Source organism: Drosophila mauritiana, chromosome 2R (assembly GCF_004382145.1).
Source record: "Drosophila mauritiana strain mau12 chromosome 2R, ASM438214v1, whole genome shotgun sequence".
NCBI lineage: Eukaryota > Metazoa > Arthropoda > Insecta > Diptera > Drosophilidae > Drosophila > Drosophila mauritiana.
Window position 1 is genome coordinate 8,662,701 of NC_046668.1, and position 1,106,328 is coordinate 9,769,028.

Sequence of the window (1,106,328 nt, forward strand, 5' to 3'; positions counted from 1 at the left end):
ACGGGGGGCCCAATTTGGGGCGCTGCGTTCGTCCGCCCCACATGTAAATGATTTGACAGCGACCTTGCCGCCAAAAATAAATACGCTGTTTCAATTACGAAATTTTGTTTAAACTAAGACAGCAGAACAAATTATTTGTTTGGCTTGCTCTCGCTTATTTATTGGGGTTTTTGGCGCAGGCCAGACCAAAGATAGACTGCTGTGGGGGTTGGGGAAATATTAAAAATAAATAAATACATTTACAATGACCTTGCTGTGTGCACTTGACAGGGGCCCTAGAAAATAGAGTGAAAAAAGTAAATAAACCAAAATTCCTTAGACTGTCAATTTGAGCGCCCTAATTTTCCCCGTGGAAATTGAGTGCGCCTCTGGCGGGCCATGATGAAAACCAGTTATAAAGTCAATGGTCATGCCACAGTGGGTACTCATTACGAGTGACAGGTGGCCAATTGCGATAACGCGTGACAGTTGCAATTGCAAATATCATGGGACTGTGCAAATAAATAGATTAAATAGATTGATTTAAATTTCGTGTGACCTTGCAGCTCATAAAGTGCCGTTACGTTGGGGATGGAATGTTGCATGCCAGGGGGTTCCACTTTAGAGCTAAAAAGGTGCGCAATAGATTCGTTTGTGAACGAAGGGAGGGGGTGCAGTTGTAAGTGAGCGGGGCTTAGAGAGCGGGAGCGCAGAGCGCCCATTTACCAACAAAGCTCTCTCGCACTCAGCTGGGTTTTGTTGTGTCCCACGAAAACAAAGCAAAAACAAACCAAACAGCAGGGGGGCGAGGAAGTCAGCACTCACATGTTTGTTTGCATTACGGTGCTTCTGCGGACAACAAAAATTACGCAGCATTGCGCTGGAGCTTTGCCAGCCACCAGCTGATTGTGTTTGGGCAGGAAAGCTCCCCACGCTCCCCACGATGCCCCTCCACCAAACCACCACCTTCAGTTCGGATCCCAAAAAAGCTTTTGCGCCATGTGCAACACCAATCCACAAACAAAGAGCAAACAGATGGCAGCACTGTGTCCGCTCTTTTGTGCTTTCCTTTGTCATTGCGTTGTTGTAACGCCGTCACCAAATCGAAGGTTTCGCCACACAGTGGGGCCTCAGTAGAGATAACCAGTCAGTTTATATAGGGATTTGAAAATTAAAAAAAAATGGTTTTAAAAGATAAGAGATTTCTCAATAAAAAAAGTAAAAATTAAATATATTTATAAATAACGTTTTTGGTCATTATATATGTAATAAATGTCCCATTACTATTTTGATAAATTATTATCAAAATAAATGTTGTTTTATAACTATATAGATTTGCAGAAGGCAGAACTTGCACAAAGTAAACTAAAGTGGAGGGTAAGCATGTTCAAATTAGCCTGCGAACTGCTATTCGTATGTAAATAATATTCACTGAGTTTCGCTTTACAGAATTCGGATTCAGGTGTTTTTTTTCTGTTGTCCACACTACAGTTCCGCATGACTGGAGACAATTTGCGAATATTTCACTGTTCAGACTGCCATAAATATGAGTGCTAGATAAAAGTGTTTGTACACACATGCAAGCTAATATTCCGAATTGACAGCCAGTTGCAAATTGGTCAATGTCTGAGGAGGGTTCAATCAGGTTACAGTAATATTTCACTTTCCATTCTTTGCCTACTGTCCTTGTATGTTCAGAATTTCGGTAATATGAGAAATGGAAAAGTCAAAATTGTTGACAGCTTGAAAAAATGAGTGTGAATTCTAAACTATCTTGCAAATTTAAATAAATTCGGTTGCGTGGGTATTTATGATTTAAGGCTGCTAAAATCATTACAATCTGTTGAAATTGATGCAGCTACTTTAAAGAAACCTTATTTAAGTACTTATTAAGTACCTTAAGTACTAGTACTATTAGGTACTAGCTCGATGGTTTCGATGGTGTTCCTAAAAACCCAAGCCAATAGATTTCCATTAAGATTTAAGCAAGTTTTCCTTAAAGTTTCTTCTAATAGGAATCATTTGAAAATCTTAGAGCATTGAAATCACTTATTAATTTATTTTTTTAATATTATTATAAATATTTAATTGAATTTTAACACAGATTAATATAAATAAATGCATTTAAATTTATTAAACAAACTTAGCCACCTAAAACCATAAACAGCTTCGGTATAAAGTGGCATTCACTGACCATTCCTATACTATTCGCTTTATGGGGCTCTTAACCCCAGAAGTCAATCACTTAAGTAGGCCTGAACCTGTGCTATATAGCCAAGATGCGGACTTGTGTGTGTTTGCATATATCAAGTCATCAATTATGTCGACGACCCACATCGCAGCGATTTCTTATTTTTGTATATGTACGTGGCCAATTCCTTGCCACTAAGCATTGCGTCTATATTTAACAAAATCGTTGGGACTTTTGCGCTTAGACTTGTTGGCGTTTTCGCAATGTGCGATATTGCATAGTTTGAAAATATTTTCGCTAGGGTTCGCCGGCGAAAGCAGAGCAACAAATAAGTCATTTGTCAATAGAATTTTCATTTCACTTGACTCTTTCGCCCCAGCGGTCATAATTCAGTCGAGTCCTCTGGGCCACAGGTCATTTTGCCCATCAACGTCGTGTATATCTTCTATCATATATCACATATCATGCATCATGTATATCAGCTAAATTTATTATTTGCTGATCTATATGCGCATTGATTTGCCTTTATTGGGGGCTTGCTCGTGAAGATGGATGCGTTTGAGGTAATTAGGAATTTTCTCTTGCTTCGCAGCGATATAAATATTGCTTTTATGGCCACAAAAGCGCTGGCTCTTGTTTACACATGGGATCGGCACAAAGGCCTGGTATAATCCAGCCCATTGAATTTTCAAATCGATTGCGTCAATTAATGCAGAAACTAGACGAGTTGTTGTGGGCCGGTCGTAAAGTTTCTAAAATTTGTGCTGGTGTCTGCAGTGTTTAACGACTTTAAAGCGAATGGCACACAACCTCAGCCATGGCAGCGTAAACAATGACACGAAATGGCACAATTTCCCCCGGCAACATCTTTATTTTTCATCTCCTTTGTCTCTTTCAGAGTCTAGACGGAATTTTGAATTATTGCACGATACCCAGTGTCAACAGCATCCACTCTCTCTGGGCTTCGCAGTAAATGGGTCTGGTCGGCGGCTAACCTTGCGTATGAGTAATTTCATTATGATTAGCCGTCATGTGCTGCATTTCAAATGAGGAACCACTGTTCAGATTGGAGGATACTTAGTAATACGACAAACAAGTGGTTTAGTATAACCATTAAAATGCTGTTTTTGAATATAGTGTTGTAACGCCGTTAGGTGGCGCTCGAGTGCAAGCAATGGGTATCTGATATTCGAGGCACTCGACATAACTTATGACGCGACTTTGCTCGGAAATTCTATCAGAAAATAGCAAGAGGAGTGGTAAAAATAGTATGCATTCGTGATAAGAGCAAACAAATATAATGATTGATGGGGTACAGTGTATTCAACGACTGCTGACAAGTCAATATACGTACACTGCGATACCTTCGATTAGCAATTTTTGATTCCATTTTATGGTTGTGGCTGTTATGATCTGCTTTTTCACGCTCGGCCAATTTGAGTGTTGGACCCCGAGAGGTGGGTCACGGGGTGCTTTATGGCAGGGGGTGTCTGTCAAGTGGCAGCGTTAATTTAATATGCGACATTTGCACTTTTCGGTCAGACCCCGCACTCCCCAACGAGCTGCCCTGGACTTGGGTTCATCGGTTACGCTATCGCCGGCGGTGTCATGTTCTGGAAACTCGGAGAACAGGGAAAACTCGGTGCCACGGAGGTTTTTCCTGGGAAGGTGTCTCTGTGGTCTGGCCCTCCAGCTGCAGCAGCAGATTGTGTTGGCAGCGCCAAAGTTCAATTTAAGCAATGCACTTTCTGCACTTTCGCCGGTTTCGCCAACTGGGGAAATTGTGGGGCTGCGGCGGGGAGGGGCAGTGGGTGGGTGGGTCTGGTATATTGCTCATCGTTTGTCATCGTGACAATGATGGTTGCCATAGTTGAGCATCACGCATTTTTATGAAATTCAAGCACTTCGAGATATTCGCATTTAAGGAGTGCGGTGTAATGAAAATCGCCCACTTTTATGAAAAATGAATTTTGCGACAGTCAGGGACAGGGATAATGAAAATATTATGCAAATGTGGAGTATGTAAAGTCAGTCTGTCTGTGCGCGAGGGCAAATTGTCTGCCTATCTTTTCGGGAAAGGCTATCCCTCAAAATATTAAAGAAATGCTTTATAATAAATCTATATAACATTATATTTGCTTAACTTGGCTGTTTTTAAACAATCTGCTTCAATATTTATTTGCATTTAATATACATTTGGCAATAAGTTTAATTTTTACTTGCTTGTGAAAGCTAATGCTTAAATAAACCTCTCTTTTAAGCCAGCTTAGAGTATTAAAGTGGCCCGAGAGTTATTCTTGAGTATTTCTGCTTACAATAATACCGTGTTTGCTTATTGAGATTCTTCTTTCGCTTTGCACAAGGATTTTGCATGCTCGACTGCTCTCCTTCCGTTGAATTCCATTCGCTCTCCCTGTTAGCCCTGTTATCAGCTTAAAGTAACATTTTTATGGCCATAATATTCGGCTTAGTCACTGGCAGCCAGTAGCGCTCTCTTAGCCATGATAAGGCTTATGTTGGCTGGTTTCGCCAGAGCTCACGGGAAAGTTTGCAGATAATGTCGGGGAATGCCTCGTATAAAAGTCAACTTGATTAGGCTGAAAATAGCTCAACTGAATCATTTGTTGAACGCCTGGATGGAAAGTCAACGCCAGACCAAGAAAGTGGTCTTCAAGAAGGTCACTGCCCACTCCCTGCGAAACCCTTTCTCGGACAGCCATAGTTCCTCATTACGGGCAATTAGCAGTCGTCCTTTGGCAGGCATGGGCGTGCCTGGTCGGACAGGCCAACAGCAAACAGAATTATTCATAGTCCATGGTGGTATGGATGCACTCGGAAAAAATGCATCATTTCCTAGTTCCCACAAGGGGAATCGTACACCTAGGGCAATGGATGTAATCGTAATTTGGGAAATATACGCTTTCGGAAAACTGGAAAAGACTCATGCCCAAAAATAACCCAATGAGTGAGTCTCTGTAATGAAGATTGAATTACATCAGAAATCTCTTCAGCTTTTCCCCACGTGTATGGGTAGTAAGCAGGTTGTGTTGGGCTCGGTGTGCAATTAATTTGCTGGCAATAATGAAATCTAGGACAAAATGCTGGCAAAAAGGAAAATCGTTGACAGTTGACTGCATGCGGCACTCAGTTTTCCCCCGGGTTTCCACCATTCACCATTCGACTCTCCATTTTTCTTGTGCATATGGAAAAAGTTACTCGTGTTGTATTTTCCTTGGCATTCAATGGAATAATTTCATTCGCCAGGTGTGCGATTCTGTGTGTGTGTTCTGCGAAGACACACATTGCCGTGGCCTACTTAGCAACCCTGGCAGATGCAGAGTTGCCAAGGTGTTGCCGCCGAATCCAACTCGACCCACTCCTGTCCTCTTATATCTGCATATCAATCGCCAGCAGGCACAGACTGATACTTACTAGCAGGCATTATAGATTACTCCCCCCCCAAACAGGCGCATCTTCTCCTTGTGGGCCGCGTTTTTAATCAAACTAAAATGCCAGGCAACGTCGAGTGTTTCCCCAACTCCCACTCAACCGAAAGGGAATGCGGTGTGGTGGAAGATTTGAACGGGGAGTTCCGACCTGGTCTGGTATTTTTGATTTGCTTAGGGATGAGCGATTCCAGGCAGGAGTTGTTTACCCGGCACTCAATGGTGGTTCCCGCCCATCATGTGCTCATTTAAAGTTGTGCAGTTGAATGGAAAGAAAGGTATGAGTTTGCATATCAAGGATGCAGTGCTCCACCAAGTCACTTTCAGTATAAAAGAACGTAGTGTTATAGAAATGCATGTACTCTTAACAAGGAATGGGTTGTTCTAACTTTCTTCTGGATTTTCTTATTCCTGACTGACAACGATTTGATTTAAACGAAGAACTAGAAATCTTATTTTGGAAAGAAAAGTTAAAGAAAAACTCGACAAAAAAGAGGCGAATTGGTTTTAGTCCAGAGGGATCCTCAATCATATTGCACTTCAAGTCAATTGAGAGGCAGTCAATCAATGCGACTAGACATCGATTGCATCTGCCAAAAGGCGGAAAATCCGGTTTAACCGTGTCAGCCCTATTTTCCCACAAAGCAGACCCTGATTACCCTGCACTTAATGCCATTAACCCATTATCCATGCACCTGCCGGCTGCCCCCTTCCATTGCCACTGCCTCTTGGGCTTTATTTTGGAATACCGCATCGGTGGCTTTTGGCCCACTTCGATGGCGTGTGACACTGATTAGACCTGCTCTGATGATGATGATGATGGTGATGGGTGATGGGTCCGGGGATTATAACCATACCATGCCGGCTTTGTCCGATGGCGTGCCAAAAAGTTATCAATGAATCACTTTAAGTGCGCTAATTTCGCCGCGCCATTCGCTTTTCCGCGTTTCCCCTTTCGTTTCGAATTTATTTTTTGGTGTTTGTTGGCTTAAATTGTTAAGATCTTAATGCCATTGTAGCTGGCGCACTTGTTGATGCCTTTTCATCAATCAAATGTCCGCGGCTCCGTAAGAACAATTGCGAATTTATTGTAATTTGTTTGAACAGCTGCCAAGGGTAAACAACAAAAGAAAAGGACAGAAGAAGGGGCTGGGGGGCTTTTGTTTGCCCAGAGATTAGGCTGGCCCCTTTGCCGTGGTCCGAGGACTCCCAAGTCCCCGGATCCTAAGTCCTAAACACCGTGTACGTGCGGACACGCAAAAATTGTTCACCAATGTCTCTTACTAATGATAATTACATTCGACGTGGCCTTGCTCCCTTCGAGGGGCGCAGTGTGGGGAGGGAGGGGGAGGGGCAGTGGGCGGCCTATAAGCCGCTTAAAGCGTTATTCGTGACACATCCCTACACAACACACCACCCCCCTCGGATGCCCAACAGCAGGCATAATTTTAATTATCGTCAAATTGCGTTACATTCTCAGCAGGCTTCAGCGAGCAATTATTTTACTTCCCCGTATTTGATTAGCCTCACATACAGTGCGTTTCGTGACAGGAGTCCACCGTTTGAGATGGAATCATCAATCGGATGTTGTCCATGTTAAATGGCTTAAGCTCAGTAAATTAGAACTTTAAGGTGAGAACTGAAAAACTCTTTAAGTTACTTTAATTCGCTAAGTAATTTACATGCAAGTTCGCTTTAGATTTCAATTATTGTGCTCACTGTGCAAACAACACACATTTCAATTCCACTCAAATAGCAAATATTGATACAGAAGCATTTAATAATTCGATTTCCCTGGCTTCAATCAATCGGAAAACTTCTTCGCCCCGATGATTTGTGTAAAATGCCAAACCCTTTTACTCATGCGCCTTAAATTGAAACTTTTTAAAGGTCACCCGCTGCCAAATTGATTAAAAATATTTCAACTATTTTATGGTTTTCGGTGTTGTGTTGCTGTAACTTTTTCGCTGCCAAGTTATTGGGCCAAGTGACAATGGCCAAAATGCAATTTATATTGTCAGCAAAATATTCTGCCACACCCCCGACTCCCCGCCCCGTTCTCATCACTTTATTACGTTCCACATCAAGTGACAGGAGCAGAGATATATATATGGAGGCTATAGGGAAAATCGAGAGAACGTGGCAGAGTTCCAGAGTTCCAAAGGACCCACCGCAGCACGCTTGCCACCCATTGAAGTGAGTTAATTATTCAAAGTTGCTCATACGCAACGTTGTCGCTGCCAGCCATGCACCATATAGCCCGATATGCATGCACCGTCGCCATAAAGCGTCACATAGTTCGACTCGGGTTACGTAAGAGCTAGCCAGGAATTGGCGGCAACTCTTGAGCTGGAATTCTCGATTCTATTTCCATTCCCGTTTTGGCCGCTTGATACGCGGATCATGAATGTTAAACAAGCTGAAATTGATTGACAATTAAGATTTCGCCGTCGTTTGATGCGGATATCAATGGCAGGTGGCAAGTGGGCGGTGGGCGGTGGGCGGTACAACAGGTTGCAGTATGCCACCCTCAATTAGTTCGTATAGATAGCTCAGCTTAATTAACCAATTGGAAAGGTTATGAACGTGGGCGGTACGCTGATTAGTACTGATCTCTATTCGCTTACGACATCCTATAAAGATTTCAGATATTAAGTCGGTAGCTTAGATATATGAAAACAAGCCAAATAGAGGGGATTACTAGGTATTAGGAGAAGAATGTCACCATATGCGTGGCTCATACGCATTTTGCTAAACAATAAGTATTGATTTGCAGCCAGATTTTATGGTTGCAACAATAATACACACATTGAATGTGGGGAAAATGCATTGTAGAGAAGTTCTCAATTGAAGCACTCCAACTGATTCCATGCCATTGACAAATCCTACTCGCTTTTCTGCCAGCCAATAATTATACAATTGTAACATGATGTGAATAATTTATGGGCATTTATATATACATATATATACCTGTATGTGCACACACGTCTTGAGTGCAGGGATCGATAATATTGATTTGATTTTCGCGAGACTTATTGCGATTTTCTCTTCCCTGGCGCATTATGGCTGGCCATTGCGGGGCGACCAAGTGATTTGAGAAAATATTTGCACTGTTTGTCATTACAATTGATTGCCGGCAATCAAAAAAGCTCAAAGCACATGTCAGTTTTTCCGGAACACCTCGAATGGAAATTAAAAGGGGCTGCGGCGGCATATCCGCAAAAGCCAATTTGAACGCCTTAAAATTTGAGGCGGCATCAAAGAAATTGCGTCTGCTGCAAATCAAAACAATGCCAAGACATATGAACCGATTTCCCCTCTTTTTGTAGCCTGACAAAAGTTAGTTTGGCGTGAATAATTCCACTAAATACAATAAAAACATTTTGCGCCTGCGGCACTTTGAATTTGCATAGAAATGAGAGACCCGCTGCCGGAACTGTGCCACAGAAAAGTATAAAAAATCCGAGGGCAAAATACGATGCAGCAAAAAAAAAAAAAAAAATAAATAAAAAATAAGGAAACGTTGATGAGTTTGCGGTTGGTGGAAGGGGCGCTTTTCCCGCTTGTTAGGGTCCGTTTTCCCAGCTCCTCGCAACGCGAATGTAAATAATAAAGAGCACATTAAACAGCATTTTCTTTCATTTCGAAAAGAAAACGAAACAATTTCCCACTCGGACTAGGCCACACACACACACATTTGCACAAACACACCACATGCCACAATGCAGTGTGTGTGTGTGTGTGTGTATGCACAGACTGACCGCTCGAAAAGTATGCTACACTTGCGGCTGGCGACGCTTTGACACTTGGGCAGACGAACTACTTAGAGTGGGGCACGGTCCATTTTCCGCATTTCCCATGCACTCTAATGTCCGACGGGGTAGTCGGAAAAACTGGGCAGCTTAAGCGCCGCTGGGTTTCTGTGCGAACCCCTCGTAAAAACTTCGCCCATAAATATTCTTTGTTTCCACTCTTAAATTCTCGTCCAGTCGTTGGCCATTTAAATGTACCGGGTAATTCGCTTGATGACTCGGTTAAAACGAAAGTCCATCGGCGAATGGAAAAATTCGCTTTCAGAGTTGACATTCATTGATTCGATCGGCATTATTGTGGTCAAGGTAAACTTTTTCTGTTCAAATGAGCTCTTTTAGGATGAACTAAGTTTATTGGGCAGAAGGTGATTGATGGATTCCTGCTTTGTTGAGACAAAAATAGCAGATAAATCAAAGTACATCCGGAAAAGCCCAAGAAAACCACTCCTTGCTCTTTCCAATCATCAGGAAATCAGGAAAATTCAAAATTAATTAGGTGGAACTCAGAGCATACCTAAGTGTAATTTGTTGTATACATAAACTTATCTTGTTTATAATAATCAACTTTTTATCTTGAATATTACTTCATGTATGACCTATATATGTATATATCTGTGCACCTTACATCTGCCCTGATTTTGGCTTGACCTCCGAGTTGTGGTCATCTAATTTGGGCATGCAATTTTCCCGAGGGCATTGCAAGTTCGTTGGGGAATCTGGTCTGGTTTTGTTCTGCTGCAAAACGTGGCAGCTGCTACTTGTGCCACTTGCTGCTGCATTACTGCCACGTTCCGTGCGCCATTTAAGCTGCTCCCCCTTCCGCTCTCCTGAAAAGAAAACCCCCATCCCTTGGCGCCTTTCATTTTCATGTCCAATTTCCACGAGCTGCGCCTAAAAGAGCTGCCTTGCTGCACTTGAAAATTTAGCAGTTTCTGCGCCACCTGACTGCTGCCAGTTGCGAGTTGCCATTTAGCCGGCTTGGCTTTTCCAAGGGCCATCGTCTGCCACCCCTTTCGTGGTGGGTGGGTGGTTGTAGGTGGGTGTGCGGGGGACATGTGAAATGAAATGTAATCCAGTGTCATGTGCCATGTTTATTTGCCTGCTGGCTGGTGGCTGCTGCCATTGCGGAACTCCTTCTCAACGTTGTGGCTGTGCCAATTGGGTTTAATTCGCTGAATGCTTTTTGACAGATTCCAAAATTAACTGATACCACACTCGAGTGCTCCGCCAAAGGCAGTCGAAAGTTTTCCATTCGATGGCCAATCATATCAGATGGATGGCACAGAAATCAAAGCGGTTGAAAAACCACTCAATAAATGCATTTACATAATAACAGATTTTATATATTTGGTACTATAGTAGTTAAACTAGCTTAGCTTTTGTATTAAACTTGTAATAAACAGCCATTGTTGAAATACAACTCTTTTCTGAGTGCATTGAAACCTGAAAGCTGCCAAAGTTTCATATGTGGTGTACAGGAATTTCCTAACTATTTTTTCGGTCTGTTTCTAGGTAATCATTTGGTTTACCTTAAGTTTGCCAAACTCTAATCCGATTAGGGGTTTCCTTTCGTTGCACAGTCTCGGGATCGGGTTGAAAAATAGGCTTAAGCTGATTTAACGGTGGCGAATTGCATTTCCATGTTCAAAGTTTTTGGCCTAACAACTTTTTCTTTCGTAATCTCGGTACGAGAAAATTTGAAATGCAAGTTAAGTAATTAGAAATTCGGCCAGCAGCGTCTGGGTAAATTTGCATTTCCGTTTCGCTTTTCTTTAAGCGGCTTTGCCTCGCTTCGTTATACTCAATTTATAATTAATATGATTTAAACGAACAGGGAATAATTGATTTCGAGGTTAAGAATAAGATGAAAAGCGGCAATATCCCAAAGAGGGGTCAGTGCAGAGGAGCACGGGGTTAAAATCGTGAATCCCTGATAATAACTGTTTTCGTTGTGCATTTAATAGCGATGAGGGTGGTATTCCCAAATCCTTTCATCATCGCCTGCAATTCAACCAAGCGTAAGTTCCAAAGTTTTTCTTACTGAACTTTGCCTGGAAATGACTTGAAACCTTTGAGTAGTTTGCCGTTTAACTTAAATCTATTTCAATGCTTTTACAACTCAAACATAAAATTCTTCCTATAATTGTAGGCAATGATTGATGAAAGTGTAACTTATTTAATTTATTGCTTTTACAATCAAGTTAATAGCCAAACTCATTGCAAACAATTCACATGCATAGTAACAACCCATGAATTGTCGGAAGTATGCGCAACTTATAAATTTATATTTCAAAAGTAGAAAATAGGTTCAGAGAGTAACTTTAGCTTAAGTTATGTCAAATATGTATTCCTTTTAAAATAAATTTTAAAAGTTCTTTTAAGCCCCAATATCCTGTTTGTTTATTCTGGCATTGCCTAATTGACTGCTGAATGCCAATGCAATGACTTCTGGAATCGAAACTATGCGAATATAGATAGATTCCTGAGCCGATGAAGGTTCACTGAATATTGAAATAGATACGTTTGCCTTTTCCGCTCTCGAAGGCAACGAGATATTGGGCATTAGCATAATCTGCTGACCTATGATAGATAGCCCGCCTGGGTCATTTGCATAAGCTGATGCCGCAGTGCAGGAGCAATCTGCCGCCGACCACGCTGCACATATAGCATCTGCTATATGTTTATCTGTTTGTGTATATATAGTATTTATGCAGATTCGAATGGCCAAGTACGTACAGCAAACGGAGTCAAGTGCAGATTTCCTTTGGCAGCAGCAACCACTTCCGACAGTGAATTTTGATGAGCGCCAAGTGCAGTTAGCTGGCTGGCTAAAAATAAAGTGCGGAAAAGCGAGGAAATTGAAAGTGCGCCGCGTGAAACGCGAGTGACTTGCTAAATATGCAAATGAATGAAACCAAGCCAAAATGCCGCCTGCAGGTGGGCTCTTCCCTTTGAACTATTTTCGAGTCTAACAAATGTTGAGAAACGCTTGAAGGCTCGAACAACTGCGGCTAACAATGTCGCATCGGCGGGCGAAAGAAAGAAACTGTGGGCTTTGATGGTTGGTTGGCCGGGGAAAGGGGAGCAAGGGGGGAATTTGTCGCCAACCCTTGACACGACAAGCCGCAATAACGACTAACTGCAGAAACAAGCCTCAACAAGCAACAAACCAACAAACCAACAGCCAACAGCCAACAGCCAACAGCCACCATCAACCAAAAACCAGAAGCCAAAGGACGAACAACGAATTGCACTAATAACTAACACCCGGCCATAACAATACAAACTGAAACCACAGGAAAATAGTTCTAATAAACACTCGAAAACGGGGCTGTGTTCTGCTTCTTCTTTTTGGCCCACTCACCCATACAGGGACACGTGCTTTTAGCCAACCCAATAATAACTGTGACCGCATTGCGTATACGTCATGTGTTGCAGTCAGCAGAATGCCATTTGATTTGGCAGCAGCAGCAGCAGCAGCAAGTGTAAACTGTGAACTTTTCCATTTCCGGTATAAATTCATTTTAATTGCTGCAACTAACACAGACAGCGGGCTGTGGCTTTTTAATTAATGAATAGTTAATGCGAGCATTGCCAATGCTGCTGGTACTCATTAACGCGATATACTGGCTAAATTTGTTCGAAAATTTTCACTAGCTAATTGAGTAATTTGTTTGCCTGGCATTTTATTTCACCATGATTGAATTGCACTTTTTTCGTTCTATTTGCTTTGCTAATTGTTTGAGCGGTCAATTGGTTGGTCTTTAAATAATTCCAAAGTTAATGGCCAGAAGCAGTTGATTTTGGTTAAAGACACACATAATTGTGTTGTGCTAATGAGACTCCTGAGAACGAGCGCCTGAATCCTCCAGAGTTTGCGGCAAATTGAATGTTTCCCATTGTAGGAATAACCAATTAAATAACTTGTACGAACAAAATGCAAAGAAAACTATTTCAGTATACCCTTTATTTTTAGAAATGTAAAATGAATAATACTTATTAAATCTATAAATTATATTTTTTTGATTTCCCCAAACATTTAATATTTTATCACTTAACATATCTCAGAATGATTTTATTTTCACTATTAGCCAGATTATAAGTACTGGAATCCAAATACTGCTACTTAATAATTTCCTTTTATTGTTTTCTTGTCATCGCCTTGAGCGAACGGAAATGTCTTTTATCTTGGCAGAAATAACTATTGAACTAGCGTTTTATAGGCTGTTAATATCTTTGAATGGTAATAATTTATTTTTTGCCCGTTCCATCAACATCCGAGTCGTATCTTCGCGTCATTTGTCATTCCGTAATGGAGGCGATATAAACGTTATCGAACAGCCCGGCTAGAAATGCTTTGTATGTTTGTTTTTATGCCGTGTTCGATTCTAATCGTCAGTATAAATCACTTAGCACTTTTGGCCGCTATCGAATTCAGCCCACGCTACTTTGCAATCGGTCGAAAATTAAATGTTATGAACTAAACACACACGGCGCTATTTACCTTTGCTAATTAACCGCACCGAATGGGTTTTTAATATTTTATCGTATGTGTGAGCAGGGAAATTTTAGCTTAGTATTTACTCCAATAATTAACCGGTTTTTAATTACATTTGCTCCACCAAACGATTAATATGTGTCCATGAGCTGGTGCTAATTGCCGTCGAGAATCGCCCACGCGACGCGTGGGAGTTGCCTCAGAATTTATGGTGCCCAGAGTCCGTGTGCCGGTACTGAAATTGTAAATTCATACTAAACTTAGCCGCCAGAGCCATCGATTTGAACCAACCACCATTGCCCCAATCACACCCACACAGACACCTGCGGCAGGAATACTCGTATGTGGCAGAGCTCGACACTGATTTGGCTTAAACGATAAAGCCAGGAGCAGGTCCTTTGTGCCCAGTCCAGGGGCAGAGCGTCGGACCAGGCCGAGCATAACAGTTTAAATGCGAGCAGGGTCTATTAAAAAACCAAATGGAGTACACACACATTCACCTGGTTGGTGGATAAGAAGGGGTCTTCGGGTTGTCGGGGATCCTTGGGGTCCTCGGGAGCGACATGCCAACACAAAAGCCAACATGCAATTTATGAACAGCTTTTTGCTGGCGGGCCCGAAATGCTCGTTTGAAGCTAACGAAACGCTCTAGTCCTGGTACCTCACCAACATGGTAGTAGAGAATAATGGCTGCAAAGGGGGGAGGGTGATGGTGAGGGGGAAACATTGGCAAGAAAGCGTAAAAAAACATCAAGTACAAGAATGCCATTTGATCGGCGGGCGTCCAACGAAGCGGAAATGCCCTTTCCATATGCAATTGGCCACTTTCGCGAATTTTGGCCATTTTTTTGTTTTGTTTGCCAGCCAACTGGGAGAATTGGTAGCTAAATTATTCAGTGCGAATTTAGTGCACGGTGCTGTGTATGCATATTTTACTAGAAACTCAATAACGAGTTTCAGTCGAGCAAGGCTTTCAATTTTAACAATCAAAAACTCGTTGTTATACCAATGATAAGCTGAACAAATTGAAACATTTTTAGTTAGTTACCCCATAATTTAATACAATTAAAGTTTAAAGTATTTACATTCATTAAAAATATAAACAGAAGGCGGCAAGTTTGCCGATTTCAATCCAAACCGCAAACTATATTGCATTAAATAGAGTCCTTAAATGGTTATGAACTCAAAACCTCATTGTAATGTTAGCCATCGAGTGGATAAGTTACAGCATAATCCCAAAAAGTTTAATGGAAGTGGAAGCAGTTAAATGAATTTATAATTATAAGAGCTATTTGCGGGAAAGTAAATTGAAAGCGATCGAAATGAATTCAGCAAACCAATTGAGTGCTCACTAATTCCATTCTTAATTTGAGCAGCTCGCACTTTGAATTCTATTTGAATTGACAAGCTAGCCAGGTTGAGTGAAACTTTTTCCAAGGGGTAAGGGTATGTGGCGACGGACGAGGTAAGTGGGGCAGGTCCTTAAGCCAGGATGTCGGAAAGTGGAGTGGAGTGCTGCGGTTCTCAAGGGATCCTGGTGAAGTCGTGGCACGTCCTGAGCTGCAGGTTCTTTTTGCTGAGCCCATTGTTTGTTGGCCCGAAAGTGCGGCAATGGAGAGCCAGAAATCTCTAATTTGGAAGACACTCATGAATTTATCAGGCTCGTAGGCCTAATCAATATCAACAGGGACACGGTAATTGGAGCATCCAGCTCTTTGTTCGCTTATCCGCCAGCTGACAAGGTATTTCAGCAAATTGGAAGGTAACTATACATCAGTGCGCCGCCATCTACATGTAAGCTGCGTAAAATCCTTTAAAACAGCATAGGATGGTATTAAGTTTCCTTTTTTTTAAGCACACATATCGATTTATTGAGGAATTTATGAAATCAGCTTATTAAAATATGACGCCCCAAAATGCCTTCGCTGAAATGTTGGCCAGGATAAAGCGACCAACGTGTGTTTGGCTAAAGTTATTCAAGCTTGGGTTACGGACCCAATCCCAAACTTTTCACGTGGCATCCGTGATCCGTATCTCACGGAAGCCCGGAAAAGTTGCATGGGCGAAATTATATGTGTGCCAGGTCAGGGAAAGTGGTGGTCGGTGGAAAGTGGCTGGGTCTCGACTCCACCGAAGTGTTGGCATTATTTTTCGATATATCGATGCAAAGGGCCTCAAGTGCACTTTTCAATTCTGCATTTATTACGGCCGCAATGTTGCGAAAGTATTTCCCATCGCCCACCGCCCGTTGGAGTGGTTCTCCTGTTTAGTTACCATGTTTCATATTTTATGGATGGCCGCAACAAAAGGTGGCTTTGAAATTGCTTTCGTGTCGAAGGCTGCAACTCTCTGGGTTACTATTTCATGTTCGTTTGCCTTTTGCTTTTTTTTGGCAATTTAATTACAGCCCTCATGTGTCCAGAAAATGAGGGCTTTGTATACAGATTTGGAAACTTTTCCATTTATTAAAGGCAGGAGAAAGTGTAAGTTTACCTCAAGCTATTTGCTGTTGACTCACAGTTTTGGCTTATACAGAATTAATAGCTTTCATTCAAAAATAAAACAAACGTTTATGTTATTTAACACGACCATTTTTGCTGTCAATTCCAGCGATTCATTTAAATCGAGGTTATTTAATTTTGTTATTTTGTAATAAGAAGAATTGGTAAACGTCAAGCTTCCATTTCAGAAGGACTTATCAATAAAGCGACGAATGAACATCAACACAAATCCCCTAAAGTGCTAAGCTTTATTTTAGCCGTTTGCCTTTTTGGTTCACTTTGCGCCAGAAAGTATGCTACAACATTTTGGGTGCCTTTCGAAGGGTTGGTCTGCCACGTTTCCTGTTCCATTTCCCCTTTGCTCGGCCAAAAAACAATTGTCCGCGACCTAGAGCGAAAAGCAAATAATTTTGGCAGGGAATGTCACATTTTATTGTTAGCTCCATCATATTTGGCCAAGGGAAAGTGGAAAAGTGGAAAAGTGGAGCAGCAACTTGGGCCAAAGTCAGAGGCATTCCATGCCACTGGCTAATAAAAGTGCGAACCTGTCCGGGGAAAAGGAAAGTTTCGCCACGAACGTTTGGCAGAACACGACCCAATTCCAGACGTGCCTTATCGCGGGACTTCCCAAACAAAAGCCCCACAAACAGCGGCATAATAATACGAAAATGAAAACAAAAATGTGTCACGAATCAAGTCTGGGGCAAGGAGAACTAAGAACTAAAGACGCCTACATTTACAAATTATTATGTAGATTTCGCTAAGGAACTACCAGCAGACTTTCACTAACCTATTTCCTTAACTTTCACATTTACGCGGGGGAAAGCCCAGGAGTTTTCTTCAATTAAGAGCTATATCCGCGACTCGTGGCCACACGCAATGTTAAATCAATTATACAAATTGCACACCCCAATCCTCTGGCCCAAAAAGGGGATCAATCTGATTACAATTGAACATAAATTTTAGCCCCCTTGACACTCACGCCCCACCAAGTGTTGTATGCAAATTTTAATAATCAGGCATACACACATGTTAAAACACTCGAAGAAAAAAGGTTTCTTATGCTCAGGGTTGTATTATACACTAAAAAAAATATTATCATGAACTGAAGTTAGCACACTTTTGAGATTACCTTACTTAAGTATAAAAATTTTTTGGATTTTTTTACTTAGCTTAGTTAAGTTAGTTAGTTAGTAAGTTACTCCTAAGATGTATATGTATTCTCCAAGCTAATTTATAAGCAATAAATTTTCTTCACGTGTACGTAGCACCCTGTTTAAGACAGGGTGTGTCTCAGTTGACGGCGCTGCAAGAAAGTCAAGGCGCCGCACAAATTAAAAGCGAAAATAAAGTTGGGTGTAAATTTTCAATATCGTGCAAAATTATGGGAAAATTATATTGAAAATTCAGCCTGCGAGGGGGAGCAAATCACGAGCCCCACCCACCGTCGTTTCTCCAATCCCAAAAACAAACTACCCTCAACAGTTTGTGAAGGGTTTTCCTCGCCGCAAAAGCCGACAACGTAAAAAGTTTTCATTTAGCAAGCGAAATAGCTTTGAAGTTGCCACGAAGAACTTCTGGCGGCCGAAACTAAGAAAGAAATTAACTTGGAACTTTGATGGTCTGCTCATCTAGCGGCTTGTGACGTCACCGACATAATTACGCATACGCCGCGTTGCCGTTGAATGTCATAAAAGTGTGTGTTGAGGTAAGGTTAACAATAGCAAATAAATATATGTGTGTGTGTGCGAGTGTGTGAGTGTTCTGGCCCATATAAACACACATGCGAATGTGCAAAGAAGAGGCGAAAAAGTGAGAAACGAATTTGTAAACAAACATAAAGTGTTGGGCCCCATGCAAGTGTGTGTGTGTGTTTGTGTGTGTGTGCCTTTATTCATTTACAAAACGCTGGCAATGAGACCAAGATGACGGCTGCGGCGCAAAAAAGGTGCAGGAAATCCAGGCAGAAGCGCTGGAGGAGCCCATCCTTGTCAGCGACTCCTGAAGTCTAACGCTCTTATTTACACATCCCGGCGCAGCTGTGTGCGTGCCATTTACATGTGTATGGGTTGGTCCTTCGCAAGCATCAGGTTGAGAATGAGAATGGGCATGCTAAGACCAAACCATATGCCAGGCGAATATTTTATATTATTGAACTCGGCTGGCGAAAGGCGAAATGTATTTATGCCATTCGATATCAATACTGAAATGGGGCGTTTTTTGCACTCGGAAAGGGGCTTGCCCACATTTATTTCTGGCTTACAAAATGGCCAAAACACAAAGTTTATGCAAATATGCACCACTTTTGAGTTAGTAAAAACCATATTTTGATTACTGCAAAAATTAAAAAAAATATCAAAACATATTTGAGAGTTTTAAGTGTTATCAACTATATTTACTGAATATATTAATATTTTTTTGTTCACTTTCTACTCAAAATAAATTATTATCACTAACACTAAAGAGTGACGTTGAAAAACAGTAACTAATTGACCAATTTTTGAACTCATCAAGCTTAATTTTCACACATTCAGTTAGTCTCTAATTTAAGATAATCCTCGAAGAGTTAATCTCAACTTAATTACACATGCAATGCTCGCAAAACTATTTAAATGATTTTCCATTTCATATAAACTAGTTTAAGCTTGTTTACCCAACTGCTGAATTCATAATGTTAAAAACAGCGCGAAAATATTTGCGTTGAGAATCAGCAAATAAGCAAACCGCAATCAATTTGAATTGGTTCAAAAATATTCCGGTCTTGTATTTGGCCAAAATGGCGACACCCCCGGGAGTATTTTTGGCCCGGCTAAAACCCATGGATGGTTAGGTGGTAATGCGAGATGCTGAACCACTTGAATGCCAGCAGCGAATGCTTTTAATCCCGGCGAGTGAGGAGCTCGCGAAAATAATTTCAAGTCGCAACATCTTAAGATGAATACCGCTGTCATCTTTTGTGCGGCACATGTGAATGGGATATGCGAGACAACAATTAAGTGAGTACGAAACTCTTTTGCCCCCGGAAAAGGTTTTGGGGGAAATGGGGAAATCGGGAAAGCGCCCTGCTGAAGCGTTTTTCCTAGCGTACATTATGTATACATGTGCGAACATATCAGCATAATTCCAAAATGTCTGCGCACTTGCAAACGCACGCAGGACGAAGGAACATGTCTATTTGGCTTCACTTCTACTTCTGGCCTGGTTCCATTTCCTCCATTTGGCCTCCTCACAGACGTCGTGGGCGTGTTCATAATTTATTTCTGGGTAATTGACAGCCGGGCTAAATGCTTTGCGCCCCGAATGCTGTAATTTCTGGCCGTATTTCACCTTAAAAGAATCGCCTAGCCCAGGCCTACTTCTCCTACATCGTCGGCCTTCCAGTTAAATGGTGCGTAAAATTTCACACTCAATTTGTGATCCTTCCGGGCATTATGCTTGCGGTTTATTAATGTCGAATTTATGTAAATACTTCAAGGATTGACAGTCGAGGACTATCAAATTAATTAATGCCCCATTGGGCAGGAACTCGCCGCCGTTCGTTGTGGTCAAGAAGGGGAAATCGGTAGGTTCCTGTCCCAACTTTTTGTTCTCCGACTTTGCCAACTCGTGCCGGAACAAAAGTTTTCGCTTCTTCAACATAAGTTTACCGTTTCTTGCTCGCTTTTCTTTCCAAAGAATTTTCACGGAAATGCAGCGCGAAATGCACAAAAGTGAATTAATTCTGGACGTAGGTAACTGCCCATGATAAATAGTTGCCAAGTCAACGAAAGGCAGGCCATAAGCAGTGGAGTTCTGCCGAATATTTCTGGTAATTTGTGTTCCACTTGTTCGCCATTCACTTTCAATTCGGTCCTACAACATTACTTTAAGGTAAATTTAAGGATGATTAATCATGGGAAATGAAATGTGATTCCATTATTATTCAATTTGACTTTAAATTATCAAAAGTCAGCTTTCCTTTGCACAAAAAGGGTCTGCACATCATTCGTATAAATACATTTATATCAGAACAAATTTATTCAATCAAAACCGAAAATGCTTTTTGATTTATACGAAATATTTGAATTATTCACATTTTACCCTGCCATCGAAGCATTTCATTTCTAAAATATTCTCGCATAGAAAACCTTAAATAATGTTAATAACAATACAAATAATTCAATATAAAGAGCCAAAATATTTTGCTTGAACTCGCTTACAAAAAGTCTAGACTTCTATTATTATAAACCGTCTTTGATGAAATTTAAATCTCATTATTTCGCTAGTGACACAAAAAAGTTGAAAAAAAATATTCTTTATAAATTTATTGTGTATTACTCTTAAAATAACTTGTCATCTGAAATTCTTTAGTATAATAAAGCAATTTATTCTTAAATTTTTCATTAAAGGTAGTAGGTAATATTTTCTTAGAATTTTTCATTAATTTAATTCTGATTAAAATGTCATTAATCTATATCAACAAACGAATACATAAATCTCGATGTTGTAACAATCGATATTGGTTTTTTGCGATTAAGCAAAAGTTCTTGACATTCACTCCACCTCCATCAATTAAAAATTGCTTAAGGGCTTCATTTCGACGGACTTTGATTAACCCAAATGGGTTTTTGCTGGCGCTGCAGAACTTAGTGAATACGAATACTTTTAGCTTGCTAAAAATCGAATTGAATTCGACTTCTGGTTAACGACACATTGATGCCATTTAAAGTCATTCGCATTTATCAAGCAAATGCAGTTTGACAAGTTCGTTTTCGATTTGCGCTGAGCTAGAACTTGTTCTCAAAATGTTGAGAAGGGGTATTTCATACACTGCGATTACAGTGGCTTCGAAATAGAAGATCTTTGTTCATTCAGCTTTATCAAGGATCGAATTGCTGGGGGATTATTGTACCTATCTATTGTGGGTTCAGTAAATGAACGCGGCTATTAATCCCATGGCAAATATTTTTATGATTCATTCACGGCGTGAGTGCACCCACTTTTGACCTTCATTTCGAGCGCTTGCATCTGGAGCAGCTTTGTGTACTTTACTCTACTACACAAAGCCTGGCTGGCAAATTGGAAGTTGGGGTCATCTGTTTGCAACATCCCTGACATTTGTCAACTGCGAAATGGCCAAGAAAAGCTCACCCGGGCCAACATGGCTAACCAGGGCCGCCGATGGAATTGTCTTTGGGATTAGCCCCAAACCAATCGAACAGATTGAGCTGCCCGGCCTGCAATTGTTGCGCCGATATGGATGAACAGATGTCTGATTGATCGGTGCAAACGTGTGAAGTGCAGAGCACCCGGGAGAACGACCTTGGGGCGAAGTGAAATGTGGGTGGGTAATTGATTTACCAAATGCAAATGTCATTCCTAGCCCTTCAATCTGCCGAGGAGGAGCCGAAGAAGTTGTGTCCCCAATTTGGATGTCAGCCAGGCGATATAATTTCAGGCACGTACACAAACCTTGCCTCCCCTCGCCACACATATATCTGTGCCCCCCTTTACCCCCGCCGCCCTGGTTGTCATTGCTTTAAATTGGAGTCTCCGTTTCAGTTTCTGTTTCTGTTGCTGCTACTGGTTGTAATTGCCATATCGCCGTAGTTTGAAAGGGGGCTCAGCAAATTGGTTTGACAACCGCAAAGGGCGCGTGGGACGCACGGCAGGCAGTCCTTCCTCCCTCCAATAGGCCGGGTTTCAGTATCACTCCTCTCCCCCTGGTGACAATACCCAGCACGTTCCGCCCATGAAAATACTTTTCGGACAAGGAATCCAACACGTTTCAATGCCCTGTAGATGGTCTACTATAGTTCAGACTCACGTTTGCCAACTAGACTGCACATTTAGTAAGAAGTTAAAGAGGGCACAATTCAGTCATGCCGTTCTTATTGCATGCTTATTGCTAAAACAACACAAATTATTCAGTATATGTTAAATAAATAAATGTATACTATTCATAATAGTCCATCATTATATACCATAGCCAAACAGTTTGGAAAATATTTCAGCACTATAATTTTGATTGCAAATATTAATGTTTGGTGCAATAACTGAGATTTAAATTTTTTAGCTTGTTGAAATATTATCTTTTGAATATTGCGCTTCTAGCTTAAGAACAAAATTCAGCAAGATTCTCGAGAACTTTATCTTAAAGAAACTAAAGACATTTGTACTCTGCACACAAGGAAGGCTATATGTTGTTTATGACTCCCGATAAGGGTTGTCTTTGAGGTTTTGTAGGCCAAATGAGATAAATGACATTCGCAGTTCGAGGAGATATCAAATTTATGAGAACTTCACTTCCTGACAGCACTTTTCGTGGGTATCAATCGATTCGTTACGCGAATCTATGAGTTTGATTAAAATAAACACTCTATATATTCGTATTTTATGAGCACATTTCTGTTGTCGTTGGCGCTAACTCGTCGCATTCCTTGGAAATTATAATGATTTTTTTAGTTTTGAATTTCTCGATGGAAAGAATTTGGGTCTTTTTTCTTTTGTTTTCTTTTACTTACAAATCAAAATCGAGCATGGGAAAGCGATGGATTTCTAACGATACTGTGCTATGTTCTGCTGCTGGCCAAGAATGCTGCACAATTTGCTTTAACGAGCCGTTAACAACTGAATATTTGAATATTTAAATAAAATCTTATAAATACGAATTGGTTTGGTGGTGTATACAAAACATCCGTGCCTCGCACGCATATATTTATATAGATCCAATGCAGGGGCAGACATATAGAGCTGTTATATCGAATAAAATCGGACGTTGTTTCCGCCGCCAAAAGACCGAAAACGTTTTCCAACAAAAATAAATTCTCATTCGCGTAAATAAATTTCCAGCGAAATTTGGTAATGCATTATTTGCAATGTACTTAGCTGAACTTGGCTTGTTTTATTTATTTAAATAAGTCTTGCACGCACCTTTCCGACTGGATTTTCGCTGTTTCGTTGGCTGCTAAACTTGTTTGTTTGCTCAATTCGCTCGCCGAGTATTTCCACTCTTATTTTGTATTTGATTACACAGCTATTTAAGCGTCACAGATGCACTGGCACACAAAAATACACTCAATTGCAACGATCTTTGCTATTTGTTTTGGGAGATCGCTTTCCTTAGCCTTATCCCTCGCCGCGCCGCATTGGTTTTCGACTTTTTGATAACTTTCACGCTCGAACGGAGGCTATTATCGCCGTCCGCCGGCTTCTTATCCAACTGGCTGAGATCGCGCAAAACGGCCAGAATGATTCTGGGGAACGGGACGAAACGGAGCGGTACGGAGCGGAGCGGAGCGGACACGTAGCGGCCAGCAGCAGCGTTGGCGAGCGAGTGAGCGGAATCCGCTCGAATGCCAAGAGTTGCGACGCCGAACGACGGCGGCGAACATCATCGTCGGCGTTCGTTGCTCGAGCGAAAATGTGTTGTTTTCTCGATACGGGCCAAATGGATGCCGCCAAACAATATCAACCACCCGCCCTGTTGGCCGACGCCTACGTCACCGGTGCGGCCAACATGTCGTATACTCGATGTTGCGGTTCGAAACTGTTGCCTGTGCCGTTTGTAGGTTGGTAGGTCAGCGTATCGTACTCGAATCTGTATCTGTATCAGTATCTGTATCTGAACGTAGCGCCTCTGTATCTGTATCTGCGCCCACTCATAAGTTCATTAACGCAACAGTTTCGTTCGCTTGTATCCGTTACCGTTACAAGCCACCACCACCAGCCAGCCGACCATGTTAACCCCCGAAAATTCGGGGTAATTGCTTGAGGCCAAAACAGCAAATGCGTATTAATGAATCCCCTCGATTTGCACGTGACGCCGCAAATTCGTCGCTTTGCTTTCTTTTGTGCGGTTTGCCATCCACGAAAGGGTTCGTTTCGTTCGTTTATTTACTGTAGTTCGAATAATGGCATTCACAGAACTACACTTTTTGGAAAGGAAAGGATTCGTAGCCCCAATACATCGGTGAATACAAATAAGTCCTGATTGAACGAATGGGTTACACTGAATATCCTTGGCTTTTCTATCCTGCAGTTCAATGGAGCTGTGTATTTAGGTCTAACGCAATTACAGTGATGAAATGAGAATAGGCTGTGGACAATCAATGGAGTTTCCATGTCGAGGAGGTTTATCTTCTTCTAATTCTATATTTATTCAGCTGGTATATATATATGAAAGGAATCCTTCCACTTTATTATATTATCATATATAGAAAAAATAATTAAATTCTCAAATGGAGTCCTGATAAAATATTATACAATAATTTTAAGGAATCGTTGTCTTTGGTGTTTTAAAAAGGCATATCGCATTTCTCCCAGATGATGCCAATTTTTAAGCTAAACACAAATAAATATTTTTCGTATGTTTATAATAAGTATGTATACCAAAGTGGTACCAATATGCCGTGCAACAGGGGTAATAGTTCTGTTTATTTATGAAGCATAAAGTTTCATTTCTCTCGCACCTGCGAGACCCACTACCACCACCCACGATATTTCACATTCCCAAAAGCTGAAAAATAACATTCGGCCTTTAATGAGTCGCCAATTTGCTGGGTTTTGTAATGCTGCATTTTTGTGTTTGAAACTTTCATTTCCAGTCCGTAAAATATGCAACAAACTACCGTTTTGCCAGCTGGGCCAGGCGGAAAAACAACTATTTGTAATTAATTTGTGCATGTGACGAACGCATTTATTGCCAAAAGCTGCGGCAGATGCTCTACGTCCTGGCCGTCGGCATTTAGCGGCCGTTTTATGGCCATCTAATTAACTGGTCGGAGAGCACTGGCCAAATCCCAAATTAATTGGGAATTAAATGGGCGGCGGAAGGTTCTCATCGCTAAATGGGGGCCATAAAAGCAGTATGCAAATAATAAAACCGAAGCCCGACATTGATTCCATCCCCATACCCATCTCCAACCCCATCCCCATCCCCATCCCCATTGCCGAGAGCAATAAAATCGCATCCCGTTCCCAGGACTAAGCTTCTGCTCATTCAGCTCGACGTCCTCGCAGAATCGTAAAAGAAATATGAAAAGTCGGAGCCCATTTCCTTTTTTCTGAGCCTGCGGCATAAACTATATTTAACAATCTGTTTATATGGACTATGTTTGCCTTGGTTTATGCTCTGAAGTCAGCAAATCTGTACTTTTATGTTTGTATTTCAAATATGAAGTTGGAGCAGGGGTCCAAGGGTTCCACTGACCGCCGTCCACTCAAGACAAATGTCCTTTTTGGCCCGTGCTGGTGCTTTACTTTTTGACCAACTAGAATATTATGGCTGATGGAAGAGGTAGAATGATGTATACCCTGGGGTGCGTTGGCCTAATCCGGGCATAATAAAATTGATTTTTTTATTGCGTTGGGCGAGTCAAAGGGTACGGTTGAGTGACCCAGAGATTGATGGTGTCCAAAGTTATTGCGAACGAACATATAGTATATTTCTGGCAGATTTCCATTTAAATAGATTCCATATAGGATTAATCAGATAATACTCGAAGAACTTGAAACCATGCCATTTAATGAGACTAAACATCTTAGGTTTTGCGCTTTGTTCCCGATGCCAGGACTTAATATTAATTCCAGAAGTTCGTGTCAATGGCGATGAAGTGAAATTAGCTGGGGAATTTGTAACTTGGCCAACGAACTTCGTGTCGCAGCTAATCCGCAAATCTAGTTCCCATTTGATTAGCCAGCATATTTATCACTAAGTAGCTGAGAAGTAGTTTGTCTAGGCCCATTTCCATTCCATGCCACCCCCTCGCAAAACTCCAAATGTTCTCTCATTGTTATGCGTGCTATGCACAATTTTTGTATTTGTGTTATTGTTTGTGTACGGCACTTGGAAAAATTACTATGCTAGTCATAAAAGCTAAATAAGAAGTGATATAATTTTTGCATTTGATGGAAGATGGACACTAGCAGCCCACATTTAACGTATCTAAATTAATTTATTTTATGGTTTAAGTATCTTGAAGACTAGACCACACTTATCTTTTTAGTACGATTTGGTGGCTATCATCTTTATTACTATAAAAGACTACGAGTTTTTTCGAGTGCAGTGTATCTGCGAGTGGCTGACTGCTGGTCGAGCACATGCGTGCGATTTATTTGCTGTCACCACAAACACAAACATCGGCGGAGATAGACGCACATACATTTGTATGTACACCCAGTAACAATGACTTTTGCACCCTGGGCCAACACTTGGGGCCACAAATTAACCCAAGCACGTAGCCCGCTTAGGCGGCCTAATCAAATAGAAGCGCCCAAATCAAACAACAACAACTGGCGGAGGAGCAGCCACACGAAGAGCTAAGTAAATATATGGCCTTCACACCCACAAATTGGCAGGAGTGCGACTTTCAGCGGCTAAACACGATGGTCTGAAGTCTGAACTCACTAACTGAATTGATTCGCCACGCATCTGTAGCCGGGTTGATTAATCCCTTTGCCAGACAACGTGTTCCGATCAAAATTATAAATATAAATGAAAAATAATATTTAGGCATTATATTATCCTATGATACTATGAGTCAATAATGAGGATCTTTATAAACTGATTTCCTTACTAATCATTTTTTGTTTATTGAATATAAGCGCTTAGTTTCTTACTGATTGTTGATAAAATAATAATAATCAGTCTGACTTGACACAAGTTATTGATTTTGCAAATTGTTAATTTATTTTGAAAATGGTTGGAAACAAACTTAAACCTCGTCGGAGTTATCTAAATCTACATGCCTCATGTCAGCTTTCTAGCTTTTATAGTTTACGAGATCTCGACATTTATACGGACAAACTGGTGATCCTGATCAAGTATAGATATTTAATAATATGTATATACTTAATGTGGCTTTATACACTTGTTTTTACCTGTTTAGTTCTTTTCAACGAACCTGAAAGGAGTGCCGTGTATAAATTTAAAGCTTAGCGATCAATTAAACTGAAATGTTATTTCGCTTAACAGTGGTTGGTTAACAGCGGCTCAAAGTCTGTCCATTAACATCGTGCATGAGTGCACTGCTTTATCGACCCGCTTTCTTCGCTTGCGGGGTGATTAGGTTGCTGTTTCTTTTCTGTTCGCACTCCGCCCACACTTAAGTGTGCCACACCAGCAGGTGGTTGTGGGTGGTTCTGGGCGCTGGGTGGCTGGAGGTGGGAGGTCGTATTAATTAGACCCCCCGCCAGTCCGATTTCCCCGCTGATCTCTTACAGAGCCGCTGAGTGCTCCGTAAATTGAGTGGCTCCGTATGACGAGTGGCATTTGCGTTGGCTGCTTTTGTTGCCTGCTTTTTGTTGCTGTTGCTTTGTTGCTTTGTTGCTGCTTATGCTTTCGCCTTGGCTTTGAGTGGCTGCCACTTGAGTGGCGCTAAAGTCGTGGAAAATGAGCCATCAACAGCTGCCGCCCCGGGTCTGTTTGCTTGGCCGAAAGGAAAACACGCAGCACAGGCGGAAAAATTTCTAAATAAAGAAATAGTTAAATGTAGATTGAATAAAGGTTTTTAAGGTTTTCTTATTTACTAAATAAATAAATATAAATTTCTTAAATGCTTGTTCTAATGAGTTAGGCCAGCTTATTCCACATAAATAGTGTATGTATATTTATAATGATTTTTCTCAGTGCATACAGGCAACAGGCGAGCAGTTGTTGACATTCTTCTTAGCCTGGCTGTTGACTAGACGCCCCAGCACGTGCTGTCGCTCCGCATCGGTTCGTCGCCTTGCCGTGCTGGTTAGAGCGGGACAGAGTAACGCGAGCGGGACGCAGCTGAGCATGCATATTTTATGGGCCCAGCTCCGGTTGGCAGGAGGATGATGCCACGGAGCCACAACATCATTACAAACAGCCCGGCACAGGGTTTACTTTGCTGTTTCGCATGTCGTTCGCTTCATTTATTTATGCACAAATATCCCACACAAGGTGCAGCTGGTGAGGCAGCCACAGGGTTACGGCGACAGGAGGCAACATCAACGGTAGCAGCAGCAGCAGCAGCAACAGCAACAGCTGGAAATCTTCAATTCAATCAGTTTAAATCTCTCCGCTGAGTGCCCAGAAAATTTTCCCCATTTGGCTGTCACAACGCTTCTCATTTCAGCACTATAATATGACAGCGGGAATGCAGCTTATACATATTAATATATGTGCGAGTGTAAGGGATACCTTAAATTAAGTTAATATGTTATGTTAATATCAAACTGATGGGCATGGCGGATTTTATTACTTCGTTTTCATACATTTATGCCAGGAATATAATAGCAGTTTAAATCAAAAATTGATTCCAAGTAATTTTCGTACTGAAAAACAAAAAGTTCTTTAAATAAAATACATTAAATAAGCTTTAAAAAATCTTCTTTCCGCAAGGATGGGAATATATTGTGCAAGATGTAGATACTTTTTCAATTATGAATTAAGCTAGTTGCTTACAATTTTACAACGTACCATTTATTTCTAGAAAATCAAATGAATCCTTGTTAAATTTTGGCTAGCATTTTCCTATTTTTCCAACTACCCACGCAGTTTAGATTCCAAATGGGAAGCCCCGAAAAACACATGTTTATCTGCTCAAACTTTGTCGTGACTGAAATACCAATGAAAAGCGGCCAACGGCAGGCATAAAAAAGTTTTTGATGCCGACTTTAAATTGTGCTTAAGTGTAATTTTTGTATATTTTATTGCACTGAAATGATTACTTAGATCTAAGGGTTCTCTTTTTATTTTACGTTGTACTCTTACGCACTAAAAACAGTGACAAATCAGACCCAGGATTGCGTATTTCTTGCTCTGTGTTGTTTTTCTCGGACTTTTCTTGCTTTCCAGCCTACCCAAGCTGGCTCGTATTTTGGTTTATTTTCATCTTAATCTGCGTAAATTGTATTTCATTTGATTTCATTTTCCCCGCTGAGTGGGTGGTTGGGTGGCCTGTGCCCGGGCTCAGACAAAGGGATGCCGCGTGCGCCGCTTGGCCTTGATGGGGTACTCGTAGCCCTCGAAATCGTCGTCCTGGTCGTCCTCGTGGTGATGGTGATGGTGGTGGCTGCGGCTGCTGTGGTGCTTCTTCGGCTCGTGGTGGTGCTCCTTGACCGGCACCGGAATGGGCAGCGGAACCTTCTTAATGACCGTCTTCGTGTGCACATGTGTGTGGTGCTTCACCGGCACGTGTATTCGGATCCTGTAAATGGTCGAATGGCCCATGAACATGGTTACACAGCAAACAAATAAAGGAGCACTCTATCAACTGCACGCAAAACAATTGGTGTTACAAATTTTGGTTAATATTTACATAAACTATACTCTATATATAGGTGTTAAGCAAAAACAAACTTGAAAAGAAAGTAATACTTTTTACATCAATAAGTGTGTTATTTGTGGTTAATAGCAATTTTGTGAGCTGTAATTATTTTCAGTGTGCTCGTTATGGGGGCGTGGCAGTGGGCAGGGACTTACTTCAGCTTGTCGCTTGATGGATGACCGCCTGCCAGTGCGAACATCATGCAAGTGATGAACAGAAAGCTTAATGCCTGCAAGGGAAACAAGTATAAAGATTACGATTCGTATGCCAACGTAAAGAGGTTATCGCCCCCTCCCCCCTCTCTCTCTCTCTGTCCCCAAAAAGGGCTCATAAACAGCCAACAATACAATTAGCATAATAACACGCATCCGAGGAGCTCATCGTCCTGGGGTTATTATTATTGGCAGGCCATCCAACGATGATGGGACCGCCTTCATCTGCAGATAGATTCTGATGTGGGCGTGACAGAAGCTGTCAGTCGCACAGGAAGCACACTTTTGGCCCGGTCAACTACAATTTGGGCCAGACGGAAGTAGAAGAGCATTTGGCGACTACTCACTGGATGGCAAATTGTCCCCAACTCGGGCAGCATTTTCTTATAAACTCAAAACCCTTAAGTCAAATTTCTTTTCATCCTGCTGATGGCTCAATTTGGAGAATGGACAAAAAACATTTAAAAACAATTTGTCGAAATAAATTTGTTTAAAATAAGCAAGCAGTAATTTAAATGTTTAATAAATTAAAGCTTTTTACCAAACGAAGTAATGGATATTGTTCTAGTAACTTAGGACACTCTTTAAAAAGCAAATAAAAACCAGATCTAAAAGCACTTTTTATGCCTATGATGATATCTTTATCTTTGCACAACGTTCAGCTACAAGTCTTTTTTGTTTAATCTGCTTATCACTTGATGGAAACTAATATTTTTGTAATTTTCCGGCTTTCCACAATCACAAAATAAATGCCTTTCACTTTGTTGCTCCCTTTACTATTGTGCAAATGTGACTTTCCCTTTGTTGCACATTTTCGTTCAATTAACCGTTTATGGCCAACTTGAGAGTTCTTTTCATGTTTCGACATTTGTGGCTCATAAAAAAACAAATTAAGTTTTTGTGGTTATTTGCATTTTATTTTGCGCTTTGTTTTATTCATTTCCCGCGCGATTGGAGTCAATGAATTTGTTGCGAAATGAAAGCGTTTTATTTGCATATTGTACTTTCTAAGCTGGATTTACTTTAAATATTTATTTTGTTCCATTTTTTTTTTTTTTTGCAAGCCAACACAAATATTATGAGTTTTTTTTTAATGTTTACTCGCGTTTGTAGCCCGCCTCTCCATTGTTTATTCGTTTTCAAATTATAATTAACACTTACTCCTTGGGGCAAATGCATTGTTTTTCTTGTGTGTGTGTTTCTTTTTTTAATATATTTTTTCGACGCTGTTTAATTGGATTAAGAGTGCGGATTTCGGTAAACCATCGACGACGGGCGTAGAAATGGAATTGCTCTGGGACCCACCGCCTGCAACCGCTTAAATATGAGCCAAAAAGCGAAGAAAAAAGTTATGAGCTACAGTGAAACGTGCCACAGACGGCAGCGCCACTTGCAGCAACAGTGCGGCGACGGTGACGGTGGCGGTGACACGAAGTCGCTGAGTTGGAAACGAAGTAAAAAAACCAAAAAAACAAAAACATAATCAAGTTGGCCCAAGGAGCCGGCGGAGGGGCAGCGGAAGTGGCAGTCGACTTGCTTCAGCTCGGACTCGGACTCGGACTTGTGGCCATGTTAACAGACGCTTGGCATCACTCGGATCTGGTCGACTTTCCAAATGCGCTGCTATAGGTCATTTATTAATATCAAATATATATAATAGTATTTAAAAGTTTGCAACAATACGTCTTAAATTCGCTAGTACAAAGGATACATTTGGAAGGTACTATTTAAAAGTTTATTTTAATGAATTCTTCGAAATACGATTCAGTTATATTCTGGTTAAATGAAAGTTTTGTTATGCAATTTAAATATCTAACTTTGAAAACTTCTAAGAATATTGTACAGCTTCCCCCTGGCCACTTAATTGCTTTGCTACCAATTTGCATTACCTTATACCCCGAAAATTGGCTTGGTGTAGGGTGTCCAGTCATCCTGGGGCATGATAGTGAAAACACAGGCCGCAAACAAACCGTGGCAAAGCCAAAGCCGAAGCCTAAGCGAACCCAAAAGTAACCAACAAAGTCAGGCGCCAGCAGCAATCCAGAAACTGAGGCTCAAAGCCACAAGCTTTGTTAAGCTATCGTACCGTATGTTCCCCTCTCGCTCGCACCCACGGTGGCAAACGCTGGAAAAGCCGCCGAACATGAAGACACTTTTCCGAGCCCGAGTGCAAGTGAGATGGGGCAGCGTGTAATTGAAGCCAGTGCCTGAGTTAAACGCAGCGATTATGTCGGTCTGTCCGCCTCCAGCGCTCGGAAACGGGAGGCGTGGCTGGGGGAGGAGGTGCTGGCGCCGGCAGCAGGTTGCAGTTGCAGTTGCAGTTTCGGTTTTCAGTTGCTGTTTCAGCCGCTGTGGCAGTGGCAAGGATTTGGCCAGCTTCCTGGTTAGGCATCTCGACTGGCATTCGCTTGTCGCAAATTGAGTTGTGCGCTGAAATATGTCGTCGTGTCAACTGCACTCCCACTAAGAGAAAAGTATCTCAACTAGTTTTGAGCTAGCTACTTTGAAATTCAAAATATTATTAGCGTGATTAGGGCAATTTATTAGGTTAGCGTAGGCTAAGCCATATATAGATGGTTGTGGAGAGGAAACATGCGATGTTCATCTAGCTAATAAAGTTGCAGATCACATACCATGTTGCATACTTTTTTGTTCATTTATTGATTGTTTAAATAATCTAATCAATGGAAAAGAAATCAAATTATATGTAGTACTACAATGAATTGTATAGTAAACCTAGTGGTTCTACGTCTGTATTGATTGTTAATAATCTGGCTTAATTTGCAAATATTTCGAAAGTAAATTGAGGGCAATTTGTAGCAGTGTTCCTGCACCCGCACCGCCCTGCATTTGATTGCAATTTGCATGTGCAACGCGATGGCAATTCATTTGATTGCCCATTCTGGCCGCTGGGTCTGCGTGGAAGGTACTGGTGGTATCATGGCTACTTGAATGTAATGCAGGAAGCGCTCCATTTCGGCCATTTCTACCATTGCAACCGTTTCGACCATTTCTACCAGCTAATCAACTGGTTTCACTGGCACGCCGCGGCGGCGATTGCATAACAATGACAAATCCAGACCGGCACGACACTTGGTCATTGTCTTCGCCCCGTTGGAGACGGTCTCATCCAACTAGTTTGGCTTTTCTGGCCGCTTTTTCAGCGCTGTTCCGCCTGAAATGATATAACTATGATACATCCACGGCCACTTATTGGTCTGCAATTGCTGGCGCGGAGGAAAGTTTTCTCCTCGCGGGGTTCCATCGCCAGAAGTTGGGGCAATTAACAGGCTCATTTTGATGATATAATCATAAAAGCAAAGCGATTTGATCGGGCCATTTGACCGGTTCGGACCACTTTTCCAGCATGATCGCGCAATTGCGAAAAAGTGTCAAAATTAATTGCACACAAAGTGGCTCGATTCGATGCGGTGGCTGACTGGCACCGGGCTATTAGCACCACATTTGCGTTGAAAGTGGCAACATCAGCTAAAAATACATTCCTGTTAATAGAGGCTAGAAAATGTGTCGAACAAATCTGGTACTTGTGCTTGAAATGTTGACAGTTTTAAGCCATTTTAACGATAGCTAATTTTTGAGTTCATACAATACAAATTTGTTAACATAAATGTTCTATATATCATTATATCTATTCTATATACCTATATCTAACGTTTCAAAGTCTGTGGGATCAGCTGTGTTTTTCTGATAGAAAAAACCCTATAGAATCCTTTCTTTACATATATATTCTTACTTTACGAATCTTATTAAAATCACTTATTTTTTTATAGCCGCAGAAATGCAGCACAAGGCCATGGGATGAAACACTGTGCACTTCGCCAAAAGATGAATATTGGAGATGGCCAACGGCGTTGATGCCAATGCAAACGAAAGTGCCGATGCCAAATTTGCTTAACCTGTTGTGCTTACGGCCTTTCACTGCCGAATGGCCTGGCAAGGATTATCCAACCGAAAGCCAACCAAAAGCCCCGGAAACCGATACATCAGGCCGTTGTCTCCCCGTCCGCCAGCCACTTCCTTTAGCAATAAATTTTCACTTAACTATGTCGATCATCGCCGCATATGCGAATGTAAGCAACATGCAACATTCATGTGCAACAACGCAACCCCTCCTCGTGCCACCACCATCACCCCAATCCGGTGGGTGGGTTTCGGGTGGCATGTGTGTGACACAATTTTCCAGTTTGCCAGTTACGCCTCCGTAAGTTTAATTGACGGAAGCGCGTTAAAATTGCAGAGCCAAACCAAAGCTGAATAAAAAACATGGTTGCGAAAAATCGAAATGAAAACAAAGTGAAAATGTGTGTATGTATTATGCATTTGCATACTCCAGCCGCCGGTGTTTCGCGCTTCATTTACCCATATGTAATTGATGACCATATTAAAGAGCCCGATTGGGATCAAGCTTTAGTTCGAACAGACCAGAAACTGAATAAAAATCTTTAAAATCGGGCTGACGCATTTCCTTAATCACATCAATAACCAGTTTGTATCATGTGGCTTTAACTAGCGTTAATTACTAAATATCCTTAGTAGGTCCGAGGAATTTTCAGACCCGTAATTGAGTGATGTAATTGGATGTACAATTGTTACTGTAACTTCATAATGTATGTAAAGACTTTTTTAAGGACTTAAAAGCACGAATTTCACACAGCGGTGGTTATGACGCTTAAACGGACGGACAAAACAAACGGACAAGGACTCGGCTGTGAATCCTGTTAAATATTATAGGGACGGAAATGTTTTTCTCTTACTTCGACACACTAATCAATGAATCAACTATTTTCTTACTGTATATGAATTTCATACCGTCAGTAAATCAAACCCACTTCCACATCAGCAACTGTTTCAACGTCCTTGAAACTCGAAAGCTGATGTATCAATTGTTAAGACTTAAGGACGGACTCGCAGAGCTACTCGCATGGAAAACAATTTGCTTGCTGGCATCTTTAAAAGTGACCTTGCCACTGTAATCGGAATCGAGAACTTGCGTATACGAGCATGTGAAAGTGGCCATAAATCTAGTTCTGACCACAAGTGTACGTGTGCGTTGCTTCGAGTGGGGGGCTGGTGGGGCAAAAGTTTTGCTTTGGCTAAAACATGGATTTGCCTTTAACGGGGCGCCCAGGTGTCGTTGTGGTTGTTGCCACTCTGTTATTTCGCATTGAAAAGCAGCATACAAGATTCACTCCGACTTTTGTATGCAGCACGTTTTTATGGCCACCGAGACTGAAACTGTCGATTCGATGGCAGAGGGGCGCTCGAATTTATGGCCATCAAAAGCGAGTTAGACGATTGAGTATTCGGATTGCCACAGAAGTTTGCTGAACTCAGCAGAAATCGAGCTAACATGCGTACTCAGCCGCAATGTTTGGCCTTCTGGAGACATTTTGGCCTGCCCAGCGGGTTGGCCATCAAATGACTCATGATCGCATACACTCAACAACATACACACACTAAATAACATGGGAATTGGTGTTCCCGTTCATGTGGAGAACTCAGTTTGTTTTACGATTATATTCACTTTGATTTACTCAACTTCGGATTACTCAACATAAGGATTTGTGCAGACTTCTTGGCTTTCTGAAGTTAACCTAAATTACTTTAAAGTCCTTCGAATACGTCGCATTTGTTTAGCTTGTTCTTTAATCAGGAGTAATATTAGGTCCCGTGCTGATTGATATCATTTGAGAATGATAGCGTAGATACTTACCTTAGCTGTATCTTACGTACTTAAAAATACCCACTTTACAATGGATATCAGCCAGTCAACTTCCGTGCGAAAATCTCGCACATTTCCTGTCTCCGGTGGCCGATGTCTGCACTTCCCATCCGAATGATTGACGTTTTATTATTGTGGATTATAAATGCAAAATGCTGCTTCGAACAATGCCGTTGGCCAATTAATACGATTTTTAATTGGAAAATCGACTTAATAAAGGCCATTTAATGACGGCTCGCAACCCATCTCAATTTCCCAGTAAGTAAAAGCTTTTGAAAATGTTTTCTTTATGATTTTCTTTTGTTTTCTTTTTCGGTTTGCTGTTGTTGTTTTTTGTTTTGTTTTGTATAATTCAGATTACATTTTATTGTTAAGAATGAATTGAATTATTTCTGCTCTTTTCCGATCTCTGCATCTTCAACTGCGGCTTGAACGGCTTTTCCAGCATTTTATTCTCGGATAATTTGGTTGGTTGGTTTCACCATTAGATGCTTGCCTTTTTCTGGGTTCTGTGTTGAATCATAATAATCGTAATAATCATAATGAAGTATGACATAATATATATAATCTGTTCCATATATATGCGTGTATATGTATCGAGATTCATATATATATATATATATGTGTATGCACATACATATGTCTGTAAATGTCTGTGTATATATAATTCAATTTACCTAAAAACAATTTACAAATATATAAAAACGAATTCACCTAGTAAACTAAAGCTACATGCGTGTGTGTGAGTGTTGTGTGTTTTTGTGAATGTGTGATAGTTTATTAAAAATGATTTCCTCTCCATTTTATGCACGTGGTAAAATATCGCTTATTCCTGTTCGATAGCTGATGCCTATAGTCTGTTTTTGTGTTTTTATTTTCGGTTTATGCAACATTCGTGTGCCTCCGCCTTTATTTGTTTACAACCGATCCACATACACAAATAATATATCGGTTTATCTGTTCATTTCGGTTTTATTTATGTTCGTGCCCTGGCATAAAAAACTGAATAGTTTTGTTTGAAATTAAACATGCTCGGAGTCTAGCTCGCTGAAATATAAATAACAAAGTTTGCGGACCAGTTATATTACTCATACGCCACGTTTGTCGGTCAGGAAATTCAAAGGGGAGATGAAAGGAGTACGAAACTTACAGACAGTACAGTGGGTATTAAGTGAAGAATACATTTTTGTATAAAGTCAGAAATATTTCAAATAAATCTAAGTCGTTTATAGAAATGGTTGAACATGATGTTTGAAAGTTATTATCTAAAAACCCTTGTTATTCGCAATAAGTTCAGTCAAACTTTTTAATTTACAAATTAAAATAAAATTTGAAAATTATGATCCATTCAAGCGAGTATCCACTGTACTCATGTCAGTTGCTATTTCTTATTGCTTTTTTCCCACCGAATAAATGAATGACTTAATGTAAACGTGTTTATGAAAGCTCCTTTTTGCACTTTATCCTTGATCCTTTGTAGCTTTCAATCGCAGCTTTTCGTATTAGCAAGTGTGAGTTTGTCTGAGTGTAGGTGTGGGTGTGAGGTGTGTGTTTATGTGCAACAGTCGGCCTAATGCTACTTAATCATATATATAATATATAATTTGCCTTTCATTCTTTATAAGTTTTTGGTTTTGTATAATTAATTGTTTACCTTTTTCGGTTTCTGTTTTTTTTTTAAGATTCAGAATTCCCTTATCAGTTTATAGCTTCTGCTCATTTTATTTCATTTTTAATATGGGACTTCTGTTTTTTCGGTTTTCTTTAGTGTTTTTGTTTTGTTTTATATAAATGTAAATATCGTAACATAATATTTATGCATTATATATGCTAAATTTTAATTTAAATGTACTCATTTTACACCTTGTCGAGTTCGCGATCTTTTGTTATTCTTTAAAAATGTAACCTTTCTAAAAACTTAGCATACAAATTTAACAATACATATATCATTTAAAGATACATTTATGTTCTTGTTGTCGACCGCTCAAACCAACTTAACTTCAATTTATATTATAGATTAACTTTGTTTATTATTTTCTTTATTATGCGTAGTTTTTAACAAAGTTGTTGTTTTTCGGGGATATTTTTGTTTTGAGTTTGAAAGCTGCTCCCTTGCTTTGTATAAATTAAAACTAGTTTTGTATTCTCTATATTGTATATATGGTTTGTATATATATAAAGTACTTTAGGTTTCTTCTTTTTGTTTTTTGTTTTGTAAGGCCAAAAATGTCGAACTTAAATATGTCCAAATCGATCGTTTACATTAACATAGATTTTTTTTCAATTGAAATATTGATGTCCTCGTCCCAGTTCTATGTAAGCTAGTGTAAATATTTTTGCTTGGATTCAGGGAAAGGATTTGAAGTGAATTTGCAAAATCATGTTCTTTTTTGTGGAATTTGCAAAATGTAATTTATTTGATTTTTTTTAGTTTTGTTGTATACATTTTATTTATAAGTTTCCTTGCTATAATTAATGTTAATTAATATTTATGCCTGCCTGCTGAAATTTTCACTTGAATAATTTCAAAAAAGTTTTGATTAAGCTTTAAATTTAGTAAAAATGTGGGGCTTTTGGGGCGTTGGGTATGAAGCAAGTGGGCAGGGCGGGAAGGGGGTAAGGTTTATTTAAGACACACCAATTATCACCTACTATCCAATGTGTTTGTTGTCGTTTGTTTACTCTAAGTTTAACTAATTTATGTAATGTAAGCTGTGTGTGTATGCGTGTATGTGTGTGTATGCGTGTGTGTAACGTCTTTGTATAGTCAGTCAGATATTTAATTGTATATTCTTTTCAAATGTATCAACCAAGTATCAACCAAAAAAGTCGCCGTTTGCTTGTCTTTATATTTTTTCTGAAGATTTCTTTTCTTGATTTGTGTATCAAACTCCTTTGAAATTTCTGCCAGGATCTGAGGAGGGAGGGGCGGGGGAGGGCGTGGCATGCTGTCGGGGTCGGTCCGTCAGTCTGTTTTGGTTTCCATTTTAATTAAGTTTAAGTCTTAGAAACAATAAAAGTTGTTAATTATGCGTAGGACTTCATATCAAAAGTTTTTGTTTTTCGTTTTATTTCTCTTTATTTTTACTAAACCTTGGAACCGGATTGGGATTTGTCTATCATGTATATATATAGATATATATAGCCCTATATATACGTGTGTGTATGTACGTAATTATGTTATATTTAAGAAACTAATAAAAAGTTGTTTTTAAACAAAATATTGCATACTTTTATGTGCTTGCTTGAAATTTTCTGGTATTCTTTCGATTTCTCGCTCACTTTAACTGCTACTCAGCTCGTCCTTAAGCCTTTTCTTATACAGCTTCCTAATCCTTAAACTTCCGTTTCCTTCTCTTCGACTTATGTATAATGTAAAAACGTAACGGTAAATTGTAAATATATTGTAATTGCATTAATCAATATAATTATAAGAACACATTTTCCGAGATATTCGATTTTGTTGTTTACAAAAAATAATGTTGTTAGGCATATAACCGATACGACATAGTTATACATACATCTGCTGTATATACAGAGGTGGTCAAAAGTATTTACACAACGAGCTTTTTTTTCAATTGTCAACTAATTGAAAAAAAAGCTCGTTGTGTAAATACTTTTGACCACCTCTGTATAATACACATACTTTAGTTACAACGTAAGGCAAAGACAACCTAGGCGGGATCGGAATCGGGCTTTCTGGGGTTAACACTAACCGAACTGAATTATTGGGGTCAACGGGTCCTGGGCTGTGCGGTGTAGAGAATTTCGCTTGGTTTTAAGTACTTAGTCGATCTGATCTGCTCGGGCCAGGATATGAAAGTTTGGAAGTTACATATATATATGTGTGTGTGTGTTTGTGTATATGTATAGTATAACCTCGAAAATCAGTTTGATGCCCCTTGCTCGAAATGCAATCGGTTTCGGTTTCGGTTCTCTACGAAGCAAAAGTCTTAACTGAGTTAACAATATTTTTGAAATATTTTCCCTTCCCTTTGCGTCATCCGCTCTGTCATATATAATATATATATGTATATAGATAGAGTTCTTTTTAAGTGAGTCCTTGGCGAGGATCACATCCTTGGTTGTATGCTAGCTTAAATCATGATAAAGTTCTTGTATCTGCTGCATGCGCAGTGCAGTGTTTACTCAAATAATTATTGTTGCCACATCCTGCGGCCCTCAGTCCTCGAGCAGCGCTGGCTGCTGCCCGGCAGGGGGCGCCACCGGCGGCAGGACACATCCGGTGGCAGCCGCATCCTCGGCAACGTCGTCCGCGGTCGTCTCCAGGAACGGCTGCTGCTCTTGTTATGTCAGGTCCTGCTGCGAATCTATCGAGAACAGCTCCTTGTACAGCGCCGGAAAAACGACATTCGGGTGCTGCAGCTTGAACTTGCTCAGCGATTCCATGTGCAAGATGGAAATATCGCTAGAAAAATTTAAAAAATTAGGAGTATGCTCCGGAAATGATAGAATCTGCAATCAACCTACCGGAAATTGGGTATATTGTTCAGCAGTGTGTCCAGCACGGTGACATCGCCCTTGAGCGGCGCATGATTCGTTTCCAGCTCCTGCCGGATCGCATTCATGCTCAGATTGAAAAGCCTCTGTATTTCCGTATTACCACGCACTCCATTGCGTTCTAAGGGAAAGATATATCATGTTATTTAGGCCTATGTAAGATGTAAGTGAATCGCACCTGGCCAGAGCAGCACTAAGCTCTGATACAGCGCCAGTTCGGTTTCAGTCAGTTTGAGTTCGGCTATCGACTTGGCCGTTTGGAAGATGCGCGACACCAGACGCATCTCCTCCGAGTCGGATGTGTAGAACGCCTCCTGGGGCAGCATCACGTCGCCGTAGAGAACCGCGTTCTGTGAGAGATCAAGCAGTCTGGACATGCGAACAATCGCCAGCTCAAAGGAGCCCGTCTTCAGCAATAATATCTAGGTGAAATCAGGTAATTTATTAACTCTCTTTTAGTACTTAAATTATGTTTGCATGGGAAACTCACCTGATCGTCCTGACTCAGGCGCATGAATCCCGGTATGAGCTTAGCAAATTCGATTATGTTCTGTATCATTTGTGTAAGCTTCTCGGCGCAGTCCAGCCAGAGTTCCTCTTGGCCCAGATTCTTGTAGTAGAGAATGCGCGACACATCCTGCACAGCCAGAGGAATATGCTCCATTATCAAGGGTATACTTTTGGGCTTTTGCGATAAACACTCACCGGCTGCTTTCGGAACATGTCGTGCACAGCTTCCAGTTTGGTATTTGTGTTGGCATGCGCCTCCGCCAGCGTCTTGATCAGCACATCGTTGATATCGCCATCCGCTGAAGAGATATGATATGTGGATTAAGAGATTTCTTTAATGGAGATTGCCCCAACTTACCGTGACTAATAAATTCGGGATCGATTATTGTACTGCGCGGCTCGTAGGTGGTGCTGTCCACGTAGTCCGCCGAGATGTCGTACTGCATGGTCTGCTGGGGCGTCACGGAGGCCGAGTATCCGTAGGGACTGCCGTAGCCCACCTCGTTGTTGGAGTAGCCGCCGCTGTAGCTGAGTGACAAGAAGGGCATTACGGGTCGGGAGCGGTGATGGCAGACGGGAAAGAGAAGAGCAGACGAGAGGAGGGAGATAAAGAGCGAGGTCGCACAGCGGGTCGGGGATCAGGTGGATCGCAGGCGGATCAATATGGGGGGTCATTCTCGGTTCGGTCATACTGCACCTGTTGTAATTGTTGTGATGCAGCTGGTCGCTGCTCGAGGGCGTCTGTGTGTCGTATACGGAGCTATCCGGTGCCGCGTCGCTTTGTGCCCGCATCTGGGCGCGATGGAAGCGCACCTCGTCCTCGACCTTCTCGCGCTGCTTCTTGGACATCCTGCCGAACTTTACAGCTGCAAGGGGGGTGTGGTCAAGGGGGCGGGATTAACACATTAATGCAGTGCGCATATTGATCGCTGGCACCCAGAGAAAAGTGCGGAAACTAAACTGAGGCAGTACACAATCTGGACTACTTTTTCTCAAAGTAATACTCGAATAAATTATTATTTATGTTATTAAAAAATCATGAATTTTTGAAATTTTTCTTAGATTTCAATTGAATTTCCTAGCTCTTTACTCTGGGTGCCACATGCAACACTTTCTACAGACCATCACGGCTCATTCCCAGTTTTAGGCACTTTTGCAGTCTACAGTATTGACATCGGTTGCGGTTAACACGGTCCACCACACATTGCTTGTTGCGCGGACACTGGTAGTTGACCACGGAGCTCTGCGATCTTCGAAAGAATCCCTTGCAGCCCTCGCAGGTGATCACTCCGTAATGCACGCCGGATGACTTGTCGCCGCAGACTTTGCATGGAATTATCTCAATTTGAGCTGTAAGCATAAGGCGGGAAAAGGTGATTTAGAATAAAATCTCAAATAATAAAATATAATAGTCTTTAATAGAGTCTTATATCGTACTGCAGTTATCGTCTTTATATAAATTCTGAATAGTGCGTATTACTGTAATCTTTTTCCCCTTGAGGGAAACTTGCAAACTTAGTAAAGAAGTAATGCCAGAGTTTTCCCTTTAAGTTGGAGGCCCGAGCAATTTCCGATAGTGAACGCCCCGCAATTACAATCAATGGATTTCCCGCTGCCAGCCCATCCCCATTGTCGGAGTTCAGACAAAGCCACTTCGACCCCAGAGAACTATTGCGCAATACGGTTGTGTGTTATCCGTGTACCTTAAGCCACTTGTCTGCCCAGACAATGCAGAATGCTCCGCGTGCGGAAGGGGGGGATGCATTCGCAGAGGGAGAGGGAGACAGTGCGACAGCTGTTCGGATTTCCCTTGCAGTCCGCAATCCTTTCAGCGGTGATGCAATTTCCTGATCAACAGCAGTGCACCATCGCGTCGCTGAGAACTGGTTCACGGGGAGAATAAAGATATGCAGCAGTTTACACTGGCCTGCATACAACACATCTTTGGGTCCCATCATAAGTTTATGGATTGAACATTGATCAATTGATCATTTTTATTTTCCCTTAATTTCTGCATGCATTATTTTATCATCTGCTATATAACATTATAAAAGAAACCAATCACTGGAGAAGTAGAACTTCTGCGCTCCACCCAAGACTGATTTAAAGTAACCGAACCTTGCAGCGCAGTGTTGGAGCGAAAAGCCAGCGCGAGAGAGCGAGAGGGTAGATGTGCGAGGTAGAGCGCGCGAGGGGGCAGATTGGTCTCGTCTGGCGGCGGTATTGTGTAATCTAGGCGCTTTGCCTTGCGTACTTGTATTTGTATTTACCCACGAGGATGAAAGATGCGCGCTGAACCGAACGCACACAAACACAAAAGCCGCCGCCGCAGCCGCAGCAGCAGCAGCAGCATCCGCAGAGGCAGCGACGTCGACGTTGTCAGAGAGCAGAGAGCCCAACCAAAACACAACACAAGCGCAGCTTGAAAAATGTGCCAAGCGCTGCTGCTTTTCTTGCCTTTTTGTTTTTCTTTTTGTTGTTTCGGATCGGAGAAATGTGTGACAGATGATGAGTGAGTGAGTAACCCGACTGGCGTTGTGTGAGTGAGTGACTGAATGTTTTTCAAGTGTCAATGAACCTTTCCCGCACGGCAGTATCTCACACCAACACACACTCACACACACCCAGAATTCTTAACGAGCGAAGAAAAAGAAAACAAAAACAAAATCGAAAAGAAAGTTCTCTGCCGCGCGCTCTCTTAGCTTGTACTACTCTTCAATGAAATGCTCTTAAGCGCGACGCGAGAGCCACTCTCTTTCGTTGCAACTGAGCGCGCAGACAGATATTTAATTATGCTAGAATGTGTGTCGTCATCGTTGGCAAAGGTTTTAAAGAGGGTTTTAGGGGGGTTTTAGGGGGACTTTAACGGCTGCTCGTCTCACTAAGCCGCCTTAAACTTTTTATCGTTCTCGAGCATTACGAAATACCCGAAATACTTGCACGGAAAATGCAGTATTTGTAATGCCTTTCCCCCGAAAACGTACACATAAATCTTTATCTGAAGTACCGGAATGTGCGTGTTTATGGGTCTTCAGACAGATAAGTCGGTGGTAACTGCACTGAAAAGCAAAGCGAAGAGAGGGGCACTTTTACCGTTATGACAAGTAAAAGCTTCGAAAATTACAGGCAATTCCCACTCATTTGTATGCAGTTCAGGAAATCGATAAGTCAAGCGATAGCACATGCATTTGTATTCCTTAAAGTCGGAGCTACATGTGTATTTACATACACTTTATAAACACTTTAGTTTGAATAAAATACAACAGAATTGTATACAAATAATTTTAAGAATGAATTCCTACCAAAGTTATTTAATTATTACAAAGCAAAACAAAAAACAAAAAAATGTGTAGTATTTAATTGGTAATTCTCAGTTTTGGCAGTTAAGCAGGTCTATGCTTATTTTAATAGGTTGTTTGATCGAAATAAATAATTTACTACCCAAGTATCTGTAATATGAAAAGTATTTATTATGTATCTGAATGTAGCCAAATAACTAACTGAAGATAATACTAGAATATGGTGTTTTCATGATTTCTACACATTTGAACTGTTTTTTTCCCACCTGATTTCAAAACTTACCGATATCAGAACCCTAAATGACAGAAATAAGCTTACATGGTAACAAGTCACCTTTGGGTAATTAATTTTGAACCTACGCATATTTCCTCCCGCATTTGGGTTACCAAATAACAGGCGCAAATATTTACTTAATACGCGGCGCGGAAAAGTGTGTCATGAAATACATTTTATTGTCTTATTTGGCATTTTTTGCCTTGTGTACTTTGACGGCGAGAAAACAATATTTATGACATACTTTTCTCGAAAGGAAGGCAAATATTGGGTGAAATTGTTTACTTATCAGAGGTAAAAGTCGGGAATAAAAAGCTGAATTTAGTCTAAGTAAACATCAATATTAAGTGGCCAAGAGTTTTGATAAATTTTTAATTAACCGCGACTGTTTTGGCAATTGCTCACGAGGGGCACGAACGCCTCTGCTCAATGAAAACGCATCCATTCAATTATTAGGTAATTCCACAACATCACGTACACGCACCGTTGTCCGCTGGAAAACCTGTAATAGCAGATCAACTAAAGAAAGCGGCATATCGTTGTTGATCAACCAACAAGTTTGCACCGCCTATGTGCAGCCCAAAGGAAAATTAATTGCCATCGAAAAGCGGTTTAAGAAAATAAATTCTGAATGGCCAGAGAGCGATGCGGAAAACCGCCCAAATATTTTGCATATGCAATTTATTTGCACTGCCCCGCGGACTCGCTTTCTTTTTGCACTGCTTCTGCTGGGTGCAGCAATAACCAGAAGTCAAAATTAATATGTTCTTCTTTATTGCGAATGCATGCCAGCAAAAAAAAAATGCAGTTCGCCAAGAAGCAGCAGCAAAAAAGCGAGTAAAAAGTGTGAAAAGCATTCGCACATGCATGTGTGCACACTGGCACACGAAAATTAATATGCAACGACATGTGCTAACGAAAAAAAACCCACACACATACGTACATACTATATGTATGTATGTAAAACTGGGTGGTAGGGGCGCAGGGGAGCAGGCCGCAGGGGGCACAGGGGCCGCTGCATATGAATTGCAGTTTTTGGCACTGCGGCGAACGGCAAAGTCAAATAAAATAACAATAACAGCGCCAGAAACTATGGCAATGATATAAAAAATAACTCACACATAATACCTCACGAACAGTGTGACCAAATGCCGCGAAAACTTTGGAAATTCATAACGGAAATGCACAAACCAACTTATATTATTGAATATTGAATAAATAAAGGACCTTAGAGATTTTTGAGTATAGGGTCTCGAGCCGATAAGTAGGCAATACTATTGGCAAATGTTCATTCACTCAAATTAGTATTGTATAAGTAAGATTAAGACACAAAATTAAAGGCAGGTAGTTAGGTATACACATAGAAATAGTTTTGAACTAAGTATAAAATAAATAAGTGCTTTTAAATTCAGAGATGAGATTTTTATGTAATATGTATTTATCAAATTAACTTGCAGTTCTGAAGATAATACTTGATTTCATTCAATAATGCATCTGTAATTGGTGATCGTATTTTAAATGCCTTGCTTTCAACCACTGTGCTGAGGCAAAGAGTGAAGCACAGTCAATTTTGAGTTGCCCATGTGGCAGCGCAGTCGCCGCTGCTGCGACTGCGATTGCTGTTGCTGTTGCTGCTGCAGCCGTTGTTGTTGCTGCTCTTGTTGCTGCTGCTGCTGCGACTATTGCACAAGTTGCTCGTTCGTCGAAACAGAAACACCGACAACGATGACGGCAGCGGCGTCGACGGAGGCACGAGCTCGCAGCGTCGGCAGTTCGCAATTCGCAACTCGCATTCGCAGTGGCAAAAAGCAGCTTCGTAAGTGGGTCAGCGAGCTGTGGGGTCAATGCACCAGCCGAGTGCCTTGTGGCCGAAAGAGAGCGCCTAAGAGCGCGCGCGCTCTCTTCGCTGCCTTGTTCTCTCTGCGGCCGTCGTGCTTCATTCTTTTGCCGCCAAGCAAATGCTAATAGAAAACGGGTTTTCAGCTTTCACAAAAAGTAAAAAAGTTCAAAATGAATGCTGGGGGGCGCAGGGTAGTGGAGGCTTAGAGGGGAACCTTTTAGCCGGCTGTGCGAAATGCCGTTAGAGAAGAAAGAGCATTAGCATCAGCATTAGCATGCTGGCTACGTAATTTGTCGCTTTCTTTTCGGCCAGCTCATTGTTTCCATTTACCCCTCGCATATTGGCGAGGCTTCTTAGAATGCCGTTAGAGTTTCGTAAGGGCCAAAATTCATTCATCCCGAATTATACATAATACGAGGCGGCTATAAGCTTCTCGGCTAACGGTGCCGTATGATTCGGTTCTTTTTTTGGCCACACGCCGATGATGAAGACGTTGGCTTGGCATTTTTGTAATGTTTACATTTCGCACTCGCTCGCTCCCTCTCGCACCCTCTCGCTTCCCTGTTGCCCTCCCGCTCGCACTGCCGACGTACGTGACGCGCTCGTTCTTTTGTTGCCAACAAAAGAATTTCTCATATACAAATTTTTGACTGGGCCCACAAGTTTATTGACCCACGGAGCAGAAAAAAGGCAGCGCAAGAATTTGCCATTTTTAGACGATTTAATGAAACGCTTAGCATTTTCACCAAATGATGTAATTTCTCCTCGTAATCCGATCGCTTTCTATGCGAGATTTACACAAAGTATCGACGAGAATGCCCGAAAATATATGCAAACACCTCAGTTCAGTTCAGTCAGGTCGTCGCACACATGACGTATGCGCAATTAATTATATTGTTTCCCAAACATCACGTATACGTTGCTTCACGTGATGATGATGCCAGGCGAGAACCTTTTCAGAAATATTTCGAGTGAGAGCGGGTGAAATTTACAAGTTTTCTTGGAAATGATTCACAGCTCTGTGGAAAATTAGCTGTAAGTCGTCGAATTAGATTTACAGCCAATTATTTGCCCAGTTCGACGGAGCAAAATGTGTTCGCCATTAGCTAAATATTATTTTAGCTTAAAGCATATTTTAAGAATATACACTATTTATATGTATATTTATTAAGATGCAGCTTGTCAGAGCTTAATTAAAGTATCTTTTTCATGCTTAAAATGTCTTAGAAGTAAAGTGTTCTACTCTTAAGCTTAGAATCCTTATATAGATATTACTTTTATGCCTTACAGAATGTAAACAAGTTTTGAAAACTTACTGATTGCGGCGGAAAACAACATTATGCGCTAAAATCACTCGGAAAATTTCCTAAACAATGCCTTCAGCCAGTAGTTAGTATGGGTAAATGCATATTTATGCGTTTGACATCGGCGTACGAAAAAAAAAAGCAAACAAACCGCGCCGCAGCATAAAAAGTAGGCCTGCGGCAATATTTATGCATGCTTCAAATGCACCAGCTATGGGGCAGCATAAATGAAACTGAACGGGAAAAATGGAAAAATGGACAAGCTCGTGGAAAATACCTTGAAAACCTCAAAAGCCACACACCAAGCTGGTAAGCTGACTTCTTTGCTCTCCGATTGTTTTTCCTACAGTTTTGCGCAACAAATGCACTTAAGTAGCCAATTATTTATGGTATTTAAGTGTTTTGACTAAAGCATCAAGCAAAAAGAACTCGACGTCAACTTTTGCCGCTGGCAGCTTGCAATTTGGCCAAAACAAGAATTTTCAAGTTGAGCCAGACCAAGACAGACTCAAAAATCCCATACAAATGTGCACGAAAAATGCAATCGGTGTTGGGGAAAAAAGCGTTCTTGAAGAAAATCCATTCATAGTCGTGGTCGTTGTTGAGTTGATGGAAACCAGGCAAACTCGTTTTTCCACCATTAATTAAAATTTGTTTTTCCCTCCTTTTTTTATTTCGGCTGAAATGTCTGCAAAATTAACAACAACTATGAAAACCAACAACGATTGCATTCGCTACTGAAAAAGCAGATGGAAATGCCGCGCGAGCGAGCGAGACGGTCGGGTGAGGGAGGGAGAGGGCAAGTGTGCTCTATCCGCCCTGTTGGCTGTACTGCCCGCTGGCGTCATGCAAATTGTAATCAACAAACAACAAAATTTTCTGTAGAGTTGAAAACTATACTGCAGGCACAGTGAGCACTCGCCTTGAGATCGGAAATATATAATTAAAAGTGTTCAGTTTATGTTTTAAGCGCTGTAGCCATTCTAAAAAACTCACTAAACTAACTTAGTAACTAACTAAGTGTAAGTGTATATTTTTGTAGCACTTTTTGAAGAAGGCGTAACACTTTGATAATAGAAGTGCATAATAAATACACGAATAATAGCTGTATAATACTGTAGTTCCAGATAAAGTTGCTACTTAAAGGACATACAAGATATAACTTATATATATATATACATATATTAGTGAGATAGTTGGTAACGTTTCGCAGATGTTGTGAGTTTCCTAATCTATCAACAATTTACATGTTTCATTAATGTTCACCCACTGTTCACTTTGCTGGGACCAGCAACCACATTCATTTTGTTTTTCCACTTTTCGCTGCCAACTTCACCGCCCGCTGCACCCGCACCCCCGCCTTTTTGGGCCCCTCTGGCTCCCCAGAACCCCCACCCCCCAATTCGCCCCCTTACCCCCGTCCCCACTTCATGCAACTGCTCGCGCCGCGTCGCACTAATATCCGTCCTTGGCTCGTCTGTTCAACTTTGTCCCAGTTTTTCGCATTTTGTTGGCGCGCTTTGCCTCCACAAACGTTGGCGTTGCATTCTGTCTAAGTGTGAGTGTGCATTCGGCTGTGTGTATGAGTGTATGTGTGTGTGTGCTTGGAGCTGCCCTGCGATTGTGTGCGTTTCGTGTGTATATATTTGTCTATTCATTTGGCGACGCGACTCAAATGCAATGTCTGTGAATCTGTTTGTGTCTGCATTGTGGGGCACATGCAATCTTTTATTTGCTGCCTATATATACACGTATGCACACACACACACACACACACACACGCACACACAGGCGGGCGCAAGTAATCACGAATGTATACTCCTAGATATATACCTCGCATATATTCGTGACAAACTCACGCACAAAACGTTAAACTATGCGAAGAGTTGCATAGATAAGATACGCAGCTGTTAGGGGAATTGAGGGGAGGAAGGGGGGCTGTTGCATTGGGTTAGATGGGAAAGGGGCGCGCAGGGGCGGGAGGGGTCCACTCATGCATCGCATTTGATGTCTGCTTTATAATTACTAGAATAATATCATTTAATTTATTTTTTCGCCGCTGCCTAACATAATGGAAGCGTTTGTCATTTCGGTTATTACATTTTTTTCGAAAACGTACTTTATTGAACGGATGTCCATTATACAGAGGTGGTCAAAAGTATTTACACAACGAGCTTTTTTTTCAATTGTCAACTAATTGAAAAAAAAGCTCGTTGTGTAAATACTTTTGACCACCTCTGTAGATACTTGTATCGTGATGTATGGTGCATATTTACGCACTCGAGAGACTGCAATTAACCCAATAATGCTGGACGTTAAAATAGAAGCGAAGCTGTTTAGAAACAGAGATATATATACTCTGATGCCAAATTTGTTGAAATAAAATCAAAACTAGATATATTGTGTAAATTTGATAATGAAACGTGTGCTTAAATTAGAACTATGGTGCATATTTTTGTATGCATTGCTATATTGCTATATATTGAACTACATAGACTTTAAGTACAGAACTTTCTAGTTTTCTAGTTTTGTAGTACTCTATTTGGATTTCTTGTCTATAGCTTCGGTATATAGCATTGAAGTTGCGGTGGCCTTATGACACACATTCTGTGGTTAAGCTTATCTCGCGTATATGTAAAAAGTTATTTTTGCTTACTTGTACGTTAGGCGAACTACTACAATAAACTACAATAGTTTGAGCAGAAAGACAAAGAGATAGCGGCTGTTCTTCCATCTTTGTCGTGGATCATAGTCCGAAAATAAACTCAAAACAATCAATCGTAAAAGATAAAATGAATCGAAGCCGAACTTTAAGCGTGTCGCTGAATCAATATACCATATCTGCTACAAAATCAATTGATAATTCCCAGACATTTCGAGGGGTTGGGCTATGGTGGGCTATGGGCTATATGTCCCTTGTCGCAATCTGGACGATTATGTTTGCCAGAGGTCGTTGAACCTGTCGTCGAATTGCTCATCTATTTGCTGGCCTTTTGGCCACAGTCTTGTAAGTTTCCATAAATTATCAGAATAAACAAATACGTGTGTGGTTTCTGCATTTCATACTTTTCTAGGACACAGGCGAATGAACTTTCGGGAACCATAATAGCACCAGGAAAAAGAACACATTACTATATTTGCTTCCAGCAGACAGACCAAAATATTTCAAAATATTTGCATGCTCCACATACGGAATCTATATGGGATATATATGGGGGTGGGAATTGATGGGGAATTCCATGCCAAATTTAGGTTTTTTTCGAGATGGTGCTGAATTCTGTGTGCTCAAGTACGGCCATATTCATTACAAACATCTGTCAAATAATGGGAATTTTCGCAGGAATTTGTTTGCCCAAGAGTTCCTGTCCTCCATGTACAATATGAAAGTGTAAGGAGATCACACTCAGTTTTATATTGTACAACATTAATATCATTTCATAAATACAATATTTGTTTTAACATAACCTTTTGGATGGACAAACTATATTTCTTATTTAGCATGTGTGAGACTAGTTTTAATGCTCTTCTATATAACTGTTATTCTTCTTATAACATCATGTAATAGAGTAAGATCAGAGGGCTTTGTCCATCCCTCTTTATTTACAAAAATAAGTGTTTAATTATTATTATTTTTTATTTAATACAATACAAAGGATGGAGTAATGCTAGGATTCTTATTTTCAACAAATTTTCAAAAACTATTTCAATTGCATAGATTATTTTACGTACGTACATACTAATTAGCGCCGTTTATATACTATTATTATCGGTATCATTAACATGCCTATCCATGAATTCCTCTATTATTCTAAGAATGGATAGCTTGAAGTTTTAAGTTCATACAACCCAAATATTTACTGAATATATAATAACCTCGCATTAAATGATCACGGGGCTAGTAAATCCTATTTATAGGCTTTATTCCCTCTTCCCAATCGAATAACGGTCGGCCAGAAAAGGAAGTCAAAAGTTCGGCGACTTTTCTACGATGAGCAATTAATACGGCATTTACATGAGCGATAGAAGCCGTAATCGTGGAAATTCACGCAATAATTGTCAAACAAAGAATTTCCCTTCTTCTTTCGCCTTCGCCTTCTCCCTCTCCCACTCATTCGCTTTTATGGCTCCAAAACTTTGACTGCATAAATAATAATTTCAGTTGGCTTGAAAAGAGAAATAGAAATGGGGGAGAAGTGGAAAAAGCCGTAGAAAGTATTGCCCATTGATTGTAGTTGTTGTTGTTTTTTTTTCATATAGTTTCTTTTCTTTTTATGTTGTAATGTGCGTGGTGCGAGCAGCGCAGCCGGCTGCTCTGTCGACGTCGACCGCGACGCACGCTCCCGCATAACAGTCAACGAACGCTCCACTCTCACGCACTCTCTCCCGCTCTCCCACTCCCGCCAGCGCTCGCTCTCTCCCCCATTTGCTCTATCGGAAAGTGCGTGCGTGTGCGTGCGTGCGAGTTGAATGACCGCCGAAAATAATTTTTTCCTCGATTTTAGACTTTTACTATGTTGACGCTGGCGATGATGATTGTGGATGTAGCTATGCACGCATGTGTGTGCTTTGGCGCTTCTCGCACAGACACACTGAAACGAACTACTCATGCACAGTGGTGTGTGCAGCGGGGTTTTGGGGGGTCAGGGATATCAAAAATGGTGTTTTAATTATCGTATTTTTCGGTAAGCCAGCATTACAAGTATATCCCATTCGAACATAAACTTTTTAGATTTAATTTAAATTTTCAAAATTGAAAGAAAAATGTGATAAGCTGCACGTTGATCCTAGCAGAAATCTAGAACCCCTTTCTACGCCCCTGGCCGCACGCACACTTTCTCAGGCAGTCAGAAATTTTGTAGCTCCATAGTTTTGGGTCTTTCGTTTGTTTCGAGTGTTAAACGGGCGTTCGCACTATCTCGCAGGGGCGGTGGGGGGCATGGGGCGGGGCGGGCCAGGCCGGTTCGGGCTTGGGCCTGCATGGGTCGCTTTTTTCCACACATTTCTTTCTTTTTGTTTCATTTCGAAGGCATGTGTGTGTGTGTGTGAGCGGACTACACAATCAGCTAAAGCAACAGCAGCATTTCACTTTAACAAAACTTTTCGGTCTGGCTTTTTTGAATATTTTTTATTGTTGCCACTGCGCCGTCTCGCTCCCACTGCAGCCAAGGGCCCATCTTGTCAACTCTTTCGCTTTTTAAATTTCGTTTTTGGCCGCTTTCTGTTTACGCCGCTAAATTTCTTTCTTTCACTTTGCCTACGTTTCTATCTGTTTCACCAACGGAAAGGCGAAGAAACACCAGCGAAACGCAGTAGCGGCGGCGAAAAAGTGAAAATTTCAATAATAAAATAAGAGTTGATTTTGCGGAAGTCGTAAAGGCAAATTGCATGCCAAAAGTAACAGTGGCCAGCGTCAGAAAAAAAGCGACCCCCTTTCCACGCCCCTGCAGCTCCCTTAATTACTTACACGCAACTTGGAAATCCCGGGGATAGATTGCTGCCCGCGATTAAGATTTATGTTAGAAATAATATCCTCCATGTTCCCAACTCGGGCACTAATTGCATTCGCAGCTGACCTGCTAAGGGGTCAAAGCACCCCAATTAAAGTCGAATTAATTCAGCTCCGCCTGCCAAGCCTTAAGTCCTGCGAAGGATTTAATAATGGGATAGCCCCTTCAAAGCACCATTTTCACCTTCTTTAAATTAAACTAAAGTCATTCAGATTATATTAGGCATTTAACTTTGAAATGCAAACATACCAAAGTTACACGCAAGACTAATTTCTTTTATAATATTTGTGCGAATAATTACTTAAATCAATCGAAAGATTGCACAGATAAAGATACATACTGAATAAGTAACTGAACTTGGAAAAAAGGAATGGTTAGTTGATTAAATATATTGATTCATTGGAACAAGATTTGGCCCTAAACATGTTATATTTCACTTACTATTTAAACTACCAAGATTTCCCTTTTCGCCGAATAAAAATAGCCACAAGCGATTCAATTGTACAGAGCAAAAATACAAATCTGTTCAATAAGTGTAAAGTGCAATCAAGTAAGCTAATTAACCTATACATATATAATAAACGCACACTTGCAAGCGTGTATTTCATACATATTCGCTCACATAGTATTATATTTATATGGCTTGTCGCAACTTTGTTGGTATTACAATATGTTTTTACGACTGACGCGCGAATTTTAATTCGCAAGTTTCTTTTCCATTTTATTTTATTATGATCGCCTGCTGTACGCTTTTTATGACACATGTGTTACATACACAATTTGTATCTTTGTATCTTTGTATCTTTTTATCTGTGGCAGCAGCGAAGAAAGGGTTGTAGCCGTCTCTTTCCCGTTCTCCGATTGCCTGCCTTTTCGATTGGAATTAGTTGAATTGTCAATGCAAAAAAGTCAGCAAACCACTCGCACAAACAAACACAAACACACGCAAGTGGGTTTCGTAATATTCGTTTGGCTGTCTGTCTTCATTTACGAATTTCATGGATTTCCCTTAAATAATTTTTGCTGCTGTTGGCCAAGAAACCCAAGTGACTTTCACTGCCAGGCCAGCGAAAACGCAAAAATAACGAAAAAGAGCAGCCACTCATTTCGGGACCAACTGACTGACTGACTGACTGACTGACTGACTCCGCTCTGCCACATAAAACCAGCAACTTAACTGGATTTCATTAAGTTTATACTTTATTTCACTGCTTTGTGCAATTCCCCTGTTGATTTTTGCGGGACGAAAGTTCACACTTGTCGCTTACTTAACATGATGTCTTGAAACATATGCAAAAAAGTCTACAACTTCCTGAAGAACGAAAAGGGGAACTCCCCCCGGTTTGATGTATTTCTTGCGATTTGTGTTACATCATAGGAATTGGATACGGTTAAATTTACTATTCATTTCTTATAAGGACTTCTTCTTTGCCAGCTATTTAGATACTAACCAGCTTTTGCTTCTTAAAACCATTTTATTTTCATTTTCGCAGCTTTTTTGCTTCGAAGCATATTTATTTTAACTAAGGATTCAAAATATTAATGATGCTTTACCTTTAATGGAACCGCTGGAGTTGTTTTGTCCCGCCGGCGATTGGACGTTGCTTTGACCGAGGTTGTTTGCGTGTGCTTCCAGTTTCGAAGTGACGCTGCTCCACATGTCAAACATACGTTGCGTATACATAATTATTAGTGGGAAATGCGAAGCTTTGGTGACGTTTCAAACGTTTGCCGGTGCTGCTGCTGATGTTGTTGCTTTTGCTGTTGATTGGTGAAATAGTTGCAGCTGTAGTTGTAACTGTAGTTATGTACACTTGGTATCCGTTGATGCAACCGCTGATGAACACGGGCACTCACACCGACGGCCATACGCGGCGTATGCGCAATTTGGCTGCTCTTTGCAGTTGAATGAATTCGGTTTTCGCTTAGATCTTAGTTTTCTTTCTTGCTTGTAAATGTGTAAAACGTTGTATACAGTACTTAATATATAGATATATATATATATACTTTATGTAGCTGCCCTTCGGTTCCAATTGTATTAGCCAATCGTCTTATTGCACTTGGTCTTTACTTTTGTTTTGTGGCTTGTGTTTTAGCTAGTCCGCAGATGCTTTCGTGAATGAATTTTCAGCGCTTTTCGCATTCAGTGTGAATCAAGAACTATCACAGTGTGTGTGGGTGTTTGTGAGACGGGGCGAGGGGCGGTGTGAGGGGGCTTGCCAATCGATATATATGTATATATATTTGTTTTGTATATTGCTATATATCTATATGTATGTATATAATGATCTAACGTTGTCAGGCCTGTAGGTACTAAATTGTTGATGTTGTTTGGATCTGATGTTATATGTGGTTGCTGCCGCTTAATTATTGGGTTTCCTTATTAATTCGTTTATCAAACTATTTGTTAATAAGACACTTGTTCGCGTATGTATTAAACTTGTTTAGTTATCTATCGTTATCGTTTATTTAAAGCAATTTTCTATGATTTGATAATATCTATTTAAATCGAACGTTCAACGTTTAGCCCTTTTGCAGTAAGTGCAGATTGTTGCTGTTGCTGCTGCTATTGTTATTGCTATTGTAGTTTTTGTTTTTGGTTGCTTTGGGCAGTTGTTGTTGCTGTAGCTTTTGTTGTTGCTGCTGCTTTATCACTTTCACTGCGTTGTTGTTGTTGCTGCTGCTGCTGCTGCTGCTGCTGCTACGGTTGCTGTGATTTTTATTGTGTTGCTTGTTGGTGTTGTTGTTGCCGCTGCTGCTGTTGGTTTCCTTGTTGTTGCTGCTGCTATGCTCATTGTTTTGTCGATTTCTCTGTTTTGCTTGATTCCAAATCAAAATTTCCAAAAATACGAAAATTTCACGACAATTAATTCCGGAAGACATTTAGGCGCAATCTGTTTCTCATCGATTCGAACTGTCGCTGCCGTGGAAACGTTCATCTGTTTGTTTTCAGTGTATGTGTTATTCAAACCCTCAGCTTGAACACTTTGATGTACAAAATGGTTTGGCCAGTTATGTAAATACTTTTGCTACGCACTGTCAGCCATGGCCAAATCATGGCATTCAGCATATTGCACGGGAATGATGTCTGCAAGATGAGAAATCGATATACAAATTGCCAAGATCGTCGATATTCCGATAACGAAGATCGTTCAATAAGTACCGAGTGTGTGTGTGTACGGCGAAATTGATTTTAAATTCAAATTTTGTATATTTTAAATTAAAGTTATGTTATGTTCAGAGAGAAGAAAATCACAAAATCCATCTTCGTTTCCCCTGTCGCAACATAAAATTGAATTTCGTAATTCGAGCTCGTCTATACAACAAATAGTTAACTGTTTTTAATTTGTAGGTGTGGAATCCCAAATTAGTAAATCTGACAGCTATAACCGTTTTTATTATGAATTAAAATGAAATTCCTTTTCTTCTTGATGGAACGTGAAGTATTCCATGCCTATCTGTACTAATAGGTTATATAAAGTTAAAATCCTTCAGTAACGCCTGTTTCCATATCAGAATCAAAGCTAAATACTCTCTTATATGAGTCAACAAAGCAAATGATATAGCTTATCATATATAAAATGCAATGTCCATTGGCAATCGATGTTTTTCCCTGTGCAGGCATCGCAATTCAGGAACTGTGCCGAACCCCGAGCTCTCCCTTTTTTCGGTTGGCAACTCCCTTCGGCTGCTGATGTCTGTATGGACATGAGCATGGAAAATCGATAGAGAAATGGGATTTAAGGGTGCCCAGACAGACGATGGGTGCTGCGGGGCAGGAGGGGGCTCTAATGGGGAAAAACTGTGAAATGCAGCGCATAAATCTCGTCGCCAAGCATAGTGGGTGTGTTGGTGTATTAGTGTGGGTAAACATAGAAAAAAGTTCTATGACCCAAAGCTCAAACACACGCACACCCACACAAACACACAGTGGAACAGAGGAAAAGCGAGCGACAAACGAGCCGGCAAACCCAATGAATATAAAAACATTTTTACTTTTCTCTCACTCTTTTTTGGAGGGGGTCTTTGGGGGAGTGTAATCACTTTGTTGGTGGTTTGGGGGTGGCTTTGGGTGGCCATGCGGAAGCCTCTGGCAGACATATAAAATACGTCACCAAAGCGACAGCAACAACACTGAAATTGTGCCAGCTCAGAAGCAGAGAGAGATGGAACGCGAAGGGAGAGTGCTACAGAGGGAGAGAGAGAGCGGGAAATTTACATATAGACAAAACGCAAAGAAAACGCTGAAAAGAAAATGAAAATGAATAGCCGCACAGTGGAAATGAAAAATTCTCTCGCAGCGACAACGAACTTACTAACGGTACTAAAGCTAACGAGCCGGTCAAACCGATGATGAAGCAGCGCGAAAGAGAAAGAAAGAGAGAGCGGAGAGATGTTCCGGAGGGGGGATGGGGGCAGAAGCCGAAGGCGGTTACAGTTACAACAGCAACAGAGCGACAGCAAAGCAGACGACAAAGTTTACAAGGCAGCGCTGCCGGCGTCGCAGTCGCAGCACTGCTTGTACTGTTGCTGTTGCTCTGTTGTTGTTGCTGCTGCCGTCGCAGTACGTTGACGCCGACGAAAAAGACCAATGACCTATGGGTGGGCCATGCCGCTGCCCCCACTTTTCCGCCTGGGACTTCTGCTTAGGCTGTTTTCCGCCTCTACACGGCAAGAATATCTGTCTTAATCAGCAATTTGGTAATCCCGTTACGTGCCATCACCCTGCAGAGAATGTATCTTTGAGATACGTTAGCCTTTAAGTCATTGTTTATTATTCAAGCCAATAATGAAAAGCTGGGGTAATCAGTTAGTTCTAACATTTGCCTAACATTTTGAATCTTAGCTGCTGTTACTACTCATATTTGCTATTTGGTTTACATTGATAGTATCATTGGTATAAAGTTATTAAATTGCATCTGATATGGGATTCTTATGAATGGGTTAATATATTGTATAAACAAAAAAAAGGAAAATATATTTCACAAATCAAAAATTTTCATAAGGTACTCTAGCTCAGGACGAAGACAGCGGAACTACTTTTCTCTGCGTGTAACACAAGTTGTTGTTGTTGCTGGGGTGGCACACTTATGGGGCGACACATGCAGTGAGCGCGTGTGTGTGTGTGCTTAGCAATGTTGTTCCACTAACGGTAATGCAAACAGTCGACTAAACAGGCAGGAGGAGCAGCAGAACCGGGGGAACAGGAGGCGCAGAGTGGGTGGCGCTGGCGACGACCGACTTTGCTCTGCTGTGAACTCGCCTGAACTGGAAAGTCGGTGCAAGTACTCGTACTGCCGCCTCTAAACTGCTTCTAACGACAACAATAACAATTGTTGATAATCATAAGTTGCCACAATGGACACAGACAGAAAACTGCAGCGCCAACAAAGGGCCACAAGCTGTGGACAAGAAAAGGGCATATCATCTCGGCTTTGTGCCCGGAGATTCGGGCTCCACAGATCTCCGCGGAGGCTGGAGCACAACGGCAAAGACAATGGACCCCAAAAGAATTGCCCGTGCAGCTGATACTCGGAACGGAGCCCTATGAAAAATTGCAAAAGCCTTTCAGCTGACAGTTCGCCTAAGTTGGTCGAAAATGGGGTTGTTAATTGGGGGATACTGCCGCGTATATGGGATGCCAAGCAAGCTGGATAATCGTTGTTGTGACTAGGAAACCATATTTCAAGAATTTGAACTTTTGAAAGCACTTAGCACACATTTTATTGTCTTGAAGTTTAGTTTCAAACGAATTTGAAACTTTCATGTCATCAGTTTAAGTCAGTTTTAATCTTTGATTATTTTAAAGGGACGGAAGGAAATCGTAACTCGTCTACTTTTTCATTTTACATTAATCTCTTTTTGATAGCATCTAATCCTAAAAAAACAATAATTTGTTACATTTTGAAACAATGTTTTCATTATGAGAGATGAAATCTAAGTCCAGCTTGTAGCTCAGCGATTGCAAACAAAAATATCGAACCATTCAATTAAATTTCATCGCCTTGCATTTACTTATTGCAGTTTTAGGCACGTGTACTTAATAAACCCCCAAGTTCTAACAAATACGTATAGAAGCGAAATAGCCTAAACGATGCCATAAATTTCTTTTCCCAATCATCAAATCCCCGATCGTGTGATATATCCGAAAAGTGGTGGTTAGCCATCCAATTAGAGGCAAATAGATTATTCCAATAAATTATCCAATTTGCGGGCGATGAAGGCGGCTTTCGCCGTGTTGCGATGAGGGATTTCCTCGATGGATTTTTGAATTTTTCGTTTTGGTTAAAAATACTTTTGTATATCCTTGTGGCACACACACACACTCTTTTGTCACATTGCTCTTACACATACACGGAGATTGGCTTTGTTTTTGTTGCACAATGTTGTAGGGAGGCTGTGGGGGGATACTCCTGGGTTTTTTCGGGAGTATTACGTCACTGGCACTTCCGTTTCCGTTTTTTACTCGCGGAGAGAGGGCGCGCAATTGCAGTTGCAGTTGTAGGCACGATGTGGAATTTGAATGCACACGATATTGATTGATTGACTGGTACTGTATATAGCGATATATATAGGCGTATCCTATGATTTTGTTTTGATCTGAAACCGAACAAACTTCATCTGCCGCCGCATGTTGCAAGGCCTTAATTTAGCATATTTTACTATTATTTTTTCAACACACTGGCACACACTCGCGCTTCGTAGTTTTGCCTTTTGAGTAAATTTGCTTTTTGGGGGCTTTTTTCCCGGCTGAGTGGGAGTGGTGAGGCGTTTTGGGGGAATTGGGGGGCAAAACGCATAGGCACACGCACACACACACGCACACGCACGGCGCACACACACGAGCGATGGGAAATGAAAACGGTACAGAGTATAAACAACAACAACAAATAATTAATAATAAAGATACAACGCGCCACGCATCGTAACCCGCCGCCGCGAAACGCTCAATACGAGGTGTAGCTGAAGAGTGCCGCAAAATGTTATCGACTGTTCGTTGTCGTCGTGCCGCGGCAGCGACGCCGGCGGCGCAGCAGCAGCGCCGCAATGCGGCAGCAGAGCTCGGGCTCCCCAAAAGCAAAAGAGAGGGAGACAGCGAGAGAGCGCAAGAGAGAGAAGTGGGTATATGTGTCTCTGTGCCGATGACTTCTTCAGTTCGCTGCCCCAAGCCCCCGCCCCGCTGCCGCCATCACACCCACTTTTGCCTCGTCCGCTTTGTGCCGTTCATTCGCTATGGCAACCGCTCGGCGAAGAAAAGAGTCATAATCAGCTGTTATCTGTGCTCTCTCTCTTTTTACACCCCGGGGCTTTCTTTGGCTAAGAGAAAGGGTGGCAGAGAAAGAGAGGGAGCTTTTGGCGCTTCCTTCGATTAGCAGGTCAATTGCTTTTTAGGCCAAAATGTGTGCACTGCAGTTGCGAGCAATTTAATTGCACTTCTTACTTTTGCACCGCCGACTGGCCAAATTGTTTCCAATCCTTTTTCGGGGCGGAAGTGGCAATTGGCCCTAAATTATACCGCTTGAGTCCTGCCGACAAGCTTTTAATGATTGAAAAGGCTTGGGACTCTTAAGCTGCGCTGATACAATTATTTTATTAACTATGATTAAGTAGGCTTATACGCTTTGAGGTTTTAAATTCATGTTAAGTGAAACCTGCGTAAAATTATGTGATGATATAAATAAATGGTGGTATAAATAGGATAATTTCCATCAGGGCAGTGACTAAAGAGTATCTTATAGTCGAATTCATTTACTTTGTACTCATATTAATATTTTACAGCTAAATTGCTAGCAGACTGAAGAGAATATTTCTATATTAATTAAGTTTTGTAATGTTGTATGGTGCATTCACCATAGGTTTCCTTCACTCAAGTATATAAATCTCTTTACTTTGATAATAACGGACTAACTTGTATTAAAAATTCACAGTTTTATAATAAAACTTGCGGTTCATAACATAGCCCTTGACGGTTACCTGCAAGCGCGCTTTCAATACTATAAACCATTGCACGCGGGATCTCAGTTCTTAGACAATGAAGGCAAAAAACTGGGTTAAGTCCCAGAGTGATGAATTTTTTATGGATTTATTTTTATTAATTTTATAAATATTCAAGCCATTACGTTTGGCACAAACAAATTTAGAAATCCAAAAAATCACCGAACAGTCAAGGTGAACTGCACACGGAGTTTGTGCTGGCCAATTAAAAATGTTAAAATTAGTTTAAGTCATTTGGCAACTTGCTTTCGAAGTTTGCCAAAATGAAAAGCGAACCACAATATCAAAATAAAAAAGTAAATTTCCATGTAAATGTTGAAAACAAAAAAGAAACAAACTTCGCTCAAGTTATAAATTAATATTTCGTTTACGATAATTTATGTATTTTCGTTGACGTCCAATACTAAAGCCATTAGCTTTGTATCTCGCAGATACAAAGATACATGTGTGGTGCGCGCATAATTGGAATTTCGCATAGACGAGTAAGAGATGAGTTGGTTACGAAATCGCCGGGCAATATCGATGAAGTTTGGCAAAATCGAAAATATGATAATGAAACTTCGCCACGCTCGATTGGAGACGAAATCTCATGCGGCGCTGACCTGGCTAATAGCCACAGATCCAGGTCCAGACGACCAGGTCGGTCAATAAGCCGAAGATTCATGCATGAAATGCAAAGCGTTGTCCAACCAAATTATAATGAACCTGGCTCCGATTCATATGGGAAATTACAGCAACAAACACCGCCAATATATGCCCCATCGCAAAAGTGATAGTGCGAAGCTATATATCTCGTAATCCGCCAGTTGCAACATCTCCGACGACGGCGACAACGCGCCGAACTGCCAAAGTCCATCGACCACGTTCAGGGTCGGTTCATCTGCAGAAAGGTTCGGATGAAGAAAACCTTTATGTTTTAGCTTTGCATTTTTTTGCCAACTACCATTATGTGGGCTAATCATTGTCAAATCCGCTTGTGTTAGGGGGCTCTGAACGGGCTTTTAAAACCATTTGAATCATTTGGAAAATTTCACGTGATGGGTACTTTACAAATCGATAATTATAAACTTCCCTTGAAATGTACAATAATGTTTAATGATATTTCAAATATATGTGGTAAACCATATAGTAAGAAATGTTGGTAATAAATAGTTTCTAGGAAGTCCAAATAGTATAGGCAAACAAGTAGAAGTTTTAGACATATAGGAATATTATATCCAAACCGATAAAAATCCCGTTTCACCTCTAGTCAAAATAAAACTATAAAAGACTGTTCGTCACATTCGCAGATCGATCATTCAGCTTCTGGAATTGTGAGAGCAGTTAATCTCAGAAACAAATCGATTGATCTGTTCCTTGAACGCCATCTCTGTTCTACTGGGTACAGCAATTAGGTAACGATTCATCGCCTCGATCATCAATCATGGGACCAGAATATCCGACATTTTGGCCACCGCCCCAGCCCGCTAATGAGCCATGCAAGTGGATACGGCGGCCCCCAGCGCCAAGATATCAACAGAAACTATAAAATATAGATCAATCTTGGCCGAAACTGTAGGGCTTCTGCATGAGAAGTCGTGTCAGTGGCTGACACTCATTTGTAGTCATCAAGTGAACCGAGTCGAGGGAGCAGACTCAACTCGCTGGCCCGGGGCGCTGCCAAATCAATTTTTCAGCTTAGCCGCCCCGCGCCCTAAGCCCGTTCGCTGCTCGGCTGCTTACACTAAAAAAAATAATGTATTCCTCAATAATAAAATGTCCTGAAAACAAAGCACAATGCTACTTGTGTTGAAGATAGGGCAAATTTAAAATATTTACACAAAGTGCTCTTATAGAGATTATTTTAGTTTGATTTTGAAGTTTCTTTAGCTCTTTTTCCCAGTGTAAAAACGTTCATTCTGTTCTAGCCAGCTTGAGTTTCGCTCTCAGTCCGTTTGAGCCTTCATTCAGGTAACTGTATAGTTTGTAGTTGACGTTTTTACCGCTAAGGTTCGTGCTACGGTAAAAATATGAGGGGCCGAGCAGAAGAACGGTGGTGGCGTTGCTGCTGCTGTGCCGCAACAGCAGTAAAGCGAATATGCCGAGGCAGGGAGAATCGCAGAAACAGCTAACAGAACCTAATGATAAAGAACGCCATCTAGACTTGGCCAAAAGCTAGTCAGCCTAGCAGCGGCTTATTTAGTATGTCAAAACATGTTTTTGTTGCTGCTTGTATCTGTATGTGTGTTGGTTGCTGCTGTTGCCGCTGTTTGTTGACTATGGAAAGTGGGCCACATGGCCGTAGCTGTTGGTGTTGCTGCTTTGCTGCGGCGGCTGCTGCTGCTGCTGCTGCAGCCACACAAAGGTGAATAGCCAATAAATCGAGGCTTGTAAATTGAAATTCTTTTTAGCATGGGGTGTGTACACCGTGCAGTGTACACAGTACACCTGTTGTTGCAGTTGCTGCTGCTGCTAGTGTTGCTGCTGCTGCTGCTGATGTGTTGCTGATGTGTCAGCCTGTTAATTGCCGCTGCCTGGGATGCTTGCGCAATGGGCGAGCGTTCATTTGCATAGCTCGGATTCTGGCGGGGTAGGGGGATATGGGTGCGATTATCTGAACCATCGCTGATCGCTGGTGGTCGCTCTGGGCGAGTGCTCACTGTGGTTAGGCGGCGGTTGTTCGCCTGCACTTGCAACAAGTGGAATTCTCGCCGAGTTTTCTGGGGTGCGAACTCATCAGTCGCGGGAATCCTTGACTTAAGGTCTTTCAAATATTTGCTACAATCACTCACGATGGCGTTTGTGCTATAAAAAATCGCAAGTAACCGGTAAGAGTGACAAAGAACATTGCTTTTGCATATGAAGTTAGATATATTATCTTATCAAACAGTATATATATATCCTGAAATTGACTAAAATATACTTGAGAGTTGCACTGGAACATACCTGTCATGGCTCCATTGCTGCTGCTGCTGTTGCTGTGCTCCCTGCTGTTTTCCCTGGCCGATGTTGCTGTTGCACTTGCTGTTGCTGCTGATGTTGCAGATGCTGCTGATGTTGCTGATGTTGCTGTTGATGTGGCAGCCGGCTTGTGAGTCGTGAGCGGTGGCATTGGCGGAGGAGTTCGCTCCTTTGTGCGTTTTAGGGAGCCCTCCTGGCTGGTATTGCTGGCCATGTTCTTGCACACGGAACTGATATTGCTGATGCTGCTAAAGCTGCTGAGGCTGCTGAAGCTGCTGGAGCGCGCCAATGCCGGTGGATCCGATAGGAATTTCACCTGCTGCTGCTGCTGCTGCTGCTGCTGTTGTGGCCGCGACTGTGCTGGCCTGGTGGTGGCCAATCTCTTGGGCGCCGGAGGCTCTGGTTCAGTCTCATCCTCGGGCTCGCCCTCCGCCTTCAGCTCAGCCTCGAGATCGTTTTCCAGGTCCGGCTGCACGGTGGCTATGATGGTGCCGTCCTCGTTGGCCTGCTCGAAGCAGACGCCCAGCAAGGTGGCTCCGCCACCCGCCTGTAGGCCGGCAATATCCTTGAGATCAATCCAACTGGCGCCCAGCTTATCCGCATCGCTGAGGGGCAAGCTCAGCACCCTCGTGTCGCCCTCGTCCACGATGTGGAAGGATTGCGTGGGCTCGATCTTGACGATGATGGGCTGATTGGCCAGGATTTGGGCGGGTGGCGCACTGCCCAGCAAACTGGCCATGTTCTCCTCCTCCTCGTCGGCGGCCTCCAGTTCGCTCAGCTGCTGCTCGATCTGCAGGTAGGTGCTACTGCTGGAGTTGGCTGCCACACCCGACTGCTGCTTCAGTACGTCCAGTTTGAGGACCGTGCACTTGTCGGTCTGCTGGTACTGGTGCTGCTGCTGGGGTCGTGGCAGCAGGGTCAGGGCGGGAGCACCCGATGTTCCAGAACCTTCCGTAATAAAGGCCAATGGTGGAGACGTGCCCGTGGACTTGGTGGACACACTCCGCGACGACTGGATCAGCTGGGGCAGTGCTGGCGGTGCTCCTCCACTGCCGCCAGCGCCAGAGGCACCGCTACCACTGCGTGCCACAATGGTCGTCGAGACGGGCAGCGGGATTATTGAGATGGAGGGCACCTTGCTGCGCAGATTGGCCACCGCCGCTGCCGTGGCGGCATCGGTGCCGATGTACGTTGGACCGCCGCTCGAGGATTTGCTGCCGCCGGCGGGCTTGGCCTGCTGTATCAGCAGGAGATCTCTGGGCCTATCCGTTGTGGCGGCCGTTTACTCACAAAGGCTCTCAAATGTCCGGGTTTCGCCTCCGCTTAAAACACTAAACACTCACACTTTCACTTGGTTCATTGCTTGGATTTCTTGGTTTCGTTTATGCTTGTATTTGTTACTTGTTATATTTTGGTTTTTTGGGTGTAGAAGCACAACATCGAAATAAATTGAAAATCAGCCTTACGAAAGTGCACTTAAAAAATTGTCGACTAAACAAGTTCATTCATACTGCATTGCCTCGATTGCTTGTCAATTGGTGTAGATACCCCAGAGGGGGTGGCCTAATGAGGGGCTGGGGGTTCGAAAGGGGCGGGGGGTTTTTAGTGGCGAAGTGGGGTCTGCAGATGCACCTGTGCGTTTCGTTTCGTTCGGTTCGTTTTTGGTTCGTTTTACAGCTGGAAATACGCGTCGTATACTTAACGTAACTTTGTGCGATGCATAGAGTTCGACATTCCGATTAATGCTTTCCACTTGTGTTGTTTTTTGAGTACATTTGGGCTAGTCTTTTCGGTTTTCGGTTTTGAGTTGTGTTTAACTTTACTTTACTGCCTAATATGCAGCAATTGTTGCTGTGCCTCGGTGATTGAGCCTGCTTCTGTATCTGTGTCCTCCGCGTTTGCCTGTGGTTGTGTCATCCTCGTTTTCGTATCCTGCTGCTGCTGTTGTTGCTGCTGTTGTTGCTGCTGCTGATGTTGCTGCTGTTGCTGCTGCTGCTGCTGCTGCTGCTGCACATGCAACGCGTCGCCGCTGGATGGCTGCAAGGCTGCGCTGCAGCATTCGGTAGTGCCAGCGCCATTGGAACCCGACCACGTCAAAACAGTTGGAAGTGTGCCTCTGGATCTGGATGTGCCAATGTTGCTGTGGATTTCCCACATCGCGGCACGCAACCCTATGCAACCACCACCCCGAGCACCACCTCCATCCTCGCAGCAACAACAACCACCAGCTGTGTGGAAAGTGGCTTTAATAATCGATTTTTCAGCGGCACACTTGCGAATCAATATTTGGCAAACAGGAGCAGCGCTGCAGCTTTCCCTTTTCCTAAACGGACTTCTATCCCTTAGCTTCTGTATTAATTTAGCACTGTTTTCAGTTTATTTCACTTTTGGTTGTGGTGTGGATTTCACTGTTTCAATATTTGTATTTTCACTTTCAGAGATTTGTGGCCAAATGCACCGCGCGCGTTTTTTGTGACTCCTTTTTGTCGATTTTGAGAAGCAGCTGACCGGAGCTGCGTCCTTTACAGGAATGTGTCCCAAATTCGAGTGCCACAAACACAGTTCGTTCTGCCGCTGCACAAACTTTCCGTTTCGTGGGGGTTGCGCCTCAGTTTCTGGGAAAAGGAAAATCCGAGTGTGTGTGTGCGTGTGTATCCGCATGCAAGTTGAAAAATGGGACTCGCTGCGAACTGCTGCGAAAATAGGGTTAGTAGGCATAATGCCAAGTGCATAGCCAGGAAAACTGGAAGCCACAACACGAAGGAAAACGAGCACAGTCGAACGTTAGTTGCGCAGCTTTTCCACCCTTAAAATCTCAGCGGGGGCGGGCTGAGGGCCGGGAAAATTCCCGCCGTGGTGAGAAAGCGTCATGGGAAATTTCTGCACGCTCGAGGTGGAAATTCCAAGGGCGGAAAATTTTGAATGAGTCGCTTGTGTGCTCGACTTTCGACATTTACTCAAATAACAACTGAAACTGTCTTTTATAACATTTGTATAAATTCAAAGTTTTTAGTTAATTGAAATTCAACTAAGATATTTATTTGTATAGCATTTTCTAAATAGTGCATAAAATATGCAATCCAAGGTTAACCCCTTGCTTATAACCCAAATTTTTAGAATTTGTAGATAAACTATAGATGTGGTAGCCAGTAATGATAAATGATATATCATTTGAAGTAGGCAATATAAGCTGTGTAAAGATAATTACATTTGTGTAATTATATAGTATGTATATAATAAGATTTAAAGTGTCATAAATAGTATGAACATTGGCACATATACATATATTTAAAGCTATTTGAGCTATAAAATGCGCATTTTTAGTGCTCTCAAAATTACAAGAATGCACTAAAATGTAAGGTTCAGTAATTAAAGCTGCCAATGCCAATTTGGGCAAAAACCAATCAAAGAACAGCTATGACCACAATGACCCTCGAGTGAATGCCCAAAAAAAAGGGCGAACAGAGAACATCTCGGCCATTGGCCAACAGCCGGGGCAAATTTGGACTAATCACCTAACTGGGCCCCAGCCCAACCGATCGGATCGAGCCACCAATAAGGGGGGAGTTGGGGAATTGGGGGGTATAGGGCCAAACTTCTTATAGAGGAGGGCCGATGATGGCGAACCGAGCGACCACCGTTAGGACGGATTCGGATTCTGATTCGGAGCCAAGACTCAAGCATCGGCATTAATATTTCATGTTTTTCCGTTGCTTAAATCATGTTAGATTTATTCTGCGCCGCTTTCAGCTGCCGCTTGCGCAACAACAATCAAGAGCTAACTGGTAAACTGGTAACTGGTTAGTGGTTCTGGCAGGCAGCTTACTAGCAACTTGCAGCTAAACTTGGCTAAAACACCGTTGGTTCTAACGTGAACGCGAAATGTGTGCCTCACCGTTGTAAACTTCTTGCGGCGGCTGTTGCCTCATCTATTGCAAGTCTGTGCCGATTCTAACCTGTTTTCTCTGCAGAAACTCTCCGAAAAAGTCCCGTAAGAAAGTCCCAGTTATTCAAGAGGAAAAACCTGTTACACGCAACTGGCTCAGAGAGCTGATTGCCAAGAAAATGGAGATGGAGAAAAGAAAAGAACAGAACAGAACAGAACAGAACCAAAAGGAACCCAGCATATAGCCACAATAGCAGCAGAAACAGCAAACACGTTAGTACCGTTGCCTCGGATTCTTTGTTGCGCAACTGTGTTGCAAGATTAGCTGCGACTTCCAACTGGTTTATTGCAGCCCCACTGTCGATGAGGCAACAGTTGGCCGGGCCATTACTGTTGTTCTGCCTTGAAGATGTGGTAAAATCTTTTGGCTAGAATCGGAAATCCAACGGCGAGACTGGCGGAGGTGCTGCATTGCATGTCTTGCAGCTTGACTGCATATCCCATCCATTTGTTTGCGGCTATTGAAAGCCGTTGCCTTTTATAATCAATTAGGTTTTTTTTTTAACTTTTCGCCAGCCTAATGATTCCAATAGTCGCTTATAGCCAGGCAAGGCTGATTTCTGAGGCGAAATATCACCAGAACTATTTTGATTACCAGAGAAACTCTGTTTCAAAACTGCCAAACTCAAAAGACCTTTAAAAAATTTATTTCAAAATCTGTTAAGCCACCTATACTTTAAATTAATTTAAGGAATTATTTGCCATCGTGTTTGGTTATAAAGAGTGTTAAGACCTTATTCAATTAATTTCATCTATATAAGATTCTGTATTTAATTCCTTCTTTGTTAAAATTTGATCATTTTGAGAAGTTTATGTATTTCCTTTCTTTGGACTCGCATTGCGGTTTTTTGTATTCTTAAGCTTTCGCAATTGTTGCTGAAGGATTATTTTATTTTATTATAAAATTATTTAAATATAAATTGATTTATGGTAAGAACTTTAAAACATCCAATAGTTCATAAATATTTTAGGTATATAATATGTTTATGTTTAGTACTGAGAATGGGGCTCACTAACCTCTGATGGTGCTGGGCATGTTATCCGGGTTTTGCAATCTCATCAATGGACATGGACTTTCGTTCAGACACTCAATCGAATCAGATCAGTGTCAAGGCTTTGAACTCATCTCCCGGCCATGAGATCATAATAGCGATCGTAGAATTAGTTCGAGCCCCAGTATTGGTATTGGATCAAATAGTTTTCAAACATCGAAGTTAGCCGGCGAAGGCGATGATGAAGCCGGCGGAGTGGAACGGATCAGAAAGGAGAGCAAGCGTAATCGGGACTGAAAGCGATCCGATGAGAGAGCCCGGAATCCGAATGGACTGGACTGGACGTGGGGACAAACGATTGCACACTAAATGGCCAGAGACCGAGTCAAAGACCCGTTGCATCCGATGATCATGATCGCGCTCATCATCGTGGTCATCATCCTCTGCATCGGCGGTGGAATCATCATCCTCTGGCGGGAACCTGTGTGCGGAGGCGAGTGGAAAGCCAGGCAAGCTCCAAAAAGAAACAGAAACAGAAGCTCAGCCGAGAAAGGAGAAAGGAGCTGCAAGATGTTCCCACCTCACACACGAACGCGCTCACCAACACACCTGCAGAAGGGGCGCTCACCACAATTCCTGCTAATTAAATGCGTGATCACTGCCCAAAAATATTCGCGCAGCAACCAAAAAGCTACAGTCCCGCCTTCCTATGAAGGATTTTATAGAAGTCATTCAAAACAAATGACACAAAAGCAAAAATAACTTCTGACATCTAATCATTTTAAAATCCATTTCAAAACTCCTGACATCTAATCATTTTTTAAATTCGTCAAAATAATAATAATATATATTTTAATGTACAGTTTAGATAGGCTTATAGAAAAATCGATTATCTTTTCTTTGAATAAAGTTTTCCATGGTATCTTTTAAAAGTAACAAAGCTAAATACCCTTCAGCATAAAACAAGAAGATATTAAAAACTATACTAAAATATCGGATCGATTTATGGAAGTTGGCCTGTATGGGCTGGTAACAAATACACATGCCAACGGAGTCATGCGTGCATTTCATCAGAGATGAGATGTCCGAAAGTCCGAGAGTCTGACTGTTATTCCCAATGATACACGTAGTGCTCGGTACGAAGAGTTGGCAACCGAAACCCGTGACGTTGCTCGGCAAGTATCTGTGTATCTTTGGGGCCCGTCATCGGATCGCAGCCCGCTCAGTTGCACCTTTAATCGCTGAGCAAACAGGAAGACTTCTACGGCAAACACACACACATGCACACTCGCACACACACTCGCGCAGTGTGGTAAGAGGGGGAAAGGCGTAAAAGGGGGAAAACAGGTTGAGAAGTACCGCTAAGCGGAGGCCCCAACTTTCCGAGGTCAACGAACGTTCTTAGCGCTCAAGAATGAAGGAATCAAAACACACCAAAAAACACAGAGCGAAGAAAAGAGAGTGAGAGAGTGTGAGAGAGGAGCGGAGAGAGAGTAAAGAAAGCAGAAAGAGAGAGAAAGCCATGCGATCGACTTAAGAGCGCGACAGGTAAGCGCTGCAACCAAAACCAAGAGAGCCAGTCCGAATACGAAGAGAAAGGAGACAGTATCTTTTATTGTGTTTTTGTATGCACATGCACTTTTGAAACGAATTTATCTGTTGCCCACAGCTAAATGAAAAAGCTTACAAATTGTGTATTTTTAGCCGCAGATTTAAAAGAACAAAAAGGGAGAGAGCGGAACAAAAGCCGCTTTGTAACTGTCTGTCTCATGACCAAAAGAAACCGAAATTCTTATTCTTATTGCTCAATATTTGGTAATACACACTCATGGATACAGATACAGATACAGATATAGATACAACTACAGATACATGTGCATTCGACGTGCAAAAGCCATTCAATGTAGCGGTATTTTGTCGAAATTTCCTGAGTCTCGAGACGAGTACAAAGCTCATTGACCTCATGCTCTCCCTCTTTCTTTCTTCTCTCTTGTGCCTTCTGCCCCATTCCCTTGTAACAAGTGTGTAATGAGCGGGGAACGGGGGCCTGATTTGCTGTTTCTGATATTTTTTGGCGTTTTAAGACGGGCTTCCAGCTAACATAAGATTCGAACATTTTCGGCTTTTATGCCTTCCTGTGCGACTCTTCATATTCTTCGTTTTTCCCTGGGGAATTTCGTTTAAATCTGGTCAGATGGGGTGTTTATCAGTAAGCCCACAAAACTAAGCAAATGAGGGACGTATTTAGCTGGCAGCCTGTTGATGCCATTTGCGTCTACTGCAATCCGATTGGTCAGTGGATTTGTTTCCCTACCAAAGGACACCTCTTTCCATTGGCTGTTGCTTCTCCCTCTCTTTCGCCCACTCTCTCTTTTTCATCCTGCTTCGCGTTCAATGTCCTTTTGTTTCACAACCGCCTGTTGCTGATTTATATGCTCTTTCTCTTTGAAGGGAAGTATTCGTAACGTAAAAGATAAAATATCCATAAAAATGTTGATTACTACACGTAATACCTTTCAGCTCTTGAGGTTTTGTTACTCATCGCCGCTTTATTTCATAATGAATAAGAAAAATTAAATCAAATTACAATACCAATTTATTTGTAAATGATTTTCCAAAACTAAGTGATTTATTTTAATAAACCCGCATTAAATAAATTTATACTTATATACTTATAATTTAAAAATTATAAAACTTATAAAATAATTTATAACTAGTAAAAACTCTTAGGAAGATATCCTAGAAGGGTATTCAAAGGTGTGCAACAATGCAAACGCCTTTCTCTAAGCTTATTGTTGTCATCACCCATTTTAGGAAAATAGCCATCCTGCTGTTTAATAGCAATTTCATTTGGCTTGTCCTTCGTTTTTGCATCGGAAAACAAACAGTTTCCGGGTATAAATAGGTCCTGTTTGACTCAGATTCCATTCAGTTGGACTTTGATTCGAGTCCTGTGCGTGGCAAATTGAAATCTATTGTAATTGTGCGTATATAACTTGGTAGTAAAATAGTTGTATTCCCGAAATATATAAAATTGTTATAATACTATAATTTCTGTCCAGAATGTTTTTAAAAAAAGTGTTCGAAGAAAGAGTTAAGCTTAATCTCAATATAATTATTATAATACAATTGTTTTAAGTATATAAAAAGCGAGTATCTGCTGTAAATTATTAATAACCAGATGAATTGTAACCAGATTATCTTGTGGTTGTTCGAATTTTGTGTGATAATTTCAAGTGAATGCTAACATATTTTTTAAATTCCCTAGATATTTACAAATTCTTAAAAAGCCACAATGTTGCTGTTCTATGACTATCAACATTATTTGTGAAACGGCAAACATTTAATTTGATTTCGATTGATGAATTTCAGTTCATGTTTCCATCGTTCTAAATGCATGACAAAATGCAGTTGGCGTATGGGTGCACGCGCTGCAGATCGCTACAGATATAGTTAATTTGCGGTATTTAAAATATAATCAAGCTATGCAAGTCAGCAAGCATAAACAATTAGAGGGTGCTTTCCAATTTAAACGGAATTTTGTTGGGAATCAGCTGGCGATCCGAGCGCATCCCCTTGGTTACACCCCTAATATCGTGCTACCTATGGGATGGCCAATTAGGGAGCTCCGTGTGCTCCGACAACTTGCCAACACATCCCACAGCCAGATCGGATTTGTATTGCAGCCAACAACCTAATTGGTTTCGGCCAGGTCTATAAAAGCCCGGCGCTATCCCAAAAGCACTAGTTATAGGACAAATATTATCACGGCCGCAATTAGGTAACCACCCATCGGATTCGAACCCTTCCAGTGCTCGAGGTGCACCCCTGTGTTTTCACAGCTGTTAGCGTTTTCATAGCTTTTCCAAGCGCTTTTCTTGTCATTTCCACTTCCAGCGAGCGCCAGAAGCCCCACAACATCGGAAGTGCACAAGTTTCTATTCCATTATATTGTTCTCCGTTGTTTTTACTATTTTCCACCAGCGGTCAGACAGACGGTTGACGTTCCCAATTCGGCATTTCAATTTGGCACAAGTCCCCGAAAAATGGAGCTAGCCTAGCCAGAGTCCAACAGGATTAGGCCAAACTCATTGCGAAACTAAACGCCTGAAGATACATTTACAAGCCCTGATTGCGTGCGACAATTGCACAGTATTTACGTCAGCATCGGTTAAGTGAGGCGATTGCACCATGGACTTCAAGGAATACCGCCAAAGGGGTGAGTACTGTCCAAATCTGGGCCATAAAATGCACAGCGGCAGACGCGCGTAAGTAAATACCGGATGGAAGTCCGGTATCCAAAGGGCCCCATATATTTGATTGGCCCAAGGCGGATTTGTCCCGGCCGTTTGTCTTCGTTCCATGGCCCGTAATTGAAATCCCACACACGGAGAAAATCCCAGCTATGCAGTATCATATTTTCAAATCAATTTTTATTGACATTTCCGAGCTTACACGGCTGCTTTTGTTTAAAGCGTGTGGCAATTATTTATTCGCAACTTTAGCTGAACAACTAAATAATTGCAATTGCGAGTTAATTACACAATCGTGGTTAACATAATCTACGAAATGTTAGTATATTACATATATTTTCTGGTTGGTTTTATTAACACTTTAACACCTTTCCTAGACATAAACAATTGTTTTTTATTATAAATAAAAAACATTTATAAGATTTAAATGTTTTTAATAATATTATATATTAATTAGGAAAAAGACAAAGCAAATTCAGTTGAACTTTATTAAAGTAAACTTATTTACAGGCAAGGAGATGGTCGACTATATTGCAGACTATCTGGAGAACATCCGGGAACGCCGAGTTTTTCCGGATGTGAGTCCCGGCTACATGCGCCAGTTACTGCCGGAGTCCGCTCCGATCGAAGGAGAACCGTGGCCGAAAATATTCTCGGATGTGGAGCGCATCGTGATGCCGGGCATAACCCACTGGCAGTCGCCCCACATGCACGCCTACTTTCCGGCCCTCAACTCCATGCCCTCCCTACTGGGCGACATGCTGGCGGATGCGATTAACTGCCTGGGATTCACCTGGGCGAGCTCGCCGGCCTGTACCGAACTGGAGATCATAGTGATGAACTGGCTGGGCAAGATGATCGGTCTGCCGGATGACTTTCTCCACCTGAGCTCCCAAAGTCGGGGCGGCGGAGTGCTGCAGACCACTGCCAGTGAAGCTACTCTAGTTTGTCTGCTGGCGGGACGGACTCGGGCGATCCAGAGATTCCATGAGCAACATCCTGGCTACCAGGATGCGGAGATCAACGCCCGGCTGGTGGCCTACTGCTCCGATCAGGCGCACTCCAGTGTGGAGAAGACGGCTCTCATTGGTGGGTTTAATCTAACTAACTTTGTAGTAATTAATTGCTAGGTGATCCTTTGGTCTGATTACATACCCTTATTGCGAGAACCATGATCCACATTTGCAACTATTCTATCTCTCGGTCGGCACGCTCGACCATAGCCAACTTCATTGTTTAAGCCGCTTACGGTTTAAGCCACACTCCCACTCTTTTGTTCGCAGGACTCGTGAGGATGCGTTACATCGAGGCGGATGAGGACCTGGCGATGCGCGGCAATCTGTTGCGCGAGGCCATCGAGGATGACATTAAGCAGGGCCTGGTCCCCTTCTGGGTGAGTGGCAGTCTGTCAAAATTAATTGGCTCGCCTTCCGCAGCCAGCTGATTCCCCACTCTTGATTCCTAACTCCCAACTGGAATCGCCAGATTCACGACTCCCACTGGAGCCAATTAATACAAGTCAGCATTTAAGAGTCCTGCGGTGGTTTATTTTTAGGTCTGCGCCACGCTCGGGACCACCGGCAGCTGCAGCTTCGATAACCTGGAGGAGGTGGGTGCTTGGGGAATAATTACAAGAAAATAGGAATAATCCAATGGCCTAAATTAACTGGCCACGAAACATTTACCAGTGATATAAGAAGCTCTAATTAATGTAAAGGATTTTAATTGTTTTTCTACAAAGCTGGAAGTAAATTGTTTACTTCATTTGTTTATATCTGTTATACAAAAGTATTTTAAAGTGAATGAATTGAACTTAATAGTCAACAAATTGAAGTAATTAATTACTATAACGCATAGTTTTTGCCCAAAAAATATAATTTAACATTTGTTCCCTTAGATTGGAATCGTGTGCGCGGAGCACAACCTGTGGCTCCACGTGGACGCCGCGTACGCCGGCAGCGCCTTCATCTGCCCGGAGTTTCGCACCTGGCTGCGTGGCATTGAGCGGGCGGATTCGATTGCCTTCAATCCGTCCAAGTGGCTGATGGTGCACTTCGATGCGACCGCATTGTGGGTTCGGGATAGCACCGCTGTCCACAGGACATTCAATGTGGAGCCGCTGTATCTGCAGCACGAGAATTCCGGAGTGGCAGTGGACTTCATGCACTGGCAGATACCGCTGAGTCGCCGATTCCGTGCCCTGAAGGTGTGGTTCGTTCTGCGATCCTACGGGATCAAAGGACTACAGCGCCACATCCGCGAAGGCGTTCGATTGGCTCAGAAATTCGAAGCCCTCGTCCTGGCCGATCATCGTTTCGAGCTGCCCGCCAAAAGGCATCTTGGCCTGGTGGTATTCCGGATACGCGGCGATAATGAGATCACCGAGAAGTTGCTGAAGAGGCTGAATCACCGCGGCAACCTGCATTGCATCCCATCGTCGCTGAAGGGACAGTATGTCATCCGGTTCACCATCACCTCGACGCACACGACCTTGGACGATATCGTCAAGGATTGGATGGAGATCCGTCAGGTGGCCTCCTCTGTGCTGGAGGAGATGAACATCACAATTTCGAATCGCGTCTATCTCAAGGGTAAACGCAAGGCCTACCGCCTCAAGTAGCCACCGCTTCCGCTTCCGTTCCCGTTCCTGTTTCCGTTTCCGTTCCTGTTTCCGTTTCCGTTCCTGTTTTTGTTTTCAGCTTGTTTATGCACTCCGATCCACCCGATTATGTGGTTTTGCTAATATACAATTGAGCTTTGTTGTATTTTCAGATTTTTGATTTACAGTTTTTTGTAATTATTTATAAATATATTTATTTCAAACGGCGTTAATCAGAGAGAAAATCTCTTGTAGGCTGTTGTCGTCTAGTTTTCAACGAAGGCGGTTAGTTTCTTCTAATGCCATCTTGTTACCCCTCAGAAACCAAGGAGAAAAACGAAGCTTTCGGCTCGAGTCTTCTGCTGTCGAATTCTCCGCTCTCGCCCAAGGTGGTAAACGGCTCCTTTGCGGCCATATTCGATGCGGATGAGTTTCTGGCCAAAACCTATGCCGGCGTTCGGATAGCGGTAAGTCGATATGGGTTAGTTAAGCAGCCGGTTCTTGGACTTACGGTATTCCAGCACCAGGAATCGCCATCGATGAGACGACGTGTGCGTGGCATCCTCATGTCGGGCAAGCAGTTCTCGCTGGACTCCCACATGGACGTGGTGGTTCAGACGACCCTGGACGCCGGCAATGGAGCCACTCGAACCAGCACCACCAACTCCTATGGCCGCACCACTTCGGCGGCCCAGGCAACCTCGGAGAGGCAGGCCAGCATCCAGGAGGACAACGAGGAGTCGCCGGAAGGTATGAAGCCCAGGTAGTGTAGTCGGCTTTTTAGATATGTCGCCAGAGCTAGTCAGAAATTGAGGAACTCTTGCAGTAATCAAGCCAGTGATGTCGATTGACAATTTTATCAGACACCAAATAATTGTGTAGACTTTCTTGAGTATAGAAGAAAAAATGTATATTTAATAATGTAGGTGTCGCTTAAAATCAGTCAATGCGGCATTATTGGCCAATGTTACATAAACTTCTGCTAACCATTTCAGTTATTAAATTTCATTTTAGAAACTGAATTGCTGTCACTGTGCAGGACCGGCAATGCACCCAGTCCCGAGCACGCCCACTCCCTATCCACTCCCAGTCGCAGCTGTAGCTCCAGCCCCCACTCACTGACCCACTCTCTCACTCAATCCTCGCCGCGATCCTCACCAGTCAACCAATTTCGACCCATTACTTTGTGCGCAGTGCCCAGTCAAAGCCCACTTTCAATGCCTGTTGCCATGCCCCTGCCCAATCGCAATGTCACCGTGTCCGTGGATAGCCTTCTGACCCCGGTCACCACCTGCAACGTTTACCATGGCAAGCGGTTTCTGGAGCCCCTCGAGAATCTCGCCCAGACCAGTGCCTCCTTCAGCAGCAGCATCTTCCGCCTGCCGACACCCATGGCCACGCCCACCCGGGAATCGCCGGAGGATCCGGACTGGCCGGCGAAGACCTTCAGCCAGCTGCTGCTGGAGCGCTACTCCTCGCAGTCCCAGTCCCTGGGCAATAACTCCTCGACGGAGAGCAGCAGTCTCAGCGGCGGGGCCACTCCCACGCCCACTCCCCTGAGTAGCCTGGATGAACTGGTGACGCCACTGCTGCTCTCATTCGCATCCCCCTCGCAGCCGATGCTCTCCGCCCATGGCACTGGGGAGGGTCAGCGGGAGCAGGGCAGCGACTCGGATGCCACCGTTTGCTCGACAACCTCATCGATGGAGTCGCTTTAGTGATAGCCCTAAAGATCCCATATTAAGTTTTTACTAAACTACGAATCTAAGGACAGAAGTACCTAATTATATGATCTTTTTCGCTACCTAAACATGTTTAAGCCAACTACGAGCTTACTCATCTGAAGTTACTTATTTTATTTGGATACTAGACTTACGTTCAAAAACAATCTATTCCGCTTAATATTCAATATTATTTGGCACCTCAGTTCATTGTATGGTATATAAGTGTGATTGGGGAGAAGGGTAAATCATCGAACGCTGCTGTGCAATCAATCAATAACGCAATCAATCGTAATTCCAATCAATGTTGTGCCGTACGTTAATCTACAAAATATGCATGCCCATACCATAATACTATGAATTCCCTACTTTAAGCTAACAATCGGTCAAGACTAAAACTCAAAAACTTACCGGTTTACCTATGTATCTCCATGTCTAATCAATGTCAGTGTGATTAAAGTTTCAAAGTTCTAGTTAAACACAAGAAAAATATCTGTTTTATTGTGGGCAATATATGCTGTTCTAAGCACATTTTTGGATTCTTTGTTGTATAGTCACAGCTTTTTCGCGTTTTAAGGATACCAAATATGTCTCCTTAATACCTTTAGGTATTAATTGACACTAATTACAAGTCGACTAAGTGCCCAACCATGTCGATAATCCTGCATCCTGCAATTTGATGCGCTCGATCCGAACTCCAAGTGGGGGAAAATAGTCGCTTCGCCTCTAGAAGAATACATTGCCCCCTTTGGAGGGTTATGATGCATTTACACCTGGGGAGCCCTCACTGCCCAATGCCGTCGGTCCTTCATCGGTGTCCTCGTCATTGTCTTCCACGACTTCATCCCCATTAGTCGGTGTCGTCTGCAACCAGCTGCCCTCTAGCGGAGATCTCGTGGTTACAGCGGCCTTCGAAGCGAACTTGTAGATAATCTGTGCATAGAAGGTGAGCAGGAAGATGATGATAAAGTCGTGGAAGAGGATGAGCGAGGCCAGCAGGTGATCGTTCAGCCGCATCTCGGCAAAGCGTCCACCATTGATCGTCTGGGCATGGTACATCACGAACTAAGGATAATATATAATCATACTAATGGCTCACACGTAAAACGTTTTATTTTTACCAAGAGCACAATAGTGCTTATGAAGATCTGGAATACCACAAAGGAGTACGGCATATCGATCAGAATGTGCATCATGACAAAGAATACGGTGACGATCAGGAAAATAAAGGCCATTACAAACAGTATTACAACGTCCAATGTGAGATCGTGCTGGGAATACAAATTCAAGCAAATATATTGGAAATATATAAACGTCCTTACTGGTATAATGGATCCCAGCAGCACAAACAGGAAGACCAGCAGCACACAGATGAAAAACCACATTATCAAGTCCTGCCAAAGAGTTCTTGCCACCAGAGCGAAAATACCAATTATCACAAACTCCACCTAGCCAAGGGATTCAAGGTGGAAGATCAGGCGGAATGTGTTCGCAGGATACTCACTATAAGCACGGTGATCAGCCAGTTGAGGCCAATGATGAAGCGGATCTTCTCGAAGAATATGAACAGCGTGACCATTACCATGGCCACCGCGAAGAAGATCACGCTAATCCAGTAAAAGTCCGTAAAGGTCACACTTATGTCCGATCTAAAAGAACAGCGGTTATACATAGCACCTCAAACCCAGCTGCCCAACTCACATCAGGCTGACCAGGAGCCACTGCAAGAGGGCCAGGACCATCCAGGCTATGGTCACCATGTAGACGACGCATGCAAACTTCCGGCGGGCCCGCCGATATGCCCGCATTCTCTGGCGGCGGTCCTCCATGGCGGTGTGGGCGTGGCCCGGGTATCGTGTCGGAGTATGGAATTCAGTAACAAACGATAACTAATTTCAAACCTAATGGAGAAGTCCAGGCCACTCTGATATGTGAAGCTGGGTGGCACACAACCACCACCATGAAAGAAACCCACCACTACACCAAGATCTTTAACTCTATTAGTGAACTTATAGAACAGTGATAGATCTGATAGATCAGTTCACTAGATAAACTGTGCGCACTCAGAACAAAGAAGCATGAAAATATGCATGATTCAAAAATATTCAGTTTTACATTTTAAAAGAAAGCCCAAGCGATCTTACGCAATTCTATGGCGTATATGGTCAACTTTTTAAATGATTATAGTGTATGGATTTCAAAAACTAGTTCAAAAAATTTATGTTCTATCATAGATATCTAGGGTTTTGTAGGAATGCTTTCAAGGAACACAAAATCATTCATTGCAAAATGTAAAATGGGAGTTTGGCAGTTACACAACATACAGAATTCGCAAAATTTTTGTATGGCCGTACTTTGCTGGTCATTTACGTGCCGCAAATGAGTTTTCACACCTCAAGACCAACCGGAAGGTAACGATTACCGGGCCAATCCAACCTACCGCGATCCCGCTGGCGGACAGAACAGTTGGCATTTATTTTTCTGATAGTTTGATGTTTTTCTCATAAATTTAGATGTGAATCGAAACAAGCCACTCCAAATACAGTTTCACAACTAGAGCGTCTGTACATATGTTGAGCGAAAACCCCCCACCGCGCCAAAAGAGTTGGGTGGGACCCACGTACAGAGTAACCATAATTATGCTCGTCATCGGACAGATTCAGGTCTCGGTGGCCATGGAGATGTGAGTAGTGGTCCTGGAATCTTGGCCTCCGGCTTTTGACAGACCTTTCAATTGCTCCTCATTTTCAGAACGCCCCTGAAGGAATTTCTCGCGGATCGCTACTACCTCAGTCTCGTGCAATTTGTCGTCAGCTTCCTTTCCATCCAGCTCTACGGATTTTTCTACCACATCATCGTTAAAAAGCCGATGTGGGTGCGGCTATTGGCGGGCCTCTGGACGGTGAGTCTATGATCTCAACTGATGGTGTCCTTTTCGAATGACCTCTTTTGATCTCCAGTACGAGGTTAACACCATGTCGATCATGAAGCCCGCCAAACGTGCCCCTTATATAAGCCTCATCCTGTCCCTCTTCCTAACATTCCTCATGATGATCATCAGTGTAATATACGGAAATAGTGCCATCAAACACAAGAAAGGCCTTTTCGTAAGTGAGGAACTTGTTGACCCGCCGACACTTACCTCCTTTACCACAGACTACCCGGCACAAGGTTATCCTGTGGAGCGAGCGGATATTTGTGCTCACCTGCTTTGGCATCATCGTGTGTGCCGAGATGAAGCGTGTTATCATAGAGTTTCCTACCCTGCTAGTATACACCATTCTCTCGAGCGTGGTAAGCCTCAGGGAAACGAATCGATACACCTACTTTCCCAGGGAGCATATTTTCAATCAGGGTAAACATTTTTAAAATAACGACACAGTATTCCTCCAATTTTGCCCACAGTTTGTCATGGTCTTTGCCGCTTCCATGCGAAAGCCGAACTTCTACCGTCAGGAGTCGACCGGGGACTACATACTGATCGGCCAGCTGTACTACCTCAACTTCTTTGCCCTGTACATGGGCTATGTGTGGACGACAGCCTCGTTTATAGAATTGATGGGATGGCGCGCGGACATTCATGATATATTCGTGTACCTGTTTTATCGGAAGAACATCGAATGAGTGGGACGCATGCGTGGACTATCGGAACAGCTGGGACAGAATGTTTATGCGAGACGAGGCAGCTCCTGCGACAATTGGTCAGTGCCTCGATGTCGATGGGGCAAGTTTGTCTGGGTGCCCGCGACTGCTGTCGTCTTGTTTCGATTCGGTTTGCCGGAAAATCGATAACTGTTTCCATGGCACGCGCATCTTAAGCAAAAACGCTGAATGTAAATAAATGGCTCTGTCCGCGAAACGTTTCCATAAAACTTCGGTGGACTTCATGGGTCCGGTTAAAGTGTAGGTGGCATGATGTATTTTCAATTGGATGATATACACGTATATATAATTGTATATATGCAATACACATTAGTGGGACCTCTGGTCTCGGCTACGACACGTAAAAATGTTAAGTTTAACATTAAGATTTAATAATTACATTCTGGTTAAATATATGCTAGACGCAATTTTAGTAAGTTATCCTTTTGATTTGCTTCATCTCCCCTTCTCTCATTGCGCGAAAAGACCAGAAAGGTTTCCGTCCCAGTTGTGTTTGTTTGGTCCTTTTCCATTTCGTATCCATGTGTTTACCTCACTCCCTAAGAGGCCTTTAGTGCGGCGGTGCTTGGGTAATGGCCTTGTTTCCTCCACCACTGCCGCTGTCACTACTAGACGGCCAAACGGACACTAAAAAGGGAAATACACAGATGTTAGAGCTGTGCTTATATCAGATTCTTATCCTGTCTATCAAACAACTTCTCGAAATTAAATGAAATCGCGATCTTTTTAAGTAAGAGTTCTTAGCCCCTAGCACATTATACTGAACATGATGTTGACGAACGATTCCTTTAGTTAAATATTAATTAACAACTTTTGAAGTTAGCTTTTATCTTCCCGCTTACTATCTTACATACCTCTCGATGTCAGAACGGATTTCTGACTGTCATACTTATTTAATACTTTTTACGCGAGTTTAATTTGAATAAAATCGAAATGGTTTTTTAAAATGAAATTTCTCCATAGAACAGTGCAGATATAACCATTTTTAACTTCTTAATAGCTTTGCTGACACTATATACATATGCATGAACTTTATAGTCTACACACGTACGACATGGAGGTTCTAATCTTCGCACACTACAGACTAAACAAATATAACGATTATTAACACTTAGGACAGGCACAAGAACAACAATTACCTTTAGAGCTTTAGAGTTGCTTAGCTTAAGACTTTTATAAAATATAATATACAATTTAAGGTGTATATAGTAGTAGGAGCCAGTACACGTACACAAACGTGTTAAACGATTAATCTGAACCTTAACTTTGCTGATTGGGAAACGGAATTACATGATTTTTGTTGGCTTTGCTTTTGTTTTTCTGTGAGTGTGTGTTTAATTGTATCAATTGAAAAGCGACACTGCAAGTAAACAGAAATTCACAAGGGGTTGTCATCAGTACGAGTAGGAGTATCTGTTATTGGATTAGTTAGCTGCGAGCCACATGGACAAGTTGTTAGGACCGAAACCACAGGTTGAGCAAGATTAGGGCGTTTGCAGGGCGTCGACTTGCGTTATAGATATAACAATACCAAACCAAACCAGCCACCTAGCTACACTACTGATCTTTAGCCTGATCGAGAAAAACCGCAACCAGAAGCACCAGCAAAAGGCAAAAGCCGAAGCGGTATAAAATCGGTTAGCTTACCCAGAACGATGATGAGCAGCACAACGGCTATCACGCCCAGAATGATCATCATCTTCATGTTGGCCCACCACTGCTTGCGCTTCAGCTTGCCGGCCTGCTGCTCGAACTGGGATGCTCCCTGCTCCAGCTGGTCCGCACGCTCGCCAAGTTCCGATAGCTTCTGGTCCCGCTCCAGGACCTTCTCCACGTTCACACGCATAATCCCGACCACCTCGTCCACCTTGGCTTGGGTCTGCTGCAGCTTCTTCTGGGCCGCATTGTTGTTCCTGATTTGATGGTCCCCGAATTGATTGTAGTTGTCATTCGCGTTCGGCGGTGGCGGAAGTATGGGAAAACTGTACAATATTATGTGTGTTTGTGGGGGTTGCTTACACTTATTAAGAGCAGCAGATGGATCATCAAGCTGCAACGCACAAAAGCACGAGTCTTGGTGGCCTATATCAGCTTCGTTGTCATTTTTCTTTCTTTGTGAGGCTATGCCAATTTACCTTTCACGTTTTAATAATGGGACTTGTGTCCGATAAATACTTTCTTTCTTCTTAAATTCGGATAGACTAATAAAACTTTATAATCTCAAGTGCTGTTGAAATTGCATTGACAAAACAAAATAAAATGAGTAATATTCATTTGTTAGTCATAGATGTTAAATGAAACATACTTAAGTATGCAAAGTAACCACTTGCGATAAAGTGAAATTCTCTCTTTGATAATAAGCTACTGGCAAATGTTTTACAATTTTGTATCGAATATTATGAATACTTTCTTGTTATTCGAGTTAATGGAATTTGCCATTTCACATTAATATTCCATCTAAGATAGCAGCTGACTCTTAACTACCTCAACTTAACTGAGCGCTTTTAATGACCCTAATTGACTTCAAACTACAACTGAAGCTGCCGCTTAGGCAGCATGACGTTTAAGGAATTCCAATGTCCGAAAGTGAAGGCCGAAGACTTTACTTCCGGTTCGCTGTGGCCCAAATGAGTCAGGTGACGTCAGTGCATGGGATTTTCCTCGCTTTTGTGCGCTGAGCCTGTTGATTCGATGGATTTCCACCACTTACTCGTTGTTGTTGGATCCGGATGGGGAGGGGGCTTCGTTGTTCTCCATTGCGAAGTTGCTGCGGGAAGAAAGCGAAGCAGAGAAAGGCCTTTATTGGATGTCTGGCTCTTAAAGGGGAGAATGCAGGTTCCGTCACACACACACCCGAAAATGTTTAGATTACAGGTCCGAAAGGAAAAGAAAACAAAACGCAGCACACGCCTTATCTATTCGGTCTATGAATCACTCGATTTAGAGGAATGCCATCACCATTGCTCGAAAAAAGAACTTGTTGCATGCCGCAATGCCAACAAACGCTGTTTACATGGGTGGAACGCCACCCCCAGCCACCCACCACCCACGAGCACTCACCTTGACAATGTGCCTGTAGAATACTGCTGTGTATTTCGGGTTTTCCACGGAAAACTTTGGCTGCTTTTTAGATAGCACTATTTTTTTTTATAGAAATATCAACTTGTGATCAGTGTGACCGTTGAACTAATAGAGCTGGAACCAAACCCGATACCTTATCGATACTATCGATGTTTCCTGAGAACCCCTTGTAGATATAACAATATAAAATTTATTTAGGATATAAAAAACATGTATTGGTATATTTAGTGTGTATCAGCACACAAATTATTGTTTACAAGCACTTACACTTAATTTTTTTTTAGTTCCTTGCAGATGATATTTGATTTTAAATCAATAACATTTATGTGTTCCTTTTTATTGCTTAAGTTAGCATTGCTGCAAGCTGAAATGAAATTTTGTTTTGCTCCAAACTGATTTATCTTTAATACTTTTACAAAAGATCAGGGAAAATTATTAATAACGCACTGTTGCCTAAATAGCAAAGACTAGCACCATGAACTGTTCTACCGAGCCATGTACATGTAATATGTAATATAAGTGTAGAATTCCAAAGTAATGTAGAATATCTGTGAAAGCTAATTCGTCACTAGTTTTTTCTATACAGACAATTTAAACAGTATTATAGTTTTTGAAAAACAGGCTTAAAGGTGTGTTTGCATTCTACTATTGTGCTGAGATAACTAATTATTTTTAACAGGTTGAAAATCTTGCAAGAAACTATGGAAAATGCATAACTCCCTGGTGTCCAAGTTGCTGCTGCGGCTTTTGCTGCTCTTCGCCTTGTTGACAGGCGCCTCCATTGTGGTGCTCACAAAGTGCGGATTCGATGAACTGACGACGAGGGAAACTCAGGCCAATAATCCGAGTGAATCCAGCGGATTCAGTTATACCTTAAGCGAAAGAGAGGCGGAAATAGAGCGGCTGAAACAGGAAGTCCTGGCTCTCCGCACTCAAATCCTCTTCCTACAGAATAATCGCAGCACTGCCAAGCCATCCAATGGCAGTCTTCAGTTGCAGGAAACCACCGTGGGTCCACCAACTGCTCCACTGGGTCACCACTACGACTGCAGCAGCTATATTCGCAAGCAGGTGGGCGCCGCAGAAATTCTGCATGGACTGCCGCTGAACAACGAGTACGAGCTGATACCCTACAATCACTTCACCTTTACACGGGTATATCCCATCGACTTGGGCCTGGGAAAGCGCGTGGTGGAGAAGCCCATCGGTTACCGACGACGTGACCTCATCGAGGCGGTAAACAAGGCGCTGGAGAGCCTGAACAGGAATCACTCAGCGAGGATACGAGCCAAGGGAGCTGGTTCTGCAGCGGCTTACCCCTCGGATGTGATCAAGTACACCCTGGATGACTTTATCGAGGGCATATACCGCAACGAACCCACCACAGGCACCCAGTACGAGCTGTACTTCCAGAGTGTCAAGCACCAGGCGAGTCCAGTGCGGAGAGCCCTGGTCATGCGACCATTTGCTCCTCTGCAAACGGTGCAGCTATCGGAGCTATCTTCCAGTGTGGATAATAGTGGTGCCCCGCCAAGTCACAGTCCGCCCACAATCCACGTGATACTCCCGCTGGCCGGACGATTGCACAGCTTTCGCAGCTTCTTGCAGATGTTCGCCAAGCTCGAGGATCGTCGTCTGGAGCTTATTGTGGTTTATTTTGGAACTCACGGATTGGAGCAAGCTAGGAGCCTGGCTGGACGATCTCAAAGGACTCAGTTTCTGGCACTCAATGAGACTTTCAGTAGGGGTAAGTACTGGTTTTGTTGTTTAATATTAAATTTTATTCGTTCTTAATACGTTTGTAAGTTGATAATGCATGTATTTACAAATAATATTGGTAGTTAACAATAGCCATTTTGCTTATAGCCAAAGCTTTAAGACTGGGAGCGGAGCACATTGAACCCGCTGGGGAGGATGTGCTGCTCTTCATGTGCGACGTGGACATTATGTTCACGACCAAGTTCCTGGAGCGCTGTCGCTGGAATGCCGCGCCCGGAAAGAAGGTATATATATCTGCTATTATCTATTTTACTAATACATTAAAACGTCTTTTTAATGCTTAGGTCTACTACCCCGTGGTATTCAGCCTGTACAATCCGCATGTGGTGTACTCACTGCAGGGAAAGCCCTTGCCCAGCGAAGAGGAGCAACTGGTGATATCGAGGGACACCGGATTTTGGCGAGACTTTGGCTACGGAATGACGTGCCAGTACCGCTCGAACTTCCTAAAGGTGCGCGGCTTCGACGAGGAGGAGATTGTAGGTTGGGGCGGCGAGGATGTGATGCTATACCGAAAGTATGTTCGATCCAAAATCAAGATAATCAGGGCCACCGACCCGGGAATCTTCCACCGCTGGCACACCAAGGTACTGTTGTATCCATCGAATTCCAGCACATTGGAGCTACCAAGTTCCCTCTCTTACAGATCTGTTCCAGTTCCCTGACAGCCGATCAGTACCGGGCCTGCATTCGATCGAGGGCCTTGAACGAGGCCTCGCACGCCCAACTGGGATTCCTGGCTTTCCGGGATGATATAGCCGCGGCTAATGCGGCAAAGATGACATCGTGATACTCGACTATCACCCATGTATCCCAAATCGCTTGGCTTCTCTACTTAAGTGTGTGTGATTGGAAAGCAGTGATGTAGTTTAAATGTCTAGGGTTTTCTACAAGTTATAGCTTTTATTCCATTTATTTTCATTCTTAAATTGAATTGTGATTTAATTTCTATCGCCAGCAAGGTACTATTAGTTATATGTATTGTTTTAGATAGAATATACAATTTTGTGATATCTATTTTATGCTTCAGTTATGTCATCTTTAAAATCAGTTTTTATGGAAAGGAGCACTGCCACTGAATCACACATGCAAACACACGTACTTACTGTAGGCCATAAAGTATGTACAACTTGAGACAATAACTCGTATTTAGCAGAATCGTTGAATTAGCTTAATTGTTGATCTTATTGCGCCCTCAAGGGAGCCACAACCACACAAAGTTGAAGATGAAGTCAAATCGCACTGTACACACACACATCACAAATTGTTCTTCCATGAAGCGAACTAGATGCAATCTCCAAAGCCCAAGAAAATATATATTTACGAGTACCATATCGAATCTGTATCTCAAACTGAGCCTAGCAATTCTGCCAGACTGTTGCGCGCTTTGTAAAAACTAAATTAAATCGTTTAATTAAACTTGTCGCCTGGTTGTTGTTGGGCTATGTTTTTTTATGGACAATGCCAACGACCTTTGCCTGGGGTTCACTGAGCATGCAGACGAAGAAGGTGATCCGTGGCGCCACCTGCTACACCTCGGATGTGCCCCTTACACAAAAAGTTTTGGTAAGGTAAGTCGTCATGCTCGATGGCGGAGATTCTTCTTCAGCAAATTGATTATATAACGGTCCTCCAATTGAAATCAAAGATTCTGGAAATTATAATTAAATACTTTTACAATTTACCTTTAGTACTTGACGTGATTTAAATAGCTTAAGTACACGGAAAATAAATAAAGTTAAAGAAGCATATTTAAGGAAATTAAATAATAATTAAATGAATAATAAAGTTTTGCAACTTAGTTTGCTTGTAGATGGATACATTTGAAAATTTTTAGGTTTTTAAAATATTTAGTGAATAGATAGATTATTTTAGCTTTATTTTTTAATAATGTATACGATAAATTGATTTTAGTATATTCATATACATTTTGTTGTTGTGACCTTTGCTGCTCATCTTATTTTTCTTCAAGGGTATTATAAGTATCTTTCTAAGATTTCTTAATTTGGCACGTCTTCAGGTGGAAAGTCTTTTCATAGTCACGGTCGCGGATTATGTAAGCGCTGAAAAGTGTTTTGTTCCAGTTGCCGGTGGAAATGCTAATCTCGTGCCGACACCCAAAGTCAGATCTCAGTGACTCAAACTCCGAGAAGCCGGATTAATCCGCGATAATTTCACAGGAGTGTTCTCGGGGTCATTACGCAACAGACGCATAATTAGCTCGCTTCTCGATGAGGCAATCGAGGCGTTTCTTGGGCACATCCTCCATGTCATTCTCCGAAAGCCAAACTGACCATGAAACGAGAGCACAGCACGCCCCAAGGTGTTGGAGCAGGCGAAGTGACAAATCGACGTCCCGTCCCAGGCCAAAAAAAAAAACCCAAAAAATGAAAACACTGGCTGCCAACACCCTAGCCACGAATGCCAGCGAACCACAGCCGTCAGCAGCACAACCACCGAAAGCCAAGCCACCTCTAATAGCCACGATGATCCGGGGCTGGGATCGCGGTTCAGTGCTCTCGGCTTGGGCAGAACCACAGCTCGGGTTGGAGTTCAGATAAATACGGATCCATCGCTTCCGACCACATCATTCGCGGTCCGTCGCCAGTTCGAGAAGCTTTGGCTCGTTGTGATACAGTGTGAAAGGATACCTTCGGCTTCACCCCCCCAAATTGGAGAGGCACAACGTGTGCCAGGTGCTAAAATTGTGATCGATTCGGTGGAGCCATCTGAAGAGGGAACACCATGCGTGCTATGATGTTGGTGAGTTCGAACTGAATGGAATTCTTCAGAGGATTGGATTAAAGCATAAGACAATTATCAGACACTACCTAAAGTTGGGGATACCATTTTTACACTTTTCGGATATTTTTAGTTTAAGAAGCAATCTAGACACGTGAAAAATATCGTTACATATACAGGACGTTTACCTAGCTTACCTAACTTACTTCAAAAGTTTCCTTTATTAATAAATAGTTAATAGTTAGAAATCTCATCAGGATAACATTAATTTTCACATTAGTATTTTTATCGCTACTTGGAATTTTTCATTTGAAATGGATTTTAAGATTATACGGACTGCTTTAATTGTCTTCATCCTTTAAACTTTTAAAGTTAATATATTTGATCTAATTTCAAAAACATAAATTACTATAAAACAAGATAAGAAAAAAAAAAAAAAATAAAAAAAGTTTAAGAGAAGTTCCTTATTTCCTTGAAATACACAAAATGACTTTGTGTATTTAATTTGATAAAAATAATATTTAATTACGAATTACTGTAGACCTAACATAACGTACGTATATTTTGTATCACAAAATTTCATGTACACTTATTCTTTTAATAATTTCTGGGAGCGAGCTACTTTAAATTTAAATGTACCCTCATTTCTCTTTTAAAGCCACTTACAAATGGAACATAAATCAGATTCTGACAATTATTGTTTTCCTCTCAAAGGAGATTTCTTATAACAAAAGTTCTATAAAGGCAATATGTGTTCGAAGCACATTCATCCCCCTGCCAACTAAACTCCGCTGAGTCGGGGGCTCAAAACATATTCTGACCCCGAAAAACTCTTATGCAAGTTTCGTAGAACCCATTATGCAACCCCCAAAATATTACGATTACGTTATGTTAATTTGGCTAGACCAAAAAAAAAACATCAAATCTAGTGGAGTCTCGAAAAAGTCCATTCATAGGTTTTCGATGGCAACGACCGGCGGACAGCGAAACAATTTGCCACATTCATATACTCACCTTTCGGTACTCGCTCGAAATATAATTATTCTAATGAAGTTGGCCAGAGTCAGTGACAAGTCACGTCGATCCATTCCCCACATGCCAAAGCCAACACCATCCGCCTGGCCGGAAGTTGTTCCTGATGCTTGGCTAACAAAGCGTGGCGGCCAGCTAGCAAAATATTTTCCATGATTAACTCGGCCCGCGCTGGCCATTCTCGATTTTTACGGCTTCAGCCACTGGAGTTATGATTCCGATTCCAATTCCAATTCAGAGCCCAAATCTGATTCATGCAGCCATGAGCCGGGCTCAGAAATGATGTCAATGCTATGTGGCCAACCCCATGTACTTGGTGCCGAGACGAGCCACATACTCGTACTTCTGGCCTGGCCCAAAATCTATTGCATAATCGGTGGGGGAGCTGATCATATTTCACGCCGACTGGCCACACGGTGTTGTCGTCCGTTTTAGCGGTGTTCATCTGTGGGCGGAGGGCGCCTGGCTCTGAGCCCTCCTCAATTACGCTCGGAGGCTGCCGTGGAGCACTCGGATTTGGCCCAGTTGGCAGCTGAACCGTGAGATATGCATTGGCTGGCTGATTCCCCGGCTTAGCCGATTGCGATAGGCCGGGCACTCAGCGGCAATTAAAGCCAATCAGCTAATGGCGATCGCGCTCTCTTTTGGTTTTCCATACGGCAAATTAACTACTAGCCACAGAACATATCTGCTTTGAAAGGATCTTTATCTGTGGCTTTAGAACCACATCAGTGAAATCATTCGAATTGCAGCTGCACAAATCAACTGATTTTATTTTGCTAAGAGTATATTTTTACTTATGATTATTGATGCATTGGATTATGCTGTTGATTTGTTAAGTGGTTAACTAACCAACAAGAATATTAAGTCCTTAAAATTTATCGCTGAATGCAATTAAATATAAGGAGCTGTTCATGAAAAGTATTCTTTTAATTGATACGAATAATTTTTATAAAAATGTATATATTTATTTATCCTTTGAGTACAGAACAAGACACCCAACCCATTAGTTACCACGACTTATATTATAACTTACAAAAAGATGAACAATAAAACAATATATGTTTTTTATAAAATTTTAAAACCTAATGTAAATTTTGTTACAATTTTGTCCGACTTAGATATGCTGTCTGACGCTGCTTGTCTGTGTCCAGGCAGCGGTGACAGGACCGGAAGCTCGATCCAGTGTGGACGGCAAGGATCAGCAGCTGGCTACAGCGAGCGTTGGAATCCTCGACTCCGTGCTCCGAGGAAAGAGCCGCCAGTCGCGGTGTGTGAGGTGCTACGAGGATAGGGATCGAGATCGGTACTATAGCGGATACTCCAGTCGAACGGGCGACGATATGCGAGGTAGTGCCTGGTACTACTCCGGCTACGATGATCGCAGCAGGGATCGGGACTACGATCGCTACTACGATCGCTCCCGTTATTACGAAGATCGCTATACTCCGAGAACATACGACCGCTATGAGGGTCGTGGCTATGATGATTATAGAAGGGGATCTTCTTATGGAGGATCCTACGATCGGGAACGCGGATATGGATACGACAACCGGGATCGCTACTACAGTGGTGATCGCTACAGCGAAGGGTCATCCAGAGGTATGCTCAAGATTTCTTTTCTAAAAGTTACCAATTGTATGATCTCCAAAACTATCCTTTTTAGATCGCTACTACGATCGCTCGAGGACAAGCGGCTATGATCGTTATGATCCGTACGATCGCTACTACTCCAGGTATGATTTTCGCAACTATCGCCCTTGGGATGAGACCTACAGGTATCGTCGCACTCTTTTGTGTTTATACATCCATGTTGTCAGCTATCTGTGTACCTATACACTTCCTATCTCTGAGCTCTTTTTGTTTTTACTCTCTACTTTCATACAACAACTCAACAACACGCAAACAACAATAACTACACCAACATCATGTACAACTACAACATGAACAATACACCACACAACTACAACAACAACACTGTGGACACTGCGGATATTCCACGGCTGGCAATTCCAATCGTAAAAACAAATCCCAAATGCACTACAACAACTGCAAATGCACTCACTAACTCGCGCCCGAAAATCCCGTATCCGCCCCGTTGACTCCCAACCGACTACCGCTTCCGTTTCCGCTTGCCCAATAACTTCGAACGGATCCAGGGGTCAGTCCGGTTTCGATAACTCCGGACGGGGCTATTACTTTGCCACCGACGAGGATGAAAGCGACAGGAATCGAGGATATGGCTACTCCTACTCTCGACCCTCCTCCTCAATGAGTTCGCCCTGCGGACGCATCTCTGGAAATTGTCCCTATGCCGGTGGCTCTAAGGTCACCTCACCCGCCATTGGAAGCGACAGTTCGCGAGTGGGAGGCCATACCAATGTCCTGGGATCGGAGGGAGGTCCCGGCAGTTGGACTTATCTGGGGGATCAGGAGAAGGTCGGCGGAAGCAGCAGTGGCAGCGGCGGCGGGAGCAGCAGCAGCAGCGGCAGTAGCAGCAGCAGCGGCTCAAGCGGCAGCGGCGGCAGTCGGGAGAGGGAGCGGGAACGGGACAGGGAGCGGGATGCACAGAGGTAAGTTGCAGTGGGTGCTGCCCCTGCAACAGCATCATCAATGCACTCAGACAAATAAATTGGCCTTGCGGATAGGAAATTCAATTGAACTGAACAATCAATTATCCTGAGAATCAGTATGGTTTTATCTAAATATTTATCGTTGCTATGAATTCAGCTTTTCTTTTGAATAGCTTTCATTTTATTTAAACCCTTTCATTAAGTTGAGTTAATAATTTTTAACTTCACTACTCGTACAAATCAATCAAACCGCAGACTGAACATTTTGTAAGCACTTAAAAAGCTACGAAAGCATAAATTCTTGAATATTTAAACAACTTATTTTCTCAGAATAATTGCTAATAAGTAGAAGAATTTTTGCACCCATGAGGTTAATTATTCGTTACTGAGTGCACCCACAGTTGTTTCCCGCACGGAATCGGATTCGGAATCGGTCACGGCATTAAGATAGGCTTGCCCTCTTGTCGCCCCTTGTAGCTCTTCCTATGGTGGCCGACCGCGTCCTCTAGGCGTTAGCTATCTGCTCGAACGGGACGCGGATACTCCGTCGGATGGCCCAGGAAACACGGCGAGTGCCGCCGGAAATGGTGGAAGTAATGGTGGTGGTGCTGCGGGTCAGAGCATGCCCATCCCAGCTGCCCAGACAGCCGCCGAGGGAACTTCCGGCGCAGCTGAGCAGTAACTGGACACGGACGCAGAACCATATCCAGGTCCAAATCCAGGGACAGACGCAGTGCAGCGGCTGGGAGAGACGCCCGCCCGCCCGGTGGGCGTGGTTGGGCTTTGTGTAACCTACCGTCCGTATTTATGTTTAATCGTAAGCTAAGTCTCCAAAGAAACTATTTATGTGTGGCACAGCTTTGCTCAAATAAACAATTTTCAAAGATCCTCAAACATATATTTTTTTGCAAGGGAATTGACATAAAGCGACTCTTTAAATTGGAAACAGTTTATTTTATTGTTCTTTTAATTGGAAACAGTTTATTTTATTGTTCAAGTTTTAAGAACTACATTTAAAGGTAATACATTCGGTTGTCTCTTTTTTAGAGTAACTTTTATTGAGAGATCCAGAGCTTGATTAAAAAAAAATATTGAAACGAATAAAATGTACAAAAAATTAACAAACAAAATAAAAAGATGACCTTGATAAAAAAATCTGAATTAATACTTTAATAAATAAGGAAAGCAAAGAAAAAAAATTATCTTGATAGATATATAAAAAAAAACAGAAATCAATAAATTGATGTCTCAAAATAAATAAAAATAAAATCAAGTGAAATATAAAACCAAACCAATAGTAAATAATCAACTGAAAATACATTTAAACAACAAAAATTAAACCAAAAGAAAAAAATAAAGATTAAAAAAATAAGAATATTAATTTACAATACAAAATAGAAAAATGTTAATAAAAATAATTTACAAGAATAAAATACAAAAAGTATTAAAAAATCAATATACTTTTTTAATTATTAAACAAAATCAGAACAAAAAATTTGTATTACCAAATAAATACTACCTAAAATAAAGTTAAGTAACAAAAAATAATGACAAAACAAATAATGACACTACATATATTAAAACTAAAATATATATAAAACTTAAAGACAAAAATACTTAATTATCACAACAAATAAACATTTCAGAAGAAATAAATAAACATAAAAAAACTTACAGGAACCTATTGATAAATACTGAAAATATTTTCTATTAATAAAATATAGAAAAAAGCAAAAATTTAAAATAAAAAGAATTGAAAAAACTCAAAATAATAATTAACCATTTAAAGTATATCAACAAAAGAGTTTAAAAACATAAATACAAAAATATAATACAAAAGGTCAAATCATAAATTGAGTCAACAAAACAAAATAATAAACATTAATGAAATAATAAACCAAGAAAAATATGAAACATATAAAAAACAAAAGAACAAATAAAATTTGAATGATTAAAATTTAAGGAATTTAAAATAGAATAAACAAATTTAATTGGAAAAACATATTAACAAAAAAAAGTATAACCATAAAAAACGATCGGATATTGTCAAAATAAACAAATATATTAAAATTAAAAATAATTTATAAAAATGTGATTACTTGATAAAAAAGAACTTAAAAGAATGAATAAAACAAATTATAAGAGATAGAACAAAAATATTAAAAAAGTACACAAAACAAATAATAATTAATTCATTTTAAAAACATGAACATAAAATATAATAACAACTTATATAAATAATAAAAGAAAACACTTACCAAATCCGAAATCATGAATCTCAAACAATTAAAGGACGGTATGTTTTAATACCAACTGAACAGAAATCAAATAAAACCGAAACAAAAAGTGTTTTAAATCAAATAAAAATTTAAATCTCAAGGGCCCTCGCGTATATATAATCATTTAGCAACAAAAACACGCCTTGCTATTGGCAATATACATTGAGTAAGCTTTCCTAAATATCCTTATCTTGATTAATTAAATGAAATGGAAACCTTATTCAAGGATATTGTTAGACCAACAAATTTATAGCTTTTAAATTTGTTTAACAAAAAACATGAACACAACAGAAAAGAAACAAATTAGGAAACTAAAAAGGCACAAATAAATTTACAACTAAGCTTCGTTCTTAAGACTGGAAAACTTATTGGTATTCAATGTTGGAAGATTATTTTTTTGTTGATAGTTGTGTTGATCATCGTGAAAATGTTCAACCCTGGCAACTCTACCATCGTGAATGTTTGGATGCATTTGGATTTCTTATTGCGGTCAAGAAAATTTCCAGAATTTATGAGTCGATAAATGTATTAATTTAACAAAAATTCCAGAAGTCGACTGTGTATTATTCAAATGACAATTTGTTTTTTTTTTTTTTAATTATTGTTGTTTGATTGAATGTATTAATTCTTTTATAGATCCATGAGCGCGTAACTTTTTTTTTCTTGTTGGTATTCAGTCATTTAAGTCATCTTGTTATGTCTATTTATTTATTCGTCAATCATATAGTATTTTGGAACTGCCTTTCTTGATTAACTTGAACACCAGTTGCATTTTTGTTCCTGTTTTACTTTTGTTAAATGGATGAAGCATATTTTTTTTTATTGGAAATGAGTTTCTCGATTATTGATATAACTCAAATACCAGTTGCATTTTTGTTTCTGGTTTCTTTAAATTTTCAGATAAAGAATATTTAAGTCTTTAAATAATTGTGACGTTTGTTTTGTACTATTGCTCAGTGCATTAAGAGTTGTACTTGTATAGTTGTATTTCTGCGAAAGGGAAACAAGCTGTTGAATTTCCTCAATCGAATATTGAAATAGTTGAGTACTTACAGATCTCCATGGGTGTGACTTGCACTTGTAGAAGATTTAATTACTTTTAATTGAACTTTAAGCAACGGCCAAGGCCGCCACAGCAACGGTGGCGGCTCAGCGATCTTGGGACCGAGGTCGTAACTCAATGGCACTTTTCACTGGACTGTGCCGCAATGTCGATCGGATCGGTCTTTTATACTGTGCCAAGTGGAAAACCCACCACCGTAGCACCACCATGGAATACTTTCGCATGACGCAGGCGTGCCGGCAGAGGGGGAATTTAACACATTGGGTGGGGGTTCGATTCTGGATACTGGGAAGCAAGAACCGGGTGCGTGCCGCTGGGCCATAACAATAATAAAACGAGGGTTAGGCCCAAGGAACTGAATGAATCGAATTGAAAATGCTTATTTAATTTTTATGCTGGTATGTCCCCGCGATCGCATTGCTTCTTGGCTCCGGGATTCCGATTCTCGGTGGAGGGTTACCGGGTTAAGTCACCCCCGGCTTGTGGGAACCGAGCTGATCTAGAGCTACCAGTTGAGTGCATAGTAATTAGTCAAGATTTCGCTGGTTCGCTTTCTCACGCTCCTGGGGGTTTCTTTTGGTCTATTGGTACTTGGGCGAAAATCTCCCCGAGAAAGGTGTTCGTTCACCCAATTGTTTTCTCAAGGAACAGATAACAAAGCACTTGGATTTGGATTTGGACGGGGGTATACGCATTGGGGTAGTTTTTCGGCTGCTCCTGTGCCAGTTTGGCGGCTACTGGTAGCTTAGTTATGCTGGTTGCGATTAATTTCATTTAGGACTCTTGTGGGATCATCAATTGGTGGCATGACATGATTCGACTACTGACAGCATGCGGGCTGGGAATGAGCCAAAGGTGCAGCTGCGCGGAAAGAGGATCCTTCAAAATACAAAAAGCGATTTTTTAGTACTTAATTGAACTCAATAATTTGTTATGAAAATATATAAATCCTTACCTCACTACACTAAAAACACATCCACGGATTAAAAATACTACTAAAATGCAAGAACAATCCTTACTCAGAATATTTCCACACAAGTCAATATAATCTTAGTAAATTATACATTAGTAAAAACCGAAAAGAAAGAATCAAACATCGTAGCTTCTGTTTTATTTGCCACCTTAACCAACTAAAAGTTCTTAAGTTCCATCTCTTTTATCCAGAAATATGCTCGGTAAAAGAGAAGCCACCGGTGATTTCTCAGTAAAACTCTCCAAAAATTATAGGAGAGTGTAGGGGCTCTCTAACTGTAAAACACACACTGTATGCACATACATAGGTGCGTATCAATTCCGATGATAGCACATCTTATCAATGGAACCGAGCTGATAAAAGCGGGAACCCATCGGGCAGGCAAACACGTACTCATCCTCAGTTCAGTTCCACAACGTTTGGATTATAGTTCGGTGCTTTTAGTTGACCGATTTTCCGGCAATTCGGGAAAATGCGCATACCTGCCTTCTGGCATCGTCCCAGGGTGACGCATTTCGCCATTCTGATCTTCCTCGTATATGTTTTCCTTCTCTTCAGCTACAAATTCCTTCAAGTGAGTGTGACAAATTAGCTGCATTCTATTAGCTACAAATTGGCTATGTCAAATACACATCCGGACCCCTTAGAGTACTTAATGATTTGAATAATTAATATTTCTCCTGTAGTAGAACGACTTTGAAGAATACCCAAAAAAATTCGTTGTTTTCATTCGAATATGTGGTGAAAATAAGTGAACAGTGCGGCAAGTGCTTTGGTTTATGGCTAAAGATAGGCATGAAACGTCTACAAACCTTTTGTGTTCACAAATAACAAAAAGTCTAACACAACCACCTAAATATTCGCGTTAAGAGGTACTTTAAATTCCATTACACTCCAGAATTTAAAGAATGTTTGGTTATAAAATAGTTTTTGAATCATGAGATTTCACTAGTTGGACCCACTGTGCCGGATTTATTTTTAAAGAAGCATCAAGTGGTCAACGCCTCCGTTCACTTTCGATTCCCCATGCCCAAGACGAATGTATGAAAAGCGGCAATTATACATAAACATGTGTCCGAATAAAAGGAAGGCGCTTTGTGTGTGCTGGCATGCTGCTATGTATAATTGATATATTTTCATTCTCAATAATAAAAGTGGAGGATGTTGTTGGCCGTATTAACTTAAAAATAGCACGGAATAGCGACGCTGACTCACTCGGAGCGGCAGACATGGACATGGACACTCCAATCGTGAGACAAGCGTACAATTTATTAAGTCCCCCACCAACCACCAACCACCACCCACCAGCACCACCCACTTTTGGGGGTCTGGAGTACTTTTACAAGGCCCTCGAAGCTCTGCCGCCGCGCTGCTGCTGCTCAGCTGCTGCGCTGCCGGCGGGTGCCGCCATTTGATGACAGCGTTTGTGGACTGAGGCGCCAGTTTGATGCGAGGCGTGCGTTGATTAACTTGTTGCATTCGCGTCCTGGAGAAAAGCGGAAAAGTGGAAAGCGCTTTCCCCACCCACATCGTTAGTGCACGGCAAAAAAAAGCCACAGAAACTAGCTTACTCGGCAGAAAAAGGTTTAAAACTGTGATAAGAACATAAGTTCATGTCACCATTGGAAATCTACAATATTGATAACTAACTCCCTATAACTTGCCAAAGATAACATGTAAAATGAAGACAGTAAATATTTCACTTCTGAAGGCCTTTGACCATTTGGCACATCATTTGTGATAAACACTAAGAGATCTGTTTTATATGAAAACTATTTCAAAGTGGACTTGTGGGATTAAGATATATAATTTATCGCCGAGTGCTCTTCTTTCTGCCAGTGTGTGCGAGCCATAATTATCTGCGTATTGCGGGGCGCCAAGTGAACTTGTGGCTGGGTCGGTCAGTGGTGGGTGCCAAGGTGGTGTGCGGCTGTGGTGGTGGCCAAAGAACGCCGAGGACGGGCGGCAGTCGATGGTGATGACACTGGAGGGACGGCCGCACAGAGTGGCAGCAACAACCACACACGGGCTATCGCTAATCGATGGCCGGCCATCAAGAGCGCTAAGCAAATAAGCAACAGGAGCCGCTTGGGGTTGACTGCAGACGGAAAGCCGGGGCCCCAAGTCCGAGAATCAGAAGACCCGAGACCCAAGACGTCGGCTGCTCAGTCGACGGTAGCGCCACGCCACGCGCCGCGCAGCTAGCAAATAAATAAACAGTTTTAGTTGCCGTCGGCGATTCCTGAGGAGCGGAGTCCCTGCCGCACAGTTTGTTCCCGCTCGAGACATGCTGGCCGCCCCGGAGAACCGCTTCCAGCATGTGTACTTCGCGCTATCCGCCCTGGTGGCCAGCGCCATGCTCGTCCTGGTCTACATCTCCATGCGCTCGAGCCTTGTGAGTGCAGCGGAAAGCCCTTTGTCCTTGCTGCGATCCAGTGACTCATGCTCTGAACTCTTTTTCTTGCAGAACGAGCGCCTGCGCGAGGATCTGGCCAAGGCGCAGCGACAGCTGATCTTCGAGAGACCCAATCCACACTGGGACTACAGCAACAGTTGGCGCCGGATAGGGAACAGCACGCTCAGGCATGAGATTTACTCGGCGTACTTCGATGCCCGGACGGATATCGTAGGTGAGATTATCCGAAGGATAGTACATTGTAATTTACATACAGAGAAGCACCTAGGATTATTAGGGTTTTATAATTCTGGGCAGTGGATTCTTATTCTTTAAAGAACTATTCAAATTTATATATGCTCATCCATTCGTTTCTATACGAAGTAGTAATACATAATAACAAAGAAATGTTGGCCTTTTATTTTTGATTATATATTTACGTTCGCTATACTTTTATACTGCCACAGAAACAATCTGCCAATTTAAATAAGATGAATATGAAAATCTTTAAATATAGATTCGCTGTTGTATCAACAACATTTCTCAAAAGCTAGAAGTAAACATTTTATTGGCTTCAAAGGAATAAACTTGTTTTAAACGGTTTCATTAGGACTGAAGAACAACTTTAAATAAATTTAAATTATTATTCCTTCCTATTCCAACAGGTAATGTCCGCATGGACGACGAGCAGATGACCATTGGTTCGCTGCGCATCTTCGCCATTCTGCCGGAGCGTCTGCGCGACTCCTCGATAAACTGCATCGTGCGCTTCTCGGACTTCTCCAGCCAGGAGATCAAGGCCGAGGAGGCGGGCGCCATGCACGATGTGCACAACAATACCTTTGCGGCGTGGAGCATCATGTGTCCGCTGCACGCCTCCCGCCGCTCCCCCCTGCGCCTTCCTCAGGCGGTGGCCTTGGCCTACGCGTCCAATCGACTCAGTCACCTTAGTCCCACCTTTATTCAGATCAGGTGAGTCAACTATCCACCACAGCAAGAGGATCTTAAAGTAGCAGTCATTTTGTAAAAATATATTGTCTAATATAAGGCTGCAAGTCGCTCTCTAACCTCGTTTTTGATGTATTCCCACAGCTATCCCCGCAACATGACCAACATGTTTGGACGATCTCGTCCTACGATCTCCGTGTGCGTGGGTCCCCTGCACGAGAACTACTCGAACGTTCTGCGGCTGGTGGAGTTCGTGGAGATGTACCGCCTGCAGGGTGCCACCCACTTCTACTTCTACTACGTGGAGGCCAGCGAGGAGGTGCGTCGCGTGCTGGAGCACTACCAACGGATTGGCCTGGCCGATGTCTTCGAGTGGAATGTGCAGGCGCATATGCAGGATGTCCACTACGCCGGAATCGTGGCGCAGTTCAACGACTGTGTGTACCGTGCCAATGTGGTGGACAACTTTCGGTACGCGGCAGTGGTGGACCTGGACGAGGTGGTGATGCCGCTGAAGCACAACACCTTGGCGGACTACCTGCGTCAGTGCGACGAGGGCCGCACTGCGGGCTTCGTCTTCCGCAACGTATTCTTCCACCGGCGAGACAGTAACGACACCTTCAACGCCCCCAGCCACGTTCTCAACAGGCTGCTCTACACCCAGTCGAAGGTGCGGCGAACGCTGGAGGTGCTGCCCGCCTACATACGGAGCAAGGTGGTGGTGAATGCCAGGGCCATTGTGGAGATGGGCAACCACCAGGTGTACCGCGCCGCACCCGGATACGCCGATCATGTGGTGCATCCCACGGTGGGACTTCTGTTCCACTACCGCGACAAGTGCATCAACTGCAAGATGGTGCTGATCGTCGACTATACGGCCCGGAGATTTGGCTCACTGCTCTTCGATCGAGTGGACAACACGTGCCTGGAGGTTTTTCTAAATCGCGGCGTCTGCGATCTGGTGTAGCTCGATCTTCGAGAGACGCCCCCTAAAAAATACCACAGATCTCTCGGGTCAGTTGTGTTCGTGGCCTCAGACCGTCGACATGCTGAAGTTCTGCTCGCTGCGGAGGAGCAAGGAGCCAGCGATTGTGGCTCCCAAAGTGGCCAAGAGTGTACGACAAATTAGAATAAGTCCTAGCCGTTCCCATATAAGTGTTATACCGTAATAAAATGTGCTTTAAGTGATTTGTGATGTAATCCGAAGTGTTTGGTTTCCATTTCTCCACATCCACGACCCACCCACCTACCCTACCCATTAGTCATCGCTGCGCCTGAAGGATGTCCCGCTGAACGACGCCCAACTGCTCCAAGTGCTCCACGCCCAGCGGGAGCGAGGACCTCTGATTTTGGCCCTGAGCAGGTGAGCAGCTCGATAGGTCTTCATCGTGTCGGTGGGAACTCCCCCTTTTTCATTTTTAGTGCGGAAAATGCAGCGCAAACTTGCCGGAAGTGCGGAACCCCCTACGAAAACCGTCAGGTGGTCGAAAACGGAACAACAGGTGAGCTACAGGTGGTGGTGGGTGCTTGCTACTACAACGAGTCCAGTAGTTAACCGCATCCTGCTTGCCCTTACTAAAACCGTGTAATATACTTTAGTGGAATTAAGTAAATATTATGGGCTTGAGCCATAAGCGACTTAATTGGTTTCGAAAAAGCATAGCTCGCGTACTCTTCCACGTCACAGAACTTCCTCCCCTAATTGCTGATACCATACAAATCGGGACAAACATTCAAATTCCATTTCATGACAAGTATTCTCTGGGGGATTCTTATCGCAGCCCTAAAATTTCTGACCAAAATAGAGGTTCTACACTTTTTTGGGGCGCCCCAGGGAGTGACGAATCACCCTTTTTGGGAGTGAATTACAATGGAGGTCATTTGGGATAATCTTAATCGGTATGATTTGATCAGAAACAAGCCTTCTAATGCATTTTGTTTCTAGACATAAGTTGTAAGGATTGCACAATGTAAAAGTAATTAAATAAATCACATTTTCTGATTTGCATGTGAAAATTGTGTACAAATCATATTTACCGCTTCTACTAGTTAATAATTGAAACATTTTGTACATTCTGTAAGTTGCAAATGGCTAAACGGCTACATTAGTTGCTAATTACTTTGCCTAAAAGAAGAGTCAATTGCTGCTAATTCATAAAACATGCCACTGCATAAACGAAAACAAAACCATAAACTGTTTAGTGGGAAAACAGCAGAACAGAATAGCTCAGTCCCTCGCAAATCTTATTGGAAATATAACAACTAACAGTCCGCGGGCCGGGCCATTTCAGAGCGAACCGCTTTCAAGGAAATCCCCCACAACGCTCCCCACTCCACGCCCCTCGCCAACACAATTTACCCCTCCTGACAGCGCCTCTGGCCATCTGGAGCTCGACGACGCAAGCGTCGCGTCGATGACAATGACGCTGGCATTATGTGTTTACGCCGGGGTATGACAGGCGGGGGAAGGGGGGCTAAAACGGGGATAGTTCCCGGGAATATGGGAATATTGGGGATGGGACAAACTCGGCATTACAGGAGGGTGCGCAACGAGTGGTCACTGCCTAAGCCGGCAAAAACTTTTAAACCGAATATAAAAGTTCACAAAGTACGAGGGGCGAAGCAGTAGTTAAGTAAAGTAGAAAATTAAAAAAAAAAAGATCCGTTCTGTAATACATAAGATGGATCTAATTTTTAAGCGTATATTATAGGATCAAACTAACGTTCTCTTTCTAAACCATATGAGTTTTGAAATAATGTTAATAGAGGATTATAGAAACCTATTTGTAGTCTCTGACATCTCTTTTTTTTTTTATTACTTTTTATTAAGTGAAGAATCCGAACATCATAATATTGTATCTTAACATCACAGGGTGCAGAAATTTAAATTGCATATCATATTTTCCCAAAATAAAAGTATTTTTCATTAAGTCTAATAATCTTTGTTTCCGCCTCTAAGAACTTCCTTGGGCCCCCATGACCATTTGCACTGCCACCCGCTATGTCGTCATCGTCATTCAGCGACTGCCTCCACTCCGGACATTTAGACATATGTCCGTGCCTGTCGACCAGTGACTACACGCCGAGTGTAGTGTGGGTGATATAGCCCCATCCACAGCGAGTCCCAGTTCCGATTCCAGTGGTAGGCCCAGCCTCTACTGCTGCCCTAAGCCAGATGCGCACATGCTGCGGCACAATGCACTGACAATGATTGGATTCTTTTGTTCTGTTTGCTGGCCAGGCCTCCCGGTCCCCCGTCCCCACGCAAGCTGACCCCCCGACCCTCTGTGCTGTGCATTTGTGTGTGAATTTATGCATACAAATTTGAAAAATATCGGATCTGTGGCCCGCCGCCGAACGCAGAACGCAAATCGGGGGAGAACGACGACAAAGTCACCGAGAATATGGGAGTAGTGGGTGTGCCGCATCTATGATTCCCTGGAGTGCAGTATTTGAGAGATAGGACAAGAAGTGTCAAGCTTATAAGTATCCTTTTCACTGGAATGTATTTCATGTGTGGAAAGTCGTTATTTGCCATCCCTATCCTTTAATGGATTAATAGACCAATATCTAGAAAACCTTTCACCCACTGATTCGCCCACTTCCCCTGCTGACGTGCTCGTCGAATACACCCTATGGACCTTCGATTGCTGGGTATCGCCATGGCAAAACATCAACAAGTCACGGCTCTAAGCCGGCTACAACTACAACAACAACTACCAGTGCACACAGCGACCAGTCCTCTCACCCACCACTCGACGCCGACGTCGACGCCGGCAGAGGCACAGGCAGAGACGGCGACTGCGGCAGAGGCAGGGACAGCAACAAGTCGTCACTAATCAACAGGCGACTTTTGCTCTCTGCTCTGCTGCTGCGTCGCTGCTTTTCGTCTGCTTTTGCTGTGCTGCGCGCTGCTGTCGTGCTTTTTGCGTTCGATGTGTTGGTGTTATGCGATACGATACCGTGCTCCCCCAGCGATTTAGTTACTACAGAAGTTTTGCCAAGTCAAGTTGTCGCGAGCGAAATCTATATGTTTTGCTAGCTTTTTACGGGCGATCAGTCAAGTTCAGTGGCAAAAACGATAGACCGTAAACCTTTCGAACGGGCGCGTTAAGTGTACTCGCAACTGACTACCGTTGGTGCTAAAAGAACGCCATAAAATCAGGCCAAGCAAAGTGAGTTACCCGAATTACTAACCGTATTCCTAAGCCTCACAGCATTCAAGCCAGCCGTTCAGAGCTTGAGTTTGGCGCCCTTTTTTCGGGCCAGTGGGCCAAGTCGCTATTGACCAAGATTCGGCAGTGGAAAAGTGTCATACCTCTCGGCTTCGTTACGTATTTAAATTAATCGTATAGTATTCGTTTATCGGTTTCCATTTTAAATTCACCTGATAGGCAAATGCAGAACGAATTCGGGTTAATCATGGCCTGTGCGTCTGGTGATAATGATAGCCCGAAAACGGCATTGCTGGTCTAAATACGAGTATTTGGCCGTTTATGGATCTACCTGTGCATACGTTTGTGGTTTAATTTGATTTAAATTATACAGTGCAACCCTTCTCCTCCGTTGGTCATAGTTCAATTAAGTCTCTAATGACCGGATGTTAGTGCTGTGCTTTTTGTGGCCGTGCTGTGCTTGCTGCATGCAAATGAAGCCGGGAGTGTGTGTGTCCCGGAATTCGGGTTTGATTTAATAGTGAAATTATATTTTTCAAAATTAAACTCATAATTTCGCCCCACTGGGTCAGCCCGAGCTGAATAACTAATTCAATTGGCAACCGGCACTCCCCGAGCTCGTTCCCGATTAATTATAATTCCACATTCGGTATTCTTCTATCGCTGAACCGAAAGAAAGCCAAGGCAAATAGCGAACACTGTCTATGTACTATTATTTATTTTGCTTTTGTTTACCCCTCGACGACACACAGTTTTTTTTTTTGATAAGCCCCAGCTGGCGAAAAGTCAAAATTTTTGTTATTACCCTATATGTGCTTTTTTTCTGCGTTTTGGCAAATAAAACACACAAACAAAAAGTTATTGTCAATTGCTGGCAGCGATAAAAAGACACTAAAAGAGCGAGAGGTAATGAGTCTGGCTGTGCCTGCAGCGAACTAGAAATTGTTTAAAAAATATTATTTGCCCTAGCAAAGAATACCCTTACCAGGCTATTAAAAAGTTTGAATAGCTTTACCAACACTTTACACCGAAATTATGTGCCCCATAAACTCGGAAATGCCTTCTTGAGCAGTTTTCCCTGTGAGTGTACGAACTGAAATCAATATGTATTACCTAGGAACCTTTTCAAGTGACAAGCTCTTTGTTTACTACAATCGATTATAGGCGAAAGGCGACCTAGTTTAGAGTCTCGCCTAAATTTTTAACCAGCAGCTGTTCTTTGTCCCAAGACTGACACTCGTGATTTGTACACAATTTAACGAAACGAAATTATCAACAAATTATCATCGGCGGGGTGACTCAATCAAGTGTGGTCATTGGCCCGGGGAACACTCCTCAGTCAATTGTCGGCTCAAACCACCGATTTTGGGCGGCAGTATTGCGGTTTCTGGTTACCTGGGGGAAGTTATTTGCTAGGGTCTCACCTCGGTGGCTACTCAATTTGCTTGTCGGGCATCAATTTTAATGGCTTTTGTCACATTAATTAGGCATGAAGCAAAAATGAGTGATTGCGATCGATAAGAAGGCTTCTTGTTTTTTGGGATCCGGCATTGAATTGCGCTTGGAATAGCTATAAATTAATTTAAATATTCTTTTCCGGCTTCTCTATAAACAAAAGAATCTTGTATCCGCATACGCAGTTTACGTTCAGTTCTGCTTAGTTAAAATTGCTGTTCCTGTGCCCTTTTATTAAATCTTTGTTGCATACTTTTAGGTGAACATACAAATTGATTTATTTAGAAAATTACTTAGAACTATCGGTCTGTTTTTCATATTTTAAGTGAATAATTATGAATATTTTTAAGTATTTAGAAAGTTACTCAGCAAACAAAATTACAATCATCAACAAATGACTTATGCCCTGTGACAAATTCTCTAAAAAATTATTATGAAGGCAAAAAACAAAAAGTAATGTAATTGTGCCTGTAATCCAATAAGCTTATGAATATGATTCTTTATTTAGAAATTTCTTACTTTAACTTAGTAATGTATAATCTGCAAACGATTTTTCTAAGTAGCTTGCATATGTGCTAGAAACATAAAGCTACTAAAAGCCGCCTCTGCTTCCATTTCTGGCCAACTTAGTCTAATGTTTTGCCCAAAAAGCTCGACTTAGTGCGGCGTGCTAATGGCGTCAGGTTTACCTTTCTGGTAGCGCCCACGCAGTTCGACCCCCACCGAACCTTTCCAAAATCGTTGACCACTGTGTCGCTGGCCATTATTCCATTATGATAATTTTAGCAGCCTGTTTGTGGCTATCTATAAAGTCGTTTTGCCGCCGCTCAGCTGACGCAGCTGACCGACTGGCTTTTTGGCCATAAGTTGCTGTGCAAATGACAAACAAAACTGAGTTTCAGTATTAAAATGTGATTCAGCATCTGAAAAAGAGCAGCGCACAAACGGAATTTTTAACAATGCAATTAACGTGATTTTGTTATTTCGCTAAGAAATGACTTCAGAATTTCGCTTTGCATGCGTTTCGGTTATATAATTCGTTTCGTTGCTCCGCGGTTCAAATAAATCATAAAACAAATGCTCGAATAAATATTGATACAAATTGTCGAGTTTGCTGTGCAAAATTTCATTCTTATCTGACTTTGATTTGTGTCGACTTATGTTGTACGATAAGTTAACATCGTACCAAAACAAAGGCAAATCGTTGATTACAGCGAAGATTAACTCATAAATTTCCGAAAATAAGTAATTACACACTAGTGAAAAGCAGTGATTATATACTACGAAATGGTAAAATAGATGGTGGATTTTGTAAAATCAATCATATCATATCATATAAGACTACGCTACGCCACGTAAAAAAGTATGCAAACGATTCAAAAATTAGTTGCGAAATACATATGTTCTTTATTCGAATATAAATTGAGTAATGGAGTGCTTTAAAAAATCATACCACACTTTGCTCGTATATTTCTGTTTACACAACTTTGAAATTCCAAATATTTATTTAAAATAGTTGTGCTAAAAAAAATCAAGCACCGCAAGCCAATAACGCTGCGTAAACAAATGTAAAATTAAAAGAACTTGCCGGAAACCCAAAATAAACATAGAACCCCCGTGTACCATACGATTAACATTTAACATTTGAGCATTGGTTCAAAATTTGCATACCCTCTAGTGAGGTTGGCAAGCAGAAAACCCGCTTAACCCCAACTTTGCCATCTAATCAGGTTTATATTTTGCCTGTGATTTCATGGCAATCGCACGAAATAGCACTCGCAATTGTACCACAAGTCAAGAGCACCGACTTCTCGCTGCTGTTTATTCCAGAAATCGAAAGCTGCTTCCAGCTGTCAGCAGATTGGCGCAGTGCCAAAACATTTCTAATGTCCGATACCAAGCTCGCAGCAAATTAGTAGCTGTCGGAAGCCGATTTGCAATCGATTCCAGTGCGAGGGAGAGGGCTTGGGCTCGAGAGCGAGACGGCCGCCAATCAGCGAAAAGTTGAAGGCTTCGTCAGATACTTATCTGCTACCTAGATGTGTCGTGTTTCCAGGTGTTACCGGGAGCTTTTGGAGCTTCGGCTTCAGTTGGGCACTAGAACTTCGACTTTGACGTTGTGTCGATCGAGCGAGAGCCATTTAATTGTAGCTATCGGAAATTACACTGCACTACAAACTCGGTTCCGGAAGTGTAGTGATTCCTACCTCAGTTGTGGTTTTCGACTAGCCCATTGACTTGGCCCTTTAAAAATAGACTCGTGTGTTGGTGTGTGCTTTTTGTTTGGCTTGCCCCTACTTCACGGCCTCTGTGTGTGTAACTTCGGCCAGGGAAAGTCGGCGGGGGGAAATGCGGCAGGGAAAAACAAGGGAAAACTGACGCAATAGGTCGAAGCGAAGCTGGTGTAGTAGCAGTGCTACCAGTGTTATTGGCGTAAACGTTGGCAATTACGCGCCAACTTTGGCACTTGGATGCGACGCGGCACTGAGATCATTATTCGGTTTTAGAATGTGCCGGCGAGATAACAGAATGGGGCCCACTGTGCGGCGGAGACAGTGGGTCGGCGGACTTCTGGCGGCGGTCTCTTTTTATGCACTTGCAGTTCAGTTGGCTCACGTACGCGGCCTTTGATGCAACGCCTTTTCGCCGATGCCGACGATTTGCAATTAATTGGGAATTAAATTGTAAGGACGTGACGTCAGAGCGGGTTCGATGTTCTTGTGGGGCGATTCATAAACTCATTTACTAAGCACATTGTTTGTGTTAATACGCTACGTGTGCGTGTGTGCGTGTGTATCTGTGTGTTTGTTGTGTAAAAGGCAAACAAACAATAAGTAGGAGGAGAGCGGAAAACAGACATGTGCTCAGCTCGTTATGGGGAACAAAACGCTCGGCGCTGCCCAAATAAATAAGCAAACCGTAAACATGACAGCACCGAGACTCTCAAAAATCTATGCTAATTAGCAGCAATAACAACAAAGGCGAAGAGTGTATCTATGTATCCGAGAGAATGTATCTCGAACCCATACCCATACGCAAATACCCCCAACAACATAAGTGCAAAGCCAACAAATCGGCAGGCAGCCAAACACTCGGAATACCCTCAAAAATCGAATAATCACAAAATGTGAATGTTCAGTGAATGGGAAGTGTGGCTAAAAGCAAACATTCAAACGATCACAGTAAACGGAAAAGTTAGAGGGGAAGATCTTTGAAAGTCAATGATAATTTCACTTCATAATGAAATTATACCAATTCAAAATAAATAATTAGATTAGTTGAAAACACTAGAAATCACTTGTTTTGAATCTTTACGACACAGATAAAGAATGATTCAACTCTTTGTTTTAGATATCCCTTAAATTTATATCTCAATCCTCTTTAGTGTTTTAACACTCTAATTTGATTAGAAAAGGAAAACTGTCTACTAATGCAAAAGACACTTCCAAGCGAGAAATGAATCAAAGATCTTCTGCCAAGCGCACTTGTTGAATCACATCTTCATGAAAGGCTTCTTTTGATGACACCCTATCCATCTGTAGATATCCGAGTTCAATCTTTAGTAATTTCCCAAGAAGTTATCTTGCTAGCTGCATTTAGCTCCACAAAAACCAATTCCATTGAAAGCAAACAATTTTCGCAGGCAAGCCACGTTCTTTATAAAAAATGCAAAATTTATCAGCGATAGCCCAGAAAAGATAACTAAAATGTGTGCTGTTCTACAGCAAATAAGGCGAGGCGTAGAAATCAATTTCGAATTTGTTGATATTACGGGGCAAGAAAACAGAAAATAGAAGCCGCTACACTGGATCCACAGATATAGATAGCGGCTACTTGGATGTTCGTACGTCAGTGATTCAGGCAACTTGGCGGGGCCCGAACGAAATCCAAACGGAAACCGAAACCAATTGAGAATACACATTAAGTGAGTGGGTTTCTAAGGAGGGGAAGTAAGCGATCGTTTTAGTATTCCCTAATTGGTATCCCCGTGTCTGTCACACTGTGCAGAAATTGCATAATGCCGGGGCCAAAACCCCCACATCACGTGTCTGGGTCGTCTGGCACCTGACAGACCCGCGAAGATACTTCAGTTCGGATTGGTTCTGGTCGGAGGAAGTTAATGGAGATGATGGGGCTGTGGGCCAGACAGAACAAGAGAAATTGAAAGCCATTAAGTACCTTTAAAAATAAAAGCGGAATACTACTAACCGCATGGCCCACTGGGATGATACATGGGAGAGCTATATATATGCGCGTGGATATATGCTGCTTCAATTATTCAAGAGTACACCGAAAGCAGAGACTTGTGACCACAAAAATCAAAGAAATTACGCACGAAAAATATCTTTAAAATGCCATAAGTTGTATATAGATACGCAGCCAGCGCAGACTCATCAGATACACAAGCACACACATCGGCCAGAAGATACATATAAGCAAACGCGAACTGTGGCAAACTATTTCCGTATTGAGTTCTCTTCTCAATGCCCTGCATTGGGCCATTTTGGGCATATTGCACGAAAGTTTTTTTAGATCAACCACTTAAAAAATTAAACAATTTAAGTGGTTGGTAAACAGTTTATCTGATTTTATTTGACCTCCAAATGTTTTATTTTCCCTTAATGTCTTACATCTTTCATTCCTGAGCATTTATCAACCGAAATTCAAGACAAAAATGTGTTTGTGACATTTTAAAAAATTTATTTTCGAAAGCATATATTCGTTAGCTTAAATTCCACAAACAAATTATGTGCGTGTTCCAAAAACATTTTCTAATATTTATGAATGCGCCAAATATATTTTCGAGCCGTGCGTTTCTTTTCTGCTCATCGGATTTTATGAGTTTGTTTGGCTTGTGGAAATTGCATTGACCTAGAAGTCATATTGTTGTTTTTTCGGTCTCTTGGGTATTTTGATGTCTTTGGAATACCCTGCATTCTGATTCTGATTCTGTTTTGGCTTTGCACATTTCTCTCCCGCTCTCCCGTACGACTTTCTGTTTTCTCCGTATGTATTGTGAACATGAGCAACGTTATGAATTCCCCGATTTTCCTTTTTGTGTGTATATTTTCAAATACTTGCCACTGTGCATCCGAATCGGGCTGTCTGTAGACATGTGTGTGAGTGGGAGACTGGGGAGCTGGCTCCCGGCTGAGATCGTGAAAGGCCCACGGCCCATTCCTTGTCCGTCGGTCGCCAGCGCCACGAGGAACGGGAAGCGCGATCTTAAAAAATATTTAAAAAACTGTTCACCCCGTGTTCCCGTTGCTCAAATCGAACATACCCCCAAAACGAGAGCGAAAGTTCAGTATTCAAAACGCAATTTAATTTGGCCAAAACAATTCGAGGCAATCGGAGACAAAGGCGCGATCTCGGCAGCGAAAAATAAACCTGAAAACATAACGATTTCGGACGCGTGCCAGGCGGTGGGCGGTGGGCGGGGCGGCGTAGACGCCGGCAGCGGCAGCGTCGCTGTTTTATATGATTTTCCGCTCGTAGTGCTCGTTTTTTTTATTTTTTATTTTCTTTTTTTTCGATTTTGCCGGCTGTCGTCGTGAGCAGAATGCCGCCGGCTCTCGGTTCTGGTTCTCAGTTCAGTTCTGTTTGAGTTTCTGGCGACGAGTGACACACACAGAGGGAACTAGAAATAAGCGACACCGAAAAACGAAACAACACTTAGTTGTACTGTAGATTCTGGCTGATTAAGAAACACGAAACACGAAGCACTCACTCACACACACATATATATCTCACACACAAGGAAAACTGCATTAGTTCAGATCGAGCGAAAGTGCCGTAGACGATGCCCAATAACCGCAATCGTAATCGCAATCGCAATCGCAACAAACGCAATCGAAACCAAAATCAAAATCAGAATCCGAGCCAAAACCAAAACGAAAACCATCAGCAGCAGGCAGAAGGGGCGGAGGATCGGGAGGAGCAGCAGGATTTCGAGACTCAAGTCGCAGTAGCGCAATCTTCTTCCTTCGTAGATGATAATGGAAATTCTGGCAGCGTTTCAAATGGGCCAACGGAAAACAGCGAAGAGGTGACGAACACTCTTGAGAAAACCGAAAAAAAAGAAGAAATATCCGAGCAACCAGCAACAGTCATCCAAAAAGAAGCAGATTCTGACGCAGAAATGGGTGCCAAAAATTCAAAACATCGCAAGGAGAAGTCCGATAAGCAGGCGTCTAATGGAAAAGCTGAAGAGCAGGTGCGTCCACCTCCCACCATTATTAGAAGGCCACCCGGCAGCCCCCGGCAAGCCAAGGTCATAGTTCATCGAATTGTGAGGGAAGAGGACACTGCCAATGGTAAAGCTCACTCACCAGAGCCACCCAAAGCCGTAGAATCTAAGGAGCAGCAATTGGAGGTCGAGGATTCAAAGGAGCAGCAACCTGAAGCTCATCATCAGGAGATTGAAACTAAGGAAGAGCGGGAAAATGAACCGAGTCCAAAGGAACTTCCTGAATCTAGTCATCTTTCGGAGGACGCACAGCAGAAACATGTCGAAGTTGACGAGAATGAACCAATTTATGATGAAGTGGACTACTCAAAGGATGAGACCACTAACACCACTAAGATCCCACAGCAAGAGCAACATGATCCAAAGGAACCGGAGCAATATGTGTTGCAACTCGAAAAGGCAATGGAGTTTGTCGAAAATGCTCATCAGCAACACGTTGCTGCCGTACAAAGTTATCAAAAACAAAGAGACACAGAGCAAGACGCACAGCAGCAGGAGCAAAGTGAAGCACAGCACCTTCAGAAATCAACTGAAGCGCATCAGCAACATGTGGCAGTTCCCCAAATCCTTGTAGATCCCAAAGAGAAACTAGAGGATGATGTGAAACAGGAACCCATTTTGAATAACGCCCAACAGCAAAATGATGAGATTTCACCAAAAGCCCCAAAGGAAATCCAAATAAAAGTTCAATTTCAAACAGAAGATCCTCTTTCGCAGCAGCCGGCTGCACAGAAGCCCACCTCCAAGGTGATTATCCACCAGATACACCTGGAAACCACCGACGAAGAGCCAAATGTCAAGCCCACTTTCGAGGAGGTTAGCAGCACTACCGGTTCTCTGGCCGGAACCCTATCTCCACCACCCCGTTATTTGGTGGAGTCGCCGAAGAACGTGTCAAGTGGCCAGTTTTCGCGCTTCTCGCGCGATGTGCAAATCCAGGAGATGGAACTGAACAGCGACTGCAGCTCCGGGGAATTCAATTCCCTGCAGTCGCCGCTGGTATGCGAAGTAGACTCGGAATCAGAGGGATCGGTAGCCTTGGGACCGGAGCGATCGCCGTCGGATCAGCAGGTGCCGTCCAGCAGCCGAGTGGAGCAGCATGAGCAGGTGCGCCAGAAACGTGCCCAGTATCGGAACGCTTTGGAATCGCACTTCCTGCCGCAGTTGCTCAATCCCCGCTATCTGGACAGCATCCTGGAGGAGAATGAATGGAGAAACTCCACCGCCTCCTCTGGCGGAAGCGATCAGACGGGGATCCGCACGCCCAAGCTGAACGAGACCTTTCCCAAGAGTCAGTTGGACTTCAGCCGCAGACACAGGCGGAGGGAGGAGGCCCCAACGCCTCTTAAGCTCGAAACCAGGCTGCTGGAGGATTCAACCGATCTGGAGAGCTGCACCCGACTGCAGAGCACCCTGTCTCCACAGTCCGAAGATGCAGAGCTAGTTTACCTGAGCTCCTCGGCCTCCAGCAGTGTCTCTGACCTCATGGAACTAGAACTAGAGCAGGCTGCCGCCTTGGCGGAGAGAGCCCTCGTGGACTTGGATACGGATGCCAGTCGGTTGATTGCTCGGCCGGACGATGAGATGAGCAGCACAAGTACCACCACTGCAGACAGGAGCGAGACGGAAGCGGAAACGGAAACGGAGACGGAGAGAGAGGGCGAGCAGAGTCGCGAGAGCACACCTGTTAACGCCAACACGACGCTCACCAGTTCGCAGTCTTCGCTGCTGAGCGCCGCAACGCCGACGCCGACGCCCACTCCCGCCGATCGAGAACAATTAGCAAAAGATACAAATGTATCTGGTGGATCGACTGTTAGTTTCGGGGCAGCATCGCCGCTAGCGGCCACGCGCGAGGAGTTCGTTCGCAATATGGACAAAGTGCGCGAGTTGATTGAAATGACGCGGCGCGAACAGGAGCAAGGTGAACTACCGCGATCGCCGTCGCCGCCGCCCGTTCCCCCGCCTCCCGCTTCCGTGCCACCCTACAGTCCCGAGTCTTCCTCGTTCCACCTAGCTTCCTTGCAACTGAAGCGGCAGGAGTCTAACGACTCCCACTGCTCCGACAGCACCACCCACAGCCAATGCACGGCCATCAACCTGGCCAGTCCCCCACCGCCACCCACTGCTCAGCCACCCACACCGCCACTCAGACAAAAGCCTGCACCACCACCCGTACCGCCACCCGTATCACCACCCGCACCACCCACTCCCCAATCAGAGCCAGAGCTTTCAGTTGCAGATTCGTTTGCTAATGCAAATGCGGATGTAGATGCAGATGCCGACACTGATACGGAAGCGATAAAGAAGCTGCGCCTGCTGTGCACCGAGCAGTTAGCTTCCATGCCCTATGGCGAACAGGTGCTCGAGGAGTTAGCCAGTGTGGCCCAGAACATTGCCGACCAATCCCAGAACAAGATGCCCTATCCCATGCCCCAGTTGCCGCACATCAAGGAGCTGCAGTTAAACGCCAATGAGAGCAAGTCCTCCTCCGCCTGGCTGGGTCTGCCGACCCAGTCCGATCCCAAGCTATTGGTCTGCCTCTCGCCCGGCCAGAGGGATTTGGTAAATAACCAAACGCAACCGGATGACCTGCTTGATGCCCACCAGAAGTTCGTGGAGCGTCGGGGATACCATGAGTTGTCCAAGGCCCAGGTTCTCGAGCAAGACCACCAGCAACAGCAGAGTGAGATGCTCAAGACGGCGGCCATGATGCGCGAGTTGCGCAAGAGCCTCTCGCCGCCGGCGCCTCCTGTCCCTCCGCCGCCGGTACCGCTGAAGAGCGCCGAAACGGCGGCCAAGGCGACCGCTCATGAAAACGCCAAGAGAGATGACGCAAGCGAACAAAAGCAGAAGATCGCAGCATGCGAATCGTCATCGCTTGAAAATAAACCAAGGCAAGCAGCTGATCTTGGTGCTCAGCAGTCGGCAGAGCAACGCCAGAGCAGCAGCACCACCACCTCCAGCCACAAAGCGACCACAGAGACCATGTCCAGTGACACCGCCAAGTTTCCCACGCTGGACAGCATGGAGAGTGAGCTGGCCAGGATGTTCCCCCAGCACAAGGGCGACATTTTCGAGGAGCAGCGCAAGCGGTTCTCCAACATTGAGTTCCCCAGCCACCAGCCCGTCAGTCAGACCAAGCGGTACTCCAACATCGAGACGAGCAGTTACGAGTCCAAGAAGCGAATGGAAAATGGTCAGGTAGTCTACGATGTGAGCACTTCAAGTCACGAGAAGAAGGAGCAGGGTGATCCACCCAAGGACCAGCCCGCACCACCCGTTCCCCCGCCGCCAATTATGTCAGCAACGAAATTAAACGGTAACACTTTCATTGATGGAGACGTGGCGCCCAAAAATAGCCAGCCGTCGCGAGAGAGCGGTAGCGGCAGCGGCAACGGTACGTATGAGGAATTTCGGCAGCGTGCCAAGGCCGCCGCGGATGCTTTTGGAGAGCAGCGGGAGCAGCAAAACGGGCTGGATCAAGACCGCGTGTTCAAGGACTTCGATAGGCTATCGCAGCAGATGCACGCCGAACTGCAAAGCACCCGGGAAAAGCGGGAGAAGTCCGCTTCCATGTACGATCTCAGTGGCTTCACGCGACCCGCGACGGGTCATCCGAGATTAGATGAGTTGCAGCAGAGAAGACATGCCCACATGCAGGAGTTGGAGAGAGAAATAGAGCGGTCGGCAAAGTCGCGACAGGAGCGAATGTCCTCGGTACCGCGACAAATGGAGGCCACACCACCGCGAACTCATGATATTCCCATTGAGCTGGAGCCACGTTCCCGACGGGCCGAGTCCCTGTGCAATCTGAATGAGCCACCACCACGTCCGCACACCACCGTGGGTCACTATAACCACCCGGTGGCGCAGGATGACTGGTCTAGGTATGCCAACGATTTGGGATACTCGGAGAACATAGCACGACCCTTTGCCAGGGAGGTGGAGATTTGCTATCAGCGGCAGAATCAGAGAACACCACATTGCATTAGGGCTCCCCGCCTCTCCGCCAGCACTAATGATCTGAGCAGCTCTAGTCAATATAGCTACGATACCTTTAATGCTTATGGTGGCAGAAGGACCCACGCCCCCATGCTGAACCAGGCGCAACAGCAACAGCGTCCTCATTACGGCAGCTGTTACTCCATGATCGAGAGGGATCCCAATCCCAGGTACATAAGTACCACCTCGCGAAGGGGTGTGAGCCCAGCACCACCGCCAGTTGCAACTCCGCAACAGCAGCAGGTGCCACCACCTGCCTATGATCGCCAGCAGAGGAGATCCTCGCTGCCGAGGGAATTGCATGAACAGCAGCTAAAGTACATACTATCCAAAGAGGAGGAGCTGAAGTTTGAAGTGGAGCGATTGCAGCAGGAGCGGCGTCGTCTAATGGAGGAAATGCAGAGGGCTCCGGTCTTGCCTGCTCCTCAGAGGAGGGAGAGCTACAGGCCCGCCGCCAAGCTGCCCACTCTGAGCGAGGATGAGGTATTCCGGCAGCAAATGGCCGAGGAGTGGATGAACAAGGTGGCTGAGCGGGAAGAGCGTCGTCAGCACAAGATCATACGTATATCGAAGATCGAGGATGAGCACGATCACTCCGCCGTAGACAAGGCGACCATAAGCGATGAATTCTTGGATCGGGTGAAGGAGCGGCGTCACAAGTTGTCCATGCCGGCGGACAGCGATTGGGAAAGTGGGGCAGAATCACAACCCCAGCCAGCCGCCCAATCCCAGCCAGAATCGGATGTAGAGGCGCCACCAGTACGCATACTGGAGGGCCAGGCGGAGGCCAATCTCCGCCAGCTGCCACGGCACCTGCGGGAGTTCGCCAAGTTCTCTACCAGCGAACAGTTGCCGGATGGCGCCCAAATGGAGCGTCACGAGGAACAGGAGCGCAGGGAGGAGGCTACCGACAATGCGCACAGCAGTGCCACCAAGAAGACGAGCATCGTGAAGACGTACAAGGTTTCCAGGCTACCGCCTTCCGTCCAGGGTGAGTTTCCCGGCCAGTTTTCCGGGGGAAATCGCGGCCGACTCTATCGCGAACGCTCGCAAACGACGCGGCTCGTGAGTCATAACATCCCCCTGGAACTAACCAGTAACCACAGCTCATCGCCTGACTCCGACTCCAATCCCGGTTGTGGTTCGTCCCCAGCTCCAGGTTCCTCCACCCCATCCTCTATCCCATCCCTAGTACAATCTTCTACACCAGCACCACCGCCACCCATTGAACCATTGAATCCCTCATCCAGCACCGCTGGCGGCATCTTGGGCACGGCTTTGTTGTTGGGCTTATCCCTGCTGACCGCCTGGAACAAGTTCAGTTAGTTCATCTTCCCCACACACTCCCAAGTCGATCCACACATTTCAATCAAACTTGATCTTAAAAGGTATCGATATGAAGTTGCTCACAATGCCATACCAAAATTCCATCTGTTAATATCAAGTTGAAAGTAATCCTTGTCTGGTTTTTGGCCATCTCGCTCATACACTCATATACCGTAGCTACTTGGTGTTGTGCTATCTCTCTCTTTTGTATATCTCTATCTCTCTCTTCTGATTGTTCATTGTGCGCGAATTGCTCCTACTTCCTCCACACAGACGAGGCCACAGATTCCGAAACCAGGAGCACCACAATCCACCAGATAAATCGCTCCAGCGATCCCCAGCCGGAAAAAATCGGTGCCAGTTTGAACGAGTTTTTCGCAGGCTCGCCCTTCCGAGCGAAAATCTACGAAGAGTTCGACAAGTACTGGCGAAACTTCGAGCACTCCGCCTCGAACACCTTCTAGGGCCATCCTGAACCACAAACCGAATGCTTTGACCCCTAACCCTTGACCCGGCCCCTTCCCAGCCCCCTGCCCCAGCAGCTGCATGCAGCATCCCCCTCTCAGCTCATGTTATATAATCAAATATAAACAAGTTACAGATTTGTCCAAATTGCGTTTGTGAAACTTTGTTAAATGTTGAAAACATTGAAAATAATCTTAATACCATAGCAATAAAACGAAACCGAAAATTATATTTAGTGTTGTTTAATGTTTAATAAACGAAATTATTTGATTAACCACAAATTGTTTACTTGATTTGAGTATTTTCGTTGCATTCATTCGATATTCGTTGTATATATTCCGCATGCGATTCCTTTTAGTTGTGTGATGTGTCCCGAAAGAGAGAGATGTGCTTGAAAAAACAACTAATCCATATTTGTTTGTAGTGTACAGATATTTGCGGTTGGTTGTGGTTGAGAAATATCAGACATGCGTAAACAAAATGTTTGGGAATTATATGCCAGATCTGTAAACGATCGACTCATCGTTTTGGGAAACATTTCGAATTTGAAAAGTCCAAACAAGCTGTTAATCATGAACTAAAATGATATTGCAATACCCTAACTGCTTTAAGTATAATAGTTTATCTCAATATTTATTCAGCTTTTTTTTTTCATTTACATAAATATGTTCATAACCTTTTCAATTCAGTTCAGAACTAATGAGTTCTTTTGAATTACAACTGTCTGATATTTCTGCAAATTACCACATAATATAATATAATATAATTGTCTAATATTAAGTTTAAGCTTATATAATAAATCATTTGGCTTTGTAATCCGCAAACATTCGCTTAAGACCAAAAGCTCAAATGCTCGAGGGCTAAAACCAGCTTATCCCTTTCGATGCGTTGCAAGACCACCCATTCCACCCCTCGTGATGACTTATCTGCCCCTCAAGAAATGCAATCAAGCTCAAGAAACGAGAACAAAGTAAGGGAAGACAAGCGAAATTGAGATTAAGCGGAAATTTTAAATTAATTCCATTCAATTGCATGGACACAAAGTGCAGTCCGACAGACGATCCGTTTGTTTAAAAGAGAATTACGGAATCGGGGCAATTGGGCTAGAGCGTCTACACAGAGAAAAATACGTATGGTATTATAAATACCTCCAATTTTAAAGCTCTTTATTGGGATAAATACATGTAAAAGTGGTTTTATACTAAACTAATTCTATTCAATGGTTATACCGCTTTTATTCAACATATGATCATCGATATAGAAATATTTTACTCTTGTGACTTACCATTTTATTGAATATTTGCTACAATTTTTCCACTTATATTGCATTTAAAAATGAATAGTTCTTTTATAAATTATTGACATTATAACAAAGCACAATGTTAGGTTGCCTTGATTTTTCTCTGTGTACAAGCGAATGTGCATGCTGAAATTGGAACGGGGACGGGGGCGACGATCGGACTCCGCTAGATGGCGAAGATCTAACCGAATGCTATCGTTCAGACAGAGCCACCGCATCCGAGGAGGCGAACTCAGCGGCAACGGGAATGGGTGTCCGGCTGCGACCACGCCCACCCAAGCAGACGCGCTTCCTCCTTAACGCGCAGCAGCTGCAGCAGCAGAGGCAGCGGCGCAGCTGGTCGGAAAGCGATCTTCTCAAGGAGATCGACAGCGAGCTGCAGCTGGCCAAGGGCTTCCTCTACGCGAATGGTGTGTCAGAAAACCCCAGAACGCCTCCTCCACTCACCCCTGCCTACGATCCACGCACCCCGTTACCCAGCCCCTGTGTCTAATTGTCTAACCCCTTCACGATCTCTGTGCAATTATGTTAAGTTTATTCTTAGCCAAAATCACTAGAATTTCGCTGCGCTGCCTGAAAGTAGGCAACGAATATTGGCCGTTTTTGTTTCAGCACATTGCGTATACGACGTGAAGGCTTCTCCTTGGTCACTTGCCACACTCGCCTACACACTTACACACACCGCTATATATTTATCTTTATCTGCGCTGCGTCCATAATTTATGACCCACTTGAGTCGAAGATCTCTCGCATTCACTGCCCAGAAGATCGCTCTTCTTGGCTTCCTCTCCTGCCACAGTCTCTGTTTACGAAAGCATAAAAAAATAGTTGTTTATACTGGGCGAAACGGAAAGAAATACGAATTTTTCATCTGAGAACGAGAACGTTCAACAAATTTGTTGTCTTGCGCTCGCACACAAATTGAGATTTTTCGGCTGGGGATCTGGCTAACGAAAGTCCAAGCAACCTGCCCGAAAATTCAACCGTTTCGTAGTCGTCGTCGTGTTAAAGTCGTGTGAGCAACGCGAAGGCGCGTCAGAAAACAGAAAATAGAAAATATAGAAAAGTCCGAAGTCGGAAATTGAAATTCAAAAAAGAAGTCGCTTCTATATTTCCACAGCACAAATGGGGCAGGGTTAGTTGAGTGTTTTGTGTTCGAATTTGTTTGTGTGCCGCGCAAACGCGTTGCCACTTTCTCAGTATCGAAAATTATCAAAAAGATACCAAGATGCACGAGCTGCACACGAAGTGAAGTGTTTGAAGTGAAGAGTATCCCGATCTAAATCGCCGTTCTGGCCATTTGCAATTTGATTTTTGCAGAGCACACACAAAGCACGGCGGGCACCGCGATGTTTGCACCCAAATTCAAGGCGCGCGCGCCACCAGGCTCAGGTAAATTGTATCTGGCGGATGCGTTCGCATCTCGCAGATGCATCCACGACAAGTGTGACAAATGGCCAACATGACGTTTTCAGTGGGTCGTCTTTGATGATTCGCTGGCGAAGCTGACGAAGAGTTGAGTTGAGTTGAGTGGCTCTTTCGTCGCGATTTCCCAGTTTCCCCGTCAACTTTCCACCTTTCGACTTATTCATTTCCAAATTTATTGCTCGTATTTATAGATCATTTTTTGTGTTCGCTCGTTCGTTTCTGTTCTTTTTCTCAGCTGGGCTGAACCTGATTTTGCCTTTGGCAGTTGCGATTGTTTATTTTAAATATTTCACATTAGTTCATGTTAATTGTGCACACACCAAAAATTTCCACATGATTTAGGGAAACATTTTGGAAAATCCAAACTGGAACGAGGTGCGCCATTGCTAAATATACGGCATGACGTACAATCCGAGGGAGAAAATGCTGTATATTTATTACAATATTTGCAATGTTCCCAATTGTTGTTCGCTATTCGTGTTAGCCGCCCACGCGGACGCCGCCTTTTACAGTCTCCAATAAAAATGCCTGCTAAATAAGATCAACACGGAGAGCTGAGTACTCTGCCATGTCGCCATCAAGATCCATTTGATGTTTTCTGGCCAGGTCCGTTGGATCTTCCATTCAGCAGAGTCTTCCATCCGCCGTGGGCCATAAAACCCCTTTGAGGATTTTAGGGGGGCGTAGGCAAATCCATCAAACTTTCATTCCTTGATTGGCGTCATCTGATGGCATTATCTATGCTTTGGAAATTTCGATCTCCTACACATTTATTTAAAGCATTAATTTGTATGCTGATATTTTTAACATTTCCCCCATTCTCGATTTTTTTTCGGTTCAGACTTTTTATTTTGCCATGCCGAAGAATGGAAAATATAAATTTGAAGACTTTTAGTGAGTGAAAATAATTTATAGTTTGGTATAAATTCAGTTGAACTTGAACACAACGATTCCTATGCCTTCGCTGCTGGCCGGGAATTGGCGATTTAATTCTGTTTGATGACGTTGCCATCGTTGGGATTATCAATCTGCTGAAAAGAGATCTTAATAATAGCGATTGGAATGGAATTCATGAGTCAATAGGTGGGCAGATGAATAAATATACAGATCGTGCACAAGGTGCTGGAATACGGCTATAATTATGTCTACATTTTTATCTCTATATTACTTCACATAGCTTAAAAAATAATAAATCAAAGGAAAATCTTATTGTCCATATATTTTGTATTTTCCTAAAGCGGATTGCTAAATGCCATTAAATCTAAAGAAATTTCATAAATTAAAGTATGTCCTAAAAAATCACTTCCTTCTAATCACTTCCCTTCATCACAGTGCCCATTATGCGTCTTCCAACTAGGGCTTTTCCAATCAGTTCCGAATGAACCGCAGATATGCACTCCATAAATAATCCCCAGTGGAGAAGTTCCCGCCTCATCCACGAGCCACACGCATACGTACTCCCCTGAATTCCACATAAATCAACTCAGGAAATGCTCTTAATTTGCCACAGCCAGCCGCACCCAAGTCCATTCTCATACCCATGTCCAACTGACAGGTCGCACTCTGACTCGGAACTCCCGATCCGAACTCCCGTTTCCAAACCGTGACAGGTTGCCCAGATCCCCCCGGCCACTCCTCCTGAACTATTTTCTCCATCACCTTTTGTGTGAAATTTACAAGGCCGCAGCGAACATATGGGTTCTGCTATTGAAAAGCATTTTACAAACTATCCAGAGTTAAAATTAAATGGTTCCCTCATTCCTGCAATTATGCAAACACTGAGAAAATTATTCGACTAGGTTCGGGAACTATTTTTTGTAGAAAAAGTTTCTTTCCCTATACTAAGTTTATAAAGAGCTTGGGGTTATCTCAATCATTTCATTTGTCAATTCAGAGTTATGCATTTATTACTATGAAATGTTGTTGTTGTTGAATTAAAGTCTGTCCTTTAGGGTATTTTTATTTTTGTTTCAGTGGAGTCCCATTTGTGTTGTTTTCCAATCGGTTCTTATGCGCTAATCGATAAATTTGAAATGAATTGCCCCGAACAACGAAAGCCAGCGAAATGCGGCTTCTGCTCGACTGCGGGCGCTCCTTAGCGGGTGTGTCGCGCTCTCAAGTGCCACTATTAACATTTTTCCAAGCGAATTTTCGAATTTTCCGTCTGATTTGTTCTAAAGCAGCAGCAGTAGCGTCAGCGTCAGTGGCCACCGGAAGTGCCAAGCCAAGTCAAGCCAAACCAATCGAGTTGGCTTTGTGTTTGGCTTTGCTTTTTGTTTTGGGTTTGCTTTTTGTCTGGCTTTGCCGAAGAGTTGTTTTGATGTTTTGATGCTTCGATGTTTTGTTTGTGACTTTTGTAGCTGCTTCACTGTACTCCGGCGCACACACTTCCGTTCCATTTCGCATTGCACGCATAATTGGCGTTTTCCCCTCGAGGTTCCCCTGTCTCCGGTTGATCGAGCACCGAGCAGCCAGAATGGTAATTGATCTGCTATTCGGGGACTGTGACTATGGGGCGGAGGCTCCTCCCGTTGCCAAAACTGGGTGTGTTGTTTGGCTCTTGCCTTTTGTTTCTCCCTGCCCATAGCCATTCCCATTCCGAATCTGAATCCGAATCCGAATCCATCCCCATTCCCGGGCTTTTAGCTCTGCTCGACGCTGGCGAGTCACGCAAAATTCAGTTCGCCTCGAGCCGTGCGCGGAGTCAGCAACTCAATCAGCAAATCGCTCTTGAAATCCAAATCGGTGGACCATCCGTTTTCGTATCCGTATCCGTAGTCGCATCGTGGAATCTTCTCAGGTAAATCCCTCAGATTTAGGCGACTAATCTGAGTGACTCAGAGGATCTCGGTGTGTGCGAGTTTGATTGACATATGCAAGCAGAAATTTCCTTTTGATTCGATTGTATAATTCAATTAAGTGCTGATTGAATAAAGACGTCAGCGCGCCCACATACGAAACACCAGCATCAGCACCACCTCACCACCTACCCTAACAGTTTCTACCAACACCCACCTCCACTGTGAAACCCAAGAAATCCGCTAACGAATTTAGAGGCAGCACCACTGCTCCTCGGCCAAATACGTGTCAATGTCTCGAAGGCAATGCGCCTAGGGCACCGCTATATGTATTTATCTGTATCTGAATCGGAAAATGTACGAGTATCCGTGATCTCGCAGTGTTTGTTTGTGGTTTTTGTTTTTTACAGGTGGCATATAAATCTGTAGAATGAAAGTTTTTGGCTAGACCCGATGCAAAGCTGCACAGACATCGCGAGGGTTAGTTGATAAGAATCAAAATAATGATGGCTAGGAAAAATCACAATTGAAGGCAATTGGTTTCAATTATACAAGACATTCTTCTGCGGATTAGATTGGTTAATCGCTGGTCAAAATGGATGATAGGCTTCAATTTGTATGACCATTAGAAATTAAGGTAAATTTGTGAACATAAATCACATTTATCATATTTGGGGTTCTCAAATCCAAATGATTCTATGGGGAAAATAAAATTTTTACAGGCTTAAAATTGAATTTATATGCAAAAGTAGGTTTGTGCCGTAATCTATAATAATATAAACTAATAATGGTTTATGAGCATTTCTTCGTTTTGTTGGTAATAAGAAATTCGAGCCATCTGACATATTAGAAACCTTTTTGATAAGGCTCTATACGAAAGGTTTTCAGTGTAATGGGAACCTTAGTATCACACCTCGCCCAGTTCTTTAACGGTTGGGAATATAAATTTATTTTATTTTCCTGCATGTGTGTGTGTTTTGTGAATGCTAAACATGCGCCAAATGCGATGACTCATTCCATTCGTGTGAGAGAAGCGTCAGTGTGCGTCTCTATGTTTGTGTGTTTGTGTGAGTGTGCCTATGTGTGTTGGCCAAATTTTGAATGGCTGCCAAATGGCGGCTTCCTCGGTCGCCGTCGTATTAATTATGGCTGTTCCACGTCGCTGTGTTTGTTTGTCAATTTGTCTCCGCTCGGCTTGTTGACTGCCCAAAAAGCTATTTTCGAGCAGATCTGCGGTTTAAGCATAGCCAGGCAGCATAAACTTGTTGACAAGTGTAAATGTCGGGGCGGAAAACTCAATCTCTGAACTCGCCGGCGCCCCTGAAAATGTCACCAGCCACATGAAAGACGCAAAGACCGCCGCCCACACTCGCTCACCCACCCTTTCAAAAACTTTCGACAGGCGTGTGGACACCTTACGGTTCCAGCGGCGATCTAAATCAATCGGGCGCCACCTCGGCCACGCCACCGCCCCCGCCGCCGCCCTCGCTGCCCGTTTGGACACCACAGCCGTCGCCGGTGTTGAGCGGACGCAAGGAGTTCCGTCCGGTCCGCTTCGAGTCCCCCACACTGCCACGTCGCTACACGGCGCAGCAGCAACAGAAGACGACGACTACGATCCCGCCGTGGTCCAGTGCGGAGATCGTTGAAGGTGCCCCACCTTCCACCGCACCAGCCTCCCTCAACTCCGTGAACTACAACTCGGACTACGCCGAAACCGACTGCTCCGGAAACTTTGGTCCAGTGGCGCCCAGTGCCAGTGTCTCCGACAAAATCAGAAGTACTATATGCAGTTCGCTCCTATTCCTCTCAGTACTTAGTCAGGTCCTAGTCCAATACTCAAAGAAACCGAATAACTTGAAAATAATTATTTTATTTATAATTATATTATAAATACCATGGAAAGGAACTGAGATACTTTTGCAGATAAATCGTGAAATATAATTCTTAACGTCACTATCTCTGTTTTCCAAAACGATCACACTTGCTTCACGTAAAATTATTTGTTTTCTATTTTGGTAGAAGTGAATATCAATTACCTGTTGATATTTTGGTGACCATTATTTGTACATATACAAATAATATCTATAGCTGGGATCATATTTGCTTTTGTTGGTAAAATCAATCAATAGCTAGAGTAAAAAGATTTGTCAATGGCAAAATTGCAATTCTTTTATAGTGTGATTATAAATTATAGAAGAATTTATTAGTCCGTTGTTGTACCTTTGAGTGTTGGAAAAAGTCGACTTCTACGACTATGACTTTATGTCAAATTCACAATTTTCTGCCCCAAAATTCGCTCGATTTCGCTAACGTTTTTCCGTCGTTTACCGCCCCGAAAAGCATTCGAACGCTCTTCGTCCAACTCGGAGCTGCAGAGGCCGTTTGTGCGGCGCCAGCTGTCCGACGCCAGTCGCCCAGCCTACAGGCCCAATGAAGTCAGTAAGTATAGCCGATGTGGGTAGGGCAAGTGACCAGGTGAAGCGAGCTCATGTCGACGCACAACACTGAATGTAGCTGTGATGTTTGTGTCCCCGTTTAACCCTAAAACCTAAAACCTAAACCAATGACCCGAGCCACCAAAGACCTCCAAACACTAACCAAACTCCATCTGCGGTTTCCAGTCTACAAAGTCAAGCACGAGTATATGAGCGAACCGGAGACGGGCAGCGATCGTCCCCGGAAAATGGCACAGTTAGGGCGAAGGCAGTACGACGGCATCGGTCCGGTGACCAACGATGGAATGCCCATCATCCTGAGATCGGTAAAGGCAGCCCCACTTACTGGGGCATATCGGGGGTTTTGAACTCGAAGTGAGACGAATTGATACGAGTATTGTTCCTTATCCTTATCCACATGCAGGAGGTCAAGGAGCCGCATCAGCATGAGTGGTACAAGCGTCTGTATCAGACGATACACAAGCAGAAGAACGGCGGTAAATGTCACTACTTTCCCCCTGGTCTGAAGCATTCAAATATCCTAGATCCTAGTACACCACACCCCATTCCCATCCCAGCTCATTCCCACTCCCCAACAATGTCCATTCCCCAATCCCTCTAATGCTTCAGTCCGATTTGATTTCCGTCTTATCGTTTCGGTGTCTTCAAAAACTCTCGTTTCTCATTTCCCCATTCGCTTTCGCCCCAAGATGAATTCGTGATTCGCTACAAGTGTCCTAGAGGTGATTCTTTGTTCTTTGATCTATAAACTATGCTATCCCCTAGTAGCTCCTCCCCTTTAGTAGCTCGCTTTCGCCTGTACATACAGACAGGTCTTGACCTATAACCTCTAACAAATAGAGCGCTTCATTCTATTTTGGTTTTATTTTGTTTACATGCATGCTGTATTATTTGGCTTACCTATGATTTCTCCCATGTTTCCGTGTGTAGATCATTGAAAATTTGGAAGCTTCTACTAAATTTCACGACTAACCTAATCTAAGGCCTAACTCACCGAACGCAAAACCACAAAACAACGCTAACATCATGTCCGCCAGTACACCACCAAGACGAAGTAATGATTATGTGAAAGTAGAGCTTGAGAAACCGCTTTGTGCTTGTACAACTGAATACTTACCCCGACTAATCAGTTCTTCCGTCTCCGATCAGCCCGTCCGTCGTACAAGAGCAACGGATACGTCTCAGAGCCCGAGCCCAACTACGATTCGGATTACTCGACGTTGAGGTACCGCACCCAGAATCCGCACCGCGTTCAGTCCGTCTCCTCGGCTGTCAATGTGCGCAACCTTAATCAAGACGAGAAGTGAGTCATTATAATCCATACTAATCGTCATAATGAACCTTACTAATCGAACAACCGCCTTTTACGCTGCAGGTTGTATGGTACTATGCCAAATCCCATAAAATCAGCGCAAAACTCGTATAAGAATCAGCCAGGTCGCATCGAAAACTATACGACAGGTCATTCGTCTGTTTCCGAAAAGGAAAAGAAGGAGGTAAGTATCAGTTCCGAGAACATTCACTGTACCGTTTCATCAGTGTGACCGAAATGCTCATCATTTTGGGCCAATCCACTTCACCACCATAATTTTTAACCCACGCAAAGCAATCAGTCGTATTTGCTCAACGGAACCACTTCACTGGCACCGATCAATATTAGCTTATTGCACCAGCTCATCTGCAATGCCACGATAATACCCAACAAGCCCCAATCGGGTCCATAATCATTCAGCATTCACATTCACCACCCATAATCCGTCATTCAGATCGCCTCAAATATTCTAACTCACAGCAATTATTCTATTCACAATTCTAGTGGTGGGACGAAGTGATGGACATCTTTAACGGGGTATGATCTCTACTATATTATCTAGATTTAGTCTTAGTTAATTTACCTTCCGATTGAGCTACTCGAGACCGTTTTCCGTTGTCTAACGTGAACTAAACCGTTCCCAACTGTTTGCTTACTATTATATCTTTCCTTGCCTACCATTTACCGCCTACCAAAATGCCTGATCCATATCCTTCGCAAAGTGGCTTAGGGAGCATACACGCATCCCGCGTATTATCATAGAGTTCGTCGACGAGTTCGACGGCATCGGAGTAAGTTTCCTTGGACAGAATATCCATCGGTCTGTCAGATACATGAAAGCGAGGCAGGAATCATTGCAAAAGGCACCAGAACTACTAATAGAAGCCTCTCGATCAGTTTTATCCTTGTGTCTGAAATAATGCTTATCCATTTACTTTCTCTTTTCCTTCAATAGAATCTAGAACAATCGAAACTATCGCCATTGTACACCGAAGGTAACTTGTCCAGGTAAGGAAAGGTGGTAGAACTTAAATAGATTTCATTATATAACCTCCATTCCTTTCTTACATTTTCAGAGCTTTGGCCAAGGAATCCGGCTATACTAGCGATTCCAATCTGGTCTTCCGTAAGAAGGAGGTACCCGTAAGCAGTCCCCTTAGCCCCGTTGAACAAAAGCAGGCTTACAAGAGTCTCCAGGCAGGCGGAGAACCTCCTCTGCTCGGCTTCCGTAAACCAGCGCCCGAGAAACCCCGTGGTAAGTGTCAATCTTTCTTAGGTTTTGGTTTATTTTTTTTGCCGTAGCTCTAATCATATATAATACTTAACATAGTCATAAGTCGCTGGGCTATCTACTCACTAATCCTGCAAACGGTGTTGGTTCCAAGGTCTATCTTTTGTACACCAAACTATGTAAGACTTTAACCTCTTTGCCACCTCTTGCCCTGGTTGTATCTCCATCACCCACTATCACTGCTCACCTGAAGTTGTATTTGTCTGCCCACAAAGAGGCGGGCTCCACCAAAAGAAAAAAAAAAACAAATAAAAGTAAAAAAGCACCACCGTTGATGGCACTGTCACAGGCACCACCGAAACAACAGAAGCCGCTAGCTAATTTAAAATCCGTTTTAATGCCTTCCCTAAGAAATTTTGGAGGAGTTCGAGTTCATACAAATCACTCCCACGCTCACAAAGATTCGTGTCAGTACCAAGGAGCTGGAAGAAGAAGTGGAACCCGTGAGAAAAGCAGCAACACCGCCGCCTCCGCCGCCACCACCACCACCTCCTCCTCCTCATCAATCTTTGGCAACGAGCAGGGACCATAAGTCCGTAAAGATGTTCTCCCAGCTATCGAAGAATCTGCCCTCGTTCATTCCGTTGAGCAAGAAGCAGCAAGTGTCGCAACAGGATGACCCAGCTCCAAGGCCGCCCCATCGAAAGTCCAGCTGCACGAAGAGCACTGTGCGAGTCCTGAGCTCCGCCTCAAAGTCCAGGCATGAGCAGTGCTTCCAACCGCCAAATGGAACTGCCCCTGGGGTATCTACCATCACCCTGCGGAAGGTGGCCACTTCGAGTTGTTCCCGTCGTGAACCCATCTGCCGATCGAAATCGGCGGGAGCGGTGTCCACCCTTTTGCAAACGCTAACAGCCACCAAGGAGACCCGACTCACCCGTCGGGTTCAGCAGCAGCAGCAGCAATCGCGTTTGAGGTCCTCGAGTCCTAGTAGACGCCCCGCTCGTCTTCTGGCCCTTCGCCATTCCAGCCGAAGTCCTGTTGCCTTTGGCAGGAGCATATCGAAGGAAAGAAGCTTCGCGGAGGAGAAAAAGCGACTGGAGAACACGCTGCCAGCTAATCGCACCAACTTTGAGGCCAGTACCAATATACTAAGGGATCCCTCCTTGAAATCCCCCCAAGAGGTAAGGGAGGCAGTGCGTTCGTATGCGACGTCACGCAGCAAGTCCTTGCCACGACTTCGTCAGACTACAGTGAGCACTACCACAAGGCAGACCATGTGCTTCCCGCAAGTGCGACCCCAGACGCTTTTGGATTGCGGAACTCGGTCGCTGAGGAAGTGCTCCTCGAAAGCAGGAAAAGGCCAAGAAAATAACGGATCCAATGACAGCTTGCCGAGAAGTAACTCCACCTTCTCCATTGACTCTATGGTGCGTCAGGAAATTGTGCCCATAGCACCGCCCAAGACATATGTCGGGAAGTCCAGAGGATCACTCTCTAAAGCGTTGGTTCCACTCCAGAACAGTCGAAGCGAAGGTCACGTGCCAAGAAAGCGTCAGTCTGTCAAAAGCACCACCAAGCCACCACCACCAGTAACTGTTCACTCCTACAGCGAATCAGTGAGGGAGAAGACCAACTTTTGGAACGAGTACAACGCCAAGCAGGCCATGTCCTTGCCGCAAGAGTACAAGTTCTGTCCGGAGGATGTGTGCGATTTCGAGAGTCATACGATCCAGCAACCGTGTATCGAGGACCTTGTGTGGAAATATGAGGGCAAGGAGCAGCGTCCACCGAAACAAGTCACCGTGACGGACATCGCTCGTCCCCAATCGCCACAATTGAGCCAGGAGCGTCGCTTTTCGCCCACTCGAGAGGTTAGGGTGCCCCAAATCAGCCGGGAGGTCAGATCTCCGTCTCGTCGCCGCATCGATAGCCTGCGTTCCAAGGACAAAGAACAGTCCTTGGCCAGGGCCAGTAGCCTTAGCAGCGCAGATGACCGCAAGAGGGCTACTCCAGCTCCTTCGAATGGGCTCTACCAATGTGGAGAGCTAGCCCACAGTGCCACGTCATTGACTCACCTGGAACGCCATAGTCCCAGCTGTCGGTATCGTAACAATTGCGAGCGTTTCACTGAATTGAATCGCTTCTACAGCACTTTGGAGCGAGTGGGTCAGCTGGAGAGGGCCACGTCCTCCAGCAGTTTCCATCCCTTGAGAAAGGATGCTGAGCTCCTGGACTTTGATGAATGGCGCCGGGTGCGACTTCATGAACGTGCTGAAAAAGAGCTGCAATATTTAGTTGGAAAGCTACGAGATGACCAAAAGCAAAGGGATCTTCACTTTCGTTCAAAAGATGTAGACTCCATTAAGTGGCGTCAAGAGGCCGACCAATCACTGGTTGCCAAGAAGAAGTCTGTGGAGGATCTACGCGAAAACTTTGAGCAGCTGAATCTCCTCAGGCAGCAGCAGCAGCTCCAATCGGAGCCAGTTCATCGCCATTGGAGACGCAACACGGTGGCTGATTTGGCCTGCAGTCTGGAGCACCAGGCCTCGGCTGAACCCGAAATGGAGCGCCACTTGGACAACGATTTAGTGAGCACTTTGTCCAAGGATCAAATTAAAAAGATAACCCTGCAGCTAAACGAGATCTACTCGGGGAATCGTCATGCTCCAGCCGTCGAAGAGAAGTATGTCGTAACCGTAGAGAAGGGCTCCCGTCCAAATGGTCTGAAGGTACGTTGCAACTCCACCATCTCCAAGGATCAGCTACTAGGACCAGTTCAGCGTAAGCGAGATGAACAGCACTCAAATCAGACTTTGCCTCGCCCCACTCGCAGTCAATCTCCGGTTGTGGTGGCACGAGAAACCCGTGGTGCCATTGCAGCCAAGAACGCAGAGTTGACCCTGACGAAACCGCCGGATGTGCCACCAAGACCCAAGCCCACACCAAGTCAGGAGGTTAAGAGCAAGCCACCTACAAAGGCGGAACCAAAAGTTGAAACTCGCGAACCGGCCGAAGACATAAGCCAGAAGATACAGTACTTCGAGGATCGCCAGTTCGATGAGCCGCCCAAGACCATCTACCACGCTCGCGAAGATTCCTCTCCGGACGAAGCTGAGGTTATGCGACTCATCAATCAAAACATGCAAGAACGTCAGAGAGCCAGGCAACTTCACCACCACCAGGAGCTGAGTAACTCATTGACCGATTTAAGCGGGGTTTTTGGGGAGCGCCCTGCGGCCCGGGTAAATTTTCACTTGCACAGCCCGCCCGACCGTCCGCCCGACGATACCGAGCTTATCAGCTTTGGGAACGGATCACCGGATCACGGAGACGGCAGTCTTGAGCTCTACTCGGACTCCTACTATCGGTCGCGCAGTCTGTCGCCCCAATCGCAGGCCTCCGCCTGCTCCAGCTCCTACTTGCAGAGGGTGTACACCGGCGAGGTGCGGAAGATGCGTCAGCACTTCGAGAGCATTCAGCAGTCCGGCGAACAGTCCCGGGAGCCATCCAATGAGCGGCGTGATTTTTTTGGGCTTAGCTCGCTGCGGAGGGCGCGCAGCGATCCCGAAATGAGTGCGGGATCCAAAGACGCCCCGGACACCGTTACGGAGGCGGTGTCGAAGGAGGATGTGCCTCGGCTAACCCACAAATTCGAGTTGCGGGCAGCCACGCCATCGCCGGAACGAGGAAGAAGGCGTATGCGTAGCGCCCAGGACCGCCTAATGCCCCACATCGATATCATCAGCAAGACAGCGGCTTTGAAGAGAGAACTACCCATTCCCGTTCGATCGAGTCCCACGAGGAGCGTTAGCAGCAACAGCCATTGCTTCGAGCGTCTGAGAATGCGCTACGAGTCACCGGAGCCGCAGACCCAGAGCTATTTGTCCACCTCGCATCCGGATATGCGGGATGTCCACGACATATCGCCCCATCTGAGTGCCGATTGGGTGGCTCACAAGCACCCAGAACCGACGAAGCCCAAGGACCTGCCCAAGAAGCCACAACGAGTGGTGAGGGCGAGCTCCACTTCTCCACCTCGACCAGCAAGATCGCAAAACCACCAGCTGAGCTCCCGGCTAACTAGCTGCATGAAGGATATATTCGCCAACCAGAAGTTCGATCCCAACAAGCATCGTCCCAAGGCCCGATATGTTCCCGATGGTGCGGACAATGACAATCAGAAATCCAAGGATGATGGCACTTTAGAGCGCCTCAAGAAGACAGCCATGGTGACCTTTAAAGGTGATTATTACGTATGACTTTCGGGGAGCAGTGGTCGGGGTCTCCATGGAAATGATCAGGGAATGAGCCAGGGCAACCCTTCACCTTTCCTTACGCTTCGTTGGTCGCCTGATCTCGTAGATCTCGTAGAGCTAGCTGCTGCTTGTTGGTTACTCCCCCATTGGTCTTAACTATTCGAAATTATCCCTTTACTCGTCTATTATCTGTAATCGTTGGCGCAGATCTCGACCCGAACGCGCCCCCCATTCCCCCACAGCCGCCAGTCAAGGGTCTCTCCTCCTACGATTTCCCGTACAGCACCGACACCGTCGACGGATCAGGTGAGTGACGATGATGCAGGTGATCCCGGGCATTTCCCAAATGGTGCACAAAGTATCCGCTGCTTAAAAGTCGAGCGAGAAAGTAAGGGAGTGAAAATGGGACTTATGTGTGCTGGGAAGTCTTAACCCCTCCCTATATATGAACAAAATTTAAGCTTGAACTTCATAACAGAATCATTTACACCCAAATCGTACATCTTTTTATCAAACGTACTTTCAAAGCTCACATTTCAATCTTAAAAAAATATTTTAAAACATTTGAAGTTTACTTTTAATATCCACTAACTACATGAAAAGTAATTAAGGAAAAATGACCCAGCTCAATGCCCATATAAACTAGTTAGCGGATTAATTTTAGTTAGCTTATCCTGGCCAGGACACTTAATGTATCCATTCTATTCCGCACTAAGCCAGTGTCATTCGTTGACCTTTGCTAAAAGCATTTTTACTACCGCAACGACGGGCAATTTCCGCAATTGGTGCAATTTCGCTTTGAAGGCGCGCCGTGCCTCAGTTGACCAAATTAATCGATATCTCCAATGAGAATGCCGGCCACGCGGACGGGCCTGACCTGCTTAGCTCACCCGGCCGAACCACCAAGCCACCACCCACCTGTCCACCTGTCAGGGTGGTGGCTCTGCCCTTGTTGTTGCTGCTTCGCTGGGGGTGGCTCACCTTGCCGGTGCGAACCTGCAGTTCGTTGGCGTTGCCATGGCCAAGACGATGCCGTCAACAAAACAAACTCGGGAACACATACCGGTCGCGGCCGTTAGTCAGTTTCACTTTTCCGTGCCAAAAAAACGTGTCTTTCGGGCTGCGCTCGCAATAATTGCCAGTTAAATGTCTTATGCAACCGCGGCAATATGATCCATCAAACGCTGGCGCCGCACCGCAGCAAATCCTCCAGTTATTCCCAGAGCAAGGCGGTCCACTGGCGTCAGAAGTTGCACAGCAGCTGCAACGACTTGGAGCTGGGGGATGAGCCATTCCCGGAGCCGCAAGGCATGTGGCACAGTCAGGAGATTAATGAAAATCCCTGGCAAAGGCCACAGAGCAGTGGGGCTGACGGCAACATCCGTAACTCTGGCAGCAATGGCAACAACAACGTCTGCGACATACCCAACTGTGGCAAAATCCTGTGGATACATCGCCGGGAATACGATTACAAAAGATCCGCCCCTCTAAGGCCACCTTCCCCTTCGAACTACCATGGTGTTCCGAGCGCCGTGGGCTACCACGTGGTGGGACTGCCCCTTACACCGCAGCCTAACCAACGACAGGCCTATCTGGCCAACCAACATGCCATTGGTTCATCCATGCCACTGCTCCTGTGGCAGCAGCAGCAGCAGTTGCTGCAGCAACAGCGGCAACATCAGCAGAATCTGCAACAGCTGCAGCATCGGAAATATACGAACATGCAACATCGGTGGCCAAGCAGTTAGTATATAGCTTAAAGTCTGCACTAAATTAGATAATCGTATTAGGATGTGCTACGCTGATTCCTTCAGATAGGTTATTAAGGACTTTTGAGCCATTGTGATTAACTAACTCCCTTGATTATTTCATACAAAGGCTCACGTACATTTCGCAGATATCGTATTATTAAATTCCAATTATAAATACTTTTCTCAAGTGACTCAAATATTTTCCAATTATTTCTCTATGATAGACCCCAGTGAGATAAAAGAAAGTCAAGCGATCGATTGAACCCCTTTGCAGCTCCCACCGTTACATTCGCTTTGCACTTTCTCATTTGACTAAGCGACCTTCCTGTTTTGCACTTTCTCACGGTTTTTCTTTTGCAAAAAGGTAAAAACTCGTTATCACCTGGGCCGCCTAAGATTGGCGAAGAGAGGTGGCCAAAAGAGAAGCCAGCTTTTGGCCGCGCTCCCTGCGGTTCAATGCCAAAGTCTTTGATAAAAGCTTGAAAAGTAGATGGCAGGAAAAGCTTTTTACTATGATCAAGATGAAGAAGCAGTAATGGGAAGTACATTGGGCAAATTTTGATATCAAACAGAGCCGTAGAGACCATTGATATGACTTGATATACTTTTGCCTAAACTGCCCCAAAAACTGGATGACATATTTATGTTTCATAAAAATTGTTTAAAAGAAAGACAGATACTCCTGAAATCGATTTAAATCTTTGCTTTTTTGTTGCGCGATAAAGTCACCAATATTCGACCGCTCTGACCCACTGTGCCACCAAGCAATTCACACACCCCACTGCACCACCACCAACAACAACAATTAAACGTGAGGCGGCGCCGCCAGAAAACGGAACTTGTAGTAATACGAACGCCGCTATCTCTGGGAATTACTCACCCTGCTGAGAGTCGAAATCGAAATCTCTTTGACGTCAACGCGAAGCTTCGTCTTCTGGTCTTCCTTCTCTGTCTCGTCTTCTCCAGCTATTACTCTCTCGCTCTGTTTCCCTATATTGCTTAGCTGCCTTGGGGTCCCCATTCAATTTCGATTTCGGTTTCAGTTGAGCGCTGCGCGTGCTACGGTAAAGTCGAACACTATTCTCCCTCTCTTTCCGCCCCCTCGCTCGCCGTCTCTTTCTCCGGCTCCAGTGAAGCGCGAAGCTTGTTTGTTGTTGCGCGCCGATTCTCCCCAGCTTTATCAGAGAATTGGATCGGGCTTCGATTCCGATTCTAGATTCTGATTGATAGTTGTGACTAATGAGCGCTCAACGAAGAAAACAGTAAAGAAAAGCGTTTAAAACTTAATTGAGCGTGAAATGCGAGGAAAAGCCTTGAGAAGACCGTGTGTTTCTGTGTGTGCTTGTTTGTGTCTCGAGAATGGATGGAAATATGCAAAGCTTTCCATACAGGGCATGAGTGTTCTTAAGTGCAAAGTGTTCTTTATTGTTAATTTTTATCCAATTTAAAGTTCAATCTTTTGATTGCTGTCTTCTTGATATGCAAACATCCCTTTATTAACTAAAATATCCAGTGATAACGTATTAATATAACACATGCTGCCAAGAATGTGCTACAAATAGAGCTACCTTGATAGTTAAACCTCTTTATAAAAGAAGATAACACTATCACATTGATAGCACTGTGATTTTTCTCCGTGCAAGCACTTTCAAACGCTGGCAAAATATGCCGCAGCGAATCAGTGAAAGTGAAAAACCCAATCCCCCGAGTGTCAATTAAGCCTCTCTTTCCATTTCTTCACTTGGCGTAAACAGCACGTACAAAGCTGTTGTTAATTGTTGTTGTTCGAAGACAAAGCTTTGTGGCTCATGGTTTATTTGCCGTGAAAATATTTGTGCAGCTGCCCCAGCAATTCCGCCTCCCCCATTACCCTCTCCTCACCATTCTCTCGAGGCTTTCCCCTTGAGATTTTCCAATTCAGTTCAATAGATGCTGAAGCTACATTCTTTTTGTGCGCCTGCTGCGCAATTCACTTGTAGTATCAATTGAGAAGGAATGGATCTGGGCTACTTTAGGCGATGAGTAACTTGGCTGGACTCGAATGCATCTTATCACGAGGTCAGTTGGCTTAGGAAAGCTCCAAGACTCTGAGAGTTCAGTTCCCCCTTCAGAGCCCAAACATCAGATTGTTAAGCTAACGAGCATTAACTTCAATTGCAGCTAATTCTCCATTTAAGAGAGCTGCTTTATTCAATTTGATATTGTGGAATGCCACTTTTACTGGTCGGGGGAACCAAGTGGGGGCTATGAGCTGGCTGTTTATTTGCCTACCAATTGGCAGACTGATATGTACGCCGCACCCGACTCCCAGATAAGCCATTGTTTCGTAACAGAAGCGGCGGCAGTTACGATTTGCGGTTAGATCGTCTTACGACTCAGACAACTACGATGGCGACAAGAGATTGCTGTTTGTAGGGTAAACAGCGCGTACACTCGGCGAAAATGGGTTCGTAGTTCAACCAACTTGTTTAGGAGGGGCAGGTGACTAGATCTCATAGAGAACTCCTTCGGTAATCGAGCTCTGTGTTTTAGCATAAGCATATAGATTGTATGGTTGCCTGGAAAACCAACGAAGGCGAAGTCGCTTCGCTTGAGCTTGAGCCTGAAACCCCATCTTGCCACTTTGTGCCTCTCATCTAAACAGAGTCTCCCAATCATTACTATGCCACAGACGTCAACATCCACTTCAAGACCCCCATCAGGCATGAGCAGCGCCAGAACTTGTCGGAAGAGGAACTAGCCATTCGCCAAGCGGAGCATATGCAGAAGCTCTACCACGAGGAGCGCCGTCGCAAGTATCTACAGGAGCTGCAGGACATGAATTCGCGCCGCCACACGGACAACTTCACCCCGTCGCAGAAGTCGCCCATCGCCCTCAATCGCTACGATGACTTCCCCACGGACGTGACCCTCAAGTCGCTGGTGGGCCCCAAGACGGTGGCCCGGGCTCTCTTCAACTTCCAGGGACAGACCTCCAAGTATGTAGCCCCTAAGGAGGATTCCTCCAAGCAGCACTATATCTATAATTCTTTCAGGGAGCTATCCTTCCGCAAGGGCGACACAATCTACATCAGGCGGCAGATCGATGCCAACTGGTATGAGGGCGAGCACAATGCCATGATTGGACTGCTTCCAGCTAGCTATGTTGAGGTGAGTGGATTTCTCGACAGCAGCGATCCTATCTTTATCTGTAAGATTGCAATCCAGCGAAATGCTCCGAACCCTCAAGTTCAAAACATAAGCCTTTTTTATAATATATATATTTATATATAAATATTTATATAAATCATTGGAGATCGATCCAATGAAGCAGCCCCGGAGTGGAGATCGTGCCTAATCTTAATCTTACTTTTTTGTATAGAACAAAGACAATGGAATCAAACTAAACTGAATTGCTTTTGACAAAAGATCATTAATGCAGTTCTTAAAAAACTGAAGTTAAGGATATTTATTAATAACGAATCCAACCCATTTTACAATTATAGATTGTCAGTCGAGATGGAGCCCGTACCCCATCCAAGCGGCCATCGGAGGGTCAGGCCCGTGCCAAATACAACTTCCAGGCCCAGTCGGGCATCGAGCTGTCCTTGAACAAGGGCGAATTGGTCACTTTGACACGCCGAGTGGATGGCAACTGGTTCGAGGGCAAGATTGCCAACAGGAAGGGCATCTTCCCGTGCTCTTACGTGGAGGTTTGTTATATAACTAGCAACCAATCTCTGTAGTTAGCTAATCCCATTTTAACCTTAAGGTACTTACTGACATTGGTGCTGAGGACATTGCGGCCAGGACAACCACCGTGATCACCAGCCAGAGCACCACGAATCTGCGGCCCAATCTCGACGTGCTGCGCACAAACATCAACAATGAGTTCAATACGCTGACCCAAAATGGAGCACAGCCACCGAACGGAATCCTCAAGGAAACGCGGACACTTCATAAGACGGACGCCCTCCATGTGGACACCAGTTCCGAACCATTGGCGTGAGTAATCATCCTATTAAATATCAAAGAAACTGTCCAAAAGAATGCACCCTGGTAAGACGGATGCATACTTCTAGACATATTTCTTAGTGTTTTACTTTGGTTAGACCAATACAATCCAATTATTAACATGAGATCTTCTTTAGATACCGCGCACTGTATAAGTACCGGCCCCAGAACTCCGATGAACTGGAACTGCTCGAGGGAGATGTGGTCCATGTGCTGGAGAAGTGCGACGACGGATGGTTCGTGGGCACCTCGCAGAGGACCGGCTGCTTCGGCACATTCCCCGGCAACTACGTGGAACGGGCCTAGAGGAGATCGATCCAATGATCCAGCCCCCGGAGCGGCGATCGTGCCTAATCTTAATGAATTTGTAGTCTAATACGAGGAGGAATCAGCGTGGCCGGGGCGAAGGCAGTTCTATGATTAACTCTGATTTGGTTTTACTGGATTATTTTATGTTGTTGTTGAATAATTCTTATCCCGCTAATTCTGCTGCTTTCGTTTTGCCGTATTTTAAAGCTATTTATTTATTTTTAAACAGAGCATTAATTTTATCAATGTTGGAATTACGTTTATTTATGACATCCAAATATTAACCAAAAGTTGTCCCCCCCACCTCCCCCACTCCAACACTACGACACCCCGATGACCCAAAACACACACACCAAATATCGAAGGACCTTAATTAAGATCATACATACATATGTACTTTGTCGTTTACCTACTAATTTTAACTAGTCACAGCTAATTTCCAAAAAGAAAATCAATTGCGAAAAAGAAGAGACCGTTGAACTAAAGTGCCTTAAAGTTGAAATTTAAATGACTAAAACGATATAAAATTTTTCAAAGTGCTAAGATTCAAGTGCCCTTGTTGAGTCGGCAGAGTGGATAATTACTATTGATAATTATGAATATAATTTATGATATTGTCGTGTCCGAACCAACAGAAACCATTTTAAAATCATTACAAAAAGCGTTTATTACACAGACACTGTTGCAAGCGTAATTAGTAAATAAAGAAGAAACTAAAAAACAAAAAGGATTTGCTTTCATTTTTATTGGGTTTTGGGTTGGATCATAAAAATAATTTGTAAATGATGCAAATGCAAATATCACCAGCATATACAGATACAAGCAAATGTGCTCTATTAATTTCATATATAAAATATATATATCTCCAATTAGTATTTGGGCAAACTTTATGGTTTCAAGAAATAACATTAAACTTAACAAATACCACTCATCTCTGATATAAGATTAACAGTAGCTCCTTGAATAACTTATCCTGGTCATCCGATTAACTTGCCGGCAATCACGTTTCTGCCAGTTTTCGCTTTCGCTCCTGTTTCAGCTCCCGCTTGACAGCCCGCTGCTCTAGTTCTTCTGTGTACTCGGCGTACATCGCGAAAAGGGCGGGGTAGAGCTTGTGATAGTGCTGCAGATCCTCAATGGTCACTTCCATATTATCAAAGGCTATTGCCACTCGTTGCATATCCTCATCACTCGGCAATCGCGGGCACTTAGCGTAACGCTGAGAAAAGTGGGTGAGAATCGTGTGGCGAGCGTTCATATTCCGCCCCTGTTGAATGGCCTGCGACACGGTGCTGTGCGTCTTCAACCGCGCCTCCTCCTCCAGGTCGTCCTCCATTGTCGCCTCGTGAATAAGAACGGTGGAATCGCGACCCAGATCTATTAGATCCTGGCATGGCATAGTGTCGCCGCTGTAAGTGATCTTGACGGGTTCGCTATTGTGCTCTGCCGCCAGAGTTAAGCTTATTCCAAAAGAGTTGGGGCAGTGCCTAACTAGGCAGGTGGATATGGAGGTAATTCCTAGAGGTTCAACTTGTTCACCGCTTAGGGGACTAGCCAGGAGTTCACCGTTGCCCACTAGAGTATACGCATCTTCTACGGTTTCTATTTGCCGATTGTAGAACTCCAGCCAAGGTTCAATTTGGCGAGGAGCCAGCAGAATAAGTGGGTCTGCCCTAGGTTCCAATTGCCTCCTTTCCCGGAGCAGACCAATCAATCCAATGTGGTGGTCGGCATGCAAATGGGATACATAAATCGCCTGTAGCTGGCGAAGAATCAGCTGCCCTTTCTCGTGTCCATAAAGCCGTACAATTTGGCCATAAGTTCCTTCTCCACAATCCAACAACACGTAGGCATCAATTGCAGTCCTGATCAGAATCGAACTCACGTTGCGCGTCTTATTGGGAATGCAGGAGCCTGTGCCCAAGAAAATGATCTTTGGGTAGCTATCGGCAGAATTGTCAGGAAAACTATACTCTTCTTTGAATTTTGTCAATAGTTCCAGAAACCCAGGTACGGCATGGGTCTCCTTAACATACTCCTCTGGTGTGAGTTTGGACTCAATGGTGCGATCCAGACCTTTAGGTAATACGAAAATGATATAGTGTTGAATGGTAAGTAAAAAATACCAACCTTTCCTTGGCCTCAGATGAAAGTTCGTCATGGCGACCACACCCTGTTCCTCTGCCTCGTTTGCCTTTGCATTTGCTTGGTCCTCCGAATCGGCCTCGTCCAACTTTGTTTTTTTAAGGTTAATACTGAGAGTCTGACTCTGGCAGGACAACTGCTCGCACAGGAGTGGAAATACTTGCGGTGCCAGTTGGTGCAATTGGTATTGGATGCGATGGGCGGCTGCATAGCCTGAGAATTGGTTGAGGGGAGAACTTAGGTAGATGTGCTGTGACTCAGGTGAAAAATTCTCGACCACGAAATCCTTGTATTCCTGGCGAGAAGACATATGATAAGGCGTGAAGTGGACCACAAGCGCAACTTCAGTTAACTTCTCCTCGCCCAACTTTTTGAGCTTTTTGCCGTGTGTAAGCAGCGCTGGTAGATAGTTCTCACTGGGCACATCAAGGAAAACAAAGGACAGTGCAGTTTCACTGGCCTCGGTGACGTCGACTGAACGCACCACCTTTCCATCAGGCAGTGTGATATCGTTGCCATTCTTTAGCTGTCCCAGAAGAGGTCCTGGCGGCACACCCTGCTCCACGCACTTCACCAAGTTTAGGGCGCCAGCTCGCGGTTTTAGCTGACAAATGTAGTTAATCACACTTTTCGTCGGATCTTCCGAATTGATCAGGGGCAAAGAGTCCACCTTCAAGATGGAATCCTCGAAGCAGGCGCCCTCAGAGCAATCGTTTGGCCGCACCTGGAGATTCTTTAGCACCACGAAACGTCGCATTGACTGCAGCATAGAGCCGAGATGAGGCGGTCCATGGAGTCCAATGTCGCGCACACCGGCATCTTGGATGGTCAGCGTAAGACCTGGTAACCCTCCACAGGAAGCCCACGTATTTTGTGTGAGGAAAATTTGTTCCAGGCGTGATAGCCGTGTTTTGTGCTCGTGAGCTAGTCTCTGGGTTCCCTCGCCGCAGTTGAAGAGATAGCGTGCCTGGTCCGTAAACAAATAAACAGCGGCAGGGGCTCCATTGGCGCCAGCGCCCAGAACTTGCAGATTTACTGTTCCCGGCACCACAGAGGCCAGCTTTTTTCTAAGCACATTGGGTTCCCGCTCATAGCGAGGTCCTGTTAAAGGATCCTTGGCCGAGGCAATCGTGGCCGCCATCAAATTACTCGTTGTGAGCGTTCGCAAGGTTCTGTAGATCGGCGACCCGGCTGATTTCACTAAATACATTCGTATTTCGTCGGAGTCTGCAGTCGCGGGCTTTTAATAAACTGAGAAAGCGGGGAAGTCGCTGAAATCATTCGCACAAATTTCGTCAGCACCGGCAACGTGTGTCTACGAACAGCTGTTGCTATTAGTGATGGCCCGTTAATGGTTGCGATACATCGAAATGGGACGATATTAGAAAAGTGCTAAAGGGAATTCAATTAAAGTTGAAAATGATTATTGTTTAGAAATTCGATCCTAGATCTAAATGAGATCAATAAATTATGAATGTTTATTTTAAAATTAACATGTTAGATTAAGTAAATGCCTATTTGCATCCCTGAAATCGGCTTTAGGCAACACTGCATTTCGGGTATTTATGCCGCGAACGGATATGGTCACTCTAATGCCCACGTGCGTTTTGTTTGGCCTCCGCCGGCGCTAAATTCAACCAAAATTACCTGCAATTCCAAGGATTCTCGGTAAACAAGATATTAGCGACTGCTACACCATGGTCTTTTTCACGTGCAACATATGCGGCGAGTCGGTAAAGAAACCGGCGGTGGAGAAGCACTACCAGACGCGCTGTCGTGGCAAAGACAAGAACGTGTCCTGCATGGACTGCCTTAAGGACTTTTACGGCGAGGAGTATGTGGCACACATTAAGTGCATCTCGGAGGCCCAGAAGTACGCCAGCCAAAGCCAGGGCTTTGCCGCCAAGGAGCCACGCAACAAGAACGCCCAGAAGCAGGAGAGTTGGATGGACATCATCCGGTCGATCCTCGACAGCAACGAGTACAATTTAACTCCGCCCGTTCGATCCGCCTTCCAGAAGCTCCAGAGCGTGGACAACGTGCCCCGCAAGAAGGCCAAGTTCGAGAACTTCGTAGGAAACTGCATGCGCATGCCCCGCAACCAGGCCTCCCAGGTGTGGGATATTCTCGAGAAGGAGCTGAACAAGATGAAGGAGGCAAAGCAAGCGGACCTGGCCAGAGCCAAGGCAGAGAAGCAGAAGGCAGAGGCCGAGGAAGAGGCGCCACCCAAGAAGAAGGCCAAAGTGGAGGCCACGGAAGATGCTGCTGCCGAGGAGATCTCCAATGGAGTGTCCAGCGACTTTGATTGGGCCGCCCAGCTAACTAAAATCGTTACCAAGCAAGAAGATGGCATTTTCATGGAAAAACTTCGAAAGAAGCTGCTCAAGAAGTATGCCAAGCATCTCTCCGTCGAGGAGTTGAACGAAAAACAGACGAAGAAGTTCCAGAAACGTTTTGATAAGCAACTCAAGCTCGCCGATTCCTTGCAAGTGGAGGGCGATTTAGTTAAGATCGCTAGCTAGCCGAATATCCTACCTTTAGTCATAGTTAAATTATAACAAAAGGACAATAAACGTGTAAGCTGCAAATGGTGCCCATGTATTAATCCCACATCTAGGATTTGTACTTTAGATACTGCATACATTGCTTCAAATGATTGCGTGTCTCTTCGCACTGGGCTGTTTGTCGGAAGCGCTTGGTCGGACAGTGCAGGATCATCTCGTTGGCCACGCACTCGAGGACCAGCCCGGGATACGGATGACAGCCATGGCGCGAGAGGCGTTTGGCCAATTGCTTCACTCCCTTATGTGGCATCAGTGAGAGCGCTGCAAAGGGTAGTTCGTTTAGCGATGATTTTAACAACTAGCGCAACTTGCACACCGTGCCTGTCGCACTTGACATAGGTGTCATAGAGAAGCTCTATGTCCGCATCGTTGACCAGGTCGCTTTCCAAGTGCTCCTTTACCTCATTGAGGTTCAGTGAACGACGGTCCCTGCCCAGGAAGTTCGTACTGTTGAAACTGCACTCGGCGGTGCACTGATTAAGAGATTAGTTTGGTACTTGTTTACGCTCCTCAACCGAACTCACAAACATGTATGTCTGCTCCTCTTCATCCGTCTCGTATGGAATCTTTTCGTGCCATTCCATCTGGCAGTCGCTAAACTGGGGACTCTCGTCGTGCAGGTCGCAGCAGAAATCATGCTGCAATAAAAAGTTGTACCCGATCATCATTTTATATGACGATTTCATTGTCTGGCTCTTGAGTTCTATTTTTTTATAAATCGCTCTAAATCCATCCATAGACTTGGCTACAACTCACCATTGTATCTACAGAATTCAGTTCACAGTCTTCATCCAACTCCGGCGGAGTACTCCTGCCCGTCACCCAAGCGGTCAGAAGGAGGAGCAGAAATGCGAACAGTTTGGAGCACATTTTCCGCAATGCCAGGGGTAAATCCATTTAGAAGTCAGCGGCTTTTATAACTGAACCCGCTTCAGGGGAGTAATTTTGCGTAACATTTGATGGCTTTTAATTTGGGGCTTAATTTACGTTTTTAATTATTCCACCCGAAAATGGCCTAACAGTCTGGCCGGGTGCAGCGTCATCGTGACCGTCGACGTCGTCATCGTAACGCTCCAGTTCCTGGAACGCACTGCAGTTCCATTAGCCCGCTGCACTCGAAGATAAATGATGAAAAGGCGCAGGCATCCATCACCGATCAAGCGGCGCAATATCCAAATATAGCAAAAATTACCCGGGCCCTGGGCCACGCACTTTCCTTTGGTCTTCTGGTCGGGCGAAGATGACTGGTATGATGTCTAGCAAATGCATGCGGAAGCATTCCCGATCCCAATTCCATTCCCACACCCATTCCGCTGCATTCAGCTGCAACTAATTAACCGAGAAATACATCATAAATAGTCCAACTGACGGACCCCCATCCCCCGTCATTGGTTCCAGTTGCATCTTGGGTTCCAGCTCCTCCTGCTCCTACTCCTCCACCTCCTCCTCGCCCGCACCCGATCCTCATCAGTCAGGGCGCAGACGTTGCGTCGCTGCCTCAGAAGTTTACCATTTGTTTATTTTCGACTCGCACACACACCCCGCCGAGGAATGGGAGTGCTCCGGATTAGTGATGTTAGATCTTAAGAACTAGCTTTTTATTTAAATGTTAAATTGAATGTTCGCTTAAGACTGGTCATACCATTGGGAAAACCCCTCAATATTATTTAGAACGGTGCTAGCATCAACCGATTCCAAACTTTTTCATTTCCGCCTCATTTTGAAAACAGATACATTCGTATTAACTTTTAAAATAAAATGAAGGGTTCATACTAAAACTAAACTGACAAATTACTATGCACGATTTTAGTTCATATGCCAGGTTTTACTGAGTTTAAAACCATTTTAAACAAAAAACTCTAACTTAGCTGTTTTAGCACCACCACTGATCAAAAGTCTTGGAGTGGGCACCAGCCTCTGAGGATTGGGTGTGGATATGCGTGTGGACTCGGTGTGACTGTGGAGAAGGTATCCATACGCTTCGCCCTTTCCTCGCGGCGCTTCACGGTGGCATGCGCTGCGGGAATTTTGGGGGGCAAGAGCAATCGAGCGGCACGTGCCCGCCTCAAGTTCAGTTCCCTGGAATTGGGACTCCCGAAACTATCTAGTAGCACCAATGTGTTACGGAAGCCCGGCCCAGAAGTCTTAGGAGAACTAGTTTATATATCCAAGGTGACCATATGTTTATAGCGCTCTATAGCGATCTTCAGGAGAATCTATGAATCTCACTTATTTAATATTAATTTGAAAACTCTACCTTTTTAAAACACGAAATACATGGTAAGTTAGTCTTAGTGAAGCACAGGATGATGTATATTATTATTATTATATTATACATTGATGTATAATAGTGAAGCACAGGAAACAACATTTATGAAGTCGTAAGCAAGGTAACATATGGGCGATATATTTTAAACGTTTATAGACTAAATCATATGATTGGGTTTATAAAAAGGAATACATATATATTATCAATGAGTTGGTCGAATATGAATTAAAATTAACGTACCCCTATTTATAATGAAATCGATGTGCAATGACATAATGCTGATTTTGAATATCACCAAATGAATGAGCAATCCTATACTGAAAATATTCCGTTGTTAACTGATTATTTTATTTGGCCATAATTACGTACTCCCTCCAAAGCGACAGCCCATGCCAACGACGACTGTTGATGGTAAACATCAATAAAGAATTGTCATAATCGAACAGCATCTGGTTCGGAGTGCAGTCAGTGTGTGGATCCTATTCGGGGCACAGACGTATGGTATCTGGGGCCTCCAGAGAAACTCTCGCTTTCCGCCACTCACCCACACACGCATACACACATGCACAAACTAAACGGCACTCCGGGCAGCAGCTCACACAGATACTCGATGGTAACGGACGGATGAGCACCGAGTCGAGGAGAATCCACCGCGGAGACGACGGCCAATCAGTCGAGAATCTGTTGGCAAGCCGTGCAGTTCGTTCGGGTTTCCTTGCTCGCGTGTTCAGGAAGCAGAAAGCAAAAGCAGAGGAGCTGGGCCGCCACTTGGAGCGACAGTTCCAAAATTCTGTCAAACTATACACACGGCATAAACCTCTACATATATTCGTCGAATAGATAGTGCCACATTTTATTTATAAATCGCCTATATTTTTGGATCAAACTTGAGGCGAAAGCAAGAGTGCTTCAGGAATTCGGTTTTGTGTCTAGTGTGAAAATGCCAGTGGCGAAATTGTGAAATCCCCGCGTGTCAAAGTCAAAGAAGTAAAGAGATACACAAGTCAGGAAGGACACATCCATATCCCGCCACAATGCCGACCTTCGGCAGCAAGTTGCTCGCCTGCCTGCTGCTCAGCTCGGTGATCCTGGTCAGCGGACAGTTCGAGCACTATCTGGACAGCCTGCGCGCCTCGGAATTGTACGAGTTCGAGGAGGGCTCCCTGGGCAGCATACAGCTCTTGCCCAAGGGCGACAGCGAGACGATCGTGCTGCAACTGGAGCAGCCCATTCACTTCTACGGGGAGCAGTACGAGCAGCTCTATGTGAGTACCCCTAGCATACCCCCCTCAGTGGATGCAGAATTTTGTGAGACTACAAAGTATCTCAAAGATTGTGCACTGAATGAATTTTTGCAGCGTGCAGGCTGACGAGGTGATAAGCACGCGTTGATAAGGGGCAATCTATATGCAAACACAACGCGGTTCAATAGTTTCTAGACTACCATGCATCTATTTCTGGGGGAGCCTGCTTTGTTGTGGTGCCCGCGTATTTATAGGCGACATTAATTTTCGGCAAAACATGACAGGTCGCACATCGATTTCCACACACGCACCCCACTCGCACGGTGTCCCAATAAGCCCCAAGTGCCACACATCCGCAGCTACAATCCGCGGGCACTTGAGGGTGGTCCAAGACCAAAAACCGAAAACCAAACCCATTGATGTCGCTTTGCCGCCTTGGCCAAGTGCCAGATGCCAGAGCTCCGGGCATCCGAGTGTCTGAGTGGTTTCGGCACTTGGCAGCCAAAGTTATGAGTTCTCCGAAGTGAGAGCCTACTGCGAGTGTCGCCTATTTTTGAACGCGCTTTTTTATCTGCTCTGCATTTTGTTAGTTAATTAACTAAATTTATGTGTCTGACGTAGAGAAATAGCACGCGGCACAGAATCAGAACGGCCAAAACGAGCACTATGGCCATAGAAATCCATAAATTTCGTTGAGAATTCCTTGGCGGAATGCTTGAAATAATCGGAGGAGCTAGTAGCCAGCTCCAAAGCGCTTGGGTCGGATTGGTGTCGAAGCCATTACGAAAGGGTATAAATAAACTCGTCAATAGTCCGTCAGTCAGTCGGTGAAAGCGTGAGAACAATGTCAGCCTAGATTTCTTCAATAGGAAAAAATTAAAAATAATGTTGCTATAAAAAAAATCTTGAAAAGATCATTCGAGGATATGAATTTGCATTTCATTATGTATTTATGATTCGTGGTGTCTATGTTTCATAGGGTCATTTGTTTCCGATAGCTAATCTTTAAGATCTCACTAGATTTGTCGTTTTGTATGCAAATGCAACATCCACTCTTTAGCAAAACAGAAACAATTTTAACAACAATTTAAACATATTGAATATTTTGAGGCCAGTCCAAGTCTTGAACAACTCAGGTGTGAAATAGAGGCTGAGCAGAAGTGAAGCATTTGATGTTTGCTTACCCAACCTCAATCTGGCACCCATTGTGGCATGTTGGATATCCATGCGGAGCTGGGTATCCATACAAATCACCAGGGAAGCTGCCGGAATTTCCAGACATGCCGTGTTTCCCCGTCGCGATGAACGGAACCCGTGGAGCCACCAGAGTGACATGATTTATGCAACGGCCTGTCGGCAACCACAAGAAAGGCATTTCGGAAACACCTGTGCTCCCATTCCGGGTTGTTTATTCAGATTGCCTGTTGCATCGATGGAGTTGCAGCTAATTATAGGCGGATCGTTAGGCGGATGTCGGCCGAGGACTCAATTAGGAGGCACTGCAGCAGATCACTTGATATGCATCTCCCTTCGTCAGATCATTTGCCGCCTTGTTAATGGTTTGTTGTTGTTTTGTTTCCGCCAGGCGAATGGCCATTAGGAGTTAAGTGGCCCGTTAGCACTTCACGGGGCGCACTGATTGCCACGCCATATGGAGGCCAAGTATTTCCACTTCAAACGATCCCAAGTGGAACTTCCTTATTCCCATACACTTAACAAAATTATCCTGGAATCTTTAAAATTTACTAAGCAAAACATTTTCTATATCACCTTGATGAACTGAGTATCGCCTTCAAAACATTTATAAAAAACATATGTGACTAAGAAATTTGATATTTTAAATGTAACTCCTTAGTATTCCTTATCTATGTTACTTATAGTTCTTTCTTGAATTCCCCAGATCAACACCAATGGCATCCTCACCTTCAACTCCGAGTTCCCCGAGTACCTGAACCAGCCCTTTCCGCTGGAATATGCTTCGATAGCGGCCTTCTACTCGAACGTGGATACCTCGTACAGCGATGAGGGCACCTCGATCTCCCTGTTCGAGTCCAAGGAACAAAGTATCCTCGACAGGGCCTCCAGTTTGGTGCGTTACGCCTTTAGCAGCCAGTCTGAATTCGAGGCTCGCCAGGTGATCGTGGCCACGTGGCGCAATGTGGGCTACTTCGATTCCAAGACGGACCGTCTGAACACCTTCCAGGTGGCGCTGATTGCCAACGAACAGAGCACGTTTGTGCAATTCATCTATCCGGATGGCGGTCTTAACTGGTTGCAGGGCGAGACAGCTGGATTGGGTCTCCCCGACATTCGCGCCCAGGCAGGATTCGTGGCTGAAGATGGACGCTTCTACACCTTGAACGGTTCCGGATCGGAGAATGTAAGTGTGGTTGGTAGAACTTGACTATGGGTCTTATAATTCCCCATTTCTCCTATGTAGGCCCGTTTCCTGAGCGAAAGCACCAACCTTGGTGTTCCCGGAGTCTGGCTATTTGAAGTGGCCCCCATTGAGAGCGAGCAGAACGTGAGGACTCCCGACAATGCCGAGTCCCTCACAGAGTCCCCCGCTTTGGCTCTGAGTTGCCAGGCCCACGCCCATCAGTGCCACGAGAAGGCCGAGTGCCACGACAAAGCCGAAGGATATTGCTGTGTCTGCGGGTCCGGATTCTATGGCAATGGAAAGTCCTGCCTGACCAATGATCAACCGATCCGAGTGACAGGAACTCTGGCCGGAGAGCTGAACAAGCAGCCCGTCAGCGAGGATGCCAAGCTGCAGTCGTATGTGGTGACCAGCGAAGGCCGCACTTATACCACCATCAATCCCCTAACCCCCGAACTGGGCGCCCAACTGCGCCTCGTCCTCCCATTGCTGACCACTGTGCCCTGGCTGTTTGCCAAGTCGGTGGGTGGTGTGGCCAATGGATACCAATTAACCGGCGGTGTCTACACCCATGTATCTCGATTGCAATTCGATTCTGGGGAGAATCTTCATGTGAATCAGACCTTCGAGGGCCTCAACTACTGGGACCAGCTATCTGTGAAGATTGAGATCTATGGTGAGGTTCCGGCAGTGGCAGCGGATGCAGTCCTAGTCCTACCCGACTACGTGGAGGAGTACACTTTCGAAAGACCTGGAGAACTGAAATCTGTCCAGGTGCTCAATATAAATATTACCGAGGAGCAGCGTGTGTTGGGACTTCAGGTAAGTCCTTACTTTCCACGTTCATTTGGTGTACCGATTTCTAAATGTTAATTTCATGTTTTCTGCAGGTGGAGCAAAGAATTTTGTACCGCAGCTGCCTGCGCGATGACGAGGCAGATCCCAGTGCCACCAAGGTGCTGCAGAAGATCTCCAAGGTGGCACTCGATTATGTGGAGCGTGATCAGGCTCTGCGCATTGGCGCCATGAGCAAGGTGGGCGTAACCCCCGAATCGAATGCCTGCAACGATGGTACCGCCGATTGCGTGGAGAACTCCGTCTGCGTTCCTTACGAGGACACCTACCGGTGCGACTGCTACCACGGTTTCGCTGCCCAGCTGGACGAGCGTGGAGTGGAGGTCTGCCTGGACATCGACGAGTGCGCGACGGGCTCCCACGTCTGCGATGAGAATGCTGTCTGCGACAACACGGAGGGCGGATTCAACTGCTACTGTACCGAGGGATTCGAGGGCAACGGCTACCGTTGTCTGTCCAACAGCACCGCTGACAACATTGAGTACCCGCCAGCAGTCGAGGGACAAGCTGAACCCACCTCCGAACCAAATCCCAATCCCAGCCCTTATCCCGACCAGGGACAGGACCAGGAGCGGGAAAGGGAAGATGAGCGTGAACGGGAGCGTGATCAGTATCCCCAACCGAATCCATATCCTTATCCTGATGAGCAGATACCCCAACACTCCGACGAGTGCTACGTGAGTAAACTAAAAGCCTGATTGAATTTTATATTTTTCTTAATATTGAATGAAATTGGAGAAGAGAGACCGAAAAAAAGACACCATAATTTTTATCATACAAGACTATACCAAAAATAAACATTCTATGGTTTTTAAGATCGAAATGAGCGCTTAGAAGTATGCAACACTTATGGTAAATGTGAAGCGGGCATCTTTTCATTATATGTATTATCCTATCGTACTCAGCGCTGCTCGAAGGACGCCGACTGTTACCAGGGACGTTGCACGTGTCACGAAGGATTCGACGGCGATGGCTACACCTGCACCAATATTTGCGGACATGGCGAAGTTTGGGAGAACGGACGTTGCGAGCCTCTGTTGCTCGAGAGGCACGATGTGGATCCGCTGTGCGATGCTCTAGGAGAATGCCGATGCCCCTATGGATACGAACTGAGCGAGGATAGTCTGCGCTGCACCTACGTGCAAGAATTCGATGGAGAAAGGAATGCCGATCTGAGTGAGATTCTGTCAAGATAGGCGTCGGTATAACTTAACCGTCTTGTACCTTGTAGTTCCCTGCGATGTGGATGAAAACTGTCACATCAACGCCACCTGCAATTGGTATGGCCAGGAGCTTCGCCACATTTGCACCTGTCAGCCGGGATTCAGAGGCGATGGATACAACTGCGACCCCATCAGCGACGACTCCTGTGCAATTGTAAGTGATTATACCTTCATATATGATATCCCTATGACAGCATCATTGAAACCCCTTCAGAGACCCGATATCTGTGACGTTCATGCCGACTGCGTCTATGAGGAGCAGCTGGGCAAGTCGGAGTGCCACTGCCAGGCGGGCTACACAGGCAACGGCTTCAATTGTCAGTTGGCCGCCGAGTGCCAGTCCGCAGAGCATTGTGGCGAGAATGCCTTCTGCGACGACGGCGTCTGCCGCTGCCAAGCGGACTTCGAGCGGGACGTCAGTGACCGCTGTGTTCCGGCGGGACGTTGCGGCAGCGTCTTCTGCGGCTCAAATGCCATTTGCAAGTGGGATTCGGTGGAGGGCGTCCAGTACTGCGACTGCCTCGAAGGATATCAGGGCGACGCTCTTACAGGATGCACCAGCAAGCCTCTGTCCTGCCACGTCCTTAACAACTGCGGCATCCACGCCACCTGCGAACCTACCGAGTAAGTGCCTCAATGATGGATTAATTTTATAATTAACTGATCCTTACAACTATATGAAATATGCAAGATGCATTTTTGTAGTGTTTTATGTTCTCATAGGATTATGTTATAATCTGCTGACCCATTAAAACGAAGGGATAATAATACATTTCTGCTCCTATATTTATAGGGATCCGGCCAATTACGAGTGCCAGTGCATCGCTGGTTTCAAGGGAGATGGATACGTGTGCATCGAGGAGCAGAACTGCCTGAACAACCCGACCTTGTGCGACATGAATGCCCAGTGCCGTTCGACCAATTCCGGTCTAGTCTGCGTCTGCAATCAGGGTGAGTTTGAAAAGATTCGAGGACAGCGCTCCGATTTCACTGTGGGCGGGTGGTCCGCTCCTCAAGGCCACCCCTCTTCTGTTCGCGTTCGCACGGGGCGCAGGAGTTGAAGAAGCAGAATCCGAAGATGGACAAAGCCAGAACCACATTGAAATAGCCGTTATTGCGGTCCCAGGTTAGCGGATGCATAAAGAATTCTCGCATGGACTGGAAGTGCGTGGGGCGCTTGTTAGCCTCGTCGGTTATGCTGGGCTTAAAGTTTTGTTGGTTGAAGGATCGGCATTTCTGTCTAAGTCCTCCGGCGGATGAACGGCACAGCCTTGTTAGCACTTTCTGTGTATGACGCATCCCTTGACAGAGTAACAAAATTAATTGGTTTATATAAGCCATAGAAGGAAACTTACCGTTTAATTGATCAGCAAGCTGAAAATTTTGAAGAGAGAGAACGAAAGTAGGAAAGACTTATGCAGCTAGGAGTACTATGATCAACCTTATACTTTTGTAACTAACACTGTTTTTTTTTTTTTAATTTCAGGCTTCTTTGGTAATGGATCCTTGTGCCAGGAGCGTCAGCATCAGGACTCTGACTTCCTAATTGTCAGCCAGGGTGTGATGATCGCTCGCGTTCCGCTCAACGGACGTAATGTCCGGCCCATTTCGGTGGCTCAGATGGCCATTGGCCTGGACAAGGATTGCGTGGAGGGCCGCGTCTACTGGGGCGATATTTCGACCAAGAAGATCGTGAGCGCCAAATACGACGGCACTGATCTGCGACCGTTTATCACCACTGGTAGGATACAATTATTGTTGGCCGAAAGCAAATGCCTAACCCAATATTCTCCTCAGATATTGAATCTCCCGAGGGTATTGCCATTGATGTGATCTCGCGCCGCCTTTATTGGGCGGACTCAGAAAAGGATACCATTGAGGTGGCCAGCCTGGACGACTCTTCCCTGCGGGCAGTGATCATCAACAAGCAGCTCGTCAACCCCCGTGGTATTGCGGTAGATCCGTACAGGGAGTAAGTCCTGGTTTCAACACCATTTGCAAACTGCCTTCTAATTTACGTATGATTTACCAGGAAACTGTTCTGGTCGGATTGGGACCGCGAATCACCCAAGATCGAGATGTCTAACCTGGACGGCACTGGTCGAGAACTCCTGCTGGGCAAGGATGCTGTCACTCTGCCCAACTCCTTGGTGGTGCTTGAGAACTCCGGCGAGGTGTGCTACGCGGATGCGGGAACCAAAAAGGTGGAGTGCATCGAGCCACAAAACCGCCAAATCCGCACCATCTCCAACCAACTGACTTATCCCTTCGGCATTACCTTCACGCACGATCAGTTCTACTGGACGGACTGGACCACGTGAGTTCTTTGCATTTCTTTGGTTCAGGAATAGATACTAATAGGAATATTCTATTTAGGAAAAAAGTGGAGATCGTTGACAGCTTGGGAGCACGGCAGACGCCCATTCAGCCGCCCTTCTTTGGCAGCCACAAGATGTACGGCATGACAGTCGTGGAGCAGCACTGCCCGCAGTACCAGAGTCCCTGCCAGATCAGCAACGGCGGATGCACGGACTCCCGGCTCTGCCTGGTCAACCGACAGGCTCCGTCCGGAAAGAGCTGCAAGTGCACCAGCGCCTCCACAGGATGCACCGTGCCGGCGCCCGGCTACTAAGTCTATTTTAAATGCATGCTGAAATTATTTTTCGATACGTATACAATCATATAAAAAGAAAGTTAACCAAAGCGCGGAAGGGTATCGAAGTAAACTAAACTAAATTAACTTAACTAACTAGGAGTGCCTGTGTGCCATTTCAAAGAAGAATAATTAATAAAGAGAAACCAGCTAGAAATTTAGCCAGAATTTAAGTGCTTGGGAGAAGCGTTTCTTAGATCCAATGTTCAAAAAATAATTCAATAGTTAATTCAAGAAAATCGTTATATAACCGTCCTTACTCCCCTGAGCTAAAGGCACACTCTTACATAAATTACGAATTTTTTATAAGACCGAATGCAAGTTCAGCTTTGTCGACAAATAAATTGAACTAAAAAACCCAATTCTTTGTTCGGGATCCCAAATCAATATTCAAAATCTTACGATGATTGAAACTCTATAACAAATTGGATGTGATGTAATCAAAAAGTCGAATATTTATTTCCAACTATAGTTTGAGTTTATTGTGAGTTCTGCTCGGCATTGCTTAAAGAGCAAGGCGCCGATAAATATTACAGCAAGTTTATACCCTAGTCCGCACTAATCGTATCTCTAATGCCGCAGCCAATGCCAATTGCGGCTCAGTTAACTACTTTTGTACATTGAGACATCGATTTGATCTATGTGGCCTATGTGGTTGCAGATGTACAGATTCATTCAGTAGTATACGGAACTATATATGTCTATATAAATAGGTTTCTGGGGTGCTAGGCGTAAGCTAAACTAGGTATTCCCTCGAGACACTGGAATGCATTTCATCGTCATCGTTGACTAAAATTTCCTTATAAAACTGACGTAAGTGCTTTAACTAACATTTTTGTGAGTGTGAATGTTTGTGTGGTATGTGGCATGTGGCATGTGGTTGAGTAGGTACATAGTTTGCTTTAATTAATTTCTAAAGAGCCTATAGCTGGGATCGAATTGAGTTACACTTTGCTACAGGGTTGTGTTAGATGCGAACGCTGGTTCACATAGCTCATTGAATTTGGTACAGTTTCCGATACTTGATCCTTGGTTCGAACTAGCCTTAAATAGTTAACTCTAAACTCTATATCTAAATTCTGTTGTCTTTCGAATTAAGTTTTGTTCGTAAGGTTCTAGTAGTTTGTTTTTCCTTTTTTTAAGTTTTAATGCATGGTTGGTTCTTACTCACATAGTTTATATACAAATTCTTTGATTTATTTTACTATATGTATACATATTTCTGTTGGTTTTGTAAAGCATTAGAGTATACCAAAGCCCGTTCCAATTTAAGTTATGAAAACCGTTTCACTTTCTGGTTTGTTTTTCTCCTTACTTCTCTCCTATAATTACGTAAAACACTCCTAGTAGTTTTACAAAATGTGAATCTGAATGTGTGTATAGTACAAGACATCGATAGCACCTTCATATATGTATCTATATGGGGTTATAAGTGGGTCAGAGGAAGATCCTCCCGAAGGAAGGGGAAGCTAAACCGAGCTGAAGCCCAACTAAGTGGTCATACCTAAGGTATATACATGGTTTTTGCGTTAAAGCCCGATCTATTTGATAGTTTGCTACATCTGGCTTAGAACTAGGCATCCGATATATACAGTTATACAGTTTTCTCAATCCTCTTCACACCTATCCAATAGTTTAACTACATTTGTTGTTCCCAAAACACAATTTGCCGCGGCTTCCTTTGTGCAAAGCTGACATGTTCATAGCTTACAACTAATTTGCAAAACATGCAATATACAATATATGCCTACTCCCTAGCGATAAACTGATAAGCACGCGCCACTCCCTAGTGATCTAATAAACGTACGAGACTAACCTAATGGGACTCGAAGTGGACTAACCGGGAACGCACACCACAGACAGCCTTTGGGGTGGGTGGGTTTATTTGGTTGGGTTCCTAATACTTTCGCTCTGCCTAGAACTTATCTCTACGGGTGTGTCTGTGTGTGCTGGCCGTATTCTATATCCACTTGTTTTTCGACATGGAGGAGCGGAGTCGGCGCCCCCACATCAGGTTGTATCATACGATCGTTCCCTGCAAATGCTGTGGCGATGACACCTGAGATGACTGCTGTCCCAGCGAGTCCTGTGCTTGCAGTGATCCACTGGCGCCCGATGAGGTACTTGGTCCGGGTCCCAGGTCAGCGGTGTTGATGGCCAGTGAGGAGCCACCACCCAGCATGCCGCCGGTGGAGGAACCTGCTCCAGATGGATTAATGCCACCTCCACCGCCACCGCCTAATACACAGGGCACACCTAACATGGGTGTGGGCTCCTCGGGCGGTGTCACCTGCAAGGATATCTGGTTCTGAGGGAGAGAAGGAGAGGTTAGTCTTATGGTTAAATACTTTGTGATCACTATGGCACCCACCTCCATGCCGATGCTACCGTTTAGGGATATCTTAATGGGGTTACTATGGTTCGTTGCCTGCATGAGGGTAGTGAAGTGGCTTATGCCGATCTCTTCCAGCGACGACTTTCTCCGGCCGTGGCTGACGCCCACGCTGGGAAGGCCCTGTCGCAGGGACGAGGATCGACGCAGCAGGATATCGTTGTCGATCTGCAATGGGAGCAAGCACGGGGAATATCCACCAAGATTGGTGATAATTAGTGGGGTTAGTAAGCCCAAGACAGATGTACTTCGATACCAACGAAACTCAATTACGTTTACACATACAAATTGGCAATTGTTGCAGTAACAGCTACAGTCACTCAAAGAACTAAACGAACACATAAAGAAGAAACACATGAACGTCAACTCGGAATGCGGCTCGATGGTGGGGCTAATTTGTTTTTAACTTGGACACTTAAATGAAACGTGTCTAATATTTCATGAGTTTCCTTGTTTTAGTGATTATTCTCTGGGTGCGGACTATGACTACGGTTTGCTGTTGTAGTTGATTGTTGCAGTTGTTTTGCGCTTGCTGCTGTAGATTGTTGCAGTTGCAGTTGCTGCCGTGCTTGTTTGGAGGGGTGATCTGCGGCTTAATTTCGTGTTCCCATAATTTTGATGCTAAGTGTGAGAGTGCAAATGCTGTCCCACAAATGGGACAAGCAACAAAGTGAACACATTCGTTTGTCATAGCCAATCGGTTAAGAAATCAACAATAAAATCAAGCTTTTACTAAAGTGTACTGAAGGTTTTTAGTATTTTGGATGCTCCACAAAGAGCTCACTTTAGAGATTTTAGGATTGAGTTTATGCTGCGATCAGGAAATTTAAAATTTGAGATAAACTCAATCATTAATAATCGCAGCATAAAGTTAATTTAATTTTGTGGTCCTGGTGTTTCTAAACTCAAATGTTAAAATGTAACAAACAAACGTGGAAACGTGAATCGAATCAAACGAACAAACATAGAGAAGGAAATCGGTGGCGTGTGTTTGCTGTGTGTGGGTGTAATAGGAATAATAGCCAACCCGCAATGAGTTACTCCGTCCTCGCTGATTGCCAACCACCGTCGGACTGTCGGGTAGAGAAAGAGAATTCGATTTAATTTGCTGCATCGGGGGACTACAGCGCTGCGAGGATGATCCATACCCGGCCAAGGTCTGAACGCTCTGCATTTGCATGGGGTTCAATCCGGCAATGCCGGATCCTCGACGCGATCCAGCCCCGACGGCGGTGTTGGCCATGTTCATGTTCATCTGCGGCATCTGAGGGCCGCATGTGGCACCCAGGTTGATGTTCGAGCAGAACGAGATGTTCGACTTGCGGCGCGAGTTGTGTCGCTCGAAGGTCTTTTGGGCAGAGAACGGCGACGGCCTCACCAAGTATCTAATGGAAAAGTTGCAAAATAAAACCAATTTAGAAGAGCATTTTCTACGAGGTATACGAGTAGAGATATGGATGTTTTCTACCCATGGCATCATACTCATTATACCTTATCAACAGTTAACTGTATAAACGAATTTCTTAGAAAAGTATGATATTACTCACATGAGATCGCCTTCCTCCAGTTTGAGATCACAGCTCGGGTTGATTATCACATAGGACAGGTGGTTGCGTTTCTCGCTCACATCGTCGTAGTCGATCGTGGGTAGATTCAGAGACTCCATCCGACTTCGCACGAGATTCGCGATCTCCGCCCGCTCGATCTGCTGCGCATGGTTATCCCTCGCCTCGTCAGCCAGATTGATGGAGTACTAAAATATTGAAGTACTTGCTAAGCCCACTATCTTAAGGTAAACCATTTACAGGATGTTACAGGCCAGTTGGGGTTCCCACTTGTAATAATTGAATTGAATTTTAACGAAAGTGTAATGCACTTTACGAACCAAACCATGCCCAATAAGAGACTTTAAGAGAAAACCCAAAGAGGCCCGTATAAGAATGTGCTAGCTGATCCTGAGTGTGTGTTTTATTGTTGTGCGCAAATGCAGACGAGACCGATGGGCAGCATCGTCCCTTGCTGGTTTAGTTGTTTTAGTTGTAGTGAATCATGCTACCATACAAAGAACATCATGCTGCAGAAGCCGGAATGAAATCAAGACGGACCTACCTGAAACCAAACTTAAATGGCACCCCTTAACCCCCACCCCTTACCCTTTACGGGATACAGTTGATTGATTGAAATCGAAAATGGAGAATGCTGTTGAGTGGGGCGCTACTTACGGATGATCCCTTGCGCTCCGAGCAACCGCCCAGGCAGTTGACCGACCGCTGGCGTTGCGGCTGAGGCCGGAAGCTGCTGGCGCCACCTGTTGCCGACCCAGGCGGACGGTAGGTGACCCCGCGCAGCATTTCCGTCGAGTCCTTCGTCGAGTCGGGCGTGCCGGTCTCCTCGTCGTACTGAGGCATGCCCATGATTAGTTTGGTGTATGCAAATTCGAGTTCAATGAGTTCGGTTAAACACAAAATGATTTACATATTTAATTGGTTTTTAATTGAAATGGCAAATTGCTTTCACTGCTCTCAGTGTTCGAGTATGCATGTGTGTGTGAGAGAGAGTATCAGTGTGTGGTATGGTGACTGAGTTGTGGCCTTAGCAAAATGGTTAACATTTAGGTTGTTTAGGCATGCCGTGGGGAGGAAACACGCAAAAGTTTGTTTCCCCCTTCCGCTAACGGTTGAATTCAAAAATTTTAAGAACTGAAAACACGCGATTTATTGATTTAAAAAGCCAGAAAGCAAAAAGTTTCTCAACCAAAATCGATAAAAACTCTATGGAAAAGGTGCTGGGCAAGCTATTGGCGGTTGTTTCTCAACTGGGAAATAGAGAAAACAAAGTTTCTACCATTGGGACGACATTTCACCAACGTTCGGAGGTTTTTCAAGTCTAATTAAATTAAGTTTTTTTTTCGTGTTTGCCAATTAACCCAAAATTGTTTGCCCATCCCCCATGCGTTTGACTCTTATTGATTTTCAAATCGAGCGAGCATTTTTAATGAGCAATCAGCGTGCGCATCTGGGCAGGGACAAAAACTTTGAGTAATTGGGGAGTTGTTCGTTCAATACCAGATAATGGGTTAGAAAGAGTCACAACTGCAAGGCCTGGCACAATAAGCAAATGCAATCAGCTAATTAAAAGGCGGCATGCACACAGCAACGGAAACAAAATCGGAAGGAAAACAAAACTGAAACTGAAGTCAAATTAAAGCCGGAAAAGCCAAGCATGCAGCAGCCAACAGGTCACGCAAAAAGGACCAACAGGATGGGATTGGAGGTACCACTACCCACTCCCAGGAACAACAACACTACGACTAGACTACACACAGTTACACACAACGAATTGGTGGCCAGACTAAAGGGGCAGGCATATGAGAATGTATGAAGTGTGGCTGGTGTTTCGGTATTTCATTGGTATTTTGTTTGTTTTCGTTTTCATTTTCATTTTCGCTTTTTCTTATTTGCTTTTCGCTTTGGGGAACTCACTGCGTGCGTGTGCGTCAGGTCCAATACAAACGCAAATCAATTGTTCAATTGGTACAGCGGGGCGTATGTGTAATTTGTATGAGTAATTTCATTGGCCTGATCTAATATGCTCACAGAATGCTGGCTAATGGTTCGTCTGTCCGATCTGTTTTCCTATCGAATGATGAATGCTGTGACGGCAAAACTTAATCCAAAAACGAAACGGGCGATTGGGGTATGAGCGGATAACTTGCGGCCTGATTTGCAGCAAGGTCAGAGCTACTGGAAAAGTAAACAAAATAAGGAGGGCAATCTAACGGAAACGGAAACTGCAATGGGAGTGGGAGTCGTAATCGGAATCGGAATCGGAATCAGAATCAGCACGCTATGCTTTGTATAAATGAGTATATTCTGGTATGTAGGAGTTTACTTTAAAGGGAGCGAGTCGTTGCTAATAGCGTCAATCAAGCTTAAAGTATATATGTTTTAAGGATAAATCTAAATCTTTACCATCTTGGCTGTTTACGATTACAAATTGAAAGGATTATATATATTTGGATATATATATATTTATATATTTATAGAGAGAGAGAGCGAGAGAGGGAAACAGGTATATGTATGCACTTAACATTATTCGAGGTAAATATGCAAACTTCGTATGATGAACAGACTTGAGACTCAATGCAGTTAGTAGTAAAGCGTAAGCGTGTGATTTATAACACAAAACCCAAAAGTAAATCAACTGAGGAATAGTGAAACTTAAAACCGAATCGAACCGAACACAATCAAAAGAACTTCGATTAGGCCTCGTCGTCACCTGGGGAACTCAATTAGTTAATTTGCAACTGAAGTTAAAAAGTTATCGTTTTCTGTTTAATTTGCTTTTCGCTGTGTTTCGGTGTGTGTACCTAATCGCAGCTCGAGATGCGAACAAGTGAGCAAAGACAAGTAAAAGGCTATAGTTAGAGTAGAGCTAGGAAGATAGAGTTAGACATAGAGAAACAGAGAGATATAGTCAGGCTAAGTGTGGATTGGTGAGTGAGTGGAGTGAGCGTGTTAGTTGGGTTAGAAACAAATGTCTCTCGAGTGTCCTGCAGAGCCGTCCCCCTTTTTCTTTAGTTGGGATCGGATGCGCGGTCTAGAAGTTTGATCTTGGGATCTGATCTTGAGATTTGCTATTGTTTGTTTTGCCTTGGACTCACCGATGGACGCAAGCGCACACAATGCCTGCTGAAGGCCGAGAAGGGTCCCCATCTCTCGACCGGCGAGTTACTCACATGAGACGTGTCCGCATTCGAGGTGTCCTGCGTGCGGTAAATGCCAATGGGTATTTCGCAGGTGGTGGAGCACAGCTTCTGGTACAGCCGACCATAGGTGCGTATCCACATGTCGTCCTTGGTGATGCGCATCTGCGGATGAAAAAGTTGAGACAAATCGCCTTTCATCACCTGATTGGCACTAACCGAGGTCAAGAACCCACTGCCCGGCGCCTGGTCAATGCCCAGCAGCAACCGCACAAAGGTAATCACATAGTCCTTCACGAAGGCCTGGTACAGCAGGGTGTCCAACATGGAGGCACTGAACACGGCTCCTGCGGCAAAGGGCAGACGGAACATATAGGAGATGTGCGACCCGCGCTCCTTCTCGCGCTGCAATTAAGTGAGCGGCAAATTAACCAAATGTCAACTGAAAGGGGGGCGTGGGGCCAACGCGCTACCGACCTTCTCCATTTTGCTCAGATGGAGGGCATACTTGTCGTGGGCCCGGAACTGCATGAACCTCATGTTGGAGCTCTGCGACAGCTCGGTAATGCTCTTGATGCTGGGAAAGAATCTACAAAGAGGCAGGACGGTGTCCAAGCTGTTTCAGTTAAGCTCACTATCACTCACTTGAACATATTCTGCACGGCCACTATGGTGTTGCAGTCTGAGAGGGAGTCCTCCTCGGCCGAATTGGAGAGCTCCTTGTTGACCACCACCACACTTTCTGCCAAAGTGATGCCAGCCCTCAGCAGATCGTCCAGGCAGTCGATCGAACCCAGCATCCAGTAGACCTGCGACCAAGTAGAATCAGAATGCACCAACAAATTTAGAATTTGACAGCCTACCAAAGGAAAGTACGACAACGCATCTAGGAAGGCCACATCTGGCCTTCTCTCCAGGAGCAGGATGATGGGATTCAACGAGGTCTTCGATCGGAAGTGGGCTCTTAGCGGGATGATGAAGTTGTATATGCCATTGGAGGCGTAATCCGCAGCCAGGATAATCGTCTTGTTCTGCCACTGGTACTCCTTTGCGTTTCGATAGCTGCAGTGCTCGCAGACCTGCGAAAGAGATTGGTTTTCCTCCAAATGAAATGGTCCGGCCCAAGGACTGTCATAGCGACCCACCTGAGCCAACTGCAGACAGCAGAGCGGCTTCTTCTCCTTGAGCAAGTAGCAGAGCGTGGGACTAACGCCAATGAAGGGTGACACAGGTGGAAACCCCTTGACGATGCTGGAATGGCAGACGATTCTGGGTTAGACGTGAGCTCCCCGTGGACAAGGCGATGGGCGACAGGTTTTAAGGTGGGTGGTGAGATGTGCGGGTGGGAAAACAAGCAGATTGTGCTGGGACTCAAACGATTTAGCTACAAGTTGGGAAATTGTGTCGGGTAAAAAGGGAAATGAAAACTACGAGCAGATCCAAAGCATTCACTACAAATTAACAGAATGGTGAAACTTAAACTTTAACTGTGATTCCCGAGACCCAGCAGTTGTGCTCCTCCTACGACCACTGCGTATGGAGGCGAAACTTTGGCGCTTTCAGGAAGCCCTATGGTATGAATACACAATTGCAGCCGAAAAACAAAACAAAGCCAAGGAGCAAGCAGAAGCAAATGCTGATTATATGCAGATGCACCACGGCACCGAGAGCCACGACAAACAGCACAGAATCTCGAGTTGTTCCTCCTTAGTTGGTCCAAGGTAAACGGCGGCGTCATTAAAAGATGTCCTGCGGCAGGCAAACAAAAGCAACAACAACGAACGAACAGCAACAACGAGACAAGAACTCTTCAACAAATGGCGTGTGTCCGCAGAATGTCCTTCCTCCCCATCCCCCCGCCATCAGTCAGACTTACCAGGAGTAGTCGTAGACCCAAACCGGACGCACCGGTCGACGTGTCTCTACGGAACTGCTCGACGTGAATGCCGTTGCCCCACTTCCTGCTGCCATTGCTGTTGTCGCTGCCACCGCCGGCGTGGTTGTTGTGGTGGCAGTGGAGCAACTGCAGGAGCAACATCGCTGCAACTGACGCCTTCTAGCCGCCAGTCTGGCCAGAGTTCCTCCATTCAGGCCCACACCCATGGCCATGCCCATTCCCATTCCCATTCCGGGCACCGAGCGGCACTCACTATCGCAGCTGTAGCTCTTTTTCATGACGCGCCTGCGCAACTGCGGTAGATACTCCTCGGATGGCATGGCAGCGGAATCGGCATTAGTTCCGGACTCGCCTGCAGAATCACTTGGATATGCAGGAGCAGGAGCAGCAGCAACAGCAGCAGCGGAAGCGGAAGCAGTGGCACTGCAGAAGCTGCAACCGCGCTGATAAGAATCCTCCGAGGAGCTCATGATGAGCGAATAAGTGCGCGATTGTGGAAAGTGCCCGCCCAAGCAGCTGAGGCGATGTTTTCGATTGTCGTTTAGTTTGATGTGTTCAAAGAACGGTGGTTACAATTAAGGAATGGGGCGGGTGTCTAGTGCTTAAGTACAACATATACAATTTACATTCAGTCGGATCTCGCAGTCCTCAACGATCCACTTCTTTTGTACAATAATATACATCGATCGTTTCGGATTGCTGAGAGCAGACTAGCATGGTCTATGTACACAGATTCATGTTCATGTCAGAGGTTAGTTTCTCGTGGATAACAGAGTAGCTAAGAAATATAGTTAGTGATACACATACGTAGTACAATCTGATTGGGGGTCTAGATCTATATTGATAGAGACACTACACTGGGAAAGGTGGATACGGTGCCTCGGAATAGTGACAAAAAGGGGAGTGTGGAGGGTTTGATTAGAGGGGAGATACTTACGCAATCTTCTCGGATGGCGAACGCCAGGGCATCTCGTCGTCGATCTCATCATCACTCTCGTCCCCCTCTTCGCCATCGTCGTTGCCGGCGATGCTGAATGAGGAGGAGGTGAACATGTCGGGCACGGGCAGGATCGAGGGACGTCTACTACCTGTAAATGGCAGTGATGTAGTAACTAAATAGATACGTCATATTTCTGGGGCAACTAAGAAATTATACTTTTCAATCAATGCTGTTAAAACTGGGGTTGGCCACTCAAGGAATAATTCAAATAGATCTTATGCCAAGTAGTTGTAAGACTGGACTTCCTCTTTAAACTTACCCCTCCGCTGGTTGAGCACATCTGGGCTGAGCAGGTTGGGATTGTTGGCAAAGGGCACATCCAGGTGATTGCCCGTGGTGGTCAGTGTGGCTGGGGTGATACTGAGCGAGGTGCCCATGCTGTGGGCACTGCCCAAGCCGAGGCCGCCTCCACCACATCCACCCGATCCGCCCGCCATGCTGGGAGATCCCATCGTCTGGGGCGGTGGCGGCAGGGTCGTTGTGGTTATCGTTGCCGCCGTCTGGGTCACCGTCGTGTCCTTGAGGTTCTGCCTAGAGTCCGAGATTATCACAGCCGTCGGATTTTCGCTAGCTAAATTGGGGCAAAGCGGAAAGTGCAATTAGTCCCGGTCAACTTGACGATCAATATCCATTCTAATTACAACTACTTAGGCGCTTGCTATACAGGATAAAATGTCCACTAATTTCAGCTGAGCGACAAAAATGTGACAGAGAAAAGGGCAAAAAGGCAAGTGGAGCGGGTTTATTGGGGGGAGATTCTACAAGACAAACCTGGGAAAACAACTCGTTAAAAGTCCTCGACAAGCTTGCACTGGCCGGGAAACTTTCGGCAAAGTGATTAAGCTGCAACTTGGCCAAAATGTTGTCTTTCCCCTTCTGCCAACAGTTTTTGGTTACTTAATTACAGGGGCGGCTGTGGGAAAGGGGTGAGCTACGATGACGGGTCTAATTTGAACGCACAATAAGCTAGGCTATTTCTATGCAGCTAATTTACACGAATTGTTGCGTGAGGTGTACATATTATTTACAGCCAGTTCTACACATCCAAAGCTCATGCACACACACACAAATAACATGGCAAACAGAACGAAGTGCAAAGACAGGCGGAAGAAGAAAATGACGGGCGGAAGTTGAAAAAGTGATGTTTGAGCAAAGACAACTACGAAACGTGAAGAAGAAGCCATGTAAAAAATGAAGCAAACAACAGAAATAGTTTTGCATAGTGGCAAAAGGAGAAAACAGGAAAAAGTGCGAGGCCAGCGTGGGTGTGGTCATTAGGGTGGACCTTTATTTAAAATTCTATATTTCGACTCCCGGTTTTTCAACAAATAATATTTACAATTACCGCGTGTAAATTACAGATAAGCTTGAATTGAATTATATATATATTCAATGTTAAGTATACGTTAAACACGATTTCTTTTGCGGTGCATCTGATGGTCCACCCTAGTATTCATGTATGGGTTTTTTATTTGACTGGTGTATGTGGGAGGAAGGAATGCAGAAATGGGCTTGGATGGCGCCGGATGTGTGCTTTGACATGGGTAGCGGAGAATGTTTCATGGGGTGGGGTTTAAAGGCAGCTCAAGCTCCAAAATCGAGACAGCAAGAGAGAAACTGCGAAATATATATGTATGTAGCTTGGATGTGGGGATGCTGAATCGGTTTTCGGTGAGTGATAGAGTTAGGCAAAGAACGTGAACGAAATATTTGTGATTTGCTTCATTTTTTTGGTAGTATCTTTTCTTTTTGGATTCCAAAGATGCGGGTTTGCTTGACTTGCGGGCTTTTTACTTTCGTTTGGGGTTTTGGTAGTTCTGGTGTCACACTCACGCACAAATAGTGATGCAAACTCGCCACTGTCAGGTGTTTGCATTGGCGGATGCGGTTGCGGATACGATTGCGGATACGGATACGGTTGCAAGTGGGTGGTGCCGGTGGTGCCACCACCACTATCGTAACTGGGACTGTGGGGCACACGCACACAAACAGACGGCACTGGTGGTGGTGCGGCTGCGGCGGTTGAGGTTGCATTTATTGTTGCTGTTGTTGTTGATGCTGATAGTAATGTTGATGATGTGAAGGTGGTGCTAATTGTTGTTGTTGTTGCTTGTACTGTTGTTGTTATTGTTGTTGTTGGGTTGGCTGTTGTCATAGTCGATGATGTAGTTTATTGTTATTGTTGTACTTAGACGACATTCATACATAACATAAAAGGATAAAACGAGGGTTTATGTGGTCTACATAGTGGAAACTCTGCACTAGTTTCCCCCAGCCTCTTTTCCGGTTTTCCAATTCGATCAAATTTACATTGATGATATATTCTTGAATTCCAAGCCAGTCTCATTAAATTTGATCGATAACGGAAACGGAAATTTGGCCTTAGCTCTTTTCTAACGGTATATCAGTTTGAGTGGCGAGTGTTTGTTAATCTAGTGTTGTGATTGAGTGTGTGTGTGTGTGTTGGGCTTAAGATATAATCTATCCTAAAACAATAAAATCCTATGGGTCATTGTATATGAAACTAAGTTTAATGTAAAGGACATTGCCTCTAGGACCTAAAAGCGTGTTCTGTTTCAGTTCTGAAAAGTTGCATTGGTTTTCATACATATTTTGTTAAAGAAAATTAAGCACTTAAGTAACTTCCTCGTGGGAATAAGTTAATTAACAAAGTGGAACCCATACAAAATGATTAAGGTGGAAAGTTTCACAAACTTAAAAAAGAGAAAACGAATTCGGGCAAGGCGAATATTATGATTAACGTTAATTTGAGGCAGCCTCGCTCACAAACACACACTTAAAGCGTTTTCTTTTCATTCAGACAAACCAAACAAACTGAAAAGTCGAGGAAAACGACAAAGAAAACTTTTAACTCAGCCTCAGAAATAAGGATTATTGGATAAATGTAAGAAGGGTAGAGAAAGAGAGAGAGGTAGAGCAAGAACTGGTTGCTAAATAAGGAAGCTCACAATTCATATATATCATATTTATGTTTCTATGTAAATGGATATACATAGTAGTTTGTTCATTCACTCGCTTGAATTTTAAATGATTGAACCTCAAACACACACACACACACACTCGCACAATTGGGTCTAAAGAAAGGGTCTACCCACCAGTTGCAGCAGTGGGATGGTGGGAGGCGGATGAGGAGGCACCACCTCCGCCCCCTGTCCCGCCCCCCTCCTTGGCAGCTGCCGTGGGGTCCGATGTTTGATTTTGATTAACGACAAATGCGGAATTCTCTTCCTTGGTGATGCTCATGTAATAGCACGTGTCATCCTTTTTCATAATGTGCCTGGGTCCGGGATTCAATAGAATGGTTTCCTCGTAGAATTCCGGCAGCTCCGCCGGTCGCACGCCCACCAGGGCCACTCCATATCTGCGGAAGTGGGATTGTATGGAATGGTCACGGTTTAACAAGAATTCCGTCTGTGAATGGGATTTCGGGGATTCCCAAACCGATGGCGTCGGAGTACTCACTTGCGATGCGAATGGAAGCTGGCGTAGGTGAAGCTCTTGCCCTCGTACTCGCCAAAGAATCGACTGTCGCCCAGGACGATGTGGTAGATCTCGTTTCCAGAACACTTGCCGTACAGGCGGTGCCATTCCTCCGGACTCTGCTGGCCCTCCCTGCGGATTGTTGGAAACACATATGTACTTGTAGGGATGTATCTTGGCGTAGGCTCATGCGAAACGCATGAGTCATGGCTCAGTTGGTGCCCCAATTAGCATTCGCTGACATCTGATTAACCCGCCGTTTCAGGCAACGCGACCACAGCTCACGGAAACTAAAACTGAAAGCCGCATTTAATTGGAGGTCCCGCAAACCGCCTTCACCTCAACTCGCCACCTGCGCTCTGCTAATTTTCACACTTGCCGATGGCGAGTAAGGTTTTTGGTTTTTCTTTGGCGTGTCACAAAGCGCTTTTAATTAAAACTGGAATTTTAAATTGAATTTCTGTCATGTAAGTGCGGAAGATAAAAGCTAGCAAACCCGTCCGTTTGTTTGCGGTGAACTCATTAATTTTAAATGTATTTTCCAGCTATTCAACGTTGATCTGTAAAGCTTAATTAACATGTCTGCTGGCTAAGTAAGAATATAAAACTTTTGATACTCTCTACATAACTTATGAACATTTTTTTAATATGCAAAACTCTCAATCTATTTAAATAATTAGTATTAAAAATCCATCTTTATGCGAAACTTGATCGATGAATTCAATTGCCCCCTTTTATGATACATTTCCTTATTTAGTTTTTCTGTTGAACGCCCGACTACTTCTGGGATTTACAAGGAAAACTTTCAATAAGCAAAAAGTAAGCTCGGAATCATGGCCTAACCAACCAGCTTATGCACTTAACCCCCCAAACCGCGGGTAGACTAAATTAGCTAGCACACAAAAAAATATATATACTAAATATGTACATAAGGGCCTGAGGAAAAACGTCTGAATGAGCAATCAAGCGACTGTGACCTGGCCACCGACTCCGCCGGTGACGTGACGCATCCAAGCGAGCCGATGACGCACGGCGGATAGAGAATTTTTTGCATGTCCTGCCAGCTGGACAACCATGCGTATACGTACTGTCCGCGGGATGTGTGGAGCAGCAGGGTGACCAGTGTGCTGGCGCCGGGACAGGTGCAGTTGTTGGCCAGTAGGGCGTACTTGAACTCGTCCTCGCAGACCACGTGCTCCGCGAACTTCACATGCAGCTTGTGCTCAGGTCTGCGTGAAGCGGAAATGCGAAATGGAAATTCCGCAGGATGTGCGATTGGTTGCGTCGCATTTGGCATTTGCAAATGTCAAAAGAAAATTCGAATTAATCAGGAACGGAACGGGCCATCTCTTATATTGCTAACTCACCTGAATATCTGCACATACTGCGGTACATTCGGTGCGAAGTCCTTGACGGCCCAGGAGCGTAGAATCGTATGCTCGTCGGCGGCCGTTTTGTCTGCATAATTTCTGGCCGCCAGAATAAAGCACGCCTCCGCCTCGTTCATCCTGGCGCGCGCCAAGTCGCCATCCTTCAGACAGGATCCCTGCAAAGGCGTGGGTGTTCCTCGGCCAGTTAGTAGTGTAAGCCTAATCCGGATTATGGAGGACATGTACCTGAATGTAGATGACGCGCTGCGCCCAAATGGGCACCTGCAGGATCATCCGCATCGTCGTGTCCAGCTCCATGGGACTCAGCAGCACCACATAGAAGTCCTGCAGGAGCGGATGGGCATAGAACTCGTTGAGGAAGTCCATTATGGTGTCCGCATGCAGGGTGGTGGAGCACACCACCACGTGCTTTTCGCTTTGGGCTCGATGTGAACTGTAACTGCCGCCCAGCTTTTGGCGCTCCATCCACGTGAAGGCCAGCTGCTCGAACTGTGCGGATAGGAGTAATTTATTAGCCAACTACATCATCAATCCCATCGAAAAAATATAATCTTTTAAACGCTTGACGTTGACATTAAGCTCTTAAAGTTTAAGCTTTCTCTCTTTCAGGCTTGCACTAAATTAATGGCCCTGTAATACGTCTTTATGTCCACTTTAACACCAACATGTACTAGAAACGTCTTATCACTTACTCCATAAAAGGGCTAAGTTTATAGTTGATACCGCTTAATCCTTTTACCTCATATAAAACTGGTCGGTTAACAGTGCCATTAAAAAAACTTTAGTTTCAGAGGGAAGCACTTATAAAAATATTTTGATGTGCAGTTTCGCAAATGTTATTGCGACCTCGCTACTTGGTGGCAATGATAAGAGGTTGGACCTTAAAAGATAGGTTTTGATGTCTAAAATTTGTATATTTAACTATTTGTATGAGTTTCCACTTGAAAAATTTGAATTAATATTTTTCTTCAGAATATTTATACAAATAAAACTAGTATTCTATCGTGCAGTGTTTATTGAAAGCCTCTTTCGGGATAATTGTGTTACTGGGATTGAATAAGTTCAATTAAATTTGAGTGCCAGCACCTTTCCTGGACTTTTGCAACATTTTGACCAAAAACGCTTGAAACTTGTTGTTCTTATTATGGGGCGGGTCCCAGAAAGTCATAAATTCTGCAACATATTGACATGCACTTCGAACTTTTAGTGCTGGCTGAATAAAACCCCATTCCACAACCAAAACTGTTTCAGAAAAAAGGTAGAAAAACTGTTTTGATGGATGCTCTTGTTGTTTGCCGTTTGGCCAAAAGACCAATGGCCAGTCGTATTTCTATACACTTTCAATTGACTTATGTCGATGCTATATTAGACTATCTATTAACTTGGGATCTGCAATTCAGATATTATATAAATATTTTAAAACTCTCTCTCTCTTAAATTGTTGATCCCTTGATACTATACTTTTCGGTTTGTTTTTAAGATCATTTATTCAAAAAAAGATCCACATTCCATGTTTTTCTTCCCTTTCTTGTGGAAATTAGTAAATTATATTTTATTTACTTTGCCATCTATCTGAAAATGTCCTAAAGGGTGTTCGGTTACAGTACTCGCACTTTTAGAGTCCATCCCATCTCACATTTCTCGGTGGAATCTGTACTCCTACTGCTTCTTGCTTGTTTGGCGTTTGTTTTTGTTGATAAAACAATTGTTTGCAAATTGTTGAACATGGCAGTCAGTCAGTGTGGCCTTCGGAAAGACAGTACGCCATTGGGATGGGATCACTGATTGGAAGGCAGCCGGGCGCATGGTGAGCAATTTCCATCGACAGCATCCCCCTATTTATTAATATCGATTGATGACCGAAGTCGCCCACCCCCACAAAGATGCAGATGATGAATGGGGATAAGGTTCGTCCAGGCTTATGGAGCATAAATATTTGATGTGGCTTTTTTGCCCGGCAGTAAGATGGCTTTTAAACGGAACTACTCCTATTTGGCTTGGGTAATGCCCAAGATTGGACTCACCTGCGTGGGCAACACAATGAGGGCGACACAAATCATGATGACCATATAGAGCTGCGAGGGCCAAATGTCCGGCACAAAGTCGCCGTATCCCACTGTGGAGAAGGTCACAACCACATAGTATGTGCTCTGAAAGAGATTCAAATGTCGATGGCCAGCGCGCTGAAAGTGCTGGATACCACAAACGCTGGGGATAAATAAAAGATGATTATATTGAGGGATGATTTCAGGGGAAGTTGGTATCCTATTACCTCGTGAAGACCAAACACAGCAGTGTGGCTGATAGAATGGTCAACTGCTGGGAGAGGGCTGACTGGGACTTTTGCATGGCGCGATGGAGGTCATTCTATTGGTTATAGGACATTAGATAAACTTCACATTAGGATAAAGACGACGTGTCTACTTACAAACATGTTCTCCAGCGATCGCTTGGCCAGCCAGCAATTGAGGAAAATGGGAATGAATAAATTTCTTAGCGGCGGATGGACAATCTGAAAGGATCAACACCGCTAAACAGCCTGTACCAAGGATTCACAATCGAACCTACCGTAAGTGCAAAGGGTATTGTCGTTACTAATTCTAGTATAAAGTGAAAGGAGAGTATCTGCTGCCAGATGTTGCCCTGGAATGGTTCGATTAGTTTGAACGACTTGGTGATATCAAGTTTATGGCGTGGTGGTATACCTTATAGCCTAGATATGTGAGAACCAAGGATTGCGTTAGCGACACCATGGCTAGAAGCAGCTGCAGGACCCAGAGCACTGTTGGCCGATTCACCCAGAGTATTGCGTCCCAGTTGATGATGGGGTTCTCCTGGAACTCCTCCTCCGTCAGTTTGGCCGAGATGATGAACTCCGTCTTATTGCCCACTTCGCAGCCATAGCTATGGGTTGGCATTGTGGATACATTTTAATCACCGGTCAGTTGCATCTCCGGCACGGGACTTACCATGTTATAAATGTTGGATTTTTATCCAATATCACACGTATTATGTAGAGAACACACGACAGTAACTTAAGGAATAAATCGGCGATTCGTATGCGCAGGCCTAATGTTTTGGGAAAGGGGAATAGCAAATGCGTTAGAATTTGGGTCAGTTGAGTGAATTACACCGTCTACGAAAGTTCGTTGAGTGGGTTGCTCCCTGCGGCCCCGAGCAAACAAATCCCCCCCTCAATCGAGACCTGTTTACCTGTTCAATTATTTTCTCTCCAAATCAATATTTACTTAAGATTATCGAATCCGCCTTTGTAATGTCATTCGTTAGTCCGTCCGTCTGTCTGTCTGTCTGTCTGTGTGGCTGTGTGTATGTGTGTCTGTTGGTAGGTTTGTGCGGTTGTCAGTGTGCTGGCGTTTGTATCCCGGCAGGATACACCGTACATCCGTTTCCCGTCCAGCCCGCCACTAATCAAATTCAATTAAATACTACCTTGTTGATTGTTGTAATTAAGTCGAATGTTTTGGTTAATTCATAGGCAATACTTGGCCGGTGATTACTTACTTGAACGCTGATTCTTAATGAAATAGAGTTGCAGTCTTTCTTTGAATGTGTTTTCGTTCACATAGTACTCCACACGAACTCTGCAAAGAAACGAGCAGAACGCAGCGCACTGATGATTGAGCTTCTAAATTGAATTGTCGAACAAAGCCTTTGCAAGGACCCTTGTTCGCCATCACGCCCTTATCCCCGCCAATCGAATTCCCCCATCTCTGTGGCGCCACTCGCTGCACTTGACAATTGATGCGCTTACTTATCACATTAGGCGACGCAGCTGGCTGCACACTTCCCGATACCTTATTACTTTACACTTGGAAAAATGTGTAGATATAAAAGAGAATTCATGAAAATAAGTTCAGATATGATTCTTGAACTCACATTAGGCAATCAAATTCGATCCAGCTTAATAATAGAATAGTTATAAGTACTGGCCTTTAAAAATAGCGATTAACAACACCAAATGGCTAAGTTAATGAAGTTTTTAGTGACTTAGTGACTTAAATAAATAAACTTTTCCACTGTGCATGGATAGTTAGTGCGTGCAGTTAAGTATCTTGAAAGCACCGAAGGGATGGGGTGGAACAAGAACAAGGAAAAGCTGGTACTGAGCACATGGCTGCCGTGCACACACGTGACTGCCATGTCCGCCCTTTGTCTCACCATCGCTCAAGGACGAATGGCGTCTGCACGGCGTTTTCGAACGGGAAAATGCGCCGTGAATGGGTTTCCATCAGTGACTAGTTGTGCCTGGGGCGTAGGAATGGATGTTTTACTGAATTAGATCAAAGGAGATTCCCTTTTCTTTGCACACTTATTCGAGTATATAACATCCGTCCTTTGGCTACAGGGCACGCCTCTTGCGACTCCTTCAGTTTGCGTTTGAACTTCTTTATAGCTTTATGTTTGATAACCCTTGACTGCAGCTGCAGCACTGCTGGCTTAAGTGAACAAACGAGTCTAACCACTCCGGCGCACATGGCGTATGAGCAACAAAATGTGGAACTTAAGCTCTTCCCACAATTTCGGGTGGCGCCATGTATTTTTTTATGCGCTGCCCCAGTTTTGCATTTGGCGTCCCATAGTCTGAATACTCAAGCTAGCCGCATCCTAAGAGTTGAGCAAACACTTTTGCCGGATCTTTGTGCACTTGGCTGCACGGAGACATTGGCCGTACATTTGAAATCCACTTTCGGTTCAAGTAATTAAAAGAGTAGCTTGAACCGGGGCACAAAGGAAACCTAGGAGAGATTCAATTAACTGGTTGCCACCTTCTTGGCCTTTGTTTTGGCAGCTCTCTGTCGCAGCTCATTTGGGAAGATTTCGGTGAATATTCATGGTTCATGGGGGTTAATGCACCGGAGCCGGTTAGGAAACTGTAAGAATAGTTCAAGTCAAGTGGCTCCCGGCAGCAGAGTTGGCGCCGAAACGGCACCTTGGGGGCCATTTCGAGGACCTAGGACGATGACTGCGAGTGCGTGGCGAAATTAACGAGCTTGGCCCAAACCACCATCCGAGGCCATCCAAGCACATGCAAACATACACACACTAGCAATTGACCAATCAGTTATGACCCGGCCAGAAGCGCCAACGTGCCACTGCATACAATCAACTCTGACCTGCCCCCGAAGGATATTTCGCACTTTTGTGCGGTTTGTGGCGGCGGGTTCATTCCTCCCTAGCTGCTTTTCCGGCCATTGAACGCGGCACCATCGTTGGGCAGCTGGCCATACGTTTTGGCCAAGAAGGGGTCACCAATCACTTGTCACTTGCTAGCCATTTTCACACGCTTTAAGTCTTCAGTGGCGCCCATGGAGCTGTGCATAATTCCAATGAACTTCGCATTTCATTTATCCAAGCTGAATCGTAATCAAAACTAAAATCTATTTGCATAAAGTTTGATTGCCAATATTTCCATGAACAAAAATAATTGCGAAAATTCAGAGTGCTGGTGGAAATTTAGCTTTAAAGGTAAAACCTGCGGCTTGGCCACGGAAATTGAAACACGACAAACGTGTCGTGTGGGAAAATCGCGGATTATTTAAATCGATGTCGTAAACTAAATTAACGCAGTTGTTTAGAGCTTTACTGAACTCATTGCTTATTTATGGGCCACTCAAATTAAGTGCACGGTTGGAAATACTTTACCAACTATTCGAAATCCTCTTACATTTTATTTTCATATATCTTAATGTTTTTGAAACAAACTATCCAGTAAATCCAGCCAAATGACCTTATGACTTAATTACTTTACTTTTGCATATATTTAATGTTTGAAAAGTAATAAGTATCAGTACGGATTAATGCAATTTTTATTTGCTTTACATATATTCTGCAAAACTAAAAACGCAACTTCCATTTTTTTGCGAATTTCGCTGTCTAGGATTTCAACAGATATGCTTTTTGACTAACAATTTGGCAAGTTTTAATAATACCATTTATTTGTTTGCATATCTTTTGGGTGACATTTTTAGCATAGAATAATTGGTTTTATACCCGCAGGATCCCACATTTTTCCTATGTGAAGTTTGTGGCAGAGCCCGCAAAGTTTAGAACTTTTAAAGTATACCCCAACTGTGGCTTAAAATGATTCCTTTACGTAGCTCATCCAGGTTTTCATGGACCGGAGTGGGGAGCACTACCTGGGCTAAGTTGAGCTGGGGACAAATTGCACGTTAATGTGTTTTTGTTGTGCCATCATTTGATTATCCGGAGATATTGAGTTTAAAGCTGGCTAAAATGGGCGAATGGGCAGCCCGCGGCTTGATGTGCTTAGATTGTTTTACCTTTATTGATTTTTGATTTGGTGCTTTTTAAAGAAAATGTGATTTAATTTCGTGTGCGTGGTGGGCTCGGGTTTCTGTGTTCGTGCCGAGATTTGATTACAACTCCTTGAAGAAATTGCGTCAGAACGAAGGAAGGAAGGCGATGGCGAAAAGGGCAAAGCCAAGCAAATCAAAGACCACAAAGGAGACCTGCGAGAAAGCCTAGCACAACAGCATTTTTGGGCCTGGCCAACACAAAGGATTGGCGGACAAAGGACACCATTCAAGCCCATGCGTGGTTTCAGGTAGATACAAATTGCATCCTTTGAGGGATCAAACGCGGCTCTGCTGTTTTTGTTTGTCCTCGGCTCCGGCATGTTTATTGCTGGCCTGATGAGCCACTTCTATATCTCTGCTGAAGTCCATTAGAGAACGCTGCATTGATTGCTTCTCGTAAAAGCTAAGAGCTCTTAGCCAGGGATATACACTTGTTTATGTGTTTGCTGATGACAGCTTACTGGGGGCGGAATTCCGGAAATTCCTCAAGATGAGAATGCATTTTGCAAGCTTCCGGCACTAATTTGTCATTTAAAATGCAATGTTGTCTTTTGTTTGCTTAAATATTTATAGGGAAATTCTTTTGCAGAAATTTTGCTTCTCAAATTGCAAAATAATTCCATGCTTAACTATAGTAATGCTTGCTCACTGGAGGTAAAGTGGTAATTAAAATTTTAAGATATTTAATCTGGAAGATATTAATGCCGTATTTTTTCAAATGCACTATTGTGTTTATTATTTGGATTGGTAACGCTACACGCTGGCTACATTTATGCACTAATTAAAGATAATTTAATATATTTAATATGTAATATGTAATTTAAAATATTTCTGCCAGTGTTAACTTTTAGTTGAGAGCTTATTTGATTATGAATCGACGCCTTGTCACTGCTTTGGCCTGTTAATGGCCCAAATCGAATTTCGAATTGAGTTAGGAGAAACGCGGCGTATACTAGATTTCGAGGACCACGCGGCGTATACGCGATGTCGGCTTACCTGGGTATTCGATCATAGGAGTCCCACGAGGAGAGACAATTGTAGGACGAATTGCGACTGTTGCCCGCCATGTTGCATAATAGATGATCCATTGGCTCGAATGTCCGCGGCTCGAAGCACTTTAGGTAATTTCACGATTCGATCACTTTGTGAAATTGCATTGCATTTTCGAGCTCTGGATGGTTGTACTGATATGTATGGGTGGTCTATTCTAGTTTGGACCCTTTAGGAATATCACACTTATTTAATTCCAGCACTTCTGGCCAACTTCAACTTTAATCAAAATTGATTGCCCTGGTCGGGCAATTAATTTTACTGTTTGAACACGCAATTGAGGACAGAACGCATGTACACACACGCTGGCACACACTTATTTATAGCTTGTTTAACATGATTTTTTGTTGCCCGCCATCTGGGTGTTGTTGCGTCCGCCCATTGTGTGTTCTTTGGCCATTTAATAAATTTATTGCCCTAACGGCCGTAGCCTTGAAAAGCAATGGCACTGGCGGAAACGGATGAGCATGATATGGCAAGCATTGTGCCCTCATTTTGTCATTAAGCCCGGCTTTTACACTTTTTATTATTTGACATGGTCTTACTACTTTCTGCCTACATTATTTTCCACTTCCCCTTTTTCAGTTTACGCAATTAATTAAAATGCATGAATTGACTGGAACTCCCCCTTTGTTAAGTCCGGAATTCAATTGAAAATTCATACATTATTTAAGGTGTTCTGCGGTATTCAATGCTTTTATTCATTTTGATTGCTTTTTAATTGCGAATTCATGTTCACTGCGGGAGGGGAAATTCGCTTAAGTCTCGTTACGGATGTTGAACAACACGTTCGGTGTGAGTGATTTGAGGACTCCATCGATGTGGCCCAAAGGAGTCAATAAAATTTGTCGCCTTTAACTTTCGCTGACAGACACAAAGCCAAATCATCAGACGTGACTTGAAAAGTCTGCTAAGTGACACATTGACAAATGACAGGACCAAGTGCCGTCTGTCCTGAATCCAAAGGACAATTTGCGGTTTCCATTCTGCTTGATAAATTTCTCTTCCTTAAAGCGTTTGCATCACGGCCCATTGCTATTTGTAATTTAAATAACCCCAGGTCTGATCCTAACCCATCTGCCACCTCGCTTTATAGCTTTTGCTGTGCGCGGACTTCAATTAAAAAATCTCAGCGAAATCTCAGCTAAAAATCTAAAGGATATACTCGTTCCTTTCTTGGATGTTTTTGCTGCGAACTTTGAACTTTTACTGTCTGCACTTTCCGTCTTACCACTGATGGCGCTTATCGATTCACTTCTTCTGCTCTCGAATGCATTTATTCTTTTATTATTCCTGTCTCCAAATGCAATTTGCATGGCAATGGCTCAGCGTGAATTATTTAGGCATTCGAAGTGATTAATCGAAGTGCTTTCTCGGGAAATCTTGTGCGTGCCGTCTGTCTGTCGCAGATCAAGCATACGCCCTGTTCGCGTTAAGTATCCGCTGGTAATGCTTGTGTGATGTGATGTGGCGCTTTTTCGTGGTCCCCGCAATTACGGTAATTGGCCTGTCCCGCGGCAAACACCTTTTTATGGGCTTCAGTTCAAGGCCCGAGCGATGTGGGTCCCAGGGGGACAAGTAACCCAATTTCTGGGCTTAAAGGGTGCGAAACAATGCACAGAAATATCACCTCAACTATATAATTTAGGGCAGCCCGAAAATATTATTCAGTTACCAAATTTCGGGCTTGTAAGCGTACCAAGACGCCTGCGGTGGGTATACAACCTCTGGCAAACCCTATCCAAATTAAATGGCTCCTAAATTAAAATTAGGTAAAATCGAATCGAACAGGAGGGAATAATTTATTCATTTATGATCCACTTTCCGGGCTGTGCCTGTTGTTTTCCCCATCAAGGAAGTACTGCGAGTGTTCCAGCTCGAGTTTATTTTTGGTTGCCGCATGAGGGTTAATTTTAAAACAAGCCCCGCGACGACGGCACTCCGTCTGCCCGCCTGTCTCACAGCTCATTAGGTTTATCGATTGCCCGGATTGGAGCAGTCTGCTGTATCCCAATATCCTTGACGGCAGACAGAGGGAAACCATAAAGTTCCGTTGGAGCAGTCAAAGGCGTGTGTGTTGCCTAAATGTATGCAAACATTTGCATTAACACTCGGCACACGAATTGGATGCCAGTCCTTCGAGGACCAGGAGCGTTGAACTGGCAGCTCACAAACAAATCAATTTGGCTGCACAAAATTTAAATAATTTCGCTGAGCAGCGCTTTTGTTTCATTGTCCAGACAGTTTGGCTTTGTTTCGCTGGCGCTGCTGGCATTTGCATACCGAAAATATCTTTATTCATTTTGGTGAGCCAAGCGAATAGAAATTGGTAAACCGGTGACCTTTGCCCGCTGCTCCTACGGAAGTCCAAAGACGTCACAGTTCATGAACTCTTTCGGTGGACTTTTGGGGCATCCCAGCCCCTTCTACTTTCCCCGCTCATTGCTTTTTATGCCCATTCTGCTGGCAGTTTATGTCCTGGCTTTATGTGCAGCATAATAAACTTGATGTCTGAATCGCTTAAATTGAGTGAAGGTCGCCTTTTAATGGTCCTGTATCTTGATTGCGCACAAAACCCCAGAAATATGATGGGATCAAATGTATCCCGCTCGCTCCTAATGCTGCACATTCCATCGGCCTGGAAGTGGAAATGGCTTTGATGTGTTCCCAGCAGCTGCTCACTGGAGCAGACCCAACTTGCACTCGCATTTCGCCAAATTAGCCTTTCAAATCATTGGAGCCATCTTAAACATATTGCCGTTTCCCACGCGATCGAGCCATTCTCGACTTACTTATAAACAGGCTCTTGTTAGAAAGGGATATATTCGCATATGAATGTTGCCTGTTTTGGAAATTACAAGAAAGGGTTTGAAGTTTTAAGATAGAAGAAACATTTAATTTTTACTCGAGTTCGCTGAAAAGTAGCATTGCTCTAATCTCTATCTTTTTTGTTATTTGTTCAATAAACTGCCATGGTTTTGCTCTATTTCCCACAACTTGTTGAACACAACTTTAGTTGCTCCTTTTGCCGTTTTTTCCCATTGCGTGTGCTTTCCCGATTCGAGTGAAAGTTGGCACGCGCCAACAAAGCGCGGGGCAAGTGAAAGCGGGGGAAAGTGATGGAGACAGGGCGAAGGATACGAAAAGGAGGCGGGGGAGGCAGGACTTGGAGCAGTAGACAGCGGCACGCCTTGGCTGTCGGCCAACAAAAATGCGCAACAGTTTAAAAAGTAGGCGTCAACCAGCGGGGCACGACATGTCGGAACAGAAAGGACAACAAAGTGGAAGGAATAGGAAAGGACGAGGAAGGAAGTGGAGCTATGAAGACGGGCAGACAAACTGTTGCTTCTTTCCCCTTTCGGCTTAGCATATTTAATCGTGCGGAAGCAATCGATTGCCGCAAAATGGGTGGCAATTTGCTCCTAATGACGTCATTACGTGCAACAAGCGAACAACAAAGCAGTCCAACGGCCGCAGGACATTGCTTGCCACAAAGAAAGGCTAATGTCTGCACCGGCATGCCGTTCATAAATCAATGCTCTAAACTTGGCAAAAACCGCACGCGACCCTTTCTCGGCCAGCGAAGGCCAGCAGCACTACACAGAGAGAAAATATCGGAAAAAACTATCATTGCAAAATGTGAACTTATTTAAATAATACATTTGAATCATATTCGAAATAAACATACAACAAGTTTACATCCCAAAGTCAAACTCTTCAGCTGAAGGTAATCCTTAATATGTTTTTATAAGGAAACAATAACATTTAGCTGATAAAAATAAAAAGAAATATTTTGTTTTTCAATTCTTCTAAGTTCATAACCTTGTAAAGTTAAGAAATTGATTCCCAGAGTAAAGGGTTATTTTCTCCCAGTGCAGCAGCAGCGGCGCAAAAAACTTGAGTAGGCAGAACGAATTTATCACTTGGCCAGCTTAATGGCTCTTGCGCCGAACAAAAGCGTATTACAAAGCGTTTAGCATGTTGTTTTTCCACTCCCCGTTTAAACATTTCACTTGATCCCTCTTTTGTGGTCGGTCGGTGCGTGTGTGTGGTTGTTAGTGTGAGTGTGTTGGTGGCCCGGCCAAAGGAATAAAAGAAAAGCGCATTAAATGAAACGGGGGCCAAAGGTGAAGTCCTGCGGCCTAAGTGAGTCCTGATGAGCTACTACAAAGTGAAGTCATAGGTAAAGGAACACGGCAGTGAAGCAATATAGGGAACTATATTAGCAATTTATCAAACTAGAAATTACTTTTTCGAAAGTATTTGAATAAGTCAAGCCATCAAAGATATCAATATCTAAAGACCTGATCGTTATAATAAAGTGAAGATTATTCCTGTTAACAGAGATGTCTTATGTACTTGAGAAAACCGTATACTTCTGTTGAATGCAAGTGGGCTGTACGTAGTTAATTAAATCGTTTCTTAAAGATCTTGAAATACATTTTCAATTAGTGTCCCTTTATAATGGAAAACGACTTTCACCTTTCGCCCAAATTGACTTCTGTTTACCAGCAGCTCACCATTCCCCTTTCCCTTTGTGTTTTCTTTTGCCATTCCTCCCAACCTTCAGCCAATTTCTTGGCCAAATGTATGCAAATAGAAATGTCGCACATATTTCATAATTTTCATATTCTTCGTGCCGAAAAGCAATTTGCATTTGCGTTTTTTGTTGTTCTTGCTGTTTGTGAACAAATTGGTTGCCATTTCTGTTTATCATACATGGAAATTCACAGGGCGAGCGTACGAAATGGGAATTATGGGCCAAATTAGCTTATTTGACATTTGAATGTGCAAATATTTGGAAAAGTGCGAAACATAAGTCGCTACGCATTTTTCATGCCCGACTGCAATCGTTTCTGGATTCGATGGGGCTTTAAGATTGTGCGGTTCCCGTTGAGTGGGTATTTCGTTTATCTGCAGCTGTCAGTTAATTTCCGTTCAAGTAGCCATTAAAACAATCATGACGTCGCTTAGGCTCACCAATTCACCCACTCATAGATACACACACATACACACACACACACAGAGAGCGACAGAAACGGCATTTTATGGACTGCCATTAACAGCCTGTTGTCGCAGCAGCCATTTAATAATAATAAAATGGTAAAATACTTAGAACGGCAGAAATCCCTGCGAATAACTTAATTACACGGCAAACCAGCCAGACGGAGACTTGTCAACACTACGGAGGCAGCTAATTAAAGTCATCTTAGGCTTCTCGGCCCATTGACTGATGTGGCCGCCACGCCCCCCGTTTCGATTACTAATATCGAATCCAATTAATCTTCCCCATTTGACTTAGTTTAGCGCACAACATGTGGCGCGTGTCAAGTCATCATAAATGTTTTCGACTTGCGGAAAGTTTGGTGAAAACTTTCTCCTGCCAAGTCAACTTGTTGGGAAGACTTCTGGCTGAATTGCCGCAAATTTTCAGTGACATCCAAATAGCATTCTGCCAGGAGCAGGACTAGTCCATAATCCCCATCAGCCAGGACCTGATTAGCTGGAGCATTAACTTGGCTAATTGCAGAAGTGGCTGGCTTAAAACTGAGTAATTTGCTTAAGGGATTTTTAAACAAGCATTTCTGCTTTGTTAAATTAGATTATATTCTTCACTTTAAGGTTGTAAATTTTTACTTTTTTGTTTAATAATTAAATTGTTCAAAATATTTATTTTGTGGATTACAAAAGAATTTAATCTTTTGCTTCTTTTAAACCATCATCATGGATACAGATTTTTATAGCAAAGTTGTATTGCCTTTTCTTTTTGGTATCTTTTAGTAATTAATAATAAAATTTTCTCTCCACTAATTTATATATTTAAAGATTTTGTATTAAATCACACTACTTTTATAGTTCGACGAGTATTTTGAATATTTAATTAATGCCGACAAGCTGTATACTTTAATAATTCGAAAATTTCCTCTGTTTCACTGCCTATTTATCACTTATATCGAAAACAAAAACCAAATAAAATTAAATTCTATTTTGCACAATATTTGGTTTGAAATTCGAAGGGAAAAGCGTTTTCGAGCGTTTAGTTTTGAAAATATCTCGCGGTTGAAGCGTTAGAACGGCTGTTTTAGTTACGCTCGCCTCGGCGCTGTGATAAGGACTGAAGTCCTGCCGAGGACCTTGCTCGGCGAAAGGAAGTGGCGCAGGCTCGGAAAGCGAAACGGAAATGCGGGAACTCACCACAGTGGTGGGTTGCGCGGGCGCCAAACAGCTGGGATGCCGGCAACCGTTATTGTTTACGTTTTCCCAAATGAGAGAGACATTTTCGTACAAGATGAGAGCAGGGAAAAGCTTGAAGAGACCGGGGAAAGCGTTTAAGGCCAAAGCTTTCCATTAACAGTAGCTTAGCTTTGGACTGCTCAATCGAAATTCTAAATCGCTCTGTTAGCCAGGAAAACTGCATAAATTAGTGCCGACATGTGAAGCAAAAATTCAATTAAAACTTTTTATTGACAAATTAGCATTAGGAATGCTAAGAAAATGTATTGGGAAGGGGTAACAAATATAGGAGCGAACCAATCAGTGAAAGTGACGAAGGGTGCCTTTCCCTCAATTCGAAGGCCAGGTGAGATTCCCATGACCAGGTTACCTGTTGGGCTGGCTTATAAATCCAAGTCCCGAGCCGCACGGTTAAGCAATTTAACCTGTGAGTGGTAGGGGCAGGGCACCCACATCCTGGCAGGGGCATCAATCATTCTGGAAGGCAAGCGTTTCATTTGGTAGGCGAGTCAATCTTGTGAGCGCCACCTTAACCAATTACCTAACCGCAGATGAAAAACCGGGGGGAAATCGTGGGAAAAGGGGACCGGGCTGAGTTCAACCTTTGTTTGCTACCCAGATAAGTCTTGCCACAAACATCCCGGCCTAAGTTATGCAGAGCGACGCACTCGAGCCTAACCGTACTGGAAATGGATCTGGAGTGCTGGTGCCGAGTTCATAAAATATTTATTTATGCGGATGCTGCGGCTCGATCTGGGGGCCCAAAGACTGATTGAAATGGCGAACGAGTTCATTTGTGTGTCAGGAGGTCGTCTGTCTTCTCATTTGTTAAACGTTTTGTGCGGCTGACGACGGAGAACACATATACATATGTATAACCCTGGATTTGCGCAATAATCAATCATAATGAATGGCCAGGTGGAGGTGGTCAAAGGGATAGCGAGACCCCACCCCCACACAAAATGGCAAATTGGTTGCCCTTAAAGTTTGCTCTAACTCCCACCTTCGTGGCCCCAAAAGATTGAGGAAGTGGAAAGTTTTCTCCTTTCCTTTAAGTTGGCAAACTTTTACCCAACTCAGATCCTGACGTATGTATTTATTGCCGCTGCCTTTGTTTTTTCAGCCATTAAAAGGAAAGGTGGGAAAAATTTTCACAAAGTCATAAATGCGTTCAACTTGGCTTAAATCCCCAGCGACTATGTACTGAAAACTGTGAAAAGGATTTTATCCGCAAATTTGTTATATTGGGAACACATTTAAATAATTTTCCGTGTTACTAAAAATACAGACAAGTTAACCCGTATAGTTGATTTCTGAATGTTTACTTACGAATCAATATAAAATGTTCTTTGTGTAAGGGTTAATTACCTGGAACAGAGAAAAGAAGCAGCAATTAGGTTTAGTAAACAACAATACAGTAAGATTGTGGCAGATTTCTTTATTCCAAATTCATTTTAAATATAGTTCTCGGGGCATCTGGTTTCCGATAAAGGTCTTAATTTATTCGTGGATTCCTCTTATTCAGGGTTCACAACGGCGGCATACGAACATGCCAAAAACCATGCCCATCCCAAAGCAAATTACATAGGCCATGATTGTGTTTACTAAAGAAGGGAATTTAAATATCACAAGAGAACGAATGGAATTTACAGGGACTTACGCGGGTATTCTTGGCGATGAGGAAACCAACGATTCCACCAACGACGAATGTTATAAACCGCTGCATATTTTAATGAAACTTGAATTCCCGAGATATTAACGGAAAATTTGTCTTATTTAAGAGCATACAAAACGTACACTTCGTTCTGACTGTCGATGGGAAACTGATTACTTTAATTTGAAACACATTTTTATAATAGAAAAACCCAAGCGTACTTGATTCTATTGTATACAGCTTAATAATTTAGCTGGAAGAATTTTGTAAGGCGGTTGGTTCCTATGTATTCTGCGATATAAGATATCCCACAATGCAGCCTATAATAAAGATTAAAATCCACTCCATTTCCGTCGATTACTTTAATTTTAGAAGTTTGAGCGGCCTAAATAGTTCAAAACGAATACGTTAAAAGCTGACTTTACTTGAAAAGCCAACTTATTTGATTCTAATCAATCTATCAATACTTATTTACGTACGAAAATATTGATTACATTAGACCATTATTAACTTAAGGTTCATTGAGAAAATCAATTCCAAATCCAGTCTATTTTCTGCCTGCTACGGCACTCACCTTGCTGCATGCTACAGCACTAGCTGTACTGCTTGCAAATCTTCAATTCTCAAACACAAATATGAAATGAAATGAAAATAGTAAATACGAAAGTTCCAATTTTATTTATTGTCCATTTTAATGTATGCAATGTTTCTCATAAATGATGTAATTTATAATTTGGTTATTGGGGGCTTTAGGCCTAGCACTTTCGGCAGCTCATCATTCCGATAATCACGCCCAAGGCAAAGGAGATAACATGGGTCATGTTGCTTTTTTCTTAGGTTTCGGAAGTAAGAAAATGATTTCAAGCGCTTGATACCAAATTTTATCTTTCTAATCAAAATCCAGTCCAGTCGGGATTTTGAATTTCAGGATGGCATGAGATTTCAGGCAAACTACCCAAAGATGTCTTGACTTTTCTCAGGTATTCTTGGCCACGACGTATCCCACCAAACAGCCAGCTATAAATGTGAGTACCCAATCTACATCCATTTTATGGAACGAAAGTAGTGGGTTTGGAACTTGTTAGGCCTATAATCTAAAATTGAGTGTTTTAAAAAAGCCTACCACAAATGCATAGCTCTTACCTTTTTCTAATTGTGCTTGCCTATCAAATAACCCACAATACAGCCTACAATAAAAGTGATGAACCACGAGTTATCCATAATTTTCAGCCCTAAAGTATCAGTTATTTTTGTTAGGTCTTTCTGAAAAAAATTGATAATTTGGAATTTTGTACTTTAAATCGACAATACTATCAATGAAGTAGAGACTGAGGAGTTTGATTTTAATATTAAAAAAATGCCTTTTACATAAGGTTTTGTTTTTGGCTTTGTTTTTCAGATGTATTCACAAAAAGGATTGTTACTGTAGCCTAGGCATTATAAACACAACAGTTAATGAATTATAAACACAACAGTTAATGAATTATGTCATTTCAGCTTATTTACATATGAAGAAGATAGAAATAGTTTAAATAAAGATCAATTTTAAAAGGATCGTGGTTGAGGCAATATACTGGTCGACATATTTAAGTATACTGGTGTAATCTTAAACTGTAGTGTTAGGTTTTATCAAGTAGTGTTTGAAATAAACGTCAAATACTTAACTCACATCCAAAGGCAACACAGGCCCCACTATTCTAAATTTTCCATTCGGCTAACATCATTTTTCTGATTTTTTTTTTTGGCGTAAAATTAACACGTTATTAGAGGGACCCTGTGATTGCGCGGACATCTAATCCAAAATCCTTTGAAGATGTGCGACAAGCCTACCTGCCCCCCGCCCCCGCGATGCTGTCCTCCGCCACCGCCTCCCTGTCGTCCGCCGCCCACCTTGTGGCAGAAGTTGAACTGCGTTCCGTGCAACCGATTTGCGTTCTTCGTGATCGGGGCGGGCATCGGATTATTCTGGGACCAAATGAAAAAGGAGGCCAAGAAGGCGGCCGAGGAGGCCGCGAAGTCACCCAAGGAGAAGGAAAAGGAGGCCAAGGAGCGCGAGAAGAAGCAAAAGGAGAAGGAGAAGGCCGAAAAGGAGAAGGCGGAGAAAGAGAAGAAAGAGAAGGAGAAGAAGGAGAAGGAGAAGAAGGACAAGGAGAAGAAGGAGAAGGACGCCAAGAGCAAGGAGAAGGGCAAGGAGGGCAAGTAACGACAATAGACCCCCAAACGGAGATGTCAAGGAGCAGGATGTTTTCCCCCAAAATTCTCATCGAAACCATATCGTTTCTACACTTCAAAAATTTCAAGTGCATTATATGGCATACTTAACGATTACGATTGGTCAGTCCTTTGCCGCGTTGATGGAAGGCTTCTTTATTTACAATCTAGTGTCCACCCTTATAATTCCAGATCAAGTAACAAGATCGGATGGGATATTTAACTGGAGAGAAGAAATGTCTTTGCGAAATTTGGATAACCAACCATATCAGGCATAAAAATTATACATCACCCGAAAATTGAAATTTACATTTCGGGTTCCTGATAATGATTTTGCGATATGATGATCTATGTTCTTACCGCTAAGGCTTTCTAATACGTTGATATTCTATTAAAAATTGTACAATGAATACACACCAAATGTATTTCCCCCCGCAAGGACCCAAAAATAATAAATTTATCCGAAATTATTCAACAAATAATTATGGAAATATTTATGGTTGGCCATAATTGTAATTTTTAATTGTAATAAGCACTTAGTTCTCGGTAAATTCAATGTTCATTTTTATAACTCCTTACGCAGTAAAAGGGTATAGATTCGTTAAAATGTATGTAGCAGGTAGAAGAAAGCGTTTCCGATCAAGTATAGATATTCTTGATCAGGATCAATAGACGAGTCGATCTGGAAACTCGTATTAGACGGTGTTCTACACATTATTACAGGACGATCAATGAAATAATCAAATCATGTCATTAAAGTAATATTTACTATCATTTACCAAACATTTTTGCCTAATGATTACATGTTAATCCATTTGCTCCCACAGCTTCTAATGATGAGCCCATATTAAAAACACAAGTCTTGTACAGCACCAATTTTATAGCATTTTTAACAGAGGAATATATAATAGAGAATAGATCAATCGAATAAACCTGTATTGAATGTAGCAGTTAATTGTTCGATTGACAAATTGCTCTTTAGATAAATTTATCGACTGAGAAATTTCCTCTCCATTCCATTCATCGGCGGACAAACTTATCGAATGGCATTTTGTCTTCCCTGGCTAACGCTGCAAGCGGATGGGTTACTTCATGGGTGATGAGTCCAGGTTCACTTGGCTAGTGCCAGGCTTGGGCGATTGCTAATACCGCCGGGCATGGCAGATCGGTCAGTCCTACTTCTTGGCCTTGCCTTCGTCCTTCTTTTTGCCGCCCGACTTGTCGTCCTTGTTGCGCACGAAGAGCACGCCCAGTCCCACCCCGATGACGAAGAACAGGACGCGGTTGCACGGCGTACAGTTGAGCCTGGCAAGGAGCGACGGCATCGGCCGGCACACCCTGCGGACCTCGGTACGCTTACAACAGGGCATGGCTGCAAAAGCTCGACAGGATTTGCCTCAATTTAGACCGAAACTGGAGTCGCTGTCTGATGGATGTTAAATTTAAAACAAACACGGTATAAATTTTGTGTACGTCGAAAGTCTGATATACTGATTGCAAAGCCAAATAAATACTGAGCAATGTCTGAGCTGCCGCGTTGACAGAACGTTGAACTGGCTCGAAGTTTTCCAACTCGACTACTAGATCAAAGACATTATCTTACGGCTTATGGCTCATTTTCGCACAAAGGATACGCACCTAAGATCGAATTGATTTCTGCCAGTCTTGCGAGTGTAGAAAGAAGCTGCGAGGGTCGGTCTACTTCTTCTTCTCCTTGCCCTTCTCCTTGGGCTTTTCGTCCTCGGAAAAGGTCTTACCGTACCACAAACCCACTAGGACGCCCGCAAAAACCGCAGACAATCGCTCGCACATCAAATGCATGTTGGTGTTGCTAGATGATAACCAAAGGAAGACGTGGGTGTCCTCAGAACAACAGATAATTTTTTAAATTTCAACAATTTTGAGTTTTTCCAGATTCATGGAAGTCTACTGGTGTGGCCAAAACGGATAACTGAAAAGTGTCGGCACGAAGTTTCAAAGCCCATTAACCCAAATCTCACAGCCTGCTTTGAAGCACTTTCTACACAATATAAATTATTGGGTTTGGCGCACACTTAATTAACCGAACGATTTCAAAGGACAATTTAATTAGCTGGGATTACGTGTGTCCCTGGGCTGTGAAAATGCGAAATTAGAGTACCATTACACCACCTCGGTGGGCAACTTTTATTGAAATCGCTGCGTACTTTTGTCGCATGCAGCTCTGTGCGAAATTCAAATCAGTTGGGGGCACAACTAAAAAATAAAAGAAATCCCAATTTACTCAGCGAGCCGTTTAAACCAAAATTAAAGATATCTTTTTAAGTTGATACAATACGCATTTTCGTATATTTATTTAAATGCAAAATCGTTAACATCTGCTTCAGAGCATGTGATAATAAAACTATATAAACATAGCTCTTTCGGAAGCGTTATCAGCGGCCATTTACTTCGCACCCTTCCTTTTCGAGCCAATTGCATCGTCGACGTTTGAGTTTTGATCGTGTCTACTAGTACGTTTTGGACTAACTAGAGAAGAAATTCGTTTAAGAGGACTTGCACATACGTATCGCATTGTATCGTCTAAATGGTGTGATTTTTTCCACCCTTTTTAGCTATTTTCTTATCCCTATTCCTTGCCTTTCTCCTTGCCCTTGTTCTGGCCACCATCCTTCCCCTTTTCCTTCTCTTTTCCCTTATCCGCGCTTTTGGCCTTGTCCTTGGCCTTATCTTTGTCGCCTCCATCCGGGGGATTTTCACAGGGGAAGTTCTGGGCGTACCAAACGCCGACCATGGTACCAGCCGTCAGGGCGGAGAGTCTGTCGCAAAGCATCCGCATCTTTGGGAATAAAAATCTAGCTAATCGGGGTATAAAATTTACAAATTTTGGAAACCTAAAATTTTAAAATTTTGATATGTAACAAGTTCCGATAGGCTGAAATAGAATGGATGGAATAGCAAAGCCTGCCTGAAATGGTCAAAAGCCTTTATAAATTGGCAAACTTAAAAACCAGGAAATAATCTGCAGAATAAATGAAAGTTGTTAGATAGCCTGAGTTAAATGCATTTTCAGCTATTTCATATGTTACACGTCCGTTGTAAGGCATTCTTGACATAACCACATTTTTTCAAAGTGACTTGAAAAATCCCATTTGGCTTATTTACACCAGAGCCGAACCAAACCACACAAGCCGTAGAGTCCCCAAGTTTCTGGAGCCATGAAATCCTTTATTGCCCCTCTTGTGAAAAAAGTATTTTACCACCACTTGGTGCAGTCAACTTAAACACTTTAAATGCTTTGAATAAATGTTGCTACCATCTAAAGATAAAAACGTTTGGAAAATATAAAATTTTTTTCTTTACTCAATCTTTCTTTCTTTTACTAATAGCCTTTTAAAATAAATAAATAGTTGCGCAGGGCTCAGAGAAGCCCGTATTTTTAAAGCATGGTAACGTACCAAAAATATTGAATATCAAAACTCGCTGAGTTGACATTCTATATTGTATCTACAGAATACAGGATACAGGACAATAAAAAGCATTTGTACATTTATAAATAAAAGAGTAAGTCATTATTAATGACAACCAATTATTTAGAGTATATGGTTATTTTAAAGGCCTGAACCAAAATTTTTATCATACTCGCTCTTAGTTCTTTAAGATAAATTGATTATAAATTATCATTAATATTATCATGTTATTTAGCTGTTTTTATTAAGTTGAACATATCTCGTTAGCACCCGCAGATCGAAGAACACAACTATCGAAGCCACTCCTTCGACTCCACTCACCTGGGGATCTGGAGAGCGATCTCGTCCAGACTGTCCGACGGGCTCATGGGCGTGCGCTCGAAGAGGCGCGAGGGGGCCAAGGTCAGGTGGCCGGTGGAGTCACTGACACACTTGAACACCTTGGCCCCCCTCCGCTGGCGCTGCTGCTGGCGCTGCTGCTCCACGCGCTTCTTGCGCTTGTTCTCCTCGGCGCGCTGCAGGTTATGCAATCGAAAGAAGAACATTGACATTCTGCGGGTGGTGGTGGGTTGGTTTTGTTTTGTGGGTGGGTGGCGGATGTTATGACGAGTTGATTGCAGAAATAATTTCAATTGCAGTTCCAATGGTTCGTTATTTGTTTTTGGGTTGATTTTCCGTTGAATTTCGCCGCGTCATTGTGCACAATGTTTCGATTATTTTTGTTGAGGGAGTTTTAATTGTTTTCATGTTTTTCACAAATAGTTTTATTAAATTTGTAAGGCATTTCGCATTGTTTGCAGGTCGATTTCAGTTTTTATTGGCATCGAAAGCATGAGTTATTATGAAGCGTATGGTAAAAGCACAGCGAATTTACAGATACAATATATGAATTGATTTTATAAAAGTGTTCTGTGGTGTGTGTTTATGTTAGGGAGCTTTCTGCACTTCATACAACATAGTATTTACAGAAATTATAAATTATTAACAAGGCATTATAAATAATAGCTAGAATAAAAAACCAATAAATAGTAAGCTCTTGTCGATTTCAAAAGCAGCAAAGAGTGCCACAGTACATAAACCACATATATATGAAAATCATATTTCGCTTAGGATGGTTCAAAAGCCAAGAGAAACAAATTAATAATAAAGATTCACTCGGCACTCAAACAGCTTAAGAAATAGCAGCACATTTAATCACAGCAAACCCGAGATTACAAAGGCAAACTAATGGCAAAACTAAATCAAATAGAGAGCCATACGCTCGAGGGCGCAAACCAACTTCCGCAGTATCAATCAAATTTAAAGTGAAATGGAATTTTGAACAAAAAATGTGAAATGTGAAAAACTTCCCAACAGACTGAAGGCAGCAACAAAGTGGCAACTGTGTCCGCAAACGGAGGACCATGGCTTGAAAGCTGAAATGCTCCTTCCATTCCGGAAATTGAAATATGAACCGCATTCTGGGCGGCTTGTCCATGTCCCTTCCAAAATGCCGTCCAATGTCCTTGGGAAAAAGGCAGGAAATGGCGGAAGTTCTGTGGGTAAGTCCCGATTTCCATGGATCTTAGGTCTGCAGCTCTCATTACTTTGATATTCCTTATGCACGAATCCAAAGTCAAGTTTTGCTGGCAAATTGATTGATTGATCGACTGCAATCAGCTCGTATCGCGAATACATATTTGCCGGCAATGAACCAATTCTCTTGTCATCAGCTCGAGATTTCCGTTCAATTAGCAGGCGAGTTGCCTCCTTAACGAGCCTGGAGGAGTGGGAACCTCTCGCTTGTGTCAAAAATAAATGAATCGAAATTTGCATAAATTTGTTTTGGTCTGAATACAGTGTCGCGTCGTCTGCCCCAATACTCCAAACACTCTAAGTGATTGCGTACCCGAAACTTAATTATAAAAGCCAGCGAAAAATGAGAGAGCGCTGGAGGTGGCGATGGAGTGGAATAAGGACGAACCCTCCGCATCATCATTAGCTGGTCCTCGTGGACCACTCAATTTGGTTAATTGCATCGGCAAATATTAAAAAGTATCTCCTTCAAAATGACAATGGGATTAACAAACGAAAAGCGAAAGTAAGTTCCTCGGAATGAGGACTGTCAGAAAGTTGTCATCATCAGAAGGTTGTGTACAGAATGACCCAACTATTAGAAATAACATTAAACATATAATCCTGTATGCCTTTCACATAGCAGATTAAAAAAAATCCATTTGCTCGGCTATATTTAAGAAAATGTTGTATCAATGAAAAATTTATTGAAAATTGCATTAAGGATATGCCTATCTAAACAAAAACCCAAACAAAAACGTTTTAATCCTGACAGAACAGCTAAAACCAAAAACCATCTGTGCAATAGAAGGGGCGGATATTAAAACCACAACTGCAGAGGTCTCATCTTTCTAATCTTCAAATAAAGATATACAATTTACTAAAGCATACAGAAGATCCAAAAAACCATTTATAGTTTATAGTTAAAGATATTAGCTGAGCAAGTCATAAAAACCAACTTTAAGATAGCCGTTACTTGAATAGATGCTTTTAAAAACTCAGATAAATTTTTTAAATGCATATGTATACATCTAACCTATTGGGCTTTTTCTTTAAAAAGTAATTTAAAGCAGCAAATATTTGAATGTCCGACCAGCTGCACATGTAATCCCAAAAATTTATTTCACTTGAAAATGACGGCCATCCAAGGCAATTTGTGAATGGGGAAGGCATGGGGATGAACAAAGCAAAAGCAAAAGTAAGTTCCTCCTCATAAATGAGTGTTCATTCATCATTAAAGCGTTTTGTACGAGTATGTCCTTATTAGACCTAATGGAGTTTAACACTGCCCATTTAGCTATGCACATGGCAATGCAATTAAACTGAAATACAACCATAACTCCACTGCTTTAAGTTTTAAATACTTCAAAGAAAATCAAACTCTGTTTTTTATGCTGAATTGTGTTCTTTATGGAAGCTAACTAACTATTTGCCACACTTGAGAAACCGTGTTATTAAAAAGCTAGACCAATTGCAATTTTACAGGCATTATAAGAGCATCACAGTGCTCTTGAGTTAGCTATGAGAAATACAGCATGTGTGTTTTTGTTTCTAACTTTATTAATTATTGTGCGATCTCTCAAAAAAGATCCTGGTGAGTTCCACTTATTCGCTGGTTTAAGGTTGTACATTACTTCCAATTTCAGGTGTAAACTACTGCACTTTGGGCGTGGTGCTAATAAAGCATCGAATGATGTGCTCACCGTTGCGCTCACTTTGGGTCCTTAGAAAAGATAAATGTGTAGAGGCTCTTCATTGTATGGATGGATATTCGAAAAAAGAGTGCCGAGATAATTGCCTTAAACAGCCAAAGAAAAAAAAGAAAGTCATATTGAGTACGCCAACAAAACCCCAAATAAAAACGAAAGAAATTCAAAAAACCATAGCCAGTTGTGCAACAACAGAGGTGGGAATTAAAACAACTACTGAGCATTATGAGACACCTGGAGAAGAATTTGCACCAACTACCAGAGAAACTAGGAGACCTAAACGCACTCGAAGAACGAGACAGTTTGCCATTAAACAGATTTGTTAACAAAGATAATTAACAAATGAACCAAATTATTGTAACCACAAGGGAAAAACTATAGGAAGGGTAAAGCAAATTGATATCCTCCTGATCCATATTTGTTTAATGCATATTTAATACCTACTAATAACTAAAAGCCATTTTTGCGTTAAGCCTATAATTGCTTATTTCCCTTTAATTGAAGAAGACCCTCCTAATTGGGATTATTTATGAAGCGTTTTAGTGCGGAGCCCATAAGCTTTCCGAAATTAGCAAATCATTTAAATAACATAAAATCCCTATCAGCTCGAGGACAGCCCTCAGTTTTACTCCCCCAAAAGGAATTTTCACGTCCGTGGGAATATCGCCCTAAAAAAAAGTGAAGGGCAAAGGCGAACAATATACGATATTTTCGCAAAGGAGAACAATACCGATGCAGGAACCGAAAAAACCGAAGGGAAAGCAATAATCATTAGGCCAACAAAGGCCTCTCCCTCTCCGAGGGATTGAGGTTGGCCAGGCTGGCTGTCCCATCGGGTTGAGTGCGTTGTCAAGCGCTGACCAGGCTAAAAAAGATGGAAAAAGGAAGAGCAGGGGCTTTCGCAGGGGCAAAATGCCAAAATAAACACTTGTCGCTGGTGAAATTTGGAACGGTGGTGGCTTAGGTGGCTTACGTTCTCCCAACCACAAAAGCGAATATTTTCCAGCTCAGCACGCGTTTAGGCGCTGGTGCGTGCCTTTAGTCCTGGACACCATTAGCCTGGTGAGTGGGAGGTGCACTTGTGTATGAGAAACGGGCAAGGAAGGACCCACAGACTGATGGCAGACAGGATACAATCTTTTCACGGTCTTTGGCACGGCCTGACTTGCCCCAACGCAGGGATACGTAATAAAAATGTAGACAATTTTTACGACACTGTCCGAACAACACAAGTGGACATTCCGCTTTTATTTCTTCATTAAAAAGCAGTATTGATTGCCCAGCAGGAGGTCGTGGAGGCGGAGCATCCGAGGAGTGCCCCCAAGGACCTTTTTACATCCATACTTTTATTATAGTTTGCCACACAAAAGGTCTTTGTCAGTGGCGTTATTGGGCTTTCACGGGCTCCGCCACTCTGTATTTGATTTATCCATATTGAAAACCATATCTGTCGTTGCCCTTTCATCTTTTGTATGCCATTGCAAAAGGTATTTCCAATGCGTCTGTCGTTTTGTCACTCGACACAAGTGCATATTTAAAGCAACACAATTTTGATTGATTGGTCAACGTTTTCAGCATAAACTTTGCATGACTTTGATGTCACGTAATTGATTACCCATGTCCTGCCAAATGACCGATAATGCGGGAGTAATTTTTCAACGCCGACAAACAACTCCCCGATGACCCGTTTATCGCTCCCCTAGTGATGAATGACCAAACTATAAATACTGGCCTAATTGGCCTGACCCAAAGGCCTATAAAATAGGCCGTGAAACAAATGCAGCTTGCAGTCTTCAGGATGGGCGTAACCAGCTCGCAATTGTGCAGTTTGCTTACAAAGTTTACGGCGCTCAATGGACTAAACACCTACTATTTCGATCCCAAGACGAATGCGTTCAGGGGCTCCTGGAAGCTCAAGATATACTGCGCTATCCATCATGCCCTCTGTGTGCTGGCTCTGGCACACATGTCCTATAGCACCCTTAGTAATATGCGAGTGAGTGTGACTGTTCTGACAATTGGTGGCACCATGGCCTGCTGTGTGAAGTCCTGCTGGGAAAAGGCGCAGGGCATTCGAAAATTGGCCCGCGGACTTGTCAACATGGAGCAGAAGTATTTCGCTGGGAGACCCAACGGGCTGCTCTTGAAGTTCCGATACTACATGAAAATTACTTTTTGTTCGATAACCCTGCTGCGTATCCATTTGATCCAACCGATCTACATGAGGCGACTGCTACCCTCGCAGTTTTATCTAAATATGGGAGCGTATTGGCTACTCTACAACATGCTTTTGGCCGCTGCGCTGGGCTTCTACTTTCTGCTGTGGGAAATGTGTCGCATTCAAAAGCTCATAAATGATCAAATGACGCTCATTTTGGCCAGGTCGGGCCAGAGAAATCGTCTGGCAAAGATGCAGCACTGCCTGAGACTCTACTCCAAGCTTCTACTGCTTTGTGACCAGTTCAATAGCCAGCTTGGACATGTTGCGATTTGGGTTTTGGCCTGCAAGAGCTGGTTCCAGATCACCTATGGCTACGAGATATACCAGATGGTGGCTGCCCCAAAGTCAATTGATTTGAGTACGTCGATGAGAGTGTTTGTAATTTTCAGCTACATTCTGGATGCCATGAACCTATTCGTTGGAACAGATATTTCTGAGCTGTTCAGTACTTTCAGAGCGGACTCTCGACGCATTTTGAGGGAGACAAGTCGCTTGGATCGTTTGGTGAGTAACTAGTCTTCTAAACTAATGCCACCAAAGGATATGGTACCGAAGTCTCGACTGAAATTAAAATCTTCTACTGATAGGGCTTGCTTCCAACTAAGCTCATTCTTGATTAGAGCTCCCTAAACTTCCCCTTTGAACTCCGATTGCAGCTCTCCATGTTCGCCTTGAAGTTGGCCCTCCATCCCCAGCGGGTCGTCTTACTCAACGTGTTTACCTTTGACCGAAAGCTGACTCTAACGCTGCTGGCCAAGTCGACGTTGTACACAATATGCTGGCTGCAAAGCGACTACAACAAACTCAAGGCGTAGACACCATTCAAGGCATATCCTGGGCACCCAAGAGTTTATTATCCCACGCACTCGAGTTTGTCTGGACTGCGGGCACAAAGCAAAAGCCAAGGCACATGCACAACTTAAAGCAATACAAACATTTACATACACATATGTTCTCAGCAAATATATAATGGAAAAATCAACGACAATGCATCCAAATCCAAAGCCACGAGCCTGAGGTAATGTGCACGATGACTATTGGTTTGATGATGATGACGATGATGATGAGGTGAATTGGCTAAGTTGCACAATGGTTTATAAAAGAAGTAAGAATGGAAAAAGCTATTCGAATTGCAAATACCCATCGCTAAGCTGAAATTTAATTGTTTTTTCCTACATTTTTAGTAAATATTAGAATGCATGATCATGTGTCTTTTCAATTTCCAAAAGAAGGCGTATGTTGCGTAAATGGGTTACAGGACTTGGTAAGCACACACACGACTGTTAAATGTTGTTTTGCAAATATTTAATTAAAATATAAATGTTGTATAAAGCTGCTTCCTGCTTCGGGCAAAGTCTGCGCTTCAGTAGGAAGCTAGTTACCCATTGCAGGGTATTTTTCTCGACATTCTGCGACAACAAAGGACTTCTTCCTTACTTTGTGACCGTGTACTGCTTTCATGTCATTGTGCATGTGTTGCCAAAGAGTGAGCATTTTAATTTGATTTGCCATGAATGAAAGCCAACGGAAGGTGCGGTGTGAAAATGGTCGAGCAAATAAAAGTGAGAATCGAAAACGGGAATGGATGCTGAGGAGCGGGAAAATCAAAGGATAAACAAAACTTACATGTGGAAACCAATTAGGTAACTTGTAGTTACGAATGCTAGTTAAACGGCTGCAGTTGTGGTTATTATTGTTATCACTGTTGTCGTTGCTGCTGCCACTGGGCATTTGCTCTAAGTTGCTGCTGCTCATCTTGCGGAAGGAGAAGCACTCTCGCAGGATGGCCAGTATGGCTATATCGTGCTAGGAACTCTTTACACACAGGCAAGGACACAGACAGATCACATAAATGCATTGGGAACACCGATAGACAGATCTACATAAAGCACAGCAAGGAAAGCTCCCAGAAAGGATTGTTGGTGTGTTGCGGTTGGGTTACATCTGGTTATCTGGTTATCAGTTACCTGAAAGCGGTCTCTGTAACTTGCCCGATCTAAATGCTTTTTCTCGACACTAGTGTATATGGGGTTGGATAATATAAATAGGTTGAATATGTTTATAGCACAGTCTACAGTTTACACGTTCAGTTACACAGTACACACGAGAATTGACAGCAAATTCGAGTTGGTTTTGCCTCCTTCCGCTCTTATTTGACTAGTTTAAAGCTTTTACCAAGTTTGTATTCCGTTCTGGTCATATGTACACTTAAAAGTTAGGCTAAATATAAATATTCCTATGTAGAACCGTATAATCGATACTGTTTGGTCTCCGGTTTGTTTACAAGCACAAGTCTCACATTGATTTTTTTACAGCTTAGGGAATATGCGCGTTTTGGTCCGCTCAGTTGGATTAGGTATTTGTTTATTTGCTAGTTAGTTATATGTAAGTTTATTTGGTCAGTTGCTGGTCGAAAATGTAAATATTTAAAGCTTCTCTCCTTGGACTCCAGTTGATATTTATTGTGTTATCCATTCGTGCTGCAAGAGAGAAATAAACATGGATGCTGCGGGCAGGAAAAACTATTGCTGGTCCGCATCGACTCAAGTGTGCTGGGAACGACTGAACATTTTTGAGCCAAACGAAATTATGGCCAAGATATCTTGCAAATAATAAAGGGAAAGGAGTCTGAAGAGCAGAAAAGCAGGACAGCAGAGCAGCAGAACAGCAGCCAAGAAAGGACACCCGTTGAGAGGAGAGTCAGTCGGCCATTTGCTAAGTTCAAATGCGTGCCAGGCAGCAATTTTGCCATCTTTTGTGCCACTTAGCCCGGACCACTCGCCATTTGCCATTTACCATTTACCATTCACCATTCACCATTTGCTATTTTCCATTCTCCATTGGCCACTTGTCCCCGCTTTGGCAGCAGCCACAATAATTTAATTCTGCAAACTCTGTGCTGATTTAATTTAACCATTCTATCAGCAAAGTTTAATGCCCAAATATGGGATAAGCATGTATAACACGTTTAATTAATTCATTTTGACCAGAGTCAAGCGCTTAATCTGCTGCAAACGACCGGTTGTTCAGCTGCCCGCTGCCTAAATATAGAAGCATACTACCCCAAACCGAAAATCAATATGTGCTACACTGAAAATTGCTCATACGCCAGGTGTGCGCTGGCGACATTTAAGGTAACGAAATTTCTTCGATTATTAGTTTTGTTGCAGTTGCAAGTGACAAAAACGCGACATCAAGTCACCTCGCACACACATGCAACACGAGACTCTGCTTTGTCCCCATTTTGGAAATTGAATTTATGGCCAACACACACACACACACACAACAACAGCTGCTGCCTCGACAGTTTACACATTTCCCATATACGGCATGTAAGGCAAAGTTTTATACTTGGACCACTATCCCCCGACCAACCCGAAGAGCCAAGGAACTTTCCCCATCAGCTCTGAGCGAACAAGTTTATCTCGGGGCTTCTGCTCCTGGCTGATGTGGCTACGATTTTTTATGCCAAAAGTTCAAAGCAATTTTTAAAGATCAGAATGCCAAACGGAGACGCAGAGGACCAAAGGACCAAAGGACCTAAGGACCAGTTGAAGCCGGCTAGGGACCAAGGACCAATGTCGAAGCAGAAGCCACAGAGAAATCATTTCATTTCAATTTATTTTCCCATTTCCATTGTTTTCACTGGTAGTTACCACTGTTTTTGTTGTTGTTGCCCCTCAAATCGGAATTTGTTTTGCCGTGTTGGCATTTTCACACCGCAAAGCCACATGGGTGGGCAATTTTCCAACAGAACTCAGAAATTACACGACATTATTCTGGTGAATTACACGTATTTGTCTCTATGGATGTTTGTGCTGCTGTGAGTAATTACAGACTTGGATTTTACTTTGAATATTTTCTTTTTAAGCCCGACAAGATATAAACACAGAGAAAACACCAATGAAGTGTCTCTAATTGGATTAAGTGAGTTCAAAAAAGTTGTGGCATCAAAGTGAACTACGACAAAACAATTTTAAATATGTATACGCAAGAATTAACTGGGATATGAAACAAGTTATATTATTTTAAAAAGTTAATTTGATTTATGTTAAGTCTTCTGGTTTTAGGTATCAGTCCCCAGGAGTTTATTGTTCACATTTTGTTTACCTAACGACTAGAATGAGTTTTCCGCAAACAAATCCCTGGCTTTACTTAGCTTTTGACCCATAAATTGTGACACTATTTTCCGCGCTGCAAAAAGGTTGAGCTCATTAATCACAAGGGCTTCCGGCCCTTGACACAAAAATATGCCAGATAAACCACACAGCGAACTTAGCAATGCTCTTTTTAAAGATGCTAATACTACTAATACATTTTATAATTTATAGTAGTAGGCAGCAACATAAAAAAATATTGTGGGCTCTCTTGCATATCATTCATTTGGAAAAGGAGATATTAAAAAAGTGTAGGTCGCACAAAATAATTATGGTAAGCTAGTCCTTATGATCACACAAAATTATGCTAAAGAAGCTGAAAAATAAATAATAAAAACTTGGCCTTTGGGCACGTGGGCAATTATGAAAACCTCACCAACGTAAAAACTATTCTGTGGGTGTTTGTCAGCGGAAATTAATGCCTTCTGAGCGGGACGCACCACTTCTCGGCCAAAAGAAATGACCAAGGCAGCGTGAAAGGCGAATGGCGCCACTTACTTTAATTGCTGCCACGTTGCCGTGGTCCTCCGCCCTGCGTCCTGGCGGCCAAATACACAAAGGAGCCAGAGCCAGGGCCAGGACCTGAGCTGGAGCTCCTCGAGTAATTAAAGCACCAGAGCGCACCGCATCCATTGCAACAATGCGACCGGCACGGTGTTGAGTTGGCCAAAACCAAAATGCCCCTGCATTGTGTTGCCTGACTGGCACTTAACGCTTTCGGTTGCGAAATTTTCGACACTCAATTGGGCACATTAACTGACACTGAAGGGCGCCCAAAGAAGGCCCTATTGATTGCCAGGCAATCTCCACCCCTTTGTCGCCCTTTGACTTGGCTCATAATTGGCTTGGCACTGGCCAAGTGCCTGCTGACCGTTTTGCAACAGGGCCATTTAGCTCCAGTTGCGTTAGTTGAGTTACTTTTATACGAGTTGCCACCGCACTGGGGCCCGGACCATGCTCCCCGTGGGAAGGGGGCAAATGGAAAGCTTATGAATGTTTAAACAACTCTCAATTGCGAGAAAAGTTTTCAATTTTTGTTGTAACTTTTACTCGCTCGCCATGGCAATGCATTAACAAACTTTAATTAATATGTGCGAGTGAAGAGTGCAGGAATATCGATTCGATTTGAATGTTGCCAGCTTGTCTGAAAGTTTTCACTTAAAATGGTCCCCCAAGCAACAAGTTTTCCCTTTCCCCAAAACAGGGCCAATGTGACTTCGTTAAATACTGAACGAAATGATAATAGGTTTTCAGTGTTGTTTATTAAATAAATAAACCCATTTAAAGATAATGGAAAGCGCCTTCGAAAGCGGTAATTGAAAGAAGTTCAGTACTATTACTGTTGGCGGCAGTCCAAATAGTGACGAAACTCTCGGGTAGAGTTTCTATATGTGCAAAACTCTTTAATGTGAAACTTATTTTTACATAGTCCTGCTATTAGATATCAAAACCGGCTGCTGTACGAATAAATCCTTTGTCAACCACAAACTTCTAGAGAACTACACTGGAAAGATATCCAGTTCAGCATCTCATCACATTCTTGCCCGTTTTTGTTACATTGTGAATGTATTTTTTTTTCGATGTTTGATGTTTGATTTTCCCATTGATAAGCTACAGTGGTACAGCATCACAGGACGGTATACGATTACAGCTGAGTGTCTATCCCTTATACTTTGGCAGCACTTTGCTGCTACATCTTGCTCACTTTGCATACGTTTGTCAAATCCAATCGAAACCCATTTTGCCCGACACAGCGGAGCTGCTGGAATTCGAGACTCCCCGGGAATATCTAACGAAACCAACTAACGCAGGGCAGGAAACCCTGCTGCAGTTGGCCGATTAGCAAACAAGATGGTGTGGAGCAGAGTGCGACTTACTCCTGTAAAAAATGCAACGCGTTGCCTGGCATCGGTAAAAAATGTGTCACCAAGGGATAGAGCAAGGGTCCTTTGCCTGAACGAGGATGCAGTCTAGCTGTATGGCAGTACAGGACAGGGAGCACTTACCCCGTTACTCGTATTCGACCAACGTTCGCTGGGAAAACGCAAAATGACTTTAAATTGAGAAATCGCTTTGTGTACGCTCTGTTCGGTTCGATTCCGCTGTGTTGTCGGTACGTGCCACTTGAATGCCACTCCAAAGGGCAGGGGCACAAATGAAGTTATGCAGTGTTTTCATTGATTTCCTCTGCACAGGCCAATGAAGACTGTCCTTGGTGGCGCCCAACGTGGGGCATACACGTAAGTTCTTACGGGCGCCCAATGCGAGTCATGCTGCTGGTGTACTTACTGGCGCCCAACGTGGGGCATTCCAGAGTGTACTCACTGAAATTAAACGCGCCAAAATGGGAGGCAGCAACACCTTTAACTGCAGCACACTTAAGGGGCAAAAATCAAGCTAAAGCCCTGCCTGTCTACTAGAAATGCCTTCTGCACTCCGGCTGAGTGACTTGCTGCTCTCGACATGCAGCGCAAATGAGTTGGCTAATGTGACAGGGAGCGAGGAAGGCCAAAATTCGGACAAAAGCCGGGCGAAAAATGTGGCCGTGACAGGTATGAGCTGGTTTTATGGCTGATTTGGCCGCTGGCAAGTGCATTCGCCACACGTCAGTTGGCAAATGCGTTGTGCACATTACTCATATGGGCCATAAACAATTTAAAGGCATGCATTAAAGACCGCGCTCTGTGCCACTGCCACCACTTCCTGTGAGCGCAAAAACATTCAGCTCATTAAATATTGAACACGAATTTATGACCAACTGGAAAATACGCAGAAACAGAGATAGAGAGATACCGAAAAGGCATATAGAGTGAAAAGAAGGCAAATTGCAATTTAAATTTCGTCCTGTGAGTTCGCAGAGCTCCCTACTCCCCCCGGAGAAGCTGGGCTCATTATTATTACGCAATTTGAATTTTCTGGAATGCATAAAAAATCACCCAGAAGAACATCGGAGCTTGGTTATTAATAAAGTATGCCCGATTCGTCCCTAGGTGAATTCCAAGAAAGTGCTAAATTCAATCAGCGGCAAATTAAATTTCCCTCTAGGTTAGAGCCCGAAAATCCCTGTCCATGTAATAAATTCAATTTATTTTCGCCTGCCTTTTGTTTTGACTGGCCGTGCGAACTGGAACACTTACAATTAATATTAATTTTCGCTTCGTCCGCAATATTTAATGCAAAAGTTTTGTGCACGTCAATTCGCATCAGGTCAGAAGCGGCCACATAATTGTCACTTAAAAGCTTTCACATGCTCTTTCTTTTTTACTTATTTATCTTGCTTTTCTGTCTCAATTATCTACCTGTCAGTTAGCATTACCAGGTGAGAGCCACAATCAATTTGAGAGCAGTAATCGGGCAAATTGTCTGAAAGTTTCCTCGCCTTTCGGCATAGAAAGGATTCGGTTCGAAAACATGTCAGTCAAATGCAATAACTAAGGTGTTTTAACTATATAATTATGACGTCGTCGTGTAGTTTAAAATGAAGCAATCAAGTGCTAAATGAAATATAAACAGAGTTTTTGCAGATCAATCAGCTGGAACAAAAATCAAGTGAGTCGCAAATAATTAAAACTTTGTTCACTGTTGGCAGTTTCTAAAATTTTACTCATTACAAAATAAGCTTTACCCGACATTAATTTTGTCATCTGTCAAAATTCCTAATTAAGTTATAGTGGAAAGTAGTATAATATAGATAATATCACTACTTTTCCGACGGATTTTATATGGCTTTTCTTATTGTTCTACAGCCTACCTACACTAAGCTGCTACATATTCTTCGAAAGCCTAAACTTTGTATCATTAATTTTCATTAAATATGGAGCACTCAGCGCTGTAACTGAATCAGCTCAAATGGATTGAAATTCCATTTAATCAGGATTTTCAGCGAAGCTTTCTATTTAAGATTCCCCGAATTGCGAAAGCCTTCGAACTAAATAACCGGCTAACTAGATGGACCATCAGCTGGTCCCTCGTCGTACCTGAGGCCAATTAGCAAACCTTTCCAATTACAATTCTCAACTTTTGCCTACTCTATTACCAACGCAGCGTATGATTTACCAGACGGCTGCAGTTCGTAGTGAAAACTCACTGTTCCGAGCTAAAATTAATAATTAACTAGAAGGGGTTGGGTGCAAATTTACGCACTTTGCACGTCACAGGAGCAGCTGTGACCGCAGGAGCTGCCCGCAAAATGCCTTTTGCTTGTAATTTATAATTGTTATTAATTTTTGCCAATTTGCATGATGATGATGATGATCAATGAATTACAGCGCCGGCTCTCCGGCTCTCCAGCTTGTGTTGATTAAAAACTTTCCGAGCGACAAAATCGATGAGGAAATTAAGTAAACAATCAATTTGCGTCGGCCAGAAATGAATGAATGAATTCCGCCTTAGTCGCTAAGCAAACACTAGCCCCCCTGCCCCCTTTTCCAGGATCCCCTCGGTGGGCCACCCCTGGTTTTGGTATTTACGGCTATAATGAAAGTTGTTTCTGTCCCTTCATACAAGCAAAATACATTTGCCTTTGTTGGGGCGACTCGAATAAGGTAATTCATTTGGTCGCTGGTGCTGTCCTGCTGTTTCTGCTAATAAAACACGTCTTGCACTGCGAGAATTATGATTATGAACTTGGCCCAAAGGCCATAACTTTCTTGGTTAGCCGCGCGGTTTCTTCGAGTGTACACATCCCATAGCAGTGTTTGAACAGCCTGTTGCTGTTAATACAATAAAATGGCAAACTCATCGCACTCAGCGAGGCCTAAAATATTGTTGTGGAGCCACCCCCCGGCCCACCCATCTGCATTTATTGGCAATTGTCAACAGTCATTATGTGGGCCAAAAGTTTGCCATCCCGTCTAAATATAAAATTTCATCGCTGCACGTGTCAAACAAATAAAGTGGCAAGTTTACAGGAAAAATAGTTGCGCCAAAGTTGGAATAAATTTCTGAAAACTTTGCTTAAATAAATAATGAGCAAAAGGCTGTTGGCGCGTAAGTCAGGTGCTTACTTCCGCAATTTAACGCAGTGTTCGTATTATTGTTTTCTTTTCCAGAAATTATTTGGCAGGAATTTTTAATGATTTGAATATTTGCCAAGGAATGTGACAAGATTATGTAGTTTAAGCCACTCAGATGCTTAAAAGTATGCTACAAAATATATTGAATATTAGAATACGTTAAATTCGTTATTAATTAATGTGTAAATAAATTTGTAATAATTATATTTTCTTTTTTAGCTACAGACACCATGAGTTGGTTTTAAAGATTCTTAACGGAGTTAGCTCCCGCGTTTTGATGCATAATGTGAGCAAATTGGATTTGTACAATTAAATCCCCTTTTCCGGCTAAAGTCCGTGTGAATCGCAACAGCCTGGGATGGTGGCGACTAATAATTATTCATGCATAAATTACAAAAATAAATTGTTGACACGAGCCACATGCCTGGGGCGGCAACTCTCGGCCTACATCTTGGCTGTCAACATGTGGCTCGGAGCGTTTAAGCCAACTTTAGGTGGCACAGCCGCTAAGGCGACTGAAGCTTGTTTTAGAGCTCGTGTAAATAAATTAAGCGGCTTAGAATTGCATGTGTAGGCTGTCGTGGCTTCTTGTTTGCCGTTTGTCGCGCTTTTTGTAATTAAAACACTTGAGGAGCCTCTGAAAGGCGTTGCTCCACGTACGAGTGCGATTCCCTCTAATGGAGCCATTTGTTGTGCTAAAGGGCAATTTTGTAACAAGTGGACTTAAATTAGTAGGACAAACTATGCTGGTAATTACTTTAACAGAGTGTCCCACTTTCCCTCGCTTAAAGTTGCTGATAAAGCCGTATTAAAATCCATTTTACGGATACGTCCATCTCGTCCACGTCCTTTGCCCAAACTCAGCAATATACGTATGTACATGTTGTAAGAGCTTTGCCCTGAAAGATGAAGAGTGCCTGGCGACTCTTTTGCATAAATTATGCAGTTGCGCATATCGATGGCATTTTTAATTGAACCAGCCAGCACCACCTCAAACCATTGAAAGGGGCGTAAAAAATAGACTACTGAGTAGCGCCAGTTCGTAAAACGGCGGAAATTTAATTAAATCAATGTGTTGATTTAATTGAAATGCGGTGTCGGTGACAGTGGCCATCTTAATGCACGCTTCGCCGGGCAATGCAATTAATTTGCATGAAAATGCACCTTGCAAACTGTCACAGCTCGATGGGCGATCAATAATGCTCGGTATCCTAAGAAGCCTGAGCACATTTGTGAGTGAGTTCGCGAAAGGACTCGCCCGCACATCCTGTCAAATATACACAGAACTTGCAAGTTGGCTGCGCCTTTTAGGCACTTCGACATAAATTTTTAATGTCTGACACACCATTATTTTTGGCAGATTCTCTCTTTAAATAATTCAACTTTTTTATCTTCGAACTCATAAATTCTATAGATATTTAAACAAGACAAAGAACAAGTTTGAAAATATAACTCTTTGACCATGGTCAGTAGCCATCAATCAATGAAGGAAAAATGGAAAAAACAATTTTAGTTTTCCGCTCTGCATTGTCTAGCAGTTTTTCCGTGAATTCCATTTGTTGTAAACCATTAATCCGAAAGTCAGACTGCTATATGCAATAGTAAAATATGAACCGACTGCGCGTTGACAGGCTGTCCATCAAACTGTCCTGATTCGGTGAAAAGGTTCGTGTCTAACAATACGCACCTGACAAAGTGGATAAAGTGAAATTAGTTTTCGCGGTAATAAACTTATGGACAAGTCCAGAATACTGGCACATATAGCAAATAGTGACCCCCCAAGTCACTAACAGTGAAATAATAGTGAAACGATAACATTTTCATTCAAAAATACAAAGTTAAGTTACTCGAACTGGGGCTCCGCTGCCCAGCTGCCACGCGATCGCACAAACAGCTGTTTGCGAGCTTAAAGCTTTCCCAGGGTTCAAGTTTTGGCTAGAACCCTGGTGATTTGGTGCACACTACAATATGAACCCTTTAAATGAAACCGCTGCGGCTGATGAATCGTTGGATACTGCGTTTCTCCCGAGCCCCCAATGTGCTGCCCCGCAGCGCTTTCAAAAAATAAAGCGAAAGTCTCGTGCTTCTCCGGAGACTGAAAGGAAAAAACCAAAACAAAGCATCGGCAAACAAGGGGAAAACCCTTCGACTACAGAACCTAGATATGGCGGCAATTCAAACCGATTTGGTTTACTTGCGCATCTCACAGCCGACAAACAAGTAGGCAATGAAATTGACGATCTGTATGACCAGCCCAGTACCAGTCATCAAGCTGCTATTGCTGCCGCTAAGCGGGATGCAGCCTCCGCTGGTACCACTAGTTCAGTCAAAAAGGCGCAGTCCAAACCACCTCCTATAGTAATGGAGGGAGTGGACGACGTATGCCTGATGATGCAGAGCATTGAAAGCATAGTGGACCTAGAAAAGGTTGAGGCTAGGGCGTCAATGAGCGGTGTCCTAAGGCTTTACGCGGCTGACGCTAATACATTTCGCGCCATAGTGAACTGGCTCGAGAACGAAGAATATGAGTTCCACTGCTACCAGCTTAAAGAGGACAGGCCTTACAGGGTATGCGTGAAAGGCCTGCACCACAGTACGCTACATCACCAAATCAAGGATGAGCTGGAAAAGATCGGGCACAAGGTTCTCGATATTCATACACCGCTTAGGCGAAACGAACCGGGTACCTCAAAAGCGTCGCCAGTCAATATGTTCTTCCTAAATATTGCTGCTGCGGCAAACAATAAGGAGATCCTGGCGGTTAAGGCACTATGCCATATGAGAGTAGTTATTGAGCCTCTCCGCAAGCGTAACGCTATTGTCCAGTGCCATCGTTGTCAGCAGTTTGGCCACACAGCCAAATACTGCCGTAAGGCCCACATTTGTGTGAAATGTGCCGGCGAACACCCAGCCAAGGACTGTACCAGGCCACGCATCGAGCTGTGCACTTGCTACAACTGTGGCGGTCAGCATCCTGCAAACTATAAAGGTTGCAGCAAGCTACAAGCGTTCCTGCAGCGATCCAGACCCAGAAGTGGAGTGGCTGGAAGAACAGAAGTAAACGAGCGACCAACTTCACGGGGCTTAGCTGGAGGTAAGGAGATCCCCTCTTCTCGAGGCGGAATATCTTATGCAGATGTGGCTAGAGGGTCCATTCACCACAAGCAACCACTGAGCCTGATGCACCAACAACAGAAGCAACAGCAACAGCCCAATGATGGAAGTCCCAGTCGTCAAAGGAGCCGCAGCCGGACAAGGACGTCTAGGGGTACACTTCAGCGCTCGACGGATGCTAGCAGCAGCATTGAAGCCATCCTGCAGACGCTTAATGAAAACATTAATTCTTTGCGCTCGATTCAAGAGAAGCAGATGGAATTAATGATGATGATGGTGAAGCAACAGCAACAACAGTCACAGCAGCAGGGGCAGATTATCAATCTGCTCACTGCTCTCCAAGCGCGTCAAGCGCCATAATGATGCCGCTGCGCATCCTAGTGTGGAACGCCGACGGCGTATCCACGAAGTTGCCTGAAGTAGAGTGCTTCGTGCGACGTCACGAAATCGATGTATTGCTGCTCAGCGAGACACACTGCAAGGGGGCAGAGACGCCTAAGCTATTCGGATTTGTAGCCTACACTGCCAATGATCCGAGTGGTGGCAACGCCAAAGGCGGAGCAGCTATCTTAATCAAATCTAGCCTTGCCCACTTTCCGCTAACACCAATAGCCACTGCCAAGGTGCAACTTGCGCCGGCGGTTATTGAAACGGCACTTGGTCCTATAAGCTTTGGAGCGGTCTACTGCCCACCGAGATTTGCATGGACTACGGACGAGTTTAAGGACATTCTGGAAGAGTTCCAGACGAAGTTCATTGTTGCAGGCGATTGGAACGCGTCCCACTGGCTCTGGGGTGCGGGAAGGAGCAACCAAAGAGGCATTGCATTAGCGAATCTCGTCCTAAATTCGGAGGTGGACTCGCTAGCAACAGGAGGACCAACAAGATACCCGTACGGCAGTAGAGGCTCACCAGGATACATCGATTTTGCACTGACAAAGGGTGTGCTGGGCATCCACGCTAGCATAAGTGCGGTTGTTGAGCTTAGCTCCGACCACCTGCCTCTGGTAATTACGCTGGATGCGGGGGCAATATCCTACCCTAAGATGGAGCGGCTTATCACTAGGCGTAGTAACCTGGAGGTATTCCAATCGCAACTGGAGTCCACACTGCCCCTCAACACTGCCTTAAACTCTGGACAGGACGTTGATGATGCTATCGAACTGCTCACCAACAATATCAAGTCAGCAGCTAGATTGGCAACTCGCAGAATATCTCGGCAGCCCGCGGCAGATCGAATCCCAATACCCAGGGAGATCCTGCTGCTTATAGCTGAGAAGAGGCGCTTACGCACTAGGTGGATGAGGTCTCGGCACCCGTTGGACAAAACGGAATGGAATCGAGCGCTGAGTAGGCTCCGATGCGCGTTGGTGCTGCACAAAGCCGCATGGTTCGACGAAAGGCTTGCCAATACTGGAGTCGAAAGCGAAGCTACGCATTCGCTGTGGAAGGCCACGCGCGCAATCAAAAGGCGTTGCACGAGGAAGGCGCCTCTAGTCGATAGCAACGGGACATGGTGTCGGACCGACTTGGGACAAGCGGAGGTATTCGCTGCGCACCTCGCCGAGCGATTTCAACCATTCAAGCTTGCCAGCCTGCAACAGGTTGAAGAAACTCAGGACCAGCTGAACCAAGCGCTTCAAATGGATATGCCAATCACGCCGTTTGAACCCTGCGAGGTAGCCGAAGTCATTGTGCGCCAGAGTAACAACAAAGCACCTGGACATGACGTCATCTGCAACGCCACATTGAAGGCCCTGCCCAGACAAGCGATCCTCTACATAACGTTGGTTTTCAACGCTATTGTGAGGTTGCAATACTTCCCTTATCAGTGGAAGCTCGGGATAATCACCATGATCCACAAACCTGGCAAGCCGGAAAGGGAGCCCGCCTCCTACCGGCCGATCAGTCTCCTCCCTTCAATTTCGAAGGTGTTTGAGAGACTGATTGCTGTCCGGATTGTAAGGATTATGGAAGCCCAGGGGATTACCCCTGAGCACCAGTTCGGTTTCCGTGCTGGCCACTGTACTGTCGAGCAGCTCCATCGAGTCGTCGAGCAAATCCTGACGGCCTACGACAGTAAGGAATATTGTAACAGCCTCTTCTTGGACATTCGAGAAGCGTTTGATCGAGTGTGGCACATTGGACTCCAACTGAAAATCAAGCAGACGCTGCCTGCTCCATATTTTGGGCTGCTAAAATCGTACCTGGAAGGAAGGAGGTTCGCTGTGCGCTTTCATTCAGCAATTTCCACCGAGCACAACGTGGCAGCTGGTGTTCCACAAGGTAGTGTCCTCGGCCCCCTGCTCTACTGCCTGTATAGCCACGACATGCCGCAGCCGGATGTAAGCCTTTACGGGAAATCTATGTTGGCCACATTTGCCGATGACGTGTGCGTCACCTACAGGTCCCGATGCGAGCACGACGCAGCCGATGGTATCCAGGACTTTGCATACCGGTTCTCGGAATGGGCAAGACGTTGGAACATTGGCATCAATAGCAGTAAGTCCAACAACGTCTGCTTTACTTTAAAGCGGAGAACGCCACCGCCCGTCTACATCGAGGAAGCCCCCGTACCACAGCCGAACGCAGCAAAGTACCTTGGAGTGCTTCTGGATCGCAGACTCACATTTTCCAAGCATGTGACCGACATCAGAACGCGCCTACGTGCTAAGGTGGCGAAGCACTACTGGCTACTTTGTTCGCGCAGTAAATTGTCGCTATCCAACAAGCTGACAATTTACAAACAGATCTTAGCACCAAACTGGAAGTATGGGTGCCAAATCTGGGGCCTGGCATGTGACAGCCAAATCAAAAAGGCTATTCAAAATAAGGTAGCAAGACTTATCACCGGCTGCGAGTGGTTTGTTCGAAACACCACTCTGCACAGAGACCTAAAACTAGCAACGGTTTTCGACGAAATAAACCAGCACTCGAGCAGATACCATGACAGGCTGGAGCGCCACAGAAATCGGCTGGCCAGCGCTCTAAATAGATCTCGCCCACCAAGGAGGCTCAATAGAAGGCAACCGAGGGATCTCATTACCCGATCTCCTTTGACAAGGGTCCGCAGAAGCTGACGCTTATCTTAAATCCTATTTGTTATATGTGATTGTTATGTAATTCTAGTTAAATTACTGTAAATTTGAAAAAGCTAACTATAGTTAGCCGGCGAGCCCAAAATGGGCTGAATTAATAGATAAGAAGGACACAAAGGGGCTTCATGACTTCCCCGTATGCCTTAATAAATAAACTAATTAAAAAAAAAAAAAAAAAAAAAAACTGTCCTGTTCTTTCTTGGGCTGCAATGTGTCGAAGGGTTTGTTTGCTGTTTGTCTGAATGTTTGTTTGTTTGTTTGTTTGGTCCTTTGTTGCAGCAACAAGAACAAATAGAACAGCCCGGAAAGCGGGTCGAAACAGAACACTTCCCAGCCCCTCCAGCCGCCAACTATCTGTGATTGTCATGCACTTAGCCAGGCCTGACATAAGCCGACTCGTTCCCGTTCCGTCCCTGCTGGCTGGAAAAGCTGTCAGCTGTGAATTTACGATTTTAAAGCAGTGGGCGGGAAAATGGTCTTCGAGTGTAAAGCGTAATAAAAATCTTGATCCGTCGCCGTAGGAAATTTCAATGCATTTTACGCTTGGATAATTGATGAATACCATACCTCCTCGCCTGACTCTTTAAGCTTGCCCTTAAATGACTGCAAGTCATTCAGCTTCATTCTCCCGCTTCCCTCTCCACCGACCATATTTTTTTATTGCATCTGCATTGTCCTGTTGCCGTTGCTCGCTTAATATCCCTGGGCCAGGACGAAACGGAGAAAGCGGAGCAGGCGGCTAAGCCAGGCCAATATTTGACTTAAACAGAACTTTTTCCTGGCGAGAAGAGCAGTTGGCAGAAACTGCGGCAGCCCAGGGGTTCTTTACTTTTCGCACTCCGCCCAGAAGGACCTTCCCCATATCCTTGCCAGCCTGTTCTGTGCTGTTTTTCACACTAATAGAAAACAGCATGGAAAATCTGTATTAACCAGAAAAACTCTCTGGTAAATTTAAAATGAAACAAGTGCAATATATAATATCTTTTTGTTGATTAAATACATTTGTTTCTGGACTCTACGCCTATTTGTAATCAATGAAAAGCAGATATATTGTAATTTACAACATTTATTTTACTCCCTTTTCGATAAATATGCAATTGGAAAATATATCTATATAACTATATAGTTTTGTAGGCCCCAAACTGATTTGCTTTGTATGTAGTTTCAACTATATAGACATTATTTGTAGAAGAGCTTGCCAAGCGCATTCCTACATCAAATGAACTTTTGACCCAATGTGTTCTGCTGACGGCTTTAATGCGGTTAAGTGACCTGACCCAGCCACTTGTGCTGTTTTGGCATATTTTGACAGCAAATTGACCGACAAATACTAATGGCATGCGTATGCAATTTAGCGTTGGTTTAATTATTATCGCATTGCCAGGGAGGTTAGCCATGGATGAAATTGAACGCAATGCCCAGCGGAGTTCGCTTGCAAAAAAGTTAATGTAAACATATGGATTTTTATTCTAATGAATTCATAACCTTTAACTAGGACCTTTCAGCACTTTCCCGAATGAAGATTGACATGCGAGGCGTCCATTTCGCTGGCTTCCCTTGGGAGAACGAAGTCCAATCAGGAACACACACCTTCAGCGGCACACATTGTCAATCAGCAAATAACAATCTGACAAATGCAAATACCAGAAATTCAAATTGTATGTGACATAAATAATTCACACTGAACGGAGAGGACGCCACAGCCAGAAGGGTACTCGTGTATGTGAAAAATTCGGTTTCCGCCTTCAGCTTTCCCCGATTTTCCGCTAGATGATACAATTTAAATTTTAATTAAATGATAAAATGGAACGGAACGCAATCGTAACTTTAGCTGCGGGATTTCGTTTATTTTTCACGTTAAGTCGGGCATAAAGGAGCGCGTAAGTTGAGAACTTAAACCCCTTTCCGGGCTTTCGGCAGTTCACGTGACGCATACGCCCTGTGGTCCCCGGTGTGTATCCTTTGTGGGATTGTGTCACCTTACACTGTTTTCTTCGGCCCAATTTTCGTTCACTGACGTCAATCGATTGATTTTCGAGTGTGTTTTCCGTTTCGCTCCATTCTATCCCTAATTGCAGTTGACCAGCAGTCAGATACGACCGGCTCATCAATCGTATCATAGGCATTTATTATGCAGTAATTAATTGTCGGACTCCAGGAATCGGGACAGTCCTCATTTGAGGTCAAGGTTGGCCATTGGGACCCCAGTTCCCATGTGTCGACTCTATGCTTTATTCTCACACTCAATCTGAGCACCGGACATGTCGGCACTGGGTGTCATAGCCTCTTGTCTGCTGGCCCTTTGCCATCATAAATGCCCGGCATATCGTCACATATGTCATTTGTGGCCCCTTTATGACTGAGTTTTTACTGTCATTGATGAGGGCCCAGATAGTCAAAGAAGGCGGCATGATGTAAGCTACCTTGAACTCATGTTTAAATAATTTATTTAAGTAATTATGAAGTGTAGAGACAGGAATATAGTCAAGGTTGCAGCTTATGTTAATACAATTTTCCAAACAATGCTTTAAATGTATGCATGTTATAAATAAAGCCTATTTGTTTTATTTTTTCTGATTTCTATATCGGAAAAATCCCATTAGTACTTCCACAATGAAAACACAATTAGCTATCGAAAAACCCACAAAAAGTGTTTGCCAACCGCCTCGGCAATCTTCGAGCTTTAGTACCCAAAATGTCGAAAATGGCAATTTCACAAATCGGGAATTCCTCACTGACGATATTATTTTCCGAACTGCTTCGTCGATCCAGTAATTCATAATACCGGAACTCCATACCTGAAGTGCGTGATCCTGCAGAGCCAATGCGTAAATCGAATTCGGTTTCAAGACTAGGGAATATGTGAGTCCGCTGATCAAACGCAGTTCTGGGGAGCTGCAAAATGCCTTGTGAACGGAATGGCTTTGGAGAGCCCCGATAAGGCCCTCATTATAGATGAAAGTCTGATAAGCGTAGCTTGTATTAAACGAAACAATCATATTCATTAGTTCCTGGCTTTTAACAACCCAGATGTTCGTCAGAAACTTCAATAGAATGTCGGGATTCATCTGCTGTTTGATAGTCATGAAGTTCATGTGATTAAAAACCACGGTTATGTTACTGTCGCGCAGTTCCTGAAAGTTACTGATGTGCCGATATTGCGGATTCATGGACAGCAATGTGCTGGTCTGAGCGGCCATAATGCCAAATATGATCAGGCCTGTAAAACTCATCAGCATGGTGAACTGTCCCTTAACGAATCTAAGTCGATTGGAATTGGGAACAGACATTCTTAAAATGCAACATAGCACACGAAGGCTGAGCACCGTTTGCAGGAGGGGAATACGCCTTGGATTTCGCCGGATGCGATCGCTCATGGTTCTAAGAAGAAAATCTACTAGGTTTAGAAAAATGTAAAATCCGAAAAATATAATCGGCGCACGAAATGAATGAGCGGCGTGGAACCGTTCATAGGCCGACATCTCCTGTCCACAGGGCACTACGATGGACATTGATGCCATTCCAAGGAAGCAGTGAATCCTGCTGCCGCTCGAATGTCTCGAGTTTATCGTCTGCCCAGTTATGGCCAGATCTATATCTCCCCGAAGAGTCCTTTCGATGATTTCCATTTGGGACATATCTTCGCTTGGAGGACTGTCCAGTTGCAAAGTGATATTGTGCTGCTCGGCAAAATTTGTAATCAACTTCTATATATATCCAGTGTGTCGTTTTACATTCGTACTGGGATCCGTCCAGTAGAAACTTCGTGGTTCCACCAAGTGATCTAATGTCAAAGCAATTTTTCCATATAATTATGCCATAGAACTGGGAAAATATTAGATTTTCCAAGGGGCTTATCGAGTCTTTCGAACTGCGGCTGAGGAAATGGAAAAAAGCGCAAAAGTTGTAAGGTTCTTTCTATTAGCAAAATATTAAGAAACTTGTGCACATCTGCTTGTTTTGCCATATCTCCGAGAAACTTCTCCGTAGGCTCGAGCTCTAGCCAAATCACAACCCTGGCCTCTCGCATGTGATTTAAATTGGCAGCCAAGGATGAGAAAAGGAATATATCCTTCTCAGAATCCAAATAGAGCAGAGCCATGATTTCCTTATTGTAGTGGTTAACCAACTTAATTCCTTGAGTTTCATCCAAATGGATTATGGGCCAGGTTAACGGATATAGTCCTTGAAAAAGATTCTTTTTCTGATCGTGGCTTTGCATCATCAGAAGAGTGGTAATAGTTTGTTCCTGCTCCACTGCTTCCAGGAAACTTTGAAGGAACTCATATTGTTTCACAGTCACTGCTGAAGCACTTGCCAACAAGAAAAAAATCATTTGAGCTTCCCTCATGACTTCTGGATTAATTCTAGTGAACTAAAATCACTTGGAATTGTGCATTCCCATTTTAAAGTCATATCCGTGCATCTTTGCAATAATGCATTTTAAATCGGACGCCCATCTAAAAAGCTCTGCCAGCCTGTAATCAATTTAAACGCTACATATTCCATCTCAACTACGCAACCTGTAGGCTTTTCATTGAAATTATTATTAATACAATTGTGCAATTATCACAGTGAAGATAGATAAGACAGGTATACGCTCTTGGCAACCCCCCTTTAAAATGACTGCTTTATATTTGAGAATTGAACACACGGTGCTTTTTTGATTAGCACATACAACAACAACATACAACTTTTTATTACGTTAAGAAAGCTTTGTAAGCGAACTAAGCATTTAAAATTGCAATTTGATTATGATATATAATATTTTAGTTTTATAACATATTTCCCTGTCTATTGTCTTTTATATTCCTCGCTTTTTGGAGCCCACTACAACTTCCACTATGAATACACAAAAGGCTAGAGCGCCACCGATTAGGAGAATCATCCAACAGCCTTTATAATCCTGCAGCTTCAGAGATTGATATCCGATTACAATGGGTAGCTTTTCCAATTGTGAGTGCCTCACGGTGGAGATAAGATCCCGAATAGCCTCTTCCGCCCAGTAGTAGACCAGACCGGCACTAAAGACCCGAAGGGTGTAGTCCTGCAAGGGCAGTGCGTAGATCGAATTCTTTTCGAGAACCGCAGTATAAGCAAGTCCACTGACCACATCTAGATCCGCGGTCCTACAAAACGCCTTACGGGTAGTGTGCATTTGAAGCAGCGTAAAGGGATCTTTTTTGTAGGAGAATGTCTGGTAGGCATAGCTCGTATTCAAATCAAAGATCATCTTCATCTGCTCAATGCTGCTCACAATCCAGATGTTCTGCATGAACTTGGCTAAAAACTTGGGATCCATTTGCTGCTTGATGGTCATGTAGTTATGGTGGTTACAAACCACGGTTATGTTACTGTCGCGCAGTTCCTGAAAGTTCTTGATATGCCGATATTGGGGCTTCATGGTGAGAATAGTACTCGTTTGTGCTGCCACAATGCAGGACAGAATGAGCCCTGTGATACTCATCACCATGGTCAGCTGACCCTTGACGGACCTAAGTCGATTCCCTTGTGGAGTGGGCAGGGACAGAATGCAACTGAACACCCGTAGGTTAAGCACCAGGTTCAGGATCTTCTCATGTCTTGGATGGCGTTTGACTCGATCGCTTAGGGTTCCAAGTATGATCTCTATGCTGTTTAGCAGGACGTAGTATCCAGCTATGGTGATGGGTGTAGCCAGTCCGTAGACCAAAAAGAACCGATCAAACATTGGCAACTCCGGGCCGCAAGGAACGGCAATGGATACGGCTGTCATTCCTAAAAGAGGCTGAGCCCTACTTCCGTTTGGGTGTCTAAAGCTAATCAACTGCCCGGTTAGTGGTAAGTCAATCTCTCCCCGAACAGTCCTTTCGATAATTTCCTGTTGGGTAGTATTTGTGTTGAGGGGCCATTTCAGGAGCATGGTAATATTGTATCTCTGCGTAAAGGCTTTAAAGACTTTGTAGACAGATCCACTTTGCCTTCTATGACCGGTTTTTGGATGAAAAGAATAGAAGCTCCGTGGTGGCACCAAGTCGGGCACAGCTATTGCATTTTTGCCCATAAAGTTGCGCCAAAGAGCGGGATATATTTCCTTTTCTTCGAAAGGTTTTTCGATGACTTGCACCGTTGGCTGGGGAAATGGATAAAGTCGTCGAGTTTTTAATGTATTTTCTATTACCACGAGATTAAGAAACTTCTGCTCAGATGCCTGAAAAACAATATTTTCAAGAAAAGTTTCCGAAGGGCTCATCTGTAACCAGATCATAATCCTCGCGTCTCTAATATGATTGAAATCGGCAGCCAATGCCGAAAGTAGCAATGTATCCTCCTCAGCTTCCATATAAACCAGAGCCAGGATGTCCTTGTTAAAATTGTTTACTAGTTCAACTCTTTTAATTTCGTCCAAGCGAATTATAGGCCAGGATATGGGGTAAAGTCCGTGCAGAAAATCATGTTTATAAACTTTCCTTTGCATAAGAAGAATAGTTGAAATAGATTTCTCTTTGTGTACCGCTTCTAGGAAATTCTTTAGGAATCGGAGTTGTTCCGTTAAGGAAACCACTCCGACGACCAGTAACCAGACTAAGAGTTTTATTTGCCTCATTTTTTATGGCGTTTTGAAACTGAACTGATGTCACAGACGAAACTGCCATTCTTTTTAAAACGTTTATCCGTATATCCGCATACCACTAATGTAATTTAAATCAAACCCCCATCTAAAGTGCTCTGAAAACCAGCAATCAAGCTAAGCATTACGTATACGCACTGTAATCCGCGAACTGCGTTTTCATATTTAAATTAGCATGAATATTAAACACAAATTACTTTCACACCGCGGCAACTTTCAGGTTTGTACATATTTAATTAAAGGCAGAGCAGCCATTGTGCCCCAAGCTCGGAAACTTTCGAACACACATGTTTATGTCCTGCCATACGGTAGTGCTTTTATTCCGGTTTTGGTTACTTTCCCCATAAAACCCACTCGAGCTGAAGCCCCTCAACGACATAATTTACAAAGCGCTTTGGCAGCTGTCTACCTCTGTCTGCAGTCTCCCGACTCCCAGCTCCCGGCTCCCGGCTCCCGGCTCCTGTCTTCTGGCTCCTGGTTCTTAGCTCCCGGCTCTCCTGCCTCCTTACCGACACTTCCGGCTCTCCTCCTCGTCCGCTTATCATTGTCAGTGGCAGTTTGTGTTTGTGGAAGGAAGCAGGAGTCCTAGCAGCCGGAGGAAGCAGAGCATTCGAAGCGCATTTAATGCGCATAATGTCAAATGCAACAAAGCAACGGAAACAACAAACCTCAGTACAAAACCGCAAATGGAGGAGAAAGAGCAGAAATTCAAAGGGTAAGGGACTTTCTTCTGCCAAAAGGGCACACACACCATATTTTTAAAGAAGCTTTTAACTTTTAAGCCAACAAGTTAACAAGCTAATTGGGTACGTTTTGTTCCTATTAGAAAATTATTGGACAAAAGGATTTTAAAGTTAACAATGTGGACGGTATCGATCAGTTGCAGAAGCCATAGATGCTATTAATATCGACGTCTTTTGTTTTACTGCTACTATTTAATTGGCTGTATCAAAGGGAATGGAAATATTGTAGTACTCGCTTATATCAAACGAAGTTTTTCCAACGAGTTTTCTTCCTTCTGACCCTTTCCAAAAACTACTTTACATTTATATAACCATTTGAAACATTCCCCATCGTTTTGAGGGCTTGTGAGTGCGGAACCAAGCCCAGATAAATACTGGCGCCCAACTACTTTGTGTGTGGGGGCATGTACCTTCAGATAAACTTTTATTGATACAAAAAATTACCCACGTAGAGCAAACAGCCGGGAAGGCAAAGCGAGAATTGGTAAGGACAACAGTTCCGTTATAACGGAAGCGGCACACGGATGCGGATGCGGGTGCGGATTCACTTTCGATTGCACACTTGAGTCGAGAGCGGAAATACTTGAATGTTACGGCGTTCCAACGTACCTTTGGCTTTATCTTGGCCCATCGAAGTGCTAGGTGTGTGTGGTGTTTAAGATTTCGTGCGTTGTCTGAGGACTTTTATTGAGGCTAAGCTGCTTTTCGCTGGCCGACAATGAGGCCCAAAGGACACCGCATTGCGCGAGCGCGGCATTGGCAATAAATTCACGGCGAAACTTTCGGCAACTTGGGGTTCTCCTCCGGTGGATGCCCCGATAAATAAAGGCTCACGGGTCAACTGGCTGGTCACAGCTTCATTTATTTATGCACGTGGAGTTGTAGACAGCGCACAAATTCGCACGGAACTTTTATTGCCACTTGTATCATGCGGTGTGAAATTAAATATTTAACGTGATCTTGGTGATTTATTATTTTCGTCTTATTGATTTATGTGGGCCATGTGGAAAATAACACGGCCGCCTAGTTTGCCTACGATTTATGGCAGCGTTTTTATTTATGCGACTTAATTAAAACTAGTTACTATTCTCTACGACTAAACATTTAACTGCCAACTGCGGGCAGATGAAATTTTAATTAGCAATCCGATTTCCGTTACTAAAAATCTCGCTTCAGGAAAATGTCATCGACACACGACACGACACGAACAATTGAACGAAACTCACGAACGCACTCACGAACACTCGCTCTCTCGCTCACTCCTTCGGCTGGGCAGCGAGGGAAAACTCTAAAGAAAACTCTGGCTTCGGCGGCGAGCGTTCGAGGGAAATCACATGTTTCATGTGCAGAGTATAAAAACAAACTGAATGCCGATTCCACAATGCCGACAAAGCCGACCGACTAACATATATTTTTGAAATCCCGATGTTACGCAGTAACATCTCTGTTAGCCGGAGGATTTTCCGAGCGGGGAAAGCTCAAAGCTCCTCTGTTAACCGGCTAACAGTGCGACCCACAATTGGGCCATGTTATTTAAGCCCGTTGTACTTTTTTGGGCCAAGTTCCCACATAACTCGTACTTGTCGGGGGAAATGGAAATAGAAATAAAGATAGACAGTCGTGCAACCTCAAAGTGCAATTAACGCTTGTTTATGGCGGCCCAGCCTCAATTCACAGCGATTCGTCACCCAACTCAGCTGTGCATTCGAGTATCAGCTTTGCGGCTCGCCACAAATCACTTATGGGGCTGTAATTAAATTCACGCCGAGCAGCAACAGGTGTGCGGAAACCACAAGAAGCTTGCGGCGCTTCAAACTAAGCAATAAGCCGCAGAAGTGCAAACTACAAATCATAAATGTTTAATAAAAACAGTAAAAAAAATATTGATTAGCTAAAATAAACTTTAAAATAAAACAACAGAAAGGAGCGCGAGAAATAAATTTTTGTAGGCTAATTCACAAAACTTAAAAATATTTTTCGAATTGTCTTGCCACGCCCATAAGCCACACATACTTTTAAAAAATGTATTTTATTTCAATTTAAACTGTAACATATTAACATATTTATTGTGGTAAAATTAATATTTGCCCGCAATATTATAAAATATTTGAGCGTAATTGCTAATATGTAAATACAATTTTGGTATAAACATTTTTTAAATATTTTAAATATTTTGTACAACCTATTCTTAAAAATTGATTTGCACATTTAAAACTGTTTCTGGGATTTTATTAAATTTCACATTTTATAGAAGGAGTAAGAATTAATCATTTTAATGATTTATCATGTTAAATGGTATTATATTTAGTAGCACTCAAGATAGTTCATGGTGTTTAGATAACTAAGCCTCACCTCATTCGCCACTAAATCATTTTTAGATAAGTGATATATGGGAATCCGTAAGGAAAAGCAAATAGATATTTGGCCTAAGCTCAAGCTGAGCCAATAAATCAATTCCAACCAAAGTCGGCCGGCACCCAAGACGCTTAAGGTTGGCACAGGCATTCCTCCGCTGAATTTCATTACGAATGCCAGACACAGGGACACGCAGCTGGATGGCCACTCAAGCCAAACAGTTTGCCAGGACGAAAGCATCCGAGGACCAAAGGACGGCGGACAGGCATTCAAGTAGCCAGGATGGAACAACAAAACAAGGCAGCTGCCTCCAGTCAAGTCAAGTGGAAAGCGGTCCTGGTGACAAGGGGGCAAAAGTGTGTTAACATACTAATATTCACTTTGCATCTTAATCGCAGTTGTCCCGGCCAAAGGATGTTATTGCATGGGAATGGGATAGCCGAGAGTCCGCACGGCTATTTCAATTGCTGCCTGTAGTTGATATAATCAACATTATGCGGACGTATTTATCATGCAGCTCATGAGGAGGTAATTTGTCGAACAATTTGACAGCAATGAATAATAATATCAAATTGATAAGTCTACGTTTCAATAATAAACGACCCTATATAAACTCGACGTTTAAGCTGCATTAGTTTATAAACTAATTGGAGTACTATTTAAGAAACAACATCCTTTTCAAACATTTAGTGTTTTAATATTTTCAAATAATGTTAATGCGCCATCTGTTGCTCTGTTGAAGAAATTAAAAAGTCTCCAAAAAAGCTTTACACAATCAAATACCATAAAAGCTGACAATGTCCTTTGAAGCTCACTTTCCCCACAGCTTTCCCCCTCTTAATTCTCTCTCTCGCTCTGTCGAACTATACATTTTTTTTTGTTTTTTGAGCTTGAACTGCGAATAACAAGGTGAAGGCATAAGCAGCACGAACACGTGGTTGAGGCACACGTAAGAGAAGAGAAAAGAGAAAGGTAGGTCATGAAAACGGAAAAGAGAACGGGAAAAACATGTGCGAATCATCGGCAACTTCTAGGAGCGGTCATTGCTTAGGCACAATTCACATTCAATGTAACTGACATTTTCGCTGGCCTTTTCCGTGGCATTTTCTCAGCTTTTCCGGAGCATCGTGTCCCTACTTGACCTCCGTTGGCCTTCAGTGCTCCTGCTGCATTTGCAACTGCCCTCTTGCCTAATTGGCAATTTCAGTGAAAGCAAATTGTTGTGGCTGTTAATGGTGGCCTTTTCTCTTGGCTTCCTGTTGATTTCAGACTAATGAATTTAACACACGCACATTCTAAATGTGGAAAATTAATTTAAAAATCCAGGCAATGCTTAGGTCGGCCATGTCATGAACTTGTTGCATTAATGTTTTAATGAGACCTTATGACGCAACGAGGCGTATACGTAATGTGCGCAATGACGCGCGCCAGAAAGTATGCTGCACAAAACACATTAACCATCCAAGGAGCAATGCCTTTAAATGGATTTACCCTTGCGGTTATGAATAGCAAATCGCTTAAATCGCTTAACGGTTGCTGAGTAAGGACTTGCGATGGAGTGTGCTTGGGAAATGTTATTAAGTTGTTGAGCAAGGCAACGCGCACTCGATTTATCGAGTTTGCTTGTGGAGCAGCCGCATTGCGAACTAGCTGTGCAAATTGCCAAGTCCATGAATTCAGGGTGAAGAAATTTGTCGACTTTACAATCATATGAACTGCGAAATTGAATGTATTATTCATATCCGACGCAGCATTCATCAGCAATAAAGTTGCCCAGCTTGGTGTGTTAAAGTGTTCTATCCACTTTGCTCTTCGGGCAAATAAAACAAGCCAATAGCATAATTCAAATTTGGACAAACTTTGTGGGCATAAGCAGAAATTATGGTTAGCCAATGGCTTACGACTTACAAAGTACCTGTTGTTACTCAGAATGTTAAATAATTATGTAAATTTTTAGGAATTGATGAATATGTAGAGTACATTAAATATCACGGAATAATTCTCTGCTACCCCGTTGTCAGAAAATTGTAACATATCCAGTAACAATATTTATATCAATTTATCAGACAATGCAGAAAATTCCCCCCATAAGCTGACGAAACTGAAATGCCCAAGAGACGGAGAACACACAGGCTAAAGAGATTAAACGCGCTTTTAATTGTAAACGAACAGTTTCACGTCGGACTTATAGATGTATATTATATCTCATACTTTGACATTGACACGATATATCCCAGAGTTTCGACAGTGCGAGGTATCAAACTCGCACGTAAAACACAATTAGGAGGCACGCACACGACGCAGGACATAAACATAACATAAACAATGCGAAAACATTAACCATAACACAGGACGCATCGCAGGCACTGCGAAATTGGCGCCAGGATGAGGGAAAACCAGGAGCTATACACCTGCAGGACCCACAAGAAGGTTCGTCCTTCGGCCGTGATGATTTGCGGCATTTTTTATGATTGTTTTATGGGTATGCGAGGGGAAAAATGAAATGCGGCCCACGAAAGCAAAGACCACTACGGAATGCCAGAAGTCATTTGCGAATTTCACGAATTCCTTTGAGGAATTCGCCGTGGAACAACAAAGGCAGACAAAAGGTGTTTTCTTCCAGATAAAACATTATTAATAGCACGCCAGTCAAGAGGCAACTCCTTGAGCTCCTCACAGACAAATAACCAAGTTTACACATGATAAAGTCTATTCTGCACACATATATTTTCTTACTTATACTTACCACAGTCGAAGGAGAAAATCTCACGTTAATTTAGACACTTTTACTCACCTGCAAAAAAGAAAAGAAGAACAATTTATGAAACAATAAAATAAGTACTCGGAGGAAAATTCGGAAGTTTTGTTTCCTAAGAAGGTTATGCTGAGATAAGAGATAGAAAAATGGTTTATGGATATTTTATTTTAAATGTATATTATAAATTATTCAGATTACACTCTCAATAAATCGCAGATTTGACAGAGATTTGTCTCGATATTATACACAATGATTTCCATTATTATGGCTTTGTTGCCACGGAGTGAATATGTACTCAGACTATCTAAATTTTATTGTATCTTGTACTTCTTCAGCACCTGACGTGTCCAACGTGAGGTGGGTGTGGCTAGAAACTAAACCTCTTAATGTTCTTCAATAGCTCTTGATATATGAGCTGGTGCTGGGTGGCGTTTCTGTACCGACTTTTATGGTCTATTGTTGAGGGATTTTTTGTTGTGAAGAGGTAAAGCTTTGTGAGCTTATGGCAATAAAATGGCTTAAACGGTACATAAGAGACTTGGCCAGACGCTGCGGATAGTTGAGATCTCAGCCACGGAGAGCCATTAAAGCGACGTTAAGTCCTGTCTAGTATACCACTATCCCATTTTACTTTAGCCCGGTGATAATCATTCATTTCAATTACGCGCTCGCACATTAACAGAGGGTTGAATCCATTGCGAGACCGGGCTTAATTAATGGTTTTTCCACGGAGTGGGGTATGCACCCAGTCAGGAGCTGACAAGCTACTACCCATTGGTGTAATCAGCAATCAATGAGGTGTCGATATCTCTACACACCGAAATGAAGGCAGCACCGAGCATAATTGAGTTATTTGCACTAATTGGCATGCACAGGCTGTCGACGTAAATTGGCTGAGCTGCAGGCGAAAGCCACAAAAGTTTGCACAGCAAACTCACGAGCCTGCTGGCTTGTAGGTCCCTGAATGACTCGAGCGGCCACCCACCGCACTGTGCCACTCATATTTCATTCAAAATTTTTGTGAGCCAAGTTTCCGGCTGGCAGCTACGTGCCACATCCTGTTGAGCGAACTCAAGCCACTTGCATTACAAACACGCTGGCCACAAAACTCAAACAATTGTTGAATCGGCCTGGATGATAGTTTATGTCTATAAAGATAGAAAAGTCCTATGTGTGACCATATTGTTCACATAGTTATCTCCACTCATCTATTTCAAATTAGCACTTGGTAGTAGTCTGGATCCCTCCGCTGCCATATCCAAATCCCATTAAAGCCGCTTTGGGCGGGCATACAATAATCACAGACAGCACTGGATAACAGGATAATAAAAGTCAAAGTGCTGAAACAAAATTAAATTGACCTCGAGGCGGTTCTTCCAAGCAAAAGCGATTCTGCGCGGGTGTCAAAGTTGATTCAAGCTTTTCCCAGACATTCAAGAGCAAATTTAATGGCTGCAGCACATGGTGGTGTTCAGATTTAATTTGCGCATATTTACCAGATTTATGGAAAACAATTATGCATAAATTGTGTGTTTAGATGAAATGTGCAGGCTTCGAATAGAAAGATTTAATATGCGTAAATCGGTGATAATAAAAAACTCATCTGTCGCTTAAATGGCAAGCAGTGAAAGTAGAATTCGATTATGTGCAAATATAATGACAATTTACACAAGAAATTCCAATAGAGGAACATGCTTGATTTATAAAAAAATTAGATATAGTTTTATATGACTATAATTATGCATTCTCTGGTAGTTTTTGAGCGCAAGGATTCGCTTTAAATAACAGAAATATGCATCCAATTTGTAATTTCTCTTATTTGCTTATTTGCTAACTTTTCATAGCATAAAGTTAAGGTGAACAAATGTGTATAATGTCTCATAAAATCAATGCCAACTTTGAATGGATTTTTCGTCCTTGATAGATTAGCTGTAATCAGATGGGGCTTATAACACTTTCTTGTGTGTCACGTACCCACAAAAAAAAATTAAATCGCTTAGGGGATATTCTCCTTTGTCAGGCCTTTATACGGATAAAAGCAAATATTTATGTATATTTCAACGCACGCAATCAGCCTAAGAATACAAAAAAACACATAAATTCGCTTGGAGGAAGGCCAACCAACTGAATAACAAACCACATGGTACAAATCGCCTTGGAACTGCCTGTTCACACAGAAAAAACATTTGCATATTAAATCGAGAAAACCAAGATGCAAAAATAACAATAGTCATAATCCTTAACTTTAAAAAAAAAAAAACCATCACTCAGATTTCTAGAAACTATTGCTATGAAATCTGTACATTCATACATAAAATCTTGTGAGTTAGTATAAGTGTCTTAACAATTTGATTAATCCTGCCCCTAATTAGACTAGGTGCTATACTGGTAAAAAGACCTTTTCAAAATGCAATAATATTTTAGTTAAGAAATATATCTTATTATTAAATCGGGAATGATATATATTATTAGTGACGGGAATTCTTGGTAAAAATGTAATAAGTTGTATATGTTTTGCTGATGGGAACACGGATATGTATACCTTTTGGGAGAGATAATTTTTCCCAGCGTACGAAATGCGACAACCACGGAACCCCGATCCGAGACCCAGAAACCCTAAAACCAAACCCAATTCGAGCCGTCACTCACCTTTCATCCAGACGCATACTGCTGCGACTGATGTCACTCCAAACGGACATGGAACGCGGTCGCTGGAAAATGGACTTGGAGAAGCGCCGGACCGCCGGGGCGGTGGGCAGCTGCTGCGGGGGGTAGCCGGCCAGGTCGTTGAGGTCCTCGTTGAAGTTGACATTGCGCTGCAGGCGGTGATTGAGGCTGGGCGACGCCACCGAGGGCATCGAGTAGCTGCAGGTTTGATTATCGTCCGACATGGCCACAGCGGTGTAGCTCACTTGGAGGTTCTGGCTCATGTCCTTCGGCACGGGGGGCGATTCGGGATATGTGTACGATTCTGACCAGGTCACCGGTTCTGACCAGGTCTACATAATTTAGCTGGGTTCTCACACTCGCGGCTAGCTGTGACTGCTTTTCACTTTTCACATTTCCCGGTCATGTTTCGTATCTCACAGATGCATCTGCACCGAGCACGGTCTGCGGACTGCGAAGGCTTGTTTATTGTCTGGGCTCATGACATATCCGACACTTCATTAAGCACAATCAGCCCAAACAATTGGCTGTCTCTCTCCGTCGTTCGATCCCGCTCTCGTCTTTAGCCACATCGCTATATTCTGCAACTAAGTGACATTGATAAATGAAGAATGACCCCGTGACCTCTCCACTGTCTCACACTCGTCGGCTGGTTAATTGACTGCAGCCGACTTGCAGCACGCAAAAATTTGCAAAGTTTAGGGTTCAAATACCACGACGATCAATCAGCCAGCTATTCAATCAATCAAAACCCAGGAAAATCTCTAAGTCGCTTTCGGAAATCCCTACAACAAGCCTATACATAATTATGGTTACCAAAAATGTTAAAAATTATATTTTTATGCGAAAATTATCTTAATGAATACGAAAAAGCTCTCCCAATTTTATGCATATGCATATTTTACTCTAATAATAATTGATGTATTGCTATAATTATATAATATATAACCTTTTATGAACAAATAAACAAAAAACCTTTTATAAACAAATAACTTAATAACAAATAAGAAATAACTCCTTTATACATATATAAATTAACCAAAACTCTGTCTAAATGCTTTAATTTATTTAATTAATCTTGTGGCACTGAAGAAAGGGAATGCGCCTTGCTTTTTACCAAACTTTCCATGTTTCATTTTATTAATTAATCAAGTTATGTTCTCCTAAAATAAGTTAGTTAACAGACCCTTTTCAAACTGAAATGAGCCCGGGGCGTGGCGAACAGCGCTGCTCATCAGCATAATGAAAAATAAATTTCAAAAGGAGACACACCCACGCACACCCCAAAACAAAAAGCTGCAGTTTGGCCAGATGACGTAGACGAGAAGTGAACAAAATTGAAAATTCTAGCGCCTTTTTTAAGGACACTCCCATTTGTCGGTCCCTTTTCTTTTACTGCAAAATTAACTCTGCTCCCTCGTTATGCTTTATAAAGAAACATTTTATTGTGCTCTTTTCGGCTACTTGAGTTTTATGTTTTGTGCCCAACAATTATTTAGAGAATTTCTTGGCCAAAGTGTGTTGAAAAGCTCGCCAAGGTCATTTGCATGCTCAACCATAACTTGGCCAACTAAGTGCCGCAATTAACAAATGTAAAGAGTGCTAAACTGGAGCCACGCCCACTTCCTCTTAACAAAAACTCAAGTGTTGCACGCGATTTGCCAGCCAAAGTTTAGCAGAACCAAGACATTAAATGTCCCAAAGTCAAACGATATTGAGTGGACCGGATTTTTGGGACCAAATTATTTTGGCGACATTTGCAAGGTCATGACTACAAACGTATTTTACATAGCATATTTTTTGGGTGCCAGCCAAGCCCGAAACAAATAAAAATGTGAAAAATACACCCAATCTAGGAAAAGAAAATATTTGAATTCAGAAGTACCGAAAGCGAAAAAATCAATTTTGGATATTTTTTTTAGATTATAATTATCATGATATATATGTTCGTTTGGTGGTCCTTTAAAGCCGCCTTTTTACAATTTGACTCAAGACTTGTAAAACTTTAACCTTTTTTTAAACATTATGGTCCGTACTTCTTATATCTGAGGACCTTTATATCCTTACATGCCTATCAATATGTACATACATAATATAATTCTGGAAATAGACTTTGGCCTTTATTAGCTGACTGTGGCCCCAGAACAATTCCCCTGTCTAAAATTCGACGCACATGAGCAAAGTTGCCTCCTTATCAATTAATGAACTTTCTCACCCCGAGTCCGGATAGCAGGAAAAAAGGCCGGATTTTTCCTGGAAAAGTGAAACATATGACAATAGTTCCTTCCTCTTTATATCACCACAGAGAACACTTATTGTCGTTGCCGAATAGGAAATGTCTTTCAAAATGGCTGACAAACAGAAGTTCTGTAAACATGCGGGAATTGTTAGTGGGAGCCTGATTGGCAAGGGGACACAATAAAAAATGTGTTGGCCTACCATGTGTTGGCCATAAATTAAATGGGGGGGAAAACAAAGCAAGCCCCCGAAATGAGCACATAATATATGTCGACATGTGCGCAACCAGTCAAGAAACTCCTTGTAGGGAAACTCGCTTAAAGCCAAGGTGAATCCGCTTTTCAAGAGCGTTTTATTCTAGCTTGACATCCAACGTAAGCCCATCAAAACGCTTCTGTGTGATCTGCTCGTTTTCTGAGTCCCATACCCACCATTTGCATGTGAAATGAGTATCCCCTCCTAAGGAGCTGGTCAAAAGTTGTCAGCAGTATCTTACCCTCATCAGCAGCGCTTTGAACCCAATTCTGGCACAAAGCGTGACCTTTTCCCCCATTCAAATGGTTCAGGAAGAAAGGTCACTAGATGTACAAAAGGCTTGCATGGCTAGTTTATTAAGTATTTATGCGAACATTTTTTTGAGTCTAATAACTTTATTATTTTTTAAAGACTTTGTGTGGACTTTGTATCGTTATCGCCTTAAATATTAAAATCAGATACAAACATAGTCAGCCTTTAAAACTAAAGAAAGATTACTGCTTGCTGGAAACTTTTTGCTATCACAAAGCTGCTTTAATCTCTTTCATCAGCCAGCTTTTCACCCATTTTCTTTGCATTGCAATTCATTTTGCTCTCAATCTCTAGAATGGTATAACACTTTTCCCTAATTCTTGGCCAACATCCATGAAAGAGTTTTGTTTTTCCCTTTTCCTTTCCCATTTTCCCTTTTAATGCGCTTTTCCCAGCCAAGTTGAAATTGATTTGTGGCTGCTGAGAAAAGTTAAACTTTTTGCGGTCGGGAAATTGAATTTTTATTTCCACTTTGCCATGCCATCTTCTCTGTTTGCATCTCGATATGAGGAGAAAAGTTATCCAAGAACCACATATTCGCGTCGTTTTCACACCTGCCTAAAAAAAAAGGTTTGAATTAGCAAGTCAAACAAGTTTGTTCGCCGATTCAAGTAGATATTCTCTATCAAAAACTTAACGTTTGGTTTAGCATCCATGTGCACATTGTTATTGCACATTCAAGGCAAAACTTTTGACCAGCAGAAGGGAAAGTTAAGAAATAACTTTCACAACTAGATGCACATTTGTATACTAAAGTTGCTAACCGAAACTGACTTTCACGTTCATAGATAATTTAAATTCCTTAATATTAAAGCGGAATCCAATTTTCCTAAATCACTTTTACAAGTATATGCACATTTTTTATATTAAAGTTTATAACCAAAATTATCTTTTACTTTCATAGATTATTTAAATTCTTTAACATTAAAGCTGAATTCAATTTTTCTCCTAAAACTAAAAGAATTATTGACAAATAATGGGAGTAGAAAATGGCAGCAGAAATCACTATCCTGCCAAAAAAAAAATCTGAGAAATGTTGGATGGAGTCGACGATGAAATATCTGCCAAACATTCCAGGCAAATAATGTATAAACAAACTGTGCGCCTGCTGAGTGGGCGTGGCTCCAGATTCCAAGGGAAAATCGGAGGACATACAGTATGGGTTAATACAGCGTGATAAGTTGTCTGTGTTATACATTTAGCCAAACAAACAACCAGGAATTGAGTCAGTCTGGACACTCAAGCAATTTTTTTCTGCCACAACCGTCATCACTTATCAGATAAAAATAAGCATTAGATGTTTTGGGGGACCCACAACAAATGTCAACCGCAAATGCTTGGGGCAGAAGTTGAGGCAAAAGTTGAAATGTTTTACCAGAGAGAGATTGGATTATACGATTTTATTTGTTTGAGACAAATTTTGCCCCGGAACCCAAAAGAAAACGAAAAAAAATCATTTAAAAGTGTGTGCAGAATAAGGTAAAATAAATATAAACAAAGAACAACAAATGACCAATGCAATGCAAAACCAAAAAATTTAATCAAATTAGTTATGAATAACTAATAAAGTGCTTTAAATTTAATATGTGCCAGAAAATTATGCATTCAAATCAGCATTAATATTCGTTTTAAAAATCTGTTAGGCAAATGGAATTAGCAATCGGTTGCTTTGATCTATCACAAACAAGCCCAGTTTTCATTTAATATCCGTAATTCCGACAATGCCAAAATGTCACCAAATAGCACAAAAACATTTGCTGAACCCTGAACTTTGGCTCATTAGTCAATTATACGAGTGGAGCCTGGCAATGTCATCCACTGAGGGATTCACAGAGTTCCAAGTGAATGAAAAAGTAATCAATCTAAATGAGAGCATGACAAAATCATCCTTAGGACAACAAGTGGCAATTGGCCAACTATAATTAATCTCAGAAGGCGCAAACGCTATAAATTTGCCTAACTGCAGTTCCTGATGGGAATACAGATACTTTGTCTATAAATTGGGGAGCCTATGTTTGAGTTTCAAAGTTGTTCATTTGGAATGCATGGGAATGGCTGCATAGAGACGGTCGAATGATTTGCGCATATATATTTCATAGAAGAAGTGTGTAAAAGTTCTATGCCAGATATTTCAACCTACCCGACCTTCTGCTTTTTTTTTTTTGCTGTTTGGCCTACCCGTAGATTAACTCGGCCTTTTGCCAGCCTCTGGCCAAAATCGCCCTTTCCACTGGCGATGCGGCGTTAGCCAGGGATTAGCCTAGCCTGTTACATCCTGTGTCATCCCCGCCCACTGGGAGCTATCCAAAGGTCCAAAGGTCTCAGCCACGTAGCCACAAAAGTTTTCGCCGCACTCCCCTCGTTGCTGGCTTTTTTGGTGGTTTTTCTCAATTTGGTTAAGCTTTCACTTTTAGCTTTTTAAGGTATTTTCCCAGCTTACCCAGTCACTGAACTGGCCGCCCTTCTGTTTTCCTCATCTTTCTAATTTTCCGTTTACTCCTGCAGCCTCTGGAAAATGAGTAGGGAATTAAATGCAAAATATTACTCATACGCCATGTGTGCCGCTCGCCTTAAAGGACTTTTACGACCCTCCCATTTATGTCCTTCTTGCCTTCGGTTAAGCCAATATAGGTTTGTTTTTTATGTTACTTTTATGTTTATTATTATTTTAGGTTTTGTGGGTTTTCGATATCGTTACACTTTCCCCTTATTCCGTTTGCCATTTATTTTATTCGCCAAGAGAAAATGCTTCATTATTTATGACTGGAGCTGACTTTGTTGTCGGAAACATAAATAAGTTTGAAAGTGCATTAAAATATAATTTGATTTTACTTTTTAGGCAAAATGAAATCAAAGAACAAATAAATGGAAATCTTTGTTTGATGTTTCCATATATCATGATAATTCCCCTTATTATTTAAAAATTGTTTTGATTTCCGTACACTAAGCTAAACAATCAGTAATTTATTTGAAGCTGGACATAATACGAAAATACATTTAACTTTTACCAAATAAATTTGCAAATATTTGCGATATTATTCAAACCATGTTTTGAAACTTTACACAATCTATTTCTTTTTAAACTTGCTGGTTTTTAATAGCTTGCAAAAGAATAGTATTACGAGATTTCGCCTTGTTGAGCATAGATAAATCTTAATTATGCAAACAATAAAACTTTAAGAATAAATTTATCCATTTTGTTGAAAAAACTATCTAGTTCTGACACTGCCGAGACCTTTGGCAACCTAATTAACTTTGCCTCCGCTTACTCCCATTTACCAAAACAAGCCACAAAATAGGGGCTGCACATCGCCGAGTGGCTTGATGAAAGTTAAAGTAAATATATAATAAACTTAATTGGTATGCAAATTAGCACTGCTTGGCCAATTTCCCCTAAATGGGCGGAGCGCAATATACAAAGCAGCCTGCTGAGGGTCGACTGCATCGATGGCAGCGGACGGAATGTGTCATAAAACCTAATTGAAAATTTCAGCCACGAACTGACAACAATCTGTGTGCGGGTGGGTGTGGCAAGAAATATTGTCGGGTGAGCGCCAGATAAGCAAAATAAACTGCAGCATCCCATGAGCCGTGGTGGCATGAAGCTAGTTGCAATGGCCAAAACGAAATGTGTCAAGGCGATTCGGAGGCAACATACAACAGCGAAATACCTGCAGGGGCCTTTCACATAAGCAAACACGACAGCATATGTAAAAATAAAAATGTTCACTTGAAAATAATTCGCTGCGCTCGGTAAACAATGCCAAGGGACAACGGGGCGGATCGATTTTGGGCGAAAAAAAAGTAGTAACTTCAAACGCTGCGCACGAAAGTGTGCTAAAAAGTCCTCGTTTGCAGCCACGCACTTGAAGGAATTCTTGACTTTCCGCACAGTTTTAAACTCTCACATTTTTTACTGTTTTTCGACGTATTTTCGCTATATATTATCATTACTTTCCAAACGAGCCCAAGGACACACAATAACTTTCACTCTCTGCAGCCCAGCCTTCGTTTTATATTATATATTTCCTTTTTTGGCCTGACATTTTCCACTAATTAACACAACAAATCCGGCAGCAAGTGGGCGATGGCCTCGTTTGGCCCACCACAAACGCGAGCAAGATAATGCCGTTCAAATACACTCTGATTAATTCGCGAAGGTGACAGTCGCGCACACCATACCGCATATATTCAGCTCGATTCCGGGGATATATGGCTCAATTGGTCGTCGAGGCGTTCTGCATCCAACTGGCAGCACAAACGAACTGAGGCACTGCTACCAATCTTTTCGTAACTGGCTCCAGCAAGCGTCCAAAGTCACGCACCACCAGGAGCAGGACGACCCACCAGGCGTGCCTGTGTGCGTGCATCTGTGTCTTGGTCCTTCGAGCCCGCTCTTCATCGGTGCTCTTCTGCATGTCAGCTCTCTTAAGCGGCTGTGAATGCTGCACGCAGTTAACTAGAGTTGTCAGCTGGTAAAATCTAAATATAGTATTGTCAAATTCCTTAGATAAAAAAATCACTATTTAAATCAAACTGTGATCTCACTTAAAAAAAGTCTGTAATAAAATATCGTCAATGGAATGTAAGAGATTAGTAAGTAACATAATATGTCTGAAGAAGTAAGTAATATCCACCAAAGATAAATATAATAATATTTAATATATCTTTGTAAAAATAAGATCATATCATATTCAAATCTTATATATGTGCTTCACTTTGACCTTGCCTTCTGAATATAGCACTATTATTCTAACCCGTTTATTTTAGACGAATACTATTAAAATCCCTCCCTGTTTTCGCCGGTGTATGAAAATTACTTAGTGGGCCTCAATTGCTGGCTAAACACGTGTTATATAAGAAACAAAGAAGCGTAAGAGCAAGGGTGCTCCTCTCCGGCACTGAGAATCAGAATTTTAGCTCCCGCAACAATTTGGCGCCAAAGACACGTGCGGAATTGGAACACGAGGATATCCGTTCCGTTGCGTGTAAACATTGAAGCTTTTCTGTGACGTCAGCTGCGGCCTCATGACGTCAGATGGAAGAGCAAGAGAAAAGTCTACAAAACAAAAAGGGGAACGGAAGAGCGACAAAGCGCCATCTGTGGGAAAAGCTGTGAAACTACCTGACCATGTTCTGTTGAAGTAAAAACTGTTAAGGATCCTAAATTAAAAGGAAAGACAGGTCCCCGAGGCGTTTTACACTATTTTTTATATTTCAGGCACGTTTCAACTAACCACTTATAGTGGCTAAATAAACGTAGATATGCCTGCATTTAAAAACTTCCAATCATACTAAAAGAACCAGAAGGCGAAATGAGGTGCAGGAGCAACCGAACCGCCATCAATTCATTTGGGAATTCAAAAACATCAAAATACAATAGGTTCTCCCCCACTTACTTTTGCGTATAATGGAAAGCGTATTGATTTCCATAAGTGATTGATGAACCCGAATTCTATGCGACCCGCCACAAATATACATATGTATATGTACACATAAACCAAGGTCTATGGACTAAAACAAAAGTGCAACTGACAGCGGTTGAGTGGTTGGATGTGGGTGTCCAGGGTGCTCTGGAATCCTTCATTCTATATGCAAATCCCCAAACTTCTACTGCAGCCAGCTTACTATCGAAAATGCATTAGAATCCGCATTAATATTCAGTATAATCCTGCTTTAAAAATTGGTGAAAGGATACGCGTTGGGATGAACATTTGAAAACCTATTAGGGCTTAAAGAAGAATCATTGAAATCTATTGCAAGATTAATTTCGATTATAAGAGACTCACAGACTCGCTTAATTAAATTTTTAAAAGTGTGTCTTAAATTTAATTTCGTTGAAAGGCTGCATCTACTCAAGGATATGTTGCCTAAATATTATAGCTTTAAATTGGTTAACTAAATTTCCCTTCAAGCAAGAAGTGTAAACTACATTAAGCTCTATTGCTTCGGTGAAAGCGCAAAATGACACGTTAAGACCTTTTCACCAAATTTCATTAGGGCCAATTCATATTTGAAATAGTTTGCATTACAGGCTGTTTGGGTCTAACGAAAAACTTTCAAAGGGTTTGCCAGAGCTCAAAGATGTCCCCGACTGGATTACACATTCCGGTCAATATGTGGAGCCCAAATGTTCCCATTGCTATGCCAAGGAGCAGGCCAAGGGAAACCTCAGCAAACACTGCACCCGAGTGTTAGCAAGTGGGCATCTTATGTGCTCATATACACAAGTGCGTGTGTGGGCTGGAAATTTGTTGTCAATTTCCGGCAATTTGTCGTTGGCAGCCAAATCATTGTGATAAGGGCCAAACGAAGGCAGCACCAGCAATGGCAGGAGACCAACACATCCTGTAATGGATCCGCACGGCCTGGCAACGCAATCAACACAACATAATATAAAAGTAAATTAGAATGCTGAGATGGGGCGAAGAAAGCAGGAACTTTGGCGGGTAACTTGTTTCGCCGCTAAATGAGAGTCAAGTGCGAAAATGTGAAAGTGGTGGGAGAAAGTGAACCAGGCCATCGAGGCACTAGCTGATGGGCCAAATTGAGTGTTTTAGCCACCTCCTGCGATGGCAGCTCGCTTGTCAGGTTGTTCCAATTATGCCAGAGTTCAAGAGCCCTCTGATTGCTTAATCTTGCCGGAATGCATTAGTGTGTCAGCCCAGTTAGCACGTACGCACTTACACGGCCCGCTCTTCTTGCCAGCGTAATTAAAATGTCAAAACGAATTTACATGCCACATTCCTGGGCAATACAGGACGCTCTTAGCCAAAAGAAGAAAGAATGGCAATGCCTGGGCCTATCTTTTCGTTTGCGGTTTGCCGTCTGTCAGCTCCAAACAATTGAGAAGAAAAGGAAAAATGCCCAACAAAAAGAGCCGGTCGAACAGACAGAAAGATAGTGAAAGTATTTCAACTGCTTTCTGAATAAATAGAAAGCGACCAGAGATGACCAGCAGAGACAAGACATCGCTCACAAACAGGCCAAGAGATGCAAAAAGAATAGCCCACAATACTGTTGTCAGGCAGATTATAAACAACTAAACGATACCCTTCGCAAAAGTAGAACACAACTTTGAATAACTTAGCAAGCATTTTGAAGAAGTAATCAAACTTTACTTAGAGGATATGTTTAGTCAAAACTTAACCGATTAACCGATTAACGGGTATCTGATAGTCGAATCATCTTTATTAATAGCCTTTAAAGTTTGCAAACTAACATTTTTCATAGTTATTATAGTAACGCTAGATGCTACACTTTAAGTTTCAGTATATTGCTATGTTTTCCCCCATAAAAGATATTTGGTACCTACGTAAGCAGATTTGAAGTTTCCATTACCACCCACACCCAATTTGGCTACTATGATAACCGCATTATTGAAATTGAAAAGGAAAGGCCGAATAACACAAACAGATCAAATCTAAGACCAAAGTCCTTCCCCACTGTGCGTACATGAGCTGTGACCCTGTTGATATGGGCAACCGCAATCACTTGGGACATTAATATAAATAAATTGGCACAGCGTGGCATTAAAAAATATAAAAAATATATAAATGTCAACAAAAAAGTAACTGTGATATTTATAGCCCCAAAAGAGTCAAGTGAGATGAGGAACTTTAGACAGCAACGTTGAAATATTCGCACAGGAATTGCATTAGAAGGACTTTCCACCTCTGGGGATTTCGAACAGAGATTGCATTTCAGGCAGAAGACAGGTAGGTTATGCTCCCCTTCTACTGTCTATTTAAATTATGGAAAAATGCAGATGTGTTTACATTAGCAGACACATATTTGAGTTCATGTCTGACTTAATATTAAAGGCGGCACACGATGTAATAAAAGTTGGGAGTAAATAAAAAAATTAAAAAATACCAAGCACATGGTTTATTCACAAATGGAGTCACAATACAGCTGAACTACTTATGTAAAATATTTTTACACTCCACATACATAATCTCTTTAAACTTGAATGGATTTAAATTAGAGAGAATCCACTTAAATTCCTATTCTATTGGCCTTTTCGCAGATAAATGTTTTGAAATACACTTTTTTCCATCGACTAATGGATAGGTAATTTGTTGCATTTAACAAGCTGTGTAATTTGATGTTCCTTAAAAAAGGTACCTTTTTCATTCGATATTAATTAAACGAAAATATGTATAAAAAGCCAAACAACTGAAAGTTCAGCAGCATGCTAAAATAATTCTATCCTATTTGAATTGTATCTCTTGCTGATAATCAATGTATTCACTTCTATGTATTATATTCTAACCTTACTTTCTCTTCTCTAGTTTTTAGAGCACAAATAAATATTTTATTTTTGGCAATACCTTATTTTTAGCAAGGAAGACGAACTGCCGATGGTGCGAAAGCTTAAATTATTTTCCCAATCGCTTCGAGCTCACAGCACTCGACACGATTTGGCTTTTTTCATTAGTGTCAGGCTGCCAGTGAATCGCAGGACGTGAAAATCGTGGAAATGCGGAAAACGCAGCTGCTGCCGACTCGTCTGGCTCATCAAAAGATTGAAAGGCACGGTTTCGGCGAAGGGAATATTCGAATGCCTAAACTAAATTGCATATTTATGCGAGTCCTGCGAGAGGAACTGCCTGCCACTGAAATACTGATGCTGAGATACTACAGCGAAATAAAGGAAAGGAGGTGCTCTCGCACTGCTGGGCATAAATTATGTAACATTTCACGTTTTTCCCGTTTTTATTATTTTCATTTTCGCTTCGATTTTTTGACGGGTCGTGGCAGTTTTTCCGCAAATCGCGACAATTGCCAAAAACGTCAACCCAAATTTCTGTTGTTTGCCCCAGTGACTGTCAATATTTGTTTTTGTTCATGTGTGTCCTCCGACTTTTGGAACTTTCGGCGAAGGCGTATTTTTGGTTACAAATTTTGATTGACACATAGAATTTAGTTTGAATTCTGTCCAGGCCCCAAACGTGGCGCATTTCCTGTCGGATCAATTAACTGAAGCTTCCCGCAAATCCTGCGACCCCCACACACACCATACCCATTTATCCAAGCTTCGTGCTCGGCGAATCCAAGCCAGTTGCAGAAACCGAAGCCAAAATAAAAAGGAATCGCCAAAGTAAAGAAATGGAAAGGAGACCCGGCCAGCTTGCTCAATTATGCAAGGACGAAACGTGCCTGGAACTTGGTTAAAAGATACACCGAGCTACAGCAAAAGCCCCATTTGGTGGACAACATTGAATATGTTGGTGCTGAATTCATTCATGGCTCACATCATGGACAGCGATTCAATAGGAATCAAAGTTGAATTTTAAAGCTTTCGAGCACTTTTTATTATGCTGAAAGTGGGTAAAAGAGCATAGCGTGTACTCACTGTACTAACGCTGAGACCTGCCTTGTTGAATTTTGAATAAGACTCCAAGCAGGACGCCCAAGAATCTTGGCGTTGGCTGGGGAAAGTAGCAGGCCCGCTTGAGGGCTAATTGAACGCCATTTGGTTGGACAGTAATTGATGTATGAGTCAGCCATGGATATGCCCGGTCAGGCATTGGGGGATTCTCTCCCGGGGACGTGGTGTTTCCAAATGTCAACCTGGAGGGCGGACTGCTCCGCCTTGGACTGTTTCCGTTTCGAAATGTTTTGCGTTTCGCACAATACGACTGACAATGCATTTCGGTGTCTTGTTGTTGAAACCCAAAGCTGGTAAAGGTGGTCCATTAGGAAATTGCGCCATAGATGGAGAGCGGAAAGAAATCAGATGACGGGGCAGTCAAGAGGTCAGCGTAGGAGCAATGGACCAAAGGATGTCCTACCTGCCAGCAGTGAGCCAAAAGTGGAGGACCTACATCAGAGGGTTCTCCAGTTTAAATACCATGTTTTTTTCTCCCTGTGTACACCGACCACGCCCACAGTCAACGCCTACCTCAAGAGGGACCAAAGTGTAAACAAACCCGTTGTTCCACAGTGCACTTTGTCACAAGTGGACAGCGACAACAACAGCGAGCACATCAAGGAAAATGAAGGAAAACTCTACTCTATTTACTTTTCTGCTTTTTTCTCAGCTCTTACCTCCTGTTCGATACTGTAGAACACTTTTCCTGGCTGACCAACTGTTTGCTTTCACTTTCCACGGCTATTTTGGTAGCACTTTTATAGCCTCACCATTGGAGGTACACATATTCATGTGTGTGAATGCAAAAACGCTTAGACAAATTAACTAATATTGAGTAGCAGAAAAACAAAAATAGATCCTGAAAAAAAATATATATAAAAACTACATATATATCACAAAATATGTATATTTAAACTGACAAGTCTTGGCTAATATTTATGTAGTTTTTAGGTATTCGTACCCCCACTCATTACCAAGCAATTGGGCCAAATGCATTCTCTTTACTTTTCGCCTTATTTTCGAAATCGAAAACCTTCATTTAATTTTAATTGCTCAAGTGAAAGGAACTCGAAGACAATTGAAACTCTTTGAGGTTTCAACCACCCAGCGATGCCTTCAATTGCCGCAAATGAGCTGCGAACATTCGTTTTATTTTCCCAAGAAATTAGAGTCCGATTTCTATAATGGTGATTCGCCACACAATCACAGCGAACGATACTCAAGTGCGAAAAGACGTGATTTTAAATCAGTAAATTAAATTACATAGATGGAAATTTAATAGACAAATTGTAAATACTAACAAGGTGATTATAAGTATTATATTTCCATCCGTTAATTATAAACACTTTTTTAAAAGGGAATCAAATTACCAGCCGGTTTTTCTAATGAGCCTGTCTAAGACGAAAGCAGTTTTCTGGCCTTAAGCTCCCCCATAAAAATGGCTTTCGACATTTCAAGTTGGTCAGCATTTTGTCATCAGATACTAACAAAAAAATGCTGGGGTTTCTAACTAATTATGGTTTCTAAGATCCCAAAAATCAGATATTAGAGAAGTGACCTGTTTGTGGTATTAAAAATTTATTTAAATATATCCAAATATAATAACGCGCATATAAATAAAAGAACAATACAAATATAAAAGTCCATGTACATTTTATTTAAAGCCAACCAAATGCAACAATAGTGCTGAAGTAAAGACCCAATTTCTTTAAAGCATATTTCCCCCACTTTAGAAACAAAACATACAACTCTTTGGGTATTTTATGGTTCGTCAATAGCGCAGTCGACGAATCCATCAAATCGAAGAAATTAATAACGCATCAGGTGCGTTGAATATATATACACTTTTCCATTTTGCTGGCGCCCCATTGTTTTGCTCAGCCTGTCAGGCCAATTGCCGCAAAATGGCAGAGCTAGCCAGAAATCCCTTTAAAATTTGCATAAATTGAAAGCCACCGTAAGCGGTTTTAATGCCGTCAGGATTGTTTTGCCTGCTGGCCCGAATCCTGATTCAATCCGACAATCAGTCGTAGCATTCCGTCAGTCAGTCGGTCGGTCCGCAGTATCCTTCACTTCCACTTGGCTTGGCCCGATTCGGTTCTGTTTCGTTTCGATTCCATCCAGAAAGGATATCCGCTTGTGTGGGCTGCGCCTGCTGGTCTCCTGGTCTATCTGTTCTGCCCACCTTTGCATACCTGGTTCCCTTTGCTTTCGGCCCACGTAATTGCTAAATTTAAAAACGTCTCAGTCGCAGTCATGCATGGCCCAATCGCTAATTAAATTTGAGCATTAACAGAGTTCCTGTGTTCCTGTATTCCTCTCTCGCACCCACACACACATACGTTTACAGTATACAGGACAATGAATTATTATGGCAGGAAATTGAAAAAATTCCTTATTGTTCATTGTATATAGAAATTCGAGAAAGCGGGAGTTCGCCCAAGCGAACGCTATTAAATGCACCATTGACCAACAGGCGAGCTAAAAAGTGTACTTCGTCAGGTAGAAGAAAGAAAAACTGGACGAAAACGTGGACAAATCCCAAAAAGTCAAGTGTTGCTCATGTTTTGCGCCACATTTGTTGGTACAAACAAAAAAAAGCTGTCAACACAAAAAACACACATACCGCCCACACACACATACACACCGACACAAAGTCAAGGACCAGACAAAACACCTTTTACCCACACCCATACATCGCACAGGAAGCAGCGAGGAAACTTTATTTATAATAGAATTTTCAGGCATGACCATACTCTCAATGACGTCAGGGCCATGTAGATTTTGGCAGTACTTTTAAAATAACAAGTGTCCATTTAGGAGCAGTCTTATTTAGATATTGTTATATTTATGGCCATAAAGTTAATTTTAAAACTATGAATTTCTTTGCCATATGCTTAAATCTACGTTAGATTTGATTTTAAGTGATTTTAAAATAAGCATTATTTTTAGCTGTTTTAACATTATTTTTGTTCTGCTTGCACTGCAAAACACAGCTTAACAACTTTTTAGAAATATTTCTTAGGGTATATATGTATTCGTTCTGTTTAAATGAACTCTTTAAGCCCGAGAACCGTTCACTGGCTTCTGATGCTTTGCTTCTCACTGGTAGCCGCAAATTGCCTTTTTCGCACGTTGATTGATTTTGGAACTTTTTCTTTGAGCAGAACTCTCTGAACCGCCCCCTTAAAGCCCCCAAAATTGGAGGCTTCTTTGCTTTCAGCACAAAAGTGGTAATAAAATGGCTGCAATTCGGATCCATCGCAATTGTTCGACTCGGTTTCGCCTTGGCTGACCTCCATCGATCCTATAGTTGCTGAACACATAATTATTTATTTACGAGTGTTCATTCATTGATGAACACAAACGCTGTTTATATTGCTCTTTTGCCCTTCGGACCGATACCAAATGTGAGGGTTCAGGCCCATTCACCTCGCCAGAAGTGCGGCCTTCTGTCGCTTTTTGTTGCCAGGTGTGTAAAAATAGTCAGTGACGTTGCCAAAGCTGGGAAACGGAAACGGAAACATTCAGGATAACCACTCTGCATGCCGCAAATTTGTATTTATAAAACTAATTCTATGACCGTGAATGGTAGTGAAAATAGAACATTAAATGGGAAGTATGAGAAGTCTCTTATGTGTTTTATATATATGTTATTAAAGTAATATGAACTACTTAGTTATTACTTTATTACTTTAAAATTCTTCGCTGGATAATTGGAATCATTTTCAAACTGTGGCTCTCAGCAGAAATCAACTAGTGTAACTTTATATTTACCCACTAGATTAAATCACTGAAGCCGTCAGGTCGGCAGAAGCCGCCAGTCTTAATAGCGGAACACTAGGGGTACTAAATTTAGAACTGTATGCATAATGCACATCATTTTACAAGCATTAATGCGACAGGAGAACCTCCAAGGACCCTGCGGCATGTACTCCATGTAGTGCCAGACATATCCATTATTGAGAGCGCAATGGCAACCGCCTGTGGGTGCGTTGTACACAATGCTATTATAATTATAGTCGTGTGGATTAAGCCAGTCAGCTCCGCCTCCCTCGTCACTCAGCTCAGCTCCTCGAGGATTAACCTGGGACGGAACTGGGGTATGTGAGGAACCAGCACCTGTCCAACTTGTCATAAAGGGGGAGCCGACCAAATGTGGGCAAACAACGTTCATTGGTATTGAGTTCACTTATTACCCTACATTGGAATCAAATTTAAGTAAAGCATAAAACAGTTGTGAGCAATTAATATCACCAGCGCTAGGTGGCGCTTTGCTGCTTTAATATCTGTCGGTTCTGCTTTAATTTTTGAAGACTTTCGAAGATTTGCAAGAATTCGAATTTTTCTGTTATTTTCCTGTTAACTTTCGAATAAAACGCTAACATTCAGCTTGCATTTACTAAGTGTGAAATAATGGGTATCTGATATTCGTGGCACTCGAGTAGAAGAAGAAACTTACACAACTATTTGAAGTTTTCGTATTTTCTGCCGTTCGGATAATGACTTATTTAGAAAATCAAATTAAAATGTATAATATGCGGATTATTGATTCAATATTATTATAGAATATATATACAAACCAGCTAGGCAAATGATTTTTTTTAATAAGCGCAAGTCTGTATGAATTTATGAACTTTAATAAGTACGGGGTAGAAAACTAATAACTTGCAGGCAGCACTGCAGTTGAATGTTAGTGGAAAATGGAAAAACGACCAGAAAGGGAAGCGATTTACATAAGTTATTATGGTAAACCACACAAGTGTGTCGGCTCACGTGAGGGATGTGTCCGAAAGATGTACGAATGTAAATGGAAAATGTCAGAAGTTGTATTTCACAAGCAGGCCCTTCAAAATTTCCATATTCCCAGCTAAGCAGCATAATCAGCACTAATGGATACGAGGTATTTCCACGAAGGCCAAAGCTGCACTTTCGCTGCGGACAAACCAAGTGAAGTCAGGGCCACCTATCAGGTTCTCGCGGGAAAATTGTGTTAAACGTGCGAAAGCGAGTAATGCGCCATTACTTAGCCTGGAAAAGCATTTCCCCGATTTTCTCGCATTTTCCTGTTCAAACTTGTTGAGGGCATTACCCGCTGTTGCTTTCGTGGTTTTCGCTGGGCATTTTGCCACTTATGTATAATGAGCAAGTCTTTGGGCCAAAAACCCTTTTCCAGAAAAGGTAAACAAAGGCCCAGTCGGCTTAATTGAACATTTTACTCATGTTACGCAGGGAAAAATTGTGTCCACATTTTCCAAATCATTTCAAGTGCGCACAACCCAGAATGTTGGTCGGGAATTTGTTTGCTAATGAAGCCAAAGTGGATTGTATACGGTAACTTTAAGTGACGCGAACTCTGACCTTTATTAGCAGGTCGGAAATGTTATATTTGTCCCGGAATGCGGACCATTTCATCTGTTAACGAGGACCAACAAATTGCCAACTTGCTCGGCTCGAACGTGCGGCCATTAAAATCACGAATTCCACAGCCATTTGGAGGGGCAATTAAATATTTGGGGCCTGGACACCGCCTTAAAGGACGGATTAGGCCATAAAAGTGTTGTATTTAAGGAGCCATAAATCATGATCTTGCCATGCCGTCGTCAACGCTCACAAAACAAAAGCGTAATTTCCGCGTACATATTAAATATTTCGCATAAAAGTAAAAGGGTTTTGCCGAAAAGGTTTACACTGTGTCACAAAGCCTTTAAGTCAAAACGGAAAGTCCTTAAAGAATAAAGGATATGAAATGCTCTAACCACAGACTTAGGCATATTAAAGAAACAATATTACAATTACTTTTGAATTAATCTCCGTTTTTCTTGAATAATCCAAACTTTCTAGAAATTACAAATAATTTTCTATTGTAATAAGCATTTGAGTTATATATCCATTTCACAAGTCGCGGTTAAGTTATCAAAAGTTAATAAAATGCGAAATTGAATCCGTCATCGAGTCGTGGGTAGATCGAGTAAATAAATTTGCACATATGCCAGCCCTTCTGCGGGTTTTGTGGCACAGAGCCCAAGGCTCGTGGGGCACAGGAGCGCGTCGTTGGGTGGCATAGGTAATAACCTTGAAGCATTGGGGAACCATTCAACAAGCGCCGGAGCTTACTAAGCCGTTTATAGCCGATTTCAGGTAGGGAATCCTGGCCAGGCGGGACGTGCAGGCATCCGTGACACAGTGAACAGCCACGTCACGAGTTCTGGGCCCTGGGCCATGGGCCATGTGCTATGGGCCGGGCCAAGTGGTTGGGACTACGTGGCATTATAAAGGCAACAGCCACGGCCACTTGCGCACGTCGCAGTCAGCTGAGCAGGGAAGAGCCGTGCGAAATTGGCAATGGCTGGGGCGGCCGGGCTTATAAAAAATTAAAATGTTTACGCTACATTAAATGCAAAGAAGGCATTGCCGGCGAATTATGATTTTGCGAGTGCCAAAACGCACACGGCCGTTCCACACATAACGGCACCTCTGGGAGTGAGTGGCAACAACGCTGCGTATGAGCAACGAGTGCGCACTACGCTGCGTATGAGCAACTTGCGTCCTAGTGTGCGGAACTTATGAAGTAATGACGGCTAACTACACGGCATATGAGCAACTCAAGCAATTTGCACAGCACACCACCACCCGAATTGCAAATGTTTTTATTTGATACGCACAATTTTATACTTCCACAACATTTCCATAACGAATGGCGCTCGACTTTCCGCCATTCGCACACGCATCGACAGCTGGAAGCGTCCAGGTGGATGGATGCTGGGAATCATTGACACTGAACCCTCATTTTTCAGGTAGTAAACCTTCGGCTTGATGGGGCACTTAAAGTAACTGCTATTGACCACGAGGTGGTTGTAGACCTCGCCAAACAATTTGAAGAGCAGCGGATTGTTCAGAAACTCACAGCCCTTTATGTTCTCCATCTTATAGAAAATCCTCTGGGTCTTAACTACTTTCACTGTTATATCGATGGTGAAAGCAGGTGCCAGTTTGACCACTCGAAAGGTATAAAGCAGTTTCGTGTTCGGAACTTTGCGGAAATACTCAACGTAATCGTGGTCACAATTCGTCTCCAGAGACTCCAGGATGAACTTGATGTTGCCTTTTTGGAAGACCATTGGCTAATGTAATTTAAAACATTTAATTTGAGTTTAAAATATGATTTTAAAGTGTTCATACCTCATTTATTGCTAATACTGAGGGTATGATAAGCAACCGGAAGAAAAGAATAAAACATCCAATGAAAGCCATCATATACCAACTGACCAACTGCTTTTATTTTCTGACCACAGTTCGACTGATGAACACTTAATTGCCCACAAAACCAATTAATGATTAAAGATAAACTTGATAAACCAATTAATATAAAATTGACAGCAACATTTGTTTATTACCAAGGCAAAGATTCTTGCTCGGCATACTTTATAAATTTCTAAAAGCTAACATATATGTGTAATTATGGAATATAAATATGATAACTATTGGACACTTTGACACCTATGGGATTTATAAAGCACTGCGTATTTTTTCATTATAATATCCCAAACAACAGAAGACCATACAAAAGTACTGAACATAATCTTGATCACAATACGTTCTACCGACTTCAAAGGGAAGTCCGTGTTGCCGTTTTCAAGGAAATTTAAGTATATCAATATAAATTATTTGGTAGTCGGGAAATACCTCGTTTTTTTTGCAGCCAGAACGGCAAGAGAGAACAGCCACTGAACGCCATGGAACTGCAACTGAATAAATGTTTATATTTTTTCCACCTCTATTCGATTGATGCCATAATAATTGGCCGCAATGCAATCGTTCAGCTGGAAAATTACTTAATAAATTTTACTTAATACCAATTACGCATGGGGCGATTTAAGAGAGATTTAACGAGAGCGTTTCATTCGTTAAAGTTAAATAAAAAGGAATTTTTGCGCAATTCTACCAATGCATATTTTAGGGCGTCGAAATGGCAAAACTTCACACCAAAATTTCAATACCCCTTAAATGATTGTCAATCAGAAGTTGCTTGAAGTACAGGCAACTTAGCCGACACATTAGTAACTTTCTCCATAATCACCACAAACTACACAAACTTATAAAGTGCTCCACACAGCTAAAAAAGGCAAATTTCTTTACTTGATGCTTTCCACTTTATACTTTCACAACAGCTCCATAACGAATGAGCATTTTTGTAATTTTTAACCGCATCGTTAGTTGGAAGCGTCCAGGTGGATGGATGTTGAAAATCGTGGACACCAAACCCTCATTTTTTAGAAAGTAAACCCTTGGCTAAATGAGGCACTCGAAGTACCTGCCATTGACCACCAGCTGCTTGTAAATTTGGCCGAATACTTTGAAAGGTAGAGGGTTGTTCAGGAAGTGCCAACCCCTAATGTTCTCCATCATGAAAATATTCTTTGTGTTTTTATCACCTTAACTGGAATATCACTGCTGAAAACAGGTGCCAAATTCATCAGTCTATTTGGTCAGGAAGACGAAAAAATGTTTCAAATAATCGAGGTTGCAATTTGTTTCTAGAAACTTTAGGACGCTACACATGTTTCCTTTTTTGGAAGAATATTTACAAGATACTAGCTCTATTTCAACTGTATATACTATTACTTATGAAGTGCAAAATACAGAGAGACATAAAAGTGTGCTTAATTCCAAACCAAAAAAATTAAGATATGAGCTTACTTCCCAATTGCTTCTAAATAAATGAACAACTTTTATTGTTTTGAAGAGACAAAGTTGACAATATATTTATTTGATGCGCACAATAGTATAGTTCAGTAGCATTTCCATAACAAATGGCTTGCGACTTTCCTTCATTTTTACACGCATTGATAGTTGAAAGCGGCCAAATGGATGGACGCCTGGATTGTTAAGAAATTCGCAACCCTTGAAGTTTTCTATCTTGTACATAATGCGATGTGTCTTGAGCACTTTAATTGTTATAGTGATGGTAAAAGCTGGGGCCAATTTAACGACACGAAAAGTATATAGAATCTTAGAGTCAGGCACCCTATGGAAGTATTCCACGAAATCATGATCACATCTGGTATCCAGCGATTCTAGACTGTATTCTGCATTGCCCCTTTGAACGGAAATTGGCTGCGGATGTTTTATATATATTTTACAAAATTTAAACAAATAAATGAGATTACCTCATGTTCTTCTACGAAAAACAGTAAGCCAAACAGGCAAAGATAAAAAATATGACCACTGCTGACAGCCATGGAACCTCAACTGGCTAAACGATTTGATGTGTGCAATTCAACTGATGAGCTATTAATCGACTTCAAAACCAATCATTTAGGAGAAAGATAACTTAATAACAAAAGCGGAAAAAAACAGTTTAATCTCTTACAATCTTTTAATGCACTTTAAGCACTTATTGGTAATACTATGCTAAAACAAACTAGCATGCAATTAAAATGTGATTCGAAAAATGCAGTCTTTATTTGAATGAAATCCCGGTTTATTTAATTCGAGCTACACTGTATACCCACAGCATTTCCATCACAAAGGGGTGCCTACTTTCTTGCATCCTGACGCGCGTGGTGATTTGGTATCTTCCAGGCGGCTGGAACACCGGCAACATGGCCACGGAACCCCCGTTCCTGATGTAATACACCCCCGGCTTGATGGGGCAACTGAAGAAACTGCCATTCACGACCAGCCGTTTGTATACAGTTCCGAAAACTCGATTCATCAGGGGATTCATCAGAAACTGGCAGCCATCAAAGTTATCTATCTTGTACATAACTCTCTTTGTCTTCACGACCCTCACAGCGAAATCGATGGTGAAGGCTTTGGCCAGTTTTACTACACGAAAGGTGTAAATATCCACCGTGTCGGGAGCCTTACGAAAATACTCCACAAAATTGTGATCACAACTGGTCACCAGGGATTCCATGATAAACTTGGAGCCTCCTCTTTTGAAAACAGGCTTTTCAACAGGTTGCTGTGGTACATGTGAAGAAAATCAGTGTGCTTTTGGCTACTTCACAACGATACTACCTCGTGATCCGCACCTAAAACGAATGTACCGTAACACAGAATGGTCCACAGACATCCAACGAAACTGAACTTCATTTTAGAACTAAACAAACAAACCATTATCAACAATTTGCCAGGTCTTCGGAATATAAATGAGCTAATAATTGTGACATCTGCTCGTTTAATTAGGGGGAAACATGAACATTCGAAACTCATCTGGTGTTTGTTTTTCAAAATATTTGTGACATATATTGGGCAAAATAAGATTCATATACGCCTAACACGATATCGCCAGTTGAGCTCTGTGAGCATATTGCCCTCCTTTTCAGCCTTTAGTTTGACATATAATCGAAACATTCCAGGTGGATGAAACATGGGCACCTCGACTTCTCTGACACTATTGCTCAGGTAGTAGACACCTGGCTGGACGGGGCATCTAAATACCGTGGAATTGCCTACGAATCCTTCATAGATCACCGAGTATACCTTGGACATCAAGCGATTATTTAAGAAGTTACAGATGGCCAAGTTTTTGATGTTGTAAATGGTTCTGTTCGAGCCCGCGTTCTCAATTCGATTGTCCAAAAAGATGTTTTTAAACCACTTGGTTGAGTTAATCATCATCATGGAAGATTCTCCTGGAACCAAACCAAAGTATTCCACATTCGATCTATTGTATTTCAATTCCAAGCCTAAGCACACGGCTTTCGTTTTCTGCTCCTGAATAAAAAATTATTATACAATACTTTAATTAGCCAATAATAAACGACTTACTTTCGCCTTCGATCCCATTGTAATCACGCAAAGACTCACAAAAAATGTGATAGATATGCTTGACCACAGCATTGGATTATAACTAAATTAACTGAGCATTCACTGAAAGCTCTGAAATGTCGACCCAAATAAAATATATTAAAAACCCATAACGATTATCGCAGTCATTTCGTTATAGCGCTGAATGTGTAGAATAGCGATATGGTTTTCAGTTTTTATGATTGGAGCGCACAATAGCTAAATCAAATTATTCGCGACCCCTTCTCTGCTGTGAATCCACTTTGGTTTTTGTAATTTCGTGGCACTGAATTGGCACTCAAACAGAATGGCAAGAGCTGCAGATATTGATTGGTTTCGGGGTTCTCCTTTTTAGACAGGTTCGAAATGTTCGATTTTTAAAAACAATTGTATTGGGGGCGAATGGGAACAGGTTACCAAATCGCTATGCTGCGTGTGTTTGCTTTATATATTCAATCAAACGAATTTTTCCTGCAGTTTTTAGAAGCGGATTAAGGTATCTCATACGGAATACCACTTCGCATTTAAGAAGTTGATTAAATTACAATTGTTTTAGTTTCACAGTTAAGAACACACCACACATGGTGCACCCAACTAATTTCCCAACCCTTTCGATATCTAGGTCACTTTATCTTGGACTTCGACTGACGTAACGAGCTTTAAACATTCGCTTGAATAATTGAGAAGACAGGACATTGGCGTTATAATCCGCCTTAAGTAAAAATCGATTAATCGATCGCTGGTAGCAGTAGTGGTAGAAAATCATTTTGCCAATTGCAGATGGCGAGTGTAATTAAGAATCTATTTTCGGAAGTAGCAAGCAAATGGTGATACGCTAACTGCTGCACCGCCAATGGGGCGTATGCGCAATGCCAATATAATGTACATTTCCACTCACCTTTCGCCGTCGTCGTTGAATGAGAAATCGCCCAGTAAAAGATCTCGAAAACGATATCGTGGTTGTATAAGGCGCGACATGTTGCTATTGTTGATGTTGCTGCTGTTGCTGTTGCTGTTGCTGTTGCTGTGTATGGTGGTGCTGTTGTTTGTGGTCGTTATGGTGGGCACTCTCAGCTCGGTGATGGTCTTGGCCGCTGCCTCGCCAGTTCCCTCACTTATTTGAATATCACTAAAGTCCGTCACATTAATTAAGCACTCATCGGCAGGTGCGTATGCCCGCCGCCCCAGCTGCTGCTGCTGCTGCTGCTCCTTGTCCTTATCCTTGCCCTGATCCAGGAGATGCCTCCGTCCTGCGACGAACTCATCGTCACGCGGCGCACTTGTGCCCGTCAGCAGATAGCCGCCAGTGGCCCGATTGGGCCGCGGCGAGCGTAGGCGCGTCCACAGATTGGCGAGTGTCCTTCTGGTCGAACAATGCCCCTGCCTTCAGCCCGTCCGCCTCCTCTGCAGGCTGGTCGAGTGCCCTCCGCGGAGTCCGGCTCTGACGGTTCTTTAATTAAACCAATGGCGCCCGAGAATTTATTAGCATTACAACGGCCTCGCGACAGGTGCGTGCAGGTCTATCGATCCCGATTCGGACATGGCTCTGGAAGTATGCACAAAAAAACGGAAGTAAAGGAAATCAATAAGGAAAGTACCCAGCATTTATTTTACTCTACTTGAATATTGCATGTGTATTGGCCAGATTCGAGTCATGCTACAACATTTTGCTGTTTAATACACATTTTTTTGGGGCTCTATACATTACACTTAAGAATTGCAAGACTAGCTGGAAAAACGTATAAATTATTACTTAAAAAATCAAGCATTTCCACTAGACATTTTAGATTTGACCGCATCGATCTGGCATTTTCGAAATCTTTTCGGCTTGGCCCATTAATCCAGTCTGTCAGCAATCCAATTCACGTCAAAGGGCAACAAATTCAATTCAAACAACACGCGCAAACAAGCGACAAGGACCAACAAACAAACAAGCAAGCAAACAAACAGATAACCAAACAGACAGTTAGACATATGAGTGAGAAAGGTACGAAGCTGGCCCATAGGCACAGAATATATATATCTATATATATAGATGCTGATGCTTCAGAAATCCGGGCAGGCGAATCAAATCGTCAGGCTCAGACAGTCAAAACACACACAGGACACAGATTGCCGGCACTTGAAGGCACTCGGAGGCACTTGCTCCACTTGTTGTTGTCTGTTTCTGAAAAATGTACGCAATTATTGCCGCCAGGACGAAAATGAAGTAGTAGTAGTGGGGGCAGAGGGAGGGCAGATGGGCAGGTGGGCAGGTGTCCTTTGCCTTCTCCGAATGCGCTAAATAAATTTCCCGCCCGTTTGTTTCGCACATTAATTAGATTTGCTCCGGCACGGATCTATGTCGGTGTGTCGCTCCTCACAAATTTGGCATATTTATGCGACTGGCAAATATTTCACTTAAAGTGTTTTTTAATTAGTTACAGCAAATTAGCGCTGGCGAAATTAACAAATTTGTATACAGCATCTGTCGCTGGCAGTGGGAAATTCCCCAACAATTCAGCTGCTTGCTGGCAAATTAGTTTTTCAATTAGATTTATAGTGCTCTGTTGGAATTAAAGTTTCAGTGAAAATTAATGCGCATTCAAGCACCTTCAAGGATTATTTGCTAAGCATGTTTTATTTAGGGAGCTTAACAAAATAATTTAGCTGTGCAAATAAAGCTGCAAAGTTACTGATATTAAATTTCCATTCTCGTTTTCAATTTAGATACGAAATATATACAAATGCTTGGTTTTTTTTAACGTTGAACACCTTGATATATTTATTTATTGAATTTCTGCTAAAGATAAAGATGCTTTAATGCAAACAAACAAATGTTTCATGTTTCGTTCTGCGGAAACAAATCTGTCGTATTTGTATTTCAATATTGATTTCCTTCTATCTGGTTGGTTAGTTTGCCAATTTGTTTAGCGATAAATGGACCTGCTTCCTGCGCCGTGCGGAACCCATTAAATTTCTAATCATAATTTATGAAATGCCACCACATCGAGCGGTCCTTTCATTGTTATATGTATGTGCCAGCCAGCCAAGAAGATATGCCATAATGTCTTAATTATCTTTTTGGTCGCACACAAAACGATTTGCTAGCCCACGCATAGATGGATACTTTTCGGTTTTTTGTGATTTATAGACTGCTCTTAGGCCCGAAAGTGAGAGGATCCTCCGAGCGGACAGATAACAAATTATTGTTTTCCATGCACAGGATGGAGGGACGATTTCCATTATTTCCCCTAAAAAGAAAAGCTACACTTTGCGTGCTGAAAAGGGTTTGGGTGAAAAGGGGGGAGGGGGCTAGCCCTATTTCCTATTGGTCTCTGTGGGTGTATTCATCAACAATAATTGCCCAGACCTGTGCTCCTAAGCCTTTCGCTCTTGCGTGTCCCGTTGGGTTGGCCCTAACATTTTCTTCCTACACTCGAAGAAAAATTGCGATAAAAAGGGATCCTTGAAATATAATTCCTAAAAAAAAACTTTTAAACTTCACTGTATAGAAGAGCACTCGCTTAGGACAGTAGCATTATTTTAGGTATCTTTAAACTTGTAAAAATATGAAATCACTAAACTACAAAGTTAAACAACATTGAGAATAAAAACTTGTACAAAATATGGTATCACTAAACTACACTGTTAACCAACATTGAGAATAAAAACTTGTTCAAAATATGGTATCACTAAACTACAATGTTAAGCAACAGAGAATAAAAACATGTACAAAATGTGGTATCACTAAACTACACTGTTAACCAAAATTGAGCTTAAAAACTTTGTCTAACACACAAACACACATATCACATATGTATATAAATACAAATATCATATATCCAAAAACAAATTATGTATTCCATTGCGACAATAAACTTATTTTGCAGGTGCATTTTCCGCGCTTTCATTATCAACACTGTGGACGGGGGGATTTTCTTGGCGTCTTTGTTTTTCCAGGTCTTTATTATTCTTTGGCCTATACAATGTCCCGCAAGAAGTCGTCGCCAGTTGTCTTTGTTGTTGTCTTGCTTGTTGTTGTAGCGCTTTCCTTTGCTGTTGTTGCTGTTGCACAAGTATTAACCAAAGGACCCCGGAGCTGCTAAACAAGACGCATCCGCGGAAACCCCTCCCTGCACATCCACTCTTTATTATTATTTTCGTTGGTTTATTTTTTTGTGACACTTGGAATATTTTATAACAAAAACTTGACCCGCTTTTCCAGGAGCGAAGGAAATCCGCATTTCCTGTCCCTTACAACGCCACACACCTGCTCATCATCAACTGCTGACTTATTGTTTTATTTTCTGGTTGTGTTTTATTATTGTACCTCCCCCAACCCCCTTGCTACAACTACATACATATATACACACTCCAAATTTTCCTGTCGCTTTTCCACGTTCCTTTAATCCCCATTTTTATTTTTTAACTTCTTTTCTCAGCTGCGCAGCGGCGCTTAATTAAAATTAACATTTCATGAAGTGCAAAATACAAAGAAAAACATTCGCGGGGGGCTACAAATGACGCTTACCAAACAAAAAAAGGTGAAAATGAAATAAAAAGTTTGCTTAATCGTTTCATTAATATTTAAGGCTTATGGCGGTCTGATCTGTCTAACGGTTTTGGGTCCCGCTGACTTTCAATTTAAATGCGATTTTGCTCTTGTTTGTGCCACCTTTTGAACCCTTAAATAATCTCGAATAAGCTGTTAATTGTATTTAAATGGTTTATTCAATGGGCATTTTAATAAAAAATATTTTAAATATTATTATTTATTTTTTTTTATTTTATTGCGGAACTGTAGTTAAAGTTATTTTAGTATTTTCCTGTTTTAAGAACTTAGTGGTTTTCTATTTTTTCTGCATTATATCTTCTAGCCATCTTTATTTTTTATTTTTATATTTTTAGCAGTATTTAAACAATTATTTTTAACAGTGCTATTGCCCAAAGCAAACAAGTTTTTAAAGTCATATATAGTACGTGTTAAGCTAATTTAATTCAAATGGGCCACTGCTATGTTTAATTGCCTGCCCAACAAAAAGCATTACCTACTAAACAATCCTTTAATTACTGTCAACATGAATTACAAGAGCACCTTTAAATATTAATTGTCGCTACGAAAGAGAACATTAGGCTAAGTAAACAAGAGCTTGTACATATGAATAAAAACATTTGTACGCACACCTCACGTGCGCATAAATTGTTGCTGGTTTTTTGCTTTTTTGTTATTTTGGTGACATTCGTAATTGAATGCATTATTCAATGGCCGCCGAGGGAGTATGTTTTCGTACCTTTTTTATAGCACTTTAACACTTTGATGGCCAACGGGTGCCAGCGGGCTTAAAGCAGTTGGGCCGGGCGATGTAAATGTCTTGGCATATTTTATGAGGACAGTTGGCTGGCAACTTTTCGCCGAATTTCGGAAAACAACTTTATCGTTGCATTTACCATTAGAGCGCTGGTCATGGGAAAACTTTTACGGCGATCAGATCACTTGGGAAAACGCTTCGTTCGAGTGGGTGGATAGTGTTGAAGATGATTTGTTTGTAGGCTCACATGTTTGGATTAGTTGACAAACACACACGAGCGCACCGCATGGGCAAACACAAGTGGAAAAGTTTACGCGGACACAAAGTTTTCGCCGCCTGCCAAAAGGTGTGTGCACTTTGTCAGAATATGCGAGTTTACTACGAAACGGGTCGGTCCCTAGGCCCAAAGTCGGCGATACGATAAGACAAATATGGCAAAACACAGTTTCGAGGACCGTTTACCGTTATGTTTGGAGCGCAAAGCAACCGCACGCGCGCATCGCTAAATTTGAACTGAGCCGGAGCGCCAAAAAGCAAAGCAAAGCGAAAGCAAAGGAGCAAAGAAGGAAAGCAGAAAGGAAAACATGCGGCGTGGGCGAAGGCAGTGCTTATCAAAATCAGCTGTTCGGAAGCTGACTTCAAGCGTTAGCTTTCAGGCGCAAAAGCTCTTCCAACAGTCTGCGATGCGGAAATAGGATAGCTTTTGGAGCCCTAATATGAGTCTCAACCAAAATAACCATTTTGTAAATGCATCACAGTTGTAAAAAAAAATAGTCTGGTGGGTCATACTTTCAGGCTAAAAACAAATATTTATATACATTCTTTTGGCGGTGGGTTTCTTTCTGATTGCTCTTTTAAAAATTAACATATTTATAAGGATAGTTTTTATCAACGATATGCGTGGCCAAATTTAACTTCTGTATTCAAAAATGTTTAAAGGTAAAGTATTTCCTACGACAAGATAATAAAACAATAAAACAAAAGTAAATAACAAAATAAGCTCTAAAAATTTCGCCAGATTCGATTAATTTCTATATCAAACTTTTTGTGCCAATAAATAATTAAAGTAACATCGCCACTAAAAGTTTAATTTATTATACCTTTATTTCCCTAAAACATCTCTGAGGAATCGGCGGCGGGAATCCATAAGGATTCGAAGCGACGAAGCAAGTTTGATTTCTTTTTTCTATAAAGCAGACGTTATAAGCTAGGAATAAGGAATTCAGAAGAATTCCGGGAAATTTTTCTTAGACTTACTCTAAGAATGCATGCACATTCCCAAAATTAGACTAACACAGTCATGCTCCCTCCCTTTCCGATTAAAAATACCAACACGAAACTGATAAATAGTGGAAAATTGCTACAAAACGTTTATTATAGAGACGAAGGTTTTTGGATTGATTCTTAGATTAGACTATACATAAATAGCACCCCTTACGACCGTACTAGTAACATATGAAATAAGATCGAGCTTTTGGAAGTGAATCAGATTGCGTTAACGGTAACCCTCTAAATAAATTGAACACTTGCTGCATTTTGAATATCTATTATGAATAGATCTTTTATTTTAACCATCAGATTCCCATTTGATATATACGTGTGACTTACTGAGAGAAAACCTATGCTGGTGTGCTTATTTTCGATTGACCCACGCACACAGTCTCATGATTTCACTCGCTCTTCACTTTCAATTGGAGGCTCGTTTTGTATACGTGAACGGGAGAGCCGTGCGATCTATGGAAGTGTGCGATTTTTGCAGGCACTCACACATACCTTCACATTGCTTGTCGCTCTCTCGCTCTCACTAAGCAATCCGGCTATCGGTGTGCCTGTATGTTTGTTAATGTTGGTGCTTCGCCTCTATTTACCAATACCATATAACTATTAAATGCTCTCTGGCTCTCTGTTTATGTTTGAAGCCGGCTAAACAGTCAGCTGGACCAGATCAGCTGTTGCTGATGTTAGATGCTAAAGGAGTTTGCGCCTATTTGCATTTAAAATTAGATTAATGGAGAACTAAATAAGGAAAACTGTACTTTATTCTAAGATACTTCCAGAAGCATTTCGTCTCAAAGTCCAAGCTATGTGAGACCTCAATCAAGTTTTGTAGAGGCCCCTGTCGAGTTTCACACACATGGCACCTTGCACAAGGTCTTCTCACTCCCCTACAAAGCAAACTACTCCACAATCTGTTCAGTACTGTTAAATAATCTATTCTCAGAACAATATACTACAAACAAACACGCGCGTTGAGGCAGCGCCCATTTGCTATCTCTATCGCACCCGATGTTCACTTCGATCACGCTGGGTATAAAAGGCAGCGCGCTCTCCCAGTCAGAATTCAGTAAGCAACAAGTGTGCGAGCTAATAACAGCTACCAGCTGAGCAACTAACGAGTTTTTTCCAAGTGAAACCTATAATCAAACAGCAAGATGCGTTTGGGACAGACCGTACCTAACTTCGAGGCCGACACAACCAAGGGGCCCATTAAATTCCACGAGTGGCAGGGCAACTCGTAAGTGCCATCAAACCCTTTTTCTCTGATCGAATCTCACCAATTCTCCCTCGGATCGCCAGCTGGGTGGTGCTCTTCTCTCACCCCGCCGACTTCACGCCCGTCTGCACCACTGAGCTGGGCAGGATTGCGGTGCACCAGCCGGAGTTCGCCAAGCGGAACACCAAGTGCCTGGCGCATTCCGTTGACGCATTGCACTCGCACGTGGACTGGGTGAACGACATCAAGAGCTATTGCCTGGACATTCTCGGGGACTTCCCCTACCCGATCATCGCCGACCCCACTCGCGACCTGGCCGTCAGCCTGGGCATGCTCGACGAGGAGCAGAAGAAGGATCCCGAGGTGGGCAAGACCATCCGCGCCCTGTTCATCATCAGTCCGGACCATAAGGTGCGCCTCTCCATGTTCTACCCCATGTCCACTGGTCGCAACGTTGAGTAAGTACCTCTTTCGGGCTACAACTGTTGTTAATCTCAACTGACGATCCTGTAATCTTACAGTGAGATCCTGAGGACCATTGACTCCCTGCAGCTGACTGATCGCCTCAAGGTGGTGGCCACTCCCGCCAACTGGACCGTAAGTTTCTCTACCCACTTAATGCAAACTGTTCCGAACTAACTAATTCTGTTTCATAAACAGCCCGGCACTAAGGTCATGATCCTGCCCACTGTCACCGATGAGGAGGCTCACAAACTCTTCCCCAAGGGATTTGACAAGGTATCCATGCCGTCTGGAGTAAACTACGTTCGCACCACTGAGAACTACTGATAGAAAACCACTCTCCATTTGTGATCAATTCAAACATATGTACCATAATTCCATATACTATATGTGCAGTTCATTTATTTAAATAAAATTATTTTAACGACATATCCAAACGATTTTAAATTTATTTTATATAACAAATTTTTAGAGAACAATGTAATCCAATTTAATGTGCCTTAGAATTAGGGGAACGCAGCAATAGTTTTGTTCTTTTAGATTGCAAATTTTTAAAAAGAAAAAAACTTACATGTGGATGGTGTATTGATTTCAATCGGAAGATTCCTAGGAAGTAAATGAGACAGTCTATCTATATAATATAGCTGCTTTTGGACTGATTGAATAATAAAGAAAAATGAGAAAGTGTACCTTTTCTTTGACAAATAATTCGGTTTTTTTATTTTATCAAAATCATAGTGTTCTTATTCGGTATGAATCTGTTCGGTATGAAAAAAATCTGAATCAAAAACAATCGTAGTAGTAAAGGGTATTATTATCACTTAATAAATATAAATTAAGAAAATAAAAAAGTAAAGGGTATACTGGGATTCGTTAAAAAGTATGGAACAGGTAAAAGGATGCCTTTTCGACCAATAAAGGCATATAAATTCTTTATCATGATCAATATCCGAGTTGATGCGGACCTGTCCATCTGCAGGAACGCCTTTGAAATTTATGCATTTTATTATACATATGTTAAACTTTCTCGTTCGCACTCCCACTAGCTAGTAAGGAGTATCTGATAGTCGAGGAAATTGACTATTGAATTGATCTATAAAATTATAGATGTCATACCTGTGAGTGAAGGTTGTTAGGTTGTTTGGTTCAAACATTCTTTATTGTGTACATTTAATAGTTAACTAATTTTAAATATGATTAAACCTGATGGCTAATACTTTGCAGAACTTTCTTAAATTCTAGAATAATTTGTTCTACTTTTTTGATTCGATGACGGTGGGGAGGTAGGCAATTTGATGCTGTTGGGAAAATGAAATTAATTGTGGTTCACTCAGAATTTTGCACAGATATACTTACAGTTTAATTAACGGTCACCATTTTAGGTATGTATGTTTGGTCTTTGGCTAATAATCCTACTATACTTTATTTATTCGCCTGCCCTGGTATTGCTTTTCGGTTCCTCGTGGAACAGGTACTCCTTGGCCATTGTGTACGCCAATCCGGCTGTCAAACATCCGACGACGGTTCCCTGGGCAGCCACACGCAACTGCATCAGAAAGACGCTGGTGCTCATGGTGCCTCGGTTCCGATATTTGTAGGCTCCAACCAAACCTGCGGCCACGAATCCGGCAATACCAACCAGCATGAAGGGGGATTCCCTCACTTTCCGGGATAACTTGTTGGCCTGAGCGACATCTTCGTCGGTTTCGAACAGAGAATTGGAACTCATTTTGAATAGGTTAGAAAACTGTCTATGGATCTTGTTGTTTGCTTGTTTTTGTTAGTTTGCCTGATAATTGCCAACTGAATTCCGAGTGAGAGAGATCGCTGGCTTTTATACCCACTTGCTTTGAGACGATCAGGGAGCGAGATAGCGACAGTGTTGTTTTCGCTGATATGTATGTACATACTTATATACACCGATATAATGTACAGCTATGCATGTGGGCAAGGCCTCCCTGTTGCGAACGCCTCTATTTTTGAATGTTGCCATGTACCAACCTCGTGAAACTCTGGACTTTGTGATGAAATTCTAAAAGTTGCCTGAAAAGTACAGTACACCTAGTGTATATTTCATAATTATTTTCAAATAAGCCAGAATTGGTGGCTAATTTCAAAAGTTGTCCATGCAATCCAAACAGCTGATCCAACAGCTGATCACTTTCCAAAGAGTATAAGTGAGTAGTGAGAGAGGAAGAGAGCGACTCGCCGCGTAGTGGTATTTGTGAGTGCCTGCAAAAATCGGACACTTCCATAGATCGCACGGCTCTCCCGTTCACGTATACAAAACGAGCCTCCAATTGAAAGTGAAGAGCGAGTGAAATCATGAGACTGTGTGCGTGGGTCTATCGAAAATAAGCACACCAGCATAGGTTTTCTCTCAGTAAGTCACACATATAGATCGAATGGGTTTTGGGAGGTCGAATGGGCTGAAAGCTAATTTAGACGCAAAAAGACTGTTCGCATGAAGAGACATTGCTTTGGAATAAACATGGAGTAGAATTAAATAATTATAATACTACATATTAAACTGTGCTGTGCTAAGAAATACGTGCGGTAAATCATGCAAACAATAAAATGACTCAAAGTACAGCCTGTGCATTGCCTTATACACATTTTGTGGTAATTTTCCATCGGTTTCTGGCTTGCTTGTCAATAACAAAGTGGATTTTGTAGATGAGGGGAAAAGGCGAGTGCGGAAGGAGAGAGATGCGGAGGCCACGCGCATGTTGGTTGGTTGAAAGATTAGCGATGGTTAGGGAAAGATCGAGGAGGGGTAAGCAGTGAAAGAGAGTAAACGGGCGAGAACGAACCGGGTCAGATCAGCGATAGCCACACCCAGAACCGAATAAATCGAATTTAAATTCTTGTTATCGACATCGGACGAGAGTTGGGCTATATGTTCCGCTTTCGTTCAGCCAATTCAGTGTAGATTTTCTTTTCACATAAGCCGGTAGCATACAATTATGGCAAAGTTTATAAATGAGATCGGTGAACTCCTCGATTCCTGTAGAGCTCGAGAGGTTTTGTTGGAGGTATTATGCCAAAGTGCCCAATTGGTAATAGGATACCAAATCAAGCGGAGTCCAGACCTAAACAATGTGGGCTCAGAAGACTCTGGGGAGCCACCTGTGCTTCGGTACACTGTGGACAGCGGACTGCACGACTATGAACCGGATCGCATTACGGCTGTATTGACGGTGATGTCGAATGCGGTGGATCTGCTTTTCTATCCGGTCGACACCATTTGCTGGCTGACCAGGCACAAAGTTTTCGATGTCAAAAAACAGGAGACCTGGCGCTATGTGAACTCCATACTCAGCATGGTCTCTGCCTACCTAAACGTCGTGAGAATATCAAGGATTTTCTTACAAGATGGCTATAAACTGAGCCACTTTGATGTTTTGTCCCTTGCACACTTTTCGATCGATCTGCTTCACACTATCTGCAGTTTGCCAAGGGGTTACCTGTGGGGCATGAAGCATTCATCCCTTTACATGGGAGTTATTGGCACCGTTTCTGCTGGACTGGGAATTTGCCAGATCTTGACCAAAAGAAGGCTGCCCAAGTAGAAGGTTTTGCCATTGATGCCGATTTTGGTGAATGAAATTTGAAGATAGTCGTTATCGTATTTTTGGCACGGTGATATTGATAAGACATTTATATAAGCCTTTAGTTGGCATTCTTTTTATAAGCAGTACAATAAAAATAATTTGAAATACCTACACTTGAATTTGTTTATGTATTTTTGGCTTTTCAAATAAAGACGCAATAGTTGTCAAAAAGGCCTAATTAGAGGACATTTTCAATTCTATAAACATCTATTTTTAAGAATATTTTAACTCGAAATCTTTTTAGCGCTTAAATTATCGATGACGATTTTAACTTAGACTATCGTTGATCACCCGGTTCGCTCTTTTATTTCATTCCGTCCTTGTCTCCTCCTGATCTCTTCCACACACTTCCACTAAACCGATTCACTTGCGCCAGACCTTCGCTCTCACTTACACTAACGCAATCTTTTGCCCGTTTGACTACAAATTTGAGGTTGTTTACAAACAACCTGAAATATTGTAAGCGACGAGGAATGGAAAATTACCACAAAATACATATACGAAGTATAGCAAATGGTTTTGCGTCTTTACAAACGATTTTCAGCTGAATGTTCGGACTGTACTTTTAGCAATTGAATTGTAACACACTGCATATACGATATTTGTATTTATTACTGTAATCTGATTCCCATTTGGGTTGCTTTCATGCGTACTGTCTTTTGCCTTCTGAGTAAGCGATCTGCGCATCCAACTTCCCGAAATCCATTTGATATATACGTGTAACTTACTGAGAGAAAATCTATACTGGTGTGTTAATTTTCGATTGACCCACGTACACAGTCTCATGATTTCACTCGCTCTTCACTTTCAATTGGAGGCTCGTTTTGTATACGTGAACGGGAGAGCCGTGCGATCTATGGAAGTGTGCGATTTTTGCAGGCACTCACAAATACCACCACATTGCTCGGCGCTCTCTCGCTCTCACTATCCGGCTATCGGTGTGCCTGTATGTTTGTTAATGTTGGTGCTTCGCCTCTATTTACCAATACCATTTAACATTTAAATGCGCTCTGGCTCTCTGTTTATGTTTGAACCCGGCAAAACTGCCAGCTGAATCGGATCAGCTGTTGATACCAGATCCTAAAGGAATCGGATCTGGGCTGATTGGGTTATTTGATCAAGTTTAAAGCAAAATTATTATGCAAGACTGTACTTTAGTTTACGATGCTTCTAGAATGTTTTCCTCACAAAGTATACATTTGGGTGAGGCCCCATTCTGGTTTTTAGAGGCCCCTGTCGAGTGGCGCACAAATATGGCGAGGCCTCTTCATTCCCCTCACAATGTTCCTCGATCTTCTCTGAGTTGATTGTTAGTCTACATGCAGCACCATATACATACGTATAAACATATATGATACGATAAGCCAGCGCACGTTCTCTGTCTCTATCGCTCCCACGAATCGCATTGATTCAGTCGGGTATAAAAGGCAGCGAGCTCTCCCAGTCAGTATTCAGTAAGCAACAAGTGTGCAAGCCAATAACAGCTACCAGCTGAGCAACTAACGAGTTTTTTCCAAGTGAAACCTATAATCAAACAGCAAGATGCGTTTGGGACAGACCGTACCTAACTTCGAGGCCGACACAACCAAGGGGCCCATTAAATTCCACGAGTGGCAGGGCAACTCGTAAGTGCCATCAAACCCTTTTTCTCTGATCGAATCTCACCAATTCTCCCTCGGATCGCCAGCTGGGTGGTGCTCTTCTCTCACCCCGCCGACTTCACGCCCGTCTGCACCACTGAGCTGGGCAGGATTGCGGTGCACCAGCCGGAGTTCGCCAAGCGGAACACCAAGTGCCTGGCGCATTCCGTTGACGCATTGCACTCGCACGTGGACTGGGTGAACGACATCAAGAGCTATTGCCTGGACATTCTCGGGGACTTCCCCTACCCGATCATCGCCGACCCCACTCGCGACCTGGCCGTCAGCCTGGGCATGCTCGACGAGGAGCAGAAGAAGGATCCCGAGGTGGGCAAGACCATCCGTGCCCTGTTCATCATCAGTCCGGACCATAAGGTGCGCCTCTCCATGTTCTACCCCATGTCCACTGGTCGCAACGTTGAGTAAGTACCGCTTTCGGCTACAACTATTGTAAATCTCAACTGAAGATCCTGTAATCTTACAGTGAGATCCTGAGGACCATTGACTCCCTGCAGCTGACTGATCGCCTCAAGGTGGTGGCCACTCCCGCCAACTGGACCGTAAGTTTCTCTACCCACTTAATGCAAACTGTTCCGAACTAACTAGTTCTGTTTCATAAACAGCCTGGCACTAAGGTCATGATCCTGCCCACTGTCACCGATGAGGAGGCTCACAAACTCTTCCCCAAGGGATTTGACAAGGTATCCATGCCGTCTGGAGTAAACTACGTTCGCACCACTGAGAACTACTGATAGAAAACCACTCTCCATTTGTGATCAATTCAAACATATGTACCATAATTCCATATACTATATGTGCAGTTCATTTATTTAAATAAAATTATTTTAACGACATATCCAAACGATTTTAAATTTATTTTATATAACAAATTTTTAGAGAACAATGTAATCCAATTTAATGTGCCTTAGAATTAGGGGAACGCAGCAATAGTTTTGTTCTTTTAGATTGCAAATTTTTAAAAAGAAAAAAACTTACATGTGGATGGTGTATTGATTTCAATCGGAAGATTCCTAGGAAGTAAATGAGACAGTCTATCTATATAATATAGCTGCTTTTGGACTGATTGAATAATAAAGAAAAATGAGAAAGTGTACCTTTTCTTTGACAAATAATTCGGTTTTTTTATTATTGACTATAGTAATTATTTACTAAAATAAATAATTATTCCATATTGTTCTGGTAATTGTTATATGTGGACTTAGAACAATGAATCAAAACGACATACGTTCTCAGCGACAATGTGAACAAGACGAGCGCCGGCTCTCTTTACAACGCAACAATGCATACTTTTCTTTCGTCTCACCGCAAATCGGTGATCGAGCACCCTCACCTTCAACTAACTCGAAACTTTTGCCCTCAGCGAACGACAGACCGCGTTCTTGCTCTCCCTCTCTGCCTGCTTCGGCTCACAAGTCGTGGAGCGAAGAGACCGCCTCTCCTACCCCGCTCCTCTCGCAGCGCCAAACGACCGTCCCGGGTAACTGTAACACTGCAATAACGAGTGCAGTGACCTCACTGGCAACTGCCACAACATCAACTTCGTCAGCGGCCCAACTAATTATCGCTGTGCCAGCTGTAAATAATTCAGCAGCACTGACCGTTTGCAACAACAATAATGCACGTAAAGAAGAATCAAAACAAAAGCAGAAGTCGATTTCGACTGTGCAGACTGGCATGGATCGCTACATCCAAATCAAGAGAAAGCTCAGCCCTCAAAACAATAAGGCAGGTAATCAACCCAAAATCAATCGAACCAACAACGGCAATGAAAACTCTGCAGTAAATAATTCAAACCGATATGCTATCTTGGCTGACTCTGCGACCGAACAACCCAACGAAAAAACGGTAGGGGAGCCAAAAAAGACCAGGCCTCCACCAATTTTCATACGAGAACAAAGTACAAATGCACTTGTAAATAAACTCGTTGCTTTGATTGGTGACAGCAAGTTCCACATTATCCCACTTAAAAAAGGAAATATTCATGAAATAAAACTACAGATCCAAACAGAAGCAGACCACCGTATAGTTACTAAATACCTAAATGATGCTGGTAAAAACTACTACACATACCAATTAAAAAGTTGCAAAGGGCTACAGGTAGTACTTAAGGGCATTGAAGCAACAGTGACACCAGCTGAGATAATTGAGGCTCTGAAGGCCAAAAACTTTTCTGCAAAGACAGCTATTAATATTTTAAACAAAGACAAAGTTCCGCAGCCACTATTCAAAATAGAACTCGAACCAGAGCTCCAGGCACTAAAGAAAAACGAAGTGCACCCAATATACAATTTACAGTACTTGCTACATCGGAGGATCACCGTGGAGGAGCCGCACAAACGTATCAATCCAGTTCAATGTACTAATTGCCAAGAATACGGCCACACCAAGGCATACTGCACCCTTAAGTCCGTATGTGTTGTCTGTAGCGAACCTCATACTACCGCAAACTGCCCCAAAAACAAGGACGATAAGTCTGTGAAGAAATGCAGTAACTGCGGGGAAAAACATACTGCAAACTACAGAGGCTGTGTGGTGTACAAAGAATTGAAGAGCCGCCTAAACAAACGTATCGCCACAGCACATACATACAACAAAGTCAATTTCTACTCTCCGCAACCGATTTTTCAACCACCCCTAACTGTCCCAAGCACTACTCCAACAATTTCTTTCGCTAGCGCCCTAAAATCCGGACTAGAAGTGCCCGCCCCACCGACAAGAACTGCTCATTCCGAACATACACCGACAAACATCCAACAAACACAACAAAGTGGCATCGAAGCTATGATGCTATCCCTACAGCAAAGCATGAAAGACTTCATGACGTTCATGCAAAATACTTTGCAAGAGCTCATGAAAAACCAAAATATCCTGATTCAACTTCTTGTATCTTCAAAATCCCCATAATGGCTTCCCTACGGATATCTCTGTGGAACGCAAATGGCGTTTCACGGCATACACAAGAGCTCACACAGTTCATTTACGAAAAAAACATCGACGTAATGCTACTATCAGAAACGCACCTCACAAATAAAAACAATTTTCATATACCAGGATACTTGTTCTATGGTACAAATCATCCAGATGGTAAAGCTCATGGAGGCACTGGAATACTCATCAGAAATCGCATAAAACACCACCACTTAAACAATTTTGACAAAAACTACTTACAATCTACGTCCATAGCCTTACAACTCAACAATGGTTCAACGACTCTAGCCGCAGTCTACTGCCCACCGCGCTTTCCAATCTCTGAGGATCAATTCATGGAATTCTTTAACACACTAGGTGACAGGTTCATCGCAGCGGGTGACTATAACGCCAAGCACACCCATTGGGGATCTCGACTTGTGTCGCCAAAGGGTAAGCAATTGTACAATGCGCTTACGAAGCCAGAAAACAAGCTAGACTATGTATCCCCGGGTAAGCCTACATACTGGCCAGCAGACCCAAGAAAAATCCCAGACCTGATCGATTTTGCAATTACTAAACATGTCCCCCGCAACATGGTCACCGCCGAAGCACTAGCAGATTTATCATCAGATCACTCACCTGTTTTTCTAAATATGCTAACTCGCCCCCACATCGTCGACCCACCGTATAGACTCACAAATTTTAGAACAAACTGGCCAAGGTATCAAAAGTATGTCTGTTCACACATAGAACTAACGACGGCATTATCTACAAAGGAGGATATAGACAAGTCAACGGAAACTCTTGAAAACATTTTAGTTTCGGCTGCAAAGGCTTCAACCCCGCCAGTGACGTATGCAAAACCAAACTACATCAAAACTAATCGCGAAATCGAGCGGCTGGTATTAGATAAACGACGCCTACGAAGGGATTGGCAGTCTAATAGATCACCAATTACTAAGCACATGCTTAAGATAGCCACACGCAGGCTTACCAATGCTCTCAAACAAGAGGAAAAAAACAGCCAACGTTCATATATCGAGCAACTCTCTCCCACCAGCACTAAGTACCCTCTTTGGAGAGCTCACAGAAACCTAAAGACTCCAATAGCGCCAATTATGCCACTCCGAAGTCCCTCTGGCACCTGGTTTCGAAGTGATGAAGAAAGAGCCAGTGCTTTCGCTGACCATTTACAAAATGTATTCCGACCAAATCCCTCTACCAACACATTTATTCTCCCTCCTTTAATAGCAGCCAATCTAGATCCTCAAGAACCCTTTGAATTCCGACCATGTGAACTAGCAAAGGTTATCAAAGAGCAACTGAACCCAAGAAAATCGCCTGGCTACGACCTAATAACTCCAAGAATGCTCATTGAACTCCCAAAGTGTGCTATTCTTCACATCTGCCTGTTGTTCAACGCAATCGCCAAGCTTGGATACTTCCCTCAAAAATGGAAAAAGTCGACCATAGTAATGATTCCAAAGCCAGGAAAAGATAAAACGCAGCCATCATCATATAGACCGATAAGCTTACTAACATGTCTTTCAAAGCTGTTTGAAAAAATGCTACTCCTTCGGATTAGCCCTCATCTTAGAATAAACAACACACTTCCAACACATCAATTTGGCTTTAGAGAAAAACATGGAACCATCGAACAGGTCAACCGAATCACGTCAGAAATTCGTACTGCTTTTGAACATCGAGAATACTGCACAGCCATTTTTCTAGACGTCGCGCAGGCATTTGACAGAGTGTGGCTCGATGGACTTTTGTTTAAAATAATCAAGCTGTTGCCCCAAAACACACATAAGCTACTGAAGTCATACCTATATAACAGAGTGTTTGCAATAAGATGCGATACAAGCACTTCACGCGATTGCGCAATCGAAGCTGGAGTGCCGCAAGGCAGTGTACTGGGTCCAATCTTATACACCCTGTATACGGCGGATTTCCCCATAGACTACAATCTAACAACCTCCACGTTCGCTGATGATACCGCGATACTCAGTCGCTCGAAATGCCCAATAAAAGCCACGGCACTCCTATCCCGACACTTAACATCTGTAGAACGATGGCTTGCCGACTGGAGAATTTCAATAAATGTTCAAAAATGCAAGCAGGTTACCTTTACCTTAAACAAACAAACATGCCCACCACTGGTCTTGAATAACATATGCATTCCACAAGCCGACGAGGTAACATATCTGGGAGTTCATCTGGACAGGCGGCTCACTTGGCGCAAACATATAGAAGCCAAATCGAAACATCTTAAACTTAAAGCAAGGAACCTCCACTGGCTCATAAATGCTCGCTCTCCACTTAGTCTGGAGTTCAAAGCTCTTCTATACAACTCCGTCTTAAAACCTATCTGGACTTATGGCTCCGAGCTGTGGGGCAACGCATCCAGAAGTAACATAGACATTATTCAGCGAGCACAGTCAAGAATTCTGAGAATTATCACTGGAGCGCCGTGGTACCTTCGAAACGAAAACATACACAGAGACCTAAAAATCAAATTAGTAATCGAAGTAATAGCTGAGAAAAAAACGAAGTATAACGAAAAGCTGATCACCCATACAAATCCCCTCGCAAGAAAACTAATCCGAGTATGCAGTCAAAGCCGGCTGCACCGCAACGACCTCCCAGCCCAGCAATAAACTTATTAGGGCATTAATGAAAAAAAAAAAAAAAACTATCACTAAGTGAAAGTTAATTAAGTTAGATTAAGATTTGAACACTTATTGTTAGTCTCTTAACACAAAGGGAAGATTCAATAAATAACAAAAAATTAAAAAAAAAAAAAAAAAAAAAAATAGTGTTCTTATTCGGTATGAATCTGTTCGGTATGAAAAAAATCTGAATCAAAAACAATCGTAGTAGTAAAGGGTATTATTATCACTTAATAAATATAAATTAAGAAAATAAAAAAGTAAAGGGTATACTGGGATTCGTTAAAAAGTATGGAACAGGTAAAAGGATGCCTTTTCGACCAATAAAGGCATATAAATTCTTTATCATGATCAATATCCGAGTTGATGCGGACCTGTCCATCTGCAGGAACGCCTTTGAAATTTATGCATTTTATTATACATATGTTAAACTTTCTCGTTCGCACTCCCACTAGCTAGTAAGGAGTATCTGATAGTCGAGGAAATTGACTATTGAATTGATCTATAAAATTATAGATGTCATACCTGTGAGTGAAGGTTGTTAGGTTGTTTGGTTCAAACATTCTTTATTGTGTACATTTAATAGTTAACTAATTTTAAATATGATTAAACCTGATGGCTAATACTTTGCAGAACTTTCTTAAATTCTAGAATAATTTGTTCTACTTTTTTGATTCGATGACGGTGGGGAGGTAGGCAATTTGATGCTGTTGGGAAAATGAAATTAATTGTGGTTCACTCAGAATTTTGCACAGATATACTTACAGTTTAATTAACGGTCACCATTTTAGGTATGTATGTTTGGTCTTTGGCTAATAATCCTACTATACTTTATTTATTCGCCTGCCCTGGTATTGCTTTTCGGTTCCTCGTGGAACAGGTACTCCTTGGCCATTGTGTACGCCAATCCGGCTGTCAAACATCCGACGACGGTTCCCTGGGCAGCCACACGCAACTGCATCAGAAAGACGCTGGTGCTCATGGTGCCTCGGTTCCGATATTTGTAGGCTCCAACCAAACCTGCGGCCACGAATCCGGCAATACCAACCAGCATGAAGGGGGATTCCCTCACTTTCCGGGATAACTTGTTGGCCTGAGCGACATCTTCGTCGGTTTCGAACAGAGAATTGGAACTCATTTTGAATAGGTTAGAAAACTGTCTATGGATCTTGTTGTTTGCTTGTTTTTGTTAGTTTGCCTGATAATTGCCAACTGAATTCCGAGTGAGAGAGATCGCTGGCTTTTATACCCACTTGCTTTGAGACGATCAGGGAGCGAGATAGCGACAGTGTTGTTTTCGCTGATATGTATGTACATACTTATATACACCGATATAATGTACAGCTATGCATGTGGGCAAGGCCTCCCTGTTGCGAACGCCTCTATTTTTGAATGTTGCCATGTACCAACCTCGTGAAACTCTGGACTTTGTGATGAAATTCTAAAAGTTGCCTGAAAAGTACAGTACACCTAGTGTATATTTCATAATTATTTTCAAATAAGCCAGAATTGGTGGCTAATTTCAAAAGTTGTCCATGCAATCCAAACAGCTGATCCAACAGCTGATCACTTTCCAAAGAGTATAAGTGAGTAGTGAGAGAGGAAGAGAGCGACTCGCCGCGTAGTGGTATTTGTGAGTGCCTGCAAAAATCGGACACTTCCATAGATCGCACGGCTCTCCCGTTCACGTATACAAAACGAGCCTCCAATTGAAAGTGAAGAGCGAGTGAAATCATGAGACTGTGTGCGTGGGTCTATCGAAAATAAGCACACCAGCATAGGTTTTCTCTCAGTAAGTCACACATATAGATCGAATGGGTTTTGGGAGGTCGAATGGGCTGAAAGCTAATTTAGACGCAAAAAGACTGTTCGCATGAAGAGACATTGCTTTGGAATAAACATGGAGTAGAATTAAATAATTATAATACTACATATTAAACTGTGCTGTGCTAAGAAATACGTGCGGTAAATCATGCAAACAATAAAATGACTCAAAGTACAGCCTGTGCATTGCCTTATACACATTTTGTGGTAATTTTCCATCGGTTTCTGGCTTGCTTGTCAATAACAAAGTGGATTTTGTAGATGAGGGGAAAAGGCGAGTGCGGAAGGAGAGAGATGCGGAGGCCACGCGCATGTTGGTTGGTTGAAAGATTAGCGATGGTTAGGGAAAGATCGAGGAGGGGTAAGCAGTGAAAGAGAGTAAACGGGCGAGAACGAACCGGGTCAGATCAGCGATAGCCACACCCAGAACCGAATAAATCGAATTTAAATTCTTGTTATCGACATCGGACGAGAGTTGGGCTATATGTTCCGCTTTCGTTCAGCCAATTCAGTGTAGATTTTCTTTTCACATAAGCCGGTAGCATACAATTATGGCAAAGTTTATAAATGAGATCGGTGAACTCCTCGATTCCTGTAGAGCTCGAGAGGTTTTGTTGGAGGTATTATGCCAAAGTGCCCAATTGGTAATAGGATACCAAATCAAGCGGAGTCCAGACCTAAACAATGTGGGCTCAGAAGACTCTGGGGAGCCACCTGTGCTTCGGTACACTGTGGACAGCGGACTGCACGACTATGAACCGGATCGCATTACGGCTGTATTGACGGTGATGTCGAATGCGGTGGATCTGCTTTTCTATCCGGTCGACACCATTTGCTGGCTGACCAGGCACAAAGTTTTCGATGTCAAAAAACAGGAGACCTGGCGCTATGTGAACTCCATACTCAGCATGGTCTCTGCCTACCTAAACGTCGTGAGAATATCAAGGATTTTCTTACAAGATGGCTATAAACTGAGCCACTTTGATGTTTTGTCCCTTGCACACTTTTCGATCGATCTGCTTCACACTATCTGCAGTTTGCCAAGGGGTTACCTGTGGGGCATGAAGCATTCATCCCTTTACATGGGAGTTATTGGCACCGTTTCTGCTGGACTGGGAATTTGCCAGATCTTGACCAAAAGAAGGCTGCCCAAGTAGAAGGTTTTGCCATTGATGCCGATTTTGGTGAATGAAATTTGAAGATAGTCGTTATCGTATTTTTGGCACGGTGATATTGATAAGACATTTATATAAGCCTTTAGTTGGCATTCTTTTTATAAGCAGTACAATAAAAATAATTTGAAATACCTACACTTGAATTTGTTTATGTATTTTTGGCTTTTCAAATAAAGACGCAATAGTTGTCAAAAAGGCCTAATTAGAGGACATTTTCAATTCTATAAACATCTATTTTTAAGAATATTTTAACTCGAAATCTTTTTAGCGCTTAAATTATCGATGACGATTTTAACTTAGACTATCGTTGATCACCCGGTTCGCTCTTTTATTTCATTCCGTCCTTGTCTCCTCCTGATCTCTTCCACACACTTCCACTAAACCGATTCACTTGCGCCAGACCTTCGCTCTCACTTACACTAACGCAATCTTTTGCCCGTTTGACTACAAATTTGAGGTTGTTTACAAACAACCTGAAATATTGTAAGCGACGAGGAATGGAAAATTACCACAAAATACATATACGAAGTATAGCAAATGGTTTTGCGTCTTTACAAACGATTTTCAGCTGAATGTTCGGACTGTACTTTTAGCAATTGAATTGTAACACACTGCATATACGATATTTGTATTTATTACTGTAATCTGATTCCCATTTGGGTTGCTTTCATGCGTACTGTCTTTTGCCTTCTGAGTAAGCGATCTGCGCATCCAACTTCCCGAAATCCATTTGATATATACGTGTAACTTACTGAGAGAAAATCTATACTGGTGTGTTAATTTTCGATTGACCCACGTACACAGTCTCATGATTTCACTCGCTCTTCACTTTCAATTGGAGGCTCGTTTTGTATACGTGAACGGGAGAGCCGTGCGATCTATGGAAGTGTGCGATTTTTGCAGGCACTCACAAATACCACCACATTGCTCGGCGCTCTCTCGCTCTCACTATCCGGCTATCGGTGTGCCTGTATGTTTGTTAATGTTGGTGCTTCGCCTCTATTTACCAATACCATTTAACATTTAAATGCGCTCTGGCTCTCTGTTTATGTTTGAACCCGGCAAAACTGCCAGCTGAATCGGATCAGCTGTTGATACCAGATCCTAAAGGAATCGGATCTGGGCTGATTGGGTTATTTGATCAAGTTTAAAGCAAAATTATTATGCAAGACTGTACTTTAGTTTACGATGCTTCTAGAATGTTTTCCTCACAAAGTATACATTTGGGTGAGGCCCCATTCTGGTTTTTAGAGGCCCCTGTCGAGTGGCGCACAAATATGGCGAGGCCTCTTCATTCCCCTCACAATGTTCCTCGATCTTCTCTGAGTTGATTGTTAGTCTACATGCAGCACCATATACATACGTATAAACATATATGATACGATAAGCCAGCGCACGTTCTCTGTCTCTATCGCTCCCACGAATCGCATTGATTCAGTCGGGTATAAAAGGCAGCGAGCTCTCCCAGTCAGTATTCAGTAAGCAACAAGTGTGCAAGCCAATAACAGCTACCAGCTGAGCAACTAACGAGTTTTTTCCAAGTGAAACCTATAATCAAACAGCAAGATGCGTTTGGGACAGACCGTACCTAACTTCGAGGCCGACACAACCAAGGGGCCCATTAAATTCCACGAGTGGCAGGGCAACTCGTAAGTGCCATCAAACCCTTTTTCTCTGATCGAATCTCACCAATTCTCCCTCGGATCGCCAGCTGGGTGGTGCTCTTCTCTCACCCCGCCGACTTCACGCCCGTCTGCACCACTGAGCTGGGCAGGATTGCGGTGCACCAGCCGGAGTTCGCCAAGCGGAACACCAAGTGCCTGGCGCATTCCGTTGACGCATTGCACTCGCACGTGGACTGGGTGAACGACATCAAGAGCTATTGCCTGGACATTCTCGGGGACTTCCCCTACCCGATCATCGCCGACCCCACTCGCGACCTGGCCGTCAGCCTGGGCATGCTCGACGAGGAGCAGAAGAAGGATCCCGAGGTGGGCAAGACCATCCGTGCCCTGTTCATCATCAGTCCGGACCATAAGGTGCGCCTCTCCATGTTCTACCCCATGTCCACTGGTCGCAACGTTGAGTAAGTACCGCTTTCGGCTACAACTATTGTAAATCTCAACTGAAGATCCTGTAATCTTACAGTGAGATCCTGAGGACCATTGACTCCCTGCAGCTGACTGATCGCCTCAAGGTGGTGGCCACTCCCGCCAACTGGACCGTAAGTTTCTCTACCCACTTAATGCAAACTGTTCCGAACTAACTAGTTCTGTTTCATAAACAGCCTGGCACTAAGGTCATGATCCTGCCCACTGTCACCGATGAGGAGGCTCACAAACTCTTCCCCAAGGGATTTGACAAGGTATCCATGCCGTCTGGAGTAAACTACGTTCGCACCACTGAGAACTATTAAACCCCTACCAGCATGTATTTTTCTTCCTGTTGTGCCATAAAAAGTTAATTACTGCTAAATAAAAATTATATATTCTGAAACTATTACTTAAAAACATTCTTAGTTTAATAAGTATTATTTTGTTACAAAATATTAGAAAACTACGAATGAATATTTTTACAAAATATAATAAAATGAAAAAATTTGTCTAGTAATATCGATAGAAAGTCCCATGGCAAAAAACTAAGTTAAAAATCGTCGACAACTTTTTCAAAAGTGTGGGCATGGCAATTTGCCAATATTGCAGCACAGGCGTTGACTTAAATTTGCATGTCTAATCTTAACTTTTTAGCCTATTAGATCCGAACTCACAGATAGATCGACTCGTCTAGCAATCATGACCGAGAATATATATACTTTATAGGGTCGAAAACGCTTTCTTCTACCTGTTACATATGTGTATACATATATATGTACATTGCTCTTCTTTTAATATAATGCAATGCATTTTAAGTCTCTTAAGAAGAGAAAATGCTATAGTCGAGTTCTCCGACTATCAGATACCCTTTACTCAGCTAGTGTGAATGCGAACGCAAAATTTTTCTGGGATATCAATACCGGTTTGGTGGCTTTTGGGCGTTAGAGTGGGCTGGACAATAAGTTCATTTGCAAATCCATAGAAATTTACAAGTCTAATACAAATATGAGACTGCGGGACCGACTGCGGAACCGACAGCGGGACTGATCTCTGTCCCGATCTCTGCCCCGTTGTCGGTCCCGGACGGACAAACAAGGCCAAATCTACACTGCAATTGCTTCTAATAAAGACTTCATATACTTTATAAGGTCAGAAATGCTTCCTTATATATATTATATACTTTTCAATGAGTAACCGGGTATAAGACTAAACAAAGCAAGTGCACAGTAAAAATTGAAATTGTGTAAAAATATAAAATACATAGCACCTCCTGTAATTCCAATCTTTATTGTACACTAAAATCTTGTACTTTAAGGCTTATAATTTATATAAGACGTAGTATAACAAGCTGATAAGATAAATAAAATGTAAGAATTCTATGTGGTACTGACATGGTTTACTCCTCATCGGTGACATTTGTAGAATCATGACCTTAGTGCAAGGCTATTTGGGAAACGGGTATCTGAATTTAGCGTTCTCTGTTGCTTTTATAATTTGTTTGCAGTTTTTAAATATATTCCTAGCACACCCAACTTGTTGACTAATGGATAGTCAAGTAAAGCGACTATAACATTCTCTCTAGTTTTGTAATATTTCGTGAGGGCAAAGCTGACAAAATAATATTTATTAAAATAAGAATGTTTTTAAGTAATAGTTTCAGAATATATAATTTTTATTTAGCAGTAATTAACTTTTTATGGCACAACAGGAAGAAAAATACATGCTGGTAGGGGTTTAATAGTTCTCAGTGGTGCGAACGTAGTTTACTCCAGACGGCATGGATACCTTGTCAAATCCCTTGGGGAAGAGTTTGTGAGCCTCCTCATCGGTGACAGTGGGCAGGATCATGACCTTAGTGCCAGGCTGTTTATGAAACAGAACTAGTTAGTTCGGAACAGTTTGCATTAAGTGGGTAGAGAAACTTACGGTCCAGTTGGCGGGAGTGGCCACCACCTTGAGGCGATCAGTCAGCTGCAGGGAGTCAATGGTCCTCAGGATCTCACTGTAAGATTACAGGATCTTCAGTTGAGATTTACAATAGTTGTAGCCGAAAGCGGTACTTACTCAACGTTGCGACCAGTGGACATGGGGTAGAACATGGAGAGGCGCACCTTATGGTCCGGACTGATGATGAACAGGGCGCGGATGGTCTTGCCCACCTCGGGATCCTTCTTCTGCTCCTCGTCGAGCATGCCCAGGCTGACGGCCAGGTCGCGAGTGGGGTCGGCGATGATCGGGTAGGGGAAGTCCCCGGGAATGTCCAGGCAATAGCTCTTGATGTCGTTCACCCAGTCCACGTGCGAGTGCAATGCGTCAACGGAATGCGCCAGGCACTTGGTGTTCCGCTTGGCGAACTCCGGCTGGTGCACCGCAATCCTGCCCAGCTCAGTGGTGCAGACGGGCGTGAAGTCGGCGGGGTGAGAGAAGAGCACCACCCAGCTGGCGATCCGAGGGAGAATTGGTGAGATTCGATCAGAGAAAAAGGGTTTGATGGCACTTACGAGTTGCCCTGCCACTCGTGGAATTTAATGGGCCCCTTGGTTGTGTCGGCCTCGAAGTTAGGTACGGTCTGTCCCAAACGCATCTTGCTGTTTGATAATAGGTTTCACTTGGAAAAAACTCGTTAGTTGCTCAGCTGGTAGCTGTTATTGGCTTGCACACTTGTTGCTTACTGAATACTGACTGGGAGAGCTCGCTGCCTTTTATACCCGACTGAATCAATGCGATTCGTGGGAGCGATAGAGACAGAGAACGTGCGCTGGATTATCGTATCATATATGTACATACGTATGTATAGTACCGGGTGCTGCGTGTAGACTAACAATCAACTCAGTGATGATTAAGGGACATGGTGAGGGGAATTATGAGGCCTCGTGCTGGGTCTCCATATTTGTGTGAATCTGAACAGGGGCCTTAAAAAACCTGCTTGGGGCTACACACAAATATGGACTCTGTGACGAACATTTTAGATGTAACGCAAAATAAGGTACAGTTTTGCATATTTCTTTTAGCTTAAACTTGATCAAATAACCCAATCAGCCCAGATCCAATTCCTTTAGGATCTGGTATCAACAGCTGATCCGATTCAGCTGGCAGTTTTGCCGGCTTCAAACATAAACAGAGAGCCAGAGCGCATTTAAATGTTAAATGGTATTGTTAAATAGAGGCGAAGCACCAACATCAGCAAACATACAGGCACACCGATAGCCGGATTGCTTAGTGAGAGCGAGAGAGCGCCGAGCAATGTGATGGTATTTGTGAGTGCCTGCAAGAATCGCACACTTCCATAGATCGCACGGCTCTCCCGTTCACGTATACAAAACGAGCCTCCAATTGAAAGTGAAGAGCGAGTGAAATCATGAGACTGTGTGCGTGGGTCTATCGAAAATAAGCACACCAGCGTAGGTTTTCTCTCAGTAAGTCACACATATAGATCGAATGGGTTTTAATAAGTCGGATAAGTCATTTACAGGAGTGTTACCATTTACAACATTGGATTTACTCCCAGTAGCTCGATCGTATTTCATAAGTTACAAGTACAGTTTTCGTGCTAGTTATAGAGTCTAATCAAGAATCCAGCAACATTCGTCTCTACACCAAGCGTGTGGTAATTTTCCACTATTTATCAGTTTCGTGATAGGATTTCTATTCGGAAAGGAAGCAAATGAAATAAAGAATGAAGGTTGAGGCGAAACGAACAAGAACAATAGAAGAGTGAGATAGAGAGTGTCAAAGCATTAAAGAGAAGCCGTAGAGCGAACCGGTAAATTCTGCAGCAGCGATAGTCTGTCAATCGAATCGAATCTTTTGAATTTATGGCGGTTTCTTATTTACCAGTGCAGCGATCTGTTAATTACATTCTAGGCAGAGTATTAAGAATTACTAAAGGATTTTGCGCTAATGCCCTTTTGAGGCTGATTGCAATATAAAACGCGTATGTTTGACAATCGTAATACGTTTATACTATAAGCGGAAGTTTCCAAGGAACAATTGTCCGTAATATCCTTACCGGCATGTCGTAAAGTATGCTCTAAAAAAGGGTAATATGATCTTTTAAAAAAAAATTAGCATTAAAAAACATAATGGTTTAATTTTAACAGAACAACTAGAATGTCAGCAGTAGTGCAATAATACCCTCCTAAAGTATTAGGACGGTTATTACCTTAAAATATTTAAAACTGCATCGTTTAAGAATAATTATTAATTTTAGCTTATAATGGCACTTTTTAAATGTGTTATTCCTTATCAAATTTTACATTTAGGCGCCTAAATAGACTTATTCGATAAGAATAATCGATAGCTAGTGAGCGCACTCGGATGTTGTCAGGTGTCGGAATAAATATCGATAGCATCGAATGAACATCGGTTTTTGTTCCAGCTCTATAGCATAAAGTCAAAACTTCGTAGATTTAACGACTCATAGCAATCGTTTGAAGGTAAATATAAGAAAATATCAACTGTAGATCCGATCAACAGCATAGAATGACAGCCAAATCGAATTCATCAGCTAATTAAAACACCAACAAAGATCATTTGCCCCAGCCAAAAAAAAAATGATAATTTTCTTCTCTGTGCGTGTGGGAGCTGCGAGTGTGTGTTCTTGCTGCATGCATATATGCGTGTGTGCGAGAGGGAGAGAGTGCTGCCAGTGTGTGAGCTGGTGCTTGTTTGTGTGTGTGTGGACAGTGACTCGTTGGTTAGAAGGGAAAACAAAGAAAACTTCAGAAAAGTACGACGTAAAAAGGCATTTACAAATGTAGAATTATCAAAATTGACTTGCTAGCAATGTTTAAAAGTGCAGAAAGCATTGGCTAATTTCGTTTGGCTATTGATTTTTTGCATTTTCGTGCATGCAATTTTGTAGCTGTAGTTGTTGCTGTTGTATTTTTTTGTGCTGCAGCTGCGCGTCGCAACTGTAAACTGCTGTTGCTGTTGTTGTTGTTTTGTATTTTGGGTCAGTTAACGAAAGAGAGTGCACGAGTGAGTGAGAGAGTGCGAATGAGGTGAACGGTGTAACGGACAAAGGACATTGCATTTTGGATGTTGTTTGTGTTTGCTAGTGTCCCTGCCTCCTTACCCCTCCCTTCGCCACTCCTCACGTATACACACACAGCATCTGCATATGCACTTCATCCGCTCTCTCTTTGGCTCGCTCGTTGCTGGCTCACTCTCTCTAATTCCTCGCTGAACGTCTCTCTCTCAGCCTCCTTTTGCAACCACAACAAGATAAACAACAACGACAACCCAACCATAACATGGAGAACGTCGAAGAGGCCCCACCACTCTCTTCGGAGAGCAACAGCAATAGCAACAACAGCAGCGCCAGCAGCAGCTCTCACCAGCTCTCTCAATCGGGAGCCATGGGTGCCGAAATAGCCCCCTCTACGTCTCGGTCACACTCTCATTCGCCCACACCCTCGCCCCCCGTCCCCGCGTCCTCTCACGACCAACCCCATCCCGATCACCCGAGTCCCCCATTGAATGCATCTGAAACGGAGGCTCGCGAGAATTCACCACATGATCACTCACCCACTCCTACTTTCCACCAGACTGCACCGCCACCCACGACTTCATCGACGGCACCGCAGCGGGACGAGCGGGAGCAGCAACAGCAGCAGCAGCAAGAGGCGCCACCATTGCAGCAGGATCAGCAGGAGAATCCGCCCGCGCAGGACCAGGAGCTGCACCCATTGCTGGATCAACAGAATCAAGAATATCCGGCAGTGCAACAGGATCAACAAGCGGAGCTAAACCAGGAGTTGCATCACATAGAGGGGCTTATCAGGCACCGAGAATCGCAGAATCAGGAAGAGCATCCACCACAAGCATCACTGGAAAACCGGGAGCCATCAGGACAAGAAGATACCAACCAAGAACCGGATGAGCCGCAAGATCGAGATCCCGAAATCGAACCAGAAGCCGAGCCACCGCCACCGCTGCTTCTTGAAGATCTGGACGAGCAGGACTCCGGATCGCAGGATCTTAACGAGCAGCAGCCGCCACTGATTATAGACGCCAACGCCATAGCCGAGACCATAGACGCCAACGCCGTGGAGCGCATCGACGACTACGAAGACGACGACGAGGAGGTGGATGAAGAGGAGGAGGTGGTAGAGGACCGGGTCGACAGAGCCGGCGAAGTCGCATCCGTTTCCGGTGCCCAGCGCCTGCACTCGGTGGCCGTTTTGCCGCGCTACTCCTCAGCCTCACGAGCCCCAAGGAGCAGCAACAATAACAACAACAATATCAGCAACCACAACAACAATAATAACAACACCAACAGTAGCAGCCTCTCGCGACGCACTCGCCACTTCTACAGCAACAACGGCAGTCACTTCAGCAACGACATGTTCCCCAGCCACGCCCCCCGCAGCAGCACCCAGACATCATCGCCCCGGGTCGGAGGTCGCCGCCATCACTCGACCCCCGCCGCCAGCTCCAATTCGCCACAGCACCAGGGCGTGGATCCCCTAAGGCTGCTCTATCCCAATGTCAACGAGAGCGAGACTCCGCTGCCCAGGTGCTGGAGTCCCCATGACAAGTGCTTGTCCATCGGATTGTCGCAGAACAACCTGAGGGTCACCTACAAGGGTGAGTACAATTCAAAGTCTTATCTTCTCTGTAGTTCTATAGATCTACTCTCCAATTAATACCAACTAAAATAGATAATAGGCAAAGGTTAGGCAATTATGATACATATATAGATTTCCTAGGAGCTGTCATACTTCAATCATAAATCGTTTTCTTACTACCATTAATACCTACAATCCAATTTGGTAATAAAATGTACCATCTGTAACCATTGAGAACAGCAGATTTATTCGAAATCCCGTCCACAGAATCTAATATTTGTCTTGAAGGATGTAACTCAAGTCAGTAGAAAGAAGAAGAGTAGTAGTGCAGCTGCAGTTTTCACTCTCTTTCGCTCTATCCCGCTCTGACACACACACACACATAGGGCACAGACAGGTGCTCTCAGCTGTGCACTGGTGGTTTTTGTTTTTCATTACCCACTTCTCCCACGCTCATTCGCGTGGCTGTTAAACCGCTAACAGCAACAGCTGGCCTACCAGTGCGACATAACATGTAAAATGCGCGTAAAATTTAAAACTGTATGAAGGTTATTACGTAGATGGTGCGTCGCATAGATGTAAAATGTATATTTAAGTTACTTTGATTTCAATAGGTAAAACATATAACTCAATAATTGGAAATATTTTATTTAAATTGGAAGTTGAAAGAATTTAAAGGAAGTTCATACCAAATGCATAAAAGAATATTATCTTATTGCAATGCTGTAGCATATAAAAATTGAGATCTGGCAAATACTGAAACCTCATGACTTTTTAGGTGTGGGCAAGCAGCACAGTGATGCCGCCTCAGTGCGCACTGCCTATCCGATCCCGTCCTCCTGCGGACTGTACTACTTCGAGGTGCGGATAATCTCCAAGGGACGCAACGGCTACATGGGCATTGGCCTAACTGCCCAGCAGTTCCGTATGAACCGCCTGCCAGGTTTGTGTTGCATTGTGCTGCTTGGCGAGATGTCCCCATGATTCCTAATAACCGCACCCCCCCTCAAGTAGGTTGGGACAAACAGTCGTACGGGTACCACGGCGACGATGGCAACTCGTTTAGCTCCTCGGGAAATGGCCAGACCTACGGCCCCACATTTACCACCGGCGATGTGATTGGATGTTGCGTCAACTTTGTGAACAACACGTGCTTCTACACCAAGAACGGAGTGGATCTGGGCATCGCATTTAGGGATTTGCCGGTGCGTATTCAATGGAATTTAAATACTGCTTCATCTTCTAACTTTTTTAATCTTTTTTATCCTTTTAGACTAAGCTTTATCCCACTGTGGGCCTACAGACTCCTGGCGAGGAAGTGGATGCCAACTTTGGTCAGGAACCATTCAAGTTCGACAAGATCGTCGATATGATGAAGGAGATGCGCTCCAATGTGCTGCGCAAGATCGACCGATATCCACATCTACTGGAGACCCCAGAAAACCTAATGAATCGGTGTGTTTCTCTGAAATATGTGTATAGACCATGGCTCAGTGTCAACTAACCCAATGTTTTCTAAATTGCTTAGCCTGGTTTCCACCTATTTGGTGCATAATGCGTTCAGCAAGACGGCCGAGGCCTTCAATGGCTACACAAATCAGACTTTTAACGAGGACTTGGCATCGATCAAGACACGTCAAAGTTCGTATATTTGCCATTGGAAATGGCAACGCAAGTTACCAACATTTAATTCACTCTTTCAGAGATCATTAAGCTCATACTGACAGGCAAAATGAGCCAGGCCATCGAGCACACACTACGCTCTTTCCCCGGACTTCTGGAAAATAATAAAAATCTCTGGTTCGCATTGAAGTGCCGCCAGTTCATTGAGATGATCAATGGAGCAGACATTGAGGTGGGTTTTTAAACATTACATGAGGTAGATAAGTAGAACCGGATGGTTTGTCTTACAGAACGTGAACAACAAAGTCACCGCCACCACACAGACCATGCCCACAAACCAGACGTCAGTGATACAGTCCACCAAGACGTTCAAGCACAGCAAGAGCGGCAATGGAAATGGCAACGTCAACATAAATCAGACTCAACAACAGAACAACACTGCGATTCCAGCTGTGATAAAGCCACAAGGCGGCGATAGGCCAGATATAAAAAAGTAAGTCAAACTATGGAACCTTTTCGGTTCTTTAACCACAACGTATTATTCAAGCATGTTGGTTGACGACAACTCCAACAAGTGCGTGGAGCACGACAGCAACAGCATGGACGTAGAAATGGAGCCCTGCCAGAGTCACTCCAACGGCGGGGACTCGAGCTCCAATGGCAATGCCAGCGCAGTGCGCAACTCTCTAGATGCCATCGACGAGGAAATGGGTATGTATCTATTGGCGGCGTTTCCGGGAAGATCCGTAATCCACAGCACTTGCAGATGTAGATGTTTCCCCCTCATCGCGTAACTGTGGTCGTGTGATCGAGAAGATCCTTGAGTTCGGCAAGGAACTGTCCAGCATGGGCCAGCAGCTGGAGAAGGAGAACCTAATGACTGAAGAGGAGCGTCAAATGTTGGAGGTAAACTATAAATATTTATAAACAATAAAATTAGGTATCTTACAGACCTAGAATTCTTTATACTTGAAAAATTACTTCAATAAGAATATTATTATCCCTAATTCCAGTCCCTAATATTCAATTTATGATTTTACAGGATGCATTTAGTCTGATTGCCTACTCTAATCCTTGGTCCAGTCCGCTGGGCTGGCTGTTGTGTCCCTCGCGACGTGAGAGTGTTTCCACCACGCTCAACTCGGCCATATTGGGTAAGTCTTTAAACAACTGTCTCGAAACGAGATTTCTCATTCTCGATTATGCAGAGTCCCTGAACTTCGAGCGTCGTCCGCCGCTGGAATACCTTGTGGCTCACGCCTCGGAGCTGATCAAGGTGATCGGACAGCACTCGCTGGGCGAGGACGCTTTCATTACCATCGACGATGTGTTCCCGCAAAATTGACCCAGTTCCCCGACGCTGCTGAAGATGTTCGAGACCACGCTGACCCTGCCGCGAACCAGTGTGCTTACGGAACCGTTGGGCAGCGCCGGAACCGGATCTGGGCCCTCCACATCAAAGGCTGCCGTGGCAGTTCAGACCAGCAAACGACGCCGAAGGCGACGGAACAAACGTCGCCGCAAATCCTCCCTGTCCAGCAACACCGATGCCCCGTCGTCCCGGACCTACGATCCCGTGATGACAGGCAGTACGCTCCGGTCGGCAGCTGTGGCATCGGTGGGCGGGAGCACGGGCACGGGACCAGTGCGTCGGGGTCGTCGCAGGAGCGGGGTCAGCTCATCTTCATCGGCGGCAGCGGCTGCAGCAGCGGCAGCGGAGGAGGAGGCGGAAGAAGCGGAAGCGGAGGCGGCTCGCCAGGAGGAGGCAGCGGAGATCTTGAGCGGAAACAGCAGCCCATCGATGTTCGTCGATCCGCAGGACTTCTTCGAGACACTGGACTAAATTTAGATTATTTACAATTTGCAGTAGGTTAAATTTTGTTGTTACTTCCGTTCTCTCTTTTTTACCTGCGCAACCGGCTTCAGTGCGCCTATTTAAAACTAATCGCCTTTCTTTTAATTGTTCGATTATGCTAAAGATGCGATGCGTTTGGCGGCCTTTGATTTGGCGTGATTTTTAATAACTTTTAACATATATTTTATATAGCCTCTGTAAGCATAACGTGTGTAATATTATGATGTATGATTAAATTTGCGAAATGTGCTGCGACACGACCCTTGAAACTGATTTAGCCCTTTGTTTTTCGCTTCCACCGCCCGAACACAACACTCACACACCAAAATATAATCTAGAATTGATAGTGAAGGGACTAGCCTGGAGCAAAAACTGTTCAATCATCTCCTTAGCAAGTTAATATAGAACCGAATCCATAGTTAACTGGTAGACATTCGCGTTCTAATTCTCCGTGTTTTCAGCGATTTTCGATGGACTCTGCGCCATCCCGTGTATTGTGGCAAGACTAAGCAAAAGCAAGTGAACATTTTAAGTGTAACGTTTCGCTATAGTGTTTAAGCGTATTAAAATTTAATCTATATATACAAGATTGGTCATACACACATTCGGCAAACATGAATAGAATTTAACTGGATAATCGTTTAAATATATTGTATGGATGTGTATTTCAGGAAATCAAGAACTGTGTTTTAAGGGGGTTCAAATGGGTTTACAAATCTTGGCCTAGTTCATTTTGAAAACTATAGAATATATGCCATTCTGACAATGTGTTCAATTGTATACATTAAAATTGCATTTTTTCAAAGGTCATGCTTTGTTAATTAAGCTGAAGTTTTCAACAAATATAAATAAAAATAAGAGCACATTCAAATTACCAAATCACTTGCAACCGTATTATTTATTATTCCGTATAAATGATCGTTTTTAAATACCAGGTAAAATGCAAGTTCAAGCCATTGGAACTTTAAGGATCAGGAGTAGAAAATAACACATTTTTTAATACATTTTTCTCTATGCTTATATATATAATATAGTTTATAGTGTTCACAAATCCGGCTGCCTTATCCTTTGCACTTTTTCATGGTTTTTGACGTGCTCCTTTAGCAGACGCATTATTTCGGTATCGAATTTGGGAGGTGTGGGCTTGGTATCGGTAGCCCAGTAGAATATATCCCAGTCGTTGCTGACTCCATTGATCAGCTGATCGTACTCGGCGGTCTGCTCGGCATTGAAGTCCTTCAAATGCTTGGCCACAAAAGTGCTCAGCAAGAGATCGTTTTCCAGCATTCCGCGTTTTCGGCTCTGATACAAAAGGCTGAACAAGATAATGTAAGATTGTAACTAAGAGTTAGGGATATTATCACTATAAGCTCATACCGCTGCTTGCGAGTCTCCAGCGGCTCATCCGGACGGACAGGATATTCCGGAACTGGCAAATGCGGCGGATCATCGTAGTCCACAATTTCCCCGGGTGTTGTGTACTCCGTTTTGTCCAAATTGCTGGCGAGGCGACTTTGGGCCATCATAGGTAGTTGCAGGCGACGGCCTACCGTAGATACCTGTGTCTAATTAAACAATTAGTAATATTTAAATAGGTCTGGGGCCATAAACTTACTATAAATTGCCGCAACATTTTAGGAAACGACAAAAACAATGATATAACGACAGTGTTGGTTAAGAAGGTGCACAAAACAAGTAGAATCGATATATTCCTGCTATAATAATCGATGACTGTATCTATAAATAGTGCTGAAAAGTGCACACTTTGTTAAATTCAACATTTTTCGGGTTTTGTATTTAACCGTTTAAACCACAAGCAAATTTAAATTGAAACAGTGGTTTTATTTTGAATATGAATATGTTTTGGAGAATTTTTAATAATTCTTTGCAATAACCTACATCAATAAATATATCTTTATTTGTATCCAAGTACTTGTATCTCAAATACTGTATTCATGAGATTCTTTCGAGTGGCCTACAGATATGTTTCAAAACAGATAAAAAATATAAATGTCTGTAAATACAAAGTGATGCAAAATATTTATCAGGAGTAAAGTGATCTCTCATCTTTATATAAAATATTTAATTATTACATTTTTATTTTATAACATTAATCTCTAAAAATATAGATAGCCGAAGATTTTAACAAATTTAAATATTTAAATATAAGCTTGTTTTGCAGCAGCTGTTGCGGCCAGTGCTGGTCAACAGCCACCCCCGCCGCGTCCAGTGCTGCGCACCGACGCCGCCAACAGCTGTTCGAACGCCTCGCTCTGCAGTTGGAAAGAGCGAACGAAGCGAGAGAGAGCAGCTAAATTTTCGCACACCAGAAAAGTGCAATTTACCAATATCACTGCGGCCAAAAATACAAGTGCAAGTGCTCGGCAAGTGCAACGGTAAACTATCACGATCGGTGCAATAAAAACAGCGAGTCGCGAAAAAGAAGCGCAAAGCGAACGGAACCAATAAGAACAGCCAAACGCAAAAGAGAGCCTCCTGCACACACACGCACACAGCAGGCTGAAGCAGACCCACACACACGCATACACTAGTGCGGTGTGTATACGACTGGAAAACTAGGCGGTGGTAAATGTGAAGCTGAAAAAGCTGAAAAAAAAGGAAAAGGAAAACTCGTGGGGTGGTGGGTGGCGGCCCAGTGGGCGGGGGGTGTGGCGTGTGCAGCGCGTGAGAGTGCGTAGTGCGTGCGTGTGAGTGAGTGCGCGTGTGAGTGAAACAGCGACAAACTAAATGAAAATTTATACATCCGAAATGGTTAACAGTTTGCATAAAAACGGCATTACTTTTTGCATATTTTAATGTGCTTAAGCAAACGCTCGAAAAAGAAAACTCCACAACCCACCGCCTTTTTTTCCAACAACCCGGCGCTTTTTTAGCGCCTACGCCCACGCTTAATACATACACACTGCATAAAAAAACATACAAATTAAAACCAAAAAAAAAATAAACAAAATTTATAAAAGTATTTTAAAAAATGACAACAAAAAATAAACAATGAGTAATAGTCCAAAAAATAAGCTTGCGTTTGTGGCTCTTTGACCTCGGGACTAATTCACTTACATGATAAATTACCATCGTTCTTATCGCGATCCAACATTATCTGATGGATTTATCTTATCAGAGCGATTGATGAATTTTGTATCGATATCGCAAACATGCTCCATATGCAAATTAGCTGGCTATCATTGCTTTTATTTTTACTTTGCGTCTGCTGATAAAAAACAAAAGCAACATAATTGATACAGTGCGCGGCCCATTGCACAGACAGTGGCGGTCATAAAATTAGTGCTTGTCTCAGTACAGTGCAACTTCCATAGAGCGAACGTTGTGTTCCGTAAACTTTGTGTGTGCAGTTAATAAAGATGTACCACAAGTACATGGCTCATCAGTTTAAAATAATCTTTTTAAATATTACATACAGATTAATATACAGCTGTGTTTAAAGTAAAGTAAACAAAATATTACAAAATTGTGCCTGTAAACAGCAGACAGAATTTATTTAAGACAAGTCATCATTATTACTTTGAACTCGGCTGTATATTTAACACATCCTTGATATTCATTGGTTCGCCTTATCGATAGCGCACTGTTTATAGTGAATCATCCGCTGACCCGTGCATTTGTTATTGTTGATGGGTTCAATATTCCATTTCAGTTGAAATCGTTAAACTGTACATAAGCAAATAAGACATAAAGAAAAAAGTCCAGGAAAATTGGAAAACAAAAGTCCGAAAACCGAAAAGCCCCGTGTAAATCCGAATCCGAATCCAAATCAGAATCTAAACCCAACCACAATGGGCTGCACCACATCCGCCGAAGAACGCGCCGCCATCCAGCGATCCAAACAGATCGAAAAGAATCTGAAGGAGGATGGAATCCAGGCGGCCAAGGACATCAAGCTCCTGCTGCTGGGTAAGTGCACTTTTCGTCGCTTTTTCCCGCTTTTCCACTTGGGTTTTCCTCACCGGAAATGGAAATCCTGCCCAGCGTTTACCTTTCCACTCGACCCGACTCTATTGTTCTATTTCGGTGGAAATTGCTGGTTTATCGGCCGCCAGATTCCGGGGCACTTGGAAAATTTTATTTTCGGTTTTATGTGCCGATAGATAGGGGAATATTTATTGCGCACACTTTTACTCTGCGGCGGAAATGCTGGATGTGCGGAGCGCAATTTTGGATTACCTGCTCTTCAATTTCCATCAAGGCTTTTATCAGAGCTACATTTTTAAGAAAATACTAAGACTAAAATAAAATTAATTTCAAAAACTCTTAATTTTGTTTGTAAGGTTAACCTTTCAACATAATTTTCCTTACAAAGGTATTGAAAACTGACTAGTTATTTAGATTAAATGTAACGACTTGTTGCCCCAAAAAAAGGAATCGAACTCAAGGTTATTCCACTCTATTTGAGTGCTGATGAATTCCATGACAAAACTATTCTTAGCGTGTTTTTTGGCCAAGGCGAAACCGAAGTAATTTGGGTCAACTTTTGGGTGTTGCATGTGGCATGGATATCCGAAAATAAAATGGACTCATGCACCACTGTGCATGCAACATCTTAGACAATGGCAGCAGCAACAGTTGCATCTGCCCTCGTGGCAGACGAGTGTGAAAACCCAAACAGTTTCGAGGAGCCATGTGGCCTGTGGATGCCCCGCCTCGAATAAAGTGGGTTCAGTACGATAGTGATGAAATAATTACCAACTTTATAAAGAAATATAAAATAATGACTAGAATTAGTCAAGTCTAAGAAAACAGTGCAAATTATCTGAACATAACTTAACTTAATTTAGAGATGCTAAATGTAAATCTACATGATACATATTCTTTGCTGTCATCTCTATTCCACATCAGCCTGAATCCCATCGTCGAGTGCATCTGTGAGCTGCAGCTGCAGCCTTAGCCTTAGCCTTAGATTTTGGCCAAGTGCGTCTGCATCCGCTAAAAGATGAGGGCAATCGACGCCACTTGACATTGAAACAATTGCACGTGTGTGCCAGTGGGCGGGTTAGCACCATGTTTGCACCATGGTTTCGAGGTGCAGTGTTTGTTAACCTGCGCCACTGACACCGAAATGTCAGTTAATCCCATTGACTTTGACTTGCCCCCGAAAACGAGATAGGGATGCAGGCAGGCAGAAAAATGACAAAGCTGCAATGTGCACGGGAATTTCTCTTTCACTTTAACATTGTACACAAACATGTTGCGAAAAACAAGCAAAATCTCCATATCGTGGATGCACTTAAAGTAGCATTCAAACTAACCAAAAGTTAAAGTTGTTTAGAAAAAATGCTTAAACCAAAGAGAGAAATCAGATCAAAGTACTGCTTATATAACTTAGTTAAGATGGATCACTTTTTTTGGAACAAGTTTTTCAATTTAATGCATTTTCCCCAGCTCTCTAACCCGTTTTTGTTCGCTGTGTAGGCCCATTACTTCCCCCACAGTTACTCGCTGTTGTTCTGTGCAATCAGGCAAAACTTTTAAACGCCCTAACAAGCAACAAGGAGCAGAGTCGAGTGGCGAGGAGTGCCGAGGAGTGGATTGCAGCCATGTTGCAACAAGGCCCATTGAAAGTGCGCCGGTATGGGGGTTTCTCTGCAGGCGGTGGTGCCCAGAAGCGGGTGGCGGGGGGAGGTCGAGGGGCGAGAGACGAATGGCAGGCGGAAGCATCGAATGGCGGCCAGGAAACACTAACGAAACAATGGACACAGTGGCACCGGACGGAAGGGAGCGAGAAGAAACGTGTACATGTCCTGGGTGTGGCTGCATACTTCGCCACAGCACTGTGCCTCTCGAGTGGCGCCTCCTGGCGGAAGTTTGAAGAAACCGCCACTTGAGGCATAATTTTCAAGCCGAAAGGAAAGGCTATTGAGGAAACGTTCGATGCTCGTTTGTTTGCCACTTTGCCGGCCCTTGTGCCGAGTGATATGGCTACGTGAAACCATAAAGAAACAATTGCCAACTCAGACGGACTAGACGGCAAGAAAACTTCCTAGAAGTTTCATTTTTGTAAAACCCCAACATTCCTAGATAGATAAGAACAAAAACCATTAATTCTATGGTAGAACTGGAAATAAATATTATGAGTAAAGATAAGGTTCCATATATATGAACTTGAAGAGGATTTTGTTTATCTTTTATCTTTATCAGAAGATCGTCAGAACGTTGAAAGTTTAAATATTTTTTAAAGATTAGTTTATGTTTATATATATAGTTTATATATATCAATATGGAGCTGTCGACAACCCATCCAATCTGGAACACCAAACACATGTAGCAAAGCAATTAGGCTGGGACCCGCTTCTCCGAACGTTCGGAGCCAAGTAGTCCGCTAAATGACAATAAACAGGCTCGTTAAATAAACTATAAAAGATGCCAAATACAGCACAAATCGAACGTAATTGAGCAAAGTCAAATGTCGCCCGAGTGCCAAAAGGCCTCGCGACCTGCAACCCATGGAACGCCACAGAGAATGGAAAATGGCATTCGATGGATGGGTGGTTTTGGGGTAGGTGCAGATTGTTTCGGACAAGTGCACAAGTGCTCCACTTTGCCGCTGTCTGTCATTTGCTCGAAAGAGCGCAGAGTTCGCGTGATAAAACAAAAACAGAAAAAACGTTGTCAATTTGCTTGCCGTTTGTCGTTGGCTGCGGTTTGTGGTTCCGGCCCCCTCACCCAATCGCATATATCTGTATAGTTCACCCTCTGCTTCTGGATTCCAATTCATTCAATAATTTCATTGGCCCATTCATTGTTTTCAATTTTTTTCTTTTTTGCTTGACTTCCATCGTTTTGGTCCATATTCGCAGAGTGATAATTTAATTAAACTCGTCAGGGGCATCGAGGTGACAGCAGGGGATCCCTTTTGAATTTCAAATAGTGCGCAAAGAGCCATACTAATATTGGTGGACTTAGTTTTAAAAGTCGCTCAAAAAATGTAGCGAATTCCGAGTTTTTTAAAAAGTTATTTCGATTAAAGATTCATTTTGATTTTGGGTAACTAAACCATCTCAAATTCTATCTAACACCCAATAAATGAGTCAGAACAACATGTTAAAGTTCTTTTTCACTATTTGTCACTTTATTTGTCCGTGCATGTTCTGCATTTTCAATAGTCCCATTGTTTTCTACATTTTCTTTTTGTCACGCCATTTGCTCGTAGTGAATTAAATTGCCTGCTTTCCTTTAACTCTTAACTCTTTGACACAACAACAGGTAATTACCACCGCCCTTAACTATTTTGGGGCGGTGGTGCCAGAATTCTTGGGAAAATAAAGCTTTACCGGAAAACTTTCTTCGTCATTGCCTCTTGTTGTAGGTTCAGAATCAAGATGCCAACTTCTAATTGACTGGCCGATGAGTTCAAGGCAAAATGAAAGCAGTATGGGGAAAAGTGACTATTCTATAACTTTTGGAAATTTGAGATGTACTTGTACTTATTTACTGAATACTAAGTAATTAAATAAGTTTTTATTGGATTAAAGAGCTCATTACAAGAGGGATGCAATCGGTTCAATTTTTTTTTAATTACAGCAAAAGCATTTGGTCAATTTGTACATATTCCTTAAATTTTAAGTTCCTTTATTTTTCAAAATTATACGAACATTTCTGTTAAAACATTTAGTTACTTTAAATTTTGTAATAGTCATTGATCCTTACCATTTGAATTATTAGCGCGAGCCATAACTTTATGAGGCACAGTGAGGCTGTACTGTACAATTAAGCATAAATAATTGTCTGCTTTTCGACCGCGGATGGCCATGTCAATTCCTTAATTGAGGCTCAATGGCATTTTTTATGATAGCCTTAATTGGTTTACCTATTATCTCGATTTCCCTTGCAGGTATTTGAGGCATTGCGCCATTCAATCACAGTTCCCGTCGACAGAATCCCATCAATCGAACGAATGCGATTGTTTTATCTAATGGTGATTTTTCTCGATTTTCCGCTCTATCGTTATGCAGGCGTGGGAAGAGCGAGAGAGAACACAAAAGATCCTGCTGCTGGCCAACTGTTTTGTGCTAATGCGCTTTGGCTTGGCCCATAAACGTGGCAAAGTTCTAAAGCCATCGACTTAATTGTGTGTGAGGAGGGGGTACCGATGGCATTCTCCATTTAAACTGCAAAGCCACTTTAAGTTGCTCAAAAAAAAAAAAGAAAACCAGCGGGGAAAACGGTATATCGCGTGGGCGCACTCGTTGATTTTGGGGTTGTCCTTGTCTTGCGACCACTCGCTGATTTCGTCCTGCGCAGACTCGTTATTTTGGCTCCCACACTTTCCAGTGGCGCAGGCGCAAGTTCTCTCTCATCCTCTCTCTGCGTCTCTCGAAGCTTTCGTGTATACTATACGTGGGCGGCACCAGAATACGAGAGAGAGAGAGAGCACTTCCAGCGCATCCGGGCACATAGTTCCGTTAGTTCAGTTGAATTCTGCCAGCTCTCTAGAAAACTCGCACAAAAGAGAGCTAAACCGTTAAATTAAAGTTCTAAAGTTTAGAAAACGCTGAAAAAGTGTTAAATATATATAACAAAAATACGTAATATAAAGTGTAAATTAAAAGCCACCGCAACAATTCAGTTTGGCGCTTAATATGTGACTTCGCCGAAGTTCGTCCCCCGTTATCTCCCCTCCTTTTTTTTTTTTTTGGATAAACGCATGAATCATTTTCCTGCTGGAATACAAAAACAAATAGCTGCCAAGTGTACAAAAGAAAAGTTTTGTTTGTGCTTTTCATATTTGGCTGAAAAACAAAAAAAGTAAAACGCCTCCATTTTCCAGTCCTCTCACTCCCTCTCTTTTGTTTATGGCCACTTGTAAGACAGCGCGTGAATAAAAAGTTTAAACAAAAGTTGTCAAATTTGAACTATTAATTGTACGTTCTCGATGCAATAAAAGGCAAATATTACAAAAAAGAACATTTTCAAATAAAAGTATAAAATAAAAGAATGTGCAGCAATCGTATATTATTGATTTTTGCCATATTTGTACGCATTTTGAGTTTTGGTTAATGAAAACCACGCTCCTTAATTACACATTTTTCCTTGGCTCGAAAAGCCCTCGCCTAGAGCTTTTATACTCGCTGCTTTCACTCTCTCTCTCTTCGTTTCTAGTTTTTCCTAGCCAAAGACAACAAAATTTCCCGAGTTTCGTAGCGAGTAACGGGTTTCCTCGCTCTTGGACATGCGGGTTTTTCAGTTTACAATTAGACTCTACCGTTAGCGGTCAAATCGGGTATCCTTGAGAATCCTCTTCGTGCGGATCACAACAAAATGCGCAGATAAAAACAAAACTGAATTGTTTGGTGACATAATTGTATGTTGCAGTGTTGAATTGAAGCAAACCAAAGTTCAAAAACCAGAAAAAAACCAAAAGAAGTAATTGAAAAATCGAATATCGAGTTGAAGTGCCGTACTGAAAATTGAAGTCCAGTGACACGATCGAATCCCTCGGATAGCGGAGTTAGTTTAGCCCCCCGAATTCGAGTCCCCGCACGTTGTACACCTGGTTTTTCTCGCTGGCAACGTAGTCGGCCATTGAGTTGGCCGATACCAAACGACCTTCAAAACGTTTTGCGTCGAGGCAATACGCACCATGGGCTGCGCACAGTCTGCCGAGGAGCGAGCCGCAGCCGCCAGGAGTCGCCTCATCGAGCGCAATCTCAAGGAGGACGGCATACAGGCGGCAAAGGACATCAAACTCCTGCTGCTGGGTGAGTTTTCCCCGGGAACGCAATCGAAACAAACTGAATCGAACGGAACCCAACCGAACTCAACTCGCTGAGTGTGCCACACACATGAATATTTGATTCGCGGCACGGCTAAAATTAGTGTAGCATACTTAGCGGCTGCCCTGGCGTCTCATTAAATCCGCTAAAATGTCCTCAGGGCATGAGCTTCGGCTCTATGGCAGCCTTGGCCTTTGACCGATGCTATTTGTGGTGCAGAACAGGACACTCTAAGGTCCTTCGCTTTGACGCGTTCTTAGCTAAACGTGCTTCTGTTTTTTTTAGTTCAAGCTTAAAACTAACCTTAGATTCAGACTCGTTGCTCTTTCTTTTTGAAAATAATCGAACTGCTTGGAGGAATAAAGCCTCATATAAGCAGTCCATCTTGAAAATGAAAGTCATCCTGACTGGAACTTGTGCCACCCGATAAATAAATCCCACTCAACTTCGCTATTTAATTATTTAATTACTTTATATCGATTGTGCCGACAGAGGAACTGCAAGTGGTGATTCCATTTTCTTGGCACAGTTCCCTTGGAGCGAATGTGAAATGCCATCAATTTAATAATCACAATAATATTTTTATGTATCAGACGGAAAGTTCAAGGTCACTCGCTTGCGGGTGAATCGAATGGGAGGGCTTGTGTGCAAAAGTCGGGCAATATAGTGAGCGCATATGTATGTATATAATAATATATGGCAGTTGATTGTAATTGCAATTGGATTCCGATTTGTGATAAGCGAGCGTAATAAACATGCCCGCTGGGAGGCATTAACAAATGAAAAATAGACATTGCATCGGCATAAATAAGGTTTGCGAATTGTTTCCGCTTGCGAAAGAGTACGAGAATTGGCCAAATTTGGGCTGTTAATCAAAGGCGGAAAATGTGGGAAAATTGCATTTCGCTTTTCGTTTTCTCGTTCAGCTGGGCGCGTGAGTAATTTCCATATTTTCATATACTCTGCAGTAGCTCTCTCATCTCATCTCCGGCTGCATATATTTTGGAAGCAACCAACAGCCCCATTTCGCTGTTTACATTTCGGGCATTTCATTTAATTTCCTCTTTTGCTCGGACTGAGCATTTTCGGCCGAAAATGTTTGGCGGGGGGAGAAGATTTCAGTTTCTGACAGTTTTGCGTGTGTTTCAGAATAAAAATGTTCATTTTCAGGCAACACCCACTGCGTGTGTGTGATGGCGAGTGTACTGGAAATGTTTATTTAAAAAAAATTGTATTTTTTTGTACTGCCATGCCGTGCGCATCCAAGAATTCATAATAATAATCAGAGCAACACGTATGAAAATAGCTCCATCCTGCTCCGTTGCCGAATCTTTTGTTTTCCTGCAATCCACGGAGGCATTAAAATTAAGCACTTTGCCTTCGATTTCCACACAAACAAAACATTAATCTCAGGTGCCTACTCAGTCCACCGATGGCCTCTATAAACAACCCAGGAAAATTTCCCTGTTCGCTGCTCTTGAGTTTTCCAAATCTAAACATTTTCTGAGAGGAGCTCTTCTTTTGGACTGTTCTAAGATCTTTTAAAGATGTGTGGACTTTTTCAAGTGGTGGACAATGAACTCTTTATTTTGTTACATGAATTTCGAGGAAACTGGAAAAACAATTTTGAATTGCAAAGCTTTATTGTAGTTACATGACGAATTGAGCAACTTTTCATTGATAGAAATCAGAACTTAAACGAAATTCAGCTACTATTATTTGGAATCATTATAATATTGAAATCGTAAAGAGATATGATGATAGTTTATAAGCACTTAAGTAGTAGTATTACCAAGCATTTTCATACTAAGACCAACCAATTGTGTTTTAATTAAAGCTTCTTAGTGAGGATTAAGCTTAGTGGCAAGCGAAAATGGGCAAATGAAATTACCATTTATCAAATTATGCCATTTTCCCAAGGACAGCTAGGCTAAGCAATTTTCCAGCCGAACTGCCAGCTATCTTGATTATCTCGTTTATCACAAAACCCCCTTCAGCAGACACTCAATTAACAAATTGCATTCAACTGCATGGAAATTCTGCTGGTATTGCAGCTCGCAAATCCTTCAAAGCCTCGCAAAAAAAAAACACCCAATGAAATAGAGATGTAGACGAAAGTAAAGGAGTCTATATACAGTCGCCGGATGACCAGGGCCAAACAATTAATCCTTTGTTTGCCATTTATTCTCGGTTCCCCCTCCACTCCTTGCGTTTTTCTCATTTCTTTGGCCCAACGGCATCTCAAGATGATACATTGACAACGGCGATGATGATAATCATAATCACGATGCTGATGTGGGTGGCTGGGGCTGGATGGCACTGTGTGCTCAAAGGCCATTAGGCCCAACTTGAGGAATACAAAGCACAGACATTTAGTGCTCGAGAACTAAACGCAGCATAAATATTTGCAACCCCCCTCGGGTTCTTTTGTCGGCGCCGATAACCGCATATAACCAGACGCACAAATAGACCCTATATACACATTGCATCTGTAATCTTAAGTTCCACCACGCATTGCTAACTTATTTTTTATTTATTTTGTGCATTTCTTCTAGGTGCCGGTGAGTCGGGCAAGAGCACAATAGTCAAACAGATGAAAATCATTCACGAGAGCGGCTTCACTGCGGAGGACTTTAAACAATATCGACCGGTTGTCTACAGCAACACAATACAATCATTAGTTGCAATATTGCGCGCGATGCCAACCCTAAGTATTCAGTACAGCAATAACGAGCGGGAGGTAAGTCCCCAATGAGTGCCCATTCAGGCTCGCAGTCACTAACCCGGCCATTTCCCACCTCCAATCCTCACAGAGCGATGCCAAGATGGTGTTCGACGTGTGCCAACGCATGCACGACACCGAGCCCTTCTCGGAGGAGCTGCTGGCCGCCATGAAACGCCTCTGGCAGGACGCCGGTGTCCAGGAGTGCTTCTCGCGCAGCAACGAATACCAACTAAACGATTCCGCAAAATAGTGAGTACCAAATCAAATATCCACCTTGGATGGGGTGCCAAGTGATGCGGGCAGATTGAATAGTTGAATATTATTTTAAATGTTCTATTTGGGAGTGATTTAATAGCCTGTACAATAGAGCCTAGCAAAAGTAAATTTAAGCTAATTGGTAGAAATTTAAAGCTAATTGTTTAGCAGATTAAAAGAGCAAGAGTGCAGCCTAAAATTAATTGAAGACTACGCTCTTTTATATATATTTCTGCCAACTGAAATTCAATACGCTTAAGCTTTGCAAGCCCAAATATATATTTATTAGCCCTGTCTTCCAGTCTATTTTAAGCCACATCCCAATGACTCTTGAATACGTGATTCTCGCCCATTTAATTACTCTTGTAACCGAATATTTTTGCGTTTTCTGTATAATTTTCTAAAAATAAATTCAATTGTGCAGCTTTGTGGCTTTGGCAAAAAGTCTGAAAGGCCCCTTAAAGTCAGCCAAGTGTATTCAAGCAACAGAGCTAATGATACACTTACTAAAAAGTAATTAATCATGAGCCTAGATTGGCGTTGGCTTGACCTTAGCCATCACACTTTGTCCCAAGTTAAGCTCACTAGGCTTTTGATTAATGATAATGCGTGGCAAGAAAAACAAACAGAAACAGACAGCTTATTGCATACTTTTCGACGCTTTATTGGGTACAATTATTCTTCGAGAAGGAAACTACTACTAAGCATGGGGGAATATAATGGGTCCTATATACACATGTATCAGCATAAATACACAACGATTATTTAGTTTAGTTACTCGTACACGCACCCACAAAACTGCGCTCGTGGCGATGGGATGTACTGAATTTGTCGCAACTGTGCTCCATGTACATTTGCTTAATTAAAATGAAGCATAGCAACAGCAGCTGGGCTTTGACTATAAATATCACACATCCGCCGTGTGTCACTGCAGCTTTGAGCTCCATGATGGGCCTCCGGTTCCCTTTGGTTGCAGACAGCTCACTCGTCCCTCAGCGTTAGCTTGAAATTCAGCGGCGACTGCGGAATGTACGTGGAGTTCACACGGTACACAAACTCTCCGGAATCGTACGAGACCTTGTATTTGCGGAAGATCTATGCCGGGAATCAAATATGGCAAATTAAAAGGGGGTAACTCTTGCAAAGCCAGGTGCAAAACATGATTAAAACCCACCTTGGCCAGCAGCGTGTGCAACTCGATTTCGGCAAACCGACGACCCACGCACATGCGACGCCCAAAGCCAAAGGGCAAACTCACGAATGGGTGAATTTTCTGGTTGGCATGGGGGCAGCCAGCTGAAAATAAACGCCATTCTGGTTAGAACACTGCGAAAAAAAGTGTGCCATTCACCTTGGACCAGAAAATACCATGTAACCTGTCGTGAATGAAAATAAATCATATCTGCGCACGAAAGCATCTCAACTTTTGTGTATCGAAACAGCAATAAACAATTAAGCAGTGTACGTTTAAACACAAACAAATCTACAGATACACATTAAATATGTATAGCTACTAGATACTTAATAATTTTATTTCTGCTGCGGTCAAAAGTTTGATTGTATGCCCATTTTTATTTAAACTGTACTTTTTAAGCCTTTTTTCTGCTCTTTTCCATATATTTTAGTCTGTCACCAAAACATTCACTGTTTTTTAAGAGCCAAGTGCTCGGCATTTTATGGTGCTCGACGAAAGCGTTCTTACGTGCCTGCAAGACACTCTTTTTGTGGCATCCAACTCACCTGCATCTGTGGACTGTTTCAGCCAGCGCTCGGGCAGAAAACGCTTGGGTTCTGGGAAATATGCGGGATCGTTTGAAACAACCAAATGGGGGAAGATAACGTGTGTCTGAAAGGAAACAGGGATGGCAGTGAGCTGGCACTCCAAATGGTCACCATTTCCCGGAAACTTACGCCTTTGGGCACGTGGTAGCCATTGATGACAGCATCCGACTGCAGACTGCGTCCATTGGCAATCACCACGGGTCGCATGCTAAAAGGTTCAAAGTGGTTTTCACTTTTTAAAGAAGGCACTTTAACTCAATTGAATGGAGAACTTTCATACCGTAGAGTTTCCTTTACGCAGGCTCGCAGGTAGGGCATTTGCTCCAGGACATTCTGGTTGATGTCCGCCTCGCGATGGGGAAACACCTTCTGCAGTTCATCGAAGAGTTTTTTCTGTTTGTCTGGGTTCTTGGCCAGCTGATAGATTGTGGAGGAGGCGGCCACAGAGGTCTACGTGATAGATTTATCCATTAAATATTACTATATTTATCGATTAGATAGTAGATTAGCTTACCGTATCGACTCCGACCAAAAACAAGTCCAGTGCCAAAATGGCAGCCAGTTTGCGATTGCCCGTCTTTCGCACTATCCGCTCCACAATGGATATGTCCGCCTCGGATTTGGGCAATCCTCTAGCCTCATCGGCATCGGCCTTGTCCATGGTCTTGCCAATGTTCTTCATGCAAATTCTGGGGTGCAACGTGATTTCTTAAGGTGATTACTTGCCCAATTATTCGCGTATTTTATGCGACTCACGCTGTAAACTGATCCAAAGCCTTGACGAAGCTCCTATATGCCTTGGTGGGATATATCCGCCACAGCGGCATTCGCAGCTCCAATTCTGGAACGGCCCAGAAGAATGTGTTGATAGCCTCGATGATCTGTTGGGCCTCTTCGCTGCCCTCGGGGGACAAACAGCCCAATCTCGTGTCCAGGGAAACGCGACCGACAGCTAGAGTTCGTTTTAATAAATTTATTAACAAAGTTACGTGAAGCTCATAAATTTTATAAACACCATCGTTTCTCTTCTCCGAAGACCAATGTGTACAGTTTACCTTACAGATTCCAAGAAAAAACTAATACCATGTTGAAGCTAAAACAGCCAATTAAAAGTTTTCTAATATGCTAATAGGAGAGTTGATGAAGTTTACTTGTTGTTCGAGCTAACAAATTGTACTTAAAACTTTAAATAAATAGTTTAACTAGAAGGATGCACAGCGTTAGTTAAATTTGTATATGCTCTAAAAGGGTTTTCTTTACAGTCTTAACAAAATACAAGGAAAAACTCTTGAAAAATCTTCCTGAAATTAGTTTATAACTGTCAATAGTCCTTGGATTCGAAAAGTGTCCCCAGATCATTATAGCCTAATTGCGTTTTCAATATTTCAATGCGATTGGCCAGCAAAGTGTCATAATCGCATAAGTGAAACGAAATTGGCAACAACTTACATTCCAAGGCCCAATTGTAGAGCTCGTGCAGGAAATTGGCTGGCAGCTCGTCCTTTTCGTCGCGCATCAGCTCGATACTGCGGATGGATATGGAGTATATATAGAGTATATGTAGGTATATCCAAGTATATGTTGATTGCATCACAGCTTGGCTGGATGCTTAGGCTCCGACTTACCGGCCCATAAACTCGCTGGCAATGTCATTTAGCGGCGGAATGTACTTCTTGGCGGTCTGCGGCTGCAGCAGGATGTGCTGCACCTCCTGTCTGAAGGCCTCCCACTTGGGACCATGCCTGAATAAGGTACAACAAAAAAAAAAATGTGCAAAAATAGTAAGTACGGTGGTTGAGCCCGCCACAATATCCGTTATATAAGCACATTACTTACACGCCAATTAGGCCGGCCACATCGCCAAAGAAATCGCGTCGCAGGTCGCCCTTGTAGTGGCGCAGTGAGGGCATCGACGGTCTGAGTTCCATGGCGAATAAAAAGTGGGTGCACATAAAGGGACAAGCCGGAAAGTACACAGAGCGAAAACTATTAGCACATTGTCAATCAAATTGTTTTATGGGAATAAAACTAAATGTGCTATAACTTAATGTGATATAACCAACCATTCTAGCTGATTATCCATACATACTTATTCAATTATAGCCCAATAAGATAAGATAATCTTTAAATGATCAAATAAAATAAATACGAGTCTTTTTAAACAATATTTGTGCATTTAATAAGACAAAAGTATATTTATTTAAATATTCGAAGAGAGAAACTTATATAATCCGAAATTTCATTACCAAATTTCAATCGGAGGGCCTGAAGAAGTTCGATGTCATGACCATTTTGACCACTTTTTCTGCCTGTAAAAGTGTGAGCATGTCTGGGTATGGTGTGGCTAAAACCCCACCCCCTTTATGGCCACCCAACCGCCCCCTTTGAGGTCGCTTGCCCTTGCGTGCAGACAGACCGGCGACGACAACATCAAACACAATTTCGTACTAAAGCCCACACAAAATGAAGCGGTTCAACTCCATCTACTAGCTTTCAGGTTCTCAGATATATATGTACATATATGTACACATACCCACCTCGAACTTGCATTATATTTGCATACTCGCATGTCACTGGGCAAATAGAAGAAGCGTATTTATTGGCTTTTGTTTTATGCACCACCCTGGCCCACAATTTAGCCAACAATTTGCCGCCTTTGCTTTGACTTGACTGTTGTTACTTCATTCGAACTGACAATGGGGTTGCCACAGGCAACGAAATGCTCAATTTATTGCGAGATTTAAGTGTAAATATGTATGTTTTCGAGCGTCGAGAGAACGCAAACCTGAAATGTCTATAGAACTAGTAAAATTCCCCTCCGAATTATGCAAATTTCGATTTTAGCAGTCAATTGAGAAGAACGCAATAGTTTAAAAATAGTCAGAGCTAAATAAGTCATAGCACATAACAGGATTTGACTTGAATTTGCTATATAAGTTATTAAAATGTTAAAGTTTAATATGTAATGTAAAATGTAATTATGAATGTAATAAATAATGTAAAATTGTCTATGGTAGAAGTCAAGTATCATAACAAAAATGATATTCAAATACTGAAAACATCACATAAACTAGTTTGTTTGAGTGAAGATTTCAAGCTCAATTCGCAGTGACTTCATAGGCATGGCAAACACCAAACTGGGAAACCCCAAAACAGAAACCCCCAGTTTACAAGCTTGTAACCACAAGTTGACCCCAAGTTTGTCACGATCGGAACTTTGGCCCAAAAGCCGGCGATTACTCTTTTCAACTTAGATATTCCCACACACACGAATTGGCGTTTCTTCTCGGATTTTATGGGCCTCGTAAAAAAGTCAACAAAGCCGACGCCTCTGGTACACACTTGTGTACATTTCTCTTGGCCAAATATCTTCATCAATCAGTTGGGCAGTCGCTCCGTCTGTCAGTCAGTCAATCCGTCAGTTAGCCAGTTGGCCAGTGAGCAGTAGTAGTTAGATTCACACATCTGCGCCGGCAAATGGTTCATTCATCAATCTGTCTGGCGGTCAAAAAAAGAGCCAACATTACGTTAATGTTGTCTCATGTCCAATCTATTAGTGATTCTTTTCAGTCGTTTTAATGATGACTTGCTAAACGCGTTCGCCAAATGCTAACAATGCTAACAATGGTTTGTCTGCGATTCACTATCGATCCGCAAACCACATTTTGATATGATATGATATGATATTGTACGATGCTCGGAGGTATGCGAAACACAAGCGTAACTTGTTAAATTTGGTTCATGGCCATGGCGGATAAATCCGAGTGATAGGAGGAATGAAAGGCGGAGAAAAGAAAGCTTATAAAAGTTATGGACACGTTAGCGATCTGTGTGACTTTCGTTTTGTTTGTTTTTCAGTTTTGTCTTGCTTCTTTGCCCGCTTCAACATTTCGGTCAGTTTTATTTATTTCTATGATGCAAAAACGCTTGTCGGACTTTGTGAATAGTTCGGTTTGTTTGGTTTTATTTCGGATTGGAATCTCGGTTGCTAGGCCTACGGATCGCGAAGCCAGACGAGAAGTGAAAGTCTCAACTAATTTCGATTTGACGGTTTTGTTTTATCGAGCGCTAACACTTCAATTGGGATGACATCTCCTCGGTTGGATTATTTACAATCCCAAAAATATTGTAATATCAAAATACATGATAAGCTTGTTAATTATAAGCATAAGCCAAGCTTATGGCTTTCAATGGTAGTTATTTATTTACAAGTCTATCTCATTTAAATTGCTGATTTCATTTTCACTTCCCACGCAAATGTGTCAGATAGATTAAAGGCAATTTTGCACTGATGTTCGAATTTTACCTCTGATTTCAATCTGTCGCCATGTTTTCACACATCCCGCTTAATTCGCATTCCCAGGCGCAATCGCCATTTTGTGCCGTCGTTAGTTAATAATTTAATTACAGGCTGCATTCATTCGGTATGCGCATAAGTAAACAGGAATTGCATTTCCATGGGGGCGGGAAAACGGAGGGGGGTTCGGAACCACCCATGCATGACTGACTTTGCTGTGGATAAATATGCTATACCATGTGCGTGGGCTCTGGCATTTATGTGGGGGATTTCTCGCTACACGGACCAGGTGCAGCCATGCAGGACATGGTTAGGCATAATCGTGGGTAAACAGCGTATTTAACGAATTGCGAATCATGTTAGGGTTATTCAATAACAATAATCTTAAAGCCTAATGGGGTGTCGAATTATATAACCCAAAGTGAGCTCAGATCACGACTTACGAGCAAGCTGGAGATAATCAATCATACCAAACTGACATGCCACACACGTCGTATACGCAATTTCGCACTGCACCACCGAAGGATGATGGCAAAAGTTGATTAATCACTCACCGATGCGGCATCGCCTCCTCCTTCTTGAATATGTTACGAATCTCATCGCCATCGAAGACGAACAGCAGATCGGGATGACCAATGAGACCGCCCACTTTGGCCATCTTCCCATAGTTGACATGCAGCTCATTCATGACCTTGTCCAAGTCGCTGATTTTGTATGTTCCTGTCGGTCGGTGGCAGTGGTTCATTAGTTATCCTGGTCGGAGTTACAACGGATGCCAATAATGGCCACTCACCTATTAGCGGGGCGAAGCGCCAGGAGTTGCCAATGAGGGGCAAGGGGTAAGGACCCGGCACATCCGAATAAGGACGCACTGCAGCCGCCGGTGAAGAAGTGGTTTCTGCTGGTAGTGCGCTCGCTGTAGTCCTAGTTGTTGCCACTGATGTAACGGGCTGCTGGCTGTCAATTAGTGCAAATTGTATACAGTGAAAAAAACATATAGCAAAATATTAATACCTTAGGTTAGTATTAATTCGATTCAAACTGAATTTATTAGCAAACAAGAAGTAGATTTAGAAATGCAAAGTAAGAGTTTTCTATTTGTAAAGTTAATTCAAAAATATTTAGTTAAACTTAAACATTTTGTTTCCATGTAAGCCAAGTCTTTGGTGTGGGAGAATCACGAACCTGACATTTAATTTCTTCGGCATCGCCGACTCTCCCGTCCGCAGCCGTTGCATTGCAATTGATTTTTCAATTTCCGTGGCCACGCCCACTCCGCTGCTGGGCGGCGACACGGCACCAGCACCGCCCCCGGAATGCGGCTGTATGGTGGTGCTGGATGTGGAGCGCCTCATCAGCGCAATGGATGTTTTGCGTAAGCCCGACATCTTCGGTTTGGTCCTCGGATCCACTCGGTCCTGTTGGGAATGGTATTATGTAAAAAGTTGAGCAAGTTGAGCAATCTGCTGCCGGCGGCCAACTAAATTGTGTATTTATGCTGATTCTCGTGGCGTTTCTTTCGCTCCTTCTGGCGGCGAAACTTTTGATGCATTTCCAAGTGGTTTGTCGGGAAAATCAATCAATAATAAATAAAGGCCACTCGCGTTTATTATTCAAAACGACTAACCCCCCCACTTTTGAATTCTATAGCCTGAAACGCTGAACTGAACTGCGTTTGGTTAGAGTGCAAATATTGTGGCACACTCGCAAAATCCATATTCATTTTAACTTTCAGCACTGACAGCACTTAATTCGAGTTAGTTGCAAAACAAACCCGGGCAAACAATCGACGATTGTCCCTTGTCCTCGGATTTTGGATCTCGGGGGAGCACTTAAGTGATATACATGGTAGGGGGGGGGGGGGCTCGGTCGGTTGGCAGGGGATTCCCATTTGTCGGTAGACTCGGTGCGTTCCATTTTATGGTCGCTGCCAATAATCAAGTCGGAGTTAGCTAGCGTTAAATTGAGCACAGCTACAAGCCCTCGTGCAATGCGAGTTCAAACAAAGAAAACACAAATTGAAGAGTTATTGAAGTAGCGCCAATGAGGGCCAAATCAACCCTGGCCAAGTTTTGTTTATTGTGCATTAAACGAAGTCTACTACAAGCAAAGGCTTTGAAGGAGAGCCATAGAAGTTCAACTTTACAATGCTTTTAAGCAACTGAACATGGCTGAAAAGTAGTACACAGTTCTTGGAAATGAAAGCAACAAAAGATATGGCAGGAAACAAAAAGATTTAACTTGATTGAGTTAAATTAACATAAAGTAAAAGCCATTCAATAATGTTTAAATACATTAAAAAAAAAAAAAACCAAGCTATGCACCACTGTGCAGAACTTACTTCTAATAAAAACGTACTTTCGAAGTTAGAAACAGCCTAAGTTTTAAGATGACTTGTGCTTGGACTTAATACCATTACTTTTCTGACTGTGTATAAACTTTGATTTTCTACCCCAACAGTCCACAGAACTTGCCGGCACACACGCATTTAGTTTGAAAAGCAGTTGTGCTCCCCCGCAGGCGGAAAAAGCGGCAACGAGGCAAGATTGCTCATACGCCGCGTATGCCATCGAACAATGGTGGCAGTGGCACTTTTGTGGGTCTGCTGCTCCTGCTGCTGCTGCTGCTGCTGCTTTCTGGCATTTTGTGCGCCTGCTCCCCAAAGGCAATATAATTTAAATGCCGAAAATTTGATGGAACAGAAATCTGCGCACCCGAATTCAGAAAGTTAGCCGAGCTGCCAGCCATTATTCTTTTCACTTTTTTCCATTTTTTCCCTCTGTTTGCGTTTATTTCTTGTGTACACTTGTGCGGCACAATGGCGGCGGAGCAGAGCGGCTTATCCTTGCCCTTGTCGCACAAGCGACGACCTTGAGGCTCTCGAGCGGTAGCAACAACAACTATCTGAGATATATATTTATATATATATAACGTATATATAGCGCGGCTTTATCGCCCAGGCGGTTATAATGAACTTGAGTGATAATCCTAGCGCCTGCGAGTAATGTAGAAGAAATGTCAAGCAGCCACTTGTCGTTGACTTTTATGGCCATTGTTCCAAAACAGCAGTGGGTCGGGGGCGGGGAGGACAGCTGTTCTCTGGGCCGCGTTTCATTCACGCTCGAATGAAGTCGAAATCGAAAGGAATCCTATTAGCATTCAGCTGCTAAATGAGCAAAGGTGGTCGAAAGACCCCAAACGATTATGTCACTCTCGCTGGCATTCGACATCTTGGCAAATCACTTGGATATTGCTTTTCGACTCGCCCTTCGAGGTGTGGCCAAAAAGCATATTCAAATTGGCTTTCACGCCGCCCAAGTTGGCCAAGTTTCGAGGTGCAACTAGTTTAGCCAGCTTGCCTAATTTGCTGGAAAAATGCAGCTGGGAAAACTCACTTTCGTCACTTTAATTTGTCGTTCATGCGAATAATTGACGTTTCCTTTGTTTATCAGCCATTTCTGATTGCATTTACTATTTTAACTGCTCATTTTACGGATTTGTAGTAAAACAAAACAAATTTGAGGACTTTAACTGCTTTTTTACGATTTATTTGACACCGCCTGCATGGAAAGGCCTCCTATTGAAGACTCGATTTTTTTCTGCCCCCATCAGTTTTCCTAGTTAATCGAATTGGCCTTTCACGCTAAACGTTGATTTCTTCGATAGTCAAGTTGACTGAATGCCTTTCGGAGTGCAACTAGTTTACTTGACACGCCCAAATTGCATTGGGAAAACACCTCTCGAGGAAAACTCACTTGAGCGTTTGATTTGTGTTTTTTTCTATCAGTTTTCTCGGCCTGCACTGCCAGTTGGTTGGGTTTTCAATCAACTTGTTGCCGATTCAGTTTTAGTTTTAATTTATTTGACTTGGTCTTGGTTTCCCGAACGCTTTCAATCCGTTTGTGCACAATTAAAAACAGCTTGTGATGCCTATTGTTGTGTGGATTTCTATTGTGGCTTTGGCCAATTTCTCACTCACTCAAAAGCCGGGGAGATTCGCCAGGTCTTTTGTCACGCAACGCGAAGTTTAACTCTGCGGTAACTCTGACTTTTGAAAACCGAAACCACAACCGAAACGGAATCCGAATCCGAGTCCGAGTCCGAGAGCTGCGAATGGAGCTCTGGAGTCTTGAGCTGTTGCCTCGTAGACCAACCGCGACGCACTAAACGCGATCGCCGGGCTTCTTAGTCTACTTATACGCCAAACGCTATTGGCTCCACCAGCTGCCGATCTCGGCAAGCTCAGAGTTTTGTCTCTTTGTTTTTTTTTTGGCGCGCTTCTGTTTGCTTTGTCACTTAAGGTATTTGTGCTAATTGATGCCACTGCTGCAGCTAACTTTATTGGTCTTTCTAGCCCAGAAACTAGTGGGCTATGGTTTGCTTTTATTTTATTAATATGAAATTGAAAGTGCCTAATAATCGCAATCAAAAAGCAAAAGTGATAATATATAACATATAACGTCTTGTACTCCCTTGATTGACATTAATGAGGGGCCTGATGAGTTTAGGATGGGGTTCGTGGCTTGAGTGTTATGTAATACATAAATAATTTATTATAAAACGCTGCTGGGACTAACGACCCATTAGCTGGGCTAAATTGCGCGCAAATCGCTTAATTGAAAAGGCCATAAAAGCTGTTAAGACAATAGTCAGCGGAAACCGGCTAATAAATTTCGCATGACGGCTTTACTAATCTGGGATACGACAGCTGAATTAGTTAACAAGGTTTAACTCAGTTGAGCTAGAAAAGGTTTTAAATATTTTTAAACGTAGCTTAAGTTACTTTAAGTTGCAAACAGCATGTACTTAAAGTTAGATGTTAGGAGCTTTAAGTTGATTATCCAAGAGTATTTAAACTGTCAAGCTTTCTCCGATTCTGTTCTTTCTTCAAAGCAAACATAGTTTTTCGATCTGTAGCTTACTTTCGCTGCAATTTGTTTGTCAGGTCTATGATCCACTTTCAAGAAACCACAACTCAGGCACATGCCACACATTGCAACACATTTTCCGGGCTTACGAATTACATCTGCATGTGTGTCTGCGGTTTCGGATCAGTAAACTAAACAGAAAAGAAAACTTTTATGATGGACATGTTAAATAAGATCTCGGGTAGCCAAGTGCTAACCAAGCGATTGCCCAATCGGCGAGCCCATCGGATCCGTTTGCAGTCGTTCAATTAACATTTGTCTAGGAAATTGTAAGGAATATCGGGCATTAGCTTTGATTATGCAGTTGACCACACGGCCAACTTTTCCGCAAGAAAGGTGGCACTTTGTGGTTATGCCGGGCGAGCATGACTGGGCCAATTTCCCTGTGGCCAAACTGCAGGAGGGGAGCCATGGCCATCTTTTGAAGTACTGCTGCCGCTGCTGCTAACTTTGGCCAACTTGTTGGGCAATTGTGCGTGTAATTTGGGCGAAAACCAGTTGACCAATGCATCCGATTTCAGCACGAGAGCAAGTCAAGCGGAGATTGATGCGATAACAAGCGCAGATTCCTCGGCCAGCCTCAAAAAACTATTTGCGAGCCAACAAAAAAAAAAAAAAGAGCTGGCCAACAAATAAAATTAGCTGCCGCAGAGCCCTTTACCATATTTTTGAAGGCATTGCGTGCGGCACGTTAATTATGGCCCCAAAACACACATACTCACATAACTGGCCACTGGACTCACTGGTGGCCCCTCTTTGATGACCTACTTGTTGGCGCTCTTGCTCCCGAGCACGCAGACTCTATATGTGTATCTGAACACCTCCGTCTGTATCTGACAGATGCCTTTGCTTGGGTGACGGTTACATAACCGGCGAATAAAACTATTATGGGAAATATACAAATATGGCTTGTATGCACGGAAATTAGAACCAGAACAAGTCGCGGAAATAGGAATCATTTTGAATGGCTACTTTCTGCAGGGAAAGCTGTTTGCATAGCCAAGTGAGCTGAGTGTGTGCGTGTGAGTGCGGGGGCTTTTCACCATTTCCCATTTCCCTTTGGTCTCGACACGCGCTCAGGTTTTTTGTTTTTAATTGTTTGCTCAGCGCTTTGGTCTGCGCCTTAATTGTTTGCTCAAGTCTTGGCAGATACGGGCGGAAAATTGAGAATGGACGGGTGGAAGGGTTGGGTAAACATTTGTCTGGTCAAACGATGTGTGATGGGAAATGGAATGCCTTAGCTCCCGGCCTGTAACACTCTCTCCTTGCTCCATTTCCTTGCAGTTTCCTGGACGATTTGGATCGGTTAGGCGCCAAGGATTACCAGCCAACTGAACAGGATATCTTGCGCACTCGCGTCAAGACCACTGGCATCGTTGAGGTTCACTTCTCCTTCAAAAACCTCAACTTTAAGTGAGTAAAACGATGTGATTTAACAGGATATATCTTCATGATAATGCACTATTTAATCGTATAGATTGTTTGACGTGGGCGGACAGCGCTCGGAGCGTAAGAAATGGATACACTGCTTCGAAGATGTCACGGCGATCATTTTCTGCGTGGCCATGTCCGAGTACGATCAAGTCTTGCATGAGGATGAAACCACGGTAGGATTGAGTCAGCTGCCTAACTATATATATCATATATCATATATCTTTATATCTTTATCATTCTATAGAACCGCATGCAAGAGTCGTTGAAACTGTTTGACTCGATCTGTAACAACAAATGGTTCACGGACACCTCGATTATTCTGTTCCTGAACAAGAAGGATTTGTTCGAGGAGAAGATTCGCAAGAGTCCCCTGACGATTTGCTTCCCCGAATACACAGGTGAGTGGTCCATCCGAGCTCGAATGTAGTAGTCTGGTTATCAATCCAATATTTGGACATTTCAGGTGGACAGGAGTACGGCGAGGCGGCTGCTTACATTCAGGCTCAATTTGAAGCGAAAAACAAATCAACCTCAAAAGAAATCTACTGCCACATGACGTGTGCCACAGATACCAATAACATTCAGTTTGTATTCGATGCTGTCACCGATGTCATCATAGCAAACAACCTGCGCGGCTGTGGACTGTACTAAGATGGATTCCAGGCCGGATCCCGACGATGTCGACGTCCGAGTCGATGTTGATGATGATGACGATTATGTGAAGCAGAATGGGGGCGTTAGCAGGGAACACCGTAACGGTATTAAAGAGCAGCGCGGGAGCACAACAACCCACCAGCATTGATCAAAAACCAAACAATTTAGGAGCAGATGATAGAACCAACCAACCAACCAACCGCAACCACACAGAAAACATAGGACACTGAACAAGCAAAGCCCAAAGAACTTTTATTTGTTTAACAAAAAAACGGCGGACGGACGGAAATCCCGAATGGATGTTATAGGGGAAATGAGCGACAAGTACATTACATAATATCGATAATATTGAAGCAGATGCAGATGCAGATACACACAATGCTAATGAAGATCAGGGCGACAATGACAAAATGAGGCAGCAGGCAACTGACACATGGACACGCGATTAAAGTCACATCTGAATAAAACGGCAGTTGATTGAAAGGCATTTCCTATATACAAACATATACAAACACATACATATGCATTATGCAAAGCCACATGTACGACATGACACTAACACACTCACACGACAAACACAAGCGCCAGCATTGCATACAGTTGTTGTTTGGTCTGAATAATTTTTATAGAATTTCATAATTTATGTGTAGTTTAGTTTCCTCATGTATTTATTAAACAAAAACCAAACGAGCGTATATCTACATATACCGCATATATATATACATACACTTCTATACATATATATATATACATATATATAAATATTATATATTAAATGTTTCCTGTTGCAATCTCTCTTTAAAATTATTCATGCCATCAACGCTCTGCATTTGTCATGCTTGTTTAGACTTAAGTTCGAAAGTTTCAACAAAATCCAGCGGCAAAGGAAATATCAATATTCATTTGATTGAGTGTCAGCGTGTGGTCTAAAGTAAATATAAAATAACAAACCAAAAGAGGAAAAAAAAAACAAATAAAATGAAATGAAAAGAAACGAGGAAAGGAAAAAACACAAAATATGGAAAGCAAAATCTTAAACGTTAAGTAAAATTTAAAGATAAATGAAACGGATATAAAATCTATCTATTGTATTTACAAGAACAAAAACGAAGCAAAACTAAACTAAAATCCAGATAAGAGTCAAGTAAAGCAACGCGTATGTGGCCACTTAACTAACTTATGTAAAGAGCAGCAGTAGCAGCAGCCATCGATAATTGATTGATATACTTCAATGTAAATTGTACTTTGTTGAGTTTACGTGTATAGGAGAAGTTTAGCTGGCAAACACACAAACACGAACACAAGCGCATACTGAACACAAACTAAATATAATTTCCTTCACTTATTGAGCTGATTTGTTGTAACTTACAATGATTTGTGGCATTTATACGAGGAGCAGGGCAAATCAGCGATCATCAAACACGCAATTCAACTTTGGCGGCGCACAAAAGCATGCTATATATTTTTGCCATATCTACGCACACCCACACACACAGAATATGAATCAAAATGAATGGAACGCAGAACTCAAATCTCCCACAATGAAACTAAGGATTGTATGTAATAATATAATAATTTATAAATTCTACATTTAATGATTAAAACATCTTCATACATGTACCTATGTATGTGACTGTATCTAGCGAATGGCATTTAACCCCAAGTATGTTGAATTGTTTGATTAGACTTATTATTATAATTATTATGTATATGCTTTGTATGTATGTATTTTGTGCATTTTGGTTTTACATAACGATTTAGCTGCAATGAATTTATATTGTTATTTTAATAGTATTTCTTTTGTATCTGCCCAGTTCACTACTTCTCTCCTCCACCTCCTTCTCCTCATCCCTTGCGCAAATATCCTCACTTGTGCTCTTGCTCTAGTTGGACGGAAATCCATTTATGTTTTATAGTTTTTAAGCCTAATTTATGTAAACGCACACAAAAACACACACAACTTAAACATCAACTAAGTAAGTTTATTAGCGAAATAAATATTATTTAACATTCAAAAAGAACAAAGAACAGAAGAGTAAGGACAATTTGCGAAAAAAAAGCGAAACCACATAGTTTCGACTTTTAATTGGCAACCCCAGCAGATCCAGTGAAACTTTTCAAAAGTTGTGTTGGCCACAAAGTCCGTACAATTCCAAGATTTTATATACCGATCAGCGAACATTCACTTCTACGCATTTACTTAGGTCAGCCAACACTTTCCCATTTCCATGACCCCACCCGACCTCTACTATATCCTGGCCCAATCAAATACTGTAATATTTAATACGTATGTATTTCCATTCAACTTGTAAAATTCTACCAAAAAGAAAAAACAAAAACGCAAAAACCATTTTCAAATAAAACTATTTATTCAAAAACAAAAACCAACAGCCATTTTGTTATTTTCGTTATTTGTTTCATGATTTCCTTACAGCCAGCAAGAGGTTTTGCATGAATTAGATTACCTATGTAGTTACTGCTGGCTTCGAATTTGGGGTAAACAAAAGAAAAACCAGTAATAAACAGCAGACGATTAGTGTAAAGTCACACAAAAGATCAAGAACACGAGAGTTTAATAATTGTATGTAACTATAAATAAATACCAAATCGATATATTTATTGACAATTTAATTAAGCCACAAACAAGAAAGTTATTCATTTACCTTCGAGACAAAAGTAAACAAGGTCGGTCTATATATACAGATATATAAATTTAAACAAATATATTTAGTAAAGGGAGAACAACAAATTGCTACAAACAAACATACATACATATGTACTATATTTTTCTCGTAAATAATTATTAATCGAATACTCATACGGTAGCGACTATAATTTACCTCCTCGATGTCGCTCAACTTTCGAATCAGCAGAGATCGCCGAACTAATTAACTAATGAAAGCAGCATTCAAGTAATAGCAACATTCGATCATATAGTACAGCATAGTGTTAACCGCATTATATCGAATAAACTTTTTCATATTTTCAATACTAAATGGAATAGAATGGAACGGAAATGGAATCAAACATAATTCATATTTTTCTAAAGCTCATACACCTCTTTGCTCCACACACACCCACATAACTCACAAAATCGCAAGTCGCACCACTACTAAAATTACTTTAATAGCAGTTAAAACATTTATAAGTGAAATCCATAAAGAGCTATAACAACGGTAATGTTAATTACTTCGAATCAAATGTCCGAGGACATTCAGACACGATTTTTGTGAGTGGCGAATACCAAACTTTGGGATTTTAAGAGGAGCTGGAGGAAGGACGAGATGGCCAGTGGAACCAAGAGTATAGGTTAGACAAAGTTTAGACATTGTATCTAATCTAATTTGTAGCCTAATTATAATTGCTTTGGTTGTCCCATGCAACAGATCAGATTTGTTTAACTATTTATATACTTCCCTATATTAACGTATGACGAAATATAATTCTCCTCAATTCTTGAGCTCCTTTTCTCTCTCTAATGACCACATGGATGAAGTGTAGCTAATGGCCCATGGAAAAATTTTAAAATGAGTTTGAGGCGAGCCACGGAAGCTAACTAAGCTCGAACATGATGAATGAATTTGAATCGTTGAATTAAAAATTTAAAATAATATATAAAACATAAAAATAATGATATAAAAACTGAAGTAAACCGAAATGTTTGTATGTAAAAGAAACTCAAAACGTTAGAGATCATCTACAATTTAAATAAATATAAATAAAACCAAGCAAGTTTGTTGTTTCTTAATAAAAAGTTAGACCCATCTACTGGGTCCGAAAATACATCACTGGCGACGGCATTCCACGTAGTGACGAAGCGCGCTAGGAGAGATTGCATAGCAAGACTTTGAAATAATTTTAAGGATCAGGAGGAAAAGTGCTGAAAGGCCACGAATTTACTCATTCGTCACGTAAAAGTAAAAATCATTTTTCCTCACAATTTTGCTTGATAAAAACTCTCCCAAATTCTTGGAAATTTTGCTATAAAAATATTTACCTGGTCTATAAATTAATGTCTTTTCACAAAGCCTTCCCAAAACGACGTCCCTGTGCAAATTCATGGAAACTTAACGTGGGACCAGGTAGAACAACCCTCTTGAAGCATTTTCAATTTGATGATTTCGTGGTACAGTTGACCAGTACAGTTACATAACTTATCAGATGACTTTTGTCACAGGTAGGAGAACCGTGTATGCAGAAACTACTGAAACTGTACAAATTCCACGGCACTTTGTCTGAAATTTTCGTTTTTAAGACCCTGTAAAACAGCCAGTTTCATTTTAGAAAGTCTACGAAGCCAAAGCAATACGAATACCTCTAAACCTTGTGTTGCGTTTTATTGTGGAATATTTTAGGAAGAATTCTGGCTATTTTTTACAATTTTGTATGGGGTATCCCCAAAGATCCCTAAAATCATTTTTAGGAGTTCCTCTAACATAAATTTGTTACGTCTAATCTATTGCATTGTCTACTCTAAAAGTTTCTTTTTTGATTTGGGCGTGGATATGGTTCGCAAGGACACCCGACGTGGCGTCTTGTTGTTCGGCGTGGATGGCCCCGATTCAGTCGGATTTTTCGGTGTTTCCTCTTGCGTATCCTCGTAGACCAGACGAATGTCCTCAGTTCGCTCGCAGGTGGCCTCACTGGCTTCTATTACCGCAGGTTTGGTTTCGGTTCTTATAGTCTCCGACAAGGGTTTTTCAGAATCCTTCTTTGTCGATGGCAGGGGTGTGATGCCCTCCTCGAGGGGCCAGGCATCCATGGCCTCCTCCATTGGGACCACAGGCGAGTTCACCGGCATTTCGATGAGTACGCGTGGAGTTCTCCTCACTGCAATGGGAGTAGCTTGCTTGGCGGGTTGGCTTTTCGGCGTTAGATTAAAGTGGCTGGAGCTGCCAGGAGTTCGTGGCTGGCGACGCACTTGAATTGGTGTTGCGGGTCGAGACTTCTTCTCAGGCGACTCGAACTTTTCATCAGAACTGATGATCACCTTGTCCATAACCGGGATAACTCCAAGTGCCGGCTGTGATGTTTTTGCTGGAGGCACTGCCTCTGGGCTCATCTTGCGCTTGACAGGTGATGCCTCTGTTTTCTGCACTTCAGCTTCTTCTTTGGGCATGCTCGATTCGTTATTCCCCTTATCCTCCGGCTTACGCGGAGCTCTTCGTATAGCAATCGGCATGGGTGCAGTCGAATTTTTCCGGGGCGAACGCCTGATGGCGATGGGAGTGGGTTTCATCTCTCCGCTGGCGTTTGTTTTGGGACTGTTCGTTTTATTCGAACTGACACTGTGCGTTGATGACTCGTTTTCAGCATCCAGCTCGGGTTCCCCTACCTCTTTGATACCCGCTTCGGAAGCCCTTCTAATTGTATTCGGCTTCGATTTTTCCTGCAGTGGTTTCCGTGAGGCTGTCACTTCATCTGACGATACCTTGCGGAGCTTTTGCCTCTTCTTTTTCAACACCGTTGCATTCTCTGAAGATTTTAGAACAACGCTCAGCACTGCTTCCATATCTTCATAGCAGTCGCCCAGCTCGTTCGGCTCGAAGGTTATCAGTGAGCAGTAGCCATCGGTGCTGGACACGATCAGGACGGTGCCGTCGCTCGACCAGGTCAAATCCGTAAGCCTGCTGTAGTGGATGTTGGAGACAATGGCAAACGGCACCGGCTGCTGGGTGTCGTAGAAGAACACAGCGTTCTTTGTGGCCACAGCATAGATCATGCGGTACGGGAGCGAAATAATCGGAGGATTCTTCTCCGCATTATACGGTCTCAGACGGTACAGTACCGGAGAGCAGCGAACAGCCACCGCGTATTCGTTGGGAAAGGGCAGCACAAAGGCGGGTTTGGACAAATCATGGCGACTAAACCCATAGCTCGTGTTTATGGGTTTCACAACACCATCGTAGTCGGTAATTCCTGACGGCGTTAACAGCAGCTTACCATCGGGTGTGAAGCATAAGCGGCGAAAGAAGGTCTGCAGGGTTCCATCTTGGTACAATCGCATGCTCTTGCCGTGCATCTCGTGGTCCTCTTTTACTGGGAGTGCACATTTGCTGACTCGGTGCAGCACTCGCTTGGTATTGACATCAAATATCCGCATTTGTCTAAAAGAATTTTAACTCCGTTCGATTAAAGTTCAAATATTTTGGACTCTGTACTGCTTACCTGTCGGTGCTCATGGTGGCGATGTATTGATTGCATGGATCCCAGGCCACGCCCTGTACATAGCCCTTGTGGTCATCTAGAATAGCCAGTGATTTGCCACTGTGCACATCCCAGAGCATCGCTGTGTTATCCACGGATCCGCTGACCAGAAACTGGGAGTTCGGCGCCCAGCTGAGATCGTAGATATCCTCGCGATGGCCGCGCAGTACCTTGAGGGTCAGCCAGACCTCCTTGTCCTGTTCACTGCAGCCGTCGGCGTCCACAATGTTGACAACTTCGTGGTCGGCCTTCTGTTTCCATATAAAGACAACACTCTCGTCATCGCCGGATGCCAACAGTTCTCCGTTCGGCGACCAGCGGACCGCGTTGACCGCACGCTGATGCCTGGACAGGTCGGCGGCCAGCTCCACATCCACGCCCTCAGCGTCATCACTTCTGTTCACATACCAAATGAGGACATGGGCATCCGAACCACCAGAGGCTAGGCGGCATATCGTCGGAGAACGCAGACCAAGGCCATTTTGCTGTATATCCACACTCAGGACAGGATCGCGGTTGTGCCACGAAATCTCGGGTATCTTGCACTTCATCCTGTTTACTTAATTGGCCGCCGCTGATTACTTGAAGTGCGAAGAGAAAAATCACTTTATGCGGCAGAATTCGCGCCTAAAAGTGTGACCTTCGGTCACGGGAATACCAAATAGTGCTATTATCGATTTCTGTTATCGTTGACGGAGCGATTGCATGGCGAAACGAGGGCTGCACAAGCACTTTTAAAATGGTAAACAAAAGTTGGGAATTCTGATTTCTTACAGTTTTTAAGCAATTTTTTATGTTTTTGCAGTCTGTAACGCTGCACACCGACGTGGGTGATCTCAAAATAGAGCTCTTCTGCGATGCCTGCCCCAAGGCCTGCGAAAATTTCCTGGCCCTGTGCGCCAGCGACTATTACAGCGGCTGCGTCTTCATCCGGAACATCAAGGGATTTATTGTCCAAACTGGAGATCCTACGAACACCGGAAAGAATGGACAGTCCATCTGGGGCCAGAAGTTCGACGACGAGTTCAAGGAGACCATCAAGGTGAGCGGGCTACCAATATTTTAGCAGAAATGACACTATTCAGTTGCGCCACGCCAGCTGGCTTTAATACCCTGTATTTCGGCTTCAAGGGGTATATGAATATGAATTTGATCTCAAAATGTAACGAGCATGTATAGTTTTTTTAGTCTAAAAGATTTCCAGGACTGTACAAGAATAAATCCTTTAATTGTTGACCATTTAATTCTTCAGCACACTGATCGAGGAATGGTTTCCATGGCCAACAACGGACCCAACGCCAATGCCAGCCAGTTCTTCATTACCTACGCCGCCCAGCCAAATCTTGACTTGAAGTACACGCTCTTCGGCCGTGTGATCGATGGATTCGATGCCCTGGACGAACTGGAGAAGCTGCCCGTCAATCCCAAGAACTATCGTCCCCATGTGGACAAGAAGATCAATGGAGTAACCATACATGCCAATCCTTTGGCGACGTGATAGAGAACACACAAAGGCCAATCGTACGCTTAAAATGAAATATATTTATAGCACTTAAGGTTACGCGATTTCTTCGATTACAGACTAATTGATTGAGAAACATCAAATATTGTGCAAAAGTATCTAAAGACTAAATCTTAAAACCAGCCAAGTCACAATTGTTTATAAAAAATTGCATTGTTTATGTATAACTCTCACGACGACTTTTGCACTTCATTTGGAACTTAAACTAGACGGATGTATCAGATGTGTTTAAAACGACCAACTATAGGGGTAAAAACAAATGCTAACAAGAATCTCGACTACATGGACTAAGCGGGATTATGTGGATTTGCCGTTTGTGAGTGATTTGGCGGGCTTCGGATGGTCCTTCATGTGCTGCTCGAACATGCTGCGAATGTCGGTCAGAGCCTGCGATATGTTCTGAGCGAAGCGATGCACATCCTGTAAAGAAAACAATTCGATTAGCTGTGCTCCATGCCATGAATCAGGGCTCCTCCTTACTGTTTGCTGGCACGTAGTCTTCGCTGAGATATGGAAGAATATCAGGTTCTCTCCGGCGATAATGTACGACACGCCGTAACCATCATCGGCCACGGGCCCAAAGCCGCCTCCAGCGCTGATGCAGTTCGGATGCTTCTTCAGGTCCATCTTCGGCGTCTGGCCGTGCGGAGTCTGACTAGTGGACAGGCGCCAGGGTTCGCTGAGCACTTCATTGAGGAAGGGTGAATCCACCTCCAGGTACTTGGAGACCACATACAGACAGAACAGATGCCTGTCGATGCCACGACCGCACATGGCATCCTGGTAGCCCAACTGGTGACGATCGCAGGCAGCCTGTAGCATCTTCACACGCTCATCGTTCTGCACAGCAAGGATACATGGATTAGCCTTTGATCTAGTTACATAAAATTCAATAATCTTACGGTTGTATTTGGGTTCTGCATGGCCTTGACCCAGGCGGATGACTCAATGGTGCAAGGACGCACTGTCTCAGTTCTTCCTTCGCGGAACAGACGGGTCATGGAGGCCTCATATGTCAGCGAGAAGCGACCGGCATCCCGGTAGTAGGCCAACTGCAGGGCCATTTGTATATAGGCATCCGGTGAGATGCGGCACTTCTTCATAAAGCCCTTGCCGTAATCCTGGTGCACCAGGATGCGCAGATTCACCTCGTTGATAAGCTTCGTCACATCGATGGTGGCCTCTTCGATCTGCGGCAGGCATGGCTTAAGATCCCAAGTGAGCCTGGTGGGCGTGGGTGGCTGGAACTCCGGGATGCCCTTTGTATTACCCGTTTCATCATATCTACAGGTTTACCAAGGAATAGGTTAGCATTGTGGGGAAATCGTTTTTGGGCAAATTTATGGCAAGCAACGTAAATCAAAGTATTGTTAATTTTGTGTAATTGTTGTTAGTCACGAAAACAAAATAAACGAAATGTTTGCTTTTGGGTTGATTACAATTTGTAAATACAGTAAATAAAGGCAGTAAGGAAAGTAAAGAAAAAAACTGAAATGGCCAACTTAAGCTTATATAAAATATGCTGAGTACTGATCAAACTATTCTTGATGTCATAGATTAATAATCCCTTAATAAGTGTTTTGCACTCGCATACTAGACTTTGTATGTTTTAAGTTCGTTAGTTAGCTAGTTAGCTAGTATTTACTGTTTGGCGAGATCATTAAAGCTTTTAGCGCCTACTGATCTCTCGTAGTCAACCCAAAAATGACTTAAATAGCTTTGCTTTGTGCTTGTGTGCTTTGTAGTTAAGTGTTTACCCATAAATATCATCACCAAATATATACTCCCACAGGTGTCCCAAAACCGGTGCATCGGCCCTATAAAAAAAGTGTAAATGGTGTAAATAATTTGTTAGGCCACAACCGGAGTTAATAAAAATAATAATTATTACTGATTGGGACAATGGGTGATAGGTGATGATAACTAAACGCAGCCAACCGAAACCGACAAATTGCAGGCGGGTATAGGAATCGAAAATCATTACCCGTCCGATACAAGATCATCGACGATCAGGTTCTCCCACATGTGTGACGCGATGGCAGCGTCGGACCTTTTGGATTGTAATTTTACAAATCGGTTCAGATAGTTAAGTATGGCAAATCGGAGAAATATAATGGATGCTGAGAGGGAGATATTGGCAGCAGCGATTGGACTCCACTTACCAGGTGTGTTCGGCATTGAAGCCAACGCGACCATTGGTGCCCACACAGACAGTGAAACACTTGTCGAACCAGCGGTTGTAGCCATTGCCGTGCAGCAGCTTCTTGCCAAAGTTGTCCAGCAGTTCCGGACGCGCCAAATCGAACTCGAAGGGCTCATCATCCAGGGAGAGCACAAAAGCGGCCGACTCGATGGTTCGCAGAGAGGTTTGATTGACTCCCCACGAGAAGAATGTGTTGCGAGCCTCCGCCCACTTGGAGCGATTCCAGGCGGTCAGGGCAGCCAAGTGCTCCTCACCTTCCACGGGACTGGCTTTGCCCTTCAGGATTTCCTCAATTTGCCTGCAAAATAATAGGAATTAATCACTCTCCCTTAAAGTTTTTGGCCACAAGTCACTTACACTTGCAATTCGCAAGGGCGCAGGATGCGACCCTTGTGGTAGATTAGCATCTTGTAGTAGCAGCCCTTGTGTAGAACCACAATGTGGTTGGAGTCCCTGTAGTGGATGATACGATCGGTTTCCAGGCCTGGCACGCGTGCCGTGTTGAAGGTGCGTTCGTACTGCCAGGAGCACAGAGGAATCATGCCCTGAACCATGATCTAAAAATAATTAAACAGATTTAAAGTAAGACATACGTTCAAAAAGTATTAAGTATATGTCCTAATTACATGTACAAATATTCATTCCAACAAAGCAAACAGATATGACTAATGAGGGCTCTATGAAGTAGTTAAAAAACTCATGAAATTGTGCCGTAAAATATTTTAAATATTTAGTAGAAGTTTACGCCAACGCGAGATCAAGTGTCGGCATTAACACACATTAAACGCTATCTATACAAATATTTTAAAAAATGCTATTCCATATACATTATACTTACAGGCTGCAGTTCCTGGTGCTCGATAAGTCGACGGAAGTTGAGAAGCAGGGAAATCACATTGGCCGCACGCGCCGCCTGTTTGTCGGTGAGGTTCATGAAGATCGCATCCGTGCCGTAGAAGTTGCTGTTCACGCAGAGGGGACTGCGACCACGAAGGTAGACGTACTCCTCCCACCAATCCGACACGTAGTTGGTGGACCACCAGCTCTTGAGGATGAGGTACCACTGCAGCTTCTTGCCGATGGTCTGTTCGAATTCTTTGGCCAGGCGCTCCATGCGCGTGTAGTTCTCATCATCAAGCAGCGGTCGAACACTTCGCAGGTACCTGGTCATGGTGTCTTTAACGGAGGGCAGTGGCAACCTGGGCAGAGAACCCTGGAAGCTGTACAGACCCGGCTTGTTCCAACTAGATAGAACGCGCACCACGGCCACCCACAACATGGTGGGCAGTGAGACGCGACTGCCGGGAGCTCTGGACTCGTACATCCAGCCCTTGTACATGAGCAGCAGCTTGAGCGTGTATCTCATGGTGAAACAGATCGATAGCCAGACCACCAGAGCGGCCAAAAAGCAGGCGGTCACCTGCCAGTTAATCGTATTGGAAGGCAGGTGCACCAGTATCTTATTGGTCAGATTGAATGGAGCCTGGTAGCCCGCAAAGTGTAGACCCAGCGCTATTGCTGAGATCAGCCAGAGGCTCTGGATGTGAGCCGGATAGACGCCATTGCGTACGCCGTTCTGAAAAGAATTGCCATATAAGTTGCAATCCATTTGAGTCTGCGATTTGAACTTACCCTTGCGCGACCCAAGCGCTTTTTCCAGGAACGCACTCCTGAGTTCCACACCAAATTGAGCACCTCGTGGTCATAGTTGATGTCGAAGCCCTCGTGGGTGATGGCAAACGAGAATGCCACGGCGGCATGGGCTTCAGCCATACCTGTTGGCTGCTAATGATATCCCACGTACAAGAAAAGTGCTGCGAGAGACAGATAATGGGTATAAGCAACGGATAGAAAGTTTAAGCTAAAGTCAAGGGAAATCTAGCGCATTTCAAATAGAAGTCAGATGCAGCAGACGCGCTAATCGAAAAACTCATCTTTCGCCAAGGTGAACGCCCATTAAACCAAAATTTTGACTGCCGATAACTTGTTTCTTTGTGGTCTAGATGGGTCGTAGTAGACATTATCTGATAAGGTGGAATGGAAATTGCCAGACATACAAACACGCCGTGTGATTCATAAACAAAAAACATCTTGGTCATTTTGCCACTCGCTTTTGAGTTGAAATGCGTTTTAGATTGTAGATACTTCACATTCGTGTATCTCTGTTTCCATAAGTGTTTTGTTTGGAGCCGTGCGAGTCCAAAGTTCAATTATTGCACGCTACAGATTCGTTAAACATACATATATGTATACATATAAATTAATTAGTATACAGCTCTCGATGTCATAACACTTTACATGCAATTGATGATTGACGTCACTGAGCGCAGCTTTATTCAGCTGGGGATAGGGTTATCATAGCCGAGACTAACGACAGAGTCTGTCTGTGATTGCCGCTCTTAGTTCGTCGAATGGATGGCATTCAATTCTAGAACGGCCTCGAGTGGTTAGGAAGCAACGAAGACAAAGTACACCTTTCCTCACTCGAAAGATAATTGCTCCGATAAATAATTTGTTAGCTTCGCCAGTCAGCTGCAGTTCTACACCTTCGCCGGGTTTGGATTCGCAAATAAATTGCACAACTATTTGATTGCTATTGTGTTTCGTTTGAGTGGCTAATTCAGCGTTTTTACTCAACTTTGGAACTCGACGTGCAGTGCATATATGCACATATATGTTTATTTATATAAATCTATTTATAAAACGAATAAAAGTTCCTCATGAACTCCCAGCATGCCCGAAAATACACTTCGTTTTGCTAGACTCTAGCCTAAGGAAAACCTTGAATCGATGTAGAAACCTTGGTGAAGGTCAGTGCATCCAATCGGATATCTATTGCCCAAACATATCAATAAAGCAGAATGACCACCAGCTCCAACTCGAAATAGCCACAACAAGATACGATACGAATTCATTTTCGTTTGACCCACTTTGTGGCGACGACTATGCGGCGTATGCTTAATAATTTTGAGCACCGACCACTACCGGCATTTATTTGTTTGCGTATCGGCGAGAGGAGCAACAATAACCACTACAAAAGCCACCTCAACATGGCAAAATAAAAAGGCACACAGAAATAATGTATGCGCGATTTGTTGTCTTTTTATAAGATCTTGTTTTTTTTCGCTGGGCACGAGGGGCCAAAGTCCACGAATTATTTTTTTCACAGTCTGCGCGATCTCTTCCTATACGCGGTCTACATCTACAGCGTTAATTATATTGCACAAAATTTAAATTGTTGCTATTTTCTAGATCGAGTGGGCTCGACCTTGTGCGCCTATGTATTTACTTGCCAGGGGAGGCGGGTCCAATGCCGGGTTTTATGTAACCACACTGAAAGTTCCCCCCCGCTGATAAGGTTTTTTAATAGATTCTCTCAACTATCAAAAACATGTGCCCGAATTTGGGTCACATAAGTGGGACCGAGATAAAGTCGAGGGGAAAGATCGCTAAAAGCGGTCCACGTAAGCCGCAAAAATGCAACCTGTGCGGATTATAAACCCGTTGCTTTCCATTGCGCATTGTTTACGCTTTTCCGACCTTCAGCTTGTTGTGGTAGGGAGATGAATAAAAGACACAAAAACAAACCTTCTAGTCGAATTAAAGCAATTCGGTGTAAACTGTTTCCGGGTTGTGTTAATTGCACCGCGATGTGTGAGCGTGGTATTTATAAACGTTGTGGGGGGCGGGGGAATTGGTAGATGACAATTGCAAAATCCTAGGCCAGATGCACACACGAGAAATTCCCACTGGGGATGCTTCGGATCGATCCCCTTCTTATAAAGCGACTTGATCGGTTGGACGCCGAGCGTTGACTGAACCGACTGTGAGCACAACGGGTTCGCTAGGGTCTTAAAAGCACTCGGAGCGGAGCGCCGAGACGGAGATACTACGAGTATGGCCCACAGTCGATTGTGCTTTTGGTATGGTATATTGTATGGTATAGTATGGTATAGTATGGTATTGTATGGTATTGTTTGGTATTGGATGGTATAGTATGATATGGTATGGGTATGGATGCGTCACGAGTGGAGAGGCTCGTCGAAAAGTGGAGTGGGGGAGGGCTGTTGCCCGTGTGGAGTGTGTTGACCGGCGATATTCCGGGAATACGCTCTCTTCAAATCGATAGGGCCTTATCTTGTGGCGAAATGGATATGTGATTGGGTCCAATAAACACCTACAAGTGTGTATATAAGATGGGTGTACTCATCGTTTGAGGGGTATGCGCAGTTAGCCTCGATAATGCGTCTCTTCAAAATTCAACGTTTTCAACGTGGCTAGACAAATTTCTAGGAATCTAGGTCGCCTATCAGTCCGCTTATCAAGATTCGAAAGATATATACTACATGTATTATTATTATTATGTAAAATCGCTTATATTTATGTCAAAACTATAGTGAGAGCCTATAAACAGATTAAATACTTCAAAAGGATTAGCATTCTAGTTTGCCTCGCTCAATAAATAATGATAATTATTTTAAATCTACATACACAGCTGGCTGTACTTGATAAGATTCCTTTCAAGTCTAAAGGGCATGATAAAATAAGATTGTATTTGGTGTTTATCCCATATATCTTTCGCTGAGCTATAAAAAAACATAAATAACTCATATTCGAGATTGCAGTCTGCGCGATTTCGTAATATCAGAGTTCATATCATAAAGATTAGACTTTAAAATTCGGCAAGGGGACTTTGACCTCTGCACAGATGGCACTGTATCTGCATGCCGGCTTAGGTAAGCAACTTGAGATCTGAAGATGGGCTCTCCACACCTGTTCTTATCGCGGTTACATGGCTATCGTTAGCCTGTTTACTTGATAAGCCAGCTGAAAAACAAGTCTTACATATGTGTACGATCTGATTCTATAACCGAAAACTGGCCAATGAGCTGGCGGGGATAAGCAACAAGTGAGCGAGGCGATAAAACCTATCGCTCACTATTTATAGTTGAAAGTCCAATAATCGCAGTGGCGGGGGGCCTGTGAGAACTCCAGTGGTACGCAATTTCGGCGCTCTGATAAGGATTGCTCGAGCACGCGGTTCCGATAAGAGGTGATTGCTGTCAGAATAACCTAGTGCAATCGGTGACGCGTTGGAAGTGTCTACCTGGCATAAATGTCGTCTGCTTATCGCACGTTCGGGATCTTCGTACCCCCCCAGCGAAAGTCTGCCCAGATTGGAGAATTTGAATTTAAAATAACCACTGCGATGAAAACGAGAAGGTGCAGTAAAATCTCTCGGTGCTGCTGGTGCTGGTATCTGTATCTTGAGTTTGGACTTTGAACCGCAGCAAACTTGAAATGTGCGGCGACTGCGAACGACAGAGGCAGCCAGCCACGCATGTCTAACGAGAGCGGTACGATCGAGGTATTGGTGGCTCTGGAGGGTCGGGTTTCGGGGGGAGGCACAAAGGCGCTGGGAACCAGTTGCGACTGGGACCCCTTGCAAATCATTCACAGCTGCCGCGGCCAGCGCAACGAAAATTGATAAAGCGAGCGGGGTATCTTTGAGATACTCGACTACAAGATACCCGCTATTACATGGATTCACGTGGGTTATTGAACTAAAAGTGCTTTGAACATTTCTGAAGTACTGCCGCACTTAAAAAAGTAACACACTATTGGTTGAGTGTGGTCGTTAAAAGCGGTCATAACGAACTATACCTAATATTTTTATTTGACAACCATATTAAATGCAGGTTAATAGTTCTATAAACATGTAATTACCATGCGAAATAAACAAGTAAACTTACTAAAATGATTTTGTCTGAAGATATACCCACTACTAATTAGATAGTTATAGTAACCGATAGTCAAAACATGCGACTTTGAGTAATATATTTTATATTAGAGTGTATTTTTAGATTTTTCAATATGTTTTTTTGAAATTAGTTTAGGATTGAAGATACTAAAATATATTCTTCAGTTTGTTTGTGTTTCTTGAAGTATTTAAAATGCATATACCCTGCAAGTCCACAATTACCGGGTATGCAAGCAAAACACTCAATGAAGGAGGTCCGTAGCTAATGGTTTCGCTGCTTTCCATAACAGTTAGCACTCGGATTCTGGGTTTATTATATTGACTTTTTGTTGTTGGTTGTCGGCTAGCTTTTCCTTGGCATTTTCCCTTCGAAATGAGAATGCAAGAAGGTGGGAATGGGGGGAGAGGGAGAGAAGCACAGAGAGCAACACCTGCCCGTCAGTGTGTGGGTGTCTGTTGTGGTTTTGCTTTACAGATGTTTACGTCGAAAGCTCTCTCAGTATGTCTCGCTCTCCTCCCACTCAGTGAGTTTTACGAAGAGGGGGAGGCCATCCAAGAGAGAGCGTGCCCCGTTAAGCCTCTCCGGAAACTTGTTTCGGACTTTGAACCGCTTCGATTAAAGCGTGTTTTGAAAAACACCAAACAACAACTATGTCTGCGTAACGAAATAAAAAAATTAAAACAAACAAACAACAACAAGGCAACTGCAGACTCGACTAGAGTTTTGTAATAAATACAGTGCTATTTGTTTAGTGACCATTTCGGGCAACAAGTTTTTACCAGATTTGTGACCCAATTATTGCCAAACAGGTTGGAGTCTCTTAGTTTTTAGCTTTTTTCGGGCCGGGGCGGAAAAGGGGGCGTGGTCAAGAGAGCGGGTGAGTTTCTGGGGCAACCGACTTTTCACACGGCCAATTGCCCGCCAGACTTACTTTCTTCAAATTGTAACCAATTGCAGTCTCCTCTTTTAATGAAAATGCTAGAAAGGGCGAAACAATAAAGAGCGCACAAAACGGGAAAAAACAATAAGAACAACACGGGAAGGACGACGGACGACAAAGCAGCAAACAAGCAAATGCAAAGACGCGCGCGCAATGTTAATGTTGTAAGCGTTGCGGTGGCGAAAGAGAGACTGAAACTGCGCCTGAGAAGCAGAAGCAAAACCGAAACGGAAGCAGCGGCCAAAGAAGAGCAGCAACAAATCCACCATATGATCGGGCCAACAACAACAACTGCGGCCCAGTGGTGGTGGCTAAACAAGTTTCAAAAGGGTTAAGCCATCAAACATCTGCACATGCCTATATACTTGGTTATGATTAAATCAAAATGTGCACAGCCATTTTAATTACTTTTAAGTTACACAAGCTTATGTTTTTTTTATGGTTCAGAGTTAATCTTCTGTGTAAAGTGATCATTAAAATAAAGTGGTGCTAATTAAAATGTAAAGAAATGTGTATATCCAGCTACATTTGATAATATATATTTTTCTTACGAGCATTTCCCATCTAATTAATAAATTTAAATGCTATTCTGTTTATTGTATGTGATATATTTGCGTCTTTAAATGAAATTTTTCCATTTTAATAAAGGTCTTAGCCTAAGTACGAAGTCCACTATTCGATTGCAGGAGCAGCCGGCTCCTCCTGCTGGTCCTTCTCCTTGCTGGACAGACCGCGTATGCTGACATCGTAGACGACCTCCTCGATCTTCTTGACATCATACTTTAAGGCATCGAAGCGCTTTCGCAAACCATCGTTCTTCAGGTTCAGCAGACGGAAGCCCGTGTTCAGGTCACCAATAAAATGGGAGATATTCAGGGGACGCTCGTAGTCGCCCTGGGTGACGGAATTGGTAGCGAATCGGGAAAGCTCCGACGCCAACTGCAGGATGCCCAGTAGATAGTCCTCCACATCCAGGTGGAAGCCCTCAGACTGGCTGATCTTCACTGTGGAGTAATGAACTATTATTTCGTATCCCAAAAGCCTTTCAAATCTAGCTTACATGCCAGCATTTCGGCCACTGTTTCGCGGGTGACCAAGAAGCCCGCCTCCAGGTAAATAACCAATGCAATGATGAAGATCAAACGCTGCGTAATGTAGGTCCAGTGATCGGAGTATCTGCAGAAGGCGGAGCATTAGACACCCACAATGAGCACCACGGATTTCACCATCTGACTCACCTGTAGTACTGCCCAGCTGGCACCAATTCGGCCAATTTCTGGTACTTTTGGGCACACAGCTCGACCTGTTTGCGGGCCAAGCCGCAGGCGGCACTAACTATTGTTCGGGGAAAGGTTTAAGCCATATTATAACTAAACATACAAGCTACAAAATTGTACAGTACTAACTCTGGCCTAAATCGCTATGAATAATCTGCAGTTTAATCTGCGCTTCCTTTGACAAATGCTCGATCTCGCGCACCACAATGCGGATGTTCTAAAAGCAATGGTTTAAGATGGTGTTTTTTAGGTTATTAACCGTTAACTCACCTCCCTGACCTCCTGTTCATTGTCTATGTACTTTTGGTAGTTCGAGAAGATGTCCAAGTTCACGAAGTTCGACATTTTTGCTTAATGTTTTGCTGCTTTTGTTGCTTGTTTATACCGGCGATAGAGATGGGAGTATAGCCAAGCAATAAGTCTAGCAATGCTATCGATATGTCTCATTGTTATCGCTTGCCCGAGCCAGTGCTGGCTAACGCCCTTCTTGTCATCTGTAGTTTCACTAAAATTGTTTTGTCCCTCAAGTTCCAATTAGAATCGAACTAGGCTCGTGACAAAATGTCGTATGTGAGTGTTTTTAGGCTGAAGCAAGTGGATTAAATGTAATCACTATCGTTTATCCACAGGGACAAGGCTATAACCCGTATGCCCAGCCCGGTGGTGGCTATGCCCCGCCGCCCGGAGCATTTCCGCCGCAGAATGCCCAGGTTTCTCCGCAGGCACAGCAATGGTTCTCCATGGTGGACCGCGACCGATCTGGAAAGATCAACGCCTCCGAGTTGCAGGCGGCTCTGGTGAATGGGCGTGGCGATCACTTCTCGGATAATGCCTGCAAGCTGATGATAAGTAAGCTAAAGCCCTGCCCAAAAACCGTCCCAAAGTTTCCTCTGCAGGAACTGTGACGTCAGTAGGTGCACACTAACAAACGTGTATACAGTAGACCCTCTATAAGAAGAACACAAGCTAAACTAGTTTGGTTGGCAACATAGTAACACAAGAACACAAGAACAGGTTGTCGATTCGAAACTTTCATGCGAAGCCTAAAAACCCGCTGCCAAGAACCAATGAAGGGCACATGGGTATATATTTAGATCATCCTGTGAGCTGATGAGCTGTGTAGCTAAGTAAGCTTCAGTTGTGAAATACTTTAAAATTCCCAGGGTTCCCCTTCCTGAAACTGTGACGTCAGTAGGTGCACTTATATGTGTGTACAGAAGAGTCTCTAAAAGTCAAACTCTCCTAACAGATAGTCAGTATGAATTGAGTTATAGTTTAAGCTATAAAGGTTTCACTGTATATATAGCCCCAATTTAGGGTACATGCTTATTTGTTTGGATCACCTGGAGCGGCAGACAAATTTCCGTTTGTTTACCCTGCGATTTATGTTGTATTTTAATCGCCTTTTTTAATTTACTCAACAGGCATGTTCGACAACGACGCCAGTGGTACCATCGATATCTATGAGTTCGAGAAGCTCTACAACTACATCAACCAATGGCTGGTAAGGTATTTCTTTTATCGAAACTAAGTATTCTGACTCATTGTGGTATCACTGTTGCAGCAAGTATTCAAGACCTACGATCAGGACTCCTCTGGACACATTGAAGAGCAGGAGCTGACCCAAGGTAAGCTAACACGAGAACTGAATCTCCCATTCCTTTATGGCCATTAATTACCAAACTTGTTGGCAGCCTTCACCCAGATGGGCTTTCGATTCTCGCCCGAGTTCATCAACTTCCTGGTGAAGAAGAGCGATCCGCAGGCCCACAAAGAGGTGTCCGTGGATCAGTTCATAGTGCTCTGCGTGCAGGTGCAGCGCTTTACGGAGGCCTTCAGGCAGCGCGACACCCAGCAGAATGGAACCATCACCATTGGGTTCGAGGACTTCCTCACCGTGGCCATTGGCTGCTCGTACTGAAAGAATGAATCAATGCAACCGCTCCATGGGAATGCATATCCACAGTCTTGCACACACACACACACACTACAGCCAACGGTGGATGAACATTAATTCCGCGACTGGTGCATTTTTCTTAAATTTTCGACGGTGTTAGCTTTTTAATATGTAAATGAATCACTCCACAGTCATATTGCAATCTCCTGGTATCAGAATCAAATTTCAAAAGTATTTGTTATCGCAGTTCGACTCAATAATCATAGTACAAAGTCTCTTGCGCCTAAACTAAATAAACTATACACACGTATTTTTAAAAATTAAAAGATATCTGCGTTTTATTTAAAATGTAAACATTGTATATGAAAAGTTCATTATAAAATCATGTCTTATGTTAGCAGTCACACTGCCCACAGTTCGTAATCGTGTCTTCGTCGATCGGTGAAGACCACGTGATATGCAGTTAGGAATTATAATCTTATTAAGTATACAATCATAAAATATCGGGCGATTCAATGTGACGGCACACAAGCTTAATGGTAAAATACAAACATTAATATCAGTTAAAACATTTAGGCATAGTAAGTGTTTGGTTTTTGGTTTGGGAATCGTACGATGATCCAATTTTTTTTTTTTTTTTGGTCATGGGTTAATAATTTTTAAGATACAATAAACTCAGTCTTAAGGTCCATAAATATATGAAACGAATGTCTTCAGGGCGAGGAATAGTTGGTTTTCAATTGGTTAATTAATGTTTTGTTCAGTTGTCAGTGCAATTCTCTTCTTAACTAGTTCAGTCATAATGTATATCATTGTAAATGGCATCGATTGAGCTTATCGAGTAGTTACCAAAAGTTTTGGTCTTAGTAGCTTAATCAAGCCAAGTCAAGAGATCGTTGGATGGCAGAGGGTTTCTGGGCAAGATGCTGGGAACTTTTTGGAAATACGCACACGGCGAGGAGAACCCTTTCTAAATACTTTTTTTTCCGGACAACATCGTGATATCTTAAATAGTAGAGGCCTTAGAAAATATTTGAGTGTCGTTTGATAATATTTTGCACACGTAATCGTAAGTATAAAATTGATAATTCATGGATGATAATTTTATACAATTTAAAAGACGCATAAACGCATCGTTAGAAAAAGGCTTTAAGACTAATTTGATTATATGCTTGATTAGATTGGCTTGCATTTGCTTACATTACATAAATTACTACAAGTAAACATTAAATATTTGGGATGACACATGAATGACAAGAGACAAATTTCCACAAATCCAATGGACAAAACAAGGAATCAGACATCAAAAAATGTTGTATATCAAATGGAAGCATCACTCGGTCCCCGTACAAATTTATTTGGTTTCAAGCTCTCCCTTCCCATTGAAGTCGATGATCAGCTTGCCCTGCGAGTCATCGGACATGGAGCCGCTCATCCCGTTTTCGCGATTCATCGAGTACTTCGATCTCCTCTTGCTGGGCAGCTGGGGCAGATCGGTGTGGTGCTTCCTCACATGGACGCCGAGATTGCCGCGCTGCTTCGACTTGTAGGGGCAGTAGGGACACTGGTGCGATGGCTCCTTGCCGCCGCACTCGACATTCTCGTGGCGCCGGAGTGTGGACTTCCAGCGATACTTCTTGCCGCAGTGACGGCACTCGTACACGGGTTCGCCATCCAAGCCGATGCCATTGGGACTGGTGGTGCTGCCATTGCTGCTGCTGCCGCCATAATCGCTGAGTGTAAACTCCAGGTTGCGGAAGGCGTGATGGGCATCTAGAATCGAGCTGGCCGATCCTCCATGGGCATTGGCATTGAACATGCCCATGCCGGAGGTGTTGACGAACTTGCCACCGCTTTGCTCCATCAGGTGTATGTCATCGAAGGCATGATAGCGACCTTCATCGTCGTCCTCGGTCGAGTAGCCCGGTTCGTTCTCGCACTCCGAGTGGCGGAGGTCGCGCTCTTGCTGCTTTCGCAAGAGGTTCTCCAGAATTTTAGTGGGTGTTATGTCGGCCCCAGCGACTTCAACATCGTTTTCCTCCTTGATGCGACGATGGGGTGTCTGTTGGCGCAGGATCTCCTGGGCACGCAACTGCTGCTGGAAGCTGTGCAGTCCATTTCGCATCAGGGCCTCGGCAATCACGGCTGCCTGGGGTTTCGGAGTCAGAGCCGCCGAACTATTGGCCACCAGCACCGAAGTGGGTATGGCCTTAACAACGCCCAATTGCTCCGTGGTCGATGCCGCTGTCTTCAGGGTGTATTTGGGCCGTGGATGAAATGAGGCGGCGGCGCCAGCGGCAGCACCCACCACACGCGTAGCTGTGGCGTTCTGAACTCGCATCACTTCATCAGCATTCAAGTTTTTTGAGGCCGTCTCGGAGGCCGAACCATAAACGGCAATGGCCGAAATGGTCGAGGGATCTAGGATCTCACCGGATGTCGGCGAGACCTGGCGGTGCGGCTGCTCCGCCTTGGGCACCTTGGCCGACTTGGTCTTGTAGAACTCGAACAGCATGTCGGAGACCTCGGTGACGGACAAGCGCTTGCGACGAGATCCGGGCAACTGGATCTTCTGCTCATCCCGCTGCTTGCCATTGAGAATGCTGCGCTGGAAACTGCGCTGAATCTCGGCGGTGTACGCCACCTCGGGTGCGGTATTCTCCTTCCTGCTCAAATCTGCAATTGGAAACATGGTTGCGATTAGTTATTTTAGTTATTTAGTTATTTTCACTCCGTTCGAAGTTCCTTCGCTTTGATCTATGTAAATCGTTTGGATTGAGCTGCGTCAAATGAAAAAGCAAGTTGTAACTCTTGGACTGCTGGGATTAGGTCAAAAAATGTTGTTAGATGAATGGCATGCAATAAATAGGCAAAATACACTACAAGTAAATAAATAACTAAATCAAAACACATAATTTCATATTTTTTTTAAATTAAACAAATAAAAGTACACATTGTAAAATTTTTATTAATTTGGTAAACACATGTTTGGCATAAACAAATAAAATTGAAAAGCTCGGCAAATGAACACATTGATTTTTGTTTGATGATGGATGTTGATGGTGTGTGGCTGATGTGTGTTGGTGGTTTTTTTGTGATGGGTGAAGTTTTTCTTAACCAAAACCGTTTTACAATAACTCATAACCTGAGCCATCTAAAAAATAGAAAAAAAATAGGTTAGCTATATGATGAAATGATTTAAATTAAGCACTGGGTTAATCCGCAAATTGGTAGTACCTATAAATAAATAATAAATAGCATATTAATTTTATTGTTTGATAATTAGTGTAATGTGCCTTTTCACTCTTTTTATATTTGTGTATTTATGTGAAAATAAAGCCTGGTAATTAAGAAATATCTGAAAGTGCTAGAAAATGAGGCACATATCTAGACACTTATTATTGTCACCAGGTGTATTAAAAAATATATATTTATAATCACAACACACTTTGAAAAGCACATTTCTAGTGCAGGCTGCTGTTTTAGCCTTTGGAAGTTGGCTTGGGCCAATGCAACATAATTATTTTAAATTTTAAAATAATTTATTTTCAATATCACAATGGCTTTTGCAAGCTTTTCCAGCTTTTTCCAGCTGCTAATTTGCATTTCAGCCCACGACCAACGCACCAAAAAGCGTCCACACGGCAACACAATCGACACTGCACTGGTTGGCTGGATCTAGCTTACGGATTTTCAATCCTCAAGTCCTCGATTCCGAAACGCAGCTGCATCTGAAAAACGCTCCTCTGTCTGCATCTGTGTGTGAGTGTGTGTGAGAGAGTATCTGTGTGTATCTGTTGCACAGCAAGTGTAGCCTGCCTGCTTTTTGGGATCGGCTTCATTTCGAATCCTTGATTTATTTTCGGGTTTTCTACCTAAACAGCTCAACAGTTGTTGTTGTGGGTTGATTGTTGTCCCTACTTCTCTTTCTATTTGTGGAAAACTGCAATCCGGAAAACTTTCTCTGAGAGAAACACCGCTCTCTGCTTATCTAAGCGAGTAGAGAGTGCGTTTCAAAGCATTTCCAGCAGGCGCAGTTGAATACATATAAACACAGCTTCCGGTGGTGTTTTCCATGTTTATTTTTCTATTCCAAATGCATCTGTTCAAATTACATGTTGGATTTTCAAGGTCAACGGAGGCAAAGTTAGATTGGATGGGTTCCAGTATCTAGATTAGTGCTGCTTTTAGATACTTTTGTGTATTTCAAAATTGTGCAGTTTTATTTTAGTTTAAATAAAAAGCATGCCCTAAAGAATATGATAATTTGATATTACTTATATCCTTACTTCCATTTCTTAAATGTCTAAATAAGTTACTTTTGGATTCAGGAATATAAATCAGATACCTTTTGAGCCATTATTAAATATCTAGTTCGACACAAATTATATGTTCTGGATTCCAAATTTACCCAAAATATTAAACAAAATTTTAAACTATAAGAAAACTTTTTTATATGTGAATAAATAAATATTATTTTTGTGTAGTATATAAGTTCTCATTTTCAATTTGAATTACAATAAAAAAATTTCTATACTGTTTTTATAGTTGATTATTAAATATTAATTAGCAAGTAAAATGGTACTCGAAATAAAAGCTGGGATTATATGATATATATATGCTGATCGTCGTTATACTCTTTTCCAAAAACTGTGTCATTTTAAATGCATTAGCAATCGACTGAAGAAAACTTAAGAACAGCTAGCTCATAAATTAACGCACATATGCTGGGTTTTTCCAGAACTCCAGCTTGAGGACGCTTCCTTCTGGAAATATCTTTAGATGCACGCACACACAATTATCTTGTCGATCAAGGTTTACCGACTATTTTCCAGGAATGTCCCACACAAATAGCTTGAAAACCAGCCCCTAAAACTTGTGTGTCCTATGCATTTGTGTAGATACTTCGAATAGATCAGGCCAGGCTTTGCGAAGGCAAAGCCCAAAAGGAGGGACCGATAGGGCAAGCAGGCAAAATTGGAAAAATCGGGAAAAATCACGTGGGAAGCCCGACTGCAAAAGCCGAACTAGCGCGGAGATACAGATACATATATACATAAGTGCATAGATGTAGATACAAAGCGGGCAGGCAGGCAAACTGGGCTCAGGCAGTGGAAAATGTGAAACTTATTTTTAGAAAAACACACAAACACATAAAACAGATCCTGATTTATGTGTGCGCAAATGTTTTTCAAATGCATTTAGGGATTTGTGTGGGCGAGAGCGTGAGATGCATGGATGGCATAGAGCGTGTATCTGGGAGATACATATCTCTTTCGAGGACAAAAGACCCGAGAGTACAGTTAGTGTGTGGTTGGCCGACTCTCGAGGGAAGGGATTTTCCTTTTGGCACGGCAGTGCAGATTCAAGGGCACCAACCACCCAACTATTGTTACCAAAACCTGTTTGGTTAAAGGATTATTATTATTCCTTTCGGGTATTTGCCGATTCATATCAACTTGTCTGGATGCCCGAATCCCAGTGCAGTTTTTACAAGGAAATTACAAAGAATGCCAAAGAATGGCTCTGAAATATAATCAGGTACTTGCCTGGTTTTGCTTCCCTTTGTCTAAAACGCATTTGCCAATTATGAGATAAAGGAGAAACGAAACTGAAAAACATAAAAATATATTAAAAAATAAAGCATTATTAAGTACAGCACATACTAACCTTTTCTAGCAAAACGCACAAGCCAATAATAGACCACAGAAAACTCAAACGAAATTATATAATAAATACACAAATAAAACGTTAAGCTATCTAAAAAATTACACAATAAAAACCATGTGTATTATATACCTTGTTATAATATCAAGTTTTTTTTTTATTAGCAATAAGTATAAAAACTATTTAATTGGACCTCGTTTACTGTATGGATTATAACCACTACCTAATGTCTACCTTATGATACTGCATAATATTTTACGAGCAACTCCTGTTTAAAAAATGCTTATGCACTTGACTTTACCTCTTAAAAATTGGGCAAGTTTATGACTTATTTTATAGGTATGTAAGAATTATATTTTACGCTTTTTGGTCATTTAAATTTGGCTGAATTTCTCTTTCAATAAAGTTATTATCCATATGGGTTTAAATAAGTTCGAGGAATAAAAGTATGTATCATTTCTAAATACAAAACTGTCAGTTCTGATAAAAATCAATTATTTGGAATTAAATTGAATTTGAATAAAGTGAAGTAACTGTATTATGCCATAAGTGGACTTATTTGACTTAGTGTTTTCAAAGTTAAATTGTAGTTACGTCTTATATACATTAACCAAATAGTTATAGAATGCTATAGAATAGACTGACATAATTTGGATTTTCCAATCCAAACGAAGTTAAAAGTGTGTCTAAATGAGCACGGAGTGCTCCTTGCGCATATGTTCGTTAAGAAAGGCCTGGGATCGACAGACGCGGGAGCAGAGTGGACATCGGTTGGACTCATATTTGGGTGATCTCTTCGTTGCGTACCGCGGAAGCTTCCGTCCAGAAACCAGGGCACTGTTGTCTATATTGCTCATGTTCTGGACGAGATGCTGCAGCGATCTAGCTGTGGAAATGGAGGCCAGTTGCTGCAGGGCTATCATGGCATCGGAGGTGGCCATGGCTTTCTTGAGACTCGCCGCATTGTCCACATCCGTGGGCTCCTCATTCTCGCTCTTCTGGTCCAAACTGAACACTTCGGCCAGTTTGGGCTGGACTGCAGCTACTTTCTGCTTGGAAGTACTTGGCAGATCTGGCGAAGAACCGGAACTTTCCTGGGTGCGCAGATTGTACTTCCTATCCACGGTGATCACTGAAACGAGAGAACAAGTCCCAGGAAATCAAAATAAAATAACAAATCATAAGACTTAACAAACGAAATTATCTAATAAGCTGAATGGAATGAAACATAAAATTAATTACAGCGCGATGTACACTCAAACAAATCAGTCCCATTCAGACATACATGTATTTACAATAAAACTAAAAGCTAAAAGCCAACTTAAAACTTCAAGAACTAATATAAAAAGATTCGCTTTCGACAGGACAAGACATTCGCTTGTTTTCCACTATTTATTTACAAAATCCGTATATTTTATGTTTTGGCATCAACGAGAACTGGTCTAGTAATATTTATAATAATTTTTGTAACAAAACTTAAATGAATTCATCAAATTCGTTCTCGATTTTGATTTCAGACGTAAATGGATAGTTGGATTCGTCATCGGTGGCCGCTGGATTCGTCGTGGCCACCTCATCATCCGTATTTGCATCAAGCGACAAATTTTGTGCGCTCGTCGTCTTTGGCTTTTGCTTGGACAGCGGCTCCAGAAAGAGTTCGGCATCGTGGAGTTTCTTGTGGCGATTCAGATGGGATCGTCGCTTGAACCACTTGAGGCAGAAGTCGCACTGGAACCTCTTGAAATCCTGACACTCCTCGCGCTGGTGCAGCATCAGTCGGCTCAGGGTGTTGTAGTAGCGGCCACATTGGCACAGGAGCTGATTCTTCGGGCCATGACGCACAAAATCTGGAGGCAGATAGGAAAAACAGAGATGGGAATGCGATTGCTTAGGCCTTTCCGTACAGCTAGCTATACTAGTCACACAGTTTACAGGGGTTTTGAATACAGGCTAGTTTTGGTGGTGATCGTGGTGATGAATACAACAAATTGGTTTTAGTTTGACATTTTTATTTGCTGATAAATGATTGGACTACTTAATGCTATACGAGTCAATTTAAAAGTATAGACCTTTTTCGGTTGAGCGCCAGCCATCCAATTGCCTCCAGCCTCATGGTCTCAATCCACCGGTTTGTCCTAGAGAAAAAAGAGAATCCTATTAGTGTTGGGTTTGAATGTGTACATTACATCGCTATTGATTCAATGACAGCGTCTTCGATTTGATTGTAAACATTTATTTATTCGTACTTTCACATACACGGTAAATACGCATTGGTTGGGTAATGTTTTTAAAACGTCATCTAGGGTATAGTGTTCGAGTTTAAAATACTTAAACTTACGCTTGGCTTGAGCTGATGCGAAATTTGATTCTACAATTTGAGCAATTCAACTTTGCCTCGACTTGACGGCGCGTTTCGATACTCAGTCAAACTAACTTACTTAAAGTGTATATAGATTACATTTCGAGATCATAACTTTGGCTATAGTACAAACAGTTTACTGACTACTTGGGCCAAGACACATCTTTGGAGATTTAAAAACGTGAATAGAAGTGTGTTTAAGCCGGTTCTAAAGCGCTATATACAAAGGAATAGTAGGGTAGTATATTTGCTAGTACATAAACTGATTTGTTAAGTACTATAGAGGAACTGAAATTTCCGAAAAAAGAAATGCATTTACATCCAAACAACTTTGTAAATCCCCAAAACTATCTGGCGCCCGTGTAAATTCATAGGTTTAGAGTAAGAATTCATCACACAATATGGTAACTCACAACAACAAGTGCTAAACTGAGACTACGAATGCTAAAACATCTTAGTACTAATCGATCTAGGTTGCAAGGATTGCCTCCCCGGAATCGGCATGTTTCTGATTCATATGCTTGCGCAAGTCCGACCTGTACTTGCACTTGTGCGGACAGTGGGGACACTTGAGATTCGGCTCCACGCCACATTCGTAGTTCTTGTGGCGCTTGAGGGATCCCTTGATCTTGTAGGTCTTGCCGCACACATTGCACGCGTATTTGCAGTCGTCCGCTTGCAACGTCATCGTGGTGGCTGTGTGGATGATATTGGACATTCCGTTTATGTACAGCTTTTCCTGCGGCTGATTAACCTGCTCCCCATCACCGTGAATTTTTTCAATCACATAACCCTCGTCGTCGAGCAGATGCTCCTCATCGTGCTGGTCAACCTTCATGGCCTCCAGTTCGAGCTCACGCTCAGCCTCATCGGCATCGGCCAGCAGCAAGCCGGACTCCACCGGATGGGTGGAGACCACCGTGGTGGTGGCACTCTGCGGTGCCATGGCAATGCTGGTGGCACCGTACTGCATTACGTCGCGCAGGAGCATCTTGTCCTCCAGCCTGGAGGTGTCTATTTTGATGTACTCCTGCCGTGCATGCGTCTGCGGCTGCTGGATGGTCAAGTGCTGTCGATGTTGCTGCTGATGCGACTGATGTTGCTGCTGCTGATGCTGCTGCTGATGTTGCTGCTGATGCTGCTGCTGCTTAACGATCTGAATGGTGGTAGCCTGTGGCTTGTGCAGCAAACTGGTCGTGTTGGTGTTTGTTGTGGCATTTTTGGTCAGTGCCGGTATGGTGTACTGTATATTGCCCACCGGATTACCCAGATCGTCGGGAGGCAGCTCCACCACGACAGTGGCTCCCGTCAACAGACTTGACCCACCATTGCTCAATGTGGTGGCCGTGGTGAGAGTCTGATTGGGTGCATCACTCGCAATCGAATAGGGCACCGTCTCCAGAATGGTCCAGTAGCCATCTGCAAGAAGCCAGTGAAAGAGAAAAAGACACGGGTTAGTCATCCGCCGGATGAGTAACTCTAGATTCGGTTCTATAATTACTTGTAAGCATTAACAAGTGTGTAAGCTGCAAGGCCGTCCAATTGGTTACTTGGATATGTTTTGATTTTGGTGGAGAGTGTGGATTTGATTGAGGGATTATAAACTTGGGCTTGTTTGGGTTTTGCTTTCACGCATATATGATTCGTATGCTTTATTCTTAATTGCTTGCATTTACAATGTATTATTTAGAACATTTACAAATTCTTGCTTTACGTTTGCTATGCTTCATAGGACACCAAGAACTAATATTACAGTCGTTTATGTGGTAGGTATATCGAATTTTTAAATGTATAACTGAGGAATATATATGTGTGTGTATGTGTTTGTTTGATTAAACGTGGCAAACTAATGGCGCTTTAAGTCTTTGACTGCTTTGCATGCGAAAGCCCTAATTGCTGGCAAGAATATTTGAGTTTTGAGAACACCAACCACAGTAGAACTAAACATTTAAGTTTTCCATAAAGTATCTGTATATAGTACGTATCGTATGTGTGTATAAATAAAATGGTCTTTGACCGTTTTGCGGCTAACTTAAAGACAGTTCAAATGAAACGAAAAGTTTAAAAAAACGGAATGCGCTCAGAGAAAACGGTATAAAAAGTTAAAAGTTCATTAAGTAATTTGTGCAGGAATGTGGACCAGCTTTTCCACAACAATTGGGTTCGTTTGGGTTGGTTATGGTTTTGGAGGTTTTGGAGGTAGCTACTACTTGGACAAGCAACTATTGTCATTATTCATTTGGTAAACATTTCACATTACGCCTCTCGAGCGGCTGCTCTCGGGTTGTCGAAACTCCGCTTCCTAGCCATCGTCGTCGTAGTCCTCGTCATCCTCCTCGCTCTCCTGCAACGCCGGCACCGCAGTGATGGTCAGATCCCTGCCGGCGAAATCGAAATTGATCTCGCAAAGAGCGGCAGCGACGTCGCTGTCCATGCCGCCGCCATCTCCATCCTCCGCATCACCATCGTCACCATCGACGGCCTCCTCGTCGTTGCTCATATCGTCCTCGTTGCGTATCACATAGAGGCTCTCCTCGTCATCCCTGGACTGCTCGTAGAGCATGCAGTGCTTGCGCTTTGCGTGCCGCAGGACATGATCCTTGCGTCGGGATCGATACTCGCACGACACGCACTTGTACTTCTTCTGCTTGAGGCAGTACTTGCGCACATGCTCCTGCAGTTTCTGATGGGACTTGTAGTAGCGGTTGCAGTGTTTGCACTGCATGAAGGAGTCCCGAGATAATCCTCCTCCGCCACTAGAAATCGCACCACTGTTCGAGGTGTTCTTTGCATGGGAGATGGTGGTGCTGCTACTGGTGGTGGTGTTATTGTTGTTGAGATGATAGCCGTAGAACTCATCGCCGGCATTGGCCGCTGAGCCCGGATTGGCACTCGTTGAGGTGTCCACGCCCAGAAGACTGCCAAGGATCGGATAGATGTCTGCTGGTCAACACACACGGGTATACACACAGCATGGAGGTGTCGAATCAAAATAAAAGGAGAACAAACCAAAAAATTAATAGTGGGACGATAGATGAGCACACATCAACTTAAATTAGTTAAATTAATCAAATAATATTGAGAACTTAGTGTTTTGTTGGCTTCTACCCAAGAGACGCTGAACGATGAATGTTGTTGAATTATGAGTCTAGTTGTTGTTGAGTTTCGTTTGGTTCTTGTTGATGAAGTTTTAGCAGCTTTTGGGAGGCGGTTGATGATGTTTATTTGATGAAGATGCGGTAATGGATGGATGACACAATCCCCAGCAGAGTTACACGAATGCACCACATATACAAAAGCCACTCTCAAGCATTTCTCTAAACAAAAGCTTCGAAACATATGTACAAAAACAATAAGATTATAGAGATCACAAATCAAATGTCGGTGTTGGTGTGTTGTTGTTGTTGGTGTGATTTTCAAAACTACAACAATACAGCAAATTAAATAACATATGTTCATATCATATATTTGGTTTTGTCAGTATAACTAAGCTCAGTTCACTTTCAGTATAATAACATTGATTAGCAGGTCGGGGCCATTCAAGTTTTCCTCGGTCGCCTTCTGAATTTTCCGCCCGTTCAGTTGTTCCAACAAACCTAGAAAAAGAGAAAAGGTACTATTAGTTCGAGTTACTAAGTATACAAGTGATTTACTGGATTCTTTCGTTGTTGCGCTGAAAAGATGAGAATTTTCAAACAACATTTAAAGGTAGTTTTAAATATTTTCTATTTTTTAATATATTTTTAAATTTAGTTTTTATTTCTTGTTTTGTTTTTGCCTGTTTACTTATACAAATAAATCGTTTTACTCGTTAAACATTTAAAATAGTTTTACAAATTTTGTTAAGGCGTTTTCTCGGCTTTATACACAATTACATAATTAAATTTACTCTGAATTCGTTCTAACATTTCTTCGTTCCATTTAAATTGGTTTAAGCACACTTTTCATAGTCTAACTGGCATTTTGAATGTCGTTTTCATTTCCATAAATATATATTGATTACTATTTTCAATTTGTTAATCTAAATTGCAGTGCAAAAAGCAATGTGATTCATTGTCGTATTGTATAAATTTTTGTAAATTTTTTTGTTGGCGCATTCTTAGCTATATAACAAATGATGTTCCAACTTCAATCGGTTTGCAATTTGTTTTTAGATGCATTTTTACACATTTTTTCGGCGTTTTGCTTTCATTTTCAACATTTACTATTCGTTAAGCGTGCGTAAACAGCAATCAACAATCATTTCTAACTTCGTTTTTTGTTAACTTAAAGCTACGGTTTACTTGATTTATTGTGTATGCGTGTGCTTTATTGAATTCCCCATTTTGTATTATTAGTTTTTTTTTTGGAAATAATATTAGAAAAAAACAAAAAAACGAACAGAAGCTTAGTTAAGAGAAACAAAATATCAGATTTTCTTTGACATATCTTGTATCTATTATTTATGTGTGTTGTTTGTGTATTGTGTGTGTTTATGTGTTTGAAAAGAAAGCCTTTCTCATGTCCATAACCCAACCTATTGCCCTCCCACGTCTCTCGACTCATCAGATCCGATCAGATCAGATCTGATCTATGCTTCGTTTCATTTCAATCACAATTAAATCACATCGATTCCTTTATATGTTTGTATGTTTCTTTGTATCTATATGTAGATATATTTTGCTTTACATATAATTTTACATTCACAGCTCCTTGTTTACAACTTTTTTTAAACGTGTATTTGTGTGTTTGGGGTGTGTTTTGGGTGTTTATAAATCTTTGATATTGTTTATATAACAGAATAAGATACATATTAGTAGAAATAGAGTTATCTGGGTTAGTACAATTTCTCGAAAAATATTTCACGACCATCTCAATCTGTTCTCAAACTCGAACTAATCGCCTGCGAACGTTTTTGGGGTGTGGTTTGGGGATTTTGTGTTAGTAAATTGTTAATCAAATTATATTGAAATTTATCACATGCTTTTTTTTAACATTTTAACTATACGACTCGAAAGTGTTGCCATTGCGGACCAAATTCAACTGCATGGTCTCGTGTGTCTTGGATTTAATTACAATCGTTTATATTTGGTTCATTTCGAGTCCATCACATGCGCTGTTGATAAATTATAAAATATGCATAGTAGGTGAATCCATGTTCTTCGCCTTGCTCTTGTTGTAACAAAAATTAGATGTAATTAAACTTATTATGTTTATAGATAAATAAGAACCACAACCTTAGAAAATAGTTAATTAGATCGCATCTAGGATATTATTTATACAAAACGGATACAAATATTGAATTTCGTGTAGTGCTCTTGTTATTCGTAAATCTAACAAAATAATAAGCAAAACTCTCAAGAAACTGACTAGCGCAAGAAAGCGATTAAAAAATATACATAGTTATTAATGTAAGAAATCAAAGATGATAACCAAATTTTTCTTTTAATTTATAACGAATTTAATTTAGAATTTCCTCACCTAATTCGAATACTGACTGATAAAATTTTGTTTTTTTTTCTTCTTGTTTCGTTTCGTTTCGTTTTTGTTATAACAATTTAAACAATTTCGCTTAATATTCGTACATATTTTTGTGTCGATTTGTGCCAATTTGTTGTCTGTTGTTTAATTTACTTCTTTATCACATTTTTTGTGTGGCACAAACTTTAAAACTGACAACAAATTATGGTATGCGCCCCGCTATGTGTGTGTTTTTTTTTCATTTTTTGTTATTTCAATATTTTGTTTATGAAGTACCTAAGCAAGTTTGTTATACATTTAAGCTCTTTGTTTGTATATCAACAATTATCAAAACTTCAATTCGTGTTTTTGTGTCTGCATGTGTGAAACAAACGCTCGTTAATATATCTATATTTTATCCTTTTATAACAAGACCGCACTGCAAGTTTTCAGGATTCTCTTCCAATTTTGACAAAAGTAAATTATTATTAACAAGGAAAAATATACAATTATGATTACTATTAATTACAATGAGGACTATATTCATTATATCACATACCAATTTATCTTTCTGACTGTGACTCGATGCGAGTTCCCCCAACCCGTTTACATTGCCAATTTCCACCTCCTTTTTCACACTCCTATATGCTGCTCGTTTATATTTATATTAGCGATATTTAAAAATAATTAATAACTGCTTAGTTTGCTTTAAAAACGGTTTGCTTTGCGTAGAGGCGCCTGAACCCAAAGCCACGCTAATTTTGATTTGTTTATCTCTTTTTGGTCAAATTAAAATTCCGCTATCACATATCGTGGTTCATAATTAAATCATAATTTAAAAAACGTTTATGGAATGAGCACAAGATAAATTAATAAATTGTTTGCTTTGTTTTTGTTTTTTTTCGAAAAAGAGTAAATAGAGATCGTTGAGTTTCTACTACTAGCTATAATTTGTTATATATAGTATATGCGTAATATATGGTGGCCTTTGGGGTGCATACGCGTACCTAAGCAAACTTTTAACATTTTTTATCGATGTGAGTTTGTGAAAATAAGCAAACAAAAAATGTGAAAAGGTAAAGAACGACGACTGCCTTTCATATCTATGTTTTCCTCTGTTTTTTTTTTCATTTCTTATTATTTGTTGTTTTTTGTTTTTGGTGCCCGTTTCGTATTGCACATGATCTAGTCGATTCAGTTTGGGAAACGCCTTCTCTGGGGTCTAAACTTAAGCTCTACATGTTGACTCTGTCTCTGACTGTGTTTTTCGTGTCTCCCCAAGGATATTTTCGATATCCTTATCATCGTGAAAGACGCGCGAGAGTGTCCTGCACTAGAAATTATACTATAATTAATGTGAATGTTTTCTTTTTGTTAGCGGTTGGTTGCGTTTGCTGTTGCCCTTGTTGCTGCTACAATAAAATGCATAATTTCCCCCATTTTCCGTATTTTCACCAAAATCAAGAAAAAGTTCATTGAGATCATTGAGTTTTCCTAAGGATTTACACACATCATGCAACATGCAGCGGCGCCTGGACTCTCGCGCGCCCCTCGAAATACATCGCCTGCTTCAATTCTTCAATGCTTCAATTCTTGCCGATTCGAACCCAAAGTAATTAGAACTTCAAAAAACTGTTACGGACAAAACTATCAAGATGGATTAAATGTGAACAAAAAAAAAACTTTAAAATGATCTAAGAATTAGAATTTGTTAATGTTCCTCTTTATATACATAGTTACGAGTTAGTGTAGTTGTATATATATATATTATTTATATATATATAGATGTGTATATATATATGTGTAAAGACGACTATATGTTTCAAGATCATTTGGAAAATTACACAAAACCGCGCTCTGGACTGGACTGAACTCTGTGTGATTAGGACTTTGGACTCAGACTGAAGCAAACCCGGCACTAAGGACCCGAAACCTGTGGTACAATCCTATTCTCTAGATCCCCGATATACCGATACCGATCCCGGATCCGGCCCGGCAGTCACTAGCTTGAGAGCCTGGCGTCATCGGAGGCCGTTGCAGCATTTGTCGTATCATCGATGTTGGTGGGTGCGCATATGTAGCACGAGATTGTGTTTGTGCTTCGACTTCTTGTGACAAATGGGGCACTCGAATTTCGGCTCCACGCCGCACTCGAAGCGCACATGTCGATTGAGACTGTGCGGCCGGGCGTAGGTGTTTCCACATTTATCGCAGGCGTAGGCTCCACCTCCACCTCCTCCGCCACCGCCACCGCTTCCACCTCCACCGATCCCTCCACTGCTCCAATTCCCTGCCACTGATCCACTAGCAGCTGCTGCTGCTGCTGCTGCCGCCGCCGCTGCAGCTGCCGCCGAGGTGGAAGCTCCTCCACCTCCGGCTGTTGAGGCACTTGTGTTGTTGGCCGCCAAGCCAGCGGCAGCTGCAGCGGCCACAAGTTGCACAGCCACACTGCTGGCCGAGTCCTGGCCAGGACCGCTGCTGCTACTGTAGCGACGCGTCGGTGTATCGGGACGGGGCACCTTCACCGGCACAGCCGGATAAATTAGGTTCGGCAGGGCTCGCCCATGAGGATGATGGCCGTGGTGATGATGGTGGCCAAGGGGCAGAGTGGTGGGAGCACCGCTTTGGGCGGCAGCCAGAAAGGCTTTGGCCAGGTCAATGCGCAGATCGCAGGGCTCCATGCTATCCTCGTCGTTGCTGTCGTCGTTATCGCCATTACCATGGCGCGGCTGGGTCTTGGGCACCAGCAGGTTACCGGGGCAGTGGGCGGTGGGCGTGACTCGGCCACTTTCGTGTTCATTGTGATCCTCCTGACCGCTGCCCGGTTCGAACTTGATGACCGGCGTTTCAATGGGACTGTTGTACGGACTGGACTTGATGCCCCCCAGCAAGCTGTAGCTGCGGCGGTTGGGCGACAAACGGCCGAAGTCTGGGAATAATGGTTAAAATATAAAAATAAAAGAAATATAATTTTAGTTGGTTGAATTTTAAAGCAATTTCAAAAGATTTTTATAAATTTTCTGTTGAATAGAAATCATAATCAGACCTATAACTAACTGAAAATAAATAATATATATGGAGTTTTACCGTAGTTTCTTAGAGTCATTTGTTTACTGGGTTTTGAGTTAAATGTGTTGCTTTAGTGAGACATGGTGCTATATGGAGTGGAGTGAACTGGATTGGAGTGTGCGTGTGGTGTGTAGATGTCAGTGTATCTGTGTGTGTGTGAGCTTGTATAAGTACGCTGCAAAATTAAATATTTATTAAATATAAAATTAAAACACAATGAGTACATCGAAAATGTTGAGTAAAACATTTTAACGGAGCTAAGCAAAAATAAACATCAACTTCTTATTCAAGTTACAAGTGATAGATAAATGGCTTCAAAATCAAAGAATTTCTCCGATAATTGATAATTATTTAAGAAATGTATGTTGGGTGGTTAGTGACAAAAACACTTAATAATACTAGTGGAGGGCAGGACGTATAACTCGCAGGACTTGGAAATCTTATCCCGGTTTCCAGAGCCCGAAGTTTTTTCGTCTCGCTTTATCACTTTATAAATACGCATGCAATATTAAAATGTAAGGGAAATCATAATACAAAAGTCAGGTAAAATTAAAAGATTTCGATAGAAGTATTTGGAAAAAAATATCTATACAAACTAAGTTTTTCTTTTTTCATTTTCATATTTTAATTTGTAAATAAATTTAATGCTATGTATGCATTGTAATTCGTTTTACACACTTCACAATCGCTAGGAAGAAGGCAGATAGATAGATAGATATATAGATAGCTAGATAGGTAAAAGAAACTTAACTTTAAACCTTCGACAATACAAACGAATGGAGTAATACTAAAAAAAGATCAAACTACAAATCTAATAGGTCTCATACATTGTTATGTAAATTATAATTACTTTGTCTAACAAATACATATATGTATATAAAGTCTAAGTAGAGGAATACATAATTATGCATATCTATATTGTATAAATAGTATTTATATTGGTTGTAGTAGTTAAGCATGCAAACAACAATAAGAGAGGGAAGAGGCAACACCATGAATCGCGTTCTTTGGCTGGTTGTCATCAGTCAAGACCGACATCATCATCTCCATCTTCATCATCATCAACATCACATCAATCCATCCACCTGAAATATAGATCTGATTAGTATAGATTCTAAGTGAAAGCATTGCCTAAAAACTGGTTTTTCGAAAGGGAAGGGAAAGGGGTGGAGAATATGGGGATGTGGCGATCGAGTTTAACCTGCATGATGGGAAATGAAGAAGGGTTCTATATTAAAATAAGTACAACAGGGGGTTTCGGTATTTTGTTTTTGACATTTGCTTTTAATTGTATTTCGAATTTTCTTTCGGGTGTGTTTTGGTTTTAAATACATTTAGCCGGCAATAATTACGATTCGTCAGTTTATTGGAAATACATAGTGGTAATCGTACTCAATCAATATAATGGTATTCTCTCTTGCAACTTCATAGAGGTATTTGTCATTTTTTTTTCGTTTACATTACAATTTGGTAAGGTAATTTGATGGTACAACTCCTGGGTTTCAGTGCCGTTCGTCGTGTTTCGTGATTCTTTTCATTAAATCTAACAATTTTCCAAGCATACATGCGCTGATGATATTTCGAATTAATGTTTATAAACATTGCCTTTATCAATTAGGTTTAATTTTTGTCTAAAATTGAAAATATTATATCTCATTATCGTTTCGTTTTGACTAGATAATCATTTTTAGTTAATAATTATTATTATATAAGCATAACTTAGTGACCAGAAATAATGTTATAAAAATGTTTCTAACAAATTATAAAAATTATTGCGAATGCAAACATAATACGGAATCAAAAAGATTATCATTATTTTTTTATATTCAAGTATCTGTGGAGGGGCATTTGCTTTTTCTTCATGCCATGCATATAGTTTAAGGTTCTTTATTTAAATTATAATATTACAAAATTTTCCCTTCTTTTTTTTATTATTTTTGTTGCTTGTAGTGTTTGTAGCACACCTAAAACAAATTTAGCTGATGACTAGTTTCATATATTTTCTTTCTGTTTGGTTTGGTTTCGTATTTTTTTTCTTTCTTTTTTTCTGGGAAAAAAATTTACACATATTTATAAAGATTAGGTTTAAATTTGTTGTGAGAATTTGCTAAAGCAATACAATATAATTTGTTTTGCACGTATTTTTGTTCAATGTATTGCAAACTACGTCTAGTTTCCACGGCATCACCGGCTTCGCTCAACGAAAATAACGAAATTGTGAAGGGTCCACAGTTCCGATGGGCCCACAAAACTCAACTCGAAGGATTTACCAAGATTTGCACTAGCAGAATGTTCGTTTCCAAAGCCGTTCCTTCTTAGCCGCTGCCTGCGTTTTGTACAAGTCCAAGTCTCTCCTAAGCGCTATCGTTCTGGAACACCAAGGTGTAGGTGCTACTGGTGCTGCTGCCGCCGCCGTTGTTGTTGTTATTACTGCTGCTGACCGGAACCGTTCCATTGCCAACGCCCATAACCACCGGCATGTTGCCACTGGCCGACCCGGGTTTCTTCTCCTCGTCGGCATCCTTCTCGCGATCACGACACTTGGTGTTCAGGTGACGCTTCAGATTGCTGTGGACATTGGTGGCATAGCCGCACATCTTGCTGCAGAAGTAGCGTGGTGGCAAGCCGCACTCGTTCTTCAAATGACACTTAAGACTGTTCTTCCACTTGTAGGTGCGATTGCAGTTGCGGCACACCCACGGCTTCTCGATATCCGCATTGTAGATCATATCGGCGGAGTGCTCCAGCGACTCCTTGCGTGTGCGCTTGTTCTGGACCAGGACGCGATAACGATTGTCGTCCGAGTGCGACCAGTGCAGATCGAGATTCTGGCCCTTCACGGGCAGACCCAGCTTGTTGCTCATCAGCGTGCAATTTGTCGAGGTTAGGGAGCCACTGGTTCCCGCACCTGACATCATCTGCTTGGGTGCCGAAATCGTCGTTATGGTGGCTGGTATGGCGGGCAACTTTATCTGCAGCGACTGACTGGTGGGCTGTAGCTGCAAGTGCTGCAGATGCTGCTGCTGTTCGAGCAATTGCTGTTGCTGCTGGGCACTAAGCACGATCTTCTTGACGGCACCTCCACTACCACCTCCAGGCACCATAGATCCCGCCATTTGCTTCTCATTCGATTGCTTGGCATGCTTTTGAGTCGCCGCAGCTGTGGTCAACAGATCGTCGTCATCATCGTCGTTGTCCATCAGATAGCTATCCTCGAACTCCTCATTCTCAATCTTCACCGCATCGTAGGTCCACGACAACGGACTGCCCAGCTTCAGGTCATAGTCAAATGTATTCTCATCCTCAATAGCCTCATTGCAAACGGCATCGTCTTCATCGTCGTTGAGCGGCATGCTCTCTGGATTCTCGATCTTTACAATCACCTCGGTCATGGTGTCATCGATGCTGTCCAGCTCCACGCCGGCAGCCGCCAGTGCAGCGGCCGATGCGGCATCCACATTGCAGTTGCTCGACGAGCTCTTGTTACCATTGTTCGCCGGCGTGATGCAGGCAATGGTTGTGCGTCCAATGCTCCCAATACGGGTCACCGTTTGGGTGACCGTCTGCGTCAAGCTGCTGTTATTGTTGTTGATGTTGCTGCTGGCAATAGCCGCTGCCGCCTGCTTGGCTGCAATTGTGGCTGCTGCAGCTGCCGCCGTGGACGTGGATGTGGTCGTCGTCGAAACTTTGGGTCGGATCGGCGTCGACGTTTTGTTAGTGGTTTTAGCATCGCTTATGAGTGATTTTTTGGACTGAGTTAGTTTGTCTGAAGGTTAGTTGTTTGTCGGTATTTTTTTTGTTTGTTTGGTTAGTCATGAAATAGAAATTGGGAATGGTTTTAGTTAGTAAATCTTGTCAATAAATGAGTGTAATCATTGGATAATGAGTAAGAAACTTATGATGTGTCTGTGTGTGCTCAGCAACAAAACAATATGTAAGACTGTAAAAAGAAAACAAAGTTATTGGAAAATTCAAAAATAGGATCAAACCATAATATGTAAATGACAAAATCAATCAAATTATGCATAAATCAAGAAAACTGTAGTCAGTGTAGTTGTTTAAAATACCTGAGTCTGAGGATTTCCCAATAATGGATTTGTCAGCCAGCATTAGCCAATTACGGACTCGAATCCTGGACTCTCCACCTTCGTTCTGGCCAGCTTCATCTGGAAATTTCAGGTAATTGTGTTGATTTCATTAGTAATCATATATTTAATGCAAGTTTCAAACTATAATTCAGATTTTTATGTGTACCTATACTAGATGATTTCCTAACCGTTTTTGATATTTCAATAATTTGTGTGTTTCGAAATAAAATGTTTCCAAAAATGAAATAAAAATAGTGTAATATTATACAAAAAATTATAATCAATACTTACAAGCAGTAAATAAAATGATAATAAATCTGTGTGTAGAAAATAAAACTTATAGACGTAGACATTAATAAAATATTTATCAACTCACTATTGCAAACAACTTTCGTTTCTTTTGCGTTTTATTACATGGAATTTGTATATTTTTCACATTGAATTTGGGGTTTTCATCAATTTACAAAAAAGTTTTACAAACAATTCATAGAAAAATTAAATATATATATTATATATATAAGGGTATGCTAAATCTGTTTGTTTAATGAGTATTTGTTGTCTTATTAAGTGTTTTATTTATTAAAAATTATACTCTATTCATAAAGGTTTATGTTCTCCTATTGTTCAACAATATTGTTTTTAGAAAATTTGGAATTTTCCACTTTTGCCATAATGTTTCGATATTAAAATTTTAGAAATTGTTTTGTTTATTCTTCATTGTATAAAGAGTCGCTAAATTAGCCCAACACCGCAATTATATAACCAATGTTTTTTTTGTTTAAGAATTTTAGTTTCTTAAAGAAATTATTTTATACGTAAGCATTCGAGATTTTTCGTCTTCCCCTTCAGGTTCTATGTTTGTAATAAAGTTTTAAATAATCAGAGCTCTAAAAATAATTTTTTTTTTTTTGTTGCACAGTTTTACTGGCCGCACATTTCTGCATGGATTTAGTTTATCTGTTCTTGTGAATGTTTGTAGTTTGTCGTCATTAGTTTGTTTCATTAAAGCTTAATAAAATCATCTATGGAATGTATTTCGTTGTAGTGGAAAGCAAGTAAATAAAAATAAATTACACTTGACTACTTATAAATGTGCAGAGTAAAAGTAAAAAAAATAAAAACACATATTCATATCATATTTATAAGTTATCAAAAAATAATAAATAAAGTGCATGTGACGTATTTTGTGGCGGTGTTCTGTTGGTTGTTGGTTTTCTAGTTTTCCGTTAACTGTTTCTTGATTTGTGGATTCTATTGTGGTAGCTCAGCTACCAATTTGTGTCGTTTTTCGTGTTTTTTTATAGTTTTGGAATTTGGGTCTAGCCCTCACTAAGTACCTGAGTTTAAATGTCTAACAAAAACCATTTAAATCCCGACCTCCCTCGGTTGGATGACTTTTGACTTAAATTCCTGCCTTAACCTACTTCATATGGCTTTAAACAATTACGAATATTGGTATATCATATCATATATTTTATAATAAAATGTTTGCAAATTGCTTCTGTTTCTGTTTCCATCAATTTCTTCAAGGCACTTTATCCGTTGACTATCGAACGTCTCGCCTCGCCTACATTAAATTCTATTAAAAGTTGCTGAGCTTATCGAATGTATTGTATTCTCCTCTAGCTTAAGACATCGTCATAATAGCAAAATATTTCCACTTGAGGTAAAATGTTGTTTGAAGAGGCTGGTTAATTGACTGACTGACTGACTGGCTGTATGGGAACCTAAAATTGAATCTGTTTGGCACTCTGTACTGAATATCTATCTATGTACTTCCATTGGGCTCAACCGCTGTTCAAGTACATCCTTTGAATGTTCGGCTTCAGCTGATGTTTTTAAATCTCTCTACAATTCCCACTGGGATATTGCCGTTTAAGCCTAGCTTTCTTCTAATCGCTGATGTGTTTGAAAAATAACCTTTCTGGTTTAATTGATTGATTGATTCTCTTTAGCGAGTAATATCTTAATATGGTCTGAGTTATTTATCCACTGAGTTTGCTACTGCTACTGTTACTACTTTATATATTAGTATATATATATATTTATATATATTTTTATATATATTTATATTCCTCATGCTAAGCCTATGCTATTAATGAATAATTCTTAACCGTTTCATTGTACAAGTTTTGTCTTTCATATTTACGATTTGTGGAATGTTGCAATATCTAAAATTGTTTTTGTGTAAAATCATTTTACTGATCACTTTGCTGTTTGCATGAAAAATAGAAATTATAGATTTTCAAATCGGTCTCGTGTAAACAATTAATAACAATAACAAAAAATATTTTATGTGAAATGGCGTAAATTTTTGTGCTTTGCAACAAATTGTTTTCGGTCCATTCGAACAAGTATTATCTTTTTCGAAACATCCAGGCATCTTACAAAACTATTTCATTTTGTTTTTACTCATTCGCTTTTTTTTAAAGATTTCTTTTGTTTTGTTTTAAGCTTAATTTGGCACACTGATTCCGTTTTCCCGAGAGCTTGGTGTGTGATTAATTATATATTTTCTTGTAATTTTCTTTCGTCCTTATTATCCCTGATTATGTTCGTGTAGTTGGTCGCCTTTCTCAACACTAATAACTGATCAACTTTAACTTTTTATACAAGTCTTCTTCAATAGAGTGTTCGTTTCTCTACGAGAAGTGGGGATGCAACTCCACGCCGCTGACCAGCGCAGCTGCAGCTGCTGCCACGGAAACCGCCGTCGCTGTGGCTCCACTGCTGTCGCCATCCAAGCCGCCGGATCCGGCAAAGTTCTTCACATCCTCCAGCTTGAATTTCTCCTTGTGCATGCGCTCCATGTGCCGGCCAATGTGCATCTTCTGCTTGGCCCGGTAGACGCAGAATGGGCACTGGAACTGCGGCTCCTTGCCGCACTCCCACTTCTGGTGGTTGCGGAGCGAGGACTTCAGCTTGTAGACTCTCCCGCAGACGGGACACGGGTGTCCAGCACCGTTGTCCGCACCGCCCAGCACGCTGCTACCGCCGCCACCGCTGTTGTTGTGGCCACTATTTGAGGGCGATTGACCTGATCCGGTGGATATGCCAACGCCAGACGCCGTACTGCCGCTAATCAGATTGTTCATTGCGCTGATGCTATTCAGGATGTTGATGTGGCATAGTCCAGCTGGGCCGCCAACATCCGCAAAGGTAACGGCTCCACTCAGTGTGGCCGGATAGTCGCTGCTATTCCCGTTCCCCGAGCTGGCCTGATCCTCACCGAAACTCAACTCGGTGCCGGCCGCTGCGGCTGCCTGTTTCTCGGCTACGGCTTTCAGCATCAGGGCGGTGGCCTCCTCTTCGGTAAGATGATTCAATTTGCCACCGCTACTGGTCTTCGTGGGCTTTCCACTGCCATTTCCATTGCTGCTGTGATTGCTACTGCTGTGTGTCCTGGCGGGCGTCGAGGCAGCCCGGGGCTCACTCTTGCATCCCCCATCCGTGGGCGTCTTTCGGCCACTGACGGTCACATCCTTGGCGGTCAGACCTGCGGCTCCTTGCTGCTTGTCCACCGACAGGTCGGTGGGAAAGACCAGCGGCTGGACACCTTCGCGTAGGGTCACCAGTGGCATGGCCAGGCGGGCATTCCATTCGTTCCAGGTGAGTCCCGCTATACGCGTAATACTCAGATCTACGTTATCATTTCATTTCGTTGCATTTATCACAAGTTCAAGCGTGGATTTGTGTTGTATTTGTGGAGTTTGTTTAGTTTATGTTTTATTTGGGGGCAGCGCACAACATATGAAAATAAAAACGAGAAAAGAAAAACAAAAGAAAAGAAGAACGAAAAATAAATAGAATTACTTTTGACTGGACACAAGGACAACTGCAAGAAAAACTCATTTAAATTGAAAAAAAATCAAGACAAAAAAAAACCAACTTAACACTTAGGAATTTAGCTGTTAAGTCAAGCTGGGCAGGTAACCAACATAGAGTGACACACACAAATGAGAGTGGAGTAGTTGGCTGGGGATGATCTGGATGAGATGGACGCGCAAAGCAAATAATATAAATTAGTCAAAGCGTTTAATGGGTGAATATACACGTGTATAAAAACATAGTAAGGAAGTAAGCGTTAGGATGGCGTGGCATGATTCAAAATTAGAGTACAAATTAATAAACATATATACAGGTAAAAGATAAGATAAAAGAAAACTCTCTCTCTCTCTCAATAAAACGTTGAGCAAATTAAGGCCAATTAGTGCAGGGTGTAAACATATTTATTTTAAAAATAAATTTAAAAAACTAAAAAGAGGATAACTAAATTAATTGAACTGTAGCTGGAGAGTGCTGCTTGGGTGGGTTTTGTAGTTGCTGTTTTGATTTTGCTTGAACACATCGATAAACACGGCTGGGAATATGGATTCAGGTTCAGGTTCAGGTTCAGGTTCGGGTTCAATTCGGGTCTGGTTACTTTTTAGTGGCATACAGAAACGAACGTTTAGATTTTGGGCTCTTAATAATAATAAAGTATTGGAATGGCAATTGTTTCCCTTTACAATTTGGCATGTGGCATGTTTTTACTTAAGGTTAGCTCAATGCGGATGTCTGGCAGGATTTGCGAGTTCCAATCCACGTCCCGGTCCCAGGGTCAATCTAAAAGAAAAGAGAAATATATTAGGTATGCTCGGAAAAGAGATGATCTTAAGTGTTAGCTAGCTAACTCTAACTCGGGGCAATCGCTGGCTGAATGAAGTCTCATCGGTCACCTGGAAAGAGAAATATGTTAGTATGAACTTTTTGCAATACAGTATTCTACCTAACACAAAGATTTAGGCTTCAAATTTCGATTTGTGGTTTTTATAGTATTTTATTTTGACCATTTGTTTTTACAACTAGTTTTCAAAATATAATTTCTATAGAATAAGTATTCATAATAAATGTTTAATTTCAATCAAATAATTGATTTACACACAAAAAACTGCAAAAAGACATAATATGTATGTATATTTGTTGTTCTAATACATTTGCTTAGATTTTTGTTATATTTAATTTTTTCTGCGGTAATATGTTTCAAAGTGTTTACAATTTACTCAGCTATTCCGATGTACAATCAATTTTACTAAGTTCGAGTAGATTGTTAAGTTTTTGCAATTTACAGAAAAATAACTTCCTTACATTCATATTTATTGAATGCTATTCATATATCATATATATATAAAGATTTGAAAACGCATTCTTACAAAATTAATTTTGCAAGCCTCCAATATAGGTAAGTTTACAATGTTCTCCAATTTTTGTATGTCGATAAGTTTTGCTTAAATAGGTTACATGAAATTTATGTGCACCAACGTTAAATTGCAGTAAAAAATTAAAAATGTTCAGGACTTCAGTTAAGATTTTTCTACATAACTTAGATTTGAATCAAGATTTTTTATATATATTTTCTTATTTTTTTGAGAGCACGCACACATACATACAGAAATAAGTTTTTAATTATTCTTAATGTTAATCTACGTTCCATTAATATAGTTGCTCCTATATTCTTTGTGTTATTTCCATGAAAATACTTGCACATTAATTAAAGTTCTTGTTTTCAATTTGTCGACATTTTTGGGGCTTCGTTTTTTGTAATTTTGAAAATTACGATGAATTAAAGGACATACATAACCAATTTTACTAAATATGAAGACATTAAAGTTAAAGCCTGATAAAAATTTAATTGAGTGCGCACAATGCTTGTTTGTTTGAAAAATGTAACTTTTGAGAACCGAGTGGAAATCAACTTATAAACTTAATAAAAATAATCAACAAATAAGAACTTTAAGATTAATAGGGTGTACACGTTTATAAAATGATACAAAATAGTTTTAATAATAATGAAACTGGTCTAAACCTCAAAAATGGTTACTTCTTTACACCCAACAGTTGTGTACTCACAATCCTCCTAACTTTTGTCTAGACCTTGCGTCCTCGCTTGCTCTCTAGCTGCGGCTTCTCCGGATGATGTTTGCGCACATGCACTCCGAGATTACCCCGCTGCTTGGCCTTGTAGCTGCAGTATGGGCACGGATGACACGGCTCCTTGCCACCACACTCGACGTTCTCGTGGCGCCGCAGCGTGGACTTCCAGCGATACTTCTTTCCGCAATGGCGACACACATACCGGGACTCTGGATCATCGCAGGGACCCAGAGACGAGTCGCTCAGCGACAGTTCGTAGGTCATGCCCGAAGGATCGTGCTCCGACTCCTCCTTCATGGGACGAGTGGTGAGAATGGTGTAGCTCTTGCTCGAATCGTGCATACCAAGCTCTTCGGGTGTGATTGTCTCCACACCATCGTCGTCCTGCAGCTCAATGCTATGGTGCTGATGATGCTGCTGCTGATCGTGCTGCTGCTGGCTACTGCTGGACTGCACCACGGTCTGGATGTGATGCGTCTGCAGTTGGCTGGCATGGATGTGATGCGTCTGCTGCGTTTGTTCGTGCTGATGGACCGTCTGCAGCTCCTGCGGCTCGTGCTCAATTGTAGTAATGTGCGTCTCTCCGCCGGAGGTCTGCATATGCTCTGTAATCTCCGAGGGAGCAAAGCCAATGCCAATCTTAGTGCCGTCGGGCAGCTCGATATCATCGATCTCGGCATACTTCACTAAGTCACTTATGATTGCCGCCGATGCATTGGGATTGTTCAGATCGATCTCGCTAATCTCATACTTGGTGCCATCCGACAGCTCGTGATGTTGATGCTGGATGGGCTCATGGGTTTCCACGATCTGCAGGTTTTGTACCGTCGGCCCGATGATCTTTCCACGAGAGTATCGTATCCTCGAGGCTATGGGCTTCGAATCGGCCAACTGCACATTGCGCAGACCCACCAGGTTGATAGTCTGGCCCGGATGAGCTGTGATTATGCTTTGTACTTGGGTGTGAGTCGGTTGGACCGTCTGAAGCTGGTGGTGATGCTGCTGTTGATGGTGCTGCTGCGAAGTCTGCGGCACCTCCTCAATGTGAATCGTCTGATGCTGCTGATGGTGCTCCTGGTGGTGCGGTTCCTGGGACACATGCTGAATGATGTGATGGGGATGTATGATTGTCGAACTCGTGTGCGGATGGTGTGTGGCAATTGTTGTGGTTGCCGGTATAATCTTTTTAATGTTGATAAGTTCTGGAATTGGCAAAGAATACAAAAGGTCTTATTAGTTAAAAGCATAATACAATTTCAGCCACTCGTTTATTAGCGTATTTTACATTTATTCCGATTTTCACTTTAACTTTAAGAAAACTCTAGTTTTTCAATTATCTCAAATAGTAGTAAAAACTAAGATTCATTTGTATAAATATTGTGGCAATTTTCTAGCTTTGCTTGGTTATTACAACAAATAGGGACTTACCGCATTCCGACGACGGCAATTTAATGGGCGTACTGGTCAGAGTGGTCAGTGTGGGTTTGGCTTCCGAGTGCGAAGCGGCGGCGGCGTTCAAGAGTTCCGTGATAGTGGGCGTGGGTTGTCCAGCCGGCCCGGTGACAGTCACAGCCGCTTGGGCCTGTTGTTGTGCCACCGCCTGGTTCTCCTCCAACTTGGCAGCCGTAATGTTACCCAGCTTCTTCACGTGCAGCACGAATCCATCCTTGTTCTGGGTGATGACTATGTCGTTGCTTTCGAGCAAACAGTCGTCCAGTTCGAATTCATCCTGTGCTCCTTCGGTCTGCTCGCCCTTGTCCTGCTTGGATGCTGCAGAGTCGAACGAATAGTGGTTAGTAATATGTTGGGTTTCAAGAGTTTACCGCTTAGTGGAAGTAGTTAAGCTCAGCTCCTGTCACTAATAGTATCCTTTTGAACTTTTTTTTTTGGTTATTACAACTAAACTTGGTGAAAACAAGCAAACAAATTTCAGGTTCCGTTTTCGTTTTAGTTCTTAAGCTATTTTCTTAAATTTAAAGCTTTATGTATAGGTGTGTGTTGGTGGGTTGTGTTTGCTGTACAGCACAATTAAATGATAACCAAGGACAAACAAAATACCACAGCCAAAAAAAGGAATAAAAACCGCGCCCCTAAAAAGGCTTAACTAACTTAAGGACTACAGAAGAATTCAATAATGACACGTTTCAATTTTGGTTACAAAAGGCATTTTTATTATCATTAGAAGTGGTCTCTGGTACCTTCCTCTCATCCCCCTTCCCCCTCCCTGCACAACTTACCTGCGCTCGAGATCGGATCTAAAACTAGTTATTAAGGTAATCAAGGAACTTTTCCCCCTTGGCCGAATCGAAGAGACCACGAACTAGTGATCGGCCCCGTCTATCCCTGACCCCATCGCTCGATCCCGAAGAACCCACGGATGCATCACTGATCTGCTCCGGATGCTGCGTCTTTACGTGCATATTAAGACTATGCTTGTAGCGCGCCACGTAGGAACAATGGCGACACTTCTCCGTGGGCAGCTGACCACACTCGTATCGAAGATGCCTGGAGAGATTCTTCTTGTACGTGTAGGCCTTCTCGCAGCGCGGACAAATGTGCGAGTTGTTCGATGGCGAGACATTGTTCAGCGAGGTGACCGATTTCACGGATATCGTCCAGCAGTTTTCTAAAAGAGTTGCGAGAAAGAAACGAAATAGGTTAGCGAATTTCTTATATACAAAATGCACATTTAATGGGCGCGAATTCATAGTTAAACAAAAATCACATGGGGACTGATGAAGAATGCTGTGTGTATGATATATGTATGCATGTTCTTGTATAACCAACTTCCAGTTCAATTGCGAAGCGATAGATAGTTACTGTAGCAGAAAGTTACATCGGTAGCTAGAGGAAAATTACAATCTAAGCTAAAACAAAATGAGAAAACCAATCTTACCATTCTTTCTCTATTTCTCTTTTTTTAATATTTTTTTTTTTTTGTTTTAATTGAAAATAAAATCTAGAAGTTGCTTTAATTCGAGGCAATGACTTGGCCCACAGTTGCAGGTAGTACCGTCTACTATGGCGTAACGGTAGCAATGGTTTCAGTTTTCATTAGGAACCAACCATTGACCTGACTCTTGACCCTTGGAGATAGTTCATCTGTAAGTAGGGAAATGTATTAGTTGAGGCAAACAAAGTTGAGGCGGCCCCCACACTGCCCAGTAACAATTATTAAGGTCCGTGATTCTGTTTTTTTGGGGTTTCAACATTTCAATATCAATCTTTATTATTCTTGTTGTTGGTTTTTCTGTTACCACTTTCTTCAAACAATGTGTATATAAACGATTTCATATATAATGCCATTTGTTCAGTTTTCGCAAAAATAACAATTTTTGGGGTTAAATGGTTTCTCGAAAAATTAAAACATAATCTCAAATGGCCTTAGCTTGGTTTTGGTTACATCAAATCTTATTTTTTGTGTTTTTCTCATTGTTTAATCCTACCGCTTGTTATAATTATTAATAATTATTAATTGGTTTTTGTTTTTTATTCCATGGTTTTAAGGTACTAACAATATCAGCTTCGTCAATGAAAGTTTTTCTTGCTTTTTCTCTGTTTACGTTTTCTTATTATTCATGTTGTATAAATTTGTTTCATAATTTCGCCTTATCCGTGGTTTCGTTAACAATAAATATATGTATATATCATTTATCAATTTACTCGGTTTCATTGTTGTTAAATATTACGCTACAAAAAATAAACAACTTTCGTTACAATTAAACTTTTCTTACGGTTGTTCTTGTTCTGGTAATTATTGTTTTTGGTTTGATTATATATATAATATATATATATATATATATATATCCGTTAATCCTTTTAGACTGTTATGGCAATTTCTTTGTTCCAAATACACTTTTACTAAAACGTTTTCTTGTCTGGTTGCTGTTTTTGCTTTGTTCAGTTTTTGTCTAAAATATATATATATTGGTATATGTATATGTCCTTGTATATATGTGTGTATATATATATATTTTTGGTTGGTTTCTTTGGAGTATATTTTGTTCATTATTTTGTAACTTACATAGTTAACTCTAATTTTTTTATGGTTTTTTGCAAACGGTTTTCTGCTCTTAGTCAATAAATATTAATTAACAATATAACAAAAGTTAAAACATAAAGAGTTCTCTGGTTAAATTAATGTGAAACGATATATGTTTGTAAACGTAATAATAATATTAAAACAGTGTTATAACTAATTTAAAGAAAAACGATTTAACAAAAAAGTTATTGCGAAACATTCCATGTTTCATTCCCTTTATCTAAACTTTAACAGCAAAAATAATAATAATAATTTAGCTACTCGCAACAAGGTCTTAGTAAATTAGTTTAACAAAAAACATTATTCATACAAGTAAAGCGAATAATTCTCAATTAAATTTTTACTAATTTAAAAGCAATATTTCTTCTATTCCTTCAAAGAGTTCCACAATTTGTCTTGTTCGCTTGGAGGTTGTTTTTTGTGTGTGTTTTTGTTTTTGGGGTTACAAAATGGTTCTTTAGACTATTCATTTCAAAAATTGACTTTGGCAAATAGCCGCACAAGACAAATTGCTAAACAAACTTTTGAAGTATTGCACTTGTGGCAAAATTTTGTAAACAAATTGAAGTAAATCAATCAAAAATTTGCCTTTGGTATTAGTTATTTACGGGGGGGAGGAGGTGAACATGTGCTAATACCGATAATTGACACTAAATTCACAAACCGGACCGACCGAATGCTGCAAGGATAGTTGCCAAAATGAAGGTTTCTACTTTCCAATATAACTAACAATTAATCAATTTCTTTAGGCAGATCGGTAAGTTGCGTGCTTGGATTAGTGTCAAATCGGTCTTAAACTGCAGTTAGTACTTCACTATAATTGATTTTCATTCGTTTTTAGCTTCCTTTATACTGTGTATAATTTGTCTAGTTCATTCGAGTTCATATAGGTTTCTATTGCTGCTTTGTTTGTTCTCTATATTCTGTATTTTTATTTTATTTGTTTATTGTACTGTCATATACATGTATCTTGCATATATGCTTAGGTTTATTTTCTGCAACCCAAAAATTAACAATCAACAAGCAACAAACAATATATTTTCTGCGCTCCTTACACTTCCTTACTGCGTTCCTAACTAGAAATTATGTTTAGTTGCCTCCTGCTTAGGTTATATATATATATATGTATTCCGTATAATTTCAATAATTTATCATTTATATATATATATATTAAAAATTTGTTTGATAATGGCACTCTCGTAGCATTTAGTTGTCACTTCTGCCGTCAAAAATTTCACTAGACTCAATCTTTGAACTCACAACAAAAATGTACTATAAATTACACTTGTCAACAGAATCGTGTTTCGTCTTCGAATGCAACAACAAATCATATTGGTTCACATATACATATATCATGTATGAGTATATTGTTCGATCTCTTCTATGGCTTCATCGTCGTCACTAAAGCAGCATTGAATTTTACTTTCAGTTTTGGTGGAGAATTTCTAATGGCACAAAATGTTCTATTTCTTTATTTTTTTTTCTTTTTCTCTGGTAAAAAATCCTTTGACCGATTGGCACACACACTCGCACAAGGCTACGCACACACCCACACCCACACACACAGACACGCACCTAATCATACAAATACAATTACTTTTGGCGATGTGAGTACAATGTTACCAACATCTAATCCTCGCCACTGACTAACAATTTCCGTTTCCTTAATATCCTCTCTTTGTTCAACAGACAACATTTTTGCTAATATAGCATTATATATAGTTCTATATGTGTATATTTTTATGTAGATGTGGTTGTTTCCTCTCATATGTATATGTTTTGTATATATGTATATAAACTCTCTTTACTATTTTTGTTCTTGGAACCATGTAACAAATCTTCCTGCAATCCCTTTCGACCAACTGCCTCTGCTAAACACTCGTGATGCCTAAACAAAGTTGACTCTATGAGACTTAAAGTGTATTATTTACTGGCTACGTACAGTGGGGCCTCTATCTGGACACGGGTTTCTTCAATCCAGAAGTTTCACTGTACGTAAGCAGCGTGTGTGTTGGTGTGTCTGTGTACCTGCTGGCATAATAACAACTTAAACAATAACATTTAGTTATCTTTTGATGATCTTCTTGCTCTGCTCTTATTGTTTTTGATGTCATCCACTCGCATTTCAGGTTTAGTTAATTTCGTGGTTGTGTGGCATAACAAGAATCGTATTAATTATATTATATATTAGAAATATATATAATAGATATATATTTGGCAACAAATAAACACAGTACGTTTTGTTATATGCATTTCTGTTAATTTTGTTCTGTTTCTGTTCTGCTCTGCTTTGTTCTCTTTCCTTTTGTCGGTTGTTATATGTATATGCATTTCTCTCATTTGTTAATTTCACTAAGTTTTGCTTGGTTTAGTTTCTATATTATTTATATATTTTAACTAAAATTACGTAGTTTTGGTTAGTTTGACTAAAATTGTTTGCTCTTAGCTTCCTTGCGTGTATGTTTTGTTTTATGTTTTCGGTTTTCTTTAATTTTTTATGTTTTGTTCTTTAACTTTTGTTTGTTTGCCTCTCTGTTCTATTACTTAGTTTAGTTTCTTTTTTTTTTTTGGTTTTCTTAGGTTTTTTATGTGGTTTTACATTTTACTAAAATCCTATAAAATGTTCACTGACTGCATTTAATATATGTGTATATATTGTTGTTCTAGCTTGTTAAATATTTCGTTTTCACTTGTTCATTAACTAAGTATTCCGTTTGTTTCATTAATGCTCAGTTTCAACAATAATTCTCATCATATATACTATATATATAGATTGGTTGGTTTTTTTTTTATCCATTTCCTTTATAAATGATGTGGCATCCAATAAATTCGTTTTGTTGTTTGTTATTTGTAATTGTTCTTGGTTTTATCTAATTGTTCTATATATCCTTTTGTTCTCATTGTTTGTTGTCGTCTTGCTGTATTGCGTGTGTTTGTGTGTGTGTGTGTGTGTAATATACGTGTCGTGTATATAATCTTGTTCATGTTCTACATCTTCATTTCGATCATCAGTTGATCTTCTGCCTATTGGGATAACGCTTATTCTATTTGATTTTAAAGAAAACATTATCTCATAAGTAATATTTGACACAGACACCGCTCTCAAGGTGTCGCTTTAGGTGGGAGCTTTGTGAAAATGCTTTGCCGCACATCAGACAGCGAAATTTTTTCTGTCCACCACATTCATATCTGGGGGATACGGAGTCATCGCATAAATATAGAGAGAGAGGCAGAGATAGACAGGTATCAGTATCATATCATCACAATATCATCAGACAGACGACCGACCACAAATCGCGATTATATCCACATCGTGGATACTCACTCACCTGATATGTCGTTGCAGCGAGCTGGCGTCCTTGTAGCTCTTCAGGCAATTGAATCTGGGGCACTGGTAACGTCCATCCGGATTAATGAACTTGAACAGGTCGGAGAACTTGAGTTCGTACCAGTAGTCGCGGATCAGGGCTTGCGCCGAACTGGCCGACGATGAGCCCCCAATTGGCGGTGGAGTTTGGCTCGAGTTGGATACATAGCTGCTTGGCGCTACAAATTAGATGTTTAGCATTTGTATAGAAGGAGAAGAAAGAGAGATACATTTCATGAGTGTCGGTATGTTCCATTTGATTTGGGCAAAAAACAAATCTTACACAACTAGAGCACATATTTCGTTTTGAAAAAGTAACAAGATTTCAGTAGGAAAAACGATTTTAGAGTTCGTAAACAATTAATTTCGTAAATAGAATGAATTTGGTAACGTTAACTTTTGCACTGAGTATTATAAATTAAAAAATAGTAATAGTAATACATTGGTGATATTTACAGTTAGTGTGTGTTGCGGGGTGGTTTGCTTGATTTAAATTTTTTGTATTTTGTGTGGGCGTGGCATGGTGAAGCGTGAGCAGAGCTAGCAGCAGTAGTTGCAGATTGGCTTGGTTTTATTTGTTGCTGGGTTTGCTTTTTTTTATTCTTGATTTCTTTTTTGCTTTTTTGATTGATTTTGTTTGAATGAACGCTGTGGGATGATGACTGATCTTGACTGATGTTGATGCATATGATGGTGATGCTTGACATGGGTCTGCAATGAAACATGTTTAGTAAACTGGACGGCAGAGAGACGAGGAGAGAGCGACCCACTAGTTATACAAACGGTTTCTTGATCAATACAAATTTATTCGAGTTACAAAAATATTCATATTTATATATATGCATATAAAAAATACTTAGTAATGGCTCTGACATATAAAAATAGTGGCATTTTGCTTATAAATATAAATATAGGTATAAGTTCAAATTACTGATAGAACGCTAGCTAAATATCATTTTCGCTTGTTTAACTCCTGTGTGTGTTCACAAAATTCGATTCACATTCATCAACGGTTCACAAAATATATAGTAACTGCTTAAGACTCGGGCTCTAAGTTATTCCTTTCTTCAATGGCTGCTCTGTAAATATATGCGTGTTATACATTTGAACTATGTGTTTGCGGCTGTTTAGTCAATAGTTTTAGTTAATTGTTTGTTTGTTGTACTTGTACTGTTGGTTGCGTTTCGTTTGTATTCATTTGAGATCCTTGTCTATCAGTTAGTCATAATCCTAGCTAGCAAAGGAACTTAGATTTTATGAACTTAATCCACAAAAGTTTAGTGTTAGTTGATTCTTTTTTTTTCTCATTTCATTTGGAATTTCGCTGATTTGGCATGGCCTCTCTTAACTACAAACTAGACTATATCGAAAAATGTTTCACTTTTTGTCTTTTGGTTTTGGTTTTTTTGGTTTCTTTTCTTAGGAATGCAAAGTGTGCGGGTCGCTAACCCCGAACTACTCTCAGTAGTTCATCCCATCCCCTCCCTGACTTAGTTTCGTTCACGTTTCTCTTTGGACTTTTTTGGCTTACTGGACTATAAACTAAAGACTACCAATTTTAAACTTAAATTAACTTAGGAAAAAGCCAGACTAGCTGAAGCATAAGTTATGATTGCGAAAATTTCTGCGCTTAACTTAGGTCTAAACTACGAATGTTAAATAAGAACCGACACAAGTCGACTGCAATGATTTGAATTTTAAGCAGGGCAGGTTGTTGGTTGCCTGCTGCCCGCCTTTGTATGCCATCTACATAAATTAACCAAATTTATGCAAATCGTGTTTACCATACATAACACAAAGTGAAAGCTGAATTTTGTTTTTCTCATTGCCGTTCGTTCGATAAGCATAAGTGTGCTCCTGCGCGAGCTCAGTAGATCATTGCAGTCTGTCCTGGTTGGTTGGCCTTTGTTTTAAGAACTCAATTTGTATAGAACTAAACTTCAAGGACTGTATTAAAGTTGGAGATAAAATGGTTGCTTTTTTTTTCTTGGTGCCACCTCCCTATGCGGTGGCCTCCCATTTGGTGGCTATTCCCGTGGAGGCCTGCATCTGAAAGGCCAGCGGCAGGAAGTCCTTTTTCATTTTGGCAAAATGGGTCTTGATGTGCTTGGTTAGGTTGTCGCTCCTCTTGGCCGCATAATTGCAGCTGGGGCACTGGAAGATGGGTCTTTCGGTGGTGAAGCGGCACTCGAACCGTCGATGGCGACTGAGACTCTTGCGGGTCTTGTACGACTTGCCGCACTGATCGCAGGCGTGCTGATACCAGGTTAGTACGAAATCTGCAATGTAGATGTGGGTGCGGGGCGGAGAGTGGGGGGCACACGAAGACGGATGGGTAAGTGAGTGGGTGAAAGTGATCGAGTTGAATTGGTTGATTGTTGATATAGTATGATACGTTTCCTGATCGTGTATGACTGACTGTATATTTGATATCTGTATTGGACACTCTGCTTTACACATTTCGATTTCTGTACTTTTTGAGCAAGTCAAATTTGCTAAGCTACAAAAAAAATCAGGAGAAAATCATATGTATATATAAATATTAAATAAAAATTCATAATAATTAACGACTTAAAAAACATGTCAGGCATTCCAAAAACAAAAAATTTAACTATTTTGACGGGAAAATAAAAAAAAATTTAAACATCGAGATTTCTTAGAATTAGAAAAGTTTAGCCCATAATTAATATATATATATTCGTAATAAACCCAAGTTGAACCGCCTTAGATACTAGAAAAAAGTCTGTGTAAGAAAAAACATCAAGTGTTAAGTAATTTATTTTGGTTTTGCAAGTATTTCATTGAGGGAGACACAAATATATTATCAAATAGAGAAAGATTAAGACTAGGAATTGGAAAAACCACACAAAAAGCTCCAAGGACGCACACGCCCATACACTCGCCACAAAACGCACACGCATTTGAGACACAAAAAGCAGACACATGAGAGAACCCAAGCAAGAAAGTGGAAAATAGACACGAACTATGCTGAGAACATGCTTATATGGGGCGATATAGTGCGCATCGGTACTTTACTTCAAGCCAAAAGTTACTGAAATCGACATAATTTAGTTATATACTTTACTGTAATACCATCCCGAAACGCACTGTATCGCACCGGATGTACGTGTAGATCAAGTTGAAACCCAGACAAAAACAATTCGAGGCAAGATTTTACACAGAACAAAGATATATATCATAAGTATATATAAGAAAAAATGTATGGTATATAATACTGTGACAGACTTTGTTTCTTGCAGATTGTTGCGCTGCGGCAGGCAGTTGAGTTTTCCAGGACAAGATACGGATACGGTTCGGTCGGCTTCATAGATAGTAGTATGTGATAGTAGGTAGTAGATATTGGAGTAGTAGTGGTAGATGGAGTAGTGGGGTAGTACAACAGTTTGGTTTGTAGAGACATCTAAAAGAAATTTAGTAATAAAAATAGGTTAGTGAAAAATTCGCACAATTTTCGAATGAAACAAAAAAAAAGACAACACTGAACGAGGGCGGGATGGAAACCAAAAAACATACACGAAAACGAAAACATGGATGGATCATGTGGGGTATGAACAAAGGATGAGGTGGTGACACGATGGCAAATTGGGAATGAGAAAGGCTATAAAAATAAAACTTTCGATTGCTGCAATTGAATACATAAATATGGTATATTTTGTGTATTTGGTGTTTTCGTAATTTATTCAATTAAAATATAATTCTCATTTCTGTTTCGTTTTGCTTTGGATAAATTAGGCTTTAAAATTAGGTATACATGCTAGAAATGTATAGTATAGTAATAACTTAACTAGGTCGTACATTTTGGTGGCATATCATTTGGAATAAGTGCGTTACATTTATAAATCAACCTCCATGGCTTCCTCCATTTTGCAAGAGAAAAGTTTGGTGGCTAGTTGAGTATTTTGCGTTTTTTGGATTAAATCAAATTGAAATTACTCAACTTGTAGTAAAAGATTTGATATTCTCTCTTGACTTTTTTGGTTTCATCTTAAATGACTAACAAATAGTTTAGATGCTGGACTCTTTTTGGGTAAAGTAATCCCATCCCTGTCATGCTGAAAAGCGTCTTATATGTTTAGAAATTCGTGACGTTTCGAGTTAGTTATCGTTCGTCTTAGGAAAGATCCGTCATTGGATGATTCAACACTGTAATATTGACAAATTTTAAGACACATTTTGTCTACGGGCGACTCACAAAAATACATAATTAAAATTATCTTCAAAATGGAATGTCTACGTTTGAGATTCTCGTACGGGGCAAATACATAGTGTAAAAAAGGGGTGCTTGGGGGCGAAAACGTATGAATATAGTATGCAAATACGCAGAGCCTTTGCTCTTGACAAATTAAAAAAATTGAGAGATTCTTTAGGTTTCAATAAATAATATAAATAGCTAGAAAGAGCTTTAGTTGTTGTTATAAGCAAATGGCATAGTGTTCATCAATCGCTCCTTGAGCAATGAATTCGATATGATCTGTAGGCCCAGCTTCATGTTCCACTCCTCGTTCATCAGGTGCTGCACCTTGCTGGGCGTCACCGGTTCCGGCTTGATGCCGAGAGCTGCGACAGCCTCGGCTTGTGCGGCCAACGTCTCGTCATCGTCATCGGCGTCGGACCTTCCTCCTCCGGATTCATTGTTGTTCTTGGCTTGAGCCTCAGCGATGGCTGCAGCTGCTGCTGCGGCCGCTGCTTGCTCCTCGACCACGGCTGCTGCGGCAGAGATCGCAGTGATGGCACCCGTCAACCCATAGGTGGGTATCGGCATAATGTGCGGTGGCAGTGGCGAAGTGCACCGCGAGCCCGACAAATTCTCGTTTTCGTAGTTCTCCTTGCGCAGCGACAGGTTCTCTGGTATGGGACTCTCGCAGCCATTATGGGATCCAGCACTGCCCACACTTGCGCCACAATCACCGGTGGAGCCACCGCCTCCGCCGCCGCCACCACCCATCTGCTGAAGACCAGCTAGGCCGCCGCCGGACTTTAGGTCTAGCGAGCCGCCGATAGAGGAACGCGAACCACTGCCCGTTGTCATCTGTGCAATTGCCGGCGGAATACCGTGCTTGGAGACCAAGTGGCGCACCATGTGGTACTTGCGACGGAAACGAGAGCTGCAAAACTCGCAATTGAATCGGGGCGGAATGCCAATGCATTCATCGCGCATATGGCGCTGCAGATGGCGCTTGCGGAGATAACTCTTGTTGCAGACGGCGCAGTGGAAACGCTCCTTGTATTGATCCTGATCCGCATCATCGCTGCCAAAAACGCTGTGCTTGTAGTCGTACTTCAGGTCTGGTGGGTTCGAACCAAATCGAATCCCGGCGATCGGTGGTTAGTGGTGTGGTGTGTTGTGATGTGATGTGAATGGTGTGTATTTGTGTGGTTTTGGTGATGATGTCGGTGGTTTCGGGTTTGATTATTTGTGATTTGGGAAGATTAAAGTCGTTTCGATTCGATTTGATTGGTTTTTGGTTTTGATGTTTTGTGGGGGTTGTATGAAATGAAAATGAAAAGAAAATAAAAAGAAACATGTGTGAAAAATCATAAACAAGGTCCAGAATTAGGCTTAATGTAATTGATTGGCATAAACAAGACTCAAATGTTCGCTTTCAATTTTGTTTATGAACTTAACTTAAAACTAAACTTAAATGTTAAATTTTGTTGCATTTGTTTTTGAGAAGTTGAAGGAAAACTAATACAAATTATACAATTCAATAACTAAATCAAGTTTACATAATGATACTAATTCATTATCAACATAAACTACAGCAGAGGCTACACTAAACAATTTTCAAGGAAAACAATAATTAAAATAAATACATATAAAATACTTTCTATAACAAAAATACATAAAATAAGATTAAAAATATCTATTAAATAACGAATATCAAATACTTATCGGATTAGAATGTTAGAAATTGTAAACAAAACTTGTAATTCAAGGTTAAACCTTTTAAATTAAAAAAAAAACCTAAAAGTTTTAAACTTTGTTTTAAAAATTATACAATGGAATTTTGATTAAACATTTTGATCTTTTTTTTAATATGTTTTCCTAAAGGGGTTGTTTTGAGGTCTGGTGTTGTTGGTCTCCAAAGGTAATGGTAATTCTGGCATCATTCGCTCTAAAAAATACATTATTAAAAATTTATATCGGTGATAAAAAATCAACTTTCATTTCAATAAATATTCGTACACATATATTTAACTTCAGATATTGACTTAGCACAGACACAGAACAATAGAGCGAGATTAAACAACGTTTCTTAACTAGAATAAGGATGTTTTACGTAGATGTATAACAGCCAATTTGATCTCGATCTTGGAATCACATTCCGCCTAAATCCTAGACTTTCTTCAGCTGATGAATGCCGTGCTTCTGCCTAAGGTGCAGCTTCAAATCGTATCGCCACGAACAGCTAAAGTTGCAGAACTCGCAATGAAACTGAACACTGGTCTTTTTGGCCGCCAAGGATGAGCTGCTATTGCCGCTACTGTTGTTGGTGTTGGCGTTGCTGCTGCTGCTTGTGTTGCCGCTGGCAGAAATGTGATTACGCTGCGGTTTGCTGGTAGACGACGTACGTATGCCGCTATTCAGCAGATTGGCCAACTGAAAGGAGGCTGCTGCCGCAGACATGTGACAACCACTGCAGTTGCTGACGTTGCAATGGAGCTGCTGGTGCTGCTGACCGGTCACTTGCAAGTGGTTTACAATGGCCTCCGCCTGGCCAGAGTTTCCACATTTGAACATTCTGCGTATCGTTACTTCTGGCTCGCATATCTCAGCAGCAGCACCGCAGTTGCTATTGCTGCTGCTGTTGCTGTGATGCTGCTGCAGCAAGTTCTGATGGTTGAGGTTCTGGTGGTTTGCTGTGCTGGCTGCGGTCTGATGCTCCGCCGGCTTCTTGCTGGCCGCACTGGCCGCTGCTATAACTGCCGTGGCATAATTACAGTAAAGCGTCCTTAAATCTGTAAGAATTGTGATTGGGTTTTTGTCTAAGATTTGCTGAGACTGTTTAACGATTCTTACAGAGAGTACAGAGAGAGTCAGAGAAAGGAGTAGAGTTGAGAAATAGAGATATGGCGGGTGGTGTTGTGTGGATATGTTCGTGTTGTGTCCTCGATGTTCTATTGTTTTTCTTTCTTTCTTTTTTGACTTGATTGGGGTTTGGTTGGGTTTCATTTTTTACAGTGTGTTGTTGTTTGGCTTATAGCTACGCTTTGTATTATGCAATATATAATGTGGATTAGGTTAACCGACGCCGCCATTACATGGATATACATTTTGCCGCAGTTAAAACTTAAGTTAAACTTAAAGGTAAACACAAAAATAATCAACTTTGGCACCAACGAAATGTTCGAGAAAATGTTATTTACCAAAAAATTATCAAGAAATTAAATTACAATTGAAACTGTGTCTCAACTTTTTCGTATTTGTTTCATGCATCAATTGAAAAACGCATTTGTTGTGGTTTGGTTTATAAAAAACGTTGCATTTATTTTTAGTTAATAGCTTTCTCCTTTTTTTATTTTATACAAAATATATATATACTTTTTTTGTAATATTATTTGATTAGTTCTCAACTTTTTGATTTTGCGCTGGAAAAAGAAATACTCATATATTTTGGTTGTGCGACAGCCAAATAAATGTATTAAACATCATATAATAAATGCAGGAAAAATAAAGAATTTTGCAAGCCAAAAGGTCAAAGTTCAACCGCTGCTCTTTGGTTAATTTAATTAGTAGTAGTAGAGATTTTCAGTGGACAGGATAGCGTTCTTTACGCGTCTTTTACTCGAAATGGAGGTAGAGAGGAGAACCCGCCCCTCAGTTCAAATTGCTATCCCTCCTACAATCCCTCCCCGTTAAGCAGTTCAGTGGAGGTAGTGGAGTTGCCGCTGGCCACCACTGCAGCTGCAGCTGCCACTTGATGGAGAGCCTGCTGTAGAAGGGCCTGCTGCCGCAGTTGCTGCCGGTAATAGTTACTGGTGGACTCCTCTGTTGTTATATGTGATTGCTGATGCTGCGGGAGTTCATCCTCATCGTCATCTTCGACTAGGTAGGCGTGCTGATGATCCTCATCCGCAGCGGCCACAGATCCATCGTCCAGCATGTCCACCAGATCTACAATTTCCGTCTCGGGCTTCTGATCCTCTCCGTCGCCGGCTGAGGCAGCCGCAGCTGCAGCTCTTTGCTGACGCTTGAACAACGATCGCATGGCTATCTCCGGATGCTTTTTGCGTACATGCTGGCGCAGATGATCTGCCCGCTTCGTGCGATGACCGCAGACGGAGCACACCATGCTCTTTCCCTTGCCGCACTCCTGGCGCAGGTGGCGCCGCAAGGTTCCGTGCCTTCGATAAGTTCTATAGCACTGCGGGCACGTAAAGCTCTCCTCCTGACCCCCACTTCCTGCTCCGGCACCTACACTATTTCCGCCGGCTAATAATCCTTGAAAGTGATCAAATTGCGGCGCATGAAAGTGATGCAAGGATCCCGATCCCTGGTGATAGTCATCGCTGCTGCCATCCATCAGCTCCAGCTTGCTGCCATTTAGATGATTCTGCTGGCTTGAGGAGGAGTCGTCTATCAGCTGCAGGCCTGAAATTTGTTTTTGTTTTTCGTTTGGTATTTTCATATTTTCTCAGTTTCGAATTCTGTTTTCTATAATTTTCCTTGCGATTTTCTGTTTTTAAAACGTTAATTAAACGTTAATTTTATTTTTGGTAAATCATGCGTTTACTTCATTATCGAAGGTTAAGATTTGGTTTCGTTTAGTTGTTTATTTTTCAAGGCAAAACAAGCAATTTGTTATTTTTTAGTTTTTCAAAATGCCAGATTAGTTTCGAAAGCATTATTATTTTTGTTTCGTGGTAAATTAATAAATTAATTTCTGCTCGGCATTAAACAAAAACAAATTTCAAACAGGCATATATGTATAAAAAAACAATTGCACAGCAGCATGGCAAAATAAAAGGGAAGGAGAGCGGGCGTTAGGTTAAAGATTAATCTTAGGTGGAGCAAGATGTAGAAAGGTGGGTCGGGATTTAGAGAAAAGACAGATACCTCATCACGAGAAAAGGGAGTTTTCCTTTGTTGGTGTGTTGTTTGTTCGGGTGTGTGATTTATGAAAAAAGGAGCTTATATGGAGAGAAAATGTAAGTGTGGATCTGTTTTTGAGCAAGCAAAAATATAACATATACAGATATCATATGGCTTTATAGGTGGTTGATCATGGGACACGCGAGAAAGAAGTCGAGTCAAAATTGAAGAAAAGAGTTCCCAGGGCAATTTATAAATTGGCATCGTTATCTTAACGTTTTTAATGGCTTTTTTGATCAGTCTAAAACAAATATTTGGTATTGTGCTTCTTGACCTTGCAATGCCGATTCAGCGAGTCCTTACGCTTGAATCCAGCATCGCAAACCTGACACCGGAAGTTCTCCAGCATCCCGCACTCGAACTCCAGGTGCCGTTTCAATGCGGATAACCTGGTGTAAGCGTTCGGACACTGTGGACACTGGAGCTTCCCATCGTCCCGCATATCCGCGTTTCTCGCCAGATTCGCCGCCGAGCTGCTCCGCACCGTTGGCGGTGGAATGCTCTTCTTGGTGGTGCTGCTACTACTGTTTGCCGCCTTCCTTCTCCGCGATCGCAGCTTTCCACGTCGCAGTTGCACCACAGGTGTAACCACTGCAAGTGGTGGCGAAGCTGGCGGCGATTCAACAACCACGGGTGGCGGTATCGGTGGCGGCGGCATTTCGCTGTCATAGTAAAACATTTGATTCAAACTCAATTCGAGCAGACCTGCAATTAAATGTTTGAGCAAAGGGGAGATAGAGAAACAAAACACATAAAAGCCAGAAAAACAGAGAACAGAATGGAAAAAAGCGAGCAATCGACAGACAAAGCTTTATATTTCAAACACACAAACTTCGAAAATCACAGTGTTGCCAACTTCACTATCTTAACGTTATATGCAAGGTCAAACCAGACTGTCTGTGTGACATATCAAAGAAATCAAAACAATGGTGTAATTTTTTCCTAATGTTTTTGTTTAGCAATAGTATGAAAATGTTTTACAAATTTCATCAATTCTAGATCAATCGCTAAAGAATACTCTCAAATTCCCAGTTTTAAGCAATGTAATTTCCAATGATCAGAAAATGTAAAGTATTTATTGAAGTCTATTAGCTAAACTACATCTAACAGTCAGTCTACATCTACGAGTCATGGACACATCATGCCTAATTAAGAAATGCACTAAACAAAATTGTCTCTAGGTTATGGATAATTGTAATTCTTAAATAATTAAATCTCTCGTCTACTTGAATTGATTGTCTTGTCTATGAAGTACATAAAATTGTTTGCTGGCAACACTGGAATCCCTTCAATCACTCAATCAAATCCACTTCTAACCACTTCACCTGGTCCACTCAACTTCCACTTAGCCACGATCTAAGATACAGAAGAACCACAAGTTGAAAATCTACCCAAGTTTATTGTAGTTTTATGTTGAGTGTGTTGTGTTCTAATAAGATGAGTGTACGGGTGTTTTACATCGGTTACACTTTTATCCTTATAAACTGAACTATTCCCTCTTTTGGACGCCTTTGTGCACATAGTAGTAGTGATCTTGCAGCTTGAAATTATAGTGGAAACGACGTTCGCACATGCGGCACACATACTTCTTCGGCTGATTGCACTCTTTGCGCATGTGACGCCTCAATGTGCCTAGGACTTGGTAGCGACGTCCACACGTCTGGCACACGAATGGAGCCGCATCCGCCGAATCCGCCAACTTGCATTTCGATTTCGATTTTGATATGGAAGCGGTGGTAGCCGATGCGCTTGTGGATGTGGAGGGATCATTTTCACCGCTGCTGGTATTTCTAGAGGAAACGGAAATATCATCATCGGCTTTTGGGATACAGATTCATCATGAAAGGATCCAAAATCCAAGCGCCAATCGCCTATCAAAATTTACCTGCACGATGAAGAGGTAGCCGCCATCAACGTGCGCTTACGCCTGGACATCATGTGCGTGGCACTGACGGAAGTGGATATCGCCGTAGCGATGGCCAGGGTGGCCTTTCTTCTGGCCAGACGCATCGAGCTACCGCGCACCGCGGTGATTTTGGGCACAACCATTGAGTCTGCAACCAATGGACCAATATTTCAAATGCGGATAGGGGACAGAAAGACCCAAAAATATCGACTCCGAAACCAAAAACAAATGAAAAAACAAACTGTGTATGCTTAACCTCTCACTGACAAACATTAGCTTCTAGAAGGAAAAACATTTAAATCCGAATTTTTTTTATACTTTTGCATTGTAGTTTAAGAAAATGTTCTTTTCTTTCATCGATTTATAAAAATCATTGTTGAATAAAATTTACAAAGTAGCACATTCTTTGAGCGACAAGCAACACAGAGACTGAACACAAATTCATAAATAAGCATTTACGATCCAACAAACTTAAAAACCATTTTCCTATTAGGTATTTGTCTAGGTGGTTAAATGTTTTCTAGATTTGTTTACGTTTAAAGGTCAGTTTAATTTCTACTGTAAGCCGTTTTTGTCGAAGAAAAAAGCTCTATTCTGTCCTATCCTTCTATATAGCCAAGAAAAACAACAAATATGTAATGGGAATTAGCGCAAGAGAGGTAAGAAGTCTTAATATAAGATACATAATCCAACTACAACTAACTTAAGATGAGAGTAAATTCTTTCACATAAACTACATTAAAATGCGGATCCAAGGATACATGTATAACAAACGTTTAAATTTCTCCAAAAACATTCACACACATGAACTAACAAAAAGCAAGGACTGCAAGTAAATAATTTGTTTTTCCACTTGTGGTTTGCGTGATGTGATAAAAGCTTTGGGCACATTGCAAGTTACACAAAAAAAATAACAAAAATATTATCTGTCGAATTTGCCTGTTGTTTTGCGTATGTATGCAACGTGCCTGTGTAAATTGGGTCAAGGCCATGCAAACAGCTTTCAACTGGGCCAAAACCAGAAATAGGGAGAGAAATGGTGGGCGTTAAAGGCGAAAAACAAAATTTTCAAAACCTATTTTGGTAAAATCAGGCTATACGATTGCAAAACTATCTAATTTGCGCAATATCTTTATTTCACATAATTGCCATTACTACACTAGTGTTCATATCATATTACTAATGTACAAATAGTGCGAAACATTTAAGCAAAATACGTTTCCAACAACCGAACAGTTATGATTCAGCATTGACTCAAGTAAAATCAAGTCTCTAATAACGACTCTCTACCAACGCATACTTGGTTATACAACCTTAAGTCAAGCAAGATTATAAATTCTCGTCATAATGAAGCACTCTATCGAAAGTATCGCGAATAAAGCTGTTTTTCGAACCACTATCTCACACACCAATCAAAAACTTTCTGCGTGTGAAGAAATTCTCATCGAAAAATCCCAAACTTGATTATTTATGCAACCATTGCCTTTAATTGTTAAAGCAGAATCGCATCGTATCATTATTGACTTTACACGGATGCAGAACAAAATTTTAAAAATAGCAAGCGCGAAGGAAACGGCGAAAACAAACAAAAAATCAAGCAAACGAGATACATTCACACAGATATGAACATTAATATTACCGCTTCAGTCGTCTGTCCTCTTCACCACCCCCATCCCGCGATCATGTGAACAATGCTGATTAAAGAAAAAATTCACAACCTCACACATAGAAACACATTATAATTTAGCCGACCTTGAACTTGAACGAATGCTTCGGGCATTGTTGTATCATTTGTTGTTCTTTCTGATTAACAATTAACAGAACGAGCGTAGAAAGAGAGGGCCGGTAAAAGAGGATGGTTAGAATAGGATAAGGAGCTAAACCACAGCAGTTTCATGTACATTAAAATTAGATATTCTTTTTAAATATCTCACAGCGAACCAAAGAGTTTATAAATTAAGTGGGCAAACAAGATTGTCACAGAAGAACCGACTAACCAAAAGAGAGAAACATGGAGGGGAGAAAAGCTTTTAAAGCTTTTTAAGAATTACTTGCTTTATTGACCATTAAGAAGCGATTAGGGAAACCCCATGATTTTTTGCTTCAAAGGTTGATCGATTATTGCTTCGGATCAGTTATAGAAAGTGTTTTAAAACTAATAATATATAAATATAATTAGTTTGTCATACCACATATATCTTGCACAAATGGACCTTTCAACAAAAAATATCAAACGATCCATGAATTTAGGGTTTCCTACTAAGTTATTTAGTGACTCATCATTTCCACTTCCTCTGATTTTTCTTTTCATTGATTTGGCAAACAGGATAAATGTAAAAATGCAACGTTGCAGTGTTGTCTATATGGATATGTATGTAAGGATCGGTGGAATTTCTTGCGAGAATGTATTTTTCGGTGTTTGGTGTTTGTTTGGCAACGCTTCAAGCAATTTTGTAAAACAAACAAACGCCAAACGCAAAATGAAATTTTAAGAAAAATATATATACAATGTAAATTTAAGGTGTACACTTAGAAATAAATCGGAAGAGTAGAGACTGGAGGTTACACTATAGCTTACCCTGAAAGTCCATCGACTCATTTTTTTTTTTTTTTTTTTTTTTTGAAGAGAGCGCTTGTAGATATTTTCTTTATATAGCACATTACCTGGAATCGCTGTAAAATGATTTTGGTTTCTATGAGGTATGAATGTTGATCTGGGAAGGCGGATAATTGGTAATACTTGGAGGATTAAAGGAAGGGTTGATAGGATAGGATATTTTCGGAGTCAAACAAAAATGAACTTAAAATAAAAAATTTACTTCATTCTTGTCTTTTACTTCGCCCAACCGATACCGTTGGGCGGAGCATACTCACCTGGACACGCACCTGATATTTCCGTGACGCAGTTGGATGGTTGAGTACAGTTGGATCTCGTCAAGTTACCCAAAGCTGCAAGTGTACCTCACCATCTTGGATGGTTACGTGCTTTGTTTTGGCAACGACTTGAGACCTCCGGCAGCTGATCCTCCTCCAAAGCGGCGATCCTTCAGTACCAGGTTCCATCCGAGCGGTCTTCTAGCTTATTTTTTCACTTTTCACTTAACTCAATAAAGGGTTTTTTAAAGTTTTTAACAACGACGTACATTTGAAGTTATGGGAAAAAGAATGCCCAAACTTACAAAATGTAAAAACGCGTAAGAAAGTTTCGCGCGCGTTACTTGCATCGGAAAAGCTTACAATCTAGCTTTAAAACTAAAAACAAATCCGTAAGGAAAATAAACAATCAAAAAAAGTCCCGTCAACCAAAATAAAGCAAAATATATATGTATATATAGAGATAGTACTAAAATACAATTTAAAACTGCATGCGTATTTTCATAATAATATGTAAAGTAAAAACATGTGTAAAAAACATTAGCACGCGCTGAGAGTTCTAAAGTAGAGGACAATCAAAATGGAATGGCACAAAGTATAGTATGACAAATGAAAGATTGAATGTGTTTGTTTGCGAAAGTTCTCGGGTGTGGTGTGATATGCTTTGAAAATGCAAACAAAGTTAAGGCGAACAAACATAATCGAGTTTTGCTAGAAATGCTGGAAGTGTGGCCAAACTTTGCAATCTTTTGACACGACTGTACTGTGAGAGAGCTTTCTTTGTGAAGGGAAAATACATGTGGACGGAGCCCTGCACACTCACACACACGCACTATACACACAATGGCACACGCACACAAACAGCTTACAGAGGGAAATAGCGAGCGAGAGAGATCACAACGCACACAAATAGAACACTGTTGATACGTAAATTTAAACACTAACTTAAAAGATAAGGGCATTTCTTCGAGATTTCTGCCTAGGACAAAGCTGCAGTGTGGGTGGTTGTGTGTTTGTGGGTGAGTCATTGTGACCATGGTTTATGAATTATTATGAAAGGTACTTTCAATTTATATTTCCTGTTTAATTACTCTGCAGCTAACGGCATAATGTCGGAAAGAGGGGAGTTCAGGTGGGGGAGGAAGAAAGATAGGGCGAGCAACTAAAAATGTTGGGAATGTATAATTATGCGATTTATATATACGGTAAGATAAAATTAAGCAAAAGTAAGAGTTAATCAAACACCAATTGTAATGAAACGTATTACGAAAATTCAACAACAAATGATCATACATGGAATCATACATATATATAGATAATGATAAAATGAGAATGTTAGGGGATGGTTGGTGGTTGGGTTTTGTGGTATATAGCAATTATATATGTTTGTGGTGTGAGTGGTAAATGTTTCTCATTTTCTTTTCAAAAGTGTGTGTGTGTTAAAAATTAATTATAATAGATATGTACAAAAAAAGATTACTAGTTATACGAATTATGTGTGTCATAATTAAAAAAATATTAGTTTTGTAAAAAATCATATTAAGTAAAGAAAGAGTTTTTAAGTAATACTTTCAACTTGCACAAATTATTCTTGTTTCGGGTTAATTTATCTGTGACGAATTGAGCGACGCAGGCAAAAACAAAACATTATCAAAACCAGCATTGCAAATTCCTCATAAAAAAAAACTCAAATAAGAGTCGTAAATTGTTGCTCTTCATTATTAATTTTGCTGTTTTTCATATTGTTTTTTTTTTCTCTGCGCCAAACTCTCGCTCACAAATCTTGTTATTTTGGGTTTGTATTTGTACTTTTTCTTGTTGCTTGCTTTTTTCGTCTGCTATCTTGTTGAAAATCATATTTGAACAAATTCTACGACTTTTTCATCTTTTTTCTTCTTCAACGTTTTAGAGCTTTTTTCGGAGCACGACTTTTGTTTGTGTAGTGTACATTAAAATGGGCAAAAGTAAATTTGTATATTTAAATGTTGGTGTGAAAAAAATGGAGTTGTGACCTTGAAAAGTTGGATTTCAATCTTTAATCTGCATTTGAATTTAAGCTTGTTGTTTGTCGTGCTCGCTGATTCGAAAAAACATCTCGTCTAATACTTCTAGGCTAAGCTATACTTTTTGCTTTTTCATTTGTTCATAGCTCATATTATCGATTTCAGAGGCAACAAACACTCACCTTGGGGATCCCGTTGCTGTGCATCCTGTGCCATTAGTCCAAGTTCATCCTGAGATCTGTCGTGCTGCCATGTTGCATATGCTATTGGAGAAAAAACACATATTAGTTATAAGGAAACAAGAAAAAGAATAGGATGCAAACTCACTTTGACTAGATCCTTCGCCACCCTGGCTGGTGCCGGCCGTCTGGTCCAGCTCCTCCATTGTCATGTCCTCCTCGTCCAGTGTCAAATCCTCAACGTTCTCATCGTGCGCATCGTCATCGTATTCGGCTTTGGGTTCAATAACCATTTCGGAGCCCACTGATGACACGCTGTTGTCTTTGATCTTATGTTTGTGATTCGACGACGATTTGTCCACAACGCTGGCCAGCTGCTTTACCACAACTCCGGCATGGACGGCGGATGCAGAGGCGGAGGCGGAATTGGGTCCGCTGGCGGAGTTTGGTCCGCCAACGGCACTACCCTCATCAATGTCCTCGTCATCGCCTTGGACGCCTTGGGCGCCACCTTGGCTCTGGGCTTGTACATTCTCGGTGTTAATGGCATCGCTTGTGGTCTGCGCCTGCTGCTGGTGCTGATGCAGATGGGCCTGTTGTACGGCGGCCGCTGACGCAGATGCTCCGCTCGCTGGGGCGGCTGTCGAGGATGTTAGTTTAGCGCTTTCAGTCTTTTTGGTAACGTTGGTGCTGGTCAATGGCTGCTGTTGTTGGGTCGACGACGCTTGGCTGCTGGTTCCGGCTGCCGGTCCGCTGGACAACTGGGTGGTGACCAAAGCGGAGACGGCCAAACCGGCGCCTGTCTGCTGGAGGATTGACTGATTCGAGGCGGCAGCTTGTAACACGGACGAGTTTGAGTTGTCGTGGGCATCTACAAAAATAAAAACAATTTTAATAAATAACTTTATACTTAGAAAGAAATGTTGTTGTCTTGAAATAAATATATTATTAGCAAAGCAATTTCAATTTATTGTGCCAAATTGAAGATTTTTGATTAACGCGAATTTCGTTTGAAGAACGTTGGAACTTTTTATATATTTAGCAATATGTAAGATAATCCTAATCGCTTGACAACTCACCATTCTCCATGCTGCGACGTCGGACTTTTCGGCGACGACGCGACGGACTCGAGGAGCCCTCGCGCGAACCGGACACATCGCCAGACGTATCCATCGCACCGCCGGTGGCCAGTCGAGCCCGCTTCGTTTGCTCCAGTGTGTAGGCACCGCTCAGCTTACCGCCGCGATGATGGCCGGAGGACTCTGGCTTGGGAGCTGCTCCGCCGCCAGTGCGATTGTCCGACAGGCCCTTGATCTGCAGCGATTCGGCGGCCTTGAGCAGAGCGGCCAGCTGATCCTGCGAGATATTGACCTCGCCGCGGTACATGTAGTCCATCATGGCGCGCAGCTCTTGGTACTTGACATCCTTGAGTATAAAGATGGGATGTTTGTCGTACTGTTCTTGTAGTAAGGTCTGCGAAAAGTGTATTTTGAGTGTTAAAAGAGTTTTCCGAAACTATTAATTTGGCAACACTTACAGCAAAGTAGGGACTGCATGCTGACAGCACCACCTTGTGGGCCTTGAGAAATTTGCCCTCGGCGGCTAGCGTGCAATCGACTAGAGTCTCGTTCTCCAGCAACGTGTCGAACACGCTGATCAGTGTGCTCTGGTGGTTGTTCCACCGCAAACAAAACTGCTGATCGTCATCCATTTTGGTTTCTTGGGTGGTTGGATGGGGTTGTTGGAAATGGATCCTGGGGGTTTGGGCCCACGACCTTGGGGCCGAACGTCGAGCGCTCTCTCTGACTTGCTGTTTTTTTCGCCACTCGTTCTTTGATTAATATTTGGCCAAACTTAGGTTTCTAAACAAAATAAACAGCTTTCGCCTTTGGTTCTTTTTTCAGTTTTGTTTAGTGTGTCAGCAGTTATGCTACAAAGAGAAAGAAGACAGAAAACAAAATTAGTAACGCAAAAAAACTCGCAATGCGGCCCAAGGTCAAGTTCATGTTTAATTTCAGCGCAGCAATAACAATATCTTTCATCTCTTTTGCGCGCTTGAAATTTCAGCTAGATTATTATTGTTGCTTAGCCTTTGCACATAGGCACACATACATCCGCAAATAAACACCCACAGCGACATACTTGTATGCAAATTTTACACAGCGAAATGCAGTTATTTTTTTTAAATTTCCGAGCGAGTTTCTGTTTCTTGTTAATTTTTCAACTTTGCTCTTTCCCTACACTAAACACGCTCTCGCCTAAAGAGAGAGCTAACGGATTTGTGTTACAGTTGCTGCTGCTTCTGCTTCCCGACTGCGTGTGTTTTAGTGTTGGAGATCGATGGACACGATAAAAGCCGAAGAGACTTCGTGACGACCGAAAAAATGAAATGGAATAAAAAAAAAAACGAAGCATGAAACATAAAGAGGGGAAGTTTCGCAGTCGGCGTCGCTGCAGCGCAAACACATATATTGTGTCTGGGTTTTTTTTTTTCTCGTTTCCTTTTTCTCCGTTGTGGAAAATTTCACAAGTAGACACAGACGAATATTTATGATGATTTTCATTTTCCCCCCGTCATCATAAACACCAACACACTCGCACTCGCTGACTGATAATTTTTAAAGTTGAAGTGTGGAGCAATCGTTTCAGTTTTTTATGGTGTGCGCATTTAAAAATAGAACGTTTTTCATTAGAAGCTCACAAACACACACGCACACCAGCCAACAAAGGCACCCATCATATAGATATGGGCGCTATTTCACAACCTCTCCCGCTCGCGATTATGCTGCTTCATTTCCACACACCACACACTTACTGTTGTGTTGTAAATAATTAGCACTGCAAAGGTTGGTTTTCCTATTCTAGCTCCGCTTCGGCCGTCGAATGTTGAATGTGTATATGTAGAATTTAGCCAGCAAACCGCACGCGTTGCCTCGCGATCTGCCGCACAAAGCAGAGAACCAAACAAAATCCCCGAGCGCACGAAACCGAATGAAACGACGCAAATGTGACGGCGACTGAGCGACCCTCGAAAACGACGCCTCGCTGCTGACGCTCATTTTGCGCTCTCTTTATCTCTCGCTGACAGCACGGCCGACCAGCAAACGAAGTTGCTGCCAGAGCGAGAGGGAGGGAGCGAGCGACGAGAGAGCGTCGAGCTCTCTCGCTCTCTCTCGTTTGGGGGCACGTTATGAAATTGCCAAGTAGGCAAAAGGAGCGAGCGAGAGAGGGCCAGGCAGGCAAGCTGCGGCAGCGACGCCGACAGCGGCAGAGGGAAAAGGAGCTCAAAGGAAAAAGGAGAACTGCAGCGGTAATAATCGTGCCAAAGAGAAATAACGGGAAATACACACACAAACACTTTCAAGAACACAGACAGGTAGCAAAAATTGGCTGGAAAATGTTCATACTTTGATTTTTTTGCGTTCATTTTGTTGTGCTTCTACTTCAAAAGATGTTATTTGACATCTTTAGAAACTCCAAAGAGATAATATAATACACAAAGGTCCACTTTTGGAGAAGTACATACATAATACGGAAACTAACTGTTCTCCGCGGCAGAGAGCGAGGGAGATAGCCACACAAAAATGTCTACGTGACTAGAGGCTCCCTTTTTCATTTCCCTTTGTGTTTTCCAGTTTCATTTTTTTACTTTTCGCCAGATCCAGGCAAAAAAAAAACTAGACATTTGTGGGGAAACGAGACAGTGAGAATCACCCCCCAGGGTAAGCGAATCCAGCCATTTACCGTTAGGCGGAGGGATCAGTTTTTCGAGATTCAGTTATACACACACACAACACATGGCCCATATGGAAGGAAGGTGCAAGGCATGCGCACAAAATACACATAAAGAAAAACTATTAAGGATAATGATGATCATTTCAATTTGATTAGCCAACGATTTCGTGTCATAAGTTTACATCTGCTATTAAAACAAATTTCAGAATACATTAACTCGAGCTTTCATTTTGTAGGAACTTATATGGTAAGTGAAAATATCATTTGACCTGCATTTTTCTCTGAATGAATCACTGAAGAGAAGCGGTGAAAAACAACATCCAGTCGTACCCCAACGATGATGCATTCGAGGGGTTTTCCACAGACACACACACACTACTACGCAAAGAAATACATAAGTCGGACACAAAGAGAAGTAGGTAAAAACTGCAGGGAGGCGAAAAAGGATCTCTCTCGCTCTCCCGCTTCCTCTCCCTTTTTGGAAACGAATGACGTGCGCTCTTTGCACATTGCAAGGTTTTATTTTTGCGCAGATGGTGGAGGATTATGAATTGGGATCCTGTGACCGAACAGAGCGAGAGCGAGCTATGTAGCCAGTGAGTTTGTGTGCGTGTGCGGAAAAGTACAGTTGGGCCCAAAGGCACTCGCACTTCTTTGGGGTTCGGTTTTCCCACGAGAGAACCCACAAATGATGTGATGTACTATAAATGGGGGTGGAGTAATGAGCACTTGGTGATTGGAGACCAAGACAAGAAACTGAGAGACTGTGCTGAGGTCTACTATCAAACGATGTCCAAAACTGTGTTTTACGGAGCATTGTTAGCGAAAATCTCAACTGGGTTTTCATCTGGCAACTGCATTCGAAAATGTCTGGCAAAAATAAGTCCAAGACACTGTGTAAACTGCTGTTGCATATCGTTAATATGTTGAACAAGAACTTAAGATCATGGGTTCTTGTTTTAAATAGCTTATAATAACTTGTCAATGGTATAAAGCCTGTCTATATTTTCTTAAATAACTATTCTTTGAAATATGAGTAATTCTGTGATGAGATCTACTATCAAACTACGTTCAAAATTTTCACTTTACGAAACGTTGTTAGCGAAAAACTCATCTATATTTTGTTTTAGCAACTGCTGGATAGCAATAAATAAATGAATACTTCATTTTACACTTTTTATAAGCTAGTTGCTTCATATTTTCTTGTGTTGAGATCTACTATCAAACTACGTTCAAAATTCTCATTTTACGAAACGTTGTTAGCGAAAAACTCAACTTTGATTAATATTGCAACCGCTGTAGTACGAAAAACTAATGTTATATTTTTCGCAATTTGATTGGGTTGCTGCTTTTACTATCGGCGATCAATGTCAGATGTTAGATTAATGAGTTTTTTCCAGTATGGAATGTAAGCGCAGATCGGTTTACTATGAATTAAGATTGGAATTGGTACCAGATTACCATTTCCATCCTTTGGTCGCAAACTTGTTTTAGAATTCAGCCATTTGGCTTGGCCCAGCTAGGCTTCATTAATTCTGGCCTCCATGCCAACAGACTTTTCGAGTGCCAGATGGAAATGAAAATGGGATGCGGCGATGTCGGTGGGATGGGGAGCGGGATAATAATAATATAAAGGATGTCGGGCGATAGCGGTCCCCTTTTTCTAAGCACGCGCCAGACGGCATAAAGGTGAGCCCCGGGGAGAACCGAAGCGGACCGGTTTACGCTAAGGTAGGAGGAGGAGGATGAGGGAGAGGGTCCTGTAGGCCGGGTCCCGGGTTTTTTGGGGTTGCAATCAACCCCTAAAACTAAGCCGATCCCCCCTCTCCGAACCATGTTCGCTTGTGTATATGCAGTCGGTCTCCTTCTCCTTCCTCCCTCCATTTTGTCGTCCTGCCGGCCGGCCGGCAGATGTTGGATCACAACTGTCGTCCCTTTCGTTTGGGCACACAGGAAGTGCCGCCAAAGTCTGGAGCCCGGAGCCCCCTCCACTGTTTTAGAGTAATGAAAATTCTTGGCCAGCGACAGTGAGATGGAGAGAGCTCTGAACTTGGGAACCATAATGGGGCTGGTTTCAAGACTTCTGTTCTGGGTAGTATATGTGTGTCTGTGCATGGGTGTTTGTGTGTGTGTGTGTTTCTGCTGTGCAAAAGTCAAAAGAAAAACCGGTTCGACAGAATGTACAAGAACTGTGCCATTTCGAAAAACGAAACGGAGGAGCGGGTGGTCGCCCCGTTCTCGGCTGGCAAGTCGAGTTTTGTTTGTTGGTTTAGAGATCCGAGATCCGATTCGATCGCTTGGCAGAAAAACCAGTTTAAGAAACTCATTTCATTTCATTTCACATCGCTGCCAGAAAAATCGCCAACACACACACACACATACAGACACTGGGCCGCCAGAAAAACAAATTTAAAATGGAAATAACTTAAGAATAAGAAAGAGGGGGCAGGGTGGAAGAGAGAGAGAGGCGAGGAAAAAAAGAGTGAGTGGAGGCCAAGAACAAATATAAAACTTCCCCCACAAGATTTGCATAAAGTGGAATCTTTTTCTGCTCGAACGCATACACACACACATATGACATATGTGTGCTGCGTTTGTGAGACATAAAATTTGTATATTTACGACGTAAAAATAAACTCGACGACGACTCGACTCTCGCACTGACTTTCAATAATTTAATTTCTGGCAGCTGAAAATGTTGCTGAATAGCAACGCAGAAACACCAACACACACACACAATTGAAACTCTGGCGGTTCGAAGCCCAAAAAACGCAAAACTGGGGGGAAAGAACACCTCTGAAAACCCACGTATGTAGGCGTCCGTCGTCTGTCGCTCATTTTATTTATTTTTACACCCTTTCATCAGCCCGTCTCCTTTCTTATTCTTCACCCTCTGCACATTTAGCAACAAACTGGCTGCAAGCGAAGATTGAGAAAAGCCAAGTCAAGTGTGCCAGCAGCCAGCCATTCTGAGTCAACATCGGATCCAGCGGGTAAACCACCCAAAATAGGATTAGTTATTATAATTTCCTGGAAAGAAGCTACGTTTTTTCCCAGCTGGATCGCATTTGTTTTCCATGCAAGTAACATGTTGGTTCATATGTCATATGTTCGCATTGTTCATCATATAGCATATCTATATCAGAAATAGTGTAATACTTAAAGATCTTGTGATCAAAGTTCTTGCCACCTTTGTACATAATATTTAAAAACGATGAATTGCAGCCGACAGTTGAAACATAGCATTTTCCATTTCCACGCTTCTTTTCCTTTACTTTTCCGCTTCGCTCGCTTCTGTTCGGCCGCAGAAAATGTCGTTTTGCCATTAAAGCAGCGAAAAATGTAAAAAAAAAAAAAACGTCAACCACAAAACTTGTTTTCTCAAAAAGCTATTTAAAGTGAATGTTAAGGGCTTGTTATGCGCGAATGTATATGTATCTGTAAATGTATCTGCGAGTATTGTACATTTGTGTGGGAGCGGAGGAAGTCGGTGCTTTAGGTTTTGGTGGGGCTATCCATATCTATCATGGACACCGATGGAGATCTGCCCCGCCGATGATGTCGATTATTCTTTTTTTTCTAGATTTCTTAAGCACGATGCTTTTGTTGCTGGTTTTTCTTGAGGTTTCTTTGAAGGGCATTTTCAACAAATGCCAGTTATGGAAGTTAACGATAAAAAGTAAATCGATTGTTCAATGGTTATCGAATAGTTATGTTACAAGCGAATACTTCAATTTATTTATGACCTATGACACTTGACTGTCAAAATTAAATCAAATTCAATTGATGACATATTCATAATGAAACCAATCACTAGAAAAAACCCCTTTTAATGTGCCATATTAGTTTTAAACTTGGCCAATTCAAGTGAAAGTGAAATAAGTGAGCCACCGAAAATAATCAACAATAAACCGTGAAATAAAACGCACAAAAGTTCAATGAACTTTTTTGCTAATGGCCACAAAGCGAATAAGTAAATCAAAACTAACAAAAATAAAAGTCGGCCAAAGAGCAGGTTGCGATAACGGCCGCTCATTATTTTTCCCCGCCTTCGTTTTATTTTTTCTATATTTTTGCTGTTTACTGTAAGACAAGAACATTAAGAATAGTGGATAATAGAAAAGTGCGACACATATTTAACTTTTTTGCACGTGCGTGTGTAGGTCAGAAATTCGCTGCAAGGTCATGGTGTTTTAGAACGAAAAAAAAAAAAAGTTGATGACTTGAAAGAAGTGTACAAGTTTAAATTGTAAACAAAGAATTAAGGCATGAAACCAAAGAGAAAAATACAGTTTCTGCTTTTCTACACTTGTTGCGCAAAAGCTTTTTTATATCTCATTTATTATTGTTATTATTCTGCACATGTGCGTAGAATGTAAACAAATGAAACTTTTGCAAAAGTCACAAGTGAAATTTGGCAACGTCGCCGCAGTCCCATAAAAAAGATTAGGCGACACGAAAATATGAAAAATGGAAATGTGTAAACGTGTCGAAAAGAAAACAACAAAAGCGGCGTAGCAGAAGTGTAGCACAAAGTGGAAACAAAAATATGTGGCGACTGCTCTCTTTCTCTCCCTTCCTCACCATCCTCCTCCTTGCCTCTTGCTGTGCCGTCTGGTTCTCCCACTTTTCTAAGTGTGTGTGAAAAGTGCAGAGAGAAAATTTCACGCTTGTTGTTTTTGTTTTTCGTGAACAAACATAAAAACGGACGAGGGAGTATGACAAAATGAGCGGGAGAGAAAGAAAAGGGGAGCCAAAAGAGCGAGAGAGCCTAGCATTGAACAAAATATTTTATGTGTGGGGGAAAAACCAAGATGGCGGCCACCAAGACTTTGGGAATCTATCGAAATGAAAAACGTGCTTTTTTCTAGGAGTTTAGAATAGAAAGCAATTAATTGAACTCGCTCTTGGCAATCTTCGTGTTTACTAATCACAGTTTTTATCAAGCTTTCCCTCGTCGCAATCGGTAATGAAAAGCTTATATAACTTTCCTACTCACGCACACATACACGTGTACTTGTAGAAAACATTTCCCACTGCAACACTTGACCTCATTTGCATGGAAAGTGAGCCACTGGCAGTGTGTGCGTGTGTGAAAATTAATGAAAACCGCCCGTCATTTACTTCAGCGTTGCATTTTGTGGGAAAGCTCTCCCTCTCCTGCTCTGTCTGTGCCTGTCTCTTTTTCGTACACTGGTGAAAAGCTTTCTCCCGTGAAGCGAGCATAGGGAAAAATCGATAGAAACACCACTGGAAGTATCGATTCGATAAGCAAAAACACACACAATCTCAGGCAGATAATTGCCAGGTACAGTTCAAATGCAAGTTCTTATTGTATATTATTAAGCGGTAGTTTTAACATTATTGATCAATTGTATATACACACCGAAATAGAATCACAGGCAGCACGTAGTCGTCAATAAACTTTGCACATATCAAATTTTTGGTGTTGCTTTTCCAAGCCGTATATATATAGTAAAATATATATAATACTAATACACACACACACGATAACGCGACGGGGGGAAAAGCAATAAAGTTGAATTTATTTTTACTGTATGTGATGGGGCCCTGTATGCATGTGTATGTATTTTCCTTTCCCGCTGCCGTGGAGAGCAGAAAGAAAAGAGTAGGCAGCAGCAACAACGCACCACACACTGAAAATTGCGGACGCGCGAAGCCACTGAAGAAAAACTGACGACTGACGCGACTTTCCGCTGGCGCTCGAAAAAACGAAAGGTGCTCAAAAGCAGAGACCCCGAAGAGCGCCGAGAGAGTTGGAAACGAAGCCGAAGCGAAACCCGAAGTGTGCGAGTGCGAGTGCGAATGAGAGTGTGAGTTCGAAAAATAAGTTGACGTCGCCTGCTTGCCACCCCTCTTTAACTGTGTGCTTTTTGTATGCTTGGCGCGCAGAGTTGCCAATTCACGGCAAAAGATCGACAAATTAGGATGATGCAAAAAGAGGACACACCACAGGAAAAAATTATCTATTATCCCTTACATCAACAACTTTTCATTATCTGGTTGCCACCTAATTTAAATTCCACATCAAGAAACAAGGAAATACCCACAATAATTTAGGATCACACGGACGTCAAATTTACTAATTACACTACTTCAATAGCCTGTCTAAAAAACACCAACAATTTTGCTAATCTAAAAATAATTAATGATGAAACACGACAATGTTAAATATAATTGGAGAAAGTATCACAAAAACTTGAATTGTTTAGGGTCTCTAGGTGGTAATTAGTATTTGGCATGGACAGTGAAGATGTGAGTCCTAAAGTTCTTCAATAGGACCTCATGTGCTGTAAGTGACAACGAACGAGGCTGGCAACTCTGTTTGCACATATTTGGCGGAGTTCGAAAATATCATTCGCATTGGTATTGTTTTTGTTTTCCACCAAGGGGCGAGATTTTGTTGTTGCTTTAGCTTTTGTTTGCTCGATTTTGGTTTTTTTCGCAGCAAAGCGAAATGGTAAAATTACCGTTGCCGAGCAAGCTCTCTCTCTCTCCCACTCCGATGCCTCTCTCCCTCTCGCGTTGCAGTTGTTTAAGGGTGTGCGAGGGGGATGAAAGATGGTCTCGGCTTGTGTGTGTGCAATGCATTTCCCACTAAAAAGCGCAAATTATATTTTGTGCACTCTCCAAACGTTTTTATGATCGGCGTTGATTTATTTTTGGCTTCCAGCATGACTTCATCGCCGCGCGTTTTCTCTCTAATTTCGGTGTACAAATTATGTGTACCTAAATATGTACCTTAATTTTTAACGGTTTCATCGGGTTTTCAGCTGGAAAATTAACATTCCTGTGCGAAATTCTACACGCACGCCAAATGCTCTAACCAATACTAATTGATGCGAGGAGTGTCGTGTCTGTGGCAAAAACATAAATTCTACAGATCTTTTCGACGGCTACAGTGTGTACATGTGAGGTGAACGTATAGAGATGATAGTCGCCGCATAACATCACGTCGTTTGACAATCGCTCACCTGAATTTCCATTGGAGTTTTCATGGCAACTCGGTCACGTTCCCCCTTTCTCACGCCCTCTCTCTTTCCCACACGTCGCACAGGAGGGGGCGCAAACACTCACAAACACCTATGAATTATTATCTATTTCGTCTTTTTGGATTTGCAGTTGAAATTTAATTACAAATTATAGTAATGCACTCGACACAAAAACGTATTTTACATCACATAGTTTTCTCCGTGGGTGTTTTTCCAATCGGTACTCCACTTGAATTTATGCAATCCGCGCTGCTTTTTAGGCTACTAACAATTTATCCTGATTTTTTATGTGGGTGGGAAAGCAACGAGAATTTAACGAGCGGAGCGACGACGATTTTATTCCTGAGAGTGGCCGTTTGTTACTGAAAAATCGCTGCAAAAAAGTTCGAATAAAAGTCGAAAAAAGAAATAGGCTTTGCGTGTGTGTGTGTGAGCACGAAGTTTCTGCTTTTGTTGTTCTTTCTGCTGCATTCGAAAATCCGAAGATCGTTCGTGCGCTAGAACAAGTGAGTGCGAGCGAGATGGGGACACTCCACGATACAGTTGATTGCTTTTTGCAACTGTCTGCTTGGAAAAAAGCGTTTTGCGCGGGAAACAGGGGGAAGAAAAGAAAGAAGAAGAAGGGGTTGTGGCAAAAGGAAGTCGCGCTAAATGAAAAGGCAAAGAAAATGTGGTTTTTTCGCTTGGCACATAAGGAAATATGGCATGTGGAGTTCTATGTAAAAACCTTTTTAGATCGCCAAATAAAGCGTACATACGTATGTATGGAGTATGGAATGTGTGGGAAATACTTTTATAATACATTTTGCATGCATAAGAGTTATAATTAGCATAATGAGAGCATAGCATAATACGAGAGTTAAGCCACTGATGTACATACGTGTGTATGTGCATAACATAGTTTTTAATGAATTCTTATAAACTATGTGCAAATGTGCAAATTCTAAAAAATTATGAAATGTCAAGGTCATACAATGTAGGTTCTACAATTTTTAGAGATTACAAAGCAGTGAGGAGGATATGTATGTACATATGTATTTAAATACATACATATGTACATACATTCGTATGTTTAGGATTAAACTTAGGTTTAGTGTTTTGCGTAAAGAGTTTCTTGACAGTGCCAAAAATGTGTAAACTTGGAATTTGTTGTTTATTTTCTTGTATATTTAATATTCTTAATTTGTTATTTGATTTATAAGTAAAATAAATATTAATTAATTATATTTCATAAAAAATTTGCGTTTAATTACGCAAGGAACTCTTTATTTTTACCTTAAAATCAAAAATTCAACTTATTTCAAAGTTGGTAAACAGTTTCTTGAAATACTGTATGTAAATATGTATATACATATGTAAGCATAAATTGAAAACATACATACATATATACATACACATTTAAATACATATATAGTTATTATTTATGAAGCTTACACAGCAACTTAAATGATCTCACCATGCAGATGCAGAACTTAAAATTTGTAAATACATAAAAAGCTAATTTAGGTAATCTTACTACAAATAAAATAAAGGCTATTAGCGCTGAAGAAGATAATTCACCAGACACCTGTCATTATTTTTAGCGAGGCAATTAAAATTCCCGGCTGGGGAAGTAGAAAGGTGTCAAGAAAAGATTAAACTTTCAATTTATGGATCCACTCTTTTTTTTGCATTTTGCCATTTTGCATATCTGTTTGTTTTGCCAATTGCTACTTTCTAATAAAATCGTCAATGTACGTACACGGCATACATTCGTATAAATCTTTGCCCATTTTTTACCACCGCCTTGCATTAGCAATTGCCAAAACTTGATTTTGATGCTTAAATATAAATGATTACTTGATTTGAGCAAATATATGTACACATGCATGTATGCATATAAAAAAGTCAGCACAAGACCATAATTACACGAAAAACAAGAAGAACAATAATGCTGTTACACGGTGAGAAATATGTGTTATGGTTAAATTAAGTAAGTAAGAAAAAGTTTACTGTAATGTAGAATTTAAATTCATTCATTAAACTACCTTTTTGCTAATATGCATGAAAATCTAATTGATTTCTAACTCATTTGGTATATTAAAAAGACTTGAGAGCAAACAAAGAATTCGAAAGGTTTTTTAATCGATCGTTTACTAATATTTTCTTGCAGTGTAGCGCTGTCGACGTCGACGCCCGCGCAGCAGCTTAAAAAAGCTGCGCTCAAAGAAATTAACAATAAAAGTTGGAAATTTTGTTCAACGCTTTTTGTTTATTTTTTAATGTTATTTTTTTGTTGTTGGCTCTTGAATGACGAAGAAAATATTCGCCGAGGGAAAGAAGAAGCAGAGGAACCAGAGTTCCAAAACTCGTTTGGCATTCGAAATTCCAGTGTTTGTGTGTGTGTGTGTGTGTGCGTGTGCCTTGTATTTTTGGCAACACTTCTACTCCGCTGTTTTTGTTTTTGTTGTTATGCCGCCTGGCAAAGTGAAAATTTATGCCGCACCCCGCTCAAAAAAAGTAAAACACGAAAAAAAGCACAAGAAACTGGAGTCCGTGATTTCACACAACACAACACACCAAAATTCCAATCCATTTCAAAGCCGCCAGCAGCAAATAAACAAAAGTCAATATGTAATTGAAATTTTTTCCGCCGTTGCTTTTGCTCAACAAATTTTCGTCGAACACATTTTTGTGGCTTTTCTTTCCACACACTTCGTTGTTTGATCATGCGTATTTGTGTGTGCGTGCGTGTGTGTGAGTTTGGTTGCTATTTTTGATTTCCATTATGATTTCGCGCCGCTCTTTTCACAGCTCCCAATTCCAATTCGAATTTTTGAGCTTCGCTTCGTTTTCATTTCGAACTCGAAACAGAAAACAGAATTAGCATGTGTCCCTTTCTCTATCGCTCGCTATCTCTCTCTCTTTCTACAAAGTGATTTTCGCGCAGAGGAAAAAAATTGAGATAAGGTTTTCTATGCTTTGAATGAATTTGATCGTGTTAGAACTAGTAACTAGTACATTCTTATAGAATTTTCAAAACAAAAGAAAGTGTTTCCTACAAAAAAGAACTACCTAGTAGTTTTATAAAGCATTCTACATTCGTTACTTCTAAAGAGAATTACAATAAAAATAAAAAAAATATTATATTAAAACCATCTATTAAACTTCATTAGGAAGGCATGCCTCTCCAATTTGTTCCCAGTGTATGGGTGATGGATGATGGCCTGTGCTTTTCTAAAAACGCTCGCTCGCAATCGGGAAAAAACCCCCTAAGCCCCCGTTGCTCAGCTTCCCGTTCCCGAAAAAGCGGAGGAGAGCACAAAAATCGAGGCTGCCAAAAATATTTGTTGTTAATGGAACTTTCTGGTTTTCTTTCGCTCGCAAATTTAAATTCTTTTCTTCTTATGCTCATTACTTTTTGGGTCACAGAGAACGAAGGAGATGCGGAGATGGAATTGGTAACAATAGCGACTTAATCCGAGTGAAAGGAAGCCAAACTCCCCCTGAAAATACCCAACATCATCATCATCATCACTATCGGATGCCAACTGCGCACATTTCCACTCCCGATCCGCCCAAAAACATCGATTTTCCAACCCTACACAAAAACCCATTAAGAACCGGAGTGGAACGAAGCTTTGCGTACCCCTCACATCCGATGTTTTCACGATACCATTGTGCAGATATAATCCGAATTTGATGTTGCTGATAAGCAAAGGGGATTAGCTTGGGAAATGTGAGACTGCAGCTTTTGAAACCATTAGTGGGTTATTCTTACAAATATATATTGTTATAACATATATCGTGATCATATAGTAGCAGTTTCAATCTTTAAGTTCTCTTTAGAGTTTGCACTCTTGTAATATGATATCTGTGCTAGTAAATTTAATCTAAAAACCCTGCCTATAACTATGTACATAACTATGGAACCAGGAAATAATTTCTTTCAAATCGGCAGTGTGGTTTCAGAACAACATGACCTAGAGATAAGATTATGCTGTTGCAGGTTATCTTACATTTCCTGAACTGTGCTACGTTGGTGTTAGTTAGCTACAACTAAAACTGACAAGTTTACAAGAAACCAAAAACACTTTGTTTAGCCTTTGACTCCTAAATGTGAACTAATTTATTTGTGTATCTATGTATTTAGTAGGTGTATTTATATGCCTATTAATACCCCAACTTTGTCAAACTCCTGCTGCTTAGAAGATTAACTAGTACACTCATACATATGTGCTATGTATGTGGACCAACTGCTTGGGCAAAACAAAGCAACAAAATTCGCCATACTTTAGCTAGGCCCGAAAATAGCCGAATCCTGGGAAAACTCCCACACCTCCCCCTTTTCTGGCCAGAACAAGGACGCGTTGTGTGGTGGGTTGGAGGAGGATGCCCGAGGGGGTGCAGGAGTTGCGCAGGGAGGGTGCTCGGATGGTCGGGTGGCTGTCTGGCAACGACAGGCGTTGCATAGCCCAGAAATCGAGCGGCAGCCAAGCATGATCCCCTCCGAACTAAGTTGCAACCCTATAGACCTCCATCCCTTCGAGCGGATGTTGCTGCCGCTCCCTCTCCACCCCGTTCCGCTCCCCTTGTCCTTATCCCGTTTCCTTTTGGGGGGTTGCTCGGAGCAAAGAGCTTTTTTCTCGTTGCCGCCGCCGCTGTCAAGGACCAAAAACCAACCCCTAAAACCCCGAAAACGGGGGGAACGACAGTCAGATCACAAGCGGATGGTCGGCGGGTGGTCGGTCTTGAATTCGGGAGGGTGCGAGGGTGGCACTGTCCTTTTTCCCTTTTGGGGTGGAAATGCGAACGCACACACTAAACAGATCCTGCCGTCAGGGGTTGGTGGTCCCAGTTGGTCCCCCCATTTTATTGCGTTATTGCAAAAACGAACCGAACTGAACCGAACTGAACTGAACGTCAGCTGCGATCTCACAGGGGACTTGGCACTTGGCGAAAAAAGAGAACTGAAGAGTTGCATTCATCCCCTACACAGCGAATTAATCATGTCCTTGAAAGCGAGAAAATGTTGCAACATCGTCTAATGCTCGGGATTAAATTGTTTATCCGGTAGCGTAGATAAATATCAACAATAAACAAAGGGTTTCCCTTAAAAGTAATTTTTCCTGGTTGTTAGGGCTCAAGTTCTTGGGTTTTTTATGTATAGCTGTTAAATTATTAAATTAATTTTTTAAAGGAAATAAGAAGCTAAAGGAATAGAAGTTGCCACGTGATAGAATCTATTTATTTATTTATTTTCTATATTCTTAGAACTTTCTATGGAAGTTTTAATAATATTCTTTAATTTTGTAAAATGTACTAGTTGTGAAGCTCTCATTGCAAATATTTTTTCACATTTAACGATGATTGTTGATGCATAATGAAAAGCTGCACACTTAGATATAAACCACATGTTCACTTACAGGTTTCCAAGTTTTATGATCCATGCAGGCGAACTGAAAACATATGTGAATGGGTACTAAAATAGGTACTAATTGTCCCTCAGTGTGGAAACCGGGTGCGTTGGATCCAGCTGTAGGATCCAGTTCCCCAAGGGTTGCATTCGACGATTTTTCCGCCCTCCCCAAGCAAAATAAAAAAAAAAAAAACAGTGAAACCCAACAGCTGCAGATCAGGATCTCTGGGCGAAAAACCACCCCTAAGCATGCATTATGCACACGATCGTTGCACGCTCCCCTGATCAACTTGATCGATCAATTCCATGCCCTTCCAATCCACCCTTGGCCACACGAACGTGCGCTCACAGATACAGATACTCACCCATACGGAGGCAATGGGGTCGCCACTCAACTCCATTAAATTCAATTGACAAAAGGAAATGAACATGAGCATGCAAAAAACAAAAAACACGAAAAACAAATGCATGTGCCACATACAACAACTCGCATGTACATACAAACATACATACATATTGTATATACACGAAAAACAGATTAATGGAGAGGAACAGAACAACAATGGGCAGTAGGGGCGCATAGAATGGGAAAATTCAAGGTACTTTCGGGGGGTTTCAGCTCGCTTCTGGATGGGATCGGTGACGCGGGAGCCCAAACGCCGCACATCTGCTCTCGGCTCCTCGGCCTCCGATGGTTGGGATGGATGTGCGGATGCGGATGGGGATGAGTCTGCTGTAGGGTACTGTATGGTGCATGGTCTTTGTGGGCTCTACTACACAATTTGTGGCCATGTTGCCCCGCTGGCTTCGCCTTTTGCATTCGCAATTTGCATTCGCATGTGAATTTCATCTGTGAGGGGGAGAAAACAAGGCGATTACGACCCAAAACTGATCGATCTGCAGATACCTTTAACGAATGATCGGAAAACATGGAACTAAGGCAACTATAGATCAATTTATCTGTGAAATATGGCTATTTACATATATAAGATATATAAGATGTTTTATATTTCTATATAACATTTTAAAGTTCAGTAGTTATACTACTAAATTACTAGTACAGTCTCCATCCAATTAACTTTCTATACCAATTATCAAACCATATTTTATATTTTATATCATATCAAGCCATATATTATATTATAAATCATCATATGGGCAAAAAAAGAAGGTAAAAACACTTTATAGAACGTCTAAAACTAGGGCTTTAAAGATATGATCAATCGATTCTTGAGTAAGTGTTAGAAAATGTTGTATATTTTTAAAAAGCAAGTGCATAGTTTTTCTCTATGATATGTTATTGAAGTATTCAGTATCTCAATTCAGTTTAAAATTTCATTGATGGTAAAAGACCAATAAAAATGGAAACAGATGATCAAGGTTGAAGGCTATGATATTTTTAACTCCTGAATAAATAAATCTATATTGTTCCAATGGAAACTGTTGATTATAGTTTTTGATAGCTAGGAAAATTGTGTATAGTTTCACCTTTTTCACAAAGATACACCCTGTGATGACGTTATTTGCTGGGCACACACTTACAACGCGACTCCTTCAAGGTTAACCTTCTTTTTGTGGCCCGGGGTGTAGAGTTGGCGTCCCACGCATTTTGCTCGCTTCCTTTTGCATTTTCTTCGTCGGCTGTCTTGTTTGCCGCTGTGTTTGTGTGGGTGTGTGTGTGTGTGTTTGCATGTAAATGAGTTCGAGCACAATACGAAAATAAACATTTTTTGTTCTTGCACTTTTTGTTTTCCCCGTGCAATTTCTGTGGCTAAAATTAAACGCGAAAAAGGAATTTTTATGGAACAGCTGTATTCGCCATTCCGCGGAATGGAAGTGGAAGTGGAAGGCGAAGAAAACGAGAAGATGGAGCTGGGAAAACAAGGTAAAAACCCAACATACTCATGCACTCAATCAGTGACTCACACATATCTGCGTTTTAACTTGGCTTATTCGAGAAAACTGCCACGGAAATCAAGTTAAATGCTTGCTTAACCCTTTGCTTTTTTTTTGCATAGGAAAATTTTCCAACTTTTTACATTTTCTAATGCATTGGAAAAATCGGAATCAAAATAAAATGTTTAGATGTTTAAATATAATAATTAAAAATATTTATTTTATATTTATAAAGCAAACTCCGTAAAGGGTTAAAAAAAAATTGGCCAAAGTCTAGAGATCTTCAGAGCGTTTGGCATTTAAAAAGATTGACAGACTTAAGGTGCGGCTTAAGTTTTCACTTTGACTCAGCTTCAGAAATGGGAAAAAAATGTTGCCAAAAAAAAAAAAAAAACATCAGAAAACTGAAGCTAAACAAGTTTTTAGGTTTTTCGATCTTTGGCCAAGCAACAGCTTTTAATTTTCATGATGTCAGCCAATTCTTTGCCAATTTTAGAGTAAATTTTAGAAATTAGGAAAATATTCTTTATAAAGTAAAATACAAGAATTAATAGTATGGTCTAATTAAATAAACAAGATCCAAAAGTACCTTAAGTAGAATAATTTAACTTTAATTTTTTAATTCAGCTAATTGCTAATAACTTGAATTTCTTCGTTCCGCTAATTATGCGAAGAATTTTAGGATGCGCAATTATAGTTTCCAAATTATGACTGTTGCGGCTGCGGTTTTTTGATGAAACACGGTTATCGTAAGCACTTATTTTCGTACATGCTGAAAATCAAGTTTTTGCAATTGTTTTGGTAACAAAGAAACGCCAAATGGAAAAAAAACAAAAGCCGCGAATAAAAGTTAATTACATATAAAAAAGATTTATACACACATAGAAAGTTGCATGCAAGACAAAAAAAAAACGATGTTTAAAAATTATTTTGATGTTGAGCTTTTGACGATCCCGAGATATGGGATACACAAATACATACAGTGGAGCTACCATAAGTAGAACTTAAAATATTTTTGATAACCCGTTAGATAAAGATCAAGTTGGACTAATATCAGCTGTAATACTTGTGTATATTTACATAGGTATTGCGATATAGTCTAGATCGTATTCAAAACTTTAAATTGCAAAATTTCTTTCAATTTCTTATAAATTGTTATAATGTGAAAGACTTAAAAATATATTGAGGCTTAAGTTGAAACGTTCGGATTAGCAAGGAACAATGTTGAATTAGCAGGAAACTTAAACATAATTCCAAGTAGCAGAATAACAAATTTTTATTCAACAGTTTTTGAAGAAATGTTTTCAAATGACACGAAGTAGTTAGATCATACGTTATCGTTACGGATCATATACTTAAAAAGTTCGATTTTCAGGTTATTACGTTTAGGGGAGTTCGACTGTGGTCTGGACCCGTGAGTGTGTGTGAATGTGTGTTGGGTGTTTTTGTACATTTTTGGAGATGGGTGTGGGCGCTTCACCGATTTGCCCCGAGGGCGCATCAGCGAAAAGTAATGCTTTGAAATGGAATACACGGACAGACAATAAAGTAAATTTCACGTTGTCATGTCGGCCCACAAAACCAAAACCTACAAAGCAACAACAAGAGGGGCAGATTTAGGAACAGCAAAATGGTGAAACCCTAACAGAAAAAGTTCATTTCGGTTCGTTACAATGCGACGATGATGATGATGATGATCCCCGAAGCCGAGACAATTTCCACCCCAAAAAGAGGTCATTTTCAGGGGGGTTTTCGGTGTCGGGGGGTTGGGAGGTAACATCGATTGCGGCAAATAGAGCTTCAGGGCCAGCGAGCAGAAAACTACCCTGAAAATAATGTTAAATGAGAGGCGTACGCAATCCCACTATTTCACATTCCACGCAAAAACAAAAAACGAGCCCCAGATCGAAGGGATAAATGCGTGCGCTCTCCCTCCTACGGCGCCTCTCCTGTTTCGGGGGAGTGACAGAGAGCACGAGATCCACACGAGCCAAAATCGTGCCAGAGGGGGAGAGAAAGTACGGGGGGTGACAAAGAGAGTAAACGAGTGCGAGAGAGAGACAGAAAGAGAGAGAGAGCGTAATCCGCGAGAAAGCGCCACGAAGTATGCTCTTCTTTTGTGCTCTCATTTCCACCTTTTGCTTTGTCTCATCTTTACTTTTCACTTGTGCTTGTGTTGCCAGGCGAGCTTTTTCCTTAAGAAGGAGAAAGGAGAAACAAGGATGAGCGAAGGTAATGAGATGGAAAAGGAGAAGGGGTTTGTACAAAGGAGCAGTACGCTTACAAATGGCTAATTTGTGGAGGAAATTAACTTAATTTTACAAGTATAAGGGTGTTGATCTAATTATATTATTATTTTATTTTATCTAAATGTTTCAATATAAGGCTCTACTGATATTGTGATATTTGTATACTATATACTATTTTTATATAGTTTTACATAACTCATATAAATTATGATATCTGACCTATTATTTTAACCGTTGCTGTTTACATCACACAAAAAATTGCAATGCAGGCTTTCATCTTCATAAACCAACATTTAATCACAGCTAATTTGTTGCCGCAATTAAATTGAACCGACTATTAAATTTAAATTGCAAACTGTTGGTAACTCTTTAACTAAGTTTAGCGTTATATCATAGCCAAGATAAAAAAGTAATATGAAATGCTGTCACTTGTATGACAAATCCACATAACATGACCTTGGAATACTACATTGAAGTTTATAGATAAATGTCAAAAATAAAATTCATTTCACACTAGCTATGTAACGGGTATCTGATAGTCGGGGAACTTGACTTTAGCATTCTCTCTTGCTTTTCATAGAATATTTGGTATCATATTATTCAAACGATCTGCATTAAGTTTCAAGTGGTTTGATTGCCTTTTAATGCATCGATTGGGAATAACAGCTACTTTAGTTGAGCTGAATATCAAAAAAGGGAGGAATATACTAAAATGCAATACCTATCGCTATAACTACATATGTACATATATGTACTTATGCAAACATACATACATACATATGTACATACATGTAGTATGCACATATGCACGTGGATAATTCTAGAGGCTAGCTCTCTACCTTTGCGTTAAACACACCTTGTGTGTATATGTGTGTGTGCATCCATTGAAGGGCTTCGCTGCGAAAATGAAACACGTCAACACAAACTGCAACTAGAATCGAGATAGCTAATGCCTAACAAGCGTGGTTGCAATTATAAGTTCAGCGACAGCCCTCAAATGACAAAATAAATGAAATATTGCTTAATTACTATTTTTCGGAATAATTTTTAATTTGCTAGGGCTCACCTTTGTTAACTTAAAAATTTTTTAAAGTACCCTAACACGTGGGAAGTTGTAGAAATGTTTATGTACATAAATATAAATTATAAATTTTAGAATATCATTATAATTGAACTAAGTTTGAATCATATGTTGTGATCTTACAGTCCTAATCACTCAACTAGAACCACAATACTTAATAAGTTCGTTTTTAAAATGCTTTAATATAAGCTATTATGTTGAACCATCTGCACGGATAAGGATTAAAATCATTTAAACATTAATGTATCTTAACTTATATAAAAACCTTTTTAGTACTAATCAGCTCAAGCTTAATCAATAGTTAATTTGATCGTTCCTTTTAATTATTTTCAAAATAATAAAATATTCTTTTGAAACGTTTCAAAAAGTCTTAGCAACATATAAGATTATTTATTTTAAGAAACTGCAAGACTTTACAAAAAAATGAAACTAACTTTCAAAGCCAAACTTAAAGTTCGTAACAGCTGTAATCTCAGTTAGTAGTTGCAACTGCACGGTGCTATTCCATTGGCCACAACTGTACTTGCCTACGAACTTTTTATCTACGCGTGTGTGCATAAGTTAGTATGTAAAAAAAGTTCTAGGGCAGGTTATAGTTTTAACTCTTGCAGTTTTTTTTGCAAAAACCTCTAAAGTGAACATTAGATAATGAGCGCTGGAGCGACCACGAAAGAGATAGCGATAACAGCGAGAGAGAGAGAGAGAGTGATAGAGAGAGAGCTCGACTGATAAATCTAATGTTTGTCATGTGAAGCGAACCGCTTTTCAGGGCCTTGCAATTTTTATGCACTTATGACATGAAATTGCTTTGCACACACTCATAAAAGCTCTTCGACTCCCTCTCTCTCGCGTGCTCTCTCCTTCGCTCTCTCGGTTTTCGGCGGCGGGCGGTAGAAGGGTTGGCAAAGGGGGTGGCGAAGGGGTGAGTGCATGCGCACCATTCAAGAAATGCATTGCACTTGTCGCCCAACACGCGCACTAATACAGCCACACACACATGCACACACATTTTCTGCCCACAGACTTACATAAACTTTTCCATAGAAAAAAAAAATGTATAAACCTTCCAAATGACGTCAATCGCTCTGTAAATTGTGGCTTTTGTTAACTGGTTGTTGCTGCTACTGCCTTTGTTGTGGTTGCTTCCTTTCCATGCCAAAAACAGAAGTTTTTCGGCTTTTCGAGTGGGTTGTATGCTCATTGGCATCACTTTTAACTGTTTTGGCAGCCCAGTTTGTGGATCATCGACCGTGAAATCAGCGCTATTTATGTTTGTTCGCTCCATCGATCTTTCACAACTCGAATTTCCACAATGCTCAAAAATTTAGACACAAAACTGTTCCCATAGAATGTAATTTTTGTATGCTTGTAACTTGAACATTTAATAAATTAAAGAAATTAAAATGTATTTTTTTAATTTCCTCAAAGCCGCAGAAACTTACAATTAAATTTAACAGTAAAAGAAAAGTGTTTAATATTATTGATCATCAATTACATAAAACATTCCACACCCAGAATTCATACACAAAAATATGCAAATATTTTGTATTTTCTTTCAAAACTAATTTAACAAAAATGCTGTAACTTAAGCTCGTTATCTATAGAAAATTGTTTAACAATGCCTCAATTGTCTTTGCGATTTATTTGTTTATTTATTATGAGTACAACTTACAAGTATTCATTTCCTTAACTAAAGCCTCTTACTCAATAAACGCCAATTATTAAATAATTCTTTGACAACTGAAAAGATAACAAAGCTTATGATTTTTATTCACAAATTTCTTGTTTTTCTGGTGTAACCTTAGGTAATTACACCTTTTCCCAGTTGTAATTTGGAACCACTGGCGCCACCTGTGGGCCGCACTTGTCTCTTTTTCTAAGCAGAGCAGAAGGGCAAAAAGCTGACCTTAATATGCATTAATTGTTGCAGCAGAGCGATTCTAATGCGCTCACTCTCATTTTCCGGCTCCCAATCTCTCTCTCTCTCGCCCCCTTTCTCCCGTTCTCTTTCTCCAGCGCGTTTCTCTTTCCGCTCCCCCACACTGTGCATTTTCCATTTACGTGCTTTATGCTTTTTTTTGGAGCAGCGCGCTGTTTCCATTTCGATCCCATTGCTGCTGTGTTGTTGTGGCCTCTTTGTTGGTGTGGGGGATCTTTTGTTTTGTTTGTTTGTCCTTCTCTAATTGTGGAACCTGTGCGTGTGTGTGTTTTAGAGATGACACTGGAAGTCGTCGGGAATTTTGGTGGGTGGTGGGGGGATGTTAAATCAATACTGATTAACTGGGATTACGTTGGGGAACACAACTCCCACTTTAATGTGAATATTTATAGGAGCATTGAGTTTACAGCTTAAGCTATCTAAATTTCTCCAAAAAGAACCCTTTGAAAACAATGCATTCCAACATAAAACCAACTTAATATTCATATAAACTTATTGTATTTTTAGCTATTCAACGTTAATTACTTTATCTTATATAATAAAACATAATCTAAAATTTAAAGTTTAACTAATTTATGTATTTTTTTTCGATGTATTTTCATACTTAAGCCATTTATAGAAGATTTTTCCTTAAAAATATATATATTAAACAATTCTATTTCACCAATAAAATAATCATAGAAACTCTTAAAAGTTCTTCTTAAAAACTTATGAAATTGTTTGTTCCTATGCACTGAAGATATTTGGCTGTAAGGATTGGGAAAATACATTGGTATGCATCTAAATATTAGAAATTTTAATTTTCAATATTTTGGAATAAGTATCTTTAGATCTGACCGATTAACTCAAATGATTCGGCCTCGTGACACGACAAAGTTCCACCCGCCACTCAATCCGCCGTGCAAGCAACTAAGCAAATACGATATGTGTGTGCTTGGATGCATATAGCATGTTTATGGGGCTGGCGAGTGGGGTTTCTCGAATGGAGTAGGGTGCGTTTGTGGGTTTGGTGGGGGCGGGAATTCGGTGGCCTATGTGCGCCTATAATTATAAGGCATATACACCATGTATGTTTGTACATGGGCATAGCATAGCTGCGTGTTTTTCGGCGGGTAAATAGGTGCACACGTCAATTGCTGGAACGACCTCAATGGGTTCCCACTTCCAGCCCCCCTCCAGCTCGCTTCCAAGTCCCACATTCGATCGATTTTTCCGCACTGGAAAGTGGAAAAACCGGAGCAATTATTTCCCGATCCGATCATGCTACAATTATGTTTGTTTTTTTTTTGTTGCTGCTGATGTTATGTTTCACTATTCACTATTCCATTGCCGTGTGGAGCTAGAACATGCAATTATTTTAATGTATTCGGCCTTGGGACTCATGAATGTCAATTGGCACGTAAGTTCTCCATTAGCTATTAGCTTTTACCCGCGGCTCCACGCATCCAAATGCAAATCTCTACGTATACAGATATATAGATATGTACCTAAATGTGTACAGACAAACATAAATAGTCTACGCTGCAAATCAGTCGTTTTGTATGCTAGCTTCGTTTTTTATGGTTTTTTATGGGGGCTAGGCGACTCCCACCCACTCGCACATATTTATACAAATTGAGACAGCGGAAAAAGTGCAACTCATTTGAATGGTTTCGCCTTCATTATGCAAATACGAGCACTGTTGGTGGCGAATATTTATTTGCTCATTATAAATACATAGAGTTTTTGGCATTTTAGCAATCATGACTTGCACGCACACGAGCATTAAACGAGTTTCTAAAATACAGTGTAATGATCGAGTTTTATGGGGCCATTGTATTTGAATTTGAACGAAGTGGGCGCCAACTTATCGATAATAGAAAATGACAATCCATATTTTCATAGCAGTCAGCTTCCGTTAGGCTCACTGCGCAACTGGGTGGCAGCTCTGAAATGTATGTTACATGTAAAAAATTAATTTACAAAGTGAATAAATAATTATAAATGGTTAAAATAAATTTATATTTCAATACTTCTAATGCATCTCATATATTATGTTTATATTGGTGTAGAGCAAATCCTCCAACTTTCCATTTTAAAGCATTATACCTATAAATAATATAATTCTACAAATTCTACAAACAAAAAATCTCATTTAAGTCTGTAGGCACTTGGATCTCACATCATAGGAGAACTGCATAAAAGTGTGAAGATACATAATTTTATAAACGTACATTTTGTAATATTTAATTTTTAAAATTTTCACTTTTTGCGCGCCCATATCAAAGTCCATAGCAAAAAAATCAATATAGGCAATGCAATAGGTGCAAGCGGGACGACTAGCTGATTCAAGCGGCGAAGCAAAGAAGACCCGATAAGGCGATGCCACCTAGTTAGAAACTTATAAGTAGTTGCTTAATTAATACAGTTTTTTACACAATGGAAAATCCAAATGAACTCGCACTCAATTTTAAAGCAAGTTGTCTACGATTTGGAAACCGTACACAAGTAGTTTTCAGCCTTTGAGCACCTTTTGCTACCTTTGAGCACCTTGCGGCGATCTGGTAGCGCCACACGAAAATGGCGAACACGAGCACTCCGATGAACGACGAGCTGAAAAAATAATTATTATTTTAAATTCCGTTTTGCCAGCGAAATTCGGTGCGTGCGCGAAAAAGAGTGCGGAAAAGCGCGGTTGGGAAATTATATCGGCCCATTATGAAGCGGTCAAAGTGCGGCGCCAATGCAAATGGTTAGCCAAATGGCAAAAATATGTAGCGACAGCGTGCCAGCCCAGTAAAATAAAATAGAATCAAATTTAAGTTTCTTGCTTTGCGAATTATGAAAAACCAATCGCAATGCGTGTGTGTGTGTGTACGTGTGGTGCGTGCGCGCGTGTGTTAGTGAGCGAGCGTAGAAGCAGAAGGCGTATCGAGAAATAAAAATAAAAAACCATACAATAATTGATTTAAAAAAAAAAAGAAAAGCAAAAAGGCCAACAAACGAAAAACAGCAGAAACAACAAAAACACACGACAAGCGGCAGCAAAAACAACAACACAAAACTGGCGGTAAATACGCATGCAGTACGATAAAAAAAATAAAATAGAAGCAACAACAAATACGCAACGTAACGGGAACTCTTTGACGTATTTCCTCTATTATTATGCAAAAAGGCAGGCGGCAAATTGCAGCAGCAGCGAAAATCAAATATAAATAGCGAAAAGGTAAGGACAGAGGCCCCACAAACTAAACTAAAAATAAGAGCCGAACATATTTGTTGTTTGCAGAGTGCAGTAAAATGGGCGCAAATAAATGGGCAAAAGAAAGAAGCAACAAAATACTGCAAACCTTTCAATTGGCTTCAATTGGCAAATGCAATTGTTCAGCATTACATTTGCATTACACCGCTCTCCAACTCTTGCTCACTCTCTATCCCTCTCTCTCACTCTGTGCTCCGCTCTTGCGCTCCCTTTGCCCCTTTTACTTTGCAAAGTTTTGCGACGAACAAGAACAATAATAATCAAAACAAAAATGTTTAAAATCCATTTTCTTTCGCCTCTCCTTCACCCACTCACTCATTTCGCAGCGCGCTGTCATTTGTCTTGCGCCTTTGCCTCCCCCTCTTCTTCTTCTTCTTCACGTTGTCCCCCTTCTTCTCTCTCTCCCCGCAACATTGCTGTCTCGTTCGCTCGCATGCACACCATGCACGGTCGAAGAGGAGACAACGAAAACGAAGTTGGTTTGCCTGGAATGCTACAGTGGGCACAACAGGGATTGGTAGTGGTCATAGTCGACACAGTGGGATATGTACAAAATTATTCTGTTTTTTTTTTTCGCAACAGAAATTTTTTTTATCAAGTCAAGTAAAACTAAAAAAATAAAGCGCAAAATCCAAATATAACGTATTGTTTATAATTATATATATGAATTCGATTCAAAGTTTCTTAACCATATTCTTAGAACTTTGACACGACACTAGTTACTGTTAGTTACTGTACTGTACTGTTACTGTTACTGTAGTACAAAGTACAAGATTGCGAATAAAATAAACAAAAAGTATGGCAAAAGTATGATTTGTTTAAAGAATTTAAATATAATAAATACGAATAAATTTATTTCATTTTATTTAGGTTCTAAATCATATAAATATGTTAAGTACATATTTTATAAAGATTTACATTGTCTTATGCACTAATCTTACAATCAATGTAGATCTTATAAGAATTAATAGGCCGTTCGTAGGTCAGGTAGGGTGTAGAAACATAAAGTGCAGTGAGGAAATATTAAAGGGCAAAGAAAAGTGAAAAAGCAATAGAACAAACATACAAAAAATACGAACACACATTATCCATTTGCCAAATAAACATGCACAAAGTAAGAGGAAGACGGGCAAATGCAGAAGAAGAGGCTCCAAAAGGCGGCAAATCGCTGCAAGTGTATGTGTGAGTGAGATGGCAACAATGGGACGAACAATAGCAGGAAAAAAACGTGGAATTGGTCTAGTAATGTAAGAAGAAGAGCAGTAACAACGGGGACGAACGGACCGCATAATGCACGATTAATGATAAGTCTCTCTGACCGAAACGAAGAGAGAGAGAGCGCGGGAGAGAGGCCCGCCGATTTTCGAGTGGGTGGCAACACCTAGTCTTCCTCTTTCTTTCACACCTTTTCTTGCCGCCGTTTTGTTTTGATTGCGAGTCTTCTGCGAAATGAAATGCAAATACAGTGGAGCAGCCTTAAGCTCGTAAACTTACAAAATGCAAATAACTTAAAATAAAACAAGTTTGGAAAATGCAACAATTAATGTTCTTATTATTTTTCTTCGAAATTTCTAAATAAAAATACATTTTGAATAAATCAAATCAAAACCATTTCTTTGAGTCTCCACTGTGGCTGTAACTTTGTAATAAAAAAATCCCTTGAAAATCGGACTTATTGTTCGGCATAAAATTGTGGTTGCATTTAAGCCTCCGCATTGGAAGTTGCAAGCAAAAGTTGGCTTCTCCTCCTCTCCTCTCTTTTCGTCGCTCCATTGCCTCCCATTTTATTTGCACGGCAAGTTGCCTCCTCGAGCATCCTTTCAACATTCCTATTATTCTTTTTTATGTTCCTTCCTTTTTTTTTTGACAATGCCCCAACTAGCAAAAACAACTTGCAGGCACCAATACGTGCCATTGAAAACGAGAAAGGGAATTTAATCCGAAAAACACGGGTTCCAGATACTCTATCTGCTATTTAGGGGTTTTGTTTGAATGTTAATTAATTTAAACATAAGTATTAAATGGAAAATCTAGTGTATAAAGAGTATTTTATTTAAAAATATCATTTATTTAGTGGTAAACATCTGACCATTTTATCATACCCTTTAAAAGGGCATACAAAAATGAAGTTTTACTGAAAACTGGTTTCAGTTTCGGTTTTCTTCCTTCGGGCCTGGCCCAACATTTTACATGAAAATGTGCAAAACAAAACCATTCGTCGGTGCTAAAAACCACGCGACATGACCAGCACTAAATAAAGTTAAAATAGTAACTATAGTAAGCTTTAAACAAAGGTAACTTACGTTCGAAAATAAAACAAAAGAAATTACCTTGAAAGAATGTTTATTCACATACAAGTAATTTGGATTATTTTCACTCTAAACAGATGGAGAAAGCATACCAAATATTATTTATTATTATTATTATATTATATTATTATTTATTATATTATTTCTAAATAGGCTTGGAGACTGTGATCTACATCAATTTAAATTGATGAATTCTCGGTTTAAAATGCTTTGAAAATGTTTCTAGGACATGACTTAATAAATTCGAAATTAAATGATAACGTTTTTAGTCTTATCAATCTTATAGAGTTATCAAAATAGTTAGTTGATGGGAACCTTTAACTTCGTGAAACTTCGTTTCAAAACAAGTTTTAGTTTAACTATTCAGGCTGCTAGATAATTACCATATGTCCCATAGGGCATTTACAATTCGGCCAGGATAGCCATTGACTATTCCTCCTACCTGTCTTCGGCATAGTTTATCCACCCCCCACCTGCCCGCCACCTCCCACTTTGCGTCTTATTTCCTGTAACTCGTTGTAAGGCTGTAAGGCTCTCGAACACAATGGACCGACTGGCTGCGACTCCTTTTGTGGCGTCTTCAACATGTGGTTGGTGGTGGTTCAGTTGCATCGGAGACGGCAATTCGCCAAGAACTCAGATAGGAGGATGCAGTCAGTCGTCCTTAAAGTCTGTATTGATTGATGATTTTCCATTCCAACTCGAGTAAACCGCATTGAACTGATGATTTTCTCGCTTTTCCCGCAGGATACTGGATACACACATTTCCACAGCGTGTTGAGCACGCCAGAAGCATAAACAAAAGTCAGCAACAGGAGTTCAGCAAGGATTCAGCTTGAAACGAATACGAATAACCATCAAAATGGCAGCGGTTCGAGGACATCAGTATTTCAGTCTGCGCTGGAATAACTACCAAAACACGATGACGTCAGTGTTCCAGCAGCTGCGCGAGGATCTCTCCTTCGTGGACGTCACCCTGTCCTGCGAGCACGGATCCCTCAAGGCGCACAAGGTGAAGTATCTCAATATATACCATAGTTATGAAGCTAATCAAACTCTGTTACCAAACTTCAGGTCGTCCTGTCCGCCTGTTCGACGTATTTCCAAAAACTACTGCTCGAGAATCCGTGCAAACATCCCACAATCATCCTTCCCGCCGACATTATCTTCACCGACCTGAAAACCATCATCGATTTTGTTTATCGTGGGGAAATCGACGTCACCGAATCGGAATTACAGGTGAGTCGATACTAGATGTTAGTTTTGCAGGTGATTCTAAAATAGATTTATCATATAAGAACGATATAATAGAGATGTGGAAATACAAAGGAATTTCATCTGAAATCGGAAGTATCTGATACATGATGCGAGTAATTATCTAGATTTTTAGATTAAGAGGAAACATGAACTTTTATCTTTCCAAATACGTTACCATAAAATAAGTTTTTTAAGAAATTGCCTTTAATTTAAAGGCTGAGTTATGAGGGCGATATTTATTTATATATTTCTCGCAATTGAAAGGTACCATATGTGGAATGGTTCTGTTTTGTGGATAAGATAACTGTGTGGGAGACTATATTTGGAATCTTTCCGCTTATCTGATACCCGTAAATCTTTGTATTTCGTAAAAACCCGAATGAAATGAAATACTAGATTATGAATAAGCGTAAAATCAAGCAAATCTAGATTTATATATCATGTGAAGATAATTCTATTTGCTAAACAATTGTGCTACAATAAATGGTCCATTCCCCTGAAACGAGAAAGTAATATCGTTCAAATTTCATTGGCTATGAAATACACTGCACCCACAATTACCACCTGCTAATCGGTTTGTCAACAAACAAAACAACATCGAACTAGACCGACCACAAAAGTGGTTCTTTTTTAAATTGAACGCACAAATATGAAGGGGAGCAGTATAGTATGTGCACAATTGCTTTCAGGGTCGTTCTTATCTGGGCAGAGCTCCCCACCGAAAACCCCCTTCTGTACAAGCTTCCACTTTTCTCCTGCATTTATCTGAGTGCCACCCACCGCAACCGATCTACTACACTGTACAAAATACTTTCAACTATGCCAGAGTATTCTTACTTTAGTTTATCAAAATAATTTAATAAATATTCAAACCAAAGGGAATTTAAGTTCAATAAAATATAATACAAATTTTTTGTATTTGAATACTAATACTAAAATCAAATACTAAAGAAATACTAAACAAATACTAAAATTTGTTTCCGGTGCAGCAACGTGCCTCGATTTGTTGCTTTTGCATTTGACGACAACGCCCCATTGTAATTGTCATTTGTGCGCTTCATTAATTCTCGTTGTTCCGATTCGTCCGGACATATAGACTATATATACTATATAGGAAACTACACCATTGAAAGTTAATGGGTAGAATGTAGTGCTTCCACTGGCGATATAGGATGCCCTGAGGGTTTGTTGTTGCCACAACTGGTAATTAATATTGATTTGCATGCTCTGTGCACCGCAGCTCTACAAGTTTATCGATTTTAGGCCATAATAGGCTGGCAGGTCAAAGGGTTTAACCTTTGGGAACTGTGGGAAAATCAAATTAGGCTAATCAATTCCGAAACTAATTGGATCGGTGGGCGAGTCCATTCGGTGTCCTTACATGTTACTTATTCATTTAAAAGTCAATTAGTATTGATTGACCGATTATAAATACGAATCAAAAACTTAAGCTTGATTGCTTTTTGATTTCTTAAGTTTATCGCAGATAATCTTCCTTAAATATATACACACAAATTACAAATTTTTTAATATTTTTTAGACATGTTCTTAAATTAATTTAAACACTTTTGCGGACTAGTTGCTTGTAAATAGTTAAAAAAAAAATCTGAATTCCATATCCATAATATATATATAATATAATATAATATATAATAACACCCTATTAACTTTTATTACATTACTCACTTTAAATATTATTTACAAAAAATTAAACACAATTAATTATATGAAACATTTGATCTATTTAAAAGTAAACAAAAATGTTAATGCTGTACAGCGGAAATCCGCTTCGCTGTTAAGTGTTAACATTAACTTATTTAAACAGCAACCGCTTAAGCGGGGACAGCAACCGCATTACAGTGGCGGCCAACGTGTGACGTTTGTTCGCTTGAGCAAATAGAGGCGAGCGCTCAACTTGCTTCGCACTCAAGTCGCCCTCGCTGAGAAATAAAAAATTACTCAAGCTAAAAGGGGGCAAGCGAAAACGAAAAAAATAACTCAAACGGCGGTCCATTTCCACCCGCTCTCTCTCTCTCCCACTTGCAACCGCACACACACACACATGCAAAGTCCTCCTGCCGCCGCTGCTTCTTCTTCTTCTTGCGGCGACTGGCAGACGTCGACTTCCCATTCATGCTCTCTTTTTCCCTTCCCCCTCGGCCATTCCGCCATCCACCTTCATTTTTTTCCACTCTTGTTTTTGTCACAGACGTGCGCTCCATTTTTATATTTTCGCTGCAAAAGTTTTGCCGGCCATCTGTCCACCCACCACCCCCCTGCTCTTCCTGCGCCTCACCCCGCCATTCACCTCCACAAGTTGCTGAATTTTTTTGCGCCTCTATTTTCTTTTACTTTTTGTTGTTTCTTCTGTTGCGGGGACTTTTACAACGACAACTACAACTACAGCTTGTATCTCTTTCGTTTGTCGCCGTTGTTTCTGCACATGTTCTTGGAGTTTCCTCCTTCTCCTTCACTTTATGTATTACGTTTTTCTTTTTTGGTTGTTTTTTTTTTTTTTGGTTCCCCATTTTTATTTTCGCCGCCTTTTTGTTCTTGTTGTATTTGCCCTTGTACTTTTGTACGTTTCAACCGCAACTTCTGTTTGTGTGTGTGTATGTGCGTGTGTATGGGTAAGCTGGAGCTTTCGTCTTGGTGCGTATTTAGTGTCATTGTATGTGTTTGGGGATATTTTTTTCTGTTCCTCTGTTTATAAATGTGTGTGAGAGTGTATTTGTGTGTGGTGCGCCCTTTTTTTTTGGCGCGTCCATTTCGCCTTGAAAAATTGTTGTTGCGTGGACTTCAGATTGGCAATGCTAAGGAAATATCGCTGTGGAAAACGGGGGGAATCCGAAAACTTTTCGTTGTGCAGCGGAGTGTTCCCAAAACGAAGAGGAAAAACAAATTTTGTTTTGCCAAACTTGCTCATTGTTGTTGCGACTGCCCAAGAATATGAGTTCTTGTGCAAAGTTTTTTAACTACCTAAATGAATTACAAAGTCAGCTTAATTAGTTAACGCTTAAATGGGACTATGTACTGCTTAAATTAATTCTTTAAATTGAAACGAAATATAATTTCTAAGGAGAAAAACGAAGCTTCATGGCTCAAATATTTTGTCATAATTGTGTAGTTTTTGTTTAGTAACACGAATAAGTATCCTTATTTTTTTTGAAATGATTTATTTTATTTGGGCTGAAGTTTGGTTTCGATCTTAAAACAATAGTAGATTTGTTTGCGGTTTTTTTTGTTCATAACTCCTTCACAGTCGCATTTAGAAACAATTAGTAAAACTTCTTTTGCCGCGAACAGGGTTCACCCAAAAAAAAAGGAAGAAAAGGAAAGCTGCACCAAGAAGCGGTTTCTTACGCCCCTGGGCAGGTTATCTCGCTCGCACACGTGCCGGTTGACCCCGGCGTTGCCACACTTCTTTCTTGGTTTTATTTTCTTCTGTTCTTTTTGGGGTTAAGCTCAGATTCGATTTTCGCTAAGCGTTAATTAATGCTGGCGCTGCTTTAATGCTTTTAGCAAACGTGGTCAGCCAACACACACGCACACATGCGCAGATGATTTAGTGTTGCCAGTTGCCTTAGCCCCCCAAAACCCCCCCCACCCGCACCCACTTTTAAATGCATGTGTCTGCCACGCCATGTGCTTTGGTTATATTTATTGCTATGTATTTTTTGTTTGGTTTTTTTTTTTGTTTTTTTGCATGCCAACACTTGAGGGTCTTCCCAATGCGTCGTGCCTCACCCACCCAACCACCCACTCGGTGCCACCTCCTCTTTTGGCCTCATTGCATGTGTGGTACACGGAGAGCATTTGTATTTGCATGTACATTACATATAAACTTTTTATATCCTAACTACTAAATCATTTAACAAGTAATAACAATAACATAATATAATTACAAATATTATAAAATTTCAAATTTATTCTAAAAAGAAAAACTTACAAATTGTGCTCTTGACTTACAATTAAAATTCATGTTAATTTTTGACCGAGTAAGACAAAGTTGATTTTATTTCGCGTACACGCTTTTCTCTCTGTGCACTTCTCTCCTTCCCCCCGCTCCTTCACCTTTATCTTTGGCCAACTATGTGAGCAGCTGAAACGGACAGACACACGGACAACTACAAGACAGAGACGGGGAATAAGGTGGACATCAGTTAGTGGGGTGGCTCAACACCACCCGCACTCGCTCACTGTCCCTATCTCTCTCTCGCTCTCATTTCCCCTCCCTCTGTCTGAAGCACTTGGCTTGCATTTTTTCCGATTTTTTCTTTCATTCTTTCTTGCAAACAGAATTACGTTTTTTTTTGTATTTTTATGCTGAGTGAAAGAGCGAGAGCGCGCTTGCAACTTTGAACTTTTCGAAGGAAACGGACCAAAAGAAAAAAAATCGAAATTGAGTGAAGCGCAAAGAAAAAATTTTTTGCCCGCCTTTATATGTGTGTGTGAGTGCCCCCAACAATGGCCGCTGCTCACACACACACAGAGACAGCTCCATACACTTTCATTCTCAGTCCAAGTCGTAGCCTTAACCCCCCACAGCTCCACCTCACCGCCCACCCCCTCCGGGGCCCACCCCCTCTGCGGACGACGCTGCGTCTGTCCAGTTCCATCAGGATTTTTTTCCCCGTGTTCAACTTTTCGTCCTGTTTCTTGTCTTCGCCGCTCTTCTTCGTTCTCGCACTCCTTGCTGTAGTTGTTGTTGCTGCTGCTACTTCGGCCAGAGAGCGAATTTTTTTGCGGCACATGGACCGTGCATTGTTTTTGCTGCACAGTGGGACGAAGTATGCGAAATTGTATCTCAGTTTCAAAGTGACTATGGTTAGAATCTTGAAAAGAAAGAATTTTCGAAAAAAAGATAACTAAAGATTTGCTTAAAATAATAATCTCTTTAATTGTAAGAAAACATTGTTATATTTATAAATACTCAAAATTTAAAGAAAAACTAAGAAAATTAAAAAAATTTATTTCAATACATGTGCTTTAATGTATAATCCATTTTCTAATGGAACCATACAATGGAATTCATGAATATTCATCAAATTGGGCTCTTATGACATGAGGCGTAGTGTTACTTTATTTATTAAGCCGATTCATAGATATGGAAATAACTAGAATGACTCAAGGAGTAAAACCAAAAATCAATTTCCTGGCTTTGCTTTGGCTTTTGGTTAACACTGGTCCAGAAACAGCTTCCAATTAGGACGGCATGGGACCAGTTCGAATTTCCAATTCATCCGCGCAATGTCCACACCCATTTTTACATCCATGTTGCTTGTTCTCGCTTATGGTCATTCTGGAATACAGCAACAACAGTCATGTACGTCCTTCCATCAATTGCCGCACTATTCTATTTTTTTATTCTTGCCCATTGTTTTTGCAACTGGCTTGGTGTTCTTGGGGAAAATGGGGGAAATGTCTACGCGACACCCAAACACAAATCATGGGGTCCTGAGAATGGGAATTCATCTCCAGTTAATGGGCGTCGCGAGTCGGAAGTCTGAGTTTGAGTCGGTTTCTGTGTTGGCGATTTTTTTTCGGGGTGGGGTTTTCTGTAGATGGTCAGTGTGCTGGTCATTTTCTAAGGGTGCTATGTACTGTGGGTTGCGCTATGTATAATTTGCACTCATTCGTTTTTTCTTATATTTCTTGTTTTACTTCCTCGTTCTTTTGCTTTCCTCAAAACGAGTTTGTTAAGAAATGTGCTCCACTCATCAATAATGCAAATTGTTTTCAGTGCACTTTAGTTCAGTGCAGTGTCACTCGTTTCGCATGTGATACCATAATTTGTACATTTTTGAATAGTGCCGTGGAATTATATGGACCAAAATTATTTATTTTGATCGTTTACATTTCAATTAGAACAGTCAAGAAACATGCTTTTTTTCTTGTTATCTGTTTTATAAATGTATTATAAGCTGGGCTTGTTTTAATCTCTAACATATAAGACTGTGTACTTAGTCATGAAGGGTCCATCACAAAAGAAGAATATATAAACTTTTTGTTAAGCACAACACATGGTTTTGCCCACTGTGCGCGTGATGTGCCGCAATTTTTTTCCTCGGCTTTCTTGCCCGCAGTTTTTTTTATGCTGTCGTTGTTGTTGTCAGTTGGCGCTCAGGCTCAAAGTTTCTTCTCATTTTTTCCAGCCTGCTTGAGCACTTTTCTGAGCTTGTGTGTGTGTGTGAGCTTGCTTATGTTTAATTTTTTCGTCTTCTCTTTATTTTTTTTTATGTGCAGAGAGAGTTCTGCCGCCGCTGCTGCCGCCGCCGTCGCTGCCTTTGCATTTTTTCCGATTGCGCCCGATTTTTTTTCGCCACCGCTATGTATGCTATGTGTGTGTGAGTGGGTGGGTCGGGTGTTTGTGTGTGTGTGAGTGCTTTTGCTCCTTTGCTTTTGCTTTTGCTAATCGCTGGCGTTGTCGTCGTCTTTTGGCATCATTCTTTTTATTTGTAATTCGGTTCATCATCATCGTTCATCGTTCTGTCGCACATGTATGTAATGCAAACAGAGCGGGAGCGAGCGAGAGGCAGATAGATCTGAGTGAGATTTCTTGTGTTGTTGTTGGTGCTGTTGCCGCTGCTGATACATTTTTTTCTGTTTTTACATTTTTTTGTTCGTACATTCCGCCTCCTTCTACTTTTCTTCTGCTTCTTTCTTCTCTGCAGCGGCGGCAGCGGCGACGACGGTCAATTCTGCCAAGCGCTGCGTCGCCAGCCATCAGACAACATTTGTATTTGTAGTCGGTGGGTCTCGCGCTTTCGATCTCTCGGACAATCGGAATTAAAACGGTCTTGAAAACGCGAAACCCGTAGTGGACGCAAGCCTACAGTTATTTCTAAAAATCGCGGAAAAATCAAGAAAGAAACCCTGTAAAGCGCATTAAAACCCTATAAAAACCTTTTATAGCAGTGCCAAATTAAATCATAAAATTAAAAACTCACATGTGCCCGGTTCGGTTTCGGCCTCTCTCCCACCTGATCCCGTTAGTTGTGTAGACTGCACTCGCGGGCGCTCTTTACCGTTCTCTCGCACACTCTCTATTTCCTCTCTTTGCGAACTGCCGGTTGCATACGTTTCAAAATTTGCAAAAAAAAAAAAGCTTTACGTTTCACATTACGTAGTAAAAAGGCATTCCCACACACAAACAAATCGAACAATACATGTGCGATTATTCGTATTATGATTATATATTCACGTACATATTTTTGTAGAATAAATATTTATTGTGCATTCGCCTTTGGTCGCGTTATTCGCGTGTGTTTGCTCTCGCGCTCATTTGTTTACTCCGCTCTCAATGATTTCAGTTCTCCTTTTTTAGCAAATAACACAACAAATAAAACAAAACTCCACGTGCTGATAAACATTAATGAAAAGGAGAAATAACCAAATATAATCTGCCTACTTATCGCAACGATTGCGTCCCACAATAAAAATATAATACACTTTGTTGTCATTCATTAATTACTCGTTATTTCTAATTTTCTCTAATTTGATTTTGGGTAAAATGTTACCGTTTTTTGTATGAATTTAATTCCGTCACGTCGTCTACTACAATTTGTCAACTTTAAAGCGAAAAAACAAATCGAAATCAACTAGGCTTGGTTCCCTGGAATAATTACCCAGCAGTCCTTCGATCAAGGTAAAAATCAACCTTTTCAATTTCGTTGCTTACTTTTGGGCGTTCCTTGTGCCGCCTGTACTCAAAATATTCGTATTTTTTCGGGGGCTAGGCCACATAAAATAATGCCATTAATTAGATATACCTAACCCAGCGCACCAATACAGGCGCACTAAACACACCCTCGCACGCACACTCGCACACACACACACACACTCGCAATTAGCGACCATCAGAATAACGGCAAAACTGAGACATAACAAAAGCTTACCACAGAAAAAAATGAAAGAAATAACTGTAGTGGAACTTTCGCCGGATTCCCCGACCTGGGCGCACCCAAAATGGTCTTTCGCGTGGCCCTACTTTGGTTTCAAGGATCGTCCTTATCGATAGCCAATTAGAACTCGAACTCAACGAACCGACTAACAACTACCCAGTACTAAACTGGGTAAACGTTATGTTATTTTTAGAATATTAGGATTAAGATGGCAAAACCAAATCAGCAGGGAAAAGGTGTAAGAAACAACACTCAAATCTCTTTTCCCGGAATATTTGATTTAGGAAATAATTGTATTAAGATCTCCTCTGAAAGTTTTCCCTTTCTTCGTAACTACTGCACGCTGCTGCAATTAAACCTGCTCATAGGAAAAGAAATCAAGGTTTCTTGCAGCATTTCCTTGCTTTGATGTTGTTTGCTGAACTTGAAGTACAGATTTCCACTCGAGTAAACTACTCGAAGTTGCCTCGATGAACTCCAATCGATTGCAGTCCGGCAAAAAGAAAAGTTCACACATCAAGCAGCGCCAAAGTTCGCCAAGTGGCCCAACAAAACTATGCGCCTTTTGTGTAGTGCACATACAGAAAAGGCCAATCACCAAAGGGGGAACGTATCGGGGGAATGTATCTCCCCGTGAATCGGAGAACGATCGCGAGGAGTTCAGCAAAAACTGGATGACCATGATGCCGTGATGGGAATGATATAAGAACAAAAGCCTTTCAAATGATAGTATAAAGTCCAAGCAAGTGCAAGTTGTGACGAGGTATCTGGGTGGAGTTCACTGAGCAGATGAGCCGAGCATGCCTGGCAAACTATGACCCCGGCGTACCAACCCCCAACCCCCATCTCCATACCCCACTATGGACGGCTCCCTTCCAACCATCCCATCACTCTCCATGCAGAGGAGCAAGAAATCGGTTGAGGGCCGACCGTCGACGACGGCGACGATTATGCGCCGGCTTGGCCTCACTTGTATACAATGGCGGGTTATCAAGTCCAAACAGCGGCCCAACCGCTGAGCCCTTTCCCCCTTTTCGTGCACTGGAAATAATGGATATGCAGCTTCTCGAAAGTAGATCAAGAAATAGATCTGAAGAAATTCGTCCAATTGCAATGGAACTTTACGAAGGAAGGTTTGGTGATTAAAGGTCTATGATATCTCCTTTGGTTCTTTAGTTTAGTTTTAGACATACCAGAAACCATAAGAATCAAATGAGAGCCTATTCCGTATGAAGTCATGTTGTTAGTTGATAGATATATATAGATGGAGTCTAGAAATGTTAAATATAACTTCCCTGAGTATTGTTTCTGAGTGCAGAACACTAACCCCTATGTTAATATTAAAGAAAAACAATGAAAGATAAATTTATGGTTCTATACCAGTGAATGTTGGTGATAGCTGTAGTTTTTATAGTTCAGAGAATTAGAAAATGTAGCTAGAAATAATTTCACATCATTACATAATGAATCAGGAATGTGTTAGTTACATTTAAAATAGGATCTAACTAAGTGATTACACTGTATATGTGATTTGGACAGTACTTTAACATATACATTTTGTAAGCGGATATTTTTCAATACTGGAAACTATAGGTTTATGATCTATAAACACATCAATCCGGACAATGGGCCTATTTTTGCGAGTGTGAGTCCGGGTCCGAGTGGTTGCTATGTGGGCTATTGGATTGTGGGGTTTTGGGATGTGGGTGTTTTCTGGTGGGGCAGAGGGGCGGGGAGGGGTAGGGAGCAGGGACGAGACTCGCTCAAGCATCGCTTTTGCTTATCACAAGCCTATTGAGCGGCTCTGGTTGTTGTTTTTGTAGTTGGTGGAGAGTGGGGAAGGGGCGGCAGGGATGAAGGGTTGGTTGGGGGTGGTGTAAGGCGGCTTATTGCCGCGCCCTCCCCGTATCGCCCCCGCTCGCTGCGCCTCACTCACACAGTTACAGATAGCGTAATCAGGGTATTTCCGTGCTGTGATTTTTATATTTTTCAATTTGTTTCTTTCTTTTTTTTTTTGCTGTTTTTTGCCCCATTCCCCTTCCCCCGTTCATTTTACTCAGGGAGTTTTTACATTTTTTCCCTGCATTCACTTGCCACTTCTTAATTTCTCTTTAGTGCTTAAATGAGTCGTCGGCGGAGGGGGTGGGTGTTGCAAGGCGAAGAAAACCAACCCCCTTGGGTTGGAAAAAGGCGAAAATTTACTCAAGAAAATCAGAAGAAATGTAAAACAACTGGACAGGCATTTTCATTTCATTGCTTCTCCTTTATTTGTTGCTTTATTGTTGTTGCTGGCATTGCCTCACCATTTTTTAAGGGTGCTACTTTTTGTCTCCCTCGCCGCCTTCTTTTCTCTATAGCTTTTCTCTCACCCAATAGCCCCCCGCACTCCCCCTCTTGTTTTTTAATCGATCGGATTGGCGAGCGTTGCGGCGCACGGGCAGAACATCAATCACAGTCAGCGGCAGGTCAGCGAAATAACGAATATCCGAAAAAGTCTCGCAACGGGGCAATCCTGCAGTCAAATCAGATAATAGAAATAAATAAACTTCTAAGCTGAAATTATGGCAAAGTCAAGCAGCTTAAAGTTTATTCGATGCCTCCAGGTATGCTTCATGGTTTTTCCTGCTGCGGCTGTCCGTGGAAAATGTATATTTTTGCCACGGAAAATTGTGCGTGGAAATTTGAGAAAACTGTGGACTTACTTGTCGACCAAAAAGGAATCTCGTTTGCAGTGGACGCATTTGAATGGCATCTAATCACTGCTGGAAAATGTAATTTTAAACTAAAGCTTTCTATTTTAAATGCTTTGATTCAATGTTATTTTTGTATGAGGACTTTTAGTAAAAGTTTATGCAATAAAGTTAAAAGACTAGCTATTTAAGGTTAGTAGGCTATAACTTTACTGCAATAAAGTGTAAATATTTTAGATTGAATTACTATTTCGTTTGGTAATCAGTCCATAAAATATCAATCCTAACCATTTCCATATAAAAAATAGCTCAACTCGATTTGGATCCTTTGCACAATCGGATGTTGCAAATATCTTCATCTGAGTCTCGTTTTAAGGACTTTGTCCATGCTTTCTTTGTCTATCCTAGAAACTCCGCAATACTATATCCAATGCATTGCACAATTCCCGTTTGGAATTCAAATTTCAAACGATTGCATTTACTTTTTCCATACAAATACACTGGGACTCACCACCAATCACCACCCCCAAGCCCACTACTCACCGTTTTCCCCCTGCCCCCCCCCCCCCCCCCCCCCCCCCACCTATGGCATTCATTGAACAATGCTATATAATTACATAAAAGTCAGCAGCTTGCTTGGCTTGCAAGTGGAAAAAAAGTGCCCAGGAGAAGGAAACGGAAGAACTCTCCTTCTCATTGGTGCCAAATGGAAAAGTCGCTTGTTTTAATTTCTCTTTTTTCAAATTTTTTTTTCCCGAAGCACACCCAAAAAACAAAAAAAAAAAGCAAAAAGGGATAGAAACAAAACAACAGAGACATCCGCAAGGAGGAAAATATTCACCCAGTGCCGCCCACACAACTACTAAATAACCGATTTTTTTCGGCTACGTTTCCAACTCATCAGCAGTTTTTTGCTGCTGGATTTTTTCTTTTGGCTTGGCTTTGGGTTTTTATTTCTCAACTAATCCCACACCTCCGAAGCACCGAACCACCGGGCACACCCAGTGATTTCGTGATGCCTTTCCCTCCCCAAAAGTGTATATATATATATTTTTTTTTTGGAACGAACCTCTTCGTCTTCGTCCCCTTCTCGATTTTTTTTCGGCCACGTTTAAACTGGATTTGTTGTACTACAAAGATATAGATTACAATTGTTGTTGTCCCAAAATGGTATATAGTTGTTTGTTTGTATGGACGATGGTCTAGGGGCATATTATATAAAGAAAAGGTTTAAGTTTTGTTGTGTTCTGTTTCTTGTTGTTGTATTTATTTCGCAGACCGTCCCATTTTCGCCGTGCTTCATTGGACAAGCCTCCTTCCCATTTTCCTCATTTCAGTTATACAGTCGGGCCACCCCTTAAAAATTCGGTCCCTTTATTGTTCCGAGGTCCTTGAATCGAACAAGCAAATCCTTAGCTTTGGGCGTTCAATAAACTTGAACCCAATCACAGATAGTTCGCGATAACAATCTAAATTAATTCGCAGAGTGATACTATGTGTTCCTCATTCGAAAGTTATGTTTGGTAGTTCGTATTACCTTACCATTATCCCTAAAATGCGTAATATAACTGTAAATGTAGTACCATATAATAGTTAGTCAGGATAATGTAAACGATTTAGAAAAAAGGAAGAAATCGCTCTATGTGCGCCTAAAACTAGGCAATGTAAATGTCGTGGGAATAAGAGTAGGGAAATATGAAAAACGAGAGCGTTTTTTGAACCTGCGGCAATGTTTCTGAAGTAGTCGAATCAAAATAAAAGCCACGAAAAGGGGCGAAAATCAAAAAGAGCTCACACGTATTCCGCCAGAAAGAAAGCGCAAAGCGGAGGCGCGGAGAAGAAATGCAAAGGAAAGAAGACGCAGACGACGAACTCCTCATGTGACCGAGTAATAAAATAGCGACGTTGCGCACAATGTAAATAAAAGTAAAGTGTAAAGGCAGCCGGCCAAAGGAGGGGAAAAAGAATAACAAAAAGCGAGAAAGCAAACCAAGGCCACATAACATAACATAAAATAATAATAAAAATGCCGGCCGCTTTAAGCGGCTGATTTCTGTGCCCTTCTATCCGCCATCTCTGTATCTTCTCTTCGTTTCCCCCTTTTATTATCCTCCTCCTCCCCCACAAGCACACACACACACACGCGCGCGCGAAATTTCTATCGTCGCGTACTATTTTCGTCAGTCAGCTGCTGCTGAGTCCCGTTACTTCAGTTTTGCCCTCTCGCTTCTTTTGCCTCCTCCGGTGCTTCGTTTTCTTTGAGCACCTCGTGCAAGCTCTCATATGTTTTTACGCCGTCTGCTTTCCGCCGCTTTTCCCCCCGCTTTTATTATGTATTTTGATAATACTACCCCAAACACCAACTCCTTGACAGCAGCGATTTTGTTTTTTTTTTTTTTTTACTTTTGCGTCTTCCTTCTTCACGTATGCTAACTTTTCTTCTCTTGGCGCATTTTTCCCGCAAGTTAAACGGTTGCTGCTCTTAAAGCTTCAATTTTTCGCACTGGGAAATGTGCTGCATTTATTGAAAGACTTTAAACTGCAGATCTGTTATGTCTGCTTATGAACTTGCAAAATATTACTGTATTATTATTAAATTTTCAAATGAAAATTTAACTTATTATTTAAGTGTTTTTCTTTTCTTTAAGAGTTTAACACTTTTGTTCTTTTCTTTTTTACTGCCCCTTTAAGTGGCAAGAATACTTTCAAAGTATAATTATGTTTACAAGAGGCCAATTTCTAAAAGAGTGGATAATATTTTGGCATTTTTCTTGCTTACAATTTTAATGTGTGTTTCAAATAAAGATCTAAATTTTCTTTTGACTTAAAAAGACAGATTAGATCAGGTTATATTTGTAAGTTTTATATAAGTTTATATATATTAAGGTTTTATATATTTTTTGATTGATTCTGCTTGCATATTCCACTTTATTTTTCAACAGAATCTTGTTAGGAAGCAATGCCATTATATTTGTATTAGTTTTAATCACATGTGATAAAAACTCCTTTGCTTGAAATGTAAACCAAAGACTACAATTAAGATTTGTGTATCTGGAAAAGCAAACAGTTCTCTAACATTTGATGTGTCCAAATATTCCTGTTTTCCCACCGCAACATTTTTCCGTTTATCCTTGCTCTGCAGTCAAATTAAAAATATGTGGTCTACTTTTGGGTGGCATGCAGCAGCAAAATGGCCACAACAAGCGTATTATTATTGGTAGCAGCCAAAAAAAAAAAAAAATGGAAAAAATTTTAGACCCACAGAGAAATGAAGCAGGAAGAAAGTGGGCGGAGAAAGGGGATGGAAAATTCACGAAGCAAGCACAAAGCGAATTTTGAAGAATTTTTAATTAAAATGCAAGGCAGCTTTTATATTGTTGTTGCTGCTGTTGTAATTCTGTAAACTAAACAAAGAAAATCGGGGAAGGTGAGAGAAAATGCTGTGGTTTTTGGCCAAGAGCAGAGCGCGTAAAAGTAGTTAGTAAATTGCAAAAAATAGAGACAGAAACAGAAAAAAAAAAACAGCGCATATGTGCACATATGCACACCTGAAATATAGAGATGCATGTATGTACATACATATGTGCACGTAGAAACCCCAAGCACGTAACCGGAAGTTCACGCAGGCAAAAGTCCACCACGGAAAAGAAGCTCAACTAGAGAGGAGGGAATCCAAAAAAAAAGGAGGAAAAATCACCGAATCTGGGAAAGAAAGAGGGGAAAAGTCTAGGCTGGACCCTGGACCCTGGCATTTAAGCCAACATCATTCACAAACATCGGGCCCCATAAGGGACAATTCTCCAGGCTCTGCGCTCTACGATGGTCTTCTCCTTTTTTTTTACCCCTTTTCCCTGCTCTGACATTTCATTTCCGTAACTCAAATGCTGCCCTGTGTCCCTGTATATGTATGTTTCTTTGTATCTGTGTGTGGAGACAGTTTATAGCCCAAGCGAATCTTCATTTACTTCCGCGCCGCAGCATTCTCCGGCTGCTCCTTCGCCGCTTTTTGTTTTAGTTTTTCCCCATTTTTTTCGTCTTCTTTTTTTTTTTTTGCTTTATCCCGCAGCAGTGGCAGCAGCATGCAAAGTGCAATTTTCCCGCTCCCTAAGCTAACTATGCTGGGCCTTAGTTGGGGAAATGCCATCATCATCATCAGCACAAGCGGCAGCTGGGCCAGCTTGCATTCTATTCCCCAGCACAGCGGGAAAATCTAAATGAAATTGCTCGTCAATACCATGGATTTCTATTCTCTCTGTACACAATGCTTAATAAGAGCAAATAAGAGTATCCTGATTTTAATGGATTAGTATCACCAACACTTAGTTCTTAAAACTTAATACATCAATCATTTGTGCATTGTGTTCATTTTAAAAGTCTTAATGTATGCTTTAAATGAAAAAACAAGTTGGTTCTAATACTTCTGATCATTTCTGGCATACTTTAAGACATTTCAAGGCTTAAATGCCTTTTGTTATATTTCCTAGATATATTTAATTTGTCCTGTTCAAAAGCACAATCTTTTAAAGCTATTTAAAACAAATTTGTTCAGTGCAGTCGTTGTTCATCTTTAGACACACACCCAACCGAGCACACACCAGCTGACAATCAATGTTTGGTTTAGCAGAAATTTTTCCTTTGCAATTTTTGTTGCAGCAAACTTGAGGGTAAAACAAAACATGGCCAAAGCAACAAAGACAAACACAGCTAGGAAAAAAATGAAGAGCATTGGAAATGGTTAGAATGAAAGAAAGTCGAAAGAGTGAGAGAGCGCGGGCGAAAAAAATGAAATTAATTTCTTTTGTGCTCCGTCGACGACGTCGTAGTCGTAGTAGTAGAAGTAGTAGTGGTGTCGTCCCAGTGAAACCACCCAGGATCCCTGCGCCCAAGTCCCCCAGATCCGCTCCAGAAACCGAAACAGAGCCAGGGCCCAACTCAATGTTCATTTCCGGCAGTCAAACTGCGCGTCCTGCCTGGAACTCCCCAATCCAATCCTTCCCGTTCACTGCTGTCCTGTCCCCATCAGAACTCCTCTTACTTTTAGTTCCCGCTCCACCCAACTAACAACCACCGCAGCTCACGTCATTCCACCTGCACTAAAAAAAGATTCCCTTTTGGTTTAACCGTTTGCCAATAACGATATTGAAATTTCTATTAATCTAAGCTTATTTTTAAAATATGTATTTTTATCCGAATTTTGTTGTTAGTGTGATCAAACGAGGATTCTTTACCAAAATCATTTAAATTTTGATAGTTCAAATAAAGACAAAATAATGTTAGCAAGGTCACACAGCGCTTTAAGAGTGACCAGAGCTATAAGTATCTGCTATGATTATTTTAAATGTTTTCACTATTTAATATGCAGTGCTAGTTTTGTTCTATGTGTATCTGCAAGTTGCTGCAGGTTGCTCAGGTGGCTTTTTTCGGGCTGTTTTGGTGCCTCGAGTTTTGAGTTTGAGTTAGTGGCATCTTGCGTCCCCCGGAGCATACTCCATTCTCCCACTTTTTTTTGCCAGCTCCACAATGTCCTTTTTTTCCTGCACCATGCCAGCATCAGGACTAGAAGGCTGCAGGAGCGTGGGGAGCATTCTTCTTGGCGTTTGTTCATTTGCCGCAACTGTAGCCAGGCGGCAATGGCATGGAAGGAGTTTTCGGGGTTTGCTGGGTGGCAAGGAGGCGTGGCCGGTTGAAGAAGGGGATTGGGGTACATAAGCCGCACATGCAACGCTCTACTTCGACATTTCTTTGTTTTGCTTTTTCTTCTAACCCATACCCTAACAATGCTGCAGCTTGGGGTATGTATGACAAGTGAGAAGAAAAAAAAAACGTTCTGGGAGTGGGCAAGCGACGATTTATCGATAAAACAATCTATATCTGTGTGCTGCAAAAGTTTTCTGGAACTGCCCAATATATTATCTCAAAAACTTAACACTTTTTTTTCTAAAGCAACAAATTTCCAAGTGCCTGTCAGCGTTTTACTTAAAGGTTAAGTTTTTCACGATCTAATATCTTTTATCTGCAAAACTGGAGATTTTTGAAGATATAGTCGTCTGTGACTTTCATTCTAGAACTCTTGAATGTGGCGCATTTCCGCCAGGATATTTCCCCCTCGCTTTCGTTCTTTTCGCACTCGAGCACTCTGTCCTCTATGCTAATGAAGCCTCTTCTTTGCGTTGCCACTCCGTTTTCTTTTTTTTGTATTTTTCTGTATTTTAAAGGTTGTGAGTGTGTGTGTGTGTGGATGGCAGGCAGGCAGGCAGTGCCATCATCATGGTTTCAATGCTCGTCCAAGAGCCTAGCTCATGCCATTTGGCTCCTCTGTTAATCCCTGCCACTAAAGACCACTGCCCCAGACTAAGACCCAAAACCCCGAGCCCCAGCCAGGACATTCGTAGTCCAAGGACCAGGCAATTCCTGCGCAGGCTCAGCTGTGTTCTTCCGCTACCCATTACCCATCGCTCGTTTTTCGGACCACCCACTCCTGGCATTTCTTGTTCTTGCAGTGCAATCTGCACGCCTTGTTGCGGTATTAGTTTGCTTTACGTGATTTCGTTGCATTTTTTCTGCTACTCCACCTCAGCGGCCCCATGGCACCACTGCCCGCCCACTCTCACATTTCCTTTGGCGTCCTGTGTGGAAAACCCCATAGATTTAATTACAGTTTTCCTCCCGCAGATAATCGAATTTTTTCTGCCTTTGCTTGGCTCTCTACGCAATCTACCAACACCACGCCCTTTGGCCTGTCCATTCGGTTTGTGCAACTTCCTTTTAATCTGCATGTCGATTTCCTTTGCACAGATTTTTCCTTTTTCCCACACAGCGCAGCTTCTACACACCCTGGGCATTCCTTTTCCTTCAATTTCCCAGCTTTCTTTTGCAGTTCTTGCTGCAGCTTCGTTCGTTCCTTTCCAGCGCCAAGTTCGCATATAAATTTTCAGTTCAGTTCAGTTGTAATTAAAAATTGCTTTTAAGGCTTCAGGATTCTTACTCAAAATTAGTTTCTCTGCCTCTATAAATATCGTTTCTTTACTAGGGCTACAAGTGTAGCCAGCTGTGAAGCCTGGTATTGATTTGGCAAGCACTTTGAGAACTGAAAATTAAACAATTTTCCAAATCGCTCGGTTGGTGAAAACTCATTTCAAATCTATAAACATTTGCACTAATTAGCCGTAAGCAGTTCGTAAGCCAGAGACCTGAAAAACCTCTTACTAATGACCTCAATTTGACTCTCTATCTTTCTCTTTGCAGGTAAGCCAAGTCGTGACAATGTAATGCTGCCCAGCAAATATTCAGAAAATAAAAACAAAACACGAAATAAAAGTAAAGCCAACACATGAACTGTAAGTTTCACTCATCGATGGCCAGCAGCGGATACGACTAAAATTGAATCCAATATGAGCCAAGCTGCTGAGCCAGAGCAAATATTTTCGATAAATGCGCAAAAATGCAAGCTGAATCACAATGCAGCCAACGAGCTGAGATAGCAAGTCGATTTTGGAATACATTTCAATTTGGGGATTGCGATTCAGATACATTAGCTTGAAAGGTTGCACTGCAAATCTTAAGTAATTTAATTCAGAAAAAAATCAGTCGCAAGCATTTTTTATTAATCATAAACTACTTAAGATACTTTTGTAGGCATCTTATAGATAGTTTCAAAACAACCCCTGGAGTTTAATTTTACCAATAGGATAGTGTATTTGCAAAACTCCTTTGAGGAAACAACGAAATTCGTGTCAAAAATAAAAATCGCAGACGTACAAAATAAAAACGAAAGCAGCTGGACACTCGAAAGCCGCGCTGAGGTCTGCTACGATCCATCCACTCCCAAAAAACCACAGATGTACAAACCTATATGGGCGATATTGTATATATGTTTTCATATATACATATATATACGGTTTACCTGTTGAACGAACGCTGGACTAAATCCGAGGCATTCACTTCATGGGCGTGTCGTATCCCCAACCCTTGCCCCAAAAGTGGTTTGCTGCAGTGTGTGTGTGTGTGTGTGTGTGTGTGTCCGTGGTGGCTTGATATTTGTTGTTTGCATGATCAGTTTGGCGTTTTCCAGGAACCGGCGATTGCATTTTAGCTCCCGAACATGTGTACTTGGTTCTGTTTGTTTGCCAGCCGACTGACTGACTGACTGACGGACTGACCAAAGACCAAAGCAAAAAGAGCGAAATCCCCAAACTGTGGCAAGGTCCCAAAGGCAGGCGCCTCTGGGAGACTTCTGCTTGTTCCCACATCACGTTTACACGATGTGCTAATTGAGTTAGTATGCATGATGCCAAAAAAAAAAAAATAAAAAAAAAATAAGAGAAACGGACAGACAATCACACGTAGATACATTTTCAGGTGCTCCGGGGTTTCGAAACGATCCGTGGCTGGTTAAAATTGTGTCTAGTTAGCAAGATTGGGTGGAATATAACACCAGCAGCACAGAAAATGCAAAAATTAAGGGCCATTACACACGGCTCGATTTCGGTTTCGATACGTATTCTGCGTTGTCTTTTTTTTTTTTTTTTTTTTTTTTGCTTACCATATGGCATGGAAAACCGATAATTACCGCCACCATACAAAAGTATCTGTATGGCTTGGATTTGTATCTGTGTGCCGGGTTTTTGCTCCAATATGTGAGTGTGCACGCGTGTGTGTGTATGTGTGTGTGCCTACCTGCAGCAGAAGCCTCACAAGAGACAAAACTGGACAAATGCCACCATACCACAGCGCACATCTTTTCAAAACACCATCCCATACAACACAACACTCATAGTCAACAAATTACTCACGCGCAAAAATCGCCATTCGTTATTGTTTGTTGTTTTGTTAGTGGTTGTTGCTGCTGTTGTTGTCGTCGCGTATTTTTCCACATACAATTTCACTGTATGACGTATGCTTTCTTGCCGCTTATGTGTCTGCGTTCCATATGCATAAACGCCTGGCCGTTTTTATTTCCCCACGTTACCTGTATGCGGGCACTGGGATTAGGGTGACCCACGACGAATACTCAAAATTCCTCGATATTTCATAGCCCTAATTATGTGTAGGATAAGAAAGTAAGGTTGTTGCAACATCAGAGTTTAGTTGGTTTAATGAAACTTACAGATTAAGTTATGTTACAATTCGAATATAAAAGATTTGGGTTTCTAAAACAGATATTTTCACAAAGAACTCTAAAGATACTGGGTAGTGTTGAAAAATACTAATATTATTTTGCTGAAGATCAAATTTCCCATATCATTAAGAAAACGTTGTCGTACTGCGGACCTCTTCAGTTCTGAAAACAATTATCTGATTTCCTAGGCATTTCCATTTGACTTCATTAACGCACATTGTAAACCCGGCTTATGCGCTGCCTTTTCGCCACACTTTTCATTGTTTTCTGCGCGGCATTATCCCGAAGTCAATTTATTTGCCATAAGGTGAGGCACCCTAATGCGCTGACGTTTCGCTTGTGTGTGTGTGAGTCGTATTAGTATTCCGTTCGATGAGTGTGTGCATGTGTGCGCATTTAAGCCGCAAAAAACCAAGTCGACGCCGCGCCGTCGCTTCTGCCGCCGGCGAAATTAGCAGAGGCGACAGCAACAACAACTAAATGGGAAAACTGAAGCAACTACTTACTATGGACAACAATAACAGCACAAACACTGAAACAACAACAGTAACAGAAGAAACATTAACATTAATGCAGCAACATTATCTTAAATAACAGAAGTGTCTACAGCAACATAATGACCAGCATTACCAACAATTTCTTCATTAGCCAAGACAACTGCAACATAGGCAGCACTTTTGTAGATGCATCACCTATAACATAACATACAAATGCAACATAAACAAGAGTAACATCATTAGCAGAAGCTACAATGTAGCAAACGAAACAGCAGCAGTAGGAGCAACAGTGGTGATTCAACCAATGCGAGTAACAGTTATATCAGTAGCAACATGAGCAACAATAGCAACAGCAACAGCTTATTGACAGCATCAACAGTATGAAGCAACAGAAGCAACATCACTAACAGAAGCTCAATCAGAAGAGACAACTATAACAGCAGCAGCAACATCGCAGGCTACAACAGCAACATGAGCGGCCTTAACAGCAGCAGCAACAACAACAAGAGCAACAAGAACAACAACCGGCATGTGAGCAGCGGTCTACCTGTTCGCCGAAGTTGGACACATTTTCTTTGCTTACCTAAGGGACTCGCACGCACACAGATGCGGTTCACCTCTACCTGTGCACAAATCACACACATACACATACTTGTGCCAAAAAGAGAAGAGGATCGCTGTCGGCGGCAGTTGTGCTCTCTCTCGCTCGCACCCGTGCGCCGGTGTCAAGCCAAGCTGAACGGGCCACGCTAAGCTGAGCCGGCGTTGTTGTTGTTGTTGCCGCTCCGCCGGCGGCGTTAACCACACGACGTCGACGACGCTGGCAGCGCAGAAAAGAAACCGAACCGAACGAGCAGGGGCGACGTTGAAAGTCTTCGGTTCGGTCGGTCGGTTCTCTGGATATTCAGCAGAGCGGTCTACAGGTAAAGCGGGCCAAAAGCAACAACAGCAGCAACAACAACAGGAACGACAACAACAACAGCAGCCAGCGGCAGAAGCAGCGGCGGCGACGACGTCAGGCAGCAGCGGCAGCGGCGTCAAAACTTGGGTTTTGGAATTTTTTTCTTGCTCTTCTTTGGTTTCAGTTCAGTTCGATTTTTATGCACAGTCGCAACGTTACCTTACCTGTGCGCTTCGCTTTTGTTTTCTCTTCGTTTTCTCGTCTCGTCTTCGCCGCCGAAACATGTGGGTTCCGTTTTCGATTTGCTTTAATTGAAAAAGAAACGAATATTTCCAAAACGTCGCGAAATTACGCGCAAGAAGTGCAGCCAAAGCAAATGTACTGAAAGCAAGAAGGAGGAATACGTTCTTCTGAAAAAAATACCATCAAAAGAAAGTAAGAAAAGGTTTTTTTCTGCAAGAAAGCTTAAGTAAAAAAGAGCAAAGGATATAGCCGAATAACAGGAGTTAATCCAAAATAAATACTAAAATACCAAAAGCCAAAAAATACCAAACTAGCAGTGACAGAGAAAAGCAAAAGTTACAGCACCAACAAACTGAGCGAAGAAAGTAAGTTGATCGGTTTTACATGAATTCGGCACTTTTACGGCGGACAATCAGACGTATCAGCGGATTAGTTTTCGGTTCTTTCTAGATTCTGGGCGGGCTATGTAGTAAGAGTTGAAGTAAGGTTAAATCTAGCCCCTAGACCGACCCCTCCCTTTGAACACTTGCTCGATGGATGGTCACCGGATGTCTGTTTGTTCGGACTTAATGGGCTTATGTGTCGGCCATTTTGTATGCCCTGTCATTAGTTGAACGTTTCTCTCGCTCGACGTCTGGATTTGTCTTTCTGTCGCTGTATGAGTGTGTGCCTGCGACAGTGTGTGTGCTCAAGTGCGAGTGTGTGAGTGTGTTTGTGCCTGGGCTGCCTCAATTATTGATTGATTAATTATTGCTGACGCGTATGTGACTTCGCCGCGACGACGACCCTTTGAAAACCGGTTCGTTGACGCCTCTGTTTTGTGCCTGCGTGTGGCACTCTCTCTTTTTGTGCCCCCACGGCCACCTCTCCCTCCAACCTCCCCCCCCCCCCCCCCCCCCCCCACCAAGCACCCAATTTGGGTCCAAACTGACCATCAATCCTCTACTATAATCCAATTGCCGATCATCGATTTATGGACAAAAGCCGTTTCTATGTAACCAGATGAAAACTCAAGCTGCGCATGCGCTTGTGACCTGCGACATCCAATACGTGGTGGATGGTGTTCTGGCTGACTGATCACTTAAGCGGACAGTTCTCTTGAGCGGACAGATAAGGCGTGCAGTAAAATTATGATACATTAAAAATTCAAAAGAGGTTTTATTGGAACTACTGGAGAAAGAAATCATTTAATCCATGGATAAGCGTTTCGCGCACAAATCTTTTCCGGACAAATCTTATACGGACAATTCATGTGCGGACAAATCCTATAATCAAAGTCTATCGGCTGTCCGTCCAAGCAATCGTTCACTGTATTTAGTAGCCTCAGCGTAATATGTGCCACATATCCAATGTATTGGCACCTCTGCAACTTCACTGCAACTCGGGGGCTCCAACCCCAATGTTACTTCTTGGTACATTTGCAATTAACACTTCGGTGTACGTGCTTGGTTTGATTTCGGTTTCGCTTTGCTGCCACTGCTGCTGATGCCTAATCAGCATCCATTCACGGGTGCAGCAAGAGCCATGGATATACAGATATATATAGATACAGCAGCATCCAGCCAAAGTCGGGGCTCAAGTCGGCGGTAGCCACAAAGCTAATCAGCGTGCAGCAGCGACTTTCTCGTTATTTTTACTTACTTCCTCCCTCCGCCTCAGTTCGGTTTGCAATTATTGTTTTATAATAAACTTATTAGTGCAAAGTCGCCAGCATCATCTCCCCTAATGCGTTTCTGTCTTGTTTGTTCGTGCCTCGGTTTCGGCCTGGCTTAGTGCTTTAGACCAAATTCAATTAAGAAATCGAGTGCAGATATATGTGTATATATACATATATCCCCGGGTGTGCGCTATATGTTTAGCCCCGCACGCACTTATGTTATGTGTTCACATTCTATTTCTCAATGGGGTCTGCAACAGCAATTGCTGCTGCTGCCACTTCTGCCACAGATGCTGCGCTTGTAATGCCACTGTATCTTTCAGTTTAATATGTTGGCCACTTTGTTGTTGTCCAGTTAAAGTGATTGATTTAGCCGTTTCGAATCTTAGAAAGCTAATTACACGAGGGGATTTAAAAAAGTGTTTCTATCATTCCGTGAGTATTAATTGCTTTGCACATAACGAAAGAATATCTTCTATGATCACATTTTGAGTGGTGTTAGAATGTTTGGGTTTCCTTTGTGTCTCGTATTCATTTTCCACAACCAGAATTTCAAAACCTTTTTCACTTGTCCACCAACCATTAAGCAATTCAGTTCAAAGAACTTTGTAGACCAAGAAAACTTAATGATGACACCCAAAGCGAACTGCCCCTATATTATATTTCAATATTCATATTTTTTTCGTCTTGCCTCGAAGCAAAAGTGAGCTCATCTCGCAGCCATAAACCAATGAAAGTATTAAATAAAACTCAAATAAAAACGAAAAACGAAGCTCAGACTGAGTCCCAAATTCATTCATATTAAAGGCTTATGTAATCGTTTTACAATTTGCGATTTTCGTTGATTTCGTTCGCTTCGGATGGGAGAGATTGTATAAGGTTTTAAGCAAGCCTTACGAAATGCTCGCCTGGACGACATTGTAATTAACACTAATTAATCACAAAGAGCTTGCAAAAATTATAAACGAAAAGCGTATACATATGTATAAGACCAACAGCAAATCAACCTCCGCAGAAACTTGCCAAATATTAAAAGCCGAGTTTCTTCGAAATTTTATCAAACTGAAACCTTGAACTCAAGTTTTGGCCGGATGGAAAACCTCCTTTCCCCTCCCCTTCGCATTTGGTTTAGATCGCCAAGAAGTTGGTTGTTCCAAGCTTTAGGCCTGAAAGCACCGACTACAATTATAATAATGAACCACGAAAGATTATGTTTACAGTGCGTCACATTAACGAAGAGACCATTAAGATTAAGGGTTACCGAATAATTGAAAACTGTTTGGCAATTAGATTTATAGAGCTTGTAAATCTGATCAAATACAGATACTTAAGCGAACTAAAGCTTACGATCTGAAATTCACAAAAAACCTGAATTTCGTCTAATTATAATTGTATAAAATAAAATTAGTTCTCACATAATCGTTGGTTTGCTCAATTTACGCACTTCAAGAATCACATATTTCACCTAATATTCATGAAACGCACTGTTGGCAGGGCAATTTAATCATTTATTTCTATGATGATTATAATTTTTCTTCGGCCAGGCTCATTATAGCCAATGGTTTCTCGCTCGGTGGCAACAAACTCATTAGACCTTGAAAATCCAGTGCGTGGACTCGGTTGGAAATTATAGCGAACACGGCGACATTGTTGCGCAAGTGCGTAGAATTAATTACCAAAAAGAAAAAAAAAATACAAAAAATTTCAAACACGAACCGAAAACCTCAAAAAGCGGGAAGTGAATTAGAAAGAGAACGTTTTGTGCTACGCTCCCATGACAATTAAGAATTATTTTTCATTTTTGTGGCTTCTCGGAGAAGGGAGTTGGATATTTTCTAATTAAGAAATTATCCAACCATGTGTGTTGGAGTTACCAACGAATTATGGAGAACGTGTTTCAATTTAATAGATTCTCCATATGTCATTATATATATCATTCTTTAAGATGACAAAACAGCAATAAACAATCGAGATTTGATCAACTTTAAAACAATTATTTTGTATTCAAATGCTGTAAGTACTTTTTCTTTTGCTGCAACTCTCTTGAACTGTGAGATTCAGTTTTTATGGTTTCAAACTCTTTCCCATTTTATAATAGTTTTCGGTAGATGTACTTTCCTAGTTACATCACCTTCTTATAGCTATAAATAGCTTGGGGTGACTCAAAATAATTGAGCTCATTGACTTTACAATCTTCTTATGTGCAGGTGTATTCGAGGGTTCAGTTTTGTATAGTTATAAGAGGGTTGTTGGTCAGTCTTTTGTGTTCCTCTGAAGTGACTCTTAGTTATTTTATTTTTTTTTTTACCGAATGCAACAGGTAGCAAAGCAGGTAGAACATCAAATTTTCCCTTTCGCGGCGGCAACCTGAGACCATTAGATTTGGCCAACGAAGAAGAACCTGTTTAATGGAACACGTTTTCTTATTTGGCCCTCTGCTCCTTGTTATTATTATTATCTCTTTTGGCTTTAACAGAAAAAGAAATAAAGAGAGAGATAGATAGAGAGAGGGAGTGAGAAAGAGGGATGGGGAGTGAGCGAAATAGAGACCTTGACCTTGTCTTTGACTTTGTCAGTCTGCTGCTTTGGTTCTTCCTTTTTCCACTGGCTGCGCTCTTCCTTTTTCTTCTCCTTTTCGCTGTCTGCTCCATTTCTTGCATAATTTATGTCCGTAAATCTAGGCTAGACATTGCACACACACACACATACAAACACTCACATGAGCGGGTTAGACAGGGACGACAAGTTAAGAGGGGAAGGGGGCTAAGTAGACCGTTATCAAACTGGCTTTTACTGCACATTACGCGCACGTCGTCTCCTTCTTCTCCTCCTTTGGCTTGCCTCCTTCTTTGGCACATTTTCAAATGTTTGCCTTTTGATTAAATTTTATGTTCCCCCCTTCCTCCCTCACCATTCCACACACACACTTACTCCTTTCGGTAAGAAGAAGAAAACGAAGCGGACGACGCTATAAAACTTACCTACATTTTGTTACTCGAGTTATTCCTGATTGTTGGGGATTTTCCCCCACCCTTTTCGTTTTGGAAACGAGTTTTTCCTACACTTGCTTTTCACATCTCCTTTTCAGCGCGTTTGTGTGTGTGTTGCCATCAAACAGGTCGCGTTTTCTTTTGCCGTCTTGCTTCTTCTACTTTTACTTATTTTTTGTGCCCCGCCACTCTCCCCGCCATCGTCTTCCTCCTCCTCCTCTGCTTCCTCTCCTTCTTTGGCTTACATATGTGTGTCTGTTTACCTTGGCATACGTCCTTGAAGATTTGTCTTATATTTTGTTGCTGCTTTTGCGCCGGTTCTTGGTCTTTATAGGTTTTCGTGTCGTCACTTTTGCCGCTTTTCATCTCGTTTTTGACACTTGCCGCTGCTGCTTTGCCGGGTTTCCTTCCCCGTTTGTTTCGCTTTCTTCGCATTCCACTCCCCCTCCCCCCTTTGGCGCCATCTTCTGCTTCTTCTTCTTCTTGGGGAAATCCTTTGTAGCCAATTTGCTTCTCGCTTTTGCGCTCTTATGTGTTCATTCACTCCGACTTTACGCTTGATTACTCAATTGTGGCCCAAAGAATTAAACAACAAACGCTATAAAATGAGTGTGCTTTGCCGCTTCGCCGGATACGGGAAAATAAACTAGTGGTTAAAACAGCAATGCCAACTGAAACTCGATTAAAATTGCCTAACTTAAATTTGTTTATTTACTAGCTTAAGCAAACCGGATCTATGTTTAGTTAATTTAAGTTCTTAAAAATGGCATAATAACAATTCATAGTGTAAAGATATATTTCTAAACAAGGTTAAAACTTATTTAAGTCAAACTTGTTTATTCCAATTGGATTGTAATATTTATTTATAAAGCTTACTACGTTTAGTTAAGTATATGTTTTATAGAATAAATATTGAAAGCGTAGTTTGGCTTCTATCTTTTAGAAAATCCCATGTAAGCCAACACTTGGCTGCGCTCTCTTTTACTCCCTGTTCACCCGTCTCTTTCTGCCCGCATTAGAGCCCCTTTGAAGAACCAGTATCGTTCTGCTCCTCTTGCTGCTGGCGTCTTCTGCTGATTCTTCGGCCCGCTTCGCCTTCAAGTTGGACTTACTTTGCTGGCTGGCTGGCTGCTTATTATTAACTCGACTGTGCTTGGCCTGCTCTTCTTTTATGGCCCGGTCCGACTTGGCCTGGCCATAACCATGACTTGGCCCGACTTTGGCTTTAGCTAGAGCTTCAGGCTTTGGCTTTGGCTTTGACTTGGGCTCTTTGAGGTCAACAAACAGCTGGGAAAACGGCGCGTCAAAGTATTTCTTTCTCGTATTTTTCTCGTATTTTTGTGGTTTGCTGCTGAAGTCATGCGTGCCGCCCTGCACCTCCCCCCTCTCCCCATTTGGCCCACGGTTGGTTTCTTGCCGGCAATTGGAAACCAGTTTCTTGTCTCACCAATCGTCAGTCAGCCAAAAATTAAGTTTCTCAGCTCATGTCCGACTTGAGCCGGCATTTTCTTGTTTGTAAGTTTGGTTCGCACGTTTTTATTTTTTTTTTATTTTTTTTAGTCTTTTGTTTCTCACACAAAATGCTTCCGCTCAGCTTGTTAGAGCTTTATTGAAAAATCTTGCACAAGTGGGTATAATATCAATTCTTTCGTTTTGGTTAGGAACTTGAAAAATGGTTTTTGAAAACGGATGTCTGCGTGCTGTACGCTTTTTTCTTCGGTTTTTGATCTTTTTAAAAATATATCTCTTGTGGGCACCGAAAATGATTTGGTGTGCCAAATGGCCCAAGTGGATGACTTTTGCTCCTGCTCCCGCGTTTCCCCCCTACTGTACACCCCCTCCCGCTCTGCACCGTTTCGCACACGAAATGAATTTCAATTTGTTTTATTTCGATCCGCATGTGCATGTATGTATATTGTATGTACGATACAGATAAAGATATATTTGTACTGTACATAACCTTATATTTGGGGTACCCACAAATACACACGGATATATTCTGTATGTAAGAGAAGAGCGTACGCTTGTTTCCCAATTTAATTGTATACCCTCGCTGATTTCGGGTTAAAAAGGTTTTGGATCGTTGGTAGGGTAATATTGGATTTGGTATATATTTAAAAAGAAAATATGGTATATACTCTTGTGAAAATAGAAATCGAAATAGCAGAAGACACTTAATCAAAAGAACCATTAAGTGTAGAGAAATGTTTAAAATTTGTATTTATTTTAACTTATTAACAAATGCAATTGAGAAGGGCAAACCGAGCTTTGCAATTGAGTTTTCCCACATTTCCTGTCTCTTAATTTGTAACCTCAACTCCCTTGGCATTAAAAGATGAATGGATTAACTGGTTGAACACCCCCAAGTGTATTCCAATTTCGGCTTGCCAATATTTTGGCTGATTTTATTGTTTTTTTTTCTGTTTTTTTTTTTTGTTGTTGTCTGGGATTGGGATCCAGAGTGGAGCTCGTACTGGTTACTGGCACTGGTGGGACTGATGGGCCCGAGTTGGCTGGCCTGCCTGGCAGTTTGATACGGTGACAGTCGAAGAAGAATACAATTAACATAATTTACTAACAAAGACATGCAAACACACACACACACACACATAGAAGCTCGAACGGAAAATACAGAGAATACCCATCACGACATTGCCATCAGTTTGTAAGTTTAGCAAATTTGGCAAATCGTCTTCGCTGCTGAGGTGCCATTTCAACGGTCATGGGATCGGGGGGTGGGGTGATAGCCCCTTTGTAGGTGTCGCTTCCCCTACATATAAACATGTGTATATATATATTTATACATAGATATATATTGTATACCTCATTGCGAAATCGATTTCGATTATAGGGTTCGCTCGCCACTTTAGATTCTTTTTTTTTCGTTTCGGTTTGGTTTGATTTAGTGTAGTACTTGGTTTGTTCTCATGCTGGCCACAAAGTTTCCTATTATTCGTTTTTTTTCTAGGGGCTCAAATTGCAGTTGTCTTGTGAGAAACTTTGCTAAAGCGATAGGCGAATAAGTTGCCAACGAAATTTATGGGAAGACCGAAAGAGCAGACTTGCTCTCTATATATATGATGATGTACCACATGTATGAAATGCATAAATATTTCATTGGCTGCGCTATTATCGCTTTGTAAAATCAGCCCCAAAAAGTTCCAATCACTTTTATTTTTATTTTACTTTCAAAAAACACCCGAGAAAGAAAGTTTTGCCGAAAGAGGGCTTTAAATTGATATGTATGTCTGTGCTTGTTTATGTATTTATGCATGTGTTTCGTTATAAAAAAAATACAAATTTGCATTGCAAAATGCTAAAAAAAGGGCGGTATGTTGAGGGGTTGGGGGTGTAGCAGAGTTTAGAGTGGAAGTTTTTTTCCGACTCTGATAACGTCCAGTTATTTATGCTTTATTTTTCATATTTTATGCATATCTCACTTTGGATACAGTGCGTTTGAAAATCGAATAACTAAAAAACATATTTTATTTTCATATCCATTATGAAGCCAAACAATTTGTAATCTTTGAGATTAATTGATACAATTTTTTGACAATAATGCATTTCCGTTTTTGATATTTTTTGACCTATTACAATCTTACGCCGCTGAAACGCACTGTATGGTCAGCGCACACACTTTCCACCATACGTATTATGAACTTTGGAGCTGGGTGTTCTTCTCCGTACATAAACATACCCACATAGATATGAAACGTATCGCAAATCCAACAAAAAAAAGGCCGCACACACTCTAAAAACTGTCGCTATCACTGCCTTGAAATCTGCATAAATGATGATTTTTGTGTGCTGGCTGAGGCTTCTTCTTTTGGCTTTCGTCATCCCGAGTTTTGCATACAGACATATGTACATCATACATACACATGTACATACAGACATCCCTGGCTGCCCAGGGGAGAACTTCAGATTGAGCTTGGGCTTTGGGCTTTGGGTTTTGAAATTGAAATTTTTGGTAATTTTTTTCCATTCCATTCCTGCGTCTGAAGAGGGCGAAGTTTTTGATTTGTGCATAAACAGCCGACCGTCGGGATATATATGTATATGTACATATGTACATATCTTTCTATCTGTATATATAGCTTGTATGTCTCCGTATGCATAATCTGTATCAAGTTTGCTTTATGAAATTTCTTTGAGCTGAGTTGCGGGATTAAATACATACCTACATATGTATCCTATGTAGTTCTGTTTCTGTTTCTGTTTAGACTGTCCAGGCCAAAGGCATGAAACCATAAAAATGGCAAATTAACCGTGTATTTTCACAGCGAGTGTGTGTGCTGGTGTGTGTAGTGAGTGTGTGAAGTTTATGGTTGTGTTTGTAAGGGCTGGCGAAACCTTTGCCCGAGAGAAGCCACAAACAAAACGATGGCCCCATGTAGCATACATACAAATATATGTTTTCCGCACTAGGGTGGACCTGTCAATAATATTTAAAAATTATTATAATATAAAAAAAAGATTGATGTGATTTCATTGCATTTAAAATTAAACATCTTAATAGTAAAATGTACTTCATTTATGTAACGTATGAGTAATATATTTGAATGTTACTTAACCTCTTTTAATAACATATTTTTTATAATGTAATCCATACAACCCAATACATTTTCGTACAAAACGGAAAAGAGACATTCGGGTATTTTAATGAGAACCTTCAAAGGTCTGTGTAGTAGTTCCTCAAAGGCGATCGGCTTTGGCTTCGTAACTGCAAAGGCATCCCAAGTATTAGCCTGCATCGCGGACCACCCTAGGGTGCATATATCCAAGCTGGGAATCGGCACGTTTCGAGGTCCGTCCAAGTCCAATCAAGCAGACTCGCTGAGTGACTGACTGCCAGCGTCGTCGTCACCGTCGCCGTCATCGTCATCGTCGTGGTCGTGGTCTCCTCCGTCGTCGTCGTCGTCTGAAGCCGCCCCAATGGCATGTTGTGTTCAATAACGGACCCCCCTTTGAATCCCTACCGCCCAGCGACCCACTGTTCTTCCTTTCCCGCCTCAGCTTTTTTCTGCTTTTTTTTTTGTTTTTTTTTTTAGCAGAGTTCAGTTGAGCTGAGCTCTCGCCGACTGCCTTCAATCAGCAGAAGCAACGTTGGCGACGACTCGGGGCAGCCAGCAATTTATCCAGCCATGCATATTAAGCCTCACGATTTGTATTTGTATTTGGCCTCACCAGTATATCGGTATATGGGGTCTACACACACTCACACACACACACACACATGCATACGTACAGTGTGTGTGTGAGTCAGCCAGAAGGTGGAACCTATCTGACATCGCAATCCGCAATCCGCAGTCCCCAATTCCATGCCATCCCATCCCAGATGGCTGCTCATTGCCCTTTTGTCCCCCCTGAGATACGAGTACGAGTTCAATTTCAGTTTAGGTTCGCTTGGATTCGATTTTATAAGTTTTCAATTTCAGCTGCAAGCCTTATTTCCCCGCTATCCAACCAATAAATATGCCTTTTTCTGACCAAATGACCGACACTTCCTGTTCGGTTCGCTTGTCTGCTCCTCTCATTATGCTTGGGCTATTGTTCGTCGTTTGGCGATTTGTTTCTGGATAATTCTGCACTTTGCCCGGTTAGTTTACTTGTGATTGGGTTTATTTTGGGTGGTGTCACCAGACCTTGGAAAGAGATTTCAATGGAATCCCGAAAATTTAACATTTTAAACTCTTAAGAACAAGATAAGATATGAAGATATGAAATCAAGAGTGTAAATGCAATTTCCACTGCAATATTTGTGATATCCGTACATATTCTTATTTCAATGCCAGCTGTTGGGGTTGCTCCATCTGTCCTGGATTTGGGGCTTCCTGTCTGCCGATTTCGCGAGACAGATATCCCCCAAATGTGTATACCCATCGTTGACTTTGTGGTGTAAAGCCGATAAACGTTTATTTTTTGGGGGCTGCCAGTCGAGAGTGGTTCCGTTATTCCACCTGATTTTTGAGCCGTTTTGTCTCCCACACCGAGAGATGCTAAAGCACACAGTGCATATGCTAGCAGCTGCCGGTGTCCGCTTAACAGCTGCTTAGCGTGCTTACTGCTGTCTCTGTCGCTAAGCATACTGCCCTCTCTTTCGCCGAACATACAACCCTCTCTTTCGCTTGCCCCATCCACTTGATTCTTTAGTGTTGGATTGTGTGTGCACAGTAGATCCTTGACACTTGTGCAACTTCTTGTAGGAGGAGGACCCTTGCTGGAGGTATTTTACTTCTTGTCCTGATTTATATCATATGAATATATTGAGTTGATATATCTAATTAATTTTGGCACTTGTGTACCTTACATTTCAAATATTAAACCATATCATTTGTGTTGGAATGTGCTAATCCTCTGGAGTAGCTATTATATCATACAATGTTACTCTTTTTGCTACATTGTTGTAGATACACTTCGGTTTTCTTGAGAAGGATACCCATTTAGACAGCTCACATGTTATTCAAGCTTGGGGAAACCCCTCGATTCTTCGTCCTATTCGGAATGCTGTGTGTGGGTGGGGGCTTCTCCTCCCCACATGGCTGCTTTTTCCCGTCTGAGACGACGGCGTCTTATTGTGCCACGTTTTTCTATATTTTCCACTTCCTCGCCCGGTTTTTTTTTCCTTTTCTCATTTTTCGCGTAGACAGGGCTATAAAAATGCTGCTGCTGCGTCTGTTTGTCTGACGCGTACTTGCGTCACACCTTGCCGCCCCAACCCACAGAGGCAGCCCCCCCTCCACCCCCTCCAGTAAACCATCCCCACACACACATACAGAGGTGGTCAAAAGTATTTACACAACGAGCTTTTTTTTCAATTGTCAACTAATTGAAAAAAAAGCTCGTTGTGTAAATACTTTTGACCACCTCTGTACTTACTGACTCTACTCTCCCACACGTTATTTGCTTTTGTGTCTGCCTTGGCGTCTCTCCTTTTCGCTTTGGTATTTTTATTATTATTATTTTTCGCGTAATTCTCTGTTTTGCTCTGCAGTTTCTTTGGAAAAATTCAACTTTTACTTTTGTTTTTTTTTTTTTCGTTTTTTGTTCTCTTTTATTTGCCTCCTTCATCTTTTTCTTCTATGCCCTCGACTGGTTGTGTGTGTGTGTGTTAAGTATTTTTATGATTATTTTTTGTTACTCTGCTCCTCTGTTTTGCTCGTGAAATTTAGCATTCACTTTGCCTTTCCCCCTTTTCGTTCTGAGTCTATCAATTTATGTTATTTTTTGTTTATTTTGTTTTTCCCCTCCTTTTCTGCCTTATATTCCTCCATTTCAATATCAAAAGTTAAGCACACACATTGGGCGGGAGTGAGATGGAGTGATGTTGGGGAAATGGGAGCAAAAGAGAGGGCTAGACGTTCATTCATACATTTTCACGTTTTTTATTACGCGAAGCGTATGTGTGCGCATGTTTGCGTGTGTGTGTGTCTGCAAGAGGGGTTAAACCCAAAATTGCATTTTCCCCCTTTTTCATTCAGTTTGTTCTCACTCGCATTTGTTTTATTCGATTTTTATGGCACTTTTCAAGGTTTGTCTGCTTTTCTTTTTATGATTGAAGGTCATTTAGTGACTGAATTTCCCTCAGCTAGCTGTGCTTTTAAGGGTTTTTAAACACTTTTCCGGCTTAATTGCTAATCTTGCCGCAGTTTTCCTCGCTCTTTTAGATTTTTGTGCACCGCAATCTCAAAAATTGAAAATTCTTTTTATAATTGAAGATCGTTTAGTTACTTAATTTTCTATTTTAGCTTTGATTTTAAAAGTTTTTAAGTCATTGTGGATCCACTCTTTTAGATTTTTCTGTTAAAATATACAAAATAAATTACAAATTAAACAAAGATAAACAAAAAATACTTAAATTTGTATACCTATTGGTATTTTTTTTGGTAATTTTTTGGGTGTTTCTGTATAGCTAATTAAGAACTAAGTCGAATTGGAATGCAACGGCTTCTCTAGTGTTGTAAAATGGCAATTAAATGCAGTGCGCTTAATTTGAAGTTTTCTTTGTGTCTAATTTTCAATGGGCAATTTCTTTCTGTTACCTTTGTTAATTGGCTACGAAAATGCCTTCCGCACGCGCACACACACCATTAAGAGAAAAGCCAAAGTCGCGTCGCATGCAAAACTCATTAATATGCGTTGCTTATGTTTGCTGTTGTTGTTTGCCGATTTTATAACTTTGGCGTACACCTTACCCAAGTCGGGCAACAACAAAAACAACAACAGTATAATGGAGCCATAATAAGAGTCGAGCGAAACGTCGAAAAAGTTCAATAAACTTTTGCAGCTAGCGAATATTTGATTTTGTTGCTCTTTTTCTTTATACATGAACATATATATGTACATATACTTTTTGCCTTCCTTTTCTTTCGAACACCTTTGGATTTGTTTGTGTGTGTGTGTGTATCTCAATCAGCAATTTTGCAATTTACTTGCTTACCAATTTGCTTTTATTTGCGCCCATCTATGGGATTTTCTCTGAATGAAGTTCGTTCTTCACAATTAAAAGAAATGTAAACTGAATTCTAGACGATATTTCATTTTAATGAGAACGAGCTAATTTTCAGCATGCTTTTGCTTTATATTTTAAATTATAACCACTAAATAACACACAACAATTTGGAGAATCTTTCCGGTTTAGATTTTTACAATTTCTCAACTACAATTTTCTGCAATGTGCACCCAATTGCCAGCTTATATATACTTATATATATTATACTTTGTATCTATATCTATATGTGTATATATATATCTATCGCTAACTGGGCAATTAGTCGGCGCTGTTAACGTTGCGATGGTTTCGTTCGACTCCATTTTGCCTTTTCTTATTGATGATCAAGCAAAACTCAGCCATCGGAGCAACTGGTTTGGTTCCGCTTTCGAAAAGTTTCCCCTTCCTTGTCTTCTTCATCAGCAGCTGGAATTCAATACCCCCCACCCCCCCACGCGGTTATTCTTGAAAAATATTATTAATTTCTTATTTTTCGCTACCTCTTCTGCCATCTGCCTTGGCTAAATACAAAGTTTTACATTTTAAGCAACCTAATTATGCATTTCAACTAATTTGCAAATTTTCTCTTTTCTTTCGTCTCGTTGCAGGTAAATATCGAACGTTGTCGAAACTGGCAACACGAGGCCACGACTCTCAATCAGAAATTCCTCGTTAGTGAGTGCCCACTGTTGACTTGTTTCTATGCTACTAGTAGCTGCTGGGTTCAAAGTAAAATGCCAAAAGGGTAATCAGCGGGGTCGCAAGATCGAAATTGATTTGTTGTTCACTGAATTTATTATGTCTCTCCTTTTTTTGGGTATATAAAATAAGGGTTAATCAGTGGGTTGAGTTATATATTGGGGAAAAGCGCAAGATTTATTGCTAATTATGTAAATTACAAAAATTTGCTATTCTGGACTATAATTATTAAGTTATTTTGCGACTAATTTCCATTTAAAACTATTTACAAATTGAATTTCTTCTCTATTTTCCATTCCATTTTTAAATAACTAATCCTCATTGCTGTGGCCAACATAGAGTTTTCATTGGAAATGTGTTAAAATGCAAATCAATGGATGTTTCCCTGTGTAGTACCATGGCTTTTCCCCCCAGAAGTTTTTCCTGCGCACCCTTACTTATGGGATAATAACGTAGATTTTCATGCGGCACGTCAGTGGCTCATTTGCATGCAATTATTTTGCTGCTCTCTGGTGGAAAAACTTCAGCCCTTGGGTGGGCGGAAATCAGGATATAGACAAATTGTGACATGTACTTCAGTTTCAGCTACAATATCGATGCTTTTTTCCTTGTAATTTCCCATTCATCTTCAATGGGCATTTAATCAAGCTGTGAATTCGACTCCCCAAACTTCAATGACAAATGCATGCAACCATAAGGAAATGTTTGAAAAAAATAATCAAGTCGAAGATAAGGATGATAGGAGCGGCTAGAAAAAAATGGTAAATGAAATGAAATTACTGAACAGCAAAATCGGATGGAAGGATGAGGAGGCATTTGGGAGTCGAGGGAAAAAATGCAAATGGTGAAATTCTAAACCCTTGAATGGGCCCGCCATTGTCTTTGATAGTCCGCGGAAAACCAGGAAAAGCGGTCCTCGGGGTGTGGAAATGATGCGGGGTTGGGTGTGGTGGGCAGCATCCTGGGTTGCCCATTTGCCAACTGGGCTGTAAGTAAGCGCATTTTCCGACTTTTTTTTCTAGCCTCGGCTGCTGTTGTTTTTGCTCCTTCTTCCGCTCATTTGTCTCTGCATGAAAATGCCCGCGATTTTCCCCTTCTATGTGTATGTGTTATTTTTTTTTCGGTCGTGCTTTTAATTGTATTTAGTTACATTAGTAATTATCGATTTTTTCCTGGGACTCGGGATTGTTAACTAGAACCGCTGGATGGGACTGTACCCAATGTAGAACGGTAGGAAGGGCTTAAGACGTCCAGATTGCTGATGAATTTGGGGGTGAATGGGAAACCCTTCAAGAAGGTAGCTCTTTTTGCAGGGGGAAAAGTAGTGAAAATGTAAGGAAAATGGCGATAATTATGTAGAAAATAAAAAACTGCTAGAAGTTGAAGTATTCAAAGTAGAAGTACCCAAAAAATTATATATATCTTGCAAATATTAATCCATATTTTAAATGCCTGCTCAACTTCTTTGTTCTAAAATAAAATAAATGAGAAAAAACGAAATTTTCAAGGTTACATTTTGCATATATTTTATTATTCTTAATTATTTCAAAATGAGGAGTAAAAAGATGGATTTGTATATCATCCTAGTAATTAACGTTCAGAACGTCTTCTCCTTTGCATTTATGCCATTGATGTGGATCGAACCTTGTTCGTTTATGGTTTAGACAGATTTGGCCTCTTTGATCAATTTTTTTTTGCGTTTCATCCATCCCCTGCATTTTGTGCGATGCTTGTTCACTAGCCATTTGATGCCACTTTTTTTGCTGCTCCACGTGCTGCTTGTTACTCTGCTTGTCAGCCGGTCTCGCTTTTCAATTATGCCTGACTGGTCGTGGTCCTGGTCTTGGTGCTGCTCCTCATCCTCATCCTCGTCCTCGTTCTCGTTTTGTTGCCCAGAGAGCTGAGCTGAGCTGAGATGAAGCGAACCGAGCTGAACTACTAGCCATTGTAGCATTTAAGCTATATATCACTCATACGCAGCATTGGCGCTTTATTTTCATGCAATAATTGCGTTAGAATTTCAATAGAAATGGGAGGGATGTGGCCATCGCCCGACCTGTTCTGAGCTCCATCTCTTTGATTTGACTTTAGCACATGAAGAGTTTTTAATTGGAATTTGCAGTGGGAGATTATCAAAACCAGGCGAGGGGCAGTGATTTTTCTTTGCTCCTCTTCCTTTGATTTTTCCGCCTCTTTTTTGTTTTTTTTTGGGGTAGCAGTTCAGTATATATGTATACCTGCCCAATGCCAATTTTTTTTCTTCAACTTCCTTGCCAAGACTTTGCCACGCAGCCTTTTTTTTCAGGGTCTCTCTCTGTGTGTGTGTTTGTGTATTGCTTTACATAAGACCCGGACAGTCCGGAGAAGTCCGTAGTCCGTAGTCCGTAGTCCGCTGTCCGTTGTCCGCAGTCCGAAGTCCCAAGTCCGGGTGTGCCCTCACGGCCATTAGAGCGCTCTGTGCTCTGTCGTTGTCGTAATTAAAAACAAGGAAAATTCTGCACGGAGCGAAAAAAATTGTGCCAAGGAGGCGGATTGTGATTGGGTCGCCTTCGGTTTCTCATCGTCGCGCACCTTCCTTTTCCACCCAACCCTTGCCGCAATTTATTTAAATTTTCTGAGCCGAACTCTTTGGCTCCTTCTTAATTTCTTCAGCCCTTTTTCCTTTGTACTTGTTGTTTTTAATAAAGTGCGCTGGACACGGAAAAAAAGGTCCAAGAAAGCGCTGTGAAGAAGTTGCGTAAATTTGTTATGTACTTTTTTCTTTTTAAATAAATAAATATGGGTTGGTGAGGGGGGAGGGGGAGGGGTGGTTTTGGGAGGATTGGGGGCAGAGTCTTCATGGCGTTGATGAGCAGCGCAACCACAGCCGCCCCCACCCACTCATATATAGCCGAGCAATCATGCATCCTTTCCTCTGACGGTGCACCCCCCATCCTCTTGGCCTGTAGTTCCGTTTCCGGCGCCTGCCATTTGCATCTACAGCAGAAAAAATTCTTTCATTTATTCGAAGGATTCCTCAACCCCTCCGCCCGCCCTGCTCCACAATCCACCATTCTTGGCGATTCTTATTTTTTTTTCTGCTGTCGAAGAAGAAAAGATTTTTTTCGCTTTTTTAAAACACACAAACTGGACGACGACGATGGTGATGGCGATGGCGGGGAGGAAGCAACCCCACGGGGTGGTGGGCAGCATTTCTTTGCGGCTTGAGCGAACCGAAAGAACGGGTACACAAATTTCAACCTACTCAATTTTTGCCTTAATTTCTTTTCTGTTTCGCCAGGAGACCTCGGGCCACCGGAGCCATACCCATTCCCATTCCCAATCCCATGCCCATGTCCATGCTCATACCCATGGCCATCCCATTCCATCCCAAATCCTTCTAGCAGCTTCATCCTCCTGCCGCCGCTCCATCTTCGCAGAAGGCGGTAATAAGAATTTTTTCTTCGCTGCCGGAGTGTGCGTGAGCCGTAGTGTTTTTTCCGTATTTTTAATTTAAAATGCGAAGCATGGAAAGAAATATATGTATAAAAATGGGAAGAAAGCGGGTGTGGGAGGGCTTTTGCGCACTGCTTAAAAGAAAAACTTCTGAAGTAAATATTTGTCTGTCCAATTGCTGCGGCGACTGCCAACTGCAGCGGATTGGGTTTGGAACAGAAGGGGGTTGGTAGATGAGGGTGGCCAGAGGGTTTCGGGCCATGTGGGCGTTGTCGTTGCCGTTGTCGCTGGAATTGGCGATGGGCAATGGGCGATGGGCGATGGGCGAAAGTGTTGTTGGACGGGTTGGGCAACGGACACTGCTGTGGACACTGGTGACCGACCATGCCAAGACAAGCGACGCCATAATGACTGTCACAGCGCTCCATGGACAAACACGAGGCACCTCCACCTCCGCCTTCAACGCCTCCAAGGCAACAACATCCCAAAATGGAAAAAGGGGGAAAAAAAACGAATGGAAACAAATTTCCATCACCTAAGCTCTGTTATACGTATTCCCCCGGGCGTCTCGCTGTCGGAATGGGTGCGGCTCTTTGAAACTCTTTCAACTATCCGATGATATAGGCTATTTTTCAATCAAATCACCGCATTCCATATTCAGTGTGTGTAAATTACCAAGGGAAACGCATTCTCGCACTCTTCAAACAGCCTTGGGTGAAAATGCTGAGTTGATGCATACAATTATATCCTTGAAACGGGGCAACCAGCCTTTGTATCCGATATTATATGAGTGCGTGAATCCAAATTTGAATTGGTTACGAAACAACTTTTTCTTGTGCGAAATCGTTTGTAACGTGACTATTTCTATTTCACATATATTTGGCAATAATCCATTAATCAAACGATAGAAAAAAGAGTGCATACAGAAGATTGAATATAGTACGCATTATATCGCAGTTTGTTTAGAATTAAACCCCTTCTTAAATATTTCCCAAATATAAACCTGAGTAAGTTACTAATTTGTTGTTCTTTTTTTTCTTACAGGGCCTCTTGCGCACCGCCGAGCAGCTAAAGATCAAGGGACTCTGCGAAACCGCCGAGAACGCGGATGACCTGAACGACGCGGCCACTGCAACGATCACAGTTTCAGAGAACATACAGCAGGCGGTCGTTGGCAATATAGTGAACGCGACCATAGTTCCCGGAGCTCCGTCGCCCTCCTTGGAACAGCAGCAGCAACACCACCAGCAGCAACAGCAGCAGGCGCAGGAGCAGCACCAGCAACAGCAGGTGCATGCCCAGCAGCAACAGCAGCAGCAGCAAATAAACGCTGCCCTGCTTACGCAACACGGAGTGTCCAGCGGAAGTGTTTCTCTTTCCGGGCAATTGCTGAGCTCCTCGGCCAGCGGCAGCAGCGGAAGTTTAGCCGGCGGACAGCAGGCTACACAGACGCCATCCGGTTTGCAGCCGACGCCGCGCAAGTCCCGACTAAAGCGCTCCAAATCGCCGGATTTGTCATCGGGCGGAGGAGCAGGAAGCTCTGGAGGCTCGAGTAGCGGCTCAACGCAGCAACAACCGCAGCCGGCGCACCACCACCACCCGCAGACCATTCTCATCCAGGGCCAAAATCCGAATTCCATTGTGAGCCTTCAGCAGACGGCCGACGGCAATTACATACCAGTTTCGGGTTCTGGCGACGATTCAGACGCCGAGGACCACGAGCACGAACACAGCCACGGACACGGGCACGGGCACGGAGGACATCCGCACGGACACGGTCACAGCCACGATCACAGTCACGATCACGAGCACGAACATAAGCCGAACAAGATCTGCAAGACCGAGCACTCGGTGGCCTCGCCGGCGTCCAATTCATCCAGCGCCTCGAACAATGCAGCGGGCGTGAGCGGCGTGACATCCACCGGCCAAGCCATCGTCACACAAATTGTAGTAGCGCGCGACGGAAAAGATACAAAAAATATGACTAGTTTAGGCATGGGCATGGTAAGTTGGTTAGCTAGTTTTGGTTTAGTTAGCATTCTCAGCAAATCTCTCAGTTAGCCAGAGATCGATCCCAGATCGGATCTCCCCAGGCCCGAATGAATATTACTTTGCTAACCTGACATTCCTATCTCTCTCTCCACCCGAATCTGGATTGCCTGCAGAACGGCGGCCTGTTGGGCGTGCCCATGGGATTCCTGGACTTCACACCCGAGCCACCAGCACCATCTGCCACCCCAGTCACCGTCACGGAGCACGTCGATCTGTCCTGCAACCCTAGTACGGACACGCGCGATCTATCAAGTGAGTTATCGGTAGTGTTGCCAGCGGATCTACCGTCGAAATCCTTTAAGAGTTCCAAGCTAACATTACTTTCATTCGTTTCCCCCGCAGATACCACCGAACCGCTCGATATAGACAATCATCTGGCTCAGCAGATCCATCGGCTCGATCAGTCCCCCATGCACTCGATATCGCACCACCATACAGGCGATGAAAGCAACTCGAATCTGGTGCAGCATATCAAGAGCGAAGTGATCGAGGCCAAGCACCTGGCTGCCCAGCACCATGCACTTAGCCAGGCCCAACAGCAACATGCCCATCACCAGGCCCACCAGCAGCACCAACAGCATCAGCAACAGCAGCATCAACAACAGCAGCAACATCTTCATGCTCAGCAGCTCTTGGCCCAGAGTCAGTTGCAGCAGCAACAGCAACAGCAGCAGCAGCAACACCACCAGCAGCAACAACAGGCAGCCGCCGCAGCAGCTGGTGTGCATGGCCAGCATGGGGGACACGTGACGCACGCCGACATCGGCGGTGCCACTGTCATGGAGATTGATCCGAGCCAGATTAAACACGAGCCGGGCATGATAATAACGCCAGAGATTGTCAACATGATGTCCTCCGGGCATATGGGTGAGTTGTGCTTCAGAAGATTGGGGTTATCAGCCAGACATTTAAATGAAACACAAAAAGTGGCTATATATGTAAAATAAGAGAGGATTGTAGTTTTGAAAGAAAGATAATATGAGTAATCAAAACCAATAAATAGCTGCAGGATTCTCCTGGATTCTCTCCTTCTAAATAAATCCGAATAATCGAAACAAACAAATTGGCGATACAAATTTCTTTATAAAAACTGGCTTAAATACCAAATCAATTTAAGAAATTAATATTAATTGCCTTCTCTCTTCCTTATACGTAGACATGTATAACTCGGATACGAGTGAGGATTCGATGATGATCGCCAACGGTTCGCCGCACGATCAGAAGGAACCGCACTATACGAATTTGGATCAGCAGCACGGTCTGGGTGGCAGCGTTTGCGGCCCGGGGCCCGGCGGTGCTGGTGGCGGTGGGGGCATGAGTGGTGGGGCTGGCTCTGGCTCTGGCGAGAAAGGTCAGTTTAATGGTCCCAAAGCTTGGACACAAGATGATATGAATTCAGCTTTAGATGCATTAAAGAACCAAAACATGAGCCTGACGAAAGCATCCGCCATTTATGGCATCCCATCGACCACCCTGTGGCAACGTGCTCATCGCATGGGCATCGAAACGCCCAAGAAGGAGGGCGGCACCAAGTCGTGGAACGAGGATGCCCTGCAGAATGCCTTGGAGGCGCTGCGTTCGGGTCAGATATCCGCGAACAAAGCGTCAAAGGCCTTCGGCATCCCCTCCTCGACGCTCTACAAGATTGCTCGGCGCGAAGGCATCCGCCTTGCGGCGCCCTTCAATGCCGCCCCGACCACGTGGACGCCCGAGGATCTGGAGCGTGCCTTGGAGGCGATACGGGCGGGTAACACTTCGGTGCAGAAAGCCAGCGCTGAGTTTGGCATACCCACAGGTGAGTTGTCTGCAAATCCAATAGCAGCTCGAATAATGGTGTCCTTGTGTCATTCGTCGATGCAGTCGATTTTTTTTCGCCAAATTTGTTTTATTTAAAATTTCATAACAAGTGAGGAGGCTGTATTCTCCTTGTTTTCGATTGAAAAGCATAAAGTATATTGCTTGAGTATTTATTCAAATGTAACATTAAACATTAAATAAACAAGAAACTGTAATAGGATTAATTATAAGTATACATATGTGTTATGTTAAATCGATCATTTTAAAAGTTTGGAACGTCTTGTGCTTTAAAAGCAGTCTGCAAAAATGATTTTTGAGCTTTCCCTTACCTTTTTGCCTTCGAAAAAATGGACATGACTTTGTTCCATTCCGTTTTTTCTGCTTTGATCTGATTTTGCCGTGACTAATCCCACTCTTCCACTCCATCAACCGCCTCAAAGGAACACTTTACGGACGCTGCAAACGGGAGGGCATTGAGCTGTCGCGTTCGAATCCAACACCCTGGTCCGAGGATGCCATGAACGAGGCCCTGAACTCAGTGCGGTGAGTGTGTGAGCCGAACTGGTGGCGTCAATTAAGTCGCTAATCACCATTTCCGACGTGTATCCCCCACAGCGTTGGCCAAATGTCCATCAACCAGGCGGCCATTCACTATAACCTGCCCTACAGCTCGCTCTACGGCCGCTTCAAGCGCGGCAAATACGATGTGGTGGCCAACACGAGTGGCGTGGCGCTGTTGAACACCTCGGGCAACACCACCGGCAGCATTGAGATTATCGAGCACAGTCAGGAGAATTCGGTACGTAGCCAGTTAGTACGCAGCTGAAAAGCTAAAAGCAAACGCAAATGCAGCCAACCAACTCTGAACTCCACCTGCAATAGCCAAGAGATAAAAACAACGCCTATATTGAGAATTTTTTGTTAAAATGATATGATATCACTATGTTTTTAATTACCTTAAAAAGGTCTTTCCTACAAACTCCTATTAAATTTGTTAATTAACCGGTTCAAGATCCAATTTGTGGATCTTTGAATATGTTATATGGTATCTCATGTTCACATCTAAGAGATGCTAATCCTATTAACCACTACGCAATCAATTTTTATTATTTGCATCCAAACTCTTATCTACGAGTCCCCCACACAAACATCATACACAAATGCCAGCTTTGACTAACCGAGATAATCAATTTATTTATGCAAAGTTGCATATGTTACAGCAACAGTTCCCGTACAGTCCGTCGCCGCATCCGCCAACGCCGCAGCATCACAGCACGCCGCAGCACCACAGCTCGGCGCAGCAGGGTCCGCCGACGCCGCAGCACATGCAGCAGCACGTGGTGCACATGCAACAGCAGCAGCAGCAGCAACAGCAGTCGCCCCATCCGGGCCACCATCCGCAGCATATGCAGCAGGACGTGGTTACATCGAGCAGCCAGGTGGTGCACAGCCAACAGCAGCAGCAGCTTCAGCAGATCTATCAGCACCACGGGACGCCGGAGCGTAGTTGAGAATCACTGCATGCTGCAACATTAATGGGCAGCACCGGCGGTGGAGGAGGTGGTGGGGTTGGTGGAGTAGCAGCCAGTACTAGCGGCGGCACGGCGGCCAGTAGCACGCCCTTTGCCAGCATTTCGGCGCTGGTCAGCGGACCGTCCAGTGCCCCACCACCGCCGGTAACTGCCAGTGGCTCGTCGGCAGTCAGTGGCGGCACCAGCAAGCGCAAGAAAGCCAACAAGCAAAAGCGTTGAGAGCAGGAGGATGATCAGCCACAAAGGGAGTTGGAAACAATTGCGGGAGTGGCCAGGCCCGAGGACATCAAGTTTAGATTTAATTGCAAGCACTGGAAGCGCAAGCTGCGGCAGTTTCATTTGCTATTGTCCAAACAGTAGTCAGTCAGTCAGTTAGGAAGGTACACACATATTTGAATGACCCACAGACAAAAATTCCCAAGGGTAGGATAAAGCAATCACAAAGCCACTTTTCAACTAGATGGACATTAATTACACAACCGAGATGTGTATAAAATGTAAATATATAACGAAATATGCTTTATTTACATTATACGGAACATAGTTATATAGGTTTTAGGTTCGCGAAAGTCCTTTGTTCTAGTTAGATAAGGTGGAGAAAGGAGAAAGATAAGAACATACCTTGAACGTAAGTAAATGATGAATTTTAGATTTGCCTAGACTCGAAAGTTAATGGATTCGTTTTGGGTTTTAAGAGCACTTTGTTATCAATGGATATGAACACGCGTATTTATTTTGGACTCGCGACCATTCTGAAGACCTTGAATCGGTAGTTGATTGTGGAATTTCGAACTAGATTGTTTCCCCTTCAAAGCTTTGTTATAATTTTCGCTTAGTGTGAGACTGAAAGTGCGCCTAAAACTGTTGAAAAACCCATGCCCAATATTATAGTGAAGACGCATACAACACAACCCATACATGAATCAAATGCTTTATAACCATATTGTTTGAACAGATAGAACGAAGTGGGAGAATACCTTAACGTAGAATTAAACCAAATTATCAAGGTTCTAGAACTTAAATCATTAGCTTGTAACGACAACAGATCAGATAAAAGAAAGGAACACAAGTTATTTGAATTTAACTGGAGGAGCCCGGAATCAATGGATATTGATTTGATTTCAACTGAATTAAGAATATAGCCAATAGATAAATGTAGAAATGAAGTAATTGCAAGGAATCAACAAATGGAATGTATTTTTGATAGAACCGGAAACAGAAGCAGCTGAAATATGCGAATCAAACTGCAAATGTTGTTAATACTAAGCTCTAATGTCTAATGTCCTTTGAAGTCGCACTCAAACAAAGATTTAAAACAAGCTTGTAAGAAAAATAAACCAATAAATACACACGTATATATATGGATACAAAACACCTCTAATTGAACTGTAAAATGTCTTAGTGTAGCAGAGAATGAAAGTAGTTATAATATACATTTCTTTAAAAAACATTATTCGAGCGAGTTTTGGATACCCTTCCAATCGGGGGTAGACCTAATTGTTCTACATAAAAATCCGACAACAAATTTACCACAAGGGGAAATATATTCAAAATTCTTGAATTAGAAATTTAAAAACGAAAAAAATGTAAAATAGCTTCCACTAGCGTATCTACATATTTAGGAATCGAGGAGGAATGGATACTGTAAACACCCATCTGAAGAAACTTCAAAACTTTTTGGTTTCATCTCAACTATGCGTGCGCGTAGAGCACTTGGATATCTTTGTATATACATTTGAATAGATTTTTTAGTTGTTAGCTGACCTAGGGGAACAGGTATCTGAATATTATAAAAATCAAATGTTGCAAATTAATTTATTTTAGCGTTATAGACCCGTAGAACTGAATGCAATATGCTTACCTTAAACTCAACATAATTTAATTCTATTCCTATTATCTTTAGTTGGATTCATTTTAATGTTTTATAGCAAAACTGTATATCATTGTAAATTAATTAAAGCATACGGAGTAGCATCTACAAGAGTTAGAACAACAATAAAAGAAAATATCATTATAACTTTGTTAAAATTGTCGCAAGAGCAATTAAAAAATGAACCCAGCAACTTGAAGAATCGAAAATGAAGGCGAATCACAGAAACGTAAAAATAATAAAATATTACATTTACAATTTTAAGCTAACTAAATGTGTAAGAGTAACCTTTAACCACACAATATTATAGCACATTTCGGATTATCAAATATGCATATACAGCAAATATCTATTATAAACGGTAAATGTAAACCCAAAAAGAAACACTGAAACAATCTATGTAACAGCCGAAATAGCGAAAACAACCCATGTAATAAACAAACAACATTTAATGTAATATTGGTATAACGTAATTTTTAAAGTGAGGTACTATAAATAAAAATTATTGAATAATTACATAATACTGCATATATTTTCATTTATCTGAATTGTAGAGTGGGATTAATTGTACTTTATTTTCATGATAAACAAGTTCTCTAAATGTTGACACATTTTTTTTATTGATAACAATGGTTATTCAAGATGATTATCACACATTGTTGCTATTATTTTGTTGTAAAACTGGCACTAATGCTTTTTTGGCGCTCCGGTTTAAATTTAACCGTCTGTAAAGCTTTGCCTCTGTTAACCTGATCTTGGCTTAGGGAGCCAATGTCTTGGCCAACAATGTTAGGGGAGCTTTTCTGTTAGGCGGCTCTCCGCTCAACTAGCGCATGCTCTCCCACATGTTGAACTTACTTTTGACCGTGCTCACCTAGAAGCGGAAGATGCCAGTCAAAGTTCTGCTTCCCATGTGAACGGTGGTGTTTTGTATTCCGCGTTCCGATCGTCTGCACCGATTCCTTTCGCTACGCAGAAGATTTTTTACCAAGAAAAGAAAAAACTTCGCAGACTCAGCACTTTTCGCTGGCTTCAGAAACAAACTTGGTTTTGGAAAAGTCATTTGTAAGTCTTGGTTATAAACAAACAAACGAATCGCAATCGTGTCGAATGGGAATTCCAGCTTATCAGTGGCGATTGAGCATGAGCTAATTGATTAATCAGTATTAATCTGTTTATATTCGATTTAAATCAGCTCAATTGAAAGTGATGACTTTGTTAAGTGAAAGTGATATGATGTGTCTTCTAATTGAGTGTGAAATTGCAAATTTACTTTCCCACTCGCGAAATACGCGAGTACATTCGAGTATGGCGGAAGTGTCAATTCAAGAATTCGCATGATTGCGAATAATTTTCGAAAAAACAGGACTGTGCGTTGAATTAGTAATGATAGGCGGAAAAAGTGGGGCTAAATCGGGGCAACGAAAGCACGGCCCAAAAGTTAACTGCATAAACAGTTTATTTTTGTATGCCAGAGGACAGCTGCAAGTTCAAGTGTACAAAACTCGTAACCCCCATGAAATTACATTACGCATGATACACACCAACACACAGCTATAGATGTGAATACACATACATATATGCATGGTACATGGGAGTATGACGTGGTGTGCGAAAGCCCGTCGCTCAACACGTTCTAAAATATTAACTTAAAAGACAACAGCAAAAAATACGCAACAATAATAACAGCTACCAAACAACGTGCTTATTAAGAGAACCCACTGAGGGGTTATAAATATTGGGAGAGAGCGTTCGCGGAAGCAGCCCCCACGAAAAAGCTTCCTCTCAAGAGAGAAATGCTCTCTCCCTCTCTCGCGCTCTCTCTCTATAGAAGACAGCTGATTGTCAGAATGTTGGCCTCAAATACCCCTAGATAACACCCCACCTCCAATTGCCCACCCAGCAGAAACCACCTCAAACAGCCCACTTTTGTTTTACAACAAGTGCCGCTGCTGGCGAAAAAGTGTTTGCTGATGTTTGCCATGTTTTTGGCCATTTGAACTTGACAGTAGGAAAGTGGGTCTTGGCTATTCGCAAGTAGTGTGACCACATTTCGGGGTCTGCTCTAGATTACTTGACCTTGAAGTCCACGAAATTTATTTCGTTTTAAAAATAAACACCTGAAATGACATATCTCAAAACTTTCTCGTGTTTTCAAGTGGCAAATTGTATGCTTAAAACACATTGATGGTCATGACTGATTTAGTTTTAATTTCTTGTTAAAGCTAACGTAAGAATACGTCAAGATTATTTAGAAATTTATAAATTGAACGCATAATTTTAATTTTTTTTAAATTTTTCGAATATCAACTCAGTTGTCAGTATTCATGATTGACTGCTCTTCAATTAAAGACGTGCCATCAAAAGGCAAAAGCCTTAAAAGTTACATGTTTGAAGGTGTTTTGATTGATTGCCTAGCAATTAGAAAGTTAAAAACGATCACATTAAAAAGTTTTTAACAAGCATGACAAATAATTAAAGACCTTAAGCTAAATAAAAACACAACCCACAACAGGTGCGATCGAATCTTTGACTTTGAAACTTGGATTGACGGATTGAAGTGAGGGAAGCCAAAAAATAAAGAGTATGTGTGTAATAAAATTAAAAGCCAGCCAAGTCAAGTGGCGGTGCCAGTGTGGCTGTCATAATATACTTTGTGGCAGATGAGGAGTCCTGTTTGCTGTTTTCGAGAGGAACCCAACCAGAGGGTGGGTAGTAAAAATAGACCAGCAATGTTACTAGTTACAATGTTTTAGCGTAAAGCTGATACAAGCATGTCAGTGAGAGGTCCAGATGGCTTAAATAAAGCTCAACAAAACTGAGATGTACTTATTAGTTAGAGAAAAGGATTGGAAGGAAAAGGATTAGCTTGTAAACCCCTATTTTTCTTATAAAAGGCGAACTAATGCAAATGAAATCCAAGAGAAATGACTTTAAATAACATATATAAAAAGCATTGGAATGCATGCTTAGCCATTCACATGTATGGTGCTCCCTGTAAATTATACCACAATTTATCAAAGTTAGTACTGACTTAAAGTTCGCGTAAGACAAGTTGGCCTGTGTATCCGTTTTACTGAATTATTCAGCAAGTTTCTTTACCTTGCAGTTTGCTGGCATCCCACACAACGAACGCCCCGAAAACCAGTTGCTGGGCAACCCCTACTAAAAAAAGGAAAATCGAAAAGGGAGGAGGACCCACGGAAACTTACACGCAAGTGAGTAAATAACTGGCTGTAACTGGTGGTCGTTAGGTGAAATTATCAATTATGCAATTAAAAGGGGTGGAAATTGTTGAAGCCGAGTATCTCAGCTGAGAGTTATTAAAACTTACGCCCGCCGCATGTATTGATCTAAATTAAATGCCAAGGTTGGAGTGGTATTAAAATAGTTGAACAGGTTGGTTTAAGAACCTATGGACATAACGTAGTTTAAATAGTTCTAAGGATTTGTTGTACTAACTTTAATCTCATGTTTGAAAACCATACACATATGTGCTCACTTCTGAGGCAATGTGGAAATGCCCTTAATAATTTATTCCTGAGTTGCTGTTTGAGTTTCCGTTTTTCTCATTACACATTTCATTTCCGTTCCCCTCGGCCCAAAATGAAAATGTTACAGGGCAATCGGACGTATACGTAATATGCTAATCAACTTTTGTTGCCAACAAGCTGGCGATAAACCAAGTACAAACCCCAACCTTTGCGCACAACTGTTGCGAAAGTAACTTTTCGCCTGTGAGTGTGTGAGGATAACAGGGCTCCTCCTTCGGATGTAGAAAATCAGGCGGAATTGTGCTCACTTCACAGCCCAGTCTCAACCTTCCCTGTGGCCCTGCGCCTTCGCCTTCGCCCAATTGACCCTTAACCCTTGCATTGGGGTTGTCTCTCACCTGCCGGAACGTAGCTTGCTCAGGAGTCAAGGGCATCAGACACACACTCATGCAAATTGCATGCCTGATTTCACCAATTGATTGCATGCAATTGTTTTTTCCTTCGACTTCCACTTGTTTGCTCATCCCGAGCCAAATCCTTGCAAAAAGCGAAAACAGAACGAATGCGGATGTTAAGTAAGTGAAAATGCTTAAACATTATTCAGGTGCGTTGCCAGCAGGTTGCCTCAAAAGGGCAGTCCTTGAAAATGTGTTTCTCATCGGAACCCATTTCATCTGTTGCGCATTCGTAAATCAGAGCTGTCATGTCCAAATGCATGGTTCATTTTGGTCTGAATTCATTTATGAAATGCATACCCTTTCAATGGGAAGTAAGCAGGAGTCAAATAATTAATAATTCATTTTCAAAAAAATTGAACAAAAGAATACCACTGGTACAGTTTTCAGGATTCAGATAGCGTTTATCTCACGAAGTTCCAAGCCTTCCTAAAAATGAATACTTCATTTGTATGAAAATAAACAATAGTTTTGTGAGAGTGTCTGCCACTTTGCTATCGAAGCGAATTCCAAATATTTATGCTATTTGTTTGGTGTGCGCGAATTGTGAAATGAGATTTTGCGGTTGCCACTTTGTTCGTTTCATTGGATTCTGCATGAATGCTTGATGGGCATATTAGTGCAGTTTGAAATGTGGTTGCGGGGTAAACAGCACTTAGCTGAAATATGAAATTAATTATGTCTGGTTCGGTGGATTCGATTAAAGTAAAGTTATGGCTACAATAACATTGACACTGATACACGCAACTCAATTTGATGGGCATTAATTGGGGCTACAGGCAAAACCAACTGTGCGTATGTGTAATTAAATAGTCAACTGAGTGGCCTGACCAACAACTGCTCTTACAGTCAGCTGAAGCTGGAAACTCACTGGTCACGAAGTGGAGCTCTTAAAAATGGAACCCATCCGCCAGGCAATTTGCCATTTGTGAGCATTTCCTGCCCGGTTGCAATTCTTTTCCCATGTCCTGCCAGAATCCACAGCTTATCTTTTGCCGTCAGCTTAGTGCACGACCTGTAGAAGATGCCCAATCGCATTTGACCTTGTTTCGCACGGCCAACGTTGCGTATGAGTATTGCATCGATCACTATGTTGATTTGCTTGTTGCTGCTTTCCCATTATCAATGTCAATGTTGCTCTTTAGCAACTCAGTGCATCCGTGAGATACTTTCCGTCTCAATCTCTGTACCGACGACTGTTTTTGCTGTTCGCTGATTTCATGGCAATTTTGGCAGACAGAATAAGAGCAATTAATGGGGATTCCTGTTCTTAGGTTGTGAGCAAGCTATCACTTTGTTGCAAAATAAATTTCCTTCTGCGCTTCAGTTGCAATCACCTCTCTGTGCACTTTTATGCTCTCAGCCTTATCATTGTTTGTATATTTTTATATATTTTGCATCGAAGAAAATTATATTCATTTTGCTTAAGCAATCGCACTTGTGTTTTGCATTTCAAGTGGTGCGGGTCTCGTGTTGTTTTTATATTTAGCGCGAAATTACGAAATTTACCTTATTTAACTTATTGTTTTACAAATCGAATGAAATAAAAATGCACCTAAGCCGCTTGCGTGGTTTGCGAGGCGTTTTGTGAGTTATACAAAAGATATATTTTCATGATCTGACACCTCAGTTTATTGTTAGCCTTTTTTCCCTTGTTTCGGAGACTCAAGTGAAAAAAATTGCTATTCAATTTACATATACGTGACATGCAGTCTTTAAATTTTTCGTTGCTATTTTGTAATAATAATTTTACTTGTCGATCTTCCAACTGAATATATGCATATGCATATTACAAATTGGTTACTTATTGCTATATTGAATCTTTTATATAAATAAAAATACTGTTAATCGTATTAGTTCTTATTTTTAAAATAATTCAATTTTTATAGTTTTAATACCGTACAATAGTCCAAAGGAACTATCATGTAGTTGAACGTTTAGTATCACTAGGATAAATGCATTTAATAATAAGTGGGCGCCTTAAAATATTAAGACTAGCTGACGATTTACTAATTAAAACAATCCGAGCAATCAGATCATGAAAACGAACCTTAAGTCGAGTCTATCACCAATCTCTTGTGTGCCGTTTCCATTTCGATCTTTCCTAACCAAGCAGCGTCTGTAGAATGAGCAATGCGGGAATGGACGGAGGAGGAGGAGGAGGCGGCGTCGGAGGATCGGGATCAACAACAGTGCCGCCCACAACGCCACCACCCACTGGCCATGGATCCACTCGCCGCCTGAGCCACCTGACGGGCAGTGGCCGTTCGGGAGGAGCCGCCGCCATGGGCAATGTGGTGGGCTGGCTGAAGCAGGTTCTGTCCAAACCCAACAATCCAATATGTGATCCGAATCGATGTTGAACCACCCAGCACGATACACAGTGTACACCCAGAAACACTATGATATACCTGCACCCCTTAGCTTTTGTGTTGTGTCCACCCGCCTGATTCTTCTTTTGCCCCTAGTGTCCTTCGATGTCCTTAAGGATTAACCCAGAGCACTTGGTGATTAATGCATACTTTTCCAATCTATTGCAGGCTTCCATTGAAGTGCGAGACGCCGGCACACGAACTTTGTCGATGCTGCAGAGCAGCAATCCCAACTTTCGATCCTTGGACCTATCTCTGGGCACGCCCACACCCACCACACCCACCTCCAGCGAAATTCCAGCTGCTCCAGCCAGTGCCACCGCCTCGTTAAGTGGCTCCACGCTGCAATTTGGACCGGAGGAACCAGAGGAAGGATCAGCTGCCGGAGGAAGCCAATCGCTGACGCCACTTGATGCCAGGGAGCTCCTGACGAGACCCACACGCGCCTACGCCTCCGTCAGCCAGCCACAAAGTCCAAGACATCGAGGTTCGGGGTGCGGGTCTGTTTCCGGATCACGAATTATCACACACGGCCTGACCGGACGCTCCACATCGATATCCTCGCAGCTGGAGAAGACCAAGAAGCTACTGAAAATGACCGAGGGCGAGGACAAGCCATTGACCATTCTGCACTACAACGATGTCTACAATATTGAGTCCATGGCGGAAACGGAACCCGTTGGAGGGGCAGCCCGATTTGCCACGGCCATCAAGAGCTTCGCGCATCTTAATCCGCTCGTGCTCTTCAGCGGTGATGCCTTCTCGCCGAGCATGTGTAAGTATTGAATGGACACAAATTGCTCTTCAAGTGGAATGATATATTTTGTTATTGCAGTGAGCACCTTTACCCAGGGTGAACAGATGATTCCTGTGCTCAATACGGTGGGAACTCACTGTGCCGTCTTTGGCAATCACGATTTTGGTATGAAGGGAATTTTTGGTGAATTTCAGAACGCACTTTCTAACTTATAATCCTCTCCAGATCACGGCTTGGATGTGCTGGTAAAACTGATCAAACAGACGGAATTCCCCTGGCTCATGTCCAATGTGGTGGACAACGAAACCGGTCGTCCATTGGGTGGTGGCAAGATCTCACACTTCATACTACACAATCAGATATCCATTGGCTTGATTGGACTGGTGGAGCGAGAGTGGTTGGAGACCCTGCCCACCATTGATCCCAATGAGGTGACCTACATCGATTACGTGGAGGCGGGAAACAAGCTGGCCCGCGAGCTGAGAAACGAGGGATGTGATCTCATCATTGCTCTTACCCATATGCGTACTCCCAACGATATTAATCTGGCCGAGAAATGCAACGGCATCGATATTATTCTTGGTGGTCACGATCACGTCCGTGAGGTCACCGAAATCAATGGCAAAATGATCGTCAAATCAGGCACGGACTTCCAGCAGTTCTCCGTCATCACTATCGAGCGGGATGCCGCCAATCGTGAACATTTCACAACGGACGTCAAGTGCTTCGACGTGACGGCCAAAATTCCGGAGGATCCGGAACTGAAACAGGAGCTCTCCAAATATGCCAGTAGGTGGAATAAAGATCTCCTTTCATTTTTAGTTTAGATTCGGAATTTATTTTCCGCAGGCTACTTTTTGAAAGAAAGTTTTAAAAAAACTGAATCAAGTTAATTGAGTTCCTTGTTCCTTACAGAGTTCATCGAGAGCAAGCTTTCGGATGTCATGGGTGTCTTCAGCGTGGAATTGGATGGCCGTTTCTCCCGCGTGCGAACCCAGGAAACAAATCTGGGCAACTGGGTGTGCGACGTAGTGCTTGCCGCAGTCGGCGCCGATGTGGTCATCCTGAATGGCGGCACCTTCCGTTCGGATCGAGTGCATCCGGTGGGTGCCTTTACCATGGGCGATCTGGTGAACGTTATCCCCATGCGGGACCCACTAATCCTGCTCGAAGTGAAGGGTAAAATACTCTGGCAGGCACTGGAGAATGGAGTGTCTGCCTATCCCAAGCTGGAGGGCAGGTTCCCTCAGGTGTCGGGCATCAGTTTCGCCTTCGATCCGCAGGCGGAGCCCGGCAAACGTATTGATCCACAACTTATCCAGGTGGGCGACGAGTACCTCAATCTGGAGCAGTCCTACAAGTTGTGCGTCAAGAGCTACATCTTTATGGGCTGTGATGGCTATACTATGTTTAAGGATGCAACTGTGCTGGTAAGTCGGGAATATTCACTTGTTTTTACAATCTAGTTTTCAAGCAAGGGTTCTCCTATTTCAGATGGATGATGATGCTTGTCCGGAGTTGGGAATCACTCTGCAGAACCATTTTAAGGCCATCAATTCCAGGAAGTGTGGACAAAACACTAAGCACCGCCAGTCGCTGGTGACCCTTTCTCGGAGGCATAGTCTGGTGCAGTGCCTGGATAGTATGGATCTGGATGGACCATCGCCCATCCGCAAATTGTCCGTGGGTCATCACAACAAGTCGATGGATTTGACACATGGCAATTCTCAAAAGGTATTCACGATTGAATTCTAACTATACATAAATGATATATATGAGATGAAATATTTACTCCCTGAAAGATGTTACGACGTGCCTCCTTGGATGACCTGGAGCAGTCCACCTGCGATTTGGCGCCACAATTGGAGCACCGTATCGTTATGATACAAAACGAAGAAGTAAATACCATACACTATATTTTTATGAGATCAATTGACAGTATCCAATCCTTATTCCCTCAGCATCATCGACAGTTACTGTTCAAAAAGGAGACGCACATAATGAATTCCACAATCACCGAAGCTGAGGACGAGTAAAGAACTACCAAGAGTCATTTGATTTACAATTTGCATTTAATTTATTGTATTCTTTATTTCTTTTTCGTTTTTCTAGTTACAAAAAAATAAGACAACTTGATTTAGGGGCAGGTTCCGATGTGGAGAGAAACATTTGAGTAGGGGTTAGGCAAAAGCAAAGCGAAGATATAACCTTTTAGCTAGTTAGATAGTTGGCAGATCTGTGGGATCGTGTCCTATATTATTACCGTTTATTGTTAATGCTCCTCTGTTTTTTTCGGCTAAGTTTCGTTGTGAACGTTTGTAAGACTTCCCCAGAGATATTGATATTGATATTGTATGGTATATGATGCATGTGTAGTGAGTACGTGTACCTAAAGCTTACCGCTAGTTTAATTTACTTTTAATTAGATAAACTGATTTACACAACCAACTGATTATTGTACTGTTACTACAGAGCAGCCCTTATGTTTTGTGATCTAGATAACGAAAAGAGTTTGAGCCGAGCTTTTGGGAGAAACCTTCAGATATTCCAAGTAGTTGTTTCAAAAACCCCGAGTCCACGAACACAATCAAATACTGTAGGTTGTACGCAAGCAAATGAAAACACTGGACCGCGACGAGGAGGACTACGGACTACGAGTAGCTAACTGAAGGGGCAAGCAGATGTAAAGTGAATGTTAAGCAATATTTTAGACAATGCACCTAGATTTTGAATGTCAAAATGGGATGTGTATATTTTTATGGACACTTTTGGTGCGCTTGAACATGGCAGAGCATATTATTTTTTAGAGACCGCGAGCACAGTCGTGCAACACTCATGGATAAATGCTTTAATCTTAAATAGTTCCTTGAACTTGCACACCACAACCACCACGAGTGTATTTTTGTCCATAGGCGAGCAATCCGACCAGCCGGAGGTCAGAACAACAGCCAGAGCAAAGGCAGCAGCTACCCACTCAATTACACAAAGTTAAACAATAAGTAGAGGAAGCCACTATATGTACTCCATGCTTAACTGATTGTCCATGCTTAGAACGTACAGTTAACTAAAGTGAACAATATACAGGCTCAAAATGCACCTGATTATTAAAATTATAAAGGACCCATATAATATATATATACACAGATATCGTAAATTTTTCCACCTCTATTGTCATCCCCTTTGAATTTGAGGGCCAATCCTTCAACACTTTTAAACTATTTTGCAATGGGTCATTAGCCCGTAGAAGAACGCATTTTGTGTATATTGAACGAAGTACATTGATTTATGTAAACATTTATTAAATACATAAACTATATGTAAAGGGGATTCTTTAAATTATTTGGCGGAAGCACTTTTGTTAGTCAGCAGGGCACTAAATCGGTCGGTTAATACTTCAAAAAAGAGTGAGTGAGTTTAAACTTCTATGTCGATGATTGCGTTTTGGGTGCCTCAATAGAACTGCAACACCAAAGTCTTTATGGCACTGGCAATGTGGAAGGCGCAGTCGCGCACCTCCAAGGTGTTCTTCTGTATGGCCTGCTTGTCATCCGCCTCGATGGCTTTCTGCAGATTCTCGCACTCGTGCTGGATGAGAATGTTCTGGCGGGTAAGCAGTTTAAGGGTCTCGCGAGACGGGTCATTGGGATTCGGTGGCTAAAATATAGGTTTATAATTATGAAACATCCTTATAAAGGTAGCCCCCATGTTCATCTTACCAAATTGGCATAAAGGGCAATTAAATCAGTCACGGCACTGCGTATAAGCTCTCCATGTGGAGCAATCGACTGCTTTTGATCCTCTGGCACTGGCTGCATAGCTCTTATGAGCTCCTTAAGACGGCGTGTGACCAAGTCAGAGCGCACTTTGACCTCCTCACCGAAGGGTTTGCATTCCCCAGCCATTTGGTACATGCTGGTCGTATTTCGTATGTCCGTTTGGCCCTTGGCCACATTGGGAACCAAACGACGCTCGTACATGCTGGCTGGACGCTTGATGGTCGACTGATTTGACGAATCATTGGAGGAGCCGCTTTCCCCATTGGCAGTCCCACCTTCAGGTAGCGACAGAGGCTCGTGCTCAGTATCCGGACTGCTTAAGCTCAGATCAATGCGACTATGCAAAGGATAATTAAAAACAAATCATAAAAATAAAGCTAACTAAATAAATTCAAATGAATAATCTCACAGTGGCTCATCATACACGCTGTTGTTCGATGCGCTCGAGAACTTGGACTTGAGCTGCGTGTTCTCGCTGGACAGCATCTGCACCACGTTCTTTAGCTGATTGATCTCCGATTTGTAATCGTTCAGCTGTTTGCGCAGCGTTTCCATTTCGTTGTTCGAATTCACGCTGCGCGGTGGTGTATGCACAATGGCCTAAGTAAAATAAATCATAAAAAAGGAAAATAAATCAATATAAATCGAGTACAACTAATAATTACAAAATCTTTAAAATAAATATTGCATAAAAACAAAAGGCAAGGCAGACAAATCACGGCATCAACTACTTCCTATTTAAACTACATTTTCACAAGTATCAGCTAGTTTTATTGAGGCTTATGTTCTACATTTGGACTTCTACCTTTGAAAATGGATTAGGTTGCCTAAAATCAGGGAGCTATAGTGCCCTGGCCTACGGATGAACACAATGGGTACAGCACGGGTTGTCTAAATGTCAGTCTTCGCTTACGCTTCTAGCCAAAGCTATTATTCAGCTTGAGTATCTTTTGCCGCATTAGGTTTACCTGCTGGGCCATTGGTGGCACTGGGGCATAGTCATCATCGCTGGCCACCGGATCATATATGGGCTCGTCGTCCGACAGATTCGGATCATGACCGCCCTGCTCGAACGAGCCGAGCAGCATTGAGTTGTTGGCATACGGCAGCGATTGCAGCGACTGGTGCCCGGGCACTGGGGCATCCATTGGACGCAGGTTGGCCATATTCTGCCGTCGCATAGCATCCACGAGCACGTCGGTCAAGAGACCAGTGAACTCGGCGCGATTGAAGCGTGCCAATTTCTGACGACCCTGTGGACGAGACCATGTCAATGAATGAAGGTTCGAATCGTTAATGTACGGCGAGGTCAAACCTGATTGCGCGTGGCGCTCAAAAATGGATTAGCCGGCAAAAATGGCACAGTTGCATGATCAGCATTCAGGGTGCTCGTCGACCAGACTATTTCGTTAAGAAAAATAAGATTAGTTTTGTTTGTAGATATGTTTAGCAATCATACTCACTGGCTTCGCACTCGCGCCTGTCCACCTCATCGTACAGGTCCATGACCAGCTCCTCAAACATCTTATTTGGCACGAGTTGCAACTTTCCACGTGCAATCTTCAGTTGCTCGCTTATGTCCGCGCCATTGGCATCCGGAATAATCATGTGGCGGCCACTCTAAGTATGGAAATATTTAAATAGAATGGAATTAGCAAAAGGGTAGGATGTGGAGTTGAGCGCTACAAAGCTGGAGTCAACTCTGCAGTTACTCATGGAAATATGAATCCATTAAATAAATATGTGACTAAAAAGGCCATTTAGGCCAATTAAAATGTAATTTCACTCTGCAAGTAATTAAAGTTCCAAACTCACCGCATGATCTGGCTTCTTGCCACCTAGGAAGGTGATGATCCTGTCGGTGACATCGTACATGGCATCAAGCAGTCTTTCGGCGATGGTATTATGATTGTTGGCCCTGGCCAGTTCCAAGGGAGTCATTCCATTACCATCCAAGGCATTTACATCGGCTCCATAGATGAGCAGCATCTCGATTTGCGATGCTTGGCCAAACTTGGCGGCCATGTGAAGTGGCGTTGATAGCTTGTCCTCGTGGTAGTAATTTGGGTCTGCACCCTGGACCAAGAAGCGCAGTGAGGTCTCTAGATTGCTGGTCCTCACGCTGGCATGGAGTTGTCTACTCAGCTCTTGTTCCAGACTGCCCGCAGAGCCGTTGCTATCATCATCATCCTGGAGACTGGGTTTTAGCACGAACGTAAGATTCACATGCTTGGCCTTAATGAAATCGGATTTGGTGGGATGGAGTGCATCCTTGGGCGTGGGTTTCCGCCAGCGTGGCACATGCTTTCCTCCAGTGGAGTTGGTACTGCCATCCAGCAGATGGTGCTCCCAAACACTATTGGCTCCATGAGCGTTCAGTGAGTTCACAAAGTTCAGAACCGAGGGCTCCCAGTTACCCTGGCGTAGAGACTTCACAATGGAGATGTGCCTGCCCAGACTGCGGTGCACCGAACAGCAGTCGGCGCAGAGAAGGATGCCCCGGTTGATGCTCGCCCAGGATGGATCACCAGCTCCGCAATCGCCACAAACTTCGGTTTGCAGGCGGGATTTCCCCCTCGGCATCTTGGATCTGGTCGAAATCGTGGGTGTGGCTGGATCGGAATGATCCAAATCCGGCGGCGCTATAAATAACTTCCTGTGCGCTTCGATTATACTGCTGGCGAAACACATTCAGCATTCCAAGACGCTCACAAGCTGCAGGGGAGATACGAAAAATAGAATACCGAAGTTGAAAAAAAACTCGGACAATCTCAAGTGGCTTCGTTGTGAGTCAGTTGCAAACTGTTGGCTTTCTGATTGGAAATCCGAAAGGCTGGCGGTGAAAGGTCAAATATCAGCAACTGGGGCTCACCCCTGGCCATCAATTAGGAAAATTACTTTTAATTAAACGCGGGGAGCAGCAGAAGAAAACATTTGCGGATGCCTTTTCCGAATTTGTTTTAGTTATTTTTCAAGCCAGTGTGGCCAAGCAGCAGCACTGGAAAAGCGCCAGATTTGAAGTGAAAAGGTTGACGAATGTAGCAGCTGTTTTTGTGCCTTTCCAAAGGGAGTTCAAAACTTCCAATACCCGGAACCACAGAAGTGGCAACATTTTTTAGAACAAACTCTTGAAATAGTCTGCAGTACCTAAAAATTCAAAAACCAAACAGGTGTAACTTTTGTAGCTAGCCTTGCCAGACTTTTTAATTTTGTCGGCTGGCCTCACCATTCCATCTTCTTCACATCATATAGTTGTCTCACTTGCACTCCCTTAGAAATCATATGTTTATGAACAGATGTGACAGTTTTAGAAGCACTGCATTCAATGAAGCACATGTGCCAAAACAAAACAATTTCGCCGACTTTCAATTCGAATTTAGTTTTCAATAAACAGTAGAAGTGCAACATTAGCATGCAAGTTGAGAATCTGCACACTTCAGTGGCCTGCAACCGCTGCACGGAATGCGCGGATTGGGGTCCAAATGGTTGGATTGCCTATGGGGCCTGTAACGCCATAGCCATAATGGATCCAAAGGTAGGAACTGGTGGCTTTCCTGGAAACATAGTAAATTTAATCAATTTTTAGTTTCAAGGCAACTCAGCCAAGGTCCTGTTCACTCTGGTGGAGCACACAAAGCGAGTAAACACTGTAAGGTGGTTGGATTGCAACAAACTTCTTTCCGGCGGCGATGATGCAAATGCTGTTCTCTGGGAACTGGATGAAAAGGGAACGACTAAAAGCTTCACTCTCAAAGGACACACAAGTGGCGTAAATGCTGTGGATGGAGTTCGCCAACAGGATGGCTCCTGGCTTTTGGCGACCGCAGCAGCAGATAGCACCATCAAATTGTGGACTTTCCAAGAGAATAATTATGTGTGCTTTCAAACCATATCTTTATCCGACGGATTCTGCTTCTGCCTTCGGCTGAAGCTGCTGCCCAAGAGCAACCAGGTTTTGCTGGCCTTCAGTGGCGATGACGAGACTGTTTCCCTGTGGACAGAACAGGTAGAAGCCGCTGGTGGTGGAGACTCACTGGGTCGGCAGTTCGAACGCAAACACAAGCTCACTGGCCACGAAGATTGGGTTCGAGGTCTGGATTTCGTTGTCGATGGCGAGGATTTGCTGCTGGCCAGTGGCTCTCAGGATAACTTTATTCGTCTCTGGAGGATTGCGCCGCGCAGCAAGGAGCAAATGCAAGAGAATCGGGTTGATCTGCATCAACTGAGCCAGAACGACGATGAGATAAAGGTGGAGGAGAAGATACTGCAACTGGGGAAAGAAGCCTGGTATGCAGTGAGCTTGGAATCGGTTCTATATGGACATGAGGGATGGATTTACGGGGTCCACTGGCACAAGACACCCGACCAAGGTAAGTCACAACAATTGAACTCCGGAAAGACTTTTCAAAAACGATATCCTTTTAGAGCTCCGCCTTCTATCCGCTTCTATTGACAAGACCGTCATAATTTGGGCACCGACGGAAGAAGGCATTTGGTTAGAAGAAGTTCGTGTGGGCGAAGTGGGTGGAAACTCCGTGGGCTTCTATGGTGGAAAATTCTCCGGCGATGGACACTCGATCATGGCACACAGCTACCAAGGTGGCTTTCATATTTGGAGCCAGGATCCAGATCGCCCGCAGCTCTGGACCCCAAGTGTCATCGTTGGTGGTCACTATGGTGAAGTCAGGGATCTGGCTTGGGAACATACCGGCGCCTATTTGATGACCGCGTCTGCAGACCAAACAACTCGACTACACGCTCCGTGGCTACAGGATGGAGCTAATCCCACGTGGCACGAGCTGGCTCGTCCACAAATTCATGGATATGATATGCAAGCGTTGGCTTTGCTTTCACGCTATAAATTCGCCAGTGGAGCTGAGGAAAAGATTGTGCGCACTTTTCAAGCGCCAGCCAACTTCATTGAAAACTTTCGTCACATCAGTAGGGTAGAAAATGACGATGCGGGAGACGTTCTGCTGGATTGTAAGTCAGCTGAGGGGGATTATATTACTATTTAGTGTACCAATTAACTTAAATTTATTTAGCTCTTCCCAAAGGAGCTCTCGTGCCTTCTTTGGGATTATCCAACAAGGCTGTCTACAAGGTAGAATCTGAAGTGGAGTCGACCAGCAAGGGTAAAGATGAATACCCTGACAATTACTTTGTGCCTATTGCTCTGGAAACACCACCGCAAGAAGAGACTTTAATGCAGAACACACTTTGGCCCGAGCTGCAGAAGCTTTATGGCCATGGCTACGAAATATTTGCACTAGCTGCCACTGCAGATGGTTCCCTATTGGCCTCCACTTGCAAAGCCAGCAATGCCGAGCATGCTCAGATTATATTATGGTACGTATAATTGCAGAGTTCGAGGTGGGATATGAAAATGCATTAACCATGACATAGTTTGCTGCTAAAGCACTTACTAAAACTCTTTAATTAGTGGTGCACATGGGCATATTAAGAATGAAATGATGTTTCTCTTTTTTTCAGGAACCCTTCAAACTGGAAGCAAATACAGAAGCTGAGTGGACACCAGTTGACAGTGACCCAATTAAGTTTCTCCCCCGACTCGCGATATCTGCTATCAGTTTCCCGGGATCGTCGCTGGTGTCTCTACGAGAGGCAGGATTCCTCGGTGAGCTATCAACTGGTGGCCAGCACTGACAAATCCAATGGAGTTCATACACGCATTATATGGTCCTGTGATTGGTCGCATGATGGTCAGTTCTTTGTGACGAGCTCAAGGGATGGAAAAGTAGTGGTTTGGAAAAAGGAAGAAGACTGCAAGGAGTCTTCACTAAATGGCTGGCAGGCGAATGGAGTTTTAGAACTTAAAAATGAGTCAATCACAGCTGTGGCTTTTTCCAATGCTTATCTTAGTGGCACAGATGACACATACATTCTAGCTTTGGGCACGGAAACCGGACTGATAAAGATATATCAGTTTGTTCGAGGGGAATGGAAGTTACTCAGCGATTTGAATAAGAGGTTAGTTGTTCTTTACCCTATTATTGTGCTGTAGCATAAATGTTTTGTAAACTTTTAGCCAAGCTCATCATCTCACCGTTCGACGTCTGCAGTTCCGCCCGGGAAAACAACTCCAGCTTGCGAGTTGTGGTGAGGATCATCTGGTACGCATCTACGACCTTAAGCTCACATGAGTTTAAGACCATATGCATTAAAGTAGTCTTATTAACTCCACCCGTTGCGTTTAATTAGAAATCTGTCTCATCTGCTGACAGAGTAGAAAGGGGATGGGTCTCGTCTCGCCTGATTTATCTGAATGTCGCTATCTAATCTGTTGCAATTAACTGTGTTCAGGGTTCTCCCCGCGGCTCCTGTTTTACGTGCTCTGATAAGATGTTATTGACACCTAATTAGCTGCAAAATATTGGCGCTGCAAGCACTTCGATTTGGGTATTTAAGTAGAATGGTAAAATAGCTTGATTCACAGTTTGTTGTGAACCAATCAATATGAAGGCAGCTATAGTTTTGGCACTAATCGGTACAGTTTTGACGGCTCCGCCAGTCAGGGTGATGCCGAAACCAGGCAGTGAGCTTGATCAGTACGCTCACATATTTGCAAAGGTACGACCACCGGGCCAGAAGCACCAGAACATGGAGATTGAATCCCAGCCACAGCACCACAACTATCTGTCGAGCAACCATTTCAATGCGGAAATCAATCATGTGGAGCCCAAGCAGCCTCAGTTCATGGAACATGGTTCTTCTCAGGTGGAGTCGAGACCTCCTCACACCGTGGACTTTGAGATCAGGCCGGTGGAGCAGAAGCCACCCCAGCGATTGGAGTTTGAGGTGAAGCCGCAGCACGAGCAAAACTCTCCCCAGGGACATTTGGTTTCTTTGGGCGTCAAGCCAGTGGAGCAGAAGCCACCTCAGCACTTGGAGGTGGAGATTAAGCAGCAGCAGCCACATTCTTCGCCAAATCATCAGGTGGAACTGGAAATCAAGCAGGTGGAACAGAAGCCGCCTCAGCACTTGGAGATTGAGATCAAGCCCGTTGACCAGAAGCCTCCTCACCGTGTGGAGCTTGAAATCCAGCAGCAGCACCACCAAAGCTCTGCCCAGGGACACTTGGTTTCTTTGGGTGCAGTGGAGCAGAAGCCCCAACATATCGATCACAATTCCCAGAAAATCGAGCTAGAATTTGTTTAGGAGAATGAGTTATGGAATCCCAACTGCAGAATCAACATTTCTACCTCAATCTGCACCAATAGAGCGACGGGCCACAAAATGTATCCGTTTAACAAAGTGCATTAAATATGTATAATTACAAAGCGAGTGTTTTCACTGACCAGTCCTCCCAAGGTGCTTGTAAAATGAGAAATAAATAAAAAAGGTCTAGAGCAGCGAGCACAAGGAGCCGCAGTTTGCAATTTCCGTTTAGCTGGTGCTGCATAGTTTTCGGCCAAGACAGCAGCCACCGCCACGTGTCCGGGATCGGGAGTTTGAAGCGAGGAGTAGTGAGGAGTCGGTAGTGGTGTCGGGTGCCGGGTGCCGGGTGCTGAGTTATGGCCAGAGCGTGCCACCTTTTAAACCGCAGCTCGCAATTTCCGTGCTCCAACTGACTTTATGATTGCCATTGGCTTCTGGCTAAAGCTTCAGCGGCAGCACCATTGTTGTCCAAACTTTCGGGATGGGATGAAAAGGAGCGGAGTAGAGCGGAGTAGAGCGGAGTAGAGCGTAGTGGGGCTGGCAATGCGGTTAATTGGCTGGCGGCCATCTTTCACTGGCACTTTAATTATGTTTTCGTGGAGTCCACAACTCCACTACTAGGCAACTTCCATACCTATATCTATAACTCTATCTCCTTCCCGATGAATGTCGTTGAACCGCCTCATAGATAAGCGCATAAATCTGCATTGTTCCGGCTGCCACAATGGGCAGAAAGTTAACTATTGAATTGCATTTAGGCCACGTCGGAGGTCGATTGTCCTCGCACCTATTCAGAGTCGGCAATATCCCGTGGGTGGTGCTTCCATAGTGCCATGGTGCCGCGCTGCTCCCATGGCTCGATGGTCGATGGATCCGGGACTTCCTTCTACGCTTGTTCACATCGCACCGCGGTGATGGAAAAACCGCGAAAAATTTCGCCACCATGATTGCTTTATTTCGGGGATTACACATAAAAAAGTTTTAGTTCCTGTTCAGCGGAAGAAGTTTTTTGTTGACAATGGAGCATTTTTTCTTGAAGTACTTTTGTCATACAGAATGGTATAAAAATGACCAATGGCTTGTTGAGATTTATGTTCGCTTGAGTAGGATTTAAATGTTTAACTATATACAAACTAAAAGCCAAACTCGAAGCAATTCTTTTATCAAAAGTTTGGAGTTATTGGTTTTAAAAGCAATACCTTGCTTATGAATAATTAATAATTTCAAATGGGTTCCTCTGGCTCGAATTGAAATGACACTGTATTCACATTCGCATAAATCTATGCCATTAGGATACATTTTTTACAGTACAGCGCCATTCGCACGCGTTTTATTTTGAGTCAAATATTGGCAAACAAAGCGGCCATTGCAATGGCGCTACACGCGTTTCCGCTTCCGCTGAAAGTTGCACGGAAAAAATCCATACATTCATGCATTTGCGCCGAAACTTTTGTTCAACTTGCATTGTGCTGTGGCATGATTCCGCTCTTTATTTATTTTCTTAGCCCCGCCATTTGTTATTGCTGCAACAATTTTGCATTCTGCGGAAAAAGTTTAAGTTTCAATTGCAGCGAACGTGCCCCAGAGTTGCTGACAGCCACTGGAGCAGTGGAAACTGAAGCCATTCTAGCCATAACATGTGTAAACATATTGCCCCCTCCTTGAAAACACCACATCCAGAATCTAGCATACAGCATACAGCATCCAACATCCTGCATCCTGCATCCTACTCCTCGCCGAAGTCCTCAGATCCCTTCGTTTGCATGTGTGTCAGTAGTGGATTTCGCTCGGGTTGCGCTTTCTGTTTGTCTGCCATAGTTTTTTGTTTGACTTGACGTCCAATCTTCCTTCTGCTGCGAAAAAAATTGCTCTAAAATTGTGGGAACTAAGCGGTTTCTAAGAAAAAATGTTGCACATCCCAGAATCAGGTGGGCGGATTAGTACGAACAATTAATCCCTTGAAAAAACGAACTTCATCGCATACCAAAATAAAGTTGACACGTTCTGAAAAAGCTTTTTATTAATTGAGTTAAAGGGTTGTAGGACCTGATTTCAATATGATTTTATTGATGAGGGCATGTTTATTTAGTGTCTGGCTTTTGTTGGGGTTCATAACTTTAATTAATTCAATGCAAATTTGAATTAAATATTAAAAGAATTTATTAAGTTACTCACACATATTTAAAAACTAACAAAACGATAATCAATGAATATGTAGAATTTGCTAGAAAAAAAAATGTAGTGATGAGCTCTTTATATCCCGTTTTCTGCTACTTACTGATTATACAAAAACCATAATCCAAGTCAATAAAGTGATGACATAAAGACGACTCCATTGGATGCCGAAATTCTATGAAAATTAATTATTCCGGCGGACTGGCGTATGCCAGCCATATCCATATATTTCCCCCCGTTTTCCGTCGTCACAATTGCATCCCCCCTTTTCCCAACTGCATCCACACACACCCCCACATATGTTTCGCTCGTATTTCCGCTTTGGCTGCACCAACAACAATGTCACGCGCTCCATGATTTGTGCATTTCCGTTTTTTTGGCAGCACGCACGCGACATGCACGAACATGCAAGCGGGGACGAACCGGAAGCTGCCGAGCAGCCAAAGCCGAGGCCCAAAAACTGCGACAAAGCCTATTGATGCGAATGGAGCTGAGCATTTGGCCCAGTTCGAAGTGCCTCGCGGGGTGGCGGCGCTGGCCCAATTTAAATCGCCAATTGATTGAGCCACCAATAGCACTGCTCTTTGGCGCATTTGCCGTTGTAACAAGCGAAACTTCAAATCGAAAACTTTCGGCCTGCTAAGCCCAAAAGCCCAAGCGTTCAAAGTTTTTCAATTACCTGACCACGCTGTACTCCTGTTTCCACAATCCTGCAGGAACCCGGAGCAAATTCCCATAGTTTTGTTTGCTCGGGATCGGCTGGTGGTGGTGGGGAAAGGGGCAAGTTTAACAAGACAACAGGAAAAACTGGTAAAAGTAGCAAGTTGAAAGTTTTGGCGCAACAGAAAAGGAGAAAAGGGGAAAAAATGGTCTCGCGATGTTGTGGATTTTGATTATAAATATTGTAATATAAACCTGTAACCGGTAGCCTGCTCAATTTAGTGTGCTAGTCCGTTTTCATTTGTCTGCGAAGCCTTTGAAAGTGGGTAAACCTTAATTGTTTTCCAATTAGTTTTGCAGCAAAAAGTTTGAAGTTCATTTAGCTCCTCCCACAAGCCGTGTTTTTGCGCCCGCTTCATTTCCTGCTTTTTTTTGTTCGAGTCGGTCGCAGTCAACATGGCGTATGATGAATTTTTAATTACGTGTGCTGCAAGCTAACCAGACAGAAAAAGTGAGGAAGCACAAAAAGGAAAAAAAAAATTGGTAACAACTGTTTGCCACTTGCAAATTGCAGCCACCCAAAAAAGTATTCCAAAAAGGGGAGGGCCTCCAGAAGTACGTTAAAGCCCAAAACGAATCGTTTTTCCAGACTTTTTTCGCCTGCAACCTGCAACATGAAGCCAGCATATATACGAGTATTTACCGGGGCGTTGTGTTCATAACTGCAAAAAGATAATTGCACAGTCGGCTTGCAGCATTTGGTGTCCTGTGTCCTGCTCCTGACAATGAGCCAGAACTAAGTGTTTGGCTTAAACGCCGGACTTATGCCGTGATGTTTGGTCGCCACTTTGAGCTCTATTTAAATTCAGGTGCTATTTGTGTTTGCTGAATGGAATCGAAAACAATTTCAATTGTTTCATGCGCGAATCGCTTTCGGTCATTTTCAACACGCCTTGATTGCAGTTGTAAATTTGCAAATGAAAAAAAAAAAAATAAATGGGAGAGCAAACGCTTTTGTGTACTGTCAACGGAAAAACAGCCCCATCATCACCATCCTGGCTCATCATCATGCCAGCAATGCCAGCGAAACCACTGCACCACCGCAGGCAAATGGCCCGAATGCAGAAGCCAGCGGGCGTTTTTCCAGCATTTACGATTTCCCTTATTGCCAGCGCGCTTTCGTTTCGCTTTTCGGACACTTTTCCTGCCCGCTGACAATTTCATGTTTTTTATCAATATGCCTGCCCGGCGCGCCTGAAATGCCATTCGGCTGGACATCTGTAATGCATTGCATCCATAAGTTTTATTTCGCTCTGGAATTATACTACTTGCAGGTTGGACTGATCCAATTTTACGTGACACACCGCTGTTAATGGTATTTTTAAGGATCGCCTCTAAGGAAGATAAATTAAGATTTAAAGTCAACTGGGAAATGTGCCAACTACCAATTATTTACAATTGGCCAACATATCAGCTGAAATGGATTGTCGCATTCTTTTCAAATACTTTGAGTTGGCTTAAAAAGTTGTTTGCTAATATGTGGTGTTTCCCAGAAATGCATTAAAATAGTTTTAAAGCCCAGTTAAAAATATGTTAAGCATAAAGTTAATACATTTATATTCGATAAAGAAATATGCCCGATGGCGAAAAGTGAGCCATGCTTAATACGATTCATTCTGTCCATTTGAAAATTAAAGAAAGTGTTTAACATTTTTTTAATTAAATATGTCCATGCATAATAAATCCGGCGGGCATTCTGTTTATGGCTTTTAAATCGAACTCGTAACTCCGTGCATCCGCCTCTCAGTTCATTCAGCTGTCACGGATTTTTTTCGCATTTTTTACGTCCTTTCAATGGCTGCTGCAGCTGCAGGGCGTTAAAGTTAATTTGTTTACGCTGATGTGTCAATATGAAAATTCGCTTTTTGCGACTTCATCAAGGGCGCGCGAATAGATTTGTCAGTCAAACAAATTTGCGCCACATCATGGGGATTTATAAATTCAATATTCCGTTGAGCTCGTTTAACAGCAAAGCTGTGCCGATTGATGTGGTCGTCTCTACAAAAAAAAAGGGACAAAAGCGAACCGGGTTAAGCCGAGGAAATCAACTTTGACTTAACAACATTAAAAGCGAACTGCTTTAAGACCTTTAAGTTAATTTCAACAGCAAGGACAGACCGACCCAACTCCCACTCGACTGAAAAGATGATAAATTTTTATGCCGAACGACTCTGACGGCAAGTTTATAAGTATGCTTGTGTGTTTCTGCCGCTCGAGAATGGGAAACTTGGTGGAAACACAGCCGCAACTTTAGCGGCGACATTTCCTCAGGGCTTTGCCGCAAATTATGCGGTCGGGGACGTCTTGCCACCAGAAGCAACTCTGCCGGGGAACACTTAAAAAACGTTCTCGAATCGTCATTAAAGGGAGAAAATTAACCATCATTTACGTGCGTTTATTTCTTTTTAATTTGGTAAGCATTATCAGACGAGTTGCGGCTACTCACGTACATATTTTTAGTGCCTAACAATAATAAAGTTAAATAAATATGGTTGAGAATCTGTGTTGATTATTAGGATAGTGCTGGATTTTATGCAGAATATTTCACTTTTTTTGTACAGTATGTTTTATAAATAAAGGAAAATAATCATAAGCAAAATTTTACCTATCTTGCAAAATTTACTTGCATCCTATTGCAGACTCTTAAATTAAGATCTGAGTTAAAGTTATGTAATATAATATAATATTTTTAAATTCAGATTTTGTGTTTTCTCAAAGGTTTTCTGGCTAAGTATATTCAAAAGAGTATCTTCCCATAAAATAGATGCGTTAGAAAACTTCTTGAGGCTACAAGATACAAGATACTGAATATATCTGAAGATACATTCTAATGCCTTATTTTTAGAAAAGTAATGTTTTTCTAAGCGGAGTTTAAAGGGACTATGTGCGACTGGTAACTGGCAGCACCTGCTGCTGTCAGAACGGATGGTCTGCCTCGGCAATCATCTGGGCACCTCATATCCCCCTGCTTGGAGGAAGGGCAGCCCAGACCCCCAAAATCCCCCGTCGGAGTGAGCGATGGCTGTTTGAATGGCGTCGACTGTCATATTACACGCTGCGCGTAATTTGTATAGAGCGCTCCGCTCGCGCCGTGTGATTTATGCATCCATCAATCGCACGAGTGGCGCTAATTGATATTACTCTGGTGGGCGGGACGATAATGCAGTATTGGGTGGACCCAATTGTTTGCCGACAGCATTAACAGCAGCGGCCATTTATTTGCCCAACCAATTGCAATAATGCAAAAATGTTTTTCGGTCATGCGTATGCGATTTGGAAGTTCAACTTCAGTGGACTGCTAATGGCGAACAAGCACTCTTCCATTAACAAATATTTCTGCAGCGCTGCAGTATTGATTTTTAGCCCTTATCTAGCGAGGGTCCTTTGCATGCGTCGCCGATGTCAGAGTTCAAATTATGAGTTCATCGCAAGTCGCGAGCACAAAGCAACACTTGCCAACAAAGCTCGGATACACTCGACGTCAGACAAAGGCAAAAGCAGCACTAACAACCAGTGGCGTACGAGGGGGGCTAGGATCTCTAGGATCTAGAGTCTCTAAAAAGTATAGTTTTATTAGGTCTGTTGTAACAATTAGCAATAAGTCAGAACTACTAAATCTGTAATAAGTCGTAAAGTACAATACTTATTAAGTGTAACAGAACATTTGCATAATGAACCCCCTCCAACTTTGTGGATGCGCCACTGGCAACAACTACAGACAACTCGAGTGCCATTGTGTGCACATGTGTTTGATGTGTGTGCAAGTGAGTGGGTGGGTGGGAAATGCTTACTGATGACAGGGTGGGGATCATTTTTGCCTTGGACAAACGGTTGTCAGTGCTGAGACAATGCAATTGCAGTAACAACTTCTCACTTCGAATTTGGAGCCGTAGTCACGGCACTCGACAAGAACAGGCCATTTAATATAGGAATATAGGAATGAATGTAAAGAGGTTTTTGCCAAATACTGAAAGCAATGGATTCCGAGTGAGTGGAAATATTCAGTGAAAGGAAAAGCATTGTGCTAAGAAGATACTCAACTGTTATTTATCAAAACGCCTTCACTTATTCTGAATCCCTTTACAAAGCAAAGCACTTCAACTTTGTCTGTAATGAATAACATATTTTTTCGAATTTGTTAAAAAAATGTGTAGGTTAAAAATAATAGTTACTAACCTATCCCGTTTATAACAATTCGTTCAACCCTTTTCGCTAGCGAAAAAAGCCAGTGATTGCGCAATCACAGCCAGCTCCTCCAGTGACAACACTTCATTCCGGTGATGGGGATCATCTGGGACTTGCCCACACGTGTTGGAGCCCCCGAGCTCCGGCGGGAGTGGACTTAGGGGCCGGCTAGTTGACCATAAACTAGCTTTGGCCGCCCGCCGGGGGAGTAGTGACCTCGCCCTCGGTTTGACTCCTGTTGTCAAATGTCAACGGAATGGGTTAGGGCTTGGAACAGAATGGCATGGAGTGGGATGGAATGGAAAGGATGGATGGATGGATGGTAATGGTGGAGGTGTCGCCTCAACTCCAGTCGGAGCATTTGCTTTTGTTGGCTCACCTGATGCAGATGCATCCAGCTTGTTGTCTGCTTGCTGCTCCTGGCACCAAACAATGCCGTAGGGTTGGGATCCCAGCTTAGTCGAGCTATTATGATGAGCTGGCTCTGAGCTCTGGCGGGAGCTGTGTTAATGACAGCGGAAGTGCACTTTATTTAATTAATATGTTATAATTATAACGTGCTTATGTCTGCTCATGTGTGCAGTGGGTGGTGGGTGGTGGAGGCTGTGTTTGCCCGGATTAATGGGTGAAAAAGTAATCGAGTGTAGCGCACTCGGGCAATTCTGCGAAGCAAATAAAGTGCCAGTGCAAATACTGCCTGGGAATTAATTGAAAGATCATTAACTTACTCGACGGCTGATAAGATGCCCCAGGTGGTACTATAATGAAATTGAATTAAGCTTTAAAACCATTATGCATTCAGTATCATATTAAGTGGATATATTACTGGCACGGATAGTTAAAAAAGAAAAGTATTTGCAGAGGAAACTCGTTTCGCTGTCTATTTGCCATGATTAACATGCTTGCTTTAAAAAATTAAATAAAAATGTATTTTTTTATTAACTGAAAGTTTTTCGATTGCAGTGAACCACTTTTAGCCAAGTGCATTTCAAGTTTTTTGTTTAAAAACATGTGTTCCAAGTGTTACAGAAAAACTGCAAAGTAACGTGTGGTGGTGAGCTCGTTTCCTGTGCTCAACTAAACTTTATTGGCGCACTAAATTGATTATGAATTTGATATTAACTTTAAGTGCCCCCCTTAATTGCGCTAATTGCTGGCCCTCAGATTGCCAGGGAGTTTTGAGTTTTGTGCGATTGTAATGGCATTAATTATGTGGCATATCAAGCAAGGCAACCAGTTAACACTAGGAACTTTGCCACATGCGGCATAAAATGTCAATTATTTCAATTAAACAGGCTTCTGCCGCGCCGAGGTTGCCAATGGCAATAGCATTCAATCAGCATCAAATTCTATGCACTTAAAAGAAAAGTGTATGCCACACGGGCTGCTGTCAGGGCCATTAAAAGTTTGTCCGTCTCACTTCTAATAACCAATTAAAGTGCAAAAATAAACATTAATTATGCGTTTGAGTGCCACAGTTCGAAATGTGTTGCAACTTTCTTCTCGTATGTGGTGCGTGTGTGTGTGTGTGTTGGGCACTTTATACACAAGGACGTGGTGGCAGCCATTTTAAGGTTTGGCTAAATTTATGCACATTGTTGCATTGCCTCGGTTGGCTTACATATGTGTGTGCGAATATGTGAATATGTGGAGTGGCATAAGTAATCAAGCAGCCAGAAAAGTGGCAAATGTGAAGTATTTGCCAGCCAAATGTTTTGGCCAAGTTAGGAATGAATTGCCAGGATGTCGGTGCTGCAAAATTTATGTGCATGATTTGCATAAGCTGCCCCTCGAGTGTCTTAAATAACTGCATTTTAATATAGTTTAGTCCTGTGCATAATACACACCGCAAAATATTTAGTACCTTATGGTTTAGTTTTTAAAAAAGGGGATCTTAATTTCTTTAAACGAAACAAATCTTTCTTAAATTAATAAAATATGCACATAAGGCTTGTTTGATTCAAATAATTATAGGCCGTAGCTTAAATTAATTGTAAAGAAAAGTGATATGCTAGAAGTACTTGCTGTTTAATTGACTTTATGAAACAGACACCTTAGTAATTAAAGCCCAGGCAATTTAATCCTAATTGTTGTGTCCTAATTTTTGTGCCCAATTAATTTGCAAGTGTATGCATTAGAACTAGTCCTTCCACGTGAACAGTCCTTCATTCTTAGGTATTACTTTGAAGTGTCACTCGAAATTGAACTGCAGTCTGGATGGGGCATCTGGAGCATCTATTGGCCTCTTTACAACAAGATGCAATTATTACATGACCGGCAACTGCTTCTTACCTTTGGCAAATAAGCGAAATAAGTGCTTTGGAGCAGTTGTTTTTGCCATAGTCCAGCACGGCAAACTTTTCGCTGGCAAAGTTAAACAGCAGCGACTGAATAAATTGTCAAGGCTGCACCATCAAAGATACTGGGAAAGGATGAAAAAAGGGGGCGGCAAGTTGCCGAAAAAAGTTACCTAACGACGAGTTCCAAAAGTTCAAATAAGCTGAGCTCAGCAAAAACAGGCAAGTGAGGGTTGCGTTATTATTAACTTTATTAGTTTATATTCAATTGGGGCATCATTGTCGGCACTAACGAGGAAGTTTTATAAGAGAGAGAGACAGCGGAGTTCGCCTTTAACAAATTCCTACAAATTACGATTTTCGATAAAAGTACATTTTAACTGTTGAAAACTTGGAAAAATAATAATTAAATCAAGCTAGAATCTATAATAATATTAATATAAACGATCTTACTATTAAACTATTAAAGTTCCCGAGGTGCCGGCGTTTATACGGACGCCTGTCCGTACTGACAGAAAAACGGACGGACAAACGGACATGGCTAGATCAACTAGGCTAGTTAGTAATTCAGATCAGAAAATATATACTTATGACACTCTGCAACTGGATATATTATTAGTTTTTAGCATTTGAAATATCTGGTTTTATGCATGGAAAGTTTTAAATTTTAATTAATATTAAAGACATCCGTTGAGTGCAGCTCTCCCAATAAATGCCATCGGATTAATCCACTCTCCATTCGTCTGTCAGGTGTCAGCTTAATTGTTGACAACATCTGCTGGCGCTTGCGGTTAATTAGCCAGCCATATGATTAATCAATCGGCCGGAGTCCTTGGTCCTCAATGCCGGAGTCCTAGAGGCCCCTTCTCAATCCGTTGGCGAGGAGCAAGTGCGTCTTGTTACGCCGCACAATGAATACCAAAAATTCAATTAATTTGTGAATAAACGTTAAATTGAATTGCGTTTGCGGGCTGCCTGTTGCAGTCGGTGCATAATTGCCAGTGACATGGCTGCAGTTTCCACTTGCCAGTTCTCAGTTCCCAGTTCGCACGCAGATCGAGGGCTCCCTAGTGAGCTGGAGAGCGTGCCAGCGCCATCTTTGACGGCTTCTTAATTAAAAGACTGTCAATCTGTGTGCTCGTCCTCGAATGCGTTCTGTATACGTATGTATGTATGTATGTATATGCGCGGCATGACGCAGCAGAGGCATAGGAAGCGACAACCCGACAAGTCGACAAACCAGGCGAGCCGATGCCGTGATGTCCTGGCCTCCGGGCTACCAAGGATCCAATGCTCTGGGTGCAACCCGTTGCCGGAGTGCTATTGTTAGCATCAAGTCATGCGCGCACCAAGCTGTATCGCTGGCAAAAAGCAACAGCAGGGAAAACGCCAGCGAAAAATGAAAAGAAAATGGGAAATGAGCACAAAAAGAAATTCTCACCCAGTACCACGCCGTGTTGACTGGGTTTTATAGCCAAGTTTTGAACGAACTGCATCCGCTTAATTTTAAATTATGTTCAAACATGCAATTTCCATTTCAAGCACCTTTAAGCTATCGTTCTATTGATATAAAAATAAAGTTGATTTAAGTGCTTTTCATAAACTTAAGCACATGCACTTTTACCAAAAGTATAATATATAATGTTTCGCCAAAATACATTCAAGCAATTTTCGGTGTTCAGTGTGCAAGTGTAAAAACTTCAATTAAAAATAGATGTTTTTAATAAAAAAAAACCCGTTTGCTTCTTTCCATTATTATCCTAGAAATAAATGGCCAAAGTTCGCATCTCTGCGTTCACTTGGCGCTCTTCTTTTAAGCAGGAAAAGCAAATGGAAAAAAGCTGAAAGCCAGGGAAATATCCGTACAGGAAAAAATGCATAAAAATGACTTATAAAACATTTGTGAGCGTGCGAACGGAAAGTCGCTGGAGGAAAAAAGGTGGCGGCTCATTGAGGGCCACCGCATCCCAGTGCTCTGATTCCCAGCCAACCCATCACAGCGCACCATCACATCCCAGCCCAGCCCAAGCCCAATTCCGCCTGGCCCATCGCATCCGATCCCATTCGGGAACAGTATCCTTTGGCAGGCCGTACAAGTGCTGCTCATTGACAGCACGCTGACGTGATGTGTTTAAGCCTGCCGGGATGTCCTGCTGTGTGGAGCTGTCCATGTGCTGCCTGCTCGTAGGCTGCAAGCTCCTGGTGCACCGCGAAAAATCAGGGCAGCCATTATTAACCTTATAGAAAAAGTTAATTCCTAATTAAGTGGATATTTTAATATGTTTGACCTTTAGGTATTTCAATTTGAAATTGGACAAAAATAAGTAAGCAATACGTAATAATTCTTCTAAATTAAAAATCCTAAAACAATACAATATTCCAGTAAAGACACATGAAATTTAACACAGATTTACAATTTGTATTTGGATCAAGAGATGATTAACAAATATTTTGTTAAGCTGCGAGATCTGGTAAGAATTCAATTCATTTGCTGAAGAAAGAAGTATGAAATATGACTCTTAAATTTTGTTGGTCCTTTAATTGAGTAGGCTTTTTCTTGCAGTGCATTAGCTACAGCCTTGAGATTGCGGCTCCCCGATATCCGTGCAGTGCGGATGCGTTCCATTCGCCGCGACGTGATGACTCCGACTGTGACGTGCCACAAATATCAATGCGGGACAGAGGCGCAGGCTCAAGGATGCAGGACTTCGTGGCTCAACTCCTCGTCTTGAACACGTTTCGCACGTTCTCAAGTGTTGTTAGTTTCAACGCCGACCTGCCTCATGCCACCTAACTTTACACCTACCAACTTTTCGGTGGCAGGGAAGGTGGAGGGGGCACCGCCTAAAAGCCAACTCCCCGCATTTTTCGAGCGTCAGCAACTTTGTTTTTCGCATGATTTACCGCGCAGATCCGTTCGTATATTTGTCGCTTCGACGTAATTTGCATATAATTTACAGCTTCTGGCAGCAGGCCGCATCGGCAACTTTTCAAGTATTTCCCAGCATTTGCTCACACCTGGTCCAACCGACAGCAAGGACGATGAAGACACGCTCCTCTCGAAGTACCGCCGGCAAACAAGCTAAGAGCCATAGCAAGAGCACTCGGAACAACAAACATTTTAGCGCCACGCCACGCTACGCCATGCCGGTGAATATTTTTAAAGTTTTTGACATAGTTTTCCACGTCGGCATCCAGCTGGGCATCCACGCCCACTTGAGCACGCCTCCCCTTCGCACGCACTCGCAAATTTTCCCTAGTTCCGCAATTCGGAAAACCAGCAGACGTCTACGGCTAATGAGCTGCAGGAAGCCCACCTGCGAACGGTGGCGGCGTAATGCACTCGGTATGCATTTTTTATATCAACTTATAAGTGGTTCCGCCGAAATAAAAAGTAAAGCAACACGAACTGCGGAACGGAGTTTCCCAGGTGGCAATGGCGTGGCGCGGAGTGCGCTAATTTAGATGATGCAGGTGTGAAGACCAGGTAAATGGGTTAAAATGAGGCATGGTGGGCGTGGTGGGCGTGGTGGGCTTGCTGGGAGGTAAGGTGAAAGGTGAGGGCAGCCGCAGGACTCAGTAGTTCAGGTGGTTAGTTAGTGGAGTGCTCGCATTGCCACGTTTCGTTGGCGGAATATGTGATTGTAAAGAGATCTTCTCTCTCCAGGAAGTCACGGAAAATTGGCAAAAATAATTAGAAATCCTGTGGAGTGGAGTAGAGCTTTAGACATTTCAAAGAGCTGCCGATAGTTGGAGTAAATTAGCTACGTAAATACTGCAGATCTTCTAGATAATATTGTTAATTAAAGAAAGAAATGCAATTCTTCTAATCAGAGAAACATTTTTTCTTTAAATATTAAAAGAAAATATAAGTATAAGCCAAAGTTTCTTAGCTCTGAACTTATTCAGGCCAGGTCAATCAGTTGTGATAAAAATCGTAGTATAATTTTTGGAGGTCTGTGTAGTGATTTGCTGTCACAAAAATAAGCGTGAGATAGTTTTCCGGATGGCATAAATTAATTTGAATTCAAAGTTAGCTCTTCGCATTTGGAATGTTTACGATTTTCGTTCACTTTGTTAAAAATACTTGTGAAATTTAAGCTTAAAATGCCATTTTAGAAACCTTTTTGGTTATCTATAGTACCACTCATATTTGTCCTTTTGGCTTTCTCCTCATTAGCTCTCTCCACAACCAAGGAGCTGAAGGAAACTCTGGTCAGGCTAAGGAAGGAGGCCCTCGACAGCTTTGTTGGTAATCTCGCGCCGGGTGATCCCCACCACAACCTGTGGAATGTTACCAAGCGCATCAAGAGGCCGCTGAAGAGGATCCCGCCCATCAGAAGACAAGACAACTCATGGTGCAGAACTGAGACCGAAAGAGCCAACGCATTCGCCGAGCACTTGGAGGAAGTCTTCACACCAGCCAATCGATGTTCCCCAAATGAAGCAGCCGAAACAGCCAGGCTCCTGTCAGAACCTCTCTCTGACTCCGAGTCGATACCCCAGGCCACGGAAGAGGAGATCAGCAATTTAATAGCGGCAATGGGTAACCACAAGGCTCCAGGCGATGATGCCATCAATGCCATTGCTTTAAAGCTCCTCCCCCCTATTAGCAAGTCACTAATCACGACCATAATAAATAAGTGCTTGCAATTGGGGCACTTCCCTTCATCATGGAAACGCGCCGAAGTAGTTATGATCCTGAAGCCTGGTAAACATGAAGCCAATCCCGCCTCCTACCGCCCGATCAGCTTACTACCAGTACTCTCCAAGATACTCGAAGAGTATTTTTGACCAGAGTATTGCCGGTGATTGAGGAGGCTGGTCTGATCCCTGATCACCAGTTTGGCTTTAGGCGCCGCCACGGGACACCAGAGCAAGGCCACCGAGTAGCGCAATATATCCTGGACGCCTTTGAGAATAAGAAATACTGCCTAGCAGTAATGCTGGACATTAAGCAAGCCTTTGATCGTGTTTGGCACCCCGGTCTCCTCCTAAAGCTCAAAAACGGCCTGCCCCAGCCATATTTCAAGTTCTTAAAATCGTTCCTGGAGGGCAGAAGATTCGCCGTCAGGTGTGGAGAAGCGCGCTCAGAAGTCAAAGAAGCCCGTGCAGGAGTTCCCCAAGGAAGCGTTCTCGGTCCGCTCCTCTACAACGCGTATACGGCTGACCTGCCGGTGATACCGAGCCAGTACATTATGGCAGCCACTTACGCCGATGATACTGCGTTCCTAACAACAGCAGATACCCCAGCAGAGGCCTCCCAGACTATGCAGGAGCAACTAGATCTACTGAACACGTGGCACACGAGATGGAATATATCGGTAAACAGCGACAAGTCAACCGCTACCACCTTCGCAACTAGACGCGGCACTTGCCCACCAGTCAGTTTCAACGGGTTCCCAATCCCAGAGGTAGACAATCCAAATTATCTTGGCTTTACACTGGACAGGAGACTTACATGGAGACCACACCTGCTAAAGAAGCGGAAACAGGCGGAGAACCGAGTCCGTGAATTCTACTGGCTGATGGGCAGACAATCTAAGCTACCGACTTCCACTAAGCTCCTTATCTACAAAGCGATCATAAGGCCAATCTGGACGTATGGCATTCAACTGTGGGGCACTGCATCGAAAAGTAACATCAACATTATCCAGACATTCGAAAACAAAACGCTCCGCACAGTCACAAACGCTCACCCTTTCCACGATAATGCCACTATACACGAGGTCCTCAGCTTCCACTGGGTGAAGGATGAGATTAAGAAAAGCAGCAGGCAGTACATGCAGAGGCTTCAAGACCACCCAAACAACCTGGCACAAGACCTGCTGGACACCAGTCAACGCACCAGGAGGCTGCACCGATCACACCCTTTGGACCTCTCTGGGATTAGACACGCAAATTAAATTAAATTATATACATACATTATTATATACATCATACATACAATATCGACAGTTATTGTATAGTTTCGCAACAATTTATGTAATCAATTAATTCTCTACCGTTAAGTTTAGTCATCAAATTTAATGATTGTCCGCGAAGGACAGTTTTAAATTAATATATCCAAAAAAAAAAAAAAAAAAAAAAATTTTTTATTTCTCTCTCTTTTCCAGTAGCTATCTGCCCTCCCCATTTGCCTTTTTTCCATTCTGTTGGGCAAAATTAACTTTCCTTGCCGTTGCATAAAATTTAAATTATATTTGCTTTTATTGCCGCTGTTTTATTTTATTTCATTTCGAGTCGCGTCCTGCTTTGCTTTATTTTTGCAAGATTGCTTGTTTTTCCTCGAGCAGCATTCTATTTTTGGTGTGCGCATCATTTCCATATCAATAACAGATGGACCTCGAATTCGCGGCTCCCTGCTACCAGGAAATCGGACTTGACCTGGGTCGTGAAAAACTGGCAAGTTGGATTGCTGGAAGACTGGAGCTCCTGGCATCACTAAAATCGCATTTGCCTGCGGGGATTATTTGCTATAATTCATGCTGTCAATGCAAATTGAAATTGTGTCACGCAGTCAAGTCGGGCATTTGACGTTCGCATTTTCCATTTTCCGCACTCGCCAATTTTCCAGCATGCCTTTTCCTATTTCATTTATTTTTTGCCCGCATTTTTTTTCTACACACCGCTCACCGCAATTGTTGGCCAGCTTACATCTCTCAGGTCCTGCCGGCGAAATCTCAAAACACAAATGGATTTTTAAATTACCCTCGTGGCACTTTTCGACTCCTCCACATTGCAGGATAACGCTGCGAGCACGAGGATGCGGAAGAGGACGAGAACAACGATGACGATGAGAGCCATAAAACTGTGCTGTGTGTGTAGGTGCATTGAATTATCTGCGACATTCTGTGCAGTTGGTTTAATTCAGCAAAATGCATAGATATGAGAGGGGGGATCATAAACTATGCATGGGCAGCGTTTGTCGAGCGAAAGAACGCTCAAATTGCTCCTTCTGAAGATGCAGCCTGTGGCTCCTTGGCTTGCTTTGCGCTTTTTGCCCGCTGCTCGTCCTTTGCATTGTTGAGTTATGTTTCTGCCGATCCCACACCCGCCCCACTCAGCGCCACCCACCGGACACCCTGACCTCCACGCCCGCTAACCCACCTCATCCTGGCGTCCATTGAGGTTCAGTGAAGCGGCAGCAAAACCCCTTCGCCTTCCTCCCCTTCCGTCGTTTTTATATCGCTCGCAGGCGGCACTTGCATAAACCAAATGCAGAGACAAGTGTCTTCGTCCTGCAGAGAGAGAAAGCAGTGGGCACTATGGATAGCCACTCAATCCAAACCAATTTATGTGCTACATAAACAAGAAGACGCTGATACGTCGTTTAAGAAGTAAAGTGCATTTTAAAGATTTTTGAACTACTCTAAAAATGTTTATTTATATTGAAGAAAAAAAGCGGAATCCCTCGAAGCGTTATTTTTCCAAGTGTTTGGCCTGCTTGGCTGGACCCGCTGGATCCTGGAGGTTTGGCCCCGTTCGTCCGGATAACTGCCGGCTGCCGGCTTTCGACGTGTGTCAAGTGTGCTGCATTTGTTTAATGCCAGCGCTCAGTAATTGGAAAGCATGTCGAACATGTCGAATTTATTGCCCCGCAAAAAGCACACAGATACAAATTGAAACGGTTACAGATTACGGATGCAGCTACACATGGCCACAAGGTTACATAGACACACGGATACAGATCAATGGGGGAATTCGGAGCATTCCGAGTCAATGGCTTGGAAGAGCCTCAACCAAATGCAATTAATCAAACGCAAGGGGCCAATGTCAATTACATGCAAGAAGCATGGTCTTCGGTCTCCTATTCTCCTATTCCTTCGATTCCACCCAAAAGCCCTTCGATTCCGTTGCTGTTCGGAAGTATTCGGACCACGTCAGCTGGCCAAATGCGAGTTGTTGGCCAAACGACGATGTCTTGGCCAACACCTTCCTGTAAGCTATAAATTCCGCCGACACATACATACATCTACCCACGGCTGTTGTCCTTGTGGGCCAAAAGCGTGTTCAGTTTCTGGTTACTAGCATATGTTTATCACTGCTGCCGAATTCTGCCAACCAAAATTGCATTAAATATTTTGCATAATTCGATAAACTGAAATCTAATCGAATGGCAAGCAGGAACATGAGCATTTATGGCATACCTACAGGTCCCAATTGGAATAATTGTTCATCCCTAATGGCTACGTAATTGAAACTATTGACTTAACAGCTTTTGACACTTGAACCTCATCATAACATAGAAAATGGTCATTTGGTCGGTTTTAATGGTGTACTATATTTTTGGTTTTGACAGCGAACTTTTAGCATATTATGTTTCTGAACATAAATGAACATAAATCGCTTAATTAAGCCAAATAATGGTTTTAATATGATTGTTTGTTTGATTATAAATGTTTAGTTTTACGAAACAAGCCGTTCAACAGAAAATGAATTAAAAGTGTGACATAAAAACTAGGTTATCTGGAATATTATTTATCAATATTAACAAATGAATGCAGCACGTATAAATATATAAGTTAGCAATTTTATATTTACGTTTTACCCGTGATGGCCTGCTGCACAAATTAAAAACTCCTACATTTATTTAATAAATAGTTCAATAATTGTAGCAAAATTAAATGATTAATTTTTATTTATTATTATTCAAAGTTATTTTTAATTTATTGATTAATCCAAATTAAATCTTTGAGTATGCAGAGCGCGGTACCAAACTAAATTACTGATAAGAAAAAGAAATCTTCAGTTTCCAAGGATTGTATATCCTACAGGTTGAAGAATCCTGTTTCAAATTGCAAGTTATTCTGCTCGGATGCAAGCCAGAATTTGGTGGCACCTCTCTGCTGCCGCAACATGTTGCAACAGTCGCGGTCATGTTGCTGCAACACGGATTCACCCCCCGCTGAAAATCCACCACCGACGAAAGTATCCGTCGGATACACGACGAACTCGCTTCGGCTTCCAACTGAGTTTCAGCAAGAAACTGAGTTTCTGTTTCTGGTTTTGCCAGTTACCACTGCGACTCCGGACCGATTGGACGCGTTTTGAGCGTTTGGCCAGCAAGAACGGTATTATTTTCCACTCGGGGCTACGCGTGCGCGTCTCTGCAAAGTCAAAAGCAAAGACAAATGCAAAGGCAAGTGCAAAGCCAAAAGCCAGAGGTAAACGCAAACTCAAAGTAACAACTTCGACGGTCGAAATTACCGGTTTTTCGCCAACACAACAGTCCTCGCTCTCAGTGAATTTTAGCGCGCGGTCTTTTCTTCGCCTGCTGTTTTCCGAAAAGTGCGTTGGCTTTTCCCACAACCACCCCCTTTTCGCCGCCCAGCTTAACGGTCGGGGTTATAGTCGGTTTAGCATTCGAATTATTCGAATTTCCCGGAATCAAAATAGTTAAATCAGTTTAAACAGTGCTAGAGTGAGGCCAGTCACACAAACTGGCGAGTGCTAATTATAATATATTGTGTTAATAATACAAACACAAGGTTCACGCAGAGGAAACAACACGGATGCGCGATTTTAAATGCAATATTATAAATATTTAACAATGCAGCCGTGCAGCTAAAGCGGATTATTGGCCACCCACGCGTGGAAATTCAGCGGCAGAGCAAACAAAAGCCTGTAAGTTCACACGTTCCAGCCAGGATATGGCAAGGATATGTGCTCGCGCATATACATATGTCCTTGTGGGCGGGATGCGGCTGCATTCTAATGGGAATTGTGCGACGCATGACACCTGATTCATGACGTATGACAGGTGTCGTTCCAACAGGACACTATATGTTCCGCAGGCGGGGCTTTAAATCTCTTAGATAAACTTCGTATGTAAACGTATGCCATACCGGAAGCGCGTAATTCATGTTTACTAAGGGTTATAATCTCTAAAAAAGTATTTAGTATCTGCATATAAGTGGGGGTCTATTTCAAATATTTCTAGAACCTTTCTTTTGTATATGGTATTTATATGATTTGATATGAAGCTTAGTGGTTCTGGCTACCTCTGAAATGTTTCGATTTAAGACGTTCTTAATTAACGGCTTTCAGCTCTAGGGCTTCGGCAATAAAATAGAGCTCCAATTGGGCCTTTAAACCTAAGGCCTCTTTCTTGGCCATCTCCAATTAGCAGTTGGCCCAAACAGTTGGCCGATGAAGTCGAAGTCCGACGCTCACACAGTGCAACTGTTAAAGTTCAGAGCCGTCGCAAAAAGATACAAACGCGAAGCTCTAAACAAACATTAAACTGAATACCAAATGAGACAACAAAAGGAGGAAGCACAATAAAAGTCACATTAAAACGTGGGTCAAAAACGCGGAGAGCGAGAGGAGAGAAAGGAGAAGAGTCGGGTCAAAACATAACCGAAATCGGAATCGGCGGAATCGTGGAATCAAATGCCTGCACGAGATACAAATGTATATGTATCTGAGCGTTGCAAGTGCTTTGTTTTCCCTGCATTTCACACTTGTCCATGGGATTGTGCCTTTGCCATTGCGTTTGTATCTTTGTATCTGCGCCCTTTGTCTGGCGCATAAATATTTCAGCAGGCCGGGACAAACTTATCTGCTGGATACATTATTCACTCGACGATTTTGTCGGATTGCCAATTTATTAAGATAGATTTTATTTTCGAGGCCATTAACAGGGCCTTTGTTATATTTCGAGCGGGGCCAGAAACTCTCGCACATTTATGTTTTATGATTTTCTAGTTGGAATGCGGTGTGTTTGGTGCAATTGGAAGAGTCAAGTCAAGTCCATTTCGAGCCTGCCAGTGGCAAGTAGCTGAAAAATTGTTGTAAGACTGGTTTTCTGCTACTGCTCCTCGTTCGACCCCTTTCTCCCTCCCTCTCTCTAGCTCTCTCTCTCTCTGTCTCTCTTTCTCGGCGTGTTACCAACCTTTTCCCATTCTTCATGCGGCTGTTGCAGAGAAAAAAAAAGTTATTTACTTAGGTTCATTATTATGTGATCCAAGCTTAGTTACACACAAAAACATCAAACGTCGTTCTATTATATTTTATAAGACGATTAATATTAAGAGTTAAAGGCTTAAGGTGTTTTACCTTAACTTTTACAATAGGATCTTTTCTTGAAATATTAGTAGAATGAGTTTAATCAAAATATATTTTAAATCAAATGATTGCGGTTATGAAGCATTATTTGCCATAGAGAAATTACTTAAATAAAATTGTATAAAAAGTAGGTAAATAAAATATTTTACCGTGCTTAAAATGAGTTTGTTAGCGCCTGGCTCTCTTGGCGGTTTTGCAGCTGTCTCGGCCAGGTTAGGAGCAATCCACCACCGGTAGGCAGATCCGCTACGGGCCATCATCCTGGCCAGAACGCATCCTCTTCTTCTTCGGTAGCCGCAACCTGTTTTTCATTGGGTTTTTTTTTTGTTTTTTTTTTCAATTCGAAGTGATCAGTTTAGACTTCAGTTGGCCAAGGAGCCAACGAAAAAGGCGATTTTTTCCGGCTTCTGATGCCACATTCACTGCGAATAGCCAACTCGCTCGGCGAACTAACCACAGTCAATCCATTCGATATCCATGCCGGCATAGGAAAACTCGTTATGGCTCTTGATTAATTAACATTTGAATGTTGTCTCGTGCCAGTTAATGTGGCTGATTTGTGACCGGCTTGAGTCCATCAAAATATCAACAGTCTATTGTGGAATTTATTACAGAATCAGAGGGCCAATGGCCAAATGGGATTTGCATGGCAAGGAGTTGGACGAATTCGTGTGCACACCAGAGATTCATTGATGACGTTGATGGTCCACATTTTTCGGTATCTTTTGTGGGTTTATGCTGGGCTCTCTTGGCCACTACTCGCTCGGCTATCCATGAGATACTTCTGCGTAGGCTTTGGCCCTCTTGGTCGCACTCAAAACTGGTTTCGGCCACATTCAAAATTGTTATGTTAGAATAAAAGCTTAATTGATGCATATACACACGTACGGTTCAGTTTTATACGGCAGCAGTGGTCCGTAGATACAGCCGAAAATACAGACAGATACAGATACATATACAGATACATATGGAAGCAAATCCAGACGCAGCTGGATAGGTTATGTCATGCGGCGTCTATCGCATGATTGATGGCATTTGGCTGGCTATTTTACTCTGGGCTCCTCCGTCGAAATTAGATATTGATTTGGTTTCGTTGATAATTGTATTTCGGATGCTCAACAGGTGGAAAAGTCCAATACACGAAATGAATTATGAATGCTGGCTGTGAAAGCATATACCAATTAAATATTTACTTGGCTCCGAAAAGCTATCTATCAACAATTAACGCATTGCCCTGAGAAAATATTTTGTGAAATTGTTTTTCTTTCAATGAAATATGGAAGCTTTAGCGCAAAAAACCCAATGTTGATAATAGTTTTCATCTTTTTGAACTCCAAAAGCTTAATGTCTTGAAATATTCCATATTGACTTACGTTTATTTGCAAATCCAAACGAATACGCTTGTCTTTGCTTACTCAAAAGACCAGCAATTGCTTGCAAACATGAAATAAAATGAATTTAATTTTTATTTAATAAAATGCCGGCTTTCAGAAGTTGTATGACCGAAACTCATTGAATTTACCATATTTATGCGTCAATTAGAATCAGGAATTTTGTGCCCTGGCTCGATGAAATTACAGCTTGTTTGGCCGTTGGCAAACTAAAATCTCGCATGTTCAAAGCAACCGAGGCGGTGTGGTGGCAACCCTGTCCATGGCTGGATGCCCAAATTGATTGATTGACAGCCCTGCACATCAGGCGCATCACCCAAACGATGTTTTTAGTTTTTGCTAAATTTACTAACACGTCAAGTAGAGCGGGTGGTTTTTGGGTTGCGGTTGGCAAATGCATGAATAATGCGGCAGAAAGGATGTGCTCCCTTGCAGATGGTGAATGGTGATGGAATTCACACCTCGCTGGAATCGGGATCGGCAACTCGGCAGCGGGCGATTCAGAAGTTCGAGAGTGTGCGAGAGACCTCATTAGTGTTAATTCAATTAGAGGAGCCAAAGTTTGTGGCACTTTGGCTAATGAGGCATGTCCAAGCATCCAGAGCATGCCCAAAAGCCAGGGAGCCCAGAGATGTGTGCCGTTCATTTGCATGCTAGAAATTTGTTTCAATTGCATTAATTAGACTTATCAATTTGGGTGGGCGGATGCACGTATGGAGGCCGCCGGGCAGATCGGGCTGTCAAATTAAGTGAATGACGTTGTGCTTCTCATTAGTAAGAATGAGTCACTTTAAATTGGGACGGGACTCTTTGCCTTCAATTGAAACAATACATGTGGCAAATTAATACGCCGATTGAAGATTATTTATCAAACGTAAATTGATTAGCAAGTTTAATTGCTTGCCACCTGAAAATTACGTTATCATTATTCTGAGTATAACTATTACAATGCAACATAATTACCTTAAAAGAGCGGATATTGATTGCATTGCAGCTAAACTTTCGTACATAATCTATTAATTAAAGGTATTTATTCCGCAATTGCTATTTGGGCCACACTGTGAAATGAACAGGCGAGAATTTACTTAATCGGTTTATACGCAATCGATAATTTCGAACAAATATGATAAACGTTCCTGTGTCTTTAAGCCATGTTATATATTAAATTCATATTCATTCCCACATACACATATTTGTGGACTGCCCTTTAGCTATTTAAATAATACAGCTATTAAGGTTGTATATAAGTCTATTATTATTTAAAATATTTGAAAGAAATTGTCAGAAATTAGATTTCAAACAAAGGCTTGTGGGCTAATGGTTATTAATTAAGCGTGGTCAACAGCATTTCTTGGCGAATTCCTTGCAAGTTACCCAAACTAAGTTAAATTGTGTTTAATTGAGTTTAAGGTGTTAGGGCGTGATTTATATACGCTATGCACTCCGAAAGTCAAGTGCCATCCGCCCGACAAATGTGTGTAATTGGCCAACAGCAAAAGCCGTCGCCGCATTTCATTTGATTAAAACGACTCATCAATGGACGTCACATGTTTATAATGCAGAAACTGCATCAATTACGCTTCATTAGAGTTCAAAATGAATGCAAAAGCAGCAGGCAGCCGCATCGAGTCCATCGAGTGGAGCTTATAATTCATTGGCTTAATTAAGCTGACCGACTTCCCCGCCGAAGTGCATCCAGTAATAACTTTATCAAATTGCCAGACGACTGAAAGCCAAAGCAGCAGCAAAATCAGTGGAGTTCGGCCCCAAGTTTGCTATACTTCATCGGCAGCTCGATGTCAGGCAAGTTTGCTTATCAAAGTTGGCTAAGTGGGGGGTGTAGCCAGAAAAAAAGGGGTGGCATGTACACCCTCTACGCCCAGCGTTTTCCTCCCTCTAATTTATCACAATTTGCATGTCAGTCACGCTTGTATATATAAATTGCATACAATTTATCAGCCCCCACTGCTTCTGTTTCCTAGAAAAAGTTCTGGACGACAGCTTCCGACTATATCCTCTTTGTCCGTCAGTTGACCCATATTTGTTAGACTTTTCCGGGAGTGTAACCCAATTATGCGGGCCTTTGTCATTCGTTTGCTCTATCTCCCCGGAATGTATGCTATGAATGGCTGTGTATCGATGTCAATCTTTTCTGCCACTCCTCGAGCATTATCATAATGATTCCAGACCGAAATGCCACCCTCAGTCCGCACAACGAATGCTGAAATGCATATCCTTGATGGCAGCCAAGGTGTCGTTGCTGTGGGGAAATTTTCTACACTGCCTTTTGTCTATCCGAGCAAATAGTTTCATATTGCAATTTATTTTGATTATTTTGATTATAGCAGGTCCTTGACTCGCACGCACTTCCACACATGTATTGCTATTGCTATTGCTATAGCTCGAGCTGTATATATTTACGAGCGTGCCCGTACAAGGGAATTTGAATAAACTGACAGCGCTGACAACGTGCCAGAAAGTGGAATTAAATTTAAATGAAATTGCCAGCCCTTAGTTGGGAGACAAAACGCCGAGGACAATTCGCCAGCAGGTTCTCCTGCAAAAAGGCGGCAAAAATGGGGAGTGACACGAGTGGCAGGGAGGCTGTAGCTGTTTGCCATCCCCAAAAACAAATGGAAAGCCGCGACAGGCAAACAAGGAAAGCAAGCAAGCGAAGCAACAAGAACCGGTCGCCATGACGATGCCGCGAAATGGAGGGAATGGGGGGATTCGGGAAGTTTGCACAGTTTTGGGGGACGGGTTCGCTATAGCTAAGCATAAATAAGTTGTTAAGCCATCAGTGAACGTGCCCTACACACGCAGTTGGCCACACTGGCCCCAGTGTGGCTGTACGGCTGACTTGCTGGTATGGCTGTGTGCTGGATGTGTGTGGATGTATGCGTGTTTGCGGCATCCTATCAATACGGAAGTGGAAGTTCGCACCACATTTTCAATTTAAGCAAATTGAATTTACTCTGCGCATCGCAGATACATATATGTGCCAGAGTTGCCAGCGCTCCTGTTTATCGCCTCCAATGCGATTAGCGTCGAGCTTAACTCGTTGCCAGATAAAACTTTTCATTCAATTTATCGGGACCCCAGTCCGGGATGTTGCGCCCCCTATTTCATATTTGAATCCCGCATTTTATTGCCGGAGTGTGTATCTTCCTCTGTAGCAGTATCATTTCCACTCGGCAAAAATATTTCTTTATAATTTAATTTTAGTTTCGTAGTTAGTTATTGCAAGTATAATGTTATTTATTTTGAGCAAACAGCATTGTGTTCGTTTTGAGTTTAGTTTTTTATACAGCACATATATACATATAATTCTATTTAAACTATGGTTGTCAAGATTTTTGCAAGTGTAGCTTTGTGAGTATGGGGCGAAGATGAACTCTGTTATCCGGCTGGATACACGCGCGTACGTGTCTGTGGCTCGGAGTTAGAAAGTCTGTCAGTTTGCTTTAGTCCTTTATCTTTAGCTGAAATTTATTGCTGCTAACAATTATGAGCAAGGGGTAGAGAATGAATGGATGGATGGAGTGCAATTCGCGCATCAATCCCCGGTCGTAAGTGTCTCAGTGTGATGGTTATCCATTTGATGGCTATCCATAAAGTTGGCTAAGCTGCGGCTTTGGAAACTCTCGCCCGGAGTGAATGGCCAAAACGACTTAATTGGGAAAATGGAACAACAGCAGCAATAGTTTCATCGTTTCCGGAACTCATTAATATCGTTTCGGAATATGGGATCCGTATTCAATCTTGTGTCGATTATATTCCATTTCGAATGTTTCTTCTCGAACAATTATGCTGTCCTTTTTTTCAAACAATTTGCCATGTTAAGCACAGTGAATGGATGGAATTGCAAAGAGTTCATTGCAGGCAAACGCACGAGGTCCCCTTGCCCCAACTGAACTGGCCAATAAAGAAGCCCTAAACAAGCGGCGCCACAAGGACGAGACATGGCCAGACAGAGACGGAGACAGTTGATGGGACAGAGACAGGGAACTCTGCTTGCCAAAGCCACATTTACATGACACAACTCGTTTTGTGGTCGATTTCAATCAGAGCAGCTTCGAGAAATGCCTGACATTTGTGTTTTCGTCTGACCAGGACTAATGAGCAGCCACAGGACATGAAGTCGAAGCAATTTTCACTCTCTTCCACGACGATGGAGTGATGCAATCAAAGGGCTCCTGATCCTGCTCCTGCTGCTGCATTTTACTCATTTTTAAAGAGCCTGCTGCATCATTCGAGCGACAGAAATTGTGTTTGTTCATCGTATTTGCGGCAAGGTGGTTGCAGGTCCGGGTCCGCAACACCACTCGTCGGTGGTGGATTTCCACTGCACTCTAGCGCCCCGAGGGTGGTTTTTCCACTCTCTAGTCCTCCTATTTTCACTAGGCAGGATGGCGAGCTGGCAGGATTGCAGGCGGCTGACTCACGTGCCGCCTGACTTTGCTCCGCAGTGTTCATTATATTAAACAAGTTTGCGCCATAAATGCCGCTGCCAGAGGCAAAGCAGCAGACGGCCAAAAGGACTCGGGTTTCGGGATTCGGGACTCGCGACTCAAAGGAAAGCAAGGCCACACAGGGAAAAAAGCATATTGTCGCAAATTTTATTTTTTTGATTTTCCAACACCAATCTATAACTCGTTAGGGTGAGTTCCTCAGAGAGAAATATTTCTCTATCTATTAAAAAGTAGCTCTCTAAATCTTTTACTGATATTGTTAAACTACATCTACCAGATAATTGGATTCTTATTTAGTCACAATAATTCGTTTAGAAGTTAGGCAGTATTCTTGGATTCTAACCTTTTTTCTGAGTGTAGCCAGCAGGGTGGTTGTTGTCCTTGCCGCTGCTTGCCATAATAAACTCTCGTGCAACATAAACAGAAATCCAAAATGCGACGGCTGGGGGCAGCATGACTCATGCAGGTGTGTTCAACGTGCAACGGGGCGTGGCAGTTGCCAGTTGGCAGTTACCACTCGCCAGTCACCTGGTGTGCTTACCTGGCTCACTTGGCTGTCCTGTCTGACTGAAAGGCATATTCCTACTTGGCAATGGGATTTTTATTTCGCTCGGCTTTTGCCGATTTTTCTCCTTATGCCCATTCATGTGTGCTCTCTCCGGGCTGCCCCGTTCCCCATCTCGCCACCATCCGCCCTTTGACGCTTTTCCCTGGGCGGTTCGTCGTAATTTGTCGAGTTTCCTTTGCATACAAAGCCCTGGCTCTGGCTCAAGACCCCATTCCCATCCTTACTGTCGTACTCGCACCCGTACCCGTACTCGTCCTTATTCCGGTTATCATCATCTCTCCGTAATGGGTTTGCATTTGTCTGGAGCAGAGTCCCGGGCCCGGCAACTCAAACACTTGTAGCCCATCTCGCTAGTCCCCCGGTGTTGGGTGTTATTGTTGTTTTTACCCTGTCTCCGATCCGGGCATTAACTTTTGGTCACGCATTTTGCCAGGATATTGAGGGGCCCAGGGTTATTTATGTGCCGAACGAGAAGACTGGATGCCCATGGCGGCCATAAATGGAATTTAATGTAAATAAATTCTATTGAATTGCCATAAATAATAGTCTGAGCAATAGTGTATAAATTATATGAAGACTTAATGGCTAACCATAACTTTTTTGTAAGAGATGGATTATGTAATGTTTATAATCTTATGGCCTAATTAATTTATTTTTCTAAAACTAATTTGGATTCCACTTACATTTTTAAGAGAAGCAAAAGCTATTTGCCTAGCATAATAGAAAGAAATTGTTGAAACAATTGCCGACAATATACGAAGGGCATTAATGCGTCATTTCCCTCTCTCGCTCTATCGCTCTCAGTCGCTCTCTATGTCCTTCGTCCTGCTAGCAATTGCTTCCTTCCTTTCCGCATTTCTGTCTGTTGTTATTCCTCTTACACTGCACGAAAACTCTGCGTTCATGGCGCTCGTCAAATATTTGCATATCATAAGAAGACGACTCAGCATCTCCTGCTCATCATCATCGTCATCATCATCGTCCTTGTTGTCCTGAAAAGTGGAGAACAGCTGTTGGACACGTTGTCCTTGCTCCTTTATTGCTGTTGTTGTTATTGTTGCTGATTGCATTTTCATTTGTTGTTGCTGCTCTTGCTGTCCTTGTTGTCCTTGTTTTCATGAAAAACTAACGAAACCACCCCACGCATTCAGCGTTTTTGGTGGTTGCTCGATCGCCTCGCCAAAATTGGGGAGGATACAACCAAGCACACACAATCAACTGTGTGCGTGTGTGTCTATGTGAGTGTCCTTGTGTGCGTTTCATTCAGGATGCGGCGGCGGCAGGACCAAAAATCAATAAATTCGACACGAGCAAGTCCTTTTTTCGGCAGAATGCCGGCTGTTGTTCTTGTTCCTTGTTGTGGCCGTTGCTTCATAGAATTTTCTATGCATTTGGTTTAAGGGAAGTTCTCGGATAATGCAACCCCCTGGCACATCCTCCCCCCTTGGATCCCCCATGCAGGATCTCCCTCCTTTCAGTTTTTGTGTCTGTGGAAAAGGCTTTTGCCAGCCAGCCAGCCAGCCCGCCAGCCAGTCCGCCATTTGGCCAGCCTGCCGCAAAAGTTGCATTAAACTCTATTACGAAACGCTAAGGGTGGTGGCCAAAAAAGAGGGAAAGTCAAAAGGTAGGGAGAGTAGAGGAGAAGGAGGAGGAGGAGGAGGACTAAAAGTCCAAATAAAAAGGGGCCTCAAAGCGAGGGTGGCATTCAACGCCTCGACGAACTGCATCAAAGAAGCCCGCGGCGATGGGGACAAACGAATGTTTGACATTTAATCCCTTGCATTCGGACCCGCTTTATTTATGTTTCTAAAATATATAAATTTCTCCACTTTTGAGTCCTTTACTCCGCACCCCAGCATGGCGTGCTCGCCAGTGCTTTCTCTTTTTATTTTATTTCTCTGTTTTATTTGTCTATGCAAAGCTTGTAAATCCAATGATTCATTCAACGACCCACACCCCATTTGGAAAAAGCAGTGTGACAGAAACACTCCGGAAATTATTCCAATAAATAAGAATGGACTGTGACATTTCTTTCGTGTGGCCAACCGAGGGACTCCGCCCCCAAGTTTCTATATAGCCACCGCCCCCCGGCAGTTTTGCGCCGAGGCGCTAATGAAAAAATAATCAACCGAAGGAGCTAAACAAGGAGCAGCGCAGCTCATTTCGTATGGATTTTGATTGTGTGCTAAAATGTCCTGGCAAGAGTGGGGTCGTGGTAGAGGAAGAGGAAGTCCTGCGAAAGGGGATGATTCATCCGTCCATCATTTGTCAACTGAAAGTCTGTTGGAGATCATCATTTATGCGGCGTCCACTCTCCATGATTAAAATGTAAAATTACTGCTGCATTAATTGATATGCCATAAAAATAGTATCTTTTGAATTCAATTTAAAGCGATTTTGCACAGATATATTTTATTGCTGGCTAAAAATTCACAAAGGTAAAGTTAGCAAAGAAAAGTTTAGTCAAAATACCGGTTGAGGTTGTTTATGCTTTTTGTCTACTACACACAAAAATGTTTCTACACAGGAACATTTGTATGAATAAATTACTCAAAAGTGTAGGTACATGTTGTTAAAAAAAAGAAACAATTTACTTTTCGTGATATTCAATAAAAAGAAAGTATTAAGGACCCTAAAATATATGATTATTTGTGAAAGTTCGTAAAGTCTTTGTGATAAGCATATTCAGTTCTTAGAGAAGTAATTAAAGATTGATATTAAATGGTCAGAAGCTAGCATTTTATTACTCATCAATAAACGAAAACTTGTTGGGCATAAGGCAAGTAAAAACTTTTTGGAACTGTCAATACACACGAAATTGATGACAAATAATTGGTAATATTTTTTTACGAGTGTGTCTGCCGCATATGTGGCTCCTTCCGCCCCATTTTCCCCAATTTCCCCGCCCTCGCTTTTCCTGGGGGCAGACAGGCATGCAGTATTTATGGTATTGAAACACGCAAAAGTTCAGTTCGAGTCAAATCGAGAACTTCAAGTGGTACACACACACATGTATACCCTGTGGTACACAGTTGCATATGTGAGTGCGCCATTTTGCAAAAAGCTTTGCGCCTTCTTGGGGGGAAAAGAGCTGAAGGGCTGCAAGGCTCACCCTTGGCAAGTGGTGTCCTTAACTCCAACTTCTGGCCAAGTCTCGCATCGAAAATCCCATTCACAAACACACACACACAGAGACAGAGAGCCATGTGGAGCTAATGTATGCGTGTGCCTGTCCATGTGTTTGTGTTGCGTGCCCTGCAGGGGTGATTAACCTTTGATTTCGCCCCTCGTCCACATTTTGCCACTTTTCAACTTCCCTCTTGGCATTCGATGCTATCGGCGACTGATTTAACATATGCCCCAGACCATGGGAAACCAAATCAGAAGGACAGAAGATGGTCTAGGGAATAGACTGTCGCATATCCAGCATTTAGCTACTAAACTTTTGACTAACTACATAAAAATATAATAGAATATAATAATAAATTTGGGATTATTTGCAAATTAAGGTATCTGATACGTATAAAAAAGCATAAGATATTATATTTCATGATCTTTTCTGTTATGACAACTAACATTGAAACTAACAAGTAATTTATTAACAATGGGAATTTGAAATATCTTCACATGTATTTAGTTACATCTCGTTCCATGCATCGTACACTTTAATCAATGCCACATACCCTTTAACCAACAAGTTCAGGGGGCTTATAGGAATCCTCCGATGGCTTGCACTTTGCTTACCCAGATTTCCACTGATTGGCCATTTTCTTTCGCCTGCTTTTGTCGCTGTGGTCATGGTAACTATTCGAATACCCAGACAATAATGGGGCTGATTGATTTCCGTGTAAGTGGATTTGGCTAACGGATAATGCGATTATTGGCTTTTATCGAGAGTGGTTTCCCATTTGTTGATTTGTGTGTGTGTGAGCCAACGGCACGCACGAATGCGGTTATCAATAAGCGATTATCTTAGGGTTCTATCTTAAATGATAACTAAGGTGTGCATAAACACACGCTTTTATCACATACATGTAGATTCTTAATCGCTACAAGTTTTCTTTAAGTGAACCAGAACTTTCGTTTAATTACTTTTATCGATTCAAACAATATGAAATTATTAAGCACTTAAATGTTTTCGCACAAAACGGCAGAGAGAACTAATATTATCGCTTAAAGGCCCTTTTTTAAGCTTCCATTTTCGCATTCCACTTGTAATCCTTGAAAAAGTCGCTCTGTCATCATCTAGCTTGCTGATAGTTAGGCAAACAATGTAAAATTGCAATTAATTCATGGCCAAATATTTGTTTTGAATAATTTACTCTCACTCTTTTATTTTTTGCCGATTTTAAGGACAAGGGCTTATTTGCATATCGATTTAATTTCACGCAGAATGGCAGCAAGTATCTATGAGCAGCAGTTTCTATGAGGGATTTTCTCATAATTGCAAATTAATTTGCATTTTAATTAATTTCTGGTCAAGTCCCAGGAGAATCAAATTGATTGCAAACAAGGGAAAAAAGAACGGGAGCCCTGAAAAGCGAACAAAAGCAATTATCAAGGAATATGAAAAGTGGGAGAGATCAAATGGAGGCAGATGCTGCAAAAATCAACAATAGCGCCGAGTACGAAATTTACAATTGAATGCGTTCCAGTGGGCAGAGCCAGTGCAGCTATACCATTTATATGTACATCCTATATACGATATGTATGTGTATATAGGGGGATGCCTAAGCAATTAATGTAATTCGTCTTTGCGCCCATCGCCTTAATGGCATACAAATTACGCATACGCCGCGTGTGCAAATCACCCAAAAGGGCAGAGCAACTGGAAGGGGAAGTGGACGTGGAAGTGGAAGCTGGGCCAGATTGCTTTACGCTCCATTTAATTTTCGGTAAATATGCCAATAAAAATTGTGAAACACGATGCGGACCCCCAGATGAATATTTGCTTTTAGGCACCGACAAACGCTCGACATGAGAAAAGGTCCTTTTTGCCCGGCTTTCGTGCGTCTCTTCGCATTTTAAATTGCCACAAAAACACACTGGGCAGCCATCTAACTGCCTTCGGACTAAGCGAATATTTCGTTTAATTAAAGCTGACCCGGTGACCATCAGGTGAAGGTAATTGGCCAGGACTAGGTAGGACCTCCGTGCGGCACATTAGTTGGCAGGAGCTCGTCATGTCCATGTGTCCTTTGGCCGGAGATGTGCCGCATAAAAGTCGATTTTAATGTGAATTTCGTGTCGCACAAAACGAAATAAATTTCAATAAATTTGCCAACGCAAAAGTGGGCGGGAATGTTCTAATAACTTTTAATTAGTTAACCATGTGGAAGTTTTCGCAGGCAAACTAAAAGCAAATTTGATGTCAGCGCTATTTGGTTTTGCTCTTTGGCTGCTGCGGCAGGTCGACAAGTGAATTATTAACGCCTGACAGGTAAAACCCGACGCCTTGTGCACGTATATATGTATATTCAGAAACCCCCTTGATTTCAACCCGCAGGCAGGAATTTTTTGGCTGCCAGCTTAAGCGTCATAATTAACTGCGACACAAACATTTTTGGCTCCCAGTTTGTGCCTTATTTCCGAGCAGTGGGAATATATTTTTGCGGCTCAGGCTAAACCAATTTGCCAGGACTTAAATTTTAAGCATTATTAATGGTTTTGCGGCGGAGCGGTTGGGCAGATAATGCGGATTCTGGTGGTGGGTGGAAAAATGCCGAGTCTTCGGTGGAGTAATCACAGGAAATCTTCAACTGCCGGCGAGCGTGGGTCAACAAAGCATAATTTTAGTGGTTGACTTCGGCCATGTTTATATTCCAATCATCCCCCATTTCGGGTCTACGATGCATGTGTATTATGATATCATAGATATTTTAAATTTTATTAGATACATATTGGAAAATAATGTAAGCTTTCGACAAGTTTCTTTTAAAATATAGAACTGTTTCACACTTATATGGCTTGTTTTTTCGAACTGCTTGATTCGTGACATATGCATCAAAATATCCTCATATTTAATTGGTTAAAAATACTGTAGATGTATAGATGTATAAAAATACTGTCATCTAAATTTTAGTTTGGTGTACTTCACCCAACAATTTCAAAGCTGACGTATTTTGAAAATCGACGGACGCCAGTCAAGTGTGCCAGAGCCAATGAGCTAGTGACATGAGCAAGCGATTAAGGGATATAAGCAAAAGCATCTGACATTTGCTAGCTGAACTGCATGGAACTCAGATTCGCCCCAGTTTTTACCCACGGACCCTAAACTAATTGTTTGCTTTGGGCCAGAAGGCCGGGCAAACTTTTTCGATTACAAAATTGTTTCGGTGCGGAATGGCCGGCAAGGCGATACAATTTTTAGAAATTTCCATTATCCTTTCGGCATCACGTCGGCGTATGCAAACATTTGCCATTTGCCAACTTTGGCCAGCCAGTGGGATAAAATGGGGCGCGATGCTGGCGCAAACTATTCAACAGTCGGTCAGCGTTTTTAGTTTCATCTGCAGCGGCTAAAGCAAAGCGAAAGCAATTTACACGCATTTCGGCGCAAAACGAAACGTGCCCCGCCACTAAAATGTTTATGAGCGCGGACTGCGAAATGTGAAATGTGAGCTGGTGTGGTGGAGCGAAGGATTCCGGATTTGGGGGTCAGCAAATGGAAGCCGGAGCTCTAAGCCCAAGCTGATGAAATAGAACATTGCCATAAACCCGAGAAGTGAAAGGGGAAGGGGCGAGGGCTTTCCCTTTTTTTGTTTCTGGTCAGCACAAGTCGGTCGAGTCGTGGGGCAGGAACCCCTAACATGCTTTACGCCACAGGGATCTGAATGGGTTGTCTGTTTGAAGAGTGTTGCAATTGTTTTGCTGCTGCAGCACTTAGCCTTTACGATCCCTTTAGAACTGTTCATCTCACTCGAGGAGAAGTTGTCTACTTAACATGGCCACTTTCGGCCCTCCTTTGCAGATAGCCAAAGCAATTTGAATTAGGTTTGAATTAGTCCCCGTCGAACGATTTGCCCTGGCAACGATTCTCCGGCAGCTTAATGAAAAATGCATGCTGAAATCAATGAAGCAAAAAGCCAGAAATATTCATGGAGCACGAATTCCGACTGCATTCGCCATGTCAAAATGCAAAAGTGGGGCTTAGGGGTGCGATTAAATGGGCAAACAATATTTTTGCCCCGGACAATTGAACATCTGAAATTGTTGCATATTTTCCAGCACATTCCGACGAATTTGCATCCAGCTTAAATCGATATAGCTCAGTCGTAGCTTTGTGAAATTACCAAACTTCAGCTGCAGTCTGGCGTTCAATAGAGTCGACAACAATCGCCAATTCAAGTTGGCTCAACTTTGGATGCAACTTCTCCCTCGCCCATTGTAAATTGAAATACTTTACCCGGCTAAAAGTTGCCAGTTTACAAGTTTCTGTTCAGTTTCACTTGGTATCTGCTCATAATATTTTCCATTAATGGCGGAAAACTTAATTTATGTCACGTCCCAGACGTCGTGAAAAATGCGCGTTTTATTTTCTTGTATTTTGTTTTATTTTATGGCACCAGGCGACCTAGTAAAAATATTTTGAAAAGCATTTGGCTGGCTACGTGATGTTCCTCTTAAACTGCAGGATCAACTGGCAGTCACGTGGGCGTCGTTTAAATGGCTTCCAGAGCTCCAAATAGGAATCGCCAGTGGTGGGAGTAATGGTGCAGGGTTAAGGGTCGAGCTTACAAAATTTCCATTTAATTAATCTTTGCAGGGCAGAAGCTTGTGAACTACTTGTAGTTAAGGAAAGCTAGTTTAATTGAATTAAAAAAAAAATTTTCTTACAATTTGGTAGTAGGAATATTTAACATATTTGAGTATGTTTTGTGGTTACTATTTTTAATTATTTATTATTTATTTAAATAAAACAACCATTATTTAACAGGCACTCGGAATAATCATACATTATGGCACTAATTAAATAAGTTTCGAAATACTGTTGGCCGCCCGGAGGAGCTTATGAAGCATCCGCAGGGATATAAATCTTTGCCGGGCTGCGTATTTAAAATTAAATGCGAAATATTTGATGATTTCCAGCGCTTCATGGCCAATGCCCACAAAGGCAGCCGCAGCACTTATTTGTAATGTAAACATAAATAACTCTTACGGCAGAGATCCTTCAAATGTGAGCTATGTGGCCTTGTGTGCGGATTGAATCGAAATTGTAAATGGAAATGAAAATTTCCACGCACACTCGCATCGGTAACTTATAAATACAAATATGCAAAGCCATGATACAGCAAAAGAGTTGAGGTAACATTTTGAATTTTATGGTAAATTAAATTGGCAAGGCCGAAAGGGTTTTTCGGTTATATTCGGTGAGCACCAATATAACCAATATTGATGGAATATAAATTCTTTTTTCTTTTGCTTTGGGGCAGCACACTCATCCCTGCCTTAAATTGTTTGTGTAATCGATTCTCCTCGTTGCCTGTGAAAATGTAAACTGCCGGCAGGACGATCGGTCCTTGCTGATAATTGATAAACGGCGTCAGCAGCAGGAGCTACCGACTGCCATGGAAATTCTCCGATTTAATGTGATTTACACTTCAACCAGCTTCGTTGCCAGGTGTGTGGTGGTGTGTGTGTGGTGTGTGTTCCGGAGCTTAGGGCAATAAAAATTCCGACATTCCCTGTCCGGCATCGCTTTCCACTTACCCCTCCGGATTTCATTGGGATTGGGATTCCCCTCGGAATCGTTCGCCCGTGTTCTGGGCACCGAGTTGGCTAAACGAAGAGTTTTCCTCTTGTCGCTTCGCATTAATTGTTGAAGGAGTACATATAACCTTGACACATGTCTGGCCCCGGGCTTTGGGAAAACTTGTACGCTTGGCTACCTCGAAGTTGCTAACTCCTACTCTCGAACCTCCACCACCCTGCGGTTTCCTCGGTGGTAACCACTTTTTTAGGGGGAACATGGAAATGTTCTTATTGCTTTACGCTCCAAGACATTTTCCCACAGTAGTGCTTAATTTAATTTTGCCGCTCCTCTCGCTGCTCGTCTTCCCGCTTTTAGTTTTAGTAAAAGTTTCCGGAGGCCGAGTCTTGCTTAATTAGCGCTTTATATACCATAGCATATGGGGACTGCAGATTCTGCACTTCCAACTTGAATTGCGCCAAGTACAAGGAGCCTCTTCAAATGGAGAGCTTAAATTTGTTAACTTCTCTGGTGCGAAATTTAAAATGATGCCCGACTTTCAGTTCTGAATCTTTCGCATTATGTGAGGGATAATGTGGGTATTTTATCGAACGCCTCCGCTGCGTGCGGTAATGTGTAATTTCATATTAATTTCCCCTTTTTTCTCTTTCTTCTTTTTTACAGACCTGGGCATCGCATTAACTTGAGGAAATGTAAGTAAATATAATATCATAATTTGTGTGCGAGCAGCCAACGCAGCGAGCATTTCACACGGCCAACTATAAGTAAATATCTGAATAATTTACCGCCATTCTGGGGAATTTGAATTAATTTCTGGTGCCGCACATTCGGCGATGCTTTCTAATGGTGCGACGATCTGTGTATAGCCAGAAACAAAAGACTTAAGCAGCGAACTCGCTGATCGCGATCCATGTTCGGCAGAAGATAATTGCGATCCGAGGCCAAGACTCTCAAATTATAGTTTATGGACACCGCAGTGCGTTTTGTGTTCTTCCAGAGTTTTATGGCATTCGGCACGCAAGGGGTTGTCCGCTTTTCCGAACCCCCTCCGCTCCCTACGACCCTTCCATCTGCTAACGACCGCTCCTATTCATGTACTGACCAAAGTTAATGTGTTTCTTTTCTCCCGACCTCCCTGCTCCCCCATGAAAGTGTAGCAGATCGTCGGCGCTCTCTTAATGTTTCTTTCTGCCTTAAAACATGTTTGTTTTGCCGGTTAGGCCCCGCCTCAGATACCTCCATCCTCCAGGCCAGTCGACCGGCCTGGGTCACTGACCACAGACAAATTCGAACAACAGTTAACGCTGCCTATCGACGCCGTCGAACCTGGACCCAAACTCCCATCAAGTCGGGCCTCTCCATGCCATGCCAACCATCCCATCCTATAGTCCCCATCCAGTCCACATGTAGCACACGTTTTTCCAGCTCCAAACACCCGAGAAACAGTTTTTGTTTGCCCGATCAGTTAGCGCCGAACATTCCACCATGGCTGAATGAATGAGTCGATTGTGGCCTGAAAATGTGGCGTGTGTGTGTGTGCTCAAAACTGGGTATCCAGCAAGTTGATGTTTTGGTTTTTCGTTGAGTAAGAGGATACCGCTCTTGTAGTAGCCAAAATGTTTGTGAAAAATGTAGTATATCTATATTAAATTAATCAAATAAAGCCATATATTGATTGATTGGCATAGCTTTCAAGCTATGTGAGCAATACTGTTGTAAAATAATTATACTCATTTCTCAGTTTTGTTTTATCTAAGTATATTATGTTGTAAATTTGAGTTTTCTCATTGATAATTCAAATAATTAGCTATTCTGCATTTAATTACAATGAAATAATCAATATATTATTTATTAATCAAATGAAAAGAATACCCGAATATGCCATAATGCGTATGACATTTATTGCTGCTTTTATTCACCTGCCTTATTTATGACCTTCATAACGCGATCCAATTAACAGCATTCGAGCTCTTTGTGGTCGCTTTTGCCCAATAATTACAGCAGACTTCGCTCGCATTTATTGTTTGGCCTAATCTCTTTGTTTTCCGTCGGAACAATTGATAAATTAAATGTGATTAATTGTTGTGCCAACTGACGCAAGCCAAACGCTCGGCAGAGGGAATTCCAGTTAAGTTATCAAAACGGCAGCGGGTGGTAAATGCTAAATGGTAATGGTAAATTGGCAAATGTTAGCCGTCGGGCCGTTGTAATGCATTAAACTGCTCTGGTTCTGTTGGCAAATGTTTTAATTTGCTTTTGTGGCTTAAAACCCACCGACTTCCCTTGTGTGGGACTGGGTTTTTGCGGTGGCAAATGCGAAAATGTTTGCAATTGCCCGAGCAAAACTGAAATCGAGACTGAATTTGTTTTTTTTCTAGCTTCTGAATGAATGAAATCTCTATCAAACGCTCTGCGGTGAAAGTGGGCTGAATGGTGGGCAGTGGATATTTGCGGAGGGAAATGTGTTTTATATTCCAGCAATTTAACAGAAATATTCGCAAGTGCTTATCCACAAGGGCCATCAACTGCCGTGCTGCGTTTTAAAGAGGTTTAGACATTTCAAACTTTATGTGCATCAACCAGATCCAGCGACGGATCCTTTTTCCGCTGCTCCTTTGCGGCTTGTACGTGCGCAAAGTCCGGAGTTTTGTACGTGCCCGAAGCTCCGAAAAAGGCAACAAGTCGGACATTAAATAAACAATTTATTCGACCATTTCATGCAATTCTCAACTTGCCAAACTTCTAATCAAAATGGCAAAAAGTATTTTCATTTCATTTGTGGCTTCAATTCGGGCTTTTCGGGCCAAACTTTCCTTGGCCGCAAGCGAATCAACAGCAAACCAGTGAAAAGTTGATTAAACTTTTCCCTCAATACAACATATTAATAATGCGAAAATTAACAAAACTTGGTGACCGAAAACTAGTTTTCCCCCGTTTGCAGCGCTTGCATTATATAAGCTGCAGATATTAGCAAACACTCGGTATTCAATATGGGCGTGAACGTCACGAAACCAGGTTCAAATGGACAGGATTTCGATTTGGATTCCGATTTGGCAGGCAGATAAAATTAGCTGACTCTCCATTCACCGCAGCTGCGAGTGGCCTTCAAGATTGTTTCGGACCAGAACATTTCGATCCAGGCCGCGGAAAACACATCGAGTCGATTGGCTGTGAGTTGCCGGGTTCAAGGCATAGCGGCCGAAATGGGTGAATATTTTGTCTGCGCCCAGCCAAAGAGGAGCGAACTCTTTCAATCAATTGCCGCTGCTGTTGCTGTTTTGCAGCTGGGCGAGCAATCAGCATTTGCAGTTTGCGGTTCGGTTCGACTTGGTCCACGAGGAGCCAGCGGAAACGAGTTTGACTGGTTGACACAGTTGGTGGCCAGTTGCCAGCGGAGGCATACCCAGTTGGCCAGGCTAAAAAGTAGTTTATGGGCGCACGGTTTTGCATTCTGCTGATGCTGCTGCTGCGACTGCTGCTGCTGCTGCGACTGCCTCTGCTTCTGCTGGAAAGTCAAAGAAAGGTGATGAAAAATCGCAAAACGAAAGTCAAAGAGAAGAATGCAAATTTTCCCCATCATCGTCACGCTGGCAAATGATGAGTTGCAACGTAGCGACGATGACGCCGAATGTTGCACTCTGACTTTTGCGACAGCAACTTGCCACTTTGGCTGCCAACTTTGTCTCACCTTTCGGATAGTACTGGCTCATTAGGTATTCGCTGCCGCGTTTTTTGGTCCTGGTCTTTTGTGCCTGGTCACGGACACTGCTGCCCCTGTTGCCTAATTATAGCCACTTTCACCCGGTTAATTGCCCGTCTTGTCATGGCGAGATTCATCAATGCCATCGCTGCTCTATTTCGGCGGCATTTCCGCCGAACGGCGACCTTTCGACCTGATTTGTAATTCCTTCCACCTCGCTGGACATTTTCGCGTCTATTCTGGTCGGTTGCACTTTCTATTTTGCACACAGGAAATAATTTTATAAAGTACAAAAATAAGATAAATATATAAATATTAGAAATGTCTGACAATTCCATAAACGAGGAAATACAAATTGTTGCTGAAGTATTCATTTAACTAATGAAAACTTGGGAATAATTTATATTTTATAAATTTATGCAAATAGTGCAAATTATTTTAAGAAGTGTAGCATTTTTTGGAAGAGTGCTAAATTATAGAACCCCATTTGAGCCCCACCTAGTTACCATTTTATAGCCGTGCAACATTTCGCTGTGCTCTCATTTCTCCTGGAGACGTTACTAATTGGTCAGCAAAGCAGGCCAGGCGAACATTTCACTGGCTCATAACAAATTTAGTTCACTTAAAGTGTTGATTAGACGAAATTATATTCGAGTTTGAGCGGAAAATGTTGAAGGCCCCACGCTTGAGCAGAGTAATTGCAAAATAAATGCAAGTGCTTGGCGCACGTCCCACACTCTGATTTCGAGCATTCAACATAGTAGATGCCACCACTGGAAGAGCTCGGGAATTCCGATGAGGAGGAGCACGAGGAGTTTCGTTTATGCACACATGCCCGTGCACTTGAAACTGCCAAAGGCAGTCAAATACCTGCACCTTTGCGAGGACCTCCCCCTGGATGCAGGATCCTTCGCCTGAAAGCGGCATCCTTGCATGGCTGCCATTAATACAAATGCAGACAGCGGCAGCCATTTTGTCCCGCAGCTCTTTGACAGCTCTTCAGCGAGTCCTGCTCCTGGTTTCCCCAATCCTCCTGCTCCACGGACTCCTCCTGCCCGCACCCACGTCCACATCTCCCCCTGGTATTGCCTGCAGTTATGTCTGAAGTTGATTCTCGCTGCACAAAAGAGTTACCCCAGTGATGTCGGCAATGTTCGTGCATTAATTAAATGCGATATTCGTATATTGTTCGCCATGTTTGCCGGAGTTATTTTTTGCAATTATCATCATCAACAGGAAGTTCTGAATGAGGCGCTCAGTAAAAGTGATTCACTTCAATTTATTTTTTTTCCGCAACAATTCTATATTTCTTTTGAGAGTTCAGTTACCATTCAAATTGAAATGTATATTCAACATAAATTGAAATCCAAATGTTTTTTGTGGGCAAAATGAATAAAATAATATTTATAGAAAAACATAACTTGCTGTCACCTCTAAATTTTTGGTTTTTCTGCAGAGAAATAAAATAAATTGCTTGCCAAATGAAAATAATATCAGTAGGTTAAAAGAAAAAACATGAGGGAATATACTGGGTGTATCCATAACTGCTTGCAACAATTGCCACAAGCATAGAAGTCAACACTTGCTCATCAGATCACAAACTTTAAACTTCAATAGGTTGCATAGACCCTGTTTGCCCCGTGTGCTATTAGGGCTAGTAACCAAATTCCGGCTCCTGGCTTTGCCATCGCTCGTCTACTTGGGTTCACGGTGCAGTGCCCCCAAAATCAGCTTAGACAAATGCAGAATTTACTGGAGCGCATAAGGACATTTGCATGAGCCTTTAATTTCGGCCAGCTGGCCAAGCCAAATATTTAAGGGGGCTTGTGCGCTGATCTGGAAGGGAATAGTTTAGTGCCTTCTGATTCGGATTCGGATTTCGACTCTACTACGGTCGCATGGAAAATCTGCCAATCGAACATCATCATATTTTGCTTTCAATTTCCTCACTGTTTGCTTATGCTGAAGGTATGGGTATGGGGATGCAGATGGCGGATGGCAGAAGGGTTGTAAGCTGGCAAAGGGAAGCTGAACATTTTCATATTCATGGGCTTCTCTCACATGGCAAAGGCAAAATTCGCATACAAATTGTTTATTTCCCACACACCACACCCCACCCCACGCCACCTCGAGCTCCATCTGGATCTGAATCTGCATTTGCATCTGCATCTGGGCGGAACTCGACTCACTCAGCACAACTCCCAGCTCCCAACTCTATTTGCCCTTCGACGAAGGCGAGCCAAGTGTAGTAGTGCAGCAGCACCAAATTGAGACAATATTTGCACACGGTTACGTATACGCCCCGTTGCACGGAACAGCATGGAGCAGCGTGGAGCACACGGCGTGGGGCATGTGGCATGGGCATCTATAAACGAGCATTTTCATGTTATTGGCTTTGCATCGCTGCGATGAACTATAGCAGAGGTACGGCGACAGAGCAACCACTGTAATAAAACCACGTAACAAAATGATTGCATTTGCTAACAAATTCGTGAAAATTTTTGTGCCATCGTTGACAGTTTCCCAAGAACGGATCGACAAAGTTTGGGTGAGCGGAGTGCCGGGCAGGAAGCTTAACCATCTATATAGCTATCTATAGTGCTGCGTCCCAGGTACAGTGAACAATTGCGCCGGGGGGAAACCAATTTACCGGAATTCTCTGGCCAGCTATCAAAGTTTTGCCAGGACAATGACTTCTTTTTATTTTTCGGGCACACAAAAAATCTAATGAAAAAGTTGGCGAATAAAATGCAAAACCCCAACCTCTCTATGCAATTTGAAAAATTTGCTTTGACCCTTGTTGCAAATAACCAAATGTTAGTTAAATTGCTGGTTACCCCATTTGATTTTAAGTTATTGAAGTTCTGGCAAATTGTAATAGCAAAAATGTTCTAATAATTACATATCAACAAAACAGACTTATCTATTTCATATTCATATTAGTTTTCAATTATCTTTAGTACTTTGTTACACTTACGGATGCTTTACTGTGACCTCCCTGCTTTTTAGGTGAGTCTGTATTTGCTTGTTGGGGAAAATTCGGCAATGACTCATTCGCTTCAACTGCGCGTAACGGTTTAATGAGTTTTGGGCCACTCTTAGCCAGGCACACACTACCCACTTCCGTTCCACGCCCACTGTGATCCCGTCCTCATAGCCGCCCATCCCGCCACTATCCTGCTGTTTGCCAATTGATTTAAGGCGCTGCACTTCGCGCTTTTTCGGCCATGAGCGTAGTGGGCTGGAAATTGGGGGAGTGGCGATGGATACGTGGATAGCGCCATCAGTGCGAGGTTTAATTGCGCAGTCTGGTTTGAGAGCATGCCCCATTGAAGCATTGAAAGTCATATTGACATTTCAATGAGACTCATTTACATTAATGCCAGGCCACAGAGAAATGGGGGACACAGGACTCAGGACACAGGACAAGGGACAAGGGACGAGGGGAGGAGGCAAGCTGAGTATGGCAACTGTGGCTGCTTTATGGAAAAACCATCCGCCCTGTGGCCCCATTGTCCTTGCAGCGCCAGTTGTTGTTGTTTGTCAGCATCGTTATTCGCGCCATTATTCCGCACCAAGTTATCTCGCACAGCGTGACTTAAAAGTTAAGCGTATTCATTATGTCCTTTGTGCCCGACGACAACACCTTCCATTCCAGCGTCCTCATCGCTGTTCGTCCTGCCTCCTTCGTCCTGCCCGCCTGTTGCCCACTGCCAGCCTTTGTTTTATTTACTTTTCCAATTTGTTTGTCGACGCGGTGGTACAATAAAAATCCATTTCATTGTAGCCGCTCCAACATCCTCCCGTAGGCAGGCTGCATCCTTTATTCCTTGCTCATCCCCGAGGCCCCTATTTCTTAACTCATGCTGTTGCACTTAAGACTGAGCCCCTTTAATGCGGCGAAATTAAAGACACCAGGATTATCCTGCACCTCTGTGGTACCCGCACTTATCACTGCCAACTGGCGGCTCGAGACTTTGTGACAAACTTTTTGGCCAACTGTCGATGCTGATTACCAGGCCAAGCCCACTGCCGCTCCGCTAGTCGACAGCCGGAACAGTCGGCTGGGAAATAGGATACGGTGGATACTGCTCCATGGCACTCCGCTCCTCGTGTAAAGCACTCTTCAAGTGGCAACCACTCGCATTAATAATGCCTGAAGGGCTGCTGCTGCTGCTGTTTCTGCTGGAGGAGCAGGAGCAGCATATACGCACAAAAGTGTGCACCACAAGTTGTAACTTCCAGTGCTCACAGAGATACAGATACGAGTACGAACCCTAGAAACTCTATGGACCGGGCTGCAAGCACAAAGTTGGGATAATGTGGACTTTTGCTATCTTTGTTGCCCGGCAATTCATATGCCAACTGTGTGTTTATTTATGCTTACGACTTTTTGCGTAATCAAGTCTATCTCTTCAGATACCCCTTTGAGTGCTTTTGCTCCAGGGGCATGATAGTTTTGCGTGATTTATACACAGAAAGAGACAAAAGCGAATTAATATTAATATTTATTATTAAAATATACTAATTAACAATTGATAGGCCATAAATTAAATATTACACGTGACCAATTAATCAAGTGAAACCACTGGGGCATGTGTATGGCAAGTATATTGTTTATTAACTCTCTCAAATGAATATTAGATTTCTTGGCTAGAAGTTTGAATTCCCATCAAGACACAAACAAGCTGTGTTTGCCATGTGCAAACTATAAAGTGCAGAATAAATTTGCAAATGGTTTTCCAGGGAAAATCTCATCAAAGCCAAGCCAAAGTATTCACTTACACAAATCACACAAAAACCTATTCCGGCAGAGTTCAAATCCCATTTAAAATGAGATAACATGCAAGACGTACATATGTGTATTTGATATTTGGAAAAGTAAACTTTTCCTAGATTTACTTGTGGCTGCCCCCCGATTCGAATGTCTTGCACAACATAATTTTCCGGTCTCGATTTTCGGAATTGCCGCAGTAAAAACAACAAGATGCCTTTTGGCCATGGATTTGGATTTGTTTGCCCATGATGAGAGTTGCCAAATGTTGCACACGTACAAACACAAACTGTTTTGCGTAGTTTGTTTGCTTAAATCGCAGTCAACAATCCAAATGGAAATTGTTTGAGCCTGTCCGTGGGCTAATTACTGGACACTCTGTGTCCATGGCATCTGCTGTTGTTTGTTTGCTTGCCGGCAAATTATTTGTCATTGCTGCTAATTAGGCGTTGTCTTCAGCCTGCAATTGAATGGTAATGGCACCCCGTTTACCCCATCTCTGCCCCTTCGGACAACTCCAATTGGCGTAATTCCCCTGGAAGGTGAGCAAACTGGAGCTGGCACAGAGTCTTTGATTAATGGATTAGGTGCAGATTGTAGATGGTAGATTGCTCATACGCCCGGAGTGCTGCTGGTGGAAGGCTAAAGTCATTACATATTGATAATGCCCAGCCATTGTCTCGACTTTGACCCACATTGCTGCCACCTACATCCCCACCATCACCATCAGCATCACATTCTTTCTAGCATCTAATTCTTTGTTCTCTACCCTTTGCCCTGTCTCCTTTTGGCCATATCCTGTTACGGTAGCTGAAATCGCATTTAGTGCTTTGCCGCTCCTTGTTTGTCTTAGTCATTAGCAGAGTTGATAGCTGATGGGTGATGTCTGATGGCTAGATCCCCCTTCTTCTGCTCCTGCAGCTTTTCCCGCACCTCCTCTTAATGAAATCCCACCCAGTGTGCATGTGCATTCCAATGATCCGATTCATTGACGGCACTCCGGCTCCTTCCCAGCCATTTGACAGGATTATCCATTATCCCCTGTCGGGCCCCTTTTCAATTTACTTAAATCGCCTCGCTCCGTCGGGAGGATAAATCACTGGCAATATTTCATAGGCAGGACTGCATAAATTCCCCATAAAACTGCGACTCCAATGCGAATTAAATCGCATTAACATAATCAACTTTACAACAACTATAAAAATAAATTCAATGGGATTTGCGCTCGACTGCCGACGATTCGTTTCGGATCCTCTGGCTCCTTGTCATTGTTGCAGCCCCCTATTTGCTATACCCTATCCCCCCACATGATATCGTGGACTAGGACTCGTTGGTCTTCTAGAGGCGTCTCCGTGCGAATGGATGGACTTGACTGAATGTGCTAAAAGCTTGAGCAGCCGGGAACCTCGTATAGTGGCAGCACATTTCCGGAAGAAGTAGCGTCAATGGCAGCCATTGTTTTTCTGATTAAGCGCTGCCATATGTTGTCCGCCCCTCGCTTCCCTTCCGCTTGTACCCTTTGGGTGCACTGACAGAAATGAGGGGGTGCATAAAATTAGTTATCCTGTGGCAGGAAATGGTAAATCTAGTTAAGAAGAAAAGCTGCAGCACTCACATGTTTACAGCAATGCAATATAAATAACAAACAAAGAGAAATGCATTGAATTCCGTACGATGTTTTTCTCAGTGCATAGTCGGTTGTGGAATTCTCGCTGTGAGCGATATGTGTGAGCCACAACACACAAACTTAATTGCAAGCAGAAAGCAAAAGCAACGAGCACGATGACAATGCCACAAAGGAAAATCCGCAAAAGAGAGTGAAGTAAAAGCTTGTCAACTGAAACCAGACCACCTCCCCCGACCGCCGACCGTCGACCCACCTCCCAAGCCCCCACATTTATCATGAGATTTTCCCTAAGTGTTCGCTCTGCATTTGAATTAACTTGACGGCAAAAGTTAAACTGCTAACTGCAACGCACTTAGATCCCTGCCTCGACCCGTATGCACACGGAAATATGCGGTGGAGCAACTGAATCCAGTGGAATCCCACTTTAGCCCGATGCCTCTGGCCCTGGCTCACTTATTCATGCCCTCATTTCATTTACGCATTTCGTTTGTCATCCTTTGTTTCCTTTGGCGGATGCGGCTCCTGCTGCCGGTGAATTTCCCGTTGCCTGCTTTCCTTCCACGCCCACTTGGATGTCTGGATGTTTCTCCTCCGGACTCTGCAATTAATGCGTGGAGAGGATGTCGGGTCATCCAGCGTTGACATCTACTTAAAACTTCCCTGCCGGCCAAGTGGGCAATCGATCCGGCAAGTGGAGTTCAACTGGATTATGGAGGAGCTCTTAAAGGCTTGTCGAGGATGCTGTTGCTACGCCTTTTGCAAAATTGAGAGGCCTTGGAGCGAACTTTTTGGCTCCAAACTTTGCCGCATGCCCAAATAGAACTCGAACGCTCCAGTTGGAACTTTTGCACTAATTCAGCGATTCTTCCCCCATTAATTAAGCAATTCCGGAAGGAAGGCAGCTCGAGCGAATCCAGCATTGATTTTGTGTCGAGCCAGGAAAACTTGGCTTAGCCCGGTTCCATCCACAATTAAGTGAAAATGTCAAGTGGCTGCTGTTCTGTTGCCTTTACTTCCTGAAATCCTGGCAGTTCGACATAAATCTCCTCCCTGCGATACGCGCTAATGGAGCGCGAGCAGATCGCCGGCGGCGGCAGCTCTGATTTGCATTTAAATGCGAGTCCTGCGGAATTTACAATGCTCACTCTAAATCTTCTAACTTCAAGTCCTTTCCCGGCTGCCAGTCGCCGATTTCTGCTGCTCAGCTGCTGCACTTCCTGTACCACTTGTTTCGCCGCTGGCACACTTTTAATTTGTACGCCATGTTGCAAGTCAAGTTTCTATTCCCCCTTTTCCAGGTTTCAGCACACTTGAACAAAATTAATGGCCTCATATTTAAAGGACTTTAATCTTAAATTATTATCCTCACGATTTTAAGCAAATCTACTAGTTAGAAAATACTTGTTAATAATAGGAATGTATGCTAAAGCAACTGTAGGTCTTTCGCTGCTGGCATTAATATTCCGAATAACTTAGCATAAGTATATAAGTAGTTGGACTAAGTTAGCGTTGTATATACATCGCTATATTGTAATTCTTGATTAATTTATTTTTTTTTAATTTTTTAAAACTTTCTGATTCGTTTTCTAGTAGTTAAAAATGTGAATTCACAGAAAAGAGCCTATTAGGTCACAATTAAAAATGTCTAAAATTTAACTAGAAGATTTTCCGTGTGCAGTGACTCCACACTTTATTCGTAGCTCCTTTTCCGCAGTTTTCCATATGCATTGTCCTGGACAATGTTATCGTTTAAGCTCAATTGCATTGCTTTGCTGTGTTCTCTCTCGTTTGTTTGCTTGTGTTTTGGGGAATGGGGCATGGGGTTTTGGGGGCATATGTGTTATATTTCGGGTTGGGGCGGCTTGGGGGTGTCTTTTCGGTCAGGGGTTTGCTGGTAGTTTGCATTTGTAGCTGCTTGTTGCTGTTCTGCCTTTGGCTAAGTATGAGTACTACAGCATCAGCAACAACAATGGAGACTTTTCTTCTTTCGGTATTGCTTTCCCCGCTTTTCCCATTTCAATGGCTGTGTGTGTGTGTGTGTGCGTTGTTCTACTATGTTTCTGTTGTTGTGGAAACTTTTTGTTCCGCTTCCGCTGCACTGGCTGCTTCCTTTTGTCGTCCTCGATTGCATTTTGCATGCTTAACAAAGGCTATTTCAAATGGTTTTTCCTCGTACAAATTTAATTGGTGCCCGGGCGAGTGGAAATTAATACCCCGCCATCCGAAATACACTTTCACTCGGCGCTGAGTGCTTCGTCTGGCACTTGGTATCTGAAATGTGCTGCTGCTCCTCCCGCGCGGGGGATGCCATTCTGTAGACTCTGGAAGTTATGTATACGCCGTGTGGGCCAACTAATGTGGCCTTAATGCAGTTTGCTGCTCACACGACTCGCCAGGTGTATTATTTAATACTATTTTTGTCTGTTTGTCTCGTTTTCCTCGCATTTTCATTTAGTTTTCATGCCAAGGAGCGTCTAGATCGTCTAGACCGGAGACAAGCGCATTTCCGGCACGCAAGCCGTTGTCTCGTGTCCTGGCAGACAATGAATTTTATTGCACTTCGTGCCCTCGAATTGGCTAATGTCTGCCTGGCACGCGACCGCCTTATCCTGGCCACGAATTTATGGTAATTTCGCAGACAGCAGACAGTGAGTCCCTTGGTTATTTGCCACTTCATTAAAACAAAACAAGCAATAATATTAATTTGCCCCAAAAGGGAAATCACTCAGCCAAGTCTCAGACCAAATTCAATTAAAGTCCTTTTCGCAACGAAGGAATATTTTTTCGCTCTCATAATGTTGATCAATTTTCATTAGCTTTTTGGGACCACTTTCCCGCTCTTGATAGCGCAAAAAATCAGCAAAGTCAGCGCTTGCCTTGAGGCGCTCATTAGGAGACTTTAAAAGGCTTGCCACGCCCACGCAGAAGGCCGCAGTGGGCGGTCAGTGATAAATTTTCATCGGGCTTAAAGTTGACACGTTTCGGGTTCCCTTTATTTTCGCAACTCCCCCATCTCTGCTTACACTTCCACTTTGTAAACGACCAAGACGGAGCATGGAAAGGAATCCGGAGAATGCGAGAACTTTGGGGCTGGATAATATTTCAGGTACACCTTCCTGGGATTGTGCTACTTAAAAAGTTTCCAGCTGCCGGTGCTTCTTCGAGGCGGCTGAATGTCTCGTAAAACGCGAGTGTTTATGGCCAACCCTTTCTGGCCATGAACAGTCGCATTTCCCATTTCCCGCTTCCGTTTAGACGATATTCGTTACACGTGGGAAATATTTGCCTGGCTTCAGGCCCACCTAAATATTTTGACATTACCCCCCAATCGAAGCCCCACACATATGGTTCACATTTATATACATACATATATATACATATATGTCGCGTCATAACTTTGAATTGCGATTCGTCGACGGGGGTGGCAATAAAACAAAATGGCAACTTGTAATTGCCAGCCGACACAGTGACGCATTCTTAATTAGCTACCAAACTTCGGAATTGCAACGGCTGCAATCGCCAAAAATATTAATTAGTTGGGAAAACTATGCAAAATGCACCTGCCGTTTCGGTTTCGCCTTTCGTTTTCGAATTGTTTCAGGCCAGGCAACGTGTGAAAATTTAATAATTTCATGTTTGCTGCCAGCGCGCCTGTTTCAAGCTTGACGAACCATGAAAAGCGTCTGCCCCCTGCACCTGCCCCCTGCGCCCAGGTGGAAAATGTGGAAAAGTGAAAAGCGGGGTGCTACGGCGGGGGCATGAGTATCAGTATGGGCATGGGTGTGGCAGTGTGTGCTCTCAGCCGCCCGGAAAAACAATAACAATAATAATGTCTGCGCCTGGGTCTGGCACACGTCTGCGTCGAACGCGGCCAAGCTGAAATTTTAATTAAACATTTTAACACTGCAATTAACACGGCGACAAGCGCCTCACACGCAACTGCAGTCTAGGGGATTTCTCCAAAAAAAGAAACACCCAAGTCCAGACTAGGCAAAAGTTGTGACTCCTTGAGAATGCGAGCTCCAACTCCTTATGTCCTGCAGGCATTGTAAGCAGTCCTCTCACCTGCTTTATTCCCAAATGGGAAACACATTTTTATAATGGTCGTCTGGAGCAAGGACGTTTGTATACTATAACATAAGTGAAACTAAAGACTCCTAATACAATATCTTTAATATGCTAAACAAATTGTCAGGCACAGGCAGGAATTGTTGAATCAAATTTATATTTATATTTATATTTACTGATATAATATTAAGAGAGCGTTCTAAAAGCCAAGAACTTGTTTCCAACTTTTAGTTGCATTAGAATGCATTAAAGCCACATTGTTCCCATTCTTTATGGTCCCCAGACTCGATTCAATTTGTTTTAGATTTGCATTAGATGAGAGTTAAGCATATGTCACTCCAGTTGCTACTCCTCCACAGGACTTCGTGGCGCAATGCATGTGTGCTATACCACACTGCGTATACGCAATTCCGGACAGGACCAGAAATGGGGATTTTGGCTCGATGCGTCCTTCATGGAGCGAACGTGCGAATTATCTGCACCGAAATGAGCAGCGCAATGAACAAACAGTTTAGTTGCAACTTGAATGCGAAATGGAATTCAACACGACACGACTGCCGACCTTCGACCCCCTTTTTGGCACCTGAACGGTCGAAACCCTGTGGGCTGGGGCAAATCGTAATTTTAGTATGGTGTGAGCCAGTCCGTACGTGTTCGACTGACTTCAGTTAATTAACGTCCCCGAAACGCTTGCCAAATGGCCATTAGAGGGACATCAAATCGAATTTCATTAAATTTTCAACTCCAGCGACCAAATGACCATCGGGTAACGGTCATCCGAGCTTTGGACAGTGTCACATTGTGGCATTTTGTTGGCTACACTTCCACATCCACTTGCGCACACCCTTTACCAACCTCAACCAACATTTTCCGCCAATGTCGCCAGTTTTGCTCCTCGTTGTCTGATTAAGCTGTATACTTCATTTTGCAAAAATGTCAAAGGGGGCTGGAAAAAATGGTTTGCCAAACAAAGCGTCAAAGAAAACCAAAAAAGATTAAATTTCACTTTATCTAGCTTCATATTAGCTAGTCATCGTGGCTGAGGAAAATGAAATTAAAAATGTTGCCCGCTGCTTTGTAGGTTCCTCTAAAATTTGTGAAAGCTTTTCATGAAGAGTTTTTAATTAAGTCAAAGGCAGCATTAAAACTGCCAAAGCAGAAGCTACCACCTCATATACAAATTTATTTCTAGAACACTCGTAGAGGAGTATCTCACATATTTAAAGTACTAAAAGAAGAACTGAATGTATGTGAATACGTTTCAACAAGTGTGCGCTAATGAATTTAATTCAAAGTTTAAAAACGTAATTTTTGTAAATTTTTCCCAGCAGGCGAAACTTTCAAATAAATGGCCTAGATTTAAGGGCAAACGCAACTCAATTACCTTCGCTAACCTCACTGACTCTCCACATTTTCTTGTCCTTTTCAGACAGATGGCCACGCCCGCAGCACCGCCCACCGATGATAATTGAATAGGACCATTAATTGCACTGTGGTTTGTTGGTTCTCGCACCACACCCACACACACGCTCCACACACACACACACATTCACGGGGGAGAGACTGAGACACACACACATCGACCAAAATAAGGCCACGTGGTCGAGTCATGCAAACGAGGGAGTTCCCTCAGAGGCCCCTGTGCCTGCTCCTCGTGCTCCTTGTGGTCCTGCTGCAATCATCGCTCATCAAGAGCTACTTGATTATCGTGCACGAGGACACGCCTCCTGGCACGGTAATCTTCAACGCCTCCGTCTATAAACTTGGTTCCGAACGGCATTACAAGATCAATGCCCACAAGTCGGCCAATTTCGTGCACCATCTGGTCTCCGTGAATCACAAGGATGGCCAGATTCAGCTGCGAAAGGCCCTCAAGTGCGATGGCATCTACTATCCGAATCTGTTCACCTTCTACGTGGACTCCACCTCGAATCGACTGCGCAGCATAGATTACTATAGTCTGCCTGTGCGGATCTTCGTCTCGGGCCACAGTTGCAATGAGGATAGGAGGATAGAGCAGGAACTGCATCACCATCACTATGAGGAGGAGGACAATACGGGCTACTCAAAGCGAAGGCGAAGGCGATCCACCCAGGAGATGATCCAACTGAATGGCAATCAGCTGGAGGAAGTGTTCCGGCAAAACAGCACAGAGTTCCGAGCAGGAGATCTGATATTTGGCGACAGCTTCGACAATGAGATGAGGCACAGGATTCTGAGCCGAAAGAGAAGAGCAGTGGGATCGCCGGATCCGCTGCACCTCCAGCCCGCCCTGCATCGACGGATCTCGGATGCCAAGCAGTGGATTTCAGAGACGTACGCCTCCTATGCCATTCACACCACGGACAAGTGGAACCAGATCTGCTTGAGAAGATCACAGTTCATCAACAGCCTAAATGCCTTTCTGCCACGATCCGTTTGCCAGCACTGTAAGGTTAGTTTTCTGGATGTGAACGACGAGCGATTCGCAATCGAGCATCAGAGCAGGGATCTGGTGGCCAGCAGGGATGTCTGCATCGCAGAGTCCATGTGGAAAGTGAGCATAACCTTCAACATCAGGTGCGATCGACGCGACATCGTGGACTCGGACCATCGCCTCAAGATCGTTTACCACCATCAGGAGTTCAACGATACAGATATCGCCCGAAGGGTTCGAAGGGAGCTACGCAATCAATCACCCTACTTTGAACAAGCCCTCTATGTGGCCTCCGTTCTCGAGGAGCAACCGGCTGGCGCCGCGGTGACCACTGTGCGGGCCAGAGATCCCGAGGATTCTCCTGTGGTTTATTCCATGGTCTCACTGTTGGACTCCCGCTCGCAGTCGCTATTTAAGGTGGATTCCAGGACAGGCGTTGTTACCACCTCCGCCAGTTTGGATCGTGAGCTCATGGACGTGCACTACTTCAGAGTGGTGGCCACGGACGACAGCTTCCCACCGCGATCTGGAACGACGACGCTGCAGGTGAACGTCCTGGATTGTAATGACCACAGTCCCACCTTCGAGGCGGAACAGTTCGAGGCGAGTATCCGTGAAGGAGCCACTGTGGGATCCACGGTGATAACGCTACGAGCAACCGATCAGGACATTGGCAAGAATGCGGAAATCGAATATGGAATCGAGGCAGTGACTGGTAAGTTAATATGATTTATTATACAAAAAATATCATATCATTATTATAACTTAAAGTAATTTATTTAACATTAATTTGTTGTATTATATCTTATATTCTAGATGGCGCCGGATTGGCTCAAGACCAGGAAATGCCCATATTCCGGATCGACTCCCGTTCGGGCGTGATCTCGACGAGGAGCAGTCTCGACCGGGAGACATCGGATAGCTATCATCTGCTGGTGACCGCAGCGGATTTGGCTTCGGCACAAAGCGAACGACGAACGGCCACGGCCAGTGTCCAGGTGAAGGTTCTTGATGACAACGACAACTACCCGCAGTTTAGTGAACGCACCTATACAGTCCAAGTGCCGGAGGATCAATGGGGTGGCACTGAGGATAACACCGTTGCGCATATCAGGGCAACGGATGCGGATCAAGGGAACAATGCCGCCATTAGATACGCCATAATCGGCGGAAATACTCAGTCACAATTCTCTATCGACTCGATGTCCGGTGATGTGAGTCTAGTGAAACCGCTGGACTACGAAAGTGTTCGCAGCTACAGGCTGGTTATTCGCGCTCAAGATGGAGGCAGTCCCTCCAGAAGTAACACCACCCAGCTCTTGGTTAACGTCATCGATGCGAATGACAATGCCCCGAGGTTTTACACCTCACAGTTTCAGGAGAGCGTGCTAGAGAATGTCCCCGTTGGTTACAACATCATTCGGGTGCAGGCCTACGACTCCGACGAAGGTGCCAATGCAGAGATTACCTACAGCATTTCCGAACGAGATGACAACTTTCCCCTGGCCGTGGATCCTCGCACTGGTTGGGTGCAAACCATCAAGCCACTGGATCGTGAGGAGCAAGGTCGCTTTGCCTTCCAGGTGGTGGCAAAAGATGGTGGTGTACCCCCCAAATCGGCCAGTTCCTCGGTGGTAATCACCGTACAGGACGTGAACGACAATGATCCAGCCTTTAATCCCAAGTACTACGAGGCAAATGTGGGGGAAGATCAACCGCCAGGTACTCCGGTTACCACCGTCACAGCCACGGATCCGGACGAGGACTCCCGCTTGCACTACGAGATCACAACGGGCAACACCAGGGGTCGCTTTGCGATTACCTCTCAGAATGGTCGGGGTCTAATTACCATCGCCCAGTCGTTGGATTACAAGCAGGAGAAGCGCTTCCTGCTCACAGTAGCTGCCACCGACTCCGGAGGACGTTCTGATACGGCCACCGTCCATATAAACATTACAGATGCCAATAACTTCGCTCCCATCTTTGAAAATGCTCCTTATAGCGCATCGGTGTTTGAAGATGCCCCAGTGGGCACCACTGTCCTCGTGGTTTCCGCCACCGACAGTGATGTGGGAGTGAATGCACAGATCACCTACTCCCTTAATGAAGAGAGCATAAACGGCTTGGGCAGCCCAGATCCATTTTCGATCAATCCGCAGACTGGTGCCATTGTTACCAATGCCCCTCTGGATCGGGAGACCACCAGTGGATACCTGCTCACCGTGACTGCTAAGGACGGAGGTAACCCTTCGTTAAGTGACACTACCGACGTGGAGATTGGAGTAACCGATGTTAATGACAATGCACCTGCCTTTAAAAGCCCACTGTACCAAGCTTCCATTTTGGAAGATGCCCTAGTGGGAACCTCGGTGATCCAGGTGGCAGCCAGTGATCCCGACGTAGGCCTTAATGGGCGCATCAAATATTTGCTGAGTGACCGTGACATAGAGGACGGATCCTTCGTAATAGATCCCACCTCGGGAACCATTCGCACCAACAAGGGATTGGACAGAGAAAGTGTGGCCGTCTTTCATCTAACGGCCATTGCCGTGGACAAGGGATCACCACCGCTTTCAAGCACCGTGGAGGTGCAAATCCGATTGGAGGACGTCAATGATTCGCCACCAACTTTTGCTTCGGACAAAATCACACTATATGTGCCGGAGAACTCGCCTGTGGGCTCTGTAGTGGGTGAGATTCATGCGCACGATCCCGATGAGGGCGTCAATGCAGTGGTGCACTATTCCATTATTGGCGGCGATGACTCCAATGCGTTTTCTTTGGTAACTCGACCTGGTTCCGAACGAGCTCAACTGCTGACCATGACAGAACTAGATTATGAATCCACTCGAAAGCGCTTCGAACTGGTGGTTCGGGCAGCCAGCCCTCCGTTACGTAACGATGCCCACATCGAGATCCTAGTCACAGATGTGAATGACAATGCCCCAGTGCTGCGGGACTTTCAAGTGATATTCAACAATTTCCGCGATCATTTTCCCAGTGGAGAGATTGGACGAATTCCAGCTTTCGATGCCGATGTTAGCGATAAGCTACACTACAGGATACTTTCCGGTAATAATGCCAATCTGCTGCGCCTCAACAGCAGCTCGGGAGGACTGGTGCTAAGTCCGCAGCTGAACACCAATGTGCCCAAGTTTGCCACGATGGAGGTATCAGTATCGGATGGAATTAACGAAGCCAAGGCGATTATGCAGCTTTCAGTCCGACTGATCACCGAGGACATGCTCTTTAACTCTGTAACGGTTCGGCTAAATGAAATGACGGAGGAGGCTTTCCTATCACCATTGCTGAACTTCTTCCTGGACGGACTGGCTGCCATTATTCCCTGTCCCAAGGAACACATATTTGTATTTAGCATCCAGGATGACACGGACGTTAGCTCACGCATTCTGAACGTCAGCTTTTCAGCACGCCGACCGGACGTGTCCCACGAGGAGTTCTACACGCCGCAGTATCTGCAGGAGCGAGTCTACTTGAACAGAGCCATTCTTGCCCGATTGGCCACCGTGGAGGTGCTTCCCTTCGACGACAATCTCTGCGTGCGAGAACCCTGCCTGAATTTCGAAGAGTGTTTAACTGTGCTGAAGTTCGGAAATGCTTCTGAGTTCATACACAGCGATACAGTCCTTTTCAGACCCATCTATCCGGTTAATACGTTTGCCTGCTCATGTCCAGAAGGCTTTACGGGTAGCAAGGAGCACTATCTGTGTGACACTGAGGTGGATCTCTGCTACTCTGATCCCTGTCAAAATGGAGGAACCTGTGTGAGGCGAGAAGGAGGCTATACTTGTGTATGTCCATCTACGCATACTGGTCAAAATTGCGAAACCGGAGTGGGACACCTGCGTCCTTGTCCGTCGGAAACCTGTGAGGGAGGGTTGTCCTGCCTCAGCAATTATCCCAGCTCACAGCCTCCTCCCTATACGGCCACCTGTGAGCTGCGAGCTCGGGCCTTTGGGCGTAACTCCTTCCTAACTTTCGAAAGTCTAAAACAAAGGCATCGATTCAATCTTAAGCTCCGCTTTGCCACCGTCCAGGAAAATGGATTGCTACTCTACAATGGGAGATACAACGAACTGCATGACTTTATTGCATTGGAGATCCATGAAGGACACGTGAGCTTCTCCTTTTCTTTGGGAGATCATAGTGAGCGGATTTCGGTGATTCAGGAGGCAAAGGTTTCCGATGGAAAATGGCATCAGGTAGAAGTGGTCTATTTGAACCGAAGTGTCACCTTAGTCCTAGATAATTGCGACACCGCCATTGCCCTTTCTGGACAACTGGGTGATAGATGGAGCTGTGCTAATCGCACTACTTTGAAGTTGGACAAACGCTGTTCGCTGCTCACGGAGACCTGCCATCGCTTCCTGGATCTGACAGGACCCCTTCAAGTGGGCGGACTTCCTCGCATCCCAGCCCATTTCCCGGTGACCAATCGCGACTTTGTGGGATGTATCTCTGACCTTCGAATTGATGATCGCTTTGTTGATTTAAACTCATATGTGGCGGATAATGGAACATTAGCTGGCTGCCCCCAGAAGGCTCCTCTCTGCCAATCCGAGCCTTGTTTCAATGGCGGCACTTGCCGCGAGGGCTGGGGAACCTATTCCTGCGAGTGTCCCGAGGGATATGCTGGAAACAGCTGCCAGGATAATATACCAGCTCCTTGGCGATTCTCTGGAGATGGGAGTCTCAGTTTCAATCCCCTTCTGCGACCTATCCAGTTGCCGTGGACCACCTCCTTCTCGCTGAGAACACGCCAGAAAGAGGCATTCCTCATCCAGATTCAAATAGGACAGAACAGTTCGGCCGCAGTTTGTCTGAGGCAAGGAGTACTCTACTATATTTTTGATGGAGAACCCATGTATTTGGCTGGAGCTTTCCTCTCCGACGGTGAGTGGCACAGAGTAGAAATTCGTTGGCAGCAGGGTTCCGAGATACACTTCTCAGTCGATTATGGACAGCGGTCTGGATCGGTGCCCATGTCGCAGAAGGTTCAAGGCCTCTATGTGGGCAAGATTGTAATGGGTAGCCCCGACGGCAGTATTGGAGCAGTTCCTGAAGCCTCTCCTTTCGAGGGGTGCATTCAAGATGTGCGTATTGGAGCGGGGCAATCGGTTCTCTCGCGTCCAACTATTCGGGAGAATGTGGAAGACGGCTGCGAATCACGTGCTCAGTGTCCGGATCATTGTCCCAACCACTCATCCTGCCAGAGCTCTTGGGATCTGTCTACCTGCGAGTGTGATTCCGGGTATGTGGGTACAGACTGTGCCCCCATCTGTACGGTGAGGCCTTGTGCTTCCGGAGTTTGCAGAGCAAACACAAGTTTGCCTCGAGGTTATGATTGCGAGTGCAACAGCAGTTCCCGTCATGGAGATTATTGTGAGAAGGAACTTCAGCAACCGTGTCCTGGCGGTTGGTGGGGCGAACGGGTGTGTGGTCCATGTAGATGCGATCTGGCCCAAGGATACCACCCGGACTGCAACAAAACCACCGGACAGTGCTACTGCAAGACAAATCACTACCAACCGCCAAACGAAACCGCCTGCCTTTCTTGCGACTGCTACTCCATCGGAAGCTTTAGTGGAGCATGCAATCCGCTGACAGGACAATGCGAGTGTCGAGAAGGAGTTATTGGACGTAGGTGTGACTCATGCTCAAATCCCTATGCCGAAGTCACCCTTAGTGGATGCGAAGTGGTGTACGATGCCTGTCCGCGATCCTTTGCCGGTGGCGTATGGTGGCCACGCACTCCTCTTGGAGGAGTTGCCATCGAAGGATGTCCTCCACCGGCTCGAGGAAAAGGTCAACGCAGCTGCGATGTTCAATCGGGAAGCTGGAATACTCCGGATATGTACAACTGCACTTCGGAGCCTTTTGTGGAGCTGCGTCGCCAACTGTCACAACTGGAGAAACTCGAACTGGAGCTTAACTCCTTTGTGGCCATAAAAATGGCAGAGCAGCTGAGAAAAGCTTGCGAGGCAGTGGACAGGAGAGGTGCCAGCAAGGATCAAAAGATTTCGGGAAATGGCCGCCCTAACCGGCGTTACAAAATGGAATCATCCTTCCTGCTTAGCAATGGCGGAAACGTGTGGTCACATGAACTCGAAATGGACTATCTCTCTGATGAATTGAAATTCACCCATGATCGTCTGTATGGCGCCGATCTTCTGGTGACGGAGGGTCTCCTACAGGAGCTGATTAACTATGAACTCATGCAAAGTGGCCTTAACTTGTCCCACAGTCAAGACAAATACTTTATTAAGAATCTGGTGGATGCGGCCAGCGTTATTTTGGACCGAAAATACGAGGCAGAATGGAGAAGGGCCACGGAACTCATCCAAAGGGGACCAGACGATCTGGTTGATGCATTTAACAAGTACCTGGTGGTTTTGGCTCGATCTCAACATGACACCTACACTAGTCCTTTTGAGATCGTGCAGCCAAACATGGCCCTAGGATTGGACATCGTCACCACTGAATCCCTATTCGGATACGAGCCGGAGCAGCTAAGCGAATATCACCGGAGCAAGTACCTCAAACCGAATGCCTTTACCACAGAAAGTGTTGTGCTGCCGGATACCAGTGGATTTCTACAGCACTCGGCTCGTCAACGACCAGTGATAAGTTTCCCCAAGTACAATAACTACATATTGGATCGTCGTAAGTTTGATCAGCACACCAAGGTCCTGGTGCCCCTGGAGATGCTGGGAATTACGCCTCCAGAAAGCGATGAGATTTCACAGAGTGGACGAAGAGGAAGTAGTCATGACCATCGTGCCATCGTGGCGTATGCGCAATACAAAGATGTGGGGCAGCTGCTCCCCGATCTGTATGATGAAACCATAACCCGTCGTTGGGGTGTGGATGTAGAGCTGGCTACCCCCATTCTCTCCCTGCAAATTTTAGTTCCCTCAATGGAAAGGGAACAGGAGACGCAACGCCTGGAGATTCCGTCGAGAAAGATCTTCTCTTCATCTTCGCCATCTTCATCCTCATCAGGCAGCACGGAACAACAATTTGTGGAGGTTTTCGATGTTCCTAAAGCTCCAACGAGCAGTAGTGAGCAACAGATTGAGGATATACGGATAACAGCCCACGAAATTCCGCCACCAGTTTCCTCTGTAGAACACCAGGAGGCTTCAAGTGGTGAAGACGGCGAAGAGAGGGAACCACACATTCGCCTAAATCTTGACGACATTGAGTTCCATGGCAACTCCGGCGAGGAGGTCATATCTCCAGACTCGCCCGAGATGCTTAATCCAAATTATGAAGGCGTCAGTTCTACTGGAAGTGATGAGCAGCCAAAGGGTGAAAACGAAGCGGTTTATAGAGATCGCCGTTTGGTGAAGAGACAGGTAGAGATCACATATCCTGCAGAACAAATGCAGCAATCAGAACAGGTGGTGTATAGATCCTTGGGCTCGCCTCATTTGGCGCAACCCATAAAGCTGCAGATGTGGCTGGATGTGGACTCAGCTCGTTTTGGACCCCGTTCGAACCCCCAATGCGTCCGCTGGAACTCCTTTACCAATCAGTGGACTAGATTGGGCTGTCAAACTGAGATTCCCGACTTCGATGGAGACTTCAACCCTGCGGCACAACAAGCGATCCTTGTGAACTGTAGCTGCACCCATATTTCCAGCTATGCTGTCATTGTGGATGTGATTGATCCAGAGGACATCCCAGAACCTTCGCTATTGGTGCAAATTACCTCCTTCTCCGCCTTCCTGGTTTCACTTCCCCTGCTTCTGGGAGTGCTCTTAGCATTGGCCCTCCTACGTGGTCAGCAGACCAACTCAAACACCATTCACCAGAACATTGTGCTTTGTGTCTTCTGCGCGGAGCTCCTTTTCTTCGTGGGAATGCAATCGCGTCGGCAGCTCCTGGAGAGCGAGTTTCCCTGCAAGCTGACGGCCATCTGTCTGCACTACTTCTGGTTGGCTGCCTTCGCGTGGACAACGGTGGACTGCGTTCATCTATACAGAATGCTCACCGAAATGCGTGACATTAACCACGGTCCCATGGGCTTCTATTTCGCCATGGGCTATGGTGCCCCGGCTATCGTCGTCGGATTATCTGTTGGAGTTCGTGCTCATGAGTACGGAAATAGTTTATTGTGAGTACCCAATAATGGAAACCTTTCTTATCTAGACTTCAAAAACTATAAAAATATTAATTTAATTCATTTTCTTTTACAGCTGTTGGCTGTCTGTCTACGAGCCCGTTGTGTGGTGGTTGGTGGGACCCATTGCGGGCATGTCAGTGGTGAACCTGCTCATCCTTTTCGTCTCCGTCAAAGCTGCCTTTACACTTAAGGATCACGTACTTGGATTTGGAAACTTGCGAACGCTCCTCTGGCTGTCTGTGGTATCGCTCCCGCTCATGGGAGTCATGTGGGTCCTAGCGGTGCTGGCCGCTTCGGAGCACTCTCAGTTGCTGAGCCTGTTGCTCTCCGGTGTGGTGCTACTCCACGCGCTTTTCTGCCTCATTGGATACTGCATCATTAACAAGCGGGTGCGGGAAAACCTCCAACGCACCTGTCTGCGATGCATGGGTCGCAAGGTTCCGCTTTTGGATTCCTCCATGGTGGTTAGCAATAGCTCACACAACGTGAATGCAGCGGCGAGGCCGAGTAACTTCCTGGCAAGTGGATATGATACCACCACCAGGCGAAACATAGGCATCAGCGCTAGTAGCACCACGTCGAGAAGTACGGCCAAAACGAGTTCGAGTCCGTACAGCGACGGACAACTGAGGCAGACCTCAACGTCCACCTCGAACTACAATTCAGCCAGCGATGCTCCGAGCTTCTTGAGAGGATTCGAATCTTCTACAACCGGAAGGAGTAGAGGTGGCGAGGAGAAACCATCCCGGCGCCAGAGGAAGGACTCAGACTCTGGCTCCGAAACAGATGGAAGATCCCTCGAACTAGCCAGCAGTCACTCCAGCGATGATGATGAGTCCCGAACGGCTAGATCTTCTGGTACACATCGCAGCACGGCCGTGAGTTCGACGCCAGCATATTTGCCCAACATCACGGAGCACGTCCAGGCCACCACCCCGCCGGAACTGAATGTGGTGCAGAGTCCGCAGCTCTTCCCGAGTGTAAATAAGCCCGTCTATGCTCCGCGCTGGTCGAGTCAGCTGCCAGATGCGTATTTGCAATCACCTCCGAACATCGGACGGTGGTCCCAGGACACTGGATCTGATAACGAACACGTTCACGGGCAAGCGAAGATGACCATCTCGCCGAATCCACTGCCCAATCCCGATCTCACGGACACCAGTTACCTGCAGCAGCACCATAACAAAATCAATATGCCTCCCTCGATCTTGGAAAATATTCGAGATGCTCGGGAGGGCTATGAGGACAGCTTATATGGGAGACGAGGAGAGTACCCTGACAAGTATGGCTCCTACAAGCCACCCAGTCACTATGGCAGCGAAAAGGACTACCCCGGCGGAGGAAGTGGCTCCCAGACGATTGGTCATATGAGGAGTTTCCACCCGGATGCCGCGTACTTGAGTGACAACATATACGACAAGCAGCGAACGCTGGGCAGTGGCTACTTGGGCACCAAGTCGGAGTCACCTTACCTGTCCAAAGATCGCATAACACCCGATATCTATGGATCCAGGGATGGTCATTATAGCCTCAAGAGACAGCCTGCCTATGCAACTGATTCCCTGCACTCGGTTCACTCGCTCCTAAAGAACGATTACCACCAGCAGCAACAGCAGCAGCAGCAACACCATTTGCAGGACAGACTGTCCGAAGGATCGGATAAGAATGGCTATCACTTTCCCTACACCGCCGAGGAGGACCACCTGCCCGCCAGAAAGCTAAGCCACACCCAACCGCCTTCGCTACATGGATCTCAGCTGATGCAGCCACCTGGAGTGGGCCTGGTCAACGATGTGAACAATCCGGGCTTGATGGGAAGGCACACCCTAAATGGAGGATCCCGACACAGTTCCAGAGCCTCCTCGCCGCCCTCCACCATGGTGGCTCCCATGCAGCCACTGGGGCCACTGACCAGCATCACGGATACCGAGTAAGTTGGCCAGAAGGTCTGCAGCAAGATTGTGTCACAGAAGTCTCGAGTTTGGTACCCTGGAAAATGGTATGGCACCATTGGTAACATTCGGTTTTGGGAGATTTCTGTGACATGCCTACGGCTCTTGTTGGCTTCGGTTTAGGTTTCGGTTTTGGTTTCAGTTTTGTTGTGGTTCTGGTGACCAGTTAATGCTTCTTGTGCTCCTTGTGCAGCCCATCCTGTCTCCTGATTTGAGTTTTTTGTTGGCCTAGATGATTAGTTTTGGTTCGGGAGTTCCTGTTCGTTCTCCGTTTTTGAATCCAGCAATTAATCTGTGGTCCTTTGTTTCTGATTCTCTTTTCTTTATGGCATTCGAATCAACAACTACAATGACATAAACCCTTTTGTGCCATTCGACTTTTCCCACAACAATGAAAACTGAAAACAATGCAAATGAATATGGTACAAACAACACACACTCACTCACTGCACGCCTACACACACATGCACACTCGTACCCACATATCATATACATCTTTCTATTCGTATACATGTCCATATCCTTTCAGCTGGTCCTGGGAACGTTTGAAGCAAATCTAATTTGACTATCTTTCACTTCTATTCTCTCCAATATCGTGCTTTCGCTCTCTCTCTCTCTCTTTCTGTTTTTGCTCTTTGAAAAATAAACCCAAACACACACACACATACGCATACCGCAAACACACACTTATAATCGACAAAATACAAAAAATGCTAACTGAAATTCGACGTAATGCAAAATGCTATGGCGGCTCGTGTTCCATTCATCCAAACCCAACAAACCCAACCAAATCAAACAACATCAACAACAACCACACAACTACAAATTCAACTACTACTACTACTACAACAACAACAGCTCAGAGGTAAACCACAAGTAAAATGCATTTTCAAATCGCACATCACATTTCCCATTTTCCACTTTTCCATCATCGTCTTCGTTTAAATTTGTGTTCGATTTTCGTAGCTAGGGTGTGCATAAAATGATTCGATTCCATTCGATTCGATTTGAATCGATGCGTTTCGAGCTCTTTAACTAATTCCAAAGTGCACCCGTTTTAATTTGATTTGACCATTTTAAATTGAATGTAAATATTAAATATTGATTTTCGTTTTATTTGGCTCCCGCTGCCATTGAATGTTTCTTTGTTCATTAGTTTGATTAATCCAATCAGTTGAATCTCACACTTTCTGATTTGTAATCCGAATGCTCGAATTTCGTGCTGCATTTAATTGGAACGTGTAATATCGAGTTTACGCATTCACTACATTTATTAATTCCCATCTAACAACTGTATACATCAATCCATTCCCACCCCCCACACCGCTCACCTGCTACAAAAACAGACCTTATAAACAACCTGAACATCTCCACAGTTCGACATTATTTGGCTGCATCGCAGGCAACAGAGGCAACAGTATCCCTGGTCGCTAACCATATGGTATAATGAGTAACAAGGACATGTGTCCGATCTTAGTTAGCCCCCCAGTTAGACCTAGTTAACTTAACTTAAAGCCCCAAAATCAATTCAATAATGGCAGGCTGACCAAGTGAATTGGCGAGATTATTAAACACGCAGCTAAATCAGAATCCCCTTTAGTTAGTTTAAATCCCTAAATGGCAATCGAAATGAAACGAAAGGTTCCTCTACTACTTAAATATCTAAATGCTACTTTCATAAATAATCTACCTGTAAATTAAAAAGCACTTACAAAGTTTTGTTTTCATTACATTCATAAATTGAAATTCACAATCTGAACTTAAGTTTCTTGGCTCTTAATTATGAACGCCACATCTTGATGAAATGAAAGCGCCTAGAGTGAAAAACAATAGACCCAACCACCCAATGGCGCCCAATAATGTTAGTGATTTACCGAAAAACAACCAGAATCCATTAACACTCGAATAACTTGGCAAGTTAATTGGGTTCTGGCCAAATAATAAACTTAACCACATTTAAACAACTCACACTACAACACAAGTAACCCCAATACTAACGCACCGACACGAATCCACACGTGGAATTACGTTTATTTTTTCACTTTGATAATTCAGTTGCATAAATTATGTTTGCGCTTGAACCCAACCATACATTAAACACGTATTCGCATGCAATTTATGAGACTCTGTGGCATGCCACAAATTGAAACTTATCAAAGTACTGCACGTCGTAGAGGAGCACGTAAATTAACATAGTGTAGCGTAGATGCAAATATAGAAATATAGCTAGATACATATGTACATATATGTGTATACATACGTACCTGCAGCATAAGCCGATTTCAGACCCACTAATGGCAAATTTCTGTCGCAAACAGGCGGAATATTGATGATGACGAGACCACAGTGTGACGACTGTCCCAGCAGCAACAGCAGCAGCAGCAACAATTGAAGCTGCAACAAAGGCAGCAGCAGCAGCAGCCGCATCAGCAGCAGCGGCAGCAACACATGCAACAACTGCAGCAGCAACGCACCAAGCAACAGAAGCAGAAGCAAACGCAATATTTTGCCACCATTAGACGCAAGCCGCAGTACAGGATTCACACGGAGGACTGAGGTCCTTCTTGCCAATCGATCCGATCGTAGCATACTTTTGGGAGCACCTGCCATAGGGGCATGCCCGTCATTATAATTGAAACTTTGTACATACACGCACCCACTTAATTTTACGTAAACCCAGCTTAGTGTACCCCCATTCGGGCACAGATATTTATACGATAGCCTAGCATTTACATAATTTGAAGCGCCAGTTGCAATTCGTTCGGAATTGCATAACTCGCACACACACACACAGACACAGAATTACTCAGCTTTAGCCTTGTGTATGTATTATAAATTACACTATATAATTATGTATTAAAACAAGAGTCAGACTGATTTTATGCATTTTACGTTCTGCTATTATATTTAAGAACCACACAAACATTTAGCCAGCGAGCTCATGCATTTAGGTCCAATTACCATACCATTACCATTAACAATTTCGAAAGCCCCAGATCCGATTCGGGTTCGGAACGAGGGGCGATATCGGGTTCTCAGTGCGACTTCAGTTTGAGAACGTTTGTGTGCCTCGAGCTTTTTATGCCAAATTAGTTGAAGTCGAAGGGGAACTTGTAAATGAAAAATAATCTGCGAAAGTTTGCAATTCATTTGCCTAGCATCCGCACATGTTGCCATTTAGTTTGGGAGTTAGTTTTAATTGATAGCATCTACTATCCGAGCGAAAGTTGCGAATGTATAATAAAACCCACTACAAAAGCAAGTATATAAATTCAGGACAGCTCCCGTATTTATGCGAAATATAGAACCCACACGTGCTGCATTGACATATCCTGCAAAGTATACTCGATACATATATCTGTCTATAATATCCGAGTCCTGGCCAAAGGAAGCTCGACCAACAGTTTGATCCCCGACTCAGCAATAGCCGCTCATGCCCCTGAGAACTGTGTACAATTTATAAATAATTCATAAGCCGTACTTACTGTATTCGAACTCCACTCAACTGCCACTCATGTGGCACCCACGTAAGCTATGGATTGCGCTTGAATGTGGCACACAATATTTGATATTTATGTGAATTGACTTATTTAATTGTAAATTATACAAGTATATCAATATGAATAAAATGTGTAAAATATATGAAGAAAAATGAAGTGTGTTTTTAACTTTATGCTGCTTGTGAAGAACCTCCTGGAAATCAGGCAAGTATGATTATAAATAGATACAATGCAGAAAGCAATCGAAATACATTAAAAATTTAAAGTTTTAATTATATTATTCACCTTCTTTGAAGGATCAGATACCATGTTATCCCATTCCACCCGTAATAGAAACAGAATTCGGTCCTTTGTTTTACCATACACCTTTTGCATATATTTTATTATGGGAATACAATAAGTTCAATACCATTATGTGTATATTATGTATATATGTGTGTATCTGTATATCTATGTTAGTATCCTCATAAGTACGGGTATGCAGATGTGTGTTAGTGTTTAAAAACCATCATTGAATAATATATTGAATTATTTTATTTTGACGTTCTTGTATACATTGCCTAGTTGGGTTATTCTGTTGCAATTCAAATGGAATCCAAATAATGCCACTTTGTTTGGAGTTGGAATTGTTTTCATAGGGTTTACAAATATTTGGTTTAGCTGATTACACAATGCAATAATCAATATGCTAAGTATTGGTTCAAATGACAACAATGTAGCGCAAAAATGTTTGCGTTATGCCTATGCACGAATTCATCAACAATTGTTTCTCGGGTACGTATGTATTATTTGCTTTGATTTTACTCCGGTCTAGTTTTAGTTTTAGCATCAGTTTAGTTTGGTTTAGTTTAATTGAATTGGATTGGAGTATTTAGTTGGGTCTTGACTAAAAGCGAAATCCACACACGAATATAAGGACAAATTCTTGAACGAGTGGTTATGCGCGTTTTATGATTAATTATAATACAAAACAGTTCGAATGCCAAAAGGACCAAGACTGGCTTAAGGCATTTTCGTATAGAATCATCTCAATTTTCCCCTTCTATATCCCAGCTCCCTTCCCCTCTTCTCCTCCCGGGCACTAAGCAACTCGTTGCGCTGTTGTGTAGATTTTCCTGGCATTTTCGTAGGTGCGCGGATTTTGTCTTCTTTTTTGGGTATTTATAATACAGCGATATGCCTTTAATTTAATCGTAATTTAAGTGAAACTCTGCTTGTACACATATTTAACATTAACGAGCATTGGCAAATATATATATATATATATATATATTCAGTTACATATTCAGATTCAGCAGTGTTAGCCCCCCCAAGTCAAAGTCCTTGTCCCGCTTACAATCTTCGTTCAAATTTAGTTTAGGCAGCGGTTTGTTGTGTCATTAAAGCGGCAACAAAGGAAAGCCTTGTACAGTATACATGTGGTATATAGAATACAGGTAGAAAAGTGGGTGGTGTGTGCATATAAAACGGGGGTGTTGGGGATTTGGATGACGGGGCTAGGAAGGGGCAGGCAAATTAAATGCACCGATCTCTCAGCTGGCTCGGTGGGTTCAAGTAACTCGCAATCCGGATTCAGTTCGCAACAGTCTCGTAGGGGAAAGCAAAGTGTGGGTCAAGTGGGCGGTTAGGTGCTGGAAAATCAACTTGGGTGGCCTGACCTCGAGGGGGAGGGGTGCCGCAGTGGTGCTCCTGATCTCCTGCGGGTTATTGTCACTCTGGCCCTCGGAAGGTGTTCGATAGGGGATTGGGGCAACAAAAACTGCTAGTACCTCTATGTGTAGCTGTGGATCTGGCTGGTACTCTATGCGATACATGTATATTTGATGTATATATTTCTTTTATCATTTGCAACACATTAAAACTTTCCATTTCACTACATAAATACATACGTACATAATAATAATAATCATAATATTTAATAATAGCGGCTTACCACTCAGCCGCTTTGTTTGTGTTCGCTAGAATTTTCCAAGCCGGGGATTTTTGGTTAAACTACATCCGTTTCCGGTGTGTGTGTGTGTATAGTGCTCTTTGTTTGTGTGTGTGTGTATCCATACATATACATGGGTGTGTGTGTGTGTGAGGGTGGAGGGGTGTACTATATAAGTAGTTAGTTGTCTGTTCGATTTCACCGATTCGCTAGCTTTGTGCGTTTCGTCAAGCATCTCAAACTGTACAGTTTAGCCAGCGTATATACATGTGGATGTGGAGAACGGTTCGAAATACTCGTGCTGACTGACCTCCTGACCTCTTGACCCCCTTGTGGTGGGGTCGCTAATCAAATGACTTTAATCAGCACTCGGGGTGCATGCTTAATTAGTGCCGAATTACCGTCAAATCGGACTTTCGTTAAATTCTTTGCTCTTTTTTCTGAATCTCGATCTCGCAATTCGAATAAATTCAACTCAATACACACACTCAACAAATATTTCATCGCTGCGGTCAGCCAATTAAATTACAGGTTATAAAATACCAATTACAAATTACAAGATACAATTCAAATATCGGATTAAATAACATTTGACATTTACACTGAGGCGAGCTTACGCAAAGGATATACATACACATATCAATACAAACACAGGGCCACGCCCCCACTAAAAGGGGAATGCGCGCCTATATTATCATTATCTCCTCATCGGTACTCGAACCGTCATCGTCGGCTTACTGAGGGATTACCATCGAAGCCCCGTTCAATGCTGACTAATTAGCTAGTTTCCAAATTCTGTTGTCTATGGTTGTTACGAATATGGTTGTTGCGGTGCTGCAGGATTCACCCGTCCTCCAATCCATCCATCGAACCTCTAACAATTGCAGTTGGCATTAGGCGTGCCCTGCGGCTGATCCGTCAACCTCTGTCCCTTCTGGCCACCGCCCACTAACGTCGGATCCGCGTCCAGGCTCTCGGACATCTTGTCGCAGATGATGTCCACCAGGCGCTCGAAAACAGCCTGAAAGTAAGGTGGTTTATTCTGATATCTAGGAGCAATCGAAGAATTCCTACTCACCTTGACGTTGACGTTCTCCTTGGCGGACGTCTCGAAGAACTCAACACCCAATTGATCGGCCAACTGGCGACCACGTTCGAAGCTGATTACCCGCTGGTCCTCCATGTCGCACTTGTTGCCCACCAGGATCACCTGGGCATTGTCCCACGAATACGTTTTGATCTGTGTCACCCTTTGGAGTAAGAGATATAACAGCATAAGAGGTGATCCAGTTTTAAGGAATAGATTCACTTACCAATCCTGAACCGAGTTGAAACTGTCCTCGTTAGTGACATCGTACATCAGGATGAAACCCATCGCTCCACGGTAGTAGGCTGTGGTGATAGTTCGGTACCGCTCCTGTCCAGCAGTGTCCTATAAAAGCGAAAATACAGTTCAATGGGAAATGACATCAAGACTATAAGAGACTAGGATTTTAAAAACCTTTTAGAGCCGGTACCTGACTTATAACTCAATAAATAGCAGTTAAGCCCTAATGAATGAATCCCCAACATAGATTAACGGCTTAAAGCACAAGCCTCTACCGTATTCCACTCATTGATTATATTATCTTAATGGATGACTGAAAACACGACTGGCATCGCACAGCAAGGACTCTCGAGAGGACGCTCACCTGCGCTCTCGTCCGTAGCGATGTCCAATCAATAAATCAATGTCTCAGCTTTCCGGTTTAATGCTCTTCTCCGGACGATTCATTCGCCCCCACAAAACTAATCGAGGTCAAACAAGTTCTACACATCTCAAGTGCCCATAATAGTAGGCAGCACATGCTGCGACCCGATTATATATCTTAGAAAGAACATCAATATATACTCACCCAGATCTGGAGTTTCACGCGCTTGTCGTGCCGAAATACGGTCTTCACCTTAAAGTCGATGCCCACCGTGGAGACGAAGGCGGATGTGAAGCTATCGTCGGCGTATCGGAAGAGGAAGCTGGTCTTGCCCACGCTGGAGTTGCCAATGATGAGCAGCTTGAACATGTAGTCAAAGTTCTGGTCGGCGGCATCCTTCTGCCACTTGGGGTCTCCGCCACTCGCCATTTTGACTGTTTAGAGCGGTGCTGCAAGGAGTGGATGAAAACTAGAATTAGAAACGGATTTCGGACTTATTTAAATTATGTCCACTTTATAATAACTAATCCCCATGATCTATATGATGTCAAGGAATCAAGATGAGATTAACAAAGTAGCAGGCTAGACTTGACTGTCACCTTGTATTTAAGATGAAAGACAGCAGAACCTTTAAGAACTCAGTCACATAAACACTTTCGTATAAGGAACAGTCATAAACCTACGAACCGGAAAGTTTTGTAAAATAACTTGGAAATCTAAAAGGAGTTGAGCGTTTTGTTATCGAGTTTTTGTTTGGACATTTCTGCGTTTGCAGATTCTTTTTATCCCACAACTGGCATTCTAATGCAAGTCCGCGTCTACTAAAAGGCAACATGTTTGATACCGCATTGGGAACAGTATTGAGCGTTATGGTGCAGTTGATCTTCCTAGTATTTGGCCAGATCCTGGGACAAATGGTCCAGCATCCATTGATTACTACTGGACTTTGCCTGCTGGGAGCATTTGCATACCACGCGGATCAGGAATCACTGAAGGAGATATATCAGCGCGTAGTCGATTTGATTAGGACTCCACTGCAATTTGGGAACACATCCAGCTCAAGAAATCTTGCTCCAGCATACGGTTACGACATGCAACATGGTCCGCATACCTGGTTGCCAAAGTCCAGGTCATTTGCCAGTTCTGTGGAGGAAACGACTTTCTTCCAGAGCCCAGTCAACATCGATGAAACTCAAATTCAACGCATGGCCATAAGGGAGCTGCTGAGCTGGAACCACTATGATGATCTGCCCGCCAGCATCACGCTGGAGAATACGGGTCAGACACTTATCCTCCGTGCCCAGTTCCACGGTAATGCACCTACTATCAGTGGAGCTGATCTCCTGGCTAGCTATACGTTTCTGGAACTGCGCTTCCACTGGGGCTGGTGCAACAGCGAGGGATCCGAGCATACGATCAACCACCGAAAGTTCCCACTTGAGATGCAGGTGATGCACAAAACGGGATCGGGTATTCCCCGGGCTTGCACCAGCAGCTATGATCTCCTGATGATCGGATACGTCTTTGAGCTATCCGCCCACAATCCGTTCCTGGATCCCCTGGTGCAGAATTTGCGATTGGTTCAGAAGCCTGGAAAGCGTGTCAAGATTTCTCCATTTCCTATATCCTACTTGATGTATCAATTTCGATCTGGATTCTATTCCTACGGCGGTTCGCTGACCCATCCGCCATGTTACCAAGGCACCGAATGGTTCATCTTTCCCGAATCCCTAGCCATTAGCGACTTTCAGCTGCGTCACTTTCGTTTGCTCCTCGGTCCGGATGGGATCTCGCCCATAGCCCGTAACAGCCGCCCAGTCCAACACATGGGCAATCGGGTCGTAAGCCTAAACTGCTTCTGCCCATATGATGCCGCCCAGTTGTCCAGAATGCATGTGGAGCTTTGCCAGGCGCAAGCTCAGGAGGAGCACGACGAGGACCGTATCGAGCAGGAGCAGCAATTGGAACTGAAGCGCGAACTGGAGCGGCAACGGGAGTGCGACTTGAAAGCTCAGCAGGAGCAAGCTAGCGAGGCGGCCATTGCTGCTTCCGAGGACGAAGGTCAGATAGTTGAGACCATAGATACAACTACCATAATAACTAGTAGCAGCAACACTAGCATATGCATGACTACGCTGATGCGGAAGGATTCGCCCAGGCAACTGGAACAGCCACCTCAGATGCCTATGATGGCTCCCAATCATGGTAACTTTTGCAATCCTGGCATTGTGATTTTCAGCGGTGTCAATGAATCCAAGTCCAAGTGTGGCATCCAACAGGATACACCGGAGGAGTTAATGATCCATAACAGAGGAGTGGGAATGAACATGGGTGGACAGAATGGCTGCAAGGCCGATGCCTTTTGCGGCGTGGGCGATGGCGTCAACATCGGGATTCGGATGGAGATGGTTGAGTAGCTGACATGCTATTATCAACCATTATGTCACCCATAGACACTCCATTTGTGGTCCATGCTGCACGAAGAACCGGTGGGGCTAGATGATGGACATGGAACTCCGGTCAAGGCCAACTGGCGGCCAACTTGTGTTCTCTGGGTGCCCGGAAGTGATTGAATCGCGTGCGCGTGGATTAAACAAGTTGCGTTTATATTTTCTAAAGCATAACCCCCCAATCCCCTTGACTTTTAACCCTTGGAGTGGGCGGGAGGGGTTGGCTTTTGCGGCCTGACTTGGGAAAGGACCCACTTGATTATCCCTGTCACGTCACTGGGAAAACTCAAAGGGAATTGCAGAGCTGAACGGCGAGTTGGTGGGCTGGTGGGCTGGTGCGGCCTTGAAAACTTTCAGCCTTGGCTTGAGCAAGTGACAACAGTCTCGGCTTACAGTTTGCCATTCGGGATGGTTGGCTGCCTGCTTTCCATATGCAATGAAGGCGGCGACATTGTGTCGATAATTTGTGTATATAGCCTGGTTCTCCTGGTTCCGTTTCCGCTCATCCTTATTCCCCCCTCCAGAATCAGAATCAGAAGTTGCGCAGCGGCAAAATGCTGTCAGATTGCTGATGAACGACTTGGTGTAGAAGGACCGAGTGCGCGCGTCATCGTCAAGGATTTTGCTGGCAAAAGGACAGGCTTCGCTCCTGTCAAGCCTCTTCAGTCCCAGAAATATCCTGGAGGGGCCCGAACCCAAACCCAAACCCAGACACCAAAGAGGGGCCGCAATAAGAGGTCTTCAACGGCAGACGGCCCTTATCACAGGCGCTGCGTGGAAATGTTTTTATCTGCTCGACTGCGTGTAATTATCGATTTTTCTGTTGTTTTCCCCCTGCGTGGGGGTGGCTGCTAGACCCTGCCCCCATTTCCCACCCCCTTAACTGCTCTTTCATGTTTCAAATTTCCAATGATTTGGCAGCTGTTCAGCGGTCGGCAGCTGCGGGCTAGTTTAATTATTGATAAGAAACCCAATATTGGCCAAAACGAGAACTCAATCCTGCCTTAACGGTTCCAATTGAAAAAGTTTCAATTTAAGGTTTGTTGTCAGACGTAAATATTATGTGCATATGTGCATAAATACTGGGTTATTTCAGTTTATTTTTTGCAATCAATAGGAATAATCCTATACAATCAACTTTTTCCTGGAAATTGTGAAACTACATATTATTTGGTTCATACTCAGGTTCATATGTATGTATAGCCCATATCTATTGTCAACAAGATAATAACACTCAGTTCACATGCATCAGAAAATACTATAAAAGTAACATTAGGTTTTTAAATACCTTCAATAGTTTTAATAAGTTTATGTGTTATCTTTACAATGTCAAAATCAAGGATGTTTAATATAAGCGTATTAAAATCCAACCAACGACCACATTATTTGACAATATGGAACTGATACTGCTAAGATTTTGATGCGAAAACTCAGGTATTTTGGTTTTACCTGGGACTAGCACCCCCTCACCCACTTTTGGTCCATCATGGCGGATACTTAATGTGTCATATAAACTTACTCTGTCTTGAGGTTGTTGCGGTTGCAGTAGTATCTGCTGCTAATATTTCAGTTGCTGTTTATGATGGTGCTGCTGCAGATCCTGCTGTCACAAGAATATCCTGCTGTTTTCGATGTGTGGGTGAGAGGTACGCCGTGTTGTTGCTCGCACATACACACAAATCGATAATGGCAGCTCCTTTCGCTGAAGGGAGAAGGAAAAGGACTCGACTCAGCCTTGGCACTGGACTGACATACGCCGCGATTTCGCGTCGATTGATTCGTCGAGTTGTTTACGGTTACCCAATCAACTATTCACACGCCCGCGACCCACTCGTCTGGTCAGGATTGAGCTGACTCCCGCTTCAGTGGCTCAATTATTCAGCAAATGCAACGCACCAACTGTTCTACCTTTTTGCCTCGACACGTCGACACCAAAGGACACACAATTTTCAATTTTTCCTTCGCTCTCAGGCGGCGAATTGACTGCTGCGGCGAAATCGGGCCAGTTTTGTATACGTTTTCATAATTCAACTGTTTCAACCTGGCTGACTGGCTGGCTAACTGACTGACTGGATGACTGGCTGCTGCCCACACAATTTCCCTGCTGCTTTTCCTGCTGCTGAAAATCGATGGGTCTCCGTGCCTGGGGTGTCCGTGTGTGGGCGTAGCTTTCGCGGCGATTTCGGGCGAGCTTTCCATTCATGCGCCGGTCATGCGCACTTCGCACTTCCGGAGCCTTTTGGAGCACTGGCCCTGGGGTTTATTTGAATTTATTCGTGGGCGCGAATTCATTCGTTTAGTTTTTGAACCCAGAAACTATAGACCAAGGAACAGATAAAAACAGTAAACAAAATTTATAATTGTTTCTCTACATTTTTTAAATAATCCTTCTTCAAACCTTTGGAACTGACGCATATCGAAACCTTGAGAACTGCAATTAGTTTATTGCACAATAAAAAATTCAAATCAAATCTGGGTTCAAAGATTATGAGTATAAAGAGTTTAATGACCAACAATTAAAAACGATTTTACCACCTACAGTTTACTGTTTCCCGCTAGCAGATCGCGTACCAATCGAACTGCGTACACAGCCGTTCCAGGAGCCGTGGTCACACCGTAGCCTCCGTGGCCGTAGTTGTGGACTACCTTCAGCCGCCTGCCTTCCGGATTTGTGATCAGTTCTGGCTCCACCCGAACGACGGAGCGGTGTGGCCGCAGACCAACACATTCCCGCACGATCTCCGCTTTCCGGAGACTGGGCAGCAAATCGTAGCACCGCTCTCGGATAGCCATGCTATCGTATTTGCACCACTCGGTGTTGTAGCTATCGAATTGGCGACATCCTCCCAGGGTCACAGTCTCAAATCCGGGCAGAACGTAGGTGTCGTAATCGCCGTAGAAAGCCGTCTTTACCCAGGGAGCACGCACTTTGAGCACTTGACCCCGGATGGGAACTAAATGCTGGTCGCCGCACAACTCCTTGGCTCCCATGCCGGTGCAGTTAAGGAGCACGTCAAAATTCTGCGGTACCTCGAAAAAGCTATTCACATGCTGACGGACAACCTCTCCTCCGTTCTCCAGGAATCTGCAAACATTTAATATTTACGATTATTTTTTTAAATTGTTGATTTTAAGGCTTCTCTTTCATTAAACAGCTACTCACTTTTTGGTGGCGTAGGGCAGGAAGAGCCGGCTTTCTGTTAGGCATGTGGTGAAGAAGGATCCGTACTTCCAGCCGCCGTTGCATAGCTTCAGTTCCTCCTCCGTGGCTCTTCGGTAGACGGGCAGTAGTTTCTCGATAAAGTGGTTCTAAATCAGCCATTACAAAGTTAATCGAATTAAGCCGATGAAGATAAGAATCACTGATTGTCGACTGGCCGGCAACGTACCCGTACGATGGAGGGGGAGGTGCGGGAGTAAATATAGCCGGATAATTGGCACACTCCCGCTAGAGGAGCCTCCTTGGAGCGACGCAGCTCATCCCAGTAGTTGAAGGCATCGGTCATCCACTGTCTACGATGAAAAGAAAAGTCGTTAGATGCACAACAGGTGTGTTGGAATCCCAAACAGATTCTCACTGCGTAATTTCCTGGGTGGGGCCCATGAAGCTGGTTCCAGGTCGGAAAATTCCAGCCGCCACATAGCTGACGGTGTCCTCGTTGAACCGATCCGCAACCACGGAAACCCTTGCCGTGGGAAACTCCTTCTGGAGCTCTAAGGCGGTCGTAAGACCTATGATACCGCTTCCCAAGACTCCGAAATTCATTCTGGATCCGCTTTGCCTTGATTACCCAATCCCAATGGAAGGCGATTTGGTACTGAGCGTGCTTTTAAAGCTACTTGCGGAGCTGGCGGCGGCTTATCAGCTCTTATCAAATACGCTCTCCATCGCGCCTCCAAAGATGAGATAAACTTTACTGCTCTCTATTAAAATTGCAATAAACACTTTTTTTCGTTGTTTTTATTATGGTTGCAAACAGTGTTGCACGCTTACAATAGATCCTAAATAAATATTTACAAAATTAAATGTATCAGTGAGTATTAAATACGAGATAAAGCTTTTTAGAAAGCTACAGACTTTAATTTAAACATATTTTAGTAAAAAAAGCAACTTTGCTTACAAAAACTGGCAAAATACATATATTTCATTGTGTAAATATAAGCTGTTTGTCCTATTCTTCCATACGGGTATCTACTGTACATCGAAAATACTGTGTTGAATCAGCTGTTTGTACTACACACATCCAAAAACACCATTGTAGGGACCACAAAAACTTTTCTGAACTGTCAGTATAACTTGTCAACCAAAATTGGCTTGACAAATTTTTAAAACCATTATTGTACTCCTCTGAAATTAAACTATTTACCGGCGTTCAAAGCGCAAAACTCAAAAATACCCACACGCTGAACAGCTGAGTGCGGTATTTTTTAGTTACGTTCACAATTTGTAAGTGCGATGCACGAATCTTTTTCAACACTGCCCGGAGGGTCACACTATCCACTCAGATATTTATTTTTCTAATAACATTTACCCAAAAGCAGACTTTACGCACAGCTTTGGCCACGGAGGACACGGAACAGATAGACAGCGAGCGGAGCAGCCAGGACTTGGAGCAAAAGCGGCAGGACCACCAGGACGGATTTCCCCAAGACAAGCAGTAGTAGTATGTCTTCGAAGTCGCCCAGCGAGGTGAGTTCCCTGGAAGTCTTGGGATAATTTCGATATCCGAGGCGTATTCAAAATAGTAGAGGGTTTTACCCGCAGCTGGGCAAATGTTTACGATCCGAGAAGGTTCCCTTTCCGCAATCGCGTGTCAGGCTACCATCCCACGAGTAGAAGGTTCAACGTCATCTTATCGTTCTAGAGATTCATAGCTGAGGAGTGACGTAGCGCTCTGCAATGATAAGCCTGTCCAGCTTCCTGCTCGATCTACCCGTCCGTCTATCGTTATATAACTCATTGGTTTCTGCAGGCCGAGGTCATCTGACCCCGGTCGCTAATTGCTACTAACCCAGCCAAAATCGGCCCGCTGTTTGTGCCCACCCACAGGCCACAGACACAGCCCAATGTCATCTGCCTCCCACTGGCCAAATGTTTACATGGCATTCATTGCACTTTCCCTTCGCCTGAATGCTTGTTTATGCCACGTAAACAATGCATTTGCATTGTGGCGAAAACCTTCGATCCTTGCCAGCTCGATGCTCTTTAGGGAGCTGTTAACCTGGAATGGGGAGTTTTATAAAACCTGTGTATATATCAAGTCACGGCATTGTATCTCCTACGTCTTTTATATAAAATTTTATTGTATATTTTACCGGTGCGGGATATTTATTGTGTACCTTCGCCAATATAATCTGGTTTAATATTGTTGGTTTATGCAGCACCTTTCTCATCAAGCAATGTCTTTTGTATACACATATTTATGTGGCTCACGCGGATCGCTCTCCCGTTCGCCGAAAATAGAAGCTCATCGCCAGTGACGCCGCTCGCATTCAGTGCTCGATGCCACGCGAACTCGCACGCGCCGCTCCGCCAGATTCTTCGCGTCGCGAAATTCGTAAGCCAAAACTCTTAAATTTGGATCCAAAGTGCGCAGGTTCAACTTTTGCCAACCATTGATCACCGGTGGCCAAACGTTTTTCCCAGGGATCCTCTTGTCCGCTCCTCAATTGCGACATCATTGGCACGCGCTAAACATATTAATTGCCCGGCGCTCCCATTTACTCATTAGATCCCTATAAATAAACAGCAAGCCATAGCCACCACAATATAGAAACAGTTTAGAACGTTTTGAATACCATGAAAAGTGTTTTCAAATTTTATTAAAAATCGGATATCAGCGTGTAGTTGAAAATCAAGAAGTATCGAGCCTCCGAAGTGGCATCATGAAATATGCATGGGCCGAACCGATCACAAAGAATATCAGGCATAACAAAGATTCGCCATAAGGAAGTGATTTGCCTTGTTAGCACTCCCGCGAGTCAATTAGTGATTTATGGGTGAGTTTAAAAGGCGGTTTCGAATGGCATTGAAAGGGCAGCAGAGCAATTTAGCTTTTGTAAAGTGTCTCCTTGATAAGGTCTAGGCAGTAGATGGATTATTGAAGTCACTGACCTGCCAAACGTGATCGCTGATCGGCAGATTTAATCGCTTTAAAGTGTACCTGCGCAATTTCATTGACGTTGAGATTAATATGTCACTTTCCTCATCAGGTTTCCCATCGCCTTCACTGCGAAGAAAGCTTTAATCTCAGAATAGAGACACCTTTGCATTTAAGTCGCTTACATTTCATTTCATTTTAATTTAATTACTGCGATTCCGTTGTCTTTTCCTCACAGCAACAAGTTTCGCACATTGTAATTACACACGCCTTTCACGTGTCTGCGACAACAACACGTCCTCGTTCTGATGGCGTACGTTTCCTAGATTTCCCTACGGCTATATATGTACTTTCATGTCAGCGGCAATCGGCCAAAGGAGATGCTCTAGATGCGCTATGGAACTTGTTGCTCATCCGCTGCGAACGTGACACATGTCGATTGCCGCTCTCTTCAAGCTGATGATAAAGCCGAAAACTGGCGCATCAGGTTTTCGTACTTTTATAATACGCCACTCAGCACGATCTCTGACGTCACAATGTACGATGATGACGTACCCGATGATTTATCGACCTGTGTCGAAGGGGGGCAGGTGGCTTCTTGCCAAGTTTAAGGTTGCAACGAGTGTATAATCAGGCCCATCCCTCGGTTCTTCCGCTTTCACCTTTACCGTAATGCGCTTAGCATTTCTCCGGTTCAGGAAATCGCTTTATATGGCTTTGGGAACGGGCCTCTGGACCTCCCACTTGCATAATTTGGCCAGAGTGTAGTGGCTTGGGTTTGTTTATTTTAGCCTGGCGTGTGATTCACAGCCCAAGGTTGGCCAGCAAATGTGATTTCCAAAACATTTTTCGGGGCGTGATTCATTTCAAATGATTTCCCCATCCCACAATACAAATCTTATGTGTTTATGTCTACGCTAATCGTCCTTCACCCTCTGGCTTACCTCCAAAATACTGCGGCTATCAGCTGCCAAAATGTTTATCAGCCACAAAGATTTCGGTGGTGGCACGCTTTATTCCCTGGCCATTGTGCTTAGCCGAAAAATATTCTAGGAAAAGGCGAAATAAATAAAAAACAGACGCGGCCCCCCTTTCCAGCGCCACGAAAGTCTGGCAGTCGCTGGTTTATTTGTTTACACTCTGCTTGGCTTTTATTGCCGAAGAATTTTTCTAGTCCATTGTTTGTCTGTTTTGGCTGTTTTCATAAAATTTCCCAGTCAGCGCTCCTCTAGACGTTGGCATTCAACTGCAGTTTTATTTATTTATTTCTGGCTGATTCAAGCAGCTTTTGTTTTGCTCTCTAAGTTTGATTGAGTCCAAAATAAACGCAAGTAGCCCCAGCTGAGTGTGGCGCGTGTTTATTGGTATGGCCTACTTCAGCGCTGAGTTTTTCGCGTTTGGCGGCCCCTTTGGGTCCATCATACTATACACTATACTATACTATGGTTGCGGAACTTATTTAATGGGTCCACTTAAATTGGCCCCGCTAAGTGGTTGTCGATCTGTCGCTTCATTTAGAACCAGTTCTCTGTAAACCAGTGTCCGACTTATATAATCGATCATCTTCTAGGGCCCTGCTTGATTGCTTTTAATCACGAGCAGACGCTCGTCTTCATTTCAGTTTAAAACGCCGAAGATCTCATTGTGCCATCAATTGAAATGCATGACCCATTGACGTATGCAACCGTCTTGAACACTTGTGTTCCTTTTGTTCGAGTATGTGCAGTGAGCAAAACGAGTTCGCAATGTACTGGGAAAATGCTTCTTAATGAACTTCAGTACGAGCGGAACTCATATGCTATATGTTATCATAAGTGCTGTTTACCAGTAGAACTTCCGTAAAATTAAAACTGTTGATTAACTTGTGCAACTGTATAAATATATAAATATATTTTTTTGGTACCTCAATGCGTAGAGCTTTTCCCACACTGTATTAACATATACTTAGATGTGCTTATCGCCACTTCCATCGCTGTAATCTAATCGTGTGCTTATCAGGTAATGGCTGCGTGCCAGGGCAGTGGTCCGATAAGCGTTTCTGCCAATACCTTTGGTGGCGCGAAGGGGGTTGTGAGAGCCACCATCTCGTGATCCGGGGACACAATCACGACTTAAGTTTAGGACCAAACCAGCTGGGCGGGCAACTTGTTCAGGTTAACGAACTAGTTTGGGCCGTTTCGCTGCACTTGCGAATTCTCATTTATGATAGTGCACAACCAACACATGTATCTATATACAGATCGGGAGAGAGCGGGGGGAGGTGCGATTGGAGAGGTGCCGAAAGCGGCGACGACTACTACCACTTGTGCCGACAGTACGTACACCCAGACACGTCGCTACGTCGGGCTTCGTCACTCGACTCGCCTTGCAGTCTCTCCCACAATTTTCTGGGCGCTTTTCTGCAGTCGTCCCACGAACGTTGCCGCAATTGGTCGACACGAATCGGTTCGCGAATAAAATGACTGCCACGCCCCTCGCCCACTTTCGCCTCCTGGGAAAAACGCTGGCATATTGAACTGTGCGACTAACTAACTTATAAAATTAAATACTTAAAAGCAAGCCCAGCAAGTCGAGAAGAATCTGCCAAAAATTGACACAACAAACGCTTAAAATTTGTGAGAAACTGTGTAAAAACTAAAACTACAAAATGCTGAAGCTGTTTAAAAAACCCAAAGACAAAATACCCAAATCGGAAATCATAACCGAGCCCAAGGAGCCCAAAACACCGCCGGTCTCCAAGTGCGGAAAACCTTTGCAGTTGGACAACTCGCGATGGGAGGCAAGTATATTCGAGATATTAAACCTGAACTTTGGCCAGATATCGCGTTCGAACGACTGGTCGTCAATATACATATGGTGTTCCATTGCGTCATGAGTATGTAGTATTTTGATTTCCAAGAAATCAGCGTGAATCCTGTGTTGATTCTCTTCAAGGCTGGGCCGAGATTTGTTTTTATTCTTCTTGCCCTTGCCAAATCCAGTTCTTATCGATCAAACCCATTTATCAGCAGCTCATTTGTGGGGGCAGCGGTGCGGTACTTGTTTATGGTCCCGAAAACGGGCCTGCAAGTGTCAATCACTCGATAAGGGGGATCCGAAAGACGGAAAAACAATCGGCGGTTCTATAAATTTCAGTGACATTTGTTTTTATCTTATCGAGCATTTCGTTTATAAATACGCGCGTAGGCATGTACTCGCCATATAGCGTATATTGGCGTTTGTAAGCCAAAGGAGAAATGGCGCACCGATAAGGCGAGCGGAAAAAATAAGTCTTGAGAACTCTTAAGTAGAATGTCCCAGCTGTAGGTGTGCTTCGCGATAAGATATACCGCGAACAGTCCGAGTCATTAACTAATACAAGTCTTAAATTTTATTTTCTCCCCACAGCGCCGCCTACACAAAGAGCTGATGTCCCTGATTAAGGAGCCGCCACCAGGCGTAACCATCGACACCGAGAGCGTACAACAAAATTTATCAGAGTAAGTATGGCGGAGTAGGCCAAGTTCAGCGACAACTGAAACTGGTTTAAATCAATTCGCAATTCAGCAATTCGCACTGAGCACAAAGCCCGAAGTTGTTGCAAGCTGACACTAATATCGTTGTTTCGTTTACAGATGGAAAATAAACATTAAAGGTTTCGAGGGCACACTTTACGAGGGCGAGGACTTCCAGCTACTTTTCAAATTCAACAATAAATATCCGTTCGATTCGCCAGAGGTAATAATTCAGTTAAACAAAGCGAAGCTGCATGGAATCTTAACCTTCTTCTCTTAACCTGCAGGTGACCTTCATCGGCACTAATATACCGGTGCATCCGCATGTCTACAGCAACGGACACATCTGCCTATCCATTCTGACCGAGGACTGGTCGCCGGCGCTGTCCGTGCAGTCAGTGTGCCTTAGCATAGCCTCCATGTTGAGTAGTTGTCGCGAAAAGAAGCGTCCGCCGGACAACACGCTATACGTAAAAACCTGTAATAAGAATCCTAAAAAGACTAAATGGTGGTACCACGGTACGTATGCGTGATTTTCCAACTGAAGCCCACTGACTCTAAACTCGACTAATTGTATTTTTCAGATGATTCTGTTTAGTTGGATTTGCCATTTACGAATACTGCCTGCTAATGTTTGCTTTGCGCATCCACCCAAAAAAAAAACACCATTAGCAATACAGAAGTAGAAAACGGGGAGATGCCCCCAGAAATCCAAGAAATGTGGGACGGCGGCCAAGAACTGCTCGTGAGTGGAGCATGCTAAAACCCAAGTGCACTCGGATGCGAACGCAATGTCTAACAAAGCAAATGAAGTTAGCGAGAAACTTATGAGTAGTGTTTGGCAAACAATCGTGGCGCATGCAAACAATTCTAATTGTAGCTATGTGTAATCAACAAAGGCGTGTGCGAAAAACTATTATTAAATGTTAACATTTTAATTAGATTGTTAAGACCAAATTTATGTCTAAATTAAATGTTATGCTACCATTTAACTACTAAGCGTATGCAAACCACTTGAACGTTTGATGGTTCTGGCACCTATCGCCAGTTGCTGCTTCCACATTCCACGTGCATCGTTCGCGGCATTCTGCCCGAGGAGCGTCACCCAGCACACACACATCGCCTCCATCCCAGCTTATATTAATTTTGTGTATTCTATCATCATAGATGAGAAGCAAAACTCATGCGATCATAGTTAAGATTACGACATTTTAAATGTATTAGCAGCCATATCCCCGATCGCTCTCATTGTCACCAGTCCTGCACTCTGTAATCTTCCCACATCGCCCATGCATAGGTCGTTAAGTTAACCAGTTCATATACTTGGCTAGGATAGTCCATCTGTGGCCAAAAATCTCGCAAGTGGCCCGAACGCAGAACACATTTACCTCTAACTGTGCAAGTAGATCTTAGGATGTGACGAGCTACTCGTCCGACTATCATACGATTTAACTGTAATCCGTGTAATGTATAAAGAGCAAGTTAAATCCACTGTATGTTTATCCAGCGTATGTCTATAAATGCCTATAAATATTTACTGTTAAAAGTATTTAAAATAAAAACAAGTCTGTAGTCGAACGAAGCATCTGTTTTTCTGTTTGCATCATATTGATCTCTGAAAAAGCCTTTCATTCAAGCCAATTCAAAGCCCAAATAAGTTGGTTGTACTTATATTGGATTTGTATTTATACGTTTAGGATACTACAGACGAAAGGGAACTGTCATTGGGAGGTTGTTTAATTTCAGGAAACTTTCTTTTTCCTATAATTATCAAAATGATTTAGACAAGTTTCTCTAGAAATGGATGTTTTTCTAATAAAGACATGTTATTTTGAATACGAAGAGATTTTGTTTAAGGATTGATTTTCCTGTGTAGCCCACGGACATCTGATCATCTATTTAGCCAACAACAATCCATTTTTGAATAAATAATATCTATAACGTCGGATATAGCATTTATTTATAACATATATTAAGTTACGAGTTAACTGAATGGATTCATATAGGACACATTTGTTCAACAAAATTAAGCGTTCAGTGCTCTGGTTGTGCGACCATTAAAGGATATTTCATGAAGAGCTAGGTGGCAGAAACCACACCCGTTGTAGCCGTATAGTAGAGTCCCTGCAGCGCCTCCTGAAGCGCCCGTTCACAAGCCAGAGCGGATGTGAATCCGCCGGCGTTCTCCTGCGGTGTTTCAGCTCGTATGTGGGCAATATAGCCCCTGGACACGATCTCACTTGTTGGCGGCATGGTAGGTCCCTCACTGAAAGGAACAAGTGGCTCGTATACGAAAAGTGGACCCTCCTCCGATTTGGGAACGGGCAGCAGGCTGGGATCAGCTGTCTGTCCGAACTTGATGCCCGTGGAGAACTCGTTGGCAGGCTTCGGCGGTGGCAGCTGTTTCTCCTCCTCACGCTGCTTTTCCGCTTTTTCGGCGAACTCGGTGACAATTTGGGCGGCATCCTTGCCGCTGTACATCAGCTCCTCGATCAGCGCCTGCTTGTCGCGTGCCTTCTTCTTCTTGTGCTCGTTCTCCAGTTCCTCTAGCTCCTTCCTACGCGCCTCCTCCTGAACTTTCTCCAGCTCCAGCATCTCCTCCAACGCGTACTCATCGCGCCCCACGCGGGTTTTATTCCGCTGAATGACCTCACGGTTATCCCGCTTGTAGGCCTCAATACGCTTGTTTGTCTCAATGATCTCGATGTTGTTGCACAGATTGTACACAATGTCCTCGATCTCCTCCAGATAGTCATTGTACTCCGCCAGGGAGGCAAAGTCCTCCTCGCGTTTATTGTAGTCGCGCAGAATTCGCCTACGAATGTCCACCTCCTTCTCCACCATTGGGTCCTCAAATAGCTGCACGCGGAAGTTGTTGCGCCGCAGGGGCACCATGCACTCTGGACAGGCGCCGGATCCTTTGAGAAACAGCAAGTCCACGCAGGATTCGCATAGAGTGTGGCCGCAAACGTTGACCATCAGCTTGAGCGATGGATTCCGGTATTTGGTGGTCTTGCACCGCGGGCACGCCTGGTCGTCCATCGTGTCGCCGGTTTACCTGTCCTCCTCTTTGCTGCTAAAATCCGTAAATAAAAACTTTGCCGGCCAATGTTTTCGATAAATTATTATTTGATGCGTTCTCCAATGTGACCATGGTTAGCCCGGAATGTCTTGTTAGCGATATCGCTTCATAACTTTAGCTCACATCTAGCACATACACGAACCACTCAGCTGCCAAACACAGCGCTGCCATATTTTAAGTATGTTTTACAATAGCCGTTACAAGCTCGAAAATTTAAAACTTAAAGTGAATGCTTAGGCATAGGAAATCAGAAACCCTGAATCAGAAGCCTGTAAATAACCCAGCATTTAATAAAAGCCAATTGCACAGTTTTCTTTTAACATTTTTATTTCAAACAGCATACGCGGTAGTTGTTCACATTAAGAGTAAAGTTTAAATATGTTTTCTTTAAAGATACACGCACTTTTATGTCATACGTATTTTGATATATGTGTTCTGAGTGTATATGCATTAAATAATTCAATAATTTACATTAACCAAATCATCCCCAGCTAGGTGCACCTGCCAGCCTTTAGGCAAGCGACCCGAGAGCAGCGATTTGATATACATTTGTTTTAGCTGCGTAGTAAAATTTACAATTAAATACATTCAATAAACAGTAGTAGTGACATCATATACACCTCCTTTATATGCAGTATATATTTGTTTGCGTAGATAAAAGCATTGCCAAGCAGTTGATCAAAGTGACCCATCAATTTTGGGTGTTAGTTGCATGCGTAATACTTGAGAGAAGGATTGAGTGGTGAGTGGGGCGATTTTGTTTGGGTGGGTGCGTTATAAAAGCACTGTTGCAATACGAGGCGTACTCCTAATATATTTAGACTAACTTATGCGCTAGGAAGAGGACCTACTCGATTTATACAGATTGATTTAGTCGAATATATATTCAAAGGTGTGGTTAGGGGAGGAAAGAATATATGTAGAGACAGAACCTAAAAAGAATCGAAGGCGTCTTGTCTTTGTATAGGTTCTCAACAAATTTGTCGATTCAATTAGAAATCGAATCACTGTAAATATCACAATTTAGTTAACACATATACAATTATAATTGTAATAACTAAAATAAATGTACGTAAGCTGTCGTCATTAACAATAGAAACTACCAGTAATTACAGCAGCTGCATTTACAGGCTGCAGCCTATGTCGCGTATGGATGGGGATGCGTGGAGATCCAGCCACCTAGCCCTGCAGCGCAGTGACCTCCTCCTCCAGTTCGGCGTCCACCTCGTCGATCTTGGAACCGGTGCACCCTCTGCACTTGCAGCAGATGATGCAGGGAGCAGCCAAGAGCAGCAGCGGCGAGGCCACCAGCAGCAGAATGCCAAAGCCAGCGAAGATCCCGATCACTTGGGCACGATGCCAGACCACCGAGGCCCGCGAGTGCCCCAGCTTGTTTTTGCACGGTCCCTTGTCGTAGTGGCGCAGCAGGAAGTCATCCTGCAGGAATACAAATTAGATGAAATTTTCTAGACTTGTAAGATCTAGGGACTTACATCCAAACTGGCCAGGCAGTACCAGCAGAAGACGTGCTTGCAGCGCTTGCACATCATCTGGGCGCAGCCCTCGTCCTTTTCGATGGGCACCGCGCACATGGGGCAGCACTTGATCAGTTCGTTGTCGAACGGTATGCCAATGTCGTCCTGGCCATCGGCAATCAGGCGCCGTCCAAACTCCTCGCAGCTTATGTTCGGATGGTACTGCAAAAAGGTGAGAAATCATTGTAAACTATAAGCCACTAAAAATTATATAAAACTAAAGCTAAAGAAATGTTACAGAATCGAATGATTGCACTAATCAAAACGTAGAATATTCATTTTAGGAATTTAAGAATTTTTAATCAAATATTTTAACTTAATGTTTATGACAGGAAACAAAAACAATGCCACACACTTACCGCCTTTTTGCAGAGGCCGCAGAATTCGTCCTTGCAGGAGGGACAGTGAACGGACACCGAGAGCACGGGAGCTCCGTTTCCGGCCGTGGCACCTGTGCTTCCGTTTCCGGCCGCCTCCTGCTGTGGACTGTAGCTCTGCGAGGTCGACGGCGACTCGTCCATTTGGCAAATGGCGCTGGACTGGCCGGGCTGTGCTGCTGCACCCACCGTGCAGATGGTCTCGCAGCCAGCCCGTGGACACCAGGTGCGGGTCTTGTCCAATTCGATTTCTGAATGAATGTGCAACATTAGTGAAAGACCTTTATAGCAATCTCTTAGGCAAGGACTCACCTCGATTTAGGCGATACCGATGGTGCTTCTTCATCAGATTCGTTGTGGTTAGGTTCGCTATCTCGGGCAGGGAAATGGCACCCTCGGCCGGGCACGTGGCATCCGGACAGGAGATCTCGTAGGCGCCCTCGGAAATCTCGAACTCCACGTAGGCACGCATGCACTGCAAGTAAATAGAAGCGGGCGATGAATTAGCCAAACAATTTGCACGTCTTAAGCCTAATCGCACCTAAGCCGGGAACATATATCTTGATATACATATAAGTGAGTTCTAGCTCACTCCCACACTTTTTGGCAAGGGAAAAGTTTGTCAGGGCATTTAGCAAGTTTGGCTGGCATAGTTTCGGCCAGGAAAACCGCATGGCCCACCACAAGGCTGCGGCTGTCGGAATTATTTCATTTTCACTCGCACACAAAAGTTGCCGCCTGTGCGGAAGCTTTTATAAATAAAGATTTAAAAGTTTTCCCTTCCTCCATGGCACATTAAAGTAATGGAATTGCAAACGGAACCAAAGGAAATACTCAAATGCTTCGACACCAACCATATTTTCCCTTTTCGGCCCCGCCAGCAGCAAATGAAAGCCGGGCAAAAACGCTTCTGGAGAAAGGTTTCCGAGTCGGTAGCACAAAAAAGTGTCTCCTGCGGCCAGGCCAACTCCCCTCCTTTTGGCCAACTTTCTGTTTAGCCGTAAATAATTAAAAGTGAATTTCTCCTTTCTCTGGACAGCTCTGCCTCGAATTTGGGCTACTGGCAACTTTCTGTTTGCTAACTGCAATAATGAAACTAGATATTCCGCTCAAATGAAAGTTTTCATTAAAGCAACTGCATAAAGCACTTTGCGAAATTTGTGTGCACATAAGCGAATTGAAAATTATTGCATTTCTAAAGGGTTGAGCCACACAATTTGGATGTTTAACTTTCGGAAGTTGGTTGTGGAATGTAAATAGAAGTTCTTTATGGTCCTATTTTTCATTTGCAGTTCATTTGCGAAATTTGAAAAGAATTTGAAAAGAACTTTCTAATTTTAGTAAAAGCTATTCCTTAAACGTTTGCAGTGCAAACTATTTTTCAAAGTGCACACTATTCCCCACCCAGCTCCGCTTAATCCCAGTGTTGAAGGCTTCACCTGGTCATCAGTCAGTCGGGCCACAGCAGCCACAGCCTCCGGATTTGCGATGCGCGGTAAAAGGGAACTGGCTACTGGGCAGTGGAAGGTGGAAAGTGGGTGCGTCATGATGATACCGTTTGGCCAGATGGCCGTTTGCCAGCTGGTGCCACAATTTAGTGGCCTGCAGCCTGGATTGTGGTGCAGCCGAATGCTACTGGCACATCCCGGCGTTCCTTTGTGGACCACACTCTGTGTACTTTTCGATTTATCGGGACTACAAATACGGGCGGAGATTATGGCTTTGGCACACAAATTTATTGATAATACGTCGGGCGGCGAAAGGGCTTAATTAAATTCTTGAAAATCAATAGCAAAGAATTTAATTTCGCATCGCTTCACAGAGCGGCCTAAGTGACAGATGGGAAACTGTTGTTGGCTATGACCACATAAAACATTTATGAGACCAGCAGCACAATTGAAAAGACAAATTTTGCGCACTCGGGCAGGCAGCCCATGGCAACCTTTGTGGCCCACAATTGGGTAGGCCATTTAAAAAGCCAACTGCCGCAACAAGATTACAAACAGGGCTTGTGTATAAATTAGTATTAATAATGTCAGTTGGGGAATGTTCAGGGACATGAAATATGGAGGACTGCGGAGGGCGGAAGGAACGTACGTACACAGAAAGTTCGCATTTAATATGCGAATTTATTTTATTTTATCAGCTGCAGCTCGCAGGAAAAGACAGATGACTCGGTTGCTATAAACATTTCCATAGTTATTGCCGGTAATTCTGATATATGGCTGCTGTTTATATTCTCCTTGAACTGCTCTTTTCTCCCTTTGGCTCTCATTTCGGGCAGAATGGAATGTTCAAATGAAACGTCTGATTTTTGTTTACTTTGTCTAAGGATTTTCTCTTTTGAATGCAGAAGTTTCGTTTTAAATTATTTACGCTTCGAAGCTACTCAATCAAAGGAAAGCATTGGCCGGAAAAAAATTATAAAGAAAACAAAATGGAAAAGTACTTCTATCAGTATATCAGTTCACAATGAAATGTGATTAGATTATATTCTTTAAAGGACAATTGTTTAGTGAATATCTGTCAGTCCACTAAAAAGTAAACAATGAATGGCCCAAATCAATTACGAATTCAAATTAGAAAATGTTTTTATACCGCATAATAAACAGATAATTAAATTAATAGATTCGTTTTAAGCCATTTGTAGCATACTTTTCTACGCATCGCCGGGAAATTGCATTAAATTGGAAAGACATCGTGCATAAAGTGCTTAATGAATGTCGCAGAGCCAAAACCGAGGACCTTAAACACACACACACACAAAATCCCGTGTAATCCTGGCCAGCAGATATTGCCAATTACACGCACGCTCGCCCAGAATGAAAGCGAGCAACTGGCTCCGGAAAAGCCGCGCATCTGCCAGCTTTAATCTAACTCATTAGCAGCGACACTTTAATTAATATGCCAGCTTGTCCTTGGCGGAGTCCTGCGTCCTGCGTCCCACGTCCTACGAGATGACAGGATCGCTGACCGGCGAATGAATTGCTATGACAACGTGCACAAGACGCGTCATAAATGCAAATTTATGGCAAATGATTACATTAATGTCCTGGTCCACAGCCACCATAAACTTTTAATGCCGCATTCTGATTTAATTAGCCTGATTTACCCGGCCAGCGGGGCGGGGGACGTGTTGAATGCCAATTAGCCACGAATGCACAGAAATAAATAACTCATTAAACGAGTCGCTGATTTGATTAGGTAGTAAACGCTTTAAACTGTAAATACAGTCATATATTAACTCTGATCTACTGTTAATTAAACATCTACAACAGGACTTATGTATAATGATGTTTTCGCGCAGTGTAGCCGGGTCGGCAGCGTCTTGAATCAACGTCAGATGTGTGGTGTGATCTATTTATAGTTTGCAGCCAAGTTGCCAAGTTGGCATTAAGTCAATCCCATCACAAAGGAGCAGGACAACATTGTCAGCGTCCAGGATATTAGACGCGGGTAGTAACCCAATCCGCTTAGCAGTAAACTTGTTGTTCTGCCTGGTTTGCGACATGATATTGCGAGTGTTTGTGTGACAGGAAACGCAGGAAGTGGGCGTGCATAGTGTGCAGTATATATGGGGTTTGTTTTTAGAATTCAGCATGCGGCAAGGGGGATAAACATTGGAAATTTAATGATGGTCCCGTCAATTGAAATGCAAGCGCAACAAGCGACAGGGGCAGCAACGGATATAAAGATAGTCGTACAGATAGAAAGAGCACAGCAGTGACAGTTGACCGAGCTCGGGGGTCCTGACGAATGCTAGATGCTCTATAAGATATGTATTCAAAAATAATAAGATAGCTTTGGAAAAGGTTAAAGTTCCTTGCATTCAACAAAGATAGTGTTTATCCCATTGGTTTCCATTATCAAGAATCTCCCATTGATTGATGGGAAAATCAGATACTTGATACCCTATAATCCAGAAATAGCAGCCATTGTTAGACCTCCCAACGATTGCCATAAGTAATGGCATGGCTCACCCCTGAACCTGAGCTGTCCCTGCTTTGCTGGGACACGTCCTGGGCAAATCGAATGAAACCCATTTGTATTGGAAATCGTCATAAAAGCAGGCTGGCAGCCAGCTCGCAACCGAACTGAGATCCTGCATATTCACCTGCTCCTTTTTGGCACCCTTGCTTCGCTGTTTGTGTGTAAAATTGAATTTAAATTGCATGTCCAAAGTTCCACTTCCGTTTCCGCTCCCCTTTGCACTGGAGCATTGAATTTCAATTGATTGGAAACGCTCCGGCCACGACTCCACCCTGATAATGCCAGCAACTATTTTGATAACGCACAAAATAAAAGGGGAAAAGAACTGAGGAGACAAGAGTTTAAATTCGAGCCCGACGTCTCAGTTAAGCGGATTTTGTTAAGTCTTTTTCCATCTCCTTTTCGGTCTATTTTTGCGGCTAAAAAAAATTATTTAAATTATGCTAAGAACTTGAAAGCGGGAATAGGGAATTTGGGCAAGTTTATGTTTCATTTCGTAGAAAATACTTCTATGGAATTACTGAAAAACTCGATACATGGCCGAAAACACCTGGTGTCAACGGTGGCAGAGGCAAAAACGTTTTTCATTTCCGGTCTAGACACAAAATACAAATTCCACTGGCTTATTTAAATGCAATTTGTGATTGCTCTGCTGAGCGGCCAGTCGACAAAATTAATTTGATGGCTTTTAATAGACTGATTTTCCAGCAGCAGCACATTTTATCTGCAGCTGTCAGGCACGGCAAACATCAAGAGTTTTGGAATTCTTTTAAGCGCTTTTAACATGCCACATTACTTGATGGGCACTGGTTTGCATGGCCGATATCGGATGGCCATTTAATTTCAATTCCAATCGTGCTGTTGAATTAATTTACAGTCTCCAAATGCGAATGAAAACCACTTCATCTGAATGGAAATTCGATTCGAATGAGAGCAGGCATTTTTAGTTTTACACATTTTGCATGATTGAATCATATACTCGAATGCTACCGAACAGTATACAATTTGTACATTGTTTTCAAGCAAGAAATGTATCGATGCATACGGAATTTAAGTAGAAATACAAATAATTGGTACTATTCAAGTATGAACTGCATGCTTGATTGCAAATCGGTCTAATACTTTAATAATGAAAACATCAGTTTAATCGTAATCTGTTGAATATATGTTCATGATAAATTTATAAAAATATATTATAAAAATATATTCAACCCATGGATGAGTGGCACTTGAGAAATGCATCCAGTTGTTGTAATAGATGGTCAATGGCAAAAGTTTACATCCTAGAGTGTATTTATTTTTTTATATTTTCAAACATTATTTAATAATTTAAATAGCAGATGCTGTTTTGAGCTTTTCAATCCAAAAGAGCAGTAAAATGTGAACTAGTCACGTATTGATTTGCCACCTCGAATGGAATTGCATATCCTGGGATCCTGCGAGTTTCCAAATTTATATGGCACACTCGACGCCTTTCGTAAATAATTCAAATTCACAGGTGAACGCGTTTTTTTGACATCTCGCGAAATGAGGAAAATATGCTGCTGCAACGGCAGCCACGTGTAAAATGTGTAAATGCAATTTGGCAACGTTGAAGGCGCTGATGTCATAGCAAATTGAATCAAAATTCAATTTGACAGCGCGTATGCTCTCCCCGTTTTTTTATTTTTTATTTTCACATCGCAACGAAGTTTGGCACCCTCCTTAGTCAAGTTAGTCAATTAAAAATGAAAGAAGGGAAGCTGAATAACGCAATTCACACTTGCACTTGCACAAATGCCAGCAAATGTCGGCAAAAGTTTTTCAATTTCGGCGAACGGAGTGCGAAAGTCAAATATCTGAGTGGTGTAAATGATATATATTTCCACATCCTTGCAGTTACATTGTACCGCTCTGGGGGAAAGCGCTCTATTTGCACAGATCTCCCGCCAGGACGAGGGTGGAAAATCCTACTGCATTTTTCAGTTAGATTCGACAAAGTCTAAACTTTTGGCTGTCCCACTATAAAATACCGAACAGCATCCAGGGCAACAAAAGTATGTATAAATATTGAAAGAAGTCGTAAAGAAAATGGCAAGTAGCAGTTGCAGTAGCGGTTTCCATTCGAGGAGCAACTTTTGTTGCGTTTCCACAGCCGAGGGGCAAAGTTTTCAGCTTGTTTGCAACTTGTTTCGCCAGAGCAGAAAGCAAACTGTGCTGCTTGTCATCAAATATGAGGCAGCAGTATGAATATCCTTGTACAAGTTTCGGGTATTGCAGTTCCGAATGCTGGAATTCAGCTGATAAACCAATGCCTTTATGGCATCGCAGACACAAGACCCAAGAGTTTCGGCATCTTGTTGGCCCAAAGAGCCTGTAATACAATGCCAGCCAGATACCACAAACCATTCCGCCCAAGTACAATACCCACGTTCCTTGCTACATTTTGTTTAAGCCCGGTCAGCGGAATTTCAGTTCCAATCAGAGCCTGCGGCAACGTCAACATTCGGGTTAACTAGGCCACCAAAGGTTAAACTACCGACATATCCACAAAACAAACATCGCAAGTGACTTCCCGACATATCTATCATGATATACCCTGACTTCTGAACAACAGTTGCAGTGGGAGTAACTTTGATTGAACATGACTTTATGACTTTATGAGAGACATGATATTTAGTTGAAATTGGTGCTTATATTTTCAGATTTAATACAACTGCAACCTCTGACCTCATTCGATTATATATATTTCAAAGGCATTTTTTTTACTTTAAGTAAAAGCCATTAAATAATAAAATGTTTTCCTTTGACCATATACGAGCAAAGAAAAACTAATCACCAAAATCAAAGTAACTTTCTGCCTTCCTACAATAACAAGTCAATAACATTTCAGCCGAATGCCATAATTGAGTTCAAAGTCGATAGAAATGGAAAAAGTACATTTACAAAGTTCAAGGCAATTCAAAACAGTTTCATATCGAACTTGACTTCATCATTTTCCTCGACGAAACACCGACTTCGCATCGAAACAAATCCATGCAGCAATCACGGCAGTTTAAAGCCCGTTGGACTGGCCAACTGCCATACGCAAATGACTGCGAGTGCCAGCGACCACAGGCCACTCATTAAGTGGCCAAAGCATTTGGGCCCGTCCGGATGGCTTTTAGCCAGAATGCCTGGCCGAACCGGCCATTCGCAATTGAGCAATCTAAGCTGACCGGCGATTACAAGGAGCGACGACTGCATTTTGCCCACCCGACCGACCAATGCAGCTGTCCACTTCCGCAGCGATAAAGCCAACACTTCCGTTTCGGGCCGAGCTGATACACACACTCATACAAAAGAGGAATGCGACAGGACACAAGTGGTGTGGACAGGAGTGACCCTTGACCCTCGACTGGGCCGCAATTTCACTGCCAATTTGCTGCATTAATCGCTCGACAAGCTGAACAAAGAGCAAGCAAACATTTGCCAGCCAATTTGCTACGAGCCCAAACTTCCAATTTCAATTTATCTCCCCCCAGTCAGCGGAAAAGAGAAACAATTCATTATTGCCGCACACATTTGCATACCAAATGAGTACAGCAACATAAACAAAAGAAAAGCAAAGAAAGTGAAAAAAGCAAGAATGTAAGGCTCCAAATTCTCAAACGGATTTGGCCAATTTTCCACACGTTAGCCTAATGCTTGTGGTCCAAGTAAGCTTTAATGTTTGGCCCAGAGAAACGCGCTCACAGAGCAGAGCAACGACTGATGGAAACTGAGAAACCGGAAATGACGCGCTGGGCGGGGAAAATGGCTGACCCGACCGGAAATTGCTTTCGCCGACTCCTCGCCGCTCTTTCGCCTCCCAAGAGTGCTTTTGCATTTCGGCGGAGAGCGGCATCCAAACGTCAACAAGTTCATAACCAAAACTGAAAGGGCGAAACTTTTGCACTCAGACAAATTGCATAAGGATCCTTATTTTTCAATTGATTTTGAAGACCAGAAAAAAATGGATTCAGGATTGAGAAGAGGGGTTAATATATGTAATTGGTTATTATAACGACTACTATTATTTTTTTACATGTTTTTATACCATGGAATCTATGTGACATTTTGCTTATAGGAAAAGTTATGTTATTATTATACTTTAAAATATTTTCCAGTGCAGGGGAACCACTCCACCCACTCATTTCAACCATAGTTGCAGCCCATTTCAAGAGCTCTTTTCGCGCGCCTCTCCAGCCATAAACATTTACATTTTACAAGTCTTTTTTCTTGTTTTGACAGATACAGAGCGAGAAAAGGGGGGTGTGGTTGGCATGCAGCGGACCGAGGGGTTAGAGGTCACCCCCCCCCCCCACATCCGCTTTCATGCCAGTCACGTGCTCCCCTTTGCTTTTTTATTTTTATTTGTTTTCTCGCTTTGCTTCAAAATGCTAAAATGTTGACTGCAATTACAAGGCGAGACCCCAGCGTATCTTTGGCCCCACTTTCCCGTGGCGAATGTCTTCGTTTGAGCCAGTCTTCTTCGCTGGCAGTCATAAATTTTCACTGGCTTTTCAGTGGGATACCCCAACATGGCGTGGGCTGCGGGTTATGGGAAAAGTCTGAACAATGGGGCGCCAATTTCTGTCGGGAGTAAATCTAAATGAAATCATTTCATTCCTTGTTTCTCATAAATTCCCAAATCAAATGCGAAATTAAGGGAGGCCAAGGACAATAAAGTTTGATCCTGTTCATGGGGTTTGTCCTTCGAGAGATTTGAATTGAGCCACCACGTCAAGTGTAGATCTAGGAAATTTACTTTAATTTGAAAAGAGCTTTAATCAAGTTTCACTGAAATTGCTGCTGTATTTTTTACATGTTCGTTCACACTTAACGCATACCCTCTCCCTTTTTTTGGCCTCATCTTCCCTTTTGAATTTTGAGTACTTGATAGCAATTTGTTGTCGAGCATTTTAATTGCTCGCGTGTTGTTTCGCTTGGCTTTTCCCTTTGAATGCTCCAACCTCGTGCAGCACCACCGCAGACGGTGGTTCCCCCCATCCCAGCCACTTCTGTGTAAATTCCATTCATACATGTGCGCTATATAGCGCATATAGCATATATAGCACATATAACGTATACGCAGCGTTTATGGTACAGTCAGGTGGCGGTTCCTGTTTCAGGCTGGCTTTTTCCGTGTTAATTTACTTTTCAGCTTGTGGCCATCGGAAAAGGCAGCAGGAACAGCAGCCGAGCAGCTCAATTAACACAAAAAGGAAACCGAAACAGAGAATGAGAGAGTCCTGCAGCATCCGGTAATGAAAGGAGCTCCACCACACAGCAACAAACAAATTGCAAAATGAGGCTCTTTCTCTGCAGAAACGAAATGTGAGTTAAACAAATAGAAAGCGCCCTCAAATCCAAGGAAAAGGACTTTCAATGCATGTGACACACGATCACTGTAATGGAAACCACAAACATGTCAGAAATATATTAAAAATATTTGATTTGCTCCTAGTAATTACTTCTTTAGGGCCAATATGGCATCTTTAACCTGTGTGCGTGATTCGCCATCCAAATTGGCTGAAGGAGACATGGAATTCAGGCCAGACGACGTCTGTGTCTGGCTCCCTTTGCTCGACATCTCCTGACCCACTGTCCGAGGACCTCTTTTATTCTAAATCTATTACACACACTAAGGTGTGTACACACACTAAGGTTTATAGAAATCCACACTACAACCAACCACTTTAACCCCTGCTCCACATCAAATGGCAGAGTTTAAACCTCATCGCTGGCGCATAAATTTCAACCAGTTTAGTGCTCCACCAGCGTCACTCCCTCGTCATCAGGATGCGTTGCTGTCCATTCGAGCATGTTTAATAAGCGTCGCCATTTTTCATGCGCAGTCAGCGGAGGAGCAGCTCGCCTCCACCACTTTGGCCCCATCTCCGACTCCGCGATGTAACATGCAGATGGATGGGTTGGCTGGGGCAACCATGAGAACTATGAGTGCCACTTGCTCTTAGCAAGCTTGCTCTTAGCAAGCCAGTTGCAAAATATTTGAACAGCACGACGAGCGTTCAGCGAAAAAATGGCAACCACACACCGCTGAAATTGTGGAAAACGGATGTCGAAGTATGTCATACAGGGTGTACTTAATGTGCAAGTGAAAGAAATATATGAAAAGAAACCAAAATATATATGGATTATACATATAAATATAATCTTCAACTGAGAATTGAGATAATTGGTTATAAGACTGCCATTTTATCTATAGGGATCATAAAATACCCGAAACATCCACTTCAATTTCCCACATCTGCGATGCGAATTAATGGCGGGGCGACAAATGCTAGGCTACCAGCGAAACCCAATAAAGATATGAATCTCTGGCGAATCTTTCCCCCAGGAGCACAGCGACTCAGCTCAATTTATATTGCATTTATCATCCATTTGCCTTGGGTGTATGCGCCCCAGACTAAACGTGAATTATGATGATGCTGCATAAGAGCGACATAGCGATTCATAGTAGAATAACATTTTTTTTTCGCCGAGGATTGTGCTGTTCTGGCCATTTTGTTGATGTCTGACTGGTTTTTTTCCTGCTGCTTCTGTTTTTTTTATTCCTATGCATATACTATATACCAGGAGCGGAAAATTTGTCAACTCAGTGAATCGTAAATGTTATATGGAGCGAGACGGGTACGTGGCTGTGGAAAGAGACAAGAGCACTGAGTAAACAAATGAAAATACTGTTTGCATTGAAATTTCGTTCGTTTGGTTTTCAATTAGGCGAATGCGCCCACCACTGCGTATGAGCAATGTTTGGCAATAATTTGCGGCTTAGACAAGGAAAAAGAAGGGAAGCCACAAGAGCAAACAAACTGGGAACCGCACTCCCACTGGCTGCCTGGCAGCAGTTTAGTTTAAGGTTGACAAATGGCCTCGGCCAGGACACGACGAAGACATGGCAGTACATCTGTAGCCATTAGACACGTATAGCCGGAAGACACCAGGATCCAGGGTGAGCTGAGCCAGGGGGCGTGGTCCTCACGTCCTGCCGCCGGGCATGTCCCTCCATCAGGTGTGCAGGTGAGTGTGCGTGTAATAAATTTCACCTGCACACAAGTTGAGCAACAAGAGGAGCAGCAACAAAATCGAGAAAATGAAGCTCGCTTATTTAGTGCCTTTGTCTAGTGTTGCCGAAAGTTTATTTAGCCTTTTAGTGCACTAGCAAAAATGAATAACTAAAGTCAGGAGCGAGTGGCTTTTTATGACTTCATAAAATACAAAGTTTTGAGAAGGCACAGGAAATAACTATAATCCTTTTTGTATTTAGGCTCTAGTTAAGTTGGCCATACAATTTAAGACCAAATTATTACAGAACTTGATATCTGACTTTTTTCTCTCGGTGCATCTTCATTCTTTCAGTTTCTTTATATGCACTTCTTACGTGTGAATTTCGTTTAATTTATTTATGCTCAAGAAAGAATTATTCTCGGCACCAGATACATGAAATTAGATTCACTGCCGGCTAAATATATAAATTCTTTTTGCCTTTAATGTCTTCTGTTCCTGCTGCACTTTCGCAATCATTTACTTAATTATTTAAAATGCTCCATGCAATTTGTGCCAGGCTCTCCCCCATCCATTCCCCCTCAAGCCAAATGCAATTTGTTTATGGCAAAGTAAAGTAAAGGCAGCAGGAGTCCCGGAGCCTGGGGATGCGGCTTTTGTGAGTGCGAAAGCAGGGCGAACAGGACGAACAGGACGTCCAGGATACGCAGCGAATTTTGCTGAAATTACTTTGAAGCGGCGAAAATGGTAGGAAGTGCTGAGCAAGCCAGCCAGCCAGCCAGCCAGTCAGCTAGCCAGGATCTCAGATGAGTCACCTTGCAGCTTTAACCCCTTGCTGACTACTTCCTTCCATATTTCCGCAGCTCCAGCAAATTGCCATGCAAATTGCGGGAATAAATGAGGCTGATGTTGATGCTGATGCAGATGCATTTGATGATGTGGATTAGCTTTGCAAATGCAGCTTAATATTTTTCTTTAGCTGATGCAGAAAAATATCGTTAGCTTCAGGGCCAGAAAAGTATGGAGTTTCAGTCTTTAAACTGTCAAGAGTAAAGTAAATACGATTTCACAGACGATACGTAAATCGAATCATCTATTGTTAAAAGCAAGAAATTGAATATATGTACATGTCATTTACATAAAACAAAATCCCCTGTGTTTCTGCTGTTTTGCTTAATAGCTCGACTAGTAAAAAATCGTTATTGCAGAAATTAAACTCTCGCCTCTAAGCAAAATTCCACAAAATTCCAAGTGATTACTAACTAAACAACTTTACTAAGCCGGCCAAATGGTCCGAATGTATACAACAATTGAAACAACAACACACTGCAGCTTGTGCAAACTTAATCTTTAAACGTAAAGTTATCAAATATATGAAAATACATTTGGCTTCTCTGATTATTTATGCCCAACATTCAGCTTTGGGTTAAGCTGCCAGCCAGCAGCTCGCTTCTAACACTTGCAAAATATTGCGTCTGCCTGTGCGTCATTTTTCAATTTTCCCCGCTGGTGCACCTGGCAAAAAGGAAAAGCCGAGAAAAACTGTGCGAGAAAACGTAGGAAAATATCCTAATAAGAAAGCTAACATATGCAGCTGTGTACGTACGTGTGTATGTGTGAGTGGGGGCGCAATCAATAGGATGAGGAGCGGGAAAACCACAAGGAAATCCTTCTGCGGCTTAGAGGAATTTTCCCATACCAATTTTATGTCTGCTGCCGGCGAATAAAATCACAATTTTATCTGAGGCATATCGCATAATAATCGTAGCAAAGCCAAAGTTTGAAATATGTGAATCGCCTAACAAAGCCCAAAAAGTTCATCTCCTTTCATATTTAATGGTAATTGGTATCAGTTGAAAATTCGCAGTCGAGTTTGTACAACTGCTATTTGGTTTTTCTATTCGCTTTAACCAAACAATATTTTTAACACCTTTCTGGGCTTTAGAACAAATTTCGCTGATCCGAAAAGTTAACATGCAAACAGGCATAATCCCCTGTTGGCCAACTATTCCATTTGTGTAATACCGCATTAATTGTATTTGAAGTTAGCATAGCTTTCTGGCTTAAGAGAGAAACTTCTGCTTTTACACTTTAAAAACTATCATTTGTAACTTCTATAATACAAAACTGGACTTACCTCGATACAAAACTGGCAGCCGCACTGCTGAAGCGCCATGGCCTCGCCCACGTCTTCCACATCAATGAGGCACAGCTTGCAGGTGAAGCGCTGGAAAGCGGTGGTGGGCGTGGCCGGGGTGCCCACTGAGGGCGTGACATCGGCGGAGGCCAGCATCTCTCGTCGCTTTAGGGCAATCCCGTCCCGAACGCAGCATGCCTGCGCCGCTTGATTCGCACTGGCCATGGAGAGCAGGGAGCTTACGGTCAGTGGATATGCATGATTGGTACCGAAGGGTCCCAATTCGCCGCTCCCAGGTGTCTCAATGGGCGTGGTGGCGGGGGTCGACGAGCACTGCTGCGGTTCCTGATTCAGATTATTGCCGGAACTGGAGTGCAGTGTGGCCGTGGTCACATTGGACGGCGGACTGGGACTGGTCGAGTTGGCAGTTGCTCCACCGCTCAGTCTGATCTGGGCATTCACGTTGATATGCGGCTCCTGCACGCGCCGTTGATCGTCCTCCCATCCAGCTTCTAGATGATTGAGGGCCGAAGTTGGCCGCGGCGCAAATCCATTCGACAGGGAGTAACGCGATCCGGAGGCAGCCAGGGATAACAGACTAGAGCAGCGCGAACAGGTACCCACGCCGTTGATGCTGTTCACACTGTTCCGCAGGCGATTCAGTGGTCGGATCTGCTCAACGCCACCAGAGCTGAAGATCCCGCTGCCATGGACCGCCAAGGAGTTTCCCTGACTTCGACTCTGGCTCAAGCCGTGGACGTGGACATGCGATTGCGATTGACGGGTGAGTGCTAGGACCGTTTCGCACTTTCGCAGTCCCGTGTACTGGACAATCGACTGGGACTTCTCCTGGTGCAAGCTGCTGGCGCTACCCTCGCGTCGCATGATGTGCCATATCTTCTGCTGGACCACATTCAAGGAGCTGCTCGAACCGCTGATGCTCAGGCTGCCACGACCATGGCCGTTGGCTAGCTGTCGGCCAGAAGGATCTCGCAGCACGACATCCTGCTCGGATGGAGTGCGGGTGATCCGAATTTCTGGGGAGGCAGGACGTTCCCGATCTGGTACTGCCCCGCCCCCACCAGCATTGCCACCACCTCCGCCGCGACTGCTACTCGCCTTGAGTCCCACCAGCGATTTGAGAAAGTTCTCAATGCGACGCTTTCGTGGCAATTGCCCACCACCAGATAGTCCCAATGAGCTCTCCAGATCTCCTCCTCCGTTCGCTGCCAGTACTCTGCCGTTTCCAGATCCTCCGCCGCCGCCTCCACCGAATCCACCTCCTGACCCCGCTCCGCCAGCGTCACCATTCGCCGAGGAAATGATGATCTTGCTGCGCGTCTGCGTGTCCAGCAGCGCAACCGTCTCGGCGTCGGCGGAATCGTGGGAGCGATCTTGGCGGGGCGTGGCATGCAGGGCGGTGGATGCCTTTTGGCTGGCGGACCGCTGGTGCTGCTTTGTGTTGGCCAGATTGTGGATTGGCGAAGAGTCCTGCGAATGAATTTAATGGATAAGTTGGTGGATTTAAAACACTAAACTTTGATTTTTATGAACTGAAACCAATTTAAAGGTAACGAATAAAACAAAGAATGCACCCACCCGCGAGTCCTGCTCCAGCTCCTCCTCGAGCGCACTGTAGACGGGCGCGTACCAGGAGTAGGAGAGCTGCTTGCGGGCAGACGGAGCTCCCGCTCCCGCTCCACCGGCAACAACGACGTTCGCCGTGGGTGGTGCCGTGTGGCCCGCTCCGTGATGCTGATGCTGCTGCTTGAGCGGCACTAGTTTGGCTGCTCCACCGGGAGCTCCTGCCCCTCCTGCTGATGGAGCGGTGGTCACCAGATTGTTGTTGTAGCTAAGAGGTAGACTGCGCCTCTGGTGCTGTCCTCTAGTGGGTGGCAGGTGCTTGGTCGGCTTCCTGCCCACTCCGTACAAACTACTGTGGTGCGGGCGCCGTTGCTGCTGCTGGTGCTGATGATTATTGTGCTGATGATGATGTTCCCTGGTTCCCTGATTAAGTTCCTTCTTGGTGAAGATCAGCGAGGCACTGTTCTTGTTCAGCCTTATGGAGCGCTGCTTATCCACCACCGTGGCCTCGATGTGGGTGAGCAGGGGCACAGTCTCCGACAAGGGCAGCAAATGCTGCGAGGTGGCCGACTCCGAGGGGAAATTGATCACAAAGTTCTCGGCGGCGTCATCAAAGATACTGGCCCTGGCAGCACTAACGCAATCCTCGCTGGACGAGGGACTGCTGAGGGAACTTCTCTTGGATCGGTTTTGATTGTGGCTCTGGTGCTTGAGGTCCTTGGCGTGCTGCTGGTAGCTGCTGTAGCTGATCTTGTTCTCCACCAGCAGTTCCAGCGGTGGCAGTTTGGCGTTATGGTTGTGTGGACTCCGATCCTGGTGAATATCCGAAGGATTGGAGGGCGTGGCATGCAAGTGCAGCTGTTGCACCGGATGCACTTCAGTCGGCTGCAAACCCGTCGACGCTTGCATCGATGGCATCGTCATTGGTGGCCGCATTCTGGCCAAGATTGCGCTCGATCAGGGGGCTTCTGGCAATTGATGTGCTCAGCTTAACCGTGGCTGGCGACGGCAGCGTTATGTTGACGAAGGCCTATTAAAAATGAATTAAGTCTGTAAGTATTGGTGCTTTGGTAGTTAAAATACTATATTAAACTAGAATAAGTAAAAAGAAATTGCTAATAACTTATGTATTCTAGTAGCTCTTTAAGCGATTCTGACAAGTTATGCCTAGCATTAAATTGGAACTTTCGCCACAAAGTTACATTTATATGAAACCAATATACCCTTTTGCCAAGATGTAGCCCCCACAAAAAGCGGTAGCTACCTCTACGAATTTCATCCGATTGCCAGCAGCTGCAACCGCATTTGCATTTTCCGATTTATTGGATTTATAGCAATTGGCCGAAAGGGAATCGAATCGGGGCTTTGTATTCCGATTAGAATTGGGCATTGTGCGGAGCTTTCCCTTCGGATTTAATTTGCCCGAATATGAATTTTCCTTTTTGGCAGCTGGCATAGAATTAGGGGGAAACCAGGTAATCGATGGATCACAATTAACGTGACGCCTGAATTGAATCTCCTGCTAATGCGAATGAATATAATTTGATTGTGAGTCGCATAACCGCATTAAGTGGCTTTCAATGTAGCTTGCCTCCAATCGGGCGAATGATTTGATTGAGCTTTCGCATCCATCACGGTGGGAAAAACTCCTGGGGCCTATTGCTATTTGCCACGGTATCCATGTGGCCAGCGCCGCTAATCCAGCCAATTTAATGCCAATTAATTGGCAGAAACTCTACAGCAGAAATTTGCATTGCGATGCAACAAACAAGGAAACCAATTTCAATTCGCAAACTCCTCCCTAGGCAAACGGAGTAAAACCGAAAACGAAGCGGGCAGCAGCGGAGGGAAAAGTCTCTGGAGGATCTGCCTCTCCATTTGCATCCAGTCAATTAAGTTTAATTCCCCTTTGAGCCCGAATCAGGTGGCGCTGCCAGTGCGCCTAAAAATATTCCCCAAGGCCTGCAAATTGATAAATAATAAATCGAAAAATACCATTTTCGGTAATTGAAATAAATGTGATTATGCTTTTTCGCTTTAAATGGCAAAGAATGCCTTTTAGATTTTTAAATTTAAATTGTGACAAAAGCATATATACATACACTGCCTTTTTCCACAGGCGAATAAATACTACGATTTAATCATTTCTTTCGTTTTGGTCACACTGGTTTCTTCCTGTTAAGTCGCCTCCGGCTTGGCCACACTTTTTCGCTGAACTCGGTGGCAACCTGCAGGAATTTTCCATTAATTTCGACTTAATTACGGTGGCAGCAGAAACAGAAGCCGCAGCTGGCTCAAGCTGCACATGCCACTCCGCCATTCGAGGTATGTGGCTATATTAATTTTTGGCATGCCTGCGCCTAGCCACTCCCCCTGCCGCCGCCTTTTGGCCCACATCCTCCCGCATCAGCGCAACGCAACGAAGTATGCAACGAAAAAATGCGAATTACGCATAATTGTGGGGCGCAACAGAGAAGCTGTCTTACACTGAGAAAAAAGTTGCTAAAGAGATGAAGTGCAGTTTGGAATCAAGGGACAAATTAAGAACCAATGATAAACAATTCAATTGAAATATAAATTTAACATATTTTGTATTAGTATAACATATAAATATTATTGAAATTTAGGAGTGACATCAAGCTACTAAGATATTTCTTGCTGTGTATTTTTACTTTCCCGTGCAGGATGAGAGAAGCCACAAGCCGCAGCGCTGGAAAAAAGCGAAAGATAAATTGCTTGCCCACGCCCACATAAGCGTTGCTACAAGGACAAGTCAAAGGACGAGGATCGGGGTGGGGTTGGTGGCAGTCGGTTGGCGGTGATGGGGCGGACATCTACAAGACACATTTGCCGCCGGGCTGACACTGACTGCCAGTATTCTGCCGGCGAAATTAATCGTCTTTGGCGCACTTTGTGAATTCCCGAAATTTGTCCCTTGTACCTTTACACTTAACGCCATTTAGGCAAGGGAAGGGAGGGGGGAGGGGCAGGCAGAAGTCAATGCCGAACCGAAGATTGATGAAAGTCCCAAATGCAAAACCGACAATTGTTTTCCAGCTCGTTCAGCCTGCATCCGGTGCTAATTATATCTACGAGATACATACTGTCAAGTCATCCCATCATGACATGCAATGAAACTTCATCTCCAACGCAAAAATCTGGCAATCAAGTCGCAAATCCCGCACAACAAATGGCGTTTTGTTTCATCATCGCCACAACAGACCAACTAATTGACATACGTCAATTGGCCAAATCGGAATTAATGAAGAGCCGACTGAACGAGCGGCAAAAACACTGAATTATTTCAGTCAATTACCGCCGGCAATCAATAAACAGACCAAGGAAAAACTTACCATAATTCAAATGGCCAGCAAATGCACTAGAAAGCCCGAATTCCTCGCTGAACCTGGAAAGAGTAGTAATTAAAATATGGTTTAAAAACTGAAATATTTATAAGATATTCGCAATTTATAGAGCACTATAGCTAGGGTTGACCCAAATTTATGACTTCAATATGCAGCATTTTGTATAACAAAGCAAATGACCCGTGACAAAAAAAATTCCCGCAAGGCAGGAAATTAATTTGACACATAAATGTTTTGTGCCCTAAATAATTTGGGACATATATGTATTTATTTATATTTAGAACTATGTAGAAGGGTATAATAATTAGGGCTAAATTAGGATAGCTTTTGGACCTATATAAAATGTTGTATTAAATGTTATTACTAGCGAATAACGTCATCTATAGATCTAAGAAATGTAATAAAGAAATAAAAACGCGTGTTAATCATGAGAAAAGATATTACGTTTAAGCATATAATTAAATTTTGGATCCAACAATGCTAGTAATGACTTTTCTTTTGCTTTTTCCGGTACCCAACATTGAAAATTGCTTCGCTTCAAAGCCTCAATTAATTGTTATTAGACCGGCCCCTAATTTAAGTTAACAACCTTTTGGCCATCATCAGTGGTTGGCTAAAAGGGAATTTTAATTGGCTGTCTGTGTGTGTGTGTTTGCTTTTGTGTGTGTGTGTGTAAGCGGCTAATTAGACTCGCGACCCTCCAACAAAACCGGAGGCATATATGACCACTTGGCTCGGGGTTAAGCCTGGCCAAGTGGTCATACGTGCAACTATACAAGTGCGCCATATGTAGTCATATTCATATATATATATATAAATTATATGAAGACAGGTTGCCCTGAGAATTGTGCTATGCTTTGTCCACATACCCACACATTCAAGGCGAAACTAAGTTAATTGTAATAGCAGCCTGCTCATGACATAACTACCAGTTGGCTGACAGCTTTTCCATCGATTATCGACGAAGCCAAGAAAAGTCAGGGACACAAGTCACCGATTCATTTATCAAGTTCCAACGATGATACGTTTTGGACGATGACAGTAGAAAGTTGTGTAATCACGGCTAAGAGCATGAAGGGGAATAAAAAAATAATAAAAATAAAAAAGAAAATAACACGCATTTGCTGACGTCAGTGGCGCGAGCACAAACAGCTTGGGAAAGATTTATCAAGTGCTGACTACTGCCGGCGACCAACGGAGCGTATGTGTGATATTTGTCATCTTTAACAAGGGAGCGGGGTAGCACCATCCATTTACTCTGTCTCCCTCTCTAATTAGCTTTGTTAACGGGTTTGCTAGACGAAAATAAGGGGAAACGAGCGGGAGCTGGGAGTATCTCATGTCCAGCAGGATGGCAGCCAAAGGATTAATACACAGCCACACCGCATAAGCTGCTTAAGTCCTGGGTCCTCCGTCAAGCCAAAGGACTCACACGAGTGACAAACGAATCAGTTCTGCGCCATAAGGTGGAATCTCAATTAAGTCGCTGCCAAGTCAAGCTTTAAGCCCAGCCTGTTGTAGCCATTTCAAGCTCCAAATCTAATTTAATACTTAAACAATGCCAAGTGACTTCGAAGTTGGTTGACTAACAAAGCCATTGTACGGCGCTTAAGTCGCAATTTACATGAAAAACATATTGGGCGTTAAGCCTTCTGCAGTGGATTATACAATTAAACACTCTTAAAGTCAATTAAATACTCTATTTAACTAGAATTTTATGCAACCACTGCTTAAAACCTGCTAATTTAACTTTTGAGTGCTTATATGATTTCCGTTGAAACCAAGTTACACCAAATTCCCCAGATATATAATATAAGGTATTCGATTTAGAGTGGCATTCAGCCAACACAGACACAGTATTGCCTCTTGGCAAAAGCCCAGCCAAGAGTCAAAGCCGAGGACCGTGCATCAATAATCAATGTCGGGGCAATAGGATCGCAATCAAGTACGTGACATAAGGCAGTCAGTCTCACCTGGCACCTGCAAAAGAATTGCAGCGAGTCAAGTTGCAATTTAAGCAGGACTCCCCCGCTGGAATTGAGCCTCGAAAATGAGATTTTACATGGCTCACACAGGAGATACACCACGCGAATCCTCGAAACCCCTCAACCAGGCCACGCCCAGTTTGGCGAAAAGGGGCGGTAAAACGAGAGGCTCTTGAAAGTCTAGACAAGACAGAGGGCGTAGATGGTATAATATTAAATAAACAAGATACCAGTGTGTATGTGTGTGTGTGGGAGGAGAAAGCGAGTTGCAAGTGCATTACGTATACGCCCAGTTCGCCGCGAAACATAAGTTTTTCAGAGTGAACACCCAAGCTCCGTTAATGACGGCCTTTAAGGCCATGTCTCGAGGAAATTGCACAAATTAAAGACTCACGCAAGGCTTATTAGGTCTCCGGCAATCAGCATTCATTTCGCAAAATCTCGATTCCGAATATCTGGCTTTTATCTGGGGGGCCCTGCGAAGTTGCTCCACTGCAGCTGACGCCATTTTCATGTCGCTGGGAAAGCCACAAACAACACAAAAGCAACATCTTGCAACCGCACTTCCTTGCAACATCTGCTTCAATCCAAAAACCCCACCCAGCCCACCAATCCAACCACTCATTGCTCCCACTCCTGACGCAGCTCTCTTCCTTTCATGTGGATCCATTAAAGTGCCAATAGCACAAGGTCTGGAAACTTGATGAAAGAACTGCCATGCGGTGGCTGTGGAAATTCTCAAAATTATGCTTCCTGACGACAAGCTCCATAGAAAGCTGATTTTATTTGGTTATTTTTAAATAACTCAATGGACTTACAACGCGTTGAGAAGTGCACTTTTGCCATAATAGGCAACATTTTAAGCCAAGTTGAAGGGAAGCATTTCCTTTAAATATTTAATAACTATGCAGTTACGAAGAGCAAAATGTCTGGTGCATAAAAGTATCTTCTTAAAGTGCGACCATTAGTTAAATTTTTAGATAGCTTTATTGCAGGCTTGGGTATCTAATATCGAAGATGAAAAACTGACGCTTCGTAGAGTCAAAGATATAGTTTTCAGCATGACAAGCTGAATCAATACAGAAAACATTGTTATTTTCAATATGAAATAGCTTTTTAAAAACAACATTGTTTTCTCTGAATTTAAAGGAAGCGAAAGATAGCAAATGCAATACTTAATGTTATTTATATCTGAAAATATTTTATCAGTAATAAAATATCGTTGAATAACGACTATAAAAAGCTTCAACTATGACCAGACTATAAACATTTGCTATCTTTATAAGACGTCGTTGGAATTGGAATTTTCAATGCGTATTTTTTATCAAAATGCACAGCTATTGTGCTGTAGTGTAATTTCCTCTGAAGGGAAGTATTGAATAAATGTATTTATTTTATCCAGTAACTTAATATAAAGGCAAGGCGTTTGCTTCCATAAAAAAACCCTGTTTATACACAGCGATATAAAGTTGCCATCATGACTGGCTGCAACCGTAGATATCGGCTATCTTTCATAAAATTCACCAAAAGGCAAAAAGCAGCCAACTGTTTGGGTTTGTAAAGCGTAAAAAGCACACTTCCTACTACTGGCAACTTGCACAGAATGTAAATAATTTAATATATCAACATGGCTTAAATAATTGCCGACTTTTCGTGCACAAAAAGTTGGCAGCATGACGAGGCAAAACCAGGCAGATAGCAGCAGGCAGGCAAATGCACAAAGGCAGAGGAGCTGAAGAAAAGCATTTCGATGTCGTTGTCATAGTCGGGCGCGCATGATTTCCGTGCTTAACATTTCCTGTTCGAAACTGCCATAAAATGCTGGATGGCAGGATGACAAAGGGGAGCGCTGCGGGCGGAAGCACAGATCCTGGCTCCTCCGGCGGCTCCTAGGAATATGTAATGCAAAGGAGCAGACAGATGAAACAACAGTGGCTGAATGATAGACACAAGCGGAAGCGAAACTATCTAACAAAAACAAACTTTTTCCACAGCAAAATGAACGAGAAAAGTTGCCGGCGGGAACTTTAAGAGCGTTTCAGTTTTGAGTTTTGAGTTTTTAAGGCTTGAATCAAAGCGGAATCGAGCCAAAGTTTCAGCCACAACGACGTAAATTGTCTTGGCAAAAGCAAGGAAAATGCACTGCTTTTGTGTATTAAAGATTCACATGGCAATTAACTTTTATGATTTTCGAAATGCTTGCAAGAAATGTATAATCTCCATTTCGAGATTATACAATTTGATTTGACAATTGCACTTTTGTGCATTTTCAAATAAATCCACACACGTTTTCACAATGTTTACATTTTACTTTAGCCAACTTCGCTTCAGTAAATAAATGCCGTTTTCTGCTGATTTATGGCGGGCAAAATTAATTGAGAATAAAAACCGAAAGCATAAAATGAGCAAAAAGCTGAAATCGAGCCGTGCGCCCCGCGAAACAAAAACCAAACAGAGTGAAAACACACACAGCTCCGAAATTAATTGCACTTGTGAACTTTTGATGCTGTTGTTTGGTTTGGTTTTTCGCCGCTGCCTTTGGCCTCTCTCAATTGTTACAGTAAATTCAATTAAACAATGCAATCGTATAAACAAATCTACAGCCCCCTAAAAAGCGAGTGCGCCCTCGCGCATAGTTTTTAATTGAAAAATGTGCAATTAAAACTCGAAACTTGCATTGGCGCAAGGAGAGCGCCGCACCACGGGGCGTATGAGCAATGTACGGTATGTATAAATTATATGCCAGACGCAAATTAATTAATGCACTTAATTTTCGCATACATTCAATTACTTTACACGGCATTTAATTAAGCGCATAAATGTTCTTTTATCTCGAGAGTCTCGCATAAATTTCGAGAATGACGTCTGTCGCCGGGATAATCAAACAAATGGCAAGTAAATAAATATAGGCGCTGTATGGATACTCACATTTCCCATAATTTGGCACATGACATTATAAAATATTGACAGCAACACACACACAGATGCAAACACACACACACACACAAGCGGGTACCTGCTGTTAAAAGTCGCAAAACACATATTTGCCATTCCTGTTTGCGTGGGTGTGTTGGTCGGCGTATCTATGGATCTTTGGCACATGTGCGGTTGGCATTCTCTGTCATTCAGCTACTCTCCTTCTTTGTCCTTGCCACAGGACCCCCACACACACACACACACACGCGTGCACTAACACACACTTACGCACCTGACTCCTGACCGCAGCCTCTCATCAACATAAGTGAACTATCCGTTCACTTTATTTTTAAGCTGCGTTTCGAAATAAAATAGTAAAATTTCCTGTATTTTTTTTCTAGAATATATATAAACATTGAAATAGAAAATAATAAAGTTTGCCTTATCTTAATAAGTATTATTTTATAAAATCAATTTGCTAAAGGTGTTCCAACGTTCTGATATATTTAAAAGTATTGCAAAATCCCTTGAATTTTTGCCTATAATTTAATTTATGTTTTTTAATTGTCTAGACTAACAGAACCCATTAAAAGTATATATTTTTTAAAATAAATTAACCAAAAGTAATAAAATAGTTGTTAATAGCTAAATAAATTAGAAAATAGGAATGTTTGAAACACAAGATTTCAAATAGTTCTTGATTTCTACTAATTTCTGGTCTAAAGCAACGAAACGCACTGTACTTGGCTGCGCTGCTGTTTGTTTTGGTTTTGTGAGCTGAGCAAACAGATTTTAAACAAATTGAAACATTTCCACCTGAATACCTGGAAAATGCTTGAGCAACTTGAATATTACCCGGACAACAATGCAAGCGTTTTGGGCTGTGTCTTGGCCCAAAATCGATTAACGCCATATTTATACTTGAAGAAGCTCGAATATTAACTAGAATATCAATTATAAACTATTTGCCATTGTTTGCATATTGAATGAGCCCCACAATCCAGGCTTTGTTTAGCTCAGTGTGTTCAATGTTCGTGGGAAATGGCAAGTCGTAAATCAATTTCAAATATTTCATGTGGAAAATTTTCATCGGATATTGTTGGCAATTTGAATTATTTTCACTTGAGCAGATGACTTAAACATCAGTTGACTTTAAGAAATTATTGAGTGGAGCACCTTGAATTATTGGCTAGTAAAATGGTAGGGTTAATAAGAAAACAAACTAAATGCCCAAATATGAAAAGGCAAGGTTTAACCCATATTTAGATATATTCTACTTAATGACATGGATTTTCCGTTCGATTGTTTTACCAAAACTGTTTAGCATGTGAAGCATTCAGGGTCATCTTTTCAATAAAACTGAAGCGTGAGCAAAGCGATCTTGAATTATTTAGAATGCGTAAAGTGATGGTTTATTTATAATATATAAGTGCACGTGACGTCAATGAAAATTGATTGCGAGCGCATCTCCCACACTATAATCAATATCTGAGTTGCCTGCTGTTTATAGATAGAATATAGTAGTCTCACTCAAGTAATCTGGCAATCAGTGGGCACAGGAACTTGAACTGTCATTTGCCCAAGTAACATCCATCAAATGTTTGTCCGTCTTACCTGCAATAAACAAAGAGCAAATGTGCTTAAATTAGTAAACAGGCCAAAGGAATTAAGTAAGTAAATGTGGCGATAGCCTTAAAAACCCGACAGTCAGCTCCAGATACCAAAATATCTATCTCATAGATAAATAAGTTCATGGATAGTGTGGGTGACAAGTCAGAGCAGCAAACTCTGATTGATGTTGATGCAATTGCAATGCAGTTGCAAATGGAAACACTTGAGCTGCCGCACAAATTGTGACTGATTACGGTCTTTTGAGTTCAGTTTAGTTCGGTTAAGTTTCGGTTGGGGAATATAAGTATATGCAAGTAAGACCCCAGTAGCAATTTACGAATGCAATAAAAAATAAACGCCAATTTCTGCGGGCAAATATGGAAAATGAATTGCCTCTTCACACTTCGGTCACAGCTTCAATGAAAATATTGTTTCATAACATTGCCATAAAAATTAAAAACTGCATTAAGTCACCAAAAAAACAAAAAACTGCAATGGCAAACATAAAAGTCAATTGCAGCGGTATTTCTACATGTGCTGTGCGAGTAAATAACTTTCATTTTACGATGTTTGCGGTGGACTGACATTTAATTTGAACCAGAATGGGAGTTTAAGAACGGATTAACAGAGATCCGTTTGCTGAAAGCATTTATAATTTAGTTGTGGTTTACTCGAACAATGTTCAACAATGTTTACCGATTGCTGGTCATGGTTTATTATTTATTTGGCTTTGGCTTTTTGTGCACTTGGTAATCCGCAATCATTGCAATCATTTTTTCATTTGCATTTTTCATTCATACATTCATTTTCATTAGGACACAAATAAGCCACACGAATCCGAAAATTTGTTGCATGGCACCATTCTCAAGAATATGTACATACAGGAAAATGGATTTTTAATATTTTTAATATTTCTCTTTCGGTTTAATAACTGTCTGGCGAAACATTCGCCTGTCACGCCGCTAAATGAATCATCAAAATTAAAATTCATGTTCCGCAATTTATTTAAACGACACGAATGATACTTTTCCTGTCCAACACTGCATTTTCACGCGTTTTCCAATTTGGCCGCACAAGTCGGTATAATTGAGACATGTGTTTTTTTTTTTCCACAAATAATTTCCCGAATTGCGTTTATTTTTGGTTCCTGAATTTCAGTGGATGCCATTAATTGAAACGATCGGGCAATAATAATGTTATAAAATGTTTAAGAATTTCACTTCTGGCTGCTGGCCAAAGCGGAAAGACTTTGTTTGGCTTTTGATTGCGCCGAAATGCAAATAACAACAAATATGCCGCCGCGAATGGGAAATTGTAAAGTTCGTGCAGAAATCAGCGAAACATTTGCAGCATTCCGGCGAGGCGAAGTGATTTCGAGGTCTTCTCTGGCTCAAACCGCAACCTTACCCTGGTTTTATTTAGTTTCATTTAGTTGTTTTTTTTTTTTATGTTTTCTTCTGTTTCCCCCTGATTTGCCAACCATTTTAGCTTTGACCAAGTTACGCACGGCAAACTAAAAATATACATTCGCAATTGCAATCGAAATTGCATCGCCCGATATGGCAGGCATATATACAACAAACATATATATGTGTATACGAAATGCAATTTGAAAAGCCCAGCACCGGCGACAAGTTTCGACTCAATTATTGTGCAATTGACGCCCCAATGGCCGTTCAATGCAATTCATTCGCCTGCAGTTTGCACATTTTTTCAAAATCACTTTCCGCTCCTAATTGAGTTATTGTCTACTTGAGCTGAATTATTAATTGTCTGCTGAGTTGCATAATTGATATGGTGATTGCGGCGCCGTTGCATTAAGCCCTTGGATAAAAGTATTATCAGCCATTGCAGTTGCAGGTTCATTGGATCGTGAATCCGATGCGAAAGACAAAGGCAAAGGCCCTGATTCACCCATCCAGATTCATCCAGAACAAAAGACGTCGAATCCGAGTGTAATCAGTTCATGAATCACTTGCCAGTCGATCAACGATAAAAAAAAATAACACTTGGCTGTAGACGGTGACGCCTTAAATATTTATTTATATTTTAGTTATCAGTCACGATTGCATTTTGCAGATAAAGCTGCTATCTGTTTTCCATCAAAGCCACCTTCTTATACAAATCAAAGCCAGAGGGAAGAAATCACTTGACAGCTTGGGATTGTACCCTTAACAACATGTTATTATTATTTGAATTCGAAAGTTGAGTGATTCACTAACAAAATTACTGATTTTAATCAAAAGGGAAAACATTGCAACAAGTGCTGTAGGCATATTTTGAGTGTCTAATTGATTGCATGTGCATTAGTTGCCAAATCGACATGGCACTTAACAAATGTTCGGAAAATCGAGCAATTTGTAGACTATGGTCATATAATAAAGATTAGAAGTTAGCTATCTGCCATCTGCATGTACTCCAAAGCATGGCTATTGTATCTTTGCCACTCTATGAGTATGATTCAGTCGAAAGGTTTAGTGTTCGTGTGTTTGCTATGCTGTTTGATGGCCTTCTCCCACTCCCTCGTAACCCCGAAATCCGCAGTAATCGCCTACACCCCAGAGTTTCGTCTAGACTTACGCAATTCTACGATTCGCTCCGATGACTTCATTAGCGCTGGCTTGTAAAATAAATTTTAATTACATGCGAAAAAGAGGCAGAATCGAAGAGCCGAAAGAAACAATCGACAGGCATTGTACACAACAATGTGCGGGTAGCATATTTAAATTTATTCCAGCACTCAAGTTCAAAGTCAGGGACAGCCTCTCACCCACGAATCCGACGATTTATTTCAAATGGCAACGAGCAGTGTTGCCACGCACATATTTAAAACACTTAATTGAGACTCTTGCATTAATCGAAATGAAAGGAAAGCTGATTTTAATTTTGTCATTGGCGCACGAGTGAAAAGCTGAAAACATAATTTGTATAACAACGCAGGAGCAGAGAAAATGCAACTAATGAGCTCTCTTGATTGTCTGCCTGTTTGCTAATTAGAGAAACAAGTCTTAAAAAATGTTATTACTCGAAATAAACTTGGCCATAGAGTGTAAAATCCGCCATTAACATTCAGTCCCAAAGCCATTGTTCAACATCATATTATATATTATATACCAATCTCCTTTCACTTGGCTCTTTACTGGTTTTCATAGGTGGCACTCCTAATTAATCGAAGCTTATCTTGGGCAACTTTCAGTGCATTCAACCTCCAAGACCAAGAGCAAGTAGACAAAGCCCAAGGTTTATTCCTCCATGGGTGGGAAATCTTATCAGTTTGCGTGTTCAAGTGTGGATTGAAAAACTAAGGGGGCGCAAATCGGGTTCAAAATGGGTATTTTCTATCACTGCATACGAACTGGTTTATGAATCATATGAATGCATAGTTGTCTTTGCATTTATGCAAAGCTTTAAAGTCGAGTGTTAGAGAACAATTGAATGAAATATGATACAGCAATATGGTACAGCAAAGTTGACCAATAAAACGAAATTTGTAGCTAAATGATTGAAAATGATATGCTAATCACACACACAGCTATGGAAAATTACCCACAAAATTATTATTGTGCCATCGAAAATTTCCAGGCCATGTGTTTAAACTTAAAATTCGGAAGCTCCCTTACAATGCCCTTCCTGTTTACCTATATTTTTTTTTTGGCTTATTAATTTATACGTTTATTGCTCTATTCGAGTTGGCAACCACGCTCGTTGTTTTTCCGCTCGTCTTTGTATTTTTCCTTTTGACTTTTTGTCTGTGCAATAACGATGCGATGAGGCATTGCTCAGAATATTTCGACCAGCGCACCCCATGGCGTATGCGTGTTATTCATTGAAAATTCCAGACACGCCGCTTGCCTAACTAAAAGTACCTCCCCCGATAGCCAATATCGCACCGCCTGTTGTCTATCCACTCTCTTGTATATACACAATCAAAAATTGGCGATCTCTACTAACTACTTAAAATTGTTATAGAATTAATATTAATTTATAAATAATTTTTCTACATAGAAATTTGTATTTGTTTTACGAACTTTTGCTTCTACACACGTTTGTTTACGTGTACGTTTGTCTGCTTTATTTATTATTTATTATTATATATTTTCTTTTATTATTTATTATTATTTATTTATACTCGCCAAAGAGTGTCAATGAATAAACTTGTTTTGTAATGCTTTCGGGTTGAGTGGGGTTGTTGTCGAGTGGTGGGGTCACCACAACATCGCTCGAGGCATTGAATCGGGAATGTGACCCGTGCCGCACCCCACTGCGCCTACCCATTTAAGAGCACCCCATAATTTTTGAATGCATTGCGGCCGGGCACCGAAATCGTTACAGTTCCGCCTGATTTGAGGCGCAGTTGTTGTGTGGCACATCTGAACCGACCGCCTTGGCTAACCGCGAAAATTGCGTTAAATGTTTTTCATTTTGCGAGCTATTGCGCAAACAAAAGCCGAAGGTCAGGTGGGCAAAAAAAGATAAACGAAAAAGGGATAAGCTACCCTATGGAAAATTTAAGTTTTTAAACTACAAAATTACCTTTTTGAAATGAATAATAAGTTTGAAACTTGGTTTTCAAGAATATGATCTATATTTTGTTAAAGATATAAGAATTCATTTAAACAAACCTTCAACTGTTTGCAGACAGAAAACATTTCGGTAACCCTAATCATAATTGTATTTCTGTATCTTTTGTACTTGGCACCAATTAGCATCATCAAGAAACAAATACGACGGTTTTATCAAAAGGGAACACAAAATTGTATATGTTATGATTCATTGGCATTTAAGACACTAATTAGTACAGCAAATAGTGAATAACACTTTATTCCTATAAAATCAAAAAATAAGTATAATTTAGAAGCGTATTTTTTATAGTTTTATAAGGTTAACACAAATTTGCAGTTTAATAAGCGGGAGCCAGTCATTCGTGCTTCTGCCCATCCATCCAGTCAGTCATACATTCATTCAACCATTCACTCAGTCAGACATTCATTCATTCATTCATTCGTTCAGTGAGGCAGTCATAAGTCAAAGTACTCGGGTATTCGGGCTCAGCTGGAAAGCCCTTTCCTTGAGCGAAAACAACGAAATGCAAGGCAACTGCAACAATAACGGACACCGCAAGTCCCATAAAGTGCATTCACCCAAGGAGAAACCTCCAGACTCGCGGGAAAATGCGGAAAAGTGGGGGGAAAATACTCAGTGCGGGATGCTGCTGAACAGTGGGAAGCTTTAACAAAAAAAAAACGCTCGCTCACGTGCGGAGACCAAAACAAAAGAGTCCAAAACACACACACACCCACACACACACCCACACACCCACACACACAAAGAAAGTGCAGAGAAAAAATCGTTTTGTTTTCTGGTTTGTTTCACTTCATTGCATTCTCCTCAAGGAAAAGAAAGCGGGAAGAAAGGGCTGCGAGAGAGTTTATGGCAGGCCATTGAAGTCGCAGGCGGGGTAAAAGGTTATAAATAAGCTGAAACCGAAGGGGGAATACCCTAATGCTGGGCAGTACCTAATTATTTTTTAAGATTATGAGGTTTTTGAATCGCTTTTATTGCACCTGCTTACTCACTTAATATTGAAATATTAAAATATGCTTTTTTATTGCTGTCAAAGTCCCAAAATTGCTACGAAGAGTGCAACGAAGAGGCAAACTCGAATACAAATATCATCCAGACAAAGGCTAAAGTGGTGTGTGTGTGTGTGTTTGTGTGTGTGAATACCAGGGACACAGGCGGCGAAAATGGGGGGCGGCATGGGGTGTGGCGTGGCGGGTGGGCGGTTGGGAATGCCATGTGGCAGTTTGGCAAAACTTTACGGGCAAACTTGTTAAGCAAACAGAAACCAAAAGCCCCTTCCCCTCCCCCCACACGCGATCTAAAAAGGAAGCGAGCTTCAAGATAAGCGCGTTAAAAAGTTCCCTGGGAAACGGGAAACCAGGGGCGTGGCAAGCGGTGGGCCAAGGGGGATTTGAAGGAGGCGCTTCTGGCTGCCAGCTGTTTAATTAGTTGCACTTCCCCGGACCAGCGCTGCATTTCGGAACGGTTTGCCTAATAAAGTTTGTCCACTGCCAGTAGCATTCCTCCTCCACAGCATTTCCATCCCCCCCTCCCTTTGGAGGCCTTCACAGACTACACCCCATTGCTCGCAGTGGCACCTCCCCAAACCCTGCCGCTTTCATTTGCTGCACTTTACGAGCGCATCCATGAAATATTTAAAAAGCTTTGTGTAACAAGATTTGTTTATGCCGGCCGCGATCTCAGCGTCGAAGTAGCAGCAGCTGAAGGGAGAATAAGCTAGGGTGTACACTGCAAGAAAATGAGACAAACTAAACAAATAGCTTAATAAATAAATAATTAAAAGGCTTGTTGAAACTGCACCAGTAACTACGCTTTATATTTATTATTTATTTGTTATTTTTCAAATTGTTTATAGGTGTATTTAAGATACTTCATTTAATGATTAAAAATCATAAATTTAAGTAATACATTTGAATATCCAATCCAAATTCAAGGCCATTAAATGCAATACTGAACATTTGACCAGGAAAACTAAATATGTGTATTAACTATCAGATACCTCTTACTAGCGCACCCAACGGTCTAATATTTTCATAAGGACATATGGACATTCGTTTATGAGTTTGATAAGTTTATGATGAGTTTGGTAACGACTTTCCTCCCAGTGCACGCGAAGATTAAATGCGCGGAGTGGGATAAAATGCTGATAGCTGGAAGGCAGCTAAAAGTTTCTTCTTTCGGGTATGTCGAGCACAATGTTGTTTGGCCCGGGCAAATAATTGCATATTTATAACTCCGACAAGGCAACGTCGAAGTCGAAGTCGCCGGCTCGGCAGGCAGCAAATTAAGCGCAGCACGGGGAGCGTTTTCCTTGGCTCCCCAGTCGCTCCTCTGCTGCTCCGCTGCCCATCCTCTGCTCCTCCATTGTGTGCAGCAATTAATGAAGCATTTCTGTTGACTGCAGTTGCTGCGTGATGGGCAGAGGAGGAGGGGGCTAAGAAGAAGGGGTAACAAAGGGCGGCGAAATGGGGTTTGGGGGTGGGGTGCGGTGCAGGGAAGGGCGTTGAGTATGACGTTGACTTTTGGCAAGGCAATTGAATAACCATGAGTGTCGGCTTGGTGGGAGACTTGGCCCTTTGAAACAGGCCTGAGTTGCAAATTGATTTAAAGTTCGCAAAGACGTGTGGCTTGCGGTTCTGAATTGCGCCGAAGGAAATTGCCAGTGATGTAAAGCAAACAAAGATAATAAATACTGAAGATACATATATCCGCTCACTCAATATATCTCTGTTAGTATCTGCTAGTCAACACTGCCATAGTTGCATTTTTACTTATTGTACACTAGATTCTCTTTAATTCAATTTGACGTTTCGCTTGTAATTTTCCCATTTCGGCGCACAAATGCACAAAAGCAAATACAATTAAATATTTTATCACCGAAACCGAAATAAATTAACTTTTTTGTGTAATCGTGATTTGCATGTTCAATTGTGGCCTTCAATTGTAAATGTTTCAATAATACCCGATTTAATGATTTTTCAACCAACATGTAAATAGTAGAAAAACAAAAGAAAAAAATCGAAAACAATGAAAAACGGACAGAAAATTAACACTGAACCACATATGTATGTATGCTATCGTGTTAAAATTAAAAGGCATTGCGAGCAATTATTGAATTTATTCAAAGTACATGACTAATAAATAAAATAAATAGCCATAATCCCAATTCATTTGGCCGCGTGGAGGAGTGGAAAATTTATTGAAGGATTTTATTTTTTTTTTTTGCATGCGCAAACATACTTCACAGATTGTAATCATTATGCAAATGACTCGTATTCGATTTGAGCAGTTCATTAGAGTTGCAAACCAGTTGCAGCACAAAAACGAATGAATGAATAATTCAAGTGTGGGACTCAAGAAAATAACTCTCCATTAATGGGAAAATTTTGATGGTGAATTAATTAGGCAACAGCCGCAGCCGCGGACAAATTCATTTAAAAACCGAGAATTTTAAACGATTATTGAAATTATAAACTTCTGACCCTGACTGAGAGAGCTCAATGCATGTTTTGGCCAGTTCCTCTTGAGCTATCAGTATTATATTTCTTATCAGCTTGGCGCTTCAATGTCAAAGGCAAAGTGCACCCCTACTTTGTGCCATTCGGACAACTTGAAGAGCATATAAATATGAGGAAACAACTTGATTGTGTTTTCAACGCTTTTCGGTTTCATGGTTTTATGGTCTCGAATTTGTTGCACGGAACACTTAAAAATAATTGAGCTGCAGGCTTCATTAATATGTCTAAACGAGGTTCTTGGCTATTTAAATTTTGCAACCATTTTTAGTGACATATTAGGCAAGGTATTAACTAGTTCGACACACGTTGGCCGTACTAAAGAAATACTATTTTTAGTTTCAATCGTAAAACAACGTTTTATAACCGTTTTGTTCGCTTCCTTATTGAAATAAATAAGCCTGATAAATGATATATTGGCTATGTCTACGCATACCACTTCCTGGTTTGTGAATAAGTGGGCATATATACCACTGCCTCATAAATTGCGCCCTTTTACAAGTCGTGCCGCGCCCTTTTTTCAATGCAATGGCTATAATCGCGGCCGAGAATGTTTATGGACCTGCACATCGGTTTCGCAAGGCGGCGAGCGAAGTGCGTGCTTATGAAAATGTTTACAGCATCTGTGCAGCGGCAGGCCAGGCAATAAAGCTGAAAAAGAAGCAGGAGATCGAAAAGCGTGAATGGGGGATCGAAAAATAAAAAAAAAATAAAAAACGTATATATATTTATATAAAGGGGGCCTAAAAAAAGGGGGGCGGGGCAGGCGAGTCGGTGTGCTTGGTTAGGCAGGAAAAACGTGCTGCGAGTGAAAGCCAAGTAAGCCAAGGAAACAGCTTTCTTTTCGCCACCAGATGAGACAAGGCGGCAGATACACATGCCCATACCCATACCCACACACATACTACACTGCCACATTCACTTTCGGCCACAAACACAAAAACTTGGCCAAGTGCCGCAAAAATGCATTTGTTTGAATTTGCGCCGAGCAACGAAATGTGAAATGTAAAATGAGAAATGGGAAATGAGGAATGGCCAGGCTTCGAAAGTGGGTCACAATCCAATGCCAGCAACAGTAAACGCTAACTGAAACAGAAGCACAGACTCTACTCTTTTGGCCAGGCCAACACGACACGTCCGTTCCAATGGTGAAATGTGTGCGGTAAACGCAAGAAATATGATGATAAATGAAAGGCAATTGGCACAGACTTTTGTCCAACTTCTGCCCGCGGCGGAGTCATTTTGGGGGCGGAGTCATTTTGGGAGGCGGTGATGGGGCCAAGAAGCCACTAGCACAAGGTCACTTGGGCGTTGCAATCTCCAAAATGGACATGCAGTGCCATTAATAAGATACTGTATCTACAGACTAACCAGATAGAAAACCTGCACATTGTGATGGAAATATACATGTGGAATATCCTTAAGATCTTACAAAAAGTATAGTGTACCAAAAACATACATTAGCATAAGTTCTTTCCTAAGTGAACTCTTACAAAAAGATACTTATTTCATACAAACAATATTTCAAGAATATACAGTTTATTTTCTAGTTAGAATATACTTTAATTTATAACTCCAGTCTAGCTCTCGGCTCGAAAAACATCTGCTATATATCGCATGCTGAACCGGTATCTAAGCGATATGATATCATGCATATTTATACCATCCCTACTTTCGGTCACCAGCTAAACGATAAGAGCCAAATAATCACGATAAGAATTATTATCCCTTGTTTTTCAGCACATGCAGTTGGTTCCGCTTAAAAGGCGAATGTTTTGAATTCAGCTGGAGAGCGTTAACCTTTGACTTTGCCGAATGAAATTCTAAAGCGAATTCCGATGCGACACCTGAAATATGCTTCAGGTTCAGTTCGATGTTCAATAAGGAAGCAAGGCGGCAATGCAGGTGAAAAAATACCTGAATAAAATGAAGTGAGATATGGGAGGAATCGGGTGAAGAGGGGGATCTTAACAGGTTAGCATACGAATATCACAAACTTCGCCGACTTCATAATTGTGCCTGGTTGGTTGGCAGGTAGTTAGATGGTTCGAGGAAACAAATAAGAACTAGCTGGAAAATAAACATGATTATTATTATAGGAGATACCAGAACGAGTTACACACAATCTCGATTCTATATACATATATACACAGAGCGAAAAAGTGCTGTGTACTTGATTCTGGTGAATTTTACAACCGCCTTTTATGCCATTTTTTTCCGTCAAGCGACCTTCGGTTGATAATCGAGAGCTCGAAAATATTACAACATTTTTGATTAGCGAGACAATAATCGCTTCCCCCACAATGGCCAAAGTCACACGTTCTCATTATCTCTGGAAAAAGCCACCCCCACCCCCCTACCGCCCTTGTGGTTGGCGGGGGTAAAATAATACGGATTCAACGTCTCAAATTGAAAAGCCAGCGCAGAAGTGCAATAAATTAAAACACCCACACGGGTTAACGATCGCAGGGTCAAAGGGGGACTTCAAACAACGGGCGGTGCAATTATGCAATTAGCACACTGTTAGTGCGAAAGAGAGGCAGCCAACTGGGGCCGGAATATATTTGCAATAATGAAAATAATTAGAAATTCAAATTCAATAAACGTAAAAAGCAAAACAATAAATAAAAGTCAAAGCAGAGACCAAGAAAAAAAAGGCTACGGTAAATAGAAAACTTATAAATAATCTAGCTGATATAATATATATAAATTTGCATAGATTAAACCGTAGAACTTCACAATGTGTGGGTGGAAAAACACAATTATATAAGGCGGAAAAAAGAAACCATTTGACTAGCAGCTTTATTCAGAATAATGATTCCCGAGAAACATATGTACGTTTAAGTGAACTTTAGATGTGATTCAGTCCTTCAGAGCGATTATTCACACTATGATTAAGAACTTGGCGCAACAGTTGCTCTATAAATGATTTAGTTCTTTGATTAAATATGAACATATGTTTTTTAAAAGGAGAATACTATATGTATTGCTTAGCAACGTAGATAAGAAGCAACATATATTTTATATATTTTATAATAGAAGATAGAAGATAGAAGAGGCTTGATTTTAAAACTTCTGTTAAAGCGGCTTTGTTCATTTGAATTTCGAGAGTGTTCTAAACTTATCCATGATTCCAGCCCAACCCGAAAATCTTAATAAAAAAGCAATAATTTATTCCCACTTTTGGTGGATGAAGAAAATATATAAAAATAGAGCTTCGCTCGGCGACTGAGCAAACTTTGAAACTGCAAAACCAATTGGCAGCTCAGAAGTGGCGGCTTATTTATTTACGTGTGTGTTTGTTTTCTTTTTCTGCCTTTTGTTGTTCTCTCGACTTTGCTAAAATATAAACCTGTTTTTTTCACTGGCTCACGCATTTCGGCAACAACAGCGCACAGTGTTTTTAGTATTTCTGACCATTAAAACCGAAAAATAAGCAGCGAAATAGACAACAACGATCTGAGGTTACAAATTCTGCGGCTGCTGTTTCAGCGAAACTGAAGGCACGACTCGGCCAACAAAAGTTAAAGAGCTCTCCACCAAAAGATCTCAAGAGCCGAACGCCCCACTCAACTTTTGGCCAAACTCAACTCAACTCAGCTGAACTGAACTAAACCGGAGCTCTTATCTTTTGGGCCCGCAAAATAATATCATGCCGATGTGTACTATATTATGGCCAAGTGAGTGAATGGAGTGGAGTGGCTTTTTGACCAACCGTCGGCCTTTCGGTGGGATTTCGTTTTCTTTTCAGCTTCTGTTTCTCCACATTTTGGCTTTGCCACTCTGTTCTACCTGTTGACTTGGCCGTTTTTATTACCAACTTGTCACACTGACTGAGTTTTCCCAACGCGTCTAGAAACTTTATGATGTGTCAAGAAGGTTTTTACACTTTAGCTTAAACTTCACTGCGAGTCAACCAATTTGCTTATATATATAATGAATATTGTTCTATACTAATTCGATTTAATTGACTGCTGTTGCGCTTGTATATTTAAATTACATTTAAAAAAAGCAATTTCGTAAGACCCAATTACCATATTGCATTTATAGGGTTTTATAGCATTAAGTGATAAATTGAATAAAAATCGCTCGTAATTTTCCATCAAAATTTCCTGCTTCATTCGGAAGCATATCGAATTCGATTTAATAGCTCTAAACTGACCTTAGACAGAGGACGCACAGCTGAGATAACGATAAAAACAACCAATACCAGAAAATATAAAAAACTGTTTTTATTTTGGTAAGCATACGTATGTATGCTAATAAGCTCTGCACGCCTCATATCGAAATTCCGCACTCCGAAGAAAGGAAAAATACAGAAAATATGGATATACGATCCGAGATCAACGATCAATCTAAAGATAGTTGTTGGTTTTAGCATAGAACTGCATTTCATTTTTGGGGCGTTTACCATGAAACAAATTGTGTACTATCTATTATCGCTGAAATAGAAAATTGACTTTGTTTGCCTTAATTATCTATACTTCTTTCCACTCCAATATAATCTATTTTTAAGACTGCGACAAGGCTAGACCGATTTTATGTCATTATAGAGCACTAAAAACAAGCAATAAAATCTATGGGGTACTCCCTTTTCTATTAAAAGCAATCTAAAAATTTTGTTTTACCAACGATACTTATTGAATTTTGTTTATAAATTGATAACCGCAGTTGTATATTATTGAAAATATTTTGGTTAATAGTGGACATTAAATTTAACAAGTATTTAAAAATATCCCCACCATTTATAAACTCAATTTGGTTTGCATATTTTCACAATTAAGATTATCTGAGTTGTTCCAGTTTCAGCTTAATTTTGAATTATAATAACTGCGAATGACAACGTCATTAAAATAGTGATTTAAGGCTATGAAATTTGCAAACCATTTAGGCAAAAACAGCATTTAATAGACAAATAATATATTATGAAAATTCGATTGATTTCTAGTAAATTCAATATAGGCATATAAACAACCTTTTTTAAGCAGTTATTTAATGCTTAGCCTAATTTATTAGTGAACTTTTAGCTTGCTTTCTTAGCTGAACCCAATCAGATATGATAATATATATTTTGTTTCAATATATCTCGTTTTACAACTCTGAATAGCACACATGGCGACTGCTGTTGTTCTGGTTGAGGTAAACAATTTAGTTAGCTGATTAATGGCCCTTCGCCAGGCACGTCTCAGTGCAAAAATCGAACGATACTGGGGGGATCAAGTGGGGTTTGGCCAATATTATGGCAGGTCGTGACTTTCAGTCACTTATTAACTGTAGACAAAATAAAGCAAAATACTCCTGTTTATTATGCAGTTTGTTTAGAGCGCATTTTAAAGATACAGTATTGGTTCTGATTTGGATAGAGAGTTGGGTTTGCCTGCTCGTTTTTTTTTTCTAATCTTTGAGAACTTTAAAAGTTGGGGCTGGGCTGGCATCAGCTGAGGTTCTCGTTGCCCCGGGCTGTTTCGATTAGAAAAGCAAATTTACAATGCCTTTGGGCCCCAAATGTAAATTCTGTCTGACGGCGATAATATTGTTAATTGCCAGTTTGCGTTGTTTGGTCTCAACTGTGCCTGGTTTTCCATTCGGAATGGGTCGCATGCGTGGAGGTGTGATTGCCAAATCCGAGTGGCCAATCAATCAATGAAAAGGTTTATTTCGTTCCGAGCAGCTTAGACATCGATTTGCATACATAAACATTGAACTGGCACGAGTTTTGATCGCTGGGCACACGCTATTTAGCTCTAGGTTCTTTTAATTGGAATCTATTGCATATCATTATATAGTTTTTTACATATTATTATATATATTAAATAAAAGAAATTTAAAAACCAAGTATAATGTGGTTTGATTTTACAGAAAATAGTTTTTAATCTATTTTATTGACTAACGTTAATGTATTTTGTTATTTTTAATGACCGCATTTATTTAAATGGCTTCTAATTAATTTTTGCTTGGTTTCTATTTTTAATTGAAATGTGACTATTTAAAGAAATAAACCGGAAAATGATTAGATATAAGACTAAATACCACGTTGGAACTAAACAGCACCCAAGTTACTAAAAATAAGTTTAGGCTGTCGTACAATTACAAGTTCAATGACTATGATTACCCAGTCTCCGATGTCGATCAAGGTGTTCAAATGGACAATTGGAAAGTCGGACAGACGGCGACTAGACTCGCCAATGAATTATGATCGAGAACGTATGGCTCGAAAACCAGTTTTCGTCAGAAATCCTCTCTAAATCGCAAATGTATGTAAGTTTCGACCAAGTGGTGTTCTGGTAATTGGGAATAATTCTCCGAAGCCAAATCACACACAAATTATAATAACAATTGTGCAAATTATTTGGGATCCCGAGAAACCGCCGCACGAATTATAACAAAAAAAAAGCTACCCACATGGTGATTCTACGAGAAACCATTAAGTGAATGATTCAAACGAATTACACACTTAACAGTTCGGGAGCCGCACACAACAAACATCAGAAACATTTATATTCCTACTTAATTATTGCCTTATAGGCACCAATTGATTAACGAATTAAATATAGAAAACGCACACAGATCAAGTGGGGTGATGGCTTTTCTCGGGCGAGTTCAAGTGAATTTATTGCACTTTGCCAGCCCTGATAGAGTGCATAAATCAGCAAACATTACAGCCCGTGTGTGTTTGACACACAAACCATTCAATGTCAACAAGCCGAGACAGTGAAAATCGCAAATGCGATTTAAAATCAATTTTTAGATATTCGTGTGGTAAATTTCCTAGCATTCAAATTCTAATTTAATGAAGTTTAAGCAAGACTGCGCTAAAAGTGAGCTAGAGAAATACAATATTCAAGGTTTTAAAATATGTAATATTATAAAATAATACAATATTTGTCAACATCTTGACCAATTTTACCAACCTAACATATAGGCAAATTAAAAATTTCTCGTTTTATTTTATACTCTATTTTAAATATTTTAACTTTTAGAAAAAAGCAAATATTTTTTACAAATCTGAAAAATTTTCTATTTTCGATGTGAGCAAAATTTCTTACAGCTGGCAATGCCTCAAATCGTGGTAATGGGCAAGAGGGAGGGGGCGGGGGCGTTAGAGAGCAGCAGTCGATTTGTTTGAAAACAGTGAATTGTTTATGAGTTTTTCGCGAATACGCTCGAGTGGCTGAGAAACCTTTTCAGCCTGCTAATGCTAACAAACTTGAACAGCGGCGGGAATCAATTAGCGGCTTGCAAGGCCTTAAAATACGTATGTCCAGTGATTTTTATTCCTTCTTGTTGTTTTTTTTTTTTTGGAAGCAACGTGATAAATAAAACAACACAGCTGATGGGCTCCACCGCGCGAGAGAGCGTTCCTCTCGCGCTCTCACTAACACAGCTGCTTGTAAAATACTCGGCGGCCATTGAGAAAATAAAAGCAAATAAGAAGCAACGAAAACGAAGCAAAATAAAAAAAGGAGAAACAAATTTCGCAACGCCCTGAGATTTTTTAACTCCGTCTCGTTTTTCCACAACAAAAATAAAGCACATAATATAATAATAAAGTTAACAGAGACGACATTACACGATTTTTGGTCTCCAGCTTGGCGAAAACTCACCTCTCTTTGATTTTTCGTTGGTTTATTGATGCGAAGAGCGTGGAACGGAGAAGAGGGGAAGATGTGGGAGAAAGAGCACAAGACTTTCACAAAAATAAAAACTCAAATTGAGCGCAAAAACAGCATTTATTTGCATTTGCTTTCCACTGGCTTTCGCTGCACTTTCACCGCACTTTTCACGTTAGGGAAATTGTTTTCATTTGCCAGCAGTTGTTTTTCATCTGCTCACTGTTTGATTTTCTTTGCCCATTCCATTTTTTTGGGCCATTGAGCAATATTTTTTTTTCGAACACCAAACACACACACACTGACGCTCGTTTGCGAGAGACACTCACACGTACACACCTATCCGGTGCTTATACGCCAGCTTTATTCTGCATTCTGCAGTTTTCTGCTGCACTGCGTTTTTCTGGCCAATTCTGGCGACTTCTTCGACTTGGCCAAGAAAAACAAGGCACAAATGCGATTTCGACTTCCCTGCTGTTTACACGCGCTTCTCTGCTTTCCCGACTGCTTCGCCCGCTCTCCCAATTGGAAATGAGTGCTGGTGAGAGCGAGAGCGTCGGCGCAGTGTGGCCCTTGATCGGTGCTCTGCGGGATTTTGGGTGAGCGCGGTGTGCGGCCACACTGCCGCCCGAACAGCTGTTCGAAATTGGAAAACATCAAATTCTAGAAAATCTATTTTTATCTCAAATTTCTATTTTTACTTGATTTATGGCGAAAAAACACAACTTTCACAACAATGTTTTATGATAATTTCTTTCTTTTTTTAGAAGTGATCTTTTGTTTATAACAGTGCCTTTCAAAAGTTGTGTTCCATTGTAAGTCTTAAAATGTTTTATAGGTTAGTTAAAAACATTAATAGGCAATAGCATTTTTATTAAGTTTAACATATTTATTCTGTTAAAATAATAAAATAAAATAAAAATTTGTAGCATCCTTGCCAAACTTAGGAAATTAATGTAGGAAATAAATCAAAATTAACTAATGTCAAATTAAATAGGATTCGAAATTTTAAGATAATTGGTATTCTGTATGCAAGAGGGACTTGTAAATTACGAAATAAAAACATGTTATAGGAATTTTAGAAAAATTAACAAGAACAATTGTCTACGGAATTACGGACTTTTAAAAATTTACTTGTATGTAACATATGTATATCCATCAAACAGCAAATTGTGTATAATTTAATAACAAAAAAAAATGGAAAAAACATAGCAAGTTATCACCATTTCAGACGAGTATATTTTTTAAGGACTATCTAATATTTTTAAATCTTTTGTAACGTTACCTCAATTCAATATGTGGACAAACCGGTTCTCAAACCGAAACGTAATTAATAAAGTTCGTTAAAAATCTAATAAAAACGATACGTTCAAAAGTTCTCTTGTGCAAGAAGTCATGGCAAGGAACTCAAATTACAATTATCAAAAATGCATGGAACTTTTAAATGGCCCGTTTGGATTTTGATGTTGAAGTCCGTAGATCTTTCCGTGAAACTCATTAAGTGGTCATTAAGTTCAGTCGACTGTGAATTTGGTTATGCCTCAAACAGTCCTTCGACTCCTTTATTTTGTCGGTGATTATTCAGGGTATTATGAAGCCTAGGAATTTAATTACTCAAAACAAGCAACAAGGCGCAGAAACAGAATCAAAAAAGGCAAGCCCGAGTTGAAGCATAAATTGGACCCTTTTCATGTTGCGTTTGCCAAGTGAAAGATAACTAAATAGTAAAAGGTACACAGAAAGAAAATATTAAAAGCCTAAAATACATATATAAAATATTTTAAAATCTACAGTAATGTATGAATTACACATCATAGCACTGAAAATTGCCATGTATAATGTTGAAAAATGTGTTTAATCATAAATAAGATAATAAATTACACAACTAATTTGTAATTTAAGAATCTATAAATATGAAATTTTTGTTAAGCAAGTACATAAATTTGTACATAATATTTTGTATAGTCTAAAATCTTAGAAAATGACATATTTTGGAAATAAGTTTAGCTTTTGTCTCATTAAGAACCAAAAGGATCTGGAAAACTTTTACCTGATTTTTCCGCTAACTTCTTTCAGTGCGGTTAAAATCACATCCTGCGAATCGAAACAAAGTCTTCATTCAGAGTGCTCGGCTCCTACCAGCAAATTGCAGCAATAAAATTGAAGAAATGTCCAATGGGACTGTGAAAAACGGATGGGCAAGTGGAAATGGAAATGGCAGGAGGGCGAGGACGAACCCACTGCCAGTCTGTTTGCTCCTGTCAACTTTCATTCGCAGCCGCCCGTTGATTACAGAGCTCCATTTGAGTCAAGCGCCCCCATATTTTCCGCATTTCCCCCGCAGAAATTCGAAGTCAAGCGGAATAACAACAACAGCAACAACATCAACACTTGCCGCAGGATTTTGGGGGGCTGGCGTTAAAAAGTGGGTGGTCCAACCGGTCCTCTTGTTCCTGATGATGATGACTGCAGAAGCGATAATGATGTAGCCCCTTCATTATTCGCAGGCGAAAGTATCGCCGAGTCCATAATGAGCACCAGAAATTCGCGTGGCGCGATAAGTGACAAACGGGGAACGGGATGGGTCATTATCCAAAAAGGATGGGAGGCAGTGCATCCAAACTTCGGGCGGAGCTGTGGGATCATATGGCGAAACATTCGCAATTTCTCAACTTCTGTCAGAAACATTAAAGTTCAAGCGAATTTGTAATGAAAACGCCGAACAAGGGAAAAAATGTTCTAATCGCATTTGACGGATTTTCAATAAAAAAAAAGAAAAATCTCATATTTATTTTATCGTTTTCGATACGATAAGTATTTAAAAATCTTTCAACCGAACGCACAAATTTCTGCAGAAGTTAACCTTTTGATGGCCAAACTTTTTGTCCCTAAATGAAATTTGGTTATTTTGGGAATATCCCAAAAGCCCGAGCCAGCTATTTTTGTTAATCGACCCACGGCCCCTGTAATCCCGTTTCAAATTTTCCATAAACCTGGGACTTTAAGTCATCCCGGGGTCCTTTCAACGGAGTCACCTGAGCAGCTCGTAAGCAGACTAAGCAATCAAAGGACACTGGACGACAAAAGAAAGGACCGGCTCCTGGTCATCGTACATTGGACAATGGACGTGGGACATCGGCCATCCCATCAACACAACTAATCCCCGGCATTCACCGAATGATGGACACATCTGATGGATACCCCATCCACGACACTCCGCACTTCATTTCCTCGGCAATCCCAGCCTCTGCGTTGTTTCACTTTTTCATGTCTGATTACGGCTCTGGGCGTACACTGAGAGAATACAAAATTTAAAAAAAATAAATTAAAAAAAATAATGTTCTGTTAAATATTTTTGGATTTTACAGGAAGTCCTGTTAGAATTAATAGATTTTTTATTCAAAATATGCATCAATAAATACTTTTTATATTCGCACATTCCATTTCTAAGCGTTTTAGCAGCCACCACTCTGATTTGCTCGATGTGCTTTTGGTTTGGACAGTTTCTAGAGATCCCCATCCGATGCTATTCTCCTCCGCAAGGACTCTGTTTATCCCTGACAAAGAGGACGACGCACTGCCTGCCTGATTGCAGCCGTTGCCATTGAAAGATGCTGCGCCGCTTAGAACTGGGAGGAGCTCCGGCCTCAGTGTTTATCTTTCGAGCGATTCCAGCTGCCTGCTCTTGGAGGGCTAAGCAAACAGGCTGTCGGGCAAAGGGTTGTGTCGTTTAAATAGCATCTTGACCGCCCAATGAATCATTCATTTGCCCACCGAATCCAATTATTGCGCATACGCCCTGTTGTACGGGCCTAAAACTTAAAGGCAGAAGGCAAACCCACTAGTCACACACTAATTACGAGTATGTGTCGCCGGCAGCTGTAAAAATGTATTCGATATCTAGAAACGGTGCCAGAATCTGGCGTTGATTTATTATTCGACCAACGTAATTGGATATGGATAATGACCTATAAATTAAAGGCAAATTAATGCCTTTCATGGCGAATTGTCGGGCAAAAGTGCATGTGAGTCCCTCATTATCGAGTTCATACATCTGCAGCCGTTTAAACTTCGAAGGTGATTAGTTTCAGATTGGTAAAATATGACTATATACCTGCAGAATGGAAATCTTTATAGTTGTCAAGCCATTAGAACCTTAATTTGTAGGGTATGCCCTGCCTAATAGAAAAATGTACATATTTTAAGCCATAATTTAATTGTATTTAATTCCGAAACGTTTCACATAGGTAAGAAAATTAAGCAATTTCAGCTAATACATATCTTGTGAAAAAAAGTGGCCACATGATTTATTTGCTAATTGAATGCATGGCATATATATTTATTTGCAATTACCGCGTGAGTTATTTTAAATATTTCATATTATGAAAAATCATAATACGCTCGCCAAATATGATTAATATGGCGATAATTATTAACAGCAGCTCAGAACGTGCACAATTTAAATGTGTTTCTATGTCAACTAAGCCATGAGTTGTAACTCAAATATTGACAAAAATTTGTTTATTAAAAAAATGCCATATGATAACGTAGTGTCATGACAAATGAATAATTTTGAATGTAAATAAACGCATTCTAGATCTGTGTTATTAATAAGCAATACTGATGCGGTTTAAATTAATTAATTATATGCATTCCCTAAAAAAAACACCGTAGTTATTCTAACTTGCACATTAGCTGCAACTATGTGGATGTCAAAGGGCGTAAAAATAAGGCAAACAGAGTGGGCGGTGGGCGGGGATCATATCATGTAATAGCACGTAACAAAGTCAGCGCTCGTCACGCGCGCAACGTAAAATCAGGAAAAAAAAAATAAAGCGAAAAAACAATAAATCGATTCGCCTTCAAAATGCAGGGTGAAAAAAAATAAAAATATAAAGGACGAGTAGGAAATATGGAAGGGGTTTTCCGGGGTCGACTGGCACGGCAATAAAGCCAGAAATCACGCTGGGAGCATGCAAATCCCAAAAAGATATCCACACGCCCACCCAAAAAAAAAATTAAAAAGAAAAACTGCCGTGGAAAAACTCGTTTTTTTTTTTTTGGCCAAGAGCAGAGACAAACAAAAGGCAAAAATGTGTGCGCTCATAGGTTCACAAAGGGAAACAAGTTAACTAGACACGGAAGAGCCAGGAGGAAAATCTGGTGAAAATCTGTGTGCCGGCGACGATAAATTCATATAAATCGCGTTAATTTAACCGCAAGCGCAGTTTAAATAACTCAAATGGCTGGAAAAGCTGCTGCCCTGCTTTTCCGACTGGACCCGCGCACCTAAGCTTGATAAAATGTCGCCGCAAAGCTCAAGACAAATAACATCCGCCGCCACCTTCCCGCCGCAGAGTTTTCCACCACGGAAAGGTTGCCAGGACTGCGGAAAAACGATTGGAATCTAGAGAAATTACGTTCTGAAATGTTTGCCACAATTTGTTGTGCTCCATAATGAGTTGCTTTGTATGCAAGGACAGACGTCCGCTGGAGGGACCTCCTGGATGGAGTTTCTGGTTGGCCATTTAAAGTTATCCGCTCGGCTTCGCAATTTAACGCTTATGCCCCAATAAGCCGGTCAAGTGTCGTCTAGCGATTTTAATTGTTTGCAATTATTTCACCGATTAATTGCATTTAATTGGGCCAACAGTAATTGCCTGCTAATGCTAGGCGATCATTCATAGATTTGTAGCGCTTTCAAATGTTCACACCTCGCCACTCAGTTGACTGCACTTCTGTAATTCGATATCCTAAAGGTAGTTAATAACTTACTTATGCATATATACTTATATTGTATATATAGAACGTTACGGCTTCATTTATTTACAAGTCAGTTGGTTTTTTTTTATTCAAAGCAAAAATAAAGCTTTTATAACAATGTGGTTACACATTGAAAAACTGAAATTATTTTACCACAAAAAGAGAATTATTTATCAGTTGCGAGGGGGAAGGCGGCATGGCATTGAAGCCAGACTTTTGGGGGCCAAACTGGCAATCAAGGCCGAAAGTCCCGACTTGGCCTCAACTTTCCTTTGATGGCTCATTTGAAGCTGCGAGAGCCAAGGGATTATTGTGTCCTTGCTCATTTAAGTTTGCCTTTAAAAGTTTTGCTCCATTCGCTGCTAAAAAAAAGTTGACTATAAACTTTGCTAGGGCTTCGCTGGCGCCGACTTTTTTCCCTCATTATACCCTGTGCTTGTAGGGTAAAGGGTATATTAGGTTTGTTGGTAAGTACACATGTAACAGTGTTTTAAGCTCGATGGAAAACATACGTATATTCGTGATTACCTGTGCAGTATCACTCTAATATGCCAGAAACCAACGCCCATAACTTTAAAATATGTTTAAAGCCAACTCGCTTAAAAATTTTCTGTTAAATTAGTGGATGGATTATTATTGTTTGAAAGTTATGAGCACACATTATTACTCCCGCTCTGTTAGCTGAGTAACAGGTATCTAGAAATCGAGAAACTCGAGTATGGCTTTTTCTCTTTTTTTTCTCATATTTCGCTTGAAGGTGCGACACAACAACCCTGGGAAAAAGGGGTGGAAACGAAGTCCCCCGGCGACATAAACGTTAATTGTTGTTGGTCATGACATAAGAACCGCCAAAAGAATGACCAACACACGCCGAATGACATTGCTAGCAAAACACAATTTTCGCTATGCATAAAGTGAGTTGGGAAGGGGTGGCAACTCAGGCAGGCTTTTGCTAATGAACTAGCAAGGATATGCGGCGAATTGGACGTCAACTGAAATCAAGTAGAGCGAAAAGGATTGGACACGTTTCTGCAGAAGGCCTAATCAAAGCGACAACTGAAGTCCGCAACAGCACACACATTTAGAAGCACTCACACACTCCCAAAAATACTCGTATATATATGTACATACTCGTATATATATATTTGTATAAATAACAAGGTCAAATAGTAGGAAAACCAGCCGAAGCATTTTCGGCTGAATAGCTGCTCCTTTTTTGTTAGCCAACAAATCGCAATCGACTCGAATTTAATATCCAATCAAGAGAAAGTAATGCTCACTTTACTGAACTCAAAATTGAAAACTCAAATGAAATTTCTTGTGTGTCCCATCGATTTTTAATTCCCCTTTACGAATGTTCACTTGCACAAATTTTTTTTAATTTAAGTTAAGTTTGATTTAACTTATTGCGTTACCACAACATTCTCAGTGGTTTAAAACATTTTTGTATAGCTGTTTCGTGAATATTTCAAAAACCACCATCAAACGCAATGACATCTGTTATAAAAGGACCAGCACCTTTTGGCTTCTCATCAAAATGGCATCCCAAAAGTAAGTACCTAATATCATTTTAAAACCGAAAAAAAGCAGAGCCAGTGGAGCAAAAAGTGAAACAAAACCGAATCAATGACAAAAGTAAACAAATGAAAACCCAATGGAAGGAAGCCCTACATGAAAACCCATTAATCTTGGCTCTGACGCAATTCGCACACAGGTGAAAAGCAGGTGAGGAAGGGGATCAGGGGCCATAAGGAAGATTAGCCACATTGTTGTGCAATGGCCAATCAAAATGCGACCAGGAACACACGAGATGATGGCGTCAGTTTCCTCCTAGTCCCTGCTCACCTGTGGCTGTTACCCATCCCTTCGCCATATTTAATACGATTTAACGTATGTATTAGGAGAGTGACTGCAATGGTTTATAACATCCGCTTTGAATCACAAGACAGTTTTTTTTGTTTCTTAGTTGTTATCATTCCTATCATATAAGCACAATTGTTACAGCGTAATTTTCAATTAATAAATAAAATTATCATTGAGACGAGATTAGAAATTATCACGCATCTGTGCTGACTTTAAGTACAATTGAGAAATATACCCAACTAGTCGTATGCGTAATATTGCTTAGCACAGGCTAACACTTAAAATAAAAGAAAAATTTTAACTGCAATATGGACATATACTGCACTTAATAAATACAATTTGAATTAAGTACATGTCATAAAATATGCTGTTTAAAGTGAAATTTACGCGGTAGGTCTCAATAAAATCTGCCAAAATCCATCTGGCATTGGATGAAAACGAAATCGCTCTATTCAGCGCAGCAACTTGGATCATTTGTATTACTTAGTTATAATGCCACCCCTCTCATCCTGCAACTTTTGTTATTATTTGTTTTTGCCTTCTCACTGGAAGACGAACTCGACTGACAAAACACTCCCATGTTGATGGGTGGAGCGAATGAAATTTAAAACCGAGACGCCCTTTTAATGCATGTGTACTGTGCACGTCTTCCTTAGTGGAATTAAATTAATGACAAACAATTCCTCATTGTCTTTTCGCTGGTGCGTACTTAGCACGCGCCGGAAATGTATCCATATCCGCTTGAAATTTTTCCATTGTTTCCTTGCTGCACACTGAACGTCGTTGTAGCGGCGATAAAGAGGGCCTAATGCACTCGAAACACTAAAATAACATGAATATTTAAAATATAATATGAATATTTAAAAGATATGGCTTAATGCATCACCAAACAAAATGTTGTAACCAGTAGCCATTACTGTTCAGCAATTTTTTAAATCTTATCAATATACATCATGTACTATACTGTATACCGAATTATGAAGAAAAAATAATTGACTTTTTTTGAGTGTAGAAGCCATAGAAAAGGGTGGCAATGTAGTAACAACAAGGTCTGGGACCAACAACAAATCGCCCTTAAATGGCGGCAGTGAAGCTCCGCTAACTGCGAACGGCAAACCGTCGAAGGACCGTCATTAGGCAGAACACTTATCCAGGACATGGGATCGCACATTAGCAGTCGTAAAACTTATGGCCAGGGCCATTGCTAACTATTAGCCATCATTGGCAGCTGTGTCCTTGCATGTCCTGCAAAATCTATTTAGTTTGCCACTGCTTTGCCCATACATAACTAAGGTAATAATTAGGAGAAAACTGTGTATGAACTTTAATGTGTATGAAAGATATTTGCTTAAAAATCACATAAATCTATCACATAGAATAAATACAGTTCAATAAAGTCGGACAACTCAGCAAGACGTGGTTAGTGAACATTTTATATTGAATTTTCTTAAGATATTTCATATTCTAAGAGATTAAATTAAAGGATCTTTGGTAACTAGAACCGTCTACATAAATTCACTTTCATTATGAAATCTATTCATAAACCAAAATGGTTGCCACGCATTTTATAGTCTATAAGTAGATCAACTACATTTATTATCTCGATATGTTCGAACCCATTGGAAAAGTTCCCTCTGTTCTTCTGGGCTTAATTATCCGAATTCCAAATTCCGATTGTGCGGATAGCAATCGCTTCAAAAAATCGTTTGAAAATATTATCGCAGTTCCAATTATAAATGTAAAACTTTTCAAACATAAACATAGTCCCTTAGGGAAAACGGTTATCAGCACGAGTTCTCTACTCAGAAGATTGAAGTAGAAATAAAGCTATTAAAATTATACAACAAATTAATCTAGTTTGGATATCCACACAGAACGTATCCAGCTCTTAAATGAAACTTCAACTGCTTTGTACATTTATTTTTTTAATCTTGTTAAAATTTCAAGCCGTTAATACAGACTCCAATAAAACTGAAGACAATTCATGTGTAAAAAGTGATAAAAATTCAAACGATGAAGTTGATCTGTGGCATTGCATTCGGATTTGTTGCCCCCGGAAGAATATGATGGCCAAAGGCGAATGTAGTTTTAAGAAGCATCTCTTCCTTTCAAAACTTGATTTAAGCATAAGACTCGATGACAATTCGACAGAGGCCCTGTATTTCAACAATCAAACATTGCTAATAACATCGTTTTGGGATATTGATGAAATGATCGGCCTGAGAAGAGATGAGTACACGTTGTACAAGGTATACCCTAGATATAACCTACATTTTCCTATCTATTATGTAATGTAGAATAATTCGGATTAATTTCAGAACGGAACCATATTCCTTCACTCCGACCAGAGTTCAAAGACCAAAGAAGAAAATTGCTTTTATCCCCATCAGATTTATTCGGACTTTCCAGAAACGATTTGGATTATTTTACACAAGTTTTCGTCGATAGATATACCAGGAGCTTACGGGCGTAAGGCTATGTCTATAAAGAAATCCTTCAGTAAAACCTTTAACTCAAAGTATTCTTTAGTCACATCAGTTTCGCTAATATGCTATATCTTCACAATCGGCATTTATCTTTTTGTGAAAGAACTACGAAACGTCTTTGGAATGTGCCTTATAAGTTGCATATTCTGCATATTTATTACCTACCTAATCTGGCTTATAGATGAACTTAGATTGATGGATGACTTTTGCTCACTGGCAGGTTGGTGGTTTAATATATTCTACATATATTCTAATATAGGAAAAGCATCGAATATAATGAATATGAAATTATGTCCCGCAGGGATATGTTCTTTGATAATGCCACTTTCCTTTGGCTCTCTGTAATCAGCTATTGTTTATGGAAGAAAGTCACATCGGTCGATCGCCAAGAACATCGCTATCAGTTTCTGTTCTACAGTATTTTTGTCTGGGGTGGATCTGCTATCCCACTTGGGATCATCTTTTCGATAAATCAACTTTGGGAAGAGGATCTCAGGAAATGGAACTGGTTGCCCTTAGTTGGTTTTAGTAGATGCTCGGTGGAAGGTACGTTTCGATTGTGGAAGACATTTAAAGCATTCATTTGATTCACCTATTTACTCCAATTCGCAGTTTATAAGTGGTCTTCCTGGTTTTATTATGCGGGGCCCTCTTTGACCATATGTACCATTAACATAATTATGTTCGTTCTGACTATCAAACACATTTTGAAAATAAAAAGAGAAATAAACAAAGCCAAACGACAAGACAGTACCACAACTTGCCTTACTGTCGACTTTCAAAAGTTAGTCCTTTAAACTAGGGGCTTATTATCCATAAATATATTAATATCATATTCCTATTCAAGGTACATATCGTTCCTGCGAATCTTTTCCATTATGGGCCTATCTTGGATTCTGTTCTTCGTTACCCTTCTACAGTGGAGTACCAACTTTTGGAATTTTCTCGTTATATTAATCCGAAGTTTTCACTGCGGTTTCGGGATCATTATATTTCTGATGCTAATTTTTAAGCGCAGCACTTATCGTCTCCTCATGAATAAGTAAGTTCTCCTTAAATTTTAATTTTTTCTTTAATAACAATGTATTACAATTAGAATTCGTCGTGAGAACTCATAACCACAGCCCGAAGCACAAATCACGTTTGATAAATGATGAACTTATACAATGATACCATCGTTTCGCATTGATTGTGCGTGTTCCAACCGCTACTAAATTATTTTTTAATATTATCGCATTCCCAATTATCGGTAGATATGTAAAACTTTTCAAACGTATTAATATGTGAAACGAGTGTGCCAAGAGTATGTCCCTTAGGGAATACGGAGGTCACAGCACGAGTTCTCTACTCAGAAGATTGGAGTAGAAATAAAGCTATATAAATTATAAAAAATTTTAAAGAGAGTTAATCTAGTTTGGATATCCGCACAGAACGTATCGAGCTCTTAAATGAAACTTCAACTGCTTTGTACATTTATTTTTTTAATCTTGTTAAAATTTCAAGCCGTTAATACAGACTCCAATAAAACTGAAGCGAATTCATGTGTAAAAAGTGATAACAATTCTAACGATGAAGATGATCTGTGGCATTGCATTCGGATTTGTTGCCCCCGGAAGAATATGATGGCCAATGGCGAATGTAGTTTTAAGAAGCATCTCTTCCTTTCAAAACTTGATTTAAGCATAAGACTCGATGACAATTCGACAGATGCCCTGTATTTCAACAATCAAACATTGCTAATAATATCGTTTAGCGGTATCTATGAAATGATCGGCCTGAGAAGAGATGAGTACACGTTGTACAAGGTATACCCTAGATATAAACTACATTTTCCTATCTATTATGTAATGTATTCGGATAATTCGGAATAATTTCAGAACGGAACCATATACCTTCACTTCGACCAGAGTTCAAGGACCAAAGAAGAATATTGCTTTTATCCCCATCAGAATTACTCGGACTTCCCAGAAACGACATGGATTATTTTACACAAGTTTATATGGACAGATATACCAGGAGCTTTCGAGCGTAAGGCTATGTCTATAAAGAAATCCTTCAGTAAAACCTTTAACTCAGAGTATTCTTTAGTCACATCAGCTTCGCAAATATGCTATATCTTCATAATCGGCATTTATCTTTTTGTAAAAGAACTACGAAATGACTTTGGAAAGTGCCAAATGAGTTTGGTATTCTGCCTATTTCTTAACAATCTAATATGGCTTATGGATGAACTAAGATTGTTGGATGACTTTTGCTCACTGGCAGGTTAATGGTTTAATATACATATTCTTAAATAGGAAAAGGCATCGAAAATGAAGAAAAAATTATACTGACTTTATTTTCCGCAGGTTATATCATGTATTTCTTTGATTTTGCCAATTCTGTTTGGTTCTCCATAATCAGCTATTGCATATGGAAGAAAGTCACATCTGTCGATAGCCAAGAAAATCGCTATCAGTTCGTCTCTTACAGTATTTTTGCCTACGGCATATCTGCTATACTACTCGGAATCATCTTTACGATGAATCAACTTTGGGAAGAGGATCTCAGGAAATGGAATTGGTTGCCCTCAGTTGGTTTTAGTAGATGCTCGGTGGAAGGTACGTTTCGATTGTGGAAGACATTTAAAGCATTCATTTGATTCACCTATTTACTCAATTTCGCAGATGGGAAGCGGTCTTTCTGGTTTTATTATGTTGGGCCCTATGCGATCTTGTGTGCCCATAATATAATTATGTTCGTTCTGACTATCAAACACATTATAAAAACAAAAAGAAACATCCGCAACGCGACTTGTGTTACTTTAAATTTTCAGTGGTAAGTGCTGTAACGCTTAGAGCTTTTTATTCTTTTTAATTTAAAATTCCATTTTCCCTCCTAAGGAACCTATTGTTTCTGCGGATTTCCGCTATTATGGGCGTATCTTGGATACTGATGTTTATTTCGATGATAGAAGTGAATACCACTTCTTGGGACATTTTCTGTATAATAATCGCTCAAATTAATTATGGTTTTGGTATCATTTTATGTGTCCTGCTTATTTGTAAGCGAAGCACCCATCAACTACTCATTGCCAAGTATGTTATCCTATAACTCTTATTCCGTTAATAATATAAGTATATTACAATTAGAATTCGTGGTAAGAACTTACACCAACAGACCGTTGTTTGATGTTCGATCAATAAGGAAGTGCTTCAGAGCCCACAACATATATTTAAACATATGTTTAAACAACATATATTTAAAAAAAAGTAAACGAATTTCAAAACTACAACCTCTTTGTATTTTTATTTAATTTTTTATCGATAAATGATAAACATTTCTAAATAAATTAATAAGTCACCGCAAAATCTGTAAATAGATATCGGGGCTGTAAATCTATATAATTGGGCTTTGATTATGGTTCGGGGCTCGAAAATAGGAATAAATTAACATGGATATTTTCTTCGGCATACCCTATAATAAGTACGTGTATACAGATACACTCACATGTCCACAAAGTAGCTGATAACTGCATAAAAATTCGAAAATTATTTGGTTAAAATTGGTCAAATGAATAGGAATTTTAAGCGAACAATCATTGATAACGTCGTAAGGTTATTACAAAAGCAACCCTGTTTTTTTCTTTCTTACACAACACTAGATTTCTAATTAAAAGGAAGTGGAAAATGCTGTAATCAGTATATCACTAAATGGATATCAATGGATCTATGGTATCAAATCCTATGGTACTCTCACATTAAATGTCTCTAGTGAACAGCTGCACATTTTTCTTGCCGGTTACATGTGCTCCCACAACGAAAAGCAAGTGAAAGCCATTCACTTTTATCATTTACCAAAAAGTACCCCAAAAATATCGATATTTATTTCGACTAATGATAAATACGATTTCTTTCTTCGTTTTCGTTTGCATTGAACTGGAAATGTATTTTGACAGGCGAGCGAATATATAAATTGCCGGCAAAATATATGCGGAGAAGGCCAAAGTCGACTTACCTGGCCATGTTACGTCCTTGAAAGCTTTCTACTGTTTGTCCTTCGTTGCGGTCGCAATTTCAACTGAAATCAACATGCAGGATGACGATGGTGCTCCTCTAACTACCCCTGCTCCCTTTTATCCTGCTCCCTATTCTGCTGCGGACTTTGTCCCAATATCCAGATGAAAGGCAGCCACTTAGATCGTTTGTCTCTGTCTTTTGGACCTGTTCCTTTCCCTTTCTCAGCCTCAGATGGTTGATTGAGTTTGAGATTTATGCCTTAAGTGCTGCTGGGGGATTTGTTATCTTGTCCTTTTTGGCCTGGCCTATACGCATAACGTTTGTTTGCCTTGCTTTCTTTTCGCTGGCTCTGATTCCGCTGAAAATGGTAGAATAAAAACAGTTTTATAGTTGATGATGATGCTGATGCAGATGATGATGATGATGATGCTCTGCGGTTTCCTTTTTGCTTTCAATTTACATAAGCAGCAGCATCATTAATATTGCAAATGTGTGTGTGGATGCACGGACAAAAATAATAACGTAAAACTAAAATCTTTGTACGAACTTTCAATTCAAATAATAGTTATTGTAATAATGATTATACATACACAAATACATTTACAATTAAATTATACAATTATCTTATAATAATCTTATATTTTAATACGAAATAACGAAATTTACTACGTATTAGATCCAGTCTTTAAATTAAAGTAAAATTATATAAAGTTAAATATGCATTAGACGTTGTTGAGCTCTGGAAATTGTGCCATATGTTTATGATTACTCATTTTAAATATTAAACAGTACTTCCCATTTTAATAAATTAATCTTATTTTTACTGTGTCTATGCGTGCCTGTTTTTGTTTCCTTTTGAGTTCGCTTTGAGCACTTCTGTAATTTCATTTCCATCCCTAACAAATTTAGCTCGTTGCAGACATTTATCATACGCCCTGTGTGCCATGCGTTCTTCCCACCATAAATCACTCACTTCTGCCTCTGCCGGTCTCCCTCTTCCCGTTAGGACTCCAATTTTCCAAATAAAAATGACCAAATGCAATTATAATACGCCATCCAAACAACTTTTAATGCCAACTGACAGCTGCCCATCGAAATGATTGTGTGTTGTTTTATGTTTCGTGCCGAATGTTATGGATTGTGAGTTGATTGATTGTTTAGGCCGGATTGTCCAGCTTAAAGAAGCTGTGTTCGGAAAAATGGAATATTTGGAATTTGAAAGCAAGAAAAGTTTGACCACCAATTAGTTTTCTTTGCTCAAGTCCAGTTTTGAAAATATTAAATTTCGAAAACTTCCGAAGATGAACATGTTTTATAATTATAACATTGCAGCATTGCTTGTGGCAGGTGTCCGAAATCTTGGTTTGGGTTTGAGGTACAAGTCCTGGGTCCGTAGCAGTTTTGGTGTTTCAAAAGCAAAACTTAAATCAATGTTCCAGCACTCCGAAACAAGAACGGGCCCCATATAAACAGCAGATGTACTATTGGAGGCCCAAAAAACACGCCCATTATCAGAACTCTTTTATGGCCGTTCCGCCCCCTGTTTGTGTCCCTGGAGAAAAGGGCTCGATTAGGGGCGATGGGCGGGGGCGTGTACTATCAGCTGTTTCCCATTATGACTTCAGCGGAAATACACAAGCAAGTGGAAAACAGTCGAGGAAAAGCGGAAGCAAAAAAAGGCCGCCACTGGCAATGCAAACACAGTAACACACTAAGACACAAGCAAAACTCGCTTACACACGCAAGGCGATAAAAATAAAGCGAAGCCCATGGAACGAGAGGCAAAAATTGGAACTAAATGCGTATACGTAATGTGATAGAACCCACCCACTAAAAAGGGAACTACGAAGTGATAAAACAATGGCAACGTTGACGACGGCGTTGGCACTTCTCAACAAACATTAAGTAAGGGAAAATAAGTTTTAAAAAGCTTTTTTTTTCGAAAAATATCAGAATAGAAATATAATATAGAAATCACAACCTATACTGTACCTAAATATTTTGTAGTTACTATTTTTCTTACTTTTTGTAGTTCACTCGATAAGGTTAAGCAAAAAATGCCAGCAAAAAGCAGAATCGAAAGGAAAAACAACTTTTCGTGGAAATGCCGTGGTGAAAATCGAAAACCGAGAAAAGCGAAAAACAAAAAATGCTATAACCACACAAAACTCACACATACAGACACATAAAGCTACTTAAGCCCGGACACATCGCACACATTCAAGCGAGGGGAACCCCCGTGACAGCTGCCATGGCAAACGTGCGAGAGAGACGAAAGCGGCGGTTGGTGCGACAGGGACGGTCAGAAACAAACAGTGGGACACGGAGCTTGTCACTTTATTTGGCTCGATTTCAATGCACTGCCGACTTGGGCATATTAGTATGCAAAACTGATAATCAATAGGCGACGACTCAATGCCCGACGCTCAGTGGAGATTATGGCGCAATTTGCATACGGGCATGTGCCATTCGAAGATGTCGCCACCCGTATCCCTTATGGCGGGAAATCCTCTGAATTCGTCCTCCCAATTCCCTCCAACGAAGGACTCGCTGTCGTTCAATTCAGCCAGACCACCGTACAGCGTACTAATGTTCGATGTGTGAAGCGCGATTTTTTACCCTTAATTGAAATACGGGATAATGACTCCAAAAAGCTTTCAGTCCAACTGGCCCTGCAACCATGGATTGCATAGATCAAACATTTGAAAGTGCAAGAAAGTTGCCTGAAAACTGTACAGGAAATCGCATTTTCGTCGCCAATGCCATATGTCGAACTTTAAAATTTGGTTTTCTTTAGCTTTAGCTTAAAAAACATAGTAAAATAAATTGTCACACTCATCGATTCTTAAACTAAAAGGAGAAATAAATTTGTTTTAAAATAAATATTTATTACACTTTTGACAAATGCAAACGTATATGCACTTTAGGTAGGTTTTCTCCAAAACATTTATTCATATACACCAGCATCTTTGTACCTATTGCTTTCCTAATATTTATGAAATGAGAGCAGGAAATACCATAAATATGAAACGCTATACCTTTTCATCGGTTCCTTACGACCTCTTCGCTGAAATTTTTCAATAACTCTCTGGGGATTTTATGGTCGCAATTTGCAATTTATCATCAATTTGATGTGCAAAGGGCCCGAACATAAAAGTGGCTCAAATGGTGAATGTAACAAAGGGCAATAACGGCGTATATGGCTGCACCAGGCGACTGACTAAGCCCCAACTAGATCCATAAGCGTAAAGCTTGATTTTCTATTGATTTCTGGTCAGAAGCTCGCTGCTCGCACCTGAAATTCTGAGTCAAATGCACCTGCTGCTCCTACACGGAGAGAAACGTCACACTATTTGAAAGATTAATGCGAGTACCGAATAAAGTTGAAGCCTTAAATTTATTTTTAATTATAATGCACCAGAAATATTTAACATTATTTTATGAGAATTTGTTTATGTTGATGTTGATTTGAAAAATTATGAAAATATTTTATTTTATAAATACACGACTCAAAAGCAAAAGTGATTGTTACTACAATTTTCTCCAAGTGTTCCTGACTTAACTCTTCAGCTGAATAGCAAAAACTATAGCATACTTATGGGCCGCTTTGAGAGTTGCCATAAGACGCTTAATAACTGTGAGTAGTGCCCAGCAGGGGCGTGGAGTAGGAGGGGACATGGCAAGGACATGGGCGTCGAATTGAGGATACTCCGTCCGATGTACGTGCCAATGGCCGTAGTCGCAGTAATAAACACACACGCACAGCCCAGTTAACACAGAAATATGCCCCAAAGTGTCAGGGCGGGCAAAACATGCGATGATGAGTGGGGAAAGCAGAGGAAATGCGGGGGGAGCCCAAGAAAATGGGAAATGGATTTTCAGTGGCCTTTGTAATTGTTGTTTTTTGTATTATTCTTGTTTTTCTTTGTTTTTTTTTTTATAATTACTGCGATAGAGCTGGTTTTTCTGTGTAAGTGTGTTGCTGTGGTAAGCACACATAACGGTAATTTAATTAACATACATAAACACTCACACCGGCACACATAAGGAGAATGTGGCACACAAAGAAAGGTGAATGGTGTTTGGAAGGGGGGAGGGGGGGGATTACTTCTTTGAGCACTTACGAATCGGTTTCACAAACTTTTCGACCCTTTGTAATCGATTTCTAAATGAGGGTCTAACGCGGTTTTAATTAAGATATTTATACTTTCGAAAAGCACTTGGCAATTTTAATTATTTTCAATAATTTCAATTCTTGATTTGATCAACAAGCGCACACGAATTTAGGCAATAACTTTTTATTCATTTGTAATTTTTGTAAATTTTTTTTATGCTTTAACTATACATCTTTGGAGGTGTGTGTGTTTACAGGTTTCTTTTTGATTTTATTGTGTTGGCATTTTGCTGCTTTGCCGCCGGATGTTGCACGTTTTGCCAGCACTTCCGCTTCCTGCTTTGCGACCGAACCAACCGTCGAGAAACGCGTTCCGCAAGCGAATAAACAAACGGACTTTCCACCGCACATTTGTCGCACTTCCACGGCCAGTGTTGCCGTGCTGCACGTCCTGCGCACTGCGCACGACGCGACCAGAGAGAGTTTCCCTCTCCCGCTCTCTTCGAAGTGCAACCTGCTGACGGAACATCTGTGTTTTTGTTATTATGCTGTAGCATTCAATTGCAATTGTGGCGACCGAACATCCAGGTATTTCAATTACACTCACTCGTGTGTCGGGGTCACCGAAAATAACTGCCGACTAATTGATGGCACACAAACGATTTAGGAGCTCATTTTGATTGATTATTGCGAACTGTACATAAATATGTATAAGTATGAACGTATACGTCCAGTAATTAATCTAATTTTTCATAGGAAAAGAAGCATAGATATCAAATATTTAACGAATTGCTATTGTCTAAGATAGTCGTATTCATCAGAGATTTATTTATTAATATGTTGAAAATATACAAATAATATAGAAAGATGATTTCTTCTAACCAACTATATCGGTCCTTAAATGTAAAAGTGGGTTATTACAATGACTTTTCTTTTTAATATTGGCTTTAAACCTGTTAAAATAATCAAAAATTGGTAACTAGCTGTTATACCGAAATAATGTCAATTTTAAGGAACCCGGTTTTTCGAAGCACAAATATCTGGCTAGGACAGCTCAAGTACAGCGCCCTTTTTGCAGGACGATTTGCACACAAGTGCAGGATTTTGTGCCTCGTCGACGGCGCTGCTTAATGTCAAGGTTTTTTGGCTGCTGTTGCAAGTGCAGCAGCAGCAGCAGGAAAAACAGAAAAACCAGAAACGGCCGAAAGAGAACGGCACGTGGCCAGCCCCCGGAACGAAAAGGGGCCAGAAAGGGGGTCGATTATGCCATTACCAGGGCAATCCTGCACCTTCCGCGCCCGGAACACCCAACCCCCTGCCAGTGTGCCGCGCATGAATGAGCAAAAATGCCGCGACAGACCCGATTCGAAAGCCAATGTCAAGTGCACGCGGCACAAGGATATGGAGGCGGGAGCACATTACAGGCAGCCTTCTGCCCCGCTGTCAGTTCCCCTTCCTCGCGGGCCTCAGTAGCTACAGTGGAGCTTCCATAAATCAACATTGGGCTTTCATTAATATTGAAATCCTTGATATGGTCTGGCTTATGATGACTCGCTTATAATAATACCAATTTTCATACATGGCTTAAGTTAGACATACACAAGCTCGACTGTACCTTGTTGTTGTGACCTCCAAATTGGCTGGCACACTCACCTAAATGGGAGTGTATCCATATTTTATGTGCCATCGTCCATAGACCCGAAAACTATCGCATGCATTGTGTCCTGGCACGACTTATTCCAACACCTCAGGCCCATTTCACTTGAGCACCAATTAGTGTTTATATGCTCAATATTTGCCAATATCAAACATTAGGTGCTTCGTCAATTAACTTGTTAATTAGATAAGCAATCGATTCTGAGGCTAGAAATGCTTTTGCACCGTATTATAATTGTTACTACATACATACATTAGTTCAAAAATCTCAAGAATAATGAACTTTTACTAAAACTAATTCCGTTCATCGGCTTTAAATAAAATAAAACAACTGTTTAAAAATAGTAAAAGTCATGTTAGTCATAGAAATAAAAAGGGCCCACACACAAAATGTAATATAAGATAAACGCCATTCTCATTTGATATTTATTCAATCTTGTGTATTATTTCATGTAAGTTTTGAACTTATTTATGTTAAATAACCTATTGAGAATAAAATACAATGTTTTCTTTTGTTCTTTACTGGCTGCAGAGGATTGGCTGCTTGGCATAACTTGTTTATTACTTCTTAAAAATTCTTCAAAAATCTCTGTATAACTTAGGCGTAAACTGATCATTTCGGCTAGTTTCGAGAACGGATTACCAAGGACAAAAATAAATTACATATCGCCTACTAAAACTAGAATCTACACCTAAGGAAGAGAACAGACCAATCCGTCTACGACCAGGTCTTGGGAACACTGAACGGCCCGAATCGTTCGTGGCTATCAACGCCCCGCACAGCGAAGAAATACCTCTGGTTCTCCTGGAACTGATTTAAAGTCACGGCCATGGGCAGCAACATAGCGCTGACATCGCCCACATGCCGCCAGCTATCCGTGCTGGGCTCGTGAATCGTCTCCTGGTATGCATAGATCTGGTACATTACGCACTCTGCGAACCGCGGGCTCGAATCCTCCAGAGTCCAGGATATAACGATACCAGTCTCTAGGAGACTAATCCGGATAACGGGTCGCGAAGGAGGCACCTTCCAGGCTGGATTGAAGGGCTGGGGAGGTGACGTGGGCAGTGGTGCAGGATGTGAGTATCTTAAACGAGATGCTGGAGGCGGGGTGTTCTCCGAACGTATCTGCATAGTTACGTTTGAGCCCAAGGAACTTCGCTGACCTTTGGATACGTTTGGAAATAAGTACGCTGAATATTTTGAATATAATGATTTTCCAACTCACCTCCTCCATTATTATGGACTAACTGTCGAGCATTTACGCGAGCCAATTGCATTGGAGAAGCTCGCACCACATTTCCGCCTCCACGTCCTCCTCTTATCGCTGCTGTCTGAGCATTCCGCTTAATCGCCGCATTGGATGCCTGACGCAAACGAGCGTTAGCCTCGATTTGTGCTTGGGCAGCCCTTGCCGCCGCAGCAGCCGCTGCATCATCCTCATCTGTGAGGTCAATGACTGCCTTCTCCTTGGGCTTGGCCGGCGTCAAGCTGGGCTCCTGCTGCTGTCCATGGCTGCCAGATCCCGACCCACTGCTGCTGGATGAGATTGGAACCGAGACCGTGGCCCCCGAAAGCGGTGGCTGCTGGGCGCGCACTTTAGTTGTGCACTTCGGCACCTGCTTGGCAGGACTCGCACCTGGCGTGGGACCGGAACTAGGTCGAGGTCTGCAATATGAAACAATTGTAAGTTAGTAATGTGAATATGACATGAGGAATTTAAGATCTCGGCGATTATACGGACGGACATAAAAAATTGATTTGACAAGAATATTTATATACCGGTAACGCATTGTATTTACCTATTTGGGTTATTACCCCAACGAGTAATGCCTAAAGATTCATTAGCAATACAATATACTGGAATGTTAAGAAAAAAGAGTTCCCCGAGTATCAGATACCCGTTACTCAGCTAGTCGAAGTGTGAACGTTCAATTTTTTTGATTTTTTCTGGCATAAATATGGAAGTTTTCTAGTATACCTTTTTACTGTACAAGTAAAGGGTATAAAAATTCGCTATTATCTATGAGTCTATTTACCTAATTGGGTCTGAAACGATTCATAATAAATTGCTAGTTGTAAACTTCTGCACAAGCGTGGAATTCGCTTTTAATCGAAGAGGACATTTAGGATTATACTCACAGTATGAACTGTTGCTGCGCCTGTTGTTGTTGCAGTTGTTGTTGCTGCTGTTGTCTTTGCGCCAAGAAAGCGGCTGCTGACATCCGGCCACGCATGACGCTTTTATTAATCGCATTGGCCACCGCTGAAGTCGTGGAGCCAGGTGTTCCCGTGTGCTTGGAGGCGTGCATTGTCCTTTGAGCTATAGGCGGTGGGGGCTGCAGACGTTGGACGCTGGCCTGATTCGTGAGCATTGGCCCGGGCTGTAAGTTAGTAGGTACCGGTCGATGGGGCGTGACCTTCTGCATGCAGCCCCGTCGCACAGGTGGCGTGACACTAGCCGTGGCCAAGGATGGAGATGACCGTGCTGCTGGCTGCTGCTGTTGGGGATTGGAATTCTGAGAGACGCTGACGCCCGCACCCGTTTCCGATGAGGATGTGGATGGTCCAAAGGGAGGCGGAGGAGGTCTTGGTCGCACGGACGCACGCGTCGGAGAGGTGCTGGCCTTGGGTGGCGTTCCGCTGGGCGGAGCCAACACGCTGCCAGCAGCATGCGTTGGCTCTGGAGCGGCGACGGTGGGCTTTATGGCCTTGAACGGAATGCCCACCTGAAGACCAACAGCTCGTGTTATCCGCACTGGAGCGGTGAAATGAGAGTTCTTAGCCTCCAAGTCCTTAAGCACACGCTTGTGCACCGTCTCCAAATCCAGGAATTGCTTCGACACCTCGGCAATCTTGCGGCGATAATTGACGAGAGTGCTCTCGCATTTTTCCAGCTGCATACGTATTTCTGCGAAATCACTTTTAACCATCATCGCCTCGACGACCTTCTGCAGCACCAGCTCCTCCAGGTCGTCACGGGTCATTGTGTCGAAACTACGTCGGAAGGTCTTAAAGAATTCCAAGCGCAGAGGCTTAACATTCTGTTTAATTTCTGGAACGGGGTTAAGGTCGAAGTCGAGTTTCTTTTCGACTTCTTTTTTGGGGGATTCTTCTTTGTCATCCTGTCCACCCATATCAATGTGTAGCGTGCCTTCGTGGGAGCTATTTGAGTCGGAGTCTTCAGTCCTAGCTTTCTTATTGGGTATTTCCTCCTGAGGGCTGCTGTCCAGATGTTCATGGCTCCGCTTGGTTACATCCTTCAAACCATCCTTTGCTCTGCTGAGTTTTGGTGATGCATCTTGATTCGTCTCCGTTTCGAATTCATTTTTTTCATCGGTACTGCGACGCAGCCGTTTTGGAGCCGAGTCTTCCGTGTACTCGGCGGGTCGCAATAGATTGCTGGAATTACTGTTCCCATCTTCTGCGGCAGTTTGCTTTACCACATCATGGGTCTTCAGTTTCTCAAACTGATCGCACGCATTGTCGGAGTTGTCTATTTGTAGGTCCTTAGCTTCACCTGATTCTGTAGTGGACTCATTGGAAAGTTCTTTTAAAGCTGTTTCCTTTTGGGTAGTTTGAACTTCCTTTTCTGGTATCTTATTCTGCGGTGTTTCATCCTCATCCTCGGAGACGAGAACAACTTCGTCATCCTTAGCTTGTGGTTTCACAGAATTTTCATTCGTTGGATTGGCTGTGGTGCCCACATTTTCGGTCTTCTCCAGGGGTTCAAAGAATATAACTTCGTCATCGGACTCCGTCTCTTTGGTCTCCTCTTCAACAGCCGTTGATTCCTTGCTTTCTAAATGCTTTAAATTTCCATCAGTAGAAATTTCGCATACTCCATTTGTCGTGGGTTCCTTGTCGCCTTCTGGTTCATCCTCTGCAGCCTTCTTTTCTTCTATCCCTACAACCTTTCTGACCGCTTCTACAAGCAAATCATCTATGGTTGTGTATTTCATTTCTTGGGCTTGAGTTCTAGCATCAAATTCCTTTTGGACTTTCTTTTTGGGATCTTCTGTTTCTTCACCTTCGATCACCACAGGTTCCTCAAGCTCTCCAGTCTGTTCTATTTCCTTTTTATTTTCTGGCTCTTCTGTGTCCTTAACATCTTCAACATCCTGGGATGGGTTTGGATCTTCCTTTCCCTTGGTGTCTCCCAGTATCTCTGCTCTTTTCGACGCTTGTATGGTTTTCATCTCCGGCTTTTCTTTTTCCTTCGCCTCTTCTGAATCTTTTGCTTTCTTGCAGTAGCCAGGCTCTTCTTTTTCCTTGTGCCCTTCAAGTTCCTCGGATTCCTTGGATTCATTCGGTTCATCGATTTCCATTGACTCTTCGCTCTGGATTGGGATAGACTCTTTCGATTTTTCGGTTACCTCGTCTCCAACTAAAATGGGTTCGTCTCCAACTAACATGGGTTCGTCTCCAACTAACATGGGTTCGTCACCTTCTGTTAAATGTTGATCAGTTTTGACAGGCTCATATTCGGCCGCACTCGCGGACTTTTCTGAGATAATACTTTGCAAATTCAATGATTTCTTCGCAGAAACCTTACCGTGAGTAACGACTTCGGTATCTTCTGTGTTAGCTGCAGTTTCCTCGACCTCCGATTCCGTTTCGCAAGGCACACATTCACTCGACGAATCTAAATCTATAACCTCAGTGTTGGGTTTTTCATTTTCCTTAATTATATCATCGTCATCAGATGAAATATCTTCTAAGTCATTGGCAGAAGAGTTATCTTCCGTGTTTAGTTTTTTGCTTGGCTTTACCTTCTTGGAGTCCTGAGAGGAAAAGACATCAAACTCGTCGGCACTCGAAATACAGTCTAAAGCATGCATAAACACATCTTCTGTTGATGTATTTTTACCGTCTTTTTCAATGTTATCCGCAGTATGGGCTGCGACTTCATCTTCTTCCTTTGACTTTAATATTTCATCTGAATCAGCTAAATCTTCGGTTTTCTGTGTGGATTCTTTGGCTGAAGCGTGTTCTTCATTTTCTTCTAATTTCTCCTCAGTCTTTAACTCAGAATCAGGATCGATGCACTCTGCTCCTTCTAGAGAATTAAGCACATCTTCACCTTCTTCTTCTTCTTCTGGTTTTTCTTTTTGCTCTTTTAGATTTTTGTCCGTATCACCAGCTGTTCTCTTCTTCGCCGACACAGAGTCGCATTCCTCGCCTCTATCGAGTAAATCAATATCATCGGAATTTTTGGGACTACAATCCACAATAGAGCTAATCTTGTCCAGAAGAGCGTCCAAATCGCTACCTGGATTACGCTCTCGGTCCGATATCTTTTTTGGTTTGTCAATAACTTTGACGTTATCGGAGCTATCGACGCCATTGGTTAGCTCACAAAGATCCACTTCACCCACAGACGTTCGACTGGATTCATTGAGAATGGCTGTAATTCAGATATCGATATATCCCAAATGGACTTATCCAAATAACTAAGTGGCACTTACCAGGGGTGGAGTGAGGTTCCACTTCATTGCCGAGCTCTGAGGATAGGGTTCGCATCAAAGCTTCCTCTGTAGAGAGTTCCTTCAGTTCCATGTTCTGGCTTACTCCCATCATTTTGACAGTTTTTGACGATTTACTTAATCGTCATTGGATGGCTGAAAGTAAATCTATATTATAGTTCACGACGTATGTTGACAACTCTGGGATATGACAACCCTGTCACAAACCTGCTCCCGTCCCATTTTTTAAAAAAACAAATTCAATCTCCTTAAAAAATTTCTTTAAAATAGCTTTTAAAAGAAAGCTCCCGAAAAGCTTAGTTCACCATTTTCGCTAATCAAAATGCTAATGCAATAACTTGAGAATGTTGGTCTTGACTTATGATGTTCTTATCATCCTTTGACTATGGAACATCCATACTCAAAGGTAACATTGCAGTAGGTGCTTCGTATATTTTAGAGCTAGAAAGGACTTCAAAATTAATTCGGGAAAGCGGTTTATGAGGTTTGGCGGAGTCTTAATAAAATAAACCGCTTCCCCGAATTCATTTTGAAGTCCCTTCTAACTCTAAAATATACGTAGCACTAACTGCAATGTAATCTTTAAGTATGGATGTTCCATAGTCAAAGGATGATAGGAACATCATAAGTCAAGACCAACATTTTTTTTTTTTTTTTTCTTTTTTTGGGTTTGGTTCGGTGTGTATCTACTCCGTTGTGATTGTTCTTGTTGTTAGTAGTCTTAAGCGTTCGTCGCTTTCCGAACGCAACAATAACTACACGATTGTAGCGAAAAGACAAAGCAAAGCGACGATAAATATTCGTGCAAGGGAAAAAAGTGTGTGACGAAAAATGCGAATATGGGGAGAAAGAGCAAATTAACTAGGTAGCAGTTAATTAATCTATGCTCAAAATTTTAGAGTCTAAAGTGACACAGACCTGCATATAATAGTTTTCACTATCGAAAGTGAGGTTATGTTGAGTTTGTTGGGTTTTTACGTGATATCGTAAATGCACATGTAATACTTATATTGAGTTGAGTAACTTACACGTTTAAACTTCCTGATACCCTGTTTACGATTTATTTTGATTTGGCTACACTCAAAGAAATCAAAATGACTTCAACATCTCGCCGCGTTTAATGCAAAAATGAACGAGGTGAACGCCAAACCAGCTCTCGGCGAACGAAAATGAGAGCGAGAGAGTAAACAGCTGAGAGCGGTAAAAGCGGCAGGGGCGTACGGGTAAGCAAGGGGGAGATAGTCGCCGGGAGGGCGTGTCTCGGGATGATATGATAAGATTCGATAATGTAATTCTACCCGGAGTTTAAGGAAACCACATTCACATCTTAAACTTTAACTTTCGCGAAAAATTGGGCAAAGCTAAAGTCGTTTGTGCTCTATGGCAAGTTGGCAGTCTCTTTTGGTATGGCAGTTTCTCCATAAAATTAAAAAATAAAAACAATTGGGGATGGTATAAAAATCGAAATGAGGTGAGAAGGGATCCTCATTGAATCAAAAAACATTGTTTGATAACAACGAAAAAAGCAAAGCGTTTAATAATAACGCAAATAGAACGCGTTTTGTTGGTCGCGAGCGGCAGGGTGTGATGAGGAAACAGGCAGTAAGAGCGGGACGACTATATGTTTACAATTAATGGGGGAGCATTATAAGTAAAGAACATTATGGAATATCTATTTCTTAGTGCAACTACACACAGCTCCAACCAGAGTTAGTAAATAAAATAGATGACTTGTAGATGTAGATGGAGGCCGAATGCAAAGAGTATGTGGAATTAGCGAAGGCTGAAGCAAAAATGTAACAGAATGTAACCCTGTCAAAAAAAGTAACTTTCCAAACTTTCAAAACTTAGAACCTAGAGTCCGTCCGTCCTTCTGGTCTTTTCAAAACGAACTTAGGACCTTGCCAGGATACCGGTTTTGTAGAAAGTTGCGGAGTGAGCAGGATGGAAAGAGAGAGCGGGCGGAGAGTAATTGCAAGAGAGAGCAAGAGGCCAAATTTATATATGCACGTGGCTATATATATTTGCCTGTATGTAGGAATTGAATAAAGTTCGCGTAGCGCCGAACAGAGCACGACAAAGATACAGCAGCAGGCCGAAAGCAACAACTACAACACCGGGCAAACAAAAATCGAGGCATAAAGTCGTTGTTTTTGTGGATGAAATGCTAAAACCGGCGATTTTGGCTATATTAAAGGAATTGATCCTAGGAGCTATTGACATTGGATCATGGCATTTCGACTTGCTCCGATGGCAATATTTTATTTCAAGATGCTTAGGTCCATTAAAACCGTTGCTTATACACACAAATGTAGATAACAAACATGTTTAGGTGTCGTATTTTTGCAACTAAAAGTATCTATGGGCCAATTTATCGTCTTTAAAGTTCGGTCTTGTATTTAAGCCCGTGTTGGGCTCTATGTCTATTATAGCTGTCCCGCTCTAACACCCGCACACACACCAGTTAAGTTCGTTGTAGCAACGGCACATCGGTGTGAGCGTGTATGTATATCAGAACGTGTATGTGTGCGATTTTGCAACGCATTTACATTCTTTTTAGGTTACGTATCGATTTTGATGCAGAGTGAGGTTAGGTCGAAAAACATCCAAGTTTTTGCATGTTCTACGAAAGCAAGGACATTTTTGAAATCCCCTCTGCGCCCTCTGCACGTTTCTGGTATCAGACTTTCGATAACGACAAAACCCCGAAAAACATAAAACGAGCAGGTTGCAAGCAGAAGCAAAAGCAAAACGGGCAGCGTTTTTATTCACCTATTGTACAATTTTATGTTTTCAGGGTTGCCAGGTATGCATGATGTTTATCATGAATATAAAATAAAATGCGTTGTGCCCGATTAAGCGCAAAACAAATGTCTTTAAATGTATAATTGAGACCATGCTGTCGGGCAGGGTTGCCACCGGCAGGTCATTTTTTGTCCTATTGCTATGGCATTGCGGTAGATTGTGTCGCCTATATGTCAGTAGTCTAGTCTAAAATATAGCGTAGTAACAAATCTAGATATATAGCAGATTTCGCCTGATTTGCAAATCGCGGTCACTTGACAACCCTGAAAACACAAATGTCTTTAAAGAGATTCGTACCATATCTGGCGTATGGTGCCCATACCCAGCCCAAATAAAAAAAAAAAACTTTCAAAAACCCGTAAACAAACCCAAACTCCAAGTGAACCATTCGATGGGATCATAATATTGCAGGGTATTTAAATAAAATTATAAATATAACATAAAATGAATAAAAAAAAAACTGCACTTACCTTTCTACGACTCGATAAACTCGTTTATTAACTTATCTAGTAGCGAAAACTATTGAAATATAACTTGTGGTTCATCGGCTACTATCAAATGTCAATGATTTGAATGAATTTAACAGCTTTTCCGAGATTTGTTTACAATTCGCAAGCAACTCCGCTTCTTATGACCTTAAGCGACGTAGAATGAAACACAGACTAAATTCGGACAACAACAGAAAGTGCCGAAAAGAACTAGTCTATGCACAACTGGTTCCGAAGAGCAGCGCCCAGATTGCAAGCTAGCGGCACTTGCAATAGAGATTGGCGCGTGATTCCGGATGCCGATTAATGCTATGCATCGTGAAGGGATTTATTATGGTTTTATTACGTTTCTAACAATACTTATTATTTTTGAATTTATTTAGGTTAGTTTTTGGTAAACCTTATTTTTTCTTATATTCAACATTGCATTTTTATGCGTCTTTTTCTTTATTCTTAACATTGATGAACGGATATTTTGCTAAATATAACGTAAACTAGGTACTTAATCATTACGATAGTGATATTATAAAAGGATGTATATTTAATAGCTGTGGTAAATCTCCATTTGTATTGTATTTTTATACAAAATAACAAACGTCATGCTGTATAGGCACGTGTACATCCCTAGTTTGGAACCAAACTAAATCTTATGTTATTACTAGGGATGCATAGCTGAATTTTTGATTCATGGGAGCAGAACTATTAAGTTGCCAGTTGGAACTACAACGTGATCTCCACTGTCCCTTATCTTGCTTTAAACTGAATTTTATTGACAAATATGTTCGGCCCGCTTAAGTAATGTTAAGTTCTTATTAAATACAGCTGTGAACATTGCAAAAATCGTGTTATTTTCGTTAATTGCTCCAATGGGTGAACTAGTGAACGGAGTCAGCATGTGCCAGCCCTGAATTCGGCTTTGTTGTACTAGCTCCAGTTCCGGAGCTAGTGAACCAATACCCAGCGGAACAAAATAAAAACATCTGTAGATTATAGGTTAATTTGTTTTATAATAACAAATGCGGGAAGTATTCAATTAAGATGAGCAATTTGCTGAATTTCGCCCTGCGGCAGGGCGTCAACTCCATTAAGCGCCTTAGCCTCCAGAGTTTCAGACTGGCAGCTCCGGCCATTGTAACTAAAACGCCGGTCAGTTCCACGATAAAGAGGTTCTCCTCCCAAGCCGCCCCCTTCGATGTGAACACCAGTGTCCCCAAGGACGTAATACTTTTTAAGTATGAGAACCCCCGATTCTACCAGATGCTTAACTTTTTCGGGGTCTGTCAGTTTGTTTTCTGGACATATCTCTCGCACTTCGCCTTCACGACACTTAAGGATGCTCCAGTGGTGGAAAAACCCGGAGAGGAGCTGAAGTGGTTCCAGCGCATAAATCTGGGCGATAATAAGTACAGAAATGGCATCACAGCCTGTAGCTTTCTGATAGGTAAGAGTGTTTAAGTACTATCTCGGCGAGCCGCAAATAAAACTCAACCAACATTTTAGGATATGGCATACTGTTTGCTGTCTGGATGTTTACCCTGCGATCGGTGCGTTTTCTTATCTTGAGAAAGGGTGGTCAGAGCGTTTCCTTTGTGACCTACGGTCCCTTCAACCGCAATCGCATTATGACCGTGCCATTGAAGTGCGTCTCCGCCGAGGAATCTCGGAACATGGCCAGGGTGCAGCTGCCCATTAAGGTGAAGGGCAAGACACTGTACTATGTCCTGGATATGCGTGGCGAGTTTCGGAATGCCGAGTTATTCGATTACACGGCGGGCCTCAAGCGCCGCATTTAAAGGCAGTTTTGTTGTTTCGTAGCTTATTATTTGTAAATAAAGGTGTAAACTAATTAAAACTAAACTGTGGCCTAGTAAATGGGCTCCGGCTTCTGGGTGAGGAGCAGTCCAAAGCGCTTCTTGATGGTCAGTCTCTGGCGGGAGTACTTATCCTCCGGCGAAAAACGTGCTGGGTGAGCAGACAGTGTGGGACGACCATCCTCGGTGCGTTTCTAGAAGAGCAACAAGTTGTATCTTTGCTGGGTAATACATATAGGTTTTGATGACAACTTACCTTCAGGGTGTAAACGCGATCGCCGTTTTCGTTAATTGTGTACATTAGATACATTTTTGCAGTTTGAGAATTGTTTTTCCGTAGTCAAAGAAGAAGAAAATAAAACACGTGTGGCGTGCGTTGCAATGTGTTACCAGGCTTAAAAAAGAATAAGCGCTAAATAATCCAAATGAACAGAATAGTCAAGCCTCGAACCATAGCTAGAATTCCATTGCTATCGATTCACTTCCATCTCTAAACATATTTGTATAGAATATTTGGCGGACTTTCGTACACAATGTCAAATAAAGCGGACAAGCTGCACAAACAGGCTTTACGCGAACAACAGAAGCGTATCAAGCCCGGAGAATGTATGAAATATGTGCGGATGGTCATAGATGCCGGATTTCTGGGCATTCCCGTGGGCCAGGAGGCATTGCAGCAATTGAATTCAACGGGCTTAAAATATGAAATAAGGAGCTTGCCCGTGAGCCACTGCATCCTGTGGGAACGCAATGTTGGCCAGCAGACGATTGCTCTGGACAGCAGTCCCACCGGCCTGGATGACGCCTGGAAATCGGAAAACCAAGTGGTCCAGTGGCTATCCGAAAGCAGCTTCCAAAGAGCTGTAAGGGATCAAAGCCTTGTTTGTCTGGGACCGCGCTTGCAGACCTCATTTCCGGACTGCCAGTACACCATTGCCCTGCCAACGCTCCGTCACAGCAAGCATGGCAGCTCGGCCAGCCAGGACGCTCTGATCGAGATGCAGTTGCTCCAGGAGCTACACGTGGAGCAGCTCAATCAACCCGAAAGCCAGGATCTAGTGGCCCTGCTGCAGCGCTATACAAAAGCAATAGCCGAAGCTCCCTATAAAAAGCAACGCAACGAGACACTGGGAGGCTTCAAGAAGTACCTGGCCAACGACAAGAAGCAGTGCGTCCGTGTGGATCAGGGAAATGGTTACGGACGTCTCTGGCAGCAGCATCTGAATCGACTGCCAATGGTCACGCTGGAAGTGGCCGAGTCCATAATAGCGCAGTATCCCTGTCCCAAGAAACTGATCGATCACTTTTCCAGCGATCCACTGGCCGTCCAAAGTCTCGCCGATTTGAAGATCAAGCGATGCAATGGACCACAGCCTCTTCACACCGAGCGACGCATCGGAAATGTCCTCAGCAACAAACTGTATACATTGTATACTGCCAAGGATCCCACTACTCTGATCTAGGAAACTAAACTAAACGTTTTTAGCTTTAGAATCTGCTCATATATTAGCTTCCTAAAGTATGTACAATTAGAATTAGTTTTTAAGTTAAGAGCTAAGTATTTTACATTATTTTCTCATCGTATAAGGTATAATTTAAAAATCACAATGTTCCTATACACATAACTATGAATTCAATTAATTGTGGTTTGCACACCTGAAGAATTGATAATATGTCCGCTTGGAAGTCGGAACTCTGTGAACATTGGATTGGGCGCGATGAGGAGAATGAAGTAAGTGGTGGCCATGATGAAAAACATCAGTCCGTGCTCTACAGCGTGGCCAGAATCCGCGTGAATCCCAGGCAGGCGGAGACGATGGTCTGTCCTAGGCCCCAGATCATGGCGTATATGGGGGACATCGGCAGACTGGAGGCGCGATGCACAAAGGCGATGACCGCACTGCTGATGATGCCACTCGAGGCCGGGGAAAGGAACCCCATGACCAGGATCAGGATCGAGAAGAATCGTCCGAACTTGTGTTTCCGGAGCGTGAAGAAGGCCACCACGGCGGCGCAGGTGTGAATGAATATGGAGGAGAACAGGGCCCACAGAAAGACGTGGTACCACATTTCGCGAAACGTATTGAGGCGCGCCTGTGACCGGAGACCCATCACATCGGCGATGGTGTCCAACTCATCGGTGTCGTCCGAGAACATGGCTAAATCGTAGTCGATGGAAGCTGGCGTGGTATCCCTAGTTACTAGTTGCTAGTTATTGCTTTTCCGTTGGTCAGTTGAGTGCCCAGCCGCATGTCTGGTGGGGATTCCCTTCTTATAGCATGTATCAGCCAATATTCATAAACCTGCAAACAATAACACACTCCCTTCAGACTTGACCTTTTGGCATTTATTTATACTTACGCCAACACATGTGTGTGCTATTGGCCACACCCACACCACATTGGTTGTATTCTATAGCCGGATTTTGGTTGCAGTCTTTTCCAGTTGCTTGATCCTATTTAGCATGGCCTTAACTTCCGGTTAGCACTGTAGTTTAGCAAATGTTTGGCTTATTTTTAATTCGGTCAACAATCGATTGAACTTTCGTCACGGCACTCAATTAGCGCTCGGCTGGCGGCAGTGAATGCTAAATCGGGCTTAATTACCAGGCTACTGGTGTACGGCAGCCCTAACTCCGCATTTTGAGCAACACAAAGCACTTTTAGTTGGTTTAATTTAATTTTATATTGTTTTTGTCTGCGATTTACAATGGCAATGGGAATGGAACGTTTGGGAATGGGCCAGTTCTGATAAGCAAACAGCTGTGACTCACTTGCGAACTGGTTCCGGGCTCGCAGTGCAGCTCTAAATTATTCTATTCGAAATATCCACGTGTAAGGCAGATATCGTAGTGGGAAGGCGCAGGGATTTTAAGGTATATTCTTTTGTATGCTGTGTTCAAATGCACTGCTTTCAGCCCAAGCATGCTTATCGTTATCGAGCAGCGATAATCGGCGAACTAGTTCAACATAAACCTTCTTGGCACAAGTGACAACTCTGAAACCAATCCATAAACAAAAAAATTTTGTGTAAACTAAAAACAAAAAGCGGAAGTTGAAAAACAACACTTTAGCGTATAATTTGGCCCCTTATGATTTGTTAAGTTTCTGTTTTGGAAAATGAGATGCTGAGATAGCCCTGAACAGGTGTAAGTCCTCCTCCTACTATGACACATTTCTTCCGAGACGAACTTACATACGCACATATGTACACATATGTATGCATGTATGTAACTGCATCCATATACGATATATGTATCTTACGCACTCGCGGCTATATACACATATATGCGGAATATATATGCATGTAAGCCGTCAATATGAGAATCGGTTGATGTTAAGTCTTCATTTTGCGGTGGATATATATTCATATATACATACCCTTAACCAGCATATGCTTGTGAATCGAGATTAATCAAAGACCCTGCATTGCAGACTTCATATACTTCGAGCCCCACAAAACCAACGACGCATTTAATCAATGTTCTCCAACGGATTGCCGTGCAATCTGTCGTTTCCGAGCTGTCTCAGTGTACCAAAAGACGAGATCGGTAATGAAGAGCTCCTGCCATCCAATATGGGTACTCGCGAGCCTGTTATACTCAATGTCTACGATATGGTACGCTTGCTTACTCCTATGGCCCATTCCGAACCGCATAACTATAAATGTAACCTTGCATTTGCAGTACTGGATCAACGAGTACACCACCTCAATCGGACTGGGCGTATTTCACTCCGGCGTAGAAGCCTTTGGCACCGAATTCGCATACGGCGGACATCCATTTCCGTTTACGGGGGTATTCGAGATCTCACCGCGGGATCACGACGAGTTGGGCGATCAGTTCCAGTTCCGGCAGAGCATCCAAATCGGCTGCACCGACTTCACGTACGAGGAGGTGCGACGAATCGTCGAGGAGCTGGGCAATCAGTTCCGAGGCGACCGATATCATCTCATGAACAACAATTGCAACCACTTCTCGGGCTCATTAACTCAGGTGAGACATAAATCGAGGAAACTTTCCACTCGGTGGATCGAATACCCTTACAGATATCAAGCAATATTTTGGGTGTGCTTATGCATGATTCACCGATTGTCAGATACTGCCAGTTACAATCAGAACTTCTTGTAGTGAATCACCTTAAAAAGTAGGGCAGTCTTAAGTAAGGCCAATACAATTAGATGCTTCCAAACGATTGGAGTTTAGGAGCAAGAAAATGAAAGCTTTCAAGCCCAAAAAGATTTATTTGACTATATCTGCAATTCTAATTACTCGTTCTAGATACTTTGCGGCCAAGAAATACCCAGCTGGGTCAATCGTCTAGCGCATTTCAGCTCCTGTGTGCCATTTCTACAAAGATGTCTGCCAAAGTAAGCCTTCCTAAGTGAAACAAACGCCACGTTCATGATTATTAACTACTCTATGTTGATTTTTAGAGAATGGCTGACACCGAATGCCTTGCAGCAAAGCATTACCACAATCCAAGAGCGCGAAGACTCCGACAACAGTCCCCTTTGAGACGTTACCTGACCGAAAATATGTCACTTGGCGACACACAAGCGATCATTGTTCACATCCAACAACAGTCCTGAGACCAACATTGTTAAGTTACGCAGAGCAAAAAAGCCGGGTTACTCATGTCATATAAATTTCCAAGCCAACAGCGCCCCCTAAATAGAAAGCAACAACTATTATTAATAGACTTAAATTAGGCGATATACATATACATACTTACATAGAACATACCTACATTGAGACATACTTATACATACATGCGAAGTGACTAAATTATTGGCTATTGTAATTTGTATTTGTAATATGACTACTCAGAATTAAGATATTATTAAGTGGCCGATAAATTTAAGTAGCAGGCGCCGTTCAGCAGCAGTGTCATTTATAGAATTTTAAATTAACTACGAAGACATCGAGAAATCATCATTAGGCACTTGCTAAAATTGTACTAACAATACCGCAGACATATTGGTGAACGATATCAAAATGTTGCCCAATTTACTTGTTTACTTTTGTCAGCGGTGGGGATTTGGTTTTTTTGAATTCCCACCAAACATCGGAGCTCGATTATTGAGATGATTTCCTGGTTGATTTCGTTTACACAATTTTACAGAGTTCATAAGCCGCATGTCTATCAAAACACCAAAATGATCTGTTATCAATAAATATATGTACTTGACATTCTGATATTTACACATGCATAAATACTATTATTAAACATTTTTAAAGAAAAATATATTTTGATCGAAAACATTCGGTTGGGTTTGATTTACAAACGAGCGGGGTGGAAAGTTTTTAATATTTTGGTTATTTTTGTGTGTTAAAAGTGGAAGAACCAAATATTTAAGGATAAGATATTCTCATAACTTACGCAAAATTTAAAAGCACTCAGCAAAACTCCGCAAACAAAAAACAACAAAATGGTTTTACATATATCTTTGTATTATATTTATATATTTTAGACCCTCCAGATTAGATGCATCAGTTGGAAATAAGTTAACTTTTCTTTGTAGTTTAAAACTTGATTACAATTAAGATAAATATTTAGGGATTAGCTATGTACAATGGGAACCTCTGAAAGATTACCGAGCTCAAACTAGACTCGAGACATTGTTGTAGAGGCCAACGGCAGACACCTCGTCCAGATCGATTTCATTGGATGGAAGATTGGGATGGGGCCAGTTCCTTGGCCGATGATTAAAATGGGGCGGCACAATGGCCTGAAAGGTGGGGGACTGCAGAGGCCTGTAGGCTACCGCATCCACATAGTCCCCTTGTCTCGGCGGAGCATGTGGATGTGGAATCCTTCCCACGTATAGATCTTCACTGCGATAGAGACTCGGATTTGGTACGTAGCCGGAGTGCAGCCTTCTCTGCGGGTTTTGTGGAATCGGTGGACGGTGGGGCAGTTCGTGGAAATAGGCATCTTTGGGTATGTGTCTGTCGGGCAGCCCAAACTGGGCGCTACTCCGGTGGGGAATACTATACGTGGGCGAAGGGTTCGAAGAGGTGCCCTCCAAGTGATGGAAGTTATTGTTCAAGCGGGAGTGTGATCTTGCCGCGATCACATGTGCCGTCTGGGAGTCCTGCCGATTGGAGTCAATGGTGTTTTGCAGTTGGGCCACCATATCCCTCACCTGACCAGCGTTCGGCTTCTTAAGGCACTTGATTTCACTGTTCCGAATCTCCACCTTACTCATATTTTCATTGCCATTTTGCCGCACTTCTGTTTCCTCGGCGTACTCCATGATGGGGTTGGAGTAAAATAAATTCGACATGACGGGATAGTTGTCTTCCAAGCAAAGAGGCTGTCGTTTCATCAGATTGGAGATACCTGCCGCCTCGCTTGCTTGCTCCTTGTAGAGCAGCTTGTCGCCACCCATTCCCTCGGCAGTTTCATTGACAGCCGTCTCCTCTTTGCCCAGATCCGTAAAGGAGGCATCTTTTCGAAGCGCCTTTATCACCGAGTTCAGCATGTTCTCTCCTCTCCCAATGCGCTGGTAGTATTTATTGTAATCCGGGTGGGGATTGCTGCCCGTGGGGGAAGCCTCCCAGTCCCAGCTGTTGGAGTTCTGGGAGGGATTTGAGGTCTCACTGGAGTTCGGATAGCGCCGCATTACGTTGGCGTACTCGTCGAAATTAGGACTATTAACACTCTCTTTATCTTCACGAAGTTGGGCAGACTCCGCTCTTGGATGGGGATTATAAGGTGGCGATAAGGAAGAAAGCTGTTGCTTGCCCTCCTGTTCGCTGTCCCTTTCCATGATCAGTGTGGTTTTCTCTAAAAGCACTCCCAATCTTTCGGATACTTTTAGGAAATCTAGCTTAAGTTCATCTAACTTCGAGTGCTCCTCTGGTTCCGTCTCCTCTTGCACCTGGTCCTTATCACCCACTTCTGCCTCTTCTTCATCCCGAGCTTCATTGGAATCCTCATCGCTGTCGCTATCCAGCTGGACCTCCGCTGATCGGTGTACTATAGCTTCTACCGCCTGATCTTCCAGGACATCTACACTCCGTGAGTTGGTGAGCCTACCACCTTCATGGCTGTTTTCCAAGAGCTCTAGACTGCGGCACCTGGACATTGTTCTTTCGATCCTTGAGCTCTTGTTCTGCTGATCGAAGGTGGACCGCATAGGTTCACCTCGTCGCAGGAACTCACTGAGGTGCTGCCTCTTGCTCTCGCATCGCAATCTGTCCTCGATCATCGTTCTTGTGAGCTGTTCAATCTGATCGTTCGTCTTGATTGCCAATGCCTGAACTTTGTGACCTAAACGTTCCTTCGTTTTGTGAACGTATTTCTTCAAGCTCTTTCGATTGCAATTCAGTTTGTTTTCAATGTGACGGAAGAAGGGACCGCAATAGCATGTGTTGCCCACGCTGACCGGACCCTTGTGAATATGCCCAGCCAAATCCAGGAAGTATTGCTCCCCCGACTTAAGTGGTTCCTTGGGCAGTGTCTCCAGTTTTGGTGAAGGAAAGGCACGCGGATCGGGAAAGTAGTGACAGCCATAGGGTGACCAGTTGATACCCTTGTCCACCACATCCCTTTCTCGATCTCTGTCCTTGTCCGATCTGCTGCCGCCCTCCTTGTGTTTCTCCTTGCGATTCCGTATCTTCTTCGGCGTGTTCAGGATCTCTATGATTTCACGGTAGTTCTTCCTGATCGCTATGTGCATGGGGCAGTCGCCTTGTGCGTTTTTAATACCCAGCCGAGCATCTGCCTCTAGGAGAATCCTTGTGAGTTTCCTGCGACCCATGGCACATGTGATGTGCAAAGCGGTATCGCCGTTCAGATTTGTTTTATTCGGATCGCAAAGGGCGGAGAGCAGGATTCGGGAGACTCCTGCATGTCCATATCTGCAGGCGGTGTGCAGCGGAGTATCTCCATACTGAAATAACCGATTGTTTTAACATAGTTATAACTGATATGAGCCCCCCACTTACATTATTCTGGACATCGGGATCCGCACCGGCCAGCAGTAGTTCCCTGGAGCTCTGATTGTGACCATTTTGAGCGGCCAAGTGCAGGGCGGACAACCCTTCGTTGTTGGCAATACCCAGGGCACTGTTGTGTAGGGCTTCGATGGTCTGGTAGGCCACCTTCACCCTGCCCTTGTTCTTATCCTTGTCTTTGTCCTTCTGTCCCTTTGCTGCTTTTCCCACCCCCGAGGAAGAGGGTGGCGTGGGGGGTGCGCAGATCAATTTCACGCAGCGACTGAACCCCCGACTGGCGGCCTCGTGGAGCGGGGTGTTTCCCTGCACAGATTCCCTGGCCAGTCGATCAGCATTGCTAAACAGGAGACCCTCCACCCGGCGATCATCGCCGGCGGCTACCGCCTCGTGCAGCGAAGTCCAGTTGCTGGAGTCGGGCTAAAATCAGAATAAGATTTTACATCGGTGTAAGCTTGGTGGGTTCAGGAAAGTGCCCTAACTTACCCCGGATATCGCATTCGGTAGAGCTTCCTGTTTCGGGATGCGGGAGGATCCATGCTGCATTGTCTGCGAAAATATTTATAATTTATCAAATTTGTTAAATCATCATTTTATTCATCTACATTATTTTTTTACCCTGTCTTAAGTAACCTTTACCCACTTCTAAGCCAGAAAAATTCATGACTTTTTTCTTACATAGCGAACAATTATTTGCAATGTTCCTAGAATTAGAACCCTATTTTTTCTTTAAAAAATGAAACATCATAATTAAAGATTAAACATTAAAATTTAAATATATATCATATATTTCAGTGTAATTACCGTTAGAATTGTTTATACTGAACAAAATCATATGAAAAATTATATGCTTTGATATAACCTTGTTGACGACGAAAGAGCTTAACTTGACCTGGGATCAAATGAATCTGATCTTCGATCCCACATTTTCTGGCCGTGTATGCGCATGTGTGTGTGCCTCACGTAATGGCGAACCACGTAGTAATTGTCATTACAAACAGAAGTGGGAGTTACCAAAAACGAACAAATAAAGGACTCGTAATTTGAAATACAACCTTTTTGAGGGTAGATCAAATGTCTTTCATTATAACACATTGATAAAACATATATGGTTTCCTAAACGTTCAACACTATTACAGTAAATTTCTAGGCCTGAAAACCAGGTTTAAAGTGTGCCTAGGTTTTCTCGATTCCCGACTTACTTTTCACTAATTTTAAATCCCGTCTTTGGACCACAATTTACGCATTGCAATTCGCCACTCTCACGTATTTACACATGTTTCCTTTCGACTATTGTTCAGTGCCCGACTTTGCAGTATTTGGCCAACGATTGATGGAACGCCCAGAGTTAATTTGGCTTCAAGCCAGGCCTAAAAAGAGACTAAAAGAAAGCCAATCACAGGCAAAATTGGCAACAGGTTTCGAGCAGCGTTGCCGTACCTGCGGCAGCTAACGATGAAGCCGATAGTCTGTATTATTGCTTCAACCGAAATACGGTCACTCTACAAGTAGGCAACGAATTTTGTTTGTCATCGGCATTTCGCATTCAACGTTTCCAATTGTTTTTAAAGGAGCTTTAACAATGGCTTTAGCTGAAATCTGCAAGATATCGAATGCTCCGTACATGCGGCCCACTGCCTGGTCATCGGCGGACGTGGAGGAAGAGCAAAAAGGGATTATCTGCAATCTGGCCAATCCCTACACACTCGCTGCTCCGCCATTCGAGAACGTATGTAGTTAAATAGCTGACTTTCATGGGAAATTTACTTAAAAATTTGACGATTTCCTCAGCCCCTGCACAACCTTAATCAGATCCAGGCCAATGGCGACAAGACCGGCATCAAAATCGACTTCGATCACGGCACCACAACGTTGGGTTTCAAGTTCAAGGGCGGCGTCCTCCTGGCTGTTGATTCCCGTGCCACCGGTGGATCGTACATTGGCTCCCAGTCGATGAAGAAGATCGTGGAGATCAATCAGTTCATGCTGGGCACATTGGCCGGTGGCGCAGCCGATTGCGTTTACTGGGACAGGGTCCTTTCGAAGGAATGCCGCCTGCACGAGCTGCGAAACAAGGAACGCATCTCGGTGGCCGCCGCCAGCAAGATAATGGCCAACATTGCCCACGAATACAAGGGAATGGGTCTGAGCATGGGCATGATGCTGGCCGGTTACGATAAGCGGGGTCCTGGCCTCTACTATGTGGACTCCGAGGGATCTCGCACGCCTGGCAATCTTTTTTCCGTTGGTAGTGGATCGCTGTACGCCTACGGTGTCCTGGACTCTGGCTACCATTGGGACCTGGAGGACGAGGAGGCCCAGGAGCTGGGACGTCGCGCCATCTACCATGCCACATTCAGGGATGCCTACTCCGGTGGTATCATTCGCGTGTATCACATTAAGGAGGACGGCTGGGTCAACATCTCCAACACCGACTGCATGGAGCTGCACTACAAGTACCAGGAGCAGCTAAAGCAGCAGGCCGCTAAGTAGAGTTTGGATTAAGGGAATATAAGATATTCAGTTTGTATACGTTTGAATTTCTTGGAATAAATAAACGTGCTAGAGACTATGTTTTGTGTATAATTGATTGGGCCCATTTTTTTTGGCTTTAATGGGTTAATAGTATAAATGTAGGTATTATTGGTCTAGGTTTAGGTCTCCTTATTCTTTTTCTGCTGCGAGATCATTTCCAATGTTTCCTTGTGTCGCACTTCCGCTCGTTTTTGCTTGAATGTCCGTTTTCCGCCCTTGGTTTCCACTCGCTTTCTTCGCAGGACTCCCCGTTCCATTGCGCTTCGAAGTTCCTGCTCGGCATCCAAGTACGAAGGTATATGGATCTGCCGGATCATACGATTCCGCACCATGAAGTTATCAAAGGGGTGCTGACCACCATTGCGATCGATGAAAACTGCATGGGTGAGCTCGCAGGTCATGTGTCCATCCGCTACATCGATGATTCCGGCCACGGAGGTCTCGTTGTGGAGATCGATCAGCACGGAATGACCCTGCAGCATCACGGGCCAGCAGTTCAAGGTGTTGGACACCAAATATTTCTCCCGCGCACTAAACTGCTGCATTATTCCGATAGTTTAAAAATAAGTGTGTTGCTCTTGGAAACAGAGCTGCCAACTCGCTTCATAAGTAATTTTACATTTTCTTTAATGTCTTGAACTACATATAAGAAAAATACTTACAGAACTTTTCACGTAAGGGTTTGGAAAAATAAAAACAAAAATTGCTACAATGTGGACATCTTATCCAAAATGAATTGTTGAAATAATAAGTTTACTTTTTAATCTACTGAACTACGTTAAAACTTTAATGTGTAAGTAATTAGACGATTGTGTGTTGTAGGTGAATTTCATGTAAACGGTCTATTATTGAATTTGCAAAAATTATACGTACAAAAATTGAACTCTGATCTTATGGATAATAAAATTATCAAATACTAAACTTAAATAGCTGTTCCCCGCTCCAAATTTTGTTTGATCTCGGCTGTATGCTCGCTGTAGAAGCGGTCCAGCTTTTTGTTGAACTTGGAATTCCTCTCGTTGATGAAGTCCACATCCGCATCGTCGTTGTAGATCCTCCTGCGAGAGTACTTCTTGCGGCGCTCTATCTGCTGCTCCAGGTCAGTTACCATTTTGTTAATAGCACCTGGAGTGTCCTTCGTCCTCGAATGCAAAGTGGTGTGTGCACCACCGTAGAAGGCGTCTCCGAGTTCCTCCTTCTGGCGCTCGTACTTTTCCAAATCGCGAGCAGGCATACTCTTGACCAATCGGTTGTACTGTCTGGCTGTTTGTGCTTCGTATGTGGAGAAACCAAGATCTGGATTGTTTTTACGCTTCTTTTTTTTCTCAATGCGATCTGCATCTACAGCGGATACCTCCAAAAGCTTTAAACGCTCGTAATCCTTGCCAGCTGCCTGTGCCTCCGCTCGCGCCTTGTCGTCCGCTAGGATCCATTCCGCCTGTCGCTTGCGAGCCTCCCAGTTCTTGGGGAGCTTCTTGCGAGCGTCCTCTGCCACCACTTCCTGGTGGTTGTCCGTACGCGCCTCCTGACGCTTCTTGTGCAGGTCCAGCAAACGCGCCTTGCGCTCCGCCAATTTTTCCGCAGCCGTTTTGGTCTTCTCCATAGGTTATTTATATTAAAAACTTGTTTAGTTTTTAGAAATTGTAAAAATGCGTTGTTTTCCCTTCTTTGTTATTTTGGTCGGTTTTGGGACGCGTTGGCAGCACCAGTGAAAACATCTGTTTCGGAGCGTAGTACAGTGAACAACTCTTATGACAGCTAACGTAAATGTAAAGTGATTATTTCATAACAAGCAATCAAACAAATTAAAGTTTCAGCAATGAAATATTTTAAAAATTAATTATTATTTTATAAAGACGTTGCTTAGTATTTGCCTTATTCGATGTTTGTCACCGTTATGGTATATACTGTGCTGCGGTATTTAAGAAAGCGTTAGTGCAATTCCAACTTCATGTGCTGTTTACCTCAACACGTGCGGGAGTTTTTGTTTATATTTTAGCTCGTGGTTTTAGCTAAAAGCCCGCCGCAATATGAAGTTTTCCTACAAAGTAATTTGTGTCATATGTTATTACTACAAATTGCTAATGTTTGATTTCACAGTTTTCCAACCTGTTGGGCACAATATATCGTAATGGAAACTTGGTGTTCACACCGGATGGCAATTCGGTTATCAGTCCGGTTGGCAATAGGATAACGGTCTACGATTTGAAAAAGTGAGTTACCATTTCAAATCCAAGGACTTCATGAATAGATTTTATATATTATTGCAGCAACAAATCGCGCACCTTGTCCCTGGAATCGCGATATAACTACACGAACATAGCTCTTTCCCCGGATGGAAGTCTGCTGATCGCAGTCAATGAAAGGGGGGAAGCGCAGCTCATCAGCATGATGTCCTGTACGGTGATACATCGTCACAAGTTCCAGACGGGCGTACAGTGCATCTGCTTTAGTCCGAATGGAGCTTTCTTTGCCGTCGCTGTCCACAACGTAGTGCTAATATTCTGTGCACCTGGTGAGATCACCGGGGAGTACAATCCTTTCGTCCTCCGCCGAAAATTCCTCGGTGGATACGACGATGTCACTTGGCTGGACTGGTCTTCGGACTCTCGACTTTTGGCAATCGGCTGTCGGGATAGCTCCACCAAAATCGTTGCCATCAACTATACAAAGAACTTCCGCACCTATAACCTAAGTGGCCACACGGATGCCATTGTGGCTTGTTTTTTCGAGGCGAACAGCTTGCACTTGAACACCATAAGCCGCAATGGTCAGCTCTGCTTGTGGGAATGCAGCCTGGCTCCCTCGGATTTAGAGGATGCTGAAAGGCCAAAGATCGCTCCCCCTCAAAGGAAGAAGGAAAAGAAGGCAGTATCTGATAATGAGTCAGAAGATGACGTTGAAAATGTGGTGGAAAAGGATGCGTTGAAGGAAGAATCGTCCAAGGATGCCGAAGATGTCAACCATATAAAAAATGAGGACGAGACGAAGGGTCACCCCTTCTTTTACAAGAAAATAACTCGTCATTACTTGGCCGATGAGCCGCGAAAAGAGCAGCGGGATGTACAACTGACCGCGGCAAACTACAACACTCGTACCAAGGTTTTGGTGGTAGCCTTCAGTTCCGGAGCTTTCTACCTCTACGAATTGCCCGACGTGAACATGATTCATTCGCTGAGCATCTCCGACTATCCCATTTCGGCGGCCCTCTTCAACTGCACTGGTGACTGGGTGGCATTGGCCTCCCGAGAGATTGGACAACTTCTGGTTTGGGAGTGGCAAAGTGAGCAATACATAATGAAGCAGCAGGGACACAGCAGCGAAATGACCTGCATTGCATACTCCTCGGATGGTCAGTTCATCGCCACTGGCGGTGAGGACTCAAAGGTGAAGCTCTGGAACACGCAGAGCAGCTTCTGTTTTGTTACTTTCAGCGAGCACACAAGTGGAGTAACTGGCATACAGTTCAGCAGGAACAAGAAATTCCTGGTTAGCAGTTCCCTAGACGGCACAGTGCGTGCTTTTGATGTCAACAGGTGGGTTTTGCTTAGGTCTCAATCGTATGGACTTATATGCTGCTCCTTTTTTTAGATACCGCAACTTCAGGACTTTCACCTCACCGAATCCTGCTCAGTTCTCCTGTGTGGCTGTGGATTACTCTGGCGAGTTAGTTGCGGCTGGCGGCCAGGACGTATTCGACATCTTCCTTTGGTCAATTAAAACAGGAAAGCTGCTGGAGATCATCAGTGGCCATGAGGGACCCGTAGTTTCCATAGCATTCTCTCCAGTGGCTACTTCATCTACTTTGGTGTCTGGATCTTGGGACAAGACCGTCAAGATATGGAACTGCCTCGAGAGCAACAGCGAGCACGAAACTATTGATGCTGTTTCAGATGTTACAAATGTTACATTCAGTCCTAGTGGTGAAGAGGTATGCGTTCACTCCATTATTCGTTCGACATTACTTTAGTACATGTGGCATTTAAACTCTTGCAGATCGCTGTGGCCACTCTCAGTGGTAATATAACCATTTTCGACATCAAATCTGCTGGCCAAGTTGCTACTATAGAGGGTCGTAATGATCTGAGCGCAGGGCGCCTGGAAACCGATATTATAACAGCGAGGAAAAATGCTCAGGCAAAGTAAGATGATCCTTATATTTGAAATAAGTTTTATATATTAACTACCTTTTTGCTAGTTATTTTTCCACCATCGAGTACTCAGCGGATGGTGAGTGCATACTGGCGGCTGGAAAGTCTGCGAACATATGCATTTACCATGTTAGGGAGGCAATACTATTGAAGAAATTTGAGATCACACAAAACCACAGCTTAGATGGACTTAATGTAAGTACTCAAGGAAATCTTAAACACATATCCTTGCACTCACTGTTTATTTTGTTTACAGGACTTTATCAGTCGGAAACATTTAAGTGAATTTGGCAACATGGCTCTGGTGGAAGAACGTGAAGAGCTGGAGGGTGGAAGGGTGGCTATTCGATTGCCGGGCGTGCAACGGGGAGACATGTCATCCAGGAGATTCCAGCAAGAGGTTAGGGTGTTCTCCGTAAAGTTCTCACCCACCGGCCAGGCATTTGCGGCTGCTGGCACTGAAGGACTCTGCATATACGCCTTAGATAAGGGTAGGTTCCACTAAGATTTATTAAGATTACCATAAATATTGAATCTACCTATTTTTTCTGTTCAGGTGTTGTCTTCGATCCCTTTGATCTCTCGCTGGAAGTTACGCCGAAAGCGGTCCACGAGTCCCTCAAGCAGCAGAATTACACCAAGGCGTTGGTCATGTCCCTCAAGCTAAACGAGCCCAATTTGATTGCCCTAGTGCTGGAGCGAGTGCCGTATAAGGACGGTGAGTAAAATGCTAAATCGCCTGCTGCATTCAGGGGCCAGTCCTTGTCAGTTTTGGCAACCTTCATCGCTGCCGCGACTAAAAATAGCGGCGACACACTCCGCCGTAGTGGCGTTCGCCACTTGCCCTGACTCCGTTCTCCGATCGAATGTGCAAATTTGCACTTTTGCTGTGTTAATAAACAGTTTCAAGGTCCTCGCCCCAGCTCTCACCTTGGTTAATAACCCCTTCCAATACCGTTTGCAAACGAACTATAATGGTAGTACATGCAAATGGCTTGCCGTAAACAGCTATGGCAGCACGTGTCTGCATTGCATGCATATTGAGTCCTTGCTCCTTTCGCTTTTCCAGTCGAACTGGTTTGTGCGGATCTGTCGCCGGAGTTTGCCCAGCGACTGTTGCAACAATTGGCCCGTCATCTCCAGTCCACGCCACACATAGAGTTCTATCTGCAATGGAGCTGCTGTCTGCTGACCAAACACGGAAACCAAGATGGAGTCTTTCAGCACACGGGCTTGCTGGCACTGCACGAGGTTCTTTCGAGGAAATACGAAATGCTTAACAAAATGTGAGTATACTTTTTCACATTGTGTAAAGAAGAACTTTCACTAAGTTCTTGATATTTTCAGCTGCGACTACAACAAGTACACGTTGAAAGTACTCCTGGATAGAGCGGATAAGTTGGAGCAGGAAAACGAGGGCAAACCCAATGCGACGGAGGAAGATAGTGATGAGGAAATGCTACTTATCAGGTCGAAGGACGACGAAAATGGACAGGAGCAGTTTAGCGATGAGGAGGAGAGCGACAGCGGATCCGAAGAAGAGATGGCTTGAATCGGAGCTTTGCCACCTATTTCCTTGTTATCTAAATCGACGCTTAGTTTGTTTGATAGATGTACGCGCCTTGTCTTTTATTAAGAATAAATTTAAAGCTTTTCGATAACATTGTTAGAGGGTTCACTGAACTACGATTAGCTGAGTGAACAACATAACTTAAAAATGGAAAGAATACAGATATTTATATAAACTTAACTTGGTATAGCAGTTACAATCCTAGATAAATATATGCATGTAATATATATAGTAGTGATGTAATGTATTTACATTGTGTTTGTATTTCCATATCAAATATAAACTCGATTTAGCTTAACAAATATATATATATATATATGTTTATAGTTTCAAAAATTCTGCCTGATGTGCGCTGTTTGAACTACAGGTCGATTTTAGTATTAGATGTAAAAGCCACAGCTCTAATGTTTGCATTAAAATGCGCTATAATGGATAAATAATTCTAAATATGTAAAAATCTCTAAAAGCATTCACTGTTCGTTTCGTTATTTACAATCCAAATATCCTTTGAGGCCATTGTATTATTATCTCCGTAAAGCACCAATTCCATAACTTGGCTGATTTGCTTAAGCCTAATACAAAAGTTCAATTAAAATCGTTTGCCCGAAAATGATTTATGCGTGTAGCTCGCAATTGTAATAGAGTGTATACTTTGAAAGTAGGGACAACCCTTTCGACTCTGGGTATTGTCACTAGCACAGTGATATACGTTTCTTTCATATCCGGTGTACATATTTATGCATAAGGCAGAACTAAACTCAAATTTGGGTTATCCTCGTGGGATCATGGCTAATATAGTTGAGTAGCGAAGCATTCCATCCTGTGGGAGTGCGCGGTGTCCTGCCGAAAGAGTTATATACGTGTTTAGTTCTGCGATTGAGGCATAGATTTGAAATAATTTGGGGGACATATCATTATTGTTTGGATCTGTACAAAGCATATACTCAAATGAACAATATATATTCTTTGTGAGCAAGTAGTCCGTAACACTCAGTACTGGCATTTCGATGTACCCGATGGATGTATTTAGGTAACTGTAGACTTTCCTTGTGGTTCCTTGTACTTTGATGAAGTGCAGCATAGAGCTCTCGGTTTCCAAGTATTCCGATCCAAATACCTAGCATCACTGACATTGCACTTGGAGTGTGCATATCCAAATCCAGTCCAGTTGCAGTTTCATCAGCATATTCGCGTTTGTTCGACTTTTTAACGGAGTCCAGACATGTGCAGTCTGGAGCTCCCCAAATCCTAGGACGACTTCATCAGCAGTATCGGCCAGTACAGGAGCACAAACACAAAGAAGAGGATGGGGAATACGGCGCGGGACACCTTGTCGATCTCCCGCCACATGATCTTCTCCACGCCGGTATCCGTATCCGTCCACGCCACGGAAAGTAGACTTTGACGTCTTGCTGGCTTCGGCGGTCCGCCGTTTCCCTGGAGCGATGTCTAGGGAGTTATTTGAAATTATATATATGTATATATGATGTGTGTGACATGTGCACAGGTTCCCCCACATATCCATATCAGTGGCTAATAGCTCACCTGGCCCGGTGTCGTGGGCGTCTGAGTGGCCTTCCGCGACCGCACCGCTCCGCCCTCCCAACTGGCCACCGTCGCACACTGACCCTTCTCCATGTTGCTGATGCGCTACGCGAATCGAAATCGGAACGACAAGAAGGTGGCATTACTTATTAAAGCGATATCCCCACAGCTGCCTTACCATGGGCAGTACCTTGGGTATGCGGTTCACCTGGTACTGGTACTGCACGTCCAGCACTTTCACCACCACGAACTCGGCCAGCGCGGCGAACACGGACAGCATGCACCCGGCCATCCAGAGGTCCAGTGCCTGAAAAAGGGAGGCACCTTGGTTAGAACTATTATATTTTTTTTAGTTTTTAATATATATAGGCAAAAGATATTTTTTAGATTCTTTTTTTTTTAGTTTTATGTCCTACAATAAACCCACCTTTACGTAAGCCACTGGCGGAATGTCGGCGCCCGTAAACATGGTCACCAGGGTCAGCATGCAGGTCACCAGGAGCGTTACGCGCCCCGGAATGGCGTCCAGTCCCAGCCAGAAGCTGAACCAGGACAGCATCACCACCAGCGATGAGGGGGCAAAGGTCTGGATGAGGTGGTGGCCAATCTGGCGCTCGAAGCGGAAGTACACGGTGAGGCGGGAGAAGTTGCCCACCTTCTCCGGCATGTAGCCGTCGCTCTCCTCCAGTTCCAGCGGCTGGCCCAGATTGTACTGCAGCAGCTTCAGTTCCGGATTGAGGGTCACCCCGGAGTCCGACCAGCGCAGCTTAACCTTCTGATTGTTCGACGAGACTTCGGGAGTGGATACATTAAGATAAAACTGCAGATCTGGAGAGCACACACACTTACAGCTCTCGATGTAGATGGGACACACCTGGATGTCCATGGGGTACAGCTGGAACTCCATCTGGCAGGCGATGATCGCGTGCATCCGCGCCGCATAGCGCACCGTCTTGTTCTTGTAGAGCGTCACCGACGTGAACTTGTGGGTCAGTGTCGCTATTTCTACAACGAAAAGACATCGAGAAGACGTTGCAGAGATGCGGAACAAATGGGTTTTGATTAGAACTATGGCATTGGCATCGATAGACTCATTTCTTGCGCATTTCGGTGGTGGTTCAGTGGTTGGGTGGTGGTCAATTGGTGGTGCCGTGATGGTGATCTTGCTGGTGATCACCTTACGTCTAGGTTTAAGCGCGATTTTCTACTAACGACGAATGAGTTGATGTTTCTTATCAATTTGTAAAACTTAAAACTTACTATAATGATTTCAAAAAACTAATAATTCATTTTCGAAAATAATATTATTTGAAAATCAAAGACTGACTTGTGCTTAACAATCGTGACTGGGAATATAAACAAGGCTGACCGATTTGGAATCGATTTTTGTTTTGTAAATGTTGACAATGGCAACACAAAATGGAAAAAACCAAATTGCCAACGAGGGTGCACACGTGATTCCAAGGTGAGATCTTATCAGGACCGCGGGTGCAACTGCAAATTTTCGTTTTCGTTTTAGGATTCGGATACGGAGCGTGGGCGATGGTCCTGACCATGGCGGTGGGGACTACGGGTGGCTCTACGGTGGATTGGTGGAGTGTCCTGTTTCGACCATGGCATTGGAACCGGAATGGATTTCGTGCGTATAATGAGGGCCGCGAGTGGGCGGGTCCGGGTATTGGGTGGGTAAATTATAAAAAAAACTTAAATGTACACAGGGTCTTTTGCTGGCTGTGCGATGCATGGGGGATATATGTATATATACACACAGGGAACTGTATACACTTAAATCGGCCAGTACGTAGTCGGTATATAGATAGATATCGAAGAATGTTGAATATACAGGATACATTGGATGGAAGTTATGCGCTGATACTGAAACTGATATTGATACTGATACTGATACTGATATCGATTTCGATGGATTTTGGCAAATAACACAAAAGTGGCAAACACAGATCTAGGGTCATTTTGATATACTTATATCTTTGTCTAGATGAAAGTTTTTCGAATCTCTTTCACCCTTATTGCGTAGCAGGGAGGTGGACGCAACATATGGACTTCCGTATCCTATGCAGAAGTATCGGTATTGTTAGTTCGGGAATTCAATGTTAGTCGGTGGATTAGTAACCGTTGGATTAGGAAAAAAAACAAACAAACAAAGGAAAACAAAGTAATTCGTTACTATATACAAACGGTCCACACTTATAGAGCTTAATTAGACACATAGGGGTGATGAGCTCAGCTGGACAAAAGTGCAGGAGGAATCCCGATCCAAGATTGTACGTAAAACACACATCGAACATGAAGCATACACTACTCACATACACATACATACTACACACATACACATAAGTCTATGGGTTTCAATAGTGGGGATTGGACGTACCGGCAATTTTGGAATTAAGAAAGTACGGATCCGGCTGCCAAAAATTCTCAAAGACCTCTGGAAGCAGCGTCACGTAGTCGTCGCCCTCCTCGAATATGTCATCTGGGATCTCCAGGCGCGACTCCAGCCAGCGCTGATGTATAAACATGTCTACTCTGAAAATGTACACAGTATCGCTATATGCTCCATTACGAACTCCCGATCTCAGAGGTGTCTCCACGCGCGTTGTCACTTACCTAAAGTCCATATCCTCTACGTTAATTGAGTTAATATCTACAACGAATATGCTAAAGTCTACTATCACTGGTGAGCCCTTCTTCGAGGGCGGTCGTATTTCTGCAATAAATCAAGGCGATCTCCGGTTAGCCAACACATTCATTCGGTGTGAACACTTTATTCGTTTATTCACGAATCACAATCACCCCATCCCAACCCATTCCATCCCATTGAGAAATCCGGACAAACTTTCGTGCGCGAATTCATTTTAAAGGGGCCTCCGTCTGGAATTCCCAAAAAAAAAACCAACTAAGGAAACCCCCGACTTCTGCTCCGATTTCCCACCAAGTTCAGGGGCAGCCTACGGTTTTCATGCGTATTACACAACCCGTGAAAATCGATGGAAATAAAGGTGTTGATTAGCTTCTCAGCAATTGCCGCAAATGAAGGAAACACGCCTCTCGGTAATTTTGGTGAATAAAAAAAATGCAGCTATTGCATAAGAATTCACTTACCAATTCAAATATATTAATCTAAGATATTAAAAAAAAATTTAAAAGGATATTTTCAAGAATCTGTACTGGCTTAAACAAAAGTAATGCATTAGATAATAACAAAATTCAAAGGTGTTTCAAACTTGTTCGCACTAATTGGCATATAACAATGATTTTAAGTGGATAACCATCTGCTTGCTTTCAATATCTGTATCTGCTTAAGGATTTATTACCCAACAGTTGCCAGTCGTTTACATTTTCGCACAAAATGCACTTAATTGTGTTGAGTAATTTATAGCCAAGTTTAAGTTTAGTGAACTTTAGCCGTTTTATGAGTAAGCCAAAGGAAAAAGTAACTAATTTAATTGGCATACCTCAACTCATACAATTATGCGGGTGAGTTTCGGTTAAATGTTTCCGTTTTTAGCATGAAGTATTTTACGAAATAATGTAACTTTAATGCCAGGCTCTCCTTTAGATCCTTAGATTGCACAAATTCTTCGGCAATTCGGGCTGGCTGGCAATTGACGCCGGTAAATGTTATTTTGATTTTAATCGATCGTAATGCCGGATGACGTCAAAAGCCCCCATGGTTACTAACCCATACCCCGTAATCCGTAACCCTAACCTAGTATGCCATAGACGGAGGCCATGAAACTCGACTCGCCGCGTCACGAAACGAGCGGAGAGGAAAAACGGTTGAAAAAACGTTGGAAAAAAGGCTAAATATGGTGAAGAAAAACCCCGAACACGCATATCCATATCCGTATCCATATACATATCCATATATGCACGGTTGGCGGTGGTTTCATGGTGCAAACAAATCAGAAATCAGAATGGAAAAAAAAACGCCTGCGGGCAATCCGTGGCAATTAAACACAAAAGGAGACCGCATCGAAAAGGACACCTCCGAGGAGTACGATTTACTGCCCGCAACCGTATTGCATTCGAGGGGATATTATTAGGGGGTATTTCTAGGGTATCTAGGGGGCATTGCTATTGGGTGGAGTTCAACTTACCCTTGACATAATTAGGCGGAAGAACTACTCGCGGCTTGGCTGTGTAGTTCATGTGGGCTTCCGTGGCTTCGCTCAGCCTGCAAAATGAGCAGCAGAGAACAGAGTGTGGGGCAAATTCAAATGCAGTTCCTTGGGGCATGTAATGTACTGGGTGGGAAAGCCCTCTTTCGAGCAGGGGGGAGGGGGAAGGGGGGTGTTTGGTGTGGTGAGACAAAGGGGAGTCCTTTGCCTGATGTCTGCCACATGCAACTGTAGCAAACTTTGTCAATTTAAGTCTGAATTTGAAATTAACTTCCTTCGTGCTGGCCGGCGCTACCATTCCATTCGATTCCATTCCATTCGATTCGATTCGTTTCAGAGTTCGGTTCGGTTTGGTTTTGTGTTCTGTTCTGTTTTGGTGTTTAACCTCCTGGCAGGCGAGTAATAACATTAGTTTCCTCCGCATATGCCGTGCAGGATTCTCATTTGACTGTGATCCAATTGACCTTGCTATAGGTATTTCGAACCGAAATCAAACTAAACCGAACTGAACCGATTTTTTGCACATTTGGCAGGACGAAGGTTCCCCTTGAACTGGAAACGATTATGATTCTGGGTCTGGGATAAGTGGGGTTTGCACTTGGCGACTCAGAACTCCAGATGGCACGGGGAATGGGAGTGGGTATAGGGAGTCAGGATTCAGGAATCGGTGTAACTCGAGCTTACCACATCAGTATGAATCCCAGTCCAAACGATATGAATGCGTTTGTGTTGAATTTGTCGAGCATGATGTTGGGGCGACGGCACGGGAAAGGATTTGTAACACACAGACCTCAAATCATCTCACTTTACACCGACGTGGGAATATCATAATTCGGTTTCTGTAACACAATATTTTCAATCATTTGCCTTTGCTATTCGCAACTTGTATATCTGTATCTCTGTACGGATGTATCTTGGTCTGCTCTTACATTTTGTTTTGATTTTGGATTTACTTGGCTCTCTGGCGGTTTCTTACTTTCTTTTCTTTTTTTGCACGACACAAACACTGAACAAAAGATATATGAGCATAGATCGTATATATATATGGGGTCCTGGTTGGGGCTAAGTTAATCCGCGAGGTTTACCCTCCGACTCGGCTGCCGTTCGGAACTCGAATAAACAAGAGCCGAGCTCGCGCGCCGAATGAGTGATCATCTAGATACGAGTATCTGTATCCGCATCTGTGATATCTGTATTCTGGATTCTGTGTGGGCGGGCGATTGCGGATTGCTGTCGTAAAATGGTAGCTACAGTGGTAGCTCACTAGCGGGCAATTACTATAGCCTAAGTGTTTCTAGTTGCAAGTAAGATTTATTTCTTAGGAAAGAACTGTTCAAATGATAAAATTAATTCAAAGGGTTAAGAAAACAGATATGATCAGTTACTACTGATAGCTGAATCCTAGTTTTCCCAAGGAAATACTTTGTTTTCCTAGGTCAGTAGGGGGGGATTCAGGCCACAGAGCCTCCACTGTACACATAGACGCGGAAGGGTCGCAAGGAGCTGGAGCGGATGGAGAGGAGGAGGAGCTCCGCCGGCGGTCAAGGCATGGCATAATGCTGATGTGCTGGCAATTGCTCCGGCACAGGGCACACAGCACACTTCTCGCCAAGATTCAATTGAATCGCGTGCCAATTTTACTTAAGTCGCTGAACAGACAGACAGCTTTTACGGTGGCCGGTGTAACAGCTCAATCTATGCGACTATTTATGCGACCGATATCTGGCAGATACGAGTGTGCGGATTTCCCAGATGCACGGGGCACGGGCGGACGGTCAGTGGGTTAGATGGACAGATCGAGGGTTTCAATTGCAGGCTTCCTGGCCAGCAGCACACACATAATTGCATGGACATCCACTTCCTATAAATTACTTTCTACGGCTGACATTGGCAATGGCAATGGGTATTTTCGCGCAAATTAAAAATTCCACTTCCAGATCTGCCAGATCTCGGGTATGTATATAGAAGTGCGGCTGTATGCAGATCGTGAGATGAACCGTATCCGGCTAGGCCAGGCCCGTCCCCAAGTGGTGTGGACACACACAGATACGAATCTTGCCTAAATCACTCACACCACATGTCTCGTGTAGCGTTGATCTCACAGATACTTTATCTACACATTCGAATGAATGATGGACTTCACTTTGATCGAAAACACGCACTAACTTTCGGATGGAAGCCATTTGTATTAATGCCGTGGATCCTGCGTGGTGTTTGTGGCGGCTATGTTCAAAGATCCAGCTCGGATTGAAATTAATGGAAATTTAAAATGCCCCAAGATGCCGCCGCATTTTGTTATATGCATAAACACCAGGATGTTCGATCTATGGCAATTACATTAATTATGCAGTTAGTGGCATTCACTAATGGCTCTCGGTTGGTTTTTCCCCGAAAGAACGGCCTAAAATTGCGCGACTTCAGCGCCACGCCTCACGCGAACTCCAACGTGCACCCATCGTGTCCCAGGCCGTATTATTCAGATATGTACATATTATTATTATATTATATGGGGAATTACCGCGCTGCGGGAACGACGCGCGCCCGAGTCCGTTCGCCTTCGCTCAGGAACTAAACAGAACTAAACTGAATGGAGCGGAACTGAGCTGGGCTGTGAAAGTACGCGAATTTCTTGGCCGCTCGCCTTGCCAACTTTAATACGACATACGAAAAAATCCCCAACGTTCTGCGGAGGCTCAGGCACGACAACCAACTGTAACGGGTTTCCACTTACAGCGATGGGGAGTTGGCTTCGGAATGGGTCCCGCCTGTTGTGGGCAATGGGGGCCTGGAAGGACGATTGCATGGGCACGGGCATGGGCCCTCGGTTCGCTTGCAAATTGGTGTTGGGTTCGCTGGAAGTGTGTTTGGGATTTTCTAATCCCCATGCCCACACCCGCCAGCGGAGTGATCAAATGTAGTTTCCAATAGCTGCCACAAATCCATCATTACCATAATCATTGTACTCATGTGTAATTATAAGTGGTAGAACAGTTCTAAATTTTAAAGGTCAGTTATGGTTTTTCATAACTATGATCTTTTGAATCTATAGAGTATACTTATATATCTAATATCCCTAGCATTTTGTTGTCGACTGACATCGGTTGGGTTTTCCAACGAGGTGCATGCGAGTTGACTTGAAAATTCCACAAAGTAACCAAAACGCTAAACAACTGCCACACCAGGCTAATCCCCACCTGCCACTAACCAAGTGCCCAAGGGCTGGAAACGAGGCCTGAATGGGCTCCCCTCGGCCTCAAACCTCGTGGGAAATTTCTATATGACTGTGTAAATACAAATCGCGTTTGTAGGACCGACTTTAATATATAGTAGCGCACTGACACAGACATGTCGTGCATATAGTTGATGTAGCTAGGCGCTACTGCTAGCTCAATAGTACATATGGTCTTGTGGCGGGGTAAAAAGCCACTTTGTTATAGCATTCTTGTTGTTGGCATTGCTGTTCGCCAACTGACAATGAATTGGAGTTTATTTTATTTTCGCTTCACTTCGATTGTCTCGCTGTGGATTTCGCTTTATGTCCGCCCGTCGAGCTATTTAGCAGCTCGCAAATCGCTAGACTAAACTTGTTGTCAGCCAGCCAGTCAGTAAGTCAGTTGGGGCTAATTGCCGCCTGGCAGGACATTCGCTGCGTTCTTTTCCAGGGTATCACGTTGTGGCATTGTTGTTGTGGTTTATAGCCTCGGCGCGTGCGGCACAGTCAGCCACTTTGATTAATGGTCGACTGACAACTGGCAACCGACGATGACGCCAACAGAAGGCGACATCCCGGGCCGTCTCCAACTCCTAATGCTAATGCATTGAGTTCGGGTGAACTATGCCCGTAATCACGGCAACAGTTTGTCGTTTATCCAATCGTTCGTTTATAGATATCACTTAACATATACGCCTGTGTATACATTTCACATTTAAGCCTAGAGAACAGAGCCGGAAACTTAAGCTAGACGATGGAGGCTCCCTGTTGGTTGGTTCGCTGGTTGATCTTCACGTGCGTCTGTCGCTTCTTCTCCTCCTTGAAGGCCTCCGTGTTGGCCTTCTTTTCGATGCGACGCTCGTTGCGATAGTCCTTCAGCAGGCGCTTCCGCTCCTTTTTCTCCTCGGGGGTCTCGTCCTTGGGTCTGATGGACAGAACGCTTAATGTGGAGAGCACCGATTTGGCGCACAGTGACTTTGGCCCAGTGGCAGCGGGTGATTCATCGGCCAGATTAGCAAGCGCCTTGGCTGTCAGTTGGCCATCGACCCCACCGCGCAGGACATTTGTGGGCAGGCCTGTCTTCGGGTCGATCTGAATGGGAGCTGGATTTGTGCTGGCACTGGAACGACGACTGCGTCGCGGCTCATCGATCACCTTCGGGTGATTGTAGATATTCGAGTAGGTGGACAAGATTGACTCGCAGTCCCACTTCTTCTGCTTTGGGTCGTCGACCTCGTATTCCACCAGCTCCTCCGTGGGATCTTCTTCGCCCTCGACCACATTTCGATACTTTTCGATGCGCTCGCGATCCCACTCCTTGTTATACTCGATGCTCTTGTCCTTCTTCTTGAACTCCTGGAAGCACTGCATCACAACGGGATGTTTCTGGTGCCAGTTGCCCTCGATGTCCTCGAGAGCCAGGTCGCCCAGCTCCGGATCATCGTATGTGGCGTAGAACTTCTCGAAACGATCGTCCAATAGGGACAGCTGCTCATTGCGCCGAATTACGCTGGATGACATGGAGTACTCGGTGAAGCGCGACTTGAGCTCCTCGTCGTCAAAGCGACGTTCGCGCATCAGGGGCGCCAAGCGATCCATTAGTTCGTCCTCATTTTCATCCTCGTTTAGGTCATCGGAATCGAAGTCCATGTCGGACTGCTCCTCCCCATCTTCGTCATCCCACTCCTCGTCGTCGGAGTCGCCCTCAGCCATAGCCTGCATTACGAAGTCATCTTCCAGCTCTTCGTTCTCACAATCGCTGTCCAGGGCAGCGACCACATCGGGATCCCAGTCCAGACGCAAGGTTTGCGGAGCCGCCTTGTTTAGCATGCCCTCGGATTCCTCAAACTCGCTGGCGAACACCGAGCTGGGCAGCATAAGCTTGGGCGCAGGGCCCGGTTTCTCGCTATCCTGGACTTTTTGCTTTCTCGCTTGATTCGGATTCTCCATGAACTCCCAAACCACGTCGTTCTCGCGTTTCTTTAGATGCTGCATATAGTCATAGTCATCGTCGAAGTGAATACCAAACTTCTTTAGCTCCTCCTGCCGCTGGGCGGGATCGGTGGGTGGCTCTGGATCCTTCGGCTTCTGCTGGCGCGCCGCCGCCTCGAGGAGCACCCTCTGCGGAGCATTTTCATCGGTCACCAGGGGATCGTGTTGACTGCGATGCACCAAATGGAAGGTGACCGCCTTTTTGCGGTCAATATACGGCTTCTTGCCCTTAACCTGCAATGGAAGATGGCCTGTGAGATAAGTTTCATCCAGTTTAGAAGTGTTTTACCCACCATTATTGGATTGTTTTCGGAAAATCTTTTGTAAATACAGAGAAACACATGTGCCTGCTGGAGCTGCCACCCAGAAAGGGATTTTGTATTGCTGCCTTGCGGTCACACTGTTTTTTCCACTGCGTAGTTGGGCTTAGTGTTGAACAACGCACACTTACATTCGAAAAAAAGGCGGCAATGGAAAATAATTACGTGTGCGACCAAATTTTCTTTCAGATCTACAGATTGATTCACGTTTAAACAAAATCCAAGTTCCAATATTTTTCATTCCATGAAATCAATAGTTTATGGTTAAGTGTAATAACTAAGTGTAATTAACTAAGTGTAATATATTATAAACATTTATTCTTAAGAACCGCGAACTGAAACATTTTCCCATTTGATTGTAAATTATATTCACCATTAATAGTTACTAAAATTGATTTGTACAAATCTCCCAATTCTAAAATAAGTATAGAAACACAAATTTGTACTTGAATATTTATTAAATCGTTTTTATTTGTTGTATGTACATTTACAATCTTGACACTTCGAAAACAATTGTACACTCGCAATGTTTTACATACACTTGGGTGTGAATATGATTAAATTTCTACACGTTTACATTCATATGGATCTGTAATCTCGGCAGACTCTAAAGATTATACATAAACAAGGTCTTCGAAACATATACGATACTAATATGTAATAATAGTTAGCCTAGATAGTAAAATCAATCTCTTCTACCAATTAAAAGCTTGCAAAATATCAACTTAAAGTAAATCAAATGTTTCGAATATCAGGCTCCTTGCTACGCGTAATTATACTCACAGTCCTTACAGTTTTCTTGACTCTCAATTAATAGATGTAATTTAGTTTATTTCAAAACATTTCTCGACATGCACAGAACAAATTCGAATCGAAGCCTAGTAGCTTTTAATAGTAAGCGATACTCTGAACAGACTAAAAATAAGTATAATCTAGTCACTTTTTGAAGATCGGTATATAGTTATTGCCTATCGAGTTTTTCGGGCACCGGACCCGAGCAGGTCGCTATTGTCTTTGGATGACCTCGCCAGTCCGGCGCCCTCAACTTTGATTTCATTTGCGATTCTTTACAGGTTTTAAGCTAACGATTATAATGATAATTTGATTATTTTTTGCCTCCCAGTTGGCTTTATTTGCTTGAAGGAGAGCGCATCACTAGACAAAAGCACTTGGATTGCAGCTAGGCTAGGTACAGTCTGGTCGGCGGAGTATTTAGGTTAGCCCAAATAAGTAATCCATTACTTTAGCGCCTCCTTGGCCCTCTGCTCCCACTCGGCGCGTCTCTGGTGGATTCCCTTGAACTCGCCCACGGTGGCTGATCTCTCGATGGGTTTACTGGGCGCTACTGCTGCTGGTGCTGCTGCTGCAGATGTTGCAGTTGGTGCTGCAACAGGTGTTGCTGCCGCTGCTGCCGGAGACGTTGGAGTAGTTGCTGTCGGGTTGGCCTGCTTCAGTTGCAGGGAAAACCTTTCAGCAGCGGGCCTTGCACTCCCATTACCATTGCTGATATTGTTATTCAGGCTATTGCGGCCCTGATTGCTGGTCTTAATGGGGGGCAGGTAGTTGACCACCTTTGGTGGCACCTTCTGTTGCTGCTGATGGTTATTGTTATTATTGTTGAGATTGCGGAAGTCTGCAACCGAATTGCGATTGGTGCTGGGGTGATGGGTCGCCTGGGGCTCGCTCTTGGGCGCCAGTTTGTCCAGCTTCTCCTCGCTGTTCGACTGGTTCTCCTTGTCGCTATCCACGCTCTGACCTCCGCCGCCACTGGGCGACAGCTTCTTGCTGTTGGTCACTGGAGCGGCTGGTTGTACCTGTGGCACAGTCACAACGTCGTCATCCTTCACTTTAAGTGAACGGCGGGCAAAGACCTTCATCAGCTCGGGTGTGGGATCGTCCTTGGAGGGACTGGGATTGCCGTTGCAGCTAGCAAAGGATTTCTTGCGCAACACCACGGGATTGGAGGTGGGTGAAGTGTTGCCATTGACCTCGAATATTTCGGGAGAGGTGGGAGTAACCGGAGTGACTGGAATGGCGGGCGTTGCTGGAATCACCGAAGGAGTGGGTGGAGCAGTGTTTTCTGACTTGGTAATGGACTTCCTGCGCTGCTCCACTGACTTCGTTCGCTCTTCGCTAAGGAATAACCGCTTGCGATCCTCCAGAGAAAGGCGATTGCTCTTCACTGGCTCCTTCGGGCTGACTGTATCCTTGGCATCTTTAACTTCCTTTACGTTCTTGGGAGCACTGGGAATACTTTTCGAAAACCCATTGCTTTTAGGCGTGCTTGGTGTAGTGGCTGGAGTAACTGGAGTGGCTAATCCTTCACTACTACTTCCATAGCTATTCCTCATACTAGTGGCACTAACGGATTTCAATTGCCTGCTCAAGCTGGGCTCCAGTGTCGTCGGCCTGATAGCCGGGCTTAGAGGCTTCGGCTGAAGGTGCTCCACAATCTCGATTCCCGCCAGATTCTCGCCGCTGTTCCGTCGGAAGCTGAGATCATCGTTGCTCTGACTCCGCTCCGTGGGCGACTTAAAGTTCTTGGCTAGCACCAAGTGATTGGTCTTGTTGTGCAGACGCGCCTGGTCCACGCGATTCAGCTGGATCTTCATGAACTCCGGCTCACCAGTATTCTCCACGTTGCTGGAATTCCGGCGACTGCTGTTGGAGGAACCCTGCCCTTTGGCCGGGGTGGTGGGTGGACTGTTCGAGAGCTTGGCACTCTTGGTCAACGGACTTGCCGGGCTGGGACTTGGGTTCGCCGCAGGAGCTGTCATCTTTGCTCCCAAGTCAAGTAGCTTGGGTCGTTGTTTGGTCGGAGTAGTTTGCTCCTTGGGCAGCTTATCAGCCACATTACCGGACTTCCTTAGAACGTTCACCAGAGGGGATTTCACGATAAGGTCAATGTTCTCCTCGATCTTGGAGATATCAGCTGAACCCGGACTACTCACTATAAGCTTTGTGGGGGTGGCCTTTTGCGGTGAGATTTTCGCAGAAGATGGCAACTGGCCCGTGGATTCAGCTCGGGCCTGCAGCAACTTGTTGTCGTTGATCTCGAATCCCAGTGACACACACTTGGCGTTGGGGGAAATCGGTGAACAGGGCGATTGTGGCGTCTGCTTGTAGTAGGCAGGCACGCGAAAACTTAGCGACAGATCCGGCAAGCTCGGCATATTGTTGTGCACGGCCGTGGAGTCCACAGCCTCGTCCTCATAATTTCGGAAGCTGCGGGACTTTTCAACCGTCTTGCGCTGCTTCTCCTCGTAGTACAGGGGCGAGGGCTCATCCGTGCTGGTCTCCAACGAGTTGGAGGAGCTGGAGTGCTGGCCCACTGAGTCACTGGATCGGGATAGCTTCTGCTGGAAGGCACTCAAGCCCACAATCCTTGGTTTCCTCTCGAAATGCGTTGAGGTCTCCACTTTGTTCTGCTGTTCCCGCACCAAAGTGGTGGACTGGAAGGTGTCGTTGCCCCGCGAGCTCTTCGACAACAAGTTGGTCACATCGTTGCCCGAGGTTATCTTCTCCAGCGGAGCAGCTCCCAGTTCCTTGGGCATGTATCGCTGCCTGGCGGCAGGACCTGATTTCGGCTTTAATGCCGTGGGTGGATGTGGATGCACACCGTAGTTACTGACCATGGCGTTTAATCCGTGCTTGCCCTCGTTGTGAATCTCCCGCTTGATTGTTTGTCGCGTCTCCTGGATGTGCTGCTCGTGCGACGTGGCACTGCGTGACTTGTCCGGCACTTGAACGGCATCCCGAGCAGCGGCCTCCAAGCAGGAGGTTGAGATCTGCAGCTTCTTGGCCACACTCTGGCTGGAATCCGTATCCTCGACTCCGTCGTTGGCCCTGGCTATAGATCTCTTGGAGTTCCGGTGGATCAGACGGCGCAGGAATCCACCCTCGTTCTCCTTCTCCCGCTCGTTGGCCAGGAAGTCGTCCCCATCCGTGGAAGACTCTCCGCGATTCTCCAGCAAAGCGTTGCTCTTGCTGGTCAGACCTCGAAGTCCGAAAATCTGAGATGTCGTGGAGGACGAGCTTGTGGTCTTTGTGGTGCTGGTAATGGTGGAGCTCTGCTCGATTGTATTGGTTCGCTTGGTCGTCACCGAGCTGGCGGCGTTAGCCTGGACCGGTGGTGCAATGGCAGTTAGAGTCTTCGGTGGCAAAGAGCGCGTCTTGATCTTGAGATCGGCTTCTAAAAATTGGTAATAAAGAGATTAGTTTAGATTAGAAGCGGACATAATATATTTCCAATTTCTTACCATGGACAGCTCTTAGTCCAGGGCTAATCTTAAGCACATCCTCATTGGCCTCCGGAATGGAAGTCTGAAAGATAATAATGATATCTAAACGTTTAATATACAAATATGAACTAATTTTCCCATGCTCCATGTGGTCGCCATGTTATATCCACTTACCTCCAATGTCATCCGGTGCTGCCTGGTGGGTCCTTTCTTTTTCACAGGCCTGATGGCCATTTTGTGCTTGGCCGCCGCATGGGAAAGACGATGACGTTCTCCGCCCACGGCGTCCACGTCGTCCTCGTGATGTGATCGCAGTATATCCGAGCCCATCGAGATCGATGAACTGGTGGAAACGCGCGAGTGATGACGGTATTGATGGGAGCTCTGGCTGTCCTCCGTCTCCACTTCGGCACTATTGACACTGTGCAAGCTGAGTGAAGACACCTCGCTCTGGTGACCCCGTGACTGGTGACCCACTCCGGAGGTATTTCGACTGCTGGTTCCACCCCCTGCCCTCCGTTGCGGAGAAGCCGGGCTGCGGGGCAGACCCAAATCCTCGTCAGAGGCATCTGGCCTGTTGCGACGCTTGCGCAGGACATCCGTGAGTTCCGCCTGAAATGGATATTTTTTAAAGATGTTATTCGGGTTATATGGGCATATAGTGAGTGGTTCATGGTTTCATTTCTGTTGGGTTACCCAGCTTTTCCAGCGGAAAACGAAACGAGCCCGCAGACAACTGCGTCCCAGGCGACTTTCGCCCATGGAAGAGCCGCCCAGCTTCATCTTGAAGGGATTCTGCTTAAAGTCGATCATTTGGTGGGCCTCACAGCGCGGACGAGACTACAAATGACTGATGGATGGGTAATCCCCGATTAAGCTGGGCAACTGTGGCTACCAAAGAAGCCTGCGATTCCAAAAAGATTGCAAAAATACCTCACGAATTCTTACCGCAAACGAAAGCTGGAAGGGATTGGACTGCGCCCTGAGAGAACCCGCACCTCCGGCTACCATTGTGACGTTAATATGACTATGAATATATCTCTGCCTATGAGGATCACGCGATCTCAAAGATTTCACTTTCAACTCGAGCAGCGGCAACTGACGACACCCAAGTGCAATGTGCAACTGAAGATTTCGATGCAGATGCATCTCGAGAGTGAAATGAAAATGAAACGAAAATGGGAATGGGATCGGTATGGAAATGGCAATGGCGTCGCATTTGCTTTTTACCTACACGAACACAATTGGTGCAGGGCAGGCACAGAAGATCTGTTTATTGTCAGCTCTCGACCGGATTTCAAGGGTACGACTCGAGGGACTCGAACTCTGTCCACAGAGTAAACACAACGAGTCCGAAAACGAAAAAGAATCCCTCCTCCAACTCCGGAATTCCCGCCTTTTCGTGACCCATGTTGTTCCATCTATCAGTGTTTGCGGCGCGTGACGTCGCCATCTGTCTGTTGGACTCATTTCTGGTGGGGATGCTATTTTTGGGAGCTCGTTGCTCGAGGATAAAGTGCTGGGCTGGTTCAGGTTAAAGACCTCGCCCATCAATTCTAGCTAAACAATTGCAATTGGGGATTCGGGGGCGAGTTCAATGTTCTGCAAGATGATAAATCGTGGCGCCTGCATCCCTAAGTACATATATATGAGGAATACCTCATTCAAAAGATATTCTACATTTATAATTAAGTTATTATTAGGATAACTTTATCCTATTAATATAGTGAATCCACACTTAATGAAAACACAGTTTTACATAACCTTTCACAGCTGCTTCAATTCCGCGAAATTCGCGGTGCTTCGTGTATCCTGCAGGTAGTTGTCCTGCGTACCTTAACCCATTTTCCACCTGAGCTACCTGCACCGGATGGCCACTTCTAAGCCAAGTTCCACTTCGCCTTTGAGTAGGAAAATCGCGGAGCGGACTCGAGCAGTCGTCACGTTCACTGATTTATTGGCCCACTTGGCGAGTGGGCCAACTCACGTTGGAGGAGGAGATAGCGGGGGGAACCGGTCGCTAGTGGATAGTCGGCTCCCAACATGGCCACACACAAACGCCAACATTGATTACCGCAATCCGACAGAGGGGCTCTTTTCGTCCAGAGAACGGGCACAACAGTTGGCCAAGTGGGAGGCACACGGCAATCGCTTTGAATTAAATGCAATTGCATCATTGCGCCGTCCGAGTTGCATTTCAAATGCGGCTCAAACAAATGGCCGCCATCTGCAAGTGGGATAAATGCTGCAAAGTGTGCACATTTACCACTGGTAGCCCCGATCGGCAAATGGTTAACGTGATTTGACCCTGACTTCGGCCATAATCTTTAATATTTATGTAGACCAATTGCAATTGCACGGGGCATTTAATTTTATTGGTACATACAAATAGCGCATGTGGGTAAAATCAAGGCAATGGGTTTATTACCGGGCTTTTATAGCTCAAAGAACTGCATTTTGCTTGTACTTTCCAGATAATAAATGTCTAAGAAAAGAGAATGAGTAGTTCCGACACAGTAATTTATAAATGTTTGTCTTGAAAGTGATGCATACTCTAAATTCACCTAAATCATAAAAGCTGCATCTACTTTAATGCTTTCTAAATATGATTGATTTACTTAGTTAGCTTTACTTTGTCCAAGCTAGGCTTGGCTTTCTCCCAGTGAGCACTGAAGAACCCTTCTCCAAAACTCTCACCCAAGTCTGCTCCGCCGGCTGCCTCACATCACATCACATCACAACGCCACATCAAATCAAATCGCCTCGAATCAATTTCTCCTCGGCTGTCAACCCAAGTGGCGGAAAGTGGGGCCATGGAGTTGGCCAGTAGAAGTGGCCAGCCGATATGGACGTGGGCCGCATTTTTTCGCCAACTCCAGAATGCGCCCATCGGCGTGCGAAGAAATGCAATTAAAATCCCAACGCGGATGCGTCGAGGACGATTAGACATGGTACATGGGAACCAGAGTGTGCTCCTAATGGATGCGGAAATCGGTGCGCTAGGCAAATTCAGCAGTGGATGATGGATTACGTAATGTCTGGGAGTGAGGCCCACCAGACGGGAAGTGCCACAGATCTCGTATGTCGCTGCAAACGAATGTAGGCCGAAAATGAAAAATCAAGTGTCGGGAAGCTGGGCAGGAGTGCTTTGGAGTTGGTCAATTAGCGCAGATCGTGTGAAATGTTTCCCCCCTCAATCCGAATCCAAATCCAACATCCCCATCCCCATCCCCATTCACATCCAAGTCCAAGTCCGATGACGGCCAAGCTCGCTCCCAGGCGATTTTAATGCGTGTTACCGTGTTACCATATCACTGTCATTCCAAGTCGTCCGGACTAAATGCTCGCCCCGCTCCACCAGCCATCATCGGATGGCCGCCTGCAAATTGCTCCACTGCATTGTCATTTAGTCTTTCCATTATGGCCATCGTGCAGATGTTTTTCTCTTTCTATTTATCCGCAATTAATTCATCAAACTGGTTGCATGGCTCTGACTCTGGGATCACATCTGCACATTGCTTGGTAAATATTTATAGACCTAAGCTCGTTTTCCGACCTGCTCTTCAGCTTTTCAAGAGAAAAGTCGCCAAGTCAACTCAACTCGACTGACTGGAGGATTAGCAGGGAGCCACAGGACAGAATGGTCTTAGAAAATGTGTATACTGGAGAAGGAACGAGGAAGACTTCTAGATTTCTATACCCACCTTCCCAGGAGTGCAATCAACGGATTTTTTGAAGGGAACGAAGATAAAGAACTTTACTTTCAATATTGCCTTTAAGATTGTACTACCAATTGGCAAAAATCTAGCTAATCTTCTATCCTTGAATAATTCGAATTTAAAGTTCAATCATCTATCCAGCACTAGGGACTTCCGCCTGTCTAACCAATTAATCCGACAACCTAGGAATCGCAGTTCTTTCAATCTCCACCACAGTTACCCAGTTGGACCGTTAAATCGCAGGTTCAGTAACTTTTTCACTTGGCTAGAGTCCAGGAATCTCGAGGATCGTGGACATAGCGCGGATCGGAGTCGGTTTCGAAATAGTAATCGGCGTCGGGGAAACGTGGAAATCGTGTGTCTTCACTGGCTAAAGTCTCGATGCAAACTGATTTAGCGGAAAACTTGCAGGAGTTCAATAGCATAGAAACAGAAAGAAATGCGATTTATTTGCTAACCAGGTTGGCAAATAAGCTGGGAGCCCGCGGAGTGAAAAGCGGGTAGCTGGAGGAGCACTGGCCAAGTGGAAAAAAGTGGAATAACAAGAAGCGGCCAAGCGACCATCGGGCTGGCAACTCGTTTGTCCAGAAACCGAAGAAGCAATAGAAGTAACAGCCGACTGCCGGGAGAAGAAGCCGCAAATTGCCACGCGCTGCCAGTGGAGGAAAATCGCCGGGAAAAGCGGGAGTTCCAGGGGGGGAAAAGTGGCGGGCGGGTGATGGAGCGACTTACTGCATGGGTGCACAGAAAGAAAATATTGGGTCGTCTATAAAGAAGCCATAGTGAACAACTGAAGTGTAAAGTAAATGTATAAACAATTAATCTATATTGGGAAACATTTGTTGAACTAAGAACTAAAAATCTATTTAAATCGCTAAATGCTAAATTGATTCGTTGACAGCACAGATTTTAATTTCTTTAAATTTATACTTGCTTAAATATATTTCTTTCAGTGCAGTATCTAACATTGGTTTCTGTTTCCAGTTGCAACTTGCAAGACGCGTGCGTTGGCTATAGTTTTTCTTTTTTCACTCAAAAAATGAAGAGAAAAACGCTCAACCGACTTATGCATTAATGTTGATAATGACGTTCGCAATGATGTTTTAGTCTATTAGATAACCATCTTAGCCAGACTATTTTATTTTGGACTTTCATTTGGCACAAGTTTCAAGTCGATTTAATTAGTTTAGTTTGCAATTGTTTTGGAAGTTGCTAAATAGTTTTATCAACGATGAAATCTTATATGGGAAATAAACCCAAGCCAATGGAGCACCCATTTTTGGTATTTATTTAACACATACCCATGGGAAAAACACTCAATTAATAGATTTTCTGAATCGAAGATAACTCAGCTAATCAAAGTGGTGACAAAGTTGTGTTTTTTCCCCACCAATCTCGAAAAATGGTGAGTCAATGGACTCTAGAGAAGATTTGGTCATCACAATGCAGATACGAGTGCCAACAAAGCCAGCAATTGACTTTGATTAAAATCAATTTAGATTGATTGCAGCTCAAGTGTTCAGATAACAAAAACATTAAGCGGATTCCCCCAGTGACCCGAGGTCCGTGAACTTTGTTCAATGAAAAAAAAAAGTAAAATCACTTCCTATTGGCAAAGTAAAAGCCATAAATTTGTTTTAAAATGAGCCAAAAGAATCTGATTTCACTGGGAATTTGGACATAAAAAGGTATAGATTCCTTCCATACGTACATACATTAAATGCATACTAAATGTTTAAATAACTCACCTTGAGTACAATGGATAGACTGCTGGCTGTGGCCGATTCGGAGAAGACGCTGTCATGTGACTGGGACAGGGTATCCCGAGAGTAATCCCTGAAATCAGAGATTGAACTACCGCTGCAACTGCGAACTGGAGATGAACTCACCCGTCCACATCCAGAAGGCGACCTTCGCTGAGGCTTCGCTGGCTGTCGGAGATGTCAGCGGCGCCACCAGCTCCGGATCCTGATACTGATCCCAAGCCTAGGCTGGACTCCAGTTCCTGCGAGGAGTCACCCACGCTGCGAAGATGGCGCTGTTGGATTCTCTGCTCGGCAAAGTAGCTGCTCCGGTTAAGGACAAGTGAATCGGGGAAGACGGCCACGCCGCCATGCTGTCGCTGGGCCTGGTACATGGCTTCCTGCGGGGATTGCGACTGCGCTTGGGTATCGTGTTGGACTGCAACCTGGCTGTGGTCCTGTTTGCTGGCCCGCTTTTTGCCCAGGAGCACACTTAGCAGCTCATCGCGATGCGAGCCGTACGATTTGGACTTGGGCAGCGATTGCGTCTGGTAGTTCTCCTTCAGCTGCTGGGGATTCAGAGGAGATCCTGGTGGCGATGCGATCCCGCTGCGCAGATTCTTCTCACTGCTGCTGCTGGTGGCGGGCGGTGGCAAGGTGTTGCAGGATCCGGCTCCTGGCGACTGACAGGATGCAGGACTGTCCGCTGAGCTATTGATCGTACGTCGCCGGAAGATGCGCCGCAGGTTGCGAAGCGGATGGAAACGACGACGCTTCTGCTGCTGTTGCTGCTGATTTGGATGCTCTGGAAAGACCAAGAAATATGCTTAATATAAGAACATTTTTTTTTTAATTTTTTTATTCGAAATATAAGTGATGGCAGCTTTCCAGACGCTTGCTGGTGCAATTGTCTCCAATCATACGCAATGTATTTAACTTTTATAGTTAGGTTACGGAAATTTTTCAATAAATAATTGAAACATATTTATATTAGAATTTTAAAATATTTTATTTTTAAAGATTTCAAGTATGGCAATGTATTCAATGCTTCCGCTTTGATTGACACGCGGGCATAAATATTCCGGAGTGGGAGCAAAATCGCTTGGGGATTAGGTTTTCACACTCAGGCGAAGGGAATTAAATTACCAGCGATGGGAATTGCGTTATCACGGAATCTTATGCTTCCTCCCTTTCAGTAAATTCAATTTGATAAAGGATTTCCATTAAAGAGATGACAAAATACACTTTGCAATCAGTACTTCCGGTAAAATAACCCAAACAGTTCGTAGTAACTTCCGAGGAAGTGGTCAACTTCCTAGTTTACTCAGCACAGTTGAGCCTATCGATTGTTAATAGAATTCTTCTGTCATTCATCAGAAGTTAAGACCCCAAATACAAAATAAAAAAAAACTAAATGAGCGATAAGAAGTAAACAATAAGCGAGGGAAAACGCAGCGAATGGTACCAAAAACATGACCATAAATAGGCAAAAGTTGAAGAACTCTCAATTGGTGGAAGTTCCTAGTCGAGAGTGAGAGGGAAATACGCAGGGATTAGGAGAGCGACAGGGATGGCTTCTTATCGTCGATAAGAACGATTGGACACCACGTGAAAAACCGGGTATAGAAGCTTACTAGACAAGGTCATATCGTATCTCAAGTTTGCGCGATACACACAATTTGCAATACATAGAACAATTGCATACGAAAATCCGAAAACGAAAAAAGGGTTATAAAAAACGCTTATCAATCGATTTGAGTTATCTTAAATAGCTTTTATAGGTTTTTTCTTTACTTGGATGTCTGTAGACGCAAAATGTTTGCACAATTTAGATGGCCGATAAGGCAGGTGAAAGAAAAAGAACTTTTTCTTATCGATCATAAAGAAATGATTACTTTTTGCAGGTACACAAAGTAGTTAGTATATACCCATGCATCAGAGCTAAGTGAAGTGTAAATACTAAGAATTAGTTGGGATTTCATATATGGGTTCATAATCGAATCGATATGCATTTCCACGACTGCTGACCTCAATATTCGCAAAGCGTACTGATAAGCTCCACATCAGTCATCTCCGAATATTTAACATCTCCTAAAGTGATTCACTCTTTTTGTGTGTCATTACCAGAAATGAAAGTTTCGAAAACAAATACCCATCTTTCTCAGTGGAAAGTCTGCATACCAGCGGAGGTAAGTGCATATATTAATTAGAGAAAAGAATGCCGCCGAACGGAAGTACAAGAATTTCGAAAAATAAAATCAAAATAAAACGAACTCTGCCAAGAAAGCTTCGACCCCTCTAATCAAAAAAAACTGTCACGTTTTGGGGCCAAGACACGCGAGCAAAAGATACTATATATATGCATACAATATATACAAAATGTATATGTATTTGAATTTGTTTATGGGCAAACACATGTGTATTCATGGGTACGACTACTGACTTTATTTATGTTTTTTCGCTGATGGCTCGATTTTAATGATTAATTTCACCTGCGTTGGGGCTGGTCATCATCGCTTGATTAGTCATGGAAAAAGAAGTAGAATTTATTCGAGGGGCACAAGGACTCCCGGTGGCAAGTCATTCTATTTATTGCCCCTTGGGGTGTCTGGCTGTCTGCCCCAGTTCGTCTCCAAAATTGCTTTGGGGACCGGCGGCTAATGGAATTTTAACCGAACAAAGGCGGGCATTACCGCCCCATTTAGCAAGTGAAAATTGTTTATTTATGGAATGCCTAATTGGGTCAGCAGTCAGTCGAGAATGGAATTACTTCTGCAACACGCTGAAGTTCTTTAATTAATTAACCAACTTTTCAATTGAAAAGTTTCTATCTGGCTCATGACTGTGATTCACTTTATGAGGCAATCCCGATTACATCAGCATTGTGGATACATTACGAGTATCTCAAATTTATCCTAAAGTCTATTGAGCACCCATATTGTTCAACTTGGCTTTGCCCGCCGCTGTCATCGGTTTGGGTTTCGCTTTTTCTGCGAATGTGGGCGAAATCTTGGCGTCATTGTCATCTTTGGCATCTTGGCATGGCTTTGGTAATTCATCAAAAGCGATTTTCGTCTTTTCAATTTGGCAATCGGATGGCGGATGGATGCCTTGGGTATTAATGTTAGCACTAATAGCGACTTGCCCACGTGGGATTTTTTGGAGGTGTTCAAGTGACACCGATTGCCATTCGATTCTGAATTTGCAATTCCAAAAAGGTTTGGCTGTGGGTTCGTTATTTATTAATTAATCATTGGCAAAAGCAATCGACTTGCCACACACACACTCAACATGCAAATTGTGCAAATCAACTTTTTAGCCGATTGCAGTAATTGGAGACCTTTTTTTGCCAGTTTTTCTTGAGCATTTTGTAGCCAGCGGATGTGAGCTCGACCAGCTCCAGCTCTTGGGATTGTTGTATTGGGTAAGGTCAAGTGGGCCACGCCCACATCGCACACGGCCGCCCCTTGGGAACACCCCATGTGGGCAGCTTAGCCGCTTAACAAGTGCTGAGTTCACTTGCGTGGAATAAAAATAGCAAACCAACGCGGAGAACGAGAATCGAGCCCCAAAGAGATAGACAAAAGCTCCAAGAATTGCACAACTTGCTAGCAGCAAAATAAAATAAAATTAAATGAAAAGAAATAAAATAAAATAAAATGAAAAAAAATAGAAACGAGTCTCGAGGCCTTCAAATGTTGGCGCTACTCGTGTGCATATAGTAAATTGCAACGCTGTAAACCTCGAGAATTGAATGTTATGCCGATGGATTTAGCCAAGGTTCGTTGATTTTGTTGGTCAAAGAGTTCAACAGGCGTATGATTAATTACATCAACACTGCGAATAATCGCATAGCTTTCAATCAATTGCTGCGTAATTGTTTCACACAAAAAACGCTGAGATAAAGCTGCATTTGCGGCTATATAGATTAGGCATAATGGCCAATAATTATAAATAACTTGATCGTAGAGCTATCAAAGATTGTCAAAGAAATGGAAATTGCCACAAAAGTAATAGCCTTCGATTATTTTAGTTACGTAGTTCTTAAAATTTTATAATCAACTAAGAAAAAAGAATGAAATTTAGAGGCAATAAGTGCCAGGCCTAAAAACTTTCATTCTCGTTCTTTATAAATCATATCTTGTTGCTAAAAAGATGGGTTACTAAATCAATAGATGTACTTAGTCAGATAGATATATAGCGCTATATATCGCATGGCCTGATTAATAAGTACTTGCTAATGAGAAAGTCAACTTCATTTTTCTAATAATCCTACTGACTTGAGTGTAATGTGCTAAGAAATGTATTTGAGTACATTTTTATTTAAAGATCGAATGCCAATCAGAACGTATTCCAGCGAAGACCTATCGCCAATCTGTGGCCCAAAAGACGACGACTGCAATCAGTCGTCTGCGTGCCAATGGCCAATGGCTTGGCTTATCAGTTTTAACCAGGCCGAAATGTAGTGCTTTTTACTTGAGGTGTTCGCACTCGAACGCGACAAATCACAACGACAACAGCAAATTGATTACACAACTCATGTGGCACTTCAATTAGAGGCGTCGTCCAATTGGCCCAATCCCCCGGCAGCTGCTCGTAACGAGGTTTCTTCGAGGAGAGATGGGAGATTGAACCCAAAACAAACCATCATCATCGCTTGATAAGCTCCAAACTGATGTCAACTTATATAATGGCCCATGGTTTTATGAGTCGATTGTGTAAATAGGTTTAAACTATATGCTCATCGGGCGTTTTAATTGGGCTATATAAATTAAATGATTGGAAATGCATATTCAAAACAAACAGGGTTCAGTATTAACAGAATTTTACAAAATTGCACCCTTCTAGTTCAAAAAAATGCACAAAAACACAATACGTTTTATTACCTGTTTAAATATGTATCATAAAGCCCAAAATAGCGCCAGATGTTTTATTCAACTGCACAATTCCCGCGAATTGTTTACTTTACTGATTGTTGCCTATTGTAAACAAGCTTGTTTTTTTAGTTAGAAGAATATGGCATGTATCTTTAGGCATAAGTATCTGCTTTAGTTGAACTTCACTTAGCGGCACACACAAGTTTGCACTTAGTTCGATGACTCGATATGTATGTTTTCCAGATATTATTGATTAAACTTTGTTGACTTTTGTAGCTCTTGTATCTTTCGGATTCGGATTGATCGCTCGCAGATTGCGAATGGCAAATTGCGAGTTGGGATTACGAATTCGATTGAATATTGCGATTGCATTCAGCGACAATTCAATTAGTGCAATAACCGGCGCGTTCGGCAGCGAAATTGCTCACCTGTTCAGGTGGAGCGGAGCGCACAGAATGAATTGAATCAATGGGGGACAGCGCGAAAGACAGCCATGGAAATCGAAATAACAGACCCCCCAACGCCATACAATACAAGCAAATGATACTCACTTCTCTCGGGAACTGAAATTGAAATCTACGAAAAACGAAACGAAGCGAAAAGCCGAACAGAAACGGAAAAAAAAACGTACTCAACTGAACTCGGCTAAAATGAATCGAATCGAGTCATCGACAGCGGCGGGATTGGGCTTATTGGCCGCGTTGTGTTGCCAATTCGGACTGATTAGCGTTTCTTGGCTCACTGCAGGTGTCTGCCAGCCGTCTGAGCGGCTAACAGCGCTGTTAGCAGCACAACAGCACAGTGGGCCATAAACGCGATTTAACGAGCCTAATCAAAAAATCAAACCCCATGTATGTTTACTACTTCCGCGAGCTGTTCAAAAAATATATTTATTACCGCTCTTATATTACCAATCACTGTGTTATGCAATCATAGTTAATGAGACTAGATGCAATAGCTACAAAGATACAATTAATAATGATTTTCTAATTCTATCAAACATTATGCTTAAAAGAGCATCTGTTTTTCATCAAACTTATAAATATAATTTTAAGATTATATGACTAATTTACATTTGAGAATGCTGTATTATTTTTGAATAAAGCAATAACATTTAACAACGTTGTTAATTATATTTAAACATTAAAATAAACTTAAATAAAAACCACAAAGACGTTCTGTCATTACTTGAATAATTTGAGCTTAAATATGCTGAGTTCTTGAAGGTAACTAATATATTAAATGCGTTTTTACCCACTGTCCATCGATCCATTTATTCATGTTGAGACTTACACAGGTGAATAATATGTGTGCTGTCCGTTATTGTTTATGTCGTTTCTTTGTGGGAGTTGTCATAACGACCACGGTTGGGGTGACCCCAAATGGATAAAGCTTCCTATTCCCATTACGAGTCCGCTGGCAGAACCAACCTATGAGGTTGTATTCGCTATTCGCTGTGCATTTGCATTAGCCGTAGAAAGTTGGGGGCGTTAATTAGCACGTGTAGGCAGTAATACCCACAATTATATAAACATTATCCAGTTATTCAGTTGTCGGTGGCTATATGAGGGCTAGCCCAACGAAAACAAATAGACAAAGACCAGTTCACATGTGAACCGAAGTATATAGATTCGTGCAGTAGCAGCCATGTGGATGTGGCTCAATCTGAATATGTATTACAGCCACTTTTATCTCTGGCTCATTGTATCTGCATCTGTATTTGATTCAGGGGGAGTTGGCGTCGACAAACCGAAAGCCCAAAACAACCCACTAATTATGCACATACGAAACAGCCAACAAACCAGCACATGAACTCTATTACATCTCTGTGCGTACCGAACCGTCTGCCCAAGTCGCATATACCCTCACCGCGTATAGGGTGTTTACAATAACATGGCTTTGTTGGGTATGCAACACACACACTTTCCTAACTACCAAGCGATCTGGATCTGCAAAAGGGGTTCACGTCTGTGAACTTTGCAAACCGATCGCAACAATGATACTTCTCTTAGTTTTCAAGGAAGAGCACAGGCCCAATCTCGTTCCATATGATCGATGGCATTACTCTGGCTAGTGATGCAATCAAGGCCAAGTAAAATGAATTCATTGTAAGTTAACAAACTATATAACATATAAAACTCAATACTAGATTTCCATGAGAAATATTTCGCGAATAGTTTGCCAAAAAGGTAAATATTAATATCAAATATATAATATTTAGTATCAAAACCAAATATTACCTACTACAAAGGAATTTTTTCTTGGCCAAGGACCCTATTGATGTCTTTTTTCATGGCGTGGAATATACTGGCTTTTCCCAAACAAGGTCAACAGATATTCAAAGCCCGTAAAACATCCATAAAGCCATGGCTAAAACCTGCCCAACTGCAATCAACCCTCGGGGATGCCAATCAAACCTTTGGCAATCAGCGAGAACCTTTTTCGCAACCCGTGTCCTGGGGGATTTTCCCGAAATGATGAACACGTGAAGGAGAAATCCTCAATACTGTAAGCGATTCCCGGAAACCAAGAGCAAAGGCCCCAAGGCAATTTCATAATCCCACATTCCGCACTTGAATGATTTAATAACGCAGCCCAACGAGAAATTCCTTGGCAGGAATAGGAATACGGCATGTGTTTGTTTGTTAGCTCAGCTCGGCTCGGCTTGGCTCGTTGGTGGTATTATGAAAGCAATTAGATAACTCACCGGCGGTCGGGGACTGGTGGGCATCGTTTCCTGGACTGGAGATGGGCGTTGAGGTGGCGCCATGGGTGTGCGGGTGGGCGTGGGCCGCCGGCAATGACAATGGTCCCCCGGCGCAGCTGGCATCCAACTCCGATTCCAGCGGCGGCGAGTTTTCCCTCACACACGACATCAGGCCGGAAGACATGCTGGAAAAAAGGGAAAACTATTTGTAATTGCCATCTGCAAGTATGCGGTATTAGCGATATTAGTGCAATGCAAATATATGTATCTTCTCTTCCGCATCGGAGTCCTCCGTAGGAACTTCCCTGGACTTAACCCATACCCATCACTCAAGCTGCACTGACATCCTGCGACACCGCACTAATGGATCTCCATTATGTCGGTGTTCTGGGGGAAATTAAATGTCATATTGCATTCGCGATAAAAGCCACCACAAACTGGCGGAAAACTCAGTCTTCTGCAGAATGACGGAGTGACAGGTAAATTGGTTGAGAGAATCCTTAAGTTGTGGCATTTAATTCAATTTGAGCGGATCTTAAACATAATTACTTATTGAACACTGGGTAATTGGATGTGTTGACTTTGCAATTATAGCTAAACATTAAAAGTCAGCTTGATAGTTTTTTTTGCAATTAAAATAATTACCTGTTAACCGAAGAAGGCAACAGGTAACAGACTGAATTCAGTTTGAAATTGAAGAAATAGTTACAATACTGTTTTTGAAAATTTGGAAAAAAAACTCTATACTTGTGAATACGGTAGAATGTGTAATGAATCAATCATTTTATGTAAATATTTTCAGTTAAGCCTAGAGAATTTTTAATTTATGTATTAAAGCAAGGAATTTATTTCGGCTTCACATAAATGACAATATGCTCAAAGCATTAGGAATTAGTGTGATTCACAATGATTTAAATGCCAAAAAAAACAAAACATCCTTAGTTCAGTCAACCCACTCGATCATCCCGAGTCATCCATCCAATAAATTCATGTCCGGCATGAGCAGAATGCATTTTCCATTTGCTCGGCGGATTCCCTCGAATCGCTGGCATCGAAAATCGCGGCTGGTCCAAAGGCATTTCAAGGAAAGCTATTTTCATCTAGGAATTTGCCCCTTTTCCTGAACTCTGTGGCCTGCAGACTCTGTCGATGTGCATATGCCTTTTGGCTCATGGTCCTCCTCTCACTGTCTTGGGCTTTGTTTTGGCGCCGGACGAATGGGAGGTGAGTAATGGCTGCTCGAGCGGATGATTCATGCCAAGTTCGGGGATGCCGAACACTCACAGACGTTGTGAGATTTAAATTACATCAGGCAGATCATCTTAGGTCACAACTTGATTTATGAACGGTTTAAATGAGTTGGTTAAATATTTGCGGGTCTACGTCATAAAAAAGTATTGATTTGGTAATGAGAACTGTTCAAATAAGCAATCATTTTAAAATTATCATCAATCTTTGGCAGCCTCTAGACTTCATTCATGTTTTTTAAAGCACGAAAAGAACTTAGTTTTGGAAAACTTGCGAACTCGAAAGTAATAATAACAGTGTTGGTTAAATATTTGCGGGTCTAAGTCATAAAAAAGTATTGATTTGGTAATGAGAGAACTGCTCAAATGAGCAATCATTCTAAAAATCATGATATTTTGGCAGGCTCCAGATTATTTGCATGTTTTTTTTAATTTTTTTTAAATCTACTCAAATAGTAGTATTATTTGAGCGCTTTAAATAATTGCACTACCTCAACTCAAATGTATCAATCTTATGAGTAATGCAGTTGACACCTTTTTCGCTGCATACTTTTGGGCAGCCTAATTTATAAGTGGTAATTAGTGCGATTGCGAGCGTGGGATTAACGCTCCAAAAGAGCGAGTAAGTTAACCCAGTTAGTTGGGCTGTCCAAATAGCGCTGTGCGTTGAGCTGACATTTGACCCCTTTCAGGCAACAAAAAAACCCACCCACTACGCGATGCGAACGTGTTCCGTGTGCACAGAGTATTTGATGTGCTAATTAGTGGGGGAGAACACGCCCCTTTTTGGAGCCCCATTGGCCGCCCCTTTTCCCGCTTGAAACAAGCGCAAATTGCAGTTTAAGCGTTTTTTGCGCATTGAAATGGAAACTGCAGCCGCGGATTCGTGTCGACACTCGTGGGTGCACCCCCCAGTTGATGAAATGATGAAGAGCTCCATAATGATGATAGAAACCGCGATGGCGATGACGATGACTAGATGTTGATGTTGATTGGGGCAGACAAATGAGCGAGCAGCACTCATCCAACACAACTGCAAAATGTTCATTTCGTTTTGAGCGTTGGTTAATTAAACGAAATGACTGAACTGGGGGTCTGGATGGCATATAGATGATATAAGATGGGGGGATCAGTCCACTAAATGAATGCGATTTTGGCATTGAACTTGGGGGAATGCCAAGGCGAAATTCATTAAAACTTTCAATTGAGCAGGGGGCATATGGGTAGGGAATTAGAATGCTAAATAGTTTATGAGTCAAGTTTGTTTACGATTCACACACTCAAATTAAAGAATGCACATTTAAAAGATTTAATTTGTAAGTTCTATCTGAATATATGCAACTTTTACTGCCATGTGTTGTTCTTTAAAATTCTTTGAAGTATCTTTCAATAAAACGGCAACCATCATACGTTAATTACAACTTGTTCTTTTGGTGAATTAATGTTTAATTCAAATTCAAACAATATTGCTTAATGAAATACACTTAATTATAAAATCGCTAGTAGCTGCTATTTCCCATCCATCTATCTGAGCACCGAATCCATTAAATTTCAGCAACGCTAATTGATTAACAGCCCGAAAGTATGCCACATTTTCGTGGCAAGCAAGTCGCAATGCAAAACGCCGGCGTTGATTTCCCCGGTTGATGGTTTTTCCGCCGCTTTTCCGCAGAGACGAGACTGCAGGCAGACGAAAATTGAGACGTGGCCTGGCACTTTTATCTCACTTCATTTCTGTTTTTTTTTTAACCATAGCCGCAAATGTAACTCATCGCCGTCACGCAGTTTTTGCCGGCGGTCTCGCGAGCTTGTATCTCAACGTGAAAATCTTACAAATTAACTTTGACTTTCATTTGCATTTCGCAGATGAGCACACACTCGCCACTCGGCTCAGCAGGCAAAGTGGGCAAACACTGCAGGGAAAATGAAAATGAAAAGGAAAACAAAGCCAAAACCAAAACCAAAAGTATAAAAAAAAACGCCGGCCGCAAACTATAATTATGTGTGGCATTTGCATAGGCCCACAACACGGTGCCAGCCCCTACATATAATTGCACTAGCTCATTACACAAATTTGCCAACTTAATTACGAAGGTGGATGGCTATGCACAATGGCCCAGGAAGCCAGCTTATGGCTCTAACTTTAAAGCAAACTCTGCTTCGCGAGTTAGAGATTCTCGTCTCTGTTTAAGCCATTAACTACAGGCAGAAAAAACTATGGGATAGTACTTGAAGTATGATATTCATTAGCTGTTTAAAATTAATATATAATACGTGAGATACTTTCAAAATATGTTTCTAAAAGCTATGTTTTATTTATGAAACGTTTCATCATTTCATACAATAAAATATATATGATATATCTATAATTAACACATTAAAAAGAAAAACTAAGTTCGTTCTAAGTCAAGTTGAATTTTGTTACTATTATTTCATAGCACTGCTAATTTCAGTGTTGAGTTGTTTGAAATTAAATACGTAATGATATTATAAAAAAAAATTTACCATTAAAACTGTAAGTCATAGTAATTTTTTGTATCTAAAACTCGCATGTCCCAAGCACTGCTATTTTTATGAACACAGCTGTATATATTTATGGCTTATTTTATTATTAACATTTTTCAAATCAAAGTTTACTTTCTTGTACTTGTGATTTTAATCATATAAACTTATCTAATAGCTAAATGAAAAAGTGCCAACAAAAAAAAATGAGATTTTTTGCCCAGTGTAGCCACTTGTTACCATCACTTCAGCACAATTCCCAATGGCTAAACGCTGGTCAGCGAGCGTCATTGCAAAACGGCCAAGTGGCATAATGGCCAAGTCAAAGAGCTGGACAAATTGAAAAGGAAAGTGCCCCTGACCGGAAAGCTCGAACAAGCCGAGAAGGAAAAGCAAACAGCCGGGCTGAACAAAAGTGCATGCTCATCGCACATGAGCAAGGTGCACAACCTCCGGAGTGGAGTACCTTATTACCTCACCCGATTTGCCGCCAACTGAATGGAACTGTCATCAATTTTAATGACCCGGCCACTGCGACTTTGGTCAAAATGCGAAACGAGGGCGATTCGGGCCATTTGAAGGTCGTCTCTAAGTGTGAAAATGGCAAAGTTAGAGCTGCAAAATTTCAATTTCGGATTTAATAAATCAAATTTATCTATTGCTATGATTTTTTTTACTTTTCCAGAGCAGCTTTATTAAGAATCTCAAATGAAAACGCGAGGAAAATGAAATATTTGCTTACTTATGAGGCAATAGATGGCTGTATCTTGTGTACACAAAGATTGGCAGGTTGTATAAACAAATGGCCAAGGAGAGCATAAACATTCCGGCCACTTTTGGCCAACAAAAATGTAATGAGCCATATTTTACGCGACTTGGCAATTGCAAAATGTTGAGCAAGTGATGCCAAGTGGGTGTGTTGTGATAAGAAAATCAATTAGCAAATACTACCAACATATTGTATATTCGCTCTATAATATCATTAAAATACTATGACTAGTTAGTTAGATAGTTAGTTAGAAGTTATATGAATACATTTCCTATCTGATGTAAGCCCCAATTTTGCAATTCTAACTAAGCCCCTTGAGTTCTCATTCACCAATCGGTAGCCAATTAATTGAAATTCAACAGCAACAGCTATTAAGTGAGTTTCCCAAATACAAATAAATTTTCCAGCGACCCTTGATGGGTTCTCAGTCCAGTGAAAACCTGTGTTTTTCGCAGAACCATTTAATCTCATCTCATTCTAGTTGATTGGGCTCTTCAAAACGGCAGGCGTGTTTATACAGTCCCCATTTTCGCTCCATTTGACAAATGCGAACTTTGAACCCTGGAGGCTCATGGAAATGTCCCCACCTATTCCTATCAATCAATCTGTGTATGATAGATGGCAATCGATGCGAATCGATGGGGTTGGGGGTCAGTAAGAGTTCCGATAAGAGCGCCGATGATGATGACGCAGCAGCAATCGCTGATTCAGAGATTCTGAACTAAACTGACTGATGATGATGCTCTTGTTGATTTATTTGCTGTTTACTTCTGCGTCGTTTTAATTGACAAACAGATGGAATTGTAGTTCCAGCTCCCCGTTTTCCGCCCTTTACATACTGCAGATCCAGATGCGAATCGGTGGGACTAGCTGCCATTGCGGGGGATCATTCCGTTCTCCATTCAACATTAAAAAATAAAACAAACACTTTTCAATCCTCACTGTTTCTTCCCACTTTTCATTCCATCCGCGTGGCCACAACTTGTGGCTGCTGGAAGCGAGCGACTGACTCGGAATTTCTGTACGGATTTCGCATCAACGAAGGGGGGATGGGGGGTTGTGGCTTCGAGTGCGTTCGTGCCCAAGGTCAAGGAGCGCAACTGCGAGATGTGCTCTCAGTTCGCCGTCCCTTTCCCTCTGTCATCCTGCCATCCTGCTTGCTCTTTTTGCGGGGGCGGCAGCGCAGCATCATTGCTCACACAGTTTTGCATGCACTGGAAATATGTTGCTAAGAACATGGAGTCTCTGATGACTCAACTTTAAGGAGAGGATTTTGCAGTTCAACTCAGTTGAAATATAACAATTTTTGACAGTTTAATATCTGATATAGTCAACTGATATCTAATACAACATATTTACATAATTTTAATGAAGTTAATATAGCTTAGTATAGCCTATATTTTCAGTGTATTTTATAGGCGAAAACTTTAAAGAAGTTATGTTGCCAACGGCATGTTGCCAGGACCTTCATGGCTTCCTCTCTCCCTGCGCAGTCGCATTTTGGCCAACAGAAAACAAAAGTGAAGCCCACACACACACACAATACCATGCAAAAAAAACAGAGAGAGCCTGACCTAGTCAACGAATTTGGCTGAAGTCTGTCACCGAATAACCAAATAAGGCAAAAAGGAGCCGACGACATCCTTCCTCTCTGCAACAGAATCCCTGCGCTCTTGGAGAGTGGCCAAGTTGATGGAAACTCATAAGCAATGTTCAGGCTTTCCACCTCCTTGAAATTAGTCAAGGAAATCCGAGGAGCCGACTGTCTAATTTATGGGCTTGGCCAAAAATTGAGCCATCAAAAACTGAGGGCGCCACAAGGTTGTTCGCCTTGTCTTTGACAGAGTTACTGTCTCTTTTTCCGGCGAGAAGGTGTTAAGCTGCTTGGTTTATGCGTTAATCAGTCTGATTATATTGTTTGAATTACACGCGGGGATTCAAGGTCGATCTGCAACCAAGGTCTTTTGCTGCCTGCAAACAATGAGGGCAAAAGCGTTATTGTAATGAGAATGAAACCCCAAAACGAAGCTCACATTACCATAACAACAGCGAACGTCGCCCAGGTGCGAATAAGTATATATATTAGCATATATATACGCGTTCATTTCACTTACGTATTGTGAACTTTGAGGGGTTCTTTGCGCGCATAAACGTAAATTTGAAAAGTACAAACTCATAAACAACTGGTCGTTTTCCCTCCTCAGGGGTTTCATACACTCTTGCCTAAGAGAACCATTTCTCATGGCAATTTGAAATTGCTCTATTTAAGCAGAAAAATATATGATCAAAGCGAATTATGATTGCACATCACTATTTAGTAAGGAATGTTTTTTCCAATCTCAGAAGCAATTCCAAATCGTTGCCCAACTCACCTGATTTCGCTGAAGTGCTTTTTGGCGTCTGTTCACAACTTGATTTCTGGGCAATACAATAATTTTCCGGCTTTCGATTGTGTTTAGATCTCTTAGGTTGTCGTTACATTGTTCGAAACTCTTTTGTTGGTGGTCTGAAAAAAATAAAGAAGAACGAAAACAGATTAAATGATTGTGGTTTTCGAGGGTGAAGTGATGCAATCCAAGGTTGCTTCAGCTGCTTCCGAGGGACACATGTGTGGGGCATCTGTATCCATGCCCAAGAACTGTCTGTAAGCTATTTATGAACCCGTCAAGTTCATGTTCATCAAAAACGAGCAATGATCTATAGTCAATACACATGTACATATATGAGTTTAAACAAAAAATATCCATTATTGTCAGTGTTGGATAACAATTAAAAACAAATTTTAAATGTTACCAAAAGAAATAAAATCAATTTGCCATTTAATGATATTATGCCAGCATTTAGATAATGTTGCATTAAAATAGATTTTATTTCGAAACTTTTTTCACTGTGCATTGGAACAGTCTCCAGCATTAGAATCAATCAACACATTGGACGGTCATTGACCCACAAAGGGAACATGAACCCCCGGGCGCAATCTGCCATCCGTCTCCTGGATTTCCCAGCCCCATTAGCCGATGATAGCGGCGAAAGTCGGGCGTAAATCTTGATTATCCCCCGGCACTACAATGCCACAATGGCTGAGAACTGGAGACCCGAACAGGCGCATTACGTAAGGCCTGAATACCCAAAACAGACTTCATTTTGTCACGTTTTTTGCCAAGCCAAGCCCGTGGCCAAAGGAATTTGCACATTGGGCTAGGCCCAATCCCTTCGAAAAACCCTGCGCCACCCCTTTCGCCCAACCTAACCCCTTTGAATTTGCATATCCATATCGCATATCATGCGGTGTATTGAAAGCCGGTGCCCCATTATAAGTATATGAGGCCAGCCAGCCATCCCAACCACCTCCTACTTTTTGCACCCAACTGATGTGTGCGTGTTCTCAGCTGATTTGCATAGAAATGGGCCTGCAAAAATGTCGATAGGCGGGAAAAGTCAGCGAGGGAGGAGAGTTCAGTCCTTTGTGAGAAAGTAAAACTAAGCCTGCAATTAAATAAGGGCAAAATAATTGAGCTAGTAGGGTCTTTCTTTACGTATTTTGTAAGATTTTTAAGTCGAGTTGAAGCACATTATGGAATAGGTTAAGCTTTGTGGAAAAACCCAGATTGGAATCGTGATACACTTGACCATTTCCGATGCAATCTTTAAGATGCTTTTCACGGCTGGCAGTGAAACTCAAACTCCGCAAAATCATCACCATCAATCGTGGAATAAGCATGTGTATATACAAAAAACATGATCTGATTTCTACGCATCTTCTCCACGTACGATACCATACCATATACCATACCATTTGAGATCGAGCACTCGAGCGACTGCCCACTACTGCACAGGGCTTTTATTCGATGAGTGTTTTATGCAAATGGCGATCGTATTCCGGATTTCGTCTTTCTGATTCCGGGTACTGGCCCAGTGGGCTAGAACGAGCCGTAAACTTTCACTGCCCGCTGGAAATGCGTAGGCCCTGGGTTATCTAATTGGATTGTTTTGGGGCTGGCGTAGATTAATTGCAGGGGAGATCTCTTCGAGGGTCTTCGAAGATGAGCAGCACTCACAGTGGAACCATAACAATGATGAAAAGTAAAAGTTTCTGTTTGGGCCATCGAACAATGCATCGCATCAAATGATGAATCCATGAATAAATTATCCCGAATCGTCGATTCTAAACGGGTTTCGGTCAGCTTTTATCGCAGTCTCTTGCCATTAATTTAACCCATTCAAAACCTAATTGAATTTCGTTTGTCATTTGTTTTGTTTTCTCTAAATTAGTTTGGCTTGTGGCGGGAGAACAAAATGCGTAGATCCATATATGTAGATATGTGTAAATATTTTGGGAATGCAAAATTTTAAGTTTTTATGACTCATCAGGGCAAAGAAAATTTATTTTGAACACTCCAAAAATAAACAAAAATATACGATTGTGAGGAAAAAATTTTGCTTGTAATTATTATTTCCACACAATAATAAGTGAACGAAAGACATAATTATCTGCTGTGTGAAATGAAAACTAATATTGCAAGATATTATATCGATACAAATTACTTATTCTTTACAATCCCACAATGAATATATGCAAAGATTATATTAAGAAGTTCATAACATTATACATCTAAGAGTAAGAGCTATAATAGAGTATTGTCTCCGAAGAGTACAATGTATTTGATTTTCCTCAGAAAAGTGTCCAGTTTTTCCGAACTGCTTATTCTGGGATGTTATGGCTCACTTTCTCTCTCACGATTTTCCGGCTGGCAATCGCCGCAAATAGGTCAGTTCAGATGGGGGTTACTGAACTCTCTCGCCCGCCGGCCAAATGTATTTATGGAAAATTTGTCACATAACTTTGTGGGCCAAAAAAATGACGCCAGCGATTGCGAATTCAGCGAAGACAGAATTTGCCTAAAGTCTGGAGTAATGCAACACTTCAATGCCATACGGCTCGTAAGTGGAATGGTAATAAAAGTAAAACCGAAAACCCGAACAAGAAACTGAACACTGAAAACTGGAAAACCACAAGACCACATCAAGCCAGAGGCGAAAAAAAAAAAACAAAAAAAAAAAACAACCACAATAAAAGCAAAGTTAGCAATATCACATCATTTGAATGCTAAGAACCCAAACTTTGTTTGGATAACTCAAACGATTTTTGTACTTTGCAGCACTGGATAGAAACAACTTTTTGAAGCATGGGTTTTTTCCTTAAGTGCTATATGTATATATATTGCTTGGAAAATCGGAGTCATCAACAATGTGGCATAAAAATTAACATTTTCTTCGTTGCCAGCACTCAATTTCTAATGTTTCAGTGAAGTCTATCCCTTTCTTTCCATCGCTTCGTTGGGTTTTCGATACATTTTTTTTCTTTTTTTCAAAACAAGAACTTGCCACTTCAGCGGGGGTCCCTCATAAATAGTTGAAGAGTTGTGTTGTGTTCAATAAAGCAGCTTTGCCACTCCAATCTTTTCCCCCTTTGCCGCCGAAAGATCATCCGTGGCCAGGTTCTTCGCTCCATTCTGTTTTCTCCCCTTAACTTAAATCGAAAACTCGTTTCTGTTAATTGTTGCGTTAATTTATATTCTGAAAACAGTGAAAAAAAAGTAACAAGAAGTGCGTACTCTCTCCTTGTCTCGCCCTCCACACCTCTCACTCACTCACTCGCTTGCCACACTTAATATGCTCTAATTGTGCTGAAAATATGATCTTGGGTTGATTTCAAACTTGGTTAAGCGGGCAAGCATAAATGTAAGGCAAAATGTATCTGTTTCTAATATCTGAATCTGCTTGGTGACTCACTTAGCACTAAAAGCATTTCGAATTCGGCAGATTTTTAATTGACTGCTGACAGTAACCACGTCATTTCCAGATCACCATTTGACCATTTATGGCTTTAATTTGGCAAACTTGTCAAAAGTAATATAATTTTCCATCTACAATAACTGAACTGTTCGAACTACCCACGGACCTGGGGCCACTTACTCATGGTTTAGCTGGCCGTTAGTCACTCACCTAAGCCGCACATTAAGATTGCAGCGGGCTGGGAACAAAGAAAAATCTCGAGATTCCCCCTTGGGGGCATGATCCACAGCCGATCAGACCCGATGAGCCGTTAAATAGAATATCGTAAACCTCAAACCCAAATGATCGGCAATGAAACGAGTACGGACCAGCTTTGGAAATCGACCTCGCCCCTTGGTCATCATCATCATCGTCTTACCCAAGCCCCTCCACTTCGATCATCTCGAGTATAAGTCAATGGGGCATGAACATGAATAGCGGAAACCGAACCAAAACCAAATTGTAACGTTCATATGGTTAATAAGAAGGATTCCCCTCTGGAAAGAACCGAAAGAACCTGTTGTTAAAATGAATATCATAAAGTACATACATACATGCTGGGATCATAAGTATTTTATATTTATATTATATATATATTATATATATTATATATATTATATATATTTACGAACCCTTTTTTTCCATTCATAAACTTACCAGCTATTATTAGGAATAGATTATAAGTTCTACTAAGAAACCCTTTATCATAAGTATCAAAAAATCAAAAAATTTAACAAACAATTTAAGTGTATAAATAATGCAATCTGAATATTTCGAAATTTATTTTTTTGAGTGCTCCGACTATTATACACTGAAATGTTCGATGACCGATAATTTGCGCAAAAACAAGGAAAGCCAATCGATGTGTTTTGCCTTCTTTGTGGGCTGGTGAAAATTGTAAAACCAGTGGCGAAAGGGAAAATTGCGGGGGCGATAAATACTTGGCTAAGTTTGAACGCTCGAGTAATTCGCAAGCACGCTGAAAATGAAATTCAATTGCGAAATTAAATTTCATTGAATTTAATTGCCGGCATGATCGGATCGGATCAAACAAACAAATCGAACGCTCTAATCAAAGCCAACGGAGCATGAAATCCGCCAAGTGACTTCTGAACATTCCTCCGTTGAATGGAGGGAGGAGATTGGATCTGGTTTCAGTTCAGTGTATTTCCAATCCCTGGGTGTGGTCCGGATGCAGTTCGCGATAAGGTTGGAGATCGTATATTCTTGTACTACCCATGAACATATATTTGTCCGTGCCTTATCCGACTGGTGCTCATTTCTTCTATAGAGTGAAACACTTCCTTAAACTTCCCCAGCTGATAAATGGACAAAAGGGAAAGTAACTGAATAACAAGATGAATATTTTATTTATTAAGCTCTGCTTTCGTTGCAGCTGCTCGATAAGTTGGAAATCGATTAATATTTTATCGTTTCTAATTTATTAATCTTTTAAAGCTCAATAGGTCATCAATCTACATAGATACAAGTAATGAATTGATACAAATAAAATCGTTAGTAAATAAACTAAGGGTTAAGCATAGTTCAAACACATTTCAAGGTCAGTGAAATTTCTGCACAACTTTTACTGCACCAAGTTCGTAAGTCGATAGGCCTTTTTTCACGCTATATGTATGTACGACCTTACCAAACAGACAAACCACCCATCTGCTACCTAAAAACTTAATAGCAGTGACCCAAAAATAAAACCAAAAAAAGAGTGCTTAAAAATAAGTACGCTAATAGCGCGCAAATTATACAAGAAACGCATCAAAAAGATTGGCCAACATTAATGCCTAATCGTTTTAACCTCTTGTGAGTATAAAAAGTAAAGTTACTAACAGACTGTTCGCCAAACTTTGTTTATAAACGAAGTTTATAATTCCCGGACACTAAGCCGGACATGATCTTGGCGAAGAAGTCGGCTTTGGTGTGCAAAAGATTAGTTTTTTTTTCTCATTTTTTCCGCTCTTTGGCCCAACGAAAGTTGTCCGCCAGCTCTGACAATTTTTCAGCATTAACCCAAATAAAAGTAAAGCAGCCAAAATAAAAATATAAAATATACTGACCAAAACAAAGAGCGAGGAGAATATAGAGGTCGAATGTGTGCCAATGTGTCGACTGAATATTTGATGCGCCGAAGAAGAAACATTCTAATTATGCAGAACGAAGAACCGCTACAAGAAAGCAAACAACGCCCCCTCTTCTTAGCGATTCTTTTTGTGAAAAAATAACAATTTACTTAAAAGAAAAGTAATATATTATATAATTGTAAATATAGAATAGCAGCTTGATACAGACAAACGTTGCCCTTAAGCAGGCAAAATGTTGTGACGAATGCACCTGCATCGAAAGTTCTTAATAACAACTAAAAATTACAATACATTTTGTTGGGCTATTTTGACCTATTTAGTTAGACTTTTTTATTTTTCTGAGTGCTTTTGAAGGTGTAAAAAACCTGTTGCTCTGCAACTAAAAAAAGAGAGCTTCTGCGTAGCTGTCGATTGTAAAGTGAGTTACAAGTTGTTGTTCTCGTTATTTTGTAATTCGACATGCAAAGCACGTGCAATTGTCTCGATTTGAGTGTGCCCCTCCCACCGCCCCTTTTCCTTGGATGACGTAGAATATAGAATGCGACTCAGTCCACAGAATATACTTTTGCATATATCTTGTTTGCCACCGTGAAGGTCTTCTTCGCGTTACTGCCTCGTCATCGTTCTGGTTTGGGCATTAGGCGATTGTCTGGGTCTGAAACAAACACAGTGACTGCGAGAAGTATCTAACACCGCAGCAACAACAATTTGTATGTGTGTCATTGTGGCAATTGATTTGAATCGCGTGCATGCAACCTGATAAACCATCGTGAATGGTGTGAATATGGAATCGCTCATAGCCATATAGACGAACTCGTGTATTTTGCCTTTTATGCCTTGTTACTGTTACGTGGCTTGTGCCCAGAATGGCTAATGAGCTGGCCAAAACGGGCATAAGAGCTAGCTAATAATAGCAGTTTATTGCAGGGCACAATCGAAGTGTTCTCACTGAGTGTTGAATACAAATGCGGTAAGGGATAATATAATATAATATGAGTTAAAATATATAAAGAACTTTACAAACGAGAGGTTCACCTTTTCGAAAACGATACAGTCATAAACATCAAATGATTTATACAATAAAGTATGTTTTTTTTTAAATAAATAAACAAAAATATTATATGTTGTCTTTTATTTTCAAAGAATAAACAACTTAGTAATTCTAGCTGAGCTTAAACAATTTTTCCTTGAGTTAACATCGCATACATTTGCAAAGTAATTGATACAGTGGCATTTTCCTATACCCACCCCTTTTTAATTCACTTAATTAATTGGCAACACATGCTCACTAGTGTATTTTCCCTGTTTTTCATACACTTGTCTACAGGAATGGTTTGTATGTGTGTACCTCCCCCGTTGAATCCCATTAACAATGCTTTTAATTACCCCATTACAGCCGTTCCCCAATCCACAAAAAATTGGCCAAGACAAAGAGACAGAAGCTAACTGTTTTGCACAACGCAATTCGGATTAATTAAATCTTATAGAAATGGGTGACGAATGCACCACACCCTGAAATGTGGAAATGTCAGGCGGTAAAATCACTAGATGCTGCAGCTAAATTTTGTCGAAAGTGATACCATTCTATTTGAGTAACTCACTAACTAATCTTGTATTTATATTAAGAATGCTCATGGCGCAAAACATTAAACTTATTAATTAACACTTGGCTGATATCTTGGAGGAACATCTTTAAGCCGTTTCTCAACTGGCTTTGTTTTTGGAAACGGCTTTTACCACTTTTTCGCTCGTCCGAGCATTATTGTTTCTCTTTAGTGATTAATGGGTGCGTTACCATTGGGATTTAGTGCGCGACTGACTTCGGCTAATACCATCCCCCCAACCCCAACCCCCTTGCAAAACCGCCAAAGTCCCCCCCATTAGCTCCACCCATGAAGCATCTCATCTCTCATGCCTTTTCAATTACACTCCTCTCTGTGTTTGAATTTTGCGCCACATTTTGAATGCCGAAACCATAAGAGTGCTCATGTGTGTGCAGAAATAAAAAAATATAAAAAATTGGCTAAAATAAAAGCCAGCTTGGAAGACTGAATGCTGAATGCTTGTTAGCAGCAGCTACCGAACTATAAAGTGCACAGAAAAAGCAGAAACAAACCGAGAAGAGCGGCTACAAAAAGTCTGAAATTAGTTTCGAATTTTTGAAAAACTCACTTTGCCATGGCGGAATGTCTTAGTCACGCCACCTGCTGCAATCCACTTCGTTTTTTTTGGGGCAGTAAGTAGGTGGGAAGGTAAGGAAGGTACTAAGCGCACTCCAAAACTGTTTGGTAAACATTGTAGACGAAGCGTGTGGAATTAAAGCCAAACACGATAATTGTGCCGAGACTCTTGGCCAGAGATTGTCAAGGTCGTGCATCTTAAGCGAGTAAATCAAGGAAAATGTCATCGGGTTAAAGAAAATTTCTACCTATTAAGAACTGTTATTAGCTGTTAGTTTCCTCCCGCAGGATGTTAAATGGTTTTGGAAATGTATCTGTTTATGTAACCTGCTCTTTGGTGGCAGCTCATTTTGTATCTCAATTAAAGAGACGCAGTACGGCTTCGGCCTCGAAGTGTATATCATAATGCATGCTTATCGGAAACTACACATTGAACACATTTAGAGTGGCCCCATGCATAGCCGGGAAATGAAGCGAAGGGGCGACGAACAAAGCGAAGAGGAAAAGATACGGATGGCAGGGGATATACATACATATGTAGGTATGTACATAGCCCATTCCCTGCAAGTAATATGAGACATTGCTAAGGGCACATGAAACAGAATAATCAAAGCCTTCGGCGGATAAACGCTTGAGTGCAGGTCAGAAAGGAAGAAGGACCCCGCAGCCCCAGATGTCCTCGGCAAACACTTTACGGCGTCTACTCGAAATGTATCTCATGGATGCGAAAGCCCGGCCCGGCGCTGCTGACTCATTTTCCTTGAGTTCCGAACAGGTTGGCCGACTCACACTTCCACACACATCCGCACCCCTGGAACCCGGACTCAGATACAAATGCAAATGCCCACACAACTGCGCAAATATTGCGAAAAGCATCTACTACGCCCAAGCGGAATGAAATGCCCTGAAATTGCATGGAAATTAACAAAACAAAATGCAATGAAATAAAACTAAAAGGTGAGGCTAGACGTGCACATTCGACACGGCGATACCTTTTAATTGAACTGCTGAGAGCGCGGATAATTGCGCTTTTGGGATTCAACATTTTGTTGTGACTAAATAGAAACTATAACAAACTATAGCGAGCAAGGGCAGGCGATATTCGATAATTTGAAATGTTAGTTATATTCATCTCAATCATTTTTAAATCTTGAAGGTTAAGTATGAGAAATATATTTAAATATCTACTGCATTTCGAGAAGCATATTATTATGGTATGGTACGCATAAGTCAAGAATAAGTTATACGAATTATTCTAAGCTCCCAGTTAAAACAGAGTTAGCCCCACGCAATTGCCCATTGGTATTCAAGGCTAAATGTAATTGCTGGGAAACTGCATTGAATAGTTCGCACATTCAGCATTGTTCTCACAACTGCAAGTGCGAATATACCCGCATGGAACCTTCGCAAAAGTCGCTGGGTATGTGCACAACTTAAAGGCGAACTAAGAAACACAAGACGACGACAAAATTTACTTTAGACCAAGCTCAAGCTCAACTCGGAGCTCCAACCAACTCCGGTGCTCGAGTGAACAACTCGATGCAATCGGCCAGCGAATTCGAACGAAAGGTACTTGAAAAAGTGCATGCGGGTTCATTTCCTGTTTGCTCTTGCCATTTCAGATACACGGCTGCAAATAATGGGTATTATTCACAGTTTATGCACTAAAAATGCAGCAGATAGTTCTTTGATTAAGAGGTAATGAAAACTTTGATAATGGACAAAGATTTGTATGTTTTTTCAACTGAAGAATATGTTATTTTTATAAAAGCTATGCAATGTTCAATTGGATTCTTTAAATATTTCTCTAATATGTGCTGATATCTTTAATAACTAGAACTGAATACTTCAAATTAGCATATCATTGCAATATTCGGCATGAATGTTTTCAAAAACTATTTTTTTCTGTGCATCTTACAGAGGCTTCTTGCCATTTTGCGATGTCAGCTGAACTCGACGACAAACATGCTCAAGCACTGGCGATTTCCCCCCATTTCTACCCCCCTCCCCACTGTGCAGAGTTAAAGGTTTTTTACATATATTTTTTACTATTTCGTATTTCGATGTTTTTTTTCCTGGTGCTGTTCGCTTTGTTTTTGCGACCAACTTTTGCCTTCTTTTCTGCACTTTGGCCGCTTAGCCGCTCTCTAATTTGCCTACGGCGTTCAACGATCATCGCATATTGGGTTTTTGGCTTTACGTCAGTGCAAATTATAAACACGTAGGTTACGATTTTTGACACTTTTCCAGCGCCGCGTCTAACGGTATTCGCAGCCATAGTTCAATTTATCGCTGGACTACAGTTATTAATGATTGCTTTTGGCCAGAGCTGCGGGCCAGGAAAGCGTTTATCGTCGGATCGATTATCAATTACATATACACAATTTTTCGGCTGCTTTTTGTCGAATTCATTGGGTCTTGTGATTAATTGACCGTTAGCAAGTTGTCATATTGATTGCGTTTTAATTCGGCGCCGAACTTTCAATTATTAGGTAAACCAAATTGCGCGAAATGTCGCCGAAAAGGTGAGGTAACACTCCTCGGGCTAGACAATTAGGCAATCTTAATATATTTAATGAAAAAGCAAACAATCGAATTTAAATATAAACTTTACATAAACTGTTTCCCACGTTTCAAAGAACTTGCATGGCGAATGAACAATGAAAGTGTTAATTTTGCTGTTGTAGCTCAACTGGTTCTGGCGACATTTTTGCACAATCAATAAAATTGAATTTAATCTACATTTTAATTTAGCTTAGAATCTAGCTCAATCCGGAGAATGCTTCTATTGTTTTATCATTTTAAGATAATAAAAATCTAATAATAAGCTAAGATAATCCTGAAACATTTAATCTGTTTAAGATTTGGTAAAAGGAGAAAGTTAAGTTAAGCTATTAATTTTCGCCCCGCCTAATATATTTGGGAAAAAGATTAAGAAAAAAACTTAAACAAGTTGGATTTCATAAATGAAGAATGGTTCCTAAGTGGGGTGAATCTTAAACAACAGGTTTTTGCGCCCAATTGAATAATATTCCAAAACAACATATTATTCCTAGCTTCCTGATGAGATCACCTAGAGCCACCGCCACTCACCTTTTGGAATTACTTATGCGATATTCGCCGGATTCTGGAGGTGCTTCGTACCGCATTCAAATTGGACCAATTGGAGGGGCAGAGTTACCAACTGGCGTGTTGATCTCGTTAGAATTTAAGCTCGTTTCTTTCCGAGTTTTTCGGGTTTTCAGATGGCAGGCGGAGCGAGACGCGGCCAGGCACTTGGTATGGGTACAGATATAGATGAAGGCATAGGTATGGGTCTGGGTATGGGTATAGGTACTAGGCGGGGGTACTTGTTGCTCACGCGGAGCCCGAAACCAAAACCTCGGATCTGGACGATGGCCAGAAAATGGAAACGCGATTAGGGGCAGGCGCAAAGGGTATGGGTACACAAAAAAGATGCAGAGCCAGCAGCAGCGCGGAGTATAAAAAATAAACGAAAACAATGCCAGAAAAAATCAACATGCACACACTGACACCAAGAATATGTATCTTAAAACTGGTTTAAGATTTGTCGGGGATTTGCTGGCTCGGCCGCATCGAGTGTGTGTGTCTATGGGAGCGCTGTTTTGTACTTTCCAATAACAAATCCCACTTCTTGTTTGCCTCTTTTTGAAAACACGCACACATATATTATTATGGATATATTGTTTCCACTCAGAATCCAACTACGAAACAACTGTTGCACCTCGGTGGAGGATTTGAATCCGAAAAGAACTGAAGGACGCAAGGATCCATCACTCACTCACTTTGCAGAGAGCACTTGCCATCGATATTGCATTTCCAACTGTGTTTTTTTTTTTGAATAGAAATTACCGGCACACGACTCGACCGATCGCCGTTTCAAAAACATTCAATTCCAAACACCGACAACGCACCGAACGCACGAACCTCCCGCGTCAGCCGCTAAATACAAACTGAGTCCGGAACCAAACGACACAGAATGCTGGCTAGGGATGGCAAGATACTGTACTGGCGAATAGGGATGGGAGCGTGAGATAAGTTGATTTCATGACACGGTTACTCATGCACGAGCAACGCACGAAGTATAGAGCGATCCCGAGATATTACAAATAAACATTTAAAAGACCTTTATTCAATTTTAAGTTGTGTAACATCCATTTTCGGTTTTAACCGAGCTAGAAGTATCTTATGTGCCACGATAAGTGGAATACCCAAAAGGATTGAGTAACAAAGGAATGTGATAGTTCTGATTCTCACTGCAATCCACAATCAAATCGATTGCTGGATAGAGTGTCCTCACCCTGCGCTCCGCGTAATAGGCGCCCACGTGAAAGGTCAGCTTGTATATCCCGCTGGGGAATTGACCAGGTTCCAAGAGCAGGCAGCGACCATCCGCATCAGTTTGGGCCGCCCGAAGGGATCTCCACTCCTGAATCTCGTCCAGCCTGGAAACTGTTATTCTCACATTGGCTGCCGCCTTTCCCACCGAGGTATCCTGTAAAAGGGTAACGAAAAATTGTATTTAATATAAACACAAATATAGTTATACATAAAAAATTGAAGCAAGGTTACCAATATGTGGGTAGACAATTTTCGTGCTTCCATCCTGAGGGCAACTTTAAGACTAAAGATCGTAGATATCTTTGGTATCTCGTATCTCAGACGGTAGCAAAAACTCCAGTTTATGAGACTCTTTATCTTAATCTTTGATTGCATTTTGCATTAACAATGAAAATCACTGATAAGTGGGATGTCAAAGTTATATGTAAGACAAAAATCAAAACGTTGTTTGAGGACTGCATATACATAAAACAAATATACATATATGTATATATTCCTTTTTTGAAAAGGTTTCTTTTATTCCAAATAATAGTTCAATAAAATAAATTTGAAATAGTTTTTTAAAAATATAAAAATCGTTTGATGCCGTACGTTTCAGTATTTGTTTAAAGTATTAGTAACAGCGATAAGAGCTGGTCACACAACCTGCCTCGTTTGAACTGCACGTGTTTACCATTTCGTTTGGTATATCAAACTAAGTTGAAAGTATAATCATAATGGCTGAGGAAGGACCACCGGAGCCTAGCATTGACTTTGTCCCAGCTCTTTGCTTTGTACCACGCGGCGTGGCTAAGGATCGCCCCGACAAGATCGTGCTGACGCAGGCGGAGCTGGCCAGGATTATAGGTGATACCCAGCAGGAATTGGACGAGGAGAGCGACGACGAGGCAGAGGAGGGCGAAAATGCCGCGGAAGATGAAAACGACATGGATGTGGACGACCACGCAGATGCAAATAGTGAGAACCGCGATCCGCAGGACGAGTTCCAATTCCAGGAGTATGACAACGAGGCGAATGCCAATGTCACCAGTCTGGCCAACATCGTGGACGCTGGCGAGCAAATCCCCGATGAGGACGAAGACTCCGAGGCCGAGGACGAGGTGATCAAGCCCAGCGACAACCTCATTCTAGTAGGTCACGTACAGGACGACGCCGCCTCCATGGAGGTGTGGGTGTTTAACCAGGAGGAGGAGGCTCTCTACACCCACCACGACTTTCTGCTGCCAAGCTTTCCTCTGTGCATCGAGTGGATGAATCACGACGCGGGCAGCGAAAAGGCGGGCAACATGTGCGCCATTGGCTGCATGGATCCGATAATCACTATCTGGGATCTGGACATCCAGGACGCTATCGAGCCCACATTTAAGCTTGGTTCCAAAGGCAGCCGCAAACAGAACAAGGAGCAGTATGGACACAAGGACGCCGTGCTGGATCTCTCTTGGAACACCAACTTTGAGCACATTCTGGCCAGCGGGTCCGTGGACCAAACTGTGATTCTGTGGGACATGGACGAGGGCCAGCCTCATACAACCATTACCGCTTTTTGCAAACAGATTCAGTCGCTGGAATTCCACCCGAAAGAGGCTCAAAGCATTCTAACCGGCTGTGCCGATGGATTCGTGCGACTCTTCGATTGCCGCGACTCTGAAGGCGTAAACTCGTCCAGCATCGAGTGGAAAGTTGACGGTGAAGTGGAGAAGGTTCTGTGGCATCCCACACAGACCGACTACTTCATCGTGGGCACCAACGATGGCACCTTGCATTACGCCGACAAACGTTCGCCTGGCCAACTGCTGTGGTCCGTAAAGGCACATAACGAGGAAATCTCAGGTGTGTGCTTCAACAACCAAATGCCCAATCTTCTGACCTCCACCTCCACGGAGGGCACCCTAAAGGTGTGGAACTTTGATGGCACAGAGGCAAAGCACGTCTACGAGCATGAGTTCAACATGGGTCGCTTGCAGTGCATGCGCCAGTGCCCCGAGGATCCCTACACGCTGGCCTTCGGCGGGGAGAAGCCTCCGCGCTGTGCGATCTTTAACATCAAGAACTCGATAGCCGTCCGCCGAACGTTTGGTATCCCTGATGCGGAGTAGGTAAATCGTACACCTACGTATTTATCTGTGTATATGCTTTATATGACTTTTAAATAAATATGAATTATATATAAGAACCTTAATGATTGACTTTTATATTAATTAAAGTTTATTGATAACTTGCGCATATATGCACTTTACACTTTTATGCTTAAACAACTAATAGACATTTCAGGGGGGTGGGGCACAAACGGAATATAAAACATTAATCCTAAACATTCCGAGAAATTCTTAACATTACATTACGTATACCAAATTAGCTTATCTGTGCTCCTAACTCTTGAATAGACCCACGCACATCAGGAGATTTCGGCGCGTAAAGTGCAGGCTGACAAATGGCGAATTCTTGCTGGGGAAAGTACGCATGAGGTAGACGTCCTCGTCGTTCTCATCCTGATGGTGCGAAACAGTGATGTGATTGCTGATATAGTCTTCGGTAACCTTGTGGAAATCCCACAGAGTTAGATTGTTATCCAAGCCGGCAGCAGCCAGCACTGTTCCATCGCGACTAAAGGTGATCGAGGTCACAGTGCTAGTGTGCCTCAGCAGGGTGGTGACCAGGGATCCGTTCGACAGATCCCAGATGATGATGTTGTGGTCTACTGAACCCGAGGCCAGATACCGGCCGCAGGCGGAGAAGGCCAGAGAACTCACCGATCCCTTGTGGCCCGTCATCAGGCGCACCGACTGACCGGTCATGTTGTCCCACAGGCGTACCGTGCGATCGCTAGAACCGGTGGCCACATAATTGGAATTGGGATGAAATTGAACACAATCCACGTCAGACAGGTGACCCACGAAGACTCGCAACGCTTGATTGGAATCCGTGGCCCACAGACGGGCAGTTTTGTCGTACGAACAAGAAACAAAATAGTAGCCATGCGGCGCAAAGCGAACATCCCAAACCGGGTAAACATGCCCGCGGTAGGTGACCACGCAGGACCAGGTGAGCAGAGACCACAGCCTTATGGTGCTGTCCTCGGAACATGAGAGCAACAGGTTCATCTCGGGGGCAAAGGCACAGCGGTATACGGGTCCGGTGTGACCCATTAAGCTCCTGGTTACCTCACCACTTCGGTCATCCAGCATACGCACATTGATATCCGCCGATTCCTTGTCCAGTTCGCGAAGGGAATCTGCGTCCTTCAGCGTACGCAGCTTGGCGGGCGTCAATGACCAAATCCTCACACTGGAATCGCCAAATCCACAGGCCAGCATCGTAGAATCATCTGAAATCTCGGCACAGGTTACGCCCTGATGGGAATTTAGCACCGTGTAAAAGACGGCAGAGGGCAGTTGATCCTTGCTGAGGGCTAGACGCTTGCTGGCTTCCCTGAGAGCCTTAAGCTTGAGCAACTTGTCCGAATCTTTCAGCTCCGGCAGGGGAATTCTGTCGATGGATGGAGCATTCGGATCCGACTTGGACTTTTTCGACAGCAGGGGATCCTTTTTCGGCTTTTTCTTTTTCGGACGATCTGGGGCATCCGGATCATCGTCCTCTTCCTCTGGTGCCGGCGCTGGAGTAGTCAAAGTCTGAAAGTCCACCTCCTTTAGCAGTCCGTAGTACACCCGCATTTTGTTGTCCTGTCGCTTGGCCTCTCCAAGGTGCGAGCCCGCGGTGGCGACGCACTGCAGCTTGTTGCGCGCCATGCCCTCGTAGGTGTCGAAATGCAAGTACTTGGAAACAATATCTGCCACCACTTCCTGCCGGCGATCCTGGATGTGTCGCTTGAACAGAGAGTGCGAGTCCCTGGACATGCGAATGACAAACTTATCCTGCTCCATGGCAACTACGAGGTCATTCTCCAGCAGCTCCTCGGGCTTAGACAGCAAAAGAAGGTTGAATAGACCCTCTATGTAGTAGCCGTCGAGATCGCATTTGTACTTCTCGATGAATTCTTTGGCCTTCTCCCTTAGTCCACTGGCGAGGATCTTGAAGTAGATCTGCACCAGAATTGGGTACAGAACCATGGACAGCTCATGCTTGTATATGTCCAGGGAGTCCTCAACGAAAGTGCGCAGCTCCTTGTATGCCTGCTCGTAGTGCTGGGCATCAAAGCTGTCGTCGTCGATGAACTTGGCCAGTTCCTCTGCAGCATTGGCCTCCGTAACCGCGGACTGCTTATGACTCTGCGCCGGAGATGGGACATGTTTCCGCTCCCGGTTGGCATCTCCAGCTCCCACAGCTGCTCCCAACACCTGCTGAACATCACTTTCGCTGATTTCCGACAATTCCAAACTGCTCACATTCGCCTCCTGGCAGAGCAGCTCCTCAGTGCTCTTTAGCTGGTACTTTTTGATGAGTTTCAGCAGGCACAGCAACTCACGCTTGTTGTGGGGCAGTTGAGTCCCGTTTCCCCCGTTGATATTGCTCACTTCCAGGCTCATTTTCGCGGAAAATTAAAAAATATGGAACTTGTGTACTATTTTGTTGTGCGTGGAATAGTGTGACCAGGTTGGCATCGGTTATAAACGGCAAAGCGGAGAATGAAATATACTGAAATGCACCAAGTACAGTCAAAGTATACAGTAAGCACTAACGAAGACGGATATACATAAAAATTATAATAATATACATAGCTTTTTCCCGATATTTGGCATTATTTAAAATATAAAAACATATTTCATTCTTTCATTCTACTAGAAAATCAATATTGTACCTTTTATGCAGGCCAAGCAAATTATTTAATATGTGATTATAGAGGCCTAACTGTGAACAGCTGACTGAATACTTTTAGTATTTTTTGAGCAAATATCTTACCAGAATCAAAACATTCGTAATGAAGAGGAGAGTAATTGAGAAAAAGGTAAAATACAAAGTAACTGGCCAAATAAACAAGCTAATATCTATAGCAGAGGGTAATAATTTGCTGTGCATTAACAGGATTAACTTGCCATTGCATATTTCAGTGTATTTGTCTGGCGCCTACCCCCCAACTCCTTGAACTTTGACACCGCCTCCTCGAAATTAACCCTTGTACTCGTGCTTTCTGTTGTGTTTAGTCCATATTTATTGTATAAAATGAATGAAAATGATGATGCGGTAGGTCCATAACTAACATTTGAACCCTATTAGCTAATGTCGTGATCAATTCCCGCAGAAAAAAGTCGTCGGCAAGCGGAATTCGGTGTCGTTCGATCAGCAAGATCCAGGACAGCCGAGATTTAGCTTCTCTGGAAGAGTACAGGAGCTAGTCGAGGGCTACAATTCGGCCATACAGCTGCTGGCGCCCAAGTGGCCCTGGTTTCTCTACCCCGGATATCTGACATACGCCGTATACTGGCGTTACGCCAAATATTACAAGGGCAAGTTGCTGCTGACCCCCATTCCGAACCGCCTCTACGATCTGCTGATCAAGAACGAGCTGATTAAGTCGGAGCACCTGGTGTTCGCCAGTCAGGAGGTGTACGACAACTATGCGGAATCGCCGGACGTCAACTTTGTCAACTTGGTTATCCGCGGCAGGAGGGTAAGGATCGGTAAGCCGCCAGCTTCAGATGAAGGAAATATGACCCAAACGGTTATCAAGCAAATGCTCCAAGAGGCGCCGCATACCATTGTGGCCCAGATCTTGCCGGCTGCACAGTGCCAACCCAATTGTCTGTACGTTCAGGTGGGTATCGAGTTATAAATAAATGAAATATTTGCTATAATTCTACTTCGTGTACAATTTCAGGAGAACTTCTACGGCAACATATTGGATCGCTTTCAAATCCGCTCCAACTGCTGGGTGCAGGTTGAGCATTTTGCCGATGAGCAGACAATACCTGGAATAGCAACCAAAGCACATGTGTACTTAGTCGCAGATCCCCATGAACTTCCCGCCGAACTGACAGAGGTCATCCTGAGCAACTATTTCAATACACCTCGACTTATGCATCGCGGACATACGTACCGCATCGAGGTGAACGCAGAGTTGGTGGGCACTGCGACTTATGCCCACTATTACCTGATATTCGCTCACCTACGCCACGTCCACCTAAAGTGTATTCACCTGGAGACGAAGGGCAGCGAGTTCGAGCTGCAAGCGATTGTTGCCAAAAACTTTAGCAACCTTGTTCAAGTGCCTGCATCTCACAGTTTCCTGCCTCGTCAAGTGCTTGACAGCATGGCCATCGTTGAGAACTATCCAAGTGGACTGCGAAAGCCATATAAGCTGTTGCGCTCCTCAGTAGATGCCTTCCTGCCAAAAAAGTCCGCCTGCCTGTCGTCAAAGCACATATTTCCTGTGTTTCTCCTGCAAGGCGAGCGAGGATCGGGCAAATCTAAGCTTGTGAGCGCCGTAGCCCAAGAGTTGGGAATGCATATTTACGGAGCAGATTGCGCAGAGATCGTTTCGCAAGTTCCCTCCCACACGGAGATGAAGCTAAAAGCCGTATTTGCCAAGAGCCAAGTTTCCGAACCGCTTATGATTTGTTTCCATAACTTCGAGGTACGTGGGCATTCTTCGAGTAAATTTACAAAGGCTTATTAACTCATCTTTTCAGATTTTTGGCATAGACAACGAGGGTAACGAGGATCTGCGTCTACTTTCCGCCTTCCACGTGCAGGTCCAGGAACTCTTCAACAGGGACCGCAAACATCCGATTGTAGTGGTGGCTTTGACCAGTGACAGACACCTTAAACCCATGATCCAAGGACTTTTCTTGGAGATCATAAACATTGATATGCCCAGCAAGGAGGAGCGATTCGAGATTCTTCGCTGGATGCACGTGCGCGAGACTTTTAACGATGTTATCTACAACCAGAAGGCCATTGAGCAATTGCCCTTGTTTTCGCGGGAGAATCAGTCGCAGTTCATGCCACGCATTTCTCCAAGTTGGAGGGAAACCCTCAAGGTCCTTCAGGATGTGGCTGCAAAGTCGCAGGGCTTTCTGCTGGGCGACCTTCAGTTGCTGTACGACAACGCGGTTCGCATGAAGATTCGCAATAGGTTGGGCAGAACCACCCTGGATATGTCTCACTTTGCCAAGAACCTCACCGACATGCAGAGCTCTTTCGCGGACAGTTTGGGTGCGCCCAAGGTGCCGAAGGTTTATTGGTCGGACATTGGTGGTCTAGCCAAGCTAAAAGATGAGATCCAGAGCAGCATCGGCCTGCCGCTTAAGCATGTTCACCTCATGGGCAAGAATCTAAGAAGATCGGGAATCCTGCTTTACGGTCCCCCAGGAACAGGCAAAACCCTGGTGGCCAAGGCTGTCGCCACTGAGTGCAACCTGAGTTTTCTTTCCGTTCAAGGTCCAGAGCTACTGAACATGTACGTCGGCCAGAGCGAGCAGAATGTTCGCGAGGTCTTCTCCAGGGCTCGTTCTGCTGCTCCTTGTGTACTCTTCTTGGACGAATTGGATTCCCTGGCTCCCAATCGAGGTGTCGCTGGGGATTCTGGCGGTGTAATGGATAGGGTGGTGTCGCAGTTATTAGCGGAAATGGATGGAATGAGCGATGGCGACACCAGCAAGCCCATATTCATTCTGGCCGCCACCAATCGTCCGGATCTTATAGACCCCGCTCTCTTGCGTCCCGGTCGCTTTGACAAGCTTTTCTACGTGGGACCGTGTTCAACTGCCGAAGACAAGGCAGCCGTTCTGCGTGCCCAAACCCAGCGATTCGCTTTGGAAGCCGGTGTGGATATGGAACAGATTGCCGAGCGATTGAAGAGCGAAATGAGCGGAGCAGATCTGTACTCCATCTGCTCGAATGCATGGCTCTCCGCTGTGAGGCGCACCATAGACGGACACTTGAGTGGAACAATAGCTGAGAAGGAACTGGTGCCGGAGAACGTAATCGTGCAGGTGGAAGACTTCACGAAGTCTTTTAACAAGTTTGTGCCCTCGATCAGCGCCAAGGATCTGGAGTATTTCAACAACCTTAAGGCTTCTTACAGTGTCTAGAGTATGCACAGATGGTTAACTAGTTCTAAGAGTTAGTTTTTTACAGACATTTTTCGTTGTTTTTCAATAAACCCGTTGATAGTTCACAATTCCCAGCGAGCCTCCACTCGTTTGAACCACTAAAGGTGGGTGGAGCTCTCGTATGAAATAGGAACTAGCGTGTGGAAGTGCGACTCTGATTACTTTGGAAGACAGCAGGAGGTAGGTGATTCCAATTAACCTTTGCGAAGTGGGTTCTTATCATCTCGGACAATAGCTTCCCCCCATGTCGAGTAGGAAAACTACGTCTTTTGATTTAAATGATCCCTGCGCTGATCTTTACTCCATAATCTCGGGCTGGTGAGGCATTCCTTATCTATTTCACCCAGCAGACAGTGTGCTTATCGCAATTCCCTGGTTTATGGACTCCGCCGGACAAAAGCGTTGATGCTGGCACCTAATCACAGTGGGTTCAGTGCGAGTCTGGGAGGTGCGTCAAGAGGTGTTGCCAAACATTGTATATTTCCATTCCCCTGTTATATAACAGCCATGGCTTTGGTGTGCGTAGAGGACTTTGAGAAGAAGGCCGTTGGGCAACTGGAGAAGAATGCCCTGGACTACTACCGCAGCGGAGCCGGTGAGCAGTTCACCTTGGGACTGAATCGCGAGGCCTTCCGCCGGCTACGCTTGCGACCTCGCTGTCTGAGAGATGTCTCCCGCCTGGACATTAGTACCAAGATCTTCGGCGAGCAGATGCAGTGGCCTCTGGGCATAGCTCCGACGGCCATGCAGAAGATGGCTCATCCGGACGGCGAAGTAGGAAATGCCAGGGCGGCTGGAAAAGCCGGCTCCATCTTTATACTCAGCACACTGTCCACCACTTCGCTGGAGGATTTGGCCGCCGGTGCCCCGGACACTATCAAATGGTTCCAGCTGTACATCTACAAGGATCGGTGAGTTGATTATTTATATATATATAAGCAAATACTTCTATTAAACACAAAACTTTTTAAATACAGTACCATAACGGAAAAGCTGGTGCGTCGTGCCGAGAAGGCCAACTTCAAAGCGCTCGTCCTGACCATCGATGCTCCAATCTTTGGACACCGTAGAGCCGATGTGCGCAACAACTTCAGCTTGCCGTCGCACCTGACATTGGCCAATTTCCAGGGCGTTAAGGCTACTGGAGTGGGTAATGCCGCTGTGGGCGCCTCGGGCATCAATGAGTACGTCTCCAGCCAGTTTGATCCAACCATCACCTGGAAGGATATTGCCTGGTTAAAGAGCATCACTCGTCTGCCCATTGTGGTGAAGGGAGTGCTGACTGCCGAAGATGCTGTGTTAGCCCAGGAGTTTGGATGCGCCGGACTCATTGTTTCCAACCACGGAGCTCGTCAGATCGATACGGTTCCGGCCTCGATCGAAGCCCTGCCCGAGATCGTAAAGGCCGTGGGTGATAATCTGGTGGTTATGCTGGACGGAGGCATCATGCAGGGCAATGATATTTTCAAGGCTTTGGCTTTGGGAGCCAAGACGGTCTTTGTGGGTCGTCCGGCTGTCTGGGGATTGGCCTACAATGGACAGAAGGGAGTGGAGGAGATGCTGAGTGTGCTGAAAAAGGACTTTGAGATCACCATGGCGCTGATCGGTTGCCAAAGTTTGGGGGACATCACGTCGGCAATGGTGGTACATGAGAGTAAATATGCCAAGCTGTAAATCAGGAGCGTTTTAGTGTGGATACATAAAACTTATCAAACTTGCTTTTATAAATCTAATAAACATGTCAATAAAGATAAACTAAAAACAAGTTCTTGCAATTAAAAACTATTTAACTATTAAAATTGTTCAGACAAATAGTATAATAGGAAGATTACATTTAGATTTCAGACTTTTTGGAAATATTCCTATTATAAAGAAACATTAAGTTATGAAATTTAAATTTCAATCAACAAAGATATACAATTGGCTACAGCAGTTTTGGCTTAAACAACTGCTTTGCATATGAGCTTATGCTCTTTTCCATTGATTTCAGAGGTTTTATAACACAAAAGATTAAATTACTTAAATGGTGAAAAGTAATTTTTAAGTTAATGATAACAGAGAACGGTAAATAGTCGTCCGATAACAATGCTTGGGTTGATGATAAATGCGAACAACTAGCAGTTATCGCAATGTTCCCATCTCTATGAGGCATGTACATATAAGAAAAAATTAACAAAACGCGAAGACCATTAAAATACAATGCTAGACGGTTGGTACTGCAGATCCCTGGCCAACCAGGAGGATGGCGCCATAAAGGACGAGCCGCCGAGCGACGACGAGCCCGCACAGCCCGCCAGAGATCGCGTCCCGCCAATTTCCCGCGGAGCAGCGCCCGCTAGCTCATCCTCCGTTTCCGCGGGCCTGGGAGCAGGCGAGACTGACTTCAAGGAGCGCTATAAGAACCTCAAGAAGAAGCTGAAGTTCCTCATCTATGTAAATATCTAAAGTTGAACTTGGCCAACGGCAAGTCACAGCTTTTTGTGTTTACAGGAGAACGAGTACTTCCAGGATCTGTTGCACACCAACCAGCGGCGTCTGCTGAAGGTTTCCCGGGATCGCACCTTCCTGCTGGACCGCCTGCTGGTGTACGAGAAGCCGGCCAAGGACTCTAGCGACTCGGATGCCACAGACAGCTCCGATTCGGAGCCAGCATCAACGTCCGGCGCCGCCGGCGGATCTCAGACATCCAAGGAAGCCATTCGGCGCAAGCACAAAGACAAGGGGGCACCGGGAATTCCAGGTGTGCCTCCGCACATGCCCACAGTGGGCGCCCCACGAGGTCGAAGACGGAAAATCCTAACCGGAATGTTGCCCGCGAACCATGGAATCCCAGCAATCGCTGCCAAAAAGCAACTTACCGCCACGGTTTCACCTTCGCAGCAGCCACCGCAACTTGCTCCAAAGGATGTTTCGCCCGGCCTCAGCCAAGCGGAGATTGCCCGCCAGCTGCAGGAGCGACGACCCACTCCGTTGGAGCTAATGAGTCCGGAGTGCACTTCAGCCACCGTGCCCACAACGATGCTCAGCGATGAGAGCCCCTCTAAGTGGTAATAAGTTGTGCAATTCCCACGTTGCAGCACCAATCTAATAATCGTGTTCTCTTAGTTATCCCAATGAGAGCCTGCAGCATCTGATGGAGGACGACTCACACTCGCACGAGGTGGCCGCCGAGGAGTGCGTGCCCATGGAGTACACAAGCTAATATTTTTTACTAAGTTAAATACGAAAAGCTAATAAATTAACTAAATCCAACTGGATTGATAAATTATTTGGTTTGTTTTTAAATAACTTTCTTGGGGCTTAAAGAGAATAAGATTAAAATTTATTAACATGTTCATTTCTAAATAAAGAAATAGGCTTACAAGGAACCTAATTGGAAATAAAAATTTTGTAAACATTTAAAGGAAGTCTTTTTACGCCCGATAACAAAAACATATATAACTAGCATTAATTACCCTTGTCAGTTGGCAAACATTAAAAGCTTAAGATACTCGCATCTGCGACCAATACGACTTGAAATAAATTAAAGTTAACCAAAAATTTCTACAAATTTTTACAAAATTATACATTTTGTTTGGTATCCCCGTGTAAAATCGAAAATGCGATGGCGCGAAAGTGCCTACTTATCGATAAAGGCTGTTCATCGAGTGAATGCGCAGCCCTGGCCATTGGCAATTGTTACCCAACCCTGCCGCACAAAACACTAATGCAAAACAACCCTGTGTTACTAATTTATTTCGACGCGACGCGAGTGGAGAAAAACACTCAAATTAAATTCTCTAATACGTGATAAATTGTGGCGCTTCACCAGCTAATCGCTTCGAACGGACCGCAGGCGATACGGGTGCCACCCGATGAGCAGCTCATGAACAATGGCGCTGAACAAAAGGAAGAGCCCGTACTCGGACCCAATTTCGGGCGCCGAAGTGGACTACAAGTTGTCTTGTCGCTGCTGCTTGAAGACGAACGTGGAGTACGTCAAACTGGACTCGGTATCGGTGGCGCGTAGTCTGGACCCTGCGGACGCCACTGAGAAGATACCGCTCCTTCGCTGCCTGCTCTTCTGCGTGAGCGCCGATAATGCGCCGGAGCTGCCGCAGCACATCTGTATCGAGTGCAGCAAGAGCCTGCAGATAGCTTACTACTTCCTTCAGAATGCGCTGCGTGCCCACGAGATCCTGTGCCGGAAACTGTGTCCCAAGGTCACAAGGAGACTGAATGGCACTTTCGCTCACGAACTGGAAAAGCCAGCGTCTGCAGAGGTATGTTTGTCCTAAATAGTGGCATTCACAGCGTACAATACTATTGGTTCTCCCTTTTCAGCCGGCACAGCCCCTAAAGACCATGCGGCACGAGTGTCAGGTCTGCGGAGTAGTGGTTTACAATCGCCTGGAGCTCAAGCAGCACATACGCCAGCATGCAGGTACAGTTTGGCTTTCGCCACAAGCGTAATTTATTGAACTAAAAGTGTAAATTCCTTTCCAGAGGGTCTTTCGTACAACTGCAAGTTGTGCAGCTTCACGTCGTTGAAACAACGCGTTTTGTTTGAGCACTATGTGACCAGGCACAACATGCCCCTCAGTCAGGCAGAGGAGCACGTAAAATCGAAGCATTTTCCAGCGCCAAAAGAAGAAGAGGTCAAGGCAGTGTGCACGCTTGAGGATATGGAGTTGCTGATACCCACCGTACTTAGGCCGGAAGATTACGTACAGCCGCATCCGAATATTGATAACGACCAACTGCGAGACATTGATCACCAGCTGGCCGTCAGCATGGGTGAACCCGTACCAGCAGTGGACAGCCTCACTTCCACCCTGCCGCCGATGGATACGCCCAATGTTAGCATCGGCACCGAGTACCTTGTCCTTCCCGATGGTTCGCTGCAGCAGGTTAACGGAAGCGGTAAGTTGAACCAGCTAGGGTTCATGCATGATTGCAAAATGAAACTCATAATGATCTCTTTCAGGCGTGGTCATCGAGTATATTGACGATAGCAAGCCGAATAGTTCCGGCAACGTCAATATAAGTCTACAAAATCTCCTGTCCAGCCATAATGATCCGATGGAAATCGATGTCAACGAATTGATCGTGGAGGAAACGATGCCACAGATAAGAAGTAAGATCCGTCCCAAAGACTTACAATATGATTCTACTATTTTTTTGTACGCTTACAGTCAAGCCAAAACCAGCCGTTATCGGAACATCCATTCACAAGCACAAGTGCAAATTGTGTCCGAAAACATTTTCCACTGTAGCGCGTCTAAAATCTCATCAGTTGACTCACAACAGTTAGTTTACTCCACCTTCATTAAAACCAGCATGCTATCATTCGCTATAACTAATCGAATCTCTTTTAAACAGCTCTTCCCAAATTCTTCTGCGACCAATGCGACTTTTACTCGTTGCGCAGCGCCGATCTAATACAGCATTACAAGATGGTCCACCATCGGTTTAATGAAAATGGCAAGGCCGGCAAGGAACAGGCGCAAGTTGCAGAGTCTCGTGTCTACTCGTGCGACATGTGCCTGTTCGAGACGTCCACCGTTAGCCAGTTGCGAATCCACTACAAGGAGCGGCACACGGTCCAGCCCACGGAGGTGCAACTGCGTCCCAGTTGGACGGGCGAGTCAACGACAACGAGAGGCGTTCCCGCCAAGCAGCAGACTCCGGCCAAGATATCAAATCACACCGACATCCCATTGGGCATTAAATGTGAGTCATGAGATCGTTTTAACCAGGGCATTTAAACTGGTATCGACTTTCGCCGGTTTTTTGGACAGTTATGAAATGATTCGCAAACGATAATTCGTATTAATCTTTTCGTTGGTTAAATGAGTTTATGTTGATATTTATTTATTTATTATTTTGTTATTATTCATTAGGTATTTCACCATACTTTCGTGCAATACGTTTTTTTTATCATAATTTTTGCGGCAATTTTGTGACAAACCATGAACCAAAATTCTACACAGCAGTAAAATTTAACGTTTACATTCGAAAATATATAGATCACAGCATAAAATTTTAAATTGTAATATTTGTTGTACATACAAACTTAGCATAACACCGTGTATATCAAGGCTATGTCCTCTTTCTAGTAAATTGATGCTCATAATGATCATACTGGCAATTAGTTTTTTGGCATTAACTATCGGGTAGGATTGGGGAAACTCTATTTAGCCATCGCGCTGATGAAACTACAAAAACGTTGAGGCCTTTATTCCATGTAAATAAAAGCAAATCGAATACAAGTGGAGGGATTGTGGACTTTCGGTAAGGACTTTAAAGGAGCACCTTAACTCGTTTTTGATAATTAATTGTTTATAGTTACCGTGTTTATCTTTGAGTTTGTCCAGCCTGCACTCTAACCAAATTTTATTTAAGTCCAACAGTTTAAATTTGTATACTCATTTGAATTCCCTGGCTTTCCGTTTTATATGTTTCATGTTGGCATGTTTGTAATGCAATGTCTTCCAGATCCGCCTGGTGTTTTGGAAACGCAAGCGGCAGTGCAGCAACCGGTGGTACATCAACAAATGCATGACCCAGTGCAACAAACGGAGCCGATGGCCACCACATCGACGACCATCACCGAATCGGGCGACATCAACGTAGTGGTGGATGCGACGCCGCTCTTCTATGCGGCAACCTCCAACTCTCTGTTAGCGACAAACCCGACGCCAGTGACAACGGTGGAGGAAACCACCGGTGCGGCCAGCAATCATGCATTTGGAATCTTTCCCGAAATCTCAGAGAGCAATCTGCCCGTGAACGAAGCCGTACCTCAGGCACCAGCCAATACATCTAACATTTCGATGTTTGGCGACATGCAGGACTTCATTGACAACACCGATGTGGCTGCCATATGCACAATTCCCGCGGATGATATGCCCGTTGTGGATGGTGACGACATTGTGATTGATAATAACAATATCAGTCTGGACTTTGATGCCGAGAATTTGTTCGAAGACTTCGAGGAGGAGGAGGATACTGTGGCCGACGAAGAAGACGAGGCCGACAATGAAGACGAGAATGACAACAATGATGCTGCCACGGATCAGAATCTGCTGCTGACCAGCGACGATGATGATGTGGATGACTTTGATGACGAGCAATCGAAGCATCTGCAGAAGCCCTACTGCATTTACTGCAATAAGAAGTTTACCAGTCAGTATAAATTCGAGAACCACATGTTCGTTCATCGGGGTAAGTCAGCTGGGTCGGTCACACAGCTCTAGTCACCCAATAATCATGCATATTTCTGGTTGGACTTCAGGTCTGGCTCCCTATCGCTGCGAGCTCTGCACCAACCTCTACAACATGAAGCGATTGCTGATCAGGCACTATAAAACTGTGCACAAGCGAATGCCCACGAGGGACATGGTCCAGGCGAAGGGCGATAAGGTTTCCGTAGCCCGCACCAATATCGAAAAACTGTATCCTGGCAGGATAAAGAGTAAGTTACATACAGTATACAGATCACAGCGTCTTAAGTTTCTATCTACCTACAGATCCAATGCTTATGTGCGCAAAGTGTCCGTTTGAATGCGAATCGGATTCGGAGATGCGCAAGCATCTGAATGCCCACCATGGAATCAATGACGGAGGTGAGTTGATGAATGATCAATTATTAAGTGTTTATGGATTAAAGATATAATTTGTTATTCTACCATTGTTTTTATGGATAAATTCTAATAAGATAAATCATATTTTCAGTGTCCGAGCATGCAAACGAAGTGTTTATTATACGCAGTAAGTAGTTTTGTTATTTTGATTGGGCTTGATACGATTTTCATCGTTGTGGCTATATATGAACACTTATTTTGTTTAACAACAGAATTACCATTTGAATGCCCGCGCTGCATTCGATCGTTTGCGGCCAAGACCACCCTTAGCCGCCACCTGCAGCGCAGTCATTTGGTAGACACAATTATAGAAATGCAAACGTCGCATTGCGGGGAAGCCAACACGACCACGATGGCCACATCCTCATCAACGATCCCTGGGCCCGTAAACTCGGTCACAGTGGATGGCCAACATAATGAGATGATGCAGACGGATGTTGGGGCGGAAAAGATGACGGAAGCTTTAGGCAATGGCGATGGCAATGGTAAGAGCCTAAATAGCCTTGCACCAATCAAATCAAATTCCCATTTCAACTGTGCCCAAAATACGCCAACGCATAATACAAATGATAATCTAAAAACGCTGTTGTTCGGCGACGAACAATGATCGTCGATTGTTGTTGTACTCACCAGAAGAAGCCGGCACAGATGAAGGATCAGGAGAAAACGCAGAACCGGCGGTGCCAGAGGAAGAACTAGATCCCGTAACATTGGACGCAGCCACAGCGGTGACTACAACAGCAATAGCAGCAGCAATATCAGCGGCAGCAGCAGCGGCAGCTACTTCATTAGAATCACCCGTAGCAACTACAGCTTCATCGTCCACCACTCTTTTTCCCACACCCACACCCTTTGATTTTGAATATGACATAATGAGGGACGAAGCCCAGCAATCGTCGCCCAATATCCATGACGTATCCAAAGCCCTCAGCGACAATGCCTCATCCAGCAGTCCAATTAATGAAAGCGATAAGCTGCTGTCCACCACTGCCTTGGAAACATCGCCAGCGAAGGGTTTACGCTCCAACAGCCGTCTGCATCGTTCTTCCCTTCACATGTGCAAGCTTTGTAACCAGACATTTGACGAGCTGGGCAAGTTGGTCAAGCATGAAATGGAGCTGCATTCCAATACGGAACGTTCGCGATGGGGCTATCAGCACAAGTGTGCCATCTGCAATACAACCTACCGCACGCTCACGTTGCTCAAGTTCCACATGAAGCGACACAGTAATAGAAAAACACAGTGCAAGCTGTGCCCCAAGACCTGTGTAACCATTGCAGAGCTCGAGCGGCACACGAAGGCCAAGCACAGCAAGGATAAGACGCTTCGGTGCTCTATGGATGGCTGCCGAAAGACTTTCGCCTTCAAACACCATTTGATACGCCATCAGAAGGCCTCTCATCTGAGCACGCGGTATATATGTCCCGTTTGCAATAAGGAGGAAAAGTCCAATGTGCATCTGAAAAATCACATGAGCGTGCACAAAGGTGAGATAACCTACAAGTGTCCCAAGTGCGATCGCTCCTATTTGCGGCGTGGCAGGTGAGAGATTACCCTTTTCAAATCTTTTGTAAGCCTTCTACAATCATTTCTTTTACGCAGACTCGTAACCCATGTACTCCTAATCCATAACTTGCAACTTACCACCGAAGAGTTGGAAAACGTCTCATCCCTGGCTAAGAACCAAGCCAAACCTAACGATCTTAAAGACGCTACGCCCGTGGAGCTCCTGGATGGCCGTAAGGATGCGAGCGGTGCAAGCGAAGAAAATGGGCAGTCCTGAGGAGCTGACGATAATTCCAAGTAGTTGAGAACTTCTGCTTTTACCAATCAAGCAAAGTAATCGCACAATGTACAAAGTTTGATATAGTCTAAGTACTGTTCCTCTCCATCGTTTTAGCACATCAAATGTCTTGAAGTTTTCCTGTTAAGTTCTAGACTAAGACATTAAACACAATCTCTTATATAAAATTAGTTGAAATACAGACGAGCGATCACTTATTGACAAATAGACTTCGGTGAAATTTTCAATGTATTATGAGGATCCAAAAGTAGCAATGCCCAAGGTACCGCCTTAAACATAACAATCCGCAAAGGGTCTCAAGGTGTCAATAGTTAATCCATTCGATACCCAAGCATGATTGGGGCAATCTCCACCAGCTGGCTCTGTATTGGCCAAAGAGAAACGCTTCACATCCAATGTTTAAAATTTTCCATTATATATATGTATAATTTTTTTTTTTTTTTTTTGCATACGGCTCTTGTGAGTTATGTATTTTGTATATTCGTCATGAATAGAATAACCCAATAGTTTTAGTTTTAAATTCAACGCGATGAAGGGATAAATTATCTTCAACGATGTTACTTATAAAAGAAACGTACATTAAATAACTTTTACTACTAGATTCGAGATAAATGTGTATTGCACTTAAATTGCATGCTTGGGTCAAGGAAGCTCCTTTTTAAAGGTGTTCCACTTCCAGCTCCATTGATTTTCCAGGCTAAGCAACTGCTGGTAGGAAGCATAGTCATCCTTTGCGAACTCCTTCAGGCGGGCCAGCTGCATCATGGCCTCTTCGGTGGAATAGATAGGCTCGATCAGCGTCACGGGATATGGCTCATCACAATCGTCCTTATTCGAGATGGGTTCGCTCTTCACCAGAATGGCCTCGAACTCCTGCAGATCCAGGCTGTCACCGGTGTCATTGTATCGGATGTTGTGTCGCTTCCGCCATTTCTCCAGCCATCCGGAGGAGGCAGAGAAATTGGAGTGGCCCAGCTCCAACGCTATCTGCTTGGCCTTTTTCCGCACCATTTCCCCCGATATGGGTATATTCTCGGTACGGACACGCGAGAACCAATCGAAGCACATCTCATCGATCTGGGCGCCCCGCTGAGTGAGGGGATTCCTCCGCATCTGGTTCAACTTTAGTTCTCCGCTCAACAGACCCTCTTTGATCGACTGTTTGTGCTTTAAAATGTCTGCTGCCTGTGTCTTCCCAATGTTAAATCTGTGGAAACTCGTTATTTTTACTTATTCATATGTATGTATCAGGCATTGATCTTACCTCTTGGCCAGATCCCGAACCGATAGCTTGTTTCGCTCCTGGGACTGGATTACCTCCATTTTCTCTTCCAAAGTGAGCGATGTTCTAGGTTTTCTGACTCTTCCCGATGGCATATTTGTCGACGAACATTACTGGTGGGAGAGCGATGAACACTTATCTGTCAAAATTGCTGAAACTTGCTGCCAAATTTGGCAGTTTTCTTGTCCGCTCAAGGGAGTGTCCGTCCGTCCAAAGGTATGTGGTGCAGTATGACCAGAGCGATGAAGTATACAGAAGGCAAGGGCGTATGCCAGGTTATTATGGCTGCTTAAGGGGTTTAAGAAACTACAGTTTTTACTATATTTACAAAGAATAAGCTTTTTGTCTAGTAATGTAGCTTTCATCAAAGGCAACTTTTATTGGCCTTAACCATTTTCTAGCTAGGGACTGTAACTCAAATGTTACTGCCCGGCCTGTGATCTTATTGAAAGCAGGTAGATTGATATTCAATGCATATATATTTAATTATATTCGCGTCTATACGTGACTTACCCCCCGCACCTGTTTGGGTACGCCCTTGAAACTTAAATGACGCAGCACGCAGCCGGCATGGGTACTTGTGCAATTGGAGACACGGTCACACTGCTTTTGATTACAAAAGAGCGGTATAAAATACAATACACATTGTTTGCCGAACTTATTTTTAAAACTACTACCATCTACAACAAGCGGATAAACCAGCGCAGAGGAGCATCTTGATCAACCGCAGCGCCATGGACGCCGCCGTACCGGATCCCGCGCTGCTGGCGATGAACAAGCTGAACAAGGGCTCCAAGTGCCGAGCATGTCTATCGGTGGACCGGAAAACCGTGCAGTTGAGCGCCGAGGTGCCCAACCTGCAAAAGTCGCGCACCTACGCCCAGAGCCTGAAGCAGTGCACCAACCTGGACCTGCGGGTCATTAGTCCAGGTGGCTACCTGTGGCCCATGCAGATCTGCGTGCGCTGCTGTCGCGCCCTGGAGGTGGCTATGCACTTTGTCGAGATGGCCCTGGAATCGAATCTCAAGCTCCATGCCGAAGCTAAAAGCGTTAAGCTGCCCAGTCCCACTGGAGAGCTTAAACGAAAGGCCAGCAACGAAACGATTCCCTGGAATCAGTTTAGCCAGGAGTTCGAGCAGTTTGTCGAGGGCTACGAGGGTCCCATCGAGGAGAATGTCCTCTACATGCGAGGAACCAAGGTGCCGCGACTGGACGTCGACGCTTCTTCGAGCAGCAAGACACCGCCAAAGGAAGATGAAGGTAGGCCTAACTGACAGTTTACCCCAGCATTTACCCTAATCTTCTCTATTGCACCCTGTTAAAGTCATACTCTTCGACGTCAAGTACGACACCAATGATCTGGAGGAGGAGGACGAGAACGACGGCTCGGATGCGAAGAACAATGAGACCTTCTTCGAGAACAGTATTACACCTGGAGAGACGGTAATGGTCGTCTCAGTTGCGGAAAAAGCTGTCGAGAATAATAACAATTACAATTTCAATAACAAAAACGGCGATGTGACGGACGAGGAGTGCGACCTTATACAACGCGCTCTGGAGATGACTCTAAACGACGATGGCTTTAGCCACAGTCCCAAGAAGGAGGCCAGCAATGAAACTCAGCTGAAATGTAAGTGTATACCGAGTTGGACTATTCATAGTTATCATCTCCTGCTTTCTAGCCAATGGAATAGAGATCTCATCGCCACTATTTATTAAGCTGGCCACGACTAGCAGCACGACGGCCAATATACCCATTCTAAAATGCAACATTTGCCAATACACGCATACCGATGCGGAGCAACTAAAAATTCACTACAAAAGTATTCACAAGATTTCTATGATCGAAGACGATATAATTGGCCTAAACAAAAGTGAGATATTTTCTAGTAAATTCCTTGTACCACCGATCTTATATGTTTTTTTTTTGCAGATCAAAACTTCAAGTGCCGACCTTGCAATAGTTATGAGACGAAAGACAGGTCTGAAATGCAGAAGCATCTCATCGATCACCACAAGATAGATGGTGATTTTGGTAGGCTCTAAGATTCGAATCAAAAGATCCCTTACTTACTGAGTTTATCCACCAGAAATGTACTGCTATATGCAAGCAAACTGCCCGGCTTGCGACAGAATCTTCAAGGATCAGCGCTCAGCTAGGAAACATTACACCAGGGTGCACACTCCGGTGCAAATTTCGGTGTCGCCAACGGAGTCATATGCCTGCACGGCATGCGATAAGGTGTTCAACCAGAAGGCCAGCCTGCACAGCCATCAGCGTTTCTGCCAGGTGAAGGATGTCGTGCATTGCAGCTTCTGCGATCAACAGTTCAACAGCATGCGCAAGTACGAGCTGCACTTGCAGCAACTCCATGCCGTGGAAACAGTACACGAGTGCGAGATCTGCCGGCGGAGCTTCAAGAGCGCCGAAACCCTAACGATGCATCGCAAGCGGCACTCGGAGCGACACTTCCAGTGCGGTCAGTGCTCGCTTAACTATGTTAACTCGGCGGAGTTGCGAGTGCACTACGAACGGGCTCACGTCAATGAGGAACCAGTTAGCTGCCTTACCTGTGGCAATCAGTTCCAAAACATGACCCTGCTGCGCGAGCACGAGCAAAGAAGTCACCAGAAGTCGAAGGTCTGGCGCTGTGAGGTGTGCAACTTTGAGACGAAGACCAGATGGCGCAGGCGTCAGCATCAGTACGAGCACATGGATTACCCGTACAAGTGTCAGAAGTGCACCAGCGAATTCGCTGATCGCAGCAAGTACGTAACTTAATCTAACTGAGTCTATTGGGCCGGCAGATCATCACCATGTCACTTACAGATTTCGCCAACATTCCAAGAAGGTGCACGGCATCGAACTGAGCGACGAGCAGTTGGCTGAGATGTTCCGCGAGAAGAAGGGCTACACCAATCGGCATGATGCATTCAACAAGTCGATCAACTCGCTGGAGATTCCAGGCCTCACGGAGGACTGTTTCGCCGAGCTGGAGAGCCTGGGCGTGGACTATGACGACATAACTACTGATCTCTTTGCCAGCTCCGCCGCTCTGGACAACCTGCTCAATTTGATACCTTAAACACACGGCGACGATCAATCTACCTGCATAGAATTTACAAATTTAAACGGCACACATATTAGCTGACGAGAGCAAGAAGACTGTCTGCACTTTACAAATCGCCCTAAAAGAAATAGCATTTATACACCACACTGTTTAAGTTTGAACAACTATTTTGCTCAACCGAATCAGAATCCAGATCAGAACATTCATTAGTATGTATTCACAGTGAAACCATGATATTTTTGAAGTCACCATCTCAATAAACAAGGACACACGCGTTTCTGAAGCGCACAAAACTCCCATCGTTTCGTTTTACACTCTGTCGGAGTTTGTATTTAAACTATTTCAATTTGAATAACTAATTAACACCCTGGATGAATTTTGAGAGGAAGTCGGTGGGCTTGGGATCCTGCGATTCTTTCCAGTAGCGCATGATATGGCCCTTCTGCTTCCAGATCTCCACGGATTCCTTAAGCTCCATTTGGCCCTGCGTTAGAGAATGTTTACACCTGCAGCATAGATCTCTTATGGATGCTTTTACCTTGATGACCAGCATGTCGATCACCCGGATGTCGGTCACATTGCGATGCTTGACGAACTCTTCGCGCAGCTTGTCCCGGCACTGCTCCACGGTCATGGGGATGTCGTAGTCCATGACTGCAAGCGGACGGATGGCGTTACATGGCGTCGGGATACGGATGCATACGCTGATGACATAACCAGGAGCACTTACCGATGTAGGGAATCTGGCGGTACCAGGCCTTGTATAGATTGAGGGCGCGTTTGCGGGCCTCTTCCCGGTCCACGGACAGGATGGGGCGCACCTGCTGCACGGCTCGCTTCACGGCTTCACGTCCGGCCATTTGATTTGTTTTTATTTCTTTCTGTTTTTCCTACGACCGAATTGCTCCAAGCAGAACAGTGTGACCGCAGTTCACTACGCGCAAATGGTCAAAACCAAACTTTGTTAAAATGATTTAAAAAATTTTTTTTTTATTTAAAAATGTTTTCTGCTTGAAAAAAATAGATTTTGCTACACGTTATAATAAATCTCATATCAAATGATGATTTTTAATACCTACGAAATATAGTCCCCACATTTTTTCCCAGCGCTTTAAAATAAACCAATATAAACTTTTTTATGGATTAGGATAAGCTGCTTAGATAAAATAAATACACTATTTTAAATTTATATCATTTTGTCAACTTATACTATCCTAAGTAAAATGAATTAACTCGTTTCTTAGTAACTCCCTAGTATTCAAGGAGATAATTAAAATTTGACTAACTTTCATTTCTTACCAATACCAAACACAAAACTCACTGAAAAGATTGCGATTTATTAGAGTGTATAATTCGCTGCCTTCCTTAAATCATAGGTTTCTTAAATTAATTCATAAGTCCAGGATCAGCACACCAATCGGTAGGATATGTACCGCCCCGCCGTCTCAGAGGAACGGATGATCTTAACCACCTGGCCGCGCTTGAGTCCAAAGTACCGGGCCACGGGATCGCCCGCCTGGATCCTCATCAACATGTTCTCCTTCAGTTTGTAACGGCTGAGCAGCTCCTGCTTCTCCTCGACGGTCATGACCACGTGCTCCGGGACCAGTTCGTGCTCCGTGATGTTGATCAGCAGTTCGGATTCGAGGAACTGTTCCAGGATGTACTTGGGGGCCATATCTACGAGGGATTGCTTGGCGGAGGGCGTCATGCCGCCCTGCACCACAACGATGGCCCGGTGGATGTTCTCTTCCTGCATGCGGGTGCAGTACGTCTTGATTGTCTTGATGCCGATCTTCGGCTCCTCGGGAAAGAAGACGAACATCTGGTCCGTGGGATCGTCGTTGTGGGCGACCAAAACTATCAAATCGGAGCGAGCCGGCCGCTTTTCGCTGGGCTTGTCGCCGAACATCTCCTTGAACTGCTCCAAGGTCTGGTCCAACTCGTCTTGGGTCACCAGATAGCCACGATCGTGGCTCAGCTGCATGATTGTCTTGCGAATGCGCCACAGCTTGTAGGTTTCAGCTTCGTCATCCATGGCTATTTCAAAAAATTAACAATTTCTAAATTATAAACAGAGCACGCGGATGATGTAGTAAGACCAGAGAATGCCTCTGCATAAAATACCTTACAGCGGCTGCAGCATAACAATTAAAAATACTAAAGAGCGTTTGGTGGTCACATATTTAGCGAATACTCAAACCTATTTAGAAGAGCGTAACAGCAGTGAAATTTAATTAAATAAAAGATTTACAGCTCTGTAATGGCAAAATATGCTTCAAAGGCCGCAAATGCAAATTATAAATATCATGTTAATAACTTACATTTAATTTTTTTTTGCTTGGCCTCCCTGTTTTAAAGTTATAGAACTTTTCTGTATCAGTTTCGCACAAACTGTTCCGTTCTGTTCCACTGTACAAGTATGGATCACCCTTTAGTACCAAGTACGGGACACCCTGTACAACCTTGTACGAAGCAACTTGTATGGAGCTTCTTTTACGTGGCAATTGTACCACCTTGTATGAGGCTCCATGCACGGGGCACCTTGTACGGTTGTGCTTTTAAAATAAGAGGCAAACTTGATTCGTTCGAAATTGTGTTGAAAATAGAATTACAATAGAATTGAAAATAGATTAAGTGTGTACATATATTCTTGATCAGGATCACTAGTCGATCATTACTGGACAAATAGACATGTCCAAGGAATCAATTATCAATTTTGAATACAACGATTTTTTTCAAACTCAAAATTTCCTTTTTTATCTGCGTAGAAAGTTTGCCATTTGTAATTAATATAGAAAATTTATGAGCTTGAAAGTTTCGTTCTGGTTTCCGTGTGCTTATTTATGATAATTTAACTTAAAAAAAAGTATTTATTCGGAATTTTTCACAGTTTGTCTATGTCTTGTGGCATTACATGTATAATTATTTTCGACACCCATTTTTAATGCAATCAAAATGTGTTAAGCATACATGTATGTACATATATGTGTGCTCCCCAGCTCACGTTTGGTGACCCGCAATGAACCCAACTCACTTTCCTTCCAATATTTTACGTGCAACATTCAATTAGGACCCAGACGGGCAAATAATATGCTGCGGTGGCATGCCGCTCTTCTTATCCTTTGTCTGCGTGCCGCTCACTAAAAATGCCGTTAATATTTCCCAGCCCGCTTTTCCTCGCATTTTCCACCATCCTATTTCCCGGTGCCGAGTGCAATTATTTGGAACATCATCGGGTATGACTTTCGCATCCGCACGTCGGCGACGCACCATCGTCAATGACTGACAGTTTATTTAATAGAAAATTCGCCATGTGTATGGATGCTGGTTTGCGTTTGTTTTCCAAATAGTTTTTCCTCGACGGCCTCATACGCCAGCGAACGGCATTGACAAATTGTGCGGAAAATATGCATAATAAATGAAGCCACGCACTTTGAACTTTTGCAGTTATTAAAAGCGGGGAGCGTGTGGAATTCCTCTCAAAGTCATGACTATGCATTTTCAAGACGCAAACAGATAAACATTAAAAACAAATTCGGGGTAATAGGATGCTGTTTCTTAACATTCATAAACTTAAAATTAAACTTGCTTAACTTAAAAAAAAAAAAAGGAAAAGGTGTCTTTTTCCTAATGAATCACAAAGATTTGAAGTAAGAAATGTGGTTTTATCAATTTGTTTCTGTCTCATAAAATGGATTTCTATATGTTTTTGAAATAGTTTTTTATCCTCGTTGTATTTTTTCGTATTTTCCATATCAGTTAAAGGGTTAGTTGATAGCCCTCCAGGATTAGGGAAGATCTCAAGCCCCACTGCCAGTAGTTTTCCCTGCGAATGCGTTCTTATCCTTATATGGAATTTATTGGTTTCCGTCCATCCATCCAACCGTCTCCAGCTCGATGATATTGAAATTTCGAAGTTGCCCGGCGCTCCATATGGCCAGACCACATTAAAACCGGGCAAAAGTGCAGACTACGCATAGCGAAAACAAAGTTCCCCAAAGCGGGGGAGGGACAGAAAGGGGGAAAGGGGCAGTGTGGCGAATATAAAGGGAATCTAATAAAAATCCACTTTGTGCAAGTATGAAAAATGAACGATGAATTGCATTATAAATGCAAAAATATTGTAGGAAGCACGACACCACCGCTGGACAAGCGCGTCAGAAAATCTGATCAAAATTATTGAGGCGCACGGAATGGGTAAGTCGCGGAGAGGGGGGCGACGGAGGGGCGGAGCGGGCTGCGACTGGAGGCGTGGCACTCACTGCAGCGGAACGTGGCGCACTTGCAAAGTTTTTGCGGCGACGCTAAGCTGTTGATAACGCCGATGATGACGACGCGATAAGCGCGGCGATAATGTTTGGGGCGCAGCCAAAAGCCCCAACTTCAGGTGAGCCAGTGGAGCAGTGATGACGAGTATGAAGAGTCCCCAAGCAGGGTACGAAAAATAAGTACCTAAAAATACACATTTTATTTTGAAATAATTATTTTTTCTTTCCTGCAGTACTGAAGTACATAAATATCAGGTTGCTTATAAGGTGCACAAGTATAAGGTTGTAAAAAAACTAAAAATATATTTAAAAATATTCTATAAATATATATAAATATATAAATAAATATATTCTTATTAGGTATTTATTAATGTATTATTTGAACGCTCTGATTTTTACATATAATCATTAAAGTATATGAAAGATAAAGTATATGAATTTGTAATCCTTTCGATCCTTTGCCATATTTCCATACATAGGTACCTGAGAAGCTAAACCCTTGATAATGATAGAAAATAGTACCCTTCCCAGCACTTGATGAGCGCCGCCTGAGCTCCAATTGGCAAGGACAAAAGCCAGCATGTCCTTGTGGCTGTGCGGTCGTGGCTCGTCGTCCTGTGCGTGCGCTGCATTGGGAAATTCGCTCGAAATGGCATTTATTTTCGGTTTAGCTGATGATGAGCCACGGATAATGGCGTGGGGATAAAGCGAGCGAGCATCCAGGCGAACGGAGCAGCACGGGGAATTTATAATTATTATTTCACCTGGGATGTACTAGAGACTCCAGTCTGGCCATTGACATTGAGCCAAAACAGGCAAAGCAGCATATCCATCTGGCTGCTCAACTAAATATATTATATCAATCATAGCATATCACTCAATATTAATGTGACGTTTTTGAGAACAAATATAAAAGTTCATAGTAATAGATTAATTATAAAGAGTTTAAATTCAATAGAATATGCATAGGATCTGTGGAATTAGAGGTATTTATTGCATAGTATCCAATATATATAGCTACAATGATGTTTTAAACCAAATATTTGTAGGTAGCTTAAAGTTAATTCCTGCAACTAACAATAACAAATCAGCCACTAAAGTCCCCAGTGTCCTGGTTTCGCTTTGTGCATAAATATTGTGAAAAATGGAGTTTAGGGGGCAGGTAAGGGGTTTTATCCGGGAGCTGCAATCTATCGGCGGCAGGCGGCAGCAATCACAGCCGACCCCCCGACGGAATCGCAGCCCTCTGACCCACGCCCATGCCATGCAATTATTTGTATAGGAATTTAAATTGAATGTCAGTCTGTTTGTTTCCATAACATACACACTGGCACTCGCACTCTCGCACTCGCACATTGCTGACAGTTTAAGGAACATGTGGTGGCAGCACGGGACAGAAGGGGATGGACTGGATGTGGAGGCTGAGGTCCTGGGACCAGGACATTGTCGCACATAAGCAGTTCTTTGGTTCCTTCGATGCTGCCGCTCGGTTTCTTGTCTGCTGTAAAATTCCAAATTTGTTTTATTTGATTTCTGCGCTGCTCTCGCCCGTTTCCCGGCTTGCCGCTTTCTGCTCCTTATTTCCAGCAGTCGGAGATCCTGCTGCATATTTCCCTTTATGCAAAATATATGCTATAAATGGCCCTGCCCCACCGCCCCCATTTGAATCTCGTGTCACATGTCGCACGCAGTTAGGTGCCTTCGTTGTTATTGTAATTGTTGTAAATGTCGCCCAGCGACAATATCGCATTTGCATATTTCTGTGCCAACACAGACTCGCATTTATATATCTATCTATATGTATGCAGTACACCCTGGTTACCCCTTTACTGGCCACGTTTCGTGCATTTTTACTTAATTTTATTTGTATTGGATTTGCGCCGCTGTCTCGGCGAGTCCTCCTCTGTGCAACGCAGCGCAGAGCGGCGCGATTTCGGAATTCTGCAATTTGCACAATAAATTTTAATTCAATTTACTGTTAAACTCACCCAGAGACACAACAACTAACTAAATGCGGACGCGGAAGTGCGCATTCTGGCATGACAATCGTCCTCCGGCAGCCCGGGAATTCATGGGGCATGGGAAAGAGGACGCTGTGCAGCCGGAGATTACCATCAGCCAAGGGCTACAGTGAAGCTTTGGCACGGTGGAGCATGACAGGATAAGTTCATGTTGATTAAACTGGGATACTTCTTTTATATCTATTATCTTTTTATAAATTCAAGGATATTAGAAACAAAATATAAAGAAAATTAGGATTTTCTTTGAAGTTTCCAGATTAGTCAGATTGTATTAAGTTAAGTAGTTTGAAAACAGCAGGCTTAAATTAGCTCAGTAAGTCCCCCGTAATTTGGGCTAACCGTAGCCAATCGCGGAAACCTTCATCCTGCGACCGCCGCAGGACCAATACGCCGTTAGTTGGTGAACTTTATGTCCTGCAGGACCGCAAAAGGGGCAATAAGTTGCGCTTATTATGATAATGGGTGCGCATGTGCAGTCATTTTGATTGGGCTGCGGCAGGATTGTAGTGGCACTGCTAAATGCAGCGCCAGTTATCAAGCGTAAGTGAATTGAATGTGCGCAGCTGCATTGTCGGAAACCGGAAACGGAAATGGAAGTGGGATTGGGAGTGGAAATAGTAACGGAGCTACGCAATCGACTAAACTAATTTGGAATCGTTGTCAAAAGTTCGGGGCCATTTTGACGTTGACTTTGTGTTTTTTGTAGCTATTTTTTGTGTGACTTTTTCGTTTTCCTGCCGCTGATGTCGCCAAGGATATGGAGCCAAAGTCGCAGGATCAGGCTCCACATCGGGACGATGATCCTGGCCTGCAGACTGAACCTCCGACCATAGCGTGAGTATGTCCCGCATCCGTTCCATTTACAGACTAATAATATTAAGGCTACTTTGCAGCCAGTCCATAACCTCTTTCTACATGTACAATCCCTACGAGAAGCGAAGTGTGGAGGTGCCCCTAACGTGAGTTTCATGTAGGATAATGAATTGATTGAGTTCGCCAAACATACTGCTTAATTACATAAATTCTTTACCACTTATAACGAAGAAACTGTGACGCCTTTATTTCCCTGTTGAAATGTGTGATTGGAACGGGCATCCTGGCGATGCCGCTGGCCTTCCGATGCTCGGGATTCTTGGTGGGCGCCGTGATGTCCGTTCTGCTGATGATACTCCTGACGTACTCCATCCACTTGCTGGTCTGTAAGTGGCTACCTCGGCCAACCGAATCCCCCTCTTTAAATACCTACGGTACCAACAGATAGCTGACATGACGGAGTGCTGTCGAAGGCGTCGTGTTCCTCAAGTTTCCATGCCGGAGGCCGTGAGGATTGCCTACGAGGAGGGTCCCAAGTGGATCAATTGCTTTGGTCGTGCCGCTGGTTTTATGACCACTTGCGTTTTGGTCTTCGGTCAGTTCCTGCTGTGCACCGTTTACCTGGTCTTCGTGTCCAAGAACTTCAAGGAGATCGGTGACCATTATATTGAGAGATACAATGAAAGGTATTATGTGCTGGCCGCCTGTTTGCTGCTCTTGCCGCTCTTCATGATCCGCCGTCTAAAGTATTTGGTACCCTTGAATTTGATCTCCAACTTTCTGCTGTACGCGGGTTTCGCCCTAATCATGTACTATCTGTTCAATGGTCTTCCCAATATTAATGATCGTGAGATGGCCACACCTCCTGTCGAGTGGATCGAATTCATTGCCATCGCCGCCTTTTCCCTTACAGCCGTGGGTTCTGTAAGTTTCATAAATGTATATAAGAAATCTCGAAAACTTCCATGGTTTCCATTCTCCAGATGCTCGTCGTTGAGGCCCATATGGCACATCCGCAGAGCTATCTGGGCCTCTTTGGTGTCCTCAATCTTGCTGTTTTATTCATCCTGCTCTCGAACATGTTTTTTGGAATCATCGGCTATTGGCGTTTCGGTGACAGTGTCCATGCCAGTATTACCCTAAATATCCCACAGGACGAAATGTAAGTAAAATAATTCCCAATAAGATTTCAACTTCTATAAATTCAACTTCTGCTTATTCTAAAAGAAAATTAAATTATCTGTAACCTTTTTTAAAGTGCTACTTCCTACTTAGCCTTTCCCAGTTCATTAAGGTATTCATTGCCACTGGAATATTTCTGAGTTATCCTCTGAATGGTTTCGTAGTGATCACAGTGATGTTCAGCGACTATGAAAACTCTGAACCGAGGGGAAGATATCGCACGCTGATTGAGTACGTAGTTCGATTGGTGTTTCTTTTTCTCACAGGTGAGTTTTGCACGTAAAAAAAAAGGAAATTATAAAAATGATTACTCCGTTTTCATAGGTGCCGTGGCAATTGGTGTGCCCAATCTAGCGGCTCTCACGGAACTGGAAGGCGCCTTTTCCTTGAGCAACCTCAATCTTCTATGTCCGGCATTGATCGATATGTTCCTGAACTATAATGTGGGTTATGGCCGGCTGATGTGGAAGCTGATCCGGGATATCTTACTTATGCTGATTGGTCTTATTTTCGGGACAGTTGGTTGCACGGTGGCCATAATGCAACTGATCCGTGATTTTCAGTTGACGCTCAACAGTATGTAGGGGAGAATGAGCTGCACTTTTGGATTTTCTCAGCTTCTGTTGCTTATCGTTGGAAATAAAATCGGATTTACCAAGTTGTCCGCCCTCGTTCCTTTGTGTTTTAGCGTTTAAGAACCAAATATTTGGTTGCTTGTTCGGGGGCTTTTAATTAATTGCCAGCCAAGTGTTTGCCGGCTGCTGGCTTATCCCCCATTAAGTCGGTTGTCTAAGCTCTGGCGTCCGCTGCTTGTTTGCTTAACGTGGCGTATACTCGACTAGGCTAGGCGCACATCAAGTATACGCCACGTTTAATTAGCTGAGCCCAGGCTCAGGAGCCGCCGATCATTCAAAATGGAGCCCACGGCATGGGGAACTGTAATCAAATGCAGTGAGGGGTGGCAGGACCACGACCACAAGTCCCTGCTTCGATTGCGCCTGGTTTGGGGGTTTTAAAATTGAATTCCTTGCCTCAATGGAGCGCAAATACAAAAGGCAAAGTTGCCTAGCTGCCGCACAATAAACTAAAAGACAAATACACAAATACAAATTCCGAGCCAAGAAGAGGAAGTTAAATCGCTGCCCGTCCTGCAAATATATACGTATACCTATATATATATTTATATAAATAGGCACAGGAAAAGCAACTGCCGACGACGGCGACTGTTGACTGCGCCAGTGTAAATAGCACGGCCAGCGAAACACAATAAAAAATAAATACGAAAAAATAGTCCTGCAGCTCCTCAAGGAACTGCACGAAGGACAAGGAAGACCACTGCAGCAAACACACACAAAACACAATTTCCATTCTTCAAATAGAAATACACAAAAAAAAAGTAAAACCGAGAGGAGGCTAAGAATAAAACGTTGCGACTGCCAGCGACAGCAGCCAGGATGAAGGGAACCAGGACGAGTACGGGTATCCTGGGGCATGATTTTTGCAGACATGTTGCTTAAAACTTAATTTAGAGCGCCGCTTGCACTGGCCCTCCCAAAAAGAAGGCCCGAAACCGAACAGCAAATCAACGGAAAAAAAAACGTCCGGGGAAAAATAAGCAGAGTGGGTAGAAACACGAAATGAGATCAGGAAAAAAAGGAAAAGCTCACATAGAAAATTTGCCAGCGGCGGCCGCTTCAACTAATTTTCGTATATAATTCCGTGGGCCAGACAGGATGCGGAAGTGGTTTGTTGGGTGGCCGGGTGGCCAGGACTACTGCAGCCGGTTTCTTGCCTAGTTGTCAGTGCAGCATCATGTCAGTGTCATTATCAAACAATTCCAAGCAAACCCGCAGGAGTCGGGAGAATGTGCAGTGTGGTGGAGGAGGCGGCGCAGGCAAGTCCCACATGGTTGGTGGCTAAAATGTCGCTGGCCCCTTCGCCGGAGTCTCAGACAATGCGTGCCACAACTTCATTCCCGACTGTCTCGCTCCGTGTCTCGCCTGTCACATGTCCGCTAGTCGCAGTCGCAGTCGCAGTCGAGTCCTGTCAGCCTAAACTCTCAAATTGAAAAAATTCCCATTTTAATACAATTACTTGTTGGCTAAAAAGAAACGATAGCGAAGCTGCGCAAGACGATGCCCAAGAATGGGAAAATCGTATGATGAAAGTCTGCGGTTTGTTATGACTTCTTAAATTTATAATCTTTAAATAATTATACTTGCTAGTCATAGGCTTATAGGGTTAGACTAGGGAAGTGGCAGTCTGTAAATGCATTTGCTTGTCCGTAGGTTTGTCCGCAGATTTGTCCGTAGGTTTGTCCGTACTTACGTTTGATAGCCATTAAGACATACATTTTCCATCTTTTTAGGAGAACAACCTTTACGCATTTTTTAAATTTAAATGTATTTACTAAGGGGCTATAAATCGATTACTTAGTTTGGTGAAAATATTAAATCTCGATAACTGGTCATTCCTCTTAAGCAGACACACTCGTAAGCATAAAAAATCCGTGTGAAGAGCTCCACATTTCTAGGGCTGCGAAATGACTTCTCACAGTTGTTTGCGAAGGATTGACACGGGGCAAAGAGGCAGGGATGAAAGCGGATCCTGTCGGCCAGATGAAGAGCCCGGAGCACAGGTGAAGGTAACTCTGGGTTCGAGTGTCTGAGGTCTCGTACTCTTCAAGCGGCTTTGGCACGTTCCATTTGTGCCGCCTAACATTTATTTACTTGGCTGACTGAAATGTCATATTTGCCTTTGGCCCACGTTTACTTCATTCTGATTGTATGTGATTTGCATGCCGACGGGTTGGGAAAATTAAACCGCAAGGATGGGATGGGCTGGGAGCAGAGAAATAAAGAAAGAAGGCCAAATTGTCACAGCGGTGAGAGCATCTCAACTATTTACTTATTTATTTCGCATTGAATGAGAGTTTGCCTGAGAATTTTAGCCAAGTTCCCAGTATTTGCAGCGTTCCTTTCCAATTTGAAATGTGCACTGGCCGGTGAGGTGGAATAATGCTGGTATGCCAGCCATCTAACCATCTAACCCTCTAAGCGTTGTGCCATCTATCCTTCCATCCATCCATCCGTCCACATATCCAGATATCCAGATATCCACATCCTTCTGCTGGCATTTGCTTTTGTTTGCGGCATGCGATTTGTAGATTTTTCAACCCGAAACACAGCGACAAATAATGTATGTCGAGGGGCGAAGGATACGACGAAGGCATATGTGTGATAGGATGCGGGATATATGGCGGTGGAGAGATTCCGGACAACTGGTCAACAATGTGCCAGTGCATAAGTTTATAAGGCATTATGCAACAAATATGCAACAGAGCCGAGCTCAAAGCCTCGGGTCACATGGCCGCTTGCATGCTAAGTTCTTCGCAGCGTGGTTGGCAAATTTTACCCCAGAAGGCCAAAAGAGTTGGCCAAATCACTCAGCCCGGCTTGCTGACCGATTTGCATACTCAAGCAGCAGTCCGGGCATCCTTAAGATACGAAGATACAACTTCTCGCCTGCAGTCGAAGCCGAAATTATTGCCTAGAAATTGGAATTGAAACGAATTTATTTACTAGATATTTTATATTAGATGCATCTTATGGGGAAGTAAAGGCACAGAGGGTGGGCTTTATATTTAATCATTATTTATTATTATTATAAATAATCCATCTGTTAATAGTGTGAATAGTACTGCACGTTTCAAGGACAACCGAATTTTGTGTGACTTAAAAAATGTTTAATGAAATTCATTTTTCCGAGTGCAAACGTCTGCAATCAGTGAGAGTTGAGACTGAGTTTTCCCCTTCATCCGAGACTGCTAATTAAGTGTGTGAATTCCTATCAGGCGGGGTTGTTGTTCTCGTTGTTGTTGTTGTTTTTCTAATGAACCAACTAATTGCATCTAACGGCAAGTGCAAAAGTAATCAAAGTGGCAGGCTCCCAACTGCGAGAGCCTCAGAGTCGGCAAAATGGCAATAATAACGAAACTTTGCTCAAGAATTTTTGGAATGTTGCACAAATATGCGCAAGAATGCAGGAAAATATGCTTGGACCAATGCAAACGTGATTGGCCGTGGGAGAGAGAAAGAGATGGCTAGAATGGGAAAGAGACGGGTAGAGATCGACTGAAGTGGCAGACAGAAGCTCGTTCAAGTTGCTGTTGCTGGCTTATATCAATAATTGCCAAAAGCAAATTGGAAAAGTTATGCGCCTGCAGTTAATGCGACCAGCGGAAATAGTCGCAGTCAAAATGGCGCAACAACCAAACGGAAGTGCCCCAAACACCCACACACACACACACTTAAGTATGAATATCCAAAGTTGTTATTAGTATTTTAGTTTTCGAAAGAGTATGCCGATTTGTAGATTAAGTTCGCGGGGTAATATTCAAATTTTGTGTAGGATTTTCAAAAATGTATTTAACTTAGTGTAGTTAGGTATTTAAAAATCTTTTTTAGCTGAGTTTCTGTCGCTTGTTTCAATTAAATTTCAATATGTTTGTTCTAATAGATGGCAATTAGCTATTTAATGATTTAAATATTCAATTAAATTAGCATAACGAAATCATAGAAACTCTGAATACATCATAAATTCATTGATAAATTTACGGTATTTGCTCTTCGGCAATTGAAAGCTGCGGTTTCCCAGCCGATTTCTTCTTGTTTTGTTTCAAAATTTTGTTTTGCAACTTGTGTATTTTTTCCTTTTTGGGTGAGAGGAAAACTTGCTGGCACTCGGGATTTGTTGAAGCAGCTCTTAAGATACTTTTGGTATGCCAATTGGCATTCGGTATCGATTTGGCTTCTGCTTGGCTCGACTTGGCTTGTTACTCTTGGTTATTCAAACTTGTTCAGGCTTTTGGCCACGGAAACCGCGAATTTCGCTCGCCTCATTGAGTTGATATTCGCAATTAAAATGATTCCCAAGCTGCCACTAATGATCGCAAAGATGAGTCTATAAAAGCGGCGCTTCTGGCCAGATGGAAGCATTCGAATTTTACAAAATGAATCGAGTTCTAGTGCTATTGGTTGTGCTTAAAATGTTCGCTTTAAGCGAGGTAAGTTGGAGTTCTAAAAACAAGGGATTTGCTTATAAAAGGAGCTCTTCTGTCAGTCCCGTTTCGCCAAGATAAACATCAATCTGGGACTAACCGTGGCTGATGAATCCCCCAAAACGATCACCGAGGACATGATTCGCCTATGCGGGGATCAAACGGATATATCCCTTAGGGAGTTGCACCAGCTGCAAAGGGAGGACTTTTCGGAGCCCTCGGAATCGGTCCAGTGTTTCACCCATTGCCTCTACGAGCAAATGGGTCTCATGCACGACGGTGTTTTTGTGGAACGCGATCTCTTCGGGCTTCTTTCCGATGCCAGTAATCCCGATAATTGGCCAGAACGTCGGTGCCACGCGATTAGTGGCAGTAACAAATGTGAGACGGCCTTCAAGATTCACCAATGCCGGCAGCAGTTGAAACAGCAGCAGCAGAACTCATTGGCCACCAAGGAGGTGGAGGTCACCACGACACCAGCTGGATCCGATGAACCAAAGCCTTAGAACTTTATACAACATTTGGTGTCGGTATATGGGCTTAACAATTACAATATAAATATATGAACATTAAATAAATTACAAAATTAAATAGAAGTTCTTGGGTTAAAAAAGATTCTGGAAAATGTGTGGATGAGTTCCAAAGTTTATAACAATTTATGGAGCAAATAACGTAGAATCAAAGAAATTGCTTTAAGTGATATTTCCTTGTGTTACTTAGCTATTCCCTTATTTTCTCATTTCCACCATACTTTAATTTCAGTGTAAATAGAGGTCCTGCTTGGCACGACTCCACTTAGCAAATGGAACATCTTGGACAGCTCCCGATCCAAAGCGACGTTTGATATTTCCATATGGCCAAAGTCGGACACTTCACTCGACGGCGACCATTAGCGTTTGCTGGTGTTCCGATTGGGGATTTTTTCCCGGCGGCTGCTGCGGTTACTTCGCTTTTCTATGGAAATTTTGCCACTTAGTGCCGCAGACGAAGGCGGCAGCATTGTTAGCTAAGCGCAGTTCGTGGTGCACACACAGATGTGTAAATGACGCTAATGCCAGATCGAAGTTGCGAGTTGGCCTCAGACTCCACTTAAGACCACCCAAACCCAAAGGCCACCACCCACCATTTTTGCCCACTTGTCTGCGATTTCGAGTGCATTTTGTGCGGCAATTATTTTTTGCTCAATACTCGGCAAACGCGCCACTTGACTTTAAATTGTCGCCAGATGCTCTGTGACCACCACCTGAACTCTCGACTCAGCCCAGACTCGACTCAACTCGATTTTCCATTTTCATTTATTTTGCGGTGCCACGCCCACTTGGCTGCCTTTTAATTTGTTGCCTGCGCCAATTGTTAAGCAAAAGTGGCTAATTTGAAATTCTTTTGAGCGAAGTGCGCACATTTTTGAATGTCAACTTTCCGGCGTCTTCCCGAATGCACTGCACATTTCCATCCCCCCAACTTTTCCCACTCCCCTCATTTTCACCCAGAAAAGCGGGCGAGCGGGAAAGCGGGAAAACCGTCCGACTTTGCTGGCTTTGTCTTTGTCTTTGTGTCACGCGGCATGAAATTGAATTTTCGGTCTGCACCGCCAGCAGAAGCGACAAGTGACAAAAGCCCGGCCAATTGTCGGGTGACCTCCAGCGCCCATGCTCCAAAAAAAAAATATAAAAACACACACCACCCATCGCCCACCACCCACTATTGCCCCCCCCCGCAGGATCCCCCCCGAAGCCCTGAATTATGCCGGGCGGTAGGGGCATACCAGCGCCATTTTGACACTCATACAGCGTAATTCGAAATGAATGAAAATTTTCTTTTTGTCTTTGCCGTCGGTTTTTCAGCTGTTGATGCTCTTGTTTTTTCCCGCTTTTCCCCCGGCATGCTTTTGTTGTTCTTGGTTTTTCTGCTCTTGAATTTCAATTTACATAAGTCTCTGCTTTTCCATCTCTTTGTTCGACTTTCATCTCAACTTTTGCCTACTTTCATTTGCCACTGGCTTCTCGACTCCGGCGGAGTCGCTGTTTTTGTGGTTAAATGTAAATTTTATTGAATTTAACTCTTTTTGTGTCTGTCTGGCTAAGCGTTAAAGAGGAAATTGCATAATTATGCCCGATCTTTGGGGGGCAATCCGCAAATGTGCAATCTAAGAAATAAGACAAAAGAAGAAACTGCATACTTCTTTTCTCTGTAAACCCCTCGAGTTTTTCCCTAGGCTTACATTTCCTATCCTTTGAAAGGGTTATAATTGATGAAGGTACGCAATGCTCCTTTTTTGCAAAGAACACACTCGAAACTATGCATCAAGTTTTGTTTTTAACTAAGCCTTTGTAAAAGTTTAATGTTTTTATATAAACACGTCTGAGGGATTTTCTTTTTTGGTCATTTGAGCGGTTTTAATTCATCTTGAAAATTGATTTCGCTCATCAGACAAACAGAAGTACAAAAAGTGCAGATGAGATCGCGGTAGCCGAAAAATACATTTATATTGCTACATTTATGGAACATTGCAATCATTAATAAATCAATTAAAATAAATTGGAATTTTGTGCGCTGATGTTGAACAAGAAGAGCATATTTATGCCCCATCAACGGGTAAGTTGGCTTCCATAATGAAGTTCGAATTTATTTGCTCAAAACAAATATTTATATGTTTTCTAGCCATTCACATTTTACTATATAATTGAATATGTATTAACATTTAACTGAGCTTGCTGATATTAAAATTTCGATGGCTTTGCGAGGGTAGTTAAAGTCTCGGTCATTGGGGACGACGAGCTGTCTTGTTTTTGTTTACCCATTCTTGCCAACCCGTTGGAACTGCCCCCTACTCCATCTATAAGACCGATTCTTGTTCTGCTGTGTGATGGATTCGGTTCCATGCCATTTAATGCAATTACGCAAAGCTTACATTGCCCATTTTCCGGCATTTCACCCGCGGCGGCCAGTATAAATCAGATATGGAAAAAACGAAGCGGATGGCGGAAATTTTTGATGGCAGCCCGTGACATTTTTAAGTGACAGACACTGGCCATGCGGAGAGCTTAAATTATTCATTTGATTTACGGCAAAAAACATAAATTCACCGCAGCATGGGAGTCCCAATGAGCAGCAGTTGCATATTAAAATGCATTTATATCAAATTATGTATCATCTGTCAGACAACTGCAAGGGTGCACTGAAAACAAGGGGGGTGCTATTCTAAAAGGATCCATAATAATATTGAGAGTTGGTTACATAGATTAAATTACTGGATTGAAATGTTTGTATAAAAAAATAAAGATTAAATGGGTTGCTTGTATGGTATGGTATTCCATTATCAAACTTTATAAGCTGATAGTTCACTCCTTGGAGTTCTTGTAATCTAGTAACTTACTAAACTAATAAATAAGACTAGTTTATTTCTTTCAGTGTGCTGGGCGGTGTGTGAGGATAGCTGGGCCATCTCTCTTGGACATGGAACTACTCTCAGCGCCTTACAACTCGGGAGACATGTCGAAAGTTGCGCGACGTCTGTCGTTAGAAGATGTGTTAAGTAGAGAATTCTGAGAAGGTGGGCGGTTCCGGGGGGGGGGGGGGGCGTGGCACTGGCACTGGCAGTGGGCTAAGATGAAGGCAAACAGACAGGCGACAAATCCTCACCGCAGCTGCAAACAGAATGCAGGAGCGGGAAAAAGGTTAGACATGAGCGTTAAGAGCATTAGACTAAACTTTGCCTTTGCCCAGATATATAAGTATGTACATATACGTACGAGTTTATGCAATGTCCTAATATAAAATCCTCCAAAAAATATGGCTATGATGCTGGGTTAGCAGATCATGTGACAGGGGAGAAACATATGGGGATTGGTGAGCATTTACCAGTCAAACACTCTTTTATAATGGAGTACATAGGTAAAGGAGCGAACGGAGTGTGTATTTGTTTTTACAACTAACGAAAAGAAGACAAAGTCTCTTTAAAGATTGAATATTACATAGTAAATATATGTTCTTACTAGTATATTTGTAGAATATATGACATAAAGTCACTGAAATTAGTTATGAAAACTTTTAGTAATAATCACATAATTAACAGTCATAAGGGGCGAACAAAAACCCCTTGCCCATCTGATATTGATAATAATCCCCAACTTTCCAGCTCACTCATATTTTTTTTATATTTTTTCCTCGAACTGGTAATGCTTATTTCATTTTTTATCCTACATTATCCAGCCGCCTGCTGTTTGTTGTTGGCTGCTGGCTGAGAGAAAAGTTTTCCGCCTTTCGCCGGCTGCTGGCAGCTGTTGCGTGTTTTGGCCCCATCCGCAACGCCATCATCCCAGAAATGAGGAGGAGGAGGAGAAACAAGGACGAACAAAAAAAAAACATTACTCGAGCTTAGAGGCAGTAACTGTTGTCTGCTTTTGGGCGCTAAAAGAGACCAACAGGCCCATAAAGGGAGTCAAAGATTTGGCCAAAAGATCGATATGCCAACCAAAAAAAATGTAAATAGAGTTCTTTGGCTGGGAACTGGGCACAGAAGTTGCGTTCTTGCGTCGCTCCCAATCTGGCCAAGTGGAGTGGGTATGCGAGTAGACCACAAAATCTCATCACGTTGTGCAAATACGGCCGCATGCCAGCCGGGCGTTCGAGTGTAGATTAAAAAATGGCCGCAAATAGCTTTGGGCCAGAAAGTAGGGCCGATTTTCACACTTGAAAATCGATTACGCAGCTGTGATCTGACACGCCCCCCTCCGCCCACGCCATGCCCACATTTTCGGCCGTGTGTGAAAGTTTTTTTTATTGGCTTGGGCTTGGCTTCGTTTTGTTTTTTGGCAAATCACGTATTGGCAATTGCTTACACGCTGATTGAGTCCGAAAGCTTAGGGCCTAATTAGGTGGCCCCTAGAGAACGATACGGTTTCTGCCATTTCATGGCAGTCAAATCAACGGAACTGCAGCTCGAGCTACCCATCTTGAAGTTTCATCTGTCATACGAAAGATGCACGGAGAGAAATTCATTGTAAGGATAGAAATACATGTTGTTTAATTAAAGATAAACCTTCCTCATTCTGAATTTTAATTCTGAAAATAGACTAGATGTTGTTTTCAGCTTAGTTATTATCTCAATAAGATATTGTATGGTTTTTTCCAAATTTTTCTCTCAGTGCACTGAAGGAAAACCTCAATCAGCTTGAAGCGCCAGCTGAGGGTCTGAGCTCTAGTCTGAGTTCGAGACAGCTGAAGACAACAGGGCGACACGAGGAATTTCTTCATTTACAGGAGACGGTTTGTGGTGAAAGTTGCTGACATGGCAAAGACAACAGGGCCAAAAGAGACAGTGGCGGATGAGGAGCGGGCGGGGGGAGCCGCTTGACGGCTTGTTGCGGTTGTGGTCGCGATGTTGGGTTTTAGATTTTTGCCAGCTGCTGTTGCCCTTGCATGGCATGCAAAAATAATTGCAGACATTTGTGGTCCGGCAGTGGGCAACATGCCAGCCCACCCAACAGCCGAGCATACCCGCATTTATTCCTGCTTATTGTATTAATTAAGAAATTTTAGTTGGGAATTCTGACTGGTGGATTTGGGGTCTATTAAAATGAGTTGGCCACCAGTTGGCATTAATGTTGGAGCCAGGCACGTGATGCAGCGGCAGCCAGACAGGAATGTGCAGCATTCCGGAATGCGAGAGTCCTTATTCCCTATGCCGTATTCCTTATTCCCAAGGAGCTGCATTCCCAGTGCCGTTGCCTCGTCTCCGATGGTTAATGAGTTATGTCAAAGGAAAACAATGTTTGTTACTTCATTTATATGCCATTATTATTTGTGTTGTGGTCGTCCTGCTGCTGCTGCTCCTTCTGCTGCCTCTCCTGCCACTTCGTCATCATCTTCATGGCCATGGTATCTTAGTTTTTCTTTCAGCTTCAGCTTCAGCTGGCTGGCAGCCATGCTCCATTATGCTCCTTGTTATTCGCCATCTCGCTCTGGCGGCAGCTAGCCATCTCGCTCGGCTGGTTGTTTATGGCAAAAGTTTTCCTCCATTTTGCTTTTTATTCTCGGGTAGTTTGTTGTTGTTGTGCGGTCGTATTGTGCCATGATTATGATTGTATTTCGTCATGTCACTATTATTTGCTATTTTTCGCTTCAACTTTCGCCCCTCCAGCGTTCTCATTTGTCTTAGTTCTTTTGCTGGCTCCCCCCCTTGGATTTAATTTGCTACTCGCAAATCCATTTAAAGTTGAATTTAATGCCCGACCCACTTGGATGATTCTTTTTGGAGGGCTTCAATTAAATTATGCTGATTTGTTACGCATTGGTGTTGAGCTTAAAATATATTGCGCATACGCCGTGTATGCAGAGTGCCACTGCCGAAGGCCTAAGTACCGACAATTGTAATTAAAACTAATTAATTGCGCAAATATTTGGCTTTGCTAATGAGTTTAATGAAATGTTATTGTTGGCTGCCACTTGTCCCTGACCAGTTCGCCAAACAAAAGATGAATTTACTTGGTTAATTATGCCAGGAGTGAGCATAAAGTGCTGCCATTTGAGGTTTGTCTAATATGATTTTAATTAAAGTAACCTAAGGTTGAGTTTCCTTATTTGGCCCGAGTGCGAGTTCATTTTTGTGTGTGAGAAGTAATTGAATTATGACTGTAATTAACTTAGGCGTTACATAATCAGAGCATTTAAATATGCACAAAATCAGCGAAACTCATAACTGATTGAAAATCTCGTAAGAATGTGATTTTTTTAAATTGTACTGCTACATATGAAGATTCTAATAGTTACAGTAATACAAATATTGATTCCACTTGCCATATGCTGGGGAAAACTTAACAAATTGGGTAATAAACAAGAGTACACATGGAAAGAGACGGCAATAGGAGGCGGGAGAGAGACGGCAGTAGACACCTGGCCTTCTTCCCTCACGACTTCCTGACTGAGCTCCTTTAATTGTGATAAAGCTATCTCTCCTTGCCAAGGATCTTGGGGAGTTGCACGGACGTGTGGAGGCCCGTCGGTGGTTGTGGCAACTGCGACATGTTGTGCACAACAAATAATAAAAGCAGCAACAAGGGCAGTCAGGCAACAACAACAACAGCCATCAGGAGCAGTTAATAGAGGGAAGCGCAGTTTATCAACTTAACATGTTGGCGGGGAAAAGGCAAGCGGGGGAATGGAATGGAGTTATTTTTTTTCGGGGGAAATGCGGACTTGTAGCGAGTTGTAAATGTGTGCGTGAGCGTATCTGTATCTGGATGTGTGTGTCTGTCTGAGTGGCTGTGTGTGCGTGCGTGCGCTCAATGATTAATTGCAATAAAACACTCATGATCCAGAAACTGGGAAAACTGGGGAAGCGAAAACCCGTACGAATATGATAAATGGTATTTTGTATTGCCCACACTCGGTGCAAGCACATACAACGGTGCAGAGAGAGAAAATAATGGTACTGTTTGTGTAATTCGATTGATAAATTATTATAATTAAAGTGCTAAATTTTAGATAACTTAAAATGGATTTGTTGTTACGAGTCAAAAACATTGAAGCCTTGAAAGTAATTATAAATGGTGTATAAAAGTAGGCAACAATATATTTTCTAACTGAAAACGTAGCCTTTTCTTTATTAGATAGATATAGATAGATAGATATTATTAGATATTTAGATACTTTTTTTCTGTGTACCAAGAAATTGTCTCTTCGGCTTGTTGGCACTTGGATCCGCATAACCGCGAGCGTCTTTGCTTTTTGGTTATTTTTCATTTTTTTGGCCGGCTCAAGCCCCATTTTTAGTTCGCATTCGTAGACGCTCAAATTTATGCTACGCTTTTGTCTGCCTCCCTGGTAGCTCATTCCTCAAAAGGGGTTGTGCGGAAAATTCGGAAAAGGCGGAAAAATAAGGTGGGGTAAGGGATGGGAGAGGGGAGGGGCTTGACTTGTCTTGCCTTGCCTGCTTTCCTTACAATGGGAACACGTACATTTCTCGGGCGTACGTGATGTCGAGTATTCATCAACAATATTCGTTTGTTTGCCACGCCAACACATCTACTCGCACGCTCATATATAATGAAAACATTGTCGTGGCAGTTCATAGACATCTCAAACTCTCCAAGTGGATGTTTGTTGTTGATTATTATTTCCGGTTTGTGCGTTTGCGTTGCGTTGCCTTCTTCAAGTTTTCCAGCCGAGCGTAAGGGAAAAAGGAGCCAACTTCCCTGCCACTTGGCACGCTCATTTGCCGAGTTGTAAATTCAAGTTGTTCGGCGGGAAAAACGAAACGAAAGAATATCGAATCTGATTTGGGCATGTTTGTTGTTTTTAATTAACGTTAAGTATGCAAATTTGCCATCAGGGACATGTCGGAAAAAGCGTGGGCAAACAAATTGAAAATGTTTTCTCGGTTTCCTCAAAGCGGAACTGAAAAATTTCCCGACTGTTAGCAGTGGACAGCAATGTTAACTCTGCGAAACTGTTATATCCTGAGAATACCGTAAGTTCCCCCATACTTTATAGCACGAAATCAAGAGCTTTTCGGGGGACTCTCTTAGCTTTTCGCTGCCCTCTCTTGTGCATTCTCTTATACGGAAATTCCGATTTTCCGCTTCGTGTCGTCATCTCGGAAAGTCCATTAATTTCGCTTAAATATGCCGGCTAAAGGCGACATAAAACGAAATCAGTTCTGCAATTTGCACGACAGTATTATTTCAATTAGATGCGAAGAGAACGCTTCGGTTTTCCCTCTCTTCCGGCAGCATTTGCCACTCGCCAATCGACGCCATGTTGTCTTGGCTGCCATTGGAACAGGCGTTCAGGACCAGAAGGACCCATCGATGACGCTCGAAGTGCCTAAAAACTTAACCCAGTTCCCGGCGACGTCGTCATGGCCAGAAAGCGAGCGATGGTGGCTGCAAAATCCATACAGTGGGATGAATGTTCGCATAGTGTGCATATGCATTGTGCGAATTCGTTTGCATTTAATGCAATCTCTCTCGCTCACAGGACATTAGCATGCACGTCCGCCGGCCACATAATTCCAGAAAAGTGTCCAGCTAATGTGTCCTTAATAGCGACATCATCCGCTCCTCGTGTGAGCCGCATCCTCCTCCTCATCCTCGTCGTCGTGGCCCCAAATGGAATTAAGTCCACTAAAAGCGAGCGGAAGCGAAAGAAATTAACGCTCTGGGATTTTTCCGAGTTCCATTACAATGTTACGCCAGCCATTTTATTTTTTTGGATCTTTGCGCAGTCTGTTCTATGCAAATTTCGGTGCATTAGACAAAGGGTGTGGAAAAATGGGCTGGAACTGGACATTAAAGATTTCGATGGAGATAAATCTTCGCTAAGGCATATATTTACTATTCGTGCTCGCATGCGAATATATGTATCTTCCACATTTAATGGCCGACATGGAGCGGGTGTACGAACCGCAAGTGACTTTAGTGAAATTTACAAGCTGTCAATAATTTATAGGCGCTGAGGCAAAAACTTTACTGCCAAAGTGCCGTAAATTGGCAGCTCGCAGTTGCTTTTGTGGTTCTATGTAAGTGTGTGTGTGTGCGTGTGTGAACGTATGTGTTAGCCATGTTCGGTGAGCGCGAGTGTGTGTAGTTAGCGGTAACGGTAATTGTAGCGGCATCAATTTCGCCAACATAAATATTCATATGCGCCACTTTGTCAGTCGCTGGGATTTTTGGGGCGCGTGTCGGGGAAATCGGCGCAACAGAGGAAGTACTACTTGGCTAACACACACACTTAGGCTCTCAACCACACACTCACACACACACACACACAGGCAGTAAGTTCTTCAGCTTGCGTGCGCTAATTTGACGGCACAGGATTTATTTAATTTTCGGTTTTGCGTGGAGGCTCAGATCAAAAAATAATACAAGTCCTTGAGACAATCGAGTTGCTATATATGTACATATATACATATGTATATGTGCGGGAAAGTCTGCGGCCAATTTATTAAAATTAATTAGCTGCTATACATCTATGCATGTGCATGTGTGCGATTTCCCATAGCCGCCAGTTAGAGTTAATGAGATGCCGAAATTGAGCAAATTTCAAATATTTGCCAAAGGAAGGAAGTCTTCCAGAGAGCCAGAAGCCACAAATGCAGATATTTACCCAAGATGGGATAAAAGTGCTATTACTCTCAGTGGCAAATTAATAATTTCCTTTCAGCCCTCTTCTTAATATTTGCAAAAATAGGTCTTGCAACAATAAAATCTAGTTAAATATGTCTTTTAAAACAAGAAAACAAGTTTAAATAAATACATTTTAAACAGTTGGAAAAGCGCCAGAGCATCAAATAATAATTAATAAAATCTGCTTGCAAACTTAAAATGTTTTGGAAAGCAGTGAATGTGATGTGACGACAAAATAATGAGAATTAAAATATAAAAAAAGGGGGATAAAACACAAATTGGCATATAAGAGGTAAGCATTTAAGGCACTTAAAAGCCGATGAATATTTAATATTTGCACAAATACATTTAGTCCGAAACGAGGCCCCAAAATCAAACTACATTTTTGGGCGACCTAGAGCTAAACTTTTGCCTGCCGGAATGTTTGCCGTGCGATAAGGAGAATGGGTCCAATCCAGACTACATATATACCCCTTCTTAAAGTTTGTTTAAGTAATTTGCCCAAAAATGTTGCACAAAATGCTCCACACAAAATGGGAATAAACAAACAAATTTCGGTACGATGGGATGGGGAGCAGGAGCAGCTTACGATGGAGCAAAGAATGTAATGTCAAGGGGAGACTATTGGACACTCCCTATATAGACATGGTGCTGCACAAGTTTGGGAAATTCCTTGCTGCAAGGACAAACAAGGCTCCGTTGTTGGACCATTAGTCGATGTTGCTGTTGCTCTCGGTGCGGCTTCATTGCCCTTATTGGCTGTTCAAAATAATTACAATAGTTTCGCCTTAGTACCCGAGCTGGGGGAAAGCGAGGAGAAAAAATGCTAAAAATTAAATTCATGTAGTGTCGAAAGTTGCTGCCTTGATGGGCGATGAGAGCAAGTTGCACTCGATGTTGCTACATATATATTGCACTTCATGTTTCCAGCTATTTAACTGGTTATTTTTCTCGTAGTTTTTGATGTTTTCATAGTACCATTCATTTGGAAACTTTTCGAAATATCACAAATGAAAAGTGCTCTAACGTGTTTTCTAGCTGGCGTCTAATGGGCACAGCTCTAAAGGGATATAATTGGGCATTTAATTTTTATATTATGATGTCACTTTACTTAAAGTTTCGCTTTATTCTATGTGTTGAATACCTAATGAATGTGAATATATATATTTATAATATATCTCTGTGTATTGAAAGCGATCCTGTTGATCCCCAACGAAGTTTCGTTTATCCATGTCAAATTAAGGATAAAACCTATGTACTTAACTAATTAAAAATGGAATGCAAAATAGTAACGCATTGGTTTTTGATACTAAACTAAAATCCAAATTAATCCCATCAAAGAGCAATGTGCTTAATTCAATATGAAAATGGTTTGGTGCTTAGTAAATATCTGTATAGATAGAGTGGGTATTTGATTCGCTTTCGTAACTTTTGAAACATTCACAGATTGAGCTGTAAACTGAGATCCCATTGATCTCCATCGAAGAATTGCGTTTGCTCTGTGTAGAATACCCAAAGAGCTACGGCAATCTACTTAACTTCAAACAGACAAATGTCCAGCACTCAGGTGTCCGATGGCAGGAGACGCATTGCTATAATTACAAAAGTTTTTTAATAAATACACAACCAGAGCAGAGGAGTGGGAGCCAAAAAGAAAAATCAACACTGCGGATGGAAGTTCTCCACGCTTTTCAGTTGTTTGCCAGCTTTTATATTTTCTTTTTCCTTTTTTTTTGTTTGTTTTCTGTTTGTGTTGTGTCATCGACAGCGACAACAATGAAAAGAAGCTTCGTTGTCATTTTGATTTGAAACTGAGACTGGGTTTTGGGGGGCGGCTGGCGATGGGGGATTGGGTTTTTGGGGGCTGGGGCTACCAAGTCGTAAGGTTTAACTGGCAGACATTGCCTGGACATTTTCCGGTAATAAACAATTTGTGCGACAAGGCATTGTCAATATGGCCGATCAACTTGAGCCTTTTGTCCACTGCCACTGGCTGCTCCTTCGGCGTGCTCCATTCCCTCTTGGCCAAACTGAATGGCCAGTAGAGTGGGGAATGGCTTGGGGGGGTTGGTGGCAGCTGCACTACTGCATTTGCATGCTAAATGGATGGGCGTGGCCGTGTCTGGGGCGCTCCTCGCTTGTTTTTCGCCATTTGTCAAATGTCAGTGCTCATGAGCTGTTATTATTATTAGCTGCAGCACCCCAGGATGATGATGGCTTTTTCCCCTCCACTCGCCATTTTCCCCGCTTTTTCCCGCATTTTCCCTCGCTTTTCGCACGATCTTACTCCATGGCCATTGCTGTTAGACAACCGACATAATTGCGTTTTAAGAAATGTGCATCATTTTTTATGCAGCACTTTGCATTTTCTATTACTTCATTAGAGGAGCAGGCACGAAATTGCAGTTGCAGCACGACAATCCTGCTTTCTCTCATCCTAAACATACATATTCAGTTTCTACAGGAATATATTATAAGTGTTCAAGTCGGTGGATATTAAGACATTATATTGCATTTCAACATCTTTGAATACGGATTTAACATCATCATTATAATTACTGATTAGGAATTATTTTTCTGAATATCTTAGGAACTTGCAAAATATGTTAACGTTTTCGAAAGCGTTTTTTAATAATATTCCAATCGGAATTAATCTGGGTTTAAAGTCACTGACCTTTGGAAAACCCTGACTCCCATAAGTAGGCAAAGATTGATGTCAACGGTGGGTGGTTGGGTGGTTGATGCACTTGTGCCTTGTGTGCTTGGCAATTGAAACTCAGAATTTACCAGTTAATTTCAAGCGTAAAGAAAAACAACGACTAAAAAGCGGTAAAGCTGTAAAAAGGCTAAGAGGGCAAAAAAGTTTCATTGCGTTGATGCTGGCAACGTTTTAAATTTTCATAATTCATGGCTCCTTCCGTTTCCTCTCCCTCTACCTCTCTTCTTCTTCTAGCCCCGCGCTTTCTTCTTCTACTTTTGGCGTTTGTTTGGCCCACACATACATATAGTCACAAACACACATACACACACACTCAAGGTGGAGTCAAAAAAATAGGAAAAGTAAAAGGCAGGAGCAAAAAAATCTGCGCTGCGCTCTGCGTTTCTAATACCGCAAAGAGTTTATAGTTTAGACCGCCCGTCTCTTTCTTCGCCCAATACCCGTCTCTTTCTTTCCAGCCAATGCAGTGGTTATAGCGCCGCTTTGTAGGCGTTAAAGTTGAGCGTTGCAGCGCTGAAAGTTGAGCAAAAACTTTTGTTTTATGGTCTTTTATATGCGCTGTCAAAACTCCACCACATAGGAAAAAGACAGAGAAAGAAGGAGAAAGAGACGGAGGAGGGAGGCTCCTCGGAGCGAAAGAGAAGGCTATAGCCAGACAGAATTTAGCCGCTCACAATCCCACATACACTTGTCGAGATAAATAGTCGAACATGAGCGTCCAAATAGTCGCCAATGTTTTGGCTCCCAGCGTATCCCACACCGCACTTCTTGCAGCCAAAGCGAAAGTTTTGCCACCAAAGTTATGAGTTATGTGTGAAAGTGCCAACTTTACACACGCTGTCACACAATTTGCGCAATTTTCTCGCGCGCCATCTAGCGGGCGGAAAACAAAACCGCGAATCGCCGCCAACGGACTTAAAGTGCGCCATTTGTGTGCGAGTGAGTGGAAAAGGCGACTTGAAGCTGCCTCGCCACTTGCTGGAAAACTAATTGACAGGCAAAAAACCGAAAGCGAGCTTTCGATTTTTAAGACCCACCGACTTTGTCTGACCAGCAGCGCTGACATGCCGTTAAGCACTTAACACTGAGCGCAAACAGCAAACATCCAGCTTGGAGCATCAGCATCGAAAACAGGCAACAGCCAGCGGAAAACCGAAAACAGAGAACAGCAACAGTGGCGGCCAGAACGGGGACATCAGTGTGGCGGGAGGGGGGATTTTATGCAAACGCAAACAGGAGCTGAAAATTGAAGGGACCAGTGGCCACTGCCCACACACATCCGTCGCAAATAGAAAAGAAAGGCAGCTGGGAAGTTGTGGAGAGCAACGAGGCGATATTCGAGTCTAATAATACCCTAACTTTAGTATAGGCTAACTTTTAATTTTTTCTGATTTTTGTTTTGGGTTCTCTGTTATTATATTAATATTGTTATTAACAAGTTAAATCTTTAAAACCTACGAGTATCTTTAGAACCTATGGCATATTACAAATGTATTAATCATGTATTAATATCAATATCAATATCAATCAAGTGCGGAGCTTGTGAACCGTGTCTGCGCATATACCCTGATGTTCCAGGGTATTATGACAGGGTATCAACCCCGCCCCGCCCCGCAGCTCCCTGTACTGGCTGTTGCCACGTTGTTGGCATTTTTAATACCGCACGCTTTGTCGTGTTTGACATTTTAATCGCCTTAAATTTTATGTTGAGGTGCGCACCCGCTCTCCGTTTTGGCCGCACAGATAACGATATTCCTTTGGGCCCCTCGATGTGGCAACTTTGCTGTGCAACGGTCCACAAGTAAAATTTCCGTTCGAATTACTTTCTAATTCTATAATGAATTGTTTTTTCCCCTAGCGCGGAGTGGGGGAGGCGTTAGCTAACGAGGCAAATTTACATTGAGCGGCATCAAAAGTTGCGTATACGCCATGCATCACCGCCAGACTTTTTTGGGGGGCGTTGGTGGGAAAATGGGCGATGCAAAGTTCCGTAAGCGCCTCATATAATTTTGCTGCTTTGTTTTCGGCTTTCTTCCTTTTTTTTCGATTTTTTTTTTACATTTTTCCCTCTTAGCTGCTACTGCTGCTGCTGGCATAATTTGGGGCATCTTTCGTCCGTTCAGCATGGCCACCACGGATTTTTCCGCCCTTCCACCCCACCCACTCAGTCAGCCCGTTGGCCAGTCGGGAAACCCAGGCCACTTATTTATGATGGCCACCCGGGTGCGGGATGCTGGATGCTGGGTGCTTTGTATTTGTCGCATTCCATACCAATATCTCTATCTGCTGGGGGTGTGTTTGTAGTTTGCCCCCAAGCCACTAAGTTTGTTTAAGCAGCTGTGGTCCAGCTGTCGAAATCCCTTGCATAAATTGCCGGATTAGTATTGTTAACCGAAAGTTTTGTTTTGCATTTTAAAAAGGTGGCCCCGGCATATGGCCAAAATGAAGTTGCCACAGAGTTTGGCTCGAATATATGAGTTTGTATGAATCTGGTTCGGGCATTTCTGATTATAGAACCCGAAACGATTGCTCTGCTTTGCTCTTCCGCAATTTGTTTGCCACACCGCGGGGCACAGAACCTTCGATATGCAAAAGCATTCATATATCTATATAGTGTGGGTGCTTGTGCTTTATAACTTCTTGATTGTTGCTGCTGTTTTGCCCCTTCTGCCCGAGAGGTGGAGGGAAAACAGCTTGCGGCAATTATGGCGAATGCGAGAACTATTTGCACTCTCTGCGGAGTTGGAATTTCCACCAGCGAGTTTCAGTTTCCAGCGCTCTCGTACGCAAGGTGTACGGCAACAATGAGGCAGCGGAAGTACTTAAGCGCAACGCAGAGCACTTCCTGTTTTTGTTTTGCCAATACAAGAAGCGACGAAGCACCTTCGACTACCCTGTCGAGTTGAATTTGCAACGCTTCAACTTGTCGGCGAACCCATTGAATGCTATTTTGTAAGGGTATATTGGGTGTATGAGAAAGGAGCAGGCATTTGGAAAGCAAGTACTTGTATTTAAAGCAACATGAAACACCTATAAGATATTTATTTTTCTTTAAAGTTTGCAATACCCTTTCTTATAGATTGCATCAAACCCAACACATCCATTAACCTTAAGCAAAGTTGGCTGGTGATCTGCCCTGCCAAACCTTGCATTCTTAAGTGAAGCAAATTGAAAAGTTTTCCTCGCGTTCCAGGGTATCCCCAAGACGTTTCTCATTTCCTGGGGGTCCCGTTTTTTGTTTTTGTTGTGCAGCTTGTTTTTAGCATTCTCCTTTGGCTTGCATTTGTATTTCTTTATGCAGGCGTCTTGGACCGACTTATTCCGCTCCTTTCGCGCTTGGCAGCGACTTTAATGCGCATAGCCGGCATTTTCGTTGGTTTTTGGCGCTGAAAGCGGCACATCGGTGCGAGCCAAGGATCTTGCTTTCCAAGACCAGTGTCCAGTTGGCGCAACCCGTTTCGCAGGCGGGCTATGGCCAAACCAAACTGACAGTCCGACTGGCAGCTTCTGATGGAGCTTCCACGGGAGCTGCAGCTCCTGCACAGATCCTTGTTGGCAACCAGCAAACATACAAAGCATTTTAATTTCTTTTATCCTTCATTACAGCTGCTTCCTTTTGGCTATTTCATTGCGTTCCACTTCGCTACCCCGACGAGTCCTGCCGTCATCGCAGTCGCCGGAGTCCTTGGAGTTTCCTAGTCGTCTGCTGTGTCAGATTACATACACTCCATTAACATTTTATGCGCTTGTATTATCGCAATTAAATTTTTAATGTTTTCATTTCGAGCACATTGCATTTTCATGTTCCGCCCCCGTCCCGCTCCTTTTTCCTTTTGGCCAACACCCCTGCCAACCGCCGTTGGCATTGGCAGGAGCCAAGCAATCAGCACACGCAGCACCGCAGACAAACACCTCAGCCACATACACACATACACATACACACAACCTGGAGTGCCCCTCATTTCCCTTGAAACGCCACCATCATCTACACTGAAGAAAAACTGCAAGAAGACAGCTGGGAATGGAAATAAACTAGGCAAACAAAGAGTTGTTAGAAGATACGGAAACAAATTGTGGTTCAGGAATCATTAATATATTTAAATGATTTGTAATTTAAAAAAATATATATATATACATATATGAATAGATTATATATTAGGTATATATCATTTAGTATATTTGTTTCATAACCTGGTAAGCAAAACTGCAACATGAATTACAATGCTTCTTACAAAAATATCTTTTAAATAAATATTTACAATGTAATAACAAAGATTTCTTTCCGAATTAGAAACTCTGTTTTTTTAGCCCAGTGTGCCGATGGATATTCAGTTTGCCGCCTTCGGCCGACAGTAACAACAAGCGGCAACAATGCAGGCAACGCAGTGAGCCAAATGTAAATGTTGGGGCCGGGGCGCAGAATGGGGCAACTGTTATGGGTGCAACTTCAGGTTCAGCGCGAGACGAGTGGCAGCAATTGCAAACAGCAAAAAGCATTTTGTGCCGTAATAACTTTAATGAAAGTGTTGGCAGTAATCGCACACTGTGCGCGACTTTCCCGGCTCCCAATTTTCCGCCCAGCCCGCAAGTTGGTGCGTGGAAATTGGCGCCGCAACTGAAGCTGCTAATGCGCACGTGTCGGATTGACGAGTCTTTTAATTAATTTAAATTGCATAATTTAAGCACTTTAAGCGCGAACGCTGAAAAGAGACAGAGAGAGAGAGCTGCCAAAGAGCAGTCCACGCAGTTGGCCAAAAGACAATGGATGCTCATCAGTGCAGATTCTCTGTCTAGCCCCCCCAAATTTCCAACCTCCGGTCAATTCTCGGTTACATGCATGACTGGGCCGGAAATGAAGCTTTAACGACTTTGGCCACGCTGCCAACGTGAACACAACTTCCGCTGGCAAACCTCCGTCTGGTCCGTCTGTAATCAGCGAAAGTCCGAAAAAAGGTTACGAGATCTCGTCGGGAAATAAATTTGTTTAAAACAATCGAACTTTCCATTAAAGTTAATGGTCGCATACCCAGTTGTTTGTATTAAATAGTTTAAATTTCACCTCATTCGTTGTCTGTCCCTTAACAAATATTGTTTTAATTGCTAGATTTGTAATTTATAACTCAATAATAAGTTCCTAATGCCTTGGTCACACAAGCCGCATTCAAACTGAAAATGCATTTTGTGAAAACAGCAGCCATTTAAATGGGAAATGTAAGTTTCCATTCAGCAAACTTTCCCGTTTAACCCACTGCACACGCACACTGCAAAGCTGGCGGCTAAATCAAAGATATTTCCATTACGCCACCCCTTCATCAGGCGAATAAATCAAAGTCAGTTGTAAATTTGACACTTTGTGACCGCTGTTCTCGCACTTATTAGACCTGCTTTTGTGGCAAAAGTGGCTCTATGGCTCTGTGACTCTGTGGCAGTGGCACAGTCTCAGAAATAGAAATAGAAAATGTACGCTGATGCTGATGCGGCTCCTTACAATCAATTCCAATGATAATAAATTCAATTTTTGCTGCGCACGCGACTCCGTCGGACTAAATTGAAACGTTCCACACGTACGCCTAAAACTATCACTAGCCAAGTGTGACTATGACTATGGATTAGCAGTCGGCAGGAGCAGGAAGTGCGATGCACTCTACATCTATCGCTGTCTCACTCGCAGCCCATCTTGCCTCTCCCTCTCCCTCTTTGGCCGGGCTGTCTGCTTCACACTTTTGTATGGCCTGCTAAACACAATCCTCGTTGCGGTGTCGAAGGCAAAACTTTTGCTTTTTCCGTTACAAAAAGTTTTTCTTTAGAAAATTGTTCGCCTTTGTATTGGATCAGCGGCAATGGAAGAAGAAGCAGAGGCGATAGCAGCTGCGGTGGGAAAAGTGCACTCAAAAAAATCTATAGTTATATATGTGATGTGGGTATAATCAACAAACATGCTCCTAGTGTTCAAAATACTTCAGATTGTTCTAAACAAATGTGAGAAATGTCAAAGCAGGTGTAAATGGTCTAGTTTCCTATCGAATGTATAAGTTTAAGGTAATTGTTTTTCTAAGTGTCCTGGCAACATCAGCTTCGTTCGTCGGCGACGTCAGCACGTGTGGTTTGTGGTGGTTCCACCCACTGGACCGCCGCCCATCAACACTTGGCCTGCTCATGAGCCCTGAAACGTGTTTGACATCGCCGAGTAGTTCCCACTCTTTGCGAGACGGCTCTTAGTGCTCGCAGATCCCACAGGTCAATGGCTAAACTAACCTCAATTATTTGTCATTCAATATGATTATGGCCGAGAATCTGGCGCTGACTGCGATTGCGAATTGCGTTGCGGCTTGCATATTGAATATGGCTAAGAAGGATGGCAGGAATTTCAGCTGCGGGCCTTTCGCTGCTACCCCCTTCCCAACTTGCCACCACCACCAGCTCCTTGGCTAGTGGATAACCCGAACAATGGTCTTGGCACAAAGACTAAGAAAGCAAACTTGGCCATTGTGCTGGGCAAACATGCTTAATTATTCCATTAAAGTAATATTGCCTGCTACCTGGCTGCATCCCTTTTTCATTTCCATTTTTTAGCGCTGCCCGGTGAGTCTCGTTCTTTCCGCTTTCTGTCTCTGTCGCTGTGCTTGTTCATTGCTTTTGTGGCTTTGCTGTTGCGAAGTTGGCGCTTTGGAACTCACTAAAGTTCAATTAAAACTTAGTCAGCTGCTCGTCTGGTTTTGATCCCGACGATGACGATGGCGATGGCGATGGCGATGACTGTGGTGCGGTGCAACCAACTCCGCAACTCCGATTTGCCGCCCTGTGCGAGTGCATTGACCATTAAATGAATTTTAATGTCTGCCCTTATTGGCTTCTGATGCGACTGTCGCCCGGTCTCCGTTTCCAGCACAGTTTTCTCCCGGAAAATCTCCATCCAGCCCTTGGGAAAGTTTTCACCTTCCTTTTTCGGCACGTGAGGATGTCGTCAGTCAGCTTGACGCGCCAACTGTCTTTCACGTGAAAAGCGGATGAATGGAGGGGGCGGGCCAACGAGGGTCGCTTGATGGCAAACTTTAAGCACAACTTAATCAACATCAATGCGAGAAAATTATGATTCGTTGTTGTCGTGTGTGAAATTATCGTTTCCCGCAGCCCAACTGCTCGAAAAGTTTGTCTTGCCAAATTCACATTATACACATAAGTGTATCTACAGGAACAGTCAGTTTCGAAATCGTAAAACGATTAAGAGGAATTTATGGTGCTTTGCAAAATCTCCTATTAAAATGTATATGTTAAAATATTTTAGCATAATCATCTTGCAGCTCGCAAACGATAAATTTAATTTAAAAATTCAAGCGCAAAGTCCCACGTTGGGCGCCATTAAAAATACTGGCGTGACATGAACCCCGTTGGACGCCATTTTGTGCATGAATATGTATTAGGTGAGTTACTTAAGAGCTTGCAATCTAATAGTCTTATGGTTAAATTAGTTAGAGAGCCGTTGCTCAATTGAGTCGCCATATTATGCTGTGTGACACCGTACATGTGTATGCTTATCAGTCATATTCGCATGGATTTGGCTTTGACAAAGTCGGAAAAAACGTGGTCGATGTCGCAGGATATAAACTTGCACACAGACACTAGAGCACAACGGCGACGGGCCAAAAAGCTTAAGCCAACAACTTCCCTAAGTAGATCCACACAACTTTTGCAGCATCTCAAGACGTGGGAGAGTGTGTGTGTGCTGGTGTCTAAGTGCTGGGTAAGGAGCTACAATTTTGACAGCCATTAATGCGAAGCCATCATTAAAACTGCACGAGATACTCGCTCACCGTGAAGTTGGGAGTGATGCAGCCGAATTTGATGGTTTTTGATTCATTAGAAAATCACTTCTCGACATTTAATATGCAAATCAGCGTACTGTGATGAGGATGGGATGGGCTTAGTGTCGCTCGTCCGCATTTCTAATGCTGCTCTTTCGACTTGCGCGCATAATTTTCTAATTAAGTTTTCCTTTGCAGCTGCATTTTCACTTCCCCACTTTGTGCTCTTCCTGTTGCTGCTTTTGTTGCTGCAATGACTTTTAAGTAGCTTGCCGGGATTAACTGGAAGTCAAGTGCAGGCAGCCGAGTGGAGAGTCTCAGGCTCAGGCTCAGTCTCAGTCTCAGTTCCAGTGTCTCAGCGCCGTGCAAATGTCGTGAATAATTTCTATAAATTTTTTTCCCCGCTCCAAACGCTCCTTCTATTTTTTGTCTTCGGTGTCTGCGCCTTTTGCACTTTTAACAAGATTTTAATTTGAGCTCATTATGTTAAGCTCTGTTCAAAGAGAAGAAACTTGGACTTGACTGGGTACTCAACTATTCCGTATACACATCCGTGAAATAGAAAATCCCGGCCTTCACGCGCCACAACACTGCCATCAAGTTGAAGCGATAAGTTGCCGATTGATGTTTCTGACAGCTCGAAAGGCATGCCGGCAGTGGGCGTGTCCATCACCGCCTGCACTTTACGCATAGCTTTATAGATTTTCCCCTGGCAGTGGCGTATGTACATACAGACATACTGCCATACTTTTTTGGAACGTCCGCACTCATTAATTGCAAACCGTTTGTGAAATGTTCACAGCTCTCATTGCAGCTCGTTGGCTGCGTTTTTGCGGCTCTAACGAATTCATTTCATTTCCGCTGCATTCATTTGCACGACGTGCGAAAGAGATTCCAAGTGGGAGGATGGTGCGGTCGCCATTTCATTGCATTGCGGCCACAAGTCCTGGCCAGAAACCGAGCCAGTATAAGGACCATTCCCGGATCCTGTGCCACTGCCACTGCCACATTGTGCACGCGAACTTGAGCGTTGATGATGACATTCCCGAACGCAAAGTCCACATAGCACCGAGTGTCCGATTTGGAAGGTGCACTGGGAGAAATAAGCAATCGCTTGTAACAAACGCTTTCAACAATCAAGAGTAGAATAATCTTTGCTGAGTAATATAGTGGGGCCTTTCTAGTAGCAAGTATAATATTTAAGGCAAATAAGTTTGGAGCCTTTAACTAGTTCATTACCCTTGCCGCATACCCATTTTCTCTCAGTGCATTTTGCTCTCTGTTCTCGCTGCTCTGGGCATTTCCGTGTGCCGTTCCATTTCGCTGCGCGTTGTTAACCAAGCAACTTCCGAGGGTAATTAATTCGAGTACTCCAGCGTTCGTCCAGCTCCTGCCACGCCCCCCTAACCGTCCGTGCCGCCCACCGCCCACCGCCCACTTCGAGCAACGTTCGTTGTCTGTTTTAAACGACTTACAACTCGGATTACAATTAGACAAGCTGTTCGTTCGCTTGTTCTGTTTGCGCAAATAGTTGCCGCTGCTTCTTGCTCCGCTTTTTGTGCAGTCTTCACCACAAAATTTGCATGTTACATTGTCCCCATACAAGGCGAAAAAGTGGGAAATGGCGAAAATGGCCCAAGGAGAGTGGGTGGATTTTCGCATTTATTTGCGCAGCGGTTTCGTTCTGCGGAATTTAGCTAAAATATTCACACTCACTTTTCGCATTTCCTCTGCTCGCGCGTTTTTCTCTTTCAACTAATTGCCATCGCTGGCAGTCTTCTTTTCGCCCCCATACCACCGTGCAGAAATATGCCAACAATCAAAAGCAAATCACAACACATCAAACTTCCCGCATTATGTCAAAATACGCGTAAACCAAAAAAAAAACAAAGAAACCGAAAAAGTTCGTCCACGCAAATCTCATCAAAATTTCCGGGGCAGCGGGTAAATCATAAAAATATATTACCCACTTTAAAGCTAGCCGGCACTTCATCAACGGAGATTCGGTCCCTGGGAAGACAAACATGTAACTAAACACCGAAATCAGGAAAACTGAGCCGTGGGCACAGGACGCACAAAATCTCAAATTGTAAAGACTACAAAAACTTTAAGTCGTACACAGTGAGAAAAAACTAAGACAAAATATAACGATACAAATACAAATTAAATATTGCATTCCTTTCTATAGATTGTTCACAGCAAAACGCGTAGTGACGAACCACACCGTTCGACTTACCAAAACCGACAACTATTTAATATTTAATTTTTAAAACATTTTAAATAATGCTTAGTTATATAAAAATTCTCAAAAATATTAGTTTAATAGTTATACTTAAATCACACATTAGTTGATTATAGCTGGCTTTTATATTGTACATTTTGTTACATCTATGAATGTTAGAAACATTTTCGTCAGTGTATTTTCCTTTGTTCTATCTGCCCTTCTCAGGTTTATAGGGTCTGGACACAGGCTGTCATAAAAAATGGCCCCGAGTATTAGTTTTGTGTGACATTTGCTCAGAGTGGCTTTCCCCCGCCTTGCCCCCAGTGGCTGCACTTCTTATCGGAAGGACCAAGCAGTTTCCACTTTTGGTCCCACAGCTCGACTGTCAGCGGGCAGCTGAGATATTTTCCAGCTCGTTGTGGCACAATCTACGGTCCTGGCCGGTGGCCACCCACCACCCACCTCTAATGACAACACAAAAATCAACAGTATTGCAAAAGGTGGACGCTGCGAATCTAAAATGCAAATCCGCTTTTTATTTCATGCAATTATTCTTGTCCATTGTTTTTGTTGTCGTTCATCTTTGCCGCGAGTGCTTAGAGACATAAAACAAAAAGCGACTGGAAACTTTATGGTTTTACGGAATGACTACTGAGATACTCTGAAAAATATTCATAAATGTCTGCTGATTTCAGATTATTCATTGTGGCGAGTTAACTCAGGTTGTGTACAGGTACCAGTGGGCAGAAAATGCTTAAAGTGCTTTAACTTATAAATTTAAGTTTATTATTATAAAGGCTATGAATGAATCTATGTGGATTAACTGAATTTTTAAAAGTATCATTATCTTTCTAAATATATAAATATTGATTTGATTCCATGCAGATGGAACATACTTTCTGTTTGTGTAAGATCTCAAACATTTGGGATATAATATAATATCATATTGCCCTGAATTTCCTTACTCCACGCATAGTGTACCGGAATATAAAATACATTCTGTGGTCATTTATCTGTTGTTTCTGAGTTTCGTCAGTTAAATTGCCCGACGCAAAAAGGTGCTTTTCGTCCTTTTTGGTCCTTTTTGGAGGAGGCTGATCGTGGTAGCCTGGCTCTGGAACGCATTCATCATCTGTTCCGCTGACGTTTGCCAAATGTCAAAATGTTTTGTGTTCAGTTGTCGGCGAAACTTGTCTGCTGATTGACAGCGCGAAATGTTGGCGCATGTGTTGCAACTTGAATGCCAGCGAGTGACTTTCAGAATGTTATGTTAATGAGTTATTGTCTTCAAGTGGCAAAGTGTAGCGAGCTGCAGTTGCTTACAGTTTCACTGCAGGCCAAACAGTCTGATCCCCGGCCCCCCCACAGTCGCCCAATTTTTCCTCGCCACCGACAGTCTGTAATGAAAAAACAATTTTGAGAATTTGCCAGCATGCTGGCAAAGCAAACAAGAGGCGACATCACTTGTCATAACATTTGCGACCCGGACGTGCCACCTCCAGCCCCATACTCATCGCCATCTCCATTCGCATCCGCATCCCCACCAGCTCCTTGTGTTTTGTATATTCTGTATGTTTTTAGTCATTTACCAGACCCGGGCTGCATCGAGTCCTTTTCAATTACCACCAAAGCGTGCAGGCACACTGCGAAAAATTGAACTTGAATAAATGGGAACAAGAAATCTGATCCATATCAAAGTCAAATCGAGAGTGTGCAACTTGTTGCAATATAATTTTAATAGTTATATTAAACTGCCAAGGTGATGGTATGATTTTATTGTATTTAACTTGTTTAAAATCAGCTAAATATTTTTCTCAGTGCGCACACGTATATTTATATTTGTCATTGTTATCAAATCGGACAGTTAATTGCTTTTGTGTGTGCTCAGACAATGGGCCACAGCAATTTTAATTGTTGCCATATTTTTGCAACAGCTTTAAGTTGAGGGCCTCCTCCATTCAACGCAGGGCAGGATCGAGGCCCATTACCAGAATCCAGCCAGGCAATTTTCTTTCGCTACTCCATGCTGGGCACTGTTATTAATCAATGGACGGGCAACTTGGCTAGGTTGGGTCCTTTCATTGGGTCTGGAAATCCGGTGGCCTATGAGTGCTACACACAACCATGCGTTTGGTTTGGGTTGATTAAATAGGCGCGTTAGGACAGCTGCCACGCACACACATACTCACGCACAAAGGCACAGCATTGCATGTGTTATGTAATCAATGAATCAAATGATTTGATTTATGATTGCTTTTGATTTGCTCCGCTCACAACCACAACTTCCCGCTGCTAAATGAATTATGTGCGCGACTGCGGATAAGAAATGCGGCCCCCTTCGGTTAATGATAAGATTTTGATAAATAGTTGGGCCCATGCAGTGCCAATCATATTTTATTTTAAACTGCACAGGAAACAAATTAATTTAAAGGCTGAAAGAGGTAACTGCAAAATTAAGTATTCGAACAGCTTTGTGCAAACAATAGCTGAAATTAAAACATTTAATCAATAAGGACATGAAATAAAAGTTAATTTTTGGCGACTTTAAGACTCATTCTTTAACTTTCGGTATAAATTTAAGAATTTGTGGCAGAACTTATGTTACATTTAAATATACACCTGACGGCGGCGAATGAACATCAAATCCTGAAATGATAAGTAAGAAATGATTGATTGCCTTTGGAGAGCCGAATTATAAGCTGATTGAAAATTGTGATGGGTCAAGGTTGCAGAATTATGATTTCCGTTTCGTTTTCCATTTTGCGAGATTAGTGAGAGCACACGCCAAGTGGGGCCACGCCCCTTTTCTGGAAAGCTGTTTATTTGCCCGTCTGCGTCTGGGTCTGCATTTCGGTGACATTTTCGCCATTAGCCAAATGTCAATGCTCGTCGGCGAGTGGTAAGCACTTATAATAGATGGGATATCCAGTCGGTTGCCAGCGGCGACAACAAATGGGGCCCACGGCCCACGACTCATGGGTTCTGGCTACTGGTGCCTGGCTGTTGTCAACTGTCAACTGGAGGATTGCGTGGAGTGCAGACGCGGATGCGGATGCGGATGGGCGATAAAAGAATGCCACTAAGGCCATTTGATTGCCGCCCCCAAACAACTGCAGTCGACTGCCAGAACCTGACAGCGAAATCTTCTCAGGGATAATTTGAATAATTTCACTGACCCAAGCCAATCACCCAGACCCAGACTCCCCATCCTCCCTGTTCGGCTGACAAATGGCTTTTAAATCACCTGTCCAGACTTGAGTTAAGAGTTCAGCGTTCCGTTCGCCGCCCGCGCTCTGCAGATTTTCTTTTTGCATACTTAAGACACTTGGCGTTGACTTGCAATTCGTTGCAAGTGGAATGGATGAGCCCTGCCATTTCCACTTCACTTCAGACTCGCCCCCGCCATCCGCTATTTATGGCACGCACGTCGGCCAGCGGGACAACGCGGCGTATGCGTAACCGCAATGAAAGGCCATGCGCCCTATTCAACTATGAACATTTACACAGAGAGAAATAATAAGATAAACTATGATTGAGCGGCTGAATATTTCGTTTGTTATCTCCAGAAAAATAATTATATAGAAAGCATAAAATTATTTAATACGGAATGCTTAACATATATGCTTGACTTCCTTCGATTAAGTAAATACCATAGTATTTATGCTGTTACAATTATAATTATTGATTCTTAAAGATAGAGTGTTGTTTTTTACGGTGCCGCTTTAGTTTGGCCGCAGTTGCTGCTCATCAGGAGTTTTGCCTGGATGACGGCTTATTATCAGCAACGGCAGCACTTTGCACGGCCCGCAGCACATGGAAATTGTGGGGGATGCGAGGTGAAGTCGAGTGGAGTGGCGTGAAGTGGAGTGGAGACGAGAGGATATAGGGAGGTAGAAGGGGTGAGGAGGGAAGGATGCGGTGCCGGCCAGAGGAATGCATGCACTTTTGTGATGGATTAACCGGCGCTTAAGCTGCAGTCGAGCGATAAGTGCCGCTCATGGCAGGCCATTTTGTGTGATGCCGTTCCCTTTCCGAATCACCTGCCCCGAAATGGCACGCCTGCCGCATCTGCCGCACCTGCCACACCTGCCACACCTGCCACACTACTTGCCACTCGGCCACCTGCCGCGATGGGCAAATGGAGGTGAGCAACTGTAACGGAAGCTGGCAATGAGAGTCGTTTTAAAATTGAAATGTAATTTCCTGCAGCATGTGGCACGGGCGGCAATAGACACTCACGACTCCAGGACTCAGGACGCAGATCGAAGGAATCGGGTCCTGGGAAATGGTAATACCCACACGAACCCAACAGGACAGAGCTCATATGAATATGATTCGCAAGGAGCGAAACTTCATTCGAATGGCAGGCACGTAAGTCAAAGTCAGGGATACCCATAAATAAGTTAGTTTTAGCCCCTCTAGAGATGCGCCCTATTTTGCAGGGGCGGTCAGGAGGCGTGGCTTGCAGAACAGTTAGTTGATTAACTTCGCCCAGAGTCGATGGCAAAGGATGTACTAAAGACATCTTGCATATTGATTTAGGTGGTCTTTCTAAGGTTACAAATAGCCTGTATATAAATATTATTAAGTTTATAACATGTAACCGCATATTTAACAATGACATTTATAACATTTTCTACCTATGTATGTATTTTATTTTAAAATGCGGCAATGTTTAAATGGGAGTTTGTCTAACAGCTAAGCTGAAAATTCTTTAAATTGGAGTAACTATTTAAAAGTTAAGAGCTATTAAAGTAATTGATTTTAAGCGGATCTGGTGTACAATTTCGATAAGAGTCGCTGGTCTGCTGGCAGATTGCTTATGACATATTCCAGGCTAATTTCTAGCTTATTAAGAGACAATATCCTTTAGAATTGGAACAGTAGAAGCTAATGGCTCAATTGTTCAGCCTTATGGTATAAGTTAAGTTAACCCTATTTTACACATGGTCAAGTGATTGTTTCATAATGCAGATCCGCTTACCCCCATTGTTGCAACTATTAAATGGATTGCTTGTCCCATTGTGAGGCAATTGCCTCCACCTACATACGATATGGGTTATGTATAGATAATAGTGCTGCCCCAGTCCACCACCCACCCACCACTCATCATTGCGAAGCCAACAAGGATGCTTAATACATTTTGTGACCGCCGGCACTTGCCGCTCGTTGTTGCATGTGGATGCGTTTGATTGGTTTTAAATTACATTCCGAAATGGGTCCCTAGCTTCGAATTTGTTGCAAGCGACCGACGTTGCATTGCCCCACAATATTCATATTCAAATTAATTATGCACAGAAAAAGCGAGGTCAGTTTTTTCCCATAGATTATGCATCTGCGCAACTGTGGCCATTAGATATTGGCATTTCGAGTAAGTCAAACACGAGCGTATGCATAGCAATTAAATTAATTGGATTGTATTTGTGTGTGTGTGTCCTGACCAAGCATTGGCTATATGAAATTCCACATTTATTTGTAATTATTCATGGCCCTGGCCTGCAATCGAATTAATTTCGTTGTGCCCAGTTTCGGTAATTTGATTATGGTGACATTTTGCATTAGCATTTGACGGAGATGACATGGCCAGAAACAGTTCGATACCAACAGCACTTTCCCCCAGGGTCTTTTCAAAGTTTGTGCAGCTGCACTTCCGCTGCGCTGACGGAAGAGCTCCAACTTCGCTTCCATTGGGGCAAAAATTGGGGGAAAGATAAACATTTGTGCCACGCCGGCTGTTGCTGTTGTTGCTCCCGCCAATGGTCATCAATGGCAGACGACGGTGTCGTACTCAGAATCAGCATCAGCATCAGAATCAGAAACAGATTCACAGCCAGAATCGCATCGCGTTGCACGACAATCATCGATGAATTGGACGGGCAAAGTTTTCGTTTCCCAACCGGACGAGCGACTCCATCTCCTGCGATTCCGATTCCGATTCCTGTTCCTATTCCGATGCTCCAGCTCGGACTTTGGCTGCTTGTTTCAGCTGCTGCTCCACCCACTACAGCACGTCCTATTACTCCTCCCGCTCCTGATGCTCCTCCGATTCTTCGGCGAAGTTCACTACAGTTGAGAAATTACTTATTTTTCAATTGTTGGCCCTCTGCTGGCCGGAATGGCATTTGGCATTGTTGTAGCCGCGCCGGCATTGCCGTGCAATCTTGATTACTGTCAGTGGCAGCAGTTGTATTTAAAATTGGCTAACAAGTTGGCTTCCCTGGCCGGCAAAAGAATCCCGGCGATGCTCGTTTGCTGCCGCTTTTCTCTACTCTCACGGGGGGTAACATATTTCTCGTGTCCTTTTTGGTCCTGCTGGGCCGCTTTAAGCTTGGATTGCAGATATTTTCCTATGTTTATCACATTTAGTTTTCTTTTTTATTGCGCTTAATTGAACTTAAAGTGCAGGCTACATGATGTCCTGAGTATATATTTGTTTTATAATTGCATTTACTTTTTTTATTGCATTTTAAAATGCGAAAGAGTATTTAAAAACCTTGCTTAGCTGCTCACATTTTCCAAGCTACTTTTCATTTGGTTTTGGGCAGCCGCCGTTTCTTTGTTGCCTTTCCCCCATTTTCCCTATCCCTTCTGATCCACCTACACCCATTCTCCTCCCACTCCCATCTACGAATTTTTGCAATGATCTGTCCGCGACGGCCATGTTGCCATTTATTTTGCACCCCAAAATCTTCCCACCGCACAAATGTTAGCCTGCGTTTGCTGTTTTTATACCCACTACTAATCTAGGAAAAGGGTATACTAGATTCCTCGAATGGTTGGTAACAGGTACAAGGAAACATTGTAACTTATATGTATTCTCCATCAGGATCACTCACTAGCCGAGTCTATCTGGACATGTCCGTTTATCAGACGGACGCCTGTCCGTATAAACGACTCGATCTCAGAAACTATATTTGCAATTCCAATTCTCCTTTCTCCAATTACCTTACGACAAGTCAAGGTACTTTCAGTACCCTGGAAGCTCCAGGATTTCCGGGTGTCCGTGGCATCCTTCGTATCACACCCAAAATCTTACCTATTTCAAACTAAATTTTTAAATATCCCATTAGCTAAGTTAAGGGGTATCTGATAGTCGAGGTAATGAACTATATCGTTTTCTCTTGTTGTATTTCGCATTCATTGTGTACATTTGTTTTGCAATATTTTGAAGTTCATTGGGATACTGCCCATTTTGGCGTGATTGCCTGTGGGCCATCACCATCAAAATACATGCAATTAGGGCTTAATGAAATGGCCAACGAAGTAAACGTTTTTCTTGTCGCGTATGGCAAAAACGAAGGGGCGGTCGGCCTTGAAGAACTTGCGATCGGGATTTTTCTTGAGAACTTCGGGTTGAACCTCTGATAATAATGGAATTTTATATACATCAGAAGGAAAACAAAAGAAGACATTTCAATTTACTTACCTGCTTCTGGTGCTACTTCGCACCCAAATTCAGTAACATTTAGAAATACTTTGTGTCTGGCCTCCGAAATCTTGTGTGGTGTTTTCATTTCAAAAAGATCGCTCAAATCCGCTTGTCCAGTCTCAAAAACACTATTTATACCCATCTTAAATATAGAATGTTTGGGTGTGTCCTACAAATGATTACATCGTAACCTACCTTTTGTAGTGGAACCTTAAGATCAACAGCGCACTCGATCCTGAATTTTGGAATGGTTACATCCACTTCCTTCATTAGACTTTTGGCGGCTACTTCGTTCATGTCCAGTTGACCAAGTTTTTCCTCCAATTCGGGCAAGCCATCGATAGCAGTCGGTAAAATAATCATCATGGTCAAGTTGGATCTCTCAAAGGGCAACTGCAGGATCTGTGACTTTAGTTTCTTGGACTCCCCATAGCGGAACTGACCAATCTGCCTCATCATGGGAACTTCTATTCGCTGGAGAAGATTGATCCAGAAGTCATCTACCTGGGTAAGTTGCTGGGGGAATATATTGTCCCATTTGGCTCGGAAGAACAGTGAGTTGACAAGGATTACACTGGAATCGGAATTGAAAACCTCGGGCGTAAACAGATTTCGTACAGTGTAAAACGTTTGTTTTTCTAGCCATTTGTTAACTTTTTTGACAGAATCTTCCGGGTTCAAGTAGTTAAGAGAATAAGCCTCAGCATTGAAGAACTCCAAGGCCATGTCATTAAAGTCAGTCCGGATTTTCTCCTCTTCATTGACGTACAATCGGGTGACCAAACGCAGCGCAACTCCTTTTTTCGCACAGGAGCACTCATCTGTCCAGGACTCCGCATGTTGTTTGGCCACTTCCGATTTATTTGACACACCCAGGATCAATTTGGAGCGCAGTTCATCTGCACTCTTCCCGCTGGCCCCCATGAACACCAAGGTCATGGCACTGCGGGCACCAGCCGGAGATACCATCATATTCACGGGCGGAACTTCATCGTTGAGCGCCCGAAACAGATTCCGGGCGAAGACTATGGGACTGGCACTCAGCGATGGTGCCGTAGTGCCCCCGGAGGCCATTGGGATCAGACAGAAGATCAGAAATACTGTGGAAAGCAGGAAAAGGCACTTGTGAATTTTAAAAAATACAACAATCTGGAGATTACAAAATAACTTACCCCATTCGCTTGGCATGTTGCGATCCAACTAAAGCTCATTGATGCTCTCTAAAGAATTGAACAATGGATTGTGCGGGCTGAGTCACCAACTTGTTCGAGATCATCTCTAAAGATTGAGTCGCATCTAAACCGGTTGCTGTAGGTCAGCAGTTAATCAAAATATGGAAGCCCTTCAATATTACGAAGTTCATGATTCGTTAAAACAGAAAAGTGAATTATTGGGTTTATTTTAATGTCATAAAAGCTTTCAAATGTTAATATTCTATTTAGTACTCTTTGCTTGACTTTAAGCAATCTGCTAGTGGAATTGAACAGTTTGTTTTGGATATCAGTAATATGGTTATGGAATTGTTTATTGTTGGCTGTGGACGCTGTCATTGATGTCAATAGCTTTTGTTATTTCGTTATTGTTTAGCTAGTTTTGTTGTACCGATTCGCATCGCTGCCAATTTTTTATCTCGGCTGGCAAATATTTTCGCAGCCCTCGAGATGAGAGTGTAGAATTGTGAGGCGATGGTGGAAAATCGGCGGGAAATAGGGGGGAAATGCATTGGGGCTTGGCATTGTTATTTGCATGCCACGACAGCAAGTCAATAATGTCAATGTATTGGCAGTTGCCTTGGCGGTTCACCCACCGGCCATCTCTTTCTATTGGCAGCTGTGTGTGCTTAACCCTCTCTTTCTAATAGCCCAACTCTATCCCCTTCTTTGTCTGCTTATGTGTGAGTGGGTGGGTGCCTGTGCTGATGCGGGAGTGACTTAAATGATGTCTACAGCGTAGACTCCACACATTCCTAGTTGACAGTGAATGTGAATGTGAATGTGAAAGGCGCCCTCCCTTTTGTGCCCATTCTGCCCGTCTCTCTCGGCATTGTTCTACCCGTCTCTTTCTCATAAAGAGACTGCAGTTATGCATTGCTGTGCACAGATTTCGCGCTTGATTGCTCTGCTTATGCGCCTGATGCGTTTTGTATTTATATTTCAATTTCATTTCGTTCACCTTTTGACGTCACGCTTTCTACATGTCTAGGCACCTGATTTCCGTGTGTGCCTCTGCGTGTGTGTGGGTGAGTATCTGTGTGACACGGCTCTGTCCCCGTGTAAGTATGTGTGTGCTTTTCATTCAATCATGCATTTGTTCATGCACTCGGCTGGCGCAAATGAACAAATTTCACGTCTGATTGAGCCATTTAAGTGCGACGACTCGCCTGCCTAATCGAGCCCCATTCCCCAATTTTCCATTTCCATATTCCTTTTCCCATTTCCCATTTTCCATTTTGCATTTACCCAATAGCGATGGCAATTTCAATGGATTTTCAAATGCGTTTAATTCGCAATATTTTGATCGCATTATGAGCCGAAACTTTTAGCCATAATGCAATTATAATTGAATTCTTTTGTCTCTTGCGAAGGAAGGCAACTTCGGCCTGCCGCTCTCTGTTCAAGTGCGAATTCGCTGGGGTATCAAATTCAAATCGCGCACTAATTGCATTTTCATCAAGTAGCAAGTACCAAGTGGCAAGTACCCAAAGCGCCCCAAGGTAGGCAACATATTCGACATGGCTTCGAAATTTTCTGTATTATGCGGCTTTGATGGCTTAGGCATTGCCAGCGAAATGAAACAATTCGCCAAACGGCAAGAGGCATACAGGCAGGCAGTGGGATGAATTTCCCGGCAGCCGGGTGGGGGTTTTTCGCAGCAACAGCAGCTGCTGCATTGGAAACTCACACAAATTTTCTCGGCTGCCCCCTTCAGGCTATCATTTTCGATTGCGAAAGTTTCTGTGTGCTGTGTTGCGGTTGCCGCGCATCGAGAAGTACTCAGCCAACTAGTTTGCGGCTCAGAAAATCCCACTCGACCCGTCCCAAAAACCTCTTTCGAGTTCCTTAGAGCAAACCGCAATAAATACGAAATTTTCGCTAGAATATTGAGCAGCAGCAGCAGCAGCAGTGAAAACCGACAATGGCGAGTTGATTGGCTCGACTATGAAGGGAATTAACCCTTTTCAGCCCGGTTTTTAGCATATGGTAATTCGATTTGATGGCCGAATCAATGTTGCAAGGCAAATGTAACCGATACAGAAACTGGGTCTTATTCACTTTGCCTGCGACTAACGTATTCTATTTGCCCAATTCTCAATCGCTCTGGCCATCCGATGTGTGACTTTGCAGCTTTGTCCATTTGATTTGTGGTCCATTTTGCAGTTGAAATCAAACAGCAGGCGGAATCTGGAAAACAGTAAACAACCGACTAAATGGCAGAGTGGGTCGAAAGCTGTAAGCGTCGACAGCAAACGGCAAACTGCATCTGCCAAATGCAAACTGCCATCGACAATCGGCAATCGACAAATGTGTTGCAACACGTTGTCACGCATACGCACCGTTGCACCAGTGAAGGGAGTTTGAGAACAAGACGCACAACGGGCTCAATAATTAATTGTTGTGCCACACTTGTGCTGCAATTGAAATTTTGCTCCGTACACCGATACTGAGACACGTGTGCACACATCTATTTATTTATTAATTAAATCATTCATTGTGTTCAATCAAACTTCTGGGAATTCTATTTGTTGAGCTCAGTCGTTGAGGTGAGTTTAAGTCTCTGAGCTATTGTACCAGGCATTCATCATTTAATTAGTTGTACGGTTTGTGCGTGAATTGTCTGATGTGTGGTATATGATTTCAATAAATCAAGAGCAACAGTTTTGTGTCATTTCGTGCTGGGGTTTTGTATGGGTGGGTCTTGGGTCTTGCGATTGGGTTTGAGAGCTGTCTGAGCTGAATTCAATTGATTTTCCTCTATTTTCACAGAGTTTGCTCATTCTATTCCCGTGGTTTTTCCCCATTGGACTGCTGATTTCTGTTTATATTTTTTCGACATTTTTACAATTTGTTTTTGCAGCAATGCCCTGCTCTTGTTGGCTCTACTAGTGTTTCCGCTCCTCTCGTGAGTTCCCTTTTTTATTTCTGTTGAGGCAAAATTGTTTGTATTTGTTTAGGCTTATGGCCAAGACGATAAAAACGTCTCAAGCGCAGACAAATGCCCAGAGAAAACAAGTGAATGACGCTGACTTGGCGCAATCGAAGTTCGGTTACTCTTCAGAAAATGAAACAGATTCGAATGGAATCCTAAGGAGCTATTGTTAGGCAGAAGCATCTTGCTAACAAGAGTCATATTAAGCTATGAATTTCGGGGATAATGATCGAAAGCTCAATGCTTAAACGAAATGTTATAGAACTTTTTTTAATTACAAGTTCTTAAGTGATTGAATGAGTTTATTCAATAAGGTATCGTATATTTAAAGCTTGCAATGTCCTACATTCTTACTAGGGTATGATCTTTTACTGGAGGATTCCTTCATAATACAATAAAATGTAAAATGTATAGATGCTAGCATTTTTTAAAATCTTACCGACGGCTTAGAAGAGTATCGAAAGGCACGTTGGAAAAACAATGAAAACACAATTTGATGTCTAAGCTTGACTCCGACTGGGAGTGGGATCTACCTACCTATAGCCATAGGTATTGCGAACGACACACTGACATGTGTGTTAGTACTACCAAGCACATACAAGGAGCCACGTGGACCGGCAAGGACATTTACAAATACATTTACAGATATCCAGCCGGAGAGAGTTTTGTAATAGACAGTGGAGAGGCTCTCCAGCAGTCACTTCTATAGACATTGGCTAAATTTAAACAGCACACACAAACACGCAAACACATACACACAGTGTTGAAGTGAAAAGCGAAGAGCTACATTTCCTGTGCCTTTCTTCGATTTGATTTTTCATTTCCGCTGCAAATGGTGACAAAGTTGGAAATCTCTCAAAGGTGAGTGGACCGGGGAAAAAGGTGGCAAGGAAGCCTGTGCTTGACTATTTGTATGTTGTGTTGATTTCTCGTGAAATATCAATACAAGCCAAGCAGCAAAGCAAACATACCCGCTTCGGTGGCAGGAGAAGGCGGGGGACAACCATACTATACAGCCCGGACTTCGTCCACTTGAGATTTCCAAGTTGCAGCCGCTCAAGTGAGCCGGCGAGAATTGTCCTTGGGCTTCGTGGCAGAGAGAAAAATCACCTTCAGCATGATATTGAGTTGAGTTCCAATTTTTTCTAATAACTCACCAGCTTAAAGACCTTTTCTTTACTTAAATACTTAAACGAGGCGCTCTATTACTCACATACGGGATAACTAATATAGCCTAAATAATAAAAAAAGAAGCTTATGAAGCAATGATATACAATTAAAATTATTTTCATTAACAATTTAATCCCATTTGCCTTTGTGGTCAGCTATTTTTATAACGACACCTATAATTTTCTGCACTGTGGCGGAAATGCGAGGGTCCCAGCTTTTGTGGCCAGCTGAAAATTTAAACAAAGCCCAAACTGAATTTAGCACCTCAGCTGGCAGCTGTTGTGGTCTTTCATAACATTTGGCTCCCAGCGACCAGGGACAGGAACCGTAGACCAAAGGCCAAAGACCAGTGACCGCAGTGACCGGATCCGGAAACGGCTCCCGATTGGTGGCGGGTGGGTAGCGAAACGGTGGCGAGGTCACGGGAGGAGAAGCAGGCACATGGACATGGGTTCCACAAACAGTTCTGTCAACAGTGTCAATGACAATCATTAACACAAATCAATGGGATTAACAATATTTGGGTCCCAAACGCACGCACACACACTAAAGAGGGGAATCGGTTGTGGAAGTGGAGGGGAGAAAGGTTGAGTAAAGGCAAACGCCATCATTCAACTTTTCCGACACCAACGCAAAATGCCAAAAGCGCTGCAACCGCAGACGTGGCCCAAACACTCACACTCACACTCGCACTCACTCATCCTGACGCACACTCACACAGAGGCGTACAAATCAACATGACAGGCGCAGGACTTAATCCGAAAATAGTGCAAAGTGAAATGAATGCATGAGCGAAGCAGGAGGCGAAGGATCAGCGGCGTGCGGATGCCATGTCGAAAAATGGTCAGCACTTAATTTCCTTCCCTCCAGGACTCTTAGACGCCCCCGTAGTTTTCCTTTGTTTTGCATGTGTGCCGCAGGGCGATTTAAAATGCCCCGCATCCCCGAAGAGATGCAAAGACACAAACGATTTGGGCGCTTTCTGCGCCTTGGCCAGTGACAACGGAGAACGATTTGCGACATGGCCACAGTTGTGCGGCCAAAAGCAACCTCGAAACAGGCAACCCTAAGTACCGCCCACTTCCCATATTCTCCGGTTATATATACCGGTTCAATAACTATCCGCCGACAACCACGTCCTCGGCAGCTGCGTCCCAAAAGCAACTGACGTGGCTGAAACCGTAAATCCTAGCCGGATTGTCTCAAGGATTCTTAAAGCTGATCAGAGCATGTGGAGGGGGAGAATCTTTATTCAGGAAGAAATTAAATTCCTTGGAAAGCACCAGAATTTCTTGATTTATCATACACATTTATTTATCATATACACATAAATATTTTAGATTAATAATATAATGATATTTTTACGATAGAATAGATTGAAATTTCCAGGAAATATCAAGAACATATATACTTTATAAGGTTGGAGACGTTGCCTGTTACATACTTTACTCTGCGAGCAACTAGTCTAATAATACAGATTACAAAAACTATATTTAAAACAAGAGAAAATATTGTGATTATATCTTAAATATATCAACAGTACATTACCCGCATTTGATTAACCAGATGGCTCGATTTTTGCTTGTATGATAATCACCAAAGCTCATGCTGTGCAATTTCGCAGACAAGAAACTGGGATTTGGTCAAAAACCAATCTGTGATGCGATCGAAAGCAGTTATTAATGCAATATCCTTGACCAAAATTCCAGAGAAGAGCCGACATTGAGTTCCTGCGGCCAGTTCGATTGCCGGTAAGTGCAGTCGGCTTGGCAGTGGTAAAATGCTTTTAATTAATTTACTTAGCAGCCGGAATGTCAACAGCAGTTTCAGCAGAAGGAGACAAAAAAATGGAAATCTGGTTGCAGAATGAAGTTGTTTGCAGTTTGCAGTTTGCAGTTTCTCACCTTTGTCGGGCAGGCACGAATGCTTCACTTAATTTGGTGGCCCATTCCTCGGCTGGTTTTCCCTTTTCCCGGGAAAACATGTCCTGCTTTTGGGCCCGACATAATTCTCTGTCAATGGCAAACATGTGCCAAACTTTTGCAACGAAATTTGTTAACTGTCAAAATTTGGAGTGTCTCCAAAAGGATGTGTGTGTGTGTGTGTATGTGTCTGTATTTTTCGAGCAGGGGCAAATCAGGTGAATGCCACAAATTTTCCCTTTTTTTTTAATCTTGCAACGGGCAAAGTTTGTAACCCGGCACTTGACTGGTGGTGTATGTGTGTATATGGGCGTGTGTGCGCGTGCGATCCGCTCGGTGGCCATTAAATAAGTTTGGATTGTCATGGCAACTGCAATGGCAACATTGGCGCATAATTAAGAGCCCACCCAGTCTACCCGTCTCCTTGGCCGCTTGCCAACTAATTGATTTGTCCGAAAAGGCAAAGAGATTTCGTGTTTTGTGTGTTTGCAGCTTCAAACCAAATGACAACGCACGTGCGCACAGCTACAGAGGAAAAAATAATCTAATTTGGCTCAAAACTCTAGAAGAGTTCATAAGGATTAAAAAAAAAAAGTTTATACACACCGCATCGAGTACTTAAGTTAAGATTTTTAATAATTTTGTATAGCTTTATTTCATATTTGGCTGCTTTTATATGCATAATGTTACCTTGCCAGAAATAACAATTTATAATAAAGCTTATATTTTCTTGATTAAGAGCTTTGAAACTCATTTTTCTCTCTGCAGGACTTCATTAGTGGCAACAGGAACTGGAGCTTTTGCTTTGTTCTCTTGCCGTGTCCAGTGCATGCTGATTTATTCATTAGTAAGCCGACTTCTTGCCCACTCCCAAATTGACGGGGGCCAAGCGGCGTATGAGCGATCCGCAAGTGTTTTGCTTCAATTATTTAAACAAAACTCCGACTCGAGCCGAACCGAGCAGTGCATATGACAACTGGAACTTCTTTTCGGTGCCACCTTTTCGTTCGTTTTGTTTAGACTTTGCCAGCTGCATGCTGTGCGCAAAATGCCAGGACGGAAGTCACCAGGATGCAAAATCCGGAAATGTGGTTAACTGTAAATGCTGGACGCGACACCAAGTACAGAAATCCGTGAGAGAGGGGGGTGCTTGTTGCAGAACGGAAGTGTCGTTTGACTTGATGCTGGATTCCGTCAGATTCCCATTTCCCGCCCGCCGGGTGGTTGGGTTAGGACTCAGTCCTAAAACCTGGGATTGCCTGGAGAGGTTGGGTTGGTCGGTGTGGGGGAGGGGGCTTTTGATGTTGTTGTCAACCAGTTAATGGTCCATTGTGGCCTGTTTTTGCCGACAGGCAGCGAGAGACACAGAATCGTGCTGAGCTGCTGGCAGGCTGCAAGTTTTCGCCTTTCAGCCAAAACCACCGCCACTTGCGGCCAACGCGGCGTATACTTAACGCTGCTCACGCTGCACGGGGGATTTTTGTGTTTATTTAATTGCTGTTGATGAACCCAAACAGCAAGGTGACTGCCAGCAATTAGCATAGAAATTACAGCAAGTTTTTCACCCGCTTTCCTTACCTATTATTGCCCTTAATTATCTTTACTTTATGTTTTCGTTCTTTCATAATCCTTCTTGAGGGCAACTGATTAAGAGTGACTAATTACAGGTGATAAAGCTTGTGATGAGGAGAGTTCTTATGCTTTTTAGGAGTGGCAAGTGAGCCAGAACTGAGAATATTTAGTTATAATTATGTTTGAAGCAAAGCTAGTAAGCGGTTAAAATGTTTGTCAGACTTTAATTATGACGAGCAATGAAATTCCACAATACCAAATAGTTTAATTTAGACATACTTTCGTATTAACTCAAATATTATGGTGGCTAAACTGGCTAGCGTTATTAATGTGAAAAAAATGCCCAATAAAAAGGACGAACTTGTCAACCGTCCGTTCGCTTTTCCGTAAATATTTAAAGTGAAATTTGAGCTGCTGCTAATTAACCATAAAGGGGCGGGCGGAGCTGCTAAAGTATTTCGCACAAAAAGAGGTTATGACAAAGTTAAACTTTCGTAGCTGGCCAGCCAGCCATAGTTTGCCAACTTTTAAGCGGCTTGCGCCGAATTATTTGCTATTTATTTTGCATCGTTTTCATGGAGTGCGCACGGGTCAGTGGCAGAAACTCCGGAGCGTGTCAATGTAAAGTGACTCCATAATTAAGAAAGCAATAAAAATGAGACGAGACGTGGCACAAGCTGCACAAAATGCAAAAAAAAAAAAAAGAATGGAAGAAAAAATTGTACGGGCGAATAAACCGAAGCCAAGGCAAAGTTATGAATCTCATAAAACTTTCGCCATGGGCGGAAATGAGTAAGCTGGCTGTACGAAAAAAAAGGAGGAGGCGCGGGGCTGGGGGGCGTGGCTAGAATGTCGCCGCTAATGACCGGCTGGCCATGCAGATACTTATTTCATTTCTATTTTGGTCAGCGGATAAAAACGGAAAGTAGAAAGCAGGCAGGCAACTTACCAGAAGGCAGCGGAAGTTGCACGAAGCCAAGGAAGCCGCGTGCCCTCTCTTTCGCTCGCCATCTGGCTGTCTCTTTTCCTTGTTATCTACTACGTTCCCTTCATGTTAGTGCATTTGATTGGCGCCAATTATGCAGGCAGAAAGGGGCGTGGTGGCCGGCCTGTGTGTCATGCAAATGCGGCTAATGTGTGTCCAACACTCATGAGTCACAAATCATGGGCGGAGTGGCAACTCCAGCTACCATTCACCAGGCATTTTAATTAGTTATTAGTATTCTCCAATTCGAAGGAAATAATATTGTTATGTGAAGGGGTGAAAAGTAATAGTCACTTTCTGCGAAGGGAAGAGCAGTTGGCCACCTGAGTTGATTTTCGGAATGAATGAAATTGCTTTAAGCTGGATAATTAAAAGCGCCTTCCCCCAACGGAACACTAAATCGCCACACGCACACGCCCACTTACGTGCCACGCCCCCTTCGCTGATGAGGCCAACAAACTGCAGGCAAAGTTGAAGCTGAAAACCGAAGATAAAGCTAAAACTGAAGCCCAAAATGAAGCTGGTCATGTGCCATTTGGGTGAGCAAACTTTCAATCACGTAGCGTTTAATTTCCCAAAGAGAATTGTGTGGGTAAGTGCCACGCCCCCGCGACCGGCGTCCGCCCCCCATCTGGATCTGCGATTTTGGCGCTGCTTGTTTGTGCCATAAAATTTAAAAATGGATGAGTATTCTGTGTCTGCCTTTCGTGTGGACTGCGTTGCCAGAATCGTTTCGTTTCGCCCCGGCGAATTTCTGGCTGTTGTTTCGATTTCGGTTTTGGGTTTAGGGCTTTCTGATTTCGGCCCTGCTTTGTTTCTGGCCAAAATTCGGCATGTGAGCTGCAGCAGCTGCACGAGTGCATTCACTTATTCGCTGGTGCGTTGATTGTTGACGTTTCACGCGTGCAAACATCATAACATTCGTGCAAAGCGCACCGAAATGCATTGAAAATATTTATTGAAATTTATTAACACAGCTGGAAATCGTTCAAAACCCTAAACAAATTATTCCCCATGCTGCTTCAACTAACTGGTCATTGAAAATACCGATTTAGTTTTTAACTTCAGGTTTAGTCAAGCAATCAGCTTATACCTTGATATATACCTTGAAAATAACATTAGAAAGTTAGAGTCTGTTCGATGCCATAAATCACTTGTTTATTCTACCAAGAATAATCGGAATAAATTTAAAAGATAGTTTGCTGTGTGAGTAATATTTATTAGTTGTTATTTACCATAAAATATTTCCTCAAAATAACTGAAATTTGATATAAAGTGGGACTTAATGAATATGTTACTTGCTTTAGGTTTTTATTTACCTTCTGCCTCCTCTGTTATATGTCCATTCATTTCATTCAGCCGCTGGCCAGCCCGATTATTGCAATTTTTCTTCATTAACTTTTTCCGGAACTCATCGAGCTCTCAATAAACACTCACAAAAGTCTGCTGGCCGCTCTTTCAGGACCTCGGTGTATTCATGCCATTGACAAACGAAGGCCTTCCATCTGGAAGACCGCAGGATGGTTGTGCAAATGTAAAATGTTTGAATGAGGCTCGAGTGTGGCCAGAGCATGGTTGAGTGAATTGCTAAGGGCCGGCGCCGCATGAGTGTGACCACAGTTGCGATTGCAGCAAGTGTTGCAGTTGCCATTGCAGCGAGTTTGCTTTTGGGTTAAGGCAACGCTAACGAGCAAAAGTTGGGAGTTCCCTTAAATTTTGCTTTCATTCCTCTCCTCTGGTCAGTCTCCGGTAGAGTTCCCTTTCTACTTCTATCAGGCAGTTTTTCCACGCGAAAACCCCATCTCTCTGCCGCTCCTAGCCGGCGAAAATTGCAACTTTTGTGTCAAGCGCTAAAATTACAGCGCAAAGAATGATGCAAAGGCAACAAACCGAGAGAAGCGAAAGAAGCGCCAGTTAAGGGGTGTAAAATGGGGCAGAGGGTTGGCTTTTAGCTCGGCTTTAAGAGCTGTCATCTCGTGCGTTGCCTGCTGTGTGCGTGGCAGCGTTTGAAATTACACCCAAAAGGACAATTAAGCATGAAGTATTTATGTGCCGACGCCTCGCCAGCTGAGGAACCGTGGCAGCAGCAGCAGGAGTGGCAGGAGCAACATCAGCAGCAACAGCAGCAGCAACAGCAAGTGGCAGCGATGCGTTGCCATCATCCTGTTGTCGTCGGAGCGGCCTGAGAAATAATTTCATTATGCTTGCAACTTAATGCCAACTTACAGTTTTACAGCCTGGCAGCTTCTTCTTCATCTTTTTCATTACTGCTGCTGGCCGCATGACTTTGCTTTTAGTTCTTAGCCCTTTTTAGTTGCTGCCAAGGGGGCGGGGGAAGTAGCAACAGGGGCAGAAAAAGCAACATAGAAATCCCGAGCTGGACAAGCTCCTTACCACTTCTCTCATCCACGGCCGACTTTATTATGCGAGCTCAGCACTAAATTTTATTGTCAGTTCATGTCCTGCTGAATTATGTAGCGCGGCAAGAGCAACAGTAACAACAGCCGCATCACAGAACCACAGAGAAAAAATGTGGGGATGGTATTAGGGATACATTATAATGAATTGCTAAAACGAGGCTCTAGAATATGTACACGACAATTAGAGTACATACGGTGAAGGAAGTTAATACAGTCATACATAATTGAATATTTTGTTAAATACTTTAAGCAGTTACGATCTAACATCTGTTCTTGTTCGCCTGTTGCATGCCCACACATACTCCCACTGTCACACTTATTTCTCTCGGTGTAAGCGCATAAAGTCGGCCAGTAAGCAGGACAGCATTATCATTGTAATGCATTTTGCTTAGCTCTGACTTGACTTTTATGCATTCGCGAGCACTCAACAAGCCGGCAAAGGGCGGATAGCTAACGTTCTGAACCTTATTAAAACCCATCAAAGCCGGAATCCGAACCGCTGATAAAGCGGTGGGAATGGGGTGGGGATGGATGAGGAGGATGGTTGAAGGGAAAGGAAAAGGTCGAGTCGCGAAATGCCTTAATTAACATTTGTCACTCCGGTTACAAAGCCGAGTTCGCCGGGACTGATTTTGCATACAGGCGCGTAAATTGAATTGTGCATTGACCTGATTCGGAAAATGGAATGGAAAACGGGTGTGGGATTGGGAAAGGGATGCGACTGGCAGAGCACAAATTTAAGCATATTTAGTAAACAATTTTAATTAAATGCCAGGCCGCAGCCGAGCACCGAAACAAAAACTATGCACATTAATTTGCGGCATTTTACTTGGAGCGCTTCAGTGCTGCCACCGCCAACCGCCACACCAACTTTTTAATTCAATCCTCTCAAGCAGCCGAACTTGGGTCCTTCAAGGGATGCGATGGCGGCCTCTTGTACATGCAATTTAATTTGACAAATTTGCTGAAAATAGTTTTGACCAAACGAAAGAACGAACCCAGCTGAAGAAAAAAAAAGCAAGACCAAACCAAAAAAATAGAAGAGGAAAACAAAAGTTGACTCCGCAAACATTCCGTTCCACTCGGGACTTTGGCTAGCTCATTAAATTTTCCATTCCATTTTTTGAGCTCTGCTTTGGCTGCGTTGTGTGCAACAAAATGTTGTCATCGACCACCAATGGGAATCCCCGGAGCCTTTGGCCCCGGCCAAAAGCAATCAAAAGTCAATGGGCAACACTTAAAATGTCGATGCGGGCGCAACATTTTTTGCAGTTGATTTATTTATTACATTGGGGGCGCACAACGACCACGAGAATGAGATGGAGAGCCTTTCTGCCCCCGGGACGATTGCATTTTCGGATGGTCTTTGGTTTGGGTTTGGCTGCGGGTGCGGGTGCGGGGTCGAAGGATCTTTAAGTCAATGTGTCTACCTTGGAGTCGCTTGCGTTTGCCGGTCACGATTTGAGGGAATTTTTTATATTAGGCTCTCTCCCGTTTATGTGAAAATTATGTGCAACATACGAGGGTGCAGCTGGGGAAACTGCAACATTTCAAGTGACAAACCTGGTCGCCTGGTGGCCCTCTGTCCACGTACTCAAGCTCTCAATAACCAGCCAGGCTGCAAGGCAGCCAGGCAGCCAGGGCGAGAAATCCAGGCACGTAATTTTAAATGGCTTTTACTGGCGGCAGTCAACTTAAACTTTTGCGCGGTACCCGGCATTAGCCGACTGCCGGTGACAGTCTGTCCATCCGTCCGTCCTTCTGGTTGGACGTCCGGAAACGCTGTCGATGGCAGTGTTAAATGCAGCTGCCACACACACACACATACGGAGTAAGTGGCAACTGGCAATATGAGATGCCGCTGCCCGCAGGCGATGCGGCAAGTGCGAAGGCAACGCCACTAACCGCAATGTTAACGGCCATATTAATGGCACCTTTTTTGAGGCACCCAGCCAGTCCCGGAGCCCTTAACCCATGGCAGCCATACCGCAAGAGGGTGTGTCTGGGGTTACAGCTGCTTGACTTTGATTGCACGCCTCATCAGAGTTGCGCCGTGATTTCCGACTCCTCCACTCGGCCACAATTAAAGGCCTTCAAACGGACCACGTTGCGTATGAGTGATGTGAAGTATATGAACTGGTCAGCACAAGAAGTGGTCGAAGTGGGTGCCAAGTGTCAGCTGGAAATGAATGTTTCTCCTGATAACAATGAATTTCTATTGCTAAATATATATATTTCTAACAAAAATTTAACTTATTAAACGGTAAGTACTAAGGAAACGATCATTAATAATATGTGCTAACACTAAATCTAAAACTATTTTTCAAGCTCCTCAAACTGAGCTGTGCTTAAACGGAACTTCCGGTTGAAAGGATCTGAATTTTACGTTTTAACATTTGTCTGCTGGGAGGGTAATCAACCATTCAAGTGGTAGCCGCCGCGGATTCCGAATCAAAAAAATCCAGAGTCCAAAGTCCAGGGAGCAGCCACAATTCAACATTCAATTCACCTTGAGCGAACTTTTGGCCGTGCCGCCGTCCAGTGCATCATTTGTTATGGCCGAAACGTGGCCAGACAAGACAATGCAGCACATATATGCAGGAATGCCATATCCATATATATATTCAACTGATTCTGGAGCAAAGGAAGCGAGTGTCTAACCAGGAGAACGTGACGCGTCACCGCCGTTGGGCATGCAAAGTGGATGCCTATGAATTATGAATCGAAGTCGGAATGTGAATCAGTTTTTGAGTCGGAATGCATTCCGTCTGCGATGCTGAGAAGCTCGGGGGATCGTCGGTTAAGTGGGGCTAAGAGGCGGTTTTAGCCACATCTGCTGCCAATAAACGTGGAGGCCAGCGCACTATAATTTGCGGCAATGATAGCTGCGGGCGTGTTTTATTCCCGGCAGTCAGCTTTTTGGGTTCGTTGTTCCTTGTTCGTCTGTGCAACATATGCTCATCAAAAAGAAGTTAATTTCTGTGTTCCCTTGTCCGTGTGTGCGTGCTGTTCTCTCTCCCTCTCTCTCTTTCTCACTGTGTGGCTGTGTGTGTGTGTGTGGCTGTGTGTGTGTGTTGCTCTGTGCTTGTGTTTGTCTTGTGTCGACTGACATTAAGCTGCTTGTTTGCACAACATCTCAAAGGACAACGGCAAGCCAACAATCAGCCAGGAGCCAGTCAAGTCTTGTGCTCCCCCTTCTCCCACGCTCTCCATCTCGGCCTTCCACATATATATAAATGTATATATATATATATATCTCCGATTGTGTGTGTGTGTAATCCCAATGCAACTTGAGCCAAAGATGGGGACAGGCTGCCATTGGAGCTTGTCTCCTTCGCCTCCGTTTCTTTTTCGTTCTTTTTTTGATACTCTTGCCAAGGGTATGGGTGTTTTGCTCCTATATCTTGTAGTTTGTATATATATAATAGATATGAGAATCATAAGCAATGGTGACAACATACCGAAAGTTGGCAATGAAAACAGCTCCTCGTTCAAAATGAATTCATTATTGTTGTGTTCTTTTGACCACTATTATGTACCAATTTTTAAAGATTTTAATGCTTTCTGTTGCTACCAATAGGGTCATTTGAGCTTCGGCTTGCTGCAGGTCAGCTGGATATTTCTGTTGTTTTTTTCGAGTCGCCTTTGTTTTGTCCTTTTGAGTTGCTACTGGTGCTGCACTGCTTTTATTATATGTTGCATGTATCCTTAAGGGAAGTTAATTAAATTTACTGACCATGCTATTAAGCAAACAGAGCTGCTGTTTGCAGACATGCTGCATCTTCCCGACCCGCCCACGTCCCATAAACCCAACCCATCGCTCTCCATGTGCAACAGGGATAATACTCAATTAAGCATAAAGCAGTTTGGTCCGCATGTGTTTAAGTGTCACGAGCAAATACGCTCCGTCTCGTCCTCGTCTCAGTTTCTCAGTTTCAGCTTGCCGGTTTTCAGTTGCCAGTTACTGGTTTTCCGCTGCCATTGCCATTGCTCCTCCATTCCGGTCCCCCACTCTCCATATGGCCAAGTCCCGGCTGAAGTTAATCGAATGAGCCAGCAACAACATCCACATCCAGCTGGACGCAAGTAGACGTGGATTTAATTACGTTGGGCGGCGACTTCGTTAAATTGAATTTACTGCATCGATGGCAGTGCATAAAAATGCAATCAACATTATGACAACAACCGCTTGACCTCATTCTGTACCAAGAAGTAGGCAAATATTATTTTTTAACCCTGAAAACGTGTCGGTCCATTTTGCTAAGTGTAGAAAAATTGTTATTGCACATCTCTGTTTATTGGGCTGTCGTGGTTATTCGAGTACTTTCAGGATGGCAAACTTACACGGTTTGCACCTTCCAGGATGAATACATTTTTTTGTATCCGTAAACGCAAAAAACGCGGGAAAATTACATGAAGACCCAAAAAACGTTCATAATTGCCATCGCACTTTTTATTTAAATGAATATAATTTATTACCTGATTAAACGTCCCAAAGAACAGAAAAAAACTATTCAAAAAGCGGTTTAAACAAATTAAAATCGGAAAAAACACTACGATATTTAATTTATTTATTCTTTCATTTTTAATTTGTATAACTATATATGCTTTTGAACAAAAAATAATAAGAGTATTAAAGTGTTTTTTAATGAAATATGCATTTTTAAATTGGATATGGCTTCGTTTCCACTTTATTTGAACGATTCTTGACAAGATTTCGAACGATTACAAGTCAACAAGTCTCAGACCTTAAACAAGCACATCTATCAGCCATCCAAATGTACATGGCTTACGGGAAGAGCAACATGAGTGGATTATGTTAATTGCCAGATAAAACGTTTTAGTGGAAACAGACTGGCTTTCATATGTAATTAATAGTGTGTGAAGAATTTGGTATTGCGAGACAAGTTGGCAATCGAATGCTCAATATCACTTATTCAGGTCAATGGCTCAAGTACATTTGCGGATATGCAGCATCTCTGGCAATCCGTAAGCTGGCGTGCAACTTAGCAAGCTTCCGTTCCATTCCATTTCGTACCAATTTCCGTTCCATTGCCATTACCCCCCACCAGCCAAAGCACACACACACACACACACACACACACACATTGAAATGACCAGTACGAAGTTAAATGCAATCAGCATGGCGAAGGAAAAAGTTTTTATTTTGATTTTTTCTTGGCACTTTAAACTTTGGCCATGCAGCGTACATATTTATTTGTGTTTTGTTTATTTTATCTATGCTTCGTTACACACCAGCTCACACCCGCACACTCGCACACACAGCCCGCCCACCCAGATGTTTACAGAATTGCACTGTTTTAGCCAGAGTTCGGGGGCTCTGAACCAAAGTGAACTGAACTAAACTGAACTGAGCTGAGCGCTGTGCTGAGCAGGAGCGAAACTAAACTGAAACGAAAAGAAACGAATCGGAGCGAATGCGAATGCGAATGTGAATGTGAATGCGCACCCCTGACGAAACGTAGGAAATTCTACTTACGAGCAGAATTGGCCATTTGTGCAATTGCTCTGCCTGAGTGAACTTGCCTATTTTGGCATGACGATACGATGGCAGCCAGGACACAAAAGCACTCGGCACAGAAAGGGTTCCCCCACCAATACCAGCACGCAGTCCGTTGGTGCACTGAAAACAAACTACAGGTATATTTAATCAATAATTGAGTATTTTAAATATCATTTGGAAGCGTTGTTTAAGTGAATCCCCACATTTTAATAAAATGTAAGCTACCAGCTGGTACTATTTCTCTCAGTGATTGAGTGCTTTAAGGCCACGTTATCATCCCGCCCACAGCGGTCTGTCTGCAAAGGTCCTTGGCAAAAAGTTAACTCGCTGCGACGGCGACTGCTGTTTATTTAAATGTATTCCCTTACACATACACACACATGCGCACCTTGGGGCCAGCTGGTCCCCTTCAGGCCCCCGGCCTCCCCGCACAACCCACTTTGCCCCGCTGCTGCCATGAATTATTTAGTTTGCATTGCGCTCGAGTGAAAGTTGCTTGAAAATTTAATTTCAAGATTTTTTCTACCCGCTGCCAAAGCATTCGACTTCGAGTCCTTCGCTCGCTCAGCAAACGGTTGATTTTGAAAGGGCCAAAATGGCAAATGCACTTTTTGGTAAATAAATAACACACGGGCCAAATGAGATAGAAAGTCAGCTGCAGTTGGCAAATTTATTTAGGAAATCAATGAGCAAGCCATGAAGTTGTCTGCGTCGACAACTTTGGTACCGGAATGGCATTACGTCCAAAGACACACACACGGCCATAATTTGAATCAAGAGTCAGCTGAGGAGGTAATCGAATAGGCAGAGTTGGCAGGCAAACCGAATCAGCAAAATTACTTCGAGAACTGCCTGGAAAATATCAGATATTCTGCCCGAATCGAGTGCAACTTCTTCTCGTTAATGGCGGCACATAAAAGGTCCTGTCGAGGCCCGAAACTGAGGTAATGCACTAAGCCAAATGAGACCGAGTCTGAGCCAAAGAAACGCCAGCTCGATTGTCTAGGCGTAATTTCCATGTATGAGGGCCCACAAGGACAATCCCTTGACAAAAGCCACCAGCACCACCACCACCGAAATTCCAACTTTCAGCTCACAGTCCCGCCAACCAGCTGCGGCTGCTTTTGTGTATTAAAATTCAATTTTCAAACGACGCATGACGTAAAGGCGTGTTTATGTTTGCCCTGCCAACAAACTAGTCAATGCAACTAACCAACTTGCTAGGGTGAAGTGTGAGTGAAGTGCGGAATGCCCTGCAATACAGATTCTGAATACCCTACATCGAATGGAATTCACAGTATTCTGCTGTTCAGCTCAAGACTCGTTTGAAAATAGGTTTATTTTCGATACTTCAGGCTCAAGACTCGTTTGAAAATAGGTTTATTTTCGATACTTCAGGCCTTGCACTGTAAAAAACTAATTATTATTTTCAGATATATGCAAACGATCAATTTTGAAATTAAGTTGAAGCCATTTTAAAGGGGTTTAGAGTTTATTTTTGTCGTATGTTTTAAAATAGACGAACAATATTTAAACCTTTGTATGTTTTAGTTAAAGGTTGTTCCTATTCATAATAAATACAAAATATTCTTTAGTGTAACAAAAAAATCAGGCATTACTTAACATGCGTTTCTTTTCGTGCATAACTCGTCCTGACTCTGGCAGGACGAAATCAATTTGACGGTGCTCGTATGTGCTGGCAAATGTTGACGCTGCGGCCAATGCCGGCGCATATTGCTCATCCGCCACGTGAAGCACATAATAAGGCGATGCGGCTGTGCGCGCTGCGCAACGCTGCGAATTGGATTAAAGCGACAGCAAGGCACAGCTGCACTAAGCATAATGAGTTCAACTTGGAGTTTTGCAATACAAGGGACTTGTGCGGAGTTCGCCGGCGGCATTTGGAGAACATCAAAGGCATAGTTAAACAGTTTTTGCCAACCTGAACTCAACCCAACCGAACCAAGCCAAAGCCAACTTCTCATGCCGTCCCCGCCCGCTGCGCCGGCCACTAATTTGTGTGTGTACCTTGAGAGTCTTTACCGCCAGCGATTCCAACGATGCTCAGTGCTCATATTTCATAAGTCGGCTGATGCCGATGCTGCTGCTGCTGCTGCAACCTCACGACTTTTGACATCAAAGCTGTCTCATGTTTGGGATTTTAAATAATGCTGCCTCGAAAATTGGTTTCGCATTACTCAACACTAACGTTGATGTCGACACGGGTCCCAAGCGATGCCAGGCGCATCGACAGCTGGTCCTTCTGCTCCTATATATATATATATATTATATATGTGTATGTATATGTTTGGTACGGCCCCAACCAGCCACACCCCCTTCGACAACATCAGGCGCATACTTTGCGCAAGGTCTTCAAAGTGAATTTCACCAAAGATGTGAAAATATGTGTGCTAAATTATTAAAAATGTTTTTGGCAGCATATCCTGTTAGTGAGCATAGCTATTTCTCATGCAGGACGACAGGAAGGATGGCTGGTTGCCCGTATGGCAGGGCAGGACCCAAAGCTGAAGTTCTGTCGTTACATCGTTGACTGGCAAAAATATTTTCGAATAAATTTTTCAAATCGCTTGCAAAGCCATCTTCACATCGTCATCCCTGCCCTTCCTCCAGCCGCCTTGTCTTGTCCACTGGCATTCCAGGTGAAGGTCAAGCTGCATTCCACCACCGCCATCTGTCGCAAAAGAAAAAGAAATGAGAGTGCGGCAGGCGCATCTGCATGGAAAGTTGCACATTTTTATGCCGCTTAAGCGCAGAGCGAACACTTAGCGGCCATTTGGCTAATTTTCCAGCAGTACCCACTCCGAGTTACCTTGGTAAAGCATATGATGCATTTTTCTATCTAGCGATGGCCAAGAAAAACAAATTGATTAGGCAACATTTTTTGTAGTCCTCATGTGCAAACTTTAAAAATTAAACTACTCTCAAGTAAGTAGGAGTAAGTTGTTATTAACTTATAGTTTTGTAATAATCGTCTAAATATAGACAAATCTGCAGTTGCATGGTCACACCGCGCGGTATACTTTCGTTTGAAGTGCAGCAAGTAAAAGACTGGTCCCATTTAAAATAATATAAGGTGCTGTACAAACATGTAACACTCTGTTTATCCCATCTCTAGGTAGTTGCACGCCACGGGATGCAACTTTAAGTAACAAGTTGACCTTAAAGTTTTGCGGGCTAAGCTCGGGCAAGGGCGTCATCTCAGCTCGGCTTTACAACCCCATTGCCAGCAAAGTTTCAGCAGCGCATAAAATTTACGTAGCAATTGCAGTGCACTCGAGGCGCACCTGTCCCCCAAAAGGAAGTAGGAGGAAGGAGTCTTCCGGCGCAGGAGAGCCCGGGACTCACACACTCACTCAGTTGGCCACATGGGGAATGCGTGTGTTTTATTTTTGGCTGCGCTTTTCAATTAGAGACGCCCACTTAAAGGCTCGTGTGTCGTCGGTGTTTGGCAACCGCAGGAACAATGTAACTGCCAGTTCTGGGTTTGTTTGCTCAACTCCAGTCAAAGGTAGAGTGGAATGAGAGGGGTAAGCTGTTGTATACACGTAAAGAAACATTTAATCCTTTAAATTAAAAAAAAAGGACCAGCACAACGCACAACCATACTACCAATAACGAGTGTGACCATGCAATCAAAGTATTGGTAAAAATAAAGGCGTATAAACGAAATCAAATTGAGTTACTCAAATGGGTTTCAAAGTAGGATTTTTAAAAATATGTACACATAAAACACTTTATATACTCTATATAAAAATGAAAATGTTCTATTTTTTGTTCGGTGCCGTAGGCTTTTTGGCATAGCATCAAATTGTTAATTGTGTGTAACAAAGTTATGAGCTCAGCTTTGCCACCGCCCCACCTCACCGTCAGTCCATTGCGGTTGAGCCTGCCAAAAAGGAGCGTTGTGGAGCCTGTGCCAAGAAATTTTAAACCAGTTCAAACAAGGTTCAAAACAAGCCATAAACAAAAATAAAAACCGAAAAGGGAAACAGACAAAAAATGGGGAATGAAATGGGAGCGAGGGGCTGGGCAACCGAAGACGTAAGAAGAGACATAAACAAGCGTCCGGCAGTCGAAGCGAAAAGAACAAAGGAACGACAGCGGCCGGGCAGGAGGAAAATCCAAACTAGGTGTGTACTTAAATGGCAAAAGAAATGCGAGCGGAAACACATAAAGCACGCCAAGGAGCAGCGGGAAGGCTGCGAAGGTTGCGAAGGCTGGGAAGCCAGGATCTGCGTCCTGCAGACAAACTTCCGCTGGAGGAAATTTTATGCAGGGCACGGCAAAAGGATGCGCAGCGCTTAAATAATACATGGATGCCATGTTGATCCTGCTTGGTTAAGGTGCGGTCGGTAAATGTCTTATAAGGAAGTTTGCCGCCATCATTCCCCCTGGCCCCTCTCTCTCACCCATATATTCCCCTATCGGAACAATAAAGTTAAGGCGAAACCAGCCCCGGAGAAGGACGCAGACAGACCGTCTGGGTTAATTGTGAGCCATTGTGAGGCAAGTGGTTTACCAAACGGTTGGCGTGCATTGTGGCTGGCTTATGAAATACGAAGCTGAGAAGTTAATTTCTGTCTTCAGTCCTTGATGAGCTGGACTTCGCGGCGGACTGTGACTTACACGAGTTGAGTTCCGTTGCACATTAAGTAATCGGTTTCAATGTATAGGCATTGGATTTATTTATTTAATACTGCGGCTAATATAAGATAGATATTACCGATTTAGACATAAGAGTGAGACATTGAGGCCGAAAGCAACCAATCTGTGATAATTTCACGTGAATGATCCCGATGACGACAACTTTTCATTTACCCTTGAACTTCTAATTATTCACGGACTGCATTTGATTCAGTGCCCATGAATCCCGCGAAGCCATGAAAATCACGGCGGTCTCGGTTGGCATGCCCAATTGATGACCCTGACCATAGTGCTCTGGTTTGCAGGTTCGCTGACGCAGACCTATTTCTGCCCTCTGAATCCGATATGGACGTGGGATGCGTGATTACTGGAGCACGAGGGGCATTCATGAGCCGTGTCTGGGTCAATTAGTCAGCTAACCGGCGGATGGCGAAGGTGGGGTATGGGTGTGGGAATGGAAATGGAAATGGGATCGGGAATGGCAATGAGAGTACCTGTGTACATATGTCAGTGTGCTGGCGAAATTAACATTTGGATGCGTGCGAATTGCCGGCGGTCCATCGAGTATGCAGGCGTAGCCGCAGACGCTAATTCCACATGCATAACGGTGGCTAAAATCCCTGGTCCACCGTTGCGACGGATTTCCCCCCCAACGAATTCGCACACTTGGCACGATTATGTAGCCGTCGGGCTCAAGGACATTGCGAGTGGTCGAGTTCCTGTTGTTTGCCGTCCTGACCGACATCAAATGTCAACGGCAGAGTTCTGTAAATGCCAATATCGAGCGAATCGAGATGAATCAGTCTGTTAAGTGGGTCACACCACACCCAGGCGAGGGCATCAATCAAGTGCAGAGGATCCCGAACGCAAATTAAAAGACAATTTATGCCAATGTCATCGCATAGATGTTTGCAATTAATTAGGCACACGCCTTCTGAAATATGCATGAAAAATTATACCCGTTTCATATCCGCATGTGTGACATTTCCACGGAAAGCTAACCTCGATGCGTGTATATTTCCACTTTGGAGCGAAATTAATGTCCACCCGTGTCCACAGAGCTTTGACCCCTATTACACTGGTAAGTGGGTGAGTGGTAGCTATACATGGATATGTTTTCCTCCTCTTTTTTTTGGGTTGGTCCGCGTTTCCTTTTTTATTTCGAACAGAAAAAAGTCACCGACTGGGGAAACCGTATGGCTCATTAAACCCACGGTTTGGTAAAGTCATGCTTCCGGCTAATTGTCCTGGCCAAGTCCCTTATATCTCATCACCTGGCCACCTGAGCATTATTTAAATGAAGGCTAATTGTAGGCGGTTGTGAAATAAAAAGCGATTTAATTAACACTAAACTAAGTGATTCACGTTGCTATGCATTGGAAAGGAGGAGCTTCTTTGAGGTTAATGTGGAGCATGACATATGTATATTTTTACATATAATTTGAGGGATGTTGTAATTGTGACGTTGTGATATGGTGGGTATGATTTAAAAAGTGGTATAGGTATACAGGAAAGATATTATTCCAAAGCTCATGGCAATAACCTAGTCATAGAGTGTTTTATCAACTAATTTCATTCTGTTAGTTTCTAGAAGCAGATTTATCTTTTAAGGTATCCCCTAACGCTCTGAGTTTCGGAGCGGACAATGTGCAATCAGGGCCAGATGATCGAACCGGAAGTGGCACATCGGCGGCGCTAACAAGCGCATTGACAAAATGGCGGCCCTTGGCTAGTGGCCATTTTGCATGAGGGTCGAAGAAGAAGAGTGGCACAAACAACAACGATGTCAACAGCATTTAAGAGCGGTCGCGACATGCAAACAGCCGACGGGTTTCAAGTGTAGGGTGCCGTTAAGGGGGTAATAAGGGGTATTAGGTATCGGGTACGAGGTATCGGGTAGTGGAAGTCTGGCAACGACCTGATGGCTGCGCATTAACATTTAAATTAACGTTAGGTCGGGCACACTTTTGGCTGCACTGCCATTCATTTGCAGTCTCCTCTCGATACGCAGTCTACCTTTGTCCCCACTTTGCTCCTCATTGCACTTGCTCTTTGAGAAGAGCCTTCGTCCCGGTTTTTCCCATTTTCCTCCGCTTTTCCGCTTATTTTTTTTTTGCATTTTCGGTCTGCGCCTTCTTGCCTGTTTATATTTATGCCGCTTTTAGTGCAAATGAGTGTACGCCTGACTTCGGTCAGACATTGTTGTTGTTGCTGCTGCTGTCGCTTGTCGCTCGCCCGTTGTTGATTTTAAATCTGTGCACTGACAACGGCCAATAACAGAAACTGCGGAGCTCAGGAGCCTGCAGTATCGGCACAGTGTCCTGAAACCACAAGGATCTGCAAAAATGTGAAGACCTTACACAAATTTTGCACTTAAAATGTATGAAGAAGTCAATTTCGCATAAAAAACTAAATTTACAATATTATCGATAAGAAATATTATTAGCCATAATTCCAAAAATGTTTAAAAAAGTTAATAACTATCGAGTGAGTTCGGGCTTCCGCCCACTGTTAACTTCTGGTGGGGGCGACTTCACTTAGGCACTTTAGCAAATTGGCTGGCCAATTGAATGCATTATCAATTACGCTTCGCCAAACAGGCATTTAGACGGAGAATTATGAGTGGGTGGGTGCACTGAGATAAATTGATGGTGCGGGATGCATTTAAAGCGGAGCGGGAAGCTTGGAGTGGCAGCTGGAGGTTTGGATGGAATTGGGAGTGAGAATGGGAGTGGGCCAGCACACGTCCGCACAAAAGAAGCGGCTACAACTTTAATGAGCTGGCTGTCGTGACATAAGCGATGTCGAATTGTGGGGCTTTTGCTGGGTTATGGCTGGTTAGCCAGTCCCGTTTTGAAGTGGTGCCACAAGGACATGCCGGGCCACAATCCTTAGAGCCCGCATGAGTATCACTATCCCCACTTCGCCTGGGGAATCCTGCTGTAACAGACTTACGCAGGCCACAGGAGTCGTAAAAAAGTTTTATGTTATTTTTATGGTGATGACAATTGCGTTGAAGTTCGCTTGTGTTAGTGCACACATATACTACTCGTGTGTGTGTGAGTATTATTGTTGCTTACTCAACATGCATTTATGCCCACACAAACAGACTGAGTAACACAATCTCGTGCGAGCTTCCTTGTTTATGGCGCCCTCGCGTGCTGGCGATGCCAACTTTTATTCAAGAATCCGCTCTTTTTGGTTTAAGAGTCCCTGTGTCTTATATCCCCGTCTCTTTCTGACTCTCTCTCGTGCTGTCTCTTTCACCTTCCCGACTGCCCGATTTCGTTCCACTTGCGCGCAGTGCAAGTGTCAAATTATTGGCTGCAAGCGAAATCCATACAAATTCGATACACTTCAAGTGCACTTGCCGCCAGTTGCCAAAAAAAAAGGAGAAAAGTATGTGTGAAGGGGGAGTTATTCTATACCCTGGCAAAAAGAGCGAGATGGCGATGGCGGAAGGAAATGGAGATGGCTGCGCTTGCACCTGCGGTCGTTGTCGCTGTTCTACACAGAGAAAAACATTGGTTCTTTACGCGCTTGCAAAAAAAAGGGAAAGAGTAGCACAGAAGCCAGTAGAAAGATGAGAAGTCATTCGCTTGTCTTATATACATCTAGGAAATAACTAGCTATCTTCATCTATCCGAGCCTTTAAAGATTTATCTAAACTGTTTAAAAAAGAGTAGAATTAGTTATTACCATTTGGTCCACTACTATAAGTTGCATATGAGCAGGCAATTTCGGCATCGAAATCAGACAAGTCTGGTAAGCGATACCAGAGTCCCAATGGTTTGGGGCAGCTGCCAAGCCGAAGCATTTAAACGTGCCACATTTGCATGACATCACACAAAGCAGCAACCTACCCGCCACGCCCCACGTTGCGCCTGTCAGGCCAACTTGGCAATCTGATTTTGCGATTTTTGCCGCGCCTCTGGATTAGCACCTCTAAGCTGTTTAGCCAGCCAGTCGGCTACTGCAACTGCAGCCGCTGGGTGGCAACTTTTGTGGCAATCGGCAGATGTCTCCGCTGCGAGAGCCGTTAATCCCCCATCGGAATTCCCAAAGAGGATTTATAAAAAGCGAGTTGGGCTTAAAGACGCCAAAAGTTTGTCATAGATAAACTAATTTTGAACGGCAGAGGTCGGACAAAGGAATTTGGTTTCTACACGTTGAACAATTTAGTAATGTACGTAGAGCTTTAAGAGGAGTTAAAGGATATACGAGAAAGTTATGAAATATGCTAGGCTATGTATTTTCAATATATCCTATACCTAAGTATCTGTTAGTCTATGCATTTTATGTTAATTAAGCATATTTATTTGATGTTACATAACTATTTGGTAATTATAACTTTATACTTAAGTCCAAAAGAATTTGAGCTCTGAGCAGTGAGCAGAATTCGCCAGACTTTGAATCCTAGTGCTTTGGAAGGCTAACAACGCCCTCGACTGCTTTGGTTTGCATTTGGGCTGGGTTGGCTTGTTAGCCTGGCTCTATCGGTCCATGGATCTTTGTAGTTCGAGCCCCGTTTCATTCGCCCCATATGGGAGCTACCCTATTCCTATTCCTATTGCGGGCCACACCACCCCCTTTTGGCCATTCTGTGTGCCATTCTGTGGGCTTGTCTGCAGTTGATGTCATTGTCATTGGCACTCGCTGGATGTGTGTTATCTTGGGGGCCAGACATTCAAAGGACGAACCACCAAGCCACCCAAGCCACCCATCCAGCTCTTTATTATTATCCATTTTCGGTGGGGGAGTCGTGGCTAAAGCGCTCCATAATCGTTATGCTGCAAATATTATGGCAAATGACAGTCTTTGCTTGTAATCATAATTTTCGTGTTGCTACAGTTGGAAGGGGCACGCCCCCTCTGGCAACCAGCCGCCCATTTGCAACCATCTACGCCCCCGATTTGCGTATGTGAACATCAAATGTTTCTCGAGCTTGTCATACCAACGCCAGGGTTTTCCTTTTCAGTTTCCCACACACTTTTCACAGTTTTTCCCACACGTTTTCCGCTGCTTTTCCTTGTCGTGTCTAATAATATTGATTTGGTGGCAATTTTGTGGCGGCTAAAACGAAAGAAATTGCATTCGTTCCCTCCCTGTGTGGCTCTGGCGCTAAAAGCGCCTTGGGTCTTTCTGACTTTAAGGATGCGCATTGCGCACCATCACCATTTTCCGAGCCCAACACGTTGCACGAGCACTCCTGAAATACACAAGCACTCATATGCCGGGCTGATCTGAATTCTGCCTGTAATTTATACAAAAAGCGACTACAGAGCAAGAGCTTTGTTTCCAAATGAACTTGGAGAAGAGTCCTGTCCAAGGAAAAGTGGCGAATAAACTGTGCTCTATGTGGAAATGTATTTGGGGTTTTAGCGTAAGGCAAAAAGCTCGCCCAAAAGCATGATATTAGGTATACAATTTTAAAGTGGGATGCATTAATTCGTAATATATTTAGTAACAGGTATAGAGTTAATAACAGTCTTTTTGAGTGTGTATGACACCGAATTTTAGTCTGATAGTATTAAAATTCATTCATTGAAGTACAATAATAATGGTTAAGATCATTGAGTACTATACTAAGCTACTATAAAATTTGTTATATGTATTGTTAGAATAATAACCGGCACTTAAAAAACAAAAATAAGTCGATAAAAATAATCAAAATACCATAGTTATGCTTGGCACACCAACGTGATATAATCTTTTTAATTAGTTATTGAAACAGCGTGTCATTTACCTCAATTGTTGTAGTTGCAGGGTACCAAGTTGGTCATCAATCCGTCCTGTGTGTTCACCTTGCATGTTGGCCCCAATCCCCCCACTCCCCACTACTCCTTCGCCGCAGGACTACTAGTTAGCTGATGCAAGTTGGCCGAGGCAGGAAAATCAGCAAAATAAGTTAACATGCCGGGCGTGTTGAGCCACTTTGACAAGCTACAAATGTTGTGCAGGGCATAGCAGCCACGGCTCCACATATCAGCCACAAAAGCAGCAGCAGCAGCAGCAACATACAACATGTCTGCCGAGGGTTGGGAAAAACCACCCCCCACCCCCTTCGGGAAAGCGGGAAAACTTTTTAAAAGTCATATTCCCTGCGCTCCGCTCGCAAAGTGGTTTGAACTTTCGAAACAATTTTGATAAAGATGCAGCGGGCAAACTTGGGGCCACGAAAAGGGAAAGGAGCAGCGGGAATTCCCCAGCCAGCTTGGGTAAGGATGCACCCACGGTTTTCTCGCAGTGCATTGCTCTCGGCCTTTCTACATGTTCGCATATATGTATGTATGTGTGTGTGTGTGTGGGTTTCTGTGTGCAGGTCATGTATGTAATTAGAAGTTTCGCTGCAGCAGCAGCACACAACAAAATCAAGAAAATGAAGAAGATGAAAAGTTTTTCAACCTTCGGTTCGTTTCGTCCTTTCGGCCTTTGGGTCTCTTCAGGATCTGGACTTGCATGGCGTTGCATGGAAATAAAAGTGTTACGTCTGCGGGCCAAAATTAAGAGAAACGGGCTCAAAAAGGACGAAACAAACTTGCTTGCACTTTTGTCGTTGGCCATCTTTCACCGGGCGTCTGCCATGTGTGTGTGTCTGTGCGAATCTTCATTAGCAGACTGAAACAAAGTCTAAGCGATTTCCCATCCAAAGTTTCTCAAAAAACAAAGTTTTTGGCCAGCGGGAAAAATTGATTTAAATTCAGGACAGCACACTTTCCCGCTGACCCGAAAATGACTGACAATCCAATTAGCCCGTGCAAATTGTGATTTACTATAAGCACGCTCCACGATCCATAAACACATAACCCGGGCTTAATGCAGACGAAATGCCAAGGGCCAGGACACTTTTGTTGATGCCCGCTTGCCATAAAAATATAATTAAAAATTAATACACCAGCTTGCGCCGCCGGGCCTTTAATGTCATTTATGCAGATTGCCAGCGATTCGAGTTGTTGTCTATGGTACGTATGCCATCAACCCGTTCCCGTGGGGCTAATGATGTGAACTGTTTGCCGAATGCCGCCTGCAATCACAAAAGTTAAATATATGCAGGCCAGTGGACAGGCCAAAATCAACATCATTTAAATGCGACAACAGCTTTACAATGCCAACCCTCCATGGAAATGAGAGCGATTTATATATGTTTTTTTCTTTTTTTTAATTTTTTCTATATTTCAGTTTTTTTGGGATTTTTTTTTTTATATTTTTTTGCTTTGTTCACAGAAATTCTCATCAAAATATCAAGTTACGTACAATAATAGTTGTCATACGTGGAAAAATGCCTTCGGTTTATACTTATACAAGAATAAAAATAACGTTTTTCTAATGTTGATGGATCTTGTTTCGCCTCCTCACTTATTCACTTTTAGCTGTTATTATTGGCTTCAATCGGCCGCTGTTATTCTCGTTTTGTATAATAAACTAAACCTAAGTACAAGAAATGTCCTCCTTCGTTTTTTCTTTTTTTGGCCTTCGTGTGCCCAATTGTTTCTGCTATGTTTTCTGTGTTTATTATTTTCTAGATTCTCTTATGATTTGATACCCCATACAAAATGATTTCCGAATGGAGATGCACAAAAAGCCGCAACAAACAAGCCATAATAATAATAATAATAATTCATAATGTTTAATGATCAATAATTTTGTTTTGTTTCCGCTTCTGCTTTTGCTATAATTATATAATCTAGGTGGCTAAGGGGCGCGGGCGAGGCTGAAAATATGCTTATCGAATTAAATTCTATTAATTATTCGCGCAGTTAATCAACTCATAATCTATGCAAACATTTCGTGTCAGCTGCGAAATCATTTTTGAGTTCAGTTATTAGCTCTATTTTATATAGTTTTTTTTTATAATTTTCTGTTTGACTTGCGAAGCGCTAAAAACAATTAATCGTAAAAAATACAACTGTCAATTTGTGGGATTTGTAGGAACGTGGAAAATCGGGAAATGGGTAAACGGGATGTTTGTTTTGTGAACTAAGCACACATCGAATGCACATCAATAATAGTAATTAAACACTGACAATTAGATTTTTCGCTATTTGCTATTAGCTAAGAATTTTTCTGTTTTGCACAAGCATTAAATACAATTATTATTTTTTGGTTTTACTATTTTTTATTTTTTTTGATTTACTTACTCCTAAAATGTATTTTTCAATTGGGTTCTCCTGTGCCGAAACTTGTGAATTTTCCTCGTTACTTCTGTAGTTTTTCTTTCTGCTTATGTTTGATATCAATTACACTGCCTTACGATTACAATTACAAATATGAATGCATGCCTGGGGTTGCGATCATGTACAGAAACGAGGAAGGGCTAAACCGAGTTATCGCGTAAAAGTCCTAAGTAATCACCACTTGCTGCCCCCCAAAATGTCTACTACCAGGTGAGTAGCCCCCACTTCCCTAAGCCTATGACCTATGACCTCCGCCTCATCTGCATTCCATCACCGTTCTAGCTTTAGTAACCGTTCGTGCGTTTGTAGCTCAAATAAACGTACTTCATTAGTTGTAATTTATAATGCTGTGCCTTAATTTGTAGATGCTTTGCATAATCCTTCCAAAAAACTGACTTCTTCTCGCCGGACTCGTCCTTTCGACAGATACACATCAATTTAGTTCACACGCACACACACTCAAACACACGCACACAACTGCCAAGTAAATAGGTTCGCCATACGCACTAAGTATATTCTCTTAATACCATATCCGATGTATATATTCATATATTTTTATGTAGTTTCCTTTTGAGTTCATTTAACATTAAACTAATTCATTTCACTAAACTATACACAAAATCTTTTACGAGTTATGCCCTTATTTGCCTACATAAAATGTTTTACTCCTTTCCCTCCCCAGACTCCCAGACTCCCAGATCCCCTACCCCCCTGTCACACCCTTGCCCACGTTGCCGATACCATTTCCCATTTTCCGACCCTATACATGTATGTGTGTGTGCATATGCCTATCTCATTCCATATATTTCTGCTATACTAAGCTTGGCCCTGCGCCATTTAGTCTACTCTTAAACTAAACGCTTATGATATTCCGCTTCCGGGTGGGGGGAAATGTGGGGGAAGCTGGCAACGGGGGAGGAACGGGAAAATTGCTAAGCACATTTGCAAACGAAACTCTAAACGAAATTAAAATGTATTTACTCTAGTTTTAGTATACTTTATTTATTTTTATGTGTGCCTGCTGCCAAATATTTTCCTGCCCTGCGACTTCTGACTTCCGGCCTCTGTGCGCTTGCCTTTGCTTGTTATGCTCGGCTGTAAATCTGTAGAAAATGTTTATAGATTTTCTCTCAGCAGCAGAGCCCCCAGACTCCAGGCTGGTTGACTTCGCAAAGGCAGAGCCCGGGTAGTTAGCCGATGTAAAATGCTCAAGTGTAGACACTAAAATATATCCATAGTTTCGGTTTAGTACTCTCTAGACTCACATTCAGCGTTACTTAAAATTCGTACTTCATTAACTTTAATTGCGGGATCGCGGCAAGGCCTTCCCTCTTACGTATGCGTAGTTTTGCTGCCGAATCGGATAATCGAAATGATCGAATGGGTCTTAAACTAATCGCTCATGGGCTCGCACATCGAACACTATATGCGATTGGGAGTACAGTAGCTTAATCCTTCGGGTTCGAAATCTCTTACACTCGTACGTGTACATATATATATGTATATATATATATATATATTTGTTTACTTTTTCTATTTTGCAATTGTTGCATAAACGCGGAACACCTCGTTGACCAGTCTTTCATTTTGTTTTAGCTTTTTACACAATAATTTTGTTTAATTTTCTCATTTTAAAATACACTTCTTCGGTTGTAAAATACATATATATATATATATATTCTTGTTTATCCATATCTATACTGTCTCGCTCACTCTGCGCTCGTGACTATCGAATATCTGCTTTAGGATCTAAATTTGCCTTACGCTTTCGATTTTAGTTTAAAGGTTTTCTATACAAAATATTTTATATATTCGGGATTTCTATTTTACTGCTTTTGTTTTTTTTTTGTTCGTTTTCGGTTTTCTCTCAAAAGTTAGACTAAACTGATTGAAGCATTTTTGACACATCGTATTGGTATTGGATTTGGATTTGGATTTTCACGTATTCATTAAGTATTGTTCAGTGCAATTTTCGCTTGGAAGCCAAACGGGATTCTGGAACTGGAAGGACCCCATGGGGTCTATTGGGATTATCCGTTTCGTGGCGAGTTGATCTGATTGATATACAGATACATACAAATACGATAACACTCAAATGACACAAAGCACAAGCAACACCGTACATATTGATATCGACCACGATTGCAGTCGAAATCGTCAAAATTCTCTACCCGTCATCGACAATCAGTGAGAATAAAGCTAGAAAAGGAGTCAAACTGTATTTCGTGTTTGTATGTACATAAACATTTATATATATATATATATGAAGAGCTTTTCTTAACTTTTATGCTCCTCTTTCTTGGGAACAATTGGAGAGAACTTTTCCCCACCATAAGCCCCATATACGTTTTCCTATAGCATTTTTAGTGCATGTGTGCTGCAGTTGATTGCCTGCTTGTCATTGGTTTTTGGTTTTCCCATTATTTTTCTTTGCCTTAGCTATTTTGTTGTTGTTGTTCTCTGGATCACAGAATTTCTCATCACACAAACCATAATGATTGACCGATATCTCGATCAACGTTGTATACTTTGATGTCGTGTTTCATTTGCTGAGGGGTGCTGGTGTAAAATGATAAGTCCGTGGAAACATTCGCTTTTCACATACTTTTTCTTTATTTAAAAATAATTAAAAATAAACAAATCATTATAAACAAGAATGAGGAAATGATAAACTACAAAATAAGAAGCAGCACGCAATAAAAAAAATTAAAGATCCAATGAAATTTTTAAGTCTACCGCAAATAAAGAGGGTTCCGAATAAATGTGGGCTTAGCTAAAAAGGAATTGATTGATTTGATTAAATTAACATTAATGAGGCACGTAAAGAAGAATTTGTATGTTAAGTCGAAGGTAAATTTTGTTTCGATTTTCGATTGAGAATACAAATTTTGATTAAATTAGTTAAACGTATCAAAATGTGTTCGTAATACTTTCCATCACTTAGGCAATGCATAAGAGAAATTGTTTACATTAAATAATTACGTATATTCATTAAAAACAGAGCAACCAAATTGCATTTATGTCATATTCCGAATATCAATTAAATTTAATTTAGGCATTCAATAAACTTTATGTTTATAGCTTTCCAATTTTGAGTGGTGCGGTGAAATGTGAAAATTTTCAGACCTAGGCAACACTTAAAATACATTTAAAATTAAATTAAGAAAATAAGCATTTTCAACGTTTTCTGTTTTCTCTCTTTTTGTTTAAAACATATTTTGCACTTTTACTTTTTTCTTGTATTTGTGTTTCTATTTACTGATGCTGACATATGAAACTAATTACTTATCATAATTCTTTACATGTACATATATTTTTTCTAGCTTTTAGTTTTTTGTTTTTTTTGTTTGCTTTTTTTTTACATTTTCATTTTGGCAGTGTTCACATTATGAAAACAAAAATATTATTTTTAATTAAGTTACTATTTTTTTGTATTTTTCCTAGCAAATGCTGGATTTTTGTCGCTGCTTTACTAATTAAAGAAATCAGCTTAGCTTTGGTAAATTGTACACAATTTTTGCTGTTTGTTCAGAACTTGCGGCTAAATGCTAGGTGTGAATGGGGAAATGCGATCAGGCTGCTAAAGCTTAAACTTATTCTTAACAAGGCATTGAAACAAATCGAATTTGCAATTGAAACGATAACGACGATAACCATACGATAACGAAAACGATAACGGCGACAATAATGGCAACACAAATGTCAATCGGAATCAGAGAACTTGAATTTCCATCTTTGTGCTTGTGTTGTGATGTTTTCCTAGTTGGTTTTTTCCTTGATTACTTTCCCACCCCTCATGCTCCACGAATAAAGTGGTTTTGATTAGCGTTACGCAAGTTTTTCATCGTTCCTTGATGGCACACAGTTTCCGCTGGATTCCTCCTCCTCCACTCCGCCTCTGGATTTCCCGGCTTTTCCGGATGGCCCTGCTTAAATCTCGCCTCACATGTGGCGCTTCATGTGCAGCGCCAGGTGATCGGACCTCGAGAAGCAGCGATCGCAGTTGCGGCACTTGAACGGCTTGGCACCTGTGTGTTTGCGGTAGTGGCGGGTCAGCTCGTCGCTCCTCGCAAACCTCCATTCACAGCCCTCCCAGGAGCACTTGTACGGCTTTTCACCTGCAACGGGAAGGAAGGGCGGAAAACTCTTATTAAATAAGTTACATTCAAAATGGCAAAACTAAAATGTGCACAAAAAACTTATATCATATCATAGTTCCAGGGAATATTCTTCAATTGTATACTATTGGTATTATGTTTTGCATTCTAGTTTAATTATTTTGGTCTTACCTTACATTATACAGTATATATACTTATAGATATATATAAAAAATATGAAAACATTGTATCAATGGTGATCAGGCACCATTTTCCCGCAAAGAATCGCCGCATTCGGGTCCTTTGCTTATTGTGAGAGCAATTATCCCGAATCCTTTCGAATCAAGAACATTTTTTCCAGTGTCTAGAAACTGCCGCAGTGGAAAGTGGCTGCAATTTCACCGCTGCTTCGCTGCTGCAGCGCAAACAATAAAGCGCATAAATATGCGTGCTCTGGGAGGAAAAAAGGGCTAGAGTTTGGGGAATAATTTTTTATTTAGCACGCGCCTGCCAAATGAAAAAACTTTTTCGACGCTGGCGCGCTCCACGGACGAGAAATATGCATAAAGTAAAACACGAGTAAACAGAGGGCGGGGTGGGAAGAGCGGGTGAAGCGGGCAAAACGCACAAGCAGTCAGGAATTTAAGACAATTAAAAATGAAAAACTGTAAAATTAAAACCGAACCAAAACGAAACGGAACGAAAAGATGCTAAAGTCGGCGTCGACGGTGTGCCAAGCGCGGTCCTTTGCCAACATTTTTCATGCGTGCCAAAAGCCTCAAAGGATACAAGCCGCCGAGTAGCGCCAAAAGCCAACCAGAGCAGGATCCCGAACCAGAAACAGAAACTGAAACAGAGCCAGAGCCAGAGCCAGGGCCAAAACCAGAATCAGAATCAAAAGCAGAAACAGAGCCATGGCGAAAACCAGCCAGGCGAAAGGAAAAGGAAATGCAGAAGTTGTAATTTCACACAAAGCAACAAAAAACGAAGAGGAACCTAAAAATGCGAGGGCCAGAGCGAGAACGACCTGAATAGAGCGGGGTGTAAAGCCGGCCAGTGCCAGAAAGAACACACTGAAAAAATACGAAAACCCGGCCCGAACCCCCGAATAAAAAAAAAAAGAAAAAATGGGAAAATTATTTCAGTTTAAAAGACAAACAGCAGCCGAGGCAGGAAATTGCCGCCGTTGCTGCCGCTGGAGAAGAAGAAAAAAAAAGATGGAAAATGGAGCGAGATAACCGGCAAGTAGACGACGACAGCCAAGAAAAATGCATAAAGCTGAGTGGAAAACTTTGTAACGCATACCATACACACTCACACACACATAGACTTGGCTTAAAACTTAATGCATGCGGAAATGTGTGATATTTCCGTGCTCAATTTCACATTATGCACTTGCGGCTTTCCTCCCATTTTCCCGCTGCCATTTTCCCGCTACCATTTTCCCCAGCTTTCCAACCCTTCCGTTGACCGGAGCTCGGACTTGCCGGCTGTCTTAATTTCCATTTGTTTACACTTGGCCATAGCTCAAGTCGCAACTGTGCGTGTGCCACTGGATATGTGTTGGTGAGTTCTTGATAAATTTGTCCGTGAACGCCCTCGTATTGATCATACTTGTTTTAAACTTTTAAGTTTTTTATAGCTAGTAAGGAATTTTGGTGAATTTATTGGTCAAGTTGTTGGTAATTCATTCATAAAAATGATTGGTGAATATACTATTAAATTTATACTAATATATACATATATTAAATTTTCTAGATAAATATGTTTTTGATTCGTTTGGTTTTTACAGTAAAACCTCTTTAAGAAAATGTTGCTAATTTCGTTGGATCAATTCTTCAGCTAAATATGTTGTTGATTTCGTTGGTGAATACCTTGGTGAATGCCGATTGTGTTGGAAAGTGCTGTATGTACATAGGTGCATCTAATGGCAGCGAGTGTGGGTGACAGCCACTTGGACTTTGGCATGTTGTCAGAACTGTTTGGGAATCGAAGCATTTGGCAATAAATAAGGGAATGCACACTCGCACACATATCGTTGTCTTTGGCAGTTTGTTGGCTACACTCCTCTCGCTCTTTATCAGTTTTTCTCTGTTTCTGGGCATCCCTGCAGTCATCCTGCCGCTCCTCTCTGGCTGTGTAAATCAGCGTCAAATGCACAAAGTGCAGGCCCAGAGATCTAGGATGCGACCCCCAAGAGTCTCGTATTGAAGTGCATTTAAACGGCAAAAGAGCTGGCAGCAGGCGGTCGGCAATCCGAGGGCCAAAAGCAGCGATAAAGCACCCAAAATGGCCGTGTTATCTGGCCATTGAAGTGGCCCGGCAAAACGAAACGAAACCAAAAACGAAATGAAACCGAAACGAGGCAACAACAAAACGTAGGCGATGCGCCAATAACTGACTAATTGGATACCCTCTTTTAAAGAATTTAAATATGAGAGTTCTTAATAAAGTGCTGTGTGTGGTAAGTTGGTTTAGCTTTGGGAAATATGTTTTCTACGATTAAACCCAATTTGCCTATTGATTAAAATATACAATTTACTTAGCATAATTCATATATATGATATTAACAGACAATCGGCATTCCCTTTCCCTACCCTCTTTGAAGCACCCAGCGGACCTGGCCCAATAGTTGGCCATTACTCAGGCTCTGGATATTGGCCATTTCAACGGGCCGGACCCTAAAGTACATGTATGCAATGACCGCGCATGTGGAGCAAGATGGTTTTCCGCTTTCGCGTTTTTCCGCCCAATGCAGCGGCAGCCCTTTAATTAGTTTTCATGGCAAGTCATCTGAGCTGACATTGTTAGCCGCGATGCAGCTCCACGGGCTCGGGCCAAAACGCCAAAAAGCCAAACAGCCAGCCAAGGCAATCGGCAACTGGGTTAAGCGATTTTCGCCTGCTTTTATTTCCTCCAATCGCGCCGAGACGTCGCCATGTTAATTTATTGAGCCGAACGCAGTTAAAACTTAACCTCAGCCGTTTGTCCGCATATATACACATATATATATTGATAGTTTCAGCTGCGATTCTGTGGCACTGGCAGGCCATAAAGCCAGCACTGCACTTGTAACTTGTTTAAAGGCAATAAGGAGGCGGCCACGATGGAGGACCGCCAATGCAACCGCTTAGCAAAAAAGTGGAGAAAAAGGAGCAGCGAATGGAGCCAGTTAATATTTTATAAATTTCACTTGGCGCTGGGTTTTAATTTCGCCCGGCAATAGGAAAGAATGCACCGGCGGGACATGCGATGTGGAAAAGCGGGGGTGGGTGGGGGAGCGGGTGGTCGGGAAATGGCTGAGGAATCCCTTTTCCTCGGTGGCTCGCCTTTTTATGGAGCTGCTCGATGCCTCCTCGGCTTTTGCACTCAACACAATTTTTATGGTCTGTTTGCGTCTTTTCACTTGATTGCACTTGTAATCTTTTCTTAACGGCTTCGGCGTCTCGGCGCTTTTCCTGGTTTTGCCGGCTTTCCCGGCTTTTCCAGACTCTGCTTGCATGCCACTCTGGCACTTTTATAGTCGCCTGCGTTTAACTAATTGAAATCGTTTGTGGCCAAAGTTTGCGAGGAGGATTTTATTTCGCCAAATGTCGCTTTAATTGATATTCAATTGGGCCGATAAATATATATACATATATATCTGTTCGGTGTGTGTGGCCAGTGTGCTCGAATGGGTTTCTAATTAAATGGCGACGGGCAGATGGAAATGCAAATGGAAATGGCAATGGGAATGGATAGATGGCAAAAGCCACAGGAGGAAATGCAGGAAGTGCGCTCGAAAACCCAAATCAAATTAATATCACTGTCTGTTCCGCCCAAATTCCCCCGGAAAATGTTCAAGGACACTGTTTGGCAACTAAATAATAGCTCGTCATCAATTATTCGCATGCGTCCGCTTTTCAAATGCGCCAACATTTAAAGAATCCTCCATCTAGGCGCTCTAATGAAATTCTCTGCCGAGCTGAGCTTCATTTGCCATGCAAAAAACGTAATTCATTAGGTTTTCTTTAATTTAAAAAACCTCGCCTGGTCTCCATGGTATCATTAAAATAATTACGTTTTCCTTTTTTCCGCCCGGCTCCCCCCATTCATAAAATTCTTCTTTTTGCCCGTTTTTGCCGAGCTTTTCCGCTTTTCGGTGCCAAATCAAATGTTTCAATCTTATCGTCGGGCCAACACCTTGGCTTTTGATTTATTGGTCTCACCGGGGTTTTCCCTATCTGCCCCGCTGCACTTGCCAGTAGTTGAACATGTGTAATTAATTAAAAACTCCTCAGGTTCAAGGAACACTATAGAACTTTTCCTGGCAAAATTAACACTTAAAGCTGTTGAGGCAACAAAACAAGGCGCCAACAGCAGGAAGGGCGCTTGTATTCAGTTAAGTTTGGCTTCGGCTTCGGTTTTGCCCAAGATAAACTGAGAGTTATGAGCAAAAACTTTGACTGTTATGGATTTTTATTGGGCCAAAGGCTTTTGGCTTTCCTGTGGCAAGGGCAAACAACAGCGGCAGCAGGTCCGGAATTCGATGTTAATTAAAATGTTAAGCCCCAGCGGCCCGGGGCCAAAGTAAATTTATAAATTGAGCAATATCCTGCGGCCGTCACAGAAAGTTGCTGCTGTTGACACTCGCCACAAAGTGGCAGGATGGGCCTAAGCCTTGAGCTGCACATGAATCTTCCTTATGCGCCCTCTGTGATGGCCACGCCTTCAAGGGGCCATTTCGGCAGTAACCGAGCAGCTTTGACCAACATTCGGGCACTGGACAAACAAACCCACATATACATGGCCATAACCATTGTCGACTTGAGTGAGAAATTTGCGAGGCCTGAATTTCATTTGCGAACCAAACATGGGCTGGGCTGGCAAAGAACAAAATGCGACTTGGGAACACTTGCATGCATAAGTAAACAAAAACCCACACATACAGGCAGCTCTTTATCCAGGGTATCATCGATTCGGCACCGCTCCAGAAAGTCAGCCTTCTCTTGGATATGAATGGTTTGGCAACGGCATTGCAAAATCATTTGCCTGGCATTTGAGTGCGTGCCAAATGATTTGTTGGTGCCACCCCTGCGGTGCCCCAAGCCGAAAACTGACAAGCCAAAACAAAGAATGAATCTACCACAACTCATAAAGCAAGCTCCTATTTCTGCAGATGGAAAAATCAGGCAAAGTTCTCAGTTTTCATGGGGTTTCGAACTGAAACTTAATGGTACATATGTCTAATTTTTGTGCTTGCTAAAATGTTTTCCTAGCTATCAATTGAACTTAAACTCTTTTGAAATTTGGAAAAACCATTCAATTTTTTTTCTGAGTGCACAAGTTTTAACTGAATGCGCACAAATGTTGTTCGCCAGCAACTGCAAACTTTTTTTGCCCACTTTTTGGCAGAACTTGAAATGGATTTTGGTTTTCTATTTTATGGGTTAAGTGTTCGCTGGCAAAGCTCTTGTAAGCGCACACGCACACAACCAACCGAGTGGAGCCCAAATCAATAGATTTGCTCTCTCGTGTTCGAATGTGGTTGTAATAAAATTACATTTCAACGCTTGCTGCACGAGTGTGTGTGTGTGACCAATATTTCATGTTTGAATTATGCGATTTTTATTGAAATTTCAAGCATCGTCTGCTGTCAGGCGATGAGGTTGTTTTTGGTGCCCAATTGCCGGTGCCCCAACCCCGTTTGGTTCCTCCCCGGCTCCTGCCACTGCTCCATTCATCGTTTACATCATCCAGCCCATTGCATGTTTTTGCCTGGTTTTCCCGCCGCGACTGCAAGGCTGTGGAAAGTGGAGCCTGGACAAAGGACGGTGTCGCGCAAACAATGCAACATGTCACTCCTGCCTGTCCCAGGGAACTCTGCCGAGGACATTGTTGTCGCAGGCCTCTGATTTATTGGGCAGGAGCACCGGTGGATGAGTAGGAGGAGGGGCATGGGCAGTGGCAGGCGGTGATGCAGGTGCGTTGGGGATTCGCCGGCCCCTTTCCCGGGGCACACGCTTTTAATTGCCGACTGTGGCAGTTGGAAATTCGGATCTGTCAGTGGCACACACATCGCACACACTTCTTCTCACCGCACTCATTCAGTGCATTCATATTTTTCGGGGCGACTCACCTGTATGCGTTCTTTGGTGGGCCTTCAGGTGCGAGCTCTTCGTGTAGACTTTTTTGCAGCCCAGAAATTGGCACTTGTGTATCCGCCGCTTGGCGTCCGGGCTGTGATCGCTGTGATGCTGGCGCGGGTGGTGCGGTTTCGAGGAGCCTGCGGGTCACAAAAAACATGGATGAGGCTTCGAACTGGGTCAAGTACTAGTGAAACTCACCATTCGCCGACTTTTCCGACCGTTGCGAAAGCACCTGTTGCTGCGGCGTCGCGGTGTTGATGCTATTGCTGCTGGTGTTGCTGCTGCCATTGATGTTGCTGCTGCTGTTGCTGCTGCTGCCGCTGTTGGCTGCTGCACTGAGCACGGCGGCAACATTGGCATTGCCGTTGTTCTGCATTTGGATGACCCGGGCCAGACTGATGCCAGCCGCTCCTGGCTTCCCGTTGGCCGTCGTCAGGCGGACGATGGTGCTGCGCGGAATGTTGCTGTGTGTTGGCTGGTCGCTGCTGCCGCTGATGCTGCTGCTGCTACTGTGGCTGCTACTGCTGCTGTTGCTGCTGCTGTTGCTGCTACTGCTGCTGCTGCTCTTGGGCGAGTTGCTGCCGATGTTGCTGTGGCCAAGGGCCTGTGGCGATATGCTCAAATGCTGGACGGCCAGCTGTTGCTGCTGCTGCTGCAGTTGCGTCATTGTGGGATTGCTCTGGCTGGTGAAGCGCAGGATTGCTGTAGCGGGTGTGGAGTTGCCGGGCTGTGGATGGAGCTGCTGCTGCTGCTGTTGCTGCTGCTGCTGCTGCTGTATCAGTGCCGCCAAATCGTTGGCCTCCAGCTGCTGGGCGTAATTGTGGCTGCGCAGGTTGGACTCTGGCGAAGAGGGCGGCGTGAGCGTGGGCAGCACGAAGTCCTGGACATGCCCCAGGTGCATTCTCGCATTGCTGCCCGGGTGATTCTTGGCCTGGACCACGCGCACCTTGATGCCCGGCGCCGAGCTGTTGCGGGAACTGACTGTGATGGTGCTGCCACTGCCCAGACTGCTCAGCGGGCTGGCGATGATGTTGCTGCTGCCGGTGGTGTTGCCGTTGCTATTGCTGTGGCTATTGCTGCTGCTGATGCTGCTGCTGTTGCTGATGCTGGTGGGCGTCATGTTGCCCGCACTGCCGATGCTGGGATTGGGGGAGATGGCCGAGGGCGGGGCTGCGAGCAGCACGCTCAGCTTGTCGTCACAGCCCACGTCGTCGTCCTCCTCGTCGATCCGCTCCTGCTTAACCAGCACCGAGCAGCTCAGTGCCTGGGAGCCATTGCTATCCCAAGAGGTGCCCGAGCAGTTGGACGAGACCGAGGAGGTCGTCGAGATCGTGTCCAGGTGCTGCTCCTTGATCTTCAGCTCCTCGAGCAGGCGGGCGGGTGTGGAGAATATGTCCCACGGATTGTCCAGATTGCTGTGCATCTTCTTCTGCAGCTTGGGCTCATCCCGCAGATAGCGCTCCAGTTCGTAGCAGGTCTGTGGATGGAGGAAGCAAAAAGCGAAAGTTCATGAATATGTTGGTCCATTAGGGCGTTGAGGGTGGCTAATGGCTGCTGTGGCCCAATTCAATTTGCCTGGCTTACACATTGCCAGCATTTTCGAGCACATTAAGCTGATAATTTAGGGACGCTGCCCGCGGCCAGAAACATAAACATAAATTTCAAATTATGCTTTATGCCTGCCGCAATTACAGGTAATAATTTTGCGCATTGGATTTATTGCCGGTTGCATACTTTCGGGCGCCTGACTTTGCCTAATGGAGGCGACAATTAAGTGCACATGAAAGGGGCCGCCGCCAGGTGATTCGCTGGAGTGGGTGCTTCAGTGGCTGACTGGGCGGTTGGACGGGTGGTTGGTGCGCCGCCGGCGGGCGGTTCCTTTGATCTGCGCTCCACTCGAGCGGACTCATTTCGCAACTCGTTGCAAGTGGTGTGCGCACGGTAAACAGCAAACTGCAAACATGCCGCCGGCACTTGCCACGCCCCTTCGATGCACTGCTGCCAATAAGGGGCGGGAATCTTTTTTTTTTAGGGGGGAAGTGACTGGGGAATTTCGGTGTCCTGCGACCCTCTTAAAGTCACCCAAGTCAGCCACAAATTGAACACATGAACGGCAATTTGGCCGGCCATTTGTAGGGGACCCCTGTTCAAATTAGGGGAATCCCAATTTGATTGGGGCTGCTAACAAATCTTATTAAGTGCGATGCAAAGCGCAGAAAACCAATGAGTCGGAATAAGCAGCCGCATCAGCAGAAGGGTCGAACAGGGCCCGCTTTGACCATTTTTCCAGATCTCACACATGCCCGCCGCGTAAATCACTTTAAGTGTTATTTCAAGAAAATAATTGCAACACATAAATTTGCGCAACCCTTTCTGCCACGAATGTAGCACTGAGCTCGCCCGAGAACAGGGAAAACTATAATGGTTTATGAATCGGGATAATGGCTGAGGGTCTCTGGATCGGGCTTAGACTTTCGGTTTTGGCCTCAGCACACACAACACATGATTAATGGGCGGCTGCTGCTGCCGCTTGTGTTGCTGCTGCCGGTGCATTTCCCGCCCGCTTTTCCTCTTTTATTTTCACTCAGACAATGCTGGCGGGGGGCAATCTTTGAGCTGAAATCTAAATAAAATGTTACATGCGCGCAATGCAAAAGCAATTTGATATATTGTTTTGGGTGGCCTTCGGGGGGTGATGGGTGGGTGGCAGGTGGCCAAGGGAAGTACTATCAAAAATGGCATTTTGATTTATGCCCCGCCGCTTTTGCTGCTCGCGGCAACGGCGATGCTGCAAACAAATCACGTGGGCCAACAGGCCAAAGATTAGACGCGACTTTCAAATTGCTGCCGGCGAACAAGGACTGCCGTGTAGATACAGATACTCGCACCTTGGAACACCTGATTGATGGCCGGCGGGAGTGCAGTTCAGCTCCTGGCCAATTTATAGAAAACAATGACAGCTTAGCTGGTGTTTTTTTTTGTTTTTGTGGGGGTGGTACAACAATATGGCGAGCCGTTCGCCATGTTAAAACCCAATTATCAAACTAATTATGATCCTTTATCTCTGACTCGGCAATTAGGATAATTAGCAGTGTTGCCAGGACGGCTGGCATTGTTGCGGAGAGCGCTGGCCAGTTCGAATTTGGCCAACAACTAAATGCAAGGATTTTAATTAACGAGAGAAAACCACAGGCAGATATTGCATGCTCTGTGGGCGGTGCAAATGGGTTCGAAAATGCGAATTATTATTGATAAGTGCAAAATCTAATTGCAACCACTTTGAAATGCCAGCCAGTCATCCGTCCAAGCCCTAATATATGCCACTACCTGTGTTATTAATTCAGATGGTCTAACCATATCCAACAAGGAAGCCCAGATTAAACGAGTGTAAGCCGACTAGTGGGTTTTATGGCCAACAATTCGGTAGCTGCGTTGAATAATATCCGTAATTCTCGTAAACAACGTGCATGTATGTATATAATTATGGATATTGACGGGTTTCCTACTTAAGCCCTTAACAACAGCAAGAAGTACACTTAGCAGCAGATTGAAGAGGCCAAAAGTTGACTCTTTGTTGTAATCAACATAATTATTGTTGGCGCAAACTTCTCCAAAAAGGGAAGAAAACATTTTCCCCCCATGTGTGAGTAAAACTTTTCTACTTTCTTAGGAAAACTTTTTTTCTGCTCCTCATTTGTGTTTAATAGAAATTTATTTGCCCGTCTAGGATGCGTGGATATTACTGGAGCGGAGGGTGACAACAAAACACTTTTGCGCACTTTTTGCCAGCAATTTATGTCGCTCCACTTTGGGCCACATAAAAATCCTCATTTCCGTGGCGTTTATTTGCCGTCTGCCTTATGTTTCGTTTTCGTTTTCTATTTCTATTTCTATTCCGGCTCCTGTTTCTGATCCTAAATTGTGGTTCCCCATTTCCCATTTGCTTTTTTCCACTTTTTGGACTTTCCCGGAACTGTGTTTTAACTCGGAGCTGGTTTATGCGATGCACTTAGGCGATGTGGTGACAGCTGCGGTTATTAAAACCTGCAAATTGTATTTATATCCCCATGGCAAAGTGGAACCCAGATTTTGACAAGCCGGAAAAAAAGAATAGACATATTTCGGCATAAATTTATTGGCTCACAGATTACCAGGCCAGACCAGACCAGACCAAAACGGGGAGATTCTGCAGATGCGAAGGATGTTGGCACACTTTTAGGCTAAACTTGTTATGGGAAGAACGCTTGTGACTGAGCCGCCGCCACAATGGAAAGTTGGAAAAAGGAATACTGAAACGAAATCCTTAAATTTTTGCAATTATCTAGCCGCAAATTGTTTGCCGAGTCTAGAGCATTTGAGTTCTCAAGAGAACTCCCATTGTGTGCGGCACGAGCAAATAAAATTTTGAGCCAAACCGGATGAAATGAAATGTTTGCCCAAGGACCAAGCGATCCAGGACTTTGGTGGCAAATTGAATTTGGCCACAGCAAATAGAGTCTGTCATTTCCCGGGGTTGCAAGTGAGTGTGTGTGTGTGCCCGCCACACATGCTAATGTAAAATAAAAGCCTGCGATTAAATTTAATTATCTAGCATGTTTATTAAAGTCCACAAATGCGATGCGGCGGTGGAAGGGGAACGGAATGGATATGGATATGGGCGGGAGTATCGCACAATTGGGAGAGATTTCGAGTATTTGTCTGCTTGGCACACTCACACTTACTCGCACAAAGACACATCCTCGTCCTGGCACGCACTGGAATGGAAAATACCGCTGGCTTTTTGGGGCTTTCCCAGCGGGATGCCACGCCCACCCCCAACCGACGTCCTTGGTCGGCGGAACATATTTAATTATGTGTGTAATTGAAAAAGACGCAACGGCAGTTAAGGAACATACGCATGCCTCAAGGAAAAGCTGCTGTGTGAGAAAAATCAAGCCGTGACTATTATGCGGCACATGTCTGCGAAGTGTCCTGAATGTCCCGCTGCGATTTCAGCGCCCCAGTGTGTGTGTGAGTGTGTGCGAGTGTGCGAGTGTGTGAGTGTGAGCCCCTCCTCTCGGTGCGTGTCTGTGTATTAGAAAGACATTAGCAGACAACAGCGGGCGGCAATGGGCCTGCGGTTACAAAAATGCTTCAACAGCAGCCGAGCAGCAAGCCCCAAGGACCAGGACCCAGTATCCAGTATCCCAAATCCAGGACCATGGTGCCGAGAAGCATCTGCCGGCGCCGAAGAGCGCGCTACACAAATACAATTTTGGCTTCTCCTCCGCCGCCTGCATTATGTCATTTAATGAGCCATAATTCCAGTGAGAGCCCTCGGCCCGAGGGAAATGTTTGGCGAACATTTTTCCGTTTTCCATTTGTGTTGTCGTGCTGCCCGCCCCCACTTTTGAAAGTTTTAATGAAGGAAACGTAATGGAATTATGCCAACAATTAATGCCGCCCCAAGTGGAAGCGAAGAAAGCACTTTAAGACCAGCACTGGTCCATTTAAGATGAGCGCAGTAAACCCAAAGGTGTCATCTCCTCTTGTAAGATAGTTACTTCTAACGACCATCGAAACCAATTGTATACGATATTCCATATTTCCCTCTAGAAGACACAGGGTCCCTGTGCTTGCAAACATGGAAATATATATCCCTTTGAGTTCTCCTTAGAATGAATATGTTTATAAGCAATCATAATGTGTGGAATTACAATTATGTTATTTATTCACAGGTCCCTGTTCGGGCGGCAAGTAGTCATACCAAAATTCCTTTGCATAGTTGTAAATTCCATTCAAAATCATTGTAATTATTGCAGGTGTAAAATTACGGTCAGCATGTTTGGCACATATTGCAGCATGTGCCTCACATATTTATATCTTTACACACACATGCCTGGAGATTACACACAGATTGATACGTTTCATGTGTCGTTTGGATTGCAACTATTGTTTTCAATTTACGTCCTGCTGTGCAGCCTCCAGTCACCCCCACCAGCCCATCCTCCTTCACTGAAGAGTCCTGGCGATGGGGATGCAGCTCCTTGTTATCTGGCTGTCAGCTAAGTGACTTCTTAATACGAGGGTGTGCGGTGGAGGGGCGAGAGCAGAAAGTGGCTGCAATCTCTGGAGTTGTAAGTGCACCACCAGCAGCAGTAGCAGCAACAATATCAGCCAGTCACTAGTCACTCGATTTGGCAATAACAATAAGCCAGACAAGGAGCTGTGGGCCAGCGGGTGGGCTGATGGCTGATGGCTCTGGCTCTCCGGCTCTCTGGCTAGGAGGTGACAGACGACAGGGGCAAGGACGCAGCGGGATAATTGAATTATTGGCATTATCACTGCATTTGCACTTATACCCAAACACGCTCCAACTCCTCCGATTCCTCGCACCAACGGCTTCTGCAACTTCTCCTGCTTATTCAGCCACATTACAAAGTGTAATGCGTTGATTTACTTGACCTGCCCGCCCCGCAGAAAACCCGCTGCAGTTGTTTGTCAGTTTGTTTGTTTGTTTTCGGGTGGAAAGTGCACTTAAGCAACTGAGCTGGAGAGTCGGCAAAAGCGTTGCATAATTCCAGGCATTATGCTAATTTCGAAAAGGAACTTGGCACGCACACACCCACACACAAGTAGTGCTGCTTGAAAGGAGTTCGCAGGAAGATCACTTTCGCCCCGAGCGAAATTTCTGCCTCGAAGGCAATCGAAGGACTCTCGACGGCGAGCGCGGAGAGCCCAAAAGTGTCGCCGGAAAAATGTGCTATCGGAATGAAAGAAAACCGAAAAAAGTAGTAAGTAAGCAAGGGGGATGAGCGGGGCAACTAATGCGTTGTACGCGCCGCTGAATTTAAATGAGGAATTAATGCGTACATTATTTCCAACCCTCCATTCGCCAGCCCAGCGCTCCTGACTATACAAACATTTTGCCACTTTCCACTTGCCACATGCATTGTGCCCCGCTTTTCGCTTTCGTTACAATTTCGGTCTTCCGTATTCTTTCTCGCTGCCCTGCCCTGCTTCGATTACGAGCTCCTTGGCTCCTTGGTGCTCCACTACCACTCGCAGGCCATTCCACCACTCCACAATGCCACCCAGATTGTCTGCCTCCGCCATTAGCTTTGAACTTGATGTTATTTGTGCGGCAGAGGCAAATTGCGATGGCTTTCCTTGTTCCTTGTGCCCTGCTACTTCCTCCTTGTTGCCGCCTGCTCCCCTTCACGCTTCGTTTCGTCATTTTGCGGCATGTTGCCGCCTTGGCCCGGCCTAAATGACACTTTGCCCAAATGATGACGCTGACAATGATAATAAATAAATTTAACGCACTTCTAGCGACTCGCGCCCTCTTCCCGAAAGTCAGTCAAGTCAAAGCCAATGTCATTTGCATTTTTTGTGTGCTGTAACCAAAATGGAACTTTATTAACGGCCCAATGTTTCCATGTCGTGGTCCATATTGCCGGCATTAAAGCCAGGGTAAACTTTTAAATTCTGTAACAGCTTATCGGGTCCGTTCTGCTTGGTCTGCTTCAACTAAATCGAGTAATCGAGGGGCAGAGCCAGAAACAATCACAATTTGCACATGACTGCCTGGGAAAATGCGCTTGTGTGTCCACTCTGTTTTGCAATTAAGAGTTGCAGGCACATTTCGGTAACTACTTTGAGTTCGAAACAATCGATGGTATTGACCATCGCCCCATCTACATCCACTTAGTAGGCAATTACATTTCATTCCGATCTGAATCGAAATCCGAGTCATAAGCCATGAACCCACACACACACACAGTCAAAATTATTAAACACATTTAGAGGCGGCCACAAAATGCGCACACATTCAATTGGAAGGACCGCACATGTCCTGTTCCAGGAATTGGATCTGATCCCTGTCCTATGGCTGTGGGTGTTAGTGTCATCGACGACACAGAGATTGTAAAACGTATAAAATAAAGACAAAAGCTTAATAACTGAAGTCCGCTGCCACTGCCACTACCACTTCCACTAGCACTATTACTGCCACAGCTGCCTGCTGTCCTTGTCCTTGTGTGACAATAAAAACTAATTTTTTGGGTCGCATTAAAGGATACACGTAAATGACAAAATAAGCACATACACACACACACACAAATATTACATCGGATTGTCTGAGTTTTTGGGGAGCCCACAAAACTGTCGAGACGAAAAATGCAATTTCTGTGGTTTTCATTTTTACGGCAGACCATATGAAAGCCGAAAGCCACCCTTCCTTTCACCGAACTACGAAGGTGGAACATTCTCAGTGTCTATTATGGCATTGAATGGATTTTGTGCTGAATCCCCTGATCCCAAAGCCCTCCCCCCGCGCAGCTATCCCAACATCATCGTTCAGTGTCTGCTTAAGTGTTTGTCTAACATTTTGTGGCTTATAACTATCATGGCTTATGATATTGACCCAAAACATGTTTAACAACGCATTTAGTCTGTGCACAAAAACCGAAAAATGTTTCATTTTCTATGCGGCGAGTGTGTGTGCGAGTGTGCGTGTGTGCGAGGGTTTTATCGGCTCAATTCATCGATTGCTGGTTGCCAGAATGGTGGAGAATGGAACAGAAACGGAAACGGAAACGGAGAGGTGACCCCACATAAATAGCAAATTTGTACACAAAGCAGGTTTTTTTCCTGACAATGTCGCACGATAAAAGTAATAATGTTGGGGCATCCCAAACACCGCCAGCTCTTAACAGCAACATGTGTCCGTGTCCCGAAAACTTAATTGCTGGCCAAGTATTTCTTTGGCTGGGAGTAGGCCAAATGAAATGAGATTACACTAAACAACCGAGTTTAAGGTCAAGTTTTTGGCCCTCCTATGTGGGACAATCAAATAATGGCAAGAAGCCTAATAACATTGCTGTGCGACCAGCAGATCCACAAAAGTTGCCCGTCTGAATGCAAAACTAACAAAATTGGACAAAGTTTACCGCTTCCCTTGGCAGGAGAGAGATTATGTAACCGGAGCGGGCCAAGGCATAAGATAGGAACATGGCCATAAAGTTCAGTTAGTAACCCCTCCTCCTCCACCACCACCTCCTCCATCCCGTCACCATCTACAGCTACTGCCCAAAACCCCTACGAAATTTGCATACTCGCAGAAGGAGGCCATTCCCGGGAACAAAAGTGGACAAAGCCCGGAGTGGAGCTTGTAGCCTGTGTTCGTTAACTAAAATACGATTGTATTTTATGCAGCGTGTCATGAAATATGCGACACTGCTTACATTTCATTTACACGCAGTGCGGGGCTGGAAACACACACATTTGCATAGGGGGTGGTGGGTTGCACAGTGGGCGGTGGTGCGAGGTTTCCAGCACTTTGTGTGGGCCAAATTTATGCGAGAATTGCGCCAAATGCTGCAGTTGACATCGACCATCCAAAAATTGGCAAATATTTGACCGCTTTGCAGTTCGCATTTGCAATTCTATTGCCCGGAGAGCGAGTCCTGCGAAAGGATCAGGAAGAGCAAACCACAGGATACAGGCTGAGCCGTTGTCTTTAAGCCGAGACTCCAATAAAAGTGGCCATTAGTTGCACTCCATTTAACCAGCAGAACAACAGGGCAAAAAAGGAGTGGCAAAAAGGATACATAAAAGTCGAAACAGGTGTAAAAAGGGACGGGGCAGCCAGAAATTGTGTAGCAAAATGCTGCACCATCGCCTCATTCGCATTCATCAACCCTCGTTTTTAATCCATTATGTGTCGGCGACATAAAGATTTAATGAATCGTAAACCTGAGTAATTGCCATGGCAGCAGCAACAGGTAGTGCGAGTGGTAGCCAGCCATCCCTGGCGTATGGGCCACAAAGGGAGGAGTTCCTGTTCATTGATTTCCTTGAGTGCACAACCGTATCAGCTTGCAGTTTTCTCAGCTTTACTGCCAGGGAAACCACTCGAAGTAAATCGCCGCAAAGGTAACAAAAAATGTACTACTGAACTGCAAATCGTTGGGAAGCCGTGGAAAAGCGTGCCAGCCGATTGTTGCTGCAAGTTCGGTGGAGTCCGTGCGGCCGTGCAACTGGTGTCCATTGAACCCCGGTAATTAGCAAGTGCACAATTTAAGCCCAACTAAATCTAAGAACATCAACATTCAATTCAGCTCGATGGCAAAGCCCCCCAAAAAATAAACGAAATATCCGAAACAGCTTGGGAGATTTGCCCATTTGCGTGGCACACACGCAAAAACACAACTGTTTGGCAGCCAAGTGACCCGAGACCGAACCCGAACCCAAACCCAAACTGCCGGCCATCTTTCCACCTCCTTTAGGCCACTTTGAATGCAGTTGGCCAACGGCAACTAAGCCGATTAGTTGCTGCACTGCCAACGAAACCGAAACCATGGCAAAGCTGTTGCTCCATGGCCATTAAAACGAAATTGCAAATACGATTGAGCCTACTTTCTGGCGCTTGAGTGCCAACAATGTCGGAAGTTCATCGGTTCAGGGGTTCAGGGGATCAGATGTGTGTTGTTCTCGGCCGGCCGGACAGGTGTCCTTTTTGGGGGTCAAGGCTTAATTAATGCACTGCCGGCTCGCCGACACCAAGCCATTCGGCAATTATTTGAGCAACTTTGCGAAACCGGAGATGAGCTGTTTGCCTGACACCTACTGCATGTGCATATAGAACGAGCTCCGCCTTTACGCCAGTTTTGCGGCAATTTTCACCTGACCACCTGGACTGCCAACCCCCAGTGCTATTCTATTTTTCCAAACCACAAATACAGGAATCCTGAATCCTGCGCTCCGTTGGCCCGCCGTGTGTTTTTCGCCCATTGTTTTTTATGTTCTCTTAGTTTTCCCCAACAGCTGCAACCTGCCCGAAGCTTTGGGTGTTGATTATTGAACAACAAAACGCCGATACAACCAAAACGAAAAACCTGGCTGGCAGACAGCAGGGGCAGGGCAATAAAAAAAAAGGAAACGGGGGGCATAAAACAACCACAATGTCAGACGGCAAAAATCGAACGAAGCGAGGATGTTGCTACCAATGTTGTTGCAATGTTGAATTGACCCCAATCAAGCCGGTTGCTGTTTGCAGATAGCCATTGTTTCTGTTGCTGTTTTGGCTCGTTTTACACATTTCCCCTGCCCCTGCCCACACATACGCTTTTCAAAATGGGGGTGCAGGCGGAAAAGGGATGAAAATTGAGGAAAATCCACGATAGGATGGGCAGCGCGAGCCGCAGGGCAAGCAATTGATATGCTCCGTGAAACTTTATTGCCAACGAGAACGGAGAATTGACCATTGGCCAGCTGGTATTCCCGTTGTTGGCCCTTGTTGTTTCTGGCCGCTGCTGCATGCACCATTGAATGCGGTTATTTAGATAAAAGTGCTCGAAATTACAAAACGCCATGGATGCCGACGATGTCGATGTCGACTAATTGAGGGCCCCGAACGGTTCGGTTCCTCGTCCTCGCTTCCTTTAAATGCAATCTCGGCACTTTAAGCCAGGAGGCGAGTAGCTGAATAATGCACGAGTTTTGGGTCAAAAGCGCACCCAACGAACTTCGGTATGCACAAAAGCCCAAAAGGCAGGGCAAAAAGGGCGCCAAAATATATATTCTACAAATACATACAGTTTACTATAGTATATAGTATATGTATGTGTATGGCCGAACAAATGGAAAATAAACCCCAAAGCCAAAGCGAAAGAAGGGAGCCAGATAGCCACAGTCCGTCGGACCGCAGTGCTGAAAAGGAAGTTGCTTAATTAAAAGCGGATATTAGCAATTACAAGCCACAGTCGAAAAGGGAGCAGAAGCCAGAAAGAGAGAGAGAGAGAGAGCGAAAGAGGGAAAGATGGAGGGCAGTTCCAATGAAACGGAAGTAAATGAAATGGCATTGAATGGCAGCCAGATAAACTGTGGGGAAATTAAAAACGCGTATGCCCGGAGAGAAAGTGGAGAAGTGGAGCGATGTGGGGCGGCCAAAAGGACCTAGACTCTAAGGCCCAAAACATGGCGTCTTTGGTTCTGACTCACTTTTCCTCCCTTCTGGCCTGGTTTCCATTTCGCTTTTGACATTTCGCGCAGCCTGTTTAATTTCACTTTGTGGCACAGGGCTGCAAGGAAGCGGATGGGCCAGAAAAAAGGCAGCGAAAAGGTGCGCCCCCAACATAATTAGGTTATCATTTTGCTGCTGGTTTTCCCCTCTTTCCCCACTTTCCCCAAAAGAAAAAACCCAGAAAAGGTTGACAACAACAGGCCGCCGCCCGGAGTCCGTAACAAGAGCAAAACGCAGCGCGTAATTGTTAATGGGTTTTACAGCTCTGTTAGCCCCGATTTTTATATAGAGTATAATTTTTGCTGTTCTGCGCGGCTTCCTTTATGTTCTGGCTGCTGTTTTTGGCCCTGATTTATGCTGCGACCCAAATGTACAAGGCAAATAAATTATGCATTAGGTGGGTGGGTAGGCTTGTTATTCGCCCGTTTCACCTGACCCTGGCTCAGATTCGCCGGGCTGCTGTAATTGAATCGAAATGCTAACAATCCAATCCGCAAATGAACATTCATCAAGGAATATTTATAAACATGTACATGTATGTGGGGCCACCAGCTCCAAGCCAAACTCCATCGGGGATTTTCCCGCCATTTGTCTTTCATTTAGTGTCGCTCCTTCGCTCGCTTGACATTCCCTCCCCTCCTCTGTCCCACTGACGAAGCCGTTTTAATACCATACCTTAAATTTGCAACAAATCGCTGACAATAATTCGCACATGGCACTCAACAGGAATAAATTACGAGGACACATTGCAACGCAGCCATATGGAAAAAACGCTCGTCTGAAACAAAAGCGAGAACGAAGCGAGTGGAAAAAAGAGCTGGGGAAAAATAAAGGGGGCCAAGAGGAAAAGCCTGTAATGGCGCATCTGTTGAGGCAGGGCTTTTCCACAGCTCCACACTCCCAACTCTCCCACCACCATTTCCATTACCCCTCTCGATGGCAACAATTGATGGACGTCAGCGCTTCGCTGCCCCAAAAAAGAATTATTAAATTGATCGATGGCCATAAAAAATATGCGAAATACTGAATAGCGCTGAAAGGCTTCGGCCAGGTGTCGACAACAAAAGGTGGCGGCAATTGATGCAATTCCCGCAGCACCAACTCGATCAAATGTCCGCCGTTCCGTCTGAAGGACAAAGGACCGTCTATATATATATTCGGAACTACCAAATTACAGGCAGTCAAGAGATATAACTTGAAAAAATGTTAAAAAACTATGTTGTCTATGTAATTTTATGCAAATATATAAACTTATTGTGGGACAGAAGTGCAGGTTACTTTAATATAGAGCTTAATATAGATGATTAAGAAAATCCAAAGCAAATCACATTAGAACTTAGAAAGTACCCAGATAGGAGTAGAAAGGAATCCAGGCCATTTCTGCACTGATAGCGGCAAGCAGGCTTTTGGCCTCAGATTCTTGGCCATAGTTTTACGAGGGCCAAAGTTTTGCACGTCCGCGGCATAAATTCAAAACATGTCGCACTCATATATGAACCGCCATCCAGCAGCAAGTGCCCCGTGCTACGTGGCATATGGTAGTGGCGTGTGGCATGTGGCATTTGGATGCGAGTGCGGATTTGGAGCGTGCTCTTGGCCAGAATGTGGGCCAAAACGGGGAAATTATGGACGCGTTACTTATGCGTGACTAGATGCAGGAGTCACCACCAGCCAGCAGCAATCCGAAAACGAGTACGAAGTGTGTAATTGCACATTACGCTTGTCCTGCCAAAGGCAATGGATCTGCCGCTGCAACTTTCGTTGGCTTTTGTTGGCTTTCATTTCGCCGTGTTAACAAATATTACGTATACGCAGTGCTGCTGCCAGCGAAAGCAATTTGGCAAAGCAAAGTTGTGCTGCATCCACACGAGCGCGGTGGCGGGGCGTTCAAATGCGGGCTCGCATTCGAGTTGATGAAATTGGAATACATCCAAAATGAAAATTAAATTCAACAATTTGCGGTTGTTTTTAGCTGTTTGTCTGACGTGCAAAAAAAGAATGGAAACCCCAAACAGCTATGAGCCAAAAGGGGTAGTGCAAAAGTGGGCTATCACTCCCCCACATTTAAAGTGTGTGTGTGTGTGGGTGTGAGTGTGCATTTACATGCGGAAATGTGCAATTTGCCATTTCTCTGATTGTTTTTTGAAACTCAGCAGCAGCTCGTTCTCGGTTTCTGGCTCTATGGCCAAAGTGAAAGTTGCAGTCAGCAATTCATGCCATGCGATGCTTTCTTTATTTCTCAAACAGCTTTTTTCTGCTGCTGTTTTGGCAGGACAATCCAGCTGTTGTTATTATTGTTAAATTAATTGAGTGCATATTTGTTCACGCTGCGCTGGCCAACAGCGGCGATAACTGAAACTGTCAAAATCCACTAATAGAAACACTCGCAAATCGCCACTCAGGTGAGTTGAATCAAATGTGATTGAGTACGCTGCTGGCCACCCACGTAGTTTGGCCCAAATGCCGTGTGTAATTTAATGGTAATTACGTTTTTAGCATACTCTTGGCATTGTAGCAAATTTCATTGTTAGCGTTAAGCTTTTCCAACCATTTTGCCAACCCCCCACCCCCGCAGGCGCCACCCACCACTTCCATTTTTGGGGCGGCAGAACAAACCGCAGCGGCAATTGCCGATGTCATTTCCATGGTTGTTGTTTTTTCTTGCTGCTGCAACCGTGTGCCAAAAATTTGTAAAATTTTGCAACTGGCTGCTTGGCGTTGTTGTTGTCGCCGCTCTTGCGGCAAACAGCGAATGCCATAAATTAAGTGCGGCGACAACGGCGACAGCCAGTGGAAAAGCAGCCACATGACAGCGGTTGAACGCAAAAAGGTAATTTTGCGAGTGGGAAAATGCAGCAGAACCCACTTTCAGTAACAGCAAATACAGCAGCTACGATGACAACAATGGCTTGGTGGAAAATGCCTGGAAAGCGAAGGAAAATGCACAACATTTGCATCTGACAATTGCAGACATGTGGAATAACATTATGAACTGCAGGCAGAAAGCAAAACTAATTACGGGGAAAGTTCTGAGAAATCGTAAGATAAAGCTGTGGCAAAACTGCAATGGTGTCACAGTCACAAAAACTAATTAAGAAATAAATATAAGCAATATTTTTGAGATTTTTGTTTGTGCAAAAAACCATAGCTCAGCCCAAGCAGCTTGACCAATTAAGAAATAAATTAAAAAATAAATAAAAGGCTGAGCGTACTAGTCGACTTTTGTAAACACAAACATACATCCATGCAAGCAATTTAAAACTTGAAAAATTAAATCGCTTAAATTTCGACCAACGCCCCAAAATAAAGGTCTATTTACACGAATTTCACGAAATTCTAAAACGTAAATAATTAAATCGAATGAAAGGAAGCCATTGAGAGCGGCGGAGATACAAATGTAAAATGCATCAAAACATTTTAAATATTTATGGGTCAACATGGAAATATGCCGAAAATATGTGCAGCGACCTCAGTAAACATTTTCCGTTTTCAGTGGCATCTCCGCACCTTGTGAAATGTGAATTTCTCGTTTAGTCGATGCTGTCAGTGGAAATTTATATTTACTAACTGCATATTAGACCGCAGCAGCGCTCCGAATGGCCGATATGAAGAGCCCTCGACAAAACGAAAATAATTCATAGTGGTAGAAAAAAATTATTAAATTGCCTTCCACACACACGCAGATACAGAAATACGAGATGAGGTGGCACACAGAGAGATTGCCCTGTGGCATACAGGCAATTTGTTGCATGGCATCAAATATGCAATAAATCTAACTGCTAAATCAACAAACAACTGCAACGCACCACAGAAGGGCAGACATTCGAAAGGACGGACGGACAGATGAACGGACAGACGAACGGACAGATGAACGGACAGACAGTGCGGCCCAATAAAACAATGCAACACATTTTTGCAATTGAAATTGTAACTGAGCCGAGCTCAGCTCCATGTGCACGTGTGTGTGTGTGTGTGTGTGCGTGTGTGAAAGTGGGCCAGCCCTAATCTGATTTACCATAAAGTCGAAAATGCATAACACTCGGGGGCGCGGGATAGGGATGGGTATGGGGATCGGGCCAGAACTAGCAATATGTGGCATACAACAGGACGCTGCATATGATTTCAGCAGCCAAACACCGACAAACGCATGGCGATGAGGTGGTGGTGAGGGGGGTTTAGCCCCTTGTAAGCCCTTGGTTTCATTTTATTTGTCGAGCTTTTTTCTTATTTAGTTGGATTTGTAAACACGAGTACAGAGAGCAAAACGTGCAGCTCAAATAAAATATTCAAGCCACATAAAAAAAGGTGGTTAAAAAAGCGTAAACTATAAACTCACTTGTAATAGTGTCTAAAAGTATGCTGTGAGATATTTTTTGTACATATGCCACAGAGTTGGTTAAAAGCAAGGACACAAAGGCCACTTTAAAATATAATTGAATATCATTGAAAATGTTTTCGAACCTTTTTCACTAAGTTCTGCATTACGGTGCATGCACTTAAATATTTTTAAAGTACATTTTATACAGATACTTCAATGGAAATTTATTAGGGCTACTAAAAGAATGCTTTCAATTGAGCACACATTTTAATTTGATTTTAAAATGGTTTCTCGATACATCAATCTTTTTTTCGAAACTTGAATTATTTTTTCGAGTTCCTGGGCACTAAATTTGCTAGTGTTCAGATGATTTTACTGGCTGCCGTTGTTGTTCATGCATAAAACATGACAAAGTGCGTTGATGTTGCTATTGCTGCTGTTATTGTTATGGCAAGTTTATTTGGCTTCGTTTTACAAAGTACACCAAACGTTGAGATTTTATGCAAATTCGCTTATTGCGTTCTACAACAATCAGGGTTCGCCAAATAACACAGACCAAATAAATAGAATGCATCGCAGGACAAAAACGCTAAAACGCAAAACAAGCCCCGGTCAATTGGCCATAATGTTGGGCATTAGTCTGTTATAGCAGGTGGCCCGGATATTCAGTTTCAACGGTTTCAACTTAATCTAATGGCCTGACAAATGAGCCAACCGATTTGGGCCTTTAGCGGACAGCCGACAGCCAGCCAGCCGATAGCCCGACCGCTAATCGATTTTCCGGCTGCGAAAACTCTAATTGGTCAACATTTGGTTAGCTTCAATTAGGTTTTTGGGCGTTCCAAACGCAGTGAGCTGCCACTCGCCCATCTTGGAGATTTACCTTCTGTGTGAGAGGTGTCTGTGACTGGAAAAGGTGCAAGATAACGTGGAGTGAAACAAAAGCCACCTATGCCATGCCCCATAGGCTCCAAGTGGATTCCACTGTTGTCTGCTCCTCCGAATGTAGCTTCCTTTTTGCTTTTGCTTTCGGAGTCCCGGGGTCCGGCAATCAATGGCAATTGCATTTGGCAATTGGCAGGCCATCAAGATTAGCAGGAGCAGAACAGGTGGCTAGTGCAACTTCCACACCGAGTGTCTGTAACTCTTAAGCCTCTGCGTCTCTATGCACTTGAAGAAAAGTTGGGGGAAAATGCAGGGATTTCACAAAAATCAACAGGGAAATCTTGCTTTCTTAAGAAGTTATTATTACAAGGCATTTAGAAAAACTAAACTTTACAATAGTAACACTTTCTAGATACCGAAGGTTTCCCTTTTTCGTACTTATGTTATTGATGTAAGGTATTTCCCGGTGTACTTCTCTCTATCTCAGCCCAGCTTTTCTCCTCCGCCAGTTTGGTGTGCAAGTGCATGTGCATCCATGTGTCCTGAGTGCGAACAAAGGCAGACCGGCAGAGGAATTTCCCCGACTCGACATGCAATTGTTGCGGCTCAAGTGCACCGGCGCTCCCCGGATTTTCCACCCACCTCCCTTGCAACCAGCCTTTCACCCAATCCCCACCACTCCGCTCAATCTCGTCGAGCGGCTGGAACTCGTGTTTGTCTTAAGTGTTGCCGGCGATTAACAGTTTAGCCCGGCTTTGTTTGCCTTAAGTGAGCTGCACTAATAAGCCGAGTGTGCATGCAACAATTGAGTGAATGACTCACGAACCGAACGGAAAACGGAAAAGCGGAAAAGGGGCGGGGGCACACGAGCACGGGGCTAATGGCCTAAACAAACAAAGGTTTCCGCCGTCGCCCGGTCAATTATTTACCTTGCGGTCGGGGCCACGGAACGAAAAAAATAAAATAAAACTGTCGAAATTGCTGCAGAAAAACTTGTGCAAATAGAGTCGAATTATGGCCCCAGGACGAGATCTTTTTCCATCCTTCTGGGCCAAAGTGAAAAAATGCAGACAGACATTTATGCATAATTAAAATGGACACCACGCATGTCTGTATTCCTATATGTACATATATTTATGTATGCCAGCCGAAATATTAATTTCCTTGCGGGGAGCTGAGCTGTGCGAGAAACTATAAACTATAAAGCCCGGGAGCCAGCGGCATGAAAATTTAATTTTAATTAAAAATTGAAATGAATTTTTATTAAACTTTTGTTACTGTTTATGCATAATGCATAATGCATGCGGCGCTGGCTCCGATTCATAATCATTATGGCCAAAGAGGAGAGCCAACTTTCTGCCCGCCCAGCGGACGAAGTGGAAGAAGGCGGAGCTCGTGTTTATGGCTTCTTTAATGAAAATCAAAGTTAATTAAAAGTAACGGCGTGCTGGAAAATGCTTCCATTGCGCCCTTAACAGCCAGCCATTGCCATTTGGCCAGGGCCATTCAGAGGCAGAATAAAAGACCACCCTACGCCCACTCTCCACTCTCGACTCTCCACTTTCCCGTTTCCGCCTCCCAAAACCCATGACTGCAGTTTTGGCCTGGTCAATAACCGCAAACTGCTCCACATTTCATGGCGAGATGGGTCCACTAAATCATCCCCCTTTGACCTTTTTAGCCGCCTGGAAGATGCTGCCGCAGTGGAGAACCTTTGTCAAAAGTTATATGGGGCTACGATTACATAATTATTGGCTTTTCCGCGTAATCAGTTTAGCGTGTAAATTTGTGTGCGTGCCTTGATTAAATGCTTCGGCGATTCTTTTGACTGCCAGGAGCCATAATAAAATGGCAACAAAGGCGGCACAATGATATCTAAGGGGATAATATGGCCCGAAAACTCAAAATCCGAAAACTGGTTCGGTTCGGGCGCTTGGCCATAATTGGTTTATGTTTGCATACTTTCGGGCATAATGCTTTTGATTTTGGCAGACGTGACCCAGGGGAATCGGGATCGAGAGTCCCTCCCCGCCCCTCTCACACTAATGATTTATGGAAAGTCAAGTGATTTATTTCTGCTCAGCGAAGTTTGTAATCCAATTTTGGCCGATTCGCTCTGCGGCTGCTCCAGCCATCAATGTGTATGTGTTAGCCACTTTGGGGGCTTTGAATTGTTCCATTTGGATGGGGGATTTTTACCTGCAATGAAAGCAAATGTTGAAAGTTAGCCAACGAATCGCAGGAAATTTCTGTAGAATTTTACTAGGCTAAGTTCAAAAGGAAAACTTTGCAGCAGCGCTTGAGAGTGTGTTACAATAAAATTTGAATCCTTTTTGTTCAAGAGCCCGGTGTTGGGGTCATTTAATTTCATTCGATTGCCATCGATTTTACGTTTTCTAGGTGCTATAAAAGTATATTTTCAAGTACTCCGATAGACATTTGCGGCAAATTGTGGAAATAGCTCTGAGGCAAACTAATTGAAAGGCACTTGCTAACAACTTTACAGACATGATAAAGATTATGGATAGGATAATGTTATGAACTAATTGAATCTACTCAAATTTAAATGTTTATAAAGGTCGATATAAAAACCTAAGCAAGTCTCTTTTAAAGTTCGCAGATAATGCGCCTGCCAAAAGTTAGAAACCTATTCTGAGTTAATGATTCTGTCGCTTCAGCCCCAATCTGTTCGGGTAATCACAGTAATTGGCATTAATAATTCAGGCCTTAACCTGTCAGGTCAATAAATCAAAATCAAGCTGCCAAGCCAAGTGAAACACAAGATGATAGGAATAGGAAGTCGCTGGAATGGTGGGATTGTTGGGGGAACTGAATTACCAGTAACTGCCACATTCATGTTTTTTAATGAAAACGATTTGAAGTTTGTTTGCTTTCTGCGAAAAATTTATTACTTTGCCCGCCGGTTGGCAGACGACATAAATAAATCCACGCGCCACACAAACAAAAATCAAGCAGATAGCATACACATCCTTCGACGGGGGGGAGGGACGTCTGCCAAAAGCTGTCAAAAGTCCTGATTTGATAAGAGCCAGCCACGAAGAACAACAACAAGCGAGGCTCCAGGCCAGATGTTCTTATTTGGCATGACAACGGAACTAAAGATTTGGCTGCTCTTTAAGGCTGACGTCACATTTGTCAGCTTTAACAATTAGTTGGCAAGCCCGGCTCTCCTTTCAAGTCCTGCGAGGCCAAAATCCCCAGGAAGAAAGCCAACCAAGGCTGATGCCTGATAATCAGGAAGCGAGCGAGGAGCGCTTTATCGCTTCACTAAGGCCTCAGTTTTTGTGGCACAATTATGTGTGGCAGACGGAATAGCGGCGAGGACATAAACAAATACAATGCCAGCCAGTCGGGGAAAGCGAAATTTAATATGGCGCCATCTTGGTTTCGCCGGCAGTCTAATAGGCTTTGCCTCCCCACACTCGGCACCCAACTTGGCCAAATAAAACAAAAGGACCTACATGCCAGCAGTCGGATGTGTGTACCATGTGTGAGGTCGAGAAGGCAGGCAGGAGCAGGACCTCAAGGTATGTGGGGCTTTCAGCGCCTTGCGGCTTTTAAGCGGCTTTGGCAAATTGTTTGGGCCGCCGTCGTCCTTAGTCGTAGATCCTTAAATATTTTTCATATGCGGCAGCTTTTCGCGCCTGCAAATATGCAATAAAATTTTTACAGGCCACCATGAATTTGCTAAGGTGGAATTAAATTTATAGACCCTGCCGCAGAGCACATAATTTAGCATTTTAAGCGGCAATCCAATAGAAATTCCATAAAAAGGACGGCACTCAGCGGGGCGGCGGCTGGCAGTGGCCACGATAATTGAATTAAATTATGGCCCCGCACAGAATAGCGCCCTCGGTTATTGGTTTTTCGGCCATTCAAACGGCTGGCTAATCCTGGCCAAGGGGATAAGAATAACGACTGGGGACTTGCAACTTGAAACTGGGAACTGGCAACTTCGGCTTCAACTTCAGCTTCGGCTGGGGCTACCACAAAATCAAACCCGAAATACTTTACGCAAACTTTTGCAGCGCGCAAATTTACATAGCAGATAATAAAATAATGTCGGAGTTTGGCCATCGTCATCATGGACCCCATATCCATCTCCATCCCCATCACCATCGCCATCGCCACTACCATGGCATCATCATCAGCAGCATCCTCGCCGAGCGTCAACATTTTGAAAGCACTTAAACCGTTTGTTCGTACATGCAAAGTACGCAAATCGTGAGCACAAAGGGATTTCCCCGCCCCCGGCCACCGTTTTCCCCGGAATTTTCCACTCTTTTCCCCTGTTCGCCATCAGCGACTGCATTCATGCATAGACAACATTTCATTTTTCTTCTCGACTCTCGATGCTGGCGGCAATTTTTGCGCTGAAAGAAAACAGACGAGAGGGTGAGTGTTTTCCCGCCCACCCCCGCTTTTCCAGCTTTTCCGGGCAAATCTGTGCGGCAAAATTTACGCAGCTACTTAAAAACTATGCAGGCTTCAGCTCCAGTAGCTCCAGATTCGGATTCTGATTCAGATTCTGATTCAGAGCCAGCTTGCCGGCGGCTGGGAAACATGGCCCGAATCTCACCAAGACTCCGGTCCAAGAACCCGGCATAATCCAATTCATGAAGTTGAAAGTCTGACAGGGGGGCGTTGGGTGGAAAACGCAGCCAGCTGTCTGCGCAAATTTGGCGTAAATTTAATTTTCAAATAAACTGCACTTCTCCCCAAGGCCACAGAAAGAAAAAGCGGGCAAAAAAAAAAAATAACATTGGATAAAAAAACAAGGAAGGTACTTTCGGAAATATTATGCGGCGGGGTCAGGGAAAATATTCAATGCATTGCATTTACATCTTGTTATCGCTTGATTAATTGTCATTGTCAGTGTCAGGCAGCCTGCACTTTTCGTGGAGGGGGGTGGGGGTAGGTGTCAGTGAGTAGTGGGTGTGTGAAAAGCTTTGCCATTTCCCATTTTCATGGATTCTGCATGAGAATGACATGGAGCAACTTCAAAGGGAAAACTTTTCCTGATTGGCAGCTTTTGCGACTGGCGGCTGATTAATTTCCGCCTGGCTGGCTCCTAATTGAATGCCGCTTGTTTAGCCAACTTCCTTCCTTCCTTTCTTGGCCCAAAGAGCCGCGTAGTCGAGATGAGCCGTCTGAGATATATATTTTAACGCGCAATTATCGCGAACACACACACAAACAACGCGTTGCCAACGCGTGAACAACAAACACGAGGCAAATTGGCAAACAATTTGCACCGAAAACGGAACCAGAATTTGTAACTCATTTTGGGCCAAATTAAGTGCCGTCAGGTGAGGTTGCCACTTGGCAACCGAATCCTAGCCATAGCCCCGAATCCTCAGCCCTGCACAACAACAGCCCTTTAATGTTCGCCGCATAAATTTCCCCAATTTATTTCGCCCCGAGAACAAAGCTGAAGGTGGCGCCCCGGAAAAATGCCGTGGAAAACCCGGCTCCCCAAGCCATATAAACGCAGTAAATTAGAATTAGACGCGGTGGGCAATTTTATTGCAGACACACCCCACTTTGGATGGTGCTCCTGGTGGTGCTTCTGGTGGTGCTTCTGGTGTTTTCGGTGGCCGCACAACTTTTAATGACATGAGTTATGGCTAGTGGCCTGTCCCGTTTATGATTTCTTTTAATATTTTAATTGTGCTGCAGATAAGATAGCAGCTAATGCGTATACATTTAGATAACTACAGGATACGCTGTCCATTTGGGCCAAGAGTCATTAGGTTGCCTTATCTTATTGTGTAGGAATAGCAAATTCAGGCGTTTTAAATTGCACTTTAATCAAAACCCATTCTATTTCGAATTACCAAACTATTAGCCATTATACAACCTTTAAATATCCTTAAATATATTCTCAAGGAGCGACCAAAATTCGTTTAGGAAATTTCAATTTCCAACTAATAAAACGTAATTTCTTTTTCATTATCCTTCGTACTGTCGCACACACACACATATACACAGAGTGAACTTGGGTCGTGACTTGCATTTCCTTTCGATTATTAGACAGCAGAATCTTTGGGGGAATTTCAATTAAAATGCCATTCGATTGCTCTTAGCTGAGAGCTGCTGCTTTTTGTCACCCCGAAGCAAATCGACTCACCTCTCTCTTTCGGTGGCAACTTTTAATTGGCAACAAATTCGGCTATTTTGCCGTTGCCAACAAGTCCGAAATCCAAAATGAAAACTTTCGCCATGCTGTGTGCATGTGCTGTGCGTTGAAAGCGAAAGTGTTGCTCTTAATTAGCTCATTAAAAGTTCATAATGATGTCGGCGCGAGCATTAAAACTATGTGCATATGTCGACCTGTACATTGTAATTGAAGCTGCCAATTTCGAAGCATAACTGCTGATTGCCATTTATGGCCGGAATTTAAGCCCAGTGCACAATGCATAGGTATTCCGTTCTGGCCAAGTTATTGTTTTGCCAACACGTAAGCTGGCCAACACAATTGAGAAGAGAAAATGCCGAAGGAAGCCTTTTCCTTTTTTCTTACACTTCGCCTTGGCTTCGACTTATTGTTTTCCTCAAGTGCGAGGAAAAACGCCTGGAAAATCGATGGGCGGACAGCAAAAACAGAAGTCTGGCCAAGAAAATGAAGGAAAAAGAGTGGAAATATTTCCACAGCTTGTTATAAACACATGGACATGGAGATAGCGACTCCAACTACCAACTATGTGGGTAACAACCATCCACTCATAAAGTTCGCCGGCAGAGCAGAAGGATCCTTTGGTCCTTTGGCTCGATGACATGCATATTAATGATACGAGCTTGTCCGGCTCGGGAATCCGATTCGGATTCGAGTTTGATGCTGATGGTCATGGCGCTCACTGTACACTAGTCTGCACAAATATTTTCATTAAAATTGGAAAAGTTTACGTCTGTCCGACTGCCTGGCAGGACTAAACTTTGCCCGCGGCCAAGTCGGGAAAGCGTTTTAAGTTCTTTCAGCACAAACTTTTGGGGTCAACTTTTCTTCGCCCAATCGAACGGCCCAGGCTGACTGGGAAAAAGGGGTTTTCCCCCGGCCCCTCCACGGCACAGAGGGACTTACCAGGCCTTAATGCGCCGGGGCAAATCTGATTAAGCTGCGCTAATTGTTTGCACTAACCAACTGTGACTTCAACAAGCCAAGAAATGCAGTCAGAAAGGACAGTTTTCCCGCCCTTCCCCGCTCCGCCTGCTTATCTCGGCCTGTCTCCTTCTGTGTTCCCTTTTCCATGATGAATGAGCCGCAGCTGAATGGTGAGCGGGAAAGGGGCGGCGGGAAAAGCACAAGCCGGGCAAATAAAAGAGCATCCCTTATGAGGCTGCCACTCCTCCAGTTTCCTCGCTTCCAGCTTGCTAGCTCGCCTATGCCTCCTAATGTACATAAATTCCAACATTTGCTCATTTTAATGGGCATATTTTTGTCATTTTACAAAAGTTTTCGCAAAATGCAAAGAGGAAAGGCGGGAAATGCGGGAAATGAGGGAACAGCGGGAATGGAGCAGCCCGGCCGGCGTGCAATGTAGACTTTTCCTCCACCATGTGCGCACTTATAAATTTTTTAGAGCGCAGGGATTTTCCATAAGCACAAACATGCAGCGCAGCCAGCCAACCAACTGCCATCTATGCACTGAGATAAATATCCTTTTTGGAATTATAAAGAATCGCTTATAGATAAGCGATTTTATGTTTTAGACTTTTAATCAATCAAGTTGATTTTAATATTGTTTATAATAATAGGAGCAAGCTATCACGAAGTTCCTGTTTTGAAGTCAGTATCTTATGAAGATTTGTGTAATAGAAAAGGAAATTAAAAATCATTTTATTGGAACCAGAATTGCATTTCATTTGTTTTCAGTTGTTTATGTAGTTGTTAGATATGCGTTGAGCCTAATCAAAATGTAATGTTTTAGAATGCAAATTCTCTAACTGTACAACGTATCAGTGTCTCTGTGTGTGTGTGTGGGAAATCCAGGGGATGGGCCTTTTAAGGGTATATGGCTGCTGTCGTCGTCGGCGTGCCACAGAAAACACTGGGAAAACTCTTCAAGGCAGGCTCTAGCCATATATATATAGAGACAGCAGGCAGACGACAGACATAGAGTTAGAAAATGGGAAATGGGTGCAGTGGGGATTCAGCATACAGGAGGAGGACTCCACTCTCGGCAGCCAGTTGGTTGTCGTGCCGCTTTGTCTGACGCTGTCTGGTGCTGTGGGTGCCTGCCTGCCTGCCTGCTCGGATGCCTTTATATATCAAATGCGGTTTTTATTTCACTGCAACAACAGCCGCAACAACGGGGCGCATCATATAGCATTTAAGCCGCTTGCCACTGGCTTCAAGCGAACACTTTAAGGCGGCGATTATTTGCCATATCAGGCCAACTGGGCGTATGCGTAATGAGTGCAGCTTGCCTCGCTTCTAATATCCTGCGTGGATTGGCAAACAATGGCCGCCAGTATCTGTTGCAGTTGCAGTTGCAGTGCCGTCGCCGTTGCCGTTTGAGTTTCCCGACACGGGTGCAATGAACGCTCAAACAGACAGGCGCAGATCAGAGAGTCAGTCAGAGCAGAGAAGTTTATTTGAAAAGTTGCTGGGCCTGTTCGGGGGCGCAATCATTGTAAAGGCATTACTACAACTTTTCATTCAGTTTGTTTCGCTCGCTGCCTTTTTAATATGCCAGATACAAGCAATCCCCCAGGAGGAGCAGATGGAAGCGATGGAGGGGATGGAAGTGATGGGGGATGGTTGGCAGTGGGGATGGTTGCAGTGCAATTCCACATTAACAACTTGGCTCAGACACTGGGAGAGTTTTACGCTACGAGGCTACAACTGTGAGTCCTGCAAATGCCGGGGCTTTTCATTCATGGTACTGGAAAGTATGCAATGGAAATGGAATGCAAACTATGCACGACTATGCGGTGAAAGTGGAAAGCGAGAGGGTGGGAAATGGCCGCCTCATGTCCTGATTAATCCTGAAAGACTCACTTTAATTGCTTCTCGTTCGCAAAAATGTTTTCGATACAAATACTGAATTCAACTTTTTACAGCCAGGGTGAGGTGGGCGTGGCACGCCTTCCTCCCCCCATACCAATTTACCGCAACGTCATCATAACCGTAAAAGTTAAATGCGCATAAAAGCGTCAGGAGCGCGCTAAAAGGATATTCATGCAGCAATTTCTGTGATTTTACTTGTTTCTGTTTTCTGTTTCCTGTTCCACACACACACATCCCCCTCTGCTGTTGCATAATATATATAATAATAAAAATAAAGCTCGCTTCATAAACTCGATGGTTGTTGAGGCTTACGTAGCTCTGCTTTTTGTTTTTGACAAATTACTTAAATTACTTACGAGCGAAATGCTTTATGCGGGCCACAAAAAGGGTGTTGTAAATTACCTGAAAATAAAGGGGGAGAACAATTATTAGATTATTTTGGCTACAAGAAGTCAATTACAGAGGGTTTGCATGGGGATATGGGAACAATTTTCTTAGTTAGCTGTGGTGTTTACAACACTGTTTTGCTGATTTACTGCGTACGGGAAAAATAACCAACAACGCGGCGGGAAAGAAATGGAAACATTTTTGTTTATAGCCTCGCTTTTCCGATTTCCCGCTTTTCCCGCCCCATTCAAAAACTGCGAATTTATGAGCATGTGCGTTGCATTTGTTTGACAAATTCGCATTGTTTTTGGGGTTTTTGGGGGGTTTTGCTGGCTGCATTTTTGAACATTTTCCCGGCGGCGCTTTTCACGCTAGATGGTGGAAATTCATTTCTATACACTGGCATTTTGTGCCTTCTTTTGGTTATTTTTTGCCTCCCACCCCTCAGAACACTCCCTTTGACATGCTTGCTGTTTGTTTCGGTTGAACAATTAAACAAAGCACAATGCTGACAATTGAAAAATGCCATCATGCAGCAGGCAGGCCGTGTTGTTGCCGGCCATAAAATGCGGTCAGAATTGGATAGCCATGGCCATAATTAAAAGCCATTTACAGAGCGCTGCCTGCCAGCCTGCCAGCCTGCCAATAAATATGCAAAACACACAGACATTTCCATACCGATGCCGTACAATAATAATAATTCCATCAAAGAATTATTGAGGGGCTCAGCAAACATTCGTCAATCGATGTTTGCCGCATTGATGAATTGAATTGAATTGAAATGGAAATGGCATGGGAATGGGGAATGTCGATGCTTTGAAGTTCATTAAACTTTGCTACGCACACAACGCCCACGCATAGTTTCGTTTGCCGGAGGGGGGCATCACTTGCGAGGGGAGTGCGGCTCGAAATGGGGGGCAAAATGGGGGGTTTGTTGCCGGCACTTGCCACTTGACTCGCTCACGACGCACTTAGGCATTCTAAACACGATTTCTAGCCCGCGGCAAGTTGTTGCTCCCCCACTGCCGCCGCCTCTGTCTCCACCAAACCGCCAAAAGGTGTAGGCCTTGTGGACGTCCAGGCACGTACTTTGACATAAGCTGCCATATCGGCAGGCCAACATCCCCCACCATGGAAACCAGTAGGGGGAGGGGGGCGGCATGTGTAAATAAACAAATGCGGTCGTAATAATAGTACTAAATACCACACCTACGGACTAATAACGTATTGTTCTATACAAGCTCAACTGATTATATTTGGTGGCGTGATTTTATTTCGATGGCCATAGATATAAATATTTACTACTTAATTACAGATACATCATTTGCTTTGTTTGCTAAAGGATATATAGGATATTCTAGCTGCGCTTAATATCCTGAAGAAACCGCGCATTCTTAAAAAGCTATTTTTATAGGTTTTATAGTTTACATATATTCAAAAGATACATATATTCTAATATTCAAAATTAATAAAATTAATGTTGAAACGTTTAATTAAACCCAAGCTGCTTAGCAACTTAACCACCACTGTAAATATAAATAATAAAAGAAAGAGATGGCAAGGAGACAAGATTTAAATTAAGCAGAAAGGGCCATCTTCCGCCACCCACAATCCCCTTTGTCTCGTTTGCCCATTTCATTTTATTTCTATATAAGTCCACAGTTCTTACGTTCTTACGTTCTTAGGCTGCGTAGGCGTTTGGAATTTTAAACTTTCCCGATATATTTGTTCGGTTTGGTTCGCTTGGATTCGGTTGGCTGGGAAAGTTGTGGCCAGGACGTGCTTCTATTTGGAGGGTAAATATTTCGCAATAAATCAGGAATGCGAAAATAGCAAACGGATTTAAAGTAAGTTCAGCCATTTTTATGCAACAAAAAACACAGCGTCGCACATAGCAAATATTTTATATTATTATTTCTCGCTCACATTGTTATATATTCATAATTTATTTACATTTCCACTCTCATTGGCCATTATGCGAAATTGTGCTTATTAATAATGAGTGGGGCTTACAAATAGGATTACACACGCCCACCGCCCACCGCCCTCCTCCCATCGCCCATCGCCCTTCGCAGTTCGATGGCTGTTAATTATGCAGGAGGCAACAGCAGCAGCAACATCAGCAGTTGTGCTTAAATACTGCACTCTAAACTTAAAGGTAGCTGCATCCATTTGAATTGATTTCGGGCTCATTGAGCAGCACGGTGGCAGAATCGGGGGAAATCGAAAAGCACTTAAGATGCCAAACGGGGAACATCGCCAGCTCGGCACAATCAGTCAGGAACCTCACAATATAAACACCAATGGATGCAAAATGCTTTTGCCGGCGTCGAAGCATTTATGGCATGCCTTCAAAAATGCTGGAGAACTCCTCGTTCAATGCCCAAGACTGAAATGCATTCGAGGGCAGCGATGTGTGTTCAATATAAGAAGTGCGTTCAACTCGCTCCTGCAAATATGTAGTTTCAAAATTGTATTTGCATTCACCACCACCCAATGGATCCGATGGATGCCTTTCCTTTGCCTTTCGAACACCTGAAATCCTTTTGCGGCGTCTGCAAATATGTCTGCGAAACACATATAAATACTCTGATGATGGCTCCCATCTCCAGCCGTGGTGCACAATTTAATACGAAAATAATGTTGCAACATCCGCGCGACGGCCAGGGCCACTTGCAATTTTAATAAACTTCTCAACGAGGCGGCAGCATCAACAACAACGAAACGGCCACCAGCGAAACGAAATAAACGAGGAATCAGTAGCAGCAGCAGCACTTGAGACATTGAAAAGGTTCCATAAATGAAAATTCACTTCGCATAATAATGCGAAATTGTAATTATTTTGTCCGCATGCCAAACAGATCGGGCAGGCGGTTCGGGGGGAAATTGGGGAGGGCACAGGAATGCGGCACCGATTGAGTAGAGGAGCGGATATCCTTCTTAAAACCGGGGAATCATCCAACGCAGCATCGGTTCTTTCTTATGCACTGAGAAAAATAACTAACGTTTTGATGCAGCTTGATTAAAATACATTATAAGCTACAAATAGGGCTTATTTTTTGCATATTTTGCACTAATAAGTATTAATAGGCTCCTATAAAAACTAATAAAATAACATATTATAACTTTTCCTTGTCTGATTTATTCTCTGCATCATTTTCTCTCAGTGCACCCAGAACTGAAAGACGACAACGAGACTGAAAACGAGAGCAAGAGCCAGACAAGTGGGCAGTGATGAGTAGGACGACACAATGCCACAATGCAATTACAATGGGTCAGGCTGCAGCATCAGCATCATCATCATCATCAGCAACAGCAACAGCAACAGCAACAGCAACAGCAACAGCAACAGCAACAGCAACAGCAACAGCAACAGCAACAGCAACAGCAACAGCAACAGCAGCAGCATGCACAGCAGCAACATGCAACATCCACAGCTGCGGCAGCAACAGCAACAGCTACATCTACGGCTTCCCATTGCGTGACGCAGGCCCTCAGCCTTGAGGCTTGAGGCATGCCACACAGGCGTCCACATAGGTGGACAGTCAAATTGCCTACACAATGGACGATGGGTTGCGATGCGATGCGATGTGCCCCTGTGTTGCAAATATTTGCTGCAATTCTGCAATTATTGCTGCAATCGCTATTGCGCACAGACTCTCACGCAAAAGCGGAAATTTTAATTTCACTACGGCTCGCGTGCTCCCGATTCGCTTTTCGGCTCGTAATGAGCGTGGAACACACTCGACTGATGTAATGACGAACTGCCGGACTGTCGGAGTGACTGACTGGCTGGCTGATGGCATGGAGCTCCATGCGGCATTAATGCAATTAGGTGGAGTCTCAATTTCAGTCGCCGTCTGCGGCTCAATGCGATGGTGTTGCACTTGAAATGGGTTTGTGGGCCACACACCGAACATCCTGCAGTCCCCAGCCCCTTCGCCGCCTCCTCCCCAGACGCACTTCATCCCTCATCTTAATCGAATCAACACACTTGACAATGTGGCGTGAAAAATCTTGCGCCAGCATCAATTTTCATTTATGGGCAAAGGCGAAGGCAAGGCGATGGCGATGGGTAAGGACACCTTGTCAAGGTGGAAGCAAAATGAGCGAATACATCAGCAGGATGCCCCTGGGGAGGGGGCGTGGCACAAGGACAAGACGTATGTGGGCGGCCGTGTCACATTATCGTGCTGTGGCAACATAAAAAATTCACCAACTAATTTGTGCGCGGCACAAGGACACCCAAATGAAGCCACGGCATGGGGCATGCCCCATCCTACTTAACCTCCTCATTCCGCTCGTTCTCCCCATCACGCCCCCTGAACTGTCGCTAATTTTATGACAAACGACAGACAGACAGACTCGCTGAGAGATATTTTATGGGGAGCGAGTGCTCCTTCATCACCTGGCACATCGTACATCAATTTCGGGGGCAGCGACAGGAACGAGGCCGAAGGACATGCCTCATAATTCTCAACTAGCTGGGAGCAGTCCAGGTCGCCAGTCCAAGATAAATGGCAAATGGTCCTACAAATGGTCTCGTTTGCACCCAACAAAAATCAGAGAAAAGGTGCCAGTAATTCGAAGGAATAAGTTCATTTTATTTATGGCATATTCAGAGTTGTCAGAGTGCGCAATTTATGAATGAACTTCACTGTAAGAAACAGTGCGCAGATTGTTTAACTTTATGGGAGCGCCATTGATTTTCATTTCTTAATTGTTCATTGGTTACCCTACATTTTAAATAGTTTGCTTCGAGGTGAAGTGCGTTTACAAGTATAGTTTTAAGTGTCCTTGCTCCCGAAACGTGTTCAAATATTAATTGATACAATTTATTTATAAAGCGAAGCTGAAAACTGCTGACTAACAACTGTAATAACTGGCGTAATGGGAGCACATTTGCGCACACTCGTTTATTTATTCGTGTATTTTCCACCTGGCAAACATCAGACGTGAGTCAAAGTGAAATAAAAAATCATTTACATTTAAATGAAATATTTTATACTTTATTTTAAGTATTTGCTCATGCATAAAATTGGCATTTTTGCACTCTCCGCTCATGGCCAACGCACTCCGCCCGCCGGCGACCCTCTTCATCAAATATCCCACAAAACATAACCTGAGCCTGGGTCGCATCATCGAAAGCCAACAACGACGGCCCAACTTCACCTTTGCCGGGCAAAAAAAAAAAAAAGAAAAGAGGGGAAATTCAGCAGAGAGCGGAAAAAAAGAGGAAACGAAAATGAAAAGTGGAAAATGTATTTTCAACAAATAACCCACAAATTTTACAGCTGCCGTTTTCGTGCGGCTTCGGCGCCCCAAAAAATATGTTTTATTATTTGAAAGTCAAATGGGGAAAATGGCCCCATCGAATCTCGGGGAGGGGGCTTGGGGTGTGGAAAGTCAAGGACGTCCTCGCAGACAAACAAAGAGGGGCTACACAAAAAGGACAAGCCGCCATTACAGCGGATGTAATGGGAACGGGAAATGGAAAATGCGAAATGGAAGGAGCAGGTCTTATCAAAAAGCCTACGCACGACCGATTGCGGGTGGTTTTCGAGTTTCGGGGTAGCTACCAAAAAAGAAACAAAAAATTCAGGCGGAGATAGAGAGATTGAAGCTGTCTGGACAATTCACTTTAATGATGGCTAGGTTGCTCCCTCAAATCCCCCCCACAGCAATTTGGCAACATTTTTGAATAGTTAATTAAGTGCGACGTGTTCTACTTAAAGTTAAATATATGCAGAAACTGTTGCTGCCCGAGCTTGCTTACATCGAAACCGACTTGCAAACACCCTGACAGGATAACAAATAATTCATTTAGTGTCATTGATCACTAAACATTTAACTGTCAACTTCCACAAAAGTGGGCTTAAACCGCATAAATATTGAATAACTTGTTGCTACGTCACAAATCCTGTCACCTGTTTAAAGTGGCAAATTAGGCGCAGAAGTTTCCTAAAGGAATTACTTACAAATTCGGAGGCTCTCACAATTTTCGGGCTCTGTTAAATTGCTTTGCTAAGCGGCACTACGAAGGGCGTACTGTTTTGGGGGCGTGGCAGGGCGATGGGCGTGTCACTTAAGTACGCACAAAGCGTCTGCTTTAAGTGCCACGAAATTATGCACAAATTTCGATGGTATTAGTCAAAGTTTGGTAATGGCTTCGACAGTCGGCGCGAAAGGGGGGCTGCCAAAAAGGTGTGCGCCATAATTGTTAGCCTGTCTGACACTTGATCCCCTCAGCCGGCGCTGTAAAGTATTTTAATTTTTCTATTATTTCAGCTGAAGCAACATTAACCGCCGGCCGAAACGTGGGGGGGAGCCCATCAAATTAGCAATTGTTGCATATTTTCCGAGCCTAAGCTCTTTGTAATTAGAGCCGCCTTCTGTTTCGAGTTCCAGCCACCTGGGGGGCTTGTGCTTTTCCTTTTGCCTTTGCACTTGCTCGGGATTGGGATTCGGGTCTGTCCGTCCATCCGACCGTCCGTCCTTACATTTGCTCGAGGACGTGGACGAGGTCTAGACACGGGACATCGAAGTTGCCATGGGGAAGTTCCAAGAGGAGGCTCACAAAAGGCGGCTATAAATAATTTAATTGCCCTGGCCACAAAAGGCCGCCAAGGAGCCCGGGGCCATTGCATACTAGAGAATATGTCAATAAGCCCCGGCACAGCCCATTGATTATTTACACAAATTATTGCGTTGCCCTGGCGAATTCAGCGAAGCGTCCTGCAAGATGGCGACACGAGCTAGAAACTCAAACTCAAATTCAACACGAATGAAGAAGGCCGAAAGCTGAGGGCTGAAAGCCAAGCAAATCAGGGCCAAGTCATTCCCCAGAAAGTCAACTTCAGCTTGGGGTCGGTCTTTGCTGCTCTCCATTTGGGGGTGTTAATTTTGGGATTTAGCTCGACGAAGGTGGCAAACAAAATTCCTCAGAGGCTGATTAAATTCGACCCGACCTTAAAGCGACAATCCGTGGTCTCTCGTCAAACATAACTTTGATTTCAGAAAGTTGCAGGGTTATTTGGTTAACCATAACTTTTGCATTTAACAGTCTAAAGCAATTGGGTTATCTGGAGGAAAGTGGTTCATTTAAACCAGAAAGTTTTTCATAATTTAAACTACAATCTATATACAGCATTTGTTTGCTCTAATATGCATGCTTTTTATTACACGATTCGCAGTCATTGATTCGATTTATTTGCTATGTACATTACAAGCAATCAATTTTTCAGCCTCGATGGCTGCGCATCTGCAAATAATTGTGTGCAAATATTTAAATGAATTCAGCTAAAGATAAGCAAACGTACTAAAAAAAAGCGAATGCCACAGGTAATCCAATATCGCGGCTATAAATGGGCAAAAAACTCATTTCGATAAGCGGAAATCAGAAAACGAGCTTCAATTAAACGTCACTTCATGTTTGCGTAAAAAAAGTGCCATTTTTTTGCAATTACGAGTTTTTGTGTTTCGACCAGGAATTACCTTTTGAATTTTGTATGTCCGGCGACATATACACTTCATTTCATTTTCGAAGCACCTTTGACCACATTCTTTTACAAACATTACTTGAATGGTTCTTTTAATGAACCTCAAATACTGAACAATCGCCGAGTCTTATCTGATTACTTTGCCTTTTCGGCCCACAATTACCTTAATCACTCGAGCCATATTCTCCGTGCAACCACAAGTACCGAGCACATCAAGCAAAAAGGTGTTGATGGTATAAATAATATTGTTCTGGTGTCAGGTTAAAACGCTTTATCCCCCGCTGCGGCTGACTGACTGGCGGCAATGTTGGCATTGTGTGTTGTGTAACACAAATATCCAAAAACGAGGAAAACGGAATAATGCAGACAGGTCAGACAGGCGGACGGACAGACAGTCGGAGTGTTTTGCCAAATTCGCAGGTTGCCTCATCGCCGCCCGTCAAACGTTCGTGCTTTCGTCCTTTTGGTACTTCAGGCCGAATGACAGGCTGTTTGTGGGGTATTTGTGTTTTCGGCTGACATATCATACATCATATTATACGCACGAGCTGTCGGCGGGCGTCTGATCCTGGATTTCACCAGCGAAGGCGAGCAATTAATGTCAATAACCCGCTCATTATGCGGTCCTGTATGCAGCCCTCACATTTTCCTTGCCCGTTCTTTTTTTGCCCAACCGGACTACAATATAAATTTAAGTTTATTTGTGCAACTGAAATCTACATAATTGCTGTCGCCGCCATAGACAACAAGCAATAAAACTGAAGAAAGGACGAAAGCAAGCCACATAATAATAAGACTTCGGCAACAATGGGCTAACGGAAAAAAGGAAAGCAGTTGCGACGGGACGGGACGGGCCGAGTGAAAAGGAAAAGTGAGTAAATAAATAACGCGTAAAGTGGGTCAGAAGTGGAAAAGTGGAAGTGGAGGGCAGTGTGCAGCGGGAAAAGCCGGGCAGAGCGCTGCATACTTCAGGGCTGAAACTGAAGCTGAAGCAATAAAAGCCAACGAGCAGAAGTCCGTCCGCCGGCCGACAGAGGGGGTGGTGGTGGTACTGAAGTGGGTGGGAGGGTCGCAAAACTGTAAGTGGGCGGGTGGGTAGTTTGGGTGCTCTCTTACCAGAATCGAGGACGCTTCTAGCCTAGGCCAACAACAGCAACAACAACGCCGAGATGTGCGTGCGTTTGCTGCCCCCCTTGTTGTTATTGTTCGACTCGCCATTGTTATTGTTGTTAAGCCATTCAGCAGCAGTGGCAACAACAATGACGACACTTTTACAGTCACAACAACAGCAAGCGGGAGGAAAAAAAGCCATAGCAGTGAGCCACATTTGCCCACTCAACAATGGGCCAGGGCCAGCCAGTCAGCAAGCCAAAGTTGGCGCCCAGATGGCGTCCATCAACTAAGGGCGCACATATAGCATGGCTATTCGCACAATGGCACCTCCTCGCAAGAAGCTTGTGCTACTCCTAAATAAAAGTCTGTTCTATTTCGATTCCGATTCCCATTCCCCTTGCCAACGACTTTAAAGCGGCTTAAAGCCAAGCTGGCGAACATTAATTACCGCAATGAAAGCGCTAAAAGCTTTCCCGCCACATGTGGCACACGGCTCGAGTGGCAGAAATTGTGCGAATCAGCGGGCGTTGAGATTTCCGCTTGCAATCGAGCGCTTAAATGGGGGATACACTTGCGGAATCATTTGTGAAATGAGGCATTAAGCGTTATAAGTTCCAGATACGTTTGACTAAAGTGCTTATCCAATCATGGTGGAATATGCTCAGTCTAAGTTTTGTGTCCATCCTAAAGCTTGATCATTAGACTTAAATTTAAATATGCACAACCCTTTTTCGATGGCCACCTAGAAAAGTAGTTGAGGAGCAGAGAAAAGCTGTCGCAAAAAGTTGTGTAATTTTCCCATTTAAATGCATTAAGCTATGCCTAAAAAGCCGCCAGCAACAATTTGTATGCCAAACACTAACGCCCACTAGCACACCCCCAACACACACACACACATAGGGATAACCATACTCTGTTTACTTTCATTTTGCATAACATTAGCGACAGGGACAGGTAGCCAAAGTTGCCCCGCCTTTTCACCTTTTCTCGGGCATTTTTCACTTTCATCAAACACACACAAAACTGTGAGAGGGGCGCAAAAAACCGAAACCGCATAAAAATTGATGAGTTTCGTTTATGGGTTGTGTGTGTGTGTGAGTGTATGGGTGTGGGGTGACACACATGGTGTCCTTCCTTAACCCTCCGATGGGCCCCGCACTTGGCTGCATGCATTAGGCACGCTCTACTTAATCGCAGCGCTCATCAATATGTAAGAGTGCCAAGTTTTCCAAGTCTGTTGCCCCCGAGAGCAAACACAAAAGCAACATCAACACAGCAGCGACATCTACAGCAGCAACATCAACAACAAAAGCCGCAGCAGAAATCCTTGTATACAAATTAGAAAAGCAAATTGACGGGCGGGGCAAAGGCGATGGGCGGTGGGCGGTGGGTTGGGTTGGTGACAGCACATAAATATTTATTAAAGATGAAGATACACCCACCTACGAGATATCCTTGCAGTCCTGCAGCCTGCATTAATATCCTGTGTGTGCTTGTGGATACTGAATCGCCAGATAAAAACGGGAAATTGCCAAAAACCAACAGCAGCAACACAAGGTGCCGACATCACAAACTTTGCAACTTTTCCAGTGGTTGGATCCGACACTGGAGTACCCCCTTTTTCGGTAATTTTATGACGGTCCCTTTTTCGCCCGAGTGACAAAACTATTAGCATATGGTGGGGTGGCTACCCCAATGCCCCAAAACGAGTCCCACACCCTTGGCCCGAGCAGTTAAGCATTGTAAAACAAGGCAATTTACCATAATGCAAAGGGCTCCCAGGGCCACACAAACATTTGAATAGTTGTGAAACTAGATAAAATAATGAATTGCGGTCATTTGATGGTGGAAGTTTCGGGCTAAAACTATTTTCCATTTGATGCCAAAGCTCTTGAGTGCTGTCAATCTGCATGAGTATTCCGGATTATCATAAAGTGGCAGAACAAGCTTTTAAATTTAATTCGATTAGCATTCTTGGCCAAGATATAATTGCTGAAGTGTGGAAATATAAACGTTCCGGGCTGGTCATCAATTTGAGCAGCTTTAAAGAGCTCATAATGTATGTTGAATCTGTTCTTAAACAGCCACATTAATCACTTGCTTGTTAGACCGACTTCCTGTACCTTAAGTTTGCGACTTAAAGGCTATTTTCTTGAAGGGAAACCCAAGCTGGAGTAAGTAAATTAGCGTAGCCTACTTTGCCCGGCCCCGCAAACAAAATCAATAATGTGGCAAGAGCACTTTGTTCTTTCATTTTTTAAAGCAACCGCTAAACGCTAAGCATCAAGCTCAGGTGCAAAAAATGGAAACAGTGGGGAGCCGGGGTGGTTGGGGCGGAAGCTGACGTGAACTGACATTACATGCATTAGAAGCTATTAGAACGTTTCGAAAGGATGCGGCAGAATCGAAGGGGTTCGAGGACGAGGCGCGGCCACCATCGGCATTCGATCCCCCGCTGATGGCTGTCGTAATCATCGGGCTATAGATAGCAGGAGCTGGAGCAGAATCAGGAGCCGGTGCTGGGAGCTGGAGCTGGAGCAGTCAGGCATCCCGTGTGGCAGCGCTGGGAAAAAGCAAAAAGTTGCCACGGCGCACACTTTGCCGTGTCATTGAACGTCGTAATGGCTTCGGTATCCATATGTGTGCCACATCCTTGCACACACACACACTCACACTCACTGGATAGCTATCCGACGGCGGATGTCGGCACATCTGAGTCTGAGTCTGGGTCTGTGCCCGGGTCTGTGTGGAATTTAAATAAATTAATACGCTGTATTAGACACATATTATCGGTGGGAGGGGAGGAGGTCCTTCGACGAGCGATTTCCGCACTAGAAATCAGCCAAAAGTTAAAGGTGAAAGTGCATGTGGGGCATGCCACACACGGTGTGTTAGATACGCTTGAGTGCCCGCCGGAATGCCACCAGCCACATAGCCACGTATAACCCGGGCAGCTAAGCACAGCTACATATGAAAAAATCTATGGAAGTCAAACATCGTGACTAAGTTTTAAATTAATATACAAGCTAACAAGTGCGAATTATCTCATAACTTTAATCACTGAAGCATAATTTTAGTTTGAAGGGTTTTATAAATAATTTCAAACATTAATACACTACAAATTTTCTCAGTGTAACGGCAAGGGCATGCCAGCCAGCTGTTACTAAAATTCAATAACAAATGCATATTTAAGCGGTTCTGCGAAGTATGCAAGATATAGAAGCCGTAAGCAAGTGAACAAGAAAGATACATATAAATATCGGGAGAGTGAAAGAGACGGGGCGCGTGAAGGAAAGAGAGGCACTACCTTCTGGTTGCAACACAATTTTAATGACACCACAAATCTTCGCCCTTCACCACCTCCTACCTACCCATCTTAGCCACGTCGTAGCCAAACTCCCGATTGAAATTCCGATGCATTTCACTTTTTGTGGAGCAACGGCAACTGGAAAATTATTTTATAGAGCCATAAATCAAAGCAAGAGGTCGCAACCCTGATTTTCCCAGAGCTCCGCTGTGTAGGTACGGGTATACGTATACCTTGGAGACAAATGTCGAGCCAGGGGCAAACTTTTAATGAAGGCCTAAGCAAGCAAATATGGCAAAGTTTCTCGAAGGCGGCCAGGAAAATGATTTCAATAATCAACAAGAAATAGCGAAGCGCAAAAGTTTTCCCTCGCATTTTGCTGAGGGGGTGGGGGTGGGTTGTTGGAAAATGGGGTGGTCTGTCTGCGAGTATATTTACAAAATGGAAATTGAAAGCCAATAAGTGCGAGAAGTTGTTTTCTTTTCGCCCGCTAGATAATCTGCATCTTGCATAAAATTGTGATACTTTTATGCCAGAAGTTGTTTTGCCATTCCACATTTTAATGCCCCGACCCCAACGACCATGATTTGCGCACATAGGGCACAAGTCGGGGCATTTTATGAATGTAAGAAGTTTATTATGCAATACTTTACGATCTCCATTGAAGCGACTTTATTTATATGCAGGCAAGTGCAATTATAGCGCCCCGCACTCCCCAATCGTGTAGATAAAATCTGCATTGAGATAAATATGCGCAAAGAGCAAACCAATCACCGATAAATTCTGTTTGACAACGACGAGAGGAAGATCCTGGGTTCTGGGTTCTGGGTCCTGGGTCCTGGGTCCTGAGTCCTGGGGCCAAACCTCGAAAAGAAATCAATTTCCTGTGACTCGACTCCAAGCATTCGACTCCATTTCTTGCGATTATCCTGATGTTTCTCCACGTCCCCATCTCCGCTGTTTTTCATTTTTTTTTATTTTGTTATACGGCCTCTGAAGGACCTCCCCGCATCCCGGACACATTTGCCGCCCCAAAAACTTGTCGAGTCAACTAAACCACTCAAGGCTATATGGCCATATAGCCGAGGACATGCAAAGGAATATGTTTCTCCCTCCGTATCCTGCAGTATATTCAAATGGGTGTGTGTGCGTGCAGCGGGCTTTTGTGTGTGTTAGTGCTTTTCACTTCCTATTACCAAGGTAAACAAAAATTTTATTACCTTTTTATGAGCATGCCGGAGTCACAATGTCGCAGCCAGTTGGCAGTCCGCAATCCGTGACAGACAAAGAGCCGGGGTCCTGCGGATCGGGGATTGGGACTTTGGGGCGGGCACAGAGAGTAAACTATGCATAAACCATAAAAATTGGTAGTAAAAACGCAGGAGAGTGCAGGGCGTGCTCGGCCTCCAGTTGTATAAATTCCATTTGAACTGGATAAATTGAATTTGCAAATGATGTCAGAGCCGCAGACAGAGATGCAGATAGGATACATTCGAACTTCAGCCGCCCGCTCGCTCGCAGATTAATCAGTTTAAATCCAGCCTTTCATCTCGCACAACATACACACTCACACCCCCATGCCATGCGCCATGTGCCATGTGGCAAGCCATATAAATGGCCTCTCGCTCAGATCTTTAATTTGGGAATTATCAAGGCTAAATAAATTTGCACATTTTGCGAGAATATCTTTATCCGTAGATGAGCGCAAATAATTTACTTACTATGCGAAAAGAAGCATTTGGTTGAGTCTCAACTACTCGAGTTCAAAAGCCAGCCAGAATTTATACACATTGATATGGCTTACAGTGGCTATATATAGATGAATTTGGCGATGTGTACATAGCTTTAGATACCCATTGAGTGTAAGAGCATATTGGTGAGTGGCTCAAAAAATTCACAGTTTCTGTGTACTGTACTTCATTTAAGTTTTTCAACTTGAGAATATGTTCAACCTACTAAGCGTATGCGTAATGTTTTCAACACTTTCTAGCCTTGTATTTAAGTTTGTGGGTATTTGAGTAGAGGGTGCCAACTTCTCGACTACGCTTACCTTCTACACAAAATTTATTTATCCATATCTATGACCATCTATTAGCACGCCTCAAGGTTGGCAAACAGCCGAAGAAAATAAGAAAACTCTTCATTGTTTTCGTTTCTGTTTGCTTTAGTGTTTGGCAAAGATGGAGTCGAGAAGTTTGCCTTTGCCGCTGCTGCCTTAATTAGTCACTTGTTTGGCAGTATTCACAAAATATTTCCAAAACTTATTTGCCAAAAATAATGTTGACTTCGCTCGACTGGCTTCACTTGGCTTTACACATGGCTGAACTGGATTATTTTAAGAATTAATTTAGAGCCAATGGCCAGCTTGGCATTTGTTTGGCCGGCCAGTCAAGTGTGCCAAATATCCTACTAATTGGACAGCATCAATAAACAAAACTGCAGCGCTTTCAGGCTGAAAAATAGATAAGGCCGTCGTCTCGCAGTGGGCGGGAAATCTTCAATTCAGATTTATGTTGCAATTTGGCCAGCAACAAATGGCAGGCGGCATTGGCGATGACACCGAAATTGCAGTGCAGCAAACACACGCCGAGACCTTGAGCCACAAATCCAGCGCTAAATGTGGCAGAAAGAGCACAGTCCCCCCAATCCTGCCCCCCGATTTCGTATAAATAAACAGATGACTCTTGTGGCATGCAACAGAGGCATGCCTAAGAGATTGAGTGGTAATGAGAGCGGGGGCAGAAGAACGGAGCAACAGAAGAGCCTTCTTCTTGTCGAGGGCACGAGTCGGGTTGTCCCGCCTGTCGTGCTGGGCGTTCTCCGCCAGATTGCTGCAATTAATCAAAAACTCTTGAAATTCTGCGGAAAATGCAGGCAACTGAAAATGTCAGTCGGATAAACAGGGAGAAATCGGCTGAACTAAGGGGATTTCAGCAGCAACTATAAAATAATGTTGCAATAAAGCCAGCTAAGAGTATTTACTTCGCTACATGAAGTGCCCATTTTTTTAACGTGCACAGATCTTGGCTGGTATTAAAAATTTATACCGGACTAAAGGGAGAGATATATGCGTGCACTTGTATTTATCTGTGGAACATGTGTTTGCTGTTTGGCCAGCGGGTTGGATGTAAAATTCTTTGTTTAAGTTTCATTTCATCGCGCCTATTAAACATTTTCTTGACGCCTCTTATTGCCATTGCATCTGTGTTGGTGGATGGAGCGCGTTGGGGGTGGTTCATAATCATTTGTGTTTATTTTTAATACAGCTGCTGGCAGGCACGGCTCCCCCTGCCTCCCCTTCCACGGCCCAATTTATGTTTTGGCTTAATTAAGAAAAATAATTAAGCAATGTTGAAATTTCGCAGATTCTCTTATTAGTTCTTTAACGGCCGAGCGGCACTAAAAAAACATTTAATTTGCATGAAACTAATTGTATACAATTCGTATTCGGTTGGAAATGAATTCCAAGGCGACTGACTCAATTGCAAGTGCTCCATTCATTCATTGGTTCCGCTCGTAAGACCCGTAAACGAGTCTTGTCAGAAGTTTTCCACGAACTTTCCCTGAGTCACGAGCACTGCAAGTGTCTAGAGAGAACTGTTCCCGCAACTTAGTCATCGGCATCATCTGTTCTTGGCTTCCAATTGCTGTGTGAACCTAGCTGGAGAAGCAACAATTGGATTGGGGGCCATTGCCAGTGAGTCAACCAATTTCAACTCATCCGATGGAAGTCACATTCTCACGCAGCACTGGCTGGAAACACATGTTAAGTCATTCGGTGGATCGCATCGGAGAATTATTTACTCGCACGCGTAGCCTATGCAAATTTAATTAGCGACTGGCATTCGCCGGCAACAAACGGCACTTATACCCTGGACCTTGAAGGGTCCATGCACTTGGTCGAATGCTCTTCCAATTAAAAACAGCAGTATTGCAACAAATCATGTATAAGTAAGACAACTTGGCAGCAGCGTATCTTAATAATGATATCAACTTAAAACCTCAATGAACACAAACCTAATCAATGATGAGATGAAGTGTAGAACTTAGTGTAATGATTTAGCTTATAAGTTTTGATATACTAAAAATAATATATATATTAAAGTACCAAAGATATATAATTATTACGAAATTTCCCAGGCTCTTATGCTGCAATCTCGGGCAGCAACAAATCGATTAAGTAAATCATTATGTGTCAGAGCCCATATAAATGAATAATCCGGAGCAGCGTAACCAGGCTGTCACTCCCCCTTCCCCCTCCACCCGTCGCGTTTTTGAAACTTGGCCGCTCCTCAAGTGTTTCATCTTAGCAAACACCAAATACCCCGCTTTCACCCCAATCGACTGTCATTAGTCTGGGTTCGTTATCTCCGCAAATACGGACGATGAGAGTCCGTGTAGCCATTGGGGTTTTACTTTCGATTGGAGGCTTGTTCTGATACTGATCCGAGGCAATCGATCAGCGGACAACGCCAGATAATCAAAAGAATTCCAAGCTATTTTTTTGTTTTTGTTATTACGCTTGGCATTTGCTCATCGGACGGGTCGGACGGATCCCCGATGACATCAGCTCGAGATTTGTTTTTACCCAGGCCAAAGCAAACAGTTAAAGGCATTCATAAACCAGTTTGCCAGTTTATCAAAAATAATATGCATGCCAAGCCGCACGAATTATATAACACAGCGGAGAGATGAGCGAGAATACCATCATGATATCAGCCAATGAAAAACATTTCGCGTTATTAGCATATTTTGAATTCAAGGCGACAGTCAGTCAGTCAGTTAGGCAGTCAGTCAGTTAGTCAGTTTGCCAGTTTGGCAGGTAGTGGAAATTGAAATTCAATTTCGTTTTCTTTTCAAATTAAAATTTTGTTTGTGCAGGAATTTGAATATCAAATTATGTCATTTGTTTGCGAAGCTTTTGTTTATAAGAAAAGCGCACAGATCGCGACGGACAGCGACAGCAAGCCCAAAATCTGTTTATAAACAAAAAACTTGTTTCGGCTTCTCGCAGCGCGCCAAAAAGCAGAAACTGGCCAGCAAAACTCTCAACTGGCAACAAACAACTGCTGCAACTTGTCTTTTCATACGAGAGTTGATAATATCGTATATTCGTATCTGGCCGGCTTTTATGTACATATATAAATATATATATAAAGCTGAATTAACTCTGCCATCGATTTACTACGGACGTGCATGACGCTGTTTATATTTTTAGGAATAACAGAATACAAAAAAATATCAAACTGGCTGCGCTGATAAATCAGTTCAGTCGGCTAACCAGTTTTTTAGCTGCCTATGCGTTTATTTTTCATATTTGAGGCCCGAATAACACTTTGCTTGGTCGTGAGAAATTCCCAAGTCAAAGCTCAAGACCGCTAATTAAGCAGAGAGTACTGCAGATGATGATGACAAAGAACGGGCTACACAGAGTTGGGGGCCCACATACGTGCACTGGGAGAAATAATGGGTTGCAGCTAGTGCAAAATAGAAGTTACAATCGTAATCAAAACCATTTTAGTGCTTAAACTACTGTTTGAAGATATTTAGATATATATATAGATTTTAAGATATTTTGAAGTTGTTTATCCATGTTTCTTGCACCAAAGCGCTGCAAGATGAAACTTCAAAAGAAGTGTTTTTTAAAAATTTTGAATCCAAGAGTGCAGATCATTCAGAGATACCAAAGTTTCCCACCGTGGCCCAAAAACAAGCTGAAAACGTATGGGGTCGCCACTCGTACAGCTGGGCCAACTGGCCACTCTGGCTGGGCCGTCAATCAAAACGAATGCTGGACATGGCCATAACGACTTCACAGTGCAGCACAAATGGCAACAGCAGCAGCGGCGGGAAAATATGTTCTTTTTGGCCAACATTTTTGCGAGGCTGGCTGGCTGGCTGGCGGGTTGCGTAACCTTTTGGCCAGCCGTTTGCACGAGCATTGCACACCGAAATGCCATTAGAATAAATTACAATCATGGCTTTAATGAATTTCTGACGCCATGCACTTGGCCGAAAGAGCGAGATGGACAGACTGTGGCACATGACTCATTAGAGCATCCGCTTTTGGCCAAGCTCCCCAGCGAGCAGCCATTGACTATTAACACAAATAGGCAAAATGACTGCCGTTGCGGTGTCGTTGGCAGGTGTTTCGGCTGCCACTGCGGCATTACCATATTTAATAAGCCGAAAAATTATGCGACTTGAATTACAATTGGCCAATGCACTTCCATCTCCGCAGCGACAGCAGCGAGTCAGAAGATAAGGTCGCAATGAAAGGCATCCAATAAAAGCCAAATGGCTTGGCGAAAATATTTATGCAGCTGTTACGGCATTGGCGTGAAAGCCCTACAAGGACTCGCTGGCCAAAAGGAATGATAATGAGAAGGCCACAAAAGCGGGAGACACCAAAAGTTGCCATAAAGGAAGCAAATCAACCCTACAATAATATTCCACACTAACCAAAGGATGTTACAGTGTACTGGGACAAATGAGTTCCAACTGCTCTGCGTACATATTGTGATTTAAAAAAGTTCCTTAGAACACGATTGCATTTTTCTCAGTGCATATACAAAATATTCTACTTTTTATCTGCGAACGAATATAAAAGAAAGGAGCTTCAAGCGCATAAAATTTCACTGCAGTTCAAGTGTCAAATAAATGCAACTTCTTACCATTTAAGCCACTTACAAGTTGTGCTGACTGCACTAAAAATTATAGCATTTGAAGCATTGCACTATAAATATTTCATAACTTACCCCCAGCCGGAAACACTTACAGAGTGTTAAGTTCTTCGGTACATACGCCTTGATTTAGTTGCCATCCTATTTTCGTATTCAGCTTGCATAATAATTATAAATAAGGAAGAGGGCTGCTCGGCTCAGCTGAATGAGGGGAGCTTAGCAGCGAGATGCCGTAAATGGAAAACTCTTTAGTGGCATTTTCTTGGGTAACTCCACGCAGTGCTTTCGGGTGCTGTCTTGGCCTGGTCTAATCTTTAAGCGGCTTAAAGTTTCATGCAAAAAAAAATTTGCCACAATAACCTTCAGCTGGGGTGGCGGCAGCTAAAACCAAAATAGCAAAAAGTGGCACCCCCTTTGCAACCCCCACTGCGCCATGCAATTTCTCGTGTTAACGAAAGTTTTTTGTGGCCAACGAAAAATTCGCTTTTCTTTTGTTTACTTTTGGCCGAGAATTGAGCTAAAAAAGGCAGGAGGAAAAGCCAGCCAGCGACAACATGCAACACGGAAGCAGGACGACGCCAGGCCTAGAGTCCTTGCACCGCCCAACCACCGACAATCCTGCCACCCGTTTCGCGTTTTTCCCCCATCGCGTGTTTTTGCTGATATTGCCACTAAACGCTGAGGCATACTTTTAGGCGTCTGACTGGCGCGCCTACATGACGTCGCACGTTTCCTGTGCCAGGAGCAACAAGAAAAAACAAAAGCAAAAAATAAATATACTACCAGAGGAGGCCAACAACAACTGGGGCCCAAAAATAATAATAATAATAGCAGTAATAATAGGAGACGGGCCAACGGCCGCGGCGGCACTAAATTCGAAAATAAAAGGAAGCTCCACTCCTGCGTCCTGTGTCCTAGGTCCTGTGTTCAGCGTTTTTCCCGGCCGCCGCTCTTCGGCAACTAGTTTATGAAACTTTGCCCGCTCTTTCTCTTTTTGTTGCATTTTCCCACTTTTCCCCCTTTTTTTCCTATGTTTTTCTTTTGTGGGAGGCGCGGCAGGTGTTGCGAATGCTGTTGCACATGAGCAGGGTTGTCATTTCACCCGCTTTTTGTTCAACGCCTTAAAGAATGGAAAAACTTAGGAACCTAAACATAAGTTTAATGGGAAACAAAAAAAAAATAGTGTTTTTTTCAAACTTCTTGTAATTTTTGTAAGCCTTTTAAAGTTATGTTGCTTAAAATATATATTTATGAAAATTCTATTTCCATCACTTAATTTCTCGCTCTGCACTTTCTGTCTTCCTCCATTGAAAAGGTTCAATAGTTGGTAGGATCAACTTTATGGCCAACTTCTGATTTTTCCACTGAAAGCCATTTATTGTCATCGCTGCATATGTGCTGCCTGTTGTCTCTCTCTAAGGACCTCTACCCGTCTCTGTCTGATCGGCCTGGTGTTCATGGTGTTGGGTGTTATTGTGTTTGTGCAGTCGAGCTTGACACCCCAAAACATGGCCACAAAACGCCACCACAGCAGTCACTTAAGAGTCACGTCCTCGTCCTCAACCTCTTCGTAGCAGCACTCGTCCTGGGTTCCCGGTTCGCCAGCCACATCCTCGCATAGCTCCTCATCCTGTTCCCGGTTTTGGCCCGTGTCGTGCACTTGGCCAACGACTCCTGCCTGATAATGATCAAGGCGACCAGCCGTTAAAGTTGTGCCATTGTTGTTGTGCAACCTCTGTATGTGTGTGTGTGTGTATGTATAGGTTTAGGGTCCTTGCTCCGTTTGTCTTTTGTAATTGCTCTTGAATTGATGGCGATGGCAAAGGGTGTTTGGGTGGCTTTCAGGTGAGCTTTGCGGCGCCATTTTTTGGCCAGCAATTTGCAAATTGTTTTGCAGCAACAACAACGGCGAGAGTGAACTAAAACAAAAAGGATTTAGTGGCAGGACGAGGCCGCTTAAAGAGCCTCTATGCATGACTCCATTAAACAGAAGTGTGCAGCCAGGACCCTCGTCGCCTGAAATATGTACAATTTTCCGTTGCATGGCCGCCGGCAACGCTTCAATGGAGGGGCTTTAAAAGCGTTGAAAGGGACACGATGGGTGGGGGAGTGTTGCAAGCCGCCCCATTCCCAACACGGCCAACCCCTCCAACTGTCTGGCACTAAAGTTATACAAATTAAAATTCAATTGTCTGCAGGCGGCATACAATGCAGCCTCAACTTCTTTTCACTGCAAAATGAGGTTAGGCAACTGCAGTGGGGAGGGATTTTTCACAGGATTCAGGACTCACGATTCAGGGCTCAGTGGAACTTCGACTCAGAACAGAGACACCAACCATATGGCTGCAGGCGGGAAAACTAATGCAGTCGCAGGCTTTGCATGCAATTTGCAATTTGCACCCCTCTTTAAGCTTTAAGCATTCACAACCACCCAACCACCCAACCACTTTCCATTTTGCGATTGCCGGCAAGACAATGAACTTTCTAAGCCAACAGCGCCGGAGGGCCCGAAACCCAGAGCTCATCCATATTCCTGTAGCCACTATCATGACGTCGTCATCCCGGCAATGACAAACCACAGTATCGCGTGCCCTGCTGTCTCTGTCACTCCCCCCATAGCCCCCTCTCTTTCTGTTTGTCCAGCCTTGCAGTTGATGACGTCGATTGTTGATTGGGGAGTGCCCTGGGTTCTGTGTTCTGGGCACTGTGGAATGGTGGATGGGGGTTGGGGAATGGCGTGGGTGTGGGTGTGGGTCTGGGTCACACCCCTTTGGCTGGTTTTTGTGCCCGTGAAAGGGTTCCCGGCCGGGCTGACATGTGGTTTGTTGTCTTTAGTCATTGCCCTCACTGTCTGCCGGCTGCCACGCCCCCTGTTTTAGGTGGCCATTGGGGGCTGGTGGGCGGCGGACAGTGTTTATTTGCCGGCTTTGGCTCAGTTGCCTTGTGCTCCCATGAATGCATTTGGCCCACGAACGATGGAGCAGCACATGTTGTTGTTTGGCCAAGAAATTTGCATTTCTGCCAGCCGCCAGGACAATGCAGTGACTCTCGATGAGAAGTGTTTAAAGCATGCCATACAGGGCTTTAAGTAAAGCTAGTGGGCTTAGAAATTGGACACCAACCTGCAATGAGAAGATGAAAAAGAAAAGTTGGCATCAGTTTTGAATTTATACTCATAAAAGTGATAAATATATTTTATTTCTTGCAATGCTTAAAATGATTGAGGAATTCTCCAAATTAGGCGAAAATACTATAATATAACAGTTTAGTTTTCTTTGCAGTGCAGCAATAATAACAATTTCATCAATAAATACGCAAAAATAGCAAAAGAAAGTATGGAAGATTGCTTGACTAATTGAATGCCTTGCGGGCCATTAATTTGTACTAAAAGGAAAACAATCAAAATGTTGTGCCAGGCCCCTTAGTTGCTCGATTTGATTACGGCTAAAAGGACTAAAGGCCGCAAAATATGTAGAGACAACCAAGGGACATCGAGGAAAACAATCAAAGTGCAGCTTTCCGAAAGAAAAACACGACCAGAAAACGAGGGTTAAACAAACACAGTACTGAGGACTCAGGGCACAGGACTCTGAGTCCAGGACACTGGGCATCGAAATGGACAACGCGAGGACTTGTCGCACATCATTGACGATGTAATTGAGTTGAGCTGTCGAAGCTCGACTTTATTTGCGCTCGGGCTTCATAATTTTCGGCTTTAATAAATATTGCAGGATCTTACGGGACATGAAGGAAATCCTCGTCCTTTCAGTTGCTTCCCCTGTGTGCCTGTTGGCGTTTCTCATTACTTGAGCAGCAGAAAAGCCTTGAGGACACATCCCACACACACACACACACACAGCAAAAAGCAACAACTGTGGCTGTAATAGAGTTTTCGTTTTCGCGCTCGTTTTCCTCGAGTTTTCCTTTTTCGCTCACAGCTGTGCTTGCTTTTCTTTTCCCCCTTTGTTGTGATAAAGTTGCGCACTTTTTTTCGCCTTCTTTCGCTTTCTTGGCCAATTCCTTGTTGCCTTTTTATTGGATTTCGTTTTATTTTCTGTTCTATTATTTGTATGTTTTCCATCGTTTTCCCCACCACCCACACCACTCTGCTCCCTTGGCCACTTGTGCATTTTCCGCGGGCGGCAGGCGAAAAAAATTAATTTGCAAGTTTTGCCTTTGGCGCAAAAATATTTACAATAAATTGAATTTGCAGCCAAAGCGAACCAAACCAAGCCGGAACGAAACGAAACGAAACGGTGCTCAGCAAAAGGCTAACAAAATGCTCGACAAATTGCGTATACGACGCTTGGTCGCCGCTTGACAAATGAAAATGCTTATTGGATTTCCTCCTTGCCTCCTTGCCGCTCCTTCGACAAACCCGCAAAGCTGGCATATTTGATTCGATTGCCCAGCGCTTCGTGTTTACCATCAAAGTGGTGTGTGGTAGGGGGTAAAAAAGGGGCAAAAATACATGCAACATCATAAATTGCAACAATGCGGCCAGCCAAGCCGAGCGCCCCCTGGCGACACAACCTGAAAACAAAGAGAGGTGTATGCATTTTGTGCGGTATGCGGGCTAGTGCGGGGAGCGGGGGGCTAACTGCCAGCCAATATCTGCATTATTGAAGTTTTTCGCGTGAAAAACAATTAACCGCAAGCAATTTCACTGCTGCCAACGGGGCCAGGAACAGGAATATGGTCAGATCCACAAGGACCTGCCAAAGTTAGGGGGTTCCAGTTGCTGGAGTAAGCGCAGGCAGCGGGGCAGGTGGCTCCAAAGGGGGTTGCAAAAGGGTGAGGGGAGCGGGGGTTGCCAGCATGTGGGGCCAACAGCAGCAACCACATAGCCACCACAGCAAGTTAAACAATGAGCGTGCTTTAACCAGGAGTCTGTCTGCAAAAAGGGTCTGCCAGTTGGCCATTTTCCGTGGTTGCCTATGCAAATATGAGGTAAATTACCAAAAAAGCAAACATATTTGAAATTCTTGAAAACAGAGCAGTCAAGCTGAGTTTTCTTATACACAACATTCAATGATTCATAATTAATTTGTTATTATTTTAGAATTTATAATGGTTCTTCAAAAATAATAATGTTACTCTATTCAAAAGTGATTTAGTTCTCTTTAATGAATAATTGTTTAGGAAGGAGTAAGCTGTCATGGGTGGCATACCCTCCATTTATCAACTCAACATTATGGCATGTCATTATAAAAATCGGAAAAATCGTAAAGTCCAAGTAAACAAGCCGCAGATAAAAGACGAATGGCGGAGTGGCGATGAGTGGGCTTGGCCTGCTCAGCTCCTTAATTTTATCCTTGATCTGCGCCCGAGGACTCGAGTGTTTGCAGCTGAAGAAAAGCATTTGATGTTTTTAATTGAGTGCTTTTCGCAGCACTTGAGGGCGACACTTGCCCACACACACACTCACACTCGCACAGCAACTGGCAACTGCAAGGATAAAAGCAGGAGGCAAACACCTAAACACACACACACTCTCTCACTTCCTCTCACACAATGACACTTTGGAACTCTGTTGACACTTTAGCACGCTGCTTTGTCTCCATTTTTTTTCGTGTGCGGCATGTTTAGCTTTCGAGGGGCATAAGAAATAGGGTGGTGGGGGGAGGAAAGAGCATCATTTACCCATTTCATTGCACTTAATCATGTCTAGGAGGCAAGTTGCTGCTTCAGCTCTAATGAGTTGCACTTTGACGTTTAGTCAAGGGCTGCTAAAGTGTCGGAGGACTAAGCGAAATAAAAACACATGCATCACACAGCAAACAAATAGGATCAAAGGGAAGAAGGGCGACATTTTGCTCGGGCACTACATTTAAATTATAAAAATGCTTTGGAAATAATACAACAAGAATCAAAACTTTGCCCAGCTTAGTTCTCTGTCTTTTAAAGAGGAAAATCGTTTACCTAAGTTTATAGCCGCTACATCGTGAACTTTGCAAGAATTCTATTCTTTTCCTGTATCCTGCATGGTTTTTTTTTCTTCGTCCACACTCGAAATCTTTTGGAAGGCGGACAACCATCTATTCCCTGGGGTGCTGGTGAGTTTACAACTTTTTAATAAAATCACGTTTGGGCAACAAACCTAAAATGGGCGCACTAGTGACAGCCGGAGCAACAGCAATATATTTATGGCCAAGACATGAAAATTACTGAAGGCCAAAGGACTTAGTGTTTTATGGCCAACTCAGCCAGCCAACGCTGAGTACTCACTTTGGACCCACCGCCCACTCTGTCCGCTCATTTTTGTGTCTACTTTGTCGCATTGAAAGCCACAAGGGACCGCTGGCGCACAGACAGATACACATGCAAATAAAATAAGGACAACTATATATCCAACACATACGTTTATATCCTGGCTGGGACCGTGCTCGGTGTGGCGTGAAAAGTGCGAGACGCCGCCATAATGTGCGCTCTGATGCATGTCGCACACACAAAAATACGAAGAGGGAAAACGCCGAAATAACACACACACACTTTCACAGAGGAAAAGGAAAAGCGGGGAAAAAATGAAAATATGACTAAATTAGCCTCGAAGCGGAGGGCCCGAGCTTGGGGTCTCGTTTATAGTGCGGCACATATAAATTAAGTCCCCGGCTGGACTTGCACATGGAAATGTTCGAAGTACAAATCTCTAAGGTCACGCTCTTGCCCGCCTCCCCTCCGCATATGTGTCGTGTGTTTTTACTTAACCGTAAAATAAAAACAGCCAGGACATGCAAAAAAACGAAAAGAATAATAATAATAAAAGGAAAATGCGCACGTAAGGCTAAGAAAATGAGTTCGGCAAGGCAGAGCAGGGTGTGAGAGTGTGGGTGTGGAGGTCACGCATCGAAGGCGCCCGCTCGTCCTCCCAAAGGACTCGTGTTTGGCAGTAACAGGCTCTGGCGGGAACACAACTGCCGGCGCATCAGTACGGAAATAAAAAGAAATGAAGGGGCTAAAAATATATGGTAACCGATCGGGGAATATCCGGCAGATCCACGTACCTATTGATTTTTTTCTTTTACTTTCTAAAACATATTCTTAGTTTTCCAGAGGGACACCCTATAAAACTGCGAGCTCGCACTTGAAATGTAATGAAATAAAGGACAAAGGACACCATGCAAGCCATGCAGATGGGTCCCCAGCTAGTGGTAGCCACCCCTCTAAAGTGCTGCATCCCCAACACAAAAATGTTAAATTAAAAACGCACATCAGGAGCGGCCATAATACCATACCCCCGCTGCCCCAATTGCTGGGGATATGTGAGCTTTTACGATTTGTTTGCACGGCGTTTTATTTTATTAATACAATATATATAAATTTTGCCTGGTTTTTGAGCCTTTACCTTGCCGCATAAAAATTGTGGAGCAGCAGCAGCTGTCTGAGTGGTGGAGTGGGTGGTTGGGGGGTTGGGTGGCTTGGGTGGTTTGGGTGGTGCGTGCGGGGGTGGTTGCACGCACACCCCTCGGAGATAGCAAGCAAGGTGAGACACATACACAGACACAGACTTTGCATAAATGTTGTTAAGGGGGTTGAGCGAGAGGCGGAGAAAACACCGCACCCTGCCGGCAATAAATTTTCATTTGTTTGCCGTGTGTAATTAGAAAATTAAAACCGAGTTTATATGCCACTAACAGCCATGGGGAAAAATGTGGGGAAGCAGGAAAGGCGTGGGGGGGCGAAAGCATGGCCATTACCAAACACAAACAGCGGCCTACTCAATTGACCAGCTCAGGGGTTGCTGTTTATTTACGACCAGCAACATCTAGAAGGGTTGCTAACCTGAAACACTGAGCCAACGAGGAGTGGGTGCTAAAACTAAGGGCACCTAAAACATTTTGCAGCAAATTTCTGGGCAAAAGCATAAGCATAAGCATAAGCTGCACTTTCACCAAAAATTATGTGTATATACATTTTACGACTTTTAGGGGCGGCACGCCACGCCCATACCCTACCCCCCTCGCAGCCAGAAAGTGCGCTGGAAAATTTTTATGCGTAAACACGTCGCTCAAATAACCGCAACGGGAATGCCAAACGCATCGCAACGCTTCGCCTCATGTAAAAAGTAAAAACTCATAAAATTGCATACAAATTTTATGAAAAAAACCACTAAGCAAAAAAGGGAGTTCAAGCACAAAACTTGACAACACCGGAACGCACTGCATATTGTTACTGTTGCTCATGCTCTTGCTTTTTGGTTTTGCTGCTTTCGCGGCGACATTGTTGCCAATTTGAATATGCGAAATGGCAGCGAAGGAAAACAGGGCCAAAAGTGGAGTGCGGCCCAAGTATCCCAGGGCATCAACTTCAGCATCGGCGGACCGCCATGCTCGTATAATTTGTGCAGGCAAACATAATTTGCGAGAAGATGGTGGGGCATCCTCGCCAGACTGCCAGTCTCGTAAACCCGGAGCACCATACGACCCCAAACGGGAATTGTCTTCCTTGTTATGCTCTTTGGACAGCATTACCAATTTTTATGGAATTCCGTCGTGCACCTGGCAAAAAGGTAACAGCGGATTTGGGATCTAAATTAGGATCAAAGCCGATAAGCTCAATTTGGAAAATATTCCACTAAGCTTAGTCATCCGCATCAAGTATTTGCATTTTCAGGTAAATTTTGTTCTGTAATTTTAGAATCCTGGCGGCAAAGCACGCTTTTCAAAATTCTCCATAGACTGTTGGAGACATTTTGAAAAATGCTTAATCATTTTTGAACTAAAGTTGATAAGGGTAAACAATATTCGCATTTTTTGTTTACAATTTTTTTCTTCCTACTTTTGTTTTTTATAGTTTTTCTGCGAAAATCAAATGGTGCTTCGTGTATTTCTTGTAAACTAAAAGTACGCGGTCTGTGTACGCATAATACTTACACGCACACATGCACACCCCCACCCACACACTCACACACACTCGCACACAGGCATGCCTGGGCACTCATACATGTATGCACATCTTATGGACCATAAAAGAGGAGTGTGCGCCTGACAAATGGGGCGAACCTGGAATGACTCTCAAAGTGCGGCCTGTGCTGTAGGTTAGCCGTTGGAAAAGCCGGGGAAAATCGGAGGAAAAGTGCCAGGAAAATTTGAAATGGTGGTGGCTGGGCGAGGCAACATTTGACACTAGTTAAAGGAAAAGGAATGCCTGTGAGCCGAGCTCCGGTGACTGTGTCATAAAAGCGTTTGCATTTTGCGGTGTAACACCTTTTAGTGTGATTGTATTGGGGACACGCCCCCCCAGCTGCACATACCGCAAATGTTCCATGGGGAATACTTTAAGCCCACGCACACAGGCACAGCTACACACACTCGCACACACGTGCAGCTCGCAGTGCGCCATTTCAATTTTGTAAATTCATCCTGCATTTCCATTCATTACCTTTGCAGTAGTAAATACCCAACTAGTATTCATCTCGAGTGCATAATCACAGATGACTTTGTATTAAAAATAGAGTTGATTTAAACTAGGATGATTACATCACACACACACATTCTTTCTCCAAGTGTAGGCTTAGAGTAACATTGTGAGTACGAAGACAGTTCAATTGCATCTATTGACAAGGTTTTACGCTCAACTTGGCTGGCAACTTCTTGCGTCTTTGGCGGTTGATGTGATTTCGGTTCGTTTTATTTGGCGCTTTAAATGCTCATAAAACTTGGCTACCCCCGCTGCCACACGCCCAAAAAGTGGCCAAAAAACATGAAACTGCAATTTGTCGCAGCAGCCAAACGTTGATTTACTTCCTGCAATTTGCTGGGCCAAACTTCCTTTTATGGCTCCATAAAAGTGCCCTATCGCCATGCGATTCTATTTATTTATTTATCTCACCAACTGCCCCATTAAACATTAAATGGTCAGCATGATAATAATAACAACAATCGCAACGCACAGCGCTGCAATCCTGAATGCGACATTAAATAATAAACCAAGTGGGGTTAAAAAAAATAAGCTAAATCAAATTTAGCCACATGCAATTTGTCCGGAAAACGAATTAACAACTAATTGCAGTCTGGGGTCAGGCGGCATCAATCAAGTGCCGATTGCTGATTCGATTTCCAATATCAAAGCGATCGAATATGAGCACAAATAAATATCCCCTGATAATTGACCGTTTGGCATACAAAGTGTTGTCGATAATGTAATTATTGCAAAATATTCGAATGGCATCATTCGAAATGAAATTTTGAGTGCGGAGGTTGGGCAAAGGGTTCATATTAAAGTCAGTTAAAAGCATTCAAAAAGAAATTGTTGGGTATTTAATAAAATGCAATCGACTTACTTGCACTTTTCCCCTAGATTAAAAACGCATACCAGTGCATCTTTTAAGCTCTTCAAGTGCAAAACACGTCAAATTCAATTAAATCTGATGTAGGGAATATACAAACAAACATATATTGGCTCGGAAACCCTTAAGTTCAATTACATTAAGTAACTAAACTTATTTACAACTCAAGACGCACTCCTTGCCGCTTGTCAGTGGCATTTCATAAATTGGCTTTGCCAGCTCAAATGAAACAAAACCAGGGGGCGGTTACCGAAAATCGGAGTGGGTTAGTTTGCTGAAAAATCTATTTTAATGATTTTGAACATGGCATCGGGCGACAGGCAATGCCAAAGCCAAAAACTAAAGCCGGCGAGGAACAGGAGGGGTTTCTCTGCTATCATTAAGAGGCTTTGTCTGCCAGACAGTCACTACTTGGATGTGAGGATGTGAGCCACCAAGGAGATTCACCCAAACGCAGCCACTGCACTTCGTCCCTTGGTAATTTTAATCCCATCTGGGAAGAGCACTTGCCGTCGGGCAAAAACCAACACCACTTGTTTGGGTTCCGGCGGCAGCCCTTTTGTCTATCATTAGTTTCCGGGCTTGTGTGTGATGGCCCTTTGAAGTGCCCCGACATACGCAATCCGAGCATCTTGCCCCCACCAAACGCACGTGGTCGCACCTTGGCCTTTCCGAGCCCCCCTTTTCAGCTTGGGTTTCAGCGGCACAAGGACCCTCCTCAGCAGCTTTCTGCCTTTTAGCCCTTTCTCAACCCCGCAACCTTCAAAAACATCTAACCCCCGGGTCGCTGGTGTCACATTCGCTCATCTCAACTTACGGCTGCTGTTGATTTAGAGCTGACTTCTCCCGGGCATAATATCCTCAGCTTAGCGGGAAAGGTGCGTCTGCCAACACGGAAAGGTGTGCCCCAGTCCCAGTCCCAATCGCAATCTCAGGATTTAGGTAAATTAAAGCCAAATGAGATTTGCGGCGAGCCCAGGCTCTTCGAAAGGTATATACACAGACATAAATATATATTGGAATATATATATGGCCAGTGAGATAATGGCGATGGCACGCGCGTTGCGCTGAGAAGGCTTTCGAAATTTATTAACCCGCTTAAAGTGTCAAACGAATCGAAATGCCGAAAAGGGGTAGCCATGGAATGTGTGGTGGTCAGGCCCCAATGAGGCATGAAATTCATTCGAAAAACCGAAAACAATTCCCAAAGAATTCGCGGCCAATTAAAATGACGCCGCTCGTGATTTACATCGAGACAAGAATCTGTCACTGTGGCACATCGTAAATTCAGTCGTCACATCGATGTAATAAAACACAATCATAAATTCCAGGGCGGCGTTTCCCTTTCAAGTGGAGTAGGTCTCATGGTTCTGCCCAACCTAACCTGCTTACTGGAGCAGAAACGCAACAGCCGAGCAACCAAAACTGTGCCAAAGGCTCAATGACATCAAAAGTCATTTGCATACATCAAACGAAAGCGAATCTCTGCGAGAAATGTGAGCCTGCTCTGGGGAAGCCACGTTTAATTGGCTAATTACGGGGCCGGCTAAGGCTAAGGTACAACATCATCATTAAGTACTTGGCAATTTTTGCCCCCCATGCTTTTGATTTCATGCCATGTCATATTAATTAACTACTCCCCAACTCGGCAGCTCCTCCCTTACAGCTCCGCACCCCACGCCGCTGATCCCCCGCTCCATTGTTTCCAGTGCACAGGTGGACGAAGTTGCCCGACTGGCAACAATCATAAATGTCATGGAGATGTTGCCAGGGCCGAGCTTTTCCAGGCTTGGCCCATAATTAAAATGCCAGGGAGAGTAGTAGGGCCAAACAAAATACAAAAACCAGACTCTATCTCTATGATATGCTGTTGGCTCGCCTCGTCTGCTGTGGAGTTTTCATGGCCACTCGCTTTTCGTCTGTTTTATTTCATTTTGAGGGATTTCTCGGCATGTCAAGCTGATCATTCGATTCGAAATGGTATTACAATGGCTAGCACATAAGCACAACACTGCAATGGATCAACTCAAGTGCTTTTGTGTTGTACTATATGCACACCCTTCAATCACAAAAAAAAGAAAAAACTATTATAACAAAAAGTTCTCAGAAGCCGAGGCTTTTATAAAAATTCGTTTGCATACGAGCCGCCGGCTGAAACGGCCGGCAATTAGCCAAATGGACTGTGAAAATGCTAAAGTACTCCGTAAAATGCCATAAATCATGGCCAGGTTTGCGTCTGCTTGGTTCTTCTCTCGGCTCCTGGCGCCTCCATAAACAATCGAAAAAATTGTGTAATATGCGAAAGAGATTGGACACACACGCCGCCTATATGTATATGCATCCATACACATATATTGTGGGCAAAAAACTCTTGTCTCTCGTTCGATAAAAGTTCAAAATACACAAAACATGAAAATTGTGTCAATGAACTGCAAAGACAACAACGAGTTTTTCTCACAATTGGTATTTCGCTCGGCTGCCAGCGATTCAAGGTCTATTAAATGCACGTTTTTGGTGGTGTGTTGTATGTTGTTTGTTGTTTCGACACAGAGCTAATGCAGCTGCATTTGAAAGTTGAAGGTTAATTCTATAATAAATTGTACACCAGCCAGATCTTGACTGCAGTTAGTCAGCCAGTCAGGCAGTCAGTCAGTCGCACAAACCGGGCTCTCCATTAAGAACATGACACATACTTGGCACGTATAGCTACGACATTCAAGCCAACAACAAACTACCAATGGCTTACAGCATACTACTACTTGGCCAGAACGAGAGAGGATTGGCTTTTGTGAGCCGGCTGGTTAAACAAAAAATAACAACAAAATAAGAAAACAAGAAACCGGCACGCCCACATTAAAGCAAACACACGGGCAGAACAATAAGCCATACCAATATCAGGAATGTTTATACAAACTACGAAACAAATTATAATTTCGCTCCCCCCACTCTTGGCATTCCAAACTGGTTAGTAATACCCATAATGAACAAACAGCAATAGCAACAACCGCAGCAGATATGAATAAATTGAGTTGAAACACTTAACCGTAAAAAAATATATAAAAGCGAGTGCAAATTGCCTGAAATGCAGGGGATTTCAAATGTCAAATACCCATTGCATGTTTTTTGTGGCACTTTGATGAAACTTTAATAAAGCTAACGTTCTATGAATGCATAAGTAGCCAAAGCATGTGCGACCCCAAACAATTTCATACTAAGCTGACGAAGCCTGGGCTAAACAGTACCATCATACCTTCAACGAATCACGTATTCCAGGGTATTAATATTTTATGAATTTTTTGTGCGATTTGTAGAATTCGAAATGAAATCAGCAACAATAACAAATAACAAAGCGAACTGTCATGCATATAAATAGATGCATTTAAAGTGGGCTTAAACGTGTGAAAAATGGTTACATTGCTGGATAATGAAAATGCCAATTATGCCAGCGAAACAAGTGATGAGGCACAAATTTTCCCATGACCGTAGCCTAGCGGACAAACTTCAACGGTTTCCACTTCCTCTGCAAACTCTCGGCCGTTTTGTCTTCGCTTTGCCTTTTTAGCCCGGCCAAAAGCAAAGAGCCAACTCAGTTATTAGCACATTCAGCGGGCAAATTTATGGCAAAACAAGACTCAGCCGGGCCTAAGACCGAAAAGTTAATTTCTGGTCAGATAAAAGTAACATAGCCATCATCATGGCAGAGCCCAAGTGGGCTTGGGTTTGGGTTTGGCCGTGGGTTTCAGGACCGGAGGAGTAGCCTCAGCTGAGCTCATAAATTTTGCAGGCCAACTGCGTAAATCTCAGTTGATCTTTGGGCCTCGGCGACTAGAAGTTGGTTTATGAAAATTGAAAGGCTTTCGTCATAAATATTGCAGGCAAATTGCTCCGGCCAAGGGCCATTTGGAAAAGTACGTGAACTCACTCAGATATTAATTGCTGATTTTATTGCAGCAACTGGAGTTGGCTGACAAATGGTGCGAAAATGCGTGTAAATCCTTGAACAAATCTGCACGAAAAGTGAAGTTGCCAGGATGGGGGTGCAGTATTGCAGATGGGTGATGGCTTCAAAGGGAATGGAGTGAGTGCAAAGAGTCCAACGGCACGTGTCGCGGCATGGGCATCGCGTGCCACATTATGCCAGTTCACGGTCACGTTGGCAAATATTTGTGGCCCATTGTTGCTGTTGCCGTTTCTGCCGCTTTCGCGAAATGTGGCACAACACACTGCAGCATGGACATACATACATACAAGTGGACACAAACAATGGACCACTGCAGTCCACTCCGGAGCTGGACTCGCTGTCGCCTCGTTTCAGCCATTTACCTGTGCAATGAGCATAAAACATCTGAGACGCGTGTCTCGCCGTTTGCACCGCGACATGCCACGCCCCCAGCCCACTGGAATGCGCCCCTTTTCGGGGCAACCGCACTACGGGTCTTCCGCAATGTGCCCATGTGGCCATGTGGCCATGTGGCTTTTATTCCCGTTTTCGGATTCACCCAGCTGATGACTCAATGGTCCGTTGCGAGTGCCGCCAAGTTAATTGGCAAGACGCACACGCTGCGTATGCTTAATGGCCGCCACTCGAGCGATTTCTGTTCTTTGTTCGCTGTCTCCGCAAATCGAAACAGATTTGGCAATACATAAATGTGAGCATGGCAAGACCAAAACAAAAAAAAACAAAAACCGGCCAAACAAAACGGATTTACTTGCCAACATCTGTCAGGGTTGCTCTTTCGATATCTAAGATGTGGCATCTGCGGAGATTAAAGACAGCCAAATTCTGGAGAAATCGTTGCTACAACTGCAGATTTAAATGGAACATTTCAAGATTTCCGAGTTGAAATATTTAATATCAAAAATCGCTGTCTGCTATCTTCTGTCTAAAGATCAGATTTTATACGGAATATAGTTCAAGAAATTGTATTTTCAATATCAAGTTTTTATCAATTATATTCAATTTAATTTAACACCTATTTTCTATCGTAATATATTCTAATTCTATTCTCGCCATTGTTCCTCTCACTTCTGTGATATATGATACCCCAAGCTGGGAAACTGGCTTTTCCTCTTCCTCGCTGCGGCCGTGTGAAAAGCCCGGGAAACTCGAGCAGCACAGAATGACCGACCGAAGGGTACTTTCTAAAAGTCGCGTCTGGGCGACTTTCTATTAGCCCAGATGCGCTGGCCGGCCAATAAAATTGCATAAATTAGCTCAGCTCTTTGGAATGCGCCTGCATCCGCTGCGCTGTGGCAAAAATGCACGACGAAAATTGTGTGTGTTTTTCGTATGCAAATGGCAAAACAGCAGAGGCGAAGACAAAACTGAAACTGAAATAGTGACTTCCGCTCGCAAAAACGAAAAAAAAAAAACAAAAATTGAGCGGGAAAAACAAATCACAAAAGCGTCCGAACGAGCGTGGCAGTAAATATGCAATTATGTTGTTTATTTTTAGCTATAAAAATGCCAAACAAGGAAAAGAGACCGAAAGCTAAAATCATTTAGTTAGTTATCATGGAAACGTACAAAAAACTAGTTTCCCCCACATTGCATAAGCACGAAACACAAAACACGTTAAATGCAGAGACACAGAGATGCCGAGCTAAACTAGAAACCCAAATACCAAATGGCAAATTCGATTTCGACTGGAAGTGCGGCTTTTGTCTAACGTCGCGATGTCTCCTCATTAAATTGCAGTGTAAATGCATGTCAACGGGTTTATGAATGAAACAGTGCGCCCATCTCTTTCTAGAAAGAGACGCGCGATCCGAAGGCGCGAGCAAGCATTTAATGGCATTTACAACAAGCAATAACACAGATGAAGAAAAACGAACAACAACAAAGAAGCACAAAAACAAAAAAAAAACAAAAAACAAAGTAAAATATCTCGCACATGCGCTCATTGTTTGTTTTTGCTTTCTGCTTTTGCTTGGTGCTTTTGCTCGCTGCTATTTGCTTTTTTCTTGCTTTTGCCACTGCAGTTTGCCGGCAAAGTTCAACGAACGGCGCGAATTGAATGCCATAGTTGTTGCTATTGTCGCTGCGGTTGCTATTATTGTTGTTCTAATGAAAGTTAGATAAAATAGCAGCAGACACAACGCGCGGTGCTCTGCTCCCCTTTTCGGCTTTTTGTATTTTATATGAAGATTTATTAACTAGCACAATACTGAATGGTAGATAAATGCGGTAGCAGCAACAACCACATCGCTTGCATATGTTAAACAATAGCCCCCCCTTTCCAACAACCCCATGCATTTTTATCTGGCGATTGCCTTTAATGAATTTATTTGCATTTTAAATTTGCTGCACTTGTCCACGCTGCGTATGCGTAATTTATGCCAAACTAACAGCAGCCTGCCACTGGCTTTTAATTTGGCGCTTTTTTGATGCGATTGCAATATATATTTTACAGGATGATTGATTGACTTGCCGGTATAATTGCCCGTGCGAGTGCCTCAAGTGGCGAATGTCAATTCAAGTTAATTAAACACAAACTCAGCCAGCACTTGGCAAATAAATCCGTAGAAATGTAGCTAAATCACAGTATCACTGGCATTGGCAAACAGGTCAATAAACATCAAATTAAATACTTCTGAGTGCTGTCAAAGAAATATCATCAGAAGTGTTTCCCTTTAAGTCGAGACTCCGGACATCGCAGCCCCCCTGCCCCCGCCCCACTGGCTGGCCTATTCTTGGTTCACTGCCTGTGAAATTGCGGAAATGTTCGAAATTTAATATAGCTCTGTTCAAAGATTGATTCCCATGTTAACCAGACACTCGCTCACACATTTTGTCGCTGTGCTCTCGAGCAGAACAGGGGGCAAAAAAGGGGGCAAAAAGGGGGCAAAGTGTGGGGCAGGGGCTTTGAAATGATCAGGGGAGGGGGGTGTGGGCGCCCTATACCCACTCCACTTTTACACTGAGGAAAATAATTTATAGAATTAAGAATGTAACAAATTCCTATAGAAGTTAATATTTGGTAACACTTTTGTTCTATTAACCTAGAGATACTTTGAGATACTTAGTTTCCAAAAACTTTCTTATAAGATACTATCTAAGATACTTTTTGCTTTAGCTTTTTTTAGAAGCTAATGTCTTGCATATTTCACTACCATGCTGTGTAAAAAAGTTGCTCTTAGCCTGATGTTTGAATATGAAAATACGTTCCTGACTTTGCGGTTTTATCCTCAGTGGACTGTTGCCTTTGCGTTCTGTTGGTTTGCGGTTCCTTTTTTGCATTGTTTTAGCACCATTTGCGTTCTGCCATCTTTCTAAAGCGCACTCTTTGTGCTGCAACTGCTGTTGCTGCCACAGTTGCTGCTGCTGCTGCTGTTGCTGCTGCGCCTCCAAGTTATGGACTGCGGTTTTTGATTAAAAACATTGCCCCAGCCTCAGACTCAAACGCGCTACCCATTGTTCACTGAGCGTAACGTGAAAAAGGGGCCTTAGGTGGGGAGGACAGCACAATGGAACGTCGCCTGGATGATCGGTTCATAAATATTTTTCCAATGCCACATGCAGCACCCCTACGTTTCCCCTCAACAGAAGCGGTTGCAAAGAAATTGCTACTGCTGGCCGCAGTAAATTAATTGACAACTTTTATTAGAAAATAGCAGCAGTGGCGAGCGGTCAGCCAGTGGGGGCGTTGCAGAGGGCGGCGTGGCACAAAACCCACGAGGAGGCGGCAGCTGCACAGATGAGAAAATGCCGCTGGCCAATGCTCAACAAAGTTGCTCGAGAAATTAGCAAACAAAGCCGCAGCAGCAGCAGAAGATGAAGAACGAAACAAATTCGAAGCCAATTGAATGGAGTGGAGAGCTCTCGGGCTTCCTCAACTGACCGGCAACTCATTGAGGTTGCAAGTTGCAGCTCCCTTATAATGCCACATATATATATATACGTACGTACGTATATAGTGCTGGCCATCTTGGCTCGAGGGCCGTTTCCAAGTACTTAAACTTTCGCTTTTGTACTCCTCGCTCAGAGCACTTATTATTTTTAATTAATTGCGTTTTTTGTGCATGTGTGCGAGATAATTATAAGCGCCACGAGCAACTAGATGGGAAAACAAAAAGATAGATAAAAGATATAAGCAGATAAAGCTCAACTGCTCTGTTAACGCTGAAATTTTGATGCTTAGCATAGCAAACGTATTTTGAAAAGCTCAGTAAGGTGGAATTTGAGCACTTAAAACAGTTTGTTCTTACAGCTTAATAAGCTTAAATGGCTTGCCAATATGTGCAATTAGTTGAGGGGATTAAAGCTACATATGTAGACATATCAGCAGATTTTAGATGGAATATAATCCAATAGACATTTATTGGAATTTTTCCCTTAAGCTGGTAACTAAATCTGAGTGGCTAGCATTTGTTACCCCACTGGCTTTTCCCACGCGCTCGATCTTCTCGCTCAGAGTTGACTGCCAAATTAGCACATTTGCAGCTGCATTCCGCATTCGACTGACTCCTCGCTTTTTTTTATTACTTACTAATTAATGGCAGACAATTTGTTAATTAGGGCCACGCCCACTGCCGGAATAAGTGCCAGTGAAGCGTGCCAAAGCTGCAAATGTCTGGCTGCCTGGCTGACTGGCATCTCTAATTACCTGTAACGAGAGCAAGAAATGAAATCGGGATGAGAACTTGCGATGGCTAGAAGTTGCCGGAACAAATCATTATTTAAAGTGGCGAGGGTTGGATGTGCAGTTTTTGTCTATTCCCTACATTTTCGAGACCATATCTGGGGGAGTTTCCCGCTTGTCAAATGCAAATGGAATGTGGCTGGGGTGATGGGCAAAAGTGCAGCGCACTCGCTCTCCTCGGAGTTTTTAGCTAACCAACCTGCATTGATGATTAAGTTCGGGTCGTGACTGCGGATGCCACGCTGCTGATGATGACGCAGCAACCTTTCGGGCTGATCCGCCATCACACCCCTTCCCCCTTATCCACCGTTCACGGCCAGGAGTGGCTCGGTTCTGGCCTGGCCTTAAGTGCTGGGCGAAGTGCCAAAGTGAAAATGGACAGCAAATTGCATTCAACTTGGAAATAACTTAATTCGAAATGAAACGTATTGAAAACCAAACCCGACTGAACCAAATTGAACCGAGCTGAGTCAAGATGCATTGCGTGGCAGGAGAGAAGAGAACCGCCGCTTTGAAGGCCAAAAGGCACTGCAAAAAATTATGGTTATTAACCCGAAGTCAAGCTAATCCAAATGAAGATATTTAGTTTGATGACTTATAATCTATTTAGACCCTTAATTCCATAAACAACGCTTGATAAACTCTTTCAAATATTACAATGTCCTAAACTTTAAGTAGAAATCAAAATGAATAGCTTGGAAACCTAAAACCCTTTGATTTCTGCCTCTGATTTCTCGCAGTGCATCAAGCTCTAACAGAGCAAACACCAGGCTCTTAGCGCTCAGCTCGCTTAGCTGTTGATTATATACTCAGGAGAGCAGCGGCTTGGGGCTGTAGACAGTGGGCGGTGGGCGGTGGGTGGTGCGGATTGTGTGGCAGTGGGCGGGGCGACATATTGATGAACTGCATTACTGGTATCTGCGGTGTAGCCGGCATCTTGGGCTGATAATGATGCTGATGCAGCAGGGCAAACAACACCCGAACAACTGCGAGAGCAGTTCAAACAAATTGCAGCCGCCCCGCAGCAGATGACTGTATATCTATAGTCTATGGACCCATGGACCTTATCGATAGGACCCACTGCTCGGTGGGCTAAAAAAGGGCACTGGAGGACTGAAAATGGCAAATGGAAAAAGGCAAAGCGCAGCAGCAGCAGTGGAAAAACTAATAGCTTCACTCAAGCTCCTGGCATTGACAGCTAAATGTGCGCGGCAAATGCAATTTGCAGTTTGCAGTTTTGCGGCCAAAGGAGCTGCAGCACTTTCTAAGCAAATAGCCCGGCGAAGCTCTCAAACGAAAGGCAATCGAGAAAGCCAGCTGCAGGCCACACCAGCCATGTATCTGTATCTGTATCTGTAGCTGAATGGGAGACAGAGTTTTATTTCGGGGCCAGACAGATAGTCAACACGTGGCCCAGCGGATGAGGATGCTCGTAATGATGAGTCCAAGGAGGAAGCAATTCGCCGCACCCGAAGGGCCAATCGCAAATGCGGAAACATGCGAGAGAATGCAGTGAAATAGAAAAATTAAGCAACTGTCAAATCCTGTAACGCATAACGAGCATATCGGGGGTTCGACATACCCACTACGCAGTCCGGGGCGAAATTTAATAGCACTGCTGGTGAGCGAGGCAGCTCGGTGGACTCTGGTTAACTGGAGCAGCCATAAAAAGCAGCAAAAACACAACTGTTGACAGGCGGGCGGGTTAAGAGCCAGGCTGGCGGGGTGGTGGGGTTGGCAATCGGATAGCCATTGCATCTCCCAGCCACTTCACTCCGCATCCCCATTCCCATTCCCATTCCCATCCGCTTGTGCTGCTCTTGCAGAGCTTTTGTTCTACCCTTCTGGCCAAGTGGATGTTATAACTTGGTAATTCGATTTGCACAAAGTATTTTCCCTGCGAGCCAAGCGACAGAGAAAGGCGACTGCGCTGCTGCTGCTGCTGTCTCTGTTCATTGCATAAGCGCATTTCACAGTACAGTTGCCGCGAAGGCAGTGGCAACAAGAGCAGCAGCAGCAACATCAGTAGCAGCAGCAAAAGCAACAGCAACAACAGCTGCAACAACATCATCAAGGGGCAGTATTTTCAAACGCAAACGACAAATCGCTTGCCAGTGCCGGCATCTGCTGTTGTTGCTGCTGCTGCTGCTGCTGCTGCAGCTCCACTAGCAACATCTACAGCAGCAACATTGCGGTTGCCATTGTGTTGCTGCTGCTGCTGCTGCTGGATGTCGCTGCCTGGCATCATCATCGAGTTACGTTCTTGTCTCATTGCCGCGCTTATCGCGCCATGTTTTGTTGTTTCGCAAATCGATTTGACGCCGTCTCCTTGGCTCGCCATCGCCATCGGTCCGTCGTCGTCTTCACTCAAGTGTCAATTTGTAGTGGTTGCTGCCGCTGTGTTGCAGTTGCACATGGCACGCAGTGGGTCTTGCATATTGATGGGGCAACGGCAGGCCACAGGCCCACTGCTCAATGTTAATAATCGCCGACTGCAATCAACATTGCTGGCGATGTTGGTGTTGCGAATGGGGGGGATTGGAGCTGTGTGCTGGGGGATTCGTGCTCTGGTTTATCCCTCTGCGGATTCGGTCCCTTCATTAATTCCTCTACAAATTAATTGTTTCTCGTGCATTTTTTGATGCTCGCGCCGAAGGGCCATTCATTTGGCCGGAGTCCCTGGTCAAATTGAAAATCGTGCAGCTTCATCGCATCCCACTAATGACAAATAATAATTGCTGGCAATTTCTTTAATTCCACTTGAGTATAATTACTCGGACTGGCTGCACACAACAGCAACAACGGAGGAGAACGCCTGGCATTATTAATAAATTGCTATTGGTTTCTCAGGCTTCTGGTCGTCGGTCAGTTGGAAGAAAAAGCTTAGTGGTTTCTCGACCGTTTACACAAGGGTTGCCGTCTTTAATTCACTTCATGTCCTTTCAGCTCAAGTCGATTTGTTATGATCAAATACACCAGGTTTGTGGGAGAGTAAATTATTCATGTTATTCCGGCGAACTCACTTCATTTGAAAGAAAGTATCCTGTTGCCATTTATGTACCCATACATATCGGCATACACATACATATAGCCCACATACCAACTTGTTTTCCGATTCGTTTGGGTGTCGTTTTTTTTTTTATACGTTTGATACAATGAGCGCAATGAAAGGCTGAATGAATGCTTGCCGACTTGAATGGATGAGCAAGCGTACAAATTAAATTATGCCATGACATACACTCCATCCCTCTCTTTCGCACCGCGTAGCCCCCTCCCTTTCGCGCCGGCAAGTGTTTGGCGGAGCTCAAGCTAATTGAATTTCTCACTGTCGCTTGCAATTTTCATTATTATTAAATTTTCAACTGTCTCTGTGTGTACACTATATACGCGTGTGTGTGTGTGTTCGATGGTGCGTTTGTTTCGAGTGTGTTTATATTTAGTATCTGTAGTACAAAGTTTTTGCTTATTCAGGCGGAAATGAGATAATGAATGGGCCAGTTTGAGTTCTGGAAATTCAGCATTCAGTTGAGCTGTTCAACTGACCGACTGACACCGAGAGTCATAAACGTAAAGTGCGTTTGCCCGAAATGCGAGGCTTGTTTTGTTTAATAGAAACAAATTGAAGGCAGAGCACGGCTTAATTAAATGAATCTAAGCGACGGCAACTACGACAACCGAAAGTACAGTTGACATGGGGCGAACCAACTTGAAATAATTAAAAACCGCAAGTGCTGGCTGCAAAAGAAGCCGCCTGGTCCCAAAACTCTCGACTCTCAGGACGCAGCCACATGCGAAAGCCACATGAACCACCGAAAGGAGGCGAGATGCGATTCACTCCGTGAGTGGAGGATCGGATGAAAAGCAGCCAGGAAGGCCAGATGCCGAGGTGGATTACAAAAGGGGTTAATCAACTCAAGGGGAGGGAAACTGTCGTGTTTATTTATGACAAGATGCTTCATCATAATCAGCCCCTGACACTTGTAGAGGCCGCCACAGAAAAGGGCAACCCACACACACGACACACTGCACTCTGCATGCTGCATGCTGCATGCTGCACGCTGTATGTTGCATGCTACAGGAGGCACACACTGCACGTGCAGCGTGCAACACCTCGCCAGGAAGATTCAGGACTCGGGGGCAGAGGGAGTGGACTGGAAGGGGCTAGAAAGGCCCGAAGAGCAGAGTGAAGTGGCTTAATTGAAGTGATGCTCAGCAGGAGACAAAGCCCCCAGCCAACACCGAATTAATTAAGAAAGTAACCAAGGAAAGGCAAGGAAAGGAGCAACATCTGCCGGCGTCTTGGCTTTCGAATTAAGCTGAACAGAACTCTAGCTAAAACTTGTTTCGGGCCAACTCTCTCTATCTATCTAGCTGGCCTGTGGACTCATCAGCATAACAATAAAGTTCTGTGAAATACGTTTATGGCCACCCCGAGAGCCCCCCACCATACGAAAACCCTTTTTAAATGGCTCTCTACATAATTCTGGTCAAGTGGGAAAACGTGGCAGCAGCAGCAGCAGCAGCAGCCAGTTGATTTTAAGTTCCTCGGCTAGTTTTGCAACAGTTTCTCGATTGAGATTCGGAATGTTTGAGCAGATATGCCCGATATGGCACCACTCAGAGCACTTTAAACCGAAACTCTGGCAAATTGAATTTTTTATGCCCAAAAGAGACTCGAGTGCGAGAACAAGCAAATAATCAATTCAGAAGAATCGGGCGCGGGGTGGAAGACATCAGCAACAATATTGGAACATAAAGAACACAAATAAATCACATCGTTGCCCGGAATAACAGTTATGGAGCGAGCAGTCATAAAGACAAGTATTCTTTTTTTTACATTTTTTTTTTCTTTTTTTTTGGAGTAAGAGCAGGGGAAGGAGTTGGTTCGAGTTCGGTGGAACATTTTCGCGCCTTTATGGCTGAATAAATTTTTATTCATATAATTCACTCATATACACACGCACGCAGTTTCAATAAATTGAGGAAAATCAAGTTCTCCTCGCCCTCGGAAAACGGGGAAAAAGCACACGCATGGTGGCATGGCCACGAGGAAAATGCTGAGCACAAGACAAAAAAAAAATCGAAAAAAATGAGCAGAATTCCGAAAGAAAAATCATCATCAAAATCACTGAACATCCACGGCGCGGGAAATGCCGGTCGACAGGGGGCGTCTATGCAAATGGTGCTAATTTTTCAAAGGAACTGTTCGCAATCCTTAAAGGAACTGGATTTTTCTATCGTTCCTGCTCCTTGCGCGAAACTAATATGCGTAAAATTAGAGGATGGCCGTGTGAGTGCCGAAGTTGCAGCTGGATGGGGTAAAAGCTAATTTCCCAGCGAGTTCCGAAATTGCGTTTGTCGCGCACTTGGCTGCTATAACTTATGTGGAAACTCAAAGGATTATGCTCTAATCCAAGTCAGCTTAATCTGCCAATACACTCAAAAAAAATAATCATTCGAAAAACGACTCTTAATCGTTTGACATGACACATTGTTTTGGAGAATTCTTCAGGCAAGAAGGATGCACTACCAACGAAATCGCTCTTCGAATGGAATATTGCCTTCTTGCGATACATTTCTCATGCATTTTTTCAAGTGCACCCACTCGTGCGACATGTGGAAGAGCTTAATCAACCCTCGCATGGCCCTTTTGTAGCTCTGTCAACAGGCAAAAGCGATTCAAAAGAAAAATGCGAGCAGCAAGAGACAAAGGACTGGGCCCAAAAAGCAACCAGGATACGAGGCCCAGGCAGGAAAATGAAAAAGACCAAAAACATGCCTTTTGACAGCTGCCGAAACTTTTGCATGACATTTATCACTGTCGCATAACAAATGAGCGACAGCAGCAGCAGCAGCAGCAGCGGAGGCAGCGGCAACAAACATCGAAGAGTGATAAACCCTGGCATTGGCGGCAAAGTTTTTCCTCGAAGCGGGAATCCATCCCACCTACACAGCCCGGAGTCGAGGAGGAAAGAATCGGGCCCAGCCTCCGTACAGCCGGGCATAAACTTAAAGATATCCAGAGACGCAAACAGAACCTGAATCTGGCAAGTGGGCAGGGGACTCAATTGGGGACTGCTGCGATGAGGATGCGGATGAGGTTGCGGCTGAGACAGTAAGCCCGATCTCCCCAGTATCCCGATGTATATACACTCCTTATCCCTTTGCCCCCGCCCACCTACTCACACACACACAGACGCACACAAACCCATGACACATGAGTTGTCAATGCAATATAATAAATACGATTTTTGACTTTGTTAAAGCGCTGCCAAGGCGTGTCGTTGTCCCAGATGTCTCTCAGGCCCCCATCCTTATCAGAAAGTGGGGAGCGTGTGGGCGGGGGAAATACGCATTAGGCCGCAGGCGGGGCAACGGATTTGCCAGCTCTGGTCCTGGCCGCATACAATAAAGGATAATATGCATAAAATGCTCAAGTTTATACGCACCAGTTAAAATGTCATTTCGAGCTTATGCGTGAGAGTTTGTGTGCGGCAAGTGGAGGGAAAAATTGAAAGAAAAAAAAAAACGATAAACGATATTAAGAGGGCTGCGAGTGTAATACGAGTATGCCGAATAAAGCATATCCTTGGCTACGTCACTAGAGATCTAAGACGAACTTAAAGGGAGCAACATAATCCTAATCGGTAGAGCCCTTGGTTCTTGCACTTAATTATGCCATTTGTGTGGAAATTAAGGACTTGGGAATATACACTTTATAGATAAGTCGTGTAAAGTGAATCCTTGGTTTGGAATTTTAGATCAAAAGCGAACTTATAAACATAATAATACGCATAAAACATATTACCCTTGTACTTAACTATTATTACTTCTTAGGATATACCAAGTGATAGTTTTAAGTAACTTCATAGCTAATATACCCTGCTGTAGGAAAAGAACACGGCAATAGTGGGGGAAACCACGAGAAGAGCATGTGACAGGCAAACAATGTTGCCTTTATTGATGTGAGTCTGAGGCATAGACTGAGATGCGACATAGAGCATAATGTGGTTTCCGAGACATGCAATATAAAATGGATTACCGAGGAGAAGGAGTTGCGAATGCGACCGGGACTTAATCCACAGGGCCGTCCATCATAATGGGGTATCTCTGCCCGATTTCCTGCAGCAATTTCCGTTTAATTATCAACCGGGCTGGCCAACCGTAATCCGGCAAAGACAGAGAGAAAGAGCAGGGCAACGGGAAAACCTTAAATCCGCATTCCATAAGCAAAACTATGCAGTTTGACCTGAGTTAACATCTACTTTAAGCAGACACCGGCAGACGACGGAGAACTCTTTGTCCAAGTTTGTGGGTTCGCCGATGGTGCCAAGCGAAACGACCCCATTAGGTGATAGACAAAATCGTAATCCCAAAGCAAATCAGTGGCTCTGCCCTGTGTAGTTGCAAATAGATGCAAAGAGCTCGAGAGCTGACAGCCAAGTTACGGCCATAAAAAGGGGCACAGACAGAGCAGATAGCCCGAAATAGAGTTGGTAGTTTGGTAGAAGGTAGAGCACGAGGATGATGGTCAAACTGAACCGGCGACTTTCCGCCACACGTGCTGCAAAAGCTGGAAAAGCAGGAAACTGGGCAAGACCTCTGCAACTGTCGAATGCAAAACGGGCGGAGGATGAGGAACTCTTACTATCCAGACCCCCAGTGACATAAGTACGAAATGGCCAAGAACGAAGGGGGAACGAGAGGGGGGTGAATCCATGGCAAAGCGCGGGACAAAATTGGCAAAACGTCAACACAGTTCCGCCCCGGTCGCGAATGCTTTTTGGCCATATTTATGGAGCGCAGGAAGGCCGACCATATTGGGCATCATTAAGCTGCTTTTGACTTCGGCCTCTGAGGGCGTAAAATGAGCAGTCTTTCGATTTGAGATCGTTGACCTGTGTGGCCGACCCCCTCGACAAGATGCAATTGCCATCAAGTGACCTTGATGGCCCCCGCATGTTGCCATGAATGCGCATATACACATTTAGATAGCTAGCCAGATAGATAGATAGATAGATAGATGGATAGATGGAGAAAGAGGTTCTTGGGTGTGAGCACAGTCTGATGGTGACTTGTGTTTTACACAAATTGACATCTGAAATGGCAGATTCATTTGAGTAATGCGGAAGTGCGTGTCTCTGGCTCAACAGGCGCACTCTGTATCCGTATAAATGTATTTGTATCTGTATCTGTATCTGCATCTGAGTTTGGTCCTCCTTTCCCTGGCAGCATATCTGTATCTGTATCTGCTTTGTCCATTTGCGGACGCTTCGCTTTTGCTCATCAATGCGCAATTATTTATTTATACAACATGTCTAACGGCCGTCTGTCTGTCTCTCTGTTGCTGTTGCTGATGTTGCTGCTGCTGCTGCTGATGTTGTTGCTGATGTTGTTGCATGTTGGCATGGACAAAACCCCAACAACGACGCCCACACAGATGTTCCAACACCTCTGCACTGGCTCTCCCCCCTTTTGGGGTATCCCCCCACCCAGCGCATCATTAAATTAAACTTGTATGAGAATTGTTGTTTGCGTAGCTGTTGCTCTTTCGGCCTTTTCACATTTCATTGCCATTGCCGGCATTCGGCTCTTGCCAATCAGTAATTCCACTTTTGTATGCCATTGCCCCGCTGCTCTGCGTTGTTGTTTTCTGCAGCTCCTTTTGTGTTCCGATTTGAGCTATTTCCGCTGCTGACAGCGGCAGGAACCCCCTACAAACATGGAGTACACCCTGTATTTCCACTTGCCCGCCTCGAAATCGTTGCGCTGATATCTTAAATGACACTCGCCGCCAAATAAAGATTGACGTCAAATTCATTATCGCCCGCAACAAGGGACCTTTCAGCAGGGGGAGTGGGTGGGTTTGGAGTGGGTTTCCACTGTATAGATGTGTCAAGTGCAGGCGCACGCAGTTGTACCATGCCAAAAAGTTGAGCTATGTGCTGTGGCCATATTTGAAAGCAAACATTCTGTACATGCACAATAATTGTTATCGATTTTTAATTGAAGTCACAAAAGGGAGCTGGTCTATGTGCAATTAAAAAGGCAAATAACAATATTTCGAATATGCAGTCGATGCTTGCATCGTTCATGCCAAGACGTTTTCTTATTTAAATTGGTTTCCAACAACCAACTAGTTTTTAGGAACTAGACTGCATCTAATGTTTTGAGTGCAAAAGTCGAAGGTTTCGTACGACCCTACTGTGAAAAGCTGATTAAATTCATCGTTCGTATGCCATTAAATTGCTCAATTTGCTGCATTCCGATGAGCTTTTAGCGAAACAGTGCCGCCCAATATGGGCATGCCTGCCCCCCCATGCAAGCCCCACTTCCTTTCGCCGCCCGGCATTGCAACACGAACAATCGCTCCATATACGCGCTGTTGCTATTTTTAATTCAATTAAATGTCATTTGCGCCACTCAACTTTAAATTTTAACTGCAGCATAATTTGGCCAGGCGACACGTCGGCAACAAAGGGGAAGCTGCGTTGTTGCCGTTGCCGTTGCCATGTTGCCATGCTTCCATGTTGCCATGTTGCATGTGCGGCACGCGTGGGCAGGATGTGCAGGATGCACGACGCCAACGCGAGACCTGCCAAAAAGGATGGCTGGGGGATAAGGGCTCACAGGCTCCGCCGAATGGGAAAACCGGGGCACCTCGAAATCGGGCAACGACAAGCAGGCAGAAAAAGCGACACAGACAAGCCAACGGAGAGGCAGTTAATCTGGCGATAATGACGGCACATAAACAGCAACGATGATGATGGGGAACTGGGTCCGAAAATAAACAGAAAGAAAACGTTATAACTGGGCTCCCTCCCTTTTGTGTGTACACTGTGTGTGTGGGAAGTTGACTTGCCTCGCTGTACTGCGATTTCCTCACCTTCAAAGCACCAACTGAAGCATGCACTTTTCGCCTAATTTCCCAGGCGCTTTCACTTCAACACAAATTAAAATGTAATCAATTTGGTCCGAGAGCAAGTGGTAGTGCGCCGTGTCGCTCCTCAAGTGACATAATTCCAGCAGATATTAAACACTTTGTCATTTATGTGTCAAAATCATGTCAGCACAAGAAGAACGCCAGCCGTGGAACAAGCCAACGAAATTGTCAAGTGTAATAGAAATCAAGTGAGTGAACAGACCGAGCAACTGACAAACTGCCACATGGACAGACTGACACGCATCGCGGGAAAAGCGAAGGAAAACTTGGTGTAGGGCATTGAGTAGGGTGGGTTGCAGAGTGGCACGTTGCTAGGAAAAGCCCCGGGAAGCAGCAAAGAATTGCAGGAGCCGAGCGAGTCCGTTTAAGTGGCGTACTCGCGGCCTAATGCTCTCCGACATATTTGGGGCGTGGCACTACACTAGACTACACAACACACAGTGCAACATGGCACCTGTCACGATGCCGGCGCAGTGGCAACTTGACGTCGCTGACAACAAAGCGAAGCAGCAGACCACCCGCCTCCCACTAAATCCTCTGGATGTGGAAGTAACGGCAATTGCGTACGCTCCATTTTCCATGTGGCACAGTTTCCACGCCACAAGCTCCTTCGCCTTCTCCCGCTTCCCCCGCTTCACCCACACCAGCCAAGGCATTGACCAACTTACCTTAATTGAATCCAAGTTCTTATCGCTAGCCAAAGTTTCTAAACAATATCTTATCATGCTAGCGAGTGCAAACTTTGCCGCACTATCGCCAGGTTTTTGGTAAACACAGTCAGCTGGCCTAATATCAATTAATTAAAAGCGAAAGTGCTTGACAACGACATAAATAAGCTGGTCAAACGTTAGTTAAACTTTGCTAAGTAAAGTATCTTAACTATTTCATAGTTTCCGTCTCTGCAGCAACTTCAAAATCGATTGAGTGCTTAAATGATGCCCATCCGGGCGCCAAGTATATTTTTTTGCTGGAATACAAGGAGCTTGAATATTGGAAGTCCAGTTCTGACAAAGTTTGCTTGCTTAACTTCAGTTAATTAAAAGCGAAAGTGCTTTTGAGCGAGAGAAATAAGCAGGCCAAAATAAATGAATACTTTCAGCGAATGGCATTAAATATTGAGCGGCCAGGGTCTCTCAAACATTTATGAGAATTTCTTATTTTCTGGCCCGCCCCGGGCAGAGCTTACCTCATTTGAAATGCATCCAAAAATTGACGCAGCCCAGCCGCATTAAGTAATGGGTGGCACTCGGTGCCCAGAGGAAGTCACGCAGCCACAACGCCGGAATATTCATTTAATCAAGTGGCCTAAGACTCGGTTTTCCTTACAGCTTGTTTTTCCCGCTACCCCCTCCTCCATCCGTTTTATTTCCCGGTCACGTCAAATGGGAAGCAGCTCAGATCATCTTGTGTGACATTGGGTGTGTTGGTGGTCGTAAAAGCGGGCTGAACGCCTTTTAATCGCCGCTGTTAACGTGCAACGTTGCGTATGCGCAATTTTCTGTCATTTTTATTGCTGATGAACATCGCAAAATTACAGCAACACTCTGCCACACACACACACGTATTCAATGTCAATCATCATTTGCAGCAATTTATTATTATAATAATAAATGTTCAGGGCTCTTCCCTTGGGTAAGGGCGGCTCCCCAGCCGCCGCAGCTGAAAAAATGCTTGCCTTCTTTTCTTGCCAACGTAAAGTGTGTGTTTTCTTTCAAGTAGTTAACATGGAAAACGTTGAACAAATCGCATTAATTGCTGTTGTGGCAGTGGCGGGGAGGTTGGGACCGGGGAATGGGCCAACTAAATGCTGAGGATGTGGGGCTTAATGCGGGACAACTTTTGTCGGAGCCCGCATGTGAGCATGTGTGCGAGGATGTGCTTTTTAAGTACCGCTATGACAGGCAGTAAAAACAACTTAACTTGGCTTGCCAAGCCAAGCCAAAGCAAACCGAAAACCCAAGGCATTGTTGAGCTGTTAATGAAAAGTCAACTTGATTTCATGCCAGACCAGCCAGCCAACCATCCAACCAGGCAGCCAGCCAGCCAAGCAGTCACCCAGCCGTCCAAAAGCCGAGGCTTTCTTCCTTCCTGCTCGTTTGGTCCTTCAGCGCCTTCACAACTGTGTCGCATGCAAAGCCAATGTGCAACAAGATGGCAAGAAGAGCAAGGCTCTCTGAGCCCAAAAGCGTAGCAACTGAAAAAACTTTCACTTTATCATTAAGCCTGACGGGTGAACTTTTTCGAGTGGCTGTGCTGCGTCGTGTGTGGCCAGTTTCCCAGGCTCTGGCAGGACTCTCTATATTGAAACATAAATAGAATTATAAATACTCTACAGGCATCGTCCTCACTCGTGAGAACATGTGTGTGTGTGTGTGTGAAAAATCAGTTAAAGTTATTGCATGTCGTCGCAGCTCGACATAGACAAATGTTGCTCTTGTCACAAGTGGAGCAGCAGCAGCAACATCAGCCACTCCTGGCCCACCCACGTCAACTGGCTGTCTTCGTGTGCCTGTTGCCAACTTGACGAAAATTGAATTTCGAAACATGCTGGCTAAAAAGAAAATGTACAAAAACGAACCAGCAAAGGACTATAAAAAAACGACGGCACCGAAAATGAAACAAAACAACACTAGCTGGCAAATAGAGAAACATTTCAGCGGCAAAAACGGCAACAACAACCATGAAAATGACAGCGTAAAGCCGGCAAATGCAACAACAATAGCTGCTGCTGCTGCTGCTGAAGCAACAAAAACAAATGCCAACAAAATGGCGGCTGTTAAAGTGCGAAAAACGCGTGGAAAACTGTTTGAACAGCAAGGAGCTGCTGCGGCAAAGGAATTGAGCGAACGCAGCAGCAACACAACAACAACAACTGTATTTAGTGCCGCCATCATCGCTAGACGTGTGTGTGTGGGTGTGTGAGCTGCGCTAAGTGCCTTTGCGCTTCGTCCTTCGTCCTTCTACTTACCCAAAAGCACCCCTCCCCCTATTACTATGCCCCCCTTTTCGCCATCGCCCTTTATTGTCCTTGTTTGCCTGTTATGTTTTTTAGCTTTACGTAAATTGCGTAAATTGTGTGCATTTTATTACGCTACACTTCATGCTGTCACGCCCCCCAAACTCCACTTCCGCTTCCGCCGCCACCTCCATACGTCAACTCTTTTTTCATTTTCGCAAACATTTTGCCAACATTTCTGTTGGCTCCTCTGTCAGCACGACGAAAATGTCTTCGTCAGTTTTATTAGGTGAGAACTGTGAGTTACACGGGCGCACTTATGTATGCTGCTATGTTGTGTGTGTTTTGTAAATTGTGGCCATGTTTTATGGTTTGATTGCCTCGAAAATAAGCCTTCAGTTTTGACCCATTTCAAGCCAAATTAATGTACATTTTTCGTCCATCTATACGGGGACAGGCAAACAAGCAGCTCAGCCCTGCCCCGTCACTCAATTCCACCTTTAATAACACATTTTTCTTTTGGGCTAATTGATACGCCTGACGGCATCGCGTGACCAAAACTGAACGCTAAACGACAAAGATAAAAACAGAAGAAGAAATAAAAGCGACAGAAAAAGAAAACGAAAACCAAAATCAAATCGCAGGGCGCCGCCAACAAAACTTCCACGCGACGGCGTTCAAGTTCATTGCCATTTAGGCCAAAATTGGCGCAGGCGGAACTTGTCTTTGGGCCAAAAAGCACGAAGGAAGCCAAAAGTACAAAAATACAAAACTACAGCAACCGCAAACGAAAACAAAACCAAAAACAATAACAATTCGAATACAAAGTACAAGGAAAACACACACACACAGGGCTATTTTTGGGAACGCACGTAGCACTCGCAGCCGCCGAAATTGCTGGTGAAAATTGAGGCATTAAATTGCACTCGATCGACGGACGGATTTTGTGCGCACGGATCGAGCAGAACGGTTGCCAGCACGTTTGTGCGGATTCCGAAAAGAAAATAAATAAATAAATGAAAGCCCATCACTTGATGAATGCGGCGGGCATTTAACGCATTTTGTTGCAATTAATAGTTGCCGCTTGCTGGTCTTAGGGAGTGTGTTGTGGTGTGCGAAAATTGTTGGTTGCTTGCCAACCGCGGAAAATCGGCATCTTTCAAAAAGCGAAAATCTCACATTCCGCCATCAAGTGGTTGCAAATGAGATTTTTGCCCGCCAGCTTGCTGGCGAACTCATTGCTCTCGTAAAACACGGAAAATGCACTCAAAATGCAGTCGAAATTGCATTTAACACCATTTTCCGGCGGGTATGAGGAGGGGGGAGGTATGAGGGATGTTACTTTTGATTTATTTGCATGACAAACGGGTTAATTACAGCATGTTGCGGCGGCTGCAGCACGGCAGTAATACCACCATCAGAAGGCTAACAAAAACAGGATTTTTTGTTGAGCTTGCATAGCCTCAATTGTTGCATGCCCCGCTGCAGTTCGATGATGCAACACCGAGCTGGGACATTGTGGGCGTTTGCCAGTGGCGCCAATGATCCAATGCGAAGCACACATGTATTTATGGGAAAATGTTTTTGGCAATTGACAAGCGAAGTTTCGGAGCCCCCCAAAAGGCAGCAACTTGGCACCGGGAGGTGCAACGTCATTTATTACACACAGCACGGACAGCCAGCGTTTCTTTGTTATTTGATTGAGCTTGAGGCCGGCATTGAGTGTGTGTCCATAACGGAATTTTTATTTATTAAATGCGAGTCGCTGGCCATCGCCTGTGCCGTTGTGTAATTTATCACAGCCTGGCCGGTCAGAAAGGAATTTTCTGCGGGATTTAATGCCATGACAATGGGTGAGAAGCGGTGGAAAAAGCCACGACCGGCGGGGAGGGGCGATGCTGGTGGGGGGGGGCTGGCTGTGTGTGGAGTGTGGCAATGCATAACGCATTAACAAACGGCTTTCAGCTGCATATTGGCTTTTGTGATTAACGCTCACACATGCAGCGCGGCAAACGCATTAAAACACTGATACCCTTGTTGCTGAAACAGGCTATCGATATCGTCCACTTAACCCATGTGTGGCCGAAACTATCGCAAAATATGTATTATGGGAAAACTTAAATATATAAAAAGGTTTAAAAATTAAGACGGGCTTATCGCAGTTTATTTTAAAGCCATAATTAGTATTTTGCTAAAAATAAATTAATATAACCAGCTAAAGTCACTGTTTGGGCGCTACGTAAAACTTTGCAGCTTCAGCTTATGGCTTAACTGCGCAATGGGTTAACTGCGAACTGTTTTTTCAATATTATAACGACTGTTAAATGCCACAAATTGTTTAATGCGTCGGGTTGCACTCTGCCCACTCATGCACCACTACCCCCACAGTATGGTCCACCTCCAACTTGCGATGGTGTTGAATCCACCTCGCAACCACCGAGCGATTTATGCAAATGCAACCAATGCACTTAGCGCCGTTAAATAAACAAAAGCATTATCAGCACCAGCTCCAGCAGCAGCAGGCAGACACAGAATGCAAAATGCAGAAATGCAAGACAATGCATTAAATTCCCTTTGCTGATGTGTGGAGCGAAGCCACAGAACGGCAGCAGCAGCAGCAACACACATCAAAAATTCACTATGCAACTTATCTAAATGCACTAAATTACACATTAAGCAAGTATCTTAAATCAAGAACTGCACACACACACTGACACAATCTAAGCGCATAAACAAGAGGAACAAGCCGGCCGGAATGCAAATTCGCAGTAAGATGGCTGGCAAATTGAGTTGGCACGGTCAGGGACTTCGGATTGCGGATTGCGGATTGCGGACTACTTGCCCTAGCTGCTTAATTTGCGTGCGAGCTTATATTTTTTGCTCCCACTGTTGCCGAGCCAGAGCCACTCGGCCTGCCCTCCATCGATTATGTAAATGCGAAAATGCACATTAAATGCATTGAATTCCATTACGAACGCATCACCAGCATCATCATCATCTCCAGCTTCGCAGTAGTCGCAGTAGTCGAGGTAGTCGTATGAGTGAACGTTGTAAGCCCGGCAACAGACTCCACCGACAGGCAGTGTGATTCGGTGGCGGAGATCTCAGCTCTGGGCACCCATTGTCTTGCGGTCTGGCGAATTTATAGCTTGGCAACTACTGGCCGGCACAATGAAGTCATTTGCTGAGGGGAATGTTCGGCGGTCGTCGCGGCAAGTGAAAATGCCTGGCCCGAATATCGTAAATCGTTTGCTGGTTGCTTGTCTGTTTCGCGGAGGTATTTTCATTAGCCAAACACAAATTGAGGCAACACGACACGACACACAAAACCGAAAGAAAAACACTTAACATCAACACGAAAAAGACTAAGCAAGCAACAAGGCTAAAGGCGAACGAACAGAAGGGGGCTTGGCGGGGTTTAGGCCAAGTCGAGCTCAACGTGGCTCAGATCGGCTCAGTGGCACTGAGCCACTCGTACAGAGCGAGAAAAACCAACAGAGACCAACAGACTGTTCAAGCGTCTGTGGAGCCGCGCTTGCCACGCATTTGTGCCTGGTTTGGGCCCTTTTTCCGATGTTGGCCAATGACCAAACAGAAGCTTACAGGTATTCATGGCCGCCTGCCTGCCTGTTCGGTGGTTATAATTTGCGCACTGGGCAGCGGGCAGCGCCCATAATTTGGTGGTCTGTCCGCCGAGAGGATGTGTGAAAATTTCAATGTCGGCCTGGGGCGTTTGAAAATGCAGCTGGCCGCGCAAATGTGCATTCAAATGGATCTTTTGTTTGCCGGCTTTCACTGCTGACGCCGCTTGGCATTTGTGTGTTTGGCAACGCATTTCACACTTTGAGTGGTGAAAATCTCTCTGACGCACAACTCAAAAACTGAACCCAAAGCTGAAATCATCGAAATATAATCTCTGAAAAAAAAGAAAACCCTGGAAAATGGTGTGGGATACTCAGGAGTGCAGCAATCAAGATGACGATTTCGAACGGCCCAGCAGGACACTGATTTTGGTCATCTTCACCCTCGCCGTGTTTCTCAAGTTGTTCATCATTCTGTTGGAGATTATGTCCTGAAGGAATTACCTGCAATGAGAGAAGGGAAAAGGTCGTAATTAGTTGCTGTTTTCTTTCATTTTCCCCATTTACAAAGATACGTGTAAACAAAGAACTATAAAAAACCGATTCAGTGGGATCAAATGTTGAAGTGACTGCAGTTTTAGTTTGATCTTTTCTTTCACAGGACTCAAATTTCACGGCGGGTGAGTTGCCTTTCCGTTTCGCTTCGTCACTTCTTCGCTCGTTTCCACATTTTTTGGGTATTCGATTACAGAAAGGTTTTCGTTATTAGCCTTTGTCCTCATCAGCGTTTGACTTTTCCCATTTCCCGCGCAAACAAAGCGGTAGGAATGCGGAAAAAACCGCAAGGGTAAAACATAATTTCATTTGGCCTGCTGTGCAGAACAGTGAAAATAATTTGACAACTTACTTAAAAATATGTCACATGAAGAAGGTCAAAACTTGGTGGCTAGGCAGCCGTAAAAAGGGTTGCCACCCCAACCCCAGAAGCCCCGCAGCAAAACACACACAAGCGTGCCTCAAGTAGCCTCGCTTGTGTCTGGAAAATCAAAATGAAAATCCAAAAAAAAGAAAGGGGGTAGCAACTTTTATTAAAAGCTGTCAGCGCGGCAAAACCCCAAAACATATTGCTCCGCTTGGGTTTCACTTCTCCGCCAGCCAGCCAAAGTTGAAACGTCATCGTGGCTTCATTACGAATTCTTCGAATGCTCCGCACCTTTTGGTGAAAAAGTTAGCTGCCTGCGTGTTGTCCTTTGATCAAGTTCCATTTTGATTCTCACCTGTCTGGCGGCCAGCAGCTGTTCTTTGATGTCCTGTGCCGGCGACAAGGACTCAAAAGGACGAGGATAAGCCACGAAGGAGCGCATCAGGCATGCATAAAGCGAAGGCCCAAATTAGCCCAATTGACAACTCGCAAAAGGGTTGGCTAACTCTGTTAGGAGCAGGGAAGGATCGGGCTATCCCTGATATGGATATAGCCATGCACAGTCCCTAATTAGAATCGATTTGGCTCGAGGGAGATCCTTTTAGCCCGCACCCGCGCTCGCGACCCATCAAAAAACAATTAACAATTTGAGGCACTCAATAAAATATTTAAATGCTAAAGCAAAGTGAATCTGATGGGCTGAACCCTTTTTCCAACCTTCGAGTGGCAAGCGGGAAAGTGGAAAAGGAACCCAGAGCGAAGGCAAACAATGATAAATTACAAATGAAATTGTAAAAGGCGCAACAGCCAGAGGAAATTAAGAACAAAGAAAGCGCGGATAACAGAAAGTGGTAGACGAAGAACACGGCGCGCAATTAACGCGGACAGAATGTGCCACGCCCCATTTCGGCTGACATTTCGGGGGGCGCATTCCATTTGGCCATGTCGACTCAATGATTACTTTCGCCTTTGATTAATTTGAGCTCATCGATATTCCCGATGTGCAACCCTTTTTTCGACATTCGCCCGTTGGCCTAATTGCTTGCCTAATTTAATTGCCACGAGTGTAATTTGTGCCGGTCAACTGACATCTGTGACAATCGGACGACAGGCCATGGAACTCGAAGGCAGGACCTTTGCTCTTTGGTCCCGTACACTTCCATTCACCGGGCTGCAAGTCTCTAATCAGTGCATTTGATTAATGGTAACTGAGCTCCAATTCTCCGAGCCAACTTTTCCTTTTTGAGGCGACCAACTTGGGCGGAGGTGTTTCCAAGCACACCTTGGAGCAAACCACAAAGTCATTTCCGCACTTTTCGGCCAGCATCATTAATTACAAAAACCAATAAAAGTGTTGGCCGAGCATTTAGGCCAAAATAAGTTGTCATCATTAGTAACAGTTACAAGTTGACCAGACAAACAGGGAGAATATAAAAAAGGCAACGCAAAAGTCTGCGCTCGTAGAACTCGACTAAGTAATACTCTCAGGGGAAAACTTTAAACTTTTAGGTTCATGAAAGAAATATTATGGTAATGTTTTCATTTGTTCATTCAAAAGTTCATTCTATAAGTTGATTTCTACAACACTCTTCTCAGTTAGATAACCACTTTGATACACTGTTTTTTCGCTAGCTAGCTCTCAACCTTTCACATCCTTTTCAAGTCGAATAAACAAGGATGGCCCAGATGAAATACGGGCAACTGACAGAGACAAGGCGCCTCGGTTACTTGCAAACAAATTGCCAACAATTGATGAATGTCTGGTAATGAGACGCGCCGCTCAACATGGTCCAAATAAAATGGTAGAAAAAAACTTAAGCTAAACGCAACTAAAACTCTGTCAAAAGCGGCGAATGGGGAAGGGAAAGCGGGAAAACTCTAGGCGCCAGGCGGAGGAAAATGGCCTTTTGTATTGGGCCTATAAATAAATAGGCTTTCCAATATATACACACACTAACACACACACACACACACACAATCGTGTGTTTGGTACACTAAAGCCATTCGGAAAGCAATCTGTGTAAAAGTAACGTAGTCATTAATCATTATCATATAAACATCAATTGGTGTTTAGAGTGTTTGAAAATTGGGGGTAAAGAAGAGAAGCCCGGGGAGCGGAGGAAAATCTCGTTTTTTTTCGGAAGGGGCTGCATGTCTTGGCCAATGTTATTGATTGGCCATTCAGTTGGTATCGCAGTCGTTGGCCGTCTCAAGGAGCGCAGACAGCCGATTCAGCCAAAAAATGAGAACGTAAGAAATTGGAAAAGAAATCGAAATGAAATTTACCGTAAATAAAAACATACCAAAATGGAGGGAGTCCCAATGTAAGTAGAATGAAAAATTTAATTTATAACTGTATATATATTGGGCATCTCTTCCGCAACTTCCACTTCCCTTCGATTGGCCCCAAACAAGAAAATACGAGAAAGAATCTTTGGGAAGCTGCTTCAAAGGTTTCCTGTTTGGCCCGATTCAATGCATTAAGGCGAAATCATCTTAGCCGAAATCAAATAAAAGCGACAGACACACACACACACACACTGACAAACTACGGTGGCCAAGATATAAATCAACAGAAATAAGACAAATTTTCGGAAGCAACTTGCGGAGTCTCCTCCACAGCTGGCACCTAATCAAAGGAGCCGACAGACAGAGCGACACAGAATTACATGTAATCAATTTGTCATAATAACCATCAGGAGGGGTATATACATATATGTACACGTATATCATTTTATCAGATAGAATGGGTCTTTAGCTGAGTCATTTAGCGACAGTTAACCTTGAACCTCTTGAAATGAAAACGAAACCCCTCAAATGAGGCGCAAATCTTTAAGTCCCAATCCTTCGGATGGCCACATACAATTTATCAACTCCCACACACTCACACTACTCATTAATATTTCATATTTATTTCGAGTTTCTGTTTTCCTTATTCACAGCAGAGCATTCGACTCGATAAAGACAGCCGAGAAATGAACTTATCTGAGCTGGAAAAAAATCCCATTCTTGCTTTCATCTCCTTTGAAATGTGTATAAATATAAAAAGTCAAGTTATTCTTCTTTTTTATCGGGCAACAGTGCAACAACAAAATTCCTTTCGCCGGCGGAGCCATCAATCATTATCATTGGAGGCCTATGCTGCAGCCTCCACAACTTCCGAGTTCCATCCTGTTTGGGCCCTATCTCGTTCTGACTCAGACCTCCCATTATTTGTACACACTTACATATATATATTTAATTTCTTTTCAATTCAACTTCCCCTGCCCACTTGCCACTTGCCACTTGATAAATTGCTTTCGCTGGGATCAATCCATCGACTAGGCAATATTATTTTATTTGGCTTATTAATTTTTCTATATTTATATTCGGGTCTAGCGACCGCAGAATTCAATTACAAAGTGTCACGGCCACCGATGGCAACGAAAACTTGGAACTTAATAGAATTTCTCCTTTAAATGGAGAATGCTCTCTCATGCTCTTCAAGCATTTTCAATTTGTTTAATGCAATTGGGGGAACTTTCCATCTGAAAAGCGCGTCAATTGATGCACTTAGGCGCTAAGATCTCTTTACACAAAAGGCACAGTGGGGTGTGTAAATTGATTTCATTTTTGGGCTTGCCATCATCAGACAGTGTGAAACATACTTTACATAAACTCGGGGGGATGGCGAAGACCCCAGACGCTTGGCTCGCAGCGGATTGGATTGGATCAAGGGGTGCCACTGTTTGGAATGGCTCTTCCAAGTGCATTCGATTCCCAGGCCCACAAGCCCAAGCATACCCATATCCACACCCTGAGAACGCATTCTTTCGTGATGTTATATGAGCTGAAAACTGTTTGAATGGATGATTAACATATATGGATGGGTTTTTTTTTTTGGAGGGCAAACCAAACAGAACCGAACCGAACTGAACCGAACCGAAGCGAAACAAAACAAATTCTCTGTTATTGTTGCTTGGCGCTGGCAAAAGGCCATCGCATTGATATGGAGCATACATATGACACACACACACAAAGGGTTCGCCTGATTCAACAAGCCCCTGTGATTCACGCCTTATCAGCCCCGCAGGAAGCTCCGGCAGTTCACAGTCCTCTCCAAGTCGAATCCAAGTGCAAATCGGTACCCGAACCCATATTAACCCATGGCCGCCGGCCAGCATCGAAATTTTAGCACCCAATGCCGATGCCACGCCCCTATCATTGTGCAGACATCAACACCATGCTCAAACTATAACAAAAGGCGTTCGTCCGGCCCTGCAATTGCAGACGTGGTGGAAAACTCTTGGAAAATATTGAGAAATAAGGGAAAACAATTTACCGCCATATGCGAGCAGGCGGGTCGGTTCGGTCCTGATCCCTTTTATGGCCAATGTGTCAGCCACCGAAAATTGCTTTTGTATACACACATCCAGCACATAGTAGTACTAAGGGAAACAAAACATAACAAAACAGCCACACAAATTGTTCTTATCATTGTCGCCTTTGGCCGGGAATTAGGAAGCATTCGGCGGGCGGAAGACATTGGGCGCCAGTTGGTCTTATCACTTATCAGACAAGCGGGCAGACGACAGGCCGCAGCCTGTGGGCCTCTCCAAGGTCGAAGTTCAGTTTTTGCTGGCATTCCGGGCTTAGCAAACGTAATTTATGACTGCGTCCTTTAATTAGCCCGTTTCTGGGCAGCTGACAACTTTTGGGCTGCAACTGTCAACTGCTTTTGTATTGAGCCCAACAGCTAACCACGTCGCACAAATCACCCGCCGGCGAAACACCCACGCACATCTCATCGCTTCCACATTTGACATACATTTTTCGCCGGAATATTTTCACCACACAGGCGGGGAAAACTCGTTGGCTTGTGGGCGAGGGGTGGATCCAGGGGAGGATCCAGGACTAGGCCAGACTGCCAGCCGGCAACAATGGCGTTCGTCTAGCGTCTAAACACCCCCCACCGGCACCCTACCAAATGAAAAAAAAAAACTGGAAACTCATTCCATTCGCTTTACAAACCCAAGTACAAGGCAATCATATTGATGCCCTTTCGAAGGGTATGTCATTCTGTCATCCAGTTGACATATCAATATCCCCTGAAACCTAAATGGGATGAGCAGTTGCGTTCTCGAAGGATAAGCAAGGATGTATTGTTGGTCCCTAGAGATCCATTTAAAGGCTGTCTTTATTTCTAATCGGGGTAGTACTTATTTATTTTATAAATCTACCAATATTAGTTTGCTTTTATTAAGTAAGCAAGAAATGAGCATTTTGATAAGCATTTTATACTTTTTACATTTTAATAAGGGTCTGTTTTAATTTCATTCGCAGCGGAAGTGAATATATTAAAAAAAAGGAATTTTAAGTGAAAACTTTCTTTTCGAGATAAGGGTAGAACAACTTCGACCACATTTATTTTCCCTAATTTCTGGTTTCCCCTTCTTGCGTGCCATAAATTATGTACGACTCACACAAGCGCACACACATCGCCGGCACCCTCCAAAAAAACCAAAAAAAAAAACATAAATAAATAAATAAAAACTCACCCACTCGTCTCGACGTGTGCAAAATTAAACAAAACAGCAAGTGTGCAAAAAATTTAAAATACACAATTTTCAAAATAAAAATGTTCGTGCAATTTTCGGCTCTTGTTCTGGTGGTTCCACCCTCCAGTTTTTCATTTTCGGGGTTGCTCCTGGTGGTTGGTTCTGGTCTGGTTGGCCTTTTTCAGTTGTTCTACACAATATTCAGACCGCTTATGCTTTCTTTTTTTTTTTTGGCTCAGACATTATTTGCCCAAGACGTTGACGATGGCGGCTTGGCCCGTTTCGCTCGTTCTGCTCGTTTACCCGAAGAAATGGAAAACAATTTGTACTTGGATTCTTATTCGTATTCGTATCCGTATTTGTATTTATTCGAAATTTACATAAGAAATAAAACAATGAGTGTGCAATTGGCTGTGGCATAATGAAATTGTGTATCTGCCGCTCAAATGAGTTGGCAATGAAAGATGACGACGTGGTAGGAGGAGGACTGCTGCCCAAGGACTGAGGCACGTGGCTCTGGAGTGGAGAGTGGCCTGCGGCCATTCGCATTATTAAAAAAGGATTAGTTTGTGCCGCTCGTAAAATTTGTCAGGACTTTGCTGGCTCTTCTTTTTACGACCAGAAATCGCACTTTTTGCGAGATCGAGTTGGCCCGGAAAAAGATTAATTTCGGGCATAAAATGGCCGTACAACAAAATATAAACAAGAACAAAATCAATCAATTGCTTAGAGAGCCGTTTTTATGGGCCAACTCGGGGCCAACTCTTTAATGGCCAGAAGTTGCTTAAACACGAAATGCTGCAAGATATACGGGTGTGTGTGTGTGTGTGTGTGTGGAGGGAAATTAAGAGTCAACCCACACAGTAGGATTTTTCCAAACGGCGAAAGTGGGTGTAGTCAACCCAACCCACGTCGTCAGATTAGCAAGCGACTCACAATCAGTGAACTCCTCTCGCTAACAAGGCAGGAAATACTGGAAGGATGGATGGGACTGGGGGAAAAACACAACTGTAATTAATACGAAACATATCCACTCATTACTAAGAGACTTTATCAACGGCGCACATCTTCCGACCCGAGGAGCAAAAGAGCAAAAAGAACCAACGACAACGTCAACCTCGAATGCGAACAGAGATGGGTTTTAGGAGCATATAGTACTGCAGCATCCTCCACACTCACACACACACACTCACACCTAAAGTATACCGACATAATGATGGGGATGCCAGGATAAGAGTTCTGTCTGCGGGGGGAATGGGGATAACGAGTGGGATATAGACGGAGAGAGACCCACAAAGATGCCAACTTGATGTATGAGTCTAATAAATACAAATTTATCAGGCAGCAGCCGAAGCATACATAATTGTACAGCCAATTAGGAATGGATATAATTCAAACTTAAAGCTCAAAGACTATCGAACGAAGTCCGAATCATCATCATCAGGGGGTATTTGTATCTGTTAGTGGCTCCGATCAAAATACAAAGTCCAGACCTAATCATGATTTATACAGTCTGGCTGACTCACAGTTCACAGTTCTTGCCAAGGCGGGTGGTGCGAAAATGGTAGGAAAATGGCGAGGAAACCGAGGAAACAGCCGACAACCGGCAACTCAATTATGCGCAATTTAGACGAGTCCTTGCCAATCTAATTGTAGGCATTGCATTGCAAAAAAAGCCAAACGAACACACACGCAAAGTTTACTTTTACTGGGGTGGCTGAGGTACACTTCCGCCGTATTTCCGCTTTCCTGCGAATTATGAAACGCCACAACAGCTGTGCAGAATTTTAAACGCAGGCGGGTGGTTTGCCTTCGCAAATAAACTTAGGGAACTGGAAAACTTCAAGGCGGGTCTAATTGTGGGCCAGTGGAGCTCACATGCCACCGGCGATTATGACAATAATTACGGAATCAGAAGGGTTTGGCTACGCAAATGGATGCCAAAGGTTGGGATGGACGACGACGACCTAATCAGCTTAGAAGCATAGAAAGGTAATCCCTGGGGAACCATTACATGCCTGACCATTTTTAATGATTTTTACGCTCTCTGCCCTCCTTTCTATTGCCACTCGCTGGCTGCACTCGAGCGAGAGAAGACTAATCGGAGTTATGCAAGAAAATCCCGAGTACGGAGCTCGGTGCGGAGTCTGCGTTTCTGGGGTTTCGAGTTTTCAGTGTGAGTCTGGTTTGCCCGCCGCAAGTTGCAGCAACTTTTCTGGTTAGCTCTGCGTGTGGCACAACTGCAGGATGGCAGTAAGCCAATGTGCCAGTGCAACCGCAAGGCAGTCGAGAAACGAGATGAAACGAGTCGAGACTCTCAGCCAAGAGCCATATCATAAACTTGCACGTAACCAGTGGGAAAGAACCGAGTGCACTGTTGGCCAGATCGAGCAACGAACCGTACCGCGCTGATGCACTCAGAGAAACAACTAACCTTTTTAGAAATACAAACTAGGTATCTGAATCATAGATGGTACAACTACCTTTATAAGAATCGCTCAACCCAGAATCTTTCAATCAAAGAAGATGCTTTCTTAATTAGCTAGAAGCTAGAATCTTTCAATCAAAAAAGATGTTTTCCTAATTATCTGCTCTCATGAAAGTCATTTATCAAGATTTCAATCTAGTTTAGAAGTTCTTACAATGTAATATAATATAATACGCTAGACCAATTAAACTTCTAGAACTTCTAGCAGTTGCATTGGATCTTCCAACACTTTCTTTCAGTGTGCTACAGTGGTTCTGCTGCTGCTCCTGCTGTCGCATAGTTAAATGTGAGCTGTGAGCTATGTGCGCCACATACGAATAGGAATACGTACGTACGTACTTACATACATATATGAGCAGCATCTATTGTAGCAGACGCACACTACACACTCCGCACTCCGCACTCTTGGGCTCCCAGATAAACATACACTGGCATTCCGCATTCCACATTATAAGCATAAATCCAGAGGGCAACCCACAAAAACTATAAAAGGACTCTTTGGGGTGGGTGCGACTGCGAGAGCGCGCATTTGATGATTAATTGCAGCCCAGATGATAAATGATTGAGGGTAATAGGAGTAGCAAACGTGGTAGCTGCTGCTTAGTCGGATTTTGTGAAGGGGGGATAGGGAATAGAGCGTGGAGGGTAGGGGGAATTTTAGGGGGAGTGCCGCATGGTGGCAAGTATTTAAGGCTCACGGACGCCTGGCCCGCACGTTCGTCTTGCCCCTCACGTCGAGCATATTTTCAGCAATTGCACGTATTTCGGATTTCCCCATTCCCAGTCCCATCGTCGTCTCCATCGCCCAAATCTTTCACTTCCTTCGCTGGCTTCTTGCGACTCTCTTTTTTTGCTGGCTCTGCTAAAATAACTGTTTTCCTCATCCCGGCTAGACTTAGATTTTGCTATGCACTGAACGAAATAAGCTCTTAGGTTGCAACAAATGATTATCAAACATAGTGATTTGCAAATTAACAAATTATTACGCTACTAGTTAATTAGCTCATTTCTGGGTGCTGGTATTTCGTAACTACCCAGGCCATTTCTCTCAGTGTACTCAATGAAGTGGGTGTGTGTGAGTGTGTCACTCCGCCTTTGGCTTATTAGGTGTAAGTCTATGTGTGTTTGTGCATCTGTCTTCATGAATTTCCCAATGGCAGCATCGTTTTCGGGGGCATTTCTTTTTTTTTTTTGCCATTCCCTCATTTTTGCCACACTTTTTTGCGCGTGTGTGTGTGTACGTGCCATTTCGGGTTTCGTTACGTTTTTGCGTGTGCTAAATGTTAACTGCTGATTGCATATTGTCCGCTGGGGGCGGCAAGGTGGCTGTCGCCGCTGATTTCGCCACTTGTGCGGCGTTTCTGGCCGGGAAAAACAATTGGCAGTGAAATAATGTAATATGCGAATGCATCTTTTTTATGTTCCACATACATACTATGCACATACAAACAAAGCGGCTTAATTCGAAATATTTTAAACACATTAAATGGCAACCGCAGTTGGGTAATCGCTTCGAAATGCGGCAAATGTGGCATTGGTGATAAAGCCACATCAATGGACACTGATAACTAAGCGTAAATCCAATCGAATCCGCTTAGACGCTTGAATTAAAACCAATATTCTATAACAACATGCAAATCGCCGAATTCTATAAATGAAATGAAATTAATCGCAAATAGATTGGCAAGAGCTGAATGGCATTCCACACATTTTCACCCGTTTTCATACGCATGGAAACAAAAGGAAAAATATCCATTGAATTCGGGATTTGGTTGTGCTGTTAAAACAGAAATGAAAGAATAACATGCCGAGCAAATCGAAATCAATCTGCAGCATATGAAATAAATTAAGAGTAAAAACCAAATACCATACCCTCGATTCTATTTATTTTTGTTCGCATATTTCTGCTTTCTCTGCGCTTTCAAATTGTTTTGAGTGTGCAGCATAATTTCCCAGCTTAGATAAACATGCCCGCAGAGCTCAAGAAATAGATACAGATACAGATACAAATACGGACACTGGAATACTGGGATACAGCTCCCAGATGCGTATGTAAATTCATAAATAATACATATGCAGATGCGGAATGGTGTTGTTTGCTTTTGCCACTGCCATCAGCGGAGCAATTGTGATCCAGCAGCTGTTCAAATGAGAAGACACAAGTGTTCGGCCGACTGACTGAGTGACTGACTGACTGAATGACTGGCAAACCGAATTACGCATCATAACCATAACATAACATAACATAGCAAAACAGTCCCCTCTCCAAAACAATTACAATAAAACAATAAGCAACAGCAAAACGCAGCCGCCGCATCGGAAGCTGGCGGAAGTCAACGGAAATAAACCAAACATCCGCAAGTTCTAATTACAAAAGGCACCAAAACAGCTACAGATACAGATACGAGTGCAGATACAGATACAGATACAATGGGGGGTGAAAGGTCGGGGTAGAGAAAGTTTCAATTCGGATTGCGTCTCCTTGCCACTCCCCCCAACCCCTCCCACCTGCCAGTCTCGGCGAAAACTTATATTAAATGCTGCAATTCAAAGTTTTTAACCCCGAATCAAATTTAACCGAAGAAATAAAACGCCTAAATGATTCCGGCATGCTGCAATCTGATTGCGAAATGCTCTTACTGCAATTTAATGCACCATATTATAATTTGATATCAATATAATTAATAATGGGAAAATAATATAATTAATTTGAATATGCATTTACCGATGAAAATCTGTGTCAAATAAAATAATAATGTTGAGACTTAAAACAACATAGCATATAATCAATCACATAAACTGAAATTTAAAGGCATTATTCACTTCAAAATAAATAAAACTGATTCATGGTAAAATTTATTTGTGTCTAACAATTTAGGACTTTGAACTAACGAAACAAGTTTTAAGTGCAGCGACTAACGAGTATTTTAAATAACTCATAGTTCGGTGAATATGATTTCGTTTTAAGGGTATCAAAAGCACTCGAATTCAACGAGCGGGCAAAAACCAAAAAACGTCAACCTCCCGACGAGTGTCGGCAATACAAAATACGAAAAGTTATGCAAAAATGTGTACTCGAGTTCAATTAAAAGTTTTTAAGTTGTGCAAATGGAACGAGTGCATTGCGTCTTCAACTGCGACTTCCAATTCAGACGACGAATTCAGAGCTCCAGACTGCGAGTCGCAACTTTGGCTTAATTGCCGTGTGCCCGCCTGGCCGAAAGGAATTTAAATACGTCGAAATTCGTGTAGAACAGAGCTCTGAATTCAGCGCAGACGATAAGATTAGTACGAGTACGGTCTCTTTTATTTCTTTATTTGGCTGCATGCGGTAATAATACTCAAGATATTCGCTCGCCAGCAAGCAGTTAAAGTTGAAGGCCAGCTGGAAATCGAAGCGAATCGCTAATTTTAGTTAAGCATTCACAGAGACGGGCATACATTTGAATACTTTGAATTGGCGAATCTATTTTTTGGCACATTCCGCGAATTGCTGGCTGGCACTAGTTGAGGTTTCAATTGAGGCATGCAGCAAATGAATAAAATAAATCAAACAACCACACACACACTGGTGTTGTGCGTGTGTGTGTACGCTAAACAAATAAACTGGAGGTGTGAAAAGTATCTTTAAATTGGTGCGAGCATCAAGCGGTAGCCGAGTGGGTATGGATGGACTCGGATGAGATACAAGATACGAGCTACAAAGTGGGAGGTTGAAGGAGCAGCCGCTGGCGGCGAAGAACCCTCCGCCTTATCGCAGATTTCCCTCGCCGAGTGAATTACGACTTTGCGTTTGATGGGCAAACAAAAAATAAATAAAAATAAAAAAAAAATACAATATAATATAAGTAAAGGAAAGAGAAAGAGAGAGAACGCAGTGAAACTGAAAGCGACACCGAATCCGAAACACAATCTTCTTATGCGTCAGGTTTTTGATAACACCAGACCAACGAGAATACGCCAACGGCATTTCTTAACAATAATACAACGCCGAGCAAAACAACGGCCAACAAAGCTGTCTGCAATCAGCTGGCGGCGGCTTCGATTCGTTTTATCAGAGCGGCCAAAAAAGCCAAAAGAAAATAATAAATAAAATACAAGGCAAACAGAAAGCAGAAAAGCTCACAAACAACGCTACGCACACACACACACACATATGCATATTAAGTGTGCGAAAAAAATTCGCAAAAAGCACAAGTATGTGTGCCATGTATTTAGTATATATATTATGCATGCCCTCAGATGATAACCGCCTCTGGTCGCCGACTGCTGGCGAATTTTACTTATTTATGGGCCGGCATCTATTTACTCGGGGCTCTTCCTCTTGTTCGCTTTTTGCACACATACATATGTGTATGTATTTAGTATAGCATACATATGTATATAAGGCACACAGTTTCGCTTATCAAGAGTTTTATAATTTTTAGCAATTTAATTTTAGCCCACGCTCGTTCAGGTAAATTCAAGAGAGTGTGGGACCTTGAAACGATTTCTTTTCATTCACTTTTTATTGGGCAGAGAAACAAACAAAAGATCACGGGCACCAAAGCGAATTTTCATGAGTTTATTATAAGTTCCCGATCGCATATGTAGTATGTATTACGCAACGCCTTTCAAGGAAGTCCGCCTAAAGTCGCTTAATGCTTCGATAAAATACCAGCGACTGGCCTAAGAAGTTGAGTCTATGATAAATGCCTAAATGCTAAATAAATAACGAACAAACTAAAAGGGGGTGACGTCAACTGGGGGAAAATTATAGAGGAAAGTGGAAAGGGTAGAAATTTGATTTATGTTTATAGACTTAAAAGCCACAAACACAATAGGAATGCCCGATACTTATTTTTAGAAGAATCCAAAGAGTATGAGTATGAGTATTTAATAAATCGGAAAGTATTCAATGAATAAGACAAAATGCTTTAAGATTTAGTTTGCATTTTGATTAAAGTTCTAAAAGTTCCTGCAAGACATCGTTAATTTTGAGAACAAAGGGTTGTTCGCTACCTTAACTTCCATAATTTATTCACTTCTATTCACTTTGATTCAATTCAACTCACCTGTTGCCATTGATCCTCAATCGACGGCTGCGACGAGTAGTAGCCGGTGGTGCAGATCCGCTCCAGCTCGCTGAAGATGTTGCCACTCGGTAGGATATCCATCTTGATATCCTCTTCCTCGCAACGCAGAAACTCTAGGGACTCCGTTTTGAGGCCGTTTTTAAATGTTTCACGAACGGGAACAGTGGTGCCAAGGTGAATGTGCACTCAAACTGTTGGTGGGGCAACAATTTGAGTTGGCTTTTGATGCAATTTTGATTTGATTACTTAGAGCGACAGATATATTTTGATTTATTTTCTTAATTTTGATTTCAGATTGATTTCTGCATCCCGACGATGACCGATGCTGCGGAGGACAGCATTTTAGCACTCGCGATTGGATATTGCCCTATATATGAATAAGATACAACTAATTATCTACACTCTGCTCACGCTCGTCATTTATGTGTGGTATTTTTGGGTTTCTTATTCACTTAAAAATTGATTTAACTTCAGCACTTTCATTCAGATTTGTTACATTCCAATTAATTTCGTGGCCTGTTGCGTGTTGGTTTCTGCAAATAAAAAAAAAGTGCAAATATATACATTAATCACACTGTTTTCCATAGCTGTGTTGCTTAACCCCAATTATTTTCTAGGCAATTCGCTCCATTTTCGTGGTCCGCCTTTTCCCAAACATTTTCGCCGACTCATCGAGATCGAGAATTAATAATTCTCTTTCATTTTTATACTTTTTTTTTTGTTTTTTTGGAACTATGCAAAGCTTATTTTCCCACCTAGCTGCTGGCTGACTATCCAGCTTGCTCACATTTTCATATCGGTCTCGGATCGTTTTAGCCAAGCTCAACACTTTTTCACTATCAAAACACAGTTTTGGGTCAGTAACCCCGATTCGAAACACACACACATATGCATGTATGTATTTATGTATACCCTGTATGCTCTATGGCCATGCAGTCGACGGTGTTGGGTTCGAATTTTATTATTATGATAGTCAACAGGGGCTCGGTTTTGAGCCACGGACCAGGGTTTCGGCCTCAGTCAGTGTTTTTCTTTAATTTCTAAGCGTTGTCCCTCACTCCTCTCACTCTTCCTGCCACAAATACATACAAATAATTACGTGTATGTGTGGCGGTGTAAGCCCGGTCTGTTGTCGATTTTTACTACCTGTTTCTTGTTGTTGTTGTTGTTTGAGCCCGGCTCTTTCACAACGTTTTCGTGTTAACTGAAAAAGAACCACCAGAGCCGAACCCAAATTCGTTGACCGTCCGTGTGCGCTTTTGACTTCTTTTTCCCCCGTATTATGTTTTTCAACTTGTTTTTTTTTTTTTTGTTTCTTTGGTACAGTTTTGTTTTTGTTGCTGCATGCGGCATTCGGCAGCGGTTTCCCTCTCTTTTTTCTGGCCAAATTAGAACTTTGCAATGCATTTTCTGTTGGCCGTGGTAAAAGCAACTTTCATTACTCAGCCGGCAGTGGGAGAATTATGTGGGGGGCGGTCGACGAGTGTCGCCGATGATGGGAAAAGCAGACTGAAGCTGTATCTATTCTTTTAGACCTGCACCAAAGGAAAATCTGGGATTTTCCGTGATCTCAAAGCATACGAAAGCCATAAATGAGGCATTTAATCTAAAAATCTAGGTGTTAAATAAATTCAAGCAGCAATATCTTTACTCTTATTTTTCTGGTGCCAAAACTATGCAATTCCGGATGTTGCATCTTCTTTGTGGGACTTCCTTTAAATTTGTTTATAAGTAGATGCTTATTGTCCTGCCTAATTCATGTTGCATAACTTGTCTGTTTTTCCGAGTGTACTTCTCTCCCTTTCACAATCACAGACGATGGGCCACAGTCAATGGCATTTTTATGTTCTTGACTCTGCCCCATGTGTCTCCTCTGTGTGTCTCTGCCATATCATTTCTGTGCTGTCCCGTTCTGTTCTTTTCTTTTCTGGTCTGGTATGTTCTGTTCTGCTCGCTTTGTTGGCTGGCTCCCTGGTCTTTGACAATAAGCATGGCTTATTGATTTTCCAGCAGCATTCGAAGGCATTTTCATCCCGAACCTTTCACACACTTGTCCTGCGCTCTGAACTCTTCCTGTTTTATTGTTAGCCATCCAATCGCCCCCGCTCCGTTCCCTCGTCGGTCGTTTTCATTTTGATTATCGAACATTTTTATCGCTAGACATTTTTACAAGTTTGTATTATATGTATATAAAATGGAGAAAAAGAAACATTAAATAGAATAGAGGTAGCGTATCCGAAACAAAAAGTTATGTCTGGGGTACAGTTTTGGGTCCAGTCCAGGTCGCTTGTGTTTTTTGGCCCTTGTCCAAAGGGTTCGGTGTGGCTTTGGTTTTGGCTGAGCATGAAATGAGCGGATGGCCGGTTCGCATTTCGCAGTTTGCTCGAAACTCGAAACTCGATACGCTTTTCGTATTGAACTTTGAGTTTTGCGTCTGGCCGGAATGGCCGCCGTTTGGTCTAATTAACTGCTAACCCAGTTTCGGGACGCTATCGCCCAAGCGAAATCAAATAAAGGAGCGTGCTACGTACAGCTGCTCATTAAGTTTGCGATACGAAAATCCCCAGCCCACCACCAGACATCGAAAAACGAAAACCCACATAAGCCAGACCTTTGCCTTCCCCCCAAGGAATCTCTATTGCCACGCCGCCCAGCTGCATTTATGATTGCAACAACAGCAGCGGCAGCAGCAGCAGCAGCAACATCCATGGCAGACACACGTAAAGATACTTTACTCAAATACCCTTCAATCAACAACTTAACGCGCCACGAGGGCAGACAACCACGTTAACTTCCCCGATATTCTTTCTTCGCCTTCTTCTGCCTACGTGCGTTTTAATTTTAATTTTTTTCCCCCGACTTCTCCAGCATGTTGCTGCTGCGATGTTGCTGCTGCTGTTGCTGCTGCTGCTGCGTGCCCACTTCAGCGCTCAAGTTGATTTGGATGTGAGTTTGGAGTCGCGTTTGGAGCCACGGTCTCGAGCAGTTTGTTTTTGTTTTGTTTTCCATTTTCGAAACGGAATTTTAAGCGCTAAGAAAGCGCGGGATCCCTAAATGTTGCTGCTGCTGATTGTTGTTGCTGCACATCAGAAACAGAAACAGAACAGAACCACATCGCAACGACCTTAACGGGCAGCCAGACTTGCGACTTGGACTTGGATCCACTCAGCCGACAGCAGCAGCAGCAGCAACAATAGACAGTGAAAACGTCATCAGCAGTCCAACGGGTATTTGCCTGCATTTGTGAGACTTTGTAGCTGCTTTTCATCTTCCATTTCTTCGGCTTGGGGACAGGCACACAGAAAGAAAAACTGCAGAGGCATGTGAATAATGTTGGTGAATAGTTTCTATTCACTTTTTATTCATTCTTCATTCATTTAACATTTTTCATGGGCTTATCAATCGAATAATAATAACATTAAATATCATTATTTGTGTTTTGCCAAAAGCATACAACTTAGAGACCGCTTTTTTGTGCATTCTGTGCATTTGGAAGCATTTTCTCGCCGTGCACAATGACATGGCAACAGCAACACGAACCGAAATGAAATGAATTTCATTCCCCGAACTTGATTTGCCTGCTCCTACGCAAAGGGGACAAGCTCGCTCTTCTCACATTGTACGATTTCCTGCTCTCGTATTATCTCCCATCCTCCAGCGTTCAGTCACCCACATACGAGTGTATGCTCTTAGTTATGTGGCATATAGCATAGCATAGCATACTCGTAGCATAGCATGGCGCACACAGGCCAGAAGCAAATCAACACTTTGTTCATTTCACACGTGAATTGTTGCCGAGCAAAAGCAGGCGGTTTGGAAAGGGGGAAATTTTCATGGCCTGTCTATTTTTATATCGCATTTTGTTTACATTCCAATTCGAGTGGGAATTTTCCTTTAGGAATAGCAGGCACACGCATTCTCAATTAGAAAATCCCATTTCATTTTCTCCTGTTGCGGTTACACGCGGATTGACATTGAAAACATTGAAAACACAGGCAACACAACTTTCAAAACCGAATTCAAGCCCCTTGTCATATTGCACATAGAGAAAAATATTTCCAAAACTTATTCTCAATGCTCTTCATTTCAATTAAATGCAAGTTATTAAATATATTAAAATATATATCCAAAGTTGGACCACTATAATTGGCTCTTATCAACACATTACTCATCATATTTTGCTCGGCAGCTAGTGTTTATACCCATTTAGATTTATTTCAATTTACTTTAGTATTTATTTAAAGCGAGTATTTTTAGAACAAGTTTCCAGATGGAAAATCTCACGTTTTTCTAACTGCAGAGAACACAGTTTTGAAGGGGGGGAGGGAATATTCAAGAAGGGATGGAGTTCGACATTTTGCTGCGGCTTCTTTGCGGTTGCCGGCAATTAATTCATATTAGGGCAAAAATGTTGCTTTGGATTTGTACCTGTTGGCAGGGTTATGTTGCTGTACGTTATGCCACCGCAAAAGGAAGTTCGGAAATGCTGTCAGGAGATTTCCTTGCCATTTCCCATTTCACACAAATTGACCAGCTGAACAAGGGGCAATCCAAATCCGAGCCGGATGGAAATGGAAATGGAGATGGAAATCGAGATGGAAAACTGCTGGAAGCAGATAAAACAAATGAAGAAGTTCCCTTTCCTTTCCTTTCGGTTGGGCCGTTCGCGTCATTTATTTTTAGTTGCCAAACTGCTTGTGTGTTTATAAACAAAGCGTTATTTATGTTCTCTATTTTATTTTCGTACAGCCAAATAAATATTAATAAAGACCGTGGCGCGTATATATCAAGGCGACAGTTCGACGGGGGCACTTTATTTTCGGCCGCCCGGCACATGTGGCATCCCCTTTAATTGGGTCTGGACCCATAAATATAAGACTAAGTCCTCCGAGAAAACGATCTTTGCGCTGGCGAGAGTGATTTTGAAAACCATTAGCGGGTGCTAACCACATTCCCCCTTTCAGTTCATTACCACCAATCTGGTGGAACACTCAGCACTGAGTAATTGGATTACCAAGCGAAGCTATCAGTAAATATTTAGTGTACCAAGAACCCCCAATACAACCTGTGCCACTCCATTCGTGTTGACATTCGATGGAAAGTGTAAGGCGAGACCGGTGCAAGCTGAGCTGAAAACGATTCGTTTTAATCGCAGAACAAGTGGAATTGCTGTTCAATCTGCCAGCGAAAATATATATCACCATATATAGATTGCCGTACAAATGTGTGTTTTCCTAGCTATTCATATTTATACGATTATGGGTGACGGCGGCGCCGGCGAGTCAACCGCATTTCAAATCGAATACAATCCAGACAGTGCATGAATCAGATGCAGAATACGTGATCCGATCGATGCAAATGCAAATGTATCGCCAGCTGAAATTACTCGCTGTAATAATAGTCACAGTACGAGAATCTGGAACGGAACCGATTAGACGTCTCGATTTTGGCCGCAGTCGAGCGATGAGTGTTGGGCAGTGCAGAGGAAAAATGTCATAAACGCTTTATCACTCGGGTTTTTTGTCCTCAAACAGTACACATAGATTGTTTTTGGCAGGCAAACACGGTATACTTGCATATAAAGCATAAAATGCTATTTTTCTGGGCTATCTATTACTTTATTTCGGTACTACGTCGTTTACTTTAAAGTGATTCAGCTTAGGAAGTCTACAAAAACCAGTTATGTTTACTCATTCATAAGGTTACCATATTTAAAGCGAATTTAATTTATTTAAAGCAAAATTGTTTTTTATTAACACGAAAAGTAGTGACAAATATTTTTTAAGCCTGACTGTTTACCCTCTATTTGGATAGAGAATGATTAACGTTTTGAAACGCAATTATTTTTTGAAAATGCTGTGTGCTTTTTTATACAATTTCCATAAACTGTTAGAAACACAATTTTCAACATTATTTTCTTTGCTTGAATAGCGAGCAAACACTGTGTTTTGTAACTATGGATTACCATTTAATTATTTGAAGTTCACTAATTCGTATCATTTTTTGACAGTTGAGTGATTGAAATGAAATTTTTTTCTCTGTGTTTCGTTTGCCAGCTTTTATTACCATGAGTAATTGTGAATTGCCAGGGGGGGGGGAGGGGGTTGTCGGTTGTTGATGGGTGGTGGGGGGGTTGGCTAGTGATTCACTATTCACAACGGACGTGCTAAAATTTACACTTGTCTACAGGATAGCGGTAAATCAAAGCCGCACTTCGCACTCGCCAGTTAATGAGCTTTCAATTTCGGTCTTTGCTTTTATTTGGCTCGCTATTTTCCAACATTTTCTTGCATTTTCCTTTCGGGCCATCGTACCTGGCTAACTTGTTGTTGTTGTTGTTGCTGCTGCTGCTGCTGCTGCTGGTATATCTGCAACACTTGCCACCGTAACTGCAATAATTTTTTCCTTCCTTTTTTTGTTGTATTTGCAAACTCGTTTGCACACAAACACACCGACACACTAACACCGACGCGACGCCGGCTAAGGCAATAACAACAACTCAACGAACCAGCATATAGAATAATAATATAAACAACAACGATTGCACACCGATAAGAACTTAGTCGTATACTTTACACAATAATAGCCTGCTGCTGTTGTTGTTGTCGTTGTTTGTTGTTGTTTCAGCGAATTTTTCACGGCTTTAATTGGCACCGATACCGGCGATGCTATTTTTATGTATATTTTCCAATAATTCCGCTGTATTTACAATTGTATCTTGAATTTCACTTATTCCGCCAGCCGGCGCTATTTGTTTGGATTCGTAATTCAGATGGCAGGGTGCGTCGAGGAGGGGGGCGGGGGGCTTTTCTTATGCAGTAGCACTTGTGTTTTCCTAGCTGTTAACAACAACCATCGGTTGGTGTTTTATCAAACTTGTCAGCTTATCAGAGCCGAAGAAGATACACTGCTCGTTTATTTTTTTATTTCTTCTTTTCTTTTTGTTTACACGCGCTTCTCACACAGATACTCGCGCACACACGAACGCAACCATGGCATATAAACAAATTGGCAATCCGTTGGGTTTCGTATTCGTATCTTTCAGATCGGCGATTTTTGTTATTTTTGGCCAAAAGAATTATCTGTGCGAGTGCATAGATTGAACCGATAACTGCGATTGCGACTGCGACTGCGATTTCCCGAATAACCGGCAGAAAAGAGGACGTGAGAAAAACGCGTCTTTCCGCTTCGACTTCTGAAATTTGACTGTTACGCGTCTGTAAAGCAAACTATGTTAGAGCCCCAAATCGCTGAGTTATGTTAACCGCCGTGTTATGCGTCGGGTGCACGAAATGTTAAGGTTATGTTAAGTGCATCTGATGGATTGAGAGATAAGAACTGCAATCGGCGACGATTTAAGTAGACTTTTGTGGCAGCTATTCTTATTAGCACAGCGCTGATGCCATTTAACCAAGCTACTGTTATTTGCAAATTAAGAAAAATGAACATAAATATATGCAATATAATAACATAATATGCGTACTTAGATATACTAAATATGGTTAACTAATATAGTTATTTTCTAAAACACCACGTGAAATTTGATTAAACTTAGTATTGGATTGTTAGCTTAACAATTTTAACAAAGCGGTACAAAGGTTATAAAATTTAAGTACCGTAAGTAAAAGGTTATAAATTTAAAAGGTCTTAGCGGTTTAGTTTTGTTTATAGAAATGCATTTAACATATTAAATTTAAGCGCAGGAATAAAATTTAAGAAATTATTAACAAAAACTGACAATTTTTGCTTAAATATTATACTTATTGTTTATCTTAAGGTTTTATAATATTAATGAAAAATAGGAGTGCTAAATACGTTTTGTGCTGTATTTTTATTTAACAAAAGCAATTTATTAAAATACTAAAAAAGCAACGAAATATATTAAATACAAACTTTGCTTTGGCGCCAACATACATAAATGTAATTTCAAGCAGCCACCGTTAAAACTTGACGAAACTCTGTTAGGCGTGCGCTTCTCTCGGCACGTCTTAACGATACTGTTGTCGTGAATAAGAAATAACGAAGCCGGCTAAGAGAGCGAGACGCTCTCTTAAACTGGAAATTTAAGGAAATTGTTTACCATAGTTGGTTAGCAAAAAATAAATGAAATAAAATAAGTTAAGTGTAAAAGAAACCAACTAAACACAATGAAATTTGCTTTTAATCAAATACTACACTATTTATTGAGATAAAAAATACATTAGCTTTGACTGTTATACATTTACGATATTGGCTGCTATGTTAGCTAACAGCCATCTAACATTAAATTCTGACTATGACAATCAATTTTGATCATTTCGCTAATTAGCCAAATCTGGCCAAAAGCCCTGCTAAAATATTTATGCACATCCTGTGGTGCTTCAATGGTCTCCATATTGCTTCAATAATTGACAATCACATTGCGTATACGCCTGCCAGCAAAATTATGACAAGCGTGTAATGCGCAGGCAGCTGGCAGTTAACATAATTGCAAATAAAGTAGCAACAATAGCCCCCCAACCCAAAACAGCAACTAAAACAGAACAACAGTCGAGATTTAATAAGCTGAATTTCTTTGAGTCGAAAAGTTGCAGCTGCTTTAATAGGCGTTAAGAAACGATTTGCGTTCTTCTGATTCAATGCTACATTATTTTTTTAGGTATTATGAAATTTTTTAGTAAAATAAATATTAAATATGTCCTTCAAAGCTATGCCCAAAATTCAATTGAAATTAAAAATGAAAATTGTAAGGCTCACATATCCCTAAAATACCTTATGGTGTCCATATCATCATTATTCATTTTTTAAAGATAATTAGTTTATTATAAATTGTAGATGTATGGGATTTATTAACTTATAAGTAGAAAATTATGTTACTAGTTTTATTTTATGTTCCTTTAAAGTAAATTCAGCACTATTACTATTATTCTATATAATATTATTTTAAATTAAAATGAATTTGGTAAATGAAATCTGTTAAGAGTTAATCTCACGTTGAGGTTGCTTCTACGGAGTATTGACTGTACCTAAGCACATGTGCATAGATATCCCCCCCTTCGAGATTATGAGGCGGCAAAGGTGCGTTGACAATTTGACATCTTGCCCTACGTTTGGCACCCTTCTCAGTTCTCGGCTCGGATTCAGTGTACCCATTTCCCCCGGTTCTCAGTCCCGTCCCCAGTGCTCAGGCCCCGGTTCTCGGGTTTCCAACAGCCGACGGCAGGCGGAAGTCACACAAATCCGTAAATGGCACAGTTTATGCCACCAAAAGCTCTGGCCGAAGTTCGGGCCAAGTTAGGAGCGGACTCAGATTCGAGCGGGATCTCCAACGCATACAGACCGAAATGTTGTCGATTAATTGCGATTATGTAAATGTTAATGTAAAGCGCGTTACAATTTATTATGTTTGCTGGGAGGCTTGCATGCAAAGTGCCCTTGGCCAAATACACATGTGCATGCTAATGTGCGTATCCGTTAGGTTGCCAAGTTTGGCTTATTGATTTAGTAGACGCTGCAAATTGCGCCTTGATAGCGTCTAATGTGACGTTTGTGCAATTCTAATGGAAATTTATGTTTGTCGGTCTATGTATGTTTGCCCGTTTCCAGGATGGACCCCCCTCGCACTTGTAGGGCTCGCCGGTCCACCTGGCCTTAATTACAGGTGTGCCTCTGTCTGTGGCTGTTACTGTGGCTGCCCACCTTGGGCCACTGCATTTTGAGCACTCTCTGGAGTTTCGGGGGAAACAATTACGGTGGCCAACTTGCAGATTAAGTGCAGTCGAGGGACACATAAGCTCGGAATGGGGAATAGCTACAGTACCGATCGGGAACTAAATATGTCAATTGAAAATTAGTTGCACCTTTCTGTAGTTTAAATGGATTAGTGTATATTAATGTATAAAGAAATTATAGTGACTTATATATAAGACAATAATCAAATAAAACCTTTAAGGCAGAAGGAAAATAGTTGACAAATGGATTATCGACAACTAGACCCTGAGAAAATAAAAAGCCACGTCTGCTTGTACATCATCTACCAATTTGTGACTCCAACGAGGCGCTTGTCCATATTAGCCATCAATAACAGCACTTTAAGTACGTATCTCACAGATACAGACTGCTGGAAGCCACCTACTCAACTGGCAAACTGGTAAACTGGCGACCGGCAACTGGCGACCGTCTTCGACCGACTGTGCCATTAAGGAAATCATAAAGTGCATAAAATCACAAAGCAAATTGCTCAAAAAACAGGCACAATATGCGCTCGCAGTCGGAATCGCCAAGCAGACCGAAGACGACACTTTCCAGCTTAAGCCAATGGCCAAAACCAAACGAAGCCAGCAGCAGCAGCAGGTTGTGGGGGCCATGGTTAATGCTACTCTTCTGGCCGCCGACGTCGCTGCCAAAGCGAAAATATTTTGATGTATTCATGGAAACATTTTATGCATGTTAAGTAACAGACAAATCGACGGAAACTTATGCTACGCAGGGTTTTTTCGGCTGGTGGGGGTGGCGGGGGAGGCCCATTCGGCTGATTAATAATTTACGTGGTAATATTTCTGTTGCCTGTTACCCCCCGAAAAAATAAAATAGCAACAAAAGGCTGGAACGAGGTACAGTGGGGGCACAGTAAGCTGAACATTGCTATCTGACACAGATTGACCTAGTGGAATATATCTTTATAATGTAAATTGATGGTTACAAGATTATCTCCCGCAAATCTCGAAGTTAATTACATGACCATCCTAAAAATGTCAAAACACGAAAAAAGCATTTAATGTTTTATGAGTTTATGATTTAGTAATCTAACGAAGATTGCAATTTATTAGGCAATAATTTGTATTTATAAAAATAATGATATAAGAAAACTTTACTATCCAAATAAAACTGTGTTCGAAGAGCACATAATGGGTTTTTCCTGTCTGCCAGGCGCATTAAAGGTGGAAAATTGGCCAAGAAGCTGAAAGAGATGGGGCGCTGTGTGCGTGAGTGAGGGAAAGAAAGGGAAGGAGAGACATAAGGAGACAAGGCAGACGCATATGAATTGGAAACTAATCGTGGAATATGAGAATGATTATTATGCACATCACACTAATCATTATCTCTGTCATGGACAGTCGGGGGATTCGCTACTTCTTGAGTAGAGGGTGGAAAACCCAAGGAAAATCCATAAGGAAAACGCGAGAAAGAGACGGCTAGAGGCAACGAGACGGAGACAAAGCGAGAGTTAACATGTGTGGCTCATAAAAATCTGTTGATATTCATTGCATGTCGCCAGAAGAACCTCACACCATCTACTTTTTTCCTGGTGGGCGAGGTAAACTTTCCCGGCTTAGCTTTGGGCTTAAAGCACATACTTTGCCTGATTTCTTTCGGGGCTCCCCGTTAATGGCCAAAACAAATGAACATGGCAAGGCATTCATTCATTAACTGCTTTGTCATCGCAGCCAGCACGCGCTTTAGGGCCGCAATTAATTTAATTTCTGGCAAATATAAACACTTGCCATCCACTTAGCTGCAGTTCATTGCGTCGAGCAAACAGACAGCGGCACAAGTTTCCCAGATGAAAAACTTCTTTCAGGCAACTTTTAGCCGTCTCTGTTTGCACGTCTTTGACAATTTCAAATTGTCGAGCATGCAAATAGGCGCAGCAGCAACAATAAACCATGCGAATCACATGAGCAAAGTAGAGGGTTAAGATACAAACAGAATAAATGACAAGTCCCACAAACTCCGAGGATGATGATTACGCACTGAGGGCGGTGGGGAAGTGGAAGTTGGCTGCCAATAAAGAGCTAAAAATAAGTTATACGCACGCCGTTTCGCATATCAAAGAGATAACGACCGCGATAGCGATTCTGGAAAAACTGACCAGCGCAATTCGCACAGAAGAAATCAAATCAAAAAGCTATTAAAAAGATTATTGAGGTAACATAAATCTAGAATCAAGTCTATACTATGCGTGCTTAAATGCGACTTTATAAAGAGTTAACACATTTATAGTAGATTAAATATTAGGCTAATCTATAAGCAGTATTTAATTTGTTAAGCTTGCTGCTTTCAAAACAGAAAAGAATTAACTACAAGGCTATCGAATGCTTGGGAAAAAAAATCACTTCTATGACACATTTTATTGAATAAAACGCCCTCGAAAACATTCATTTATATTCGGCGTCAATTATGTTGTACAAATTATTTTGAACAAATGGGCCAAGATAAGCTCAAATCAGCGCAACAAAATGTGTGAATTTCAGCGAAACTTTTGCCAATTTTATAGACTTTTTTTAAACCGCAGAGCAGTGCATTTAATTATGAAAGCCAATTGATTTATATGGATATCGTTTTCAGCTCCGGACTCATTCAGTGCGATCGCTGGGGAAAAAAGCTTGTAGTAGAGCGGCTTAATGCAGATTAACCCGGCCATTAATTTGCCGGCCAGCAATTAACGAGCAGTTGGCTTAGAAGAGAGCTGTGTAATCCTCGATTTCACGCCACGTTAGATTAATTAACTTTTTCATAAATAATGGCGAATGCAATTTAATTAAAAGCAAACATTTTTTTACTATTATTTGCCCGCGTTTGTGCCGCTGTAAAGCGGAAAGCTATTAAAATTGTGTCATCGCGCATTTAATACATTTTGAAATAAATTCGCATAATTATCGCTGGCGGCCTAGGTCGGCTAGTGGGATTTGTGTTGCAATTTGCACTTTTCAACTGCCCCAAAGATACGCCAACGAAATGCTTATTAAAGTATCAAAAACAAATACCAGAAAGCTGTCACCAATCCCGCCCCACAGAAAACATGTCCAGTTTGCCGCAGAATTTGCATATTTGTCTCCGGCGGCGGTCGTCATTTTAATAAAAATGTTTGTATAATTTCAGGTCGTGGGATGCGGCCGCTGCTTGCTTATAAAATTAATTTTAAATTAAACAATTTTAATTATGATTCAATAATCAACAAACACACTGCAGCCTCGTCAATGTTGTCGCAGACTTTCAACAATGCAAATATTGGTTTACGGCCATAAAAACCCAGCAACCAACCCATTAATCCAACTCGACTATTGCAAATTGTTTTAATAGCCGCCTTTTCTTTTATGTTTGCAAAAAGAATGTATTACCATAATGTTGCCGCTTTATGTTTCATCTGGCACCACTTAACTTTGCCTCTGCTAATTCAATTAAACGGAGAATTTAAAAAATTGAATAGCTTGTAAAATGCCACAAAAAATTCAGTACTTCTTTCATTGAGTTAGTACCAATATCAATGCTAATCCAATTCGCAAATGCTCTTGTTTGCACCAAAAATTAATATAAGTACAATGCAAAAAATTGATTTTATTAAACTATATTGATTTGTTTACATGGCTTAAAATATAAATTATAATTTATAGAAAAATCTTGATTTTTTCATGTGATGATTTTGTTCCTTAATCAAAACTTGCTGAATTTCTTTATGTGCAGAAATATTTTCGATGGTAATTGAATTAACTCTTAATTTGGCAATTTGCCTGTGTGGTCATAAAATTTAAAGAGAACATTAATTGTCTAATTGAAAAAACGGTTTCGCTGCATAAATTGCTCAACAACTTGCTCATTTTTCTCATGATTATTTTAGTTATGGCAATCATTTGTTAAAGCTAGTTACTGTGCCTTTTGGGGCGACTTACTAAGGGAATGTTTCCCTAGTCATATGCAACTGATATTAATTAAATATTCAGTGCTTAATCACTTGCAACAAGTTAAATGTTGATTTTTGCCCAGAGCCCTCTGTGACTTTATTCAATTAGCGTTTGTTAACTCCCGTTCCCGAACTTCTCCAGATTTTTTGCCGATCTTTTTCGACGCCGGCGGGCACATCATTACATATGCCACGCCCACCTCGCCAATGCCCGCCCCAAGCTTTATGGTTGGTGTACGTACAATTTATTTACACGCTTAATTTAAAAACCTTTTGCGCTTTGCTTAATGGCCATTCATTTATTGCACACATACACACGCACACACTCGCGGGGTGACACTTGCATTATTGAATCTGACACGCCCACCAAAAAGGCGGAGGCCCATAATGGGCTGATTTCGTTAGTTGACAGCCACATGTTTGTGGTACTCGTTAAGCTGAAAACAGGCCTTTTCAAGGGTTTTTGGGGTATATTTTATAATATAAGTATCTATGCACATGAAGCTTTTCATATAAAATCGCTTAAATCACTTAAAAATACTTTTAAAATAAACATTACATTAAATAATCAAATCAATTGAAAGTACGAAAGTGGCACATGAACAATAATTTAGGAATGTACACAATTCATACACACAAAATTTAGAATTTAAATGAAAGGCTATTAAGTACAAAATAAGCGTATAAAATATGTCCAATTATTAAAATATGAAAACAAAATATCAAATATCAAGGCCGCAACCTTTGTTTAAATCCTTCAATTGCGAAACAGTTTGTTATTTGTGCTGGACATTAATTGGCTGTTCGATGAAAGGTAATTGAAGCAAATCCACATTGTTGTCCTGCGTTATCAATATGCCAGCAAATTAATTATGATGTGTAAGACAGATCAATGACATTCATGCTGAGAGCCAAGTTGCAGTCACTGAAATTCGCTTCGCTCGCTTGCCAAAGTTAAACGCACTCACTTAACTCGCACCATTCAGCTTTAGTCACCTGAATTTGATTCGATTTTGTCATCTGCCCGGGCAACAACACATATATGTACTGCACATACAAACATATATATGCCCGTATCTATATGGCCAACTACACCGATTCCTGGCCTTTTGTACTGGCCCCTTTCGCCTGCGGCAATTATTCCTGTCTGATGTTGCAAGAGTAGATGTTGCCGCTGTTGCTGTTGCTGCTGCTTGTGTGTCTTGAGTTGGCAGGCCACGTTCTGGTTTCGGTTGCGGTTTCGGTTTGCTGGCTGCGATGGGCGCCTGTTGACGCTTTCGGCTGCCAGACATGGGTATCAGCCAGGTACCGACTTGGCTCTCCAGTTTATGGCCGTTTACATGCTCACCGCCCGTTTCTCATATCACTTTATTTTGCCAGCGGAATTCGCACGCAACTCCCTCGATAATGATGCTCAAGAATTTTTAATAAAAAACTGCCAGCCAAGCAGGAGGAGTTTTGCTCGTTTTTTTGCTGCGAGACTGATGAAGGCAATTGAAAGGACCTTAATGACAGGCAGCCTTTGTGGGTTAAGCAATATATTAATCAGCATATTAATTATGCAGCAAGGTAGTTTTGCGAGTGCGGGCGGGCATGGCCAGTGTCGAAGGTCAACGAACTGCAGCGGCCACATGCATTGTTGGGGCATATAAATTGTTTAACCAATTTTACAGACAACATCCGTTGGGCCAGGCAGAATGGCCCGAAGGCGATGGGAATTCGAGTACCAGGCTGCCAGCCAGCCAGCCAGTCAGCCATGTGACAGGCAGTCGGTCATTATTTCGCACTTTTGTTGCCGCTGCGGAAATTTCACAGCAAGAGGCAGCAGCAAACATGCGACACGTGCAACACCGGAAGTCGGGAGTCTGGGCGATACAGTGTGCCATAACAATAATGCCACAACAAAGATAGAGTCCCTGCCAGAGGAGCATTCTGGGCGAAAAATGTGCGGGAGTCGGGTGGAAAAGATGCACAAGTCGGTGCCAGACAAAATGGAATTTTAATGATATGAGAAGGCGCGCCTTCTGAATATTTTTGCAGGTGAAGCTGCTTACCAGTCAACCACTTTGGCCCCCTCCCCCAAACAGCCCCAAACTCTTACCCTTTGAACCCGCGTAGTACAACCGGCACTTGAACTACGCCGCTTACTACGCTCTTGGCGCTCTTTTCAGTTTGTTTTTGCTGCTTTATAGTGCCCGTTTTTCTTTTTTTTTGTCCTGGCTCTGGCGCAGGCGAGTTGGCCCATAAGAGCGCAAGAGAACCGCTAAGAGCGCATTTGCGTTTGGCAAGCCGGTAAAAATAGAAAAAAGAAGTAGCTTAAACACAGTTTGTATAAAAGTATGCTGCTTCACTGGAAATTTAATGCAGTTTATATTTCAGAAATAGGAAGCTAAACCATTAATTTGTTTATTATGTTATTAAATTAATGAAATACACTTACACTTTTCAAAATAGTTCATGCCAAGCACTTGGCGTTTTGGTGGTAGTATTTGCATAGTTCAGGTGCTTTTTGTATTTTAAAACATTTTGAAACCCCTTTTACATATCACAAGCACAAAGCATAAAGGCGCACTCACACCATCGCAAACGGCAAGCGCCATGTGCGCCTGGCGGTATGCAATAGTTTCTGTTTCTCTTTCGTTTCCGCAAATGACAGCGAGTGTTAACAGAGTCCGTGCGCGTATGGTAGTGTGCGTTTGCAGACGCGTGTGTGTTTGTATGTGTGTGTGCGTGTTAGCCGACAAAGTGCAACACACAGCGCAATGACCGACGTACTCGAGCGTTGACTCGTTTCTGCGACAACTTTTCTCGCTCCTCGCCGATGGGAATAATGATCTCAGCGTAATGACGATTTTTAGCAGCCAGTAAGCTTGTTGATGCTGTGCCGATGACGTTGCGAACTCGCTCTCTCTCGCTCTCTCCGGGCCTCTCGCTCTCTCTTTCCCACACTCTCTCGGCCATTTTGCGGAAGTTTCAACTCACCGCAAAACGCTCCAAAATGAGCAGCCAAATTGCGAGTTCCTTCCTTAATTGCGCACTCGTATCGTTCATTTGTATTTGTATTCCCTCCCTTCAGCATTTTCTCTTCGGCCATATAACAGTTTTCTCTTATACTTTCGCTTCGGTTTATAGCACGCACTTTCCCGGTGACGTCACGGAGGCTTTCCCAACGCTTTTTCCATAGAATCAGTTGTTGTTTGGCCTGCACAAGCCGGCAATGTAAACAAAACATAAAATATATGAATGGGTGAGTGAGTTGTGCGGGTGTCTGGGTTGTTCGACTGCTTCGGATGAGTGGGTGGCTGTTTTGGGTGGAAATTGGGTGACCCCGATGCACTGGTGTTGGTGCAAATTCGGCAATGCGTGTGCGCTGCGCCTGATGAATGAAAAGTTCGAGTGGCCGCGTGGAAAGCGGGAAAACATCTGAGCGCCAGCTGCACGGACATATGTTTGAAATTATTCCTGTGGAAGCTGAAAATGATTTTGAATATTAAGTAAATCGATACGAAATGTGTTAAAATTTGTAACGTTTGGAGTATTAATGTTGATTAAATGTAGTTGTAGGTATTATAATTACTGAACTTTAAAGTACTTAATGATAATATTCTTAATTTAATAAATTAATCTATTAATTGATCGCTAGCATGCTGTTAACAATTACGTGTACATTACTTTCATTGTTTTTGATAAGCTTGGTTTTTCCATAGACCTGTTTATAAAATATATATATGTATATTATATATATGTATATATAAAAGTACCTAAGTAAATCAAACAATTTTCAAATTGTTACGAACAGCTGCCCCTTTTTCATCAATTTTTTTTAAATATTTGAATGCCCCACCAATCGGTTCAATTTGAAGCCAATCCGTGTTTCGGAAAGCGCAGAGTGTCCTGTATTAAATTCAGCCTAGCAGACAAATGCAAAAACCATCGACAGGCCGTGTCAGAAAACACACGAAAATCGAGTGAGCCCCGGAGCAATCGCATTTTAATTTGAATTCTTTCTGGTGAGGCCCTTACAAAAGCCCCCATGCGATGTGCACGACCAAAAAATGAACTTAAGTTTCGGCCAAGAATCTTGTTGAAGAATTTCTATTTGAGCATTTGTCATGTCTTCGCCTTAGTCTATAAAATATATTGTCGGCGGATGGGGACGCGGGGTGTGTGCAAATATGCGAAAGCTAAATGTCAGAGTCAACCCTTTCGCAGGCCATCCTGCCTGCTTTTTTTCAGCCTTTCCTAGCCGGTGTTGCCGCCTTGGCCCCTTTTTTGGGTGGAAAGGAAAGTTTTTATCTTAAGCTGCGCTGACAGGCAGCAAAGCGGCAAGCAAGGCAACACAAGTACAAGCCGGACAAAAGAGCTAGGAGGAGTGGGGGTGGGCTGGCCGAACGGAAAATGTGAAATGGAAAATGGGCTGGGGAAAGACGAGGCGGGGGGCAATGGCAAACGTCAAGTTATAGAAAATGCTAGTGCCTGCACAATAAGAAAAGTGTCATACGAATGGCTAATCAATGGAATGATGCTTAGGAGCCTCAACAAATTTTAAGGACCTCTTTAAAGGACAAAAACCATATAAACATACAAATGTTAACTATTCAAGCATATTAAAAAAATAATTTGTGCAAATTTATAACTGCTTAAAACAACAAAATGTTTAATAAATATACATATATAGTCTTTCAAATTTTTAAATAATTTATTCAATTAAACAAAGGCCATTTTGTATCTTTTCACAAGTATCTCAGTTAGAAATAGATTCATTCATTTTGCTTATGCAAGCTAAGGACTTAGCTTTTTGTCAAAGTGCAGAAAAGGGGAATGAAACTGGTCTTAGAGGGAGAAAAAATTAAAGGACATGCTGAACGCATTCCTTGGGACACGGGCTGACAGTGAGTGATTTGACCATACCCTCATTTGCGTGCAGCAAGGACCAAGATCCGAGCTCTAGGTTCCGGGTTCCGGGGTTCCGAGTACCGAGATCCAGGCACCAATGGATTAATGTGCAAGGATGCGACTCGTCAGGCAGGCCAAGAAAATTACGTCAAGTTACGCAATGGGCCCGTCCCTTCCCCACTGCCCCACCACCCACCAGCCCTCAACCTAACCAAATCCAACCCAGCCCAGCACAACCCAAACCATTTTCCTTTTGGAAATCTGATGATGAGCGCCGACTGCTGCGGGCGGGCGACTCAAAATGGGAGTGACTCATTTACGCGCTGCACTCGAGTTTCAACCGGCAGCCGGCGAAGGAAAAGCGGGACTCCGAGAACTTTTCCAAGCTATTTCTGCGCCCAAATGACAGCGAAATGTAATAATGAAAAACTTTTTCTTTGTCAACTTGATGAGTATGAAATTTTTCACAAAAAAAAGAAAAAAAAAGATTAAATAAAATAAAAGACGAGCGGCATAGGAAAGGGTTGAGCTTGGGTGGCAGGGCGGCGAGCTAGAAATATGAAACGTCAGGACTGGTCCTTAGTCCTTGGTTGGCCTTCGAGATTAGTTATGGCAAAGAAATTTCCAAGCGAAGGCGCACGCAAATGATTGCATGCCGCATTACGCATACGCCCGGTTGTGCGTGGACCGTTTTAAAATTGAATTTTAATATACAGCAGACACAAAGAGATGTACATGACCATATGTATGTACATAGCTTATCCAGTCCCTGGCCCTGGCTGCTATAAGTCAGGTTACCCAGCCACCCCGAAAAAACACATGTTCTGCATTTTTACTTTGTACTGGACCAGGACCCACGGTCCATCATCCCCACCATTTTGCTGCTGCACCGCATCGGGGATTGCGGAATTCATAAGCTATGTGCGTTTGCTACAAAAGTGGAATTTTCGCCACGCCAAAGGATACCCGCTTGCAGGCTCCCAGTTTCCAGCTCACAGTTCCCACTTCCCGTTTCCTAGACACTGAGCATGCCATTAACCCACTCGCAAAAAGCGCAAAATCGCTTAAATTATTGTTACAAGCTGCCAGTGCCAAGTGGCAGGCACAACAGCAGCAAAGGCAACAGCACCAACAACGAGAGCAGGGGGCAAGTGGCAGGTGGCACAGGGCAAACCACCTGAGCTTTTGGCCGCGCTTTGCTTTGAGTGCCAGTTAGCATAACTCCGCAGGCCGCAGGCGAATATGTCTGCCGTTGCTGCTTTAGCCGCTTTGCTACTCCTGATGTTGGGTGCTGCTCCTGATTTTGCCGTTGCCGTTAGAAATATTTGTGCCGCGGCAAAGGACATCCTCTCACCAGCCCGTTCTCACCTGCCTGCCAAGCTGCGAGCTTCAAGCGGTGGCGTTGCGCCAGCTGAAAGTGTCTTTGGTGGGTGCTACCTATTGCCTAAATATACAAAATGTGGGAAAAAAAAAAAAACTATCTCCACTAGTCTTTCCTTTGTTACCTTTAAAATAAAATCTAAGATAAGCACACCTTGCAATTGTGTTTTAAAAAACAAAATGATACGAAAAAAAGCGATGGGGATGCCACAACAAAGCGCAATCTTATCAAACGTATTAAACATTTTTCTTATCAAAACAGCGAGGTTTGCACAACAATGCGAAACGGGAGGAGGCAAAATTCTTATCTGCATTTCATCAGCCAAACATTTACTGTAATCAAAAATCGTAACTATAAGGAACACAAGTAAAGGAAATGAATACAACGCGAATTATTGTTCGACATCCGTGAATTTGAAGGGGAACGTAATTGCCGGTTCCATGACGAACATGGTCTTGAATGGCCGGCTGGCATCCCGATTGAACTCCACATGGAAATTGCGAATCAACTTGGCCACGGTGGTCTCCATTTCCAGGTCCACCACTCGCTTGCCAATGCACATGCGGGGTCCAAAGCCGAAGGGAAGGAAGGTGAAGGGGCTGACCTGCATCTTCTTTCCGGTTTCCGGATCCCTTAGCCAGCGCTCCGGCAGAAATTCATCTGGTCGCGGATAATATTTACTTTCCTTCATCAGCACATTTGAGCCGAGCAGCACAGTCGTTCCCTTGGGCACCCGGTAGCCCGAAAGTATAACATCGTTTTGGCAGGTTCTCATGGTTCCCAAGCCATTGGGATAGTATCGCAGCGTCTCCTTGATCACAGCCCTCAAATATGGCATATCCTTCATGCTCTCCTCGTTGAGTAGTGAATCCTTTGTGGGCATGATACTCAAGAGCTCCTCCCGCAGCTTCGCCTGCTTATCCGGGTGCTTTGAGAGGCACAGTAAAACAGCCGACAGAAGCGTGGCTGTGGCATCCACACCGGCGAAGAGGATGTCCAGACTCATAATCACCGCCACCTTGCTATCGATCTCCATTAATCTCTCCAGCATACTGTTACTATTTATTTTTTCGCCAGCCTGGCGACGCTTTTCCAGTGCATCCTGATTTTCCTTCAACATTTTTTGGGCCACATTCAAACTGTCATTGAGAGTTCGCTTCATTTTCCTGTAGGTGGGCGTCGATATTATCTTCCACATGGAGGGCTGGATGTCTAGCTTGAATGTGAGCCGGAAAATATCTCTCGAGGTCTGGAAGAGGGTCAATGCATCGGGATTATCGCGGTTTTTTCGAATCAGACCCATTTGCCGATCGAAAGCCACCAGGCCGAGTGACTCGAAAACAAGCCGGCTTATTTCATCCGTGAAATCTTCGGGAACTTCCAGAGTTTTTGGATCGCGGATTTCCTTAATGCTGCAGTTTCAAATGGAATTTATTACTGCAAATATAAAACACTTCAAAAGCAATCTCCTTACCGCTCTATAAACTCATTATTGATATTAGACAGTGGTTCGTAATACATTCTTAAGCCCCTGGGTTGCATGAAGATGGGATTAATGGCTGATCTTAGTTTTCCCCACGCCTCGTTTTGTCTGAAATATCCAAATGCAATTATTGCCTTGCTACCTATTAGTAATAGATTTTATACTCACGAAGCCACCAATCCTTGAACCTCACCGTAAACATCTGGTCGAACGTGTTCGCGGAAATATATGATGGAATCTAGGCCATCACGATGTGGCCAGATACCCTCGTTGCGGAATACCATCTCAATGTCCTTCGTGTTGAATGTGGTGACCCAATCCATACGGCCAAACATACCGGGCATTACATAGATATCTCCATAACGCTTTCGCATGGTACTGGTGTATTCCGTAATCGATGCATTTTGGAATTCACCACCGGGCATGAAAGCCCTCATGAATTTGAATTTATTGGGCCGCGGAATCTCATCGTAGGTCTTGTGTTCCTCCGCTATCTTTAATTAATATCATGATAAATCTATTTCGACTGAATTTTCTGCATACTAACACTAGATTTAGCTTGATCGTGTGCCAAAACGGAGGCTGATCTTAAAGATCGAACGGGGCCTACGTATATCGCCACAGATCGCGCACTGCTCAATGTATTCATTCTATTCCTTTTGGTGATCAACTGCAACTAAAAACAGTTCCACCTTTGAGAGCGTTCTTATAGCAAAGTCTTATCTCTAAAACGTAAAAAAGAGAGCAGAGCGAATAGCGAGAAATGCTTCAAAATGCAAAACTCTCAAACCAAAACAAAAGCCAGCAAACACAGCATGAGTTTCAGTTTCTTATCAGCTGAACGGTAAAATCACCGTGAATCGCCTACCACACTCAACTGAAAAAATAAACAAATGAACGTGACTGGCTAGAAAAACCAGTTGAAAGCGTTGGAACTTACAATAAATACCTCTCAGAGAAAATGATACAAATTTTGTATTTGAGCGTACAAACTTCTGATTGAGAGTGTTGAGGGACAAGTGAGAACGCTGCAAAAGCCTCGACTATCAGTTACCCGTTACCTAGTTAGTAGGATCGCTAGAAAGATACTTTAAAAATCTTGTTTACTCAGCTGGTCGCAGTACGAGAAAAAAATTAAAAATTTTGTTTTTAATTGTAAGTATGACTGAAATAGAAATAATTGAAATTTCCAAGATAAATAACAAAATAAACGAAAATAAAAAAAAGCTCTGGGCTGCGATCAAATCTGCATCGCCCACAACTTTAAAAATTGTTTCAAATTTTTTACCAATATGAAGGACCAACCAAAACGCCCTCGTCAACCCTTTTGAATTTTTTGGTACCAATTTCTATCGATATGCCAACAAGTAAATTTGCTGAACAACGATCATCTGTTAGTCTTGATTATAAAAATCTTAACATCTTAATTTCAAATAGTATTTTTTATTTAACTTATTTCTCAAAGTATATGAAGATCTTCAGCTAAGTTATTGATCGATATCAGTGAATTTAAAGCGGAATGGAATAGCAGGTTCCATGAAAACAAAAGTCTTATAGGGTCGACTGGCATCGTAGTTGAATTCCACCTGGAAGTTCCTTATCAACTTGGCAACACTCGTCTCGATTTCCAGGTCCACCAATCTTCGGCCAATGCACATGCGCGGTCCAAAACCGAAGGGCAGATAGCTAAATGCACTAATGGGTGTCTTCTTTCCAGTCTGCGGATCTCGTAGCCAGCGTTCTGGAAGGAACTTATCAGCTTGTGTATAATATTCATTGTCCCGCAAAAGGACATTGAAGCCCAGAGCTACATGGCTGCCTTTGGGCACATGGTAACCAGAAAGGGTAATGTCTGCGGGGCAAGTGCGTAGGGTTCCCAATCCATTGGGATAATAACGTAGGGCCTCCTTGATCACTGCCCTCAAATAGGGCATATCCTTCATGGTCTCATCATTGAGAAGGGTGTCCTTGGTGGGCATAATCTTCTTGAGTTCCTCTCTCAGCTTCGCCTGCTTCTCTGGATTCTTAGCCAGGCAAAGGAGCACGGCTGACAGCAGATTGGATGTGGCATCCACACCGGCCAACAATACGTCCATGCTCATTATCACCGCCAGTTTGGGATCCACCTTCAACATCCGCTGCAACATGCTATTCCCATTTACCTCTTCGCCTGCCTGGCGCCGCTTTTCCAGGGAGTCCTCGGTGTCCTTTATCATTTTCTGCGACAGCATTAAGATGTCATCGAGGAGACGCATCATTTTCCGAAAGGTTGGAGTGGAGATAAATTTCCACATTGACGGCTTTATATCCAGTTCAAAGGCATATCTGAATGTTTGCTTCGTGTTTTGGAACAAAGTCAAGGCATCGGGATTGTCTCGATTCCGGCTGATCAAACCCATTGGGCGATCAAAAGCCACCAAGCCAAGGGATTCGAAAACCAGCCGGCTTATTTCCTCCATGAAGTCATCGGGCACCTCCAGAGTTTTATCATCTCGAATTTCTTTAATGCTGGTGAAGAAGTAAAACTCAGGTGGATATAAAAATATACAAGTATGTATTGATTCTTACCGCTCAATGAACTCGTTGTTGATGTTGGAAAGTGGTTCGTAATAAGTTTTCAATCCTTTGGGTTGCATGAAAATTGGATTCACGGCTGATCGCATCTTGCCCCACGACTCTGCTTGCCTTAAATTATAGTTTCCAATTTAAATTGCGCTTTTGAAAAGCATATGTATATATTTGGCAACTTACGCGGATATCAGACCCACACTTTCCCCATAAACATCTGGTCGTTTATGAGTGCGGAAATATGTGATCGAGGGAAAGAAATCCCTTTCCGGCCACGTTCCCTCGCTGCGGAAAACAGTCTCGATGTCCTTTGTACTGAATGTGGTGACCCAATCCTTGCGACCAAACATTCCAGGCATTATGAAGATGTCACCATAACGATTCCTCATCGCTGCTGCATAATCGAAAATGGAAGCATCGTAAAATTCTCCACCAGGCATAAATGCCCTTGCAAACTCCAGTTTACTGGGACGTGGAATGTCCTTATAGGATCTCGCTTCAGTGACTTGACTATCGGCTACCTTAATATCCAGATCACAGGTGTGTGTTAGTGAAATACCCGATTGTGATGATAGTATTTCAACTCACATTGGCCAAAATCTGTGCCTGGCTAGAGGATGCCCTCACAAGCTGAACGGATCCATTTGAAAAGACAGCACGCTGCGCATTCTGCAAAATACTCATTGTTAATTTAATTAACTGCTTGCCTAAAGTGACAACTGAGCTGGGAAGCCTGCCAAATTGCTTATATAGCCTCGCCTTATCTTTGGGGAGAGGAAAAACAAAACGATTCTCTACAACTTGAAAAGCTGCAAACAAGCATGACTCTTAAGAATTTCCTCTATCACCGTGATAGAAAGCGAAATGATTGCCGTGAGCCAGAAAAGCTTAATAATGCTATTCAATATAAATACTTTATTGTTCAAACTTAGGCTTATATGCTCAATATAAGATTGGCTAACTTTAAAAAGGTTTTATTTTTATTTTTGTCGGATTATCTACATCCTTCTATCTTTGAAGATTAAAGTATATCTTTAAGATATATGTATTACCAAGAGAACTGAAACTCTTAGCCTCTCAAGTCTTGGCCAAGAAGTGCTTTGCTCTGCTGCGGTGCCCAAAACAAATTACGCCAGCCAAATGCAATCCAAGAAGAGGCTGTAAATCTTGGCGGCATTGTTGTGCTATATCTGCGTCAGATCCCGGATCCTTTAGTCCTTTGGCCTCCCATGTGCATAATCAGTGCACTCAGGCATTGCACAAAAGGCGGAGCGGAGAACAGAACCCAGTTATGTTCAAGTGTCACCAAGGCTGGCCGCAACTGTCGGCAATAACAAACCCAGTGTCGAGTTGAGTTGAGTCTGAGACTGGGACTGGGACTGGGAGTGGTACTGAGGAGGCAGTGGAAAAGGATGGAATCCCCCGATTCCCATTCTCCTGCATTCTGCTCCTGACGCCAGGAGACGTGTTGCTGCGGCTCCGTTTTGTACCTGCTACCGACGTACATGACTGCCATCTCGGGGCCACCGTTCCACCCCCTTTCATTGGTCCTGAGTGCGTGTGGTCTCCGGTTGCAATTGGAGTTGCAGTTGCTCATTTTCCGAGCCATCCTCGCATGGCCACATGGCCTAAAACCAGCTGCCAACTGGCATCTGCCGACCGACATATCTCTTGAATCCATTGCTGAATTCAGACTTTGGCTTCTTTAGCTCCTGCTCCGCTCCCGCTGCTGGCCCCTTTCGCTTTCCCGCTCCTTTGTTTCAGTGCCTGGTGAAAGGTTTTTAAATTTCGACTGGAGCACCCTTGAAGCTGCCTTTGGCAAGTGGCACAACATCCTGCCACGGCGCCCATTCCCACTTAGCTGCTGGAATTTCTCACGTGTGCCGAGCGTCTTTTGAAGACCGGGCTCTGAACGCATCAAGCGCAACGACTTGAAGTGTTTATATTCCATGCCGACAACTTTATCCACGCCAAAGATGCACTGAGAGAAACGAAAGAAACCAAAGTGCTTAAATGCATTTCATTCAAATAAATGTAAACTGAAAGCTGAGATCGTCAGCTTATCAGTGAAGATTCACATTCAGTTAACCTAAAGTCTGAATGTATCTATATCCTTTACAAATAGGAGTTTTATCAATATTCGTCTGCTTAAGTAACTTATCTCTCTGTGTACCAATAATAGCAACAGTAGCAAAATCCCTGGCAGCAACATCAAGAACCGCAGAAGCAGGAGCGCAGCACACAGTTGCCTTGTTTATGGTAATTACTTCACAAATCCTGCAACTTTTTAATTAACTTAATTTGCTTGGAATGCAACAACCTCCTAGGCATATGTATGTAATGTGTCTGTGTGTGTGTGTGTGTGTGCAGAACAACAAAATTTTCCACAAAAATGAAACTGCATTTTATGTGGCCTTAATGCTCCTGCTGTTGGCTGCTGGTCATCAAATCAAGTGATTGCCCGGCACACACGAGAGGCACCTAAGACTCGGCAGGACATGTGGTTAACGCTGTTTTTCCATGTCATGTCACCCAGCTGACAACGTTTCGTGTTCGGATGCGGTCTGTGGGCGGATAGATGGTCGGGTGGAGCCTTCAAATGCACACTGCTCGACGCACATTGTCAAAATTCGTCACTTGGCCAACACGCATACATAAGCAGCGTGCAGCGGAGGAGGGGTTGGAGCGGGAGTTGGGGATGCCCCATCCACATGCTCACCGTCTTTCCGCCTAACACCTGGCCTAATGAGCTGTCAGCAACCATGGCTGCTACCAACTCGGCAAAGCCACCACAAGATTTTGCAGACACTTCTGGCCAGCACACAGAGACAACTGGGCGTTTTGTGTACATGTGGTTGGCCCATTGTGTGCGTGTGCCTTAACATGTCTTGATTGCCAAAAACTAAGCGTTATACCAAATATTGCAGCTGCAGCAAACAAAACACACCCACATCGCAACGAAGCTTTTGACCATTTTCTGTTTATGGACTGCTAACTAATTTGGCAAAATGGATTTTCTGGCATCGATATGGCCATATAGTCTGTGGCTCCTTTGAGCAGCCAGCAACAATAACAGTGTTGATATGCAGGCAAGAAATACCAGCAAGTATCACAAAAAAATAGTTTTTCCTGGACCTATTTAGGCCATCTTAAAGCTAAACTGTAGGAACGTTTTAAGCCGAATTCACATGGTTAATCCTAACTTCCAGCTCTTAAAGTTAAAGTTTTTGTGGTCTCGATGGATAATTGCACTCAGCTTTTAATAAAAAGAAGTACTTCTATAAAGGGTCAGTAACATTATCCGCAATCTCTTGCACACTTTTTAGCTTGACCTTATACCCATTTATGGTACTTAGAACTCCCTTTGGTTGATTAGCCCCTTATCAAAATTGTTAGAGTTTCCCAGAGTTTTGGGTATGATTTGTGCCTTTGAAACCCCTCATTCTAACGCACTTAACCGCTAAATGGCCGCCGGTTAATCTAAGCCCTTCGGCACATTGTTTGTTTGATTGACCGCGACTAATTAATAAATTGTGGCAGTTTCGACCGTGTTTAACTTGGCTGGCTGGCAAAAAAGCGATGCCCGCATAGTTGACTTCACGCACACCCCTGGCATTTTGTTGATTAAATTATAATAAGCGATGGCAGCTCTTCGGAGCGCTTAACCCTCTGCTTCTTTACGAATTAACCCAAAACCCACCCATATAAGTCAACAATTACAATTATGCTTTGATGACCGTATGACCAGCACACATTAATTTATAATTTGTTCAAATTATAATTGCCGGCCATAACTGCAACAACGCACGCCAGTGGCATTTGGGGCATTAACAGTAACACCCTGGGGACATGACTAAGCCCCTGACACAGCATACGAAACAAGCTGTTCAGAGTGGGGCCCACACGAATTTAACCTCTTCAATTGACCAGAGCTCGGCGAGTTGGAGGTGGGGGGGAGGACTGTCGTAAGTGGGGGATTGTTTGTCTGTTGACCTTCATGACGTCGTCAGCAGCAGCAAACATCCAGACAACCATCCAGATACGCATGCACACACCCATCTGCGATTGCACTCAAGGGTTGCACGCACTCTCGCTCGGCTGTCAGTCAGCGCTCATGGGGGATTTTCCAGCTGCCCGCATACCCTGTAATCGAATCAGCTCCTCGTAACGAACCAAATCCCTGAGAGCATTTTTGGATAAAAAGGAGTCCCTTTTCGCAATTAATATCAAGTGGCTTACACAATTAATGTGTGATAAAAGGCATTTAATTAAAAGTACCCTTAAAATAATAACTAACAAAAATTTATTTTTTAAGCATGTCAGCTCTCATAGGTTGTGTTTTAAATTCTAATCACTATGTAATATATTTTATATAGATATATTCTAGAACTGATTGTATAAATAGTGACTTAAGCTGCTGAAATATTCCAGATTCCTTTTCATTTATTAAAATAAGATAAGGAATAAAAATGTTTATATATACAAAGCATTTGTTTAAAAGTATGTAGTGCGAATAATTTGATTAATTTGATAAAATGGTTATACTGTCCAATTTTCGTAGTACAATCCCTGGCTGAATTCTTTTATATAAACCAAGACCAGGTATCATTTAGTTGATAAACTGCCTGATCGTTTAATTAACTATAGATGACGCATTCGATCTAAATTGAATTATTTACTCGCTTTTTATGAATGAATCGCTCGTAAATGATTCAGCAATTGGAATACGAGTGTGTCGCAAACATAGTACTAGAATATGTATATATTTTTGGTTCATTCAATAAATGATTATTTATGGGGCAGATAGAGGCGGCTTCTGCCAGTGAGTTCCGGTTAAAAGCCACCGAGCAAGCCGAGCTCATTATTTTTTTTTTTGTGAAACGACCCCGGTTACCCTGCGAATTTGACGCCTGAGGTGGAGTTCAAATGGCAACCGGGCTGAAGATTTCTCAATTGTCGCTGTGGCGCCCGAGGGGGTATGACAATTTAATTAATTAACGACACAGAACTCACTTTCCAGCATGTGGTGGGCCGGAGAATGCTGCTGTAAGGAAGTAAAGGCAACCTAGGAGACACACATTGACTTGGCCCCATTGGCCCCGTGGCCCCTGCTTATTATTCGGCAACCGAAAAAGCCACAAACTGGATGTGAGGCAGCCACTTCTGTTGCTTCTCGAGTGGCACCCGCCCATTCCGCTCGATGGCGTATTGGTGGTGGTGATGGTGGTGGTGGTTTCATCAATCATGGGAAGTAGAAGAAACCTCGCCCGCAGGCGCCTAACCCTTCGATGAACTCATTGAACCCGAATATCACATTCTATGAGGGCCCCTGCCTAATTGCATTATTTGCTATATTAAAGTCAAATTAACGGGGCAACATCACAGGGCGCAATATACACATAGAATTACGGAAGTATGGAGGTTACGGAGGTAGAGCCACTTCTGAAACTCAACTGGTGAATGTTTAATGGGCATTTGGCTTTGATGTCTGCCGGCTAACGCATTTCCCATTTCGCCATTTAAAGCAATTTGCATTTATGTTTTCTAAAATGTATCCATGCAGCAGCAAATAGAGTTATTACATGAAGTGGCCGTTCCGTTTCTGGGAATGGATTCCATTGCTCTGGTCGAAAAATTCTATTTCATAAGCGTTGCATGCCTCAAATTTTACAGCAAATAAACATTCCGCATCGCCGCATCCAATTCTATATGTATCTGTTTCACCACTGTGTGTGAGTGTGTGTGTGGCCATTTCCTCTTGTGTTTGTGTTTGTTTTTGCATATCTGCATCCGAACAAAGTGCTGCTCTCGGTTATGTGCCACAACAATTTCGTTGTTTTTTGTTTGACTTGACATAAATTACAGCGACAGCACGCAAAACTTCAGCACGCATATTTTCCAGCTAGAGAGTTTTTCAGCTTTCGGCTATTCGGGGCACAGGATACCGAAACGCAGGCCACAGGACCCCGGGCCTTTCATTGACATTCCCACCGCACACGGAGCACAACACTCGCCCTGGGTATACATTTTTGTCAACATTTTGTCAATTTTTAAACCGAAACATATTTCTGCTTGCTAGCCCTGACATGCCATAGTTATATGCTAATGCAAACATCGGGTCGCAAGTGGGCGAGAAAGTGGCTGGGCGGTCACCTCTGTCAACACCCTACGAAATGTGTCAAAGATTCACCGAACAAAGTCCGGCAGCAGTGAATTCAATCTGCCACACATTGGGCAACAGCAAAAGCGAAAGGATAACGTGGCCAAAAACAATTGGCAAACAAACATCAAAGCCTCATTAAAGCGAACAGCAAGGACATTTTCGCAGAGTAAGAATATATTACCCCAAGATATAAAAAATACTAAGGAATATGGAATAAAGAAACAGGATATTTACCATTGATATTGACTTAAAGCAAATTATTATAAAGCATTTATTATAATAACATATACATAAATGTTAATTATGTGTAACAAAATTATTCCCTGTGTACTACATGAAAAATAGACACTAGCAGGCGTGTAAACATCAATTTGCGATTTAATAATATAGTGAATGGGAGGCCAATTGCTGAAACGCAGATTTTCATCCACAGGAAAGGGGAAGTTAGTGGCAAGAAACAAAGCATACTTATTTGGGTCACTCACGCATACAAGATTGTTTTTCCTGTTGCTGTGTCTGGGCACAGATTGCCGAACAAGTTGGCGAGGGAAAGTGGTGGCAAGGACTAGACGGCAATTTGGTAAACAAGTCGGCCACGACTATATTTAGGTGTCCGATCATAAAAGCCATGCAGAAACAATAAAGTGGACAATGGAATTGCATAAATTGGGCCAAGCGAACGGGCCAAAGTCAAAGCCAAGGACGGATTTAGGCCAAGTCGCGCGTATTGCTGCACAATACACATCTTTACGACTCGACTCCCTCGCTTTTCCCCAGTGAATAACGGCCTTTCGGGCGGAAAAACAAACGTGAGCGCCACTTGCAATCCCCATGAATGACTCTTTCAGATTTTGGGGCGGATTGGTATGCTGCGTAAGTCGCTTTTTTATGACCTCTGGCCCCACAAATATGTGCGTAAGACATGCGTAGATGGAGCGTCCCCATCGCGGAGGTCAGGCTGAAGTGTCGTCGGGTGTAAATCATATTTACAGTGGTACTCTAATTCAATTAGACCTTCCCCCAGCTGCCCAGCCCATGACAACAAGCGTGAATAAAAGAGAATTCAATTGTACAGATCGGGGCATATTTGACTCTTTGGGTGCAGATAGTCGGATGGAACAAGAAAATATTATTTTTGATTTATTAACCACGAGCATGATTCGTGGAATGAAACATTTTATAGATTTTAATACTTCTTAGTTCTGTTGTATGGAAACTGTTAAGAAAATAAAAAAGACATGGGAATATGCCAATGAAATAAAGTGCGAAGAAAAGATTAAAAAATTTATTTGGATAATGTCTAATAAATACCATATAATTAGTGACTCCCAAAAAGTAACTAATAAATTAGCTTAATAGCTCTTCAACACTTTATTTTATTTTCTTATATGCACGTATACAATACAATTAACAGTACAGTATATACTGCATACAATAGGTTACAACTATCTTAATTAGAAAAGTTGGGCTGTAAGCCAAACTCCAATTCGACAATATAAAATTTTATAGTACTATTATTTTAAATATTAATTTAATATTTTTATGCCAATTTTACACAACGCATCATGCTACAATTATATTGCAGAGTCAACTGCTAATATGAATTTCCGTTTTATATTAGGTAAAGGCATTCTGAGAATTCTAAAACAAAATTTACAGAATATCAAACATGAACAACTCAAAAAGTTAACAGTGGTAGAACATTTTCTCACAGGCAAAGGTTTGTACATGTAAAGCGCCACCTACATGATTTTAACCGTACTATTAGTTTACAATTTAGTCTACGAAAATTTCAGACGTTGTCCATGTAAAACATCTGCTTACATTTTTTCCTGAATGTAAGCTTTCATCGTTCGCCGCTAGGTGTCACTACAAATGTAAGGTAAAACAGTCTGGCAGCACTTGGCTTCTTTGCACGGTGGGTGAGAAAAATAAATTTAAGCAAGACAGACGAAAGTTGCTAATAGAAAATTTAATTTAAAATTTAATATAAAATTGAATATAAAATTTAATATAAAATTTAATATAAGACTTAATATAAAATTAATATAAAATGAAATTGATTATTCAAACAAATACTTTTGTTTATTTTGTTATTAGCCAACATTTTGATTTTCATGTGGAAATGAATGTGAAAATTAGCAATTTATTGGTGTAGGTTTGTTAAGGAGAAATAAATTTAAAATAAAGCAAAAACTTAATATTATCAAACGACGTGTTTTATACTATATTTCATACCATAAAATAAGGAATTATACATATATTAGTTAAAATATTTGCAACAAAATTTAAATTTTCCAGTAAATAAGCTTATAATTAATTTGATTGATTGTTTTCTGAAAAAACTCGTTAAGTATTATTTACTGTGTAAAAGCTTAGAACATTGTTTATTCCACGTAATTTTCGTTAACTGTCTTGCAGTAATTGATTTTTAATCTGTTGCAATTGAAACCCCGTTTTGGCATCGAATCCATCAAGACTGTCAATCCAAATGGTCCGCGGACATTGGGGCCAAGTGTTTGGATACTTCCGACTAAAGGAAAAAACCGCGGTCATTTGGTAAAAAAAAGAAGTCAGGTGGCACTTCCCGTTTGAGATCTAAGATATAAGATCTCAGATCGAAAGATCTGAAAGCGGCGCCGCAATCGATCGATCGATTTGATACAGATATTGGTAGTGATCTTGTACGATATTTTTCGTGCATTAATTGCTTTGGTGTTTTGGCCTGGGCCGCGTAAACGGTTTGAAATGTAGCTCACGATCACATGTTGTCTTTTGGCCCGAAATGGAAACAAGTGCAACAGAGTTTGCCACTTTGGCCGGTGTGAAATAAATTGAGTAATTAGGCGGTGTCAGAGTCGGGACTTCGTGGCGAGTTGCAAGGAACTGGTTATCCCAAGATCTGCCAGCTTGCCTTTTTGTCTCGCCAATTATTTGCCCAGTTTGAGTTTGTTTTTATTGCATTTCGATTAGTTTCGAATAGGTTTTCGACATGTATGTCGCAGCTAATTAAAAATACACAACGCGGAATTTTCGTACGCTCTTTTTTTGGGCGTTTTGGCCCGGCCGAAACGCGCACTAATTCAGTTAACAAGTTAATTTCCAGCCCGTCTGCCTTGGCAACCTTAAATGCCAAAAAACCATGGCAACGCAAACTCGACACAACAAAGTTGCCGGCGGCCAAAACAAATCGAAACGCAATATCTGCAAGTTGCCTTTGAAGTTGAGCTTTTGGTCACAGTCCTGGAAAAACACTAAAGTAATCCATGTACGAGCCGGGAACGGAGCAGATCAACTGCAACGGCAGACTGATTGAATTGCCCACCTTGGAGGTTGTGCGTCCAGGTGAAGGAAATTCCTCGCCATTTGCTCAAGCATTCACTTCATTGTCCTGTGTCCTTCGTCCATCGTCCTTCGATTAGCTCCCAAAATGCCCAGCGATGCCAACATTGATTGGTTGCTCCACATTTATTTCACTCGCCGCGAATTCACGCGCTGCCGCCGACTCATCGAACGTGAGCTGAATCGTCATTTGAATCCGGAGTACCTGTACTTTGTCCAGGTGAGATGACGAAAAACAAGGGGCGCTGCGGACGCTTGTGGTGGTTAATGCTCGGTGTCTTTTCTAATTGATTGCTTTCGCCAGGGTCTAATTGACCGTGAAGAGGGCAACCACATCGAGGCGCTCAGACATTTGCAAAAATCAGCGGAGCTCAATCCCAGGAATATCGAGACTTACAAGGAAATCGGCCGAACACTGTGAGTAACTCTGTATATATCTTCGCTCGAGTCACATATTTGCATTTTAAGCTTTTAATCATTTATTACTTCGAAGGGTGTTACTTCTAATCATAGTGTTGTTGTTTTTCAGCGAACTTTCAAAAGCGCTTTAAAGGATTTCATTAATAACCAAGTTCATTTACTAGTTAATTAATCATAATCAGTGTTAACGCCCCAGTGTAGATACATTAATTAAGTCTTTTTTCGTGTATTTTTAATCTATTTATGATTATATTATTGCTAGTATAAAAGATATTTCTGACTTTAATAGGATTGATGATTAACTGAGCTCAAAATCCATTTTTTTCTAAAAATAATTTAATTCGAATAAATTTGATTAAAATATATAAAGCGGCTTAAAAGCTTGATGCCAACTCGTTTTCGTTTCAGATACATAATGGGCCGTTTTAGTCAGGCTTTGGGCGTTTTTCGGGAGGCGGAACAAAGGAGCAGCCGGCAGGACCACGAGATATACCATTATCTGGGCGAGCTGCTCTATAGAGCGGCCACGACGCAGAGTCAAAAGGATGTGGCCAGCCAGCAGCAGGACGAGGCCAGGTCCTACTTTGAGTTGGCCGTGCAATCCGGCCGGAAGCTCGAGAGCTATGTTCGTTTGGCGGAGTTGTGTCGCAAGGACAAACAGTACCAAAAGGCCATTGAAATTCTGGAGAACTGCCTACAGTTAGTAGTTAATCTCCCAGTCCCTCGCTTTTTTCTTTGTACACATTCGCCCCTTTTCAGCTTGACTCCTGAGAACTCGGAGGTTCTGATTGAAATCAGTGTGCTGTACCTGAAAATCAACGAAACGCAAAAGGCACACGATCGTTTGGCGGAAGTCGTCAGCATCGAACGGAAATGCTCGCCCAAGGGACTTCTGGCCTTTGGCGCCATTTTGCAGGTAAGCGTGGTATATGTATTTCCTTTGCCATAATCTGTTAAGTCATATTTAATGCTGAATTTGTGTGAATATATTGTGAACAGTCCCGCAACGATGTCGATGGTGCCCTCAGCAAATACAGCCAAATCGCAAACGCTGAGCCGGAAATTGCCGAGCTGTGGAATAACATTGGATTGTGCTTCTTTAAAAAGCAGAAGTTCATTGTGGTAATGGAATGACAAGATGGTGTATCACTTGTGCGTACATTTAAATGTTTGATAACCAACAGGCCATTTCATCGCTGCGCAAATCCGTTTGGCTATCACCACTTAACTACAATGCCCTTTACAACCTCAGTTTAATCTACATCGCCTGTGAGTATTCCGAGATCTAAGTGCACTTTAAGACATTAAATATTAATGGTGGGGAGTATTACTCTAGTATCAATCAAGTTATCTTACTGTGACGCTTGTAGAAGGGAATTTAATTATATTTTAGCACAGATTTATGCATTTTGCCAACATGTCTGCTTTTAAACTGTAGATATGTGCAGTATTCAAAAGATATTACCACTAGCATTGCAGATTTCATATTATTCTCTTGTTCAGTGCAGTCTGTGAAAACTATTCTATATTCTGAACTGGCATTCTATTTTAAACATGAGAGTTAATTAAGATTTTAAAACGCCGAAGCTTATACCCTAGAACTGAGAAACTAGTTTGCGTAGAAGAGAAGAAATGAACAAACAGACGGACGGACAGTCGAACGGACAGACAGAAGTACATACACGGCCAAGTCTACATTGCAAGTGATTCTATTCTAATCAAGAATACATATACATATTATAAGGTCGTAAATGGTACCTTCCTTAGTTACACACTTTTCAACGAATCTAATATACCCTGACTACTCTACGATTAGTGGGTATATTAACATTGCTGAGCCATGAGTTCCGCTTTGTTAAATGTAAATGTTTCTCATTACATATTTATTATTATTTAAAATATGAAAAACAATATTTCTAGATGAAAATGTGAAAAGCAAACCTATAACTGCTTGGCATTCAGATCTTTGGACTATAAGTGAATCCTTTGAAATGTCTCCTTCCTTTCGCCAGTTTTAAGATTGGCCAACAGTTTGGAATTTTGTCTTTGCAATGCCTTGGTCAAAAAAAAAGGGTAAAATGAAACCCGAATAAAAAGAGACAATAGGAAACCAAACTGCATGAGAAGGTTGAATTTCGGGGACAAATATACACTCGAGGCAAGCGAGGAGCACTGTGGGTTGGAGGTTTTAATAAATTTCTTAACAGTACCAGGACGCATCCGACCCGTAGGCATTCGTGTTCCCCTTTCTCTCCAGCATTGTTTGTTGCCATTTCTTCCGTTCAGAAGCATCTGTTGTTTTCTATTTGCCCCATCTTGGCTGCAGCCGAACAATACGCCAGTGCCTTTCACACGCTGGCCGCAGCCATAAACCTGCGCAAGGATAATGCCGAGTGCTACATGCTCCTGGGCCGTAAGTTTGCACAAATGCACTCGTAAAATATATAGTTCAAAAATATAATAATATATAAATTTCTGATCAATTTTTCCATCTTTATTTTTATTCATTTCAATCTAAGCCATACGGCTTACCTTTAAGGCTTCTATCATATCTTATATATACATCCCTTTTTTGAGTGTAAGTTTTCCCTAAAATAACAGCCCTCTTCCTCCGTTACCCGCAGTTTGTTTGCGAAAGCTGGACGACATGGAGAACGCATTTGTGGCACTCGAAAGGGCCAGTTCCATGGCAACTGGCCAACAGGGAACCGGGCGTAATCCCCTGGTTGTGCTGAACTTTGCCTTGTTTTGCTACGAAACCGGCCGACTGGCCCTGTCCACGGAGCAGTACAACCGGTTCATGAGTCAGGCGCAGGATCTTCTGCTGCCCACGGAAGTAAGTCGTCCGAAATACCATCATTCCCAGTGGATGTATGCAATGGCACGTGAATAGAAATTCCACCGCATAATTGGCCAGAAAGTCTAGCGAAATTACATACGCTACGAATTCCTTGCACTGTTACATTGTGGTCGAAACTCCCTCGAGACCAGATTTTATCAATCTTAATATCCTGCAGTACAAATTCCAAGCCACCAAGCTGAAATCCCTGCTGCGCATCTCGAATCAGGGCAATGGCATCCTGCTGGATTCCGCGGATATGGGCGACTCTGATTTGGGACACAATCGGGCCACGGAACTCCTGCCGGACGAATTGCCACTGGAGGTGAATGCTGTCGTCAGTCAGAATTAGATGTTCATTTTTTGGTAATTGAAAGCAATAAACGTGTTATTTGTATGCAACTCACATCAAACATTGTTTTGAAAGTGTTCACATTTATTTATAAATAGTATAAGCGACTTAAAAAGTATTCAAAATACGGTTATTCAATTAGCCAATGTAAAATGCATTGGCACTTTTGCTGAAAACCAATTAACGCCATACAATCAAAATAGAATTGTTTCGTGATTCCAGCTAAGAAGAATGAGCAACTCGGGGCTCAGTGAGTTCTTCAGTCCTCTTAGCATAGCTACAGTTTTGCTGATGGTTTCCAGTTTTTCCTCATCTTATGGAAAAGTAAATGTCTCGTATTTGTACAGCTTGCACTGACTTAGCCTATGAAACTTATATACTAATACGAATTTGAAACACCAACTGGTAAACTAATCAATGTAAAACGTAAATGTTATTATTTGGAAATGAAATGGCACTTTGCGAAACAGCCAGATCACAAGCAGAATCAATTTCTAAACCGATCGATGCACCAGTCAACCACTTAGGACTACACCTAAACGTAAACCTTCGTGGATATCAACTGATCAACTGGTCAGCCCGTACATTAATTCCACACTCACAGTTTCTCATATTTTAGTTTGTTTAGTCAAGATAACGAAACTTTTATAAAGTTTATGCTTTAGAAAATTCAAAATCAATGCCGGACCAGAACATCTTGGATGTCCCTCACCTACTTCATCCCTCACTAGTGTTTGCTCCTGCCCATGATCACATCTTTAGATGTGTCCAATTAGACGCAAGTCGTGGTTACGCGGGTCAACCTGGTCATTTCGGTGCTGCCAAAGTGCCGCTTCATGAAGAGCGATCGGAAGGTGGTCCGGAACTGTTTCGACATCAGACCGTACAGCACGAATCCCACGGCGGCGTTGATCAGCGCCAGCAGATCCATCAGCTCTCCAAACGGCGGATAGCAGTGGGCGAAGAAGCACTTCTCCATCACCCCGGACAGCAGGCCGAGTAATCCCTGCGGGAACTCCGTGATCAGAAACAAAACCAGTACCGCAACCAGCAAGAGGGTAGTCCGATCGTTTCGGCGATCACAGCGAGGCGGCCTAAAATACAAAAATATAGATTAATATATAAAAAATATGGAAAACTACATAATAATTAAATCATACAACGATAAATGCACAAAGCTGATAGAGAAACTATTCAAATATTAATCTAATTTTGGAAAATGGCCTTTAGGTGTGCAGATCCTTGGAACAAAGGATCCTAAACTTGAAGAGATTTCACAAAATCCACGACCATTCAAAAACAGAAAAATCTAAGAGCCTGAAACTATCAAGGCTAACTGAAAATAGCTATAGTTATAAACGTGAATTCTTAAGGACTAAAAGAGTCAAGTGTGCACTTACTTCTTGGATTTGGTTTCATTCAGATTTAGCTGGATGGCATATTTGGCGGGATTGTTGTAATCCCTCAGCTTCAAGCGACGTCTAGATGCCTCGCACAAAACGTGCATAAGTACAGCACTGATCACAATTAATATGCCGCATGGCAGAAGTTTGATGAGCACGGAATGTATCCAGAAGTTGAATCTGCGAAGGATTTTCACGATAGAGGTTATTACAAAGCCTGCACATTTGGTTCTTCGCAGGATACATAAATGTCATCAGACTTCTTATCTAAGCGCACCTGTAGAGCACCGAGTCCTTATCGAAGTAAACGTGGTACATGGCCTCCGAGTTGACCTTGTCCACGTCGTACGTCTCACGCACCTGGAACACAAAGTACGTGGGCAGGCAGAGGATCGGCGACAGGATGAAGGGCAGGAGGATCGCCTCCCGGGAATGTGCTAGCAGGAAGTTGGCACAGCCCCCGTTCGGATGTCTGTGGAATAGAGACGGTAACATTTGGCTATAAACAAAAGACGGGGGAAGAGAAGAGAAGCCACATTGCCACAATGATGTGGTAGTCAGATTAGCCGGATGTCTGTTCGAATTGCGGATGTGGATTATCATGAATGTGAACCGGAGACAAACTCTACATGGATGACGGCGAATTCCGGGGTAAGACATGCATAGCTGGCCGATGGATCTTCTCACCTGATAGCCACATACCGCCACACCGCCAGCGTGACAGTCAGTCCGATGGAAATCGTATGCAGGATCTGGGTGAAGTGCATGTGGACCAGCAGACAAACCGCCCAGGTGTAGCTCAAATCTTTTTCACCTGCAACAGCCATACAATGAATGTTATATAATTCAAAAAACTTTATACGGTTTAAACGTAAAAAGGAAGAAAACCTGCATATTACTGAACTAAAAGGAAGTGCAAAGGGAAAAGATATATGGGAATTGTTAAGCTTAACAAAATATACCCTTTAACTCTGTCATACGGACGGACATAGAAACGGACAGACAGGCATGGGTAGATCCACTCGTCCGCTGATCCTAATCAAGAATATAGTTCCTGAATTCGCTTTCTTTTACATATGTACATACCATTTAAATAATATAGCAAATAACACGTATAAATAGCAAGTCCAACAAAAACCAAGACTATTGTTAAATATTAGTACTAAATGTATGCTTACCTGGCCCCATATATATGTACTGATACGATGTATAGGGTATATATTCCAGCATCACAAACATATCGGCCACCGCCAACCACTTAAGTATATTATTTATGGGCGTCTTGGCCATTTCCTTTCTGGTCAGGACCATTATGTTCAAGATGTTTGCTATTGTCCCGAAAATGCAAATCTAGGTGATTTAAAGAAACAAAAAGAATCAACATAACATGCGTCCTTTGTCAAATCGAAACCCAGAGCGCTCACATACTTTCGACTGAATGCACTCCCCTTGGACACCAAAGTGGTTGAATATTTTATTTATTCAGCTCGTGAGCAGCAACTCAACTGTCGTGACCTCTCGTATTTACATTTCTTAACAATGCTCACACAAGCAAAAAAGGGAACTGCAGTAACCGAAGTTTGGTCCAGAATTTAGTTTCAATTTTAAGAGGTAAACTATTTTGGTGCCAACGAAGGAAAGCAATAAAGTCACATTTTTCAACTGTATTTGATTTATTGTATTTTTATTTGAAACTAGCCTTGAGAAATGGTTTCTCGGTATTTTCTGACCCGATTCCTGTGGTAAAGGCCGTCTGCTACAACGCAAAATGGCTTATGACTGAAAATGATAATGAAAAAAAACAACATTAACGCCTAAACGCCTTAACTACATCTAATATAATTTATATCCTTTTCAAAAAATCCCTGAAAAGGGAAACCCAGACAAAAACAAAAGACCGAGATTCCCGGCCCCTAATTTGATTTGTGATTTTGATGGTTAAGCTTAGCGCATGGAATAACTTTAATTCGAAAAAAGGCCGTTCTGCCCAGGACTTTGGCAAGAGTTCAAAGGTAAAGAAGTCCCTTACATTCATCAGTGGTCTGTCGGCGAAAGGCTGTGTGTAGCGTCTTGGCAACCCTTGCTCATCATTAGTCAACAGATTCCTTTGTTTTGGCCAAGATTTCGTGCCCGGTGGGGTTGTAATTACTTACCATCAGCGAAACGTATCCATGGATGCTGTTGTAGGCTCGCAACCAGTTGTATATTTCCCCCTGGCAATAGCCTTGGCACTCATCCACCTGAGCGGTCATGTTCTTCATCTGGAACTCCTGCCATAGCTTTACGAACTTCTCGATATCGGTGCTAGTGAGATGATAGTCCTTCAGGACCGTGTCGTTGAAAGGAGTCCGCTGGTGCAAATGGGTATGTCCCATTTGACTGCCGGTCTCCTGCATCATTGCAGACTAACTAGTTCCACTCGTATGATGTATATGTGCTAATTAATAACTGGAACAAAATATTAGGGATTTTAAAAGTTTGACTAACAATAATTTATTTAGTAACCCATTTTCTATTGAAATTTTAAAGGACTTCATGCCATGGAAATGGCAGTTCCAGTGACCATTAAAGTAAAGATACAAAAATGCCAACATGTTTTACATGTTCAAAATAAAAGGAAATTATGTCACTTATGCATAAAATGAATACCAACATCAAAAATTAATTAGACGTCAACAGCATCTAATTTATCATTATCTTTATTATCAATGCCGTTTCTTCATTATGGGCATATGGTGTCGAAATTGCTACTGCAACTCTTCAAAGCGATAAACAATTTTGAATGGCCAAAGTGGAGCTGCAGTGAGCTGAGCAAACCTGTCCAAATGTCCACCTGTGATTCAAAGCAACCTGGGCGTTGTAGGCAATTAATTGGCAACGCACTTGAGTACAAAAGCAGCCCCATTAATACACATACTTTTTGCAAGAACTACACATTTTGCCATTGAGAATATGGCTGAAAATGCTAGAGACCCAAGGAAAAAATTCTTCAGATACTTCATAACATTCTTAATGTTAGTGGGTCTGCAAAAGTAAATCTGTAAACAAATTTAAGGTTAATCTATGCCCATCTGTCCGTCCGTTTGTCTGTCCGTTAGTCTGTCTGTCCGTCCGTATAAACGTTGTGATCTCAAGTATTATTATTGCTTATAAGCTGAGCATTATCATGTAGGTCATGCAGCCCAATTATACATGGTTATATATGTAAATCCTTGTAAATTTCTTCCAGTGCATAAGCAATGTTGGCATATGACACTACTACCCCGGATCACTCAGTTGGCCGAATCAAAGTCGACGTGTCCACACGTCGTCGAAGGTGTTGCATTTGGCTAATGGCTAGATCTGAATATAAATCCTGTTCGCAACTCATTTCGCAACTAAAACGCATTGCCGGACCTCAATCGATTGCACTGCCTCGTTCAATATGCATATTTAGGTAACTCAAAATTGTCCAATGTAGTACCATTGAACTGAAACTAACTGCCAGTCAATCCAATGTCTGTCTGCCATTTGATGTTGATCGATTGGCCTTTCGATTTCGTCAAACGTTTACATCTGTTGCGTTGCGGGCAATTATTAGTTATTGCCACACATTCAATCAAAATGAAATCGGTTCCAAAAAAAAACTCATTTCATGTGGACCATTTCGGGGTTTCGACTACGAAAGTATTTTTCTGCACATGGCGTTTGTAATCAAAGGGACATTTCAGGGGGCAATAATGAAAGGAAAATAGGCAATTATTAATTTCCGGGAGTTTTACAGGAGACACTGAGGGAACCATTTTGTGTGGGAAGTTAGAAGAAACCTCGACTATCGGATACCCCAGATATCCAGATCTAGTTTTCTGACCTTATTAATACCATAGTTTCTTAAATTTTCTTAGATCTCTGTGTTCTTTGGGCAGATCTAAGCTTTTTTTTACATTTTTTCGCTAAAATTAAATCGAAGAAAATCAAGATGTTTTGGGAAATTTTCCTATTTGTCAACAAGTTCGTTTGTCCGTTTCTATGCACAAATGATGTTGACGGTTTAAAACCCCTTACAACTTATCGCTCATCCCCATTCCAAACAAAAGCATTAATTCAATTCGTGGCTCAGAAATGAAGCGGAAAGACATTCCAGTTTTAAAAAGAAATAATCTTTGTGCCTCCCACTGTCGGCAAGTTCCTTAAGTCGCCTCCTATTCACAAGCGCGTGGCCTTGAGCAGCTTGTCTGAACAGGTGGCGCACCCACAAAGGATACGCCCAAGCCCACGCAAAGGACGAAAAAAAAATGAACGCCACCAACTGACAGCAGCAGATAAACAGCAGTAGCACTCCAGGCCGTCCTTTGCAGCTCTCGTTCCTCATTTTTCGCCATTTGAGGGGCCGTTAATTAACATTTCGCTAGTCAACTACACTCGAAAAAAAAACTAACACAAAATGTAGCCCTAATGTATCAGAAGGAAGTGGTATTTACCAAATAACTCAGTGTTTAAAGAATGTGGTGCAAGTATTTACTGAAAAAGAAATTTAAACAACTGTTGCTCTTATTTTAATAACTAATATCCGATTTGTTAAAGAAAAGGATTTTGCAAACACTTATCTTCAACAATAAATTTAACTTTTATAAAGAGATTAGTAGAGTAATTTTTCTGAGTGCTCACAGCTGTATAAGTTCGCTTTCCTCGTTTTTTATTGCCACATTTCCGCCGGAAGTATTAGATAAAATGAGAGAGCGAGAGAGAGAGGAGCACCCTTATCAGATACAGCTCTGGCCACATAACCCCCGCTGGGCCAATTGATTCAACGATCCAACAGCTTAGCTCCCCCGTCACTTTTGGCCCACCAGAGGGCCCAATTATTGAGGTCGTTAAGTGCTGTAACTACCACTAAAGCGCTCCATATCAGCTGAGAATTTAGTGAACGCCCTTGTTGTAACTCAAAGTGTCTTTTTCAATTAGCCCGGCCAAACAGTGTCAATCATTTGTTGCTGCCGCCGACAGGCCAATGCAAAATGGTTTTCAGTTATGTCAATTCATTTGCAGGCATAATGAAATTCGTGCCCTTGGCTAATTTATTTAATCCATTGGTTGGTGGTAGTCTTATTTGCACAGCCTTGTCTAGCTTTCTATTGGATTTCAGACAGGACAAATACCAAACTGTTTGTATACGTCACATTATTTATACCCAAACTTGCAGAGATTTGCTGCTGGATTAAGTGAAATACTATCTACAAGTTCGAAATATGTAGTTATTTTTGCCATTTTTTAACAGGCAAAGAATCCTTGGCCATTACCTTTAGTACACAGCTAATAGCTTTTAGCTTTTAAATGCACCATTCCATTTGATTGTAGATTAACTTAGAATGGAGTGTTCATAACTCACATACTCAGACATACTGCGACAATTGCTGACAAGTATCTGCCAGATAGAAATTATTGTTATTAATGGCTTTGGCATTTAGTATTAGAGATGAACACATTGACCACATCAGTGGCTAATAAATTGAGGCGCCTATTGGCACTCAAACAGAGTACTCCAAATAATTTGCTGAATTAAAAAACAATTTATGTGGACTGGCGATCCGTCGGATACTCAGATACATTCGGCCCCACTCGGATACGCACAAGCACACACATCTATCTACATACATACATATGTATGTATGTACATATTTCTTGAGTCGCTTGGCTTGTTTGTGCAATTTTGGCTTGATGTGGGCATATTTTTCTCGATGCGTGTCTTGTGCGAATTTTACTTTATTTTTGGGCCTAAATAGTTTTCGCCTAATGAGTGCGTTTGACTTAGTTTTGAGTGAGTTTCTAACAATCCGAATGGTATAAATAACCAGGTTCTGGCTGCCAGCATCGTTAGTTCAATTAAAGCCAGTGGTGTGCGAACAGTTTCAAGTCGAGTTACACATAAAACCTAAATATATCCTAAACAACATGAAATTCACTGTAAGCATTCGTCCTAGTGAAGAAGATAATTACAAAATTGTATGATATTTTCTTAAGAATTTCTAATAATCCGTCGTTTTTTCCCACTTTTCACCGTCAAATGCCAATGAAAATTGCTTGGAAACGGCACAGCTGCTGCTGCTCATCGCCAGTTTGGCCTGCATCCTGGCCGCACCTGCTCCCGCTGCCGAGGAGCAGCAGGAGTCCTCCGTGAAGGCAAAGCGCGGCATATCATTGGGGCTCGGCTACCATGCCCCCTTGGTCACCCACTCGCACTACATTGCCGCACCCACGCTGGTGCACCATGCCCCAATCATATCGCATGCCCCGCTCATCGCCCATGCCCCGCTGATTGCCCACCATCCGGTGTCTTCGGTCTCCTATCACCTGCCCACCTACCACTCCATCCACCACTTCTAATTAGGCACGCGCACGCGGGCCGGCGGATCAATTAGACACCTTTGTAGTGCAGCAGCATTCCCGAGACATTCGCACGTGCATCAGATTTCCTGCCCAAACAATTCCCGATTGCTTTGTAAATAAACGTTGAAGTCCAACCGTGTCTTAATTCAATTTAAAGTGTTTTAAATTCAAACCAAAAACCTCAGTGCAATCACAACAAATGTAGCAAAACTTCAAAGATAACAAAACACAAAGAAAAGCTTAACAATTTTGCATAAATTACTCGGCAGTAGGCTTAGACAAATAACTTAGTTTATTGGCTTGCAGTTTGAAATTGAAAAAAACGTTAAAAACGTTGCAACTAAGTTCGTTTTCCCTCCGGCCATGAGTAAAACTTTCATGGAAGAGTGCAACTTTTGTGGCCAAATTATTTGCTTCAAGTATTACGGATTTTTTTCTTACCAAACCTTTTTGAAATACCTGATCAGAATCGTTCGCAGACCTGGAAGTTGTGAGTAACCACACTTAGTGCTCCGCTTATGTATATGCTGCAGTAAGTCGACACTAAAGACCCCCAGCTTGGGTCCAAAGTAATCCCCAGTAGTTAAACACTCCTAGTTATGCTCCACGAGCGAAATTATAAACATTAGACCGCCACATTATGGCCAAGATTGTGCAGAACTGCAGTTGGTTGTGCTCCAGCTCGGCACTAAGTGCTGCCATTTGGCGAGCAAACGCTTTGGGATCCAATTAAAAGGGGTTCAAAGGAAAGCTTTGTGGGTCACTGAGGAGCGCACTCCATGTTAGTTACGACGCACTTTTTCCAAACATAGTGTTTATTTTAACAGCGAATCTTATATGTTTGAAGTATTTATAATCTAGTGGTGTCCTTAGGAACGAATGAAAGTCTTAGGGTCTAAGTCAATAACTTCCAATCTGCCATTAATCGACGTTTTTATTTTGCCTTTTCGCTTACTTACTTAGCATTTTTTGTATTTATTACAAATGTGATTTATTTGCACTGAATTCTTCCTACAGCTAGAGAAACTTAAAATCGTTCATTAGAAATATTTGAAATGAAATCCGCAAGCCGCCGCACCTTGGTTTTTAGTCCGAGAAGCTATCGCTCCAATAGGTGGTGGTTGGTGGGGCCACCGCCTTGAAAAGATCCCGTCCTTCGCCGGGACGACGTTTGCTGCTGTTGTTGCCATGATGGCCCATGCGGTCGTCCTTGCTGCGCGGCTCCTGCTTGAACCGCGACTCTTCCTTGATGCGAACGCTGTCCTCCTTGTGCCGCTGACAGCCGACGGCCTGGTGACGCTGCAGTCGCTGCTGCGTGAGGAACGTCCGCTGGCAGCGCTTACACTCGTAAATGAAGCCGTGCTCGTCGTGCCGCTGGGCCATATGGTGCTTCAGTTCCGCGCGCAGGCGGAATATCTTGGGGCACAGCTCGCAGCGGAAGTGGGCGCGCTCCTGCTCGTGCCGTTGCATGTGCGTCTTATAGGCCCACTCCACCTTGAACTTCTTGCCGCAGATGGGGCAGGCATGCTCTATTCTCTCGTGAGTCTTACGATGCAGCACATAGGATTGTTTGCGCGAGAACGTCAAGTCGCAGTTGGGACACTCGAATGGGCCCACTGAAGCCGTCGAAGAGGGCTGGTATTTCTTCTTCTGGGCGCTTGAAGGCTCCCCATCGCTGTCCGTGCCTCGCTTGAGTGGCTTTTTTCGAGGACGCCCACGCGGTCCGGGCTTCTTTTTCTCCTTCTCACTGTCATCCGAGTCGGCAGAATCGCTGTCTGCACTAGTGGTTCCGGCCACGTCGGATACCTTGAACTCATCGTCGAGCTCATCCTCATCCTCGCTGGAATCGGTGACAGGTGCGTCTATGACCACATAGCCGCGGGGTCTTCGCACTTTATTCTTGCTACGGGACAAGCGCTTGCGCAGCTCCTGGTCCGTGGTCTCCAGCTGCTTCCTCAGCTGTATGGCAATGGTAAGGCTGCCCATGCACTTGGTGCATATGAATTGCGGCATAAAGTCCTTGGGCAAAATCGAGACATTTGGACAGATGACCAGCAGCATGTCCGCGGGCGTGGCATCGATTTGCTTCTTAAACAGGCAGACTAGCTCTTCCTTGCTGGTGCAAACGCGGCACTGGTCCTCGTCCACAGGTTCCTCTTTTTTGCGCTCCCTAATGGGCACATCGGCCAGATCGCCGGGCTCATCGCCAGTGATTAGTTCACCTTCTGCATCGGTGCCAGTCTCGAAATCTGGTTCGATTTCCTCGACTTCTTCGGTGGGCTCCTCATCCTCATCGAGGGCGTCCTCGTCCTCTTCAATGGCTTCGTCGCCTTCTTCGGTGCCATCCTCATCTGGTTTTTCTCCATCGTCTTCATCCTCTGCGTCGGCCTCGTCGCCATCCTTTTCGGCATCGTCGTTGTTATCTTCATGTAAATGAGTTGCTTCCTTTTCCTTTTCGGTGTCTTTTTCACCATCCTCGCCAGTTTTTTCCTTGGAAACATTATCTTTAGCTGCAGATTCTTGCAAATCCTTCTTATTGCTTGATTCCTGGCAACCTTCATTGGCTTTCTCCGTTTGCGGGGTCTCGCTCTCATCCTCCTGCGGCATCTCGCCATCCAAATACTCCGCCTCGCCCATCTCCGCGTCCTGGTCGGCAGTTGCACCGGCATCGTCCTATAAAATAAATAAAAATAAACAAACATACATATACATGAGTTTCACAAGCTTTTCCGAGTCTTTTAAGCCGGGCGCACCTCGAGGTAATCCATAATCTGTCCCACAGTTCCGGAGACGCCATCATCAGCGGAACCCACCGACTTGCCCGCCAAATCCTGCCGCGCTTGCGGTTGCTCTGGGTTTTGAGCGCTTTCCTGGGGATTTTGGCGCTGCTCTCCGTTGGTTTCCGCCAGGGGCGTTATGTCGGCTTCCATTTTCGCAGTATTTTCCTTATTCCCACAGAGAAATGTTTTCAAGTGGAGTGGGGGAGTCTTCTTTTTTTGGCGGGGCACCGGCGACTTTTTCGATATTCACTTTTTCGCTTCGATTTCTCTGCGCGCACTTGATTTTCGGGTAGTGTTCCACTTTCGTTTGCACAAATTCACATTCCTCGCACTTTTCTATCTAATACTCAAGCGGAAAATGCAATTCAAGTTGCAGTTTTTTCACAGCGTTACAATTTTTTTTACTTGCAGCCATATTGGATAAGTATAGGTACACAGCTGTTTGTCATCGGTAATCGATAGTTGTGCGCATGCCCGCTGGCAATCGATAACGTGCGCAGGGTTGCACATCGGGCGCGTAATTTGAAAAGTAAAGGAAAGTCGTTATTTAAGGAATGCTCGCAAACAACATAATTCAGCAACCCAAAATGAAAGTTTAAATCAATAAAACCCAAATAATGTTTAAGAAAAGGCACAAAGTGTCAGTAATATATGTATATCCTGTCGGCAAAAGGGAAACCTACGCGCGTGTTTGCAATAAAAGTGGGCACAATACATAGGCCACCCCCTTAAAAGCAGCCGCTTGAAACAAAAAGCATGTCGTCTTGACTTTTCAACACGGCGAAATAAAAATTACGTGATTTGCATAATTTTTCACCCGCTGCTGTGCGCATTAATTTGAGTAATGCCTCTTACATTTCAGCATCAACCATGCAACACTTTGTTTTTTTCCTTTTGCCACAGCACTTAATCTGGCTTTTAGAATTCCATACCTTAAATGTGGGCAAATACCCCGTATTACTTGAGTTTACATACTTCCATTTCAATCAATTCGCTGTACTAGAAATGCAAATAAGCAAACACATTTCAATAAAGTGGCTCTTCAAAAATATTTCCCCCGCTCTAAAGGGAATACTACAGCACAATATTTATTTCAATTACGCCGCAAAGGGAAATGTCCGCGGAAATGCCCGAACCTTACGAATGACACAATCCATTAGCGCAGACACTACACTGTAAGATAAGGTTGCACCAACTAGAAATACTTCTATGAAAATGGATCGAGTGAGTAATTGAAACGAAATAAGTTACTGACAAATTTCGGACTAATTAAGTCTATTAATCGTTCTGTTTTAGAGTATCCTTTTGGCAGTATTATAATTATTATTATTAATTATTATTATTATTTACACATTAGTTGATCTTATTCCATAATTACTTTTTAAAGTTGAACGAAACCACTCATTTAATGTGAAGTACCCTCGGGCTAAGGATAAAAGTGTGAGTATGACACATTGATTTCTCCGTGTACAATATGCCCACAAGGATAGTATGTGTCTGTCTGGAACGTAATTCTGTTGCTCTTCGGCATGATTTACGCCAACAATTATCGCAGCAAGACGTGCTCCGAGATCTACTTGACATTAACATCGTTTTACCGGCTAGAGCTTTTCACCTCCTGGTCGCCTCCACGTCCACCCACTTCCAGCGAATCGCTTATGTTGCCGGATGTTGCATGGACAGGGATGCGAAGGCGATTCCTAGGAAAGAGATAAATTTAGCGGCCAGGAGTCTGTGGCAGTGATAAAAAAAGCACGGCCATGTCAGCACAACACAATTCAACTCCCGGCGGCGTCACTCAGTGATTAATTATGCACGAAAGACAAACAGGCAGCATATGCTCCTTGGCAAGGCTTAAGCCTATATATATGTGCATATGTAGATATATATTCCTGAACCCTTCGAGAATTTGTATGGATTTGAACCTTCCCACTGGCATTCACGTAAGCACATTAAATTGCACATTAAAGGGCACATCAAAAGCGAATAATAAAATGCATTCTAATTGTGGTGATAATTAGAACGAACTCATATTATAAACATTTAATTATCGGTTGAGTGTTTTGAAGCAGCAACATTTCTTTCACCTGTTGTCGTGTAATTACGAAAAGATGACGCCAGCACAACCAATGTTCAGTTACATAATAAAAGGGCAATCACTCCTGCTTTAATTATCAGTCTAATTAATCTGATTCCATACTCAAAAAATTAAATATTGACATGGTATGTGAACAACTTGTTATAGAGCGTTTTAAAGCGTTTGTACACATTAACTATCTTTTACCCACGGGAATGAGTTCTGAATGGCATAGACGAGATTTATTTTGCCACTTGATGTTTTGCACAACTTAATTTAATGAGTTACACCCCCTCTTTAATTTCCATCCGGCAACGCAGATGCTTTTAATTTTCCATTTATACTCATAACCTGTAGTGAGTGCTCGAATAGCTAAGGAAATGTAATTAAAATACGTCGTTTATTTAGTGCAAATATTAGACTACACTTTCATTTGCATTCAAACGAACACGAGTATGTATAAGTATATATGTACATATGTATGTAAAGACCCCCAATTACATGCATATATGCCACAAGCCGAGTGGCACCGAAGGTGCCCCCGCGGAAAGTTTATTAACTGGATAGCAGGGGGAAAACTTTGAACATAAAAATTAACTTTTCCTCAATGGGATTTCCACCTGGCAGCTGATCCATCAATATGGGCACGTATCTGACGTGCCAGCAAATCTAATTTGCACACACACACACTGATAATACGTATATTATATCTATATATTAGCTTTAAAAATTCGCTTTAATTCGTACGGAAATTATGCTTCTTGGAAGAAACCCAATATGAATGCATCAATGATTATTACTGACACAGTCGTCGACGTATCAAAATCAGTTGCATGTGTTTGCGCCTCCTAATGAAAGAGGATGGATTTTCTTGGCAGTTCGAATCTGACGTGGAAGGGAAAAGCTACGTCGAATTAATTACGCAAAACTGGATTCCCTAATTATGTTAACATGGTATCGTATTAGCCAAGGACTTTTGGGGTGTCGTTTGATTTCCATGGCCAAGAAGATTTCTTTTTTATTTTATTTTACCGAATTTCAAAGCTTCTTGCTAATGGCTCTCATAATTAATAATACATTTATCGCATTGTGTTGCTGCAGATTACACGGCTGTCGTGCTTTCACTCCAACATTTGGTTGTTGGCTTAATCCGTTCGCATATTAAGCATACGCAGCGTGTGGCTGCCTTGGGAAAATGCAAACAATGTGAAATTATAGCATAAGCGGATGGTGTGCGTAGCCATCACTTCTGGGCATCAGCATCAGCATTTGTATATCCCGTGAGAGGAAGTCCATGAAGAAAAATACTTATTTATTAACATATAATTTTAAAATGCCCTAAGGGGCGAGGGGTGTATGCGTGTTTACGCTTAGCACTTATCCATTTTCACTCGTTTTGCCATGCTTTTCTCGCATTTCCACAGTTTTAAGCACACAAAGCTAATATGCCAACATATATATATGTTTAATTATGAATAAGGGAGCCGCAGTGGGAGTCTGATTTGCGCACGACCCAAATGAAGCGCCTAGAAGTGTAGATAAAAAATCGCTGGCAAATATACAAAATATGAGTATAACTAAGTAGCGGGCTCAGCGCTATTATTAATATGAACTCGCACTCGTTCGATGCCATAGATCACGATTATTTGCGGGTCCGGACAGGCCAATAAATAGGGCGATAAGAGGCTTTACGGCTGCCTCATTAGCCGTCCGTACAAAAGGTACACATTTCCGTGAACAATTGGTATTTGTTGGGTGGAGTACTCCAATTTCCTACGGCCAAACACGGATTTATCAGAATATACATGTGTATCTAAATACGCTCCTTTGGAAATCTTGTTTTGCACGCACGTGTTCTGTTCTCCTTAACATTTTACCATACGTCTGTTTTAGGCGATACACGTCTTGAACTGATTACCGAACTTTGAGGCACAATTTCACCTCCGCTCTGCGTTCCAATTTCAAATCCAATCAATTTCCATAGACATTGGCCTAAAGAATCTTGCATACAATTTGCGGCAATTTATTTCTTTATTTTTTCTGTTAATTTGCCGCCATGCTAAGAAGGAATTCCCAAGCTGAAGTAATTTATGAAACGAACAAAATACCGACAAATTTTACTTTCGATTGGCCTGCGTCCAAGCGGCAAATTAAGCGAACCGGTTTGTTTGTATAAATCAACACCAAAAAATCGCAGCCAAATGGCGACAAATAAGCGAAAGATTCTCTTATTTGTATCTTTCATGTGGCCGGCATATTTTTGAGGTAGTTGGAAATGCCCAAAGCATCTGAGGCATAACAAATGAAATGAAAGATCGCAAAACAAAACATAAACAGAGATTTTTTTTAGTCGCACATTCGTACAATGAACTGTCATATGCAAAACATTTGTGTTACGGCGTAAATATTCAAAAAGAATTCTATACAGTTTAATGTATAGAATATTCAATACCCATTCATATAAAGACAAAATATATAGTTGGGCAAAATAATATGCTTATGAGTATATATTTACAATTAAATGGATTGTTGGGTTAAAAAATATATTTACAATATTGTTGCTAACATATTATGTTTATGAAGTTAAAGCAAGGAAATGTTTAATAAACTCAATTACATTCTTCAAATATATTTAAGGATAATAAAGTAACAAAATTGAAAGTCTATGAAATTGAATTCATATATAAATGGGTGCTTTCTATAAACCCCTTCATTGAAAATTCAACTTTTGAAGTTCATAAGCGCAACCTTTAGCCAAACTATTAGCATTCAAAAAGATTATATATTTGCATTAAGTGTTCGAAAAGCATTTTGCATTGTTATGCTTTCCTGCAAGGTGTTCAAAATTCCCAACTCAAATCGTTTGTTCTTTCCGAAACTTGTTTGCCCTCTTCGAGTGCGGACATTCCCCGGATTAAGTAGCGCCAAAGAAATTGGCTGGCAGCGAAATCAAAACAAGAAATCCAATTTCCAAAACAGCTGCTTCAGAACAAGAAGCTCATCGCCAAATCGCTATGCTGGCTTTCTTTCATCATCCCGGTTGCTTCGAGTATAAATAGCTGCGGTCGCAGCTATTTCAATTAGATTACCATCCAAGCTCCAGAATACCAAACCAAAGCCCCAGAATGTCGAGAATCCTTGTCGCCGCCATCGCCTTCGTTACCATCTGTCTGGTCCTTGTCACCGCCGCTCCCGCCCCGCCCACTCAGATCCTGGACGCCCGGACGGCCATCCAGAAGATAATCGGTGAGTTGGGCCAATAGTTTCCGTGAACTGTTACCGGATTGACCCCCTTCCGTGTTTTTTTTTTTCGGTTTTTTCAGACGCATACAATCGGATTCCGGGTCCCTCGGTTGTTCACCCCTGGGAGGTGGCCACTTTGATTGACCCCAACACCTTTGTGGCCCACTTCTGAAGTTCCAAGCACTTCCAATTCTAACTGACTACCTTAACCAACTAAAATGCCCAAATAAATCCCATTCGAAATATAAGTTATACGAAAACAATATTTTAATGATTTAAATTCGTGTTGTGCATGTTTTAAGGTACATGCGAAATCAAATTTCACTCCAATTAAACAATATTTATGTGGGTTGAACGAAACAGAATACTTTTCCTGTGCGGAGTAACAAAGTTTTTTGCTCGGCAATGATCTTTTTTCATACACTTTGATATATTTTCTGCAGTGAGGTTTTTTTATTGAAATGAAAAATACAACAGAGATGCGGTCGAATTAACGTTTGTTACATTTTAAAGACTTTCTTTCATCCCATAAACTTTTCAATTGAAATAAACATAACTTAGCCTCAGACTAAAAGAGAACTTGGCTAAAGATAACTAAGTTTTTAATTCTATAGTCTTTTTATTAACTTTATTTACCAGACAGCTTAGTTTGTCTGCCTTAAGTATTAGCAATTATAAATTTATATCCTTACTATTGTGGATTTTAATTTACAGTCACAAAAACCTTACTTGAATAGGTATTACTATTCAAATTAAATTTAAAAAATCTTGTTTATTTTTTAGTTAATAACTGCATAATCATTAGAGTATTTAAAAGGATTATAAACCAGTTACCCGTTAAAAAGTATGTAAAGGGAATAGGAAGTGATTTCGACCCTCTAAAGTGCATATAGTAAGTCCTTTTATACATTTTTTAAGTTTCTGTTGTTTTGAGTTGTTTTCCATGCATTATTTCCCTTACTAAATGCCATTGATATGACAGAAAATGGTTGACATTTCTCAGTCGCACTCCCATCAGCGAAATAGCGGGTATCTGATAGTCGAGCAATTCGGCTACAGCTGTCTCTCTGGCTTGTTTTAGTTTTGGCCAGAAGGGGATTTCCGTTTCGAAGTGCACAAAAGTTTTGCCGCATTTTTGGTGGCAGCTGCAGAGCTTAACTAAAGTTGTGTAACTCAACTAAAGTAAAGTCTCTTTAGCCCGGCGACTTATCGTGTTGCAGAAGTTTTTTCTGGTCATTCGCCTTTTCCCCGCAATTGGCTACAAGGACAATTTGATAACAAGTGGATTACCAAGTCATAGGACAAAGTTATCGCTTCCAGCTGAATCTCATTCCGATGCACAAGATGCCCCAGATGCCAAAGATGCCCAAGATGCCTAAGTGTTTGCTCAGCTCTCGATTCGTGGAAAAAATGCTTCCGTTCTTGGTGGAGCACTTAAACGAGATGCAATATTGTTATCTGGCGATAGGCCCCACCATCGATCCGCTGGCTTAAAGTCAATGCCAATGTCAATGGCAAGGTTAAAGCCCTGCTGATATTACATATTTGCGTAGCCTCGCCATAAATGCATTTTAGATAGCTGCACCGGCCAAATGAAAATCGTCCCAACGCCGAGCACTCCAAACCTAGCCAAGTGAAATAAATTGCCGGTCCGGGTCGTAAAAGCGTGCTCATATCGTTGGATATGGACCGTGCTTATCCCATACGCTACCGCACTTTTTTTTATGGCCCACACGTTTGATATGTCAGGACTTTAACCATGAATATCCTAACCTAAACTTGAAGGACGTCGAATCAAATTTAAGGTTTCTGCCGCTAAAGTTTCTCAAAGTGAAGCGCACAACGTGGGCGGCATTTCCAACATAACAGTAATTGCTTTGTTAAATAAATATTTTTAAATAATACTCAAGACACAATTTGGTACATTTTAGGGAAACCCTTAAATATCCCCAAATAAAAGTTTAAGATATCATTTTTGTTGAGTTATAATGGCCGTAGGCTCGTTAGCCAAAGTTAAAAGTCAACTACGGTTTGTTGTGCAATCGTAAATCTCCCTAGCAATAAATTAAAGCGCTTACAAATAGGTGCAATAATTAATTATCCCAGGAAGGGATTAGTTGTGGATTTAAGAACGTTAAAGGGGGTAAAAGCGATTTTAGTTTGTGGGACTTGTAAGCATTTTAAACTGTATTAATTAAAATCACCTTAAAGTGTTTAAAATGTTGAAGGCATTTCCTGCTATTTGTTTCATTCTTTATTTTTTAGTCAGCGACGACAGTGTATTATAAAAGTCCACCTGTTACATAAGGATTCACTGATGGTCTACACCGCTTTCATAGCTTACATCACAATATTTTGTGCAACACGAGTAAGCCGTTAAAAATAATGACTGCATCTCCAATTAGCGATAAAATTCGAACTGCAAGCTTTTGTGAATTCAGAGCAGACAGCCTTTAATCCAACGAAAACCTCCAACTAAACGCTATGCTAACGACAAAAGTCGAAAAAAAGTTAATGCCCTATGTGCTATAAAAATATTTCTCTATTCAATATACGATTGTTAGAAAAGGTATTAATCAAATGTAATTCATATAAATTTTTTCGGAGAAAGCAAGGCAGTTTTAAACAATTTTAATAGGTTCTATTGACATACAAGCTTGCATCACTAATGTTCCTTAATAAAAGAGTTTATTATCGATTACTAGATACCCGAATTAACAAATTCTTTTGGCATTTCGATATAAATTGGCAATTATTAAAATAAAATAAAATAAAGCAACACACAGTGTGGTCGTGACACCTTTTTGCGGTTAGCGCCATTCGCATAACAAATAATAAAATTGAAAAAATATTTAAACATTTTTCTAAAGTATGTTTGTGACAGTTTTTGGCGGTTTGTTGGCAAACTTGCACTGAAACTGGTAGAATCAGAATTTCTAAAGTACGCAATATTGCTTTTAAAGTCACCAAGATCGGGTATTTTATACGGACAGACGGACGGACGGACACATGAGTCTTTCTACCTTTAGCATGCTTTTAGAACACACTTTTAATCTACAAATGATTTTTTTTTTTTTAAGTTTTTAATTTGTGTGCACGCCACATCGACTTTTCTTGCTGTGGCACAAAATGGAAAAGGCATTGTTATCATTTTCTGAATTTTTAGTATGAATTATGAGTAAAATGCTGTACGCAGCAGAAGCCAAATTCCCATTTAAACAGCTTTTACGAGCCAAGTTGGCAATTATATAGTCAGCAGTTTATATATTTTTGTGCTTTTCCAACCTTGTTTCCCACTATATTATTTGCTACCCTATGGGCTTTTATTTTTAATTACATTAAGAAAGGGTTGGCCAAATGTCATATAATCTAGATTAAGTTTCTTTCTATTTGTTACACGCAGAGTTGACAGCTACTTGTTTGCATCAAGATTGGATTGACAGGATTGAATACCAAAGCAACCAATGCAAAAATCGATTTCTAACCACTTAGCCAAAAAAGTCACAGTTAATGTAATATTTTCAAGAAAAAATAAACTTCAAATTTTTATAATTTTATTATATTTGAGGGTTTCAAATTTAGATCAAATATCAGTTATATGCTAATTACTTATGGAGTAAATCTAATGAATATTTAGGCAAATGAATTGATTAAATTGCCTAGCCGAACATCAGGTATCTGATATTCGAGCCACTTGACTAAAGCGTTTCCACTTGATTAATTAAAATTTTAATGGTGTCTGTATAAAAATAATGCGGCAATAATACCAGAGTTATTACTTTACTTTACTCTTTACAAGAGCCATGAATAAAATGCAATATTTTATAAGAATACACATGCCATATTTATCCACATAAAATTAAGATATTCTGTATTTTTTATGGCCTTGAAGGTCATGAAACCCAAGACAAAATTTCAATTGAAAGTTGAACTTTAACCAAAGCAAAAGTTTGTTTTCATTTAAAATTTTAGGAAGTCTTCTGTTTTTATAGCATTAAAATAGTAGTTCTGAAGCTTAAAATCCCAGAAGGGGATGCATTTTTAATCAAGATTAAACGTCAAGACATCGGACTACAACTTTGAATATGCAGATTCCAGCACTTGTTAAAAATGAAAAACAACTAATTTAATTGTCTTGACTGGCAGCTGGTGCACCACATATAGTATTATATATGAATAAGCTCCGGACTAGACCAACAAAGTACAGTGGACTACTGGCTTTTGGGCAAGAAAGAACTTTTTTAATTACAAAAACATGTGGTTTGTTCTGTGTCCCCTGTTTCACTTTGAGATACATATTGAAAGTTGGAAACGTCGCCAAAGTAAATATCCATGCCAATACTACCGCAGCACTAATTATTCCTTAATTGGTAGATAGTTTCTAGTTCCGCTTCGCCGGTTTTATTGGCAGACCCTAGCAATTAATTTGTTTGCGCGGTCGTCTAGGTTTTTTATAACCCCGACAATGGCATTTTACGAGCTCTTTTACGACTGCCTCAGAGCCAGCATCTTGGACAGCTGTTGAGCTGCCAAAACAAAGTTTATCTCGATCAGGAATTCCCAGTGGAATGCAGAAAACTGGGTGGCAAACTCAACGAAGCCGAACCCAATCAATTGAGAAAGACGGCCAAAGATTTCTAGCATGAGCCAGTCGTATAAATTTGTTAACCGCTTTTAAACTACACCGATTCGCATCGATTTGCATTGCAAATTGAGCCCCCCTCTGGGCCGCAAATACCCAGTATAGACCGTATATATAGACCGTGACTTACCTGCCATCATCCAAGCCACTCCTAATCTCGCCCACCATCTAACCGAACGGCTTTAATTATGCAAATAAATGGCGCCACGAGAAGAGCTGCTAAAATAAGGAGACAAATAAACAAATAACATTTTTAGAAATCTGATAAATATCAATTTCAGACGACAAGTTAATAAAATTAATTGATTTCCATTCCAACGCTCGACCAACAGATACCCACTAAATGTGTGTTAGCAAAGGTATTTACCAAATAATAACATATAAATTACCCACTTTAGTACACTATAGTCTAGATATGCGTGGCTTATTAATTTCAATAAATGAAGCCTCAAGTGTGGAGCAAAGTTTCCCGAAGCATCATCAATAATAAGTATATAAAATACATTAGAGGGTACCCATCTGATATCTGAGTGGGGGCTGCACGTGCTTTCACTTAAATTCCACCCATATGGTGGGATATCAATTACCGTCAGACATTTACCATCAGTCAATGACTCCGTTTGCTTTACCAACAGGTTTGCTGGGACTTTGCAAACAGACACTTTATCTATGTATGTATATCGTTAGCCGGGTGGCAAGTTTAAACAATAAAGCCAAATTATTTGTTGGGATTACTTTGTGCTGTTTGCTTTTGGAATATGTGCTGGTTATTCATAAACGTTAAATCCTTTTAAGTACTTATATTGTTATTTGCAGATTAAATGTAAAACAAACTTGCCAGATAATTGTATTATTTAATTTTGCACACGAGCTTAATGCGAATTCCTCATAATATATTAATCACGCATTAATGCAATACAAGTTGTGGCACCCAAATGTCTGAAAGCCAATGATGCGCAAAAAAAGGGCCCAAAAATGTATGCTACAAAAATGGGTATGAATAAAAATCCTTTCGCAGTGCGAAATTCGCACCATCGCACTATAGGCGGAATGGTACCTTTTTGTGACTAAAATTAATAACATCAAAACGAAGATAGATATTTAGTTTCTGTTTTTTGTATTGGGTTACACTAGGCCATATCTTATATGATACCAAGTACGGGACTTCAAAAATATTAACCACTGTTGTTAACCAGATTAAAAACCTTTCTTCTCTGAGTTCTTCCACTCGACTCGATGTTTTAAACAGCTGATATCTTAACCGTGCGTGATTTTTTTTTAATTTCTGGTACGCAACACTAAAGCCTAATCTTATACAAACATAATGGCGTAATCATGGCTTTTTGGCCACAAAATGGTACCATTCAGCCTATAGTGCATTGCACGCATTTAAGGGTTTAATCAACCCTATACTCACGTTTGTATGGTATTCAATTTGCGGCCAAATGTTTTTTTGCAGATTAACAGGTGATAAGGTAAGGTATACGAGTATCGAATAAGCAAAATTGATGCAAACTTTTAGCTCGTCTTGGTTAATGGAAAAGTTGGCGGAAAACTCTTAAGGTAAGCAGATTGGCAGCCACGTGCGTGTATTGATGGGCATAACGAGTCCCACTGCGAGTGATGAGAAAAGATGCTTTGGCTGTGGACACGCAACGTTAACCTCGATGATGGGTGACAGTTTTCCGGCATTTGAGGCGCATCTCGGCCGAAAGTTGCCTGCGTAGGCTTAGCCATCAAAATTGATGGCTCACGGAGCCCAGTAACTCATAACCATAAACGAAACTGATGCCAGCTCGACAATGAGTCCTTTGTTCGACGGCGCAACGACCGTAAAGGACCGGCTAATAAAGGCGAAATCAAATAACAATCATTGCAATTACACTGGGGACATGTACCGAGGCACATAAACCAATGCTGAACCGACCTGAACCGACCTAAACCCGTCTGAAAACGTGGAGCCAACGATATTAGCCTAAGTCGAAGGCACTCTCGATTCATTTGGAAATCCAGCAAGCGGCAACTGTTGCCTGGGTCAAGAAACTGTAAGTGAATTTTTTGTTAAATTCCATATGAATGTATTCCCGGGCCGGGTTGGATGACTTGTCTGCCAATTTTTTGTTGTCTACTCTCATAGCCCAACAATTTGCATACTATTTAATCCGCTGCTTAAGTCACGGCAGAGCTGAAAATAGTGTGAATAATCCATGACAGATGGAAACAAAAAAGCCAGTTTTCATTATACATGGAATGCGTTGCAATTAGCTTAAAGGATTTTTTTTTAGCTTTTTAAGTTATCTCGACTATCAGATGACCGTAAATTTCAATACCTACGAGGGAGATTGCTTATAAGCTTAACTAGCATCCGTGAAATAATTGCGTTATAATCCCATTTAGGCTTTTGCAATATTTTTAAGCGTGGGTTCCATGCAGATTTTATAGCCATGGGCGATTTGTAAGCTTTAGAGTAGTCGTGGCCAAAATGTGTTGGCAAGATTAATACAATCCAATTTCAAATTTAAATTTGATATGCTTATCACCGTATTATATACTGTGTGGGTATTAGTGTGGGTATTTTCTTTCATACGGACGGACAGATATACGGACAGTTCATTTCTAAGGAAACTGTTCCCTGTTAACTTTTAACCAATCTAATTTACTAGCATGTGTAAGTAAGTATGCTTCGTACCTGTTTTGCCTATTAATTATTAAATGCCTCTAGCATAACAACTGTCTATGTAACATTTTTGATTGTCATTGATACAAATAAATAATGAGCACATGTTATTAAATAATGAGATTCCTTCGATTTATGCCAAGTTCGCAAGAAGTTGGCTAAGGAATGTAGTTCCAGCTTAAAGCCCTTTTAAAGATCGCAGAGAAACTGCAAGCGAACAGCGCGTTTCGTTATTGAAATCTACCATTTCAATGCTTTTTGTTCTGACTTTATTCCAGCAATAAAGACAGACACGAAATAGCCGATCATAAATCAAAAAAGGCTGCCCTTTTATGGAGGGTCGCTAAAACAGTGGGATTCGACATCCTGGCGACACCTGTCAAAGAACGTGTTCGTCCATGCTGGACACCAATTAATCATAAGGGTATATATCCCATGTATATATACACGCATATATACAAAAAATAGTTTCAGGGAGTGTCGTCCACTCGATTTAACAAAAATTTTCCACAAGGAGCGTCCATTCTGTTTACGCTTTTCATAATCTATTTGACAGCAATCAGGGAAATAACGTTGCAGGTCATTCAAGAGCAGCTTGGATTACTTGTGCAACCCGAGAACCGATACTTTCAGATATTCTCGTCGTTCGTGGTCACCAATTGAAACCACAAACATTTATTGCGCAACCCGCTTGAAAGTATCTGATAAATCGGATACGCCCATTGCTTGCTCAACCCACGGCATTTGACGGTTTTTGTTTCTGGCACTTGACAGCCAAGTTATGGCTGTACACAATTCAGATTTATGTTTGATTACATAAGCTTCCTGGCCATTGGTCATCTGGAACTTGTCCTTTTCTTTTTGCACCACCAACTAGCCACATCCTGCGAAAAGTAATTTAAATGGCGACAGCATGCTCAAAGTGATTCACCTCCTGTGTGCTGCTCATCTTGTCTATTCGAGTTGCGGGCTAAATGCTTTTTATTGGTTTTTACACTTTGGCAGATTAAACTGCTGATTTGCATTTGCTGATTAATGTTGCCGATCGAAAATAACCCACTGCGCAGCGAAACTCAAGCGCATTCTTTGCATTATTTGATTTAAGGACATCGAGAAAACACCTTTAAGGTTCGGTGTTGTGTTCAGAAAAAGTCGTAGGATGTGTGATTTATTGAAATTATTATTCGAATATGAATACATAACAATCTGTTCTACGCATTAATCGATTAGACAGGTTGTAATCCATCAAGTGAACAACAAAAGGCTACACATACTGTTAAGTCACGTTTAAATTATAGGTGTTTTCAAGGATACGCCGTAAATAACAAGGCTCTTTAGAAAAGCCATTGCGATGGCTTAACAATTGCGTGTTAGAACCTAGATGGCCTCATCCTTGTCGAATGGCCCGGCTTTTGCCAATTCATCCAGCTCCGATCATTTATTGCGCCTTAAGTTTTGCAAAATAACAATGTCCTGAATGGCATGTCTGCAATGACTTTCTGGAAAATGCAGCATGTCAAGTGGAAATTACTCACTAAAGTACAGCTGGATAGCCCATGAAAGTTAATCAACTGCATTGGGGCTTGAAATATATTCAAGGCAAAGACGATTAAACTTGCACAGGCTAATTAAACTGTATCGTATAAATCAGGCGGAAAATTGAGTTTGTCTGCTCTGTTATGGCATCATAACATTTTGGGTTATTAAGAACACAACCGAAGCCAGATGTGCGTTGGCTTCAAGCCAGGAAATTTAAGAAAATTCACAAAACGCATAACCCACTTTGTCTGTTTTCCACGAAAAAAAATTATGCAAACGATGCAGGAGCTGGGGCAGCGTTCCTCGCTCCTTGGTCCTTGGCACCGGAAAAGTTGGCAACATTTCTGTTTACAATCCCACCGGTACTTAACGCTTTGCGATGTTAATTTTGTTTCATTTCATTATGTTCAAGTGTTCACTTCGTGCGCTTTTCTCTGGCTTAATGCGGATTTTCGACCTCGTCTTCTTTTCAATCTGCGGCTGCAGCTCAACATAAATAGGAGCAGCGAGTCCTTTTTGCCAAGCAAACATGTTCAAAACCACAATCCAGCTAGTCTCGTTAATACATCAGCTTTCTTGCCAGCTACACCTACATACCTACCTGTCTAACTGGTAGACAAGCCGAAAAAAAAGAAAATCCGAATGGAAATGGATTTGCATAAAATGTTGCTAAGCCCAGCATATAAAACCCGTGAAAAGGTTTTTAAATTGTGGTTCCTTTAGTTGGAATGCCATAATGAATGACACGGTGCCACATTTTTGAAGGTTTCAAGTGTATGAGGAATCAAATCAATGGGATTTCTCACATTCCAGAATGTGAGCAAACACACTATAAATAATTTTAAAAATTTTCATATTAATTAAACACGCCTATCAAATATCTAAATTGATATCAGCTTAGGAGATAACGAACCCTAATTAAATGATTTCATTTTCTAAATATAACCAAATATGTTTGTTACTTTGTACTTATACACTTGCATCATTAAGCTCACTTATAATTTATTTAAGTTTTTATTGCCCAAATTGAAATCCAGCCAAGCAGAAATGTAGATCGAGCTGAAAATTCCTAAATAAATTAGTGTGTGTGTGTGGATATTCGCAGCTAAGCGTCAATAAACTAAATTGAACGAGAATATTTATAAATTTGTTTACAATTGCTCTATGAAAATATTGAAACGGGGCAGCGGAATTTCCAACAGAGCCACCCCATGAAATATATTTCTCAATTTCTTCTCTTATTTAACACTTTTACGCGCCGCAATCACTTGATATGCGAAAAGGCATATTTATTTATTTATTTATTTATTTTGCATGCCATTTCCCTTGGGCTGTCAAAGCGCGGGGGCAGTATTTCAATCACTTAAAACTCATCCAGCCAGATCGCAATAGATATAAGTGGGTATGAATGAGAGGGTTTTTTTTTGTATCCAAAAATATCTATCTACCGAATTTAAAAAGAACTCAATTTCCACCGTGCGCCGCGAGAGCCAAAATAAAACTGACGGCAAATTGTTGTGTTTTTGAAAAACACAAATTCTTAAACAAACTTGTGCCACGTGCTGATACAAAAACTTTGTCGATTTCACTTTTCGGGGGCGTATAACAAATTGCCGAGTGGCAACTTTAACACGAGAAACATTATGGTCCATTTTGGTGGAACACTTGAATTTCCCTAATTAATTGCTCAAGATACAGATTCTGTTAAGTTATAATGACTTTGGCCAAAGTTCAAACACTTCAACGAAAGTCAAAAGTTGGCCAAAGGGAAACAGTTCGTTTCTGAGCAGTTTATAAAGGTGTTTAAAAATACGTGCAATAAATAATGCTCCCACTCATTTGCATTTGAGCTCATCAGAAATTCGGATCCCTTTTTTGCAAAACCAAAATCATTCTATAGAATTTCAAACTTGTATTGGTAACATAAGCTGCTCTTAATGCTTTAAGCCCTTAACATGGTATCACAAAAATAATCCGGCATGAAAAATGACCACAAATATTTCGATGATGAAACACGAACTGCAGCTCGTGTAAATACATCCAATTCAAAAAGTTATTCTGTACCCTTTATTCGCTTATTGAAATTAGTCCTGTTCACTTGACTATGGTAAAATACCTTTAACCATGTCGACAATATACCGTTGAGAGCCATTTCGAGTTAAACAAGGTTATCTCGATGCAAATAACCAACTGGTCATTGAGGGTGTGACAACTGGCTGGAAGCGAATGTAGGTTATCTAGATTGAAAGCAATATACGCAGTCAAGTGACTCGACTATCAGATACCTGCTATTCAGCGATGGATATATGCAAGCAGCAAACCGAGAGATCACGAACCAAACAGCTGAATTTCAAGTTAAGTATTAAACTTTTATTAAGATTATCTTTAGCCGCTAACAAAACCTTTATCACCCAGACTCGTAAAAACAAATTACCAGTGAACATGCTTTTACGCACTCTGCAGCTCATATGGAATATGAAATTGTTACGAAAATGAGGACATCATAATCATCTATCCACATTTAACGCATATAATGTTGTATCGCAAAAACTGATTAAAAGTTAGTGTGGATTTGGCCATCGACAGCCATAAGGGACATAAAATGACAATAGGATGCACTCAACTGTCGTTTAATCATTGATTTTAATTTGCTGCCATTATTTTGCTTGTTACATTTTCCGCTCAGAGTCAGGAACCAAAGTAGAAATAAAGAAATTATTTAAAGTTAAAACGCAGTACGTCCACCGGTGATTAAAATTTAGGTAACAGGTCAAGGGAAACGTTTCGGATAGTGGTAAATCCTATATAATTAAAGTTGGTTAAGTAAGCAAAAAAAAAAGTCTGCTGACAAAAATGTTCAAAAAATAGGGCCATGTCGCAAAGCCTTCACCTGTTGTAACAAAAAATGGGAAAAGCAATGTTCTCTTTTAATTAGTTTTTACGAGGCAACGTTATGGCTGTGTGTTTTTTCTCAAATGCTGTCCACAGCAGAAACCATATTCTCTGTCAAATCCTTTTTACATATTCAGGTACAGACCTAAACTGTTCTTTGTCCATTTTTTATTTATTTATTGGCGTTGGCCACTTTGCCATGTAATCTGGACCCTGTTCGAAATGATTGTACCACCCGAGGTGACAGCTAGCGGTTTCAATTGATACCACTTTGTTTAGCCTTGAGCAACGCATAACTGGCTATTATATGTGAAAAAAAAGGAACAATCCACACCTCACCATTTGAATAAACATGAAATCACTGATAAAAAAAGCAAATTGGATTATTTGGATTTTATTTATCAATATAAAAACATCTACACACTAAATAAAGCAATTTGGGAATTTTAAAAGAAACAAAGATGCCTTGTCTAAAATGTATAGCTTTTTTAATTTTTTATTTCATACGGACGGATGGACGGACAGGCGTACGGACGGACATATCAACTCGCTTAGTGACAAGAAAAGAAATAAAAACGTGCACATTCTACCATTTAAATATGAAAATTGTTTACTCCGATTAAATGATCTTGAAGTTTCATTATTTCCAGAATAAAGAAAAAATCATTTTTTATATTTTCTTAAGAAATTTAATGAAATTCCCAGAAATAAGAAATAAGAGAAGCACTTGATGGCCTACACTTAACTGCAGCTCCCCCGAACAATGTAGAAACTTTGTTCCGTTGAGGGAAAAATTCCCCAGCCACTGGGAAATCATCTTAATTGTAAATCACTCGCAAACTTGAAGCGCAACAAGCATTTCCCAGCCGCTTTGCATAGGCAAATTTTGCAAATTTGTGCATGAGCTCTGGCCATTTATCTTCATTGAAAGGCAACCAGGATTCTGCCAAATGGTTCCTTTCAATTAGAAAAGGACCAATGGTGGAGCGGGAGCGAATGGGAAAAGGAATGTGCACATTACACTTAGACATAAATCAAACTGCCCCTAAAAAATAGGTCCTGACATCCGAAGAAAGCTCATCTCTCCTGCAGACATGGCAACGTCGTTTCAGGTTCGTTAGGTGCTAGACAAACGACTTGTTGGCCTGAACACACTTAACAAATGCAGAAATTGAAATGCCTATTGTTTCAAAAGAAAAGTTAGTTTGAATCGCAAAACTTTGCGCAGCACAAAATAAACTTTTTGCATACAATCTCAAGAAACTAACGAAAGGAAAAGGCGCTTTTGTTGCTAAAAAGTATATGTTTAATACTCCTTAGTTGTATATACAACTAATAAGTGTCTATTACAACCGAAAAGAAGTAAAATAAAGCATTTTCATTTCCATTTCATCCATGTGTGCATTAAGTAAAGTATCTGTTACATGTGTTAACCAGTCATGGAATATCACGGTGTTCTTTAATAGCTACAAATCATTTTATTACCAAAAAAGTGATACCAAAAGTGATACTTTTAAAGGACAAGGACAGTGTCTGCTCCTCTTATTTTCACTTTCGGTCCCTGTTTGCGTCCTTTCAGCTTAAAATTTCACATTTCCGTCACGTTGGTCCTAATGCCACCCGAAAACGTATCCAACTACACGGTCGTAAAATGAAGAGCAAATGTTCAGCTCAAATGAACTGATGCAAACTATGAACCCAGCGTTGGAATTATGGAGCGGAGCGGTCTGATCTGGTCTGACCTAAGTGAACCTCTTTGTTCGGGCGAGTTTTGAGTAATGCCACGATGACAGCCATTCAATGTGATTTGGGTCTTGAAAAACTTTTAACGCTCACACTGCGTATACGTAATGAAACCGACAAATGGCCAAATGGCATTGGCCCTAAGTCGAGGGGGATTTGGCAACGAAATGCTTGCTTTGAATGAAGAGACGGGCCAAGCTGAAAAGTCAATTCACTGCGAGGCGGAAAATAAGCCAATTGACGAGGGCGAATTCAAGTTTTTATCATTTAATATTTGTGCTGAGTAATGACCACTTGGTAATGTCCTTTGTGTGGGCAGGCAAACACTTGACTTTCAATCTCGCTCTCTCTCCACCTATTTGCAATGAATCTGCCATTTGAGGAAAGGCAAATTTGGCAGGAGTAGTCCCCTGGACATAAAGTACAATTATCAATGCCCACCGGCCCCATTAGACAATTTATAGGCGAACTTCAGACGGCTAGACATTCAATGCTAATGAATGCCAGCACGCACCAATAAAACAGCAAATATTCATTGGTGAAAAAAAGAACAACAATTGAATAAAGTGAAAACGGCAAGAACAACAAATAAACGCGATACAAAAAGTTCAAAAGCCAAACCCTGAGGTCCTTCGCCAAAAAGGTGAGCACCCAAAATGGACAATAAATAAAATTGCTGTTCTGAAATGGGGTGCTAAAACAAGCCACTTTTGTGTTGGAATTTTTTAAAAGCTGTCTGAGGGGGGGGAGGAGGGGGAGGGGGTATGGCAATTTGCAAGAATTATATAAACTACTTGGCAAGAAGAAAATAAGTTATATAAATTCAAATGACTAAATTTAAAGAAACAGCTGCGTTGCAGACAAATGTTCTAATATTTTATAAAGGCAGTTACATTTAAATATAAAATACATTTTCATTAGTTAGCCATCCAACTCGAAAGGGCAATTATTTGCTCCAAACACGAGGTATCAACAGTTCGAATCATTAATATGCCCGGCAACATTAATTTGTTTTTGGCTGTTTTTTGTTTCTTTTTTTTTTTGGTTTCTGACTCAGGTAAATTGGCTGTTCCAACAATGCCAAATCTTTCGACATATTCATAAATTAACCTTCAACCTTAAAGCAAACTCAAAAACGAAAAAACAGCAATGGAGACGGAACAAAAAATGCCAGGAAAAAGCGCCACGCTTTGGGAAAACCATGGTAAAATCTCGTGAGATGTATACACGACTATGTTTTCGTACCGTTTGTGGATGCCTAGTGGGGAAATTGAGTGGTGGGTGGCTGGGTGGTTGGGTGCTTGGGTGGGTGGGGGCTCCTATGTACACAGACATCTGCCGAAAACCTCGAAAATTGTTTATTGTTTACGTTTTGCACTCAACGTCTTGTTGAAAAGCATCCAGCCGTATCAATAATGCGAGAAAGGTAGGAGATGCTAAGTGTTTCTCGGAAGGGCAGAGAAGTTATTTATTTAACTGGTACCGGAACAATATCGCCATTCCCACGCAAAACGGCTTTACATTTTATTATGATTTGCCCAAAATGCAGCATACAATTGAGATTGGCGGTCGTCTTGACGGCATTTAATTCTGCTTTTATGCTAAGAAGGACCTTTCTCGATGGCATCATCATCAAGAGGATCAATTACACCAAATCAAAGCAATCCCATTTGGTGATTTCTCGCTTCAACTTGCAGAAATTATTCGAAATTACTTGCTGTTTAAAACAAACGCCAAATGCTCAACTCTAACTTTATAGCCATGATTGAGCATTTATATTTCTCAACCCAACAACTAATACTGCCATTGCTCTGCCTTTGATTTATTCAGTTTCATTATAAAGGCTTATATTACTTGATTACTTGTCAGTGGTCCAATATTTATGCAATGGCATGTTCGTAGTCCTAAAACTGATTACTCACTGCTGTCAATCCGGTAGTCCTGGAAGCTTGGTAGCCCAGCGGGAAGGCCGCTAATGAGACAAATCCCTTCGATGGCCTTTGTTCGTGGCGAAATATTCGTTGACGGAAACCAATCATTGAACCTGACCGACAGCAGTTGAAGTCCTTGTGGCCTGGCTAATTAACTCCGGGCCACTGTCGTCATAAATTGCACCCCTGTCCCAAAGACCGGATGCCCGAATTTAAGGCACATAAATTGGGATTTATGTGGGCGAAAGGCAGCTTCGTTTGGCCAGCAGTTTTTGGTAAATACAAGCATCATGCAAGCATTACTTATTTAATTTAGACTATGCCCCTGGTAATTGGCGATAATGAAGTCGCTGGATGGACAACAGAGCTACCAGGCCAGCCCTGCTTTTATTATGCAATATTAAAATGCCACATGGCGTGCCGCAAGGCTCGACTTATTAAAAAACATCCAACAGGGATGTCACCTCATGCTGGTGTCTCAATGATTTTCACTATGGAATGCTGGCGCCATTGTGTGTGCCAGAAAGGAAGACCGTTTCCATTTCCGAATTGTCTGGTTTTTTGCGAATTTTTCATCTACGTTTAATTTATTCTTTTATGTCCCGAGCGTGTTGCTTTGATGTGCCCACAATGGCGGCGCCGCAAATTTTGCAACCGACATATACATAAATACAACTTAAGCATTCCACAAGCGGCAGCCACATGAACTGTGATCCATGTGTTCGTCCCATCCTGTTGAGTGCGGCTTGGGTTTTTGGACGGGTTTTGCGATGGCTGATGCGGTCGGGCATCAATTTCCTATTGTGGTAGGATTTCCGCCTCGAGATTGATATTTTGTGTTCGCCCGAATACCCATTTGGCCCAAAGCGTGGTCAAGTATTACACACACAACCCCAAGTCTAACTTAACCGGGGGCATCGCATTCGCACTCCTAGGGAACCCCATTCCCCATTTGTTATGCATATGATCAATTAAATACAGAACATTTAACAGCAGCCATTTTTGTGGTCGGAAATACGGAACAAGAAGTTCGTTTGTGCGACGGCAAATAGTTTACCCCCAATTTACCGAAACATAAAAGGCCATGGCGAACAATGAATTTCCTTTTTCCTACTTTCAATCAATGGGATGACGAAAATAAAGCCTGTTCATTGAGGATTTTCATTCGCTGCTCTGGGCGTTCAAAAGGGTCTATTTTAATTATTTAAATCAAATGATTTTTGGGCAAACCACATATTTATTTTTAGCCTAGTAAATATTTATGACCAACTGTGTATTTTACAAAGCAATCCTTTCCGCAAAATACAGATCTGAATATGGTCTTTATTAAAATGTATCTTTTATCTTTTCAAAATGAAAGATTCCTTTCCCTTTCACAAATTCAAGAGCAGTGCAAAATGTTTCTATTTAAGCGAATAAAACATAATTTTGTACAATACAGAAGAGACTGAAACAAAATCGCAGTACAATGAAATCATAGAATTAAATAAATAGGCTTTCTTATATTCAAATTATACTTTATTTCCCCTTTTTTTACCCCGTCATTGAACTAATCCGATTTCTTTTACCAACCTAAAAGAATTCCGATACAAGTATGCAAATTAATGTCATATTTGAGAACAAAGGCCAAAAAATAATTAGTTACATCAAATGGGCAATCAATCAAAATAGATTCCCAGAAAGAAACTCTTTTAGTATCAAATAAAACACCATATTTTTCGAACCTTTTTCCGCCCAAATTAAAGGTATGAATAATATTTCCATTTTTTTTCGCCAGTTTTTCATTCAAACAACCGTTGCGGTTTCTTTTGTCCATTTTATGGAAATTAAAATGAATGATATTTAAATTTGGTGATAATTGAACATTATTTTTATGGCACTCACATTTGCGTTTTATTTCTTTTGCTGGTTTTTTTGGTTGGAATGGTTCTGTTTAGATTGAAGAATATATATATTCTTTTTTGAAACAATGTGTGGAATTTTTATTAGGCAGTTTGTAATTAATATTTTTTTTTTTCAATTTTGTTACTATAGTTTTTCAACTGGGTTTCCCTGACTTTTCACAGACCGGTCTGTTTGATCCGCACTGTGATCCTTTCACGCGCTCTGTAATTTTCCGACTGCAAGTGAAATTCCGACGGACGATTTTCATTTGGCGCCAAAGTGTTCGGCACTTCGAATTTCCCCTCCTTCCAGCTTCCAGTTTCGAACTGCTTTCGCACTGGAACTGGAAGGCCTTCTAGCCGGGCGCACACACACGCACGCACACGAGCAATTTCCAATTGGGCGCCTGCGCCAATTGTAAACAAAGAACAGCTGTTCGGACATAGTACGTATATATTCGTTTTCATTGACGATGGAGCATAGTATAACAAATTGGGGGGCAGTGGGGTTAACTCTGAACATAAGGATGAGTGATGTGATTAGGGTGGTCACGCGTGCGGCGCTAATAAATATAAATGATTGTGAAAATTTCCAATAGAAAGAAACACATTTATTGAAAGTCGTTTAAGCCAAACATCGCATATCTTCATATGAATTTAAATTGAAGGGCGGCGGATGGCGGGCTTTATGGGCCTGGCAAATGAGGCTCAAGGCCACGCCTTTTACTTGTCACTATGGCTGCGAATTCTCACAGCTGTCAGCCAAAATCCCATCCACTTGACATCGCCAATGTTCGGCGATGTGTTCTTTTCTTCACATATTTTCGCCAGCACTTAATTTCCTTTGAAGCCGCATTATTTCAGCCTTTCGACACCGGGCGTTGCGAGGCGTTACGGCTCGAACGAACAGCTTTCGACTGGGCCAGAGTGTCTGCCTGAAATGAATCGGAAACATTAATGGCTATATCAAAGCCTTGGACGTCTTCATTTAATTCATCGAAATTGCTATATAAATATGAATATTAAATTAACGCGAAACATTACTATCATTGTAAAGGATTGCATCATACGATTTTATGTGCAGTTATTAAATGTGTTTCAATATATCACAGCTGTGTGTACATACATTTCTTGTTATGAAACTTCATTTTTAATTTTTTATAATTTTTTAAGCCATGAACTAACTGTTTTTCTTCGTTTTGCTCGCTACGAGTTGCAGCTTCTAATTTGTTTTATTTTTGTGTGTTCGTTCCGCCAAATTTATGATTATTATAATATATTTTAATGACATGTTTTAATTTTTAGCAGCTCATTCTTATATTTAATTTAGCAAATCGCCTAGTTATTTGCCTTTCCACAGAAGTTTTTTATTTGATATTGCATACTTTTGGGCATAGATAGGTATTACCTTTTATCAATTGTGTGGATAAACTTAAAAATGTAAATTAGAAAACTGATAAAAACAGACACGCCAGGTATATCACAGCGCATTAAGCCAAGTAAATAACGCTTATCATCTGGAGCTCCTGCTATTGGCATTTAAGCTTTGGCCACACACACAGTACTGATAAGGCGACTCTCTTAACCAGCTCTCTTCGCTGCTCTGCGAGTGTGAAAAGAAAAAAGGTAAACAGACAAGTTGAAAGACGCTTTTCGGTTGAAACGAAACGGCAGGTCGAGTTGAAAGACACTTACGTCGCTCTTCCGCTCTCATTTCTGCGCCCAAAGAGAGCTCACTTTGGGTGAGCTCTTGGCGCTCGGGCTTTTGGCTTTGGCTTTTGGGGGCCTAACGGATTCTCGCTGGCTCTGTTTTTCCGTGAACGCCGACGTCGACGCACGCCTCTCGTTTTCGCGCGCTTCTCGCACTTCTCGGTAAATGCGCAAAAAAGCCAGCAACGAAATCAAATCAAGTCAAATCGCAACGCATGGTGAATACATGTCCGTTTTATTAATAGATTCCGCAACCGCCATATAGCGCATATTTCGAAAGAGATATATAAAATATATATATATACATATATATGAAATAAAGTGAGGCCCTCGGATGAAACAGTGTTGATAAGGAGTGTACATATAAAACTGAAAGAATTCGCGGCGCGCGCGAGTTAGTTGCGAATATTGCGTATACGCAGTGTCTGCCGAAAGTAATACAAATCAAACAAAACCTACCACAACAAAAAGAGGAACTCACAAAAGCAAACGGCATATCAAAGCGAACATTTCCCAATTGAGGTTTTTTTTACACAGCGCGCAGAGGATACGCCTACATGGATTTATATAGCACAATTACAGCAACCAAGGATACTGAGACTTGGGCAGGATAGCAGCGATGCCAGCCAGCGGGTTGCAATCTCCACCAGGTCGACAGGCAAGCGGCATATCAGGATAAAACCAGGGACTTGGACATCATGGCTCCTCTATTTGTCTAGTTGGCAAATACCAGCGAACCGGGAACCAGGCCACACACACACACATACACTCGCCTACACACACACACACACACGCGCGCTCATACGCTCAGACAAACAAGGACGTTTGTCATTGTGTGCGTCAAGGACGTCGACACACGTACAAGCTTTGTTGCTGTTGTGCCATACAAACAGACCAGAACCAGTGTCGCAAGTGGGCGTGCCAGCGGGTAGGCGGCCTCTGATTAAATATACATCAGTCAAGCGCAAGGATCCTAATTTCCAGCAGTTGTCCTGTGCAAAAGGACAACGGACAGCGCCGAAACGGGACACCAACTTTGAAGCGCTGGGAAAATGGCGCGACGCAAGGGCAGCGGTCGAGGCAGTAAGTACATTTTCCTGTTAATTATTCAAATCAAGCGTGAGCTCGAAAATATGCCAGCGAAATTCCGGGAAATTGCGTCTGCTCAAGGATATTAAGCTGTTTTGCTAAGTTTTCATAAAGTGCTTACAAGGAAAAGGCACCTAAAATCTACCATATCTGTACTGACTTCTCTTTTGAATCTTTATAATTAGTTGTTTCATTGTAAGATCGATTACCCTACTGCTTTTTTTTGTTAATTAATAAAAGAAGTAATAGAATTAGGCTTTAGCTCAAGGACATCTAGTTTCACAGCTGCCATATGGCAAGACAGTAGTGAGTCCTTGCTTCAAAGCAAAAGAATCTCGTCAAGTGCAGTAATTTTTTCTTGGCGGCTCAAAGAGAAAAACATGTAATTAAGAAAGTATGTAGTATTCAGCCACGCCCCCACTCGAAACCTCTGGCTGTATCTATAAGATATATATTTTTTGCATTATTATTTGTGCCATGAGTGCTCCACTCGCAACAGAGAGAGAGAGAGAGAGGGAGAGGGAGTGAGAGAGGGCATGCATAAAACATGAAACAACAGCGTCAGTAGTCACTTTTCATTGCATTGCGCCCACGCCCAACCACCCACCCACAGCCCCCTTATCATTTCAATTCAGTTGCGTTGGCGCGCGCGCTGCAAAATGTTGGGGATTCCCTTACGTAATCCCCCAGCGCACACAAAAGGCAAACAAACAAACAGGCACACACACACAAACGCACACTCACAGGGGCAGCGGCAAACAAAACAAAAACACAAACGAAATGGGCAAAAGAAAGGGGAAAACAGTGAGCTGAAATAAAGGAAAACAGAAAGCGGGTGAAAAGCAGAGAGGCTGAAAAACAGAAAAACGTAAAAACAGACGCAAACAAGGCAGCTTGTTTGCCAGCCGCCAGTCGCAATCGGAATCGCCCCATGTAAATGGTCTGAAAATCAAGCTCGGCCAGCGTCATGAACTTTTGGCGCAGCTCACCCGCTCAACAGGCAGCCTAGCACACAGACGCGCAGATACAAAGATACAGATACAAAAGGCACACAGTCACAGATACTCGACTTGCACATCCACAATCGCTCCATAGCTGAGATACTTTGCGTCACGTCACGCCGCCTGTTAGTCAAGTTGCTGTGTGCGCTGCTGCGTTACTCATGCCACAGTTTGAACCTATTAAAAAGCCAGATACTTTCTTGTGCCCGCCCCACCCCGCGCCATCCCCAGATACTTTTGCCAAATGAGATACAAGTGTGCTGCCTGGCTTTTGATATATGCCAAGTACTGCTCGCTGGGCGGATACAGTGCGCATTCCCAGCTCTTGATGCCTGCCATCAGCTGCAGCTACATGCTTTCAATGGATTTACTTTTCATTTCAAAACCAAACAGACTAGGCAACCAACCAGTAATTGAATATATTCCATCCAATCAATCAATTTTTTAATTGGAACGAGATTTAATTAATCTATCACAACGTGAGCATTTAATTCCGCTTTTTTGGAAAAATAAACCAGTAATTAAATATAACATTCGTAAATACATATATTTTAAAACTATTTTAAAGCATTTTGAAGCAATTATGCTAAAATTAAATAGATATTTATATTCGAAATATTAATAATATAATATAATAATATATATATATATATAATATAATATTAATAACAAAGTAATTAAACAATGTTTGTGAGACTTTATCTCAACTATTTTGTTTTGTAAACCATGACCAATTGAAAATTTTTCTAGACTTGGAGAGAGATTTTTTGAAATAGTTCTTAAAAATATTTCAAAATCATCATAACTTTCAAATGAAAGTCCTTCCATGGGAGTCCCCACTGTAGCAGGCGCAACATGCTCAAAGAGTTTGGCTCCAACTTGACTTCCAGCTGCCGATGGGTTTTGGTTTTGGTATGCAGACGACTTTGGGTATGGGTTTGAGTATGGGTGTGGGTATGGGAATGGGTATGGGTCTGGGTTTGGGTTTTGAGTTTGATCTTTGAGGTTGGGGAGCTGGGCCGAAACACTTAAGCTGGCTTTGGCTTTGTCTTTGTCTTTGACTTTGCCTTTGCGTTGCCAGTGAGTTGGCCGTAATCTCTTTTCGCCTTCGTCTAACGACGTCAAAATTAAAATAGACTTTGCTCAGGGTTCTCGGAACCGTGCTCGCATTGCCTTTGCCTTGGCTCTGGGCCATTGTGCGGATAATTTATGGCGGGGGACTAGGGAATGGAAATGGAAATGGAAAAGGAGTTGGGTGAGGAAATCCCACCCACTCCCTGCGGCTGGCATTTCCCCGCACTTTTATTTTGAGAGTATTTTCATTCCATCGCTACCTTTGTTTCTGTTTCCCTTTGCCAACTTTGCTTGGCCCGTTCGCATTCCATTTCCTTTTTCGAATGAAAAAGAAAAGCCTTTAGTTTGCGTAGTTTTTGCCATTGAAGAGGGGTTGCTTTTCATTATGGCTGCCAGGAAGGAAGTGATGCAGGGCGTGGGCTTCGTGTTTGGAGTCCTCTCAAGTGCTAGCTAGTAACTGCCTATGTAGGTCTAGGTGTGGCCTAAACGAAGCCCATTTCCATTTGATGATTGCTCTGATTTCGTTTGTAGCTCGGTATTAACTGGTTTGGGTTAGAGGGAAGCTCCATTTGGCTACAAATCAGATTGTTTCAATAGATTGATTCCTTTGTGGTCTAATTTTTAGAGTCTTATCATTGTTAAGTGATTCATGAACTTAACAATATAGCTTTTAGTGTATAAGTATATACTAATCTTGCTTAATTCAATTCAATTTACAAAAATCAGGCAAAACAATCCCTAAACGAATACAATTTCCTGAGTCACAGTTTACCCATTCTGCCAATTTGGTTAGCCCCTTTCTTTTTTCGGGCCATATCATAGCCGTAAAACAAACACTCCACTTCAGCTTTTCCTGGGACGCCTTTTAGGCAACTCTTGTGGGCAGCCACGCCCAGAAAATTCTCTCTTCTATCATTTCGCCCGCCCACCGCCCCCTCTCGACCACTAAAAAGGTCGTGGCAGCGGGGAAGGCAACAAAAAAACCAAAAAAACAAAAAACGCGGAGGAAAACAAGGAAAGCAGCGAAAATAAAAGGGAAATAAATAAACGTGAACTGAAATCCAGGGCCCAACTTTACCTATGAGTTTGAGCAAAAATAAAACCCCATACCTGTAGCAAAAGGACCTGCTACACAGGACGAAAAACGTACATACTTACAAACAAACATACGTACATATTTGCAGGGCAATGGCAAACAGAAAAAAATGAAAACAAGAAATTAAGGGAAAAGTTGGCAGCTGGCAAAAAATGAAGGCAAAAACAAGGCAGAACTCGTGTGAGTGTGTGTTAGTGTTGGTGTGTGTGTGTGTGTGTGTGAGTGTGCTGGCAAGCCTCTTCATCACCCAAATACATGCACAACACCCACACATTCAAGGCAAGTCTATGAAAGCGCAGGGCTTCCCCAAATGATAAAGTTTTATTTGCTTTTGCGGGCGCACATTGGATTCTTTCTTTTTTTTTTTGTATATTTTGTGGGGCAGCTGGCGGCAGAGAAGCCGGCGTCGCCGTCGACGCCAGCAGCACTTCACCACAATAAAACGAACATTGAACGATGATGATGATGACGACGAAGATGGGGCGGTGGGTGGGTGGGTGGCGCTGGATGGGGATGATGACGTTGCCACAGAAAGGCGAACATTAAACCAAGTCAACCAACCACTGGGGAATTGCCCAAGATGAAGCGAACTGAGGATACCCCATAAAATGTGATACATTTTAGTCAGGACTCGCAAGCATTCTTATAGTATATAAATTATCCTGTTAATTCCAACAAACAGGTTTAATTATTCCTGTTGGGTTAATAAAATGTTATGTATTGAAAACTGTTGGTATATCCATATTGTTATGTTTCAAACTTTAGTCTGAGATTCTATTTTTTCACTGTCAATTAATTACTTAGAAAACTTCCCAATTCCCTAGCCACGTTGATAATACCCGTTTTTGGAAACTCTGCTGGGTAGCGACAAGCTTAACACAAATGAGTAGGCAACCAGTCAGAGAGATAGAGCGCCACGGAGTGAACGAGAGGGTGCGACAGGGAAATGGTGGAAAATGTTGGAAAATGGGGGGTGTGACAAGGAAACGTGAGCTTGGCCCCCTTAACAACCCGATGTGTCACGGGTGCGAGCCTTGTTGGCTTGACTATGGCCAATGTAAGTTGCTGCTGCACTGAAAACAAGTTCGTATCATAAGAAGCGAATCTGTCAATAATATAATGTTCCTAGAAGGTGTAAAAAAGTAGGCAACATTATCTGAAATATGTTATAAAACTAATATTCAATGCATTTCTTTGAACAGCTTCTTAAATGCTTGCAACAATTTGAATATTTTGTTCAATATTAAATAAATATAATTTTACTATAATAAAATACAATAAAAAATATATATATAAATATATGCAATTCGAATGATATAGTTCAAAGGTCAAATGAACAATTTCAATGTTTTAAAAACCTTTTCAAGCTGTAAGAAACCTACGCGAACTATTTAAAACAAAAGCTTCTGAGTGCGTAAGATTGCCTTTGTGTTATGTAATTTCCGTAGTAAGTACTTCCTTATTAAGTATTAATGAACTCGACTAATTTCTCACCGTGTACGAGGTTGTTGCTGTGGCTGAAAGCAGTTCACTAGCAACAACAAGGACCACAGCAACAGTGAGTGAGTGACGGCAACGACCGTGAAAGGCCATTTGCCTTCCACTTCAACCCTCCGCCCCACTTTCGACCCACAATGGGTGTGCTAAACACACTGTTACTGTCTGTGTGTGTGTGTGTGAGTGAGTGTGGCAAGGATAACCTAACACAATTTTTGTTTTTGTTGCCTAAGGACGTGCCGGAATTCGTTCGTGTATCTCTCGATTGCTTCGTCATGGGGCTGCGGCGCTGGGTGGTGACCTCCCCGATCTTCCCGCATCCAAAAGCCGCCAAAGTGGCGTTTCCTACGTCGGTTGCCTGGGGATTGGCGACCCTTTCTGTTGGAACAGCTGGCTGGAAAGCATTTCACTTGTAATTGAAGTGCATAATTTGAAAAGTATTGCCATTCTTGGGCGGCTGAATAGTCAGCAAAATATTAAAGCAAACGCCTGGTTAATTAATGCTGTGGATTTTCCATGCAATTTTGAGCAACCGAAATGTGTAAATAATTTCTGGCTAGTATGCATTCTAACTAATTAATGGACAAAGCTAAGTCACGGGGATCATGAACAGAGATTTCGGTTTTAATCTGAATGCCTTTTCACGGAATAGAATGCCCAATTAATTCAAATTGATGGCTACACTCTTTGTGAAATTCACCAATTACGTACTTGATTTTACGAGTGAAGTGAACTGTTTATTTTCGTAGCGACTGATAACCTTTCCGCAGCATAGGTCAATGCTAAATACGGTCAATGCGTTTGTTGTTTATACGAACTCATCAAACTTGGCCAGCTTGTGGAGATAATGTGCCGGGGAAGTCAACTAAACTTTAGTTGAATGTACTCATTATTCTTAGAGTATCGCTTATTTATGAATTTATTTATTAAAGATAATAGCAACGATTAAAAAGCTAAGAGTAGCATAACATTTATTCAGTGCTTCACATAAACATAAAAGTGTTGGAAACTTCATTATTTCTGGATTCTTAAACTTTTAAACACTCTGCGCTAGATCTCTATACACTAAATTTTACATATTTTCGCTATTTATAAATGTGTATATTTGTTAAACAACTATATATATATACATTTACTCTTTAACTAAGTAATTAAATTCCCCATCAAGTTCAACCATTTTCGCTTATCTTTGTAAATAAATACGAGTTCGGTAGTTCAAACAAGCGAACTTTCAGCCAAATCAGCTGCCCAAATAGGCGTTTTTTTAAATTTCTTTAGAAAACTACAACGAAAAACGGACATTGTTCAGAAAAAAGGCTAAAAAACACATTTTTTATGATATTTATTTCGTTTTTAATTTCTTCTAATTTCTGTTTGTCTACGCAAACGCACACAAACACAGGCACTTAAAAAACGAACGTGTTGAATTTGGGTTTACAAAAACAAACAAAACGCAAATATGCAAAGTCAGAGAAGAGCAACAATAAAACCAGCAGAAAATCAAAAAAAAATAAAACAAAAACCAAGAAAGCGAAGCCCGGCATCACGTCATACCGGTTTCAGTTTAATTCAGCGTCGTCAGCTCGACTTGGCCAACGTTTATGCATACTGTGTTGCTGCTGCTTTTGGCCCGAAAGCGAAGGAAAACCGAACCAGAAACAGAAATATGGGGGAAGCTCACGAAAGAATGAATACAAACACACACACACACAAGAACCCAAAGTCCGGCACAACAAGAGACAAACACGCGCGCACTTTGGCAGCGATTTTGGCTCGCATTTTGGTTTTGGGGCATCCACGGGGGCCAAAGCGACGCGACTGTGGCTGCAACCGACCAGCCAAGTGGTTGCAGTTGACTGGCTGGCTGCTTAGGTGCACGATGAAAAAAACATATTGGGAATGCAAGCCAAACGAATGCAATTTAGGTGTAATTGTGCATAATCACTTTGAAATGTTTTCATTACCTTTGAGATACATTTTTTGCTAGCTTACAAATCTCAATAGAGATTTAAATTTCTATTAAAGTAAGCTGTTAAAAAGTATCTTAACTCTTAACTGCAACAAACGATTGTAAGCATTATTGGTGTAGCTTACTTTCTCATAGATCTTTACTAATCCTTTAGATACTTTCAGTTGCGTGTATCTTTTGTGCTCAAGTGAAGATTCTACTGAAGATTCTCGAACGCTCTAAATGAAGTTAGTATCTCAAACCAAATTCCCAAACTTGGATTGATCTTTGCCTGTGTTTTCATTTAGAAAATACCACTTTGATTAGTTACCCAACTATTTGTCGCTGTGTATCTGCCTTACAATGCACCAATAAAAGCACATTCTGGCACTGTTAACCTGTTTCAGCGTCACTCGACTTGCGGTGGTGCTGCGATATAGCTTAAGACTTTATTAAATCGCTCTCGAAGCTGCGGTGGTGGTGCTGCCGCCGCACCCACTCGTCCAACAAGCCCAAATATTAGCACACAGAACCGAACCGCCTGAGTGACAGGTAGTGGTGCACTGTTGTTGGCCGGATGATTCACCTGACGGCGTTTGCGTTTGTGCGAGTGTGTGTGTGTGTTTCTATCAAGTTTTTAGCTGCGCACCGCTCGACCCGCCTATTGGCCATTTTCAAACGGGTTTTATATCATCTTTTGCCTTTATTTCGCTGGGCTCTATCTTACTCACCGGCCGAGCTAACTTCAAATTATCGCAGCCAATTTCTTGGAATTCCATTTCGGCCCATTGGGTGATTAATCGCCGTAATCAATACATTATCAGCACGTATCAATTTATTTTGATAGCCGCCTGCCAAATGCACATTTGTTGTTTGCCCACGTCGATTTGGTACTTTCGGCAGACTGCATGTTGCTCGCAGGTCGATGCCTAATTGCAATTGGAATGCACTTTGAGTTCGCCCACTTGGTTGACATGCGGCGGTAATGAGAAACCAGAAATTCTCAGTTCAACTGAGAGGCCAAAATTGACTTAAAGGTCACTTTGCCAGACTGCAATTTATGCATATATGTAAATTTTCAAATCCTTAAATACTTTAAATACATTCAAGTAACTTGGCCAGCTATAAAAGAAAAAAACCTAATAATCCTTTGATATATAACCAATGTACTGCATTAAATCAAACACATACTCCCCTCAATAAAAAGGAAGAGCAATCTATGAAATTGAAGCATAAATTCTCACACAAACACACCCATCGAATCGAAATTCGCAGAAGAACGAAAAAGGTGATTTCCGATAAAAAGTTAAGTGCCCCCAAAAGTCCAGAAGACAAACAAAAGCGAGCAACAGGGGCAGGTTGAAAAACTCCTTATGTGCACCTCAAATATGATTACGACGCAGTAGACCAGGCCAAGAGAAAGAGACGGCTGCTGGCGGGGAAGCGAGAGGGCGAGACAGGGTAAACAAGGTTACTCCGTCAGGTAGTCCCTTCTCGCTGAGGCTGCCCAGGGATAGAATCAGGCAGAACCACAACCGCTGAGACAACCACTCAACGCCCGAAAGCGCAAAACAATAAACAAGCCAGGATCGCAGGCAGCGAGAAAGAGTAGGAGATACTCGCGCAGAGCGAGAGGCCATAGTCTGCACTAGAGGAGGAGACGGGTTTGCCGGCTCATCAGGAACAAAAGGGTTCTCCACACGACCGAAGACTGCGCGATGTGAAGAGGGTCGCCACTCTCAAGTTCAAAATCGGGCATCATCGATAGCACCAGCCATGTGCACCGAAAGAAAAACTACTCACCTACCGAAAAATTTGAAAAAAATAACTTTAGATTCAAAAGCCATGATAGATAAGCGAAAAACGATAATTGAAGCATATTACCTTGTAATAGTTATATATTTAAAAAAGCAAATGCCACTTTTATCAAAAAATTATTAGTTCTGAAAAGTGTGTAAAAGATTTAGATTTATTCATTTTGTTTGTATCTTGAAGATACTTAAGTATCTGACATTTGCACCTTTGGTTTTTATCTGCCGTATAACATTTAGATTTATTCATTTCGTTTGTATCTTGAAGATACTTAACTATCTGGCATTTGCACCTTTGGTTTTTATCTGCCATCTATTTCTATCTTAATTTTGCATCTGATATGTGTGACTCTTGTATCCTTATCTACACTTTGTATCTGCTATCTGTGTGTCTAACTTGTTGTATCTTGTTTTGCTCTGTTGATTTGAAAGTGACAAACTTGGTAATGAATCAGATTTCAAGTGCATCACCGTGTCGCGAGGGCTATATAATCAGGTATTACGAATGCCACGATCTATGATCTGCTCTTTTTTCTCCGTGTGACATTGATCGGCTGCGTTTTGGGTTAAAGACCCATGCATGGTGATGGTGCAATCCCCCGTCCAACTGGCAGCGTCGCCATCTCCAACTGCGACTGTCTGGCGACGATGTCGTCTTGTTGTCTGGCGACGGCGGCGTTTTCAAAGCGATACAATCCCGGGATGCAATTGGAACTACGAAATGCTCGTAAAGTGTGGACCTGGAACGGTGGCGGGAGTAGGGAGGAGCTCTCTGTGTAACCAATATACGAGAATATTCCGCTCAACTTTGAATTACTCGCTACAGCAATATTATGCTTTCCGATGAAAAATGAGCCGGCCAAAAGTTTTCTTATGTAAAATACTTGCCCAGAGCTTTCAGCTAACAGGATTCTGGGAAAATAAATTTAAAGTTAAGGGGGGACGAAAGACAATGCGGCGTGTGGGGGAGGGGCAGAGCTGGAGGGGGGCTGGGGCCTGCAAAACTTTATATTAAACGACAGAACCGCAAATTTGCTCTCTTGCCGTCTTTCTCTTACACGCCGGCCCTCTCTTTCGCGCCGTGGGCCATTTATTGAAGGAAGTCACGTTACGAATGTGGCACGTAGTACGCCCAGCACGTCGGGCACGTCGGTGAGGCGCCAGCATTTAGAATTCTGTTTATAGACCGCTCCACGCACAGCCACCTCTCTCCCTCTCTCTCTCTCCCTACCCCTTACCCGCTCACTCACTCACAGCTAAACCCCACCCCCGAGAGCCCCACGCCCCCTTTGGCGACAAGCTCGTGCTGCAGATACAATCGGAGCGAGAAAGCGAGTGACAGAGAAGCGAAAAGTAAAGCAACGTCAAGTGCTACGCGTATCTTACAGATACAGTGAAGTATCTGACAGTGAACTATCTATGCAGAATATTGTTTGGGAAAAACAGTATTCTAGCTAGGCAGCTTTTATATTTTTTAGTTCATAAGCACATTGTTAATATTAATATTAATAGCATATTACAAAAATCTTCATTATTAAGTGTCACTGTAGCAGAAACAGCAGACATTGTAGGTGTGGAGGCAGTTGATTGAGGATTGTCCCAAACAAACTCACACACACACATAGGGAATAGCACACACACACACACACACACAGAGGCAAACAGATTTCGTTTTTGCGCCTTTTTCTTGTCGAACACGAAAGTTGGCAGCTGTTGCCGTTGCCAGGATGCTCCGAAGTTCGAAGTTGGCAGCAACAGATACTTTTATTTTTCGCTGGAACCTGTATCTTAGTATCTTTCGCCGGGCAGCAGATACATATACAATCGCTGTGCAGAACCGAAATGGCACGATACACAAGCGCACGCGGGCCAACAGGCAACAATGTTACCATGGCTATGACGTAGTCGTCTTGGTGTGTGCCCGTGTGATTTTAGCCAAGTCTTTGGCTTTGCTTTGTGCTTTGGCTGGTGAGCTGTAATTTATGTTAACGCAGATCGAGAAATAAATCTTTATTTATTTTTCCACGACTTGTTGTGGCCCTTTTTTTATTTTTCCCCCCAGCCGAAGGACGCGATAAATTTCTGCACAAATAGGGGAATACAGAATATAGTCTGTATTTAACTTTCCTAACTGGTTTTGGATTAAGAATTTTCTGTGACTACAAAAAAGTTTGAAATAAAGTTAATAAATTCAACTTAAAGTTGAATAGAAGCATCTACGTAGCATATACAAGATACGCCCTTAAAACATTTCCCCAAAAATTATAAGGTTTTTAATTAACTATCGATTGCCATTAACTTGCCCCTTTGAAAGTCTTGAACTTGAACCGATTTCCGTTTGTTCCCATGCTTCTAATAATTTGTATCTAGTGAATAGGTGAGACAGCTTTAATCGGGCGACTAACGAAAAAAAGTACCCGTGAAATCTTATCGCTCGTGAAACGGAGGCAAAAACATATACTAGGCAATTAAGGCACGGACTAAAACAACAACAACAAAAACAACGAACGCTAATGATAATCGACCAACAACAACAGCAATAAACAGTCAGCCAACTGGGAACAACAAATGGATTGAATATACATTCTGCTCAAAAGCTCTCTTTCAATTTCAATTTCTGCTTTCAACCAGGGAATTCCCTCTCTTTACGGTTGATCGGCAAATTGAAAGCAAACGCTGAAAGCACTTAAAAGGGAGGAGGAGGCGAGAAAGAGAGAGAGAGTGGGCACCATTCAAAGGAAATTAAGCATAAAAAGTGAATAACTTTTGATAATTGCGGTGTCAGCGTTTTGGCATTCCATTTTGCGCTCATTCAACTAGACGAGCATAAATTTAGATGGTATATGTATTGTAGGTATGTCTGATTGCATGAGTGTGCTGAAGCGCACAGATTTGTGATGTTTTAATATTATACCTGGTACTTAGAAATCAATAAGAGTATATTAGTTTTCTGTAGAATAAGGTTGGTTAGATTCCACGTAAAATATATATAAACTCCTGTTCAATAATAATCAGCCAAAAACATGTAATGTTTCAATATGTATAAGAATTTGTTTAAAGACTCGAAACAGCGTATTTAAGAAATATTGGAGTACTTCTTAGTGAGCAATGCTTTTAATATAAGGTATTCTTCGGTCGATATATCGAACTATAGATACCACTTGTTTAAATTAATAGTTTTCTAGCAACTTGAAGTTGCTAGACTTCACTTCACTTGAAGTCGAGCACTCTTTCGCTTTTTTTGACCCCTTATCTCTTTTTTCCGCCAATTATCATTTGCATAGTCACATGTCCTTGCCCACCCACGCCCTCTTTTTATATTTACATATATGTATATAAATAAACAAACACATAAAATAATTCACTTGATAATGCCACTTGAACCATTTTTGGCGTATTTGTGCTAATTAATCATTTCGATATGGGAATTCCAATTTGTTGCCCCATTTTTCGAGCGAAATTCAAAATTTCCAGGAAGTTCGTGGAGTTGCAAATTAGAGATAAAAAATTAAAAAAAAAATAAGAACACACCTTTGCCATTTTTAAATATATGCATATGGTTAAACTTAGACTAGATAAGTCTTAAGTTATACACAACTTTTGAATCTTTCATCAATCCGAATATTAAATACTCGAAAGGCAGATTCAGGAAATATGCAAAAGCTCTTAATAAAGTGTAACACGTAAAATGCAGCCAGACTGAAAACTAGCAAACAGAATTCGAAATTCGCTCTTGAAGAAGGCGAAACTTTGTTAGGTAAATCCTGCTCGAGTTGCTGGTCTTATTGGGATTAGCTTTCGCCCAAAAATGCATATTAAAGTGCTGCACTCAGGACGAGTAAGATCCTCTCAGTCGAAAGTGCTTCAAGGAGAAATAAAACAATTGAAATGCCGTTGAGTAGACACTTCAGTACACAAAGATAGAACCGAATGGCTCTAGATGGTGCAGCCACAAAGTCGAGTCACAGGAATTCCAGCACTCTGCTCCAGTTGTTCACCATGTCTGGGAAGTCGGAGCCATTTAATTGTCGGGCAACGACTGTGTAGTACCCCTTGCCCCCTCGATTCTGGGTTGTGCCAGTCCCACACGCACATGGGCGAAATTCTTGGCATAGTTAGGCAAATAGTTCCATGTGGGTCGCACTCTAGATACTCGTATGCATAGATACATATGTATCTATATCTATGTGTACACATCCAAGACCCCGCTGAAGTCCCAGAGCCAACTTGAACAGCTGCCCAAAGTCGGTTGTCTGTGGCCCATGTGCATATCCATAACCATGTTCTTTTCTATATCTTTTTTGGCATTGTGTGTCTGTCTTTAATAAAATGTGCCAGCAGCTGCAAAAAATTGGCAGGCGCAAAAAAATGCTCGAAATGCACTTTTATTTGCCATTAAATTATATTTGGGTATTTGCGCTCCTGTATTTTATTGTAGCCAGCCACAAAGAACTCAACAATTGTTTGTTTCGGAGCGAGCAGGGTGTTCAAACTCGGCTGAAATAAATGAAATTAAAATGCAGCAGCAGCAGCAATAGATATTACGCAATCAACAGGCAAATACGTCACGCAGTGAGTTGCGAATGAAATTGAAAACGACGAGAAACTCAAACCGATTGCGGGTGTGAGTACTCATGAATACATGTATGTACAGATGAATGTATGTACAGTATGTTAGCGTAGGCCGATATGCAATATTCCGTCGCTTCCAATTGAATTTTTATGACTGAGCTTCGGTCCCAGTTTTTTGTATTTTTTTTACAAACTGTCACCAATCTTCGAAGGCATTTCCTTTGTCGCAAAATGAAACAAATTTATATGAATAAAAAATTCAATTATTATATATTAATGTACATACATATATTCCGCTCTATTAATCATCATTTTTAATAGTGAAAAAACTACGATTTGACCAAAGTTTGAAAGAAAAACCCCCTTTCTCATCTTTAAACAAGATTGAAGTTTGTTTATAATAACAAAAATCCCACAGAACACATCTCTGCAAATAAAACGCAAACAATAAATGGCTGAATCATTGCAGTACTCGGTATTCCTAGCCCCCTGAAGGAACATTACTCATACGCCCCACTGGCTATGATCGCATCGCATTGAATCCGCATCGCATCGAATTGAATTGAATTGAATCGCTTCTCAGCTGGCTGAGCTCATGCGTTCCAACGTATGCGTAATGAGCCGCAAATGTTAATTGTTCTATAAACATTCGAGCCAGCAATTAGTAAGCCAGCAACAATAAAAGCGAAGACCGCGCGAATGAGAGGCTTCCCCCAATCACACATATACACATTCACTAGTGAATAAGCTGAATAAACTGAATAAGCTGGTAAACTGGTTGCAAGTCGTAACCAGTTTTCTCGAGCAAAAATAATTCAACCTGGTGCAAGAGCCAAAAGAAAAAGGGGCTCAAAAGGCGATGACGACGACATGGCCAATTTCAAACTGCCATGCACGCAGAAAAAAACGTGGTAGCTCAGATATTATATTAAAACATTTAAAATGTTCAAAAAGTATTCATTCAACCTAAAACATCTAATACAACATTCTAACTCATTAGCTCTTTTAATTTATATTGGTTATGGGTTTGGACCATTTTCCTCCATACTTGCCACACTTTTTCTCTCAGTGTGGCTGCTGATGCGCATGTTTCCGCTTTGGCAGGAAAAAAGAGGAGAATCCGCAGCTAAAGCCAAAGTTGGTCGCCAACAAGTCGCGGCCATAAACAAGTGCGGCAGGTGGTAAAAACGCTGAAACTTGCAGATGCGATTGGAGATGCGTGCGCAATCGGGCCGCGTTCTCGGCTTTCGCGGCTACCTGGGCCAACTTCTTTTACGTTTTCTGCACTTGGCCAGGTTTCTTGGCCAAGTCAGCTGTGCTGCCTGTCGGCCTGCCTCGCATTGCTGTTTGCCTGGTGCCTGCTTTAATTTGCATGCAGGTTTTTTTGCCTCAATATCTCGCTCTTGTATCTCCACTCTTTCAGCACAAACTGAAATTCTAGCTTGCATATTTACGGGGGCTCGGGTTTTCAAGAGGGTATCTGAAATTCTTGGCTTATCGCTGATGCGTTCAAAGTGCACAGCCACTGGAGGCGATTTAGCTCGAGTGGCTTACAGCTTGGATTCTATAAAGTTGACCACAACCGATAAGCAGTCAGCAGTGCCCATTCAAGAAACCACAATCGTTATTAAATGCTCCAAGTAGGTTATTTCCTGAGTTTATAAACGTCCAAAAAATGTTTATTTTAAGACGTAAAATGTATAGTTTTAAATTGATAATAACAATTAGAGTAATACCCACTTGATTTTCTATCACACTGTCTTATCAACTATGAAAAGTGCGTCATTCGAAAGTCTGAGGAAAAACGAATCGGAAAGATTTTCATCGGAAACGCTGTATTTTTGGTGCCTTCATTGGGAATTTCGCCACGAATTGGCATCAGCATCTCGAGATATTTTTGGCCACTCGTCAATGCGTTTTTCACGTTCACTTTGCGCTGAAATTTAGCAAAATATTTCAAATTATATCGGTACGCGCAGAAAGAAAATTCGCCCACAAAGCGTGTGTCTATTTTAAAATTAGCAAAGAGCGCAAACGAATTGGCTGGTAAACATTTTGGGTGGAAATGAAATGGATTTTCAGCTTGGTTTGATGGCCTCCGTCTGCCGCCAGTTTGGATTTTCCTATTCCTATTCCCCCACCCATCGTGGAAATTGGCAACAGTTGGCTCTGCTTCTTTTCGGTTTTCCCCCACGCCATTTGAATACTTTATTGACTATGAAAGTGTATAAATGTGTATCTGTGTGTCAGATGTGCTTTCCTCGTTTCGATTTTCCCCCACTTCTCAGTATTGGTACTTTCCTGGCCTTCGTTTTTGACGTCACCAAGTGAAATGCCAGCGGCAGTTTTGCTCGCCAGCTTTGTCTCAGATATAGCATTGAAAATGCACTTGAAAATGTGTACATTTTGTACGAATATTTTCTTATATCTTATGTTTCTTATATTTTCAGAATCTACTGTGAATTCACGCAAGAGTGCTTTAGAAACGGCGCGAGAAAAGCCCAAAGGTGAGTTGACTTTAAAAATCACTTTAAAACTTATTCAAATATTTTCTAAATCAGTAAAAGTTTTTGAAATGATGTCACATGAAAACCATGACTCACAAATGGGGTTTACCAAGCATAAATTTTGATCAGCCGCATATCTCCGCGCTAATTTTCCATTCCCAAGTGTTTAGTGTAAATCTTATTTCTTGTTTAGCTTTTGGCCTGATAACTCAATCAATTTATTTACGATGAATCAGGAAAAGCTGGCAATCTGTGGCCAGCTATCGCATATTTATTAGCCAAAGGCACATTATAGTTTTCAATCGAATCTAAAACATCTACGATAGGGAAATATTCCCGTAGATATAGGAATGACCTTCAGGGGTCTACGGGTATCAATAAAGTTTCCTGGGAAAAAAAAAGGGGGGAAACGTAATGCTTGTCTATGGGCAGTCGGAGTGGGGAAAGCAGATGGGCTTCCACTCGTGTCGAATGGGCGTTTAATACAGTTGTTATGGGTGCCAAGCACAAAGCAATCTCACAGATACATAAGCGAGTGCTTAGCAATATTGATAAAGTGCGTGCCCTGTACATAGGCATGAAGTAATGAAATAGAGCCGATGAGCGTTCGGTTGATAAGACCAAATGGCGTGATTCACGACGATACTTGTGGCACATGCATACATATATACTCGCAAAACTGTATATACAAATCGGCAACAATAAAGTATCTGCGTACCTTAATATGTGTGTGTGCAAGCGTATCGGAGAAGATTATGCGATTATAGATACTTTGCCAAAGTCAGCCGCATTTCACTTTCATTCCGATAAGCCCGAACGTGACGTAGATGCCAATAATAAAGATATCACGGCGATAAAGTTAAGAGCTTTACCTATCCAGATACGAAAATAAAAGGCTTTCTAATATAAGTCTATTTAGAGATCAACTGATTTGAAGAAGTTTGCTAGAACCAAAGCTAAGCAAATTTAAATTATATCCCATTTACGAGATCACAGATACATTTGTGTGAAGAAAAACCTGGCAAGGATTTTCACCAGAAGGGTCCTAGGTCATCTACCTGACACTTTGGTTGTAATTTGAATTTGCTGCCGTGCCATTTTTAATTGCTGCCAGCCGAAAAGTCTGACCTGTAGGGGATTTAGGCCCTTTTGCTATTGGCCTAGCGCCAGGCTTAAGTGCGTCAAGTCAAGTGGCCAAAGTAAGCCCCGAATTATTGTATATCCCTTTTGGCTGGCCGGGTCTATTGATGATTTTATGGGTTTTACCCGGGAAATTCTGGTGCACGGCATAATGATGCCATTCCGTCTGATCTGGCCATATTGTGTTTTTGTACCAACCATTTCGTTCCGGCCAGGTAAGCGCCGCCAGCAAATCCATTGACGCAAGTGATTAAGCTGTCTCGGTGATGTCTGGGCCAGCAGAAAAGCAGAAAGCAGGCATAGGTAACCGATTCAATTAGCTGACATGTGAAACTATAAACAGCTGCTGGCGTATGCAAATATGCGGCCATGATGTGGCCCAAGCACTTATAGCCAAGAAAATCCGATTCAGATACAGATTCGGCAGCAGATTCATTTTGCAGATGCAAATTTCGAGATATATGCGTATGGGCGACAATCAGAGATCTGAACATTCCACGGCATATTTTCGTTGGCGTCGCTCGTCTGCGATCGCCGCGCTTGGCGTTTTATTTACTGCTCTCGGTGCTTAATATAAAGCGATTTTATAGACGCTACAAGTACGCCGACAAGCGTCGTGCCGAAGAATGTGTACAGAAGTAGCTGTAGCTGTAGCTGTATCTGTATCTGTATCTCTGGCCCCCGAGAGTGTGTATCTCTAGCTAGCAGTCGCCAAACTGGCGATTCCCAATCAGCCGCGGCAGAAGCCAAAGGCATCGACTCTCGACTTGTGTGTACACAAACTTGGAAAACGGGTACTAACGAATTTGAAGTACCCTAAGTACATATATTAGGCTAGAGGCAAGATGGATTAAATTCCTATATTACAAGTATCTATTTTAATTCCGTGCCATTTCTTTAGATAGCATTTACTACAGCTACGTATTTCCTTAATTGCGATTGAGATGGAACTTTGTGCGTATGTAAATTCCACTTGATTCATAGTTTGCGGCCCTCTGGGGCATTTTCTGATTGTTGTTATTGGACAGTTGAGGTTGGGCAAATAAACTAAAATAACTGAAATCCGTACGGTGCGGCTGTTATTTCGCTGATTATTCCACCTCAGCCGGCGATGTGTTACTCACGCCGAGTTTTCAGCTGACTGCCAACGGCCAAAAGCCAGTGTTGCGTGTCAACAAATGAGCAATCGACAATCGTCTAATGGCCAAGTTAAGCGGCTCCCAACACCGAAAGCGGTCAGTTCTGTTTGGGCCCACTATGTATATGTATATAACGTCGCAAACTTGTAGTTGAGCAGTTGACTAAGGTCTGGGCGTCCACGTTTATTTATTCAGTGCTGACGCATTCAGTCACTTTCAACTCGAATTGGATCCACCATTACCACCACCACCACCAGGCAGTCTGACTAAGAAACTCTGGAACGAATGCGATAGCCTTTCCGTGGAAAGGCCACGTACTGATAGTGCGGATCGAACTGCTCAGATGGGGATGATGTTCTTCGAAATCAGCTCGGATTTTTCAGAAACATTATAAGCTTATCTCCTGATAGTGCCATGTTCTATTTTATGCACAACAAGTGGTTTCTTAATGCCAACGTTGTCGATTATTTTAGTCGATTTGTTAATCTGTTTTATATACACACGGTGAATGAGATACTTTTTTCTAGTTACGCTTGCAAGATGTTTTCAATTCAAGCGTTGTAGATTGTAGATGATTTATTAATATATATTTTTAGAATTAAATACTCTAAGCTAGTTCTCGAACAAAGATCAAAAGATATATTTATAGGTTAGGGGGTTGCCCTTTAAAAAAAACCCTTTCCACACTTCTTAATATTACTGAACCTCTGATAAGTAAGCAGTTGAAATTCATAATCCTGATTACTTAGCACGCATTTTGTTAATGTTAATGTTGCTTTTCAAAATTATCTTGCGCATGTTCTTAAATTGAATTAATAGCCACTCCTTGGTAAATGGGAACTCCGTTGATCAACGGAAGCATTACTCCTAATGCCGGGGGCACTCCCAATCTGTCAACAAAGTGCTTCCTCCGGAGTTTCCCCATGAAAACCGGCTAGTAGTGATTCCCCCATATAGACGCACATGGTCCGGCTGGCTTCTGGCAGCCCGGTTTGATCAACTTGGCATTGGGTGTGTGTAAGCGGCTTCCAAAATCGATAACGCCCATAACTATGCAATGCGTAATTAGGCTGGTTGTTATGTGCCGTGCAATTACATGTATGTGCAACGGAAATCGGTTTAGGATAAGCTACTTATTAATGCTGCACGGTAACAATTGGTAAAACTTAACATATATCCAATATCATGGTACTTAAACAATAAAAACATGTCAATTGTAGAACCAAACTCTTAAAAGTTATGCTTTAAAAATCAGCCTGCTATAAATATTTCTTTATCTTAAATCTATTAAAAATAACGATAACTTAAGATAACAAAAAACCGATAATAATCGATTTTAATTTATAACTAAAAGTTAATGCGTTTTAGATACAATCTATGTAGGGCTTTGAGTTCAGGAAAGATGGAATTCCTTATAAATACCCTTATATCTAAAATTATATATTTTTTTCTCCGTGAGTTTACCCAAAGGCAATCAATCCTGCGTCGTTTATCGCGAAATGACTCTTTTTTGCACTGTGCATTCAATTAGTTTTGATTGTCGCTTTGCTTTTGTATCTCGCACGTTGCCGATGCTCAATTAAAGAAGTTCGCTCTATTGATTACGTTTAATGTCGATGACGAAGACAACTACCGCCCCTCACTCCCCTCACCCCCTGGAACACCCCTGGCACTGCCCCTTCCATCGCTTGGAGAAGCCTCCTCCGCCTGGTTGGCGACTCCCAAAAGCGGTTCAAGTGAATGGTCAAACCTGTTTGCTCTGCGGACAGCGGAGCGGCAACATCGAATCGTGGGCAGTTGGGGGCATGTGCACGAGCGGTAATAATAACAAAGTTGGAGCCGCCGAGCGGCGACGGCGACGACGACGACGACGTCGCCAACATTTGCTGAACGGCTGAACGAACTGCTGAACGGGCCAGACATGATCACGTCGCCGTGTTGTTGCTGCTGCCCAGCTCTCTGATTGTTTGCGTTGTCTGTCTGCGCCGGAGTTTGGAGCCACACTGTTGCACTGAGAGAAAATCCAGCAATAATAGGAGTATATCTTGATTTTAACATGATAACTTAAAGGGCAGAAAGTCTTGGTGGCTACATTAGATACTTACTGATATACATATGTATCTATATTTGTATCTTCATACTTATGTATCTAAGTTACAAATTTACATGTGTATTTATATTTGTATCTATATACTTATGTATCTAAGTTACAAATTTATAAATGTATCTGTATTTGTATCTTTATACTTATGTATCTATATTTGTATCTTCATACTTTTGTATCTATGTTACTAATTTACTATATATGTATATTTGTATCTTTATACTTATGTATCTATATTTTTCAAACTTTAAGATATCGTAAATACAATTGGTAAATTCACAAGAGTACAACTTTTTCTGCCTGTGTGGCACTGTCGCCAGTTTGGCGGCACTGGCGATCGTAGCTTCTGGTTGCAATGTTTCCAGCGTCGCCCCAGCCGCTCTCCATGCCCCTCCGCATCCCCTTGACCCGCGATTGGCCCCGACTTCCCCCGACGTGGACTGCTTTATGTAGCGCTTAATGGTTTCATTTGGCGGCTGAGCAGCGTTTCTCCATGTGTGTCTGCGAGTGTATCGATTACCCAATGCGTGAATGAGTAAGAACCCATCGGGGGCGACGTACGCTGGCTGTTATTGTTGCTTTGCTGCACTTTTGGGGCCGGCCACTTGTGCCTATTTATGTTTGCCAGACTCGCAGATACTTGCCACTGCCACAGATACACCGCAGCGCGCACAGATACACAGATACACGGACACAGATGCCCGGTTAATTGTTGCCGTGCAGCCCAATTGCCGATCATTTGGGATGGCTTCGAGTGACTGAGAGTGTGTGTATGTCTGTGTGTGTGTGTTTATATTTTTAAATCAATCGATGCGATAGACGTTTTATTGCTGTAATCAATCGTCGCGTGCATGTGGCAGCGTCGCCTGTTCGATTAATCGTACGAGTTCGACCACGAGTACCAACAATTGGTATTACACAGATACGGATACCAAATGCATGCACCTAGAGATACTTTAGATACTTGTTTAGTTATGTGGTTATACTGGGCAATAGTAATATAGACCTGTATCTACAAAGGACTAAGCTGTGAACACGGATTAAACAGAGAAGAATCGATTTCCTAGATAGATCACTTTATTTATGATTACTATCGAAACCATCATAATCTTATCAAAAACTTATTGCACGATAGGGAAACCATTTCGTGATGTTTCAAAATATAAATCTGATGTCACAGGATGGACTCAAATTTAATATGACAAAGTGCCCGAATCAATGACCAATTTCTTTCCGTGTACATTTCTACGCGTATGTAGACTCGTCTACTTCTATACATATGTATGTACATACGTGTTGCTTTCATAGATGAGTGCGTACCACTCGTCCTCGCTTGATTGTGTTTATTGATTAGATTGTTTACCTTTCTTCGTGATATCATCGCCGACCAAGTGCCGAGCGTTGTTATCGTACGTCAACTGTCCAAATAAATGTACATCTGAGCACACATCGAAAACTATTCCTATGGCATGGAATATATTCCACACATCTGTATGTATGATGGATTTTCCATATTGAGAGCGCTTGTGTGTGTGTGATGATAGTTCTTATCGAATCGCTTCCGTTCGATTTGGCACAGAAAGTTTCAGACTTCGGGGGACTTTCAGCGTTTCTGATACCATTGTTGTTGTTGTCAAGCTCTTTGGGCAATTCGCTGTTCTTATCGTAGATGGATTTTTAATGGCTGTGGGAAAGGGGAAAGTGATTTATGAAACGCTTTTACGGCTGCCACAAATTAGTATCCATATCGAATTGATTTTGTTAACAGTTCAATGGGTGTTAACTCGAGTTTTTCATTCAAAATGCAACACAATTATAGTTTATAGTACAAAATAAATGCACACTTAATATGTATTTTGCACAATTTCCTCCAGTTTATAAATAACATTCAAACTACTCCAAAATAATTGCTGTTAATTGAATGTGACACCTATAAAGCCAAAATCAATTTGAAACCTCGCGTTCTGCAATTACCCAACCCAAAAACAATCTTCCACTATAAATTAGCAAACAAAAACTGTACGCTGAAAATTGCGCGGAGCGGGGTAAATAGAATATAAATTGTATAAATAAACTCAACAAAAAGGCAGCGCAACACTACGGAGGCAAAAAGTGCAAAACCAATTGATCTAATAAGCCAAGAACGCGGCGCTCACTTTATGCGTTCTTCTTCTTCCCTTTTTTATATTTTTTTGGTTTTATTTAACAAAAGCAAGAGCAACAATAACAATAGCACATTTTGCGGGCGGGCTTCCCTCGCTTTAGAAAAATACGCAGCGAAGTACAACAGAAACCAGAAGGAATGATACATTAGTTGTAGTCGACAGACAAATACCCTGTGTTAATTCCGTACTACTGAAACAACATACAAATGTAAATGTTTGTTGTATTCTCTTTTATCTTTTTTATTATCACCAATTGCAAATAATTATGTTCTTATTTTAACATAACATTGAGCCAATATAATAATTTTTAATGGGATTATCCTATTATAGATTTGAGTTAATTTGAAATATTATACCTCGCTATTCCACGGTATTGCAAGAAGAAGCAGCAGGAGAGTTGTTGAGAAGGAGGAGGAAAGTGATTTTGCTCATTTCGTGGAAAGAGAGCGCAACAGCGCCATATGTCTGCTGGGGCCCGAATATCAAGTTGGCCGGAAAGAGATGGCAGGCCCTCAGAACACCACAGACGCAACAGTCGCGCTCACTCACACTCACGCACACATACACAGGCACGGTGACGCCGACGACTTGGCGACGCCAGTTCACTTGTTGTTCTTGTTGTGTTCTGTTTCTCCTTTTGTTGTTCTTGTTCTTGCCGGGTATTGTTAATCATTCGCCCAGGGGCGGTTCAGGCGTGGTGGGGTAAGTTAACCAACCGTTGAATGATGCAACGGAATAATGTAAACGCAAAGCCATATGCTAGTCATTGAGCATAAATACCTAATGGCTATAATAAATTGTGATTTTGGGTGCAGTGCGCGAATTGATCCACAAATATTTGCCCACACTGCGACGTTTGATTGAGAGAAACAGTTGATCGGTTCCATTAACCCTTGGATGTGTATTTTATAGTGCACAAATCGCAAAAAACATAGCCTTATATGCTAACATGTGTGAAATAATAGAAATGTTTATAATATGTGCTTTTTTGTGTCGTATTTCCTAATGACTAAGAAATGGTTCCATTATGAATATGAAGTCATTTATCATTACTAGTTAAGGGTTAAGGTACGGATAAAATAATAATACTTTATCTCCTGGCAATGTCATAAAGATTAAAGAAATGGTAATACGGAATGTCTCAAATGGTGTTGATAACTTATCGCCTTAGCTTTAATAATAAAACTGCATAAACATCTAATCTGGATCCGAAATATGTAAGAATATCATATTTTAATAATAAAAACTAAACTTTTAAGCAATGCGTATATAGATACGAAAATTAAATAAACTAACTAACTAAATCATGATAACCGCGTTAGAACTAGAACTTTATGATCAAGATCAACCGAGAGTTGGCACCTGCACTTTGCAGCTCTTCGAAAGTCTACACAAGGGTTAAGCGTCGCTGCCTGCTGCGCTGCCCGCGTCGCTGCCAGCGTCGACGGCGAAAAAAAACAGTCGAGGCCCGCCATTCTTCGATCTTTCGTCGTTCGGTGCGGTTGTTCGCTTGTTCGGTGCGGCGTGGCTATTAGTTAATTATTCGGCGATGCGATGAATTAATTCGAACAAGTCGGAATAAACAACAACGCAGCACAACATAAACAAAAGGCAGAAAAGAAACCACAAAAGAACGGAACAATCGCGCGTGTGTTTGTGCTCAGCATACTTGTGTGTGCACGTATGTTTGTATATAATAGTGTGTGTGGGCGAGAAGTGCGAGTGCAGCCGCCACAACAAGTTTTGTATTAATCAAATTAGATCATAGCGCGCAAAAGAGTGCACAGCAAGAGCCACGAAGAGGAAAAGGTTACAGCGAAATGAATGTCATAATATGCTAATTAGCTGCGGTGCAAAAGCGAAAATAGTATACGAAAACACGCACGGAATCAAAGTGCAAATTTCAAAGTATCTCTCTTAAAAAGTAAAGGAAATAGAAAAGAGAGCGAGTGAGTAAGTGCGTGCGAGTGAGCCAGCGAGTGTGGAAGGAATTCCAAGAAAAACTGTGAAAATTCAATATAAACAAAAGTCGAAAGAGCGATCCCCCCACCCCTTGCCCCCTCTCTCAAGAGAATACAATACCGAAGGAGAAGCAACACAAAAACAACACTCAAATCTGGGCAACCCCGCGCGGCCGGGCCGCAATATCTCTCAGATTAGTATTGGTGTTAGTTTCTACAGCAACAAGAGGAGCAACGTGTGCGGGTGAGTGGATGGATAATCTCTGCATTGGTGTGGGTAAAAAGGTGCATTGGCTGGTGTGCGTGCGCGAGCGGGAGAGCATGCTGATTGGACTTGAACTACTTTGAGGCGTTTTACCTGTCGTTTATCTTTACCTTTTCGTAAATTAAGCCGGCGCCAGGATACCTGGCTAGGTAGAAAGACAAACAAAAGGCTTGCAACGTCATTGACACGCCAGCAGCGGCGGCAGCAGCAGCAACAACAACCACATCGATGTGCAACGTGAGCAGCAACAACATCGATACTAATGCAACTTAAGGTGGAAATCCACTTAAGACTGCACCACGGGGCGTTCAGCCGAAATCGCTGTTGCTGTTCCTGCTGCCACAGTGGAAACTTCTAGCATGACACCAATGTGTTGCAAGTTACGAACCGAACTCACACATTTGCTTCTTGAAATCTTTAGAAACTATGCCACAGAAGTTATATTAAGCATTTACCGATTTTTAGAAACTATATACAATCAGATTGTTAGTACTTCAGTTTGCGGTTCCCCATGGAGGAGTTTCACTGTACACGTACATATCTCAGGGTCTTAAGACTGCGCTGCTCTCAAGTGTTTTGCGAACAATTAAACATGCAACAGTTATAATACGTTCCGCCTTTGCTGCCTGTGTGCCGCTTGTGAGTTTTGAGGAATACCCTGCCGCCTGGGGAATGACGACACATGTTTATCGACGGGGCAACCCCTAAAGAGCAGTCATGACCTTGACAACAGAGCTACAGAGCAACAGATACTCCGCACTCACAGCCACAGACACAGCTACAGATACAGATACTTTGGGTGCTAGTCTGGAAATCTGTTACCATTTTTTTTTCACGCCCAATGCGCATGCCTGTGCATACATTTCATCGGCTCAATTCGAATCGAATCGAATTGAATCGAAGCGAATCATTCGCATAGCCCCATGAGTTGCCTACGTAAGCGCTTTGAATTTATCAAAATTTTTGTGTATTTATGGCTATTTCTTTTTCTCACTTTTTGCTAATATGCAAAAATTCACAACGCCGCCAACGTATTTCCGTCCTTCAAATGCCAAAACGCCAAGACAAGCAGAAAGAAGAAAAAAAAATATGAAAAAAAAAACGAAAAGAAAAGAAAAAAAGTTTCAAGAAAGAACAACGCACACAATTTGTGAAAAATTATTTTGATGGCTTGGCGCTGGGAAACATTTTTGTTTGCGCTCGAATGATTTGGAGATTCTTTTCTTTAATCGTTTGTTTTGGTGGCCTTTGATAGAGCACAAGTATTTATAAACAGTTTAATTTAATTAGCCCCCGAAATACGAAATATACGAAATAACGTGACATTAAAGCAAAAAAAAAAAATACTTTGCTTTTGCGGCGCCATAAAGTTTGAAATATCAAGAATGTTTCAAGATTCGAAATTGAATTATGATCGTTATGGGGCGCGCCAAATTGCGTAATCGAAGTGATTCGAGTTTTCCATTTGGCTGTCATAAAGCATAATACAAATAGATAATATTTAACAAAAATGTGCTAACGCAAAAGGCCAATAGAGGCAACTAAAAATATTTATGCAGATATATAGACGCCAATGTGTGTATATATAGACGACTAGTTGGCTCTATACCGTCTACTGTCTAAAATAAAACACTTGAATGTCGTCTTACGTAGTTGGAGCATTTAAAAATACTTTTCTAGCGAGGCGGCGGCACCAAAACAAAATTGAAAATCAAGAAAATCGAGAAAATCACATTCTATCAGCCAGCAGAGCAAAGTCAAAAGTCAAAGACAGTGGAAAATAAAAATAAACACAAATTATCGAACGATTTCTGTCTGCTTTTCTTGATCTTCTGCCGTTTCGTTTCGCTTTGTGTGTAAACAAAAAATTGTTGGCCTGGCAATTATTTAACACTTTTGGCCACGAATTCCTATATTTAAAGGGGTTCTCATACAAATTTCGCAATAGGGAGAAGGAAATAAGTCGATATTTACTTTGAACTCATTTCATATTTACGATTATCGCGCCCCCAAGCTATAATCATAATAATATTCGGAAATATATGACTATTCTTTTGGAAAATTGAATGATTTTTTTAAGTTTTAAAGCTTTTCCTTTAGGCAACTTAATTAAATTAAATATATTTTAATAGTCCATAAATATATACAGGAATGTCTTAAAAGTGCTAAATTATATTGTTTAAACTGTTTTGTTTCGCTGTGCCAAAAATCAATTTTGTTTATACAGATTTTTCACCTACGTACAATGTAAACCCAGAGACCTTGGCAATCGGAAAACATTTCAGTACCGAAAGAACATGATTTCTACTCTCGAGAAATTTTTACAAATTTTCTCTGCTGACGTCAAACAAAATTTGGGAATTTCCGTGCTAATGTGAAAAGTGTATAATATGCCGAGAATTTTGTTGTGTTCGCCAAATCGCTTAATATATTGCTTACTCATTCGACGATAGATAAACGAAATGGATCTCCTGCAAAGAGGCTTATAGACCCAAACAAATATTCCATCGAAATGTCTTATCTATTTACCAATTTCCGTAAGCGTACCTTGACCTTTCACTTTCCACGAATGAAGAGTCGATTGATAAGCCTCCGAAATCGAAATCTATTTCTCGAAAAGCACGCCAGATTAGTCAAGAGACCGACGTCAGAGCACTTTTCGAGAATTGTTTTCGCAATTCCCCATAATATATCGCCCGTTTGGCGCTATGCTTGTTTATATCAATATTCTGCACTGGAAACCCATTTTAAGTAAATAATAAATAAATAAAACTGTATACCGACTTGGCTCGAATCGCTTTCAAACTTATCAGCAAATGACAAAGTTCTGCTCAAAGGCAAGATGTCTTTGTCCTAGCCTTATCAGTTCTTGGACACTATGGGTTGACCAGTAAATAGTACTTAGTTTGTGTGCATTTCAACAGGAAAAAATTTAAAAATAAATCTTATTAACTTTCCTTTTACATAAAAAATTAATATTACTGTTCAAAGCATGTTTCAAAGTATGTTTTGTTCAAAAAGATAAAGCATAACTATACCATAAAAGTAAAAAAGGCTATATATAAGATAGGCAAAGGATAGACAGTAATTATCATCGTAGGGTATCAATCTTCTCGAATGCCCCACTTAAGTAGTCATCTTCTATCTTCCGTCAAGAGCGATCGTCACTCTCTCTCTCTCTTCTTTTTTTAATTCGAGAGCGCATGCACTCGCTCTTTAATCGCCTTAATTTGATTTCCTATAACACTTCAGCACGGCTGAGTGGGCAACAACAATAACAGTGAGACACGGGTACGTCACAGCCGCCTACCCTTTCCCCTTGCCATACAATTTCCAAAGAGGGAGATGGCGCACAAAGCGCTTATCAAGCTCTTCTGTTCGTCGTAGTGTAAATATATGTGTGCATGAGTGTAAAATATTATCGCAGTGTCCAAGCTGGAGCAAGAAGAAGAGAAGACGACGACTAGGAAGAAGAAGAATAAAAAGACTGAAGAAAACAAGTAGCCGCACTGAAATACATACACACACACATCCAAGCTCAACAAGCTAAACTCGTTTTCAACCACAACATCGGGCAAAATTATTAAAATTTTTAACTTGATTCATGCTCATGCCAACACACCAGCAAACTCACATGCATATATACACAGGCATATGTACGTAAATAAATACGGCAGCAACAACGATATGGCGGCGGGTTTCCTCGTTTCTTATGAATTGACTCAAAAGCAGCAACAATTCCCGACAGTGTTGTCAAGTTGTTTGGCTTAGTCATGTTCGCGAGCGAACCGCTAGAGGCATGGAGCGGGGAGCGGGGGAGCACTGGCTCGGGCTGTGGGGCTTCGTCGCCACATGGCAGACAGTGCTGCTGCCATCGAAAAGTAGCCAGATCTAAAAAAGCTAAGAATACCTGTAGATAATTAAGGGATGCCTTCTGGTAAATAATAGCTTACTATTAATGTAAGTTCGAATTTTACAAAACCAGACGTGTTTATTAGATAACATTTCATGTCCTTAATGATATCCCCTACGATAATCCTAAATGAATTACAAAAAAAAAGGTTAGCTATAAAAAAGTTAAGGTGATACACAGATGGGCAGATCGTGCTGAATTGGTTAATTGGGGATAGAGTGGGGGTAGCTGATGGGGTTTCTCTCTCGCAGCTAATATGGCAACTCTGGCCTGCTCTCTCTCTCTCTCGCGCGCGCGATCGGTGTGCGCTGTAGCAATTATTATTTTATTATCACTTTTTCCGTTGCTTCGTTTTGTGCTTCTACGTTTTAAATGCTTTTGTTGTTATCGCGCTGTGCTTTTTAGCCTCTTTTTGCTTTTTGCTGTTTTTTTTCTGCCTGGTGCTCCCCAGACCTTCCTTAGTCAGCAAAATTTCGCATATTTGTGCGGGGGAATGTGGTCGCCGATGGGGTCGTTTGTTGGTGTGCGTGCGCGTGTTTTACGGAGCGCACTTGTGTGTGAGTGTGTGTGTGTGTGTGGTACGTAATCAACAATAGGGGGAAATAACAACAACAACAGCAACGTCTGACTGGCTGGCGACAGTCTTTCATTTCGATTCGTTTCGTTTCATTTCGCTTCATACTTCGCGTCACCTGTTGTTGTTAAATTTTTATACTTTTTTTTTAGTCTTAATTTTTGCTTGATTTGATCATTTCTCAGTGGCTGCCGCAAATTCAAAAGCTGAACAAAAAGAAGTGGCGACCCTGTGCTTACATTTGATTGACAATTGCGAATGTGTGTGAGGAGATTGAGAGCACATGTGTGTGTGTGTGTGCGAGTGTGCGGGGGGCGACGACGAAGCTGCCGCAATTATTTGATTATTGTACTTTTTTTGATGCCTGCGCTGACGTCGCGCCTCTTTAACACTCAGTAGAATTAATACATGGGTATATTGCATTTTTAAAATAAGAAACTATATTCCAAAAAATGGTTAATATTATAGGAATTATTAGATTTACCAAGAAACGCTATAGCAGGAAATCTTTCCAACTATATTTATTTGAATACAGCTGTATTTTCAATATGCGAATAATTAATAATCTAAGGATCTAATAGAGCTACTACCGAATATTATTGGATATAGACTGTTTTAGCATTATACAAAATTTCTTTTTTAAGTTTTAAGCATAAAGACATTCCTACTTCAACTTTCCTATTAGTAAACTCAACTCAAAATCGCAGAAATCCAAAACTTTTAGCCTATTCCAACTAATTATAGCTACATTTGCAGTTAGTATAACTTTTACTGCCACTCAAGGGTACATTGTAGTCGACTAGTGCGGCTTTGGGCTTCTTACTTGTTGTTTTTGCCCCGTTCGGTCGCTTCTTCGTTTTCTTTTCGCACACACCACACACATGCACACACAAGCACACACGCTGAGCACACTCTGAATGAATTTCGCTGGTCGCCTCGTCTAGTTGCCTTAAATGTTTCAGGCGCGTCGGTTGTCGTCGATTGTCGATTGTCGCCTTTTCGATTTCTTGCTATTCGCGCCGCCAGATTTTTCTCGCCGTGCACTTCCAATTGTTGCGCTTCGAGCCAAACGAACAACAACACCAACTATGCAAATGAGCGGTACAGGCGGAAAAATGCGTGTGGTCACAATTAAACTTGGGTATGTTTCTCTTTACCGTTTGTGCCGTTTTCGTCATTTTTGTCGGGCATTTCGCTTTTCGCATTTTGGCCGTTCGCTGGAATTTCGGAATCTTTTCCGCGAATTTTTTTTGACGTATTATACTATACATATGCATTTTTGGTTCGTTCTGCTCTACTGCTGTAAAACGCTGCCTGCTAATAAATTATAAACAATTGCCAAGTGGGCGAGTGCTTAGTGCTTTTTGCACTGCGATGACGTAGTCGTCATCGCGCGGATTGAGCGAATGACCGAATGACAGAGTGACGGACTGACAGACTGACCGTCAGACAGATGTGTGGACTTTGTGGCGCCGTTGCCGCCGCACCTCGTTGATTTTGCTATTTATTTTTCATTATTGCGCTGCGCTGGTGTGGGTGTTTTTATATGTATTCTCGTTTTATTATAATTTCGAATTCAGGCAGTCACTCAGTCAAACGCGAAATGCACTTGTGACGTAGGCGAGATAGCGTGTGCTCAATATGAGCAGCAAACTTATCAAGCTTTTCTACACCAGAAACAATGCTAACGCCGGAATTTCCATATGATTCCAAAAACAAACTTTTTGAACAAATGTAAATATGATTAAATATGAAGTGCTCATATTGTGATTAATGTATGTATTTTAGATATTCATGAAGTTTGGCGCGGAATTGATAATTCAAAGTGGGTGTTTAAAACCTAAGATTAGGTGTTTATTAGCTGGTTAGAAGAACTTCTAATTGCAACCATCTTTTCGATATTTGTAACAGTGTACCGAGCCCTATTCGATTATTCGTGGCGCTTTATTTATTGCACTTTGAACAGGGGCAATTGTATTTCGCTTGGCTCAATAAAAATGTGCATGCAAATGAAAATGCCAATGCAAATGCAGTTCCAGTTTGTACACATGCATATATTGAAATACGTTCCCATGTGTTTCGCGTTCACTTGCCGTTTTCACGCCTGAAAATGCTGGCAAACAGGCGTAATTAGAAGCCCCCCGATCGTTAAACAAAAGTTCGTGATAAAGAAAACGTCGTATTGATAATATTGGCAAATAGATTTACGTGGCTAACAATAAACTAAACGGTGGATAAACTAACTTTGGATGATCTTTAAACGTCACTATGCACTTTGCGCTTCTTGTTTGCACATTGGTTGTGTGGGTATCTCCGCATATGAGAGTATTCTGGTTTTAATTGCTGGCGTTTTTATAAGCGCCTACTTCTGATTAGCTTATCTTCTTTATTCCCGCTTGACTTTATTGTACTGTCGTGACTGTTGATGATGGCATTAGTTTCGCCAGTTTCTGCTGTATAATGTATAGCCCACTTTGTGATTATGTACAGTTGAACTTCAGTAGTTTCTCGCACAGCGAATGAACACACAAATGTAAATATTATTTCGAAAGCTAGATTCTGAGCGTTGTGTTATTAAACTTTATTCTGCTTATTTAGTCAAAATGGTCATACTACGCTTTTGTTTTCACATTCCTTGTAATCGCCACACATATGTATGCATTTCAATTGTGGCGCAGTTGGCGCCTTGTAATTGACCCACTCACTCGTTTTATTAATAAGTCGAGTGCATACACATATTTACTACACACGATTATGTAATTAGGATTTGTATCCCCGAACAGCTAATCGCCAGCGAATGCCACTTAATTGCCCAATGAGTTGACAATCTGATATGATATAGCCCCTTACGATTGCGAACGAATAGTACTACGTATCGGATAACTGACGTCAACGCGTCTGCACTCCGGCAAATTGGCAATCACTTGGTGGTGGCTTACGATGGGGATCGCTTATCGTTTCTGCTCTGTTTCTGACTCAGGCGCACGATAGTCCCCACTGATAACTGATAATGAATCTGGCAAACACACGTACCGAAAATACTTACTTACCGCCTGTGCATGTAGAGCTTGGCATTATCAATGGAACTTTTGGGCAATTTTTGTTTTTTTTATTTATTTATTTTTATTTTTTTTTGCGGTCGCACGGATCGAAAGCCTTATAGCCAGCCGTGCTGATAACAAATTGAGTAAACATTGGTACGCGACGAGAGTCGCTGCGATCGCATAATGCCGTATAATGTGTATAATAATAACGCTGAATGCTAAACAGTCGTCGCAGTCGAGTCAATTAACGCGACCCAGCTCGGTTGCCAGTGAGCGTTTTTTTTTTTTTTTTCTGTTCAGTCTGTGTGCGATTGTGATTTGAGAACTGCCCCGGCTTACTAATCGCCCGACAGCCCAGCCGGCCGAGTCATATAATACCATCTATGCAGACAGTGGGGCTCACATAAATAGGAATTTTTTAAAGAATTTTTAAGTTTTTGTTTCGTTTGGCATGCACAAAACAGAGAATTTACCAAGGATTGCCTAAATTGTTTTTCAAACTGAAGCCTTAATTAATGCGAGCAAATGCTGTTCTCAAGTATCCACTCTTCTTCATATTTGGCAACACTTTATAATCCCATTGCTAATCACACACCTGCCTGCCAGCAGCTTTACCGTACTGATACGCACTGTTGTCACACATGTGTGCACGAGCGGTGATAAGGAAGCCCCCAACAACAAACGAAATGCCAGCGACACCAGTCATTACACTTCACTTGTCACTTTTCTTGGATTTTTGTATCTTTTGGTCGCCTGTGTGTGGTTTTCGGCAGGTGGGGCCTGAACCCCAGCTAAGTTGGGAATTCAAAATAGAAAGTTGATAAAAGAAACAAGGCGAATATATTCGTATATTTTCGCCACTGTGCTTTATCGATGTTGACACGTTCACAGAGTGGGAAATTGATTTTCAATAGCGCACAGACATTTGCGAACTTGTGATTCACCTGGCGGATTGATCGCCATGGAGAGAATTAGCGTGCTCCGTATCTGGCATTCTCGGCTACGCGTTGATAAGATTGAGCCCCAATTAGTGCTGATAATGGGTCTCGAAATAAAAGTGTACTATACTGGTCTTGGGAAACCCAAATGCAAACCGCAATTGTACATCGGCCAGGGGGCAAGGGTGTATTTTATGAAAGTTAAAATATTAAATATTTAATCATCCGAAGATTTGCAAATTCTTGGTCAGATGTGGATTAGCTAGCGGGGATATCAATGTATATAAATGGGCTTATCATGAATGTATCAATTAGCATTGTCATTTAAATTAAATTATGCGAAACACATCGAATTAATTTGGTTTTTCTCTCTCTTTTCGTTTCGCTGTAGATGAGCCCACTGCAAATACGTCACAGGATAATAAATTCGATAATAATATGGAAAATGCAACCACCACAACGGCCAAGCATTACAAAACCGCAGGCAAACAGTACAAGACCAATAAAGTGAACAATACGCGACGTGCCACAGCAGCAGCGGCAGCAGCAGCAGCAGCAGCAGCAACCACAACAGTAACAACAGCAGCAACGCCAACCAAGAAGCGGACATATCGGGAAACTGCAACAGCAACCACAGTCACTCAGAGATCAACCAACAAGGCCAACATCGCTGCAGCAATTGCATTGGCAGCAGCAACAGAGGCAACAGCACCAGCATCAGCAACTGCAACAGCAACAGATGCAACATTAACAGCCTCTAAAGCGGCAGCAACAGCAGCAGGAACAGATGCTGCTAGTGGCAACAGCAACAGCAGCAGCAAACCCAGCACAAGCACACGAGATAAGCTAGGCGAGGTGCCGCTGCCGACTGTTGACAGCAACCACATCATCAGCAACAACAATAATAATAATAACAATAACAACACAAATAATAATAACAACAACAACCACCACAGTGATAATAGTATTAGTGAGAAGAGTTATGAATTTAAGAGTAGAGATAAAGCAAGTCTAAGTGATAGCAAAATGACGCTACAACAGATGGCAGCAGTCAGCAGCAACCAGGAGCCAGTGGCTCCCAATGTGGCCAACACGATGAGCAACTCGAGCATCATCAGCAGCCAGCAGACCACCGTAAATGCCACACCCGCCACCGATGAGGCTCCGTTGGGGGATCGGTCAAATATTTCACGCTATCTGCACAAGAAGTTCAAACGTTTGGCCAGCACCACCGAGGTGGACAGCTGGAGTGCGACGAATGGCGGCGGAGCACTGCAAGCAAGTGGCGATGCCGTTCGCACCACATCGCTGTCCTCAAACAGTTCGCTTTCACCGCCACCAACAACGCCGCTGGCCAACGGTCACCATCTGATGACCCAACAGCAAAGCCACCAGCAAGTGCAGCAACAGACGCCGCCGCCTTCGGTAGCAATACATGAATTCAGTGCCAATTTTGTAAATAGCAATCATGTCAATGCCATTGGTCATGAGGAGAGCATCATCAGCAATAGTGGCTACAAAGCGGCGGGAAGAACGCGAACGCCTCTAGCCAACAGCAACAGCAACACGAACAGCACCAGCAACAGCAACCATGCAGCAAATGCCACACTGTCACCGGCCTCATTTGCCCAGCATCAGCAATTGACGCAGCCAACAACAGTGAGTCCTGGAATTCCAGGCGGAGCAGCAGCGCCAAATCCTGCATGCGAGAAGTCCGGACGATACGTTTGTCAGTACTGTAACTTGATCTGTGCCAAGCCCTCGGTGCTGGAGAAGCACATACGGGCCCACACGAACGAACGGCCGTATCCGTGCGAAACGTGCGGCATTGCGTTTAAGACGAAGAGTAATTTGTACAAACATTGCCGCTCGAGATCGCATGCGGCCAGAGCGCGGGGCCTGGAAGTGCCAGCCGATGCCGACGATGGATTGTCCGATCAGGATGCAGAGCTGAGCAACAGTAGTTCAGAGTTGGTAAGTTAAATAACTGAGATTGTTATCGGAAACATACGTAACTCCTTGCGTTTTTGCAGCCGAGTCGCGCTGGTTCGCCTTACGACGAGCCAATCAATTCGCCCACACCCTCACCTTCCACACTGTCTGCGGCCAAGAGCGCATACATCCAACAGCCTCCGCTACCCACTTACATGCAGCAACTGCCTCTGGGCTCGCCGGCAGCAGGAACATTGCCACCCACCACAGCGGACAATCACCACTCGGCCACTGCCCAGCATCGCCAGTCGATCGACTACAAGCCATATAAGCCCAAGTTCCACAATGCCTCGTTGTACTCATGTAGCAGTAAGGAGCTGCAACAGCAGCAGATACAGCAGCAGCAGCTGCAGATACAGCAGCAGAAACACCAATTGGCGCAGCAAAAGCTGTCAATTCAGCTTCCTCTAGCGCAGCAGCCGTCACTGGCGCATCCCACACTTTCGCCAAGCACGCAGATGAAGATGAAGCACCACATTAACTCGCATCAGATCCAGTTGCAAATGCAGCAGCAGCAATCCCTGTTGGCCCAGCAATCACTGTTGGCTGCCATGCCACCTGGCGGGGTGTATTACCTGGGGCAACCTCCATACTACAACCAAGATGCAGCGGCTGCCATTCACCAGCATGCGTTAGCCATTCAGCAATTCCAAATCCACCTGGCACAGCAGCAGCAACAACAACAGCAGCAGCAGCAACACCCACCGTTGGTCAAGCCGCCACCACCAATGCAACAACCTCCGAGTCTCCCGCCGCAACAGGTTGGTTAAGAACGGTTTTTTTTTGAATGCGGAGATTAATTATAATCTATATAATTTTATTGTTTACAGCTGGTGCGTGCCAATAGCCAGATTTCCAGTGTAGCAACAGCACCAGCCACTCCCACTCCCGCCGCCAATCTCAGCACTTTTGCCAGCTCAACTGGTGGCAAGCAAGTAGTGAGTGTTGCTCTAAAAGTTTATTTTCACAGCAAAACTAAAATTGGTTTCATCCATTTCAGAATGTGGCCAAAGTGCAGGAGCACATTTCCAAGTTGATCTCTCAAAATGAAGCCATAGTTGAAAACAAGGAGATTTTGCTGCAGAAGAAGTACCCTAAACAGCTTAGTCGTTCCCGCAGTTTCAACAATGCCAACAGCAACAATGCTTCGCAGCACGGGAGCAACGCGTCGGCATTGCATGCAAACAATAGTCACAACAACACCAACGCGCAGATGCCGGAGCGCGAGACTAAAGTGAATTTGGCACAGGCTATCTTCCAGAAACAGCAACAGCAGCTTCAGCAGCAGCAGCAGATAACCCAGCAGCAACAGATAACACAGCAGCAGATGCAGCTCGAGCAGCAGAACTACTATACTTACATCCAACAGCAACAGGAATGCCAACAGCAACAGATAGAACCTCCAAATGGGGTGGTTAAAAGGAATGCCTATAAGCCTGGAGTAGTGATGACTACGCCGGTGAAGCAGCAGCAGCAACTTCCGCCACCGCCGTCCCCGTTGCCCATGCAAACATTGCAATATCGCCAGGATCCCGCAACACCAGTGGCAAAAATTGAGCAACCGACGACGGCAGTGCCTGTTATGCCTCTGAATTTATCAGCGAAGCCTAAACCAACTCTGGTCACTGTGCCCGTCAGTTCCTTGTCCACCAGCTCTCTGGCACCGAATCCAACGACTTCTACCAATTCGACTAGTAGCTCCAAAACTGCTCCACCACCTGCTCAGGTTAATAATTCGATAATTAAGAATCTACTGCTTAATGCTCGAGGATTGGCCGTGCCGATTGGCGAAGGCGATGATGCTGTTTATTCGTGTCCCATCTGTGCAAGTGAATTCCGCAGTGCGGACGATCTGAAGCTGCACAACAGCACTTACTGTCAGGATGCGAGCTCAAGTGCACCAATGAGTCCAGCATCTTCGCCCTTCCGCTCCAACTCGATCTCGTTGAGTCTACCGGAGCTGAAAAGCCACATGGCCAACTCGAAGAACCCCTTATCTCTGGCCAAGTTGGCCTGGTCGCAGTTGAAAACCAAAAGGAGTAGTTTGGTATTAAGTCGCCTAAGTGCAGCACAGACGCCAGCAAGGACATCAACTGTAACAGCTCCCACTGTAACAGCTTCTGCCCCAGCCCCTGCTGTAGCTACGGTCACTGCTCCATCATCAGCACCTGCCCCCCAGATTGAAGCACTCCGCTTTGTGGATGCGCCTCTACCGTCACCTGGTCCATTGTTGGGAAAAACTCCCCTAGTGGACTATGCTCAGCAAAGTGCACCACGCAAGGCCCAGGATTCTGTGGTCATAACCAAAATGCACGAGGATCGACAATTTGTGATTGAAGCTCAGCCCGCCAAACGCATCAAGACTAGCGACTTGGTTGTAGCATCCTCCTCTCAGCAACCGACGAGTTTCAACTTTTCTTTTAATAATCAGAATAGCAGTAATAGTGTGCCGGAGTTGCAGTCCTCCAAGGAGGAGCGACTGCGCAGATTCACCTCTTCGGGAGGCAGCATGATACCCATTTCGGAGTGCCCAGACTTGGACAACAGCCCGAAGATGATTAGAACACCGTTGTTGTCCGGTGGAAGCTTCCAGGATGTATCAGTCAAAGTCAACAACGAAACAGGATCATCCAGTAAGGAGCGTAAGCTGATGGCACTGGTCAGTGGCAGTGGACTTCTCGGCGTTAGCTCAGGTCCGCAGCACTTTCAATTTCCGCCCATTAACTCAATAACTGCCTTCAATCCGCTAACGCTGCCCCCGATGAGCGGTGGAGATAAAACCACTCCAGCAACACCAATACCTCATGTGCCTGGAATGCCAGGACCCGGTAGTCTGACACCACAAATGCCGCTACTGCCGCCTCCGCCACAACAGCTGCAACTACCCATTCCCTCTAGTCGAGGTCGCAGTCCAAATCGAAAGCAACCCAGCCCGCTGCTGTTGGGAGGAGGATCCGGTGAACTGAAGGCCCTGTCGCCATTCGGTGGAGTTCAGAATGTGCCAAGCGAGTTCAGTCGACAGCCACCAACTCCTGCCCAGCGGCAAGCGCTGCAGTGGAACAGCAAGGAGACACCGAAGAAAGCACCATTTAACTTTCTACGCATGGCGGATAATGTGAAGACCACTGAACCTGAAGTACGACACTTTAATCTGGAAAATGTGATTGCTGGGAAACAGCAAGAGTTGACCCTAACACCACTACATGTTGATACTCCCAACGGAAACGCTCCAGAAGAGACCAGTCCCGTAGCCAGTTCCTCAGCATCGGCGAAGTCCAAGTTTCTGCGGCCTACTAGTTTGCCACTGAAACCCGGTACTTTTACTCCTAAACGCCATCATGGCATTACACCGACAGCTAATACATTGCCGCTGATCTCGCCGGAGACACCCAGGCCGTCCAAATCCTGTGTGCAACTGTATCTCAATGGACACGCCTACACATATCTGGGCCTCAAATGCAGCACAAAGATGTTTTACTGCACGGTGAACTGTCCACAGCCTTCGTATGTGGCAGGAATGCACAAACTATCGATGTATAGTGTGTGGCAGGTTTGCGAGGAGAACCAGCCACATCCACTTGGATTCAAACTTAAGCAAGTTATGGCACTCTACGACTCCCGTCAAAGGATGTTAGGAAATGGCAGCTCCACCGCCATGGCTGGATCGGGAAAACTTAGCTACAACTTAGTCGCTTCCCAGCAAATCGTGTCCTCCCCCTCGACGTCCTCCACCAGCAGTGCTTTCTATCAAGGACCCCTAAAGACCCCACCCACTGTCACGATTGCCGCTCTCAGTGAGGCAAATGTGGCGGCCAAGGCGAATGAGGAGGCACAGGCCAAAAAGTTGGAGACAAGTCCATCCGGGCAGCCCCTGGTGGGTGGCTACGAGTCTCATGAGGATTACACGTACATCCGTGGCCGAGGAAGGGGAAGATATGTTTGCTCCGAGTGCGGAATTCGCTGCAAGAAGCCGTCGATGCTCAAGAAGCACATTCGCACTCATACGGACGTGAGGCCATTCACATGCAGCCATTGCAACTTCAGGTGAGTCATTGCATTTTTTGCGTACTTAAAAGATTACTTATTATAAACTTTGTTCCATTCCACAGTTTTAAGACCAAGGGAAATCTGACCAAGCATATGCAATCGAAAACTCACTTTAAGAAGTGCATTGAACTGGGAATAAATCCGGGACCAATGCCGCCAGACAGCGAGTTCTTGGATGTAGATATGGACTTTGACCAGCAGTCATCCACTTCGGCAGGTGGACGCACATCATCGATGGCTGGGGAATCGGATTCCGATGACTACAGTGATAATGAATCTGAAAGCAGTGGTAAGAAAGAAATCATATACACTTATTTCGGCAAATCGCTGATTTATTATAATCTTCTCACAGATACGGATGAGTCCAAGTCGCGACTGAAAGAGCACGAAGCAGCCAGAGGCCTACTCTCGTTATCAATGACGCCGCCCATTCCACAGAGCGTATCGCCCTATCCGCAGTTGCAGGATACACCCCTACCAGCGGCCAGTCCTGCAAACAGCATTGGCTCTTCGGGCTCGCAACCTAAGAGATTAGTGTGCTCCTTTACATCGCCGAAGCCACCTTTCGACTACCAGAAGCAGGAACAGTATTACTCCAATCCGGAGGAGTCCAAACCGAAAAGGGGTGTGGCCAGCGAGGAGAGTGCTCCCATGGATCTCACTAAGCCGCGCGGCTCCATCTTATCGATTTCCCCCTCGCCTGTTTCGCTGCCCGTCCATGATCTTCCCAAATCGCAGGCCCAACAGATGCACGATGTTATCTTTGGAACCTCCGGCAACGAAAGCGGTTTCATGAAGACTCTAATTTCGGTTTCGGACAAAGTGCGAATATCTGCCGAAATGGAAGAGCAGGCCAAGCACGAGGCAGAGGGCGAGGATGTTCAACTACAGACCTACATTAAGGAGCATGCGCTGCATCAAGCCAAGATAAAGCAGAGTCAGTTTAGCCGCAGCTATCTGATCAACACATTATACACAGCGGCGTCTCCTGTAATGAGCAGTAGTAGCACTCTTTTTACCGCCAACAGCAGGCCCGTTATGAGCGTAAATGAGGTACCTAGCATCGAAGTGCACGAAGTAAAGACCCCAGAAGCCATTGAGGCACCTCGTAGTGCACCTGAACTGGCTCCGGTTATTCTTGCTCAGATTGCCCAGGAAGAAAACGAGGAGCCTAATATCGCAGAGCCACACAATGCCAATCTGCCTGCTGCAGTGCAGCAACCGGATGTCAATGATTTTACTGGAGTACTTGGAAATCCGACTGCACCACCAACAGCGTCTGTGGCTGCTAGTTCAGTAACCACAACAACAGCTGCACCTGTGGCACCCTCATCCACTGCCAACTCAACTCAGCCGGCCCAGCGTACTGTGATTGTGGGTGAAGATGGCTTCAAAAGCTCTACTCCCACTAGCAAGAGCGGCGATCTCCAGCATGTATCGTATGGCAGAGGCGTGCCTCCAGCTCCCATTGCAGGTGATGCACGTCCCACTTGCACCATCTGCACCAAGACGTTTCAGCGGCAACATCAGCTGACCCTGCACATGAATATTCATTACATGGAGCGAAAGTTCAAGTGCGAGCCATGCAGCATATCCTTCCGCACGCAAGGACATCTGCAGAAGCACGAGCGATCGGAAGCGCACAAAAACAAGGTTATGATGACGTCGACTTTTGGTGTTCCAACCACCTCGAATCCACGACCCTTCGAGTGCACCGACTGCAAGATCGCGTTCCGCATCCATGGGCATTTGGCCAAGCATTTGCGCTCCAAGACGCATGTTCAGAAGCTGGAGTGCCTGCAGAAGTTGCCCTTCGGGACCTATGCTGAAATTGAACGTGCAGGAATTAGTCTTACTGAAATCGATACAAGCGACTGTGAGAACTCGCTGATATCACTCAAGTTGCTGGCCCAGAAACTGGTGGAGAAGGATCCTAGTAAGCTCAGTAGCTATACCACACCTTCTGGCATGATGCAGCTGGCCCAGGATGCAACAGGTCCCGTCTCGCAAGATAGTGCGTCCGAGGATGGCTTTAGTGCCGCAATTGCCTCGGCCATAGCTTCGCTGGACAACGACAGTGCTGGCAACACACCTAAGCGAGCCAGCTCAATGTCCGAGGATGAAACGGTGGCTAATGGCCTAAACCATAGCCTGAAGCGTCGTTTGCCGGGCAGTTTCAGCAGTACGGGCGAGGAAAGCGATAATCCACCGGAAAGCAGTGGCGAGAAGCGGGCTCGTTCTGGCCAGGAGCTGCCTGTTCCCGTGGCCGTTCCCGTGGCTGCTTCAGCAGCGGCAAGCAACTGACAGTACATGTACATGCTGCAGCCCAGCTGAGGTTATCAGTATCCCGCGGTCTGCCACCTGGACACCAGTCAGTACGGCATCTACAATTCGAGGATCGAGGGCCGCCATGACCAAACCACCTCCAACGAGCGCATATCAAATGTCTAAGCATATCGCATTTGGGCACACACACAACTTACTCTAGAGCTAGCCTATAAGACCCACCTCTCTTTGATGATGGGCCCAACTAGTATTGGGCTAATCGCGAGTAGTAATCAAACGATAGGGGAGCCAGATAAGCGAGTCAGCTATTCCAGTGTAAACACTCTGGGGGAATTGCCCTAAAATTATCGTATACAAAGCCTTTTACGGTTTTAAAAGGCAGTCACCCCACACACAGATCGTTTCGATCTGCCTCTTAAGTATTTAGGTTAAGGAATCGTCATCAACTAGCCCTAGTTATAAGCCAACCAACGAGCACACTTATAAATCTATCTATATTGTATACACTTAACCATAATTTGTTTTCGAAATGCATAAATGCAAAAACTCCTGAAGTGCTGTGAGTCTATCTACAAATGTAAAGATCCGAGAGCGAGAGAAGTGTGTTATTTTTAAGGCCTAGCCCCGAAAATAAACCCCCAAAAACCGAACCAGAACACCCGCACACTAAGTATATTGGTTTTCTATGTCCAAATCCAAGTTAAACCATTTGAAAATCACGTAGTTCTTCCTTATTTCAAATTGTTATCACACCAAGTTTTAAAGCGCAACTATTAATGGTGAATGAGAAATGATGTACACACCTAGTTTTGTTTTAATTCTTTAAACAACGAGACCACGAGACTCATTTAATTGTTTGTTTTAATTTTGTATTTGGCAGAAGAGAAACGAAATGATGAAAAACGCTAACTGTAAATAATCAATATGTTGTCATATATGCATTAAGCGGTAGGCTAGATAAACAAACTACACAAAGTTGATAGATATAAATGAAATATTGTACAAACTGCTATGGCAAGCGCTGCAGCAAAATCTATATATACACATAGATATATATATCTATATATTTGAATGTATGTATGTGGTTAAACAACAAGAAAATGAAGTGATCTATTACATTATTGTAAAATATATCAAAAAAACTGAGAAAAAAAAGAAAACACAAACAAACATAAAATCTTATACAAAAAAATGACAAAAAATAAAGAAATCAATGTGAATATACAACGTTTTTTATTGATGAATCACATCAAAAGCGGGTTTGGAAGAACAGATATTCCTGAAAAGCGAATACAAAACATTATTGTGGCAAATTATATATATTGGGAGCACATTACCAGTAGGAATGCTGATCCCAGTATCAAAGCCCGCTCCTTGGCGGTTAGCTTGGCATCAGTGAAGTATATATTCGTGGTGTACTGAGACTTGCTGGCCATCCATTTGTGGTCTATGGAAGCCCTCATATTGCCTCCTGAATGAATCTGTAAGGGAACAAACAAGCTTTAAATGAATATACTGATCCGTAAGTTAAAGCTACTACCAACCTTAAAGTAACAATCTTTGGGCAAACAGAAGCAGCAGAGTCCTGAACCGACAGGACCCTCTACACAGAATAGTAGTTGTCGTGTGCTTTCGTCCTCGATAAAGAATTCCGGCTGCATGAAGGTGGGTGACTGCACCACTTTACCCAGCAAATTACCAGGTGGAATCCAGATCTCTAGACTTTTTGCCTGGCAGCACAGTGATCCAAGGGCTAGTTTTCTGCGAAAAACCAGAGCTTCCTGGTGCGTTTTATCCAGCAGGTGCATCTGAAAGGGTCGTCCAGCTCCCCAAACTAGTCGATCTTTTCCTGTGGAACTCTCGCTGGCCGCGAAAATGGCGTCACCCAGTGGGGATCGCACCACATATCGATTCTCCGAGGAGACGCCTGTTAGAGCTGCCAAGGGAAAACGAACTATTAGAAGATATTCAAGATATGTTTGAGATTGTACTTACCATCGTTGAGCTCAAAGGTCTGTTCAATATGTACCGACGGCAGATCTGCTAGGCAATCGTATCCGGAAAGTGGAATTAGCGTCCGGCTTCCCGTAACTGTGGGAATCGGCACTGGCAGCGGGATGCGTGGAGCCTCCGGCCTGGGTTGTGAGGTAATGCTGATATGGGAGTCATAAACTGAAGGAAAACAAACAAATCATATATAGACCAATTTTCAATAGGAGAAGAATCGTAATTATTATCTTTGAACCAAAATTTTATAAACCTTTTCCATAGCTTTAGCATGGTTTTCTAGAAGGTACAGGAAAAAAGGGTATTAGATATAAGGGTATTATTTTTAATAGATTAAATTTTGAAAGTTTATAATATAAGATAATTAAATTACATTGAATTTGAATTAAATAAAAATGGTTGAACTCGTAATAAAAGCTCTGACTAATAGCAATATTATTGAATATATTTTATGTTTATAACAAATCGCTTAGATTATAACTTCAGTGGTTTTTCGATTTTTTCATAACCTAGTCACATAAACATTTTATTATTTTTCTTGGAATAGGGAAAAGTTTGTATAGGATACAGCTAAATTAGTGGGTTCGGTTTCACTATCGGATTGATCGCTGGGTTCGATCGTCCCAAACAAAGGCACTTGAGGAGTCGCAGACCACAACAAAACGCTGGCCGATAAGATATAGCCAACTTGTAGCCGCATATTTGCGTCGAACTGTGTGACACACTCGCTCGCAACAATAATTAATCCGGTGCACTGCTTATCAGTTGGTAACAATTCGGTTAACCTTTTGCCTGGGTGATTCACTTGCTGTTTTCATTGGTTTTCGAAAGCCATATGCCCTAAATTACCTCTCGGTTCTGAGGGGCTTGGCTGCTGGGCCACACGGATCTCACTGTCGTATTGCAAAGTGCGCACCGCGTTGTTTTGCAACATTTCGCAAGCACTTTTCAAACTTCTTTGACAGCTAAATGAAATGGATAACGGTGGTTAGTGTGGCAGTAGCACAACGGAAGTTAAGTGCTTTGTGCGCCTCGCCTGGTCACACTTCCTGATGCGGCTGACTTAAATACTCTATACGAACGTTCCTATGTGAAGTAGTACTAGTTTAATAATAGTGCTATTTTGTAAACTTTATGTCATGCCAATGAAGTAGTTTTGTCAAATTATTGTTTTATGCCGTTCAAGTTTAAATTTTATTAATAAATTTGATGCCAGAGCTGCCACCTGATTCAAAAAGTTTAGTAACGTATTTTCTGCACTTCCGATATATACTAGTTTATCGCGGGAATAAGGTGCTATCGCACTTGGGTCATACTAAGCCTTACGGTTTATTTTGCTAGCAGCAAAACAAAAATAAAAGCTTTATTTAAATATATTTATTTTTGTCTCGTGTGAACTTGAAATTAAAGTCCGTCACCGTGTTCTTGGACCGAAGTTTGCTAAATGACGTGGAGACGAGCAGCAGGTGAGGGAGCGATGAAAATTGCAACAGTGTTGGCCATTTGGCCGACGATTTGTTGTTGTGGAATTTTTTGGCCACAATTCGGGTTGTTTTTTGAAATCGGTTAGTCAAGGGGTTGGAAATTAAGCGGACAAAGTGCGCAGCCGCTGGAGCGAGAGCGGCGTAAACAAATGCCAGTGGGGTAGTGGTTCTCGGTGGGGGCTTAATCTCTGGAGCGCGAATAGCGACAGTGTTCTCTGGGCCATCGGCGGAACCAGCTAAATCGGCGGAATCCATCCACAAGAAATCGAAAGATAAGCGGCGGAGCGGGTCCAAGTGCAATAATCAATAAACGTGCTGTTCAAACATCGCTGCTAGGCGAAAGATAAAACCCAGTCGATTGTGAAATTCCTGCTATATAGAACGGATTGAAGGCATAAATTTGCTCCCCATTGACTTGCCTTTTGATGTAACCCCCACGAAGTGATTTCTGCCAACTTGCAATTTGCCCCCTTGTACCTTTGGGGGGTGGTTTTCGCCCGGAAAAATCCATGAAAAGAACCGTCAAGTGCGACACGCTGGTGAAAAACTGCTAGGAGTGTTAGTTTTCGTTTTGGGGCAAGAAGAGAACACGGCATGTCTCTGGAGGATCCGTTTTTCGTGGTCAAGGAGTAGGTGTCCCCGATTTGGCAGATGGCAACTGCAACTGCTGGTGGAAAGTGCTACCTTACTTATATCTCTGTTTTTCTTTCATTTCCCTCCCCTTACCCAACAGCGAGGTATTCAAAGCTCTGAACAAAACCCGCGGCCTCTATCTGCGTTGGCGGGAGCTGGGCGAGAACGGCGGAACGGAGGCTGAATGGACCACCACCGAGCTGCGTAACTCGCTCCGGAGCATCGAGTGGGATCTCGAGGACCTCGAGGACACTATCAATATCCTTTTGCAAAGACCATTGAAAAATCAATTCGTTACCTGGTACTCAACTTTATCGAATTGCATTGGTTGCTTTATTTTCGCATTTAAAATTGCTAAATATGCTTTTTATTCCTGATTTAATTCGCTCTTTTTAGTCGTCAGTATAATAAACTATACAAAACTTGTTTCTTAGCGCTATACATATGAAAAATTGAGTACTGGGTATCTTAAGGTCGGTAGAACCGACTTTCTTGCTAATCAGTCTCCCAGGTTTTTTCCTTAACCCATACCATTTTGACTCATACGCATCGTTGAGAAGAATCCAAGCAAGTTTCGGATCGACAACCGCGAACTCTCCAGCCGGCGCCACTTCATCGACAACACTCGCGATGAGGTCAAGCAGATGAAGGATAAGATGAGCCTGAACCGGAGCCGGGACAGAGACATCACCGCACACCAGCCGCTGCTCGACAACGATCGCCACAGCCCCAATCACAATCATTCCATTGCCATACCCAACTCGAATTCCAACTCCAACGAGTACCATCAGCATCCACACAACGATCGCACGTACCTCGTGGAGTGTCCCAACGGCAACTCGCTGATCAATAGCGGCAGTCAGGTGGCCAATACCATTGCTGGAACCATGTCGGCGGCAGCGGCAGCAGCATCCCGCCACAGCGGCACCAAGTACTCCAAGCTGGAGAACGCCCTGGACAGTCCCAGTCACTACGGGCAGACGCATCACGGCGGCATGGACAGTCCGAGTCATAGGTACGTGGGCGAAACAGTTTCCATACAGCAGCGTATGATCCAGGGACAGGATGAGCAGCTGGACATGATCAGCGATTCCATTGGTACCCTCAAGACGGTCTCGCGGCAGATTGGCGTTGAGCTCGATGAGCAGGCCGTCATGCTAGACGACTTCGGGAACGAGTTCGATACCACGGAGTCCAAGTTGGACACGACCATGAAGAAAGTTGCCAAAGTCTTGCACATGAATAATGGTGAGTGGTGCGGCACTTGGGGTATTCAAGGACTATTTTGATTGAAATATTAATGAAGGATAAATGCTTCAGTGAACCACAATCAAAATGACCCATCGAATACTTCTGTAACTTTTGATTCCTATTATTGAACTGCATCAATCTTCTTCCACAGATAAACGACAGTGGGCCGCCATTCTCATCCTATCCGGGCTGTTATTGTTTGTGATAATTTTGTTTATTATTTTGTAATTGCTTTCGTTGTTTCCAAATCGTTTATATTTAGTGTAAATTAGATTTATTTATGACTTAGCTTGATTTTGAATTCGGGCTCTTGAAAGAAAGTGTTTATTTCAACGATTTATCAGCCAATTCCATGTAAACTCCCTTGCTGTATATACACGGAAAAATTTTAACCAGATTTATTACCAGCCTCTCTCTCTATATATATATAATGTAATTCCAAAGCTACGGACAGATGATCATGTAAAGTCAAGTGTAGGCGGGTAATAAAAGATAACTAACTACTTACATATAAACCAAGTGCTCCAGAGTTCTGTCATTCCCTATTTGGCCAAAGGATACTGCAACTGAGCTGTACATACATCGAAGGATATATCTGCATATAAATACATACACACAAAATGGACCTACCAATATCAAACGAGTTATTTAATGAAGAGTCTTAGGAAATTCCTTTAACCAAATCTAGCAAAAACTTGTATGCAATTGAGTAAATATATATACTTATAAATTAAATTCCTGATTTAAAGCCAAATGAGGTGCTTCTTATGGGTCACCAGAAATATGTTGAGTGCACAGAGAGAAATTGTATGTAATATTTTAGCAATTTTAAAAGCCTAAAATTAAACAAAAATTAGCTTCCAAATTGTTTAATGTTTTTAAATAGTTTAGTAGGCTTAGTCTAGATATTATCTTTTGATAGAACAATGATTTGGAAAATTGATTTTAATACCACATTTTTCTCTGTGCACAAGGAGAGGGTATCAGACCCTTCTCATGTACTCTCTGTTCGCCCCAAAACCACTCGACGACAACCCACTCGATTTGCCCACTCAGCTGTGTTGGATGCTTTCGCCCCGAGCTTTTTGGCGAGCTTGCAGTCTGCGCAGGGGGCACAGTGGCGCAACCAGAGGGCTATCTTCGAAAGACTTGGAACATAACCCCTCCGGGGAATCCCGACTACGCCACTGCGTCACAGCATAAGCACACGGGCAGAGCGGCACGTTTCCATGTGATGTTTTTCGGGTTTCGGCATTCAGTGTTGTTTGCCTTTTCCGCGGAGCTGGAGTTTTCCCAGCAGCTGGCATATAGTATACATATATCTCCCGATATTCCGGTAGAAATGTTCAATTGTTGAATTACTTCGTCTAAGCGGTATTCAAAGTTATTTTGGTGAGTGGACAGTGCGCAGTGAAGTGAACATACCACCCATTATCACCCCCAAATATGCAGTAACCCAAAATTCGACTTCCTCTCGGATGTTTGTGGTTGGTTTTCCTATTGTGTGCAGTTGTTGTTGCCGCTGAAAACCTTGAGCATTCTGTTGGCCAAAAATATATAAAATCAATGTCAAACGGCGGAAGATGGATACCGCTTTCATTTCCTTCACCCCCCAACTTGCTGCTCTTCTTGGAAACACTCAGATTTCAGGTGACCGCCAGGTAAAACCAGCTGGTCCGGTTGGCTAGATACTCCTTCTGGGATTTTTCCTCCCCGATTTTCCCACCGGCTTCCCTTCGCTGCCATGGCTATTAATAAATGCATGTGGCCAGAGCCGAGTGAACATATTCGAGGCTACATGTGTTGGTGGCCGTGTGTTTTCCTTTTGGACGACAGTGTTGCTCGTGGTTTTCAGTGCTGGGTGGGGGGAGCTTTTTCGAAACTCTTATCAAAAGTCGGACTCGCGGGCAGAGGGATTCGTTCGTCATCGAAACAGATGAGCGAACTTGCCGTTACTTTTTAATCAAAAGACGTGTGTAGTTTATGTTGTCCGGGAAGTGGGCGGTGATCAAACTCAAGTGTCTGGAATTGCAATGCACCACTGCCATAAGCAAATTTCTAATGCACAGTAAGCAAAAATGGCAAAAAAAAACACAAAATTAATTCTGTTGGTGAAAATATCATATTATATATCAGAAAATTACCCGCAACGACTTTTGTTTATGCAGTTGATGTATATTATGCGATAAGTTTATTGCGAAATCAATTTACAATGCTATTTTTGAAAGTGAAAGGGAAATTGAAAAGCTAAGAAAATTTCCTACAACTATAACAATTTTTAAAAGTGCTCGCTCAATTCACTTTAATATTTGCAATGGATAATAAAACAAAAATATTCACGTTCGGAGATTTTAGAGGTCTCAGGAAATCCAAAGAGACTAGGCATGACTGCAAATAAGTGATATTGTATTAAAATACGCAGTTTTAACATTTGTAAGCTTACTTTTGCATAAAATTAAAAAACAATTTTTACAAATTTCTGAATAGTTTGAAATTTCGAAAAATTTACGTATTTCTCTAATATTGTGTGTTTAAACGAAACCATAATTAATTAATGCTTACTGTTGCATAAATTTGAAAAATAATTTTACAAATTTCTGAATAGTTTGCAATTTCAAAAACTTCATCCAAATGTAATTTTCTAAATATTCTGTGTTGGAAAGGGAACCATAATTAATGTGCTTTTAAGTATACCAGAATTTCTTCAAGTGTATGCTCAATTGCCCACAGCCCACTTACTCACACTCTAGCGCATTCGAACTTATGGTGTTTATTATTTAATTTGCGATTCTCCTGTTGCTCTGCTACCCCTTTATTTCCACACCAGATATTCAGTTACCCGGAATGAGTGGCGCACAGCGGAATCTGGATCGCAAGATCGTTGTCATCGGAGCAGGAGCCTCGGGTGTGGCCTGTGCCACCAAACTGCTGGAATTGGGCTTTCAGAATGTGCTCGTCGTGGAGGCGGAGGATCGTCTAGGTGGCCGCATACACACTATACCCTTTGCGGACAACGTCATTGATCTGGGTGCCCAATGGTGTCATGGGGAACGGGACAACATTGTGTACGAACTGACCCGGAAACAGGATGAGGAGCTGCTGGAGTCGACGGGTCCGGTCTACGAGAACTATGATTGCATCCGGTCCAACGGAGATGTGGTGCCGGAAGAGGTAGCTAGTCGACTGAAAGCCATCGTCGGTGATTCACTGGTCACCCGGCAACTGGAGCTGCGTCACTGCAGCGGTTCCTTGGGCAGCTATCTGACCAACAAATTCTACGACACCCTCCGGCGTCCGGAAAACTCCGATATAGACGCAGAGGTGGCCAGGGAGTTCTTTGTCAACTACCAGAAATTCGAGAACTCCGTCGAGGCCTCGGATACGCTAGAACAAGTTTCGGGACGAGGTTACCTGGACTACTGGGAGTGCGAGGGCGATATCCTGCTAAACTGGAAGGACAAGGGCTATGTGGAGCTTCTAAGGCTTCTCATGCGCTCCAGGGAGTTGAATGTGGAGCATGGAGTTCTGGAGCAGCGTCTGCTGTTGGGCACTCGTGCTGTGAAGATCAACTGGAATCGGAACGACGGACGCGTGGAGCTGCAAATGAGCAATGGAGAGACCTGCATAGCTGACCATGTGGTGGTCACCGTTTCACTGGGAGTTCTCAAGGATCAGCACCTCCGGCTGTTTGAGCCACAGCTTCCAGTAGAGAAACAACGTGCCATTGACGGTTTGGCCTTTGGAACGGTCAACAAAATCTTTGTGGAGTTTCCCGAGGCATTTTGGGCCGAAGATTGGACGGGTTTCACCCTGCTCTGGCGGGACGAGGATTTGGATGACATACGCGGCACATCTCGAGCTTGGTTGGAGGATGTCTTTGGCTTCTACAGGGTGAGCTATCAGCCGAGGATCATGGCGGGCTGGATAACCAATGAGAGCGGCAGGCACATGGAAACCCTTCCCGTTGATGAGGTCCAGGCAGGAGTTATGTATCTCTTCCGAAGATTCCTGAAGTGGAAAATCCCAGATCCCTCGAATTTCCGCACCTCCGCCTGGTATACGAATGACAATTTCCGTGGGTCCTACTCATATCGATCCATGGACACGGAGCAGCTGGGAACGGGTGCACGGGAGTTAGCCCATCCCCTGACCGTGGTGGCCACCACTCCGGAGAAGGACAAGGACTCGGAGGACGAGGCGTGGCAGCAGAGTCGCTGTGATAGGCCCATTGTCCAGTTCGCCGGAGAGGCTTCCAGCGAGCACTACTACTCCACGGTTCACGGAGCAGTCGAGGCGGGATGGCGGGAGGCCAGACGACTTGCCCAGTTTTACGGAATAAGCGTGTCCCGTTCTGGAACCAAATCACAACTCTAGCTGGAGGCGGGATATCGAAGAACATGTATAGACGACAGCGATACCTGACCCAGTTATACGTGTGCATGTGAAACTAGAATTCTGTCTTCGCACTACAAGATACAATCAAGGAAACGGATCAGTACATCCTGGATAGACTTCATATGCCTAAGCTACTAATTTACACATTCGCCATAGGTTAGCATAGGTGACAGATTATATTTACGAGTTTATATGTACGTGAGCATGTCAATATGTCAACAAGTGCGCTGCCCAATAAAGCTGTGTTTAAGTCTTCTCTACCCTCAACAAAGTTAATATATAAATCATCAATTGCTAAGCTAATGAACAACGCTTCCCTCTCAATCGCATTTAAAATAGTTTTTTATTAGTTTCTCACTTGTTTTCAACAATTTGTCACTACGTTTTGGTGAAATCAGTTTTCGAAATGAGACATGTCGTCACACAGAACTTCACATTGTATCCAATATGCTCCAGTTAGTGAGTGTATATACAACTGAGATACAATACGATTAAGTTTAGGTTTTACGGGGGGATTAACTCTGTACTTTGATTTTAACAACGTGTAATACATACATTTATAATTTAGTCATTCTTTGAACACAAATAAATTTTGTACAACAAGTTTTTATAATTTAATTGTAAGATAGATGCTGGTTGAGTTCAAATTTCCTTCACTTTCTGTCAATTATTGTATTCATTTCTTTGTTTTCACTGTTACGCAAAAAGGTACATGTCGTGAAAAGGACTAAGGCCGGACGGGAGTGCCCAGCAGGACCGCCTACGGGTAAATAGTGTCTCTTCTCCGTTTCTCTAGCAGATTGCTAAATTCGTATGGCAAAAATACTTTGGTGTTCTTCAACAAATTGCATGAAATGCTTATCCACATTTGGCAACCGATCTACTGCACCCACATGGATGGTGCCCATACTGGCTCGTTCTCCAGGCGCTGGACATTCTGGACCAGCTGCTCGAAAGCGTTGACCAGTTCGCCGTTGACCAGTTCTACGTCGAAGAAGTGTCCGTACAGGAAATCGATGCGTTCGGCAGACTTGATCATGTCCTCGAACTCTTCGTCCGTAAAACTCCTGGCATTCGCCTCGTCGAATGTGGATTTGGCACGCGCCTCCGTTCGCGTGGCCTTCAGGATCTCCAACTCTGGGGGCTTCACATGGATGAGGAAGGGCTTCAGCTGAGCTGTGCGCAGAGTCTTGATCGCCTGGTAGTGCGGACTCAGCACACATACGCATCCTGCATTCACAATCGACTTGACACTCTCCGCCGATGTTCCGTACAAATGGCCCTTGTACTCGCCATGCTCCACGAATTTTCCCGCCTCGATGTCCGCGTCCATTTTCTCGCGGGCCACAAAGATGTACTCTCGTCCGGCCACTTCACCTGTGCGCATTGGTCGGGTGGTGTCTGGAAAAACGAATAGGTTTTCTATTAAAGATGGTCCAAAAGAGGTTCATTTGTTTACTTGTTCATTTCTACACTAGTTCATTTGTTCACTTGTGTTCATTCAACTATACGTTTTTAGTTAGCCAATCAAGCAACCGTAAACCAATGATGATCGAATAAAGTGAGCATAATAAAATAAACTTAAGAAAACTTACACGGCACCGGACTGCGGAACTTCTCGGGATCCCGGGCTATCAGCCGGCGGCGCAGTTCATTCCGCCCCACGCCGGGTGCTCCGATGAGCACTATGGGCCTGAAGACTCCGGGCCGTGGATACAACTTGGCCACCTCCTCGTACGTGGCGATCTGCTCGCGGTCGAAGTCGTCGTTCTCTGTCAAATCATACATGATCTTTTTAGTCTTGGGCTGGCGGCAGGAGGAGGTGCTGCTACTCGCAGGCAGACGCGGGGAGCCAGGTGGGGTGGTGCATAGTGAGGCGCATGATCCGGCTGGCGATGTCAATGCATGGATGGGGGGCCAATTGGAGTCGGGTCGAGTGTTAGATGAGGGGGACACAGATGAAGCATGAAATTAGAGCAATTTTAGTCATGGAAAGACAATGAACAGCGAATGTTATGGAACCAATGGGCTGGCAACGCGGGATGCTTACGCTTCGAGTCCAGATCGGTGCCGTTCTTCTGTGTACGGTCGTGGAGGATGCGGCGCTCCTGCAGCGCCCGACTGGGAATCAAACCGGCTCTCGCCGAGCGCTCGTGCTCCTTGCGCGCCTGCCACCAGTAGGCATCGTCCTGGGCCACAATGTGCAACACATCGCCGCGCTGGAAGGCCAGACCCGCCTCCTTGCACGGGATGTACGGATCCACATCCGGATTGTAGTCAAAGTGGGCCCTCACCCGCACCTTGGACTCGCGCTGGGCGCCCTTGTTGTCCGCGGGAACCAGCTTAAAGGTAATGGTGCCCTCCGAATTTTGCTGGTAACATAAAAGGTATCCAAATTACTTCAATTGCTTCAAATATCTTGTGGAGTGTTTTTCAATCACGTCTATCTATATATGGGTTTCTCGATCGCTTCTAAGCTTACTTACCAGTATGGTAAGCACATCGCCTGGCGTCTTGCCCTCCACGTTGATGTTATTGACCTCGATGACCTCGTCGCCGACGTGAATCAATCCGGAGCGATCTGCTGCGCCGCCGTGCATGATTCTGGCGATGATTATCTTGCCCGACTCCTCGTCCGTTTTAATGGTGGCGCCCTAAAAGTAGGCAATACGTGTTACTAGAGAGTCAACAAAGGTTGCGTATGTGTGCGTGTGGAGTGTGTGTGTGTGTGATTGTGTATCTGTGTGGAGTGCGGCTTCCGATGTTCTAGATGCGAGTGTATCTAATGGATGCGTCACAGCGACAAGAACAACGGAATGGGAACAACGGATGGTAATGGTATCTTATGTGACATGTATCTTGGTGTGTGCACAGCTTCCTGGCTGTTGTTTGTTGTCTTCAGTGCTTGGCGAATGGGTTTCTGTTTTATTTCGTACAGTGGACATTTTACGGCTATGGACATTCGATTACTTACAACAATTGGCTCCGCACTCTGTGCTCCTGTCTGTGTTATTTTTTATACATTTTTCGATTTTTACATTTTTTGTTTTGTTAACAAATGCACATTTGTTTGGTATGGGCGAATTCGAGAAATTGATTCGATTTCATTCGATTTTAACAAAGGCAAAGTTGACAAAATTGATTAGCATTGAAAAGAGTTGACATGGAGGCGATTACAGCAGTAGAACGAGTATGAATGGAGGCGCAGAAAGGAGCAGTTGGCAAAGGCGAAGGGTGGGCGGTGAAGTTCGGGGCGGGGTTCGGAAATGAAAGTCGACAGTGGACGGTGGAAAGCGATGGACAGCACAATACAGCGATCACGTCGATGAGATGGGCATGGAAATGGAAAGCGCTGGTGCCACTGGACGAACACTCACCAGGGGCTCGTTGCTCTTGACGAGCTGCACAATCTTGATGGTCTCCTCGTCCTCGTCCATTTCGACGGGCGCCTCCGGCAGGTGCGGGTAGAAGTCCTTCTGGGCAATCGCATCGTGGGCGAACAGTAGGTGCTAGAATTAATAAACTATTAATAAGAACGTTCATTTATCAAAAGGAAACAGCTCACCTGCAGGTGGGAGTCCTGCAGCAGGTGAAAGGCCTCCTTGCAGTCATCGTTCAGATGACAGTGCTGGGACAGTTGCTCCAGGACCTCGTACAACACCTGGGCAGAGGTGGAGAGCACGGGGGCCAGGCGATCATCCCGACCCACCTTGGCCACCTTCGTGTGAACATTGACCAGGGCGTTCAGTTCCTTGGATTCGAGCAGGGCCTTCAGGAAGTCGATTTCCTGGTCATTGGACAAATTCTCCGACTCCTTGAGCGTGCTGATCAGCTTGGAAAGAGCTGCGCAACGAGCGAAAGGTTAATCAATCATTTTGGACTGGCTGGGTGCGTCACTCTACTCACCAGGATCCCAGTTGATGTCCGATGCCATAACTGCTTCTAGCATGTCACACAACAGTCGACGAGTCACTGTCCTTGCTTATCCTTTACAAGTTATCCTTTGCCGCTGTTCCTATAATCGAGTTAACAAAATCGATATGAGACTTTAACAACAACCGGAGAGAGACTTCGTAAATTTGCGCATAAACATGTCAACGAGGGGCAAGCGGGGCCAGGCCAAAGCCGAATTATAATTCCAGGCCCAAGGCTGCCACCACCCACCACCCAATAACCATAAACACCATAACCACCTCCACCCACTGAGAAGCGACTACTTTGCGTCACTCGCCAAAGGACACCAGACACTGCGAAATGTTGTCGAAGTTCGTTTCGGATATTAAGATACAGTTCTACTTCATTAGGTCGGATATACATATAATAGAACCTTAGATATTAAAGAAAAGATAAGAAGCCAAATCGAATAACTAGCCCAGATTTATAATGTTCATATAGTTCTTTACTATAAGTATTTCGCAAAGATATAGTTCCCTGTCATATCTTGAATACACCTTAAAGGAGTTCCACTGTTTGGTTACCATAACAACAGTTTGCGCCCCGTTGAACCCGAAACATTGGAGCTGGGGAGCCCCACTGACGACGCCAAGTCTAAAGAGCTCCCGGCCAGCGGAACGCCAATGCAATTAGCTGACATTATGCCCGGCCAAGTGGGGCGTTCGCTGTTGTCGCCCATTGGCTTCGGGCCAGGGGGCGATATGATTAGAGCAGGCGTTGGATTTATGGCCACTTTCATCTGCCCAGTGGCCCGGAATGTTGGCGCCCTTTGTTGCAATCTGCACTCCATTAACTGTTCAATGACTGCGCATCCTGTTGCCGTGCTGCAGGATTGTTCTTGGCCAGGTGCCACATTCCATGAGGTCACCAACACGCTGCCCTATTGCATGACCGGTGCTCATTAGAGTCACGTTTTGTGGTACGTGGGTGGTGATTAGTGTCAACTGAATGGACGCCTCTGGAGCCCAAGAATAGCGTCTCAAGTGGGGCACTCGCATGTCCTTCAACTTGCCGCGGCCTCTCGAGTTTCTGTTTCCCTATATGGTAATGAGAAAAACGCACATCTTGGCCCTCCGACACTTTCCGAAAGTTGGCCAACGACCTTGAACTACATACTCGTCGGCACACACAGCCACCCAACAGAAGCCCGAGCTAAAACAATTTTCAGGGTTTCAGTTGCAGCGACGTCAGTGCGTGGGATCCGAGGGTTGCAGCCCCAGGTAGGGGGTTGAGGGTATTTTATTCCAGAGGGTGGTAAGTTTAAGCCACAGGATATCAACCGATGCTCAAACTACCACCATCGTGTACAAGCACTGCATTCGCACATCAATTACAATTTACTTGTAAAAACAAATGGGTTGTTTTAGGAAGCAATGTTTTACAATTTGTGCAGATTTTTGAGGAATTGAGAAAATACAAAAACATCATTTTGTATTACTTAGCTAACCAGTCTCCTTTCACAACAATATGAGTTTATGTGAGTGGTATATATGTATGTAGAATCCGTTTCTGATATTGTTTTTTTCTACGAATGATGTTATAGCTAGGTGTACAACTTTTGACTTGTTAAAGGTATGATTTGGACAGCTTTCCTTACTTTCAAGGCAATTCCCCGTGGGGGGTTGTTGCATTTGCCACTATTACTGCTGTCAATCAGCCAAATGGCAAGCTGAAGCCAAGAAAGCGAGTCAAGACTGGCCCCAATCACACTAATTACGCTGAGAAAAGTCGAGAGGGGCCAAGAGGTCTGGCGAAAGGCGGAATAATGACGTTGCCCGGGGTTCGTCAATTGCGAAAGTGGGGGCATGAGGCGGCATAAGAGACAGTCCTTGTGGCCAGTAGATAAGGCAGGTGCCAGCACTTCAACGCCCTCCAATCTCTCCTCCTATTTAGGGTAATTGAAAACTTCAAGTAATTGCACTGTGTTCCTTAAATCCGAACGAAAGAGATAATCTGGTCATACTGAAAATAGCGGGAGCTTAAGAGAACGTCCGAAAGACATTGAAATCGCTGTGAGAGAGAGAGAGAGAGTGACAGCTGGAGAGAGTGTTAAAAGTTTTCCCCTGAGCATTCAATTAACAACAAAATCTGGCCAAAAAAAAAAGAAGAAAACGAACAATAATTCGAATGGAGCTTATCACCTGGAGTTTTTCTGGGCAGTTGGCCAATACGATACAGACGGATTTCGGTTGAGTCCCAGCGTTGTTTTATTTTTAAATTTCCACTTCACTCGCAGACACTCACGCACACACAGAGGCACAAAAACACGGCATGTCTGCTATTTTCGCTATTTTCCTCGCTATTTTTAGGCCTCTAATATTGCGCACTAGTTTAGTTAGCCGTTTATATCTGGATATCCTTAGACCCTTTGCAGCACTTCACATATTTCACAAAAAGGATTATCAAGGTGATGGCCACCAGAGTCCGCCAGCGGGAATCCCAGAACGGCGAATAACGGGAGCGAGAGCGACTGCACACGACGGGCGAAGAACAACGTTTAATTTAAGGAATTCATTTCCACGTCGAGGGAACTGCCATCTAGCCAATCTGTCCAGCTCTTTGAAGAGCGCGAAATTTTGTACTCTTCACGGTTACTCTTAGAAATAAATCCACATACTATTTGTTATGGAAAACTTTGATAACATATAGTATTGTGGATAAAAACAATTTTTAAAATAAAAATGTTAGTAAACAAGCTCTCTTTTATTTAACATTTAAATTTAACATTTTGCATATACAAATCAAACCGATATTAATAATCTATATTGTTTTAAATTTTTTATTGCTCTTTTGTTTTAAAAATATTTTCTTGAAAATATTTCCATAGTAAACTTATTGTTGTTGGGAAAATGTACTGCAATGTAAACCACTGTAGTGTCTCTTTAAAAGTCAAAACAAGAGTGGAACAAATTCACTGTAAAGAGCGTGCTCGTGAGATATTGAGTAAGAAGAACCATAACGGAAATGAATGGGACGAAATGCACCACCAGAGAGTAGGAAATCATAAAGTGGGAGAGCACAGAGCGCCAATTGGACTTTTGCTGGGGGTGGAATCTGCGCAGGTCAGCAGAAATGCAGAGCGGAAGAAATACAGGGTGTTCAGGAGCAGTTCTCAGGACTTCGTTACCATATTTCGGAAAATGAATAATTGATGGATTAGCTTGTAAATACTACTTCTTAAGAGAATATGTCTGCTTTAGTTTTTCCAACATAAACAAGGTCTCATTGTAAAAATAAACATATTTATGGTACTAATACAATTTATTATAATTGGTTATTAAACTACATAGCATGCTAATATTTATCCAAGGAGACCGCCACCAGCTAGGCCCGCTCCTCCAGCAGCACCGAATCCGGCGAATCCACCTCCAAATTTCTTGTCGTACCGGGCGCGGTATCCACCGCCGAATCCCCTCGCTCGCACACGGTAGCTTTCCTTGTAGCGTCCAAAACCTGCTCCACCTCCGATTCCGCCACCAATGAATCCACCTCCACCTGCGAGGCCAAGAGCTTGCGGCTGCTGTTGGATGAGGGGCACCTGTTGCACGACGGGAACCTGTTGGACAACGGGCACTTGTTGCACAACGGGAACCTGCTGGACTCCTCCGATGCCACCCACTCCGCCAATGGCTGCCACTCCTCCAACCGCTCCGATTCCACCTCCTCCCAGGGAATGGGCTCCAGCCTGCCAAGCGCCAATTCCCAGTAATAACAAAAAATGCACTTGAAGATCGCACCTCATCTCGGCTGAGTGTCCAATAACGATGTGAGTTACCTTAACTAAATCACCTGGCTTTTAATGCCCAGGCCGGCGACCTTCAGACCACAAGCGATGACGATGACGAGGTGTGAACCACCTCACCAGCGGGCAAAACCATGATTCCCCCAATAGAACCGCCGAAACATAGATGAGGCCTTAGAGTTATGGGTTTTTTACCCGGGCGCCCCAATATGCCAATTGGAAGTGCAAACAGTGGCCACTAATTAATTTGCATAAATAAGCAGCTGGGAGTGGGGCAGACCAAACAGTTAACCCCATCATGTTGTGGCAAACGGTCTACCTGCTCGTCTTGGCGTGCGCCGTGGTCAGCACCACACCGATCCTCTCCAGCATCGACGAGGAGAGCATTAGGAAGCCCCGGCACATTGGAGGATTTGGAGGTGGCGGAGTCGTAGGAGGTGGCATCATCGGTGGTGGAGGCGTTGCTGCCCCCATAGTGGCAGCCCCCGCAATCCAAACAGTTCCCGTTGTGTCCACTGTGCCCATCATCACCACTGTTCCCGTCATACAGACGATACCCAGCTATGGTTATGGATATGGCGGTGGCTACCCCGTTGGAGGAGGATTGGGCGGACTAGGTGGCATCGGCGGCGGCGGCGGATTCGTTGGCGGCGCTGTTGGTTTTGCCAAATTCAAAGGCGGTTTCTTTGGCTAGATGTTTCCGAATAAATCTGAGCGTTTCTTGAGACCCACTAGTGTAAACAATGAATAAACAAAAGTACTGCGAGATCGAGTTTCATTTTGCCGAGTGTTTGGAATCGACAAAGTCGATGATCTTGCATATTCCGTACTTAACTGGCTGTTATTTCTGGAAGAGTCTCTCGCTGCTATTTGCTTTTATATATATATGTACATATATATGTCGAATATCGCGCGAGGCGAGGCGGATGGGCTTTTTAAGTGGTAAACAACAGGCCATCAAGCGATTACAGTGGGTCAAGTTGGCTGGCCTGAAGAGCGGTATCCAATTGTTGGTTATCGGATTGCTAATTGTAGTCTTTATCGACGTGTGGATACTTTTGTCGATTTGTCTTTAAAAAGTCTGGTCATGTCAAAAATATTCAGCTCAAATGGTATCTGGTTGCTTGGTACTTCAAATTTGAATCTTAAGAATATTATTACAATAACCTTGCATCATTCACAGTTAATAATCCACACATTATAATCTCAATTAGTAGCACCTCGAGTTACGAACCAAAGAGATCTAGATCTCGTTCCACGGTTGCCTCACACTTCCGCATCATATTTCATTTCATCTACACATTAAGATTGGGTCAACCTTATGTATTTGTATAAGCGTTTTTTTTTTGGGTTTTTCAAACCGTTGATTATTCTCGGCGTCTTTGCCCGACTGCGATTGAAATTAGACGAAAAATGTAAAAAAAATACACTCAATGGCAATCAACAAATGCCAATGAACCGCCTTTGTTTATGACACCAGGTGCTGGGTGTTCTTGGCAAATGTTTGGCTATAAATTAAAGCCCAGCTGGGCGATGAGTTTTAGTATTTGACGAAGTTGGAGAAGGAATACGACATCGAAATGGATCACAAGTGGATATTATTTTTGTTCAGCATTGCTGCTCTGCTCTTGTGCAATTTTGTAAGAGCCGATGAAACGGAAACGGAAGTGGTGGAGGAGCAACCAAGCTCTATTCAGCTGCTGGAGGCCGGGGAAACCGCACAGGCTGATTCCGCAGACGAGAACGTTAGGAAAGTGCGCCAGTACTTTGGACCACCACCGTTTGGACCTCCGCCACCACCCTTCTTTGGACCACCTCCACCACCGTACTACGGCGGTGGTTTTGGTGGCGGATTCGGCGGTGGCTTCCAGAGAACTCGAGTGGTCACCCGCACCCGTTATCGCGGACGCGGTGGATACTACGGCGGTGGATTCTACGGTTAATCAGTGGACATGGATTCGATTGTGCAGACTTTGTGATACTTCTTTTGTGCTGCCCCATGGGGTGCAATAAAATTGTTTGCTTTATGCAAGTCCATTCAATCGGTTGTTTATAAGAGTTTATTAATACAACGTTGGATTTATGGCGGGGAAAGCTGAGATCGGAGGTGTTTATAAGGGAGCCACGAGGCTAAGCTCCAAAAATGTTCCGCTTGCTGCTGCTGTGGATCACTGTGGGCCTGGTGGCAGCTCTGGATGAGCGGGAGTTCGATCCACAGGTGGCACCGCATCAAAGTTCAGGTAACGTGGGTTACCTATTATATTGGGTTATTTGATTAGCTTAAAATATTCAATTCCTTTTCCAGTTCCAAAACCATTTCAGCTGTGGCGAAGTTTTGCGAGTCATGTGCGTCTCGTCTTCAGTCGCCTTCAACCAAAATCACCAACTCCGCCCACCGTTAAGACGAGAACGGGTACAACTACCACCACTACTCCCGAACCTGAACTGCAGTTCTATGGAGCTCTGAATCCCATATACCAAACAGGGAACTTTTAATGTTACTTAACTAAGCTTTATTACGAAACTCTTAGGCTATATTTTGGGTGAGTGCTGTTGCTTTAGCGGAACTTCTTGCCGAATAGGCTCTTGAAGCTGCCGAGTCCACCGAAGCCGCCGCCGAAACCGTGTCCTCCAAATCCACCGCCAAAGCCATGTCCCAGACCACCGAATCCTCCCTTCAAGCCGCCGAGTCCTCCGAAGCCGCCGAACTTGCCGCCAAGTCCTCCTAGTCCTCGTACCACTCTCTCGCCCTCCAGTTCATCCACTTGTGGCTCCTGTTCCGCCTCCAATTCCAAGAGTGTCAATGGTTCTCCATTGTCGAAATCCACAGGTATGGCCAGAGAGCAGGAGATCACGGCGATCAGGGCGAGACTCAGGGCAAGAAACTTCATTTTAGTGCGTCTCGAAGGGATTCAAACAGATTAATGGCAGCTGATTGATGGATGTTCGCTGGATTGGTACTTAATACCAAGTGCCATGACAACTAGGTTTATATACTTCTGGTCTGGGACTTGGGCTCGTGCGAAGAGTTGCTAATTCGCAGTGTCAACAAAGTGTGGACCCAGCAACGGCTGCGATCTGCGATCTTGACCAAATATACTCGTACTTTCATTCATCCAACATTTTGTTAGACTTTTGGGATGGGTTTTGGGTGAGTTTGGTCTTCGAGTGAGTGCGTGTGTGCAAATGGCTGGGTTTGCTCAGGTCTTTAGCTTGGCCCTAACGATAGTTACATCATGTTTGCCATTGCGATTACCAGGTTGATGGTCTTGAAACGCAATCACGATGACCTTAGACATTTTTTTTGACCAAGACTCACTTGACTCCTCCATTGATATTTTAGAATTAGCTTAGGAATTCTAATAATTATCTGATTATCATTGACTTTAATTAAAGCGAATCGGGATTTTGCTGTCGCGCGACTTAATGGGCTAAGAATACAAGCAGCTAGTTTGTGTCTTAAGTCTTTTGTTTATTTTGCTAATTACTAGATATACAGATTTGCTGAGCACCTAAGTAGCGGCTTATTGCCTCCAGTTTGCGAAACGTTCACGTGCTGCCAGTTTTTGTCTTCTTCTCAGATATCTCTTGTAGTATTTTGCATTGACAATGTGCTTGGGATACGTAGCTATTGGTTTCTGGTACCAGAGCTTGGAGGACTGGCGATGGCGATGTTTGCTTCTCGGTTCTGGGATGACATTGTAGCGGGTTTTCCTCACTTGATCCGGCACAAATGATCTCGACCAGGCAATGGGGTCCAGGCTGGCATCGTAGCCAGCTTCATTAGTGGGCCACCAAGGCTTGGCTTCACAGATATCCATTAAAAGTAGCAGGATGGGTATAGCAATTAGAATGCAGTTCAACACGGAGTAGTTCATGGTGCAAAGGTTCACTGAAGACTGCCGCTCTTTGACCTTACAACTCGGGTTCTTATACCCAGCTGAATACACAACATTATCGGATTAACCCCGACATGGGCAGGGACCCAACTACCTGCGTAACTTATCAATGGCTTAGGTACTCAGATAAATGCATTGCGCAGGCCAACAAATCACTGTGGATCGTAAATCAGAGCTGGAAAAGGTGCCTTTATCTCTAGGGGAAAATCGATGGAATCGAAAATATTCAATGGCTCTGCGGGTGTAAACCAGCATGTTCGTTTCACTTTCAAAACTTGTCATCCTGGCTCCGATTGCTAAATTTGCCAAATTACCAACCTTGCACTTGACACCTGCTGCTTAATTAGCGTTTAAAAAGAGATTCGTCGGTTGTTTTGAAAAACGAGAGTTAATATATGACACACATTTCCATTTATCCCTCTCCAAAGAACACTCAAACAAAAGTCTAAAGACATCGCATAAGTAAAACCGCTCTGTTAAATTTGTTGTATAAATGTTCTTGTATTTATCGAAAATAAATAAAATAAATTAGCTTATTATTTATGGAGCTTTAAGGCTCAATTAAAAGCCTGGGGCATAGCCCTGCATGTTCATGCGCTCCAGGAAACCACCGGATGGTGGATATAATCCCTGCATGTTGACCTGAGGTGCTGGATACAATCCCGGATTGGCTCCACCGAATCCCTGCGGAGCTGGATATAGACCCGGGCTGACGCCACCAAATCCTTGGGGTGCTGGATATAGTCCGGAACTGCCGCCAGCCAATCCCTGAACATTGGCCATATTGACAATATTGTTCAACGATTGGAAGTTATCTACGGCAGGGTTGGGCACAAATCCATTGGGCAGCTGGGGGTTGGGATACATCAGAGAGTTTCCATACATGGGTGGCACGCCTGGATAGCCGAATGAGCCAAACGGATTGAAGCCAGGAACTGAGCCTGCCAGATTGGGATCAGGATACGAGGGATAATTGTTGGCAATGTTCGTCTGCAGACCGGGAACGCCATTTAGTCCAGGAGCCGGCGCAAGGCCAGGATAGATCAGACCCGGGTAGTTGGGATACCGCACCAACTGGCCACCGACCGAGCTCAGGGCCATCTGGTTCATTGGTACACCCATGGTCATCGACATGGGTTGAGATCCCGTCGCTGGAGTCACGTTGGCCACCATTTTAACATCTGGATCCGCTGAGCCGGCCATCTTCAGCTGACGCTCCTTTCGCACATGCTGATCCTCGATATGATGCTGTTCCGCATCCAGTGGCTTGGACTCCGCCGTGCCCAGGAGGAGCAGGGAGAGCAGCAGGATAGCTTTCTTCGCAACGAACTTGGTCATTTCGGTAGCTATCTCTAGAGGCAACTGTTTGCTTCCGGCTCGATGAAATCCCCTTTTATGCCGAGGCCGATGGTGAAAACTTTCTTTTGCAATTATCCGCCTTGGTTTTTCGCTTAAAGTGATGCCTTTTTTATGTTTTTATGGCGGCAAAAGTCGAACACAGCGGCCCACTGAGCGCCCTGTCTTCGGTTTTGTAATCTCTTTATAAACAATTCACACTTTTAGACTAATGCCCAAGGCAAATAAGGTGCGAAATGTCTCAGCGCACGGAGTTCGCCTTGCAGAAAATCGCTGCTCCCCAGATGAGTCGCGTATATGTGAATGTATCTTGTATCTTAAGGGCAAAGCGGGGGCGTCTCAGTCTGAGGAAGAAATCAAGAGTCTGCAAAGTCAGTTTAACAAACAGCCCAAAGGTATGCTACAAAGCGAATATTAACTATACCTGTTACCTCAAGAGTATCTGCCCATGTCCTTCTGTCCGTCCGTATGTTTATCTATCCGTATAAAGGCTGTGTTTTTCATTAAATATCTCTTATTATTTATTATTAATAAGAATAGCTTATTCTTTTCTCATAATGATTATTGTATTTGTGTTGAATAAATAATATTAATAATATTTGTACATCTTTACAAGCTAGACCTGTTCAGTTTCCCAACTTTGGGCATGGGATATTTTGGCATCCATAGAGTATGTGACTAAGTGGCAGTTCCTGACTTATTTGCCAAAGCTGTCGGTGTAGGCGGCGCGTCTGGCATCAGCACGAGCCTGGCGAACGGCCAATGGATCGTCGGCCAGATAGTGGGGCGCATAGTCCTCCGAGTCGTAGGATCTGCGATTGGTTGCACCGTATCCATGTTTGCCGTACACTGCGCTCTTGGGATAGCAGATGAAGTAGTCGCCCTGGTAGTAATCCGCACTGGCTCGCTTCTGGCGCACTGGTTCTCCGGTAATATCCGTGGCCGAAACGAATCCTGGATCCTGTGCATCCTTAGCGATGGGCGCTGCTTGGATCAGGCTTAAACCGACGATCATGGAGATCACAACGATGGAGATGATGCACTTCATCTTTATTGGGTATTTGAATATATTTTGGGTATGGTTGGCTTTTGAATTTGGAGTTTTGAGTTGAGCTTGGCTTGGTATGTCCACTGGTGCTGGAGTTCCTTTGGGTTCTGTGCCTTATCCGCCGTGCGTCGTTGGTTTTTATAGCCGCGAATCTTCTCCAAAACGCGCTAATTGTTATGACAGACCGAGTCGATCAGCCAGATCCCAGTGGTGACAGTATTGGGGCACTAATTTCATTTGTCGCGCATCTTTTGATTTAATTAGCAGGAATAGCACCGCACAACATTTCCGTCAATGCGGTCCAGCCTTTTTGGCCAGCTCCAAGCTCACGACTCTCCTCGTGTGACGTCATTTGGGGGCTGAACCCCTGTGGGGGGAGGTCTTTTTTTAGTTATTGCGGCTTAGACATTTCGCGACTTTGGCTTTTTGTTGCGGTAGGCAACGTCGAGGTGTGAATGATTCATTGGTGGAGTTGGCCCCCTCAAAAGATCAAAGTAACTTAAATATATTAGTATTGGTCATCAATTAGGCAGATCGTAGAATCTGTGACGTATTTAGTCGAACTGATTTAGCTTAATAACCTTGGGAAGTATATATATATAGGCATCTCTATAAGAGTTTTAATAATAGTAAAAATACGCAACTGAATTATAAATATTTTATTAAGCTAGGTAGTTTTGTAACGTATTTGCTGTTGTAGGATCTTTTGGAAGTGATAAATCACATTATCACTGTACCGCAATTAGTATACAGCGTGATTGAATACTTTGCGTGTTTATTTTGGGAAATATTTGAATTTATTTTTAAAAAGCCGACAACTTGAGAATAATTCAATTATTAATTCATGGAGGTACATACTCGTACTACGATTTGACTAAGTACAAAATATTTGTTCCCATATTGCATGAAACAATGCCAATTTGTTGTCGGAAATTGTTTTGTGGGGGAGGCGCTAATTAAGTGCACTATTGAAAACTTAGAAATAAAGATGAATCATGTTGACAACGTGCCTGTTTCCAAGGAAGCAAATTCCACAATCGAGAGTGCAAAATATTTGCGTTCTCATCAATTAGAAGTCGTGTGAGTCAGTCAGAAGTTCGTCAGTCGGTCAGCCTGAATCAAAAGCAACCTGGAGTTCAACTCCTCCTCTGGTGAAATATTGTGCCAGGAACTTGGAGGTAATTTTCCATTAAGAAATCGATCGCAAGGCTGGTCGGGGGTGCCTGAAAACAAAACCGCAAAAACCCTGTCTCAACCCCACATATCTGGAAATTAATCGAACTAGCTTTTTATTTGACTTGGCAATTAGTGTGTTGTTCGAAAACAGGTTACATTATCCCAGATTTGGCGATTCCTTTTAGTTGTGCAAGCATTTCGCAACAGTTATCAACAAAAACCACCACATTTATGGTCCAGATGTGCTATTTTTAATTGAATGGCTTAGAACTAGCGGAATCTTAATCTTGGAAGATTTTTCATTTGTGGGAAAAGTAGAATTTCGATCGTGTTTGGATCGTATTCATTGATTAGCGTTTCTGGACCGGTTCCATTCGATTACGTTGTATTTTTTGCGATTAAGTGCGTAAGCAATCGAATACGCCCTTTACACCGAAAATCCCTCACTTGCCACCCAATGCAAAGTCATATGTTTTTGTTTTCGTTTCTTGACTTTTGTCTATTTTTGCCTCATATACACAATGATTAACTATTTTTATTTACGTCCCCAACTGGAACTGGCTGAAGCTGACGCCGATGCTGATGCACTGCCTCCGCCAAATCCACCTCTGGGATATCCGCCACCGCCACCGAATCCACCAGGGCGGTAGCCACCGCCTCCTCCACAGCAGTATCCTCCGCGGCGAAAGCCGCCAAAGTGACGAGCGGCCCTAACTCCAGTGCCATCATCGATTCCCTGCTGTGCTTCAGCATCTTCCAGCGTGATCTTTTGTTCCTCCAGAGGATGGGCGCTGATCATGGCCAGAATGGCCGCGAAGACGAGGGCAAGCACCAGGTACTGTTTCATATTGGACGATCAAACACTTTCTGCAATCGAAGCACCCTGGGCTCCAATTTTTATATAAAAATTCAAATAACCCGGGGATGTCCCGTGTGAAGAGCAAGTGTTCTATAGCGCATTATATGCTATCCAAGTATCATTAGTTACACCCGTAGGGCAATTATAATATGACGCTGATGATTTCACCAAAACTTGAGTTCAACGGAAATCCCAGACGTGTCGAAAACAAACCCCCCAATTCTTCCAGAAATTACAAAAATGTATACAAATTACACCGAGTAATAAAGCCTGGATACATTTTTATTAAATTTCTGAATAAGTAAATTGCATAATAATAAATTGGTTTTTAAACTAAGTCGCCAATTGGAAGTCTTAGGAAAAAGAAAACTTTAATTAAATAGTTATTTCTTGCACATTTTGGTAAAAACCAACATTCTTCATTGAAGAAGCTACCTAAAATTATTCATCTTTATTCTTCTTCAATGACGATGAATATTTGTAAGCAGCTTGAAATGTATGATTTATTTTTTTTCTGTGTACATCTGAACCATCACATTTTGAGACCAGCCCCCGGGATGGGGATTTACTTCTCCTACGGTTGAATGCAGAACAGTCAACACATTTTAAGTGATCAGTGACCCAAGATTGATTTTGCGCAGTTTATAAAGTGCATGATACCAGAGAATTGGGTTTACTTCACTGTCTGAGAAAGGTGTCTAAAATTGTGGACCTGGGGAAGCACATTAAATTCTCAGGTGTAAATATCTAAAGGTTCTGTGAGAACCTTAAACCCGTTTGGTAACCAGCAATCGAGTCAGTCCAAAAATAAGCGAACAACGATGATCTACAGATGCGCGGGAAAAACGAAATTTTTAACAAAACAAATCGTATATCATTCTCATAAACTGGTTCGTGGCGTAAGAAACATACTTAAAAGGCACTCCCTCTTAAATTACAATAATTTATTACAGTCTAACTTGTCTTTTACTGCACTGGCAATAAATATTGTAGTTAAAAGTTCCGGCTAGGCCGTGAAAAAATTGACTAAGGGTGTGCGCTTTTAACTATTACTCCCAAGGTAATAATAGATTCCATAACTATTCCAGTACTTAAATCCAGTCGTTGTAAGATGAATAAAGACAAACTAATATTTGTTTAAAAACAAAAATAGGTGTTTACCCGGTAGCACTGAACCTTGGAAAACCAATATAGTTTAGTCTTAAGTTATATTGTTTTAAACAATCGTTTTATGTTTTGGACAATCATTTTACAGCTCCAGACCGTGAAAATTATATGGATAAGTAAACACATAATATCAGCTCGACGATACCCATTGACTTCAATTCGTTAATACTTCGCGATATTCGCTTCTTTTTGAAGCAAAGTTTTATAAAAAGATATATATAAAAGCACGCGTGGATTAAGTGCCTCGGATGATTGACCAACTGGCAGATGTCTAGCCAGACTTAATTAAATTAAAAGGCAAAGATTTCCATGTCTGGCGAAACGCTGATCAATTAGTGCAAATATAATAATTCGAGATAATCCCCAAGGCAACTGGAAACAGAAAATGGGAAGACTCCGCTCTTATACACCGCGTATAAGATGAATCACCATCTGACATGCGTACGCCTAGTGGAATGCATCTACTCAGGGGTGAATAGATTTCCAGCTCGCTAATTAACTTTACTATTGACAATCTTTATTATTATAGCCTGCGAGTATAGAAGATACGCCCCCGGTTGTTGGCTTTTTGAATGTGAATGAAACGAAACAGCAGCAGCTAAATGCGAAAAAAAAACCCGCGGAAGTGAGCCATCGAGTTAACGGTGTGAAACAGATTGCTGACTTATTTGGCCAACTTTCGGCAAGGTCAATGTCGGGTGTGCTCGTCTGCGGACTGGGCCAAAACAAGATGATCTCGAACCGGGCGTGAAAGCCGCGTGGCGCCAACCAGTTGATGACGTTCTGACCAAGATTGGCGTGGTTCCGCTCGGCCTGCGATCATTATTTGCAGGTGCCGAAGGTCTTCTGGTTCATTTTTTTGCCAAACTTATTTGGAAATTCATCCAAGAACTCTGTGGTATAAAATATTATTGGGTTTTTCAGTCGGTCCGCAGTTGTAAATCTCCACCAGACTGTTACGGTTACGAAATGTATCTACGCGCGGCTCTACTGAGCCTTCTCTTCCTGATGGTCTCCGGTCAGAGGAGTAAGTCCCGGAGTGAACGTCCTCAAGGCAGAACCTTGGGACTATTGACGCCCCTTTTACTGGGAGGTGGTGGACCGCTCTTCGATGTTCCCCTGCCTGCAGGACCACCCATCAGACCAGGTGGCGGATCATCGTCCGCAGCCGGAGGAGGCACCCAATCGGACTCGTACTACGGCGGCAGTTATCCTAGCTACGGATACAGGCCCAACTACGGATACGGATATCCCAACTATGGTTATAACTATGGATACCCGGGCTTGGGCTACGGCTATGGCCAGAACTACTACAGACCCAGCTACTACAACTACGGTGGATACCAGAGACCGCAGCCCTACTACGGTTACCGGCCTACTTATAGCTCCATTGGAGCTGCCGGATCAGGCGGTTATCCCTCATATAGCAGTTCATCTGTCATCTCAAGCTCTCCAACAAATTCGGCCGTTGGTTCGGCATCAGGAGCAGGAGCAGTATCTGGTGGTGGAACCCCACAGCTATCCACCGCTCAGCAAGCCCAGTTAGCCGGTATCTTGGGTCAGGCTCTTGGCAGTAGTCTACGCCCTCTTCTCGCCAATGGGGGCGGGGCAGCCGGAGCAACAGGAGCGGGGGCGAATCCACAAGCGCTGAGCGGTCTACTCAGTCTACTTGGCTAGGCCATAAGTAGATCAGTATTAAGTAATAGATAGAAATATTTTTGACAACTTATCGGTTCGATAATCAAACTATATGCTAAAATCTATCATTGTTACCTTGTTTATTAATTTTAAATTTTCTTAATCTATTTTTAATTAGTTTTAATGATTGCTTTTGTTAGTCTAATTTCATTATAAATTTTGTTTTTCTAAATGCATATACGTTTTTGTTCAATTTGGATTTCTGTTGGCTAAGATTTCTCTTGCTTTGCCCATCCGTATGTAAATTGTGTTAAATGAATTTATCGTTGGGTGTTAACCATATATAGTGGGGTCAGGGCCTTACAACTTATGTATCTTTTCCAAGTTTGCGAATACATAATAATTAGAGGCACAAGAACTGCACTTTTAGAGGTATAAAAGGCAGTTCAGATCGCAGTTCATGTTAGATTTTTCAGAATGGCCAGTAAGCTAACCTTTTTCTTACTAGTTGTATGGACTCTCCTGGGATGTGTTTTGACGAATCCTGTGAATGAGGATCCTGCTGCTGCAGCAACACTAGATGATGTGGCTGATTTTGGTGGTCAGCAAGCGAAGGAGGGCGATAGACCAGCTCGATGGCTGAGCGGAGGTTGGGGAGGCGGCTGGAATACAGGATGGGGAGGAGGATGGAGTGGCAGCTGGAATGGAGGATGGAATGGAGGCTGGAACAGTGGATGGAGTAATTCCTACAGCCCCTGGAGAAGCAGCTATAGTAGTTATTGGTGGTAGCATTCCCAAAACAATAGCTTCCCCAAACTTGGTGCCAACTTTTGAATAAAGTGATCAATAGTATAATAAAGATATTCAAAAGTTCTGTGAAAGCTCATGAGTTCAAAATAAAGCGCATTAAGTTAATAAAAAACCAAAGCTTTAAAGAGCTTATTTATAGCCAAATTAAATCACAGAAAACCATTTCAATTGTTTACGTGCTGGCGTTTTATGGTATCAAATAAATTTGTGCAAAGTAAACAAGAACATTTAAAATAGTAAACAAGAAACAGGAATGTCAGTCATTCTTTGGATCTCTGGATCGAATAAAAGACCGCAGCTTTGGTTCCAAAAGTTACAGTTGCACATTGCAAAGATCCAAGTACAATCGAAGCAAATCTATCCCCGAAATCACTTACCCGAAGTATCTGCGAGATGCGTCTTATCCTTCTGTCCATCGTTGGCCTCCTGTGCCTGGCCTATGCCCTCGCACTGAATGAGTATGGAGCTGATCTCGAGGATCTGGCCAATCTAGGAGCAGAACATGCCGACAGCGGAGTCCGAGAGGCTCGTGGTTATGGTCATGGAAACTACGGACATGGCAATTACGGACATGGCAACTACGGACATGGTCATCACGGTGGTGGTGGTCATGGACATGGACATTATGGTCGATAGTGTACTATACATATTGAAACTAATCCTGATGACAACCCATATATCTCAAATAAAATGTATTAAAATAAAGTATGTTCTCTTGAGACTGCAGTACGATGTCTTTAATAATAAAGAGGAAATCTGAACATAATACTATAAATAAAAAAAAACTTCTTGTTTAAAGGAATCATAAAGCTGCCAAAATAACGCCTTTTTATTTGTTTCAACACACATTTGCTCTCTTTACCCTGTGAAATAAAACTGCTGATATGATAAATTTAAAATATGAAGATTTCCAGTAATTCGGAATTTAATTAACTGTTTAAAAACTAGTGCAGTAATTGCAATATACATTTTTAGAAACATATTTATTTGATTAAATGAAGAAAAAAGTCAAGTTGGTAATGACAAGCCCCTTTTCTTCATGATAAACGAGGTAGAAGAGCTTTATTTAAAAAAAAAGCTCTAAAACGTCCGCTTTAAATTTTGTGGATTTTAAGTTTATTCACGAGTAAAATCCATATCCATACAAATCAGTAGGCGTGTTATTTCTTGACTCGCACGAGCTAATTTAGTCAAATTAGTTATTTGGTTATATTTTGTTTTGATAAGTATTAGACGCCATACGGTATATTTCGATGGGAACCCGTATGACAACTCAAGTTCAACGGCTTGCACTCGTAAATTCCCAGTTGTTTACTTTTTAGACTCTAGATCAAGCAAGTTGATCTTGACATTCATTAAACAATTGAGAGCTTATTTGCATATAAATCCTTGTGAATGATAACTATGTTAATTGGGATTAATGAGCAGCAGATTAGTATTAAATATTATATGATTACACCTGATATGAGCAGAATACAGAGTATACTAGACTCATTTAAAATCTGAGATGTTGAAGAAAGCGTTTCTGATCCTATATAATATATATAATAAGTATATAAGTTTTTGATAACAATCCCTTTATCTGTCCATTTATTAAGATTTTGGAAACTTTAAAACTGAGCGGAACGACCACAAACCACCCAAAGCTGTCATGCTCACAGTTTCGACACATTTTTCAATTCAGTTTTGCACTTGCACTAAGAAACGGATATGATAGTCGAGGATCTCGAATATAGGGTTATCTTATGTTAAACGCTAAGTACTTAGTAGTACTAAATTAGTATTATTAAATTCAACAAAATGTTAATTTGATTGACCTGCCATTATCTTGTCACAGCTTAGTTGATATCAACTTTAAACGATTTAATCCTACTTGTAAATGGAAAGGTTTCTTTTGTGTATATTTGGCTTTGCTGATAAATAAATAATTAAATATGGGCATTTAGCTGCCGATGCACTTTAGTAAAAACCCATAAAACAAAACAGGTCTCAATTGTTGACAGTCAACGAATCCTAATCGAATGATCTATGTATGAAACCACTTAGAAGTAGCATCCCGACAACTTTCGCAAATGAGACATTAAAATTTGGAATGATTCAGTAATGACAGCCAAAAAATCCAACAAAAAAATGGTACACAAAATAACAAAGAGTGTAATATTTGTGTGGTGAAATATAACGATACAAACCAGAACCCGGTTAAAAAAGCCCCTAAACAATCGCACCTAGAGGCCAGGTAGGTATATAGTACATACACAGTATAGTACGACTATGGCAAAAGGTGGTGGTGGAGCATATGGGGGGGTCTTTGGAGAGACCCGACTCATCGATGCGTATGAGAACAGGAACGTCGGTCAAGTGGCGAGATCTTCGCATATAAGGCCCGCGATTGAGACGAACAAATCATCAGTTGCATTCGAGTCTGTATCAGCAACCCATTGAATCAAGCAGAAAGCAAGATGCGTCTAACACTTCTGGCCCTCATCGGTGTCCTGTGCCTGGCCTACGCCTACGCCTTGGATGATTCCGAAAACAACGATCAGGTGGTCGGACTCCTGGACGTCGCCGATCATGGAGCGAACCATGCCAACGATGGAGCCCGAGAGGCCCGCCAGTACGGAGGATGGGGTCATCGCGGTGGCCATGGTGGATGGGGCGGCCGTGGCGGATGGGGTGGCGGTGGAGGATGGGGCGGTCGAGGAGGATGGGGTGGTCGAGGAGGTTGGGGTGGTCGAGGAGGTTGGGGCGGTCGTGGAGGTGGTTGGTATGGCCGATAGAACGACTGACGTCGCTGACCACGCCTCCGGCCAATCCTACCACTTGCCAAGTCAAAAGGATACCCTGTCACTGATGTCCTGGCGTGAATAAAGAACTTTGGAGCATTTAAATTTCGATTTTTATTTGGTGGCGTTTTAAACATATTATATACTATCAAGGAAAATATTCAAAATAGAAAATCATCTGAAGACGTCGGATTGAATTAAAAGTAATTAGATGTCCTGGTAGCTCTCAATAATCTGCTATCCATAAGACCACTTATGGCGGCAAAACAAAGTTGAGTGTGTCTAATTTTACTAAAGCAGAAAACTTGGCTAATATGTCTGACGTAAGCCACAACCTGACCCGATCCAACACCTGCCAAGTCAAAAGGACACCCTCCCATGGGTTTGGACGTGTTATTCAGGACTAATGAAGCACTTAAACTTGATTTACGATTCGTGTTCTTGAAAAGGTGTCAAGCTAAATTGGTGCATAGGCCTATTATTATTCCCTCTTAGGGGATATACTTATCCTGTCCACCTTTTTCAAACATACGCCCACTCACGCTCATTTCACTCTTCAACCGTTTGGACTTTTAAATTGAACACAGAGGTTGTTCAATATTTTCTATATTCATCAGACGTTAATAGACGTTAATTCCTGTTTGTCATAATGGAACACTGGCGATCAACCGGATAGTTTAGTGGCAATAAATCTAGACCTGTCGGAGGTTTCTGGATTTTGGTGCGGTTTGAAAGTGATATGCGTAGATCGAAAAATATATTTTCGCGGACAGTAGTGCACACAACTTCAAGCTTTCAATACTTTTGTAATGACAAAAAGCAAAGCTGTATGAAATTAGAATAGTAATATATATCGCTTTAAGAAAAATTACCGTCAAAACCAACGATAAAAAATCATATTTACCGTACAGAAGCGTCGAGAGTGCGATCTTTTCGTATAAGAACTGCAGTTGAGTCGAAACTGTCATCAGTGGCACTCTAGTTTGAACTAACAATCTATCGAATCGAACGGAAATCGAGATGCGTCCAACACTCCAGGTCCTCATCAGTGTCCTTTGTCTGGTCTATGCCTACGCCTGGGATCATACCGACTGCAACGATCACTTTATCGAATTCATGGACTATCCCGATGAGAGAGCTAGCTCTTATAGCGACGAATCTTCAGAATGGGATTTCTTTGAATTTTGGAGGCAAGTGTTGGGCCTGTAGCAGTTCTGACATCGCTGACCACGCCCCTGGTCATAGCAATCACTTGGACCGAGACCTTCAGATGTCAAGGCGTGAATAAAGAACATTAAAATTTAACCCGTGTTCTCATTTGCTATGCCTGAAGAGGTGTCAAAAGGAGGTATTATTTAGGCGTGATATTATACCCTTTAATGGAGTATCCCCACCAGGTGAAAACTTTTGACGTCGTAAATGGAAAGAACTAAACAGCAAATTCAACTTCAAACACAAGAATAATTGTATATGTGGACACTTTTAAATGGTGATACTACTGCAAGTAATCAGCTTAATTTTATAATTTGATTATCAAGCAGCAATCACAAGATAATAAAAAATGGACTATAAATTACATACTTCATATGTAATAAGCATTCGTAAATGTTGTGAATGCAGGAAGGGTATTAAGGAGCTGTCCTTTCGCATTTCAATCATTCCTAGTCAATGGAAAGGTTTAAAACCCCTGGTCTGAACACACTTGACTTAGTATGAGGCCGAATTAACCCTTATCGACATGGACAGTTTCTTGCAAGTACAGAAGAGCACCATTGCTCTTCTGGGTTTTGATCTCTTTAGTGAAAATCGAGAAATGTGGAAGCGCCCCTATAGAGCAATGAACGTGTTTGGCATAGCTGCCATTTTTCCCTTTATCCTGGCAGCCGTGCTCCATAATTGGATGCACGTAATGCTGCTGGCCGATGCCATGGTGGCCCTACTAATAACCATCCTGGGCCTATTCAAGTTCAGCATGATACTGTACTTACGTCGCGATTTCAAACGACTGATTGACAAATTTCGTTTGCTCATGTCGAATGGTAAGCTGTAACCTATTAGGCCCAGAATGCGTAAAATTTTATTTATTATTTTATAGAGGCGGAACAGGGCGAGGAGTACGCCGAGATCCTAAACGCAGCAAACAAGCAGGATCAACGAATGTGCACTCTGTTCAGGACCTGTTTCCTCCTCGCCTGGGCCTTGAATAGTGTCCTGCCCTTCGTGAGAATGGGTCTCAGCTATTGGCTAGCAGGTCATGCAGAGCCCGAGTTGCCCTTTCCCTGTCTGTATGTACAAATGATATATATGATGATCAAATTTTTAGGATCTGTTCCTAAAGCTTTCCCTGGAATATACACATCATTCGCAATTATGTATTGAGCTTTATCTGGAGCGCTTTCGCCTCGACAGGTGTGGTTTTACCAGCTGTCAGCTTGGATACCATATTCTGTTCCTTCACCAGCAATCTGTGCGCCTTCTTCAAGATTGCCCAGTACAAGGTGGTTAGATTTAAGGGCGGATCCCTCAAGGAATCACAGGCCACATTGAACAAAGTCTTTGCCCTGTACCAGACCAGCTTGGATATGTGCAACGATCTGAATCAGTGCTACCAGCCGATCATCTGCGCCCAGTTCTTCATTTCATCTCTGCAACTCTGCATGCTGGGATACCTGTTCTCCATTACTTTTTCCCAGACAGAGGGCGTCTACTATGCTTCATTCATAGCCACCATCATCATACAGGCCTATATCTACTGCTACTGCGGAGAGAATCTGAAGACGGAGAGTGCCAGTTTCGAGTGGGCCATCTACGATAGTCCTTGGCACGAGAGCTTGGGTGCTGGTGGAGCCTCCACCTCGATCTGCCGATCCTTGCTGATCAGCATGATGCGGGCTCATCGGGGATTCCGCATCACAGGATACTTTTTCGAGGCAAACATGGAGGCCTTCTCATCGGTGAGTGAATAATTTCCATTGTACATGGATTTATGGTACAAGCTACTTGTCTAAACTTTCATTTTCAGATTGTCCGCACGGCGATGTCCTACATCACAATGCTGAGATCATTCTCCTAAATGGTTTAACCACAAGGCTTCGGATTGATTTTTGTGCAATTTTCGTTTTATTGCTGAGCATGCGTTGCCGTACGACATTTAACAATCGATCTTACGTAATTTACAAATGATAATCTCACATGTTGTTCGTTAAGCACTAAGTAGAATGTAGAATGTGAATTGGCTGTAGAAATGCACAGATGAAGCACGAAGGGAGTGAAGTTTGTAAGGGACTGGATAAAATGGAAATGATTTTGGGTGGGTTAAAGGATCTCCAACGAGCAGCTGCTCTCTCTCCTATCTGTTTCTGGTTCACTTTCGGCCAGTTCGGCACTGACCCTCAACGAATTTATTGCCAACTTGAGCATAACGATGAAGAATTAAAACACGATTCTACAGCCGAGCTGATTACTTGAAGAATCTTCCGGGAGCGGCAGCGGCGCGAACTGGTGGCGGTGTGGGTATGTGGGCTCCTTCGGCGCGGTATCCGTTCTCATCAGCAATGTAGGTGATGGTGTAGACCACGCCATCGGGTCCGGTGTACGAGTAGGAGCCCTGCATCACCTGTAGTGCAGTGAAATAAAGAGTTTCAGCACCACCGTAAAGTAGGCTACAATATGCTGAATGCAGCACTGAAAAGCGAACTAACCTGAGCTTCGATCTGACTGCCCGGATTCTTCAAATAGCCAGCCTCATCCGCTCGGATTCCGTTGCTTGTCTCGTAGCTGCAAGTTTGAAAAAATTATAATAACACTCATTAGAAAAACTTAGAAATTGTTTTGCAGAAGGTATCAAAGTATGTGGAGCAATGATATTACATTTACTGAAGAATGTTTCTCACATATCAAGATAGTAATGAAATGTAGAGAAATTAAACTGCAATTTTTAATTGAAATTATTTAACATCAGATCAAGATAGTAAGATCACACGATTTGCTTTTATCCATTCAAAATCCTGGAAAGGATCCCAAAAACCCATGGACCCCACTTACTTGTACTGATAGGAGCCATCGGGATTCAGGTCGAAGTTCTGCTTGAGAATCACCGCGTTCGCGTCGAAGGAGTTGCCGCGGGGTGGGGGAAGTCCGCGTTGTGGCTGCGCCTGAATAAAACTGAGGCAGCAGAGGGCCAAGACGAGGGCTGCGGCGGTGGCGTGGGTGAGCGTCATGACCTTTAGTGGACAAAAGAGAAGATGCGGGAACCGCGCGGTGGTACGGTGGTTAAATAGAGTCATAAGTAAGTACTGCAGATGAGGTGCGGTGTTTGGTGTTTGGCGCTCGATTGAGATGCCGCCGGCGTTGTCTTTGAATGTCAAACTCGTTGCTTGGCAATTAGTATGTGATATACTCCGATTGGCTTTTGCGATTTGAAAGTTCTGCGAAATTATGATGATTATGATGGTGGAGGTCGTGGGAAAAATATCCAAACGTGATGGCTTTGATCTTTTGAAATTAACTTTGGGTATCCTTTATGCAGGATCAACTCCACTTGTCTCTGCACGCTCGCAAGTTGTAGCTTATGTGTTGGATCTATGTATCTGTGTGTGATCCTGTGTTCAAGGAGTCACCACCGCAACTAGAACTCAAACTCACTTCGAATTCGCGACTTGATAGCGGGTACTGCGCTGGGAGGCTCGTCAAAAGTGCTTTGACTTGGCTGCAGTTGCCACAAACGTTTTTATACCGAAATCGCATTCACTGCAGCTCACAGCAGAGCAGCGGCAGAAGCAGCATCCGCAGCCAGATGCAGTGCAGCAGCCCAGATTTGCAGATTTGGCGGCTGGAAGGGCAGGAGGAGGCGACGACGAGCGGGGGCCGAGCGGTATTCGAAACAAACAGTGTTTGTCTGCCTGACAGCAACAGAATCGGAAGAGCTGCCGTCGCTGCCAGTGCACCACGTAGCGTATGCGCAACGAGTTTCAAATGCAAATGGGCGTTGCGCATACGCCGCGTATGCAGCTTACAGCTAACAGCTCACGGTGCTCCGCGGTGTAATTTATGTGAATTAGCAATGCGAACTTCATTTGATTAGTGCCCCCGCTGGATGCTCGACTGGATGCAATAATTCGTTAAGTCAAATATTAATTAAAAGATTACAGATGTTGCAATTGGTTTCGATTTGATGAATTGGCCATTTGGCCACATGCCTGCCAATGAATCTCTGCCGACTGACATTTGAATGGGCCGCGGGATGGGGCGTAGCCAGCTTGTCCATTTCAATGCATCGTTAAAGTGCATTATTTGTCTTTGTTTTCCCTATGTAGACCGGGTGAGCCTGCCCTTTTAGGCCAATTTCGCTGACCAGGTCGAGCAGGCACCACTCCCAGCTGCACCAGTAACTCGCTCCCATTTGGCACATTTTCGCCGGCCGGCTAAGGCCTAAACCAAGGAGTTTTCGGCTTAAACTTTAAACTTTTCCAGCGTGTAGGAAATGTCAGTTGCAATTCATAAAAATTACAGCAATAGCTGCTGCCAAAATCCAGCCAGCTCGGCGTTGGAAGATGATCACGAACATGATGAACATCGCCCGAGATTTTCGGCCAACTCCCGCAACCCGTTGGTTTTTCCCTTTCGTTCGTTTTCCATGTTACTTGGCCAATTTCGCGGTTGCCCGCGTTTTGCTTTGGCCTTCGGGCGGCTTTTCAAATTGCTGTTTTTCGCCGAGAGGAAGAGTCGTTTGCCGCTGGCTTAGTGCATTTTTCACATTTGACATACAATTTGGCTTACTCACTTACCACTAGCCGATGCTTTTTGCACACACTCGCACGGTGGCCAAGTAGTTTCCCGTGTGATGACTGATGACTGATGCATCGCGTGCGATTCGAATCCGAAACCGATATATGGACTCGTTATAAGCGCACCTCAAATGTATCTTAATTTATGCCCCTTTGTCTGCTGGAGCGTGTGCAGCTTTATGCTAATATGCTATGCAGTTTCCTAAACATTGGCAATCAATCAGCTTGCCTAGATATTTCGGGCACTTTAAGTGATGGATTGACTGGCAGCGAATGAGAAACAAGTTTATGACGTCTTTCGGACACGAAGATCAACCTGTCTTGGCGGGATTTTTTGGCGATTGCTGGAATCTTCGTATAACCGGCCCAAATCGATCTCATTACAGTCATCATGGGCTTTATCACTTGACCTCTGTTTTTTTTTTCTGTTGACTTACGTTTAAGCCAAGTCGCTGAATCACAAATATGCAAATGTTGTCGCTAAGATGTGAGCGTTTTATTAAGTCACATTCTGCGCGCTTCCATAGAATTTCTTTTGTGTTTTTTCCGTTTTTTTCTTTCGCTTTTGTTTTGGGTATATTTCTGTATTTTTTGGTTATGGCGTAATGGGACTGAAAGATGCTAATTCGCGGCTGCTGCGCACATTAAACGCCGGTATATAAAGTGGATGGAAGATGTGGTAAGCCAAGTCGTCCGTCGGTTCCCGCCTAGAAAGCACCAATCTCTCCCACCACTCTCACCCCACAAAATAGCCAACGAAATGTTCAAGATCGCCATCTGCTTATTGGCCCTGGCCAGCGGATCTCTGGCAGCCAGCATTGGCCAGGTTGACAGCACCACCGAGAAGCGCGAGATTGTGCCTCTGCTGAAGTTTGAGACGAACAAGAACCCCGATGGCTCCTTCCACTTCAGCTACGAGGGCGGTGACCAGTCCATTCGGCAGGAGCAGGGCGTGATCGAGAACGCCGGAACCGAGGACGAGGCCTTGGAGGTCTCCGGCATGTACAGCTACATCGACGCCGATGGCAACACCGTGGAGGTGCACTACACCGCCGGAAAGAACGGATTCGTGCCCATTGGCACCATCATTCCCAAGGAGATCACCGAGTTGGCCAAGTCGGCTGCCCTTCTGCCCAAGGCTTCCGAGGATGAGCAGAAGTACCGCAAGGCCCGCTCCCAGGAACTGGACAATAAGGAGGCTGCTGTAGAGAAGGAAGCCGCTCCTGTCGAGAAGGAGGAGCCTGTGGTTGCCAAGGAATCGGTTGTGGTGGAGAAGTCCGAGCCCCTGCCCGCCGCGTCCCAGGTGGTGCCCGTCCAGGTGGTCCTCGATGCCGCGCCCCAAGCCGAGGTCAAGACCGCCATCGAGGCCGAGACCGAGAAGAAGGTTGAGACCAAGACTGCCTAAGCTCTCCTAGAATCTAGACTACTCAAGTATTGTTTAATTTAAAACCAAGTGCGATCTAATTTAACTGGCTAGCAATAAAACGATTCCTTATCTGAAATCCGCATCATTCTTGATTCAAATGGAGCGACAGCAGCTGCATGTGAAATGCGGATTCCGTGTTGCATATAAATACTTATCATAAATTTCGCTATGGTTAGTGCTAATTTAAGCAGAAATCTGGCCGCAGAAATATTATCTCACCGACGGCAAGCTGTTGGTATGACGCTCATGGCTTATAACTTAATTGGAGAATATACAAAGATTAACGATTTTTATAATCAAGCGCGAACGGCTTGCTGAGCACAAAGCAAATGGAAATATTTTGTTGATTAGTAATGGGACAAAACAAAATACTGCTGGATGAATTTGTAAACAACCCAATACTCAAAATTTATTCGCAAAATTGTTATAGATCTCATAAAGCTGGTCTTCAGTAAACATTTAAAGTATCTTTTTTGACATTATTAGGTGAAATATTTTTCTTATTATTATCTTATTTTAAAATCATTAAGAAAGCCTAGGGATTTTGATCAGCTCACAAGAATAAATAGTCGGGAGACTTATAAACCAAGCTAAAAATGCGTTCCGAAACCTCTTGCTCCATGGTGCACGATCTGCTGGAGTCCCAGAAATGCAAATTTGTGCAAACGACACCGGATTGTCTAATCAATATGAATTTGTTCAACTACCTGGGATGGCATTATTGCAAGGTGGACGTCCGAAATAGTTTCAATTCCTTCTGGAGTGTCTTGGGCATGTTTCTGATAGCCATTTATGTCTTCTGGATGATGCAGATAACCATAAAAAACTAGTAAGTTCGACAATGATATCAAAATGTATTACCAATCTGATTGAACATACCACTCCAGCTTTTGTCCAGCTTTGATGGTGATCGCAGACTTATTGCGAATGAACGAGAGCACGGCTGGAGTTACCGTTTTGGCCATTGCAAACGGATCACCGGATTTCTTCACGGCGATTGCCTCGAGAGTGCAGAGCTCCAAGCACTCCTTCCTCTCGTGCATGTCGCAGGCCATGTTCCTGCACATCTTTGTGGCCGGACTGGTGATCCTGACCAAGCCCTTCAATATGCAGGCAAACACTTACCTGAGGGACTTCGGTTTCCTGTTCCTCAATACCGTCTACATGGACTACATCCACAAGCGACCCAAGGGAATCAGCTGGGTAGTTGCGCTGCCCAGTGCCTTTATATTCGTTGGCTATGTGGTGGTGGCCATCGTTGATCAGCATTTGCTGATTGCCCGCATTCAGAGTGAGTCCATTGTTTTATCAGTTAGCAGAACATAACTTACTCTTTATCAGAAATGGAGCAACGACAACTGAATGTTGCTGAGGCGTTGCAGCTGGAGGAACTGAAGCCGCAGAAGGAGATGCCAATGAAGCGCCCCGAAATCCAACGACCCTCCATTGGACACGGAAGTCGAAATAAGCGAATATTCCGGCAATTTTGGAACACCGTGGCCGAATTCGACAAGGATCGCTTTCATCGTGGAACCATCCTGGTGAAGCTGTATCTGATAGTGAAGCAACCCATCGACATGTTGTTAAGAATACTCATCCCAAAGGTCGACATGGGAGCGCCCCAGTACGGATGGTCCAAGCTGCTCTTTAACATCCAGGTGGTTCTTGTTCCCACCTACATTGCCTACATCATACGTGAGGTTTCCTTTGAAAATTGCAGGACTCTTTCACCTCACGATCTGTATTTCAGTTCGGGGATATAGCATAGCGGGCTTTGCCGTCTATATGATTGCCCTCATTGTCATGATTCCTGTGGCTACCTTGATATTTTTTCTCACGCGCACTGACACCCCGCCGATATTTTTTAGGGTAAGTTTTTGGTATTTCTAGCGCATATCTCAGGCACGTTCTCTTATGTCTAACCGGTTTTTTTATGACAAAGAATATATAAATAAATATGTGCTAAAACTAGGCTACTTTAAACATTTAATCTCAAATAATCTTCCCAATATTGCAAATAATAAATAAAATTGTCGCATTCCGATAACTGGAGTTTAACTTACAGTATACATCTGGCGTGGGTTTCATGGCCGCCGTCTTCCTGATCTTCTGTTTGACCACCGAGGTGAATGCCATGTTCTTTACGATGGCGACCATACTGAAAGTGAGCCAGGAATTCTCACTGGCCACGGCCATTTGCTGGGCACTAAGTAGCAACGACTTGGTGGCCAATCTCTCGCTGGCCCATCAGGGATGGCCTCGCATGGCAATGACGGCCACTTTCTCAGCACCAGTATTTGGTAAGTAATCATAGGATATTATCGAAGGCTTTATAGGATTTACATACCCCCAAAGGATCCTTTGTTTTTTTGGCCCTGCCATTGGTGGTGAACTCGTTTGTAAAAGCGCCCGGTAACATATTCGTAAGTAGTATTACAGTAAATATAGCTATATAAAGTTTTGTTAAGTGATCTGCCAGCAGCCAACGGAAGGTGGATTCGGGGAGACGGTGTGCATCTTCTTGGAGGTCGGAATGGGCTTCTCCATGCTTTCCGTACTAACCACAAACTTTAAGCTGCGACGAGCTTGTGGCTTTCTACTCGTTTCCTACTACATCTTCTTCGTGGGAGTTCTAATTCTGCTGGAGAAGGGCGTGATCCATGCATATGGAGTGTAAACAGGAAGGCAGCCTATACTGGGAGTCTGAAACCTATAACATATGCAAATTGCTAGATGATTTATGCCTCATTATATAACCAAGTCCATTCTCATGTTTCCCTGTTCGTTAGATCTTCATTTCGTCTTTGATTCGAGCTAATGGACGATGTTTTAGCGTGTAATGAATGATGTATTGAAACAGGTGTCTCTCTCGTTTGATGGCCCCAGGGCTCACTGTACCGCAAAGTGACCAAACGTGTGCTTAATCATCCGACGTCCCAGACTTTGATACTGTGGCAAGTTTGGGTATGTTTTCAAGGTCTCTTAAGCCGGGTATGTGTATCCAGTTTGCACTGGGAAAAATAATTGGCTGAAGTGGTTGTTTTAAAAAAAGTGAAAATCAGACAGGTGATATAAAAAGAAATTTTATTCAAGATGAAATGATTTATTTCAAAGTACGATAGTTTTACTTTGCTCCCATTTTTCTCTGTGCATCTTCGCATGCTAAGTAAACTAAAATGTGCGATGTTGCAAATTGGAAGAATACACAGATAGATTAAAACAACTCTTTCGCAGTCGCGTTGACTTTTATTTTAGTTTGCCCAGTGACAATACTCTGGACTTATCTTATTAACTTCTACGAGATCTTATTCAGGAAACACTTTCTAAGGCTTTTCTGCCTTCACCACCTTGGGCAGATCCTTGGCTGCTTCGGCAACGGCCGTGATTTCGGGATTGATAATGCTGCCGTAGGGAACAAATCCGTTCTTTCCCGCAGTATAGAACACCTCCACCTCCTGGCCGTCTTCGTTTATGTACTTGTAGGATCCCTTTACCTCCAGCGCCTCCTCGTCGGTACCCTTGTCCACCACAACAGCCTCCTCGTTGCGAGATATACCATCTGCTCCCTCGTAGGTGCTGATGTAGCCATCCTCGGTCTTAACGATCTCGGACTTCAGGATAGCCACGGGCTCACGTTCGGGCTCCACGGGAAGAGCGTGACAACAGGCCACCGCGACCGCCAGGACGAAAAGAGGAAGCTGCAGGAGATCATATTAGAAGCACATATTACAGCACATCCTGTCTTCGAGTTTGCATGTCCTCATATATTTCACATTCCACTTTAGCTTATAATATGTATCCATATGAGTCCACTTACGATCTTGCACATTTCGATTGCGTTTTTTTTGGGGAGCGTAGAAAGCGAGAGTTAAAGCGCGTGTGATCACAAAGTGGATCGGCCAGTTGGCTTTTATAGCCACACACTCCTCCATCAGTATTTCGACCACATCTAGCTCTTTCGGCTCTTTCGCTTAAACATGCTAAACATGTTTGCATCCCGTTTTATGTGGACTTTACGTCCAAAAAGCTCCAATAATTTCATATCGTCGCGCTCCAAATGTCAAGGTCTCGGATGGGTCAGTCTTCGCGACTGGGTTTCGAAAATATGTCACACTATGCTGGCGGCATCTGAGTCACATTGGGATCGGGGCGATGACGCCGGCGATTGATGACACCGATTATCATTCGGCGGCCACATTAACGGCCTCTGCAACTGCATAACTTACACGGCTTCACCCACTCACCAGGTGTCGCGATTAATCAGTCGCACCTCGCACTTTACACCACAATCTACTCCACACCAATCCCAGAAATGTGTAAAATGTCAGCTTTGATGCAATTTATACCAGGGGTGTAGCCCCTAGCCCAGGGCGAATATCTATCTATCTATCATCTTCTGCTGACAAATGGCTCGATTCAGAATCGCAATGGGGTGCATCAGCAATTCCATTTACATTGCGGCGCTATTAATTCAATCATCGCTAGTTCCGGGGCTAACATACTAACGATCGTGTTTTTTTTTCGTTACGTACTTCATGGGGTGATAAATACTAATTCATTTCTTGCACCCAACGACATTTGCCTGGGATCTGGCAAAAGGGCAATCGGCGCTGCTGCCACAATTTATAACTTTGATGGCTTAACTAATTCCAAAAATCGGTCGCAAATTAAATATCCTAGCGATGAGCAAGCGATTTCGAATTCAGCTGCTGGACACGGCACACAAAGAAAAATATATTCAATAAAATAATACAGAATGTGAAACTAGTTTTTGTAAGTATCTACCTTTTTTTTTAGATATCAAAAAGGGTATCTTAAATGATAAACATGTAATCTGCGCTTCTTGAACTTAAGAGCAGAGCTACATAAATGTTGTAAAATATATTTCATTAGTTTGATTTTGATTTTTTGAAATATTGCACATCATAATACATTTTCATGTATTATATTTGTTCAAAAAGTTTACAAATATCCTAAAAAACCTTATAAATTTTTTAAAATCATTTATATTTATACCCGTTCTTTGATGAGAAGATTCTCGCTCGCTAAAAATTTGGGTTGGTACATTTCTGATGCTTAAAGACTACTTTTATTATTATAATAATACTAGTTTGTATATTTTGTTTGCCGTGTGCCGCTCCTTGAGTCCCAAAGCCGGGCATTCGCCCCTGTAACTTCGATTGGCTTTGGTAATTGTCTGGCTGGCTAACATTTTCAAGAATGTGTGCCCATCAAAGCTAATGGCTCTATGCGAATTGGTTTATAGGCTTCCCCATTGGATATGTACCGAACGTGGGGCAGAAAGCCATTCTTGTCCGCCGTATAGCGCACCTCCACCTCCTGGCCCCAGTCGTTGATATAGCGATAAATACCGGACACCTCGAGATCGTCGTCAGATGTCTTCGAATCGGTGCTCACTATGCCCAGTTCCTCGCGGTAGGTGCCATCTGCGGACTCGAACGAAAATAGGTAGGAACCCGAGCTAAGTTGTTCGGCCACCGATTTGAGGATTGGCACCGGTTCGTTAATGGAAGTACACTCAGCGGGGCAACTCCACAGCAGTTGGCAGCCAGTCAAGATCAATAGCTGGAAGTTCCCAAAATGAAAAAGAAAAAAATTAAAGAAAAAACATGAAGAAAAATGATGTGGAGTCACTTAACGCCAGGGTATTCATGAGCCATCCGCTACTTACCAATGCGAACATGATTTATGCTAATACTAAGCGCGTAGGAAAGATTCTGCGCTTTTTATAGCAATCCGTTAGACGATAGTCCAGATACATAGATACATTTCTCCACCCAATCAGCAGACAAAAGTTATGCAATGCCAGATGCTTTTTAATTGAGGTCAGTAGAAAGTAGCGGGCCGTTGTGTCTCAGATTTCTGGAGTTTGTTGAACCGCAGATTTGCAATTCAAATGGCCATTAAGAAGTGTGGAGAGCAGGTAAACTGTCATGTTCACAATGCAGATAGCATCATTGGCACATGTGAATCGCGTGGGCTCTGCTCGAAAGGTGCAGCAGCTAATAAAATTTGTCACAATTGTCGGCACTGCGGCAATTTGTGGCAAGCGAAAGGCGCAGAAATGGTAACGAACGACTGCTCCACCTGACTTGACTTCTACTACATGCAAATTCCAGCCAGCCAAACTTTGATACAGTGGGTGGGCACCTCTGGGCCTTTGAGAAGCGGCTAACATTTATGGCAAACGGCATGCTGGCAACGGCAAGACAAAAAGAATTCAATAATAATTTCCAGCAATTTCGCAACTGGGCTGCGGCAGCAGCAGCACCACATTGCGGCAGAAGTTGCATTTTGGCATTTGCCTTGGCCCGCCCAGTTCCAATTTCCAGTTCCACTTGCCAAAACGGCCAGGCTCTCGGGCAACGTGTTAATAAATTGATTCTTGGTGGCTCCCCAGTCGGTGAGTTGGTTTAAATCCCGCGGAATCAGGTATGATGCACAGCATGCACATGGAGAAAAAATTGGGGTAATAAAAAATATAAAAAGGATAACTAAAATATTTTGAAATATTATATTATAGAAATATTATAAAATAATTGATTATGTACTTCGTTTTCTAAATGAAATACAAACACATTTTACATAAGTATATTTCTTTTTACAGAGAGGTGTGCTTCGTCACTACGTGCCAATCAATGTTTTGTGATTTTCTGTTTTGTGTAAAAACGGAATCATTCGATTTATCTACACATGCATGTGACTTTTTATATGATTTCTGAAAATATGAAAAAAATATAAATATCAGTCTATTTTAATAAGAATTTAAGGGGCGAAACAAGACCCTGCTCCATATTTTTTAGAGTGTGTCTTTGCAAAGCGGCATTTGACGCGCCTGCCACAGAAGTGGAAACTCATTAATGAAGCAGCCGCAATGCCGACGAGGTCATAATTCAGAGCTGCGACACTCTAACCTTTAGCCAAGATCTGCCAGCCGGAACCCGAAGATCCGCAGTCGCAATTTTGTTGCAGTCGCACTACGCACTGCCACAAAGTGAATCAATTAGCGCCGCTGGCGGCCATAATTTCTAACTAATGCAATTCGCAATTGCAAAATGTCAGGCGCACTCAACAAAGTAAGAAACATCTAAACCATCTCGATGCGCTGCAACTTTCTGGCTGCCATCTATTAATAACCGTCGCCTTTGCTGTCCGACTTTCAGTTGGATTTGGATTTGGGGCTAAGGCCTATGGCTCATAGACATGGCACAGTCGGAGTTGGAGTCGTGGGAGGAGTGTCCGACCTGTCTTTAATGCGGTTTGCTCATCGGCCAACAACCACATTGTTTTGTCTGGCACTATGCGCTTGTTGTGTCTCGCATTTCTGCATAAATTTTGACGGGCCATTTTTATGGAGCTCCCCGCATCGCCTCGTTTTCCCGCATTTTGAAGCTTTGTTTTATGGCTATTTATACCCCAAGTTGGCGAATTATTCAAATGGCAAATCAATCAGGCAGCGGTTGGCCAATATGGGCCAAAACACATTTATAATTAATAACAGACACCTTAATTTTGCACTGCTTATTGGGTCAAAACATTTTCAAAACGTAAACAAACGTTATTTTTAGACACATGCAAGCGTACTTTTACATTTAAGGATGCTGGCAACAAATCCCAATTTTACCTTGATTTAAAAACAAGAGATTTGTGTTAACCAAACTTGCAGAAAATCAAATTACGTACAAAATTCCCACGTTCGCTGATTTGACTCCGCATGTATTGTAAATTGTAAAATTGTAAAATCTTTGGTTTATGTATTATACATTACCAACATAAAATCTTAAAAATCAAAAACCAATAAAAAGTTTAAATGAACAATAGCCATTTTAATTAATAGTACCAAAAAGAAGATGCCAAGCAGCAAAAAGTAGTTAACCGAACTGAATAAGACTCGTCTTTTATATCTAAACAATTTAGGTCCTAAGTAAAAAATCAATTAGTTTTAAAATTACCCTGTTTGGCATGTGCTGAAATTTCCCAGCTAAGCGTATTAAAATATCGTGTGACCGAAAGTGGAACTTATTTGGATTTCAAATATTTATGTAGCATACTTTGCGGCTCCGTTATTTATATTTCTTAGGTAAAAATATATATTTTGCTTTTAGGCAGATATAAAGTTTCCTAGGCACCTAAAATTTAATTGGCACTATTTGCATATCTTTTCATAAAAATCAAAAATTCTCCCATTTTTTGGCGGGAAATTAAATTTAAACTTTCATTTAAATATAAGCATAGGCTTCCAATTGAGTGGTGACCCATAACCCAAACGCGAGAATTGACCTTTGTTTCGGAATGAAAAACCTCCACAGAATTAGCATATGCAATTATAGATGGAGCTGAACATGGAACAAGACATGTTCGACTTTTAATGGCAGCTCATACTGATGACAAACGAAAATGTATCTGTCAGATACTTGGCAGTTATAAATGAGTAATGGCGACCACATCACACCTAGACATGAGCAAACCCCGTCCCATAGAGATTGATGATTAACCCCACTGGAGCGTGGAACAATGGAACACCTCGGGCCCGAAAAGCTCTCAAGCTATCCTGGGGATAAGCAGTATCGCATTTGATTAGTACGCCATTTGACAAATGATGTTTGTAGGCCAAGTTGAGGTCCGACTTCCACCTTGACCAAGGGAAAATGAAGAGGCTATCCACCATAGACCACTACCCACTGTCAGCACATAACTCAAGCAAACACCTTCGAGGCAGATGCGAAGACAAGTGCTGGAGCAAAAAGACCCAGAATTTGCATATGGGGCTGGCTCATAAACAAGTGCGCGGAAGACGGCCGGTGGGCCACCATGAAGATATCAATCAGCCCAGGCCAAAGCCGATGCCAAACGAAATTCGTTTGTCCTTCTGTCAATGGCCGATAAAAAACCAATAAAGCTGCCAGCCCAGCGGCTTGTTAACACGCAGATAAATTACACTGGCCGCCCGCGAGATTACCATCGAGATGCAGTCAGAAGCCGATGGCCAGGGCACAGGAAGTGGCCGATTGTTCTGACCATAACTGAGCTGAGCTTTAGGGCCTGACGAACCACCGTGCCCGACGATCGAGAACCGCATAAATACGGCCGCCGGTGGGAGCCGCAATTGCAGTCGTGGCACGGCTTTCGATCAGTGACTTCCAGTGGCAGCAACGGATTTGCTTCGGTACGCGATTGAATCATCAGCATCAGCAGTGTTTCCCAGCTCCATAAGTGAATCGTCGGGTTTATCGAGCGTGTAATTTGTGCTCCGTTCGCGAGATTTATGATCCACGGCACCTGCCCACTGACAGCCTAAATGTCTGTACCCCGTACCCCTCGATTCCGGCACCTCCGCTGGGTGGCCTGTCTACTGGCCAGCATCTGCATCTCCGTCAGCCAGGCTCAGTTGCCAGGAACCGGTTTCCAGGGACAGCGTCCGCAGGTGCCTCCACTGCAGCCTCTGCAACAGCAGGCCAATCCCTTTCAGCGACGCCAGCCCAATCCCGTACAGGGTCAAGGACTGTTTCCCGGTCAGCGGAATCCACTGAACCCACTGGCACCTCCTCTAACTGGAGCTGCTCTACAGAATCCCTATACCCGCTACAACCAGTACCAGCAGCAAAACTACGTGCCCATCACCGCCTACCAAAACGAACTCAATCTGGATGGAAGCTTCTCCTACGGATACTCGTCGGCCGATGGAACCACTGCCCAGGCACAGGGATACGTGAAGAACTTGGGGTATGGTGAGGGTGTGGAGGCACAGGTGGGTTTACTATTCAGATTCAGAAAATTATTTTCAAAAATCCCAACGAACATAAAGTTCAACTTAGAGCAAAATTGCGTTGCAATCTTTCCGGCGTTAAGCTAACTATAACTACAAAAAGCTTTTCATGCTTTTGGGTGTTATTTCTTAAAAACTTTATTTACCATTAAACAGGTGATTCAGGGATCCTACTCGTACACCTCACCGGAGGGCACACCCATCACAGTGCGCTACATCGCCGATGAGAACGGATTTCGAGCGGAGGGCACTGGGATTCCATCTAGCCCGCAATATTTCACGGGTGCCCAGCCCTATCAACAGGGCTTGCTCAATCCCAATTTGAATCCATACCAGACGCCCTTCCGCCAGCTGCCACCCCCACAGCCCAACGCACCCTTTCGTCCCCAGCTTCCAGGACAACAGCCGCTGACTCCGCTGCATCAGCAGCAGCAGCAGCAACAACAGCAGCTGCAACAGCAACGCGGTTTCCAGCAGCAGCAGCAGCCAAACTCCGGGCAATATCAACCGGATCAGCCGTTCAATCAGTTGCATTCCGGCAACTTATCCGGCCAGTATGCCGGACAATTTGGCCAGCAGTCGTTTGGCAGCAATCTGACTGCGCAGCAGGCACAACAGCAGCAGAATCTCAACCAGCAACAGCAGCAGCAACAACAGCAGCAGCAACAGCAGAAGGAGCAGCAAAACGAGCAGCAGCAACAGGCCCTAATCACCCAGCAACTGAGGGGCAGACCCAACAACCTGGTGGATCCCTACGGCTATAATCAGTACGGCAGACGCTTCAAGAAGTCCCCAAAGAAGTAACAACGAATTAATGTCATTTAAACGATTGGTTAGTTTGAAGATGTAGTCGCAACTCAAAGGCATGAAATACATGCATCTGAAAAGTCAAGCTAATTGTTTCCATTTTCGCAGTTTAGCGGGGCAAAATGATAAGCAAATATTTTATAATAATCATTTATTTCGATAGTTGCACACACAAATTGTCAGAGTGGAAGAGGGAGAGGTAAGCTTATATAAATAAATTAATTGTTTTAGCGAAAGAACATTGAGGGGGCAGCTTGCACAGAAATTACATTTCTTCGATTTGAGAGATTTGATTGGCGTTTCGGAATTTATTCTGGTTTTAGTAGCTATAGCCCGTCTGAGGATTGAACTCTCCGTTTCCACGACCTCCGCCTGGCGCTCCCGGTGCAGGTGGAATGTACTGTGATCCTGTGCCGGGAGCTCCTCCGGATCCTGGTCGGCCTGGCGAGCCGGGTGCTCCGCCACCAGCCGCGGGTGGAACGTACTGGTTGCCGGGCAATCCTGGTCCACCTGGACGTCCACCGGCGCCTCCTAAAAAACAATTGAAATTATCGTGATTAGATTGACATTCAATTTAATTTATCTCTTTGATTAGTTGTAATTATTTAAAGCAGTCTTTAAAATTATTATAATCTAGCAACTTCAAAGGGACCGCATTCAAGCCAAAATGTTTTATTCATGAATGATCGTTAGTAGATCGTGGGTAAAACAATAGACCAAGGCTTTGCCAAACAAGAATTGTCAACATAAAAATACTGAAATGTGTGGGAATATCACTTGTCTAATGTAGCTCTTCACATCGTTTTCTCATGAAGATGAATGAGGCTAATTCAAGTTTTACAGTTGCACACGTATTGTAAAACCCGGTTTATAACCATAATGCTTCTTACCTGGTCCACCGGCACCTCCTCCATAACCTGGACCGCCTGGAGATCCTACATTAAAAAAATGTTAACAGTTAATAGTTACCATCCATATGTTGTGGCAAATTGGGATAGTAAAAACCGATGATACTCACCGGGTCCACCGGGTGCTCCTCCAGCTCCACCTGCTCCACCGCGACCACCGCCGCCGCCAAAGCCGCCACCACCTCCTAAGAAATAAATATTTGTTTAATTATTATAATATTAACTATAAGTCGGAAACTTAAAGAATTTCGTAAGCTTTGTAGAGTAACTAACCTTGACCTCCAAATCCACCTCCTCCGGGAGAGCCTGCAAACACGGATGGTATGACTTTAAAGCCACTAGGCAGATATTAAAATCTACTCACCAGGAGCTCCTGGAGCACCACCACGACCGGCACCGCCTCCGTATCCACCACCTCCACCTACAAGATGAAGATGTTTTACTTAAGGCCTGTAGCTGGAATATTATTGTGCTAACTAACCTTGACCGCCAAATCCTCCACCACCAGGCGATCCTATTAATCAAAAATCCCTTATGTTCAATAACAAGCAATTGGAGTCATGTACTCACCTGGAGCTCCTGGGGCACCTCCGCGTCCAGCGCCTCCTCCAAAACCGCCACCACCTCCTACAAGATGAATGTATTATTCAATGTGAATATGCAGTAAGTCTTAAAATTCCTTACCTTGACCGCCGAATCCGCCAGCACCTGGGGATCCTGGAGCTCCTGGCGCACCTGGTGCTCCACCACCACCGCGACCGCCGCCGCCTCCATAGCCGCCGCCAGCACCTCCCTGGCCGCCATATCCGCCTCCGCCTGGTGATCCTGAAAATAAGCAACGTGTTATCTTTTATATAAAGTGAATGAAATCATGAACTCACCGGGAGCACCTGGAACACCGCCGCGTCCGCCGCCAACTCCGAATCCTCCGCCACCACCTAGAAAGTGCATTAAGTTTTAACTTGAGCCGCAAAGACAGGCTGAATCACTTACCTTGACCCCCGAAACCTCCAGCGCCAGGTGATCCTTTAGTTGAAGAAAGTGATTAGTTTTGAGTATCTATGGAGTAAAACTATTATTTAACTTACCCGGAGCTCCTGGTGCTCCACCACCACCGCGTCCTCCGCCGCCGCCGGCCCCATAACCGCCGCCAGCACCTCCTTGACCACCGAATCCGCCGCCGCCTGGTGATCCTGAAATTTATAAAAAAAAAATAATTTATGAAGTGAATTAAGGCGGTGATTTTTTAGAAACAAGTAAGTTCACCTAGAAAAAGGACTTACCAGGACCTCCTGGAGAACCGCCGCGACCAGCTCCACCACCTGCTCCTCCATAGCCTCCACCACCTCCTAAAAAATAAATAATATTTTAGATTCAAGTGTAAGCCATGGGAACATAACTTACCTTGACCTCCGAATCCGCCTCCACCTGGCGCACCTAAAAATGTAAAACAATAGATAAAGTATTAAATCAATTTGATAGGGATTAAAATTTTTAAAAATTGTTTAAAGAATTCAGTCGCTAACCTGGACCTCCTGGTGCTCCTCCACGACCACCGCCGCCTCCTAAAAAAAATTAAAGTTATAATCTAAGGGAAGGCAAAAAAGAAAAAGGGTCCAATGGTTTGGATTCGTATCTTACCTGATCCATATCCACCGCCACCGCCTGCTCCACCTCCGCCTCCACCGGATCCACCTCCTGCGCCACCGCCTCCAAATCCAGATCCGCCTCCATATCCAGAACCACCGCCTCCGCCGCCACCTGCTCCTGCAATCAAAAGTGAGCAATGAGCAATGGTATGAAAATCCATGGCTTATTACTTAGATACTTACCGTGTCCTCCAGGACCTCCACTGTATCCACCACCCGGCAGAATGGAGATGCCCTGGGCAGCCAGAGATTTGGCTATCGCTTCCGGAATGGGCGGTGGAGTGGGCAGGGCATTGCCCGAGGGCACAAAGCCATTCTCATCCGCCGTGTACATGATCTCGACGAGTTCGCCCTCGGGATTCGTGTAGGAGTACGAGCCCATCACGGATGGGATTTCATTCTCAGATCCCTTGTTCTTGACGGTGCCCTCTTCCTGGGCCTTGATACCATTTCCGGTCTCGTAGCTAAAGCGGTAGTTGCCATCGCCGTCGTTCTCGTTGACAAATGAGAGGATCGGAATGGGAGGTCCAGAAGCTGGTGGCGCGCCACCTGACTGACTGGGACGTGGAGCGGGTGCTCCGCCGCCACCGCCGCCGCCAGGAGCAATGGGGCGTCCGTTTGCGAAGCCACCCAGTCCGTTGTTACCACCACGGAAGCCGCCAGCTCCACCACCGCCTGCTCCTCCCCCACCTCCCCCGAAGCCGCCAGCTGGTCCGCCTCCGCCGCCTGCTCCATAACCTCCACCCGCTCCGCCGCCACCGAATCCTCCACCGCCACCACCTCCGCCGAAGCCACCTCCTGGGCCCTGGAGCCCTGCTCCCGGACTGCCGCCCGCACTGGCCGCACTTGCAGGTGGGGGCAGGTATTTGTTATCCAGCTTGGCTGCTTGGGCAACCACCAGCGTCGTGATCACCAGAGCCTGAAAAAGATTCAGGTAGGGATTGCCGGGTAAGTTCACAAATTTATGCAAGCACATGGAAAGTTCATGCGAATCCAGCATCTTCCATCGCGATCCACGCTCTCAATTTGGCCTGAAGCACATCTTTGGTGTGTTGACTTATTTGATTGCAAAATAAATGCCAGTGAAAAATCGCAGGGGTGGCCAATTGTTTAAAATTTAGCTTCATTAACTGCGGCTAATTCATCTGAAGACAACATGAAAAAAGGCTGCTAATAGTTATGAAATACTAATTTAACGACCGCCATAAAAAGTGGTATTCGAATAAGCTATTTTTGCTTGAGCACAAGGACGCATTTAAACTTAAAGTAACCATCTAAAAATTATTAATTTCGATTTATTTGTATTAAAAGATAATTTTAAACGATTTTAAATGTCTTACTAACATAATGTCATTTTTTACAACTGTAGTTTTCTCATGTTAGCATTTTGGTAATTATTTGTAATAATAATAAACGATAAGCATTTTCCAAACTTTAAATTACAAGAAGAACCTTGAATTGTTTCTGCTGTTAATTAAACCCTGATACACATCTCGGCCAAGTGGGTATCTTGACCCCGCTTGGAGCCTCCAAAGGGGTCAAGAGTGTGGCCAAATGTCGGCCATTTCATCAATGAAGCATATGGCCATTGACAGAACGGCGCAATCGGATCCGATCACGTTTTCCATTGTTGCAACCGATCGTCGTCGCCCATTAAGGCTGCAAGTGCAGCGGGGACTCTTGACTATAGTATCACCATCGGGCTGGCTCATCATTGTCTCAGCCTGAGGCGAACTCTGATATTTATGGACTTCTTGTTAGACAGAAGACGTCTGAAGATGCAGCAGCGTGTGAACCCAGAGTGCCACAGAGAATTGCTGGCTGGGAAGGTTGGCTAAGCGGAGCGGACCAGCGAGTGTCAAGTTGAAGTTTAAACCGTTTACGGATTCCATTGGGCCATAAACCTAACAGCTCCATCGATTGGCACGATGATGAGCTCACTTGTCGCCGCAGCCGAGCAGTTTAATAATGTAATATTGTGGAAATTCTGACATTTGCCACACTGACTCATCCGGCGACTGGGGCACATGCAACCGAAACAACCAACGCCTGCCCCTTGGGCCGGAATATCTTGAGGAGTCTGTGAGAGCCTCTTGGAGTTCGTGACCACCTAGCAGACATCTTCGACAGCGTTTCGCAACCGCAAATATAATTGCGGTAATTGCAAATGGGCTGCCAATTGGGTCGCCACTGCTTCCATTTCGATGATCTGCTTTGGAGGCGGGGCGGATCGGCCACGACCGATCCATCTTGGGCAACTTTGCGTGCCATCCACCATCTCCGATTGCAAATGGGCTGTTAATTTATGCGTTTCGCGGGGATTACTCGCTCTTTCCAAGACAATCGGATATGCTAAGTGCAATGGGGAAACCCTTGGCTATTAAGCACTCCAAGATGGGACACTCCAGTGGCCTATTGTTTAGGCATGTTCTTTTTCACGGAATTTTATGAGTTGAGATTGGACAACACACTGATTCACTCAAAGTTTCCTGAAAAGTTATATTCTCATAAAGATTAAGTAAATTCCTTAGCCAATTTAAACTAGATTTCTAACAAGACAATGCCATATAGACTAACTTAATTGAATAAATACATTGATTTATTTATTAGTAAAATTCGTAACTTTACTTTTATTACATTTAAATTGGGTAATGAAATCAATTTAATTAATTTTTTAGCACTAAGATCTTTTCATTCGTATGTATTTTAGTAATAGTTTAGATTTTACAAAAAAAATCAGAAAAGACTAAAAACGGAAAATATAAATATGAATATTATATTCAAATATTGAAATATACTTTTGAATCTAGGTCCTTGTCTTATGAAGGAATATACTTTTCAGGATAAATAAGTTTAGCCCTTTAATATGTTTTAACCACAATAGCAAATGGAGTTTCAAAGTACTCTTCCGAATCATTGGATCACTTGGATCTTTTGAATTTTCTAGCCCAAAGTTACTTTTATCTTTCACTGAACTTACCCACTTAAGAGCCATGACAGCAATCTTTTGATTGTTTAATTCCGATCGAGGATTAACAAGAAGAATCCTTGGGGCACCCACAATTTATCCACTGTTTAATTTATCCACAAATCTAAGGTATTCCACGTGAGTCCTTTGCCGCACCAGCGATGCAGTGCCTCCGCGTGTCGTGTTGTGGCTCCTCGAATGTCACGGTACTTGTGTGCCGATCGCAGCCCAGGTTCTCCAGCTTTTATACTTGGTTTGGCGCCAAATGCAATCAAATGGAATGGAATGAACGAAAACTGCAGCCGGAGCTTGCCGCTTGCAGCTTGGAGCTCGGAGCTGAGCGAGTGCTGAGATTTTGATACTTTATGGCATTTATTGCAATCGTGTGCAGCTGTGGTGGTGATGGTGGTGGTGCTGGCTGAGGCTCCGTCCCCAGCTGGGCCAGAAAACAATCGCACGAAAAAGGGAGGAGGAGGTGCTGCCCCCGCATCCTCATCCGCGAGCCCATGCATTTTGACTATTGTCTCAACGGCGGCATCTCGTTTACTCAATGTACCTTGTCTTGTTAAACAAACGCTCTCAGCCACATCTCTCCTCGGTTAGTGGGTAAAAATTAGCAAGCAAGCAACTGCTGCTGGTGGTGCTCGTAAATTGGAATCCAATCGAAACGCTCAACGCTCGAGCGCATCATCATCATTCAGCTTCACCTCCATTGAATTGCACGTTTGGGAAACCGTTTTAATGCGCTCGGTGTCAAGAATCGCATGTTGAGAAGTCTGCCCAGGCGGATGTCAATAAATCTGACACCCAACACAATCCGCCACATTTGCAGCTCTTTCACGGGGCGTCCAGGTCCAGTCTGTGACCTTTCACCTAATGATTGGGTAAAAACTGAAAACTGGATTCGAAGCGGCAATAAATACCACTAATATCGACACCCTCCGGCCGAAAGACTAAGGATTGCGCAAAACGAGTTGCTCCACTTGGTGGCAACATCCAAACCCCAACATCCACATCGATCTGCCCCCAGCCCCTTCTCCTTTTTTTTTTTTGCTAACTTTTCAGAAAGGGCAGTTGCTTCTTTTCGCTGGTTTTGGGAAAACAAACTCACTGCATGTCGCGGCGGCCAAGTTTAGCGTAAATGCTTGACATCTTTTGGCAACAAGGAGAATGCTCATTGACATTTGCCAGCCACATGCATAGCTATGATGTACAACATTGGCTGGCTGTTTGGAAAGGCAAAAATCTAGCAGGTTGTCAGTGGGCCTTATTCTGCTTGGGATGGTCACAGCTGTGCGGACCAGAACGCCAGCCAAGTGGCAAATGGAATGTGCACGCACTGCCGCAAGCAATGGCGGAAAGATTGAAACAAAGAACTCCGCATGCATCTGGCCACGTTGCGTATGCGCAAAATGCATCACTCATACGCCGGGTGGCCTTGCCAAATTAACACACAAATGAGCAGAGCGGCCACGCCCACTCCCAGCCCATTGCACAAACATCGAAATTTAATAATAATCCACACGCCAGAGGGTGGCAATCGGCAATTAAGATGACTCAACTCGGATGCAGATGCACTGCAGCCATAGAATGTTTGCCGCGCTTTGGGTTTTTCTACTCAATCAGTTCCTGAACGAGCGGATTATTTATAGCGTAATTATGATTACTCAATCGTAGAAATAAAATACAAAACGTTTATTCAAGCCTCGGGTGTTGGGGGTAGACAATTATGAGATGCGATGGGTCCACAATGCTTACTCGCCAGTCATCATCTCCATGAATTCTGGAAATTAAATTAAAAAGAATATTATTAATTAGGTGTTGATAACTAAAATATGGGTTGCGTACTAATACAAGGGAAATGGGACCATTTAATTCTAATACCTTAAAACAAATTTCTATCTTTTAAAACTGGTACACCGATCGGAACAATTATAAAAGGCGGAAAATATGTACGGATATTGTTTTAGGAATAGTAAAAAGCCCCTTAAAATCTGGGGCAAAATGATCTGCTTGTTTCTGTGTAAAGATCTAAAGAACTATAAATAAAGCACCACAAGGGCGTCTCCCCTCGTCGGTGGGAATGGGGGAGGGCGGTGGCTCCACCGCAACAAATTGATATAATTTGTGTGGAAAATACCATGGCAGCGGGCCAAGGAATCCAAGATCTTTATAGCCCGACTGACGGCGGCTAATTGGTCCGCGCACTTACCATCAAAATCAACGGTGCCAGAGCCGTCGGAATCGATTTCCTCAATCATGATGTCGAGCTCCTGTTCGGTCAGCTGGTCGTCCAGTTCCTTGAGGATCTCCTTCAGACAGGAGGTGGGAATGTAGCCATTGCCCTGCTTGTCGTACAGGCGGAAAGCCTCGCGCAGCTCCTTCTGCATGGCCTCGTCATCCTCCTCCACGATGAACTTGGCAGCCAGCTGGACGAACTCCTCGAACTCCAGGCGACCGGATTCTGCAGGAGAATTGTGGATTAGTTTTGGGCACACGGCAATATAGGCTTCGAACACTTACTGTCCTCATCGACCTCGTCGATCAGCTCGTCAAGGATCTGCCTGTCGAAGGGCTGACCCATAAGACGGAGGATATCGGCCACCATTTCGGTGGGGATACTGCCGGTCTTTTGGTGATCGAAGCTGTTGAATGCCTTCTGCAGAACGGCAATCTGCTCGGGGGTCAGATCTTCGTCCTGAGGAGAAAGTTCCATGAATTTCCATACATTACATTGTTTGTAATTCAGAATAAATCCTTAATTTGTTAGGGCTCCTTAACACTGCTTTCAAGTGCAAGGAGTTACCCCTAAGGGTTTCTATAATCCAGTGGCACTCACAATGTTTTCCATTTTAAATCCTGTGCTAGTTGTTCACCAGATCGATCACCGCTAACGACTGAATCAGTTCCCCACTTCTTCATTCAGCTCTTGAGATCCCCAGAGACCCCAGAAACACCCACACACAACGCCAGGCATTCCAAAAGTAACAAGCTAATTTATGGTTTTCAGCAGCATTTCGAAAATAAAACCAAGCGAAATAAACAAAAGAAGTGAACGCGCACACGAAAATGTGTTTTTCTAATTTTCGTGGAGTGAAAAAAAGGAAAATACGAAAAGCACTGTAAAACCATTGAGCATTGCCGAATTTACTGCGCCTGGCCACCAGAAAGCAGCAGCACCACCAATGCCACCGCCACCACCACCACCACCAAGAGCAGACGATCCGAACCACATCCACCCACTACAATACGATTTTGTAGTGGTTTGCTAAGCTTAACAATGACTATTTTTACCCGACACTGCGGGAAAATCACTATCAGATTCTTAGGCAGCTGGAATCATTCTAAATCATGCTGTTGATAAACCAGTTTCAAATGCGCTGTCACCATCTGTTAAAATTAAGCACGCTTAATGACGATAAAAAAAAGTCTTAAATAACCTTATTTAAACATCTCTTTTTATACTTTTGGGACGGAATACTGGTCTTTGTTTTTAGCCAATTAAATAACTACAAACTCCGGCTGAAACTAAAAACCTACCCTGATCCACGGCTTTTGAATTTCGGTTTCGCTTTTATTAGCAAATTACCATACGAAATGAGTCAATGAAATTCCAGACGAAATTGTTGTAGTAGTAGCAGTTACTAGCAGTTGAATTTCGCCCAGTGTACGCTTAAGTGGTGCTCATTTAAATATGTATCAGATATTCCCTCATAATTGGATCAAATCTGATCATATTTTCCAGCTGGCAACGTGGTGACACGCTCTATGAATCAATCACGACGTGCCCATCAAATCATTTTATAACACGACCAAATTAACGAGCAATTAAAAAATCGACATTAATTAAGAGGATGGAATCATTCCACACACACAGACATGGAAATATCAAACGAGCAATGTGTTAAAACATTTTTATAAACGATTCGAATATTGTCTTTTGCGATTCTGCTTCCCATTCGCATACATATATTCACATTTAAATCAGCCATAATATTAATTCTCGCTTCGTTTAATGCCATGATATGCAAATTGATTTATACATTTTAATAAAATAGCAGTTTGTGTGGCACACATTTTCGGAACCAGCCAACGTATTTGTTTATGTGTGCTATGGAATATTGGGAAAATCGAGGAAGCCAAATGTTTGTTGCTTTCCAATTATGACAGCGCCAGCCAAAGCAGCCGCCAAAAAGTTGACGTCACGCTGACATATTGACCATTTGTTTATGCTCTTATTAATTTATTAGCGAGTAATATATGCGACGCACATATCTCGAAATGCCAGGAATTAGTAATGGTCAACAGCTGAGCGGGAGAAATGAATCCTTGGCGCGCCGCAAAGAATCCGGAAAATCTAATTGAGTTACACGGAGGAAATAATATGGTTTGAATGTTTGAAAGTTAATTTAATTTAAAAATATCTCAATCAGTTCTAATTTGAGTTTCAAGCTTATATTATTAAAAAATAAATTAAGTACCGCTTTCAAATGCTTTAAACACATGTTATATACCTCTTTAAAGTCATCTACATCGCTTTTTAAAATTCTCTTTATAAACTAAATTTTTATTCATATGTTAGAGCATTTTCCGGCAGTGTTTCCCGATCTGATCCCCGACAGCCTCGGTGGCATATTGACATCGCCCTCTCGCCATCTCAATCCATCATCGCTGAGATGTGTTTTCAACGCTAGCCAGATGTCGGCTTTTCCATGTTGTGCTTCCAGAGCGATTAGCCCCAACGACCCAGAATCCGAATCCGAATCAGAATCAGAATGCCGATTTGGCGGCAAATCGGTAACCGGAGCGCGCAGGCTTTTCAATGTTATTTTGACATTTGAGAGCCGACGATGGTTAGCCTTGATCGTCGGCGGATCGGGCACTTCAGTTACCTCGGATACTGCTACTTCTGCCCCTGGTTGCACCACGTAATTTACGATGGCATTCACTTTGCCCGTCGACGTCATAATTGCAGTGGCATAATCTGCATCGCACAACTTAAACGGTCGCATCACTTTCAAAGACCGAAAGCCTAACATTTGCATCGCAAATTATGACAACAAAGAGCCTGATTATCCCATCGCGATCACGTGACTAGATAGGGATTGCTAAATGTCTTCGCACAGATAAAAATGAACAATAACCTTTTCATTTATTTTGAATTATTGGTGGCAAGAAAAGAATAATATATGTCTATGAATAAAAAAAAAGAACTGCATACTTCATTATAATATATGGAATTTCTTATTCTGAAATATGCTAAGGAAACAAGTGAACTTCGATTTCAAAACTGCAAAACCAGATCGATAGTATGGTATAGTTTCAAAACTGATCAAAAACGTGATAACGTAACACGATCTTAAGTGATCCTAAGTAGTGGAGGCACACAAAAGGGGAAACCCCTTATCGAACAAAGCAATCGAAAGTGAAAACTCCCTGAACGAGTTTTCAGGAGCAGCATGGCGTACCCAACAATGACCATCTGTCAGAAACACACATATTACGTACTAATATAATTCATCTGTCTGGTTGACCCTGACCAACTAGTTTCTGTCCGCTTATACGATGCGTACATATGTTTGTCCACTCGGTTTAAGAAGCGACAGTCCTTTTAGGATGAAATTAAAAGTCTACGAAAGTAAAGTTCAACACATTTATTTAACATTATTTATTCCTGGGAGGGGTGGGCGCGGATGTACTCCAGAGAACGCAGGATGGCCTCTGGAATTGGGGGTGGGGTGGGCAGAGGAGGGTTGGCAGACAGCACCTTGTAACCGTTGCCATCGGCGACATATTCGATGCTTACTGGCACACCTTCGGGAGAACTCCACGACTGGGTTCCGGACACCACCCACTCTTCGCCGTTAAGGTCACCCTTCTGCTGCACATTGACAGAGTTGTCCAGCTCAAGAGCGTACTTAAAGTTGTCCACATTCACTTCCTGCTCGGCACGGAGAATATTGGCATCTTCGTTGGCGACGGCGACGGCCAACAGGCAGGCGAAAGCAATCTACAAGGATTGTAAATAACCAATCAGCTAGAATCCTTTAAGGATCAATTTTTGATAAAGCGACTTACGAAGAACTTCATGTTGATTGCTGAAAGACTTGAGAAGGCTTACTGATATCGAACTGGAACTTCTGTCCGCTTTTTATATGATACTGATGCTCAGCTTCCTCTGCCGGTGGCGCCCAAGTTCAAGTCTATCGACGCGTAGGATTTAATTTCATTAATTATGCATAAGATAAGACAAAATACATGTTTATGTGTGCCTCGTTACTGCCGTTCAGTTAAAGTTCGCAGTGAATCCCATGACAATGCCCAAAACAGACGGAAGACGAGTTTGACGCGGAGACATTAACTAACTATGTGTCAACTAGCAGACACATTGTAAAGATATAATTAATTCTCGAATTATTTTTGTCAAAAATCTCGAATTAGCATAATATTTGGCTACGGCTAGCCAGCCAACGACCGGTTTGCGTATCTCCGGTGCGTATCTCTATTCGAGTCTAGCTTGGGGCGGGCACTTGGCCAGGCCACCTTGACATCCCTCCTAGGAAAACGTATGCATCTGATAAATAATTCGCTTTATTATTCGTTCAGTATTAATCTACAGCTAGGCAGTGCCGCTCATCAGTTTCTGGACGGCACGATCGAACTTCCTGCAGATAAAAAGGTGACGTATTATGAGTAACTTATATATTCAATAAGGAGGAGCCCGCTTACTTTGAAGTCAGCGATTCGCCGGGAATGTAAAAGGGATTGCAGATGGCATCAGTGTAGAGTAAGTGGAGATTTCGGAAGATCTGGAAGATACAAGGGGTACGAGGTATAGGGGCCCTCATTTAGATAGTTAGATTGGGAAACCCACCGCTCGAACTTCGTTTTCCCGAAGAGCAACGTTGCTGGAGTCGATGACCACTATGAATTTCACCCGAGTGTTGGTCACAAATCCGTATCTGTAATGAAATCAACTATTCAGTTGGAAATTCACCAGCATAATAAAACAAGTACATTTTGTGGTTCTCTGTCGAGTAGAGTAGTCCCAGGTACAGCTCCTTGGACTCCGGAGAACCCTTGCCAATCAGACACTTCTCCTCCACGACGTCTAAGGCGGCGTTAACATGATATTGCAAGTCCAGTTCCTGCTCCATATCGGAAGTTGTCAGGTACAGGGGGGCGTTCTGTTGGAATTAGTCATGCTATTAATTGTATTCAAATGGAAAATAAAACTCACATCCTTGCCAATAACTGCTATGCAAAATGCCATATTTTGTTACTTCTGGGTGTTTATTTGTTTACTTTTCGCTAGAGGCGGAAGCAAATCAGCTGATTTCCCCTTATCGATAAGACATTCATCGAAAGTGTGGCCAGCTGCAGCGACACGCAGCAGGAAAAATGTTACCGTAACTGATAAGAAGTGAATTTTATCTATACTTGTTGTTAGTTTGTTGTGTTTTGATTCAATCCAATTACCACGGCTTGTGCGAACGAAAAACAACGAAAATTGATTTGGCAGCCATTGCAGATCGGCTTAGCACGCTGCTGGAGATGGCGCTCCAAATAGCGCAGAACAACCGCGACGGCCAGCAGCTGGTGGGCGCTGATCAGGGAAAGGTGGAGGTGTACGTGCTGTTTGCGAACACCACCTACCGCACCCTGGATCTGTACTGGGTGTGCGAGCGGGATCGGGAGAACATGTACCTTACCCTCAAGCCCTTCGAGGAGGTGCGCGTGAACACGTTTACCACGCACAGCTGGCTGTTCCGGGATTACTACACGGGCGAACGGATGCACGTACGCTCACAGAGGATCTTTCAGCCGATACGGGTGCGGGTGCCAAAGAACCAGCAGAGTCCGGATCAGCTGGTTGATGTGCGCAGCGAAGTGCTGATCCACTTTCCGATGAGATCGCTGCGCGAAAACTGCCTCTGGCTGGTCGCCCGCTGGCTGATTCGGACAAGCAACGCGCCACGAAGGATTATCCACGGATACCACATACCCTCGACGCTGAAGCAACAGCTGCTCAGCCTGCTGACCTGCATCGAGTCCTATTCCCGAGTGGCGGGCACCCGACGTCGGCGTTAGGAGCGCACTCCTAGTTAGTTAAGAGGGCGGGTAATCATCTTAGGGACTGAGAGACAGGCTTGATTTCCAAATAATTTAATAACTTTAATTGATTTTCATCCTGGTTTTCGATTTTCGCTTATTACTTATGTACAAATTGGCTTGCATAGAGCTCTTTACAAGTGGGGCTACTACCATTGCATTGATTTTTCTGTATATTTAACAGATTTCTTATACCTATGTATGTACTATGTAAATAATTATGTATAAACCTAATGTGAAACAAGTGTGAATATTACATACATACATATATGCGCAATACTCTAGGTCTAGTTGCTTCAGATGCAAATACGATTTAATGGTATGTCTGCAGTTACTCCTTTGCAATGCTTATCTACGTGTGTCGCAAGCTTAATTGTTATAAGTCTGAATCTGAAGTACATATTTATTCCTAACGAGAAGTGAACAAACAAAAGTACTCCGGTGCACTTTTAAATTTAAAGTTAACGCTCGTACAGATTCTCCTTGAATGTGTTTGTGTTTGTCAACGAGACGAATCGCAAGTTAACTCAAATATATTGCAAAATCAACTTATAAAAATATAAATTGTTAATCGATCTGCTCAATCTCGTTCTCATTCAATAATGCATCGGTACTGCTTCGGTTAGGCGGGAGATCACTTGCCAGCGTTCAATACTTGCGCGTCACGCGCTCCAAGCTATCCCCGATCGAACCTAGGGGCGGATATATATAAGCACAACTCTCGGTTAGGCAATGGCAATTGCAGAAATCAAGTATGCGTTGTGTTTGTGATAGGTGTTCTTGTGTTGGTCTATGCGTGGGCTCTCTTATTTACCATCGTAGTTGAAATTCTGTTTGGTCTTGTACTGAAACGTTAGATCGGTCGACTGCTTCCAGATAAAGTGGCGCACCGTGCGCAGGTCCATGTTGGGGTCCACAACCTTTAAAGGAAAGACGGTGAACGAGGGCCTTTAAATGAGATTTGTCCATTTGTCTTACCACATCGTTACACCACAGTTCAATTCGTTCCTCAGCTGGCAGTTGGGATCCCTCCGAATTAGCATCGCTCTGGCTATTCTGCAGTGAATTGTTAGCATTGCCCCCACTTGGAGTAGTTTCCGCATTCAGCACCTTTTCAAGCACGTGCTCGCAGACCTTGCGACACTGAATAAATTCATTAGCCACCAGGCGATCCTTAAAAGTGAATATAAATCGTGTTAGAACATGAATTTTTTTTTGGCATCGAGGACGGCTACCTTCTTCGTTCGTTCAGGCTTGGTCATTTGCGGGTGAGGCTGCAGGAAGAACGGTATTTTGAGGAACTTGGGAATGTTCTTCTCGATCACCACGTCGGTCACCCACTGTGGCGCCGTTTCGTGGAGCAGGGTACTTTCGCTATCGCCAGCTGCATCGCGTACCAAAAGTCGGCAAACAGTGCGGCCGCCCACTTCACTATTTGATTTATCCAGAAATTTGAGAAATTAGTTATGGTGCAGATAAGGTTATATCACAGCCACTAACCTAAAGATGACGGGCGTGTGCTTGGGCACTTGGAAGTAGCCATTGCCGTGCATATCGGGTTCCATTTCGTTTGGTGGTATGCTATGCGGTGGTGTCCAGTACTCTAGCAGGGCCTCTAAAAGTAATTTGCCATAGTTGATCTATAAAAAACAAAGCATTTTAATAAGCATTTAATTTGGGTCTTATGGGCGATGAACCTTAATCTCTGTTGTGGGATCGACGCACTCCGGCAGTCCAGCTTCAATGGAAACCCAAGCGGAAAAGCAATCCACTTCCTCCTGGCCCAATACAATCGTTGGCATCTGCAAAGTATTATTAAGTTAAACGAACTTAAGCTTCAATAGAGGTTAACTCACCCCGGTTTTTAGATCAACAGTGAACCAGTTTGGAATGTAAACCTGCTTATTACGCTTCTTCACCTCCGCTTCGTAGTCAACGGCGCCCAATTGCTCTTTTTTGACAACTCTCAGCACATCGTACACCACGACCTGATCTTGTGAGTCCTTGGTTATTATATAACGCTTGTCGTTCAGCACCGCGCACTCCTTGATGGCGGCTCCACCTTTTATGCAGGCCACCTCAGTGCCGCCCTGTGTCCACTGCGCGTCCATTCCGCCCGAGGAATTCAATGTGCACCTGTCGTACATGGGCAGCTTCCAGCAGCGAATGTCCGAGTTCCAGGTGGTGGCCCACACCCCAGTCTTGTCGATGTTGTAGCCCAGACTCAGCACGGGCGCCTGCTCCTCGCAAACAAGCGTCTTGTTACTAGGGTTCCGCATCTCGGTCACAATGATGTTGCGATCACGGCTGCCGGAGATGATGTACTGGAAGTTCTCGCTCATCAGAAGCGACCACACGCCCTCCTTGTGCACGTGGATGGTTTGAACACAGCGTTGTTGGCCCAGGTTCCACACCTTGATCGTGCCGTCGGAACTGCCAGACACCACCTGGTTTCCATCGGGCGACACCACCAAGCAGCGCACGTTCTCCGTATGGCCTCGCAGCTTCATGATACGCATACAAGTGCGGGGATCCCAGATACGCAGTATATTCTCCGTGGACCCGCTCACAATCACGGTGCCCGATGGATTCATGGCCAAGCTGTAGATGGAGTCCTTGGACCCGGTTAGACTAGAGGTGGTAACCGTGTTATTGCTCGCCGTGAGCGCGGTCAGTGTGTTCACGTCCCACAGGAAGATGGCCTTGTCCAGCCCAGCGCTGGCCACCTGCTCCCGATCCTTGGCGTAGGCCAACGCCTGTACGTAGTCGCGATGGGTCCGCAGGGTGGACATGCAGAAGCCTTTCTGGGCGTTCCACACCTTCACCGTGGTATCACAGCTGGCGCTAATAACTAACAGTGCGAAAGATTGAATGATATATGAATCTAATCTGATCTGTGGAGCAACTCACGGTTCCTGCCATTGCAGCAAAGTACTATGTCGTTGACCCAGTCGTTGTGGTGCTCCATCGATTGTATGTACTTCTCGCTGGAGTCCGTCCGTGTATTCCACACACGGATGATGGCGTCTCGACCGGCGGAGTACAACTTGCCGTTATTGGCATCCAGCTGCAGAGCGTTGACGCCATTCCGGTGCTGTTTCTCCTCGGCGTCCCGTATCACGAAGGAAACCTGGCGTCCGGCGGTTTAATTGAATTAGTTTGGGCTTTGGTGTCCGCTTTCCTTTCCGTTTTCATTTGGCGCACTCACCTGCATTTTCTTACGTGCCTGACAAGTTTTGTGCGTCAACATGTCGTTTACGGATCTGCTGCACTGTGGCTCTCGGCGATATCTCTGGACTGAAGTGCTTCAGGAGCTGGTGTTGGTTGTTTTCTGCTCGCGGGGCGCGCACATTTATCGACGTTGCTTTGGGGCGGCTGATATTTACTTTTTGCAAATTGAAATCGAGGAATTTCCAGGCAACTACAAATTTTTCGCACCTATTTCGCTCTCTGTCTCTCCCCATTCGGTCCTCCCACCTCTCAGGCACTCCTCCACTCATTCTCCTGCGCCGGCTGGTGTTGCCACCTGGTTTTGCACACCGTGCCGGCTGTTCAACAGAGTTGACACTTCTTGTTCAAAAAGGTGACTCGTTCCGGAACCACTCATATAAATAATTTGAAAATTTTTTAAAAACCAGCCAAGAAAATAGGCGTAACCTTTGTTTTTAATTATACATTCACCAAATATCAGGGCTAATGTTCTGCTAATACGCCCACTCATATGAGCCTTCCATGCGTTAAAGCCTTTGAAAACACGTACGCCTCACTGTCAGATGTTTACATTAATATATTAGGAACTCTCAGACATTGACATATATTGGCCAAAACATTTACATCTTTACACATATCTACCTAGAACCAGTGATATTCCATCTGCAGATTGTCCGCGAAGCCCGGCATAACTTTCACATATATCGCGACCTGGCAGCCCTATTCTTTACATAACAAGAAGAAGAAGACTCGTCGACCTCACCGGGATCCAAAAAACTTAATTGCATTTTCATCAAAAATAATGGCCGGGACACAGTCAAAAGACGCCTGCAGCATATGCGACAAAGTGGGACTCAAGCCCTTCACCCGGGATAATGTGTTCAACTACTACATACCGCTGCACGGCCTGGTGAGCTACGGAGCCCTTGCGGTGAATGTTATGAACCCACAGATCGTGCCCAAAATCCTGCCCAAGAAGGACCTGACGAACGTGTTCCTCATCTCTGCCGTGGTGGGCAGTGCCTTCTACATTTACGGCAGGCCCCACCTGAAGGACGTGAAGAACAACAAGCGAGGTGCATACGCTCTGCTCGGCGCCACCCTCTTCTCCATGGGATCCGTTCTGGCCTGGGCGCTTATCAAGTCCGCCCTACCACAGGACAATGCGCTGCTGGCCACCCTGGCGGGCTTGGGAACTGGCGCCGCCATCGTGAAGGTCGGCACTGATTACATTCAGGACGTGGACAAGCTGCAGAAGAACTAGATGATCTGATCGATACGATATAGGACTGAGGTATCCGAACCCAAAACTGGGTTCGTACTGTTATTGCTGTCTTGGCCGTACATAGCTCGTAATGCAATATTATCTCCCGCATATTTGAATAAAATTATACTATAAACCCGACGGAGCGGTGTGTTTTGCTGTCAAGAGATAATGCCGGGTGTAGATTGAAAATGTTTGCGTTTATTTTAAATTAAATGTACCTTTAATTGCCGTCTCTTAACTGCTAGTAATGCTTAACAATTGAATTGTTTTAATTTATGTTATGTATGTGTGGTATATGCGCTACCTTTATAAATGGTTACTTCTTTTATATAAAAACATCCAATCGGAAAGTTTTTCTAACGCCAATATGTACATTCTTGTCGGATTAAAACATTCTACAAATTGCCTTGGCGACTTTGAATTGACGACTACTTTATGGTAAATATATTCTTTTTGTATTGCGAATTATACACTTTAAACTTATTTTAAATTCTTGTATACATACTTTACAAACGCTCAATGGTCGGACTTAACTATCAATAATTCAGTAAATATATATACCATTATATATACTAAAAAAAATCATTGAAAATCGTTGCAACGGTTGTCTTCGAAAGGAAATGATTTTCGCGCTGCAAAAAATTCGAATCAACTTAGTTATGAATACATATTGCATTTACAAAAGGTTGCTTATTCGCACAGCATCTAATGCGGGCACCTCCACAAAAGGGAGGAACTCGCTGCTGCCGCTGTGCAGAAGAGAATACTATGCTAGTACAGTAGTTACGCTCTAGGGCCTATAAACAAGATAAGCATTATTGGAAGATGCAAGCGATTGCAAATATGCAAATATTGCAATATGTTTGCGGACTACATTACAAAATCAACAAAGCGCTAAACGCCTTTCGCGCGAAGAGGGATGCAACAATTTAAATTACATTTAAACTTGGCCCGCCTGATCAACAATAAAACCGATGTGTGGATTTGCCCACTGACTGGATTAGTTGCTCCCGCTGCTGCTCTTCAGCTGCACCCCCAGAACCTCCCGGAGTTCGCCTAGCTCCTGCGGCCCCTGCATTAGGCGCTTGACGCCTCGCGGCAGACCACGGCACGATGCCAGGTTGATGGAGCTCATATTTTGGCAGTTCGTCAGTATTTCCTTTACCGCCTCATCGGAAACAGACGAGCCGCACAGATTTAAATGACTGCAGGGCAGAAATAAATTGAAATTTATTAGCACACAATAGATACATTAGTTCAATATATACTCACGCCAACGGCGAATCTCTGCCCTTTTCTGCTAGGGCGCGCAACGCATTATCAATGGGCTGCTGCATATTCGCCCAAGCCAAATCCAGTTCTATGAGACTGTGCGCCCACTTTGAGGCAATGAGTTCCAGACCCGACCTACGTTGGGAAAACTTTTGATTAGTCTGTGTTCTGCATAATAATACTAATTAGACCTACCCCATATCCCGTGTGACTGAGCAACCTGACAGGAATAAATGCTTGATATCCCAGGCAGGCAGGCGGATTAGGCTCTCGTGCGTCAGCCGTGTGCAGTTGCGTACGTCCAGCAGCTTTAGCTTGGAGCTGCTCTTAAGGATGCGTTGCAGATGGTCGTCGCTTATGATGCGGGATTCATCTGTTAAGGCAGCCACGGACAGTTCTTCAAGTTCTGGGAAACCAGGTGAGTCCATCTGCAAATGCTTTCTTTTAGAACATAGTTCGTACATTGAAATGCAAATCTTACAATTTCCTGCATTGATGCCGTGCTTGGCGTTATATGAGAGTTTGTCACACGCAGGACCTTTAGCTTCTGGCAGCCACGCTGTAACTTCTCAATGTGGAGTACACCGTGTGATGTGGCCTGAGTGGTCACGTTCGAGAGATCCAATAATGTTAGATTCGGACAGTGCGTCTGCAATATGAAAAAGAAGCCAATAAGCCATACAAAATAAATGGTAATAAAGCGTTGTACTCACCGAAAGAATTCCGACTATTTGTGGTATTCCTGCCAGACGATTGTGCGCCAAATAGAGATGCGTTAGACGGCTGCCCATAGTCTGTAGTGCATTGCATAGGGAGTTGACACCCACGGCGCTCTTGCTGGCATTCATCTCAACCTGTGATACAAATTTGGATCAGATATAGCTTCGCAACCACAGGCCACAACATACATTGATGGAACTTAAGTCCAGGCGCTGCAACTTGTGCATGTTATCCACCAAATACGTAAGATGATCCGAGGTGAAACCTTTCCAGCCGGAGAGCGTAATGCCTTGAAGATTCGGGCATCCGCTTGACAATTTGGCAAGGAAGCAATTTATGTCTGATATTTTCCAATTGGCTGAAAGGATATATTTTTTAAATGAAATTATAGTTTCAAGACCATACTTTTCAACTTACAAACATTCAAGTCTGTACAGGCACTGCAGCGGTTGTCGACAAACCACTTGAGCTTGAGTTCGGTGCGATACTTCTCTTTGACCCATGTGGTAAGATCCATGGTGCGCCACAGAGTAGGCCTAAGAGAAACCTGTCGCCAGAGCGAGCAAACTCTGCCAAGGCGAAACAGGGTGGGCAGGCAGCCCTGTGTATCCACAGCATGCTCAAAGATCTGTAAAATGAATTCATATTACGAACACCATTTATTTATATGCTGCTTGGTTTAATTCTCACCCTGAATAGGACTTCCTCGGGCAGCTTTTGAGCCCAGACACTCTGCTCGATTGGTTCGCCAGCCGCCTCCGCAGCATCCGGACTCGTTGAAACCTTCTTTTCGCCGCCACTACCACCCCCACCGCCTTTTTTCTTGCGCGGCTCATACTCGGCCTCATCGCTGTCCTGTTGCTTTGGTTTACGGACGCGCTTGCGCACAGTTTTTGTTGCTGCGGGAACTGTAACTGGCGGAGATGTGACCCCAGCAGGTGCGCCTTCACCGGCATCAGATTTCTTGATGCACAGTTTGATACCCATCTTGTTGTCGCTGATTTCGCTTTCGTACATGGGCAGCGCCTTGGTTTTGCGGCATCGGGATGCACGTGGTGACGTAGTGGCCGCTTTGCTGGTCTTCTTGCCGCTGAGCGCTGTGGAGAGGGGTTTCCCCGACTTTGGTACGGAGCCATTGACCGGCGCCGCTGTGGCCTGCGCCTGTACCTGTGGCGGTGGTGCCGATGACTGTTGCTCCGCCGCCGGCGACCGCTGACCGTCAGAGGCTGGGGAGCAGGACGTCGATGTTGCCGTGTTAGTCTCATCGGTTTGAGTTTCTGACTTGGGCGGGGACAGGATATTTTCCGGAATGACGGCCGTGCTTCCCGATGTGGCTGTTTCGCCGGCCAGCAGTTGTGGCGGGGTTTGTGAGGGCGTCGAGGGAGTGAGTGTGTTTATGTCCACCGTGGCAGATTTCTCCTTATCCAACAATTCACTTTGCTCCGGCTGCTGACCACCAGCCTCATCTGCTTCCACTTCCATAGCCGTTTCCGCCGAATCTTTGGCGGTGGACACTTCAGCTTTCTCTTTTACACCATCTTCATCGGACACCTTGGTCTCCTCCACTTGAGAAGATAGAGATTCGCTCATCACTCTACTCGCTCTTCTGCAATTGGAAAAGAGTGCAACCGTTACTAGGTACCTGCTTCTCAATGGACTATTACTGGTTCCGTTATATTTCTAATATTATCATGCTGTCGCAATTTCACTATTTCCATTTACTGTTTGTTTCAATTCTCGTACTTCAATGGACAAGGAAGAAGCGAACAAAAACATTGATTAATGAACATAATATATGTATATTTGCACTTTAACTATTAATTATATCGATCTACGGCGTTTTAAAAATCGTCTATATATTACATTTCAAGTTATAATATCAATACACTTTCCAAGATGCCAAGTTGTTTATTATGTATTTCTTTTAACTATTTTGGTAAATTCATAATCGGTTAAAAACCACAATTTGAAATTTTCTCATTCCGGCCGGGAAAATCGATGCAAAAAGAACTCAACCCATTTTGGCGGTTTTTCACGGTTTCCCATTCGCCCCCGTTCTCAATACGAAGAACTCTCTCCTCTCCGAATTCAACATAGAGTCGTAAATCTCACCTGCTACAACAAATTACATATATATTTTTGTTTTTATTTTTATTCGTTTGTTCGCTCTTAATAAACAAGTCGACCGCAGTTGGGGTCGCACCGACTTGTTAGTGACCTGTGCGCACACTCCGTTCGAGTTCCCGCCATAAATCTCGGTTGTGAATAAGGGGTGAGAGGGGAGTTCTATAGGGATCTGTGCAGATAGGCAATTTGAGTTTCCAGGGGGTTTCCTGTTTCACTATACTGTTCTTTTTTTTCGCGGCTGTGCACTTCACTTATTGCATACAATGCTCGGCGCGACGCGTGCAGGGTGCATAATCGGCATTCAACTCACCACTTGAAAGAGAGGTATACAAATGTATGTTATCTGCCGAGACACGGGTCGTTTCGCTCGCACGCACTGCGGTACTGTACTCTACGGCGGTGTGTGAACGGTGCAGCACTACGTGTGTGTGTTTGAATTGTTCGAATTCGATTCTAAAGATTTTTTCCTTTGGCGTTTTATGGACACTTTAGGCTTCCTTTGCTCCCCGAACAGCCGATTTTACACTGGTGCCGACTATTAGAGGCACTGCACTGCAGTTGGTCACGGCATAACCCACAATTCGTACATTTTAAAGGCGCACAATCAATTAAAACTTATTTATTTGCTGCAACGAACGACGTAGATAGAAAGCTGGGGATGTTGTTGTTGTATCGATACATCACAACAATCGCCAGTGGGACCAGGTGAGACAAGGACAATAAATGCTGCACTTGCGACGTGGGGTGGCAAGGCCTTGAAATAAGCGTTACAATTCGAACATGTCCGGAGGAAAAATACCCGCAGGTGGATCTCCTCAGTAGGCGTAATCCAGATTGGCCACCTCGGGCAGCACGGTAAGATTCTTGTGCACCTCCAGCCAGCGCTTCGCATCGTAGGTGGTCTTGGCGTAGGTGCGTCCGAACTTGTACGTCTCTCCGGGAACGTGACCCGCATAGTTGGGCACCATTCCGCTGTCCTCGTGGTAGACGACGAAGTGTCCCACGGGCGGGCAGGTGATGGCCGGCCGGCTGAGATCCTGGCCACAACACCACGTGTCCCGCTTCCGCTTGTACATATAGTCCGAGAAGCTGCACAGTGCGCGGTTGGTCAGCACCTTGTTGGACTCCCCGAATCGGGTCACTGACATGGGAATGTGGCCGGAGTAACCATTGATTATGAACTTGTCGGCATCTTCATCCTCTAGGAAGTGCGGCGATGTGAACTTGCTATAGCAGAGTTTCTCTGTTTTCGGCGGACAAGACTCATCCTTAATGCCCTTGGACACTCCCGTCACCGGGATCAGGGGCGATCGGTAGTAGGTCTGTGGCAGCAGTCTTTCGTTGATCTTGCGGTCGAAGAGACCGTTCCCACTCTCCAGTAGATCACGATGCCTGAGCGTCCGGTTCTCGCACCGATACAACTCCATCAGCGTCTCATGCCGAGCTACTCCAGCGGATGCGGCAGCAACATATCGCTTGCCAATCTGACTCACTTTGTTCGGGACAAAGCCGGCGTAGCCAGGTAATATGGGATGCCGGTAAACGGAGTCCACCAAACCCTCGCGAGTGCGCAGAATCTTCAGCTCCTGCTCTGTGGGATAGTCCTTGAGGCCGCGCTTGGCATGAATGGGAGCCACTATCAGTTCGGGAGCGTGGTAAATACAGGGGTCTATTAACAGCTTGTGCGTCTGACGGCCATAAGTTCGGCCCACTCGGTCGCGATTCTGGGCGCAGTGACCAGTGTAACTAAATGATACAGAAACATCTTTGATAAGTTCATCCATCAGTGAAGCAATTCAGTTTGCTTACCCTGGCACCAAGTGCGGTTCCGGCGTTATAGCGTGGTCCATTCTCGTAACTCTCTATAATTTATCTTGCACAACAAATTTGGATACTAGAGATTTACAATTGTTTTAAAAAAGACTTGTATATTTACAACAAATAACAAAGGCCTCAAACGACAGATAAATAAAGAAAGCTAGATTTGTTCTAAAAGGAACCCATTGTCAACCGCAACCTATGGAATACTGGCATCAGACGCCAGCCACCCGTAGCATTTCCTCAATGTTAACAATCTTCTCGCGCGGCTTTCCATTGGCTTTTCCCGCTGCGCTTTCAAAATCATTGATTCGCTGCCAGCCATCCCAAGTAACCACTCGTTTGCCATCCACATCGTATCCTGGTTTGACAGAACTGGTGTCCAGAGCATTCGTGTTTATGTCATCGCACATGGTCTTGGCTACCGCAAAGGCGCCGTTCATGGTGGTCACAATAACGCCAGTGGGTCCAGTGCCTAACCAGCCAGCTACATAAAGTCCAGGGTCTACCTCTCCCGTAGCATCATCCTTGAGAATCCGACCATCAATGTTGTGAACGCGACCGCGTCGAGTGTCAAAGTTGATGCCCGTATCCACGCAAGTCGATTTGTAGCCAATGCTGCGCAGGATTAAGTGCGAGGGAAGACGCTCTGTGGAACTGGTGGGCACTGCTGCTTCCTGCTGCAGTTCCGTGACGGAAAACTCCATTTCCCCTGGAGCTATCGCCTTCGGAGCGCGCAAAAAGATGGGCAGGAACTGTTTTGAGCCGGAGCTCCTGCCCTGCTCTTTAAGACTCTTAAGCATCAGTTCGGTGAGTCTCTTGCGAGGCCGCTGCAGTTTATCCAGCTGCATGTCAATGCCTAAAAAATAGGACGTCATAATAAATAAATACGACTATTTATTCCACAATTCTCACCCGAGAAATCCTCAGTTCGCCATCGGGTGTCTACATTGGGCAGCTTGAGCATCTCCCGCAGCTCCTTGATGGTAAAGGCGGCTTGCAGAGGACCTCGTCTGCCAACCAGATGAACTCGTTCCACTTGGCTTCGAGAAAGCGCTTCCAAGGCGTACTCAGTTGTGTCCGTAGTCTGCAACAATGCACTTGATAATCTTCGATATAAATGGGTATTTAAAAGAAACTCACCTTGAGAGCATCCAAGGGACTAAGCAGCATCCTGGCCACATCCACAGCCACGTTGCCCTGACCCACAATCGTGACATCGCGACCACTTAAATCCGGAGCCAAGTTTTCCGCACCTGGCAATCCATTATACCAGGCCACAAATTTCCGGGCTGATATCACATTATCCAACTGCTCGTTCTCCAGCTCTAGCTGCCGATCCTGGTCAGCTCCGTAGGTGAGGAGCACGGCATGGTATCGATCTCTTAGCTCCCGCAGGCTGACATCCGTGCCCAGCGATATGTTGCCAAAGTAACGCAGACGCGGATGCTCGGCGGTCTTGGTGAAGGTGTTTATTACGTTCTTGACCTCCGGATGATCGGGCGCAACGCCAAAGCTGCAATGTGCGATTTGCATAATGGGACAAGTCGTTAGTCGATAAGTGCGATGGAATGCCGTGCACACGCAATCGTGTGCGGATATAAGCATTTGATTTCGGAGTGGTTGTCACAGTTTGGTTTCCAAGATGCAGGTGCTAAGCGGCAATCCACTCAGTTTGTTTCTCTTGGTGATCATCACTCCGTCACTGATTGCTGCCAATCCCCTGTGGAGTCTTGACCAGGTGGGAGGTATGTTTGAATTACCCCTGGATTTCTTGCGAGGATTAAACACTTTTCGTGCCCTACAGCCTATTTCACTGGCATCTTCCGCTCCGTTGTGGGGCCAATATTTGGCTTTGGCTTGGCAGCCAACAGCACCGCCTTATAAAGATAGTTCTGCTTACCGCACCAGTCCGAAGGGAACCGGCAGCTTCTCGACCACGTCCACCACGCAATTGTCCAGCTGCTTGAGGATCAATTGGGCGGCATAGAAGCCGGCGGGTCCGGCGCCCACGATGCATATCCGCTTGGTGGGCGTGGCGCTCTGGATCACCTGCAATCGGGCGGAACTCGTGTGGAGGCCACGTCTAAAGATGTTAAGGCAATTGATGACCATCGTGGATCAGTCGCCGATCTTTGCTACTGCGAAAGCAGCTCGTTTTCGTATCTTACAAATAATCAGGCGATTTGCTAGGTGATCTTCTCAAAAAAGTTCTTTGCTAACGATGATTTTGTATTTACTCGCTATCTCCCGGAAGACTTTCGCCAGCTGCCCCCAAAATACCCAACGAAATCCAACCAAAACAGTGTATTTACCCCCCATTGCATGTTGGTAACACTAAGTGATAGCGGTTTAATTTAAATTTCTTGATTTTCTGAGAGGGAAAGTCCTAAGAAAGTTTTTAAAATATGACCCCAAACACCGATAGTACATTAGTAATAAAAAGGAAAGTAACGAGCGCGGAGCAAGAATTCAAATTGCGCGCCTATTTATAATTGTAATAACTTTGTGAAATATTCCTAACAATTTTATTTTTATTATACAAAAATATTGAATATTATTAAATATTAAATGTACTAAAAGACAAATAAAAATTAAATACTTTTTGAGATTTTATTTTAAAAGTTTTTGCGTGCATTCAATAATTATAGTTACTTTTCTTGTAATTTGTTAGGAGAAAAGTGTTTTTGGCACCTTGCGTGCCATACCAAATATACTCTTGTGATCTAAAGTTAAATTCATTTTATTGCTCGAAAGAGCAATCATAAATTAAATGTGCTTTTCTGGGAAATTTGGATTTGTATGATTTTATTTCTATTTGCCATTTTCTACAGGCTTCTACTGCATACGATTTATTTCGGGTGCTTCTGTAAGCGTAACACAGCGAATTTGATTGGCTAATGGTGAGCTAATGTTCCGATAACTCGCTTCTCAATCATGATTGAGGGCCAGATGACGCTTGGCGTCGATGGTGGAACGGCCATAGGTGTTGCCCACACGAAATTTGTTGCCCGGAACGTGGCCGCCGTAGCGTGGAATCATGCCGACCACCCGCGGATAGATCACGCCATTGGGATTGGCAAAGGAGCGGCCCACGCCTGCCTTCTCCACGGGCACCCACTCCGCGCTGCGGATGAAGTGCATGTCGTTCTTCGGGTAGCACCATCCTTCATCCGGCAGATGGAAGTCGAAACCAAATCCTGGGACGGCATGTGCACACATTAGATTGATAGATAAGCCATGGGCGAGCTTAACTTACGGCTGGAATAGGACATGTTTTTTGTTTCCGCAAAAGTTGTTGATCCCTCCGAGTGTTGCTGCTTAACTGGGTAACTGGAAACTGAATCTAACTATTAATAGCTGGCCTGACAGGAGAAGCTTCGACAAAACGACCCCGTTTCCCATGACAACGGAGGCCAGGATTGGACGGATTGCCCGCGCGGATTGCCTAGATGGCAGCAACAAGTTAGGTCACGACACCGATTTGCATTTCCTGATGCCGTACTTTAATGGCAATTAATTCGACTCGTCGTAACAACACAATTACCGTGGCATTTAAAAGAGTTATGGGGTACGGTTTATTTTATTACGTTTACTGGTTTATGATTTAGTCATTTACAGGGCGATTGTATTGATTAACAAGATGGAAGGTCTCGGGGCCGGAAAGTACACTACGTCAATGATATCCTCGCCTCCATCTCCTTCAGTTGGACTTCTTGGCCTTCTTCTGTTGCTTGCTCTTGAGTTTCTCCTGCTTCTTGAGCTCCTTCTCCGTCAGGGATTTGTACAACTTGTAGCCAAAGAGGGCTGTAATGCGGAGAGAAGGCAGACGGTTAATAAGGTGACTTGCTTACATTATGCGATCAAGGGAACTGAGACCGAATATGGAGACCAGAAGAAAGATCCCCGCCGACACTATGGAACTGGAGTAGGTCTGTGCGAAATGGGCGTGCTGCACTATCCGCTCCTCGATTCTGCCAATCGTCTGCTGGAACTTGTCCTTCATCTCGGCGAGAAACACATGCCGATCCGTTTCGGCCAGGGACTCCAGTTTGCTCTGCATCTCGCCGATCCGCTTGACCAGATCCTTGGAGAACTTGCTGCTGGGACCCGTTTTGGCCACAATGGACTCCACGGACTTTTTCAGCTGCTCGATAACGCCGAGCTCGTCACTGGAAGCCGACCAACTCATGTTTTGGGTTATTCGGAAAAGGGCCTAGGTGGTGTCAACTACAGGCCGGCATGGGTCTCTGGCAAATACTGCTCTTTTGGTTCCACTCTACCTATGTCTGCGGTGGATCCTACGCTCACCTACTGGTTATCTTATCGAAAATCGAACGCCTATAAACGAAGCAAACATTCTAGCTGAGGCTCGTGAGCGAGTGAGTGCTTCGACATAGCCGCCTCCTAAAACCTTATCGCCCTTTAAGCAGAAACCCAGGTGGGTGCGGATATCGCGCCCGATAAGGGTTAAACGGCTCGTTAGTTGCTCGTTCCGGAGGACGCTTACCAAAGACAATGAGTATGAGGGCCAGCATCACGAAGAACACCAGGTACTCCCGGGAACTGTGGCCCGGATGGCCGTACTGGCGCATGAAATCCTCCGGCGACGGCGGCTTCGGGTTAAAGATGCTCTCGCGGAGCTCGGCTCGCTCGTCGTCCGAAATTCCCTCCATGCCCTCGACCAGCTTCCAGATCTCCTCGGCACTGGGCATCTTAAAGTCGGGGTGTCCGGGCTCGGGACCGGCAAAACCGCCGGCTCCTCCAGCCGCAGCGGCAGCTGCCACGTCCTCAGCGAATGCCTGCTGGTTCACCGGATCCTCAGCCATGATCTAATCTCTGTTTGCGGCTCTAATTTACGGGCTGTGTTCTGTGGGCTCTTTGGCCTTTAGCGGTTCGCGTCTGAATGGATAGTATATAGGAAATCATGGTATTCGGTTTATGGTTCTACTTTCTGCATTTCAGCATGCTACTGGGGGGGCAAACAAAATCACAGAAACAAACAACGTGGCAAAACAAACGAATCGGATTCGAAAATGGATTTTGATTATCTATAACACAAGTTTGACACGCGGCATGCAGAGATAATAACGATTGAACAAATCACATAAACTACGATATTTAATCCCCCCCAGATCACAAACTTTCCAATATTAACTAATTTTGGCGCTAGATCGCCGGCGCTTACGTGCTCCGGCTTTGGCTGTTTGGGAGGACTGAATGAGTCTCTCTAAAATTTATATTAAAATCAATATGAATATAAGCCGCCACTCGTGTGTAATCAGTCGCTTGTATTTCATTATTCCCAGATATGCCCACTAGTTGACTTTTCGCTGCGCTTTTCGGTGTGCCTCCTGTCTTCGTCAGCATATTTCCAAAGGTGATCGCAAAGAAGTTGGCATTGCGGAGAGCATACGTGTGCATGTGCGATAAGGGAGAACCACTAATCAGTGCCGGACACACGAGTACATAAAGACAAAACCCCAGTAAAGAGACCCGTCCCATTCGCGAGAGATAGATGGCTACAATGTTACAAGATGGCCACCATATAAACGCCTACAGTTTTAATTGCTCAAGACGCACATCGAGAAATGTTTTTTAGAACTTTTATTAATTTCTGCAATATCATGACCAAGCACTAGAATTGGAATTCAATGTTTCAGCTAATATAACACCTCTTATCTTTCTCCCCATAAAATATTTACAACGCTCATACAGAAATCGGGTTTTCAATTAAGTTACTTTTGGAAACAATATGTTTATGCGAGTCAAGTTCAAGTTAGAGATACTGGAAATTCGAAGATTTCAGAAAGGTGCGTTTTGCGGCGGAGGTTTGACTGTACGACAGAGTCTATTGAATGGTGGCAGGTCGATTCCTTATCAGAGGGCCATTATCGCTCGAGAACCACAAACTTTTGACTACGTACGCAAGAAAACCGGAATGAGACGGACTGGCCAGATGGAACACGTAGGACAAAGTTGGCAAAGGCAATCCGAATCGAGGGTATCTCAAATCAAAACAGATAAGAACGAAAAACCAAACATCCAACAGCTGTGCATTTGAAACGGCCAGCAAGCACTCGACTAAGTTGCTCGCTTGGTGAAAGTCTTTCGACCTATTTAGTCGCGGTTTCGCTACGACTATAACGATATTGCATGCATAACACTGGGGAAAGGAGGGGTCTAAAGGTGGTAGCTATAAATGTGGTGTGGGGTGGGGAGGGGATCATCCGCAACTCACCTGCCAGGGTAAAAACAACAATTGCCGGCACGTAGAAGGCGAAGTCGGGAATGGATTGCTGGAACGGCGAGCCGGCGTCGGTGAGATCAACCATGTTGGATCACTGCAAGATTGTCTTTATGGTCTCTGGAGGAGCACTTGTGCGTCTGCACTATAGTTCGGGCGTTCCGCTTGCGACTTTATCTCAACAAATACGAAAAAAAAACGATTCGGAGAAGAGGAAGCTGCGATTGTCAGACGAAAATGTTGTACTCCCTACGATTCATCGATATATTGAGGGTTTGTGCACATAACTAGGAAAACAGTGGTCCGGTCACACTAACAGTCGATTTCAAGCTATCCCTAACAACCGCTAGCCGCAAAAATTTAAATCTCGTCGGTCAACATGTATAATTGTATATTGTATATAAATGTATATTGGCATACTTCTAGAATTAACAGAAAGAACAACAATATAAAATAGCATTTTCTTCATATTTTATTTCGAACTTAAACAAAGTGAGATAATCTAAAAAATTTACATATTTCGTCACAAGTTTTAATTCAGATCGTTTGTATATTTCAGGTGCGATCGTTACTTAACTACTACCTCGTTAATTAGTTCCAGTGATCCAAAATTAGATGAATATAAAAAGTTAATTTGATTCTTATTTAATGACTACTTTTTATAAACGTATGTACATTGTACAAGCACCATCTCCATCAGGTCGTGATGTTAGGCACCCAAACCGCACTGCGTCACGTAGGCTTTGGCCAGAGCACACTGGGCATTTGGAGTCCACCGATGATCGGGGCAGTTCTTGAAGTACTCCATGTAGGTGCACCCAAGGACGATGGCTGAGAAGGGGCTGCATCTTGGTTGTTGCTGCTGGGGCTTTTGCTGCTCCGCCTGTTGTTGCTGCTGCATGATCATGGCCAGTCTGCGCTGCGATTGTGGCTCACACTTGGAGTACGCCATGGTCATGGTTTCCACGTAGAGGGTATCGTTGGAGAACTTGGCGGAGAGATCACTGCGTATTTTGGCCAAGTTTAGTTTCTGTGGCTCATCAAGATACTTGGAGGATGTGAGGATACACTCAGCTAGGCACTAAGTAGAAAATTTATTATGCAATGCAGCTTAATAATTTCACAGGCTGAGATTACTCACTGCTGCCGTGTCCAACGATGGAGGACCTCCTGCCTTCTGTCCATTTGCTGCTCCTAAAATCCGCTGGGCGCACTGCTCAGCCACCTGGTCGCGACCCCCATCCTTGCAGCAGAGTGCGGGATCCTGGAAAAGTGTGTAAATATCTTAAGAATCACCTTCATATTCCAGAAAACCAAACTCAAAACCCACCACTGGTTGCGGTGGTCTTTGGCAATCAATCGTGGTTTGGCCAAATACTAGACGAGTATTTAGGGCCAGCAAAGCGTAGATCACAAGAAGCTGACTGGGCGACATAGCTGCGATTGAGTGAGTAAAATGACTGATACGAATATGAAATCGCAAGGCCCATTTTATATCCCTCACGCAGCTCCACATCTAATGGAACGAAAAGAGTAATGGCCACTTAATAGTGCCAGCCACGCATGACCAGAAAAGCCCAGCTAAAGTTCATTGTTGCAATCTGGTGCTGTTTGGGGCCAATGTCATAAATAATGTCATGTTTTGGGCCATTGACATTGCAGTAAGGTTCTAGTTCGTTATATAAGCATAGAACGTTCTTCGCTCAATTAAACAGCAATTGCCGAATAAAACTATGGCTGGGAATGCCTCTGTAAAGTGTGTCATGGTGTTCGAAATGGGCCATAATTGCGAGAATTATGTTCAAATTCGGTAAAAGGAACATGATTTGGCTTGAGTAATTCAATATTTGTAAAATAATCATGGGATAAGATTTCCTTTACGAATTATGGCGCCCAATCAATGCATCAAGTTGGCAGTACCAACATGAGGAAGCTGCAATCGATTTCTCAGTTATCGATAACCATGGACGCGGGCACCAAAATGTGAGTAAAATACATGTTATAAATAATATGAATTAAGGGTTTAATATTGTTTATTTCTCCTAGCCTAGTTGTGGGCGATGTGCGCGGTCGCTTCAAGCAGCTATTTCAGCGCGTGGAGCAGGTCAACAAAAAAGCGGGACCCTTCGAAATCCTTTGCTGCGTCGGAGACTTCTTCGGCGAGGACAAGCAAAACGAGGAACTGATTGCCTACAAAAATGGCTTTAAGCATAGTAAGTAAAGTGGAATATAAGCATGTATCATTCTCTTAACCCTCTCCCTGTACTTAGTCACCGTTCCCACCTACATCCTGGGTCCAAATCAAAAGGAGCATGGAAAATACTTTGAAAATCTGACGGTCGGTGAAATCTGCACCAATCTTACGTATCTTGGTCGACGTGGGGTCTACACGCTGAGCAGTGGTGTTAAAATTGCCTATCTAAGTGGCTTGGAGGCACAGGGCACGGCAGATTCCGCTGGCTCGGAGCACGAGTTCACCAAAGCCGATGTCATCGCTGTGAGGAACTCATGTTTGGTTTCCAAGAACTGCTCCACAGAGTACCGCGGGGTGGATGTGCTTCTCACATCGCAATGGCCATTCGGCATGCAGGAGAAGGAAAATGTACGTAAACATCTAGAGCCTTTGTTATTTTGAAATTAACCAATTCCACTTCTCAGGTCACAGCATCGAAGTTGGTATCATTTCTTTGTCGTGAGATAAAGCCGCGCTACCACTTTTGTGCCATTAATGGAACCCACTACGAAAGCGCTCCCTTTCGGATGCCCAAAGACGAGACTACCCAATTTGAGCTTTGCACTCGCTTCATTTCCCTCGCGGAAGTGGGAAATGCCGAAAAAGCCAAGTACATCTATGCACTCAGCCTGAAGCCAGTAGACAAATCACGCTTATTGGACCTAGTACAGAAGACAACAAACGAAATTCCATGTCCCTTCATTGGCTTGGACTTGGGCGGAGCTATTAACAAGAATGATTCGGTGGGTAACTGCATAACTATAAGTACCCTAAGTTACTAAAGTATTTACCTTTTCAGTCCGAAAGCCGACAATACTTCTATGACATGGATGGTGGCAGGCGCAAGCGACAAGGCGGTGATAATAACAAGAGAGATAAACGTCCTAGAATTCCGCAGATTGAGCAAGGTTAGTCTAGTGCTTAACTTTAAAAGGTGCATCGTCCATACTATTCCTTTAATTGTAGATAAATGCTGGTTCTGTTTATCCTCACCTGACGTGGAGAAGCATCTGATTATCACTGTGGGCGAACATTTTTATTTGGCTCTGGCCAAGGGACCTATTAACAAACACCATGTCATGATATTGTCCACCAAGCATGTGCCCTGCGCTGCCCAACTCAGTCCAGATGATTGGGAGGAGCTCAACAAGTTCAAGGCAGCCTTGCGAAAGTTCTTCAAAACGTTAGGTCAAGTGGTGTGTTTTACTGAACGGCACTACAAATCGGTTCACCTACAAATCAACGCGCTTGCCTTTGAAGAAGGCTATGCCTGGAAGATAAAACATAGTTTTGAGGTATGCTCACAACACTCAACCTTTAATGAAATATGATATATATCCGAAAACATTGCAGGATAAGGCGGAGGAATTTAATCTGGAATTCGAGACACTTCCGGCATTGGATTCTGAGAAAATGCTGCCTGAAATGGGACCTTATTTCCTGGCCGAGTTACCCGACGATAGCACACTTATAACGCGGCAAATGAAACACTTTCCCATTCATTTTGCAAGGTGCGTTAACTTCTCGATTTAAGCTACCAACTCTTGACTAAACTCATCTTTTCAGGGACGTGTTCTGTTCGGAGAATCTTCTTAACTGCGATGAGAAAGTCAATTGGAAGGATTGCCTCCTCGATAAGGACGAAGAAGTGGCGTATGTGGAAGATTTCCGAAAGGCTTTTGCGCCCTTTGATTTTACAGACGATTAAGCAAAGAACATTGTATGTATAGTAAAAGTTCATATCGGTTGTAATTGCTGAGCCCTTGCTAACAGTTCATCCATGTAAATGCTAAAACTACAATTTAATTAAAAACGTATCCGTAAAGTCGTTGCGCTCGAGTAATTTAGGAGTCACGTTGGTAGATTTTGTTGAGTATTTGCAGGAAGGTCTGGTGAGGCACCCCGCGCGAGGTTTGTTGTATGTGCGTTTTAATCATGTTGTAGGATTCCTCCTCGAAAATGGCATATGTGGATGGCAGTCCAAGTTCCTTGTATAGTTCTTTCACTCGCTCTACTTTAGCTGGTTCTGCAGTTTAATATTCAATAGTCAATATCAAATTGTGAGGGTTGGTTAAGCCATTGTTACCTTCTTTGCCATAGCAATCGACCATGATTTGCTTTTGCTCGACATTGGCTCGCTGCATCGCCACCACTGCCAGCCACGAGCACTTGTTGTCCTGAATGTCGGTTCCAATTTTGCCAGTCACTTCCGGATTACCGAAGCAGTCGAGGAAATCGTCTTGAACCTGGAAAAAGTTGCCCATTTCTAGGAGAATGGTCTTAGACTGGCGGAAGGCCTCTGCGTCCTTAAAGCTAAACAATAGAGCGGAGGGTTAAAAAGCTGAATCTTATATACGTATGGCCATTACTTACCCAGCCAAGTGTAAGGCAAGTGCGAATGGAAGGTAGAAGGAGTAATATGCTGTCTTATTTTCGACAATTGCTTTGTAGTTTTCCATGGTGAATTCCGAGACACAGCGGTTCGAGTTCAATTGGTCCAACGATTGTCCGCAGGTAGTGATGTATGTGATTTCGTGGAAGAGCTCCATTAGGGCGACATAGCAGTCCAAGTGGCTGAAGTGCTTCTTGAGAATGGCATACATGGCATTTTCGATCATAAGAGCATCGTTAATCGCAGTCAGGCCCACATTCTCCACCTTGTGCCAGCAGGGTTGACCGCGTCTGGTGGTGCTGTTGTCCATCACATCGTCTGAGATGATGAAGAAACTTTGGAGCTGGAAGATGACGGATAACTTTGTAGTAGGAAAACTACTTAGTGCGCAAACCTCTTACCATTTCCACGCACCAGCCCAAATACTGGGCCAGTTTTATGTTCTCGGGCGTGAGATCCTGGGCGGGCACTAGATTCTTATACGTGAGCACGGTGAGGATGCCGCGATTCTTCTTGCCCCTGGGTACATTGTACTGGAGGACTTGTGCGAACCATTTCGCCGCATCGCTGCAATTGTATGCCTTCGTCACGGTGGTGATGTCACGCACAAGATCTGCAAATCGAAATAGAATTAGCATTAGTATTTGCATGATAATTGGCATAAATAAACAAATCTCACCTGGGAACACGGCCATAAAGTCGCGACTCTCATCTTTCGACACCGTGACGCGAGCGGCAATGGGAACCGAGTGATTTTGGAGCGTCGATAAGGTTCTGTGGACAAAACAAAAGTTCAGAACAATAGAGTCTAGAACTGAAACCACCAGGCACACACACATACATACACACGCACGCATCTCTGGTCTACGTGACTGCATAAGTGGCTACGATACAAACTTTCTCCCCCACTTCCAATCGAGAAAATAAGACCCCGAAACTCCGCATCCAAAATCACGCCCAAATCAGGCATGCGATACATGCATACCATTCCCATGCCCATACCGGTCGAAACGTAAACAAAACAAACAGGCAAGGCAAAGGTCAAGTGCGGAAACCGGTAGATTGATTACCTGCTAGTCTTCTTCAGCTTCTGTTCGTTGACCAGTTCGGTGGGGAGGCCGCCAATGGTGTCCATGGACTTGAGGATGGGCTCTGCGTTGACCTCGTCACTGGTGGAGATCAGGCGCTGCAGGCGCAGTGGGCTGGCCAGGATCCGCTGCTGCGGCAGGAGCATACGGGCCAGTTTGAACATTTTTATTTATGATTATCGGCAGGTAACTATCCGCTTCGCAAAACGGCAATTCAACTTCGGGTACAAAATTGCCAGTGTGACCGAATCTCGATTCGCGAAAGAAGCCACTTTAATATTTGAAATAACCATAATACGTTTATAGCAACTATTTTATAGCAGACTTTTATTTTTTGTTAATATTGTTAAGGTAACATAAGTTAAATTTTTAAAAATGTTTATTTATTAAATGTTGGTACCGAAAATTATTTACTTTTGCTGAAATCATTACTTTGATTTGCGTGGCTAGGTGTTATTAATTAAATGTATTTGCCGAATTTAAACAATATCAATATCATCAATATCTTCAAACTCTGCTGCAACATTTTCGGCCACACTATTTCGATGTCTTCATGAACAGTGTTGGAAATGGCCTGACATACACCAAAGGCAAATTGGCAGCTGAAAACGAGAATTAAACTAAAATGATGGATGAGCAGCTAATTGACGAGGTAGCACAGCACGGAGTGATCTACAACCGGCAGAAGTACTACCTCAACGGCGGCGCCAATGGTGGCAAGTACGAGACGAAGGACGAGGCCTGGCAGCTGATTGCGATGAAGCTGCGCACGGATGGTGAGGAAGAGGCGCTCCTCCGGCAGACCCTCTTTATAAATGTTGTCCTCCTTTCCAGTGGACACGTGCAAGAAGCGGTGGAAGTACCTACGCGAACGCTACGTCTCGCAACGGAAGCAGGGCGATCCACCTGTATATGAACACCTGTCGCGTCCATACCTGGAGAAAATGAAGTTCTTGGACCAGCACATCCAGCCGCGCAAGTCCTACCGCCATGTGCCGAACTTCCTAACATCTCCGCAGTCCGCCAACAGCTCCGGCTACAATGAATACCAGGTTGATAAGTCCAATGGCTCCATGAAGAATGTGTCTCAGTTTGGCAGCTCAGGGCAAAGTCACCTTTACCACCAGCCGGATCAGCAACACGCAATGACTGCTCTGAGTAACGTCGCTGCATCTGCGCTGGAAAACGTCAATGGCCAGGTGAAAATAGAGGCGGACCAGGTGTTCAGAGATTTCGCTGCTGCCGTGGCTTCACAGCAGCTCCAGCACATATCACAATCACAAATGCAGCAACAGGCGGCAGCCGTTGCAGCTGTGATGGCTGATTCCTCGCAAGGTTATCAGGATCAATACAAGGATGGCTCCGTGGGCATGAACGGGGCCCAGAACAGCGCTGGCAGTCTGACCTCAACATCATCCTCGATGAAATCACCGCTGTCGTCGCCGCTGCAAGGAATTGGGGCAGGAACCCATCATCCTCAGCAGCAGGCGCAACAACAACAACAGCAGCAGCAACAGCAACAAGGGCAGCAACAGTCGCCGGCATCTGATCAGCAGCTTCCGGTGGTACATTCCTCTTCCAGCGCCACAGGCGCTTCCATCGGCAACAGTTCCACCCTGCAGATGCAACAGTCACACGTCTATAACCCCAAGGGCGATGGACTAGATTCTTCGTCATCCAGCCATTTCCATATGAAGAAACCCCGTGTTCAGGTAAATGGCAATGCACACAACCAGATGACTAGCAATGGCAGTCACTTTGGCAATGACTCGGACGACGAATCCGATGAGAATAGCCATGATCTGATGGAGCCGCAGGTTATGATGCAGCAGGAGAATCACTACAGCAATTCGATGCCCATGCAGCGGGGCAATGGTAATGGAATTAATAGTAGCAGCAATAGCGGGAGCAACAATCCCAGCGGCAATAATAGCCACAACAATCAGCAGCAGCAACAGCACCAGAACATGTTTCCGTCAAACACGGACTTCCTTTTCCAGTTATACCAGCAGTTCCCACATCAGGCCAGCAGTTCGCATCCCGCAAACTTCGGGAAATTCCAGGCGCCGCCCAATCATCCGGGTGTGCAACGGTTGTCGGAGCATTTGCTGGGAGAATTAGTCACCACGGAGCTGCTTAAGATGAACAAGGAACGGAAGAAAAGTGCACAGAAACGGATTCTAGAAATACTATTCTTCGACGATTAAAGGGCTAGCTACTAGGTATTTGTAAATAATGTAATCTATTATCCTTAACTTATGTTATTCGTTAGACGGTTGTCAGATAATAATAATTGCATCGCTTTGGTCAAATTTCCCACCAAGAAGTCATTTGCAAAGCTATACGTTCTCCAGAACACTTTTCAAATGTGCTAGTCAAGACCAGCAATTGGGATTCCATATCTGCATTAATTTATTTTTTATATATGTTTAGGAATTTAATGATCGGTTTTAATTTATTTAAATTCTTATTAAAATGTACTCAAAGGAAAAGTGTCTTTCCAAAGTGAAAATTAACTATTTATGTGTAGTTGGACATTATTGTTATGTATCTGAACTCAAATGGGGTCATGCATGGATGCTACGATGCTTTGTGGAAAGTTTTCCATTTCCGAATGCTGATAGTGGAATTTTGGGCATGAAAGTATACAACCGCATATGCGAAAGTAATTAGCTGCAGTGTGTAGCCATCATAAAGAAAGTAGTTCCTAATGATATGTAAAGCTTCGTGACCCACTGAGGTCCAATTTCAGTTATGTTCAGTAGCCGTCCTGCTGCTTGATTTATGAGTGGCCTTTGACCATCCCTCCGGATTGCCCACAGAGCGGGATGCAAGTGCAGCTACTAAGCCCCGCTGGCTACTGTCTGCAACGGAAACTGCCACTGCAACTGGCAATTGGCCTAGCTCGTTAACCCTCGGCTGGCCAAGCGGCCACTGCAACTGGAATCCTGTACGTTGATTAATGACCAGCTTTGCATTCCTCTGGGCAGAACGAAAGTCGGTGGTGATATGAATAAGTTTAGGCTTTATTGCGCTTCATATCTTAGCTGGTAGGGAGAATAATTACTTGATTGTGTTTTCTGGTTTGTTAGGCTTAGATAAATTATGGTAAATAGCATAAGATCATAATATTTGGATACTGGTCAGTGGTGCAATTCTTAGGCTACTTGATGGACCACCGAATATTCGAGGGTCCCACGCATTTGGCTAGCGTATGTGTTTACTTTTCGGATTGTCTTTGATTAACTGAAGTTAAAAACCTTTAGCTTATTTACAACTAATCACAGGAGACTTGGAGTTGCAATCTCAGACCTCCTGGTTGTCCTCGGACTCGGCCACCATGGTCAGACTTCGCAGCGATCTGTGAACGAAACAAAACACGACCAAGCGTTAATCAGCTAGCTTAATATTATTATTCCAAATATTTCGTAAGAGAGCCGGCGGAGTGATGAGTTCAGATTCATTTGACTGATATGGTTTGGTTTATCGCCTTCGTAGCCAGCTTTCCAGCTTTTTAGTCGAAATCTGACAACTCATCAGCATGGACTGCCTACGCGTCTGTCTGCTTATTTTGTTAGTCTGTTTAGTCGGTGCCCATGCAAGTGAGTCCGATTTCAGTAGGAGATTGTGCCTAACTTGGGAGTTAACTTCTGGTTTAGTTACAGGTGAGATGCCCACGTTCCAAGGCCTGTGCCAGTTGCAAGGCGACTGGTGCACTACCAACTGCCAGATAGCCGGTGGACGGGACGGACTTTGCAACAAGGTGGGCCTCTGTATCTGCAGACCCTTGTAGTGGTGGTGCTAACGTGACGGTTAGACAAATCGGAATAAAGGCGAACATATTTACAATTGCGAACGGTGGTCGGGTACTCATTCTGCGGATCTGTTACACCATGGCCCGCTACTTGCCTGGAACGCTCGAAGAGCGAGGGATCCGTATAGATGGGCTCGCTGGGATCCTCGAACTGGTGGCTGCTCTGGTTGGTGCTACGCATGGGATTTATCACTGGCAGCTGGCACATGCGCGCCAAGTTGCTGTAAAGACATAAAACAAACACCCCATAAGTGGACCGGTTGGACGATTGGCGACTCGCCGTTCCTCACCCCGTGGCAAATGTCTTGTGTAATGAGCCGCCGAACATGGACATGTTGGTGCGAAAAGCGTTTGAGGCCCGATTCGATGCGCTCTGATTGGCCCCGCCCCCAGTTCCTGCTCCACCTCCACCTCCTCCTCCTCCATTCAGGTTGGGCATATGTCCGATCTCTGTGAAGCGCTCATGGGTGCGTATGGATGAATGGGAGTGTCCGAGCGAGTGGATCGGCGAGTGTCGGTCCACGAGTCGGTTCTTCGAGATGGATTTCCAGTAGCGTCTGTAAAAGGCGCCAATTAGCACTGATCTCTAGCCCGTTGAAGACATCCTACCTGTATCCCAGGCCAGCCACCAGCGTGATGCTGAATAGCAGGATCATTAGCAGGATAATGGCTGTGATTAGGCCATGATACTCAGCCGGAGTCATGCACACCGTTTCCACCGGGGCCACTAGCTTGCGGGGATACGACTCCTTCTCAATTTCCTCGCGGGTTTCAAAGACCTTAATCGATATTGTTAGCTTATGCTGAAGATCCCCTCCCATCAATCAAACACTTACCTCAATCATTTCCCGCACTTGCTCGGGTTCCTCAGTCTCCTTGGTCTTCTCCCCCGGTTGAGTCTCATTCAGGGCAGCCTGACCCAAAGTGGCACTCACGGTGGTGCTGTTCACGACGGTGACTTCATCCAGTGTGGATGCCTCCAGTTGGCTGCCGCCCTCCAGAGCCAGTGCTTCCGGTTCGGGTATCTCGGTAGTGTTTAGAGATCGACGCCGGCGACCAAAGGAAGGTTCCTGACGACCCGCAGGCCCGGGACAATAGGCCGGCTGACATCCTTCGCGACAGGAGCGAACGGTGGCCTCGAAGACCAAGAAATTGGACTCGGGTATCTTGAAGGCATTAAAGCGGGCCTCCAAGGTGTCGCCATCGCGCAGCTTGTCCAGTTCGGGGAAAACAAACGGATCCACGGGGCATCCAAAGCGATCTATCAGCTGGATACTGCGTCCGGAATAGGGATCCCTGGCCACCACATTGGTGGCAAATATGTCAGTAACGTGGTTATAGCCATCCTGTGCCTCCAACCGGAAGGTCAGTGGATCACCCACAGCTATGGTGGTAGTGGGTCTGCCCTGGTACAGGATACTCAAGCGCACCTTGGAGCTGAGAGTATTTTCCGCTGGTAGATATTCAATGGGGATCGGACTACCGGACCTGGAATAGAAATGTGCATCAGAAATGGTGATCGTTGGATTGAGTTTCAGCATTACCCTGCTCCTATGTACCCAGAGCTGACCACTGCCTCTCCCGGACCCCGGAAGATGCAGGTGAGGTTGTATCGCTTATCCCTGCTGGTCTGCACATTGTCCGAGAACTGAACCACCACTATGTTGGTTAAAGTGTCGCCATACTGCCAGATTTTATATATGGGTTTTAGGAATATTGAATGAATGACTAAAAGGCTCTTAGTAACTCACCCGCTGAGTTCCACAGTCGGGATATCCCTGTGGTCCACTGAGTCTCAATACGTTCACCGTGCCGCCATTTCCACGGAAGAAGCAGCGATCGTAGAATCCATAGGTGTATATACGTCCCAAGAAGCCCTCCGGCGTGCGGATCGTGAATTCCATGCCCTCCTCGTTACACGTTTGCGTGACTAGATTAGATCATTCGAACAATACATTTTATTTTAATATAACAGATCTACATTTCAATAGGTATCCACCAACCGTCCATGCACTCGCCATCGCTGCGTCCAATGCTGCGCTCGTAGAAGTCATAGTTGGAGGCGTCGAAGGTGCCCGGATCGTGGATGTCCAGCTCTCGCGAGTCTCTGTCGCTCAGCTCGCAGTTCGGTGAGTCCCGGTCCCGGTCGCGATCCCTATCTCTGTCCTCGTAGCCGGAGGCGGCCGAGTCTCTGCAAATTGAAATTTACAATGTGAATTTGTAGCGGCTCGTGTAGCGATTATGTTGCATCTTGAATCCCAGTCCACCCCACCCACCTGTAGTTGAAGCTGCGGCACACAAAGTCCCGCGACTCGATGCACTCCCTCTCACACTGGATGAGGCTGGGGACGATAAGAGCTCGTCGCACAAAGTGGCGACGCATCTTGTGCCTGGCGGCTATTTGCTTGAAATTGTCGCTCTCCTCGCAACGGGTGATCGGAGGACGCGGGGGACCCGAATTGACACCCACACCAACACCCACATGACTTCCACCACCTCCTCCGTACGGAGTGGGTGGATGGGAGAGACCCAGGCCAGGCAGGGGCAGGGGACGATCGTCTAGGCCATTACCACCATAGGGCCGGTTAAAGGGACTGTCGTAGCGTCCATAGGGACCACCACTTGGTGGCCTTCTACCCGGCGGTCCATCGTACTCCCGATCGTATGGTCCATATCTATCGCCATACCGCTCTTCGTAGTCATAATCGTAGAAGGGAGGTGGCGGACGCTCCAGACCTAGTTGGGTATACTGGTTAGCATAGATCACATTTCATCTGCACTTGCCACCAATTGAGTTACGGGTTACAAGTTGGTAGTTGGTTAGTCCCTTCCCGAAGTACTTACCCGGTCGCCTGCCAAGATCATTGGGTCCCGGACGGTTGCCATATTTGTAGATGTCAATGGGATAACGATCGTTACCTACCGGAAACCGGTTCGGGGTGGAGGCGTACTTGCTGGCGCTGCCCGTTGGAGCAATTGGCGCTGGTGGATATCGTTTGGCCGAGTCGGGTTCCGGCCTTCTGGCACTATGCACTATATCATCATATCTGCCCGGTGGTCCCCGCGAGTCTGGCAGATAGGGATACCTTGGAGAATCCATCGACGAGGGACGGTAGCGTCTGTCGGGGAATATGCTGTCGGGAGCATCCCTGCCTGTGTAGCCACCCACGGGATCTCGTTCCCGGCTGGGAGGGAATCGTGGAGGGTATCGGCCTTCGTATCTGTTCTCTCCATAGCGACCACCTCCATATCCATAGGGCCGGAATGGAGCATCGTCGTCGGTGGGATAGGGTCGTGTATGAGGCAAATCACTGGGCAGGCTATTGTCATTGATACCGGGATAGGGCAGTGGACGGTATGGCAACCTATCACGGTCGCGATCTCTTTCCCTCTCCGGATAGCGGCGATCTCCGTATCTGTCCGCATAACGCTCTGGCGGATAAGGCTCCGGATAGCGTTCTCTATCCCTGACACCTGGATACCGATCTCTGTCTACAGCGCCTGGATAGCGATCTCTGTCACCAGCTACTGGGTAGCGGTCTCGATCCCTTTCGCGGTCTCTATCGCCATTGACACCCGCACCCGCTGGATACCGATCTGACGTGGGGTTAGTGAATTAGTTGTCAGTAGAATTAGAATTAGAATTAGAACGATGTGATGGTGAATTATGGTCGTGGGATTATGGGTTACAGAACCTTAACAAGTAGTAAACTTACCATAATCATCAGGGAAACGATCATAGGGCCTGTTGTAGCCAATTCCATCACCTCCAGTGGGATATCGGGATCCATAACGATCTGGGGGATAGCGGTCTCTATCGCGATCTCCGCCATAAGGATTACGATCTGGTTTAGGAGTATATTAGCAGTGTGTTTAAAGATCATAAAGTGCACTGCCTACCATATTCATTGCCCGCAATGTCCGGATAACGATCGTATGGCCTGCCATAGTCGACGCCCTCGCCCGGTGGCAGTCTTGAGCCACCAGAACCCGTTCCGCCATGCGAGCCTGCACCGCCAGTTGACCCACCCGACCCATAGCGATCATCGTGCTTATTAGGCTGTCTCCAGTTGCTGCCCGACTGATCCCCGGGTCGCTTGCCATCGCTGCTGCCACCGTGCCCACCACTATCGCCATCGGCGCCTCCGCCCACCACATTCACTGCAAGAGAAGAACCAGCAGCTATGTCAGGGATTACTGGCCCGCTATTAGCACCTCCTCTAACCACTTACACATCAGATTCTCGTAGTAATCATAATCAGCATCGTATATAATGCGCATGCCGTCCTTTTGATTGTACCGACTCAGGCGACAAGTACGAAAACGATCGCTGTACACCGCAGACCTGTAATTTGCGATAGGATGGAGTGGTTGGGTTAGTGAGGCAGTAGGAGAACCAGAAAGACTGCAATGCCTTGCATCGAAGATGGTAATACACTTAAAATATATCTAGACTATCTAAGCTACTGAGTATTGCTATTATATGTGAAGCAATTTTGAAAGATTATTTAGAGCTTTGTATTATTTTTAAAATGTCATGATTTTGTTGAACTAAGATGATCTTTAGCAAGGGTATTGGAACAAGAATGGCAACGGCAACTCCCGAGGCTGAAAACGCACCTGCACTGGAAGCTCGTCTGGCGAAGACACTCGTCCAGGCACTCGCTCAGCGAACGGCCCGTGATCTCGGAGTGAAACTCGCCGCCCAGCCTGGAGTTGCGGTACCGCTGGAATGCTGTATCTGGCCGCCGGCCGCTGGAGAAGAGGTGCGAGGTGACTGAGTTATCTGGATAATCGTTGGCTCGTTCTGCAACGGGAATACAACATAACATAGACGTAGAAGTGGAAGTGCAGATGGCTGGGGCAATGGAAGTGGATGCAACCGTTGTGATGGGATGCACCACTGTAATCTTGTTGTCGCTGTTGACTTTTCTCGACTCACACGAGATCGTCTTTACGGTAGCCACTTACGATTATCGAGGCACACCAGATCGTAGAAATGGTGTGTGGGACTGGAGCTGATGCTAATGTCATCCTTCTGCGATATGGAGTCCTCCTCCGAGAGGATGCACTGTTTGCTCTGGTCGTCAAACTCTACGGATCGACAGAAGTATCTGCGGGAATGCGGTGTGTGCAATTAGCTTAAATGACGCTGAAATAGAGATATTATGCATATGCCTTACTTCTCGGCCCGCAGGCACATGGTCTGACACTCCTCCAGCGTCATGTTATTGAATATGTCCACCTCGAAGGGGCCACCCAGACGCTTGTTCTCCTCCTTGACAAAAACGGCCAGTCCATCGCAACGCCTCTCGGCTAATCAATGGTTCAGAGAGTGAGTCCAGGCACTTGGCTACCATAATCTAGACTCACCATTTAGACAGGTGTTCTCCAGGTAATCAGAGTTGGGATCGTCTTCCATCAGTTCGGGATGGGTGCGTCGGGTGAATCTGCTCAGCGTGCAGGAGCGCATGGTGGAATCAAAGTTGGCCGATCGGCAGACAAAGGAGAACTCATTCAGGCACTTGTCCTCACAGTCCGAGCGATTGGCAGCCGTTATCTCCTTAATATCACTTATGGGCAGCTTCAGTTTCTTGCGGGGATGCCTCTCGAAGACGTATCTCCTGCTGGGACACTCCCTTTCCGGGCGACTGGCTGCGGATTCAAGGATATCATAAAAGTATTATCCTATAAAATATCGTAGGCACTTACAAGTCAGGCAAATCTCGTTAAAGTGTACACTATTGGGCACCAGCATCAGGCTGCCGATGCCTTCGGGTCCCGCCTGCTCGGATGTCAAATAACACAGGGACTCCTCGTACTCGGAGTTGCCACCAAAGGAGGTGATTCGACTGCCTGGCTGGAAGTCAAAGCTGGTGCACGTGCGCACCAGATTATTGGAGCCGGATCGGTCGCGCAGGCACAGATCCTGGCACTTTTCCAGCACACGGAATGGTGGCGCCGTATCACGCACCACATCATCGTCGTAGCCCTGGAGCTGCTGGTTGGGCAGTCTTTCATAAAGCACTCGGCCTAGGCCATTCTTACAGGTGGTTTGACCTGCAGAGGAGAATTAGTTATATCACTAGGCTATCAAGATTATATTATCACTGATTTATTATTAAATCGAATTATTTCAAGGAAATGTAAAGCTAGTTTTGAAAAAGAATAAAGTTAGTTAAAGGTAAATGAGGCAAACTAGAGGGTATTGGGACACATAACGTACTAAAGTTAATGTACATAGCTTAAACTTACCATTAATTTTACTGAGGCTTAGACTAACCACTAGGGTCGCCAGCAGCAGGTGTATTCCCTTTCTAGGTCTCATGCTGTGTGATCCACAATGGTTTGATTTGGAGTACTTGGAAAGGGGTTTTCTAGCTTGATCGCGGCATTTTCACCGCAACCTGGCTTTTGGATTTTGGATATCGAAACTATTGCGTGCTTAGCGTTTAGCTGGAAACAGAATTCGTGGTTAGTCGCGCTGGTTTATCCGACATGATCTAATTAGTTCATTGGCCAACAAAATGACATGAAGTATGCGACCTCAATAGGGAGATTTCCACCGCGGCGAGAAGTGTGTGGGGCGGGTGGAAAATGGGAAAATCACATGAATAGTTAAATATATTTCTGCCTTTCTGCCGCCATAATGTGCACAATGCGTAACGTGAATTTGGATCATTAAACGAAAATCTAGCCGAGCTACGTGTCGCCCCACTCATATCGATCCGCAACTCCGGATGTCGCTTCCGGCTTTTTGTCCACCCAACTCTTTATGCTCTCCGCACAACCCCATCGCCACTAAAGCCAACTGGCTTTTCGGAAAGCGTTAGCTATTGACCTCAAGCGGTGGCTGTACTTGGAAAGTGTCGCTTTGAACTCCGAAAGTAATTTTCAGAATGGTGAAATTGGCTAGGAAAGGTTACAACTTTGGTGGAGAAAGGAGGAGGATTAATGATCCTAAGGGAATAAGATATAAACTGACATGGTGCGTCGATGGGAGTTCATGAAATCGAAGTGTTAAGGAGGAATTAGATCTTAATGGAAGTGGAGAAACAGATCGAATCGAACTACAAAGGATCAAGAAGAATAGAAGTAATTCTACACTTTAAGTTCTTAGTCTTTTTTCAATAAAAAGGAAATGGCTAAAGAAATGTTGGTTTATACGAAATATGTCATAAATGTTTTGTCCTACGATAGTTTGAGTTTATCCTTTGATATAATCCTTCGATTCACTTTATTTGATGCAACTCTATCTATTTAAAAGCCTACACAAAAACTTTCATTTATCTGTGCCAAATGTCCTGGGAGATTTATATCCTATGCAGGATAAGGTGCATTCCTTAGGACACATTAAGTAATGATGCATTAAAATCACTTGTAAGTTTAAACTCATAGTTGAAGGTCACTTGTTAGGCACTTAATAAATTTGAATACCGTTTATTGCTGCAAGGATATCCGGTTAATGGTATTGTTAACTGAAATGATTATGGGCACAAATTGGCTTTTTGGGGACCGAACCCGACCGATCGTTAGAATATGGCGCGACAAACTGAATTCGAGAACCCAACTTGGCGGCTGGTCTGCAGTCGGATCGGTGGTTGGACCATTACGATTACCATTACCATCGCGATTGCCAATGCGATTACCACTTGCGGGGGCAGCGGCCCCGACTCCATGGCAACAATGGTCGAAATGGGGGAATTAATTAGATGTGGAGACAGCAACAAAGAGCCATGGACACAATGTTCTAAATGCTCGTACGTGGATTGCCATTCAAATGTTAATCAGTGCGGCGAGCAGACCGAAGTTGACAAAAGCCCATCTCCCAACGAACCACCCACTTCACCATCCAAATTGGGGAGTCGCCGGTACACCAAGAGAAATAGTTAAAAAAAAAGCATTAACATATAATGTGAGATCACAGAATCCTTCAATGGTGAGCACTTGAAACGAAGGAATACTAGGAGCAAACCTTAATAAGAATAATCAAGCATTAAATAATGACATCAATTAATATGATGGAAACTTAATTAAATAAATAATAAAATT

At 42.9% G+C, this 1,106,328-nt stretch overlaps 145 protein-coding genes, 4 long non-coding RNA genes and 2 pseudogenes across 277 annotated transcripts; 70 read left to right on the forward strand and 81 right to left on the reverse strand.

Annotated features, from left to right (window-relative positions):
- Positions 1-29,101: 29,101 nt before the first annotated feature.
- LOC117136369 (uncharacterized histidine-rich protein DDB_G0274557) lies at positions 29,102-31,095 on the reverse strand. The gene is made up of 3 exons (XM_033297252.1): positions 31,078-31,095; positions 29,860-29,933; positions 29,102-29,584 (listed from the first exon to the last, which is right to left on the reverse strand). Exons 1-3 carry the CDS (start codon positions 31,093-31,095, stop codon positions 29,347-29,349), a joined length of 330 nt encoding a protein of 109 aa, XP_033153143.1. The 3' UTR covers positions 29,102-29,346.
- An 8,200-nt stretch (positions 31,096-39,295) lies between these two features.
- LOC117136120 (probable nuclear hormone receptor HR3) lies at positions 39,296-69,141 on the reverse strand. Of its 3 annotated transcripts, none has more exons than XM_033296821.1 (9): positions 68,813-69,141; positions 41,813-42,040; positions 41,388-41,556; positions 41,049-41,212; positions 40,886-40,989; positions 40,671-40,817; positions 40,359-40,602; positions 40,151-40,301; positions 39,296-40,088 (listed from the first exon to the last, which is right to left on the reverse strand). In XM_033296821.1, exons 1-9 carry the CDS (start codon positions 68,853-68,855, stop codon positions 39,968-39,970), a joined length of 1,371 nt encoding a protein of 456 aa, XP_033152712.1. In that variant the 5' UTR covers positions 68,856-69,141; the 3' UTR covers positions 39,296-39,967. The 3 variants fall into 3 exon arrangements, with proteins under 3 accessions (XP_033152712.1, XP_033152711.1, XP_033152710.1); XM_033296820.1 differs by lacking the exon at positions 68,813-69,141 and adding an exon at positions 54,469-55,399; XM_033296819.1 differs by lacking the exon at positions 68,813-69,141 and adding an exon at positions 54,469-55,398 and having other exon boundaries at positions 41,049-41,218.
- LOC117136121 (GATA zinc finger domain-containing protein 24) lies at positions 55,412-59,870 on the reverse strand. 2 transcript variants are annotated; one of them, XM_033296822.1, is made up of 2 exons: positions 59,269-59,870; positions 55,412-56,002 (listed from the first exon to the last, which is right to left on the reverse strand). In XM_033296822.1, the coding sequence occupies exon 2, from the start codon at positions 55,795-55,797 to the stop codon at positions 55,438-55,440; it is 360 nt and encodes a 119-aa protein (XP_033152713.1). In that variant the 5' UTR covers positions 55,798-56,002; positions 59,269-59,870; the 3' UTR covers positions 55,412-55,437. The 2 variants fall into 2 exon arrangements, with proteins under 2 accessions (XP_033152713.1, XP_033152714.1); XM_033296823.1 differs by having other exon boundaries at positions 59,263-59,870.
- Positions 65,667-66,582, reverse strand: LOC117136123 (putative uncharacterized protein DDB_G0294196). Its single transcript, XM_033296824.1, is given in 2 exon segments — positions 65,667-65,763; positions 65,766-66,582. Coding segments are annotated over 2 exon segments (324 nt in total). The 5' UTR covers positions 66,007-66,582; the 3' UTR covers positions 65,667-65,680.
- An 801-nt stretch (positions 69,142-69,942) lies between the features above and the next one.
- Positions 69,943-77,841, forward strand: LOC117136212 (histidine decarboxylase). Of its 4 annotated transcripts, none has more exons than XM_033296976.1 (9): positions 69,943-70,099; positions 72,772-73,006; positions 73,551-74,129; positions 74,324-74,433; positions 74,596-74,649; positions 74,938-75,631; positions 75,961-76,106; positions 76,161-76,389; positions 76,654-77,841. In XM_033296976.1, exons 2-9 carry the CDS (start codon positions 72,979-72,981, stop codon positions 77,355-77,357), a joined length of 2,544 nt encoding a protein of 847 aa, XP_033152867.1. In that variant the 5' UTR covers positions 69,943-70,099; positions 72,772-72,978; the 3' UTR covers positions 77,358-77,841. The 4 variants fall into 4 exon arrangements, with proteins under 4 accessions (XP_033152867.1, XP_033152868.1, XP_033152871.1 ...); XM_033296977.1 differs by lacking the exon at positions 69,943-70,099 and adding an exon at positions 72,551-72,568; XM_033296980.1 differs by lacking the exon at positions 69,943-70,099 and having other exon boundaries at positions 72,706-73,006; positions 76,161-76,402; positions 76,654-76,745.
- A 5-nt stretch (positions 77,842-77,846) lies between these two features.
- Positions 77,847-79,189, reverse strand: LOC117136214. The gene is made up of 5 exons (XM_033296982.1): positions 79,062-79,189; positions 78,865-79,009; positions 78,683-78,808; positions 78,482-78,631; positions 77,847-78,425 (listed from the first exon to the last, which is right to left on the reverse strand). The coding sequence occupies exons 1-5, from the start codon at positions 79,187-79,189 to the stop codon at positions 78,117-78,119; spliced, it is 858 nt and encodes a 285-aa protein (XP_033152873.1). The 3' UTR covers positions 77,847-78,116.
- A 386-nt stretch (positions 79,190-79,575) lies between these two features.
- LOC117136215 lies at positions 79,576-81,010 on the forward strand. Of its 4 annotated transcripts, none has more exons than XM_033296984.1 (6): positions 79,576-79,771; positions 79,849-80,043; positions 80,112-80,262; positions 80,321-80,467; positions 80,517-80,715; positions 80,766-80,985. In XM_033296984.1, the coding sequence occupies exons 2-6, from the start codon at positions 79,931-79,933 to the stop codon at positions 80,942-80,944; spliced, it is 789 nt and encodes a 262-aa protein (XP_033152875.1). In that variant the 5' UTR covers positions 79,576-79,771; positions 79,849-79,930; the 3' UTR covers positions 80,945-80,985. The 4 variants fall into 4 exon arrangements, with proteins under 4 accessions (XP_033152875.1, XP_033152876.1, XP_033152877.1 ...); XM_033296985.1 differs by having other exon boundaries at positions 79,874-80,043; XM_033296986.1 differs by lacking the exon at positions 79,576-79,771 and having other exon boundaries at positions 79,931-80,043; positions 80,517-80,654; positions 80,766-81,010.
- Positions 81,011-81,177: 167 nt separating this feature from the next.
- On the forward strand, positions 81,178-87,302 carry LOC117136213 (chondroitin sulfate N-acetylgalactosaminyltransferase 1). The gene is made up of 5 exons (XM_033296981.1): positions 81,178-81,263; positions 84,784-85,851; positions 85,971-86,107; positions 86,168-86,470; positions 86,530-87,302. Exons 2-5 carry the CDS (start codon positions 84,813-84,815, stop codon positions 86,671-86,673), a joined length of 1,623 nt encoding a protein of 540 aa, XP_033152872.1. The 5' UTR covers positions 81,178-81,263; positions 84,784-84,812; the 3' UTR covers positions 86,674-87,302.
- On the reverse strand, positions 81,257-84,214 carry LOC117136216 (synaptobrevin). Of its 3 annotated transcripts, XR_004459081.1 has the most exons (5): positions 84,084-84,214; positions 83,734-83,790; positions 82,671-83,005; positions 82,163-82,383; positions 81,257-81,650 (listed from the first exon to the last, which is right to left on the reverse strand). XR_004459081.1 is itself a non-coding variant. In XM_033296988.1 (4 exons), the coding sequence occupies exons 2-4, from the start codon at positions 83,778-83,780 to the stop codon at positions 81,574-81,576; spliced, it is 459 nt and encodes a 152-aa protein (XP_033152879.1). In that variant the 5' UTR covers positions 83,781-83,790; positions 84,084-84,214; the 3' UTR covers positions 81,257-81,573. The 3 variants fall into 3 exon arrangements, 2 of the variants coding, with proteins under 2 accessions (XP_033152879.1, XP_033152880.1); XM_033296988.1 differs by lacking the exon at positions 82,163-82,383; XM_033296989.1 differs by lacking the exon at positions 82,163-82,383 and having other exon boundaries at positions 82,671-82,936; positions 84,084-84,213.
- Positions 87,303-88,343: 1,041 nt separating the features above from the next.
- Positions 88,344-93,116, forward strand: LOC117137870 (mRNA cap guanine-N7 methyltransferase). Of its 5 annotated transcripts, none has more exons than XM_033299590.1 (5): positions 88,344-88,646; positions 90,779-91,259; positions 91,324-91,435; positions 91,817-92,230; positions 92,682-92,833. In XM_033299590.1, exons 1-5 carry the CDS (start codon positions 88,629-88,631, stop codon positions 92,737-92,739), a joined length of 1,083 nt encoding a protein of 360 aa, XP_033155481.1. In that variant the 5' UTR covers positions 88,344-88,628; the 3' UTR covers positions 92,740-92,833. The 5 variants fall into 5 exon arrangements, with proteins under 5 accessions (XP_033155481.1, XP_033155482.1, XP_033155479.1 ...); XM_033299591.1 differs by having other exon boundaries at positions 91,324-91,393; XM_033299588.1 differs by having other exon boundaries at positions 88,349-88,646; positions 92,708-93,116.
- Positions 93,117-95,091: 1,975 nt separating this feature from the next.
- LOC117136397 lies at positions 95,092-95,697 on the reverse strand. Its single transcript, XR_004459091.1, has 2 exons — positions 95,563-95,697; positions 95,092-95,499 (listed from the first exon to the last, which is right to left on the reverse strand). It is a non-coding gene; the product is annotated as an uncharacterized LOC117136397 (long non-coding RNA).
- A 1,252-nt stretch (positions 95,698-96,949) lies between these two features.
- LOC117137787 lies at positions 96,950-101,088 on the forward strand. 2 transcript variants are annotated; one of them, XM_033299442.1, is made up of 4 exons: positions 96,950-97,119; positions 99,013-99,175; positions 99,606-99,912; positions 100,033-101,088. In XM_033299442.1, the coding sequence occupies exons 1-4, from the start codon at positions 97,018-97,020 to the stop codon at positions 100,853-100,855; spliced, it is 1,395 nt and encodes a 464-aa protein (XP_033155333.1). In that variant the 5' UTR covers positions 96,950-97,017; the 3' UTR covers positions 100,856-101,088. The 2 variants fall into 2 exon arrangements, with proteins under 2 accessions (XP_033155333.1, XP_033155332.1); XM_033299441.1 differs by lacking the exon at positions 96,950-97,119 and adding an exon at positions 97,980-98,940.
- Positions 101,089-110,664: 9,576 nt separating this feature from the next.
- On the forward strand, positions 110,665-139,131 carry LOC117137785 (sorbin and SH3 domain-containing protein 1). Of its 26 annotated transcripts, none has more exons than XM_033299429.1 (18): positions 119,904-119,999; positions 120,185-120,256; positions 124,493-124,870; positions 125,434-125,532; positions 125,715-125,854; positions 125,953-126,025; positions 126,239-126,271; positions 126,699-126,852; positions 126,925-127,045; positions 127,366-127,398; positions 127,817-127,869; positions 127,938-128,116; positions 132,559-132,657; positions 136,747-137,080; positions 137,138-137,252; positions 137,588-137,794; positions 137,854-138,086; positions 138,233-139,131. In XM_033299429.1, exons 1-18 carry the CDS (start codon positions 119,990-119,992, stop codon positions 138,399-138,401), a joined length of 2,502 nt encoding a protein of 833 aa, XP_033155320.1. In that variant the 5' UTR covers positions 119,904-119,989; the 3' UTR covers positions 138,402-139,131. The 26 variants fall into 26 exon arrangements, with proteins under 26 accessions (XP_033155319.1, XP_033155330.1, XP_033155302.1 ...); XM_033299430.1 differs by having other exon boundaries at positions 119,905-119,999; positions 136,774-137,080; XM_033299422.1 differs by lacking the exons at positions 119,904-119,999; positions 120,185-120,256; positions 124,493-124,870; positions 125,434-125,532 and adding exons at positions 110,688-113,692; positions 114,005-116,764; positions 119,068-119,274.
- Positions 139,011-141,880, reverse strand: LOC117137786 (ribonuclease Z, mitochondrial). Its single transcript, XM_033299440.1, has 2 exons — positions 140,535-141,880; positions 139,011-140,480 (listed from the first exon to the last, which is right to left on the reverse strand). The coding sequence occupies exons 1-2, from the start codon at positions 141,757-141,759 to the stop codon at positions 139,405-139,407; spliced, it is 2,301 nt and encodes a 766-aa protein (XP_033155331.1). The 5' UTR covers positions 141,760-141,880; the 3' UTR covers positions 139,011-139,404.
- A 244-nt stretch (positions 141,881-142,124) lies between these two features.
- LOC117137714 (cell growth-regulating nucleolar protein) lies at positions 142,125-143,137 on the forward strand. Its single transcript, XM_033299287.1, has one exon. It carries the CDS (start codon positions 142,247-142,249, stop codon positions 143,069-143,071), a length of 825 nt encoding a protein of 274 aa, XP_033155178.1. The 5' UTR covers positions 142,125-142,246; the 3' UTR covers positions 143,072-143,137.
- Positions 143,138-143,150: 13 nt separating this feature from the next.
- Positions 143,151-144,183, reverse strand: LOC117137715 (general odorant-binding protein 68). The gene is made up of 4 exons (XM_033299288.1): positions 143,870-144,183; positions 143,638-143,751; positions 143,430-143,586; positions 143,151-143,374 (listed from the first exon to the last, which is right to left on the reverse strand). Exons 1-4 carry the CDS (start codon positions 144,008-144,010, stop codon positions 143,163-143,165), a joined length of 624 nt encoding a protein of 207 aa, XP_033155179.1. The 5' UTR covers positions 144,011-144,183; the 3' UTR covers positions 143,151-143,162.
- A 1,865-nt stretch (positions 144,184-146,048) lies between these two features.
- LOC117137450 (nidogen) lies at positions 146,049-153,898 on the forward strand. 2 transcript variants are annotated; one of them, XM_033298890.1, is made up of 12 exons: positions 146,049-146,647; positions 148,527-149,006; positions 149,067-149,828; positions 149,897-150,538; positions 150,767-151,037; positions 151,093-151,238; positions 151,299-151,708; positions 151,878-152,035; positions 152,571-152,825; positions 152,882-153,056; positions 153,117-153,401; positions 153,461-153,898. In XM_033298890.1, exons 1-12 carry the CDS (start codon positions 146,417-146,419, stop codon positions 153,714-153,716), a joined length of 4,071 nt encoding a protein of 1,356 aa, XP_033154781.1. In that variant the 5' UTR covers positions 146,049-146,416; the 3' UTR covers positions 153,717-153,898. The 2 variants fall into 2 exon arrangements, with proteins under 2 accessions (XP_033154781.1, XP_033154780.1); XM_033298889.1 differs by having other exon boundaries at positions 151,093-151,708.
- LOC117137451 lies at positions 151,847-152,538 on the reverse strand. The gene is made up of 2 exons (XM_033298891.1): positions 152,440-152,538; positions 151,847-152,385 (listed from the first exon to the last, which is right to left on the reverse strand). Exon 2 carries the CDS (start codon positions 152,381-152,383, stop codon positions 152,072-152,074), a length of 312 nt encoding a protein of 103 aa, XP_033154782.1. The 5' UTR covers positions 152,384-152,385; positions 152,440-152,538; the 3' UTR covers positions 151,847-152,071.
- Positions 153,899-154,205: 307 nt separating the features above from the next.
- On the reverse strand, positions 154,206-249,538 carry LOC117136100 (potassium channel subfamily T member 2). Of its 14 annotated transcripts, none has more exons than XM_033296794.1 (29): positions 232,548-232,593; positions 225,543-226,147; positions 172,146-172,225; positions 171,593-171,692; positions 171,329-171,527; positions 171,192-171,266; positions 171,052-171,135; positions 170,896-170,990; positions 170,648-170,831; positions 168,849-169,112; positions 168,600-168,778; positions 168,321-168,461; positions 167,215-167,364; positions 166,848-167,113; positions 165,565-165,876; positions 163,991-164,302; positions 163,669-163,819; positions 162,711-163,247; positions 161,980-162,085; positions 161,698-161,913; positions 161,480-161,643; positions 161,312-161,423; positions 161,054-161,239; positions 160,793-160,999; positions 158,352-158,528; positions 157,677-157,882; positions 157,157-157,514; positions 156,109-156,297; positions 154,206-156,045 (listed from the first exon to the last, which is right to left on the reverse strand). In XM_033296794.1, exons 2-29 carry the CDS (start codon positions 225,821-225,823, stop codon positions 155,758-155,760), a joined length of 5,619 nt encoding a protein of 1,872 aa, XP_033152685.1. In that variant the 5' UTR covers positions 225,824-226,147; positions 232,548-232,593; the 3' UTR covers positions 154,206-155,757. The 14 variants fall into 14 exon arrangements, with proteins under 14 accessions (XP_033152685.1, XP_033152677.1, XP_033152686.1 ...); XM_033296786.1 differs by lacking the exons at positions 162,711-163,247; positions 225,543-226,147; positions 232,548-232,593 and adding exons at positions 189,881-190,074; positions 196,670-196,794 and having other exon boundaries at positions 157,157-157,202; positions 157,278-157,514; XM_033296795.1 differs by lacking the exons at positions 165,565-165,876; positions 225,543-226,147; positions 232,548-232,593 and adding exons at positions 189,881-190,074; positions 196,670-196,798.
- On the reverse strand, positions 183,667-184,286 carry LOC117136111. 2 transcript variants are annotated; one of them, XR_004459073.1, is made up of 3 exons: positions 184,121-184,286; positions 183,906-184,068; positions 183,667-183,849 (listed from the first exon to the last, which is right to left on the reverse strand). It is a non-coding gene; the product is annotated as an uncharacterized LOC117136111 (long non-coding RNA). The 2 variants fall into 2 exon arrangements; XR_004459072.1 differs by having other exon boundaries at positions 183,906-184,054; positions 184,121-184,283.
- On the reverse strand, positions 184,563-185,204 carry LOC117136112. Its single transcript, XR_004459074.1, has 2 exons — positions 185,043-185,204; positions 184,563-184,993 (listed from the first exon to the last, which is right to left on the reverse strand). It is a non-coding gene; the product is annotated as an uncharacterized LOC117136112 (long non-coding RNA).
- LOC117136107 (beta-mannosyltransferase 4) lies at positions 185,570-186,204 on the forward strand. Its single transcript, XM_033296804.1, has one exon. It carries the CDS (start codon positions 185,713-185,715, stop codon positions 186,100-186,102), a length of 390 nt encoding a protein of 129 aa, XP_033152695.1. The 5' UTR covers positions 185,570-185,712; the 3' UTR covers positions 186,103-186,204.
- LOC117136109 lies at positions 186,971-187,503 on the reverse strand. The gene has a single exon (XM_033296808.1). It carries the CDS (start codon positions 187,478-187,480, stop codon positions 187,286-187,288), a length of 195 nt encoding a protein of 64 aa, XP_033152699.1. The 5' UTR covers positions 187,481-187,503; the 3' UTR covers positions 186,971-187,285.
- LOC117136110 lies at positions 187,785-188,059 on the reverse strand. Its single transcript, XM_033296809.1, has one exon. It carries the CDS (start codon positions 187,929-187,931, stop codon positions 187,809-187,811), a length of 123 nt encoding a protein of 40 aa, XP_033152700.1. The 5' UTR covers positions 187,932-188,059; the 3' UTR covers positions 187,785-187,808.
- LOC117136108 (probable inactive serine/threonine-protein kinase DDB_G0293184) lies at positions 188,421-189,025 on the reverse strand. Of its 2 annotated transcripts, none has more exons than XM_033296806.1 (2): positions 188,730-189,025; positions 188,421-188,618 (listed from the first exon to the last, which is right to left on the reverse strand). In XM_033296806.1, the coding sequence occupies exons 1-2, from the start codon at positions 188,926-188,928 to the stop codon at positions 188,536-188,538; spliced, it is 282 nt and encodes a 93-aa protein (XP_033152697.1). In that variant the 5' UTR covers positions 188,929-189,025; the 3' UTR covers positions 188,421-188,535. The 2 variants fall into 2 exon arrangements, with proteins under 2 accessions (XP_033152697.1, XP_033152698.1); XM_033296807.1 differs by having other exon boundaries at positions 188,421-188,596; positions 188,656-189,025.
- On the forward strand, positions 192,629-193,320 carry LOC117136106. The gene is made up of 2 exons (XM_033296803.1): positions 192,629-192,707; positions 192,760-193,320. Exons 1-2 carry the CDS (start codon positions 192,635-192,637, stop codon positions 193,146-193,148), a joined length of 462 nt encoding a protein of 153 aa, XP_033152694.1. The 5' UTR covers positions 192,629-192,634; the 3' UTR covers positions 193,149-193,320.
- Positions 194,621-195,858, forward strand: LOC117136102. Its single transcript, XM_033296799.1, has 2 exons — positions 194,621-195,547; positions 195,700-195,858. Exons 1-2 carry the CDS (start codon positions 194,621-194,623, stop codon positions 195,856-195,858), a joined length of 1,086 nt encoding a protein of 361 aa, XP_033152690.1.
- On the reverse strand, positions 215,232-217,013 carry LOC117138430. Its single transcript, XM_033300538.1, has one exon. The coding sequence runs from the start codon at positions 217,011-217,013 to the stop codon at positions 215,232-215,234; it is 1,782 nt and encodes a 593-aa protein (XP_033156429.1).
- On the reverse strand, positions 244,392-244,862 carry LOC117136105. The gene has a single exon (XM_033296802.1). It carries the CDS (start codon positions 244,860-244,862, stop codon positions 244,392-244,394), a length of 471 nt encoding a protein of 156 aa, XP_033152693.1.
- LOC117136103 lies at positions 245,904-246,983 on the reverse strand. Its single transcript, XM_033296800.1, is given in 4 exon segments — positions 245,904-245,937; positions 245,939-246,107; positions 246,621-246,876; positions 246,879-246,983. Coding segments are annotated over 4 exon segments (564 nt in total).
- Positions 247,226-247,822, reverse strand: LOC117136104. Its single transcript, XM_033296801.1, has 2 exons — positions 247,782-247,822; positions 247,226-247,682 (listed from the first exon to the last, which is right to left on the reverse strand). The coding sequence occupies exons 1-2, from the start codon at positions 247,820-247,822 to the stop codon at positions 247,226-247,228; spliced, it is 498 nt and encodes a 165-aa protein (XP_033152692.1).
- LOC117138431 lies at positions 248,014-248,538 on the reverse strand. Its single transcript, XM_033300539.1, has 2 exons — positions 248,521-248,538; positions 248,014-248,466 (listed from the first exon to the last, which is right to left on the reverse strand). The coding sequence occupies exons 1-2, from the start codon at positions 248,536-248,538 to the stop codon at positions 248,014-248,016; spliced, it is 471 nt and encodes a 156-aa protein (XP_033156430.1).
- A 6,635-nt stretch (positions 249,539-256,173) lies between the features above and the next one.
- Positions 256,174-257,216, forward strand: LOC117137847 (peroxiredoxin-6-like). The gene is made up of 4 exons (XM_033299549.1): positions 256,174-256,344; positions 256,407-256,781; positions 256,845-256,920; positions 256,984-257,216. The coding sequence occupies exons 1-4, from the start codon at positions 256,262-256,264 to the stop codon at positions 257,110-257,112; spliced, it is 663 nt and encodes a 220-aa protein (XP_033155440.1). The 5' UTR covers positions 256,174-256,261; the 3' UTR covers positions 257,113-257,216.
- Positions 257,217-258,049: 833 nt separating this feature from the next.
- LOC117136501 (HIG1 domain family member 1C-like) lies at positions 258,050-259,130 on the reverse strand. Its single transcript, XM_033297445.1, has 2 exons — positions 258,142-259,130; positions 258,050-258,083 (listed from the first exon to the last, which is right to left on the reverse strand). The coding sequence occupies exon 1, from the start codon at positions 258,512-258,514 to the stop codon at positions 258,212-258,214; it is 303 nt and encodes a 100-aa protein (XP_033153336.1). The 5' UTR covers positions 258,515-259,130; the 3' UTR covers positions 258,050-258,083; positions 258,142-258,211.
- Positions 259,131-259,730: 600 nt separating this feature from the next.
- Positions 259,731-261,922, forward strand: LOC117136495 (peroxisomal membrane protein 11C-like). The gene has a single exon (XM_033297439.1). The coding sequence runs from the start codon at positions 259,752-259,754 to the stop codon at positions 260,355-260,357; it is 606 nt and encodes a 201-aa protein (XP_033153330.1). The 5' UTR covers positions 259,731-259,751; the 3' UTR covers positions 260,358-261,922.
- Positions 261,846-262,895, forward strand: LOC117136492 (peroxiredoxin-6-like). Its single transcript, XM_033297436.1, has 4 exons — positions 261,846-262,024; positions 262,087-262,461; positions 262,524-262,599; positions 262,663-262,895. The coding sequence occupies exons 1-4, from the start codon at positions 261,942-261,944 to the stop codon at positions 262,789-262,791; spliced, it is 663 nt and encodes a 220-aa protein (XP_033153327.1). The 5' UTR covers positions 261,846-261,941; the 3' UTR covers positions 262,792-262,895.
- Positions 262,896-268,315: 5,420 nt separating this feature from the next.
- On the reverse strand, positions 268,316-269,396 carry LOC117136500 (HIG1 domain family member 1C-like). Its single transcript, XM_033297444.1, has 2 exons — positions 268,408-269,396; positions 268,316-268,349 (listed from the first exon to the last, which is right to left on the reverse strand). The coding sequence occupies exon 1, from the start codon at positions 268,778-268,780 to the stop codon at positions 268,478-268,480; it is 303 nt and encodes a 100-aa protein (XP_033153335.1). The 5' UTR covers positions 268,781-269,396; the 3' UTR covers positions 268,316-268,349; positions 268,408-268,477.
- A 600-nt stretch (positions 269,397-269,996) lies between these two features.
- Positions 269,997-272,188, forward strand: LOC117136497 (peroxisomal membrane protein 11C). The gene has a single exon (XM_033297440.1). It carries the CDS (start codon positions 270,018-270,020, stop codon positions 270,621-270,623), a length of 606 nt encoding a protein of 201 aa, XP_033153331.1. The 5' UTR covers positions 269,997-270,017; the 3' UTR covers positions 270,624-272,188.
- Positions 272,112-273,143, forward strand: LOC117136493 (peroxiredoxin-6-like). The gene is made up of 4 exons (XM_033297437.1): positions 272,112-272,290; positions 272,353-272,727; positions 272,790-272,865; positions 272,929-273,143. The coding sequence occupies exons 1-4, from the start codon at positions 272,208-272,210 to the stop codon at positions 273,055-273,057; spliced, it is 663 nt and encodes a 220-aa protein (XP_033153328.1). The 5' UTR covers positions 272,112-272,207; the 3' UTR covers positions 273,058-273,143.
- Positions 273,144-274,382: 1,239 nt separating this feature from the next.
- Positions 274,383-275,422, reverse strand: LOC117136494 (peroxiredoxin-6-like). Its single transcript, XM_033297438.1, has 4 exons — positions 275,236-275,422; positions 274,799-275,173; positions 274,661-274,736; positions 274,383-274,597 (listed from the first exon to the last, which is right to left on the reverse strand). The coding sequence occupies exons 1-4, from the start codon at positions 275,316-275,318 to the stop codon at positions 274,469-274,471; spliced, it is 663 nt and encodes a 220-aa protein (XP_033153329.1). The 5' UTR covers positions 275,319-275,422; the 3' UTR covers positions 274,383-274,468.
- A 1,685-nt stretch (positions 275,423-277,107) lies between these two features.
- Positions 277,108-282,288, forward strand: LOC117136491 (ran-binding proteins 9/10 homolog). 4 transcript variants are annotated; one of them, XM_033297432.1, is made up of 12 exons: positions 277,108-277,170; positions 277,938-279,325; positions 280,085-280,249; positions 280,318-280,511; positions 280,580-280,761; positions 280,835-280,947; positions 281,010-281,161; positions 281,220-281,422; positions 281,477-281,640; positions 281,696-281,835; positions 281,972-282,083; positions 282,138-282,288. In XM_033297432.1, the coding sequence occupies exons 2-12, from the start codon at positions 277,990-277,992 to the stop codon at positions 282,272-282,274; spliced, it is 2,898 nt and encodes a 965-aa protein (XP_033153323.1). In that variant the 5' UTR covers positions 277,108-277,170; positions 277,938-277,989; the 3' UTR covers positions 282,275-282,288. The 4 variants fall into 4 exon arrangements, with proteins under 4 accessions (XP_033153323.1, XP_033153325.1, XP_033153324.1 ...); XM_033297434.1 differs by having other exon boundaries at positions 281,702-281,835; XM_033297433.1 differs by lacking the exon at positions 277,108-277,170 and having other exon boundaries at positions 280,321-280,511.
- On the forward strand, positions 282,275-283,463 carry LOC117136499. Its single transcript, XM_033297442.1, has one exon. The coding sequence runs from the start codon at positions 282,299-282,301 to the stop codon at positions 282,770-282,772; it is 474 nt and encodes a 157-aa protein (XP_033153333.1). The 5' UTR covers positions 282,275-282,298; the 3' UTR covers positions 282,773-283,463.
- A 200-nt stretch (positions 283,464-283,663) lies between these two features.
- LOC117136498 (succinate dehydrogenase assembly factor 2-B, mitochondrial) lies at positions 283,664-284,474 on the reverse strand. Its single transcript, XM_033297441.1, has 3 exons — positions 284,400-284,474; positions 284,162-284,349; positions 283,664-284,099 (listed from the first exon to the last, which is right to left on the reverse strand). The coding sequence occupies exons 1-3, from the start codon at positions 284,415-284,417 to the stop codon at positions 283,829-283,831; spliced, it is 477 nt and encodes a 158-aa protein (XP_033153332.1). The 5' UTR covers positions 284,418-284,474; the 3' UTR covers positions 283,664-283,828.
- A 575-nt stretch (positions 284,475-285,049) lies between these two features.
- On the forward strand, positions 285,050-310,931 carry LOC117137754 (G protein alpha o subunit). 3 transcript variants are annotated; one of them, XM_033299365.1, is made up of 8 exons: positions 285,050-285,180; positions 286,458-286,714; positions 295,086-295,270; positions 295,344-295,504; positions 307,802-307,930; positions 307,995-308,124; positions 308,196-308,349; positions 308,415-310,931. In XM_033299365.1, exons 2-8 carry the CDS (start codon positions 286,597-286,599, stop codon positions 308,600-308,602), a joined length of 1,065 nt encoding a protein of 354 aa, XP_033155256.1. In that variant the 5' UTR covers positions 285,050-285,180; positions 286,458-286,596; the 3' UTR covers positions 308,603-310,931. The 3 variants fall into 3 exon arrangements, with proteins under 3 accessions (XP_033155256.1, XP_033155257.1, XP_033155259.1); XM_033299366.1 differs by having other exon boundaries at positions 286,511-286,714; XM_033299368.1 differs by lacking the exons at positions 285,050-285,180; positions 286,458-286,714 and adding an exon at positions 292,077-292,515.
- Positions 296,157-305,761, reverse strand: LOC117137753 (probable cytochrome P450 49a1). Of its 2 annotated transcripts, none has more exons than XM_033299363.1 (14): positions 305,569-305,761; positions 302,775-303,007; positions 302,383-302,546; positions 302,144-302,309; positions 299,129-299,209; positions 298,918-299,034; positions 298,742-298,818; positions 298,049-298,244; positions 297,807-297,981; positions 297,573-297,742; positions 297,422-297,500; positions 297,251-297,356; positions 296,685-296,806; positions 296,157-296,605 (listed from the first exon to the last, which is right to left on the reverse strand). In XM_033299363.1, exons 2-14 carry the CDS (start codon positions 302,975-302,977, stop codon positions 296,492-296,494), a joined length of 1,770 nt encoding a protein of 589 aa, XP_033155254.1. In that variant the 5' UTR covers positions 302,978-303,007; positions 305,569-305,761; the 3' UTR covers positions 296,157-296,491. The 2 variants fall into 2 exon arrangements, with proteins under 2 accessions (XP_033155254.1, XP_033155255.1); XM_033299364.1 differs by having other exon boundaries at positions 305,345-305,761.
- A 1,992-nt stretch (positions 310,932-312,923) lies between the features above and the next one.
- Positions 312,924-315,454, reverse strand: LOC117137752 (chromatin assembly factor 1 subunit B). The gene is made up of 2 exons (XM_033299362.1): positions 314,774-315,454; positions 312,924-314,712 (listed from the first exon to the last, which is right to left on the reverse strand). The coding sequence occupies exons 1-2, from the start codon at positions 315,361-315,363 to the stop codon at positions 313,074-313,076; spliced, it is 2,229 nt and encodes a 742-aa protein (XP_033155253.1). The 5' UTR covers positions 315,364-315,454; the 3' UTR covers positions 312,924-313,073.
- A 4-nt stretch (positions 315,455-315,458) lies between these two features.
- LOC117137757 (peptidyl-prolyl cis-trans isomerase-like 3) lies at positions 315,459-316,501 on the forward strand (the record flags this gene model as incomplete). Its single annotated transcript, XM_033299371.1, has 3 exons — positions 315,459-315,554; positions 315,618-315,854; positions 316,065-316,501. Coding segments are annotated over 3 exons (579 nt in total), but the record flags the coding sequence as incomplete, so codon positions are not given.
- LOC117137751 (carnitine O-palmitoyltransferase 1, liver isoform) lies at positions 316,335-325,434 on the reverse strand. Of its 3 annotated transcripts, none has more exons than XM_033299361.1 (9): positions 325,231-325,434; positions 320,170-320,351; positions 319,376-320,113; positions 318,895-319,094; positions 318,497-318,835; positions 318,092-318,151; positions 317,237-317,618; positions 316,815-317,174; positions 316,335-316,754 (listed from the first exon to the last, which is right to left on the reverse strand). In XM_033299361.1, exons 2-9 carry the CDS (start codon positions 320,308-320,310, stop codon positions 316,632-316,634), a joined length of 2,343 nt encoding a protein of 780 aa, XP_033155252.1. In that variant the 5' UTR covers positions 320,311-320,351; positions 325,231-325,434; the 3' UTR covers positions 316,335-316,631. The 3 variants fall into 3 exon arrangements, with proteins under 3 accessions (XP_033155252.1, XP_033155250.1, XP_033155251.1); XM_033299359.1 differs by lacking the exon at positions 318,092-318,151 and adding an exon at positions 318,319-318,384; XM_033299360.1 differs by lacking the exons at positions 318,092-318,151; positions 325,231-325,434 and adding exons at positions 318,319-318,384; positions 322,126-322,345.
- Positions 325,435-325,826: 392 nt separating this feature from the next.
- Positions 325,827-326,932, reverse strand: LOC117137755 (translin). Its single transcript, XM_033299369.1, has 5 exons — positions 326,787-326,932; positions 326,646-326,733; positions 326,478-326,574; positions 326,300-326,415; positions 325,827-326,243 (listed from the first exon to the last, which is right to left on the reverse strand). Exons 1-5 carry the CDS (start codon positions 326,859-326,861, stop codon positions 325,912-325,914), a joined length of 708 nt encoding a protein of 235 aa, XP_033155260.1. The 5' UTR covers positions 326,862-326,932; the 3' UTR covers positions 325,827-325,911.
- A 45-nt stretch (positions 326,933-326,977) lies between these two features.
- LOC117137756 (peflin) lies at positions 326,978-328,739 on the forward strand. Its single transcript, XM_033299370.1, has 5 exons — positions 326,978-327,086; positions 327,146-327,365; positions 327,941-328,020; positions 328,081-328,144; positions 328,211-328,739. Exons 1-5 carry the CDS (start codon positions 327,078-327,080, stop codon positions 328,435-328,437), a joined length of 600 nt encoding a protein of 199 aa, XP_033155261.1. The 5' UTR covers positions 326,978-327,077; the 3' UTR covers positions 328,438-328,739.
- Positions 328,740-328,754: 15 nt separating this feature from the next.
- LOC117137748 (longitudinals lacking protein, isoforms F/I/K/T) lies at positions 328,755-389,553 on the reverse strand. 21 transcript variants are annotated; one of them, XM_033299335.1, is made up of 7 exons: positions 381,250-381,438; positions 379,972-380,364; positions 379,514-379,907; positions 378,583-379,305; positions 378,438-378,518; positions 349,015-349,113; positions 346,391-348,713 (listed from the first exon to the last, which is right to left on the reverse strand). In XM_033299335.1, the coding sequence occupies exons 2-7, from the start codon at positions 380,143-380,145 to the stop codon at positions 347,302-347,304; spliced, it is 2,883 nt and encodes a 960-aa protein (XP_033155226.1). In that variant the 5' UTR covers positions 380,146-380,364; positions 381,250-381,438; the 3' UTR covers positions 346,391-347,301. The 21 variants fall into 21 exon arrangements, with proteins under 21 accessions (XP_033155227.1, XP_033155238.1, XP_033155240.1 ...); XM_033299354.1 differs by lacking the exon at positions 346,391-348,713 and adding an exon at positions 348,805-348,887 and having other exon boundaries at positions 381,250-381,434; XM_033299334.1 differs by lacking the exons at positions 346,391-348,713; positions 349,015-349,113; positions 381,250-381,438 and adding exons at positions 354,001-356,150; positions 356,377-356,718; positions 389,165-389,553.
- An 18,604-nt stretch (positions 389,554-408,157) lies between these two features.
- Positions 408,158-454,143, forward strand: LOC117137436 (broad-complex core protein isoforms 1/2/3/4/5-like). 3 transcript variants are annotated; one of them, XM_033298871.1, is made up of 10 exons: positions 408,158-408,307; positions 408,370-408,534; positions 448,222-449,181; positions 449,343-449,481; positions 449,572-450,096; positions 450,386-450,580; positions 450,635-451,024; positions 451,467-451,569; positions 451,642-451,825; positions 452,232-452,537. In XM_033298871.1, the coding sequence occupies exons 1-10, from the start codon at positions 408,158-408,160 to the stop codon at positions 452,535-452,537; spliced, it is 3,117 nt and encodes a 1,038-aa protein (XP_033154762.1). The 3 variants fall into 3 exon arrangements, with proteins under 3 accessions (XP_033154762.1, XP_033154760.1, XP_033154761.1); XM_033298869.1 differs by having other exon boundaries at positions 450,386-451,024; positions 452,232-454,143; XM_033298870.1 differs by having other exon boundaries at positions 450,386-451,024; positions 452,247-454,143.
- LOC117137437 (squamosa promoter-binding-like protein 2) lies at positions 452,537-454,944 on the forward strand. The gene has a single exon (XM_033298872.1). It carries the CDS (start codon positions 452,562-452,564, stop codon positions 452,775-452,777), a length of 216 nt encoding a protein of 71 aa, XP_033154763.1. The 5' UTR covers positions 452,537-452,561; the 3' UTR covers positions 452,778-454,944.
- A 392-nt stretch (positions 454,945-455,336) lies between these two features.
- On the forward strand, positions 455,337-463,954 carry LOC117135608 (mannosylglucosyl-3-phosphoglycerate phosphatase). 3 transcript variants are annotated; one of them, XM_033295968.1, is made up of 11 exons: positions 455,337-455,493; positions 457,538-457,646; positions 460,494-460,692; positions 460,918-461,524; positions 461,585-461,671; positions 461,732-462,295; positions 462,422-462,936; positions 463,001-463,240; positions 463,309-463,404; positions 463,468-463,538; positions 463,619-463,954. In XM_033295968.1, the coding sequence occupies exons 3-11, from the start codon at positions 460,504-460,506 to the stop codon at positions 463,677-463,679; spliced, it is 2,430 nt and encodes an 809-aa protein (XP_033151859.1). In that variant the 5' UTR covers positions 455,337-455,493; positions 457,538-457,646; positions 460,494-460,503; the 3' UTR covers positions 463,680-463,954. The 3 variants fall into 3 exon arrangements, with proteins under 3 accessions (XP_033151859.1, XP_033151860.1, XP_033151858.1); XM_033295969.1 differs by lacking the exon at positions 460,494-460,692; XM_033295967.1 differs by lacking the exons at positions 455,337-455,493; positions 457,538-457,646 and adding an exon at positions 459,887-459,964.
- Positions 463,955-464,770: 816 nt separating this feature from the next.
- Positions 464,771-468,287, reverse strand: LOC117135610 (ARF GTPase-activating protein GIT2). The gene is made up of 8 exons (XM_033295972.1): positions 468,181-468,287; positions 467,098-467,997; positions 466,746-466,902; positions 466,598-466,683; positions 466,251-466,535; positions 465,692-465,882; positions 465,223-465,619; positions 464,771-465,160 (listed from the first exon to the last, which is right to left on the reverse strand). Exons 2-8 carry the CDS (start codon positions 467,971-467,973, stop codon positions 464,957-464,959), a joined length of 2,196 nt encoding a protein of 731 aa, XP_033151863.1. The 5' UTR covers positions 467,974-467,997; positions 468,181-468,287; the 3' UTR covers positions 464,771-464,956.
- A 302-nt stretch (positions 468,288-468,589) lies between these two features.
- LOC117135609 (probable elongator complex protein 2) lies at positions 468,590-471,486 on the forward strand. Its single transcript, XM_033295970.1, has 6 exons — positions 468,590-468,817; positions 468,869-469,652; positions 469,708-470,265; positions 470,328-470,631; positions 470,776-471,273; positions 471,332-471,486. The coding sequence occupies exons 1-6, from the start codon at positions 468,695-468,697 to the stop codon at positions 471,444-471,446; spliced, it is 2,382 nt and encodes a 793-aa protein (XP_033151861.1). The 5' UTR covers positions 468,590-468,694; the 3' UTR covers positions 471,447-471,486.
- A 242-nt stretch (positions 471,487-471,728) lies between these two features.
- On the forward strand, positions 471,729-472,656 carry LOC117135611 (early nodulin-75). The gene has a single exon (XM_033295973.1). It carries the CDS (start codon positions 471,760-471,762, stop codon positions 472,459-472,461), a length of 702 nt encoding a protein of 233 aa, XP_033151864.1. The 5' UTR covers positions 471,729-471,759; the 3' UTR covers positions 472,462-472,656.
- An 18,210-nt stretch (positions 472,657-490,866) lies between these two features.
- LOC117138323 (protocadherin-like wing polarity protein stan) lies at positions 490,867-538,387 on the forward strand. 4 transcript variants are annotated; one of them, XM_033300355.1, is made up of 8 exons: positions 490,867-491,465; positions 508,713-508,741; positions 523,648-525,349; positions 525,451-532,774; positions 532,857-534,713; positions 535,594-535,600; positions 536,112-536,176; positions 537,054-538,387. In XM_033300355.1, the coding sequence occupies exons 3-8, from the start codon at positions 523,828-523,830 to the stop codon at positions 537,085-537,087; spliced, it is 10,809 nt and encodes a 3,602-aa protein (XP_033156246.1). In that variant the 5' UTR covers positions 490,867-491,465; positions 508,713-508,741; positions 523,648-523,827; the 3' UTR covers positions 537,088-538,387. The 4 variants fall into 4 exon arrangements, with proteins under 4 accessions (XP_033156246.1, XP_033156250.1, XP_033156247.1 ...); XM_033300359.1 differs by lacking the exon at positions 536,112-536,176 and having other exon boundaries at positions 537,054-537,154; XM_033300356.1 differs by lacking the exons at positions 535,594-535,600; positions 536,112-536,176.
- A 193-nt stretch (positions 538,388-538,580) lies between these two features.
- On the reverse strand, positions 538,581-546,579 carry LOC117136674 (ras-related protein Rab-3). Of its 2 annotated transcripts, none has more exons than XM_033297678.1 (5): positions 545,826-546,579; positions 542,061-542,325; positions 541,479-541,597; positions 541,244-541,415; positions 538,581-541,186 (listed from the first exon to the last, which is right to left on the reverse strand). In XM_033297678.1, the coding sequence occupies exons 2-5, from the start codon at positions 542,283-542,285 to the stop codon at positions 541,040-541,042; spliced, it is 663 nt and encodes a 220-aa protein (XP_033153569.1). In that variant the 5' UTR covers positions 542,286-542,325; positions 545,826-546,579; the 3' UTR covers positions 538,581-541,039. The 2 variants fall into 2 exon arrangements, with proteins under 2 accessions (XP_033153569.1, XP_033153568.1); XM_033297677.1 differs by having other exon boundaries at positions 542,061-542,305; positions 545,826-546,576.
- Positions 542,493-544,488, forward strand: LOC117136672 (carbonic anhydrase 6). The gene has a single exon (XM_033297674.1). The coding sequence runs from the start codon at positions 542,690-542,692 to the stop codon at positions 544,271-544,273; it is 1,584 nt and encodes a 527-aa protein (XP_033153565.1). The 5' UTR covers positions 542,493-542,689; the 3' UTR covers positions 544,274-544,488.
- A 200-nt stretch (positions 546,580-546,779) lies between the features above and the next one.
- LOC117136673 (D-aspartate oxidase) lies at positions 546,780-548,276 on the reverse strand. Its single transcript, XM_033297675.1, has 4 exons — positions 547,885-548,276; positions 547,696-547,819; positions 547,470-547,615; positions 546,780-547,391 (listed from the first exon to the last, which is right to left on the reverse strand). Exons 1-4 carry the CDS (start codon positions 548,070-548,072, stop codon positions 546,842-546,844), a joined length of 1,008 nt encoding a protein of 335 aa, XP_033153566.1. The 5' UTR covers positions 548,073-548,276; the 3' UTR covers positions 546,780-546,841.
- A 504-nt stretch (positions 548,277-548,780) lies between these two features.
- LOC117136267 (ubiquitin-conjugating enzyme E2 W) lies at positions 548,781-555,479 on the forward strand. Of its 2 annotated transcripts, none has more exons than XM_033297089.1 (5): positions 548,781-548,996; positions 553,795-553,886; positions 554,022-554,124; positions 554,189-554,420; positions 554,486-555,479. In XM_033297089.1, exons 1-5 carry the CDS (start codon positions 548,973-548,975, stop codon positions 554,497-554,499), a joined length of 465 nt encoding a protein of 154 aa, XP_033152980.1. In that variant the 5' UTR covers positions 548,781-548,972; the 3' UTR covers positions 554,500-555,479. The 2 variants fall into 2 exon arrangements, with proteins under 2 accessions (XP_033152980.1, XP_033152979.1); XM_033297088.1 differs by lacking the exon at positions 548,781-548,996 and adding an exon at positions 552,790-553,186.
- A 360-nt stretch (positions 555,480-555,839) lies between these two features.
- On the reverse strand, positions 555,840-557,059 carry LOC117136266 (CDK-activating kinase assembly factor MAT1). The gene has a single exon (XM_033297087.1). It carries the CDS (start codon positions 556,941-556,943, stop codon positions 555,981-555,983), a length of 963 nt encoding a protein of 320 aa, XP_033152978.1. The 5' UTR covers positions 556,944-557,059; the 3' UTR covers positions 555,840-555,980.
- Positions 557,060-557,302: 243 nt separating this feature from the next.
- Positions 557,303-617,601, reverse strand: LOC117135421. Of its 3 annotated transcripts, none has more exons than XM_033295576.1 (9): positions 617,456-617,601; positions 613,330-613,689; positions 576,989-577,041; positions 573,651-574,665; positions 572,052-573,542; positions 559,208-559,370; positions 558,878-559,146; positions 558,477-558,680; positions 557,303-558,420 (listed from the first exon to the last, which is right to left on the reverse strand). In XM_033295576.1, exons 4-9 carry the CDS (start codon positions 574,569-574,571, stop codon positions 558,163-558,165), a joined length of 3,306 nt encoding a protein of 1,101 aa, XP_033151467.1. In that variant the 5' UTR covers positions 574,572-574,665; positions 576,989-577,041; positions 613,330-613,689; positions 617,456-617,601; the 3' UTR covers positions 557,303-558,162. The 3 variants fall into 3 exon arrangements, with proteins under 3 accessions (XP_033151467.1, XP_033151466.1, XP_033151465.1); XM_033295575.1 differs by lacking the exons at positions 613,330-613,689; positions 617,456-617,601 and adding exons at positions 583,432-583,515; positions 599,551-599,758; XM_033295574.1 differs by lacking the exons at positions 613,330-613,689; positions 617,456-617,601 and adding an exon at positions 599,216-599,758.
- Positions 608,740-610,379, forward strand: LOC117135422 (annotated as a pseudogene).
- LOC117138483 lies at positions 610,782-612,426 on the forward strand (annotated as a pseudogene).
- Positions 617,602-619,513: 1,912 nt separating the features above from the next.
- On the reverse strand, positions 619,514-628,059 carry LOC117136051 (activating transcription factor 7-interacting protein 1). Of its 2 annotated transcripts, none has more exons than XM_033296694.1 (5): positions 627,864-628,059; positions 624,571-624,723; positions 621,245-624,509; positions 620,331-620,770; positions 619,514-620,268 (listed from the first exon to the last, which is right to left on the reverse strand). In XM_033296694.1, the coding sequence occupies exons 2-5, from the start codon at positions 624,680-624,682 to the stop codon at positions 619,820-619,822; spliced, it is 4,266 nt and encodes a 1,421-aa protein (XP_033152585.1). In that variant the 5' UTR covers positions 624,683-624,723; positions 627,864-628,059; the 3' UTR covers positions 619,514-619,819. The 2 variants fall into 2 exon arrangements, with proteins under 2 accessions (XP_033152585.1, XP_033152586.1); XM_033296695.1 differs by lacking the exon at positions 627,864-628,059 and adding an exon at positions 625,617-625,703.
- A 764-nt stretch (positions 628,060-628,823) lies between these two features.
- LOC117137698 (transmembrane protein 223) lies at positions 628,824-629,738 on the forward strand. Its single transcript, XM_033299268.1, has 2 exons — positions 628,824-629,322; positions 629,382-629,738. The coding sequence occupies exons 1-2, from the start codon at positions 628,920-628,922 to the stop codon at positions 629,672-629,674; spliced, it is 696 nt and encodes a 231-aa protein (XP_033155159.1). The 5' UTR covers positions 628,824-628,919; the 3' UTR covers positions 629,675-629,738.
- Positions 629,681-630,077, reverse strand: LOC117137700 (H/ACA ribonucleoprotein complex subunit 3). Its single transcript, XM_033299269.1, has 2 exons — positions 629,949-630,077; positions 629,681-629,886 (listed from the first exon to the last, which is right to left on the reverse strand). Exons 1-2 carry the CDS (start codon positions 630,000-630,002, stop codon positions 629,746-629,748), a joined length of 195 nt encoding a protein of 64 aa, XP_033155160.1. The 5' UTR covers positions 630,003-630,077; the 3' UTR covers positions 629,681-629,745.
- A 110-nt stretch (positions 630,078-630,187) lies between these two features.
- On the forward strand, positions 630,188-631,186 carry LOC117137619 (crossover junction endonuclease EME1). The gene has a single exon (XM_033299150.1). It carries the CDS (start codon positions 630,226-630,228, stop codon positions 631,153-631,155), a length of 930 nt encoding a protein of 309 aa, XP_033155041.1. The 5' UTR covers positions 630,188-630,225; the 3' UTR covers positions 631,156-631,186.
- A 141-nt stretch (positions 631,187-631,327) lies between these two features.
- Positions 631,328-632,434, reverse strand: LOC117137624 (transmembrane protein 170A). Its single transcript, XM_033299155.1, has 3 exons — positions 632,299-632,434; positions 632,054-632,179; positions 631,328-631,995 (listed from the first exon to the last, which is right to left on the reverse strand). The coding sequence occupies exon 3, from the start codon at positions 631,847-631,849 to the stop codon at positions 631,463-631,465; it is 387 nt and encodes a 128-aa protein (XP_033155046.1). The 5' UTR covers positions 631,850-631,995; positions 632,054-632,179; positions 632,299-632,434; the 3' UTR covers positions 631,328-631,462.
- A 240-nt stretch (positions 632,435-632,674) lies between these two features.
- On the forward strand, positions 632,675-634,920 carry LOC117137622 (deubiquitinase DESI2). Its single transcript, XM_033299153.1, has 5 exons — positions 632,675-632,840; positions 633,127-633,310; positions 633,378-633,686; positions 633,972-634,060; positions 634,127-634,920. Exons 2-5 carry the CDS (start codon positions 633,173-633,175, stop codon positions 634,206-634,208), a joined length of 618 nt encoding a protein of 205 aa, XP_033155044.1. The 5' UTR covers positions 632,675-632,840; positions 633,127-633,172; the 3' UTR covers positions 634,209-634,920.
- Positions 634,921-635,123: 203 nt separating this feature from the next.
- On the reverse strand, positions 635,124-639,040 carry LOC117137616. The gene is made up of 4 exons (XM_033299141.1): positions 638,855-639,040; positions 638,139-638,201; positions 637,647-638,072; positions 635,124-637,591 (listed from the first exon to the last, which is right to left on the reverse strand). The coding sequence occupies exons 2-4, from the start codon at positions 638,196-638,198 to the stop codon at positions 635,294-635,296; spliced, it is 2,784 nt and encodes a 927-aa protein (XP_033155032.1). The 5' UTR covers positions 638,199-638,201; positions 638,855-639,040; the 3' UTR covers positions 635,124-635,293.
- Positions 639,041-639,148: 108 nt separating this feature from the next.
- On the forward strand, positions 639,149-640,224 carry LOC117137620 (proteasome subunit beta type-5). Its single transcript, XM_033299151.1, has 2 exons — positions 639,149-639,381; positions 639,444-640,224. Exons 1-2 carry the CDS (start codon positions 639,235-639,237, stop codon positions 640,143-640,145), a joined length of 849 nt encoding a protein of 282 aa, XP_033155042.1. The 5' UTR covers positions 639,149-639,234; the 3' UTR covers positions 640,146-640,224.
- LOC117137623 lies at positions 640,172-640,779 on the reverse strand. Its single transcript, XM_033299154.1, has one exon. It carries the CDS (start codon positions 640,730-640,732, stop codon positions 640,307-640,309), a length of 426 nt encoding a protein of 141 aa, XP_033155045.1. The 5' UTR covers positions 640,733-640,779; the 3' UTR covers positions 640,172-640,306.
- Positions 640,780-641,001: 222 nt separating this feature from the next.
- LOC117137621 (pre-mRNA-splicing factor Syf2) lies at positions 641,002-641,892 on the reverse strand. The gene has a single exon (XM_033299152.1). It carries the CDS (start codon positions 641,788-641,790, stop codon positions 641,110-641,112), a length of 681 nt encoding a protein of 226 aa, XP_033155043.1. The 5' UTR covers positions 641,791-641,892; the 3' UTR covers positions 641,002-641,109.
- A 232-nt stretch (positions 641,893-642,124) lies between these two features.
- Positions 642,125-646,206, forward strand: LOC117137615 (periodic tryptophan protein 2 homolog). Its single transcript, XM_033299140.1, has 10 exons — positions 642,125-642,235; positions 642,288-642,400; positions 642,458-643,723; positions 643,779-644,118; positions 644,184-644,329; positions 644,386-644,533; positions 644,595-644,829; positions 644,895-645,056; positions 645,408-645,624; positions 645,686-646,206. Exons 1-10 carry the CDS (start codon positions 642,218-642,220, stop codon positions 645,888-645,890), a joined length of 2,850 nt encoding a protein of 949 aa, XP_033155031.1. The 5' UTR covers positions 642,125-642,217; the 3' UTR covers positions 645,891-646,206.
- A 92-nt stretch (positions 646,207-646,298) lies between these two features.
- Positions 646,299-654,196, reverse strand: LOC117137617 (glycine receptor subunit alpha-2). Of its 7 annotated transcripts, XM_033299144.1 has the most exons (12): positions 654,111-654,141; positions 652,522-652,598; positions 652,277-652,431; positions 651,572-651,648; positions 650,079-650,178; positions 649,843-649,997; positions 649,434-649,523; positions 648,303-648,458; positions 647,881-648,245; positions 647,632-647,760; positions 647,454-647,558; positions 646,299-647,357 (listed from the first exon to the last, which is right to left on the reverse strand). In XM_033299144.1, the coding sequence occupies exons 3-12, from the start codon at positions 652,336-652,338 to the stop codon at positions 647,157-647,159; spliced, it is 1,440 nt and encodes a 479-aa protein (XP_033155035.1). In that variant the 5' UTR covers positions 652,339-652,431; positions 652,522-652,598; positions 654,111-654,141; the 3' UTR covers positions 646,299-647,156. The 7 variants fall into 7 exon arrangements, with proteins under 7 accessions (XP_033155035.1, XP_033155034.1, XP_033155036.1 ...); XM_033299143.1 differs by lacking the exon at positions 652,522-652,598 and having other exon boundaries at positions 654,111-654,196; XM_033299145.1 differs by lacking the exons at positions 652,522-652,598; positions 654,111-654,141 and adding an exon at positions 653,665-653,681.
- A 1,253-nt stretch (positions 654,197-655,449) lies between these two features.
- On the reverse strand, positions 655,450-657,162 carry LOC117137157 (protein LTV1 homolog). The gene is made up of 2 exons (XM_033298467.1): positions 657,089-657,162; positions 655,450-657,029 (listed from the first exon to the last, which is right to left on the reverse strand). The coding sequence occupies exons 1-2, from the start codon at positions 657,089-657,091 to the stop codon at positions 655,551-655,553; spliced, it is 1,482 nt and encodes a 493-aa protein (XP_033154358.1). The 5' UTR covers positions 657,092-657,162; the 3' UTR covers positions 655,450-655,550.
- Positions 657,163-657,925: 763 nt separating this feature from the next.
- On the reverse strand, positions 657,926-692,995 carry LOC117135552 (proteoglycan 4). Of its 6 annotated transcripts, none has more exons than XM_033295848.1 (8): positions 692,834-692,995; positions 681,292-681,425; positions 674,402-674,586; positions 666,965-667,622; positions 666,824-666,911; positions 661,531-661,968; positions 661,375-661,438; positions 657,926-661,307 (listed from the first exon to the last, which is right to left on the reverse strand). In XM_033295848.1, exons 3-8 carry the CDS (start codon positions 674,583-674,585, stop codon positions 658,354-658,356), a joined length of 4,386 nt encoding a protein of 1,461 aa, XP_033151739.1. In that variant the 5' UTR covers position 674,586; positions 681,292-681,425; positions 692,834-692,995; the 3' UTR covers positions 657,926-658,353. The 6 variants fall into 6 exon arrangements, with proteins under 6 accessions (XP_033151739.1, XP_033151738.1, XP_033151737.1 ...); XM_033295847.1 differs by having other exon boundaries at positions 692,121-692,995; XM_033295846.1 differs by lacking the exons at positions 681,292-681,425; positions 692,834-692,995 and adding an exon at positions 679,759-679,811.
- Positions 692,996-693,151: 156 nt separating this feature from the next.
- Positions 693,152-693,688, reverse strand: LOC117136717 (5-hydroxyisourate hydrolase). Its single transcript, XM_033297740.1, has 2 exons — positions 693,621-693,688; positions 693,152-693,543 (listed from the first exon to the last, which is right to left on the reverse strand). The coding sequence occupies exons 1-2, from the start codon at positions 693,651-693,653 to the stop codon at positions 693,235-693,237; spliced, it is 342 nt and encodes a 113-aa protein (XP_033153631.1). The 5' UTR covers positions 693,654-693,688; the 3' UTR covers positions 693,152-693,234.
- Positions 693,689-694,016: 328 nt separating this feature from the next.
- Positions 694,017-695,568, forward strand: LOC117136511 (periodic tryptophan protein 1 homolog). Its single transcript, XM_033297455.1, has one exon. It carries the CDS (start codon positions 694,106-694,108, stop codon positions 695,483-695,485), a length of 1,380 nt encoding a protein of 459 aa, XP_033153346.1. The 5' UTR covers positions 694,017-694,105; the 3' UTR covers positions 695,486-695,568.
- Positions 695,569-695,571: 3 nt separating this feature from the next.
- On the reverse strand, positions 695,572-697,945 carry LOC117136510 (transcription initiation factor TFIID subunit 5). The gene has a single exon (XM_033297453.1). The coding sequence runs from the start codon at positions 697,871-697,873 to the stop codon at positions 695,759-695,761; it is 2,115 nt and encodes a 704-aa protein (XP_033153344.1). The 5' UTR covers positions 697,874-697,945; the 3' UTR covers positions 695,572-695,758.
- Positions 697,946-698,234: 289 nt separating this feature from the next.
- Positions 698,235-701,544, forward strand: LOC117136902 (peroxisome assembly factor 2). 3 transcript variants are annotated; one of them, XM_033298019.1, is made up of 5 exons: positions 698,235-698,292; positions 698,396-698,528; positions 698,587-699,099; positions 699,163-699,918; positions 699,974-701,544. In XM_033298019.1, the coding sequence occupies exons 2-5, from the start codon at positions 698,508-698,510 to the stop codon at positions 701,375-701,377; spliced, it is 2,694 nt and encodes an 897-aa protein (XP_033153910.1). In that variant the 5' UTR covers positions 698,235-698,292; positions 698,396-698,507; the 3' UTR covers positions 701,378-701,544. The 3 variants fall into 3 exon arrangements, with proteins under 3 accessions (XP_033153910.1, XP_033153909.1, XP_033153911.1); XM_033298020.1 differs by having other exon boundaries at positions 698,250-698,292; positions 698,370-698,528; XM_033298018.1 differs by lacking the exon at positions 698,396-698,528 and having other exon boundaries at positions 698,240-698,292.
- An 82-nt stretch (positions 701,545-701,626) lies between these two features.
- On the forward strand, positions 701,627-703,159 carry LOC117136903 (peroxisomal (S)-2-hydroxy-acid oxidase GLO5). Its single transcript, XM_033298021.1, has 2 exons — positions 701,627-702,309; positions 702,376-703,159. The coding sequence occupies exons 1-2, from the start codon at positions 701,804-701,806 to the stop codon at positions 703,070-703,072; spliced, it is 1,203 nt and encodes a 400-aa protein (XP_033153912.1). The 5' UTR covers positions 701,627-701,803; the 3' UTR covers positions 703,073-703,159.
- Positions 703,160-703,513: 354 nt separating this feature from the next.
- LOC117137801 (INO80 complex subunit E) lies at positions 703,514-704,666 on the forward strand. The gene is made up of 3 exons (XM_033299473.1): positions 703,514-703,831; positions 703,889-704,445; positions 704,504-704,666. Exons 1-3 carry the CDS (start codon positions 703,598-703,600, stop codon positions 704,598-704,600), a joined length of 888 nt encoding a protein of 295 aa, XP_033155364.1. The 5' UTR covers positions 703,514-703,597; the 3' UTR covers positions 704,601-704,666.
- Positions 704,667-705,102: 436 nt separating this feature from the next.
- Positions 705,103-711,037, forward strand: LOC117138371. Of its 2 annotated transcripts, none has more exons than XM_033300439.1 (13): positions 705,103-705,660; positions 705,722-705,821; positions 705,884-706,300; positions 706,365-706,514; positions 706,573-706,686; positions 706,760-707,110; positions 707,876-708,604; positions 708,675-708,854; positions 708,910-709,005; positions 709,115-709,150; positions 709,236-709,508; positions 709,657-710,566; positions 710,627-711,037. In XM_033300439.1, the coding sequence occupies exons 1-13, from the start codon at positions 705,271-705,273 to the stop codon at positions 710,805-710,807; spliced, it is 3,927 nt and encodes a 1,308-aa protein (XP_033156330.1). In that variant the 5' UTR covers positions 705,103-705,270; the 3' UTR covers positions 710,808-711,037. The 2 variants fall into 2 exon arrangements, with proteins under 2 accessions (XP_033156330.1, XP_033156331.1); XM_033300440.1 differs by having other exon boundaries at positions 709,660-710,566.
- Positions 711,038-711,263: 226 nt separating this feature from the next.
- LOC117138373 (major centromere autoantigen B) lies at positions 711,264-712,350 on the reverse strand. Its single transcript, XM_033300442.1, has 2 exons — positions 712,093-712,350; positions 711,264-712,035 (listed from the first exon to the last, which is right to left on the reverse strand). The coding sequence occupies exons 1-2, from the start codon at positions 712,203-712,205 to the stop codon at positions 711,471-711,473; spliced, it is 678 nt and encodes a 225-aa protein (XP_033156333.1). The 5' UTR covers positions 712,206-712,350; the 3' UTR covers positions 711,264-711,470.
- Positions 712,351-712,714: 364 nt separating this feature from the next.
- On the forward strand, positions 712,715-715,480 carry LOC117138372 (zinc finger protein 761). The gene is made up of 6 exons (XM_033300441.1): positions 712,715-713,370; positions 713,435-713,740; positions 713,793-713,984; positions 714,044-714,145; positions 714,201-714,879; positions 714,941-715,480. The coding sequence occupies exons 1-6, from the start codon at positions 712,845-712,847 to the stop codon at positions 715,194-715,196; spliced, it is 2,061 nt and encodes a 686-aa protein (XP_033156332.1). The 5' UTR covers positions 712,715-712,844; the 3' UTR covers positions 715,197-715,480.
- Positions 715,457-716,115, reverse strand: LOC117138376 (NADH dehydrogenase [ubiquinone] 1 alpha subcomplex subunit 6). The gene is made up of 3 exons (XM_033300444.1): positions 715,912-716,115; positions 715,720-715,835; positions 715,457-715,665 (listed from the first exon to the last, which is right to left on the reverse strand). Exons 1-3 carry the CDS (start codon positions 716,039-716,041, stop codon positions 715,537-715,539), a joined length of 375 nt encoding a protein of 124 aa, XP_033156335.1. The 5' UTR covers positions 716,042-716,115; the 3' UTR covers positions 715,457-715,536.
- Positions 716,116-716,498: 383 nt separating this feature from the next.
- LOC117138375 (DNA-directed RNA polymerases I, II, and III subunit RPABC1) lies at positions 716,499-717,290 on the reverse strand. Its single transcript, XM_033300443.1, has one exon. It carries the CDS (start codon positions 717,217-717,219, stop codon positions 716,587-716,589), a length of 633 nt encoding a protein of 210 aa, XP_033156334.1. The 5' UTR covers positions 717,220-717,290; the 3' UTR covers positions 716,499-716,586.
- Positions 717,291-722,156: 4,866 nt separating this feature from the next.
- On the forward strand, positions 722,157-724,113 carry LOC117136821 (glutamate transporter polyphemus). 3 transcript variants are annotated; one of them, XM_033297891.1, is made up of 7 exons: positions 722,157-722,307; positions 722,367-722,432; positions 722,518-722,668; positions 722,731-723,210; positions 723,270-723,448; positions 723,562-723,734; positions 723,793-724,113. In XM_033297891.1, exons 1-7 carry the CDS (start codon positions 722,231-722,233, stop codon positions 724,050-724,052), a joined length of 1,386 nt encoding a protein of 461 aa, XP_033153782.1. In that variant the 5' UTR covers positions 722,157-722,230; the 3' UTR covers positions 724,053-724,113. The 3 variants fall into 3 exon arrangements, with proteins under 3 accessions (XP_033153782.1, XP_033153784.1, XP_033153783.1); XM_033297892.1 differs by lacking the exons at positions 722,157-722,307; positions 722,367-722,432 and having other exon boundaries at positions 722,618-722,672; XM_033297893.1 differs by lacking the exons at positions 723,270-723,448; positions 723,562-723,734; positions 723,793-724,113 and having other exon boundaries at positions 722,518-722,672; positions 722,731-722,814.
- Positions 724,114-728,479: 4,366 nt separating this feature from the next.
- Positions 728,480-729,071, forward strand: LOC117137128 (general odorant-binding protein 56a). The gene is made up of 2 exons (XM_033298427.1): positions 728,480-728,533; positions 728,590-729,071. The coding sequence occupies exons 1-2, from the start codon at positions 728,480-728,482 to the stop codon at positions 729,031-729,033; spliced, it is 498 nt and encodes a 165-aa protein (XP_033154318.1). The 3' UTR covers positions 729,034-729,071.
- A 29,439-nt stretch (positions 729,072-758,510) lies between these two features.
- Positions 758,511-760,096, reverse strand: LOC117137918 (serine protease inhibitor 42Dd). Its single transcript, XM_033299665.1, has 4 exons — positions 760,001-760,096; positions 759,024-759,928; positions 758,826-758,970; positions 758,511-758,760 (listed from the first exon to the last, which is right to left on the reverse strand). Exons 1-4 carry the CDS (start codon positions 760,014-760,016, stop codon positions 758,636-758,638), a joined length of 1,191 nt encoding a protein of 396 aa, XP_033155556.1. The 5' UTR covers positions 760,017-760,096; the 3' UTR covers positions 758,511-758,635.
- Positions 760,097-792,772: 32,676 nt separating this feature from the next.
- Positions 792,773-901,486, reverse strand: LOC117138487 (Krueppel-like factor luna). Its single transcript, XM_033300617.1, has 5 exons — positions 900,605-901,486; positions 894,270-894,823; positions 799,830-801,108; positions 799,622-799,768; positions 792,773-793,524 (listed from the first exon to the last, which is right to left on the reverse strand). The coding sequence occupies exons 2-5, from the start codon at positions 894,369-894,371 to the stop codon at positions 793,349-793,351; spliced, it is 1,704 nt and encodes a 567-aa protein (XP_033156508.1). The 5' UTR covers positions 894,372-894,823; positions 900,605-901,486; the 3' UTR covers positions 792,773-793,348.
- LOC117138490 lies at positions 880,339-880,895 on the forward strand. Its single transcript, XM_033300619.1, has one exon. It carries the CDS (start codon positions 880,629-880,631, stop codon positions 880,761-880,763), a length of 135 nt encoding a protein of 44 aa, XP_033156510.1. The 5' UTR covers positions 880,339-880,628; the 3' UTR covers positions 880,764-880,895.
- Positions 881,456-881,749, reverse strand: LOC117138489. The gene has a single exon (XM_033300618.1). It carries the CDS (start codon positions 881,630-881,632, stop codon positions 881,456-881,458), a length of 177 nt encoding a protein of 58 aa, XP_033156509.1. The 5' UTR covers positions 881,633-881,749.
- Positions 901,487-914,521: 13,035 nt separating the features above from the next.
- LOC117137858 (probable cytochrome P450 12d1 proximal, mitochondrial) lies at positions 914,522-916,375 on the reverse strand. Its single transcript, XM_033299572.1, has 4 exons — positions 916,258-916,375; positions 915,879-916,204; positions 915,702-915,818; positions 914,522-915,639 (listed from the first exon to the last, which is right to left on the reverse strand). The coding sequence occupies exons 1-4, from the start codon at positions 916,357-916,359 to the stop codon at positions 914,619-914,621; spliced, it is 1,566 nt and encodes a 521-aa protein (XP_033155463.1). The 5' UTR covers positions 916,360-916,375; the 3' UTR covers positions 914,522-914,618.
- Positions 916,376-917,004: 629 nt separating this feature from the next.
- Positions 917,005-918,962, reverse strand: LOC117136526 (probable cytochrome P450 12d1 proximal, mitochondrial). The gene is made up of 4 exons (XM_033297471.1): positions 918,867-918,962; positions 918,462-918,799; positions 918,279-918,395; positions 917,005-918,218 (listed from the first exon to the last, which is right to left on the reverse strand). The coding sequence occupies exons 1-4, from the start codon at positions 918,960-918,962 to the stop codon at positions 917,198-917,200; spliced, it is 1,572 nt and encodes a 523-aa protein (XP_033153362.1). The 3' UTR covers positions 917,005-917,197.
- Positions 918,963-924,843: 5,881 nt separating this feature from the next.
- LOC117138484 lies at positions 924,844-926,471 on the reverse strand (the record flags this gene model as incomplete). The annotated part of the gene is made up of 2 exons (XM_033300614.1): positions 924,844-925,282; positions 926,394-926,471. Coding segments are annotated over 2 exons (354 nt in total), but the record flags the coding sequence as incomplete, so codon positions are not given.
- A 1,062-nt stretch (positions 926,472-927,533) lies between these two features.
- On the forward strand, positions 927,534-931,431 carry LOC117138015 (Bardet-Biedl syndrome 4 protein homolog). 3 transcript variants are annotated; one of them, XM_033299816.1, is made up of 10 exons: positions 927,534-927,786; positions 927,864-928,003; positions 928,088-928,200; positions 928,612-928,902; positions 928,963-929,119; positions 929,203-929,325; positions 929,388-929,472; positions 930,530-930,616; positions 930,828-931,039; positions 931,221-931,431. In XM_033299816.1, exons 1-10 carry the CDS (start codon positions 927,708-927,710, stop codon positions 931,392-931,394), a joined length of 1,461 nt encoding a protein of 486 aa, XP_033155707.1. In that variant the 5' UTR covers positions 927,534-927,707; the 3' UTR covers positions 931,395-931,431. The 3 variants fall into 3 exon arrangements, with proteins under 3 accessions (XP_033155707.1, XP_033155710.1, XP_033155708.1); XM_033299817.1 differs by having other exon boundaries at positions 927,713-927,773; XM_033299819.1 differs by lacking the exon at positions 930,530-930,616.
- A 51-nt stretch (positions 931,432-931,482) lies between these two features.
- LOC117136810 (sex peptide receptor) lies at positions 931,483-964,792 on the reverse strand. The gene is made up of 8 exons (XM_033297874.1): positions 964,572-964,792; positions 952,036-952,124; positions 934,951-935,245; positions 933,976-934,147; positions 933,485-933,611; positions 933,075-933,269; positions 932,795-932,977; positions 931,483-932,488 (listed from the first exon to the last, which is right to left on the reverse strand). The coding sequence occupies exons 3-8, from the start codon at positions 935,194-935,196 to the stop codon at positions 932,167-932,169; spliced, it is 1,245 nt and encodes a 414-aa protein (XP_033153765.1). The 5' UTR covers positions 935,197-935,245; positions 952,036-952,124; positions 964,572-964,792; the 3' UTR covers positions 931,483-932,166.
- On the forward strand, positions 938,614-939,285 carry LOC117136811. Its single transcript, XM_033297875.1, has 2 exons — positions 938,614-938,740; positions 938,873-939,285. The coding sequence occupies exons 1-2, from the start codon at positions 938,729-938,731 to the stop codon at positions 939,158-939,160; spliced, it is 300 nt and encodes a 99-aa protein (XP_033153766.1). The 5' UTR covers positions 938,614-938,728; the 3' UTR covers positions 939,161-939,285.
- LOC117136809 (otolith matrix protein OMM-64) lies at positions 940,058-942,370 on the reverse strand. Its single transcript, XM_033297873.1, has 2 exons — positions 941,917-942,370; positions 940,058-941,836 (listed from the first exon to the last, which is right to left on the reverse strand). The coding sequence occupies exons 1-2, from the start codon at positions 942,091-942,093 to the stop codon at positions 940,250-940,252; spliced, it is 1,764 nt and encodes a 587-aa protein (XP_033153764.1). The 5' UTR covers positions 942,094-942,370; the 3' UTR covers positions 940,058-940,249.
- LOC117136812 lies at positions 946,913-947,506 on the forward strand. Its single transcript, XM_033297878.1, has 2 exons — positions 946,913-947,266; positions 947,344-947,506. The coding sequence occupies exons 1-2, from the start codon at positions 947,146-947,148 to the stop codon at positions 947,433-947,435; spliced, it is 213 nt and encodes a 70-aa protein (XP_033153769.1). The 5' UTR covers positions 946,913-947,145; the 3' UTR covers positions 947,436-947,506.
- A 1,601-nt stretch (positions 964,793-966,393) lies between the features above and the next one.
- Positions 966,394-1,009,627, forward strand: LOC117138127. Of its 2 annotated transcripts, XM_033299991.1 has the most exons (8): positions 966,394-967,363; positions 982,819-982,875; positions 1,000,510-1,002,092; positions 1,002,152-1,002,871; positions 1,002,941-1,003,048; positions 1,003,111-1,006,154; positions 1,006,220-1,006,446; positions 1,006,510-1,009,627. In XM_033299991.1, exons 1-8 carry the CDS (start codon positions 967,333-967,335, stop codon positions 1,008,459-1,008,461), a joined length of 7,722 nt encoding a protein of 2,573 aa, XP_033155882.1. In that variant the 5' UTR covers positions 966,394-967,332; the 3' UTR covers positions 1,008,462-1,009,627. The 2 variants fall into 2 exon arrangements, with proteins under 2 accessions (XP_033155882.1, XP_033155883.1); XM_033299992.1 differs by lacking the exons at positions 966,394-967,363; positions 982,819-982,875 and adding an exon at positions 990,897-991,628.
- A 28-nt stretch (positions 1,009,628-1,009,655) lies between these two features.
- Positions 1,009,656-1,011,401, reverse strand: LOC117138128 (phospholipid scramblase 1). The gene is made up of 5 exons (XM_033299993.1): positions 1,011,300-1,011,401; positions 1,010,439-1,010,615; positions 1,009,988-1,010,379; positions 1,009,781-1,009,924; positions 1,009,656-1,009,722 (listed from the first exon to the last, which is right to left on the reverse strand). The coding sequence occupies exons 1-5, from the start codon at positions 1,011,382-1,011,384 to the stop codon at positions 1,009,693-1,009,695; spliced, it is 828 nt and encodes a 275-aa protein (XP_033155884.1). The 5' UTR covers positions 1,011,385-1,011,401; the 3' UTR covers positions 1,009,656-1,009,692.
- A 420-nt stretch (positions 1,011,402-1,011,821) lies between these two features.
- On the forward strand, positions 1,011,822-1,014,451 carry LOC117137447 (syntaxin-6). Of its 2 annotated transcripts, none has more exons than XM_033298887.1 (4): positions 1,011,822-1,011,916; positions 1,012,668-1,012,825; positions 1,013,114-1,013,815; positions 1,013,970-1,014,451. In XM_033298887.1, exons 3-4 carry the CDS (start codon positions 1,013,212-1,013,214, stop codon positions 1,014,044-1,014,046), a joined length of 681 nt encoding a protein of 226 aa, XP_033154778.1. In that variant the 5' UTR covers positions 1,011,822-1,011,916; positions 1,012,668-1,012,825; positions 1,013,114-1,013,211; the 3' UTR covers positions 1,014,047-1,014,451. The 2 variants fall into 2 exon arrangements, with proteins under 2 accessions (XP_033154778.1, XP_033154777.1); XM_033298886.1 differs by lacking the exon at positions 1,011,822-1,011,916 and adding an exon at positions 1,012,146-1,012,563.
- Positions 1,014,452-1,015,041: 590 nt separating this feature from the next.
- Positions 1,015,042-1,018,831, forward strand: LOC117136710 (spermine oxidase). The gene is made up of 2 exons (XM_033297731.1): positions 1,015,042-1,015,210; positions 1,016,646-1,018,831. Exon 2 carries the CDS (start codon positions 1,016,663-1,016,665, stop codon positions 1,018,190-1,018,192), a length of 1,530 nt encoding a protein of 509 aa, XP_033153622.1. The 5' UTR covers positions 1,015,042-1,015,210; positions 1,016,646-1,016,662; the 3' UTR covers positions 1,018,193-1,018,831.
- Positions 1,018,534-1,024,656, reverse strand: LOC117136708 (MAGUK p55 subfamily member 7). 4 transcript variants are annotated; one of them, XM_033297729.1, is made up of 9 exons: positions 1,024,309-1,024,656; positions 1,022,120-1,022,228; positions 1,021,779-1,022,056; positions 1,021,591-1,021,722; positions 1,021,188-1,021,217; positions 1,020,700-1,020,867; positions 1,020,264-1,020,585; positions 1,019,809-1,019,985; positions 1,018,534-1,019,614 (listed from the first exon to the last, which is right to left on the reverse strand). In XM_033297729.1, exons 2-9 carry the CDS (start codon positions 1,022,160-1,022,162, stop codon positions 1,019,094-1,019,096), a joined length of 1,671 nt encoding a protein of 556 aa, XP_033153620.1. In that variant the 5' UTR covers positions 1,022,163-1,022,228; positions 1,024,309-1,024,656; the 3' UTR covers positions 1,018,534-1,019,093. The 4 variants fall into 4 exon arrangements, with proteins under 4 accessions (XP_033153620.1, XP_033153618.1, XP_033153621.1 ...); XM_033297727.1 differs by having other exon boundaries at positions 1,019,809-1,020,102; XM_033297730.1 differs by lacking the exon at positions 1,021,188-1,021,217.
- Positions 1,024,657-1,025,454: 798 nt separating this feature from the next.
- Positions 1,025,455-1,026,645, reverse strand: LOC117136990 (glycine-rich protein 23). Its single transcript, XM_033298166.1, has one exon. The coding sequence runs from the start codon at positions 1,025,907-1,025,909 to the stop codon at positions 1,025,469-1,025,471; it is 441 nt and encodes a 146-aa protein (XP_033154057.1). The 5' UTR covers positions 1,025,910-1,026,645; the 3' UTR covers positions 1,025,455-1,025,468.
- Positions 1,026,208-1,026,603, forward strand: LOC117136991 (glycine-rich protein 5). The gene has a single exon (XM_033298167.1). It carries the CDS (start codon positions 1,026,208-1,026,210, stop codon positions 1,026,601-1,026,603), a length of 396 nt encoding a protein of 131 aa, XP_033154058.1.
- Positions 1,026,646-1,027,452: 807 nt separating the features above from the next.
- Positions 1,027,453-1,027,951, forward strand: LOC117137967. The gene has a single exon (XM_033299739.1). The coding sequence runs from the start codon at positions 1,027,490-1,027,492 to the stop codon at positions 1,027,850-1,027,852; it is 363 nt and encodes a 120-aa protein (XP_033155630.1). The 5' UTR covers positions 1,027,453-1,027,489; the 3' UTR covers positions 1,027,853-1,027,951.
- An 86-nt stretch (positions 1,027,952-1,028,037) lies between these two features.
- LOC117137970 lies at positions 1,028,038-1,029,029 on the forward strand. Its single transcript, XM_033299742.1, has 2 exons — positions 1,028,038-1,028,149; positions 1,028,215-1,029,029. The coding sequence occupies exons 1-2, from the start codon at positions 1,028,053-1,028,055 to the stop codon at positions 1,028,403-1,028,405; spliced, it is 288 nt and encodes a 95-aa protein (XP_033155633.1). The 5' UTR covers positions 1,028,038-1,028,052; the 3' UTR covers positions 1,028,406-1,029,029.
- LOC117137969 (glycine-rich RNA-binding protein 2) lies at positions 1,028,453-1,028,800 on the reverse strand. The gene has a single exon (XM_033299741.1). It carries the CDS (start codon positions 1,028,798-1,028,800, stop codon positions 1,028,468-1,028,470), a length of 333 nt encoding a protein of 110 aa, XP_033155632.1. The 3' UTR covers positions 1,028,453-1,028,467.
- Positions 1,029,030-1,029,347: 318 nt separating the features above from the next.
- On the reverse strand, positions 1,029,348-1,029,836 carry LOC117137968. The gene has a single exon (XM_033299740.1). It carries the CDS (start codon positions 1,029,785-1,029,787, stop codon positions 1,029,434-1,029,436), a length of 354 nt encoding a protein of 117 aa, XP_033155631.1. The 5' UTR covers positions 1,029,788-1,029,836; the 3' UTR covers positions 1,029,348-1,029,433.
- A 510-nt stretch (positions 1,029,837-1,030,346) lies between these two features.
- LOC117137446 (calcium-binding protein P) lies at positions 1,030,347-1,031,247 on the reverse strand. The gene has a single exon (XM_033298885.1). It carries the CDS (start codon positions 1,031,144-1,031,146, stop codon positions 1,030,370-1,030,372), a length of 777 nt encoding a protein of 258 aa, XP_033154776.1. The 5' UTR covers positions 1,031,147-1,031,247; the 3' UTR covers positions 1,030,347-1,030,369.
- A 462-nt stretch (positions 1,031,248-1,031,709) lies between these two features.
- LOC117136784 lies at positions 1,031,710-1,032,309 on the reverse strand. Its single transcript, XM_033297839.1, has one exon. The coding sequence runs from the start codon at positions 1,032,210-1,032,212 to the stop codon at positions 1,031,862-1,031,864; it is 351 nt and encodes a 116-aa protein (XP_033153730.1). The 5' UTR covers positions 1,032,213-1,032,309; the 3' UTR covers positions 1,031,710-1,031,861.
- A 1,557-nt stretch (positions 1,032,310-1,033,866) lies between these two features.
- LOC117136795 (glycine-rich RNA-binding protein GRP1A) lies at positions 1,033,867-1,034,268 on the reverse strand. Its single transcript, XM_033297852.1, has one exon. The coding sequence runs from the start codon at positions 1,034,233-1,034,235 to the stop codon at positions 1,033,924-1,033,926; it is 312 nt and encodes a 103-aa protein (XP_033153743.1). The 5' UTR covers positions 1,034,236-1,034,268; the 3' UTR covers positions 1,033,867-1,033,923.
- Positions 1,034,269-1,035,225: 957 nt separating this feature from the next.
- Positions 1,035,226-1,036,166, forward strand: LOC117136825. The gene is made up of 3 exons (XR_004459114.1): positions 1,035,226-1,035,307; positions 1,035,503-1,035,885; positions 1,035,944-1,036,166. It is a non-coding gene; the product is annotated as an uncharacterized LOC117136825 (long non-coding RNA).
- An 18-nt stretch (positions 1,036,167-1,036,184) lies between these two features.
- Positions 1,036,185-1,037,181, forward strand: LOC117136824 (prisilkin-39). Its single transcript, XM_033297899.1, has 2 exons — positions 1,036,185-1,036,255; positions 1,036,339-1,037,181. Exon 2 carries the CDS (start codon positions 1,036,384-1,036,386, stop codon positions 1,037,089-1,037,091), a length of 708 nt encoding a protein of 235 aa, XP_033153790.1. The 5' UTR covers positions 1,036,185-1,036,255; positions 1,036,339-1,036,383; the 3' UTR covers positions 1,037,092-1,037,181.
- A 348-nt stretch (positions 1,037,182-1,037,529) lies between these two features.
- Positions 1,037,530-1,037,841, forward strand: LOC117138486 (uncharacterized protein F12A10.7). Its single transcript, XM_033300616.1, has one exon. The coding sequence runs from the start codon at positions 1,037,530-1,037,532 to the stop codon at positions 1,037,839-1,037,841; it is 312 nt and encodes a 103-aa protein (XP_033156507.1).
- Positions 1,037,842-1,038,163: 322 nt separating this feature from the next.
- On the forward strand, positions 1,038,164-1,038,567 carry LOC117137109 (kininogen-1-like). The gene has a single exon (XM_033298396.1). It carries the CDS (start codon positions 1,038,256-1,038,258, stop codon positions 1,038,496-1,038,498), a length of 243 nt encoding a protein of 80 aa, XP_033154287.1. The 5' UTR covers positions 1,038,164-1,038,255; the 3' UTR covers positions 1,038,499-1,038,567.
- A 1,687-nt stretch (positions 1,038,568-1,040,254) lies between these two features.
- LOC117136467 (neuropeptide-like protein 32) lies at positions 1,040,255-1,040,728 on the forward strand. Its single transcript, XM_033297398.1, has one exon. The coding sequence runs from the start codon at positions 1,040,322-1,040,324 to the stop codon at positions 1,040,637-1,040,639; it is 318 nt and encodes a 105-aa protein (XP_033153289.1). The 5' UTR covers positions 1,040,255-1,040,321; the 3' UTR covers positions 1,040,640-1,040,728.
- An 870-nt stretch (positions 1,040,729-1,041,598) lies between these two features.
- On the forward strand, positions 1,041,599-1,042,082 carry LOC117137488. The gene has a single exon (XM_033298968.1). It carries the CDS (start codon positions 1,041,666-1,041,668, stop codon positions 1,041,852-1,041,854), a length of 189 nt encoding a protein of 62 aa, XP_033154859.1. The 5' UTR covers positions 1,041,599-1,041,665; the 3' UTR covers positions 1,041,855-1,042,082.
- Positions 1,042,083-1,042,383: 301 nt separating this feature from the next.
- On the forward strand, positions 1,042,384-1,043,744 carry LOC117136549 (odorant receptor 47a). Its single transcript, XM_033297502.1, has 4 exons — positions 1,042,384-1,042,684; positions 1,042,741-1,042,930; positions 1,042,984-1,043,599; positions 1,043,668-1,043,744. The coding sequence occupies exons 1-4, from the start codon at positions 1,042,384-1,042,386 to the stop codon at positions 1,043,716-1,043,718; spliced, it is 1,158 nt and encodes a 385-aa protein (XP_033153393.1). The 3' UTR covers positions 1,043,719-1,043,744.
- Positions 1,043,743-1,045,334, reverse strand: LOC117136550 (cuticle protein CP14.6). The gene is made up of 4 exons (XM_033297503.1): positions 1,045,290-1,045,334; positions 1,044,690-1,044,868; positions 1,044,347-1,044,422; positions 1,043,743-1,044,261 (listed from the first exon to the last, which is right to left on the reverse strand). Exons 2-4 carry the CDS (start codon positions 1,044,863-1,044,865, stop codon positions 1,044,106-1,044,108), a joined length of 408 nt encoding a protein of 135 aa, XP_033153394.1. The 5' UTR covers positions 1,044,866-1,044,868; positions 1,045,290-1,045,334; the 3' UTR covers positions 1,043,743-1,044,105.
- Positions 1,045,335-1,047,132: 1,798 nt separating this feature from the next.
- On the forward strand, positions 1,047,133-1,047,981 carry LOC117136775. Its single transcript, XM_033297823.1, has one exon. The coding sequence runs from the start codon at positions 1,047,192-1,047,194 to the stop codon at positions 1,047,834-1,047,836; it is 645 nt and encodes a 214-aa protein (XP_033153714.1). The 5' UTR covers positions 1,047,133-1,047,191; the 3' UTR covers positions 1,047,837-1,047,981.
- A 452-nt stretch (positions 1,047,982-1,048,433) lies between these two features.
- LOC117136446 (mitochondrial sodium/calcium exchanger protein) lies at positions 1,048,434-1,050,990 on the forward strand. The gene is made up of 7 exons (XM_033297364.1): positions 1,048,434-1,048,686; positions 1,048,745-1,049,148; positions 1,049,199-1,049,552; positions 1,049,608-1,049,726; positions 1,049,923-1,050,157; positions 1,050,213-1,050,280; positions 1,050,340-1,050,990. Exons 1-7 carry the CDS (start codon positions 1,048,454-1,048,456, stop codon positions 1,050,532-1,050,534), a joined length of 1,608 nt encoding a protein of 535 aa, XP_033153255.1. The 5' UTR covers positions 1,048,434-1,048,453; the 3' UTR covers positions 1,050,535-1,050,990.
- An 81-nt stretch (positions 1,050,991-1,051,071) lies between these two features.
- On the reverse strand, positions 1,051,072-1,051,782 carry LOC117136448 (endocuticle structural glycoprotein ABD-5). Its single transcript, XM_033297365.1, has 2 exons — positions 1,051,675-1,051,782; positions 1,051,072-1,051,555 (listed from the first exon to the last, which is right to left on the reverse strand). Exons 1-2 carry the CDS (start codon positions 1,051,684-1,051,686, stop codon positions 1,051,181-1,051,183), a joined length of 387 nt encoding a protein of 128 aa, XP_033153256.1. The 5' UTR covers positions 1,051,687-1,051,782; the 3' UTR covers positions 1,051,072-1,051,180.
- A 1,122-nt stretch (positions 1,051,783-1,052,904) lies between these two features.
- On the reverse strand, positions 1,052,905-1,053,561 carry LOC117137649 (cuticle protein AM1274). Its single transcript, XM_033299186.1, has 2 exons — positions 1,053,550-1,053,561; positions 1,052,905-1,053,443 (listed from the first exon to the last, which is right to left on the reverse strand). The coding sequence occupies exons 1-2, from the start codon at positions 1,053,559-1,053,561 to the stop codon at positions 1,053,072-1,053,074; spliced, it is 384 nt and encodes a 127-aa protein (XP_033155077.1). The 3' UTR covers positions 1,052,905-1,053,071.
- Positions 1,053,562-1,056,977: 3,416 nt separating this feature from the next.
- On the forward strand, positions 1,056,978-1,058,536 carry LOC117137668 (mediator of RNA polymerase II transcription subunit 15). The gene is made up of 2 exons (XM_033299228.1): positions 1,056,978-1,057,626; positions 1,057,801-1,058,536. Exons 1-2 carry the CDS (start codon positions 1,057,177-1,057,179, stop codon positions 1,058,446-1,058,448), a joined length of 1,098 nt encoding a protein of 365 aa, XP_033155119.1. The 5' UTR covers positions 1,056,978-1,057,176; the 3' UTR covers positions 1,058,449-1,058,536.
- Positions 1,058,537-1,058,606: 70 nt separating this feature from the next.
- On the reverse strand, positions 1,058,607-1,064,185 carry LOC117137667 (glycine-rich cell wall structural protein). 2 transcript variants are annotated; one of them, XM_033299226.1, is made up of 17 exons: positions 1,063,989-1,064,185; positions 1,061,192-1,061,927; positions 1,061,001-1,061,126; positions 1,060,886-1,060,924; positions 1,060,764-1,060,796; positions 1,060,643-1,060,708; positions 1,060,448-1,060,552; positions 1,060,353-1,060,385; positions 1,060,241-1,060,297; positions 1,060,044-1,060,184; positions 1,059,930-1,059,986; positions 1,059,841-1,059,873; positions 1,059,724-1,059,780; positions 1,059,633-1,059,665; positions 1,059,470-1,059,544; positions 1,059,342-1,059,386; positions 1,058,607-1,058,982 (listed from the first exon to the last, which is right to left on the reverse strand). In XM_033299226.1, exons 1-17 carry the CDS (start codon positions 1,064,001-1,064,003, stop codon positions 1,058,771-1,058,773), a joined length of 1,863 nt encoding a protein of 620 aa, XP_033155117.1. In that variant the 5' UTR covers positions 1,064,004-1,064,185; the 3' UTR covers positions 1,058,607-1,058,770. The 2 variants fall into 2 exon arrangements, with proteins under 2 accessions (XP_033155117.1, XP_033155118.1); XM_033299227.1 differs by lacking the exon at positions 1,059,841-1,059,873.
- A 1,465-nt stretch (positions 1,064,186-1,065,650) lies between these two features.
- Positions 1,065,651-1,066,927, reverse strand: LOC117136298 (troponin C). 2 transcript variants are annotated; one of them, XM_033297144.1, is made up of 4 exons: positions 1,066,816-1,066,927; positions 1,066,500-1,066,674; positions 1,066,189-1,066,440; positions 1,065,651-1,065,759 (listed from the first exon to the last, which is right to left on the reverse strand). In XM_033297144.1, exons 1-4 carry the CDS (start codon positions 1,066,825-1,066,827, stop codon positions 1,065,731-1,065,733), a joined length of 468 nt encoding a protein of 155 aa, XP_033153035.1. In that variant the 5' UTR covers positions 1,066,828-1,066,927; the 3' UTR covers positions 1,065,651-1,065,730. The 2 variants fall into 2 exon arrangements, with proteins under 2 accessions (XP_033153035.1, XP_033153034.1); XM_033297143.1 differs by lacking the exon at positions 1,066,816-1,066,927 and having other exon boundaries at positions 1,066,500-1,066,692.
- Positions 1,066,928-1,069,615: 2,688 nt separating this feature from the next.
- Positions 1,069,616-1,070,220, reverse strand: LOC117136276 (cuticular protein 47Eg). The gene is made up of 2 exons (XM_033297107.1): positions 1,070,055-1,070,220; positions 1,069,616-1,069,986 (listed from the first exon to the last, which is right to left on the reverse strand). The coding sequence occupies exons 1-2, from the start codon at positions 1,070,064-1,070,066 to the stop codon at positions 1,069,645-1,069,647; spliced, it is 354 nt and encodes a 117-aa protein (XP_033152998.1). The 5' UTR covers positions 1,070,067-1,070,220; the 3' UTR covers positions 1,069,616-1,069,644.
- A 329-nt stretch (positions 1,070,221-1,070,549) lies between these two features.
- LOC117136275 (trafficking protein particle complex subunit 2-like protein) lies at positions 1,070,550-1,071,327 on the reverse strand. The gene is made up of 5 exons (XM_033297106.1): positions 1,071,217-1,071,327; positions 1,070,994-1,071,163; positions 1,070,851-1,070,938; positions 1,070,706-1,070,785; positions 1,070,550-1,070,641 (listed from the first exon to the last, which is right to left on the reverse strand). Exons 1-5 carry the CDS (start codon positions 1,071,247-1,071,249, stop codon positions 1,070,596-1,070,598), a joined length of 417 nt encoding a protein of 138 aa, XP_033152997.1. The 5' UTR covers positions 1,071,250-1,071,327; the 3' UTR covers positions 1,070,550-1,070,595.
- A 52-nt stretch (positions 1,071,328-1,071,379) lies between these two features.
- On the forward strand, positions 1,071,380-1,072,663 carry LOC117138329 (protein Vhl). Its single transcript, XM_033300366.1, has one exon. The coding sequence runs from the start codon at positions 1,071,531-1,071,533 to the stop codon at positions 1,072,065-1,072,067; it is 537 nt and encodes a 178-aa protein (XP_033156257.1). The 5' UTR covers positions 1,071,380-1,071,530; the 3' UTR covers positions 1,072,068-1,072,663.
- On the reverse strand, positions 1,072,131-1,075,589 carry LOC117138325 (WD repeat-containing protein 48 homolog). The gene is made up of 9 exons (XM_033300363.1): positions 1,075,297-1,075,589; positions 1,074,999-1,075,218; positions 1,073,945-1,074,939; positions 1,073,786-1,073,890; positions 1,073,589-1,073,728; positions 1,073,324-1,073,519; positions 1,073,067-1,073,261; positions 1,072,903-1,073,008; positions 1,072,131-1,072,780 (listed from the first exon to the last, which is right to left on the reverse strand). Exons 1-9 carry the CDS (start codon positions 1,075,336-1,075,338, stop codon positions 1,072,737-1,072,739), a joined length of 2,043 nt encoding a protein of 680 aa, XP_033156254.1. The 5' UTR covers positions 1,075,339-1,075,589; the 3' UTR covers positions 1,072,131-1,072,736.
- Positions 1,075,590-1,075,988: 399 nt separating this feature from the next.
- LOC117138331 lies at positions 1,075,989-1,076,703 on the forward strand. Its single transcript, XM_033300367.1, has one exon. It carries the CDS (start codon positions 1,076,101-1,076,103, stop codon positions 1,076,560-1,076,562), a length of 462 nt encoding a protein of 153 aa, XP_033156258.1. The 5' UTR covers positions 1,075,989-1,076,100; the 3' UTR covers positions 1,076,563-1,076,703.
- A 412-nt stretch (positions 1,076,704-1,077,115) lies between these two features.
- Positions 1,077,116-1,081,467, reverse strand: LOC117138324 (F-box/LRR-repeat protein 6). 3 transcript variants are annotated; one of them, XM_033300362.1, is made up of 9 exons: positions 1,081,272-1,081,467; positions 1,079,248-1,080,163; positions 1,078,975-1,079,185; positions 1,078,746-1,078,915; positions 1,078,551-1,078,691; positions 1,078,319-1,078,486; positions 1,078,033-1,078,265; positions 1,077,838-1,077,972; positions 1,077,116-1,077,770 (listed from the first exon to the last, which is right to left on the reverse strand). In XM_033300362.1, exons 2-9 carry the CDS (start codon positions 1,080,145-1,080,147, stop codon positions 1,077,566-1,077,568), a joined length of 2,163 nt encoding a protein of 720 aa, XP_033156253.1. In that variant the 5' UTR covers positions 1,080,148-1,080,163; positions 1,081,272-1,081,467; the 3' UTR covers positions 1,077,116-1,077,565. The 3 variants fall into 3 exon arrangements, with proteins under 3 accessions (XP_033156253.1, XP_033156251.1, XP_033156252.1); XM_033300360.1 differs by having other exon boundaries at positions 1,080,995-1,081,467; XM_033300361.1 differs by lacking the exon at positions 1,081,272-1,081,467 and adding an exon at positions 1,080,670-1,080,973.
- On the reverse strand, positions 1,081,289-1,082,584 carry LOC117138328 (UPF0605 protein CG18335). Its single transcript, XM_033300365.1, has 2 exons — positions 1,082,494-1,082,584; positions 1,081,289-1,082,430 (listed from the first exon to the last, which is right to left on the reverse strand). Exons 1-2 carry the CDS (start codon positions 1,082,532-1,082,534, stop codon positions 1,081,500-1,081,502), a joined length of 972 nt encoding a protein of 323 aa, XP_033156256.1. The 5' UTR covers positions 1,082,535-1,082,584; the 3' UTR covers positions 1,081,289-1,081,499.
- An 8-nt stretch (positions 1,082,585-1,082,592) lies between these two features.
- Positions 1,082,593-1,084,986, reverse strand: LOC117138327 (NADPH:adrenodoxin oxidoreductase, mitochondrial). Its single transcript, XM_033300364.1, has 4 exons — positions 1,084,406-1,084,986; positions 1,083,646-1,084,018; positions 1,083,418-1,083,589; positions 1,082,593-1,083,361 (listed from the first exon to the last, which is right to left on the reverse strand). The coding sequence occupies exons 1-4, from the start codon at positions 1,084,615-1,084,617 to the stop codon at positions 1,082,718-1,082,720; spliced, it is 1,401 nt and encodes a 466-aa protein (XP_033156255.1). The 5' UTR covers positions 1,084,618-1,084,986; the 3' UTR covers positions 1,082,593-1,082,717.
- LOC117138332 lies at positions 1,084,050-1,084,412 on the forward strand. Its single transcript, XM_033300368.1, has 2 exons — positions 1,084,050-1,084,250; positions 1,084,310-1,084,412. Exons 1-2 carry the CDS (start codon positions 1,084,148-1,084,150, stop codon positions 1,084,387-1,084,389), a joined length of 183 nt encoding a protein of 60 aa, XP_033156259.1. The 5' UTR covers positions 1,084,050-1,084,147; the 3' UTR covers positions 1,084,390-1,084,412.
- Positions 1,084,987-1,085,150: 164 nt separating the features above from the next.
- LOC117137314 (protein FAM166B) lies at positions 1,085,151-1,085,969 on the reverse strand. Its single transcript, XM_033298699.1, has 2 exons — positions 1,085,762-1,085,969; positions 1,085,151-1,085,702 (listed from the first exon to the last, which is right to left on the reverse strand). Exons 1-2 carry the CDS (start codon positions 1,085,775-1,085,777, stop codon positions 1,085,434-1,085,436), a joined length of 285 nt encoding a protein of 94 aa, XP_033154590.1. The 5' UTR covers positions 1,085,778-1,085,969; the 3' UTR covers positions 1,085,151-1,085,433.
- Positions 1,085,970-1,086,066: 97 nt separating this feature from the next.
- On the reverse strand, positions 1,086,067-1,088,984 carry LOC117137313. Of its 5 annotated transcripts, none has more exons than XM_033298694.1 (3): positions 1,088,744-1,088,832; positions 1,087,013-1,087,404; positions 1,086,067-1,086,309 (listed from the first exon to the last, which is right to left on the reverse strand). In XM_033298694.1, exons 2-3 carry the CDS (start codon positions 1,087,329-1,087,331, stop codon positions 1,086,206-1,086,208), a joined length of 423 nt encoding a protein of 140 aa, XP_033154585.1. In that variant the 5' UTR covers positions 1,087,332-1,087,404; positions 1,088,744-1,088,832; the 3' UTR covers positions 1,086,067-1,086,205. The 5 variants fall into 5 exon arrangements, with proteins under 5 accessions (XP_033154585.1, XP_033154587.1, XP_033154586.1 ...); XM_033298696.1 differs by lacking the exon at positions 1,088,744-1,088,832 and adding an exon at positions 1,088,430-1,088,572; XM_033298695.1 differs by lacking the exon at positions 1,088,744-1,088,832 and adding an exon at positions 1,087,691-1,087,839.
- A 474-nt stretch (positions 1,088,985-1,089,458) lies between these two features.
- LOC117135733 lies at positions 1,089,459-1,090,188 on the reverse strand. The gene is made up of 3 exons (XM_033296177.1): positions 1,090,080-1,090,188; positions 1,089,891-1,090,013; positions 1,089,459-1,089,830 (listed from the first exon to the last, which is right to left on the reverse strand). Exons 1-3 carry the CDS (start codon positions 1,090,182-1,090,184, stop codon positions 1,089,459-1,089,461), a joined length of 600 nt encoding a protein of 199 aa, XP_033152068.1. The 5' UTR covers positions 1,090,185-1,090,188.
- A 461-nt stretch (positions 1,090,189-1,090,649) lies between these two features.
- Positions 1,090,650-1,092,709, forward strand: LOC117135730 (CWF19-like protein 1 homolog). Its single transcript, XM_033296174.1, has 8 exons — positions 1,090,650-1,090,732; positions 1,090,796-1,090,962; positions 1,091,020-1,091,351; positions 1,091,408-1,091,725; positions 1,091,782-1,091,890; positions 1,091,949-1,092,277; positions 1,092,336-1,092,493; positions 1,092,549-1,092,709. The coding sequence occupies exons 1-8, from the start codon at positions 1,090,650-1,090,652 to the stop codon at positions 1,092,688-1,092,690; spliced, it is 1,638 nt and encodes a 545-aa protein (XP_033152065.1). The 3' UTR covers positions 1,092,691-1,092,709.
- Positions 1,092,708-1,094,708, reverse strand: LOC117135732 (farnesyl pyrophosphate synthase). The gene is made up of 6 exons (XM_033296176.1): positions 1,094,445-1,094,708; positions 1,094,054-1,094,148; positions 1,093,776-1,093,987; positions 1,093,356-1,093,717; positions 1,093,069-1,093,295; positions 1,092,708-1,093,008 (listed from the first exon to the last, which is right to left on the reverse strand). The coding sequence occupies exons 1-6, from the start codon at positions 1,094,624-1,094,626 to the stop codon at positions 1,092,827-1,092,829; spliced, it is 1,260 nt and encodes a 419-aa protein (XP_033152067.1). The 5' UTR covers positions 1,094,627-1,094,708; the 3' UTR covers positions 1,092,708-1,092,826.
- A 303-nt stretch (positions 1,094,709-1,095,011) lies between these two features.
- Positions 1,095,012-1,096,978, forward strand: LOC117135731 (transcription factor mef2A). Its single transcript, XM_033296175.1, has 2 exons — positions 1,095,012-1,095,238; positions 1,095,297-1,096,978. The coding sequence occupies exons 1-2, from the start codon at positions 1,095,088-1,095,090 to the stop codon at positions 1,096,667-1,096,669; spliced, it is 1,524 nt and encodes a 507-aa protein (XP_033152066.1). The 5' UTR covers positions 1,095,012-1,095,087; the 3' UTR covers positions 1,096,670-1,096,978.
- A 489-nt stretch (positions 1,096,979-1,097,467) lies between these two features.
- LOC117135729 lies at positions 1,097,468-1,105,815 on the reverse strand. The gene is made up of 20 exons (XM_033296172.1): positions 1,105,714-1,105,815; positions 1,104,532-1,104,732; positions 1,103,989-1,104,336; positions 1,103,650-1,103,931; positions 1,103,460-1,103,592; positions 1,103,248-1,103,390; positions 1,102,897-1,103,083; positions 1,102,509-1,102,621; positions 1,102,177-1,102,437; positions 1,101,993-1,102,121; positions 1,101,121-1,101,873; positions 1,100,553-1,101,012; positions 1,100,280-1,100,467; positions 1,100,028-1,100,206; positions 1,099,821-1,099,960; positions 1,099,113-1,099,764; positions 1,098,886-1,099,055; positions 1,098,567-1,098,833; positions 1,098,372-1,098,497; positions 1,097,468-1,097,823 (listed from the first exon to the last, which is right to left on the reverse strand). Exons 2-20 carry the CDS (start codon positions 1,104,602-1,104,604, stop codon positions 1,097,769-1,097,771), a joined length of 4,659 nt encoding a protein of 1,552 aa, XP_033152063.1. The 5' UTR covers positions 1,104,605-1,104,732; positions 1,105,714-1,105,815; the 3' UTR covers positions 1,097,468-1,097,768.
- On the forward strand, positions 1,097,994-1,098,318 carry LOC117135734. Its single transcript, XM_033296178.1, has 2 exons — positions 1,097,994-1,098,064; positions 1,098,122-1,098,318. Exons 1-2 carry the CDS (start codon positions 1,098,004-1,098,006, stop codon positions 1,098,253-1,098,255), a joined length of 195 nt encoding a protein of 64 aa, XP_033152069.1. The 5' UTR covers positions 1,097,994-1,098,003; the 3' UTR covers positions 1,098,256-1,098,318.
- Positions 1,105,816-1,106,328: the final 513 nt, after the last annotated feature.

What these genes read in the sequence shown, in the direction of transcription:
- LOC117136369 (XM_033297252.1), bottom strand. An exon ending in CCATCAAGCGACAAGCTGAA is followed by an intron (nt 29,585 to 29,859) that starts GTAAGTCCCTGC and finishes GACCATTTACAG; the next exon opens with GATCCGAATACACGTGCCGG.
- LOC117136120 (XM_033296819.1), bottom strand. Translation starts at nt 54,598, where the DNA reads ATGTATACGCAACGTATGTTTGACATGTGGAGCAGCGTCACTTCGAAA. An exon ending in CTCCAGCGGTTCCATTAAAG is followed by an intron (nt 42,041 to 54,468) that starts GTAAAGCATCAT and finishes TTATGCTTACAG; the next exon opens with CTCAAATTGAGATAATTCCA. An exon ending in GCCTGAGTCAGGACGATCAG is followed by an intron (nt 40,603 to 40,670) that starts GTGAGTTTCCCA and finishes GATTTCACCTAG; the next exon opens with ATATTATTGCTGAAGACGGG.
- LOC117136121 (XM_033296822.1), bottom strand. Translation starts at nt 55,797, where the DNA reads ATGTCTTCCGGAATTAATTGTCGTGAAATTTTCGTATTTTTGGAAATT.
- LOC117136212 (XM_033296976.1), top strand. Translation starts at nt 72,979, where the DNA reads ATGGACTTCAAGGAATACCGCCAAAGGG. An exon ending in GCTTCGATAACCTGGAGGAG is followed by an intron (nt 74,650 to 74,937) that starts GTGGGTGCTTGG and finishes TTGTTCCCTTAG; the next exon opens with ATTGGAATCGTGTGCGCGGA. An exon ending in CAACGAGGAGTCGCCGGAAG is followed by an intron (nt 76,390 to 76,653) that starts GTATGAAGCCCA and finishes ATTTCATTTTAG; the next exon opens with AAACTGAATTGCTGTCACTG.
- LOC117136214 (XM_033296982.1), bottom strand. Translation starts at nt 79,189, where the DNA reads ATGGAGGACCGCCGCCAGAGAATGCGGGCATATCGGCGGGCCCGCCGG. An exon ending in TGGCTCCTGGTCAGCCTGAT is followed by an intron (nt 79,010 to 79,061) that starts GTGAGTTGGGCA and finishes CTGTTCTTTTAG; the next exon opens with ATCGGACATAAGTGTGACCT. An exon ending in TGCTGGGATCCATTATACCA is followed by an intron (nt 78,632 to 78,682) that starts GTAAGGACGTTT and finishes TTGTATTCCCAG; the next exon opens with CACGATCTCACATTGGACGT.
- LOC117136215 (XM_033296984.1), top strand. Translation starts at nt 79,931, where the DNA reads ATGTTGAGCGAAAACCCCCCACCGCGCCAAAAGAGTTGGGTGGGACCC. An exon ending in GTCTCGGTGGCCATGGAGAT is followed by an intron (nt 80,044 to 80,111) that starts GTGAGTAGTGGT and finishes CCTCATTTTCAG; the next exon opens with AACGCCCCTGAAGGAATTTC. An exon ending in AACACAAGAAAGGCCTTTTC is followed by an intron (nt 80,468 to 80,516) that starts GTAAGTGAGGAA and finishes CCTTTACCACAG; the next exon opens with ACTACCCGGCACAAGGTTAT.
- LOC117136216 (XM_033296988.1), bottom strand. Translation starts at nt 83,780, where the DNA reads ATGGAGAACAACGAAGCCCCCTCCCCATCCGGATCCAACAACAACGA. An exon ending in TCCGGATCCAACAACAACGA is followed by an intron (nt 83,006 to 83,733) that starts GTAAGTGGTGGA and finishes AATATTGTACAG; the next exon opens with TTTTCCCATACTTCCGCCAC. An exon ending in GCTGCTCATCATCGTTCTGG is followed by an intron (nt 81,651 to 82,670) that starts GTAAGCTAACCG and finishes TTCCCTTTTTAG; the next exon opens with TGTCCGTTTGGCCGTCTAGT.
- LOC117136213 (XM_033296981.1), top strand. Translation starts at nt 84,813, where the DNA reads ATGCATAACTCCCTGGTGTCCAAGTTGCTGCTGCGGCTTTTGCTGCTC. An exon ending in CAATGAGACTTTCAGTAGGG is followed by an intron (nt 85,852 to 85,970) that starts GTAAGTACTGGT and finishes TTTTGCTTATAG; the next exon opens with CCAAAGCTTTAAGACTGGGA. An exon ending in ATGCCGCGCCCGGAAAGAAG is followed by an intron (nt 86,108 to 86,167) that starts GTATATATATCT and finishes TTTAATGCTTAG; the next exon opens with GTCTACTACCCCGTGGTATT.
- LOC117137870 (XM_033299588.1), top strand. An exon ending in CAGCGAAGGGTCATCCAGAG is followed by an intron (nt 91,260 to 91,323) that starts GTATGCTCAAGA and finishes TATCCTTTTTAG; the next exon opens with ATCGCTACTACGATCGCTCG. An exon ending in AGGGAGCGGGATGCACAGAG is followed by an intron (nt 92,231 to 92,707) that starts GTAAGTTGCAGT and finishes CGCCCCTTGTAG; the next exon opens with CTCTTCCTATGGTGGCCGAC.
- LOC117137787 (XM_033299441.1), top strand. Translation starts at nt 98,833, where the DNA reads ATGCTGGCCGCCCCGGAGAACCGCTTCCAGCATGTGTACTTCGCGCTA. An exon ending in TCTCCATGCGCTCGAGCCTT is followed by an intron (nt 98,941 to 99,012) that starts GTGAGTGCAGCG and finishes TTTTTCTTGCAG; the next exon opens with AACGAGCGCCTGCGCGAGGA. An exon ending in CCCACCTTTATTCAGATCAG is followed by an intron (nt 99,913 to 100,032) that starts GTGAGTCAACTA and finishes GTATTCCCACAG; the next exon opens with CTATCCCCGCAACATGACCA.
- LOC117137785 (XM_033299439.1), top strand. Translation starts at nt 111,322, where the DNA reads ATGCCCAATAACCGCAATCGTAATCGCAATCGCAATCGCAACAAACGC. An exon ending in ACCGAAGGTAACTTGTCCAG is followed by an intron (nt 127,870 to 127,937) that starts GTAAGGAAAGGT and finishes TTACATTTTCAG; the next exon opens with AGCTTTGGCCAAGGAATCCG. An exon ending in TCCCGTGCTCTTACGTGGAG is followed by an intron (nt 137,795 to 137,853) that starts GTTTGTTATATA and finishes TTTAACCTTAAG; the next exon opens with GTACTTACTGACATTGGTGC.
- LOC117137786 (XM_033299440.1), bottom strand. Translation starts at nt 141,759, where the DNA reads ATGTATTTAGTGAAATCAGCCGGGTCGCCGATCTACAGAACCTTGCGA. An exon ending in TCATCTGAGGCCAAGGAAAG is followed by an intron (nt 140,481 to 140,534) that starts GTTGGTATTTTT and finishes TATTACCTAAAG; the next exon opens with GTCTGGATCGCACCATTGAG.
- LOC117137714 (XM_033299287.1), top strand. Translation starts at nt 142,247, where the DNA reads ATGGTCTTTTTCACGTGCAACATATGCGGCGAGTCGGTAAAGAAACCG.
- LOC117137715 (XM_033299288.1), bottom strand. Translation starts at nt 144,010, where the DNA reads ATGGATTTACCCCTGGCATTGCGGAAAATGTGCTCCAAACTGTTCGCA. An exon ending in AGGAGCAGACATACATGTTT is followed by an intron (nt 143,587 to 143,637) that starts GTGAGTTCGGTT and finishes TCTCTTAATCAG; the next exon opens with TGCACCGCCGAGTGCAGTTT. An exon ending in TGTCAAGTGCGACAGGCACG is followed by an intron (nt 143,375 to 143,429) that starts GTGTGCAAGTTG and finishes TACCCTTTGCAG; the next exon opens with CGCTCTCACTGATGCCACAT.
- LOC117137450 (XM_033298889.1), top strand. Translation starts at nt 146,417, where the DNA reads ATGCCGACCTTCGGCAGCAAGTTGCTCGCCTGCCTGCTGCTCAGCTCG. An exon ending in AGCGTGTGTTGGGACTTCAG is followed by an intron (nt 149,829 to 149,896) that starts GTAAGTCCTTAC and finishes TGTTTTCTGCAG; the next exon opens with GTGGAGCAAAGAATTTTGTA. An exon ending in GCCACCTGCGAACCTACCGA is followed by an intron (nt 151,709 to 151,877) that starts GTAAGTGCCTCA and finishes CTATATTTATAG; the next exon opens with GGATCCGGCCAATTACGAGT.
- LOC117137451 (XM_033298891.1), bottom strand. Translation starts at nt 152,383, where the DNA reads ATGCGTCATACACAGAAAGTGCTAACAAGGCTGTGCCGTTCATCCGCC.
- LOC117136107 (XM_033296804.1), top strand. Translation starts at nt 185,713, where the DNA reads ATGTGCGACAAGCCTACCTGCCCCCCGCCCCCGCGATGCTGTCCTCCG.
- LOC117136109 (XM_033296808.1), bottom strand. Translation starts at nt 187,480, where the DNA reads ATGCCCTGTTGTAAGCGTACCGAGGTCCGCAGGGTGTGCCGGCCGATG.
- LOC117136110 (XM_033296809.1), bottom strand. Translation starts at nt 187,931, where the DNA reads ATGCATTTGATGTGCGAGCGATTGTCTGCGGTTTTTGCGGGCGTCCTA.
- LOC117136108 (XM_033296806.1), bottom strand. Translation starts at nt 188,928, where the DNA reads ATGCGGATGCTTTGCGACAGACTCTCCGCCCTGACGGCTGGTACCATG. An exon ending in GAACAAGGGCAAGGAGAAAG is followed by an intron (nt 188,619 to 188,729) that starts GCAAGGAATAGG and finishes TTTCTTCTCTAG; the next exon opens with TTAGTCCAAAACGTACTAGT.
- LOC117136106 (XM_033296803.1), top strand. Translation starts at nt 192,635, where the DNA reads ATGAGAAATACAGCATGTGTGTTTTTGTTTCTAACTTTATTAATTATT. An exon ending in ATCTCTCAAAAAAGATCCTG is followed by an intron (nt 192,708 to 192,759) that starts GTGAGTTCCACT and finishes TTCCAATTTCAG; the next exon opens with GTGTAAACTACTGCACTTTG.
- LOC117136102 (XM_033296799.1), top strand. Translation starts at nt 194,621, where the DNA reads ATGGGCGTAACCAGCTCGCAATTGTGCAGTTTGCTTACAAAGTTTACG. An exon ending in CAAGTCGCTTGGATCGTTTG is followed by an intron (nt 195,548 to 195,699) that starts GTGAGTAACTAG and finishes CTCCGATTGCAG; the next exon opens with CTCTCCATGTTCGCCTTGAA.
- LOC117138430 (XM_033300538.1), bottom strand. Translation starts at nt 217,013, where the DNA reads ATGAGGCAAATAAAACTCTTAGTCTGGTTACTGGTCGTCGGAGTGGTT.
- LOC117136100 (XM_033296794.1), bottom strand. Translation starts at nt 225,823, where the DNA reads ATGAGCCAGAACCTCCAAGTGAGCTACACCGCTGTGGCCATGTCGGAC. An exon ending in CATTAAGAATCAGCGTTCAA is followed by an intron (nt 171,693 to 172,145) that starts GTAAGTAATCAC and finishes CCAAAACATTAG; the next exon opens with GCCTGCGCATACGAATCGCC. An exon ending in GACGGAGTAACTCATTGCGG is followed by an intron (nt 156,298 to 157,156) that starts GTTGGCTATTAT and finishes CTCCCATTGCAG; the next exon opens with ATCGACAACGATATCCTGCT.
- LOC117136105 (XM_033296802.1), bottom strand. Translation starts at nt 244,862, where the DNA reads ATGGTCTTCCAAAAAGGCAACATCAAGTTCATCCTGGAGTCTCTGGAG.
- LOC117136104 (XM_033296801.1), bottom strand. Translation starts at nt 247,822, where the DNA reads ATGTCTGTGGACCATTCTGTGTTACGGTACATTCGTTTTAG. An exon ending in TTACGGTACATTCGTTTTAG is followed by an intron (nt 247,683 to 247,781) that starts GTGCGGATCACG and finishes TGTTTTCAAAAG; the next exon opens with AGGAGGCTCCAAGTTTATCA.
- LOC117137847 (XM_033299549.1), top strand. Translation starts at nt 256,262, where the DNA reads ATGCGTTTGGGACAGACCGTACCTAACTTCGAGGCCGACACAACCAAG. An exon ending in CACGAGTGGCAGGGCAACTC is followed by an intron (nt 256,345 to 256,406) that starts GTAAGTGCCATC and finishes TCGGATCGCCAG; the next exon opens with CTGGGTGGTGCTCTTCTCTC. An exon ending in CCACTCCCGCCAACTGGACC is followed by an intron (nt 256,921 to 256,983) that starts GTAAGTTTCTCT and finishes TTTCATAAACAG; the next exon opens with CCCGGCACTAAGGTCATGAT.
- LOC117136501 (XM_033297445.1), bottom strand. Translation starts at nt 258,514, where the DNA reads ATGAGTTCCAATTCTCTGTTCGAAACCGACGAAGATGTCGCTCAGGCC.
- LOC117136495 (XM_033297439.1), top strand. Translation starts at nt 259,752, where the DNA reads ATGGCAAAGTTTATAAATGAGATCGGTGAACTCCTCGATTCCTGTAGA.
- LOC117136492 (XM_033297436.1), top strand. Translation starts at nt 261,942, where the DNA reads ATGCGTTTGGGACAGACCGTACCTAACTTCGAGGCCGACACAACCAAG. An exon ending in TCCACTGGTCGCAACGTTGA is followed by an intron (nt 262,462 to 262,523) that starts GTAAGTACCGCT and finishes GTAATCTTACAG; the next exon opens with TGAGATCCTGAGGACCATTG. An exon ending in CCACTCCCGCCAACTGGACC is followed by an intron (nt 262,600 to 262,662) that starts GTAAGTTTCTCT and finishes TTTCATAAACAG; the next exon opens with CCTGGCACTAAGGTCATGAT.
- LOC117136500 (XM_033297444.1), bottom strand. Translation starts at nt 268,780, where the DNA reads ATGAGTTCCAATTCTCTGTTCGAAACCGACGAAGATGTCGCTCAGGCC.
- LOC117136497 (XM_033297440.1), top strand. Translation starts at nt 270,018, where the DNA reads ATGGCAAAGTTTATAAATGAGATCGGTGAACTCCTCGATTCCTGTAGA.
- LOC117136493 (XM_033297437.1), top strand. Translation starts at nt 272,208, where the DNA reads ATGCGTTTGGGACAGACCGTACCTAACTTCGAGGCCGACACAACCAAG. An exon ending in CACGAGTGGCAGGGCAACTC is followed by an intron (nt 272,291 to 272,352) that starts GTAAGTGCCATC and finishes TCGGATCGCCAG; the next exon opens with CTGGGTGGTGCTCTTCTCTC. An exon ending in TCCACTGGTCGCAACGTTGA is followed by an intron (nt 272,728 to 272,789) that starts GTAAGTACCGCT and finishes GTAATCTTACAG; the next exon opens with TGAGATCCTGAGGACCATTG.
- LOC117136494 (XM_033297438.1), bottom strand. Translation starts at nt 275,318, where the DNA reads ATGCGTTTGGGACAGACCGTACCTAACTTCGAGGCCGACACAACCAAG. An exon ending in TCCACTGGTCGCAACGTTGA is followed by an intron (nt 274,737 to 274,798) that starts GTAAGTACCGCT and finishes GTAATCTTACAG; the next exon opens with TGAGATCCTGAGGACCATTG. An exon ending in CCACTCCCGCCAACTGGACC is followed by an intron (nt 274,598 to 274,660) that starts GTAAGTTTCTCT and finishes TTTCATAAACAG; the next exon opens with CCTGGCACTAAGGTCATGAT.
- LOC117136491 (XM_033297432.1), top strand. Translation starts at nt 277,990, where the DNA reads ATGGAGAACGTCGAAGAGGCCCCACCACTCTCTTCGGAGAGCAACAGC. An exon ending in TGCCATCGACGAGGAAATGG is followed by an intron (nt 281,641 to 281,695) that starts GTATGTATCTAT and finishes CAGCACTTGCAG; the next exon opens with ATGTAGATGTTTCCCCCTCA. An exon ending in GCTCAACTCGGCCATATTGG is followed by an intron (nt 282,084 to 282,137) that starts GTAAGTCTTTAA and finishes TCGATTATGCAG; the next exon opens with AGTCCCTGAACTTCGAGCGT.
- LOC117136499 (XM_033297442.1), top strand. Translation starts at nt 282,299, where the DNA reads ATGTTCGAGACCACGCTGACCCTGCCGCGAACCAGTGTGCTTACGGAA.
- LOC117136498 (XM_033297441.1), bottom strand. An exon ending in CTGGAGACTCGCAAGCAGCG is followed by an intron (nt 284,100 to 284,161) that starts GTATGAGCTTAT and finishes TATCTTGTTCAG; the next exon opens with CCTTTTGTATCAGAGCCGAA.
- LOC117137754 (XM_033299365.1), top strand. Translation starts at nt 286,597, where the DNA reads ATGGGCTGCACCACATCCGCCGAAGAACGCGCCGCCATCCAGCGATCC. An exon ending in CATCAAGCTCCTGCTGCTGG is followed by an intron (nt 286,715 to 295,085) that starts GTAAGTGCACTT and finishes CATTTCTTCTAG; the next exon opens with GTGCCGGTGAGTCGGGCAAG. An exon ending in CTAAACGATTCCGCAAAATA is followed by an intron (nt 295,505 to 307,801) that starts GTGAGTACCAAA and finishes ATTTCCTTGCAG; the next exon opens with TTTCCTGGACGATTTGGATC.
- LOC117137753 (XM_033299363.1), bottom strand. Translation starts at nt 302,977, where the DNA reads ATGTCGGGCTTACGCAAAACATCCATTGCGCTGATGAGGCGCTCCACA. An exon ending in GCTTTGGATCAGTTTACAGC is followed by an intron (nt 297,982 to 298,048) that starts GTGAGTCGCATA and finishes GTTGCACCCCAG; the next exon opens with AATTTGCATGAAGAACATTG. An exon ending in TGCGTAAAGGAAACTCTACG is followed by an intron (nt 297,501 to 297,572) that starts GTATGAAAGTTC and finishes TGAACCTTTTAG; the next exon opens with CATGCGACCCGTGGTGATTG.
- LOC117137752 (XM_033299362.1), bottom strand. Translation starts at nt 315,363, where the DNA reads ATGAAGTGCAAGATACCCGAGATTTCGTGGCACAACCGCGATCCTGTC. An exon ending in GCCACCATGAGCACCGACAG is followed by an intron (nt 314,713 to 314,773) that starts GTAAGCAGTACA and finishes AAATTCTTTTAG; the next exon opens with ACAAATGCGGATATTTGATG.
- LOC117137751 (XM_033299359.1), bottom strand. Translation starts at nt 320,310, where the DNA reads ATGGCTGAAGCCCATGCCGCCGTGGCATTCTCGTTTGCCATCACCCAC. An exon ending in CGCCCTTGCGAATTGCAAGT is followed by an intron (nt 318,836 to 318,894) that starts GTAAGTGACTTG and finishes ATTATTTTGCAG; the next exon opens with GCAAATTGAGGAAATCCTGA. An exon ending in TGCAGAACCCAAATACAACC is followed by an intron (nt 317,175 to 317,236) that starts GTAAGATTATTG and finishes CTTGCTGTGCAG; the next exon opens with AACGATGAGCGTGTGAAGAT.
- LOC117137755 (XM_033299369.1), bottom strand. Translation starts at nt 326,861, where the DNA reads ATGTCGAACTTCGTGAACTTGGACATCTTCTCGAACTACCAAAAGTAC. An exon ending in ATGAACAGGAGGTCAGGGAG is followed by an intron (nt 326,734 to 326,786) that starts GTGAGTTAACGG and finishes CATTGCTTTTAG; the next exon opens with AACATCCGCATTGTGGTGCG. An exon ending in TCATAGCGATTTAGGCCAGA is followed by an intron (nt 326,575 to 326,645) that starts GTTAGTACTGTA and finishes CCCGAACAATAG; the next exon opens with TTAGTGCCGCCTGCGGCTTG.
- LOC117137756 (XM_033299370.1), top strand. An exon ending in ACTACATCAACCAATGGCTG is followed by an intron (nt 328,021 to 328,080) that starts GTAAGGTATTTC and finishes TCACTGTTGCAG; the next exon opens with CAAGTATTCAAGACCTACGA. An exon ending in AGAGCAGGAGCTGACCCAAG is followed by an intron (nt 328,145 to 328,210) that starts GTAAGCTAACAC and finishes ACTTGTTGGCAG; the next exon opens with CCTTCACCCAGATGGGCTTT.
- LOC117137748 (XM_033299334.1), bottom strand. Translation starts at nt 380,145, where the DNA reads ATGGATGACGATCAGCAGTTTTGTTTGCGGTGGAACAACCACCAGAGC. An exon ending in ACGTCGCAGCATGGAGAATG is followed by an intron (nt 379,306 to 379,513) that starts GTGAGTTGTCAA and finishes TTATTTTTGTAG; the next exon opens with ATGCCCACGACAACTCAAAC. An exon ending in TGGCGAAGGATCTAGTCAAA is followed by an intron (nt 378,519 to 378,582) that starts GTGAGTTTGCAT and finishes TTTCTCCAATAG; the next exon opens with CATATGCAACATGGCAGCAC.
- LOC117137436 (XM_033298869.1), top strand. Translation starts at nt 408,158, where the DNA reads ATGGCAGCGGTTCGAGGACATCAGTATTTCAGTCTGCGCTGGAATAAC. An exon ending in GGACACGCGCGATCTATCAA is followed by an intron (nt 449,482 to 449,571) that starts GTGAGTTATCGG and finishes TTTCCCCCGCAG; the next exon opens with ATACCACCGAACCGCTCGAT. An exon ending in GAGGCCCTGAACTCAGTGCG is followed by an intron (nt 451,570 to 451,641) that starts GTGAGTGTGTGA and finishes TATCCCCCACAG; the next exon opens with CGTTGGCCAAATGTCCATCA.
- LOC117137437 (XM_033298872.1), top strand. Translation starts at nt 452,562, where the DNA reads ATGGGCAGCACCGGCGGTGGAGGAGGTGGTGGGGTTGGTGGAGTAGCA.
- LOC117135608 (XM_033295967.1), top strand. Translation starts at nt 459,927, where the DNA reads ATGCACCTAAGCCGCTTGCGTGGTTTGCGAGGCGTTTT. An exon ending in TTATGATACAAAACGAAGAA is followed by an intron (nt 463,405 to 463,467) that starts GTAAATACCATA and finishes TTATTCCCTCAG; the next exon opens with CATCATCGACAGTTACTGTT. An exon ending in ATCACCGAAGCTGAGGACGA is followed by an intron (nt 463,539 to 463,618) that starts GTAAAGAACTAC and finishes TCGTTTTTCTAG; the next exon opens with TTACAAAAAAATAAGACAAC.
- LOC117135610 (XM_033295972.1), bottom strand. Translation starts at nt 467,973, where the DNA reads ATGTGTTTCGCCAGCAGTATAATCGAAGCGCACAGGAAGTTATTTATA. An exon ending in GCAAGAAGCCAGATCATGCG is followed by an intron (nt 466,903 to 467,097) that starts GTGAGTTTGGAA and finishes TTCCATACTTAG; the next exon opens with AGTGGCCGCCACATGATTAT. An exon ending in TGAGCGCCACGCGCAATCAG is followed by an intron (nt 466,536 to 466,597) that starts GTTTGACCTCGC and finishes TCTCGTCCACAG; the next exon opens with GGTCGTCAGAAATTGGCACG.
- LOC117135609 (XM_033295970.1), top strand. Translation starts at nt 468,695, where the DNA reads ATGCAAGTTGAGAATCTGCACACTTCAGTGGCCTGCAACCGCTGCACG. An exon ending in TAGCCATAATGGATCCAAAG is followed by an intron (nt 468,818 to 468,868) that starts GTAGGAACTGGT and finishes ATCAATTTTTAG; the next exon opens with TTTCAAGGCAACTCAGCCAA. An exon ending in GCACAAGACACCCGACCAAG is followed by an intron (nt 469,653 to 469,707) that starts GTAAGTCACAAC and finishes ATATCCTTTTAG; the next exon opens with AGCTCCGCCTTCTATCCGCT.
- LOC117135611 (XM_033295973.1), top strand. Translation starts at nt 471,760, where the DNA reads ATGAAGGCAGCTATAGTTTTGGCACTAATCGGTACAGTTTTGACGGCT.
- LOC117138323 (XM_033300355.1), top strand. Translation starts at nt 523,828, where the DNA reads ATGCAAACGAGGGAGTTCCCTCAGAGGCCCCTGTGCCTGCTCCTCGTG. An exon ending in TGGAATCGAGGCAGTGACTG is followed by an intron (nt 525,350 to 525,450) that starts GTAAGTTAATAT and finishes CTTATATTCTAG; the next exon opens with ATGGCGCCGGATTGGCTCAA. An exon ending in CCCTGGTCGCTAACCATATG is followed by an intron (nt 536,177 to 537,053) that starts GTATAATGAGTA and finishes TGTCGCAAACAG; the next exon opens with GCGGAATATTGATGATGACG.
- LOC117136674 (XM_033297678.1), bottom strand. Translation starts at nt 542,285, where the DNA reads ATGGCGAGTGGCGGAGACCCCAAGTGGCAGAAGGATGCCGCCGACCAG. An exon ending in GCGTGAAACTCCAGATCTGG is followed by an intron (nt 541,598 to 542,060) that starts GTGAGTATATAT and finishes TCGCTTTTATAG; the next exon opens with GACACTGCTGGACAGGAGCG. An exon ending in AGGAGAACGTCAACGTCAAG is followed by an intron (nt 541,187 to 541,243) that starts GTGAGTAGGAAT and finishes CCTTACTTTCAG; the next exon opens with GCTGTTTTCGAGCGCCTGGT.
- LOC117136672 (XM_033297674.1), top strand. Translation starts at nt 542,690, where the DNA reads ATGTTTGATACCGCATTGGGAACAGTATTGAGCGTTATGGTGCAGTTG.
- LOC117136673 (XM_033297675.1), bottom strand. Translation starts at nt 548,072, where the DNA reads ATGAATTTCGGAGTCTTGGGAAGCGGTATCATAGGTCTTACGACCGCC. An exon ending in CCCACCCAGGAAATTACGCA is followed by an intron (nt 547,820 to 547,884) that starts GTGAGAATCTGT and finishes TTTTCATCGTAG; the next exon opens with ACAGTGGATGACCGATGCCT. An exon ending in CTGCCCTACGCCACCAAAAA is followed by an intron (nt 547,392 to 547,469) that starts GTGAGTAGCTGT and finishes AAATGTTTGCAG; the next exon opens with ATTCCTGGAGAACGGAGGAG.
- LOC117136267 (XM_033297088.1), top strand. Translation starts at nt 553,055, where the DNA reads ATGCTGAAGCTGTTTAAAAAACCCAAAGACAAAATACCCAAATCGGAA. An exon ending in GTACAACAAAATTTATCAGA is followed by an intron (nt 553,887 to 554,021) that starts GTAAGTATGGCG and finishes TTTCGTTTACAG; the next exon opens with ATGGAAAATAAACATTAAAG. An exon ending in ATCCGTTCGATTCGCCAGAG is followed by an intron (nt 554,125 to 554,188) that starts GTAATAATTCAG and finishes CTTAACCTGCAG; the next exon opens with GTGACCTTCATCGGCACTAA.
- LOC117136266 (XM_033297087.1), bottom strand. Translation starts at nt 556,943, where the DNA reads ATGGACGACCAGGCGTGCCCGCGGTGCAAGACCACCAAATACCGGAAT.
- LOC117135421 (XM_033295576.1), bottom strand. Translation starts at nt 574,571, where the DNA reads ATGCGGCCACCAATGACGATGCCATCGATGCAAGCGTCGACGGGTTTG. An exon ending in AGCTGGAGCAGGACTCGCGG is followed by an intron (nt 573,543 to 573,650) that starts GTGGGTGCATTC and finishes ATTCATTCGCAG; the next exon opens with GACTCTTCGCCAATCCACAA. An exon ending in TCGGTATCGCCTAAATCGAG is followed by an intron (nt 559,147 to 559,207) that starts GTGAGTCCTTGC and finishes ACATTCATTCAG; the next exon opens with AAATCGAATTGGACAAGACC.
- LOC117136051 (XM_033296694.1), bottom strand. Translation starts at nt 624,682, where the DNA reads ATGATGGGAGTAAGCCAGAACATGGAACTGAAGGAACTCTCTACAGAG. An exon ending in GGAACCTCACTCCACCCCTG is followed by an intron (nt 624,510 to 624,570) that starts GTAAGTGCCACT and finishes TCTGAATTACAG; the next exon opens with CCATTCTCAATGAATCCAGT. An exon ending in GCGCAGCAACAGTTCATACT is followed by an intron (nt 620,771 to 621,244) that starts GTGAGTATAATC and finishes TTCATATTGCAG; the next exon opens with ACCTCGACCTAGTTCCGGTC.
- LOC117137698 (XM_033299268.1), top strand. Translation starts at nt 628,920, where the DNA reads ATGAGCAATTTGCTGAATTTCGCCCTGCGGCAGGGCGTCAACTCCATT. An exon ending in AGCCTGTAGCTTTCTGATAG is followed by an intron (nt 629,323 to 629,381) that starts GTAAGAGTGTTT and finishes CCAACATTTTAG; the next exon opens with GATATGGCATACTGTTTGCT.
- LOC117137700 (XM_033299269.1), bottom strand. Translation starts at nt 630,002, where the DNA reads ATGTATCTAATGTACACAATTAACGAAAACGGCGATCGCGTTTACACC. An exon ending in ATCGCGTTTACACCCTGAAG is followed by an intron (nt 629,887 to 629,948) that starts GTAAGTTGTCAT and finishes TTGCTCTTCTAG; the next exon opens with AAACGCACCGAGGATGGTCG.
- LOC117137619 (XM_033299150.1), top strand. Translation starts at nt 630,226, where the DNA reads ATGTCAAATAAAGCGGACAAGCTGCACAAACAGGCTTTACGCGAACAA.
- LOC117137624 (XM_033299155.1), bottom strand. Translation starts at nt 631,849, where the DNA reads ATGTTCTCGGACGACACCGATGAGTTGGACACCATCGCCGATGTGATG.
- LOC117137622 (XM_033299153.1), top strand. Translation starts at nt 633,173, where the DNA reads ATGTTCTCCAACGGATTGCCGTGCAATCTGTCGTTTCCGAGCTGTCTC. An exon ending in TACTCAATGTCTACGATATG is followed by an intron (nt 633,311 to 633,377) that starts GTACGCTTGCTT and finishes TTGCATTTGCAG; the next exon opens with TACTGGATCAACGAGTACAC. An exon ending in TCTCGGGCTCATTAACTCAG is followed by an intron (nt 633,687 to 633,971) that starts GTGAGACATAAA and finishes TACTCGTTCTAG; the next exon opens with ATACTTTGCGGCCAAGAAAT.
- LOC117137616 (XM_033299141.1), bottom strand. Translation starts at nt 638,198, where the DNA reads ATGCAGCATGGATCCTCCCGCATCCCGAAACAGGAAGCTCTACCGAAT. An exon ending in TACCGAATGCGATATCCGGG is followed by an intron (nt 638,073 to 638,138) that starts GTAAGTTAGGGC and finishes TTCTGATTTTAG; the next exon opens with CCCGACTCCAGCAACTGGAC. An exon ending in ATCCCGATGTCCAGAATAAT is followed by an intron (nt 637,592 to 637,646) that starts GTAAGTGGGGGG and finishes CGGTTATTTCAG; the next exon opens with TATGGAGATACTCCGCTGCA.
- LOC117137620 (XM_033299151.1), top strand. Translation starts at nt 639,235, where the DNA reads ATGGCTTTAGCTGAAATCTGCAAGATATCGAATGCTCCGTACATGCGG. An exon ending in CTGCTCCGCCATTCGAGAAC is followed by an intron (nt 639,382 to 639,443) that starts GTATGTAGTTAA and finishes CGATTTCCTCAG; the next exon opens with CCCCTGCACAACCTTAATCA.
- LOC117137623 (XM_033299154.1), bottom strand. Translation starts at nt 640,732, where the DNA reads ATGCAGCAGTTTAGTGCGCGGGAGAAATATTTGGTGTCCAACACCTTG.
- LOC117137621 (XM_033299152.1), bottom strand. Translation starts at nt 641,790, where the DNA reads ATGGAGAAGACCAAAACGGCTGCGGAAAAATTGGCGGAGCGCAAGGCG.
- LOC117137615 (XM_033299140.1), top strand. An exon ending in ACGGTCTACGATTTGAAAAA is followed by an intron (nt 642,401 to 642,457) that starts GTGAGTTACCAT and finishes ATATTATTGCAG; the next exon opens with CAACAAATCGCGCACCTTGT. An exon ending in ACAGCTTAGATGGACTTAAT is followed by an intron (nt 644,534 to 644,594) that starts GTAAGTACTCAA and finishes TTTTGTTTACAG; the next exon opens with GACTTTATCAGTCGGAAACA.
- LOC117137617 (XM_033299143.1), bottom strand. Translation starts at nt 652,338, where the DNA reads ATGCTCGACAAATTCAACACAAACGCATTCATATCGTTTGGACTGGGA. An exon ending in TACCCAAGGTACTGCCCATG is followed by an intron (nt 647,559 to 647,631) that starts GTAAGGCAGCTG and finishes CGATTCGCGTAG; the next exon opens with CGCATCAGCAACATGGAGAA. An exon ending in CGCCCACGACACCGGGCCAG is followed by an intron (nt 647,358 to 647,453) that starts GTGAGCTATTAG and finishes ATAACTCCCTAG; the next exon opens with ACATCGCTCCAGGGAAACGG.
- LOC117135552 (XM_033295851.1), bottom strand. Translation starts at nt 674,585, where the DNA reads ATGTCTTCCGGCCTGATGTCGTGTGTGAGGGAAAACTCGCCGCCGCTG. An exon ending in CCACCAGTCCCCGACCGCCG is followed by an intron (nt 667,623 to 674,401) that starts GTGAGTTATCTA and finishes TGGTCTTTCCAG; the next exon opens with AGCATCCAAATCAGCAGCAA. An exon ending in GTCTATCCATTGTACTCAAG is followed by an intron (nt 662,197 to 666,823) that starts GTGAGTTATTTA and finishes AGTCATTTGTAG; the next exon opens with TCTCGTCCGCGCTGTGAGGC.
- LOC117136717 (XM_033297740.1), bottom strand. Translation starts at nt 693,653, where the DNA reads ATGGAAGCACGAAAATTGTCTACCCACATATTG. An exon ending in AATTGTCTACCCACATATTG is followed by an intron (nt 693,544 to 693,620) that starts GTAACCTTGCTT and finishes ACCCTTTTACAG; the next exon opens with GATACCTCGGTGGGAAAGGC.
- LOC117136511 (XM_033297455.1), top strand. Translation starts at nt 694,106, where the DNA reads ATGGCTGAGGAAGGACCACCGGAGCCTAGCATTGACTTTGTCCCAGCT.
- LOC117136510 (XM_033297453.1), bottom strand. Translation starts at nt 697,873, where the DNA reads ATGAGCCTGGAAGTGAGCAATATCAACGGGGGAAACGGGACTCAACTG.
- LOC117136902 (XM_033298018.1), top strand. Translation starts at nt 698,266, where the DNA reads ATGAAGAGGAGAGTAATTGAGAAAAAG. An exon ending in GGAGAGTAATTGAGAAAAAG is followed by an intron (nt 698,293 to 698,586) that starts GTAAAATACAAA and finishes CAATTCCCGCAG; the next exon opens with AAAAAAGTCGTCGGCAAGCG. An exon ending in CCAATTGTCTGTACGTTCAG is followed by an intron (nt 699,100 to 699,162) that starts GTGGGTATCGAG and finishes GTACAATTTCAG; the next exon opens with GAGAACTTCTACGGCAACAT.
- LOC117136903 (XM_033298021.1), top strand. Translation starts at nt 701,804, where the DNA reads ATGCTGGCACCTAATCACAGTGGGTTCAGTGCGAGTCTGGGAGGTGCG. An exon ending in CTGTACATCTACAAGGATCG is followed by an intron (nt 702,310 to 702,375) that starts GTGAGTTGATTA and finishes TTTTAAATACAG; the next exon opens with TACCATAACGGAAAAGCTGG.
- LOC117137801 (XM_033299473.1), top strand. Translation starts at nt 703,598, where the DNA reads ATGCTAGACGGTTGGTACTGCAGATCCCTGGCCAACCAGGAGGATGGC. An exon ending in AGCTGAAGTTCCTCATCTAT is followed by an intron (nt 703,832 to 703,888) that starts GTAAATATCTAA and finishes TTGTGTTTACAG; the next exon opens with GAGAACGAGTACTTCCAGGA. An exon ending in GATGAGAGCCCCTCTAAGTG is followed by an intron (nt 704,446 to 704,503) that starts GTAATAAGTTGT and finishes GTGTTCTCTTAG; the next exon opens with TTATCCCAATGAGAGCCTGC.
- LOC117138371 (XM_033300439.1), top strand. Translation starts at nt 705,271, where the DNA reads ATGGCGCTGAACAAAAGGAAGAGCCCGTACTCGGACCCAATTTCGGGC. An exon ending in TCATCAGTTGACTCACAACA is followed by an intron (nt 706,687 to 706,759) that starts GTTAGTTTACTC and finishes TCTTTTAAACAG; the next exon opens with CTCTTCCCAAATTCTTCTGC. An exon ending in CATCCCATTGGGCATTAAAT is followed by an intron (nt 707,111 to 707,875) that starts GTGAGTCATGAG and finishes AATGTCTTCCAG; the next exon opens with ATCCGCCTGGTGTTTTGGAA.
- LOC117138373 (XM_033300442.1), bottom strand. Translation starts at nt 712,205, where the DNA reads ATGCCATCGGGAAGAGTCAGAAAACCTAGAACATCGCTCACTTTGGAA. An exon ending in GTTCGGGATCTGGCCAAGAG is followed by an intron (nt 712,036 to 712,092) that starts GTAAGATCAATG and finishes GAGTTTCCACAG; the next exon opens with ATTTAACATTGGGAAGACAC.
- LOC117138372 (XM_033300441.1), top strand. Translation starts at nt 712,845, where the DNA reads ATGGACGCCGCCGTACCGGATCCCGCGCTGCTGGCGATGAACAAGCTG. An exon ending in ACCGCCAAAGGAAGATGAAG is followed by an intron (nt 713,371 to 713,434) that starts GTAGGCCTAACT and finishes ACCCTGTTAAAG; the next exon opens with TCATACTCTTCGACGTCAAG. An exon ending in TATAATTGGCCTAAACAAAA is followed by an intron (nt 713,985 to 714,043) that starts GTGAGATATTTT and finishes TTTTTTTTGCAG; the next exon opens with ATCAAAACTTCAAGTGCCGA.
- LOC117138376 (XM_033300444.1), bottom strand. Translation starts at nt 716,041, where the DNA reads ATGGCCGGACGTGAAGCCGTGAAGCGAGCCGTGCAGCAGGTGCGCCCC. An exon ending in CCGCCAGATTCCCTACATCG is followed by an intron (nt 715,836 to 715,911) that starts GTAAGTGCTCCT and finishes GTCCGCTTGCAG; the next exon opens with TCATGGACTACGACATCCCC. An exon ending in TCGACATGCTGGTCATCAAG is followed by an intron (nt 715,666 to 715,719) that starts GTAAAAGCATCC and finishes TCTCTAACGCAG; the next exon opens with GGCCAAATGGAGCTTAAGGA.
- LOC117138375 (XM_033300443.1), bottom strand. Translation starts at nt 717,219, where the DNA reads ATGGATGACGAAGCTGAAACCTACAAGCTGTGGCGCATTCGCAAGACA.
- LOC117136821 (XM_033297891.1), top strand. Translation starts at nt 722,231, where the DNA reads ATGGAGCCAAAGTCGCAGGATCAGGCTCCACATCGGGACGATGATCCT. An exon ending in AGTGTGGAGGTGCCCCTAAC is followed by an intron (nt 722,433 to 722,517) that starts GTGAGTTTCATG and finishes CTTATAACGAAG; the next exon opens with AAACTGTGACGCCTTTATTT. An exon ending in GGTGTTTCTTTTTCTCACAG is followed by an intron (nt 723,735 to 723,792) that starts GTGAGTTTTGCA and finishes CCGTTTTCATAG; the next exon opens with GTGCCGTGGCAATTGGTGTG.
- LOC117137128 (XM_033298427.1), top strand. Translation starts at nt 728,480, where the DNA reads ATGAATCGAGTTCTAGTGCTATTGGTTGTGCTTAAAATGTTCGCTTTA. An exon ending in AAATGTTCGCTTTAAGCGAG is followed by an intron (nt 728,534 to 728,589) that starts GTAAGTTGGAGT and finishes CTCTTCTGTCAG; the next exon opens with TCCCGTTTCGCCAAGATAAA.
- LOC117137918 (XM_033299665.1), bottom strand. An exon ending in TTAAGGTTCCACTACAAAAG is followed by an intron (nt 758,971 to 759,023) that starts GTAGGTTACGAT and finishes TCTATATTTAAG; the next exon opens with ATGGGTATAAATAGTGTTTT. An exon ending in CGAAGTAGCACCAGAAGCAG is followed by an intron (nt 758,761 to 758,825) that starts GTAAGTAAATTG and finishes CATTATTATCAG; the next exon opens with AGGTTCAACCCGAAGTTCTC.
- LOC117138490 (XM_033300619.1), top strand. Translation starts at nt 880,629, where the DNA reads ATGGTGTGGGATACTCAGGAGTGCAGCAATCAAGATGACGATTTCGAA.
- LOC117138489 (XM_033300618.1), bottom strand. Translation starts at nt 881,632, where the DNA reads ATGCGCTCCTTCGTGGCTTATCCTCGTCCTTTTGAGTCCTTGTCGCCG.
- LOC117138487 (XM_033300617.1), bottom strand. Translation starts at nt 894,371, where the DNA reads ATGGATATCCTACCGAGTGGCAACATCTTCAGCGAGCTGGAGCGGATC. An exon ending in TTGAGGATCAATGGCAACAG is followed by an intron (nt 801,109 to 894,269) that starts GTGAGTTGAATT and finishes CTCCATCCACAG; the next exon opens with ACCTGCTACGAACTGGAGCG. An exon ending in GTCGGAAAAGTCGGCGAATG is followed by an intron (nt 799,769 to 799,829) that starts GTGAGTTTCACT and finishes TGTGACCCGCAG; the next exon opens with GCTCCTCGAAACCGCACCAC.
- LOC117137858 (XM_033299572.1), bottom strand. Translation starts at nt 916,359, where the DNA reads ATGAATACATTGAGCAGTGCGCGATCTGTGGCGATATACGTAGGCCCC. An exon ending in ACGATCAAGCTAAATCTAGT is followed by an intron (nt 916,205 to 916,257) that starts GTTAGTATGCAG and finishes TATTAATTAAAG; the next exon opens with ATAGCGGAGGAACACAAGAC. An exon ending in AATAATGAGTTTATAGAGCG is followed by an intron (nt 915,640 to 915,701) that starts GTAAGGAGATTG and finishes TTGAAACTGCAG; the next exon opens with CATTAAGGAAATCCGCGATC.
- LOC117136526 (XM_033297471.1), bottom strand. Translation starts at nt 918,962, where the DNA reads ATGAGTATTTTGCAGAATGCGCAGCGTGCTGTCTTTTCAAATGGATCC. An exon ending in AGGCACAGATTTTGGCCAAT is followed by an intron (nt 918,800 to 918,866) that starts GTGAGTTGAAAT and finishes CTGGATATTAAG; the next exon opens with GTAGCCGATAGTCAAGTCAC. An exon ending in AACAACGAGTTCATTGAGCG is followed by an intron (nt 918,219 to 918,278) that starts GTAAGAATCAAT and finishes CTTCTTCACCAG; the next exon opens with CATTAAAGAAATTCGAGATG.
- LOC117138015 (XM_033299816.1), top strand. Translation starts at nt 927,708, where the DNA reads ATGTACGAGCCGGGAACGGAGCAGATCAACTGCAACGGCAGACTGATT. An exon ending in AAAAGCAGAAGTTCATTGTG is followed by an intron (nt 929,326 to 929,387) that starts GTAATGGAATGA and finishes GATAACCAACAG; the next exon opens with GCCATTTCATCGCTGCGCAA. An exon ending in ATCTTCTGCTGCCCACGGAA is followed by an intron (nt 931,040 to 931,220) that starts GTAAGTCGTCCG and finishes AATATCCTGCAG; the next exon opens with TACAAATTCCAAGCCACCAA.
- LOC117136810 (XM_033297874.1), bottom strand. Translation starts at nt 935,196, where the DNA reads ATGATGCAGGAGACCGGCAGTCAAATGGGACATACCCATTTGCACCAG. An exon ending in ATGGATACGTTTCGCTGATG is followed by an intron (nt 934,148 to 934,950) that starts GTAAGTAATTAC and finishes TAAATCACCTAG; the next exon opens with ATTTGCATTTTCGGGACAAT. An exon ending in AATGAAACCAAATCCAAGAA is followed by an intron (nt 932,489 to 932,794) that starts GTAAGTGCACAC and finishes TTTGTATTTTAG; the next exon opens with GCCGCCTCGCTGTGATCGCC.
- LOC117136809 (XM_033297873.1), bottom strand. Translation starts at nt 942,093, where the DNA reads ATGGAAGCCGACATAACGCCCCTGGCGGAAACCAACGGAGAGCAGCGC. An exon ending in AGATTATGGATTACCTCGAG is followed by an intron (nt 941,837 to 941,916) that starts GTGCGCCCGGCT and finishes TTTATTTTATAG; the next exon opens with GACGATGCCGGTGCAACTGC.
- LOC117136812 (XM_033297878.1), top strand. Translation starts at nt 947,146, where the DNA reads ATGTCGAGAATCCTTGTCGCCGCCATCGCCTTCGTTACCATCTGTCTG. An exon ending in GGCCATCCAGAAGATAATCG is followed by an intron (nt 947,267 to 947,343) that starts GTGAGTTGGGCC and finishes CGGTTTTTTCAG; the next exon opens with ACGCATACAATCGGATTCCG.
- LOC117138127 (XM_033299991.1), top strand. Translation starts at nt 967,333, where the DNA reads ATGGCGCGACGCAAGGGCAGCGGTCGAGGCA. An exon ending in CAAGGGCAGCGGTCGAGGCA is followed by an intron (nt 967,364 to 982,818) that starts GTAAGTACATTT and finishes TTATATTTTCAG; the next exon opens with AATCTACTGTGAATTCACGC. An exon ending in CAACTGGTGGCAAGCAAGTA is followed by an intron (nt 1,003,049 to 1,003,110) that starts GTGAGTGTTGCT and finishes CATCCATTTCAG; the next exon opens with AATGTGGCCAAAGTGCAGGA.
- LOC117138128 (XM_033299993.1), bottom strand. Translation starts at nt 1,011,384, where the DNA reads ATGTTGCAAAACAACGCGGTGCGCACTTTGCAATACGACAGTGAGATC. An exon ending in AAGCCCCTCAGAACCGAGAG is followed by an intron (nt 1,010,616 to 1,011,299) that starts GTAATTTAGGGC and finishes GTTTTCCTTCAG; the next exon opens with TTTATGACTCCCATATCAGC. An exon ending in CCAAAGATTGTTACTTTAAG is followed by an intron (nt 1,009,925 to 1,009,987) that starts GTTGGTAGTAGC and finishes GTTCCCTTACAG; the next exon opens with ATTCATTCAGGAGGCAATAT.
- LOC117137447 (XM_033298886.1), top strand. Translation starts at nt 1,012,529, where the DNA reads ATGTCTCTGGAGGATCCGTTTTTCGTGGTCAAGGA. An exon ending in GGACCTCGAGGACACTATCA is followed by an intron (nt 1,012,826 to 1,013,113) that starts ATATCCTTTTGC and finishes TTTGACTCATAC; the next exon opens with GCATCGTTGAGAAGAATCCA. An exon ending in AGTCTTGCACATGAATAATG is followed by an intron (nt 1,013,816 to 1,013,969) that starts GTGAGTGGTGCG and finishes CTTCTTCCACAG; the next exon opens with ATAAACGACAGTGGGCCGCC.
- LOC117136710 (XM_033297731.1), top strand. Translation starts at nt 1,016,663, where the DNA reads ATGAGTGGCGCACAGCGGAATCTGGATCGCAAGATCGTTGTCATCGGA.
- LOC117136708 (XM_033297727.1), bottom strand. Translation starts at nt 1,022,162, where the DNA reads ATGCTAGAAGCAGTTATGGCATCGGACATCAACTGGGATCCTG. An exon ending in TGCAGGACTCCCACCTGCAG is followed by an intron (nt 1,021,723 to 1,021,778) that starts GTGAGCTGTTTC and finishes TATTAATTCTAG; the next exon opens with CACCTACTGTTCGCCCACGA. An exon ending in GTTCCGCAGTCCGGTGCCGT is followed by an intron (nt 1,019,615 to 1,019,808) that starts GTAAGTTTTCTT and finishes TCGTTTTTCCAG; the next exon opens with ACACCACCCGACCAATGCGC.
- LOC117136990 (XM_033298166.1), bottom strand. Translation starts at nt 1,025,909, where the DNA reads ATGAGGTGCGATCTTCAAGTGCATTTTTTGTTATTACTGGGAATTGGC.
- LOC117136991 (XM_033298167.1), top strand. Translation starts at nt 1,026,208, where the DNA reads ATGTTGTGGCAAACGGTCTACCTGCTCGTCTTGGCGTGCGCCGTGGTC.
- LOC117137967 (XM_033299739.1), top strand. Translation starts at nt 1,027,490, where the DNA reads ATGGATCACAAGTGGATATTATTTTTGTTCAGCATTGCTGCTCTGCTC.
- LOC117137970 (XM_033299742.1), top strand. Translation starts at nt 1,028,053, where the DNA reads ATGTTCCGCTTGCTGCTGCTGTGGATCACTGTGGGCCTGGTGGCAGCT. An exon ending in GGCACCGCATCAAAGTTCAG is followed by an intron (nt 1,028,150 to 1,028,214) that starts GTAACGTGGGTT and finishes TTCCTTTTCCAG; the next exon opens with TTCCAAAACCATTTCAGCTG.
- LOC117137969 (XM_033299741.1), bottom strand. Translation starts at nt 1,028,800, where the DNA reads ATGAAGTTTCTTGCCCTGAGTCTCGCCCTGATCGCCGTGATCTCCTGC.
- LOC117137968 (XM_033299740.1), bottom strand. Translation starts at nt 1,029,787, where the DNA reads ATGAACTACTCCGTGTTGAACTGCATTCTAATTGCTATACCCATCCTG.
- LOC117137446 (XM_033298885.1), bottom strand. Translation starts at nt 1,031,146, where the DNA reads ATGACCAAGTTCGTTGCGAAGAAAGCTATCCTGCTGCTCTCCCTGCTC.
- LOC117136784 (XM_033297839.1), bottom strand. Translation starts at nt 1,032,212, where the DNA reads ATGAAGTGCATCATCTCCATCGTTGTGATCTCCATGATCGTCGGTTTA.
- LOC117136795 (XM_033297852.1), bottom strand. Translation starts at nt 1,034,235, where the DNA reads ATGAAACAGTACCTGGTGCTTGCCCTCGTCTTCGCGGCCATTCTGGCC.
- LOC117136824 (XM_033297899.1), top strand. Translation starts at nt 1,036,384, where the DNA reads ATGTATCTACGCGCGGCTCTACTGAGCCTTCTCTTCCTGATGGTCTCC.
- LOC117138486 (XM_033300616.1), top strand. Translation starts at nt 1,037,530, where the DNA reads ATGGCCAGTAAGCTAACCTTTTTCTTACTAGTTGTATGGACTCTCCTG.
- LOC117137109 (XM_033298396.1), top strand. Translation starts at nt 1,038,256, where the DNA reads ATGCGTCTTATCCTTCTGTCCATCGTTGGCCTCCTGTGCCTGGCCTAT.
- LOC117136467 (XM_033297398.1), top strand. Translation starts at nt 1,040,322, where the DNA reads ATGCGTCTAACACTTCTGGCCCTCATCGGTGTCCTGTGCCTGGCCTAC.
- LOC117137488 (XM_033298968.1), top strand. Translation starts at nt 1,041,666, where the DNA reads ATGCGTCCAACACTCCAGGTCCTCATCAGTGTCCTTTGTCTGGTCTAT.
- LOC117136549 (XM_033297502.1), top strand. Translation starts at nt 1,042,384, where the DNA reads ATGGACAGTTTCTTGCAAGTACAGAAGAGCACCATTGCTCTTCTGGGT. An exon ending in GAGTTGCCCTTTCCCTGTCT is followed by an intron (nt 1,042,931 to 1,042,983) that starts GTATGTACAAAT and finishes CTGTTCCTAAAG; the next exon opens with CTTTCCCTGGAATATACACA. An exon ending in ACATGGAGGCCTTCTCATCG is followed by an intron (nt 1,043,600 to 1,043,667) that starts GTGAGTGAATAA and finishes TTTCATTTTCAG; the next exon opens with ATTGTCCGCACGGCGATGTC.
- LOC117136550 (XM_033297503.1), bottom strand. Translation starts at nt 1,044,865, where the DNA reads ATGACGCTCACCCACGCCACCGCCGCAGCCCTCGTCTTGGCCCTCTGC. An exon ending in GATGGCTCCTATCAGTACAA is followed by an intron (nt 1,044,423 to 1,044,689) that starts GTAAGTGGGGTC and finishes TCAAACTTGCAG; the next exon opens with CTACGAGACAAGCAACGGAA. An exon ending in GCAGTCAGATCGAAGCTCAG is followed by an intron (nt 1,044,262 to 1,044,346) that starts GTTAGTTCGCTT and finishes ACTGCACTACAG; the next exon opens with GTGATGCAGGGCTCCTACTC.
- LOC117136775 (XM_033297823.1), top strand. Translation starts at nt 1,047,192, where the DNA reads ATGTTCAAGATCGCCATCTGCTTATTGGCCCTGGCCAGCGGATCTCTG.
- LOC117136446 (XM_033297364.1), top strand. Translation starts at nt 1,048,454, where the DNA reads ATGCGTTCCGAAACCTCTTGCTCCATGGTGCACGATCTGCTGGAGTCC. An exon ending in GCTGATTGCCCGCATTCAGA is followed by an intron (nt 1,049,149 to 1,049,198) that starts GTGAGTCCATTG and finishes ACTCTTTATCAG; the next exon opens with AAATGGAGCAACGACAACTG. An exon ending in AAGCGCCCGGTAACATATTC is followed by an intron (nt 1,050,281 to 1,050,339) that starts GTAAGTAGTATT and finishes ATCTGCCAGCAG; the next exon opens with CCAACGGAAGGTGGATTCGG.
- LOC117137668 (XM_033299228.1), top strand. Translation starts at nt 1,057,177, where the DNA reads ATGTCTGTACCCCGTACCCCTCGATTCCGGCACCTCCGCTGGGTGGCC. An exon ending in GTGAGGGTGTGGAGGCACAG is followed by an intron (nt 1,057,627 to 1,057,800) that starts GTGGGTTTACTA and finishes ACCATTAAACAG; the next exon opens with GTGATTCAGGGATCCTACTC.
- LOC117137667 (XM_033299226.1), bottom strand. An exon ending in TGGTGCTCCAGGAGCTCCTG is followed by an intron (nt 1,059,666 to 1,059,723) that starts GTGAGTAGATTT and finishes CCGTGTTTGCAG; the next exon opens with GCTCTCCCGGAGGAGGTGGA. An exon ending in AGGAGGTGCCGGTGGACCAG is followed by an intron (nt 1,058,983 to 1,059,341) that starts GTAAGAAGCATT and finishes ATTGTTTTTTAG; the next exon opens with GAGGCGCCGGTGGACGTCCA.
- LOC117136298 (XM_033297143.1), bottom strand. Translation starts at nt 1,066,692, where the DNA reads ATGGAACTTTCTCCTCAGGACGAAGATCTGACCCCCGAGCAGATTGCC. An exon ending in CGACGAGGTCGATGAGGACA is followed by an intron (nt 1,066,441 to 1,066,499) that starts GTAAGTGTTCGA and finishes ATTCTCCTGCAG; the next exon opens with AATCCGGTCGCCTGGAGTTC. An exon ending in TGGCACCGTTGATTTTGATG is followed by an intron (nt 1,065,760 to 1,066,188) that starts GTAAGTGCGCGG and finishes TTTAATTTCCAG; the next exon opens with AATTCATGGAGATGATGACT.
- LOC117136275 (XM_033297106.1), bottom strand. Translation starts at nt 1,071,249, where the DNA reads ATGGCATTTTGCATAGCAGTTATTGGCAAGGAT. An exon ending in TCGACAGAGAACCACAAAAT is followed by an intron (nt 1,070,939 to 1,070,993) that starts GTACTTGTTTTA and finishes ATTTCATTACAG; the next exon opens with ATACGGATTTGTGACCAACA. An exon ending in GGGAAAACGAAGTTCGAGCG is followed by an intron (nt 1,070,786 to 1,070,850) that starts GTGGGTTTCCCA and finishes TGTATCTTCCAG; the next exon opens with ATCTTCCGAAATCTCCACTT.
- LOC117138329 (XM_033300366.1), top strand. Translation starts at nt 1,071,531, where the DNA reads ATGGCGCTCCAAATAGCGCAGAACAACCGCGACGGCCAGCAGCTGGTG.
- LOC117138325 (XM_033300363.1), bottom strand. Translation starts at nt 1,075,338, where the DNA reads ATGTTGACGCACAAAACTTGTCAGGCACGTAAGAAAATGCAG. An exon ending in TTGCTGCAATGGCAGGAACC is followed by an intron (nt 1,074,940 to 1,074,998) that starts GTGAGTTGCTCC and finishes TCGCACTGTTAG; the next exon opens with TTATTAGCGCCAGCTGTGAT. An exon ending in ATCCCACAACAGAGATTAAG is followed by an intron (nt 1,073,729 to 1,073,785) that starts GTTCATCGCCCA and finishes TGTTTTTTATAG; the next exon opens with ATCAACTATGGCAAATTACT.
- LOC117138331 (XM_033300367.1), top strand. Translation starts at nt 1,076,101, where the DNA reads ATGGCCGGGACACAGTCAAAAGACGCCTGCAGCATATGCGACAAAGTG.
- LOC117138324 (XM_033300362.1), bottom strand. Translation starts at nt 1,080,147, where the DNA reads ATGAGCGAATCTCTATCTTCTCAAGTGGAGGAGACCAAGGTGTCCGAT. An exon ending in CTGTACAGACTTGAATGTTT is followed by an intron (nt 1,078,916 to 1,078,974) that starts GTAAGTTGAAAA and finishes ATATCCTTTCAG; the next exon opens with CCAATTGGAAAATATCAGAC. An exon ending in GGCAGAGATTCGCCGTTGGC is followed by an intron (nt 1,077,771 to 1,077,837) that starts GTGAGTATATAT and finishes TCTGCCCTGCAG; the next exon opens with TCATTTAAATCTGTGCGGCT.
- LOC117138328 (XM_033300365.1), bottom strand. Translation starts at nt 1,082,534, where the DNA reads ATGGACCACGCTATAACGCCGGAACCGCACTTGGTGCCAGG. An exon ending in GAACCGCACTTGGTGCCAGG is followed by an intron (nt 1,082,431 to 1,082,493) that starts GTAAGCAAACTG and finishes TGTATCATTTAG; the next exon opens with TTACACTGGTCACTGCGCCC.
- LOC117138332 (XM_033300368.1), top strand. Translation starts at nt 1,084,148, where the DNA reads ATGCAGGTGCTAAGCGGCAATCCACTCAGTTTGTTTCTCTTGGTGATC. An exon ending in GAGTCTTGACCAGGTGGGAG is followed by an intron (nt 1,084,251 to 1,084,309) that starts GTATGTTTGAAT and finishes CGTGCCCTACAG; the next exon opens with CCTATTTCACTGGCATCTTC.
- LOC117138327 (XM_033300364.1), bottom strand. Translation starts at nt 1,084,617, where the DNA reads ATGGTCATCAATTGCCTTAACATCTTTAGACGTGGCCTCCACACGAGT. An exon ending in GTTCCCTTCGGACTGGTGCG is followed by an intron (nt 1,084,019 to 1,084,405) that starts GTAAGCAGAACT and finishes CGCACATTGCAG; the next exon opens with CTTTGGCGTTGCGCCCGATC. An exon ending in GTCCCTTGGATGCTCTCAAG is followed by an intron (nt 1,083,590 to 1,083,645) that starts GTGAGTTTCTTT and finishes GCATTGTTGCAG; the next exon opens with ACTACGGACACAACTGAGTA.
- LOC117137313 (XM_033298694.1), bottom strand. Translation starts at nt 1,087,331, where the DNA reads ATGGCTGAGGATCCGGTGAACCAGCAGGCATTCGCTGAGGACGTGGCA. An exon ending in CCTCATACTCATTGTCTTTG is followed by an intron (nt 1,086,310 to 1,087,012) that starts GTAAGCGTCCTC and finishes TCCGCATTACAG; the next exon opens with CCCTCTTTGGCTACAAGTTG.
- LOC117135733 (XM_033296177.1), bottom strand. Translation starts at nt 1,090,184, where the DNA reads ATGTCGCCCAGTCAGCTTCTTGTGATCTACGCTTTGCTGGCCCTAAAT. An exon ending in AAAGACCACCGCAACCAGTG is followed by an intron (nt 1,090,014 to 1,090,079) that starts GTGGGTTTTGAG and finishes ACACTTTTCCAG; the next exon opens with GATCCCGCACTCTGCTGCAA. An exon ending in CATCGTTGGACACGGCAGCA is followed by an intron (nt 1,089,831 to 1,089,890) that starts GTGAGTAATCTC and finishes TTTTCTACTTAG; the next exon opens with TGCCTAGCTGAGTGTATCCT.
- LOC117135730 (XM_033296174.1), top strand. Translation starts at nt 1,090,650, where the DNA reads ATGCATCAAGTTGGCAGTACCAACATGAGGAAGCTGCAATCGATTTCT. An exon ending in CTATTAACAAGAATGATTCG is followed by an intron (nt 1,091,726 to 1,091,781) that starts GTGGGTAACTGC and finishes TTACCTTTTCAG; the next exon opens with TCCGAAAGCCGACAATACTT. An exon ending in AGATAAAACATAGTTTTGAG is followed by an intron (nt 1,092,278 to 1,092,335) that starts GTATGCTCACAA and finishes AAAACATTGCAG; the next exon opens with GATAAGGCGGAGGAATTTAA.
- LOC117135732 (XM_033296176.1), bottom strand. Translation starts at nt 1,094,626, where the DNA reads ATGTTCAAACTGGCCCGTATGCTCCTGCCGCAGCAGCGGATCCTGGCC. An exon ending in AAGCTGAAGAAGACTAGCAG is followed by an intron (nt 1,094,149 to 1,094,444) that starts GTAATCAATCTA and finishes TTTTGTCCACAG; the next exon opens with AACCTTATCGACGCTCCAAA. An exon ending in CTTTATGGCCGTGTTCCCAG is followed by an intron (nt 1,093,988 to 1,094,053) that starts GTGAGATTTGTT and finishes TTCGATTTGCAG; the next exon opens with ATCTTGTGCGTGACATCACC.
- LOC117135731 (XM_033296175.1), top strand. Translation starts at nt 1,095,088, where the DNA reads ATGATGGATGAGCAGCTAATTGACGAGGTAGCACAGCACGGAGTGATC. An exon ending in GATGAAGCTGCGCACGGATG is followed by an intron (nt 1,095,239 to 1,095,296) that starts GTGAGGAAGAGG and finishes CCTCCTTTCCAG; the next exon opens with TGGACACGTGCAAGAAGCGG.
- LOC117135734 (XM_033296178.1), top strand. Translation starts at nt 1,098,004, where the DNA reads ATGGACTGCCTACGCGTCTGTCTGCTTATTTTGTTAGTCTGTTTAGTC. An exon ending in TTTAGTCGGTGCCCATGCAA is followed by an intron (nt 1,098,065 to 1,098,121) that starts GTGAGTCCGATT and finishes CTTCTGGTTTAG; the next exon opens with TTACAGGTGAGATGCCCACG.
- LOC117135729 (XM_033296172.1), bottom strand. Translation starts at nt 1,104,604, where the DNA reads ATGAGACCTAGAAAGGGAATACACCTGCTGCTGGCGACCCTAGTGGTT. An exon ending in ATGTGCCTGCGGGCCGAGAA is followed by an intron (nt 1,103,391 to 1,103,459) that starts GTAAGGCATATG and finishes GCATTCCCGCAG; the next exon opens with ATACTTCTGTCGATCCGTAG. An exon ending in CAGACGAGCTTCCAGTGCAG is followed by an intron (nt 1,102,622 to 1,102,896) that starts GTGCGTTTTCAG and finishes CGCAAATTACAG; the next exon opens with GTCTGCGGTGTACAGCGATC.